Source organism: Triturus cristatus, chromosome 2_1, assembly GCF_964204655.1.
Source record: "Triturus cristatus chromosome 2_1, aTriCri1.1, whole genome shotgun sequence".
NCBI lineage: Eukaryota > Metazoa > Chordata > Amphibia > Caudata > Salamandridae > Triturus > Triturus cristatus.
Genome location: NC_140581.1, coordinates 937,854,344 through 939,007,776, shown reverse-complemented (window position 1 = coordinate 939,007,776; position 1,153,433 = coordinate 937,854,344). Strand labels below are relative to the sequence as shown.

Genomic DNA, 1,153,433 nt, shown 5'->3' with positions numbered 1-1,153,433 from the left:
GATTTCTGATCACACAGTTTATGAGGAAACGTAACAGTTCCCCCTGTATCTCTACTTTCTGGAATTCCATAGCTCTGTTAATACATTCTGGATCTCGCCCTGTTTGGACAAAATGATATATGTTATCTAGATGCGTAATCATTCCTGGTAACCTCGCTAAATACTCTGCGGCTCGTCTGATACGTAATGATGCCAGGACCATTTCGTCCTCTTTACCGACCACCGGGTCATATCTACAATCTATAAGGAGTTCCTTAAGCGTACGTTCACTTACGAATTTGGGTGTACGTGAATGCGCTGATTCTTGAAAAACAAGTTTATTTATTCTAGGAGGCGTAAAAGTATTGCTTGCACCTCCCGTGGCCCCTTCAGGGGCGTCGGGTGTGAATGGATTCGTCGAACGTGATACAGCAACTATAGGTGTCGATACCACTGTAGAATCGATTGCGGGGACAGATGCGGAAACAGATGTGCTTGCCGGAGCTCGCGTCGGGACTTGCTGTTGCACGGGGACAGATACCTGATCCTGACGTTGAACCCCTCCGCCAGACGGTCTATGTGGTGTGGGGTTAGCATACTCGGGAGCTGCGTCATCTAGATATGAGGAAAGAAAAACATCTTCTGCGGTTCTGGGATGCCCTTTTGGATGTATCTTAATTGGAAATAATGGGGGTGGCAAGTCTTTTGGCATCTCTGGAACAGCCTTAGGTAGTCCTTCGGCTAGGAGGGGATACATACCACTCATAAGAGCGTTTCTTTGTCTATCTACTTGTTCTGATTTCACTCGGATACCTTCCTCAATTAATATATTTTCTTGAACTTCCTTTGAACTCTCTTTACTCCTCTCTTCTTATCTACGTGCTTTTTCTGTACGTCTATGAGATTCTTTACGCCATAACTCAACAGCGTCTTTCTGTGACTGTCTGACTTTTCTTTTCCATAACTCTTCCTCCACTTTCATGATGCACTCTGCATCCCAGGTTCCCGCTACGGGCCACCTTTGACTTTCCGGCAATCCCTTGGTATAATCTACCCATAAATCAAGGAATAATATGGCATCTAAGCCATGCTTGTGATACATAAAATGCCCTGGGGTGTCCCTAGGAGGAATAGGAACTGCTTCTTCAAGCACCCCTTTTCTGGTAGTAATCTGTCTTAACTTCGAGAAGAGCGGCATCTTGACAACTGATCTGATACTTACTCTTGAACTCACTTAATACGAGAAAAAAAAAGAACACAATAATGAACAGTGAACAATGAACAATCATTCATACCACAATATGCAAGACATTTGAACACTTTAAACATTAAACATTAAACATTTTAAAAAAATGACCGACAATGATGACAGTCTGCATAACTAATCACCAAGCTGAATTCTTGACAATAACTGAATACTTCGGAATACTTGATATACTGCTAAACAGTACATATACACTGCTAAACAGTGCAGACCGGATTTGTGTACCCAAATCCGTCTTGACCGGCACAACCTATGTGCTGTCAACACGCCTCCCCGGCGATGGTACTCACCGAGTAGCTCCTTGAAACGGAAGGCCTCAGAGAATGAACGGGACTCGATGACTGCGGACAGCCGACCCTCTGGACATCGGGATTTCGAAAACCTGGTGGGCCTCTGTATACCTCGGATCTTGCTCTCTCAGCTAGGCTCTGGTCGGGATACTTCGCACTTCTCACCGCCTCGTCTGGGTTGATCGCAGCCTCAGTCGCCCCCGCTTGACCGGAGGGAGCTTACAGGAAATCCTGCTGGTACGCGTTTATGGTCCGTCCAGCTGTGGCAGGAGACCGGGCCTGCAACGCACCGCCGGCGCGTGAGATGAGAAAGTGTCCCTGTTCGGGCGCCATTATGTGGTAAATATTCTTTTTACCTTGACTGAATTTCATGCGGAATCTAAAATAAAGTAAAATAGCTCAGAATAACAAGAGGCAGAATCCGTGGTATAAGAGATTTTCTGAATGGGCTTTATTCCAAAATGGCCGACTCGAGTGGCGGCCTTCAGGTTCCGTCACCACGAGGGTTCAGGAAGTGAAGTACAATACTTTATTGACAAGAAGTAACTTTTATAGGTTATACATTACAATGAAACGAATGCAAAAGGCGTAACAATTGATAAGAAAAATGACATAGTGGTACGTAATCGAAACTAGGCGTAATAAGGAGCAGAAAGAAACATGATTGGCTCTGATTATCATGCATAGGTGGATCTATAAGATAATACTTAACATAGATGCGCGCGCAGCAGTATGACGTGTGATTGACGTGCAACTAGGGGGTGAAGGGGACTTGACATTTAGCTCTACATGTGGAGACGAGAAGTCTGGGAGGTCAAGTCAACCTAATCCCAAATCATATCTAACATCCTATGTTTAGAGAACTATGTTATCCACAAGAAAAGACTCTCGGACAGAATCTATTCTATACTGACTGTGTGTGCGTGTACAAGCGTCTAAGTGTCTATATGAGATGCGAGGGGCAGAAAACTTTCCATGGCAACAGGGCTATGAATTACTTGCATGAAGACAGAGAAGCCGAGTCCTTTGCTTGTGGGCTAAAGGAAATGTTTACCTAAATCACTAGACAGGAATGCATCGGCTGAAGAGCAAAGTAGATAATTCGAAGGTGAAATACAGCTTCTTGGCAGGCAGGCAAAACTGGCCGAGGCAGGCACCGTTAGCTGCACAGGGAGTAGGACAAAGTTCATGGATACAGATGCGAGCTCAAGCTGAAGCTGTCAGAGACAGAGAGCAGGGAAGGCTTTGAGGACAGAATCGGGCCTACTTGCCTGAACTGTAAAAATGGAGTAACTTAGCCATATAAAGTCGGTGGCCTTTCATACTTAGGAATCGAATATCCAGCCCATTGATGGCGGATCTGACAGAGAACATGTTGACGGTGGACGCACATATGTTTGCGTCTTGGAAACTGGAACTGGAGGGAACATACATGTACTCGTGACATGCACATAGAACCGTTGGGGTCCAAGATAGGGGACATAACTGATCAGGAAAATCCACATTTCCACACTTCTCACACAGCCACTCACTCACCCACTCCCATAGCAAACTTCGTTTGGATTTTGAAAGAGAGAGCAGGGAAACCTGCTCTCTCTTTCAAAATCCAAACCATATTTTATTCCACACGGGGAGCTGCATGTCAGCAGTTCCCTATGTAGAAAAGCGATGCCGGCTCCCGAAGGACGCGGGGAGCTGGCTGGGACCGTGGGGGCGTTGGGGCTTCCCCCGCGGTCCCCAACGTTTTTTATAAGCCCCGGGGATGGGGTCCCTGGGGATAATAAAAATTAGTGATAGGAGCTATTTATTTTTTACGGTAAAATTAGGAGTCGCGCATCCTATCACGTTGGGTGCACGATTTCTGTCACGTAGGGTGCGCGGTTCCTAACGCGTTGGGTGCGCGACTCCAAGCAAAAAAAACTGAAATTTTTGGGAGATAAACATCAAGCTTATGTGTTTCATTCTTGAGTGGCTCTAAAAAGAGCCGTTGTGTTCATTGAGAGTTTTTGGTACTTATAAGTAAGAACCTATACAGAGTCTAAAGTTGTTGAGGAAGACTCTGTTTCCTTCATCAGTAAAGTGTACTCCATCTCTCCTATACATCTTTTGCATATGAAAACGCAGATTGTTATTGTAACCCATTCTATAGTCTCGGAGAAAAGCAGAAACAGATTTATTCACATGTTTCCTAGCTTTCTCAATCTGTGGACAAAAATGATTGGACCAGTTCCATTTCTGCCTTTGGCATATGTTAGAATACACAAAGGCAGTTTTGGGAAAAAGTGAAATCAATTCTGCAAAGGTGTCCTTGATAAGCATTTCCAGACCTACCCCAGTCAAAGTGCCTAGGTCATTGCTACCACAGTGCACTATTATGAGGTCAGGGTGTTGGAGATGCATAAATGATTTTACCAATGGCATCAATTGGTGCCACTTTAACCCTCTCTGTCCAATCCATTTAATGTCTACATTTGGCAAACCTAGGTCTTTGTGAATGCCTTTGTTTTCTGCATACCTTTGGCTCCAGAAAATATAGCTGTGTCCCACAATCTACACTCTAAGCATCTTGAAGGGAGGTCTGGATGCACTCAGATGGTCTCTGTAAATGAAATGGCAGTTTGAAAAGTAAGATTTTTCTAAAATGGTGGATAAGATGCAGTTTTGAAAAAAGAAAAGAAATGATTGGTTGTTTGACAACCTTCTACACTGAAAACTAGGGTGCATGTTTCTGTTTTTTAAACACATGATTCTTATTGGTTAACAAAAACTGATTGAAAGGAACATTATATATGATAAGCTGATCTGTTGAAAAGTCAAGCACACTTGCTGTTTTGATTAGCAACATTGTGTGCTGAACTTGTGACCTGTGTGCTCAGTTAAGTGTTCCATGACCTGTTTCTATGGTAACAGGCAGAAGGCAGATTGGGGGTAGGGTTCAAATTTATGTAATTTGGAAAGGGTTGAAATGTTTAACCAATAGAAATGTGTGTTAGCTTTTGAATTAATGTGGGAAGGAATGTGATCTGATGTTTACATGTTATGTGTGCAAAATGAGAGGGAAACTTTGCCATTCTTTGGTTTTGCTGACAGGTGCACAGTGCAGAGATTCTGTATAAGAAAATCTGGTGTGTGAGTGACATACTTCTTAATCTACAAAACAACTTGAAAGGTGAGTTATTTAATTGTGAGGGGATGTATATGGCCTATTTTGATTTTAATCAGACTAATGTATTTCGCCTGCTAAAGTGCAGGGAGTAATCTTTTGTCTACAATCTTATTGACAGTGTGTGTGCATGTAGAAACCATTCTGTGATAAGCATTTGTGTTTTTCATGTGTTTGCAGACAGATAACTGTGCTGTTTTTATGTTTTGGCAGAATTAGAAACCAGTCATTGTTTATGTATTTGCAAAATGAGTCATGTTTCTACACTAAAATGTAGTACTCCTTCTAGATTAAGAAATGTGTTTTGGTATAGTGCAAGGGATAGTGTTGTTTGTCTAGAATCACACAGTGAGTCTGTGTGCATTTAGGAATCATTTTGAGAGAAACATTTTAGTACTAAGGTGTAGTAGAAAATGTTCTTTGCAATGTGTGCAGTCACCTTACATCTTGTAGACTAGTAAATTTATTTTTTACAAGGGATAGTTGGTTGTCTACAATTACACTGTGAGTCTATGTGCATTTGGGCAACTATTGTGAGAAAAGCATTTGGTAACATCATGTATTTGCTGGCAGATAACTGCTTTAAAACCTGTTTTGTTGTCAAGTTTTAGTAGCATTAGAGGCCAGTCATTGCTTATGCAATTGCAAAATGAGTCAGGCTTTCACAGTAGTGTGCAGTATTGAAATATGTAGAATGTGTGCAGTCACCTTACCCCTTCTAGACTAGTGACTGTGTCTTGGTAAAGTACAAGGAAGAGTGTTGCTTGTCTAGAATCACACTGTGAGTCTGTGTGCATTTGGGAACCACTGTGAGAGAAGCATTTGGGTACTTTATACGTTTGCATACACGTAACTGCTTAAAAACCTTTCTTGTTCTCAAGTCTTGGTAGAATTAGAAGCCAGTCATTGCTTATGTATTTGGAAAATGAGTCAAGCTTTGACACTAAAGTGCAGTACTAAAATATGTAGAATGTGTGCAGTTACTTTACTTCTTCCTGAGTAGTGAATGTGTTTTGGTAAAGTACAGGGGATAGTATTGCTTGTTTAAAATCACACTGTGAGTCTGTCTGCATTTGGGTAACCATTGTGAGAGAAGCATTTGGTAACATCGTGTATTTGCTGACAGATAACTGTTTTAAAACCTGTCATGTTGTCAAGTTTTAGTAGCATTAGAAGCCAGTCATTGCTTATGCTTTCATAAAATGAGTCAGGCTTTGGCACTAAAGTGCAGTACTGAAATATGTAGAATGAGTGTAGTCCCCTTACTCCTTCCAGAGTAGTGAATGTGTTTTGGTAAAGTCCAAGGGATAGTGTTGCTTGACTAGAATCACACTGTGAGTCTGTGTGCATTTGGGAACTAATGTGAGAGAAGCATTTGGTTACATTATGTATTTGCTGATAGATAACAGTTTAAAAACCTGTCATGATGTCAAGTTTTAGTAGTATTAGAAACCAGTCATTGCTTATCCATTCACAAAATGAGTCAGGCTTTCATAGTAGTGTGGAGTATGAAAATATGTAGAATCTCTGCAGTCACTTCAGCCCTTCCACACTACTGAATGTGTTTTGGTAAAATAGAAGGAATAGTGTTGTTTGTCTAGAATCACACTGTGAGTCTGTGTGCATTTGGGAACTAATGTGAGAGAAGCATTTGGGGGTTTCATATTTTTGCAGACACAGAATTGCTTGAAAACCTATCCTGTTGTTATATTTTTGTAGAAATAGAATCCATTTATTGTTTATGTGTTTGTAAAATGAGTCAGGTTTATACACTAATGAGCAGTAGTAAAATATGTGGAATGTGTGCACTCAAATTACCTTTTCAAGAATGGTAAATGTGTTTGATTTTGTTTGTTTTCTAGAATCACACTGTGAGTCTGTGTGCATTTAGAAACTGTAGTAAGAGAAGGATTTATGTATTTTATGTGTTTGCAGATATATAACTGGTTAAAAACATATCCTATTCTCATACTTTGGTAGAATAAGAAACCAGTCATTGGTTAGGTATTTGTAAAAGAGTCAGGGTACTACAATTATGTGCAGTAGTACAATATGTGGATTGTGTGTACTCTGTTTACCAATTTCGGAAAAGAAAATGTGATTTGGTAATATGTATGGGATAGTGTTTGTTGTGTAGATTCACACTGAGAGTCTGTATGTATTTAGGAACCATTTAGAGAGAAGGTTTTGGGTACTTATGTCCTTGCATACATATAAGTATCTATATACTTCAATAAACACCCTGTCACTCATCTTGCACACCTCCAGTGACTGATCCAGTACCATGTACAAATCTATTCACTGTGTCAAAACTGAAAAACTTAAAAGTTTCTCCCAGGCAGTCTCCTTGCAGTAGTCTAATGATTCAGTCAGTACCCAGGTACTCATGCAGTGAACCTTGCATTACTACATGGACTGCTTCAAATGTCTATCCAGTATGCATGCAGGCTTCTAACCTACTATACACTTGTCTTTAACAGTTTGAATTCCCCAGTCAGTATCCATATACTTCCAGCAAACACCCTGTCACTCCCCTTGCACTCTTCCAGTGACTCATTCAGCACCATGTAGTAATCCATTCACTGCGCCAAAACCCAAACACTTATAAATTCACCCTTGCACTCTCCTTGCAATACTGTAAACATTCAGTTAATATCCAAGTAGTAATGAAGTGAGGCAGGCCTTAGCACATGGATTGATTCAAACGCCTATCCATTATGCATAGAGGCCTCTAACCACCTACACTATTGTCTTTCAGACCTTCAATTTCCCAGTCAGTATCTATATACTCCAATAAACACTCTTTCAGTCGACTCATCAGGCACTATGTACTAATCTATTCACTGCGTCAAAACTTAAAAACTTTAAAAGATTCATCCAGGCACTCTCCTTGCAGTACTCTAATGATTCAGTCAGTACCCAAGTACTAATGGAGTGAGGCAGGCCTTAGCACATAGACTGCTACAAACCCCTATCCACTATGCATGCAGTCCTTTAACCACCTACACATTTGTCTTTCACACCATCAATATCCCTGTCAGTATCCATACAGTTCTTGCAAACACCCTGTCACTCCCCTTGCACTCCTCCAGTGACTCTTTCAGCACCATGTAGTAATCCATTCACCGCGCCAAAACCCAAACACTTATAAATTCACCCTTGCACTCTCCTTGCAATACTGTAAACATTCAGTTAATATCCAAGTAGTAATGGAGTGAGGCAGGCCTTAGCACATGGATTGATTCAAACGCGTATCCACTATGCATGGAGGCCTCTAACCACCTACACAATTGGCTTTCAGACCTTCAATTTCCCAGTCAGTATCTATAAACTCCAATAAACACTCTTTCAGTCAACTTGCACATCTCTAGTGACTCATCTGGCACCATGTACTAATCTTTTCACTGCGTCAAAACTTAAAAACTTTAAAAGATTCATCCAGGCACTCTCCTTGCAGTACTCTAATGATTCAGTCAGTACACAAGTAATAATGGAGTGAGGCAGGCCTTAGCACATAGACTGCTACAAACCCTTATCCACTATGCATGCAGTCCTCTAACCACCTACACATTTGTCTTTCACACCTTCAATACCCCAGTCGGTATTCATACAGTTCCTTCAAACACCCTGTCACTCCTCTTACACTCCTCCAGTGACTCATTCAGCACCATGTAGCAATCCATTTACTGCGCCAAAACCCAAACAGTTATAAATTCACCCAGGCACTCTCTTTGCAATACTGTAAAAATTCAGTTAATATCTAAGTAGTAATGGAGTGAGGCAGGCCTTAGCACATGGATTGATTCAAACGCCTATCCACTATGCATGCAGGCCTCTAACCATCTACACACTTGTCTTTCACACCTTCAATACCTCAGTTGGTATTCATACAATTCCCGCAAACACCTTGTCACTCCCCTTACACTTCTCCAGTGACACATTCAGCAGTATGTACTAATGCATTCACTGCGCCAAAACCCAACCAGTAATACATTTACCCAGGCACTCTCTTTGAAGTACTCTAATGATTGAGTCAGTATAGAGGTACTTATGTTCTGAACCCAGGTTTAGTACATGCACTGCAACAAACGTCTCCGCACTATGTATGCAGGCCTCTAATCACCTACACACTTGTCTTTCACACCTTCAATAACCCAGACAGTATTCATAGAGTTCCTGCAAACACCCTGTCACTCCCCATACACTCTTTCAGTGACTCATGTTCAGCACCATGTAGTAATCCATTTACTGCGCCAAAACCCAAACACTTATAAATTCACCCAGGCACTCTTCTTGCAATACTGTAAACATTCAGTTAGTATCCAAGTACTAATGGAGTGAGGCAGGCCTTAGCACATGGATTGATTCAAACGCGTATCCACTATGCATGGAGGCCTCTAACCACCTACACAATTGTCTTTCAGACCTTCAATTTCCCAGTCAGTATCTATGAACTCCAATAAACACTCTTTCAGTCAACTTGCACATCTCTAGTGACTCATCTGGCACCATGTACTAATCTTTTCACTGCGTCAAAACTTAAAAACTTTAAAAGATTCATCCAGGCACTCTCCTTGCAGTACTCTAATGATTCAGTCAGTACACAAGTAATAATGGAGTGAGGCAGGCCTTAGCACATAAACTGCTACAAACACCTATCCACTATGCATGCAGTCCTCTAACCACCTACACATTTGTCTTTCACACCTTCAATACCCCAGTCGGTATTCATACAGTTCCTTCAAACACCCTGTCACTCCTCTTACACTCCTCCAGTGACTCATTCAGCACCATGTAGTAATCCATTTACTGCGCCAAAACCCAAACAGTTATACATTCACCCAGGCACTCTCTTTGCAATACTGTAAACATTCAGTTAATATCCAAGTAGTAATGGAGTGAGGCAGGCCTTAGCACATGGATTGATTCAAACGCCTATCCACTATGTATGCAGGCCTCTAACCATCTACACACTTGTCTTTCACACCTTCAATACCTCAGTTGGTATTCATACAGTTCCCGCAAGCACCTTGTCACTCCCCTTACACTTCTCCAGTGACACATTCAGCAGTAAGTACTAATGCATTCACTGCGCCAAAACCCAACCAGTAATAAATTTACCCAGGCACTCTCTTTGAAGTACTCTAATGATTGAGTCAGTATTGAGGTACTTATGTACTGAACCCAGGTTCAGTACATGCACTGCATCAAACGTCTACGCACTATGTATGCAGGCCTCTAATCACCTACACACTTGTCTTTCACACCTTCAATACCCCAGACAGTATTCATAGAGTTCCAGCAAACACCCTGTCACTCCCCGAACACTCTTTCAGTGACTCATGTTCAGCACCATGTAGTAATCCATTTACTGGGCCAAAACCCAAACACTTATAAATTCACCCAGGCACTCTTCTTGCAATACTCTAAACATTCAGTTAGTATCCAAGTACTAATAGAGTGAGGAAGGCCTTAGCACATGGATTGATTCAAACGTGTATCCACTATGCATGGAGGCCTCTAACCACCTACACAATTGTCTTTCAGACCTTCAATTTCCCAGTCAGTATCTATAAACTCCAATAAACACCCTGTCACTCCACTTGCACACCTCCACTGACTCATTCGGCACTATGTACTAATCTATTCACTGCGCCAAAACCCAAAAACCTAAAAAGATTAACCCAGGCACTCTCCTTGCAGTACTTTAATGATTCAGTCAGTACCCAGGTAGTTATGCAGTGACCCAGGCGTTAGCCCATGGACTGTTTCAAACGTCTATCCACTATGCATGCAGGCCTCTAGCCACCTACACACTTGTCTTTCACACCATCAATATCCCAGTCAGTATCCATACAGTTCTTGGAAACACCCTGTCACTCCCTTTGCACTTCTCCAGTGATTTATTCAGTACCATGAAGTAATCCATTAACTATGCCAAAAAACAAACACTTATAAATTCATGCAGGCACTCTCTTTGCAATACTCTAAACATTCAGTCAGTACCCAAGTACTAATGGAGTGACGCAGGCCTTAGCACATGGATTGATTCAAACGCCTATCCATTATGCATGTAGACCTCTAACCACCTACACACTTTTCTTTCACACCTTCAATTCGCCAGTCAGTATCCATACACTTCCAGCAAACACCCTGTCAATCCCCTTGCTCTCCTCTAGTGACTCATCCGGCACCATGTACTAATCTTTGCTGCACAAAAACCCAAACCCTTAAAAGATTCATTCAGGTACTCTCCTTGCATTACTCTAATGTTTCAGTCGGTATCAAGGTACTCATGCTTTGAAGCATGCCTTTTCACAAGGACTGTTTGAAATAACTATCCACTATGTATGTAGTGGTCTAACCAGTTTTACACTTGTGCATCAGGCCTACATTTCCACAGTCACTATGCATACACTCCAGCAAACACACTGTGACTGCTGTTGCTAACCCATAGTGAGTCTTTCAGTAGCATGTGGTGATCTATTCAATAAAGTAAAATTCAAACAACTGTGAATTCACCCAGTCTCTCTCCTTATAGTACTGTAATCATTCAGCCAGTCAGCATGTAGTCTTTCAGTGAGGCAGGCTTTAGGGCATGAACTGCTTCAAAGTAGTATGCACTATGCATGTAGTGGTTTACCCACCGTCACACTTGTGCTTCAGGGCTATAATTTCTTAGTCAGTAGTTATATAAAATGTGTTTGTCTAGTAATAGAAAAGTATAATTTATAAAGATATTAATATACATTTATTTGTGATTAATTTTTACAGATACTGGTTATCACCATTAAAATAGAGAAATCATGCTGGAAAAAGTAAGAAAAAGAAAAGAACATCAAAAGGACAGTTACTTGAAGAAAAATCAACCACAAGTATTGAATGAACAACCTAATGTGCCTAAAAAAAGAAAATCTTCTGGTAAGATCACAAAGCAATTTATTAAATATGTTTGTGGGACCAGACAGAATGTACAGAATGCTGAAACCTCTGAGAATGCTTCAACTAGAAAAAAAAACCAAATAATAGGAAAAGCAAAAAAGCAAATGGACAGTCAAAGGAGACGAAGTATGGTAATAGAAGGCAAAATCAGTATAAAGAAATACGCAAAAAAATATTTTACAAGAGAGTAGTACATAATTTGCTGAAAGATGTGAAGAAATATAAAAAGAGAGCTCTATTTTATAAAAAGAAGAAGCATATTGAAACCATTGTTGAAAAGGCTTTTGAAGTAAAAAGGAAACTATTCATTTTAGTATTAAACAGAATTCGATCACTAGATAAACCAATCCATTTAATGAAGGCCAAAAGTAGGAGTAGCAGTGAACAGAACACATTTTTGTGATGTTTATTTGGGAGAATGGAAACACAGTTCAAGTTCAGAGCCTTTCTTTAATGAAGAGAGTTATTTACAGAGCAATAATTTATTGCATGCAGTTGACACCAGTGGTCGAGGTTATGAGGTTAGAAATGGTTGTCCAATTGACAAAAAGAAAATGGTTGAAAGAAATGCAGAAGAAGTGATAGCTGATGAAGTTCTAGGGAGACGTCCTAAACACCATGTGTACACTTGGGATTGCAGTAGTATTTGCTGTGTACGACAAGAATCTATTGATAAATTATGTAGTTTCTCACGAGCATATAGTAAAAAAAGGTGTTAAACAAAAGATTAAGGTGTTGCAAGGACTAGACCCTTGCAGAGTGAGAAAAAATACTGGTTTGCAAGGTCATTCTCTGGCTTGTCTTTCTAGGAAAGTTTGTCAAAGTGTTTTTCACCATTTCAGGATGTTGGTAGTACATCATATTCAAATGCGGAAGTTAGTGAGAAGATTGTATTATGCAAAAAGTCCAGCACTAAAGTTAAATGAGTTAAGCAGTGCTCTTTTGCGTGGGTCAGTATCAAATGTGAAGAAGGTTTGTGATGATATTGAGTTTTGCTACTTTGGTCCTCACCAAGAGAGTGCAGAAACTGACACATTAGTAGAAAAAAATGTTGAAGACAATGTAGAACCCATGATTACAAAAAATTTTGAAGATCAAATCGCAAAGTTTAAGGTAATTTCAGGTGAAAGACCAAATGTTTCTTGTATTTGTTGTCGGCGAACTCACTATAAGAATCAGACTAGGAGTGTCAATCTGTATTTAAAAAGTGAAACAGAAAATAATGATAAGTGGAAGGAATTTGCAACTTATTTGTTGGTAGAGGATTGTTTTGATTTGGGATCTGAGCAGCGTATTTGCAAATATTGTTATAACAAATTAGATGAGAATAAAATGCCTGCTAGAGCTGTTCATATTAATCTAGAGTTAGTTGCTATTCCTCCAGAGCTGATAGATTTAAATACCTATGAGTCTATTCTCATTCAATGTGTGCACCCGTTTCAGGCTATTGTTCGTATGGAGACTAAAACAGGTAAATTGCCTCCATCAGACTTACAAAGAGGATTGAAAGGAAGAGTTGTGTATTTACCGTTAGATTTAATGAAAAACATTGAAACTATTGGTGTGGACCATGGAGGAAATGAACCACTAGTCATTCTAGTTAATGGTGTTCCTACTAAGAATAAGAAAATCTGGCAAGAGTTAGTGGATGTTAGAAAAGTGCAAAAGGCATCATTGTACCTGATAAAAAATAATGAGTACTATAGAAATGTGTTTGTAGGAGAAGAAGAAATAGATTTAGCAGAAGATACAGAAACATTAAGGGGCCGATTCCGATCCGGGTCGGAAAGCACTCCAACCGAGCCATATCCGGAGTGTTTTCCGACCGAGCCGGAGTCCTGCAGTCCGACCGAGCCAGTACAATGCGGCCGTATGCTGTCGGACTCGGTTCAGTCGGACTCCCATAGAAGTCAATGGGAGCTGGTCGTACGACGTGTACATGGGCTCCCATTGACTGAATGGGTACGTCTCGTGCAAGGGCGCCCCCTACAGTGGGTACGCGTTGGTGCCATCCGCACTGTACATGCCTGTGTTGGGGGGACCCTTGGGTCTCCCCCTGTGTCCGAGTCATAGGGCTGCGGGTGACAGGAGGCCCAACGCGGACCCCCAAAGGCAACCCCCCGGAGGATTTGTGACACTCCAGCTCGCACAGGCTGTCCGACGCGTGCATCGTACTGGCTCGGTCGTGAATCTCATCCATTTCATTGGGTCAGTATCAAATGTGAAGAAGGTTTGTGATGATATTGAGTTTTGCTACTTTGGTCCTCACCAAGAGAGTGCAGAAACTGACACATTAGTAGAACAAAATGTTGAAGACAATGTAGAACCCATGATTACAAAAAATTTTGAAGATCAAATCGCAAAGTTTAAGGTAATTTCAGGTGAAAGACCAAATGTTTCTTGTATTTGTTGTCGGCGAACTCACTATAAGAATCAGACTAGGAGTGTCAATCTGTATTTAAAAAGTGAAACAGAAAATAATGATAAGTGGAAGGAATTTGCAACTTATTTGTTGGTAGAGGATTGTTTTGATTTGGGATCTGAGCAGCGTATTTGCAAATATTGTTATAACAAATTAGATGAGAATAAAATGCCTGCTAGAGCTGTTCATATTAATCTAGAGTTAGTTGCTATTCCTCCAGAGCTGATAGATTTAAATACCTTTGAGTCTATTCTCATTCAATGTGTGCACCCGTTTCAGGCTATTGTTCGTATGGAGACTAAAACAGGTAAATTGCCTCCATCAGACTTACAAAGAGTATTGAAAGGAAGAGTTGTGTATTTACCGTTAGATTTAATGAAAAACATTGAAACTATTGGTGTAGACCATGGAGAAAATGAACCACTAGTCATTCTAGTTAATGGTGTTCCTACTAAGAATAAGAAAATCTGGCAAGAGTTAGTGGATGTTAGAAAAGTGCAAAAGGCATCATTGTACCCGATAAAAAATAATGAGTACTATAGAAATGTGTTTGTAGGAGAAGAAGAAATAGATTTAGCAGAAGATACAGAAACATTAAGGGGCCGATTCCGATCCGGGTCGGAAAGCACTCCAACCGAGCCGTATCCGGAGTGTTTTCCGACCGAGCCGGAGTCCTGCAGTCCGACCGAGCCAGTACGATGCGGCCGTATGCTGTCGGACTCGGTTCGGTCGGACTCCCATAGAAGTCAATAGGAGCCGGTCGTACGACGTGTACATGGGCTCCCATTGACTGAATGGGTGCGTCTCGTGCAAGGGCGCCCCCCACAGTGGGTACGCGTTGGTGCCATCCGCACTGTACATGCCTGTGTTGGGGGGACCCTTGGGTCTCCCCCTGTGTCCGAGTCATAGGGCTGCGGGTGACAGGGGGCCCAACGCGGACCCCCAAAGGCAACCACCCGGAGGATTTGTGACACTCCAGCTCGCACAGGCTGTCCGACGCGTGCATCGTACTGGCTCGGTCGTGAATCTCATCCATTGCATGCCACGGTTAGCTTACGACCGAGACGTACGGAGCGGTTCGGACCCGGAAACGACTTGGTCGGTGAATTTCATGTAGCTCGCATCATACTTGCTCGGCCCCTAAGTGGACAAATTGAAAAAGTGGACATGTCCAGATGTGAAGAAATCTATGAACATTACAGTGTACATCCACTTCATTCCAAAGAGGTGATGGGGAATACGATTGAGTTGTTCCAAATGAAAAAAGCAAGAGGAAGTCCCATGAGTGTATGGGAAGAGAGCTTGGAAGCTCGTTGTTTCCCGCAGTTGTTTCCAACAGGAAAAGGTGGACGATATGATGAACGTCCTGTGCAGATTCCTGCATCTGAATATCGGACAACAAGATTATATGCAGAAGATCCAAGATTTCGACAATGTATCCTTTATATGTTTCATCTTCTGTTTGAAAGTGACTTGTCTGGACTTTCATAAGCAGTAAATCACATTTTAAAAACTGGAATGCATCTGCAAAATGTAACTGCAAAGGATTTTATGGATAAAGTGCATCAGAGAGATGATCATTTAGAATCTCAGTTGATTAATCTGATGGCATGTCAGCGTGAGACTAATGAATATTGGTACCGTCGTCATGGAGAACTGAAATGTATGCTACGGAACTTAGGAACTCCTACATGGTTCGTTACACTAAGCTGTGCTGAGTATGCTTGGGATGATTTACTTGAATTTCTTTGAGAGGCAAATTCCCATATAAAAAATATTGAATGCAAGACACCTGGAGAATTGTGCTCTTTGGATCCTGTTAATGTATGCAGATATTTCAATCATAGATTTGAAGCTATGATGTCTTTCATCTGCAATAAAAAGAATCCTCCTCTTGGAGAAGTTGTGGATTTCTTTTGGAGAAAGGAGTATCAAGCAAGAGGTGCTCCTCATATACATATGTTGTTATGGATCAAGGACGCCCCCAAATTTGGAACAGATTCAGATGATACTGTTTTGTCTTTCATTGAAGATTATGCCACATGTGCTGTACCCAATAGCAGAGAAGATAAAAACTTAAAACAACAAGTCTTACGATTCCAAAGCCATAGATGTGGAAAATACTGTCGACGAAAGTACAAGTATAAGGATAAGTTCTATACCAAATGTCGTTTTGGATTTCCACGTCCTGTATTATCCAAAGGAAGAGTGAACAGTTTTATGTCAGCTATGCGACATACCATCACAAGAAAGTCTCAGAAAAATACCTACAACTTAAGAAGAAGCGAAGAGTCAAAATACATAAATGACTACAATCCAGTTATTTTATCCATGTGGAACGCTAACATGGATATTCAGTATGTAGCGGACAATTCCATTGCTGTTGCTCGATATGTAACATCCTACATTACTAAATCAGAAAAGACGGAATTGAAAGAAATGTGGGAAGAGATTTCTCACGAGAAGACTCTAAGTAAGAAATTATACAGTTTCATTTTGAAGATGTTATCACATCGTGAAATTGGAGCATATGAATGCTCAGATCGGTTATCATCTGCAAGTCTATACTCCAAAAGTAGAAGATTCATTTGGGTGAGCATAGGTCTTGCAGCAATGCGAAATCGGGTACTGAAATATGTTCAAGAAATTGAATATTTAGCAGAAAAAGAACCAGAAAGTACAGATATTTTGAAAACGAATATGTTGGACACATATTACCCAAACAGAAGTCATCATCTTGAGAACATGTGTCTCTATGAAGTGCTGCAAAACTACACTTTTAAACGGAATATTACAGAGACCATCAATGATGGAAAATATGCAGTGATTGGTTCCGAAGGATGTTTGGTGAAACAAAGGAAAGGAAATTTAATTAATCACAGGAAACTGAGTTGCGACACTGCTGATAAAAGGGAATTGTACTATTTAGCCCTTTTGCAAATGTTCAAACCATGACGTTCAGAACTGGAATTACTTGGAGATTTTCAGAGCTATGAAGATTCATTTAATGCTTGTAAAGATAGCATACAATGCAGTGCTTTTGCAAATTATGTGAAAATGTTGAATGATGAAATTGATCAAGAAGCTACAATTGCAGCTGAGATTGCTAGAGACAGTTCTCAAGACAGTCAAAGTTCTGCTGCACTGAGTCAAGATCCACTAGGACAACCAATTGTTGAAAATGAAGCAGCAATTGCCATGAATGAGGTGGAAACAGCAATGCATCAAGCTCAAGAAGATGTAATGCAGTTAGGAAACTTGGAAGAACAACTGAGGGGCCGATTCCGATCCTGGAAAAACCGGGTACGATTTGTCGGACGGAGCGTTTTCTCCGTCCGACTCGTACCCGGGAAAAATACCTTACAAACATGCAAGTACAATTCGTACGGAAACACCATTTCCGTACGAATCGCAAAAACCACCGACCGACAAAACACACACCCACAAGTCCGATCCGGGACACCGCGGACGTGACGTCCGGACGGAGTCAGGCAGAGTTTCACGAACCAGCAAGTAGGATCTGTGCCCACGTCACCCCGCACGGATTATATTTTACGGCAGCCAAAAACTGCCGGGAAATCAGGACGACGCACAGAAGGAGCAGCTGTACGCGACGGACAGCCATGGACCCCAACCTACGTGTCATCCCGGCCCTCATATCAGTCCACCTGGTGTACAGGAACCGACGCAGATGCCGCAGAAGGTCAGAACAACACCCAGGGGCAAAGGGGGGGGGCAGGGGAAGGAAACATAACCCCCACCCAAGTTAAAAATCATACATGCCCTGTATATACCTGACCCCCAGGGCATGGTCACTTCGGGGCGGGGGCTTCTCCACCAAGGCCTGCGTCCGCCACAACGGAAGTCGACATGGACGCGAACCGGCAACACAACAATTGTGGTACGCACCGTACCCACGCCTTAAGAGCGTGGGTACGAGTCGTACCACGCCCACCCCTACGTCACCCCAACAATGGCGGTACGGCCCGTACCCACGTCCCAAAGGCATGGGTAGGGGCCGTATCTCCATTGTTGGGGTGACGTAGGGGTGGGCGTGGTACGACCCGTACCCATGCCTTTGGGACGTGGGTACGGGCCGTACCGCCATTGTTGGGGTGACGTAGGGGTGGGTGTGGTACGACCCGTACCCACGCTCTTAAGGCGTGGGTACAGGCCGTACCCCTATGGCACCCCAACAATGGCGGTACGGCCCGTACCCACGTCCCAAAGGCATGGGTACGGGTCGTACCACGCCCACCCCTACGTCACCCCAACAATGGAGATACGGCCCCTACCCATGCCTTTGGGACGTGGGTACGGGCCGTACCGCCATTGTTGGGGTGATGTAAGGGTGGGCGTGGTACGACCCGTACCCACGCTCTTAAGGCGTGGGTACGGGCCGTACCCCTACGGCACCCCAACAATGGCGGTACGGCCCGTACCCACGTCCCAAAGGCATGGGTACGGGTCGTACCGCCATTGTTGGGGTGGGCGTGGTACAACCCGTACTCACGCTCTTAAGGCGTGGGTATGGGCCGTACCCCTACGGCACCCCAACAATAGCGGTACGGCCCGTACCCACGTCCCAAAGGCATGGGTATGGGTCGCACCACGCCCACCCCTACGTCACCCCAACAATGGCGGTACAGCCCGTACCCATGCCTTTGGGACGTGGGTACGGGCCGTACCGCCATTGTTGGGGTGACGTAGGGGTGGGCGTGATATGACCCGTACCCATGCCTTTGGGACGTGGGTACGGGCCGTACTGCCATTGTTGGGGTGACATAGGGGTACGGCCCATACCCATCCCTTAAGGACGTGGGTACGGGTCGTACCACGCCAGTGGACAGACACATAGGGGTGTGTGGCCATCAGCCCCAGCAGTGCCCAGACACAGGAGGGGTGGGTGCAGAGTCCTCCCAGCAGTGCCCAGACATAGGAGGGGTGGGTGCAGAGTCCTCCCAGCAGTGCCCAGACAGAGGAGGGGTGGGTGCAGAGTCCTCCCAGCAGTGCCCAGACATAGGAGGGGTGGGTGCCTATCACTCCCAGCAGTGCCCAGACACAGGAGGGGTGGGTGCCTATCACTCCCAGCAGTGCCCAGACACAGGAGGGGTGGGTGCCTATCACTCCCAGCAGTGCCCAGACATAGGAGGGGTGGGTGCCTATCACTCCCAGCAGTGCCCAGACACAGGAGGGGTGGGTGCAGAGTCCTCCCAGCAGTGCCCAGACACAGGAGGGGTGGGTGTAGAGTCCTCCCAGCAGTGCCCAGACACAGGAGGGGTGGGTACAGAGTCCTCCCAGCAGTGCCCAGACATAGGAGGGGTGGGTGCAGAGTCCTCCCAGCAGTGCCCAGACATAGGAGGGGTGGGTGCAGAGTCCTCCCAGCAGTGCCCAGACACAGGAGGGGTGGGTGCAGAGTCCTCCCAGCAGTGCACAGACACAGGAGGGTGGGTACAGAGTCCTCCCGCAGTGCCCAGACATAGGAGGGGTGGGTGCAGAGTCCTCCCAGCAGTGCCCAGACATAGGAGGGGTGGGTGCAGAGTCCTCCCAGCAGTGCCCAGACATAGGAGGGGTGGGTGCCTATCACTCCCAGCAGTGCCCAGACACAGGAGGGGTGGGTGCAGAGTCCTCCCAGCAGTGCCCAGACATAGGAGGGGTGGGTGCAGAGTCCTCCCAGCAGTGCCCAGACACGGGAGGGGTGGGTGCCTATCACTCCCAGCAGTGCCCAGACATAGGAGGGGTGGGTGCAGAGTCCTCCCAGCAGTGCCCAGACATAGGAGGGGTGGGTGCCTATCACTCCCAGCAGTGGCCAGACATAGGAGGGGTGGGTGCCTATCACTCCCAGCAGTGCCCAGACACAGGAGGGGTGGGTGCAGAGTCCTCCCAGCAGTGCCCAGACATAGGAGGGGTGGGTGCAGAGTCCTCGCAGCAGTGCCCAGACACAGGAGGGGTGGGTGCCTATCACTCACAGCAGTGCCCAGACACAGGAGGGGTGGGTGCCTATCACTCCCAGCAGTGCCCAGACATAGGAGGGGTGGGTGCCTATCACTCCCAGCAGTGCCCAGACACAGGAGGGGTGGGTGCAGAGTCCTCCCAGCAGTGCCCAGACACAGGAGTGGTGGTTGCAGAGTCCTCCCAGCAGTGCCCAGACACAGGAGGGGTGGGTGCAGAGTCCTCCCAGCAGTGCCCAGACATAGGAGGGGTGGGTGCAGAGTCCTCCCAGCAGTGCCCAGACACAGGAGGGGTGGGTGCAGAGTCCTCCCAGCAGTGCCCAGACACAGGAGGAGTGGGTGCAGAGTCCTCTCAGCAGTGCCCAGACATAGGAGGGGTGGGTGCAGAGTCCTCCCAGCAGTGCCCAGACACAGGAGGGGTGGGTGCCTATCACTCCCAGCAGTGCCCAGACATAGGAGGGGTGGGTGCAGAGTCCTCCCAGCAGTGCCCAGACATAGGAGGGGTGGGTGCCTATCACTCCCAGCAGTGGCCAGACATAGGAGGGGTGGGTGCCTATCACTCCCAGCAGTGCCCAGACACAGGAGGGGTGGGTGCAGAGTCCTCCCAGCAGTGCCCAGACATAGGAGGGGTGGGTGCAGAGTCCTCCCAGCAGTGCCCAGACATAGGAGGGGTTGGTGCCTATGACTCCCAGCAGTGCCCAGACACAGGAGGGGTGGGTGCCTATTACTCCCAGCAGTGCCCAGACACAGGAGGGGTGGGTGCCTATCACTCCCAGCAGTGCCCAGACATAGGAGGGGTGGGTGCCTATCACTCCCAGCAGTGCCCAGACACAGGAGGGGTGGATGCAGAGTCCTCCCAGCAGTGCCCAGATACAGAAGGGGTGGGTGCAGAGTCCTCCCAGCAGTGCCCAGACACAGGAGGGGTGGGTGCAGAGTCCTCCCAGCAGTGCCCAGACACAGGAGGGGTGGGTGCAGAGTCCTCCCAGCAGTGCCCAGACACAGGAGGGGTGGGTACAGAGTCCTCCCAGCAGTGCCCAGACATAGGAGGGGTGGGTGCAGAGTCCTCCCAGCAGTGCCCAGACACAGGAGGGGTGGGTGCAGAGTCCTCCCAGCAGTGCCCAGACATAGGAGGGTTGGGTGCAGAGTCCTCCCAGCAGTGCCCAGACATAGGAGGGGTGGGTGCAGAGTCCTCCCAGCAGTGCCCAGACATAGGAGGGGTGGGTGCCTATCACTCCCAGCAGTGCCCAGACACAGGAGGGGTGGGTGCAGAGTCCTCCCAGCAGTGCCCAAACATAGGAGGGGTGGGTGCAGAGTCCTCCCAGCAGTGCCCAGACATAGGAGGGGTGGGTGCCTATCACTCCCAGCAGTGCCCAGACATAGTAGGGGTGGGTGCCTATCACTCCCAGCAGTGCCCAGACACAGGAGGGGTGGGTGCCTATCACTCCCAGCAGTGCCCAGACATAGGAGGGGTGGGTGCAGAGTCCTACCAGCAGTGCCCAGACATAGGAGGGGTGGGTGCCTATCACTCCCAGCAGTGGCCAGACATAGGAGGGGTGGGTGCCTATCACTCCCAGCAGTGCCCAGACACAGGAGGGGTGGGTGCAGAGTCCTCCCAGCAGTGCCCAGACATAGGAGGGGTGGGGGCAGAGTCCTCCCAGCAGTGCCCAGACACAGGAGGGGTGGGTGCAGAGTCCTCCCAGCAGTGCACAGACACAGGAGGGTGGGTACAGAGTCCTCCCGCAGTGCCCAGACATAGGAGGGGTGGGTGCAGAGTCCTCCCAGCAGTGCCCAGACATAGGAGGGGTGGGTGCAGAGTCCTCCCAGCAGTGCCCAGACATAGGAGGGGTGGGTGCCTATCACTCCCAGCAGTGCCCAGACACAGGAGGGGTGGGTGCAGAGTCCTCCCAGCAGTGCCCAAACATAAGAGGAGTGGGTGCAGAGTCCTCCCAGCAGTGCCCAGACATAGGAGGGGTGGGTGCCTATCACTCTCAGCAGTGCCCAGACATAGTAGGGGTGGGTGCCTATCACTCCCAGCAGTGCCCAGACACAGGAGGGGTGGGTGCCTATCACTCCCAGCAGTGCCCAGACAGCAGTGGACAGAGACATGGTGGTGTGTACACCATCCTACAATTAGCAAAACTCCATGGGTGCATGAAGGCATACAGAAAGTGCGACTATATTGAGAGTGGCATGCCAACACATCACTGACAGCAGTGTCCTACTCTGATGGACAGAATGCAGAACAATGTCATACATTCACCCCAGTACAGAGATCTGGGCCTAAATCCATCGTTTTTTTGCTCGCCATGCCGATCCAGCTTGAACCCAGCCATATGCAAATCAGTCTTGACCCTGTGCCTCATCGGTACAGTCCAGCCCGAACTGCAAAGCCAGGTCCTCCCTGGACTGGAAACAAGCATCCTAGGACCGGTTTCGGGGTTTCACCCCTCTTCAGCCAGGGTAGCTTGATTCCAGTGGCATAGAGAGCATGGGACCCACGTCTGGGCATACCCTTCCCACTCGGGGTGACAAATACAAAAAAAAACAGTGATGGACAGAATGCAGAACAATGTCATACATTCACCCCAGTACAGAGATCTGGGCCTAAATCCATCGTTTTTTTGCTCACCATGCCGATCCAGCTTGAACCCAGCCATATGCAAATCAGTCTTGACCCTGTGCCTCATCGGTACAGTCCAGCCCGAACTGCAAAGCCAGGTCCTCCCTGGACTGGAAACAAGCATCCTAGGACCGGTTTCGGGGTTTCACCCCTCTTCAGCCAGGGTAGCTTGATTCCAGTGGCATGGAGAGCACGGGACCCACGTCTGGGCATACCCTTCCCACTCGGGGTGACAAATACAAAAAAAAACAGTGATGGACAGAATGCAGAACAATCTCATACATTCACCCCAGTACAGAGATCTGGGCCTAAATCCATCGTTTTTTTGCTCACCATGTGTTGGGTTCTGACCAGCAAAAACCAGTATCCACGGGAGTGAAGAGAATGTCTAACAACTCCTGGAGGGTATATCTACCTCTAGTCCTTAATTAACATAGGGTAGTATAATAGCCTCATGGAGCGGAGAGACCCAGAAGAACCATCAGGAAGGGCGGCAGCAAGGGCGATCAACGATAGGGAAAACCTGCATGAAATAAACAGAAGAAGCATAAGTGTCAGAAAAATCAGGGATACAAATAGGGAGGAAGAACAGGTAGATATAAGGCTGTGTATGCTGTGTATGCTTTCCCAAACTCACCAAACAATGCTAGCAAAGGACTTGAAACAAGTCTTTCCTAAAGAAGGCAAATGATGAAATTAGGCAATTTTCTTTCTCTTGTGCTAGCTTGCTCCAATAGTTAATTCAAAGAAAAGGATGTGGATCACCCCTCCTCAATATGTCACATGTCCTTGATTGAGGAAAGTCCACTAAAGGATTCCAAGGATGAATATAACCTTCTACCAGCAGGCAAAGCGTGAGTCTCAAGAAAAATGCCAGCAAAAAGAATTCAAAAATGAGAGAAAGAATAAAGTTGTTATTCCAATGACCAGTCAATGGCACGTTACTTTCTTCATGCAGTTGAGAGCTCCTGGCTTAGAAAATCATATCGTTGCAATATGCGTTCTTTTACACAAAATAAGGATTAGCGCGCCTCCGCGCGTCAAGCCGTAAAAAGCGCTACTAGCGCGACTCCCAACAGAGGCCTAACACAGGTAATGAGCGGCTTCTCGCTCAAAAAGCACACGTGCCGCGTATCGCGCTTCCTGGGGATTAGCGTGTTTCAGCGCGGCCACTCAAAGAGTTCAACAACCAGTTCCAGCGCAATCTCGCGCGTTACCTTGAATTCTGGAACTCGCCTGCCGTCTGTAGATTTGGAACGGGGGAGAGAGAGGGAAACTGCTGTTTATCCTCGAAGGACTGAGAGGAGTACGGGAAACAGCTCTTCAGTCAGCAGCGACGAAAAACCAGTATGTTGCAGAAGAAGGGGCTGGGAAGTTCGGATTTCAAAGTCCCGGCAGGAGTGCTTCAGACCAGACTCGACCAAACAGCAAAAGGGGCGTGGTTCTTCTGAGTAGGATAGCCAAGCACCTGATAACAGGCGTAGGCGGGTTTTATAGCAGGAGGAGTCAGCTGACATGTATTTAGAGCAGCAAGGGAAAGCATACAGGGTGGGAACCATTGCACTGCATTGTGGGAGAGGTAGTTTGCAGAGTATTGATAGGACAGCGTGAAAAGCTACAGGAAGCCTGGTGGTTGACAGTTCTCCCCCCTAACGGCCTACCCACTGGCCTGGGTTTAGAGGGGTATAAAGCATGGAATCGTCTCACTAGGGTGGGTGCATGAACATTTTCAGCCGGTTCCCACGTTCTGTCTTCAGGGGCATATCCCACCCAGTCTACTAAATATTGTAATTTCCCTCTGTGTCTGCGAGAATCTACAATACGTTTGACTTCATACTCTAGTTCTCCTTCGATGGTAACAGGAGGAGGGGGAGGTTCAGGACAAGAAGGGGAGACGAAATGTTTGAGGAGAGAAGTGTGAAAGACAGGGTGTATTTGCATGTCTGCTGGAAGGTCCAGTTTCATAGCTACGGGGTTGATTACTCGTAGAATTGAGTAGGGACCCACATATCGGGGTTGCAATTTTCTAGGTCCGGGTAGTTTCAGATTTTTGGTGGACAGCCACACCTGATCCCCAATCTGATAAACAGGAGCAGGACGTCTATGTTTGTCAGCATATTTTTTCATGTATAGTTTTGCTTCGTGTAACTCCTGCTTAGCTTTTTCCCATATGGACAGGAGTAGTTCATGGTGTTCAGTGACTGCGGGAACCTCTACTAACCCAGGGGGAAGGTGAATAGGAAGGAATTTAGGATGGCGTCCTGTGATAAAGAAAAAGGGAGAAAGTTGGGAACCGGAGTGCGTGGAATTGTTATATGCGAACTCTGCTAAAGGGAGAGCTTGGACCCAGTCAGAGGTAGAGATGCTAATCAAACACCGCAGGAATTGCTCAAGGGTCTGATTGGTTCTCTCCGTCTGACCATCTGTTTGCGGATGGTAAGCCGAAGAAAGCCGATGATCGATATGTAATCTGTTGCACATGCCTTGCCAAAATTTAGATATGAACTGGGATTCTCTATCCGATAGAATGATAGAGGGTAAACCATGCAATTTGACTACATGTTCAATGAATACATCAATGAGTTCTTTGGCCTTAGGGAGTTTTTTAAGAGGAATGAAATGAGACATTTTGGATAATAAATCCACCACCACCATGATGACTGTAAATCCCTTACTAGCAGGTAGGTCTGTGATAAAGTCCATGCTGATAGAGGACCAAGGACATTCAGGGATGGGCAGAGGTTCCAACAGCCCAGCAGGAGCACAGTGCTGAGATTTCTGACGGGCACACGTGGGACAAGCTTTAACAAAACCAGTGATGTCCTGAGTCATTCCCTTCCACCAGAACCATCTCTGACAAGTTTGGAGCGTCTTTTCTCCCCCCGGATGAGCGGCCATGGGTAAGGTGTGGCACCAGTTCATGATCACTTGTCTTGTTTGTTCTGAGGGCAGAAACAGACGGTTCTTGTGATAAAATAACCCGTTCACTATTGAGTTCAAAGGGTCTGCCAACCATTCTCCATGATCCAATTTGCTTAACTCCTTTTCTAATACACAGAAAAAAGTGCCAGCCTCAACCACCTGTCGCTCTCCCAGTGCTATGATCTTACTCTCGGGAATTATAGGCCCAGGAGTCTCTACTACATATCTGAGGTCTCTCCCCAACCGTGACAGGGCATCTGCTTTTCCTTGTTTTGTTCCAGGACGAAAGGTAATAACGAAATCATATTCACTGAAAAAGGAAACCCATCGCTTCTGTCTAGGGGTAAGGGCTCTGGCAGACCTAAAGAATTGCAGATTCCTATGATCAGAATAGATAGTAATGGTATGTGGAGATCCCAGCAAATAATGGCGCCATTCTTGAAAGGCCAATATTATGGCCAAAAGTTCTCTTTCGCCTATTGTGTAGTTCTGTTCAGCTTGAGACAGAGTTTTCGAGAAGTAGGCTACTGGATGGAGGGCGCCTGACTTTACATCTCTTTGCGACAAGACTCCCCCTACTGCATATTGTGAGGCGTCTGCCTCTACATAATATGGCTGAGTCTCATCTGTGTGTCTAATGATGGGTGCTGAGGTGAAACTGTTCTTTAAGTCGCGGAAAGCAGTGTCAGCTGCAGAGTCCCATTCAAACGTCACCCCTTTTTTTAGCAACCTCGTTATGGGAGCAACTAGATCAGAGAAGTGAGATATAAAGCGCCTATAAAAATTAGCGAATCCTAGAAAGGATTGAATCTCTTTCACTGTTCTAGGCCTCTGCCAGTTGGTTATAGCTGACACCTTGGTAGGATCCATATGGATTCCCTCAGGGGAGATAACAAACCCTAGAAAATCCACTGTCTGAGCATGAAATAGACATTTGTCCAATTTGGCGAACAAATGATTGTCCTGTAATCTCCGCAGTATTAGTCTGACGTGTTCCACATGTTCATGTTCTGTTTGGGAATAGATAAGAATGTCATCTATATATACGATGACAAAAATGTCAAGGTATTCCCGCAGTATCTCATTCACAAAAAATTGAAAAGCCGCAGGGGCATTGCATAATCCGAAAGGCATCACGCAATATTCATATAAACCAAACTTAGTGTGGAAGGCCGTCTTCCACTCATCTCCCTCTCGGACTCGGATCAGATGATACGCCCCTCGCAAATCGAGCTTCGTAAAGATCTTGGCCTTACGTACCTGGTCCAATAGGGTGGAGATGAGTGGAAGAGGGTATTTATTTTTTACTGTCACCTTGTTCAAGGCTCGATAGTCCAGGCATGCTCTTAATCCTCCTTCTTTCTTGGGAATAAAAAAATAGGAGAGGACACAGGAGAGGTGAAATGATGGATGAACCCTTTTTTTAACATGTCCTGTAGATACTCATAGAGATACTTGGTCTCAGGCTCGGTTAAAGCGTAGATTCTACTGACCGGTAGATCCGCACCAGGAATCAGATCGATTCTACAATCGTAGGCCCTGTGTGGGGGAAGTGCTATGGCCTTCACCTCTTCGAAGACCCCAGCGAAGTCGACATATTCAGAAGGCAGACTCGGGGCATCAGTTGTAGTGAGGGCGCAACAAAAAGGGGCGTGCCACAGAGTAGTTTCTTGATAGCAGTGTACTATACAATAAGAGGACCGTAGTGTTACCTTTCTTGACACCCAATCGATATTAGGATTGTGTAACTGAAGCCATGGTACGCCAAGGATGGCTCCAAAAGTAGGAGTGTCAATTAGATCAAATGATATAACCTCAGAATGCCCGTTGTCACATACCATTATAAGATCCGGCGTGTGATAGGCTATCAACGCAGAAGATAGCTCAGTCCCATCCACCGCTCTCACTTTTTCAGGTTGAGTCTTAGGGATGAACTCCAACCCAAGGGCCTTGGCTACTGCGATATCCAAAAAATTTCCGGTAGCCCCTGAATCTATCATAATAGACATAGTCTTTCTGTGTTGGGAGGGCAAAATAAAGACAACAGTAATGGCAAAGTGTTTAGGAACTGGAGGCAAGACATTGGCTATGGCATGTGAGATCTGTAACGATGACAGACTTGGTGGAGCGACCTCTAAACTCCCCAAGTCAGTTAGTTTTCCGCCGACATGGCAGCTCCAGTTCTGACCACAGAATTCTTGACATTTATCTTGGGTTTAACAGGGCAGTCTTTGGCAAAGTGTCCTCCTTTGCCACAGTAGAGGCATAAATTCAGCTTTCTCCTTTTCTCCCGCTCCTCTGCGGATAAGGGGCCTCTTATTCCTCCTATTTGCATCGGTTCACTGGAATCTTTATTATCTTTCTTTTCACTGCGTGATAAGAAAAGACGAGAGTACTCTCCTCTGGTCTTTTCACCTTTTCTTTCCAATAAGCGATGGTCTAACTTGACTACTAGATCTATGAATGAGGAGCACTCTTCTGGGGGATCTACTATTTGAGACAATATGTCCTTAAGTTCATCTCTCAGTCCTCTGTAGAACAAAGAGGTTCTCTTTTCCTCAGGCCATTGCGTCTCAGTGACTAATCGATTGAAGGTAGTAATATATGTTGGTAGATCCTTAGAACCCTGCTTGAGATTGAGCAATTCATTGTCACTCGCCTGCATATAGGAGTGACGGGCAAACAGACTACGCATCCTATCTTTAAATTGCACTAGATTATACAGAATAGGATCGTCATTTTCCACCAATGGTACTGCTCAAAGGGCCGCATTACCACTTAAATAAGAGATAATGAAAGCTATTTTAGCAGCATCATCTGGAAAGGAAGCGGCACGACATAAGAATTGAAGATGACATTGGTTCATAAACACCCCATACTTGGCGCTATCTCCATTGAACCGTTCAGGCATGGCTAGGGGAGTGTGCGGTGGTGTGACTACTGTTACATTAACAGGGGCTGTTGTAGTCGGGGGCGTAATAGGGGTAGTGACAGGAACTTGAAAATGACCAGGTTGTATGTAACTGCGTTTAAATCTAGGGTGTGTTTCAGTCACAGAAGCCTCTAATTGTCTTTGAGTTTTTAATACATCTAATTCAGTTGCAAGACGGTGATTCTCACCGCGCAACTGTTTGAGTTCGGCTTGTAAATTAACTACGGTAGCCGCCAACTCATTCATGGTAAGAGCTGGATTATCAGGGGTCAGGGATTCAGTCATTGGAGTGTCAAATGAGGCACCCTTAATCATCTTCGCTCAGGGGATAGGGTCTTCGTGGGCTTGGCTTTCTGTCGGGTTCTGACCAGCAAAAACCAGTATCCACGGGAGCGAAGACAATGTCTAACAACTCCTGGAGGGTATATCTACCTCTAGTCCTTAATTAACATAGGGTAGTATAATAGCCTCATGGAGCGGAGAGACCCAGAAGAACCATCAGGAAGGGCGGCAGCAAGGGCGAACAACGATAGGGAAAACCTGCATGAAATAAACAGAAGAAGCATAAGTGTCAGAAAAATCAGGGATACAAATAGGGAGGAAGAACAGGTAGATATAAGGCTGTGTATGCTTTCCCAAACTCACCAAACAATGCTAGCAAAGGATTTGAAACAAGTCTCTCCTAAAGTAGGCAAATGATGAAATGAGGCAATTTTCTTTCTCTTGTGCTCGCTTGCTCCAATAGTTAATTCAAAGAAAAGGATGTGGATTACCCCTCCTCAATATGTCACATGTCCTTGATTGAGGAAAGTAAACTAAAGGATTCCAAGGAAGAATATAACCTTCTACCAGCAGGCAAAGCGTGAGTCTCAAGAAAAATGCCAGCAAAAAGAATTCAAAAATGAGAGAAAGAATAAAGTTGTTATTCCAATGACCAGTCAATGGCACGTTACTTTCTTCATGCAGTTGAGAGCTCCTGGCTTAGAAAATCATATTGTTGCAATTTGCGTTCTTTTACACAAAATAAGGATTAGCGCGCCTCCGCACGTGAAGCCGTAAAAAGCGCTACTAGCGCGACTCCCAACAGAGGCTTAACACAGGTAATGAGCGGCTTCTCGCTCAAAAAGCACACGTGCTGCGTATCGCGCTTCCTGGGGATTAGCGCGTTTCAGCGCGGCCACTCAAAGAGTTCAACAACCAGTTCCAGCGCAATCTCGCGCGTTACCTTGAATTCTGGAACTCGCCTGCCGTCTGTAGATTTGGAACGGGGGAGAGAGAGGGAAACTGATGTTTATCCTCGAAGGACTGAGAGGAGGACGGGCAACAGCTCTTCAGTCAGCAGCGACGAAAAACCAGTATGTTGCAGAAGAAGGGGCTGGGAAGTTCGGATTTCAAAGTACCGGCAGGAGTGCTTCACGATCCAGACTCGACCAAACAGCAAAAGGGGCGTGGTTCTTCTGATTAGGATAGCCAAGCACCTGATAACAGGCGTAGGCGGGTTTTATAGCAGGAGGAGTCAGCTGACATGTATTTAGAGCAGCAAGGCAAAGCATACAGGGTGGGAACCATTGCACTGCATTGTGGGAGAGGTAGTTTGCAGAGTATTGATAGGACAGCGTGAAAAGCTACAGGAAGCCTGGTGGTTGACACCATGCCGATCCAGCTTGAACCCAGCCATATGCAAATCAGTCTTGACCCTGTGCCAGTCCAGCCCGAACTGCAAAGCCAGGTCCTCCCTGGACTGGAAACAAGCATCCTAGGACCGGTTTCGGGGTTTCACCCCTCTTCAGCCAGGGTAGCTTGATTCCAGTGGCATGGAGAGCACGGGACCCACGTCTGGGCATACCCTTCCCACTCGGGGTGACAAATACAAAAAAATACCCAAAAAAAGTGGGATGGGTATGCCTGATTTACATATGGCCATTTCTGAACTGGGGTGGCGTAGTGGGCAAAAGAACGATGGATTTAACCCAGATCTCTTGACTGGGGGAGAATGTCTGCATTGTCAGCATGCCGTCCATCATTTGTTTGTTGTAACGCTTTTCGCCCTAAGTGGGATGGGTATGCCCAGACGTGGGTCCCGTGCTCACTACGCCACTGGAGTCAAGCTATCCTGGCTGATGACGGCTGATAGCCAGAAACCGGTCCTAGGATGCTTGATTCCGGTCCAGGGAAGACATGGCGTGGCAGTTCGGGCTGGACTGTTCCCATGAGGCACAGGGTCAAGACTGATTTGCATATGGCCATGTCTGAACTGGGGTGGTGTAGTGGGCAAAAGAACGATGGATTTAACCCAGATCTCTTGACTGGGGGAGAATGTCTGCATTGTCAGCATTCTGTCCATCATTTGTTTGTTGTAACGCTTTTCGCCCTAAGTGGGATGGGTATGCCCAGACGTGGGTCCCGTGCTCACTATGCCACTGGAGTCAAGCTATCCTGGCTGATGACGGATGATAGCCAGAAACCGGTCCTAGGATGCTTGATTCCGGTCTAGGGAAGACATGGCTTGGCAGTTCGGGCTGGACTGTTCCCATGAGGCACAGGGTCAAGACTGATTTGCATATGGCCATGTCTGAACTGGGGTGGCATAGTGGGCAAAAGAACGATGGATTTAACCCAGATCTCTTGACTGGGGGAGAATGTCTGCATTGTCAGCATTCTGTCCATCATTTGTTTGTTGTAACGCTTTTCGCCCTAAGTGGGATGGGTATGCCCAGACGTGGGTCCCATGCTCACTACGCCACTGGAGTCAAGCTATCCTGGCTGATGACGGCTGATAGCCAGAAACCGGTCCTAGGATGCTTGATTCCGGTCCAGGGAAGACATGGCTTAGCAGTTCGGGCTGGACTGTTCCCATGAGGCACAGGGTCAAGACTGATTTGCATATGGCCATGTCTGAACTGGGGTAGCGTAGTGGGCAAAAGAACGATGGATTTAACCCAGATCTCTTGACTGGGGGAGAATGTCTGCATTGTCAGCATTCCGTCCATCATTTGTTTGTTGTAACGCTTTTCGCCCTAAGTGGGATGGGTATGCCCAGACGTGGGTCCCGTGCTCACTACGCCACTGGAGTCAAGCTATCCTGGCTGATGACGGCTGATAGCCAGAAACCGGTCCTAGGATGCTTGATTCCGGTCCAGGGAAGACATGGCTTGGCAGTTCGGGCTGGACTGTTCCCATGAGGCATAGGGTCAAGACTGATTTACATATGGCCATGTCTGAACTGGGGTGGCGTAGTGGGCAAAAGAACGATGGATTTAACCCAGATCTCTTGACTGGGGGAGAATGTCTGCATTGTCAGCATTCCGTCCATCATTTGTTTGTTGTAACGCATCCCTCACTGCATGACACACCACATGTGGGTGTGATGACGAATGACACATGCTTACCCACCCCTGGCGCTGGCAGCACAATACACACACTGAGAGCATGCAACAAGACTGTATATTCATGTGCCACCCTACTAAACTAAGAGACCCAAAGGGAACACACACTGTCACGCACATTCCAGGACTGATAGGAATGTACAGGTGCTGGGGCAGCCAACAAGTTGTTGCCTCCCATGGAAGGAAAAGGGTGGAGTACCCACAGATACAATGCCCACAATTGTCAGACAGGTGCCCAAAGACCCTGCAGAACACGTAGCACATGTGTGCGAGGCTGGGAGTACACACATGCATAGTGCGTAAAAGGGAACATGTCCACATGAAGTCATGTCAATATACTCCATACACAAGTACAGTGACCACCAAGGATGCCACAAATGATGCAGGTGGAGACATTGCTGAGCATGCATGGCCAAAGTTGAAGGGATCCGTCACACACCCAGGAAATGTAGACAGAGCTCAGCACAACAATTGGGAAACACCCTGCAGGGAAGATGTCAGGGTCCACAGAGGAAGGAACACACCTTGGGACAATGCCACCATACAGTAAGAGCTTACATGACCAAAGATTATTTGCAGATACCTTGTGATGGCACACAGATACCAGGATCCACCCCATGAGCAGCACACTACAACATTTCCCAGACACCTAACACATTATCACCACCCCAAATCATGGAGCAGCACCACCAACAGCGAGACCAGAAAAGCATTCGTGTGCAAATGAAAACCAAAATGCTTTATTCAGCATAAAAAATTATAGCAAAAGAAATGTCCACTATATACAGGGCCCATAGGCCAGGCCATGTGCGAAGTCCTGGTGGGGGACACTTTGGGACGCGTCTCCCCTAGCTTGCCTGCACAGTTCACTCTTCCATATCATCCACAGAAGGGGGGGCATCATGTGGGGGGGAAGGACCAGGCACCGCAGGGACAGGAGGGGCAAGGGTAGGTGTTGTGGGTGCAGGGACGGACGACTCCACCACAGGGGGTGGGGCAGCGCCAAAGGTGGTGGTTAGCAGGGCGCTGCACACGGTTACAAGCTCTTCCAGCGTCTCCCCTGCACCCGAATGAACCACAGGCCCCAAGGAGGGGGGGGGTCAGAGGGATGGGTTGCAGCGCTACTGGGGGAGGGTGTGGACAGGGGGGGACTCAACTACCCTGGCCGGGCACTGCCTCCACCGCTTGCGGGGTGGTGCCACACTGGGGCTGAGGGACACAGTGGCAGTGAATGACTCTTTGTCCGACTGTTGGGCAGGAGAGCTAAGGGGGGTGGTTTTGGAGGAAGTGGGTCGTGAGGACTGCGGACTCCCACTGTGGCTGCATGTCTGCCGTTTGCCCCCCGACCCAGTGGGTGTGCCTACTTCCCCCTGTGTGTGCGTGACAGGAGGTGTGCGCTTGCCCTTCCCTGGTGGTGTGCTGCCTGTGTCTGGTGGGGTGCATGCATGGGGACGTCTGGGTGTGCTTGGGACAGGCATGGGAGTGGGAAGTGTGGATGGTGCAGGGGTAGGGAGGGACGGAGCACTGCAGGAGACCCACTGCTGCAGTCAGTGACGAGTCTATGGACCTCAGCAACCTCCGTTGGTCAGACATCGCTGCTGACATGCCCTCCATGTACAACACCATCTGTGTCAGCAGTCTGGTGTGGCCATGGAGGACATTAAGCTGCGATGTCTGACCAACCTGCAACTGCCGCAGAATGTCCACAGACTCGGCATTGACGGCAGCAGGGGAGACAGGGGCAGGGGTTGTGGTGCCTGGCAGGAAGGAGACATGTTGGCGCCTAGCACGAACGGAAGGGACCCGAGCAAGTGGGAGGCCGGTGATGGGAATGGAGGGGGCAGCGAGAGATGGAGTGCTGCTTTCAGCTCTGGGAGCAGCCTCCGCCCCCTCTGGGAGCTCAGCCTCGGACCCGTCAGCGTCATAGTCGGTGGTGGGACTGGACAGGTCCTCCGCCTCACTCCCCTCGGCCTCCGTGCCTCTCGCTGCGCCAGACTCGCCAGCACTGGTGGCACCGGTGCTGGATCCCTCCTCAAGGTCCGTGCCAGTGTCTCCCTCGGTTTCCCCCGACGATGCTGTGGGCAAGGTGAAGAGACAGGAAAAATCAGACACCTGTATACATATGACACATGATTCAAAACTACATAGGTCACAGTGCATAGCATGAAAAACAACATGAGTAACATCTACAATACTACGCACATATGTAGGCCCTGCACCACACAGTTGGTTGACCCACCATGCCACTGGGAAACAATGGAGAGCATGACACAACAGCAAATAACTTGATATCAAATTAGACAGAGGAGCCAGTCTCTGGGGACAGTCGAGCACAGCATCTGGACCACACACCGTTGCCAAAAAAGGGATGAGCAGGAACCATGTCCCCTAACTTTTGGCACATGCTGCTTAGCAAAAACATTAAACCATGCCCAACATGACTGGGTCACTGCATGTTGAGTGTATAGTCAGACAATCATCACACACAGGCCAGACCTGGCAAGGAGACATAAGGTTTGGACATGTAGGCCTTTCCTGCACAACCCCCCCCCTACCTGAGACAATGTGATTGAGACAGAGGAAGTACTTACACCTCCTACTCAGGGATTACAAACATGCCCTTCAATAAATCCTGAGTGTACACAAAGTACCCCTCGTGTGCCTGTCCACACATATAATTGACAAACAACCATCATCAGATAGTTGTACCAAGACACACAGGCACTGGCCACTGTGAGTATGCACAAGCCAAATTGGGTCACCCTGTACAGTGGACACATGTAGCACACTTTACGTAAATACAAATTAGGCCAGGGTACAATGCCACAGAGCCCAACCTATGCTGAAGACACAGAGAATGTCCACATTGTTGGATGACACACATGATACCTAGGAAAAGGTGCCCCAGGGGACTGTAGTGGCCACACTCCTCCATGGTCCTGTATGGATATGACAGCAACAGAAGCGACCGTCCCTGCACTATGCACATCTCCCACTCATGCACATCATGTCTGAGGGCACAACATTGGTCATGCATGCTGTAAGGCAGTACACTTGTAAGACACACTCCTATGTCGGGACTCAGCATCAGTGGCAACTAACATGGACCCCATAATGACTGAACTGGCCAGGGCACAGGCAAGGTCCCAACACATGTCACACACCACCGCCACACATGATGCTGCAAGCATTGGGCACTTGGATTAACTGGCAGCCTAGATAACCTTGTGCAAGAGTGACTACACACAGACCAGGGTACACATGTCGGGGAGGGGAAGGGAGGAAGAACAGTACGGGTTGACTTGGGGGAACAGGATATGCACTGCACATATAAACCCTGGCAGTGTATCCATGCGACGGGGCACTTCCAAAAGCTGGTGACACACAACAAACACACATGTACCTACCACCTTCCTGCTGCTGCTTCTCCCGTAAGCGCCTATCCATCTCTGGGAAGACCACCGCCAGGACACGCCTCATTATGTGGGTGAGGCGGCGGCGCCCACGGTTCTTATGACCTTCTGGTGTGTCTCCCAGCAGGACCCGGGCGATCCTCCTGGTCCAGCACCAGATATCCTGCCAGCGTTTCCTCACCTGGGCCAGGCGCCGCTTTCGTCCCTCCACCGACCTCACGGCCCTGACGGCCTCCTTCCAGATCTCCCCCTTGGCATAGGCGCCTACCTGTGAGGATGACAAAGGGAGACAACATCAATATTTATTTATTTTATTTATTTGCATGTTTGTACCGCGCTGGAATCGACTCCCTGAGGAGTATCTCCACGCCCTTTAGCACCATCAATAAACAAAAGAACAGACACTAGCCGTGTACCATTATAACATTGAAGTGGTATCCTAATTCTGAAAAAGGAAGGTTTTTAATTGTTTCCTGAAAGGAAAATGTTCTCTGTACAGTCTGATAGCTATGGGGAGCTGTTCCACAACATAGGACCTGCCACAGATAAAGCTCTGGACCCCTGTCATACTTTCCTAGCTCTGGGGACCCATAGCAAGGCCTGTTCACTAGATCTGAGAGAGAGTGTGGGGACATACGGAGTACATTTGTTGGCCAGGTAGGCCGGGCCTCTCCCAGTCAGGCATTTCTGTATGATACAGCATATTTTAAACTTCACCCTCTGTTTCACTGGTAACCAATGAAGTTTAACCAACAGGGGTTTGGAAGGTTTCGAGGGGGTGCGTTTAGTACAAGGCGAGCAGCAGTGTTCTGAACCACCTGCAATCTTGAGATGACTCCTTCGTTTGCTGATAGTAACAGACCGTTACAATAGTCTAGTCTGCTCAAAACTAGCGCTTGCACCAAGGTCTTTCTTGTGGCGTCTGGAAGTAAAGGAAACACTTTCCGAAGCAGCCCAATGATGTGAAAGCATGAGCCCACCACTTGATTACCATGTTGTTTTAAGGAAAGCTCCTGGTCCAGCCTGACACCCAAGTCCTTCACTACCAGTTTAGGCTCAGGGACTGGCCCAAGATCTTGAGGCCACCAGTCTGGAGTCCACAGGAGTTTGGCCTCACCGAATAACATCACCTCTGTTTTAGCAACATTACATTGCAAATAGTTGGACGCCATCCAGTGTGCCACTGCTTTCATTCCCTGGGCAAAAGAGTTCCTGATCTCTGTAGTGAGGGTTTTAAATGGAAAGAGGAGTTGGGTATCATCCGCGTATGACACCGGGATGAACCCATGGGATCTCATGATGTTGGCCAAGGGGGCCACATAGATGTTAAAAAGCGTGGGGCTCAAACAAGAGCCCTGTGGCACCCCTTTAGAGATCCCCAACTCCTCTGACCGATATGTACCCAAGGTGACACTTTGGGTACGATCTGTTAGGAAACTCCTCAGCCAAGCCAGCGCCTTATCTTCCAGGCCAATGTCAGCTAGCCTGGAGGTCAGGATGTTGTGCGACACGGTGTCAAACGCTGCAGACAGATCCAACAGCACCAGGATAACGGAATAACCCCTATCCTGGAACATATGTAGATCGTCTGCGACAGACAGCAAGGTGGTCTCGGTGCTGTGTCTAGGCCTAAACCCTGACTGGGAAGAATCCAGCCCCCCTGCTTTTTCGATGTAAGTAGACAGGTGGCGGTTTACAAACTTCTCAATTAGTTTACCCAAAAAGGGAAGAAGAGAGATAGGTCTCAAATTAGACAGTTCTCTCCAGGGAATGGCATTGTTTTTCCTCAAAGGTCTTACCAACGCCCGTTTCCAGTCTAGGGGAACCTCCCCTGTACTCAGGGACAGATTGACTAATCGCTGAATTCCCTGACCTAGATCGTTAGCCAACATAGGCATGATACGTGCAGGGATGGTATCCAAAGGACAACCACTCTTTATTTGCATGATTAATGAAATTACCTCCTCTATAGATATGGGAGGGAAATCAATGAGGCACAGGGCGGTATGAGAATGGACTCCTGTAGTCAGTGGAGGGATGTTATCTGCTATGGCAGTTCTGTTGGAATACATTATTTTGTCATAGATCCCATCTATCTTCCTTGTAAAGAATAGTGAGATCTCATCGCAGAGTTCTTGGGATGCTATTTCTGCCGTTTCACAGGCTGCTGGCTTGATGAAAGTTTGTAAGATTTGATATAGCACTTTCGAGTTTTTACCAGCTGCTGATAATTGTGCTGCAATATAGTTTTTCCGTGCAGCACGAATGGCCTTGTGATATGTCTTAAGTGAGATCCTATGGTGTTCCTTGTCTTCAGTCCTCCGCGATGATCTCCATATCTTTTCTAGTTTTCTTGTATTTAGTTTAAGGGATCTTAATTCATCGGAAAACCAGACCTCTTGCTTATGTGCTACACGAGGTTTAAACACTCTCAAAGGAATGGTAGCATTCATATTCTCGGCAACCGCTTCCTCAAACATATTTAATTCAATTGTGATATCATCTGCAGGATTATTAGCTATGGGTTCCTTATATTTTTCCCTAAAACCCTCCGAAGTGAGTTTGTGCCAGGGTCTCCTTGTGCTGACTAGCGCAATCTGTCCAGCCCGGGGCTTGTAGTTAGCAAAGGTGTAAAATTTAAGGATGAAGTGGTCCGTCCAGTCCACTTGAGTAGGTGGCATACATTTGATCAAGGGCGAAGTGGACATGACTAAGTCCAATGTATGGCCTGCTTAATGAGTGGGCCCATGATTGATCTTTTTTAGTCCCAGTAAGTCTAAGTCCGTAAGTAAGGTTTTTGCCTCCGTACAGTTTCCCAACTCACTGTGGACATTAAAGTCCCCTACAAGAAGAAAATCAGGTTTCTCTTGCACATGAGGAGCTAAAGCCTCAATGAGAAGAACAGAAAAGTTCTCGCATGGACCAGGGGGGCGGTACACCAAAGCTCCCTTCCTGTGTTCTTTAGATGCTGAATCGATTTTAAAAATCAATAATTCTATCTGAGGTGTGCAAAGTTCCTCGATAATAATGACGTTCATTTCTTGTTTGTATACGATAGCTACCCCCCCCTGTTTTATTTGGGCGATCCAGCCTGGTTATTTTGTAGCCTATCGGTATACCCAAGGTAATGGCCGGGATTGAGTGAGGCTTGAGCCATGTTTCTGTTAGGAAACATAAATCTGGTTCCTCGGATGCTATAAGGTCCCATACCTCAGTGGCATGTTTGGCTAATGAACGAATGTTACACAGCAAGTTCTTACTCCCCAATGGTAAATTGCACATAGGATTGTTTGTCGATGTAATATGTTGTACTTGTAGCGCCAAATCCGGGGGGTGCTCCAAGTGTTGCCTAACTTCAGTGGGAATATTAAACTGCACATCCCGACAGGCAAACGGGCCCTCTAGGTTGGTTCCCACCTCATGTGTGCATACCCTAGGAACATGTGTGCCAATCTCTATTAATACCTGAGAGATGTATGTTATCCTGCTGCTAGGAGGTATCTCTGAGCTGGTTGTATAATCCTCCATAGCCCCCTGCCCCTAGCCCGACCTGTCGCGGACGGGCGCAGACGGGCTGGTCCTCGGCTCGTCGTAGGCGCCACACTGCGCGCAAACGCTGCGCGCTAGAGGCGACGAGTGGCTAAATAGCCCTCGAATGTAGAAGAGCTAGAGCGCTAATTGCTCGCCTTCCTGTGTGGGCCTGGCTCTGCCCCGCCCTCCGCACCTGGGATTGGCTGCTGGGTCGGAACGGGCGTGCAGGCACAGTTCAAGCTCTGGAACAATACTAAAGCACCTAGCCCCTCAGTGAGTGCGAGAATGCGGCAATATTACAGCGTGCCAGTAAAATTATAACATCATGTGGTCACTACCATTAAAGTAAGATACAAAAAAAGGTGCCAAATTTTTTTTTTTAAAAGAGTGTCAGCTCAAGAGACTTCGAAATTTAAAATAAACACAGCGATGCAACTTTGATCAGTAATGGCGCCAAGCGGGGTCGGGAGATGCTGCCATCGTCGTCCCTACCGCAAAAGTCGGTGCCTCCTCGCAGCCTAAATAGCCCTCGAATGTAGAAGAGCTAGAGCGCTACCCGCTCGCCTTCCTGTGTGGGCCTGGCTCTGCCCCGCCCTCCGCACCCGGGATTGGCTGCTGGGTCGGAACGGGCGTGCAGGCACAGTTCAAGCTCTGGAACAATACTAAAGCACCTAGCCCCTCAGTGAGTGCGAGAATGCGGTAATATTACAGCGTGCCAGTAAAATTATAACATCATGTGGTCACTACCATTAAAGTAAGATACAAAAAAAGGTGCCGAATTTTTTTTTTTAAAAGAGTTTCAGCTCAAGAGACTTCTAAATTTAAAATAAACACAGCGATGCAACTTTGATCAGTAATGGCGCCAAGCGGGGTCGGGAGATGCTGCCACCGTCGTCCCTACCGCCTACCCATACACCTGCTACATGTCACAGAGACACACATTTGAACAATTTGGCTGGTGTGAACAGGGCATAGTAGTCAGCCAACTCATTGCACCTTTGTCATAGTGACATTATCCTCTGGGGAAGGCCAAATGCACTACGTGGCATTGAAAGTACACAGGTGGAATGAGGGGTGCCACACAATCAATGATCCTGGCTCACAATGTGCATCACAAGCTACACCAGGATTATGTGCAGCACCTCAAAGCAGTCACATGCCCCAGGCCACTGACGCAACCTCAGCAGAGTACACAGACACACACAGGCACAGGACAATCACCTGCCATTGGCAACTGCGGGTACAAACCTCACTCTGCACATGTGCCACTTGACTGGGGGGTGTCACAGGTTTTGGGCTAGCCCAGCACGTCATACACACAGCACTGCTCCCTGCTCACATCAGATGGGTAGGGTATATGCATCCCTCATGCATCTGGGCTGCAACACTCCACATGGACACTCACCCACATGACAGGGGACTTACACACACACCAATGTCCAGGGGACGAACACATCATTTGGACACTCTCACCACAGGTACACTCAACTCACACACATCTGTGGGTACAGTCACCTGTCACAATGGGGGGAACACCGAATCACATCAGGACTGTAGAAACAACATTCCCAAGAGGATTAGCCAGGCTGAATGTGGCATGCACCATGCAGTGATTGTCACAGTAAGCACTATGCAAGTGAGGAGTGCAGACATGCACTACAGCATGCTCTGCATGGGAGACATGAGCCATTCCTCCCCCTGGGACCCACTATAAAGAACATTGCATGTCTGTCACACCTGGACACAATGCCAGAAGTGACAGTCACAAAAAAGGGGCACAGTCTCAGCTAGTGGAGTCAGCACTCACCTGCTCCCCTGGTCTCCCATACAGGCTGGGGTACTGTTGGAGGATGACATTCAGCAATGCCACATTCTCCTCCAGGGTGAATGGCTGGGCCCTCTCCACAGACCTGGACATGGTGCCAGAGGAATCACAAGCAGCAGCAGTGGTGTGGAATGAAAGGTTGTGCAGGCAAGTGCTCTCTCATGGGACCTGGCTGCCTTATATTTGCCTTGCTGGCCTGTTTCATTTACAGGAGTACAGAGTGATTGGTCAGTCTCATTTGCCTCCTACGTTTCCTCCAATCACTTTAAACCTTCCCCAGTGAGGGCCTTTGCATGATTCAAAATTTGAGCATGATATCAAGTCAACAACCACTTGGCAACATTGTATATTGTCTCCAACCGACTTTTGCTGGCCACCTGATGAATAATTTGAACTGGAAACTCGGTCTCCATGACAACCAGCATGCATTTAGGCCCTTATACTTGTCCCTCATGTGTCCCCTATGTAATTTCACTATACACACACAGGTACGGTGCGTTCCACGCCCCTAGGGCACCACTACTCCAGTGATACGGTCCGTACACGCGTGTGTAGGGTCCATATCACTATGGTAGTGACCTTTGCCACGGACTCTACCTGGGCGGCTGCCTTGGTGTGAGCTCTGTTTTGCGGAGGGTGGTGATTGCCTACTTTGCACTACTGACAAGCGCTATTTTAATAATTGGTTTTTATTGCTTTTATCGTTTTTAAAAACCTATGTTGTGTCTTTTGTGAAGTGTATTTAATCTGCCTTTGCTGCTGCATTTTCTCTCCTGAGGCGCAAAGCCGGGAGATCTTTCCTGTTCTCTCGCTGTGTTTTGGGGGCTTAGGGGACTCTCTTCCTACCTTGGGGCAGCGGAGCGAAGTCACTTACTCCGGTGTCGGGTTCCCGCTGCTCCGCGCTCTCCTCCTTCCTGCTGTGCTCTCTGGGCATTCCTCTCGCTGGTCAGTGTACAGCGGGATAGTCGCACGGGGACGGCGGCCATCTTGAGTGAGGCAGGCTCGCTGGTCGGCGGACTAGGCTTGCTGCCTCACGGGCGGGAAGTATAAAACTAGACGGTGATGACTCCGTGCAGCGGACGCGCATTGCGGAGGCGCCTTTCCCGCGCCAAAGGAGCGCCTAAGGAAAGCCCGTCTGCGCCCGTCAGCGTCCCGGATGCGGACGGATGCGGAATTGTGGAGTACACCGGCCCTCAGCTGCGTGCTTTAAGAACCGACCTGCACAGAAACTGCGGGGTGTGTGACCTTGGTACCGGGGAGAATCTGAGTTGTCCAGGGTGTGGTTGGTCTTTGGGATGGGACCGGGTGAAGCCAATGGCTCCCAAGCGTAGTCGGCAGTTAACCACTACGACGACTTATAACACGGACGACCGCTCTTACAGTTGTGCTCTCTTAAACACTCGTTCAGCTTGCAAGCATGCTCAAGATCTGTTCAGCTTCCTGACCGATTTCAAGCCAGCCTGTCTCTTTCTTACTGAAACATGGCTCGATGATACGTCGGGCCCGGATATTGCTAATGCCTTGCCCCCTAATTATTACATACTTAGGAAAGACAGGATGAACAGAAAGGGTGGGGGAGTAGCATTGCTGATAGATAGACAGTACGAATGCTCCATTATTCCCACCAATGAAATCCACGGGGTAGAAGCATTGGGTTTTTGCCTTTCTTTTTCGCCGGCTCAATCCTGTGCCGGTCTGCTGATATATCGACCTCCAGGCCCCTTGGGATCCTTTAGCGAAGAGCTTGACACTATAATATCAACTCTGAGCATTCAATTTAAACATTTTATCCTTTTGGGCGATTTTAACATACATTTTGATACCTTGGACGCCACTGACACTATCCATATACTTGATATCACTGCACCTTTGGGCCTTCTACCCTACGTGAAATCGCCGACCCACGATAAAGGCCACACGTTGGATCAGATATTCTCCACCTCTCCCATCTCTGTTGCGCCCCCTCTTCCCGTCTTATGGTCGGACCATTCGCTACTAACGTTTAAGATTCAGTCCCTGTTCGCGGTGACTGGTAGGCCTGTCGGCTGTCAGACCCGCCTGTCACGTCCCTTTCATCTAGTCACACCTGATATGATTGAGCAATATAGGCTAGCTCACCCCTGTTCTCTCACTGGGGACTTAGAACTGGATCTCTCTCGTTTTCAAACATGGCTAGCACAGTGTTTGGAGGACTTAGCCCCGCCTAAGCGTTCCCTTAAGAAATCCTCACGTGCCTCTGGCCCCTGGTTCACGCACGCTCTCAATACCAGTAGAAGGCTCTGTAAGAAGGCCGAGAGAGCTTGGCGTGCCAACTATTTAGATTCACTAAAGGAGGCCTATAGGTCCTGTATTAAGGCCTATCACAAAGAAATTTATGCAGCCAAAAAAACGTACTTCACCCAAAGGATTGAAGAAGCTGCGAACACTAGCAAGGAAATCTTTGCTATTGTTAAAGAATTCACCTCCCCCGCTGCCAGCTCCCTCAAATGTTCCTTTTCGGAGACGTGGGTTTCTCAATTAGCCAGCTTCTTCTCCGATAAAATCAGGAGTATTCAGGCTACTTTTACCTCTCTCAACCTGGGAGGACTGTCCTGGCCCAATACCTCGTCTGGGGTGCCTAAGCGGGGTCAACCTAGCCTGACGAGTTTCCCTCCTCTCCAACCTCATGACTCTCTGGAAATACTCTTAAAAATAAGATCGGGCTCTCCGTCGGACCCCTGCCCTGCTAAGCTGTTGGCTAAAGTGGCCCATGTGCTAAACCCGATGGTGAACCCCATCATAAATCGTTCCTTAGAAACAGGGACAGTTCCGTCCATCTGGAAGCAAGCGATGGTCGTTCCACTGCTGAAGAAGCCGTCCTTGGACCACACTACTCATGCCAACTATCGACCTATCTCCTTGCTCCCAGCCCTGGCAAAAGTTGCGGAAAAGCACGTGCAGTCTGTCCTCTCGCTCTTCGTTGAGTCCCATGGTATTCTGCACCACACTCAGTCCGGTTTCCGTACCAACATGAGCACGGAGACGGCCCTGTTGGAGGTGACTGAGGCCATTAAGGAAGTTCTGGACTCTGGGGGGAAGGCAATGCTGATTTTGCTTGATCTCTCGGCGGCATTCGACACCGTCCCTCACGGCCGCCTTCTAGCGCGCCTTGAGGAGATCGGTATTGGTGGAACGGTACTCAACTGGTTCTCGTCTTTTCTGGCCAACCGCCAACAAACAGTCTGGGCGTCCCCATACTCCGCGGTAGTGCCACCCATGGAGGTGGGTGTCCCTCAGGGATCAATCCTGAGTCCAACTCTTTTTAATATCTATATCTCCCCTCTGGCGGCACTTGCGGAGTCTTTCGGTGCCCAGATTGTCTCATATGCTGACGATACTCAGCTCCTTTTTTCATGCAAGAAAGATATGGACTTCGATGGTGCTCTCATCAAAGGCTGCCTGGAGGCAGTTTTTAATTGGCTTCAAGTGAATCAACTCAAATGCAACTCGGACAAATCCGAGGTTCTCTTTTTTGGCTGTCCCCCTGATACGTGTTGGAAATCCTGGTGGCCGCTGGACATGTCCCCCCCCTCTAATGCAACACTGGTGGCAAAAAATCTTGGGGTTAAGCTGGACACCTCTCTCTCTCTGAAACCTCAAATTATGAGTCTGGTCGGCCAGTGTTTTGGGGTTTTGAAATCACTTAGAAAATGTCTTCCCCTTCTCCCCATTGCCCACAGGAAAACGACAGTGCAGGCCCTAATAGGATCCAGGCTTGATTATGCCAATGTCCTTTATTTGGGCCTCCCGAAGTCTCTCCTCTCGCGCCTGCAGATTGTGCAAAATTCGGCCGCTCGAGCGATCTTTGGTCTTGGTCATCGTGCACATGCGTCTGGCCTGCTGCAAACCCTTCATTGGCTTCCTATCCAGAGGCGCATTGAGTTTAAAACGCTCACCCTTGCTTTTAAAACCCTTCATGGCATGGGCCCTAGCTATCTCAGAAAGAGGTTTATCCTCTATAGACCAGCCAGAGCTTTGCGCTCAGCGTCTCTATCTCTCACCACGGTCCCAGCAATCAGGCGCGCCCGTATTGGTGGACGCTCCTTCAAGTACCTGGCGCCCCGGGCTTGGAATGCCCTCCCACTCTCTTTAAGGAAGAGTGAGGGCTTGCTGTCCTTCAGAAAAGAGCTCAAAACTTGGCTTTTTAGCCAATAAGCCCCCTTCCCCCTGTTTAGAGTTCTGTGGCTTCGGGTCTGATAGCGCCGGGACACTCTGCCTGAGTAGCTGAGCGCTTAACAAAACCCCGATTAACTTAACATAACATAACGTAGTGTTGCCGTAGGCGTACGCCATAGGGATACGGGCCATACACGCGTGTATAGGGTCCGTATCACTATGGTAGTGTTGCCGTAGGCGTACGCCATAGGGATACGGTCCGTACACGCGTGTGTACGGCCCGTATTACTATGGTAGTGTTGCCGTACGCGTACGCCATGGTGATACGGTCCGTACACGAGAGTGTAATGCCGTACGCGTACGCCATAGGGATCCGGTCCGTACACGCGTGTACGGACCGTATCACAATGGCGTACGCGTACGGCAACACTACCATAGTGATACAGACCCTACACTCTTGTGTACGGTCCGTATCACCATGGCGTGTGTACGGTGCGTTTCACAGCTGTCACTGGTGACAGGCGGCACACAGAAGGGAATTGAGCTGTCATACTTGGCCAAGGCTGGACATCAAGTCATTGTCAGTGCAGTCCTACATGTCTCGGGACTAGGTGTGTCAGGCTGTGATGTGACACATATCGCCTCATGTTTGAACCCAATAGATGTGTGATGAGCTGTGTACACATGTCATGTGTGATGGTGCACTATGTGCCATACATCCCCTACACACCTTTGACATGTGTGCATGTAGTACAGACTTGTTGAGCAATGCATCACTGGCATGGCACAGTCACCAACACCCGCAACTGTCCCCTGATGCCAGGTACACGGATAATTACACCTGACATGTAACTACCGGCGTGGCACGATGTGACTATGTCATGTGTGTGTCATGTGTTCCCATAAGCTTGCTGTTGGTGTTCCGTCAAATGCATCTGCAGTTGCTGCATCCAAGATGTGTCTGTGTGTAGATGCGCATGGCACACCATTATGCACACCAGGACACATGTGGAATCAGACGTAACGTGTGTATGTATGCATCGAACATGGACTTGCGAGACAAGGACATATCTGCGTAGTCTCAATGTATGTGTGATCTGTCTTGACATGTACCCCTTCATGGCAAGGTGTGTGGTCTGTCCTTTTTTCAAGGATATGTGACCTGTGCCTCTAGTGTTCCGCAACCTGTCTGTATGATAAACATCCTTATTCTGCACATATGCGGATGTCTGTCACTCCTGTAATGGGTCTGCCTGTTCACTAACACTGGCCGACAGCTAGTTTCATGCCATGTCATGTTGACCTTGAGAATCCACGTTTGTAGCTGGCTCTTGGTAGGAGTGTCACCTGCCTGGCATACATGTCCAGGATATATTACAAAGACCTGACTCTGTATGTAGCATATGTGTATTGGCTGTTGAACATGTGCTCAGTACATTGACATTGTTGTTGTACTGTACTCACTCTTCGTTATCCCTTCCAAATTACTGCAGGGCTCCGCCTCTCCCCCGACCAATGCCAGACTTGGCTGCCCTGAGGGAACGTGACTGTATACGCCGCTACCGCTTCTCCCAACCGTTGATTGAGAACTTGACCGCAAGGCTGGCACCACACCTCCAACCGCTACACAGGTATCCTACTGCACTGACACCCAAGATGAAGGTGATGGCAGCCCTACATTTCTTTGCCACCGGTACGTTTCAATATACCATAGCTCATGTTGGTGGCATGTCCCAGACCATGTTCAGCCGTGTCCTGCATGATTTTTTAGAGGCCATTTCGGTTCACCTGGATGAGTTTATTCATTTTCCAACTCCTGAGCAGTTGACAGGTGTCAAGGGTGATTTCTATGCCCTGGGAGGGATGCCCCATGTCATTGGGTCTATTGATGGGACACATGTGGCTTTGGTACCACCACAGGCACAGGAGGTAGCCTTTCGCAACCGTAAACATTACCACTCCATTAATGACCTTGTGGTGTGTCTTGATAACATGGTGATTTCCCATGTCTGTGCTCGTTTTCCAGGATCAGCACACGATGCCTACATCATGAGGCGTAGCAGGGTGCCTGAAATGATGCTGCAGCTGCGCAACGAACGAGCATGTCTTGTTGGTGGGTATACTCTGTTACTCCTGTATTTAGCATCATCTTTCTGTCTTACTGCTTCTCCTGGCCCACTTCTGTCCATGATGTTTCCATGTAGGGGACTCTGGCTATCCCAACATGCCATGGCTGATCACGCCTCTCCGCAACCCCAGAACGGCTGGCGATCACTGGTACAACAACGCCCATGGGCAGACCAGGCGAGTGATAGAGAGGACCTTTGGCCTCCTGAAGAGCCGATTCCGGTGCCTCCACAAGATCGGCGGCGCACTCCCATATGCACCGGTGAAGGTCTGCAAAATCTTCCTCGTGTGCTGCATGCTGCACAACATGGCAGTGGAGAAAGCTGTGCCACTCATCCTGGATCCGGATGAGCAGGAACATCCACCCGTGATGTTGAGGAGGAGGAGGAAGAGGACATCCAGAGTCGGCTCATACGCAACTTTTTTGCTTAGTGGTGAGTTGCAGTGTCTGAGTGTGCACGCATTGAGCCTTGTGTGGCATGTGTTGCAATGTGTGGGTCCATATGCATGTATGGCAAGTGAGTCAGAGGTGTGTTTGGATGTGTCACTCGAGTGATGGTGTAATAAAAGAATGTCTTTCCTGAGACACTATTTTCACCTAGCATGTTGACAACCTTATACGTGTCGAGTACATGCCCATGCATGCGGATGTGCTTCTTTTGGCTCACTTCTTGTGTGTCTCTCATCCCCAGGTATTTGCGCATGCTGTCTGCTGGTGGCATTGTTGTGCTCCTGCTATTCCTCATGAATACAGCAACGTGTGCTGAATCAGCGTAACATGCACGGACATGTCGAAAATTCTCCTTAGGGTAAGGGATGCAGCACGGCTTTTTGGGTGTGCTATTTGTTTTGAATGTGTGTGCACTGCTCCTGTTCATGTTTGGTTACTTTGCATACATGTAGAATCACCATGGGGCACATGACATGGAGCTGGATTCACCTGAATTGATAGTCACACTTGGTGACAGTCATCTGTAATGTGATTGTGGATTGGGATGAAGGCATCAATGTGTGTAACACTGCCCTCGGAAACATACGGGATGCACCGGGTTGACATAGTGTGGGACATCCCCATTAGAGGCTCAATGGTGAATAGCAGCCTCTCCGTGAGCAGCACGGGGTATTTGCCTCAAACCCGTCACTTGTGTGCCAGTTCTATGGATTTCCGGCATCTGTGGTGCAAAGGGGGGTGCCAGTGTAGGTCCCACATGTTCATCCACATGACCTGTGCATCTGTCAATATAGATGCATTTGCCTTCCGGCAAACATGACTAATAAAGGTGTCCCTCAGCCTCCAAGGTGCCTCATCTCTGTCAATGCAGGTCTCTTGCCACTGTGCATGCGGAATGTCTGGCATAGTTATCACAGATTGTGCATATGAGTCTATGTGTAGAGTAGCAAGATGCAAACTGTTTGTCAGGGATTATGATATGTATTGTGCATGATGTACATGGCTGTGTAGGTATTTTGGCATCTCAGTCCCCACAACAGCCACTTTGTCTGTGTGTGTGCCATGTTGAACCAGACACTCCTTCCTTATCATACACCTTTTGCAGTAGTCCTTTCTGACATGCTTGTGTTTGTGTGCAACTTGTGGCATGGTTTTCAGGACATGGCGCCTGCTGCTGCAGGCCCTGCAGCAATGGCACACAGAGTTTCTATATTTGCCCTCACACACACGCCTCTAAGACGCACCCCCCTTCCTCCCTCCACCCATTCATTTTGGTGTAATCTGCTTGTGTGTGACACACTTGCGGTGGCAAAGGCTGGACCGTCTGCACATGCTACATGCACATTGCACGTGCCTCATGTCCTTGCATGTGCCACATCACGCTACACCATGATGTTGAGGCCACCCACCAAGCAATGTCCATCCAATACATCTGTTGCATGCACTCAGGCATGCACTCATCGCCCACACAACACCTTTGTACAATGAGTGTGCAACTCCAACTGCCTACACAGCGCTGGCACGCCTTCCAGGCCCTGTCACACCAACCAGGTCATGTCCCTCCTACTCCCCACCGGCTCTGTACCCCAACAAGGCCATGGGAGTGGTACTCCAGGCCTCTGCCTGTAGTATGGTGTCGTTGTGGGACACATGGCACAGGTATCATGTCTCAGCGTGTCAGTCTACAATGTGTCCAGGATCCCCCTCTACACCATGACATGCACACTGCATCTCATCATCATCTGGTGTCCCATTGCCAGCCAGGTGCTCCTCACCCTCCCCAAAGACGCAGTCCTTGCCAGTTCTCAAATTGAATAATGCATGGTATCCATTGGCAGATGGCTGAACATCGGCCACCTGATGCTGGACTTGTACACGACTGTGGTGTTCATCTGCGGATTGTCCCCTTACAGCTGGGTCAACTGCTTGTGTCTCACCCGCAAGGGCCCTGCACAGGCACACAGTGTCCACGCACACGAGCTGGTGTGCATCATGGATTGCTTGCTCACATGTGCTATGCTGATCACCAGCATCTGTACCTCAGGCTTCAGCACACTCTGCATTATGCACAAGATCCACAGTTCGATCCACCTCAAGGCAAGACAGACCATCCCTCAGGTCAACTACAACATCAGTGTCTAATCCTACCCTGCACTCTACGGAGAAGTACGTTACAACTCCCATGATACTTGTCCACATCCAGGGTGCATCTGCACAGCTCTGCTTCAAATCCGGCGACCCAGCCACATCACCATCCAACAGATATAGCTGCAATGGATCACTGTCAGCTGCAGGATGACCTTCACAATCCACGCCCACACTCAGGATGCAGCCCACAACCACGACCCCAACACAACCTTGTGGCACTGTCATCCAAGACCTCATTGTGCCATCTCCATGCATCCAACCTTGGCCTGGCCACCATTCTCCACATCCACCTGACTCCAGCATGCAGGACATAGTTCTCCCACCTGGCTACACATACCTGGGACTCCCACCCCAGGACACTCCACATGATCCCTGACCTCTGCGCATGACTGTTGCTCTTCGAAATAGGTCTGTCTGCACAGTTGTGCAGGCACCCCCTCAGCTGGTTGGGCCCATCACGGGTGAGTATGGTGCTCCATGTCTGTATTGGATGATACATTGTGACCCATGTGTGTCCTGTGCCAGACTCAGACCCCAGGGTATGCAAGGTTGGAGTTACTTCAAAACTCAGGCATGGTTTGACTTTCCAACACACACATGTTATGGAATAATGCAAAATGACGGCATCATCTCGTGATTTTTATGATTTTTATTAGTGGTGGGGTACGTGTTTGGGGGGATGTAAAGAGGTGCTCGCCGGGTGTCTGTAATCCAAAGTTCACAGAGGGAGTTGGGATCCTTGCCATTGGAAGTCATCAGAGTCCATGCCACAGTCTTTGTCAACATTGGTCAGACAGTGACCAGCAAGTCCATGTGGCAGAGAATGTCATTGGATGAGGTGCTGCTGTTGCGCCAGAGGGCCAGGTGCCAGGCCAGGTGACCTGGGAGATGGTGATGGTCCACTGACTCTCACGGTCTTTTGCGTGGACGACCCACCTTCCTCCGGGGACCCTCAGAAGCAGGCCGTGACGATGTCTATGATGCTCCGTCGGACGAATCCTCCTCCTCCTGATCCCTCCCTGTGGCTGGTGGTGATCTTCGCCTGGTTGCACTGGGAGGGTTGCCCATGTTTTCGGCAATCCGACGGAGTGCACGGGTCATGTCCGTTCGCACCGCCATGAGCTCAGCCAGTCTTGCCTCCATCCGTCCTTGGTGTTGCTGTTGATTGGCATATTGCTCGGCCTGCAGGTTCTTAATCTCATTGAGGGTCTCCACTACCTGGCTGATGCCCCTGGTGTCACGCCGGTATGTGTCCAGGATGTTGCGGACGTGTGACATAACGGGTTCCTCAGCTGTCTGGTAAGGTTCGCGCCTCCGCCATCCTCCACTCCCACCACCCCTGCCCACTTGAGCCTGGCCTGCCGTTGTAGGCACATCGGGTCTCCGGGACCCCTGAGGGATGGCATTTGCGGGGTCGCCTGCCTCCTCCTGGGTGCCCGGAGTACCTTGTCCCTCCTGGTCAGACTGGCTGTGTTGTTGTGTGCGAGCAGGGCTCCTGTGTGTATCCTGGGATGTGGCAGGAATGGGGGTGGTGGTTGGCACAGTTGTTCCTGACGCAGCTGCTGCAGGTGCTTGGGCACCAGAGGGGCCAGGTTGGTCGGGGTCATCCACGGAGTGGTGAGAGTCGTCGGTGCCGGTGGGATCATCGTCACGCCGAGCCTGGTCCTGTGACTCTTCCCCCCCAGTGTTGGGGGGAGATCGACGACGTTGCCCTGTGTGTGAGAGAGAGACAATGTTAATGGTGTTTCATGCGACATCCATTTTTCATACATATTCAAGTTGGCACAGTTCCTCTGGGTAGTTGGATATGTCTAGCATTCTTTTCACAGTGCACTTGTGGATAGGTATGTTGCGGGGGACAGATTGATATGTACTCCTGGTTATTTGGCCTGTCTAATGAGTGTTGGGATGCTTATTTGGCTATGGATTGGTCTTGTTGTGTCACATATCCATTGTGGGAGTGCTAATTTGCGTTGGCTGCCCCGGGGGTGTGTGCTTGTGTAAGGGGGGGGGGGTGTGACCGGGCATGCTGTTGGGTGTGGTGTGATTTGTCATTGGGTCTACCAGGTGATGTGTCTATCCCCTCGTGGTGCATGCTGGCATGACAGTGAATGTGAGTTCCTGTGGTAGGTAGGTGGCATGTGGAGTTGGTGTTTGAGTGTACAGTGGTCACAGGATTGCCTTGTGCTGTCTACAGCAGGGCCAAGTGTCATCTACCTTGTCTGTACTTGGCAAGTCCCTGTGCATTGTGCATGGTGCATGGGTATGTCCCTTGGCCACAGCTTTCAACACTTTTCCTATGTGTGACACACTCTTTGTTGTTGCATCATTTTTGAACGCAGTGAGCAGTGTAGCGAGCGTGCGTAGCGAGCGATGCAGAACCGGCTTACGTGTTGCACTGTACGTGGCCAAATGGTGCTTTTTCATATCTATTGGAGAATGCAGGTAGGTAACTTATGCATTTGTGACTGGGTTCTAACAAACACAGTGAGTGGGTATACTGGGTGTACGGTTAGGTTTGTGCCTGCAGCAAGGATCTACTCGTGCACAGTTTGACACATGGCCCAGTGATTTCCAAACATAAAAGGGGTGTTTCACGCCCTGCCAGACCTTGTCAACATGCACACAGTCCACCTGCTGACGAGCGGACATGCCCACACCACCCAAGAGTGATTTTGTCTCCCTCTGTCTCCCTCTCTCCCTCCCTCTGTCACCCTCCTCCCTCTGTCTGTCTCCCTCTGTCGCCCTCTGTCGCCCTCTGTCTCCCTCCCTCTCTCTCCCTCTCCCTCCGTCTGTCTGTCACCCTCTGTCACCTCAACCCAGCTTCCTGGGCACACACACTTTGCAGGTCTTTCAAAGGCCATTGGCTTGTTCATGTGGCTTTGTTTAGAATCTCCCAGCCCCCATTGGGCAGAGTGTCTCTGAGTCTGCGTTGCTGCGGCGGTGTGTGCTGACACTCTTTCACAGTGATGCCTCTTCATTAGCTGCTGTTATGTGCAAATTGGGCCTTCATACCCATGTCATCCTGCGACGCGGCCACCATTTGCAGGCGACACAGTACAGTGTTGGGACACACTGTTTGTATAGCTCTGCCCTAGGCCATATAGGCTGAGGGCATTGGTGTCTGCTTCTGAGTTGCAAAATGTTTTTTTGGAGGCCCACCCTCCCGGCATCACGGACATCCTGTCTTGTGTTGGTGTTTTGTGTGGCCTGTGACTTGGCATGGCCTTGCTTGGTGCATGGGGCATGGAGCCGCTAGTGGCATGTGCGTGTTTTTGGAGTGTGGTTGTGTCCGGTGATGGCTTTGGGGTAGTTGCGTGCATTATTGGGAGTTGGGTTGTTGATGCGGTTCCCCCCATGTGAGGTGAGTTGTTTGTGTACTCACCAGGCTCGGCGACTCCTTCTACTCCGTGTACTCCCACCGGCGGCAGCGTGCGCATCACCTTCTCCTCCCAGGGATGGTAGTGTACCGGTCTGCGGGGCGGGCCACCTCCAGTGATGTTCCCCTGGTTATATTCATCAGTCATTTTGCGGCGGACCGTCCTCCGCAGATCGTATCACCTGGCTTGGCATTCATGCCTGGTCCTTCTGATGGGCGCAACAGCATTCACCCTCTCGACGATCCTCTGCCGCATGGCTGATTTGGCTGCTACGCTGGTCTGTCTGACCAATGTTCCAAAGAGCTGTGGCTCGACTCTGATGATTTCGTTGACAAGGATCTCCAGCTCCGCTGTTGTGAACTTTGGATTCTTGTCTGTGGGCATGGTGTGGGGTGTGGGTGTGGATGGTTGTGGGGGTGTGTGTGTGGTTGTGAAGGTGTGTGTGTGAATGTGATGAGGCGGTGTTTGTGAAGGTGGTTGTGTGAAGGAGTGCAAGTGTAAGGTGTAGTCAAGGTTCAAGTATGGTGCTGTGGGTTGTCTGTGGGGTCTGGCAGCAGTGGGTCTGTTGCAAAGGCTCATGGTTTGTGTGTGTGGGCCCTTTTTATTGGTCCATTTGTGGGTGTGGCTGTGTTTGAACTTTGGGTGGGTGTGTTATAAGGAGTGGTTGTGTTTTGGGCCTCTGTTTACCTGTTTGGCTGTTGCAGGTCAGTGTATTGGATGTATTTGGGCTTGTTGGACGTGTTTTGTGGTGTTGTGCGATTCGAATTGACTCTCCTTGTGGTGTTTTGCAGTGTCCTGGTTCAGTACGTGTGCTTTTCGCGTCTGTAAGGTGCGTACCACGGCCATGTTGTTGTACAGTGCTCACATTTGCTATGGCTTGGTACGACTCGTACATGCGCAATGCTGGGTGAGGGTGCTGGTGTAGGGGCCTGGGGTAGGGTGGGTACAGGCACGGGCAGGGTGTAGGGGCCTGGGGGTACATGCCGTACATACGGGAACCGAGGGTACGGCGCGTACATACGGGGGGCTGGGGGTACGGCGCGTACATACGGGGTGCTGGGGGTACGGTGTGTACCCCCACCCCCGTATGGACGGTGCGTACCCCCACCTCTGTATGGACGGTGCATACCCCCAGCCCCCGTATGTAAGCACCGTCCCCCAGCACATACCCCCAGCCCCCCGTATGTACACGCAGTACCCCCAGCCCCCCGTATGTACGCGCCGTACACCCAGCCCCCCGTATGTACGCGCCGTACACCCAGCCCCCCGTATGGACGGTGCGTACCCCCACCCCCCCTATGGACGGTGCATACCCCCCCTATGGACGGTGCATACCCCCACCCCGTAGGTATGGAGCATACCCCCACCCCCGTAGGTACGCACCGTACATACAGGGGTGGGGGTACGCTTCGTACCTACGGGGTGGGGTGGGGGTACGCTCCGTACCTACGTGGGGGTACGCTCCATACCTACAGGGTGGGGTGGGGGTACGCTCCGTACCTATGGGGGTGGGGGTACGCTCCGTACCTACACGGCGTGGGGGTACGCTCCGTACCTACGGGGTTGGGGTACGCTCCGTGCCTACGGGGGGGCTGGGGGTACGGCGCGTACTTGGGGGAGTGGGTTGGGGGGGTGTTCGGCGCGTATGCGGGCACATGTTTGGACATCTCCATGGTTGCTATGGGAGTTCGCTCCGTACGGTGTTTTTTCCATACGGTCGTGCATTCGGACGGACGGGACGGATCATACTTGCGTGCTCGGACTTCAGTTTACCGATTCCTACGTAAAACTGGCCGGGGACGTGTCAGACACTTTTTCCGACCCGAGGACGTGTCGGGGAATTTTCCCAATGCGATTCGTATGGAGTTTTTAACATACGAATCGTACTTGCCAGTTTGTACGGGACTTGTACGATTCGTCCGGAAAAAAATCCGGATACGATTCGTACGGGGAATAATTTTAACGGATCGGAATCGGCATAAATGTTGAACAGAAACAAATATATCAGCAAGTGAAAGAACAGATTGACCATAGATTACTTCATGAAAAGAAAGAGTGCTCATGTACATCATTTCAACCTATCCGAATGTATGTGAGTGGTCAAGCTGGAACAGGAAAAAGTTTCTTAATTAAAGTAATTACAACTTATCTGCAGAAAACAACTGAGTCGCATTTGTCTTGTGTTGTCACTGCTCCAACTGGGTTGGCAGCCCATAACATTAAAGGAATTACTTTACATCGTTTACTAATGCTACCAGTAGAGCATGAGAACAAATTGGAATACCACAAGCTATCTGGAGAAGCTTGTTCTGAAGTTTCAAGAGTCCTGAAGAAAATGAAACTTCTCATTATTGATGAGGTAAGCATGGTCTCAAACTTGATGCTTGCCTTTCTGCATTTAAGAATGCAGCAAATTCTTAAAACAGAGTATGACGTGTTATTTGGAGGAAACCACGTCATAGTTTTTGGAGATCTACTGCAACTGACTCCGGTAAAAGGACAACCAGTATTTAAAACACTTGCGCATGAAGATACCAGAAAGTCTCTGGGTAGTGTTGGAAACGTGAACATTTGGACATATTTTGAATACAAAGAACTGACGAAAAATATGCGACAGGCAAATGATGCTGAATATGGAAGTATTCTTCAAGATATAAGAATTGGACTTCTGACAGAACATGGCAAACAAGCTTTGCAGAGTCGATAACTTTCCAATTTGTTTCCAAATGAAAATGTAGTTCCAGAGAAAGTATACATGAAAATTGCAGAAAATAAATCAGTGATCTGCTTAATGCCAACACTGCGCGAGTGTTCTATATTCAATGAAGAACTATTGAAACTGGAAAATTATAAAAATGGAAGCCATCGATAAAATAGAGCATGAAGGAATCACTATTATTTTGACGGGAAAATTGAAAACAAAACTGGATTCTTTAGAAAAAAAGATATCTAAAACGGCTGGTTTAGAAAAGACTCGATATGCATGTATAAACTGTCAGGTAATTTTAAGGCGTAATTTGGAAGTAGAAAAAGGTTTAGTTAATGGAGCAATGGGTAAAGTGGTGGATTTTGTTAATTATCAGAAAAAAGAAGGAATTGAATTTTTAAAAATTACATTTGATCAGATTGAAGAAGTTAAAGAAATTGGTCGTTGTTCAGTTCATTTTTTGCTTGTTAAAGATTTATATGTCCGTAGGAAACAATTTCCATTTTCTCTGGCATACGCAATGACTATTCATAAATCTCAAGGATTAAGTGTAGACAGTGCATTGGTGAACATTGGATCTACTGTCTTTAAAGAGGGTATGGCATATGTTGCTTTGCCGCGAGTCAAAATATTATCTGGTTTGTTTTTGATTGATTTTGATGACACAAAGGTTACTGCAGATGCAAACTGTGTAAAAGAGTATAATAGGTTAAGAAGGGCGTATGCTCCCAATTTAGGTCAATATCCTGTATTTGAAAAGCGTGTGGTTGGTAGAAAAAGAAGGTTTGAGAATATCTGTACTGAAGGTGTAGAGAAGGGAAAAGAACAAGATAATGTTGTGTTTGCAAGTAAAAAGAAAAAGGACACTATTGAAGAGATTGTTGGTTATCAGTTTGAAAATAGTTCAGGTGGCAACTGCTATGCTAATGTAGTGGTCAATGTTGTTTTTTATCTTGAAGGTTTGCAAGAACAAATTATGCAGAATCGGGAAAAAAGATTTTGTTCCTTGTTGCATTCTGTTTATGAAAAATTGAGAACAGATCAAGTAAAATACAAACTGTTTCAGATGTTCGTAATCTTTTGGATGTGTGTTCTGGTTCTACACAATTTACGCAAAATATCCAACAAGATGCTCAGGAATCTTTAATGTATATGCTTACCATTTTTGAAAATGAAGGTGTAGAAATAGAAAAGATTTTTGGCCTTTGTTTCAAATGGGAACATCATTGTGAAAATTGCATGTAAACATCTCGCACTAATGTAGACACTGAAAGATTTCTATATTTAAAATTACCGGACTGTAAATCAGTGTCTTCCAATACATTTGTTAAAGGTGCAAATCAAAACATGGAGTGTAGCCAATGTAAATCAGAAATGTTATCCACATTATTTAAAAAAAAATATGGACAATATATAATTTTAAGGATGCAACGTTGTAGAGCTGATGGAAGAAAATTGGATACTTTAATTAAGCAATTTGTCACAACACAACTATCAATATCAAGGAAGGACTTTTGTAGCAATTGCAATAATTTTCCATGATGGTCCTTCCACAACATCTGGGCATTACACTGCCTATCTAAAATGTGACAAAGGCTGGACACTTTGTAATGATACCCAGTTGGTTTTCAAACAACAATTGCCTAGTGAATTACCAAATTCCTACCTAATATTTTTTTTTTTTTTGTTTTTTTTTTAAAAACCTTTATTCATCAAAAAACAGGGCCACAGCTATTCAGCCGACAACCCGGAGGTTCGGCAGCTTCAAGAGGGCAGTACAAAGAAGCGTCCACAGTGCATAAAAGGAGAAGCAAAAAGGTTCTATTTTAAATAAACACAAACACACACCAAACCCAAGCAAGGCGAAAAACACTGAGTACAACTGGTGATTGCCCCTCAGGGGAGACCGGACCCCCCTCGTCTATCAGTCACAGTGCTGTGATAAGAGGAAAAAGGGGAAAAGCAGAGACCCAAGAAGTCAATTAACAATCAAATATATGTACAGAGCTGGAAAGAATGCTAAGGAGAGAGCTGCTCCTCGGGGGGATCCAGATCAGGGGCAAGACATATGCCCCCCCTCTATTGGTTCCACCGCCCCCAAATGGCATGCCACTTCCGGGGGCGCCCTCTAGCGCCATATACCGTCTTTTCCCTGAGCATACTCCAGTCCATGTTTTCCTTCCACGCAGCCAATGTGGGGGGTCCCGCGGAGCCCCACAGGCGCGCTATGTCTCGCTTAGCCACCATGTTACCCAGTGTCACCCACTGGGTCTGTGCCTCATCGTGATCAGTAGGCCCCCAAACATTCAGGAGACAACACCGCGCCTCCGGCTGCATAACAATGCCCGTCACCTCCCCCATTACCGCATGGACTCTCCTCCAAAATTCCATGATGACGCCACATTCCCAAATGATATGCAGGAAGGTACCCACCATACCACAGCCCCTCCTACATAAGCCCTCCTCAGAAAATCCCATATGAACCAGCCTTGGCCCCGTAACATAGACTCTGTGGAGAATTTTGAGCTGCACCAGCCGCAGACGCGACGGGATCGCGACCTCCTTAGGAGAGGAAACCGCAGACTGCCAGTCCTCGTCATCTAGCTCAAGTCCGTCCCTAGTCCATTGGTCCCGCAGCCCCAATAGCAGGTCCGCCCGAACATTAATCAATTTCTTATAGATAAGAGAGATCGTACTCTCTGGCATATGGCCATCGAGGATCTGGTCCTCCAATGGAGAGGACTCAGGCACCTTCTCTCCTTCTACGAGGACTGACCGCAGGGCATGACGCACCTGAACATAGCGGAAAAACTCGGATTTCCCCAACTCATACTCCTTCTGCAGCTCTTCAAAGGACTTCACCCTCCCCTTAATCAGCAAATCTCCAACCCTGGATATACCGATCAAGTCCCATTTCTCAAAACCTTTCGTTTGCCAAAGCTTCCCCAATTTTTCAGAGTCAAACAACGGGGTAGCAAGGGTGAGCCTATCCTTCCAGCCCAGCGAGTCAGTCGCCAACTTCCACACCCGCACCGCCACCCCAGTGGGCCCTGTGAGGGACGAGTCCAGCGACCGCGAGTACAACGCTCTGTGATAATTACCGCCGCGCAACAACCATCGGTCCATGGCGTAGCCGGGGCTTAGAGCCGGACCATAGAAACCATGATTAATCGCGCTCAACTGGGTGGCCCAGTAATAGCGTCGAATGTCCGGAAGCGCAATACCCCCGTCGTACCACGGAAGCGTCAACTTAGCAATCGCTATGCGCGGCCGCCCATCCCACAACAACGATCGTTGGAGGCTTTCGACCTCCCGAAAGTAACTGGCCGGTACCCAATCAAGAGTATTCTGCAAGGCGTAGAGGAACCGGGGAAGAGACATCATTTTGAACAAGGCGGCGCGCCCGAGGAGGGAGAGCGGCATCCTCCGCCAGCCCGCAACATCCCGCCGCAAACGCGCCAGTGGAGGGAGCAGGTTCTTCTCATACCGCAAAGTGGAGTCAGTGGAGATAAAAATCCCCAGGTACACGAAGCCCTGCTGGGCGATCTGGATCGAACAAGTTCGCGGGACAGGTGGAACATCGCCGCTCAGAACATACAGATATGATTTACTCCAATTGATGACGAGACCCGAGTTCTTACCAAAAGATGTCAGAACGTCACAAACCACTATAAGCGAGTTCTTGGGCGAGGCGAGATATAACAGGATGTCATCGGCATAGAGCGAGATACGGTCCTCGTGATCGGGCGACCATCTAAGTCCACGTATATCCGGGTGCCAGCGTATCCACGCCGCCAGCGGCTCGAGGGCGAACAACAAAGGCGACAGGGGGCAACCCTGCCGGGTGCCCCTCCCAAGCTGGAACGGAGTCGACGCCCGCCCGTTTACCACAACACTCGCAAGGGGACCCTCATAAAGCAACCTCACCCAGCTCACAAAACCAGGGCCAAAGCCGAACTTGGCAAGCACAGCCCACAGATATGCCCATTCCACCGTATCAAAAGCCATCGTGGCATCAAGAGACGCCACAATAGCTGGTTCTCGCAGCGTGCTCGCCCTGGCAATCACTCCATGAAGACGCCTAAGGTTTAACGCAGTGTTACGGTGCGGGATGAAACCCGATTGATCCGGGTGGATCAAGTCTCCAAGCACCCTGACTAAGCGGCCCGCCAGAATTTTAGCCAGAATTTTCGGCTCAGCATTAAGGAGTGATATTGGCCGATAGGAGGCACACTTGTCCCGGGGTTTACCATCCTTATGTATCACAACAATCGTCGCCAGTCGCTGGTCCAACGGAAGGGACCCACTCCCCCGCGCCTCCACGAACATGGCGCGCAGGTGAGGGGCAACCCTATCCGGGAACAGCTTATACAAGTCAATCGGCAAACCATTTGGGCCGGAGGCCTTGCCCGAGTTCAGCGCGCGGATAGCACCCGCCACCTCATCAACCGTTATATCTCCATCGAGGTCATCTCTATCTACGTCAGAAAGGCAGGGCAGAGCGATGTCACGCAGGAGGTCACGCGAATCCTCAGTTGGCCTATCCGAAACCGAGGCGTAAACCATACGGAAATAATCCGAAAAACACTGTACTATACCCTCGGGATCAACAACCACCTCTCCCCCCTCTCTCGTCAGCTCCGGCACCACTCTATTAACACGTTCTTTTTTGTCCAGCCACGCTAGGAGTTTCCCGGCCTTATCGCCAACATCGTACAAGCGACCCTGCTGTTCCCTACTGAGGGTCTTGGCGGCATTCGCCACCAGGTCCCTATATTCCGCTTGCTTCAAGCTCAGATTATGCAGTGAGGCCGCTGTAACCTCCCCCTCCAGGGCCACCTCTAATGCCGCGATCTCATCCTCAACCTGTATAACCTCGCCATCTCTCCGTCGCTTGGCGGCCACTACCAAGGAGAGGGCCTCCCCTCTCAACACGGTCTTAAATGCTTCCCACAACGACACAGCCGAATCAACGGAACCCTGATTGTCCTTAAAATAGTGATCAACTGTCTTCAACAGCGCACTGCGCATCTTGGGATCACGAAAGTACCAGGGGTTAATAGGAGCAACCCTACCCCCTCCCTCGCGGCCGACATCCAGGCGGACCCACACTGGCGAATGATCAGATATGCCCCGCGCCATATACCTAGCCTCAGATACCAATGAGGCGTGCGCAGCCAGAGTGAGCAGATAATCAATCCGAGAGAGACTACCATGCGCCCCGGAGTGGAAGGTATATTGGCTCTGTGTGGGGTGCCAGAGCCTCCAGCAGTCTACCAAGCCGAGTGTATCTATAAAGTCTGGAAGCCACTTCTGAGCACCCCCGGTGTCCCTGGGCGGGTACCTATCCAGCAACCCAGAGCCGACAGCATTAAAGTCTCCCCCCACCACTAGCATACCCTCCGGGAGGTCCAACAAGGCCCTACCCAGATCTGCAAACGTGGAGGCCTGCAGGGCAGGAGGGACATAAACCGAAACCAAAACCAACGTTCTTCCCTCCCACCTCCCCGTCACCGCCACAAACCTCCCCCTATCATCAACAATGGTGGAGTCCACCTCAAAAGGGAGTGAAGCTCTAACAAGGATGCCCACACCCCTGGAGCCTGAGGAGAATCCCAAGTGAGCGATGAATTTGTAACCTTTTCTATTAAGAGCATAGCAATTATTACCTATAAGGTGTGTCTCCTGCAGTAGGGCCACATCCGGCAAAGACCGTTTCAAGAACTGCAAGACTATCCCCCGCTTAATACGATCTCCCAAGCCATTAACATTCCAGCTAATAATATTTAAGCCCCTACCCCCCATCCCCACACACAAAGAGGCCCACCCCACACCCGAAGAGCCACCATTGAACAACCCTGACAACCATTACTACGCCTTGCAAAAACAAACCCCCCAACAACAACCCCAAAATCCCAACTCTCCCCCCCACCCTGCACCCCTGCTGCAGCTTACAAAGCCCCCCCAACTTGCAGTGTGCCTGTCGCCCCACCATAACACAAAACTACAAAAAGTACCCTGAGGGAGGAAAGAGCTCCCATCTTCCTCCCGCAACCCTCCGTATTACTGCAATCAGCTCAAGTCAGTGTCCGAAGCCAAAGCAAGTCAGTCCGGCTCCAAAGGCATCAACCCTGCCCATCCCGGTCACCCTCCACGTCTGTGGCAGCATCCCCGCCAGTCCGTCGTCGGGGCAGAGCGTCCAACCAGTCTCCGGCCATAGCAGGCGACTCAAAGAAAAAAGTCCTGTCCTCATACACCACACGTAATCTGGCAGGGAAAAGCATACTTCAGGTCCCACTCCCGAAGACGTCTCTTCACACCCAGGAAACTCTGCCTTTGCTTTTGCACCAGCTGGGTGAAGTCAGGATAGAAACTCACTGATGCGTTCTGAAAAGGGACCGGGCCGGTCACCCGCGATGCTTGCAGGATAGCGTCCCGATCTCGGAAGTGAAAGAGCCGGGCGACAATCGGTCTCGGAGGGGCTCCCGCCCTGGGCCTCCCGCCAGGAACTCTGTGAGCCCGCTCGACTGCAAAAAACTTTCCAAGGCCCTTAGGCTTCAGATGGTTAAGCACCAAGTCCTCCACGAGCAGATCTGCGGAGATCTCATCCGAGGATTCCGGGACCCCAATAATGCGCACGTTGTTGCGCCTGGCCCGGCCCTCAAAGTCCTCCAGCCGGCGGGCGGAGAGGTCGTTCTCGGCCCAAAGCTTACGAACTTCGGTCTGAAGTTCCGAGACATCATCAGCGAGGCCTGTGGTGTTGAGATCAAGGGATTTAACCCGCTCATTAGTTTTGCCCAAATCCGCGCGGATCAGGTTGACATCCACCAAGATAGTATCCACTTTATGCGCCAGGGCATCAAACTGTTTCCCAATCGAGGCCTGCATCCCCTCGAGCGCACCCATGACATCCTGCAACGAGAGCTCCGAGGTCGGGGATGAGGCAGCCTTCTGTACGTCCAGCGACTGGCCCGATCCACCAGGCGATCCCTTCTGCTGGGCATAACGATCCATATTATTGGATTGGGTATAGGCTCCCCGCCTGGTAGCCTTGGGTTTCAGCCTATCCACCTCTGCTTTACCCGACATGTCTGGCACCGAGCAATCCGGTGCAAAGAGACGACCCTCTCTCAGTCAGAGGGAACAGGAGAAGCCAGATCTGCAATAACCAGTCAGAGTAGGACGCAAGGCGTCCAGAGGATAGTAAAGCATCAGAAGGCACTCCCGGGCCATGGCAAACAAAGGGCGAGAAAGTGAAAGTGAAAGTACGGCGTTCTCCGTCCGCCAGTTCACACCTCGCCAGGCCGCTGTTGTTCAATTAGAGGCCGGGCATCCTGCCAACGCCAGCCCCTGGCATCCCTCGGAGATAGGCCTCAATCTTCCGCCGTGCACAACTCTGGTTCCCGGTGGGCGATCCGAGCCCGGGCAGCATCAATCGCCTCAGCAAAGAGTCATCTGCAAGATGCCGTGCATATAAAACAGGATTTAAGACAGGATAATCGACGGAGGGCGCGTGGGTCCCGGGAGCTCAAAGCTCACGCGACCATCTTGGTCAGGCGCTAGGCTCCTCCCCAAATCCCTAGCTAATATTTTTAAAGTTTTAGGAAGATAATTCACTCTCTGAGGAATGTATTATTATAATTTATTAGGATTACCATTGGACAATTTACATAAAAAACTGTGCAAAAATACCATTTGGCCTCAAGGAAAGGAATATGTTTGAATTGTGGACTTTTTCTTACTCATTGACTCAGTGAATATTTTAAAGCGACAACATTTACAGTTTGTATAAATTGAAGTTATAAACTTTTGTTAGCAATAAGCATTTTATATATGTGTGATTTGTATTTTCTGGTATTTTACTGAGAATAGCATGTTGGGTTTTTTTAAACAATCTTTTTGATTGTTTCTTTTTTTGCTAGTGAAATTCAATATATTCTGAGAACAGCAAAAAAGGCAAACAAATTATTTTGTTTAAATTATGCTGTGTTGTTAAAAATGTATTATTACATGTTATAACTATTTTTTCTTTTATTTCACAGATCCTAATTCTAAAATAAGCAATTTACCACAATTTACATTACAAAAAAACAACTGAAAAAAAATGTGTACCATTTCTAATACTGTGAAGGTAAGTTTAACTAAGTATTAAAATGGACAATGGGCACATCTGCAAGAAGGTACAAAGCTTTAATACGTTTTTCAAAACACCCTGTTTATACCTATGTAGTTTTGGACTCTCTCTGTCATAGGATATCATATGACCTCCAAAAAAACTGATTTGAGTGGTTCATAATATTTCCCATTCTACGTATTGAAGGACTGCAATCATTTCATTCTTCTTTGAGCATCTTTGCAGACAAACATCGGTTCTTACCTCCTATCATTCACAAGCAATTTTCCAAACAGAATTATGTTACTTTTTGTAACATAGTTATAGCGCAAGACACTCTTTTATATTTACAAATAGAGGAAAAGGCACTCTGTGTACCTTTTTTTCTCAATGTAAATACGACCGCATCATACACACCACTTTGCGTTGAAACAGTGTTCTATAAGTGTTGTTATGCGTGATTGCACAGAATACTCATAAAACAAGACACATCTCCAGATTTATCAAAAATAATAAATCTGGACATGTGTGTGAATACTCCAATTGGTGTAGCAAAGCACAACAAGGAGAATTGTTTTCATTTCTCCTAATTTTTTAACCTTCAATACATGCTCAAATGCTCAGCATGCATTGAAGGAGAAAAATGCCTTTACTTATTGTTTTTGTGCAAGAAGGTGTGTCTTCCTGCACAAAAACAAACACCACATGACACAGATATCCTTGCACCATGGTGCAAGGATGCCTGTGTCACCATATGGCTGCAGTTAAAGCAGCCGTGCAGAGAGAAGCATAGACTTGCACAATATTTATGTACATATGTTGCATCCCTGTGCTTCGGAAGTACTACAGCACAATGCAGTTAAAGAGGTTACTGCACTTATACATTCACCATACGCTACTAATGCATTAGTTCAGTCAATTACGCACTACACATACATTCATCTAAACTTTCACACACTAACAAACAAATATAGCTCTTTTTTTAAACCAGGAAAGTTAGTTCTTAGAAGAACTTTTTTTTTCTTCTTTTTTCTTTTTTTTTCTTGGTTTTCTGAACAATTTTTAATTTTTTGGTTTTACTGGAAAAAAAATGAAAAAGCAGAACTGGAGGAACAAAACAATGAACTTCAGGGAAAAAAAAAACTAGCAATGATGGTTTTCTTGCTTTCTACAAATGAGGTCAATGGACTGCTCTCCATAGCAAAGGACGGCATTGCATTTTATGCAGAGCGCTTTTAATGTGGCAAACTGTGGACGGATGTCCAAGTTTTGGACAGATGGATCCACCCTTGAAGTACTCAGCTGTGATGCCTCTTAAGGACCAGGAAGAACTCGCATTCTTCGGCACTCCTCACGTGCCAGGTTGACCGGATGCATGGTCTTCAGGTGCTTCTTCATGCTGGCTGTACCACATGAATACGTTTTGGTTGGATCGCCTCGGGAGAGCACTCGCTGACAGATCTTGCATGTCACTAAGGTGGCATTAGTTTTGGTTTGCCCCTCAGGAAAAGTGAAAAATTTCCATACCACAGATGAGTACCTTTCTGGGCGTGGTGGTTCTTCCAGAAATTCATCTTCAGATGAATGAGCAGATGCTGGAGATGCCTGCTGCCCTGAAGCCATTGTTTTGAAAAAAAAGTTTGATCTAAGTGTAAACTTAGTCAAAAAAAGTTCTTCTCGGCAGAGAGATGCTCCTCCAAAGAAGGTCAAAGAAGGATGATTGAAATGGGTGGGGTCTTTCAATAGTTAGAATAGGAAGTCTAATGAACCAATCAAATCTCTTTTTTTCAGGTCACATGGGATCGGCGCACCGTGCGCATAGGCAGCACGCACCGAGCGCGAATTTGCGAACTTACATTTAAAAGCAATATAGGATTAGAAGAAAAAAAATGTAATTATATGAGTAGCTTAGATTATGTCTTCCCTTAATATTCACATGAAATACATATATATATATGTTTTTTGACATTTAAAATATTTCGCGGGATTCGCGCACCTACCGCGTCAAACACGCACATGACGTTTCGCGGAAGTGCTCGAGCGTCACGTAACGTACTTCGTACATGTCGCGTATGGGCTTGGAGTCGCGTTCCGGTCGCATAGCAATCGCGCACAAAAATACATACCCAACGCACACCGTACGCGGATCCTACACTACAATCGTAAAATGGCGACTATGTTCCACGCAGGGATCGAGAAAGGTGCGCATAGGGTGTGCGAATCCAAAAAAAACTGGGGAAAAAACTAATAATAACAAAGTATTAAAAATATAGTTTACAAAATAATAAAAAATATATAAAAAATAGTTTTAAAAAATTTACAAATATTTTTTTTTAAACTATTACAAACAAATCATATTTTTTAATTTTTAAAAGAAATAAGTAAAAAAAACAATGGTGAACAACAATATAAAAAAACATAATTAAAGGAATGGATACACTGAAAAATAAAGATTTAGAAATCCTATGAAAATCATTAAAAATCATAGGTTTAGAGATAAGTTATAGATAGGAATTAGCATTTAAAAAACCTTTGAAATTCACTTAAAAAAACCATAGGTTTCAGGTATGTTATAGTTAGGAATTAGCATTTAAAAAACCTTTGAAATTCACTGAAAAAACCATAGGTTTCAGGCACGCTATAGTTAGGAATTAGCATTTAAAAAACCTTTGAAATTCACTGAAAAAACCATAGGTTTCAGGGGCGTTATAGTTAGCTGGACATTTTTTCCCTCGTACAAAACCATTAAAATTCCCCCGTAATAGTTAGTTCAGCTAACTATAACTCACGCCCCCGCAATGCACTGCTGATGACGTCACATATTACATCACTCATGACATGGTCAGTGACATCACTGATGACATCACTGGGGGCGCGAGTTATAGTTAGCTGAACTAACTATAACGGGGGAATTTCAATGGTTTTGTACGAGGGAAATGTCCAGCTAACTAGAACGCCCCTGAAACCTATGTTTTTTTTAGTGAATATATATATATATATATATATATATATATATATATATATATATTGTCTACTGGCGGTCGCCAGTAGATAGTTATAGTTAGGACCGAGTTCCCATAGGAAATCTGAAAATTCTATTTTGAATAACTTTGGCGCCGGTTGACTTATCTTCGTGAAATTTTCAAAACTAATGGGGCGCTCCGCTCAGCTCCTACCCTGAAAGTCTCGGGTGATTCGTCAAGCGGGGGCTGAAAAAAAGGGGGGTCCCAAAACGCGTTTTCCCCATGCATTTTCCCATAGGACCTTTAGTCGAAGGTACAGCCCGAACGGCTGAACAGAATTTCTTGAAATTTGGCAAAGAGGTAGTCCTCAGGTCAGGCATGTGCCTTTTGCTTAAATGGTGTAAATCCGTTCAGTAGTTCCTGAGAAAATCAAAAGTAAAATCACATATATATCTGGCCGGAGCCTAACCACACATCTCATCGTGAGATCTGATTGGCTGTCAGCACTTCATCCAAGAAGTGTTGGCAGCCATCTTGGGACCAATATACATGATAGCACCTCATTAAAAAGCATTGCAGTTAATAGAAGGTTTTAAGACTTTAGTTACATTATAAATCATTTGTTGATGGTACCATACTCATTTTAGGAATTGTGGTGTGTTCTAAGGTGATTTTACCATGTGAAAAAGCCTTCTGCTGTGATATCATGAATCATGTTTGAGAGAAAACTATTTTCTCATGCTTTTCCCACAGAGGTTTGGAAGGTGATCTATAAGCTAACTGAGAGCATATTTTCTGTAAATTCACATTATCTTTCTCAGTCATGTGAGAATGAAGTCTGACATTCTCAGTAAAACATGTACATCCAACAAGGGCAGAGACTGTCAGTTGATTCCTTTGTGTTCTACTGCAGCTTCCCAGAGTGTTCTAAAGAACAACTAGAGCGCTAACAGTCCTACTTATGACAAACGTATGGCACACCTGAAGCCATCTTGGTTGGAATAAAGTGGTAACTCTTAAAACATTTAATTTAAAAAGGAACAAAATGAGGGGGTTCATTTTGCCATAGAAAGTATGATTAGTGCTGCAGAAAGACAAATTAGGGCACATTTTGAGTGACTTCTCAAATCCTCTTCTATTTCTGTAACGCCCTGAACGTCTCAGGATCGTTTAACAGACACGACAATGAGGACGCAACCACTTGTGAAGGGTTAGTTCTTTTAATGAAGGCAAATAAAATACAAAGAACAAACAAAAGTTATAGTCACTGGAATCCTCCAGGCTAAGTACGTTACCAGCCCACAGCACGGATGGTCCTAACCGTCCTCTGCATATACGCCGATCCCGGCGTATGCCAACAGAGGGCAGAAATGAAATGGCCGACAATGCCAATCGGTAGGCTGTGAGGGGCACGAAGAGTGTTGGGGAGAATCGAGGAGTCAGGGAAACACCCAGCCGGGGTCTCTACCTGAAGGGAGCAGCCGCTCAACCTCTTCCTCAGGCTGCACCGGGACGCGGAGTCACCTCCTGGTGATGCGTCACCGATACCCCAATCACAAGCAAGAAGACTGAACCGAGAGCAGCCGCTCGATCGATCCTGTGGACTTCCGAGTCTGTAACGCGGCAAACACCTCCTGGTGTGCGTTACAGCTGGCAGTCCCTGTGTCTCTGGTCGGGCTGGGAGTTACGACTCCAACCAGCAAAAGCGCCACTGCGCTTGGACTCAGCCGAGTCAAAAAGCGAAGCTCAATGGTTGACCGGTAGAGCTTCCGGGTCCTTCACAGGTGACGATGGGGCAAGACACGGCCCAGGGAGTAACGACTCGACCTACCTCCGTTCTTGCCTTACTGGAGCACCACTCCGGAACACTGCTCTTCACGAAGCAGGTACGTCGGTGTAAACACAATATCCGACAGCCTTGTACCTCCCGGTTCCTCCCTTTATAGGGCGTGTTTTCCTTGAGTTATGTAACAGCTCTCCTGTTTACATAAGGGCGTGTTTCCCTTGAGTTATGTAACAGCTCTCCTGTTTACATAAGGGCGTGTTTCCCTTGAGTTATGTAACAGCTCTCCTGTTTACATAAGGGCGTGTTTCCCTTGAGTTATGTAACAGCTCTCCTGTTTACATAAGGGCGTGTTTCCCTTGAGTTATGTAACAGCTCTCCTGTTTACATAAGGGCGTGTTTCCCTTGTATGACAGGAATTCTTGACAATTTCATAAAAAAATTCTGACATGCAGACTGAAACATGCACTTTCAATACCAGCAGCAGCCTTCCCTGGTGAGCAGTAGCTTCACTACAGTGATCTAATAAGCAACTAGAGTGCTAACATTCTGAATTTATGGCAAATTTGTGACACATCTGAATGCCTTCTTGATGGAATCAAAGTAAAAAACTGAAAGTATTTCCTACTGAGGAGACTGTGGTAAATGAGGAAATTAGGAAACATCATAACAAATAAGTCTCCCCCAATGGCCACCAGAGACAAAAGAGCCCAAATGTAGCCCAAATATCACCCAGATGTAGCCCAAGTATAGCCCAATGACAGAATGTCCCAGAGTGTTCTAACGAACAACTAGAGCGCTAACAGTCTTACTTATGACAAAAGTATGGCACACCTGAAGCCATCTTGAATGGAATAAAGTGGTAACACTTAAAACATTTAATTTACAAAGGAACACAATGAGGGGATTCATTTTGCCATAGAAATTATGATTAGTGCTGCAGAAAGAAAAATTAGGGCACATTTTGACTTCTCAAATACTCTTCTATGTCATAAAAAAATTCTGACATGCAGACTGAATCATGCACTTTGAATACCAGCAGCAGACTTCCCTGGTGAGCAGTAGCTTTACTACAGTGATCTAATGAGCAACTAGAGTGCTAACATTCAGAATTTATGGCAAATGTGTGACAAATCTGAATGCCTTCTTGATGGAACCAAGTAAAAAACTGAAAGTATTTCCTACTGAGGAGACTGCAGTAAATGAGGAAATGTGGAAACTTCATAACAAATAAATCTCCCAAGATGGCCACCAGAGACAAAAGAGCCCAAATGTAGCCCAAATATCACCCAGATGTAGCCCAAGTATAACCCAGTGACAGAATGTCCCAGAGTGTTCTAACGAACAACTAGAGCGCTAACAGTCTTACTTATGACAAAAGTATGGCACACCTGAAGCCATCTTGATTGGAATAAAGTGGTAACACTTAAAACATTTAATTTACAAAGGAACAAAATGAGGGGGTTAATTTTGCCATAGAAATTATGATTAGTTCTGCAGAAAGAAAAATTAGGGCACATTTTGACTTCTCAAATCCTCTTCTATTTCATAAACAAATTCTGACATGCAGACTGAAACATGCACTTTGAATACCAGCAGCAGACTTCCCTGGTGAGCAGTAGTGTTACTACAGTGATCTAATGAGCAACTAGAGTGCTAACATTCAGAATTTATGGCAAATGTGTGACACATCTGAATGCCTTCTTGATGGAACCAAAATAAAAAACTGAAAGTATTCCCACTGAGGAGACTGCAGTAAATGAGGAAATTAGGAAACTTCATAACAAATAAATCTCCCACGATTGCCACCAGACACAAAAGAGCCTAAATGCAGCACAAATATCACCCAGATGTAGCCCACATGTAGCCCAATGACAGAAGTGTGCAAAACACTTATTTTTTGTGTATTTGCAGTTTTATATAGCGCAGACTTGTCAGGTATTGAATGCTTTACATGAGCATTGGTTACATCACACAAGATCAAATTCATTTTGGTTGTAGACATGGGGAGATTAAGTGATTTGACCACAATCACAGAATGTTGAGCTGAAGCAGAAACTCCAACCTGGTTCCCCAGTTGCAAAGTCTGCAGCTCTGGAAGTAACACCACATACTCTCGCCAAGGTGCAACATTTAATCAAGTGGTCAACTGCATAAAAAAACATAAAGATTACAAATAATTTAAATGTTCTTTGTCGCTATTTGAAAACTCAGAAAATATGTCCTCATTTTAGTTTTTTAGAGCACTAACCATAATTTTGATGCAAATAAGACCCTCTCATATATGTAATTTCTAAAGGAAATACTCTAGGTATTACAGTTTTGATTACATCAAGATGACGTCAGGCGTTCCACACTTTTGTAATAAATATAGAATGTTAGCAATCTAGTTGTTCATTGGGATACTGTTGAGAGGCAGAGGCCAGGGGCACGGACTCTGAAAATTGAAGGCAGGTAGGAGAGTGCAGATGCAACAATTTGACCACACTGGGCAGGCAGGAAGGGCAGTGGCAGCACAACAGACTATGGAGGGCAGTGGAAAGGGGGGCAGGGGCAACAAACCAACAATACAGGACTGGCAAGAGAGGCTGTGGCAATATAATAGACCATTGTGGGCAGAAGGAAGAGGTAGTGGTAGTACAACCATACCTGCCAACAGACCCGTTTCAGCCAGGAAACGTCCAATGTTTTTAAGCTCAAATGGGCTTTATTTGATCTCTCTCCTGTCTACAATCTCCTCTTTTTCAATGTAACTCAAAGGGGAAAATCAATACCCCAGTTTTTTTTCAAAATCTCCCTCTTACCAAGTTCAAAATGTTCGCAAGTATGGTACATTGAATCATGGTAGGCAGGAGGAATTGGGGTAGGGACTCGGATAACAGAGGACAGGAGGGACATGGAGAGGTGCACCAAACTGACCCTACAGGGCAGGCATCTGGGTTTGCAGCAGCACAATACACCACACAGCGCATGCGGGACGGGAGTGCAGCTCAACAATCCATAGAAAGCAATAGGGAGGGGACAAAACCATGCACATGGACAACAGAGAACAGATGGGAAAGAGGCAATGGAAGCTAGCTGACCATAATGGACAGACAGGAGAGAAAGCTGCAGCATAACTGACCATAAAGGGCAGGAGGGACAGATCAGGGGCATTACAATGGAACAGACAAGCCAGGAGGGAGGGAATAGGGGGTCTGCACATGGAAACAGAAGGCTGGGGGCAAGGTGGAAGGGCAGGAGCAGCAAGATGACCATGGAGGTCAGGCAGGATGGGCACTAGAAACAAGACACTCCATGGAGAGCAACAATGAGACTATGGTGGCATACACACAGACCATGGAGGGAAGGTGGGAGGGGGTCAGGGGCAGCTAGCTGACCACACAGGGAAGGTGGGAGGGGCCATGGCACCACAGAAGACCATGCATGGCAAGCGGGAGAGTTAGTGGCAGCACAATGGCTATGATGGGCAAGAAGGAGGGTGCAGGGGCATGCACAAAGGACCATGGAGGATAGAAGGGAGGGTCAGGACCTGGGCACAGACAAGAGAGTTCAGGGGAAGGGGCCTCACAACAGACCGCACGGGGCAGGGAGGAGGAGCAGTTGCAGCACAACAGATCAGGGAGGGCAGAAGGGTGTGGCAGTAAAATGGACCATGGAGGACAGGAAGAAGGGGATAGGGGCATGGCATGTGGACAGGCAGGGTCGAGGTGGCAGGGACAGGTTACAGTCATCTGACAATGCTAGGCAGGTGGGAGGGGAGTGGCAGCTCAACAGAAAACTCAGAGTAGATAGGAGTGGCAGGTCCATGGAACATAGTGGGCAAAAAAGATGGAGCAGGGGCATGCACAAAGACATCGGAGGGCAGGGGGAAGGAGAATAGGGGCAGCAAGCTAAGCACAGAGGCTAAGCAGGAGGTCAATGATGGGCCATAGAATTGGGCAATGGAGGGCAGGAGGAGTGGACTGGTACATCATGCTAAATGGAGGGCAGTGGCAGCACATCAGACCATGCATGGCAGGAGGGAGGAGGCTAGTCCATGGATTCAGACAACAGAGGATAGGGAGGAGGTGGATGGGGCAGCAAGCTAGCTGTTCGGAGAAGGTGGGTATTAGGAACTTTATTGTTTTTAAAATGTGTGTCTGTGCGAACTACTTAAAATATGAACAAGTATGCAGCATAATCTCATTTTTATTCAGGAAGAAGAGGACTGTTGTGACTGTGACTCCGGGCTCACTTGGCAGAATCACCCCCTGACCCTCCACCCCCATCGCAAAATGTAATGCCCGTGAAAAGGGTAGGTGGACGCAGTGTTATATAGAACATAGTCCTGAGAGCACGATTGAAAATGAAAACTAGATGTAGTATATGGTATAAACTATGCACCAAAATGTGTGATATAAGATGAACCGGGGCGTGAAATATAATATGCAATACATTGTGCGCAATGACAGATTCATTGGAGAGCACGAGATAGCACAGGCACTAGCGCGTGCTATGCGATATGCGCCTTGGAGTGTAATATGCACAGGGCAGTGTTGTGTAACATAACTAGTCTCTAAAGTTGTAATATAAAATATGTGCTGGGGAGTGTAACGTTGCATATGCATTGTGACAAAGATATGGATCCCAGATTGTAATATGTATGGCATAGCGCTGTGCGTTATAACACACACATCGAGGAAGGCACGTTAGATGGGGCAATATAACCTGTGCGAAGGCAAGTGTGGCATGACATATTCACGGGGTGTGTTACAGTGCACATGGGCTAGAGAGTGTCATAGCATACGCACTAGCTGGTGGAATACAACACAGAGGTGTGAGGCAATCGGCGGGCACTGGTGGGTGTAACACAGCAATGGGCTCAGCCAGGAGCACGCTGTGACTCTCAAGTGAGGTTTGTCTCCTTTCCAGAGAGTGAAATAAAAAGTATTACACATCCGGCGGTGGATGTGTTTTTTATTAACCGTGAGGGGAGTTTCTTGCATAGTTTGGTCGAATTTTTGTCAAATCCTCTTTGAATGGCTTGGTGTGCGTGTATATTAAATGTGCCCGTCAATAGCTACCCATGTTTGTATAAATAAACGACAAGGGTGTCTACTTGGAGAGTACCCACCGGCGGGGGCACCGGGATTAGGCACGGTAGGGCGTCAGACACGTCAGAGCTTCACTAGCGGTGTAAATACATTCCATGTGGATTCATTCTATGCATAGTCACCTTTTAATGAATATCACGCAAATCGTCATGGTGATAGGTACATAAGGTTTGTCCAGCATGTCCTAGGTGTTTCTATAAATATATATATTTTTAAAATAATAAAAAACAAAGGCCGGCCCCGGGTATGGGGTCCCCGGAGCCATAAGTGGCCTGAGGAGAGGGGCAACGCAGCCCCCTCCTAAAGAATTTAAATAAAAAAAAGGCCACGACCCGGGGGTTGGGGTCCCCGGGGCCGATTAAGGCCATGGGAGGGCCAAATTATTTTTTTTTCAACAAAAAAAATTAGGGTGCAGGCACTGGGGGATGGGGTTCCCAGGGCCAGTAAATTAGAAAAAGAAGGGGGGCCACACAGCCCTCCTTCTTAAAAAAATAAAATAAATAAAAGACCGGCATTGCGCTGGAGGCCACGCCCCCTCCTTGCAGCACTCTGCAAACGCACCCCCTGGCCAGTTGTAAGTTGGGGAATTAATTCCCCTTCAATACTGAGGGTCCCTGAGGGCCAACTAGCCCAACAGGTATCTCCAGTGTGCGCCAGGGAGCTGCGTTGCAGACAGGTGTTCTGAGGCCATGCCCCTTTTTACACCTCTATGCAACGCAACACTGTGGTGCTTACTGGAGGTACCTAGTGGGCTAGTTTGACCCTAGGGACCCTTAGGATTCAAGGGGACTTAATCTCTCAACTTTTTAAGTTGGGGAAATAATTCCCTTTCAATACTGAGGGACCCTGGGGGCCAACTAGCCCACCAGGTGCTTCCAGTAAGTGCCACTGCTCTGCGTTGCAGAGCGGTGGTGCAGGCCGTGCCCCTTTTTACACCTCTCTGCAATGGCGCTTACTGGACGTACCTAGTGGGCTATTTTGCCCCTAGGGATCCTCAGGATTCAAGGGGACTTAATCTCCCAACTTAAAAAACGGCCACAGGGCATGTTTACACAGTGGGGAAGGAAGGGGACGGGGCCTGAGGTGACATGTGCAAACTCGCCCTATGGCGCGTTTTAAGTTGGGGAAATAATTCCCCTTCAATCCTGAGGGCCCCTGGGGGCTAACTAGCCCACCAGGTGCTTCCAGTAAGCGCCACTGAGCTGCGTTGCAGAGAGGTGGTCCAGGCCGTGCCACTTTTTACACCTCTCTGCAACGCAGCTCTGTGGCGCATACTGGAGGTACCTAGTGGGCTAGTTGGACCTTAGGGACCCTCGGGATTCAAATGAACTTAATCTCCCAACTAAAAACGGCCACAGGGCGTGTTTACACAGTGGTGAAGGGAGGGGACGGGGCCCGAGTTAACGTGTGCAAACAAGCCCTGTGGCACGTTTTAAGTTGGGGAAATAATTTCCCTTCAATCCTGAGGGACCCTGGGGGCCAACTAGCCCACCAGGTGCTTCCAGTAAGCACCACTCCGCTGCGTTGCAGAGAGGTGGTCTAGGCCATGCCCCTTTTTACATCTCTCTGCAACGCAGCTCTGTGGCGCATACTGGAGGTACCTAGTGGGGTAGGTGGACCCTAGGGACCCTCAGGATTCAAATGAACTTAATCTCCCAACTTAAAACGGCCACAGGGCGTGTTTACACAGTGGGGAAGTGAGGGGACGGGGCCTGAGGTGACGTGTGCAAACACGCCTTGTGGCGCGTTTTAAGAGGTAGCTTTAATCCCCTGCCCTATTATATACTAGGGGCTTACAGAGGAGGTCATGCTGGTCACAGGGGGACCCCAACGCATAGTGTTCCCTAGTGTATGTAGGTGTTTTCACTGTATTCTGAGTGTCTTTTAACATAGCACTGGCTCTAGGACTGGTTAGTCAGACTCAGTTACCACCAGTATCCGTCTAAAAAAGTTGAGGGTACAGGATGATTTTGCAACAAGTCTTCTTTCTGCTCTTCTGTTTGTTCTTTCTGCACGTTATCCTTCTTCCTGCACTTTTCTTCTTCTTTGAGGACTTCTGTTGCTTCTTTATGCATTTCTTTTTTTTCTTTCTGTGTGTTTTCTTCTTCTTTCTTCACATGTCCTATCTCTGTAGGCATAGTTAGAAATTAGCATTTAAAAAACCTTTGAAATTCACTGAAAAAACCATAGGTTTCAGGCACGTTATAGTTAGGAATTAGCATTTAAAAAACCTTAGAAATTCACTGAAAAAAACCATAGATTTCAGGGGCGTTATAGTTAGCTGGACTTTTCACTCGTACAAAACCATTGAAATTCCCCCGTTATAGTTAGTTCAGCTAACTATAACTCGCGCGCCCGCAATGCACTGCTGATGATGTCACATATTACATCACTCATGACATGGTCAGTGACATCACTCATGACATCACTGATGACATCTCAAATGACATCACTAATGACATCACTGATGACATCATCCTTGTGATAGAGTGGCAGACCTCCTCTTCCCCTAATATAACCTTTGATACACACATTCAAAAATAGAAACTACAAAGTTCAAACAAAGGACATACCAATACCAGTTACAACATTCAGTAACTATTCAGTAATTCTAAGATCCACATACACATCCACTCATTCACCAACAGACCTATACAGTCACTCATACATGTACTCACTCATCATATGTACTCACACACCTATACATCCTGTTACACAACGCCACTCATCCATAGAGTTACTCACACACATAGTCACTCATGCTAATAAAGAATCAAACATCCATTTACCGGCATATACAGTTATACACACACCACCACACTTACTTCTACAGAAACTTACACATACTTAGTCTTTTAAACAATCACTTATAGAAACACATACTTATTCATACAGGAACTCTTTCAATCTCTCACTCTCACATATACTCACTTATATACACCAATAGTCGCATATACTAGTTTAAAACATATGTAGTTACTCATAAAGACACTATTGAGACAGTCTATCACTCACTAACACACCCATGCACACACTCATCCACCCATACAGTCCTGCACACATGCTGTCTTCAACACATACAAACAGTGAGTCACTCATTCATGCACCTATGCACTACGTAATACCCCCCACCGAACCATACAGACACTCAGACACTCATACTGATATTCAAAAAAACAGCTAATAACCTATATAGACACTCATGTAGCTACTCACCAACCCATGCAGCCACTTATAAACAAAGTGAGAGACTGATACAGATATTTACACATTTAAACATTACTCACTAAGCCATGTATTCACTAAGATACACTTAATCAGTCAGTTATACAATCAATTTTTCAAAAACAAATCATCCATTTAGACACTTATATACCCATTTATTCTTCCATCGACCTTGAGATATACATATATAAAACATATGTAATTTTCAGAAAAACACACATTCACTGGATGATGTCATCAGTGATGTCATTTGAGATGTCATGAGTGATGTCATGAGTGATGTCACTGACCATGTCATGAGTGATGTCATATGTGACGTCATCAGCAGTGCATTGCGGGCGCGCGAGTTATAGTTAGCTGAACTAACTATAACGGGGGAATTTCAATGGTTTTGTACGAGTGAAAAGTCCAGCTAACTATAACGCCCCTGAAACGTATGGTTTTATCAGTGAATTTCTAAGGTTTTTTAAATGCTAATTCCTATCTATAACGTGCCTGAAACCTATGGTTTTTTCAGTGAATATATATATGATCAATACGGCGATGTAGCGGTTTAAACACGTCATGGAAGGCACTTGCCTGAACTAATGTATTCTTGGTGAAATCGTTCCTGATTAAACACACTTTATCAACTCTTAATAAGGTTTTGTGGTCCGGAGCCAGGACGTTGTTCGATATATATATCTACATATGTATAATATACAGTGAGCGATTGATACACATGTGTAACCCCATACAAAGTTCTTGCATAAAAACACCACGTAGGCAGGTGTACACAAGGACATAGGAGCACAACCATTACTCGACACAATTGTGTTTATAAAGACGTGTGTAGAATTTTGAGTACAATGTTATAATACATGCAATGAAGTTTTCAACTTCAGTGAAAAGGTTGAGTAGCGTCCAAAGACTGGCTAATAATGACACACAATTGTTATTTATTGCTAGAGGGAGCTGAAGGTAATAAACAGACAGTTTATGTTTTTGTGCTGATCACAACGTAACTTCTCTGTACGAATCGGGATATTCACAGTGGATGCGTATGGGATATCTGTATATTGGGATGTAATAAAATATCGGTCGGGTTGTTGTGAAACATCTGAAGCCACCAGGCCAATAGGGAAATAGTAAATGTCACCAAACCCTCGAAATAGAGTTATTGGCTTGTGTTGTTCATCTTAACTTTCACTGATATGTTGAATGATATGTGTAATCTGAAATAAAATTATGCACAATTCTAAGAACTGCTGGCTTCTAAATTATTTAAATCCGGAATTTATGAAATGATGCAATTTGTATGCTTTGTAGACTATCATTAAATATCGATGGATGGATGGATGGATGGATGGATGGATGGATGGATGGATGGATAGATAGTTTGAATATGTAACAGCTCGCTATTATTTATAATGTCACCGAAGTGTGGTGATGACTTCGTGTTTTTTTAAGTATTTGTGGCTGAGTGATTTGTAAATGCAACTACAACCCCAAGAGCAAGTTTTATATTACATGTTATGTTTTGAGGATTTTCGCTGGATTACAAATCCATAATTCGAAAACAGTGCTGTTTGTAAAATGACACCAAAGACAGACTTCAAGTGTGTATCTACATGCATTAGCCAAACACATAATTTTGATTTCACTTCCATCATATTGTTTGTTGCTTCGGATCAGTGGTCGGAGTGGGCGGGATCGGCTTCTTCAATTCAATAGATTCTGTTCCCCAACTTTTGTATTTTAAACATGCGTCCCAGGACAGCAGAAATAGCCAAGTCCTACAGATAAGGCTCGGCGTTCCTGGTTCGTTTGGGGACGGACAGGTGGACAGAGAACGAAAAGGACCCGGTCTTTTCCTTCTTGCCCAGAGAAGGTAAGGACAGTGTGCACTTCTGCTCAGCCTCTGTGCCTTAAAGAAATGGTTCTCACACTCTCTTTCCTCCTTTCGTTTATTTGTTCCCCTGTCAAGTGGATCCAAAAAAGAAAAACTAATTTTCTGGAAATGTCGTCTTTTTTGAGATTTTTCTATTCCAAGGTGCAGCCTCGGGAATAAAAGGTTCAACATATGTATAATAACTAAATAAAGCAAGACAGAGTAGTCGCAAAGTCGCCAAATTGATTTTATTCACACCTAAACACATCAGTGTCACTTTACAGAGTTTGCCAGTGAAGTGCTACTTTAGTTTTCTGGTCTTACTTTGAACAGCAATGTTTTTCCCAGGTGGGCAAGTGCACCAATCCCGGAGGTACTGCAATGCCTGATAGATGGGTGGATTGGAAAACAGAATGTGTACCGCAGCTCTGTGTTCACGGCTGTGGTCTTTTTAAACCATACTGTTTACGTTTCGTAAGCATATAAGCATTAGACATTCAAATGGGTCCCTTCTGGGCCCTATAATCATGTCCTTTAGTTTTCAGGCAAAATCACTCACTTATTTCTGAATAGTGAGTGTAAAAGCGTTAAGGCAACCATGTTCCTGCTTACATTTCACATACTTTACTTAATCTTGCATTCCCTAGGACTGTTTGCTTTTTCCAGGATGTTGTTACTTTTTTTTAGGCAGCATATTGCTCTTGTCTAGTGCGTAATTTGAATTGAGTCGCATCAAGGTGTTTATAGTGGGCACAATTGGGTTGTAGCTGAAGGCAGTGCAAGTTTCTCTCAGTGGGGCACTATGGAGTTAAGTGGGGGATAGGTTGTAGCACTGTGGTCAGAGCTGCCAAATTTGGAACTGGGGAACCAGGTTCCGCCTTCATGACCAGTCCATCAGACCACTCTCCTGAGGGAGCACATTCCCATGCTAGAGGTTAGAAGGCCCCACTAGACCTTAGAAGCCCTAGTGTCTTAGCACCAGCAGGTGGACCCTCGTGGTGGCAAGTGTGGGTTAACCTTGAAGGCTTGTCCACCACAATCCATACTGAATTTTGCCTCCAGTCTTGCGGACAGGCCTATGAAGCAGCACACCCTAGAGTGACAGGGACTCTGTCACTGAGGTCAGAGGACCCTTGAAAAGGGCCAGCTCCTGACCGGTGTGACTGCACGGGCGCTGACTTTGGGTGGGGGCATCAGCAACAATACAAAATGTCATGATAACTCCGGTGAATAATGTTCTTCCTAGAGAGAAATCAGGGTTTTGTCCAGTGGAAGTTTTGACTCATAGAAAGGTACCACAGAGGGTTAATGCGTCTGCTGCAAAGAACATGTACCATGCAGATCACAAAGTGCACATAATGTAAATAGGTCAGTGGGTTACTGCTTTTGTTAGAGAGATCCTAACATAGAACAGTGAGATATTAACTGTCATCTAAGAGCTGCAGGCAATCTGCAAGGTATAAATTAGAGCGCTATGGTTTTTTACCCAGTCTTTGATTATCCTAATGTTGCAAAAAGTGTTCATTTGGATAGATATCAATTATGATTATTAAAGAGAACCCCCAACCATGGTATTATGTTTAAAATTCTGAGTTACTATTAAAATATACTGCCTACTAGTATGGTTGTCATGTGACTTCTACACCTTGTGGTCCTTAGTCTTATGTATTATTTCCTATACAGTGATTTACACATGTATGATTGATTGTGTCTGTGTAACGTGTGTGATATAAAGTGCCTTGACACTACACTGGTATGAGTGGTGCTGTAAATCAAATTAAATGCATCTGAGAGAGAGTGTGGTAATGGGGACTTAAGGGGCACTGTTAAGGGATGGTAGTGAGAGAATCCGTGGTGGAGGTGATCATTGGGAGGCACCAACAAACATTGACGTGCATGGCTCCACCAACGCTAAAGCTGGCCCTGCCCTTGAGGCCAGTCTGCCTCACCCATTGGTACCTCCATTGGCTATGTTTCAGCAGTAGCAGCTGCAACTCACCAGGGATCATCAATGTAGGATTTGCATGCACACCAAACTAAGTTTGCAAACTTCAAAGTCTCTCTGCTTCATGCACAAGCACTTTTAACATGTGCTGCCTGCTTTGGGCTACTGGAATTATACAGCAAAGGAGGACAAAATGATGCTGCAGTGTTATTTTAACATTTTTACACATGCTAACAGTCTCTGGAAAGATTTTGCCTCAACGGTACCAGTGTAATATACAAATGCAGCAGTGAGAAAGGTGATCAGTCAACCTTTGCATAGTGCAGTCCACTTCGCAGCAATACAAGTCAATTTTTTATGTAACCTTTGATCCGTTTGAGCTACAAACAATTTATTAGTTAACACTGTCAGATTATGCAGCAGATGTTGTATTATGTGGCAAATATGGCAGAGCCATAATTATATAGAAAACATTTGCAAACTTGGATATTTTGCAATTCATGTTTGAACTGCTCTTGTGGAAAAAGTGAGGAGAAGTGCTGATGACAGCAGCTCCATGGCTCGGAAACAAATGGCTTACGCTTTCACTTTTAAGAGTATTTGGGACATTCTGTGATTGGAAACATCCCACTTTGTGAATGTATTTTAATGTCATTAACTCATATTAAACCTTAAATAATCCTGTGTATCCATTGGTTGAATTAAATAACAAAATAAGCTGCAACTGGTCAGTGAAATGCCAAACAAATACTAAAAATTTGAATTCTTTGCGCATTATGGCCACACCTCTGACTCCGCCCACTGATCCCATCCTCAGGTTATTCCCACCCTCTGATGCTCTGCCCAGAGTTCCCCTATGTTTTTTCCCACTTCTACCACTGCTTCGGATATATTCCTTGTGCTCCAGGTAAACAAAACCCTCTCATCACACTGGTGAGCATGGCCCAGGTCCACACGCCCTTTTAGTGCTGTGCAGCAGCGCTCCGATTTTGCAAGACACTCGTATTTATTTCTTGGAGACGATTTGTGTACGCACTTAAGCACCCCCTTTCAGATAAATAGGTGGTGACCACCACACTCCTGGTGACACACACAGTCCTGTCCTCCGACACACAGGCGTGCAAATCAATCAATCAATCAATCAATCAAGGAATTTGTAAAGCGCACTACTTACCCGTGAGGGTCTCAAGGCGCTGAAGGGAGGGGGGAACCGCTACTGCTCGAAGAGCCAGGTCTTGAGATGTCTTCGGAAGGTGAGCATGTCCTGGGTCTGCCATAGGTGGGTGGGGAGGGTGTTCCAGGTCTTGGCGGCGCGCCCTCTCACTGGGAGAGCCCTGCACACTTTGGCTATACACCCCCACGAAACCATTAATACTTAATTACACGTTTTGCTGGCAATTATTTTCTGGTAATGAGAGCGCAGAAAGGTTCTTAGACTTTCATCCCTAAAGGGAAAAAACATGCTAATCGACATAATGTAGAGTTTACCCTTTAAGGAATATTGATGAATGGGATAACTAAATCTATATATTTACGTGTTTCTGTTTCCTGACTCATCTGTCCATAACATTGTCAATATACGTTCACGCTTCTGTATATCATGTACAGCTTTGAAGACGATAGTGGGGAATGTGTTTGCTCAGTGTTTTTGTTTTATCTAACAGATGTTACATTCCGACTACACAGCCATGGCTCACTTATTTAAGGTCACTTTTCCCATTCCCCAATTTAACCAGTACACATCGGTACTTTTATTGGAGCCGAAGCGCCATTTTAATTTAACATATTTTTTATATAGCGGTATTATCAGCTAGGGGCGTCACTGCACTATACGCCATCATAACGCACACAGCAGGTCAATCAATAGATGTAATTGTCATATAGCGTACATTCTGCTCTGTTGCTCTAAATGCTTCGGGTTTGCCTACCAATATCATATCTGGCCATTCTGCAAATCTAGGCATTTCACCGCCAAATGACAGCTGCAAACTATAATTAGAATATTTTTTTTAAAAGCACTGTCATTCGGTCAAGTTTCACTGCGCTTTACATCATGTAAGGGTGTACCCCCAACCAGCCACAGAGGTGTAATCCACAAAGCCCTGTGTCTAAAGTTTTTTTTTTTTTTACCTATAAAGCTTTTTGAATATGCCTTGTATTTAATTTATTGATTTAACTATTTCCAGTCCACCACAGAAAACACAGAGGAGGAAGCAGCCTTTTTTTTCGGGGTGTTTGTGGAGAGGGCAGCGCGAGGGGGATATATCCATCTGTATTGTACAGACACAGTATAGTTACTGAAAAATTCCCTCCCTTTATTTTTCAGTATTTTGTCGCAGGGCAGTACTATCTATGTAGGATATTCAGGAATAACAAGTGTATTACAATTGTGTAAACATTGTACTGACAATGAGTGTAGTTCTTTACAGTTTTCAGCAAAATATCAAAAATGTTGTCACATTTCATGGAACTATAAATGTGTGAGGCAGATGTTTGAAAGCACTGGCAGCGTTTGTGGCAATTTATAAACATTTAAGGTGGTAACAGACAATGTCAACTAATTTGCATTCATCTTTTACTCTAAGGGGTCTTTGTTTTTGAGAGGAACTTGGAGAGGAGGAATGTAGGGGGTAACAGGTATTGCTTGGGCTAGCAGCAACTGTTTCTTGCTAGAAATGGCCCCTCTACCACAACCGGAGTAGTGACTAGAAGTCAAGGGCTAATACCGCAGCACTGATCTGCTCTGCACCAACATGGTCTGTTTTATGCTTAATTTAGTAATTGCACAATTACTTGTCACAGGGCAGACAGCTCAAACTGTATGCTGCAATGATTCACCCCAGGACCTGGCCCACCCCGAGCTAAAGTGTAAACAAACGTGGGAGACCGCGCCTGTTTATTTATTAATTTTTTTGCTGAAAATGCACGAATCCTCGCAATTTTGCTGCAAAAATATATGCTTTTTTCCACAGGCAGGATCCCTGGGGTACCCCAGCACCAGGGTTAGGTGGACAGGGTATTCCTACCCTGCCCCCTTTTCTTTATCTTTGTGTTTTTTTTTGAGGGAGACTCGGCTGAGGCCGAGTCCCAAAATGGCTGCAAACACTTCCTGGTTGAAGTGCGGGGAACCAATCAGATCTATGCACAAGAACGTCAATATTCGTAGAGGCTTCGCGCTTCTAGGTATACAAATTTGGATTTCTTTGAATGTCTTAAAAACTACTGAACAGATTTACACCAAATTACAAAATGGTCGTTTTCTGGACCAAGAGCTACCTCACCGCCAAATTTGGTGTAATTCCGTCCAGCGGTTCAGGTTATAGTCGCGTCTAAAATCCCCATGGGAATTACCATGGAAAACACACTACCCCCCCCCCCCCCACCCCCACCCCCCCTTTTTCTCAGTCCCCGCTTATCGGCTCACCCCGAAACCTTCCATGGACAACTAGAACCAGCTGGGCATTTTTTGGTGAAAAAAAAAAAGTGAAGATTCATCATATGGTGCCAAAGATATAGACAAGTCCAAAAACGCTTTTGCAATGGAAACTAGGTCCTACCTGTAACGAGCTACTGGTGACCGCCAGTAGGTAATCAGACGTTGTCTTTCTTGGATGGTGCCGCTGCGCGAGGTGTTGATAAAACGGGATGCCCAAAGAGACACACATATATATATATATATATATATATATATCTATGTGTATATATATATATGTTAGACCTGTCAGCCCTTTGGGTGGTCCTTCCTCATCATTATTTATTTTGTCCCACTTTTGCCTCAAACCCTGTTATAATTTTTCCTTTTTGGGAACCACCAGACTTTTTAGTGTTGATGCAGGGTCAGGGAGCCATTTTCCCTACCCCTGGAACTTCTGTCTGAGGGCCTGAGACACAAAATGGTGGCCACCCATTGTCACCTGTGACATCATCAGAACCCACTGGAGATTTCTGGAACCTTCTGCAACATTCTAGAACCTTGTGACAGAGGGAGAGGCAGTTTAGAATGTTGGGAGGCCATCTCAGAGTGGCAGTTGGCATCTGACTAGAGAGGAGAGAGGAGCAGTTCAGAAGGAGGTCGGAGTAAGGCAGCAGGGGTGGAAACCAGTGCTTGGAGTGGGGTCCAGAAACCCACCCTTGATGCTAGTCCCTACTGACCAAGCCCAGCCTAGAGCCCTGTGTGGGACCAAGACCAGAAAAACCATCTTAAGGACCTAAATATTGTGAAGAGGCCTTAAAGAAGAAGACCAGCAAGCTCCTGACCTGTTTAGCGGTGTCCTCCTGGAGTCCTGACGTCGAGAAGCCTGGAGACCTGAGGCCTGAGGTGGAGAAGCGGCGCTGATAGAAAGCAGACGTCGTACCCGGAGCCGTCAGAGGTCGTGAGAGGGTGCCGACGGAGGTCGTGGAGAGGCACCGGAGGTCGAGTAAGGAGTCACCTGAGGTCAAGGTGAAGCGCGCCGGAGGTCGGGAGTGGAGATCGCACTCCGGAGTCGCCGGAGATCGAGGTGAAGCGCGCCGGAGGTCGGGAGTGGAGATCGCACTCCGGAGTCGCCGGAGATTGAGGTGAAGCGCGCCGGAGGTCGGGAGTGGAGATCGCACTCCGGAGACGCAGGAATCTGAGGTAAAGCGCGCCGGAGGTCGGGAGTGGAGGTCGCACTCCGGAGACACCCGGAAGCGGGGAGACCGTGACCCTGCGACGCCGGAAGGCGACATCGAGCCGGAGCAGCCCAGCGACATCGAGTCGAGGCCGCCCAGCGACATCGATCCGGAACAGCCCAGCGACATCGATCCGAAGCCGCCCAGCGACACCGAACCGGAGCACCCAGCGACATCGAGTCGAGGCCGCCCAGCGACATCGATCCGGAACAGCCCAGCGACATCGATCCGAAGCCGCCCAGCGACACCGAACCGGAGCCGCCCAGCGACATCGAACCGGAGCCGCCCAGCGACATCGAGCCGGAGCCGCCTCACGACATCGACACGGCGCCGAGCGGAGCCGCTCATCGTGAAAAGGGCAGTAAGTGGTAGAAAGGGCATCTGAGGCCCTGTGGAGCCCTAAAAGACCATTCTAGGGGCTAGAGGGGTGTTAGAAACAGCCTGGGAGTGCCAGGGGTGAACTGAGACTGGTGCAGTGACCTCTGTGAGGGGTTGTGTATTTTGGGAGAGCCAGATCCTTAGGTTACCCTTATTCTACCTCAGTTCAGGCCCAGCCTTGACCAATCTAGGTGGGACACCCCCCATGTCATCCAAATGACCACAAGCTGTACTTGGGCATAGTAAAACCAAACTACCTCAGGAAAGTGATGTGAACTGTAATGGTCATTAATTGTGTTATTTAAGTTATTGAAGGTGCTTTATGTATTGACTGTATTTATTGTCTGACTGTATTTATTCCTGCATTGTATTTATTGTCTGACAGTATTTATTAGCCATTTGTATTTATTGCACCCCTATTTATTCCTTGCTTATTTATGACCTGGTCCTATTTATTGAAACCCCACTGTGGTATTATTTATTTGACCTGCTCTTTGAAGGAGAATCTTATTGTCTTGTATTTATTTTATGAACCCTGCAACTAAGAGAAAATAAGATAAAGACAAACTACTTTCTTTCATAATTTTGACGGTGTAGTGTCGTTTTTGGAACGGATGAACGCATGGTTATTGTGAGGGTGTGACGTACGCTTAACACGGTGCCTGACCCCCAACCACTCGAGCCAAGCTACCATTGTGCTGGGAACCTGGTGACTGCTAACCCGGTTGCCCGGTTTCCAACATAAAATTGGTGTTCAGGGAGGAGCCAAGATGGCGACCGGGACGGCAGCGTAGACTCCCGGCTCCGTGAACCTCCGCATCCCGCACGGATATCCTGCCTGAGATCCTCAACTTGTGCTACGTGGTCGTGTTTCTGAAGGAGAGGGGCTCCCGACTGTGTGACTCCGAGGTCTCTAGCCGTGCTATCGCCGGAGAAAACTGCATCTGAACTTTGCGGCCTGTGCGGCCCTGGAGCCGGGACATCGAGTGGACGCCGTGGCCGGGTGGCAGTGCGACAACAGCGGCCGGTGGTGACTGGGTGGAGTCGGCCCACCGGAGCGCTGCCAAACTCGGCCTACATTTCGGCGTGGTCACTTCTACTGCCCAGTGTAGCTGACCGAGTGCATGACCGGGGGTGCAAATCTTAGATCCTCCGGTGACTGCCCCTGCCTTGCTGGTGAGCTGCCCGGCCGCTGTCCGTATCCTGCCCCGATCATTGCGGGCCGCCCCCGGATTTCTACGGGAGCTGGTCCGTGGTGGGGACGACTGTTGCCCGTGACCACGGATAGTTTTTTGCCTGCCCCCGGAACCCGGTCACCCGCGACGTGGACATCGCGACGCTTGTCCCGGGGTCCCGGCCCCGGTGAGGGTCGGGCATACTTGGCGGCCATCTTGGGTCGATGAAGCCTACCATCCTGTCCGCTGGGCCGCAGCGGGCCTGTGAGCGTACGATTTTTGGGAGTGTGGCGGCGAGATCACAGAGAGCTGAGCTGGGGTACGGCGACCTCCTCGAGGCTCTTGGTACTCTTCACTCCTCCTTGGTTCATGGTTTCGTGATCTTGGGGAGTAAGCTCGATGGTGTGGCGTCGGAGTTGGGGCAGTGGCGGCCCGCCTGTCCGCACGAACACAGAGTCTACCCACACTGCGCGCAGGAGGACGCTGTGGCGGCCCCCCCTGAGGTTAGTACACGACTGGACGGCCCGGCCAGTATTCTACAGTGTGTTCGACCTTCTGAGGGCCTGATCTGTCCCGGAGGCGTTGGACCTGAGTGGGATGTGGTGGCCTCATCCCGTGCAAGCCCTCCTGCGACCCAGAGACAACTCCAGCAACTAATGTCTGTTTTGGCTGCTTCTGCCTTCCTGAACCTTGCGTGCAGTGCAGACCCTAGGGCAGCACTGGGAAGCCTGTTTCCTCACGCGGCGGACTGTGTTGATGCTCAGAGACTTCCACCCCACCTGTGTGCGTCGCTTCTCTGTCGTTGTTGGACATTCCTCTGCCTAGGAACATTGGGAATGGTGCTGGGTCGAGGGGTTGGCATGGGCAGAATTCCACAGAGTGGTCAGGGATGAGGCTGGCCCCTCGGGGGTGGTCGCCTAGTGGACGGGCGGGCTTGGGGTGGTGTGCTCTCCTGACATGGCTACTGGCACAATAGGTGCATAATGCTCCCCATCGTGGTTTGAGAAGATTGTTTTTGTGCTGTTCCTTGTTCACTTTAGGGGAACCTTACCGTGCGGGAGGGAGAAGCCGGGGGTCTGTTATGAAGGCCCTCCTCCAGTTTATAAATACTTTCTCTACCCCCCCCCGTCTGGTGGGGGTCCTTTCCTACTTCTTTTTCCCTATTCTCCTACATTTCGGGTCTGGTTCCAGGGCGACAGGCACACTGCTGGGGGGGGGGCCGTACTCATCTGCAGAGGTGCAGGGTGGGGGGTTGGGGGAGGGGATTCTGTATTCCTTCATCTTTTTTCCATGGCCTCCTTTTTCTTCTCTGATTCTTTTTGTCTTTCTTTTTCTGGGATCAGCGTGATACACCTCCTTTTGCTATGCCTCGTTGCCGTTCCATGTGTTCACAACTTCCGGGGTGTTCTTGGGGAGTTCTGGCGGGGGACTGTGGGCGCAGCTGTAGACTATGTTTTTCTCCATCCTGATGTTCTTGTGTTTGCGCCATTGACCGAATAGATTGCTGTAAATCGCTAACGTTCATTACTCTGCATATCCGTGATCGTTGTTTTAAAATTGCTTGTCACCTGATCCTTCTGCCTTGTTTCATCATAAAATGAAAACCTCTTTCTCCTGGTGCCCTACTTACGCTGTTCACAGTATTAGCAGTACGATTTTGCTCCCCGAAGTGCTGCCTGTGTTTATACTTGTCGTTATTGTTCTGATTGCTTAGCGGCCGGCCCTGGGGGGTTGTAGGCCCATACTTGTTCTTATTGAACTGTCAATAAAGGTTTTAAAAAAAAAAAACAAAAAAAAAAAAAAATTGGTGTTCAGCGGTGAGATTGAGCTGTGCTTGCGTCCACTCGACAATAACTGTGGGTAGTCCATAGGCCTACACCGGGAGTTTTCTCCAAGCGGACTTCCTAATTTTGAGTTTTGTTTTTTCCAAATTTACTTCTGGTGGTGGGAGGAGGTATTACAAAAGGTACCCCCCTGCATAGCTTCTGTAAGCAACTGTCTTCTATCCTGAGTGGGCAAAATGGAGTTTGTATTAGAGGATGTGGAAACTTATACTGTGGCCCAACTCAGGGAGTTTTGTGAGCGAGAGGGGGTGTTTTGTCGCCAAGGTGCAAAGAAGGGTGAACTCCAGACCAGCTTAAGGGCTTGGGGGAGGCACGACGAGAAAGTAAGGTTGAGAAGGAGGACAGGGATGGAGAGCCTGACAGCGAGGGGGCTGGTTTGTACCAACCTGAGGTGGGGAACCTAGTAGTGGGGCCCAGAACACTTTCAAGGAAGGGCAGCAGTGTCTCTAGCAACGGCTTATTAGAAGCAGAATTCACTGACCGGAGGGAGAAAAGACAGCTCACATGGGCTTTGGCGAAGCTGGAGAACGAAAAGGAGGAACGGAGGATGGCTCACGAGTTGAGGCTCAGGGAGATAGATCTCCAGATCCTACGGGTCGGGGCACACCCTGTTCCTAGTGGTGGCAGCGAAAAAAGAGAAATCACCAGGGAATCCAAACCCTATCTGCCGAAAGACATAGTAGCTAGCTACAGTGCGGGTGATGATATCGCCAAGTGGCTAGCGGCCTATGAGATCTCATTAAGAGTCCATGGGGTTCCAGAGAAGTATTGGGGAGGGGGATTGTACAAATACATGCCTCCAGCTGGTAGGGATACATTATTGGCCCTGGAGCAGGATGAGCAGACCCACTACCCCACCATGAAAGTGGCGCTCGTAAGGAAGTTTGGACTAACACCCGAGAAGTATAGACAGAAGTTCCGGGGTAGCCACAAACTGGGCACACAGAATTGGGTGGATTTCCTGGACTATGCAAAGAAGGCATTGGAGGGTTAGATACAAGGCAGTGAGGTGAGGGACTACGAAGGGTTGTTTGATTTGATGTTGAAGGAACACCTGCTCGAAAAAAAATTCCCTGAACTGCGTCAACACCTGGTGGATAGCAAGCTGACCAATCCCCGGAAGCTTGCTGAGGAGGCGGACATTTGGGCTAGTACCCGGGTGTCCACAAGGGGGACTGGAGGGGACTCTCAAAAGACCGGACAGGGCGCCCCCCAGAAGAAAGAGGAGGGGAAAAGAAAACGGAGTTCTCTAAAGGCCCTCAAAATAGTTCCCAAGGGAAGGGAACGGGATTTTGACAATGTTTTCCCTCTGAGGCGGAAGCCGGAGGTTTGCTCTGTGTTTGTTGGATGTATTTGAAAAACGACTGACTGCTATACTCGTTTTAACCTTGTAATTATTTTAATCAGGCGCTGTTTTATATTCCCGCCCCCCCACCCAGGCGAGACTAATTCGCAGAGGCTCCGGTTCATTTCTTACCTCAGCGACGCTGTTCACGCGCTGGGGAGCTATTAGCTTGACTTTGGGCGCCATCTTGTGTTGGGAAGGCTGCCCGGTTTGCTCGGCGCCCCTCCCACCCTCCTCCTGCCCGCCCCGCTATGTATATTAACAACAGAGCCGCCCGACCGCGCAGCGGGCGGGCGCAGCGGGCGCGCCGGCGGCGCGCCGAAGGCGCGCCAAAGGCAAGCCCGTCTGCGCCCGTCCGCGCCTGGCCCGGGCCCAGGGCCACCCCCCTTAGTCTGTTCCATCCTACCCCCCGTATCAGTTACTCAGCCGCTCAGCTACAGGCTTTTCGCCCCCCGACCAGTCATTCATGCTGCACATTCCATCCTAATGCCCTGCTTACAAAGCATGAAGCATACTGCCCTGGCTGTCACGCCATTTTACCGGTCATTTGCAAATCTTCTCAGACTGGTAAGCACCATCTGACGAAATTTTACACCATTGCGCTCACAAACGTCCGTTCACTTAGCAAACACAGCCAGGACATCCATGAACTGATACAGGACCACAAAATAGATATCCTGTTCATGACGGAAACTTGGATGGGCCAAGCATCTGATCCGGATCTTGTCATAGCCGTTCCTGCTGGATTTGCCATTTATAGGCTGGACAGGCAAACCGAGAAAAAAGGTGGCGGCATTGCTATCATTGCCCGAGACACCTACATTGTAAGGCACACGCTAATTCCTCAGACTTCTTGCGAAGCCTTAGAATTCGCAATAAAACTGACCCCTTCCTACACCTTCAAAGGGATCCTTCTTTATCGACCACCGGGACCCAGGTGTGACTTCCTGGGGGCTCATAGATCCTTCCTAGAAACATCCGCACTGGAGAACTCCTTCACCATTCTAGGTGATTTTAATTTCCATTTTGATGTGCCCAACAATCCTGACACAGCCACGTTTTTAGCAGACATGTCCACTTTTGGTCTATCCCCCTTGGTGCATTCCCCTACGCATGAAGGAGGGCACACACTAGACGGCATTTTTTCTAATGCCTCGGGCCTCAAACTTACAGAAATACTCCCTTTAATTTGGTCGGATCACCATCTCATTCTGGCTTCACTTCCAGTGGGCGACCCCCAGGCCGACAAGCCCCATTCTAACTCCTGTCCCCCCTACCTGGCATGGGATGACTTAGATGTACACAGGCTGGAAACCTTGCTTAAAGATACCCTCCCCGCGTTATCTCCAGACCCCAATAATGCTACGTCCCAATTTTACAACTGGGTGAGCACAGCAGCAAAAGATCTGGTCCCACTTAAACAACGGTCACGCAACAGATCGACCCCCTCGGCCCCATGGTACTCAGAGGAACTGCGTACCCAAAAACAACAGTGCAGACATAGAGAGAGACATTGGCGGAAGGACTACACACCCGAAGCCAAACTCCTATACAAAGAATCAGTAGCAAAATACAAACATCTCATCTTGGATGCAAAAAAAAAGTATTATTGCAACAAAATTGAAACAGCACAAAACTCTAATAAATGTCTATACGAGACCACCAAACAATTGGCGGGTTTCTCCGTGGATCTCACACCTCCCCCGTCTCAAACCCTTTGCGACGCTTTATCTAGGTTCTTCTTCAGTAAAGTGGACGACATTTACAGGGTCTTCACCAATAACGTCACTCTCTCCCACAGCCCATCTACTCAACCTGAAGGACCTATTCTCTCGCAGTTCAGTGAGGTCACGTGCCCGCAGGTGCTAACAACGGTATCCACCATTAAATCAGGATCGGCCCTCGACCCATGTCCCTTGAAGGTCCTGAGACCTATTATGGATACAGTTCTACCCTCCATAACCAACATCTGTAACTCCATGTTTAGCACTGGCATCTATCCCGAGACACTAAAGAAAACCCTTATAAAACCGTTGCTCAAAAAATCTACCCTTGATAAAGATGAACCCAAAAGCTACCGCCCCATCGCCAGTCTCCCACTTTTAGCAAAAATTGTGGAAAAAATCATGAATGCCCAACTCTCTTCCTTCATCGAGGATAACAAATGCCTAGATGAATCACAGTTTGGCTTCCGTCGCTTCCACGGTACCGAGACGGCCTTGGTGAAAGCGGCGGACGACATCAGACTTATCCGGGATGCGGGAGGTACCGCCGTCCTGATATTACTAGACCTGTCGGCGGCTTTCGACACGGTCGACCATACCATCTTGGTCGACCGTGTCGAGAGCATAGGCATCCAAGGTAACGCCAAAAATCTTCTTGCCTCCTTCCTGGCCAACAGGACCCAGGTCGTCACAGTGGGACCTTTTGAATCCTCCCCTCTGTCACTACCTTGTGGAGTTCCCCAAGGCTCATCCCTTAGTCCGACACTATTTAACATCTATGTGTCGGACCTTGCCAATGTCATCAGGGCACATGGGATGAGCCTTACTTCATACGCTGATGACACTCAACTGGTCCTAGCCGTCAAAAATGACGGCCTTCAGAAAGCCGACATGTTCAATCAGGGCATGTCGGCCATCGGGAACTGGATGTCGCACAATTGTCTGAAGCTAAACTCCGACAAATCGGAGGTTGTAATCTTCGGCAATCTCTCTCCGGAGTGGTCCTCCCGCTGGTGGCCGTCATCTATGGGCCAGCCCCCAGTTCCGGTGGATAAAGTGAGAAACCTGGGAGTTATGTTTGACAACCGTCTGAATTTCCTACCACACGCCAATCAAATATCCTCTTCAGCCTTTTATAAACTGAGGCTCATCAAAAAAATTCTGCCCTTCTTACCTGAAAACATGGCGAAAACGCTGGTAAGCTCCCTGGTGCTTTCCACCCTAGATTATTGTAACGCTTTGTTTCTAGGGGCCCAGGAGAGAGTGTTAACAAAAATGCAGTCCATACAGAACGCGGCCGCCAGGCTCCTAGGGCGAATCCCCAAATTCCATCCGGTTCTACCTACCATGAAACAACTCCATTGGCTTCCGGTGAGGAAGAGGATCATGTTCAAAACCTTGTGCTTGGTATACAAGGCTTTACACAACGCTGTCCCAGCGTTCTTCACTCAGAACCTTATCCCCTATTGTCCATCCAGAGCATTGCGCTCTTCCAGCTCCCTGGATCTGGTGATCCCCCGAACCAAATCTGTTAACTGGGGTGATAGAAGATTTCTGGTGGCTGCTCCAAAACTGTGGAACACACTGCCTCACTTCATCAAGACCAGCACGTCCCTCTGGTCCTTCCGAAAAAACCTCAAAACCTGGCTTTTTAATCACTGACCTCCCAGTTCCCTTCTGGCTAAACATTGCAGTTACCTAGCGCCGAGATGCCCACGGGCCTTCGTTTCGCGCTTTACAAATGTCTAAATAAATAAATAAATAAATAAATAAATAAATTCACCCCTAGGGCTAACCCCCCCAGAAACCCTAATCCTGGCCAGAGTCAGCAGCCAAGGGTTGTCCATTGCTACGAGTGCGGTGGTGTCGGACACTATAAGGGGACGTGAAGTGCCCGAAAAGACCACCCCCTCCCATCGGAGGAAAGACCCCCGGAGTAGCTAGTGTAGTGCTCGGGGAGGAGATGCCCTTAGATAAGGGAAGGGAGTGGGCGGGTGTCACTTTAGTGTCCCTGGGAGAACGGGAGATGGTTCCTAAGATCCAGGTGCCCGCAAATACCACAAAGTATGGGCAGTGGGTCACCATCAACGGCCAAAGAGGGGAGGCTCTGAGAGACACAGGAGCCAGTATGACTATGGTACGTAGCCAACTGGTGTCTCTAGAGCAGGTGATTCCCCATGTACTCCACCCTGCCGCGATGGCTGACGGCAGAATGGGCCACTATCCGGTGGCCGAGGTTCCATTTGAATGGGAAGGGGTTGCAGGGTCACTTCGAGTTGCCGTAAGCCCTGCCGTGCCAGTCGATTGTCTGCTGGGGAATGACATGGAGCATAATGCTTGGAAGGAGGTGGAATACCGGACTCATGCTGAGATGCTGGGTACACCTGACTGGGCCTGTGTCAGCACAAGGTCTGCGACTACCCGGAGGGGGAGTTCGTTTAGGCGGGAGCCTGGAACAAAGGCACCGCCGGCTGCCGACCAAGGGAAGAACCGAGGACAGGAGGAGCCTGCCTCGGCATCCGCGCCCCGTGTGACGGATAGGCCACCGGAGGTGGTGGACCAGGAGTCCGCGGAGGGGGATGTTACCAACCTGGAGAACCTACCCATCCCGGCCGAGTGGCACGTGGAGGGAGGGCCGACCAGGGAGGAATTCTGCAAGGGCCAGAGGGAGTGTCCTACCCTTGAGGGACTGAGGCGACAGGCCGAAGCCCAGGCAGCCGGGAACGTTGAGGGGAACTACCACATTTACTGGGAGGATGGCCTCCTCTACAGTGAACCCAAGGCACCCATGCACGGATCGTCACGGGCCTTGGTTGTCCCTCAACGTTACCGAGCCTTCCTTCTGGAATTGGCTCATGAAATCCCCTTGGCAGGACACCTGGGGCAAGACAAGACCTTTGCCCGGCTTGTCCCACACTTTTATTGGCCTCAGATGAAAGTGTCGTCCGACACCTACTGCCGGACGTGTGTGTCTTGTCAAGCCAGTGGGAAAACAGGGGTGAAGCTGAAAGCTCCCCTGGAACCACTTCCTGTCGTTAGCACCCCCTTTGAAAGGGTGGGCATCGACATTGTGGGACCGTTAGATCCGCCTACTACAGCTGGTCACAGGTTTATCCTGGTTCTGGTGGATCATGCCACACGGTACCCAGAGGCCATACCTCTGAGGACCATTACTGCACCTGTTGTGGCTAGGGCCCTGATGGGAATCTTTACCCGAGTGGGTTTTCCCAAGGAAGTTGTGTCCGACAGGGGGACCAACTTCATGTCAGCATACATGCGGGCGATGTGGAAGGAGTGTGGAGTGACCTACCGGTTCACCACTCCTTACCACCCCCAGACCAATGGTCTGGTGGAGAGGTTCAATAAGACCTTGAAAGGCATGATCAGAAGTCTGCCTGAAAGCCTGCGGAGGAAATTGGACGTCCTCCTACCCTGTCTATTGTTTTCTTACAGGGAAGTGCCACAGAAGGGAGTGGGCTTCAGCCCCTTCGAGCTTTTGTATGGGCACCCTGTGCGTGGACCTCTCAGCCTGGTGAGAGACGGATGGGAAAGAACTCCCAGAAAGCTTCCCCAGGACGTGGTGAGCTACATGCTGGCCTTCCGGAGCCAAATGGCTAAGTTGTGGAAGCAAGCTTCTGACAACTTGGAAGCCAGCCAAGCAGTGATGAAGGCGTGGTATGACCACAATGCTCCCCCGGTGGAGTTGGAGCCTGGCCAGAAGGTGTGGGTGATCGAACCAGGAGAGCTTAGCGCCCTCCAGGATCGCTGGTCAGGACCCTTTGAGGTGTTGGAGAAGAAGGGTAAGGCTACCTACTTGAAGACCCCTAGTCAGCCCCTACGGGTGCTGCATGCCAACCGCCTCAAACCCCACCATGAGAGGCCCGAAGTCATATTGTTAATGGTGACTGACGGAGCAGAGGACGTGGAAAGCGAGCCTCTCCCCGACTTATTTGCGTCTCAAGAAAAGGATGGGTTGGTGGAGGGAGTGATTCTCTCCCCGTCCCTAACTCCTGAACAGCAGGAGGATTGCCGCCAGGTCCTGGGGCAGTACTCTTCGTTGTTCTCCCTTGTTCCGGGTAGGACTCACCTGTGCGTCCATGACGTGGACACAGGAGACAGCCCACCTGTGAAGTCAAAGATCTACCGGATGACAGACAAGGTGAAGGCCAGCATTCACAGTGAAGTCACTAAGATGCTGGAGCTAGGAGTGATTGAACCTTCCAGCAGCCCCTGGTCCAGTCCGGTGGTATTAGTGCCAAAAGCTGCACCACCGGGTGCCCAACCGGAACTGAGGTTCTGTGTGGACTACCGGGGACTGAATTCAGTAACCAAGACTGATGCTCATCCGATCCTGAGGGCGGATGAACTGATTGACCGGCTGGGAGCTGCCCAATATCTGAGTACCTTTGACCTTACATCCGGGTACTGGCAGATCTCTCTGACTGATGGAGCTAAGGAAAGGTCAGCCTTCTCCACGCCCAAGGGCCACTACCAGTTCTGCGTGATGCCCTTTGGGCTCAAGAACGCACCTGCCACGTTTCAGCGTCTGATGAACCAGATCCTCGCCGGAATGGAGAGTTTCTCTGCTGCTTATCTGGACGACATTGCCGTCTTCAGTAACAGCTGGGAGGATCACTTGCGTCACCTGCAAACTGTTCTCCAGGCCCTGAAACAAGCTGGGTTAACGATCAAGGCCAGTAAATGCCAGATCGGGCAGGGGTCGGTAGTGTACCTTGGACACTTGGTGGGTAGGGGAGCGGTGCAGTCCCTCCAGGCGAAAATCGAGGCTATCATGGCCTGGGAACCCCCCAAGACTCAGACTGAGGTCCGAGCTTTTCTGGGCCTCACAGGATACTACCGCCGCTTCGTGAAGGGGTATGGGACCATTGTGGTCCCCCTCACGGAGCTTACGTCCAAGAAACAACCTCGACGGGTAGTCTGGACAGAGGCTTGCCAGCAGGCCTTTGTGAAACTGAAGCAAGCCATGTGCGAGGCCCCGGTCTTAAGGGCCCCAGATTTTTCCAATGAGTTCATTGTCCAGACGGATGCATCGGAACATGGCATTGGGGCAGTGTTATCACAACTCAATGAAGAGGGTCTGGATCAACCCGTGGTCTTCCTATCCCGGAGACTACTTCCCAGGGAACAGAAGTGGAGTGCAATAGAGCGTGAAGCCTTTGCAGTGGTATGGGCTCTGAAGAAGTTGCGGCCATACCTGTTTGGCTCGCACTTCCTAGTTCAGACCGACCACAGACCCCTTCGGTGGCTGATGCAGATGAAGGGGGAGAATCCCAAGTTGCTAAGGTGGTCTATCTCCCTACAGGGAATGGACTTTCAGGTGGAACATCGGCCTGGAGTGGACCACGCCAATGCAGACGGTCTCTCAAGGTATTTCCGCCTTAGTGATGAGAACTCCCAAGGGGTAGCTCTCCCCGCTTTCAGCTGGGGGGGACGCGTGTTAGACCTGTCAGCCCTTTGGGTGGTCCCTCCTCATCATTATTTATTTTGTCCCACTTTTGCCTCAAACCCTGTTATAATCTTTCCTTTTTGGGAACCACCAGACTTTTTAGTGTTGATGCAGGGTCAGAGAGCCATTTTCCCTACCCCTGGAACTTCTGTCTGAGGGCCTGAGACACAAAATGGTGGCCACCCATTGTCACCTGTGACATCATCAGAACCCACTGGAGATTTCTGGAACCTTCTGCAACATTCTAGAACCTTGTGACAGAGGGAGAGGCAGTTTAGAATGTTGGGAGGCCATCTCAGAGTGGCAGTTGGCATCTGACTAGAGAGGAGAGAGGAGCAGTTCAGAAGGAGGTCAAAGTAAGGCAGCAGGGGTGGAAACCAGTGCTTGGAGTGGGGTCCAGAAACCCACCCTTGATGCTAGTCCCTACTGACCAAGCCCAGCCTAGAGCCCTGTGTGGGACCAAGACCAGAAAAACCATCTTAAGGACCTAAATATTGTGAAGAGGCCTTAAAGAAGAAGACCAGCAAGCTCCTGACCTGTTTAGCGGTGTCCTCCTGGAGTCCTGACGTCGAGAATCCTGGAGACCTGAGGCCTGAGGTGGAGAAGCGGCGCTGATAGAAAGCAGACGTCGTACCCGGAGCCGTCAGAGGTCGTGAGAGGGCGCCGACGGAGGTCGTGGAGAGGCACCGGAGGTCGAGTAAGGAGTCACCTGAGGTCGAGGTGAAGCGCGCCGGAGGTCGGGAGTGGAGATCGCACTCCGGAGTCGCCGGAGATCGAGGTGAAGCGTGCCGGAGGTCGGGAGTGGAGATCGCACTCCGGAGTCGCCGGAGATCGAGGTGAAGCGCGCCGGAGGTCGGGAGTGGAGATCGCACTCCGGAGACGCAGGAATCTGAGGTGAAGCGCGCCGGAGGTCGGGAGTGGAGGTCGCACTCCGGAGACACCCGGAAGCGGGGAGACCGTGACCCTGCGACGCCGGAAGGCGACATCGAGCCGGAGCAGCCCAGCGACATCGAGTCGAGGCCGCCCAGCGACATCGATCCGGAACAGCCCAGCGACATCGATCCGAAGCCGCCCAGCGACACCGAACCGGAGCCGCCCAGCGACATCGAGTCGAGGCCGCCCAGCGACATCGATCCGGAACAGCCCAGCGACATCGATCCGAAGCCGCCCAGCTACACGGAACCGGAGCCGCCCAGCGACATCGAACCGGAGCCGCCCAGCAACATCGAGCCGGAGCCGCCTCACGACATCGACACGGCGCCGAGCGGAGCCGATCATCGTGAAAAGGGCAGTAAGTGGTAGAAAGGGCATCTGAGGCCCTGTGGAGCCCTAAAAGACCATTCTAGGGGCTAGAGGGGTGTTAGAACCAGCCTGGGAGTGCCAGGGGTGAACTGAGACTGGTGCAGTGACCTCTGTGAGGGCTTGTGTATTTTGGGAGAGCCAGATCCTTAGGTTACCCTTATTCTACCTCAGTTCAGGCCCAGCCTTGACCAATCTAGGTGGGACACCCCCCATGTCATCCAAATGACCACAAGCTGTACTTGGGCATAGTAAAACCAAACTACCTCAGGAAAGTGATGTGAACTGTAATGGTCATTAATTGTGTTATTTAAGTTATTGAAGGTGCTTTATTTATTGACTGTATTTATTGTCTGACTGTATTTATTCCTGCATTGTATTTATTGTCTGACAGTATTTATTAGCCATTTGTATTTATTACACCCCTATTTATTCCTTGCTTATTTATGACCTGATCCTATTTATTGAAACCCCACTGTGGTATTATTTATTTGACCTGCTCTTTGAAGGAGAATCTTATTGTCTTGTATTTAATTTATGAACCCTGCAACTAAGAGAAAATAAGATAAAGACAAACTACTTTCTTTCATAATTTTGACGGTGTAGTGTCGTTTTTGGAACGGATGAACGCATGGTTATTGTGAGGGTGTGACGTACGCTTAACACGGTGCCTGACCCCCAACCGCTCGAGCCAAGCTACCATTGTGCTGGGAACCTGGTGACTGCTAACCCGGTTGCCCGGTTTCCAACAATATATATATGTGTATGTGTATATATATATATGTGTATATATTATCTACTGGCGGTCGCCAGTAGATAGTTATAGTTAGGACCGTGTTTCCATAGGAAATCTCAAAATTCTATTTTGAATAACTTTGGCGCCGGTTGACGAATCTTCGCGAAATTTTCAAAACTAGTGGGGCGCTCTGCTCAGCTCCTACCCTGAAAGTCTCGGGGGGATTTGTCAAGCGGGGGCCGAGAAAAAAGGGGGTCCCAAAACGCGTTTTCCCCATGCATTTTCCCATAGGACCTTTAGTCAAAGGTACAGCCCGAACGGCTGAACAGAATTACTTGAAATTTGGCAGAGAGGTAGTCCTCAGGTCAGGGATGTGCCTTTTGCATATATGGAGTCAATCTGTTCAGTAGTTCCTGAGACAATTGCAGTTAAAAGCACATACATATCTATAGTCGCGCACCGTGTGCGCACCGTGCGCACACCCTTACGTGTGCGAGCGTAATTCTGATTGGTTGTTATATGTCAGTCAACGTTCAAATCGGTCGAAATCAGGAAGTGTCAGCCGCCATTTAGTTTGTTTTCAGTGCGAGAGTGAAAAGGGAAGGTGGCGAACGTGAAAAGGGGGCAGGGTAGAGAGTTCCTGACCCCCTAGCCTTGGTCAGGGGGTCCCTGAAGGACCCCGAAGCCAGAAAAAAACATTTAAAGTTTTTTTTTTAAAATCGCGGAGGTGGGCGCATGGTGCGCGCACGGTGAGAAACCATAAAAAAAAATATATAATAATACGTAGTTTATTGCAAAATAAATATATAAAAAAATTATAATACATACATAACTTAGCATTTAAAAAAACGTACAAATTCACTAAAAAAACCATAGGTTTCACACACGTTATAGTTAGGAATTAGCATTTAAAAAACCTTGCAAATTCACTTAAAAAACCATAGGTTTAACACATGTTATAGTTAGGTGGATATTTCACTCGTAAAAAAACAATGAAATTCCCCCGTTATAGTTAGTTGAGATAACTATAACTCGCGCGACCGCCACTCTATCACAAGGATGATGTCATCAGTGATGTCATGAGTGATGCCACTGACCATGTCATGAGTGATGTAATATGTGTCGTCATGAGCAGAGGATTGCGGGCGCGCGAGTTATAGTTATCTCAACTAACTATAACGGGGGAATTTCATTGGTTTTTTACGAGTGAAATATCCACCTAACTATAACATGTGTGAAACCTATGGTTTTTTAAATGAATTTGCAAGGTTTATTAAATGCTAATTCCTAACTATAACGTGTGCGAAACCTATGGTTTTCATTGTGAATATATATATATATATATATATATATATATATATATATATATGTATGTATGTATGTATGTATATATATGCACCAAACACCACTCTCAGCACCTCCTTACGGCGAACTGGGAGAAACTAAACACCAGGATAATTTCGGCAACTTGTTGTTTATTTTTCTCACTCCTTAATCTCCACGACGAGTTTCGGGCACCAAGTGTATATAACTTCTTATTGGCTCAGTTCACTGACTCCCATGTGAATTGAGACATCTGATGTTTAGTAAAATCAGTGTTGCCTTAATTTGCTGATTACGGTAATTACTCTCCATTAGCTATCAATCCCTTAAGCACAATATGCACATCATAAACAATATTAACATCTTGAGTTTTAAGCATTCTATCTGTTAACTTAACATAACACAAATCTAAATACATTAAGAAACAATAAACTAGAAAACCCTTTGAATTATAGTCATTTTTTTATTTCTAGTTCACAACTTATAAAATGGAATTGTCTCTGAATATAAATATTTAGTCTCCTACAAGAGTGATGAGTTCCAGGATACAAGAACACAATGGAAACAGCCCTCCTCAAGATGTTGAGGGTTTCAGATGGAAAGACACTGGCTGCAGGAGCTAAACATCTGGCTCGTCTAGCAAGGAAGCAGTGGACCCCAAGCAAACGCAAACTCAGTGTCCAAAATGGCTGCCACCATCATCATCACATCAATCATTTGTTATGTCAAGGGTCGTAGCTAAATCGTCCTTTTTAACTTTCTTTTATATAGCATAAAAACATAGATGTTATCAGCCTGCTAAGTTTTTATCCTTTTGCTGTAGGTCAAATAGCTACTACTTCCTTTTCACTCTCCAACTCCCCGACTTGGTTTGAACATGATGCAATGAGCCAACAAAACGAAACACGCAAGATCTGTTCCATAAAACATCAGATGGTTACATTCAGTGCAAGGACGTTTTTGATGTCACCCAATGCCTTGAACCCCATTCGAAATAATCCACGAGAGTGTTAACTATTTCTCAAAGAAGTAATAACAGCCTGCCCTTACAAGCAGACATAGCTAAAGTGGGAAATGGCACAAGTGATCTACTCCAATGTGAAGGATTCTATTAGGAAGCTCAACAGTAAAATCTGTCAATATCTAACTAGGCTTTAGGTGAAAGACAAATTCCTAATACATAAGCAACTAAACTTGGTCAACAAATACTTTGTTTTGTATACAACAAATGCAGTAATTTATTCACTGCTAACAATGAGAATGTTTAAAAAGAAGCCTCATTTCCTTTGTCAAACTGGTTGGAATTTGGATTAGTAGCCCCGCCATATCCCTCCAGCATTCCCCTAATGGCTTCCACTAAGAGACTCTTGAGGGCGGCATTGTATTAGAGGGCCTGTCTTTGTTTATTATTCTGTGCCCTGCTTCACAGCAGGAGGCCCAACTAGAAACATGACAACATAAGCTGCCTATAGCTTGCCCAGAAGCGTTTTGTACCTATAAGTGAATGCCTCCTGGTTCTGTGTCCTTGGGGTGAAAGGGGAAATAGTTTGAGCCTCTGGTTTAGAACTATGTTGAAATTATCATCTGTTGCTGAGCATTGGAGGCACAATTCTGTTCTTTCGAGGTAGCGGAGCACACTTCTACTCACCTTGGCAGTATGTTGTCACCTGCCTGAGCCTTAGCCCCACACATCTTTCCTTCCCTGTAAACTGCATGCACCAGACACATTGACAATGACAACGCTACCTCAAACCATGCTTAATTAGCAAACCACAACAGACAGGCCGTGAAGATATTGATTCCCAGAAGGTCTGGTGGGACATCATGGATGGGTGCCAGCGGTGGCGTAACAGGGGTAGGTATTAGTGGCGGTGCTGCACCCAGAAAGGGTCTGTGGTCTGACACCGGAGAGTGAAATGGCATTGAGAATAGTTGAAACAGGTTCTTCAGGTAAGTCCTCTTCTTGCAAAGACAAGACACAAGATGCTCCGTTGATCATACAGAATAACAAGGAGTTCCTTGTTACGGCAAAACTATCTCTCCACAAAGTCAGCATTCAGGGGTGAAAAGCAATGTGGCATAGTTGACTAAATTAGGCAGCAACAAAAGGCAATTATGCAACACATTGTACAATTAAAAGCAAATTTAGTGGCGCATTCTGTGACATTATTCCGTAACCATTTTGACATTTTAACACATATTGATACAAAGGGAAACCTAATGGTATTAAAATATTGAATGGAATATCAGGAATGGATAGAAAACACAGGCAGATAATAGTCGGGAGGGGACAAATGTTATTGTCCTCAGACTCTCAGAGGGATCAAGGGGCATATTATCAAGCACGGCGTTAAAATTATCGCCGCTTTAGCGGCAGAAAACTGCTGCTAAAGCGGCGATAATGGGCTTGATAATATGCCGCAGAGAATTCCAATAGAAACCCATGTTCACACAAGAACATGGGCTTTTATGGGAATTCTCACGGGCATATTATCAAGCCCATTATCGCCGCTTTAATGGATTTAGAAAGTTTATTCCTCCCCATTGCAACATGTGGTTGCCATGAACCGCTATTAGAGAATAGCAGGCCCAGATAAGGGAAAGTGCAAGTGCTTTTTAAGGTGTTTTGACCTATTGTAATCTTTGAGATTTTATAATTTTTAGGGCCGCAGGTCATTATAAAAGATTTGCTAAAATTAGTACACAAGCCTAGATCAGACATATGGTTAACAAATCCCGATATTAAAATGCGCAGAGCATTCGGGGTGCGGCCCATAAGGACCGCATCATCTGCGTAAAGTAACGCCGGGATAGGTCTCTGATTAATAATAGGGACGTCCTTTGTCAGGTTACATAGGGAGTTAGTTAATTCATTGACGTATAGTATAAAAAGCAAGGGGGCCAAGACGCAGCCTTGTCTCACCCCCTTGCCAATTAAAATATCATTTGAAACCTCACCTTCGTTATTTATTCGTACTCTAGCTTTCAAATTGCGATGGAGGTTGGCTAAAAAGTGGACTAAAGGTTCATCTAAGCCATAATTTAAAAGAATAGACCATAAGCGAGAACGGTTTACAAAATCAAAAGCTGAACTTAAGTCCATAAAACCAAAATATAAGGGGGATTGTTTGGCTCTTGTATATTTGGCCATTAGGAGATTGAGATTCAGGCATTGTTCCACCGTGCCAAGTTTACTCCTAAAACCCAACTGGCAACGATGGATGATAGAGTTCTCATTGGCCCAAGTACTAATTTTATTAAATAGAACCCTTCCAAGGACCTTCAGGGTGTTATCAATCAAAGATATTGGTCGATAACACCCCGGGTCCATCCTATTTCCTTTTTTAAAAATGGGTACGATGGTACTGTTGGACCATGTCGAGGGGATGGATTTCTTGCTCAAGTTATTAAAAAGGTTGCAAAGTAAGGGGGCCCAGAAACAGATGTTAGATTTTATCTGGTCAATGGACAAGCCGTCAGGGCCAGGAGCCTTATTGCCGGCACTATTGTCGATGGCTTCCTCCACCTCCTCTAATGTTATAGCTATAGTACTATCAGGGAAGGTATCCTCGGTTGGATCTCCAACCGCGGCATAAAGCTTAGAGAAATGATTAACCCATGAATCACCTGTGATATTGCAGTTTATCGGGGTAATGTTACTACCCAGGGCTCTCAAATCCTTTACTTCTCTCCAAAACCCTGTAGAGTCTTTTAGAACAGCAGTTTTAGTTAGATTGTCCAAGTGGCTTATTAACAACTCCTCAGATCTAGCTTTTAATGTGTGTTTATATTTAAGACGTAATGATCTGACGAGGGACACATCTCGGGGTTTAGCTTCCAAGGCCCTTCTGAGCTCTCTATTAGCCCTCGAGCAATTGGTGTCAAACCATCTATGGTTGTTTATGTTGTTCTCTTTTATGGGTTTGGAGATTGCCCTTTTTATAACTGCACATAAATCGCGGAAAGATTTGATTATATCAGTGCCGCCAAGTGTTAGGCAGTTAGCGATCAATAGTGGGTGATTCTTAATCACGTTAGCTAAAATCTCTTGGTTATCAATCCCTCTCCATACAATCCTAAGCCTATCTGTAGATGTAACAATGTTTGAGGGCCCCAATCACATGTGGGCCTATAGGTTTTTTAATAGATTTAAGGTGAATTACTATTGGCAGGTGATCACTATATGAACTGCTAACAACCTCAGATTTGAGTAATACACTACTGAGGAGGGAGGAGGTAAACATATAGTCAATAGTTGTTGAACTACCACGGCCAATGTAGGTGGGGGCCGGTGCTTTTTCCTCAGCAATTCCACCGTGGCCCATTACATCATCTAAATCCCTACTATATAATAAGTCCAATAGTTCGGATCCTCGTCTACAAGGCGGGGATATAGAATGGATGTGAGCATTGAAATCTCCGCCTACACAAATACCATCAAATTGGCCATACTTTTCACCATTAACAATTTCATCAATAAAATTAAACAGTTCTAAAACAATGGGATTAGGATGGTTAACGAAATCATTGTTATAAAAGTTTATAAAACAAATCTTTAACCTTGCAACATATTTCACAGCTATCAAGTGTTTGCTGACCACATTTAATTGTTCAATTTTCGCATCCTTGGAAATCTTTGCCCAGATAGATAGACCGCCACTGGGTCGCCCCATAGCAGGAGGTGGTACAGTTAGGTTATGACAGAAGAAGCCCTCCAGTAATTGAGCACAAGTGCACCAAGTTTCTTGCAACATTACCACATCAAAATTGCTTATCCAAGTAACCCATTCTTTAATTTTCATCTTTCCTGGGAGCCCAGCGATGTTCCAACTAATGATACTCAAGGTATCAATCGGTGAAATAATGGGCAAAGAAGGAAGGGCAATGGGGAGATCGGGGCATACTACATGAGGAGGTACTGATCTACCTGGCATATCTTGTGGATACATGTGGGATTTAATTCTTCCAAAGGAACAATACTAGTAACCTCATCGGATATGTTAGAGCATATTGGTGGTAGTCAATCTAGACTTCCTAAATCAGATAGGGCGGAAAAGCTATTAAATAAAGGAAAAATAGTAGGGGCCGTTTGAGGTGGTCTATGGGGAGGCCTATAAAAATAACCCAATGGAAGGAGAGTTATTGCAGTGGAGAAACTGACGTGAGTGTTATGGTTATCCATAAAAAATCTAACTGAATTTGGGTGTCTGAAGTTAATCACTATACAGTCCCCACTAATGTTTTTGTGCTGTGGACCCACCCAACTCACCCGACGGGTTGATATAATTTCATTTGAGATGTCCCATCTTGCCCCTTTATGTTTGGTCAACCAATCGATACATTTGTTGTGTAATTGAGCCCATGACTCATTTTGACCTTCTTTAAGGGCAGGGACACCTGCTAAAACTAAAACGTATGGGCTGGCTTCTGGGGGTAAGTGAAGTGGCGGCCCTTGATTATTAGTGGGTCTATTTTTTACAGGTACACCTCCACTGTTACTTGCGCCATCCATAGTAATGCCTGTCCTAACTAGTGAGGTGGCTAATGGAATGGTGGTAGCCTTGATATTTGAGCTTACAATTTTGGCCGTTGCAATTCCTGTTACTTCAGAGGGGTCATAGGTTAAACCAATGTTACGTACGGGTGGGGTATTAACTAGGCTGCAGTTAGAGAAAGCATTTTTAGAAATAGTTGGGCCTTTGATGTTGCTAGACCCAAGATCAGCAGTAACGGCCGAACCCCCCTCCCTCATACCATTGCATAGTAATTCTAACTCCTTCATAAATTTCTCGCCCCGGAGAGCATCTAAACTGATAATGCCTTTCCTTTTAGTTTCCTCTTTTTTTACAAGGTTTTCAATTTTACAAAGTTACAAAAACGTTTTTGGAGATATATATGGAATACCCATTTATGATAAACGCTCACTAACGCGAATTATTAAATCATTTTGACGCTTTTCTCTTTGTTAACTTCTTCCAGTCTAGTTTAAGGTCACCATAACAAATGACGTACTCACGTTACCTTGTTATTGAATGTCGTTATAAAATTCTTCTGTCTTATGCCTTTTCACTTTGGCTCTTTTCTAGTGACGTTGAATGATGTTCTAGAAATTCCCCGAAAATAAATACACACCGGTATATTATTACTCACGGTGGGTATATCTTCAGGTCTCTCCCCCTTTTCTAAACTTAACTGAGCCAGTTAAGACACAACACGATGATGCTCATAATTCAAAATCTTGTTATCTTTTGTCTGCAAAATTGTTTTGCATATATAGTTTCTCTGGTAACTCTCTTGTCTCTGACCAAATACAGCACGGTTAATGCAAACTTAACTTAGGAATGAGACTATTGTTGAAGTTAAGAAACCAATTGAATTTTATAAATATACGCTCTCAAGTTGTTACTTAATTGGATTTGTGTTTATATGTTGAGAGGTTGTTTTTATCCTGACTAGCCAAATGGAAAATGACGATCATGCCCGGGCTTAGCCCGGCGCCGCCCGCGCGCGTCCCGCTCCACCGAGGGAGCCTTGCTGATTTAAGCGCCTCCGGGCGCGACGGCGGCCGGAAGTGCACCAGCGCCGCTAAGCAGGCTGGGGGATGTAGTTGGTAGGGCGGCAAGCAGCGTTGCAGCAGGATTCCAGGTGCCCCAGGTACGTGCTGGTGTGAGGCTGGTGTAAGGCTTACTGGTTGTAGCCTGGTGTCCTCGAAAATGCTCCCCCCTACTTCTAACCTACATGTTGTTTGTATAAGGATGGCAGTGGGTTTGACGAAGTGTGGAAGTTGTTGGTGCATCCCCAGAACCTTGGGGTATGTCCCCCGGGCACTGAGTATTGAGTCCTAAATAAGGTTTCACTGTTATAATTCAATGTTGTACGAAAAAGTTCTTGAGTTCATTTCAATGAAAACTTTATTAGAGTTGAAAACTTCATTTCCCAGAATCCATTGTGGAAAACATATAATTCAGGGTAATCATGGTGTGGTACAATCCCAATGCATTTCGGCAATAATGCCCTCGTCAGGGCATGCTCTGAAAATAGTAATGATAATGATAAATATACTGTGTGTAATACACGGGAGCTTCTCCTCACCCAGATCTTATGGGGTGTGTTAATGTGAATTAGTGGGTATGAATGCTATATAATGGAATGGTAAAGACTAGATGCTATTAGTAAGGTGAATAACGAGGAGTGGATGAATGTACCATATAACAATTGAACATGCCAGACGGCGTGGTTTATTAACTAAACATTACCTAAATGTTAGAAGAAAAAGAAAAAGGAGGGACCACGCAAAGATGTTAGTTGATGGCGTCTAGTGTTTTTTATACCGCAATGTGACACGAAGGTATAGCGTTAATCAAGTTATCGTGAATAGCTCTAAAGACGTATTACGAGCTATAGGGGAGTGTTGAAAAAATAACATACCACCATATCTATTTAAATGTGTGTGGTTAACGATTTACTCAATAAAAACGATGGTGAATCGGTACGAAACGATGTACACGTTGTAACGCTTACCGAATGTTAGTTGGTAGAGACTCTGGCGCTGTCAACTGTGTGCGGAACGAATTCTCGCGGTGCTTTAGATAACCATATTGACGTGCTCGGGTGAAATATAACGGAGGTGAAAGTGAGGGTAGTGAACATAAAGGGAGGACTCTAGAGCGTGCGCTAAAGGAATGGGAATAGTAGATAGACTACGGTTGGGAGTATGGAATATATTGTAAAATGCTGAAACGGGTCGCTATAGCATTATATGTGAATGGCACCAAGGAACAGTGTAATTGCAACAGTATCTCAGTAGGAGTTATTGAATTATTTGTAGTTGTATGTACAAGACATTACAAACACACAGAGAGAAAAAAGAGGCTGCAAAATCTTTTTGATTAATGCGCCCGTAGGCGTCATATATTAAGGGAAGATTAACAAATTATAACAGCACTATACGGTCCAATTACCAAAACAACCCTAAGGGAAAAAGTGTACAATGTGCTCGTGACATAAGTGTGACGGCGCAAGTGACAACGTGTATAAAACCATAGCAAGGGGCGCAACACAGTAAATACAAAATATATACAAATTCAAGGTTCCAAGCAACAATTTCAATTATTCATTTGAAAGTTCTCAAGGAGTAATTTTCGGGAACCAAAAAGATCAAAGAGCGCCAAAAGGATTTGGAGCTGATGGGAACAGGTCGACGACGTTTCGATCCTTAATAATTCCGGATCATCCTCAGGACCAGGGTCGTTAATTTCAGGGAGTGCTGTGGCCCAGGTTAGGGGGACTCGGTTAGGGAGGGTTCCGGGTAAGTTGATACAAGGTCACGGTGTGTCCAGGAGAGACATCAAAGGACTCGGGGTTAGTTCAAGCGTCTCGCGGGCAGGAGCGGAGCAGCGGAACCGGAGGGGTGCAGAAAGGCGCTTCAGTGTTTTTAGAAGGCAGGTCAGGGGAGTCGTGGTCCAAAATTTCACGAAGGTACATCAAGCCGCCACGGACGTGTGCGGAGCTCTACCGAAGCCTGTGACCGTGTATCAACTTACCCGGAACCCTCCCTAACCGAGTCCCCCTAACCTGGGCCACAGCACTCCCTGAAATTAACGACCCTGGTCCTGAGGATGATCCGGAATTATTAAGGATCGAAACGTCGTCGACCTGTTCCCATCAGCTCCAAATCCTTTTGGCGCTCTTTGATCTTTTTGGTTCCCGAAAATTACTCCTTGAGAACTTTCAAATGAATAATTGAAATTGTTGCTTGGAACCTTGAATTTGTATATATTTTGTATTTACTGTGTTGCGCCCCTTGCTATGGTTTTATACACGTTGTCACTTGCGCCGTCACACTTATGTCACGAGCACATTGTACACTTTTTCCCTTAGGGCTGTTTTGGTAATTGGACCGTATAGTGCTGTTATAATTTGTTAATCTTCCCTTAATATATGACGCCTACGGGCGCATTAATCAAAAAAAATTTGCAGCCTCTTTTTTCTCTCTGTGTGTTTGTAATGTCTTGTACATACGACTACAAATAATTCAATAACTCCTACTGAGATACTGTTGCAATTACATTGTTATCACCCTGATCTCAGTTGGGTCTACAGGTTACACTCCTGTGGTTTTGTCTATACCAAGGAACAGAGGCATAATAAACATGGAATGAACGATTGGAGCGGTTTCATAAAAAAAGATAACAAATAATGCAAAGTGTTAATTAAATCAAAGTTACAATTAACGAATAAGTTTTGGCATGATAGAGAAAAGTAAGAAGAATCGAATGTATAGATACAATAATGTCACTATGAAATATGTTAGAGGTAGCATAAAAATTCCATTCGATCGTTCATGCCAAATGGTTTCATGGAATTGAGAAGATAAATCCAATAATTTTCTCGCTGTAGTAAGAAGTTGTGGTTGTCTCTTCCTTCTTTTTTAGCTATAATTTCGAGGATGCAGAATTTTAATTGACTGATGTTATGTCCAGCTTCCAAGAAATGTGGATTCACTGTAGATTTCATTTGTTTGGTTCTGATGTTGGATTTATGTTCATTCAATCTGATTTTTCTTTTTCTTTCGGTTTGCCCTACATAAATTTTCCCACAAGAGCATTTGAGCATATAGATGACGTTGGTGGTATCACATGTCGCTGTCAGTTTGATTTTAATTTTATGTCCTTTCATAGGGTGTGTGATGTATTCGCCTCTGATGATACTATTACAGTTGTTGCAATTCAGGCATGGTATGGTGCCTTTAAATGTGGAAGATATGAGTGGTTGTTCAGTGTGTTTTAGAATTTCTTGTTTGGATGCTGAGTAGTTTGTTTCTACTTTTGGATGCTGAGCGCTCTTTTGCTTGTTGTAGTACCTGGTCAGGGTATCCACGAGACCTGAATCTCTGTGTGAGAATATCAAGTTGGTCGGTTACTTTATTTGGGTTGGAGACTATCCTTTTAAGCATTTGTGAATACGGGAGATGTTGTTTGAGAGGTTGTGGATGGAAACTTTGATAGTGGAGGGTATTGTTTCTGTCCGTAGCCTTTCTATACAAATCTGTTTCAAATCCTGTTCGATTTCTGTGATTTTTACATCCAGGAAGGTAATAGAATTTGAATGGATGTTGAAGGTAAACTGTATGCGCTGATCTATTTGATTGAGTTTGTCAAGTTGGTTCAGAAGAATATTGACAGGGCCCTTCCATAGGATGAAGATGTCATCTATAAACCTGAGGTAAAGTTTCAGATGACTTGTCCATGGTTGTACTGTCAAGATGTTATCTTCTTCGAAGCGATTCATACAAATATTCGCGTACGCTGGAGCGGCACAGTTTCCCATGGAAGTACCTGTAAGTTGTTGGAACCATTCATCATTACATTTGAAATAGCTGTGTAGTAAGGTAAACTGCATGAGCTCCATTAGAAAGACTTGTAAGTTGTGTTCATAATCAGTGTGTAGTAGAGCTTGTTCAATAGCCTCCAATCCTAGTTGATGTGGGATAGACATGTATAGTGAATTGACATCCACTGTGCATAGAGTGATCTCTTCTTCTTCTGTGATGATGATTTGATTGAGTTTAAGAAGAAAATCAGTAGTGTCCTTTATGAAAGATCTCATGGTATTGACGGTTGGTTGTAAATACCGATCCAGGAATTTTCCTACTGGTTCGTGTAAGCTTCCACATGTAGTTACAATTGGTCGACATGGTGGCTGGATGGGGTTCTTATGTATTTTTGGTACCATGAACAATGAGGGACTTTCGGGGTTGGGTTGTCTTAGAAATTTCTTAACCTTCTCATTGATGATGCTTTTTTCGACAGCTGTTTGAACAATGGTTTGCAAGAATTCCATATATTGTGCCGTAGGGTTGGATGTTAGTTTCATGTATGTGTTTGAATCCTGTAGGTGTGCTGATACTTGGGTGTTGTAGTAGTTGGTGTTCAAAATAACTAATGCCACTCCTTTGTCAGCTTTGGTGCATATGATATTTGTTCTTTGTGCAATGGTTTTCAATGTGTCTAGTTCTTTAGCTGAAAGGTTACTGTGTTTAGATCTTTTCCGATTATTGAGTTTGGCAATGTCGCTCTTAAATAATGATTCAAACATATCAAGACTTTTGTGACTGACCGGTGGCATAAAAGTGCTTCTCAAGTGCAGGCCTTTTAGGGAGTCTTCTTCTTGCTCTTTAACTGATTCCAAGGCATTGTCAAAGAAGTGACGTAGTCTAAGCTTTCTCATTAATTTGAAAAAGCTGATGTTGAGTTCAAGGGTATTGGTACCAGTGGTCGGTACGAAGGATGTGCCTTTTTGTAGAATTCTTAGTTCAACGTCATTGAAGTGGTAATCGGAGATGTTGATGACCACGTTTTCTATTGGTTCCCTCTCTTGGATTTGTTTTTCTTGGCTATCACTGTGCGTGTTTGTGGTGAATCCTTGTCTTTGTCCTTGGTTCTTTCTGTGGCTCCTCCTGGGTCGTCCTGTTCTATGTGGCCTACCTCTAAAAAAGGCATGTCTCCAGTAGTTACATTGGCTGTAGATGTTGATGCTATATTGGGTGGGATCAATATAGGGGTTTTGTCTTTATCGGAATTTCTTCTTGGCTGATGGGTGTGGTCGCTGTCCGAAGAAGAGGTGTCAGTATTAGTGGTGTAGGGTTTATTTTGTTTACGTTTGGCGTAGATATCAGCCCAGGAGTATACTTCCCCCATTTTATAATCAATTGTATCCCTACGAAATTTTTGAATCTTGCGTTCATTGACTTCCGCTGTATGTTTAGCCAATTGGTTGTTGATATCTTCTAGTGTTTTGTGAAGTTCTTCAATAGTCATTGATTTTTCAAGTTCTGATTTAACGTTTTCGATGTCTTTGGATAACTCTTCTAAGATGGTTGAAAGTTCCTCTATGATAAGAAGGATTAAGTCCAATGTTCAGTATGTTTTAGAATTTCGCCAATGTTTCTATTTCTGGTGTAAGCAAAAATTGGTTCTTGATCAAAGATGTGATTGAAGTCGCGTTCCAGTCTTAGCAGTTGCCAGTGCTTCTTGATAATGCGCTTATAGGAGGCACTTATGGTGGAATATTTTGAAACAACTGTAAGTTGGTTCTTGGTGGGTTTTGTTTGGATGCTGAGTAGTTTGTTTCTACTTTTGGATGCTGAGCGCTCTTTCACTTGTTGTAGTACCTGGTCAGGGTATCCACGAGACCTGAATCTCTGTGTGAGAATATCAAGTTGGTTGGTTACTTTATTTGGGTTGGGTTGGAGACTATCCTTTTAACTCTAAGCATTTGTGAATACGGGAGATGTTGTTTGAGAGGTTATAGAGTGCCTATTTTACTTACACCAGAAATAGAAACATTGGCGAAATTCTAAAACACACTGAACAACCACTCATATCTTCCACATTTAAAGGCACCATACCATGCCTGAATTGCAACAACTGTAATAGTATCATCAGAGGCGACTACATCACATACCCTATGAAAGGACATAAAATTAAAATCAAACTGACAGCGACATGTGATACCACCAACGTCATCTATATGCTCAAATGCCCTTGTTGGAAAATTTATGTAGGGCAAACCATAAGAAAAATAAAAATCAGTTTGAATGAACATAAATCCAACATCAGAACCAAACAAATGAAATCTACAGTGACTCAACATTTCTTGGAAGCTGGACATAACATCAGTCAATTAAAATTCTGCATCCTCGAAATTATAGCTAAAAAAGAAGGAAGAGACAACCACAACTTCTTACTACAGCGAGAAAATTATTGGATTTATCTTCTCAATTCCATGAAACCATTTGGCATGAACGATTGAATGAAATTTTTATGCTACCTCTAACATATTTCATAGTGACATTATTGTATCTATACATCCGTTTCTTCTTACTTTTCTCTATCATGCCAAAACTTATTCGTTAATTGTAACTTTGTTTTAATTAACACTTTGCATTATTTGTTATCTTTTTTTATGAAACCACTCCAATCGTTCATTCCATGTTTATTATGCCTCTGTTCCTTGGTGCCATTCACATATAATGTTATAGTGACCCGTTTCAGCATTTTACTATATATTCCATACTCCCAACCGTAGTCTATCTACTATTCCCATTCTTTTAGCGCACGCTCTAGAGTCCTCCCTTTATGTTCACTACCCTCACTTTCACCTCCGTTATATTTCACCCGAGCACGTCAATATGGTTATCTAAAGCACCGCGAGAATTCGTTCCGCACACAGCTGACAGCGCCAGAGTCTCTACCAACTAACATTCGGTAAGCGTTACAATGTGTACATCGTTTCTTACTGATTCACCATCGTATTTATTGAGTAAATCGTTAACCACACACGTTTAAATACATATGGTGTTATGTTACTTTTTCAACCCTCCCCTATAGCTCGTAATACGTCTTTAGAGATAGTCACGATAACTTGATTAACGCTATACCTTCGTGTCACATTGCGGGATAAAAAACACTAGATGCCATCAACTAACATCTTTGCGTGGTCCCTCCTTTTTCTTTTTCTTTTTCTTCTAACATTTAGGTAATGTTTCGTTAATAAACCACGCCGTCTGGCATGTTCAATTGTTATATGGTACATTCATCCACTCCTCGTTATTCACCTTACTAATAGCATCTAGTCTTTACCATTCCATTATATAGCATTCATACCCACTAATTCACATTAACACACCCCATAAGATCTGCGTGAGGAGAAGTTCCCGTGTATTACACACAGTATATTTATCATTATCATTACTATTTTCAGAACATCCCCTGACGAACGCATTATTGCCGAAATGCATTGGGATTGTACCACACCATGATTACCCTGAATTACATGTTTTCCACAATGGATTCTGAGAAATGAAGTTTTCAACTCTAATAAAGTTTTCATTGAAATGAACTCAAGAACTTTTTCGTACAACAATGAATTATAACAGTGAAACCTTATTTAGGACTCAATACTCAGTGCCCGGGGGACATACCCCAAGGTTCTGGGGATGCACCAATAACTTCCACACTTCGTCAAACCCACTGCCATCCTTATACAAACAACATGTAGGTTAGAAGTAGACCAGGGGATAGGATAGGGGGACAGGAGAGAGAAACAGAGACACTGTATAACCCCCACTACTTGATTGCACAGCTAGGCTTGATCTGTACTGCAGGAGTATTGATAAGAAGACAAGAGAGGACTCTCAGTATGGCTATATGGCATTTTGACATGTCAATGTAACATCTGATATTGTATACATATTGACAACTCGCTGTTCTGGAATGAAACTCAATATCTTCCGTGAGCTGAAATATGATTAAAGTTGATGTGATAACTGAGAACAACACTCATAGTTATACGTTGTATGCTAGAGAGGAGGGCTCTTCACAGGGTAGTATGAATGTGAATTAGTTCCTAGGACAGGGCACATCTCACCCTTATAATATAGTACATCTTCACAACTAGCGACCACATGATAGTTCAAAAGAACATCCATATACCATACATGTTCTAATTATAACGTAAAGACTGTGCAAAGTGAGAAGCCACTAGCTCCTGTTGTTGAAATAATGCAAGTGCAATATAGAGTGATTTGTCGTAACAGGTGACTCCTTGTGTAATAAACAAAGTGCAAATGAAGAGGAGTTCATAATCTTAATGGAAAAGTCCTTGAGTGAACTGACAAAACTGTATAACAAGAGTTTGTAATCCTAATGGACGACTCCTTGTGAAAAATAACAGGCACAATTCGAGGTTCACGAGCCTTAATCAAGAAGTTCTGAAATCATATGCAAGTGCAAGTTTAAATCCTTTTATGAGTATTGGCACTAGAACGCTTCTCTGAATCCAGAAATGTCTTTCATCGATTTCCAAGAATACCTCGTTACAAGGATTCCAAACTTCTAAACAGCAAGTCCTGGCTTCAGCAATCATGTATTATGATTGCTTAGCAAGAACGCTATGGACCACAGGGAACTTATAGTCTATGGATCGAATATGTTGATTCCGCCCCCCCCCCCCCTTCTCCGGGCTAAACAGGACTTATTCCCAATCCCACAGCAACTCTGTGAAACCGTATCTGATTTCTTCATCATTAACATCAGGGTCTCGATAGAGAAGAATCCTCTTTTCCGAGCTAGGACTAATACTCAGGTTTATAAAGCACACCCAACACAGCAGTGTCCAGTAGCTTTTCCTGCAGAGACATTTATGTCAGAAATAATACAGGCCAAACCAGCTCCAAGTCCACTGTTTCTCCACTGTATTTATGCTCCACCTGTATTATGAAACAACTTGCCCCTTATCTTGCAGTTGATAGCAACATATTGTTTAAACACTCACTTGTGAAAGGTAAGGACCCGGATGATTGGAAAGCAACTGTGGTAAAACTGCTGTTAAAGAAGCCCACCTACATGCGACTGATCCAAATATTTGGTGCCCATTTCCCTCTTGCAATTTCTCTAAAAAACACTGGAGAGGTTAGTCTTCAATGAATTTCAGTGTTTCATTGAAACCAATAATCTGCTACACTCTTGGCAAGTGGTGTTAAGGGCACAGCATAATACAGAGTTGGTTGTTACCTCAGTCTTAGACGAGCTTAGAGGAGGTACAGATAGTGGCGACAAGAGCGCTCTCATTTTATTGGCTCTCTCAGCTGCATTTGATGCCATCGACCATAACAGTCTGCTTTAAAGATTCTATGGCCAGAATCTAGGATGTGATTGGCTGCCAGTTCAATGTGTGAGTTTGAGCAGCAGTTTAATTACATTGGGGTTCTCACAACCTGTATTAGACAATTTTTCTGCCACCTTTCAACTCTGGTACCAAGTTGGCAACCTAGTAAGTACCTCAGAGCTCAATACGGTACCCCTGATATTTCACATCTACTTGGTTCCTCCGGCCCACCTCCTTCATTCTATGTGTACTCGCTTCTATATGTATGCCAGTAAGACCCTATTCACCCTAATACTTCAGCACTCAAATCATTCACAATTGGCTTCTACATCCATTTGTGAAGACCTTGCATCCACCTGCATGACAGTTTGCCATTGGATGGCTGCCAAATGTTTTAAATTTAAGCCAGCTAAAACAGAATAGATGATTACAAGAAGTGGCCTCTACAGGTTAAATTCTGTCATGGCTCGTTCGTGGAGGCCATGGGGAAAGAATGGGCTAGGTCCTTAATGTGTGCAGACTTGCACTGGAGCTGAAGATATGGCACTTCAACAACATGCACCAATGTGTTGCAGAGGCGGCACACGGACTCGGGCACGTCGCGCCTATGGCACTTGTGCTGGTTCCCGCCGTAAAGGGGGCGATGCTGGTGACAGGCAGATGACGCTGCCAGCACCAGCCCCGACCTCGCCCATTGATTGGTCAATTGCGGGGATGCCCCAGAAGTGCTACAAGCACTTCCGTGGCAAGGAAAGCAGGTACCTGCTGGTTTGTACAACCCCCTTTAAAGGGAGCATCAGGACGGTCTTTTTCCTGCCTATTGCCAACATCGCCCTGCCGGTCTCCTGCCACAGCAAGGGGTCACTTCAAGAGTGCTTCTTTCGTTTGTGCCCATCCACCATTCCCTGAGTCAGCAGGTTGTGTGATTAATGATGGTTCTTGTTTCAGTTTCAGGTTTTCTAGGTTCTTTACTTCCAGGTTGCTAATAATTTCTGTCTGTCGGTTGTTGCATTTTGTATTATCCAAACATCTTTCTTTTTCAGATCAGCATATTGTCATATTTTGCATGTATGGTATCCTTGGTCTTCAGTAAGGTCATGATTGGTGGGGCATTTACGGTCCTTAGTAGGCATCCCCATTGTTAATGAGGATAGCTGGTGGACAGCGGTCTTTCATGGAACTTCAGGGGGCACTTACGGGCGGAGGGTGTGGGGGTGGGGAAGAGCAGTCCAGTAGGCCCTTGCGGCCAATCCCCACACGTGTGCGTGGGCCCAAGTTGGTATAACAGCGCAGCCCCTTGGGGTGGTATTTGAGAGCTTAGGGGGTGTCCGAGGTAGGTAACCTTCTGGGCAGACAGGCCACCTGCGCAAGGTCACTCGGGGGGAGGGGGTTAGATCTAGCACAAAGTTAGATCCGTCATGACATTGCCCGTAGGCTCATTCAGGATACGCAGAATCAAATGTAAATGTTCTTTAGTTAAGGATTAGGAATGGCTATGTATTAGAATCTATGTTAAGGTTAGCCATCCACAAACATTGTAAATAATATTTGTACACAAATATGGCATTTGAATATTGTATGGAGTGGTTTGGGGGGGTTTCTGCATATTTGAATATACAAAACGTAATGTTTTGTCTTCTTTAATAAAATACGTCCGCCGTTGTTATGACCCTTAATCTTAAGATAAGTTTTGGTATGTTGTTTTGTGTGATCTATGCCTTCGGGGAGAGTGGGGGTGGTACCCACGAGGCCATGGGATGGAAGGGAGGTATATGTGAGGGGCGGGGGTTCGACAAATACCTGCCCATATGTATTTTATGTCTGTATTAGCGTTCAAACCAACACAAAACGGCCACCACGCTTCTGTGACATGTTTCTACTTCCTGCTTCCTGCCACACAGTATAAAAAATGCCTCCAATGCATAATTCCACTGCGTCACAACACAGTTAAACTTTTTATGGCGAATTCATTTCCGCCTTGCTATATTTTTGCCTCTTTTTGCTCTGGGGCTTCGTGCTGTTGGTCTAGTGTACGTTTTCACTTCAGCATTTTGACTCCGTCCTGTTTGTGGCTGCTCGAACTCTGAACCTTTGTTCAGTGTTAGTGGAATTTTGAGTTGAGATTTGCAGCAACCTCAGGCAGGCTCAAGGAGCTACCCTTGTGTCTAACTGTTGACACTTCACTTTGGGACACACACCTTGGCATGGCACTGTGAACTGGTAACACCCTAAGGCCAGCAGGTAACGAGATCAACATCAATACCTGGGTGGGAACTGGCTGGCTTATGTCTCTATCATGGAGCAGTATTGGGAAAAACTCTAAGGGCCTCATTTACGAGGCCCCAATATGGCACTTTTGTGCCGCTGGACCATCACTTTTTTGACGCTCTGCTGTCGGAATGTGTCGCAGCATATTTACAAGGCCATGCAAAGCTACTTTGCGTGGCTTTTCATGGCCTTGAAAATATGTGCCCCTTTCACGCAAAACACTGCATGAAATTGGGTGTTCTATAGGTGTTGCTGTGGGTGTTCCCAGATTTATGAGGAATTGTAAACCTGGGAATGCGTCAGATTCTAACGCCACCCCAGGGGTGGTGCTAAGGAGGCTCAATGAGGAGAAATATCCTGATTTCTTCTCGTTTTTCCTCTTTATATGTGTGCTGCATTCTGCAACATACGTAGAAAGAGGAAAACACCCCTTGTGATTGTTTTTGTGCAGGAAAGTGTCCCTTCCTGCACAAAAACAATCACCCCTACAACGCAGACACCCTTGCACCATGGCTCAAGGGTGCCTGTGTTGTCACATGGCAGCCCATTGTGTGCCAGCGCAGGGGAGGATAGGAATGCACATTCCTGCCCTTTTATTTTTACATAGAGCAGCGCAGCAGGAAGGCTTGCTGCGCTGCTGTGCGTCAAAATACAGTAAATGAGGCCTATATGTCTTGAATAACTTGTCTGGTTCTGTGCATTCTGTGCTGTCAGTAGTTTTGGAGATTGGTCTTCATTGCGGGCCTATTTTTATATTCTACTATTCATGCTTGCACCTGGTGCCAGTGCGAGATAATGGTGTTTTAATGTAATTTAAATCTTTCGCTAAATTTGCATTTTTTGTACCTATTGCCTGTCATTACTAAATGTATTTGCTAATTTTGTGTGGGAATTCAAGAGCTACAACTGGGATGAGTTGGCCTATGTTAGACCTTGGCGAGGGAGTCAATTGCCTCCTCACAAAAATGTCCCACCACCCGCTGCGGGGCCAGAGGGTCAAACAGGATCATCACCGGTTGGATCTCACCTATGTCAAAATGAGGTGGCGGTACTCGCCTCCTTGCTCTGGCATGAACAAGCAGCATCGAAGGTTGGAGGTGGTCGATTGTGGGGGCTGTTAGCTCAAATTTTGTGGGAGCTCCCATTCTTTCCATGCCACGCAGAATTCAGAGGATCGCCATTAATGAGTGCCCTTGGAGGGAGAGAAAAGATAGCTGTCGCCAGGCGCGCAACGCCCATTGGGCTCAAATGGCTTCTGACACCCCTCCCCACCCGTCGTGGTGTGTGGCAGCCTGGGCTGAGACAGCTTTCCGGGCACACACACAGCCGCACCAGAGTACTTCACAGGTCTTTAAAAGACCATTTGCTTGTTAATGAGGCTTTGTTGTTTTTTCACCCCTTCTTAGAGCCCCTGCATCTCCACTCTGCCTATTGCTGGAAGAATTAGCCCCGCCCGAAATATTTCTTAACCCCCCCCCCCCCCCGAAATTTGGCTCTAGTTGAGCCTCTGGCTGTCACTCATGCAAACACACCACAGCAAGGGAGTCCCGTGGATTCCTTCTTCGGTAAACTGCCTGCAGAGGATATCAGCTAGTGAGGTCCCCCCACCCCGGTTCCTCTATGCGGGGGATGCCGATGCTTGCACACCCCAGGGAAGGTAATTCTAAGGTTTAACGTGGTACTGATACCAGGGAATACAGTGGCAGAACAAGACACCCACAGCAGATGTCCATCGTGAGCCTCACCATTCTACCGGCAGAGCTCGGCCACCCTTGCTTTTGAGTGGCTACATCCACCAGCAGCCGTGATGGGAGGGAGCTTGGAGGAGGGTAGTGACTGGAATTAGACCTGGGTGGAGAAGAGATCATCCCTAGATCTGAAAGAGCACAGATAACCTTAGTCAAGAATATGCAACATCTGAGAACAGGATTATCTCACTATGCATTGCACAAAGTAAAAAGAAAAACATAAAATCACTGGCCATAACTAACAAAACCATAACCGTATTTATGTTCAGCTAGCTGGTGATCAGAATAATTTCTGATTCATTTTTGCTTTCTTTAGCGTGCATGTGTTTGGATTTGTAAGAGCTGTTTCTCATATAATATAGATCTATTTGATCAAATCAGTATCACAAAATAATCTAAAACACAGCCAAGGTTCATGATTTCATTTTATGCAATAGGTATGTCATTCCAGCGATGGCTAATACACCTATTTCCCACAAGATGGTGCTAAAATAAAGCAAATCTCACATGTACTGAACTTCTCATGGCCAATTTGTATACAGGGATGCAAATAAAATGCATGCTGCAGTAGTGACACAGATGTGCAAAATTAATGTTACTACTAAACAGATGGAAGTGCTTTATGAGCACAAGTCTAAATCAGTGAGGCACTAACCTGAAGCATGAAAATTGCGCCAGAGTCTAGCACTGTGCAGACCTCTAAACAAGGTCATAAAGGAGTCTCTAACCTTTTCTGTAGTGAGAGCTACTTCTGATCAGTGAAAATCAATGTGAGCTAATAAAGGCCAAGCCACTCGCGCGATGTTACCAGACACCCGCATGCCCAGTTTAATTGCTCTACACCTAATGTCCATAGAGCCAAAGACTGTGGTTTGAACAAAATACTTTGACTAGGGGCAATATGACAGGGCTGCCATGTGTGTCAAAGAAAGCGTGGTCAGACGGCACTCCCTTGTAGAGGGCACTGCCATGGGTGATGAAATGCACAATATATCGCTTTACACAGATGATGTGCTTCTGGCAGTCATCAAGCCTCGTCAGTTATTACCCCCATTGCTGGCAGAACTCGAGCTGTTTGGCAAAGCGTCCGGGTTTAAAATGAACGCATGTAAACCCCAGGCCCTCAACCTCACTATTCCTCAAAGTGAAAAAGCCCACCTAGAGGCCCTTTTCCCATTCCCATGGGTGACCCAAGGGGTTCTGTATTTTGTAATTCAACTAATCTCCCCTCGGAACAAGATCGCAGAGTACACCTATGCATTCTGCTGGACACCACTCATTCCACAGTTCAGTCCTGGCATGGGATACCCATATCGTGGCTTGGGAGGATAGCAGCCATTAAAATGTCTCTTCTCACTAAGATCCTGTATTGTATGTAGACATTGCCTCTCCAACCCCCAACCCATGTCCTAAAAAACCTTCAGCAACTTATAGACACTCTCATCTGGAAGGGCAAGTGTCCCAGGATGGCCAGGAAAAGATCATACTTACCGATGGCGGAGGGAGGATTGGGAATCCCCCACCTGGTACACTATTACCAAGCGACACAGTTGAGATACCCAGTGGACTGGCAGCACCTGAGCACAGAAAAGCACTGGTGGTTTATAGACCAGGCAATCGCGGGCATACATATTTGCAAAATTCCCTGGCTCCTTCGGAAACACTGTCCGTTAGAGGAATAGATCTCCCCAGTGATTAGGGCCACGGTGGGGACGCGGGATAAACTTAGTCTGTCTAAACAGCTCTCTACTTCAATCTCCCGCTCACACCAATCATAGGTAATCCAGATTTTCCCCGGTGCTACATGGTATGTCATACTCCTGCTGGCAAGAAGCCAATTGCAAATGAATAGGGGACCTATTTGACGTCCAGGGCTTATTAGACTTCCCTCAACTGAAGGCAGACTTTGGCTTGCCTGAGTCCGAGCACTGGCACTATAATGCTATCCTACACTGAGTGACCCGCCCGGTAATATGCCCAGATGCGAGTAGACTATGAACGCATTTTGAGAGGTGGCTCCTCTCTAGGCATGATGGCAAGCATATCCTCTCTAACATCTACACTTTCCTTAACACTCTCCCCAATTCCACCGCTTCACCTGCCCGCACATGATGGAAACTGGAGTGTGAGAGACAGTTATTTGACAAAGAATGGTCAGATATTTTGACTTCTTAAAGTTGCCCACTATTGGTACTATAACCCTGCACGCACAGCTAGATGGAAACGTGGAGGTGATGATCGTTGTTGGCGCCACTGCAATAACTCGGGTACTCTATCCCACCTACTGTGGCACTGCCCCACATTACACCGCTATTGGGCCGACATACTTGCAGATATCAACCAGATGTTTGATACTGACTTACCACACTTTCCCAGTTATATCTTCCTAGGTCTTGCCAAAGCATTGACCTATCCTTTATGATCCTTAACCCCTTGCATGCCCGCCCCTTTCCCCGCCCAGTGCCGCGCCTTTCATTAGCGGGCGGAGTTCATGACGAGCTGGACTCGTCATGGGCACAGCGCCACCGCAGCCCATGACGAGTCCAGCTCGTCATGGGCATTGAAGGGGTTAAGAGGGAGAGCCATCACTCTGGCACTCTGCGCAGCAAAGCAAGTCCTATTATCAAAATGGGGCACAGACGTGGCTGTCACACATACTGACTGGTTACATACGCTTTGGGACCTTATGAGTATGGAGAAGCTGACAACCTTTCCAGAGCACACTACTCTCCAGTTTGAGAAGGCCTGGGACCCATGTTTGAAATTCCTGTCCCAAAGCTTCCGAGAGCTCTCCTGCCCAACATATCTACCAGCCGCAACCCGTGCAGGTAAGAGCGGTGGGGCCGGGTGGTGGGGGGGGGGGGGGGATTTTGACAGGCGACCACGAGGGAAAATTAGTTATTTATTAAATTTTCCCTCGTGGTCTTCTGTCAAAATCCCCCGCACCCGGCCCCACCACTCCACCGCTCTTACCTGCACGGGCCGTGGCTGTTATCTATGAGTGCTTTGCCTTACAGAGGGTACATCAGACACAGTCTAGCCCACCCCCTGTGGCGGATTTGGTACCAGAGATGGAATGTGAGACATTGATTTGTGAAAGAATCCACCACCTTCTCTTTTCCTCATCTCCTACTTCCCTAATAAATGTGTAAATCTCTTATATCCCATCTCCTTCCCTCCCCGTCACCCCTGTTTCATGATCTTTATCGCTGTCCCTTTTATTTCCTCGCCGGCCTTTGGATGTAGGCGAGCTGTTATGTTAACTGGTTTAATTACTTTTGCGAAACCAATAAAAAACAATTTAATTCTAAAGAAAGCAAGGTCTGTGGGGTTGTATGAACATGTATGAGTATGAATGGGATATATGTGTATGAATGAATGAATCTGTGTTGTATGTACTTGTGGCACAGAACATACCTTCACCATAAGTGGCACTGTTACATTTAAAACACAAACATACAACAATTTATTAATGGGAGAAATTTAAAGTGCAGAAATTAATCACTGACAAAATATAGAAAGACCACAATATCGACCTACAAAAATATCGCAGCAAAAATATCGAAGTCAAGAATATCGACATCCTATCTACATTATGGTAAGTACAAAAATATTGAGAGAAAAATATCGATGTCAAAAATATCGTTGTTAAAAATATTGTTTTTTATTTAAGTTAAAAACATAATGTAAAATAAAGTATATAATACATATAATTAAAAGAAACAGTTAAAAATATTTTAATATGCTAAAAAGCGATAAGTAATATTATATAATTTAAAAATACATTCAACATATACATATCATATATATACTTACTTATTAATATGTTGTAATATTTATTTTAATAACTTATAAATTGTTTAAAAATAATGTATAAATTATAAATACATCTATACACAAAACAATAATATAAATAACAATTAAATATATGTAACAAATTAAAAACATTAAGGTGCCGATTCCGATCCTGGAAAAACCGGGTACGAACCGTCGGTCGGAGCGTTTTCTCCGTCCGACTCGTACCCGGGAAAAAAACATTACAAACATGCAAGTACGATTCGCACGGAAACACCATTTCCGTACGAATCGTAAAAAACACCGACCGACGAAAAAATACATACCAATGTGATCCGGGACAGCGCCGACGTGACGTCGGGACGCATTCAGGCTGCGTTTCACGAACCAGGAAGTACGATTCGAACCGACAGCAGTCCGGACGGCAATATTTTTACGGCACCCAAAAAGTGCCGGAAAAGCGAAGTGCGCCCCAGCCCCCCGGATGTACGTGCCAAACACCCCCCAGCCCCCCGTATGTACGCACTGAACACCCCCCCAGGCCGCGGATGGACGCGCCGTACCCCTAGCCCCCCCCGCGGATGGATGCGCCGTACCCCTAGCCCCCCGTGTATGTACGGTGCGGACCCCCACCCCACCCCCTGTATGTACGGTGCGGACCGTACATATGGAGGGGGGGTGGGGGTCCGCACCGTACATACACGGGGGTGGGGTGGGGACGGCACGTCCATCCGCGGAGGGGCTGGGAGGACGGCGGGTACATGCGGGGGGCTGGGGGGGGCAGCACGTATGCGGGCACATGTCTCCATGGTTGCTATAGAAGTTCGCTCCGTGCGGTGTTTTTTCCATACGGTTGTACAATCGGACGGACAGGATGGATCGTACTTGCGCGCTCGGACTTCAGTTTTCCGATTCGTATGTAAAATCGTCCGGGGACGTGTCGGACACTTTTTCCGACCCGAGGACGTGTGGGGGAATTTTCCCAATGCGATTCGTATGTATTTTTTCCCATGCGAATCGTACTTGCCAGTTTGTACGGTACTTGTACGATTCGGACGGAAAAAAATCCGGATACGATTCGTACGGGGAAAATTTTTCCAGGATCGGAATCGGCCCCTAAATTATTTTTTATCTTTTTAAAATTAATTATACAGTACATTAGCTAAAATAATACAAAAAATATTAGATAGCTTAGGGGTGAAAATTACTATTCCCACTCCAGTGAGTGCAACAGTAGGGAAAGTGTTGGATAGCGGAGGGGTAAAAATTGCTATTCCCACTCCAGTGAGTGCAACAGTAGGGAAAGTGTTGGATAGCGAAGGGGTAAAATGTATTATTCCCACTCCAGTGAGTGCAACAGTAGGGAAAGTGTTGGATAGTGGAGGGGTAAAAATTACTATTCCCACTCCAGTGAGTGCAACAGTAGGGAAAGTGTTGGATAGATGAGGGGTAAAAATAACTATTCCCACTCCAGTGAGTGCAACAGTAGGGAAAGTCTTGGATAGCGGAGTGGTAAAAATTACTATTCCCACTGCAGTGAGTGCAACAGTAGGAAAAGTGTTGGATAGCGCAGGGCAGTGGTTCCCAAACTTTATCAACCCATGGCTCCCTTGGCTTATTGATCGTTGGCCACAGCTCCCTATTATTATGTGACATTATTTTGCGGGTGGAGTGGATGGATGTAGAATGGGATGAAACGCCTAGTTCAGTTGGGACATTTATCATACCCAATAAATGTCAATTCTTTTATATTTATAAGAAGGAAAAATGACTTAATTTACCTTAGGAAGATGTACTTTATAACTTCAGGAAGCCAAATATTGCAGTCTGTTCTCAGAGTAAATGTTTGTGGTTACTTTGTAGCTAAAACTATGCTGTGGGCTGTCTGACCATCTATGACAGAAATACAACTTTAACGGTAAGTTTATCTTTGTAGTTAAAGTGAAAAGTCAGGGCACAGTTTTGCAAGGCTATATGTAACTTGGTTCTGCAGATGGAATACACTGTTGTGAAGCATTGGTGGAACTGTGCTGCTCGCCCACCATCCATGCTGGTTGTCGGTTGTGCTTTCTCCCTATCTCAGTTTCGTTTTAGCTCAGGGTGTGTGCCCTTGATGAGCAGATGTGTTTTGCAGTGCTGCAGAGTCCATAGAATCAATCGACACTGGCACTCTCAGAACTGCCAATGTAGAGGTTGAAAGTGCTACATTGGTATGAGTGACAAACTGAGGTTTATTGCAGCTTGTCATTGAACAAATGTTCATAGGTGGATGTGAATCGCTCTCTGGCCCCTCATCATAGGAAAACTGTTGGAGTGGGTGGTGAGAAGGTACGCAGGCCCTGATGAGCTCACCGCTGCTTGTCAGGGAAATGCAGGTGCAGCAGAAGGTGCAGTGGAATAAGGGCATATAGGGCGCCTCAGAGCAGATCTTATTCAAGGTAAGCAGTGCTCACTATCCTCCAGCCTCTCTCAGTTGATTCCCATTACTGTCACTCAGAACCAAGAGACTCCAGCTCTCCAGAAGCAAGGCAAATTTGCTCTATGGTGAGGCAGGTAGTGTTTCTTCTTTCTCTTTGTAATTTCAAAACAACACTGTTTTCCTCAGTTTCTGGAGTAATTCCCTAATCCTCCAGGAAAAATGACCAAACTGTTTGCCTCCTCTTCCAAATGTATTTTGGAACTGTATGAGCCTGAAGGGTGCTGCTTAAATCCAGTGCATTCATAGGTGGGCTCCAGCTACACACATTTAAAAATGGGCCCTGTATGTTCTAGGGTAGCTGCATTTTCTTCCTGTGTTTTATTTATAGCAGCCTGCTACCATGGCCACTGTCACTGAGGTTGTGGGTTGGCTACCGGCGACCTCTAACCATGCAGAGGCTCTTGGTTGCTGGCTTCTTAAACAGGAAATACGAGTAATCCGTCTCAATCCGTAACATTAGGTTCTGCACTCTCAATAACAAATGCTCTGCTGCCATCTGGTGGACAGAGGTTTTATGCTTTTACTAAATAACTGCACATTGCAAAGATGTTACTGGCAATTTATGACTTGAATTCAAAATCTGAAACCTTTGAAGCGCGGCGGCCCTGGCTAATTTGGCGGGCGCACCAGGGCGCCGCGGCACACAGATTGGGAACCACTGGCATAGGGGTAAAAATTACTATTCCAACTCCAGTAAGTACAACAGTTGGGAAAATGTAGGATAGCGTAGGGGTTAAATTAACATACTTATAAATGTTATATTTTTTTCAAAATAAATAACATATTAATAATTATTTAACAAAAAAATTATTAATAAATACCTATAAAATTAAAATTTACTTAAATAACATTAAATTACTTCCCACCCTATTCCCCTATAAACACACAACACGCTACACATAAAAAATAACACAATTAATTTAATTATCAATTAATCAATAATAAAAATGAATTACCAATTCATAATTAATTAACAATAAATTAATTAACAATAACAATAAATAAAAATTTAAAATAAATAAATTATAAGTAATATAAGTTTAGATTAACCAATTAATAAAAATGAATTACCAATTCATAATTAAGTAATAATCAATAACAATAAATAAACACATATTAACTAATTAATTATATTTAAATTACTTCCCACCCTATTCCCCTATAAACCCACAACCCGCTACACATTAAAAATAACATAATTAATTTAATTACCAATTAATCAATTAATTAAAATCTATTACCAATTAATAATTAATTTACAATAAATTAACAGTAAAAATAAATACACATTATTAATAAATTATGTATAATTAATGTAATTATACATTAGCCAATTAATATACATTAATTACCAATTAATATTTATTTATCAATAAATTAACAATCGATAATAATAAATAAAAACATAATAATTAATTAATTATAATTAAATTACTTCCCACCCTATTCCACTATAAACTCACAACCCGCTCTGATACTAAAAAGCAAAATGTACTATTTTCTAAACATTTCATACATATATTTAAAAATAATGACTTTTTTTTTTAAATGTTAAACATACATATAAAATACACACTAAAATACAAAACACTAAAAAAAAATCGATATTATTTACAACTATATTTTTGCTAACGATATTATTTACTTCAATATTACTTACCTTAAAGTCGATATTCTGGTCAACGATATTCATGACTTCGATATTCTGTCTCTACGATATTAAAAACTTGATATTAGGGTAGGTCGACATTAAAAATTCGATATTTAGACTGCGCATCTGCAGAAACATGATCTGCATAAAATGTTCATAATATGGAACATTTTTCTGAGCTTAAAATTTCTCCCACTTAAAATGGCTGTAGTTTTCAGTTATAAATATGACACCGTCTACCAGCCACTGTAAGCAAGATGCCTGCTGTGTGTAAATGCGGCACTTTGAAATGGGAGAAAATGAAATTGAAGAGTTAACTTTATGTTTATGTGGATTCCATAAAACGTATCCCTTTAATTTTCTTCCATTTCAAAGTATCACATTTACAAACAGGCATCTCGCGTCCAGGGTCTTGTAGGCATAGTACAATATTTATAACAGAAAAATACAGCCATTTGTTTAATTAGGAGGAATTTTTAAGTGAAGAAGCATGCTTCATAAAATATTAAGACGTTATTGAGTTAATTGAAAGTGGAGAAAAGCATTGACTCAGCGTTTCATAGAAATATGTTTATGCACTTTAAATTTCTCCCTTTTGAAAAAAATGACAGTATTTTTCAGTTATAATATGGCACAGTGTCCACTGGGAGCAAGAGGATTGCTGTTTGTAAATACAACACTTTGAAATTGGATGACATTAAAATGAAGAGCTAACTCAATCATTAAGCTAACTCTTCCTTTTAATTTTCTCTCATTTATAAGCATTCAGAACATAATTTTGTTCTCATGCTCCAATACTGAGTTAATATTTAAATACCTCAGTGCCTCAGTTCTTCACCTCTGTGCCATGGGTCATAAATCTGACACCAGCACTGCTCATAAGCAGGCCCTACTTTCTACAGCCTGAAGATAATAATGCAAAATAAACACAGCCTTCCCTCAACTTTAAAAGGAAAATGTGACCCTGTGCTCATTTAAAACTGAAATCAAGGCTGTGAGCAACTTTGAAGGTGTCTGTGAGCTACTGGTAGCTCTCGATCTACTGGTTGGAAACACCGGTTAGTCTCAAGCAGTTCTAATATTATAGAGTTATATCATTACCACCAAATTTAGCACACATCTTAGAATAAAGATGTGTCATGCAAGTCTACCTGATCAAACGGCAAGCACAACTAAGGGGCCGATTCCAATTCGGGTCGGAAAGCACTCCGACCGAGTCGAATCCGGAGTGTTTTCCGACCGAGCCAAACCCCTACAGTCTGACCGAGTGAGTACGATGCGCACGTATGCTGTCGGACTCGGTTCGGTCGGACTCCCATAGAAGTCAATGGGAGCCAGTTGTACGACGCGTACATGTGCTCCCATTGACTGAATGGGTAAGTCTCGAACAAGTGCGCCCCCTACAGTGGGTACGCGTCGGTGCCATCTGCACCGTACATGCCTGTGTTGGGGAGACCCATAGGTCTCCCCCTGTGTCCGAGTCATAGGGCTGCGGGTGTCAGGGGGTCCAACGCGGACCCCCGAAGTCCGACTCCGGGAGCTTTTGCGAGCCAGGCACTCCGGCTCGCATAGGCTGTCCGACGCTTGCATCGTACTGGCTCGGTTGTAGATCGCATCCATTGCACGCCATGGTTAGCTTCCGACCGAGACGTACGGAGCGGTTCGGACACAGTGAATCTCACGTAGCTCGCATCGTACTTGCTTGCTCGTACAGCTGTACAAGTCGGCCGGAAAACTCGTGTACGGCTCGTAGTTTTTCTGGCCGGATCGCGTTCGGTGCCCTTCCAACCCGGATCGGAATCGGCCCCTAAAAAGGGCTGAGAGTGACAAATGTATATTAGGTACATGACTGGTAAAAAGCATAATTTGATGTGGGAATCCGAAGCACACAGCACACAGAGCTTTTATCTGGAGAATTTCATCTCAAAATCAAGGCAGAATTTAGGGGTACATCAAACCTCCTTGAAAAGCACTCATTTCATTTGTTTCCGTGATTCAAAGCAGCAAAACCTCAGAAATATTTTGCAGGCCTCAAATTACAGAACATTTTGGCATAGCCAATTTCAACTCAGGTGCACATCACGTACAGTGTGGGGCTGCAAATGGAAGATCTGCAAGTATGGTCAGTGGCGTAGCTGGGGGGGGGCGGTGGGGGCGGTCCACCCCAGGCGGCACTATTTTGGGGGCGGACAAAGGCATTCAGATAAGGCTCGGCTTGCTTTCATGGACGTTCGGGGACGGGCAGAGAAGGAATAGGACTCGGGCAATGTCCTCTTCTTTTTTGTGCTGGCAGATGTCCCTCCCATCTTCCTATTATACCCTATCTTTATGTCTTGCTCCTTACTTACTGAAAACCGTAACTTGAAGAAACGGTTCACAACCTCTCTTTCCTTCTTTCATTTAGTTGCTTCCCTCTGAAATGGATCCAAAAAAGCAAAACACTCTTGCTGGAAATGCCCTTTTTCTGACATTTTTCTATTCCAAAGTGCAGCGGGATGGAGAGAAATAGAAGGTTTTAAATATGAAAAATAAATACATAACCAAATAAAGCAAGACAGAGTGGTTGCAAAGTGGCCAGATTGGTTTCATTCACATCCAAATACATCAGCCTCACTTTACAGAGTTTGCCAGTGAAGCGCTACTTTTGTTTTCAAGTCTTTCTTTGAACAGCATTGTTGACCCCAGGTGGGTAAGTGTACCATTCCTGGAGGGACTGCAATACCTGGTTGATGGGTGGATTGAAAAACAAAATGTGTACCATGGCTCTGTGTTTATGGATGTGGTCTTTTTAAACCACACTGCTTACGTTTTGTAAGGATATAAGCAAAGGACATTGAAACGGTTCCCTTCAGTGCCCTGTAGTCATGTCCTTAACTTTTCAGGTAAAACCATTCGCTGATTTCTAAATAGTGAGTGAGAGATCGTTAAGGTAACCATGTTGTTTCTACTTACATTTCATATGCTTTACTTAATCTTGCATTCCTAATGAGTGTAATTTGAATTGAGCCACATCCAAGTATTTATAGCGGGCACAATTAGGTTGTAGCTGAAGGCAGTGCGAGTTTCTCTCAGTGGGGCAGTATGGTGTTCAGTGGGGGAGAGGATGTGGCACTGTGGCCAGAGTTGTCGAATTTGGAACTGGGGAACTGGGTTCAGCCTTCATGACCAGTCCACTAGACCACTCTACTGAGGGCGCATATTCCCATGCTAGACCTTAGAAGGCCCTACTAGACCTTAGAAGGCTTGATGTCTTAGCACAAGCAGGTGTACCCTAGTGGTGTCAATTGTGAGTTAACCTTGAAGGCCTGTCCACCACAATCCATACTGAAGTTCATCTCCAGTCTTGCGGGCAGGCCTACGAAGCAGCACGCCCTAGAGCAACTGTGATCCAGTCACTGTGACTCTGTCCCTGAGGTCACATGAACCTTGAGCAGGTTAGGGCGGTGTGAACGGTGTGACCGCACTGGGTACCTATTTCGGGTGGGTGCGTAGTGTTTGCAAGTATATTATGGTTTAAAAAAAACTTGCTGCCTCCTTTCTGGCCTCCAGCAATTTTCAGAAACAATAAAAATGTCATGATAACTTCGGTGATTAATGTTCTTCCTAGAGAGAGATCTGAGTTTTGTCTAGTGGAAGGGTTGACTCCTGGAAAGGTAGCACAGAGGATTAATGTGCCTGCTGCAAAGAACATGGACCATGCAGATCACAAAGTGCACTGCTCTAATGGGGGTACCATGATGAATGGTCATAGAGGGGCCGATTTTGATTCGGGCAGCAAAACGAACCGACCGACACGGACCCGGACCGAATCACGACCAACACGGACCAGCGCCGTACGACCCGTACAGTACGATGCAACGCAAGTGAATTACAACCGACACGTACGGAATACAAGCCATACGACCGAGCCGGAGGGAAAATAGTGATCCAGCCGGAAAACCGACGCGATTTTCACCGACCGACACGAACCCGGAATCAACCCGAGCGACCCGTACCCGCGATGTACGATTAGCGCAGTACGATGCAATGCGTGTAAAACCAGACCGACTCGCACGGAGACCAAGCCGCGCGACCGACACGCACAGACAACCCGGCACACAAGCAATAGAGACCGCCACGAACGACGCCTACCAAACACAGAAGACAGGCAGCGGGAACGAGGCGGAGAAGCCCGCACAAGACAACAGCAGCGTCCGTTTCCGTCACATGAACGTCTCCTACATGCCTACAAAACACAAAGGAAAAAACACAAAAAAAGGACCAAACTAGCAATGACTAAGCCAATAAATACCCAACACAAATTAATTGGACAAAGACACACCCACAACTACAACTATATAAAGGACTACAATCACTACCATCATCCCTTGCAAACAGGAGACACAGCCAGCAGCAAACACCAGTACACAGCAACTGTGGAAATGTGGATTTTCCTGATCAGTTATGTCCCCTATCTTGGACCCCAACGGTTCTATATGCATGTTACAAGTACATGTATGTTCCCTCTAGTTCCAGTTTCTAAGACGCAAACATATGTGTGTCTACCGTCGACATGTTCTCTGTCAGATCCGCCATCGATGGGCTGGATATTCGATTCCTAAGTATGAAAGGCCACCGACTTTATATGGCTAAGTTACTCCATTTTTACAGTTCAGGCAAGTAGGCCCGATTCTGTCCTCAAAGCCTTTCCCTGCTCTCTGTCTTTGACAGCTTCAGCTTGAGCTCGCATCTGTATCCATGAACTTTGCCCTACTCCCTGTGCAGCTAACGGTGCCTGCCTCGGCCAGTTTTCGCCTGCCTGCCAAGAAGCTGTATTTCACCTTCGAATTATCTATTTTGCTCTTCAGCCGATGCATTCCTGTCTAGTGATTTAGGTAAACATTTCCTTTAGCTCACAAGCAAAGGACTCAGCCTTTCCGTCCTCCTGCAAGTGATTCATAGCCCTGCTGCCATGGAAAGTTTTCTGCCCCTCGCATCTCATATAGACACTTAGGCGTTTGTGCACGCACACAGTCAGTATAGACTAGATTCTGTCCGAGAGTCCTTCCTTGTGGATAACATAGTTCTTTAAACATAGGATGTTAGATATGATTTGGGATTAGGTTGACTTGACCCCCCAGACTTCTCGTCTCCACATGTAGAGCTAAATGTCAAGTCCCCTTCACCCCCTAGTTGCACGTCAATCACACGTCATGCTGCTGCGCGCGCATCTATGCCAAGTATTATCTTATAGATCCACCTATGTCTGATAATCCTAACCAATCATGTTTCTTTTATTCCTTATTACGCCTAGTTTCGATTACGTACCTGTTTTGTCACTTTTCTTATCAAATGTTACGCCTTCTACATTCGTTTCATTGTAATGTACTTATTATAAAAATGCATGTCTGTCAATAAATTATTGTACTTCACTTCCTGAACCCTCGTGGTGACGGAACCTGAAGGCCGCGACTCGAGTCGGCCATTTTTTGATGGAATAAAGCCCATTTAGAAACTCTTATACCACGGATTCTGCCTCTTGTTATTCTGAGCTATTTTATTTTATTTCAAGATCCCGTATGAAATTCAGTCCGGTAAAGAAGATTTTTGTTTACCACATAATGGCGCCCGAACAGGGACACTTTCTCATCTCACGCGCCGGCGGTGCGTTGCAGGCCCGGTCTCCTGCCACAGCTGGACGGACCATAAACGCGTACCAGCAGGATTTCCTGTAAGCTCCCTCCGGTCAAGCGGGGGCGACTGAGGCTGCGATCAACCCAGACGAGGCGGTGAGAAGTGCGAAGTATCCCGACCAGAGCCTAGCTGAGAGAGCAAGATCCGAGGTATACAGAGGCCCACCAGTTATTTCGAAATCCCGATGTCCAGAGGGTCCGCTGTCCGCAGTCATCGAGTCCTGTCCATTCTCTGAGGCCTTCCGTTTCAAGGAGCTACTCGGTGAGTACCATCGCCGGGGAGGCGTGTTGACGCGCACATAGGTTGTGCCGGTCAAGACGGATTTGGGTACACAAATCCGGTCTGCACTGTTTAGCAGTGTATATGTACTGTTTAGCAGTATATCAAGTATTCCGAAGTATGCAGTTATTGTCAAGAATTGAGCGTGGTGATTAGTTAGGCAGACTGTCATCATTGTCGGTCGTTGTTAAAATGTTTAATGTTTAATGTTTAAAGTGTCCAAATATTGTGGTATGAATGAGTGTTCATTGTTCACTGTTCATTATTGTATTTTTCGTATTAAGTGAGTTCAAGAGTAAGTATCAGATCAGTTGTCAATATGCCGCTCTTCTCGAAGTTAAGACAGATTACTACCAGAAAAGGGGTGCTTGAAGAAGCAGTTCCTATTCCTCCTAGGGACACTCCAGGGCATTTTATGTACCATAGGCATGGCTTAGATGCCATATTGTTTCTTGATCTATGGGTAGACTATACCAAGGGATTGCCGGAAAGTCAAAGGTGGCCCGTAGCGGGAACCTGGGATGCAGAGTGCATCATGAAAGTGGAGGAAGAGTTATGGAAAAGAAAGGTCAGACAGTCACAGAAAGACGCTGTTGAGTTATGGCGTAAAGAATCTCATAGACGAACAGAAAAAGCACGTAGACAAGAAGAGAGGAGTAAAGAAAGTTCAAATAAAGCTCAAGAAAGTCTATTAATTGAGGAAGGTATCCGAGTGAAATCAGAACAAGTAAATAGACAAAGAAATGCTCTTATGAATGGTATGTATCCCCTTCTAGCCGAAGGACTACCTAAGGCTGCTCCAGAAATGCCAAAAGACTTGCCACCCCCATTATTTCCAATTAAGGTACATCCAAAAGGGCATCCCAGAACCGCAGAAGATGTTTTTCTTTCCTCATATCTAGACGACGCAGCTCCCGAATATGCTAACGCCGCACCACATAGACCGTCTGGTGTAGGGGTTCAACGTCAGGATCAGGTATCTGTCCCCGTGCAACAGCAAGTCCCGACGCAAGCGTCAGCAAGCACATCTGTTTCCGCATCTGTCTCCGCAGTCGATTCTACAGGGGTATCGACACCCATAGTTGCTGTGTCACGTTCAACGAACCCATTCACACCCGACGCCCCAGATGGGGCCACGGGAGGTGCTAGCGTTACCTTTACACCACCCAGAATAAATAAACTTGTTTTTCAGGAGTCAGCACATTCACGTACACCTAAATTCGTAAATGAACGTACGCTTAAGGAACTCCTTGTAAATTGTAGATATGACCCAGTGGTTGGTAAAGAGGACGAAATGGTCCTGGCATCATTACGTATCAGGCGAGCCGCAGAGTATTTAGCAAGGTTACCAGGAATGACTACGCATCTAGATAACATATATCATTTTGTTCAAACAGGACGAGATCCAGGATGTATTAACAGAGCTATGGAATTCCAGAAAGTAGAAATACAGGGGGAACTGTTACGTTTCCTCATAAACTGTGTGATCAGAAATCAAGACCGCCCGGGGGTAGACCCGAATGCAATGCTTATTCTTACAAAATGGAGTCAGAATATATCAGAAGGGAGACACGATAAGCAAAATTGTATAATAGCCATGTGCCGAAAAATCCGTAAAGAAATAGAGCGTATTCATGAAGAGAGATTGGGAACAGACGAGTTTGAGCAAGATGAAATGTCCGAATCAGGGAATTCCGCAAGACAGTCAGAGACCATAGCTTATGTAGGCAGAGGAAGATCCTGTGAAAATACTAGATGTTTTTCTGATCCCATACACTCAGTATGCCCAAATAATAGCAGAACGTATCCGACGCCTATAATAAATCTGAAGTCTCCTGAACATTCGTTTCAAGCCGCAGATAAAATATTACGAGAACGAAGGGGTTACCACTTCCTCGATTCCATGGATGAGCAAGAGTTAGCCAGATCAGCCGTTCACTGGATTGACAGTCCTGGAAAATACGGTGATGAGACCGTAGCACACACGTTTTTTAATCTCAGTACAGATGAACAACGTTTAGCTGGAATCTATATGATTCAGCAACTCCTCATATTATATAAGAGCCAACATGCTGACCCTGGTCCTTTACCTGATATATTAACGGAACTACTCACAAACAGATGGAGAGGTTCTAGTAACAAGCTAATTAAAGAGATATTAGTGTCACGTAAGCAGTATGTCCTTTTTGTAAGTCCGGATTCTCTCTCGCTGCCCCGCAGAGAAAGAGCGCCGTACTATATGGATAGACAAAATCCCCTACGAGAAGTGCACCCAATAAAAGGCGAAGACAATGAGTTTCACCGTGTATTTGTTTACACACCCATATCAAAAATGGAATTATTGGAAATGAAGAAAGTAGTACCTAGTCATGACAAAGACCCAGCGGGTTTCCACCGAGAAATTAAAGACATGTTACTGATGGGAGAGTACACCTTTCCTGATATTATGACGATATTAAAGGTGCTTTTGCCTGCTGGCATTTATGAAAAACTGAAAGAAAAAGAGTGGGAAGTGGGTGACCAAAAGATAGACTGGACAGCATTAGCAGAGGAAGAAAGGGGCCGAACTGCAGGTTCAGGGCTCGGGGATAAAGTTAAACTGTTACCAGGTTTACTAGTACAGGTACTGCCACGTTTATTAACTACAAAAAAGGAAGATTGGGGTGCAATCACAGCCTGCAAACAAAAGCAAGATGAAGACACAAGCGATTATTATGCTCGATTTGAAAAATGTTTTGGTATAAATAGTGGTATAAAAGCAAGTAGTGACTCATATCCACATTTATTTGTGACAAAATTAGTGGAAAATGCATTGCCTCCAGTAAAGAATAGAATATTGAAATTCGAGAGTACCTGGCAAAGTAACACTCCGTCACAAATGCTACAAATGTTACAGTATCATCACAATAGAATTAGGGATGAACAAGAACACGAGCATAGACGCATGAAGGATACAAAAATGAAAATGTTAGTTTCTCAGACAGTACCAGCAGATGGTCACAAAAAGGGTGTGACACATTCTGGTGATTCTGCAGTTCCTGTAAAAGGAAGCTGCAATTACTGTAAACAACTGGGCCATTATGTACACGATTGTCCAGTCCTGAAACGTAATATAGCTACAGGTATTGCAAAGGAGAGACCACGATTAGTTAGACAAGATCAGAATGAACAAGGAGCTATGCAGCATGGACAGTCCATGCCAGTTCAACAACAGTCCATGCCAGCCTCACAGCAACCCATACAGTTTGTGCCAGCTGCACCGCCGTTGCCTGCTACTGCCACACAAACCACAACACGACAAATGTATCAGACTGCACAGTATGAATACCCTGAGTATCAGCGTTACGCATGAACAAGCCTAGAGAGGGAAGTTGACTTACCGCTTATCGAGATTCCTGTAGATCAAGAAGGACCTTATGTACATAGTGAATTATTAGGTCAAGATAGAAAATTCTTACTCGATACAGGGGCAAGTCGAACAACCATAAAACGTAGTGAAGTTCCAGGGGCACCCCTCTCAGGCTCTCAAAATATTTCCCTTGGTTTTTCAGGAAAACCTATTGTTAATGAAGTATCACAGCCTCTACCACTTACGATAGGACCTTTGACACGAACTACAGATTTATTGCTTACTAAATCATGCCCAGAAAATCTGTTAGGAATTAAAACTCTGAAAGCACTAGGAGCCATAATATGTTGTTCTCCGGAAGGAGTAAGGTTGTTTTTACGTGATTTTAAAGGTCACTATGTGTCTAGAGACATGGATCCCCGACTACAGACTTTACCAGTACATCTATGGGCACAAGGCCCTACGGATGTTGGCTGCATGAACATTACACCCTATCGAGTCACCCTGAAAGCAGGAGTGGTACTACCACGAATGCGACAATACAAGTTACCGCATGATGCTGTAGTGGCTTTGCTGAAAATCATTGATGAGCTGATTGTCCAGGGAGTAGTTGTAGAAACAGACTCCAATGTATGTAATTCACCGATAATTCCGATTCTTAAACGAACTGATCCTACTGCCCCACCAGTGTACCGATTGGTTATTGATTTGCGTGAACTAAACAAGTGCATTGTACCACAATTCCCTGTGGTCCCTGATATATCATCATTGTTGACAGCAATTGATTCCGAAGCAACACTCTTTACTGTAATCGATCTCAAGAATGCCTTTTTCAGCGTCCCAATAGATCCGGAAAGCCAATATTTGTTTGGATTCAGTTTAAATGGGCGCAGCTTTAAATTCTCACGCGCTCCCCAAGGATTCACAGAAAGCCCCAGCATCTACAGCCAAGCACTGAAGAGAGAACTTGACAGTATCCACATGCCAGTCAATACTGCACTGCTTCAATATGTCGATGATCTGCTGATCACAGCGAGAAGCGAGCCAGAATGTGAAAAAGCTTCTCTGACAGTTTTACATTTCCTAGCCGACAAGGGGCACAAGGTGTCTCCTTCTAAGCTGCAATTCTGTGTCCAGCGAGTTATTTATCTTGGTCACTCGCTGTCCAAGGAGGGAAGGCAGCTTACACCAGATCGCATCCAGTTAATTGCTAACATGTCAATACCCCAGACACAAAAGGAGGTGCGAGCTTTCATAGGCCTCACTTCATATTGTAGGCAGTGGATCCCTCAGTACGCTTTTCTAGCAAAACCACTCATTCAGTTAACCACACAGGAGGCAGCCACATCGACTGTTCTCCCTTGGACTCAGGAACATACACAAGCTTTTGAAAGCTTAAAGAAAGCTTTATGTCAAGCACCTGTTTTAGCAACACCATGTTATAGCAAACATTTTACACTCTTTGTTACAGAACGCGAAGGTACTGCCTTGTCAGTACTCACTCAGGATCAAGCAGGATCACGCAAGCCATGTGCTTATTTTTCCAGTACATTAGATCCCGTAGCTCAGGCTTTGCCTGCATGTCTGAAATCAGTGGCAGCGACAGCTTTAGCAATCAGACAAAGCGATGCCATAGTATTAGGACATCCATTGACAGTACAAGTACCACATGCAGTAGAGGTTCTTGTGAACCGAACACAAACACAACACTTGACCATAGCAAGACTTACCGGTTATGAATTGACATTGTTTCAACCACACATAGAGATCCGACGGTGTAATACATTGAATCCTGCTACACTATTACCTGTAATTGGAACAGACCCACTAGCTCATGATTGTGTTGAAATCATTGAAATAAAGACGAAACCTAGACAAGACTTGACAGACGTTCCGTTGTTAGATCCAGACCTGACGTTGTATGTAGACGGATCGTGCATGAGAACAAGTACAGGAGATTTAGTGGCCGCGTATGCAGTCACAACAGACACTGAAGTTATTGAGACAAATTGTATAGATACTTTGTCCGCCCAAGCAGCAGAACTTATTGCTCTAACACAAGCCTGTATTCAAGCCACAAATAAGAAAGTTAATGTATACACTGACTCACGTTATGCATTCGGAGTTGTACACGACTTCGGCGTGTTGTGGCGAGAGAGAGGTTATTTAACTTCCCATGGTGCCCACATTCAGCACGGACCCCTCATTCATGCTTTGTTAAACGCAATACATCTACCCACTGCTATATCGATTATGAAATGTAAAGCACACACGAAGGTTACTGATATCATTTCTCAAGGCAATGATTTAGCTGACAGAACAGCTAAACAGACTGCTCAGAATCGCACATTAGACATGACAAAGCCAATAGTTCAGACACCAACACAGTGTATGACAATTAAGGATCCCGCACTTGACGTAATTGATATACAGACACATGCCACAGCAGAAGAAATAAAGAAGTGGACTGAACTAGGAGGGATCCAGACAGATCAAGGATGGATGACGAAGGAGAAATCTGTATGGTTTCTCCCTGATTCCATGGTTCAAGCCATTATAGCTACAGTTCACAGTCCAGCACATTTAGGAGAGAAGGCTATGCTAGACAGCATTCAGCACATTTGGTTCAACAAACATTTACGAGCAGCAGCTAAACAAAAGGTTCGTACCTGTATGATATGTTGTCAGTTTAATCCAGGAAAGAGTGTTCCCGTAGAGCAGGGTGGATTTCAGCCTCCTGACCATCCTTTTGAAGTCCTCCAGATGGATTATATTCAGATGGAACGTTGTCGAGGATTCAAATATGTTCTCGTAGTTGTCTGCGCTCTCTCCCGTTGGACAGAGGCGTATCCCGTATCAGATTACACTGCCCCGACTACTGCCAAGCAGCTAGTTCGAGAATTCTTCCCACGGTACGGTTTACCACGTGTTGTATATTCAGATAACGGCCAGCCTTTCTCATCCGAATTAATGAAACATGTCTCACTTTTGTTGGGATATCAGTGGAAATTCCACTGTGTCCGACACCCCGAGGCAGCAGGTCTCGTGGAACGACATAATCAACTTTTAAAAATCAGACTGTCTAAAATATGTCAGGAGAAAGGTGTGGACTGGATAGTAGCTTTACCAGTTGCGCTATTTTACATGAGGATGGTAGCACACTCTCGAACAGGGTTATCCCCTTATGAGGTGATCTTTGGTAGACCACCGAATATGTGGGGGACGCCTATACCCCGTAAAATAACTGATGTTGATTGTAATATGCTGACAGATTACCTGGCTTCCTTGATGTCTGCACTACAATCTTGTCGTTCACAGGTAGTCGCAGCTTTTCCCGACAACACCGAGGTGAAACCTCATGATGTAATTCCCGGCGATTATGTTCTCGTCAGGAATTTTGATCGGAAAACCCAACTGGAGCCAAGGTGGAGGCGTCCTAAGTTGGTCCTGCTGACGACCAGAACAGCTGTGAAGATCGAAGGGAGAAAAGGCTGGGTGCATTCCAGCCATATAAAGAAATTTCATGGACTTCCTCCTGACACAAACAGTACTCCCCGTGTGTCTTCCCCCATTGACTCAAAGCTACCTTTGGCTGAGGCCAGTAGCACCGAACTTTACAAGCAGAAACTCAGGTCCAGATCTAAACTGTCGGACGATTTGATTGTTTAAGTCCTCTCCAAGGTGAAGCGGTTGAATCTGTCCCGACATGTATCCCTTAGGTCTGAATAATGTAGAGTCCAGAATCATAATGAAACGACATGCTTATTGTAAATTACTACGTAACCACTGTATTGTGACTTTATTAATTTTGTTTTTCTTGAGTTTTTTAGTTACTGCAAGTATATTGTTGCATATGTATTATCCTGTTTCTAAACGTGCTTTCAATATAACTGATGAACATTCTTTTAGTGAATTCCCCCCACATGAGTTGTCCTATAGACTTGCGCTGCGCAATAACACATTCATTAGTATGTTACATCATTCCCATCAGACTAGTAATGCCACCAATTGTTGGGTGTGTGGCCGACTCCCTCCCTATCAGAATAACAAAGGAGTTCTGCCTTTCTTTCCACATCCGTTCACACACAATGGCTCCTGTGGAGCATGGTTTAGTTTATTAAATTCCATAGACCCAGACACAGCAGTTTATCAACAACATTGGATATGGGGAAATCTGAATCTAGTTTTATTCGAAGTCTGTCACCCTAATAAGGAGGGTCACCCCAGTAGAACAGGAACTGATTTAGAAAATGAAGTGTATAAATTAGGTAATTTTACGCCTAATCTTATGATTTTGAATGTCAAATCCGAAGTTGAACTAATTCTGCCCACTATGTCAGTATTTCCAGTTAAGGGTGAATTATGTGTGAGAAAAGTTGGTTCCATACACATGGGCCATAGCCAATGCGTTACTACAGTAGAATATAGTGATCAAGGTAAATCTTCATTTAGAGCTTCTCGCCATTCTTACTTTATATGTGGTCAGACTGCATATATGCGTTTGCCTCTAGATTGGGATGGTACCTGTTACATAGCATTCCTTCTGCCACCTGTTTTTCTAGCTCCCCCTGATTATTATCGAAATGTTCATTTAGTACACAATAGAGAGCGAAGAGATCTCCCAGTTGTCGATTATACTGAGACGGCATGGGACAAGTATGCAGATTTCAATAAAGGTATCTTTCCCTATATAGGTACAATATCAAATAGTAAACTGATACGTAGACTCACCAAGACTCTTGAAGCTGTAGTAAATGAGACTATAGCCGCCCTAGGCAATCTGACAGAGGAACAATCAGTGATGAGAATTGTTGTTCTCCAGAATCGTCTTGTCCTTGACGTCATCCTGGCCGATAGGGGCGGAGCTTGCAGGGTCATCGGATCCAGCTGCTGCATATTCATACCAGAAAATTCGCCATCTGTATATAAAGCTATAACACGCCTTCATAAGATTGTAAGCCAGATACACGAAAATCCAGGCACTTGGACGTGGTCCGGGTGGTTTTGGAGTGTGATATCAGCCTGGGGATGGAGAGTTCTATCCTTCCTAGGTATTGGCCTTCTTATGCTTTTCAGTTGTTGTTTATGCCTGCAATGTGGACCAGCGATTTGTGGTCTGTGTGCCACATCATGCATTCCATATCACAGTTCTCGTTCAAAATGCCGGAAGAAGAAGGAAGAAGAAATGATGCTCCATGAGCAAATCGATGGAATGATGAAGATTGATATCTCTTGAAGGGCAAGTAGGGGACAAGGAGGGAATGTGGAAATGTGGATTTTCCTGATCAGTTATGTCCCCTATCTTGGACCCCAACGGTTCTATATGCATGTTACAAGTACATGTATGTTCCCTCTAGTTCCAGTTTCTAAGACGCAAACATATGTGTGTCTACCGTCGACATGTTCTCTGTCAGATCCGCCATCGATGGGCTGGATATTCGATTCCTAAGTATGAAAGGCCACCGACTTTATATGGCTAAGTTACTCCATTTTTACAGTTCAGGCAAGTAGGCCCGATTCTGTCCTCAAAGCCTTTCCCTGCTCTCTGTCTTTGACAGCTTCAGCTTGAGCTCGCATCTGTATCCATGAACTTTGCCCTACTCCCTGTGCAGCTAACGGTGCCTGCCTCGGCCAGTTTTCGCCTGCCTGCCAAGAAGCTGTATTTCACCTTCGAATTATCTATTTTGCTCTTCAGCCGATGCATTCCTGTCTAGTGATTTAGGTAAACATTTCCTTTAGCTCACAAGCAAAGGACTCAGCCTTTCCGTCCTCCTGCAAGTGATTCATAGCCCTGCTGCCATGGAAAGTTTTCTGCCCCTCGCATCTCATATAGACACTTAGGCGTTTGTGCACGCACACAGTCAGTATAGACTAGATTCTGTCCGAGAGTCCTTCCTTGTGGATAACATAGTTCTTTAAACATAGGATGTTAGATATGATTTGGGATTAGGTTGACTTGACCCCCCAGACTTCTCGTCTCCACATGTAGAGCTAAATGTCAAGTCCCCTTCACCCCCTAGTTGCACGTCAATCACACGTCATGCTGCTGCGCGCGCATCTATGCCAAGTATTATCTTATAGATCCACCTATGTCTGATAATCCTAACCAATCATGTTTCTTTTATTCCTTATTACGCCTAGTTTCGATTACGTACCTGTTTTGTCACTTTTCTTATCAAATGTTACGCCTTCTACATTCGTTTCATTGTAATGTACTTATTATAAAAATGCATGTCTGTCAATAAATTATTGTACTTCACTTCCTGAACCCTCGTGGTGACGGAACCTGAAGGCCGCGACTCGAGTCGGCCATTTTTTGATGGAATAAAGCCCATTTAGAAACTCTTATACCACGGATTCTGCCTCTTGTTATTCTGAGCTATTTTATTTTATTTCAAGATCCCGTATGAAATTCAGTCCGGTAAAGAAGATTTTTGTTTACCACACAACCACAGACACACTCACAACTCACCCATCACACAACTCACCCACCATCAGCACCTCATACAAAAGCATACACACATACACACAGCAAAACCAACACCAAACCAACATCACTTGCACCCTCACACACACATCCCTCACCACCACCACCCATCACCATGCCCCCAAAGAAGAATCCAAAGTTCACAGATAGTGAGTTAGAAGTGCTGGTAGACGAGATCATCAGAGTAGAGCCACATTTGTTTGGTACATTGGTTCAAAGGACCCCATCTCACAGAAAACAAAAATGTGGGCGAGGATTGTGGACAAGGTGAACGCACAAGCACCAACGTTGCGCACAAAGGACGATATCCAGAACAGGTGGTATGACGTGCGCAGGAGGGTCAAGAAACTCATCGAGAAAGATCACGCCTTGAGTCAGCGCACCGGCGGTGGCCCTCCTGCCAAACCAGTCTACTTCAGGACCTGGGAGGAGAAGGTGCGGGACATCCTACCACCAGAGAGCGTCCATGGCCTAACAGACATCCCAGAGACTGGTGAGTACACAAACAACAAACCCAAGATTGTTTGGCAAGGGGACAGTGAAACCATGCACCCCAAGCAAACCTACACTAACCAATAGATAATCAACCCAAGATGTGTATGCAGTCACACAAACACAATACCTGCCATCTCATAGTGACTGGGGTCTTTGTCATGACATGCACCAACCTACAAACAAATAGAGCAAGCCACTGGCACTAAGCCAAATACATCCAGCAAGACAGATTGCCACCACAAACACACCACCTCACAGTGCAGCTGACTGTCAGGAAGGAATAGTGGGGATGCAGGTGAAGTGAGTGTAGACAAAAGCATAATGGGGCCTGTAGTCACAGATAATGCTCCCCCTCCTCATTGGCCCATCAAGACCTCTCTGAAACATGCCCACATTACAGGGAGTGGAAAATGACTGACAAGATGGCTGACACTGGCTCCTGCTAGGGGTTGTGTGCAAATCAGAAGCAGGACACCACTGACTGACATCCTGAAAGACAACTTGCATGCCCTACAATGGAAGCATGTGTCATGATAGGAAGGAGGACTGACAGCCCTGACCATACTAATCAGCATGGGGAGACACCCCCCAACACAAACTCCACACAACTCACCGGGTACAATGCTTTGACACACACCTCATTGAAATATCAGCAAAAGATCCCCCGTACTGGCGGCTGCTGTGTGAAGCACAGGGGCTCACTTGGGACTTGTAGCCAAACAAACACCAGGATTTCACAGTCAGCCATCTTGCCATTGCTGTCGCACCCCCTCACAGGGAAGCAGAGTCAAGGGGGAGGAAGCATGGGCATGCTGGGTAGGGGGGTGTAGCTTAGAGTATGATGGGACTCGCAGTCACACACAACCTACACCCACCCACATGGCCCAGCAAGGTCAACCTGAACCATACTCGCCTCACAGGGAGTGGGAAGGGACCGACAAGATGTTTGACACTGGGCTCTGTTGTCGGGAGCACAAGGCCATGCTGGGACTGATAGCCAAACAAACACCAGGATTCCACAGTCAGCCATCTTGTCATTGCTGTCACACCCCCTCACAGGGAAGCAGAGTCAAGAGGGAGGAAGCATGGGCATCCTGGGTAGGGGAGTGTAGCCAAGAGTATGATGGGACTCGCAGTCACACACAACCTACACCCACCCACATGGCCCAGCAAGATCAACCTGAACCATACTTGCCTCACAGGGAGTGGGAAGGGACCGACAAGATGTCTGCCACTGGCCTCTGTTGTGGGGAGCACAAGGCCATGCTGGCAAATGGCCAACAACAAGATCAAACTCTGTCCGTGACAAGTTGGGAAAAAGCAGTGTACAGGCAGGCATCTGTTCTAAAAGTAGAAAATGTCATGTTTGTGAACCAACGATGCATGTAGAAACATAAATCACATTGTGTGTCTCTTCCAAACACAGGTCGCGCTGGGCACCCACTGACAAAATACGAGGATACCCAGTCCCAGACTCTGGTGGAAACTGAGCTCTCTGGTCTGACTCTCTCACTGTCCTCTTCGGATGACGACGACCAACCTGGCCCCTCCGGTGTGAGCCATCATGCAGCAGCAGCAACATCTACCCCCCCTGTACCCACGCCTCCACCATCTGGACACCGACAGGGCACCCCCGCCAACACAGACAGACCAAGGACAATCAACACCCACAGCACAGGGACACAGGACCCCCCGGAAGCTACAGCCAACACCACCAGCAACAGCACCCAATGGGTTCCCAGGGTCACCTGTGCGTACCGCCGCTGGTCCTGCCCGTGTGGAGAGGGGTGATGGGAGGAGTGGGAGGCACAGGGCACGCCTTGCAGAGGGGTCTGGACTGCATGATGACCCCCAACTGGCACGCATCATAGATGCGTACCAGCATAGCACCGGAGGATTTGGCCAGGTAGTGGGGATCCTCAAGGACATGCAACAGGAGCAGGTCGCCCACAATGCCCGCATGGAGGCAAAGTGGGATGCCCTTACTGCGGTGCATTGGGACATACTACAATGCCTCCGCCAGATCAACATCAACCTGTCCCCACCCCCCTGTGTGCCCACAACATCTGTCGCAACACCATCTGCCAGCGCCACAGGGAGGGAGGAGGACTCTGGCGGAGAGTCCCCTGCACCGCAGAGGCCTGCATATGAGGACCCACCCCCCCGGAAGAAGAGGGGTCGTCTGAAGAAGGACATGTGAGAGGCAGATGTCCCAGCACATCCCCCAGGGCTTCTAAACCTGTTCTGGACAATGTTCTTTGTGCGCAAACCCGTTCACCTTGTCCAATCGCACACAACTCGCCCACATGACATGGAGGGTTCAAGTTGGCCCAATGTATCAGATGACTGTGGACTTTACTCTGGACATTTCATCTACCAGCACGTCCAACTCAAATGTGAACTTTGGATTCCCAAGCCACTGTACAGCACCCAACATCCTGTGCACCTCACTCACACATGTTTGTAAATAAACTCACCAGTACACCATACTTGCCTCTGTTGTGATTCAAACTTGTCATGTTCAGGGCGAAGTCGATCTGCTACACAACACAGTGCATGCCAAATACTGCAACAATGTGACTAACGTAAGGTCAGTCATGGGGATGTGACACATGTGAGGGAGACACACCACTATGGAAACACAAAACATACTCACCATGGCCATGTGACTCATCACATACAATGATGTTGACCTGAAACACATTGGCATGCACAGACACAACACCAAGCACAGTCAGTGGTAACAAGTCCACAGGTGAGGTAAGCAGATATCACTCAGATGTGGGAAGACAGACAACGCACATAACAAAGCGTAGCACAGGTTCATTACACACCAGCAATACGTTTATTCCACAATAGTTGCACGGTAATTCTACGTAACAGTGGACACACGCTCACAATGTTTTGGAGAATGGAGGTCCAGGGATGTGTGGTACATCAGTTGATGGGAATTCTCAACTTCCACACTGGTGTTGGCTTCTGGGTGTTGGGGGTCAGTGTTGACCACACAACAGGCAAAGGACCCTCCGCGACATGTGCTTTCCTTTATAGTCTTCCAACAGCGACTCGAGCTGCCACAACTAACGCTTGAAGAGCGAACGCTCCGACTGTGTTGGAACCGGAGCCTGCGAAAGGCCGGCATTGCTCACCCCTACGCCCCGGAGATCCCATTGGGTATGTGCACGGCCCTCCCTCACGGTGGGGATTGGTCGGGGCTGGCCCACTGGGAGGATCTAGGGATACAGATGGTGGGGGACCTGTACCTGAATGGAGTGCTTCAGCCATTCCAGGGGCTGCAGGACTCCTTTGGGATCCCGAGGGGAGACTATTTACTCCACGCAGCCCTGGTGGTAGGTCTCCAAAAGCACTGGAACGTGGGACTTTCTGAACCCAAGACGACTGCCGGCTGTCAGTATGTGGTTATGGCGGCGGGAACAACTAAGGCCATTACCTGCCTATACCAGAGAATGGCGACGGAACATCTAGCCCCTTTGAACGCATTGAAGGACAAATGGGAAATGGACGTCGGGAAACCCATCCCAGTCCTGACGTGGCCCAAGCTGCAGAGACGAGCCTGGAAGAGCACACGCAATGCCCGGTTTCAACTGGTGCAGTACTTCATTATGCATAGGGCGTACTTGACGCCAGCTAAATTATTCCAGTATTTTGGGGGCCCCACGCCGCAATGCCCTCGTTGTGGGGAGGAGGGAGCTGATTTCAAACATATGTTCTGGTCCTGTGGCCTCTTAAGTTGCTACTGGGAGGAGGTCATCGATTGCCTGAACCAAGTGACAGGGCGTGAACTGGGGGTGGAAATGGGAGTTTGTCTGCTGCTATGGTTTCCTCATACACCGCGCACGAAAATCACGAGCAAGTTCTGCGACTTGGGGCTCGTTGTGGCTAAACGAGAAATTACTCTGCATTGGAAATCAAGAGCTGGTCCCAGCTTTAAGAGATGGAGGGCGACCTTCACCAAATGGGCGGGTAGCGAGGGCACACTCCGGATGCAGTTGGCGCTGCGGGGAAGCGATGAAAAGGCGCTGGCCATGGCGCATGCATGGGAAGCATTGGTGGTTGAACTCCAAGGGTGGGGAACAGATGTGGAGGAGGACACTGACGCACTGGGGCAGCCTGCAGACGTGTAGTCGTAGGGAGGTACTTGATAGACCGCGTGTGGAGGTGGGAGGGCTGTCCTTCTCCTTACTGCTCTGAGCCCGACTATGGGGGTGGGGAGTTGCCTGCAGCAACTAACACGGTTACTTACAAAGAGAACTTATCCTGGTACCTGATGTTATGGCACACTGACATGTGGGTGGGGGGAGGGGGCACCTGCATATGGGAGTGCTGGGGGACAGTGAATTATTAACTGGCAGTGGTCTAAACGATAGCAAGCATTGGTTCCCGCACGCTTGATACGGCCATTGGTATATTGATCGTTGATGTTGGTGACTGTAACTGTGTAATGCAATAAAAATTGTTTTTGCAAAAAAAAAAAACAACAGGCAAAGGACCCTGGGAAGGACAGACAAGATACAGTCAAAAGCACAGACGAACAGGAGAGAAATGCAATACACATGCACAAAACATGTTGCAAAACACCTACACAAACACTAGTTAACAGTACTACCCTATTGTGGAGTACACACCACCTGAATGGACACATCACAGCACGCATCCAGTCAAGTGGCACACAGACACACTCAGACAGCAACAGAGCTGGCTCAACACATTCCTGGAAACTCACTTTCAGGTGAAGAAGTTGTTGATGAGCTGGGAGCGGACGTCACCATCATCTTCATCATCACTGGCATCCTGGCCCAGGCCGGGATCCTCCACAGGTGCCGGACGTTGGTCGTCGTCATCCTCATCCAGGATGAGAGGCACCTCCTTCCGCACCGCCATGTTGTGTAGCATGCAGCAGACCAGTATTATTTTGCACACCTTTGCAGGCTCATATGGGAGGGCCCCTCCGGTCTTGTCCAGGCAGCGAAAGCGGCTTTTCAGGAGGCCGAATGTCCGCTCAATCACCCTCCTGCTTCGACCATGTGCCTCATTGTAGTGCAGCTCGGCTGGTGTCACAGAGTTCCTGAGGGGTGTCAGCAACCACGGCATGTTGGGGTATCCAGAGTCACCTACACACACAAAAATGAACAAGTAGATGAGTTTGGTAGGAGTGTGGAATACAACAATGACAAACACACACAATGAGACAGTACACACCGACAAGCCAGGCACGCTGAGCTGGCATCTGTGACATCAGCATTGCAATGTGACTTATGTAGGCATCGTGCGCCGAACCAGGGAACCGTGCACACACATGTGTGATCAACATGTCAGCAAGACAGACCACCAGAGCATTGATCGAATGGTAGTGCTTCCTGTTACGGTATGCCTGCTCATGTGCCTGTGGTGGTATCAGGGCAACATGTGTCCCGTCAATGGATCCAATGACGTTTGGCATCCTCCCCAGTGTATAAAAGGCATTCTTAATTTCAGGGAGTTCATCTTGGCTCGGGAACTTGATATACAGGTCGAGGAATTGCAACATCCCCTCCAAGACATCGCGTAGCACCCGACTAAACATTGTTTGCGACATACCACCAGCAGTAGCCACAGTGTACTGGAAGGTACCAGTAGCAAAGAAGTGCAGGGCTGCCATCACCTTCACCTCTGGGGTCAGTGCTGTAGGGTATGTCGGCCAGGTAGCAGATGTGGCGCCAACTGCTCCGCCAAACCCTCAATCAGTGGCCAGGTGAAGCGGTACAGTCTGATGCTGTCGCGTTCCTGCATGGTTGCAAGGTCTGGGAACGGACGATGCACAGCTGGTGCCCTGCAGTACAGAGATGCACAAAGGAAGATTGTCAGTACATCCCCCATGTGGCCATGACCACGATCACTCTCACGTGCTAGTTCATGACATTACACAATGTACTGAGGTGTGTGCTGTTGGTCATGGACACATATGTCACCTACAAGACCACCACCTCACATCTCAATTCCACATGTCCACATGAGTCCCATGTAGTGCAATGGGTTAATCATCTGGCTGTGTCACCCAACCTATGTGCTGCTGCAACGTTCAAAAAACCCACCCCAGTGACTAATGAGGACTCATGTCTCCCAGGCATCACAGATCTTTGCCATGCAGAAACCCAGGCTCCCTGTATTGCCACAGAAATTGACATGGCGTAGCACGTACACACCACAAGGCAAGCGTAAGTCACACAGGTAGTGGCCACTGTTGTCCATGCCCGCCCTACATGTACGTCTCTTAGACACACACCCCATCAAGGTTGATGCATATACCATATGGATGTGGAGACTGTCACCCATTGGTAACATGTGATCAGACACATCTGAGACACAACATGCACACAGACTGTGGGTGCACATCAGTATTGGGGCTACAGGTCTCACTGTGACGTACATGCCATCACCCCCAGGACTCAGGGTGTATGTGACATGCCCCAAACATATCCAACCTGACACTGTGGCCTTCACTCATGCCAATTACTGTCCAATTGCACATCACAGTGCATATGTGCACAACACACAAAGGACTCTCCCCCCATGTACAAGATAACAGCCTGGGAGTGGCTACACAAAGTGCCAGACAAAAAAACTGCTGTGGCCCCCTCAAACACCCAGGGAATGCAGCATCACATGCCATGGGACACTGTGTGGCCAATGCTATAGTGTGACAGGTGTGTGCAGGTGTCCATGGCCAGTATATGTGTGTTGCATCCATCTAATAGTCACACTAATGCGGTCCGATGCGGGTGACAATGCGTACCCATTGCACGGGTCATGTCCGAGCCGTGCGTAGGCCTTGTCATTGAATGCAATGAGGTCCGACGCGGGTGACAATGCGTACGCATTGCACGGGTCATGTTCGAGCCGTGCGTACGCATTGTCATTGAATGCAATGCGTCCGACGTGGGTGACAATGCGTACGTATTGCACGGGTCATGTCCAAGCCGTGCGTACGCATTGTCATTGAATGCAATGAGGTCCAACGCAGGTGACAATGCGTACGCATTGCACGGTTCATGTCCGAGCCGTGCGTACGCCTTGGCCATTGAATCGTATAGAGACGGGTGCATGTGTACATTCAAAATACGCGTTGTACAATCAGTGGAACGAGCCGGGCGCACCCATTGGCTCAGGACTGTCATGGAGACGGATGCGGATTCAAAACTTGTACGAGTTGTGCACTTGAAATTCAGTTGGATGCCTACAACAATGTTGCAATTTCAAGTGTTCCATGAAGGTGAAGATTTGAACGATGCGGAAGGCTTGTACGAGTCGTACTTTAAAATGGATTGTCCAGATTCATAGAATGCAACCGTGTTGGACCTATCACTTTAGACACATGGCACAGAGTCTGCCTCTGCAGCACAAATATAAGGCTGGCTGGACCCCAGGGAGCTCACTTGCCTGCACTACATGCTACTGGACCACATCCCTGCTACCACTGCTGCTGTCTCTGCATCCTCTGGCTCCTGCTATGGCACGTACACTGGAGAGGGCCCCAGCCTTCACTGAGGAGGAGAACCAGGCCCTGCTGGACGGGCTCCTTCCAGAGTACAAAAAGCTCTATGGGACACCAGGGGAGCAGGTGAGTGTGCTGTCCACTGCCTTCCTAATTAAGCATGTTGTCTGACTAGCAGTACTAGCAGTATGTACAGCAGTGGCAAGCATTATCACTGACTACTTTCATCCCCCAAAGTGTGTAGGGACATGTATTGAATATTTTTCCTGATGCTAAAGTGCATTTTTGCCAGCTTAGACTATCCATGCATTATTAACATGCATGTGAGTTTTAATTCCCCATGGTTGCACTATCTGTGTAATTATCTTCCCTTTGTGATGATGACATGTATATCTAATTGTGTGCAGCACAAATCTGGGGCATGTGTGTTAATGTACTTTTCACTTTGTCCTCCTCACAGGTTGATGCCCACCAGAAGCAGGAGATATGGCTGACCATCGCCCGGGCTGTTCGTTCTGTAGGGGTCTACAAGCACCGCATCCGCAACTGCCAGAAGAGGTGGCAGGACCTTCGTGGCTGGACCCGGAGGATAACTAGAGTCCAGCTGAAGCTGTCACCTCCACGCAGGAGGGGCGGACACTGGACCCTGACTCCCCACATGCTCCGGATACTGACGGTGGTCTTCCAGGACCTGGATAGGCAGCTGAAGGCCAGACAGCAGCAGTAGGGGGTAAGTCCATGCCTGATCTGTGTACTATGTCTGACATGCTCATAGCAGTCTTTTGTCCGGATCACACTTCCACATTACGTAGGTCTTGTAGTCCCCAAATCAGGTCCCTCATCTGTGTGATGCACCCTCCTCATCTGTTCCACAGGTGTGGCCCCTACAGTCTTTGGATTGTGTCACTAGGGTACTGTGTCCCTGCAGTCAGCTATGTATCAGGTATCAATCAGCATCAGTTCCCGTGACTCTGTTGTGTGTGTCATGGGTGGATCAATTGTTTACACAATGCATGAGATCTGACATGTGAACTGTGTGTGCCCTTGAGATGTGTACCAATTGCTGGTCTGACTCGCAACATGTTTCTGGGGTATTCAATACAAAACCATGCAGCAGGGTACTCCAATTTTTGGGCATCAGGAGTAGGTATGGCAAGTATGCCACAATTGCTTAGCCACCTGACTACTGTCCGGGGCAAAACACTGTTTCACTTAGTCCTGCCCAGTCCTGCCCCCTCAAGGGCATTCAGAAACACTCTGTAATGCCACTCCTGTGTGTGAAATTGCAGGTTGTGCTTCGTGACATGTGCCCTCAGGTGTGTGCCTCTGTGTCATTAGTGTGTGGCTTGTTGCTACGTACAACTGGGGTGTCCATGATTCCGAGGGTCAGCATGACATCTGCAATGTGACTGTGGGAGACAAGACCTGTGTGACATATAGGTGTGTGAGCATCTGACAGCGCACAATGGTGTATGCAACTCTGTCACTCATGCAGCTGGGTTATATGCATGGCAGACTGTGATGTGTTAATGTACATGGAGTCGTGTTTGCTAAGACTCATAGGTCTGATTTTCATGATGTGGGGTCTTCTGGGTCCTGGATATGTTGTTTGCATGGGATGGGCAAGTGTGCCGGTCATCTGCAGAGTCAGATTTGCCGCTGAGCTAGGATTGTGAGTCAGTGCATATTGTTGTTGTCTGGATGCCCTGCCCCTGTGACAGGGGACAGTGTTGACTGACTTACAGGCCATCCCAGTGCCATGGCATTGAACTTGCTATGAGTGAGCCTGCGTTGTGTTCAAGTGTGCACCATGCACCCCATTGTGGCCTTGCCCATCAGGATATGAGTACATCATAGTGTGTGTTGCTGGCATGCATCCCAAGCATGTGAAATGAGTCTCTGCCCATCCCTTCATCCGGACACCTGTGCTGAGTCAGTTGCAAGAGATGTGCTGTGGGTCTAGTGACATACTCCTACATGTTCACTTGCGTGTACAACTAATGTGTGGGGGTGCATGTTGGCACATTGGGGTATTAGCATCCAACATGCAACAGACATATGTGTGCAAATAAAGGAGGGACATGTGTGCCATGGTTGATGTTGGAAATGACAATTGTCTTATTCTAAACAGTGTTGGCACTTTGAGCTGTGTTCAGCTGATGATGCCAGGGCTTGCCCTGTGATGTGATGTACTCACTGTGGTGTGTGCAGTCGGTGCAGGTGACTGATGTTGTTCTGTTACTTCCTATTCCTATCCAGATACATCCACAGCCACAGGAGGGGACAGCTCCACGGAACAGGAGGAGCCACAGAGCCTTACAGGGACAGAAGGAGAGGAGTCAGGTGGACCCAGTGGCTCGGAGGGCGATTTCAGCCACACAGAGGAGTCGTCAGCACCATCCCCCCCCAGCTGAAGGCCACAGCAGCTCTGAGGATGACTCCCCTGTGGAGGCGGGAGCAGCCACTAAACCCCAGCTAGTGAGGCAGTCTCCGCCACCGCCACCACCGCCACCACCACCACCACCACCACCACCCCCCTCTCATCGGCTCCTATCCCAGAGGTCCCTGTGGGCTCCCATGTCCGTGAGCATGTCTCCTTTGTGCCAGGCACCGCACCCCCTGCCCCTGTGTCCCCTGCTGCCCTGAGTGAGGAGTCTGTGGACTTACTTAGACAGATGCATGTGGGGCACACGTCGATGCTGAAGGTCCTCCATGCACACACAGGTCTGTTGACACAACTGGTGTCATTCATGGAGGGCATTTCCTCTGGCATGTCTGCCCTACAGAGGACCAACCAGTCCGTGGCCTCCTCCTTGACGGCAGCAGTGTCCCTCCTCCAACAGTCCCACACCCCTCCTACCCCTGCAGTACCCACAATTCCTAGCATACTACCTGTTCAAAGCCCCAAAACCCCCAAACCAAGGTCTAGACGTGCACACAAGCAAGCGCAGGGGACTGATTCCACACTCACAGGGGCTGGTTTGCTGACACAAACACAGTCATCCACAACCACTCCACAGTCCTCTGAGACCTCTCCCTCCCAACCCCCTTCCCTTGCCTCACCTGCAACCCCATCCACCCAGAAGCTCTTCCTCTGTGACCTTGGCCTCTTCCCCACCGATCCAGCAGATCCTGATTACAAGGGGAAGAGGAAGTCCCCACACACAGAAGGGAGTGCCCCTCACACCCGGACACCCTCCCCCAGGCGCACTCAGACCGAGACGCCCACCCGCAAGTCCCCCCGGCGCAAGAAGAGCAAGCCCCCCCACCAGCACGCAGCTCCAAGGCAAAGTCTCCGTCCTCCATCCCCCAGGCTACCACTCCAGAGGTTCCCCCGCCACTCCCTGCCCCGGGTTCCCCCACACACAGATACACCATCCCCAAAATGCTAAGGCCATCCCCTCCTATCACTTGCTCCTCCACACCTGGTCAGACAGTTGCTGCCGCTGATGTGGGGACTGTGTCACCACCCCCTGCCCTGCAGACCTCACCTGTCCCCCATTGCGCTCCCATGGATGTAGGCACTGCTTTGGAGTCCACGCCCACCCCGTCTGACTTGGGCACTGCAGTGGTAAGCCAATCCACTCCATCTGACCTGCCCACTGGAGTTGTGCCGGCACCCACACCCTCTGACTTGTGCCCCACAGTTGTGACAGCACCCACCACTTCAGTCATCTCCACTGCAGTTGCAAGTGTCTCGCCTGCACCCCCCACCTCTTCACTGCCTCCTTCTGCTGCGCCCTGATCCTGTCCCTGCGGTGCCTGGCCTGCCCCCATGTATGCCCCTCCGAGGGGATGACCCCGGTCCGTAGCAGTGCAGGCAAGCAAGGTGTGACAGTTGTCACTCTAGTTCACTCCTTGGCAATTTGACATGGACTGGACATTGGCCTTTTGGTTGCACCGGCGTTTCGAATTTCATATACTGAATTTGTGACTCTAGTTCACTCCTTGCCCTTTGGACATGGACTGGCCATTGGCCTTTTGTTGGAACAGACGTTTCACTTTTCATATGCTGAATAAAGCTTTTTACTTTGGCCCTGTGAACTTGATTTAGCTGTACATCATGTTGAGGTTGTTTTAGATGCCCTTGCACCAGTAATGCTTGGTTTACAATGTTGCATACTGATGTGTTGATGTGAGATACTCCCTGTGGTCCATGAGATATGTTTCCTATTCTGGTGGGTATCCATGTCATCCTTTACAGCTACCTGGGTGTGTCTGGATCAACCATTTGTGTACATCTCTCTGTGAGCATTTAATTGCCATGGTCACATCTGTGGCTTGCACCCCTGCATTTATGATGTGCTTCCCATTGTCCAAATTGTCACTTCCACATACTTCGTGCTCATCACTACTGGCCCTACAGGTGTGGGCATCATTGGTATAGGAGCAACTGGGTCCTCTGTGCAACTTGCTGCACATATGTATTGAGTATGTGCAGATTACTTAAGGGAGACTCACGTACCCAGGCTGTTGTGACCAGAGCCTTCATTGTGCGGTAACTGATGGATGACTGACCAAGTGTTCTGCAGACATGAGTGCGACTTGCGGTGAATATGTTTGGCACAGCTGGGCTCCCACAGGAGTTGTGTCCCCTCAAGTTAGTGTGTTGTCTAGTGACATGGCCTGGGCCCATGGTGTGTATTGTATGTGCATGTGTGTGTGTCCACATCCCTGTTCATACACAGACAGTGTTCCCTTGATATGTTCGTGTTGTTGATGCTTGCTGAGTGGTACTGGGTTAATCCCACTACTTTTCCAATGGGCTACTAGATGTGTGGGTGCATGACTCACTCCTGTTAATTGGTGTATCATCATTGTGATTTGTCAGTTCTGAGTGTTGATGATGTTGTCAGACACAGATGGGAGACAGTGAGGGTTCCTCAAGGCACTTTCTTGTTCGCAATATCATGAAGTTGTCCCTAGGTGGTAGTTTTCAGTGATTGAGACATTTGTATGTGTGTGTGACTGCTCCCACTTGTCGGGTTCACGGCAGCGATGCTGGCAGGTGTCAGCATGGGTGCCTTGTGTTCCTCCTTGGCATCTGCATAGTCCTGGGACAGTGGCAGGGATTGTGAAGGTCACATGAGCTTTGAGGTCATGGCCATGTACAGAATACTGTGCAGTGTGTCTGTCATTCCTCAGGGTTGTAAACAGTCCTTGTGTGATGCGTGTGTGCACCTTAGTTCCTGCCAACATTCCTGTGTTTGTCATGTGGGCATGTGCAATGTCACCTGTCCATGTGGGCTTCACAGATACACATTGCTGCAGTTCAGGTGTGGTGTGGATGGTGGACTGATGTGAATGTTTGCATGGATGGTCCCTTAGCTCCCATTTGTCCATGGATGAGGGGCCATGCTGAGTGATTTGTGTTTGTGTATGTGTGATGTACGTTTGTGGCACAGGACACATGTCTGGGTTTCCCAGTTTGTACGACATCTGCCTTTGTCATCACAGTGGAGGTGTCATGCATGCTTGTGTCACACCAATGTCTTGTCCCTGGGGATTGTGCTGTTGTGTGTCAGTCTCTTACTGTCTTAGTTGGTGTTCATTCCAGCTAGTGTGACATGTGTCTGTTGTGCTCCCTCTCATCTCCCAACGCCTGATTGCCCACTGAGGGTGTCCCAATGATGGTTTACTTTTGTATGGCACTGTGTCCACATCTGTGTCACTGTGGTTCAGCCCCTCTCATGTGTTGTGTACTTGCCTGTGGATACTGTGACACACACACACGTTGTGTCCGATGTGCAGTGTGAGTTTGCCTGTTTGTGTTTGTGCATCTGCACCAGTGCATTGGTATTGCTGTTGTGGGCCTTTGTCTGGATGCTGTTTCTGTGATTTTGAATGCTGTCCCTGTGAGTCATTTCACATCATTGTGCACATTCATCCTGGTTGTTGGGTGCCATTGCTGGCATGGAATGTGAGTTAGTGAGCTGACAACTATAGTCTACACATGTTGTTTTGGTTGGTGTGTCTATTTTCGAGATGTGTGCATGCTTAGTGATGGTCACTTCTGCTGTTGTGTCATTGTACGCTGTGTGCATTGTCTGCACATGGCCGAGAGTGTTATGTTTTCACAGCACTGTTTGCCTCACCACATCTGTGTGTGTATGGGACACAACCACTATTTTCCCCAAGAAGTGTTTGATGTGTTGGGAGCAGGGATCATACATGCTGTTAGTTATTTGCAGCTTTGACCATGATGACACTTACCTTTTGGTCACTGTGTTGAGGGAGGTTTGGTCCCCATCACCACAATGCTCCACATCTGCTGCATTTTGTGAGCCCCCACTTGACTTCTGTTCTACACAGTGAGGGAGTGTTCTTTTTACATTGCCACAGTGCTATGGTGATGCTTGCCTTGTGTATGTCACACTCATGTGTTGGTCACACATGTGCTGTTACTTACATTGTATGCTCGTAGCCATAGTCACTGTTGTAGGCATTTGTCACAGACTACACACTGTTGTCATGATGTCGTGGGGGATGTATTTTGCGGACATACCTGATGTTTGCGTATGCTGGATGTGTTGCGCATCACCCATCCTATGGCTGGGGGTGGCAGGGGTGATGGGCAACAGGTCCCCTGTGAGTGGGGGTGGCAGGGGTGATGGGAAACATAAGCCCTGTGAGTGGGGGTGGCAGGGGTGATGGGCAACAGGCCCCCTATGGGTGTGGGTGGCAGGGGTGATGGACAACATAAGCCCTGTGAGTGGGGGTGGCAGGGGTGATGGGCAACATAAGCCCAGTGAGTGGGGGTGGCAGGGGTGATGGGCAACAGGTCCCCTATGGCTGGAGGTGGCAGGGGTGATGGGCAACAGGTCCCCTATGAGTGGGGGTGGCAGGGGTGATGAGAAACATAAGCCCTGTGAGTGGGGGTGGCAGGGGTGATGGGCAACATACGCCCTGTGAGTGGGGGTGGCAGGGATGATGGGCAACAGGTCCCCTGTGAATGGGGGTGGCAGGGGTGATGGGCAACAGGTCCCCTATGAGTGGGGGTGGCATGGGTGATGGGCAACATAAGCCCTGTGAGTGGGGGTGGCAGGGGTGATGGGCAACAGGTCCCCTGTGAGTGGGGGTGGCAGGGGTGATGGGCAACAGGTCCCCTGTGAGGGGAGGTGGCAGGGGTGATGGGCAACAGGTCCCTTATGAGTGAGGGTGGCAGGGGTGATGGGCAACAGGTCCCCTATGAATGGGGGTGGCAGGGGTGATGGGCAACAGGTCCCCTATGAGTGGGGGTGGCATGGGTGATGGGAAACACAAGCCCTGTGAGTGGGGGTGGCAGGGGTGATGGGCAACAGATCCCCTGTGAGTTGGGGTGACAGGGGTGATGGGCAACAGGCCCCCTATGGGTGTGGGTGGCAGGGGTGATGGGCAACATAAGCCCTGTGAGTGGGGGTGGCAGGGGTGATGGGCAACATAAGCCCTGTGAGTGGGGGTGGCAGGGGTGATGGGCAACAGGTCCCCTATGGCTGGAGGTGGCAGGGGTGATGGGCAACAGGTCCCCTATGAGTGGGGGTGGCAGGGTTGATGAGAAACATAAGCCCTGTGAGTGGGGGTGGCAGGGGTGATGGGCAACATAAGCCCTGTGAGTGGGGGTGGCAGGGATGATGGGCAACAGGTCCCCTGTGAATGGGGGTGGCAGGGGTGATGGGCAACAGGTCCCCTATGAGTGGGGGTGGCATGGGTGATGGGCAACATAAGCCCTGTGAGTGGGGGTGGCAGGGGTGATGGGCAACAGGTCCCCTGTGAGTGGGGGTGGCAGGGGTGATGGGCAACAGGTCCCCTATGAGGGGAGGTGGCAGGGGTGATGGGCAACAGGTCCCCTATGAGTGAGGGTGGCAGGGGTGATGGGCAACAGGTCCCCTATGAATGGGGGTGGCAGGGGTGATGGGCAACAGGTCCCCTATGAGTGGGGGTGGCATGGGTGATGGGCAACATAAGCCCTGTGAGTGGGGGTGGCAGGGGTGATGAGAAACATAAGCCCTGTGAGTGGGGGTGGCAGGGGTGATGGGCAACATAAGCCCTGTGAGTGGGGGTGGCAGGGATGATGGGCAACAGGTCCCCTGTGAATGGGGGTGGCAGGGGTGATGGGCAACAGGTCCCCTATGAGTGGGGGTGGCATGGGTGATGGGCAACATAAGCCCTGTGAGTGGGGGTGGCAGGGGTGATGGGCAACAGGCCCCCTGTGAGTGGGGGTGGCAGGGGTGATGGGCAACAGGTCCCCTATGATGGGAGGTGGCAGGGGTGATGGGCAACAGGTCCCCTATGAGTGAGGGTGGCAGGGGTGATGGGCAACAGGTCCCCTATGAGTGAGGGTGGCAGGGGTGATGGGCAACAGGTCCCCTATGAATGGGGGTGGCAGGGGTGATGGGCAACAGGTCCCCTATGAGTGGGGGTGGCATGGGTGATGGGAAACATAAGCCCTGTGAGTGGGGGTGGCAGGGGCGATGGGCAACAGATCCCCTGTGAGTGGGGGTGGCAGGGGTGATGGGCAACAGGCCCCCTATGGGTGTGGGTGGCAGGGGTGATGGGCAACATAAGCCCTGTGAGTGGGGGTGGCAGGGGTGATGGGCAACATACGCCCTGTGAGTGGGGGTGGCAGGGGTGATGGGCAACAGGTCCCCTATGGCTGGAGGTGGCAGGGGTGATGGGCAACAGGTCCCCTATGAGTGGGGGTGGCAGGGGTGATGAGAAACATAAGCCCTGTGAGTGGGGGTGGCAGGGGTGATGGGCAACATAAGCCCTGTGAGTGGGGGTGGCAGGGATGATGGGCAACAGGTCCCCTGTGAATGGGGGTGGCGGGGGTGATGGGCAACAGGTCCCCTATGAGTGGGGGTGGCATGGGTGATGGGCAACATAAGCCCTGTGAGTGGGGGTGGCAGGGGTGATGGGCAACAGGTCCCCTGTGAGTGGGGGTGGCAGGGGTGATGGGCAACAGGTCCCCTATGAGGGGAGGTGGCAGGGGTGATGGGCAACAGGTCCCCTATGAGTGAGGGTGGCAGGGGTGATGGCCAACAGGTCCCCTATGAATGGGGGTGGCAGGGGTGATGGGCAACAGGTCCCCTGTGAGTGGGGGTGGCAGGGGTGATGGGCAACAGGTCCCCTATGAGGGGAGGTGGCAGGGGTGATGGGCAACAGGTCCCCTATGAGTGAGGGTGGCAGGGGTGATGGGCAACAGGTCCCCTATGAGTGGGGGTGGCAGGGATGATGGGAAACATAAGCTCTGTGAGTGGGGGTGGCAGAGGTGATGAGCAACATAAGCCCCTGTGTGTGTGTGCCATTTTGCGGGTACGTGTCATTTGTTTATGTGGTAGGTGTCTGACTTACCGTCTGCGCCGTCGGCGTCGGTCCCTGATCCGGTCATAGATGTAGAGTACTGGTATGACCTGCGCGATGGGATTCATGATTTGTTTGTGTCGAACACGCTGCTTGTTGCTCCGTCTCGTACCCACTGCAAGCTGTTCCGTCTCGTAGCCGTGTATTGAGTTGTGGCGCGAATCGTAGCTGATATGCTTGTTTTCCGGATGCTGTGACGTCCCGCGTGTGACGACCCGTCCGTCGCGTAGGAAGTACGCATCGTACTTGTCATGCCGGAAACTGCTATGGATACTGCTTCCGGGCGACACGGTTCCTCTTTGGGAGTTACGGCTCGGACGGAGAATGGGGCTTGATTCACAGCCTACGTGTCGGTCGTGTTTTTGGCAGTTATGCGCATCGTACTTCCTATACAGGACAGACCGGCTCCGGGTACGTGTCGGTCGCAGGGTAAGGCCACGGACAGCTGTCCGACCGGCCATCAGAATCAGCCCCTTAATGTCAGCTTTAGATGATGGATCCCTGAACAGTGTCATGTATGTGCATGTTTGCATTGTGCTGAGGGGATTACCAGGTAATTGTTCACGCAGCTCTCTGATGGATGTCACATGCGGTTTTCCTGAGTCCCCAGAGAGATCATGCAGTCTGTGTGTTCTCTTTTGTACTGCCAGTCACTGGTGTATTCAACTGTGTAGCCTTGGACCGTGTCATGTATGTGCATGTAACTTGCATGATTGAGGTAACTATTAGCGGCGATACTACGTGTCTCTCGGTCCTCTTTCAAGTGCTTGCGGTCCTTATTCCCCAGCTAACCCCCCCCCCCCCTCCCCCAGGGGCGGCAATCTGAGGGATAGCCCCCAGGCACCACAAGCTCTAGCTACGCCAGACAGTCCACAGTTGCAGATTCAGAGAAAGGGGTGAGAACACCCATGTTCACGAGGAAGGGCATCATAGGTGCTGGTCATTAAGAAGGCAGAGAACATCCACTAAGTTGCAACATTGTGATTGCTCACAAAACGTCAAAATGATATTCACACATTATATTTGAGTACACGTGTTGACATAAACAGATGAGTTAGGTGTTTTAACTTGGGTCAGGAAAACACCCAAATATCCCCTACATTTTCTGAAAGTGCATGGAAAGAGTTTTTTTTCTCCTAACTGCAAATATGTTCAAGGGAGAGAAAATAAAAACAAGTTGTACTTTATCCCTTACCACAGAGCAGAAGATTTTTCCCAGACCCATTGTTGTTTTATGTGCCTAGAAGGCTACTATTTTCATAGACTGCTGAGCGTATGTTCTGGATTTTTTGTGGATCCCAAGATAACTGTAACTTCAGAAAAATTGCAGGCGTGGGCCAACCATTTATACAGTCACAACTTTCTTTGAGAAGTAATGTCAAAACAATGAATCATCGAACCAGGGCATGCAGATTTACTTGGCCATAAAATCCATTTTCTAGTAAGGAAAATACTCTGCTGTGGTGAATACTGCATAGGAGCAACATTAGAGCTAGTGATGAAAAAGTGAATCGTCCCAGGGAAAAGGTCAGAGGTCGCCGTGCTAATTGCTTGTGACACACACAAAGGTGGAATTTTCTGAACACTTAAACATATTTTTCATGGTCATTCCCTCCATAGAAAGAAAGGTGAATTTACTCCTACCTAATGCAGGAGTAAGGGTTTTTTTCCAGAATAGAAAATTGTATGCAGCACCCGATATTTCATTCAGATTTGGAAGGAGGGGTTTCCCTGGAAACATACTGCAGGCAGATTTAAAAACTCAAAGAAAGAAGAGGCAGATGCTAATGGCACACGTCCGCATTGATTCTTCCAGTGAATCCCTGATTTCCATGTGAGTTCTATACATTGAAATCTACAAGTTGCATAGCTGTCTATGCATAGTCCTAGGAATTTTGCTGAATCAAATAAAAAACAGACCATGCATTATTCGAATGACTCGCTCACACATGCATGAGTGAAAACTTTGATTCAACTGTGAAAAATATAAAATTCAGTGATCTACACGGATCGCAGGAAAAATGTACAGTGTGTAGATTTCCGCTTTTAAAATTTCTTATTGATTCAACTCGATAGTTTAGAGCTAGTGTCCCCTTAAAGGTGACTGACAACAAACGAAAGAAATGTTCTTAAAGGTCGTCATCAACCAAAGACAAATACCAAACTTTTAAAGTTGACGAGTTGGCCTTGACATACTTTGTGGTTATTAATGCTTGTGGAGACCTAGAGCACATGCACTTTAAATGATATGATCATTTAAACGCTGACGGTCGACACTGAGAGTTTTCTGTTTGCCAATGATTTGTTCATCATCATTGAAACTGAAAAGTGGTTGTTCCCCATAACATATTTGCAATAGGAAAATGGCATAACTACTTGCTTAAAGTTATTAGAAGCAAGCAGTGGCATCGCATTACCATTTCCCAAAAGCTGTGCCTGCTAGATGTCATGGCTGCTTTCCACTCCACGACCTACCCTTCAGGAGATGGGAGCCCTGCTCCAAGCATTGGTAGCAGCATTTCTCCTGGTTCAGTGTGCCAGTCCTCCAGGTCACTGCTGGGCATTCTGCCCTGCCTCCTGTTGCCTTTCAATCAGACCGGAGCCTGCATGCGGCAGACTTTGTCCACTCACTAGCCAGTCTTCTCTTGCTTCTACCTACCTTGCCAAAAACTGGTCCTTGCACTTAAATGATGTCTCTTATAGGCAAATTGATGGCTCTACCCAAAATAACAAGGCTGCACCTAGACATTATTGAAAATGGCATAGCTACCATTAAAATGTCCCCTTAAAAGAGGGTTTTTTCCATGTCCCACACAGCTACGTACTTACACCAGGTTATGGGGTTGTAAGAGTTGTAGATTCAATCCTGTTTAGTCTCGCCTACAGACAGCTATAACTTTTTTGTAAAAAGACCTATTATGTACAACACCAATGCTTAGGTTAAGCCATTGCGTATCATTGGCTGACATTCTTGGCAATCGCATTTGCTCGCTTCTTACTGAATGGCTTTCATTCCTCTACTCATGTTTCTCCCTCACCTGGAGCATATTTGTTTTACAGTGTTTCTGACTTAATGAGGAGTATCCTTTGACATCTTACTATCAAGGAATTCTTTTTTCTTTTTCTTTCAGCACTCCAAGGGAGTGTGTGTGTTTTTTTCCTCTCCCTTCTGTGCTGTTTTGTTTTACATTTTGACCCCATTTCTGCTGAGTGTGTTGTTTACCCCGCCTCTTCCATTGCACTCTTGCTAGCTCGGAAACTTGTCTCCTCAATTCTAGGTCGATGGTTCTTGTTAGACAGCATTAGAAGTAAGAAACTCCTCAATTCGCTCACGAAGAAGTAGAAAATTGTCAGTAACTCAGGTCCACAACTATATAGTCATTAGTCAATTTATTGTAGATTTTGAAACAAATTCAAATATATCAGTCTAAGCATAATAGTGCAGAAGTATAGAGAAAATAGAATGTGGTTGACTTTCCAGAACCGATCCACCCTATATAACAAAAAGAAAACTACTAGTTCTGTTTTGGCCACGTAGGTTATTAGAAGGCGAACATGTAAGTTGAATTGCATTTAAGTCCTTAGAAGAAATATCCTCTACATACTCTAACCATGGAAAGTGGCACCCTAAACTTAGCAAGTTCAAAGGAAGCATTAAAGGTGTCAGTCGTCAGAGCCCTCCCAAGAGAAAACTCTAACAGTGGTCATGCAGCCTAATGCACAATCACCAGGAGAGGTCTGTACCTCGGAAGGTCTGCAAGAAGAGTGTCAACTGTCCCTAAATTCATTCGACCTAAGATCCTGGCATACACTGGTGTGGTGTTCGTGCCCTGAGCTGTCCCCACTCTGGGCTTTAATTAAAAAACAACAAGGCCACTTCTATTGAGTCAAGATCCATTAGGGAAGATAGTAGATGATTTATTTTCTAGTATCCTGCTAACTCCTCTGACCCAGTGCAGAAGATTTAGCACTACAGAAACAATTACCCATCGTTCACAAAGTAGATGAGCAATTCTAGACTACACTTATATTTCTCGTTCACTCCAATCACTTTGCTCAGATTTCTCAGTCCTGAAAACACTTCAAAGGCTTGACTGTGATAATTTCCCTACTACTATAATATTTACTCTTGAATCTCCTGGTGTTGAGCAAGTCTCATTATTAGGGACTATTGACAACATGACCCATCCAAGGAGAATTTCATGGAATGCAACTACTCTAAATAAGTTCAAAGGCTGGCAAAATGGATATGAAAGTCAGAAATTACGTACACGAACCGTAATGCTCTATTAACATGGTCAAAAGTAGTTAAATCTCTTCAAGAAAGCCTGTCCATCAAGCATCAATACATCAAGTTTCACCACCAAGGCATCCCTTTTGAGAAATAGATGGTACACACCAGAACTGAGACTTGCAGGCCAGAGCTAAGGAAATTGAAACGCTCCATCGGCAAAAAGAGCAAAGACCCACTTATAAACACCAATTTAAAAAAGCTGACTAAAATAAATATAGGAAGCCACTCTGGGAAGAGCAAGGGAAGTACTCATAATATCAAGGGCAAATTATTTTCCAACTATCCAAAACTAAGGAACATAAGGAATTCTGGAACTTAATAAATAACTTGGACAACAGCCATTATTCCATGATCAAAAATGTAGTAAGTCTTGCTGACTGGGAATAATACAATACAATTATAGAAAGCATAGCTACCTAAAAAGGTGCCCCAGCACTAGCAGATGAGAGAAACCACTGAGTTTAGGAGCTACGACCAGCAGCAGGAGGGGATTATTCAGGAGTCAAAAATAAGTGTTTTAGGGCCTCATGTAGGTAAATAAATTTTACCGGTTCTTAAATACCGAGCCGTACCGAATCGGTAAATTAGAATCGGTAAGTTATATGTAGGTAAAAATTCGGTAACAGTTACCGATTCGGTAACATTCGGTAAATACGAATCGGAATTCACCGATTCGGTAAATACCGAGGTGATAATTACCGAATCGGACAATACCGAGGTGGTATCTACCGAATCGGAAAATACCGAGGTGGTATCTACCGAATCGGAAAATACCGAATCGGCATGTACGGATTCGGTAAATAACATCACATGACTTGACGAAACAGCTAATCCTGTGCAACGACAGCCCACCCAACCAGGAACTGCCCACACCCAGGCAGGTGCACACAATTAGCCGAAGTGGCCACACCCAGGCAGGTGTACATAATTAGCCGACCCTGGAGAGGCTTGGAGTGCAGAGGAGAGGCAGGGAGCAGTTGCATGTGCGAGCGGGAAACGAACAGCATGTCCAGCCAGAGAACACAGAAAGACGGAGGGGAAAGGAGGAGGAAGCTCAAATTCAGCCCCAAGGAACTCCAGGTGCTGGTGGAGGAGGTGGCGAAGCAGCACCAGAAGCTGTTTGGGAGGCAATCCCTGCAAGTGCCTGAGGCCGAAAAGCGCAACATATGGCTGGCCATCCAGGCGCAGGTCAATGCTGTGGGAGTGACCCACAGGGACATTGAGGTCCTCAAAAAGCGCTGGTATGACCTGAGGATTGTGACCAAGAGGAAGATGGGCGACATCCAGAAGGAGGCCAGCCAGACCGGAGGTGGAACCAACAGGGCACCTGCCCTCACCGAACTGGAGGAGCTGGTGGCGGCCACAATCGAGCAAGAGAGCGTCGTGGGTCTTGGGGACGCCGACAGCTCTGCCAGAGCCGCAACACACCAAGGTAAGACGAAAGCACAGCAATGTAGCCTCCCCTACCCCTATCCCACATCCCCCATTGTGAAACGAGAATCACACTGCAGTCCACACGTGTCAGTGCAGACAGGCAATGCATTCCGGGAGATGTAGTCAGGGCAACACTAACCATGACGTACATGTTACAGGGCAACAAGGCATGTCACGCACTCGAGGCACAAGGAGACAGAGGACAGATTGGAATGTGAAATGATGTATTGTGACGCTTGCAATGCAGCCCTTCGGGGACACTGAGCCAATGTTGTTTTTCTGTCCACAGATGTGACATCATGCAGTACAGGGCATGCTGCAGGGGAGACGGCACACCGGCCACAAAAATCACCTCTAGCCAGCACGAGTTCAGACCAGGGAGCAGGCCCACTGGCAGCCGCACCACCAACACAGCCAGCCTCGCCGCACACAGAGCCAGCATCACCTCACCGAGAGCCAGCATCACCACAACCACAGCCAGCATCGCCACTCTTGTTCGAATCACCGGCCACATCTCCGCTTGCAGGTGTGAGAATGAGGAGGCGTCCAGCAGCCAGGCTACGAGCCTTCGACACCTCGTCAGACGACAGCATGGGCCCAGAAGACCGCACCGGGCCCCAGGAAGGGAGCCATCCCACTGTGCCCCACACCTCACAGGCAGCACAGACGGGAGCAAGAGGGCGCCGCAGGTCGCGTGTCCAGAGTCCACCAGCACCCACTGACGGCCATGGTGTCTTCTTGGGGCTCGAGGGCCAAATGTTGAAGCAACAGCGCCTGCAATCAAAGGCAGTTATGTCAGTCCAGAGGCACATGCGGGTGATGAAGACAAGCTTAGTCAACATGGACACAAACATTGGCGGCATGGCTGCGGGCATTCGGGACATGTCCCAGTCAATCCAGCAGTTGTGCAGCAAATTAGATGCTGACATCGAAGCACGGCGCCGGGAACGCCAGAGAAGGGACACTACCAGCAGGGCACTCAACCGTCTGGCAACTACGACTTCCCTACTTTGCCGGCGCTCTGTGACGATGCAGGAGGGCCTAACACAGTGCTGCAGCGACCTGTCTCGGGGGATGGTGCAGGTGACAAGTGCACTAGGGGTGCTATTGACTAGTCAGGCGTCGACAACTGATGCAGGGGATGTTGCGGAGAGCATCGACACCAGCAGCAGCATCACACCCCCCGTCCCCGAAGCACGCAGGAGCAGCAGGCGGCTTGGGGTTGGCTCTAGTGAGGATGCACAGGCCGTGCAATCCACCACTGCAGCGCGTATGCGCAAACATTGATGTGGCCCTGCTTAGCCACTTCCCATTGGGTGACGTAACCCTGGACATACTCCTTGTATAGATGGTATATTGCCAGATTGGCCTGTTCATGTGTTCATGGCGTGGTGCCACATTAAACTACGTCATGACTTCTCACAACTCGCTGTGTCCCCTCACTTACTCAGAAATAGTTGCATGTGATCTCTGCCCGTCTCTCTCTCCCATCGATTGCAGTTGGCACTCTAGCTGCGCTGCCCTCTGGCTGGCCTGACTCATCCTCGTTGTCCTCAAAATATGTTAGTTCCACATCTGTACCTTTTTTCGTGGCAAGGTTGTGCAGCATTGCACAAGTGGCAATAATCTTGCAGCAGGTGATGGGTTTGTACTGGCGTGCGCCTCCGCTCTTGTGGAGGCAGCGGAACCTGCTCTTCAGTAGTCCAAACGTGCGCTCCACCACATTGCGTGTTGTTTTGTGGGCCACGTTGTATCGTCTCTCACTCTGGGTTGCTGGGTGTAGGTAGGGAGTGAGGATGAATGAACGGCATGCATATGCACTGTCGCCTGGATGAGTAAAAGGGAACCATCAGTTACATGCCTCTATACACTCTGATTTGCAGGTTTCAAGGGGCGTCACTGTTACTTACCCAGCAGGTATCCCTCTCCGAATTCGCCGGCACGCAGTCGTGTGTAGATCCCACTATTCTGGAAGATGTAAGAGTCGTGGGTGCTCCCAGGAAACTTTGCAACAATATCTGTGATGATGTTCCCTGCATCACAGATCACCTGCACATTGATGGAGTGGGTGGGCTTCCTGTTCCTGTAGATGTGCTCTGTATCAGCTGGTGGACAGATTGGGATGTGTGTACCATCAATACAGCCGATGACATGGGGGAACTGTGCCATGTGATAAAAGTCTGTTTTTGTTTTCTGCAGTGCAGCCTGTGTGTTTGGGAAGCTTATGTAGTGGTGCATTCTCTGCATCATGGCATCCAGGAACTTCCTGAAGAAACGGGACAGGCAACTCTGGGATACACCACCCACCGCAGCTATCACCACCTGATAACTGCCGGATGCCAGTAGATGTAGGCTGCAGAGCACCTGCACATGTGGTGGTATGGCGTGCGCCCTTCTTGTTGGCTGGTCCAGGAGTGGGTGCAGGTCCCTTATCAGGTCCATGATGGTTTCGGGGTGTAGCCTGTACCTCTCATGTATCTCTGCATCAGTCAGCTGTAATAGTGTGATGCGCTGTCTGTAGATTTGTTCCTCCCGTCGCCACACCCTCAGTCCTGCTGCCTGTAGACGTAGGCGCCTTGCAATGACGTACATGGCGGCCATGTTGTCCACGCTGTTGCATTTTGGGATTGCTTATGTGCATTGTTGATGGTTACCACCTGCTTTCAATCCGTGTTAATTACCGACTCTTATTTACCGATTTTCCTGGATTTCTTAATTACCGACTGCTCCTACATGTCATTTTAAATTTTTACCACTTCATATTTACCACTTCATATTTACCGATTCGTTAATTATGTATTCGGTAAATATGAATCGGTATTTTAGAATTCGGTAACTATGAATCGGTATTTACCGCCTCATATTTACCGAAAAGTGGTTTTTGGACTCCTACATCTCACTTGTCTGAATACCGGTCGGTAACGGCATATTTACCGAAAATCGGCCGTTACCGACCGGTATTTCGCTACCTACATGAGGCCCTTAGTCTTTTTTCTGAAGACTGTTTCAATTGGACAGCTTCTCAAGACCACAGGCAAGGTGTTCCACAGTTTAGTTGAAAGATAGAGAAAGGAACGATCACCTCTTCTAGATTTAAAAATAGGTGGGGTTTGAAACAACTTTAAATTATTAGAGCAAAGAGATCGCATTTGGGAAAAGAGTTTGAACTGATGCTTAAGATATAGAAGACCCCTGCCATTAAAGATTTTGAAGGCAAAAGTGAAGGTCTTCAACTGGATCCTTTTACCAATAGGCAGCCAGTGCAGCTGGCGCAGGTGATTTAAAATGGGGCGCCAAGGAGGAAGTTTAAGAATCAGTCGGCCAGCAGCGTTTTAAATGATCTGTAGACACTGAATCAGATAGGCAGTAAGTCCAAGGTAAAGGCTATTGGAATAGTCTAGTATGGAGGTGATCAAAGCATTTACGATGGTCCTCTGCTGAGCCTCAGGGTTAAAATGCATCATACGTCTGTGGTAAATAAAATCTTCTTTACCGGACTGAATTTCATACGGAATCTTAAAATAAAGTAAAATAGCTCAAAATAACAAGAGGCAGAATCCGTGGTATAAGAGGTTTTCTAAATGGGCTTTATTCCACTCAAAATGGCCGACTCGAGTCGCGGCCTTCAGGTTCCGTCACCACGAGGGTTCAGGAAGTGAAGTACAATACTTTATTGACAGACATGCATTTTTATAATAAGTACATTACAATGAAACGAATGTAGAAGGCGTAACATTTGATAAGAAAAGTGACATAACAGGTACGTAATCGAAACTAGGCGTAATAAGGAATAAAAGAAACATGATTGGTTAGGATTATCAGACATAGGTGGATCTATAAGATAATACTTGGCATAGATGCGCGCGCAGCAGCATGACGTGTGAGTGACGTGCAACTAGGGGGTGAAGGGACTTGACATTTAGCTCTACATGTGGAGACGAGAAGTCTGGGGGGTCAAGTCAACCTAATCCCAAATCATATCTAACATCCTATGTTTAAAGAACTATGTTATCCACAAGGAAGGACTCTCGGACAGAATCTAGTCTATACTGACTGTGTGCGTGCACAAACGCCTAAGTGTCTATATGAGATGCGAGAGGCAGAAAACTTTCCATGGCAGCAGGGCTATGAATCACTTGCAGGAGGACGGAAAGGCTGAGTCCTTTGCTTGTGAGCTAAAGGAAATGTTTACCTAAATCACTAGACAGGAATGCATCGGCTGAAGAGCAAGATAAATAATTCGAAGGTGAAATACAGCTTCTTGGCAGGCAGACGAAAACTGGCCGAGGCAGGCACCGTTAGCTGCACAGGGAGTAGGACAAAGTTCATGGATACAGATGCGAGCTCAAGCTGAAGCTGTCAGAGACAGAGAGCAGGGAAAGGCTTTGAGGACAGAATCGGGCCTACTTGCCTGAACTGTAAAAATGGAGTAACTTAGCCATATAAAGTCGGTGGCCTTTCATACTTAGGAATCGAATATCCAGCCCATTGATGGCGGATCTGACAGAGAACATGTCGACGGTAGACACACATATATTTGCGTTCTTAGAAACTGGAACTGGAGGGAACATACATGTATTTGTAACATGCATATAGAACCGTTGGGGTCCAAGATAGGGGACATAACTGATCAGGAAAATCCACATTTCCACATTCCCTCCTTGTCCCCTACTTGCCCTTTAAGAGATATCAATCTTCATCATTCCATCGATTTGCTCATGGAGCATCATTTCTTCTTCCTTCTTCTTCCGGTGTTTTGAACGAGAACTGTGATATGGAATGCATGATGTGGCACACAGACCACAAATCGCTGGTCCACATTGCAGGCATAAACAACAACTGAAAAGCATAAGAAGGCCAATACCTAGGAAGGATAGAACTCTCCATCCCCAGGCTGATATCACACTCCAAAACCACCCGGACCACGTCCAAGTGCCTGGATTCTCGTGTATCTGGCTCACAATCTTATGAAGGCGTGTTATAGCTTTATATACAGATGGCGCATTTTCTGGTATAAATATGCAGCAGCTGGATCCGATGACCCTGCAAGCTCCGCCCCTATCGGCCAGGATGACGTCAAGGACAAGACGATTCTGGAGAACAACAATTCTCATCACTGATTGTTCTTCTGTCAGATTGCCTAGGGCGGCTATAGTCTCGTTTACTACAGCTTCAAGAGTCTTGGTTAGTCTGCGTATCAGCTTACTATTTGATATTGTACCTATATAGGGAAAGATACCTTTATTGAAATCTACATACTTGTCCCATGCCGTCTCAGTATAATCGACAACTGGGAGATCTCTTCGCTCTCTATTGTGTACTAAATGAACATTTCGATAATAATCAGGGGGAGCTAGAAAAACAGGTGGCAAAAGGAATGCTATGTAACAGGTACCATCCCAATCTAGGGGCAGACGCATATATGCAGTCTGACCACATATAAAGTAAGAATGGCGAGAAGCTCTAAATGAAGATTTACCTTGATCACTATATTCTACTGTAGTAACGCATTGGCTATGGCCCATGTGTATGGAACCAACTTTTCTTACACATAATTCACCCTTAACTGGAAATACTGACATAGTGGGCAGAATTAGTTCAACTTCGGTTTTGACATTCAAAATCATAAGATTAGGCGTAAAATTACCTAATTTATACACTTCATTTTCTAAATCAGTTCCTGTTCTACTGGGGTGACCCTCCTTATTAGGGTGACAGACTTTGAATAAAACTAGATTCAGATTTCCCCATATCCAATGTTGTTGATAAACTGCTGTGTCTGGGTCTATGGAATTTAATAAACTAAACCATGCTCCACAGGAGCCATTGTGTGTGAACGGATGTGGAAAGAAAGGCAGAACTCCTTTGTTATTCTGATAGGGAGGGAGTCGGCCACACACCCAACAATTGGTGGCATTACTAGTCTGATGGGAATGATGTAACATACTAATGAAGGTGTTGTTGCGCAGCGCAAGTCTATAGGACAACTCATGTGGGGGTAATTCACTAAAAGAATGTTCATCAGTTATATTGAAAGCACGTTTAGAAACAGGATAATACATATGCAACAATATGCTTGCAGTAACTATTAAAAAACTCAAGGAAAACAAAATTAATAAAGTCACAATACAGTGGCTACGCAGTAATTTACAATAAGCATGTCGTTTTATTATGATTCTGGACTCTACATCATTCAGACCTAAGGGATACATGTCGGGACAGATTCAACCGCTTCACCTTGGAGAGGACTTAAACAATCAAATCGTCCGACAGTTTGGATCTGGACCTGAGTTTCTGCTTATAGAGTTCGGTGCTACTGGCTTCAGCCAAAGGTAGCTTTGAGTCAATGGGGGAAGACACACGAGGAGTACTGTTTGTGTCAGGAGGAAGTCCATGAAATTTCTTTATATGGCTGGAATGCACCCAGCCTTTTCTCCCTTCGATCTTCACAGCTGTTCTGGTTGTCAGCAGGACCAACTCAGGAAGCCTCCACCTTGGCTCCAGTTGGGTTTTCCGATCAAAATTCCTGACGAGAACATAATCGCCGGGAATTACATCATGAGGTTTCACCTCGGTGTTGTCGGGAAAAGCTGCGACTACCTGTGAACGACAAGATTGTAGTGCAGACATCAAGGAAGCCAGGTAATCTGTCAGCATATTACAGTCAACATCAGTTATTTTACGGGGTATAGGCGTCCCCCACATATTCGGTGGTCTACCAAAGATCACCTCATAAGGTGATAGCCCTGTTCGAGAGTGTGCTACCATCCTCATGTAAAATAGCGCAACTGGTAAAGCTACTATCCAGTCCACACCTTTTTCCTGACATATTTTAGACAGTCTGATTTTTAAAAGTTGATTATGTCGTTCCACGAGACCTGCTGCCTCGGGGTGTCGGACACAGTGGAATTTCCACTGATATCCCAACAAAAGCGAGACATGTTTCATTAATTCGGATGAGAAAGGCTGGCCGTTATCTGAATATACAACACGTGGTAAACCGTACCGTGGGAAGAATTCTCGAACTAGCTGCTTGGCAGTAGTCGGGGCAGTGTAATCTGATACGGGATACGCCTCTGTCCAACGGGAGAGAGCGCAGACAACTACGAGAACATATTTGAATCCTCGACAACGTTCCATCTGAATATAATCCATCTGGAGGACTTCAAAAGGATGGTCAGGAGGCTGAAATCCACCCTGCTCTACGGGAACACTCTTTCCTGGATTAAACTGACAACATATCATACAGGTACGAACTTTTTGTTTAGCTGCTGCTCGTAAATGTTTGTTGAACCAAATGTGCTGAATGCTGTCTAGCATAGCCTTCTCTCCTAAATGTGCTGGACTGTGAACTGTAGCTATAATGGCTTGAACCATGGAATCAGGGAGAAACCATACAGATTTCTCCTTCGTCATCCATCCTTGATCTGTCTGGATCCCTCCTAGTTCAGTCCACTTCTTTATTTCTTCTGCTGTGGCATGTGTCTGTATTTCAATTACGTCAAGTGCGGGATCCTTAATTGTCATACACTGTGTTGGTGTCTGAACTATTGGCTTTGTCATGTCTAATGTGCGATTCTGAGCAGTCTGTTTAGCTGTTCTGTCAGCTAAATCATTGCCTTGAGAAATGGTATCAGTAACCTTCGTGTGTGCTTTACATTTCATAATCGATATAGCAGTGGGTAGATGTATTGCGTCTAACAAAGCATGAATGAGGGGTCCGTGCTGAATGTGGGCACCATGGGAGGTTAAATAACCTCTCTCTCGCCACAGCACGCCGAAGTCGTGTACAACTCCGAATGCATAACGTGAGTCAGTGTATACATTAACTTTCTTATTTGTGGCTTGAATACAGGCTTGTGTTAGAGCAATAAGTTCTGCTGCTTGGGCTGACAAAGTATCTATACAATTTGTCTCAATAACTTCAGTGTCTGTTGTGACTGCATACGCGGTCACTAAATCTCCTGTATTTGTTCTCATGCACGATCCGTCTACATACAACGTCAGGTCTGGATCTAACAATGGAACGTCTGTCAAGTCTTGTCTAGGTTTCGTCTTTATTTCAATGATTTCAACACAATCATGAGCTAGTGGGTCTGTTCCAATTACAGGTAATAGTGTAGCAGGATTCAATGTATTACACCGTCGGATCTCTATGTGTGGTTGAAACAATGTCAGTTCATAACCGGTAAGTCTTGCTATGGTCAAGTGTTGTGTTTGTGTTCGGTTCACAAGAACCTCTACTGCATGTGGTACTTGTACTGTCAATGGGTGTCCTAATACTATGGCATCGCTTTGTCTGATTGCTAAAGCTGTCGCTGCCACTGATTTCAGGCATGCAGGCAAAGCCTGAGCTACGGGATCTAATGTACTGGAAAAATAAGCACATGGCTTGCGTGATCCTGCTTGATCCTGAGTGAGTACTGACAAGGCAGTACCTTCGCGTTCTGTAACAAAGAGTGTAAAATGTTTGCTATAACATGGTGTTGCTAAAACAGGTGCTTGACATAAAGCTTCCTTTAGGCTTTCAAAAGCTTGTGTATGTTCCTGAGTCCAAGGGAGAACAGTCGATGTGGCTGCCTCCTGTGTGGTTAACTGAATGAGTGGTTTTGCTAGAAATGCGTACTGAGGGATCCACTGCCTACAATATGAAGTGAGGCCTATGAAAGCCCGCACCTCCTTTTGTGTCTGGGGTATTGACATGTTAGCAATTAACTGGATGCGATCTGGTGTAAGCTGCCTTCCCTCCTTGGACAGCGAGTGACCAAGATAAATAACTCGCTGGACACAGAATTGCAGCTTAGAAGGAGACACCTTGTGCCCCTTGTCGGCTAGGAAATGTAAAACTGTCAGAGAAGCTTTTTCACATTCTGGCTCGCTTCTCGCTGTGATCAGCAGATCATCGACATATTGAAGCAGTGCAGTATTGACTGGCATGTGGATACTGTCAAGTTCTCGTTTCAGTGCTTGGCTGTAGATGCTGGGGCTTTCTGTGAATCCTTGGGGAGCGCGTGAGAATTTAAAGCTGCGCCCATTTAAACTGAATCCGAACAAGTATTGGCTTTCCGGATCTATTGGGACGCTGAAAAAGGCATTCTTGAGATCGATTACAGTAAAGAATGTTGCTTCGAAATCAATTGCTGTCAACAATGATGATATATCAGGGACCACAGGGAATTGTGGTACAATGCACTTGTTTAGTTCACGCAAATCAATAACCAATCGGTACACTGGTGGGGCAGTAGGATCAGTTCGTTTAAGAATCGGAATTATCGGTGAATTACATACATTGGAGTCTGTTTCTACAACTACTCCCTGGGCAATCAGCTCATCAATGATTTTCAGCAAAGCCACTACAGCATCATGCGGTAACTTGTATTGTCGCATTCGTGGTAGTACCACTCCTGCTTTCAGTGTGACTCGATAGGGTGTAATGTTCATGCAGCCAACATCCGTAGGGCCTTGTGCCCATAGATGTACTGGTAAAGTCTGTAGTCGGGGATCCATGTCTCTAGACACATAGTGACCTTTAAAATCACGTAAAAACAACCTTACTCCTTCCGGAGAACAACATATTATGGCTCCTAGTGCTTTCAGAGTTTTAATTCCTAACAGATTTTCTGGGCATGATTTAGTAAGCAATAAATCTGTAGTTCGTGTCAAAGGTCCTATCGTAAGTGGTAGAGGCTGTGATACTTCATTAACAATAGGTTTTCCTGAAAAACCAAGGGAAACATTTTGAGAGCCTGAGAGGGGTGCCCCTGGAACTTCACTACGTTTTATGGTTGTTCGACTTGCCCCTGTATCGAGTAAGAATTTTCTATCTTGACCTAATAATTCACTATGTACATAAGGTCCTTCTTGATCTACAGGAATCTCGATAAGCGGTAAGTCAACTTCCCTCTCTAGGCTGGTTCATGCGTAACGCTGATACTCAGGGTATTCATACTGTGCAGTCTGATACATTTGTCGTGTTGTGGTTTGTGTGGCAGTAGCAGGCAACGGTGGTGCAGCTGGCACAAACTGTATGGGTTGCTGTGAGGCTGGCATGGACTGTTGTTGAACTGGCATGGACTGTCCATGCTGCATAGCTCCTTGTTCATTCTGATCTTGTCTAACTAATCGTGGTCTCTCTTTTGCAATACCTGTAGCTATATTACGTTTCAGGACTGGACAATCGTGTACATAATGGCCCAGTTGTTTACAGTAATTGCAGGTTCCCTTTACAGGAACTGCAGAATCACCAGAATGTGTCACACCCTTTTTGTGACCATCTGCTGGTACTGTCTGAGAAACTAGCATTTTCATTTTTGTATCCTTCATGCGTCTATGCTCGTGTTCTTGTTCATCCCTAATTCTGTTGTGATGATACTGTAACATTTGTAGCATTTGCGACGGAGTGTTACTTTGCCAGGTACTCTCGAATTTCAATATTCTATTCTTTACTGGAGGCAATGCATTTTCCACTAATTTTGTCACAAATAAATGTGGATATGAGTCACTACTTGCTTTTATACCACTATTTATACCAAAACATTTTTCAAATCGAGCATAATAATCGCTTGTGTCTTCATCTTGCTTTTGTTTGCAGGCTGTGATTGCACCCCAATCTTCCTTTTTTGTAGTTAATAAACGTGGCAGTACCTGTACTAGTAAACCTGGTAACAGTTTAACTTTATCCCCGAGCCCTGAACCTGCAGTTCGGCCCCTTTCTTCCTCTGCTAATGCTGTCCAGTCTATCTTTTGGTCTCCCACTTCCCACTCTTTTTCTTTCAGTTTTTCATAAATGCCAGCAGGCAAAAGCACCTTTAATATCGTCATAATATCAGGAAAGGTGTACTCTCCCATCAGTAACATGTCTTTAATTTCTCGGTGGAAACCCGCTGGGTCTTTGTCATGACTAGGTACTACTTTTTTCATTTCTAATAATTCCATTTTTGATATGGGTGTGTAAACAAATACACGGTGAAACTCATTGTCTTCGCCTTTTATTGGGTGCACTTCTCGTAGGGGATTTTGTCTATCCATATAGTACGGCGCTCTTTCTCTGCGGGGCAGCGAGAGAGAATCCGGACTTACAAAAAGGACATACTGCTTACGTGACACTAATATCTCTTTAATTAGCTTGTTACTAGAACCTCTCCATCTGTTCGTGAGTAGTTCCGTTAATATATCAGGTAAAGGACCAGGGTCAGCATGTTGGCTCTTATATAATATGAGGAGTTGCTGAATCATATAGATTCCAGCTAAACGTTGTTCATCTGTACTGAGATTAAAAAACGTGTGTGCTACGGTCTCATCACCGTATTTTTCAGGACTGTCAATCCAGTGAACGGCTGATCTGGCTAATTCTTGCTCATCCATGGAATCGAGGAGGTGGTAACCCCTTCGTTCTCGTAGTATTTTATCTGCGGCTTGAAACGAATGTTCAGGAGACTTCAGATTTATTATAGGCGTCGGATACGTTCTGCTATTATTTGGGCATACTGAGTGTATGGGATCAGAAAAACATCTAGCATTATCACAGGATCCTCCTCTGCCTACATAGGCTATGGTCTCTGACTGTCTTGCGGAATTCCCTGATTCGGACACTTCATCTTGCTCAAACTCGTCTGTTCCCAATCTTTCTTCATGAATACGCTCTATTTCTTTACGGATTTTTCGGCACATGGCTATTATACAATTTTGCTTATCGTGTCTCCCTTCTGATATATTCTGACTCCATCTTGTAAGAATAAGCATTGCATTCGGGTCTACCCCCGGGCGGTCTTGATTTCTGATCACACAGTTTATGAGGAAACGTAACAGTTCCCCCTGTATTTCTACTTTCTGGAATTCCATAGCTCTGTTAATACATCCTGGATCTCGTCCTGTTTGAACAAAATGATATATGTTATCTAGATGCGTAGTCATTCCTGGTAACCTTGCTAAATACTCTGCGGCTCGCCTGATACGTAATGATGCCAGGACCATTTCGTCCTCTTTACCAACCACCGGGTCATATCTACAATTTACAAGGAGTTCCTTAAGCGTACGTTCACTTACGAATTTAGGTGTACGTGAATGTGCTGACTCTTGAAAGACAAGTTTATTTATTCTAGGTGGTGTAAAGGTAATGCTAGCACCTCCCGTGGCCCCATCTGGGGCGTCGGGTGTGAATGGGTTCGTTGAACGTGACACAGCAACTATGGGTGTCGATACCTCCGTAGAGTCGACTGCGGAGACAGATGCGGAAACAGATGTGCTTGCCGAAGCTTGTGTCGGGACTTGCTGTTGCACGGGGACAGATACCTGATCCTGACGTTGAACCCCTACACCAGACGGTCTATGTGGTGCGGCGTTAGCATACTCGGGAGCTGCGTCGTCTAGATATGAGGAAAGAAACACATCTTCTGCGGTTCTGGGATGCCCTTTTGGATGTACCTTAATTGGAAATAATGGGGGTGGCAAGTCTTTTGGCATCTCTGGAGCAGCCTTAGGTAGTCCTTCGGCTAGAAGGGGATACATACCATTCATAAGAGCATTTCTTTGTCTATTTACTTGTTCTGATTTCACTCGGATACCTTCCTTAATTAATAGATTTTCTTGAACTTTATTTGAACTTTCTTTACTCCTCTCTTCTTGTCTACGTGCTTTTTCTGTTCGTCTATGAGATTCTTTACGCCATAACTCAACAGCGTCTTTCTGTGATTGTCTGACCTTTCTTTTCCATAACTCTTCCTCCACTTTCATGATGCATTCTGCATCCCAGGTTCCCGCTACGGGCCACCTTTGACTTTCCGGCAATCCCTTGGTATAATCTACCCATAGATCAAGAAACAATATGGCATCTAAGCCATGCTTATGGTACATAAAATGCCCTGGAGTGTCCCTAGGAGGAATAGGAACTGCTTCTTCAAGCACCCCTTTTCTGGTAGTAATCTGTCTTAACTTCGAGAAGAGCGGCATATTGACAACTGATCTGATACTTACTCTTGAACTTACTTAATACGAAAAAAAAACCAATAATGAACAGTGTACAATGAACAATCATTCATACCACAATATGCAAGACATTTCTGAAAACATTAAACATTAAACATTTAACAATGACCGACAATGATGACAGTCTGCCTAACTAATCACCACGCTGAATTCTTGACAATAACTGCATACTTCGGAATACTTGATATACTGCTAAACAGTACATATACACTGCTAAACAGTGCAGACCGGATTTGTGTACCCAAATCCGTCTTGACCGGCACAACCTATGTGCGCGTCAACACGCCTCCCCGGCGATGGTACTCACCGAGTAGCTCCTTGAAACGGAAGGCCTCAGAGAATGGACAGGACTCGATGACTGCGGACAGCGGACCCTCTGGACATCGGGATTTCGAAATATCTGGTGGGCCTCTGTATACCTCGGATCTTGCTCTCTCAGCTAGGCTCTGGTCGGGATACTTCGCACTTCTCACCGCCTCGTCTGGGTTGATCGCAGCCTCAGTCGCCCCCGCTTGACCGGAGGGAGCTTACAGGAAATCCTGCTGGTACGCGTTTATGGTCCGTCCAGCTGTGGCAGGAGACCGGGCCTGCAACGCACCGCCGGCGCGTGAGATGAGAAAGTGTCCCTGTTCGGGCGCCATTATGTGGTAAATAAAATCTTCTTTACCGGACTGAATTTCATACGGAATCTTAAAATAAAGTAAAATAGCTCAAAATAACAAGAGGCAGAATCCGTGGTATAAGAGGTTTTCTAAATGGGCTTTATTCCACTCAAAATGGCCGACTCGAGTCGCGGCCTTCAGGTTCCGTCACCACGAGGGTTCAGGAAGTGAAGTACAATACTTTATTGACAGACATGCATTTTTATAATAAGTACATTACAATGAAACGAATGTAGAAGGCGTAACATTTGATAAGAAAAGTGACATAACAGGTACGTAATCGAAACTAGGCGTAATAAGGAATAAAAGAAACATGATTGGTTAGGATTATCAGACATAGGTGGATCTATAAGATAATACTTGGCATAGATGCGCGCGCAGCAGCATGACGTGTGAGTGACGTGCAACTAGGGGGTGAAGGGACTTGACATTTAGCTCTACATGTGGAGACGAGAAGTCTGGGGGGTCAAGTCAACCTAATCCCAAATCATATCTAACATCCTATGTTTAAAGAACTATGTTATCCACAAGGAAGGACTCTCGGACAGAATCTAGTCTATACTGACTGTGTGCGTGCACAAACGCCTAAGTGTCTATATGAGATGCGAGAGGCAGAAAACTTTCCATGGCAGCAGGGCTATGAATCACTTGCAGGAGGACGGAAAGGCTGAGTCCTTTGCTTGTGAGCTAAAGGAAATGTTTACCTAAATCACTAGACAGGAATGCATCGGCTGAAGAGCAAGATAAATAATTCGAAGGTGAAATACAGCTTCTTGGCAGGCAGACGAAAACTGGCCGAGGCAGGCACCGTTAGCTGCACAGGGAGTAGGACAAAGTTCATGGATACAGATGCGAGCTCAAGCTGAAGCTGTCAGAGACAGAGAGCAGGGAAAGGCTTTGAGGACAGAATCGGGCCTACTTGCCTGAACTGTAAAAATGGAGTAACTTAGCCATATAAAGTCGGTGGCCTTTCATACTTAGGAATCGAATATCCAGCCCATTGATGGCGGATCTGACAGAGAACATGTCGACGGTAGACACACATATATTTGCGTTCTTAGAAACTGGAACTGGAGGGAACATACATGTATTTGTAACATGCATATAGAACCGTTGGGGTCCAAGATAGGGGACATAACTGATCAGGAAAATCCACATTTCCACACGTCTCAGGGATCTAAGAGTCAGGAAACAGGAACTTGACAGAGATTTAATCTGAGGTTCAAAGGTGATCCCTGCATCAAATGTAATCCCCAGATTTCTGACCACAGGAGAGGGACAAGGAGGAATGCTCAGCTCAAACGGCCACCAAAGGTTGGAGTCGGGGAAGGTTTTAGGCCCACATGCATCAAAGCAAAAACCAGTCGCAAACGGGCAGATTCTCAGAATCTGCCCCTTTGCGACTGGGATTTTTGCATTTGGGATGCATCATCCCAAATGCAAAAATCGCAATTTAAGGAATCTCTAAATTGCGATTCCTTAAATTGCTATTGCATTTAAGGAATCACAAATTGAGATTCCTTAAATGCAATGCATGAAAGTTAAAAAATTAGCGATTTCGCTAATAGGGGGAGCAAATTACCATGAAGTTGAACTAGGCCCATAGGAATCAATGGGGAGGTATTCCTTAATTGCGACTCGCAATTTGCGAGTAGCAATTAAGGAATGTTTAGGATTCGCTATTTTGTAAGCAAATTCTACATGCATAGCCTTTTGCTATTCCTTATTAGCGAATCCTTATTTTTCGCTATTAAGGAATCGCAAATGGCATTGTTGATGCATGTGCCAGTTAGAGCCTTGTTTGAATTCAGTTTTAAAAAGTTGCTACTCATCCAAACTAGTATTGATTTGAGACATGATTTAAAAGACGTCAATGTGGAGGGAGCATTCTCATGAAAGGCTAACAATAGCTAAGTATCATCAGCGTAGGAGACCACTTTGATTCCACATGACTCCACAATATTGGCCTAAGGTGCCAGATATATATTAAAAAGGGTAGGGCTGAAAGCCGATCCCTGCAGAACGCCACAGTTTAAAGGCTTCTCTTTGGATGTAAAATGCGGGAGAAAGGCAGACTGCAAAAAGTTGCAGATAAAAGACTTAAACCAGGACAGAGCACGAGCTGTAATACTTGTGTCTTCCAGTCTCTCAAGCTAGATAGCATGAGAGACTGTATCAAAAACTGTAGCGAGATCAAGCAGTACAAGTATAAATGGGGATTTTAAGTTGAGAATAATTTAAATATACTCCGAAACCTACAAGAGAGTAGTCACCATACTGTAAACAAGTCGAAAGCCAGATTGAGAGTCATGTAGCAAAAGGTTATCCTCCATGAAAGTTGACAGACATGAGCTGTCTGTTCACATTTTTTCCACAAGCTTTCCCATGACAGGTAAGAGAGATAGGCCTAAAGTTACTCAAAATGGAAGGGTATGCAGATGGTTTCTTAAGTAAGGGGAGTAACAAGGCTTGCTTCCATCCAGCGGCGACCAGTGCCTGGTCAAGACACTCATTGAGGAAGGTGTTCACCCAAGGATTAATCACAGATGGAGCCTTCTTAAGAACTGATGGGGGGGGGCAAGGGTCCAGCGGGGAACCAGATTTACAATTGGCAAGATCATCAGCCGATATCTCAGGGGAGATAGGGGAGAAGCAGCACAAAGAGGGTGCATAAAAAGAAGCAACAGGGACCAAGGCTGTTGCAGAAGGGTGGTGAAAAGAATCATAAACAGTCTGAATTTTACAGTGAAAGAAATACTCTGCAGTTTTCCATTGATTAATTAAACTTATTTTTTGGAGCCGTCAGAAAGGCCTTAACTGCCTTTAGGGGAGTTGTTGGCTTCCGAAATTGACTGAGCAATGAAAGTTTTCCGGGCTTTATATATAGCTTTATGATATTGCTCAGTAGCTTCCTGGTAGGTTGCCTTAGTTCCAGCATCGTAGTTAGTTCTCCATGATCTCTCCGGGCTTTCACAGCTAGATTTAAGCAGCTTTAAAGACTCAGAGAACCAATGGGCTGAAGGCGTGCGTCTATTAGCAGATTGTTCTCTCTTAGGAGCGATCATGTCTATTGCCTTCTCAACCCAATCATTAAAGAGCATGGCATCTTGCTCTAACCTTCTGGTCTGAACCACAAAAATAGATTGTAGAACAGCATGCATCTAAACTGTATTTTAATAGTGACACATCTGAAATCACTTTAGCATCATTTTCTGCTAAACAGAAAGGATGGGGACCGAGCTCCAGAACTGATGAACAAGATCGGCATCTGTTCAATAACAACAAGAGTACAAAATTTGCCCTGAAACAATCTCGCTCTAGAGGAGCGGCAGAACCCAGCATGATACCATGTGCACTATTTAAGTCTGACCCAGATTATTGAGCCGACTAGCTGACTCCGCTCTATATAACACTGTACTTTCATGCCTCGGTTCCTGACTCATGTCCTGGCTCAATACTCTGGAACCTATTCAAGAAAGGCAACCACTTGGATACATCGTGCTACCAGTTAATAGAGTTAAAAGCTCTTTTGGACGCTGAAGGAAAAGCCTATGCCAGATGCTTCTCAAGAAAATTGAAGCCTGAATTAAAGCAAACCACATTATTCCTTAATTCCAAACCGACTTCAGACCGGAATGTAGCAACACTGATAATATCATAGTGGTATCGTATCTAATACAGCAAGCCATTTCCCACAAAGGCAACCCCTTTTTGCATGCATCATAGACTATTCTGCTGCTTTTGAAAAAGTGAATAGAAATATCCTGTGGAAAAAGCGATCTGATTGGGGTCTTCCTCGCCCCTTACTGGAAGCAACCATGTCATTATATCCCGATGCATGGGTCAAGGTACAGAAGAAATCTTGACTAACCAAGATCTTAAACAAGATTGTGTTTTGGCCCCTGTTCTCTTCAATCTTTACATGGTAGGCATTTGAGAAAACCTAGGAAATGCAAGATAATTTTTGGCTAAAATAAGGAACAACCGGATCCCAGTTGTTCAGTACGTGAATGATATTGTCTTATTCGACTAAACTTTACTGGCTTACAAAGAACTCTACATAAGCTACATGTATTTAACACTGCCATTAAATTGGAGCTCAATGAGCAGAATTCAAAAATAATGATCTTCGGAAGTTATGCAAATAAATCCAAGAAAACCTGGAGATGTGGAAGTGCAATTCTGCATTACACTGCCCCTTAAAACTACCTCTGCATTTGGTTATTAGCAAAAGGATCCCCAAGGCTGCATTTAATGAGCTTAAAGCACAAAGGCACTTCATTTCTTTTGGCCTATGTAGGCTGCAAACAAGAATTAGACAGTCAGTCAGCAGGCCATATTTTAAAAGAGGCTTGAGCCAAACTTCTCCCCGCCCTGACCTAAGTCCATTATGAATACCCAGGGATATTTGCTAGCACCCTGGATCTGATCCAATGCAATGCTTATAGAAAGATGTTCTACACTCCCAAGAGTTCCTTGAGAGCTCAAGTGCGTCTTGGGTTTGGTCTCCTCAGACAGGACTTGGCCTGCAAAGCGAATTTAATAAAACACTGTACTCTAATAATCATTTCCAAAGCAGGCAGTCTGAAAAACATCATAAAGCCCCTCACTGACGGACAGTCTAATAAGAGAAATCCATGGTCCTGCTACCTGGAGGAAGTGAAGCAAGCCCTGGATTAGAACAGCATCTTCTATGCTGTTGTCCGATGGTGCAGTTAGACCGACGAACAAACTTAAAACAGATATGCTTAAAAATAGATTGACAAGTTGCAATGAGGTAACTGCTCACTGCTTAACTACCAAAAGCATATCTGAACTCTGTCACTATGCAGAATTTTTCCAATCTGTTTTTAAAAGGTTTTTAATACTTAACGTAACTCTAGAATCTGTATTTTAATTGTTATAGATAGCTTTTATAATTGTGGAACCATTTGTTTATTTTTAATGAATATGTTTGATCGGATTTTGTAACGAATTTTAATAATTATTTCAAAAAACGTTCTTACTTACTCACAGATTGGGTCTCATCATCGTTGCTTATTTCACTTGCACCCACATGATCCCAATTGCCACTTGAAAGAGTGTCTGATGCTCCCCAATTCCAGGGGTTAGGGGGCAAGAGAGAGAACAGAAGAGAAGGAGAAAAGCGACAATCCAAAAAAAGGGAGGCAAGTGGCCCCCAATGTCCCTGACCCCTATGTTCATTCATTGACCCCTGGTGTGACGTGCCCTCCATGGGCTTTCCCATGTTGTCCAGTCTTTGGCAACAGTTGAGGGTACTTGGTGGTGCTGTTGACCTCCAAAAGTCGCATTAAGGCTCTGCCATGGCAGAAATGGGGTCATGCCCAAGCCGCAGGCTAGCCTTAACTTCCGCCCAAGCAGCGGGTTAGCCTAGACCCCAGCTTTCACCTGCCATGCCACAACCCTCCCCTCTTATGCTGAAACTCCTTCCTCCATCAAGGTGGCTGCTAGCACCAACAGAGCAGAAGAGTCACCTGATATTTGCTATCTTGGCATCAAGGTCCCCTTAGCCAAGCTGGGTGACAGCCAGCCCTCTCCCCGGGCCAGACAAGTGCGTCAGATCTCAGGATACAACTACAGGATATCAGCCATCTGAGAAGAAGAAAGTATATGAGTCTCCGCTTCTTGATAGCTCGGCCATGCCTTGTTTTCCCTGAGCATTTTTAGGTCTCGCCTGTGCCAGCGCTTTAGCGCTGCTCTGGCGAGAGTTTTAGAAGCAGGATTTGGAAGTGCAGACTAGTGGCTTTTCAGGCCTCCAACTACAGTGCATGTGCGCCGGGCACGCGCACCATTAGTCAGCCTGCGTGATCACTTTTGCGGCCGCTTTGATGTTCTCAGTGAGCCGCGCGGCCACTGAGAACATCAAAGCGGCCACGAAAGTGCACACCATTTGCCACCCCCTCCCTTATCCCACTTCCTGTTTGTATGACTCCCACTCGCTGCCTCCTCCAGGGTCTGCGTCTACTCCAGAGTTGCGCTCCCCCTCCCGCTGCGCGCACACGCCTATTGCGAGCTCTCCAACAATAACTCCTCCCAGTAAACTCCGACTCCCGCTAGTGGGACATTATTATTTTGCATTTATATTCGGGCGAGATCGTGTCAAGTATGAGCTCCTGGGCTGGTGTGATGTTATTGTCAGTGCACGTTCACTTGTGTCAGTCTCTGCCCTCGTGCCGCTACTTGAGCGGTCCCGTTTCTTGCTTGCCTGCGGCATCTCGTTGCATCTGCGGGTCTTTGTGATCCGCTCCTGTCTCCAATCTCTGGCCATGTTGCCTATGCTCCCGCCCCTCCCATTGTCTCTGCTCGTAACCCAAATATTTTTTTTCCGGCGCTTGGTAATGTGCGCGTGCCGGTATGATGGCTCGTTGGACACGCACTGCTTGCATGCGAGTTCTTGAATAGGTTGTTCCCTCCCCGCACGCATGTGACGTGTTGCCTTTGCTCCCGCACCCTCCCGTTGTCTGCGATGCCTATGTTGCTAACAGACAAGCGGAGGCGGTGGGGAAGCGGAAGGAAGCGGCAGCTCTTCTTCTCTCCTAAAATGGCAGCTTCCACAGTCTCCATGTCCGGCATGTAAATCAGCCCCTCTGGAGCTCCCCCCAGCAAAGAGCAACCCACCACTTTAAGCATGGTCTGTACGTTTTCTGTCACATATTTGTGGTTTATTCTTCTGATCTTTCTCTCTTTATTCTCAGCTCCCCTCTCTCTCCGTCTCTCACTATCTCTCTCTTTGCCTAGATCGTCCAGAACTCAATTACGAGCGCCTCTAATAGTGCTCCAGAGCCTCCCCGCGATAAGACGCTAGGTTAAAAAAAGTCCTACAAATCTCAGCCGTGCTTTGAAAACTCCTTTTTAGTTGTGTCTGCCTCCAGAAAGAGTCACATCGGCAGAGTTGAAAACATTTTCTGGACTGACTGCCAGCCAAACGGCCTGTCAGAGCTCTGCTCTTGGTGGAGGCAAGAAAGGTTCGCATTTCTGCATGCATCAATGAGTGGGCTTGCATGAATTTTTCTCCCATGTCTTCTCACGAGCTCCTAAAAAGACACCCCAAGCATCGTGCTCATTGCAGATGCGGTGACCCGGACATGCTGCCCGCTGCGACCTGAAAGGTATTCCGTATCCAGGGACATGGCACAATGCATGCTCCCCACGGCTCAGACCACCATGCCTGCCTGTCTCCCGGCCGCTCCCGTGCGGTCAGCGCCCCTCCTCGTAGGCCCCTTCTCCCCAGCTCCTTTTGGCACGCTCTCCTGCTGTTTTCCATCTGTCCACTGACCCAATTTCCATATAAAAGGATTCCTTTGAGGAGGTAATGCTGCCCTTGCGAGCCCTTTGATTCCCAAGGCTTCAATGAGGCCCGGAGTCATTGCATTGGGACAGCATGGATATGCTAAAACAAGCAGTGGCATAGCCAAAAGGTCTCGCTTTTGGAACCTTATAAGTATTTAGTTATGCAGTACAATATCCTTGGTGCAACAACATCAACTGTTGCATGTCTAAACACTTATAAGGTCCCAAAGGCGAGACCTATTGGCTATGCCAATGCTTGTTATCCAATGTTATGTGATACCCTTATCCCATTCTCTATGTAATAACTTTCTATGTGCTGAGACTTTTTAGGTCACTAGTTTTTCTTCTCTCTGGTCGTTGTCAAGTGGCTTACACTTCTAAATGTGTGCTATAATATTTTCACATTGTGTGATGTCCTATTCTAATTTCATATGAGTGCTGGTCACCTACCCAACACATAGCCCTTGTTACTACTCCCATGGCTTCCGATTGCATACTCCTGGGTGAGCTCATCTCCGTGTTCAAATCAAAGAATTGTTCCCGGAACAGTGCATCCTGCATTATTCATCTCCTAGTACTTCTTGCTGAATTTTCTCTATGATCATCCTGTGCCAGCAGTCTACCACACTCATAGATCATTTATAGCAGTGAATGATAGGACCCTACCTTGATGCTGTATATCAGGAACATTTTGTGAACAGTTACTCGATATCAGTTCTGTTACATGATATTTGCCTGCAACAGAGATGAGATTCTTCGTGGCAAAGGTTGCATCAAGGATATGACCAGATGTGTAGGTAAGACCCACAACCACTTGTGTTAGATTCCTTGATTCCATGTCAGATAGTAAGCATTTGAGATTAGGCAGTTCAGATTTGTCAAGCCATGTGTTGAAGTTCCCCAAATATGCAAAGATTAAGATGTTTTATTATATCCAAAATGCAGTCTGTCACATGGTCCGAGCAGGTTGTAAGTCAGTGGTCTATAGATGAGGAAAAAAGAGGATGTAAAGAAGGGTTGGAGTACACCGAATCAGCATCGATTCGCCTTCTGAAGAGGTTTAACTTAGAATGCATTTTTTGGCATATTTGTCTTCCATAAATGAAGGTTACTTTTCCAGGATTTTTAGTGATGCAATTTCCCATGAAACGTTAGCAACAAGCACATATAGCTCCATATAGGATTGATCCACAATCATACAGAGATTTCATAGCCACTTGAAGCTAATTGGGCATGCTCCTTTCATTTTTGCACAGTCTCGAGTTCAACGCTGGGTGCACTATCAAACATGGAGTGGAGGCTCACAAATGGTATGTATAGAGGGGTTTTTTTCAGGGCCCATATTGAAATACTATGAGGTTCAGACAGGACACTCGATCAGCGCTTCTAAGATTGGCATGAAAATCAGCCTGGAACTGGAGAGATGATCTTAGCAGACCTTATCCAATCTTCCGATGTACCAAGAAGAACCTTCACATGTATTTTTGCATTAGCTCGATCAAGCTTATGGTGATTTCCAAAGTTGTTCCACTGACCTGTTTCAAGATTATCCTGCTCCTTTCCACCATTTGGAAGTCATAGCACTGCTGCCATTTGCTCTAATTCATTTCCTCCTACTTCCCCAGGCTTTTACGTTCAGCCCGATTTGTATACTCCTTACATTTTGGACGTCACTTGTCTTTAGTTGTGTTACTTTAGATTGCTGCTACCAATTCACCTTTGCTCTGAAGGCACCGTTTGTTCCCTAAGTGTTGCATTTCTGACTACTGTTATATGAAAAGGAACTCTCCTACTAATCATCAAGACATGAATTGCTGCTGAATCAGATGTGTTGAGAAGCTCATAGAAGAACATTTTGAGTAATTACAATATAAACCTGAATGAGTAATGGCAATATAAAAGAGAAATATTTGAAATTCTGTTCGATAAGTCAGTTTATTCTAACTGGATTCGAGTGCTGTTTTTAGTGATCCTAGGGTTGGGGTTATATTGACTGCCCGTAATCATATTGTAGGGTCTCTGGTATGCGCTAAATGTCATTGCAATAATCTGAGATGATTATGATCACTCTAAATACATGTCTCCAACCTCATGTCGAATATCAAATGTCAGTGTGCCATGCCAGTAAGAAAATAGTCAATGGGGCTAGTGCACCAATGTGCATGATGGATTTGGAGCAAGTATCCAGGAGACTTCTTCCATTACTTGTCCTGAGGCCCCATTCTGTTGGAAAATTAGTCTGATGGCATGAAACACTAATTTTCTGTATCTTTAACAAACAAGATTATGGTATAGTCCACACAGTATCTTCATTAGAGCTTGTTTTTTTAATTCAGGTAGGGGTTAGTATTAAATATTTAAATTACCTCCTACCAAAGGAGGCCCTTTACCATTGGATCTGCACACTGAGATACTGTTAGATAAACATATTATAGGGGAGAGAGGGCTTTGAAGAGGGTGTTAGTGATGGGCAGAAGTGAAAGTCAGCAGAAGCGTCTATGGCAGCTCACATTCTACAAATTATATCATGTACAGTAAGCACCCATGATGATTTTTGTTCTGCCTAGGTGCAGCGTAAGGCAATCCTGTATTAGAGGACCTGATCTCCAAAATGGAGATCATCTCATGTGTTGGTGTCTGTAAACATCAAATTGAGATTTTTACTTTTTACCTTTCTCACGTTAAATTTATAAATAACTTTCCTAAGGCTTGGAAGTATTTAGTAGGCATTTTTAACCCGCAATTTGAAACTTTCCCATTACCAGTTTCTTATTTCAGTTTTCTTAATAAAGGGTCCAGGCTCTGCCGTACGATTTTTGCTTGTATCTCTCATTATGACAATGTCAAGGTAAGTTATACTATTTTGACCAAACTTTTTACAACTGTCCAACATTTTATGCAGAACCTGAAGTCGTATTTCCATTTACCACATAACCTGATAGTTTACCAAAGTGTGAATGAATCTTGAATATTGCTGGTAAGACATTGGCTGCATGAATAACGTCATCCACTGCCTGCCTCTGTAATCTAGCCTCTTATATGTATTGCATTGAGTGCAAGTGCCAGAGATACAAGAGTACTGTTGAATAGTTGTGTAGTAGTGGAACCATTGTTTAACCTTGCGTAGTCCCTTAATATGATTTAAGGTATAAGATGATCCTGTTTACAATCACTGTTCACAAGTGGGTCACTTCTCTTTTGAAAAAACATTATTACCATCTCCAGATATAAAATAATTATGTGCCAGTATGATACAAAAAGATAACATCAGTGATACATGGTCCAAGAAAAGATTTGATCACGTTCATTACAACTCATCTGTAGCAGTCCCAATCATTTTATTTTATCTGCACCTCTGCATGGTTGTATGAAACAAGATCCATGTCAGAGGAGCATTCCACACCCATGAAGTGTCCCTTCAATGTTATAGCCCAAGATCTCTGCAAAGTCTAGCTCTCCCATATTTTATGATACCTTTGTGGGCATTGTCTGGTAGTGGGTCACTTCTTTGACCAACAGTGTGGTAGCTTGGTGGTTTTAGAACGTTTCGGAATCTGTGAAAGGTCCTTCCTTGGGGGCTTGAAGGAAAACTCACTGGTGGCTTTAAGAGGTACAGTGCTGGTTTCCTCATGATACAGACCATGGACTGTTGGGCCTACTATACGGCTGCTAGAGTAGCAGGAGGAGTGATGGTGGTTAGAGTGTGGGTCGTGAAGAGGTTCCTTCAAGGTTTCCCCTGAGTGCTGTACTGGACCAAGTCTGCTCTGGGATACCACAAACAAGAGCAGGAGAGGAGATGGGATGGCCCCTTCAGACATGGTTTCAGTGTGGGGAGGTGGCCTTGACATCACTTCTGCCCAAGTAATTATGTTGGGCGAGAGTATCTTCCATTGAAACACCATAGGCGCTAAAAGCAGAGAGTGTTGTTTGTCAGGCAGGTGAAATGGCATGGGGGTATATAGTCCAAGGAACATAAAAGGTCTCTCAGAGTAACAAGAAACATGGTGATCAAGGGATGAAACATGCTAAAACATAAAGTAACACAAAGGTCATTCCAAGAAAAACACATCAGTCTGGATAATGGAGGTTCTTATTGGAAGAGGGCCAACCCATGCAGGGAATTTCACCAAGTTCTTATCCCAAAGGAAAAGCTCCCAATCAGTCATCAGTATTTAAAAAACACAAGGTGAAAAAAGCGGAGCACATCCCTACATGAGGAGACAGCTCCCACAAAACAGTGTGGAACAGCTACCTGGAATAGAAAAGGTCTGAATCCTTGCTGCTTTTTTCCAGGCAAGTGGGGCCTTAGGTATGTAGGAAAGTAGGGAAAGTGGTGTAACAGCTGACTGAGAAACAAAGGCTTTGAAATCTTGTTGTTTCCTGTCATCCATTAACAATTCCAAGACACAGACTATTAAGACCCCTCAATGTTAAAAAATTCCCATGTAACGATGTAATGTTTCCCACATGTAGTTTGTCCAGTAAATCTGCTACTGCAGTAGTTATGTAGGTGTCCACATCTGGCTGTTAGAGATGGTGTCAGAAGTAGAATAGTCCTGAAGACCATTGCCATTGAGTCATTTTCCACAACTTGACATAAGGATAACAGCAACTGAACCAGGGCCTACAAATCCATTAGCCATGTATGCCCAGACGTGGATCCCAGGCTCACTTTGCCTCTGGAATCAAGCTACACCAGGCTGAAGTGCCCATAACAGGGCAAAACCGATCCTGGTTTGCTTATGTTCCGGTTCAGGGAGCACCTGGCCTGGCTGTCTCGGCTGGACTGTTCCCATGAGGAGCAGGTCAAGACTAATTTGCATATGGCAGGGTCCAAACTGAGGTGGCATGGTAGGTGAAAAACAATGGATTGGGATACGGCCCGACCGAGTGACAGTGACTGAGATTAATTCAAGCATTTCATGCATCACCTTGTTTTTGCATTAGACACCCTATGTGCGCCGTGTAAGCCCAAATGTGGGTCCCGGGCTCTCTGTGCCACTGGGACCAAGTTATACCCAGCTGAAGAGCCCATAGCAATGGAAAAACCAGTCCCGGGTTGATTGTGTTCCGGTTCTGGGAGGACCAGGCCTAGCACTCGGGCTGGTCTGTTCCCATGAGGAACAGGGTCAAGACTGATTTGCATATGGTTGGTCCAAACTGAGATGGCATGGTGGATGAAAAAAGATGGATTGGGATGCAGCCACAAGCAATTGCCATTGGCTGAGATTAATTCGAGCAATCCATCCATCACATTGTTGTTTTTCCAAATCCATCAGCAGCAGAATCAGGCTGATCAACAAGACTTTGCAACAAATATGATCAAACAGTCAAAGTATACACAAAAAAATGTGAACAAACATATCGAACAAGACCCTTATACTTCATAGGGTAATGAATCTCTGAAGAGTGAAGTGGAGGAAACATCAACTTCAAAGATTTAATTACAATTTTTAGAATTAGTGAGAAGATCTCAGCTGGAAAAAACATAAACTTGAAAGCAAGATCACAAACCCAGGAAAAAGATCATGTGTATGAGAAGGGGAACAGGCATTACAACCGAGTTTCAAACCACAGTGAGATGAGAATGAGAACAAATATCCAAAGAAAACCACTAACAGTGAATTTTAGAACATCACTGAGTGAAACAGAACGAAGGGTTCTGGATAAAGACAATGATTCTGCTCACCTGTAGAATAGGATTTGGAGAAAACCAATATAGACCTTTTCAAATTCACTCAAACTAAAATGTCATTCACTCTTTAAAGATAAACCAAGACCACTGTCTTCAACTACTTAAGTTGCAACTGATCCAGCTCTCTGGGCCAGCCCTCTTAGCATTTGTCCTCCGACGGACCTTTTCTTTCCCACCTGAGAAGTGATGGGAGTTAACATTAGATGAATCAATTTTCAATTAACAGTGTAACACATTTGGCAACACGATAAGGACCAGGAATCAGTGACTGTAGTTAAGAAGGTTTATTAGAAGTTAGCAGTCAAGTTAGAGAACACAAACCTCAGCACCATACTATAAAGGTACAGAGTAACAAATGGGAAACCCAACCTTATAAAGAAGTTTAGGCATATCAGTATTAAGCAAAGCAGAAGTTCAGTCCCAGCAATACAAAAGATCAGCAATAAGATTTGATGTTCAGAGAAAGATTTCAGGTTCTCTCGTCTATACATGACTAAATCTAAAATCATCTAAGTTAATGTACGAACTGAAAGGATGTTTGTATCTAAAACCATCTCAAACTAGAGAAATTCAATAAAGGAGCAAAATAAGGTAGTACAGTAAAAATATGAAAAATTTGAAAAATGGGAAGGTGTCATCATTTCAGAAGCTCTGTCAAGAGTCTTCTTGAGTCAGGGAAATCAGTAATAGCCTAAGCCACACTTAGCAAAGAATCAAGGGGAGGCATAGAGGTCTAAACTTGTCAAAGTCCAAGGGGGAGTGTGGGAAACATCAGACAGTGTATAATCCAGTTCAGGTTTCTCCAACCTTTTTGTAGTGAGAGCTACTTCTGATCAGTGAAAATCATCGTGAGCCTCTACAGACCAAGCAATTTGTGCACTGTTCCCAGAGACCCCCACGCCCAGCTTCGTTGACTTTAAGGCTAATTTCCAAGGAGCCCTATACTATGTTTGATCCAAATACTTAGAATTCCCTAGCTAGAAACAATGATAGTTTTTACCAGATTTGTCATCACTGTGCTTCAAGACCTCTCAATTACCAGCTGTCACCAAAATAATTATTAAAATGCAGCTCAGATAAAAAACAAATAGGAAAATCAATCTTACCGTCAATATGGTACTAATATTCTATAATTGCCTTTCCCACCTTGGAGCAGTTTTGAAATTATCTAAAATCATGAAAATGTCTTCATTTCTTGGAAGTACCTCTGAGCATAATTATTGTGGATCCCTGTCCTTTTTTAACCTTATTCAAAGTGTTTTCCGTATGGTTAACAAAAACAAAATGCCTTCCAGGTCTTACAATAACCCAAATTCACACTGCAAATGGTTATCATTCAAATGAGGTGGGACTGACTGTTCATCAACACTACAGTAATATGATGTTAGGAAATGCACCCACAAATGTCTAAAATAGAAAAGTGTAACGTTGTTCTGTGTTATTACCGTTAGTGCATTTATTAGGGAAAGATAATAGCATTATTTACTTTGGAATGATTAATAGGATAGTAGCTGAAAGCCTAAAATAGAAAAGTCTAATGCTGTTCGGTGTTATTCCAGTAACAGTTAGTAGACTTGCTAGGAAAAGATAAATAAGGATTATTTTTTTGGCGTGCTTCATAGGAAATAATAATGCTTACTGTATTTTTCTAGCAAGTGCACTAACTGCTGTTAGACTAACACAGAATGACATTACACTTTTTTATTTTAGGTTTTCAACTACTATTCTATGAAACACACCAAAATAAATAATGCTTATTATCTTTTCCTAGCTTTTTTTTCTTATTCTTTCCATCTTTATTTCAGTCACAAAAACCATATAAGTACATTTTGCGACAGACACAATACAAGTTTAAATACAATATAAATATCCCAGTTAACCCCTTCGGTGCTCATGACGGAATGGTTCCGTCATGACCCACGGTTGAGCTGTGCTCATGACGGAACCATTCCGTCATGACCACGCCCGCGCAAGATTCCGCCAGCACAGCGGCGGTATCTGCGCAGCATCGAAGGGGTTAAAAAGACATAAGATAGTTAAAAATCAATAATACGTCTTAATAAAATACAGTGCTTTGTACATCACATATTAGGTTAAAAACAGATTAATCTAATACTAAGAGCACCCCCTCTATTTATTTACACACAGTTAATTATATATGCTTGGGATCCTAGTGTCAATATCTTGTTGTCCATTTATAATAGTCAGGGCATCCGGCGTGTGACTACTTGTTGACAAAGGAAAACAATTTTTTTTCATATAATCATTTTCCTTACACACCAGAACGCAAACAAGTACCTTGATACAGCAAAAAACTATAGGCTGGTAGATAACATATTAAAAAATTGTAATGGCCTTTGGGAAGTCCCTAAATTCATGCAAATCTGCACTGTCCATTTAGACCTATATTTTTTAAAGGCTGGGCAGATAAATAGGACATGTGCCTCAATTTCTGCTGATGCGCCACAGAAAAGGCACTTCTGAGTTGAGTCCCCCCCTCCAATTGTTGGTAAAAGAGCGCAAGGGAAGGGATCCATGCCTAAACTGCATAGAGTTTTCTAGCTATTGCTGACTGGATCTCATCGAGGAAAACCTCAGGGCTATAGATATCTTTAACCAGGATGAATCTTTCTTTCAAAGTGCCCATGGTTGAATCTGTCAACATAGAGGAGGGTTTGTACCACTTGTACCAATTCACAAGTTCCTTCCTCGAAATTAAAAAGCATACTGATGCAGGGTCAGACCATAGGCCTGCTAGACCATTCTGGTCAGCGTATCCCCAATGTAAGAAGACCATGGCAATCTCTTCGCCCCGGCTAGATCTAAAATCTCTGCCAGTGCAAGTCTATATGATGACAGCTCTGAGGTAACCCAAAATTTCCTCCAAAAGAGGAGAAGTCTTAGGCCAATTCCTTCTGAAATTGGTCTGATTCCTATGTTAAGGTGAAGCGTGACTAGCGGAGTGCTAGAGGGAAGACTCGCTAGCTGTCTAATAAATTTGTTTTCGGTCAGCACTATTTCTTTCATAGATTTATGCCCCGATAAGTCTGCCCCGTAGGTATAGTATAGATCTCAATCAAGGGACTTATAGGCTTGGAAAAAGACCACTAGTAATCTGTACAAGTTTCAGCCTTTGTTTGCCAATATGGAAAGTCGAATCCATATGCTCATTAAAAGTAAGCCCTAGATAAACAAACTCTCTCAGGGAAGATTCCATTCAGAGAGGGATTGGGCCATATGGAATACAAAGGATTGAACACCATAAATTTTGTCTTAGCGACATTTATTTCTAACCCCCTCTTCTTACAAATTGAGCTAAACCCATCTAAAATCCTTTGCACACCTATTGGAGATTTAGATAAAAGAAGGGTGTAGTCAGCAAACATCAGTGCAGGGATTTTGGCCAAAGGAAATCTTGTGAGCATTGTTGTTTCAAACCCTAGTTAATGAGTCCAGCAAGCCAGTTATATAAATACAAAATAAAGTAGGGGCCAGCACACAACCCTGGCGTTCTCACTTACTCACAGGGAATGGTTCTGAGAGCCTCCCCAATTTCCCACAGCGAACTTGCGCAAATATTTTCTCGTGCAATTTTCTAATGATAGGGCCGAGATAGAAAGGGACCCCCATGTCAATCATTACAGACCAGTTTAGCTATTGGAACTAAGTCAAAAGATGACTTTAAGTCAACGAATGTTAAATAAAGGCTACCAATCTCCAAGACAAATGTTTTCCAGTATAGGAGTTGGAGCCTGAAAACCTGGCCAATTGTAGAGGTTCGCTTCCTGAAGCCTGCTTGCAGTGGGCCAAGTACATTATTATCCTCCATCCATTCATGGAGTCGTTCCAAGACTACCCTTGAGATGGCTTTCTGCATCACAGCGATCAAACTGATGGACCTATAGTTCTCTGGTAGCAGAGGAGATCCTTCTTTATAAACAGGAATTATTTCCGTTCCAGGATTGTAGAATGGACTTTCCCCCCATTATAGCATTGAATATTGCCCACATATATGGGGCCCAGACGTCTGGTTCGAAGAGATAAAGTTTCCCAGGAATTTTATCAATGTCAGGCGCCTTCTGGAGCTCTATTTTGCAAATGGCACTATGTACTTCTGGGAGAGTTATCAAAGGAAAATCCTTCAAGTCATGGTCAAATGATTCATTATTAGGGAATTCTGTAATAGTGTTCACCCATTCCTCCTGTCCCCCCTGGACATCATATAGGGACCGAAAATGCCCATTCCACTTTTCGGCCGCTATGTTAGGCTCAATGTTGGATCTGCCCTCCTTGTACCCAAAGGTCGCTCTATTCCAGAAGGCCCTTGAGTCTTTTTGTTTTAGTGCCTGGAGGAGAGAGTCCCATTTGGCCTGATCCCATTCTTTCTTAGCCAAATTAATAGTGTTACTGTATGTGGCTCTCGCAAGTTGAATCAGAACTCTATCCTTGGCTTTTACTGCTAATATTAGGGCTGTTTTGGCATTCCTACATTGAGTATTGTACCACGAGGGGATGTTTGCCTTTGGCCCCTAGTCTGCAATTCAGCAGATAACAGGTCCTTCATTGTGCCTGTTAACACTACATGTATCTCTACCACTCTGTCTAAGGAACACATTTTTCTGTCAGGTTTAATAGAATTACTCAGATCTGTCATAGAGTTGGCCACCACCTCATACAGGGTGCCTAATAGAGACTGTGGCATGGTGGCCCAATGGATTTGGCGTTGTGATGGTAACAGAGACAATCTATCATCAAGCGGGTCATAACACGTTGGTCTATGACTCCCATCATTTATTGCCGGGTCTAAAGACAAAACATTATGATCACTGTTGAACCTAGGAAAGATAACAAAATCTAGGACCGCAGTCATAGTCTGGTATCCACAAGAATATAGTCAATTAGAGAAGAGGAGCCTGCCCAATTAAAAGTGTGCAATCCTTGTCTATCTGATTTGGTACGCCCATTACATGCCCTTATGGGATGATTCAATATAAGAGCATTGATTTGGAGGGCTAATGGGGGCCACTTTTTAATAGGGGAATAGTCAAGGCTGGAATGAGCCACAGCCTATCTTCTTTGCCTAGGGTATCATCTTGGCCATTGCCCAGGGGCTCAAATTGGCAGTTGAAGTCACCCCAAACAACCTTAAAAGTGCTCCCCAAGACAGAAGTCAAGAGAGTGGATAAATGCTCAACTACAGGAGATTCCTGTCCTATACCCATACGGTCTGGAGTAGACATTGACCAGGGCTATAGCCACTTTGGGGGTAAAATTAAACACAACACACAGTATATCTTCCGTCCCAGTTTTAACCTCCTTGGCCATACAGCCCAGATGGGTAACAACCCATTTGGTTAGCTGCCCAGATGGTCTGCCCCTCCTGCCTCTGGTAGCCAACTTGGCAAATGCTGCATAGTGCTTCCTCTCTGTTACAGGTTTACTGGAATAGCACTACATCGCATTGGTCTATAAAAGACCTCAAGTCACTACAGTCCAATTTACTTATCAGGCCTTCAGCATTCCAGGAAGCCACCTTGATTGCTTTAGCAATATCTCTAGCATCTAGGGTAATCTTGCAAAAGTTCTCTTTCCCTAATTGCTCCTAGGCCTGTCCTCCTGGGTCCATACATGTTGCGGTACACCCAGTTTCTTCTACTCCCTGTCCCTAACCGCCCCTCCTTATTAATGACTTCAGCCCCTCCTAATAGACCTAGACTAAATGATTTTAAGAGTGAATGATAGGGATCTGGGTCTACCAACAGCTGCTATTATCCCATTCCCTACCCTCGAGGTATCCAGCAGCACTCCCTCCACTGTTATTTCCTGCCCAATACCATCACCAGAAGGTGGCCTGCTAGAGCAGGTCGGATTCGATTTGAGAGTAGAAGGTAGGGTGCTATAATTGTCATTCTCCCTTGTCCCAACGGTCTGGCACCCTATTATCTCAATGAACCCTGAGAGTCAATCCAGCCCCTCAAGTGCTTCGAATTTATTAGCTACTGGAATTGCATAGGAATGGTGTCCATGCATCTGGTGGAAGTAACGACCCAGGTCATGGGTAGAGTGTGTAGGATGCAAGGGGTGCTGTCCTTGTTCGCACAGAGATGGTTTATAGAAGTAACCAAGCAGAAGGGTCACTATGGCTGAATTCAAATGCTGGCATGATATGTCACCTAATATAAGGTTATGGACCAATTTTGGTCTCCTAAAATGAATAAAAATGCAGTTCCCAAGCATGTCTTTGGGACCCTTTCCAATCCAGCTAACCCTCCGAGTTAGGAGTAGATCATCTGCTCTATCATGTGGAAAACGTCTACGTCTAGAGAGCCAGTACAGAGTTTTACTTTTAAGATTCTCTTGGGATTCTCTATTATTAGCGTTTATCTCTGGAACCTGTGCAAGGGCCACGACATAGGGGCAAGAAGCTGGGGGTAGATTAATTTTTTGGGCATTTCACAACATCCACCTTACAAGCCTCAGACCGATTGCCCCCTCCTTTACCCCCCCATACACTACCTACTGGGAGGTGATCCCTTTGACACACACCCCTTGTCCCCTTGAGGGCCCCTTCAATGCAAATATTCTTATCCCTTTTGTTACTGTTAGCTGGGGTAGCCCTTGTGGTGTTATCTGACACAGCCTGGTCTGTATGGCATTGTACATCCACTCTACCAACCAACCCCAAATATGCCTTATTGTTGTTCTCCCCACACCAGTTGCTCAGTTTATCAAGACTGAGTGGACTCAATTCTTCTTGGATGATAGTTTTGATTTTTCCTCAAATATCCCTTATTAGACTGTCAACCCATATTGGTTGAGCAAAGGATTCACTGTCATTAGGTCCATTTGTTGGAATCGTATTACCCAAAGTGCAATGAATATCGCCGCAATGTTGATTAGAGCTTTTGGTGGACTTTGGAATTCGACATAGGGCGGTCTTTCTTTTTGGTGGCCACAGTATATTTATCAGTGGGTTTGGCTGTCCTTTCCTTGATTTGGGGGCAGCCAATGCCTAAATCACCTCTCCTGTCTTCTTGCCCTTCTTGATTAACCTGTGCTGTTTGGCAGACAGGCAGATTTGGGCTTCGTAGTGGAACATACTGTGGGCCTATCAGAGCACCTTGCGGAACCGAGGACAGTGACAGCCGCCTCTTGGTTAATTCTATCTCCACAGCCACTTCACCTATAGCCTTTTACAACATTCTATCAGTAGATGTGGGCTTTGGAGAGATCAGGGGTGACTGGAACCTCCCTTGACAACTTCTTTTCCCCATGGTGTAGTAACTAAGTTAGATAATTGTTTAGAGGGGAGAAGAACACCAGGCCAAAAGTATACAAACACTCACCCTGCCGGGTTCTTATTTCCATGAAAACACAGTAGTTGAAGTCAACAGTTAAAACTAATCTGCAATAAAATATCAGACAACACAGCTGTACCACCCAGGATTGTTTAAACCGCTGTCCCCCCCTCGACAAGCACCAAGCAAAATATCCTGAATCAAGCACACTAGGCTATGGGTGTATGAAGGGGCACTGCGCCAGTAAAGGGAGCAACAGATTTTAATTTTATGGCATGACACGGAGGCCAACATTATGCAAATTCTCCTTTATTGCCACAGCTCAGCAGTAACAATGAAGAGAATACAGAACTTGTGAAGATTCTAGAAATAGTATAAAGTCCATGAGCACACAGCCATCATCCTTCTTTGTTGCTGCTGCTCATCAAGATAAGTACTCTCTTTGATTCGCGCTTATTCAATTGTATGTTTCATGCTTTATGTTGGTATTTTTTCCCCTATCACATGACTGGGTCCTATTGACCCTACTATGTGATATCCTTTATCTATCATATGTGTTTTTTTTATCACCCTTTTTGTGCCCTTTCCTATGTTTTGTTCACAACCTTGTGCCTTTACTCTGGGTCTTACAACGCTGTTCACGACCTTATGCCTTTACTATGGGTCTTACAACGCTTATGTTTTGCCTTTCCTATTAACTCGCCGCTTGTTGGCTTCCGCATTTGTACAGCAGCGTCTTTTGAATTAGACACGAGTACTTGGCCCGCATGCTGGCGCTCGCGCGGTAAACGTGGGTTGCCTGGTGACGCCTCAACGCGTATCGGAGCTTTCACCCGGACGCGTATCGCATCCTTTGCCCCTCCTACCCCCTCACCGCTTATACCGGACCCTTGCTAGCAACAGAGTTCATTACTCCGTCCTGGAACCGACTCGATCCTCTTGCTTTCCCCTTCGCGGTCTACGTTTGATCACGTACCGCGGAGGAAAGTTAATTTTAAAGGAAAGAATCTTCGGAACGACCACGCTCACTAAACAGTGCATGGTCGTCCAGGTTACAGCAGCAACACTGTCAGTTGCTGCTGTAACTCGACCGGATTTAGCCTTCTAACGCGTTTGGACCCGCTTTTAACTTTTGATACACTTTAATCAGAAATTATATCCTTAAACATAACAACAACAAAAAAAAGAGGAGAAAAGAAGAGGAATATTGTTACTAGAAGGTAGGGTTGGATAGACTTACCTGTTTACCCATTATCTTTATTATCAAATTATATTAATTAATAATTTGATTTAAAAAAAAAAAAAGGGGGAAAGACAAGCTTGGTCTCTCTTGTCTTACACTACTATTTACCCCCCTTTTTTCCTATATTATGTCTTCCAACCCTGATACCTCACTAGAAACCAAATTAGATTTAATGGTTTCAAAAGCCATGGATAAAGCCATGGACTCATTTAATGAACTTATTAATAAAAAATGTAACAACACCATCAACAAAAAGTTTGATATGTTTACGAGGGGATGGCCCTCTACTAGCGGTGCGTATAATTTAAACGCCAAAGAAGGGACAGTTAAGGTCCCAAAGAAAAGAGCCGGAACAGAACATTCTGGTTTAAACTCAAAAAGATCAAAAGTGTCATCCAAATCGGCTCAATCTCGCTACGAAGGCGGAGACCAGAACGATGCCGAGGGCATCACAGACAGGCAAGACATAGGCCAGGAGACCCCTATTCATATTGATAGCGATGACCCTAACGAAGTGGAGATAGCTCTCTCCTGCTCATCTGATTTTGATTCGGATATTGAAATCCAAGAAGATAATTCAATTGAAAATTCTGAGGAGGAAAACAAGGCCTCGGGATCAAAAATGGGTATCACTGACCCTTTTGGAGACAATATGTTTGATCCTCTGCTAATTAAACACCCTCTATCTCCAGAATGGCTACCATCACAACACGTAGCAGACTATATTAGCTTCTGGCTAAGAAAGGAGATCCCTGAAGAAGTCACATCCAGGTTAAGATCGGAATGCCCTCGCCCATCCCTTCCAGACAAAATCGCCTACACACCCGAACTTGACCCTAAGGTCGTCGCATTTATAGCTAAAGGTGCAAAGGACCCAAGGAAGGGCATAGACAAAAGTCTTAGGTCATGTCAAGATCGTCTTCTGGATTTAATTGGCCCAATAACTAAAATCTTCGACGTGGCGGAAAATGCATACGTTGGTAGTATTCCGATTGATCCCAAGGAACTACGAGAATGGGTGCAAAGATCCATTTACCTTCTCGGCAATGCGAACACTGCCATATCTAATGAATGAAGGAAGGGGATACTCCTTAAAAATGATCCCAAACTAATAGAATTGGCTAACAAAGAAGGAGGTCCCACCTCTCAAGGACTCATATTCGGAGAAGAATTCATCCGTGACATGGCCAAATATGTCGGAGCTTTCAGCTCAATTCAAAAGTCCCAACGCGAAATTTAAAAAGTCTTCCAAGACAGAATTTTTGGACGGGCCAGGAGAATGCGGGGTCGATTCCCTGGCCGTGGACAATCCACCTCAAGACCCTGTCTGGCACGAGGAACATGGTTCCATCAAACATCCTTCTATGGGAACCAAACCTTCTATCCTCAGAGACAACGCAATAGAGGAAGATCATTTAGAGGCGAAAGGAAGACCAGAGTTTTCTCATCAGGTAAGTGTTTCTACAGACCCTTCCGATACCCCTGTAAAGGTGGGAGGGAAACTAGCCCTTTTCTCTGGCAACTGGACATTGATAACCCAAGATCCGTGGGTCCTACAAACAGTGAAAGGTTACAAGATAGACTTTATAGACCTTCCCTTCCAATCACAAATCCCCCAAGAAATGTTTCTCTCCCAAGAACAGAAAAAACTCATATCTCAGGAAGTCAACGATCTCCTCGCCAAAGGGGCTATAAGAGAGAGCTACGAAATAGGTTTCATCAGCAATATTTTCTTGGTCGAAAAGAAAGACAAGACACAGAGACCTGTCATACACTTAAAAAGCCTGAACAGTTTGGTTTCTTACCATCACTTCAAAATGGAAGGAATTTGAGAAAAGGCCACTGGCTAACACGCCTAGACCTAAAAGATGGCTACCTGACAATTCCCATCTGGCCCCCACACAGGAAGTTCCTCCAATTCACATGGGAGAAAAAACTCTGGGAACTCTGCAGTCTTCCGTTCGGTCTATCTTCAGCCCCTTGGTGCTTCACCAAGGTCCTACGCCCTGTAGTTGTGTGGCTAAGGGAAAGGGGTGTAAGACTAATAATATAGCTAGACGACATCTTTATCATGGCCCAGTCCAAGACGTTAATTTCTTACCACACGGAACTTACTATCCACCTTCTGGAACATCTAGGGTTCGTCATAAATACAAAGAAATCTTGCATTATCCATTCTCAAGAAACCCAATTCCTGGGTTTTATGGTAAACACGATTTCAGTAGAATTAAAGTTACCAAAGGAAAAGATAAAAAAACTCAGAAAAGAGTTAAAAAAGATTCTTTCCCTGGAATCTTTTCCCTTGAGACTTTTAGCAAGAATTCTAGGTCTCCTCTCCTCAACAATTCAGGCAATATTTCCGGGCCCTCTCCACTACAGGGCCCTTCAGAGACTCAAAGCGAAAGCCTTGAAATCGTGTCTGTCTTACTCCCAGATGACTTCCTTGGACCTAGATTCGAGGAAAGAACTCTCTTGGTGGCTAAAAAATGCAGAAGCCTGGAATGGCAAAGCCATCTTCGGGGAAACACCAGATTTGATAATAGAGTCAGATGCGAGTCTAGAGGGCTGGGGTGCAACTTGCGCCAATCTTTCCACAGGGGGGAGATGGACACACAAGGAGAAGAATCTACACATCAACTGCCTGGAACTTTTAGCTGGCGCCTTTGCAGTTCGAAGCTTTACCCAGAATTCGATGAAATGTTCCATAATGCTCCATATGGACAATGTCTCTGCGGTAAAATACGTGAACAAGATGGGGGGACCACGTTCGAAAGGTCTGAGCGAAATAGCAAAAGTTTTGTGGGACTATTGTTTGAACAAGGGACTGTCTGTCACGGCAGAACACATCCCGGGATTGAGCAACGGAGTAGCAGATTGGTTCTCTGGAAATTTCAGGGATTCCAGCAACTGGAGGTTGAACAGGGAAATATTCTTGATCATTCAAGACCATTGGGGCCCCTTCGGGACGGACCTCTTCGCAGACAGATTAAATATTCAGATACCAAACTTTTTCAGTTGGGGCCGGACCCTCAGGCATCAGGGGTGGATGCCTTCCTCCAGAATTGGCAAGGCTTAAGACCATATGCCTTCCCGCCTTTTGTAATGCTTCCGCGACTTCTCTTACACGCTCTGCGATACCTTCAGAGTATGGTGGTAGTAACCCCCCTCTGGAGGTCTCAAGCATGGTTCCCGGTCATCTTGGAGATGACCATAGACTTCCCAATACTAATTCCATCTTTCAGTCATCTTCTCCTGGGTCCTCAAGGCGAATCTCATCCCCTCTTAGATCAAGGAATCCTAGTCCTCACGGCATGGAAGATTTCAGGCGACAGTGGGAGATCCCTGGCCTTTCGATCAATGCTTTCCGACTCATATCGGAATCTTGGGCACCTGGAACAAGGAAGGCATATCGACTGGCATGGAACAAATGGGTTCGCTGGTGTCTTCAACGACATTTCGATCCCGTTTCAGCTGATTTAGTTCACGTAGTCAATTTCCTTTCTGAGAAATTTGCTTCTGGTCTTTCCTATAGAACCGTTAATGTCTATAGATCAGCAATAGCTGCAGGCCATTCCCTAATCGATGGCGTATCCGTTGGTCAATCTCTCTTAACTAAATAAATTATTAGAAGCATGTGGGTCCTCAACCCTCCAACTCCAAAATACACAGCCTTATGGGATGTGAGAAACATTTTACATCTAGCAGAGCTTATCAACCAGAGGGAGTTTGTTTTTATATTTAAAAAAGGACCAAAACCATGTCTTCTTCTATTTTCTATCCTTTCTTTACTGAGAATGAAAGTCTGTGTGTTGTCAAATGTCTTACAACAAACAAATGATGGACGGAATGCTGACAATGCAGACATTCTCCCCCAGTCAAGAGATCTGGGTTAAACCCATCGTTCTTTTGCCCACTACGCCACCCCAGTTCAGACATGGCCATATGCAAATCAGTCTTGACCCTGTGCCTCATGGGAACAGTCCAGCCCGAACTGCCAAGCCATGTCTTCCCTGGACCGGAATCAAGCATCCTAGGACCTGGTTTTTTGCATTTGTCACCCCGAGTGGGAAGGGTATGCCCAGACGTGGGTCCCTTGCTCTCCATGCTACTGGAATCAAGCTATCCTGGTTGAAGAGGGGTGAAACCCCGAAACCGGTCCTAGGATGCTTGTTTCCAATCCAGTGAGAACCTGGCTTGGCAGTTCGGGCTGGACTGTTCCCATGAGGCACAGGGTCAAGACTGATTTACATATGGCTGGGTTCAAACTGGAACAGCATGGTGAGCAAAAAACGATGGATTTAGGCCCAGATCTCTGTACTGGGGTGAATGTATGACATTGTTCTGCATTCTGTCCATCAACAGTTTTTTTGAATTTGTCACCCCGAGTGGGAAGGGTATGCCCAGACGTGGGTCCCTTGCTCTCCATGCTACTGGAATCAAGCTATCCTGGCTGAAGAGGGGGGAAACCCCGAAACCGGTCCTAGGATGCTTGTTTCCAATCCAGTGAGAACCTGGCTTGGCAGTTCGGGCTGGACTGTTCCCATGAGGCACAGGGTCAAGACTGATTTGCATATGGCTGGGTTCAAACTGGAACAGCATGGTGAGCAAAAAACGATGGATTTAGGCCCAGATCTCTGTACTGGGGTGAATGTATGACATTGTTCTGCATTCTATCCATCAACTGTTTTTTTGCATTTGTCACCCCGAGTGGGGAGGGTATGCCCAGACGTGGGTCCCTTGCTCTACATGCTACTGGAATCAAGCTATCCTGGCTGAAGAGGGGTGAAACCCCGAAACCGGTCCTAGGATGCTTGTTTCCAATCCAGTGAGAACCTGGCTTGGCAGTTCGGGCTGGACTGTTCCCATGAGGCACAGGGTCAAGACAGATTTGCATATGGCTGGGTTCAAACTGGAACAGCATGGTGAGCAAAAAAACGATGGATTTAGGCCCAGATCTCTGTACTGGGGTGAATGTATGACATTGTTCTGCATTCTGTCCATCAACTGTTTTTTTGCATTTGTCACCCCGAGTGGGAAGGGTATGCCCAGACGTGGGTCCCTTGCTCTCCATGCTACTGGAATCAAGCTATCCTGGCTGAAGAGGGTTGAAACCCCGAAACCGGTTCTAGGATGCTTGTTTCCAATCCAGTGAGAACCTGGCTTGGCAGTACGGGCTGGACTGTTCCCATGAGGCACAGGGTCAAGACTGATTTGCATATGGCTGGGTTCAAACTGGAACAGCATGGTGAGCAAAAAAACGATGGATTTAGGCCCAGATCTCTGTACTGGGGTGAATGTATGACATTGTTCTGCATTCTGTCCATCAACTGTTTTTTTGCATTTGTCACCCCGAGTGGGAAGGGTATGCCCAGACGTGGGTCCCTTGCTCTCCATGCTACTGGAATCAAGCTATCCTGGCTGAAGAGGAGTGAAACCCCGAAACCGGTCCTAGGATGCTTGTTTCCAATCCAGTGAGAACCTGGCTTGGCAGTTCGGGCTGGACTGTTCCCATGAGGCACAGGGTCAAGACTGATTTGCATATGGCTGGGTTCAAACTGGAACAGCATGGTGAGCAAAAAATCGATGGATTTAGGCCCAGATCTCTGTACTGGGGTGAATGTATGACATTGTTCTGCATTCTGTCCATCAACAGTTTTTTTGCTGTTGTCAAATGTCTTAAAGAATATGAAAAAAGAACTATTAGCTTGAGAGGAACTGAAACACAACTCCTGATCTCCTATAGATCTCCTCATAAACCTGTTTCTTCACCCTCTCTTGCGAGATGGGTGAAAGAAGTGATGAGTGAATGTGGTGTCGACATTTCCATATTTGGAGCGCATTCTCTTAGAGGTGCATCAGCCTCTTAAGCTTTTATGCTTGGTGGTGGGCTCCAAGATATTCTAAGAGCCGCTGACTGGTCTAATGAGAGTATGTTTAAAAAGTGTTACTTTAGACCAATCAATAATGTGATTGATAATGTTCTTCTCAACTCACTTTAAACTTGCATAATGTTGGCCTCCGTGTCATGCCAGAAAATATGGATTTTATTAAAGACACGGAGGCTAATATTATCCCTCCTCTAATTATACCTCCCTGAGGGTTTCATCTTTAACCTTTTCTATATTTCTTCTTTTTCAGAATAAGAATATCTTCGTTGGCTAATGGAAATGACTCCTTCAACGTCATATTTTAAAGTTTGGATTTACTGACTTTATTCTTTCGGTTCGCAGCATCGGACAAAGAAAGATGATGGCTGTGTGCTCATGGACTTTATACTATTTCTAGAATCTTCACAAGTTCTGTATTCTCTTCATTGTTACTGCTGAGCTGTGGCAATAAAGGAGAATTTGCATAATATTAGCCTCTGTCTTTAATAAAATCCAGATTTTCTGCCCAGCAGGCTGTGAAAAATCTAAATTTACAACCAGGTTTTGTAAGTCTGTGACTTCTGTGACAGTGTCAGTGCTACATTCAGACTCATGCGTGCAATTAGTTTGTAAATCAGCGAAAATTGTGTTCCAGCAGGTAGCAATAGGGTATTTTCGCAACCCAAGTGTGTCCTCCCTATGTAGGGCTGTGCCATCAGCCTGCGCCCAAGTAGTCATTGAGCGCTTCCAGGTGTTAAATGGCAGGGGTATGGGGGACTTCCATCGTCGTGTGATAAATCTCTTAGCAACTACAAACCCCAGATTCAGGAAGCGGGAAGTGACCCTATGCTTTTTATGTCTGCGGTATAATCCCCAGAGACACACCTCCCAAGTGTGTAGGTCTGGAAGTTCGGTACATGTGGATAATGCTGATGCGACGCTATGCCAATAAGTATGGAAATGGGGGCAAATCCAAAGCATATGTAGGAGATCAGCGCTTACACATGCACAGCGTGGACAAGCTGCGTCTTCTCTATGAGAGAATCTATTAATATTGGGAGGGGTGAGGTAAGCCCTCTGTATTATGTAAAGCGGAATAAGCTTGAATCTGTCATTGTGCTGCACATGTCTGGGTCCCTCCAGTAAGGCAGCCCATTCCTTGTCCGTGCATAGGCACAACAAATCCGCCTCCCACCGTTGTCGTAGAGTGAGAAGCTGCGGGACAGTGTGGCCATGAGGAGAGTCCACAAACCAACGTATGAGGTGCCCGCCTTTACCCATAACCTGCAAGTATTGTATCGTGAGGTGGGTCAGCAGCTCAGTGGACATGTCTCCCCAGTGGTTCACTAGTGTAGCAATCAATGAATTATGGAACAAAAACTGTCCTCGTCCATCAGCATCTCATACGAGAGCAGTGCACTGTCTCTATATAGATCCCCAAGTGTGTGTATGCCTGCAGTGTTCCACGTTGTCAGCTCCGCTGAAATTATTGGTGCAGTGGCCCTAGGTGTGCCCAGCAATGCCAACCCCGGTGAATAGAGGAGCACATGCCTAGTAATGCAGAGGCATAAAAAAAATGTTTTGAGGGTACAGAAAGCACGTTTTGAATTTGAATTTGAATTTGATAACTGAAAATGGAGCAACTTACAGGCATAAAGCTGTTCATGCAAGGGACTATCAGTCATTGACAGATAACAGGTTTTGTAAATAGACTTTTGACATATATTGTACTTAGTGCAAAATGTTCCTCCCATGCTAGATCAAAAATCTTGTCATGATATCACTGGTGTCCTTAATGTACAACGGCAATTCCAAAACAACAGGTGTCAAGTAGGTGTCTATATATTCCGACAACATCTGAGTCAAAGAGCCAATCCCAGAAGTTTTTGGTCTTTAAGGGGAAGTTTTCTAACCCTTATGGATCCTTGGTTAAAAAAACATCATTGCTGGAATAATTGGTGTTCGCACGTCCAAATATGTATATTCCTCAAAGCTAAGTACATCTTTTGATGCCCGATTAACCAACAAGTTGTGCATTTCAACCTTAACTTGTTCTAGTGAATACTTAGGTGTCTGTAAATACGCCTCCTGATATCTCTCAAAGTCCATTACAACAATTTTCCACCCTTCACTGCTTTTTTTGCAATTCAAAAGTCATTCTTCAAATCTTTGATTAATTATTTCTTTATTGTTCATATTTATCACAGTTTGCACAGTTGGAGAATGTCCAAATCATTAGTAACACATTAATTTAAAACGTCAACTACTTTACCGCTAGACACTTGAGGGAAAATTGTGATTTCCCTTTTAAATCACTCCCACAGTTATTTGATTCTTCAGTATTTATTGTTTCATCAATGGACTGTAAATATACACATTCTCCTGACTCTAAGCTACAAAGTAATTGTAAATCCTTTAAGTCTAGAATAGTCACATTCAATATGATAGATGTTATTTGAATAAGTTGTGGTTTCCTAGGTGTCATAGAATGTTTAAGTTTTAATTTTCTAGTAAACCTGTATAGGTCTACCTTCGTGTTCAATATATCGGAGTGTCTGCATGGAGAAAAGTATAAACATTCAGCCAGGAGATGTAACTCCGCCCCGTTAAGTTTCTGCTAGATAAATTGAATACTAAATTGTCTACTTCTGCTGCTCCAATCTTAGCTGAGCTTGTGTTCTCACTCATCCTACATATTATTCTCCTCCTCCATGTTCTTTTCGTTCCATCTCTTTTCTTCCCTGTCTGTTTGCTTGATTTATCTTTTCTTTGTGTTCCATATTCTCTCTTTCCTCTCCGCAAACTTCATCCTTCTTAGCTCAACTCCTGAGCTTGCCTTTCCTCCTTTAGATGCACTACCAGAAGAATCTGTCGCTATACTATACTTGATGTATCTCCAGCAGCCAGCTTTGTAGCGTCAATTTTTTGGAATAGATTCATTATATTATTTTTTTGCCCAGATGTATATTCTGCCTAAGTTGTAATCTCGTTCCTCTCTAAAGAACATGGATTTTTTCTTCCTTTGAGTTTCTTCCTGGTGTTTGCTTAGAACATCATCCAATATATTATAATTTTTCTCAGTAGCCTCAGGCAGATTTAATTTAGATATTGTCTCTTTAACCTTGTTGGGTTCTGTTCTCAACTCTATCGTTTTAGTTTATGCTTGTTAAATTAGTATTTCTATGAGATCTCTTGAAGTTGAATCTAATTTAGATTCCCATCTCCTAGATTGGGTAATTAGGCCTGTTTGTTGCTGTAAGTGGTGCAACTTGAAATGACAGCAAGAATGAGCAACTCCCATGTAGGCGGTTTAAATTCTGTCTTACCCAGGACATTAGATTTTCTAATGTTCATAATTTTTACATTGATCTGTTATTTTCTATTCTGTTTGATGATAGGAGAGGTGTGGTGTAGCGGCCATGGCAGCTGACTCGGAGCACAGTGTTCACTGTTCGATCCCCGGCTCTGGCGGCAGCTCAGCTCAGCACCATGTGACTCTGGGAAATAGCTCACTTAATTTCCTCGACGGCCCCAGTTCCTTGAGACTGCTTTACAAATACGGATTTATTTATTTTATAGAGGTTAAATTGATTTTTAGATTGGGTAGCTTTTATTTGATGAACCGTAGGCTCGAAGATTGATGGGATTGTGAGATTGCAAAGTATCTGATTTCTAGAGGATGGATTTTTGTTCAAAACACTTCTAAAACTTTGGTTTTGTTCGCCGTTTTTCAAACGTTATGAAGGCCTAATTGACTCTTAATTAAGTTAATTTAGGTGCACATATATATGGAACCAATCCGGATAACATGCATGCGGTATTGTTAGAGGCAGTCAGGCATCGCAGTTTGTTGTATACATCTGTGATGATGGGTGAGAGGAGCTTGTATTATTTTTCCTCTTCGCGATAGCTCCGGATTGCACAGCACAACTTAAGAGATCCATTTGAATGATTTGGGTGTGCGTGCCGTAATTTAAAATCTTAGCATATACTGCTTACTGTCTTACTGATGCCCAACAGATCTAAGATTCCTGATGTTTGTATGCAACATCATTAGAGGCAGTCAGGCCACACTGTTTGTCATGAACATTTGGGATGACCGGTAAGCACCTTATTTTTTGCTTGGGGATTGTAGAGTGCAAATGATGAGATTAATTTGAATGATTTCGGTGTGCGGGATATTTTAAACCTTAGCAAATCCCACTAAACCGCTTAGTAAGGGCAGGTTGTTTTGTGATTCTAACACTCATATCATTCTCATGAAGACAGTAACTTATGCTCTTCCTAATGGAATGTACCCCGTATGTTTATAGTTTAACTCTTTGTTGTACCTTCTGAGATACTAGGCTCTCAACCTTTTCTGTTTGATGTAGATCTTTTAATGTGAGCATACTGTATAACAGAGGTCTACAATCTGTGGGGCGTGCCCCCCAGGGGGCCGTGGAGTCCTGGGAAAAGGGGGGGGCGAGAATTTTCCAGCCTCACTTTTGCCTGGAATCCAAAATGTTTGCTCTGCATTTTGCGAAAAGACAACCTACCCTGGATAGTTAATTCCGATTGTTAAAATACTTCATGTGATGTTACATTAATTGAGTCTCCTGTGCTGTGAAACAAAGCCAGGCAGACAGCTAAACAAGCCTTCGTGCCAGGTTATGGCTTTAATTGATCGAATCACTCCAAGCGCTGTGATGACAAAGATTTGGTTTTTTGAGTGGTAGTGCAAAGAGTTAACAACTGGGCTATGAAGTGCGTGCTTTTAATCGTAATTGTAGTTAGACAGCACTTTTTACCCATGCGGAAGTGTCGAAGAGAGAGTTATGTAAAAAACAATTGCATTACGTACGATCTTGTATTACTAAAATCTACATTTTAGAAGAACCATTTTATCGTAAAACTATTTGCATGTTTTGTAGCAGTCTATCTTATACTGTGTGTAATGCAAGTATAAAATAATGACTTACTTATTCACAGTGCTTTCTGTCACAGGCTGTGACCTTGTAGCACTAAACACACACAAGTCACTATTCTCCACTACACTAACCCAGATTTAATTGTGTGGTTCTCTGTTTAACACACAGACCTCTGCAATGCATGAACAAATACAGGTTTCATATTGTACTACAGTGCATTTCCCACTAAGTCACAACTTTTTAAAATGTATTTTTCATTTAAGCTGCCCATTATTTTATATGTAGCTACCTGATGGTGAAAGACCTTAAAAAAGGTACAGAATATTGTTGTGCTTATATATGAGAGGCTTGCGCCGCCAGAGTGTCACTTTTTTTGACACTCCAGGAGCAAGTTTCTCAATCATATCTGTGAGGCGACACAACGTTACCATGCGTGGCTTTGCATGGCCTTGTAGATGTGGAGTAAGGCAAGTCAGTGCAAGTCGCTGCGTTGCTTTACTCTGCGTCAAGGAGGCATTCCATGGGCATTATGATGGGTATTCCAAAGCAACACCCATGGATTTTAACGCTGCCCAAGTTAACAAAGTCACATAAACCTGGACAGTGCCAAAACCTTACGCTGTCCCAGAGCCGGCATAAAGAGGAGAAATGTTTTCAGCCCTCACAGTTGTATTAAAATTTGCTATTCATGGCACTATGCGCTCTTTAGTACGGATGAATGGGGCAATGATGTGCTTGTCCTTCGCCCCCCTCCCCCCACCCCACCCACAGGAGTTCTTGGTTCTCGTTTGCCAGCGTTATTGGCAGGTAACTAGTGCAGAGCATTCTTGCTAGTTTGGGCGGATACATGTTGTCCCTCCGCTCTCATACTGTTTATTATTCGGCTGTTTCCCCCCTCATTTCCCCCCCCTTCTCATTACACCACATTGCACTGCAGGTGCGGCCCCCGCCTGCAGGATTTCACCAGGGAACACTGCATGCTTCCCCGCGCTGTGCTGCGTAATCACTGTTGCGACTCCAACTCACCCTACGCATGCTGACTACTAATATTGTCACCTGAAATGGAAGAGGCATGCATACGCCCTAGAGTCGATATGCCGCATATTCCTACCTTAAGCATAGGTCGATGCACATTGCGCTATTGCAGGAAATGCACATAACACTAGCTCAGTCCTGCAAACCTCTGCAGAGATGGCGAGGTCAAGGAATCAAGATCAACAGTTGCTTGAAACACCGTGCACTACAAAGCAATATTTGTGAGTGGTTTAGAACAATTTTACACAAGAATTCTCAATCGAAATCTTAATGTATTCAAACAGATATTCAGACTCAAGTTAGTTCAAAGGAATATTATCTTTGTTGATTGATATCAAATAAATGTGATCAAAAACACATCCGTGATTACAAATGTGTTACATTATACATGGTACACAATTTTTTTTTATAGACATAATCCATGTTCCTCAAAACAGGTACAATGCTCTGAAAATGCAGGTCAATGGTGTGCAGCCCAATGCATTAGGGAGCTCAATACAGATAGACGCTTTCTGGACGCAGAGCACAAGGTTGCAGAAAGGACTTAACATGGTCCCGCTTCAGACGGACTGATGTCGTTGTATACTACTGGAACAAACAATTCTGATTTGCAGTGACTACATATATCACTACGACCGTGATCCTTTTGAATTAGAGAGGAAGGTTCTTAGAAATGTAATATTTGGTCAAGAAAGCAACTTGCTTTTACAAAATATAACATACAAATAAAGAGAGTAATAGCCTTGAGGAAGCCCTGCCGGGTGAAACACGCATCGGCTGCCGTTTGTATATGAAATAAAAAAGTGATAACGGAACACACTCTCTCTGGATACAAATTATTGTCTGTGGACTATTTGTATAAATTACACATATGGAATTGGACTGAATGATTGGGAATCCTTTTGTGCTAACAAAGTTGAATTGATCAAGGAACTCTATAAGAACGTTTTTATGGTGTGCTTTGGTGCTTGTGAAAGTAGATTGTATTTAGACTACTTTTGTAGATCTAAAAGTGTAATACTCAAGGTGGGTGAGTATTTGACACCACATGAGCACTCAATACAGAATGGAATGAAATTGATATATTGTGAAACTTACTGCTTATGTATTTATGTTGATGTGCAGATCAAGATAGCATATCCACCGATTATTCTGATACTAGTATACGTATTCCGCCCGTACGCATACAGTGGCAGACTGAGCAGCGCGCTTATTAGTATGGCTGATCCATCAAGAGCAGTCCTGACAATCTATCCTTTCCTTGCAATCCTATTCGGGGTGGGTTCTGCATACCCAACGTGAAATACTTGGGGAACTAGCCCGGCACTACACCTCATTGTGAGTCAGCTACCAGCGCTAGTCCGGCTGGACTTACTGACTTTTTGCTGTCCTTTTGACTGCCCACCCTTACGCCGGAGCAGCAGACAGAGTTAGATGAACCCATCACACTATCCGAGATTCGGGAAGGAATTAGAGCCCTGGCCACGGACAAAACACCTGGGCCAGATGGTGTCCCAGCTGAGTACTATAAAGCATACGCCCCTACGCTTCCTTTCCACCTGCTCTCCCTCTACGAAGCATCCCTGACAGCTTCTTTCCTCCCAGGTTCCTTGCGTGAGGCCTTGCTGTTATCCCTGCCTAAGCCGGATAAGGACCCCCAATGTGCTGGGCTCCTATCTTCCGCTGGCGCTCCTAAATACAGATTATAAGATATTGGCCAAGATAACTGGAGGATCGTCCAGCACCTCTAGTACCTGTCCTGGTCAATGTTGACCAGAATGGGGTTTGTACCTTCCCGAAAGAAACCTTTGCAGTTTCTTCTGGGTATCTAAATACTCGGCACAGTGTTGGCCTCACTCGGAATACCTGGTGCTTGACCTCGAGAAGGCATTTCACACGCTTGAATAGGGATTTCTGTCTGCCTACCGCACTATGGCCTCTGAACCCACTTTCTCCGGCTGGTGAAACTACTTTATACCTCATCATCTGCTAGTCAGGACAGGTCCGCTCATATTGGACTCTGTGCCCATCAAATGGGGCACTAGGCAGGAATGCCCACTGTCACCCTTATTATTCTCTTTAGCCATAGAGCCACTAGCAGCCATTAGGGAGAGTGCGCAGGCGGGGGATTCCACTGGGAGACGGGACACATGCGATTTCACTACATGCAGATTACCTGCTCTTGTATATCTGAGACATGAGGGAGACACCTGATGCACTAGCTCGGATACTTGACGATTTTGCGGCCCTCTCTGGCTTAAAAGTAAATTGGGCCAAATCCTCTTTGTATCCGTTCACCCACTCTTATTCTGACACTGTATTCAACATTAACGGCACTCCAGTGAAGTGGCAGCCTGCTGTTTTCAGGTATCTAGGGATACTGATATATCACCAGCTGACAGGTCTGCTTGAGGGAAATCTCATGCGTGCGATAACTGCCATTAAATCCCAAATGCTTTTCTGGCGCAGTCTACCATTGACTGTCATGGGATGCATAACACTACTCAAGATGGTGGTCCTATCCCACCTACTTTACTTTTTTTGCAAATCTGCAGCTGTAAATCTGGCCCCCCCCCTCTTCTGTTCCTTTGAAGGTACCATGCAGACATTCACATGGAGTGGGTCTCGATGCCGTGTTGCTCTCTTCATGCTATATCTGCCTACTGACCATGGAGTAATATTATCTCACAGAGCAGCTTCAGTGGGTAGCTAAAGAGGCAAGTGGGCTAAACCTTTAGGATACGGCTATGATATCACCAGCGTGGGCCCACTCATCGATCCTTGAGCTTTTTCATCCCGTTAGACGAGGCAGACCACTGACTCAATTAATACTTGATGTTGCTTGGTGGACGCAGATATGCTTCACGTTATGGAGTTGCCATTCTCTTGCTGATTACTGGCGGTGTGTCACTACCTAATTGGCTGAGTGTACTTGGCACACGGTAGCATGCACATGGGAAACATGTATCCTGGGGTTATTCCGTAGACCAAAGGGGCATATGGTAATGTCCAGGTTCATAAACCTGGGGTTACTGGTTGCTAAACGCTTAATCGCTAAAAGGTGGGAAATGTCAAAATCCCCTCCTGTGATAGCATGGACTCGTTTGCTACTGACCTGAGCGCAGGTCGAAGGTAGTGTACTGCGTAGGGAAGAAGCACTGAGGCTCTGTAAAATCCTGTTCGCGGCCAGCTGAGATGCCATATTGCAGGACTTTCTAAGGGACCGGCGCTCTAATGCCGAACCTATGACCTCCGCAGACGAAGCTGACACTGCAGTTATGGCACCGTAGTATCACCCCTGTTAGGCAGATTCGGAAGGCAAGATACTAGACTACCTCCCTCCCCCTCACGCATACTCCGGATGTGCAAATTTAATCGTGAAACATCAGAATCGTGAACAAGCGGTGCATGTGCATGGCGGGGAAATTGGAAGCGGGCAGGAGACCTGAGTTGGGCAATAGTTCACGTTTAAAGCCTGGTTTAACCCCCGCCTTCTCATTATTACACTTTACCAAGGCAAGTGGCCATTGTCTTTATTCTTGCACCCAGTACTATGCTTCAACAGTAGTTCGTATAACATCCACTAGGCCTGGGTAGCATTGCAGTCTTAATGGAAGGTCTGGTGACCTGAGAGTTGCAGTAAGATGAGAAAGTTGATCGAACCTACACTAGTACCAGAGATGATTAGCTTCACCATTGTAGATTACGTATTATCCTACTAATAATCTCCTGACCTGGAATTCTATTTGTACTGTTGAAGCATGTAAATTGTTTGCCATGGTAATACGGCTGAACTATGCTATGTACCTGTATACTATTTCATGCCTAAAAACCAATAAAAAGATTTTACAAATTAATAAATGAGGCCCTTTGTTTTGAACCACACCTTTGACCACGCTCGCTAAACCTTTGGTTTGCTAAACACTGTTTCAAGTTTTTTACCCACCGTAAAAATGATTTGCTGTGGGAACTGGGGGCGTTTATGGCCGCCGATTGTGGTTGATGATGAGGAGTACCAGGTACTAGAACATTTTGTCTGGAAGGGGTCCTTATGGCAAAATATGTTGTCAGGGGTGAGGGGAGGGTCTCTGCTTCAATATTGTTTGATGTGCCTCTGCTGTATAGCATCTTTGCTTGCTGTGATTGTCTTCAAAGTAAGATAGGCAGCAACTGTTGGTTTCGGTGTTGAAATCCCTGCATTCAGCTTCAGGTTAATTTCCGATACCTTTCATGATGCATGGGTTACATACCCCTTTTTAGGTCTCGTCTAGGCAGCGTATGTCTGTCTCTTTGAGACATGCTGTATCTGCTCTACGAGCGTTCATCAAGCCCTTCGATTTCCATTTCTTCCTTCCTGTGCGTTTCTAAATTCCTTTCTTTAATTGGTGAAACATTGCTATTTGTCTCACTTTGAGAGTGTTTTCGCTTTCATGGCTACTGCCCCTGTAACATGTCTCCTTACTCTCATTTATTTAGGGGTTATTTGGTGCACTCTTTTAAACTTTGCGTTAGTACTGAGAAGTCTATTGCTTGTTTTCGTTTGTTTCTGCACCTATTTTAAATGTGGGCTTTTCTTCTTCTAGGCGTTCACCCGATTCTGTACGCGTTCACTCAAAGATAGTTCAACCATTGCCGTTTTATAGATCTGCATTTGTAATTTTGTTTTCGTTCCAATTTTGTTTCGATTCGACAATGTTTTTTTTAATTTTTTATAGTAGACAATGGAAAGCCGACACACGACTCAACCCCAGTTCTTAAATCACATGCTCTGTATGTTATATCACATCCTCTCTATTAAGGACTTAAGGTGAGTGTATTTGTTATTGAATTATGTTCCTCATGCACGTCTCTCCCCCTACATTGCTCTCGGTTACCTGCCCCTCCAACTTCCATGCCGTTAAAAAAGCTGGTGCACACTGAGCAGCGACCTCACATCTCACAACCTAAGCTCAGCAAGCAACTATTTCGGTCTGACTACGCTAATCTCCGAGATAGGGCGGGGCTTAGAGAGATCTCGCCATCCTGCCTTCCTCGCACACACATCTATTTCTCTCAGTTTGGTCCAGTTGGTTACTTTCTGGTCTTGTGGGTTTCTGTGGCGAATGCCCATGTCCACGGCGAATGCCCATGTCCACAAGTTCTCTGAAGAAGCATAGTGGCCCCAACAACCTCATGGTGGGGAGGGAAAGGCATGCCCCTGCACAGTGTCAAAGTGCAGCATCAGCCCAACCCTTTGTTGAGTTGGAGAACCGGGCATGCACCAACCCAGTAAAATATTCATGCTTGGAGTACTTAATGATATCTTCGTCAGTGATAATACGAGTCTGAGCTCCGTTAACCCGTGGTATGCAGCCAAGTTGTATGTGAAGGTGTTGCCTCAACGCACCACGTGTTCCACTTAAATCGTGTTTAAACTGTAACATTATTTTGCTGTAACTGCATATGTTATCTGATCCTAATCTTATGTGATTCATGCTGTAATCCCAACCACAACTTAGTATAGAACGTCATGTTAAATCTTAGTGTGACCATAGAACTTGTAATTAGTTGGCGAGGCTGGTGTAGGGTTTTGTTTTTGTCAGCACCATTCCTGCATGTCCTTTAAGCTGAAAGCTTGGTTGCTCCAGAAAGGCTTCTGACAACATGGTGGACGTTGTTGCCTGTTACTACAGAAGCCGTTGCTATTAATGTCGCACACACAGCATAGCAGGGTGCTGCATAGCTGTTTTCATTTGATAGGAGGCCTTACTTTTGGGGAAAACTGTATTTTTTTCTGTACCTGCAGGATTGGTTGCATGAGATTTGTCGAGTTTAAGCGGTTAGTCTGTAGGTTTGTGCAGTGAATTGAGGTTTGGGGGTCAAGTTAATCCCGGTTTGCTGGTGATTCCAATTTAAGTAACCAACGGGATGTACCCATTTCAGGCACTTTGGGTGAGTGCAAGCTGCGGCTTTCAGTGGACCTCCAGGTGGGATTCCAGCTTTTAAGCTGCTCATGGACTGACTTGCATGGTGGCGTGGGCTCCAGAGAAATGTTGCAAATCACTAATTCCTGCAAATGTAAACATTGTCTCAGCAGCAGCTGCCATAATGGGTGTGGGTGTAGATTCGAAGTTGCTTTGCTTGACATAATCAGATGAGTAGGTATGAAATGGTGTGCATCTTCCTGCCAACAGATGTCCTCTGTAGACAGCGTTGCTTATAGGAGGCGCGAAGTGAAGGTACATTTCTGTTATTTTCTTTGCTCTTTGCTTTGTTTGTTGGACAGCAATTTATGTTTCAGAGCCCAGCTCTATATTTTCCTCCGCTGTTGATTCCACTGCAGGCCATTGTTCACCTTGCACAGCTATGTTTGTCACGAAGACACACGAATGTCGTAATCTCATTGCGTGCATTTTTAGACCATTTGTTTGCCTCTGAAATCATGGAAGAGTGGCTTGCGTGTTAGGGGTTTGCTTAGGGGACAAGTGAGAGAAACCTCGATCAAGGTCAGTTATATGGTGCACAGCCTCAGAAGGGTTGCCAAAAACGAGGAACCAAATTTTATTTCCATATCAATTTTTTCCAGATCAGAATCTTTTTTTTTTAAAATTATTATTTTTATTGGCATTTATAAGCATATAAAAGAACATTCGAGTGGAGAATTTCAAGACGCAGTAGCTGACAATTAAAGTAATTAGAAGAACTGTCGGTTCGGGAAATCGGCCCTTAGTATTTTACAGGTTGTATCCTATGGGGGTATGCAAAAAGTCAATCTTTACAGTGAACCAGCATTAAAGCTACCCCATATGTTCCACGTCGATGAGTGGGCAATTCCATCCACCCCATCTAAAAAATAACCATAACTGCACTGTATTCGTTCGAGGTCCCTGGGGCAATAAGGTCAGAATCTTAACCGATGTTTGTAAAGTAGGTAATGTGTTTCTTTAGAATCCCAAAATGTGCTTGCAGTCAATGTTTTGTTGGGAGACTATGAGCACCCAGTAATAGTAGACCACAGAATGGTGCACCCACGAAAAAGTCCACAATTTTTTGTATATTAATTTTCTCCTTTATTGAAATTTTGAGGTTTTTTCCTAACAGCCAAGGTTACAGTCAATGCGTTTAGTTCAGCAAAACCGAACTTCAGCAGGGCTGTAAACAATACATAAGAAACATAGAAATTACACACAACACATACCAAATAACACCATGTTGACACACATTTCCATACAAACACAACACTCATGCCATCAAACTGGTCTACTAATCACTGCACAATACATGGGAAAGGGGAACCCCATATGACAATGTGTTGTAACTATTGATACACGATTGCTGATCCATGATCAACATCTGAACCCAAATGTCTCAAAGTGGAGTATATAGCTGACAATACAAAAATGTTTAAATCCTTATACAACATATAAACATTTAGAGAGACTCTATGGGACGATTCCTATTGGACCCAGACCTAACTGTACAGCAGGTCATACACGGGATTGATTGAACCAGGTATCATTTACCCACATGCCATATTAAAATATCTTCAGCTCTTATCTCACACACCCATAAATTAAATCACATGACAGCAAGATGCCCAGAAGGAATTCATTTCATTTGTATAAAAGTTCTGATGTCCCCATTACCCATAGGTTTGTATAACAATGCTCTATGTTTTCAGTATAAGGGGCTAGTTTAGGTTTAAACATTTTTATTGGTTTGAAAGACAAGAAGGAAAAGACGCATCAAGCAATGCTGCCCAGCTCGTGGGATAAGGGGCTAGTTTAATGATTGTAAAGAAGAAGAAAAAGAAAAGAGGAAAAGGAAAAAATTGTGCGGGGGGGGGCTCTATATTTAGGAGGTTCTCAGTGTATACCCAACAAAAATCATATATGTACCAAAGTGGCAATAACCCATATCAAGATAAGAATGAACTGTGCTGTGCCCCCAATCCACATAAATTTCATTTTTACACACTTTTTTAAAAAGCATATCTTATTTTAATATATGTTCTTTTATACATGGTTTCACAAGAAGTCCATTTGGATGCTTGACACTTTATTGTCTTGTGACACAATAGTCACCCATTTTAACCTGGGGTCAAAATGCTCCCCAACCGGAACACCTGAGGGAAATTTAAAACAAGTGATCTCCATGGCGTTCCAAGTTATGATGCAACACGATTAAAATGAGTAACTCTACTGCACTCATGAACAACTCGGCGGCAAACAGACTATTGAAATTCAAAACTGATATCCCCAGACGAAGGGTTTCTGCCCGAAATGCATCGGGATGGAAGAGTGTAATTGAATTACCTTCGGTGCTATATATCATTTTTGAAAAATATGCTTTATGGAAGAAATTTGAAGGTGAATAAAAAATAAATATCGCCTTAATATAATGAACACATTGTTAAGAAGGCAATGCAGCACACCACAAAAGTAACATACACCCCTCAATCAATCTTTTCTCCGGGTATAGTCCATTAATTGTAAATTTCATTCAAAGAAAACAATCGATATCCGTTCTTGATATGACTGGATATGTTGTGTTTATTCATTGGTAATCATACAGATGTCCAATTTTCACAGCGCAGCCGACGCGCGTTTCGCCCAACGGGCTTTCTCAAGGCTGCATACATACAAGAAAAGAGAAAAACATAGTATCTAATACTCTGTATATACAGATATATAACCAGTATTTTAATCTATATTGCACCGTACATGCAGGTACAAAACAAATCCATTATTTTAAAAAAAAAAGGCCCCTAATAAGGTACAAAAATTGAGAACACGGCTCCAAGGGAAAGTGCCCCCCAAAAGAGTGGTCCCCTAGGTCGCGTAATTCGCAGAGAGATAGATGCCAGAAAGTTCCCCAAGTGGACAGAACGTGAGTAAAAGAAAGGAAACAAAGTGACCTGGTCCTGTATTCTCAAACTCCCCAAGTAAATCATCCACGTGAAATTGATGCAAAAGGTGAGTGTTAAAAAGAGTGCCCATGTCAAGTACCAGATGAAAACAAAAAGAATACCCGATAAGGTACTCCGGTTAGTATTATTCAAGGTGATAAGGTCTCACCTTGTAAGATTCAATGTCTCGTTCGTTTTCAATGTATATGGCTTAAAATAAAGCCTGTAAAAAAGATATATCCGTATGTAAATACTAATCATATTACTGTCATGATATCTACTACGTCGTCTATTTACGCATTTGATATCGCTTACCTAATCTCAACAGGTCGGTCAAGTGTATTTAATACGAAGTGCCTCAAGTTAGACACTATCGGCGTTTCCGTTGCTGAAGTGCTTGGAGCGACGAGTAGGACCAGGATCCGTCCTCTCTAGAGAAATATATAGTAGAAACAGGTATTCACGGAATGCCCCGCACATGTCGTTTTTAAAGAGAAAATAACTAGCGCGCGTTTATCCATGATTAACTTATTCTGAAATAAGTGAGTTTAATGTAACAGTCTAACTGTGGCCATTAAGTCAACACTTAGTACTTTCTCGTCCGTATTCAGAGTTTATATTGCCGTTAAGTTTCCCCAGCACGTTTAGGAGACCGCGTATTACATAGAACACAATGTCGCACCTATTATGCGAAACGCCTCGTGCGTATCATTTTCAATTTTAAAAAAAACGACTAGAGTCTGAGTGTTAATGCTGTTTAGAACGAAAGTACAACAGTGGCCATAATAAACGCGCATGGTGCGGTCTCGTCCATGTTCCAAGTCTAGATTACCGCTAAGTTAAACGGCATGTTCAAAAGACAGCGTCTTGAAAAAAACAGTATCACACTCACCTTGCTAACATTGCGTACTCTCCCACAGTTTCTGAGCGTATTGAGATTGAGTCCTTCCCGCCATTGTTTAAATTATACGTAATACGTAAAGTCATTGAGATAGAAAGTAGACTAAGGATTTGATAGTCGAAGTTAGTGTCCATATAGTGGCGGCCATCTTGAGATGGTCGAATGTGTATATTGCGTGTTACGTCTGTTATTGTCTAATAGTATCCCAAATCTCGAGAAAAGATAAAGCTGGTAAAGTAAAGCACCATAACTATGTTTTGAAAAAATAACTACAGTGGTGTTAAACAGGCGAGAAGTCCTAATGCTATATAATAGATATTTAGAGATCAGAAGTGAAAAGGACAGATAGCAGCAGGTCATGCGGAGTGGGAATCCTGGAGCCAACAATATATGGAATACACTGCTATTTAAAGCATATGTGGCAAATGATCTTTTGTTACTTTTTAACACATATTCGCATTGTGATTATTGAAAACCAAATACACATAAGTTAAATGACATCCAAGGGCAAGAAATTATGATTGTCTCTCATGATACATACAGCATTGAATTACAGAAATTCAAACAATTCCTTATCGATGTTGATACCGTGTTCTACTGCTCTAAGGGAGATAATCCATTTGCATTCATTCTGTCTTAAAATGCTAACTATTGCCGCCTCTCTGATGTGGTAGTATTACTTCAAGGCCATGAAAAGTTATCCTGATCAGTTCTGTATGATTATGTAAAGTGTTAAAGTGTAAGGCTAACGGATATTGGGCATTGTTGTTTCTGATTGCCCTTAAGTGCTCTTGTATCCGTTCCTTAAGTGGTCTGATGGTACTGCCCACGTAGATTTTCCCACATATACAGATGATACAGTAAATGACAAATTTTGTATTGCAGTTAATGAAATCATTGACTGTATAGATTCTGTCAGAATTGTATTTGAAAGTAGTTGTCTTGTTTAGCGCAAAGGGGCAAACACTACAAGTCCCACATTTGAAGAACCCTTTGGGTTTAGCTGGCAACCATGTCCTTTGAGAGGTTTTTGAAATGAAACTGGGACATAAAGATTGTCTAAGTGTGTTGCCCCTGGCAAAAGTAATGTTGGGTCTAGGTCCCACCGCCTCCAATATCTTTTCGTCATCTGTCAATAGGTGCCAGTGTCTTTTAAGAATTTTAAATATTTCAGCACTGGTATTAGAGTACGGTGTAATAAATCTGATAAGTTTTGTGCTACATGGCCTTTTATTGGTTTTAGTGCGGCCTTTCAACAAATCCGTTCTACTCATTTTGTTAACAGTATTGCGTGCCTTTCGGATAACTGGGGCATTAAAGCCCCTGGCCATGAATCTTTTTTCGACTGTATTCAGTTCGTCTTCCAGTATTTGTGTATCACTACAGTTTCTTTTTATGCGGATCATCTCCCCCAAAGGGATTGCTTTGATTTGTGAGGGCGGGTGTGCACTTGTGGCATGCAATACTGCATTACATGCCGTATCCTTTCTAAACGGTTGTGATTTCAGTTTGTCTTTATCCACTACAATTGTGATGTCAAGGAAATTTATATGCGTGGTGTTAGAAAAACCCCACTCCCACACCGGAAGGGTGGTAATGGGGTCTTCCCAGACATACACTGTGGTAGCTTGGCTCGAGTGGTCAGGGGTCAGGCACCGTGTTAAGCATACGACATACCCACACAATAACCATGCGTGCATCCGTTCCAAAAACGACACTACACCTTAAAAATTATACTGAAAATATATCTCTTTATCTTCTTTTCTCTTAGTTGCTGATTAAATAAATAATAATACAATCACAGTACACAAAGCTTTTTCTTAAAAAGTGCAGGTCAAATAAATAATAACACTTTACAGGTGCAATAAATAGGATCAGGTCAAATAAATACTGTGAGGCAATAAATACTGTGCAGGAATAAGTTAGCTCAGGACAATAAATACATCACAGGAATAACTTAGATAAATACAATAAATACAGTACCCTCAATAAATAATATCAGCCAACAATGACATTTGTAAAATCAGATCACATTGAAAATACTATGGGCTGATTTGGCCCAGTCACAGCTTGTGGTTAGATGGATGGCCTGAGGGGTGTACTCCCTGGCTTGGACAAGGCTGAGGCCTAAACTGAGGTAGATCAAGGGGGAATCTAGAGATCTGGCTCTCCCACACTACACAACCCCTCTGTATTAGTCTCAGCTCACCCCTGGCACAATCAAGCTGGTTCCAGCACCTCTCTAGCCCCTAGGATAGTCTCTCAGGGCTCCACAGGGCCTTAGGCGCCCTCTATTCCACTTACTGCCCTTTTTATGAAGCTCCGCCGCCGCTGGAGTCGTGTCGACGCCGTGAGGCGGTTCCGGTTCGATGTCGGCGGCCTCAGCGCTATGTCAGTTCTTGACGACGTCGATAGGCGGTTCCGGTTCGATGTCGGCGGCCTCGGCTCGATGTCGACCTCCGGTTCGATGACGTCGGGCAGTCTTGGCTCGATGTCGACTTCCGCCGGCTCCGGTTCGATGTCAGCGGCCTCGGCTCGATGTCGACCTCCGGTTCGATGACGTCGGGCAGTCTTGGCTCGATGTCGACTTCCGACGGCTCCGGAGTGCGATCTCCACTCCCGACCTCCGGTGCTCCTTTCCTCAGGTTCCGGCGACTCCGGAGTGCGACCTCCACTCCCGACCTCCAGCACGATTCTCTTCAGGTTCCGGCGACTCCGGAGTGCGATCTCCACTCCCGACCTCCGGCACGCTTCACCTCGGTCTCCGGCGACTCCGGAGGGCGGACTTCACTCCCCCGTCGACACCGCTCACTCGACCTCGGGTGACTTCCTCCTCGACCTCTGGTACTCTCCACGACCTCCGTCGGCGCCCTCTCTCGACCTCTGGCGGCTCCGGGTTCGACGTCTGCTTTCCAGTCAGCGCGCTTCCCCACCTCGGGCTCCAGGTCTCTAGGCTTCTCGACGTCGGACTTCAGGTAGTTACCAGTAACCAGGTCAGGTACTTGCTGTTCTTTATTTTTAAGGCCTGTTCCTGCTGTCCAGGTCCTCAAGATGGTTTTTCTTGCTTTCTCCCACACAGGGCTCCAGGCTGGGCTCAGTCAGTAGGGACTAGTATCAAGGGTGGGTTTATAGACCCCACTCCAGGCACAAGTTTCCACCCCTGCTGCCTCACTCCTTCCTCCTTCAGGTTTCTGCTGCTCTCCCTTCACTAGTCAGGTGCCAACTGCCAGCTCCAACTGTCAACTCTGGCTTAGCTTCCCAACATTCCAAACCGCCTCCAACTGTCACAGGGTTCCAGAATGTTGCAGAAGGTTCTAGTAGGTTCCAGTGGGTTCTGATGATGTCACAGGTGGCCACCATTTTGTGCTCCAGGCCCTCAGACAGAAGTTCCAGGGGTAGATAAAATGGCTCCCTGAATCTGCATCAATGCTAAAAAAGTCTGGTGGTTCCCAAAAAGGAAAAAATACTAACAGGGTTTGAGGCAAAAGTGGGACAAAATAAATAATGATGAGGAGGGACCACCCAAAGGGCTGACAGGTCTAACACGCATCCCCCCCCAGCTGAAAGTGGGGAGAGCTACCCAACCCCTTGGGAGTTCTCATCACTAAGGCGGAAATACCTTGAGAGACCGTCTGCATTGGCGTGGTCCACTCCAGGCCGATGTTCCACCTGAAAGTCCATTCCCTGTAGGGAGATAGACCACCTCAACAACTTGGGATTCTCCCCCTTCATCTGCATCAGCCAACGAAGGGGTCTGTGGTCGGTCTGAACCAGGAAGTGCGAGCCAAACAGGTATGGCCGCAACTTCTTCAGAGCCCATACCACTGCAAAGGCTTCACGCTCTATTGCACTCCACTTCTGTTCCCTGGGAAGTAGTCTCCGGGATAGGGAGACCACGGGTTGATCCAGACCCTCTTCATTGAGTTGCGATAACACTGCCCCAATGCCATGTTCTGATGCATCTGTCTGGACAATGAACTTCTTGGAAAAGTCTGGGGCCCTTAAGACCGGGGCCTCGCACATGGCTTGCTTCAGCTTCACGAAGGCCTGCTGACAAGCCTCCGTCCAGACTACCCGTCGAGGTTGTTTCTTGGACGTGAGCTCCGTGAGGGGGGCTACAATGGTTCCGTACCCCTTCACGAAGCGGCGGTAGTATCCCGTGAGGCCCAGAAAAGCTCGGACCTCAGTCTGTGTCTTGGGGGGTTCCCAGGCCATGATGGCCTCGATCTTCGCCTGGAGGGGTTGCACCGCTCCCCTACCCACCAAGTGTCCAAGGTACACTACCGACCCCTGCCCGATCTGGCACTTGCTGGCCTTGATCGTTAACCCAGCTTGTCTCAGGACCTGGAGAACAGCTTGCAGGTGTCGCAAGTGATCCTCCCAGCTGTTACTGAAGACGGCTATGTCATCCAGATAAGCAGCAGAGAAACTCTCCATTCCGGTGAGGATCTGGTTTACCAGGCGCTGAAACGTGGCAGGTGCGTTCTTGAGCCCAAAGGGCATCACACAGAACTGGTAGTGGCCATTGGGCGTGGAGAAGGCTGACCTTTCCCTTGCTCCATCAGTCAGAGATCTGCCAGTACCCAGAAGTAAGGTCGAAGGTACTTAGATATTGGGCAGCTCCCAGCCGGTCAATCAATTCATCCGCCCTAGGGATCGGATGAGCATCAGTTTTGGTTACTGAATTCAGTCCCCGGTAGTCCACACAGAACCTCAGTTCCGGTTGGCCACCCGGTGGTGCGGCTTTTGGTACTAACACCACCGGACTGGACCAGGGGCTGCTAGAAGGTTCGATCACTCCTAGCTCCAGCATCTTAGTGACTTCACTGTGAATGCTGGCCTTCACCTTGTCTGACATCCGGTAGATCTTGGACTTCTCAGGTGGGCTGTCTCCTGTGTCCACGTCATGGACGCACAGGTGAGTCCAACCCGGAACAAGGGAGAACAACGAAGAGTACTGTCTCAGGACCTGGCGGCAGTCCTCCTGCTGTTCAGGAGTTAGAGATGGGGAGAGAATCACTCCCTCCACCGACCCATCCTTCTCTTGAGACGCAAACAAATCGGGGAGAGGCTCGCTTTCCGCGTCCTCTGCTCCGTCAGTCACCATCATCAAGATGACTTCGGGCCTCTCGTGGTGGGGTTTGAGACGGTTGGCATGCAGCACCCGTAGGGGCTGACGAGGGGTTTTAAGATCCACCAAGTAGGTAGCCTTACCCTTCTTCTCCAACACCTCAAAGGGTCCTGACCAGCGATCCTGGAGGGCGCTAAGCTCTCCCGGTTCGATCACCCACACCTTCTGGCCAGGCTCCAACTCCACCGGGTGAGCGTTGTGGTCATACCACGCCTTCATTACTGCTTGGCTGGCCTCCAAGTTGTCAGAAGCTTGCTTCCACAACTTAGCCATTTGGCTCCGGAAGGCCAGCATGTAGCTCACCACATCCTGGGGAAGCTTTCTGGGAGTTCTTTCCCATCCGTCTCTCACCAGGCTGAGAGGTCCACGCACAGGGTGCCCGTACAAAAGCTCGAAGGGGCTGAAGCCCACTCCCTTCTGTGGCACTTCCCTGTAAGAAAAGAGTAGACAGGGTAGGAGGACGTCCCATTTCCTCCGCAGGCTTTCAGGCAGACTTCTGATCATGCCTTTCAAGTTTTTGTTAAACCTCTCCACCAGACCATTGGTCTGGGGGTGGGAAGGAGTTGTGAACCGGTAGGTCACTCCACACTCCTTCCACATGGCCCGCATGTACGCTGACATGAAGTTGGCCCCCCTGTCGGACACAACTTCCTTGGGAAAACCCACTCAGGTAAAGATTCCCATCAGGGCCCTAGCCACAACAGGTGCTGTTATGGTCCTCAGAGGTATTGCCTCTGGGTACCGTGTGGCATGATCCACCAAAACCAGGATAAACCTGTGACCAGCTGTAGTAGGTGGATCCAACGGACCCACAATGTCGATGCCCACCCTTTCAAAGGGGGTGCTAACGACAGGAAGTGGTTCCAGGGGAGCTTTTAGCTTCACCCCTGTTTTCCCACTGGCTTGGCAAGACACACATGTCCGGCAGTAGGTCTCGGACGACACTTTCATTTGAGGCCAATAAAAGTGTGGGACAAGACGGGCGAAGGTCTTGTCTTGCCCCAGGTGTCCTGCCAAGGGGATCTCGTGAGCCAACTCCAGAAGGAAGGCTCGATAACGTTGAGGGACTACCAAGGCTCGTGACGATCCATGTAGGGGTGCCTTGGGTTCACTGTAGAGGAGGCCATCCTCCCAGTAAACACTGTAGTTCCCTTCAACGTTCCCTGCTGCCTGGGCTGCGGCCTGTCGCCTCAGTCCCTCAAGGGTAGGGCACTCCCTCTGGCCCTGGCAGAATTCCTCCCTGGACGGGCCTCCCTCCACGTGCCACTCGGCCGGGATGGGTAGGTCCTCCAGTTTGGGGACATCCCCCACCGCAGACTCCTGGTCCACCACCTCCGGTGGCCTATCCGTCTTACGGGGTGCGGACGCCGAGGCAGGCTCCTCCTGTCCTCGGTTCTTCCCTTGACTGGCAGCTGGCTGGGCCTTTGTTCCAGGCTCCAGCCTGAACGAACTCCCTCTCCGGGTAGTCGCGGACCTTGTGCTCACACAGGCCCAGTCAGGTGTACCCAGCATCTCAGTATGAGTCCGGTATTCCACCTCCTTCCAAGCATTGTGCTCCATGTCATTCCCCAGTAGACAATCGACTGGCACGGCAGGGCTTACGGCAACTCGAAGTGAACCTGCAACCCCCCCCCATTCAAAGGGAACCTCGGCCACTGGATAGTGGCCTGTTCTGCCGTCAGCCATCGCGGCTGGGTGGAGTACATCGGGAATTACCTGCTCTGGAGACACCAGTTGGCTACGTACCATAGTCATACTGGCTCCTGTGTCTCTCAGAGCCTCCCCTCTTTGGCCGTTGATGGTGACCCACTGCCCATACTTTACGGTATTTGCGGGCACCTGGATCTTAGGAACCATCTCCCGTTCTCCCAGGGACACTAAAGTTACACCCGCCCACTCCCTTCCCTTAGTTAAGGGCATCTCCTCCCCGAGCACTGCACTAGCTACTCCGGGGGTCTTTCCTCCAATGGGAGGGGGTGGTCGTTTCGGACACTTCGCATCTCCCTTGTAGTGTCCAACGCCACCGCACTCGTAGCAATGGACAACCCTTGGCTGCTGACTCTGGCCAGGATTAGGGTTTCTGGGTGGGTTAGCCCTAGGGGTGAATCCTGTTCCCTTTCCTTGGAAATTATTTTGGGGGCCTTTGGAGAACTCCTTTTTCTTTTCCCCTCCCTCTTTCTTCTGGGGGGCGCCCTGTCCGGCCTTTTGAGTATCCCCTCCAGTCCCCCTTGTGGACACCCGGGTACTAGCCCAAATGTCCGCCTCCTCAGCAAGCTTCCGGGGATTGGTCAGCTTGCTATCCACCAGGTGTTGACGCAGTTCAGGGAAACATTTTTCGAGCAGGTGTTCCTTCAGTACTAAATCAAACAACCCCTCGTAGTTCCTCACTTCACTGCCCTGAATCCAACCCTCTAGTGCCTTCTTTGCATAGTCCAGGAAGTCCACCCAATTCTGTGTGCCCAGTTTGTGACTACCCCGGAACTTCTGTCTGTATTTCTCGGGTGTTAGTCCAAACTTTCTTATGAGCGCCACCTTCATGGTGGGGTAGTGGGTCTGCTCATCCTCCTCTAGGGCCAATAATGCATCCCTACCAGCTGGAGGCATGTACCTGTACAATCCCCCTCCCCAGTACTTCTCTGGAACCCCATGGGCCCTTAATGAGACCTCATAGGCCGCTAGCCACTTGGCAATATCGTCGCCCACACCATAGCTAGCCACTATGTCTTTCGGCAAATAGGGTTTGGGTTCCCTGGTGAACTCTCTTTCTTCGCTGCCACCATTAGGAATAGGGTGTGCCCCGGCTCGTAGGATCTGAAGATCTATCTCTTTCAGCCTTAGCTCATGAGCCATCCTCTGTTCCTCCTTCTCTTTCTCCAGCCTTGCTAAGTCCCATGTGAGCTGTCTTTTCTCCCTCCGGTCTGTTAACTCCACTTCAGACAAGCCACCGCTAGAGGCACTGCTGCCCTTCCTGGAAAGTGTCCTGGGCCCCGCTAACAGGTTCCCCACCTCAGGTTGGTACAAACCAGCTCCCTCGCTGTCAGGCTCTCTATCCCTGTCCTCCTCCTCAGCCTTGCTTTCTCGTCGTGCCTCCCCCCAAGCCCTTAAGCTGGTTTGGAGTGCACCCTTCTTTGCTCCTGGGGGACAATACACCCCCTCCCGCTGACAAAACTCCCCGAGTTGGGCCACAGTATAGGTTTCCAGGTCTTCTAGCACAAACTCCATTTTGCCCACTCAGGTCAGAGGACAGTTATTTGCAGAAGCTATGCAGGGGGGTACCTTATATAATACCTCCTCCCACCACCAGAGTAAATTTGGAAAAACAAAAACTCACAATTAGGAAGGCCGCTTTGAGAAAACTCAAGGTGTAGGCCTATGGACTACCCACAGTTATTGTCGAGTATACGTAGGCACAGCTCAATCCCGCCGCTGAACACCAATCATGTTAGAAAAACCCCACTCCCACACCGGAAGGGTGGTAATGGGGTCTTCCCAGACATACACTGTGGTAGCTTGGCTCGAGTGGTCAGGCACCGTGTTAAGCATACGACATACCCACACAATAACCATGCGTGCATCCGTTCCAAAAACGACACTACACCTTAAAAATTATACTGAAAATATATCTCTTTATCTTCTTTTCTCTTAGTTGCTGATTAAATAAATAATAATACAATCACAGTACACAAAGCTTTTTCTTAAAAAGTGCAGGTCAAATAAATAATAACACTTTACAGGTGCAATAAATAGGATCAGGTCAAATAAATACTGTGAGGCAATAAATACTGTGCAGGAATAAGTTAGCTCAGGACAATAAATACATCACAGGAATAACTTAGATAAATACAATAAATACAGTACCCTCAATAAATAATATCAGCCAACAATGACATTTGTAAAATCAGATCACATTGAAAATACTATGGGCTGATTTGGCCCAGTCACAGCTTGTGGTTAGATGGATGGCCTGAGGGGTATACTCCCTGGCTTGGACAAGGCTGAGGCCTAAACTGAGGTAGATCAAGGGGGAATCTAGAGATCTGGCTCTCCCACACTACACAACCCCTCTGTATTAGTCTCAGCTCACCCCTGGCACAATCAAGCTGGTTCCAGCACCTCTCTAGCCCCTAGGATAGTCTCTCAGGGCTCCACAGGGCCTTAGGCGCCCTCTTTTCCACTTACTGCCCTTTTTATGAAGCTCCGACGCCGCTGGAGTCGTGTCGACGCCGTGAGGCGGTTCCGGTTCGATGTCGGCGGCCTCGGCGCTATGTCAGTTCTTGACGACGTCGATAGGCGGTTCCGGTTCGATGTCGGCGGCCTCGGCTCGATGTCGACCTCCGGTTCGATGACGTCGGGCAGTCTTGGCTCGATGTCGACTTCCGCCGGCTCCGGTTCGATGTCGGCGGCCTCGGCTCGATGTCGACCTCCGGTTCGATGACGTCGGGCAGTCTTGGCTCGATGTCGACTTCCGACGGCTCCGGAGTGCGATCTCCACTCCCGACCTCCAGTGCTCCTTTCCTCAGGTTCCGGCGACTCCGGAGTGCGACCTCCACTCCCGACCTCCAGCACGATTCACCTCGGTCTCCGGCGACTCCGGAGGGCGGATTTCACTCCCCCGTCGACACCGCTCACTCGACCTCGGGTGACTTCCTCCTCGACCTCTGGTACTCTCCACGACCTCCGTCGGCGCCCTCTCTCGACCTCTGGCGGCTCCGGGTACGACGTCTGCTTTCCAGTCAGCGCCGCTTCCCCACCTCGGGCTCCAGGTCTCTAGGCTTCTCGACGTCGGACTTCAGGTAGTTACCAGTAACCAGGTCAGGTACTTGCTGTTCTTTATTTTTAAGGCCTGTTCCTGCTGTCCAGGTCCTCAAGATGGTTTTTCTTGCTTTCTCCCACACAGGGCTCCAGGCTGGGCTCAGTCAGTAGGGACTAGTATCAAGGGTGGGTTTATGGACCCCACTCCAGGCACAAGTTTCCACCCCTGCTGCCTCACTCCTTCCTCCTTCAGGTTTCTGCTGCTCTCCCTTCACCAGTCAGGTGCCAACTGCCAGCTCCAGCTGTCAACTCTGGCTTAGCTTCCCAACATTCCAAACCGCCTCCAACTGTCACAGGGTTCCAGAATGTTGCAGAAGGTTCTAGTAGGTTCCAGTGGGTTCTGATGAGGTCACAGGTGGCCACCATTTTGTGCTCCAGGCCCTCAGACAGAAGTTCCAGGGGTAGATAAAATGGCTCCCTGAATCTGCATCAATACTAAAAAAAGTCTGGTGGTTCCTAAAAAGGAAAAAATACTAACAGGGTTTGAGGCAAAAGTGGGACAAAATAAATAATGATGAGGAGGGACCACCCAAAGGGTTGACAGGTCTAACACGTGGTACTTTCTGTTTTGGTAAAAGTTAGATTAAAAGGATTGTTGTTAAGATACAGAAAAAATTCTTCTAACATTAACTTCGTACCTGACCAAAACATGAGTATGTCATCTATGTAACGGCCTAAAAATAGAACATTTTCCGTTAGTGCACTAGGGCCCTTTTTCCAAAGATGATTGAGCTCGAAGTAGCCCATATAGAGATTGGCAAACGAGGGCGAAAATTTCGCCCCCATTGCCACACCTCTGATTTGACGGTACCAGGTATCATTGTGAATAAAAATATTGTTTTTCAACACCAATTCTATTAGTTCCAGTATCATGACTGTATGTTCCAAGAATTGTATGGACCTGGATTCCAAAAAGTATTGTGCTGCCAGGATTCCCATATCCATAGGTATACTAGTGTAGAGGGAGCACACATCCAGTGTGACAAGATAGTGTCCCTCTACCCAGTCTACATCCAAAATCTTTCTTAACACATCTGTAGTGTCCTTTATGAACGATGGTAAGTTCACTACCAGTGGTTGTAAGTATGAATCGATATATTCTGAAATTCGCTCCGTAGGCGATCCAATTCCCGAGATGATGGGCTTTCCCGGGGGAAAAGGTTCATTTTTGTGTATTTTGGGTAGAACGTACATGCACGGTATGGTGGGTGTGTCATTATACAGATATCTAAATTCGATATCTGAGATCAGGCATTTGTCTTTCCAATACATTAATGTATTGCGTATAAGTTCTTTAGTAATGTTAAGTGGATTATGGTCTAAAAGTTTGTATGTCGTGTTGTCGCTTAGTTGTCTGTTTATTTCCGCCATGTAGTCAGATTTGTTCATAAGTACAACATTACCTCCCTTGTCAGCCTCTCGGATGACAAGGGAGGAATCATTTTTGAGATTGAACAAGGCCTGTTTTTCCTCCCTTGAGATATTCACTGGGTAATGTCTTCTCTTGGAGAGATGTTTGTCTTCTAATTTGTACAGGTCATTAAAATTTTGTGCTGGAATTTGTCTATCAAATTGTGACTTGGCATCTGTGGTGTGAATCTAGATTTATGTCTAAGCCCACTATCGGAGCTAGCAAATGTATCAAAGTCTAGGTCCATTGCTACATCTTGTAGTGATGGAGTACTGTCACTATCATCGATTGAAAGTAGTAAGTGAACATCTTTGATGTCCCTAATCGATGGTAGATTTTCTAAATGGGTATCATTGCCTATTGTACTGGACAGTTGTTGTTTGTCTTGGAAGTATTTTAACAGTTTAATCTTTCTAACAAATTTAAAGCAACTCACATGTAAAGATGTAAAGTTTGGAACAGCACTAGGACAGAAGCTCAATCCTTTGCTCAATATTTTAATTTCATGTTCATTTAACACATGATTCGAAAGATTAACAACATTCACAATATCCGTGCATATAGTATCTACAGCATTGATCAGTTCTTTTGATTGCGTACACTTGCTCTCGTTGTCACCCCTGTTCTTTGTTGTCCGCCTGTGACTGGATTTTCCCCTTCCTGCCTTTTTTGGCCCATATCTTTTCTGTATATCTGCTTGTTCCCTTTCCTGAAACGTAGTTCTAAAAAAAAGGGATCAGATGTGGCCCCCTCCACCCGTGTTTGTGTGTTGAGTGATTCACTACTAGTGGCACTACTAATACTAGATGTGTCTGGAGTGCTGACCGTGTCAGTTGGTTGGGGGGGATGTTCAGAGCCAACCAGATTCATGTCCATACCAACATTATCGAACTTTTTGGCGAAGGTATAAACCCTTCCATGTTTATAGTCTCTTTCATCCCTCCTAATTTTCTGAGATTTTTTGTCCTTTAAATATAACTGGTGTTTATATAGTACTTATTTGAGGATTACTAGATTTTTATCCCTTACTTCAGGTAGGTTCAGTTCATGAATTTCCTCTTCCAATTTAGTGATCTCTATGATAATTTTGCTACGTTTAAGTTCCACATCCTTAATCAAAATCTCCATCATTCCAACTGATGAGTTGAAAAGTAATTTTTCCCATTCTTTAAGATGACCCCTGTCCAGGTCTTCAAATGAGGGAAAAATAAGAATTCGGAGACCCCTGGGTACCTGTCCTTTTTCTATGTATTTACGTAGGATCGTTGCGTCCCACCATCTGAAGAGTTCGACGTTTCAACCTCTCTAATCTAATGAATTTTTGTCTCATTCCTTCTTTTCCAGTTGATTTAGTATTGGCTTGACCTGAAATCGTCTCATTACTAAAAAGATCTTCTAGTAACGCATCTCTATTATCCTCAAAATTGGCCATTGTCAAAAGTCAAAATACAGAAACCAGTTGGTAAATAGTGGATACCCAAATCTCAAAACAATCCAAAATGGTATAAAGTGTAATCACAAGTTATAAGCAAAACGAGTGCTCGATCAGCAAAAACTGATGTACAAATATACTATTTAGTGGATATGCTATAAGGACCTGCACATCGTAAAGTATATGCTGTAATGTGATGAATTATTCATAGCAATTGTATTGGGTGCTAGCATATAGCCACATACTCATCCACTAAGAGTAATAGTCATCTCAAAGAATACAAGATTCCAAAGATGTTAAATTTGTTAAGAAGGCAATGCAGCACACCACAAAAGTAACATACACCCCTCAATCAATCTTTTCTCCGGGTATAGTCCATTAATTGTAAATTTCATTCAAAGAAAACAATCAATATCCGTTCTTGATATGACTGGATATGTTGTGTTTATTCATTGGTAATCATACAGATGTCCAATTTTCACAGCGCAGCCGACGCGCGTTTCGCCCAACAGGCTTTCTCAAGGCTGCATACATACAAGAAAAGAGAAAAACATAGTATCTAATACTCTGTATATACAGATATATAACCAGTATTTTAATCTATATTGCACCGTACATGCAGGTACAAAACAAATCCATTATTTAAAAAAAAAGGCCCCTAATAAGGTACAAAAATTGAGAACACGGCTCCAAGGGAAAGTGCCCCCCAAAAGAGTGGTCCCCTAGGTCGCGTAATTCGCAGAGAGATAGATGCCAGAAAGTTCCCCAAGTGGACAGAACGCGAGTAAAAGAAAGGAAACAAAGTGACCTGGTCCTGTATTCTCAAACTCCCCAAGTAAATCATCCACGTGAAATTGATGCAAAAGGTGAGTGTTAAAAAGAGTGCCCATGTCAAGTACCAGATGAAAACAAAAAGAATACCCGATAAGGTACTCCGGTTAGTATTATTCAAGGTGATAAGGTCTCACCTTGTAAGATTCAATGTCTCGTTCGTTTTCAATGTATATGGCTTAAAATAAAGCCTGTAAAAAAGATATATCCGTATGTAAATACTAATCATATTACTGTCATGATATCTACTACGTCGTCTATTTACGCATTTGATATCGCTTACCTAATCTCAACAGGTCGGTCAAGTGTATTTAATACGAAGTGCCTCAAGTTAGACACTATCGGCGTTTCCGTTGCTGAAGTGCTTGGAGCGACGAGTAGGACCAGGATCCGTCCTCTCTAGAGAAATATATAGTAGAAACAGGTATTCACGGAATGCCCCGTACATGTCGTTTTTAAAGAGAAAATAACTAGCGCGCGTTTATCCATGATTAACTTCTTCTGAAATAAGTGAGTTTAATGTAACAGTCTAACTGTGGCCATTAAGTCAACACTTAGTACTTTCTCGTCCGTATCCAGAGTTTATATTGCCGTTAAGTTTCCCCAGCACGTTTAGGAGACCGCGTATTACATAGAACACAATGTCGCACCTATTATGCGAAATGCCTCGTGCGTATCATTTTCAATTTTAAAAAAAACGACTAGAGTCTGAGTGTTAATGCTGTTTAGAACGAAAATACAACAGTGGCCATAATAAACGCGCATGGTGCTGTCTCGTCCATGTTCCAAGTCTAGATTACCGCTAAGTTAAACGGCATGTTCAAAAGACAGCGTCTTGAAAAAAACAGTATCACACTCACCTTGCTAACATTGCGTACTCTCCCACAGTTTGAGCGTACTGAGATTGAGTCCTTCCCGCCATTGTTTAAATTATACGTAATACGTAAAGTCATTGAGATAGAAAGTAGACTAAGGATTTGATAGTCGAAGTTAGTGTCCATATAGTGGCGGCCATCTTGAGATGGTCGAATGTGTATATTGCGTGTTACGTCTGTTATTGTCTAATAGTATCCCAAATCTCGAGAAAAGATAAAGCTGGTAAAGTAAAGCACCATAACTATGTTTTGAAAAAATAACTACAGTGGTGTTAAACAGGCGAGAAGTCCTAATGCTATATAATAGATATTTAGAGATCAGAAGTGAAAAGGACAGATAGCAGCAGGTCATGCGGAGTGGGAATCCTGGAGCCAACAATATATGGAATACACTGCTATTTAAAGCATATGTGGCAAATGATCTTTTGTTACTTTTTAACACATATTCGCATTGTGATTATTGAAAACCAAATACACATAAGTTAAATGACATCCAGTTTTTTAGAACTACAACGTTTCAGGAAAGGGAACAAGCAGATATACAGAAAAGATATGGGCCAAAAAAGGCAAGAAGGGGAAAATCCAGTCACAGGCGGACAACAAAGAACAGGGGTGACAACGAGAGCAAGTGTACGCAATCAAAAGAACTGATCAATGCTGTAGATACTATATGCACGGATATTGTGAATGTTGTTAATCTTTCGAATCATGTGTTAAATGAACATGAAATTAAAATATTGAGCAAAGGATTGAGCTTCTGTCCTAGTGCTGTTCCAAACTTTACATCTTTACATGCGAGTTGCTTTAAATTTGTTAGAAAGATTAAACTGTTAAAATACTTCCAAGACAAACAACAACTGTCCAGTACAATAGGCAATGATACCCATTTAGAAAATCTACCATCGATTAGGGACATCAAAGATGTTCACTTACTACTCTCAATCGATGATAGTGACAGTACTCCATCACTACAAGATGTAGCAATGGACCTAGACTTTGATACATTTGCTAGCTCCGATAGTGGGCTTAGACATAAATCTAGATTCACACCACAGATGCCAAGTCACAATTTGATAGACAAATTCCAGCACAATATTTTTAATGACCTGTACAAATTAGAAGACAAACATCTCTCCAAGAGAAGACATTACCCAGTGAATATCTCAAGGGAGGAAAAACAGGCCTTGTTCAATCTCAAAAATGATTCCTCCCTTGTCATCCGAGAGGCTGACAAGGGAGGTAATGTTGTACTTATGAACAAATCTGACTACATGGCCGAAATAAACAGACAACTAAGCGACAACACGACATACAAACTTTTAGACCATAATCCACTTAACATTACTAAAGAACTTATACGCAATACATTAATGTATTGGAAAGACAAATGCCTGATCTCAGATATCGAATTTAGATATCTGTATAATGACACACCCACCATACCGTGCATGTACGTTCTACCCAAAATACACAAAAATGAACCTTTTCCCCCGGGAAGGCCCATCATCTCGGGAATTGGATCGCCTACGGAGCGAATTTCAGAATATATCGATTCATACTTACAACCACTGGTAATGAACTTACCATCGTTCATAAAGGACACTACAGATGTGTTAAGAAAGATTTCGGATGTAGACTGGGTAGAGGGACACTATCTTGTCACACTGGATGTGTGCTCCCTCTACACTAGTATACCTATGGATATGGGAATCCTGGCAGCACAATACTTTTTGGAATCCAGGTCCATACAATTCTTGGAACATACAGTCATGATACTGGAACTAATAGAATTGGTGTTGAAAAACAATATTTTTATTCACAATGATACCTGGTACCGTCAAATCAGAGGTGTGGCAATGGGGGCGAAATTTTCGCCCTCGTTTGCCAATCTCTATATGGGCTACTTCGAGCTCAATCATCTTTGGAAAAAGGGCCCTAGTGCACTAACGGAAAATGTTCTATTTTTAGGCCGTTACATAGATGACATACTCATGTTTTGGTCAGGTACGAAGGTAATGTTAGAAGAATTTTTTCTGTATCTTAACAACAATCCTTTTAATCTAACTTTTACCAAAACAGAAAGTACCACGCATATAAATTTCCTTGACATCACAATTGTAGTGGATAAAGACAAACTGAAATCACGACCGTTTAGAAAGGATACGGCATGTAATGCAGTATTGCATGCCACAAACGCACACCCGCCCTCACAAATCAAAGCAATCCCTTTGGGGGAGATGATCCGCATAAAAAGAAACTGTAGTGATACACAAATACTGGAAGACGAACTGAATACAGTCGAAAAAAGATTCATGGCCAGGGGCTATAATGCCCCAGTTATCCGAAAGGCACGCAATACTGTTAACAAAATGAGTAGAACGGATTTGTTGAAAGGCCGCACTAAAACCAATAAAAGGCCATGTAGCACAAAACTTATCAGATTTATTACACCGTACTCTAATACCAGTGCTGAAATATTTAAAATTCTTAAAAGACACTGGCACCTATTGACAGATGACGAAAAGATATTGGAGGCGGTGGGACCTAGACCCAACATTACTTTTGCCAGGGGCAACACACTTAGACAATCTTTATGTCCCAGTTTCATTTCAAAAACCTCTCAAAGGACATGGTTGCCAGCTAAACCCAAAGGGTTCTTCAAATGTGGGACTTGTAGTGTTTGCCCCTTTGCGCTAAACAAGACAACTACTTTCAAATACAATTCTGACAGAATCTATACAGTCAATGATTTCATTAACTGCAATACAAAATTTGTCATTTACTGTATCATCTGTATATGTGGGAAAATCTACGTGGGCAGTACCATCAGACCACTTAAGGAACGGATACAAGAGCACTTAAGGGCAATCAGAAACAACAATGCCCAATATCCGTTAGCCTTACACTTTAACACTTTACATAATCATACAGAACTGATCAGGATAACTTTTCATGGCCTTGAAGTAATACTACCACATCAGAGAGGCGGCAATAGAGTTAGCATTTTAAGACAGAAGGAATGCAAATGGATTATCTCCCTTAGAGCAGTAGAACACGGTATCAACATCGATAAGGAATTGTTTGAATTTCTGTAATTCAATGCTGTATGTATCATGAGAGACAATAATAATTTCTTGCCCTTGGATGTCATTTAACTTATGTGTATTTGGTTTTCAATAATCACAATGCGAATATGTGTTAAAAAGTAACAAAAGATCATTTGCCACATATGCTTCAAATAGCAGTGTATTCCATATATTGTTGGCTCCAGGATTCCCACTCCGCATGACCTGCTGCTATCTGTCCTTTTCACTTCTGATCTCTAAATATCTATTATATAGCATTAGGACTTCTCGCCTGTTTAACACTATTGTAGTTATTTTTTCAAAACATAGTTATGGTGCTTTACTTTACCAGCTTTATCTTTTCTCGAGATTTGGGATACTATTAGACAATAACAGACGTAACACGCAATATACACATTCGAGCATCTCAAGATGGCCGCCACTATATGGACACTAACTTCGACTATCAAATCCTTAGTCTACTTTTTATCTCAATGACTTTACGTATTACGTATAATTTAAACAATGGCGGGAAGGACTCAATCTCAATACGCTCAGAAACTGTGGGAGAGTACGCAATGTTAGCAAGGTGAGTGTGATACTGTTTTTTTCAAGACGCTGTCTTTTGAACATGCCGTTTAACTTAGCGGTAATCTAGACTTGGAACATGGACGAGACAGCACCATGCGCGTTTATTATGGCCACTGTTGTACTTTCGTTCTAAACAGCATTAACACTCAGACTCTAGTCGTTTTTTTTTAAATTGAAAATGATACGCACGAGGCATTTCGCATAATAGGTGCGACATTGTGTTCTATGTAATACGCGGTCTCCTAAACGTGCTGGGGAAACTTAACGGCAATATAAACTCTGAATACGGACGAGAAAGTACTAAGTGTTGACTTAATGGCCACAGTTAGACTGTTACATTAAACTCACTTATTTCAGAATAAGTTAATCATGGATAAACGCGCGCTAGTTATTTTCTCTTTAAAAACGACATGTACGGGGCATTCCGTGAATACCTGTTTCTACTATATATTTCTCTAGAGAGGACGGATCCTGGTCCTACTCGTCGCTCCAAGCACTTCAGCAACGGAAACGCCGATAGTGTCTAACTTGAGGCACTTCGTATTAAATACACTTGACCGACCTGTTGAGATTAGGTAAGCGATATCAAATGCGTAAATAGACGACGTAGTAGATATCATGACAGTAATATGATTAGTATTTACATACGGATATATCTTTTTTACAGGCTTTATTTTAAGCCATATACATTGAGAACGAACGAGACATTGAATCTTACAAGGTGAGACCTTATCACCTTGAATAATACTAACCGGAGTACCTTATCGGGTATTCTTTTTGTTTTCATCTGGTACTTGACATGGGCACTCTTTTTAACACTCACCTTTTGCATCAATTTCACGTGGATGATTTACTTGGGGAGTTTGAGAATACAGGACCAGGTCACTTTGTTTCCTTTCTTTTACTCACGTTCTGTCCACTTGGGGAACTTTCTGGCATCTATCTCTCTGCGAATTACGCGACCTAGGGGACCACTCTTTTGGGGGGCACTTTCCCTTGGAGCCGTGTTCTCAATTTTTGTACCTTATTAGGGGCCTTTTTTTTAAAATAATGGATTTGTTTTGTACCTGCATGTACGGTGCAATATAGATTAAAATACTGGTTATATATCTGTATATACAGAGTATTAGATACTATGTTTTTCTCTTTTCTTGTATGTATGCAGCCTTGAGAAAGCCCGTTGGGCGAAACGCGCGTCGGCTGCGCTGTGAAAATTGGACATCTGTATGATTACCAATGAATAAACACAACATATCCAGTCATATCAAGAACGGATATTGATTGTTTTCTTTGAATGAAATTTACAATTAATGGACTATACCCGGAGAAAAGATTGATTGAGGGGTGTATGTTACTTTTGTGATGTGCTGCATTGCCTTCTTAACAAATTTAACATCTTTGGAATCTTGTATTCTTTGAGATGACTATTACTCTTAGTGGATGAGTATGTGGCTATATGCTAGCACCCAATACAATTGCTATGAATATTTCATCACATTACAGCATATACTTTACGATGTGCAGGTCCTTATAGCATATCCACTAAATAGTATATTTGTACATTAATGAACACATTGTGTTTGAACTTACTTTGAACGGAATTATAGTTGAATAACCCCTGGATGAAGGGGCCTGCGCAGTGCTAGAGTGGACGGGCCTTAACAGGGAACACGGCATTTTCAATATAATGGGTTATGCTATCAAACTATGTGGACGTATACTTGCACCCTGTTGGTCCTCACCTATTCAACATTTCAACGCCATCAGATGTCCACCACCTTGTCTGAGCACCTCCCAACTCTGTTTGTTACCATGTGTATCCAAAAGTTACACAGTGACTGTAGGGTCTGTTTTTATGGTTACCCCCACTTTTTGCTGGGGTCATTATGTTTTTCTGACTAGTCTGACTGGGATCCTGCTAATCAGGACCCCAGTCACTGTGCTTCTTCTCTAAATTGGACCATGGTGAGCACTTGGGTACACCCCAGATTGGCTACTGGTGTACCCTTGTAAGTCCCCAGATTATGGTACTAAGGTACCCAGCGCATAGGTACACTAGGGATCCCCCATGGCCTTAAGCATGTTTTATGCCACTCATTGGAGACTACTCAAATTGTGATTACAGGCCTGCCATTGCAGCCAGTGTAAACTGGTGCTAGCACCACTTACGACATAGTGTTTCTTAAATCGGAGGTCACTGCACTTAAAACCTATAAATCACACCTAAGGGAGGCCTTTCAATCATGAAGGCAGGTGCTCGGTTATAAGTATGAGGGTGCCCCTGCATGACCAAGACACCCCTACATTCCCCAGAGTCTATTCTCCCGGGTTGTAAGTGCATCAGCCATTACAATACATAGAATGGCCATGCGTCAATACGCGAGGGCTAACTCTAAACTGGCTGAAACGAACCCTGGCATGTTTGGTATCAAACATGTTGGAATCATACCTCAACACCGTAAACGGTGTTGGAGATATGACTCCATACACTGTAGGGCTCCTCCGGGAAGCCCTCAGTGCTCTCTGTACCAGTCTTGCAGACCTGGACAGCAAACTATGGCTGCTGCAGACCAGAGACATGACTCTGCCCTCCTGCTGCTGAGCCAAGCTCGAGCAGGGGAAGGCGGGACAATAGGTTTCCTGTCACAGGGATGTGTGGCCACCTCCCAGACATGACTTAGTGTATTGGGCCAGGGTGGGTGAGCTTGCCAGTGCCACTAGACTGCTTTGAAGGGCACATTTGGCGCCCTCCTTGCATACTCCAGTTAGAACTAGTTCAGGAGTCATTGGCTCCCACTCTGGTGCGAAACTGGACAAGGGACATGGGAGTATCCTCCCCACTGTCCAGCCCCTTCTGTGGGAGGGATCCCTGAATCGTCCCAACCTTTTCCCTAGGGTACTTAAGGGCTTACCTGTGGGTGGTTCCTTAGATTTGTCATGGGAAATAATTCAGATCCGAAACCACTTCTTCAACTCTCTGGGCACTTTGGATTTTGCTTTAAGGAACAGAGACTGCACCGGGAAAACTTCTGCTGCTCCTGTTCTCATCGTCCTGCCAGTCTTCTGCGTCATCTGTTCCTGTGCTCTATACAGGTTCTTATACAGGCCTGTGGACATCCAAGACACCCCATGGAATCTCCCTAGGAGTGAAGGAGTCACTCCCCTGCATCTGCAGGCACTGCAACGAAGCTGACAGGTCTGCTGTTCCTGAACTCTCATAAACTCCGAAAGGTTCCGCAACACAGATGGTGGTTCCGCAACTCCCTGGAGGCCTGCAATGTCTTCACAGCAAGTTTGAAGCCAATACTCCTTATCGGAACTGCTTGGGCAGTACCCCGGTGCACTGCATCAACTTGCCGTTGCCAAAGCTTGCTGACTCTCTCCTCCAGAGATCTTTGAACTCCAAGAAGCTCCAGCCTCAAGCATCCTTTGCAACCAAGATCTTCATCCTCACCGCATCTTCTGCACCGTGGGCCTTAATCATTGGTGAGCTGCTCTAGGTCCTCTTGTGACTCCTGTGCCTCCGGCCTGTTGGTCCTCCTGAGGGCCTTCGGCTCCCCTGCTTGCTCTGACTTACCTGCTCGTGGTGAGACACTTGGACCCTGTACCTTTTTCGCCTGCTACGTTTGTTGCCATTGCCAAGGCTTGTTGGTGCTCCCACCGTACACCAATCCCCTGGCTCTTGACATCCAACGTGGGACAGCTCATGAATGGCTCCTGGGCTTCCACTGCGTTGCCTGGTCTGCACAGCTACAGCATCAAGGGCGCTGTCAACTCTCCTGCATCTTCCGACATCGGTGGGCATTCGTCTTCCGTGCCTCCTGAGAGGCATAGACTCTGCCCCCTCTGCTTGCAGGTACATCTCCTGAATCCACCTTTGGGTTCCACCGAACTCTTTCACCTTTGCCAGCGGCAACTTCACTGAAGTCCTCCATTGTGGTCTATGATGGTTTCTGATGTCACTTTGCACCTATGCACCAAGCTTCCCTGGGAATTAAAAATGTATTCTTTACATTTGCAATCCTCCCACACTACTGAACTATTTGTTGAGTTCTGCTGCATTAATGCAACGCCCTAGAGAGGCACAGTGGGTAAAAAGTGATGGAATGCTGCCCCAAGCTAGTGCCAGTAGATAAGACTATTTGCAAGCCCTCCTCTTATCGTTTGTATGATTGGTGTGACTCCCTAAATGATTAATGGTATGCCCAGACAACGGTCAGTTGCTCATTGTTTAGTAGGATCCATGGTATACCTCACTGATGAAGCCTAGCAAGAAACCAGTCTGGAGTTGCTTGTGTTCCCTTGTGGAGTAGGCCTTGCCTAACAGTTTGCGGTGGACTGTATTCATGAGGAGCAAGGCCAGTACCAATTCGCATAAAGTGAGCCTTGGTCTAAAGTATCACAGTTGGCGAAAGAAACAGAGCAGCTGCCAGTTGTTATACTATTGCAACCATTCCTTTGTGACTACCTTATAAATAAATACATGAGTAAAGTCTGCTACTCTGGCACATATGGCTGCAATCCATAGCCATCTATTCTTAACTCAAAAAACAATCTGGGGAAAAATACCAATTTACTAACAGTGAATCTTAACTCAAAAAACAATCTGGGGAAAAATACCAATTTACTAACAGTGAAACATGCATTTAAATGTGCTAACCAAGTTACCTTCTACACGTTTTAAAATGTTTTCATTATGGGCAATTTCAATAAAGGAAAAAAAGCATTCATGAGGCGCTTTTTACTCCAGTCTCCAATCTAAAGCGCTACTAACTGATGAACCAAGAGCAGTGTTAACGGGACTTGAGCAACAGATATATTTAATATCAAGTAAAATTTCAGAATTAAATGTAAATACCTTTAGGCTTCACAATAAAGTCTGACGTATTAAAATGAACACTATGGATGTTTATTAAAAGTAAATACATTACTGAAAGCAAAATAATCAATGGCAAAGTGTCAGTAAGTTAATCATGTGTCAAACAGTTGATAGAGCATGATTTTGCTTGATCAAATCCTTCTCTTTATTGTGTTTAGTTACCAACGTACTTAAAAGAAACCCTGACTAACGTGTCTCGTTGAACTCAGAATTCTAAAACTGCATCGTAAAAACATGCAGAAGAGTCACAAACTGGTGAAGCTGAAAGATTATGAGAGAGAAAGAAAAACTACATATGTTTTAATGGAAAATAATGTGAAAGAATAATAATGCAGTGATGTATTACTAGTAGAATATTTCTTGAAAAGATTTCTGTATTTCAAATATGACTTGCTATGTTTCTTTCAGACTGCAAAACAAAAACTGCGAAGAAAACTGTTTGATAATTAATGAAATATGATTAGATTATGTATGAAAATAGTATAAAAGATAGTTATATTAGATTTCATATGCATTTATGTTTTCCTCAAGATTTTTTACGTTAACGCTCTTGATTTTCCATGTAGGCCTCAAAAATGTATTGTCTTTCCACTGCAGGCTTAGAGAAATGTATTTTGTCCTTCATTATTTCCTTTGAAACAGAGTAAAATGATGAGTTAGCTTGCTTTAGTTACAAATATAATCACTAAGGTTTGCTTTTACAGTCTGAATATTTTCACTGTATGAATAATATTGTCAACATTTGTTGCAAGTTAGTTTGGAAGCGAAAACATGGACATGCTGAGTGATAGATGTATTTCCTACTACCGAGGTGAAATAAATATTGTATTTTCTTAGAAAATTAGAGATAATGAATGAGGGTATTACATGCAAGTTCCGGATGATTTGGACTAAAGAATGATCTTTCCACAATCACTGAGCAAGCTAGGTGTCATGCTTCATCATATGAGCCTGCCCCTCGTCAGGTCGGCGGTGCAATACCTGACAGGCACCCAGTACGGGGCTCTTTGGCAGGGATCTTCTGTTCCTGCCGTAAGGTGCAGTGGAGGTAAGAAGCCTAGTCAGTGTAGATGTGGAGCATCTTTAAAGTGTGTGTACAGTTTGGTGTTAGCCCTCAAACATCGGATGTTACTTTTATGTTCAATTATCTGAATCTTAGCTGAACGCATGATCATGCCTATGTACCTCAGTTCGCAAGGGCATGTAATCATAGATGCATTGGGTTATATTGCACTTAGTATAGCGTGTCAGTGTCCACTTGAAATTGTCTGTAAACCTGACCTCCTTGGTCAAGGCAGTCAGTTTGCATACCACACAAGAACCACAGGGATGTTGCCCTGTCACTGGTGCGAGCCCCCACAAGGTACTCTGTGTGGTAGATTTGTTTACAGTGGGTCTTGTGTGTATCAGGATGTCTTTGAGGTTACGTGTACGTTTGTACGCGAACCTAGGCTTTGGAACGCACAACTCCCCTGTCCCTAGAATGGTCCAGTCATTCAAAATAATTTTCTTGATGCGGGTTGAGTCTGAGGTGAAAGATGTAAGTCAAGGTGTCAGACGTTAGTCTAGGGTGTACCTCTAGAAGAGCCTCTCTGGGGTTATTCGTTGCTCTCTTCATGGAGTCTCTGATTTTATGTTGAGGATAGCCTCTGGCCCTAAGGTTGACTGCCAAGGTGTTTGCCTCGGTTTTAAAGTCATGAATAAAACACTATTGGGACTAACTGACCTGTTTTAATCCACTCACCCCACATCTACACTGACTAGGCCTCTTACCCCCACTGCACCTTACGGCAGGAACAGAAGATCACCGCCAAAGAGCACCATACTGGGTGCCCGTCAGGTATTGCACCGCCGACCTGACGAGGGGCAGGCTCATATGATGTAGCAGGACACCTAGCTTGCTAGGTGTGTGAGAGCCCTAGTTCCGTAAAGGGAATTCCCCCCTTACTTTCTCCCTCCGGGTGGATACACACGATTTGTGCCACTCCATCCTGGCCTCCTTACGTTTCTCCCACTTTAACCCTGAGGAACTCCACACCCTCTTCTCACTGATGTTGTGGGGCATGTGTGTTGGACCTCGTTAAATATGGCCCGTTGCCTCCCCCTGTTTGGTATATATACTTTCCACAATCACACCATGGATCCCAACCAATAGAATATTGAAAACTGTAAAAGGCTACATTTGTGGGCAGGAGTTGTGAAAATGTTTGAGGTATGAAAACTTTGTGGGGGGAAAAGTATGTGCAGCGGCTTTCCTTGCAGTTCTTAGGCGAGACATGCTGTCGGTCCAAACTTGGACTATCCTGAACTGAACTCTCCTGATTTCCCTTGCACGTCCTCGGTTGGTGAAGTTGAGCAGGTTAAACCTTTCGGCTGAAGGGTTAATTATTCCAGACTATTGCCCGCCGTGCATTAGGACATATTGCGTCTTGGTTCTGATCTACATCTGCACTTTGTATTATTCCTGAAATTGCATACTGTTTTGCAATTTAAGTTTATTTCTCTCTTTCTCCCCTCACGCCAGTTAATTGATTTGATCTATTTTGCTTTGAACTGTGATTATATTGTGCATTTACCTGTATCTCAATTAAACCTATGTACTAAAAATTCAAATGGATTGTGTTTTGACCATTCGTATTTGAAGTTTAGATAAAAGTGCCTTGATAAATCTACTGTGTTTGCTTGCTTATTAATATTGACAAGTATTGATTATTGTTTTATTGATCTTATATAGGCATTTCTTCATTACAGCTCCTCATGAAGCAATGGCTTCAGAATAGTTATCTGTGTCCCTATTAGCTCTTGCAAAAATCTATCGGAGGACCTTATGATTTGTAAGTTGTTGTAGAGTTTTGATGGGCCCGAACTCTATTGTGAAATATATTTCCGAGGGTATAGTTTATGGTATGGTATATAAACCTATGTATTTGGATTGGTATCCATTTGGGATGCATCATTAAGATGGTAGATACTTCTTCCCCCGATATCCTGGGCATTCTTCTTTCGTCAGATACCCTCCCTAAGCGAGCCATTATTAACGTTTACTCACGCCCAGTGAGATATGGACAAACCTCACAGACCTTAGATTGTTTGGCCTCCTTTCTCTCTACACTACCCGAGTCAACACATGTAACCATTGGAGGAGATTTTAATTGTCATTTTGAACCTCTCAATGGCATATCCTCCTCCATAACAAGTGAGGAAGATTCGGTTTTGGGAATACCAGAATGTAACATCTATCCGACTAGGGGGTGGACCCCCCTCGTCCTTCAAATGAATATGCTTACACTCACTTACTCGCTCAGGGAGTGTAATGGTCGCTTTCCATCTGATAGTCCGGGCAATCTCACCTTTGAAAGAATGGGACAGGCGTCTACAATTGATTACATTTTGGTAGACGTTAAGTTGTGGTATAGGACTAAACTTTTTGGTCCACCCACGCTGTGAAAGTGACCACAATCCATTGGTTTTAGCTATTGAGTGGTTTCAGCTTAAAGAAGCTCAGGGAACACCAGAATTATGTCCCCCTAACTTAATTGCAATGGAAGGTGGCAGAAGAGTACGCTGTGGAACATTTGCACAATCAGATAAAAAAACGTCTTCCATGTATGAACAAATCATCCCTTTTTTAGAAACCGCATTTGCGGTCGTTCAAAATAGTGGTACCTATGAAACTCACTTAACGATAACTAAGAACCATCATGATATGGTTTTAAAATTGTCAGAGGTTTTTTACATTAGTAAAACTCCTAAAAAATCTTTCCCCAAAATCAAAAATCCCTGGTTTAACAAAGCGTGTAGGGAAGCTAAATCCGCTTTGATTCTAGAGATTAGGGAAGGGGACAGTACAAGTACTAGAGCTGCCAGAATGTACTACAAAAAAAACCTTGCAGAAGCCAAAACAGAATGGGACCTCGACAGATGGGAAGTAATTAAAAAAAGCTTTCGATGACACATATGAGAGGCTTTTGGAATTTAGTTAAAACAGGAAAATCCGAAGGCAACTCAGCGATCAAACCCAACCTAGGAGAAGAAGCTTGGAGATCCCATTTTAAAGTTTTATATACAAAACCCTGAGATAGAGAAATTGATGATATGGTTATAGGTTTTAATCAGATTCTTGATCACAACACCACTACACCACTATGCACATTGGCAGAGATATCTTTGGCACTGGTCAAATTATTGCCAAACAAGGCACCTGGGCTAGACAGGATCCCTGGAGACTTGTTTAGAAACGACCAAGTTGTATGGGCACCCTATCTATGGACCTTATTTAATGCCATTCTCCAAGGTATGGAGCTCCCTCCCACTTGGGCTGGTGCAGAAATTATTCCAATTTATAAAAAAAGGTTCCCCACACAACCCGGCAAACTATCGCCCAATCAGCCTTATTGATGTAACGCAAAAGATTTTTGCCCGTGTACTTCTTGGTCGACTACAACTATGGATGGATGAGACGAATGTATTGCCCCCCTTTACAAGCTGGCTTTAGGTCTAAAGTCTCAACCATCGATCAGTTATTCAGATTGCAACTGATCTATTGGAAAACTATAGTCGTGGAGGGTGGTAGTCTCTATTTAACCTTTGTGGACCTTAAATCTGCTTTTGATATGGTGCGGCGCGATCAGCTCTGGGGCCTTCGCCATGATATAGGAGTACCATCATATTTATGCCACCAACAAGCGCCTGCACGAAGGCACGTACGCAAGGATAAGATACAGCAAGAATGGAGAATTAACAGCCCCGTTCCCCGTTGAGAAGGGGGTGAGGCAGGGATGTGTGCTAGCACAGACTCTTCTCCCTCTTTCTCAACGGTTTAATCAACACTCTCCTTGCTGTAAAGGATATAGACTCCCCTAGGTTGGCAAATTGTAAAATGCCAGCTCTAATGTTTGCTGGCGATACCCTTCTTTTATCCAAGTCACCCATGGGTATGCAGCAGGTATTGGATGAATTTAGTCTATTCTGTAAGAAAAGGGATCTGGAGATAAATCTCCAGAAAACTAAATATATGGTTTTTCACGCCAATACCAGTAACTGTCCTCACCCTCGATTGGAAGGAGGGCCCTTGGAGCGGGAGTCTACCTTCGATTACTTGGGTCTTACTTTAACTGATAAGATGGATTGGGGGACTCAAGTTCAGAAAGCCAATCTAAGAGTAACACAGTCCACAGGGGGAATCCTAGAAGTTTATAAGAGCTGCACCCAAAAAATGGTAGGCCCACCAGCAGAAATTTTTAAGATCCAAGCGAGGGGTGCTTCGCTATATGGCGCTAAACTTTGGGGCCACTCCCCGTCTAATGCCCTTACTGTGAGAGAATAGCTTCAGTAGGCAGCTGTTGGGACTCCCAAAAAGTACTCTCTTAACCCCACTTAGGATGGACCTGGGAATTGGCCCTATTGCCGATCTGATTGCCGTCCGTCCCCTTCTCTACTGGCGCAGTCTCTGGAGCACGCCGGAATTAGCTTCTTTTAGAGAGGAATTGAAAGATGTTATGTCCACTCAGAGTGCAGGGAAACTCCCTTGGTTGTCCTATATCAGGAACTTAAGCTACGCATTGGGGAGGGAAAACATGTGGTTAACACCAGAAGATACTTGCCCTTTGATTTCTAAAAAGTCACTAACTATTGCTTTCAAAGAATATAAACTGGCCCATATCCTACAGAGCTCAGACTCGTCTTCCTTGACTTCCAGGTTCCTTGAGATTAAAGATCAATATAACCTAGAGTCGGTTTTAGACAGTATCCAACCTTTAATGGCCAAGAAGTTATTTTTACAATTTAGACATAGGACGCTCCCGTTGCGTGCATTCACGAACAAACGGAAAGAAGCCATTAAACAAGATTGTCCTGGGTGCTCCCTAACAGAAGAAACCGAACTCCATGTTATACTCTTTTGCCCTGCATATAAGAAGACATGGTCTAAATGGGTTCTTCAGTTCTGTAGGAACATGGGGATACGCAACTACACCGAGGTTTTCAGACTACTTAAGAACGATTGGCACCCATTAATTGTAGCTGTCCACTCCAAATTCTTATTTGCGATGTGGTGCATTCGTAGAGGCATCATAAAGGCTAATCAGTTGGCTAGTAATGTAACCATGGCCTCCGACTAGATATACTATGGCCCAAATAACTAGATCTCCCCCACTCAGGGAAATTATTCGAAATCTCTGTATAATCATTTGCTCTTAAATGTTCTTATTCCTAAATTATTCTCTCTTTTTCATCTGTACAGATTTAAAATGTTCTTATTGTCTTAAATGATGGTTTTGGCTTTTGGTAATCTTTATAGAATAATAGCTCACTTGGCATCAATCTTCTCTTGTACAAACGGTTATAAGTTTTTAACTGAAGTTTTATCATTCTTGTAGTATTATGGAATGTCCTAATAACTTGTGCTTTATGGCTGTAAAGCCGAAATAAAGTTTTTTGACTGACTAACATGTATGGTGGGTAATCTGTCTATGCCCGCAAAATTTTACAATGCTTCCACTGGATCGCAGTGACGCTCAGAATAAAATGCAAATCATAAAAAGCAGACAAGTATAATGCAGTTCAGTAATTGGTTATAAATCAAAGATCAGTCCAACACTGTTGCTTGTTAAAGATCAGGAGAAGGTACACCCATCAGTAATCGGACTGGCAGCGTTTGTTGTTGTCTAAAGATCAGGGGAGAATGAACCCAACACCCTCTGGTGAAGCCCATAGGGTCAAATACAAGAGTCAATACATTTGATGTGAACATGCAATTTCCCAAAGATCCCAGCAAATCATATTACAGAAAGAATGATACATTTTAAACTCATTTGCCAGCACTGTCCTACAGACTTTTACAATACAATTCCTAACACAGTGGTCCTGTCACACCTATTAGTACAAATTCTGTTAAAAATCAAGGTTCAGTTCTCTATAACTAATTATAGCGTGGGCCCAGTAGACGAGGCTTTGAGAAAGCTTTGACTCTTTGCTCATAGCATGAGGTTAAAGAATAAAGCATTATGTTGTACATTTGAGAATAACGCGTTTCAAAAGTTTCTTTTGTTGTGTGCCGAGTGTATAGGCTCCAACATCAGTTCTGAAATCTAGACCTACTTTTACTTAATAAAACGTTTTCTCAGTACAATATCGTGAATTCATTATGTTAATTACAGCGTGTTTATAAAATGATGCGTTTTCATTAAAGCGCGTCACCAGCAACTTTTATTCACCTATTATGATTGTAGACTATCTATTAAATGCGTTGCGTCGAGGCATACTCGACCAGCCGGCTAATAAAATCAGAACATTGCGTCACTTTTTTGTAGAATAGTTTTTTTTAATGAAGAGTTTGCCAATCAATTTTTGAGATCAACTCTATAGCCTGTCCTCAACTACTGCTAACTTAACCAATTTTCACTCTCAAGTATCGTTTTCGTATTCGGCTAAAGGCTTCCAGTCACAACTACGTACATTTCCGCTGTGTGAGGGGTGTTTATTGCGCGATCATGCTGATTAGATCTAGCGCGCGACAATTGTATCTTTTATGCCATTCATAAATGTTCATGCGTGCCATTCCTTCTGGACGGACCTCAAAACCAGGCTGCAGCTTTAAGTGGGAGTATGGAAAGGAGGCAGTGCGCAGCGCCCCCCGCAGGCTCTTTAATCCGAGCGAGACCCAACCCTCTGCTGGCTGTACATTTCGCGAGACTTGCTTGGCGCCGTGACCTCCATGTGAGAGGAGCTCCTAGTAAACACTCCCTGCAGCTCAGCCATGGCTTCCCGGTTGTAAGCGACGGCGAAGCGGGCTGGCATCCCTGTGCTTCCCGCCTTGCAGGTTTCGTTGGAGGATCATCGACGGCCATGTCCGTCCTCTGCAAGGCGTTCCTCTGACTGCAGCCTGAGATCGAGTGGCACCGTTTGTCACACATACAAAGGAGGAGGACGCTTAGGGTCCTGGATTCACAAAAGGCAAAAACTGGAATATTTGCAGGATGTGGATACAGGTTCGAACCATTGACGGCAAAGAGACGCATACTATAGACGACTTGTCCCGTCTCACCAAGATCGAGAGTCTGAGGCTCAAGATCCAGGAGACCTTCAACGTAAACCCAGACCGGCAGAGGCTCTTCTACCGGGGGAAGCAGGTAAACAATGCCCGCCGACGCAAAATATCTTTTTCATGCAGGATCTCGGAAGCACCTCCTTTTTAACACTACCGTCTCCGGCATGGCTAGGGTTGTCAACATAAATGCCCACCGCAGACATGTACCTTCGTGTGTGTGGTGTTTGGGTCCAATTACATGCAGCCCTCACGTGAACTGCGGTTGTACATCTGACATGCTAACATCGCGTGCGTCGACTAGGGGGTGGTGCCATGTGTGCTTGGATATTTCCCCCCTCTGCGGCTGAATTCAGAAATGGGAGAGTTGGAGCAGCACTATGAAACGGTGTTTTTGGCTGAGTTCGCCCCTAGTATAAAGTTGTTTTTGTCTTTCGGGTTTTAAACTTGGGATCGGGGACATGACTTCCCGATGAATCATATCACAGCACTCGAGGGAGGGTAGAGGAAACTGGGATGCTGAGACAAGGGGAGTTCAAGTGTGGTGGAAAGGAGGCGGAGAGCCGGAGGATAATTTATTCCCGGAAGCGACGCTTTCATTTGTGCTTCCGTGAGCACTGGAGATGCGGTGTCCATGGCGATGACCTTTGGCCTGGTTTATAGGCCAGACTAAAACGCACTCTTTTGGGGGTACGCTCACCTAGTCTACTTTATATACGCATTTCCTTGTCGAACATTGATTTTTTCCATATGTATCCAGACTAAATTACAGGTTTCCTAGTGTCTCCCACGCTTGTTCCACCCATATCGAAGCTTACGGGGGACATTCTTCTAATGACGCCCCCGCCTGTTAACACCGTGGGAGCCGGAAGGGTTGCCCACGTAGTAAACCAACACCACCGACTCCATTACGTGCGGCCTCCGGCCATACCTTGAAAAGAGGCGCCACGCGATCTCGTCTACCGACCCTGACGGTTTGTGGGAGTAATATTGGGAGCTTGACCCAAGAATCTCGCACTCAAGACTTTCCCAACGACGTGCTAGCAGTGGCACGTGAAGCCGCAAAAAGCGCGTTCTAGCACCAAAGAACGGTGGCGCGAGACGCCGGCGTTTAAAAGAGCGGTGGGCGGGGCCTAACGATTTCTATTCGTTGGTCTGGGTTACCTGCTAATTAGAAGCCCTGGAGCAGAGGAAGAAAGGTTTGTACGATAAATGTAAATGTTTTCAATTGAGCAACGGGCCGGTCTTCTCAATTTCTTTTTGATGATCACCTTTTAAAGAAGGGGCATGGCTCCCAGGTGCTCATGCAATCTATCACGCGCTCTCAACTGCCTCTTTAATTGGGGGGACATTTTACCTGCAGGACGTGACAGACTCACTGAAATAGGGAGATAAAAGTAATCCGAGGCAAGTGAAGTTCGTATTTGAAGTTTATTGCAGGAACATGCAGGAGCCCACCGTGCCACGACCTCGTCCTGTGCTTTCCGTCAGCTACTGGCCAACAGTGGCCTTCGGAACCCACAGAGTGAGTGTGCAGTCCCGGGCCACATCCCAAACATGTTCACATCATGCATTGTAAGTACAGTTAAAGCATAACAATTCTCGAGCACATGTATGTCCAGTAAGTGTGGGAACATAAAGCAGAGACTAATATAATGTACGTATTACTTCTGCTTTCCCCTTATAAAACAAAAAAATCTTAACCTGAAACTACTACTAGAGAAGAAAATCGCTACACTTCAGTGGTACGACACCATTGTGTGACTGCCTAGTTACAGAATGCATTTTATCATCTGAAGTACTTGTAACCATTGTTTCACATGGAATGCTCGCACTGTTTCGAGAGATGCGATAGGACTTCTTGGGTATCAACCGTTTTCGGCGTTTATAAACAAGCGTGTGTGTGTGAGTTAGCTTGCAGCAAGTCAACATTCCTGTCCTTGGTCAACATTTCATTGGAAGGCCAATAAGAAATATCACTTAAACTATCACACTAGAAATTTGTATTAGACAAAATCTTGTTCGCTCGCTCAAGAGAAATTTATTCCTCCGAAACTGAAAAAGAAAACCACACAATACCGATCTTTCTCTGGCAACGCTCCCAGGATGTGGAACGCACTCCCTAGAGTCCTCCGATGCAACCCCTCCTTCTTCTGTTTCTAAAGGGACCTGAAAATCCATCTCCCTAACAAGTACTTTCCTAACCAACGTCAACTAACCTAGTCTTCAATATCCGAGTTTACTCCTCTCTCTTGACATTCAAGGATAGTTGGTGACCGGACTGTGTTAACCACCTTATCCTCCATGCTGTATTTTTTTTATCCCTGGTTTTGCTTCCTTACTGCCTGCCTACTATGTAATGCAATTTCCATTCTTTACAGTATGTGTGTAAAGCGCTCTGATACCTACGGGTCAAGCTAGCGCTATATAAAACTTTTAAAATAAATTAAATAAAATTAAGCACTTGCTACTCCACCACCCCTTTTCCCCCAAAACAAAGAACCTTTCGACACTTCAAACTTGAACAGGGGATGAAAAAATAGACTCCCCATTCTTAACTTTGACTGGGCTTTTGCTCATGACCTAGTCCCCAACCACAACATTTTGATCTTTCGTCATGTGTCTGGAGTCAAAATACATCTTTTTCATAATTTGTCATTAGGAGGTGTTATGTAACATTTTCTTTATCGGTACATGTACAACAACTAGATCTCACACTTAAATCTTTGATCCAATCAGGACACACATTTGCTTGGGGATCAATTTTACTCAATAGGTGGAAAGAATATGTCCCAGTGGTAGAGTGTGGGGTAATTAAATATGACCAAAGTTTCTTCTTTAAGAACGCTTCCACAGTTGTATTTATGGCAATATATAGAAAACATGAAGATCCACCCTCTGATAGATGTTGAGCCGTGTCCTCCCAGACTATGAGTATTTCCTACAGTGGTGGAAAACACAGTTTTGTTAAAATACCCCTCACACACCAAAAGGGTCCTTGGTATCAAGCTTCATCATAGGGGTCTTCCCGCCCCGCTGTGGGACGGGCGTGCTGCGACCTACGACAATGTGGGAGCACTATTTCTGAAAAAACAAGACTATGTGTCGTGTAGGAGTGTGAGTGGAAGGGTCAGGAGGGAATGGGAGAGTGAATTTAAAAAAAATACCTGGCTCTTTGGATAAAAAGACTAATACTCCTTTATGCTGGTATTACTAAAAATGGAGAAGAGGGGTTGGAGGTATATTGCCTCAACGGAGCCGCGGGGAGGTCTGACATAGGAGAGGCAGTGTCCTTGAAGTATGTGTGACTATAGGCATCCTTCCCACCCGTTTTAGGGCTCATGCGGCATTGTCTCCTTAGGGATCATATTGCAAAATAGTATACCTATTTAGGTATTGTATACTGTGCATGATCATTTGGCATGCTCATCACGTAGTAAGTGCTACATGTGCATACGCTACTTTTTTTTTTTTAGACATTTAGACACCTTATTGACATCGCTCCATGATATATGTTGAGTGTAGAAGGGATCCTCTTGGTCCTGAAGAAGAAGCCAGGGGACGGCTTTGAAACATGTTGACAGACATAGGAAGGACTGCTCATTGAGGCAATATACCTCCAACCCCTCTTCCCCACTTTTAGTAATACCAGCTCAAAGGAGTATTAAAGTCTTTTTATCCAAAGAGCCAGGTATTTTTTAAATTCACTCTCCAATTCACTCCTGACCCTTCCACTCACCTTCCTACACAACACAGTTTTGCTTTTTCAGAAATAGTGCTCCCACATAGTCGTAGGTCGCAGCACGCCCCGTCCCGCAGCGGGGCGGGAAGACCCCTATGATGAAGCATGACACCAAGTGCCCTTTTGGTGTGTGAGGGGTATTTTAACAAAACTGTGTTTTCCACCACTGTAGGAAACACTCGTAGTCTGGGAGGACATGGCTCAACATCTATCTGAGGGTGGATCTTTATGTTTTTTATATATTGACTAGAGGAGGGTGCATCCACCTTCATTGCTCTTATGAGCATTACCTCTCCACTCCCCTTTTTGTTTTTCTTGGTATTTATGGCAATGGCTGTTTGTATCCCCTCCATAAATCTGTTAATCCTTTCTACAAGTCTATTGGAAGAAGGGGAATAAAGAACCACTCTGAGATGTTTGATGTGATGAGATAGCAAAAATGTACACATGTAGCTTGATGCGAAATGAGTTCCATTGTTAGTCACCAATGCTCGAGGACAGCTGTCAACATTGAAGACCCTGTCTAAAAACTTGATGACTGCCATGGTGTTGGGTGTTGAAGAAAATTCAAAGTAAACCCATTTTGATTGATAGTCTATTACGACCATCACATACTTTTTGTTAGCGGGTAACAGATCAAACGGACCTACAAAAACTAATGCAAGTTTGCTCAAAGCCGTATTAGGTATAAGCAAAACATGTAAAGAAGTGTGAGAGGTTTTCCAGTGTTTATACGACAACAAACAGGTCTGACATCTGTTGATCCATTTTGATACATTACCATCCAATAAGGGCCACCATAAGTGCTGTTTAAGAATTGTACAGGTCCCACCAACCCCTATATGTCGTTCATTTGCTGCTTCAGTTGGCTTACCACGCAAAGATACTGGCGGGACACAGACATCAGCACCCATAAGAATGACTATAACAATAGACAATTCTGTGTGTACTTGTGCAAAAGATTTGAGAGGAGATGGAACAGAGCGCTCCTTAGGCCACCCTTTTCTTACAAACTCCATTGCTGATTGTAAGACTTCATCCTGTTGTGTGGCATATAATCTTTAAATTGTACCACACACACAGACTCCCACATATCCTCAACATTTGCAACCACACATTCCACATCATCTTGTGTGTCATCTTGGGCAGTACCCGGCAAAGGCTTTCTAGGAAAGCAATTGCGACTTATATTTCATCTGCCAAATATGTACCTGATAAAGAAATTGAATTCCTGTAAACGTGACAAAAGTCTCACTAACCTCACAGAGGCCTTGCCAGTTCCATTGCCATATAAGAGATGCAGTAATGGCTTGTGGTCAGTGAACATTTTAGATTGCGTTCCCCACAAAACGTCTTAAAACTTCCTACAGCCCAGGAACAGGCAAGGGCCTCCCTCTATTTTGTGCTGTAGTGGGACTCCACCTGTTTAAGGCTTTAGAAGCAAAACCGATAGTGTGCTCTTTACCTGAAATTCATTGACAAAGCACAGCACCAAGGCCATGCTGGCTAGCAGCAACAGTGTGAAAACATTTCTGTCCTGAAATATAAAATAACACTGGATCATTGACAATGAACCCTTTACCATTCTGGAAAGCTTCATTGAAGATGATTTCCTACTTGAACTGCACCCTTTTATTTAAAGCAAAGAGCAGTGAGGCTGAACCACTTCAGCGTACCCAGGTATAAACCTGAAATAATATTCGCTCATGTCTAGGAATGATTTCAGTGTTTATTTATCCTTTGGAGGTTGAGCCTTTGCAATACCTAGCATGAGGGAAAACTTGGGTTTAATACACGGGGAAGCAATAGTGTTACCCAAGTAATGTATTAGAAACTTGCACTTGTCATGCCCAAGAGTGGCACCCACATCTTTGAAAATGTTTAACACTTTATTCAAGACAACCATGTGATCTGACACTGACTTTGAAAATATCAGAACATTGTCCTAATAAGCCTGCACACCATTGATCCCTGCCAAAATGTGTTCCATAAATTTCTGAAAATGCTTGCTGCTGATGCCAAACCAGAGGGTAATCTCAGAAATGTATATGCCCTAACGGGTGTAACAAAGGCGGTGAGATCACAAGATTCCCTGGCTAAAAGGAGGCAAAAAATTTGCTTAATCCAAATGTGTGCAAGCAATTGCTGAATTTTAGGGAAAGTGTTGCAGTCAACAACTATATTCTTATTGAGGAAGCGTCGGTCAGCACAGAGACAAATGTCTCCACTCTTCTTGTGGACAACTTTAATGGGACTGAACCCACTCTGAGGAATCTGTAGTTGTAATTACACCTTTCACAACGAATTTATCAACCAAATGCATTAGATCATCCCTTAAGCTTAGAGGGATTGACTTGACCGTATGAGCAACAAGTATAGCATTCTGCTTGAGTTTTATTGCATGTTCAAATTTGGTGATCTTTTTAATTTTTGACTCCAAGTTAAGGAGAGTTTCCCAAAAGGCTTCTGCAAATCATTGTTATCTTCTCTTACAAACCCAATCTGTGTGTCATTTATCTGTACAGGATTCTCTGAACCAGGGACAAGTTTTAATCCCGTCAGTGCTAAATCTTGCCAACCCCCAATACCTTTGCCCTTAACCGCAACGTATACCTTGGTCTTAATGTGTCTACCCAAACCAGACACATTCTCCACGAAATATCCCAACATTGTAATATCGCTATCTCCATAAGCCTTAGATAAAATATCGATTTGTTGTAATTACACTTTAGCATACCAATGTTGCACATAACGTTGATCTGAAATAATGGTAACCGGAGCACCAGTCAGCCATTATATTCAAAGACAAAACACCAATCAATACCGGACAGAACGGACCCTTAACTTTGTGCCCCAATTGAGCAACATCTGCATCAATAGTTAGGACCATTTTGTTAAACTCATCCTGTAAACACTCATTTTGCAAAGATTCATCACCTAGTTGTACATTACTCACTTGTACCACATTCTTTCCTTTACACTCAGACTGGAAATGCTCCATTTTGCGGCATTTGAGACATTTCTTCCCTAGAGCGGGACAGGAGGAATAATTGCCTAGGTTTGAGCAAGAACCCCACCTGAAACATATTGTTCCAGACCAGACTGGAAGCCCTGTTCTTTCATGAAATCGCAATGGCCGCATCCACATCATGGACCAGATGAACCCTAGAGCTAGCAGGTGCATCATTAGAAATACAATTAGAAGAGACAATAGCCCGTTCAATTCCCTTTGCCACATCAATCACTTTCAGTGAGTGAAGGATCTCTACAACTCAAAATCGTCTCATGGATTTTTTTTAGGGACAGCTGTAAACAAATTGATCCCTAATATACGTGTCTAAAGTTGACTCAAAATTGCAATTAGATGCCAAATTTATAAGAGCTGAAATGAAGTCCGCTATGCTTTTGTCTACTTCCTGTTTTCTCTTCATGAAGTTAAAACGTTCCAACATGACGCTAGGCTGTTCCAAGAATTTCTTATTCAATCCCATAACTGCCTCAGTGTAAACATTCCAGTTAGCATCTCCAGAGAGCGAATCGATCAGTGGTAGATTGTCAAATACTTACTGCCCGGATAACTGAAAAGTTGTGCCATCTTTCTTTTAGGCAAATATTTCTTTGCGTCAGTTGCAACAACAGCATTTTCAAATGAACGATACCAAATTCTCCAGCGTAATTTGGGTGTACCAGGTACCTGTAACAATGATGTCAGTTGAACAACTTGTGTGGTGTTTGCCATGATGTCTATAACTCTAAGGTAATATAGCAGAATAGCACAAGTAGATCCACTAATGCTGAATATAAAAAAAAATTACCCTACCACACAGTGCCACAAAGTTGTCAAAGAAGCTGGAGTGCAAGAGAATCTGGTTGAAATCCTTACTGAAATGTCCCCAACAAACAGCAAGATGCAATACAAACACTACTTTCCTGTTTGGAGCAATGAACTGTGCCCCCATTCCAAGATGGCCGCCACACAATGCGTCATGATGTCACTGGTCACATGATATGCATCAGCCAAATTGGGTGAATGGAATCCTTCGCCCTTTTCAAAGGACGCTCGCACGCGGAAGCAATGGCACCGGCTGGGAAACTTTCTGTCGCAAAAGGCGGAACCCCAACAGCAGGACCCAGGGGGCCAGATTGTGCGCAGGGAGTAACCCTTGATGACGTGGCAGCAGCAGCGATAAAGCAGCTGCAGTGCACACCAACGTAACTGCAGCACTCAGTGCATCTGTGCAAAGGAGAAAAGGCCACCAAAAGGGTGGGCTCCTGACAAATAACTCGTTGGCAGGTGTAACAAGGAGTTACAAGTAATCAGAGGTAAGAGAAGTTTGTATTTGAAGTTTATTACAGTACAGTGTAGGAGCCCATGGTGCTGTGATCTCGTTCTGTGCTTTCTGTCTGCCACTGATCAACAGTGGCATTCGGAACCCACAGAGCAAGTGGGCAGTCATAGGCCACATCTCATTTAACATGTTTAGAACAGTCATTGTAAGTGCAGTTAAAGCATATCAATTCTCTTGCACACGCCCACTGTATGCTACTTCACTATATGGCACTCAACGGTACCCCACTCCAGCTATTTCAGTTCATGCTGCTTCACTCTACCACATTCCACTGTACGCCACTCTACTGTACGCTATTTTAGCATACTATATTCCAAGATATGCCCCTACAGTATACTCCACTGTACGCCACTGCAGTGTACAGGAATACTCTTAATTATTTACAGAACGTAATTCCACTTAACCACACTTCACTATATGCTATCCCACTGTATACCACTACACTGTATGGTAGTAAGCTTTATGCCACTGCAATACACAGCACTCTACTGTATCCAACTTCAGTGTACGCTACTGCACTGAATGCGACTTCACTCAGCGGCACTCCGCTGTATGCTATTCCAGTGTACGCTACTTCAATCGACCTCATTTTACTTTATTCCAGTCCAGTTTTCTAAAATATACTGTACCACAGTACACTTTACGACACCAGCCACCACTATATTGTACCGCACTCCACTTTGTAACACTTCGCTCCAGAACATTAAATTGTACCAATATTACACATTTGTTATTCACATTACAAAAACCATTGACAGTCACACAAAAAACAAAGATTAAACATAAGTTAAAGTTAGTCTAACTTTATTTATGTTTACTATACAAACCCAAATTAAACTACACAAACATTAGAAATTGTACAGTTATAGGTATATATACAATTTATCATCAAGCACCAATTTCACACTGATGACATACTTGCAACTCACATTTGAACTTACGCACCACTTTAAATTTCACATAACTCGCTCACCTCTGTACACAGTCTCCTCACCTCACTTGCCACACTACATTAACTATAACTCACCACTGTACAATGTAGTGGGTTCAGGCAAATCATGCAATTTGACATGTTATAGGTGTTGTTAATGCAGTGATTACACATGCTCTAACTTTTGTAATGAAAGGGTATAGGTAGTTTATTGAGAAGGGGCAAGTTATAGTTAATGTAGTGTGGCGAGAGAGGTGAGAAGACTGTGTACAAAGGTGCGCTAGTTAGGTAAAGTTTAAGGTGGTGCCCAAGTTGAAATGTGGGTTATGAGAGAGCAAAGCAAACACAAGGAAATGATGGACGGAGTGCTGAAACATTTCAGACACACCCCTAGTCACAGATCTGGGTTGAATCCATCATTGTTCTTTAGCTCACTTCGCCACCCCAGTTTGGACCCAGCCATATGCAAATCAGTCTTGACCCTGTGCTTCATGGGAACAGTCCAGCCCGAACTCCCAGGCCAGGTCCTCCCTGGACCGGAAACAAGCATCCTTCGACAGATTTCGGAGTAAAACCAATAAGAGAGCAACACAGTGCAGGGGAAACGCAAAGGGAGGGCAAGATGGAGTGTGGTGGCTGGAGGCATGCAAGGAAAACCACACATGGGTGGGCTTAGAACTCCCAAACCACACACACTCTCATGGAGTGCTGCAGCAAAAAGAACAAGCATTGGCCTAGCCAATAGGTATCGCCTTTGGGACCTTATAAGTGTTTAGCCATGCAACAGTTGATGTTGTTGCACCAAGGATATTGTGCTGGATAACTAAACACTTATAAGGTCCCAAAGGCGAGGCCTATTGGCTATGCCAATGCATTTTTAGGACGTGTGCCCTGGTGCTGGCCAGGACAAAGGCAGCGCATTTCACTGGAGCTCGCAAGATCCCAGAACTGTAATAACTGCCAGTTCTGGATCCGATGGATCCCCTGTATTTTGAGCACTGCTTGCAGTTATGTGCTATGCCCCCTAGCAATTTAGAAGGAAGAGTTCATGATTAGGACACAACATGGTGACCAGATTTTGATTTTAAAAAATGGACGTTACATAAACCTGGAAGTAGGACTACAGTGACTTAGTGACACCGAAGGACTTAATTGACAGCGCTACAATGTAGAGTTGAATATTTTTCATGAGTGAGCAGTGTTTTTAACTAAGCCTCCCGCTTTTCAATTTTGTGATTCGTTCATTTAAATACAGACAGAAACAATATTTTGACCTGTCTGTATTTATTTTTAAAAACGGAAGAATACAGGAGGTACGTCTTCCTTCGAGTCAGTCTTGGCTGTCAGCCATAACTGCGATACCAAGAGCTATACAAATTGAAATCACGGGGAGTTTGAAATGCGAATTTTCTTAAATAGATGCAGATGCGCACATTTCTATCATAATGCTAATATTATAACAAATGCGTTCATGTATTACACATGGCTGCTTTTGCAGCTAAAATCCCAACAGACATTCAAGTGTTAATCCACATTTATCGGTTTAATAAATGTGGAAATATACTGAATAGAAGTATATTGTTTCAGAGGACGCTAAAATCAATACGGATCCGTGCCTAAAAGATCAGCAGAAAATAAATATAAATACAGACAGATTTAAAAAATAAAATAAACACCATGAAACCGTAAGCCATATTTATAACCTAAATCCGTGTTCACATAGGCTCACTCACAGCACTGGTCGCCGGTCCTCTGACGTACGCTGCACGCGCGGCAGACCTGCGTGGCGTGAGGACTGATTGGTTGGTGAGGAGAGGTGCAACAGCTTCAAACACGTCATCGGGGACAACAAAATGGATACCAGAGCAGGTGGGCGGCAGATTCATAAGCTGTCAGTGTGGGAACATGCGGGGGCGGGCAGCTCGTCTCTACGAGACCCTCAAAGTTAGAGTTGCCTTGCACCAAATGTTCTGGGTTTGGACACAAAAGCAGACTTAATTGCAAGTTTGGCTACCCACAAGCAGCTGCGTTCTTGTCTCAGCTGTTTCTGGGGAGTGTAAAACAAGTGAGGTTTCCCAGTGGAGTGCTCCAGTTTATTACCAGCATCAAGATAAACAAGCACGGCCCCAGCAAGCGTCGCATACAGGAAGGGGAGTGGCCGCCTACAATAATAAACAAGTGGAAGGGGTAGGGGGAGTGCAGCCGAGAGCAGGGACACGCAGCGTTTACCTTGCCGGAGCGAGCGCGATAATTGCTAACACATGGCGCCGCTCCCGCAAGGGAATCGCCAAACGTGCACGCGTTGCAATAGAAAGCAATGCAAAACGTGCACATTGTTGGCCAAAATGCTGATCGGTTACAAAAGGTCCCCTCCTATACAGTGCATGCGCGCTGTGTAGGTGAGACCTAAAAATAAATAGTTCACTAAAAGTGAGCAGTGGAAGGACTCCAGTAAAGAGTCTGTGCTCCAGGGGAGGGCCAAACAGACAAAGACTGGGTAAGCCATCGTATAAGAAGCAAGCGAGAGTGACAATAAAGCCAACGAATGGTAAGCAGTGGGCGGGTTGCAAGCCCATTTATGCTCTAGGTAAGCCCACAGTACGTCTTTCGCACCATGGCAACTGTTACTAAATGGTAGGCTTGACCTAAAAATGGAATTAGACCGATTTAAATTGCTATGTGCTAAGTAGCTGGAAAAAAACTGTCTTCAATATCAATGGTATGCTACACTACCGGTACCCCTTCATCAGTAAATATGTCAGCTAAGACCTTGACCGTTGCCTTAGTGCTGACATCTCTCATAAATTTCACAATCAACCACTTTGAGTTCACATCCATCATCCTCAATGCAAAGCGCATTTCCTGTGGCAACTCTGACATGGGACCTATAAAATCCAGACACACTGTGTGCCACAGTTCTCCCGGATCCCCAATATGTCCTTCAATACATTCCTACTCTTAACCTCTTTGCACTCTGCACATTTTTCAATCCACTCATTGGCCTGTTCATCTAACCCAGGCCACCAAAATTCTATTTTTAACCTTCTTAGTCAAGTTTTCCCCTAAATGACCCTCATGCGACAACATGATCAGCCTTGTCCTCAAACCCTGAGGTGGTACAAACCGATCACCTCTCATAATGACCTTCTGGACATAGACAGTGAGTTCATCCTGAATCTCTAAATATGACCTGGCAGATAAAGGAATAACAGTTTCCCTTGTTGCCCCCTTACATATCGTCTCCATGAGTTCCAACAAGACCGTATCCTTTTCCATCTCCATCTCCCACTCTTGAATAGTAAATGCTCATGCCCCACAATGCACAACATCCTGTACTAAAACCTATGCTCTTTCCATTTCATCTTCCCTTACAGCGGTATCATCAACACACTTCCACCCATTGACATTCTGGATAAACGGTTTACTTGTACATTTCGCCAGCCTTGAATAAATTCCACAGTATACATATACTCCTGTAGTCTTGCAGCCAATTTTGCCAACCTGGCAGAACCTTTTCCCGCCCCACAAATCGACAAATTCTTTATCAAAGGTTTGTGCTAAGTTTTCAATGTAAACTGTGTGCCCCACAAATACACTTCAAAATATTCCACTTCCCATGAAGCAGCAAGAGCTTCATGTTCACTTACGGAATAGTTTGCGCTGACTGTGTCAAAGTACTTGACACATTTACCACAGTCTTGTCTTTCCTCCCATGGACTTGCGACAGAACAGCACCTAATCAAGTGGCACTGGCATCTACAGTAAGTACTGACTTGAGCCATGTGTCAAACGCCGCCAATGTGATTGCATCACAAATGTCCAATTTTATTTTCTCAAAGCATATTTGTTGATCCTTACCCCACACAAACTTTCTACCTTTGTACAGTAATTTTCTCAATTTCTCTGTCTTGTCAGCAAATCTTCCCACAAACTTCAAGTAATATTCTATTAAACTCGAGCAATATTCTATTAAAACGAAGGCAAATTAAACATCAAGTAATTTTTTTTTGCTTTGATCCCACCATCAATTTTGGAATAGCCCAAGTACTCAATCTGTTGTGTAAGAAATGTACATTTTTCTTGATTTAAAGTCAAATCTGCTTCCTTTACTTTCTTCAAGACTTTTTTTCAGACTCCTGTTAAGTTGTTCTACTGACTCACCAAAGACCAGAATATTGTCTTGGAAAAAACACAGTGTTTTCCATCTCTTCAAACGACTGTACCATCATCCGCTAAAAAACACTTGCAGCTGATACTATGCCAAACGCTATACAAGTGAACTGAAATGTACCCTTAGTTGTTATAAAAGCAGTGAGGTGCTTAGACTCGTTGTGCAATTTCACATCAATTTCAGTTTTGAAAAATACCTACCACCTTTTATGGAAAACATTCATTCATTTATGTGTGGAAAATGAAAAGTAGCAGCCACCACATTGTGGTTTAATGATCTCAAGTCCACACAAAATCTTAGACGACCATCGGCCTTCTGTGTAATAACTACAGGTAAAGCCCATGGAGAGTTCTCCACCGGTTCAATAATACCACTCTCCAACACTTCATTAATCAATTTCTTAATTTCACCTCTCACAGCCAATGGTACATGTCTTAATTTGTGCTGAATGGGAATGGCACCCTCATTCAACACTATCTTGTGTACATAACCCTTAAGATAACCTAGTTGTACATTAAACACCTCCTGTGCCTCTGTCAATACATCACGTAAATGTACTTCCTCCACCACCATGACTTGGTTGGATGCCCTGGGATTAACTATTCTGTTAAGGTCAAACTGATATACTCACTCTAAGATGGGTGGTTCGCCTGTTGCCACATACACTTTCCCATTGACCCCACATCAACCAAATCGTATTTTGCCTTCCATGTATCATACAATATAAATTGTCTTTCGTTGATACCCCCCTGGATTCATATCTTTAGGCAGCAATTCAACATTCTTCCAATGTGCCTTGAATACGTTTACTAGAACGATAGTAAACATGGACGCTGAATCTATCATCAGTGTCACCATGGACCTACACACTCAGCTGTAGGCCTTATTAAATGCCTCCTGTCTTCACATATTTTTTTGTCTCTATCTATCAGTGTAAATTGTTTCCTCACTCACTGTTCCTACCCTGGATTTGCCATAATCCTTATTTGTTGTTGTTGCTCACTTTGCACATTCTCGTGAAGTGACCCTTACGACCACAGTTCCTGCACTCTTTGCCAATTGCAAAACACCTCTTAGAATCAGAAGTGTGATATATACTCCCACTTCAGGGACACTCTCTAGAGTTGCTCCGCATACTACACGCACCTAAGGATCTCCGTTTGCTACTGTATCTTGACACTACACTAACCTCCCCCTCTTGACTGTGACTGTCTCCCTTCAAAACTGCAACATCTCCACTGTTCTTGTCTTTCCTGTTCAATTCTTTCATGCAATGTTTTGACTCTTCTATCACTTTGGCCATGTCTACAGCATATTTAAGCAAGGGATCCTTGGCTGCCCATAACCATTCCTGTATTTTCTTTTCTCTACAGTGAACAATTAATTACTCTAGAATTAGCTCATCGTGCATAACTCCAAACTGAAACTTCACAGATAGCTCCCTGAGTCTCGTGACAAATTCATCATGGACTAATTTTCCACATCATGGACTAATTTTCCACTTGGGTCTGAGCATAAAATCTGTAACGTGCCATTACTAAATTGACCTCCTTAGCAAATCTATTTTCCAGCCTCTGCAACTCTTCCTTATACTCATTCCCAATATGTTGACCATTGGGTCCCACTGCTACAGGTAAGTATTTAAATACACGTTGCCCTTCACTAACTACCCAGTGCATTTAATAATAGCGCCTTTTTCCTAGCTGGGGAAAAACTGTCCCGTCTAATGCTATTATGTAATTCTCAAACGTCCCAACCCAATCATCCGACAATATGGTTGGTACTCCTGGTTGAGCTAAAAAAAAAAGGGGGAGGACTTCTACTACTATGTGAAGCCATAGCAGTACTTTTCCACAAAATCTGTCTTCAGAATATGGAGGTGTGTAGATCACTGTGAATGTTGTTTTACAACACGATGCTGCACAATCAAATTGTAAAATCAAAATCAAGGTTACAATATTGGAGGTGTGCAGATCACCGTGAACATATAGAGCTGTAATACGATGCTGCACAATAGTTGCCGGTGTGCAGATCACTGAGAATGACTTCACCCCATTGATACCGTAAGTGAACTAATTTCCTGATTTGCACTGACGGTGGTAGGTGTGCAAATCACCGCAAAGCTTCCGTAATCCTCTGCTCACTTGAAGTGCTGTCCACCGATGATAGTCCTACTGGGGTTACGTTTCTCACTAGAACAGTGCGATCCAGTACGCTATTAAATTCCTCTCCGATGGCGCTGTGACATCCAAGATGGTGGCAAGTAGCTGTGCAGTGCACTGCGTTCCAGCTTCACAGTTATTCGCTGATGTCACTCATGCTGCTTTGCTGTTTTGCAGTTACTCACTGACGCCACTGTTCGACCCACCGCCGGAGCTTGTATAAGCATAGATATGCACGCGCTCAAGACGCACTTTACCAAATCAGAGAGCACGCGTGAGTGTCTGTCAACGCTCCCTAGCGAGCGTACCCCCACCTAATAAATAGGCAACTACCTTTCAAATGTTAAAAAGTTAAATACTGTTGATCTCCTCTGTGCTCACTGCCACCACACCAGTAATCCGTCTTCAGTTGAAGTACTGGTCTGCTTCTGATTACATTTTCCATATAGTGGTTAACAAAGGATCACCCGGGTTGTGTGTCTATCCTAATTTCCTCTCCTCATTCGTCCTAGATCGTCGCAAAAATGTTGTGAAGAAGACACTGCTCACCACAATTCAAGGGTAAAGTTCAGTTAAGTTTTATTGACACACACAACCTGTCGTCGATCCTCCATGACAGCCAGGGGTAAACTGACTTTTGTAGAACACCTGACACTCTAGAATAAGCAAAGCAGATGACACTATGGAATAAAAATAAACGCCTGACACTCCAGAATAGAAAATACCCATCATAACAGGCTAGAAGATTATTCCAAAGTTGGCAAAAAAAAAAACAAGGAGTGGGTGGCTACATTGAAAATGAATACCTGCAAAAAATAATTAAAACATGAGTTGTGATTTTGACTCAAATACTTTTAAACCACTGAAATTCACTAGTTATGGTTACAAACACAACCCAAGCCATCCTCCACATTGTTCTCTTGTTCCCTCTTTTCTTTGTTTTTGTATCATTTGTAAATTGGTGTTTTGATCATGGTAGTCTGTGCAAGTTACATCACGTATTGTGTGCGCCTGTAACCATAACTGGCGAATTTCAGTAGTTTGATTTGGAACTATAACTCTTTTAGATGGTTTTTTTTCATTGAAGGTCATTGATTTCATTACGGTGTTCTAAATTTACAATCCCCTCTGTGCACAACCTTTGGTCACATACAGCAAGGGGTTGGTTGGCGCATGGCCTGTCCCACTTGCAGCAGTGGGTTGGTTCATCGCCTGTCCCCCGTCTCCTGCCAGCAGCCAAGCCCAGCAACACACAGCATTAAATCTGAATGTGGTTCGGTGTGTGACGAAGACTACACCAAAGCACCTTCTACTACTACTACTATTTTTTTTTTTTTACTAGAACTGCTCCAGATCACAATGAAACTTCAACTCCCTTATAGATAACAACTTCTTTATTGACTATCATAAGGGGACCCCTTTAGTTCTCAACAAGCAGATGCTCACATGTAAATTGTCAAAGAAATGTTTAAACCTACTGTTAATGTATCCGTTCAAACTGAGAACATGTAAAAGTTAATGTCACTCAAAGAGAGTTTGGAAAATGTAAATTGTCGCTACAATGGAGAGCAAGAAGAGGGTGAATGTTTTGATAGCTCATCTTCTTAGAAAGGTGAAATTAAATTGTACAAATGAGGGGAATTAAAATTAATATGTTGAACAGTTCAATAATGCCCCATGCAATGGACAGCCCCTGCTAGGGGAGGGCATGGGTGGTGATATAGTCCCCGAAAGGGAGAAGACTGATCCTCTGGTGGTTGTACACAATCTAGTACCAAATAATTGCTCACTAGGACATGAGGAAAGCTATTCAGGTGGACCAAGTTCATGAAGAAAGTGGTCTACAATGCAAGGGACAGAAAAGTTGAAAATGAATTCTCAAAAGGAGTAAAATCGATAGGTCATTGATGCTATTTTATCAGCCTACATAATCCATCATCTTCTCTGACTGCACCTGATATAGAGATAGCAGGCACAGGAGAGGATAATCCAGATATTTTTGAACCCCTATACTTTAAACCTGCTGCGAATACTGGTGAAAAGCAAAATGGGTGATCGAGGTAAAAAACAGCTGAAAATTTGCATTGAATGGCAAAAGGGCAATGTTAAACCATTTGGCACCAGAAGCCCTTAAGAATGTCAATCTTATTTCCTCTAGTGCAGATAAAACCGTTTCAGTTTACTGGGCATGTAATAATAAGGGAGATAAATATTAATACACAGGGAATCATCCAGATGCCGTTCTCTTCTCCGAGTGCGAGTTTCCCAGGCAAAGCATTCATCTGTGACAGATCAGGATAGAAGCATATTCAATCGTATATTAATTATTTGGTGCGGCAGCAATCTAAGGGGTTCAAACCGGATGGCCTTTATAGATCATTCAAATTCATGTATGAGAGCTGGTAGTTATGTTGGCAAGTTCGATAGTTAATCATTCTTTACCCCAATGTTTTTGTTAGAAACCTCATAAGATTGTCTGCATTTTGGGAATATTTTTAAACTCTTTCATAATATTCTGGACCCGTGAAATGTATATTTTAGACATATTGAGCAAATTGAATTGAAGGAGGAAAATTACCAGGGTCACCTTTGTACAGAATTCTGATGAGATTTGGGTGCTTCAGTGTTCTTCTGAATTTCTGGCAGTGGTTGATAAAAACTGAGCTCAAGGAAGAAGCACTATGTATCCAGTTAGTCTCCCTCCTTCAAAATATCTTGACACTCATTTCGCTGCCACCGAAAATAACTGGTCCTTTAAATGCTCATGCTCACCTCAACGCATTCTGTAATTCAGAACCAACCATGTCAACCATAGTAAAACTTTTCCAAGTTCAATTTAAACCGGTGATGGGGGCAACAGATTACCTTGGAATCAGGCTTATTGTCTAGAGACGAAAATATAAGAAGAGATAACTGGACATGGAGTGGAATTTTTTTGTTGTTAAACAAGTGTACATGGAAGATACATGAATTGCAGAGCAGTGCTCCCCTTTAACAACCACCTTAAAATTATGCTCCGAACATATGGAATAAACCTTGTTTGCTCCTATATTAAAAACGTTTTTCAGACTTTTGGCTTTATTTTTACAATACACATTGCTCTTAATAGAAGTTTCAGTTGATGGGTATGGATTGAATTGCTTCATTATCTGTTGGAAAATTATGTTCATACCTCAGTACAATACATTTTAATTGTTCCTCGACTGGGAATAAATATGTAGCACACTTTATACAGTTGCAAGATCAGATAGAATACTACATGACAGTTTCTATCACATTTTTGCACGGAGGTATTAATGCCAGCCTTGGTGTAATGCTGAGTGTCAAAAAGTACTTCTGTGAACCTCTTGGTGCTCTAAACAAAACAGCTAATTGTTCGCAATGTAAAGCCAGTTTGTTAGCAGCAAACAAAAACTACAGACACAATGAGAAATGCAAATATCCGAATAATTCTGTTAATCAACCAAGGATCTAGAGGTGACTCAAAAATTATCAGGTGATTGCCATGTTGAATATAGAGGGTAAACGTCTAGACAAATTAGTATTAAATACATTCCATAACTGACTAAAGGAACATATTCTTAACTAGGCACAGGTAGGACTTTTAGCCGAAAACAGTATTAACAATTGTGTTATGTCCCAGAATATGAGTGTTGGCAGAGGTGGCTCAAAGTAGTGGCTGTCTACTGGTTTTATTAATTTCAGAAGCTCGTTTGACAGGGTCAACTAGAAGAAATGTCAAGAGTTTGAATACCAACCTGATATGGTTGTACCTGGATCCTTCAGGAGTGATGTGGATACTGATGCTCTCCTCCGTCCACCGTTCTCGGAAGTACAAAGGTGGAGGAAAGAGAAATTGAGTGTAGACCACTTTATATTTTCTTGGACTTTACAGATTTTTTTAGTTTTTTCCCCCAGAATCTTGGTAACCTAATAAATGGGGGCATGTAAATATTTTATAAAAACTGGTGACTTGAAGTTGCTGCTATAGACTGCGTTTGACATAATATACAAATGGGCCTATTCAGAAACTGCTTACGATAAGTAGTATTACAGTAGTACTACTCCTATACTTTAACATGTTTGCAAACCTACATGCAGAGGCCTCTTCCTCTCCTAACTTCTCTGCATAGAGAACTCTGCCATGGTGGTAGTGATTTGTGCACAAATAGGTATATATATCAGTAGTAAGTGTGGAAGGAACAAGCAGAGGGTGACTAGTAAATGGGACATACCTACTCCTGAATGGGAGGGTGTAAGAGAAACTTAAGCAAGAGTTTAGGGAGGGCTATATTGACGCAAAATATACCCACAAAAGAACAAGACCATCACTGTTGAGAAACGACACTTCTAAAGATACCACAGCCTTGAAGGTATGAAAACAATTATACATGTATTTCAGCCCAGGGTTAGTGTAAGTCAAAGGGCCTCTCACAGCCACTGCAACATACTCTTATAAGGGCAAAAAAGGGAGGCGGGAAACTAAAATAACAGCCCATAGAAACTAAGGTTAAAATAATTAAATTATTTGATCATTTAATTTATATTATGTACAGGACCACTGGAATAATGTAATGTTGTGGCACAGCAGTACCCACATAATTATTTTCTGCATTTGCCACACAATCCATCATCTCGAGCATAATTTGCAGGTTTTACAATAGAATTGCTTCTAACTCAAACACATCAAAAGTTACTAAAAATGCAGCAAAATGTTTTGATGCTCTGGAATGCCCTACGCAAAATCAGCTGTTCACCTTTCAATTACCTATTACATTGAGTGTTAAACTGTTACTAATGAAATGGGACCTTTTCCCAGACTGTGGTAAACTGCAATAAAGACAAACTAATGCAATAATACTGTTACATACTGTGGTGCATTTTACCACATAATTTTTCTTTTCTTGCCACATACATAAGTCAACTGCACAATATTCCATTTGTATATACATTATGTATGTTAAAAATATTAAATAGTTATTTTATTATTTTAAAAGTCAATAATAAAATTAAAGTTTTGTTAAAACATTAAAGGATAAACTAAACAAATGTTTTTTTAATAAAGTTTACCACATTCTAAATGAAAGTAAAATGTGAGCTAATGTGCTGTTACATTTTATTGTTACTAGGTTAGAATAAATCCTCAAAATTAATCTACATTTGACATAACAAATATATACAGTGGTGGAGATCTGCACCTAGTGGTGCAAAGTTTGCATCCTGAGACTTTTATAATTTGTACCTGGTTACTACCTGTTCTCACATGATGGTAATTTGTACACGTAAATCGTCCGTCCTGCGAATATTTGCAATTTGGTAATGACTGGCACATGCCATCTGTGATAGAGGTGGGCGAGCTAACAAATTATTAGGGAAAATACGAGCATATTAGCAGTTAATAGACTATGATGTATGAGCATCAATTTATAGTGGTTCGTATCAAAAACAACGATAAATGAAGCAGTAGCAGTTTAGGTAATTTTCTGTCTGGCAGTTAATCTACATCGTCACAGTGTCCAGCACCCAGTTCCAGAACAGTGGCAACCTTGGGCACACCATTGCAGTGGGCACCAGGTCACCAACCGAGCTCCTACATCTAACAGCTGGGTGGGTCTATTCTCCAAAACCGCCACAGCCTGTGCCAGGTGATATAAGTTCTGTGTAAGAACTTGAGCTCAGACATCTGCTACTGGGTTGCAGTCCTGGCGGACTGCCAATCCTTATCAGAGCTCCTCCAGTGTCCTTCTCCCATGCCCCTCATGTTAATTTCTGAGCAGTGTGGATCACTAAGGAATAGTGCAATTGAGATAAGCAATGGGCACTAATGCCTCGGATAGTAATTTATGCAAAAGAAAGAATTGATGGACAGAATGCTGGACAATGCAAACATTCACCCCCAGTCACAAGGATCTGGGTTTAATCCATCATTCTTTTGCTCCCCATACCACCCCAGTTTGGACCCAGCCATATGCAAATCAGTCTTGACCCTGTTCCTTGTGGGAACAGTCCAGCCCGAACTGCCAAGCCAGGTCCTCCCTGGACCGGAAGCAGACATCCTGCGACCGGTTTCAGGGCATCCCCCTTCATCAGCCAGGCTAGCTTGAATCTAGTGGTGTAGTGAGCACAGGACCCACGTCTGGGATAACCCTTCCCACTTAGGGCGACATGAAAAAGAAAGAATTGATCGACGGAATCCTGGACAATGCAAACATTCACCCCCAGTCACAAGGATCCGGGTTTAATCCATCATTCTTTTGCTCACCATACCACCCCAGTTTTTGGACCCAGCCATATGCAAATCAGTCTTCACCCTGTTCCTTGTGGCTACAGTCCAGCCCCAACTCCCAAGCCAGGTCCTCCCTGGACCGGAAACAAGCATCCTGGGACCGGTTTCAGGGCATCACCCTTCATCAGCCAGGCTAGTTGAATCCAGAGGTGTAGTGAGCAAGGGACCCACGTCTGGGCATACTCTTCCCACTTAGGGCGACATATGCAAGAGAAAGAATTGATGGACAGAATGCTGAACAATGCAAACATTCACTCCCAGTCACAAGGATCTGGGTTTAATCCATCATTCTTTTGCTAACCATACCACCCCAGTTTGGACCCAGCCATATGCAAATCAGTCTCAACCCTGTTCCTTGTGGGAAAAGTCTAGCCCGAACTGCCAAGCCAGGTCCTCCCTGGACCGGAAACAAGCATCCTGGGACCGGTTTCAGGGCATCACCCTTCATCAGCCAGGCTAGCTTGAATCCAGTGTTGTAGTGCGCACGGGACCCACGTCTGGGAATACCCTTCCCAGTTCAGGGAGGACCTAGCTTGGCAGTTCAGGCTGGACTGTTCCCATTGGGCACAAGGTCAAGACTGATTTGCATATGGCTGGGTCCAAACTGGAATGGCATGGTGAGCAAAAAAAGGATGGATTTAGGCCCAGATCTCTGTACTGGGGTGAATGTATGACATTGTTCTGCATTCTGTCCATCAACTGTTGTTTCTGCATTTGTCACCCGAGTGGGAAGGGTATGCCCAGACGTGGGTCCCTTGCTCTCCATGCCACTGGAATCAAGCTATCCTGGCTGATGAGGGCTGATAGCCCGAAACCGGTCCTAGGATGCCTGTTTCCAGTTCAGGAAGAGACTGGCTTGGCAGTTCGGGCTGGACTGTTCCCATTGGGCACAGGGTCACAACTGATTTGCATATAGCTGGGTCCAAACTGTAACGGCATGGTGAGCAAAAAAACAATGGATTTAGGCCCAGATCTCTGTACTGGGGTGAATGTATGACATTGTTCTGCATTCTGTCCATCAACTGTTGTTTTTGCATTTGTCACCCCAAGTGGGACGGGTATGCCCAGACGTGGGTCCCATGCTCTCCATGCCACTGGAGTCAAGCTATCCTGGCTGATGAGGGCTGATAGCCCGAAACCGGTCCTAGGATGCCTGTTTCCAGTTCAGGAAGAGACTGGCTTGGCAGTTCGGGCTGGACTGTTCCCATTGGGCACAGGGTCACAACTGATTTGCATATAGCTGGGTCCAAACTGGAATGGCCTGGTGAGCAATAAAACGATGGATTTAGGCCCAGATCTCTGTACTGGGGTGAATGTATGACATTGTTCTGCATTCTGTCCATCAACTGTTGTTTCTGCATTTGTCACCCGAGTGGGAAGGGTATGCCCAGACGTGGGTCCCTTGCTCTCCATGCCACTGGAATCAAGCTATCCTGGCTGAAGAGGGGTGAAACCCCGAAACCGATCCTAGGATGCTTGTTTCCAGTCCAGGGAGGACCTGGCTTGGCAGTTCGTGCTGGACTGTACCCATGAGGCACAGGGTCAAGACTGATTTGCAAATGGCTGGGTTCAAACTGTAACGGCATGGTGAGCAAAAAAACAATGGATTTAGGCCCAGATCTCTGTACTGGGGTGAATGTATGACATTGTTCTGCATTCTGTCCATCAACTGTTGTTTTTGCATTTGTCACCCCGAGTGGGACGGGTATGCCCAGACGTGGGTCCCATGCTCTCCATGCCACTGGAGTCAAGCTATCCTGGCTGATGAGGGCTGATAGCCCGAAACCGGTCCTAGGATGCTTGTTTCCAGTTCAGGAAGAGACTGGCTTGGCAGTTCGGGCTGGACTGTTCCCATTGGGCACAGGGTCACGACTGATTTTCATATGGCTGGATCCAAACTGGAATGGCCTGGTGAGCAATAAAACGATGGATTTAGGCCCAGATCTCTGTACTGGGGTGAATGTATGACATTGTTCTGCATTCTGTTCATCAGTTGTTCTTCATGCATCAGATAGTAATTTAGCTCAAATAAGTTAGTCTATGATCTCTTAAATGTGTGGAGGCAGTGCCTTTCTTAGTTTAGGGTGCCCATAGAATTGGTACTTGTGCATGCTGTACATGGTTTGGAGGTGTGTAAAGGAACAAAATGCATTGGTGGTCATGACATTCCCCCAATTTAGAAATGCCAGTGGCGTTACCCCACCCTCATGGGTGTTAACATCTCAGAAGGCCGTCCCGACCTAAAATGGTGTCTATCGGGTAAGTTGGTCCAGCCACCTAATGTCTCACGCCACAGGTTGACAGCGGTGGTTGTAGTGGGTGGTTGATTTAATACCTCTCCTCCCTTATTATACAGAAAGTGCAGTGTTTTAGTCGAACTCTCTTTATTAAGTTTTACACAGTGCATCCATATATGAACATATAGCAATACCATACAATCTCTTAGTACCACTAGACTAATGCTAGTGAAAGCTTCAGTTGCTTAAGAGAAGATAGAACATGTCCAGTGCGTATTCCAAGGCTGTGGCTTTTTTCCGTTCACAATGCCAAAATTACATTAACAAATTCTCACACTCGAATAAAAACCCCCAGCCCCCTAAAGAAGAAAGAACCCCAACTATAAAACATGAATGAGTGTGATAGATCTATACCTCATGAAATTGGTGGATGGGAGAATTAAATTTACAGGTTTCTGTCTGCAGGGATATACCCTTGCGATTCTCAAGGAGATCAATATTGAAAGAGGTGTAATGCCCTTGTGCGATTAGGACAAGCTGTGAGTGGGAGACCCTCTGAAAGAAAGGAAACTAGTGGCTCCCACTGATATTCAAAATGCTTATAATTATCTATCTGAATATCTGCCAGTCATTCCATTGTTAGGGCTTTCCAGAGTCTCACATGCTACTGTGTGAGTGAGGGGGCAGTGTTTTCTTTCCATGCTCCACCTATAGCCACCATAGCTTCTCCAAGACATAGCACCACATAGCACAATCTCCAGTATTCTGGCGTTTTTAGTGCTTCATCCCATATATCCAACAATGCACATCCTGAAGTAGCTGGAAGAGGATAGCCCGATATGGATTTGATTTGCGCTAAGATTCCTGCCCAGAATGGGGTGATGATCGGACAGTCCCACCATATATGTCGGAAGTTTCGCAGAAGACCACATCCCGTCCAACTGAGATCGATTGTGTTAGGATAATATATATTTTTTTTTCACAACAAAATGTTATTGTCCACAGCCAAAAGGCAACAGAGTTAGATACATATCACGGATACTGATGTTGACATTTTGTAGTAAGTTACATATTAAACAATACTGTACATGACAACTGGTCATGATAACAAAGAACCAAAGTGTCACCCATCTACAAGTATAAAGCATAGAGAATCCATCGAATACCAGAGAGTCCAGGATAATATTTTTTAAGTTTGGTGGGGTACAAGTACCAATCAAACACCACTTCACCACTTTGTAGTGTGCTTCCCTCAATTGTATAGAATGATTAAATCTAGGGATATCCTTCCATAATTTTCGCCACTGTGTGTCAGATAAAGGATCATCTAATAGTTCCTCCCAAAAGTGCTTATAACAGAGCGTGGTCTTGGGGAGATTGCCAAGCATGGAAGTACAGAGGAAAGAAATGGAGCCTTTCATCCCCTCTGTATGGGCACACATATTTTTCAGTGGGGTTAAGCTCTGTAGGCGCTGCTAGGCGTATATCAGGGTGTAGGACCTGATGTTTTCATTGAGTATAGTGGTATCTTTCAGAAGCTACTAGCCCAAAGTTTCTTTGTCAATTCTCGAACGTCAGAACTTCCCACCCATGTAATAAATCTGAAATCATTAAGCATCCACCTTCCCTCCATGGATTAAAAGGGCCAGTGTGAAGCGCCAGTGTGAATGCAAAACTATATCGGGGTGTATGGGGAAGGAAATGTTGCCCATCCTTGTCATCAGATCACACACTCGAAGGATCGTTAGAGTAGGTGTGCTAAGGTATACGTTGGAGAGCCTATCTGATTTGGGTTTCCATAGTAAGTACCAGATACATTGTCCAGCCACAGCCACCGCTCTGTCCATATGGAGCCATTGTTTATCTGACTCCCTCATAGTCATTCAGACATAACCTGTGATTGAAGTGTATTTGTTTTTTTACAGGAAGTGAATTTTTATTGGTAAATCTGGCATGTTGGAGGGTGCTTAGCCAGTTGTGTACAGTGATTAGATGTACTGTACGATAGAATGCCAAGCCATGCTTCACACCTATTCCTCTGACATAGGACTTGTGGCATTTAGTCAAAGCAATGTGGCTCTCCCTGCCTATAAGAAGGAGCGCCGCATTGTGTCAATGCAATTTAAAGAAGTGGTATACAACACCATATGGGTATTTCTGCAATTAATAGATTATCCTAGGCAGACAGACTATTTCAAAGATGTCAGCGCATCCTATTAATGATAATGGGAGAGGATCCTGAAAGGCAAGGTAATTCTGCAGTTTTACCATCAAGTCAAATTACATTCCCATACACAGAATCCCTCAGAGGTGATTGTCAAGCTGGCCACCCATTGGACATCTGATGCATCCGTGCAGGATATGCCACAGTTTTTGCTAACTTTGGCTGCAAGACTGTGTATCTCCTAAATGTTTAGAGTACCTGTAATGCCCTGGATCCAGACTCCTTTGGCTTTTGAAGAAACAGTAACAAGACATTCGCATATAAGTGGGTGGTCCTGTTTTCAGTGTTTATTTTTTGTGGATTTCAGTGGGGTTTTCTCAGTGTTTTCTAAATCTTTGGAAATCAGAACTTATCAGTGTTTATTCAGCTGCCTAACTCCCAAAATAGACAAAAACTATGTTTTTCCTGTGTTTACGAAATATGTTGTTTTTTGTAATGATTATATTTAATTTGAAGAAGTAATGCCAGTGATGTACTGTCTTCCCATTGGCATTGTGCCCAATGGGGTTATGTTAGACTATTTTAAGCATTGAAAGCCTATATTGCTCTCTTACACTTACATCGCATTACCCTCTCACATTTCATTACCTCTCACACTCACTCTGTTAATGGAATAAAAAAGTTAGAGTTCTATATTCAAATGTTTTAATAAACAAATTCCTGGACACAGTTGGGGTTCATTCACCTATTCCTGACTGAACATTATACTATGTTGTAAAACCTTCAACATTTAGAATTACACCAGATTAATTTGTATACTTGTATTCTAAGGCACCTAATCTTGATGCTTTAAGCATGCTCGCTACTTCTTTTCTGCACTCTTTGCCTGGCTACATGAAGGTGGTGCTACTGGTGTGTGGCAATGAATAGCTGTCAGGTGTCCCTATGGCAAATATCTAATGTTAAGTCAGTCCTGACCTTTTAACAGGTATCACAGTCTATTCTGGCACTTAAAGTATGCTGTTAACTTTGTAAATGGGCTCAAAAACTCTAGCAGTAAAGAGTAGTTGGTTAAAAAGCCAGGATTAGCTAAAGGTATCGCATGTAACAATGGGGCACTTTGCAGCTACACATTTTGTTGCTATGTGGAAAGTCTTGTCATGCTTTCACAACCATGTACTTGGTGACAGCACTGTTTTCACAGGTACTTATCGCTACACCATTCATTGAATGTTTAAAGCATGTGATTTTCGGCAGGTGACCTGCAATTAAAACTGACTTGTTAAAAAAGGGGACTGAAGCATCAAAGGGTTTTACCAATTCTGTGTCTGTGGGTAAATGTGATAGTACATATTGGGCAAGATTCTTATGAGCCAGCCATTTTGCCATTCAATGAAAAATGTCAAGTCTACCAAAAGATCAGATATAATTTTAATATTCCCAGATTCTTTAAAACAATTAGATCAAATTTAACACATGCATGTAAATCCTGCACCTTTAATCCAAACATACAAAACTGGAGTACACAAAAGGAAGAAGCAACAATATTTTAGTGACCTCCCTCAACAACCAAACTCAAGCAGAATCATCTCAGATCAGTCTTTCATGCTGCTACATTGTATAACAAAGCTACATTGTGTTATGCCCTTCAGAAAGAAACATAAATTACTCTCGCTTCCACTTTCCATTCTTTGAATGTCATTTTAGTTTGTGGTTCAAAGGTGTTAATTAGTGTTTATATGTTTACACTGACGAGTACTGTTTCCCCTTCGTGGGTTTTTATCTATTTTTCTAGGTTTAAACCTATAACATGAAAGCCAACATATAAGCGAGGATATTTCTGTCACTCCGGGTGTCCATTTGAATACCCTTACAAGAGCATTGGTATCAATGCACTCCACCAAAGACTCCATCACAATGGCAAAGAGCAGTGGGGACAGTAGACCCCCTTGCCTAATTCCCCTCTCGATCAAGAAGGCCTCCAAGATCATACCACTATAGACGGTGGACTTAAGCCAAAAACCTAGGCCCAAAATTGAGCTTCTCTAAGAGCTCGAAGTGATGGTCCCATTTCAATGAGTCACACGCCTTCTCAACATACATCAACAGCAGTGCATTGGAGGCCCACATTTGGTTGGATTGTGCCAGAGCATTGTGTATTCATAGAATGTTGTGGCACATCAAGTTCTTGACATGAAGCCACATTGATCAAGGCGCAAAAGTGACCTGATCACGGCCAGAAAACGTGGCCAGAAGATGTGGTAATGCTATGGCAATAATCTTAGCCAACTGTTTATCAAAGAAGTTGGGCGGTATGAGGTGAACAGCCTATGTGGTCAACCTGATATATGTATGACAACTATGGCAGCCTATTGTAAGTTTGAAGAGAGGGCTCTGACACTCCCAGTCTCCGTCAGCATTTTCACTATAGGTGGTATCGTAACTGAGACAATGCGTTTAAAAACATACAATGGGAGACCGTTGGGTCCAGGAGTTTTATCACTCTGATGGTCTTTTAGTGCATAGAGTTGTTACTTTTCAAACCGAAGACATACTTTTCAGACAAGGATTGTTGCCTCATCAGCAGTTTGTGTAAAACCCATTCAATTTGGTCAACTCTGGGGTTGTACCTTTGCATTGTAAACTGTCAATAATACTCTGCGAAAGCTTGTGCAACCTGGCAGTGGTCCATTACAAGTTGCCATGTGGGTGCTGAATAAATGTGGGCAGAGGCTTCTCTGCTTGGACATACAAATGGGTCGCTTTGTTGCCCCATCAGTTCACCAGGCTTTGAAATACGCACTAGGTCTCCTTCTTTGAGTAAGATTGATGTTAGTTTAGCTTTATGGTGGTCTGTATTGCAGAGTATTTTAGGGCTCAGGAGTCCAGTATACCAAAGTTATACTGTAGCAAGGCTGCCTCCAAAATTGCTATCTACCAAAATTGCCATCTACTCTTTGTACTGGAAATGAACGATGGTGATATGATAAAGATAAGTTTTGCAGACTTCCCATAGTATAATGTGGGAGGCCACAGAGCCCTTATTGAGCTTGAAATATCCACATGCCTCTCTGCAAATAAGAAGTTAGAGTCAGTCACCCACCACGCATTAAGCTGCCAACCACCAGCTGATCACTGAGCACCAATTCCGCAGGCGACTATTTGGAAAGACCACGCATATGAATATGTACCTGTATAACATCCATTTAGCCTGCCTCGGGAATAAGTAATACATCTAACCTCGAAATGTCTTGTGAACCCTGAGAAAAAAGTAATTCCTAGTTAGTCAGGTACTGGCTGTGCCAAACCTCACACATTGCCATAGCTGTGAGTAACTTGGCCTGCACTTCCTCTTTCGTCGTATCGGTCTGTGAGTCGAGCAGGCTGTTAAACTCTCTCCAATTCCTAATTTCCCTGGCGGAAGATAAGTGATAATTTTGCCCAGCATTCCAGAAATGTGGCTGTTAAAGGGGTGAGGGGTGTATACGCATATGAAAGAATGGGCACCCATATAGGCTCCCTCCATAAGCAATATAGCAGCCCAGAGATCCCAGAAAAGGTGACTTTGTGTAAATGAGGGAGATTTTTTTGATCAGATGTTTTGACCTCCAACCTCCCCTATGAGGCCCAACTGAATCCTGCATGGAGTGAAGTGGAGAAGCCCTGTCATGTCCAGAATGGGCATATCACACCCACCAAATAAGTTTCTTGAGTCAACAAAATTTGAGCCAGGTTTTTCTTTGCTCGTAAGCACAGCTCCCTTTTAATTCTATTTAATGGGCCATTCACATCCCACAACACTGTACTAAAAGACTCTAGTTCAGGTACCCCCATTTAGTGACCATAGCTCGACTGGGGCACACTTGTGTGCTGGAATAGCAGGGTAAAAATGCATACTGACCCAAATAACAGAAAACAGAACTTCATTCTAACATACCCTCCCACAATTTACACTTCTAAAACTCAAAGTATATGTGAAGTAAGTCATGTGATGGGTTAACCAACATGGTTGACTCGTCGTAGGTCTCCATGCTTCTCCTGTCCACATCAAAAACAGTTCAATTTAAATTTCCCACAGTATTAGGAGCATTCCCACAGATGAAAATGGGATAGTAAGGGCCACCTCAGTTGTAACTACCCCTCCCATCTCTCGCCCCCCATCCCAAATTTAGGCTCATGCTTCATGTGTATGTATGGAAACCTGTATCCAGAAGCAAGGGGTTCTCCATCCCAGTTCCACCTTCACAGTGACAACAAACGTATGTTCCCTTGCCACCATTTGGGTACAACATCCCAGTGGGCTAGGGTCAGGACACACACCACCTCCATCAAAAGGGAGCTTAAAGCTAGCCCCAGATCCAGGCCGGCATCCTGGCCAGCTCAGGCCAATGAAGTTAACACATCTGGCTTACTTCTCCACACCCAGGTTTCAATTGTCTCTGCCAGCAAGGCTTTGGGTGTGTTCGAAGTGGGGACTTTCACCCACTGCAGGCATGCCATTCTTTGCAGAGGGAATGCCTCGGTCTTTCTTCAACACCCTCTTGCTGTCACAGGGTCTCTCTCTCTCTTGCAACGCCTGTGTTTCTTTTGCTTCTCCTTCAGGACTAGATTATCGAGGTTCACAACTTTGCTCTGATCTTGTTTGTCCAGACCAATGTCTTAACTTTCTCCGCTCCGTGTCCCAGTCCTAGGCTGCCTCCTGAGTGTTGAAGAAATAGGATTTGTACTGCCAAATTACCTTACGTTTCTCCGGGTAGAGGAGCTGAAAGTCTTAAGGACATGTCTTACATCTTTTGTTTAACACCTGCAAAAGATTTCCTCAGATTTGGTGTAGTTGGGGAAGAGGACCATTTTGCTGGTGTTGAAAGCAATGAATGCATGCTACTTGCAGCTTGACATCTTAGTCATTGAAGTTTAGGATCCTGGTGATAAGTGGACTCAATGGGCCCCAAGCGGAGGTATCTGTGTTAGTGCCCTATGTACCTGCTCTGATTTAAATCAAGGGGACAGCTCTGCTTCAGGAACCCATGTTTTAATTCATTCAGTCAGAAGTTGTTTGGTTTCTTCCCCTCCAAGTCTTCTGGTAAACCCACCAGCCTTATGTTGTTGCATTCGGAGTAGGCTTCTGCATCTTCCACTCTCTAGGAGCGTCTTGATGGAGGATTTCAAGGTGGTGACTTCAGATTTTAAATAAAAGACAATGTCCTCAAGTACGGAGATGCAGCCTTCCCCCTCTGTGACCCAATCCACAGCATTGACTTAAAAGGATCTTATCTGAGCCCACATTGCCAATGCCTGTTTGAAGCACCTGTTGATTGACTGTAGATTGCCACAAGTGTCTGGGCTTGGATACGCATCAGCCTGGGCCTCGCCACTCTTAGCATCAGGCTCCATGGAAGGCTGCTCCCCCACCGCTGGGAACCTGACAAATTGATCATTGTGAGTCAGTTGAGGTCCTGGATCGAGTCTGTCTCTCACTATTTTGCATAATTATGTGTGCATGGTGGCATCTCACTGGTGTCATACAGGGATGTTTAGCTGTGCCAGCCATTCAAGTGCCTCTGCTACTCCGGGGGCCACGGTCCATGCCCACTGTGATGTCCTCTTCCTTCTCGTGACATGATGTACATTCTAAAGAATGTACAACGCTGTTTGTGGAAGGGAGTTCTTGAGTGGTCAGTTGCTTCTTGGACTGATGGCTGAGGTGTTATCAATTAAACCTCTTCACTAAACTCGACATGTGTGCATCATTTAACTGAACTTTACATTGGCGACGATTTATGGGATCCTAAGGAGGAGTGAAGTATACACCTCAACATCAACGGTAGCGATTTACCGAGTCAGCGGAGGATTGAAAGGCGGAGGAGGAGCTGGTCTGTCCGTAGAGTTTCTGATCTTTGCGGAACGGTTTGGCACATTTATAAGGTACTGTTTCATGTAAGGAACATTTTTTTTGCGCTTTATTCAAACCTGATTGAGGAGAGCTTTGTGTGGTTATTTGAAAATAACTTACATGGGTTCGGCTTTCCGGAGTAATCAATTGGCCCTAAAATGGTATATGCGCATATGGATGTCAAAGCGTTTTTTTAAAAAAAGTGAACGATCCCCTCCAGCGGCTGAATTAAAAGAAGGGAAGCGCTTAAAGAGTTTCCCCGGCGGCAGGCATTTAATATATCTTTGAAGTGTGACCTTACCTTTGAAGTGTAACGAGGGGCTGGATCTGTCGAGGAGTAAAGATCAGTTGTGAGTTGACAAGACGAGGCTGAGTCGAGGGAGGTCGGGTTTCCTGTCGTTCGTGAGTTGGGAGCTCCGTTGTCCTGTTGTTCGGGAGTCAGGAGTTCCGTGCAGTTGGGAGGCAAGAGGCAAATGGTGACGCAGTAGAATCCTGCGTTTGGAGTCGGCGAACTGTACGCGTCACTTCATCACGTGTCAGCGCGTCGGAATTATTAAAGGAGAACGACTCTTTTTCTTTAAAAAAAAAAAGGGGGAGACGAAGGAAAGAAAGACATTTGTCAAGGTTTAACGTTTTTGGTCACGTTATTGGGTGAAACGAATAGTGTGTAGCCCTAAGCCAATAATAACAGTTCAAGGGTTGACTGTGAAAGGAAAGGAGCATATTTACAAAGAGTTTAAAAACGGTATAATTGTAGTCTCTGTTTTTTTTTCTTAAGGCAATCTTAAAGGAAAAGTGAATTGGTATTTTTATTTTATGTTTAACATATAAATATATTTATGTAAATGTTATACTGAGATATTTATAAGAGGGCAAATTCATGATGAGAGCAAAATAACCAGAATTTAAAAAAGAGCATAACAGTACATGTGAGACTTCTGTTACATTGAAGTCTATGTAGGATTGTTTATATATATATAAAATAAAAAAAACACACAGTGGGGTTGATTAGTTTTAATTAATACATTTAATATGCAAAACGTAACTCCGCCGGCGTTTTTTCTACCAAGTCCAGGTGATCCTTTGGTGAAGTGGAGTAAGTGGAAAAAATTTTTTGCGCACTATGCAAGGGTTTGTGGGACTAATTTAAGTGCGGAAAGGAAACACTCCCTACTTTTGCATTGTTTAGGTGGGGAAGGACAGGAAGTATTAGAAAACTCACCAGATTTAACGAATGAAGAACAGAGGGGTTTAAATGAATATGAGATTTGCATTTTACAATTGGATAAGCACTATTTACCCAGAACTAGCACCATTATGGAAAGATATCATTTTGGTTTAAGAGCTCAAGGCAAGGATGAATCTGTGGAAGATTTTGTAACTGCATTAAGGAAGCTTGCTTCAACTTGTAAATTTGGGGGGCTAAATGAGGAACGAATAAGAGATCAACTTGTTTTAAAATGTAGAGAAGAGAAAATAAGGGAAGAGTTGTGGCTTAAGGACGAGCCAGCTTTAGAAGAAGTAATCTCTATTGCTAAAAGAGTAGAGCACATGTTAAAATGTGTAATGGAGTTGAAAAATGAGAAAACTAAGGTAGATAGTTCTACGGAGGATGTACAAAAAGACGTGTGTGTGGTGAAAGAAGGTAAATCTTCTGTTTCTTTAAGTGAGGAAAAGAAAGAAAAAGGTGCGGATACTTTGGTTGTGTGTATTCGATGTGGCATGACTGGTCATAAAGCAAATTTTAAAAAGTGTCCAACGATGAATGTAAGTTGTCATACTTGTGGAAAAAAGGTCATTTTATGAAGTTCTGTAAAACTAAGCAAAAGAAAGTACAAAATAAAGTGGTAAAGGAGGTAATTTGTCAAATTTAGCAAAAATGTTTCAGAACAACATCCTATGGGTAAAGTAAAAATTGATGGAGTTGATTTGGAGATGAAATTTGATTCATGTTCGCATTTGACCATTATTGGAAAATAAATTTTCTATAAGTGGTTTCAAGGGAAAAATAATCTACACAGAATGGATGTGAGTCCGGGTGGTTATGGGGGCCAGCCCATAAAAATGCTTGGTTATTTTAATGCTACCATTGAGATGGAAAATAATTTGATTTTAGGTAAAGTTTATGTGGCAAACAAAGGAGATGATTTATTAAGCTGGCCACACCAACGTTTGTTAGGTGTCACCCTGAACCCAAATGCAGAACCACAAGTTGAGATTCAGGAATTAGAAGCAGGTGAAAAGATTGATGTAGTAAAGAAATTTCCAAATTTATTTCAGGACAAGTTAGGGTGTTTGAGAGGCTATAAACATGACATTAAACTTAAGGGTGGAGCAAAACCTTCCATAGCTAAAGTAAGAAGAATTCCTTTAGCGTTACAAGGAAAAGTGGAACAGGAATTGGATAAGTTGTTAAACCAAGGAATAATCACACAAGTAGAAGCATCTGAGTGGTTGGCTCCGGTAGTCGTTGCCAACAAGCCTAATGGTCAGATTAGGCTTTGCATTGACCTTCGCTCACTGAATAAAGAAGTGGTTGTGGATACATTTCCTTTACCCAATATAGATGAAATTATGTCTACTTTAGATGGTGCTCAAGTGTTCACGACATTAGATCTCACGCAAGCCTATCACTAAATTGAGCGAACTGAAAATTCACAGATTTTGACATCTTTTATCACTCCCATGGGTGCATTCAAATATAAGAGAATGCTATTTGGTTTGGTGAGTGCAGCCTCTGTTTTCCAGAGAATTATGTCTTCTATCCTAAAAGAAAAATAACAACGAGATCTCAACAGGTCTCATTCAAAGGCAATTATCAATGCATGTCTGAAACATTGCAAACAAAGAAGGGAGACTCTCAAAACAATTTTTTTTTGAAAAATGCAATCATGTATTTAATAAAATTTTTGCAAAAGGAAAGGGAATCTTCAAGAGAAGAAAGTTACAGTTATATCAGCACTGCAAGCAGGGTCAATTAGCGTAAAACAATCCGAAAGTTGTACTCGGTGCTGGACAGTGTACGTGACACATAAAGACAGCGACACAAGTGACAAAGTGAAGTCAGCAAGGGGACGGCGCAAAGTGAGGTGAAGGTGAATATTTACAATATATTACAGTCGGCGGTTCTGAACTCAATTATAACAATGAAATTGAATTATATCCATTTTTCATAGAACCAATATAATAAGGTCGTGCCATCAATAAAGCTGACAAGTCGACGGCGTTTTGATCCCCACGATTTGGGATCATCATCAGGACCGGATTGTCAATTTCAAACAGTGCTGTATATATAAGAAAGAAACAGGTAAAGGAAGATTAAGAGCCAAGAAAGCAAATTTTACTTTGACAGAAATAGCCCGAAGTGATTGAGCCAAGGCGAGTGAAGACAGAAGAAGGGAGGAACTAATTAGAAAACAAGTAAAGGCTAGTTGTAAAAGAATGACAAAAGGATTTGAAACAGACCAGAAGAGTATCAAGACCCGAGGTTAAGAGAACCATTTGATGGTGACAAAACCGGAGATGTGCAAGGAATTAGACCGTGTGAATAAACGTGTGGGAATGTACATGCAAAAATAACTTCAAATGGGATGGGTATCTGCAAGAAATAGGGGAGGTATTCCAAAGGGTACAAGAAGCCAAAACTGAATTATACCGGAGTCGAGGCGCACTAGGTTTGCGGATAAAACGCAGGGCTTCAGGACTTCTAATTAGGAAAAACCAACAAAAGAGGGACGATTGGAAAGGGGACAAATGGAACCGGGATAAGAATGGGAGAGCGTGAGGGGGCGGAAAGGGAAGGAGGGGGGAAATACCTGAATCAAAGCGAGTACCGGGCATGAATGGAACGTGGAGCTCCGGAATTTCTAAAAGGAAAAAAACCAAAACCGGAGGGTTAAAAGGACCAAGAGGGGGCAGTCAAGGGAAATGGGGAAGGGAGGGGAGAAAAAGGGAAGGGAAGATTAAGTTAGACGCGGACATACCTATTCAATAGAGAAACAGCGTGTTAATCAGCCAACGTCCGACACGGTGAAGGAAACAACCAAGAGTGAAACCAGGAAGTAAAGTGAGGGGGGGAGGGACTGAGAAATGACGTGAGGGGGCGTGCACAGGCGTCGGGATCGGGAAAACAGAAGAGGGACCAGAAGGAAAGGATAGGAGAAAGTTTAACTCTCGTGTCGTGAACAATAGAGCAATATACATAGTTAAGGCATAGTCAATTCTTCAGAAGCGCAATAAACAGAACAAGTCTTGTCTACAATTAGGGAAAGGAAGTATTTTAACAATAGTAATGGGCAAAAGTGGTGACAAAAAAAACAAATTTCTAATACATTTAAGAGCAATGATATGGTAATGCATTGTAATCATACAAATTATAAAAGACACGAATGCGCGAAATAAGTTGTAAGGTTGATTAAAGGAAAAAATGGCGAGGGTGGGAAAATAAAGAGGGCATAGTAAATACAGAATAATAGTCACATTACAATACACATTGACACGGTCGAAAAGGAGATAACTGGTAATTTCAACATAAGTTACAATTGCAGAAGTAACTGTAAAGTGATGGAGAGGACAATGGTGTATGGGTGACAATTTCGATAGACTGAGCTATATACATGTAAACATCACAAAAGCCCTTATGGGTAGAAAAGGAGACATTATTGAAAGAAGTCAATAAATTATCTTCAAGAGAGGGCCAGTTATGTGGGAACAGGAACAAGGGCAGGAGAAGTAGTCTACCCAATAAACTTGCATGAGAATTAAAGTAGGATGGTACTATTCCACTCATCGATTGTGTTTAATCCCGAGTGTACCGAGTTACAGATGGTCATCCACTTACATTCACTTTTGTTTAATAGTGCTCTAATGTTACCACCGCGGCGGGGAAGTGTAGGTTGGTCTATCACTTGCCAAACAAGATCAGTAGCATTGTGATCTTTTTCCAGAAAATTAGTTAGCTGTAAGAGTTTTGCAATGTATACGACTCTTATGTTGGATGATCCTTTGCTTGATCATCTGAGTCATTTGACCAATGTATGTGAGATTGTATGGGCACTTGATGGCATAGATTACATTCTGTGACCTGCAGTTCGTGAAGGTTTTGAGTGTGTAAATCTTTATACCACTTTTGAACTCCTTGGTATTTAATGTCAGATCACAAACTGAACAATTCTGACATTTGTAGTGTCCAACTGTCGGAGGAAGCCCCCACGAAGCTGTGAGGGTATTAATCACATTTGTTTTAATAGGCCATGTAATGGCGTGTACCAAATGTGTTGCCAAATTCTTACCCCGTTGGTATGAAAACATAGGTGGTTACTTGAAACTGTCAAGATGTCTGAGTAAGGACCAATTTCGTTTAATGATTTTCGAAACCAAGTGACTGCATGGACTAAACTTTGAGACAAAGGGAAGTCTGGACATCGTAGTAGTAGAATGTGGGATCATGAGTGTTTCACGTGGACAATACCATGCTCTTTTGCGAGCTCTTTTCAGTAGGCGTGTGGGGTACCCTCTATCTAGGAGTGTTTTCATTAGGATATCCGATTCAGCGAAAAAATCCTTCCGCCACTTACAGTTCCTGCGAATACGTAAGAACTGTCCATATGGAAGGCCATCACGGAGTGCCCGAGGATGAAAACTGGTGTATTGGAGGAGGGTGTTTCGTTCAGTGGGCTTACGGAAAAGGCGGGTCCCGATTTTTCCATCCTCTGCATGAATAGTGACATCTAAAAAAGGGTGGTCATTGTTTTTTGCCTCACAGGTGAAATTGAGATGTTCCTGAGATTGATTAAGCCATACCAAAAATTGGTCAAGGTTCTCGGTAGTGCCTTTCCAAAAAACCATAGAGAGATACAATTTAGAAATGGGTTGTTATTGGTGAGAATATGAGTTTTCTCCAAGTTGTACACATAGAATGGCAAAATTTGGAGCAAAACATGCGCCCATAGAGACGCCTTTGATTTGTAAATAAAGAGTCTCTATACAAAAAATAATTATTCTCCAGCGCTATTTGAAGGAGTTCGAGGGGGTTTCATCCCCCCTCGAACTTTAACCCTCATCCTCCTCCATGCCGGCTGAAGTATTAGCCTTTGAACATTTAGTTCTACAAGAAATCACTGACTTAGGCACACGCTTTGAATATGTCCCATACAACCTTTCTCTCTTAGAGAAACAGGCCTTGACCAATCTGGCTAATAACCTGGACCTTACCATCAAACCAGCGGATAAGGGCGGGGGTATAGTATTGATGGATAACGCAAAATATGATCAAGAGATACAAAGACAGTTATCCAACAATACTTACTACCAATTACTTGCCAAGGACCCCCTATCTTCCCTCAGGGACAAAATACTCGCCACGACAGGGAAAGCAAAAACTCTCAATATTATCTCTTCCAAAGAATTCATCTTTCTCAATAACAAGTTTCCCCGTACACCTGTCATTTATACACTTCCCAAAATTCATAAAGACTGTAACAACCCCCCAGGGCGCCCGATTGTATCAGGCTGTGGCTTCATACTGGAGCCTCTTGGTAAATATATTGATGCCATTCTGAAAGAATTTGTACCCATGACTGACACCTATATCAAAGATACTATGGATCTTATTCTGACCATTGAGGACAGACCTTTTGATGACAATTCCGAGCTCATGGCTGGGTTGGACATTGAATCGCTTTATACGAACATTCCCCACTCTGAGGGCCTCCGAGTTATTAGTGACTTATTGGACACCAGACCACGTCCTACTCTGATCCCTACTGACTTTATTATGGATCTCCTTCAAATAGCGCTGGAGAATAAAATTTTTTTGTATAGAGACTCTTTTTATTTACAAATCAAAGGCGTCTCTATGGGCGCATGTTTTGCTCCAAATTTTGCCATTCTTTATGGGTACAACTTGGAGAAAACTCATATTCTCACCAATAACAACCCATTTCTAAATTGTATCTCTCTATGGCGTCGATATATCGACGATATTTTGGTTTTTTGGAAAGGCACTACCGAGAACCTTGACCAATTTTTGGTATGGCTTAATCAATCTCAGGAACATCTCAATTTCACCTGTGAGGCAAAAAACAATGACCACCCTTTTTTAGATGTCACTATTCATGCAGAGGATGGAAAAATCGGGACCCGCCTTTTCCGTAAGCCCACTGAACGAAACACCCTCCTCCAATACACCAGTTTTCATCCTCGGGCACTCCGTGATGGCCTTCCATATGGACAGTTCTTACGTATTCGCAGGAACTGTAAGTGGCGGAAGGATTTTTTCGCTGAATCGGATATCCTAATGAAACAACTCCTAGATAGAGGGTATCCCACACGCCTACTGAAAAGAGCTCGCAAAAGAGCATGGTATTGTCCACGTGAAACACTCCTGACCCCACATTCTACTACTACGATGTCCAGACTTCCCTTTGTCTCAAAGTTTAGTCCATGCAGTCACTTAGTTTCGAAAATCATTAAACGAAATTGGTCCTTACTCAGACATCTTGACAGTTTCAAGGAACCACCTATGTTTTCATACCAACGGGGTAAGAATTTGGCAACACATTTGGTACACGCCATTACATGGCCTATTAAAACAAATGTGATTAATACCCTCACAACTTCGTGGGGGCTTTCTCCGACAGTTGGACACTACAAATGTCAGAATTGTTCAGTTTGTGATCTGACATTAAATACCAAGGAGTTCAAAAGTGGTATAAAGATTTACACACTCAAAACCTTCACGAACTGCAAGTCACAGAATGTAATCTATGCCATCAAGTGCCCATGCAATCTCACATACATTGGTCAAACGACTCAGATGATCAAGCAAAGGATCATCCAACATAAGAGTCGTATACATTGCAAAACTCTTACAGCTCCCCTCATAACTCATTTTCTGGAAAAAGATCACAATGCTACTTATCCTGTTTGGCAAGTGATAGACCAACCTACACTTCCCCGCCGCGGTGGTAACATTAGAGCACTATTAAGCAAAAGTGAATGTAAGTGGATGACCATCTGTAACTCGGTACACTCGGGATTAAACACAATCGATGAGTGGAATAGTACCATCCTACTTTAATTCTCATGCAAGTTTATTGGGTAGACTACTTCTCCTGCCCTTGATCCTGTTCCCACATAACTGGCCCTCTCTTGAAGATAATTTATTGACTTCTTTCAATAATGTCTCCTTTTCTACCCATAAGGGCTTTTGTGATGTTTACATGTATATAGCTCAGTCAATCGAAATTGTCACCCATACACCATTGTCCTCTCCATCACTTTACAGTTACTTCTGCAATTGTAACTTATGTTGAAATTACCAGTTATCTCCTTTTCGACCTGGTCAATGTGTATTGTAATGTGACTATTATTCTGTATGTACTATGCCCTCTTTATTTTCCCACCCTCGCCATTTTTTCCTTTAATCAACCTTACAACTGATTTCAAGCATTCGTGTCTTTTATAATTTGTATGATTACAATGCATTACCATATCATTGCTCTTAAATGTATTAGAAATTTGTGTTTTTTTTGTCACCACTTTTGCCCATTACTATTGTTAAAATACTTCCTTTCCCTAATTGTAGACAAGACTTGTTCTGTTTATTGCGCTTCTGAAGAATTGACTATGCCTTAACTATGTATATTGCTCTATTGTTCACGACACGAGAGTTAAACTTTCTCCTATCCTTTCCTTCTGGTCCCTCTTCTGTTTTCCGGATCCCGCCGCCTGTGCACGCCCCCTCACGTTATTTCTGAGTCCCTCCCCCCCTCACTTTACTTCCTGGTTTCACTCTTGGTTGTTTCCTTCACTGTGTCGGACGTTGGCTGATTAACACGCCGTTTCTCTATTGAATAGGTATGTCCGCGTCTAACTTAATCTTCCCTTCCCTTTTTTTCCCCTCCCTTCCCATTTCCCTTGACTGCCCCCTCTTGGTCCTTTTAACCCTCCGGTTTTGGTTTTTTTCCTTTTAGAAATTCCGGAGCTCCACGTTTCATTCGTGCCCGGTACTCGCTTTGATTCAGGTATCTCCCCCCTCCTTTCCTTTCCGCCCCCTCACGCTCTCCCATCCTTATCCCGGTTCCATTTGTCCCCTTTCCAATCGTCCCTCTTTTGTTGGTTTTTCCTAATTAGAAGTCCTGAAGCCCTGCGCTTTATCCGCAAACCTAGTGCGCCTCGACTCAGGTATAATTCAGTTTTGGCTTCTTGTGCCCTTTGGAATACCTCCCCTATTTCTTGCAGATACCCATCCCATTTGAAGTTATTTTTGCATGTACATTCCCACACGTTTATTCACACGGTCTAATTCCTTGCACATCTCCGGTTTTGTCACCATCAAATGGTTCTCTTAACCTCGGGTCTTGATACTCTTCTGGTCTGTTTCAAATCCTTTTGTCATTCTTTTACAACTAGCCTTTACTTGTTTTCTAATTAGTTCCTCCCTTCTTCTGTCTTCACTCGCCTTGGCTCAATCACTAAGGGCTATTTCTGTCAAAGTAAAATTTGATTTCTTGGCTCTTAATCTTCCTTTACCTGTTTCTTTCTTATATATACAGCACTGTTTGAAATTGACAATCCGGTCCTGATGATGATCCCAAATCGTGGGGATCGAAACGCCGTCGACTTGTCAGCTTAATTGATGGCACGATCTTATTATATTGGGTCTATGAAAAATGGATATAATTCAATTTCATTGTTATAATTGAGTTCAGAACCGCCGACTGTAATATATTATTCATTTTCACCTCACTTTGCACCGTCCCCTTGCTGACTTCACTTTGTCACTTGTGTCGCTGTCTTTATGTGTCGCGTACACTGTCCAGCACCGGGTACAACTTTCGGATTGTTTTACGCTAATTGACCCTGCTTGCAGTGCTGATATAACTGTAACTTTCTTCTCTTGAAGATTCCCTTTCCTTTTGTAAAAATTGTATTGAATACATGATTGCTTTTTGCTAAAAAAATTTGTTTTGAGAGTCTCCCTTCTTTGTTTGCAATGTTTCAGACATGCATTGATAATTGCCTTTGAATGAGACCTGTTGAGAGCTCTTGTTGTTATTTTACTCACTCACCCTAATCTCAACCAGGTTTATGGGTTTATGCTCCTGTAGTTTTTATACAATTCTATCCTAAAAGGCATAAAAGGGGTAAAATGCTACCAAGATGATTTGTTAATTTTTGGTGCGAATCAAAAAGATCATGATGTAACACTGGAACGTGTTTTGAAGAGATTAGAGAGTGCAGGCTTTACGTTAAAATATGAGAAATGTAAATTTTCGGTAAATGAGGTAAACTATCTAGGTCATTGTATTACTTCAATGGGTGTGGTACCTAAAAAAGAGTTGGTTGATACCATTGTAAATTTGGGTGCCCCCATAAATAAAGAAGAATTAGTTTCTTTTTTAGGGATGGTGGAGTATTATGGAAAGTTCATTAATAATCTCTCAAGTAAGTCACATTCGATGAGGGAGCTGTTGATAAAGAATAAGGAATTTATTTGGTCAGATGAATGCCAGAAGGAATTTGAGGAATTAAAAATGAATTTGAAAGATACACCAAAACTACAAGCTTTTCTGCCAGGTGAAGAGACAATAGTGGTAACTGATGCTAGTTCGAAAGGATTGGGAGCAATTCTTAAACAAATTCGAGAAGGAAAAGAACAGTTAATTGCATGTGCATCTAGGAGTTTGAGAGGTACGGAAATTAACTATTCAGTTATTGAGAAAGAGGCGTTAGCTATCTACTGGGCTCTGAATAAATTTAGAAATTTTATTTGGGGTACTAGTTTCAAGGTCTGTACGGATCATAAACCTTTAAAGGAGGTGTTTGAAAAGAAGGGTCTGGATTTTATCTCTTCTAGAATAAGAAGATGGGTAATTGGCGTGCAGGATTTTGATTTTGTGGTTGAACATCTTCCAGGGGTGGAGAACATAACGGCGGATTGTTTATCTCGTTTGGTTGGTTTAACTGATGAAGATCTAATTTGTGAAGAAGAGTTTGATGGTAATATAAGAGTGTGTGAAATCACGTGGTACTGTGAGTGAAGAAGAGTGGAAAGAGGAATTAAAGAGTGACTGTGAGTTAATGGAAGTTATTAACATGTGTCAGTCAGGGAACGTTGGTGACAAGTTGTTAGCTAAAGTCTGGCGTAAGGTTGCTAATGAATTGTTGGTGGATAATGGTGTTCTTCTGAGAGGTGATAAGTTAATTTCGCCTAAGTCTTTGAGAAAGACGTTGATAGAGGAGGCTCATATAGGTCATCTTGGAATAGTAAAAACCAAGGAGAGGTTAAGACATAGTTTTTGGATGCCGGGCATGGATTTGGAAGTTGAACGTGAGGTGATAGAATGTCTTTTATGAAAAGTTAGTGATAAAGTTCTGTCTCCAAGAACTTTGCCCATGGTTTGTCGAACTTTACCTAATGCTCCTTGGGAGGAGGTTGCAATGGACATTGTAGGTCCACTCACTGGAGAGCACACCACGCCTTATTTGTTAGTTCTGATTGATTTGTACTCTAGGTGGGTAGAAGTATTAAGTGTGTCTGATGTGACTTCAAGTAGTATAATTTCATTTTTTAAAGAAATTTTCGGAAGGGAAGGTTTTCCAACAAGTTTTTTGACGGACAATAGTCCACAATTTTGTTCAAAGCAGATGGAGATGTTTCTGGAGTCTTGTGGTATTAGGCATAAGAAATGCTCAGTATATCATCCAGAAACGAATGGCACGGTTGAGAGGTTCAACAGAGTAATAAAGGAAAATATTCAGTTGTCTAGAGTAAACTCATTGTGTTGGAAGGAGGAATTGCAGAAGTGTATTTTAGCTCATAGATTCTCTCCTCACACTTCTACTGGTAAATCACCTTTTGAGCTGTTTAAAGGGAGGACTCCAAACACGAAATTAAGCCCAGGTTGGATGACTTGGGGAAAAGGAATCAAAGATAACAGAATTGGCACTTGGCGAGAGAGAGAGAAAAGATTACAAGGGAAAAACAAATTATATTATGACAAGAGGAAGAATGTTAAGTTGTTTCATGTTAAGGTTGGAGATGTTGTTAGAGTTAAAGCACCAGTAGGAACAATGTCTTGGTCTAAATATACTAAGCCTTTACAAGTTGTTAAATGTTTAAAAAATGCTGTGAAGTTACAAGATGGAAGAATTTGGAATTTAAATTGTGTTGTACTTCTCAAGTCATCTCAAGGAAAAATATACGATAGTAATATTAATACTGATGTCAATCATTCTAATCTGTGTAATGCACCAAGGAGGAGTGGACGGAGGTCCATATTTCCTTCACACTTAAAAGACTTTGTTAGCTAAGTTATTCTGTAACTACTTTGTGTTTAAGATAGTTTTGTATTTTTAGCATGTATTTAATTTGTCATTTTCTTGATAATAGAAGGGAGATGTGTGATGTCTTCTTCCTTCTCATGACATGATGTACATTCTAAAGAATGTAGAACGCTGTTTGTGGAAGGGAGTTCTTGAGTGGTCAGTTGCTTCTTGGACTGATGGCTGAGGTGTTATCAATTAAACCTCTTAACTAAACTCGACATGTGTGCATCATTTAACTGAACTTTACACCCACCACCTGCCCCCAGAGGGTCCTGATCCTGTCTTTGTGGCGCCGACATCTCACCAGCTACCCAGTACCAATCTAACCCGTGTCAACAAAGGGTTCAAGCTCTGCAAAGCAAATTACATCTAAGCGGGCACACCTTCTAAGCAAGCAGGGTGGCAGGCTCAGGCAGCAACACCATCACACAGAGACACTCCAATCTGGGGCCAGTCCCTCGATCATCTGGCAGGCCGCCCCAACAGCTAGCATACAAAGGTCAAGAGCAGGTCGGGGGTATTGGAAACACCCCTGGCAGCCATTAATCCAGAGGGTACCTGGGCAGGAAGGACAGATGCACCCCACAACAACACGGAGGATGCATATCCCACAAACAAGGCCTTGCAACTCCCTCTCACACAGCGGGGTTCAGCACTGTCCCCAAGAATCCTTTACTTTTTGGAGCGAGAGGGAGCCCATTGCCTACCACTGTCTTCAGGGTTCTGCCTGCAAGGGAAGAGCAAACATTCCACTCTTGTGAAGCAGGGTTATGAAGGATTTAAATGGGGCTGGACAGGGAGCTCTAAGTTGAAGAAACTGCCATGCTAAGCCACGACCCAAGCCTCACAAATTTGACATCATTTGATGAGAGTAATTTTAATGAGTGTCAGTTGAAGAAGACTTTCAAAATTCGAGTTCTGGTTCAAGGTTTTAATAGACATGGGGAAGTTGATAAACGGGGCTGTAGGAAAGAGGGGCCAGAGACTGCGAAAATATCAAAGTTATTCCAGGTAGCAAATCCTTCATTGAAGCCGTATAAGTTGTCCTTGAACTGCGGAGTAGGATTTCTTCTTTTTTGATGTTTTAAAATGTTTACCCACAAAATCTTGAAGTGGATATAGGGGGTACTGGGATGACTGAGGAAGTAAGGTCTACAGCATCCATGTGTGATGTTGTCGATGCTGACTAGAGGGTTTACAAATTCTGAGCCCTTGCAAGGGCGTTCTGAGGATGACCTTGTCCCGGCCAACACAGTTCTCAGTCTTCTAGTTGACTAATTTTGGAACCTTTAAGAACTTTCCCTTTCGAATGAACCATAAAAGACTTTAACAGCTTCAGTCTTAGTCTTCCATTAGAAATAAACATTTTGTTTTTCCTTGTTCTTTTTAATGACTAACGTAATACTGGTACATTGTAAAATCACCAAATTATAGACTTTTCTAAACTTTTTTAAGGACTTTAGGCAATTCTGGACCAAAAAGGACAGTTATTAATCAGTGAGTATCAGGCAAATATAGGGTGTGTGTGCACTCACAGGATAGCCACTTCAGTTCTTCCCTGGTTGCACTGTTTTAGTTGACAATCTGTTGGACAATACGCTTCGCTGTACCTAATGTAGTGCTTAATTTGCGCCGGTGCTCAGCACCGACACCTAATCCTGTTGCCAGTACTGCAGGTAATACCCTGACCCACCACATCCACCTTGGGGTCAGAGGCTTCGGCACAAGAATTGCCCTTTCACACGAGCAATACTTTTCCCTTCCACCATCTACTGCTCCACCCCTTGTTCTCTCTGCCTCGTCTCTCAGCGCTGTTCTGCTCTGGTCAGAGAGGGTTGTGGATTGGTTAAGCAGACTGGGGTGGGATGGGTTGGTAGGCTAGTGGATAAAGTTAAAGAAGAATTTGATTTCTCAAGGTATTGGTTGTTGAAGATCTGCTGGCTACCTTTAGGAGCTCACTTCTGTCCCTGCCTCCCACGGCGCCTTGGTGCTCACGCTTTACACTCTGCTCCATGCAGCACTGAAATAATCAAACTTCTGAAGTCTACCCATAGTTGCTTGGAATTCAGAAACCAAAGGTCTGGAAACCACCAAGACACTAAGGTACTGAAACAGCAGTAAGATGAGCTTGGAGAGTGGAAGAGTGATAACAAGAGTTGTGGCATAAAACCTGAATACGAAGATTAATCAGGCATGTCACAACACACTCATATAGCAGCAACAAGGGAAAGCATTACTGCGAACACTATTGGGAGGGGGAGCGACTGTGATCAGATTGCACCAAACTGTCTGCTGGTGTAGCACTCTGGCCTTTCAGCATGGGTGAGCCACTTTTACTGCCTCTCAAAGGTGAAGCACCAAGTATGGAGTGTGAGGAGGATTACATACTGGCATCGTTAGAAAAAGCAGGTTTTGGGTGTATTTCGGAGGAAGAATGGGATGAGTGTTGAAGGATGAGGTGGGATGCGTGTTGCCCCCCTCCTTTTTAATATCTACACTGCAGACCTGGGGCCAGCCCTGCAAGGGGCCAGTTTAGTGACTGCAAGGCTGGGTGGGGTGAGACTGCCTAACCTGCAGTATGATGTTGATACTGCATTTATGGACCACAGTGCCCGTTACAATCTGGAGAATAAATTGCAGGTAAATCAGAGCAAAAGCAAGGTAGTCGTGTTTGGCAAATACCCCCATAAAAACAAACACGTTGACAACTAGGAGATTTGCCAATAGGACTCCACCAGCTTACAACTACCTTGAGGGTCTGTTTCTCAGAGGTGGCCAAACAGGCAGCTCACTTTAGGCACCCCAGAACGAAATCTACCTGCATTATCCATGCATTGAAGCGCCTAAGCAGTGGCCGGCATAGTGCTACTGCCAAACCCATGTTGACATTTCTGAAAGTAAAATTGATTCAAGCCCTTGACTATGGCCATTTGGCCTATCCTGGAGTTTTCGTCAGGCTTTTAATGGACTCTCAGATCTAGGCGTACAAGACAGTGCTGTTGGCCCCTCGACAAGCCAGAAGAACAAGTCTGAGACTGAAGTTGTGCCTATGGAGCCCTGACCTTCGATGTCATGGGGACCTTACAAAGTACTACCTCAGGGTGCTGCGATCCGCAGAGGCTTCCCTCAAGCACCACCTGTAAATAGTTTTTGAAGAGGTCACTGCACGGCAAGCATGGTTCGGAACTTCAATTAGCACCTTGAAGATCAGGGCAGAAAGACTGCCCTCTCACGAAACACCATTTTCTGCCTGGAAGAAAGCGGTGAACAGGCATGTAACAACAACCTAATGTGGGCATTGAAAGACTGCGTGTCAGCCCCATTTCTGAAACATTGAATACTGTAGCCTGTCTTCAGTTTTAAAACTTCAGATTTGACCTGTCAGAATAACCCCTGTTGAAAGGTCTAAACCCTCCTTTCGAATATTATCAAGTCGCCTTAAGCAGACCTTAATATCCAATAAGAAAGGATACTTAAAAGTAGGGCATGTAAAAGTTTAATATGAAACATTTTCTTACAGTGACAAGGCGATAAAAGCTCTTTTTATTGTAGCAGTGTTAGCTGTTCCATAGGAAAGCACAGGGATAGAATATCACAATTAAAAAATGTCATCTCTGCTTATGAAACCGCAACAAAGTTAATTGTTAGACTTTTCTTTTTAAAATATTCATCACAAGCCCAATATACTAGTAAAGTCAGATTTGTAATACATATTTTGCAGAAGGTACTTTTAAAAGGTCACCTTGTTCCTTGCTAAAGCCTTTAGAATCCCATTTGCATGAGCTTCCAACTGTCACCCAGGAGCTAAATAGCTCCTTGAAGAGGTGTGAACTTGCCCCCAGAGCAGAGACAAAGACCTTTGGTGTGCCCAGAAACTTAATTAGCTTTAAAGAGGCTTACCCTGTCACATGCAGATGTAGCTAACTCCTGGGCCTGCCCCCTTCTTTGTCCCCTTCGCCAGCCGGGCACCTATCCCAATGGCAGAGGAGCTGCCCCCACAGAACCGGTTTTAAATATCCAAAGCAGCAAATCAGTTTAAGCAATACCGACACATAACGGCATCCAATGAACTCAAACCCTCTGCTCCTCCATCCTGTAGCCAGCTCCACTGAAGAAATCGGATTTCCAGAAAAGAGCCCTAAGGTAGAAAGCTTCATAGGGCATGACTCCGAGCAGCATCCGGTCATTATCGCCGACTTCCTGGAGCAAACTCTGGTCTTTTCCGGCTTAAAGGAGCTTTTTCCGCTTTTGTTGACAACTTCACTGAGGCCTTGTCCTTCATCAACCAGTGTTCAAAAAAGCCGGTCTTAGGATTCAGCCTACAACCATGCCCCATTAAAGAGTAGCCCTTTTCTGAAATTTGTGTGAATGTAACCTTCCGACTGGGACAAATCTGAGCTGTGTACCTGACCAATGTTCCATCGTGGTCAGGCTCAACACTTACCTATGTCCTTAGTGCGACTCGTTGCCCATGGTTGGGGCATTGTATTTGTTTGTGCTATTTTTATTAAAACTTTAAAAGGTATTTCTCCGATTCGTCCTTATTGTATGTTTGCTTTTTTGGTGTAATTTTGTTAAGTAAATTATTCTACTGTATTTGACATTTAAGAGTTTTGGTACTTCTACATGCTTTACACAATTTTGTAAATTAGGCCTGTGTGGTCTGTGCCATAGCTATGAGGGGTTGGTTTAGTCACTAAAACCTTTACTGGACCTAACAACAATAGTGCCATTTTATACTTGAGGTGGACTATCCGCCCCAACTAATATGCCACTTTCTCACAGGAGATTTCAACTCGAATTTTTTTTTGCGGTATTAAAGATAAATGTAATAGGTGAGGGCCAATATGAAATCTCTGAGCAGGCCTTTTTAGGGCAGGCATCGGGTCCAAGATCTTAAATTTTTATATAAGTGTGATGCAGTTGAAAGTACTAAAAGCCAGAGTAGGATAGGCTGGCACAATTATTATTACCCATGTATTTTGGAAACGTGCAGTCTGGGACTACACCTTTCTGTGCACTTATCACATTCACAATTGTTTTGATAATTACATTAGTGGTAGTATCGAAAGTGACCAGTTTCCTCAATGTATACCAATTGAAATGGCCAATTGCCTTCTCACCTCAGCAAATTAACAGTTTGCTGACTACAGTGGATATTAATATAGGGAAATGTATAAAGCGGAAATGCCATTTAGAAATAATGATCTCCGTGATATGAGAAGATAAACATTATTAAGCAGATTTGGTCTACCTTGGATGTATGCTTCACACTCTGGAACCATACACATGGATGGATCTCAGGAGGGAATTTATGCACACTATTGTAAATCATTGTGTATTGGCAATAATTATAATACCAAACAAGTACAGATAAACAACATGGAATAAATAACAAGAATACTCTGATCACTAGGTATACAATCCTATAGAAGGGAATTAAAGAGCGACCGCTTCAAGCTTTAAAACAAGATTATAGGAGAAAGCTTAAGGTTTGAACTTTGGAGGGGAAAGAGGAGACCTGGCTTCCGCTTTTTGAAGCAGCAAAAGCACAGGACTCAACAGTTTTGACGACTACCTCGTAGTGTTTGTGGCTTCCTAAACAAGCATTGGCATAGCCAATAGGTCTCGCCTTTGGGACCTTATAAGTGTTTAGCCATGCAACAGTTAATGGTGTTGCACCAAGGATATTGTGCTACATAACTAAATACTTATAAGGTCCCAAAAGCGAGACCTATTGGCTATGCCAATGCTTGTCTTAAGTATGAATTAAGTCTGACTGACCTTTAAGGTCCCCTTTTGACATGAGAAATACTGTGGGTAAAATAAAATGTGCTAATGCAAAGGAGATGATGACACGTCTGCAAATAATCTCAGCCTCGTTCACAAATGTGTTGTTCAAAATGAGGTACAATGTGTACTCCAGAAGGAGCCCTTTGGCTCCATCTTCAATAGCATAAGTTCACCAAATGCATAACAAAGCTGCATAGTTACTTCTTCTCCATTATTGTGCCTGCCACGCTTCGAGTCAATGGTGTTCTTCCAAGCTGTTCCCTAAACTACCTACATGAAGTATCTTATTAATAAACTGTGCACATGTTCTGGCTTCATTTCATCATTTCATAAACAGATACGTCTTCGAAGGAATTGAAGCCAGCCCTAAAAGTGACAACTGAGTGTCTCAGTTCAAATAACAAGCAGCTGGGACATGGATGACAGACAGGCAGACTGCACTATGATGTCACACCTCCCTGTGAGAACAGCAGCCATTGGCATCAATAGAGATGTGGTTAGAAGAGCCGCTCTGCCAATTTGGCATATGATTGGATGCAAGGAATCACCCTTGGACTCCCGGGGATAAGAAATGCCTTTAAATAAAATGAGTGAGGAGGCCGTCTTCGTATTGAAGGATGCTCTCAATTCCTAAAAGTGTTTTCCCCGAGCTAGAAAAGGTGATGACAATGAAGGGGACTTGTAAATTGCCTCAGAATCACCTCAACCCAAAAATAAAATGAGGCACTCTACATTCATTACCTCGACGAGGGTGCCCTTAACCATTCTCCCTCAGATGCATTTAATTAGTTATATAGGGCCACTCAGACCATTGTAGGGTGTCAGAGCACTTTGCATCACACACACATTACACAGAGATAATCAATCGTGTGTGTAAATCAGTGTATAGTAAATGTTACATCAGACAGAGGACTTCAAGGTGTAGGAGTGGTACGTCATCCATACTTGTATGCAGTATAGTTTAAGGGTGCTTGGTCTGGAGAAGCACAAACTCATAATTTAAAATGGAACATCATAGTTGGCGGTTCTCTTTAAAAATAAAAATCGATTTCTACCCAAATTAACCCTAATCTATGCTCCAATCTATACTTCGAAGTGTGCATGCAGTTCTTTGATGACAGTTAATAGCTCAATGTTCTATATTAGGAATTTAATATAAACTGCAAGTAACAAAAGGATGTCTCTTACAAAAATCAGTAACCCACTAGCCTATTTACATTATATGTACTTTGTAATCTGCATGGTAGACTTTCATCGCAGCAGGCATATTAACCCTCTGTACTAGTTTATAATGAGCCAAAATCTCAAGTAGACAAATCTCTGATCTCTTTCTCCAGAAAGAATATTAATCACCGGAGTTATCTTGACATTTTTATTGTTGCCTGAAACTTGCTGGAGGCAAGGAATGCAGTAGCAGGTGCTTTTAAAACCATAATGAACATGCAAACACGGCACTCACTGAAGCCACAACCCGGTGCAGTGGCACAGTTCGCACCACTATAGAACTGGCCCTGAGGATGCCAGTCTCAAGGCAAGCATAGGTTCAAGTGGTGTCCATTTATGAGCAAAGCCTTAATATTAATGCACTCAGTAAATTAAGATGCTTGCTAACAGTTCTTAGAAATCTGAGTTAACTCAGTTGCTGTATTTTCATCTCACAAAAACTTAAACATTGATTATGTGGCCCGGACAGATGTTGTCGATTAGTCACCTTCGAGAGGATCTCGGTGATATACCATATGCTCCATAGATGGAGTCCTCCTGCCTGTGTGAGGAGGTCTCATCTCAACATACTCATTATAGCAAGCTGCAGCACCAGACTTCCCTTGAAGCTCCCTTTTAACTCACATCCAGACACCTTTTAAAGAGACCGAGAACTGTCTGACATTCAACAAGGATCCACAAACGTTCCACTGAGAGAGGTAGACAAATGGAGGTCAACACACAGGTTGTTTCACGCTGCCTAGAAGTGAACAGGTTCATAGGCTCTGCATTAGAAACAATCTCTTGCTACCCTCCACATGGGATGGCAATTCCACAACCACTTAGATGGAGCTTACCAACAGTTGGATCCCATTTAGCATCCATCCCAGTATTTTGAGAAAAAAGAAGTATCCCAGAATAGGTAAGAACATTTAAAATAACTTTTTGTGATCCTCTTTGTGGGCACAGCATCTCCAGAACAAGTTAAATGAAGGTAAAGAAGGTGCTCTAATATTTATTTCTAAATGTGCTTCAATTGTTTGTCACCTTCACGTTATTGTTCAGCTACTATTGTAACTAATATATGTCCTAGTTAAAAGAAAAATATTTAATAGACCAGACTAATACAAATCCTTAGTAGAAGCATAAAATCACAAATTTACTGTGCAAACTTGCTCCATTTAGGTCTACCGAAATACCAAACCTCTACTCACTATATCACGGAAAGAGCTGCCGCCAGTCGAATTTGGGGGAAAAATCCTTGGAACCTTGTCAGCAATGTCCTTAAGCCAAATTATTGGCTTTCAATGTATGCCAAAGTTGAGTGCAAGGCCCTTTGCCTCATACACGCATTTTTTCACTGCAAGCTCACCAAAACGTTCAGCAGGTCATACTATAGAATATTCTGTTTCCATTCTCCAACCAGTTCAAAATTTACTCCACATCCTCAACACACTTATTATTTAAAATATGAAGGCCACTTTACAGATAAAGGACCGATTCTAATTAAATTCTAGGTGAATTTGGTGCAGATCCTAGAGCAACATCTTACCAAGTAAATCTGGTTATGGCATGGAAATTGCCTTTCGGCACCATCCATTCTGATGCAAATCACCTGACTTCACAAGGAAACTGGAAATGCAACTCTTCTAACCGTAGTACCTAGAAAGAGCTTAGAGGTGAATACGTTTCTGTTGCTGCACTATATGTCTTCGTTTCCACTCAATTAACTAAGAAGCACGGCTGTTGCATGGCAGAAAACAAGGTCATTTACAGAAGATACCCGTGTTGTCTGGAGCACAGAGAACTGTGATTGTAAGGTACAAAAAGCTGCATTTGGATTCCTCAGCTCCATATGAAGCGATTAGACGTTTACAGCTGTTAAATGCAAGTGCATTGCATCAGAGAGCCTGAAAAGTGGACTCCCAGCAATTTTGCTCTTGTTCGCTTGTCTATCCGCGAGGGCACTCTCGTTGGAATTTGCATGATAATGGGCGGGGGCGGGTGTTTGCAGCATGCGTACCAGTGCACATTAGCCCTCAGTTGCTTTTCCCAAAGGTCTGGAAATGTGGCAGATTTAACCAATCTAGGTCAACCGAAGACCTCCGTCGTACAGACGGAAGACATTTAAAGAGCGAGCATTTGTATTCACAAGAGGGCCGGGGATGACAGAGTGTGCGCCTCTTCCTGCGCGAGTCCTCTGCGCAGCTGACAGGGAACCAGGCCTTGCGGCCAATTAATAGAAATGCAGTCATAACAGGCGAGGAAGAGGGAGGAACAAGCACAAGCTTGCGCGGCAGCAGGGGGGAGAGAGGAGGGGGCCTGCGCGATTCACTTGCGGGAGCGAGCGGCTGGCGCCGCGATAATTGATAACATATGGCGCCACATGTGGCCATTGAAGGCAATGGAACGTGTGCACATTTTTGGCAGCAAAGCTGTGCCGATGATTAAAGGCCGCTGCGTAGGCGAGACCTAAAAAGGAAAAGACTAATATCTCATCCTAAAACTAATGAATATATACTGATACAATGCAACCAGTTAGAAATTTATCTCACCCCACTATTCTCCTCAGCCGCTTCCGGAACTGCACATGAAGTTTAGCTATTATTAATAACTAAACGGGCATTCTGTGCTTTGGTGCCCAATGGAATACCCATTAATGTAGTTAAGAAAACCCATGAAAGTTAACTATGGGAGTGACTGCTCTTTTTATTAATATTGTTGTTTCAGTCATAACTCCTAAATCGTGTTATGGTGCTATCTTATTACTAGCATACAAATGTGGTCCAGCTGATAAACCATCATCTAACCAACTCATTGCTTTATGAGATTCTGAAGGAAAACTGTTTGTCTACTACAGGAAAATTTGGAGCTATGATTAAGCTTATGAACGAGTACACTGTAGTGTTATATTCTCTTGGAACATGGTTTAATCCACATTGGCATTGATGTGTCCTGTGTATGTGGTGTTGTGAAAACGCTGATACTCTTTCACTAAAATATCAAACTAAGCTTACTCATAGAATGAGTGGCAACCAATCAGTTCTTCAAATATATTGGAAGGAAACTTACAAAATGTTTGACCCTAGAAATATCTATAGAATAGAGATTTAGTTTAAAGAAATTAACAGCGAGGGTTTAGTCACTAGATCTACAATTTGAGGGTTTCTGGCTTGACTCTTTCACAAGTCATTTGAATCTATAAAGCACCTTATTTGTCTGTGGCCAAAACTACTAAACCAAAGAAGATTCTTATTACACATAATGTTTACGGTGCCCAAAATGTGCACAAACATTGGGCCAATATATTAGTCACTGTAGAGAAAATGCAAAAACAACAGTTGATGGACAGAATGCAGAACAATGTCATACATTCACCCCAGTACAGAGATCTGGACCTAAATCCATCGTTTTTTTGCTCACCATGTCGTTCCAGTTTGAACACAGCCATATGCAAATCAGTCTTGACCCTGTGCCTCATGGGTACAGTCACCCCTCTTCAGCCAGGATAGCTTGAGTCCAGTGGCATGGAGAGCCAGGGACCCACGTCTGGGCATACCCTTCCCACTCGGGGTGACAAATGCAAAAACAACAGTTGATGGACAGAATGAAGAACAATGTCATACATTCACCCCAGTACAGAGATCTGGGCCTAAATCCATCGTTTTTTTGCTAACCATGCCGTTCCAGTTTGAACCCAGCCATATGCAAATCAGTCTTGACCCTGTGCCTCATGGGTACAGTCCAGCCCGAACTGCCAAGCCAGGTCCTCCCTGGACTGGAAACAAGCATCCTAGGACCGATTTTGGGGTTTCCCCCCTCTTCAGCCAGGATAGCTTGAGTCCAGTGGCATGGAGAGCCAGGGACCCACGTCTGGGCATACCCTTCCCACTCGGGGTGACAAATGCAAAAACAACAGTTGATGGACGGAATGCAGAACAATGTCATACATTCACCCCAGTACAGAGATCTGGGCCTAAATCCATCGTTTTTTTGCTAACCATGCCGTTCCAGTTTGAACCCAGCCATATGCAAATCAGTCTTGACCCTGTGCCTCATGGGTACAGTCCAGCCCGAACTGCCAAGCCAGGTCCTCCCTGGACTGGAAACAAGCATCCTAGGACCGGTTTCGGGGTTTCACCCCTCTTCAGCCAGGATAGCTTGATTCCAGTGGCATGGAGAGCAAGTATACCAACTCCCTAATTAAAGTTATGGAGTACATGCCACTGGTAAGGAGCTAAGATTTCAGCTTTTGATTTTTTTCTTCTATTTGACCACTCATCTAATTTTATGGAAGATTGCATTGCTTCAAATTACAGCAGAGGTAGTCATTTGTGAATACATAAGACATGTTGCCTTTGAGATTTAAGGTTGGTTTAGTAATATTTGCTTTTTAATTATATTGTTTGTATATGGCCTCCTTGGCGTTTAGTGTCTTAATTAGGGTGAGATGATTTTATAGGTTATATTTATATCATTTGTAAATGATACAAGTATATCAATGCATGTATACAATTAATGTGTTGTGAGCAACTACATTTTGCTATTTATTGCTTTTGCTAACGAAAGATCTTGTTTTCCTTCCTGTTGTCACATTATACATTATGTCTAGTGTATTGCAATTGCCTTTCATTACATGGACCTTGCAGCCTACCAATTTACAAGATTACATCAAGTGCAGCATATTGTACTGCACAGTATATTCAGGATAAACAAGTTTAATCAACTCTGTTGTCCGGAATAGTCCACATTGGTTTGCAGTGGAGAGTTAATTTGATTTTTCTTTTTTTTTACTAAGTCCATATACCAATGGAGAGTTCTTCGTGCATCTTTTGCAGTAGTAACTGAGATCGACAAATCTTTTTCTTCTTACAGCATGCAGTGATTAAACTGACCCACTGTCTGGTGGTGCGAATACGCTATTGAACAGTCAACCACTGAGTGTCAGAACTCAAAAATATGTTGTAAGTGAAGCGCTTGAGACATTACTCAATGAGTAGCTGTTGCTCAGCTAGTCTAGGTCTCCTTTCTTGCCCTTTTAATTTTCTTCAACGCAAAGAAGCCACTGTGTCGCCATGGTTTATGTGTGTAGCACATATTACTTCTTATGAGGGGGCAATGAAAGGGTTATCTGTATGGATAACGTTCCACACCATGTCAATGTGTGTGGTTGGAAGTGAGTATACGTGTTTCCATTTCATGCATGACCATGAGTTGCATTTGTCATGTTATGGGACGCAGCACTTGGCGATGTGATGGATGAGGATTCTATTCTTAGCTCTCGCCTGAAAACAGATTTTCTCCTGATCCCCACCTCATCCATAGGTTCCACCTACTCCACTCTTTTTTTTGCTTTTTTAATCATTTACTACCCTTCCTCAAGCGCTTCTTTTGCTCCCCTATGTTGACTTCTCCCCCACACACTCCCAAATGCTTCTCCATTGCGTTGGGAACCCCTCACTTCGTGGACCGCTATGAAAAAAAAAATGATTTTTTTTTGTGGGCCCAGCAGATGACATTTTCTGCCATGCCTCTCTGTTTTCTTCCATATTTGAATTTACCGTTCCAAGTGGCATCCACGATGGGCCTGAGTACAAGTTACAGTGTTATTTATCGCCCTTGCTAAATAGCGATATCATGGGGTATGTTATTTATCGTGTTCAATAAATAACACCTATTAGGAGTTTATGGGGAATAACATGCAGATTTTGGTGTTTAACTCACTAGAATCCGCATAATACGGTATATACCGAATGCTTTCCCCTGTCAAATTTCGGCAGGTTTGACCTGCTGAAATTTAAACAATGTTGGGTTATTTAATGCATCCGATAATTATCCGATGTGTTAGATATGACTAAACCCATAATTCTGGCCAATGTGTAGATTGAATTAACTGCCCAACTTGTAATCAGGCCCTATATTGGAAAATTAAATTTAAAAAAAGAAAGAAACAATATACTGGCGTCTGCCTTTCACATGAGCGCATAGGTGATGACACATGCACAAGCTTTCACACCGGTCTGCCATTGAGTCAAGACAGGTACACATCCTTGTGCTCTTTTCTTCAATTTCTTTTTTGTTTTGATACTGCGTAATTTCAGGAAAATACATTTTTGCTGCCGATACCGCCCAGCATCAAGAACATCCATTGACAAAACCAGTAGGTCCAAAAGGCAAGGCCAATTTCCTTTGCCAATTCTTGTTATAGTTTGTGGTATGCTGGCAGAACAGATTAGCTCTGCAAATCTATTTATGTAGTTGATTTTTTTTCTTTGTTAATGCCATTTCTGCTGCTGGTAGGAGGTCGTCCTGTCTGTGATCTTATGGATCTGGAAGTCTTAACGGGTATAACAGATTACGTGAGAATCCGAGATCTGATTGGATAGTCAACATTACAGTTCTTCTTTCTGTGATTGCCATTATGAGACATTTACTAAGTAGATGTGCCAAGATGCACTGTTACAAACTCCCTTTTGCCATAATAGGGTTTTTTGACAATTTAGGACCTTCAGGGTGGGCTAGGTTAGAGTACTCTGGTAACCAGCATGTATGTAGAAAATTTCTCCAGTCTTCGCAGACCTGTCTTGTTAGTATTGATTGGTTAGTTAGGTGGGCTGGTGAAGCCAGCCTGTCTGCTCTCCGTTTGCCAGCCAGGTTCCGGAGGGTCTTTGATAGATTTCATTCCTGTCCATTTGAAGACAAACTATCAAGTAATCAACTGTCAAAATATATCATAATGTGATATGCACTACATCATATTGTGACATGGAAAACCTTCAGAAATACTAGAGTTAATGCCCTTCGTCTTGTGGATAGAGGTAGAGTGGGTTGAATCTGATGCTGGTGTCTGAATAGGAGCGAACGGGTGCGCCAGCAGGGCCGGCGTTAGCCCTGGTGTTGTCTTGTGCGACAATGTATTTTATGGCCCCTCCCCATGACCTCCTTTTCCACTGGTTCTTTCATTACCACCCTCGAACATTGCCCCGTATCTCTCCATAGCCCCTCTCTCACATACATTTCATTTGTTTTATGGTGGTGCAAATGCAGGATGTTAGAGTACCTTTACATCACAAAGTCTTTACACTGAGACAATGAATCATGCATGTGTAAATCAGTGTATAGGAAGTGTCGCATAACGGAAATGAGGATTACAATGTGTAGCAATCCCATGTCATCCATACTAGTAAGCAGTATATATTAAGAATGTTGGATCTGGAGAAGCACAAACCAGGATTTTAAAAGTACCACAGTGGTTGACATTGACTTTACTAATAGCAGTGCCTTTTTACTCAAACAAACCCTTTTTAAATGTATTTTTATACAAGAAAACTTTTGAAAAAACTGGTTCAGGGTTAGCATAGGTTAAATCATTTGCAGTTTATACAACGGTGTTTGTTTAGCTATCCCCACGTGACATTATTTAGTGAAAGAGAGAGAAAGACAAGCAGAAAAGAGCAGGAAAGCAAGGGGTGAAAAAAGAGGTAGGAGACAGGCAATGAGAGAGATACATTCGTTATTAGTTATTAATCACATCTAACATTCTGTGGAGCTGTTGGAGCACGCATGCAGGCCCGACAGGGCTATATTGGTTGAGACCAGTTGGGACCAGTTAGATTCAATTGTCTTGGTGGTACTATCCAAGGGGGTACCGCCGGCCTAGCATTTTCATGGAGGCTCATAAGAGTCTAGCTAAGTGTTAAGAGATTTCCACATCTTTCTGGAAGCTGGTTTCCAGGGTGAGTTCTGTAGTGCAATGTTGGCCGCTCCTCTAAGATGCGTGATCCAGTTCATCCAGCCTTTGTAAGTTTTCTTACTTGTGTCTTTCCAGTTGGCGAGGACCATTTTCACTGCAGCTGTCAGTAGCAGGTCTAGTAGGTTCTTATCGTGTTCTGTTCTCAATTCTGTGCTCATAAATGCCATGGTGAGGGTGGAAAATTCTTTTGTTAGTGTACATTCAAACAAGCCATTTATAAAACCAAATATTTTCCCGCAGAATGGTTTGAGTATTGGGCATTGAAAGATAAGATGTGCTAGGTCCCCTTTCCCTTGTTACAGTTCCAGCATAATTAGTCCTCCCTGATGCCTAATGAGAATAAGTGTGCAGGGGTCCAAAAAGCCTTGTGAAGCAGCCAAAATGTTGTTTGTGCGAGCACTGGGGAGATCTTATTGCATGAGGCCGAGGCCCATAGTGTGGCCCATTCTTGTTTGTTAAATGGATTTTTAGTTTGTTTGTCCCAGTAGTCAACTGTCTTATCATTGAGTTTGGAGGATGTTGGTCGGAGGAGATTGTATAGCTGCGAGACTTAGTGCCCTAATTTATTAATGTTTGACATAAACTGGAAGATTGAAGGGTGTAGGGTGGATGGCTTAGTTTTAGACAGGGCCGCTCTGATTTCAAAAAGTTATAGAATTCAATGTCAGTTAGGTTATGTCTTGACTTGAGGTCTGTGAATGTAATGGGGTATGTTCCGTTTTCTAGTTGGTAAGGGTAGTAGATGCCTTTCTCAATCCATGTCTAATCCTACTATTGGCCCAAAGTGATTCCATTTTAGATCCTTTGATGCTATTCTCCAGCTTCTTATCTACCTTTAGTAGCGCGATTTTTGTGTTTTTAAAAATGGGCTTGGAGGTGTGGGGGTATCTATTTGCTGTTAGTAGGGCTAGTGGGCTCAGATTGGTCAGGATGGCCCTCTCTACCTGTAGCCATACCGGTATGTAATCGGTCGGCGGTGATATCCAGTATGAGCCTTGTTTCGCTAGAAAAGCTAACTGGAATAATCTGAAGTCTGCTAGGTTTACCCCTCCTTGGGTTTTATCCAGTCTTAGCTTCTTGATGCTTATCCGTGCTTTCTTCCCGCGCCAGAGGAATTTAGAGCTCAGGATATCCACTTTGTGATGGAAATCGTCTGTGAGGAAGAGCAGGAGCATACTGATCAAATAGTTAACCATTGGGGTGATCATCATTTTAATAGTTTCGATTCTGCCCCACCACATTATGAATTTTGGAGACCAAGAGTCCTGAAGTTTCTTAATCTTTTTTAGTAGTAGTTTCTCGTTGTGGTGTAGCGTGTCCATTAGGTCGCTACCAAAGTTTATACCTAGGTATTTGATATACCCAGTCTGCAGGCCAAGCCTGAACCCCCAGAATGTCTTTTGTGCAGTGAATGTTTAGTGGTTTGCATTTTGATTTGTCTTTGTTTAGCTTGTACCCTGAAAATCCCAGAATATTCTGCTATCGTAGCCATCAGGGCCTCGATTGAGGTCTTTGGTTGTTCCGTTACTATTAATATGTCATCCACATAGGCGGCTAGTTTTATTTCGACGCCATTGATATCGACCCCTTTTATGTTAGTATTTAACTTTATATCCTGGATAAGGGGTTCCAAGGCCAGTAAGAATAACGAAGGGGACAGTGGGCATCCCTGTCTAGTACCTTGTTGCAAAGTAAAGGGTTCAGAGAGTGATCCATTGACTACGATACGGGCTGAAGGGTTCTCATACAGGGCCATCCGTATAGAACCCCCCCCTAAGTTGAAGGATTGCATGCAACGTTCCAGGAAGGCCCAGGAAACCTTATCAAAGGCCATCTAATGTGATAGCTACTGCTGGATCTGATTTAGTGGTCGCCTGTTCCAATATATGGCAGAGAAGTCGGGTGTTGTCGTTAGACATACGAGTGCGTAGGAATCCAACCTGGGAGTTGCTTATTAGTTTTGGGGAGAGCAGCGTTAAGTCTAACTGCCAATATCTTAGTATGTATTTTGCAGTCCATGTTAATAAGGGATATGGGTCTGTAGTTTTTTGGTGACAGGTTGTCTTTACCCTCCTTTGGAATGACTATTATGTTAGCTTCTGACATGGATTGTGACACTGCCCCCCTAGATGCAGAGTTGTTAAATTCACTTTTCATACAAATGTCTGGGGGGATGAAGGGCACGTGAGGGGAGGAAAAACCAAAAAGACTGTATTTTGCATGGTTATATGTTGTAAACATAAGAACGTACAGCAGTCACTAATAAAGTGTGTTAAAAAAAAAATACCCTTTTCGTGGTTAGTTTGAGCTGATTTAAGAAGGTCTTGTAAAAAGCGGGCTTTATTTTCTTTCAGCGATTTGACCACCATTTCAACTTCGGTGTAGGTAATTTCTTGCCCTAACCTAATTGTTTCTTCGGTGCTTAACTTCAGTAGCCCGATTCTGTTGAGGTATTTTGTGCATTCCTTTAAGTTAAGGGTCTGATCGTTTTTGTAAAGTACTTGATAGAACTCTTGGAAAGTCTTCAGGATGTCTTTGTGTCTTGTGTGGGTTTTATTGTTTGAATCTGTGTTGGATGAGACGGAAAAGTGGTTGCGTTTGTGTTTTAGGTAGGAAGCAACAAGTTTCCCTGCTTTATTGGCTTCGCATAGGTTAAGGGCTTTGTATTTATTAAACCACAGTCCCGCTCTCTCACTCAGGAGTTTGTTGTATTCGTATTTGTTTTGTGTCAGTTTTGCTAGGAGCTTGTTGTCTTGTATGGCCTTTGCATGGGCCGATTCTAAGCTCTTGATCTCCTGCTCAAGCTGAGCTAGTCTCAGGTTTGTACTCTTGTTTATTTTTTATTTAATTTCAATTATTGTGCCTCTGACGGTCGCCTTCAGGGCATCCCAGAGTGTGCTGGTGCTAGTCCCTGGGGAATTGTTGTATTTGAGGTAATCAGTTATGGCCTCCTCAATCTTTTTTTTGTTCGCAGGGTCTGATAATACCTCGCTGTTAAAACGCCACCTCCGGGGGACAGCTTTGTTATGACGCCCGCTCAGTTTTAGGCTGATACATGAATGGTCTGATACTAGTCTTGGAGCAATATCTGAGTGTTCGATTAGGTGTGTGTGAGACCCCGAGATTTGTATGTAGTCTATCCTGGTGTAGGAATTGTGTAGGTTAGAGTAGAATGTGTAGTCCCTAGTGTCAGGGTGCTGGAGGCGTCCTTAAGGTTAAATTTGGAACAGATATTTTGGAGCGCTGCGTGAGAGTTCGTGGGGTGGTATTGACAGGAGGATTGTCTATCCGTTATGTGGTCTAATGGGATGTTGAAATCTCCTGCCACCACCATGAGGTCGTTTTGGAGGAAGCTATCTATCGTGCGAGACACATCCGACCAGAAGGATGGGTCATCCGCGCTGGGGCCGTATATGTTTGCTACGTGGATTAGCACCTCCCCCCTTCTCAAATGTGTTACTAGCAGTCTACCCTCGCCATCGTGGGACTGTGAGTCTATTGTTATGTTTGATCTTTTGGATATCAATGTCAGAACCCCTCGCTTCTTTTTGTTGGCTGGTGAACAAGCCATCTGTGAGATCCAGTTACCGCTCACTAGTTTGGCATCCTCCATGGATAGTTTGGTCTCTTGTAGTAGGATTATATCGCCTTTAGTTTTAGCTAGGTAATCTATTATCTTCCGGCGCTTGATAGGGTGGTTAAGACCTTTGACATTGAGGGACACTATGTTGAGGTCCGTTGTCAGAGTCAGTGTGTTATTGAGTGCCATCAACTAGGGTGTAGCGTGGTGGGAACCTCCGTTCTATATACCCAATTCTCAGATTCGCTATCTCGGAGTTTGGTTTTGGTAGGTGGCCCTAATTGTTCTACCTCCCCTCGGTACGGTGAGTCTATAGTCCCCAGGTGTTCTGCAAGCACTGTAAGTGTCTTCCCCGGGTGTGCATAAGTGGCATGTCTCCCAAATGCGGTGACTACCAGGGCATGCCAGATACAAATTGTATAGAAAAAACGTTTGAAAAAGGAAAGGGAGATAGAGAAAATAGAAAGCAAAGAACTGAGAGACCCTAGTGCGGATTCCTCCCCTCCCTTCCCACTCGCCCCTCCCCCCACTGATAATACCTGGCTGTAACAACATTAGGATAAAGAAAGACTGAATGAAAGACTGTGAAAAAACATAGCGTTGTGACCTATACCATGCAGTTCGCATGTGGCTCATTGCTGATAGTTCATAGGTCACTGTGCTGTATTAAGATTGTAATTTATGAACTGCAAGTAACAAAATGATCCCTGTGACAAAAGCAGTAACCCACTAAATTATGCATATAAAATACAGTTCTGTGAACTGCATGGTACACTTAATTTGCAGCAGGCATATTAACCCTCTGCTCTTCCTTATGAGTCAAAACTGCAAGTAGACAAAACTCCAATCTCTCACCCGCAGGAACATTAATCGTCACAGTTATCTTGACATTTTTATTGCTGCCTGAAACTCCTGGACACACAAGGACCTCAGCAGCAGGTGCTTTTAAACACACAAATTATTTTTAAAGACATTGCCCCTACCAGGTCACGCCATGTGTGGCTGCACCGGTTGCACTGCCCTAAACTCGGGTCTCTGTGCCAGGAGCGACTTCTCCCTGTGGAAGTTGTAGTGAGTTGTACCTGAGGTGGCTCTCTGCCTAGCTGATGTATTAGTGGGTTGCACCCAGGGTGATAGGCTCCTTGAATCCAGTGGGTGGGCTGTAGCAGTGAGGAACAATCACTTGGAGTTGAATAGATGGACTAGACCCATGGGTGATAATCCCATAGAACCCCTACCCGCAATCGTCTCCCAGAGGTGGTGTATACCCAGGCGTCTTAATCCCCTAGAGCACGAATTTCTTGTAATGTTGAGTAGCCGTTTAACTGATGGTGTGTAATTACAGAGAGAGTGAGTTTCTGGCCCTCGGCCATTTCCAGTCCCAAACCGGCAGCACCTTTAACCTGTCGTCCTTTACTGGAAACATTTGCTGCGTACAATTAACGGTCGGTTCAAATAGGAGGGAAACCCCGAGTTGTCAGGAGACCTGGCCTCAGTGGCACCCCTCGGAGTCACAGACTGGAAGATTTTAAACTAATCCCAATTTGAACCCAACACACGTTTAGCAATTGGAGCCCAATTGCTAGGAAGCACAACTTGGTTTTGAGTAGGCAGGGAGAAAAATGGGTGAAGTTGATCCAGTGCTGTACCGAATGCTCAAAAACTCAGTTTAAATACAATGGCATCAAATATATTATTTTCGTGGTTGCAGTGAACTCCAAATTGTTTAACACAGAAACCCTGTGTGACGCTATCAAATAAAGATTCTTTCTGTTGACCTGCATTCTCAGTTGCCCAGCAGACTTCACATATTTAACAACCACTTTAAATTATGCTGCATAATCTCTTCAAATAAACATCAGTTGGCTGGCGTTTAATGGAGGGAAGCATGGTAAGAACAGTCTTTATTCCTCTGAAAAATATACCTATTTCTTCTAGTTCTTGCTCCATTTTCAATTTCCAGGCCCCATAAACATGCGACTCCCATGCGGTTGTGTGAGATAAGTTTGCAAACATGATACTGACGTATTCAAATACATTACCAAAGGTGTTGATAATGCATGCTCTCAAAGGGCAATCTGTATTTTAAGTGTGTTATCCACTTTTAGTGTAACTTAAATCCTGTAGCACAAGTAATGGCTATACTTACATCAATCTGTAACAGTTTATTATCCAAAGTTAGAACTATTTATTTTTCATCGAAGTCACTATGTTATCTTCAGAAATTCGGGAAGAACCTTTCAGGTTCTGCTCTCTCCTTTGCTTGCTTTTTACTTATCCTCCCAGTTACATAATTTCCGATCTTTATTGTCTGTTATTTAAGGTTGCATTTTTTACAGGCAAAACTACTGTGAATCAAGGATTTGTTAAAAGTAAACATAAATCTAAAATTTGCACCTATGTAGTTTTGGCTTGCTGTACAACGATGTTCGTTATCTTTTTATTATCATCTTTCTTAAAAATGTGTGAAAACCTAGACCTCTCACCTGGTTCATAAGGGTAAGATGAAAGTGATTTGATATTTTCATGTTAATCAGACAATCTAATTGTTTATTTTCATAAAAAAAATCTCTGGCAAATGCTGAAAAGAACTTGCTCACATTAGATGTTGGAAGCATGCTAATATATAACTTAGACAAGACGTGAGTGCTCTTAAAGACAAACCACCAAAAGGATCATGACACTTGGAAGGACATCACAATGCACACATCCCTGTGACTTGCAAGCCGGAAGACAATTTTAAGCAAGACCACGCCACCCTCTACATGGCCATAAGGTCTTCTGATCAAATATTTGAGAACAATTCTTTTAAAGGACTCCTACAGTGCACCAACGTACAGCTGTGCTCACGCATATACAAAATATAAAGATATTGATTCAGACACAAGCTGGGACTTGCAGGTAGGAGTGTGTGTAATGCCCTCCGAACCTCATGCTCACCCCTAGAAAGAGACTCTTGAACTTATAAAAAATGTTGTGAAAAATGTAAAAAGTGTATTTGCAAAGATACATGGGGTAGCAGCATATCTAAGAGTAGCTATGCTTTGTTTTCTTTTTTCATGTCAGATAAAAATATACATTGCCATTGGCGAGTCCCTTCCATACTTGACCTAATGGCCCAGTTAGGGTCAGAGGGGACTCCACCAGTTGGTCCGACAGTGCATGGCTAACCAAAAGCAATACACACAACTGTAGAGCAGGGAGGCAGAAACAAATATTCGGCTGTAACCTACAGATCTTGTGTCATAGTGGGCTTGTCCTCAGACCAACAGCTCCTAGCCACAGGGAACGAAGCATGACACCAATTGGGATGTGTCTTAGGGTATAGCAAGAAAGGGTAGGAAAGTGGGGTCCTTTTAAAGGTAGATGTGGCTTGAGACCATAATGTTTATTTACATAGCTGCTGTAAGAAATATCACATACTTTTGTTTTTTTGTTCACAGTTGGAAGATGGGCACACATTATTTGATTACAATGTTGGACTTAACGATATAGTGCAGCTGCTGATTCGATCTAAATCAGAGGACTCCCCTGCTTTCTTGAAGAAGAAGAAGGAAGGTAACGTCAGTCCCTATCCAAAGAATCCAACCAGCAAGAATGCAGTCAGAGCCACCATGCCCCTCACTCAGCCATCTACATCCGCACGGACCTTTCTTATTGATCCTGGCATTGGTCTGTACAAGGTAGGTGCTTACTTACTTCCTGATTTAATCTCTAAATCTTTCCAGAATGTTGTTGTTATGCACCAAGCAGCCATGTGTTTATTATTTTTATTTTTGTTGTTATCCAAAATTAAATTGAATACAATTATATACAAACCTACTTATAGGTTCTTTCAACCTGACTTTTTCATCTAGTGGTCTGTTGTATAATTCACGTTTCTTCTGTGCACCACAGCATACAACATGGAGCAATAGGTGAGCCCACTTCAGTCCTTGCCAGTATTTACTGCAAGTGAATGCATTCTGCTCTTTCACAAGGAGCTAATTTGCACACATAATAGCTCCCTTTTGCTCAGGGACTACTTTTGGCAATGTGCGATTTTTCAAACCCAAAAATATGTTTTTGCTTTTAGCTATATTTTTTCAAATTGCCGACTGCGCAGCAGTTCCCCCAACTGTAAAGTTGTACGGAAACCATGGCATAACAAAAACATTGTTACATAATCCAAAATGCTGACAACCAATGCCTGAGTTATTGGCCTACCAAATACTGCTTTCAAAAAACGGTAATATGGTGATAAATCTAAGTTTGTGTGGTATACATTTGGCTCGTCTTACAGTTCAATGATATAAAACGGTTGTGACAGATCAGTTCTAGTTTCTCCTTTTTTTATTATTCATAAACCCTAAAACACAATGCAAATATGTAGATTTATATTGAATACCCTAAGAAAGTGCTGACTCATCTTTCAAAGTAGCTTATGATAACTAACTAGATCATATACTATACAACGATACCATGGACATGACTGTGATTAGTGTACAGTGCACAACTTCTAAATAAATTATCTTGCATCACTGAAATCAGGCAGTGCTGTATTCCAGCTCCAGGCTGTCACCGAGCTCAAGCTAATAAAATATGTATTGTATCACAACTGCATTAGGCACTTGAATCAAGTTACTATCACAGGTGCTCTGTAGAGCTTTTTAACTCCTTGCTTTATACTTTATTGTGCTAGCCACATTTCTTTTGTATTATTAGACTCTTGCTAAACCTGTGATATACAATCTGAGTTATCATTTCCATTCATACATCAAAACGTGCTCATTGCCGTCATAGAATTTGTACATGGTGTTGGTGATGATGAGACTATTCATATGGCATACTAGGACCAAAGAAAGTTTCCAGGCACTTTGAGGGAGGACACCATTGCAAATCAGAAAAGCCATGTTTTCATTTGTTTACGGAAAATTAGGAACATAGTGAATGTCAAGAAGACATGCTAACTAAAGATGGAAAGCCTGACTACCCTTCTGTATGATCCTTCCTGAAACCAGAAATCCCAATGAGGCCCATGTTTGCTGAACAGTGACAGCGAGACTGGGTGTACCACCAAAGGTTATCCTGTAGAAAATTAGGAAACGCATCAGCAATGTAAGATGGTCCTTTGAACCTTGGAATAAGCCCTCTTTAAAACTGGGGACCAGTTAAGGCTGTATAGCAGAGGAGAGGAATGGCCCAAACAGCAGGGCAGACATAAGAGACAAGTTGCAAACTTCTCTGCAAATTATGTGAACATGAATGGAATTTTATTATCAGATATAAGGAATTGCCATAATCCCAGCAGAGCAACAACCATAACGTGACTCACATTAAATAAATATAAAAAACACAAACCATTGATAGGCATCATGCGTGCCTTTAAAGGCAAATTGTCTATTTGAAGCTCCAAATTAGATATTTGTTTGCTCTGAATATGGTTCCAAACTAAGGTTCTAGCAAATGGACATTCTGAGGTCGGTTCTGCCGTCAGTAATCATTGACATTTTGTATTCAATTAGGGCGAGTGGCTGCATATCCAATCCCTTAGCTTCCTCACAGAGTTGGAATCTGTTGGCGATTACATCTAGATCATCCTGAAAGCTCTTGAGAACATGGGTGCCGTCACCATACCTATAAAAAGAAAAGCATTTCACCAACAGCCTTCAATTTAGAGATTAAAGAGGTCAGAATATAATGCTAATCTCTGATGGGACACCGCAAGAAAAAGAACGGAAGGCGAAAATATATGTATGCCTTCTTTCCCAGTTTTTGTGGTATCGCTCAAGACTCTGTCCTCAGCATGCGGAGAGCAAATAAAACCCTCCTGTACATAAGAATATTTTTAAATCACAGGCACTGTTGATATCCATAATATGTTTATTATCATGAAAAACACTTTTGTATATGGTCTTTAGTGGAGGATCATGTTTCTGACGTCATTTGTCATTCAGGTTAACTGATGTCATATGTTTAACAAGATGATCAGGGAATCAACTCTAGTTTCCCTTGTGACTATTTTCCTCTGCCTCTTCTTCTGTGGTGTTGTTCATATGTATGATAGAGGCGGCAAGCTCATTATCTAACTGTAAGAAATTGGGTTGCTGGTTAACTGGGGTGTGAACCCTGGTCAAACAACAGTCAAAATCCCTGGCAGGGTGAACCACAAAAATTCACACTATTAACCTGTGCTTAATGCTGGGTATCCTGGCACAAAAGGCAGTCGGACTTAACCGAAAGGCAATGTGTAAAGTATTTATGCAGCACACAAACCGTAATAAAGTAAAAACACAAGACAAACCGCACACCAATTTAGAAAATAGAGTAAATTTTAACAAATTATCTGACATCAAAACGGCAAATCCAATCAATAGAACCTGAATTAGGTATGTTTAAAGTTTTTCATTAGAACTAGCGCCTAAGAGATCACAGCCCCAACCGCTGACATCTAGTTGCGCAAGACAGGGTCATAATTAAAAAATATGGTCGACCGTGATGGAACACAGGTCGGATAAAAGAAGTGGATTGGACCCTGTAAGCTTTTATCTTGGGATTTAGGAGAAGTATTGAAAAAAAATTACTGAGACGGTAAAGTTTATCTGGGCAAGGCTGCAGGTGGTGTCCAAGGAAGCCTTGGGTCGAAGCCAGGGTGAAGATTACTATGTTCGGACGTGGTCTCTTTTTTGTAAGCTAAAAATTTCCAGTGGGGAAAGGCAGAATTCTGTAGCCAAAGAGAATTGTAGGGGCTTGGATACCCCTTTGGATAAGGACTGATGAACAGGATTGCTGCTGTGATGAAGAACGTAGCGGGAGCAGCCACAAAGTCAGGCTGACCAACGATGCACCTTGGGTGGATTGACAAGCAGGTTGGTCCCGGTTTCCTCTTGGTTCTCAGAGCAGTTCTTTGCCTCAGTTTTGGATTGTGGTCATCTGGGCACATTTAGCACCACAACCAAGGGCCCATGACTGGTGGGAAAACACCTGTGGACTCTAGGGGCGCATTCAAGATGGGGGGAGCCCTTTGTGTCCCTGAGGCTCTGAACAGAAGGCCAGCAAACTAGCCCTTAGGGTCACTCTGGTAGGTCAAGGTGCAGGTGAAGTTGCAGGGTTCAAACAGCAGGGCTGGCCTCTCAGGGTTCAACGTAAGCTACAGGCAACAAAGCAGTCCTTCCAGGTACAGCAAAGCAGTCTTGCAGAGTGCACAGCAAGTCTCAGCAGCAGGCAGTTCTCGGAGTGTCTTTCCGCAGGTACAGGAGTGAACTGAAGAGTGGGTCTGAGGGTCCTATTTTTATACCTGGTGTCCTTCCTCTGGAAGGTGGTGAGGCTTCAAGAATGTCTCTTTGAAGTGCATGGAATTTCCTGACCCCCTCCTGACTCTAATGCTGGCTGCGGTGGCAGTGGGGAGGCGATAAGTCCTTTGTGTGAATGCAGAGCACAGCTTGTCTAGTTGCAAGTGGGGCTGTGCTCAGCTGTGCCCCCTTCCTGCCAGCATATGGCCAATTCTGGCACCTTATTCTTCTGTTGTGCGACTGATGGAAGGAATTCACAAAGTCTGTCAGTTACACCCAGTCAAATGACCCTAGACAGGCTGCAGGCACAAAAAGGGCTAAGGGCTGAAAAAGCCAACTTTCTAAAAGTGCCATTTTTGAAATTGTAATTAAAAATCTGACTTTACTATTAAAGAGGATTTTTCATTACCATTCCATAGATACCAAACATGAAATCCCAAACTAGAGTTAGCACATATTAAATTTAATAAGGCAACCCAGTGTTTTCCTATGGGACAGGCAGGCCTCACAGTAGTGTAAAACGAAATTAGTAGTTTTTCTCTACCTGGACATGTAAAATTATAAAGCACATTTCTAACCTTTTAATTACAATGTACCCTGCCCTATGAGGATGAAGATGATAATGAAATCGATTTATATTGCGCACAGCTACTCCATACAAGCTACTCCGCAGAGTGTCCTGGCACACTACACAGGTTAAAAAGAAAATATCTTCCGTCGTTTTAGACCTGTCTAATAAACCAGATTTTAAGCCTTTTTATTAACATTGCTGAATTACTAACAGCACAGAGTTCTAGAGAGAGCTTTTTTTTCATGCTTTACATCCCAGATAAGCCAGAGATCTGCCTCCTGCTCTAGCCTGCCAAATTCTGGGGGTCACTGCCAATAATTTATTGACATGCCTATAGTTTATTGGTAGACCTCCGGTTTCTTGCTGGAGCATGAAAGCTGAATTTTGCTCTAAGATAATTTGCACCGGACAGATATAATGCTCTATGCACTAGTACTAAAGCCTCAAATAAGATCCTCTTCTTCATAGGAAGTCAGCGCAGAGCACGCAATTGAGGTTATACATGCGTTCTAACTGGCAGATTCGAGAGGAAATGAACTGCTGTGTTCTGATCCACCTGAAGCTTCTCCAACAGGTACTCCGGCAGACCAAAGAGAATTGCAGTTACTCCAGTATTGGAGCTTTCATAGATTCACATGCCTGAATCATTCCCCGTCGTCGAGACTGGAGTCTCCGGTATAGGAAAAAGCAATGCTTAGTTGGATAGCAAACTGAAAAAAGGCCTAGGCCCATTTCCCTTTTGCAACCCATAACCTTTGTTATGTAAAAGAGACCAAACTTGTCCCTGAACCAATCAGAGCTCCTCATCCTCTAGAACCCTCCTGAGAGAACCTTCTGCCCCTCAGATCTTTTAGCGCACGTGGTGCTAGGGAGTCTCCTTTGAGCTCTGCTCAAATTCTGTTTTTTCAACTTCTTTAAAGAACTTTGTTCTTAGAAATTCAACTGGATTTTTACTACTCTGGATTGTCTTCAAATACATTCTTTAGAGAATGTCTGGAAAGGAGAAGAAAGGTTTAATTAGGGTCTGTGCAACTTGTTCTAAGAAGAGGCTCTACACTGATGACCCTCATGCTGACTGCATCTACTGTCTTTACCCGGATCACCAGGCCAAAGACTGTAAGGTATGTCGTACTTTCGCAAGTAAAACTCAGAGAGATCGTGAAGGGCGCCTCTTGATATGGCTGCAGAAGCTAAAGGCCAGAAAGGAGGTTATCTCCAGTGACAGTGAGGAAGAGTCCTCCTCAACATCTAGGAGATCTCAAAAGAGAAGAAAATCTCCTCAAGCTCATTCCTCAGGGGAACGTCCTGAGAAGGCCCTAAAAAAGACCACTCACAGGTCTTCTGGGCGTAGTCCTTCAAAATCTCCTAAATCTTTGGAAAAGGAGAATAAGGGACATGCTTCTGGTGGAAAACAATCAAAGAAGATGAGTTCTGAGCCATCGAAGTCACTTCCTCAAGTCAAGGAACCCTCCAGGAAGCTGTCTTCTGTGCCTCCTGAGGTAAAATCTAACAAACAGACCTCGTCGACGAAGAAACCATCACCGTCGACGATGAAGATTGAGGTAAAGCTCACTTCAAAGACACCATCATTGGATATTTCAGCCTCTCCGTCGACGACGTCATAGTCGACGGTGGTGTTGATGCCGGTTACTTCAATGGCGGCATCGACGATGACGGTGATGACATCGGGATCGTCGTCGACGGTGGCGACATCGGGATCGTCGTCGACAGGAACATCGCCGACTATGTTGTCGACGACAAATAGCTCTTTATGCCTGGTGTCGACAAGGGTGTCAACGTCGATTTCGTCGACGAGCGAAATTCCAGATAAGCCGGAAATCGTTTGGAAGAGAAGAATTACACCAGAAGTCACCTCTCCAAGCAAGATCACTCCTCTGGTGCCATCACACCTACTGGAGGAACAGGATTCAGAGGAGGAGGAGGACGACGGTCCCTTTAGCTACGCCAGTAGTCCCTCACAATTACATGTGAAGTGTCAAGATGATGACTATGAGGAGGGATATGGGGAGTACCAGTATCCTCCGCAACAACAACATTATCATCAAAGGGTACCAAGAAGAGATGGTGGGTGTGCCATCTTCCATGATGATGGATCTGCAGTTTATGCTGGCAGACTATAAAAGGAGATTTCCGCCGACACCAGCTTCTCAGGAAATTCCGGTCTCGCATCCACGTTCCATCCCTGCAACTCCTGTTAGAAGCAGGGAACCACTACAGGAAGTTACGCCTACAACTCCTCAAACAATTCACCACCAGGATCCTGTCACTACGGGCGATGATGACCAGGAGGAGGGAGAGATAACAGATCACAACAAAGAATGGGATGATTATCAGATTGCATCTCCCTCACCAGTACCTGTGGATTCTGATGGATACATCTGCCAGTGGATTCCTCACCTTGTGAATATCCCCTGCGCCAGCATTCCACAGAACTTTTTTCCCCAGCTCTCTATGCCGACGTGGACGACGTCATAATGCATCGGCTCCGCTCGCGACGTCACCGGAGCCATAAGAGAGCCACGGCGACGTGATGACGTCAGTTCCCTTTTTTCCGCGCCGTCTACGCGCAACGGTTTTCCAGCACTCTCCTGCTACTTTGTAGTTGTGTAGTGAGTTACTGTTGAAAATGTTGCCATGTCTTCGACTAGGAAGTCGGGTTTCAAACCTTGTAGGGAATGTGGGGGCCACATGTCGATGACAGACCCCCATGAAGATTGTTTGTGGTGCCTTTCTTCTGACCACGACGTGGAGGATTGTTCCAGCTGCAGAAGGATGAATCCCAAGGCCTTGAAGGAGAGAGAGGCGAAGATCTTCATGGCCAAGGCTAAGAAGGAGAAGAGAGGTAGGAAGAAGGAGTGGTCGAGACCGGAGTCGCACTCTTCGAAGTCGAAGAAACACCATAAGAAAAGGAAGCATTCCTCTCGGCGCCGGTCTTCGAAGAGCAAGGCGTCGAGATCGACTTCGCCTCGGCGTCGAAGTAAGGATGTGTCTCCTTTTCCATCTAAGTCTCCAGAGAGATCTCCTTCGCCGAAGCGGACTCCGACGCGGTCACCGGCGCAGTCACGGGCGCAGTCACCGGTTCCAGTGGAGTCTTCTGCTTCTGAGGCCGAGCAAGAACAGGGAAAAGAGCCTTCTCCAGAGCCGGATGATCCTGCGGCACCTGTTGAGGACACTACGGCTCCGGTCCCAGGTACTCCTCAGCCGGATCCGGGATCAATCCCTTATCCGCAGTTCCCGACTCCGGGTGCGGATTCGACGCATTTTCTAAATGCTATGTATGGGATTTTCCAACGGGCTGCCTTCTTATCCGGCGCACCTACTGGTCCCGTGGGTCCTATGGCATACACCCTGGGAGTGCCGCAGCATTATGCTCAGGCCCCGTTTATGCCCTTTCTGCCGATGGCGCCTTCGTGGTGGTTTCCGGCGCCGTCTGGGGATCCATCTCGACTTCGATTGGATCGACCTAATTCGGAGCCTTCCTCGACGCCGTTGCCGACTCCCTCGGCTCTGCGTCCGGCGACTCCGGCGCCGCCGACTCCGACACCTCCGGCTCCACGTTCGGTTCCACCGACTCCGAGTACGGCGCCAGCGGCGCCGGTTCCTCGGATCCGCTCAAGAAGAGAGGCCCTGAGAGTCTTGTAAGAGGAGCGTTATAGGGAGGAAGTGGAGGAAGGTGAGGTGGATACTTCTTCTAACGACTTTGAGAGGATTCAAGAGGCTAGCGGTCTCGATACAACTCCGGAGTGGGAGCATTCTCCCACTAGATCCTCTCCATCGCAGGAACTGGCTCCTTATCATCTTGTAATAAAGAAGGCCGCAGAGTTGCTGGACTTGCAGTTGCCCTCTGCGTAGTATAAACCTAACCTTCTCACGGAGGTGCTACATTCGCCTACCTCGACCAGTGAGCCTTTGATGCCTTTTAATGAGGCTATTTTGGAGCCAGTTATGGACGTCTGGCGTAAACCACTCTCTTCGCCGGCAGTCTCCAGACAGGTGGCAAGAAGATATAGGGTGGCTCCTGGGGATCCAGGTTTTCTTTCTTCCCACCCTTCTCCAGAAAGTCTGGTGGTACAGGAGTCATGCTCGAAGCATGCTTCAGGAGCTTTTCCTCAGACTCCTGCGGATAGGGAGTCTAAGAAGGCGGATCAGGCGGCTAAAAAGACCTTTTCTTCAGGGAGCATGGCGCTTAAATCCACTAATGCCACCTGCTTACTAGGGCGCTACGTTCATGCTCTTATGGACTCAATGAAATCTTTAGCCCCTAAGTTGCCAGAAGGTGATAAGGCGTCTTTTATGCAAGTGGTCACTGACACTAAGGCTGCTGCAAGGCAGGTAATTCAGTCGGGGCTTGATACGGCTGATTCTGTGGCAAGGATAATGGGGTCATCTATAGCCACTAGGAGGCAAGCGTGGCTTCGTTCGTCTGGCTTCTCTACGGATGTTCAGGCCACCTTGGTGGATTTGCCCTTTGACGGACAGAGACTTTTTGGTGAAAAGGCTGATTCCACCTTGCAGAGATTTAAAGAGAGCAGGGTGACGGCGAAATCTTTAGGTTTGCAAGCTCCTTCTAAAGGATTTGGTCTTAGGAAGTTCAGAGGCTTTGGGAGATCTTCATTTCGCTCCTTCCGGCAGCCTCAGCAGCAGCAGCAGCAACAGCAGCAGCAGAATCCCCTCTATAGGTCCTATAGAGGAAGACAAAGAGGACGGAGAGGTTCTGGCCGCAACCCATCTTCATCTTCTGCCTCCTCTGCTCCCAATGAAGCTTCAGGGAAGCAGTCCTAGATCCCCCATCCTAGATCACGTAAGACCTGTGGGGGGTCGGGTGTCCCACTTTCTGCGAGGTTGGAAATGTGTTACCACCGACCTTTTGGGTTTTAAACCTCGTGGAGACTGGGTACGCCCTTCCCTTACGGGAGTTTCCTCCCCCTTACCCTCCTTGCCAGGGTTACTGCTCAGAAGACCATCTACTTCTTCTACAGAAGGAGGTGCTAGCTTTGCTTCAAAAGGGTGCGATAGAGGTGGTTCCAGAGCAGGAAAGGGGTCAGGGATGCTACTCCCGGTATTTCCTGATTCCGAAGAAGGACGGCAGATTGCGTCCGATACTGGACCTCAGAGTCTTGAACTTTTACCTGAAACAGGAGAAATTCAAGATACTGACCATTGCGCAGGTTCTTCAAGCGTTGCAGCAAGGAGACTGGATGGTGTCGCTCGACTTGCAGGACGCGTACTTCCATGTCCCAATCCTGAAGTCGCACAGGAAGTATCTCCGTTTTAACGTTGGGTCGCAACACTACCAGTTTGCGGTCCTCCCGTTTGGTCTTACTACCGCACCTCGAGTCTTCACGAAGGTGATGGCGGTGGTGGCTGCTCATCTCAGGAGGTCGGGGATTCCGGTTTTCCCCTACCTGGACGACTGGCTTCTGAAGGCAGAGTCCCCAGAGATGGCGCAGCATCATCTGCAGGTAACATCTCAGCTGTTATTAGACTTGGGTTTTTCGATCAATGTGCCCCAATCTCACCTGGTGCCCTCTCAACGCAACCTGTTCATAGGGGCGGTACTGGACACTACTGTGTGTCGAGCATTTCCTCCACCTCAAAGAATTCTCGACATTCAGGAGATGGTCCCTTTATTCCACAATGGAGCGGTTGTTCTAGTTCTGAAGGTCCTTCGTCTGCTCGGTCTGTTCGCTTCCTGCATTCTGTTGGTCAACCATGCACGCTGGCACATGAGGGCGCTCTAGTGGTGCCTCCGCAGGCAGTGGTATCAGCACAACGGAGATCTCGGGGAGTCGATCAGGATCTCCAGAGAAGCTGCAGCAGGTCTATCTTGGTGGAGCGTAGAGGGCACTCTGTCTCAAGGAAAGCCCTTCCATCTACCTCCATCGGTGGCCACAGTGATAACGGATGCCTCCACCCTGGGGTGGGGCGCTCATCTGGGGGATCTGGAGATCAAGGGACTTTGGTCTCCAGAGGAAAGGTTGCTTCACATCAACCTTCTGGAATTGCGGGCGATTCGTTTGGCACTCAAAGCCTTCCTCCCTTCCCTTCGCGGTCAGTCTGTTCAAGTCCTGACGGACAACACTACCGCGATGTGGTATGTCAACACGCAGGGAGGAGTGGGGTCGCATTGTCTCTGCACCTGCGTCTTTGGTCCTGGGCTCAGGACCATCAGATTTGTCTGATGGCGAATCATCTGGCCGGGGTGCTGAACGTACGTGCGTACAGTCTCAGTCGGCAGTTCTCCGCCGACCACGAGTGGAGGCTCCATCCGAAGGTGGTTCGTTACGTCTTTCGGACGTGGGGAACCCCTCGGGTGGACCTGTTCGCCACCCGCGAGAACGCGCACTGCCCGTCATTCTGCAGTCTCCAGTTTCCGATGCAGGGGGCGTTGGGGGACGCGTTTCAGTTGAGTTGGGGCTCACCACTCCTTTACGCGTTTCCTCCCATACCCTTGATTCCTCGGGTTCTGAGGAAGATTCGCCAAGACCGGGCCCAAGTTATTTTGGTCGCCCCGGATTGGCCAAGAAGGGTGTGGTATACAGATCTTCTCCACCTCTCCTCGTGCCCTCCGCTCCGTCTCCCTCTGAGGGCAGACCTCCTCTTGCAGTCGGAGGGGCAGTTTCTACACCCCCACCTCCAGAGCTTACACCTTCATGCCTGGAGATTGAACGGGGCAACCTGAATTCCTTCTCTCTCCCGCCAGATGTGGTGGATGTTATTTTATCGGCCAGGCGACACTCCACCAAGTCCTTTTACTCATATAGGTGGTCTAAGTTTGTTAAATGGTGTGGAGAGAGTTCCATTGACCCTTTAAAAGCCCATCTTTCTGATGTGCTTCAGTTTGCTCTTTCCTTGGCTCAGCAGGGCTGTGCTGTGGCCACGGTCAAGGGCTATCTTTCGGCCTTATCGGCTTTTCTATGTCTTCCTGATCAACCGTCATTATTTAAATCTCCGATTGTACTAATGTTTATCAAGGGCCTTACAAACATGTTTCCTCCTACTCCTTTTGTAATGCCACAGTGGGACCTTAATCTTGTCTTAACTTTTCTGATGGGGTCCCCGTTTGAGCCTCTTCATAGTTGTCCTCTGAGGCTGTTGTCCTTTAAGACGGTCTTTCTTGTAGCCATAACCTCGGCAAGGAGGGTGAGTGAGCTTCAAGCTCTTAGTTCTAAACCCCCTTTTCTAACATTACATGCTGAAAGGATGGTACTCAGGACCAGGGCTGCTTTCCTGCCTAAAGTAGTTACTCCGTTTCATTTGGGGCAGTCTATTACTCTCCCTGTTTTTTATCCACCTCCTCATCCCTCCAAAGAGGAGGAAAGACTTCATCGCCTGGACCCAAAGAGAGCTGTGAGCTTTTACTTGGACAGAACGAAGGACTTTCGTCTGGACGATCAGCTCTTTGTGGGTTATGTTGGTCATTCTAAAGGAAGAGCGGTGCACAAGCGCACTTTATCGAGATGGATCATCCTTGCCATCAAGATCTGCTATGCCCTGGCTGGTAAGGTTCCTCCTGAGAGTATTAGGGCTCATTCATCTAGAGCTAAATCATCTACATCTGCTTTGGCCGGGGGTGTTCCTGTGACAGATATTTGTAAAGCCGCGACTTGGGCCTCCCTCCATACTTTCGCAAAGCATTATTGCTTGGACTCTGAGATGAGGAGGGAGGGCCACTTTGCACGCTCTGTCTTGCAAGACTTTCTGGTATAGGAAGGTGGACACCCTCCTCCGGGAGTGGGGACTGCTGTGGGAATCTATTCACATGGTGAGGAATCCACTGGCAGATGTATCCATCAGAAGAACAAGTTACTTACCTTCGGTAACGCTTTTTCTGGTGGATACAGTATCTGCCTGTGGATTCCTCACTGGCCCACCCGCCTCCCCGTTGTCCACCTTTGTATACCTTAAAAGTTGTCTTGTTTGAGATGTTATGTTTTCTGGTACATTGGTAGGAAATGCTTGTTTTATTTAGCTTTCCTTTTGTATATGTTCTATGTATATTTGATGGTATATTGTATACTGTGTATACTTTGAATCTGTCGTTGGTCCACCTGGGCGCCTCGGGGGCACTGAAAAAATGGGTGGAACTGACGTCATCACGCCGAGGTGGCTCTCTTATGGCTCCGGTGACGTCATACGGAGTCGCGAGCGGAGCCGATGCATTATGACGTCGTCGGCGTAGAGAGCTGGGGAAAAAAGTTCCGTGGAATGCTGGCGCAGGGGATATTCACAAGGTGAGGAATCCACAGGCAGATACTGTATCCACCAGAAAAAGCGTTACCGAAGGTAAGTAACTTGTTCTTCTCCGCTGGTGGATATCGGCGCATTCCATAATCTGAGCTGCGAAGAGATTCCAGCTTCCTATGGCTACAACACAAACTGAATGCTTCCTATACGATTTTAAGGAACCTTACCACAAGTCAGTCCTGTCTATCCCAATTGTGAGCCATGTATGGGAAGAAGGATTAAAAGTGATGAAGAGACAGGCGACAGTTACACCTGTGCTTGCTACATTGGAGAAAAATATAAAGCTCCTTTGGACGCACCAGCGTGTTTACTGGGCCATTCAAAACCTGATTCGGTAATTTCGCAAGCGGTGCAACAAAAATCTAAGACTCCCTCTGCGCCTATATCAGCACCTCCTGACAGAGAGGGGAGACGATTAGACAATGCAGGAAAGAGGTTCTCATCCATGTCTGCTCTCCTAGTTAAAGCTGCAAATGCCCTTGCCATCCTGGGCAGATACGATAGGCAGATGTGGTGCGACATGGCACCTTACATGGACCTCATCCTAGAGGACAATAGAGAGGAGGCGAAAAAGATCCTTCAGGAAGGAGAAAGGGCTTCGGCTGAAGTCATTGACTGTGCGATGGATAACGCGACCACAGCCTTCCGATCGCTTGGAGGAGCGGCGGTGCTATGGCATCAGGGGTGGTTAAGGGCGACTGGTTTTAGACCAGAGGTGCAAAATAAGATTCTAGATCTCCCTTTCGATGGAGAAGATTTGTTTGGAAAACAGGTGGATGACGCGCTTCAAGATATCAAAAATTATACGGATACTGCAAAAGCCCTAGGTTTGCTACAGTACCGTAAAGTGCCCTTTCGGGTGCCAGAGGGAGAGGCCAATCATCCTATAGAGGGGGTTACCAGCAGGGGAGATACCCCTCTTACAACTACTAAACCGACAGCAATATGGTCAAAAACAATCAGGGACCTATACAAAGTCTGCTCCTAGAGGACAAGGGGGTCATCCAGGAAAGGACAATGGCAGAAGACAATGACAACCTCCTGGATCCGGCTACATGTATTTCTTCCCCTCCACAAGTTCCCCTGTGTGTGAGAGTTGCTTCCCATCTGCATCATTGGCAGAAAATAACGACGGACAGATGGGTCCTCAATATAATACAATTCGGACACATTTTAGAATTTCTTCAATTCCCTCCTTGCACACCGCCGACAAGTCAAGAGATCAAACATCTATCTCAGATGCGTCGGGAGATTCGGACAATGCTCCGAAAGGGAGCAATAGAACCGGTGCCGATCTCCCAAAAAGGAAAAGGGTTTTACTCCCGTTTCGTCCTGGTCCGGAAGAATGCTCTCCAATGGTGTCCTATTCTAGACTTGAGGTCGCTGAATACTTATCTCAAGAAGCAGTCTTTCCGGATGGTGACCCTCCAAGACATTCTGCTGCTCTTAAACCCAGGGGATCAGATGACCACTCTAGATTTAAAGGATGCATATTTTCACATCCCCATTCATCCTTCCCACAGACAGTATCTTCGGTTTGCTGTAGCCGGAGACCATTACCAGTTCAAAGTACTACAGTTTGGCCTCAAATCATCCCAAGAGTTTTTACGAAGTGTCTGGCGCCAGTGGCAGCTTTTCTCAGAAAGCTAAGACACCAGGTATTTCCATACCTGGACGACTGGTTTATAAAAGCACCATCAGAAACTTCAGCCCAGGTGTCAACTACGGCATTCATACAATTATTTGCCGAACTGGGACTGGTTTTGAATATAGAGAAATCATCCCTTCAACCTTCAAGGAAAATCACGATCCTGGGAGCGATTCTGGACACCTCTGTAAACAAGGCATTTCCCTCCAAAGAGAGACAACTGGGTCTCATGACGCTTGCCAAGAATTTCACAAGAGAAAAGTGTCTTTCAGTACGCAAGTACAAGTCGCTAACAGGGACAATGTCCTCTTGCATACCTCTGATTCCTTTATGCCGACTAAAGATGCGTCCATTACAGGAAGAATTGGACCGGCAATGGCACCAGGCAGAGGGATCCTTCGACGACAAGGTGAAGATCACGCCGGCTATGGGGCAAGCACTAACATGGTGGACCCACAAAAGGAACATTTCGGTGGGCCTTTCCTTCTTGACCGAACCAGTTCCATTGGTAATTACCACGGATGCATCCTTGGAAGGTTGGGGGGCGTTCCTTCAGGATCTACAGGTCAGCGGTCGGTGGGGATTGCAGGAACAGCAGCTACACATCAACTTGCGAGAGCTCAAAGCGATAGGCTTGGCATTGCTGGCTTTCCTACCAAGAATTCAGGGAGCATCAGTTCTGGTAAGAACAGACAACACAACTGTAATGCACTATATCAACAATCGGGGAGGTACAAGATCACTCTCCCTGTCACAGGAAGCACAAAAGATATGGAAGTGGGCTGTTCAGCACGAGGTGTCTCTAAAAGCGGAACATCTTCCAGGAGATCAGAATGTCAAAGCGGACACTCTCAGCAGACTAAAGTCCACATGCCACGAGTGGGAAATCAACCAGGAAATTTTACAAAGCATCTTCTTCAAATTGGGAGTTCCGACAGTAGATCTGTTTGAGACAGCTCAGAACAAAAAATGCTGGTTCTTCGCAAGTTGGCATCACCAGAGGGGATCGTGGGGGAATGCGTTTTTGATGGCATGGTCAGGCGTCTTTGCCTACGCCTTTCCTCCGGTTCCCCTCCTGCCACGCGTTCTAACGAAGATAAAGAAAGAACCATGCAAAGTGATACTGATGGCTCCGTGGTGGCCCAGGCAACACTGGATCACAGAGTTGCTCCTGCTGTCGGAGGATCATCCGATTCGTCTGCAACCAATACTATCACTCCTGACAATGTCTCGGGGACAAGTGCTTCATCCAGACCCGAGATCGCTACGCTTAGCGGCCTGGCTCCTGAACACTGCGAATTTCAACACCTAGATATTTCATCAGAATGCAGAGATATACTATTGAATACCAGAGCGGAAAGTACAAACACGACATATAGAATGATATGGAAGAGAGTCTGTTTGTGGTGCCAAGAACGTAACATTCATTCTCTAAGCTCAGCGGCACATTGGATTATTCCATATATTTTAATGTTGGCAAGGTCTGGTTTAGCCCATGCTTCTATTAAAGTGCATCTTGCTGCGATTTCTCGATATAGAAGAACTTCCTCGGGTCCATCACTGTGGTCTGAAAGGATTATCAAACAATCTATGAAAGGGTTGTTTCGGACTTTTCCTCCCATAAGACCTCCTCCACCTCTCTGGCAGTTGAACATTGTTTTATCTCAATTGATGAAGCAGCCCTTTGAACCAATTCACAGGGCGGATCTAAAGTTCTTATCCTGGAAGGTAGCTCTTCTAATAGCTCTCACTTCAGCCAAAAGAGTTGGGGAAATACAGGCTCTCACGATACAAGAACCTTTTTTGCAGTTCAAAGAGGACAGGATTGTTCTCAGGACTAATCCAAAATTCATTCCGAAAGTGCCTACAGACTTTCATCTGAATGAACCGCTGATCTTTAAGAGGTCTTTCCTTCATCCGTCAACAGCAGCGGAGCAAGCTCTTCATTCATTGGATGTTCAACGTTGTCTGAAGTTTTACTTGCAGCAAACAAGGCCTTTTCGCAAGTCTTCCCAGCTGTTTGTGGCTTATTGTGCCCCCAGGAAGGGGTTCCCTTTGGCAAAGAGGGGAATTGCACGATGGATTTCAACTGCAGTACAGTTTTGTCATCAGGCAGCAGGAAAGCCGTTGAATACACGTGTCCGTGCTCATTCTACAAGAGCAGTGTCCATCTCCACTGCTTTATTTGCTGGAGTACCTGTCCAGGATATCTGCAGGGCTGCTACCTGGAAGAGTATGCATACTTTCACCAGACATTACTGCCTCGATGCACCTGCAGAAAAAGATGTGGCAGTAGGACAAGCAGTACTAAGGAACCTTCTCCAATGACGGTGAGCCCTCTTTACCAACCCTCCTTCCTTTTTTATTGGTTACATATGCACATTTTTATTGTTGTATATTGTATTATATGAAATTTGGAAAGTATTTTTTCTGTGTGTGTTGGTATATAAAGACCGCTTTTATCGAGCTACATATGTTCCCTTGTTCCAGGTCTTGGGTAACAAAAAATGTGCTATGTTTTACTGCTCGCTTTTCTGATACAGGCATGTGAATCTATGAAAGCTCCAATACTGGAGTAAGAAAACAAGTTACTTACCTGTAACTGTAGTTCTCCAGTATTGGAAGCTTTCATAGATTCACATGCGACCCATCCAACTCCCCTGAGAGGCTCACCTTGGATTTAGCACAAAAGGTGTCTAGGGCACAAGTGCACGAAATCTGAGGGGCAAAATATTCTCTCAGGAGGGTTCTAGAGGGTGAGGAGCTCTGATTGGTTCAGGGACAAGTTTGGTCTCTTTTACATAACGAAGGTTATGGGTTGCAAAAGGGAAATGGGCCTATCCTGTTTTCAGTTTGCTATCCAACTAAGCATTGCTTTTTTATATACCGGAGACTCCCGTCTCGACGACGGGGAATGATTTAGGCATGTGAATCTATGAAAGCTTCCAATACTGGAGAACTACAGTTACAGGTAAGTAACTTGTTTTCTAATCCAGCCTTGACGTTACCAGAGCTTGGGTGACTTTTTTTTTTTGCAGAAGAGGACAGAAAATATAAAAACTTTTTCAAAGAGTGCAATGCCCCGAAAACAGGTGCCACCCTATGGGCTACCTAGGGCCTACCTTAGGAGTGATTTGTATGCAATAAAAGGGGAGTTTGGGGCTTGGCAAGGGGTTTATGTTGCCCAGTCGAATTGGGAGGTTAAAACTGCATTCAGGCCTGAGACATGTTTTAAGGTGCTACTTGAGTGGGTGGCACAATAAGCGCTGAAGGCCACAGTAATAATTTACAGGCCCTGGGTATATGGTATACCACTCTACAAGGGACTTATATGGTAAATGAAATATGCCAATCCGGTATAAGTCATACAAACCATATTTAGGTGAGTGAGCACAAGCACTGGTTAGTGGTTGTAAATACCACTCTACAAGGGACTTATATGTTAAATATGCCAATCCGGTATAAGTCATACAAACCATGTTTAGGTGAGTGAGCACAAGCACTGGTTAGTGGTTGTAAATTGCACAGAGTCCTACGCCCAACAAAAAAGAATTTCAGCTACAAAAAAGGAGGTAAGTAGGAAAAAGCTTGGGGGAGGACCACCCTAAGGCTGATAGATCTAACACTAACAGTTTTATATCACACATAGGCAAATCAGGACCCTTAATGTCTCAAGAATGAGGTAAGGCACAAGAGCTGGTATGCTTAAAATACATAGTAAAAATAAGTATATATACATGGGAGGAGCCAAGATGGCGACCGAGACGGCAGCGTAGACTCCCGGCTCCGTGAACCTCCGTATCCCGCACGGATATCCTGCATTAGATCCTCAGCCTGAGCTATGCGCCCGTGTTTGTGAATGAGAGCGGCAACCGATCGAGTGATTCCGAAGTTTCTGGCGGCTGTACCGCCGGAGAAACGGGTATTTGCAATTTGCGGCCTGTGCGGCCCTGGAGCCGGGACCTCGAGTGGACACCTTGGCCGGGTGGCAGTTTAACAACAGCGGCCTTTGGTGACTGGGTGGAGTCGGACTGCCGGATCGGTGCGACTATCGGCCTACATTTCGCCGTGGTCGCTTCCTACCACTAAGCGGAGCGGAACAAGTGCATGCCCGGGGTGGCAGTTCCACGACTCTCCGGTGATTACCTCTACCTTCGACGGTGAGCTGCCCGCACGCCGCCCGTAACTCGCCCTGATTCCTGCGGGCTGCTCCCGGATTTCGCGGGCGCTGGTCCGTGGTGGGGACGACTGTTGCCTGGGACTACATACCGGATACATTTTTGATCTGCCTCCGGAACCCTGTTTGCCAGCGACATGGACCTTGATGCGCTTGCCCCTGGGTCCCGGTCCCAATACGGGTTGGACCTACCCGGCGGCCATCTTGTCACGATGAAGTCTACCATCCTGTCCACCAGGTCACAGCAGGATCGGGAGTGTGCGACTCTGGGGAGCGTTGCGGAGCGATCGCAGAGAGCTGTGCTGGGGTACTGTGACCTTCTCGAGGCTCTCGGTGCCCTTCATTCCACCTTGCTTCATGGCGTTTGGGTATTGGGGAGTAGGCTTGATGGTGTGGCATCAGCGTTGGGACAGTTGCGGCCTGCCTGTCTTCCGATACACAGGGACTCCCTGCACTGCACTCTGGACGACAATGTCGGGGCCACCCCTGTGCCTAGTGACCAGCTGGAAACTCCGGACAGTCTACTATTGTGTGATCGGCTGGCTGTGGGTCTGATCTGTCCCGGAGGTATTGGACCTGAGTGGGGGGGGGTGGCCTTGTCCGGTGCGCGGCCTCCGGCGACCCTGGGAAAACTCAAGCAACGGTTGTCTACTCTGGCTGATTCCGCCTTCCTGGACCTTGTTTGCAGTGCAGATCCTGGGGCAGCACTGGGAAAGACGTTCCTCCATAATGCTGACTGGGTTGGTACTCAGAGACTTCCACCCCACCGGGGTGCGTCGCTTCCTGTTCGTTTTTGGACGCTCCTTTACCGTGTAGCATTGGACATGGCGCCGGGTCGAGGGGTATGCATGGGCGGATTTGCCAAGAGTGGCCAAGGATAAGAATGATCTTTCAGAGGTGGTCGGCTAATAGGCGGGCGGGCTCGGGGTTGCGTGCTCTCATGGTATAACTGTCGGTATAGTAGGTGCAAAATGCTCCCCATCTTTCTTTGACACGGTCGATTTTGTGTTGCTTACTGTTTGCTTTGGGGGAAACATAATGTGCGGGAGGGAGACGCCGGGGGCATGTTCTGAAGGCCCTCCTCCAGTTTATTAATACTCTCTCTACCCCCCTTCTGGTGGGGTTCTTTTCTTACTCCTTTTTCTCTGTTTCTTCTATATTTCGGGTCTGGTTCCAGGGCGACTGGCACACTGCTGGGGGGGGGGGGCCGTACTCATCTGCAGAGGTGCAGGGTGGGGGGTTGGGGGAGGGGATTCTTTCATCTCTTTTTTCCATGGCCTCCTTTTTCTTCTCTGATTCTTCTTGTTCTCTCTTTTCTGGGATCAGCGTGGTACACCTCCTTTGTTGTGAATCGTTGCCTTTTCATGTGTGCCACAATTTCCGGGGTGTTCTCTGGGCTTTAGGGCAGGGGACTGTAGGCGCAGCTGGGCATGATATTCTTCCCCATCCTGAATTTCCTGTGTCTGCGCCATTGATCCAATAGATTGCTGTTTATTGCTTACGTTTATCATTCTGCCTGCCTCTTATCGCTGTTGGGAAATTGTTTGGCACCTGATCCTTCTGTCTTTTTCCATTATAAAATGAAAACCCTTTTTATCCTGGTGTCCTACCTGCGCTGTTCACTGGCCTGACTATATTAGCATGAAGATTCTGCTCCCCGAGGTGCTGCCTGTGTTAACATTTGATCTCTGTTGCTCTGACTGCTTAGCGGCCGGCCCCGGGGGGTTGTAGGCCCATACTTGTTATTGATTGAAATGTCAATAAAGGTTTTTAAAAAAAAAAAAAAAAAATAAGTATATAGATGGTCAGATCAGGCCAATAGCATGGGAAAAAGTGTGGAAAAGACCTTGGCAAAAGCAAATACAAAATCACGTCTTTGGCTCAAGAAATATTGTGGGGTCCTGCCACAATGGGGTAGGTCAATAGTATCACAATTTTGCACAAGATCCTGTAGTCTCTGAATTTGCTTCCTTTATTCAAGTGTGAAAACACTTAAATGGCCAATTGACTAGCTGGGAGCAACGAAGATGAGGCAACTTCCATGTGTGTTGCATTGTACCCAAAAAGGTCGCTATACCATGACATAATGGTTACACGCTCTAGAAGTCAGAACGTTACACGCTCTAGATGTCAAAAGAGTGTTCAAATTGTATCTAGATAAGATTAAAGCTATATGCAAATCAACTCCCTTTATCTTTAATCTATGGTACCCTTTGTACTGTGGTGGATTCCGCTAAGCAGACCATTGCTAGCGTGATCGTATTGTGCATATATTCTGTTATCAAGAGGAAAATAAGTTTTTACCTGATATACACTGACTGCATATTCTACAAGAGGTAAGGCTACTACAGTGGTACGCTTAAGGAATGTTCTTCTTTCTGAAATTTGTCAGGCTGCTACATTGAAATCTGTCCATATCACATTTGCCTATCATTACTGTTTGCATGAGACCACTAAAAATTATTAATTAGTTGGTCAGGCAACTTTGAAGAATCTGTTTAGTTAACTTTGTAACTAGTTTGATACATTAAATATATATATATTTCTGTTACACAGTGGCAGTCGGCACTGTGTAGTTCTATTTGGGACAGACTTTCCATATGAAGAGCATTTTTTGTTATGCTAAACACTTTGGCACCATTTGATCCATCTTCCCAAAACATTCCCCAAAAAGGTTCATCCACCTCCGCTTCTTTCTGGATAATTTTGGAGTGATCTTTCAAGCTGTGACCTAGAAAAAGGGTGTGTCCCAAAGTAGTTTTACCCCCATGCAATTTTCTTTTTTTTGAAAATTCTTTTCATTGAGTAAAACAAATCAATCCATCCAGATACACAGAGAACATCAAGCAATCGTATGTTACATAGCCTCCGTCACAGTTAGAGCAACAATACACAGATGAGTTGAAGGGCACATGCATCAATCAAGTCAGTGCATTGCCTAAATTTAAATCTATAACAATCCCGAACCAATGAATGACTCCATAACTTTTCCCACGTCTTTGGGCAGCCTCTACTCTTGTAGATGACCTATTCTCCCAGTCAGCGCCAGTCCACCCATATGCAATTTTAATATAAAAATTAGACCACAGTACAGTAAAAAATGTAGAAACAGAATTACATCAAATTTGGCAGGAAACTAGATATTTATCCAGAAAGCATGCTTTTTGCGATTTGGTATAAATATGTTTAGCTGTTCACAGGGTCGCGCGCCCGCTGCCACTCCTCCTGGAAGTGGCGCACAGGTGTTTCCGGAGGGCCTTGTTCCTCACGCGTGCTGTTACCCCGTATGCGCCGGCAATACCACTCGAGGGCTCCCCTGGTGGAGGAGGGGTGCTCACGGCCCACATGCTGGCAGATTGGTGGGGGGCCGATGTGCGCACGTTGGGAGATCTCTACCGGGAGGGCGAGCTCATACCATACGAGGGCTCCCCTGGTGTCGGAGGCCGGGCTCCCGCCCGGGGGGTTCCTGACACACCGCTCGCTGATGGCGAGCATGACTGCCCAGTGGGGAGATATGACCTCGGAACCCGCCCTGCATCTGACCATGCAATACTTGCATGTCATGGGGAGAGGAGGGCACCTGATACGCTGGTTCGCAGCCTCACTGAGGGAGCTGTCGTCCGTCAGCCTGGACCGCCTCCGCGCTAAGTGGGATTTGGACCTGGGTAGACCGCTAGAGGATAAGGAGTGGGAAAGGATACTCAAGGGCCCGGTGCGTATACCCCGAAACTTGCGATTCCGCCAAATCCAGTTATTTATTGTGCACAGAGCTTACCTCACGCCGGAGTTAATCAATCGGTATTTTCACCGCACAGACGCAGTGTGCCCTAGGTGTGGTGAGCCGGGGGCGGGTCTCCTGCACATGCTGTGGAGCTGCTCACGGTTGGGTGTCTATTGGAGGTCGGTCAGCGGGCTGCTACTAGAGAGTGTGGGTCGCAGCATCCCATTCGACTGGCCCGAACACATATTGCACCACTTTAAACGACCGCGTAAAGATAAGGTGACGTCTCGATTCATTGACCTGGGGCTAGTGGTAGCGATACGACTCATCACGAAACGGTGGAAAGCGCATGACCCGCCGTGCGTGCAGGCTTGGATCGCCTCGTTTCAGGCATGGGCCGGGGCTGAGGGGACCGCCATCCAGAGGGAGGAAACATTGGGCCTGCGGAGGGAACCCATGGCGGACCGCTGGAAGCAGCTGCTGGGGAAGCTCAGACGCCTGGGCGCGGAGAGCGATGCGGAGTTGCAGGGGGCGGCCGACGGAGCTGGCGCGGGTGGGGGTGGATCGGGGGATGCCCCCCTGCCATGCTGACGTGCCCCCGACTGCTTCCTACATCCCTTGGCGCCACGACACCCACACTTGCATAGCGCTGGCCACAGCCGGGGCACACACACACAGACACGGGGGTCCCTGGGGGGGGGGTGTGGAGGGGCGGGGGGGCTTGCTGACAACTGGGAGGGTATTGGGCCTGTATGTACAGTTTATGCTGCCATTGTTAAGGTTTTGTTCTGTATATTCTTTGGGCCTTGCGGGTATTTTGCCTGTTCTTCACTATTTGAATGAGGCGGGTAGCACCCTCGCATAGCCACGGAACCTAGCCGAGGTACGGTTAATACTGTTACTCCTGTTGAGACTACTACGAGACTGTCAAAGAGACTGTGGTAGGCTCCGCTGGGGACAGTGCTCACACACAAGCCTGATTGCAAGTCCTGACGCAGTAGTTATGGGTTCTGTCGCGGGGTGCTCCCTTGCCTATGCTATCAACTCTCTGCTTACCTACTGTGTCATTTGCCAAAGAATGTTCTTGTTTTTAAAACAATAAAAACAGATTTAAAAAAAAAAAAAAAAAAAAAAATATGTTTAGCTGTTAAATAGAAATGAATGTATAAAAATAGTGATATCTGGGAGGAGGAGCCTAGCGCGCAACCAAGATGGCCGCGTAGGTGCGAGGCTCCCGAGGACCTCCGCGACCTCCTGAATTAATCCTGGCGACATCCTGTCCTTGTTGAGGGGACTGTGTCGGGGAACCCGAGCTGAGGCGCCACCCGTTTTTCGGGCTCGAATAGGACCCCGGACACCGGTGGGAGCACCGATTGAAGGTTGCGGCCTTCTCCGCGCCGGCCCCCCGGATTGGAGTAGTGGGGCGATCCGGGGACAAAGTGAACAACAGCGGCGGGCAGGGCTGGGCGACTCGCGTACCCCGCACTTTCACTTTCGCTTTTGCGCCCTCCTTGCCCTCAAGCGAGGTGGGGTTGGTGTGGTCTTGTCCAGGCTGTGGGTTGTCCTGCGGTTCGGTGGTCGCCCTCCCCCCCCCCCCGGAACCCGTGAATTGGTATAGCGGCCCGTTCGAGGAGATTGGCACGACGGTGGGAGAGCAAGCATGTCCACCAAACAAGATGGCGACCGGGCGAAGGTGAAGACGACCCGCCGTGGCCCGGCGCACCAATCTAACAGTATGGACCGCTACACTCTCCAGAAGGGTTCTCCGGAGACATCACGCACATCCCCGGCGGGCCCGACGGAGGCATCTGCTCAGCCGGTGGATCTGACCCTCCGGGACGTCATGGGCGCCATCGCAGAGATGAAGGCCTCGGTGGACCAGCGCTTCGACACCCTAGCGCAAAAAATAGACTCGGTCCTGGTGGATGTGAGCCTTGTGAGGGCTGACTTGTCCAAAACGAACGACCGGGTCGATTCCCTGGCCCACACCGCAACGAGCCTCACGACGGACGTGGTGGCCCTCCAAAAGGAGGTGCGCCGGCTTGGCCAGGCGAGCGCCCTGATGGACCGGCGACTGGAGGATTCCGAGGGTCGGGCCCGGAGGAATAATGTTCGTATTGTGGGGGTGCCGGAGGGACGAGAGGCGGAGGCGGCAGATCTTTTTGTGGAAGAATTGATCCTTACCCATCTCCAGCCCCGGGGGCTGAGTAAGCTTTTTGCGGTGGAGCGTGCTCACCGGGTCCCTGGGGGCAGACCTAAGACCGGTGCCCCGCCGCGGCCTCTCATTGCCCGGATTTTTAACTTTCGGGACAGAGACGCTATCCTCCAGACCTCCAGGCAACAGGGACCGGTCAAGCTTGATAACATGGATGTGCATTTCTACCCAGACTTTACTCCGGCGGTTCAGAAGCAGAGACAGAGTTTTCTTGGTGTTAAACGTCGCCTACGGGACCTGAACCTTAAGTACTCAATGCTTTTTCCAGCCAAGCTGAGGGTGGAGGTGGATGGTCGCACGCACTTCTTTGACCGGCCCGAGGCGGCTGGGGACTGGTTGGACACTCTGCCTGGAGATCGGGGCCGGGGGGGCGGGGGGGGGGCGCGGCTGGCGAGGAGGGCCCGCCGGATCAGAATTGAGGGGTGAATAAATAGGCCTTGCTCTGGACGATGTTCCTTCACCATTTATTGATTGCATATGTTCCCCTCCTATGGAGGTCGTGCGGGGTCTGTTGGGGGCTTCCTTCCTCCTCTGGGGGACTAGTTAGTTTTTAGCTATGGGGCGACAGGCACACTGCACTTTGGGGGGGCTATCTGGGCTCATGCAGGGGTGCAGGGAGGGGAGAGTTCTGTTGGGTGGGGGGGGTGTGTTGTTTGTTTGCACCGCAAGGCAAACCCGCTACTGTATTGTTGCTTTTAAGATGCTCTGTGGGGGACGACCGATTGTTTCGACGTATGATGGGGGGTAGGGATTTTACTGTGTTGTCATGGAATGTTAACGGCCTGGGGGATAGGATTAAGCGTGGTGTGGTCCTGCAGTACTTGAAACGTATTTCACCAGATGTTGTCTTCCTGCAGGAGACACACCTTATAGGTAACTCCTTTCATGCAATGAATCGGCGGGGCTATCGTTTGGCGGCCCATTCTGGCTTCACCTCGGGCTCGCGGGGGGTGGGTATTATGATCAAGAACTCGCTCCCGTTGGAGATTGATGAGGTGCGCCATGATGAGAGGGGACGCTACACTGTCCTGGTGGGAAGAATGGAGGGTAGAGTGTTTATTTTTATTTCAGTGTACGTCCCGCCTGGGTTACAAGCCACCACATTTGCGGACCTGGGGCACCTCCTTCTGGACCTTCCGAGTGGCCTGCTGGTGGTTGGAGGGGACTTTAATGCGGTAGTTTCTGGGTCTATGGATCGCCATCCCCCTAGGGACCTTCCCCGGGCACAGGCGTGGCTGTCCGGCCTTTTAGACACGCTGGGCCTGGTGGATTGTTGGCGACTGAAGCATCCCGCGCAGCGGCAATACACCTTCCACTCGGGTGCCCATGGTAGCCTCTCGCGGCTTGACTACATCCTTGTCCCGGCGGCCCATGCAGGGAGGGTGGGGGAGGTGTGCCATCTGGCGCGGGGTATCTCAGACCACTCCCCATTGCTGTTACATTTCGATGTCTTCCCGAGGGGGGATGGCAGGGTGGCTCCAATCAATGCATGGTATTTGCGCGACCCCACCATTCGTGCCGATTTGATCAAATCCTTACAGCGATATTTCGACGAGAATGTGGGGTCGGTCCCTTCGGCCATCTCCCTGTGGGAGGCTTTTAAGGTAGTTCTTAGAGGGGAGGCCCTCTCCTTTATCTCCCATGCCCGGCGGCGCGAGCGGGAGGAGGTGACCCGGGTAGAGGCCGAGATTGCGGAACTGGAGGGTGACCTGGGGAGCGGGGTAACGGCTGCCAAGCTGCATGTTCTACACCTAAAGCAGGCGGCCTATCGGGCCCTCGTCACGGAGGCGGCCAGGGGCCTCAGTAGAGAGCAGCAGGGGCGATTGTATGATGTGGGTGATAAGGCTGGCAAATTGATTGCGTGGTTGGATAAGAGGGAGAGAGCGAGTCGCGTGGTTCCTTTGATTGAGAGTGTGGATGGTGCGTGTGTCACCGAGCCGGAAGCCATTGTCTCCTGCTTTGCGGATTATTTCCGCGAGGTCTACTCCCCGGTTTCCCCCTGCTCGGAGGAAGATTCCCATGCCCTGCTTCGGGACATCGCACTGCCCTCCCTTACGGTGGAGGACAGGGATTCGCTGGACGCTCCTCCCACCTCGGACGAAATTGCCTTGGCTATTCGCTCGGTTGCATCCGGCAAGGCCATGGGCCCCAATGGTATTCCCATCGAGCTATACAAGCTACGCCCGGATGTACTGGCGCCCCACCTGCGCGCGATGTTCCTGGCAGCCCACTCGCAGGGTTCCCTCCCGCCGGACCAGCGTCTGGCCACAATCGTGGTGATCCACAAGGAGGGGAAGCCCCGTGAGCGGGTCACATCCTATAGGCCGATCTCGCTCCTGAACGCGGAGCCCAAAATCCTCGCCAAGGTGTTGGCCAACCGATTGGTTGGTGTGGTGGGCGATTTGGTCCACCAAGACCAGTCTGGCTTTATACCACACCGCAACACGGCGCTCAATCTGCGGCGCCTGCACGGGGTGCTCGCACGGGTCCCATTTGTGCGGGAGCCGGCCATCTTGGCGTCCTTGGACGCCACCATGGCGTTTGACACGCTTGAATGGCCATACATCTGGGCGATGCTGGCGAAATTTGGATTTGGACCGAGGTTTATTAGCTGGGTCAAATTGTTGTACTCGGGCCCATTGGCGCAGGTGGTGGTGAATGGGCGAGTCTCGGCCCCATTCGCGCTGGGGCGGGGCACGCGACAGGGTTGCCCCCTGTCGCCTCTCCTGTTTGCACTGGCCCTGGAGCCCCTGGCGGAGTGGCTGCGGTGGCACCCTTCCATCCGTGGTCTCCGCTGGACCCCCGAGCATGAGGACCGCGTGTCCCTCTACGCTGACGATATCCTCCTGTATCTTGCCTCCCCGCGGAAATCACTGATCGTCCTGGTTGATGTTTTGCGCTCATTCGGTCGCAACTCAGGCCTTGTCATCAACTGGGCGAAATCCTGCGTTTATGTGCTTTCCGGGGAGGCTCCGGTCCTCCCACGGGACTGTCCGATCCAGATTGCCTCCCAGGGGTTTCGGTACCTGGGTATATATATCACTCTTGACCCGGAGGCCCGCTATGAGCGGAATTTGCTACCCCCCCTCCAGCGCTTGAAGGAGGACGTGGTGCGCTGGCGGCGTCTGCCGCTTTCGCCGCTCGGCCGAGCGGCCTTGTTTAAAATGATGTCCTTGCCGCGCTTCCTCTACGCCCTCCAGAAAACTATGGACTTGGTTCCGGCACGCTACTTCCGTGAGGTGGAGGGCCTCCAGCGGCGCCTGTTCTGGGACGGGAGGCCGCGCATTGCTCTGGCTAAACTGACGCTCCCGTGGTACGATGGGGGGGTCGCCCTCCCGGACATTAAACGGTATTACTGGGCCTCCCAGCTAGCTGCAATTAATCATGGCCTTTACGGGCCCGCCTTGAACCCGGCATTTGAGATGGACAAGATGCTCCTGCCCGGTGGCGACTATAATCGAGCGCTCTACTCTGGCGCGCCCGACTCCCGTCTGACGGGACCGACGCGTGTCATGGTGCGTGTCTGGCACGCGGCTAATGCAGCTATGGGGTGGAAGGACCGTTTGACCCGGGCGTCACCGCTATATGCGTCTGAGAGGTTGGGCTCCCTGTGGACATCGAAGGGCTTTGAGAAGTGGGACACGATCGGAATCAGCACTGTGGGAGATCTCTGGACGAGGGGGGGATTCAAGACTTTTGCGACGCTGCAGACGGAGTTTCAGCTGCAGGGCAGTGAGTACTTTCGGTACCTACAGGTCCGCCATGCGCTGGGCTCCGTCTTCCCGGATGTCGCGTCCATCCCGGAGTCTTCCCCCCTGGAGGACAGAGTGCTGGATGGCCATGTCCCAGACAGCACAATCTCCCTCATATATAAAAAACTGATCAACGACAGATCGTGCCTGCTGACTAGTCTCCACGAGGCCTGGGTTGCCGACGGGCTGGAGCTGGACGACGAGGATTGGATTTCCGCGGTGGCCTCTCCGAAAGAGGTGGCCATCCCGGCTCGCCTTCGTTTCGTCCAGCTTAAGATCCTTCACCGGGTTTACGTGACGGGGCCAAGGCTTCTACGTATGGGCTTTGCTGGTGACGGATTGTGTAAGCGTGGCTGTGGTGCCCTGGCAACTTTCATGCATATACTGTCGGAGTGCCCTAAGGTGGAGCGATTCTGGCGTGGTGTGCATGAGGTCCTGCGTGTTGTTACGCGTGTCGCGCTGTTGCCCGAAGCGAGGAGATGCTTGCTGAATGTGTGGGAACCAAATGACTATTCGGTCCCGCAGACGCGGTGGGTGACTCTGGGATACATGATAGCCAAGCGTGACATTGCCCAATTGTGGGGATCCCAGAGGCCCCCGGCGGTGTTGGCCTGGAAAGAACATATGGATTGGTGTATGTTTCGTGAAAAGGTGGTGTATGTGGCGAGGGGTAAGCCTGGGGCATGGGTGAAAATCTGGGGCCCCTGGAACGCCCACCGCGGGGGTATTTGTGAGCCGCCACTGCTACCGGCTGCCTCGCCAGCTCCGTCTCCCTAGATGGCCCCCCTCCCTCAGCCGTGGGCACGCGGTTCCCCAGTCCCTGATCTACTCCCATTCCCCTCTTCAGAGTTCTGCTGCTGGTTGGGATCCCCCACTTATGGAGCACGTGCTGTCACTTTGGATCGCGGGTTGCCTTGCGGGTGTGGTTCTGTGTGTTGTTTTGTTTTGATAAAAGGGAACCGTATTGTGGGCATGGAGCTATGCGGCCTGCAACATTGATTCCTCCTGCTTTGCTAATCTGCACCGCCAAGAGACTCTTGCTGTATGTATGCAATATGCTTTTGTCACTCTAGCGGCCGGCCGAGTGGTTGTAGGCCCATACCTGTAACTTTTTCAAACTGCAATAAACGGTTTCAAAAAAAAAAAAAAAACAAAAAAAAAAAATAGTGATATCTGTTGGTGTGGGACGCCCACGAGAAAAGAAACAACAAAAAATGATTCTGATTGCCTGCTATCGCTGGACACCCGCAAGTAAGACCGATGTGATTGAGGGTCATACCTCCATCTACCTCAGCTCATTCCTGGAAAGTTTTGGGGTGCTCCATCAAGCGGGGGCTGAAATAAGAGGTGCCATGCAATATCTGTATGGAATATTAAACAGCACCACAGACCAAATGGCAAACTGAATTACACCAAATTAGGCAGAAAGCTAGATATTTACCCAGAAGGTGTGCTTTTGTAATTTGATTGTTGAGAAATTAAAGTTCAAAACGTCTAGATATTTTGACCGGTGGGCTGAAATAAAAATGAAAATTAAAGCTTTCTGATTAGCTGAGGGTGCTATTTTGGAGTGAGAACTCTGATTGGCTGATCACAACTTGAACAAAAATGTTGCGGCGGTCGTTTCAGGACTTTGGGACTAGGTTTCCTGTCTTGAAAATATTTTTCAAAATAGGACATTAGGGAAAAGGGTAGGAGTACCCTGACCCCTACCTCTTGTGGGAGTGACTTTCCTCCTGTGGATCTGGCCAAAGAAATTTGTAAAAAAAAATACAGGACACCACATTTTTGTTTTTAATACCCCCGATGTGGGCCAGGACGCCAAGGTCTGTGCATCTCAAGTTTATTTAGCTATGGGGAGGGTGTGTGTGTTTGTGTGGGGGGTTCCTTTCATGAGCTGACTGTTGGCTTTTGGAACCCCCATCACCCAGTCTTATGGCTACATTATGTGGTCTGAGGAGTGTAAAAGAAAGACTCTAGCACATGTTTTTGTGAAGTCAAAAGGCTTCCCTTCAAATATTGATATGGTGGCCCCTTGGCAAAGCCAGTAGTCTTTTCTTCATATAATGAAGTGGTAACCCCTAGAGAAAGCCAGTAGACCTGCATTATTTTAAATGACACCTCTTTATATTGTGATGAGCACTCTTAGATGGATTGACTGTCCCCAGTATAGGTTTGTTGCTGGGATTGTCTGCCACCGACCAGTGACGCTATAGATAGTTAGATAATATAGTAAGATCCTACTTTGCATTAAAAAAAAAAAATAGAAATTCTCTGACAAAAACCAAAGGTTAAAGAGATGTTAGAGTTAGGACTGGCAGTAAAATCTTACTTTACATTAAAAAACAACAAACCTTAGAAATTCATTAAAAAAAACCAAGGGTTAAACTGAGGTGATCACTGATGTTGTTTAAGATGCCATCAGTGATTTCATCAATGACGTCACTGAACATGTCATGAATTATGTAATATGTGAGGTCATAAGCAGTGGATGGCAGGGACACAAGTTTTGCAGCGTGAATCCTTTTCTGGATTCACATGCTGTGCATCTAGTGGTTGGGTCCGGAATTGTCCTTGTTTTCTTTTTATGTTGTTGTTTTGGTCGCTGTCGACCACCATTCGGTGCCAGGTACGTCCCTTTTGTGACGTCAGACGGTATCCTGGAGGTCGACGTGCGTGGTGGCCATGTTCAGATTCTTTTTTCCTCCGTTGGGTCTGGAAGCAAGACGGGAAACTCCGAAGAAAAGTAGCGTTTTCACGAAAAAACTTCAAGAAAAGGAAAATTGTCATCGAAAGATCTACCGAAGAACATCTAGTACCGACGCGGGGTCGTTTACAGAAGCAGAGCGTTTGCCAGTACCAGAGGACCACTCCGGGACACAAATGGCGAGGTAGGGGCCATGAAGAAGACCCCTTTCAAATTCACAGCGAGATCCACACAGCGTGTGCAACCTCTGCCTGCCCAAGGATCACCAGGACGAAGACTGTGAGGCCTGTGCAGCGTTCCTACTGAAGACTCTCAGGACACACCGAAACCAGAGACAGGCCCACTACGCCACAATGTCGCAGCCCACAAAGAAACCTTCCATGAGGGACATGGGTTTCGTTAGCGACGAGGAGGAGCATGCAGCTCCAGCAGAATCGACGCACGAAGTGGCGGACGTTGAAATTCTAGTAAAGGACGCCCCGAAAAGAGACACGCCGAAAAGAAGGAGTAGGAGTCAAAAAAGAAGAAGGAGAAGGTAAGACACAAAGACCCGTCGGAACCGAAGGGCCACGAACCAAAGCCGGCCAAGGCAGGCCCGACGCCGAACAAAAATGACAGCCACCATCAAAAGAGACCCACGGAACCCATCCAAAGGTTACCGAAGAGGAACGATCGCACAAGGCCCCAAGGACAAGGGTCGACATAGGACCCACGAAAAAGAGCGTGATGCCGAAATCGAATGTCGACGCCTAAAAGAAAAGGAAGTCCCCTGCCTCCGACGCCGAAAGGGCCCTCGAAGTTGAAAAGAAAAAGAGAAGACTCAAGGAAGAGATGGCTGCGCTACTACAGAGAAAAAAGGAATTCGATGAATCTTTAAAGGATTTCTGAATCCCAAAAACACCGAAGCAGAACTGGGAAACGTCGACGCCGAAGAGGCTGAAGACGCCGAAGAAGAAGAAGCTCTCTTCGAATCCCCACCGACCCCGGAACCTCGAGGCAAAGATCCCGAGGAATACGGTAACATTACATAGGAGGAGGAGGAAGACGAAGGAAACATCGAAGACGAATGGAACGATCTCGACACCGAGAGTCCAGAGGAAGAAATCTGCAACTATCCCTCGAAAGCATCACCCCCATATGACATTGCTTTCTCTAACGACATTGTAAGAAGGGCAGCAAACCAGTTTGGGGTGCCCCTGCTGGAAACACTGGCACCTGCAACCAAGGGGACACAATACCTACCCATGTTGCCAAGTATTCTGGACCAAGGAAAAGAGGCTTTCAAAGAGCCAGCTTCAGGCAGAGGGGTAACTCCTAGAGTGGAGAAGAAATATAAGCCCTCGTCAAAGGATCCAAAATACATACAGGGAAGCGTTATACCTGACTCCATTATTGTGACAACAGCCAGGTGGAGAGCAAATGCAGTCTCCAACACAGGGCCTCCGCCAGAGAAGGAGAGCAAAAGGATGGACTTGGTGGGCAGAAGGATGGAAAAAGAAGCAACAACGCAGTGGCACATTGCCAACTCAAATGCCCTGCTTAATAGGTATGGTCACCAACAATGGGATGAATTTGAGGAGTTCATAAACAAGCTTCCAGAGGAAGACCAGAAAAGGGCGAAAGCAGTCATCCAAGAGGGGAAGAATGTGGTTAAAACATGCCTAAAATCTGCACTAGACGCAGCAGATACAGCAAACAGGCAAATGTGCACGGGAACCATACTCCGAAGGCATGCCTGGCTAAGGATCGCTGGATTAAAACAAGAAGTCCAGACGTCAATTATCAACACTTGGCAGAGAGGTGGACGAATCACTTCAGCAAATTAAGAAGGACAACGAGACAGCAAGGGCAAGGGGGGCCCTGCAACAGAGTGGATCTTGCAAAAGAGGAGGTTTCTCAACCAGAAAGACCACTGGAAGAGGCAGTTTCAGCCAAAGCCAACAGTTGCCGCAAAAGGCTCAGGGACAGAACCCAAACCAACAGATGGGTCAATAAACTAGCTACCAGGGCTGGCAGCAGCAGAAGCAGCCCTTTCGAGGGCGTGGTAACGGAAGAGGAAGAGGCCAAACATCCTAAGGGAGACGAAATGGCTCAAACTGACTGCAACACGGAAGAGGACCCACACAAAACACTGGTAGGGGGAAAAATATCCTTTTCACCACAGTCAGTGGGAAGGGATCACAGTGGACAAATGGGTATTACATTTGGTAAAACACAGATATTGCATAGAGCTAGCAAAAACGCCACCTGCAAATCCACCAAGAACAAGAAAGCTATCAAAATCATAACACATACTGCTAAACGCAGAGATCAAGGAACTGTACCAAAATCAGGCAATAGAAATGGTACCAAAACAAGAACGGCACACAGGAACCTACTCACCATACTTCTTTGTACCCAAACTAGATCTAACACTAAGGCCAATCACGGATTTAAGGTTCATAAACAAGTTCATACGGACTCAACATTTCAAAATGTGTACCCTTCAAGAAATAACCCTGCAAATCCAAAAAGGGGATTTTCTGGTAACAATAGACCTCAATGACGCATATCTACATATCCAAATGAACAAAAGACACAGAAAATACCTAAGATCTCTACACAACGAAACACACTACCAAAGGAAATCAATCCTAATACAGACAGACAATACAACCACAATGTTCTATCTCAACAAACAAGGTGGAAAAAAGTCCTTTCCTCTGAGCAAACTAGCGCAGGAAATCTGGCATTGGGCAATACCCCAACACATCCATCTGCAAACTGTACATCTACCAGGAATAGACAACATCACAGCAGACCAACTGACCAGACAGAACAATTGCCCCCATGAATGAGAGCTAAAACAGACAACAGTCCAGTACCTATTCAACATCTGGGGAACACCAGTGTTGTACCTGTTTGCAACAATACAGAACAAGAAATGCCAATACTTTGCCTCGAGGTTTCCACACCACCTGTCAAAAGGAAATGCGCTTTTACTAAACTGGTCTCAGACATTTGTTTACGCCTTTCCACCGATACCCCTGATACAAAAGGTACTACAAAAGGCAAAAGAACCAGGAACAAATATGATTCTCATTGCCCCTCTTTGGCCAAGGCAAACATGGTACTCAACTCTCCTAGAACTATCCAAGGGAGAAATGATCAGAATCAGAGCAGAAAAAGCCCTGCAGATAATGCAACAGGGCCAATTCTTTCACCCAGAACCAGTGACGCTACAACTAGCAGCCTGGCGCCTGAATACATAGAATTTGATAATCTCAATCTACCGCTAAGAACCATGGAAGTGCTTAAAGAAGCATGGAAGCAATCCACAAGGAAATGCTATACAGCAAAATGGAAATGATATACAAAATGGTGCATCGCAAACAACAAAACAAGATCAATAAATACACAAGAAACAGTTATCACATATCTTATTTACCTCTTGGACAGTTACAACAATTTTTCAAGCCATAAGGTGCACCTGGCTGCCGTAGTGGCATACACAATAGGAGAATCATGCAAAAGCTTTTTTACAAGACCAGTCATAAAAATATTCCTAGAGGGAGCCAAAAGAATAGTATATAGTACTTTCTCAAATGATTAAGAAACCTTTCGAGCCCATGCATGCAGCAGACATCAAACATATCACCCTAATCACAGCCTTTCTCATTGCAATAACATCACTACGCAGAGTGAGTGAATTACAGGCCTTGACAATACAAGAGCCCTCCTTACAAACCCACAAGGATAGAGTAATATTGAAAACCAACCCACATTTTCTCCCAAAGGTGGTATCTCAATATCACTTAAATCAAAGCATTGTGCTACCAGTGTTCTTCAGAAAGCCAGAAACAAACTCAGAAAGAAGCCTCCACACCTTGGATGTAAGGAGGGCTCTGCTGTATTATTTACAGAAAACAGAAAAAATAAGGAAAACTAAACAATTGATTGTTGCATACTTGCATACCAACACAGGATCTGCGATCACAAAAGCACCCATTGCAAGATGGATAGTACAAGCTATTCAGATCTGTTATAACAAGGCCAAAAAGGAACTAACAATACAACCAACCGCACACTCCACAAGGAAAAAAGGAAGCAACGCTAGCATTTATGGCCAATATACCCATTGATGCCATCTGCGCAGCAGCAACATGGGCATCACCACACACTTTCAGGAAACATTATTGTGTGGACATACAGATGAACAAGGAAGCTCAAATTGGACAGAAGGTGCTCCAACACCTGTTTGCAAAGCCTTCCTTTCACCACAGCCTCCCCAAGGCGGGAGAATCCGCTACATAATCTAATGCACAGCATGTGAATCCAGAAAAGGATTCACTTTTTTTTTTTTTTAAATAATTTTTTTAATAAAAATCCACAGTATCAAAAATACATATATAAGGATATCTTAAATCGGAGCACAGTAGTAATTCAATTCAATCCCCTGTGCGATCATCAATATCAGTCCATCATACGGTCAATCAATACCCGCAAAAAAATTTCGTAAGTAAATACGTACAGAGAAGTCTTAAACTAGAGGACAGTAGCAATTCAGATTTGTTCCCCCGTGTACACATTAATGTAGATGTGTAATAATCAATGGGGCGGGAAAAAGAAGCTGTGATCCATCCGGCTTCCAATGGTTAGTTATTAATCAAGGGGGGTGGAGAATGGACCACTTGTCCTGTGTAACCAGGGTCTTTCAATAGTGTCCGTCATAAAAAACCCTCATACATGTACACAGGCCGGTGGCGGTATATCTTGATTCTCCGCCTTTGTGTACTGTTTCAGCATCATCATTGGGTCTTTTTCTTTGTAAATATGCTGACCTCCACCTGGAGGAAGACTTGCTGGTACTGTCAGTAGTGGTCCGGAATAAGGGTAAAAAAGGTGCTTGTGCTCTCGTGAAATGATTAAAATCCCTACATCACTTGTGTCCTCAATGATTTATTAGGGAGGCAGTGATGTGGGAGGTTAAAAATGAGTATTGTGCGTTTCTAAGAACGAGTTACTGATCTAGCGCACTGTTAGGGTCAACATGTTTCAGCCCTCTGGGAACTCTAGGGCCTTTCGTCAGGACCGGAGTTTAGTAAGCAGGGCCCCTTTGCAGTGGCGGTGCGTCCATTAAGGGCGCTGGGGCGTTGCCCCACAAGCCGCCCGCACCGGCAGCTCCCTCGGCGTTGAGGGAGAATTTTCTGACAATCATGTCAGTCACAGTCAGCATGAACTCGGACTGCCCACCCCTTCAGATTCTGAAGGGGAGGGCGGTCCGACGTCATGCTGCTGAGTGACTGACATGCAGCAGACCAGGGGTGGCGCAGAGCGCACAGCAGGCAGCAGTGCGCATGCTGGGTGAAGGAGGCGAATTTTCGCTCCGTGCCCAGTCATGCGCACTACTGTCTGCTGTGGCTGGCGCATGCCCATTAGGAGAGCGAGGGTTGAGCAAGGGCTCAAACCTCGGTCTCCTAATGGGCAGGCGGGCGGTGAGTCATCCTGCTCTAAGCCAATGCTGGCGCTGCTGGAGCAGCGTCAGTATTGGCTTAGAGGGGTTGCTAACCAGTGCTGTTCCTTAGAGGCGCCAACGGGACCCAGCAGAGAGGCGCCGCGCGGACCTGGTCTGGTAAGATGACGTTTGTGAAAAATTCTGAGATTTGAATTTTCTGGATTATGCAAAGTTTAGTGTGGGGAATACCAAAATCCACATCTTATGCCCAATCATTTTTGGCAGGCAAAGCTCGTGATAGAGTATAAAAATCAAACCCAATAAATTACTAACAACTCGGTGTCCGCTTTTATCGGGTGTGATAATTATCGCATCCAATTCCAGTCCCCTCATAATGAGGCTGCAACTTCTGAATTAACCGGACTAGAACACACTCCCTTACTTTATAAGTCGGATATTTTTTGGGGAATTTCTAGGAATATTGTTGCAGAGGTTTAAAGACGTGCATGGAGTCTTTGCCGGCCAATCATGAACTGTCTTTTCAAATAGCATCACTCTCCATACCGATTGTGCCTCCGCCAGTCAGACCAGTAACGACATCCCTCTTATTAGCTACATTTCAGCGCCTTAGCATTTCCAACACTACGGACGATGCACCTTGCTGATATGACTGCACGATTAATTTGTAGGCCGGCTAGCCGTCAGATAGCTCAGCGAATTATCATTTTTGATGGATTAAAGACCACAGTAGGGTACCAGTCCCTGCGGTCGTTTTTTTACCGTGTCTGAAATGCCGAAGACATGAGAGAGAACAAGGGGAGATTACCATGATTTGTCTAGATAACCTTGTCGCCCCAAAATAAAGGCGGGAAGGGCCTTTTGTGCCGTCTTGTCTTCGTGGCATGTTGCTCCCAGACCGTGAGAGATACTGCCGAGTCAAGAAACATGGACATTGAGATGTTAAGATGCTGAATTATTCCCAGAACTGATCTCTGATCTACGTTGAGTTCTTAGAGAAGGTGCACTAACACTGCACTCCAAGCATTTTTCGTTTGGATCTGGAAAACGCAATAGCTTATTTGTCGAGTTTAGAATATTAAGCAAACAATCGGGGAAGTTCGAAAGTTTGTTTTCCCGAAGTCGGATGACTGAAAGTTCGTTTATCATGCGATTGAAAGCAGCGCCAAAATAAATACACTTAATGTCAATTAAGAGAGACTTGTCAGTAGGGCTGGAGAACTTACACATACAGAAACCAAAAAGACAATGTTCTGGGCAGGTTCTTTTACCCCTGCGCATGGCCAGCTAGCAACCTGTCATTTTTTTACAATGCATAGCATTACAGTATCGAAATATACTTCCGTCCATCCTATGTCTCTTCATATCTACCCCGGCAAACCAATACTTTGTTTGCCATTGCATAGGGAACTATTGTTTCATCTAAAGGGATAGCTTAATGAAATATTTTATTTCACTTAATTTATATAATTCCAAATTTCACACTGGTTATGATTAAATCCCCTTTTTTTCAAATTTAATGTATTATAATTATTTGCCAGTGTCTAGAGTTAGCATTAGGGTAAGAGTTCCTTACTTTATAAAATGTTGCTGGGGATATTGTGAGAGGTGGGTTAGGATTTTGCGAGTAGTGAAGTTGTATAGTTGTACAGTTTATTTCCTAGGCTGATTTTAGGCTGATTTGTGAAGGAAAGGATGTCTGGGTAGACCGCTTTTTTAATAAATTGTTTCCTTAGTCAACCAGTCTATAAGAAGACACATTGTTTGAACACTGCATAATCTTCTGCTGTACGGAATTTTTACGGTGCCTGTAAATCGTTTGCAGTATTATCTCTTCTGTAAAAAGGAACGTGTCAGCCGCATAGGGCACAATGTAAACACGCTGCTTTTCGGGTTGTGTGTGAATACGTGTGTATGAGTGCGTTAGGTTATATGCTCGGTGTGCACGTCTGTGGCGAGTGTGTGAATGCAGGCCTCTCGAAGCTTAGAACTTTTTCAGCTTGTCTGTAATTGTATGTGTATCTGTGAGGGAACTGGGTTTCAGTCTGTGTTTTTATTACTGTACCATTCAATGTGCATGTATTTTTTCCAATCGTTTGTGTTTGGACTGTAATTAATGGTTGTTTTTATGTCATCTATTTTTTTACTTTATTTAAAATGGCCGGTTTAGATCGGCTGTTTCCAAAGAACATGGAGAGTTTTATATATTGAACATGAAGTGTTTACACTAAGATTGTTGTGATATCTTACTGATACATGATTTTAAAAACCTTGATTTGACTGGGGGAGGGACCATATGAGTATTACTTTACTGAATGGCGCACTGAGCAAATTGGTTTTACACTACTACATTAAATTACATCACACAATCACTGTTATATAACATTAGGCATATTTCAGTGGTGTAACGCGTGCCACAGGCCCTCATGTCCCAGAAGAGAAGAGCGTGCCCACACTCTCTACTCCCGCTGACCGCTGGCTGCGCAGTAAAATGCACCAATAATCAGGCTGCCGCCGTTCCCCAGACCAACGTGCCCCAGCGCCAATGCTCCTGCTGTCCCATTGAAAAGCTATGCCAATGCAGTAATTTTAGTTCTGAGACAGTGATATGTAGTGATTTGTCCGAATCGTGCATTTTTTATAACAAACTTCCAAAGCAGGAAATGGCGCGGAAGTGTCGCGGGTCAAATGGCAGGGTTGTCACCAAGCAACCTTTCTACTCCATGGTACGCATGCATGCACGTATTTTGCAGCTGCACAATTCTCCAGTGACAAGAGCACAGGTGTGTTGGAAGTGTGATGGAGTGTGTGTGCATGCACTAATGGTGTGCGTGTGTGTGTATGTGAAGTGGGCTGCTTATCTGTCATTAAAACAAGAAACTGCAGTTTGCCATAACCTGTGGCAGAATATTTCAAAGCCATTCACCAAATCACGCTTGAAGCTCAGCAGTCGAAACACAACGGGAAAGTACTTAACAGCCTTTCATTTTCTCATTTCGCTCGTTATGAAGAAAATAGCTGATCTATTGCAGCCAACCCCGGTAGGTTTTCCAGGCTCGCTGGCTACGCTCGCTCGCCTCAGTGCAGTACCACGATAACTTTCCGCCTCACCACTTTCAAATGTCACCAGCCGCCACTGCCCCTTTGGGCTCTGCAGTGAGAGGTGTACTCACCATTCTTGTATTATAAGGTCAGACCAATAGTATCTGTACCTTATGAGCGTTATAGTGATGCTTCATGGAGTCGCCGGTGGGCCTCAGTATACCGATTCAGTTCCTACACAGTAATTCACTTGTGCTGGCTCTGTACACGGTCTACATAAAGACCAACTTTTCGCTTTCTAGGCCCTTTAACAGAATACAGACTAAAATCCAGATTGAAGGTGTTATAAAACCTGGAACGCCACTTTTCAAAAGATGGTGCATCGGCTGTAGCCAAGTGGTTGCTAAACATAACCGAGCTACTGCCATGGCAATAAAAATGAAATAGCGAAATTTGTGCATTGTCATCCCTTGGCGTAGATCTTCCCCGATCCCTGGCCACATCATGGAGGACGAGATTTTTATAGACACTCCAGTAACTTCTGATAAAAACTTTTCTATATATCCTATAAGAGAAGTCAAATTAGCACAAGAATAGAATATATATATATATCAGCTTTGTCCGCACCGCACCGAAATATTTCCAATCATTCCCCCCCTCCTCCCCCCCCCCATTTCATCATCTTTACAGGGGTGTTGTACAGATTGGACAATGTTTTATAGTGCTGGGCTTTTAAGTTAGCTGCAAGGAAAATTTTCCCTGCAATCTCAATCGACTTCTCTAGAGACACTGGCTGTTCTCCCAGCCAATTTCCCGGTTTAGAGTTATGCTTGTTTAAGTCATCCATCCTAGAGGCTAACAATACCTTATAAAGAGACCCTATTTTTTCCTGATGTCTGATAGTAGAAGCTATCTGGTGCGGTGTTATGGTAGTTGACTGTTTACCTAAGAAATCCCGCATTTGGTAAGATTGAAAAAAATTGAGTTTTAGGTAAATGGTATTTATCCACTAAGCTTGAAAAAGAGGAGCTTAACCCGCCAGCCTGATAAAAAGCACCAATTTGGGAATGCCCTTCAATCTCCAATTACCTACCACGTAATCCCAGAAAACTGATGGAGGTAACCCTACTGCGGAGGTAGGCGTATAAAATTATAGCCATGGAATCTGCAAGATTTTTTGCACTGTATGCCAGACTTTAAAAACTGAACCCAAAGTTTTGAAGCAGGTTATTTTATAGTAACTACCATCTATTCTTTTAAACAGGCACTTTTTAACCTCGGTCCCCAAAACCATCTGATATATTGAAGGGGCCACGACAAGATTATTCCCTTCTTCTCCAGTCAGTAAAATACGTATATTCGATGAAATACACGCATAATATTAGAGTGCAAAATCGGGAACCGACCACCCACCTCTGTCCTGAGGAAGAGTTATGAAGCAGACAGCTCTGCGTGGTGTCCCTGGGGCACACAGAAATCTGACACACAATGATTGTAAATATTGAAGTTGTCCGCGAGATACTTCCAATGGAACTGCTCTAAAAATGTACTGAACCCTGGGCAATATATTAATTTTAAGGACATGAGATCTGTCCACCAAGGAAAGGTGTAAACACTCCCATCTCTCGAGTGATTGTTTAACATTGCCAATAATAGCACCCCAGTTAACCTCGACCAGCTCTTTTAGACAGACCCGAATCTTAATGCCCGAATAAGTAACTTCCTTGACTGCTCCGGAATCATTAACCAAGATTTGGTTCGTACAAAGCCTCTGTGTTTTTGACGTGTTCAGCTTATCACCTGAAACAGAACCAAACTCATGTGCCTAATATTCAATTTCAGGTAAAGCCGCGACTGGATCAGATGTTACAACTGCAATGTCATCGGTGTAAGCCAAAACACAGAAACAATCCTGCCGAACAACGATAGATTTAATCTGGTCACTCTGCTCCAACATGTTTATAAAAGGGGTTGATAGCCGTAACCTCCTGAGGCACAGCCGGGAGATAGGTGTTGTTGATTTTAGATGGAAATAATTTTAAAAACTGCACGCAATTGTTTTTAAAAGCGCACGCTCTACCTGCCTTGTATTCCACCTGGAAAGCTTACCCAGCAGCGGTTGACACGCTGAGAGGGAGAGCTCGTGGGAGGCTTCGTAGGCGCCATCAGCCCGACGGAACGAGGGACACGCCCACTTTGCGGACACGCCCCCTTGCAAGCACGTAAATAGAACGCTGATATCAGCGCGTCCACTGATAGCCGTAACCTCCTGAGGCACAGCCGGGAGATAGGTGTTGTTGATTTTAGAAGGAAATAATTTTAAAAACTGCACGCAATTGTTTTTAAAAGCGCACGCTCTACCTGCCTTGTATTCCACCTGGAAAGCTTACCCAGCAGCGGTTGACACGCTGAGAGGGAGAGCTCGTGGGAGGCTTCGTAGGCGCCATCAGCCCGACGGAACGAGGGACACGCCCACTTTGCGGACACACCCCCCTCCCTCTGACCTATAATAATGTGTATGTACCGGAGGCGCAGCGGACGAGCGCAGCGGGCGCGACGAATGCGCGCCGAAGGCGCGCATAAGGCAAGCTCGTCTGCGCTCGTCCGCGCCGAGTCCGGTCCTAGGGCCAGCCCCCCTACTCCTCACCCCTCAGTACCCCTGCAGTATAGCCCTGACACCCTGCACAGTTTTAGGACATCCACTAGCAAGGGATGCCTACACAGATTTCAAGCTGATGCCCTACCCCCTACCTGCCCCAACTGTAACCTCCGCCTTAAGCCCAAAACTACACCTGAACTGCTATATGACTACCGCATGTACCAGTTGAACTGCCGCTCCCTCCCAAAACATAGGGTTGAAATTTCTCTCCTAATAGAGGAACTTTCACCTGACATACTGTTTTTAACAGAAACCTGGCTAACTCCTGACGCTGAGCCAGCGATTCTGGAAGCCCTTCCCTCAGGCTTTCAAATCTCTCACCAAGACCGGCCTAAAGGGAGAGGAGGAGGTCTAGCGATAATTTATAAAGATCAATTTCGCTGCCGTGTAGCAGCCGAATCCATCCCGGACTGCGAGAGTATCACTTTCCATGTGGAACTCTCACCTAACAATTGCCTTTCCGGCACGCTTATTTACCGCCCTCCCGGCCCCCCGAATCAGTTCCACGTCTGCGTACCCTCAAACATAGCCGAACGCCTTAACCCTTCATCTAACTTTACTGTTTTAGGTGATTTTAATTTCCATTTCGACTCGGATTTGGACCACATAGCCACTATTCTAACAGAAGACCTCGCAGCTCTACAATTGACCCAAAAAGTTACCTCCCCCACCCATGTTAAGGGTCATCTGCTGGACCCGGTTTTTAGCAACTGCATTGGCCTCACAACAGGATCACCCATCCACTTGCCTTGGACCGATCATTTTTTGATCCCTATCAGTTGGTCTGCACTGAAACCCTCTAAATTGACACCGACCACAAGACTCACTAGAGCTTGGTCAAACCTCGCAATCGACAAATGGACTAATTTACTTGCTGAGAATCCCCCCCTAATCAAAGATAACCCTAACCTTGCTAATCTGGCTTATTCTAATTGGATCACTCAGTCTCTAGACGTAGCTCTCCCCAAAAAAAAAATCACACTAAAACGACTTCAAAAAACTGCCCCATGGTATACTGAAGATCTCAGAGCCAAGAAACGCTGCTGTAGGCAGTCTGAAAGAAGCTGGCGAGCTGATTATTCCTTAGGAAAAAAAATCTCTATCATGAAGCCATCAGGGAATACAAAATGTTGATAAAATCGACCCAAGCCGCTTACTTTTCGGAGAAAATCTCCCTTGCTAAATCTAAACCTAAGGAAATTTTTAAGATCATAAAAAAACTGACCAAACAGTCCCCCTGTGATCAGGCAGATAAGTCCACTACCCATTGTAACGACGTCGCTGAATTCTTTCACCAGAAAATAAATACCATTTACTCTGCTTTCCCACCGAACAACCTCACCCTCTCAATTCCTACTTGTCCCCACATGACTCCCACTCTTTACTCACCTACATTAACACATTTCCCCCCACTAGAGCTAGCTACTCTTGAGCCCTTAGCACGGAGTGTTAAATCTGGTTCCCCCAACGACCCAGCACCTCCAGACATAATAATGGCAGCATCTCAAACTACTCTGCCTATAATTAAGGACATCCTAAACGCCTCCATTTCATCTAGTGTGGTCCCGACTGCCTGGAAGCAGGCTATGGTCAGAGCTCTAGTGAAGAAGCCCAACTTGGACCTTAATGATCTGAGTAATTATCGCCCCATATCCCTGCTCCCATGGATCAGCAAGATTCTGGAAAAATATATTAATAAACAACTAATCACTTTTCTGGAAGATCACCAACTACTGGACCCGACCCAGACGGGCTTCAGACCCAAGCATGGGACCGAGACCGCACTCCTTATGGTCACTGAGGAAGCGAGAAAGATCTTGGATCAAGGAGGATCAGTGGCAGTGATCCTCCTTGATCTCAGCGCGGCCTTTGACACGGTTAGCCATAACACTCTGCTATATCGCATGTCCCAGGTTGGGATTGAAGACAAAGCCTTGTCTTGGTTTAAATCTTTCCTCCAAGACAGATCCTTCTGTGTGTTTGAAGACGACTCTGTCTCTGCCAGCAGACCTTTGAAATGTGGAGTCCCTCAGGGATCATCTCTAAGCCCTGCACTTTTTAACTTGTACATGAGGCCACTGGCTGACGTCGTCCGTCCGTATGGGATCAAGATCATTTCCTACGCGGACGATACGCAGCTGGTGGTCTCCATGACTCAGGAAGCCACTCCATCGGCTCCAGGCGGGCTTAGAGAGTGCGTTGAAGAAGTGAAAACCTGGATGTCCCTTTCTTCGTTAAAACTGAATGGGGACAAAACGGAGCTGATGATCCTGGGCTCCCCAGACCCCAGCATTCCCCCCTCTTTATGGCCACCCAGTCTGGGCCCCCCACCTACTCCCAAAAACAGCATTAAAAGCCTTGGAGTGTGGCTGGACAGATCCCTGTCCTTTAATACGCAGTCCACAAAACTTTCGGCCACCTGCTTTGGCATCATGAAAATGCTGAAAAGAATCCTCCCCCTCCTTCCCTGGGATGCCAAACAAACTGCCATACAAGGCTTAATTCAATCGCGACTCGACTTCAACAACATACTTTATCTTGGTGCCCCCGAATCCACCCTCCGAAGGCTCCAGATAGTTCAAAACTGCGCAGCACGCATTCTATTAGACCTTCCCCGCAGACAGTCAGTGAGAGCAGGCCTGACTACCCTCCACTGGCTACCGGTGCGACAGAGGGTCCTGTTTAAAGCCATGTGCATTGCGCACCAGGCCTTCTGGAACACTGGCCCTAAAATTACCCAAGACTTAATTACCCATTATGTGCCCAACAGAAGCCTCCGCTCCAGTCAAATATTTCTTGCAAAAAACCCCAAAATAAAAAGATCCAGATCCGGAGGCAGGACCTTCTCTTTCAACGGTGCTAGAGCCTGGAACGCCCTCCCACTGCACCTTAGAGCTAATTCTAACCTCTCAACCTTCCGCAGACAACTAAAGACCCATTTATTTCACTCAATCTAGCTAATCTCATTCCTAATTCTCCTTCTAAGCCTGCTGTAGGTATTCGGTTTTCCTAGCGCTTGGACGCCTCCGGGCAGCAATTCGCGCTATACAAATGTACATCCTATCCTATCCTATCCTATGTACAGAGCGAACAAGAGTGGGGAACAAGGACACCCTTGCTGTGTACCACTGGAGATCTGTATTCAAATGCAAGCCCCATTGAGCATATCTTGGCCACGGGATTTCGATATAAAGCCCATAGAGCCTGAATATACCCCTGGCCAAACCCCATTCGCTGTAGGATCCCCCAAAGGAAGTCCCACACAACGCGATCAAACGCCTTTTCATTGTCAAGCAAGATCAATCCTAGGTCCCTAGACTCAACCTGCGCGATATCAAATAGAGTCCCTACCCTACTAATATGGTTCACTGTCCCCCTTCCGTGTATAAAGCTGTGTTGTCTTAAAGAGACCAGGGGGGAGATGACTTTAGCCAATTGATTGGCAAGAATCGTGGCGTAGATTTTCCTGTCACAGTTAACCTGTGAAATCGGACGATAAGACCCTGGCAGGTCAGATGGTTTGTCCTTCTTTTTAAATAGGATGATATTAGCCTCATCCCAAGATCGCAGTGTGCCCCCCCCATTTGTGCTGCTTGAAAAACAGCAAGCATATCTATTTTGAGATCTTGAAAAAAGGTCCTATAGACCTACAAGGGAAGCTTATCCGGGCCTGCAGCTTTTCCGATCACCATACTATTGACAGCCTGCTCTAATTCATCAATAGTGATTTTTTTTTGTTTACATTTTTTTATTAGGGTTTTGCATACAACTTTCCACATTGAGTTTCAACTGATTTTACAGACTAATCGTTTCTATGCAACAATGTGATTTATCATTTCTGGGTACAATGGGTGGTTGCATTAATCACTTAGTCTTTGGAACCTCCCGATATTACTAATACCATATGTCTCCTACTGAAGCGTTCCGATAGACCGTCATGTAAGTCGTCGCAACTGTGCCTACTTGTCATGTGTTATCTAGGGTCAACTCGGTCTTCCCTATACTGTCCGTGTAGCTCTTCCCTCATATCAGATATAGTCGTCTATTTTGTGCAACTGGTGCATCGGTGTTTGAACTGCCGATGGGATCAACTTCGAACGGTGGGGAGGATAGGAAAAAGACCGTAGAAAGGAAGGAGAAACTGAACGGGGTGAAGGGAAATTAAGGAGAGGATCGTGATGGGGGGAGAAGGTGTAGGGCAGGCAAGTATAAGCTACCGCGGTGAACTGTGCGTAGATTGAGTGCAGGTGCGTTGGACGTGTTCTGGGGTAAGCTGGGATGGGAGCGGGTCTATATGCGGGTGCACTGTAAGGGCTGGGGATCTTGGTTCGCCTCTCCTGGTGAAGCGCCCTACTTATCTATTGAACCGCCGGTGCTATCTGAGGGTCCTGAGTGGCGGGGGGAGCGGGAGAAGCGCGGGAAGCGGGTTGTGTCGTGTCCTGTGCGTCCCCTTCTGTGCTCTTCTGTTTGAAGTGTATTAGGAGTTGTGCCCATTCCATGGATATTGGATGTTTGCGGGTGCCCCTCACCTCTTCCTCTCGCAGTGTCTCTTCCTCCGCCGCACCCCATTTGAGTAGTGCTCCCGTCCAGGCTGATTCCGAGGGCCCCGCCGGCGCCCTCCAGTGCATAGCAATGTTCCTATTCGCGAGGAGAAAGGCTAAAGATGTGAACTTCCATTGTACTTTTGCGGTTTTCCGTTTTTGGGATATCCCCAGAGCTCACGCCTCCCTCGTAGGGGCATTCGGGAGATTGGTCGTCGATTGAATTGTTTGGTGCACCCTATTCCAATATCTTTGTATGGAGGGACAAGTCCAAAACATATGTTTGAAGTCTGCTTCTAACATTTGACAGCGGGGCATCGGAATTGCGTATCGGGGTAGAACCGGTGAAGCTTGTCCGGTGTAAGATACGCATGGTGTAGGATGTTGAACTGAATGTTTTTGAATCGCGCGTTTCTGGATACCTTTTTTGGAAATTCCAGAGCTTTGCGCCACTCTGTGTCATGGAACACTCGGCCGCATCGTCCTCCCATGCACCTTGTAGCCTGCCCAAGGAGACATCCGTCAATTCCTGGATCGCTTTGTAATGCCACGTGATTAGGTGCATACCTGCCCCCATGCGCAACACCGTATGTAACACTGGATGTGTCGGGGGTTCCCCATCCCGTAGTTTCCAGAGTTGGCTACCACTTTCCAAAATTTGTCTGTGTCGTAGGAACTGTCCGTGAGGGAGGTCATACCATTCGACCAGCTGGGCGTATGTCTTCAATTGTCCCTCATGGAATAACGCCTCCATCTCTGTGATGTCATGGTCGGTCCATACTCGGAGGGCTCCCGCGGTGTAGTACCCGCTTCTCCGGGGGAATCCCACCAGGGGAAGGAAGGGGGAATATAGTGGTTGTCCCTTGGATAAGCGGTGTATCCGCATCATGCATCTGCGGGCTATGACGACCTGCAACGGGTGCGTGCGAGCCGGTTTAGTACCTTGCAAGAGCATTCGTCTGATCGTGGGAAGGGGCATTCTGCCTCTCTCGGTGGTTGTCTCTCCCATGTGTCTCTCCGCCGTCCAGTGGGACAACCATTGGAGCTGTGCTGCGAGGAAATATGATTCGAAGGACGGTGCACCCAGACCTCCGCCTGTCGTGGGTAGGTATAGCGTGCGTAACGCCACTCTATGGCGGCCGCCTCCCCAAATCAGGGTTGTTAATAGTGTGTCTAACTCCCGGAAGAAGGATCTCGGTGGGATTATAGGAAGGTTCGCAAAGTAATAGAGCATTCTCGGCACCATAATAATTTTTGCTATAGCGACACAACCAATGGGTGCCAATGGCAACGTCTTCGAGAATCCCACCGCCGACCTCAGACCTGTCAGCGCCCTTCGGTGATTACCCTCGAAGAGGTCTTTGGGGGAGTGGTACAGACGCACTCCCAAGTATCTGGGGGCCGTCTCGTCCCACGACAGTGTCTGAGCGCCCAGCGTTATCACCCGAGGCTCTGTTTGGGCACCCAGTGGGAAAATCGACGATTTCTCCCAGTTTACTTTGAGTCCCGAGATCTCTCCGAACTCCCGCAACACTGTCCGTATTGGTGTAAGGTCGTCCGATATGTCACGGACATATATCAGGAGATCGTCCGCGTAGAGCGACACGCAATGGGTTGTGTCTGCTATGGGAATCCCCCATGCCTCCCCCTCCCGTCGTAGTCTTATGGCTAAGGGTTCCATCGCCAAAGCGAAAAGGAGAGGGGAGAGGGGGCGACCTTGTCTGGTCCCTCGGGTCACCGGGAATGGAGCCGATATGAGTTTGCCGATTCGCATCCTGGAGATGAGATCTCTGTACAGGAGCTGGGTGTAGGCCAGTAGTGTGGGACCAACATTTATGCTCTGCAAGACCGCAAACAGGTAGGGCCACGACAGGTATCGAACGCCTTTTCTAGGTCTAAAATCAGACATGCCGCTCGGGGATATCGCTCTTTTGTTTGATCCTGGATATGAAATAAACGACGCAAATTATGCGAGGTGTTGCGTCGGGGAACGAACCCATATTGGTCGGGATGTACCAATGCTGGAAGTATTTGACTGTATCGTTCCGCTAAGAATTTCCCAGGATCTTGCAGTCAGTATTTAGGAGCGTTATCGGTCGATAGGAAGCCGGGAGCGTGGGGTCTCTGTGTGGCTTCAAGAAGGTCACTAAGATCGATGTCCGCAGCGATTCCGGGAGTATTTTGTGGGCTAACGCCTCCTCGTATATGGAGGCCAGTCGGGGCGCCAGTTGTGCCGCGAACGTCCTATAGTACTCGAGTGGGAATCCGTCCGTGCCTGGTGCCTTTTTACGCGCCAGCGATTTGATCGCGTGCTTTACGTCCGCGGGTTTGATCTTCTTGTCTAGTTCCTTCCTGCCTGCGGGGGGGATCTTGGACATGGGCGACCGGCCTGGGAAACTAACCAGATCCCTCGGCGGCCCGGCACGTGGGGACCGGTACAATGCCGCGTAGTATCCGTGAAAGATGTGCAGGATGTCTGCCTGAGATTGTTTAAGCTGTCCATCTGAGGCCATGAGTTCTGTAATGAGGTGTGGTGTTGTGTCTTGTTTGACTAACCATGCCAGGAGTGATCCCGCTCTATTACCCTCCCGGTGTGTCTTTGACGCATATGCCCGAAAGTTATATTTGCGCAGGTCTCGTAACGTTTCTGCATGGGAGGATTTTGCCGCCGCCAGTTGTGCCGGTGTGGCATTTCCCTGGTCTACACTCTTCGATATTTCCTCTAGTGTAGCCTCTGCCCTTTGCAGTGCCCTGTCCAACACTCTCCTGACCCCCACCACTTATTGGATACAGTGTCCCCTGGCGCTCACCTTAAATGCGTCCCACTCTATAGATCTAGCGGAAGCTGTGTTGTCATTCTTTCTAAAGTTCTCCCCCATGAATTCCTCGTGGGTTTGGCAGAATACCGGGTCTGTGAGGCACTCTTGGGGCAACCTCCACGTTGGGATTGGGGGGTGAGGTTGTCGCCATCTGAGGATCACAGTGTGTGCATCATGATCCGACACTATTCTACCTAGGTAGTCTGAGTCTTGTACTTTGGGCAAAAGCGAAGCGGAGCACAGGAACCTGTCTAGTCTGACTCTTAAATCATGCGGGATTGAATGAAAGGAATAGAGCTTTGTGGTGGGGTTGCGATCCCTCCAAATATCTGTCAGCCCCCATCTATCTGCCCAGCTACGATGGCATGCAGCTTGCTTATGTGCCGGTGAGTGTATCTGCGGGGGGCGTGATCTGTCGAGGTGCGGGTCTAGGGTGCAATTATAATCCCCTCCCAGTAGCCATGGGACTGACGTGTAGTGTGCCAGTGTGTTCGTGAGTCTGCCCCAGTATCGCTCCTGTTCCACGTTGGGGGCGTATATACTTCATATTAGTAGTTGTTGGCCCTCCAGCAGCCCTATCAGCATTGCGAATCGACCTTCTTTGTCAATGAGTCTGGTTTGCTCTTTGAATGGTACCCCTGGTCTGATCCACACTAGCGTGCCCCTGGCAAACGCGGAGTATGTCGTGGCACATATTATGCCTCGCCATTTTTTCTGTAACCGGTCCACCTCCCCTGTCGTCAGGTGTGTCTCTTGTAAGATAGCGACTTGGGCCTGCTGTCTCTTAATAGAGGCATAGATAGAGTACCTCTTGCGGGCCGTATGCATTCCCCGGACGTTCAATGTGATGAGTTTTATGTCTGTGTTAGGGGTTCCCCCGACATGCTGTGAGAGGTTGGGTTTGTATGTTCCTGCTGTATCGTAGTCCCCACGTCCGCTGTACCCGCCCCGTCACCCGCCACCTACCGTCCTCCTGTGCACTGTGCCGTCCATGTCCGCTGCCTTGCCCTTTCAGGGATACTTGGGGGATAAACAAAAAGGGGAGGGGGGTAAACTGCAACCAAAGGGAACAGTCCCAATACAAGGGGCGTATCGCACGAGGCGGTGTGCCCAAACTGATTTCCATGCTGAAACTTTAGTTCGTATCTGAGGGGGTGGTGACTTCGGTAGTTCCCAGCTCTCGCCCTTGCGGCTGCATGTATATTGTTGATATCTATGAAGTTCCTGCCCGTGTCGTGGCTGCTTTTAGTCATCCGAATCCGGTGGGAATGTTGTTTCCTGCTGCTATGGTTGCGCCTCGTCTAGAAAGACGCCATCTCGCATTGTTGGGCTCATAATCCAATCTGTACGTACTTGTCCTTAGGGCAGGTCGTATCAGTTCCCTCGTTCATCTGGGTTGTTGATGACTCTTTATATGAGTGTGTCTGCAGTCTGGGGGGTCACCACAGGGGGGGTCGCCGAACCCTCCCGAGACCTGGGTGTAGCGCTTCTCTCATCGTCCGAGCTGAATAGGTGTGGACCCCTCTCTGTGTCCGATCCTCTCTCTTGGGGACTCAGGGTGGCTACCGCCTGTAGTGCTTTCCTGCGCTCCGCAATGATCTGCGCTAGGTCCGGTGAACTGGTAGTGCCGGATCGCGCACTGAGTTGTGTGAGGGAGACCCTTCGGGGTCGGCGTCCCGAGCGTCCGGGCGGTTTATCCGTTTGCTGGCTGGAGCTGTCTCTGGGACGCCGTGCGTGTTGTTCCACCCATGTTTCCGCTTCCCTCGGGTCCGTGAAAAAGTGTGTCTCACCTTCGTATATGATTTTGAGGCGGGCCGGAAAGAGGAGGGCGTATTGTATGTTCTTTATGCGCATGGAGCGTTTCACTGCCAGGAAGGTGGCCCGTTGTTGTTGGACCGCACGGGAGTAGTCCGGGAACAGCATGATCTGTTTGTCCTCTATTTGTAGTCGCCCTTGTTGTCTGGCTGCCCGTAGGATGGTGTCTCTATCTTGATAATGGAGGAGCTTCATCAAGAATGGGCGAGGAGGCATGCCAGGCTGTGGTCTGCGTGCTGGTACCCTGTGGGCCCTCTCCACCGAGAAGTAAGCGGTGAGATCTTGTGCCGGCGTGAAGGTTGTTATCCAGTCAGTGATGTATTTGATCGGGTTTGACCCTTCTATTCCTTCCGGCAGATTCATAATGCGGATATTGCTCCACCGAGAGCGTCCTTCTAAATCGTCCGTCTTGGCTTCCAGCGCCTTTATCCGCGATTGAAGGTCTTTCAGTGTGTTGTGATGCTGTTGTACCTGCGGCTCCAGTGTCTGGATCGTTTGTTCGCTTTGCGCGACTTTGTCCGCCAATTTTCTGTGGTCGTCACGCAGGAGGCCAAGGTCTGACGCCAGTTCACCAAACTTGCCCTCCAACGCCACTCTAGAGTGTTCAATGGCCGCTAGGACGTGGTCTAGTTTCCTAGACGTGGGGTCTTCATTGGTGGGTCCGTCCCTGAGTTGGGGTCCTGTCGAGGTCGAGGGGTTCACCTTCTGTTGATTCGGGGCCAGTGGCGCCCCCGCTGTACGTTGATGACCCATGGGGGGAGGGGGGGCACCCTCACTACTCCGATAGTTGGTCACGCTCAGTGGTTCTCACCTCCGATTCGGCTGTTGTCCCTCTTTCTCTCCATGTGGGGCCCTCTGTGGGGTTTCTCCCTGCTGGTCGGGCCCTCCTCCCCAGGGGCGAGCGTTCCGTGAGTGCCCCTCCCAGACCACCGTCTCGCTGGTGTTCCGACTCTGGGGGGTGATCTCAGGCCCCAGTTGGATCCTCAATGGGCAGGCGGAGTCCTCTTCCGCCGACTTCAGCAAGGGTAATCCAGTCCTCTGTGTGGGGGTGTGTCGCCCGTGATCGCTGGCACCTGGGAAACGGGGGCGGCCCTGCACCATGAGCTAAGCGTCCCTCTGGGGTGTGGAGGGCCGCTCTGGGCCCCCGGCACCGAGTGAGCCCCTCGTGGTCTGTCCGTGTCTGCGCTGTTAGTTGTGTGGTCCCCACGCTTCCTGTATCCTCCTGAGCCTTGCTTTCCTCAGGTTATGTTGGGGTGTGAGTGATCTGATCGCGACCTCTCCGCGCCGCCCGCTCTCTGCTGTTGTTCGGAACGGGCGGCGATACGCGGTTCGGGGCACACCCTACTTCTCCGTGAGAACTCTGGCCAAGAGCGCCACCTGCACTCCGCAAGGCGTCCGCTGGTGTCCGCCTCAAGCGCCTTCAGGGGCCCAGAGCCGGTCCATCCCCAGGGGTTTCGAACTGCCCACCCTACTGCCGCTTAGTGTCCCTCGTCCCGTCTCCTCCCGACCACCACACGCTTCGAGGGTCCCTCGTCGCCTCCACACTTCAGCCGCCTGGGTTGGGGCTCACCTGTTGATTTGACGATCCTCCTGACTGTCTATGCCCTCATGTGGGACCGGGTGGGTGTCCCATGACTCCGCTCACTCGAAGGGGGGGGGCGCCGATCTCCTGTCCCCCTGCGTGCGGCGACCCTCGGTCCTTCCGGACTACTTTCAGGGCGCCATTGCTGCCCCCACGTCTATGGGACTCCGGTGATGGTGGTGGTTTCGCTCTTCGGTGGGGCCGATTGCATTCCGGAGCTTCTGCGCTCGCCTCCGTCTCTTCGTAACGCTCCCGAAGTGACTCACAGAGCCGCCATCTTGTTCACTGTTGGCAGGCGAACTCCCGCGCGGAGTCTCTGGCGCCCCAGCGGCTCCGATCCCGGGGGTTCCGAGCCGACCAGAGTTGCCACCTCTGTCTCCGGGCTCGGCACAACGATTCCCCGGGCTGGTGAGATCTCAGGGCAGGTGGTACTGGCTCGTGCACGGGCTGCCGAGCGGGAGCCTCAGGGAGAGGAGTCCGCCATCTTGGCTGGCTCGGCCACGCCCCCCTTCATCAATAGTGATAGGGGTGTCCAGTATCTCGGCTTCCTCCAGATCCAACTGCTCCAATAATAAATATTGGAGCCCCAGATCCTTGGGGTGTCACCCCGTATCTTGCCCTGTGTAGAGTTCTGTATAGAAGTCATAAAAAACCTTAAGAATCTCCTGAGGATCATGTACTATATTACCCAGAGCATTCTTCATACCATTTATTCTCTGTACTGCCTCCTTTATACTTAATGTCCAACGCCCTGTGGCCTCTCCATACTCGTAGCATTCCTTTTTGTAAATTTTATATTTTTGCGCGATTTCCTTGCTCCATAACAAACTGATATTGGCTTTGCATCTGGCCACACCAGTTTGCAGATCAGTAATATCATAGCCAGCCAAGATCCCCCGGCCAGATTCTCTTCCGCTGTTTTAAGTTTATTATAATTCCTGCACTACTAGTTTTGCTTGCTTTTGTTTATGTAGTCCGCAGCTCAGGACTTCCCCTCTAAAACAAGCTTTAAATATATCCCAAACAACCCCATGTGACGTGGAATGCCGATTGATTTAAAGGAAGTCCTTTATCCAAAACTTCATGTGGTCAATAAAAATATGATTCAGGAGGAGTTTCCTATCGAAAGTAAAACCCCTTGGATCTATATATGTACCAAGTGCGGGAATATCCAATACAACTGGCGCGTGATCGGAAGTGATTCTCAAAAAAACTTGTATCTTAATTCCTGTAAATAGTAAAGGAGATACAAAAAAAATAGTCAAGCCATACTAGCTTGCTACGCGGGTGAGAATAGAACGTAAACCCCGGATCTTACATATGGAAAGTGCCCCAAACATCCTTCAGGCCATGATCAGACAACAGATGATATAATGCCTTAAAACCCCTAGGTTTCCTACCTCTATAGTTCTGAATACCAGATTGGAGTTCTTTCCCACTCAAATTAATATTACAATCCCAGCACAGCACCAATGAAGTAGGCCATAGAGCAATGTTCAAATTTAATTGCTCGAGGCCTCATCAAGATTAGAGCCATATACTGTACACAGTGTGAATTTCACTCCCCCCAGAATACATTCCAGAATAGCCCAATGTCTTTGATTATCAGTTAACACACGTCCTGTTTTTATTGCCGATTTCGCTAACACCGCCACCCCCCCTAGTCCTAATTGATTCCTTTGAGGCTGCCAAGACCAAATAACCCAGTTTTGACAGGATCTTTCTCTTTCCCCATGGTATATGCGTTTCCTGCAAACACACTAGATCGGGCTGAATCACGCGGAGCTTTGCAGCAACTCTTTGACCTATCTTAGCCCTTGAATAGACATGGGTACCAAGTCTTGCTCCATTCTGATATAACAAAACCTGAACATAAGAGTGCGAGCCCTTGCTCAATTCTCTACTAAAAAAAAGCCATAGGTTTATCAAATTCATAAGCTTAACGATACTTTGGATTAATTTTCCCAACCTACCAAACTCCACCTCGAACCCACCCAACCCCCCCAATACATTTTATGCATATAAACAGAAAACTGCATAGGGTGCGATAATACAAGGAAGGAGGAGGAGGCACCCAAGCCACAACTATATATCCCACAACCAATCTAAGAAGGAAAAGTAGAGAAGCATATGACCTTAAACATCCCAAAAGGTGTTTCAGAGGCATGAGACAGTTTGAGATACTCTACATAACTTGTAAAAACTCTTTTGTTTGCACCTCAGAAGTAAAAAATCGAGTATGTTCTTTGTGTATCACTTTCAATTTGGCTGGATTTAATAGAAAAGCTTGAGTCCCTTTGGCCTGAAATGGTGCAATAAGCTGGCGTAGCTGCCACCCTTTTCTACTGTTAAATGACAAAAGTCAAGTCTAGCGAAAAATTCCACCCCTTTCCCAACCCTCTTTTTGTCAGGACGTGCCAACAGATATACATATTCCCGAGTCAAAAAGCTATTGAAAGAAATCAATTTTGCTCTTGGTCTAACTAAGGTTTGACCAGATCTAGGATGGAGGGAAAACGGGAAACGGTGCGCTCTCTCTGTTTCTCTATGCCAGTCCCACTGTGTAAGTTCTGGGAAGGCCTCCGTAAACAGATCAATGATGAACTTGCGAGGATCCTGTTGTTCCATGCCCTCTGGAATTTGCAGAACTCTGAAATTATTCCTGCGAAACTGGTTGTTCGAGGCATATGAGCTGCAGATTGTACACTTAGCATAGATCGCCATCTGGTGTTGGGCCCGGATGTTTGCAGTTTGTTTTTCTTCTTGGACAGTCTTTGGAAGTCACGAGTTCGGTGACTCCTCCTTCGGTCCGTACTGCGCATGGGCTTCGGCTCCATCCTCAGATTGTTTTTTTCCGCCATCGGGCTCGGATGTGATACTTCGTGCTCCGGCTTCGAACTTCTACGGTTCCAGCCTCGACGGAAAATCCTCGTATCTTCGAGTTTCTTCATCATCATCTTCATCTCTCGAAGCGGCACTTTTCTCCATCCCGTACATCGGCACCGGCCTTCGGGCCCTCCTCGACTCCGGTCCCGGCCGATGGAAAGGACTCCGTTCAAAAAGTGCCCAAAATGTGGGTCTAAATTTCCCCACACCGACCTCCATCAGGTGTGTAATCTTTGCCTCTCTCCAGAACACGAGGCCAGAGACTGCCCCGCCTGTAAGTCTTTTCGATCGAAGAAAACCATCCGGGATCGAAAAGCTCGACGCACCATGGCGCACTCATCGTCTGCAGCTCCACCGGACATCTTCGGAGACGGCGCCGAAGCTTCGGGGCAAACACACACCGAGCAGGAAGAAGATGTCGTCAGCGCTTCCGAAGCCGACGACTCCGACGTGGAGGACATCACACCGGCGCAGCGGGCCGTGAGTACTATGCCCCCTCCCACCCCCGCGCCCAAAACCAAAGAGACTCAGGTTACTCCCTCGCCTGCCGGCCTGGGCAAAACCAAGACCAAAGCTTCGATCACCCCACCTTCGGGCTCGGTGTCGAAGCACCCAAAGTCTCACGGCAGCTCGGGATCGAGCCAGCCGACGCCCGGTGCCGAAAAACAGCATCCGGCACCGAAGAAAGCAATATCCAGCTCGACTCCGAAGCCACCGGTGCCGAAGCCTGGACTCTCGGTGCCGACCAAACACAAACATAAATCTGTCGGCACCGACGCTCCGACGCCGAAAACTCCTTCGACGCCGAAAAAACAGGAGGCCCCAAAAAAGCATGGCGCACACAAACCATCGAATCCCTCGGCTCCGAAATCACCGGTGCCGACGGACGATTCGACGCCACTGGCTCTGTTTACACCAGACCCTCTACAAAAGACTCTGTCCAAAGATCCAAAGACTGGACTATTGACTTTAATTATCAAGAAAAGACGCCTTGATACTCCGGCTCCTCCTCCACCACCCAAAAGGAAGGACTCTGCTACTTCACCCCTCAGAGTGCCCTCCCCACTACTGCCTCCCCTACCTCCTCCACCACCTCCACCCCCTCCCCCTCCCAGGTCTCCGCCACCTCCACCTCACTACGATCCGGCCCCATCCCCAGATCCGGATGACGGGGACCCGGACAATTACCCGGCGGACGCCCCAATGGATCCCACTCCACCAGGGACCCCAGACCCATGGGAGGATTACAATAACCCTGATATACCAGATATACCTCAGGACGACCTATACCCATCCAGGCCGTCTCCTCCAGAGGACTCCTTAGGGTTTCATCATTTAGTGCAGAGAGCAGCACACTACCATGGGGTGGACATGCACAGTGAACCAGTGGAAGAAGACTTCCTACTGGATACATTTGACATACAAGACAAATCCACTTCTATTTTACCCATGCTTAAGGGTGTCACCAAGCACGCTACAGAGGTGTTCAAAGACCCTGTCAGGGCCAGAGTACTGAACCCTAGAATAGAGAAGAAGTACAAAGCGGCACCCACAGACCCTGCATACATTAAGGGCCCTGCTCCCCTAGATTCCCTAGTTGTCTCCACAGCTAGAAAGCGGGCTAACTCCCAATCCTCAGGAGAAGCCCCACCGCCAGACAAGGAATCTAAACTTCTGGACGCGTCTGGTAAACGCACCGCCTCCCAAGCTGCAAACATGTGGCGCATTGCAAACACACAAGCACTGCTTGCGCGATATGACAGAGCACACTATGACGAACTAGAGGCTCTTATGCAGCACCTCCCAGAAAAACACAAGCGCAAGGCTCATGACCTGATACAGGAGGGTAAACTAATTACAAACACCTCCATTAAATGTGCCCTCGATGCAGCCGACACTGCTTCTAGAGCCATAAATACAAGTGTCCTGCTTCGTCGCCATGCCTGGCTCAGGATCTCAGGGTTCAAGCCTGAAGTCCAGGCATCCATACTCAACCACCCCTTTGACCAGCAAACTCTCTTTGGGCCAAAGGTAGACGAAGCGTTGGAAAAGATGAAAAAGGACACAGACACAGCAAAGTCTATGGGGGCACTCCAAACACAAGTCTCTAAACGTTCCTTTCGACGCTCGTCCTTTCGTGGCACAGGCAGAGGCTCCTCCACCGATAACGCCTCTACCTCCTACAAGTCCCCTCCTCAAAATACCTTTTCAAAGGGCAATCAAAGGGGCGGTTACAGAGGCAACAACAATAAGGGAAGGGGCAAAACCAACAACACCCGTTCTGCCACCCCACCCGCACAATGACTCCCCTCCGCTCCCCCCAGACCATCCCACTCCGGTCGGGGGCAGACTGCAAAACTTTATCCACACATGGGAGTCCATAACATCGGACAAATGGGTGACCCAAATCATTCGGTCAGGGTACTGTCTCGAACTAACATCTACCCCACCCAATATCCCACCAAGGCACCGTCCAATGTCTCAAGAACATTCCACACTGCTCAAACAAGAGGTACTCTCACTCCTCCAAAAACACGCTATAGAGCAAGTCCCCGTCAATCAACGAAATCTAGGGGTCTACTCCCTATATTTCATAATACCAAAGAAAGACGGGACCCTCAGACCCATTCTCGACCTCCGGCCTCTAAATGCCTACATACATTCAGACCATTTTCACATGGTCACCCTACAGCAAGTCCTCCCACTCCTCTGCCAGGGAGACTTTCTCACAACCTTGGATCTGAAAGACGCATACTTTCACATTCCAATACACCCCTCTCACAGGAAATACCTCAGGTTTGTGGTGGACGGGCAACATTACCAATTCACGGTTCTCCCCTTCGGGGTCACCACCGCACCACGGGTGTTTACCAAATGCCTAGCAGTAGTAGCAGCACACCTCAGACGTCAACATATTCACGTCTTCCCTTACCTAGACGACTGGCTGATAAAAGCCGCGTCCTACGACCAATGTGTGCAGCATACAAACAGCACCATCCAACTGCTCCACCAGCTAGGCTTCACGGTGAACTACCAAAAGTCCCACCTCATACCATCTCACACAAAGCAATATCTCGGGGCCAATATAGACACCTCCAAGGGTATTGCCTATCCAAACTCAGCCAGAATCACAAGCATTCAAGCCTTACGCAAAACATTCCTTCCTCAGCACTCTCTTCCAGCAAGAGTGTTTATGAAGCTCATAGGAATGATGGCGTCTTGCATTTTCATAGTGCCCCATGCAAGACTCCACATGCGTCCACTTCAAGAGTGCCTAGCACAACAGTGGAACCAGGCCCAGGGTCAGCTGACGGATCTGGTGTTGGTGGACGGCCGCACACATCACTCTCTGCAGTGGTGGAACACCACAAACCTTTCCAAAGGGCGGCCGTTCCTGGACCCGGTTCCTCAGGTGACTCTAACAGCGGACGCATCGCTCTCCGGCTGGGGAGCGCACCTTCTACACCTCACCATGCAAGGCCTATGGACGCCACAGCAAAAATCGCTCCACATCAACCATCTGGAGCTCTTGGCGATCTTTCTAGCCCTAAAATCTTTCCAAAAACAGATTTCGGGCAAAGCAGTCCTCATTCGCACAGACAATATGACTGCAATGTATTATATCCAAAAACAGGGGGGGACACACTCTCCCCAGCTCTCCCGCTTAGCCCAGAGCATATGGAGATGGGCAATTCCTCAAAACATCTTTCTCCTGGCACAGCACGTTCCAGGCGTACAAAACACCATGGCAGATCTGCTCAGCAGACAAACGCAACAAATACACGAATGGGAACTGCATCCACAAGTTCTTCACCCATTCTTCCAACAGTGGGGGCATCCTCAGATAGACCTCTTCGCCACCCACGAAAACAAAAAATGCCCAAGCTTCGCCGCCAGATACCCACACCCATTGTCCAAGGGCAATGCGATATGGATGAACTGGTCAGGCAGATTTGCATACGCCTTTCCACCTCTCCCACTAATTCCATTAGTGGTCAGGAAGCTACAACAGCACTCCCTCACACTCATTCTGGTAGCTCCGACGTGGGCCAGGCAGCCGTGGTACACCACGCTACTACAACTGTCAGTGGTACCACATCAAAAACTGCATCTATCCCCATGCCTCCTAACCCAGAACCATGGAGAAATCAGGCACCCGGACCCAGCTCAGCTCAACCTGGCGATCTGGCTCCTGAAATCCTAGAATTCGGATACCTTAACCTTCCCCCTGATTGTATGAACATCATCATGGAAGCCAGACGTCCTACCACTAGAGCATGCTATGCCGCAAAGTGTAAAAGATTTGTAATTTACTGCCGTAACAATACAATCAACCCTCTAGATGCATCCATACAGCACATCATATGCTATCTGCTCCATCTTCACAGGTGTAACCTGGCATATTCATCCATACGCCTACACCTAGCAGCGATCGCTGCTTATCTACAAAACAGACAGCATTTATCACTCTTCAGAGTGCCCGCTATTAAAGCCTTCATGGAAGGCCTTAAACGCGTAATTCCTCCCAGGGCACCACCTTCCCCTGTATGGAATCTAAATTTAGTTCTTACACGACTAATGGGTCCGCCCTTCGAACCAATGCACAAATGTGAGCTACAGTTTCTCACCTGGAAAACAGCTTTCCTTGTAGCTATCACTTCCCTTAGAAGGGTTGGTGAAATACAAGCGTTCACCATACAGGAACCCTACATACAAATGCATCACAGCAAGGTCATACTTCGCACAAATCCGAAGTTTCTGCCCAAAGTCATTTCCCCCTTCCACCTCAATCAATCAGTGGAATTACCTGTCTTCTTTTCGCAACCCCAATCTGTTGCAGAAAGGGCCTTACACACACTTGATGTGAAAAGGGCGTTGCTATACTACATACAAAGAACGCAACCCTTCAGGAAGACTAAACAATTGTTCGTTTCCTTCTCTCCACCACATAAAGGCAACCCCATTTCTAAATCAGGGATAGCTAGGTGGATTGTAAAATGCATACAAATTTGCTATCAAAAGGCAAAGAGAACATTATCTGTTCCTCCTAAAGCCCACTCTACAAGAAAGTTAGGGGCTTCTATGGCTTTTCTAGGGAACATACCCTTAGATGACATCTGCAAAGCAGCCACATGGTCTACACCGCACACCTTCACAAAACACTACTGTGTAGATGTGCATTCCAAGCAGCAAGCTAGGGTGGGCCAGGCTGTACTAAAGACACTTTTTCAAACAGCTGCAACGGATACCGGTGGTCGCCGCTAAGGTTGGGTACTGCTATATAATCTATGCTAAGTGTACAATCTGCAGCTCATATGCCTCGAACGGAATATGCTACTTACCAGTATGCATCTGTTCTTGGCATGTAGAGCTGCAGAGTTGTACACGCCCACCCGCCTCCCCGGCTACCTGTATCCGTTCCAGTACATCTTATTTAGATACAACACATGGGTTTCTCACAGTTATTACTACGCTCCATCATTTCCCTGTTGGCGAAAAACAATCTGAGGATGGAGCCGAAGCCCATGCGCAGTACGGACCGAAGGAGGAGTCACCGAACTCGTGACTTCCAAAGACTGTCCAAGAAGAAAAACAAACTGCAAACATCCGGGCCCAACACCAGATGGCGATCTATGCTAAGTGTACAACTCTGCAGCTCTACATGCCAAGAACAGATGCATACTGGTAAGTAGCATATTCCTTCTAAATCAGCTAGCTTCCATTGAGTATAATCTTTTAAGGATCGCAGAGTCTCTGTTATAGCCTTCTGTGCTACCAATTCATCTTCAAGAAATGAAATTCGACTCCTCCGTGATATCGAGTTGCCCTGTCTCTCCGACATAGATAGGGAAGATCTAGATGGTGACATAACGGTTGAAGAGGTGGCGGGGGCTATCCGCGCGTTAAACTCGGGTAAGGCCTCGGGACCGAACGGTTTGCCGGTCGATTTGTACAAGCTGTTTCCGGATAGGGTCGCCCCTCACCTGCGCGCCATGTTTATGGAGGCGCGGGGGAGTGGGACCCTCCCGATGGACCAGCGACTGGCGACGATCGTGGTTATACACAAAGAGGGCAAACCCCGAGATAAGTGCGCCTCATATAGGCCTATCTCACTTCTTAACGCAGAGCCGAAAATTCTGGCTAAAATCCTGGCGACCCGATTAATTAGGGTACTCGGTGACTTGGTCCACCCGGATCAATCCGGCTTCATCCCGCACCGAAACACAGCGTTAAATCTTCGGCGCCTTCATGGTGTAATCCCCAGGGCGGACACACTGCGTGAACCAGCTATTGTGGCGTCTCTTGACGCCACGATGGCATTCGACACGGTGGAATGGGCATATTTGTGGGCCGTACTGACCAAGTTCGGCTTTGGCCACGGTTTTGTGAGTTGGGTGAGGTTGCTGTATGAGGGGCCACTTGCGAGTGTGGTGGTGAATGGTCGGGCGTCGACTCCGTTTCAGCTTGGAAGGGGTACCAGGCAGGGTTGTTCCCTGTCGCCTTTGTTGTTCGCCCTCGCCCTTGAGCCGCTGGCTGCGTGGATACGTTGGCACCCGGATATACGGGGCCTTAGATGGTCGCCTGAGCACGAGGACCGTATTTCGCTCTATGCCGATGATATCCTGCTGTATCTTGCCTCACCCAAGAAATCACTTATAGTGGTCTGTGACGTACTCACATCTTTTGGTAGGAACTCGGGTCTTGTTATCAACTGGAGTAAATCATATTTGTATGTTCTTAGTGGCGAGGTTCCCCCGATCCCTAGAACATGTTCGATACAGGTCGCTCAGCAGGGCTTCGTGTATTTGGGGATCTTTATCTCCATGGACTCTGCGGTGCGATATGAGAAGAACCTGCTCCCCCCCTGGCACGCCTGAGGCGGGATGTTGAAGGCTGGCGGAGGCTGCCGCTCTCCCTCATCGGGCGTGCGGCCCTGTTCAAAATGATGTCGCTTCCCCGCTTCCTCTACGCACTGCAGAATACTTTGGACTGGGTTCCGGCCAAATACTTTCGGGAGGTCGAAGGCCTCCAACGAACGTTGCTTTGGGATGGGCGGCCGCGAATAGCTATTGCAAAGTTGACGCTTCCATGGTACGACGGGGGCATTGCGCTCCCAGACATCCGACGGTACTATTGGGCCACCCAGCTGAGTGCGATTAACCATGGGTTTTATGGCCCTGCCCTCAGCCCTGGATATGCCATGGACAGGTGGTTGCTGCGTGGTGGTAACTATTACAGGGCGTTGTATTCGCGGTCCTTGGACTCGTCCCTCACGGGGCCCACTGCTGTGGCGGTGCGAGTGTGGAAGATGGCAACTGACTCGCTGGGCTGGAAGGATAGGCTCACCCTCGCTACCCCGCTATTTGAATCTGAGAGAATGGGTAGGCTTTGGCACACAAAAGGCTTTGACAAATGGGACTTGATCGGCATCTCCAGGGTCGGAGATGTCCTGATTAAGGGGAGGGTGAAGTCCTTTGAAGAGTTGCAGAAGGAGTATGAGCTGGGGCCATCTGAGTTTTTCCGCTATATTCAGGTGCGTCACGCCCTCCGATCAGTCCTCATAGAGGGTGAGAAGGTGCCTGAGTCCTCTCCTTTGGAGGACCGGGTCCTTGATGCCCATATGCCCGAGAGCATGATCTCACTCATCTATAAGAAACTGATCAACGTCCGGGCGGATATGCTTCTGGGGTTGAGGGACCAGTGGGCTAGGGATGGCCTCGAGTTGGATGACGAGGATTGGCAGTCTGCTGTTTCATCTCCTAAGGAGGTTGCGATCCCGTCGCGTCTGAGGCTGGTGCAGCTTAAAATACTGCATCGAGTGTATGTGACGGGGCCAAGGCTGGTTCACATGGGATTCTCGGAGGACGGCCTATGCAGGAGGGGTTGTGGTATGGTGGGTACTTTCCTGCATATCATTTGGGAATGTGGTGTCATCACGGAATTTTGGAGGAGAGTCCATGCAGTGATGGGGGAGGTGACGGGCATTGCTATGCAGCCGGAAGCGCGGTGTTGTCTACTGAATGTCTGGGGGCCCACTGATCATAATGCGGCGCAGACCCAATGGGTGACTCTGGGCAACATGGTTGCTAAGAGAGATATCGCGCGATTGTGGGGCTCTGCGGGGCCCCCCACATTGACCGCGTGGAAAGAAAATATGGACTGGAGTATGTTAAGGGAAAAGACGGTCTATTGCGCTAGAGGCCGCCCCCGGAAGTGGCACGCCATATGGGGGCGGTGGAATCAATACAGGGGGGGAATATGTCTTGCCCCGGATCTGGATCCTCCCGAGGAACAGCTTTCCTCCTAACCTTCTTTCCAGCCCAGTATGGTTTATGGACTTTTTGGCCTCTACAGTCCCTCTTCTTCCTCTTTACTTTGTACTGTAACTGTTAGATGAGTGGGGTCCGGCCTCCCCTGAGGGGCTCATCATGGGCTTTCAGTGTTCTTGCCTTGCTGGGGTTTGTTGTGCGTTTTTGTGTTTAATTAAAATTGAACCTTTGCACTTCTCCTTTCATGGTACTGGGGACGCATCTCTGTTTCTATATATCGATGCTGCCGAACCTCCGGGTTGTCGGCTGAATAGCTGTGTCCTGACTTTTGAAAATAAAGGTTTAAAAAAAAAAAAAAAAAAGAAATGAAATTCGAGCTTCCGCTTCATTAAACCTAGATGTAAATTCTGTGCAGGTCTTGGCTATACGTCGCACTGAGTTCTGCAATTTACAACAGGAGCTCTGCGCTCTCTGACTCTCTGCACGCGTCTCCTCCCTGTGAGTCATGATAGTTTGATAAATCAGAACTAGTGAAATGTCTTCTGATGAGTCGGCTGGACTTTCTTTATTTATCTGAGGACTGCGCCTATTACCAATGACTATGTCAGTTGAACAAGAGTAGTCCCATTGTAAAGCATCACTGCCATTACTGCCATCCACCAACTTGGCTCCTTCTCTAACATCCGGTTTCTTACGGACTGTCCGAGGGCTACCATCCGATGTATCACCAGTGTCCTCCAGGTGTAAACTACTAAGGTCACTGCCCCCATCACCGTGCATACCGATCTTAGCCTGGGCCTTGAAGATTAACTCTAAGTCATCACTAGACGAGTTTGAGTGATCGGATAGAGAGAAGAAATAGTCCCCAGATTCTATCTCCTACAATGGAGACTTTGAGCTTAAAGTATCCGTCTTCGCGCTAGGGCTGGGTTTCCCAATATTATCCGCATTTGAAGCATTTAACGCATGGGTTGTCTCCGGGGCATCAACGTTTGGAGCACTTTTGGGGCTAGAAATGCTAAATGGAGTATCATGCAGGCTGCCCCAAACTTCGGTCACTTGAGTTGCGTCAGATACAGATAAGGGTCCTAAGTCAGAACTGGCAGTGTTAATGTGGGCAGAAGCAACATCCTTTTCCCTACCACCATGTTCTGTCGCAGAGTCAAATTTTTCCTGCCCCCTGTTGCTTGCACAGATGGCTCACCCTGGGGGGAATGCATAACTTTCCTTTTATCCTTTCCCACGGAAAATAGAAGTGGGATAATGCGCTTACCCATGTCTTTCAACGACTTCTCTCCCGTTGCTGCCGGGTCATTTTTAACAGTTTTACTGACACTGACAGAGCTGGCCGAGTTCTTGAGACCCACAGCTCCGGCTCCGCCTGAGGACGAGTCCTTCCTCTCGCGGTCTTGGGAGACATCGCCAATACAGCAAACCCCTCCCCTCTCCGGCTTCCGTAGTGCGTAGCCCCCGTACAGCAACACCAACGCCGGCTCCACATTGCGCTCCAATAGCCCGAATACAAGTGTCGCAGCCTTGCTGAGATAACTGCAGCCGCAATGCCCAGCATGCCAAACGGACCGATATCCAGGCCCGGCTCCAGTAGGTAACTTTTCCCAAGTCAATTTCCTCCTCCTTCCCCTTAGTGCCTCATCTCTACAGCGTGCGGGTGAGAGCAACTGGGAGCAGACAGCTCACTCGTCTGAGCTTGTGGACGCCATCTTCACCTTGAGCGCTTCAACACCTGTTAGCAAGGACTTCCTCATCTTTTCACAACCACCCCATGGAGGGGGAAACTGCTACATAACCTAATGCGCAGCATGCGCATCCAGAAAAGGATTAACGCTGCAAAACGAAATGGATACTTACCAGTAGGAGTAGTTTTGCAGCTTGAAGAGTTTTCTGGATTCACATGCGACCCACCCAGCCTTCCCCTACAAGGACAGCAAACAGGTGGGGAATTAAACGACTATATCAGTGTTTATTAAAACCATCTCAAGGATTACAAACCAAAGAAAGACAGAAAAAAGAATCCGAAGATGGCCACCACGCACATCGACCTCCAGTATACCGTCTGACGTCAAAAAGATGTCCCATACCTGGCACCAAATGGTGGCCGGCGGTGACCAAAACAACAACAACAAAATAAAAGAAAACAAGGACAATTCTGGACCCAACCACTCCTAATGGTTACTCCTACTGGTAAGTGACCATTTAGTTATAGTTAGCTCAGTAAACTATACCTGGTGAATTTCAGTGTTTTTTTTGTGTTTTAAATTAAAATTGTATTTTTAACTGCAATATTTACCGAACAATAACGTCACTTTGACCTTTGCTTTTTTCAGTGTGTGTGTGTATGTGTATGTGTGTGTGTATATATATATTATCTACTGGCGGTCGCCAGTAGATAGTTACAGTTAGGACCGAGTTCCCATAGGAAATCTGAAAATTCTATTTTGAATAACTTTGGCGCCGGTTGACTTATCTTCGTGAAATTTTCAAAACTAATGGGGCGCTCCGCTCAGCTTCTACCCTGAAAGTCTCGGGGGGGACGGGACGGGGGGGGGATTCGTCAAGCGGGGGCTGAGAAAAAAAGGGGGTCCCAAAACGAGGTAGTCCTCAGGTCAGGCATGTGCCTTTTGCTTAAATGGTGTAAATCCGTTCAGTAGTTCCTGAGAAAATCAAAAGTAAAATCACATATATATCTGGGCGGAGCCTAACCACACATCTCATCGTGAGATCTGATTGGCTGTCAGTACTTTAACCAAGAAGTGTTGGTAGCCATCTTGGGACCAATATACATGATAGCACCTCATTAAAAAGCATTGCAGTTAATAGAAGGTTTTAAGACTTTAGTTACATTATAAATCATTTGTTGATGGTACCATACTCATTTTAGGAATTGTGGTGTGTTCTAAGGTGATTTTACCATGTGAAAAAGCCTTCTGCTGTGATATCATGAATCATGTTTGAGAGAGAACTATTTTCTCATGCTTTTCCCACAGAGGTTTGGAAGGTGATCTATAAGCTAACTGAGAGCATATTTTCTGTAAATTCACATTATCTTTCTCAGTCATGTGAGAATGAAGTCTGACATTCTCAGTAAAACATGTACATCCAACAAGGGCAGAGACTGTCAGTTGATTCCTTTGTGTTCTACTGCAGCTTCCCAGAGTGTTTTAAAGAACAACTAGAGCGCTAACAGTCCTACTTATGACAAAAGTATGGCACACCTGAAGCCATCTTGGTTGGAATAAAGTGGTAATTCTTAAAACATTTAATTTAAAAAGGAACAAAATGAGGGGGTTCATTTTGCCATAGAAAGTATGATTAATGCTGCAGAAAGAAAAATTAGGGCACATTTTGAGTGACTTCTCAAATCCTCTTCTATTTCATTAAAAAATTCTGACATGCAGACTGAAACATGCACTTTCAATACCAGCAGCAGCCTTCCCTGGTGAGCAGTAGCTTTACTACAGTGATCTAATAAGCAACTAGAGTGCTAACATTCGGAATTTATGGCAAATTTGTGACACATCTGAATACCTTCTTGATGGAATCAAAGTAAAAAACTGAAAGTATTTCCTACTGAGGAGACTGTAGTAAATGAGGAAATAGGAAACATCATAACAAATAAGTCTCCCAAAATGGCCACCAGAGACAAAAGAGCCCAAATGTAGCCCAAATATCACCCAGATGTAGCCCAAGTATAGCCCAATGACAGAATGTCCCAGAGTGTTCTAACGAACAACTAGAGCGTTAACAGTCTTCATTATGACAAAAGTATGGCACACCTGAAGCCATCTTGAATGGAATAAAGTGGTAACACTTAAAACATTTAATTTACAAAGGAACACAATGAGGGGATTCATTTTGCCATAGAACTTATGATTAGTGCTGGAGAAAGAAAATATAGGGCACATTTTGAGTAACTTCTCAAATCCTCTTCTATTACATAAAAAAATTCTGATATGCAGACTGAAACATGCACTTTTAATACCAGCAGCAGACTTCCGTGGTGAGCAGTAGCTTTACTACAGTGATCTAATGAGCAACTAGAGTGCTAACATTCCGAATTTATGGCAAATGTGTGACATATCTGAATACCTTCTTGATGGAATAAAAGTAAAAAACTGAAAGCATTTCCTACTGAGGAGACTGCAGTAAAAGAGGAAATTAGGAAACTTCATAACAAATAAATCTCCCAAGATGGCCACCAGACACAAAAGAGCCTAAATGCAGCACAAATATCACCCAGATGTAGCCCACATGTAGCCCAATGACAGAAGTGTGCAAAACACTTATTGTTTGTGTATTTGCAGTTTTATATAGTGCAGACTTGTCGGGTATTGGAATGCTTTACATGAACATTGGTTACATCACACAAGATCAAATTTATTTGGGTTGTAGACATGGGGAGATTAAGTGATTTGACCACAATCACAGAATGTTGAGCTGAAGCAGAAATCCAACCTGGTTCCCCAGTTGCAAAGTCTGCAGCTCTGGAAGTAACACCACATCCTCTCGCCAAGGTGCAACATTTAATCAAGTGGTCAACTGGATAAAAAAACATAAAGATTACAAATAATTTAAAAGTTCTTTGTCGCTATGTGAAAACTCAGAAAATATGTCCTCATTTTAGTTTTTTAGAGCACTAACCATAATTTTGATGCAAATAAGACCCTCGAATATATGTAATTTCTAAAGGAAATACTCTAGGTATTACAGTTTTGATTACATCAAGATGACGTCAGGCGTTCCACACTTTTGTAATAAATATAGAATGTTAGCAATCTAGTTGTTCATTGGGATACTGTTGAGAGGCAGAGGCCAGGGGCACGGACTCTGAAAATTGAAGGCAGGTAGGAGAGTGAAGAGGCAACAATTTGACCACACTGGGCAGGCAAGAAGGGCAGTGGCAGCACAACAGACTATGGAGGGCAGTGGAAAGGGGGGCAGGGGCAACAAACCAACAATACAGGACTGGCAAGAGAGGCTGTGGCAATATAATAGACCATTGTGGGCAGAAGGAAGAGGCAGTGGTAGTACAACCATACATGCCAACAGACCCATTTCAGCCAGGAAAAGTTCAATGTTTTCAAGCTCAAATGGGCTTTATTTGATCTGTCTCCTGTCTACAATCTCCTCTTTTTCAATGTAACTCAAAGGGGAAAATCAATACCCCAGTTTTTTTTCAAAATCTCGCTCTTACAAGTTCAAAATGTTCGCAAGTATGGTACATTGAATCATGGTAGGCAGGAGGAATTGGGGTAGGGACATAGACTCGGATAACAGAGGACAGGAGGGACATGGGGTGGTGCACCAAACTGACCCTATAGGGCAGGCATCAGGGTTTGCAGCAGCACAATACACCACACAGCGCATGCGGGACGGGAGTGCAGCACAACAATCCATAGAAAGCAATAGGGAGGGGACAGGACCATGCACATGGACAACAGAGAACAGATGGGAAAGAGGCAATGGTAGCTAGCTGACCATAATGGACAGACAGGAGAGAAAGCTGCAGCATAACAGACCATAAAGGGCAGGAGGGACGGATCAGGGGCATTACATTGGAACAGACAAGCCAGGAGGGAGGGAACAGGGGGTCTGCACATGGAAACAGAGGGCTGGGGGCAAGGTGGCAGGGCAGGAGCAGCAAGATGACCATGGAGGTCAGGCAGGATGGGCACTAGAAACAAGACACACCATGGAGCGCAACAATGAGACTATGGTGGCATACACACAGACCATGGAGGGAAGGTGGGAGGGGGTCAGGGGCAGCTAGCTGACCACACAGGGAAGGTGGGAGGGGCCATGGCAGCACAGAAGACCATGCATGGCAAGCGGGAGGGTTAGTGGCAGCACAATGACTATGATGGGCAAGAAGGAGGGTGCAGGGGCATGCACAAAGGACCATGGAGGATAGAAGGGAGGGTCAGGACCTGGGCACAGACAAGAGAGTTCAGGGGAAGGGGGCCTCACAACAGACCGCGCGGGGCAGGCAGGAGGAGCAGTTGCAGCACAACAGATCAGGGAGGGCAGAAGGGTGTGGCAGTAAAATGGACCATGGAGGACAGGAGGAAGGGGATAGGGGCATGGCATGTGGACAGGCAGGGTGGAGGTGGCAGGGACAGGTTACAGTCATCTGACAATGCTAGGCAGGTGGGAGGGGAGTGGCAGCTCAACAGAACACTCAGAGTGGATAGGAGTGGCAGGTCCATGGAACATAGTGGGCAAAAAGGATGGAGCAGGGGCATGCACAAAGACATCGGAGGGCAGGGGGAAGGAGAATAGGGGCAGCAAGCTAAGCACAGAAGCTAAGCAGGAGGTCAATGATAGGCCATAGAATTGGGCAATGGAGGGCAGGAGGAGTGGACTGGTACATCATGCTAAATGGAGGGCAGTGGCAGCAACTCAGACCATGCATGGCAGGAGGGAGGAGGCTAGTCCATGGATTCAGACAACAGAGGATAGGGAGGAGGTGGATGGGGCAGCAAGCTAACTGTTCAGAGAAGGTGGGTATTAGTAGCTTTATTGTTTTTAAAATGTGTGTCTGTGCGAACTACTCAAAATATGAACAAGTATGCAGCATAATCTCACTTATATTCAGGAAGAAGAGGACGTTTGTGACTGTGACTCGGGCTCACTTGGCAGAAACACCCCCTGACCCTCCACCCCCATCGCAAAATGTAATGCCCGTGAAAAGGGTAGGTGGACGAAGTGTTATTTAGAACATAGTCCTGAGAGCACGATTGAAAATGAAAACTAGATGTAGTATATGGTATAAACTATGCACCAAAAAGTGTGATACAAGATGAACCGGGGCGTGATATATAATATGCAATACATTGTGCGCAATGACAGATTCATTGGAGAGCGCGAGATAGAACAGGCACTAGCGCGTGCTATGCGATATGCGCCTTGGAGTGTAATATGCACAGGGCAGTGTTGTGTAACCTAACTAGTCTCTAAAGTTGTAATATAAAATATGTGCTGGGGAGTGTAACGTTGCATATGCACTGTGACAAAGATATGGATCCCAGATTGTAATATGTATGGCATAGCGCTGTGCGTGATAACATACAGATCGAGGAAGGCACGTTAGATGGGGCAATATAACCCGTGCGAAGGCAAGTGTGGCATGACATATTCACGGGGTGGTGTTACAGTGCACATGGGCTAGAGAGTGTCATAGCATACGTACTAGCTGGTGGAATACAACACAGATGTGTGAGGCAATCGGCGGGCACTAGTGGGTGTAACACAGCATTGGGCTCAGCCAGGAGCACGCTGTGACTCTCAAGTGAGGTTCGTCTCCTTTCCAGAGAGTAAAATAAAAAGTATTACACATCCGGCGGTGGATGTGTTTTTTATTAACCGTGAGGGGGGTTTCTTGCATAGTTTGGTCGAATTTTTGTCGAATCCCCTTTGAATGGCTTGGTGTGCGTGTATATTAAATGTGCCCGTCAATAGCTACCCATGTTTGTATAAATAAACGACAAGGGTGTCTACTTGGAGAGTACCCACCGGCGGGGGCGCCGGGATTAGGCACGATAGGGCGTCAGATACGTCAGATCTTCACTAACGGTGTAAATACATTCCATGTGGATTCATTCTATGCATAGTCGCCTTTTAATGAATATCACGCAAATCGTCATGGTGATAGGTAAATACGGTTTGTCCAGCATGTCCTAGGTGTTTCTATAAATATATATATTTTTAAAATAATAAAAAACAAAGGCCGGCCCCGGGGGATGGGGTCCCCGGAGCCATAAGTGGCCTGAGGAGGGGGGCAACGCAGCCCCCTCCTAAAGAATTTAAATTAAAAAAAGGCCATGACCCGGGGGTTGGGGTCCCCGGGGCCGATTAAGGCCTTGGGAGGGCCAAATTAATTTTTTTCAACAAAAAAAATTAGGGTGCAGGCCCTGGGGGATGGGGTCCCCAGGGCCAGTAAATTAGAAAAAGAAGGGGGGCCACACAGCCCTCCTTCTTAAAAAATAAAATAAATAAAAGACTGGCATCGCGCTGGAGGCCACGCCCCCTCCTTGCAGCACTCTGCAAACGCGCCCCCTGGCCAGTTGTAAGTTGAGGAATTAATTCCCCTTCAATACTGAGGGTCCCTGAGGGCCAACTAGGCCAACAGGTATCTCCAGTGTGTGCCAGGGAGCTGCGTTGCAGACAGGTGTTCTGAGGGCACGCCCCTTTTTACACCTCTATGCAACGCAGCTCTGTGGCGCTTACTGGAGGTACCTAGTGGGCTAGTTTGACCCTAGGGACCCTTAGGATTCAAGGTGACTTAATCTCTCAACTTAGAACGGCCACAGGGCGTGTTTACACAGTGGTGAAGGGAGGGGACGGGGCCTGAGGTGACGTGTGCAAACACGCCCTGTGGCGCGAATTTTACGTTGGGGAAATAATTCCCTTTCAATCCTGAGGGACCCTGGGGGCCAACTAGCCCACCAGGTGCTTCCAGTAAGTGCCACTGCTCTGCGTTGCAGAGAGGTGGTGCAGGCCGTGCCCCTTTTTACAATTCTCTGCAATGGCGCTTACTGGACGTACCTAGTGGGCTATTTTGCCCCTAGGGGTCCTCAGGATTCAAGGGAACTTAACCTCTGAACTTAAAAAACGGCCACAGGGCGTGTTTACACAGTGGTGAAGGGAGGGGACGGGGCCTGAGTTAACGTGTGCAAACAAGCCCTGTGGCGCGTTTTAAGTTGGGGAAATAATTCCCCTTCAATCCTGAGGGACCCTGGGGGCCAACTAGCCCACCAGGTGCTTCCAGTAAGCACCACTCCGGTGCGTTGCAGAGAGGTGGTCTAGGCCGTGCCCCTTTTTACATCTCTCTGCAACGCAGCTCTGTGGCGCTTACTGGAGGTACCTAGTGGTTTAGTTGGACCCTAGGGACCCTCAGAATTCAAGGGGACTTAATCTCCCAACTTAAAACGGCCACAGGGCGTGTTTACACAGTGGGGAAGTGAGAGGACGGGGCCTGAGGTGACGTGTGCAAACACGCCCTGTGGCGCGTTTTAACAGGTAGTTTTAATCCCCTGCCCTATTATATACTAGGGGCTTACTGAGGAGGTCATGCTGATCACAGGGGGACCCCAACGCATAGTGTTCCCAAGTGTATGTAGGTGTTTTCACTGTATTATGAGTGTCTTTTAACATAGCACTGGCTCTAGGACTGGTTAGTCAGACTCAGTTACCACCAGTATCCATCTAAAAAGTTGAGGGTACAGGATGATTTTGCAACAAGGCTTCTTTCTGCTCTTCTGTTTGTTCTTTCTGCACGTTATCCTTCTTCCTGCACTTTTCTTCGTCTTTGAGGACTTCTGTTGCTTCTTTCTGCATTTCTGTTTTTTTCTTTCTGTGCGTTTTTTCTTCTTTCTTCACATGTTATATCTCTGTAGGCATGGTTAGAAATTATCATTTAAAAAACCTTTGAAATTCACTGAAAAAACCATAGGTTTCAGGCACGTTATAGTTAGGAATTAGAGTTTAAAAAACCTTAGAAATTCACTGAAAAAACCATAGGTTTCAGGGGCGTTATAGTTAGCTGGACTCTTCACTCGTTCAAAACCATTGAAATTCCCCCGTTATAGTTAGTTCAGCTAACTATAACTCGCGCGCCCGCAATGCACTGCTGATGACGTCACATATTACATCACTCATGACCTGGTCAGTGACTTCACTCATGACATCACTGATGACATCTCAAATTACATCACTAATGACATCACTGATGGCATCATCCTTGTGATAGAGTGGCAGACCTCCTCTTCCCCTAATATAACCTTTGATACACACATTCAAAAATAGAAACTACAATGTTCAAAACAATGGACATACCAATACCAGTTACAACAATCTATTCAGTAATTCTAAGATCCACATACACATCCACTCATTCACCAACAGTCCTATACAGTCACTCATACATGTACTCACTCATCATATGTACTCACACACCTATACATCCTTTTACACAATGCTACTCATCCATAGAGTTACTCACACACATAGTCACTCATGCTAATAAAGAATCAAACATCCATTTACTTGCATATACAGTTATACACACAGCACCACAATTACTTCTACAGAAGCTTACACATACTTAGTCTTTTAAACAATCACTTATAGAAACACATACTTATTCATACATGAACTCTTTCAATCTCTCACTCTCACATATACTCACTTATATACACCAATAGTCACATATACTAGTTTAAAACATATGTAGTTACTCATAAAGACACTATTGAGACAGTCTATCACTCACTAACACACCCATGCACCCATACAGTCTTGCACACATGCTGTCTTCAACACATACAAACAGTGAGTCACTCATTCATGCACCTATGCACTACGTAATACCCCCCACCGAACCATTCAGACACTCATACTGATACTCAAAAAACCAACTAATAACCTATATAGACACTCATGTAGCTACTCACCAAGCCATGCAGCCACTTATACACAAAGTGAGAGACTGATACAGATATTTACACATTTAAACATTACTCACTAAGCCATGTATTCACTAAGATACACTTAACCAGTTATACAATCAATTTTTCAAAAACAAATCATCCATTTAGACACTTATATACCCATTTATTCTTCCATCGACCTTGAGATATACATATATAAAACATATGTAATTTTCAGAAAAACACACATTCACTGGATGATGTCATCAGTGTTGTCATTTGAGATGTCATCAGTGATGTCATGAGTGATGTCACTGATCATGTCATGAGTGATGTAATATGTGACGTCATCAGCAGTGCATTGCGGGCGCACGAGTTATAGTTAGCTGAACTAACTATAACGGGGGAATTTCAATGGTTTTGTACGAGTGAAAAGTCCGGCTAACTATAATGCCCCTGAAACCTATGGTTTTTTCAGTGAATTTCTAAGGTTTTTTTAATTCTAATTCCTAACTATAACGTGCCTGAAATCTATGGTTTTTTCAGTGAATATATATATATATATATATATATATATATATATATATATATATATATATATATATATATATATATATATATATATATATATATATATATATATATATACAGTGCAGTAGTCACAGTGTAGTTATAGGTAAGTCAAAGTTCCATAGGAAGAGCGTTCTTGTTTTGCCAATAACACTAAACTTTACCAAAACAAACATTCAGCTGCTTCAGCTCCTTTCTGGAAAGTTTTGGTGTGATCTGTCTAGTGGTGGCTGAAAAAAAAGAAGTGGGTGTCCCAAAGCACTTTTTTCCCCGATACAAGTTTGATAGAGTGATTAAACAATACAGGAAAAAAAGCATTTGCAATGCAATTAGTCTCGCATTTGTTAAAGTTAAAGCTTATAGCATTGTACATGACGTTGTTTTTCACTTATTTTTTTGTTTGCAGTGGAGTAGATGTATTTTGTTTGTAGTGGAATTAAGTAATTTGATTTGGAATTGTGTGGGGTGGAATTGTGTTGTATATAGTGTATTTGTGTAGTGGAATTATGTGACATGGTGAATAGATGGGGTGAACGTTGTATGGGATAGATAGATAGAATAGAATGTAGCAGAAACAGTGTGTGTGAAAGAGATAAAGAAGGGGGGAGAAGGTTATTGTCACATAAAGAGGCTGTGCCTGTGTATACAGAAGACACCGAAAGAAGAGTGTGTATTCGAGGTCCGCCATTTTTGCAACAGTACGTTAAAGAAACTACTTAAAGACCTGATGTGAACCAATATGAGAAATGCTGGATCAGTGCATGAGAGAGTGAGAGAGTGGTGTGGGAGAGAGCACGAGAGAGAGAGAGAGAGAGAGAGAAACGGAGGGAGTAGTGGGAGGGGGCCCTTAGAAAAGGGGGTAAGAGGTAGGCCTGTAACCAGAATGAGGATGTACAGGAAGGTAGCTCGTGTGAGCAGGTAGTTTAGAGAGGAGACTTGGAGTGTGAGGGAGGGATGTGAAGGGGCAGTGGAATTGCGAGATGAGAGGGGGTAGTGTGGGATTTTGTGGTGTGGAATGGAATTCTGTGGTTTTGAATTGTGTGGTGTGGATCTGTGCGGTGTTGAATGAAATTATTTTGAGTGGTATTATGTGGCATAGAGTGGATTTATGTGGAGTGCATTTATGTGGTATTGTCAGGTTGTGGAAATCCAGAGAGAGTTCTTTTCATTGTGCCTTAATTACACCCGATAGGTGCATGTAAAAGTGCTTAACGGCTTGTCGGATAACCCGAGTAATTGTTACGGGTTGCTGAGCCTTGGGGAGAGCCCGCAAAACATGGAGGAATGCCACGGAGGTTACCGCTCTAGTCTCTCGCAGCTGGCTCAAGGCGCGAGGACAGAGCCGGCAGTGAAGTGCATCCTCAGAATTCTAAGCCACGCACTTCACCAACGATTTCGCCTTGAGAAGGTCTCCCGTGCTAGTGCGTAGTTTAGTCAGGTGACAGTGAAGGTGTTTTGGCGCACGCGTAGCAACTAGAGTTTAGATTAGTGTTTTCTTTTGTGAGTGGCGGCTAGTAAGTTAGATCCTGAGAGTTCTTAGTTTCCCTAGAGCAATTTTGAGTTCAAGAGTAGTTTTTCTGAGGATAGGCTTAGAGGATTGGAGGCGCTCTGAAGGATCTCATATTCAGAAAGAAACATCACTTACCTGAAATTACCGTCAGAGTTTGAGTGTTGAAGTAGCAGTTTCACCAAAACCGCAAGTACCATCCTAAAAGAGAAAATAACCATAAAACCGATTAAAAATGTTTTGAGGTAGAAGTCCTCCTTAATCTTTAGATTTAGAGTTACACATCAGCATAATTGAAATACATATTCTAGGCAATACTGTTGTAGTGCAATTAATTATCGAAGCATTGTCATAAGTTGAAAAGAAGAGCAGCAAAAGCCTACTGTTAAGGGGTAAGAGAAAAGATGCGAATAAGAAAAGACACAGGAAGTTGAGAAGGTGAATTAATGATGTTCTTACTTGTTAACAGTTCACAAGAAAGAGAGAGAGAGTGAGAGGTCCAACGCAAGTGAGACGCAGACATAAGTGCGTAGCAGGAAGAGCGAGAGAGGTGAACCCGACAGGGTTCCTGTGACCGCTTGCTGTGTAGGCGTTCGTGGGAAGACCTGTTTAGGGAATTAGGAATAATTCTTCATTCTGCTCCTGGGGGTGTCGCAGGAAGAAAGTGAGTACCATTACTTTTTATGACAGAGTGAATTGCCCACAGAAGATTACTGTCGGGAGCAGAATGGCAGAGGGATTTGATTTAAAAAATCTCGGAAAGGTTTTAGAGGTAATTCAACAGGAATTACTGGCAGTGAGGGAGGAGAATAAGGCTTTAAAATCTGAGATAGAAGCCTCTAGGAGAGAAACCTTAGACTTAACCACACGCATGAAGGGAGAAAGTCCAGGTGTTAGGTTTAACTCCTCCACTACTGGTTGTTCAACCTCTAGCTCCGGTTCAACTATGAGCTTGGGGTTCACCACTCAAGTAGTGCACTCATTGGCCCCTATTGTCCACTTAGCCCATCCAGGAAGGTTCAGTGGGGATCCACAGAAAGCTCAAACATTCTTAACGCAGTGCTCGTTGCACTTAATGTGTCGTCCGAAAGTCTTTCCTGATGCACCGTCTCGAATTGCCTTTATACTTTCATACCTGAATGGAGACGCTGCTTCCTGGTCCATGCCTCTAGTCTCCTAAGACTCACCAATTTTATACTATTTTGAAGAATTTAAAAAGGAATTTTTGCGCTTCTTCAATCGTCTAAAAGTGGCTCAGGCAACCGATAATGAACTTCTGGAATTGAGGCAATGGAATCGAGAATTAGTAACTTATGTGTTGAGGTAGAAGTGCTCTTAAGTCTTGAGATTTAGAGTTACACATCAGCATTATTGAAATACATATTCTAGGCAATACTGTTGTAGTGCAATTAACTATTGAAGCATTGTCATAAGTTGAAAAGAAGAGCAGCAAAAGCCTACTGTTAAGGGGGAAACTTTAGTGAGAAAAGATGCGAATAAGAAAAGACACAGGAAGGTGAATTAATGATATTCTTACTCGTTAACAGTTCAAAAGAAAGAGACAGTGAGAGGTCCAACGCAAGCGAGACGCAGACAGAAGTGCGTAGCAGGAAGAGAGATAGAGGTGAACCCGAGTAACAGCGAGGCAGTCTCTTCTCTGTCCCCGTCCCCTTCCCCCCAGCAGGCTTCCCGCGACCGCTTGCTGTGTAGGCGTTCGTGGGAAGACCTGTTTAGGGAATTAGGAATAATTCTTTTTTCTGCTCCTGAGGGTGTCACAGGAAGAAAGTGAGTACCATTACTGTTCTTGACAGGTATTACTAATATTACCTATGCCAGGTGTTTTGCAGCTCTGACATTGACAACACTTTTTTTACATTACTGCTGGCAACCATACCCGATGAAAGGAGAACCTCTGCTGGTCATTTTGTAATTGGTGGCTATTAATGTAATTTTTTCTAATGTGGTCACAATTACAACTCCAATATTAGTAGCTCACAATGATTTTCATTGAACATAAGTAGCTCTTATTACAGAAAAGGTCGGAGACTCCTGTTCTCATCAGTTTTAAAGATGTAAGAAAACAGCAAACTTTTCAGCAACAACTAATACCCGTGGGAAGTATTGCCAGTGTGCTGGGAAAAATATGCTAGGGTGCAAATGCAGTTAAAGCAGAAGGGCCCTAAACATTACTGGTATTAAAACACTTTGCACTCCTGAGTGACATTAAAAAGCGATTTACAGGGCAGGGTTTGGCTGCTGATGTTTTTTGCTACTGTTCAAACGTTTGAGAAACTGGCTAGCAAAAAAATGCTGTCTTCTAATTTTCACATTTACTTGTTGCTCTTTTTAGAGACATTTTTAAGAATAGTTTCAACATTTGGTTTCTAATCCATATATCAGAAAAATTCATTTTTAGAACTCCAGCCCTGACGAAGAGTTCAGACAAACTTCACCCAAACAAAAAATCTAAAAAGCAAACTGTGAAATAAACAACTTTTGATACATTACGAACACGTAATGATGGAAACTTGCTGCCTACTAAGATTCAATCTTCCCAATCTCTGAGTCTAAATCTAGCCAGCCAAGTGTGTAAACCGATGCTGTCGCCAGCAAAAGCCTTTCCTTTCATTGAGGCAGCCAGAAGTAGGGGAATAATATGGAAGTGACCTCCCGTTATGACACCGAAAATGCAACATGAGTCACTTTGAGCCCCAGATAATTAAAGAGCCCACGTCTCACCCCTGCTAATTTCACGGTAACAAGGGGCCTGGAAGAGGGGGGCACTACACCAAAAGGCTATATAGAGCGGCAGCCTGCTGCAGTGTGAATCAATGTGTTCTTAATTGCACACAGTGAGGAGGACAGGACAGTGCACACAACACCACACCACTCATGTCCCTCCTTCCATAGGACACCGCTCAACACAAAGCAGCCCATGTTTCTTAAAGAAGACCCTTTGCGTCCTTCCCATCGTCCAATTCTGCAATCTCCTGAAAAACAACATGAAAGTCAGCATGGGGTACTGGTTAATGTCCTGCCTCAGCCTTTGATCTCTGCCAATCAATTCTCATTATTCACTGCACTATACACAATAGAGGGTAAATTCTTCTTTGTCATACGAAAACTAATGATGGGATAAGAAAAACTAAAAACGATAATGGCGAGGAGTGTGCGGACAGCAATAATGACTTCTAAAGCTCCATGAAACGTGACAAGGTACAGCAACCATCTCGGCAAGGTGGGGGTAGCATTGCGGTCAGGGAGGCGGCATATGGTGGCATGAGCTGTAGAGGTGCGAGTTAAAATAGCGCTCATGAAAAACACTCCTAAAGGAATCCTTAAAAAAAAATAAAGGATACCTCGACGGGCGGAATAGTGACAGGCGTAAAGCAACAATTAAAAAAAGAATTTGCCCAAAAGAACAGGAAAGCAGCGCATGCGTAAGGAAACTACTTGGCCGGTGCTCCTTTGTGTTAAACGGAAGTGATGTATCCCAATAAGGGGACAGCAAAGAAGAGCGACACTAGACTGAACCTATGGTAAGCAGCAGGCGGGAGCAAAGTCCTTTATTGAATACAGCACGTCTTGCAGACAGCGCAAGGTGCCTAGGTTCGACCTAAAAAGGGCTGAACAAAAGCATGCTTTTTGTGATTTGGTGAAAATCTGTTGAACTGTTTCAGAGAAATTAATGATGTTGCTATTTTTTTTAAACATTCATCTGTTGCTGAGGGACTCCCACTGGAAACAAATATTTAAAATCATGATTTTGAATGGTCTCGTGTGACATCTGGCTAACCCCACATTCTCTGCCCTGGCCTGCGAGGGATAGGATGCAGTGGCTGACTGCGGAACTGGCCCTGTGGCCAAACCCACACTGCGCATGGGGAGGCTGGCTACAAGCAAGGCCCCATGGCCAACTCCACACCATGCACGGTCTGGGGTTGATGTTACGTATGGTAATAAAATATATTTTACCTTTATTTGAAAAAGATCCTAGAAATTCACTGAAAAAATGAAGACTAAATTGACATTATATTACTTTGCAATTTAAAAAAAAACTTAAAAATTCTTTGAAAATAGCAAAGGTTTAAGGGACGTTATGTTTGCGTGAAAATGTCAGTTAAAACATACCATTCTCTTCCAGGGGATACTCATCAATAGTCATAAGCACTGAATTATCTCTGCCCACGTGCGGGAACCCAGAGCATATACAAAAATACATATGTTCGAGGCATATGAGCTGCAGATTGTACACTTAGCATAGATCGCCATCTGGTGTTGGGCCCGGATGTTTGCAGTTTGTTTTTGTTCTTGGACAGTCTTTGGAAGTCACGAGTTCGGTGACTCCTCCTTCGGTCCGTACTGCGCATGGGCTTCGGCTCCATCCTCAGATTGTTTTTTTCCGCCATCGGGCTCGGATGTGATACTTCGTGCTCCGGCTTCGAACTTCTACGGTTCCAGCCTCGACGGAAAATCCTCGTATCTTCGAGTTTCTTCATCATCATCTTCATCTCTCGAAGCGGCACTTTTCTCCATCCCGTACATCGGCACCGGCCTTCGGGCCCTCCTCGACTCCGGTCCCGGCCGATGGAAAGGACTCCGTTCAAAAAGTGCCCAAAATGTGGGTCTAAATTTCCCCACACCGACCTCCATCAGGTGTGTAATCTTTGCCTCTCTCCAGAACACGAGGCCAGAGACTGCCCCGCCTGTAAGTCTTTTCGATCGAAGAAAACCATCCGGGATCGAAAAGCTCGACGCACCATGGCGCACTCATCGTCTGCAGCTCCACCGGACATCTTCGGAGACGGCGCCGAAGCTTCGGGGCAAACACACACCGAGCAGGAAGAAGATGTCGTCAGCGCTTCCGAAGCCGACGACTCCGACGTGGAGGACATCACACCGGCGCAGCGGGCCGTGAGTACTGTGCCCCCTCCCACCCCCGCGCCCAAAACCAAAGAGACTCATGTTACTCCCTCGCCTGCCGGCCTGGGCAAAACCAAGACCAAAGCTTCGATCACCCCACCTTCGGGCTCGGTGTCGAAGCACCCAAAGTCTCACGGCAGCTCGGGATCGAGCCAGCCGACGCCCGGTGCCGAAAAACAGCATCCGGCACCGAAGAAAGCAATATCCAGCTCGACTCCGAAGCCACCGGTGCCGAAGCCTGGACTCTCGGTGCCGACCAAACACAAACATAAATCTGTCGGCACCGACGCTCCGACGCCGAAAACTCCTTCGACGCCGAAAAAACAGGAGGCCCCAAAAAAGCATGGCGCACACAAACCATCGAAGCCCTCGGCTCCGAAATCACCGGTGCCGACGGACGATTCGACGCCACTGGCTCTGTTTACACCAGACCCTCTACAAAAGACTCTGTCCAAAGACTGGACTATTGACTTTAATTATCAAGAAAAGACGCCTTGATACTCCGGCTCCTCCTCCACCACACAAAAGGAAGGACTCTGCTACTTCACCCCTCAGAGTGCCCTCCCCACTACCGCCTCCCCTACCTCCTCCACCACCTCCACCCCCTCCCCCTCCCAGGTCTCCGCCACCTCCACCTCACTACGATCCGGCCCCATCCCCAGATCCGGATGACGGGGACCCGGACAATTACCCGGCGGATGCCCCAATGGATCCCACTCCACCAGGGACCCCAGACCCATGGGAGGATTACAATAACCCTGATATACCAGATATACCTCAGGACGACCTATACCCATCCAGGCCGTCTCCTCCAGAGGACTCCTTAGGGTTTCATCATTTAGTGCAGAGAGCAGCACACTACCATGGGGTTGACATGCACAGTGAACCAGTGGAAGAAGACTTCCTACTGGATACATTTGACATACAAGACAAATCCACTTCTATTTTACCCATGCTTAAGGGTGTCACCAAGCACGCTACACAGGTGTTCAAAGACCCTGTCAGGGCCAGAGTACTGAACCCTAGAATAGAGAAGAAGTACAAAGCGGCACCCACAGACCCTGCATACATTAAGGGCCCTGCTCCCCTAGATTCCCTAGTTGTCTCCACAGCTAGAAAGCGGGCTAACTCCCAATCCTCAGGAGAAGCCCCACCGCCAGACAAGGAATCTAAACTTCTGGACGCGTCTGGTAAACGCACCGCCTCCCAAGCTGCAAACATGTGGCGCATTGCAAACACACAAGCACTGCTTGCGCGATATGACAGAGCACACTATGACGAACTAGAGGCTCTTATGCAGCACCTTCCAGAAAAACACAAGCGCAAGGCTCATGACCTGATACAGGAGGGTAAACTAATTACAAACACCTCCATTAAATGTGCCCTCGATGCAGCCGACACTGCTTCTAGAGCCATAAATACAAGTGTCCTGCTTCGTCGCCATGCCTGGCTCAGGATCTCAGGGTTCAAGCCTGAAGTCCAGGCATCCATACTCAACCACCCCTTTGACCAGCAAACTCTCTTTGGGCCAAAGGTAGACGAAGCGTTGGAAAAGATGAAAAAGGACACAGACACAGCAAAGTCTATGGGGGCACTCCAAACACAAGTCTCTAAACGTTCCTTTCGACGCTCGTCCTTTCGTGGCACAGGCAGAGGCTCCTCCACCGATAACGCCTCTACCTCCTACAAGTCCCCTCCTCAAAATACCTTTTCAAAGGGCAATCAAAGGGGCGGTTACAGAGGCAACAACAATAAGGGCAGGGGCAAAACCAACAACACCCGTTCTGCCACCCCACCCGCACAATGACTCCCCTCCGCTCCCCCCAGACCATCCCACTCCGGTCGGGGGCAGACTGCAAAACTTTATCCACACATGGGAGTCCATAACATCGGACAAATGGGTGACCCAAATCATTCGGTCAGGGTACTGTCTCGAACTAACATCTACCCCACCCAATATCCCACCAAGGCACCGTCCAATGTCTCAAGAACATTCCACACTGCTCAAACAAGAGGTACTCTCACTCCTCCAAAAACACGCTATAGAGCAGGTCCCCGTCAATCAACAAAATCTAGGGGTCTACTCCCTATATTTCTTAATACCAAAGAAAGACGGGACCCTCAGACCCATTCTCGACCTCCGGCCTCTAAATGCCTACATACATTCAGACCATTTTCACATGGTCACCCTACAGCAAGTCCTCCCACTCCTCTGCCAGGGAGACTTTCTCACAACCTTGGATCTGAAAGACGCATACTTTCACATTCCAATACACCCCTCTCACAGGAAATACCTCAGGTTCGTGGTGGACGGGCAACATTACCAATTCACGGTTCTCCCCTTCGGGGTCACCACCGCACCACGGGTGTTTACCAAATGCCTAGCAGTAGTAGCAGCACACCTCAGATGTCAACATATTCACGTCTTCCCTTACCTAGACGACTGGCTGATAAAAGCCGCGGCCTACGACCAATGTGTGCAGCATACAAACAGCACCATCCAATTGCTCCACCAGCTAGGCTTCACGGTGAACTACCAAAAGTCCCACCTCATACCATCTCACACAAAGCAATATCTCGGGGCCACTATAGACACCTCCAAGGGTATTGCCTATCCAAACTCAGCCAGAATCACAAGCATTCAAGCCTTACGCAAAACATTCCTTCCTCAACACTCTCTTCCAGCAAGAGTGTTTATAAAGCTCATAGGAATGATGGCGTCTTGCATTTTCATAGTGCCCCATGCAAGACTCCACATGCGTCCACTTCAAGAGTGCCTAGCACAACAGTGGAACCAGGCCCAGGGTCAGCTGACGGATCTGGTGTTGGTGGACGGCCGCACACATCACTCTCTGCAGTGGTGGAACACCACAAACCTTTCCAAAGGGCGGCCGTTCCTGGACCCGGTTCCTCAGGTGACTCTAACAGCGGACGCATCGCTCTCCGGCTGGGGAGCGCACCTTCTACACCTCACCATGCAAGGTCTATGGACGCCACAGCAAAAATCGCTCCACATCAACCATCTGGAGCTCTTGGCGATCTTTCTAGCCCTAAAATCTTTCCAAAAACAGATTTCGGGCAAAGCAGTCCTCATTCGCACAGACAATATGACTGCAATGTATTATATCCAAAAACAGGGGGGGACACACTCTCCCCAGCTCTCCCGCTTAGCCCAGAGCATATGGAGATGGGCAATTCCTCAAAACATCTTTCTCCTGGCACAGCACGTTCCAGGCGTACAAAACACCATGGCAGATCTGCTCAGCAGACAAACGCAACAACTACACGAATGGGAACTGCATCCACAAGTTCTTCACCCATTCTTCCAACAGTGGGGGCATCCTCAGATAGACCTCTTCGCCACCCACGAAAACAAAAAATGCCCAAGCTTCGCCGCCAGATACCCACACCCATTGTCCAAGGGCAATGCGATATGGATGAACTGGTCAGGCAGATTTGCATACGCCTTTCCACCTCTCCCACTAATTCCATTAGTGGTCAGGAAGCTACAACAGCACTCCCTCACACTCATTCTGGTAGCTCCGACGTGGGCCAGGCAGCCGTGGTACACCACGCTACTACAACTGTCAGTGGTACCACATCAAAAACTGCATCTATCCCCATGCCTCCTAACCCAGAACCATGGAGAAATCAGGCACCCGGACCCAGCTCAGCTCAACCTGGCGATCTGGCTCCTGAAATCCTAGAATTCGGATACCTTAACCTTCCCCCTGATTGCATGAACATCATCATGGAAGCCAGACGTCCTACCACTAGAGCATGCTATGCCGCAAAGTGGAAAAGATTTGTAATTTACTGCCGTAACAATACAATCAACCCTCTAGATGCATCCATACAGCACATCATATGCTATCTGCTCCATCTTCACAGGTGTAACCTGGCATATTCATCCATACGCCTACACCTAGCAGCGATCGCTGCTTATCTACAAAACAGACAGCATTTATCACTCTTCAGAGTGCCCGCTATTAAAGCCTTCATGGAAGGCCTTAAACGCGTAATTCCTCCCAGGGCACCACCTTCCCCTGTATGGAATCTAAATTTAGTTCTTACACGACTAATGGGTCCGCCCTTCGAACCAATGCACAAATGTGAGCTACAGTTTCTCACCTGGAAAACAGCTTTCCTTGTAGCTATCACTTCCCTTAGAAGGGTTGGTGAAATACAAGCGTTCACCATACAGGAACCCTACATACAAATGCATCACAGCAAGGTCATACTTCGCACAAATCCGAAGTTTCTGCCCAAAGTCATTTCCCCCTTCCACCTCAATCAATCAGTGGAATTACCTGTCTTCTTTTCGCAACCCCAATCTGTTGCAGAAAGGGCCTTACACACACTTGATGTGAAAAGGGCGTTGCTATACTACATACAAAGAACGCAACCCTTCAGGAAGACTAAACAATTGTTCGTTTCCTTCTCTCCACCACATAAAGGCAACCCCATTTCTAAATCAGGGATAGCTAGGTGGATTGTAAAATGCATACAAATTTGCTATCAAAAGGCAAAGAGAACATTATCTGTTCCTCCTAAAGCCCACTCTACAAGAAAGTTAGGGGCTTCTATGGCTTTTCTAGGGAACATACCCTTAGATGACATCTGCAAAGCAGCCACATGGTCTACACCGCACACCTTCACAAAACACTACTGTGTAGATGTGCATTCCAAGCAGCAAGCTAGGGTGGGCCAGGCTGTACTAAAGACACTTTTTCAAACAGCTGCAACGGATACCGGTGGTCGCCGCTAAGGTTGGGTACTGCTATATAATCTATGCTAAGTGTACAATCTGCAGCTCATATGCCTCGAACGGAATATGCTACTTACCAGTATGCATCTGTTCTTGGCATGTAGAGCTGCAGAGTTGTACACGCCCACCCGCCTCCCCGGCTACCTGTATCCGTTCCAGTACATCTTATTTAGATACAACACATGGGTTTCTCACTGTTATTACTACGCTCCATCATTTCCCTGTTGGCGAAAAACAATCTGAGGATGGAGCCGAAGCCCATGCGCAGTACGGACCGAAGGAGGAGTCACCGAACTCGTGACTTCCAAAGACTGTCCAAGAACAAAAACAAACTGCAAACATCCGGGCCCAACACCAGATGGCGATCTATGCTAAGTGTACAACTCTGCAGCTCTACATGCCAAGAACAGATGCATACTGGTAAGTAGCATATTCCATATGTGTATGTAGTAGAAAAGGAGTACATAGTACGAGATAAATATACATGTATAACATAAACAATATGCAGCCCTAAACATACCCAATAGGCTAAGAAGCCAGATTTACATGTATTTCTCTAGTATGAAAATTACCCATCAACATATAATATAAGAGAAGGACATGTACAGTAATAGCATTCCACAAAAAAGCTTTTATTTTCATCAAAGAAAACAGGTAATGGCAGGCAATTAGCCTAAAGAAGGCTGCATAAATCAATAACATCCCTGTACAGAACCCTGCTCCCATCATGCACCACAGGTGACAGGTCAGTTCTTTTTTCCGGCTCCTTCTGTGAGGAACCCGGAGCTTTAGCTTAATTGATTTTGACTTTTTCTAGTCAGAAATTATATTCTAACTACTTTTTTCGATATTTCTTGATACTGGTGGTATTTATCAGTCTTTTTCTGACTAATTGGTCATTCTTTTTAGTCAGATATGCCACCTTTATTTTATAAATGTCCTTCCTGTGGGAAGAAGATGGCCAAATCCGATCCTCATTCGGTCTGCATTGTGTGTCTACCTTCTTCTCACAACACAGAGACATGCTACCACTGTCTTTATCTTTCAAGAAGAAAATTGAAAGACAGGGAGAAGATCAGATTTCTAGGCTTTCTGGAGAGAGGAAAACATCATAAAACTGGCCCAGAGAGTCATCATTCATCTGGAGGGCCCTCCTCTCCGAGAAAACGGCGAAGATCTGCATCACCAGAAGCGAGAAGTAAGAAAAAACATCACAGCATGACGTCGAGACCAACTAAACAAGTAAGGTCGACGTCGAAGACCAGATCGCCGTCGAGAAATTCGGGCTCGAAGCATGATAAACCACAGTCGACGTCGAAGCGTCCATAGACGTCAATGCAGAGGTCGTTGTCGAGATCTCCGCCCCTTTTTTGAGGGTCGGCGAGATCACCCTCTCGGACCCGTCAGAGGTCTACGTCGAGGGCAGAGTCAACGTCGAGGATACCGCATGATCACCAGCGGTCGACATCGAAGGGACTGACGTCGAGGACTTCGTCCCAAGATCTCTGCCGTCCCGAGTTTCACCTCCACGGTCGTCGTCGATGGTGGCTCATTCTGGTTCGACGTCGAGGCATTCGACGTCGAGGGACAGACAAGTTATCCCTGCGGAAGGCGTAGGAAGACCAACGTCTAGATCATGGCTCTCGACGTCGAGGGAGACTTCTTCTTCTCCGGGTATAACTATCATTCAAGTTACACCAGAGGGCTCTCCGGTGAGCAAATCACCTCACTTCAACATGTCACCCAGATGGTTGGAGGACATTAGACACTGGAAGATCCAACCCAAACCTAATGACAGACCTCTTACCATGGGATGCTCAAGACCTCCTGCTAGTAGGTCCCCGAGGCATTCCAGATCTCCATTAAGACGGCGCTCACGCTCAAAAGAGCGCTCAAGGTCCCGCCGTTCACATACGCCAAGGAGAAGACAAAGGTCTCCTACAACGACCGAATCAACTGCTATATCTTCAACTCCACCATCCAGGGCTTCCTCTATTGATGATATTGGGACATTCAACGAGGTGCTCTGTAGAGGTGCCAACAAGTTCAACATAGCCATGTCGGTACCTCAGGATACTACATCGATTATATTTGAAACTTTACTTCATCGGGCTTCGGCAAAGCCTCTGCTGCCTTTGGTGCCAGGATTGTTAGAGCATGCGATGAAGACTTTTTTGACACCTGCCACAGTGGGCTCGGGTCCCTCAAGAATTTCAAAGAAATACAAAGCCCCAGACCAAGATCCCTTGTTTCTGCGGTCTGACCCTCGACCGAATTCCCTTATAGTCGCCGCTGCCAGGAAAGCACATTCACAGAGAAATTACCCAAGGAATATCAAAAGGATTTCCTAGAGATTGTGCAAGAAGGTGGCCTGATTGCTAACCAGATCATTAGTACAGCGGCCGATTCTGCAGATTTGGCAGCTCATGGATATGCACATGGCATTTGTTCACGAAGATCAGTATGGCTTCGTCTCACGGGTCTCAAAACCGATGCTCAAAGAAAGATCATTAATCTGCCCTTTAATGGATCATCGTTTTTTGGGTCACATGCGGACGACGAAATGGCAAAAATGAAAACTGAGTTGGATACTCTCAAGGCTGTAGGCCTTGAAAAGAAGAAGGAATTTCGTCGTCTCTTTCGTCCCTATGACAAACGCTCTTTTAAACAGTGAGGTCAATCCTCTAACTGGTCATCGCAGAACCAGGGTCAACCGCAACAAAGGTCCCACTTCCAACAACGTAGATCGGGACGTGGCAGAGGCAGTAACAAACAGTAGTCAGCAGCACCAAAGCAGCCACAGAAGCAATGAGGTGTTTCTTCCTCAAAAGCTGTTGTCCACTCCGGTGGGAGGAAGCGTTTCTTTACATCTGGAGGAGTGGAAACGTATAACAAAAGACAAATGGGTCATCAATATTGTTCAAAATGGCTATCTTCTCAAGTACAAGACTCCTCCTCCAGCTATACCTCCGAGAGGCATTTCTCACCGCGACCAACAATTGTTACAAAAGGAGGTAAACGCCTTATTAAGCAAAGGAGCTATAGAGAAAGTTCCCGCTCCTCAAAGAAATCAAGGACTCTACTCTCGTTTCTTCCTTGTGCAGAAAAGAGGCCCCACCACAGAATACAGCCTATACTGGACTTGAGACTGTTGAACAAATACATTCGCAGAGAGAAATTTCGAATATTAGCCCACCATTAAATTTTCCCACAGCTTCATCAAGGGGATTGGATGTGCTCCATCGATCTACAGGATGCATACTTCCACGTACCAATATCGAAGAAACATCGCAAATTTCTACGATTTCGAGTGTCTTTTCAACATTACCAGTATTCAGTTCTCCCGTTCGGGCTCAAATCAGCTCCCCGAATATTCTCCAAATGTATGGCTGTGGTAGCCGCCTTCCTCCACAAGCAGAAAATATTCAAATATCCTTACTTGGACGACTGGCTCCTGAAGAGCTCATCTCCAACTCTACTGCAGGATCATCTCTCGTGCTGCCTTCAGCTTCTCCACAACTTGGGCCTTCACGTCAATTTCAAGAAAACCATACTAAATCCAATGCAAAAAATCCATTACCTAGGCTCTTTCCTGGACACCGAAAAAGCAAGTGTGTGTCCTTCGGAGGAGAGGTTGTCATCAATCCAAGGAAAATGCCTGACCCTTCTTCACACGCATTTCCCGACAGTTCTACAGGTGTCATCACTACTGGGATCAATGGCGTCGTGCATCTTTATTGTACCAAACGCAAGATTACACACGCGTCCACTACAACATTGTTTGGAGGATCAGTGGATGCAAGTATCAGGGTGCTGGGAGGATCGGCAAATTCTCCATCAATCAGCCAAGGACTCCATCCGGTGGTGGAAGAAGCGATCGCACCTGATGAAGGGAGTCCCTTTCCACCAGGACCCTCCAACACAGACTTTAGTCACGGAAGCTTCTCTCCAGGGTTGGGGTGCTCATACGGGCCCTCTGCAAGTACAAGGTCTATGGTCCGACTCCGAACAGAGCTACCACATCAACCTGCTAGAGTTGAGAGCCGTACATCTAGCTCTCAAGCCCCTGTTTCCGTTGTTCAAGTCTTGCTCCATTCTAATACAAACAATACAACGATGACGTATTATTTGAACAAACAGGAAGGTACCCGATAAAGAACACTCTCCATAGAGTCTCAAACCATATGGAACTGGCTTCTAGCGAGAGACCTGTCAATAGTAGCCGTACATCTACCGGGCTCTCTCAACTCCCAGGCGGATTTTGTCAGCAGAGACTTCGTCGAAGCCCACGATTGGGTTCTCAACAACGAAGTCGCTCACAGCATCTTTCGAGAATGGGGAACACCACACATCGACCTGTTTGCAGACGCGGTAAACGCAAAATGCCCTGTCTTCGCATCCAGGTTTCCCCAGCAAGGGTCTCAAGGGAATGCCCTTTTGATCGAATGGTCTCAGAGCTTACTGTACGCTTTTCCAACCGATCCTGTTGATACCAGTGGTAATCAACAAGTTGTACAGGACCAACTCCAGGATGATCCTAATAGCCCCGGAGTGGCCTCGCCAGTGGTGGTTTCCGGACCTTCTTCAACTATCGGAAGTGCCACACAAGAGGTTGCCATGCCGCCCGGATCTCCTATCCAAACAGGCAGGGAGAGTATTCCACCCCAACCTGTCCTCCCTCCGGTTGACAGCTTGGCACCTGAAGTCATCCAATATGGACACCTACAATTGAATCCATACTGTATGGCTATTCTCAAAGAAGCGAAAAGACCTTCCACGAGGAAATCATATGCCTTCAAGGGGAAGCGGTTCTTCCTATGGCGTGTGGACAATGGACATGATCCCATCCGGGGTCAGGTACAGGTGATTTTACCCTACTTGCTGCATTTGGCTAGATCTGGTCTTCATTTCGCTTCTGTCAAAGTCCACCTTGCAGCAATCACAGCCTATAGGGAGTCCCCCAACCAGACTTCTTTGTTTAGAATTCCGGTGATAAAGGATTTTCTTGAGGGCTTGAAAAAGGTCTACCCACCAGTCAGGTCTCCCTTTCCTCCATGGGAGCTTAACATTGTGTTGACAAAGTTGATGGGGGCTCCTTTCGAGCCTATTCATAAAGCTTCCTTACAGCATTTAACATGGAAAGTCGCGTTCCTGGTGGCCATTACATCTGCTCGCAGGGTGAGTGAGATCCAGGCTCTTTGCTGTAAGGAACCTTATACTGTGTTCCACGCTAACAGAGTAGTTCTCAGAACACATCCTAGCTTTTTGCCTAAAGTAGTCTCAGACTTTCACATTAAGCAAACTATCACTTTACCTACCTTTTTTCCGAATCCTTCGAATCCTCCAGAAAGATCTCTCCATTCCCTAGATCTCAAGAGGGTTCTTAAGTTTCATTTGGACAGGACAAAGACACTGAAGAAATCAGAACGTTTGTTTATTAACTATGGTCCTGTTCAACAACGTGTGAAATGAGGGGAGGAGCCTAGCGCGCAACCAAGATGGCCGCGTAGGTGCGAGGCTCCCGAGGACCTCCGCGACCTCCTACGAATATCCTGACATTATCCTGCCCTGGATGAGGGGACTAGGTTGGTGAACCTGAGCTGAGGTGGCACCCGTTTCCCGCTTCCGAATCGGACCTCGGACACCGGAGTGAGCACCGATTGAAGTGTGCGGCCTTCCCCTCGCCGGACCCCGGATTTGCGCAGTGGGGTGATCCAGGGACAAAGTGAACAACAGCGGCAGGCAGGGCCTGGCGACTCGCGTGCCCCGCACTTTCACTTTCGCTTTCGCACCACCTTGTTGTCTCTGCAAGGTTGAGTCGCGGAGCCCTTGGTGTTGGTGTGGTGTGGCCTTGCTGGGAGACCCTGCCTGCCTGCCGGCTGTGTCCACCCCGCTGCCCCGAGGGGGCCCCCCCGGAGCCTGTGTCTGCTTTCCTGCCCTACACGGCGTGGCTGGTGCGACTGGGAGACTGGCGGCCATGGCCACGAAACAAGATGGAGACCGGGTAAAGACCAAATCGACCCGGCGCGGTGCCGTCCATCAGGCCAACAGTATGGACCGCTATACCCTCCAGAAGGGATCGCCCGATGGACCGCGCAAGCCCCCTGAGAGTCCTCCTGATACCCCAGACCTGCCCGCAGATTTGATTCTGCGAGATGTTATGGGCGCCATTGCCGAGATGAAGGCCTCGGTGGGCCAGCGGTTTGATACACTGGCGCAGAAGATTGACTCGGTCCTTGTGGATGTTGGCCTGGTGAGGGCCGATCTTTCCAAAACCAATGACCGAGTAGATTCTTTGGCCCACACCGCATCGGGCCTAACGACAGATGTGGCGGCCTTGCAAACGGAGGTGCGCCGGCTTAGTCGGGCGACGGCGCTAATGGATCGGCGCCTGGAGGACTCCGAGAGTCGGGCACGGAGGAACAACATCCGCATTATCGGGGTGCCCGAGGGACGCGAGGGGGCGGCGGCGGATCTTTTTGTGGAGGACCCGATTGCTACCCATCTCCAGCCACGGGGGCTGAGCAAGTTCTTCGCTGTGGAGAGGGCTCACAGGGTTCCCGGGGGTCGGCCTAATGTCGGAGCCCCTCCGAGACCTCTCATCGCCCGGATTTTCAATTTTCGGGATAGAGACGCTATCCTGCAAACCTCCAGACTGCATGGACCGGTCAAGCTAGACAATATGGAGGTTAATTTCTATCCTGATTTTACTCCAGCGGTCCAGAAGCAGAGACTGAGCCTCCTAGGTGTCAAATGCCGTCTTCGGGACCTAAACCTCAAGTATGCCATGCTTTTCCCGGCCAAGTTGCGTGTGGAGGTGGGTGGTCGCACGCATTTCTTTGATCGTCCCGAGGCGGCCGGGGACTGGCTGGATACTCTGCCCGGGGATCGTGAACGGGGGGGCGGGGGGGGGGGCGGCGGGGGGTGACGGCACGCTGGATCAGGACTGAGGGTCTCATAATGGGCCTCACTCTGGACGAAAATGATGCCACTTTTAATTCTGCGTCAGTTTTTTGTAAGTTCCCCTCCTATGGAGGTTGTGTTGGGTCTCTTGGGGGTTCTCCCTCCTCCTCTAGGGGGCTTAGTTAGTCTAACTATATATGGGGCGACAGGCACACTGCACGTTGGGGGGGCTGTTTGGGCTCATGCAGGGGTGCAGGGAGGGGGGAGTTCTGTTGGGGTGGGTGGGTTGGGATGGGGTGTTGTTCGTTCTTACCACAAGGCAAACGTATTATTGTGTTGGTTTTAAGGTGCTCTCCGGGGTACGAATGATGGCTCTTGTATATGATGGGGGGTAGGGAACTAACTTTGTTATCCTGGAATGTGAATGGACTGGGGGACAGGATCAAACGGGGTGTGGTCCTGCAATTTTTGAAGCGAATCTCGCCTGATGTAGTCTTCCTGCAGGAGACGCACCTCATTGGTAACTCCTTCTGCGCCATGAATCGGCGTGGATATCGCCTAGTGGCTCACTCGGGCTTTACGTCCGGCTCACGGGGTGTGGGCATCATGGTGAAGAACTCGCTCCCGTTGGAGATTGATGAGGTGCTCCACGATGATAGGGGACGCTATACGGTCTTGGTGGGAAGACTGGAGGGCAAAGTGGTTGTCTTTGTGTCAATATACATCCCACCGGGGCTGCAGTCGACCACCTGTGCGGACCTTGGGCGCCTTCTCCTTGGCCTTCCGGGGGGGCTTTTGGTTGTGGGGGGGGATTTCAATGCGGTGGTATCTGGGTCATTGGATCGTCACCCCCCTAGGGACCTCCCCCGGGCACAGGCGTGGCTCCCCGGCCTCTTAGATACATTTGGATTAGTGGACTGCTGGCGTTTAAAACACCCCGCGCAGTTACAGTATACTTTCCACTCGGGAGCCCATGGTAGCCTCTCACGACTAGACTATGTCCTTGTCCCGGCGGCCTATGTTGGGAGGGTGGGAGAGGTACGCCATTTGCCACGGGGTATTTCGGACCACTCCCCGCTCCTACTGCACTTTGATGTCTTTCCTAGGGGTGAGGGTAGGGTGGTCCCAATCAATCCTTGGTACCTGCGCGACCCCTCTATTCGCGCTGCATTGATTAAATCCCTTCAGCGATATTTTGATGAGAATGTGGGGTCTGTGCCTTCGGCCATACCGCTATGGGAGGCCTTCAAGACAGTACTCCGAGGAGAGGCCCTATCCCTCATTTCCCATGCCCGGAGGCGCGAGCGGGAGGAGGTGACCCGGATGGAGGCTGAAATAGCCGAGTTGGAGGGGAATCTAGAAGGTGGGGTGACGGATGCTGCATTACATGTCCTCCAACTCAAGCAGGCGGCCTACAGCGCCCTCGTCACGGAGGCGGCCAGGAGCCTCAGTAGAGAGCAACAGGGACGTTTGTATGATGTGGGTGATAAGGCTGGTAAGCTTATAGCGTGGTTGGACAAAAAAGAGAGAGCGAATCGTGTGGTCCCGCAGATTGAGAAAACGGATGGTGTGTGTGTGACCGAGCCAGAAGAAATTGTCTCCTGCTTTGCGGATTATTTCCATGGGGTGTATTCCCCGGTGTCTTCCTGCTCGGAAGAGGATTCCCTCGCCCTGCTCAGTGATATCGCGCTGCCCTCCCTTTCTGGGGAGGACAGGGTGTCGTTGGACGCCGCTCCCACCTCCGACGAGATCGCCCTCGCCATACGCTCGGTCGCTTCCGGCAAGGCCATGGGTCCGAATGGTCTCCCTATCGAGTTGTACAAGTTACGACCGGATACGCTGGCACCCCACCTCCGGGCTATGTTCCTGGCGGCACACTCGGTGGGCTCCCTCCCGCCGGACCAGCGTCTGGCTACAATCGTGGTCATCCACAAGGAGGGGAGACCTCGGAACCGGGTTACATCCTATCGGCCCATCTCGCTGCTGAATGCGGAGCCCAAGATTCTCGCTAAGGTACTGGCCAATCGGCTGGTCGGCGTGGTGGGCGATTTGGTTCATCAGGACCAGTCTGGCTTTATTCCTCATCGCAACACCGCCCTTAATCTGCGGCGTTTGCACGGTGTGCTCGCACGTGCCCCGTTTATACGGGAGCCGGCCATTTTGGCGTCCTTAGACGCCACCATGGCGTTTGACCCGCTTGAATGGCCATATATCTGGGCGATGCTTGCGAAGTTTGGATTTGGCCCAGGGTTCATCAGTTGGGTCAAATTGCTGTATTCGGGCCCATTGGCGCAGGTGGTGGTGAACGGAAGAGTATCGGCTCTGTTTGAGCTGGGCCGAGGCACTCGACAGGGCTGCCCCTTATCGCCGCTCCTTTTTGCACTTGCCTTGGAGCCCCTGGCGGAGTGGCTGCGGTGGGAGCCTTCCATCCGTGGTCTCCGCTGGACCCCCGAGTATGAGGACCGTGTATCCTTATACGCTGATGACATCCTCTTGTACCTAGCTTCCCCACGTAAATCACTCATAGTACTAGTTGATGTTCTGCATTCATTCGGTCGTAACTCCGGTCTGGTCATCAACTGGGCTAAATCGTGTGTGTACGTTCTCTCTGGGGAGGCTCCTATCCTCCCGCGGGGCTGTCCGATCCAGGTCGCCCCGCAGGGATTTAGGTACCTGGGTGTCTTCATTACTCTGGACCCGGAGGCTCGGTATGATCGGAACTTGCTTCCCCCCCTCCAGCGTCTGAAAGAGGATGTCGCGCGCTGGCGGTGTTTGCCGCTTTCGCCGCTCGGCCGGGCGGCATTGTTTAAAATGATGTCGTTGCCGCGTTTCCTATACGCGTTACAGAACACGATGGACCTTGTCCCGGCGCGCTACTTCCGAGAAGTGGAGAGTTTGCAGCGCCGCCTGTTCTGGGACGGGAGGCCACGTATTGCCCTGTCTAAGCTGACGCTCCCCTGGTATGATGGGGGGATTGCCCTCCCGGATATTAAACGGTATTATTGGGCCTCCCAGCTAGCCGCAATTAATCAGGGCCTATATGGGCCAGCCTTAAACCCTGCGTTTGAAATGGATAGGATGCTACTTCCAGGTGGTGACTATAATCGAGCGCTCTACTCTAGCGCGCCCGACGCTCGCCTGACGGGCCCCACGCGTGTCATGGTGCAAGTGTGGCACACGGCTAATGCTGCAATGGGGTGGAAGGACCGTTTGACCCGGGCGTCACCACTATACGCATCTGAGCGGTTGGGCTCCTTGTGGACCTCGAAGGGCTTTGAGAAATGGGATTTAATAGGCATCAGCAGAGTGGGGGATCTCTGGACGAGGGGAGGATTTAAAACGTTCGAGATGCTGCAGACGGAATTTCAGTTGCAGGGCAGCGAGTACTTTCGGTACTTGCAGGTCCGGCATGCGCTGGGCTCCGTCTTTCCGGACGTCGCCTCCATCCCGGAGTGCTCCCCCCTGGAGGATAGAGTGCTGGACGGACACATCCCTGACAGCACGATCTCACTGATCTATAAAAAACTAATCAACGATCGCTCAGACTTGCTGACTGCCCTTCGTGAGGCTTGGGTAGCCGATGGGCTGGAGCTGGACGACGAGGACTGGATCTCCGCGGTGGCCTCCCCGAAAGAGGTGGCCATACCGGCTCGCCTTCGTTTCGTCCAGCTCAAGATACTCCACAGGGTCTATATGACGGGGCCAAAGCTCCTGCGTATGGGCTATGCTGAGGACGGTTTGTGTAAGCGTGGGTGTGGTGCGCTGGGGACCTTTTTGCATATCCTTTGGGAGTGCCCGCAGGTGGAGGGATTCTGGCGAGGTGTGCATGAGGTGCTGCGAGTGGTCACGCATGTGGCGCTGTTGCCCGAAGCGAGGAGATGCCTGTTGAATGTGTGGGAGCCTACCGACTACTCGGTGCCGCAGACGTGGTGGGTGACTCTGGGATATATGGTTGCCAAGCGTGATATTGCCCAGCTGTGGGGATCCTAGAGCACCCCGACAGTCTCGTCCTGGAAGGAGCATATGGACTGGTGCATGTTTCGGGAAAAGGTGGTGTATGTTGCGAGAGGTAAGCCTGCGACATGGGTGAAAGTGTGGGGCCCCTGGAATGCCTACCGCGGGGGAATCTGTGCTCCACCCCTACTGCCTGATCCATCGCCGGCCCCGTCCCCTTAGCCAACTCATCCCCCCGGTACCTGGGCATCGGGTGTCCCCAATCCTAGTTCTGATCTCTCCCCCCCCCTCTTGAGACTCCTATAGATGGCTAGATTCCCCCTCTAGGGGAGCACGTGTTGCTATTTCGATTGAGGATTGCCTTGTGGGTTTGTTTGTGTTTGCTGTGCTTTAAATTTAAAATGGAACCGTATGATGGGGTCTGCATAATGTGACACGCAACGATGTTATCTCCTGTAAATGCTCGGCAGCGGCGCCATGTGTTTTACAAATGTATACCGTATACTCCTTATATTACTAGCGGCCGGCCGGAAGGTTGTAGGCCCATACTTGTACAATTTTTTTGAGTCCTGTAATAAACGGTTTCAAAAAAAAAAAAAAAACTATGGTCCTGTTAACAAAGGTTCTGCAGCTTCCAAAAGATCCATTTCTAGATGGATAGTTTCTTGTATTCTTCTGTCATACCAATTGGCCAAAAAATCCCTTCCGGGGAAGCCTAAGGCCCATTCCACTAGGGGAAAAGCTTCTACCACGGCTCTCCTGAGGAATGTCCCCATGGCAGAAATTTGTAAAGCAGCTACATGGCGATCAGTTTATACCTTTTACTCGCCACTACTGATGCTGACACGCAGGCAGATGCCTAGGTTGTGCAAGCCTCACTGAGAAACTTGTTTGCTAATACTGTTTAACATGTGTACGTCTATTAATTCGCTGTTTTTTGCTCGTCCGCTCGGAAGTGGGTATGGGCTTGCTACTCTATTCAGTGCTTATGACTATTGATGAGTATCCCCTGGAAGAGAAGGATAAGTTACTTACCTGTAATCCTAGTTCTCTTCCAGGGGTATACTCATCAAAGTCATAAGCAACCCTCCCGCCTCCCCGGACGAGCATTAACAGTTTACTTGTTCTTCTTGCATCTTTGATGCAGGTTCCTACAGGTTTCTTATACCGTACAAAAGAACTGACCTAACTGTCACCTGTTGTGCATGATGGGAGCAGGGTTCTCCTGGATGCCTTAAAGGCAAAGTGCTCAGGGTCTCTGAGTTCTTAAAGGCGAGGTGCCAGTTTCCTTTTCTGTACAGGGATGTTATTGATTTATGCAGCCCTCTTTAGGCTAATTGCCTGCTATTACCTGTTTTCTTCGATGAAAATAAAAGTTTTTTTGCGGAATGCTATTACTGTACATGTCCTTCTCTTACATTATATGTTTATGGGTTATTTTCATACTAGAGAAATACATGTAAATCTGGATTTTTAGCCTATTGGGTATGTTTAGAGCTGCATATTATTTATTTTATACATGTATATGTGTATATTTATCTCGTAATATGTACTCCTTTTCTACTACATACACATATATATGTATTTTTGTATATGCTCCGGGTTCCCGCACGTGGGCGCAGATAATTCAGTGCTTATGACTTTGATGAGTATGCCCCTGGAAGAGAACTAGGATTACAGCTAAGTAATTTATCCTTTTAAACTAACAAAACCACTGAAATTCACCAGTTATAGTAATCTCAAGTAACTATAACTCATGCCCTAAAGCAGCTTTAAATCGCACCCTCGCCATGCACTGCTATGATTACATCTGAAATAACATGATTGATGACAACACTGTGCATGGCTGGGGAGCGAGTTATAGGTACTTTAGGGCCCGATTATAGTTAATTGAGATAACTATAACTGGTGAATTTCAGTGGTCTTGTTTGCTTAAAACGTTTTTCTTTAACTGACATTTTCACCTAGCTATAAAGTCACTTTAACCTTTATTTTTTTCAGTATATATATATATATATATATATATATATATATATATATATTACCTACTGGCATTCGCCAGTAGGTAGTTATAGTTAGGACATCGCTTCTATTCAAAAAGCGTTTTTTCTTTTGCCAATATCTTTGGTGCCGTTTGACGAATGCTCACGAAATTTTCAAATGATTCGTCAAGCGGGGGGGGGGGGGGGGGGGGCGAGAAAACAGGGGGGTGCCAAAAAGCATTTTCCCCATGTTAATTTCCAGAGGAAACTTTAGACACGGCTACAGCCCGAACTGCTGAACGGTATTACACCAAATTTGGCAAAAAGGTAGCTTTGGTCTAGAAAGCACGCCTTTGTTTAAATAGTGTAAATCCATTCAGTAGTTGCTGAGAAATCCAAGTAATTCAACCGTCACTCTGATTGGCTGCCAACACTCCAGACCGGGAAGTGTTGTCAGCCATCTTGTAACTCGGTAACCGAGTCACAAGAAATAGGGTAAAAAAAAGATGAAAACAAGAAAAGGGGGCAGGGTAGAAACACCCTGACCCCCTATGCCTGCTCAGGGCCAAAAAAGCATTTTTTTAAAAAGAAAATTACCCGAATTCGCGCTGGGTGCGCAAATCCTACCGACAAAAAAAAATAAAAAAATGATGTGTCGGCTCCCACACTTCATTTTAATGAGCCTCCGGGTGGGCCAGGTCACGGGACAATGGCAAAATTAAATAGTGGGGGTCCCCGGGGCCCCCCCCTCAAAGCCCCGGGGACCGCCACCTCCCGGGGGTTTATTTGATTATGCGCGGTGGGCACGGGCCTCCCTGCAGCCCCGAAGAGCTCCAACTCTCTGGGGCCTCAATTAATAGAAAATCGGGGGTCCGTTACGGACCCTACGCCCTGGGGACCACCACCTCCCTGGGGCTTTACAAATGGAGGGAGGGAGGCTGCGCCGCCCCCCACCTGGAGCCCTTGATGGCCCTGGGGACTGCCACCCCCCAGGGCCGGCTCCTGCAGTGTCCCGGGGTGCCCACCCCCGGGACATTGCTGTTTGCTATGGCAGGGCGGGAGCACGGTCCCGCCCTGTCATAGCAAACCCTGCTTTGGTTTTTGGCAGCGAGAGCAGGAAACCTACTCTAGCTTCCAAAATCCAAAGCAGATTGCTTTTGCACAAGAGGAGCTGTATGTCAGCTGCTCCCCTTGTGCAAAAGCATTGCCAGCTACCGCAGGAGGCGTGGAGCCGGTGGGACCGTGGGGGGCATTGGGGCTCCCTTCACGGTCCCCAACGATGAGGCCAGGTCCTGGGGGATTGGGACCCCGGGGCCAGAAGTGGCCCGGGAAGGGGGGCCATGTGGCCCTCCTCTCCTGTAATAAAAAAATTAAAAAAAACGAGGCTAAGCCCCAGGGGATGAGGTCCCCGGGCCGTGTAGTGGGCCGGGAGGGGGGGGGAGCCTCACGGCCCTCTCCCTATAAAAAAAATAAAAATAATTGGACCTGCCCCCGGGATGGGGTCCCTGGGGCCAAAAGTGGCCCAGGAAAGGGGGGCCACTCAGCCCCCCTCTCCTTTAATTTACATTTTTTTGTTTTTAAATATGGAAGGCCCATAATTGGCCTATGGAGGGGGGCCATTCGGCCCCCCTCTAAAAAAAAAAAACAACAAGGCTGGCCAGGCCCCGGGGGATGGGGTCGCCGGGGCCTTAATTGGCCTCAGTAGGGGGGCCACACGTCCCCCTTCCCGTATTTTTTTTTTTTTTTTAAATATGGCAGGCTTTGGGGGATGGGGTCACCAGGGCCCAAAAAAAGATTGAAAGAAGGGGGGCCACACAGCCCCTCTTCCAACAAAAAAAAGGAAAAAAAAGCCGCATCTCTCCGTAAGCCCCGCTCCCTACCTGCACCCCTCTTCAAACGCAAATGTCATTTGAGATGTCATCAGTGATGTCATAAGTGAGATCACTGACCATGTCGTGAATTATGTAATATGTGACGTCATCAGCAGTGCATTGCGGGGGCGCAAGTTATAGTTGGCTCAAGTAACTATAAAGGCCGAATTTCTCTGGTTTTGTACGAGTGAAATGTCCCAACTAACTATAACGTCCCTGAACCCTATGGTTTTTTTCAGTGAATTTCTATGGTTTTTTAAATGCTAATTTCTAACTTTAATCTCACTGAAACCTAGTTTTTTTAGTGTTTGTGTATATGTGTATATATGTATATATATATATATTACCTACTGGCGGTTGGCAGTAGGTAGTTATAGTTAGGACCTTGTTTCTATTCAAAAAACGTTTTTTCTTTTGTCAATATCTTTGGCACCGTTTGACGAATCTTCACGAAAGTTTCACAACTAATGTGGCGCTCGGTCAGCTCCTGTTTTGAAGGTTTCGGGGTGATTCGTCAAGCGGGGGGGTCGAGAAAAAAGGGTGATTCCAAAACGCGTTTTCTCCATGTTAATTTCCATAGGAAACTTTAGACAAAGCTACAGCCCGAACTGCTGAATGGAATTAAACCAAATTCAAATATAAAAATATAGATATCTGAGCACGGGGAGGGTTCGCGAACTCTCTCGAGCACCATCAGAATTTGTTGCCAGCCATCTTGTGACTCGGTACTCGTGTCACAAGAAAAAGGTAAAATTAAAGATAAGAAACAAGAAAAGGGGGTAGGGTAGAAACACCCTGACCCCCTAGGCCTGCTCAGGGGGTCCCAAAAGGACCCCCAGGCCCCAAAAAAAGCATTTTTTAGAATAATTTCGGCCAAATTCATGCTGAGAGGGTGATTCCGGCTGAAATTATTTTTTTTTAAAACATGGTCTCCTGTACTTTGTTTGTTAAAAAGACCCAGGGTGGGCCCGGTCCCGGTGGCAATTCTAAATGATGGTGTGGGGGCCCGTTTCAGCAGCTCCCCTTGTCCAAAAGCAATGTCGGCTCCCGCAGGAAGCCTAGAGAAGGCTGGGGCCATGGGGGAATAGGGGCTCCCCCCATGGTCCCCAATGTTGAGGGCCGGCCCCGGGGGTGGGGTCCCAGGGGCCAGAAGTGGCCCGGGAGGGGGGGGCACTTGGCTCCCCTCCAGTTTAATTTTTTTTTTTTTTTTTTTTTTTATAGAGACCATGCCCCGGGGGATGGTGTCCCTGGGGCCAATAGTGGCCAGGGAGGGGAGTCACTCGGCCCCACTCCTCTTTAATTTTTTTTTTTTTAAAAAGGGCCTTCGGAGGCCATGCCCCCTTTCTCCACCACTCTGCAAATGCGCCTCCTGACAGACTACGAGATGGGGGATGAAGTCCACTTTACTCCGGGCCAAGAAGCCCTCCTGATACCTCCTGTAAGTTCTACGAAGCGGAATTCCTGAGCGCTGGTCGAAGGCCCAGCACCCTTTCTCTACAACTCTGCAAACGCGACTACTAGTTAAAGAAGCATGTTTCTGCACCTCTGACTTAGAGGTAGTTTTAATCCCCCTGCCCTATTATGTACTAGGGCCTTACAGGGAAGGTCATGCCAGTCACAGGGGTACCCCAACCCATAGTGTACCCTAGTGTATGTTGGTGTTCTTACTAAGTGTCTTTTAGCATAGCGCTGGCTCTTGGCTTGGGTAGGCAGAGTCAGTTACCACCAGTACCCGTCAGCAAAAAGTCGGGGGCACAAGATGACTTTGCAACAAGGCCTTTTTCTGCACCTCAGTTGGTTCTTTCTGCATTTCTCTTGCTTCTTTCTGTGTATTTCTTCCTCTTTCTGCACATGTCCTACTGCTGTAGGCATAGTTAGAAATTAGCATTAAAAAACCTTAGAAATTCACCGAAAAAAACCACAGGTTTCAGGGACGTTCTAATTCAGTTGGACATTTCACTCGTAGAAAACCAGAAACATTTGGCCGTTATAGTTATCTCAAATGACATCACTAACGACATAATCTACGTTATAATCTGATGCACCCCCTCACACCCTAATATAACCTGTGATACACCCACTTTAAAATACAGACTACCATTTTCGAAACCATAGACACACCAATACAAGTTACTACATACCCACTCACTGATTCCTATGTCTACACACGCATCCACTCATTCACCCTTACAGTCGCTCATACATGCAGTCACTGATCAATACAGCACTATCATATGCACCCATACACCTATACAGACACTCACACACCACCACTCATCCATAGCGTTAATCACTCACCTAGTCAGTCATGCTAAGAATCAATCACACTCCCATTTACTCACCTATACAGTTATACACACACACCACCGCACTTATTGATACAGATACTAACACATACTTACTCTCTTATGCAATCACTGATACAAGCACACACTCATCCATGCAGCCACTCTCACAATCACTCACTCTCACATATAGTCATTTATATACTCCAACACTCACACATACTGCCTTTCACATATGGAGATACTCACACATGTACCACTGAGACATACACACACTCACCCACCCATACATCCCAACACAGATGCACTCTTGAACCCATACACCCAGTGAATCACCCAGTCACACATCTATGCAGTCACACACCCCCCACCCACACAGACACTCAGGCACCCATACAGATACTCGGACAACCAATCAATAACCCATATAGACACTCATTTCGCTACTCACCAACCCATGCAACCACTTACACACCAACTGACAGACTGATACAGACATTTACATAGTTTAGTCACTAACCACGTTTAAACACTCACTTATACAGTCAGTCACGCACCTACTAAATCATCCATTCAGACACATCTACACTGCATCATTCTTCAATACACCTTGGCGCATATATATATATCATATTTAAACTTTACAAAAACACACAGTCACTGGATGATGTCATCAGTGTGTGTGTGCATGTGATTTTATGGGGAAGTACTGGCATTCACTAAGAAGGATATGTTTGCAACTCTATTTTACGTGTATGAAAATCCTACGATGTAAAAGGAAATGTTACGTTCTTGTAATTCCAGTTTTGCTTTTTAGGAATCCTCACTGAAGTCATAAGCAACTGCAGCTCCTTCCTGAATAACAATGCTTTCCATTTATAACTCCGTCATCATACTCCTGGATCCAAAAATAACTGGGCCGTGAGGCAAACTGACAGTACATTTTGTTTTATATATATATATATATCTGAGCCAGCTTACGGTGCGCTTACCGTGCGCTTACCGTACGCGTACGGTGACGTGCGCGAGTGCGATTCTGATTGGCTGTTAGATATTAGTAAACATTCGAATCGGTCGAAACCAGGAAGCGGTGTCCGCCATTTTCTATCTCGCACTCTCAGTGGGTGGAAGAAAAACAAAGACAAAAAACGTATAAAGGGGATGTTTAGACTGCTCCCAACCACCTAGCCTTGATGAAGGTGTTCTCAAACAACCCCCAAGGCCAAAAATTTAATTTTAATATTTTTCGAAAAATCACCGATTACGCTTACCGTATGCGTACGGTTAAAAAATTTAAAAAAAAAAAAAATATCCACATTCTCCACACCCCGTGTGCAAAGGTGCATTGCATATATTTTTTATTTCCTGCAATTCAAAAAATCAAACATTACCTTTCACAACGAAGCGCATAATATGTCCTCCATGTGCGCACGGTGCGCGAAGCGCATCGTGCGTACATGGCCCATCCAGCGTAACGTGGGCACGCGGTGCGCGTAGCGCACCGCGTGCCCACCCTGCGTGCACGGCACTAACTGCGTAAAGTGCTCACTGTGCGCGCACGGTGCGAACTGCGTTAAGTGGGCGCGCACGCCACGAATGGCGTAAAGTAACTTAGCATTTAAAAAAACGTACAAATTCACTGAAAAAACCATAGGTTTCACACACGTTATAGTTAGGAATTAGCATTTAAAAAACCTTGCAAATTCACTGAAAAAACCATAGGTTTCACACATGTTATAGTTAGCTGGACATTTTACTGATAAAAAACCAATGAAATTCCCCCGTTATAGTTAGTGCAGGCAACTATAACTCACGCGACCGCGATCTTCTGCTGATGCTAATACTGTATTTAGACACTTATTTGCCCATGTCTTCTTCCATTAAATTTTACCTATACATATATTACAAATATTTTTTTTTCATAAAGACACATATGTCATCAGCAGAGGATTGCGGTCGCGTGAGTTATAGTTGCCTGCACTAACTATAACGGCGGAATTTCATTGGTTTTTTATCAGTAAAATGTCCAGCTAACTATAACATGTTTTTTCAGTGAATATATATATATATATATTTTTTTTTAATATCTTATCACCCCAAAAAGTGCAACCAACACCAAAGACACTACGAGCATCCCAGTTTCATGGCCAGGAGGTCTGTCTACTTCACCAGTACCAACATGGATGTTTAGGATCCAAAACCCCAGTTCTTGAGGGGTCAGGTGTAATCATAGGATCGTGATGTCCGATATTCGTACGTATATCCAGCTCTCTAGAGTTGCCTACAACCTATCAGAGCCACTAAGCCCTCCTGTTTTTTCTGTGTCGTGCACCCGCTTTACAGCCCCAAGCCACTCCTGTAGTAGGGATGGTAGGCTTTCAACCACTTCCTGTAAATCTCCCTCCTTGCCAACAAAACCATAATAAAAAGTAACATGCTGAAGTCCCGATCAGCCCCATTGCCCCCTGTTTAGTTGATGCCAAAAAACAAAAGACAAAATGGAGCTTACCTTAATGACCGCACTAAATACAGATGCCATGACCTTACCCACACCTTGCCAAAATACTCAAGGCAAGACAGTGCAGGAACATGTGTGCATCATTTGCTTCCTGTTGACATCTCTTACAGGTGCACACCTCATTTCTCGCAACCCTAGCCAATTTCAGAGGGGTTCAATAACAAACTCCTGTGAATGGTAAAACAAATTACTCCTCCTGAGTGCGGCAGATTTCACTGTGCATACAACAATTTTAAAGTTGCTTGCCACAGGTCTCCAATCTCTGCACTGGGTAAATCCCTCGCCTAGGTTGCGTACGGGGGCTTCAGCTTCTCATTCAGTGCTGAAACTAGACCCCAGTACCAAGTCGAGACTCCTCCCTTTTTAGAACGACATTTTGCAAGTCTCTGTTCATCTGATATGTCCGAGCCACTGGAGTTTCTTGAGTATTTAACCGGGGGGGGGGGGGGGGGTGATTTGTAAATATTTAAAAGTTTAAATTGAACCCTCTGTTTACTCTGTCCATTGTTCCCAAGAGAGTGATTTATCTTTGTGCCACAAGTCTCCCCATTTCACAACCCTGTCCTTCTTGATTTGATGAAAATGTTTTATTGGAGCACCCTAGATACCCCTTGGGAGTTCCACATGAGTGCTAGCACACTAAGATATGGAATGACAAGAGTGTTTCTAATTCTAAACCATATTCTTGCTGCCACCTGTAAGTAAAACCTTCAGTCTCACTTTTTAAAAACTATTTGGTGATCCGAACTTGTACAGGAACCAAACTGCTAGTATAGTGCATGTCGGTTGTGAGAAACGGCCTAGCTCTTAAAGGGGCACTGTCCTCTGTAGGTCGAAGCCTACCAGACAGCGCAGCTATGCTAAAGACATCTTTGGGACAGTCAGAGAGCTGCCCTGGGAATGTATTCTGCCTGTTGGTTACCATTGGCTTTGTGGTTTGCAACTCACATTTTCTGTCCTTTTATTTACTGGCTCTATATTTTTAGGCTGTAATGCAGGAATTTTTCGCTCTCAAGGAGCCATTCCACACTACTTCTCTTTTTATTCTTCAACACGTATACATTTCTTTAAACAAGCCTGTAAATCTTGCTCTTATTTTGTCACATTTGCTGTGCTTTTAAAGACAGAGGTCCAGTGTCAGGCTCTGTCTTCCAAGGAAGCTTTGTGTTTACTTTTCTTTCTCAGAGTTCAGAGTGAGAGGATTTATGTGACAATCTTGCTGCATACGGGAAATGTTTTTTTCTAGCACACAACATTTAAATGAACTGTGCAAGTATTTCAGAATATATCAAAATTAAAAAAGCACAAATGAAGCACATTTTTGTTCATTCTGAAGTGTGTGGGAAATAAATACTTTAATATGATCAAAATAAATCAATACACTAGTTGATGCCATTTCCACACATTATTGTTTGTGCACTACATAATTTTATCAGTAAAATTGTCTGTGCAAATGTATTGGTTATTTTAATTGAAAATGTGTTGTCTCTAAGGACTGTTCTACCACACAGTGCATACTCCACTCCACTCCACATCACATCACTGCACGCCACTGCAATCTGTGCCACTGCATTGTACAATTCTCTACTCTGCACCACTGCATTTTACACCTCTCTACTCAATACCAATGCATTCCACGTCACTCTAGTCTACTCTACTCTTTGCCACTGCATTGTAGACCACTCCAGGCTACTACACTCTGCATAGCTCAACGCCACTCTGCAACACTGCACTGTCACTGCACTGTATGCCAAATCACTCTACACCAATGCATCTTCTGTACCACTCAACTCTACACCCTGCACTCTGTGCCAATCCACTGTATGCCACTCTAATCTACTCTGCACCACTGCACTGTTCACCACTTTACTCTGCACTAATCTACTCTACACCATGGTACTCTGCGCCACAGCTCTCTACCCTGCACCACTTCATTCTGAACTACAATCTACGCCACTCTATTCTGTGCTGCTGCACACTACATCACTGCGCTGTACATCTCTGCGCTCTGCAACACTACGCAACTGGGCTCTCTGACACTTTACGCCACACTACTCTTCACCACTACATTCTACGACGCTGCATTGCACTCTATTGAATTCTATGCCACTGTACTATATGCCACTATTTGCCGCAACAATCTCCGCCAATGCACTCTACACCAGTCCACTCAACTCTACTCTACGCCACTGCACTCTACTCCACACCAGTATTATCAATGCCACTGCACTCTACACCACTGCACTCTACAACACTATTCTGCAACTCTGCACACTGTGCTCGGCCACTCTGTTCTATACGTCTGCATTTTATGCCAATGAACTCTACGCTACTCTACTCTGTATTACTCCTCTCTACGCCACTTCTCTCTGCAGCACTCTACTGTACACCACCACACTCTGTCACTGCACTCTATGGCACTATATTTACTCTGCACCTCTTTGCTACTCTACTGTGCATCACTACACTCTACTATACAGCACTCTAATCTACTCCACTGCATTCTACGATGCTGCACTTTACGCCACTGAATTCTGTGCCGCTACAATCTATGCCACTGCACTGTACGCCACTGTACCCTGCAACACTTTACGCCAATGCACTCTACACCAGTCCACTCCACTCTACTCTACGCTACTGCGCTCTATGCCAGTCTAATACATGACACTCTATGCCACTCCACTCTGACGCTACTCTACTGTTTGCCATTCCACTCTTGACACTCCACATCACTCTCCTCAAGGCCACTAACTTTTAGCCGTGCTGAACAGCAACCACGCTGGTGTACAACATGGTTATAACACATTGGCACACATTGGCAAAGCCATTAGTTCTTGCATAGGTGAGACCTATTGGCTTTGAGAATGTTTATATCGACCTGATGCACTTTTTACATAGCAGGCATTGTTTCTGTTCTTTTTTGTCTAGTGAAATGCTAGATTAGTTTTCTTTCTTTTTTTGTTAATATATGAAGTTATATTTTTCAATTAAGTGCTGCAGTGTACTCTTTTTATTTTCCCTCTAAATTGGCTATTTCAGTGAGGAAAATCTCGGCAAAAGGCTTTCCGCTCAACTCTCTATCTTTTGTGATGCCTAACTCATTATCGGCTTGTTTTTAGGGTTCAACAGGTGAATCTTAAAGACAAATTGAAAAACAAATGACTTTGCTTTATGAACTCTTGTAGCAGGTGTTCACACTGGAACCATGCATCATCAGACTGGAATAGCTGCAAGTGAATTGGGTACACAAATAAATGTTCCCAAACAGAGTTGTTATAATTACTGTGCGACTCTTGAGTAGAGCTAGGCATTTATAAATGAATAGACATCGGCGCATGGCCACGCCTTTAAGTTGTCCCTAGACCTCATCTTCGCATCACTCAGGTATATATGACAACACAGAACCTTCTCCAGTTTCCCTATTTGTAGCGACATAGTGTCATGATGATGCCACATTACAGATCTTTGTTCGGGTGACATGAATGAAATAATCCTCGCACAATATGCAGTTCCAGGTTAGAATGGAGCTTTGAAAACTGACTATTAAAGCATATTTGTAAACAGCACTCCATCTTATGCAACCAGATTCCCGAGAAAAAGACCAGCAATATGATGTAGACTGTGGAAAAAAACGAATCAAGATTTCTTTTTTTTTAAGTTTAAGCTTATTAAGAAATAACATAAGAAGCAAGAGAAAAAAGCATATATAAAAAGGTACAATATAGCAAGAGTACAATATTCATCAAATACGAATCAAGATTTGTGATGAGCAAAAAGAGCCTGGGAATACATTATAGGCAGACATTCCAAAAGCATAAGTGGTAATTAAGCAGTTTGCGTGTCTTTTCCATTCAGTTCCTTGGGAGTCAACACAGTGACCGCAGGATTTTCCCCTTTATGGTGCCATATAACGTGTCTTTTAAGGATTGGCTAAGGATGTTAATCCGTTCCAACCCGAAACACGAGAGCCTGTGTAGCAAAGGACGATTGCACAAGTTGGGAAAATATGTTTTGACATTTTGCCAGCCGTCATTTTTCCAGCTCAGTAATTCCCAATAATGCGTAACTGCTCTTTAAATTCTTTGTAGTAATAAACTAATATTTTATTAACAGATCTGCCTTTGAACTAAGATGTTTTTACACAAACCGTTGATAGACTGAACTAAGAAGTTTTTACACAAACCGTTGATAGACTGAAGTCAGCTACCGGGTGGTTTTACGCAAATATTTTTCTCAATTGCCTGGTGGAGTTTCTTCAAAAGAAGCGACACATTCATATTTTCTGTATCATGATGCTTTTGTCAGAACGTGTGTTGCTGAGTCCACCTTCGGAATATAAAACGTGCTTGGAACTGTTAAAATGTTTTAAAGTGTAGAGGTGTGTTTTTTTCCACTCAGACTGATTTCTGAGACAATGTAACTGTGTAGGATACGCCATAGCCTACTCTAGCAGTACTCTCAGCAGCCTACAATGACTTAATTGCTTGGTCAACTTACCCTTTCGCTTTATGAACCTTGAAAAGTTGTGCCTGTTCCTTTGAGAGCTACTTACTTGTTAGTGGCCAAGGAGTCCCTAAGCTACCCATCTAAATGAGGTGGAGGCAATGGTATGTTTATACTATAACACAACTGGTTCTATAAAAAATGTGTAAATGCCTGTACATGGCGACCTCAGCATAATAATCGTAGCCATTTATTTAACCCCGCTGTAGTTTCATATGGACTGCTATTGAATTTAGCGGAGGAAATTTTACTCAAGGATATGTTCGGACGGAAAAATGTCCCAGTGCTAAGTGTAAAACGATTTAGTTAAACTCTACAATGAATTCTCCTCTACAGGTGTGCATTTTAGAGTAGCAGCATTTAGTTTTAACAGAACTAAAAAATAGCAGATATAAATCTTCACTGTGTAACATTTGCAGCATAAAACACTTGAATACACCAAGCTTTCATTCCATTGAAAAAAGGTATTAGCAACACCTGTTTAGTTCTATGCAGCCGTAGTCCATGCAGGTAACAGCGGTGGGGCGGTGGGTCCGTGTAAAGGGGGATTTTGAGGGACGATGGCAAGGGGAAATTAATTATTTATTTAATTTTCTCTCGGCATCGTCCCTCGAAATCCCTCCTTCCACGGCTCCACCGCTGTTACCTGCACGGACTGCGTCTGGTTCTATGTAATAACCTCTTCGGCAGCAAGCGCTATTTAAACCCTTAGCTGCGTAGGCTTTTCCAACCCCAGTGCTGAGCCCTTTTTAGGTCTCACCTGAGACAGCTCATGCACTGTTGCCAGCGAGTCTATAGTTCCTTAAAAAATAAATCTAAAAGGGTGTTGGAGCCCACCTATTATTTAACTATTTTTATGCTTTCTCCTCACACACTTCCTTTCTTTTCATTGGTCAGCAGCTGCTCCCACTCTCAAAGCTAATATGGCTCACCTATGCAAGATCTATTGTCTCTGTCAATTCTTTCATCCATCCATCCTCTGCAGAGGAAAGGGGACAGGTTTATCCATAATCACCACACCTACCCTCAGTGGTGCAGGACAGAAAACAGTGTAATTGTAATTATAAATTATATTTATGCTTACTAGTCCTGACGAGGGATTGAAGCTCTTTACAGCAAGTAGCTCTTTACTCCAGAACCCAAGATTAGAGAGGTTAGTAGATTAGTATATTTGTTTTTCTTTGTGTATTGTGTTACGCTTGTGTTCTTGATTTCTTGTGTGTTTTGTAGAGTGTACATAGATAGAATGATGGGAATGGATTTGAAAGGGGGAGTAGTAAGTTGTTTTTGTAAGTAGTGGTCGTGTGTGCCTCCAACAATGGTCTTCAAGAAAAGGATCAAAGCCAGTTTTTCAAAAGGGCCGCTGAAATTACCATTTTGATTCTTAGTTTACAAATGTTATTGATGTGGATACTTTGAAATTCTGGCCCTCCTGAATGCATGTTGGACAGGTAAAAATAAAGCATGTTATAATAATGGAAATATAACGCTGCTTTATATGCACCGATAATGTGTTTTATTTAAAAAAAATATTTTTATCAAACAAGCTCAGAATAACATACAGAGTCACCACATCCTGTGTGTGTTTGGACCACTTTAGAACTCTATACAATCTCCTCCATTTCAGTCGGATAATGTGTTTTTTAGTTATTGTTTTTGTTTTATTTTATTATTGCCTGAAGAGTCATTTTGTTGGTGCGCAGCCAAGAGATAGGCAGTGGGCAAGCACACATGCGCTCAAGGTTACGAATCTTGAGATCATTTTCTTAGAACATTTGTTTTTAAATTGCTGTTCATGGGCAAATGCTCGCCTATTTTGCGAGCTTTGACTATCTTGCTAAATTAACTTCACTTTAAGTTTGGCAGAGTCTCGGTGCTTAAAAAATTGTGCCCTTGCCTGACCCTTGCAGCAACGCAGCCCTAGAGACTGGGAGTTTATTTTCACAAAAGAACAAGGGCATAATGTTGTCAGACTTGAGTAAATATTGTCACCAGGGAATGTCATCCTCTCTAAAAATCTGGTGGGGGCGTGGCCAAGATGGCGGGCGAGTAGGATGTGTTTTCCTCGACCTCGTCCTCGCAGCCCGCTGTTGCACATTCCAGAGCCCAGTGGACCTGGCGGGCTCACTGAGAGTTACCGAAGCGACCTCAGCTGGCACGGGCAGAGTGCCGATCCCACCCGCACAGGGCCACATTCTGCAACAAAAGGAACAGAGGCGACTTGCGGATCGCGTAATAAGATGGCGGCCACAGCCTACCCTGCAGTGGAGGACCCTGACAAAGCAACAGCCGGCTGGGCGACTTAGCACAGAAAGGGGCTCTCCACTAGTAGAGGAGGCGGCCCTGGACTGGAATGGGGAACGATCGGCAGGTGTTCGTCAGCCCCGGTGAGTCTGCCGGAGAGACCAGCGCCGTGCCCCAGATCAGGAGGACGGCTGCGGCACCCAGGGGAGGCCAATTATGGCAGCGACTCCCAATGGATACAGGAGAGTAGGCCCGGCTTTGGAAAGTGGCTGGAGGGAGCGGGGTGGAGGGTCCTGTGAGAAAGTGCCATCTTTCTTGCATGGTATGCCCCCACTTTTTGCTGAGTTGCTGAATGTACTTTGACTGAGTGTGCCCTGGACTCCTGCCAATCAGGTGCCCAGGGCCTGTGTTCCTTCCCTAAAACACAAAACACAAATTGGCAAACCCTGGCCACATGTCAGCCCCTGGTAAATGGTGCTTCAGGTACCCAGGGCCTTGTGACCAGGGAAGGCCTCTAAGGGCTGCAGCACTCATTGTGCCACCCTTAGAGGCCCTGTACCCTTACACACACACACTGCCCTTGCAGGCTGAGTGTCTGGGTACAAGACAAAACAAAGAGTCGACATGGCAGACATCCCTGTGTGCCATGCCCACTACCTATACTGCCATTGCATACATCAGCCACCCCTCTAGTTGGGTGCCCTATGCCAATGGTGTGGGCGCAGGAGCCCTGTGCCCCTACAGTACCCAGGTCCATTCCTGGGCACTGTAAGTGCAGTGCTGCCATTTAAGAGTATATGGTGCTGGGAGCTCGTCAAACACAAACACCACAGCACCATAATGGCAACACTGAAGACAGAGAAGTTTGGTATCAAACTTCTCAGCACATTAAACCCACACTGATGCCAGTGTGGGATTTAATGTACCAAGCACCCCAGAGGGCATCTTAGATGCCCCCTGAAACCTAACCTACAATCCACGTCTGTGCTGAGGCTGCCTAGGCTGCCACACAGCAGACATGTTGCTGGACCCCTGGGTAGGAGAGCCCCTGCTCTCCTGGGTCTGCAACAATGCACATCCTGGGCGAGGTGCTAAATCTCCTGAATATTTCAAGGATATCAGAAAATTCAGAGTGCCAGTCTCATCAAGGGTTATGAAGCTAGACCAGCAGGCATCATTTGTATGTGAAAAGATGTGGTTATACGAGCGAACTTCCGGGTCCAATATTGGGGTAGTCGGATGGGTTGGGGCGGTAGAAGACTGAGTGCGATCTGGATGTCGTTGGTGATTAACTATGTTTTCTCAGCGAAAGAGGAGGCTAAAGTTTCACAATTAGGGGGTGCTTTGTTATTTGAGAAAGCAAAAGACACACAGATGATGGACGTAATGCAGAGCAAATAAAACATTCACCCCCAGTCAATAGATCTGGGTGAAATCCATCATTCTTTTGCTCACTATGCCACCCCACTTAGACCCAGCCATATGCAAACGATGACAGATTCAACCCAGATCTGTGACTGGGTGTGAATGTCTGAAAAGTTTCAGCGCTGCGTCCATCATCTCCTTGTGTTTGGTTTGTTCTCCCTAAGTTGGCAGGGTATGCCCAGACGTGGGACCCTTGCGCACTTTGCCACTGGATTCAAGCTAGCGTGGCCGACGAGGGATGTTACCCCGAAACCGGTCCCAGGATGCTTGTTTCCGGTCGAGGAAAGATCTGGCTTAGCAGTGCAGGCTGGACTATTCCCATGAGGCAGAGGGTCAAGACGGATTTGCATATAGCTGGGTCTGAACTGGGGTGGCGAAGTGAGCTAAAGAACAATGATGGATTCAACCCAGATCTGTGACTGGGGTTGAATGTCTGAAAAGTTTCAGCTCTCCGTCCATCATCTCCTTCTGTTTGCTTTGTTATTTGAGAAGGCAGGATTGCTTTTGCAGTTGGATTGATTTCTGATGATTTTAATATTTTCTTAAGTCTATTAGTAGCGGTGTCTAGTTGATTTTGAAAGAACACTGCTTTGGGGTTCCTAATGTGCCTATTGTAGGCATGGCTTCTTTGACGCAGGAATATGAGGTTGGCCAAGTAGGGAGTGTGTCTCGTTGTTCTTTCAGCAAGCCTAAGGAGACACTGTTCTTTCTTAAGATCCCTGTTGAACCAGGGGTTGGATCGTTGGGACGGTGTTTTTTTTTTAGTTGTTTAGGGGCTATAATATCCTTTATTCTGCCTCTTTCTGCTAGTTTGTGAGCTTTATTCTACCTCTGTCTGCTAATTTCTGACCTTTATTCTGCATCTTGCTGCTTATTTCCGACTTATATTTTGCCTCTTTTTGTTAGTTTCTCACCTTTATTTGACCTCTTACTGCTAGTTGCTGACCTTTACTTTGCCTCTTCCTTCTTGTTTCAGACCTTTATTCTGCCGCCTCCTGTTCCCTTCTGACCTTTATTTTGCCTCTTTCTGCTAATTTCTGACCTCCTCTGCTCGTTTCTCACCTTTATTTTACCTCTTGCTGCTCGCTTGTCACCTATTTTGCCCCTTTCTGCTAGTTTCTAACCTTTATTTAGCCTCTTTCTGCTCGATTCTCACATTCATTTTGCCTCTTACTGCTCATTGCTGACCTTTATTTTGCTTCTTTCTGCTCGTTGCTGACCTTTATTCTGCCGCTCTTCTGCTCATTTCTGACCTTTATTCTGCCTCTTTCTGCTCGTTTCTCTCATTTAGCTTGATTTTTCCTGCTTGTTGCTGACCGTTATTCAGCCTCTTTCTGCTCCCTTCTGTCCATTCCCTGGAACCAGGGGGGATCCCGATGGCCCCCCGGTTCCAGCCGTCTGCCTGCATCCTGCTGGAGCCGGGATTGCTGCTGCATGCAGGTAGCTGCTGAAAAAGCAGCTCCCTGCATGCAGGAGCAATACTTCTCCAGTATTGAATCTTTCATAGATTCACATGCTTGTATCTTCCCCGTCGTCATGGTGGGAGTCTCACAGTAAAAGAAATAAATAGCAGTTAAAGAAAAACTGCATAGATACCATAGATATGTATAGACTTTGGTAGCCTAGTACCCTCATTATGTGGACAGTGTGTCAGCCAATTAGACGCCAGCGCTGAGATCACAATCCCCAGCAGAGCCATCATACCTCAGATTTCCAACCGCCGTCGTGTGAGAAGGAGTCTCCCTGAGCTCTGCTCAGTTTGTTCCCTTGGGTGAACCTTTGACCTGTTTTTTCACAGCATTTCCTTCTGGAATTGAGGTATTGTCTTTGTTCAGTTTACTTCAAAATGTCTGAAAGCTCGAAGAAGAGGCTGGTCAGACCCTGTAGATCTTGTGAAAAGGCCAGGCTCTTCTCTGAGGACCCCCACAAGGAATGTTTATGTTATGTTATGTTATATTATGTTAAAATGGCTTTTATAGAGCGCATGGCTACTCAAAAAGAGTGTCCCGGCGCTTTTATTTAGGGTAGGCTGCAGTATACTAACATAACACATTAAAAGAGAAAGTGTCACAGACAGAAAGAAAACAACGAGCAAAAAAAAGACCTACTTGGTGAACAACCAGGTTTTGAGGTCCTTTCTAAAAGCTAGTAAGCTGGTGGCTCCCCGAAGTGTAAGAGGCAGAGAGTTCCACAGCTGTGGCGCCAGTAGTCCAAAGGAGCGACCTCCCAAGCGCACTCTCTTCACTCGCGGGACGATCGCCAAAAACAGGGATTCTGATCTCAGAGAGCGAGCCGGTCGGTAGAAGGCAAGTCTCCTTTGGAGGTACTTAGCTCCCGTCGCATGGAGGGCCTTGTATGTCAGGGTCAAAGCCTTAAAGGCGATCCGCTTGCGGATTGGGAGCCAGTGCAGGGTCTGGAGCAAGCCCGCAGCACTAACGCGTCTATTCAATACAAAAATCGCTCTCGCCGCAGCATTCTGCACAATTTGGAGCCGCTGTAGCAGGTACTCTGGCAGGCCCAGGTACAGAACGTTTGAATAATCTAGCCTAGAGCCTATCAGGGCCTGCACAGTCAGCTTCCTGTGCTCCTCCGATAAGAGGGGAAGAAACCTCCGTAACATCCTAAGGAGGCCGAAGCAAGTGCCCGACACCCCCAGGATCTGGGACTTCATAGTCAACCCCTTGTCCATCTTGACCCCCAAGTTCTTAGCCATTTGGGATGAACAAGTTGGGGGGAACATATTGGTAGGCCACCAAGCCTGCCAGTCTGGCTCCGTGTCACTCCCAAAGAAAAGTACCTCGGACTTATCGGAATTGCACTTGAGGCTGTTCAGTTGAAACCATTGAAACACAGCCCCAAGGCAATCCCGGATACTCTCCCCATCAAAGTCTCCTCCTCTCTTACACGAGAAGAGGAGCTGGGTGTCGTCTGCATAAGATACGATCCGGGCCCCAAACGACTCCGCCAACGCCGCCAAAGGGGTCATGAAGATATTAAAGAGGGTCGGGCTCAAAATAGAGCCCTGAGGGACCCCGACTCCCAGAGGCGGCATCACGGCGGAATCTGGCGAGGCCCAGACCGTTTGCCGGCGGCCCGCTAGAAAGGAGGAAAACCAGCTGAACACCGTCCCCCGTAGTCCAATCTCATAGAGTCTTGTGAGAAGACCGTCATGGGGGACGGTGTCGAAAGCCGCCGACAAGTCCAGCATCACCAGCATGGCTTTGCCCCCAGTATCCAGAACCCCTTTAATAGTTTCTGAGACCTCGAGGAGCGCAGTCTCCGTGCTGAGATTTGGGCGAAAACCCGACTGGGTGGCATGCAGAATCTCATTCGACTCTAGAAAATTGGACAGCACCGTCTGCACGTGCTTTTCAACAACTTTCGTGAGAGCCGGCAGCAGAGAGATAGGCCGGTAGTTGACTGGGGCCTTTGGATCCAGACCAGGCTTCTTGAGCAGCGGGATGACCATTGCCTGCTTCCAAGCCTGCGGAACCACTCCCTGGCTCAGCGAGAGATTCAGTAGCGGGTTGGCCAATGGATTAACCACCTCGGCCAATTTCGCCAGAATTTTAGCAGGGCATGGGTCCAGGGGCGAGCCCGATTTCAAGTTGCCCAAAAGTGCTAAAGAGGCGGGCGCAGATATAGGTGGAAATACGCCCAGCGTCCAGCCTGGCGAAGCCGGGGGCGATCGGTTGGCCTCAGAATTAATTCGCTCCACGGGTACAGCCGATGGAAAAGAATCCTGTATAAGTTGGACCTTGCTGGTAAAAAAACTAGCAAGATCAGATGCCCAAGAGTCAGAGGGTCTCTCCTCAAAGATGTTAGTCCGTGGAGAAATAAATTCTCTAACTATAGAGAAAATCTCCTTACAGGAGTTGGAGGCAGCTTCTATCCTCCCTGCCAAGTAGGCTTTCTTACCCAGGCGAATGTCCCGGTGATACTCCTTAACCGCGCTCTTATAGGTCAACTTAGCATCTGAGTCATATTTTACCCGCCAGGCTCTTTCAGCTACCTTGCACTGCTGCCGCCTGGCCGACAGTGCTGCCGTGAACCAAGGGGCGGAAACTCGTTTAGGAGTAAGACGGGGGGCCAGTTCCGGGGCAAGATCTTTGAGCCTGTCAGAAAGCCATGCCTGCAAGGACTCCAAATCCTTCGTCAGGTCGCCAGAGAGGGGGCAGGGATGATCCAGGGCAGCCTGAGCCAGCATCTCAGGGGTCACTCGATGGTACGCCCTATGGGTGCGACCATGCTGCTGTGGGGCGGCAACAGCCGATTTAACTGTGCCTTTGATCGAAAATTTAGCCAGCGAATGGTCTGACCATAGTACCGGGATAATCTCTAGGACCTCAAAAGGGGAAGTCGAGAAAACCTGGTCAAGAGTGTGCCCCTTGTCATGCGTCGGCCCCTGCAGATAGGGGAGCAATCCCAGCGGTGCCATAGCCTCTGAGATTTTAATAGCGGCCGCGTCGGATGGATCATCCATCCGGAAGTTGAAATTTCCGGCCACGATGCAGTGTTCTGCTTTCAGGGCCAGTCCCAGTAAAACGGAGTCAAGATCTTCAAAGAACGTTCCGGGTGGGCCAGGCGGTCTATAGACCAATAATCCCTTGACTGATTGATGCGGAGCCAAAGCGATAGAAAAAGCGAGGGACTCCGAGCCACGAATATCCTCCACTGGCAGGATAGTACAAGCCGTGCCGTTCTTCACCACCAGTGCCACTCCACCGCCCTTTCCCTTCGCTGTGTCCTTCCTGAAGACGTTATAGTCAGGCGGAATTGCCATGGCGACGTCCGGATTCGAAAATTCGGCTTAGCCGTGTCAAGAAGCTCAAAGACGTCTTGTGCATGTCTGCACGCCGATCTGGTGTTTAATAGCATGCAGCGATATCCCACACTGGCGATGTTATTGCCAGGGGAACAAGGCAAAGCACGGGAGGGACGCCATCCGCACCCGGGGCAGATGGACTTACCACGGTGACGCCCAGGAAAGACAGTACCGCAGCCACTGGAAGCAGTGAGGAGAGCGCGGAGCTCCCCAGCAGTATAACGCGGCGAGTGTGGTCCTGTATGGCACATGCTGGGTGGCCGAGCCTGTCCCGCCGCCCCGAGCGCCTCCGGGACGCTGACGGGCGCAAACGGGCAGGACTCTGGCTTGACTCCGGCGCGAGACAGGCGCTACCGCTGCGCGTCACCGCTGCGCGGGTATAGCGAGCATTAAGTAGGGCTCACCTGTGATCGTAATAAGCGCTAGAGCGCTCAACAAGTGGCACAGTCGACACTAGCCACCCCCAAGATGGCGACCACGCGCCAAACGAATGCAGAAAGATCACAAATCCGCTCAAACCGCGGTGAGGGGCCCGATTTAAAGTGCAGGTGTGTGGGCGCTACAAGAACAGTTAAAAACAGGGTAAAATTGAAATTAAAGCAAAAGTAAATAGAAAAACGGTAATTTTAAAAATGACCAGCGCTGCAGCCTACAATTACAGCAGCATAGCGCGCGTGCGTGCTGTTACCTTATCCAAGGTCGAGCTAAAGAAATGCTCGCCTTAAGTAGGGCTCACCTGTGATCGTAATAAGCGCTAGAGCGCTCAACAAGTGGCACAGTCGACACTAGCCACCCCCAAGATGGCGACCACGCGCCAAACGAATGCAGAAAGATCACAAATCCGCTCAAAACGCGGTGAGGGGCCCGATTTAAAGTGCAGGTGTGTGGGCGCTACAAGAACAGTTAAAAACAGGGTAAAATTGAAATTAAAACAAAAGTAAATAGAAAAACGGTAATTTTAAAAATGACCAGCGCTGCAGCCTACAATTACAGCAGCATAGCGCGCGTGCGTGCTGTTACCTTATACTGCCTCCATCCCAAGCACGTCCCTAAGGAGTGCAAACATTGTAGAACATTTTTGGCAGACTCTTAAACATAGAGAGGCACGTTTGTTGTTGTGGCTCCAAAAGAAAAAGGCCACTTCAGAATCTGACTCTGAGGATGATTCTAAGGCTCACTCCTCTTCAAAACGCAAGGGAGAGCCTTCTGAGGCAAAATCTGATTTGAAAAAACAAAAAATCAGTAAATCTAAGGACAAGGAGTTCTCTTCCTCCACACTGCCTCCTACTCCTCTCAAAAAGTCCTCAGAGACGAGGGCTCCTTCGTCGGATCCGTCGACGAAGATCAGAGTGTCTACAACCGCTTCGTCTACAAAGGCGTCGACGACGGCAGTCACACCGACGACGACAGTTACAACGACAACAACCTCGTCGACGGTGATTACGAAGACGACACCATTGATGGTTGGACTGTTGACGACACTGTCGATGACGAGTACGGAGGCAACATCGTCGACCATTCATTTGATACCGTCGTCGGTTTCGTCGACGGGCGCTCCGTCGACAACAACTTTTAAACCCCCAATTTTAAGATTGCTGACGACAATCTCTATTCAGAGATCAGGCAATTTGGGCGTGGCCAGGAACATCAAGATGGCGGTCGCACCTTCGGTGTGCTCCGGACCCCTCCGTCATCTGTTCTGCCATCCGCCGTCATCGGGATTCCCTTGAACCCCACATCTAATATCTTGCTGCCTGGGGGCCCCTGGGGCGTCTTCGGTGGAAACGTGAGGAGATTTCCGAGCTGTGCTGGCCACCCTGGTCTCCCGAACTCGCCGCGCGTCATTCCCAAAATGTCGGCTGCCGCCAGAGAAGATCTCTGAATCCTCGTCGGTCCGGTGATCCTGGCCGGTCTTGCCTGCAGGGCAGAGGCGCCTAGTGCCGCATAGGCTGATTGAGAAACCTGGTTCCCCCCTTGCGATGCCTTCCCCTGCTCTGTAGCGGCGGCGCGGCGGGGTTTCCCTCAGCCCGCCGGCCATGAGCAGTGACCCGGTGGGGCTAGTCCGAGAGGCCTGGAAGTGTCTAGGCCATCTCTGCTGCCTAGAGGCCTGGATTGCCGCCGCGGGCTGCCTACTGTGAGCGGAGACCCTGCAGAACTTGTGTAGAGGCCTGAAGGTGACCGGATCATCCCTGCTGCCCCGAGGCCTAGGCTGGTGCCGCAGACGCTGTGGGCCGTCATCCGGTAAGAGGCCTGCTGCGGGGGACCCGTGTGGAGGTGGGGAGCGGGGGCGCTGCTACACCTGGATCTGGGGCGAGGTTTTGGCCGTCTGGCGGGCGGCAAGGCTGGGGGGGAGGCCCACTGGTTGGCACGGCTCCTCTCCACCCGCCGTCTCCCCCTCCCACACTCCCCGCGCGTCCGGTAATATCCTGCAGTTGGGGAGGCCCTGCCCCTGCGCTCCGGCCTGCTGTGCTCCCCTTGACTGGAACTGAGGTGTGTTGGGACTGCCGCGGCCGCCATTTTGGGCGGTGGTGACTCTTCAAGGGGCTAGAACTAATTAAACAGCCCTCCAGGACATGTCAGTTGTTCTCGTCCAGAGCAATCTCAACAACAACGAAGGGAACCTAAGGTCTAAGCCAGACCATCACTGCCCGCACATAGCTGGAGTGTCCAGTCAGTGCAATAGTACAAGCTCCTCCATACCTTCTGCAATTTTGAACCCTGTCTCTTCCACTTTACTACTACGCTGTCGCAATTGGTTCAACTGCGGCGAGGCGTGGATCCTGGGGCCCCCCTGTGACGGAGGCCCCTGCGGCTGCATTTCGGCTGCCCTGTGGCGCTGCCGCGGTGTCGGTCGCCACACCGAGCGGCGGGGGCTGAGGCTGGTGGTGGAGAGAGGCCCTCGGCGCTGAGTGGTGATCTGGAGGAGGCGAGTGGCTGGACTGTCGAGCGGTGCCTCCGGGTGAGAGGGGGGTCCTGGGACAGTTGTGAGTGACCCCCCGTGCGTCTGGCCTGACTGCACGCCTTATGTGTGGAGGGGTGTCGCGGGTGGTCGGCCTGTCGCTCCTACCGCCTCGTCCGGCGTGAGTCTGCCCCCAGGGCCATACTTCTTTGCGTCTTACCTGCTGGAGCTGCATCGCTAATCCTGCCTGGTGGAGTTCCGACGAGGGGGCGCCGCCTACATTTGCTGCTGGGCTTCTGGAGAAGTGAAGAGCTTACTGAGGCCACGTGGTGAGGCCTGCTTGCCCCTTGCTTGCCCCTGTTGGATTTAGGGCCTGTGCTGATACTGCGGGCCCCGCCCGCAGTTGGAGGGCCTATGGCGAGCTCCTGCTCCTTGGAGTGGAGTTGAGGAGTGGGGGTGCTGAGGCATCTGGGAGGATTCGGCCATCGGTCGGGCGGCAGGCGGGTGCGGGGGAGCCCAGGTCGGCACGGCTTCCTTCCTTCCGCCCCGTCTCCTCCCCCTCTCCCCCGTTCCTGGTGCCCCTCCTGTGACTTGCGGCCGAGGTGGGTTGACCTGGCTGGACCTCCCTTTCCCGGGCCTGGTGCTGTGCGGTACCGTGCTTCCGTGATCATCTGTTGTGTTGGTCCCGGAACCGACACTATTTCTGCGGGCGCTGGATGTAGTCTTGAGTGGGGTCCGGCCAGGAGGTCATTGAGAGTCCGATCCTTGCCGGGGGCAGAGCATGGGCAGAACGGATAGATCTGCGAGGGTTCCCGCAACCCAGACTAAAATGGACCACTTCACCACTCCGGAAGGGGGAGCTGCCGGGGGAGTGGCTGGGCAGAAGGCTCCTCCGTCCGCTGAACTGGCCGCCATCTTCCAGGCTAGCCACACATCCCAGACCTCAGTGGAAGGCAAAATCGCGGAAGTGAGGGTAGATGTGACTCTCATCAGGCAAGATCTTCGTAACGCAAACGCCCGGATTAAAGAGACTGAGTCCAGGATCTCTTCTGTGGAGGACGACGTGCAGCAACTCAAGGGGCAGGTGGCCCGTCTTCAGTCCCATACTCAGGAGTTGCATCGCCGGGCGGAGGACGCGGAAAACATGTCTAGACGCAATAACCTCCGCCTGGTGGGCTTTCCAGAGGGAGCGGAACAAGGTCGTACAGTGGACTTCTTGGAGAGGTGGTTGAGATCCTGGGTCCCTGAGGGAGCCTTGTCTCCTTGGTTTGCAATTGAGCGGGCGCATCGGTCCCAGTTCCTAGGCCAATGCCTGGCGCTCCTTCCCGCCTGATTATAATGAGGGTTCTTAATTTAAAAGACCGAGACACAATCCTGTCTGAAGCCCGCAAGCAACAATGGCTCCTCCACGAAAATTGTGCCATTATGATCTTCCCCGACTATACCCGTGAGGTCCAGCGCCAGCGGCGCTCCTTTGGGGAGGTCAAATAAAAGTTGAGGGCACTTAACATCCAGTATCGGCTCCTCTTCCCGGCTTGTCTGAGGGTGGTATTTGAGAATAAGACACTGTTCTTCGACAGCCCAACAGAGGCTTGGACATTGGCGACGGAGGAGCGCCCCCTGCGGGCTGAGGGTCGTGTCATGAGCGGGGAGGATGTGGGAGCCGGGTTAGGCCGCTCCACTCCTCAGCCTCCACGCAATCGATCCTGTAGGCACCGTGACCGGAGGCGGGCTCGCTCGGACTCCCCGCCTGGTCACACACAGTAGCCACCCCAGGTTGAGGAGGGAGCGTTGAAGGGGAGGCGCTCAGGTTCATCTGGATGACAGAGGTGTGGCGTCCCGGCCCTCCGTGATTGACCTTCCGGACACAGACCTCTCCTGTAGCCCGATTCTGTTGAGGGACCCTGCTTGATCCGGTCTCTGCCCGCTGGGCCTTGCTCCGCGGCCAGAGACAGCGCATTGTTTCTGATGTGTTCCTAACTTACCGATGGTCTTTGTAAACATGCATCCGCTCACGAGGAGGGGTCCTCCACGATTTCCCAATTCCTAGGCATTATAGTTTGGTTGTTCGCCCTGTGTACTGGGTGTTGTTTACTGGGGGGTCGACCAGATGTTTCTGTTCCTGAAATGTAGGGTGGGGGTGAGGAGAAGGTTGGGGAAAGTTTTTCCTTGTACGTTCTGCTTTTTGTTGGTTTTTGTTTCAGCTATCACGGAATGACACAGCTTACAGGAGGGAGGGATGGGTGCGTCCCCGCAGTAAGTGATCGCACACGCCACTGTAGGCTCCCAAGTGCGTCTGTACACCCAAAGCTGTGCGCTCTGCCTAGACCAGGAACCGCCTACCATGAATGATAACTCTTCCCCTTTGGGCTCTCTCCACGTGTTGTCGTGGAATGTCAACGGTCTGTTGGATCAGCACAAACGTACAGCGGTTTTAAGGTACGGGCAGCGTCTCTACATAGATATCCTCATGCTTCAAGAAACGCACCTCTTGGGTAACTGCTGCCCCATCTTGGCCTGTTATGGCTACAATAGGATATGGCACTTCGGCTTTTCCAGGGGCTCGCAAGGGGTACACTGCCCTTTGTCCTTTCCCAACTGGTACACGACCCCCAAGGCTCATCTGTGACAGTTTGTGGCTCGTTGGTCGGTACACCCCTCACTCTCATGTCGACATATGCCCCTCCCTCCACGCTTGCACCCACACTTGCACACACTGCTTCCTTACTATATAACGCGCCCGCAGGGAACATGGTCATTGCGGGGGATTTTAATGCAGTCTTAGCCCCGGCCCTTGACACATCGGGATCCCTATCTGCCGCTTGGGCGGCGAGTGCGAAACAACTACGAAACTGGTCGGAGTCTCTGGGGCTTTGCGATGCATGACGCACATGGCACCCACGCAGCATCCAATTTACACACACCTCCGTGGCTCACCACACCCAAGCGCGCATAGATGCGATCTTTGTCCCCGCGCCCGACTGTTCACTGATTGTTGATGTCCGTATCCTACCCAGAGGCATTTACGACCACTCCCCGGTACTCCTTAGCTCAGCCCCCCCCCCCCCCGCTGCGGCCCGCCAAACGTGGAGGATGAATGCCTGGTTCCTCCAGGATAAAGAGTTCAGGAAGGAGGTAGGGAAAGAGCTTATAAGATACTTTGATACCAACGAGGGATCGGTAGCCTCTCCATGTACCCTGTGGGAGGCTGGGAAGGCGACCATAAGAGGTTTTGCAAAACGGCAGCTTAAAATCCAGAGACAGTCGCAGCTGCAGGAGATCTCTTCCAAGGAGGCACAGGCGCTTCGCTTGGAACAGCTGCTATCCACGTCAGAGGATGCCGCTCAGGACCGACAATTGGCCCTCATCAGGGACGATATTAAGCAACTATCCCTGGATGCGGCCAAGCTCCTCTGGAGGTCTTCAGCTGGGGGGACAAGAACGGTACGGTCTTGCACAGGTTGGCCACATATCCCAGGGTGAACCGCATCATTCCGGAGGTGGTGGACTCAGCTGGAGCGGTGCAATGCGCTCCCGTGGCAATGGTAAATACCTTTGCTGCATACTATCGGAAACTGTATGCTGCACAGACCCCCGGGCTGACCGTTGCTGCTCTCCTTGACCAGGGGGGGGTGTGCCTCCCTAGACTGGAGCCAGCGGCCCAGAAGGATCTAGAGCGCCCCATCTCCTTGAAGGAAATTGAGGAGGCGATCACTCTTGTCTCCACAGGCAAGACCCCGGGTCCAGACTGCCTTCCGCAGGAGTATTATGCGGCATACCGAGGCACGCTAGCGCCCCACCTAGCTAACCTATTTAAAGAAACCGTGGAAAGAGGTTTGTTTCCGTCGGAGGCGGACATCGCCACCATCGTGGTTCTCCCGAAGTCCCAGCCTCCCTCCCGACTGTGTGCGGAGTATCGCCCCATATCACTCCTTAACACCGAAATTAAACTTTATGCCACCATTCTGGCCCAACAGCTGAAACCCTACCTGGCCTCATTGGTGCACCCGGATCAATGCGGGTTCATGCCTCAGCGGGGGACCCACCACTGCCTCCGAAGGCTGCAGCTGGCTTTGGCAAATCGGCACCTGCTTACCCCATATTTGGCACTTCTGTCCATAGACTTCGAGAAAGCTTTCGATTCGGTGGACTGGACATACCTACAGGGCGTGCTGACTGAGATGGGGTTCGGGCCACACTTCCGTTCGCTGGTCCACGTCCTATACGCCAACCCGAGAGCGCGAGTCTTGGTTAACGGGGTACTGTCGGAGGCCTTCCCCATCGCCAGGGGCACTAGGCAGGGATGTCCCCTTTCTCCGTTGCTGTTTGCCCTGGCGATGGAGCCTTTGGCGTCCCTGGTGTGGGTGGAAGACCGCCTCCATGGATGGGAGTGGTCTAGTGTGGCCACGGACAAGATTGCATTATATGCGGACGATGTTCTTGTCTTCCTGTCTGATCCCGCCTCCTCCGGGCCACAGTGTCTCCGGATTCTGCATGCCTTCGAGCAGGCTTCAGGGTTGCGGCTAATACCCCGGGAAGTCAGTGTTGATCCCCCTTCATCTTTCTAGAGAGTGCTTCGATTGGCAGTCCAACATACCACTCCGGAGGCAGTCTTTTAAATATCCGGGGATCTGGATCTCCCTTCTTCCCGAGCTGGGCTGGTCCCTTAACTTGGCCCCGCTGGTTAAGAAGGCTAGGGAGGACCTGCTTATATGGAAAACGCTGCCTCTGAACCCCCTGGGGAGGGTGGCCCTGTTTATAATTATGATCCTCCCCAGGTTCCTTTACGTCCTGCAGAACACCCCCTTCTGTTTCTCCAGGGCCTGGTTCAGGGAACTGGACAGTCTAATCACCAGTCTAATCTCTGGAGCGGAGGGCGGGCACGTGTGGCTCTGTCGGCGTGCCAGATTCTCTCCTACGATGGCGGCATGGGGATGACGCACCTGTATCTGTATTTCCTGGGGGTACGCCTCCTAGTAGTCCACAACTGGTTCAATGGGGGCGTGTCAGACCCAGCCTATAGGCTCGAACTGAGCGAAATGGGGCTCGCGGACATCCAAGCCATGCTGTACGGAGAGCCCATTCCGACCCGGTTGCCTGAGGTGACGCGCTCTGTGTTGTTAGCCTGGCGGGCCTCGCTCCGCCACATGGGGTGGACGGGTAAGTTGACCCAATGTACTTCCCTGTGGCAGGGGGCTTGGCTTCAGGAGGTTAGCGGGGGTTTAGAACTTGGGACCTTATTGGTATCTCTCAGCTAGGGGATGTATGGGCAAGGGGCCATATGTTGTCCTTCCAGGAGCTCCAAACTCGCTACTCCCTACACTCATACCAATTTTATAAATATTTGCAATTGAAGCATGCTCTCCACATACATATCATAGGCGATACGAGGCTCCCCGAATACAGCCCCACTGAGGCTCAGATGATGATGGGAGACTTGGGTAGGGGGGGTCTCCAGCATTAACCGCACCCTAATTAAGAACACTCCCACGTCCCTAGACAAGTTGAGGGATCAATGGGTGGACTGGGTGGGCCCCCTTGACGAGGTAGACTGGTGTGATGCCCTTATGGCCCCCAGAATAGTCACCGTCTCCGCCAAACTCAAGTTGATTCAGCTATACTATTTGCATGTCGCATACCTCACTCCCTTGCGACTGCATCGGGCGGGTTTGTGCCCAGACGCGTCATGTGCCAGATGTAGCCATGCCCAGGTCGACTAATTCCATATGGTTTGGTTGTGCCCCCGCTTGGGGCAGTTCTGGGGATCCATTGAAGTGGAGCTAACGGAGGTATTGGGCTGGGAGGTCCCTCACGATCCACGTCACTCCTTGCTGGGGATCACCGATGGGCTGGATGGGTCCAGGAATGAGAAGCTGTTTTTCAGCACAGCTATGATGATAGCTAAACGGGACATTGCGGCGGCCTGGATAAACCCCGACCTACCAACTCTAGAGAGGTGGCGACGAGGGGTAGACTTATGTGCGACCCAAGAAAAAGCCCTCTACAAAGCTAAGGGGTGCGTCAAGAAATATCATAGAGTGTGGGGGAAGTTGTTGGGGAATGTGGAGGGTCCTGATTAACCTGATTCCAAATTTCGCTTATGTAATTTTGGAGGGTACTGTGCTTGTGTGAATGAATTTATACTTGTGATTTCCTTGTATTGGCTGAATTGTTTACATGTTTTAAAATCAATAAAAATTTGCTTATCAAAAAAAAAAGAGATCAGGCAATGTAGAATTTACACACTAGACAAATATTGCTCCGCTTCCTCCGTCAAATCTTCTTGAGATGCAGTAGCCTGAAGAGGAAAGCCCATATGGGGTCGCATATAGTCCCTCCCAGCTGAAAATTAAGAGTCAGGACACAGACAAGGAGAAATACCAAGAAGTGCATGAGGATTTCTCTTTTAAAGATCGTCCTCTATCCGGTTCAAAAAGAAATTAATCTTTTCAACAATCCTACGACTATGAAGAGGAAGAGGATAACGCCCCTACTGGCAGAGAAGAGTCTCTGTCCATGCCAATTTCTCTAGTATCGGATCTTAGGAGCATGATCAACGATTACTATTGTTGCTTCCCTGAAGCTAATGCCTCTTTCTTGGACACTTCAAGTAAGCCGCAATCTGTCATGCACGCTCTGATTGTGCAACTTCCGCCTCCGGTGCAAAAGGTGCGCACTCCAAAGGTCATTACCATCAGGGATGACTTTGTTGACAGCGAGGGCGACGAATGGGATCAATACGCTATCCCATCTTCTCCATCGCCGTCAACCTCTCCAGCGACCTCTCCACCTGAGGACATCGTGGGATTCCACAAGCTCATTGAAAAAGCTTCTAAGAGGTTTGATCTCCCTCTTCCAGTTAAGGAATCAGATTGTTTCCTATATGATTTCATAGAATCTTCTAGAAAATCAATAAGAACAATCCCCATGGTAAATTTTATATGGGAGGAAGGATTGAAAATTATGAGGAACCCAGCCTCCGTCACAGCCTCTGTACCCAGAATAGAAAAGCAGTATCGGGCTCCCGAATCATCTTCGGCATGCCTTATTGGGCATCCCCGACTAGAATCTGTGGTGATGCAGGCAGCACAAAGACGATCAAAAAATCCATCAGATGCATGTACAGCTCCTCCCGACAAAGAAGGGAGAAAACTGGATGGAACAGGCAAATGCTTTGCAGTCATGGCAGCAGCGTCTATTAAAGCATTGAATGCGCTCGCCATAATAAGCCGCTACAGTAGGCAAATGTGGTCGGATATAGCTCCTCTATTATCACATCTGCCGGAGGACAAGAAGGAAGAGGCTACACTAATCTTACAGGACGGGGCTAGAGCAGCATCAGAATCCATAGATATAGCCATGGATATATCACAAGTGGCTTTCAAACAAATGGCAGGAGCCGTAGCGCTTCGCAGGCAGGGATGGCTAAAAGCTACCTCGTTCAAGCCGGAAGTGCAGGCCAAGAAAGTCAACATACATATCGACTGAGAGAATATATTTGGCAACCACGTTGATGATGCTCTGCAGGGTATTAAAAAAGATACAGATACGGCGAGGGCGTTAGGTTCCCTGCAGCGGAACAGATTTCAGTCCTTTCGTGGCAGAGGATCAAGTGGACACTATCAGCAGAGATCTTCCTATCAATCTAATAGATACCAGCCGACCATCAGCAAGGGTACCAACAGTTTTCAAACACTCAGCAATTTCGATCCTCAAACACTTCTTATCAACAGCCCAGACGAAAGCCATCTGCAAGAGGTAAATTACAGGACGCCAATCGGAGACAGTGACAATTGCAAGGCGCCAACCACCCCGTCATTCCACAACCTCCACCAGAACCATTACCTCTCTTCCTGTTACCACCATTGACTGTCTATAACATCGGACAGATGGGTGCTAGACATAATTCATCAGGGTCACACCCTGGAGTTACTCTACAAACCACCGGACCGACCTCCTATTCACAGAAAACAGCAACATCTCTCTGCCCTCAAGGTGGAAATTCTGTCTCTTCTTGTAAAAGGAGCAATAGAGGAGGTCCCTCTTCAACAGCGAGGGAAAGGATTCTACTCGCATTTTTTCCTGATACGGAAAAAGCAATCGACCAAATGGAGGCAGGTTATGGATCTCAGAGGCTTAAACAAATTCATCCGGAAAACAATCTTTCTGTATGCTATCTCTTCAAGAAATTCTGATGATGCTGGGCAGAGGGGAACATTATGCCATCTTTAGATCTATTAGATGCAGACTTCCATATTCCAATCCACGTCAAACACAGACGGTATCTCAGATCCGCAGTGGCAGGGCGCCACTACCAATTCAGAGTGTTACCCTTCCGTCTCCGATCCGTGCCAAGGGTGTTAATGAAATGCATGGCGCTGGTCGCAACATATCTGAGGCAGCAAGGTCATCAGATATATCCATATCTGAACGATTGGGTGATAAAGGGCGCATCGTACCAAGACACTCGAGAATCCTTGCGATGTTGCATGAATCTCTTCCACTTTCTGGGTTTACGAATAAACATGGACAAATCTTCTCTAATTCCGTCCCATTCTCTTCAATTTCTAGGAGCCTTATTATGAACATGTGAACCAAAAGCGTACCCTTCAGAGGAACGCATCCAGAAGATTTTGAAACTGACTTCACAACTAAAGAAAAGAAAGTCCACTTCAGTAAGGATATTCAAATCCTTGTTGGGGATGATGTCATCCTGCATCCCCTTAGTTCCGAATTGCCGGCTTCACATGCAGCCTCTACAAGAGCTTCTCGACCTTCAATGGGTGCAGCATCAAGGCTCTTTTGAGGATCGGATCTTCATCAATCCTCAAATAAAAGAAGCATTGTCATGGTGGGGAATAAGACAGAAACTATCGGAAGGTCTACTCTTCGAGTCTCAATCTCCCAGTTATATAACAACAACAGACACCTCCTTTCAAGGATGGGGAGCTCACCTCCAAGACCTGGAAATTCAAGGACATTGGAGCAAACAAGAGACTCAATTGCCCATTAACTTATTGGAGCTAAAAGCGGTGTTCTTGGGCCTACAGGCCTTTCTCCCTAGGATTCACGATTCACCAGTCCTAGTCAGAACAGACAGCACAACAACAATTGTTTTATCTAATAAAACAAGGGGGGACAAGATCAAAACCCCTATCAGCGCAAGCTCAAGAAATTTGGAAATGGCTTCTAGTACACAATATCTCTTTGCAAGTTCAACATGTTCCCAGAATTCACAACACAAGAGCAGATTCGTTAAGCAGATCAGCAAGCGTTTGTCACAAATGGGAGCTGAATCAGGATCAGCTTATTTAAATATTTCACTTATGTGGCACTCGAGCTCTGGACCTTTTTGCCAATCGAAACAACAGAAAATGCAAACAGTTCGCAACCAAATTCCCCCAGCTGGACAGGAATGTTCGCATATGCATTTCCCCCATTTCCACTGATCCTGAAGGTGCTCCGAAAAATGAGATCGGAACCGTGTCACTTAATTCTGAGAGCCCCAGCATGGCCGTGACAATTCTGGTACTCGGAGCTCCTTCAGCTATCAGTGACTCCCAGAGTGCAGTTTCCTCTAGTTCAAAATCTAATTTCCAAGGGGGCAAGTTCTTCATCCCCAGTTGGCCTCGCTGAACTTGCAGGCATGGAACCTCATGAGCACAAATTTCAGTCCTTAAATATTCCACAAGAATGCCGAGATATTCTCTCTCACTCTCGTGCAAGTTCCACAAATAAAACTTATGTGGCAAAGTGGAAAAGTTTTTGCCAATGGTGTTAGACACAATCTCTTCACCCTTTGCATTCTTCTCCGGATCAAGTTCTTCCTTACTTATTACATTTAGCCAAGGCAGGCATTTCTCACGCATCTGTCAAAGTGCATCTTGCTGCCATTTCCAGATATCGCAGAAGACCAAACCATCCATCTCTTTGGTCTCAGTGAGTGATAAGGATTATTCAGAGTTTTTCCTCCAATTAAACATTCACAATGCTGAGCTGCAGTTTGTATCTTGGAAGGTGGCTTTACTCCTGCCTCTGATGTCAGCCAGAAGGGTCAGTGATATTCAGGCTTTTTCCATCACTGAGCCATTTCTTCACTTCAAAACAGACAAGGTGATCCTAAGAACGAATCCTAAATTCATTCCGAAGGTCCCTTCGGATTTTCATCTCAAGGAGCCTATTGTTCTGCCATCGTATTTGAAAGACCCATTGATAAAAAGACGGAATCTTCAAAAGGTAAGAGCTGTATTTTATTTCCCAACTCCTCTCTCCACCAGTATTCGTAACTCCTCACTCAACATTCTAAGGTCGCCTCCAGGGAACCAGGAGCGAACCAAGATCAAAACAGGGGTGAGCAAGGAGGAACATACCATATGTTAAATATACAAAGTAAATGAACATATTTTAAATTGGAAAGGAAAACACGTTGTAACACCCATCTTCTCCAGCAGAGAAATCTTTGCACACATTGGATCTCAAGAGGTGTTTAAAATGTTATATTGACAAAACAAATTCCTTTAGAAAGACAAATCAATTGTTAATAGTGTTTGCTGGACCCAGGAAAGGTTTGGCTCTGTCAAGGACTACCATATCCAGATAGATAACCTCGGCCATTACTTTATGCACGAGAAGGCTGGAAGGCCTTTACAGTCAACAGTTCGAGTTCACTCAACCAGAAAAATGGCGACGTCGGCCGCATGGTTTGCGGGAGTATTGCTCCCGGATATTTGCAGAGCGGCAATGTGGAAGAATATCCACACGTTTACCAGGCACTACTGTCTGGCAACAGCTTGGAAAGCAGATTCAGCGGTGGGACAAGCCGTATTACGTCACCTGTTTCATTAAGGTATTTTCCTTACAATTTCTAAAAAAGGCCGTTTTTTTCTTGTTAATGTTTTTTTTTAATTGTTACATTGAATATTATTGACTAAGTGTCTTTGGTTTTTGTATGATATGTTACAATATGGTACATGTTGAGGCACACAATCCATTCTAGAGGATATATTAGACTCGCAATAAGGAAGCAGAGCCTTAGCAAAAAAAGGTTCTATCCTGGAAACGCTTCCTTGTGTGACTACTGCTCTCTATTCTGATACAAGCATGTGAATCTATGAAAGATTCAATACTGGAGAAAAAACAAGTTACTAACCTGTACACTATGCTTCTCCAGTATTGATATCTTTCATAGATTCACATGCGGCCCGCCTGCCTCCCTGTTTCTCAGGTAGACCATTTTTATCTCTAGATACATTCTTGGCTCACACTATGGGCTGCAAGTCTGAGGTATGATGGCTCTGCTTGGGATTGTGATCTCAGGGCTGGCGTCTCATTGGCTTACATTTGGTCCCCAGAATGAGGGTACTAGGATACAAAGTCTTTACTTCTCTATGGTATCTATGTAGTTTTTGTTTTACTGCTATTTATTTCCTTTACCGTGAGACTCCCACCATGACGACTGGGAAGATATAAGCATGTGAATCTATGAAAGATATCGATATCGGAGAACCATAGTGTACAAGTAAGTAACTTTTTATTTTTCATCTCTTTTCCTGCCCACATGTTTATGGGAAGAGAAAGAAATGAAATCTCAGCTTCCAGCGGGCGCCAAAGTTATAGTCAAGCCAAAAAACACTTTTCCTGTGGAAACATGGTCCTAACTATAACTACATACTGGCAACTGCCAGTAGGCAATATAGATTTATTTTTTCTGACCAAGGAAACTTAGCACTATGTGAACTGATGTCAGAGATTTACTGCAGCTTTGCAAAAGCTCCACCAACGTGTTTTGAACACTCAGGGTCTTCGTCATGGTAGGCGAGTCTTTCTTTCAAGGCAATTTATACTACTTCCTAAACTGTAAACCAGGAGGCATTGTGGTAGATTTAGTCCAGTTTTAAAATCAGTGTTGCAAACAGTATATTCAACCTTATTGCTTGGCAATCACAACTATAATTTACAACCAACCTCTTATTTGTTATGCCAATACATGGGTATGGTGCCACAATTTCCATACTACAGCACATAGCATAGTCAAGTGTATCCCACATCACAATGGCCTATCCAGTACACAGATATCTAGTAAGTATACACCAGTCACTTCCTAGATGGCAATAACACTCCAGGACACAAGTGGTACTATACCAAAAAACAGAGCGTATACATTATGATGGGAGTACACTTGGATATGCTATGTGCTGTTGTATGTGTATGCTGTTGATAGTGATCGCAATGCCCTGGCCCTAGAAATGAACAAAAAGTGTATCCCTTCGGAAATCGATTCAGTGAGAGCAATGACGTTCCCAGTAGTTACCAGTAGTAACAGAAGGAGGATTAAATGGCCCAAGATTGAGGGAAATTATGACACCCTTGCCCCGATATACGATATAGTAGTACATTACTCATCGTTTTTGTAAATTCTGATGGTGAGGCAAAATTAACTCTATACACATACTAATTTGACGTGCAATATTAAAATCTTCTATAAAACAATGAGTGTACTGCCACACATAATTACAAAGATTAATGGTTTGACAAGCACTGTGAGGTAGCAAGGAAAAACTAGATAGATGCCATAAAAATACCACTATAGCAAGTCCGCTACTCGGGCACTCGGAGGCTGTCTGCTTGTCCAGGGTAACTGTCTTTTCAGTCTGTTTAAGGTAAAGGCTATGCCATCTTTCACATGCGATCATCACCGTCCTACCCAGTATCTACCCCCATGTCTTCCCCAAACGAAGGGTTAAAGATAAAAGGGTCCCTTCTTAATTTATTCTAGCACTTTTCCTGAAATCTGCCTGCAATACCAAACAAACGGCACGCTGGAGTTATTGTTACTTAGCTCATTTGGATAAAGCTTTATCTCACAGCAAGTGTGCTCCAAAGCCCTGTCTAGAATAATTGAGAGCATCTAATAGGTCTGTAAGATTGTTGGCGTGTTAGCCACCTGCTGTTGATATCTGCCCACAACCTTGGTTTACCGGTTCAACTCCCAGCAGCAGTGTACACGCAGCCTTTCATGTTTTGACAGGAAAGAACTTCAGTTACTTAACCGTTCTTCACTGACATATGCTGCTGGGATTTGCAGGTGTTGAGTTTGAATCGCGACAAAACAGACTCATCCTTCCATCTTTATTAGGTTGGTAGACTGAGCGCCCTAATTCAGGGAATAGTAACAAACACCTGCTGTGTACAGTGCTTAGAAATGGCAAAAGTGCTCTATTAAACGCTACATGGAAAGAAGTTATTTTGTGGTTGATAAATTTAATTCAGCTGAGATTTAGGATTTGGTACTTAACGGGTCTCATAAGGTCCGACCAACAGGAGAGAAGTATATGTTCAAAACACTTTTTTTTTTTTTAAATGACACGTTTTGATGCAGATACTTTTAAAAATGTGAAGATTTCTAACGTTTGGTGACTTTGTAAATAAAAATCCATACCAATTGTTTTTTTAAGAATAAAGTTTGCCTTCTGCAGTCTGTATCCATATTACAGATATGCAACCCATTACCTCTACAGTGCACACGACATACATAAAGTAAAACAGTTGCTCCAGCATTCCGTACTGCACACATGCATTCCCTCAATCACATTCAGCCCCTCAATCCTTCCATGCCTTATTAAAGAAAACAAATATCCATTACTTTAATACTAAATTATAAAAATTACACAAACTTTAAAAAATATCTAAAAAAAAGTTGACATTTACTAAGGCAAGACCTATTGGCTTTGCCAATACTTATTGTAATTTGGTGTAAATCCGTTGAGTTGCTTTGAGCCATTAATGCTCAAAAACGTATTTTAACAGTACGGCGGACCCGAGAGATCTCTAGCTGAGATCTGATCTGCTGCCACCACATCAACTAGGAAGCCAAAAAGGTAACTATAACTTGTGCCCTTGCCATGCGCCCCTAATTGCCCCACATATTAAACTACTCATGACATCTTCTATTACATGCTTGATAACATCACTGCAACATTTGCAATGAAATTGTGCATGGCAGGGGCACAAGTTATAGTTACCTTAGGACATGGGTTATAGCTACCAACGCTAACTATAACTGGTGAATTTCAGTGGTTTTGTACGTTTAAAACGTTACGCTGTCTCTGAACCTCTCCCATAACTATAATGTTACTGTAACCTTTGTTTCAATTCAGTTTTTTGATGTGCAGTGACCCCGAGCACCAGTTTGGACATGGACAGACACTATCTAAACACACAACTATATAAACTACACCTTCCAACCGAGAGAGAGGAGGGATAGAGAGAGGAGAGAGAGAGGAGGGATAGAGAGAGAGAGAGAGGGAAGAGAGGGAGAGAGAGAGAGAGAGAGAGAGAGAGAGAGAGAGAGAGAGTGTGCGTGTGTGTGTGTGTGTGTGTGTGTGTGTGTGTGTACAATACACCATCAGAGTTAGCAATTCTGTATAGTATTGTTGGGACAAGAGCGAATAGGACAGATATGTCTGAAGGATCTGCATTCGAATCAGTCTTTGTAGTGAGCTAGTAGAATTCAAAGGCTTTACAGTGTCTAAACTTGCAGCTGGCCGAGTTCATTATTGGCACCTTCTGCAGGGATGGACTATATTAAACTCATAAATAATCCGAGCGGGTTGTGTTCATTTCCCTACATTATAATGCTTTGCAGCACCATTCGTGGTGACAAGTGGCACATCGCTTTGTGTATTGGAAGCATGATTTCTCGATAATGTGTGGATTGTTTTAGTGGTTTGATAATGGTTATTTTAAAATATAAAATAGGCATGCCCCATGGTTTTCCTGATTCCAGTTGCCTGGTACACTTCAGGTTGATGCCATCGTCAGAGGGGGTTAGCCAAGGTAGGTTAGTAGAGGAACACTCTCCTATACTTAAAACTGCCTGCCTCTGGGATTATTTGGTGGAGCCGATGTACAGGGGTGGGAACCTTATGGAAATCAGACTTTGCATTAATGTATTAATGTAATTAATGCTGTAGCTCTGGTCTAAAGAGTTGTCAATTGGTGGACGAAATCCATCTTCCACTTTACAAAATCAGTGATCATTAAAGGTATAAAGTGCCTTGATAACTTGATTTCTTAATTTGGGTTCATTAAAAAAAACTGCTTTAATGGTCGTTTTAAGGTGACTGTAAATAAATGACAAGTCTATTATCATTAAGTTTGTTAGCTGCAGTATGAAACAGATATCATTTTTAATGATCATTTTATATTTTCCAAATATCACATCTCAAAAACGTAATGCCTGGTGTACCTGCTGTCCGTTACACTTGAGTTTTCAAACGAACTCTGGCTTTCACTGATTTAAACAGGTGATTTCTATTTCAGATTAATGAATTGGTGGATGCTCGTGATGAAACCATGGCAGCCTGGTTTGAAGCTCACATAGCAAATGTTACCTACGCATCAAGAGGACATAAAAATGGGAAGTCACCGGCAAAGAGTGGGTACACGTGCGAGAGGACTAATGGCAATTTAAGCCCGGACTATTCTGGATATAATTTAAACAACTCGGACTCTGCACCTTCCACTTCTCATTCGGACGACATGGACAATGATGAGGATACGATTTATCATGTCAAATATGACGAGTAAGTGCACACAGCCTATGAGGATGCCTTATTGGTTTGTATGACATGGAAAACTGCCAAAGAAAGTTCTTGTGGGGGGAAAAGTTTTTTTTTCCCTTTTGAATTTCAGTTAAGGAAGAAACAGAGAACACAATATCTCGTATAATGTCTGATGGGATGGGATGAATAGCCAAGAAGTTCTGGGAAACCTTACCTACAATTGAGCCTCATAGTAGGCTGTCCATGTATGTCTACAACGTAAACATAATTGGCTCTGCAGACTTGTCTTTCTGTGTGGGAGGTTTTCAGAATTGCTACACAAGAGATATCTGAAACAACCAGGATGCTGTCCAGAATCGTACTACTTTGCAAATATAACTGACAAACAAATACCTGGTTTTCTATCTGGAAAACTGCCCTGTTCAGGTGGTTGATTTGATGAATAAGAGCAAACTGAAGTGTAGCTCTGGGAAGACAGAAATCTTGTTGTTCGTTAGAGTCAAGATGATTGGTTCAATAACTGGTGGCCAAAGGAGTTGGTCGAACCCCCTCAATGCATTGGGGACACTTCCACGTCCAATATTTATACTTGCCCTTTGACGGTCCATATCTCCTTGATGAAAAACTCTTTTGATCTTGTCAGAAAGAGCAGAGCGAATGCTAGGCCCATGGATCTTGCCTCCCCTGCTTAAAACATTTTACCTATAATACTGGAAGGTCTAGCTATTTACCACCAGGCAAACCGGTTAGGTCAGCAGCCCCAGTGTGTCCCTTAGCAGCAGTTTCTTTATTCCTGAAGGTGTTGCGTTTCGAGTAGAAGAAGGCAATGGCAGCCCCCCTCCTTTGCTACACCCAACACACCTCAAACGTACTCAGGAGCTTGTTTTCTGGAGTTTCAGCATTCTGGTCAGGGGGCATGTGGAGGTTTTTGTTCATGAATGGTAGAGAAGAGCAAAGGTTTGGTGGCCTCTATACATAAGATCTAGTTTCTTGCTCCCCTTACTAAAGGGGCTGCTGGCTATCACTCCCCATTAACAGTCCCACTACAGCCACACACAAATTGTGCCATATGAAATATACCCCATTTTCCATCAATGAGCCTGCAGCTTGTGCCACTGGTAAAAAGAGGTTGGGTTGATAATTCCGATTTGGTCTGGTTTGCAAGAAAGGGGTGGCTTGCCTTCAGTACTAGAATTTTGATTCCTCTGCAGATTCCTCAAGATAAAGAAATTCAAGATGGCAACACATTCTCAGATTCTCCCAGCCATTTAGTGGCAATGATTTTTTACAAGTGATAGCTGTATCCGTACCCCACTTGCATCACCAGGGTGTTCATCTTTACCTGGACTTAGAATTCCAGCTAGTGTAATTATCCTCCCAGAGTTCGGTACTCGGACCTACAATCGCACTTTCTTCTGCAATACAAGGTGTTACAGATTCAGAGCATGTGGATTTCCTGTTCTACCTGGCCTTTAAATATGCAGCATACTGAAAGAAGTGGGAGCCAACATGGAGTCAGGATAGTGTTCCTTTTCTGTCAGCAGATTTGCTTCAGGCTCAGCAGTTAGATCAAGAGCGCAGTCAGAGTAACAGGATAATGTCACATCTGTGGCTACTTGGGTCACTTTTTCAGGTTCTGACTCTGGATCGAATACCTGATGGTGCATTATCTCTGGGTTAGAGCTAGCCTCTCACTACTAGCATTAGAAAGTAATGAGATTCTGTGCTTTTCCTGATAACTTGGATTTGTGAAGCGGAAAGAGCCATAAGTCAGACATAGCCCCTAGATTTGCAACAATATACAACATTTTCAGCTACAGTGTGCTGTACATCCTGGCAATGGTTTGTGTAATATCAGTAGCCAATAAGCTATAAAACAAATTACATTTATACTATACTTTATTCACATTATTCAACTTAGTCTACATTCCTTCACTCCACTCACTCTTAGATATGTATTGTATTATATGATGTTGTCTTTACCACCTCCTGTTGATGTCCAAAGAACTCTCCAAATAGACACTTCTGGAAATTGCCAGATTTCCAGGGCATGGATGATGAAAAGCTGTTGGTGTAATGCCACCTGTTAGTGCTGAGTTTTGTTTTGTGCATTCTTTCCCACAGAAAGTCCTTCAAACGTGTTGCAGCATAATGTAGCAGCCCCCCTATGCACGAAGCAGAATGGCAAGAGAATCTGAAGAATTTCCTTGCAGGCAGCAAATACAAACCTGTGTCATTTAGGCCTGGTGTGTTACATTTAGGAAGGCCAAGTCTTTGTTGCCAATTTGAATTCAGGTGACACCTTTACTGGTTATTCTTTAAGGGTGCATGTGACAAGGCATGCATGTCTGAACTTGGAAGGTGCACCCTCTAAGGGGCTACGGTCTGAGTTTCCCTAGCTGTGGTAGGACTCTTACCCCTAGTGGCAATGTTGAGTCACTATAAATGCATACCACAGTGTAATCCTGCTTAGTTGCATGCAATCATCCTTTGAAATTGGTTGTGTATACCTTTGGGAGCAAAGGTGTTAGTTTAAGGGAAAGGAAAGTAAGTGGACGGAGGCTGATGAGGACAATGGTTGGAAAGGAAAAGGCCCTTTTATGGTGATAGATGTGCACTCCTGCCCTGAGTGCCACTGCTGCAACAATATCTGGATAATTTTTGGTCCTGGGTGAACATGGATCATGGTTGTGCGTCATGACTTAGGGCTGTCTCACAGATGGCGGTCATGCTTAGACATGGAGGGGCACCAAAAGCACTACCCTTATAAGTGGTAAAGGGCTACTGCCCATACCAAGATGTTAATTAGCACTAGTGCCGTGGTGGCAGCATACTGTGTTTTAGTAATGACGATCAGTAGTGTGAAGAGGCCTTTTTACCTGTGTCACTGAAGTGGGGCCTACCAGTCCTCTCATTTAAAATTATGCTGCTATATGCTTAATTCACCCTTGGCCAACATGGGGTTAGCATGTACATTTGTGCACTGCACTTGTGTGCGGGCTGTTATGTATATTTGCCTGCAATTGATGCAATATATGGAGGCCTGGTGGCTCCTTATTGGAAACCAAAGGTCTTGAGGAAGGCATGTTGAGGAGCCCTCAAACAGATTTGTGGATTGCTATATTCCTGAGAGCTGATAAAACACAAACTGGAAGAAGGGAGAACCAGGCTCTCCTGTGCACTGCAAAAGGGCTCTTTGATTTTAAAATGGTCAGTGGTTGATGGGGCCTGGGCACATCTCAGAAAGGAGATAGGGCTGATAAGTGATTCATAAAGAGTAGGGCTGGGTGCCTTTGAAAGCTTTTGTTGAGCATATATCTGTGAGGCTGACATTCAGGTGTGAGCCACAAGTAACTCCCATGGCCTGTATTGTAGGGCTGCCTGGTTGTAGTTTCTCTAGCTGTGATAAACTGCCTCCTGGGCAGAATACAGGACAGAGGAGTGGGCACTACAAAGGAGGCAGTCCCTGCAAAAAGAATTTCAAAGCATGAGGCACTTAGTCACATTTGTGTCTGGATATGGATTATAAAAGTGGGAGCTGGAAGCTCCCAAACGGTCAACTGTTAAGCAGCCTACCTGGGCTGTTCTTAGATGTGGAGAAGCTCAGCAAGCTGCTTTATGTACCAGGACTGGGGTTCAAAGTCTGCAGTCTCCCAGCTTGGTGAGGGGCATTACACAGGTTAATCAAGACCACCTGCCATGAATCACCAGTGTATACCTGCCTGCCGAGCCGAGATCAGAGGACTCTGTGAGGAGGAGGGGAGAGCCTAAAAGGAGCAAGGACCAGTGAGGGATCCTGGAGAGTGGATCTCCTTAGTGAGGTGTGAGAAAGCGGCTGCTGCACTGATCTGGCTCATAGCAGTGTGCAGGCTAAAGTCAGCCATCTTGTAAACCAGAGGGGGCCGCCATGAAAGTAACTTCAGTTGTACTGATCGGGCTGTTTTCTGTGTGATGACTTAAGGCTGCAACTCTCTATGGCAGTGGGGGCAGCAAGGAAGAGTAAGGGTGCACAGTATTCCAAGAAGGAGGGCCATCACCGGCTGCATTATGTGACCAAGAGGAGGCAGTAGGTTCTGACCAGTGCACCCAGAGCCCCAACTGAAGCACCAGAAGCCGAGTGACTTCACCAGACCTGCCAGTGAGATCAGATGGACTTACTGTATCATCTAAATGCGCACTGAGGACAGCCAGGTGCCTGGCCTGCAGTGAGGAGACTACTGCTCAATGCTGGCTGCCTCTCCAGTCCAACATCACCCCAGAGTGCTGAGCAACACCAGCAGGAGCAGGTAAGGCTGATCGACGAGCTGGAGACCCCAGGGGAAACTTGCAGCTTTATAGTGCTGGAATCTCTGACTTCTAAAGAGCCATAGTCGGATTTATAAGATTCTGACTCATAGCGGGCCTAACTTGAACATTGCCTATATTAAGTGGGGCAATAACCACTGCCAAAAGGCAGGACAGCAGGACTCTGGGCTCTGCCTGGACAACGCTAGAGTGCCAGACTTAAGAGGACTGTGTGTATTGTATTTCACTTTGCGTTTGTATATGAATCTACTGTTTTTCGGAATACCTAATATCTGGCTGGACTTTGATTTATTGGGGTTGCTGTATGTATTTTATGGTTGACCCAGAGTTCACCTTCCACCTACCTCTCCCTTGAGAAGCCTTGGACTGCTCAAGCCGCACTACCACGGTGAATCCAATGCTGAAGGGGTACTTGGTCCAGTCATTGTAGGACGGGCCCCGGGATATCAGGAGTAAAAGAACTCAACCACCACAGTTGGGCCTCGTACCTTTCTTTTTCCCAGTGACCCTCTGAAAGTTGGCAGCAAGCGGTGGGATGCCTAATGATTAGATGTCCAAGGTGCAAGAGCTGTGCATTGGCCATTTCTAATTAAGAGTAAAACAAGTAAGGCTAACCCAATAACTACATGTGAACTTGGGTAATAGTTTAAACTGAAGTAAATGGCCTACAAGGGGATTATTTACGGACCAAATAATAGTTAATGGTAGTATGAATGCGTCCATAAGATACAACGCAGTGAAAAACACTATGAGAATTAATCAAGCAAAATTATTTGACAGCAATCAAAACACAACAAAGTAAATCACTAGAACATAAAAGAACAGGCGTACAAAAGTAATGTTGTAGCAGTCACTTAGTGTATATCGAGTACCAGACACAAGATGTTCTCCTAAGTTTATGAGGGGTTCAAATAAAGCAACAAACACATATCTACCCAGTGTATTAGTTGTACATTATTAAACACAAACCATTTGTAAGACAGACTAACTGTGTAATTGCATTTTGATGATAGCTGGAGACTCATTTTATGGTTTGCTCTGAATTAGCGCAATGTTTATAGAGGAATCCTGAAATTACTTGGATAATGTCACAACTTCGGGAAGAATACTGCATATTCTTGAAGGTGCCAGGTTATGGCTCTGGCTATTTCCCCAAAAAAGCCTCCTTCATGAAAGGACCACAAATAAAACACAGGTGCAATTAGTCCTGAGGATGGTCTTGTGTATCTAATACATTAGGAGACCGAAACTTTGTCGTATACTCTATTAATTACTCACAGACCAACCATTTCAGGAACATATTCTTTATCACAGGGATACACTCTCCAGAATGTTTTTTAAGTAAAAGTTAACACACAGTTGTCTTGCAAATGGATTGTGGCCATCCTCCCGGCCATCGTTCTCTGAGAGGATTGCCTACTGTAGTGAGCCCATGAATCCTGCACCAGGATCTAGCATAAAGGTAGTGGCTCTGTTAGTGTACCATAAATTCCTGTTCTCACTGGCCCAAGACTTCTCCTTGGAAGGATACTTGGAAATTAGACAAACCCAGGCTTGTTTGGAACCTCTGTCCTACTGGCAAGGGATGCACAGAGATACAGAGAGGTTCTGTAGATCCTGTGTCACTAGTTAGGTTCATGGTATAAGTCAGGCGGGAGGACTAGGCCACCGTTGCTACTTCTTACGGTGATAGCTGTTTATTTTGATTGGGTGGAAATAAACAAAGTAGGCCAATTTGACCCCTCCCACACACTCTGGCAACAAGTAAATCTTTGTTGTGATGGATCACACCATCAGTTATCTACAGACATTACTTCGGAGGAGCATGATTACCAGGATGGTAGCAAGAGCTCTCCTGAGGAATCTTTTCTACGGTTGGATTTCCGAGGATGGGAAGTTCTGATGGGGTAACCAATTTTAGGTATATATGAGAGATGTGGGAGCAAGCTGGTGTGACATACTTCTTCTTCATGGCATACCACCCACAAGCCAAAGGTTTGGTGGAAGGGTTTAACAAAACATTCAAGAACATGATGGGAACCCTGCCCGAGAACAACAGGAGGAAGCTGGATCTTATCCTACCATGTTTCTGTTTGCCTACCAAGAGATTCCGCTGAAGGAGGTAGGGTTCAGTTCCTTTGAGCTTCTGTATGGTCACCCTGTGCAGGGTCCACTCACCTTAGAGAAGGGTAGGAAAGAACCTCAGAGTCCACACAGAAGGACTATGTGATTGGCCGTAGGAAGTTGATGGTGCAATACATGAGTCAGGCAAAGGAAAACCTTCAGGCTAGCCAGGCGCTGATAAAGGAATGGTATGACCAGAAAGCAATGCTGACTGGGTATTGGTAGGGTCAGGAGGTATTGGTGCTAAAACCTATTTTCTCCAGGACTTTGGAGGACAAATGGTGTGGACCGTACAAGGTAATTCAGAAGGTTTCCGAGGACCACTTTGTGGACAGAGGTACCACAAGGAAAACAAGAAGATGGTTCCATGTGCACCGGCTGAAGCCTTACACTGTGAATAACATGGCTGTGGCAGAGGAGGTTGAAGAAGACAGTGAACCTTTTCCTGCCTCCATAGAGACATGAAGGATTGTACTATGGAAGGGATTCAGTTAGCCCTGATCAGCAGAAAGAACGCAGGGATGTGTTGGGATGGCTTTCCAACCTCTTTTCGCTGGTACTGTGGTTGACACCGGTCTATGTGCATGACAAAGACACAGGCGACAGTTTGCCAGTGAAAAGCGGAATATACAGAATGTCTCACCAGGTACAAGGAAGTAAAATGTTGGACGTGGGAGGTCATGAGAGATATCGTAGTCCGAGGCCTAGTCCTCTGGTATTAACACCATAGCAAAAACCTACTGATTTATATGCCAGGGGGATTCTGTCAGTTAAAGTGATGCTCTTTGGGTTCAATAATGCTCCTGCCACTTTTCTGCGCTTGGTGAACCATGTTCTCGCAGAGCTGGAGTAGTTCTGTGTGGCATATCTGGATGATATTGCGATGGTCATTAATTCATAGCAGGATCACCTGAGACGTAGAACAGATGTTGGTTAGGATACAGAAGGTGAAACGGACCATCAAGGTGAACAAGTGTCAGTTCAGGCAGTGCACTGTAGTCTACTTTGGGCATAAGGTGGGTAATGGGAAGATTTGCCCGTTGAATGCTAAGATTCAAATTTGTGATGGAGGGGGAAGTGCCTACTATCCAAATGAAGTGAGGGACATTTTAGGACTCACTAGATATTATAGTAACTTTGTGGCAAACTATGGAAGTATAGTTGCCCCGTTGACTGCTTTGACCTCCAAGAATCAGCCCAGAAGGGTGATTTGGCTGGGGAGTGTCAAAAGGCATTTGAGGAACTGAACAAGGCACTATGCAATGCACCTCGTTAAGAAAGCTCATGACTATAGTCAGCCTTTCATTGTACAGGCGGATGCCTTTGACAAGGGAGTTGGTGCTGTGCCAGCTCAACCGGATGCCAAAGGTATATAGCATTTGGTAGCCTTTATTAGTACGAGCTTACTACCCAGAGAATCGAAGTGGAGGGCTATTGAGGAAGACATAGTTGGAAAGTTTATTTCGATGTACACCTATCTACTGAAGCAAAAGACTTCTATACAAGCAAGAATATTTATTATGCCCCTCTCCAGATTACGGAAAATAATTAATCTAGTCTAGGCCAACATGATACCCATGGTAGTAGAAGCAATAGCTAACTCCAGACTAGACTAAAGCAATAGCCCAGACTGAGGAATGGCAAAACATCTGCATGTGCAAGAACTTCATGCACCACAAAATGAAGGGTTAGATTATTTGTCGTTCTTTGAATAATGGCTGGGGTCTTCAACATCAGATACAACGTGCTCTGACCGAAGGTGGAAAAAAATAAAGCTTCCACACTTCCCACGTTTTCCTTCATTTTTTTGACTTCATGTGTATCATAAAAGTCGTGAACCAAGGATCTCTAAAGCTGAAGGTAAAAAAGGACCCCAAACCAGAAGGCTCAGGCAGGATAGAGGAAAGGGGAACAAAAGGTTAGCCGTTCTCTCACCATATAATTAAGCTAACCTTAAACTAACCACCCTATTGCTGCTGATATGTCCTCAGAGATAACAAGGCGTTGTGGTTGTGATGGTCGCTTAACTGCCCTCACCCAAGGCAGTTACTCAGAAAACAGGATACTGCACCTTGGAATCAGCTTAATCTGCCAGGAACCTCAAACTTTTTCCTTTTCCAATGCTTCCTTGAACGCCTTGGCTATATGACAGGAGCCTAGTAAAACAGCACCCCTTTGTGGGATACTCCTAGCTAGGCCAGGTGCTGTGCTGGATCTCTGCTTTCCATATCCGATAGTTCCTTTGTGTGCGTTTTTTGCTTAAATCAAGGATTATATTTTTGCACTCCATTTAGACCTCGGTGGTAAATTATGGGAATAACAGTAGATAAAGGTTTTTACTCCTGTTTTGTTCATGCTGGTTTTTCTTGTGCGTCACATTTTGGGCCCAATAAATGTTATTGCTCCTGTCTGGTTGGGAATGACCTAAAATAAAGGAACCAGACTATGGTATGTGCAGGGTGGAGCGGAGTGATAAAGCTGGATTCTTATCATCACCAAGAATCCTCTCAGGTCGCCAGGATCTTTTTATTTGCTAAATAGTGTAGAGGGGAGGAAATCCAATGTTAACACATAAACAAAGAACATTTTAATTTGAACTCTAAAGGACCACTGACTCAGAATCTCAAATTTTAGGGGTTTATTACAAAGCCAAAAATAACTGCAGATACAAGCACCTCAACACGAGGTTGAGGAAATAAATGGGCACTAATACAAGAAATATCCTACGTAGGAGTCTCATCCGACTCAGAATAAGAAGAATAGTCCGCTCTAGTAACATCAGGCAAGCAAAAATCACTCCAATCTCTACATTAGAAGTCATTAGCCTAAAAAGGAAATCAGTTAGTCTATCCCTACTCTATCTCTAAGGTGACATCCCTACTTAGCATTTTCCCAAGCAAGAGGATAAAAGGTGTCAGAAGTGAAGACTTCCTTAGAAGTACACTCACTTAGTCAGAGCCGTTCTAAGATGCTCCTTCTAGCTCCCCATCCAAACCTCAACTGCACAACCCATGGGCCACTGTCCCTAATTCAAAATCCCTAAAACGTAGAACACGCCCTCCGGCACACCTCTTCAGCCAGGTCTTCTCCCAGTGATTTTCCAGTGAAACTTGTCTCCCTTCCAACAATGGTTTATTCGTCCTTGGGTCCCAGGCACCTTCTCCGCCGAAAGTATCATCCCTACATTCCAGTATACTCTCATATTGGCTTCTCAGGCATCCTGACTCCTGAAACAAAGAGTTCGTTTTTATAACGAGCTAGGTGTTCTTGCACCTGCAACAAAACAAAGCCTTACCAAGGGAAATCATTTTCGGCCTACAATATTTAGCTAACATAAGAAACTAACAGGCCTTTCTCTAAGCGTATATGTGATCAGGCCTTTACACAGTTTAAACACACAATTCTATAATCACTCTATAAGCATTGATTTCATTACATTTCATATATGAGTAAGCAAACTACACGTGCAGACTTTAATATGGTGCACGTTTAAACCTAATGCATCACATTACACGAAAACCAATCATTATGCATTGACTAAAATACACTTGCAATTAACTACGACCTTTCTCTTCATAAATGGCATGGTACCTTTCTAATCACACTATTATAAGCAGATTTTAGTAATACATTTCTAAGGCATACGTTAATATGGATCCCCTAATATGGGACTAACAATGATTATAGTGCACCCCTACAATTTTCAGAACAACATGGCGCTCTATCAGTTGCGAAGGATACTTCTGAGTCATTTATGCAATACAGTCTCAGAGCAGAACGTGTAACACTGTCGGCGTCTAGTTAAGATTCTTTCCGTTCTGGCCTGGAACTAACAATAAATTATGCATTTTTAGGTCGGTTTTAATTCCTGTCTCGTTTTTTTGTATACAAAGCGAGAGAGAGATGCGTAGCAAGTAACTTAAAAAGTGTGGAGTACAGTCTGATCAACACGTCAACCAGGGCACAAGTAGAGTATATACCCTGTGAAAAGTCCACCCTATTTTCATAGGGTGGACGCCGTCTACCCTGCCCAGAGGTTGGGCCCCATAGAAACATGGTAAACTTGTCCTGGTGTAATTTTCACACACCGGGGCACATTCAGTGGCGTCTGCACATTGATTTCGTTCTAATCACCAACATGCAGGCAGGGAAGGGGTTATCAGATTACAGCTGGGCTCATAACAAAGGCTGAAGTTAAGGGGCCAGTAGGCCTCCTTTTGTTTGTAGTATCAGTATCAAGGCTGGGAGCTTTTGGGAGCCTCGCACCTAAATTCAATGGAAGGGAAACAACGGCATTCAGCTTATCACTTCACAGGTACTTGAGAAAGGCATGTTTTTGACTTTGTTCAGTCCCTGTATGTAAGAGATATGCATGCACTGTAAGAATGTCAAATGTGTTGGTCTATCCCAGTATTTACACAAATAACACTTGAAATACCCACTATTTTGTTTTAATTTTTTATTGTGCTACTCATCAGTGTCAGATCGTGTGACAAGTACACATTATACATTGACAATAAATCATGTATGTGTAAATCAATGTACAGGATGTTTTACATAAGACAGTGAGGGTTACACTTTTTTGGCACACCTCTGACTCACAATCTAATTTGTGAAATATTGAAACACGCTCAAATGTACTCCTGATAGACGTGCTAAACATATGTGTGAGGTCTTAACATCTGATGTCACTGTTTGTGATGTCATTTCTTGTGAGGTCATGGGTTGTGATTCCACTTCTTGCAATGTAACGCGCTGCGATGTCACACACCATGATGTCACTTGCATACTACCTAACTTGGTTAGTCCCCCCACTTCTTTTTTTTTATCACTTGTTCCCTGCATACAGCGGCAGGAAAGGTTAACATTTCTCTGCATCTCATGCAAGGAATTCACACATATTGTCTATAGCCAAGCCAGGCCGCAATCTTTCTTAATGAACATCCGATTTCTAAAAAGGGTTTCCATTGCAATAGGCAACAACATGAGAATTTTTCTCTCTATATAAAATTGGAAGCATCGAATGGCAAAGTAATTGTTGCGTGTATATGTTTTTAATCCATTTTTTATTGTATGCTTAGGTTCGTTTTTGCAGTCTTATTCTTGTTCTATATTTCGAGTTTTTTTTTTGTTTTGTTAAAGTGGTGCTTGTTTTAAAGCACAGACATCTGTCTTAACCTTTAGCGGCCTTCATTGCCCACTTTCGTACCAGTACCATGATCTTCTTCCACATTTTGTGCCAAATTCGGAACTCTGAAGATTGACTTCACTGGTCTACATTGGACCATAAGTTAGTGTTTCTTAAGTATGATTTTCTGCACATCATCACTTATTTTGAAATATTGTCATATTTCAGAGATTTGTTTCAACTTGTGAAACGCAGTTGATTGATTTCTAACATTCAATTATGGGATCTGGATTTTCTGAATGCAACAAGAGTTCAGATCAAAGTTTTTGTGAAATCTCCATATCAGAAGCTGAGCAATTGTGATTCATCATGTTTTGACTAATTTAAATAGCACACCTAACTCATTTTCTATAGTTGAAAGATAAACCAATGAACAGAAAGTTCTTTAGAGCAAATACCTCTGACTTACAGCTGAACATGTTCTGTGTTTTCTAGTTTGAGACAAGGATACACGTTTTATGATTGCCATTGTTTTATTGGTATAAATTTGCCAAGGATTCCGATTTCTGATCTACCATTCGTTATGGCTGGTTTACTTGTCTGAGTTTTTGTCGCATATCACAAAACAACTGTCTATTAAATATTTAAGCGTATTAGACTCCCATATGGGTAAACACCGCTTAATTGAAAACGGCCCATTGAAGTTGATGGCAGGCATTTGCTGCATTTGTGGTTAATTCTGAAACTGAATCATCAGTTTCAAGGGAAAAAGCAAAAATATTTTCAGCTCTAGACGGAAAACAAGGAAGTCCATCCGTTGTGAGTAACTATAAGTATTTATGTCAACAACCGTTGCATTCCAGGTGTGCCGAATTTCAAACCACAGAAAACTAGCACGTCGTGTGTGAATCGAGAAAAGGCAGAAAGCCTGCGCCTCTGTAGTTAATGGCGTCGCGAGAAAGTGCTTTCTAATGATTTCTGTGTGGTCCTGGCTGTATCTCAGAAATAAGTTTACCAATGATGATGGGAGTGCACGGTTTGACTCTTGGTATGGGTGGAAAAGCATCAACAGGTCAATGAAAACGCTTTACTTTCAATATGGCTTTGAACATGCTTACACAAGGCTGTCAAAGCGAGAGACTGGGGACAAAGAGCTTGCACTTCCTGTTCGAGCTTTAGTAGCGTTATGATACCAGAATATTGAATTTTACATATCATGCTGTAAGTATATCATAGCAATAATACTGAAGACCAAATATAGTAACATTTTGATAGGTAAGTACAGGTTTCCTACTCTCAACTCCCCATCGATGTACATTGATCATGTGTATATCGTCAAGGTACAAAGCTGTGGAATAGTAAATCTGTACTTCACTTATTGATATTTTTGTCGATATTATTGCTGCAGTATTCTTCTAGCATGATGTTTTTGTTGGCCATATTCTCTACATACAACCATTGTGGCAGTACTCGTCTCTACTTTGAGGTGTCAAAAATGTAAGCCACATTGTTCCTTATACTTAGACAAGAAGAATCACCTGGAAAAATATTGAAGAACAGCTACTCTACTACTGTTGCCACCACAAAAAGCCTCAGTGAAAGGAAAACCAAGTGGGTATCCGGCAAAGATGTAAGGGTGCAGTTGAAGAGATGTGTGTCATTGTATTATAGCAGCTTCAGTGAGCGTTAAAGAGCTTGTGACAGGACTGGAGATTTCAGCACTGTCTGCGGGCATTAAAAATTTGAATTGCGTCTTAGTGACCGACATGAGCTGATGTAAGACAATGCTGCTGTAAGACAGTGAATATCCAGCAAAAGAACGAATCCTTGTACAGAAAGAGAAAGTGTCTTTTTAATCACAGGAATCTGAAGCATGTAAAAAATGTGAAGTAAAAAATAATAATTTGGTGGTTAAACATTCCACTCATAACTAGTTGTCATATCCCCATTGTCTAATTCCATTTAGCTCATTGATATGGCTTTAGAGGCTATATTATTCCGTAAGAAGGTATCCAGAAAAGAAAGTGGCAAAGGGTGCTGCGTATAATGAACCAGATACTTTTTGTTTCCTAATCAATCCTTATTGAATTTCATAAATGGGTATAGTATACTATAAGTGGAGTACCAAGAACATAACAGTTAAGATTCTAAAACCGTTTCAAGGCTTTGTTAGTTAGAGACTGAACGTAAAACTAAGTATTCAATGTGCTTACTCCATGCACCGGAACAAAAACTGTTCTCTTCCAGGGGATACTCATCAAAGTCATAAGCACTGAGTAGTCCCGCCCACGTGCGGGGACCCCGGAGCAACAGCAAATAATATGTGTGTGTACATATATATATATATATATTAATCACCAACTTTTGTAATTCCAAAAGAATACCAGGACGCTCAGGAGTGCGAGTTGTAAGGTTTTTTTTTTTGATAAACAAATTTTTATTGTTTTGAGTGATACAACAGAAAAAACATTGAGCCTGACGAACCACCAAGTTACAATCACACAGCACGAGACCACGCCATCCCCCCGCGCCCACCCGAAGCCCCCCCTCCGCCCCTCCCCCCCGAACCGCATAATCATAACACATTGCCCAACCATTTCCCCCAGACCCTACGGTATTTTTTAAGGCAGCCCCTCGCCTGATAGAGAGTCCGCTCCTGTGCCGCACACCAGTCCACTCCAGTGCTCCATTTGGCCAAGCTAGGCGGCTGCGGATGCTTCCAAGCCGCTGCTATATCTCTTTTCGCCACCATTAATGCTGTCATAAGGAATAGCTTCTCTGCGCGCGTGCCATCCAGGCCGTCAGTGATGCCCAGAAGGGTGTGTCTAGGGTTATGTGGCACCACCCATCCCAAGACCTCCGTGAGATCGGCTTCTATGCCCCTCCAGTAACCCCCCAAGTCCGAACAAGACCACACCATGTGGATGAAGTCAGCCGGGGCAAAACCGCATCGGGGGCAAGCTGCCGTAGCGGAGAGGCCCGCACGGTGCAGACGAGCCGGCGTGAGGTAAGCAGTATGAAGATAATAAATTTGAATAAGCCTCAGTTTGGCGGAGGCCGTCACCAGCCTGGGGGCCATAAGGGCATCCCGCCAGTCGATCTTGTCCAGGGGACCCACCCACTCCTCCCACCGTTCTTTCAGGCCTTCCTGGGCCATGGGGGTATTATTAATAAGAGAACTATGTATTCGGGAGATGCCCCCCTGCCCTAGGTTACCCAGCAGGACCTGAGCCTCCCGGGGGCTGTGGTCCGGCAGCCTAATGTCCAGAGGGGTGTAGATGCGTATGGCGTGCCGCAGTTGGAGGTACCTATAAAATTGAGATGAGTGGAGGGAGAAGCGCGCCTGCAGTTCCGAGTATGAGCACATGCGTCCCCCCCCCCCGCCAGACATCCCCCAGCTGGGGATGCCGAGCAGGTCCCATGATTTAAAACCCTCCAGGTCCGCAACGTCCCGCATCCATGTCCCATGCCAGAGGGGAGTGGCACGAGTCAGTCTCCCGGTCCACCGGGTGTGGCGAAGCGCCGCTCGCCAAGCCAGGAAGACCGCTTTGGTGATGTCTGGGCAGGAGGCGGGGATGGGGGCGCCATGCAGGCGGTCTTGAATGCAGGAGAAACCCAGGTCCTCCAATTCCACCCTGTAGGCCGGATCGGACCATCCCCCCCCCAAACCAATCATGGATGACCAGGAGGCGGGTGGCCAAATAGTAGAGATAAAGATTGGTCATGCCTAGCCCTCCATCAAAGGTGGGCAGGTGACACGCCGACAGGGCCAGCCGCGGTCTCCCACCACCCCAGAGAAATCTGGTCGCCAACCCATCCAGCTCACGAAACCAAGGCCTTGGGAAGGACACGGGAGTATTTTGTAATACATAAAGGAACCGGGGGAGAATCATCATTTTGTATAGTGCCACCCTCCCCAGCGGATTGAGCGGGAGCGATTGCCATCGCGCCAGATCTACCTTGGCCTTCTTGACCACGGGGGTCAGGTTAAGAGCCCAGCTCAGTTCCGGGAGAAGGGAGACCCAGATGCCCAGATATTTGAAGGACAACCGACGGAGGGGAATAGTGTCCTGCCAGTCAAAACACTCCCGGGAGGGGTGCAGAGGCACAAGGACCGATTTCCGCAGGTTTAAATAGAGGCCAGACGCGCGGCCAATGCGGCCCAAGAGACGGAGTGCACGGGGACCCGAACGCGCTGGATCACTAAGGTACAACAGAACGTCGTCCGCGTAGAGGGCTATTTTGTCCGACGCCAGGCCCGGCCACTCCCAGCCCCGAAGGAGAGGATCCGCTCGTATCAGGGCAGCAAGGGGCTCCATTGCAAGAGCAAAGAGGAGGGGCGACAGCGGGCACCCCTGCCGCGTTCCCCGGCCGATCCGAAATGGTCTCGACAGTGCCCCGTTGACCAACACTCTGGCGCGGGGGCGCGCGTAAAGGACTCGCACCATTCCAACAAACTTGGGGCCGAAACTCATGTGGGTCAGGACCTCAAATCGGTAGGGCCACCCGACCGAGTCAAAAGCCTTCTCGAAATCGGCAAGCAGGAGAGTGAGATATGGAGATATGCGATGGTGGTGAGCCAAGGCCACGTGAAGGCGACGAAGGCAATGGCGAGTGCCCCGGTCCGGCATGAAGCCGCATTGGTCCGGATGCACCAAGCCCGACAAAAAGGGCCGGAGCCTCTGGGCCAGGACCGCCGCGTAAAGTTTGATATCTGTGTTAATAAGGGAGATCGGCCGGTAGGCCGACCTATCACAAGGAGGCGGCGTGGACTTGGGCAGGTCCACAATCATGGCCATGTCGGCTTCCGGTGGGAAGGAGCCTTTCTTGACCGCTTCAGCGTAGAGAGCACCCAACCGTGGGACCAGGTGTTCCTTATAGGTGGCGTAAAACTCCTGGGGAAAGCCGTCCGGTCCCGGGGTCTTCCCGCGGACGTGCGTCCTATCGCATCCCCAATCTCCTCAGGAGAAATGGGCACCTCCAGACTCTCCCAGTCACCCGACCGAAGACGGGGAAGCCATTTGTCAGTAGCGGCAAGCAGTGAAGCCAGGGAAAGGTCCGTCGCCCGGGCCCGATATAGCTGCGAGTAATACTGAGCGAAGGCTTCCGCTATTGCCACGGAGGAAGATTGGAGCAGGCCATCAGAGTCGGCCACCGCCGGGATGATGCGTGATGCCCTGGGGTAAGTAGCCAGCCGATGTAGGAGCGCACCATTCTTGTCGCCCCACCCATATACCCTCGCCAGCGAGGATTGCCAGAGGAGCTTAGCCGCATCAAGCGACCGCTGACGAATCTCCTCTCGCAGAAGTCGCAACTGCCGGGTCCCAGCCGGATCGTCGGACCCAGAGAGAGATTGCTCCAGTCGTAGCGCATGAGCCTCACAGGCAGTGAGCCGCTGAAGTTGCGTCTGGCGATGCCGTACCGCCTGTGCTTTGCAGCCCCCCTGATGGTGGCCTTACAGGCCTCCCAAAGGGTGCCCGCCGAAGAGACCGACCCGTCGTTGTCACCAAATTAATGCGTCAGTGCGGACCCCACCTCCTTGCGGAGCGTCCTATCCTGGAGGAACCAGGCGTTGAAGCGCCACACCTGGCGGGCCCCTCGAGGCGGGGGACCCAGACCCAGGAGGACCGGAGAGTGATCAGATATCCCCCTAGGGAGGATGCGGATGTCCTGGATGCCTACACAGTCAGCGGGGGGGACAAAGATCGCATCAATACGGGCATGGGTGTGGTGGGCGTCCGAAGTATGAGTATATTGCCGTGCGCGTGGGTGCCAGGTCCGCCACGCATCGCATAAGCCCTGAGCCTCCGCCCAACTCGCCAACTGCTGCGCCCGCGCGGCGCGGGGTGCCGAAACCGGACCGGAGGAGTCGAGCTGCGGAGCCGAGACAGCATTGAAGTCCCCCCCAGAACAATAGCGCACGGCGGGAGAGTTGCTAACAAAGATGCGACGTGAGATAAAGCCTGAGACAGCCCGGTAGGCGGCGCATAGAGCGACAGGAGACTGAGCGGCCAACCCTCAAGCGTGCCGCAAACGGCAATCCCTATCCCGTGGGGGTCATGGATCACCCGGGTAAACACAAACGGGAGGGAGCGGCGCAGCAAAATGGCGACCCCCCCCGCCGATCCGCGCGAGAACCCTGAGTGCCACACCCGCTCGTACCCGTAGCGCGCCAGGAAGGGACATTTCTCGCCTAGCAGGTGGGTCTCCTGAAGCAGGAGCACATCGGCCTCTGCGCGCTGGGCATATTTAAGGACGGCGGTGCGCTTAAGTCTATCCAGCAAGCCGTTCACGTTCCAGGACAGGACGCGCGTCTGCGCCTTAGATGCTAGGTCAGCTATGGTAGTGATGGGAACGGAGTGCGTCGGGAGTGAAGCGGCCAGGGGAAGCCAGGACTACGGATCTCACACTAGGGGAAGCCAGCGGGCAGCGCAGGAAAGTGGTCGGCGGCGGAACCCGCGTGAGCGGCTGCATGGAGAAGCGTGGCGACACGCGGGGCGCGATGCTGCATAAGAGGCTCAATGGAGAACAGACCCAAACCAAACAAAACAGTCCCCCGAGGAGGAACAACCAACAATTACCCAACCCCAACCCCAACCCCCACCCTACACTTCAAGAACGGAAGCATCTGTCGCCCTAACTGAACCAACAATTACAAGGCCCCAAGCGTAGGCGCTCGGGTGTAAAGAGCGTGGTGGACCCCTCCTGAAGCACGGATTCCAGTGTCTCGTCCTAGGTTGTTGTGGGAAAGCTTGAGACTGCAGAGCCCCCCACCCCCGCCACCTGACAGGGTCGCCGCCTCTCCCTGTGGATGCAGGAAGCAAACGTTAAGTCATATAGCAGGACTGCGGGAGAGGTTGGACAGGTCAATTTGCACGTTGAGGGGGGTTTGAGACCCGTCCGGTCGGGGCGACAGGCGGCGCCGGGACCCCCCAGCCGCATGAGATGATGTTCCAGAGGAGGCTGAGGAGTCTCTCACCCCTCTCCCAGAGGTGCCCGCAGACCGGGTCCGGGTCATCGCCGCGCCTCGGCGTTGCCGTGAATGCGTGCGCTTCCTGCGCCGTGGTCGTTGGGACCCAGCTGCTCCCTGGCCCCGGGGTACAGTAGTGGACGACACCCCTCCAGGTTGGCGCAGAGGTCTTTCCTCAGTGAGCCAGGTCCAGGCCGCCCTGGGAGTGTCAAAGAACAGCGTCTTATCCTGGAAAACGACCCACAGGCGGGCCGGGAACTGGAGTTGGTATTGGAGGCCCAGGGAGCGCAGCTTTTGCTTTACATCCGTGTAGGAGCGGCGCTGCTCTTGGACCTCCCGGGTGTAGTCCGGGAAGATCATAATGGTGTGGTTGTTGAAAGTCAAAGGGCCACTCACCCGCGCCTCCCGCAGGATAGCGTCTCTGTCCCTAAAGTTGAGGATCCTAAGAATAAAGGGGCGCGGGGGGGCTCCCACAGGAGGCTTGGCCGCCAACGACCGGTGCGCCCTCTCCACCACGAACCAGGCCGACAGACCAGCCGCCGGCATCCAGGACTTAAACCATGTTTCGAGGAAGTCGTCCGCCCGGCCAGACTCGACCCCATCCGGAAAGCCCACCAGGCGAAGGTTGTTGCGGCGGGCGCGATTTTCGGCATCTTCCGCCCGTCTGTGCAGTTCTTAGGAGTGGGTTGTGAGCTCTCGGACTTGGTCCTGCAGCAGGCGAATGTCATCCTCCGCAGTGGAGATCCGGGATTCCGTTCGCGTAATGCGGGCCGTGGCGTTTCGGAGGTCCTGCCGCAGGAGAGCAACGTCTACCTTCACTTCCCCAACCATCCCCTCCAGGGATGTGCGGGAGGCATCAATGGACTGGAGGATGGTGGCCAAGTCCTTATTCGGGGCCGGCGCCTCCCCTCCGCCCGCTCCCGGCGGGTCCGAGCTCGTGAACTGATTAATCCTTGTCTGGTGGGACGCCGCCGGCGGTCTGGGGCCTTTTTCTTTGCCCATGTCGTACCCAGGGAGCACGCGCCGGGCACGAGGGTGGGCACAGTGGACCAGCAGGCGGCCCCCACCTGCCAAGCGAAGCCGCCCCCCCGCGCCAGGCCAGGGACGGGGGAATCGAGGAGAAGGGGAAGGGCGAAGGCGTGTCCTGTCCCCGGCGATGGAGGGCCCAGAGCCCGTTCGGCAAGCACCCCTTCAGACGGATCCGGGCCGAGCCGCCCTCACCACGTCACGGGCCTCGCGCTGGAATCCACACCGGTGATGGCCCTCCGTCAATGTACAGCGCACAGGCCGGCGGAGCGCCGTCTATCGCCCCAGCTCACAGGCTCGACCAAGTCACCAGGGAACTCCGCGGCCACCCTCGGTCCGGGGCCGACATCCGAACCCCCCCAGGCGCAAGGGACCAGGCACAGCGCCAGGGAAGATAGTCAAGGTGCGAAAGGGGGGGGGGGCCCTCCTCGCCGGCAACGGCTCCCGGGCAATGGTGCGGGGTAAGAGAGGTCCGGCACAGCGTCTCTCACAAGCTGGCGCCGTGGGTGCCAAGGAAACGTCCCCACTCCGTGCACGATGGGTATCCGCAGGGTCCAGTGGGGCCGCACCGCCTCCGGGGCGCCCAAACAGGTGTCCACCAGGCCAGGTCAACGGGGGGCCAGGGGGAGCCGTCCCCCTCAATCAGCGTCGGCCCAGCGTAGGGAGAGAGCGGGCGCCAGCGGCGGCGAAACCGGATCCAGCCCGTCAGTCGGGCCCGTTCAGCTCGGGCCGATCCGCCGGCCGGCCAGGGCCCCCTCACCACCGGGGGGCGCTCACCATCCGCCGCCGCCCCCCCCCCCCCCCCCCCCAGCTCACCTGAGGTCCGGCACCAGCTCGGGCTCACTCCGAGGGCCAGCCGCCGACAGTCACGCGGCCCTCACCCCTCGTGGAGCGCCGGGGGCACGTATAGATGACACTGCTGGCCGAGGAACCGGCCGGATGTGTCCCAGCCACCGGTGCCACTCACGGGCCGCCTATCTCGGCTCCAGCGGCTCCAAATCAGCCGAAATTTGTACCGGGGGCAGAGCAGCAGCTCCTCAAGCCTCGGTGGTCATCAGATCACACCAAGGACAGCCACAGCAGATGTAGGGCGGATGCGAGGGGTCAAGCATCCAGGAGCCTCACCGTAGTGCGGCCATCTTGGGCAGCGCCACCTAGCGCTCTGAGTTGTAAGGTTTTAATGGGCAAGGTAGCGCCTCACCAACGCTTTTCGCTTTGCAGCTTTGTCACGATGTGGCCACACGTTACAATTCCCTGTTTTTACATCCAGCCTATTTCATTATCATCAAAGACGGACTTCAAAGGTAAAATGGAGCTTGCTGATGTAAATGCAAGCGCCATCTTTGCATGTTGTTTTAACTCAATTTTTATATCAAACTGGTTATAATCTGTAGCATGAGAACACAGGCAATTATCTATAATTCTTATATTGATACTATGATTATAATAATCACATCTATTTGCGAAAAACTATATATATATATCTCTGCTCGACATGTAAATATACAAACGTCAATATCTATATGATGTGTAAATGGCCCCAGTGGGCTCATTAGACTGCAAATAAACATCATTTCATTTCATGATGTTTCAAAAGCACCGGACTTCCGTAATCGTGTTTTTGTATATATGTTACTAGGCTCAAAACTGCCACAATTGCAATGTAAATCTTTTACATTTGAAAATATAAAGAAACTTAAGTCATGATATTCTTATGATATATGTAAAGAAAACTGCTTTGAGTTTGCTTTGAAACACACAGCCTTTATTTTCAGAGGTAAAAAGGCAAGATCATAGAGGCAAATTAGCCTAGAGAGGCTGCATGTAGAAACAATTGGAAAACTGGTGCCGTGCCTTTAAGACCTTCAGGAACCCCCACGCTCCGATCATGCACCACAGGGGACAGTTAGGTCAGTTCTTTTTTCCGGCTCCTTCTGTGAGGATCCTGGAGCATCGAGCTCGCCAGTTAGTGGTTTTTTTATCACTATTTTCTGGTTTAAAGTGAAACTTTTAGTTTCACTCGACGTCTTTAGTACTTAGCTTACTAATCCTTTTTTTTTTCTCTGATTTTTGGCTATTTTTTCCTGTCATAATGCCGGCCTGTGGAAAAAAGATGGCTAAGTCAGACCCACACTCGCTCTGAATTGCTTGTCTACCTTCATCTCACAAGCCAGACCAGTTTTACCACTGCAGCAAGTTTTCAAAAAGAACCCTTAGGGAAAGGGAGAAGATTTAGCTGCACTCTATGCATGAGAGAGGATAAGAAACAGCAAGTGACCGAGAAGTACATCCCTCAAAGAAGCCCTCCTCTCAACCACGGCTGGAGCGCAAAGAAAAAGGTGAGAAAAGGAGACGCCGGTCTCACACGCCGTCGAGGGACAGATCGACATCCAAAATACCTTTGTGCTCTGAGTCCGCGTCGAAATCGACGTCGAGGCATCCTTCGCCGTCTAAGCACCCGACTTCAGGTGAGAAGACCCATAGGACGAAGTCGACACCCGCGCGTAGGCGGTCCAGGTCCGGCTCGCCTACGACGTCAAGGGACCGTGGCTCGACGTCGACTCCAACGTCGAAGCTCACCGTCGAGAGGGTCCATAGTGACGTCGAGAATACCACCTCACATTTATGGAAGCCTTTCCTGACCGTTAGCCATGCGTTTTTCACCTCTTTTCTGGTCTCTGGACTACTGGTCACTAGATCTTGTCGCATCGACCTCGCTCTCCGAAAGGTGATTCCTGGCCTACGTGGGGCTGCCTCCCTTAGGATGGTATCATTTTTAATGAGATGCCAGTATTTATTAATGATAGTCGTGCCCGCTTCTTGTGCATTATATGTGGTGATGAGTCTAAAATCGGAAACAAATTTCTTCTTCTGCTGTATGCTCTTTCTGTTGAACAAGATTTCTTCTCTGGATTTGGATTTCGCTTTGGAGATAGCTTTATGCAGGCACACTTCTGTATACCCCATATCTTTAAACCTTTCTTTTAAATTGTGGAGCACTTTGTCATCCTCTAGCTTATTGCTACAATTCCGCCTCACTCTGAGCCATTCCCCATATTGAATGCTTTCTTTTAAATTACGGGGATAAAAATTAGAGGCATGTAATAGGGTGTTTCCCGCCGCTGGTTTTCTGACAAGCTTTGTTTCTAACCGGTCTCCCTCTACATATACAGTTAAATCAAGAAAATTCACCTCAGACCTGCTCATATTACTTGTGAAGTGTAGATTTAAATTGTTTAGTTCTATCTTTTCCAAAAACCTCTTAGCACTTTCCTCTGTGCCCTTCCAGACAATGAACAGGTCGTCTGTGAAACGACACCAATAAATAGCATGCTCTTTGTAATCTACTTGGTGTTCCACACGGAAATCCTTCTCCCCCCACCAGCAAATATGCAGATTGGCACAACTGTGGGAGAAGCAGGTCCCCATCATAGTCCCACATTTCTGTTGAAAATTTTCTCCATTAAAAAAGATTGAACATAACTCTATCATTTAAGCAGCATTCTGGTGTGTTGCCACAGTTTCAGAGGTTTGGTTCCTAGGAAGTGGCTGACTGCCCTCATGCCATCCGCATACTGGATGCTTGTGTACAAATGAGGTGACCTCAACAGAATATAATCTTTCTCCCATGGGATGTCGTACACCCTTTGTAGAAAGTCCCCAGTGTCCTGAATATAGGACGGGAGACTTTGAACAAACTCATATAGAAAGTGATCTATGTATTTAGATACAATCTCTAAGCAACTACCTATGGCAGATGTGATCAGGCGCCCAGGGGGATTAATTCTGTTTTTGTGCGTTTTGGGTATCAAATGAAATACTGGTGTGACAGGGTGATCTCGCTTTAAAAACTGATGTTCTTCCTTACTCATGAGTTGTTTATACGCCTCTGCCATGTACAACTCTTTGCCCCATAACACTATATTACCTGCTTTGTCGGATTTCATTACCACACACTTTGTTTTCAATTGCAATTCATCCAGTATTGGGGTATCTTTCAAAGATTCACATGCTTGAATCATTCCCCGTTGTCTAAGTGGGAGTCCCACGGTACATATAATAAAGCAGTAAATAGTAAATTCCATAGGCTATCATGGAGGTAACCATACACTCAATAGCCTATCAACCTCCTTTTATAAAAAGGACCAAACTCAAAACATGACCAACCAGCACCCTCTAGAATATTCCCAAGAGAGGCTGAATCCCTCAGATTTTCACTGCACGTCGTGTGTGAAGGGAGTCACCCTGAGCTCTGCTTAGTTTCTTCAGCTTTTACTTCTTTTTGGATCATCCAAGATTATACTTCATGTTTCATTTCTCTGACCATGGCACTAATATGTCAGTAATATGGCAGAGTAGCAGAAAACAAGGTTATAGACTGCGAAATATGTCTAACCTTTTCCTCAAAAACTCTCATGTTCTGAGAGATGAGGCTATTATTGGGCTAAATAAACTTAAATCTGTCACTTATGATGAGGACAGTGAGGATTTTTAATTCATTCACTACTAAGTCGCTGAAAATGTCAATAGTCTTGTGCCATGACAGGTATGAATTTAGATTTTGGTCTGAAATTCGTGAGGGCATCTCCAAATGTTTCTCGCTCTTGCGCATCAATCAGTTTCTCCTCGTTGATGTCTTCCTGTACTCCCTCATTAGCCAATTCAACATGTCTTAATTCTAACATCAGAGTCATATCTTGGACTTTCTCTTCTTTGGCTGGGTTAAAAAGAATTTCTTAGATTTAATAGATCTAATCAGTTTAAACACATCTATTTGTGTCTGTGCGTAATCCATGTTTTGTAGTGAGCATTAGGAGAGTCCCAGTTGTAAAATTCCCATTTCACTCGAAGTTAACTTAATGTTAGTGAGGTTGATTATTGAGTTCCCAGATGGGCTCAGGGCAGCTAGTTGCTCCCTTTTTTTGTTTTCTCCTTTTGCTGCTTTTCGTTCCTGAGATCCCCTTCTCCTTTTCTGGCTTTGCTTCTTCCTCTTTGAGTTTTTTGTTTTGTTGTATTCTCTTGGGAGGAAGTTGAACTGTCTGTCTAATCCTAAAAAAATCAATGCTCTTGGCGCGCACATTTCAACGGGCACAACACTCCTTGAATTTAGCCCACTAGAGGCCCAGGTCATGATAGGAAACCTGGGTAAGTGTGGGGTATCCCGGATATACTGTACCCTAATTAATAATAGCCTGACAATGCTCGCCCCCTCGGGACCTGGTGGGAGGGGTGGCTGGGCCCCCTGGCGAAAGAGGACTGGCGCGACATCTTTATGGTCCCCAAAACCATTACAACTTCAGCCAGACTCCGCCTAATCCAACTATATTACTTACATACCGCTTATCTCACCCCAGAGCACCATTACAGAGCGAGCCTACGCCCCTCTCTGGGCTGCACGCGATGTGGCCACAAACTGGCAGATTTTTAGCCTTATACTGGGCTGCAATAGAGTCTGAGCTCACACATACCCTAGGCTGGCAGGTTCCCCACGATCCCCTATGACTCATTCTTGGAGTAATGGACGGCCTAGACGGGTCCCGATCTGACAGGGTGTTTCTGGGGACAGCCATCGCAGTAGCTAAACGCGATATTGTCGCAACATGGGCACAGCCCAATCCCCCAAGTATAACCAGATGGCGCCAGGGAGTGTACTGGTGTGCCCACAAGAGAAACCCCTATTTGAGGCCCGGGGATGCCCTGCTGAATATCACAGGGTATGGGGCAATGGACGAATCATTTAGACTGACTATAATTGGAACCCGCTTATATGCACAAATGTAATGTTTATATATCATCGTTGTGGGCCAAATCATGTTTACAACAACGCTGATTGCAACATTTTCTTCTCAAGAAACTATAGAATGTCCCTTCAGTATCCTGATAATAACACTTGCTATTCTATAGTTTTCCAGTACATTGACCGACATTTTTAAGGTTTTATGACATGCTTCTCTTTTACCTACATACCATCCCTAGTACAAGAGGAAGTCCCTTATGCATGACCTGCCGGGTATTACTGAAGCATTCAAGACAACCCAATTAGGGTGAGTCAATTGTTTTTCTGCAGCTTTGTTTTCACTATATGTGCCTGTTTTCACGAGACATTGCCTATGATAATCACATCACGTGGCTCCTTGATTTTGCCTGTTTTTAATTATCACCAGTGTGTTGTGAGTCAGTTGCAGAGGGGATAGGAGAGTTAGTTTACCCACACTGTATGTTTTGTGCAATTAACAGTTGTGCTAATTTTTCTCCAACAGGTAGATCCAGTACTATCAGGTACTTCACACAAATAGATGTTTGGGTGGTTAGTAGTGTGAGTTTTCACCACATCACTACCCTCGTTGTAGATAGAATACATGAAGTTTTTTTTAGGTCCTGACGAATCGCCCTCTGAGAAATGATTAGGCGAAAAACATGTTGACCATTCACACAAAAGAGCGCCTCATCTGAGACTTAATCTCAGCCTTCCGCCCCTTGTTTTGCTTTTACAACGGGTAGGAGACCCACTGATTAAAATTCTTGTTGCTGGTACTCCCAATCCTGTTTTAACTCACTTATCCAACACATTTCGTCATCTACACTCACTAGGCCCCTCACCCCCACGGCACCAAATGGCTTTTGGAAACAAGCATTAAAAATGCAATAGGTCTCGCCTTTCATTAAGTTAAAGCCATTTGTTTTGCTATACAATACCATTAGCAAAGCAAATGGCTTTAACTTAATCAAAGGCGAGACCTATTGCATTTTCAATGCTTGTTCTATTCGTGTAACTCTCCCATGTTCTCTCCCCCTACAATCCTTGACAAACATCCCTTCTACCTGCACCTGCGACTATCTTTAGTGAGGGCCGAGCAGCCTTAATCTGCTCTGTAAAGCCTCGTCCACTCGGTAGAACCCCTTGTCTTCCATCTGCTCTACGGAGCTAGTTGTTTCTTTACATCAGAGCTCTTGCCTCCTCCTACTCCACTTATTTTAGTTGCACCCACCTTCTTATCTCCCGCCCGAGTGACTCTGCTTTGGGAACAAATGGATTTTGTCCTTGTCTTTCATGCACCTGTCTAATGTTCCTCCTATCGTAGCTGTGCTGGCAGCTTCTTGCACCCTCCTTCTTGCCCTGACGACTTCAGATGACGTGGGTCTGTGCTGTGCATGCCCACCTCTTCCAAATGTGGCTGCATTCAATTCCGCCTTCATCACTGGGGCGCACAGCTGTGGTGTGTCAGCAGTGGTGTGTCAGCAGTGGTGTGCACAGCAGTTGTGTGTCAGCAGCATTGGTGTGTCAGCATTGGTGTGTCAGCAGTGGAGTGCACAGCAGTGGTGTGTCAGCAGTGAGGCGCACAGCCGTGAGGTGCACAGCAGTGGTGTGTCAGCAGTGGTGTGTCAGCAGTGGTGTGTCAGCAGTGAGGCACACAGCAGTGGTGTGTCAACAGTGGTGTGTCAACTAGCGACAGAGCTCCAAGGTGGGGGCCTTTTAGCCCTAAGGCCATAGAGTTACCCCGGAGGGAAAAGCGCCCTCTTCACTCAAGGACCAAGCGACAGAGAAGAGGTGTGTAACTTTAAACTTGAGGACCCAGAGCTGGAGAAAATTTGAGGTGTTTTCCTCCACACGACCTGCCATGGAGAGGAGACGGTTATCCCTCGGGATGCCTTAACTCACAGGTTGAGACAGCAGAGCTAGCTTTTATGTTACACGGATCATAATGGCTGTAAACGGAGAGCTATCTATTTCAAGCCTCTGGAATTATAAGATGGGAGGACTACATAATGCAGCTGGGTTGACTAAATCATAAATTATGCGACAAGATAGGCAAATTATGTGACGTAATGCGGCATATTGTATGCCGCATTACTTATGTTTTCATATCTACACATATTAACATTGTGTGGGAAAAGATTTTGCCTCATTACCACCAGTATATCACCCAAATACAGCAATAAGTAACTAAAAGGGGACCAGTCAAGCTTTGCAAAGGCGCTTCCACTTTCTGACAACACTGGCTGTTGTATATTAAGTACCTTTTCATCTGGTTGAGCTAGAAACATTTTTTTGTTTTTTTACAAATTATGCAGCAGATGATTGGCAAATCCATAATTATGTGGAAAATGGTGCAGTATTTTATAATTCCAGTGGCCTTGCTCTTAGGTTATAGATGTCCCAAGCCCAGCACTGCTCACTTAGAGCATCTCTCAAGTCAGCGATTCCCAAACTGTGGGGTCCTGACCGGTTTTTGGAGGGTTGTGAAAGTCCAAGGAATAATTAAAGGTACCTATAAATTCTTTATTTATCCACTTCAGTGACAGAGGTCAAATGCCAGGCTTCGTCTTCTGGCAAATTGCTGCTTATTTTTGTAACATGGGGATTAGTGTTTACAAACGCCTCTCAATTTGCAGTCAGAGAAAGAAATGTAAAGAGAATTGTGTGACAATCATGCTGGGGTACAAGACTGTGAAAGGAAAGGCTGTCATTTTTTATAGCACACAACAAAATGTAACTATCTGTAACTGAACAGTACATATTCAGCAGTTCCAAAAGCAAAAGTGAAATACTTTCTTTGTAATTTTGAAGTGTTATGGAAACAAAGATTTTAACAGGATCAAAACAAATCAAGACACTTTTTCTTGGTGATGGCACATGATATTAAGTGAAACCTGATATCTGAAAGAAACACGTTAGTTAGATTCCTCACCTTAGAATCCCCAGGCGTCAGGCTGGATCCGGAATATCCCCAGGCGTCAGGCAGGATCCGGAAAGATTTTCGTCAGCAATACCCTTGCACGTCGCTAGTCGTCGTCTGCGGCTCCGCGTCCGTCGTCGGCATTGTGCGCCGGGATGGCGTCGTCGGAGTACTTAGATGCCACCCTCGCGCGCTGACTTCAGTTCTTCTTTTTTTCCGCGCCAGACAGCGCCGATCCGGGAAGAGCATACCCTTTTAGACTAAACTTTTTTGAACTCCTTTGGTTCTATTCTCGTCGACTCGACTGGTGCCGGTAGGGATGCCTGGCTTTAAAGCTTGTGACTCCTGTCACCGACTGATGTCGGTAACAGACCACCACCGCCGCTGCCTCTATTGCCTTGGGGCCGACCACGATGCCGAGTCGTGCCCCGACTGCCGGGCCTTGTCTTCGAAGGCTAGACGGGAGCGGTCCCGTAAGCTCCTCGTGCTCCGGCAGTCGGCTCCGCGCCGTTCATGGTCCTGGTCGAGGAGGAGGTCGAGGGACCGGAGCCGCAGCCATCACCACCACTAGTCGGGTTCCAAGTCTTCGGGTAAGTCGAAGCATAGTAAGAAGTCCAAGAAGCGACATCGCTCTTCGGGCTCCTCTCGCCGGTCGTGCGTCTCGGCTGAGGGTTCGGGTGGTACCACCCACGCGGCTCCATCGGAGCCGCAGGAGTCCCGTCCGTCCCCATACCCGCCGGTCCCTGGGACTGACGCGACTCCGGAGATCAGTGCCTTCCTCATGGCCATGAGAGGCCTGGCTCCGCCGTCGACGCCTGCCGTCGCGCCTTTGGGCCCCGCGGGCTCGACTGGGAGGCCTAGCGAGCCGGCGGCTCCGGCCCCGGCGCCATCATCGACTCCGGTCCCGACGCCGCAGGTCCCCGCGGGATCCAGGCCTGGATCCCTGTCGGCGCCGGTCGACCTCACGACCCCTCCGCCGGCACCGACTCCGGTGCCTCGGACGACGCGTTCCCCAGTTTAGTCCCGTTCCGGGCCCGGCGTCGGAGCGGTGCCGTCCGGGCGCCGCACCCGACGCCGATGGGTGGCAATTTCATTTTCCGCCCGGCTCCAATCATTCCACCTGTCTACCAGGAATCGGATGACGGCGACGACTGGGAGGGGTCTGAGGACCCTCTGGCCCGACAGGGCCAGTTGTCTCAGGACTGGGCAGACGAGCTGGGGGATACTAGTGGTCTTGATACCTCCCCTGACACTGGCTTCATCTCTCCTCCGACCGTGGCTTCGGAGGAAGGTGCTGCATTTTCTGTGGTGCTGCGCAAGGCGGCTGAAGCCCTTGGGTTGGAGCTACCTGCTTTGGCCGGGAGGACTAACCTCCTTACTGAAGTGCTCCAACCGTCAGCAAGCTCCTCCGAGCCTCGGCTGCAGTTTAATGAAGCACTGGTTGACGTTCTGAAGGGCACCTGGTCCAAGCCCTCCACAGTACCTCCTGTGGACCGGAACGTGGCACAGCGCCACCGCCCTGCATCGGGCGACCCCAGTATTCTGTCCATGCACCCCACGCCCGAGAGCCTGGTTATCCAGGCCTCTACTTCCCAGACCTCCTTCCCGTCCGCTCCCCCGGATCAGAAATCCAAGAGACTAGAACAGTTTGGTAAGAAGCTGTTCTCCTCCCTTAGTATGGGATTGCGGTCTATTAACACCGCTTGTCTTTTGGACCGTTACTCCCACTCCCTGTGGGATACGGTGGAGGACGTGCTGCCCTAGTGTCCGTAGGAGGCCCGGACTCGGTTCGCCCAGGCTCTTGCCGAGGGGCGGGATGCAGCGCGGCATGGAATCCGATGTGGACTGGACACTGCGGACTCGCTGGGTAGGGCAATGTCGACCACGGTGGCGCTTCGTCGCCACGCCTGCCTGCGGTCCACGAGTTTTTCTGGGGATGTTCCAGAGCACCCTGATGGACATGCCCTTCGATGGCAGTCTCCTTTTTGGAGACAAAGCGGATAGTGCGCTGTAGCGCTTTAAGGACTCCAGGGCTACGGCCAAGTCCTTGGGCCTCTCGGCCCTGCGCCCGCAAATTCCGCTTTTCGCCCCTTTCGTGGCCAAGGAAGGGGCGCCCACTCACGTCCGCCTAGCCACAGGCTGCAGAACCGACCTCCACGCGGACGTGGATTCCGCCGAGGCGGTACGGGGGACAACATGCTGGTCCGTCCACATCTACCCCAGCAGCATCCGCCTCAAAGCCCTCCTAGTCCATGCTTTCAGGCCCATTCCACGCCAGTGGGAGGCAGAGTTCGCTATCACCTGCTCCACTGGTGTTCCATCACGTCGGACAGGTGGGTGCTGCAAATCGTCCGAAGGGGCTACTCCCTCCCCTTCGAGGCGACCCCTCCAGCCATGCCACCACAGTACCACCGCATGTCGGGGATCACTTGAAACTTCTACAGGAGGAAGTTACGGCCCTCTTGGTCAAGGGGGCCATCGAGCGCGTTTCTGGTCCAGAAGTAGGTCGTGGTTGTTATTCCCACTACTTTCTGGTTCCCAAGAAGGGCAAAGGGGGCCTACGCCCTATCTTGGTCCTCAGGAGCGTCAACGCCTTCCTCCGGAAGGAGAAGTTCAAGATGCTCACCTTAGCTCAGGTTCTGGCTGCCCTATACCCTGGAGACTGGATGGTAGCGTTGGACTTGCAGGACACTTATTTCCACATCCCCGTCCTGCCGGTCCACCGGCGTTACCTGCGGTTCACGGTGTAGGGCTGAGGGCCCATTCCACTCGGGCCACAGCGGCGACAACTGCCCTGTGCCGGGGAGTTCCCTTGCAGGACATTTGTCAGGCAGCAACATGGGCTTCGCTGCACACGTTTGCCAAACATTATTGGCTGGACAGCTAAGTCCGGAGAGATGGCTTCTTTGGCCGTTCTGTTCTCCAGGACTTTCTGGTGTGATCTTGGTTCGCAGACCCACCACCGGGGTTGGTATTGCTGGGGTATCTATACTAAGGTGAGGAATCTAACTAACGTGTTTCTTTCAGATGAACAAGTTACTTACCTTCGGTAACGATATATCTGTAAGAAACATTAGTTAGTTAGATTCCTCGCCGACCCACCCATCCTCCCCGTTCTGCTAACCGATATCTAGGCTTGAGGTTATTCCTTTCAGGGCCCTCGAATTTTTGGGCACCAGTGTCGGTCTCTTGCATGGCTCTGCGTTCCTGGCACGGAAAGCTATGTAAAAGAACTGACGTCAGCGAGCGAGGGCAGCGTCTAAGTGTTCAGACGACGTCATCCCGGTGCATGACGACGGACGCTGATTCGCAGACGACGCCTAGCGACGCGCAAGGGTATTGCTGACAAATCTCTCCGGATCCAGCCTGACGCCTGAGGATATTCCGGATCCAGCCTGATGCCTGGGGATATTCTAAGGTGAGGAATCCAACTAACTAATGTTTCTTACAGATCTTAATCGTTACCGAAGGTAAGTAACTTGTTCTTCCACGCATTAGCATTTGTGTGCAGTATAGGTTTATCAGTAAAACTGCATGCCTGTACAAATGTAGTGATCATTCCAATGGAAAATGTGCTTTCTGAAAATTACAGTGGCTACTTCACCATGATTTTGTTACATCACCCTCCTCATGTCCACTAAAGCTAGGAGGATATCGACAGTTTGTCATGCTAAAATGTGGGCCTTTGTTCTAACAAGTTGGGGAAAGTCTGCTCTAGCTGCAAATATCTTACCAACCTAGGCTGCACAGCCATCCTTCAGGTTACAGAAAAAGACAACAGAGCTTTCACTTTGTTACACTAGTTGTACAGATGAAGAAGGCAGAATTGGCCCACTCTACTGACTGGGACAGCAGAACTATTTCTCAGTTATATGGATCAGACAGCCACAGATGGTAGAGCTGTCCCTCAGATTACACAGATTTTACAGGCTGTGGTATAGCACTGCCCCAAGTGTTATAGATATTGCACGTTCAGAGAGCAAATCTACCCACAGGATATAAATATTTTACAGGCCCTTTGTGTAGTATTAACGATAAAGAGAGAATGTGCATTAACCCGCATCTGTCTGAAAGCAATCTCGCTGTTGTTGTGCTGTGCACCCCTTGCTCCTTGAGGCAAAGCGTGTCTGGGCAGAAGGCTGTGGGTAGAGTGGGCTGACTGATGCCTGCACGGGAATCCAAGGCTCGCGGGCGCAGGCTGAAGTGTGGGAAGCTGTCTGAGGGAGAGAACGTGGTAGGAGGGGAGAGACGAAGATGCCATTATAGTGAGACCGACAAGGCACACACATCCTCGAAGGGGCAGGTGGAGTACGGGCTTAGGAGCTAATGGGGTGTGTTGGGAAACACTCTGGTCAAGGTGGGCAGACCGGGGATGCTGGAGGCTGACTGAGGCCCCTGGACATTCATTCATGAGTAGAGCAGGAGACTGCGAGGGTCACCTGTGTAGGGAGGCTGTGATCTAAAGGCCCATCGTCGGAAATCTGCGGAGACGGGTGGAGGGGTCGGACGGGGCAGCCTGCTGCCTGGGGGGCAATCGGGTTTTGATGATGGAGAATGGTCCTGGAGAGGACAGGCAGGGCGTCTGGTGGGGCAGGGTTCTAATAGGGCAGGGCGATCAGGTTGGCGAGGCAATGAGGGTCTGACTGGAGGTCTTGCGGGGTCTGGTCTGGCAGATGGTGGGTCTGATGGTGCAGGACGAGGTCAGAGATCACAGGCTGAGGTCTACGGGCACGAGACGGCAGTTTGAATCCGGGAGAAGGGCTTGTTGGGACTGACTGGTTTTTAGAGGACTGGTAGAGGGGTCTGAGGCAGACTGGGGGATGGGAGACACTATCGGAGCCTGATGAGCCAGAATGATATAATGGGACAGACTGGGTCCCTAGTAGGGCAGAATGAGATACGAGACGGCAGAGTGAAGTGAGACTAGACAGAGTTGGGGGTGTAGGAACAAAATGAGTTCAGAATGGTCAGACATGTTTGAGGGGTCAGGGAGGGAGTCTGCCGGGCAGGGGGGAACTACGTTTCCATAAGGCAGGCCCTCTCACCTCTCTTTGATGAGACATGCTGAATGACGCCAACCCCACAACTGGGAATCTCAGAACCCCAAGACCCTGTTTTTGGGGAGCCCGGCCAGCGCCTCCACTTCTTTCCGCCCTGCTCTGTCCGAGCGTAAGGCTACAGATGCGGCCGTGGCAGAATTGAACATCCCTCTGACACTTTCTCCAACATCCGCTGCGGGGATGTGTGTTGATTAGGGTTGGCCCAGCAACCCCCCCCCCCTCGAGGGCAGAGGCGTTAGCACACCAAAGCTAATGAGGCTTGTGGGGGGGCCAGGATTTCGCCCCACACAGACAAGTTTCCTGCTGGAAGCCGTGGTATCTGATAGCGGGGAGTTTGGCTCAGAGGAGGGAGAAAGGTTTGGGGGGGGGGGTTATCCGATAGACCGGGGCCAGTTTAGTGCAAATTTGCAGACCTTAGGGCGTTAGCCAAGAGCGATGTTCCTGTGGGGGTCGTTTACATACTGCCCACAACAAACAAAGCGGTTTCAGGAGGATGCCGGGACCTGCCACAAGGAGAGAAGGAGGGGGAGCGCGAGCCTGAGTGAAAGGCCGCATGACAGTCTCGGAGGCAGGAGCACTGGTGGTTGCGGGCAGATGACGAGTACACGGGCACTGGTTGAAACATGCTCTGATTTCTTGTCTTTATGGGGTCAAGAGAAACACATAGCCCCTTAAAGATAAGAAAGTGCTTGGTGACAGATGCAAAGCAGGCAAGCCAGTCCAGGTGGGCCGGCACAGAAAGCCAAAGAGAGGGAACCCAAACACCTCTTTTCCAATGGCAGGCCACCGTTTAACATAAACGGTGACGCTGGCCAATGGAAATGAGGGGCGGGGCTTAAAGCCCTCTTCTGAAAATCCTCTCCTACAAAATCTCTCGCGGAGGCGGATCAGAGCTCTACCCTGCAACGCAGGCGAGACCTAAAAAGATCTCCGCCAAAGTGCCCCTCATTGGGAGCCTTTCGGATATTGCAGCACCGACCCGACGAGGAGTAGCCCAATGATGAAGCATGACACCCATTTGGGTGTGTGAGGACCCTATATTCCAATAAAATGGATTCCCACCTCTGAACCATTCATGGTCAAGTAATCTTAAATTCCCTTCAACTGACTCAGTTTTAACAAGGAACAGCATATTACTTATTTTGCTATTGGTCCGTGGACATGTCATAAATGTTGTTGACTTTATTAGATTTCAATGACATTCACTGTTCGTTCACCATCCACTACACCAGAGTGTATAAGTCAGTAATCTGCGTAGTACCGACAGCACTGGAATCCTTCCTAGCCCCGCTCACTATGCTTTGTGTATGTGCAGAGCAGAGTGCTGAGCTAGACGAGGCAATCGCGCTCCTGGAGGTACAACAGGCGATAAAGGCATTGGCCACCGGTAAAGCGCAGGGACCAGAAGCACTGCCGGCCGAATACTACAAAGCATACTAGTCCGCTCTAGCCCCACAACTACTCTCGCTATACCGCAGCTCATAGTAAGCATACATATTACCAGAGATGCTCCGCATATCCCTACTCGTGTCGCTGCCTAAGCCCGACAGAAATGAGGAAATGATAGGCTTGTATCGTTCGTTAGCATTATTGAATATGAACTATAAGATACTAGCCAAAATACTGGCAAGTACGCTAGCCCCATTGGTACCGCATCTGGTACACACAGACCAAATTGGGTTTGTACCCGCCCGCTGCACATCTCTAAATCCGAGGTGCTTCTTTAGAGTAGCTCACTACTCGAAGGAATGTTGGACACTTTCTGGGTGTCTGGTGCTCGTCTTGGAGAAAGCATTTGACACGCTGGAGTGGGATTTTGTATCTGCTGTTTTACAGTCTAGGTGCCAACTTCCTAAACCTTATCAAATTGCTTTATACTCAACCTAGCGTCAAAGTTAAGACGGGTCCATACATGTCTCGGCAGATTCCAATCAAACGCGGCTCACAACAGGGCCGCCCGCTCTCCCCCTTATTGTTCGCCCTGGCTTTTGAACCGCTAGCTGAATCCCTGCGCAGGACCCAAGAAAAGTGGGGCATATCCTTAGGAGACGGTACACATGCGGTCTCTCTGTACACAGATGACCTGTTAATATATCTTCGAGATGTCAGGTCACCGTGCGGAACAATAGAGAAGGCTCTGCTGGACTTTGCCTCCCTATCAGGACTTCGAGTAAACTGGGAAAAGTCGTGCCTGTACCCCTTTGCCGAGTCAACCCCTGACCCAATGCTGTCGATTAACAATATGTTGGTATGCTGGCAGCAGATAGTGTTCCGATACCTTGGGATCCGCATCTATAGGGAACCAATGGACCTATTAGAGGGTAACCTCGCACAAGCCACCATGGCAGTTAGGTCACAAATGGCATTCTGGCGTACCCTTCCATTATCTGTCATGGGCCGCATTGCGCTCCTGAAAATGGTGGTACTCCCAAGGCTCGTTTATCACTTCATAAACTTACCCCTTTATTTCAGGCCAGCATTCTTTCGCTTGTTCGAGCAAGACATGCAACCGTTTATATTGGATGGAGCGCATTGCAGGGTAGCACTAGCCAAACTATATCTCCCAGCTAACCGTGGCGGCCTGGCTGTGCCTAACATGGAGCATTACTACCTGACGGCACAGTTAAAGTGGGTGGCCTGATGGTTCGGCGGCCGACACCTCATGGACACTGCTACACAACAACCGGGCTACACCCACCCCCAAATAGTAACACTATTTCATCCCGGCAGGGCAGAAACGTCACCCACCCAATTGTTGATGAGAGTAGCCTACGCCTGTTACCCCCACAGCCTAAAAATCACAAGATCAGTTATCCCATACTCACCATCTCTACCAGTGCTTGGCACGCCCAAACAGCGCCGAACAACCACCATAGCAGAACTCTACTTATAAGCAGTTGATGCCGTTCAATACTCTTGCCGAAGAATACAACATGCCACAAGGCCAATTCATGCTGCACTGACGCGCGCGGTGCGTGATTGACGGGGAAACATAAGACGAGCCTGCAACCCATTTAACACTCCAATATTTACACAAATTAGGCACAGGCCGGCACCTCACCAAGTGGTTGGCAGAATCCCTGCGTGCGCACGCAGTACCTTTACTGATATCACTCAGGGCCCATTGGGACATAGATCTACTGCGACCAAGCACAGAGCACAAATGGGAGGCCATATTAGATGGACCCACATGCATTCCTCGGACCGTCCGATTCCACCTCATCCAATATATATATATATTTTTTATAAACTTTATTCAGCAGTTTCGTGATGCCAACATAATATCGCTCCAGTTCCAATATAATAACAATGGATTTTTAGAGTCCCCTGTACATAATTTGTCTAATACCTGTTGTGCAAAGTTCCAGTAATATTGTTAGTTTGATCCCACAACAAAGAACATCTTCTCATGTGTTATCTTACTCATCTCAACTCCAATATCGTAATCTGTGCATTTAACGGTACGTAATATCGGAAGTTGCTCTATTCATGAAATCGTAGAGTGTGTGTATAAGTCGATTGTGCAGATAGAATATGTTCAACCGATACCTGCTGGTTCCAGGCCAGTGTCTAACTGTTCATCTGTTGCGGGCTGTGTTTGTGTTGTGAATTGTTTGAAAGGGCCCCAGATGGCACATGGGCGTGATGAGCTTGGGAATGTGGTGGCGTAAAAGTCATAGTCCAGATTGCAATATGCCATGCTGTTCAGCCAGTCTTTACTCGTCTAAGCCGTCCTCCTCCCCCACTTCAGCGCAATTTCCCTTTTCGCCAAGAGTAGCCCAACTGCTGTTAATTTCCGAACCGCCTTTGGGACATTTTTCACATAACCCAAAAGAGCCACCTCCGGGATTGGGGATAATACCAAGCCTGTCATTTTCCCAAGTAGGTGATGTACGTCAATCCAGTATGAGCTAATTTTGCTGCCGGTCCACGTAAGGTGGGCAAAGTCTGCCCGCGGGGATTTGCATTTCCGGCAGCAGTGGGGTCTGTCGGGGTCTAGTCTATGGGACATTGCCGGAGTGACGTAGATTTGGCGCAGGAATATGTAATGGATGAGTTTGTGGCGGCTATTTAATTATATCTCCTTGGTCTGCTGACAGCATGTCTCCCATTGGTCATCTGTTATAGGGTGGCATAGGTCAGTCTCCCATGCAACCCGTATTTTAGCGTCTCGTACTGGGACTGTCTCCATGCAGGATCGGTATAATTTAGAAATCAAGTGTTCCCCAGTCTCACTGCCTAGAACTATGGTTAAGTGGGGAAAAAGGTCGGGCTCTACCGGGTAACCAGGAAGCCAGGCCTTAACTGTGGCACAGAGTCGCATAAGTATAAACTTGTCCATAAATGAAGCCCCCGTGAACTTGTCTCCTTCCGAGAAGGAAAAGATTTGTCTGTCTATGTAGATGTCCCCAATAGTGTTTATATCAAACCGTGTTTGTGTGCATTGCACAATTCACTCTCCCGTGATAGGAATCCATCGTGGGTTTGGGAGTGGTAGCTTCAGGGAGTTTAGTAGCGGTGCCCCTGTCATCCTAGGCAGTTTTGGCCAGGCCCAGCTGGTCGTGGATACTGTTTGGATGTTGTGTGGATCACGCGGATAGACCAGGGGTAGGACTGATTGTAGCGTGTCCGGTACGACTAGATCCGCCTCAGGGCGTAGGTATGGGATTCGGGCGTCGGGGTGTAACCAGGCATGAGTGTAGGTGCATTGCGCTAAGATGTAGTACATCTGAAAATTGGGGACACCAAAACCGTCTTTGTGGTACGGGAGTGTCATAATTTCCCAGCGAACTCTGGGGCGTCTGCCCCCCCATGTGAGTTTAATGAGGTGGGTGCGAATTGAGTCAAAAATACGGTTTGTCAATGGCATGGGGATGTTGTTAAATAAGTACAAAAATTTGGGAAGCACTACCATTTTTATCGGTACAATTCGCCCAGCAATTGAAAGCGGTATCTAGTCCACCTGTCTACTTGCTTTTCCAGTGTATGAATTGCTGTGCCGTAGTTTGATAATATTATTTCATTGGAGTGCAAATTAATGTTTATGCCTAAATACCTGACAGAGTCCGAGCACCAAGTCAGGGGGTATTCACACTCCCAGCGGGTCGTGCCCGAAGTAAGGGGGAAAATCACAGACTTATTCCCAATTGATTCGGAGGCCAGAAAATCCACCAAATCTGATGATTTCTCGGACTAGAGGGTCTAAGTTGTCTTAGGGTGTCGGATGTATAGGATAATATCGTCCGCGTAAAAGGACGCTAGCAGTGGTCCAGTGTTGAACTGGAGCCCCCTGTGAAGGTGTCGCTCCTGGAAGTGTCGAACAAGTGGGTCCATTGCTAGAATAAAGAGTAACGAGGACAAGGGACAGCCTTGTCTGGTACCACGAGAGAGGACGAAGGACCGGGAAAGCGTGCCATTCAAACGTAGTCTGGCAGTTGGGGCCGAGTATAGCAGCTTCGTAAGGTTGATGAAGCTAAAGGGCATACCCAGCCTGCGCATAACCGTCCATAGGAAATGCCATTCAAGGGAATCAAACGCCTTCTCTGCGTCTAGCAATATTGCGGCGCCCGGAGTGGCCGGGTTGATTCGATGTAAGACCGCAAAGAGCATACGGAGATTTAGAGAAGTAAATCGGCGAGGGACAAACCCCGATTGGACAGGGGATATGATTTTGTCCAACAATAAAGCCAGGCGTGTCGATCTTTTTCGCTAAGATCTTGTAGTCGAAGTTTAAGAGGGACAACGGCCTGTACGACCCACAGAGCAAGGGATCTTTGCCAGGTTTAGGAAACAGGACTACCACTGCTTCACGCATGGTTGGCGGTAGCTGGTTTCTATCTACTGATTTGTGGTATACTTCCATAAGTTTCGGGGCTAGAATATCCTCATATTGCTTATAAAAGTCCCCCATTAGGCCGTCCAGTCCGGGAGCGGACGCACCATTTAGTGTGGTTATGGCATTGGTTATTTCGTCTTTTGAGAATGGTTCGGCGAGGAAGTCCTGCATCTATTTCTCTAGGTACACCAAGGCGATTTCCTCAAAGTATTCTTTGCGTTCAGTGGAGGTGTGTGTTGGTTTAGAGGTGTACAAACGTTTGTAATAGGTTAACAAAGTTTCCTTAATGTCGGACGTGTCTGTTAGGAGATCCCCCCCCCCCGTAGGACCGTAGTGCAGTAATGTAAGCCTTGGAATACGGGGGCCTTAACAGTTGCGCCAGCGTGTGTCCCGGAAATTCACCCTCGCCATAGCGACGGGCCATGGCGTATTTTCTGAGGAAATTTGTTTCCCGGTCCGCTGCTTCACGGAACTCGACTAGAAGGCTCAGTCGATGCCGCTCTTCGTCTGCAGAGTCAGGAGAGCGAAGTATGGAGGTTTCCGAAACCGAAAGTTGCCGCTCAATGTTAGCTATTGTCTTCCTTAAATCTCTCAGGACTCCAGCGTGCTTGGCTATTGCCACCCCGCGTATGCACGCCTTAAAGGCATCCCAGAGAGTCGCCCATGTCTCAACCGACCCCATGTTTAGCTCAAAATATTCCTCAATTGCATCTCCAATTTCAGAAACGAATAAGTCATCATTTAACGCCCTACCCGGGAACCTCCATTGCCGTTCGTTACCTTCCTGTCTAGGGAGACGGAGCATTAGTACGACCGGGGCGTGATCAGAATAAGTACGGGGAAGTAAGTCTATTGTCTTGTACCAAGTAGTGGGTGTGGGGGAGAGCAACCAAAAGTCTAGTCTGGTCCTGGTGTTATGTGTGGGTGTACCCCGGGTTCGCTGGGTTGCGTGTTCTCCAGGAATCAGATCGCTGGTGTGCTGCACAAAGGTCCTTAAGGACCTGCCGTGCCAGAGTTTTGGAGGCTTGTGGAGTTGATGAGCTATCTATAGCGCTGTCTAAGAGTAAATTGAAGTCCCCGCCCATCAGCAACCCTCCCGCACACACCCGTGTTAGCTTGGCGTCTAGTTCGTGAAAGAAGTCGGGGGAGTCCACATTAAGTGCGTATACACAACCCAGCGTGACCGTGTGTCCCATCAACCTATCAACCATTACCTCATCCAATATTTTGTAATGCACAGAGCCTACATGATACCAGCCAAGATCAATCGATACTTTGGCCACAACGATGTCCAATGCCCCAGGTGTGGGCTAGTTGGTGGAGACCTCTTCCACATGCTTTTGGCCTGCACTGCTATTGTGACTTACTGGGAAACGGTCACTAAGAACTTAGCCCAGTGCGCAGAACGCACATTGAAGTGGACCTGGCAGGTACGTCTTCTGGGGCTCTACCAAAGGTCTAAAAAGCATAAGGTCGCAACTTGATTTATTGACCTGGGACTTATTGTTGCCAAGTGGCTACTCACCAGGCGCTGGAAGTCCCCTGAACACCCGGCTGCAAAGGCCTGGTTCCAATCCCTACTATGCTGGGCGCAGGTGGAAAGTGTGGCGCTTCATCGGGAAGATACAATAGGGCTGTGCGTATTGCCGCTGGCGGCAGTGTGGGTTGTAATACTGACAGACTTCTGTGGCTCCTGGCAGGAATATTCGGAATCACAGGGTACTCCCTCAGAGGCGGGTGGGATACCGGAGTCAGCCGACTATAGAATAAAACAGATGTCACCACGGGGAAGGCAGTTAACATAAGAACCTGCAGGGCCATAAACATCGTGCACCTCATGCATGTACCCAAGCCACAGCTAGATTATTCAAGCAGTTAGGAGTGATGTCACTAATACACACCTAACGAGAAGTGAGGGAGTCGGGCGGATTGAAGATGGCAGGGATACACCACGGTTAACACAAGAAGTTGTCTTATGTCAAACCAATGGGACTTTACATTATCGTTTTATTATACACAGTTAACACTCTGTTTGCTTAGACACGCTGTACGTTATGCATACACAAATTTCAAATCTGTAAATGTCAGAATTCGTATGCTAAATGATTTGTTTTCCCACTGTAAATGTGCACGATTGACTATGTTAAATTGTTCAAATGCATGGAAATTAAAAAAAACAATAAACATATAAACAAAACAAAAAAAAGGTGTTAAGCAGGCTTAAAGGTATAATTTTGGCAAAATTCCAGTAGTTTGTTGGGCAAATTTATATAAAATGACTGCATTGCTTTTTTTTTATATATATCTTTATTGGTTTTTGGTTTTATTGTTCCTTACAATAATTGCTCTCCTTCACATTACAATTTGCATGATAATACAAAATAATTAAAATGGAAAACAACATGGAAATCTTCGTCATGCAATCATATAGCATCCGTGCATAGATAAGTGCTTCGCATTGTAAAGGCCTAGGTACTGCATGTCTTAACGCTCACATCCTAAATACATCAACTTGTACTATGCAATGTCATGTTCTCCTGCTCAAAATGTTACAGCATTAATTCTAGCGAACAATGGTAATTGCTTGTACCATGTATCAGCATTGTTGATCTTAAACCGTATACTTATATATATCCTTTATCTCGTCAGAAGGCGTAGTGGAAATCTGTATATTGTCGTTTATCTCCCCAACAGTAATACTTCGCAATAGAAAGGAAGGAAAGAGGATGGGGGTTCACCAATAAGACATTTGTTTTCCAATAAACATCTCCTAACAATCTACTTAACACAAAAAAAATAAAAAGGCTGTCATTGAGTGATAATTGTAATAGTCTTCGCTGGGCCGTGTATGGGGAACTGCCACCGCAGTGGGGGAGTGCATCAGAGCGAGACTCGAACTTGTAAAAAGATGTCTGCGGGGCAGTAGTGTCGGTGTGCGGTCCGATAGGCAAAGGGGGCATGTGATCCCCCACATCAGCGGGCAAACTATGTTACAGTTCCCGACAGGCGGTAAGTCTCTCCCGCTAATATCGCATCTCCCATGAACTATGGCCGCTGGCATGCCTATTTCATATCAAATGACTGCATATGTATACTTTTGACCGGAAGAGCTGTGGATTTTAAAGTCTTGTTAGCTTACAGTGGGAGATTGTAATGGTTGAAAATATGCTGTACCTGACCAGGATCTCCGATGGACTACTTTTTCGCTGTGAAAGCATCTGTACTTCGGAGGATTCAGTGGTTCTCTGCTCCAAAAAAGGCCCACTGTGTTTCTACCCTGAGCATTCACAATACCTATCAGACCCCACAGGCCAGATTTTTTGGCCTGCTTTAAAGATTGCGCAACTTTTACTGAATATATCTTCTGTGTGAAGTACACAAATACTCCGTGGGCTGCAAACATTTGTGCATGCGTCCCACGCAGATAGGCCGACATGGCTGCTGGATACGTTTGGGCAGCATTGTGTTTCGACATCCAAGCTTCTCATTCTGAACATACACTGTTGTGGGTGATGGGGGGTTTGGGGCCCGATGAAAGGGAAACGGCACAGGATTTCCAAATCTTCATAAGTAACGTTTGCACTCCACGTAGCGTGGTTAATGGCAAAACTTAAATTACTAGAAAGATTGCACACAAATCACGGATAGAAAACACATTTTGTATATTCTCCACTCTTCCTGACACATTTTTACGGTTTGCACATGGCACTCTTTCAGTTTCTAGGTGAGCGTGGAAGGTCTTTTATGTTTCCAAAAATGTTAACGGAAACGAGTGACTGATTGAGGTTTGTTGATGCCCTAATTGCTGCCCGCATCCTGATAAATACATGCGTACACCAAGAAAATTAATGCACATTCATTAATTTGACGAATGAGAAATCTCCACACGTGCTTACATTTTGGTACTCTGGTTTTATTGGCCTGCATCTGCCGACGTCCTCTGCAGCTTTAGTCTCTTGTTTGATATTTTCGTCACAAAAGCGACTGGCAGGGAAAGGGCAGCCATGAATATTTCCAGTTTCTGAACACATCGTTCCAGCGCAAGCAGTTACATTAGTGTGCAAAGCACGCACACCATGGGCTACACGAGTCAATGTAGTATCGTCTGTATTTTTCACAAAGCTGCAAAATCCCCTGAGTAATATTCGAATTTTTGTCTTATAAATTTTATAATATAAGTTGTCTGTTTCTCTACCAACCCTTTTCATCAGTGCTAGAGCTGCCTCGCCTCTTATTTTTGATTTTTTTAAACAATGGCAGTCACATTGACCACGCTGATTTAACATTTTTTGCTGAGTATGCTTTCTGGCGCATTTGTTCCGCCATTTCATCCCCTCCAGGAATTAAATAGTTGACTTCATAGGTTATTTTTAATAGGCATGTATAAATGTAAAAGCACCAAGATGTCAGACTAATTCTGTCATATGACAAAGAGAGAACCTGCATTGGACACAGTATCTCTAGCTAGGCAGTTAGCATGCCAGAGACATATTATACAGCTGCACCCTTCTCAGCCAAGCCTATCACTGCACACGGCCTCAATGGCTTCACCACCATGACTTCTGCCATTTCTTCTTCATTTCTAATGTTAACTCAAGGTTTTTTCCAATGTTGAAATTAAAACTGATATAAAATCTCTAGAAATGTTCACGAATTTGTTTAAAGCTGTGAGGAATTTCTAAAATGTGAGAAATCTCTAAAATTTAGAAAATCTTAGGTGAATTAACAAGTCTGTTTTCCCCTATGCTACATATTCAAACTGTCCTAATGTTTTGGTGTCTGCAGATTTGCATTGTTCTATGTGCGTGAGAAAGAGGAGTCTAGAAATTACCCAAGGGGCCTCTATCTAAGAGCGAAACAGCCTTTAAAAGCAGCAAAGCCTGCCGGTGAATGGAATCAATTTTGAGAGGAAAAATTAAACAAGTAGCATTCCAAAGAAATAACTTTTTGTCTATGCTTCTTACTTTTTTAAGTGGTGTAGTAGAGTGGACGGATCAGGGAGTATGTATCAGTTTGCATGTGATATTGTGATTGGCCATCGGATACATATTTTTTGCAGGCAGATTCTATTTGGCAATCAATGCCAGCACATATTTCATATCCAGCTGTTGGCTGTAATGTAAATTTATATCACTGTGCTACTTTGATTTGACGTGCCCCCAAATTCATATGGAAGCTGGTTCTGTATATACTTCACCAAAGTGAGGTATTGTGTGCACAGAGTCTAGTGGAACCCCAGAGGTATAATAGAGGCTAAAGTAGATAATACCTTGTCTCTTTTGTGGTAGTGTGGTTGAGCAGTCAGACTTATCAGAGGGTAGTGTTAAGAATTTGTTGTACACACTCAGTTAAGAAATGATGTCACACACTAAAAGACTGAATTCAGACCAATTGTTTGTTTAAAAAGTTCTTTTGTTGTTTTATTTCTAGAACCAAGATTCACGTAGTAGCGGATAAGTTAAACTCTTCATACAATGTTACTTTGAGAATTACAGTGAACACTGTAGTTGGAGGAACATTCAGATTACTTTTGAAGTTTAGAAACGATTTGTAAACAGTTCAAAAGCACTTGAAATTACTTGTAGATTATTTTTGGATTGCTTCGAGATTGCTTTCCTAGTTTAGCGTGAAACACCCTCCTAACACAGTTCAAACACCACAGGACATTAGGAAACACGTTAACTTTTGTGAAGGTAATAAGTTACTTTTTGTTGCAGTATAAGACAGTTCAACACTTAGGGGCCGATTACAATGTCGTCTGGAAGCTCTTCAGACCAAATCGGAATCGGACTCGCATTGACTTCAATGGGAGCCTGTGTTCCGAACGAGAACACAGGACCCATTGACAAAAGGGCTGGTTGGGGAAAACCTTGCACCCTCTGGCGGGCACCCCATGGTGCCTGCCACACCGTGCATGCATGGGCGGGGGGTTCCATGGTTACCCCCACGGCCCGATTCAGAGGGCCCTGGGTGAAGGAGGGCCTGCTACAGGCCCCCAAAGTCAGATTCCGACAGTCGATCTGTGTCGGAACAGCCTGTTTGGAAAAGCTGTCAGAATCTGACATCCTAATCGCTCGGCTGGAAACGCGGTCTGTAGACCACTGCGATTTGGCTCCGAACAACTCAGTTACTCTCCATGCCTTTCGGAACCGAGTTGGACTGTCCAAACACTTTCCAGCCATCGTAATCGGTCATTGGGAAAAGTGTCGTTCAGAGCCTTTCCGAACGACATTGTAATCGACCTCTTAGAAGAAGAATTTTTATTAGAGAAAACCCACCATTTAGTCCTATGGAGAAAAACAAAGTGTTAAGTTTATAGATAAGTAAACGGTTTCAGGGTTGGAGTTTGGAGGGTAGAACCAAGGTTCCCCAAGGTTCAGGTTGGCATCCAAGGGGCGCCACCAGCGGCACTAAGGCAGCCGGGTACAGGGTGCCAATGTTAGCCAATGGAGTTAGTGGACACCTCGGTAGGGGGCTGTTCACTGGCAGGCTACTCGGTCTCGGGACCCAAGCTCCTAGGGTTAAAGTAAGGGCAAAGGGGGGTCCCAGGTTGGCACCAAGTCCACACCACCAGCGGCGCAGGGGCAGCTGGATGCAGGGTGCTCAGGAGGTGTCGGGAGTCCAATGCTTTTCAATGGAGGACATTGGTCGTGGAAAAGGACTGCAGACTGGAGCCAGAAGACAGGATGAAGGGAACCAACAACTGGAGGATGAAGATGAAGAGTTGCTGGACACCAGGACACCGTAGGTTGAGCACCTCCGGAGTGGCAGGTGCAGGGGTGTCCTTTCTTGTCGGGTTCTTCTTACTGGTTCCGGTCGCGGTTGGGGGGACTCTTCAAGATGAGGCTGCAGGCGTTAAGAAGAATGTCGGTGGAGGTCGTCAAATGCTTGAACAAATGTCAGGATCTCTGGGGCGACCTCGCTGGGGTGTTAGGCCACTTGGACTCAGGCCTTGGGCGTCGGGTGCAGAGTGGTGAGGACAAGTGGTTCCAGCTGGATCTGTGTCCTGTTTTGGGTTGTTGTTGGATAAATCCGGTGTCCACGGGAGATCAGAGTTTTTTAGGAAGGCAGGGCAGGTCCCCGGGGTTCTTGGAGGCTGCTGGCTGCAGGACACGCTGGTTTCAGCTTGGAGTGGTTTCAGAGCCCTTAAATACTAGATTTACGGGTGTTACAGGGGTGTGCAGGTTGGGACCAATGGGTCCCTTCCCTGGGGTGTCTAACCCCCCTAGTATGCCACCCTCCAGTCGGAGGGGGCATAGGCCTCTTCCTGAATGGTGGGGTCCCCCCCATCTCCAAGATGGCGGGGACTGAGAGGTGGCCTTCACTTCGCCTCTCCCACCTGAGGGGTGGGGTTGGGAAAGGTGGTCCTACCTCCCTTCCTGGCTAGGTTTTCCTGCTGGTTCTCACGCCCAAAATGGGGGTCAGATTCAGTGGGAGCCAGTTGCTGATAGCAGCAAAAGGCTGGGGGCAGCTAAGAAAGGTGGAAGGCCTTTGAAGCTCCCCTTTCGAGGACCCTGCCCATCCTAGGGGAGAAGGCGTGACACCGCTGACCAGAATGGGCTTTATTTCCAGACCCCAAGAGCGGTCTGGTGGTGGCAGATGAGTGGGAGCCAGTCAGGGTTGGTCGTTTTTCAAGGGGCGCCTCTAAGATGCTCTCTGAGTGCATTTTTCATTAAATCCCACACTGGTACCAGTGTGGGTTTAATGTGCTGGGAAGGTTGATACCAAACTTCCCAGACTTCAGTAAAGCCATCACACAGCTGTGGAGTTCATGTTTACAAACTCCCAGCCCCTGCATTCAAAATGGCTTCACTGCACTTACAACATCTGTGATTGGCACAGATACTGTAGGGGCATATTGCTCTTGCAGCTTTGACCACACCTGGGTATGGTGCCCCCTGCCTTTAGGACTGTAAGACCTGCTAGAGGGGTGACTTACCCATGCCACAGGCAGAGTATAATCTTTGTCAGGCTTGCTGATGAGGCAAATTATGACTTTATTAAATTCAAGGCAAATTAGTCCAGTGTTTTTGGCCTTTTTTGTAAACCTCATGAAGCTTTTTAGCAAGTTCAGTTTTGCTTGGCTCATAGAAATCAGCCAAGATCCTATCATCTCCTGGTGATATACTGTAGGGCATCTCAGCTGTCTCTTCAGATATCTCATCAATGGAAATATCTGTTTCCTCCTTCACTTGCCAGTTTTAGTAAGGAAACATTTGTCGTCAGGAATGCTTCTTCTGCTTTGAGATCTGTGGAATTCGTGATATCAATCTTTTGAGTAAGAAGGATCTCCTGAGGCCTCTCTATTTTTAAGTGAGAAGCAAGAAAGCAGTCTGCTTTCTGTCCCTGCTTGAGGTGTCATTGTTAGAAGTGTGACAATGCACAAACAGATTTAGAAGTATTTAGGGTATTTAAGGCAACTGTCTTAAGTTTAATGATAGCGCAATAGTATTGTATCAAGCAAACACTTGACCTATGTCTTGTATTTCTTCCTCTAGTTTGTTCTAGCTTATTTTTACGTCTAGTTGCGGCCAAGTCATCTGCCCTCTCTCTGTTTGTCTCTCTCGCTCAGTTTATTTCTGCTGCCTCTAAAACGTGATCAAAGGATATTGAATCCTTATTTTCCTTTAGGAACATAGTCATATATTGTATTATGGTTTCTTTTTCCTAGGGGAGTGTATTCATTCTACATCTTTTTGAAGAAGGGGCTACTTGTGTCAGGTCCAAACCTAGTAATACAGGTGAGTGATCTGAGTTACTTCCCTCAGATGAATCAGTGTGACATGACCGTCATTACACTACTTGACTCAAAAGTATAATATGTAATAGAGCGCATGACGCAAAGCTGTGCTCCTTGTTTCCAGGGTTGTCAATTCTCCAAGGGATTGTGCTACTCTTAACTATTGTATACGATCACCCTATATTTTACATTAGATTTACATGGGGGTCCTGTTCTGTCCAGAATTGGGTCTAGCGTTTGGTTTCAAAAGCCACCCGTTACCCTTCGAGAAATAATCCAATTCTGTTGTTCTCTATGAGAAAAAAGAAAACAAAGGGGGATCTGGATGAGTTAGGCGCATATATCGAACTCCCATTCAGTTTGGTGTTTCGAAAATCCTACAGGGTAAGGATTTCCTAAACAGCAAATCAGCCCACACTTTTTAGACGAGTAAACTGAAACGGATCCTCGCCTCCCCTCCCTCCAATGGGCAAGTAACCTTCCATACTCAATCCCTCTGACGTTTCAGGGACTGAGAAGGTTAAATGTGTATTTGCTGCATGAGAGTGAGATTTCAAGGCCAATGATGTCAAGATCTATTTATCGTCTTATATAATGAGGGAGACCATTTACATTTATAGATATCAGTGGTCATTTGTTTTAGGTGCCAGCATGTATCCATTTCACAATGACAGTGTGAACAAATGGGGCAATATTAGGACCAATGTGATCTAATCAACCAATATGCAAAATGTGGGGAGGAATCAAAGGTCAACTGTTGAGTGATGAAAAGTAGAGGAAGCATAACTGAAAGGTATAAATTACCTTACAGAAAAATAACATCGTCATACACTGTATATTAAAGCTGGTATGTGTGAATAGGGGTCGGATGTGGGGAAATGAGGTGAGCTCTGCCTAACTTTGGTCTTCAGGTTGTAGCGCTTGTCAGCGAGGGGTCCGCTTTCTCCCTATAGGGTGAGGGAAGAGAATGTCACTCCATGTAAATCAATGGTAAAGTCTGACAGGATCACATTTTTTAATTATACCCAAGGCAAAAGAGGGGGGACAAACCAGCAATTCACTTATTTTTGTTGGCACACAACTCTGGATTGCCTTTCAGTGAGGATCAAGACTTATTTCTCTCTCACCAAAACTGCAAAGACCTTATTGAGACATACGTATATGAATAGCTGGGAATGTCTTTTGGAGTCTCTTGTAGGTCGCTTTATGCTCATGATTAGAGGTCCTGGTAGTATTCTTTTATTTGCATCAGAGATGGAAGATAAGTCAATATCACTGAATTGGCAGGGAGTCCAGAAAAAGTTCCAGCGAATCCGGATCATTGAATTCGTTGGTATTGCTGACCATCATTATCAGCATGGTGGCAGGTTCAAGTAGGCTATATTTGACACCACATTATGGAGGCTGAGACCAGAGTGCAAGACCAGAGTGAAGGAATGTTTTCATTTTCACATATGTCTCATGTGAGAAATGAAGACATGTAAAGTTTGTGGTCATCAAATGAATACGGGCCATTGTTGCTCTGCCATTATCACCTGCTTTACTTTGGTGTGTGTCAGGAAGCCAGCAATTATTGGTATTGGGATGTTGGCTTTGTTTAGATTTTGGGGTCTAATTCTGTATTCCTGTATGTCATAAAACACACATGGTATGTCTGTGGGGGCAATCTTCCATGGCTACAGTTTTACACTAGGAGCCTCCACAGTTTTGTTTTCTCCAATAAGGGTCTGTGTCCAATCTTCCCTGTATATCCGCTAATCTTTTCTTCTGTTTCGAAACACCAATAGAAAAAGCAAGGTCTGCTCTCACATACTTGATCTCTTTCTATATTTAATTTTTTCTCGTCCATAGAAGTGAATGAGAGTCGGAGGGATAAGATTTCTTTTAGAATCCTTTCCATGGCTATAGCAGGCATTGTAGCAGTAGAGGGCTGGTTTATTTTTGTGTTCCTGCTAGTCCTTCTGAGAAGAACAGTTGTCTTTATACCTTCTTTCTGTGATTAGGGTATAGGGACCGTGCTGGTTTATTTAAATGGTATGTTCCCCAGCAGGTCTCAGTGGTTTGGCCTATCCTAATCCTTCTGCGCTAGTATGTGTGGTTGCCGTAAGACCACCTTGTGCATTACGCTCAAGAAGAATGTTTGCCACACAATTGTATTGCCCTCCAATCTTTTTTGTTAGTTTTATATTTTATAGGTGGTTAGCCTGGGTTTTGGCACAGATTAACATAAGGCAATCAACCTTAGAGCACCAGTATTCTTGTCACCCTGTTGTATGGCATCTCTCAAGTGGGTCTGGTTTGTTTTCACGTGGAAGCACTATGTAGCCTACATGAAGCACTCTTGTTTATGACCAAGTCTTCTCTCCTTTGTAATATTAGGGCTGGTCACTCGTCTTCTGTGGGGCTTCGATGGTGGAGAAATTTCATCTGTGCGGATTTTCTAAAGCATGTAGATTACCTGGGGTTCTGCTTTCTTAGCTTTTTCTTTTCCCCAGTCCTGCTACTCTCTCTGGAGCAGTGACTTGTGGTTGTAATAATGAGCCTCACTAACAACCTGCTGTAGATCATACATTCAGGCTTGTTTACGTACAGACCAAATGTGAGCCCCACATTCTACAGGAGTGTGTACGGTCAGTATGGTTGCTGTGAAGCGCCCTTTACTCTTGTGCCACTCACCTCTATCTGGCTGCGTTATGACGTGATGCATCTCCACAAGAACACTGTAGCTTGCCTTCCAGCAAAGGATATGTGTGTTTCTGTACGTCCAGAATCTTTAGGACCATGTGAGGCAGACAAATAGATGAGCAAAAGGAGGGAGCGTGAGGATTCTCGATATCTCACCGTAACCTCTTACTGTGTCACTCTCCTACTTTCAGTGGGTGGCTTTGATGATCCTCTGCTCAGTGATCTCTACCAATCCTTTTCTTTTCCTCCGTACCGTATGTGGTGCATCAGCACTGTTTAGTAGCCTCTTGCTTGGGGCATGATAGTTCAGCTATCCTTTTCCAACTTATTGTGATCTTCATGTACAACTCTTTGCCCCATAACACTATATTACCTGCTTTGTCGGATTTCATTACCACACACTTTGTTTTCAATTGCAATTCATCCAGTATTGGGGTATCTTTCAAAGATTCACATGCTTGAATCATTCCCCGTTGTCTAAGTGGGAGTCCCACGGTACATATAATAAAGCAGTAAATAGTAAATTCCATAGGCTATCATGGAGGTAACCATACACTCAATAGCCTATCAACCTCCTTTTATAAAAAGGACCAAACTCAAAACATGACCAACCAGCACCCTCTAGAATATTCCCAAGAGAGGCTGAATCCCTCAGATTTTCACTGCACGTCGTGTGTGAAGGGAGTCACCCTGAGCTCTGCTTAGTTTCTTCAGCTTTTACTTCTTTTTGGATCATCCAAGATTATACTTCATGTTTCATTTCTCTGACCATGGCACTAATATGTCAGTAATATGGCAGAGTAGCAGAAAACAAGGTTATAGACTGCGAAATATGTCTAACCTTTTCCTCAAAAACTCTCATGTTCTGAGAGATGAGGCTATTATTGGGCTAAATAAACTTAAATCTGTCACTTATGATGAGGACAGTGAGGATTTTTAATTCATTCACTACTAAGTCGCTGAAAATGTCAATAGTCTTGTGCCATGACAGGTATGAATTTAGATTTTGGTCTGAAATTCGTGAGGGCATCTCCAAATGTTTCTCGCTCTTGCGCATCAATCAGTTTCTCCTCGTTGATGTCTTCCTGTACTCCCTCATTAGCCAATTCAACATGTCTTAATTCTAACATCAGAGTCATATCTTGGACTTTCTCTTCTTTGGCTGGGTTAAAAAGAATTTCTTAGATTTAATAGATCTAATCAGTTTAAACACATCTATTTGTGTCTGTGCGTAATCCATGTTTTGTAGTGAGCATTAGGAGAGTCCCAGTTGTAAAATTCCCATTTCACTCGAAGTTAACTTAATGTTAGTGAGGTTGATTATTGAGTTCCCAGATGGGCTCAGGGCAGCTAGTTGCTCCCTTTTTTTGTTTTCTCCTTTTGCTGCTTTTCGTTCCTGAGATCCCCTTCTCCTTTTCTGGCTTTGCTTCTTCCTCTTTGAGTTTTTTGTTTTGTTGTATTCTCTTGGGAGGAAGTTGAACTGTCTGTCTAATCCTAAGAAAATCAATGCTCTTGGCGCGCACATTTCAACGGGCACAACACTCCTTGAATTTAGCCCACTAGAGGCCCAGGTCATGATAGGAAACCTGGGTAAGTGTGGGGTATCCCGGATATACTGTACCCTAATTAATAATAGCCTGACAATGCTCGCCCCCTCGGGACCTGGTGGGAGGGGTGGCTGGGCCCCCTGGCGAAAGAGGACTGGCGCGACATCTTTATGGTCCCCAAAACCATTACAACTTCAGCCAGACTCCGCCTAATCCAACTATATTACTTACATACCGCTTATCTCACCCCAGAGCACCATTACAGAGCGAGCCTACGCCCCTCTCTGGGCTGCACGCGATGTGGCCACAAACTGGCAGATTTTTAGCCTTATACTGGGCTGCAATAGAGTCTGAGCTCACACATACCCTAGGCTGGCAGGTTCCCCACGATCCCCTATGACTCATTCTTGGAGTAATGGACGGCCTAGACGGGTCCCGATCTGACAGGGTGTTTCTGGGGACAGCCATCGCAGTAGCTAAACGCGATATTGTCGCAACATGGGCACAGCCCAATCCCCCAAGTATAACCAGATGGCGCCAGGGAGTGTACTGGTGTGCCCACAAGAGAAACCCCTATTTGAGGCCCGGGGATGCCCTGCTGAATATCACAGGGTATGGGGCAATGGACGAATCATTTAGACTGACTATAATTGGAACCCGCTTATATGCACAAATGTAATGTTTATATATCATCGTTGTGGGCCAAATCATGTTTACAACAACGCTGATTGCAACATTTTCTTCTCAAGAAACTATAGAATGTCCCTTCAGTATCCTGATAATAACACTTGCTATTCTATAGTTTTCCAGTACATTGACCGACATTTTTAAGGTTTTATGACATGCTTCTCTTTTACCTACATACCATCCCTAGTACAAGAGGAAGTCCCTTATGCATGACCTGCCGGGTATTACTGAAGCATTCAAGACAACCCAATTAGGGTGAGTCAATTGTTTTTCTGCAGCTTTGTTTTCACTATATGTGCCTGTTTTCACGAGACATTGCCTATGATAATCACATCACGTGGCTCCTTGATTTTGCCTGTTTTTAATTATCACCAGTGTGTTGTGAGTCAGTTGCAGAGGGGATAGGAGAGTTAGTTTACCCACACTGTATGTTTTGTGCAATTAACAGTTGTGCTAATTTTTCTCCAACAGGTAGATCCAGTACTATCAGGTACTTCACACAAATAGATGTTTGGGTGGTTAGTAGTGTGAGTTTTCACCACATCACTACCCTCGTTGTAGATAGAATACATGAAGTTTTTTTTAGGTCCTGACGAATCGCCCTCTGAGAAATGATTAGGCGAAAAACATGTTGACCATTCACACAAAAGAGCGCCTCATCTGAGACTTAATCTCAGCCTTCCGCCCCTTGTTTTGCTTTTACAACGGGTAGGAGACCCACTGATTAAAATTCTTGTTGCTGGTACTCCCAATCCTGTTTTAACTCACTTATCCAACACATTTCGTCATCTACACTCACTAGGCCCCTCACCCCCACGGCACCAAATGGCTTTTGGAAACAAGCATTAAAAATGCAATAGGTCTCGCCTTTCATTAAGTTAAAGCCATTTGTTTTGCTATACAATACCATTAGCAAAGCAAATGGCTTTAACTTAATCAAAGGCGAGACCTATTGCATTTTCAATGCTTGTTCTATTCGTGTAACTCTCCCATGTTCTCTCCCCCTACAATCCTTGACAAACATCCCTTCTACCTGCACCTGCGACTATCTTTAGTGAGGGCCGAGCAGCCTTAATCTGCTCTGTAAAGCCTCGTCCACTCGGTAGAACCCCTTGTCTTCCATCTGCTCTACGGAGCTAGTTGTTTCTTTACATCAGAGCTCTTGCCTCCTCCTACTCCACTTATTTTAGTTGCACCCACCTTCTTATCTCCCGCCCGAGTGACTCTGCTTTGGGAACAAATGGATTTTGTCCTTGTCTTTCATGCACCTGTCTAATGTTCCTCCTATCGTAGCTGTGCTGGCAGCTTCTTGCACCCTCCTTCTTGCCCTGACGACTTCAGATGACGTGGGTCTGTGCTGTGCATGCCCACCTCTTCCAAATGTGGCTGCATTCAATTCCGCCTTCATCACTGGGGCGCACAGCTGTGGTGTGTCAGCAGTGGTGTGTCAGCAGTGGTGTGCACAGCAGTTGTGTGTCAGCAGCATTGGTGTGTCAGCATTGGTGTGTCAGCAGTGGAGTGCACAGCAGTGGTGTGTCAGCAGTGAGGCGCACAGCCGTGAGGTGCACAGCAGTGGTGTGTCAGCAGTGGTGTGTCAGCAGTGGTGTGTCAGCAGTGAGGCACACAGCAGTGGTGTGTCAACAGTGGTGTGTCAACTAGCGACAGAGCTCCAAGGTGGGGGCCTTTTAGCCCTAAGGCCATAGAGTTACCCCGGAGGGAAAAGCGCCCTCTTCACTCAAGGACCAAGCGACAGAGAAGAGGTGTGTAACTTTAAACTTGAGGACCCAGAGCTGGAGAAAATTTGAGGTGTTTTCCTCCACACGACCTGCCATGGAGAGGAGACGGTTATCCCTCGGGATGCCTTAACTCACAGGTTGAGACAGCAGAGCTAGCTTTTATGTTACACGGATCATAATGGCTGTAAACGGAGAGCTATCTATTTCAAGCCTCTGGAATTATAAGATGGGAGGACTACATAATGCAGCTGGGTTGACTAAATCATAAATTATGCGACAAGATAGGCAAATTATGTGACGTAATGCGGCATATTGTATGCCGCATTACTTATGTTTTCATATCTACACATATTAACATTGTGTGGGAAAAGATTTTGCCTCATTACCACCAGTATATCACCCAAATACAGCAATAAGTAACTAAAAGGGGACCAGTCAAGCTTTGCAAAGGCGCTTCCACTTTCTGACAACACTGGCTGTTGTATATTAAGTACCTTTTCATCTGGTTGAGCTAGAAACATTTTTTTGTTTTTTTACAAATTATGCAGCAGATGATTGGCAAATCCATAATTATGTGGAAAATGGTGCAGTATTTTATAATTCCAGTGGCCTTGCTCTTAGGTTATAGATGTCCCAAGCCCAGCACTGCTCACTTAGAGCATCTCTCAAGTCAGCGATTCCCAAACTGTGGGGTCCTGACCGGTTTTTGGAGGGTTGTGAAAGTCCAAGGAATAATTAAAGGTACCTATAAATTCTTTATTTATCCACTTCAGTGACAGAGGTCAAATGCCAGGCTTCGTCTTCTGGCAAATTGCTGCTTATTTTTGTAACATGGGGATTAGTGTTTACAAACGCCTCTCAATTTGCAGTCAGAGAAAGAAATGTAAAGAGAATTGTGTGACAATCATGCTGGGGTACAAGACTGTGAAAGGAAAGGCTGTCATTTTTTATAGCACACAACAAAATGTAACTATCTGTAACTGAACAGTACATATTCAGCAGTTCCAAAAGCAAAAGTGAAATACTTTCTTTGTAATTTTGAAGTGTTATGGAAACAAAGATTTTAACAGGATCAAAACAAATCAAGACACTTTTTCTTGGTGATGGCACATGATATTAAGTGAAACCTGATATCTGAAAGAAACACGTTAGTTAGATTCCTCACCTTAGAATCCCCAGGCGTCAGGCTGGATCCGGAATATCCCCAGGCGTCAGGCAGGATCCGGAAAGATTTTCGTCAGCAATACCCTTGCACGTCGCTAGTCGTCGTCTGCGGCTCCGCGTCCGTCGTCGGCATTGTGCGCCGGGATGGCGTCGTCGGAGTACTTAGATGCCACCCTCGCGCGCTGACTTCAGTTCTTCTTTTTTTCCGCGCCAGACAGCGCCGATCCGGGAAGAGCATACCCTTTTAGACTAAACTTTTTTGAACTCCTTTGGTTCTATTCTCGTCGACTCGACTGGTGCCGGTAGGGATGCCTGGCTTTAAAGCTTGTGACTCCTGTCACCGACTGATGTCGGTAACAGACCACCACCGCCGCTGCCTCTATTGCCTTGGGGCCGACCACGATGCCGAGTCGTGCCCCGACTGCCGGGCCTTGTCTTCGAAGGCTAGACGGGAGCGGTCCCGTAAGCTCCTCGTGCTCCGGCAGTCGGCTCCGCGCCGTTCATGGTCCTGGTCGAGGAGGAGGTCGAGGGACCGGAGCCGCAGCCATCACCACCACTAGTCGGGTTCCAAGTCTTCGGGTAAGTCGAAGCATAGTAAGAAGTCCAAGAAGCGACATCGCTCTTCGGGCTCCTCTCGCCGGTCGTGCGTCTCGGCTGAGGGTTCGGGTGGTACCACCCACGCGGCTCCATCGGAGCCGCAGGAGTCCCGTCCGTCCCCATACCCGCCGGTCCCTGGGACTGACGCGACTCCGGAGATCAGTGCCTTCCTCATGGCCATGAGAGGCCTGGCTCCGCCGTCGACGCCTGCCGTCGCGCCTTTGGGCCCCGCGGGCTCGACTGGGAGGCCTAGCGAGCCGGCGGCTCCGGCCCCGGCGCCATCATCGACTCCGGTCCCGACGCCGCAGGTCCCCGCGGGATCCAGGCCTGGATCCCTGTCGGCGCCGGTCGACCTCACGACCCCTCCGCCGGCACCGACTCCGGTGCCTCGGACGACGCGTTCCCCAGTTTAGTCCCGTTCCGGGCCCGGCGTCGGAGCGGTGCCGTCCGGGCGCCGCACCCGACGCCGATGGGTGGCAATTTCATTTTCCGCCCGGCTCCAATCATTCCACCTGTCTACCAGGAATCGGATGACGGCGACGACTGGGAGGGGTCTGAGGACCCTCTGGCCCGACAGGGCCAGTTGTCTCAGGACTGGGCAGACGAGCTGGGGGATACTAGTGGTCTTGATACCTCCCCTGACACTGGCTTCATCTCTCCTCCGACCGTGGCTTCGGAGGAAGGTGCTGCATTTTCTGTGGTGCTGCGCAAGGCGGCTGAAGCCCTTGGGTTGGAGCTACCTGCTTTGGCCGGGAGGACTAACCTCCTTACTGAAGTGCTCCAACCGTCAGCAAGCTCCTCCGAGCCTCGGCTGCAGTTTAATGAAGCACTGGTTGACGTTCTGAAGGGCACCTGGTCCAAGCCCTCCACAGTACCTCCTGTGGACCGGAACGTGGCACAGCGCCACCGCCCTGCATCGGGCGACCCCAGTATTCTGTCCATGCACCCCACGCCCGAGAGCCTGGTTATCCAGGCCTCTACTTCCCAGACCTCCTTCCCGTCCGCTCCCCCGGATCAGAAATCCAAGAGACTAGAACAGTTTGGTAAGAAGCTGTTCTCCTCCCTTAGTATGGGATTGCGGTCTATTAACACCGCTTGTCTTTTGGACCGTTACTCCCACTCCCTGTGGGATACGGTGGAGGACGTGCTGCCCTAGTGTCCGTAGGAGGCCCGGACTCGGTTCGCCCAGGCTCTTGCCGAGGGGCGGGATGCAGCGCGGCATGGAATCCGATGTGGACTGGACACTGCGGACTCGCTGGGTAGGGCAATGTCGACCACGGTGGCGCTTCGTCGCCACGCCTGCCTGCGGTCCACGAGTTTTTCTGGGGATGTTCCAGAGCACCCTGATGGACATGCCCTTCGATGGCAGTCTCCTTTTTGGAGACAAAGCGGATAGTGCGCTGTAGCGCTTTAAGGACTCCAGGGCTACGGCCAAGTCCTTGGGCCTCTCGGCCCTGCGCCCGCAAATTCCGCTTTTCGCCCCTTTCGTGGCCAAGGAAGGGGCGCCCACTCACGTCCGCCTAGCCACAGGCTGCAGAACCGACCTCCACGCGGACGTGGATTCCGCCGAGGCGGTACGGGGGACAACATGCTGGTCCGTCCACATCTACCCCAGCAGCATCCGCCTCAAAGCCCTCCTAGTCCATGCTTTCAGGCCCATTCCACGCCAGTGGGAGGCAGAGTTCGCTATCACCTGCTCCACTGGTGTTCCATCACGTCGGACAGGTGGGTGCTGCAAATCGTCCGAAGGGGCTACTCCCTCCCCTTCGAGGCGACCCCTCCAGCCATGCCACCACAGTACCACCGCATGTCGGGGATCACTTGAAACTTCTACAGGAGGAAGTTACGGCCCTCTTGGTCAAGGGGGCCATCGAGCGCGTTTCTGGTCCAGAAGTAGGTCGTGGTTGTTATTCCCACTACTTTCTGGTTCCCAAGAAGGGCAAAGGGGGCCTACGCCCTATCTTGGTCCTCAGGAGCGTCAACGCCTTCCTCCGGAAGGAGAAGTTCAAGATGCTCACCTTAGCTCAGGTTCTGGCTGCCCTATACCCTGGAGACTGGATGGTAGCGTTGGACTTGCAGGACACTTATTTCCACATCCCCGTCCTGCCGGTCCACCGGCGTTACCTGCGGTTCACGGTGTAGGGCTGAGGGCCCATTCCACTCGGGCCACAGCGGCGACAACTGCCCTGTGCCGGGGAGTTCCCTTGCAGGACATTTGTCAGGCAGCAACATGGGCTTCGCTGCACACGTTTGCCAAACATTATTGGCTGGACAGCTAAGTCCGGAGAGATGGCTTCTTTGGCCGTTCTGTTCTCCAGGACTTTCTGGTGTGATCTTGGTTCGCAGACCCACCACCGGGGTTGGTATTGCTGGGGTATCTATACTAAGGTGAGGAATCTAACTAACGTGTTTCTTTCAGATGAACAAGTTACTTACCTTCGGTAACGATATATCTGTAAGAAACATTAGTTAGTTAGATTCCTCGCCGACCCACCCATCCTCCCCGTTCTGCTAACCGATATCTAGGCTTGAGGTTATTCCTTTCAGGGCCCTCGAATTTTTGGGCACCAGTGTCGGTCTCTTGCATGGCTCTGCGTTCCTGGCACGGAAAGCTATGTAAAAGAACTGACGTCAGCGAGCGAGGGCAGCGTCTAAGTGTTCAGACGACGTCATCCCGGTGCATGACGACGGACGCTGATTCGCAGACGACGCCTAGCGACGCGCAAGGGTATTGCTGACAAATCTCTCCGGATCCAGCCTGACGCCTGAGGATATTCCGGATCCAGCCTGATGCCTGGGGATATTCTAAGGTGAGGAATCCAACTAACTAATGTTTCTTACAGATCTTAATCGTTACCGAAGGTAAGTAACTTGTTCTTCCACGCATTAGCATTTGTGTGCAGTATAGGTTTATCAGTAAAACTGCATGCCTGTACAAATGTAGTGATCATTCCAATGGAAAATGTGCTTTCTGAAAATTACAGTGGCTACTTCACCATGATTTTGTTACATCACCCTCCTCATGTCCACTAAAGCTAGGAGGATATCGACAGTTTGTCATGCTAAAATGTGGGCCTTTGTTCTAACAAGTTGGGGAAAGTCTGCTCTAGCTGCAAATATCTTACCAACCTAGGCTGCACAGCCATCCTTCAGGTTACAGAAAAAGACAACAGAGCTTTCACTTTGTTACACTAGTTGTACAGATGAAGAAGGCAGAATTGGCCCACTCTACTGACTGGGACAGCAGAACTATTTCTCAGTTATATGGATCAGACAGCCACAGATGGTAGAGCTGTCCCTCAGATTACACAGATTTTACAGGCTGTGGTATAGCACTGCCCCAAGTGTTATAGATATTGCACGTTCAGAGAGCAAATCTACCCACAGGATATAAATATTTTACAGGCCCTTTGTGTAGTATTAACGATAAAGAGAGAATGTGCATTAACCCGCATCTGTCTGAAAGCAATCTCGCTGTTGTTGTGCTGTGCACCCCTTGCTCCTTGAGGCAAAGCGTGTCTGGGCAGAAGGCTGTGGGTAGAGTGGGCTGACTGATGCCTGCACGGGAATCCAAGGCTCGCGGGCGCAGGCTGAAGTGTGGGAAGCTGTCTGAGGGAGAGAACGTGGTAGGAGGGGAGAGACGAAGATGCCATTATAGTGAGACCGACAAGGCACACACATCCTCGAAGGGGCAGGTGGAGTACGGGCTTAGGAGCTAATGGGGTGTGTTGGGAAACACTCTGGTCAAGGTGGGCAGACCGGGGATGCTGGAGGCTGACTGAGGCCCCTGGACATTCATTCATGAGTAGAGCAGGAGACTGCGAGGGTCACCTGTGTAGGGAGGCTGTGATCTAAAGGCCCATCGTCGGAAATCTGCGGAGACGGGTGGAGGGGTCGGACGGGGCAGCCTGCTGCCTGGGGGGCAATCGGGTTTTGATGATGGAGAATGGTCCTGGAGAGGACAGGCAGGGCGTCTGGTGGGGCAGGGTTCTAATAGGGCAGGGCGATCAGGTTGGCGAGGCAATGAGGGTCTGACTGGAGGTCTTGCGGGGTCTGGTCTGGCAGATGGTGGGTCTGATGGTGCAGGACGAGGTCAGAGATCACAGGCTGAGGTCTACGGGCACGAGACGGCAGTTTGAATCCGGGAGAAGGGCTTGTTGGGACTGACTGGTTTTTAGAGGACTGGTAGAGGGGTCTGAGGCAGACTGGGGGATGGGAGACACTATCGGAGCCTGATGAGCCAGAATGATATAATGGGACAGACTGGGTCCCTAGTAGGGCAGAATGAGATACGAGACGGCAGAGTGAAGTGAGACTAGACAGAGTTGGGGGTGTAGGAACAAAATGAGTTCAGAATGGTCAGACATGTTTGAGGGGTCAGGGAGGGAGTCTGCCGGGCAGGGGGGAACTACGTTTCCATAAGGCAGGCCCTCTCACCTCTCTTTGATGAGACATGCTGAATGACGCCAACCCCACAACTGGGAATCTCAGAACCCCAAGACCCTGTTTTTGGGGAGCCCGGCCAGCGCCTCCACTTCTTTCCGCCCTGCTCTGTCCGAGCGTAAGGCTACAGATGCGGCCGTGGCAGAATTGAACATCCCTCTGACACTTTCTCCAACATCCGCTGCGGGGATGTGTGTTGATTAGGGTTGGTGCGCACAATTATCCTTAGACCCGTTAAGGTCTAGTCATATTTAATCTGTTTTATAAAGAAATCCATTTAATCCATTGTGTTTATGTTCATTTCATTTATTATTCTTATTCTTCAAATTGTCACGTTTACTCATTTCTTTAGTAAAGCAACTAAATCTTTTTACATATTCACATGTTCACACTACCCAATGCATTTCGGGTCAATGAAAAAGACCCTTCTTCAGGGGTCTGTAACAGAAAAATAAAGGAAATATAATGAGCAATTCAGTCGTCTAATCATACTCTTTCAGTATTTGACTCTATCTAATATACAAAAATTGTCAATGTATCTCGTTTATAATAAGGTTTTCATTATTCTGTCAGTTGGCGAAGTCTAAAAATCTTTACAACTCTATACCTTGAAAATCCAGTGCCTGTATTACCCCTGTCAATGTTTAAATAAAACACCTGAAAAGATAATCCTAATGAAATAAAGTTCGTGCTAACTACAATTCATTAACATTCAAATTGCAAAAAATATATCTGAAAAATGAAGACTAAAAGCTAACATATCTAAAAGATGAAGGCTGAAAGCTAGCGTAACTATTCTTTGCAAGTCTGCCGGTTACTTACTTCCATGTGCAACACGAAGTTCCCAACTCTCCTTCAATGCGAGTTCAGTTTACAAAACAGCCCTAGTGTGTGATATTTATACATGACTTAATTGGTTGAAAGCATGATGACACATCGTGCCTACAGCCAATCATATGTAGTGGTTACCAGAACCTATCAGATTCTCTTATTCGTTGAAGAATAAGAATAATAAATGAAATGAACATAAACACAATGGATTAAATGGATTTCTTTATAAAACAGATTAAATATGACTAGACCTTAACGGGTCTAAGGATAATTGTGCGCACCTGCTACTTGGAAGTGAGAGACGTCACTTTCCCCTGATTTCATGTTTCATAAATAGTGTTCCTAGACAAAACACTAAAAGAGGGAGCAGCACACCATAAATAAGACGAAATTACCAGAAAACGTTAATAAGAGTGCCGGATGGATAAATAAACGAATTGATTAGGGTTGGCCCAGCAACCCCCCCCCCCTCGAGGGCAGAGGCGTTAGCACACCAAAGCTAATGAGGCTTGTGGGGGGGCCAGGATTTCGCCCCACACAGACAAGTTTCCTGCTGGAAGCCGTGGTATCTGATAGCGGGGAGTTTGGCTCAGAGGAGGGAGAAAGGTTTGGGGGGGGGGGTTATCCGATAGACCGGGGCCAGTTTAGTGCAAATTTGCAGACCTTAGGGCGTTAGCCAAGAGCGATGTTCCTGTGGGGGTCGTTTACATACTGCCCACAACAAACAAAGCGGTTTCAGGAGGATGCCGGGACCTGCCACAAGGAGAGAAGGAGGGGGAGCGCGAGCCTGAGTGAAAGGCCGCATGACAGTCTCGGAGGCAGGAGCACTGGTGGTTGCGGGCAGATGACGAGTACACGGGCACTGGTTGAAACATGCTCTGATTTCTTGTCTTTATGGGGTCAAGAGAAACACATAGCCCCTTAAAGATAAGAAAGTGCTTGGTGACAGATGCAAAGCAGGCAAGCCAGTCCAGGTGGGCCGGCACAGAAAGCCAAAGAGAGGGAACCCAAACACCTCTTTTCCAATGGCAGGCCACCGTTTAACATAAACGGTGACGCTGGCCAATGGAAATGAGGGGCGGGGCTTAAAGCCCTCTTCTGAAAATCCTCTCCTACAAAATCTCTCGCGGAGGCGGATCAGAGCTCTACCCTGCAACGCAGGCGAGACCTAAAAAGATCTCCGCCAAAGTGCCCCTCATTGGGAGCCTTTCGGATATTGCAGCACCGACCCGACGAGGAGTAGCCCAATGATGAAGCATGACACCCATTTGGGTGTGTGAGGACCCTATATTCCAATAAAATGGATTCCCACCTCTGAACCATTCATGGTCAAGTAATCTTAAATTCCCTTCAACTGACTCAGTTTTAACAAGGAACAGCATATTACTTATTTTGCTATTGGTCCGTGGACATGTCATAAATGTTGTTGACTTTATTAGATTTCAATGACATTCACTGTTCGTTCACCATCCACTACACCAGAGTGTATAAGTCAGTAATCTGCGTAGTACCGACAGCACTGGAATCCTTCCTAGCCCCGCTCACTATGCTTTGTGTATGTGCAGAGCAGAGTGCTGAGCTAGACGAGGCAATCGCGCTCCTGGAGGTACAACAGGCGATAAAGGCATTGGCCACCGGTAAAGCGCAGGGACCAGAAGCACTGCCGGCCGAATACTACAAAGCATACTAGTCCGCTCTAGCCCCACAACTACTCTCGCTATACCGCAGCTCATAGTAAGCATACATATTACCAGAGACGCTCCGCATATCCCTACTCGTGTCGCTGCCTAAGCCCGACAGAAATGAGGAAATGATAGGCTTGTATCGTTCGTTAGCATTATTGAATATGAACTATAAGATACTAGCCAAAATACTGGCAAGTACGCTAGCCCCATTGGTACCGCATCTGGTACACACAGACCAAATTGGGTTTGTACCCGCCCGCTGCACATCTCTAAATCCGAGGTGCTTCTTTAGAGTAGCTCACTACTCGAAGGAATGTTGGACACTTTCTGGGTGTCTGGTGCTCGTCTTGGAGAAAGCATTTGACACGCTGGAGTGGGATTTTGTATCTGCTGTTTTACAGTCTAGGTGCCAACTTCCTAAACCTTATCAAATTGCTTTATACTCAACCTAGCGTCAAAGTTAAGACGGGTCCATACATGTCTCGGCAGATTCCAATCAAACGCGGCTCACAACAGGGCCGCCCGCTCTCCCCCTTATTGTTCGCCCTGGCTTTTGAACCGCTAGCTGAATCCCTGCGCAGGACCCAAGAAAAGTGGGGCATATCCTTAGGAGACGGTACACATGCGGTCTCTCTGTACACAGATGACCTGTTAATATATCTTCGAGATGTCAGGTCACCGTGCGGAACAATAGAGAAGGCTCTGCTGGACTTTGCCTCCCTATCAGGACTTCGAGTAAACTGGGAAAAGTCGTGCCTGTACCCCTTTGCCGAGTCAACCCCTGACCCAATGCTGTCGATTAACAATATGTTGGTATGCTGGCAGCAGATAGTGTTCCGATACCTTGGGATCCGCATCTATAGGGAACCAATGGACCTATTAGAGGGTAACCTCGCACAAGCCACCATGGCAGTTAGGTCACAAATGGCATTCTGGCGTACCCTTCCATTATCTGTCATGGGCCGCATTGCGCTCCTGAAAATGGTGGTACTCCCAAGGCTCGTTTATCACTTCATAAACTTACCCCTTTATTTCAGGCCAGCATTCTTTCGCTTGTTCGAGCAAGACATGCAACCGTTTATATTGGATGGAGCGCATTGCAGGGTAGCACTAGCCAAACTATATCTCCCAGCTAACCGTGGCGGCCTGGCTGTGCCTAACATGGAGCATTACTACCTGACGGCACAGTTAAAGTGGGTGGCCTGATGGTTCGGCGGCCGACACCTCATGGACACTGCTACACAACAACCGGGCTACACCCACCCCCAAATAGTAACACTATTTCATCCCGGCAGGGCAGAAACGTCACCCACCCAATTGTTGATGAGAGTAGCCTACGCCTGTTACCCCCACAGCCTAAAAATCACAAGATCAGTTATCCCATACTCACCATCTCTACCAGTGCTTGGCACGCCCAAACAGCGCCGAACAACCACCATAGCAGAACTCTACTTATAAGCAGTTGATGCCGTTCAATACTCTTGCCGAAGAATACAACATGCCACAAGGCCAATTCATGCTGCACTGACGCGCGCGGTGCGTGATTGACGGGGAAACATAAGACGAGCCTGCAACCCATTTAACACTCCAATATTTACACAAATTAGGCACAGGCCGGCACCTCACCAAGTGGTTGGCAGAATCCCTGCGTGCGCACGCAGTACCTTTACTGATATCACTCAGGGCCCATTGGGACATAGATCTACTGCGACCAAGCACAGAGCACAAATGGGAGGCCATATTAGATGGACCCACATGCATTCCTCGGACCGTCCGATTCCACCTCATCCAATATATATATATATTTTTTATAAACTTTATTCAGCAGTTTCGTGATGCCAACATAATATCGCTCCAGTTCCAATATAATAACAATGGATTTTTAGAGTCCCCTGTACATAATTTGTCTAATACCTGTTGTGCAAAGTTCCAGTAATATTGTTAGTTTGATCCCACAACAAAGAACATCTTCTCATGTGTTATCTTACTCATCTCAACTCCAATATCGTAATCTGTGCATTTAACGGTACGTAATATCGGAAGTTGCTCTATTCATGAAATCGTAGAGTGTGTGTATAAGTCGATTGTGCAGATAGAATATGTTCAACCGATACCTGCTGGTTCCAGGCCAGTGTCTAACTGTTCATCTGTTGCGGGCTGTGTTTGTGTTGTGAATTGTTTGAAAGGGCCCCAGATGGCACATGGGCGTGATGAGCTTGGGAATGTGGTGGCGTAAAAGTCATAGTCCAGATTGCAATATGCCATGCTGTTCAGCCAGTCTTTACTCGTCTAAGCCGTCCTCCTCCCCCACTTCAGCGCAATTTCCCTTTTCGCCAAGAGTAGCCCAACTGCTGTTAATTTCCGAACCGCCTTTGGGACATTTTTCACATAACCCAAAAGAGCCACCTCCGGGATTGGGGATAATACCAAGCCTGTCATTTTCCCAAGTAGGTGATGTACGTCAATCCAGTATGAGCTAATTTTGCTGCCGGTCCACGTAAGGTGGGCAAAGTCTGCCCGCGGGGATTTGCATTTCCGGCAGCAGTGGGGTCTGTCGGGGTCTAGTCTATGGGACATTGCCGGAGTGACGTAGATTTGGCGCAGGAATATGTAATGGATGAGTTTGTGGCGGCTATTTAATTATATCTCCTTGGTCTGCTGACAGCATGTCTCCCATTGGTCATCTGTTATAGGGTGGCATAGGTCAGTCTCCCATGCAACCCGTATTTTAGCGTCTCGTACTGGGACTGTCTCCATGCAGGATCGGTATAATTTAGAAATCAAGTGTTCCCCAGTCTCACTGCCTAGAACTATGGTTAAGTGGGGAAAAAGGTCGGGCTCTACCGGGTAACCAGGAAGCCAGGCCTTAACTGTGGCACAGAGTCGCATAAGTATAAACTTGTCCATAAATGAAGCCCCCGTGAACTTGTCTCCTTCCGAGAAGGAAAAGATTTGTCTGTCTATGTAGATGTCCCCAATAGTGTTTATATCAAACCGTGTTTGTGTGCATTGCACAATTCACTCTCCCGTGATAGGAATCCATCGTGGGTTTGGGAGTGGTAGCTTCAGGGAGTTTAGTAGCGGTGCCCCTGTCATCCTAGGCAGTTTTGGCCAGGCCCAGCTGGTCGTGGATACTGTTTGGATGTTGTGTGGATCACGCGGATAGACCAGGGGTAGGACTGATTGTAGCGTGTCCGGTACGACTAGATCCGCCTCAGGGCGTAGGTATGGGATTCGGGCGTCGGGGTGTAACCAGGCATGAGTGTAGGTGCATTGCGCTAAGATGTAGTACATCTGAAAATTGGGGACACCAAAACCGTCTTTGTGGTACGGGAGTGTCATAATTTCCCAGCGAACTCTGGGGCGTCTGCCCCCCCATGTGAGTTTAATGAGGTGGGTGCGAATTGAGTCAAAAATACGGTTTGTCAATGGCATGGGGATGTTGTTAAATAAGTACAAAAATTTGGGAAGCACTACCATTTTTATCGGTACAATTCGCCCAGCAATTGAAAGCGGTATCTAGTCCACCTGTCTACTTGCTTTTCCAGTGTATGAATTGCTGTGCCGTAGTTTGATAATATTATTTCATTGGAGTGCAAATTAATGTTTATGCCTAAATACCTGACAGAGTCCGAGCACCAAGTCAGGGGGTATTCACACTCCCAGCGGGTCGTGCCCGAAGTAAGGGGGAAAATCACAGACTTATTCCCAATTGATTCGGAGGCCAGAAAATCCACCAAATCTGATGATTTCTCGGACTAGAGGGTCTAAGTTGTCTTAGGGTGTCGGATGTATAGGATAATATCGTCCGCGTAAAAGGACGCTAGCAGTGGTCCAGTGTTGAACTGGAGCCCCCTGTGAAGGTGTCGCTCCTGGAAGTGTCGAACAAGTGGGTCCATTGCTAGAATAAAGAGTAACGAGGACAAGGGACAGCCTTGTCTGGTACCACGAGAGAGGACGAAGGACCGGGAAAGCGTGCCATTCAAACGTAGTCTGGCAGTTGGGGCCGAGTATAGCAGCTTCGTAAGGTTGATGAAGCTAAAGGGCATACCCAGCCTGCGCATAACCGTCCATAGGAAATGCCATTCAAGGGAATCAAACGCCTTCTCTGCGTCTAGCAATATTGCGGCGCCCGGAGTGGCCGGGTTGATTCGATGTAAGACCGCAAAGAGCATACGGAGATTTAGAGAAGTAAATCGGCGAGGGACAAACCCCGATTGGACAGGGGATATGATTTTGTCCAACAATAAAGCCAGGCGTGTCGATCTTTTTCGCTAAGATCTTGTAGTCGAAGTTTAAGAGGGACAACGGCCTGTACGACCCACAGAGCAAGGGATCTTTGCCAGGTTTAGGAAGCAGGACTACCACTGCTTCACGCATGGTTGGCGGTAGCTGGTTTCTATCTACTGATTTGTGGTATACTTCCATAAGTTTCGGGGCTAGAATATCCTCATATTGCTTATAAAAGTCCCCCATTAGGCCGTCCAGTCCGGGAGCGGACGCACCATTTAGTGTGGTTATGGCATTGGTTATTTCGTCTTTTGAGAATGGTTCGGCGAGGAAGTCCTGCATCTATTTCTCTAGGTACACCAAGGCGATTTCCTCAAAGTATTCTTTGCGTTCAGTGGAGGTGTGTGTTGGTTTAGAGGTGTACAAACGTTTGTAATAGGTTAACAAAGTTTCCTTAATGTCGGACGTGTCTGTTAGGAGATCCCCCCCCCCCGTAGGACCGTAGTGCAGTAATGTAAGCCTTGGAATACGGGGGCCTTAACAGTTGCGCCAGCGTGTGTCCCGGAAATTCACCCTCGCCATAGCGACGGGCCATGGCGTATTTTCTGAGGAAATTTGTTTCCCGGTCCGCTGCTTCACGGAACTCGACTAGAAGGCTCAGTCGATGCCGCTCTTCGTCTGCAGAGTCAGGAGAGCGAAGTATGGAGGTTTCCGAAACCGAAAGTTGCCGCTCAATGTTAGCTATTGTCTTCCTTAAATCTCTCAGGACTCCAGCGTGCTTGGCTATTGCCACCCCGCGTATGCACGCCTTAAAGGCATCCCAGAGAGTCGCCCATGTCTCAACCGACCCCATGTTTAGCTCAAAATATTCCTCAATTGCATCTCCAATTTCAGAAACGAATAAGTCATCATTTAACGCCCTACCCGGGAACCTCCATTGCCGTTCGTTACCTTCCTGTCTAGGGAGACGGAGCATTAGTACGACCGGGGCGTGATCAGAATAAGTACGGGGAAGTAAGTCTATTGTCTTGTACCAAGTAGTGGGTGTGGGGGAGAGCAACCAAAAGTCTAGTCTGGTCCTGGTGTTATGTGTGGGTGTACCCCGGGTTCGCTGGGTTGCGTGTTCTCCAGGAATCAGATCGCTGGTGTGCTGCACAAAGGTCCTTAAGGACCTGCCGTGCCAGAGTTTTGGAGGCTTGTGGAGTTGATGAGCTATCTATAGCGCTGTCTAAGAGTAAATTGAAGTCCCCGCCCATCAGCAACCCTCCCGCACACACCCGTGTTAGCTTGGCGTCTAGTTCGTGAAAGAAGTCGGGGGAGTCCACATTAAGTGCGTATACACAACCCAGCGTGACCGTGTGTCCCATCAACCTATCAACCATTACCTCATCCAATATTTTGTAATGCACAGAGCCTACATGATACCAGCCAAGATCAATCGATACTTTGGCCACAACGATGTCCAATGCCCCAGGTGTGGGCTAGTTGGTGGAGACCTCTTCCACATGCTTTTGGCCTGCACTGCTATTGTGACTTACTGGGAAACGGTCACTAAGAACTTAGCCCAGTGCGCAGAACGCACATTGAAGTGGACCTGGCAGGTACGTCTTCTGGGGCTCTACCAAAGGTCTAAAAAGCATAAGGTCGCAACTTGATTTATTGACCTGGGACTTATTGTTGCCAAGTGGCTACTCACCAGGCGCTGGAAGTCCCCTGAACACCCGGCTGCAAAGGCCTGGTTCCAATCCCTACTATGCTGGGCGCAGGTGGAAAGTGTGGCGCTTCATCGGGAAGATACAATAGGGCTGTGCGTATTGCCGCTGGCGGCAGTGTGGGTTGTAATACTGACAGACTTCTGTGGCTCCTGGCAGGAATATTCGGAATCACAGGGTACTCCCTCAGAGGCGGGTGGGATACCGGAGTCAGCCGACTATAGAATAAAACAGATGTCACCACGGGGAAGGCAGTTAACATAAGAACCTGCAGGGCCATAAACATCGTGCACCTCATGCATGTACCCAAGCCACAGCTAGATTATTCAAGCAGTTAGGAGTGATGTCACTAATACACACCTAACGAGAAGTGAGGGAGTCGGGCGGATTGAAGATGGCAGGGATACACCACGGTTAACACAAGAAGTTGTCTTATGTCAAACCAATGGGACTTTACATTATCGTTTTATTATACACAGTTAACACTCTGTTTGCTTAGACACGCTGTACGTTATGCATACACAAATTTCAAATCTGTAAATGTCAGAATTCGTATGCTAAATGATTTGTTTTCCCACTGTAAATGTGCACGATTGACTATGTTAAATTGTTCAAATGCATGGAAATTAAAAAAAACAATAAACATATAAACAAAACAAAAAAAAGGTGTTAAGCAGGCTTAAAGGTATAATTTTGGCAAAATTCCAGTAGTTTGTTGGGCAAATTTATATAAAATGACTGCATTGCTTTTTTTTTATATATATCTTTATTGGTTTTTGGTTTTATTGTTCCTTACAATAATTGCTCTCCTTCACATTACAATTTGCATGATAATACAAAATAATTAAAATGGAAAACAACATGGAAATCTTCGTCATGCAATCATATAGCATCCGTGCATAGATAAGTGCTTCGCATTGTAAAGGCCTAGGTACTGCATGTCTTAACGCTCACATCCTAAATACATCAACTTGTACTATGCAATGTCATGTTCTCCTGCTCAAAATGTTACAGCATTAATTCTAGCGAACAATGGTAATTGCTTGTACCATGTATCAGCATTGTTGATCTTAAACCGTATACTTATATATATCCTTTATCTCGTCAGAAGGCGTAGTGGAAATCTGTATATAGTCGTTTATCTCCCCAACAGTAATACTTCGCAATAGAAAGGAAGGAAAGAGGATGGGGGTTCACCAATAAGACATTTGTTTTCCAATAAACATCTCCTAACAATCTACTTAACACAAAAAAAATAAAAAGGCTGTCATTGAGTGATAATTGTAATAGTCTTCGCTGGGCCGTGTATGGGGAACTGCCACCGCAGTGGGGGAGTGCATCAGAGCGAGACTCGAACTTGTAAAAAGATGTCTGCGGGGCAGTAGTGTCGGTGTGCGGTCCGATAGGCAAAGGGGGCATGTGATCCCCCACATCAGCGGGCAAACTATGTTACAGTTCCCGACAGGCGGTAAGTCTCTCCCGCTAATATCGCATCTCCCATGAACTATGGCCGCTGGCATGCCTATTTCATATCAAATGACTGCATATGTATACTTTTGACCGGAAGAGCTGTGGATTTTAAAGTCTTGTTAGCTTACAGTGGGAGATTGTAATGGTTGAAAATATGCTGTACCTGACCAGGATCTCCGATGGACTACTTTTTCGCTGTGAAAGCATCTGTACTTCGGAGGATTCAGTGGTTCTCTGCTCCAAAAAAGGCCCACTGTGTTTCTACCCTGAGCATTCACAATACCTATCAGACCCCACAGGCCAGATTTTTTGGCCTGCTTTAAAGATTGCGCAACTTTTACTGAATATATCTTCTGTGTGAAGTACACAAATACTCCGTGGGCTGCAAACATTTGTGCATGCGTCCCACGCAGATAGGCCGACATGGCTGCTGGATACGTTTGGGCAGCATTGTGTTTCGACATCCAAGCTTCTCATTCTGAACATACACTGTTGTGGGTGATGGGGGGTTTGGGGCCCGATGAAAGGGAAACGGCACAGGATTTCCAAATCTTCATAAGTAACGTTTGCACTCCACGTAGCGTGGTTAATGGCAAAACTTAAATTACTAGAAAGATTGCACACAAATCACGGATAGAAAACACATTTTGTATATTCTCCACTCTTCCTGACACATTTTTACGGTTTGCACATGGCACTCTTTCAGTTTCTAGGTGAGCGTGGAAGGTCTTTTATGTTTCCAAAAATGTTAACGGAAACGAGTGACTGATTGAGGTTTGTTGATGCCCTAATTGCTGCCCGCATCCTGATAAATACATGCGTACACCAAGAAAATTAATGCACATTCATTAATTTGACGAATGAGAAATCTCCACACGTGCTTACATTTTGGTACTCTGGTTTTATTGGCCTGCATCTGCCGACGTCCTCTGCAGCTTTAGTCTCTTGTTTGATATTTTCGTCACAAAAGCGACTGGCAGGGAAAGGGCAGCCATGAATATTTCCAGTTTCTGAACACATCGTTCCAGCGCAAGCAGTTACATTAGTGTGCAAAGCACGCACACCATGGGCTACACGAGTCAATGTAGTATCGTCTGTATTTTTCACAAAGCTGCAAAATCCCCTGAGTAATATTCGAATTTTTGTCTTATAAATTTTATAATATAAGTTGTCTGTTTCTCTACCAACCCTTTTCATCAGTGCTAGAGCTGCCTCGCCTCTTATTTTTGATTTTTTTAAACAATGGCAGTCACATTGACCACGCTGATTTAACATTTTTTGCTGAGTATGCTTTCTGGCGCATTTGTTCCGCCATTTCATCCCCTCCAGGAATTAAATAGTTGACTTCATAGGTTATTTTTAATAGGCATGTATAAATGTAAAAGCACCAAGATGTCAGACTAATTCTGTCATATGACAAAGAGAGAACCTGCATTGGACACAGTATCTCTAGCTAGGCAGTTAGCATGCCAGAGACATATTATACAGCTGCACCCTTCTCAGCCAAGCCTATCACTGCACACGGCCTCAATGGCTTCACCACCATGACTTCTGCCATTTCTTCTTCATTTCTAATGTTAACTCAAGGTTTTTTCCAATGTTGAAATTAAAACTGATATAAAATCTCTAGAAATGTTCACGAATTTGTTTAAAGCTGTGAGGAATTTCTAAAATGTGAGAAATCTCTAAAATTTAGAAAATCTTAGGTGAATTAACAAGTCTGTTTTCCCCTATGCTACATATTCAAACTGTCCTAATGTTTTGGTGTCTGCAGATTTGCATTGTTCTATGTGCGTGAGAAAGAGGAGTCTAGAAATTACCCAAGGGGCCTCTATCTAAGAGCGAAACAGCCTTTAAAAGCAGCAAAGCCTGCCGGTGAATGGAATCAATTTTGAGAGGAAAAATTAAACAAGTAGCATTCCAAAGAAATAACTTTTTGTCTATGCTTCTTACTTTTTTAAGTGGTGTAGTAGAGTGGACGGATCAGGGAGTATGTATCAGTTTGCATGTGATATTGTGATTGGCCATCGGATACATATTTTTTGCAGGCAGATTCTATTTGGCAATCAATGCCAGCACATATTTCATATCCAGCTGTTGGCTGTAATGTAAATTTATATCACTGTGCTACTTTGATTTGACGTGCCCCCAAATTCATATGGAAGCTGGTTCTGTATATACTTCACCAAAGTGAGGTATTGTGTGCACAGAGTCTAGTGGAACCCCAGAGGTATAATAGAGGCTAAAGTAGATAATACCTTGTCTCTTTTGTGGTAGTGTGGTTGAGCAGTCAGACTTATCAGAGGGTAGTGTTAAGAATTTGTTGTACACACTCAGTTAAGAAATGATGTCACACACTAAAAGACTGAATTCAGACCAATTGTTTGTTTAAAAAGTTCTTTTGTTGTTTTATTTCTAGAACCAAGATTCACGTAGTAGCGGATAAGTTAAACTCTTCATACAATGTTACTTTGAGAATTACAGTGAACACTGTAGTTGGAGGAACATTCAGATTACTTTTGAAGTTTAGAAACGATTTGTAAACAGTTCAAAAGCACTTGAAATTACTTGTAGATTATTTTTGGATTGCTTCGAGATTGCTTTCCTAGTTTAGCGTGAAACACCCTCCTAACACAGTTCAAACACCACAGGACATTAGGAAACACGTTAACTTTTGTGAAGGTAATAAGTTACTTTTTGTTGCAGTATAAGACAGTTCAACACTTAGGGGCCGATTACAATGTCGTCTGGAAGCTCTTCAGACCAAATCGGAATCGGACTCGCATTGACTTCAATGGGAGCCTGTGTTCCGAACGAGAACACAGGACCCATTGACAAAAGGGCTGGTTGGGGAAAACCTTGCACCCTCTGGCGGGCACCCCATGGTGCCTGCCACACCGTGCATGCATGGGCGGGGGGTTCCATGGTTACCCCCACGGCCCGATTCAGAGGGCCCTGGGTGAAGGAGGGCCTGCTACAGGCCCCCAAAGTCAGATTCCGACAGTCGATCTGTGTCGGAACAGCCTGTTTGGAAAAGCTGTCAGAATCTGACATCCTAATCGCTCGGCTGGAAACGCGGTCTGTAGACCACTGCGATTTGGCTCCGAACAACTCAGTTACTCTCCATGCCTTTCGGAACCGAGTTGGACTGTCCAAACACTTTCCAGCCATCGTAATCGGTCATTGGGAAAAGTGTCGTTCAGAGCCTTTCCGAACGACATTGTAATCGACCTCTTAGAAGAAGAATTTTTATTAGAGAAAACCCACCATTTAGTCCTATGGAGAAAAACAAAGTGTTAAGTTTATAGATAAGTAAACGGTTTCAGGGTTGGAGTTTGGAGGGTAGAACCAAGGTTCCCCAAGGTTCAGGTTGGCATCCAAGGGGCGCCACCAGCGGCACTAAGGCAGCCGGGTACAGGGTGCCAATGTTAGCCAATGGAGTTAGTGGACACCTCGGTAGGGGGCTGTTCACTGGCAGGCTACTCGGTCTCGGGACCCAAGCTCCTAGGGTTAAAGTAAGGGCAAAGGGGGGTCCCAGGTTGGCACCAAGTCCACACCACCAGCGGCGCAGGGGCAGCTGGATGCAGGGTGCTCAGGAGGTGTCGGGAGTCCAATGCTTTTCAATGGAGGACATTGGTCGTGGAAAAGGACTGCAGACTGGAGCCAGAAGACAGGATGAAGGGAACCAACAACTGGAGGATGAAGATGAAGAGTTGCTGGACACCAGGACACCGTAGGTTGAGCACCTCCGGAGTGGCAGGTGCAGGGGTGTCCTTTCTTGTCGGGTTCTTCTTACTGGTTCCGGTCGCGGTTGGGGGGACTCTTCAAGATGAGGCTGCAGGCGTTAAGAAGAATGTCGGTGGAGGTCGTCAAATGCTTGAACAAATGTCAGGATCTCTGGGGCGACCTCGCTGGGGTGTTAGGCCACTTGGACTCAGGCCTTGGGCGTCGGGTGCAGAGTGGTGAGGACAAGTGGTTCCAGCTGGATCTGTGTCCTGTTTTGGGTTGTTGTTGGATAAATCCGGTGTCCACGGGAGATCAGAGTTTTTTAGGAAGGCAGGGCAGGTCCCCGGGGTTCTTGGAGGCTGCTGGCTGCAGGACACGCTGGTTTCAGCTTGGAGTGGTTTCAGAGCCCTTAAATACTAGATTTACGGGTGTTACAGGGGTGTGCAGGTTGGGACCAATGGGTCCCTTCCCTGGGGTGTCTAACCCCCCTAGTATGCCACCCTCCAGTCGGAGGGGGCATAGGCCTCTTCCTGAATGGTGGGGTCCCCCCCATCTCCAAGATGGCGGGGACTGAGAGGTGGCCTTCACTTCGCCTCTCCCACCTGAGGGGTGGGGTTGGGAAAGGTGGTCCTACCTCCCTTCCTGGCTAGGTTTTCCTGCTGGTTCTCACGCCCAAAATGGGGGTCAGATTCAGTGGGAGCCAGTTGCTGATAGCAGCAAAAGGCTGGGGGCAGCTAAGAAAGGTGGAAGGCCTTTGAAGCTCCCCTTTCGAGGACCCTGCCCATCCTAGGGGAGAAGGCGTGACACCGCTGACCAGAATGGGCTTTATTTCCAGACCCCAAGAGCGGTCTGGTGGTGGCAGATGAGTGGGAGCCAGTCAGGGTTGGTCGTTTTTCAAGGGGCGCCTCTAAGATGCTCTCTGAGTGCATTTTTCATTAAATCCCACACTGGTACCAGTGTGGGTTTAATGTGCTGGGAAGGTTGATACCAAACTTCCCAGACTTCAGTAAAGCCATCACACAGCTGTGGAGTTCATGTTTACAAACTCCCAGCCCCTGCATTCAAAATGGCTTCACTGCACTTACAACATCTGTGATTGGCACAGATACTGTAGGGGCATATTGCTCTTGCAGCTTTGACCACACCTGGGTATGGTGCCCCCTGCCTTTAGGACTGTAAGACCTGCTAGAGGGGTGACTTACCCATGCCACAGGCAGAGTATAATCTTTGTCAGGCTTGCTGATGAGGCAAATTATGACTTTATTAAATTCAAGGCAAATTAGTCCAGTGTTTTTGGCCTTTTTTGTAAACCTCATGAAGCTTTTTAGCAAGTTCAGTTTTGCTTGGCTCATAGAAATCAGCCAAGATCCTATCATCTCCTGGTGATATACTGTAGGGCATCTCAGCTGTCTCTTCAGATATCTCATCAATGGAAATATCTGTTTCCTCCTTCACTTGCCAGTTTTAGTAAGGAAACATTTGTCGTCAGGAATGCTTCTTCTGCTTTGAGATCTGTGGAATTCGTGATATCAATCTTTTGAGTAAGAAGGATCTCCTGAGGCCTCTCTATTTTTAAGTGAGAAGCAAGAAAGCAGTCTGCTTTCTGTCCCTGCTTGAGGTGTCATTGTTAGAAGTGTGACAATGCACAAACAGATTTAGAAGTATTTAGGGTATTTAAGGCAACTGTCTTAAGTTTAATGATAGCGCAATAGTATTGTATCAAGCAAACACTTGACCTATGTCTTGTATTTCTTCCTCTAGTTTGTTCTAGCTTATTTTTACGTCTAGTTGCGGCCAAGTCATCTGCCCTCTCTCTGTTTGTCTCTCTCGCTCAGTTTATTTCTGCTGCCTCTAAAACGTGATCAAAGGATATTGAATCCTTATTTTCCTTTAGGAACATAGTCATATATTGTATTATGGTTTCTTTTTCCTAGGGGAGTGTATTCATTCTACATCTTTTTGAAGAAGGGGCTACTTGTGTCAGGTCCAAACCTAGTAATACAGGTGAGTGATCTGAGTTACTTCCCTCAGATGAATCAGTGTGACATGACCGTCATTACACTACTTGACTCAAAAGTATAATATGTAATAGAGCGCATGACGCAAAGCTGTGCTCCTTGTTTCCAGGGTTGTCAATTCTCCAAGGGATTGTGCTACTCTTAACTATTGTATACGATCACCCTATATTTTACATTAGATTTACATGGGGGTCCTGTTCTGTCCAGAATTGGGTCTAGCGTTTGGTTTCAAAAGCCACCCGTTACCCTTCGAGAAATAATCCAATTCTGTTGTTCTCTATGAGAAAAAAGAAAACAAAGGGGGATCTGGATGAGTTAGGCGCATATATCGAACTCCCATTCAGTTTGGTGTTTCGAAAATCCTACAGGGTAAGGATTTCCTAAACAGCAAATCAGCCCACACTTTTTAGACGAGTAAACTGAAACGGATCCTCGCCTCCCCTCCCTCCAATGGGCAAGTAACCTTCCATACTCAATCCCTCTGACGTTTCAGGGACTGAGAAGGTTAAATGTGTATTTGCTGCATGAGAGTGAGATTTCAAGGCCAATGATGTCAAGATCTATTTATCGTCTTATATAATGAGGGAGACCATTTACATTTATAGATATCAGTGGTCATTTGTTTTAGGTGCCAGCATGTATCCATTTCACAATGACAGTGTGAACAAATGGGGCAATATTAGGACCAATGTGATCTAATCAACCAATATGCAAAATGTGGGGAGGAATCAAAGGTCAACTGTTGAGTGATGAAAAGTAGAGGAAGCATAACTGAAAGGTATAAATTACCTTACAGAAAAATAACATCGTCATACACTGTATATTAAAGCTGGTATGTGTGAATAGGGGTCGGATGTGGGGAAATGAGGTGAGCTCTGCCTAACTTTGGTCTTCAGGTTGTAGCGCTTGTCAGCGAGGGGTCCGCTTTCTCCCTATAGGGTGAGGGAAGAGAATGTCACTCCATGTAAATCAATGGTAAAGTCTGACAGGATCACATTTTTTAATTATACCCAAGGCAAAAGAGGGGGGACAAACCAGCAATTCACTTATTTTTGTTGGCACACAACTCTGGATTGCCTTTCAGTGAGGATCAAGACTTATTTCTCTCTCACCAAAACTGCAAAGACCTTATTGAGACATACGTATATGAATAGCTGGGAATGTCTTTTGGAGTCTCTTGTAGGTCGCTTTATGCTCATGATTAGAGGTCCTGGTAGTATTCTTTTATTTGCATCAGAGATGGAAGATAAGTCAATATCACTGAATTGGCAGGGAGTCCAGAAAAAGTTCCAGCGAATCCGGATCATTGAATTCGTTGGTATTGCTGACCATCATTATCAGCATGGTGGCAGGTTCAAGTAGGCTATATTTGACACCACATTATGGAGGCTGAGACCAGAGTGCAAGACCAGAGTGAAGGAATGTTTTCATTTTCACATATGTCTCATGTGAGAAATGAAGACATGTAAAGTTTGTGGTCATCAAATGAATACGGGCCATTGTTGCTCTGCCATTATCACCTGCTTTACTTTGGTGTGTGTCAGGAAGCCAGCAATTATTGGTATTGGGATGTTGGCTTTGTTTAGATTTTGGGGTCTAATTCTGTATTCCTGTATGTCATAAAACACACATGGTATGTCTGTGGGGGCAATCTTCCATGGCTACAGTTTTACACTAGGAGCCTCCACAGTTTTGTTTTCTCCAATAAGGGTCTGTGTCCAATCTTCCCTGTATATCCGCTAATCTTTTCTTCTGTTTCGAAACACCAATAGAAAAAGCAAGGTCTGCTCTCACATACTTGATCTCTTTCTATATTAAATTTTTTCTCGTCCATAGAAGTGAATGAGAGTCGGAGGGATAAGATTTCTTTTAGAATCCTTTCCATGGCTATAGCAGGCATTGTAGCAGTAGAGGGCTGGTTTATTTTTGTGTTCCTGCTAGTCCTTCTGAGAAGAACAGTTGTCTTTATACCTTCTTTCTGTGATTAGGGTATAGGGACCGTGCTGGTTTATTTAAATGGTATGTTCCCCAGCAGGTCTCAGTGGTTTGGCCTATCCTAATCCTTCTGCGCTAGTATGTGTGGTTGCCGTAAGACCACCTTGTGCATTACGCTCAAGAAGAATGTTTGCCACACAATTGTATTGCCCTCCAATCTTTTTTGTTAGTTTTATATTTTATAGGTGGTTAGCCTGGGTTTTGGCACAGATTAACATAAGGCAATCAACCTTAGAGCACCAGTATTCTTGTCACCCTGTTGTATGGCATCTCTCAAGTGGGTCTGGTTTGTTTTCACGTGGAAGCACTATGTAGCCTACATGAAGCACTCTTGTTTATGACCAAGTCTTCTCTCCTTTGTAATATTAGGGCTGGTCACTCGTCTTCTGTGGGGCTTCGATGGTGGAGAAATTTCATCTGTGCGGATTTTCTAAAGCATGTAGATTACCTGGGGTTCTGCTTTCTTAGCTTTTTCTTTTCCCCAGTCCTGCTACTCTCTCTGGAGCAGTGACTTGTGGTTGTAATAATGAGCCTCACTAACAACCTGCTGTAGATCATACATTCAGGCTTGTTTACGTACAGACCAAATGTGAGCCCCACATTCTACAGGAGTGTGTACGGTCAGTATGGTTGCTGTGAAGCGCCCTTTACTCTTGTGCCACTCACCTCTATCTGGCTGCGTTATGACGTGATGCATCTCCACAAGAACACTGTAGCTTGCCTTCCAGCAAAGGATATGTGTGTTTCTGTACGTCCAGAATCTTTAGGACCATGTGAGGCAGACAAATAGATGAGCAAAAGGAGGGAGCGTGAGGATTCTCGATATCTCACCGTAACCTCTTACTGTGTCACTCTCCTACTTTCAGTGGGTGGCTTTGATGATCCTCTGCTCAGTGATCTCTACCAATCCTTTTCTTTTCCTCCGTACCGTATGTGGTGCATCAGCACTGTTTAGTAGCCTCTTGCTTGGGGCATGATAGTTCAGCTATCCTTTTCCAACTTATTGTGATCTTCATGTGTCCTAATTTCCTGACCTCCAATGTTCTCCAGCTCTGTTCTCTGTTGATACCAACATTGGTTTCACCAAAATGTGGCTAGAAAACCCGTTTGTGTATTTGGAAGAAAAGAATGTGTGTGTGGGCATAGTGAACCCAAGGGTCAGTAGACCATTGGCTACTACCCTACACTCCCCTAACACCCCTAAATTCAGTATTTAGGGGAGTCCCTGGCATCAGAAAAGCAGATCCTGACAACCTAAGAAGATAGAGGACACAGAAGAGCCGCAAAAGCATAAAAGACTGAAGAGAGCACCTGACTTGGCCCCAGCAAGGCCGGCCTGCCTGCAGCCCTCGTCGAAACCTGTTCCACAGTCGACTCGTCCTGCTGCTGTTGACTCCAGAAACTTGGGAGGACTACCTGCCTTCGATAAAGACTCAAGGAACAGCGGATACATTCTAAAAAAAAACTTCAAAGGGGAGCCTCTGAGGCTTCCCTTTGGTAAGTTAAAATAGGTAAAGTAGTCCTCTAAAAATGTTTTAATGGGCGAGTCTGGTATACATTTCTACATAAGATTTCAACCACTATGTAGTGTAGATTTGGAGATCTAGGTCCTGATGAATTGCCACCAGATCCCTTTGACTGATTAGGGCATGAAACATGTGGACCTATCAGCTATCGTAGACCATCATTTCTGATAATAGCGACCACGTTTTTAATCTAGGAAAATGGACTTGCTCATTAAAACATTTTTACAGGACTACTTGATCTATTTTAACTTGCACCTCTCTCATTTATACACTCACTGATCACACCAATCTTGACTGTTAGCCCCCACACCTAGGGTTCATATACGGCACAACAAAAAGATCTTTGGTAAAGAGCCCCCTTGTGGGTGCCCGTCGGGCAATGCAGCGCTGGCCCGACGTGGAGCACGCACGATGATGAAGCCTGAAACCCATCTGAATGTGTGAGGGCTCTTGCTACTGATGAGTCATGCCCCCACTGACTCAACAGGCTAGCACTGCCCTGTAATTCATTCCTGTGAGAAGTTTGCCTGGCATATGCTGGTCACTAGTTATAGTGGCCACCTTGCACCAGTCCAATTCGACTCTTATGGTAGATAGCTTTGCTATCCTAGTGGTAGCTGTGGAGAGCAGCCTTCAGGCTAAGTCTCTGAGGAATGTAAAGCAGCTTGTTTTGCCTTATAATCTCTTGAATTACCAAATGAAAGGACACCACACAGGTATATATATCAAATATATATGTATTTATTACTAGACACACTCTACTAATCTCTTTATGAGATTAGAAGCCAGGAACACATTCAAATATCAACGTTTCACAATAAGTTAAGCACAAATATGGCAGGAGCCCTAGGGGCGTACCAGACCATATACTAAAAAAATGGGTTAAGAAGGTCGACTTGCAAAATGACAAGGCCCAGGGCCTGGGGAATCGCTGGGGCTTCACTACTGCAGTGAAAGCAGGTAAGTAACAAGCCCACGGGAGACGTGTGCAGTGTGTGAGCACAGCCGCGGGTTCCCTATTGATTACAATGGAGCAAGTTGCGGTTTGATTCTTTAAGTTTTAGGATACTTCGAAGAAGTCTACAAGCAAGCCACTTAAAAGGTAAGTATTTCGAGGGCCAACACACACTAGGTCACCGGAGTGCACGAGTTACCTCACCCAGGGAAGCCGGGTGCATAGGTGTCTTTTGGTGTCGGGTCGCGTCGCTGTTTTTTATGGAGATCAGAGAAGATTTGTTGGTTGCGTCGACTGAAGAAGTGTCCGGTGGAATCCAAGGGTGGATTCAAGATGGAGATGACCTGAAAATTCAAGGGACAGTGTTCACAGTCACTTGCCAGTGACCGGGGGCCAGGAAGCTGGTTGCCCACGGAAGTCGGGTGATTTCAGGTGATCAAGGGTATTTTGACTCTTTGCTCACGAGGTCCAGGAAGGATCGACAATGACCAGCAGCTGGATTCGGAGTGTCCCACGACGTCTGCAGCTGACTGAGGTGTCGGCAACCGGATTGGAGCCAACAAGCCTTGGCAACAGCAAGTCTCGTGGAAAGTGAATAAAGTCAGCGTTGCAGGGTCTGAGGGACTCACCCAGCGAGGGTAAATGAGGGCAGGCCTGGAGCAACCAGGGGAACCCTTTGAGTCGATAAGAAAGTCTTCGGGGGACCCACAAGCCAACGGGTAAGGGATCGCGAAGACGCCTCTTCAGGAAATGCTTCACAGGAACCCACGGTCACTCGGGACGGGGTAGGCCTCTGATTTTTGCTGCAAAACCTGCTGGAGGCTTGGGCCACAAATGGTCCAAAGCACAATTTCGTAGAACGTCGTGAAGGGATTGCACTCGACAATAGTGCACGGTCCCTGGGTATTGCTGTGCCTCGTCACTCGTGGGGTCCACTCGCCACAGCTTTGCTGGGGACTCACAATGGCCGTCGAGAAGTCAGGAAATCCACTTTCGGGGCTGCAGGGACTTCGAACTCCAGCGGCAGCGGGAAAGTTTGCGACCGTTGATTAAGGTTTTGGTGCCTGCCAAGCAGGGGAGTCACTCCTTCACTCCAAGGGAGATTCTTCTGTCTTCCAAAGGTAGTGGAACTTCGAAGGGCCAGAATTCTTCTTTGTAGAGCGTCGTCCAGGGTTATCTGCTTTGCAATGGCAAGGTTTGCTATCTTATACTGAAGATAGGGGAGGGACTAGCTCTATGACCACTCCTCTGGGAGGGTCAGGGTAGGGGTGGTTACACCCACTTCCCTTTGTCCAGTTTCGCGCCAGAGCAGGGAAAGGTAGCCCCTGAACCGGTTTGAGCTGGCATATGCACAGAGGAGCCTACTGCTCCCCCAGTGCAGGACTTCAAAGCACTCTAGAAGTGCACCCACCCAGCTCCAATACACATAATCCTGTCTGGAAGGTAGTGACACCTCCCTGTGACAGGATGCCTATTGTTGGGCCTCTTCCACTGCGAGTTTCAGTCAGCAGCAGGAGGGCAGCCCACTGTCTGTGCTGGTGGCATCCATTTTGTGATGCCAAGGCTCTTTCAGATTTCTACCGTGTAAACACAGTAGGTATATGTCTTCCCCTCTAGAAGGGTGGGATCATACTCCCACACCAGTTACTGGTGTGGGGGTATGATTCCAAGTTGTTTGACACCAAACACGACATGTTTTGATGCAGTCATTCCAAAGTTAGCATTTACCGTTGGGTTATAATGCACTATACAAGAGTATATCGTGTAACCGCATTCACAAACAGCCACAGAGAATATCCTCTGCCAGCTGCAGAGGGGTCCTGCTCATGCAGAGGCACCCCTTCACATAGTAAATCAAGCACCCTGCCCTCAGGATTGATGGGGCCTGCCATAGGGGTGGCTGATAGGTTTATATGTGTGTGTATGGTGAGATGTAGGCACCTATACCTCAGTGAGGAGTGCTAACACTACCTCACCCAGGCTGCAGTAGCAGGCCTGTGGTGTCAGATTGAGTCTGCTTCCCAGGGGTGGCATAATACATGCTTCAGCCCCTGGTAGGCCTGTGAAGTACGAATGCCCTAGGTACCTAAGGTACCATACTAGGGGCTCATAAGGTACCACAGTATCCAATCACTAGTGCATCTAATATGCACACCAAGTCGTTTAGAGATAACAGAGAGACTGGGGCCCTGATTAGCAGGGACCCAACCAGACTATAGCCAGAAACCAGTGTATACATCAGAAAAAAAGTGGGGGCAACATAAGTGCAGATCCTACTCTCCTACACAACCCCCCCCCCCAAATGCAGGGACATTAAACTAACCTTGACCAGTTGAGTCTTCATGTTCTAAGTGGAAATACCTTGAGAGTCCATCTGCATTGGCATGTTGGGTCCCAGGTCTATGTTCGACTGTATAGTCCATCCCCTGTAGGGCAATGGACCACCTGAGCAATTTAGGATTTTCACCTTTCATCTGTTTGAGCCAAAGAAGGGGCTTGTGGTCAGTCTGAACTATGAAGTGAGTGCCAAACAAGCATGGCCTCAGCTTCTTCAGGGCCCACACCACAGTAAAGGCCTCCCTCTCTATAGCTGACCAACGTTTTTCTCTAGGGGTCAGCTTTCTGCTTATGAAAGCTACTGGCTGGTCTTGATCTTCATCATTAAGTTGAGACAGTACAGCTCCCACACCCAGCTCTGAAGCATCTGTTTGAACAATGAACTTCTTTTTGTAGTCTGGACTGTGCAAGATGGGGGCAGTACTAATTGCCTGCTTGAGGTCATGAAATGCCTTTTGACAGCTAGCTGTCCGCTGACCCTTTTTTGGCATTTTCTTAGAGGTTAGATCATTTAAGGGGGTCACTATAGATCCATATCCCTTAACAAACCTCCTATAGTACCCAGTCAGGCCTAAAAAGGCTCTATCTAACCTGTGTCTGGGTTGTTGGAGCTACCCATTCCATGATGGTTTGGATTTTGCTCTGCAATGGTTGAACCTGGCCTACAGGGTGGCCCAGGTACACAACCTGACTCTGCCCTATCTGGCACTTGGTGGCCTTGATAGTGAGGTCTGCTTTTTGCAGGGCCTCCAAAACATTCCTGAGGTGGACCAGCTGATCCTGCCAGGTGGAACTAAAGACAGCAATATCATCAAGATAAGCTGAGCAATAGGTTTCCATACCAGTCAGAACTTTATTCACCAACCTCTGAAAAGTGGTAGGTGCATTTTTCAAACCAAAGGGCATTACCACAAAGTGATAGTGCCCACCAGGAGTTGAAAATGCTGTTTTGGCCTTGGCTTCATCAGCTAACTTGATTTGCCAATAGCCAGCTGTTAGGTCAAATGTACTGAGGTACTTGGCTGAGGCCAAAGTATCTATTAGTTCATCTGCCCTGGGAATTGGATAGGCATCAGTCCTGGTGACTGCATTGAGGCCTCTGTAGTCAACGCAAAACCTAATTTCTTTCTTACAGCCCTGGGTATGAAGTTTAGGCACAAGGACTACTGGACTAGCCCAAGGGCTATCTGAAGGCTCAATAACACCTAGTTCCAACATTTTCTTGGCTTCAGTCCTGATACAGTCCCTGACATGGTCAGGTTGCCTGTAGATTTTACTCTTGACAGGCAGACTGTCTCCAGTGTCCACCTCATGGGTGCACCAGGAAGTCTGACTTGGGGTCTCTGTGAGAGCAGGTCAGGGAGAGGGTCACTCTCCTCCTCCTGGTCCTCATCAGTTGCCATGAGCAAGCCCATGTCAGCCCTGTCCACACATGGCTTAAGACTGTTGACATGGAGAAACCCTAAGGGGGCTCCTGGGAGTTCCCAAATCCACCAAGTAGGTGACTTCTCCCTTTTTCTCAACAATTGTATGGGGGCCACTCCATTTGTCCTAGAGAGTTGCTGGGGCCACTGGCTCCAACACCCACACTTTCTTGCCTGGCTGATAAACAGTCAGGACAGCCTTTTGGTCATGCCAAGCTTTTTGTAATTCTTGGCTAGCCTCAAGGTTTTTCGTTGCCTTCTTCATGTACTCTGCCATCCGGGAGCGGAGATCAAGTATATAGTCCATCACATCCTGTTTGGGAGGTTTGAGAGGTAACTCCCAGCCCTCCTTCACCAAACACAATGGGCCTCTGACAGGGTGCCCAAACAGAAGTTCAAAAGGGCTGTAGCCAACCCCCTTCTGTGGAACCTCCCTGTATGCAAACAGAAGGCAGGGAAGTAAAAGGTCCCATTTTCGCCTAAGCTTTTGTGGGAGGCCTTTAATCATTCCCTTTAGGGTTTTGTTGAACCTTTCAACTAACCCATTGCATTGTGGGTGATAGGGAGTAGTGAACTTGTAGTTTACACCACACTCCTTCCACATTGCAGTTAGATACCCTGACATGAAGTTGGTACCTCTGTCAGATATAACCTCCTTAGGGAAACCCACTCTGGAGAAGACTCCAATGAGGGCTCTTGCCACAACAGGGGCTGTAGTGGTCTTAAGGGGAATTGCTTCTGGGTACCTGGTGGCATGATTCACTACCACTAGGATAAACCTGTGCCCAGATGCTGTTGGAGAGTCAGGGGGACCAACAATACCAATCCCTACCCTTTCAAAGGGAACCCCCACCACAGGTAGTGGTATCAGGGGGGCCTTTGTTGTGCCACCTGACTTGCCACTGGCTTGGCAAGTGACACAGGAGCGACAAAACTCGTTTGTGTCCTCTGACATGTGTGGCCAATGAAAATGAGGGACAAGCCTGTCCCAGGTCTTGTTTTGGACCAAGTGTCCTGCCAATGGGATGTCATGTGCTAGGGTCAAGAGGAACCCCCTAAACTTCTGAGGTATCACCAACCTCCTGGTGGCTCCAGGGGTAGGATCACTAGCCTCAGAATATAGGAGTCCCTCATCCCAATACACTTTATGGGACCCACTAGCACTCCCAGCAGCCTCAGCAGCAGCTTGCTGTCTGAGGGGTTCAAGAGAGGGGCAGCACTGTTGCTCCTTACTCAGATCTTCCCTGGAAGGTCCCCCTGCCCCCAAGAACCTAACCTGACCAGGCTCAAGTTCCTCTGGGGCAGTTCCTTCTTCAGGCTCTGCTTCTCCTTCCTCAGGAGGGGAATCTGAGATCTGTGACAGAGGGGAAGGCACAGCCTTAACCCTACTGCTCCTCCTCTTGGGTAGCATCTGGTCCATAGTCCAGAGCTGGTTCAGCTTTATGCATTTTGGTCTGTGACCTGGTCACAGCAAATACCTCTGCAGGTATGCCTAACATCTCAGCATGAGTCCATAACTCTACCTCAGACCAGGCTGAAGTTTCCAGATCATTGCCCAATAGAAATTCGACAGGGAGGTCTGCACTGACTACTACCTTTTTGAGGCCAGTTATCCCTCCCCAGGAGAAATTCACAACTGCCAGACTATGGTTGGTCCTGACATTGCTTGCATTGGTAACCTGGTACATTTCACCCAGGATGATCTGCCACCATGGTGACACTAGCACCTGTGTCCCTGAATGCCAAAGCCTGTTTGCCATTTATTATATGCTGCTGTTTGGACTTGCCCAGATTACTAGGGCTCACTAGGAAGGACATATCAAGGTCTCCCTCACAAACCAGCAATGCCTGTGTTGGTACCCTGACTAGGCCAGAGTCCACATCAGAACCCAGGGTCAACCCTACTACACCCTTATTCTGATTACCACCTCCACCAATGACTGCACTAGGGGGAACAGTTGCCTTAGGGGCTGGAGTGGTGGTGGTTTGGTCTTTGGGCTTGGTACAATCAGAAGTCCAGTGCCCTTTCTGTTTACAGAATTTGCACCAGGGCTTCTTTTGGCCTTTTCCCTTTGTAGACTGTGAATCCCTACCAGACGCAGATTTGTGGGGCCCTTGTGAAGACTTCTGGTCTTTTGAATTATCCCCACCTTTATCTGAACCTTTAGTATCCTGCTTCTTAGTGTCACCCCCTTGGTTCTGGGTTTTCTGCCTCACCCTGCTTCTGACCCATTTGTCTGCCTTCTTTCCCAATTCTTGGGGAGAGGTCAGATCAGAGTCCACCAGGTACTGATGCAACAACTGTTTTTGGCAATTATTAAGGATCTGTTCTCTCATGATAAGATTATACAATCCCTTAAAATCAGTAACTCTACTACCAACCAGCCAACTTTCTAGAGCCTTGGTTGCACAATCAACAAAGTCCGTCCAATCCCGAGTCTGTGCTTTCTGGGGTATCTCTGAACTTCAACCTGTACTGTTCAGTGGTTAAGCCAAACCCATCTATTAATGCACTCTTCAGGGCTTCATAATCATTAGCATCCTCTTCTCTAACAGTGAGGAGCTTGTATCTACCTTTATCAGAAAAGGAGAGCCACAAGATTGCTGCCCACTGTTTCTGGGGGACCTGCTGAACTTTACAGGCCCTCTCCATAGCAGTTAACCATTTGTGGATATCATCCCCACTCTGGTAGGGAGGAACAGCCTTGGACAGGTTCCTATGGTCTGGAATGTAATCTATGCCTCTAGGGACACCTTTGCTGCCACCAGGGGTATCTAACCCCTCTTTTCTAGAAGCTCTCTGGAGCTCCAGGGCTTCCCTATCTAAGGCCAATTGCTTGGTTCTGAGGGCAAGCCTAGCTTCCTCATACTGCAGCATCTTGTACCTTCTTTCAGAGGAGGTCTCTCTATGTAAGTATGAGTTCCTCTGATGGACAGAATCCTTGTCAGAGTGATATGAGTGGTTAGATTCCCTTGAAGGGGACCTATGCCTCTCTTCCACTCTTTCAACTCTCTTAGGGAGAATTCCTCTGTCCTGTTCAGACCTTTCTGGGTCTGGCCCTTCAATCACAGACTCCAGGTCATCTTGATTTTCATAATCAGACCCAGAGACTATGGCTGACCCACCCCCTGATCCAGATCCACCAGCTCCTATAGCTAGTCTAAAATCATCTGCTACAAGTAGATTTATCAGGTGTAGTGTGGAGGGATTCTGTCCTAATCCCAGGTTTCTTGCAACACACATGGCCTTCAAGTCAAAGAAGGTCATGTCCTTATACTGGGGTTCGGTGGACCCACTGGCTCCATCCCTTAAGGACATTCTAGTGTTATGCAGTGTTGCACTACCTACACTAGTTTGTGGCCAACTGATCCTAGCTTGAGCTGTAGCAAGGGTGTGCTATCCCTTCACAAACAACTCTAAATTCAGTAGAACTTATTGATACTAAAATTGACTTTTATATGACCTTGAGTACCTTTAGTGGTTTTCAGTTAGTAATTCAAATAGAGATTTTCTGGTAAAACAATGGCAAGCTGGAATCCCACACGCTGACCACCAATGTGAGAAGTTGGCCTGGCATATGCTGGTCACTAGTTATAGTGGCCACCTTGCACCAGTCCAATTCGACTCTTATGGTAGATAGGTTTAAGACAACCTTTTAAAGAAAGCTATCCTAGTGGTAGCTGTGGAGAGCAGCCTTCAGGCTAAGTCTCTGAGGAATGTAAAGCAGCTTGTTTTACCTTTATAATCTCTTGAATTACCAAATGAAACACACTACACAGGTATATATATCAAATATATATGTATTTATTACTAGACACACTCTACTAATCTCTTTATGAGATTAGAAGCCAGGAACACATTCAAATATCAACGTTTCACAATAAGTTAAGCACAAATACGGCTGGAGCCCTAGGGGCGTACCAGACCATATACTAGAAAAATGGGTTAAGAAGGTCGACTTGCAAAATGACAAGGCCTAGGGCCTGGGGAATCGCTGGGGCTTCACTACTGCAGTGAAAGCAGGTAAGTAACAAGCCCACAGGAGACGCGTGCAGTGTGTGAACACAGCTGCGGGTTCCCTATTGATTACAATGGAGCAAGTCGCGGTTTGATTTTTAAAGTTTTAGGATACTTCGAGGAAGTCTACAAGCAAGCCACTTACAAGGTAAGTATTTCGAGGGCCAACACACACTAGGTCACCGGAGTGCACGAGTTACCTCACCCAGGGAAGCCGGGTGCATAGGTGTCTTTTGGTGTCGGGTCGCGTCGCTGTTTTCTATGGAGACCAGAGAAGATTTGCTGCTTGCGTCGACTGAAGAAGTGTCCGGTAGAATCCAAGGGTGGATTCAAGATGGAGATGACCTGAAAATTGAAGGGACGGTGTTCACAGTCACTTGCCAGTAACCGGGGGCCAGGAAGCTGGTTGCCCACGGAAGTCGGGTGATTTCAGGTGATCAAGGGTATTTTGACTCTTCGCTCACGAGGTCCAGGAAGGATCGACGATGACCAGCAGCTGTATTCGGAGTGTCCCACGACGTCTGCAGCTGACTGAGGTGTCGGCAACCGAATTGAAGCCAACAAGCCTTGGCTACAGCAAGTCTCGTGGAAAGTGAATAAAGTCAGCATTGCAGACCAGCAAGGTCTGAGGAACTCACCCAGCGAGGGTAAGTGAGGGCAGGCCTGGAGCAACCAGGGGAACCCTTTGAGTCAATTAGAAAGTCTTTAGGGGACCCACAAGCCAACGGGCAAGGGATCGCGAAGACGCCTCTTCAGGAAATGTTTCACAGGAGCCCACGGTCACTCGGGACGGGGTAGGCGGCTCTGACTTTCGCTGCAAAACCTGCTAGAGGCTTGGGCCACAAATGGTCCAAAGCACAAGTTCGTAGAACGTCGTGATGGGATTGCACTTGACAACAGTGCACGGTCCCTGGTTATTGCTGTTCCTCGTCACTCGTGGGGTCCACTCGCCACAGCTTTGCTGGGGACTCACAATGGCCGTCGAGATGTCAGGAAATCCACTTCCGGGGCTGCAGGGACTTCGAACTCCAGCGGGAGCGGGAAAGTTTGCGACCGTTGATTAAGGTTTTGGTGCCTGCCAAGCAGGGGAGTCACTCCTTCACTCCAAGGGAGATTCTTCTGTCTTCCAAAGGTAGTGGAACGTCGAAGGGCCAGGATTCTTCTTTGTAGAGCGTCGTCCAGGGATATCTGCTTTGCAATGGCAAGGTTTGCTATCTTTTTTTTTTTTTTTTTTTTAAGTCCTCCTCTCACCACTAACGAGTTTAAATTATCTCCTATGGCCCGATCTTGTCCTGGGCGCCCCGGGACGGAGTTCTTGCTTTCGCCTGGGGCCAGCCCGGCCTGCCTTTTTATACCAAGGCATAGTGTAATCATTGGACCTTGCGTATTTTATTACAGCCTCATTGCTATTCCCCATTCAATAAAGGGTTTCCACACAGTGCTATTTACATTGTGAGTTAAAAGTGATTCTAAACGTGCAATTCTAAGTGTAGCTCGAAGCCAATTTTCATATAGTGGAGGGCTGGCATCCTTCCAGATTATACATATTTCTCTTCGAGCAATCAAAATTAAACTAAAAAATAATGCAACTTGTGTCTCCCTCAATTCAGCAATGAGTTCTGCATCCAGGCCAAACATAACTCTAGCTAAGTTCAAACATAGCTTTATTTTAAAAATGCTCTCAATAGCCCTCTCCACTCTACCCCAGAAGGGTCCAACTGCCGAACAATCATAGAAAATATGAATATCATCCGCTTCTATGAGCCCACATCTTGGGCAAAGAGGGGATGGGTTTACAAACTTCGCTAGTTTTTTTGGTGTGTAATATAGCCTGTTTCTAGTATAAAAATGATTCTTTTTAAGAGAAACAGTCCTAACATATTTATAGAGTACTTTGAAAGAATGATCGTACAAGGTAGCTGAATCTGCCTCCAGCCTCGTAGAGTTCCAAACCCGACTTAGTGGAGGGGACTGCTCTTCCTCTGCTTCCAACATTTTCCTATACCAGAGCCCAACTTCCTTCTTCCTAGGCCCTGGAAATAGGAGAGCACACTCGATTTCCCAGTTACCTCCGATGTTCTCTTTCTCTGCCTTGAACCAGGAGCAGAGTTGGATGTATTTAAATCTAGAGAGGGAATCCCCTATCCTAGATCTCAGTACCTCCCACGGAAGGACCCCCTCTGATGTTATCAAATCAGACCATATGTTTATTCCTGCTCTCCTAATAGGAAAGGACAGGCTATCCCTTAGACATGGGGGCAGACCTGGAGATTCCCAAATTGGGGCACACTCAGAATAATATTTGATCCCCCATCTTCCTTTAACTTTGTTCCAAACTATGAGAGCCGATTTTAAAACCTTTAAACGTACTTTTTTGTAAAATTTTACTGCTCCAAATTTATATAAAAACCCGGACTCGCCTCCCTCTTGACCTACCATTATGTTCAAGATTCTCCCCCAGTTAGAATCATTGGGGCATGACAGAAGACTCCTGATATTTTTCAGCTGGAAAGATAGAGCATACCAATTTAAATCTGGGAGTGCTAGCCCCCCTTTTAATAGTCTTCTTTTTAGCTTTTTCCAAGATAACCTGGAGTTTTTTTTAGCCCAAATAAACTTGCCAATCTTTCCCTGAATATTCGCCAAAATTTTATCTGGAAAAAAAAGGGGTATCGAGTTAAACAGATAAGTCAACTTAGGCAGAATGACCATTTTAACCAAGTTGACTCGGCCATATATTGTAGGGGGAAGATTCTGCCATCTGAAAAAGAGCTGATCAATATCCTTACATAATTTGTTTGTGTTGATTTTAACTATGTTATTAATATCTGGAGTGATAATAATTCCCAGATATCTAAACTGGCTGCTGCAAGGACCTTCCCCCTTATCAATCCCCCAACACATGATTTCTGTTTTCGAATTGTTTATTTGATATCCCGAGTGGAGGCCGAAATCCGCCATTATCATCTCTACCCTAGGGAGTACTTCCGCGGGGTTGCTGGTATAAATCAAAAGATCATCAGCATATAAAGCTAGCTTACAGCTGTAATCCTTATATTTAAAGGGTGTAATTGTCTCGTCGGTCCTAAGTGCTTGTGCCAACGGCTCAATATAGATGTCAAAAAGAAGAGGGGAGATGGGGCACCCCTGCCTGGTGCACCTCCCTATATTGAAGCTTTATGTTAGGAGACCATTCAATAGAATTTCCGCCGAGGCACCCTCATAACACCCTCTCATAGTTTGGATAAAGGTCTCGCCAAAACCCATTACCCTTAGTACATTCCACAGGAATCCCCAGTTGACGCGGTCGAAGGCCTTCGCCGCATCGTATGCGGCTACCGCCAAGGGCTCCGACCGCGTCACCGCTAGATCTATGCTTCCTATCAACTGCAGATTCAACTCATGAATGTATCTACCGGGCACAAAGCCTTTCTGGTCCATACTAATGAGTTGTGGAACCAATTTAGCCAATCTCCCTGCCAAAACACTGGTAAAGATTTTATAGTAAAGCGTTTAGCAGGGAGATGGGTCTGTATGAGTCTGCATTAAGGGGGTCCTTCCCTGGCTTTAAGATGAGTACAAAGATAGACTTCCTCCAGGATGCTGGTATCCTACCCTTTGTAATATATACATAGTTAAATAGCTCACATAGTCTTGGAACCAGGCTCTCCTGGAAGATTTTATATATTTCGACCGGGAGAGCATCAGGCCCTGCTGCTTTGTTATTTTTTAATTTTTTAATATGATTCCTGACCTCTTCCTCGGTGAAAGGACTATTAAGAATGGTTCTGCCTTCATCTGTCAAGCTGGGGAGGGCCTTACTCTCCAACCATCGTAAAGAGTTCTCCTGTGTGGAGGATGGTTCTTCCTCGTAAAGTTTAGAAAACATAGAAAGCAAATGATCTTTCATATCTTTCTGTTTGCAGGATATATTCCCCTGATCATCGAGCGTTAACCTGTCTATGTTCCGCACCCGGTCCGCTCTAATCTTACTTGCCAGAACTGCACCGGCTCTCTCACCGTACTCATAATTATCCATAGCATGAACGTCCCATTGAGCCTTAATTTCTTGATCTAATAGCCCTCTATATTCTAATCTGAGGAGTTCCAACTCGTCTAGTAACCGTGTTAGATTTAATTGTTGAGTACCCAGTCGAGCGTTCTCTAGCGAGATTATTTTATTCTCTAGAGTTTTAAACTTCCTCGCCTCCTCCCTATTTTCCGAACAAATTAGACTATGAAGATGACCTCTTATGTGTGCTTTCCAGGCGTCCCATACATACTCGGGGAGAGTAGAGCCAACATTGTCAGTAAAGTAATTGTCTATAGATATTCTAACAGATGTAACTATATCTTGACTATGTAGTGCAGACCTTTTTAATGTCCATCTAGGTGATGCCTTGGTTAAAACACTATTAATAAAAATCAAGAACATAATGGGTGCATGATCCGATATAATAGTGGGTAGAATTCTTATATCCTCCAAGATCTCTAAACATTGCCTAACTAATAAGATATAATCCAATCTCGATGCGTGACCATGCTTTTTACTGAAATAGGTATATCCTGGGGCTGACCCTCCTTTGACCTTCCAAGCGTTAATAAGCCTAATCTCGTTCATCATATTAACCATGGCGCGCCTAGAACACGGTGCGGTCACATGCTGGCAATAGTTAGAGCGATCCTGCCTGGGGTCGAGGAGGACATTAAAGTCGTCCCCCCCCAGGATAATAGGTGATCTTACCTCGACCAAATTAGATTGTACTTCAAGTAGGTGGGTAGGATCGTCTATGTTAGGCCCATAATATGAAATAATAGTCTGCAGTTTTCCGCTAAAATCTAACTGAGCCATAACCCATCATCCTGTGTGATCCGTTGATGTTGATCTAATGATACCACCTATCCCAGTCTTAATCAAGATTGCTACCCCCTTGCTTACAGCAGACTGTCCAGAACAACAAAAGGCCTCTACCCATCTTAGTTTACCAAAGAGCTCGTTGCCCTCACTAAAAATGGGTTTCTTGAAGTAGAACTATTTTGGCCTGGGATTGTTCTATATACTTCAAGACTAGCCTTCTTCTTCTCTGACAGCGGAGGCCGTTAACATTCCAAGAAATATAAGAGACTTTGTTGTTAGTCATTAAATACTCCCCTTACCCTACGCCCAAAGCCCCGTATAGTTAATGGGGAACTCCGCCAGGGTAGAACGTGGTGAATATGATGAGGACTTAATTTTCGTTTTTTTGCCACTCCCAACCCCCGCCCACCCTCGCCCAACAGCACCCTAAAACCCCCCAAAACCCCCTTCCTTCCCTGGAGGACCCTCCCTTTCTTCCTGGGCATATTCCCTTTGACGGGGTCCCCCCCGTGCATAGATGAAAACGTTGAAAAAGAGAGAAAAAAATACATGCTAATTAAACTTAGATTTTTTTCTTTTTTTTTTTTGTTTCTTACCTTGGTGATTGTGCTCTAAAATGTGTGTGTTTGATGTAGAATACATACTAAGAGGAAAATAGAATATAACAGATATGTGGCCTATAGTATAGTTCTTACAGAGTATTTCGATAAAGCTCTTAACCTGCTCCCTGTATCTTACACCTATCCGGCTACTACCAATGCTCTACTTCCCCCCTTCACTACAAGCCCTTATTTTCACTATCAGAGTATCTGCTTCCTCCACCTGACGTATAATGTGCATGTGATTGCTCCACATCACACGGAGTGAAGCAGGAAATTTCAGCTGAGCACGCGCCCCCAGTGAATTAAGTATTACCGCCCTCTTGCCCAGCTCCCATTGTTTAGTAGCTGTTATAGATGAAATATCCGAGCGAATCATATATGTAAACGGACTGGTGAAGGAAGATGATTTTATGTGACCTGTTTTGAGAGCCAGTGATAGAATCTTATCTTTAATGGCATAAGTTAAAAAGTTCACCAATATCTTCCTTGGGTGTTCTTTGCCTGGTTTCCTCCTATATGGATCACAATGAACCCGCTGAATATCCGCTAATAAATCCAAGTCCACTTCCGGGGATTCCTTTAGCACTGTTGTTTTAAGGAGGGCTACTATAAATACCTTAATGTCGCTTCCTTCAATGTCCTCAGGGACATTCAGAAATTTTAAGTTGTTCTTTCTCGAGTGGTTTTCCAATCTCTCAATGTCATCCTGCATCTCCTGGTTCTGCTGGGCAAGTTTATCATAAGCCACTGTAGTAGCGCCTAGAGCCTCCTTAATTTTTGGCAACTCCACTTCTAATGCATCCGTCCTTGATGCAACCTCCTCCACCTTCCGGGCAAGTGTCTCACAGGAAGCCTGGATCGCATTCTGATTTGTTTCCGAAATAGTGAAACGTTTTCCAATGTCCTCTTTTAGCCCAAGCAATAAGTCCGCCAATGTACCAGGAACAGGCATTGCAACTGGAATTATGGGGATATTATCTGTGTGAGTCACTGCAAGTATATCCTCCTTAGGTGTTACTATGGCTACAGATTTGTCTTCTTCACCTAAATTATCCTCCCCAGTTGTCCGACTGTCCTGCTGAACCTGCTCAGCCTCCTCATTTTGAGCCACGTCTTGAATGGCCAAAGCTGAAAAACTATTCGACAGTGCTATTGTTGGATGTACTGTGTCCTGTATAGGGGATGAAGTAGAGTGAGGCAGTGGGTCTATGGGGTCTATTGAATTAGATGGACTAAGTATGGGGGGTGTAGGAAGCAAACAGGCACTAGTAGAGCCCTCCCTCACTGCTTTGCCTATCATTGTTGTGGCACTCATAGTGTTTTTAGCACTTATAGCACTTATAGTACTTATAGACATATTGCTTGTGGTATTTCTTACGGTGCTGCTTGCAGTGCTCACGATACTAGTAGTGGTCCCAGCACTTGTGGTATTTGCGGTGCCGGTTGCTGCCATCTTTTTCCCTTGATCTACTCCACGAGAGGATAAGACCTTATAGTACGATTTTAATGATGGTGTAACCTTAGGAAGGCTAGATACCCCGCCCGATATACCAGCTCTCACTTTCTTAATTTTCCCCTTACCTGGGGGGGGGTGTCCACCCCGCCAAGGCTTATCTTGCCTCTCCTAACTCTAGCCTTCAGTTGTATCACTGGTGGGGAAATTGTTGGTTTTGAGGGTATTGTTACAGCGGTCGTATTCGTAACCCGGTTTCGCAATGTATAGCGAGTTATCCCAGCCTGGGAAGGAGACGTGTCAGATTTACAGCCACAATTAACCAAGCAGTTTTTTGGCTGTACACTGATAATAGCAGTAGCAGCATCGTGGTCTCCCTCCTCCATACAGAAAGCCTGATCCTGGTACCTGTGCTGGGTATAGGAGACCTGTTTTATGCTGATTTGTGTGGGAACAAGGTTTGCTATCTTACACTGAAGATAGGGGAGGGACTAGCTCTATGACCACTCCTCTGGGAGGGTCAGGGTAGGGGGTGGTCACACGCACTTCCCTTTGTCCAGTTTCGCGCCAGAGCAGGGACAGGTAGCCCCTGAACCGGTTTGAGCTGGCATATGAACAGAGGAGCCTACTGCTCCCCCAGTGCAGGACTTCAAAGCACTCTAGAAGTGCACCCACCCAGCTCCAATACACTGAATCCTGTCTGGAAGGTAGTGACACCTCCCTGTGACAGGATGCCTATTGTTGGGCCTCCTCCACTGCGAGTTTCAGTCAGCAGCAGGAGGGCAGCCCAGTGTCTGCGCTGGTGGCATCCATTTTGTGATGCCAAGGCTCTTTTAGATTTCTACCGTGTAAACACAGTAGGTACATGTCGTCCCCTCTAGAAGGGTGGAATCATACTCCCACACCAGTTATTGGTGTGGGGGTATTATTCCAAGTTGTTTGACACCAAACACGACACGTTTTGATGCAGTCATTCCAAAGATAGCATTTACCGTTGGGTTATAATGCACTTAAGAGTATATGTTTTAACCGCATTCACAAACAGTCACAGAGAATAGACTCTGCCAGCTGCAGAGGGGTCCTGCTCATGCAGAGGCACCCCCTCACATAGTAAACCAAGCACCCTGCCCTCAGGATTGATAGGCCTGCCATAGGGGTGGCTGATAGGTTTATATGTGTGTGTGTGTATGGTGAGATATAGGAACCTATACCTCAGTGCTAACACTACCTCACCCAGGCTGCAGTAGCAGGCCTGTGGTGTCAGATTGAGTCTGCTTCCCAGGGGTGGCATAATACATGCTTCAGCCCCTGGTAGGCCTGTGAAGTACCAATGCCCTAGGTACCTAAGGTACCATATACTAGGGGCTCATAAGGTACCACAGTATCCAATCACTAGTGCATCTAATATGCACACCAAGTCATTTAGAGAGAACAGAGAGACTGGGGCCCTGATTAGCAGGGACCCAGCCAGACTATAGCCAGAAACCAGTGTATACATTAGAAAAAAAGTGGGGGCAACATAAGTGCAGATCCTACTCTCCTACAATTCCCAACTAGTCTTTACAAGGAACTGCATACCCTTTCTTTCATGTTCAATAAAACCGCACCATCAGATGCCTCTACTTCTTCCTAGATGCAACAGCATCATACCTCCCCATCAAGGGGATATTACAGAGGCTCATATAGAGGGAATCATTTTAAAGGGTGTGGAAGAGGTGCCTCCCCTCGCATCACACACTCCACTTCCAAATAGTGACTCATTTTTCATTCCCCGACCATTTAACATCTGTTAGGGGACAACTACAACTGACTGAAACTTTTCTTACCTTACTGAAAAACCATAACAGCAGACGAGTGGGTGTTGGATATTATACAACATAGTTATTGTGTGGAGCTCATAAAAACACCTCCAAACATCCCACCACGCAGGCACATACTTTCCAAACAACACCAAACCGTGTTCAAACAAGAAGTACAGGCTGTCTTGCAAAAATGAGCCATAGAGCCTGTCCTTTAGCACAACAAGGTTCAGGAGTATACTTCCTATATTTCCTTATTCCAAAAAAAGACAGTTAACTTTGACCCATATTGGACCCCAGATCGTTAAATCAATACATCTGCTCAACGCAATTCCACATGGTAACTCTTCAGGATGTGATTTCTTTATTACAACAGGGCGACTTTGTCTGCACTAGACTTAGAGGACGCTTACTTTCACAACTCAATACATCCAGCTCACTGAAAATAGCTCAGATTTGTCATAGCAGGAATAGGGGAGAGGATGTGGCCTTACAGCTCGAGCCGTCAACCTAGATGCTGGGTAACCGGGTTTGAGTCTTCGCTTGGTCACTCAATATCCTTTGATACTGGACAAATCACGTAATCTCCTCATGCCTAAAAAAAATGAAAGGGTTTGTCCGTAAAGCAACTGATGCTCATGCAAAGTGCTCTGATACCTTCGGGTCAAGTTAGCGCTATATAAAACTCCGGGGGCAGGGGGGAACACATTATCAGTTCAAATTGCTTCCAGTCGGAGTCACTACCAAACCCTGGGTGTTCACCAAATGTCTAGCAGTAGTTGCATCACATCTACGCAGATAGAGTATTCATGTCTTCCCTTATCTGGATGATTGGCTCATCAAAGCCAGTATGCATCAGATGTGCCTCCAACACTCTCAGGCCACTATAAAACTTCTTCATCAATTGGGGTTTACAATCACTATACAAAATGTACACCTTCAGCCTTATCTAGGGGCTATTCTCAACACACAGTTGGGATGAGCCTACCCAAATGCAGTCAGCATTCACAACACATTAAGTTCACCCCAGTCAACACATAGCAGTCAGAATAGTTCGATGACTTCTAGGCTTGATGGTGTCTTGTATTGCAATAGTGCCACATGCGAGATTACATGTGGGTCCGCTGCAGGAATGTCTGGCAAGTCAATGGTCTCAGTCACATGGTCAATTACAAGATCTAGTGTTGATAGACGGCCGCACAAATCACTATCTGCAGAAGCGGAATGCACAGAAGTGCGCTGCTCCTCAACTCTGACCCCCAGATCATTCTCACAATGGACGTATCCCTAACAGGATGGGGTGCACACCTACAGGATCTCATGGTTCAGGGCCTCTTTGACACCAAACAGTCTCTAGTGCTTCAAGCAGTTCACCTAGCATTGAAAGCATTTCTAGTCCACCTCAAAGGCAAAGTTGCCTTGGTCCAAACAGACAATACAACAGCCATGATCTATTTATAAAAACAGGGGGGGGCACGCTCTCTACAGTTATCACACCTATCTAAGATGTTTTGGTGTTGGGCACTACGCCACAACATTCACCTGTTAGCGGAACATCTCCAAAGGACGGACAACAACATTGCCGACCTCCTCAGCAGGATTTGGTAACAAGTCCACGAGTGGAAACTCCACCCGAGAGTCCTCCTCCTATACTTCTACAGGTGGCAGTTTCCACAGATGGACCTCCACCGCAGACACCGCAAAATGCCCGTCTTCGCCTCCAGGCTCCCACACCCACTATCTAAGAGTAATGCTCTATGGATGAGCTGGTCTGGGATATTTTCCTACGCTTTTTCACCTCTCCCTCTTTTTCCGTTTGTGGTTCAGAAGCTCAGACAAACGTCTATCACCCTCATTCTGGTAGTTCCCACTTGGGCTCTACAACCATGGTTCACCACACTACTCGAACTTTCAGTAGTGTCACATGAGAAACTTCCCCTCAACCCGGATCTTCTCACTCAGAATCATGGAAAAGTTAGGCACCCAAATCCAAAGGAACTCAACCTTGCGATTTGGTTCCTAAGGTCATAGAGTTCGTTTACCTAACCCAACAGCTTTAGATCCCTGGGGATAGCTGCTGGCTTGTACCGCCAGGGATACAGCTTTTCGATCATAGGTGCAAAACAAGATCCTTGATCTACCTTTTGCTGTAGAGGCCCTGTTGAGGAAGCATATTGATGAGGCACTTCAGGAAACAAAGACTTCAACACTGCCAAGTCATTGGGGACTCTTCAGTAGTGTAAGGTACCCTTTAGGGGAGGGCGCGCAAGAGGTCTTCCATCATATAGAGGTGGATACCAGGTATCCCTCTTACACCTCTTACACCTCCTTTTCTTAACCCTATCGTCCGCAATACACTCAACGTCCGCCGCCATTAATGTGTATTCCAGATTTGCCCCTAGAGGTAGAGAAAGGCGACAAGGAAAGGATTCCTCTCTTTACCAATGATAACCTTCAGGCTCTGGCTATATCTTCCCCCATCCTTCACAAGTCACCTTAGGGGGAAAAATGTTGGTGCCCCTCCAACATTAGCGAAAAATAACAACGGACCAGTGGGTCCTCAACCTTATTCAATTTGGCCATGCTCTGGAATTTCTTCAGATTCCGCCTCGCTTTCAAGTGGTGAAACATCTGCATTTCCTACGTTTGGAAGCCCTTTTGATGCCCCAAAAAGGAGTAATAGAACCAGTTTCTGCGGCCCAAAGAGGGAAGGGGTTCTACTCCCGTTTCTTTTCAGCCCAAAACAATTTCAGGCAATGACCACCTATTCTCGACTTAAGGACTCTCAACAACTACCTCAAAAAACAGCCCTTCTGCATGGTCACGTTGCAGGACATTTTGTTACCTCTAAACCCAAGGGTTTGCATGTCCACTCTTGACCTACAAGATGCATACTTCCACATCTCCATTCACCCCTCGCACAGGAAGTGTCTGTGATTTTCTATAGCCAGGAGCCACTATGAATTCAAGGTCCTGCTATTCGGCCTAAAGTCTGCACCAAGAATATTCACTAAATGCGTGTCTCTGGTAACAGCTTTTCTAAGGAAGAAACATCATCAAGTGTTTCCCTAGTTAGACGACTGGCTGATCAAAACACCATCAATCTCTGCAGCTCAGTTGTCCATGGCAGCTTGCACTAAACTGTTCACCAGTTTATGCCTTACCTTAAACAGATAAGTCTGTCTTACAGCTTCCCATCTCTCAAAAGGCAGACAAAACTTATATCTCTGGCTTAGCTAATCCTAAGAAGAAAGTCACTTTCAGTTCACCTTTACAATAATAATAATGATGATCTTTATTTGGCATTAATTACAGCCATAAAAGATACAAAGATAAAAATCAGTCACAAATCCATTAGAACAATATATCATCACGGTGCAAAATCGCGGAGATCCCTGTATACATCACTCATGTCTCGAATTTCTTGATCTAAATACGGCTCTTAAAAAATTTGTGACAACAAAAAGTGCACGTACATTTTTTTTTTAAAACGTATCTTTATTAGTTTTTGTTGTATGTTGTAGGAAGGTGGATATCTGACTATGGTTACCCCCAAATTTTTGCCTAGTGTCTAGCTGGTTTTTCGACTTAGTTGGCCTGAGATCCTGCTATTCAGGATCTCAGCCTGGCTGTTCTCTCTTTAAAATGGACTCCATGTACCCTAGGTACATACCCAATTGGTTGGATCACCCTGTCAGCCCCTGTACCAGTGTACACTAGGTACCCAGGGCATTGGTGTACCCAAGGCCTGCCAGGGGCTGAAGCATGTATTATGCCACCCCAGGCTTGGCCTAACAATTTGACACAACTGGCTGATCACTCAGCTGGGGTAAGTTGGTGTAATCACCTCTTACTTAGGTGTAGTATACCTATACCTAACCTTAAATGGGACACCTGGTAACCTATAAGTCACTCCTATGGCAGGCCTTAACAATCCTGAAGGCAGAGTGCTTGGTTCCATGTGAGATGGTGCTCTGGCATGAGCTGAGCCTGTCTGCAGTGGTCGGAACAACTTCCTTCTACTGTTTCCAGATATCGTCATACCATATACTCTTAAGTGCATTATGAACCTCGCGGTTAAATGCTATCTTTGGTTTGGCTTTATCAAAACATGTCGAGTAAGGTGTCATACGAATTGGAATACTAACCCCTCGCCAATTCTGGCGACGGGGTTAGCATTCCACCCTTCTAGAGGGACACGACATGTACAGTACCTGAAACCCGGGTAAAATCAGACATAGCCTCAGCTCCACAAAATGGATGCTGCCACCACAGACACAAGTCTGCCCTCCTGCTGCTGGGAGTCCTTCCAGCTTGGGAGGTGTGGACAAAGGGTTTCCTGCCAGAGGAGGTGCATGCACCACCCCAGACAGGATTTTGTGTATTGGTCAGGTAGGGCTTGAAAGAAACCAGACATGCCTGTGGCTCATAAGGATTCTCGGTGCATATGCCAGTTCAAACCGGTCCTGGGGCACACCAGTCCCAGGCCTGGGGCGAGCTGGACAAAGGATTGGGGGTGTAACCACCCCCCTTCCTGGTCCCACACATAGGGAGGGACCTAGCAGGTAGTCCGGCCCCTAGAATCCGCTTAAAGGTAGGAGCTGTGTCCTAAGACTTCAGACATCCTGGAATCAACTTGAAACTAAGAAGAAGACGGGAACTTCGACATTCTGCTGCACAGAAGACTGAAGGAAATCTCCCCTGTGGTCAGGGAGTGACCACCTTGCTAACGCAAGCACCATCCAGCGAATCAACGTCTGCTTTGCCGCCGCCTCCCGCCGGAGCCCGAGCCCAGAGACTGACAAGACCTGGACCTCCAGACCTCTCACCGCCCGATCCACAGTCCCTGAAAAGAGGAGACCCGTGGAGGCACCGAGACACGTGGAGCCAGCCATCTTGAAACGACCACGACAAGCTGACAAGTGCAACAACCGAGGCTCCCTCCAAGTTGTGCTTTGGGATCTGAGAAGCCCAACCCTCGAGCAGCATCTGCACCAAAGGTGAGCCCTCCAGCATCTCCACGATCTGCGTGGGGCCCTTCTGCATTTTGCCACTCGACGCGCCTAACCGGTTGCTGGCCCGCTGGCTAGTAGCCATCTTGGCAACGAACTTCAAGAAATACACCGCTGGTCTGGTTGCTCCAGACTGGCCCTTGCTCCCCTCCAAAGGAGCAGTCCTTCTGACCTTGCTGGTCAGAACCATCAGCTTATTTCATCTCCTACAACAATTGCTTTTGCCAAGGCTTGTTTGCTTCGATCAAGTCGCCGACACCGCCGACAGCGAGAGCCTGCGTGGGACAGCTCGTGAACCGACTCCTGGGCGTCGTCGACCTCCAGGGACCACGTGGCTGCAGAGACAAGCTACACCTTTCTTCCTGTTTGCACCTGACACTGCCTGGTACGCACCTGGTGCCACGCTGGTCACTGGCTAGTGACTGTGAACACTGTCCCCTCTGCTTACAGGTCTTCAACATCTCCGATCCACTCTTGGATCCACCGCATCTCTCCCGGACCGACCGCCTGCAGCATCTTTGTCCACAGGCTCCACGGAACAGATAGAAGAAACCCGACGCACTTCGAGGCCTATGCACCCGCTTCCTGTGGGTGAGGTAAAGCTGGCACTCCTGTGCCCAAGTGTAGTATTACATCTCTAGTGCCTGTGTTCCAAATCTTGAGTTCCTAGTCCATCCGGAAGATCCTCTTTGCAGTAACTTTGTACTTTTTACGCACCCATTGAAACCTATGGGAGCACGCGTGTGACTATTTGCTCTGCACATGCCACCCGTGGACCTCCTGGTCACTAACTGAAGTTAGCTCCTTGTAGGCCCAGCGATTCTAGAGGCCCTAGGCCTTTTCCCTTTTCTGTTCGTGGTACTTATACCACTATTTTAGTATATGGTTTGAGCGGCCACCAGGGCCTATCCATATAAAGTGCAACTTCTGTGTATTCTACTGTAATCTTGTTTGACAATTTGTGCTCCTGTGCTCATAAAGAGACTAGGGGTTACTTTGAGAAATAAATACATATATATTTTGAATATATATCTGTGTGGTGTCCTTTCATTGGTATAAAAGGGGGTTACATTTGGTAAAACAGCTGGCTTAACACGCTTCATGAGTTTAGCCTCAAAGACTGCTTAGCCTACGCTACCACTAGGGCAGCTAGTCCGAAAAGGTTGACTTACAACCACACCATAAGGGTTGCTTGGCATGGTACAAGGTGATCACTTTAACTAGTGAGCATCATATACCAGGCCAACTTCTCACATATGTACATTTTATATTTGCAAGATTTGTACAATATAGACAGTACTTTTACGTACTCATTTAAAAGTGTGCGTACATTAGGCAAAAGTTGCAAAAGCTAGAGTGCTATACGAGCGTGCCTGAATCCCAATTCTTCTAAATAAGGTATAACATACAATCGCCTGGGATAAGAAAAATATTTACAGAAAAATACATAATGGAGATTGTCCTGTGGAGGCCTATTGTCACAGCCACAGGGGCCTCTATCTTCTACACATAAAATAAAAGCTGGAAGAGGGGCCACTAAATGATGGAACATGTTTAATCTAAAATGGGTGATTCAAAATCTATCATGGGAGGTAGTTAAAATTGTGAGCTATGTCTCCATGCCCTGTACTGATTTAACTAGAACAAGTTCACTAATTGTGGTTTTACAGAGCTCCATGCCCTCACGGTCATCAATGGCTTTTTTTAAAAAAACATGTCTTCAATACATTTTTTGTCCTGTTGCTTCACTGTGTCATGTTTTGTAAAAATGTCTATTCTTCCCAAAGCCAATAAAGTGTCCTTTACATCCCTTAACCAAGGAGTTTTAAAAGCATGGTCAAGTGAGAGGCAATGCAAAATTACTGCTCGCTTCAAAGATGCCTCCTCATTGGACCAGACATTCACCCAACACAACAAGGGTTTAACTGCAACTAAGTTGGTTATATACATGGCCCCTAGTTCCTCATCTAATGAGTAAGCAGGGGTTCCCTGAGGGACTTACAGAATCTGTCTTAAAAACTTATGTTGTGCCGTCTGTAATTTATCGGCCGCCATGTACCCACAGATCTCACTCCCATACAGAATCTTGGAGATACAAAAAGACTGATATAATTTTAAAATCACCCCTGGGGACCATGTGCCTAATCTGTGTGCATAATTTGTAATAGCTCCCAAGAATTTTTTGATTTCCCTTAGCTTTTCCTCCTATAAAATATCCCAATTTAATTTGGCATTGAATAAGACGCCAAGGTATGTGAAAGCTGGGACTTTGGCTAGACTATGGGTTCCTGCCTTATAGGTTTTTGATCTAGTCCCTCAACATCCTAGCTCCGTCACAAATGATTTAGTAAAATCAGGGGTCAAGTGAAACCCCTTCATAAAGGAGACAAACTCATCTATTAAATAGTGCAGAGCCCTAAGTGTATGCGCTGTAAGAACAGCGTCGCCTGCGTACAGCAGAACTGACACTGGTCTCCTGCCTATTCTCGGTGTGTCGGTCTGTAGGGATGTCAGGGCAGATTCTAATCCATTGACATATGAGGTGAATAAAAATGGGACAAGAATACACCATTGACCCCCCCCCTCTAGAGCCCTTAAAATTATCATTAAGTCCCCCATCTTGGGTGAATCTAACTGCAGCTGTAGTATGGGCTTAAAGAGTCATTAAAACATTTATAATGGCTGGCTCAACTCCTGGCTCACCAAGTAGCAGCCACAATTTGTTACGATTCATTCTACTGAATGCTGCAGTAAGGTCCATAAAACCCAGATAGAGTGGACCTGCTTTGGCGATCGTATATTTGGAAATCAAAAGATAAAGATTAAGACACTGGTCTACTGTGAATTTGACTATATGGGAGCCATATTGGACTTCCAAAATGATTGTTTTTTTTTCTGCCCAATCAGAAAGCCTATTTAATAATACCCGACCCAAAACCTTCACAGTAGAGTCAGTCAGGGATATGGGGCGGTAACAGTAGAGGATTATCCCTATCTAGCTTCTTGAAGATCGGGACAATAGGGGCAGTAGACCATGATGGAGGCATAGATGATGATGCCTAAGCATTTAATACACTGGTCAGGACCGGGCCCCACACATCAGTATTGTTCCAGGACAAATCCGGGGGGTGGGGGGATCTCATCCGGTCCTGGGGCCTTGTTCTGGGACAGTCCCTTGATGCCGATCCTAAACTCCTCAAGGAGTAAGTTGATAGACACCTCACAGGGAAGGAGCTGTAATTCATTAGTAGATTCCTCTCCATCACCGTGCTTATAAACCACCTGGAAATTAACCTTCCATTGATCAGGAGTAATATGGTGATATAAATTTGACTTATCCGGTTCAGAAAAACAAGGACTGTTAATGACCTTCCAGAAGCGAGTGCTATCTTTTAATTCACTTGCTTGTATCAGCTCATCCCAAACTTGTTTTTGTAACAGGGTCCTCCGTTCCTTAAGGGCCCGTTTGTAATTACTTCGGCAACTGGCCACCCCGGATCTGTTGCGGGGAGTCTGTTTCAAGGCCATCTTAAGGTCCTTAAGCGCTTTGGAGCACCCACTGTCAAACCATCTCGGGTTATCCGAGCAGGTGGTCGGTACTGGGATGGTTAGCAGACTAGCAACTGACTGGGCAATAACAGTAAATCAGCTAACTATATCCTCTTCTGTGACTGACTTAGCTAAGCACTTTTAAATCTCATTTTGCCTCAATTTAAAAAGGGAAGTGGTAAAAGCATTAGAATCCACCTACGACCACCGCAGGCGCCTCCCCTGACCTAGTGCCATTATTGTACCCACATTCCTACTACCTGGTGCCAACCCCCAGCCATAGATTCAGAGGGTTATGGTTGCTAAAGGGGCTATGTAAAATTTGGACAAGAGCTATAATACGGCTCAGGGATGATGAGACAAAAATAAAATCAATGGTTGTAGCACATCCCCTACCTTTATAAGATGGCGGGTAGTCACAATTAGGGGAATTAGGTGCCATATCCAATGTAAATATTAGAATGTAAGTGTTTAGAAGGGCATTTAGTTCATGGCCTTCTGGGGAATGTTCCATGTGCAATTCCTCTGAAATCATGCATATGGGGGAGATCTCGCGAGCTCTGTCCAATATTAGGACACATGACAATTGAAGTCTCCTAACAAAATAAGGCTCTACTGTGGGAGACAGTCGCCCTACAGCAATTCTAGGAGGCCAGTTAACTCCGACATGCTGGAGGGGCCCTGTTTCTTACTTTTTGCATTGTAAAAGTTAACTATTGTTGACCGCAACGCTCTCCCTATCACTAGTTTAAGGAGTTTGGAGTCCCAATTCAATCACTTCAGAGAGGCACAGAGTCCAAGAGCTATAAAGATAAGTAGTCCTCCCCTTGCTCTTTTGAGGTGGAGCCCTCTGCTGGGATAAAAAATGTCTTGCAGCCTTCCATAAACTATTTATTTTCCACCTCCCAGATCTCCTGAATACAAATAATGTTGAATGATCTTATAAATTGAATTCACCTGTCGTCTTCAAATTTAGAGGCTAGGCCTACCACATTCCAGGAATCCAAACTGGCATCTCCCCTGAGTTTCGACCTGTAGGGTGCATAAGAAGCTATGGCTTCCTCATGGGGGACTATTGGGTTGATGGCCTTTCAGCAACTTGGATGAAGGCCTTCCTTTGCGCATGGCCAGGGCTCACTAAGCTTACTTTTGTGTGTTAATGATTCAACCGGTGTAGTATGTGCTGTACTATTATTAACGCACTCTATTTGTTAATCTGTCACCTCTTTTCCCTCCAAAACACAAACACCCCCGTCAAGGCCTAGAACTTGACTATTTTTGGGGATGTTGGGGGTAGGCCTAAAGAAAAAACCTAATGGGAGGGGCTTAATGTCAGAAGCGTAAAAGGGGAACTGGGAAGAATGTCTCAAAACATTACGTGCAAGTACTGGGAATCTAAATGTGACAATCACGTTATCTCCCTCAGTTGTCTTCTTGGACCGACCGATCCAGGAGACCCTTTTGGCCATCAGAATGTGGGTATGATCTAGCACATTGAATCTACTATATTTCCCTAGCCAATGTGCCACTTAATTGATTAATTTATCCGTGGATTCCTCACAACGAGTACCCAAGCCCGGTACCCCAACCAAAACCACAGTATAGGGACAACAGGCAGGAGGGTGATCAATTACTGGTAAACCCAGACTATTCGTAATATTTGAGATTTTCCTGGCTGTCTCGTGCACATGTAACAAGGGGCGCTGCTCCCCATCACCCCCATCCGTGCTACGTGCTTGGGGGTTAAACTATCTGTGAGGAGCCCTCTCCTGGACCGTTTCATGTATCCGAATCCCTTTTCCTCAATAGGTGCATATTAGATAGTGGCCTACATATCAGCTTACTTGGCGAGGGCGTTCTAGATCGTACTGCCTGTATCTGGGGATTTGGTGTGGGGGGGGCACCTTAGTAGTATAGTATCCAGCAATCTTTCCACTCTAACAAGTAGGTCTCTAGAGTCTGACAGTACTTTCTCAAGTTATCCCAAAGGTGCGATTGCACATCGGTCTGTAAGTCAGTGATATTTTTTTCCTTAGAGAGTTCCAGAATTACCCCATGCTTGTTGGTCTAATCGACTAATAGTTTATGGTATGACAGTTTAAATTACCATGTTTGAGGTTTCACCTGGCGATGGTAATGACTGGCCAGCGGGACACAGAGAGAGTCTCTTCTCTGCTTTATCAATTTCCTATGAAATGGCCCCCACCGCTTTCGCCAGGAAGGAGTCAATAGTAGCCCTCTTGTTACTATTGGAGTTATCGGTGGGCGCTGCCTTCCTCTTTCCCATGATGGTCGACTAGGGAGAGTCCTCCAAAGAAAGTACAAAATACCAAGACCCATATACCAATCAAACCGCACACAGTCAAGTTTAGTACTGACAAAGAAGCTAAGGCCATTGCAATATCGCCAATGTCTAGCAATGGCGATGTAAGTGCCCTTCCACAGATAACAAGATAGTGTTTGCCTTCTTTCACGCCAACTCCGATCTCTTCCAGTGGAGAAAATGGGCCCAGCCCGGCCTTGGTCGGCTGCGGACGGGCGCAGACGGGGCTGCCCTTTCCCCGAGCTTTGCCCAGGCTCGCCCGCGCACGTCCTGCGCTGCGGGAGCCCCAAGCTGCTGATAAAGCACCTCCGGGCCCAAAGGTGACGTGTCGGTGGGGACATCTGCTGCAAACAATTCTGGGGCATGTAGGCTCCTGGCCCCTGAAGCTTTATTGGGCTCCCATGCTGCGGGAGTCCCACGCTTCTGATAAAGCGCCTCCGGGCGCAATGGTGACATGTTGGTGGCGGCGTCTGCCGCAAACAATTCTGGGGACTGTAGGCTCCTGGCCCCTGAAGCGGTATCGGGCTCCCCGTTACAAGTCTCTTTTGGGAATGATGTCATCATGCATCCCTCTTATTTCCTTCTGTCATCTTTGAATGCATCCTCTTCAGGTAGGGCTAAACTTGCAGTGGCGGCAAGTAGAAGGAACTTTTGATGATGTGATAACAATTACACCAGCAAGGGTCCAGGCCATCTCTTGGTGGACCCGGCGTAAACAAATTTTCAATCGGTCCATCGTTCTCGACACTCCCTCTCCACTCATAATCACCCCCGATGCCTCCCTGGACGGATGGGGAGCGTTTCTGCAGGATCTCGAGGTCAGTAGCCGTTGGCAGCAGAAACATTGGCACCTCCCCATCAACCTACTGGAACTGAGAGCAGTGCATCTACCCTTGATAAGCAATTGTGCTAAAGATAAAGAACTCTTGAGGTTTTAGTCTGAACAGACAACACAACTGCACTTATATCAACAAGCAGGGGGCACCAAATCTCGCCTTCTTTCTCAGGAGGCACAGTGCATCTGGGAGTGGTCAATCCAAAACAAAGTATCTTTAAGTGCAGAACACCTTCTTGGCGATCAGAACACAACAGCAGACACGCTCAGCAGGCTCAAGTCATCATGCCACGAATGGGAATCGGATCAGGTGATCCTCAACAAAATCTTTCTCCGGTGGGGCAAGCCAACTATAGATCTTTTTGCGATTGCAGAGAACAAGAAATGCCGGGACTTCACAAGTTGATATAACCATCCCGGATCTAGGGGGAATTTGTTTTTGATGGCATGGTCAGGCACTTCTTCCTACACTTTTCCTCCAATTCCCCTCCTGCCAAGACTGCTGATGAAGATGAAAGCAGAACCCTGCAGAATCATCCTCCTAGCCCCATCATGGCTTCATCAGTATTGGTACACTGACCTCCTTCTGCTTTCAGAGAGGCATCCCATCCTCTTGGATCCCATTCCATCCCTTCTGACGATGTCCCAGGGCCAAGTACTGCATCCGGATCCCAAATCATTTAGCAGCATGGCTCCTTAACACCTTGAGTTTGACCATCTAAACCTCCCATCTGAAAGCAGCGAGATTCAGTCAAGCAAGCTTTATTCGACGTAAATGTAAATGTAAATTTGATACTTGTATAGTGCACTACTCACCCGCAAGGGTCTCAAGGCGCTTGTACGAATACCGCTGTGGAACCCATCCTGGCTTTCCCTGTGAGGCGTCCACCCCTGGGCACCCCCTAGGTGGAGGCCAGGCATCCTTAGCGTTGTGGGAGCCGTTGTGGAGATTAAGCAAGCTATTGCCCAGAGTTGCAGAGTGGGACTCCATGATTGGAATAGGCACAGAGGCGAGAATTATCAGGTCCGTGGAATTTTTGAGCCCAAGACCCGCCGAGGCGGGGAATTGAACCCTGGTCCCGGGCTAGACCTCTGCATCAGGGTCTGCTGCTCTAATCATTGAGCCACACTTCTCCACGTATATTCATAAAAGCACATAAAACATTTATAAAGTGTTACAGCGAGATTCTCTCCAATGCCCGAGGACAGAGCAGTAACAAAACGCATAAAAATGAAATAGAAGCTCTTCAGCCTTTGGTGTCAAGTATTGACAGTACATCCTTTCTCTTCCTCTCCTCGTGAATTTCACCCTTACATCCTTCTTTTGGCGAAATCTGGATTAGCTCACACTTCATAAAGGTCCACCTGGCTGCAATATCTCATTTTAAAAGGACTTCTTTAGGGCCTTCTTTATGGTCAGCTAGGATTATTAGGCAATTCATGAAAGGACTGTTTAGAGTTTTTCCGCCACCGCTCTAGCATCTTAACATAGTCCTTTCATAACTCCTGAGGCACCCATTCAAGCCTATCCAAAAAGTTGATCTCAAATTCATTTCATGGAAGGTTGCTCTGCTTTTAGCATTGACATCCGCTAGAAGGATGAGGGAAATTCAGGTTTCTTGCCATCCAAGAAAAATTTCTTCAATTCAAGGATGAAAGAGTAGTCCTGCGTACCAACCATAAGTTAATTCTCAGAGTTCCTTCAGACTTTCACCTGAATGAGCCTCTCATCCTCAAAACCTTTTTTCTACAACCTGCAACGCCAGTGGAAAGGGCTCTTAATTCACTAGATGTACAAAGATGTCTCAAATTCTGTCTTCAATGGACTAAAACCTTTCAGAAATCTCTGCTCTTAGTGGCCTATAGTGCTCCTCTTAAAGGCTATCCCCTATCCTAGCAGAGTATTGCAAGTTGGATCTCAAGTGCTATTCAATACTGCCATCAATCTGCGGGAAGACTCTCCGGTGCCCATTCTACAAGAGCGGTTTCAACCTCAACCACTCTATTTACTGAAGTACTCATCCAGGACATCTATCAAGCTGCTACCTGGACGAGTACTCACACCTTTACCAAGCATTACTGCTTGGACTCCACGGTTCGCAGTGACACAGTAGTGGGCTCAGTGGTGCTGAGTAACTATTTTCATTGACGGTAAGCTTTATCCTTCACCCTTCCTTCCTTTCTTCTCTAAACTGCACACATTTTTTCCTCACGATGTATTCTTTGCCTACTATTCCCTATACTTTTTTATGGGATTTGGTATGTTTTGCTTTAACCTCATACTTTTATATCTCTGGCATCTACTAGCATATTTAAAAGCTCATAATTTAAGGCATGTCTTGTTTTTAATTTTCTAAAAATGGACGCATTGAACTAAACTATTGTGTAAAAATGTGCTTGTTACTGCTGGCTACTCGGATTCAAGTTTGTGAATCAATGAAAGTTCCTATACTGGAGTAAGAAAATAAATTACTTACCTGTAACTAGTTCTCCAGTATTGGAATCTTTCATAGATTCACATACGACCCACCCTCCTCCCTTGAGAAGCTCACCTTTCACACCTTCGCAGGTGTATGTCTTCCACTAGTGCTGTGAAAATCAGAATGTCTGGGGATTCTTTCTGGAGTATAGACGGTAGGGGTTTTTTGATTGGTTGAAACTTATGTTTGGTCTCTTTAACAAAACAATGATGATATGTTACAAAACTAAATGGGCGGGCTTAGGCCTTTTTTCTAGTTTATGTTAACTTTGCATTGCTATTTTGATATACCAGGGACTTCCATCTCGATGACGGCGAATCATTGAAGCTGGACAACTGCAGTTACAGGTAGGTAACCTATTGTCTTCTTGTGCACACAAACAATATTCTGCCATATTTAACCTACAGTAGCTGGGAGGCACATACTTCCCTTAACTGCATGCTTGTCAGCTCACCAAAATGACGGGGAAGCGGAAGTGAAATCACATAACCTTTAACTTTAATTACATTTTTCCAAGTACGGCACATCACATGACTCTTACCATCAAACTCACACTCTCTTACACCCCCTTATTCTCATTCCTATTCATTCTCACTCACTCATTTGCATTCAATCTTAATCTCACTCAAACTCATGCATCCTTACTGACACTCAGGCCCAGGTTTACTAACGGTTTGCACCATGTTGGCTTTACTTTTGGATGCTAACTCAGTGAAAGTGTTATGGTAAGATTTACTATCCAAGGCAAATTCATATTTACATTGGATAGGACCCAAAAGTAATGCAAAATGTCTCCATGCACAGCTGTTGGTTTTTTTCCATCAAGGGGGTATTCCATGGGTGGTGCATGGTCGTTACAATGCAACCACCCATAGGTTGTGAGGCAATTTCTTATCTGCATACTTTAGTAGAGAGGAATTTGCACCAAAATCTTACAACTCCTCGAGGGAGGCATAACTAGGAGAAATATTTGCAGTTCCCCTCTTTCTTTAAACTTTGCGTGTGCGCTGATTTGCGCAGCAAACCTACAAAGTGGGAAAAGCCTTAAAGTATTGTTTCTGCTCTTGAAAGTGCCCCCTTCATGATAGATTCTACTAACTCATGGAGATGTAATTCTGTAAATGTGATTATTGCAAGTCGTATTTTCATTAAAAACTGTTTAAAAAAAAAAAAGAAAGTTCCCCCTTCCAGTACAAAACCTATGCTTTGGAGAACACACGCACCCTTGTACGATGGCGCACGGGTATGTGTGTTGGCATGTGACTGCCAAATGTGCACCAGCACACAGGAAGAGAAAAAAAATCACCAAATTGTAGGAGATATGGTGCATGCTTTCTCTCTTTGACGCAGGGCAGCACAACATTTTTGGCACAGTGTGGATGTCAAAGAATAGTGCATTTGAGTCTCAATCTCCCCCAAATCTCACTACCTGTCAATGACTCTTACTCAATTTGACACACACACATACACACGCTTACACATACAGAAACATACTCGCACATGCTTTTATCTCACATAAACCCACTCTCACCCGCAAGCACGTGCACAACATACATTTAAAAATGTTTTCACTTACCACAGCTGACACCTAAGGTCCAGTTCAGGTATGTGTGAACCATTTTTTATTACACTAATAGTGAAGAATACAGTATTATTCACTATTAGTATAAAGAAAAACGTACTGAAAGTAAGGAGTGCGGAGCAAACCCTGTGTTCAAGGCACTGATTTTGCCACTTTCTGAGGCCAGGGGTCGCCAAGGCAGTGCCTGGGGTCGCAGGAGCCAGCCAGGGGTTGCAGCAGTGACTGTGGCAGCCCCTAAATGACATCCATGTTCAGCTGTCTGGCTTAGTTAAATTAATCTAGCCCTGGGTGGTCCATCATCACATACATCTAGTAGAGTATCTTTCAGGACAGGACAACAACTTTGCAGACCTGCTCAGCAGGATGCAGCAACAAGTCCACTAATGGGAATTGCATCTACTCCTGTAGTTTTGTAGATGGGGTACCCCACTCATAGATCTTTTTGTCATGTGCAAAGACGCAAAATGCTGAAACTTTGCTACTGGTTGCCCACATCCCAAGTCCATGGGCATTGCTCTGTGGTTGACCTGGTCAGGTATCTTTGTGTAAGCTTTTCCTCCTATCCCACTGATGCTGTACGTGGTCAGGAAGTTGAGGCAAACCTCTCTCATCCAGGTGGCTCCAAAGTGGGCCAGATAATCATGATTTTGCAGCATGAATCCTTTTCTAGATTCACATGCTGTGCAATATTTCGCCGTCTAGTGTTTGGGTCCAGAATTGTCACTGTTTGTTTATTTATTTTTTTCCTGTGTGGCATCGTCGACCACCATTTGGTGCTAGGTCCAACCCTTGAGTGACATCAGACGGTGCTCCGGAAGTTCCTGTGTGTGGTAGCCATCTTAAGATTCTTTTTTCCGCCATTGGGTCTTGAAGCAAGGGGAGACACTCCAAATTCTTGGACGAAATCCGACAAAAACATCTAGGAATTTAAGAGGAAAAACCATCGTTCATCAATTTAGAAGACACCGGAGAAGGAGAGAGACCTCAGGACACCTTTCTCCATCGAGGAATCCCGGCGAAGCTACAACAATGCAGATGGACCAAAATGATGCAAGGTAAGGGCCATGGAAAATATCCCTTTCAAATTTTGCCGTAATTGCCACCACAAAATTGCACAATGCGATCCTCACGATGTCTGTAACCTCTGCCTGCAGAAGGATCACAAGGATAAGGACTGCGAGGCATGCGCTCTATTTGGGTCAAACTCTTCAGGTTTGTCGAAAGCAGTGGGAGGATCATCACATAGCCATGCTCGTCGGTCAGAAATAACAGGTATCGCTGAGGGACTTGGTCCTCTCAAGCGACAAAGACGAACAGGGGGTGACCGCAGAATCGAAACATGGATGGCCGGACGTCGAGGTGTTCGAAGGGGACGCAGAGAGGAGACATACCACGAAAAGGATGGCCAAGGACGTAGAGAAGAAAACAGTCAAGGTAACAAAAACCCCTCACCCATCTGATACCAAGGGTCTTGAAAAAAAGGCGCAAAAAGGCAGCCCAGGCATTGAAGAACACTACGACCGAGTGTCAGCCACGGCAGAAGGAACCCCACGGATCCCGTTCCAGAGATACAGACAAGGGAAAAACGTGGAAATTGTTGAAAACAGGTGCTGGACGAGAGGCCGCGAAGGACAAGACCATACCTTTTGAGGCCGAATTCACCACACCCAAGAAGAGGATCTCCCTAGCTTAAGATGCTAAAAGGGCTCTCGAGGTGAAGAAGAAAAGACATCTGGAGGCAGAAATGACGGCACTCCTCCAACGAAAGAAGGAGCTTGACGGGGCTCTAAAGAAGTTCAGTATTCTCGCTAAGCCCTCCACTACCACAGAGGCTGAGGAAGAAGAGGATACCCTCGAAGCTCCGGCAACCCCCGAACCCCACATGGATGATATCGAAGAGGAACTAGACGTTCCAGAAAAGGAGGAAGCCACAGGAACTTTTGAGGAAGAGTGGAACAACCTCAACACAGAAAGCCCTGAAGAAGAGGTCTGTAGCTATCCCCCGAAGGCGTTGCCACCAGATGACATAGCCTTCTACAGCAGCCGCATCAAGAGAGCAGCTGATACCTTTGGGGTCCCCTTAGAGAAGGAGAAATGAGACTCATGTTTCCTCCTAGAAACATTAGTACCTTCCATGAAAGGTACTCAGTACCTTCCAATGCTGCCAAGAATTCTGGACAAAGGCAAGAAGGCTCAGCAAAGGGAGTAACCCCAAGGGTTGAGAAAAAATGCAAACCCTCCACTAGGGATCCTAAATGAATTCAAGAGAACATAGTGGCTGACTCCATCATTGTTACCACAGCAAGAAGGAGGAGCAATGCTCATTCCTCCACTAGCCCACCTCCAGATAGGGAAAGTAATAGAATGGACGTGGAGGGGAGAAAGCTGGAGAAGGAGGCATCAACGCAATGGCGCATTGTGAACTCTAATGCCCTCCTCAATAGGTTTGGCCACCAACAATGGGACGACATTGAGGAACTATTGAACAAGCTCCCAGAGGAAGTTTAAAAGATGAGCAAAATCCATCATACAGAAGGGAGAAAACATAGCAACACCTGCCTGAAATCCGCTGTAGACGCAGCAGATACAGCCAGCAGATACAACACTAAGAAGGCATGCCTGGCTCAGAATTTCAGGCTTCAAACAGGAAGTACAAACTTCCATAATCAATAAACCCTTCACAGGAGACGCCCTGTTTGGAAATGAAGTAGATGAATCCCCACAACAAATAAAAAAGGACAATGAGAGACGGCCAGGGCTACAGGGGACCTGCAACTGAGGGGCACCTTCAAAAGAGGAGGATTTCACCTCAGAAGAACCACAGGAAGGGCGGGTGGGTGGTCTGCTCAACAGGGCAACAACATCAACCACAAGGCAACGGACAGCAGTCGAACCAGCAGTCCGGATACCAATCCTGGCAGCAGCAACCAAATCAGTTCTTTCGTGGCAGATGAAGAGCCAGGGGACAACCATCAAGAGGGGGCGGAGCAAACTCCAAGTGACTTGCCCACAAAGGAGGAACCCCACACAACACCAGTGGCAGGCAGACTAGCGCATTACCCACTTCAATGGGAAATCATAACTACAGACAGTTGGATTTTAAAGTGGTACGCCACAGCTATTGTATAGAACTAACAAAGAAACCTCCAACAAATCCACCAAGGAAGAAGAGGTTCCAAAGAACAGAACTCTTACAATTAAGGGAGGAAATAAAGGAACTCATAGAAAAAAAAGCAATAGAGTAGGTACCAACAAGGGAAACAACTCACCTTATTTCTTGTTGCCAAAGCAAGATCTCACGCTAAGACCTATCTTAGATATCTGCTTCATAAGCAAATTCATTTGCATGCAGCATTTCAAGATGTCAACACTACAAGAAGTAATCCCACAACTATGCAAAAGGGACTTCATGGCAACAATTATTTTTATTATTATAATTGATTTTTCTATATCGCCGGCTTGACCTTAATGTAACAGAGCGCTTTACATGATTAGAGGTTAAGTTTACACAAGTACATGGTGAGAGGTAAAAAGGCACAATAGACCTAAAGGACGCCTATCTGCAAATCCACATGAACAAAACACACAAGAGATACCTCAGGTTCATCCACAAGGACACTCACTACCAATTCAAAGTCTTCCCCTTTGGAATAAAATCAGCACCAAGAGTTTTCACAAAGTGCCTCGCAGCAGTAGCAGCGTCCTTAAGAAGGAGAGTAATCCACATCTATCCCTATCTAGACGACTGGCTGGAGAAGGCAAGTTCAAGGCAAAGATGTTACACACACGCTCATCAGGTGATCACAACGCTGCAAGGATTGAGATTTTCCATACACCACAAGAAATCCACAACCAGACCAGAACAAGAAAAAAACCTTCCTAGGAGCAAGATTGAACTCCAAGATTGCACGGGCATACCCGACCCGAAGGAGGATACAAGCTATCAAACAACAAACTCGCCTCTACCAGAAGGGACAGTGAGGACAGTTATGAAACTCATGGGCATCATAGCATCAAGCATTCCCCACATTACCCATGAACGGCTACACATGCGCCCTCCACAGGAATGGAAGGATCTAGTGGTTGTAACAGAAAAAGTACAGAAGGAGATGCAATGGTGTGCATCCAAGAACATAACACTGCAGACCTTTCAAATCACCAACTCCCTCAGTGACCATCACAACAAATGCGCCCCACATGGGTTGGGGACCACATTCAGGAAACCTGAATGTACGGGTTCAGTTGGACAGTGCGGACTCCATAAAACATATCAGCTTCCTAGAGTTGAAGATTGTGTTCCTGGCACTAAAGTCATTCCAAGCCCACATAGGAGGGAAGACAGTATTTCTTTTATTTGTTATTTTTATAGTTCTCATTTACCTTGGAATCCAGCTCTGGGGCCCCCCAGTTCTTAGCACCCACCAGAGCTATTTGTTTATATCAAGGGTCTTAATGTCTCTTACCGTTCTTCCTTGTTTCTCTGCCCTGGCCACAGACCGGCCAAACTGTAGATCATCTTGGATGGGCCAAACGCTTCCCTTGACACCTCCCTTCATTTCAACTCTAACCACTTTAAAACAAGGCATCCAAAATGTTTTCCTTCTTTTTCCGATGCTCCATCCAGACTTACACTTTTAGCAGCTTTTATCCAATCTGCTACATTTGGCGACTAATTATTTATCCATTTTTTACATATCTCTCTACGTGCCAAAAGAATCCAGTAAAAAAACTTTTTTTCGCCATTTGTAAAATCAGCATACACCGAGGATATCCCAAAGAATACCAGAGGTAAGCTTACGTGTCCTCCATAGCGGAGATACCTCTACTAACATCTTCCCAAATTTTCTGTATCCCAGCACATTCCAGGAACATATGGATATCATCCGTCTTCTCTTGGCAACATTTTACACACCTTGATGATCTTCCTTACTCAAACTTCGATTACCTGTACGGCGTCCAATATACTCTATGGAGACAGAAGGTGTGGTTCCTTCTTAAGTTGGGGGATAAACTGTTGAATAAAGGAAGTTAAAAGATACTTGCCATAGGTCTTCCAGCTGCAGCATCGGCAAGCTCTTTCCCCACAAATCAGTGGAAAGTTTGAAGGCGCCCTGTGATAGATCCACCAATAGCCAGTACCACCTTGCCACTTCCTTCTTTTTTGGCACTCTGCTCATTAAGCCATCTTCCAAATCATTTTGATGCATCTATCTCCTCCTCAGATGACTGAAACCAACCTCTCATTTGGAAATATTTAAACCTGGAGAGATTGTTATTGGACAGCTCTACCAATTTGTCCCACTTTACCAGATTTCCTTCTTCATCATATCCCCCCATCTCCACATTCCTGCCTCTTAGCAGACTGGCCAACGTATCCTTTGTCCATTCAGGCGATCCTGGGGCTCTCCAAATCGGTGCCCACCTACTATAGTGTGTGTGTTTAACCTCCTTCCTAATCTTAGACCAAAGTTCTGCCATACTTTGTAAAGTTTTGAGGTGTACTCTCTTAAAGTACTTGGGGTCGCCAAACTTGTACATAAACCCTTGCATTCCTCCTTCAATATCTGACAACACGCACCTAAGCATTTTACCTATGTCGAAATTGTCTGGTTTGGTTAATAGCATCTTCCCGTTCCTTAAAAGAAAAGCCCAAGCACAGTACGTTAGATATGGCAGAGATAAGCCCTCCCTTTCTTTCCTTCTGCAGTTTTTTCCAGGTAATCCAGGGGCCTTTTGAGTCCCATATAAAACTGTTAATTTTACCCTGTAATTTCTTCAACCACTCCACCTTAAATAGGAATGGAATTGTCTGAAAAAGGAATGTAAACTTCAGAAGAATTTTAATTTTCACCAGATTATCTTTGCCTATAATCGTCAATGGAAGATGAGAAGAACTAAGCCTCAGGTTTTCAACTTCTTTCATTACATTGAAGAAATTGATTTCAGGGAGGTCCTCAATGTTCTGGGTGATCTTTATACTTAAATATCTTGTCTCCTTTCTGCAGATATTCAAGTTTCACTCCGTGCCATAACCTCTGTTTTCTCCCTATTTACAGAGTACCCAGCAAAACGGCCAAATTGGGAAGTTAAGTCATTTAATTGAGGGACCGTTAGATCCAGATCTGTTGTGAATGCCAACAAATCATCTGCATATAACGCCACCTTATTCTCCCAATCCTTGTATCTGAAGGGAACTATTCAGCTCTCTTTCCTAATCTTAGCTGCCAATAGCTCGATATAAAGATTAAAAATTAGTGGGAATAACGGGCATCCCTGTCTTGTCCCTCTTGAAATACTAAAGAGCGCAGAAAGATTACTGTTTATCAAACCTCTGGCCCGCGGCTTTCTATATATCATGGCTATTGCCTTGCAAACGTTTCCACCCAAGTTATAAAATGTTAACATCACCCTCAGATAAACCTAATTTACCCGATCAAAGGCTTTAGTGGCGTCCAATGTAATTACTGCTAAGGGGAGTTATCAGGTTGAAGGTCAACTCCTGGATTCCTCTTCCTCTTACAAACCCCTTTTGGCCAGTATGTAAGAGACACCCTACCACCCCATTAAGTCTCTCTGCCAGCAGTTTTGCAAAAAACGTATAATCAGAATTTAATAAAGAGATTGGCCTATAAGAGTTGTATAAATTCAAGGCCTTCCCTGGTTTTGGAAATAGAATAACCGTTGCCTTGTCCCAAGATGCTGGGAGTTCTGCTTCCTTGTCAAATAATTCAGCGAACGTCTTTGTCAAGTATGGCAAGAGGGCCTCCTCTAGTATTTTATATAATTGAAGAGGCTACCCATCTGGGCCTGCTGCCCTCTCCGACTTCCCTGCCCTTATTGCATTTTTTATCTCTATGGTAGTTACGCTACTGTTTAACACTGTACTACTGATTTCAGAGATACCTTCCGGAACTTCCTGCCCCAGCCATGCCCTAACTTCTCCCTCAGTGACTGCCAGGTCCTCATGATATAATTCTCTAAAATAATTTGAAAGGTTTTCTCAATTTCCTTGCTTCCAGCAAGAATATTACCAGTTCTCTCAGACCTAAATTCTTTAATAAAGGATGTTGCTTGGCCTGCCTTCGCTTTCCATGCTAGGAGCTTTCCACAACCCTCTCCATACTCAAAATGCACAATTTTACTCGCCTTCCATCTTTTCCTTAGCCTGTCTTCTTCTAAACCAGATAGCACCTCTTTTACAACTTGTAAGGAAGCTTGTAAAGTCAATTTCTCACTTTCCCCCATCTCCTCTAAGAGGGAATGCTCCTGCTGTTGAATATGACTTTCCAACTGACTTACTTCTGCGGAAAACTCTTTCCTACTTTGTATTTGAATACTGGTTATTTCCCCTTTCAAAAATGCCTTGGATGCGTCCCATGCTATGCCCGCAGGTGCACTATCCATATTTATTGCAAGAAATTCTTCAGAGTCTGCTTTACGTGCCTCTGTCACAGCTTCGTCTAGTAACAGAGTGAAATTCATAGTCCACCTTCTTTGTGTTATCCCAGTGTACACTGCTAGAACTATAGAAACTGTTGAGTTGTCTGAAAAATGGGCTCCCACATGAGTGATCTTTTCCACATAATCTCTAAGCCCTTGGTAAACTAAGAAAAAATTGATTCTCGATTGGTGCCTGTATTTTTTTATTATTATATGTGAAGCTCTTCTTGACCCCATCTTCTCTCTCCAGATGTCGCACCACCCTAGTTGTACCATGGAGGTCTTAATTATTGATCACATCTTACTATTTATAACTGAGCGGCTATGAACCGAACGGTCCAATGAGTCATCTAAAAACACATTTAAATTGTCAGCCAGAATAACAGGGTCTGTACAATCCAATAGTTTTGTCGACAGCCCTCCAAATGACTTTGTGTCATCAATATTGGGTCCGTAGTATCCTACCACTGTATACCCTTGATTATAAATTATTATAAATTTTCAGCCTTACAATGACACATCTACCTGCTCTGTCTACTGTACTGCGCTCTACCAAGACATGTGGTCTTTTTAAATCACAATTGCCACCTTCCTTATCGTCAATTGTTGGGAGTATGGGGGCCGGTTTTGGGCCCTGGGGCCATTTTTTGTTCCAGGGCTGTTTTTGCAGCATAGCAAAATCGGCCCAGTAAGAAAACCGGCCGAAAACCGGCCCGGGCAAAGAGCTCGGCGGCACCAATAAGCGGGGGGGGGGGGGGGGATTGGGGGGCGGGGGGGGGGGGGGGCTGCCGAGCACTTTGCCAGGGCCGGTTTTGGTTCCCAGTCCGGCCCTGGGTAGTATACACCACCTTTTACACCCAGCTTCTAGGTCTAAACACCTTCTTCATTTCCTCTCCTGTGAGGTGTTTCTTGTAGAATAATAATTTGGGCTGAGACATCTTTCTAATACTGCAAGACCTTCTCCTTCCTTCCTTTCACTCTTAGCCCATTAACATTCCATGACAGTAGCTCTACCCTCATTATCTGACCCTCAAAACCTTTCCCTACACGTAAGCTCCATAGCCAATTTTCTAGTAAATGAGGGCAATTTATTTTTCTCCCTTAAATGCTCCCCACCCGGTGACCCTACCCTCAAAACTACCACTCCCCCCTCCTCTTACCTTGGAGAACCCTCCTTCCTTCATCATGGCCTAAGCCTATGGGGCCACTAAGTTGGGACTAACCTTTCCAGAAGAACTGTAGCAAAGACTGGGGGACCAGCAACCTACCACCTAAAAGTAAATAATGTGGTAACAAAAAATGTAATACGAAATTAAGCCACCATTTACATTCCTGGCCATCTGGCCAAAGAACCAAAGCGGAGGGTGCAGGGCGGAAGACAAAATATCAAAAAGCATACACAGAGCCTCTCTTAATCCCCCTTTATATGGTCTCTACTCTAGAGATAGATTCCATGAATTCCTCCACATCCTCAACTCTTTTGATATTCTGCATTTTGTTTTTGTACAGTACTGGCTGGGAATTTTAGCTGTGCCGTAGCGCCTAACTGTCTGAACGGCTGCATCATTCTGACTAATTCCCAGTGCTTGTTTGCAGTGATCTGGGAGATATCCGGTCTTATCTCAAAGTTTATTCCATCAACTTTAAGGGACTTCATTTTCAGTGCTTTACAGAGAATTTCTTTTTTCATTTTGTATGTTAGGAATTCACCAAAATCTTCCTAGGCTTTGCTCGATTGGAATTTAACCTGAAAGTGTCTCTATCTCCCTCTGAATATCATCCATAATCTCTTGCTCTGAATACTCCACTTGTATCCCGCTTTGACCAGTTTTGCTGCAAATGTTTCAGGCTGGCCCCTTCTGCCCCTTCCGGGATTTTCAAAAGGTGCTAATTATTTCTTCTCTGGTTATTTTCTAGTGACTCCAACTTTTCCTGCATGCCTGCCCCACTTTCTTTTAGAAGCCTAATGCTTTCTTTGTTTGCCCCCGCTTGCCAGGTCACGTCTTTAACTGTGGATTCCAACACGTGGGTCCTGACAGTAAGATCATCAAACTTTTTCTCCAGGTTGTCGCATGCCAGTCTTATATCTTTTTGGTTTGCTTATGAAGTTTCAAACCTACTCCTTATCTCCATAGTTAATGACTGAATCGATTCAGACACTGGCAGTGATGGTGCGAATATCTGGGGTAGCTCTGCTGACTCCTTCTCTTTCCATACACCATCTCGTATATCTGACCCTCCTTCCTGCACTGCAGAATTTAACTCCCCTACCTCCCCAGCCCCAGCCCCAGGCCCTGCTTCCAAATCTATTTCACCTACTGCTGTATCTTGTACACCCTCCTCTGGACTGGTATATTCTTCTACTGTCAAGACTTGGAATCTGTTTGAATTAGTCAGGTCAGGCTCTCCCAATTTTACTATGTTGCTGTGCACCTCCGCCACCTCCTTTCTATTTTGAGCCTGCAGCTCCACCTGTTTTCCTTCTCCCATTTTCAAGACCAATGTTTTTGGCATTACCTTAAAAAAGGTCCGGAGCGAGGGGGTTACCTTTAGCTTTTGACCTTGAGTTCCAACCCCTTACTTTGATCTTGTCGCTTTACCCCTTCCACCACCCCCTTCCCCTTTTAATACCTGCTCTCCTGGGGTAGCTTAGAGTATTTTACTGTGTTACTCTTTGCTAGTTTAATCTCTGGGATACACAGTGCCTTAGCCTGCCCTTTCATCAATGTACTTCTTGTGCTCCTTAAGATGCATCTATTAGATTTTCCCTGTTACACACTTTTTTTCTCCAGTAGCGGGGAGCTGTCTCCCCTTCTGCCACCCCCCCCGGGTTTGCTGGACTGATTGGAGTGGTCTCCCCCCCTACACCTTACCCATGTTGAGCGGGTGCTCTTGCAGCTGCTGCGCCTATTGCTGCCTCCTTTTCTTTTCTCTTTCTTTCTCCTGAGCAGCTCTGTAATGGCTTTCTGCTCCTCACCCTCTGTAAGGACACCGCTGAATTCCTCCTGGCTGCCCAGGCGAACCGAGTGCCCTCCGCACCTCCCTCCCCTGAAGGGAATCTGAGCTGAGGCTCCATGACCCCTGCAGAGCCCGTGTACGGCTTCAATCCAGTGCAGCTCTGTGCCTGGAATCTCCACGTATGCCGTTTTCTACACGTAATCCTAGCCCCGAACCTCGGAGCACCTGCGACCTGCCGCTAGCCGGCTGCCATGTTCTCCGTGAGGGAAGACAGTAATGATCCAGGCAGACAATACCACAACAATGTTTTACCTCAACAAACAGATAGCAATTAAATAATTTACCCTAAGCAAGCTAGCTTATGGCAATGAGCCAATTTAAGGAGAATCAACCTGTAGACAATTCACCTGCCAGGAAAGGACAACACAGAAGCAGATCAGCTCAGCAGGCAGAACAGCAGCTCACACGAATGCAAGATAAAGCACAGGAGCCTGCAAAGGGTCTTCAGCCTCTGGGGGGCAGCAAGAATAGACCTATTGGCAACAGTGGAGAACAAGAAATACAAATTCTTCACCTTCAGGTTTCAACACCACCTATCAAAAGGTAATGCTCTGTTGCTGAACTGGTCAGGCACATTTGCATATGCTTTTCCTCCAATTCCACTACGACAAAGGGTACTGGAAAAAGCTAGACAACCAGGAACAGACCTAATTCTCATATCCCCTCAATGGGCAAGGCAAACCTGGTACTCAAACCTACTCCAACGGGAGAGAAGGACCTTCTTACAATGCAGGTGGGTCAAATATTTCACCCGGAACCAGCTACACTCAGCCTAGCAGCCTGGCGTCTGAGTACATAGAGTTTGGACATTTAAACTTACTGCAAAGAACAATGGCGATACTAAAGAAGACAGGAAAACAAACCACAAGACAAAGCTATTCAGCTAAATGGAAACAGTACCTCATATGGTGTACAGAGAACAATACCCTAAATTCAATATCCACATAGGAAACAGTGCTCATATATCTTATGCACCTGCTAGACAGCAAGATCAACTACTCATGCCACAAGGTGCACATGGCAGCGATTGTAGCTTACACCAGTGGAGATTCATGTAAACTTTTTTTCACATCACCAGTCATCAAAAGATTCCTGGAAGGTTCCAAGAGAATTGCACCCCCAAGGAAGACTCCAGCCCTGATGTGAAGCTTATACATAGTTCTAAAACAGCTAATGATAGAACCGTTCGGACCCATGCACATAGCAGAACTCCAATACATCACAATAAAGAATGCCTTCTTAATAGCTATAACATCTCTACAGAGAGTAAGTGACCTACAGGCATTAATTAATAACCCCTTCGCTGGTAGGCCTTTTCCCCCCTGTGCTAAGCCTTTTTTTGGCTATTTGGGGTAGTTCGTGGTTAGGCCCCTGCAACTTTTTGATCACATAAGGTATCCATGCCAAAGTTGCGTCCTTTTTTTCCAATGTCATGGGGATTCTAAAGGTACCCAGGGTTAGTGGATTCCCCTGGAGGGGACCCAGAAATTAGCCAAAATACTGTTACATTTCGTTTTTTTTGGGGGAAAAATGGAAAAAAGGGCTCCATATGAAAGCATCGTGTTTTTTCCCTGCAAATGGTATCAAAAAAGAGGTTGTGGTGCTAAAATCACCATCTTCCCAGCTTTCAGGGACAAGCATTTTTTTGTCAGAAAACCAATTTTTTTTCACACAGTTTTGGCATTTTTCTGGGACATAACCTATTTTTGCTATTTTTTGTGCTTTCAACCTCCTTCCAGTTAATGGTTAAAATGGGTATGAAAGCAATAATGGATCCTGGAAAGCTATACATTTTAAAAAAGTAGACAAAATTCTGAATTCAGCAAGGGGTCATTTGTGTAGATCCTTCAAGCTTTCTTCATAGAAACTAACAGTTAAATATGGAATAAATTGAAAATTAGTTGAAAAAAACAGCCATTTGTGTGAGAAGTTGGCCTGATGTATGATGTCACTAGTTATAGTGTACACCTTATATCAGTCCAAATACCCTTATGGTGATTGGTTGTAAAGTCAACCTTATAGACCAGCTATCCTAGTGGTAGCATGGACAAGAGCAGTCTTAGGCTAAACTCTGAATGGCATGTGAAGCCAGCTGTGATACCATATATAATCCCTTGAATACCAAATGAAAGGACACCACAACAGATATATATATAAAATAAAGTGTATTTATTCTAAGCAAACCCTCAGCACTCTTTATGAGTTTAGAGGTAAGTACAACACAGTCTTATTAATGCATACAGTAAGTCACACAGGTAAGTAATACAGTTAGGCCCTAGGGGCCACGCAAACCATATACTAAGTAAGTGGTATAAGAACCACTGTCACGGAAATAGAATAGGCCTAGGCCTAGGGAATCGCTGGGGCTACACTACACTAGCGTTAGTTAGGAAGTGGGAGGCCCACGGGATTCGTGTGCAGAGTGGAAACACTCACGCGTAATGCGTAAAAGTCAATAGCAATGTTACAGTTTAGAAATAGATAGATTTAGGACACTTCCGGAGTAGCTAGGAAGTTGAGACTTGAAAACTAGACACTAGGATAGTCACTATCCTGATGAGCACCGGAGTACCCAAGTTACCTAGCCCACAGGCTGCGGGTGCATAGGGGTGAAGATGCGTCGTTTTTGTCGTCGACTCCTATGGATGCCTGAAGAAAGATGCTGACAGGCAGTCAGGAGAGAGTGTCCGGTGGATCCCAAGCCTGGGATCAAGAAGAGAAGAAACCTGCAAGCAGAGGGGACAGAGTCAAGGTCACTAGCCAGTGACCACGTGGAACCAGGAAGGAACCAGGCGATGTCGTGAAGAGTTGCAGGTGAAGGTGAAGCTTGTCGCTGCAGCCAGGAGGACCAGGAAGCGTCGAGGACGACCAGGACCAGGAGGCGAGCTGTCCCACGAAGGCTCTTGCTGTCGGCGGCGTCGAAGTTGGACTAGGACTCACCAAGCCTTGGCAAGCGGAACCCACGAAGAACAAGGGACTTGCTTCTGGTGCAGACCAGGAAGGTCTGGGGTGCTTCTTCTTTGCAGAGAAGCGGGAGCCAGTCTGGAGGAGCCAAACCAGCGCAGAAGATTTCAGGGAGCGTCGTCACAAAGGCCACTAGCCAGCGGGCAAGCAACCGGACAGACGCGGCAAGCAGGAAAATGCTGAAGGGCCCCACGCAGGACTCGTGGAGTGTGGGGGGCTGGTCTTCGGTGCAGATGGTGCTTGGGGTTGGGGCTTCTCAATCCCCGGTGCACAACTTCGAGCGTACCTCAGAAGCTGCGCTGTAAGTTACTAGCCACTTTTCCCAGGTAGCCGGTCCCACGTCGCTCGTCGCCTCCACGGATCTCAGCTCTGCTGCAGATGTGGATGAGGGTCGGAGAAGTCTGGAAATCAAGGCTCTGGTCGGGCTCTGCAGTCGGTTCCTCGTCGAACGTTTCACAAAGCAAAGGGTAGTCACTTGATGGTGCCTGTTTGCACAGGGTAGCCACTCCTTGGCTACAAGGGAGATTCTTCAGTCTTCTTCTTTTGTCGAATGTCGAAGGTCCAGAGTTTCTGTTCAGTTTTGCAGGTTCAGGATAATCTAAAGTCTTGAGGCCCAACTCCCACTCTTATACTAATCTGGGGGGCTGGGATACCTGCTAGGTCACGCCTTATGGGTGGGACCTGGGAGGGGGTGGTTACACCCACTTCCCTTTGTCCAGTTTCGCGCCAGAGCTGGGGCTGGAGTGCCCCAGCGCCGGTTTGAACTGGACTATGCAAGGAACACCTTGTGTGCCCCAGGCATGTCTCATTCCTTTCAGCCCACCCTGCCCCAATACACTAAAGGCTGTCTGGGGAGGTGCTAGCACCTCCCCAAGCAGGAAACCTATTGTCCAGGCCTCCCTGGCTGGGATCACTCCCAGCTGCAGGAGGTCAGACTTGAGTCGTGGCAGCAGCATCCATTTTGTGATGCTGAGGCTTTGGTCAGAGGCTAACAGTTGAAGTATGATTTTAACATGTCTTTCCCTCTAGAAGGGGGGAATAATATTCTCATGTCCAGAAATGGCATGGGGGTATTATTCCCGAGTGTTAGACACCTTACACGACATGTTTTGATAAAGCCAAACCATAGTTACCATAACCGTCTAAGATTATAAGGCACTTTAAGAGTATATGGTAGGCTATATCATAGAACAGCTATAAGGACATGGTTCCGAAAGCTGCAGACAGGCTCAGCTCATGCTAGAGCACCATCTCACAGGTTACCAAGCACTCTGCCTCCAGGATTGTCAAGGCCTGCCATAGGAGTGACTGATAGGTACACATGTGTCTATATGTAAGTTAGGCATAGGAATACTACACCTAAGCAAGGGGTGATTACACGACCTTGCCCCAGCTGAGTGATCAGCCAGTTGTGTCAAAATGGAAGGCCAGGCCAGGGGTGGCACAATACATGCTGCAGCCCCTGGTAGGCCTAGGGTACACCTATGCCCTGGGTACCTAGGGTACACTGTACAGGGGCCAATAAGGTGATCCTATCCAATTGGGTTATGCACCTAAAGTACATAGTAGTAATTTAGAGAGAGAACAGCAGGGCTGTGGGTCTGATTAGCAGGCCCACAGCCACATCTAAGTCGAAAACCAGTAAAGCAAAAGCAAAAAGTGGGGGTGAACATAGAAAGCAGACCCTACTCTCCTACACAACCCCCCCCCAAACTTAGGGACATTAAACTAACCTTGACCAGTTGAGTCTTCATGTTCTAAGTGGAAATATCTGGAGAGTCCATCTGCATTGGCATGGTCAGTCCCAGGTCTATGTTCCACTGTGAAGTCCATCCCCTGTAGGGAAATGGACCACCTAAGAAGTTTGGGATTTTCACCCTTCATCTGATTTAGCCACAAGAGGGGCTTATGGTCTGTCTGAATCTTGAAGTGAGTGCCAAACAAGTATGGCCTCAGCTTCTTCAGGGCCCAAACCACAGCAAAGGCCTCCCTCTCAATAGCTGACCAACGTTTCTCTCTAGGGGTCAGCCTTCTACTTATAAAAGCAATGGGCTGGTCTTGACCATCTACATTCAGTTGTGAAAGAACAGCTCCCACACCTAACTCAGAAGCATCTGTCTGGACAATGAACTCTTTGGAGTAGTCTGGACTTTTCAGAATAGGTGCACTGCACATGGCCTGCTTCAGGTCATCAAATGCTTTTTGACAGCTTACTGTCCACTGAACTTTCTTTGGCATCTTCTTGGAGGTCAAGTCATTAAGTGGTGTCACTATGGACCCATAGTTCTTAACAAACTTTCTGTAGTACCCAGACAGGCCCAAGAAAGCTCTGACCTGAGTCTGGGTAGTTGGAGGAGCCCAGTCCTTTATGGTCTGGATCTTGCTCTCCAGTGGTTGAACCTGACCCCCACCAACTAGGTGGCCCAGGTATACAACCTTGCTCTGCCCTATCTGGCACTTAGTGGCCTTGATAGTGAGGCCTGCCTTTTGCAGGGCCTCTAAAACATTCCTCAGGTGGACCAGGTGATCCTCCCAGGTGGAGCTAAAGACAGCAATATCATCAAGATAAGCTGCACAATAATCATCCAACCCAGTAAGGACTTGATTCACCAGCCTTTGGAAAGTGGCAGGTGCATTCTTCAAACCAAAGGGCATTACCACAAATTGATAATGTCCTCCTGGGGTCGAGAAAGCAGTTTTGGCCTTTGCACTCTCAGCTAGTCTGATTTGCCAGTAGCCTGCTGTTAGGTCAAATGTGCTCAAAAACTTAGCAGCTGCCAGTCTGTCAATGAGCTCATCTGCCCTAGGTATTGGGTGGGCATCTGTCCTAGTGACAGCATTGAGACCTCTGTAATCCACGCAAAACCTCATCTCTCTCTTACCATCTTGGGTGTGAGGTTTTGGCACAAGGACTACAGGACTAGCCCAAGGGCTCTCTGAAGGTTCAATGACTCCCAGCTCCAACATCTTTTGTACCTCAACTTTTATGCAGTCCCTGACATGGTCAGGTTGCCTGTAGATTTTACTCTTCACAGGCAGACTGTCACCAGTGTCCACCTCATGGGTGCACCAGTTTGTCTGACTTGGGGTCAGAGAGAACATATGTCTGTAGGCCTGCAGAACTTGTCTGCAGTCCTGTTGCTGATGGACAGTGAGGCTGTCAGAAAAGACCACACCATCAACTGAGCCATCATCAGGGTTCTGAGTCAACAGGTCTGGGAGAGGGTCACTCTCTTCCTCCTGCCCCTCATCTGTAGCCATGAGTAGCCCCATGTCTGCCCTGTCAACATATGCCTTCAATCTGTTGACATGAAGCACCCTGTGGGGGCTTCTGGGAGTCCCAAGGTCCACCAAGTAGGTGACTTCTCCCTTTTTCTCAACAATAGTGTGGGGTCCAGACCATTTGTCTTGGAGTGCTGCTGGGGCCACTGGCTCCAACACCCACACTTTCTGCCCTGGCTGGTAAACAGTCAGCACAGCCTTTTGGTCATGCCAAGCTTTTTGGAGTTCTTGGCTTGCCTCAAGGTTTTTAGAAGCCTTCTTCATATACTCTGCCATCCTGGAGCGGAGACCAAGTACATAATCCACTATGTCTAGTTTGGGTTGTCTGAGAGGTCTCTCCCATCCTTCCTTCACCAAACACAGGGGTCCTCTTACAGGATGCCCAAACAAAAGCTCAAAAGGGCTGTAGCCAACCCCCTTTTGTGGGACCTCTCTGTAAGCAAACATAAGGCAGGGTAAAAGGATGTCCCATCTTCGCCTAAGCTTGTCTGGTAATCCTTTTATCATCCCTTTTAGGGTCTTGTTGAATCTCTCAACAAGCCCATTGCACTGTGGGTGATAGGGTGTGGTGAACTTATAGTTAACACCACACTCCTTCCACATTGCAGTCAAGTATCCTGACATAAAGTTGGCACCTCTGTCAGAAATGACCTCCTTTGGAAAGCCCACTCTGGAGAATACTCCAAGCAGGGCCCTTGCCACAACAGGAGCTGTTGTGGTCCTCAGGGGAATTGCTTCTGGGTACCTGGTGGCATGGTCCACTATCACCAGTATGAATCTGTGCCCAGATGCTGTTTGTGGGTCCATTGGTCCTACAATATCTATGCCCACTCTTTCAAAGGGGACCCCCACCACAGGTAGTGGTATGAGGGGGGCCTTTGTAGTGCCACCTGATTTGCCACTGGCTTGGCAGGTGACACAGGAGCGACAAAACTCCTTAGTATCTTCTGACATATGGGGCCAGTGAAAGTGAGGGACAAGCCTGTCCCAAGTCTTGTTCTGGCCTAAATGTCCTGCAAGGGGAATATCATGGGCCAAGGTTAGAAGGAAGCCTCTGAACTTCAGTGGTATGACCAACCTCCTGGATGCACCAGGCTTGGGGTCTCTAGCCTCTGAGTACAGTAGCCCTTCATCCCAATACACTCTATGGGTACCTTGAGCATTCCCTGCAGCCTCAGCAGCAGCCAGCTGTCTGAGGGGTTCAAGAGAGGGGCAGTCTAATTGAGCCTGCCTCAGATCTGCCCTTGAAGGTCCCCCTGTCCCAAGAAACTCAACCTGATCAGGTTCAAGTTCTTCTAGGACAGTTCCTTCAGGGCTCTCAGAATCATCCTCCTGGGAGGGCTGATCCACCACCTGAGGCAGGGGGGAAGGCACAGCCTTAACCCTACTGCTCTTTCTCTTGGATTGTGACTGGTCCATAGTTTCAGGATCCAGCACTTGTTCAGTGTTGCACTTTTTGGCCTGTGACCTGGTCACAGCAAGGACATGTGCATCTATCCCCAGCATTTCTGCATGGGTCCTATACTCCACTTCAGACCAAACTGAAGTTTCAAGATCATTGCCCAGTAAACACTCTACAGGAAGGTCTGAACTAACAACAACTTTCTTGAGGCCAGTTACCCCTCCCCAGGAGAAGTTAACAATAGCCACACTATGGGAGGTAGTGGCATTGCTAGCGTTGATCACTAGGTAATTCTCACCTAGTATGATCTGTCCAGGGTCCACAAAAGCAGGTGTCACCATTGTGACACTAGCCCCAGTGTCCCTGTAGGCCTGAGCCATTCTTTGGTTGATAAAAGGTGTCTGTCTGTACTTGCCCAGGTTACTGGGGCCTACAGTAGAGGACAAAGCTAAGTCCCCATCACAGATCAGGACAGCCTGAGTAGGTACTCTGACTAGGCCAGAATCCTCCTCAGTTCCCAGGGTTAACCCTACTACACCCTTTTGCTGGGAACCACCACTTACAGCTGAACTAGGGGGTACAGTTGCCTTAGGGGCAATGGTGGCTGGGGGCTTATCCTTTTTGGTGCACTCACTAAACCAATGTGAGGTAGACTTACAATAGTTGCACCATGGTTTCTTTTGGCCTTCTTTCTTCTTATCCTTTTTGGAACCACCCTCCCCCTGAGCCTTTTGGGGGCCTGGTGAAGACTTCTGGTCTTTTTGTTTCTGCTCATTACCCTTCTGGTCTGCCTTTTTCTGATCACCGCCCTGGTTCTGGTTTTTCTGCTTAACTCTAGTCCTGACCCATCTATCTGCCTTCTTTCCCAATTCTTGGGGAGAAGTCAGATCAGAATCAATCAGGTGTTGATGCAATAGCTGGTTTTGACAGTTGTTAAGTATTTGTTCTCTCATGATCAAATTATACAATCCTGTATAGTCCTTAACCTTACTTCCCAATAGCCAGCCTTCCAGAGCCTTAGTGGCACAATCTACAAAGTCAGTCCAGTCCTGAGTCTGTGTCTTCTGGGTATCCCTGAACAACAACCTGTATTGTTCAGTGGTTAGGCCAAACCCATCAATCAGAGCACTCTTCAGGACAGTGTAATTATCTGCATCCTCATCACTAACTGTGAGGAGCTTGTCTCTTCCTTTCTCAGAGAAGGAGAGCCACAAGATAGCTGCCCACTGACTTTGGGGTACCTGCTGTACTTTGCAAGCTCTCTCCAAAGCAGTTATCCATTTGTGGATGTCATCCCCACACTTGTAGGGAGGGACAATCTTGCTCAGGTTTCTATTATCATAGTGCCTGTCTCTATCTCTAGGAATGTTGCTGCCACCAGTGGGTTCTAACCCACTTAACTTTTGTTCTCTAGCCAGAGCAAGCTTCTCTTTGGCAAGGGCAAGCTCTTCCCTCTGAATCCTCAGATTAGCCTCCCTCATTCTGGCTGCATGCTCCTTTCTCTCAGGTGAAGTCATTCCCCTGTGAGAGGAAGCATTAGAGATGTTAGAGACATGGGAGTGGATGGATTCCCCTGAAGGGGATCTGTCCTTCCTGTTTCTCTGTGAATGTCTACTTGTGGGTCTGTATGGGGGGACCCCATGCAAACTCCCATGTAAACTTAAGTTAGCCTGGCTAAGTCTCCTTACTTGGCTCTGGCTGTCTACCTCTCCATCTGAAGCCCCATCTGACTCCTCTGTGGTGGGTAGACCCTCCTCTGTGCCTAGGGCACCTTCCTGAGATGCCCTCTGAGCATCATACTCCTCTAGGAGTTGTTTTAACTGAAGGAGGGTAGGGTTTGCACCCTGTTTTATTCCTCTGGAGGTACACAATTGTCTCATCTCCTGGAATGTTAAGGTATCATACCTAGAGGGGGTCTTCTGCAGACCTGCCCCTCCTGAGAGAGCATCTACCTGATCTCCTCCCAGAGGCATGATCTAGTGAGGGTGTGGTGTGTGCACCTACCTACACTAGTTGTATCTACTAAACCTTTCTAGTAGTTGTAGTCAGGGTGTGTTATTCCCTTCAACCTACAACTACAAAATCCAGTAGGACTTAAGTATAATAATCTATGTTATATGTACCTAGACAATATCTGTGTGATCTTTCAATTTAGTATCTCAAGATTACAATGGTATTACAACAGCAAGCTCAGATCCCAACCGCTGCTCACCAATGTGAGAAGTTGGCCTGATGTATGATGTCACTAGTTATAGTGTACACCTTATATCAGTCCAAATACCCTTATGGTGATTGGTTGTAAAGTCAACCTTATAGACCAGCTATCCTAGTGGTAGCATGGACAAGAGCAGTCTTAGGCTAAACTCTGAATGGCATGTGAAGCCAGCTGTGATACCATATATAATCCCTTGAATACCAAATGAAAGGACACCACAACAGATATATATATAAAATAAAGTGTATTTATTCTAAGCAAACCCTCAGCACTCTTTATGAGTTTAGAGGTAAGTACAACACAGTCTTATTAATGCATACAGTAAGTCACACAGGTAAGTAATACAGTTAGGCCCTAGGGGCCACGCAAACCATATACTAAGTAAGTGGTATAAGAACCACTGTCACGGAAATAGAATAGGCCTAGGCCTAGGGAATCGCTGGGGCTACACTACACTAGCGTTAGTTAGGAAGTGGGAGGCCCACGGGATTCGTGTGCAGAGTGGAAACACTCACGCGTAATGCGTAAAAGTCAATAGCAATGTTACAGTTTAGAAATAGATAGATTTAGGACACTTCCGGAGTAGCTAGGAAGTTGAGACTTGAAAACTAGACACTAGGATAGTCACTATCCTGATGAGCACCGGAGTACCCAAGTTACCTAGCCCACAGGCTGCGGGTGCATAGGGGTGAAGATGCGTCGTTTTCGTCGTCGACTCCTATGGATGCCTGAAGAAAGATGCTGACAGGCAGTCAGGAGAGAGTGTCCGGTGGATCCCAAGCCTGGGATCAAGAAGAGAAGAAACCTGCAAGCAGAGGGGACAGAGTCAAGGTCACTAGCCAGTGACCACGTGGAACCAGGAAGGAACCAGGCGATGTCGTGAAGAGTTGCAGGTGAAGGTGAAGCTTGTCGCTGCAGCCAGGAGGACCAGGAAGCGTCGAGGACGACCAGGACCAGGAGGCGAGCTGTCCCACGAAGGCTCTTGCTGTCGGCGGCGTCGAAGTTGGACTAGGACTCACCAAGCCTTGGCAAGCGGAACCCACGAAGAACAAGGGACTTGCTTCTGGTGCAGACCAGGAAGGTCTGGGGTGCTTCTTCTTTGCAGAGAAGCGGGAGCCAGTCTGGAGGAGCCAAACCAGCGCAGAAGATTTCAGGGAGCGTCGTCACAAAGGCCACTAGCCAGCGGGCAAGCAACCGGACAGACGCGGCAAGCAGGAAAATGCTGAAGGGCCCCACGCAGGACTCGTGGAGTGTGGGGGGCTGGTCTTCGGTGCAGATGGTGCTTGGGGTTGGGGCTTCTCAATCCCCGGTGCACAACTTCGAGGGTACCTCAGAAGCTGCGCTGTAAGTTACTAGCCACTTTTCCCAGGTAGCCGGTCCCACGTCGCTCGTCGCCTCCACGGATCTCAGCTCTGCTGCAGATGTGGATGAGGGTCGGAGAAGTCTGGAAATCAAGGCTCTGGTCGGGCTCTGCAGTCGGTTCCTCGTCGAACGTTTCACAAAGCAAAGGGTAGTCACTTGATGGTGCCTGTTTGCACAGGGTAGCCACTCCTTGGCTACAAGGGAGATTCTTCAGTCTTCTTCTTTCGTCGAATGTCGAAGGTCCAGAGTTTCTGTTCAGTTTTGCAGGTTCAGGATAATCTAAAGTCTTGAGGCCCAACTCCCACTCTTATACTAATCTGGGGGGCTGGGATACCTGCTAGGTCACGCCTTATGGGTGGGACCTGGGAGGGGGTGGTTACACCCACTTCCCTTTGTCCAGTTTCGCGCCAGAGCTGGGGCTGGAGTGCCCCAGCGCCGGTTTGAACTGGACTATGCAAGGAACACCTTGTGTGCCCCAGGCATGTCTCATACCTTTCAGCCCACCCTGCCCCAATACACTAAAGGCTGTCTGGGGAGGTGCTAGCACCTCCCCAAGCAGGAAACCTATTGTCCAGGCCTCCCTGGCTGGGATCACTCCCAGCTGCAGGAGGTCAGACTTGTGTCGTGGCAGCAGCATCCATTTTGTGATGCTGAGGCTTTGGTCAGAGGCTAACAGTTGAAGTATGATTTTAACATGTCTTTCCCTCTAGAAGGGGGGAATAATATTCTCATGTCCAGAAATGGCATGGGGGTATTATTCCCGAGTGTTAGACACCTTACACGACATGTTTTGATAAAGCCAAACCATAGTTACCATAACCGTCTAAGATTATAAGGCACTTTAAGAGTATATGGTAGGCTATATCATAGAACAGCTATAAGGACATGGTTCCGAAAGCTGCAGACAGGCTCAGCTCATGCTAGAGCACCATCTCACAGGTTACCAAGCACTCTGCCTCCAGGATTGTCAAGGCCTGCCATAGGAGTGACTGATAGGTACACATGTGTCTATATGTAAGTTAGGCATAGGAATACTACACCTAAGCAAGGGGTGATTACACGACCTTGCCCCAGCTGAGTGATCAGCCAGTTGTGTCAAAATGGAAGGCCAGGCCAGGGGTGGCACAATACATGCTGCAGCCCCTGGTAGGCCTAGGGTACACCTATGCCCTGGGTACCTAGGGTACACTGTACAGGGGCCAATAAGGTGATCCTATCCAATTGGGTTATGCACCTAAAGTACATAGTAGTAATTTAGAGAGAGAACAGCAGGGCTGTGGGTCTGATTAGCAGACCCACAGCCACATCTAAGTCGAAAACCAGTAAAGCAAAAGCAAAAAGTGGGGGTGAACATAGAAAGCAGACCCTACTCTCCTACAATTTGTGTCAGCGTTTTCACCTGTAACTTCTTCTAATTATGACAGCTGTTTGAAAGCAAAATACCGTTACATTCGCTGAACCTTTCTGGTTGTGGGGATATATGGGACTTGTAGGTTCATCAAGAACCCAACGAACCCAGAGGCATTAAGGGCCTCATGTAGGTAGCCAAATACCGGTCGGTAACGGCCGATTTTCGGTAAATATGCCGTTACCGACCGGTATTCAGACAAGTGAGATGTAGGAGTCCAAAAACCACTTTTCGGTAAATATGAGGCGGTAAATACCGATTCATATGTACCGAATTCCAAAATACCGATTCAGATATACCGAATACATAATTAACGAATCGGTAAATATGAAGTGGTAAATATGAAGTGGTAAAAATTAAAATGACATGTAGGAGCACTCGGAAATTAAGAAATCCAAGAAAATCGGTAAATTAGAGTCGGTAATTAACACGGATTGAAAGCAGGTGGTAACCATCAACAGTGCAGATAAGCAATCCCAAAATGCAACAGCGTGGACAACATGCTCGCTATGTACGTCATTGCAAGGCGCCTACATCTACAGGCAGCAGGACTGAGGGTTTGGCGACGGGAGGAACGCATCTACAGACAGCGCATCACACTATTCCAGCTGACTGATGCAGAGATACATGACAGGTACAGGCTACACCCCGAAACCATCATGGACTAAATCAGGGACCTGCACCCACTCCTGGACCAGCCAATAAGAAGGGCGCACGCCATACCCCCACATGTGCAGGTGCTCTGCAGCCCACTTCTGTTGGCATCCGGCAGTTATCAGGTGGTGACAGCTGCGGTGGGTGGTGTATCCCAGAGTTGCCCGTCCCGTTCCTTCAGGAATTTCCTGGATGCCATGATGCAGAGAATGCACCACTACATCAGCTTCCACAACACACAGGCTGCACTGCAGGAAACAAAAACAGACATTTCTCACATGGCACAGTTCCCCCATTTCATTGGCTGCATTGATGGTACACACATCCCAAACTGTCCACCAGCTGACACAGAGCACATCAACAGGATCAGGAAGTCCACCCACTCCATCAATGTGCATACCGAATTGAATGATTATGGGAATGGTCCTGTGGGTGGCTGAACCAAAAGGTGGGCGTATGCTATATACAACGAAGACTGCAAGTTGTCGCACAGTGAGGCGGCTTCCAGATTGAGAGCTATTGACCAAGCAAACATGGAGAAGGCCTTAGCCGTTATAGATAATAGCTCTAGCACTCTCACTTCTAGGATTCATACATGAGACAATAGGCACATGCAAGTACACGGCGCATGCAATGTACAAGCCCCGATTTCGGCGTGCGTCCTACGAGGTATCCCAGTGCCTGTGATTACACCTTCTTTCACTCTGCTTGCAAACGGTATTCATTTAATTATGATTAATGAAGCTTGCTGCGGGATGTGAGTGGGAATCCCGTACATAACTGTCTCGCATAAAGTTGTCTGCTGCAATACTGTTCTCTTCCCACCCCCGCATGGGCGGCGGGATGTTTCCATCTGGCCTTCGATTCCAACCTTGAAAGCAGAGTTCAACAAGTTGAGCAGAATAGAGCGCCATTGTCACACAAAGAGGTGCCTTTGACTTCCTCTCGTGAAATATTTGTCCTTCACGTTGCTACAACGCGCACTGAGGAACAGGCGCCTCTGAATACTGACCTCCCCCTGCATTTCGGCTCTTTGATCCAAAGTATTATCAATGCCTCGTCCACGACCGGCCTGGCTCAATTTTTTTAAACATGTGGGCTCGGGTCTCGTGACCTCTTTCCAAACTATTTTTGGTGTAATTCCGGCATTTGTACATTCACTTTTCTCGAGCATCTTTGGAGGTGTTCCGCTGCTTCTGGCGCTAGTGGCAGGTGTGCTGCTTTTCCTTTTCATACTCCGGAATGGCTGCTCCTTCTGTGCCACACGAGCACCTGTCCCGTCTGCTTCTTCTTCGTGATAGGATGCTTGACTTTTATGGTACTCTGCCATTGGCGACTTTGAGCCTGGCTTATGGATTATCCTTCAGGTATTCCTACTTCACCTGCGTACAACCTGTATTACACTGCCTGGATTGTCCCTTTGAATGGCCTCTGGATTTGTGCTTGACCAACATGGTGTCTCCGGTGCCGGATTTCGATCGACTGATGCGGCCCTTAGTGTCTCACGAGTTGGCCTGTTCTGGGGTCCGGATCATGGCGTGTGGTGCGGCGCATGGTATCCTGGGTAATTGGGACATCCCACACCAGTGGGAAATGTGTGCACTGATTACGCAAACTATAACAACTGGTTGAAATCCATTGGGGAAAAACTGACAACAGGAGGAGCCAAATCTAACAAAATACAAAGGAAAAAATCCGCTCCCTGGTACACTAAATCCCTAAAAGCCACGCTAAGAGAAGTGAAACTCCTTGAAAGAAAATGGCGTCGCCATTATAAAAAGGAAGATAGGGAAATCTATAAGAATGTTAGGAGGAATTACCATACCTCCATCAAGTTGGCAAAAACTAACTATTACACCAACTTGATAGAATCGACCAACAACAATCAAAAAGAAATATTCCAAATAGTCAATGGCTTCAGAAAACCCAAAATACTATCACAGGAAATTCCACCGTCCCAAGCCCTCTGCGACAAAATAGCGGAATATTTCGAACAGAAAATTACAAACTTTACAAAAGAGTTTCCACAGATCAGTCAACCAGCATTAAATACAGCTGACCCTACCATCCAAATAGACTCACCTTGTACTACCACATGGGATAATTTTACTTTGATTAATTCTACCGAGTCTGCTCAAGCTATCTCTAAATTGAACTCAGGCTCCCCTCTTGACCCCTGCCCACCCCTACTGCTCAAGGCTATAAAAGATGAGGTCAACCCAATTATAAACTCAATCCTGAACTCCTCCCTACAAACAGGAGATATCCCCGCATGCTGGAAGGTCGCGGTAGTCAAACCCCTTCAGAAAAAAACTATTCAGGACCCTACGACACTGTCAAACCTCCGACCCATATCACTTCTTCCAGCACTATGCAAACTCACAGAGACATGTGTAAACAAACAACTCACAGCATATCTCGAGAACAACAATTTGTTACATCCCAATCAAGCAGGTTTCCGCTCTCACCACTCAACTGAATCTGCCCTTATTTTCTCAACGGAAACTATCAGGGCCGCTTTGGATCAGGGCAAAAGAGCCGTCCTGATCCTACTGGATCTCTCTGCGGCGTTCGACACGGTGTCCCATGATATTCTACTTCATCGCCTGAGTAGTGCAGGCATAGGGGGCACCGTGTTGAAATGGTTTACCAACTTCCTCAGACAAAGAAAACAGACTATTCTCCTAGGTCCACATCACTCTGAGGCAAGAGAAGTTCAATCTGGGGTACCTCAGGGCTCTAGCTTAAGCCCCATATTGTTTAACCTATATATGGTCCCCCTAATGAAACTTATCTCTTCTTTTGCTATCAGCTCAATAGCCTACGCCGATGATACTCAACTAGTTGTAATCCTAGATGAGGACGCGGCAATTGCTGAACGTTCCCTCAGAGATTGTCTGAAGGCCACTTTCGAGTGGATGAACACAAACCACCTGAGATGCAACACTGCAAAGACGGAAATTTTACCCTTTGGGAAAAATAATCTGTTTTCTCCCCAAACCTGCTGGCCACCTAATGCTGAAGCCCCGTCGAGTACCATAAAGAGTGCCCGAAATTTAGGAATTAAAATTGATGAGGCACTATCCTTCAAGCAACAGACCAGTGAAGTGGCTGGTTCCTGTTTCAATATCATCAAAAGCCTTCGGAAATTCTTTGACTTCCTCCCCCTACCAGCAAGGAAAACGGTAGCGGTGGCATTGATTACATCTAGGTTGGATTATTGTAACGGACTGTATGTGGGTGCCAACAAGGCCCTTCTACATAAGCTGCAGATGGTGCAAAATACTGCAGCAAGGCTGGTGCTAAAAATGCCAAGAAAATCCTCAGCATCCGCAGCACTTGACACCCTCCATTGGCTCCCTATCCAAAAGAGAATCCTATTCAAACTACTGATCATCTCTTTCAGAGCATTCCATAAAAGAGGCCCTACCTACCTGACTAACAAATTTAATCGCTACCACCCCGGACGTCATCTAAGATCTGCTACGGCCAACCTAATGACCATTCCAAAGTTTCGATTGGCCACTAGAGGGGGAAAGTCCCTGGCGGTCAAAGGCTCTAGAGCCTGGAACACACTTCCACCTCAAATTCGTGAAATCTCCTGTGAGAGCAAATTCAGGAAAGCCATTAAAACCTGGATTTATAACCTAACTGCCTCCGCCTGCAAAACCCTGGTCTAATATCTACTTTAGGGTCTATTACATCTCCCTTCTGCCTTCGAACCACACAAATTGAACCTAGCGCCAAGATGCTCCTCGGAGCGATAGAGCGCTATATAAAATCCCCCCAAACATAAACATAAACATAAACATCTCAGCGGCAGCCTACGACTTCTTGTCCATGAGCTATTTGGAGGAACATTCCGGGTGCCCTCTGATTGTGCTAGAGGCTCCGTTGGTTGGAGAACACGTATGTTCCTTTTCTTTACTCAATTGGATGGCTGAGACTTTTAGTGGCCCTGAAAATGATTTCTTGTTGGAAGCCGTGGCCACATATGCTGCCTATACATTCATGGATTAACTGGATTGTCGTCCATTGCGCCTGTGCTACTGGACAGCACCCTGGCGCAACATTTATTTCTTTTATTTCTCGTTTTTCTCTTCCTGATGGTCGGCTTGAGTTTTTCACTATACTTGCATTGTGTTTTTTGGAATTTTATGCTGCAATTAATTGGACTTTAGGACTTTGGCGCTGCATTGGTTACGCCTTGTTCTGCTCTGACGAAACTGAACTCTGCGTTCTCTCTTCTCTTGCCTATTACATGTTGCTTCGCTCAAGGGGGCGTGTAGTGAGTTCTCCCTGAATACGTACATGCATTGTTCAGTTAGCATGACCACGTTGAATGTTATGTAGCCATATTTTTGTCTTTGCACACGACACTGCGTGTACATGTTCTTTCTTGATTAAACTGCTGTCTCGAGACTTCCTTCAGACGAGTGCATTCTGTTGTTCCCATCCCAAGCTCTGCGCAGCGACCTTGGTCTGTACATGCTGTGACACACAGTCTGGAATTTTACACAATGCATGTTTTCCACTCTAGGTTGTTCGACCCACGATTTAGCCATGGCACACGCGCAGCTGCACATACCTGACAGTTGGTGCTTTTCATATCACAGACATCATGTTTATTGTTCAGCCCGAAGACGAGCCTTCCTGCGAGACGGCTCCTGATGCTCCTGTGATGTGATTTCACTGAGCTGATTTTTGAGGTATGGGGTCCCCTATTCAAGCCTGAGAGGCCTTCTATAATAACATGATTATGATATTGGCTACTTAGTTAAGGGAAGGTGGTAGTATCCTCGGTATTTTCCGAATCGCTAAATACCACCTCGGTATTTACCGATTCGGTAAATACCACCTCGGTATTTACCGATTCGGTAAATACCACCTCGGTTTTACCGATTCGGTGAATTCCGATTCGTATTTACCGACTGTTACCGAATCGGTAACTGTTACCGAATTTTTACCTACATATAACTTACCGATTCTAATTTACCGATTCGGTACGGCTCGGTATTTACGAACCGGTAAAATTTATTTACCTACATGAGGCCCTAAGTGAGCAGCGTCTTGCAATTGTTTTGTATTATGTACCGGGTATATAGCAATTATTTTGGGAAAATGTATACATGGAAAAATCGGTATGAAAGACACGTATGTATTTCTGAAATGGGAACAAAATATAGAGTTTAGAAACAGTAGATATTTGCACATTTTCGAAATTGGCAGTACCCATACTAGCACGAGAATTATAGTTCATTTTTTAAAATGACTTCATTTTTACACATTGTCTTTCATTTGGAAGGCAGAAATGCATCAAAAGTCAATAGGTAATAACAGTTGCTCTACAATTCTGTGTTACCCTAAGTCTCCCGATAAAAATGGTACCTCACTTGTGTGGGTAGGCCTAGTGCCCGCAACAGGAAAGGGCCCCAAATGCAACGTGGACACACCACATTTTCACAGTGAAAAATGCCCCTTTTTTTTGCAAAGTGTCTAGCTGTAGTTTTTGAACCCTAGCTCTGCCGGCACCTAGGGAAACCTAGCAAACCTATACATTTTTGAAAACTAGACACCCAGGGGAATCCAGGATGGGGTGACTTGACTGGCTCTCACCAAGTTCTGTTACCCAGAATCCCTTGCAAACGTAAAGAATTGTCAAACAAAACACATTTTCCTCACATTTCTGTGGTGGAAAGTTCTGGAATCTGCGTGGAGCCACAAAATTCCACCCACCCAGCGTTCCTCAAAGTCTTCTGAGAAAAATGGTACTTCACTTGTGTGGGTAGGCCTAGTGCCCGCGACAGGAAACGGCCCAAAATGCAAGGTGGACACACCACATTTTCACAGTGAAAAATGCCTCTTTTTTTGCAAAGTGCCTAGCTGTAGTTTCTGAACCCTAGCTCTACTGGCACGTAGGGAAACCTAACAAACCTATACATTTTTGAAAATTAGACACCCGGGGGATACTAGGGAGGTATGGCTTGTATGGATCCCCCAACATTTTCTTACCCAGAATCCCCTGCAAACCTCAAATTTAGCTAAAGCAATTCACTTTTTTCACACCTTTTTGTGTGGGAGAGTTTTGGCATCACTGGGCTGACACAAATTTCCTACCACCCAGTGTTCCCCGGGTCTCCTGATAAAAATGGTGCCTCACTCGTGTGGGAGGCCCAAGTACCCATCACAGGCAAGGGCCCAAAACGGATTGAGGCGACATCAAAATTACCCATCACAAAACGACCTGGTTTTGCAAGGGGGGTCACATGGGTTTTTGGCCCTGTGCTCGGCGGCCAGCTAGTGAAACCTACCAAACCCACACATTTCTGAAAACTAGACACGCAGGGGATTCCAGGGAGGTATGGCGTGCATGGATCCCCCAACATTTTCTTACTCAGAAGTCCCTGCAAACCTCAAATGTAGCTGAAAAAATCACTTTTTCCACACATTTTTGGGTGGGAAAGTTGTGGCATCACCGGGCTGACACAAATTTCCATATTTGACGCAGGAGAGCACTCGCTTGTACACAACAAAAGCATTGAAAGTTGCTAAATTGAAGAGATGGATGGCCAACTTCTTGTACCAAATGTAAGTCTTACGAATAGCAGTGTAAGATTCCAACCTCTGATCTACTCTATCAACACCACCCATGTGCTTATTGTAGTCTACAATGCACACTGGTTTGCGCACTTCAGCAACCTGACCCCAATCAGCCACAGGTGAAGTACTCTCATCATGGATGGTAGTCAGCATGTACGCATCCCTCCTGTCCACAAATTTCAGAGCTAGTAGTTCATCACTACGCAAGGAACTGCACTATCCCCTCTGAAGCTTTCTGCAAGCAAGCTCTTTTGGATAACCTTTACGGTTAGAGCGGATTGTGCCACAAGCAAAAGTGTCCACTTTGAACAATTCCTTAAACAATTGCACAGCACTGTAGAAGTTATCAAGGTACAAATGGTGGCCTCTGTTAAACAGTCCTTTAGCAAGATCCCACACAATTTTCTCTGAAACTCCAAAAGTGGACGGACATCCAGGGGGGTCAATAGTGGAATCCCTACCAGTGTACACACGAAAATTAAAAACATTTCCTGTCCTACTTTCAGACAACATATACAGCTTAATTCTATAACATGCCCTCTTGCTAGGAATGTACTGTCTAAAAACCAAACGACCCTTGAACTGGACCAAAGACTCATCAATAGCTATTTCTTTCCCTGGAGTATAGATCTCTGAAAATCGATCTACAAAGTGATCAAGAACAGGTCGAATTTAAAAAAAGCTGTCACATTCAGGGTGATCTCGTGGCAACGCCGAAGCATTATCAACAAAATGCAGCATCCGAAGCACTAGTAAATACCTATCACGACTCATAATTGCAGGAAATATGGCTGTTGCCATCACTGGACTAGTAGACCAATATGAAGCAATGGACGGCTTCCTTATCAAACCCATCAAAAAAGTCAAACTGCTTCATCTCATCCAGATTTGTCAGGGTCTACCAAGTAACTCTAGGTTAGGGCCTAAGTCTTTCACTGTTGTCCCTCAAATACTGTTCTGCAGACAAATTAGTATGCTCAACAATCTCAGCCAAAAATACATCAGCCATAAACAACTGAAAAAGCTGTATACGCAAAAAAAATTGCAATTCACTCTACACCCTGCATCACCAGTAAAGGCAGGCAGCACCGTGTTTGGATCAACCCAGAGTCCAGCACTCCCAATGGGAAGCCTTGCAGCCCCAGGCTGCAATCCAGATGCCTCTTGCACCATCGGCACATCAGTGTCCTCCTCTAAAACAGGCACTTCATCCGCACTGAGAGTAGCTTCATCCGCACTGAGAGTAGATTCATCATCCGGTGATTCCATGTGGAGAGAACTCACTGCCTGAATCTTCCCCCTCCCTCCTCTCCCTCAGACGCACTGTCAGTCTCATAATCCTGCTCAGAGGAAGATTCAAAAAGCATACCAACCACCTACTGAGCAGTAATTCTGCGGCTAGCCATAATCCTTACTAACAAAGGTAACGTGTCAAACAAGTCAACAACAACAAACACTTTGTAGAATAACTAATAAACAAAATGTGGCTTCATCACAAAGACCTAAATACTCCAAAACTATACCACTCACTTGTCAGAAGCAGATAGACTCACCACCTACTCTGCACAGACACAGCAAGGACCAACAATATCCCACTATAAAAGAAAAAGAAAATTACACATAAGACAACGCAAAAGACGTTGCAAAGAATTTCACCCTCCAATAACAGACTAAATATGCTGCTGATTTGACAGCACTTACTAAAAATTCACTCGTGCATGACAATAATACTCATTTGGAGTAAACGTAACAAAAAAAGATTTTCTTACCAAATAAATGCAACTACGCAAAACTGCAGAAACCGCAAACAAGAACAAAAAGCACTAGAAAAAAAGGAGAAATAAAACATTACAATCACATATGCAAATAATAAACCAGTCCACGCACAATCTACCAGCCAAGATGGCTGGTAGGTGGGCCTAAAAGCAAAAGGCCGACCTCAAGGGGTCAGAAACAGCTGAAATATTCAACCCCATAAAGGGGAGCGACCCTTGTCCATGGGACCACTACCCACAATCATCTATATAAAAAAATAAATCCCTGGTGGCCTAGTGGGCCATCTGAAATCATTTTGGGCCAACACCCCCCTCCCCTAAGTGGGGCAGAAACGGCCAGACTAAATTTCCCCCAAAGGGGATTGACCCTTCACCCAAGTGGCCGCTCCCTGCATGCATTAGTAATAAAAAAACAAAAACGGCCAAATAATATGTCCCCCAAACGGGAGCGACACTTTCCCAAGGGGTCACTCCCCGCATGCATTACATAGAGAAAAAAACAAACTAAAACAAAAAAAATCCCTGGTACCCCAGTGGGCAATCTAAACAAGCATTTACAATGCAATGGTCTCGGCATTGTCAAAGTTAGAGGTATTGGTATTGCTCATGACATTGGCCTAGTGCTCTCTCCTCTAAAATGGCGGTGCTTGGAGATATGTTCCCAAAGTGGCAGCTTTGATTAAAGGCAGAAGAGTGTGGACCTTTCCTGCTATACTTCAAATTGAAACATGTAGTTCAATCTATATAACCATGTTTATGAATCTTTCACAAGAAAGTATTTCCCCCCAAACAGGCTATGACAGCAGATACTAGGTGCACAGCGTCATTTCTAAAACAAACAAAAAACAACATCAAAGAAAGAAACTAGAGAAATAGCCAAGTCGAGAATATCCTTCTTACTCTGTCGCTATACCTTATTGTGAGGCGGACATAGACTGAACTAAAAAATGAGTAAAAAACATTTTCTTCTGTAATCGATCTAAATCGCTACACTTTAAAATTTGAACACTCAGTGGTACACTATTGCCACTGTGACGGTTAGAAAGAGGGCTCGTGCAGACCCATTCTACATTGGGTTTTGCGATGTCCAGTAATATATAAAATTGCGGTTGTATTAGCTAACCAAAATTACACAACTACCTTGGCACTGGCCTCTCTCTCCCCTCTCACAGCTTTGTCGGGTTATGTGCTGAAGTCCATACTGGAAACCTGGTGCCCGAAAATATATTGAGTCTAAAATAGGAGTCCCCTTGTGTTGTATTAGGATGTGTTGCTCCCGCCCACAGTACAGAAGGATCTCTTCGGTAGGCAGGGCAAGACAGAATAAACACAGCTAAAAGTCCTGTACAGATTTTTTGTTCTTCTGAAAGAAATTACTGCAGGGCCTAATTTGTGCCACTGGGTTCAAGTGGGGAGCACAAAACTAATCTAGGAGCAAAGGACCCCGAGGAAGTATGAGAGTAGGATTCCTTTCTGTCTTGACCCCCCCTAACTCCCCCCCAAACCTGGACTCTCTGGAGGCGAGGTATGAGTTGGCTACATGAACCCGCTTGCTTCTCCTGAGGTAGCTTAGCTAGCGCCCCGAGGCAGACGTGCAGGAGCTACACCTGCGGCTCTTACCGAACCTGCTGTGGTCCTGCCAGGTGCTGTGCACCGTGCCTTTCGAGAAGATCTCCAAGTGGAAGCCGGTCCGGCAGTACAGCTGCCTCCGCCGCAGGATGCCCTTCAGGTGCGCGAAGTCGGCCCTCGATCTGCCCCAGACGCTCGGCCAAGAATAATTTATTCTTCCTTTTCTTAAACGGTATTAATAATTACAAAATGTGATATTAAGTAAAATTAATTATTTTTTATCTAGGAACAATTTTGTGTAAAGGGCTGGGAATAAAACTTTACGTGATCAAGGTTTGCCTCAGTCTTGACCGAAAAGTCACATTTGGTTCATTATCTTGACTTTTTTACCACTCCAGAAAGCAGTTAATTATTACAATATCCGTTTATCATTGAAATACTGTCATTGAGTAGGCTTAATCCAAACATGAACTTCTTTCAAATAAATTTGTGTCTTCGGTGGATATTTATAGATTTCTGCCCTCTTTGACATGTATGGTTTTGTTTTCAGTGTTGCTTCTTGCAGACACAATAGAATGTCAGTAACCGTTCTCTTTCCCCTTTATTTTTATTTGAAGGTATCCAGAGAATGGTGTAATAGAAATGTCTTCCCGCAATCTTCGCCCACGAGCAAGAACTATTCTGAAATGGAGTGATCTCAAAGTGGGAGATGTTGTGATGGCGAACTACAATGCTGAGAGTCCAGAGGAGCGAGGATTCTGGTATGATGTCCAAATAACAGCTTTGAAAGTATTCTCGAGGACTAACAAAGAGGTACATGCCAGAATTTTCCTGAGGTAAGATTGTTTTCTCTGTTTAATATCGAGATTCGTTGTTTTACTTCTTTTCTAATGTAATAGAATTCCAAAGTATTTTTTTATCACCCATGTCACTTTAATTTGAGTTTATTTCAGGAAATGTACAAATGTCTAAAAGAGCTAATTGTGTGCTAGCCAAAACACTGCCAAATTAAAATATTGGTATAATTGTGATTCTCCAGTATTTGGGGTGTCTTTCATAGATTCACATGCTTGAATATTCCCCGTCGTCGAAGTGGGAGTCCCACGGTATATAAAAAGCAATAAGTATCATGTATATATATATATACATACATAAACCACATAAGAGTATATACATACCCAAATAAACTTTATATATATATAGTTCAAATAACATATCAAGTTAAAATACCATAGGATAGCATTGAGACATAAGAAAGCATTGAGAAAAAAGAATCACTTTACTGACATATCACTGTCATTTCATAGTCCAAACTCCAGCCAATCAGGCGCTAGCACCCTCTAGAACCTTCTCCTCAGAGGCTCAGACCCTCAGATTTTCTACCGCACGTCGTATGAAGGGAGTCTCCCTGAGCTCTGCTCAGTTCTTGATCTGGTTTGAGGTTTTTTGTCTCTCATCATGTCTACAAGTAAGAAATCTCTTTTCCGTCCATGTTCATCTTGCGGAAAGTCAAGACTTTTCTCTGAGGATCCCCATGAGAAATGTATTTATTGTCTTTATCCTGATCATAAGGTGGCCAACTGTAAGATCTGCAGAACTTTCTCTCAAAAAACTTTGAAAGATAGAGAAGGTCGCCTTTTATTATGGCTTCAAAAACTAAAGGAGACAGATAACCCCCTTTCTGAGGTGGAGAGTGTAGCCTCTATCAAAACAGGAGTCTCCTCAAAGCGTGGAAGTGTCCAGGACTTGCCATCTCCTTTTCTAAAAAAGAAGAGACTTCATCTTGAGGAAGTGTCTACAGGCCAAGTCTCTGTTACCACGCCAGCGCCCCCGAGACTTAGCTCTCAGGCGTCTCTGACTCCGTCAGTGCATGTTTCCAGTCAGAAACGTTCAAAACCGTCGACGGGCCCGTCGACGGCTCCTCCGTCGACGAGATCGGCTACTTCATCAGCCTCGTCGACGACGGAGACGACGGTATCGAGCAGATATCCTTCGTCGACGACGATGACTTCGTCGACGTCTTCACCGTCGACGGTAGTATGTGTTTCCCTATCTCGTCGACGATACCACTCACCTCTTCGTCAACGACTGGGAAGCTGCCGCTTCCGTCGACGTCTACAACTCCGTCGACGATGGTTAAAAAGAAGAAGAGGAAGTCTTCATCGTCGGCGATTACAACATCGTCGACGACAGCCTCGTCGACGACAGCCTCCTCGTCGACGACAGCCTCCTCGTCGACGGCAGCCACCTCGTCGACGGCAGCCACCTCGTCGACGGCAGCTTCATCGTCGACGGCAGCTTCGTCGTCGACGGCAGCTTCGTCGTCGACTACTTCGTCGACGATCGCCTCGACGACGGTGGGGTCAAATTTTGCGACAATGCCATTGGTGCCAATGTCAACACCAGCACCGGGGTCTGTGGACGGCTCCTTGCTGCTACGTCGTAAGGCTGTACTAGATCCAGTCATGTTACCACCGGGGCCTCGACCACCCCGTCAACTATTTCCTTCGGGGGATGAGGACAATTCTGATTCAGATGAGGACGATCAGTCTGCTTTTCGGGATGCTCATAGTCCCTCTGAGCTCCATATTAAGTGCCAAGACTTTGAGGAGGATGAATACTACGATCAGGAACAAGAGCAACATTCCCCTGCTCCGGTTCCTACGGTGCAGCTTCCTTTGCGGCTTATTTCCAACCTCCAATACATGTTGGAAGATTATAATCGTCGCTTTCCAGCATCCTCTCAAAGTTCTCCACGTGAAGCGCCATCTGAGGTTCCACCTCCTCCTACATTGCCGACGATACCTACACCATCCACGCCTGCACTGCCTTCCAATGCAGCGGATGATAATGTGGATAATCTAGATACGGAAGAGGGTGTGCTTCCGGAGGACGACTCTATGGCGGACTGGGATGACTACCAAATCAATTCGCCCGCATCACCGCCAAGGTCGCCAGTCAACTCGCCACCTGTCGACATAACAGGGTTCCATCAGCTGATGGAAAGAGCAGCGCAACGCTTTCACCTTCCCATGGTGGTTAGGGAAGAGGACTGTTTCGTGTACGATTTCAAGTCCCAGCCTCAGAAACAAGTACGAGCTGTGCCCATTATAGACTTTATATGGAATGAAGGTATAAAGTTAATGAAAACGCCTAATTCTATTCCGGCAGTGCTTCCACGCCTGGAGAAAAAGTACAAATCTCCGGATTCTTCCCCAGCCTGCTTGGTGTCTCAACCTAAGCCGGACTCAGTGATTACACAAGCGGCACATCGCCGCTCCAAAAATCCATCATCTCCAATGTCAACGCCTCCGGATCGCGACGGCCGTCGCCTGGATGCCATTGGCAAGAAGTTCTCAACCATGGCTTCAACAACGGTCCGGGCTGCGAATTCTTTGGCAATCCTCGGCCGTTACGATAGACAAATGTGGTCGGACATGGCTGCTTTGGTCAAGCTTATACCGGAAGATTCTAGAGCGGAAGCTCAAAAGATCCTGCAAGAGGGTGAGAGGGCGTCATCCGAAATCATCGACTGCTCTGTCGACATTGCATTCACCGGTTTCCGTCAATTGGTGGGAGCAGCTGTCCTAAGGAGACAGGGTTGGCTTCGATCAACCTCATTCCGGTGAGAGGTCCAGGCTAAGATTCTGGACATGCCGTATGACGGAGAGTCATTATTCGGCCAGCATGTGGAGGATGCTTTGCAAACCATAAAAAAGGACACGGATACGGCTCGTTCCCTCGGCACTCTTCAGTTTAGGAAGCAGCCCTTTCGAGGTGCGCGCGGCCGCGGCACCTCCTCTTCCTTTCGTGGGTCCTCTTCCCAGTACCGCTCAAACAACCAAGGACAACAGCGATACTCTTCACAACCACAGCAGTCCTACAGACAGCAAGCTGGCAAATCATATAGAGGGAAGTCAAATTACAGAGGGAATTCTACCAAAAAACAGTGACTGTGTACGGCAAAAGTTCCTTTTTCCCAGTTGTCCTCTAGTTCCTGTTGGAGGAAGAATCTCCCAGTTCTTTTCAACTTGGTCCTCAATCACTTCGGACCGCTGGGTTCTGGATATTATTTCAAGGGGCCACGCCCTAGAGTTTGTGAAGGTTCCTCCACGCACCCCTCCATCTGGACCTCCTCCCGCCCATCTCAAAGAACTTTTCAATCAGATCCATATAATGATAAACAAGGGTGCCATCGAAGTGGTTCCGAAATATCAAAGAGGGTTGGGGTTCTATTCACGTTTTTTCCTCATACTAAAGAAATCAGGGGAGTGGCGCCCCATCCTCGATCTAAGGTCGCTCAACAAATTTCTCAAGACCCAATCCTTCCGAATGCTCACATTAAAGGACATCCTCCAATTCTTCTCTCAGGAGGATTTCATGACAACGATCGATCTGCAGGATGCATATTTCCATGTGCCCATTCTGCCACGTGAGGAAATATGAATTTTGTGATCAGTTATGTCCCCTATCGTAGACCCCAACGGCTCCATGTACATGCTATAAGTACATGTATGTTCCCTCCTGCTCCAGTTTTGAAGACGCAAATATATGTGCGTCCACCGTCAACATGTCCTCTTTCAGATTCGCCATGAATGGGTCAGATATTCCATTCCTAAGTATGAAAGGCCACCGACTTTATGTGGTTCACTTTCCACATTTTACAGATTCAGGCGAGTAGGCCCCGAATTCTGTCATCAAGCCTTTTCCTGCCTTCTGCTTCTGAAAGCTCCAGTCTGAGCCTGCATCTGTATCCATGAACTTTGTCCTACTCCCTGCGCGGCTAACGGTGCCTGATCCAGCCTGTCGCCTGCCAAAAACTGTATTTCACCTTCAAGATTATCTACTCCGCTCCTCATCCGATGCATTCCTGTCTAGTAAGTTTAGGTAAACATTCCTCCAGCTACCGTGCAAGGGGCCAGGCCTCGCTGTCCTCATGCAAGTAATTCATAGCCCCGTTACCATGGAATATTCCTACCCCCTCGCATCTAGTGTAGACACTTAGACGCTTGTACACGCACTAACAGTCAGTATAGAATAGATTCTATCCTAGAGACCTCTCCTTTTGGATAACACAGTTCTTTAAACATAGGATATTAGATATGATTTGGGATTAGGTTGACATGACCCCCAGACTTCTGTCTCCACATGTAGAGCTAAATGTCAAGTCCCCTTCACCCTCTAGTTGCACGTCAATCACACGTCATGCGGCTGCGCGCGCATCTCTGCCAAATATTTCTGCTGACATTGCAGGATTCTCTTATGGATCCACCCACTTGTGACATCATGTATGATGACGTTTATTAAATTACGCCCATACATCCGCCTCTATTAGTTACGTATGCACCTTTTATCTGTACTATCAGCTGTTACGCCTCTTGCATCTGTTTCACTGTAATGTATTTTCTATAAAACTGCCTATCTGTCAATAATGTATGCCCTTCCTTCCTGAACTTTCGTGGTGATGGAATAGAAAGCCTACAATTCGAATTGTATTCCTTTGTATAGGAATAAAGCCTTTTAAAACCTCTAATACCACGGATTCTGCCTCTTATATTTACTGAGTTATTCTTAATAGACTTTACCGCATAAAAATAGTACCGGTAATGAAATATTTACCACACACGCCACAGGAAATACCTACGATTTCGAGTGGGTCACAGAGATTTCCAATTCAAGTTCCTACCCTTCGGACTCTGCTCAGCCCCACGGGTCTTTACAAAATTCCTGGCCCCGGTGGTGGCTCATTTACGGCAAGCGGGTATTCAAATATACCCTTACCTGGACGATTGTCTCATCAAATCTCAATCCTCTCACCAAGCGGCCCTCGATACTCAGCGCTGTCTCGATCTGTTCCAGTCCCTGGGTTTGTCGATCAATGTGCAAAAATCTCAACTCACGCCGGCTATGTGCAAGACCTTTCTCGGCGCTTCGATCAATACGAGCACAGCCATGGCTTTCGCTTCAGCAGAGCGTCAAGCGCGGATTCAACAGCTTGCAAGCTCCATCGCAGCAAAGCAGTCAGTTTCAGTCCGCACATTGAAATCCTTTCTGGGAATGGCGTCCTCATGCATCGCTTTGATCCCTCATTGCAGACTAAAGAGTCGTATAATTCAGGAGGAATTAGACAAGCAGTGGCGGCAGGTTTCCGGTTCCTTCAACAATCAGCTCGTGGTGTCACCCCGCATGGCTCAAGCGCTGCATTGGTGGACCCGTCCTGCCAACATCGCAGCAGGAACCTCTTTTCTGTTGACAACCCCAGAACTCATCCTTACCACGGACGCATCCATGGAGGGTCGGGGCGCACATTTTCAAGATCTATCCGTCAAGGGCCAATGGTCGGCGGCTCAGCGTTGCTGGCACATCAACAGATTGGAACTGATGGCCGTTTTCTTGGCGTTGAAATCCTTCCGCCTCCAGTTCCAGGGGAAGTCAGTCCTCATTCAGACGGACAACACCACTTGCATGCACTACCTGAACAAACAGGGCGGGACAAAATCTCCACTGCTCTCCCGTCTGGCTCAGAGGATTTGGAGTTGGGCCATACTCCATCAGATAACGCTACAGGCGATTCATCTGCCCGGCATTTCCAATACTCTGGCGGATGCACTCAGTCAGTCAGCATCATCAACCCACGAGTGGGAATTACATCAACCGACTCTGGAATTTGTCTTCAACCTCTGGGGTCACCCGATAATCGACCTTTTCGCAACCCCTCAGAATACAAAATGCTGGTCCTACGCAAGCTGGTTTCCCCACAAAGGGTCATGCGGAAATGCCCTTTCGATCAATTGGTACGGGATATTTGCGTACGCTTTTCCGCCGATTCCTCTGATTCCGCGAGTGTTGCGGAAGATGAGACAACAACCGTGCCATGTACTCCTCATAGCTCCACGGTGGCCTCGGCAGGCATGGTTTTCGGAGTTGCTTCTCCTATCCCAATGCGAGCCCATCCTTCTTCACCTGAAGCCGGATCTGCTGACAATGAACAATGGTCGGATATACCATCCGAATTCCAGCTCTCTCAGCTTGTCGGCTTGGAACCTGAGCACCTTGAATTTGCTCATTTGAACATTCCTCCAGCCTGCAGGGAGGTGTTAGCTAAGGCAAGAGCTCCTTCCACAGTGAAAACGTATAAGCTCAAATGGAAGCGATTTTGTCTTTGGTGTGCTTCCGCCCACATACATCCAGTGCACGCTCCCCCAGAACACATTCTGCCGTTCTTCCTACAACTAGCGCAGTCTGGATTATCGCACTCTACCTTAAAGGTTTTTCTAGCGGCAATATCTCGCTTCCGACAAGACGGCTCGTCCTCTCTCTATTCATCCAGAGTCATACAGCAATTTTTCAAGGGTCTCTTCCGAATGTTCCCGCCCTCCGGCGTCCTCCACCCACGTGGCGCCTGAACATCGTACTGGCTCAGCTCATGAAGGCGCCCTTCGAACCTATCCACTCAGCGGATGTCAAATTTTTAACTTGGAAAGTGGCCCTCCTCCTTGCTCTGACCTCTTCCCGCAGAGTCAGTGACATTCACGCCTTTACAATAAAACCTCCGTTCCTTCAATTCAGATCGGACTGTGTCATTCTCCGCACTAATCCGGTTTTTATACCTAAAGTGCCATCCGATTTCCATCTTAACGAACCAGTGCTCTTAAAAACTTTTTTCCCGCATCCACAAACTCCGGCGGAGCAAAGCTTACACTCTCTGGACTTAAAGAGATGTCTTAAATTCTACATTAGCAGAACTCAATCCTTTCGCAAATCTGACCAGTTGTTTGTGGCCTACGGGCGTGCTTGCAAAGGACAAGCGGTCACCAAACCCACGATTGCCCGTTGGGTTTCATCAACAATCTCTTTTTGCCATCAAAGGGCTGGTAAGCCTCTGTCTTCTGGAGTGAGAGCTCATTCAACGAGGGCTATATCATCTTCCACTGCCCTGTTCGCTGGTGTGCCCATCCATCAGATATGCCGGGCGGCTACGTGGTCCAGCAGGCACACGTTTACGAAGCACTACTGTCTGGAATCCATTAATGAAGCAGACACGGCTGTGGGACAGGCAGTTCTGCGGAATCTGTTTAAATAAGGTGAGCCTCTGCTACTTCCCTCCCCCATGGATATTCTTAATTGCGTTCTAAATACATTGTCATTGTATTTCATGCAATATCAATACGGCTTGGTCAGCCGAATACTGTTTACTGCTTACTATTCTATTCAAGCATGTGAATCTATGAAAGACACCCCAAATACTGGAGAAGAACAAATGTAAACTGTGGTTCTCCAGTATTGGTGTCTTTCATAGATTCACATGCGACCCACCCTCCTCCCCTCAGAGGCTCTCTTCTCCTCTTTCGGCTCTTTGGTCACTCTCGTGCTCGAAAACCTGAGGGTCTGAGCCTCTGAGGAGAAGGTTCTAGAGGGTGCTAGCGCCTAATTGGCTGGAGTTTGGACTATAAAATGACAGTGATATGTCAGTAAAGTGATTCTTTTTTCTCAATGCTTTCTTATGTCTCAATGCTATCCTATGGTATTTTAACTTGATATGTTATTTGAACTATATATATATAAAGTTTATTTGGGTATGTATATACTCTTATGTGGTTTATGTATGTATATATATATACATGATACTTATTGCTTTTTATATACCGTGGGACTCCCACTTCGACGACGGGGAATATTCAAGCATGTGAATCTATGAAAGACACCAATACTGGAGAACCACAGTTTACAGGTAAGTAACATTTGTTCTTTTCTTCCCCCTAACTCAATGAAAGCAGGCCTGCGGCCAATGCCAACCACTTATGACTAATTAGAAAGCAGAGAAGGATATAAGCAATATATTTTTTTCTGAAGGTGAAAAGATTATCCCTCACTTTAACAGCAATGTTGTGGATCAGTTAATCAAACTGAAGATGCCCCTTCACACTGAAGGGGGACCTTTAGAATTGTTGGAGCTGGAGCAAAGTTGTTAATCGGCCTTGTCTCCACCTTGCCATATTTGTGTTTTGCCCGCTTCATTTAGAGTTATAGGAAGTACTAGGCTTACACTGTTGGAGTCTCTGCTTATTCAGCAGGCATAAACTTGTGACCTGACAGGGCCGTCAGGTGGAAATTGAAGTCACCCAAACCTGTCTAAAGTGGTGGCGACAGTCACAAGTTTCCCCTGTTCGGGACCACTGTGCAAAGCATGGTGGTCCTGGGTAGGCAGAATTCGCAATGGCCCCCACATACAGAGAGAAAACTCCCTGTGCATCAGGCCATTGCTCTTTGTTTTCAAGAAACAAGCTCCCGCTTTGTGAATTTGTTTCTTGAAACAAAAATACATAACTGGTGTAGCAAACAGGGCTCCTACTCAGAAAAGTTTTTATTTTTTAATTTGTTTATTGCCGACTCAGAAAAGTTGAATGCCGTCAGTTAAAACTCCACACCAGCTGTACTGAAGGCCAAAAGATAATCACCTGCCTGATATTGATCTCTGTACTTCACCTGGGGAGTTGAATAGATGCCCTCCACTGACCTGGCAACCAGTGGCCACCTTCCAGGGTCTAAATGACAATGAGCTGAAACTTGACAGGTATTTATAGGGAATGTAGAGATGACTGTAACACGCAGGTAAGTGAGTCCATAATTTACTGGAGTATGCAAAACTGCATCCTCTCTCGTCCAGTCCTCCTCCAACTGCTATAGGTTATAGCGGCTTTAATGGTGAGCAAGAGCGAAAAGCTAATTTCAGTGTACCCTAGTGATAAAAAATCTGATAGAGCCTTCTAGCTGCAGATTCCTTACCTTTGAATTTTCCCAGACGTCAGGCTGGATCCAGAAACATTTGCTGAGCAATAGCCCTTGCACGCGGCATCGGGTGGCTCCATTCGGCTTCACGTGACGTCGTCGGATTATGACGTCACGGTTCCTATACAGGCGCCAGCCAGGCGCGCGAACGTCACTTCTTTTCTTTTCTCACCAGTTAAGCACCGATCCGAGAAGAGCTACCCCTCTGCCGCTTTTTGGCAGGCTTTTCCTCAACTTTTGTCTTAATTTTTGGAATCCGACTTTGCATGCAAGGGATGTCTTCGAGGACGGCAGGTTTCAAACAATGCAGGACTTGTTTCTGCCTGATGTTGGTTACCGATCCCCACCGCGTATGTCTTTGGTGTCTCGAGTGCGACCACGATACAAAGTCGTGTTCTGTCTGTCAGGGAAGAGGCACAAGAAGAAGAAGTCCAAGCGGACTTCGTCTTCGCCTCAACTGTTGTCCGTCGTTGAGAGAGGTAAGGAGCACTGACACTCTAGGCCCGGTTCTGCGGAGCCGAAGCCAGAGTCAACTTCGTGCCTCTCCCTCTTTCCGGGAGCTGGAGCGATTCCCGCTCAAATAAAAGATTTTACAAGGCCATGCACCGCATATTTGAGCCTAACGACTTCGCTGGCGAGCCTTTTGCCCTGCGTGGTCTAAAGGGGCCCCATTGGGTTCGACGACGCCGGCTCCTGCCTCAACGCCGGTGGAGCCTCAGGGATCCGATCCAAGATCTGGTTCAACACCAGTCGTGCCAACGCGACCTTCCCTGGCGTCAAACACGAAGTCGATGCCTGTGACGTCGCCGATGCCCGTTGGTAGCTCAAGCCCCATCCTCATCCCCGACTACTCGGAGCCGGAACTGCATCGATCGACGACGATCCAACGTCGACAGAAGCCAGAGGTTCTATGTTGTCGCCTGAGCACTTTGAAGATGTGCTAGGCTCAGGAGAGAAATGGGAGGTGTCTGGGGACCCACTTGAAACCCAGGAAGATCGCTGAAGAGAATTTGGACTGGTATGGGGAACTTGGGGAGGCCAGTGGTCTGGATACTTCCCCAGATACTGGCATGCTCTCTCCTCCTATGGTGGCTACGGAGGAGGGGGTGTCCTATGCCATAGTGGGAAAGAGGGAATCTGAGGTCCTCGGACTGGAGCTGCCCTCGGTGCAGGTCAGGACTGATCTCCTGACTGAGGTGCTTCAACCTGGGACTTTCACTTCCAAACCCCTGTTGCCCCTTAATAAGGCACTTACGGATGTCCTTCTGGGAAACTGGTACAAACCTAGCACAGGGGCTCCTGTGAATAGGCCTATTGCACGCCGCCATCGCCCAGCTCCATGCGACCCAAAGTTCCTCAGCCACCATCCCCCCCCCCCCCCCCCCCCCCCCCCCCAGAGCGTTTGGCAGTGCATTCCCTTCCGCCTCTACGGATAGGGAATCCAAGAGGCTGGATTCACTTGGGTAGAAGATGTTTTCTTCCTCCAGCCTGGCATTGCGTTCGGTGAATACCGCATGCTTATGGGGCCGTTTCTGCCATTCCTTTTGGAGATGGTTGCGCAAGTGCTGCCACAAGTCCTGAAGGAGGCCCAGGCTGTGCTCTCCCAAGCTGTCAAAGACTGGAGGGATGCAGCAAAATTCGCCATACGATGTGGGTTAGATACGACTAATTCGCTAGGCAGATCGATTGCACAACGGTGGCCCTGAGACACCACGCCTGGATTCATACCACTGGCTTCTCGGGCGATGTCCAAGCCAATTTGATGGACATGCCCTTCGATGGAACCCGTCTTTTTGGGGAAAAGGCAGACTCTGCCCTGGTCAAGTTCAAGGGCTCTCGTGCTACGGCCAGATCCTTGGGCCTTTCCTCCACTCCTCATGGCCAGTCTTCCTTTCGCCACTTTCGTGGCAATGGAAGGGGTTTCCTGCTGCATAAGCTCTATCCCAGCCACCTTCCCGCACAGACTGCCGAAGCCATGCGTGGATTTGGACGCGGTGCATTCAGATCTCGGAACGGAGACCAGAAGTCGTCTACCACACTGCTCCCAGCATCCGCAGCCGCCAAGCACTCCTAGACTGATTTTGCGAGACCATACTACTCCAGTTGGTGGGAGAATTCGTCATCATCTCTCCCACTGGAGATCCATAAAATAGAACAAGTGGGTCCTGCAGATCTTCCAGGAGGGCTATTCTCTACCTTTCCTTTCTTTTCCTCCTGCTATTCTGCCAACTCAGGAACGGCTGACGGAGGATCATTTAAAGTTGCTCAAAGAGTAAGTTACTTCTATTTTGGCCAAGAGAGCTATAAAAAGGGTCCCAGTTTCAGAAGTAGGCAGTGGCTGTTATTCCCGCTACGTTCTGATTCTAAGGAAGAACAAAGGGCTACGGCCCATATTAGATCTACAGACCGTCAATCTCCTCCTCAAAAAGGAGAAATTCAAAATGCTCACTCTGGCTCAGGTCTTGTCTGCTCTAGACCAGGAAGACTGGATGGTAGCGTTGGACATGCAGGATGCGTATTTTCACATTTCAATCCTGCTGGGCCACAGGCATCACCTGCGGTTCAAGGTTGGCCGCAAGCACTTTCAGTTTATCCAGCTCCCCATCGGCCTTACCAGTGCCCCTCGGGTGTTCACCAAGGTGATGGCGGTGATCGCAGTACATCGGTGCAGGTTCGGGGTGTCGGACTCGACAACTGGCTGTTGAAGGCGTCCTCGTCCCAGGCAGTCATCTCCCACCTTAAGACTATGGTGATCCTCCTGCACTCGCTGGGGTTCTCTATAAATGTGCCGAAGTCACACCTGACTCCTTCTCAGATGCTCCCTTTCATCTGAGCTGTTCTGCACCCAGTGCAGTTTCAGGCTTATCCTCCCAAGCAGCGAGCCCAGGATATTTAGGCTATGATTCCGATATTTCAGGCTCTATCCTGGATCTCGGTGAGACTGACTCTGAGGCGTTGGGTCTCATGGCCTCCTGCATCCTGTTGGTAAGACACCCGAAGATGGCGTATGTGGGCTATGCAGTAGGACTTGACGTACCAATGGGCACAGCATCGGGGAAATCTCACCGACATGGTTAAGATCTTGGAAGGAACTGCCAAAGATCTGCAGTGGTAGTTAATGACCCGCGATTGGGTCAACGACAGACTGCCCTCCCTTCCCCAACCAGATCTCACAGTCGTGACCGATGCGTCACTTCTGGGATGGGGCGGCCATCTGGGAGAGGTGGAGATCAGGGGACACTGGTCTCAGGCGGAGTCGGAGCTCCACATACATTTATTGGAGCTGCAAGCGATTCGGTTGGCATTGAAAGCATTTCTTCCCTCTGTCATTGGGAAGCTAGTGCAGGTGTTCACAGACAACACCACAGCCATGTGGTACTGCAACAAGCAGGGCGGGGTGGGGTCGTGTACCCTTTATCGAGAGGCCCTGCGTCTCTGGACATGGCTGGAACAGCAGGGCGTAACCCTGGTGGTTCAACACCTGGCAGGTTCTCTGATCGTCAGGGCAGATGAACTCAGCCATCGATGACTAGCTGGTCACGAGCGGCATCTCCAGTCGGAGGTTGCGCATGGTCTCTTTCAGCAGTGGGGAGAACCTGGGTTAGATTTGTTTGCCTCCGAAGAGAACGCGCAGTGTCAGCAGTACTGCGTGCTGGAGTTTCCAAAGCGGCTATCGCTTGGCGACGCTTTTCGTCGTGAGTGGGGCTCAGGACTGTTGTGTGCCTTTATGTCCACACCACTCCTACCCAGGGTTCTGAAGAAGAACAGGAGCGACCGGGCCCAAGTCATTCTTGTGGCTCCGGACTGGGCAAGGAGAGTCTGGTATCCTGAGCTTCTGAGTATGAGTATCGATCCTCTGCTCAGACTGCCCCTTCGGGAGGATCTTCTGTCGCAGCAGCAAGGGTGGGTTCTCCACACAAACCTGTCAACTCTGCGCCTCCATGCGTGGAGATTGAGTGGCGACAGTAGACCTTCCTCCCGCAGTCTGTGACGTTATTCTGGTGGCCAGGCAACCCTCTACTAAGATGGTATACGCTTGCCGTTGGCAGAAATATGTATTATATTGTACAGAAAGGTCCATTGACCCTCTTTCTGCTTATCTTTGTACTGTCCTTTTATTCATTCTAACCCTTGCCTAGCAGGGCTCTGCCTTGGGAACTCTCAAGTGTTACCTTTCTGCTCTGTCTGCTTTTTTGCGGCTGCCAGAGCAACCCTCTCTTTTCAAATCTCCTATTGTCAGTAAATTTCTAAAAAGGCTGGCTCACTTGTGTCCACCCACACCCTTTGTTATGCCACAGTGGGATCTTAATTTGGTCCTCACCTACCTGATGTGTGCTCCTTTTGAACCTTTGCACAATTGTCCCGTCCGGCTGTTGACCATCAAAACACCTTTCTTACTGGCAATTACTTTGGCCTGGAGGGTGAGTAAGTTGCAGGCGTTATCCTGCTGGCCTCCATATCTTAAGTCCTTTCCGAACAAGGTGGTGCTGCGCACCGACCCTTTCCATCTTGGTCAGTCCATCACTTTGCCCACCTTCTTTGCTCCCTCACATCCCTCTAAGGAGGAGGAACGTCTCCACTGTCTGGACCCAAAAAGAGGGTTGTCGTTCTATCTTGAGCGCACATAAGATTTCCGGGTGGATGACCAACTCTTTGTGGGGTATGTGGGAGCAAAGAAGGGAAGGGCCTTGCAGAAAAGGACCATCTCTCACTGCATTAAAATCTGTTATGCTTTGGCGAATAAGCAGCCTCCTGAGGGATTAAGAGTCCATTCCACCAGGGGAAATTCTGCGTCTACGACCTTGGCTCAGGGTGTCCCAGTCCAAGACATCTGTCAAGCAGCAACGTGGGCTTCTTTGCACACGTTCGCAACACGTTACTGCCTAGATGGTCAAGTGGGTAGGGATGGACATTTTGCCCGTTCAGTCTTGCAAGACTTCTTAGTCTAGGATGTGAGTCTGCAACCCACCGTCGGGATGGTATGGTTCAGGTATCTGATTCAGAGGTAAGGGTTCTGCAGCTAGAAGTCTCTATCAGACGAACAAGTTACTTACCTTCAGTAACGCATTATCTGGTAGAGACTCTATCTAGCTGCAGATTCCTTACAACTTCACCCATGCCTCCCTTCTTTACGGACTAATATTGTAGGGCTAGGGTTGTTCCCCTTTTCAGGACCCTAGTTTTGCAAACGACTACGTCAGTTACGTGGTGGGTCTGCGCTTCCTGCGTGGAAAGTACGAAAGTACTGACGTCCGTGCGCCGTGACGTGACGTCCTAGGCACCCCAACGTCATAACTGATGCTACTGACGTCGACAATGTCACGTGGAGCCGAATGAAGTCACCCGACGCCGCGTGCAAGGGGTATTGCTCAGCAAAAGTTTCCGGAACCAGCCTGACGCCTGGGGAATTCTAAAGTAAGGAATCTGCAGCTACATAGAGTCTCTAGCAGATAATGCGTTACCGACGGTAAGTAACTTGTTCGTCAACACCTGTAAAGATTAGGTAAACTCTGTATTAACATTAACTACAGGTTGAAACCACTGTAATTTGGTCTTTACACATATCCTGATATGTACTACCCTCACCAAAAGCCATTTGATTCAACAGAGGTTTCAAACCCCTGTAATTTACTTTAATGACTTTAGCTGAAATCTGTGCTCTTGTGGACAATGATCTGACCCCTCTCCTGGCCTCTGCATACCGGAAGGTATTACAGGGAGCAGTGGAGGCATAGCAAGCAAGTGGTCTTGCGATGTAAACCTACATCTACCCTGTCCTCCAAAGGTTTGCGCAGACTTGCTGTGGACTTAAATTTCAATCCATGCTGACAAGAAGCTCTCACAGCGCTTTAGTGTGGATTGAGTGGAGGAGGGTGCTGCCTCCATATTTTTTTGTATTGAGATCGGAAGACTGGAGGTGGTGGAGGGAAAATGATGGTGACTGGATTTCAGGTATTTATTATCTACTGGCGGTCGCCAGTAGATAGTTATAGTTAGGACCGAGTTCCCATAGGAAATCTGAAAATTCTATTTTGAATAACTTTGGCGCCGGTTGACTTATCTTCGTGACATTTTCAAAACTAATGGGGCGCTCCGCTCAGCTCCTACCCTGAAAGTCTCGGGGTGATTCGTCAAGCGGGGGCTGAGAAAAAAGGGGGGTCCCAAAACGCGTTTTCCCCATGCATTTTCCCATAGGACCTTTAGTCGAAGGTACAGCCCGAATGGCTGAACAGAATTACTTGAAATTTGGCAAAGAAGTAGTTCTCAGGTCAGGCATGTGCCTTTTGCATATATGGTGTCAATCTGTTCAGTAGTTCCTGAGAAAATTGCAGTTAAAAGTACATAAATATCTATATGTGCGCGCACGGTGCGCGCACCAAATGTCCGCGAGCGTAATTCTGATTGGTGGTTAGATGTCAGTCAACATTCGAATCGGTCGAAATCAGGAAGTGTCGGACGCCATTTTGTGTGTGACAGTGAAAAAGAAAGGTGGAGAACGTGAAAAGGGGGCAGGGTAGAGAGTTCCTGACCCCCTAGCCTTTGTCAGGGGGTCCCTGAAGGACCCCGAAGGGTGAAAAAAAACATTTTATTTTTTTCCAACCCTTAAAAAAAAAAACATTTTAAACTGTTTATAAGTTTATAGAAGATATTAACTATGCTGTTCAACTTTATCCAAATTCAAAATAAAAGAGCTGAGCCATTCCATATTAAAGGATATAGTCAATCTATAACTATATACATAGGTAGTTTATTGTAAAATAAATATATAAAAAATATAATAATACATACATAAATTAGCATTTAAAAAACCTTACAAATTCACTAAAAAAAACCATAGGTTTCACACACGTTATAGTTAGGAATAAGCATTTAAAAAACCTTGCAAATTCACTGAAAAAACCATAGGTTTCACACATGTTATAGTTAGCTGGACATTTCACTCGTAAAAAAACATTGAAATTCCCCCGTTATAGTTAGTTCAGCTAACTATAACTCGCGCAACCGCAATCCACTGATGATGACGTCACATATTACATCACTCGTGACATGGTCAGTGACATCACTGATGACATCTCAAATGACATCGCTGATGACATCACTGATGACATCATCCAGTCAATATGTGTCTTTCTGAAAAATAAATATTTTTGATATATGTATATCTAAATGTTAATGGAAAAATAAATGGGTAGATAAGTGTCTAAATGGATGTTTTTTTGGTAAAATTAATTGTATAACTGACTTATTAACAGTATCTTAGTGAATACAGTGATGTAATATGTGACATCATCAGCAGTGGATTGCGGTCGCGCGAGTTATAGTTAGCTGAACTAACTATAACAGGGGAATTTCAATGGTTTTTACGAGTGACATGTCCAGCTAACTATAACGTGTGAAACCTATGGTTTTTTCAGTGAATTTGCAAGGTTTTTTAAATGCTAATTCCTAACTATAACGTGTGTGAAACCTATGGTTTTTTTAGTGAATATATATATATATCTATATATATATTTATATATATATAGATATATATATAAATATACATATATATATTTTTTTTTTTAAATATTATTTAACAAGGGACTCTGTAACATATCTGTGATAAAAATTATGTTTGTTTACACATACATTGACATTTCCAAGGCTTTCTGGGTAAGCAAAAGTGGTAGTATCTTCCGTTTTTATCACGAGAAGTGTGGTAAAGTCGCACCGTAGAACATTTTCCTTTGCTCAAAAATTCTGGAGTTTTATGTCAGATAAATCTGAGAAAATTATGCAGTTTCACACAAATGTGTTATGCAGCAGATTCTAAATCATGATGGACCTTTGCAAGCCATGCAACCCTGGATTCCCCTGCATCTCTACGTTTCAACATTATCTAGGTGTCTCTCCATGCCAGCTGACCCCAAACCCTGGACAGCATTCAACCAGTTTTGGAAAAATTCTCTTATGAAATAATAGTTTATTTTTTGACACATCGAATTTTAGTAATGTTCCTGCTCCTTGCAGTAGGTCCACCCACACATATGTGGCACTGTTTTTATAAGGAGATGTGTGGAAAGGTTGCATGAAAGGGATTGTACTGTCCCCCCCCCCCCCCGAAACCGTTGGAGTTATCAGTCACATAATTGTAAAAAAGAAAAGTTTTACTGTTTACGGTTACTGTTTTTATGACTAGCCCTACCAACACATGTGGTGATCAGTTTTTATCTGAAGAATTGTGGGAACACATTGATGTTAGAAGGTTTGCTATTATCTAACGATATTCTCTATTTTTGGCTTCATTCTTCTGTAAGTGAGGTCAACAGAAACGTTTTGGGAAGAAAACCTCCCTTAAATTCACATAGTATCATGGGAAATAGCATTCGAAGTGGTACAAATAACCCCTGTCTATTACTCTTGGGTACATTTAAAAAATGCATAGCCTTACTTTTGAAATGAAAAATATGAAAAATGAAAATGATACTTCATTGTTCAGTTAATTAAAACTTACACTATGACACTCTGACACTACCGTATGACACATCATAAATAAATATAATTTTAAAAGAACCGTATTGAAATACAGTTAAAACCTTCCATGGGCTGCCGTATTTCTAGGGTCGCTTATAGCCTGCTATATGGTTGTCATCAAAGTGGAGTTGTTGTCTTTTTTTAGTTTATAACAGAATTTTTAAAATGTCCCAAGACTGTTTATATTTTATCTCCTAAGGCCAAACTCTAGTTGAATGTGTGCAGGCAAGGCCTTTTTAGGGAGATTAAATAAGCGACGAAAGGTCCCTACTGTCAGATTGTCTATTATTTTATTGGCTTTTCCTCTCAGGGTCTCTACGCCGTATGTCAGAGACAGGATGTGTTTGGCTGCCATGATTTGTAATAGTAGTTTAAGGGACAAGCTTCTAATGGTGTCCCGAAGTGATGAAAACGCTACAGTTAATGCGGTGTTCCTTCTTTGCATCGCCAAACAGTGAATCTTGAATGAGCCTCTTGCATCAAATATAACCCCTAAATATTTGTGCTCTTGTACTGACTCTTACCTCAGGCCTTCTATATACATTTCTTGTCATATTACTAAACCCTGTGTCACTAGCATGATTTTTGTTAAACTTAAATTAACTTTTAACCCATGGGTCGAGGCATACTGGGCGGTTTCTCTAATTGGCCTCTGGAGGCCCACCTTGGTGTAACTAAGTGAGGGAATATCGTCAGCGTACAGCAGATGAGAAACGTTAAAGCCGGCCACCGACTGGGAATGTGAGTTGATTCTGTTCAGACCTGGGGTAATGTCAGCGAGGTACAAACTGAACAAGAGTGGGGCCAAGACGCAGCATTGTTTGAGGCCATTCATTGTTGGAATTTTTTTCGAGATTGTTGCGTCTTGACCCAACCTAATTCTAGTCCATGTATATAATAGTTGAATTGCTCTGAGTAAGGTAGATGAAATACCCCAATTTAACAATTTACCACATAGAATGTTTTTCTGCACTGCATCGAAACCTGAACGAAAATCAACAATACACATATGAAGATTAATTGAACACCACCTTGCTTGTTCTGTTATAAGGGCCAACATATGAGTGTTGATGGATGTACCTAGGCCTTTAATAAACCTGGTCTGATTTCTAGGCAACAGATTTTTATATTCCACCAAAGCTGTGAGCTCGACCAGCAGGCATATGGCGAAGAACTTAGCCTCACAGTCCATAAGGGCTATCAACCGATAGTTGGCAGGGTCTGCAAGTAGTCCGGCTTTGTGAATAGGGGGCCAGTATTGATCCCCTCCAATTGTCAAGGATTACTTGGCTAAAAAGAATGTACTTGAATAAATTGTCCAAGTTCTCTGTCCAGTATTGCGGTTTCTGTTTGTACGGTGCTTGGGGGATGCCATTTGGTCCTGGGGCCCCTGCCATGCGAGTATTGCTGATGATTTTTTCCACTGTTCTAGGGTAGATTGCCATGGACTGGTCTTCCCCGGTGACATTATTGGTGACAGATTTTAAGGATCCAGTTGTAGACACTGTGCCCCTGTACATGGCTCCTGAATGTTTGCTCTAAGTTTCTTCTAAGATGTTTGATGCCAGTCCTTGGGATTTACCTCTGGTAGAATGATTAACTAATTTACAGAATTTTCTTGAGTCTTGGCGTTTGGAGGCGTAGAGGATTTTGCACCAGTACCAGTCTAAAACTGTTTTTATTTGAAGCCATACCTCTTTATTATATATCGACCCAAGCTTTGGTACAATCTCGCTCCTGTCTCTTGCGTTCGGGTTGTCTTTAGTATCCTTAATGCGCGATTCACGTATTTTTTGCGGTTATAAGTTTGACTGAATTTTCCCTTTTAAAAGTAGGTGGTAATATCGAAAGACCAATTGAGAACCAGCATATTCCTCTATTAAAAGAGTTGAGAATTGATCCCTGTTGGAAATACCCCACTCCCACACCGGAAAGGGTTGGTGGTAACGGGGTCTTTCCAGGACATACAGTGGTAGCTTGGCTCGAGTGGTCAGGAATCAGGCACCGTGCTAAGCATACGACATACCCATACAATAACCCTGCGTGCATCCGTTCCAAAAACGACTCTACACCGTAAAAATTATGAAAATATCTTTCTTTATCTTCTTTTTCTCTTAGTTGCTGATTAGATAAATAATAACACAATCACAATATACAAGGCTTTTTAGATAGTGCAGGTCAAATAAATACTGGCTTAATGATTCAATAAATAGGGGTGATCATAAATAATTAAGGCATAAATATAAGTGCAATACATACAGGCAATTAAATATTCTGAGGCAATAAATACTTTAAACCAATAAATATTGTGCGACAATAAATACTGTGGAACAATAAATACAGTGAAGCAATAAATAGATTAAATACAATAAATACAGTGCTCTCAATAAATAATTAAAAGCTGACAGTGACACTTATAGAATCAGATCGCATTTGAGATTACTATGGGCTGATTTGGCCCAGGCACAGCTTGTGGTTAGGTGGATGGCCTGAGGGTGTCTGCTCCCTGGCTTGGACAAGGCTGAGGCCTAAACTGAGGTAGATCAAGGGGGGAATACTAGAGACCTGGCTCTCTCACTCTACACAACCCCTCTGAATTAGTCTCAGCTCACCCCTGGCACAGTCAAGCTGGTTCCAGCACCTCTCTAACCCCTAGGGTAGTCTCTCAGGATTCTACAGGGCCTTAGGCGCCCTCTATTCCACTTACTGCCCTTTTTATGAAGCTCCGACGCCGCTGGAGTCGTGTCGACGCCGTGAGGCGGTTCCGGTTCGATGTCGGCGGCCTCGGCGCAATGTCAGTTCTTGACGACGCCGGTATGCGGTTCCGATTCGATGTCGGCGGCCTCGGCTCGATCTCGACCTCCGGTTCGATGACGTCGGGCAGTCTTGGCTCGATGTCGACTTCGGGCGGCTCCGGTCCGATGGCGACCTCAGGTTCGATGACGTCGGCCGGCCTTGGCTCGATGTCGACTTCCGGCGGCTCCGGAGTGCGATCCCCACTCCCGACCTCCGGTGCTCCTCTCCTCAGGTTCCGGCGACTCCGGAGTGCGACCTCCACTCCCGACCTCCGGCACGATTCTCTCAGGTTCCGGCGACTCCGGAGTGCGATCTCCACTCCCGACCTCTGGCACGCTTCACCTCGGTCTCCGGCGACTCCGGAGGGCGGACTTCACTCCCCCGTCGACGCCGCTCACTCGACCTCGGGTGTCTTCCTCCTCGACCTCTGGTACTCTCTACGACCTCCGTCGGCGCCCTCTCTCGACCTCTGGCGGCTCCGGGTACGACGTCTGCTTTTCCAGTCAGCGCCGCTTCTCCACCTCGGGCTCCGGGTCTCAGGCTTCACGACGTCGGACTCCAGGGAAACCAGTATCCAGGTCAGGATCTTGCTGTTCTTGGATTCTAAGGCCTGTTCCTGCTGTCCAGGTCCTTAAGATGGTTTTTCTTGCTTCTTCCCACACAGGGCTCCAGGCTGGGCTCAGTCAGTAGGGACTAGTATCAAGGGTGGGTTTATGGACCCCACTCCAGGCACAAGTTTCCACCCCTGCTGCCTCACTCCTTCCTCCTTCAGGTTTCTGCTGCTCACTCCTCACCAGTCAGGTGCCAACTGCCAGCTCCAACTGCCAACTCTCTGTCTTAGCTTCCCAACATTCTAAACCGCCTCCAACTGTCACAGGGTTCTGGAATGTTCTGGAAGGTGCTAGTAGGTTCCAGTGGGTGCTGGTGATGTCACAGGTGGCCACCATTTTGTGCTCCAGGCCCTCAGACAGAAGTTCCAGGGGTAGATAAAATGGCTCCCTGAATCTGCAGCAACACTAAAAAATCTGGTGGTTCCCAAAAAGGAAAAATACCAACAGGGTTTGAGGCAAAAGTGGGACAAAATAAATAATGATGAGGAGGGACCACCCAAAGGGCTGACAGGTCTAACACGCGTCCCCCCCAGCTGAAAGTGGGGAGAGCTACCCAACCCCTTGGGAGTTCTCATCACTAAGGCGGAAATACCTTGAGAGACCGTCTGCATTGGCGTGGTCCACTCCAGGCCGATGTTCCACCTGAAAGTCCATTCCCTGTAGGGAAATAGACCACCTCAACAACTTGGGATTCTCCCCCTTCATCTGCATCAGCCAACGAAGGGGTCTGTGGTCGGTCTGAACCAGGAAGTCCGAGCCAAACAGGTATGGCCGCAACTTCTTCAGAGCCCATACCACTGCAAAGGCTTCACGCTCTATTGCACTCCACTTCTGTTCCCTGGGAAGTAGTCTCCGTGATAGGAAGACCACGGGTTGATACAGACCCTCTTCATTGAGTTGCGATAACACTGCCCCAATGCCATGTTCTGATGCATCTGTCTGGACAATGAACTCCTTGGAAAAGTCTGGGGCCCTTAAGACCGGGGCCTCGCACATGGCTTTCTTCAATCTCACAAAGGCCTGCTGACAAGCCTCCGTCCAGACTACCCGTCGAGGTTGTTTCTTGGACGTGAGCTCCGTGAGGGGGGCTACGATGGTACCGTACCCCTTCACGAAGCGGCGGTAGTATCCCGTGAGGCCCAGAAAAGCTCGGACCTCAGTCTGTGTCTTGGGGGGTTCCCAGGCCATGATGGCCTCGATCTTCGCCTGGAGGGGTTGCACCGCTCCCCTACCCACCAAGTGTCCAAGGTACACTACCGACCCCTGCCCGATCTGGCACTTGCTGGCCTTGATCGTCAATCCAGCTTGTCTCAGGGCCTGGAGAACAGCTTGCAGGTGACGCAAGTGATCCTCCCAGCTGTTACTGAAGACGGCTATGTCATCCAGATAAGCAGCAGAGAAACTCTCCATTCCGGTGAGCATCTGGTTTACCAGGCGCTGAAACGTGGCAGGTGCGTTCTTGAGCCCAAAGGGCATTACACAGAACTGGTAGTGGCCATTGGGCGTGGAGAAGGCTGACCTTTCCCTTGCTCCATCAGTCAAAGAGATCTGCCAGTACCCAGAAGTAAGGTCAAAGGTACTTAGATATTGGGCAGCTCCCAGCCGGTCAATCAATTCATCCGCCCTAGGGATCGGATGAGCATCAGTTTTGGTCACTGAATTCAGTCCCCGGTAGTCCACACAGAACCTCAGTTCCGGTTGGGCACCCGGTGGTGCAGCTTTTGGTACTAGTACCACCGGACTGGACCAGGGGCTGCTAGAAGGTTCGATCACTCCTAGCTCCAGCATCTTAGTGACTTCACTGTGAATGCTGGCCTTCACCTTGTCTGACATCCGGTAGATCTTGGACTTCACAGGTGGGCTGTCTCCTGTGTCCACGTCATGGACGCACAGGTGAGTCCTACCCGGGACAAGGGAGAACAACGAAGAGTACTGCCCCAGGACCTGGCGGCAGTCCTCCCGCTGTTCAGGAGTTAGAGATGGGGAGAGAATCACTCCCTCCACCGACCCATCCTTCTCTTGAGACGCAAACAAATCAGGGAGTGGCTCGCTTTCCACGTCCTCTCCTCCGTCAGTCACCATCATCTAGATGACTTCGGGCCTCTCGTGGTGGGGTTTGAGGCGGTTGGCGTGCAGCACCCGTAGGGGCTGACGAGGGGTCTTCAGGTCCACCAAGTAGGTAGCCTTACCCTTCTTCTCCAACACCTCAAAGGGTCCTGACCAGCGATCCTGGAGGGCACTAAGCTCTCCTGGTTCGATCACCCACACCTTCTGGCCAGGCTCCAACTCCACCGGGTGAGCGTTGTGGTCATACCACGCCTTCATCACTGCTTGGCTGGCTTCCAAGTTGTCAGAAGCTTGCTTCCACAACTTAGCCATTTGGCTCCGGAAGGCCATCATGTAGCTCACCACGTCCTGGGGAAGCCCTCTGGGAGTTCTTTCCCATCCGTCTCTCACCAGGTTGAGAGGTCCACGTACAGGGTGCCCATACAGAAGCTCGAAGGGGCTGAAGCCCACTCCCTTCTGTGGCACTTCCCTGTAAGAAAAGAGTAGACCGGGTAGGAGGACGTCCCATTTCCTCCGCAGGCTTTCAGGCAGACTTCTGATCATGCCTTTCAAGGTTTTGTTAAACCTCTCCACCAGACCATTGGTCTGGGGGTGGTAAGGAGTTGTGAACCGGTAGGTCACTCCACACTCCTTCCACATCGCCCGCATGTACGCTGACATGAAGTTGGTCCCCCTGTCGGACACAACTTCCTTGGGAAAACCCACTCGGGTAAAGATTCCCATCAGGGCCCTAGCCACAACAGGTGCTGTTATGGTCCTCAGAGGTATTGCCTCTGGGTACCGTGTGGCATGATCCACCAGAACCAGGATAAACCTGTGACCAGCTGATGTTGGCGGATCTAACGGACCCACAATGTCGATGCCCACCCTTTCAAAGGGGGTGCTAACGACCGGAAGTGGTTCCAGGGGAGCTTTCAGCTTCACCCCTGTTTTCCCACTGGCTTGGCAAGACACACATGTCCGGCAGTAGGTATCGGACGACACTTTCATCTGAGGCCAATAAAAGTGTGGGACAAGAAGGGCGAAGGTCTTGTCTTGCCCCAGGTGTCCTGCCAAGGGGATCTCGTGAGCCAACTCCAGAAGGAAGGCTCGATAACGTTGAGGGACTACCAAGGCTCGTGACGATCCGTGTAGGGGTGCCTTGGGTTCACTGTAGAGGAGGCCATCCTCCCAGTAAACACTGTAGTTCCCTTCAACGTTCCCTGCTGCCTGGGCTTCGGCCTGTCGCCTCAGCCCCTCAAGGGTAGGGCACTCCCTCTGGCCCTGGCAGAATTCCTCCCTGGACGGGCCTCCCTCCACGTGCCACTTGGCCGGGATGGGTAGGTCCTCCAGTTTGGTAACGTCCCCCCCCCCGCAGACTCCTGGTCCACCACCTCCGGTGGCCTATCCGTCCTACGGGGTGTGGACGCCGAGGCAGGCTCCTCCTGTCCTCGGTTCTTCCCTTGACTGGCAGCTGGCTGGGCCTTTGTTCCAGGCTCCAGCCGAAACGAACTCCCCCTCCGGGTAGTCGCGGACCCTGTGCTCACACAGGCCCAGTCAGGTGTACCCAGCATCTCAGTGTGAGTCCGGTATTCCACCTCCTTCCAAGCGTTGTGCTCCATGTCATTCCCCAGTAGACAATCGACTGGCACGGCAGGGCTTACGGCAACTCGAAGTGAACCTGCAACCCCCCCCATTCAAAGGGAACCTCGGCCACTGGATAGTGGCCTGTTCTGCCGTCAGCCATCGCGGCTGGGTGGAGTACATCGGGAATTACCTGCTCTGGAGACACCAGTTGACTACGTACCATAGTCATACTGGCTCCTGTGTCTCTCAGAGCCTCCCCTCTTTGGCCGTTGATGGTGACCCACTGCCCATACTTTACAGTATTTGCGGGCACCTGGATCTTAGGAACCATCTCCCGTTCTCCCAGGGACACTAAAGTGACACCCGCCCACTCCCTTCCCTTAATTAAAGGCATCTCCTCCCCGAGCACTACACTAGCTACTCCGGGGGCCTTTCCTCCAATGGGAGGGGGTGGTTGTTTCAGGCACTTCGGATCTCCTTTATAGTGTCCAACGCCACCGCACTCGTAGCAATGGACAACCCTTGGCTGCTGACTCTGGCCAGGATTAGGGTTTCGGGGTGGGTTAGCCCTAGGGGTGAATCCTGTTCCCTTTCCTTGGAAATTATTTTGGGGGCCTTTGGAGAACTCCTTTTTCTTTTCCCCTCCCTCTTTCTTCTGAGGGGCGCCCTGTCCGGCCTTTTGAGTATCCCCTCCAGTCCCCCTTGTGGACACCCGGGTACTAGCCCAAATGTCCGCCTCCTCAGCAAGCTGCCGGGGACTGGTCAGCTTGCTATCCACCAGGTGTTGACGCAGTTCAGGGAAACATTTCTCGAGCAGGTGTTCCTTCAGTACTAGATCAAACAACCCCTCCTAGTTCCTCACTTCACTGCCCTGAATCCAACCCTCTAGTGCCTTCTTTGCATAGTCCAGGAAGTCCACCCAATTCTGTGTGCCCAGTTTGTGACTACCCCGGAACTTCTGTCTGTACTTTTCGGGTGTTAGTCCAAACTTTCTTATGAGCGCCAGTTTCATGGTGGGGTAGTGGGTCTGCTCATCCTCCTCGAGGGCCAATAATGCATCCCTACCAGCTGGAGGCATGTACTTGTACAATCCCCCTCCCCAGTACTTCTCTGGAACCCCATGGGCCCTTAACGAGACCTCATAGGCCGCTAGCCACTTGGCGATATCGTCACCCACCCCATAGCTAGCTACTATGTCCTTTGGCAGGTAGGGTTTGGGTTCCCTGGTGTACTCTCGTTCTTCGCTGCCACCGTTAGGTACAGGGTGTGCCCCGATTCTCAGGATCTGAAGATCTATCTCTTTCAGCCTTATCTCATGAGCCATCCTCTGTTCCTCCTTCTCTTTCTCCAGCCTTGCTAAGTCCCATGTGAGCTGTCTTTTCTCCCTCCGGTCTGTTAACTCCACTTCAGACAAGCCACCGCTAGAGGCACTGCTGTCCTTCCTGGAAAGTGTCCTGGGCCCCGCTAACAGGTTCCCCACCTCAGGTTGGTACAAACCAGCTCCCTCACTGTCGGGCTCTCTATCCCTGTCCTCCTCCTCAGCCTTGCTTTCTCGGCGTGCCTCCCCCCAAGCCCTTAAGCTGGTTTGGAGTGCACCCTTCTTTGCTCCTGGGGGACAATACACCCCCTCCCGCTGACAAAACTCCCTGAGTTGGGCCACAGTGTACGTTTCTAAATTCTCCAGTACAAACTCCATCTTGCCCACTCAGGTCAGAGGACAGTTATTTGAAGTAACTATGCAGGGGGGTACCTTATATAATACCTCCTCCCACCACCAGAGTAAATTTGGAAAAACAAAAACTCACAATTGGGAAGGCCGCTTTGAGAAAACTCCCGGTGTAGGCCTATGGACTACCCACAGTTATTGTTGAGTATACGTAGGCACAGCTCTATCCCACCACTGAACACCAATTATGTTGGAAATACCCCACTCCCACACCGGAAAGGGTTGGTGGTAACGGGGTCTTTCCAGGACATACAGTGGTAGCTTGGCTCGAGTCGTCAGGAATCAGGCACCGTGCTAAGCATACGACATACCCATACAATAACCCTGCGTGCATCCGTTCCAAAAACGACTCTACACCGTAAAAATTATGAAAATATCTTTCTTTATCTTCTTTTTCTCTTAGTTGCTGATTAGATAAATAATAACACAATCGCAATATACAAGGCTTTTTAGATAGTGCAGGTCAAATAAATACTGGCTTAATGATTCAATAAATAGGGGTGATCATAAATAATTAAGGCATAAATATAAGTGCAATACATACAGGCAATTAAATATTCTGAGGCAATAAATACTGTAAACCAATAAATATTGTGCGACAATAAATACTGTGGAACAATAAATACAGTGAAGCAATAAATAGGTTAAATACAATAAATACAGTGCTCTCAATAAATAATTAAAAGCTGACAGTGACACTTATAGAATCAGATCGCATTTGAGATTACTATGGGTTGATTTGGCCCAGGCACAGCTTGTGGTTAGGTGGATGGCCTGAGGGTGTCTGCTCCCTGGCTTGGACAAGGCTGAGGCCTAAACTGAGGTAGATCAAGGGGGGAATACTAGAGACCTGGCTCTCTCACTCTACACAACCCCTCTGAATTAGTCTCAGCTCACCCCTGGCACAGTCAAGCTGGTTCCAGCACCTCTCTAACCCCTAGGGTAGTCTCTCAGGATTCTACAGGGCCTTAGGCGCCCTCTATTCCACTTACTGCCCTTTTTATGAAGCTCCGATGCCGCTGGAGTCGTGTCGACGCCGTGAGGCGGTTCCGGTTCGATGACGGCGGCCTCGGCGCAATGTCAGTTCTTGACGACGCCGGTAGGCGGTTCCGATTCGATGTCGGCGGCCTCGGCTCGATCTCGACCTCCGGTTCGATGACGTCGGCCGGCCTTGGCTCGATGTCGACTTCCGGCGGCTCCGGAGTGCGATCCCCACTCCCGACCTCCGGTGCTCCTCTCCTCAGGTTCCGGCGACTCCGGAGTGCGACCTCCACTCCCGACCTCCGGCACGATTCTCTCAGGTTCCGGCGACTCCGGAGTGCGATCTCCACTCCCGACCTCCGGCACGCTTCACCTCGGTCTCCGGCGACTCCGGAGGGCGGACTTCACTCCCCCGTCGGCGCCGCTCACTCGACCTCGGGTGTCTTCCTCCTCGACCTCTGGTACTCTCTACGACCTCCGTCGGTGCCCTCTCTCGACCTCTGGCGGCTCCGGGTACGACGTCTGCTTTTCCAGTCAGCGCCGCTTCTCCACCTCGGGCTCCGGGTCTCAGGCTTCTCGACGTCGGACTCCAGTGAAACCAGTATCCAGGTCAGGATCTTGCTGTTCTTGGATTCTAAGGCCTGTTCCTGCTGTCCAGGTCCTTAAGATGGTTTTTCTTGCTTCTTCCCACACAGGGCTCCAGGCTGGGCTCAGTCAGTAGGGACTAGTATCAAGGGTGGGTTTATGGACCCCACTCCAGGCACAAGTTTCCACCCCTGCTGCCTCACTCCTTCCTCCTTCAGGTTTCTGCTGCTCACTCCTCACCAGTCAGGTGCCAACTGCCAGCTCCAACTGCCAACTCTGTCTTAGCTTCCCAACATTCTAAACCGCCTCCAACTGTCACAGGGTTCTGGAATGTTCTGGAAGGTGCTAGTAGGTTCCAGTGGGTGCTGGTGATGTCACAGGTGGCCACCATTTTGTGTTCCAGGCGCTCAGACAGAAGTTCCAGGGGTAGATAAAATGGCTCCCTGAATCTGCAGCAACACTAAAAAATCTGGTGGTTCCCAAAAAGGAAAAATACCAACAGGGTTTGAGGCAAAAGTGGGACAAAATAAATAATGATGAGGAGGGACCACCCAAAGGGCTGACAGGTCTAACAATCCCAATGTCCCAGAAGATTTTGGTTTACATCATATAGTTTTTCCCATAGCTCTCTTGCTTGCAGTTCAACTTCCTCAATATTAGTTACCGTCCACTGTAGTTTTTTTATAGTTGAACATCATAGCTTGGCATATTACTGGTGCCCTTTGTTTGTGGAATGACATTTTAAAGTTGAAACTCATAATTTGCCGCTGGTGGTCACTTTTCAACCTATTGTCCAGCCTGTAGAATGGGACCGCATGGAGTAGTCTATCACTGCCTGGGAATTTACCGGGTGATGGGAAGCCTGAACCGGTATGTCCGGGGGCACCCTACCATTCAGTACTTGTAGACTCAAGTACTCCAAGTTGCTCACCAATTGCTTCCCCTTAAGTCTGGTCCTCGTTTGAAAGCTTGGAAAGTGGGAATATCCCAAATATAGTCATTTATTTCTGTTATTTCATCCCTAGGCATAGCTTGAAATAAGTTCATGTTAAAATCTCATGACAAGAGGATCAGAGATAATGGGTTAGATGTAAATTGTGATGTTATAAAGCTCAAAATAATTTCAATAGTTTATATTTCTGCATTGGGAGAAGATGAATGTACACATTTATAATAAGCAAGGGAACTGCGTTACCTGGGTGTTTGGCCCACGCCTTTACCGCCTGTACGTTAGGATGATACATTTTTACTTCTTCTATTCTGATGTTCAAGTTCGCTGATACATACATGCCCAGACCTCCTGCCGCACGCCCCATTAATTTTGATTTAATTGCTGGTTTACTGAAACAAATGTATGTTGGAAGATCAATTTCTTTTTGGGCCCATTTCTCTTGCTGGAGCACTATATGGAATCTTCTAATAAAGATTAAAAAATCCTTATCATCTTTCTTCCCGGAATGTCCTGTGTTTGGCGGATGAATGAACCTTTTTTCTGTCAAGTGTGTGCATTTTTGTGTACACCAGAAAGCAGAGCCCCCGTAAGCCAGGACCAGTCGGTGTTTAGATTTGAAGCTTGGCTTGCTAATCGAACGTTAGTGCTGTTACATTCTGGGGAGACTGCAATAGCACTGCTCAGTTCAATTGATTGGCTCCTTGCTCCTTTTAAGATTGAAGCTCCCCCTAATTGTATATTTTTTTAAATCAGATATTGTAAACTTTTACACTCTCCCTGCGATCTCAGTCTTCCCCTTTCCCTTTCCACCCAGGCACTAGACCCTGAACTTTCCGGCTGGAGAAACGGAGGGTAACGTCTTCATTTTCTAGTGACATGTCTATTCCCCAGCTTGCAAATGCCTCCTTTTCAACCCATACTTTGTCTGCTATTAAGGCTGTTGCCCAGATAATTAACGTTGGTTCTTCACCGCCCGATGTTAATGCATTTAAAAAGGTTACTTCATGAATATCTGATAATACAATATGAAGTAGCGATGGAATTTCTTTGACCATACCTAACATTGTTCCTCTGTTTATTTTGTCGAAAATCCCCCTTGGCTTGTATTTTGGGAAAAAGGTCACTTTATAGAGTTTATTGGGTGAACGGATATAAGTTGGTGTAGCTCTTAAGCTTGACTGGGCTGTAGATGCCGCTACCTGGTGTACAGTAACCCCTGGAGCTGCAGAATGAGCCTTACTTGTATTTGGTAGACTTTTTATTGTCCAGCCTTGCATGGTCGATACTGGTTATCAATGGTTTTGGGACTAACTAGAAGCCATGTATTTCTCTTCGAAAGAAAGACACCAACAGTTGTAATGGTGTATTACTTTAGTAGATCGGTTTTCAATGTAGAAACTTGCAGATGAAACCTTGTCATCAGTTTTTATTTTTTTCACATTTACATTATTATTATTATTTTTTTTAGCAATTATTTTGAGAGGGAAAACCTTGACCAGTTGTGCATACTTTTCAGAAATGTATAGCTTTCTAGGTACTCTTGCGGGCTTCACACCTGTTAACAACACAAACTGCGTTTAGATAGACACCACAAAGCGAAATGAGGTGGATGTGTTACTAAACATACTATGTTGTTTAAGACCTATGGCCATTTTACATTATAAACTGTTTGTCATATATATTTTATACTATATACTGCTATTTAAATGTCCCAGGGATTCCCAGCCTGATGACAGGGAATGATTCAAGCATGAAAATATATATAAGATACCAGTGTTGGAGAACTGGAGTTACAGTTAAGTAACTAATTTCTTGCCTGATCATAGAGCAAACAAGAAAGAAGACACCTGATATCCGGCCAACATTTTGTTGGTCCGAGCTAGTCAGGTTACTGTATGCTAACTGCTCATAATACTGTTCAATGTAAAATGCTTGGTGTTCTGCAGAAATCTAATTAAATACTCCATTGTTGCCCCAAGGGTGACCTATATCTAGTATATGTGGCTTTCACAAACTTCACGAAACCTGCCAAAGGTTGTTCATCTTCACAAATGATAAATTGTTCAGTGGCTTCCTTAGAGGTTTTCACGCCAAGTCTGTGAAAGGACTTCTTTAAGAATGGTCTGCCTTCATTAGTCAATGCACATTTGAAAATTGTTACCAGAGGCTACTTTTCTCAAACATATGTACTGTTTACATTAGTGATAAAAGTGGCCTCCATTTTCCTGTTCCTTTTCTTTTTGATTGGGCTTGTGTATTGCTTCTGATTTGAAACAATAGGACACAACTAAACTCAGCACTCTTAAGAGGAGGCAATTGTACTGCTGCACCTCTAAATAACACACGTAACTCAGAACTTTCTCAAGACGAGGCAAGAAGAACAGAACTCAGCACTCTCTCAAGGCAAGGCAAGGAAACAGATTCAGGTGCATTTAAAATGAAACGTGTATTTATTAATCCAATACTTTTAGAAGGAAGGCAAAATATATTGGTTAATGCAGATTCCAAAATATCAAATAACTTAGGCACAAAAAATAGATTAACATATGGCATATATACATGGAGCAGAGAAACTTATATACATGAAGTAAGTAAAAAGAATACATCACTGAAAGAGTTTTCAACATTCTTGCCAACTCGGCTGGAGGAGCCCTTGACAGCCAGGCAGAAGTCTCGATCAGTTCCCTGTGGCAAAACATCTGTTCCACAGCAAGATCCTGTCGGAGCCCCATGATTTCCCACCTTGAATACCTTTTACTCAAGCTAAGGAGAGGTTTCTAGAAACCTCGTCCCTTTCTTCTGTTACGAAAACTGAGCTGACTGTACTGGTCTGTGTCAGGGTCAAGACAGAAGCTGGCAAGGCCCCTATATTTTGACTCTGAGACAGAGCTTTACATTACACATATTTCTCTGGCAACAACAATCTCTGTCTTGAAAGGTACCAAGCGTGCATCCCGCATAACATGTTCCAGCTTACTCTACACGGTGAGGAGTGAAAACAAGTGAAGAGCGAAAGCATCCTCTTCCCACCCTGCAACTGCGTGAGAGCACAGAAAATGGAGTTAGTTACACAAAATGGAGTCAATGGTCAATGTATCGTTCTTAGTAGCATCATATTCCAACCTTTGACTTTCATAACATATCGGTCTGAAATCAACTGCTTTATGTTGAAGCATAGACAAAAGGTTAGGCACACACTGGATACAACAACATAATGATGTTACAATACATATTGCTAATATTATCCCGCCTAAAACAGAGCGAAGTTTACCAAAATCTGGCAACCACCCAAACAACCAATCCCACCAACCTTTTTATACATCCTGCTTGACATCTTTAGCCAATTTTTTTAAAGCTTCAATGTGAGACTGAATTGATTTAGAATGATCTGAAATATTGAAGCAACTCATTCCATCGCAATCTGAACATTCATGATCATGTTTTAAGAGTAAATAATCTATTGTAGCTCTGTTATGTAAGATAGCTTTTCTTGCACCCCCGCACATATAATAATAATTCTACTAAAGCAACTGATGTATGATAAATATTTTTCACTATCAAACATGCTAATTCACTAACAGTCCTAGAATTATAAATGATTAGGCCTGGAATTCCTACTATCGAAGCAGCTAAACTGATATATTCAGACTAAGATAATAAATGAACTTCAGAATCACAATGTTCACTGAGCTGAACAGCTTCTCTCATATCCCGGACATGCGATGCTGGATTTAATGGGAACATCATGAGTCCTAATTGAGTAAAAGCACACGGTCCACCTGTTATATTTGCTGGAATATATATGTATGTAACGTTACCACAAGAAAATAACCACCCTATGGGCAATTTAACATGTTTGATATGACTGGCAGCAGATACTACATCCTTACATGACATAAGTTTATGCATATTTTTACATACACTCTCATTTCGATATTTGCATAGAGTTTGTTGTTCCCACCTCATTATTTCCTTCAAGTTGCATTTTAGCACATTTACCAATGTTAATTGGGTCGCAGGTTAGATTATAACAAATGTCACCTTCAGTGACATTGTACGTTATTACTTGTGTTCGATTATTGCAAGTATCATCAGTAGTTTCTGGACAAAAACTGGCAGAATTCATAAGGTGACATGTGAGTTCTCACAACATTTTCCTCAACTGCCCCGTCTTCATTTGTGGCATTGAATGACTGCAACAGTACCTTGACGGGGGTAGGTATAGCTACCTCGCCCCCTTTTTTCTTTTACGAACACCTAGCTGACTGTAGTGGTCTGTGTCAGGGTCAAGACAGAAGCTAGTCAAGCCCCTGTATTTTGACTCCGAGACAGAGCTGTACATTCTGCACATTTCTCTGGCCACAACAATCTCTGGACTGAAAGGGTCCAAGCGCGTATCCTACACAACATGTCCCAGCTTACTCTGCATGGTGAGGAGCGAAAACATCCCCTAGCCACCCTGCAACTGCGTGAGAGCACAGAAAATGGAGTCAGTTGCACAAGATGGAGTCAATGGTCAATGTATTGTTCTTAATAGCATCACAGCCTGTTGTTAGAATCCATATAACATACTGACAATAGTTTCTGATATTTTCCTTTTCAGTATCTTTTCCGACCTTGAAAACGCCCTTGGGTAGTCCTATAGTAACTGCCACATAAGCATTGGGATGGTTCATATGTCTGAAAACACATGAATTGTAATTTCTCAAAAATGGATCCAAATATGTTTTGTTTCAATTGTTGCTTTAGTTCCTTTCTTGCATAAGGTTGGTTTAGTTGAGTTTGAACAAGCATCATCTGCCTTAAGATGCACATTTCAGTGAGTTAAATATTATTCTGTGTAATAAATGAAACAGTGTAACTTGTTAAACCACTCATAATTTGCATCTTCCTACCATGCCTTCCTCTAACTTGAGCCAGTTTCCACATGGATGTGGCTAACTGTGTTTGTACATGGCAGGATATTAGTTGCAGCAGGAGACCATTCAACAGGTGGGTTGTTTATTATAGCAAAGTTGTGAATATAGACTTACAATAATATCACTACATATATCTGTCATTATATTGTAAGGTAAGTACACATTTACAATTTGTAACTCCACCCACACTTACTTTAGGAGATAACTGTAAGTAGAGTTAAGAAAATGTTCTAATATACTTCCCTTATAGTGTAAGGGGGTCAGTGTAGTGGCATCAATATCGCCATATGATGTATAGTGATTGCCTACTCTCTAGGGGCAGTTGTGCAAAAATGCCTCATGTTCAGCAATCCCTTCCCTTGACTTGATCAATGTCCATGTTTGCATTGATTGTTCTGAGCCTGTACAGTCAATGCAAACATGGACATGGTACCAAGAAAGTGAAAAAACATAACATGGTCCTCCATGGATCGTGGAAAAGTTGACCTTTCATTTCTAAAGCCAGAAGAAAGTATGTGACTTTTGCAATTGACCGGAAGGGGAGGGGGTGGTCTAAACTAGTCATCCACCTCCCACTCGCACCCTGCCCAAAGTGGCAGGTGTGGTACTTACATTTATTTTTTAAATACACAATTCGTTTTATGCATTTGTTAAACCACAAACCTAACTCCATGGATATAGAAAGCACTTTACAGAAATTAATTATTAGTCTACCAGTAGGATCTGCCGTCTGCAGAACAGTAGTATGGTGACCGTTTAAAGTTGGGAAAGTGCTAGGCAGTACTTTGTATAGTTTGATTATTACATTACAAGATGAAAAAAGGAAACAAACGGTATATTTGTTAAAATGCAGACTTTCTGGTTTCAAGGTCAACACATCCAGTCTCCTTTTGCATCATGGTTTCCTATGAGGGGCAATCCTTGCCAACTTTTCAAGCTTTCCACATGATTCATGAGAGCACTGTATGTATAATGAATCTGAATTTTGTTTTAATTTTTAATTGGTAGTTTACAAAAAATCCTTGATTTTATACGATACAACAAACTGTCTTGCAGAAATACTTTAAAATGTTCACAGATTTTAAAATGCATTCCATTAATCATCAAAAGTCACTTAATTCAAATATACTAATGGAACCCATCAAGTCATAGCATAATGGATCTAAAGTTGTTGTTTTAAACTTAAGCAAATTTCCATCGGTTCAGAGTATATTCTTGTTATGTAATCACTTGGCTTTGGAACACCTCCTCCAGTCTATAATAAGTATGCTCAGTTTAAGGTTTGGCATTTATGCATTACATTTGTTTTTGTTCCTGATTCAGTTTGACATAATGTACATAATTGTTCCTCCTCCTGGAAGCCTCCTCCAGTCTATAATAAGTATGCTCAGTTTAAGGTTTGGCATTTATGCATTACATTTGTTTTTGTTCCTGCTTCAGTTTGACATAATGTACATAATTGTTCCTCCTCCTGGAAGCCATCTCGTGCCTCAAGGAGGTAAAGGACCAGGAGCTGATTAAAACACAACAGCAAAGACAGTTGACATTTCTCAAAGCCAGGTAATGCTTCCAAATAACTCATGGAGCCTTCAAATTAGCAGAAATTCATACAATAATCCAAATGTTGGAATTAACTTCTCTTCTCACTTTCTAAGCACTTTACTCAGGATTCTCAGAAGTCTGCCTGCTTGATCAGTCACATTGTCAAACAACCTAGGTTTCAAGGAGCACAGTAGCAACACTTAAGCAAAATAAAGGCCGATTTTTCATTTTATTTCTATCTAAGGGTGCTGCTCTCCATAAATGCTGTGCAAAGTTACTGATTCCTAAGATTACAAAGTCTGTGGTTATCCTGAAAATATTTAATTAATTGGATTTCCATTAATGGTAACTTATGAACTGTCTACATACACAAATGTTATTGACTGATAGATGCATGCATCTCCATAGCACAAACCGATTAAAAGCCAACATGTATTATATGTAGCATGAGGTGGGGCAGTTCAATATACGGGAATTCAGGATAATAGGCCATTTCTAACTAATCCTCCAAATCCCTTCTTCTGAGTAAAACAATCTTCACCTTAGAAAAATCCCAGAGTTCCATCCGCTGTTGAGCATATCCTCTATCTCAGGCAGAGGAGGACTTCATACCAAGTCAGGAATACTGCTTTTCTTGTGCAAGCAATTGTTGCCCCTCTTCTTTTTGCTGCTGTGTTTTTCTTCTGCACCGCCCCTTGTTTCCCCATTGTCTCAGTTTCTCCAAATGAGTGGTTTCCTCTTTTTAGAATACTGCCATAGTACTTTGGACATGGTGTTGATATGGGGAGTTAATGTGAGGATGCGCTAACCTGGAAATATAACCTGATAGGAGCAAATATATTTTCCACACCTCTTCAAACCAACAGCCAACTCCACTGAACTGTTGTGGAGTTGTATAGTAGACCCAGAGAAAGTGGAATGGAGGAAGGGAGATAAACAGTGACACTGCATATCATCACACTTCTACTGACTTTAATATGCAGTACCAGAGTGATACCTAAAAAAGCAATACTGATGTTTTAACTTTTATTGTTGGTGGTACTATAGCCGTTAAGACTCTATATTTCCACTCTCTATTAGAATTTGAAACTCCGCCTTTCTTCTGAGTTGAAATATACCAGTTTTGAAACATTAACTGATAAACCATCAGGATTACAAAAGACATCTTTACCAATGTGAGCTACCTTCAAAATTAGGAAATAACGTTTCGTTCTTGGTTTGCAGTGCAATTGAGTTCATAGATTAGCTTAATTTCTGAAGAACTCAAGGATATGATCATGCTATCTTGCGAATAAGGTACACAGAAGCCTTTTTATACAAGATTGAGCTTTTTTTTGTGCTGGAGTGCTCAGTAATCAAGCTTGTGTATGGACACTGTCCATCCTGATGGAAATCGGGTGGTTAACTTCTCCTTGAAGCACTCAGATCCTTTATGTTTAATTTAATCTACTGTATTGTTTTTCTTTTTTGTTACTACTGCACGCATGGTTTGTGTGCACCTTTTTACCCAGCTACCATTTCCAAAATGTTGCACTTCCCTGAGGGGCAGGAGGAGGAGCACATCAGCCACAGTGCATATAGCGCTTTTTTCTCTCCCGAATGGTGGGAAGCAGAGTTTGTTAGCAGGGGGCAGGTCCACAAACCTCCCAAGCGAACACTTCCAGGTGGGGGCATTAGGAGGAGTACGCCAGCCCTAGCACATATAGTGATCGATTCTCTCCAGCAGCGCTGGATGCCGTGTTTGCTAGCAAGGTGGTGACGTACACACCTCACAAGCCAGCCCTTCCAGGAGGGGCAGGAGGAGGAGCACATCAGCTCCAGCGCATATAGCGCTTTGTTCAGTCCTTCAGCGCAAGACTCGCCCGGGCTCTGCCATGCCCAGAAGAGGTTGGGCTGGGCCACGCCTGTTGGCTCTGGGAGTTTAACTTTAAGGACCTAAAAGGTAACCACGTTTCAATCACTGGCGCGTATTTTGCTGTTTTGAAGCCAGATCACACAAAATGTGGAAGAGGAAAACTAGCACTCAATGCAGCAATAAAGGCCTTTCAGCTCAATTGAAAGAGTCTAGAACTACTCATTTGTCTTCATTGATGGGTGCGATAAACTATATATAAAAATGTTTGGTAGAGAACAAATTTGATGCTGTTTAAAGACATTCCTCTTTATCAGCTGTTGATATTCATGCAGTACCAAGCTGTGGTAATTTGAAGGGTACCAGCTCCTCTGCTGTCTTTGATTGTGGGTCCAATGCAACCAATTGCCCCAGCGAGGTAAGCCATATGGGAAAGTCTGCTTTGGGTCTAGTAGCAACCCTTATGTTGTACAACAATCTCCCCTCGGTTTTTTGTTTGTTTCTATAGCTCCCATTCAAAAGGAAACAAAAGAAGCTACCAGCAAACTCTGTGGCAAAGGGAGCAGAGAAACAAGTTCAAAGTCGGGCTAAGAAAGGGGAACCTCATAAATTGCCAAAAGAAAAGGCCTCTTAGAACTGCGGGTACCATGACCTCTACTACTTTGTCAATGCATGGAGATCATCTCTCAAGTAGTCTGAATAGCTTAGAGGAGCAACTCAGAAAACGTTGTACCGTAATGTTGGAGAAACTAAATGACCTGGAATTGAAACTAGAAAAAGGTCTGATAATATTTCCTTAGGAAATGACCCCGTGCTAGTAAATCCAATTGTGTTTCACATCCTGGTAGCCAAGTTCCAGAGGTTCAAATGATAAATTGTCCTCTACTGCCTAGTTGTAGGCCCACAGTCAAAATGCCCAGTAGGGGATAACTTGGCCAATTTCCCACAAATGACCTATGCAGGCCAAGGCAGTAGACCATCCTGCCAACCTAATTGTATCTATCACCAGCTTCACCGTGAATGCACCCCTTATTTTGTAGTTCTAAAGAATGTATCTACCGTAGCCAACTCATCTAGAGACAATCACTTTGCACTAAAGAACAAAATGATGTATTGGCTCAAAGAGAACGCATGCAGGGTATATGACCCATCAGCTGAAACCCTTCCGTTTCGGAGAACAGCATAGGTTGGAAAACAGGCAGTAGAATCCTCAGGAGACTGTGTAATCATCAACTTTAGAAGACCTTTTGTGGTTAGTGATCTCCTCCAATGACAGCAGTCCCAAAATTCCTGACTGTTATAGCTCTGCGGCTCGGCTATTTTTTATAGGCCAATACCTCAGGCTCATGAACCTTTTTCAGTAACAGAGGAAATACAGGGCTATTCTGGGCCACAGACTTTTCATGTAGAGACAAGAAATAGCTATGAAGCCCTTTCGTCTATGGTGCAGCAGGGTTGACTCCACTCTAATCCCACTTTGCAGAATTTCCAACAACTGCAGACGATAGAGGTTTGTCCCGTAGATTCCTTATCGCAACTCCCATTGGGGAAAGACTTGTTGCATCCACCCCCAACAAGCCTGACAGTAGCACAAGTTTCAGTCTGCTCTCATGGAACATGGATGGTACTTGGTCCATATTAAATAACCCAAATTGGCTTTTGTTGGTAGAGAACTATAACATAATATGCTGTCAGGAAGCTTGGGCTAGCGATCAATTCTGTATTAATGGATATCGCTTGTGGTGGGCAGCTGTATCTCCTTCTCTGGTTAGAAGTTTCTGAAATTCACTTTAAAGCCCATTATCAAATGTTATTATTGAATATTCCGGAATCTTGTGATTTGCTGTTGGTTAACTTTTACCACAGCATGTTTGATGCTGGTGCTTCCTATGTGATTGAAGGCTTAGATGTACAGTTAACAAAATTTATGGATGTGCTTAGAAAGGTATTACTTACGCTTTGGGTTGGTAATTTTAAAATTCATTTGTGTAATCTTGTATCTCATATGCCATGTGTTGAGGATCTTGCACTCCCTCTTGAAGAACGTCACAACCAGGGGTAAATAAAAAGGTTCTTTATTGAAGTTCTTTGCCTACAACTCAGTGTAGCTATCTCCCAGCCAGTCAGACTACAGCGGACATCCCTGGAATGCTAGCTCACTGACTGAAACCCTGAATGCAATGACATTTCTAGTTCCACCGACAACCTTAACATAACTTAGAAGCTTAAAACATATCTTCCTCCTTTACAAATGCAAAGAAAGATACAACAAAGAGTGCAAATACATTACAGAGTTACGTGAAATTCTCAACATCATACAAACTCAAGAATGTGGATACATTAAAACAAGATACAAAGAAATAAAAACAGATTCTAACAGGTTTTAACAGAATTTAACGGACATAGTAACTTAAATACAGAGGTGGTCGGTGGTCCCTTCTACCCCTCATTCCATCCATAGATTGGTTTGCTGGGTTAGACTCAAGTGGCCTCTGAACTTCGTCAAACCTCTACCTTTCTGATCGTAGCAAAGTTTCACCCAATTTTCCTCATTGATACGTCTGGAGACCTTATCCTTCACCATCTGTCCACTACCTAGGCCTATCTCCTGAGTCCTCTCCACCATCTCCTTCATCCATGCAGGTACTAACTTCAATCCTGGCAACCTCCCTTACATCATTTCAAAGGGGGTTTTACCTGTCGCTCCATGAGCACTTGTACGATAAGCCCACACCATTTTCATGATCACCCTTCCTACATCCTGTCCACTAGCCAGAGCCATCTGGATTGTTCCTTTGACTATTCTATTTGCCCTTTCCACAACACCATCACTTTGTGGGTTGTGCAACGAGATGCGATTTTCCCTAGTACCAAATGTCTCTAAGAAATCTCGCATTCGATGTGAAGTCAGTTGTGTGCCATTATCCATAACAATAACAGAAAGAAATCCCTCCTCACTTAGGATGTTTCAACAAAGCAACCATTGCTTGGTAGTAATCTTCCTCATAAACTTGACTGTCAACTACTTGGTATGTACATCCACCACCACCATGACACACCTCAATTCACCTCTTAACTCACTCATGGGTCCTATAAAACATAAGGTGTGCCATGCTTTGCCCAATCTGATATCTGTCCTAAATCTGCTTGTGCTCCTACTTTCAAATGCTTTTCACTATCCTTGCACACACTACACTTCTCCACACACTTATCCACTTGGTCATCTATACCTGGCCACCACCACTAAGCTCTCAATCTCTTCTTAGTTTTGGATTGCCCAAGGTGCCCCTCATGTGCCATCTCTATTATGTTTGACCATAACCCTTGTGGAGGAACAATGTTTTCTCCCATCATAATCACCATGTCATCACACACAGACAATTCCTCCAAGACCTTAAGATACGGTGTGACAGAGAGTGCCACAGAACTTTCCCTCCTACCACCCAACAAAATCAAAGGTTTCACATCCTTCATTGTGGAATCAGATTCCATTTCCGTAATCCACTCTTGTGTGGTAATTGCATGCACACCCCCAACATCCATTACTTCCTGCACCGACGCCACTGCACCTTCACTCTCCCTGGCCACAACAGCCGGATCATCAACATACCGCCAACCCAACGACAGCTTCGATAAGCAGTCCACTTGACAGTTTCTCCCCCCGAATATGTTCCAATGTGTAACAATACTCTTGAAGAAGAGCCCCAAGTCTGGCTAACCGTGCAGAACCCTTACCAGCCCCACCTGGAAGCAGAACTTTTACTAATGGGTTACTGTATGTTCTCAACACAAATTTGGTTCCCCACAGTTAAGTTCTAAAGTACTCTGTTCCCCAGGTTGCTGCAAGTGCTCAAAGCTCTGTCACAGAGTAATGCCTCTTAGAGGTGGTCAAGGTTCTGGAAGCAAATGCTACAGTTTTTTCATGCTCTGCATGGAACTGTGCCACCACTGGCACTGGCATCAACAGTAAGTACAGATTTCAATTTAGTGTGGAACGGTATTAAAATCCCAGCACCACAGATCTTTCTTTATAAGATCAAAATATTCTTGGTGCTCCTTTCCCCACACAAAGCTGACCACTTTCTTCAATAAAAACCTCAAGCATTCAGTCTTATCAGAAAACCTTTGAACAAACTTGGCATAATCATCGATGAGGCCTAGAAGAGACCTCAACCGATCAAACCTTTGAACTAACTTGGCATAATCATCAACGAGGCCTAGAAAAGACCTCAACCGATCTTAGTCCATTGGCGAAGGAGATAACTTTATTGCATCTAACAAATTCTCTTTGGGTTTCCCCCCATTTGCAGTAATATTGTTGCGCAGTTATTCTACTTGATGTACCAAGAATTAGCATTTGTGATGTCGGAGAGACAAACCAGCTTCTCAATTGAGTAACCAAATATGAGAATGTCGACCTGGAACTATACGATGTCGGTCATACACTTGAACACCTCATTCATCATCCTTTGAAATGCGCTCACTGCAAAACATAAACCAAACAGGATCCATGTGAACTGGAAAGTCCCTTCCATAGTGATGAAAGCCATAAGCGGTTTGGACTCCTCATCTAGTTTGATCTGGTGGTAAGCATTTTTTAAATCAAGTTTAGAAAATACTTCCCACCCTCCAAAACCGATATGAGTTTATGTTCGGCGTCAGTTACGTGTCCACCACTACATTCTGATTGAGGGACCTGAGATCCACACAAAACCTATACTTTTCCAGCAGACTTCTCAGTGATTACCATGGGAGATATCCATCTGGATGCCTCTACCGGTTCAGTCACCCCAAATGAGATCATTTCATCCAATAATTCCTTCACAGAGGCTCAGGAAACTAGGGGAATTCTATGTACTTTGTGTTGCACAGGTATGGCATCGGGCTTCAACACGATTTTATGGGCGTAACCTTTCAAATAGCCCAATTTCTCTCTAAACACATCCTGGGCCTTCTCCAAAAAGCAACCATTGGAATGTCCTCAACTACATCACCTGATTAGGCGCCCTTGGTTTGACAACTATGGTAAGATCATATTGATGCATCCATCCCTGTATAGGTGGCTTATCTTCAGTTATGTAGACCTTCCCCACTATTTCTCTTTCACAAATTCCACTGTGGTCTTCATTTACCCCACCAAATTGATAACCTGCCCCATATACCCTCCAGGATTAATGTCTTTGGGCAACAGGTGCACACCTTACCAGTGCTTAAAAAATATTTCCTTTGGAATGATGGTATACATGGAACCAGAGTCTATCATCTGTTCTTCTATTTTCCACTTGATAACAAATTCTGCTTTGGGCCTCCTTTTCCTACCCAGATCAGTTTCATTATGGGTTTCTAAATTGCCCACACTAAGAATTCTATCTGCTTGCACTTGAGCCTTGCCCTCTTCATCAACAGTATCTCTACCCTAGGTTTTATTTTCTGTTCGCAAATTGCCCACATTCCCTGCAGTCTTTATGAATCGCTATACATTTGTGATACTCTGCAGTGTGAAAATTACTCCCACACCTATTACAAGACTGTGTGCTGCTTTGATTTTTCCGTAGTAGCATGACCTGATTTGAATACTGCACCAACTTCAAGGTCTGTGTTTACTGCGTTAGACACAACACCACAATTAGTGTCTTTTTTTCTCCCATCTACCTCATACCAAGTTCTGACTGCTTGTGATGTCAGTATCATCTTTAAGTGACCGTTTTTTCACAGCCCACAGACGTTCCTGAATCTTCTTTTTCTTACAATGAACAGTCCATTGGTCACAAAGTCATTCATACCTCATAGCTCCAAATTAACATTTCATGGAATGTTCTCTCAATTTAGAAACAAATTCATCAGTTGACTCTCCTTCACCTTGCAGGTGAGTATATACCTATTTATCAGAAACTTTACTTCCTTTGCAAACGTACGTTTGATACGACTTTTAGCTTCAAAATAAACATATTCAATGGGGTCACCATTGGGCTCCGTTGCTATTGGCAAATACTCAAAAATATGTTGGCCTTCCTTACCTAATGTGTTTAGAAGTTTTCCTCGACGCACTGAATTCCTGACCATCCGTTGCTTCAATCTAAGTCGAACATACCTATCCAACCCACCCATTCTACTGATAATGGGCCAGGTTGTGAAAGGAATAATGGAGACAAAACAATAGCGCTATGAGACTGCATACTGGCAATGGTAGCGAGTAGCAGGCAAGTTCCTGCACTAGAATATCAGTATTATATAAAATATAATAAATCACAACTTCCAAGCGCAGCAAACAGTCATTGACATAATAAAACAAAGTGTGAATCACAGAGGAAAAGATTATCAAAAACACTACAAACCTGGTGTGTGAATCACCAATGCAACGCCTTGTGATCCACGCAAAGATCAGCTGATTATATTCCCAGGTGTGCTTGCCACCGTGTTTTGGTTCACTGGGAAGTGAAAACCATGTCTGGCAGTAACACGTAGTACCAGCGAGTGTCAATTATCACAGTGTAACTGTACCGGTAATTAACAATGAGCAAACATTGGTGTGCGTATCACTGTTTGAGCCCAAATGGTAGCGCTGAAACAGTAGCATGGTAGATACGCATCTGTAGCAGTTGGTGTGCGTATCACTGTGTGGGGCCCAATCCAAGATGGTGTCCACGCATGCCACGTTACCAGCAAAGACAGTGATTGGCCAATGGGGAGTGATGCGTTGCACGTCAGCTCCCGAGACAATCCACTCGCACGTCGGTCTTGTCTTGCACCACCACACAGTTAAAGCACGCGTCGGGCTCCACTTTTTGTCGTGCAGACTCATCTCACTCACTTCCCCAGAAATAAAAACAGTACCAATCCGGGGTCGTTACTCCTGCTCACCAAGCAGCATCCAGTCAGAGCATCATCGTATGGATTCCACTGGTCCCCGCTGTCCAATGCCTGGTGTACACGCAAAGATGAGCTCAGTGCTAACTTGTAGAGTTGCAGATGCTGGCTGGCTTCTCGTTACCAATTCTTGCATCCCCTCTTGCAGAACGTCGCAACCAGGGTAATTAAAACGGTTGTTTATTGAAGTACCTTAACCACAACTCCAGTGTAGCTATCCCTCTGTCAGTCATTCTCCAGCTAACATCCCTGGAATGCTAGCTCTCTGACTGGAACCCACAATGTATTGACTTTCCTAGTTCCCAAGGCCATTTTAACATAGCTTACAAGTTTACAACACTCACTTTTTTTTTATAACCAATTGTATAGTACAGCCACACAGTAGAATACTCACTTTAAGCATGTGCCCTCTGGAGATACTCTAAAAAACATATTCATGGCTAAAGATTTGTTTTTTGTAAGCAATTGTGGGCCTAATAATCTACATATCTTCCAAACTTTAAGGGTAATTGAAACTGTAGCACTGTTGATTTAATATAATTTTGTCCTCTGATTTCACTCCTCTTTTATTAGAGTAAAATGTATTATCTAGCTGCATTAGTGATCACAATCCACTTATATTAACTCTTGGTTTAAGCTTAAGTGAAGTATATACGCAGATAGAATGTCTGGAGCTAGACTATACTCAGAATAAACGAGCCAGCATTAAGTAGTAGAAAATAAATAAGGATCAGTATATACAAGATCTTGTCAAGGAGAACCAGGACTTATTTCATAATATTGCTTATATAGAGGAAGATTCAGGAATTATATTAGCAGTTTTTTCTTTATTGTGTGCTTCTATCTCATTCAAGCTTCATGTCCATAAGCAGACCAAAAGCCAACCTCCCCTCGGATGGTTTAATCACGACTGTACTGCTGCGCACACTAAACTTAAATTGTCTCTCAGTGAACGCGAGTGAGATAAGGCTGAGATACTTTTCGCAAGGAAGGCTTATAAGGGAATTCTGGAGACCAGAAAGTCAAAGATCAGAAAGAAGGCCTGGGGGATTCAGAGAAGGCTGAGACACTTATGGTTAGCTCTGCTTTCTGAAAAGTGGTTATAACCCCTTTCAGAGATTACTAAAGGTCTCAAATAGAGTCCCATATTTCGGGAAACAGACCTGGGTTGACAATTTTAAGAAAATATTTAATCCTAAGGGCTCTGATGATAGTTTGTAAAGTGCAGAAACTGCTTCTATTGATCAGGTGACCACAATAATACTGAGCCAGTCTATCAGCATTAAAGACATTGAGCTTGCAATCAAGAGAAATCCACCAGGAAAGGCTCCTGGTCCTGATTTATTTAAATCCCTCTCTGGGCACACATGATTACCAATATGATAAGAGCTGCTTTAGCTGGCCCTCTAGTCTCCTCTTGGAGGAAGGCTATCGTGGTCACAGTTTTAAAAAACTAAAAAAGAAAGGCGACAGAACCCACCCTAGTTGCTATCAGCCCAGATCTCTGTTGGGCAGCACTTTCACGATTTTAGGTGGGTTTTGAGACTCTAAGCATGAAGACTGGGTAGCAGAGAATAAAATATTGTCAGAAGTGCAGCTCGAGTTTCGGCCTTGTGTTGGCTCAGTTAAGCAGTGCCTTAACCTCTGTCTCTTTGGGAAATACGTCAGCGCCAGGAGATGATCTACCCATATGGCTTCTATGGACCGCTTCTGTGCGTGTGGCACAGTACTTCGTTCTAACTTATAGGATATTATGAAGGGGATGGGTATTGACTATGTGCTCATTGACCTACTGCGTTGCTTGCACTTGGACACGTAAGCTAAGATCCGTTATGGTACTAATAGTGAACTTCCTCCCAGTATCAAATTTACCTTTTTGTTTTTATTGTACATAAACGGTCTAGAGATAAACACCTGTGTAAAGCTGGAAAGTATATATGCCCTATTTTTGAAACTTCTTGGTGCCAGTTCTCTTTACACAGAAGATGTGGCTTTAATTGCAAGAACGGCCAATGACATTCACATTTTACTTTGTTTTTAGCTCTTTTATGGAGGCTATGGGTCTAAAAACAAATCTAAGGAAAACATTTGTTATGAGTTTTGGACCAAATAATTTTAAAACTAGTACTTTAATAAACAACAGAGTAGAGGTAATGAAATCCATAGGTTTTCATATCTAGGCATCCATTTTGACTCTGCAGTGAACTCGGATCCCTTGGTCAAGCACAAGGTAAATAAAGGTCTGCCGAGTCTTTATTTGCATCCAAATTGGGCCATAAACTGATTAATGAATTGATGCATATTTATAAGAACAAATGTGTTGCAATTGTCTGTTTTACTGCAGGGATTTGGTGGTTTGCTCGTATTGACCAGCTACAAAGGATGGAAAACAAGGTTTTGTGCAGGGGGCTTGCTGTGCCTTAGTTTTCCCCTACCCAAATGTGCCAGTCAGTGAGTCATAACAAGCTTTATTCGGTTGATAAAAAAAATATAAGCATAAAAGCAAAGACAAACAAAGCCTTTATAACATGTTTAAAATACCAAAGATGATTCAATATACCACATAAAATAAATTCTCATTAAACATACTTATAAGAAGGTAAAAAATACCACAATAAATATACAAAAAGGTACAATTTGATCACGTTTCACTGATGTGCCACCTAGAGTGTGGGTTGGAGTATTTGAAGAATAAAATTATAATCAGCCCTCTGCTTATCTGATTGAAGGTTTGCAGTACGCCGGAAGCTAGGTTCTCCAGGTTTATTATCTCTGACTGTCTATCTTTAGACAATGTGGCAGCCATTACCTGGCTTATGAATGTGAAGAGATCTTTTATTAATGTAGGGCTTCCAGAGCTTTTTTTTTTTAACCCTGAAAGCATAGGAAAAGAGACCAAGGTCTTGGTGAAGGATGCCTTTTTTAATCGCCAACAAGAGATCCACATGAGTAAACTTGGCATCACATAGTGTGGAAGCTACTATCAATCAATCAAATTGACATCAGGGTTAGAATTGTATCTCTTTCACTTCTAATCCTCAGAATTGAATCCTTTTAACTCGGCTTCATTTTAATATCATCCATTTTATAGTGGCATTTCCTCTCCAAAAGGAAAACTCTACCGCGAGAAGCCAATAAAAGTTATCCAGTAATCAGAAATGAACACAAAATATGTGCTCAAAGGGGGATACCGTGCCTGAGATATACAACCATTGCCAGTGTATTGAGTTCAGATTTGCTATAGAGTAGTAACTCACTGTAAAGTGAAAGATATAAATATTCCTTTACAATGTGTAATATTGTTATGACTATCATATAGTTCAAAAAAGCTAAGTACAGTAGGTATTGTAGGTAAAAGACTGGAGAATGGGAAATATGATCCCGCCATCTTATCAAATTATGGTAATGCGAGAGAAGTGTGGGGCAACTTTATATCTATGCAGTAGTAGTCTTAAACTGCGTGACTTAGCTATAAGAGCAGAGCGCTAGAGAAGAACCCCCAGGCATGCAATGATTACAACCATTGCCACAATCTATGTAGATTGAGGGGTGACAAGTAAGCATTTTTGACTTACCTGCTCATGTCAATAATGTGATTATTGCTCGCCTAAACTAAATCCATCTATTTGGAGCAGTGGGAGAAATTTGTGGGCTGGCCCTGTCTACTTTTTTTTGTTGAAGTTCCTGTTCTGATAAGATTACTTACAAAATTGACACATTTTCACCGAAGCCCTTCATTATGCCTCGCTCAATAGGACCTTAACATGGTTAAAACGTTTGTGATGTGCCTTCCTTTCAAACCAATGCATAGCTGCTTTCAATGACTCCACAAGATGGTTTTTCTTATCACAATCCAATCCCCTTGGCGCTCCATGTCTGTAAGCTGCAGGCACTGTCAGTGCTACCTCTACTCACCACTTACTTTCCAGACAAATTGGTAGCTACAATTTGGGCTTCCTTTTATTTATTTATTTATTTTTTTTTTTTTTTTTTTTTTTTTTTTTTGAAACCGTTTATTGCAATCTCAAGTATATACAAGTATGGGCCTACAACCTTCCGGCAGGCCGCTAGAGTGACAGGAGCACCTGACAAACTTACAAAAGGGCACTTGGCGTTACAGAGAAGCAAATCAGGAGACATCAACGACGTGGGCCACATGACTCTAAGCCCACAATACGGTTTCATTTTATACACACGCAACAACATAGAAAAACACACCCGCAAGGCAACCCGCAATCGAAGGTAATCACACGTGCTCCTCGAATGAGGGACCCCGACCATCCACAGGAATCTGAAGAGGGGGAAGGGAAACAAGTCCAGGACTGGGGGAACTCTGTGCCCGGGGCTGGGGGAGGGGGTCAACTAGGGGGACGGAGCCGGTGAGGCAGCAGGCAGCAGTGGTGGCTCGCAAATACCCCCGCGGTAGGCGTTCCAGGGGCCCCATATTTTCACCCACGCCCCAGGCTTGCCCCTCGCCACATACACCACCTTTTCTCGGAACATGCACCAATCCATATGTTCTTTCCAGGCCGACACCGCCGGGGGCCGCTGGGATCCCCACAGTTGAGCGATGTCACGCTTAGCTATCATATATCCCAGAGTCACCCATCGCGTCTGCGGAACCGAGTAATCAGTTGGTTCCCACACATTCAGCAAGCATCTCCTCGCTTCAGGCAACAGTGCGACATGTGTAACCAGACGCAGGACCTCATGCACACCACGCCAGAATCGCTCCACCTTCGGGCATTCCCACAAAATATGCAAAAAAAGTCGCCAAAGCACCACACCCACGCTTACACAACCCATCCTCAGCATAACCCATACGCAGAAGCCTTGGCCCCGTCATGTAAACCCGGTGGAGTATCTTAAGCTGGACGAAGCGAAGGCGAGCCGGTATGGCCACCTCCTTCGGAGAGGCCACCGCGGAAATCCAGTCTTCGTCGTCCAACTCCAGCCCGTCGGCAACCCAAGCCTCACGGAGGCCGGTCAGCAGGCCCGAGCGGTCATTAATCAATTTTTTGTAAATGAGGGAGATCGTGCTATCCGGAACGTGGCCATCCAGCACTCTATCCTCCAGGGGGGAAGACTCCGGGATGGAGGCGGCGTCTGGGAAGACGGAGCCCAGCGCATGACGGACCTGCAAGTACCGAAAGTATTCACTGCCCTGCAGCTGAAACTCCGTCTGCAGCGTCTCGAATGTTTTAAATCCCCCTCTCGTCCAGAGGTCCCCCACTTTACTGATGCCAATCGTGTCCCACTTCTCGAAGCCCTTCGAGGTCCACAGGGAGCCCAACCGCTGAGGCGCATACAACGGCGACGCCCGGGTCAAACGGTCCTTCCACCCCATAGCTGCATTGGCCGCGTGCCACACCCGCACCATGACACGCGTGGGCCCCGTCAAGCGGGGATCCGGCGCGCCAGAGTAGAGTGCTCGATTGTAGTCGCCACCGGGCAGGAGCATCTTGTCCATTTCAAATGCCGGGTTCAAGGCGGGCCCATAGAGGCCGTGATTAATTGCAGCTAGCTGGGAGGCCCAGTAATACCGCTTAATGTCCGGGAGGGCAATCCCCCCGTCATACCGCGGGAGCGTCAACTTCGCCAGGGCTATACGCGGCCTCCCGTCCCAGAACAGGCGGCGCTGTAGACTCTCCACCTCACGGAAGTAGCGCGCCGGGACTAGGTCCATAGTGTTCTGGAGAGCGTACAGGAAGCGCGGCAACGACATCATCTTAAACAATGCCGAGCGGCGAAAGCGGCAGGTGCCGCCAGCGCGCGACGTCCTCCTTCAAGCGCTGGAGGGGGGGAAGCAAGTTTCGCTCGTAGCGGGCCGCCGGGTCCAGCGTGATATAGACACCCAGGTACCGAAACCCCTGCGAGGCAATCTGGATCGGACATCCCCACGGGAGGACGGGAGCCTCCCCGGAAAGCACATAGACACATGATTTAGCCCAGTTGATGACAAGGCCTGAGTTACGGCCAAAGGAGCGCAGGACATCAACCAGGACAATCAGTGATTTGCGCGGGGAGGCTAGGTACAAAAGGATATCGTCAGCGTAGAGGGACACGCGGTCCTCATACTCAGGGGTCCAACGGAGACCACGGATGGAAGGGTGCCACCGCAGCCACTCCGCCAGGGGTTCCAAGGCCAATGCAAACAGGAGCGGCGACAAGGGGCAACCCTGTCGCGTGCCCCGTCCCAGCGCGAACGGGGCCGAGACTCGCCCATTCACTACCACCTGCGCTAACGGGCCCGAGTACAACAATTTGACCCAGCTGATGAATCCCGGTCCAAATCCAAATTTCGCCAGCATCGCCCAAATGTATGGCCATTCGAGCGTGTCAAACGCCATGGTGGCGTCTAAGGACGCCAAGATGGCCGGCTCCCGCACAAACGGAACACGCGCGAGCACCCCGTGCAAGCGCCGCAGATTGAGGGCCGTGTTGCGATGGGGGATAAAGCCAGACTGGTCTTGGTGGACCAAATCGCCCACCACGCCGACCAGCCGGTTGGCAAGCACCTTGGCAAGGATTTTGGGCTCCGCATTCAAGAGCGAGATAGGCCGATAGGAGGTAACCCGGTCTCGGGGTTTCCCCTCCTTGTGGATCACCACGATTGTAGCCAGACGTTGGTCCGGCGGGAGGGAGCCCCGCGAGTGGGCCGCAAGGAACATCGCGCGGAGGTGGGGTGCCAGTACGTCCGGTCGCAGCTTATACAACTCGATAGGGATGCCGTTCGGGCCCATGGCCTTGCCAGATGCAACCGAGCGTATAGCGAGGGCAATTTCGTCCGAGGTAGGAGCAGCATCCAACGACTCCCTGTCCTCCACCGAAAGGGAGGGCAGCGCGATATCTCGAAGCAGGGCATGAGAATCCGCCTCCGAGCAGGGAGAGACCGGGGAATACACCTCGCGGAAATAATCCGCGAAGCAAGAGACAATGTCTTCTGGCTCGGTGACACGTACACCATCCATCCTCTCAATCAGCGGAACCACACGACTCGCTCTCTCCTTTTTATCCAACCACGCAATCAATTTACCAGCCTTATCACCCACATCATACAGTCGCCCCTGTTGCTCTCTGCTGAGGCCCCTGGCTGCCTCCGTGACGAGGGCCCTATAGGCCGCTTGCTTAAGGTGTAAAACATGCAGTGCAGCATCCGTCACCCCACTCCCCAAATCACCCTCCAGTTCAGTAATTTCGGCCTCCACTCGGGCCACCTCCTCCTGCTCGCGCCTCCGGGCATGGGATATGAAGGAGAGGGCCTCCCCCCTAATAACTGTCTTGAAGGCCTCCCAAAGGGAGATAGCCGAAGGGACAGACCCCACATTCTCCTCGAAATACCGCTGCAAGGATTTAATCAGGTCAGCGCGAATAGTGGGGTCGCGCAGATACCAGGCATTGATTGGAGCTACCCTGCCCTCCCCCCTCGGGAGGACACCAAAGTGCAACAGGAGCGGGGAGTGATCTGAAATACCCCGCGCCAGATGGCGCACCTCTCCCACCCTCCCAGCATAGGCCGCAGGGACAAGGATATGATCAAGCCGCGAGAGGCTACCATGGGCACCCGAATGGAAGGTGTATTGCAGCTGCGTGGGATGTTTTAAGCGCCAGCAGTCCACCAATCCCAATGTATCTAAAAGGCCGGACAGCCATGCCTGCGCCCGGGGGAGGTCCCTAGGGGGGTGACGATCCATAGTCCCAGAAACCACCGCATTGAAATCCCCCCCAACCACCAGAAGCCCCCCCGGAAGGTCAAGGAGGAGGCGCCCCAGGTCCGCAAAAGTGGTAGACTGTAGCCCCGGTGGGACATACACTGAAACAAAGACAACCACTTTGCCCTCCATTCTCCCCACCAAGGCAGTGTAGCGTCCCCTCTCATCATGGCGCACCTCATCTATTTCCAGCGGGAGCGAGTTCTTAACCATGATGCCCACTCCCCGCGAGCCAGACGTGAAGCCCGAGTGGGCCACCAAACGATAGCCACGCCGATTCATGGCAAAGAAGGAATTACCAATAAGGTGTGTCTCCTGCAGAAAGACCACATCTGGCGAAATTCGTTTCAGATACTGCAGGACCACACCTCGCTTAATCCTGTCCCCCAGTCCATTAACGTTCCAAGACAACAAAGTCAAGTCCCTACCCCCCATCACATACAGAAGCCATCACTCGTCCCCCCGAGAGCACATCAAAAACACCAATACAGTAAAGGGTTTGCCTTGCGGTAAAAACGAACAACACCCCACCCCAACCCACCCGTCCCAACAGAACTCCCCCCTCCCTGCACCCCTGCATGAGCCCGAACAGCCCCCCCAAAGTGCAGTGTGCCTGTCGCCCCATAGATGAAAACACTAACTAGTCCCCCAGAGGAGGAGGGAAAGCCCCCAAGAGACCCCGTACGACCTCCACGGGAGGGGAACTTACACAATCAGTCAATGATGACAATAATGTTGTCCAGAGCAAGGCCTACTATTAGTCCCTCAGTCCTGATCCGGCAAGCCCTCCCCACCAACCGCGCACCCCCCCGGCCCCGATCCCCGGGCAAGGTGTCCAACCAGTCCCCGGCCGCCTTGGGACGATCAAAAAAGTGCGTGCGGCCATCCACCTCTACCCTCAACTTCGCTGGAAAAAGCATCGCATACTTGAGGTTCAGGTCCCGTAGGCGACGTTTGACTCCGAGAAAACTCAGTCTCTGCTTCTGGACCGCCGGAGTAAAATCAGGATAGAAGTTTACATCCATATTGTCGAGTCTGACCGGTCCTTGTTGCCTAGAAGTCTGCAGGATAGCGTCTCTGTCCCGAAAGTTGAAGATCCGGGCAATGAGAGGCCTCGGAGGGGCTCCGATCTTAGGTCTCCCTCCGGGGACCCTGTGGGCACGTTCCACTGCGAAGAGTTTACTCAGCCCCCGGGGCTGGAGACGGGTGAGGATCAGGTCCTCCACAAACAGATCCGCCGCCTCCTCCTCACGTCCCTCCGGCACCCCGACAATGCGAACATTGTTCCTCCGGGCCCGACCCTCGGAATCTTCCAGTCGACGATCCATCAGGGCGCTCGCCTGGCCCAGTCGGCGCACCTCCTTTTGGAGGGCCGCCACGTCCGTTGTGAGGCCCGAGGTGGTGTGGGCCAAAGAGTCGACCCGGTCATTCGTCTTGGACAGATCGGCCCTCACCAGGCCCACATCCACGAGGACCGAGTCAATCTTTTGCGCCAGAGTGTCAAAGCGCTGGTCCACTGAGGCCTTCATCTCGGCGATGGCGCCCATGACGTCCCGGAGGGTCAGATCCGCGGGCAAAGCAGGGGCATCAGTCGGGCCAACAGGGGACCTACGCGGCGCCTCTGGAGATCCCTTCTGGAGGGTGTAGCGGTCCATGCTGTTAGACTGAGGGGCTGCGCCACGGCGGGTCGATTTCACCTTTGCCCGGTCGCCATCTTGTTTCGTGGACATGGCTCCAGTCCCCAAATCGTGCCAATCTCCTTGAAAGGGGCTGACAGACCGGTTCACGGGCTCCGGGGGAGGGCGACCACAGCTCCGAAGGGCAGATCACAGCTGGCGGGCCGGCAGGGCACCCCGATGAAGTCACACCACCGCACGCCGCCTCGCGACCCTACCTCGCTTGGCAGCAAGGAGGGCGCGAAAGCGAAAGTGAAAGTGCGGGGTACGCGAATCGCCCAGCCTCGCCCGCCGCTGTTGTTCACTTTGTCTCCGGATCGCCCCACAACTCCAATCCGGGGGGCCGGCGTGGAGAAGGCCGCAAACCTCAATCGATGCTCCCGCCGGTGTCCGAGGTCCGATTTGGAAACGGAAAACGGATGGCACCTCAGCTCGGTCTCACGAACACAGTCCCCTCGTCAAGGACAGGATATAGTCAGGATTTATGCAGGAGGTCGCGGAGGTCCTCGGGAGCCTCGCACCTACGCGGCCATCTTGGTTGCGCGCTAGGCTCCTCCCCCCTGGGCTTCCTTTTAGCCTAAGGTATTATTGCCCTTTATGTGGGTCAATCAATCACCCTTCCTTCTTTTTTCTCTCCTCTACACCCCTCGAATGAGAAGGAGAGGTTTCACCGGCTCGATCCAAAAAGACGTCTAAGCTTGTTACATCAGCAAGTGCAACAAGAAATGCAGAGTTGACAACCATGGGCTTTGCTACTGCTAAACTGGGGAAGGCAGTGCAAAAAAGAATCTGTCAAAGTGGCTCCTCCTGTGCATATAGACATGCCATGGCCAAAAAGGAGTCCTCTGGGGGCCTACACGCTCATTACACCAGAACCAAAGCTGCATCAGTGTCTTTGCAAATGCTGTTCTTGTTCCAAACATCAGCCAGGTGATTACATAGGTGTCTGCATATGTTCACCAACGACTACTGCCTTAACAGGCTCTTTCTGGTGGCTACTCTGTCTAACCGCAGATTTCTCACTACCCTCACTCCTCGTTCTGTGAAGTGGACTTTTGAGGTCCCACAGTAGAACCAGCAAACTCCTTTCCAATCTTTCATGTTTGATCTGCCTTTTGAGATCACAGTAAAGTTCAAGACAAAGCTGATGTCAGCTTGCTTTGGTGGTCGTCTCCTATACCTGCCTCTAAATCATTACTTCCAGGGCAGCTCTAGGGGTGTTGCGAAGTTACACAGCATTCTCCTACTGGAGCAATGTCTGTTGAAAAATTCAGATCCAGTATGGCGCCTGGGGATAGTTAAATTGTGAGAAATCTGCTCCTCTATAGATTATTCACCAGAAAGAGAGTTAGCAAAGGTAAGTAACTTTTTCATCTGCATTTCCTGTGTTCATCTAGTGAGAAAGGAAATGGCCCAAACACTTTTTAGTTCACAGCATTCAAATGTGTTATTCATTATGCACTGACTTGGAGATGATCTTTTAACTATATGTAATATTAAGGTTGCTTCTAAAAAAAAAATGCACAAAAGCACTCAAACTGTTGAGTATACTGTGGCTTGAGCGCTTTGAGAGACAACTTGTGGCTAACACAAGTTTCTTCTGTATTATGTTAGTCATTGCCCCCATGTTTCTGAATGCCCCTGATTCGGTTCGCCCTATCTTACCATAACGCCACCTGGTGTACATACATTGAAGATTTTGCTTTATCATGTTGTTGTGTTCCATGTAGGGATCAAGAGTCACACTTTACCCAACAGTTTACCTGAACATGGGCCCTGGTTCTCTGATATTTATAGTATGCAGTATTGTCATCTCAATTCTCTAAAAATGTTTGTGCACTAGTCAACCTCGCTTCCATTATTGAAAAAAAACCATTTGAAAGACCAGCTGCGTGTTTAGGCCTATTGTGTGTTCCAGTGAATACATTTAGATTAGGTTCTGCATTGTTTCATATCCAGTTTTATTTTGTGGGTGAGCACACTGGTGTACTGTAATGTGACAATGGCTCACCTTTTGTCAGACTTGGCAACAATGTCATTTGTGGTAATGTCCTTTTCCACCACATTCTCTGTCTCCTGTGGTGCCGTTTCTATGTACCAAGGGTCTACTTCTTTCTTCCTGTCCTTTCTCTGATGTAGTTTAACTGTGTGATAGGAGGACTGTGCACATCCTGTCAACTAATATTGTAGCAGACTACTTTGTAAACAAATTTTTTATTAATTGGTAACCAAGCAATCAGTGGCATTACAGAGAAGTCTGTTCTTAAAGTTCGATTCCAACGAACAGCCGTCTACATCTATACATATTAATCTCAGGCCGACTCCCCCAGGAGGCATTGGTCTTGCTCCAGCACAAGGAATTGGTGAGTCACCTAGTGCAGTCTAGGGTCCTCAGGCTTGTCAGACTCTGTACCCCCCTTAGTAGGCGTGCATCAACTTAGTGTTCTATTCCATAATAAAACCCGTAACATCCAACAAGGGGAAACCCCCCCTCCTCCCTCCCAATACCCACCCTCCCCCATACCCCAGGCCTGTCGCTTATTCATCTAATTCCCTGCATGGCAATGCTAACCAGTCTTACAGGGCACTAGGCATGTTATTCCAAGTAATGTAGTTCCCTAAAAAGGCACGCTCCTATCAGGTCCCCCATCGGGCATCACGATCCCTCCGGCAGCCATCTTGTTCATTCAATAAATCAGGCACTCAGTTCCCCACATCTGGGTCTGCCCCGTCAGGGGGCACTTCGTTATCGCTGCTCGGCTGCTTTAACACCTCTACTAATGTCACCCACGCTCTCGCCACCTCCAGTGTCTTTTCACTCCCAGTTCTCTGGGCCATTTGCAGTCTAAAGATCCCTTCGCAATCCGCCCACCTTATAAGTTCTCTTGTCCATCTCAGTATGCTAGGGGCGTTTTTCACCTTCCAATGGCTAGTAAGTCCCTTTTGGCTAACACCAACCCTAGGTCTATAAATTTGTGAGTGACCTTATTCCTGGCAGTGTGAGGGAACCAATCTAGGAGGCAACACCCTGGTGTCAGCGCTATGTCATGTTCTGTCGTGTTCTCTAGACTAGTCGTTACCCCTCTCCAGAACCCTCCCAGTAGCGGGCAGTCCCAGAACCCTGCATTTACCAGGCTACACCGTGGGCAGGCGGATCGGGCCCCGAAATATTCGTTAATCTTGCACGGGGTAAGGTGCGCCCTATGGAGGACAAAGAAGTGTGTCAGCTAGAAGCGCGCATTTCTAGAACTTTTCCAAGCTCTTTCTACTAATTTTCCCCATGGGTTCTCATCTATGGGCTCGAGTAAGTCTGCTTCCCATTTGAGACATAGGCCCGTCAGGGGTTGCCGTGTCTCCTGCGTAAGGCGTCGGTAGAGGCAAGTGACTGCTTTAATCGTTCCAGCCGCTACCACTATATACTGACAAGCCAGGGAAGTCGGAGGTTCCGTCAGTCCCTCCCGCCAATGTTTACGGGTAGCTGCCATCAGGGCAGCATGTAAAAGGAAATCTCCTCTGGGGAGGTCGTATCGCTCTAGCAGATCATTAAAAGGGAGTAAGGTATTGTCCTCATAGAGATCTCCAATAGTAGATATCCCCGCCTCCTCCCATGCTCGTAGCCTATGCCAGTCCCCACCATGGGGCAGAGCCTCGCAGATCAACAGCGGGATCTCTGGCGCATACGGGGATCTTATTTGTGCTCGCCCACAGACCAGATTCCAACATCGGCGCATTGCCTGTAGGTCCGATGGGGCCTCCCCATCCCTCAAAGGGAGGCGTAACAGCACGTGGGATAGGAGCCGCAAACCCGGATACGAGCCCTCCGGATCCTCCTCGTTCCGGAGTCGTCCCTCCATCCACTTCGTGAACCACTGTAATTGAGCTGCTTGATAATAAGTTTCAAAATCCGGCACCGCAAAGCCCCCCTCCACCCTGGGCCTCATCATGGTGGTGAGCGCCACTCTGCGTCTCCCAGTGCCCCATAGAAATCCTGTGATCAGGGTGTTGAGTTGGGCAAAAAGTCTGTGCGGGATCCAGAGTGGTAGCAATCCGAAATAATAGAGTAGTCTAGGTAACGTGACCATTTTTAATAGTACCACCCTACCCGCCACCGACAGCCGGAGGGTCCCCCAGAATTCAAAATTACTTTTGGTGCCTCGTATCGCTCACCCTATGTTGCCTTCTAATAAATCTGCAGGGTCGTGGTATATTTCAACACCCAGATAAGTCAGGCATCTGTTTTCCCACATCACTCCTGTTGTTTCTAGCGGGCCAACCCTCCCCGCTAGAGCAGGAAAAGGCACATCTTGGTCAAGTTGACCTTAAGTCCTGCAACTCTTCCCAGTCTACCCAGCAGATCTTTGGCTCCCCGTAAGGCATCTCCAGAGTTAGCTAGGAACATCAGGAGATCATCCTCATATAGTGCTATAATTTGGGGATGACCCATCATTTCTAATACCTGCTAGTGGCGGCCTGATCTTGCATGCATGGCAAGAGGTTCCACCGCCAGCGCGAACAAGAGGGGGGACAGCGGGCACCCTTGTCTCGTTCCCCTGCCCACTTCACAGGCCTCTGAAATCAGTCCTCCCATCCGAACTATAGCAGTAGAATTCTTATGTAGGATTGCCGTCCAGGCTACGAAATCTTCTCCAAGCCCGAACGCTCTCAGGACTCCAAAAAGACACGGCCACTCGAGGCTATCAAAAGCTTTCTCAATATCCATTGATAGAATGCAAGTCTCTTCTTTGTTGTACGTGGTCGCATCCAGTAGTCGTAGAAGTCTACGTATATTCATTGCTGTATTCCTGGATGGAATAAAGCCCACTTGGTCCACATGTAGGAGTTTCGTCATGTGGATCATCAGTCGACTCGCTAATATGCGACTCAATATCTTATAATCTAAGTTGAGCATGGCGAGGGGTCGATATGCAGTACGATCCCAAGCTGGCTTGCCAGGTTGATTACCGCTTCTCTTGTTGAAGCGGGTAGATAGCCGTCTCGTTTCGATCTATTATATAGGGCCATCAATTGGGGAGCCAATATGTCTACAAATGTTGAATAAAACTCAATCGGGAGCCCATCCGTCCCTGGAGTCCTGTTCCTGGCCATGTGTTTTATGGCGCCTCGCACCTCTCCAATTTCGACCTCCCTACCCAGGGCCTCTGTCGCATCTGCATCGATCTGAGGAAGTTCTACATCCTCTAGGAATCCCGCCTCCACTAGCACTGTTGGGTCGAGCTTACTCTGGTATAAGGTAGTATAATATTCCAGAAACTGGAGGTTAATATCCTGCTGGCCATAATAGACCTTGTCCTTCCTCCACCGCAGTTCCAGGATCTTCGTCCCTCTGCATTCCGGATTGGCCAGCCAAGCCAGCAACGCTCCAGACTTATCTTTCTCAGCATGGGCCCGAGCCGTGTAGGCCCTGTAATCGAAACAGCGCAACCTTTCCACCTGCGTCGCCAAAGTCTCTCTGGCCGCAAGGAGATCAGCCTGTTTGTCCACCCTCTCCAGTCTATACTTCTTCACTTCCCGAAGCCGCTGTTTCGCGTTCTGTACATCACGCAGGAGGACCCTCTGCCCCCCATCTCCTCTCCAATACAGCGGCCCCTAATAACAGTTTAAAAAGCATCCCATTCAGTGAGTTGGCTTCTCGCTGTGTTGGCATTAGTTAGGAAATAATCCTCTATAGCAGTGTTTATCGTGGCTCGAAACACCTGATCCTCCAGCACCTTCGGTCTCAACTACCAGCTAGGGATTGTAGGCCTAGCCAATACCCAATCCAAGGGAACCAGCAGGGGATTGTGATCAGAGATCGTCCTAGTCAAGTATTTACTCAGGGTGACCTCTCCATGCACATCCGGGGAGCACAGGTTCGAGTCTAAGCGAACGTGCAACTCATGTAAGGCAGAAAAGTAAGAATAGTCTCTTTCCCTCGGGTGGTAAGCTCTCGAGGTGTCCGTCAACCCCCAGTGACGCTGCCAGTCTCGCCTAGCCTCAGTAATTCTGCGTGTGGGAGCGTCAGGAAGTGGCGGGTGGGAGCGGTCCAAGTTGACGTCAGTAATACTGTTGAAATCTCCCCCCCCAATAGCACCATGCCAGTCAACACAAGTGCTAGTGTCTGAGATAGTTATGCTAGTAATGTAGGTTGATCTACATTAGGGCATAGATATATCCCGTCTGTCCTCGATACCCCCACAAATCTGCCCTCTGGATCTGTTATTTGTCTAACGCCCTAAAAAGGGACTCCCGCATGCACCCATACCAGAGTCCCCCTGGCAAAAGCGGAGTCTGTAGTATAAAACACCTGCCCTCTCCATCGTCACTGTAACGCAGCTCCTTCCTCCTGCGATAAGTGGATTTCCTGCAACAGTGCTTTTATGACACCGGATCATGATGTGCATCCCCCTAACGTTCCAAGAGTTACATTTAATACCTATGGTGGGTCCTATTGTGGGAGCCACAGTCTGTCTCGGAGTAGTTCCCCTCTAGCGACATGCCTGGCCCCAAACCAAATCCCCTCAACCATAAAAACACCCCACTCCCCCTCCCCAGGACAGGTACCTACAAACAAGTTCCCATCCAAACTAAGGCACGTGAACAGTTAACCATAAAAGGTGGCGGCGTAAGCTGACCCTGTTGGACCCAGATCTCCCCCGGACCCCTCCCCCACACTCTTAGATCAGACAGTGGCCTCAACTTTTCCGACAGTGTCCCCAGGTTGCCACCATTAAATGCAGGAGTTAGTAAAGGACCTCTCTTAGCAGTAGGCAATCCCTTTTCATACGACCTGATGTGTGATCGTCAGACTATGCCGTATGCAGTTTGAGGGGTAATTTTCGAGAGTTCAGCATCCGATTCCTCATGGACACCGCTCGACCTTGAGCCTTCGGATTTGTCCATGTCATGTTCATTGAAAATACTGTTCGAGCTCGTGTCTCCATGGCTAATCTCCGCCACCGCTTGCACAGCTTTATCACGCTCCAGTCTCCGTCCCTTCGGCGAAGGAGCTCTCTGAAGAGGTGAAAAAGAGTGTTCGGCTCCCGCCGGGACGAGCCCAGTGATGAAGTACGAGGTCCAGCGTTCCGTCGGGTCTCCGGCCATTTTCAGGCTTCATGCGGGGTAGTAAAGAAATGCGTCTCTGCGTTATCAGTCACCCGGAGGTGTGCCAGGAACAGCAGAGCATTGGGGAGCTGTAGCAGGCGTAGTTTCTGCTTGACGGCCAGGAAGGAAGCTCGCTGGCGCTGCACCTCCCTGGTGAAATCCGGGAAGATCATCACTTTACTATTTCCAATCTGCAGGTTCTGTTTCTCCCGTGCTCGTTGCAGGATGTAGTCTCGATGACGATAGTGAAGCAGCCTCGCCACCAATGGGCAGCGAGGGGCTCCAGGTTTGGGCGGCCGAGCCAGGACTCTGTGGGCGCGTTCAAGTGCATAGAAGGGGGAGAAACCCTCCAGGGCCACCTCCGCCTTTATCCAAGCCTCCAGGGACTGGACAGTATCAGCCCCTTCTTCTCGTTCCGGGACCCCGACTATACGCAGGTTATTTCTATGTGACCTCCCTTCACTGTCTTCAGATCTCAGTTCCAACACTTTGATCTTAGTTCGAACTGTTTCCAGGGCGCGTTGCAAGGTAGAGACCGCCTCCAGGACTTCCCTCATGGCTTTCTCATTGAGGGTCGCTCTTTCTTTAAGTTTATGGAGGTCATCTTTTAGCAGGGTGAGATTTGTCCCTATTGAGTCAATTTTTGTCTCCAGCGCTACTCTCGATGAGGTGATGGCCTGCATGATGTTGGCTACGGTAGGGTCTCCAGGAGTCCTCTCTGCTCGTCTTCCTGGCACATCTTCGTCATCCTCGGTATGGTGCTCCACTTCTTTCCACTCGCAGGATCTCAAACCCCTTTCTCCTGGATACTCTCTCCATTGTGAGTTCTGCAACAAGAAGTCTTGGAGCCCTCGTAAGTCGTCAGGCTCACAGGCAAGTATGGAGGCCCAGGCGTCCTGTGAAGGATCTGCCGTCTCTTTGCTCCGCCGTGTCTGCCTTCGTCGACCAGCAGATGATGCAACGCCGCAGCACAGCCTCTGCTAGCTCGGCCTCTCTGGTATGGAAAAGAGGGACTCCCGTGTTGTATAGAGCTTGTGTACGGTGGTAGTGAGCCTCGCAGGGCCGCCGGCAGCCACTAAGCAATCCCACGTCGCCAGCGAGTTCCCCAGCGAGCACCCAGCACCAGTCAGCAGTCGCTCATCCCTCAGCCACCAGCTGACCTTTGTTTTCAATGCCTCCACATAACTGCCGCCACTCTGCGGGGCCCAGTCCAATCGCCACCTCACCTTTCAATGTTGCGGGTCAAAGTCCAAGGCACACGTCTCGCCGGCCAGCGGTCTCTACAGTGTCTAGCGAGTACTGCACTGCCACACCCCAGCATGCGTCGCGTCCCCACTGGTGTCAGGACTTCGCTCCGCGGTAACCAACCCTCCGTTCAGGGGGGTAACGCAGCACAGGCAGGTCCCTCTGCTTCACCAGTTCCGTCTCACAAGATCGCAGCAGCCTCGCTTCTCGAGTCAATTCACAGCCACTCAGCAGGCTCTGGCCTCAGTGCCTCCTCGTAGCTTTCGTCGCTGTTTTACCGCCCAGTGCTGTGGTTCCGGGCCCAAGACGTGCGTCTCAGGTGCCAATTGTTACTCCCACAAGCAGCTGTCTCCGCCACTCTGGCTCGATCAGCTTTCCGCCTCTGTTTCCATCTGGTCTCAACTTCGTCTCACAGGGCCGCCATCTTGAGAGCGCAACCAAACACAAGGGTATTCTGGTGACCTCGTCACTCCAGCTCGCTCCACTCGGCACCTCTGTAGGTTCCCGTCGCGGGTTGTGGTCCAGCTCTCCGCACTGTCGCTCAAAGCCAGAGTGCAGCACTCCTGTTGTCCCAGCTAACGGAGGTCTCCGTCTCAGCGCGTGGCTGCCTTCTTAGCACCGCCGCATCCGGAGTACGAGCAGGGCAATGAACTTCTTTTTTCTCTCCCGTAACGGCACCAATGCAACCCAGCAGCGAACCGGCGTGGGCACCAGGCGTTCCACCAGAGAATGTGCGGTAAGGGGCCACCTCAATGTCTCAGGATCGTTGGTAGTGGAGGGAAGCCGCGGAGGAGCTCTGAGGTCCGCTTCCCCTTACATCGGCGTCAAGCCACGCCCCCCTAGTTCCGCTCTCTGATGACCAGCAAACAGGGATCTTCTGTTTAGCTCCAGAACACCAGTGCACTCTGCTAAAAGATGAAAGCAGAGCAATTTGTATATTGGGGTTTCTCCAGACCAGTAAACACTTCCCTTGCAATGTCTCAGTCTGGGCTAGGCAGCTTTTTCTCATTTTCAGCTCAAGGTGTTCTGAGACAGTTGGAACCAAAAAGATGGGGAGTAGCTTTAAGCGAAAACGCAAGGGAAGTGGTAACACTTAGCCACGTGATCAGATGGGGCTAACAAAAAGGGGAAATGGGGGTGAAACGATGTGTGGGGCTAAAAAAAGGGGGAATGGGGTGAAACGATGTGTTGCCCAGTATCAGTCAATTAATTCAGACCTGCCGGTCCCATATTGCCCGAAACCCAACTCCCGCCCCTCTACCAACAAACCATTCTTTCAAACGTGAACGCAGTGGCTGCTCTGTGTGGGATAGGTAACAGAGGGTGTGTTTCACCACCAGAAAAGGAGGGAGAGAAAGCTTTTGTCATGTTTTCGTACATTTTAGCCACATCTGTGATCACCTTCTTAAAAGATTGATTCTGAACGTCTTCCTGAGATTGTCACAAAACCTGCTGAATTACGCGCCTCTCGATTGCCTTCAAACTCTCTCCAGCCCCGATCCAGAGTTTTTTGACGAAGTAATTCTGAGTTTCTCACCGAATCCCATATTATTATCTTTATTGGTGAAAATCGTGCTTGTCTGAGTTCTAAACTATGCAAAAACAACAGTTGATGGACAGAATGCAAACCAATGTCATACATTCACCCCAGTACAGAGATCTGGGCCTAAATCCATCGTTTTTTTGCTCACCATGCCATTCCAGTTTGAACACAGCCATATGCAAATCAGTCTTGACCCTGTGCCTCATGGGAACAGTCCAGCCCGAACTGCCAAGCCAGGTCCTCCCTGGACTGGAACCAAGCATCCTAGGACCGGTTTCGGGGTTTCACCCCTCTTCAGCCAGGATAGCTTGAGGCACAGGTTCAAGACTGATTTGCATATGGCCATGTCTGAACTGGGGTGGCGTGGTGAGCAAAATAACAATGGATTAAACCCAGATCTGTGACTGGGGGTGAATGTTTTGCCAATGTGCAACATTCCGTCCATCATCTTGTGTGTTTTGAGTTCTAAACTATACCTTGTTTCGCTGACCACCCATTGACCTTCTGCTGCTCGCCCTTTTTCATTCATCTGCATATATTGTTACTTAGTACTTTGGAAGAAGCTCCAGTTTACGTTAAAATTCATTATTTGAAAGGGCCTTTTGCAGGTATTCAAAGTATCCAGAAATCTCTATACCAGGCATTTCTTAAAATGCAAAACGATGCCCTCTGGTGGTAAACAGTTGTGCAGCTCTTCTTACTTTTAGGGACGTTTTGGTCCTCAGTCATACAGATGTTGTAAATGGTGACTTCTAGTTGGTGCCAACCTATTTATTTTTTAACCGTTTAATGTAGTTCATCCCAGACTCAATGTGCTCGAGCATTTTACATAAGCATAGTTTGAATGAGTAGTTTTAAAAAAGTTATGAGACCATCAAAATAAACCATTAAGAAACTGAAAACCTATTATCATTTTATGCGAAGGTCTGATGAATAATAGACACACACCATGTATACATATAGTGTGCAATAATGAAAGAAAAACACAATGTCACTTTATATCCCATTGGTGATGAGTAAGGAAGGCACCCAATATAATTATGGTACATCATACTAGTGACCACGTTGCTTCCTAAAGAACGTATCCGGTCCCCCCAAAAGGTGACAGGACTCTATTAGAAGGCAATATTTTGTCGGAAAAGCACAATTTCCAGTTATTTTTTGGCAATTGCAAATGCGTGTATAGTTCTTAAAGCAGGGGTCAGTAAAGTCAAGACACTTGGGTTTCCTGTATAAGGAATGTTTCAAAGTAGCAGAATGTCACAGTTCAGAAGGTGGCGTTAGCCACTTAAAATTAACTTCTTGTAGCTGAGGTTGTTTGGAGAGGTGTGATGCATGACAGTATCTTGAAGTCATCCAAATATGAGAGATTGGTGGAAGTTAGTACCAACCGTTAAGACCGTAGGTGCACAGTTCTAGAAATAGCAGACACATTGAAGGTTTTGTTAGTCTTAAATTATGGCTGAGGTGAGAAATTAGATACATGTTTCCTGACAGGAATGTATCATATTGTGCTTGTATTTTGCTGAAGGCTGCTTTCGATCACCAAGTGTCTTGATGCTAACAATTGTGAAATCATAACTTAAACTCAAAATGAAGAGTTAATAAACATGTCACAAGCAGGAGGATGAGTAGATAGTGTCCTTATCCATTATACAAAGTGTCATCTGCTGTTTAAAGTATTAAAGTTTAGAAGCTGCATCTTGGCCTGAAACCTGATCGAAGTCAATCAAGGAATTAATTCTCATTCATAAATGACTTTACCCTGGTTGCCACACAACCTCATGAGCTCTGTACCTTTAACGGGCTGTTTTATAAGCCTGGAAAAGGTTCAGGGTCTTAGGATTCACTCCCAGTATTTTTCAGCATAGGTGCGACCTACACAATTTCTTTTTTTTTTTTTTTTTGAAACCGTTTATTACAGGACTCAAAAAAATTGTACAAGTATGGGCCTACATCCTTCCGGCCGGCCGCTAGCAATATAAGGAGCATACGGTATACATTTGTAAAACACATGGTGCCGCTGCCGAGCATTTACAGGAGATAACATCGTTGCGTGTCACATTATGCAGACCCCATCCTACGGTTCCATTTTAAATTTAAAGCACAGCAAACACAAACAAACCCACAAGGCAATCCTCAATCGAAATAGCAACACGTGCTCCCCTAGATGGGGAATCTAGCCATCTATAGGAGTCTCAAGAGGGGGGGGAGAGATCAGAACTAGGATTGGGGACACCCGATGCCCAGGTACCGGGGGGATGAGTTGGCTAAGGGGACGGGGCCGGCGATGGATCAGGCAGTAGGGGTGGAGCACAGATTCCCCCGCGGTAGGCGTTCCAGGGGCCCCACACTTTCACCCATGTCGCAGGCTTACCTCTCGCCACATACACCACCTTTTCCCGAAACATGCACCAGTCCATATGCTCCTTCCAGGCCGAGACTGTCGGGGTGCTCTGGGATCCCCACAGCTGGGCAATATCACGCTTGGCAACCATATATCCCAGAGTCACCCACCACGTCTGCGGCACCGAGTAGTCGGTAGGCTCCCACACATTCAACAGGCATCTCCTCGCTTCGGGCAACAGCGCCACATGCGTGACCACTCGCAGCACCTCATGCACACCTCGCCAGAATCCCTCCACCTGCGGGCACTCCCAAAGGATATGCAAAAAGGTCCCCAGCGCACCACACCCACGCGTACACAAACCGTCCTCAGCATAGCCCATACGCAGGAGCTTTGGCCCCGTCATATAGACCCTGTGGAGTATCTTGAGCTGGACGAAACGAAGGCGAGCCGGTATGGCCACCTCTTTCGGGGAGGCCACCGCGGAGATCCAGTCCTCGTCGTCCAGCTCCAGCCCATCGGCTACCCAAGCCTCACGAAGGGCAGTCAGCAAGTCTGAGCGATCGTTGATTAGTTTTTTATAGATCAGTGAGATCGTGCTGTCAGGGACGTGTCCGTCCAGCACTCTATCCTCCAGGGGGGCACAATTTTTTTTTTAATTCTGGAATTGTGCCTTGAAATAGAGAAGCAGTGATTGGGTTAATGAAGTATGAAGTAAAAAATGATCAGTTGTTTTTCATCAAAGAAGAGGAAATAGGTTTGGAGAAGTGAAGAACCAGGCTGAATTAGACCTGGCGGCGCAGGGTACGCCTGAAATCTTCTGAGTTCGCCTTCTTAATTGTACAGAGACACGGAACACTCTGTTGGCATAGGAACTTCAATTTATTAGCTGCAGCTAGGTACAGTTGTCCTAGAAGTACATCAGAGGTAGGTTCTCAGGAGAATGCCACTTCATTCCATGGCTCACAGTCTTTTATAGCGCTTGAATCCCCTAAAGCAACAATCCCCTCAATGTGCAATAAAAACAAACAAATCATCCACTAGCAAACATTCTTTGTACAAGATACAGGATAATAGGTAATAGAAATTCCATCCCTAGGGTTGTGTTCTCTACCTGACCCTATAGGCCAAGTGGCATGAGCATTCCTAAGTTAAATTAATTTACAACAGGATGTGTTTGCGTGTTGCAGGTGGTGATTCGTAAAACAATTGGAGAGGCAGAGAAGGATCACCAAGGGTCAATAGATGGTTATCATGGGAATTAGTTGCTTCGAGCCGGGTCTCAGAATGTACTTTGCTCAGAGAGACAGGAAAAGGTCGTTTAACATGTTACAGTACAGAGTATGAAAGAAACGCTATGAAGGTCGTCGGTGCCTGAGTGAGGGCAACTACAAAATGGTGTCAATACGCAAGATGGAGCCGTAATCAAATTTCCTCAGACCCTCCTTTTGCCATTACTCAGGCAAAAACACACAGGCTGTTGCTAATCAGAATCGACTTCAATAGCCATGAAATCTACAAGCTGTTGTTGCAGCATTATTTTCGTGTTCTCTGCTTTCTGGGATACAGGATTTGGAACACACAGGGTGGCGCAGAGCCCACATATAGCGGGACCACATTGTAGGCAAAGGCAACATGAGAAGAGAATAGCCAAAGTCGCTCCGACAAAGGTAAGAATCTTCCATCCCCATGTAGACAGTAGTCCCCCAAACCATCCCATCAGAGACTAATTCCCTTCATCCTGGTGAACGGACTCAGCGATCTTATGTAGTTTAGAGATGACTTGGTATACTGTAGGGGCGTTGTCTGGAATATAAATGCAACAGCTAGATCCGATCAATTTGCATACGACCCCACGGTCAGCAAGAATAATATCTAATACCATCCTGTTCTGAAGCGTGACAAGGCGGTCAGCAACGAGTTCTGCAGTGAGATTACTCAAAGCTCCAGCTGTTTCATTGACAGTGGCTTCTACAACTCGAATTAGTTGTCTTATGTCCCTACTGTTGGCTATTGGGCCCCAGAATGGAAGGAGTCCTTTCCAGACATCCCCGACTTCTTGTCCTGATGTATCCTGGTCAGACACCACCCTTCTTTTCTGTAAATGATGCTTGGCATCCGCTATGTATGTAGGGGGCAACAACCAAGCGATATAACAAGTGCCTCTCCAATTACCAGGTAGAGAAGTGTAAGCCTTATTTCCACACACGAAGTATGTATTGCGTGAGGGAACCATGCGAGGCCAATCTGTCCCATTCAATGTCACAGTATGTTGGCATTTGCTTGTACCTTTATATTCTAACCCTCCTTTCCTAATACAGAATGGTGCTTGTCCAGGTACCACTAGAAAAGTTTGTCCTTTTCAAGAGGTTTTATTAGAGGGCAGGAAATACAGATCCGTAGATCTGGTTTGGCGGTCAGCATATTCTGACTTCTCACTATTTGTCCCATATATCCTTTTTCTGTCCCGCCAACATAAATGGTATAGATGTACCCCCAAGCTCCTTACGTCTCGGGTATCACCATCTCCAGAAAATACCCAACTGGCACTCAATTCCCACCATGCACTACAAGAACCATTAAACGAAAAAGGAAGGGTAATGTATGGTATTCCAGTATTCACTCAACTCGGCAGAAGACCACAAACCCAACAGTTTGTCGCATTAGTAGCCAATTGATATTGGTGTAGCATAGAAACAAATGTGTTGTTACGGAATTCACTCCTTCTCGACTCAACATGAGGAGGTAGAGCGACATGTGTATGCATTTCAACGGTATCTTTGGGAATAGGCTGCGTAAAAATTACATGTAGTCCCCATGCTATGCAAGACAATATAATACACATTAAAATCAATATTATTAAAGCCACTACAAAACGATTATGCAATAATTTACAATGCTTCGTGCTCATTGTTTGTATTTTGTCCATTCCCTTTTGAACAGTCATTTCCATCTCTAAATGTTGCCCGTGACGGGAGGTTGCTTCACTCAGCTGTGATTGTTTGTAGTTCTTTTTATTTTCCTACAAGTCCCACAGGCCTAGAGCCACACCTTGGGTCACAATTCTGAGACTACGATCACGGCCCTGCAATATGTGGAAGTCGGGATAAAGACAAAGTCAATGAGGCACTATTGAGGTATTTTTGTTCAGTCTGGGCCTCAAATCATACCTCTGGGAACCAGGTACAGTTTGTTCTTGGAAAAGGAGATGTGGTTCAGTAGTGTCCAACTTCAATGCCGGTGGTATAGCTGCTTGGAGGACCTTGTCGTCGTCTTTCTCTGATCTAGCAAAGTCTAGGTGTGCGTCGCTAAACAGTCCAAATCTTGGTATTCTTTCGCTTTCAGAATCGCCAATTGGGTTACGAAGCCACTGATCATAGGGCAAAGGTAGGGGCACCTTCTTGCAATGTACCCAGTTCTTTTTGCCGACCACCTTCACTGCAGTACGCGTCGTTAGAAGTACTTGACGAGGTTCTCTCCAGCGAGGTTCCAAGTTCTTCGACCTCGGGAAGTTTTTAATGCAGACCCACTCTCCGGGCCGTATGGTATGACCAGGATCCGTGGAAGCCTGAGGCAAAGTATCTCGTACCTGTTGGTGAAGGACACGTAACTTAGTGGTGAGATCATGCAAATAGTCAATTAACAATGGATGCTCTATCTCAGAGTATTTCTTTGGCCTTGGGACTCCCCAAACATTTGCAGGGCGTCCAAACACAACCTCATAAGGACTAAGCCCCATACGGGAATGGGTGGTTGTTCTGGTGGATAAGAAAGCCAAGGGCAAGGCATCAGGCCAAGCAAGACCCCGTGCTGGCTTGTATTTTCGCGAGTTTAAGCTTAAGAGTGCCATTATAGCATTCTACCAAACCTGCTGACTGAGGATGGTTTGCTGCGTGGAACTTTTGTTTAATGCCAAGGCCTGTACATACTTTCTGCATGATCTGACCCACAAATTCACTTCCGTTGTCACTCCAAATAATTCTGGGTAACCCAAATCTCGGCAGAAACTCCTCCAAAAGGACTTTTGCCGTGGATAGAGCAGTATTATCTTTCAGGGGATAGGCCTCTATCTATCGGGAGAAGGCACATACCACAACAAGAACATACTTCAGATTGTTACATCGTTCCATGTGAATGTAATCTATTTGCAACACCTCAAAAGGGTACGTTGGGGGAGCAAAGTGGCCTGCCGGTGTTGGTGTTCCCTTCCCCGGGTTATGCCTCAAGCATATAATACAATGCTTAACCAGATTGTCTGCGCATTTAGTGATCCCCACATTCTGCCATACCGGAGCCAGGAGTTTTCATACACCTTTAGCGCTAATGTGGGCTGGACCATGGGCCATGGTAACTACTGGGAGTACATAAGCATCTGGTAACAACCAGCGTTGATGCTCCGACAAGTCTGCCAGCACCCTGTCACATCCAACCTTCCAACACTCTTTCCACTTACTTAATTCTTTCTCTGTGGCTTCTGCCTGGATCATTTTCACACTGTCCACAGTATTCTCACACATCCCTCCTTGTGCATCCCATCTAGCAGAGCCCGCAACATACATGCGGCTTGTAGTGTCTCTAGCTGTCTCTTTCGCTATCTGGTCTGCAAAAGCATTTCCTTGACCTACATCATCAGTAATCTTCTTATGTGCACTACACTTCACAATTGTTATCTGAGTGGGCAAGGTAAGCGATTCAAGAAGGTCATTTACCAATTGGCCATGCTGTATCTTAGTGCCATGGGATGTGAGAAACTCTCTTTCCTTCCACAGGCGGCCAAAACTATGGGCCACTCCAAACGCATACTGACTATCAGTATACATATTCACCCTTTTCCCTTCAGCCAACACACAAGCTCTAGTCAGTGCTATCAATTTGGCTGCCTGAGCTGAATTATGCATAATACGCGCTGTTTCCACAACAGTGTACAAGGTAGTGACTGCATAGGCTGAGGTCGTTTCACCATTGGGAAGCTTGAAACAAGAACCGTCCACCCATAGGATCCCATCCGGGTCCAGGAGTGGAGTATCCTTTAAATCAACTCTGCCTCTTGTCTCTTCCTCCGTGCGGAGGAAGCAATCATGCTGCTCCTGAGTACCATTTTCTACTGGAATTGGCAGCAATGTTGCCGGGTTCAGGGCATTACATCGCTTAATGTGTATGTGGCTAGCCAAGAGCGTCAATTCGTACCCCGAATTGACCCCGAAAGGCGGGCACTCGTGAGGTGTTGGTGAGGTGTTGAGTCTTTGTTCTATTTAGGAGGGTGTCTACCGCATGCGGCACCATGACAATGAGGGTATTACCTAATACCAATCCGGCAGACTGGCGAATGGAAACTGCCGCTGCTGCTGTAGCCCTCAAACAGCTAGATAATGCCTTGGCCAAAGGATCTAACGTGGCCGAAAAATAGGCACAGTGACGTTTCTTGTCCCCAAATCGTTGCGCTAAAACTGATAATGCGCAACCTTCTTTCTCATGAACATAGAGTGTGAAAGGCTTACTGTAATCAGGAGTACCTAACACAGGAGCAGAGCACAAGGCAGTACGTAAATCAGTGAAACTTTTCTGACATTCCGCAGTCCATGGGAGAGGGTGCGGTGTATCTTTAAGAGTAAGTGCCAGCAAGGGTTTCGCCAGAAGGGAAAAATTGGGGATCCATTGTCTACAATAAGAGGTAATACCTAAGAAGGCACGCACCTCTTTTTGCGTACATGGAATAGGCATTTGGGCAATTGCTTGAATACGTTCTGGGGTCAATCGCCGTCCCTCCTTTGACAAGAGATGACCTAGATAGGTAACCTCTTGGCAGCAATATTGCAATTTAGATGGCGAAACCTTGTGGTGGTGGTCAGATAAGTGGCGTAACAGTGAAATAATAGCCTTTTTACAAGTGTCCTCAGAATCTGCTGCGACCAACAGGTCATCCACATATTGAATGAGAGTGGCCCCTGGTGGTAAAGACATAGTATCGAGCTGTGATTTTAATGCTTGACTATAAATGGAGGGGCTCTCGCAATAACCTTGAGGAGCCCGCTTGAACCGGAAGCTTCGGCCTGCTAAGGAGAAGCCAAAAATATCCCTACTTTCCTCAGCAATGGGAATGCTGAAGAAAGCATTTTTGAGGTCAATGGCAGAAAACCAGGAAGCTGAGGCGGGTACCATTGTCAATAGGGCATTAATATCCGGGACAACAGGGAACTGAGGTACTACAATCTTGTTGACCTCTCTGAGATCGATGACAAAACGATAGACAGGTGGCTGAGAGGGGTCAGTTTGTTTAAAAAACGGCAGAACAGGGCTATTGCATACATTTCCCCTAGTCTCTTCAATCACACCATTTTGTACCAAATCATGAACTATAGTCAAAAGAGCCTTTTCGTCTTCACTGGAAATTCTATACTGTGGAATGCGAGGAAATGTAACATTAGGCTTGAGGGTAACAATGTAGGGCGGAATCTGCAGGAGGCCCACATCATTGGGGCCGGTGGCCCACAGGGTGGCGGGAAGAGAGTGTAATTCAGGGGGGAGCTGGTCTTTAGACAAGTACATCGGTGAGGTCAATTTCTTACCTAAGGTAAGACGTACACCAGAAGGGGAACAGTGTAATGTCGCATACAATCTCTTAAATAAATCCAAGCCCAGCAAATTTTCGCCACAACCAGTTGTTAAAAGGAGCGGGGCCTCCAAGTTGTAAGGACCTATTGAAATGGGCAAAGGGCGTGAAACCGGGTTATGAACTGGGGCGCCAGAAAAACCTACAGAAACATTCGTACAGCCAGACAAAGGTGCCCCAGGGAGTTTAGAGTGAATCATAGAGCTCTTCGTCGCACCAGTGTCTAATAGGAATGGCTCTGTAACACCTAGTGCTACCACATCAACATAAGGCCCGCTTTGGTCCACTGGAACTGATACTACTCCCTTACTTTGTCCATGGCTGTCCTAGCTAGATTGGGAATTCTGACTCTCATCCTCGGTATAATAATCATCATTGTAATAGTTGGTAGACTGAACATTTTGCGGATCAAAATAATTTGTGGAGTTTCCAGGGGGCAAGGAACGTTGGTTATTAGGCGGCGTACCTCGTCCTCTACCTCTGGGTGCTGACTGATAACCACCCCGGCCTCGTGCCCCGGGAATGCCGCCCGTACGCTGTAACAAAACCGGGCAATTATACTTTAAATGGCCTTCTTCTTTACAGTAGGCGCATTGATTCTGGCCCAGTGGGGGTCGGGGAACAAAAGGCCCGGGCCTCTGCAACTGTCTCTGACATTGTGGAGGCGGCTGATATTCACGTTGGGCAGGGCGAGGAGGATAAGCTTGTTGCAAAAGAACTTTTGTTTTCAGCTCTTTAGTCTTTTTATCAAGTTGCTCTCTTTCCTCTTTATCCCTATTTTCATAATACTGAGCAGTAGCCAATATATGGGCCGAAGAGGAGACCGCCCACGCACTTTCTGAATTCTTCAATTTATTAGAAATTTCCGGAACCAAATTTGACACAAATTTATCTACAAACAGTCGTTGGCCACCTTCCGTGCTTATATCCTGACCACTATGATCGATAAACGTCTCCTCAAAACGAGTGAAGAAATCATAGACGTTTTCATCCGCTTTCTGCTTACAAGCTGCTAACTTATCCCAATTAACTCGCAGAGGGGGCATCATAGTTTTCAGTAAGGCAATGATCCTAGCTGGGAGTTCTGTAATTAAAGCCTCAGGTTTGGCACCACCCACTTGGAGTCTGTCCGCGGCAAGTATGGCAGCCCAATCACCCCCCAATTCCCCGGGATGGTCCTCCTTCCGAATCCTAGCCCATAATGGTTGTGGGACCACATTACCCATTAGCATGTCTATATCGGCCAAATTCATAATGCATGCATCAACAGTTTGGGACAACTCTTTGTAGTACCCAGCAGGATTTTTACGGGGGTCCGGTAAGGACTGTTTAAGGGCCTATACCTCAGATCGTTTCCAAGGAACGTGCACCCACACACGTTGAAAGTGAGCGCTGTGCCTCAACAGTCCCGAACTGTTCGGTACTATGGCCTCGCTCCGCTGGTGGTTGATCTTCATTCAGCAGTCGATGGTGCCCCTCCCACGGCCGGGCCGCCGTGTGCAAATGAATGAATGAAGATCAAGCCATCAGCGGAGCGAGGCCATAGTACCGAACAGTTCGGGACTGTTGAGGCACAGCGCTCTTCATTAATTAAGCATGCCTAACGTGACACAGCCTACTATAGGCATCATAAGACAAGCATTATAGACATTGAATACTTGAACTTACTAAAAGGAAGCGCTGTCTTCCGCATTTCGGACCTCAAGTCCCAGCATACACCGGAGTGATTGTGCACTCAGCATACGCCCACCGGGGGGCTTGAATACAAAATGAGCCGAAAACAAGAATGCGGACATCAAGTGTTCTGTGTGCAGCCCAGGAAGAAGGAGTTGATGACCCTGAAACGCGTCAGCATGTGAGTGAGAGGTGGAGCGGAAAGGCATGCTAGAAAGACAGAGCCGGAGGGCAGAGCACTGTCGAGTGCTCCTTCAATGCTAAGGGCATCCTGCGGTTATATATATATATATATATATATTCACTGAAAAAACCATAGGTTTCACACATGTTATAGTTAGCGGAAATTTTACTGATAAAAAACCAATGAAATTCCCCCGTTATAGTTAGTGCAGGAAACTATAACTCACGCGACCGCAATCCTCTGCTGATGCTAATACTGTATTTAGACACTTATTTGCCCATGTCTTCTTCCATAAATTTTTAGCTATACATATATTACAAATATTTTTTTTTCATAAAGACACATATGTCATCAGCAGAAGATTGCGGTCGCGTGAGTTATAGTTTCCTGCACTAACTATAACGGGGGAATTTCATTGGTTTTTTATCAGTAAAATTTCCGCTAACTATAACATGTGTGAAACCTATGGTTTTTTCAGTGAATTTGTACGTTTTTTTAAATGCTAAGTTACTTTACGCCATTCGTGGCGTGCGCGCCCACTTAACGCAGTTCGTTCCGTGCGCGCACCGTGCGCTTCGCGCACCGCGCGCCCACTTTACGCAGTTAGTGCCGTGCACGCACGGTGGGCACGCGGTGCGCTACGCGCACCGCGTGCCCGCGTTATGCTAGATGGGCCATGTACGCACGATGCGCTTCGCGCACCGTGCGCACATGGAGGACATATTATGCGCTTCCTTGTGATAGGTAATCTGTTGAAATTTTTTGGGGAAAAAATGTGCTCTTATATGCCATGCACAAATGGTGGCCTTCGGCCAACATTTGCACACGGGGTGGAGAGAGTGGGGTTTTTTTTTGTTTAATAATTATTTACCGTACGCGTACGGTAAGCGTACGGTAAGCGTAATCGGCGAAATTTTCGAAAAATAAAAAATTACCGTTTTTTGCCTTGGGGGATCTTTGAAGACTCAACTAACAGGGTTATGTGCATGGGCGCTGTCTAAACAGCCCCTTTATATGTTTTTGGCATTTGTTTATCAGCTCCCCCCTCAGAGTGCGAGAGAGAAAATGGCGGCCGCCGCTTCCTGGTTTCGACCGATTCGAATGTTTACTAAGATCTAAGGGCCAATCAGAATCGCGCTCGCGCATGCCACCGTACGCGTACGGTAAGCGCACCGTAAGCTGGCTCAGATATATATATTGATTTAAAGGCTATTTTCTCAGAATCTACTGAACAGATTTACACCAAACCTACAAAAGGCACTTCCTTGACCTGAACACTACCTCTCTGCCAAATTTCAAGTAATTCTGTTCAGCCGTTCGGGCTGTAGCTGTGTCTAAAGGTCCTATGGAAAAATGCATGGGAAAAACACGTTTTGGGACCCCCCTTTTATCTCAGCCCCCGCTTGACGAATCCCCCCGAGACTTTCAGGGTAGGAGCGGAGCGTAGCGCCCCACCTATTTTGAAAAATTCGCAAGGATTCGTCGACCGGCGCAAAAGTTATTCAAAATAGAATGTTGCGGATTTCCTATGGAAACGTGGTCCTAACTATAACTACCTACTGGCGACCGCCAGTAGGTAATATATATTACCTACTGGCGGTCGCCAGTAGGTAGTTATAGTTAGGACCCCTTTTCCATAGGAAATCCGCAACATTCTATTTTGAATAACTTTGGCGCCGGTCGACGAATCCTCGCGAATTTCTCAAAATAGGTGGGGCGCTACGCTCCGCTCCTACCCTGAAAGTCTCGGGGGGATTCGTCAAGCGGGGGCTGAGATAAAAGGGGGGTCCCAAAACGCGTTTTTCCCATGCATTTTTCCATAGGACCTTTAGACAGGGCTACAGCCCGAACGGCTGAACAGAATTACTAGAAATTTGGCAGAGAGGTAGTCCTCAGGTCAAGGAAGTGCCTTTTGTAGGTTTGGTGTAAATCTGTTCAGTAGATTCTGAGAAAATAGCCTTTAAATCAATATATATATCTGAGCCAGCTTACGGTACGCTTACCGTACGCGTACGGTGGCGTGCGCGAGCGCGATTCTGATTGGCTGTTACATCTAAGTAAACATTCGAATCGGTCGAAACCAGGAAGCGGCGGCCGCCATTTTCTCTCTCGCACTCTGAGGGGGGGGGGGCTGTAAATAAAGGCAAAAAACATATAAAGGGGCTGTTTAGACAGCGCCCATGCACATAGCCATGTTAGTTGAGTCCTCAAAGGCCAAAAACGGTAAATTTTTATTTTTTGAAAATTTCGCCGATTACGCTTACCGTACGCGTACGGTGCGCTTACGCTAAAAATTTTAATTTAAAAAAAAAAACACTCTCTGTGCATGGCATATTATTGTCATCACTTACAAATTAAATTTAACAGATTACCTATCACAAGGAAACGCATAATATGTCCTCCATGTGCGCACGGTGCGTAACGTGGGCACGCGGTGCGCGTAGCGCACTGCGTGCCCACCTTGCGTGTATGGCACTAACTGCGTAAAGTGGGCGCACGGTGCGCGAAGTGCACCGCGTGCTCACCGTGCGCGCACGGAACGAACTGCGTTAAGTGGGCGTGCACGCCACGAATGGCGTAAAGTAACTTAGCATTTAAAAAACCGTACAAATTCACTGAAAAAAACATAGGTTTCACACACGTTATAGTTAGGAATTAGCATTTAAAAAACCTTGCAAATTCACTGAAAAAACCATAGGTTTCAGACATGTTATAGTTAGCGGAAATTTTACTGATAAAAAACCAATGAAATTCCCCCGTTATAGTTAGTGCAGGCAACTATAACTCACGCGACCGCAATCTTCTGCTGATGACATATGTGTCTTTATGAAAAAAAAATATTTCTAATATATGTATAGCTAAAAATTTATGGAAGAAGACATGGGCAAATAAGTGTCTAAATACAGTATTAGCATCAGCAGAAGATTGCGGTCGCGTGAGTTATAGTTGCCTGCACTAACTATAACGGGGGAATTTCATTGGTTTTTTATCAGTAAAATTTCCGCTAACTATAACATGTCTGAAACCTATGGTTTTTTCAGTGAATATATATATATATATATATATATAGTTATAGTTAGGACCGAGTTTCCATAGGAAATCTGAAAATTCTATTTTGAATAACTTTGGCGCCGGTTGACGAATCCTCGCGAAATTTTCAAAACTAATGGGGCGCTCCGTTCAGCTCCTACCCTTAAAGTATCGGGGTGATTCGTCAAGCGGGGGCCGAGAAAAAAGGGGGTCCCAAAATGCGTTTTCCCCATGCATTTTTCCATAGGACCTTTAGTCGAAGGTACAGCCCGAACGGCTGAACAGAATTACTTGAAATTTGGCAGAGAGGTAGTCCTCAGGTCAGGGAAGTGCCTTTTGCAGGTCTGGTGTCAATCTGTTCAGTAGTTCCTGAGAAAATAGCATTTAAAAGCATATAAATATCTATAAGCGCGCACCGTGCGAGCACCCGAACGTGCGCGAGCGTAATTCTGATTGGTGGTTACATGTTAGTCAACGTTCGAATCGGTCGAAATCAGGAAGTGTCGGCCGCCATTTTGTTTGTTTTCAGTGCGAGAGTGAAAAAGGAAGGTAGCGAACGTGAAAAGGGGGCAGAGTAGAGAGTTCCTGACCCCTAGCCTTTGTCAGGGGGTCCCTGAAGGACCCCGAAGGCAGAATTTTTTTTTACATTTAAAAAAAAAAAAATCGCGGGGGTGCGCGCACTATGCGCGCACGGTGAAAAACCAAAAAATAAATAAAACAAATTTTAATACGTAGTTTATTGTAAAATAAATATATAAAAAAAATTATAATACATAAGTAAATTAGCATTTAAAAAACCGTACAAATTCACTGAAAAAACCATAGGTTTCATACACGTTATAGTTAGGAATTAGCATTTAAAAAACCTTGCAAATTCACTTAAAAAACCATAGGTTTCACACATGTTATAGTTAGGTGGATATTTCACTCGTAAAAAACCAATGAAATTCCCCCGTTATAGTTAGTTCAGATAACTATAACTCGCGTGACTGCCACTCTATCACAAGGATGATGTCATCAGTGATGTCATGAGTGATGCCACTGACCATGTCATGAGTGATGTAATATGTGATGTCATGAGCAGTGGATTGCGGGCGCGCGAGTTATAGTTATCTGAACTAACTATAACGGGGGAATTTCATTTTTTTTTAACATTTCCGTCTATTTATCCATATTTATTTTGTGCCATTCTAATAGAATTTATCCATATTTATTTTGTGTGTTGAGAATAAATGGAGTCGTAAAATTATATATTTTCACATTTATTTAACTCTTAAACGTGCACTCATTAGTGGCAGCCTGTCAAGTTTCAGCCTATTAAGCAGCCACACATTACAAAATACTATACCCATAGGTGCCCATTAGCTTTTTACTACAAATATATGTTAACAAAGGCTTGTATTTAAGGAAATCTGATCCTGTTTTGTAACTCCCTATCTGTCTATCGACTCATCTTTTGCCAGCATGAAGAGTCTTTCATAAAAAGGTCAATTTACAGTATTTGTCCGCTTTTAAAAATAAATACAGACAGAAAACACATTGTTTTCTGTCTGTATTTATCTGTAAAAATCCACAAAAGTGGAAAACTATGAGCCTTAATTATAATCCAAGTCTCATACACTAGATCTTAAACTGGTGATACTGTAAGCCAATTCACCTCATTTTAGAAAGTACCAAACTGTAGCCAATCATAAAACAGCTCTTCCATCATCCCTTCCCACAAGGCTAGAATACCTTACATTTTCTACTGCACATCATGTGAAGGAATCTCCCTGAGCTCTGCTCAGTTTCAGTAAGAAATTTGGTATTATTGACATTCCTTTAAACTCTCCTGCTTTCTAACGGCAGAGATCTCTGGATCTGTTGTTTACTGACTAAAAGTATTATGCCAGAAGGCTCTAAAAAATGATTATTTAGGCCATGTAGGTTCTGTGGCAAACTTAGACTTTTCTCTGAAGACCCTCCCAAAGAGTGCCTATGTTGCCTTCATCCTAGCCATAAGCTTAAGGAATGTAAGTATTTCAGAATATTTTCCGCCAAAACCCTTAAAAATAGAGAGGCAAGGCTTCTTTTGTAGCTGCAAAAGAAAATATCAATAGAAACTCCATTCTCTGGAAATAAAAAGGAAGAAACATCAACTTTTTGAAAAGCTAAGGTTAGCCTAACATTCAAAGTGAAAATTAGGTTAGAGCCATCTACTCCTCTGGAAAAAGCTTTGGCTTCCTCAGAATTGAGAAAATCTTCTTCAGATCCACCATCCAAAAAGCAAGCTTTGACGTTCACACCGGCAGCGACACCAACAGTCACACCATCCCTCTCAAGGACTACTGCTTCATCGCTGTCTGGATTGATATTGCCGACAGCAGCTGCTTCGTTGACAAGTTGCATCTTGAAGAGGCAATTGACAGTCAGTCAATGAGCGGCTATTCTCCATTAATTATATTGTCGACAAATGTTTCAAAGACTAAACCACCTTCGACAAGGAAACCTCTTTTGTCCACGCTGTAGACAAAAACAGACATGGGCGACGGCACAGTCGACGAGACCAACTGAGTTTGCATGAAGACTATACCAAACTTCCCCAAGCAAGATATCTCCCTTACCACCAGTTCGTCTTCTGGAACTGACGGATATGGAAATTATGATGGTCCATTGAGCATCAAAAGTAGTCCTTCCCAACTTCACATTATTCAAGTTAATGCAATGGTTGCCTTTTCTTTTTTACAATAAGGATGATCAAGAAACATCCTTCCTTTTCTTTCTACTAACACTAAAATGAATGTCATCCCGGCCCTAGTTCTATCTAAGTTGGACTATTGTAATGGACTTAATGTGAACATACAGGCACAACACCTAAATAGGTTGCAGATGGTTCAAAACGCAGCAGCAAGACTACTATTGTGAATATCTAAATTGCAGCCCGTTTTCAAATACATCTACAAATTACATTGGTTTACATTCAGAAGCTGTGTTTATTTCAAGGCCCTCTACATCGCACATAAATCCCTGCAAAGCACTGGCCCAGAATTCTTGAGGCATCTTTTCAAATGGTACAAGCCCACCAGACTCCTGTGCTCCACTGAGGCCAAGCAAATTGTTACACCCAGATTGCGGAAAACGAACTGGGATGGCAGAAGTGTTGTCTCAGGAACTACTACATTGTGGGATGATCTTCCTCCTTACATTAGAGGTATGCCCTCGCTAATCTCCTTTAGGAAAAAACTCAACACATGGCTGTATAATAACTTCCCCTCCGATCGTGTTTGATTTAGTTTCAGAGCGAAGATACCTCCGGGTATACGAGCGCTCTACAAATTGTGTTAATATAAGATAACGTTCAATGTCAGCACACGGATCAGGAGGAAAATCATGAATCTGGTTACCTCCAAAGAGATTTTTCATTCAGACTTAGGGCACAAGCTGATTCCATGTCTTACGAAGAAGACTTCCAGGAACAATATCCATATGAAGAGATATATGAAGAACATCACCTTACAGAGCCTACGGTGCAGGTCCCAGTTGCTCTTATTGCAGATCTCAAACCCATGCTTCAAGACTACTACAAGGATTTCCAGAAAAAGTAGACATGCCTCCTCGTACATCGTATACACCAGCACACTCAGTGGTTATCTCTCTGCGGACACTTACGATGCCGCCCCAACAAAAAAGTCCTGTTATTTAACAAACTATTCACCCCAACCACGTCTGCTAGACTTTATCACTATTCATGATGATCACATAGAGGGAGGCAATGACAATAATGGACCAGAAGAAGAGGAAATAGTGCAAGATGGATTGACTACAATAGGGTACGAATCTAATGATTATGCTGCACCAGATTCATGTCCTCCAATGCCTTCTGCAATTCATTTTCCACCAGATGACACTGGGGGATTTCACACTCTTGATCTAGCTGCTAAACGCTTTGATTTCCTATTGCCAGTTCATCAGACAGAATGTTTTTTCTATGACTTTAAAGAAACAGCCAGAAAGTCAGTAAAATCTATCCAAGTCCTAGATTGACAAAGGGTCTCAAAGTTATTTTTTAAAAAACATGCAACTGTGGTGGCAGTGATCCTACAATTAGATAAGAATTAGAAAGCTCCAGAGAATTTGCAAAAATAACTCACTCCCAGTCGGAAATCTGGATCTAAATCCATAGTTTTTTGCTCGCCACGCCATTCCAGCTTGCAGTTAGCCATCTGGAGATCAGTCGTGACCCTGCTCCCAATGGGAACAGTCCAGCCCGATCTGCCAAACCAGGTCCTCCCTGGACCAGAAACAAGCATCATAGGACCAGTTTCGGGGTATCACCCCTCATCAGCCAGGATAGCTTGAATCCAGTGGCATAGCGAGCGCAGGACCCATGTCTGGGCATACCCGTCCCACTCAGGGTGACAAATGCAAAAGAAAAATTGATGAACGGAATGCTGAGCAATGTCAAACACTCACACCCAGTCAGAGATCTGGGCCTAAATCCATTGTTTTTTTGCTCAACATGCCATTTCAGTTTGTTTAATCGGCCACTCTTAGGCAGATTCTGTGTTTATGCAAGCTGCTCACAGGTGTTCCAAGAATACTACCACACCATGCTCAGCTCCTCCTGACAAGGAAGGAAATGTATTGGAAAATATAGGGAAACCTTTCGCTGACATGGCCGCCATGACCATAAGAGCATCTAATGCCTTATTGATTTTGGGTCAATATGATTGCCAAATGTGGTCAGACCTTAGAAAATTAATTAATTCCTTATGAGTCAATCAACAAAAGGAGGCAAAAGCTATTCTCCCAAGAGTGAGAGAAAACGTTTTTAGAGATCATTGACACCGCAGTGGATGTGACCTTGACAGGGTTTAAACAAATTGCAGGAGCTGCAGTTCTGAGACGCCAATGTACGCCTAGATGGCAAGATCGTTGGGGGTGCTTCAGCAGCAGAGATTTCAGCCATTTTGTGCAGCTAGAGGAAGAGGTCTGTATTCTTTTAGCGGTTGTTTTCAGCCCACCAATTTTCCGATGTACACTCAATCCCAACAAGGATATCAACAGCGTTTTCACAAGAATATAGACGTGCAACGGATATAACCTATTCCAAACAGGCTCCCAGACCAAAGTCATCGGGTGTAGGAAGAGGGCATGACTCTTCCCAGCGACAATACCAATAGGAAAGGAGCGTATCCCCTTCTTTCAATGTTATCAATCAATTATTGAATTTCTCTAAGAAAGTCCAGTCCACAGGCCATTTTTTCAGTTCTAAAGAATTTTTGTTCCAAAATTATCAAAGAAAGAACATCATATAATGTCATTCATTCAATTTCATCAAATCTTTTTCAGCCTAAGCGTTTCGTCCTAACCCGGACTTCATCAGGGCTGAAAAAAAGAAAATATATACACCAATCAATTCCATACAATGTGATTCATTATTATGTAATACATTATACTGATACAAAAACACTACTCACAAAAATCAATTCAAAGCCACATTACTACATAAACTTTTAGATGCCTGCCTATCTCCATTCTAACAAACATATACCCAGGATGGGATTTCAATTAGTCCAATTATCATTAATAATACACTTCATTAGTAAATCTTTAAAATTATCAAAAGACTCTCTTCATATTCATTGACATTGTTAACCTCATTTTTACATTCTTGCACATTCGACGTGATGTTGACATTCAAATACCTAGGTTATTTACCTAAGAAAAACCTCTATTGCCTCATCGTTTCTCTCCTAAATACCAGGGACATCCCTGTTCTTACTTATCAACTATTATTCACTGCTTATTAAGGAAGAGTCAGAAATTCTCCAAAAATGTTCTAAATTTTCCCAGCGACAATTACAGTCCATCAACATCCGTCACCGATTTTTTTGCCAGCGTATGTAAGAGGAGGCGTAAGCCTCTCGTACTTTTACAAAAACAGGAATTCTGTCTCAACGGACGTTTGGTGCTAGACCTCATCCAGCATGGACACACTTTAGAGTTTACTGAGATACCTCCTCAAAAATAATCTCTTAAAAGAGCACATCAACATGTCGGTCTCTTAAAGGAGACGATTCACACATTTATTCCCAAAAATGGCATAGGAGGGGTTCCTTATGGCCAACGAAACAAGGGATTTTACTCCAATTTCTTACTACTAAAAAGTAAAGATCAGGAAAATGGAGGCAAGTAATCGATTTGCGATATCTCAACAAGTACCTCAATAAAGACATTCAAAATGGTCACCCTGCAAGATATTCCAAAATGACTCAATACGGGGGACTTCATGATATCTCTGGATCTCCAGGATGCGTACTTCCATACTTCCGTATTCCCATTCACGTCATACACTGTAGGTTCGAGGTGGCCGGATGTCACTACCAATTCAAAGTTTTACCCTTTGGTCTAAAATCAGCACCAATAATATTTACGAAATACATGACTCCAGTTGCAGCATACTGAAGAAGACCTGTGCACCAGATCTTCCCATGCTTCCCTCATATACAGAGGCAGCTTGTTCAAATAAAAGCATGTCTTAAAATGATCAATGATAGTGATTCTGAGCAGACAAATTACTTGTTCGAGGCATGTGAGCTGTAGGTCACATGCTTTGCATACTCCTGCCATCTAGTGTCGAGTCCGGATGTTTGCAAGTGGTTTTTCTTCGAAGACGTTTTTCCAGACACGAGGTAGGTGACTCCTCCTTTTAGTGGTGCGCATGGGCATTGACTCCATTGTTAGATTGTTTTTTTCCGCCATCGGGTCGGACATGAATTGCTGCGCTCCGGTTCGAGACCGTTTCTCAGGTTCCCCTCGGTGCGCAATCCACTTACCCTCAACGGTAGTGTTTCATTGATACACCTGGTCCTTTTAAACCAACAGCAAAGAAGAGATTGGCACAGAAGCTGTAATATAAAAGACCTCTTTTTATTAACCTCAGATGAGGGAGATTGCATCACACAGTAATCTCAAGTCACTGTAGGAGGCATTCTAAGGAGTACAGAGAACAGGGGCCTTATATACCCACACAGGGGCTCAAAAGAAGGTGGTGCAAGTACACATGAGAAGAGTTAGACACATAGATGGTCATAAAGTAAATGCACAGTCCACAAGTAGGAGGAGTAATGAGTTGCTGACATCAGTTAGAACAGCCTGACAGTTCTATACTAGGAACAGGTGCATTCTACTAGCTAGGCCCTTCTGAGCATGTGCAAGGCTCTGAAAGAGGGAGAAAGCAAATGGCCAGCACATAGCTAACTAAAATGGCTGCCAAGTACAAAATGGCTTTCAGCTCATGCTAACACATCCCTGTAATCTTTAACAGATAGTCCTTTTAGCATGATCCAGTAGGAACACAGAAAATATTTGCACATTAATTTTCATAAATTTATCAATATCCTAATTCATTGCTAGGTGGGTATTTCTCATTCTAAATATTGTTAAGCGGGTATATATAAGGTATAGGCAGGAGTACAAAGGGAACAGAGCATTGAGTCATACAGATAGCAGGAGAGAGTAATGACTATTATCACAAACAGAATTATTAACTTTCTAGTCCTAAGCAAATCCTAGAACCATCCAGTAAAAACATTTTCAAGGCTCCTATACATATTGGTGACCATCCATTTCAACTTCAGAATAGCTAACAGCACATATCTAATAAAAACATTTTCACTAGACTTTTCCAGTGTTTCCTTTATTAGGGCTAGAGTATCAATCATTATAATCAAAGAAAGGATAAAGTAACATTTGTCAACTGCTCAGATGAACTTTTCTCTCGCAGAATAAACATTATTCCTAATGAAAATATTAAAGCAGTTAGACATATTATTGCAAAAATAATCCTGGATCCAGTGGACCAGGAGGACCACACAGGGCCATAAGAATTAGGACGAAGTGCTGCAAAGGGCTGCTCCTTGTCAATAATGGGACGACCAATGGGGTAAATTTTTAACAAAAAAGAAAAAGTCCTTGGGAAATTAAAGCCGCTGTACAACCAGCCAGAGGGGAGTCTTCTCCCTGTGTCCGTTTGAGTCTCACAGGCAGGCTCTTGTTGTTCCCACGGTGGAGCTGCACAACTCGCAACTCAGGAATCACGGCTCTGTTTCAAGGGAAACGTTTCTTTTTTCAGGATAGGGCAATCACCCACCAGGGCAAATGCTCTCAACGATCCTGTCCAGTTTCTCTGGCAGTGCACCAGTTTTCTTCACTTCAATCTAACAGGCACCAGAGACACAGCACCTGTACCCTGAACTCAAGTCCTTCCCTAACTCCTGTATTGCTCTGCTGGCACACTGCTCTTTCGTTGGGGCCACACATTGCATCCAGTGTGCCCAGGTATCTCTTGACCAACAAAGGTGAAGACTTGCAGTCACTTTGGGACCAGGATTCAGAGGCCTGATGCTAGGATCTCTGAAGCAACCCTTGTTTCAAAGGGGGGTTACCTCAAGCAAAAACAACCTTGCCGTTCTGGTCGGTCTGTGACTCTCAGCTGGGCATCAAAAACTTGATCCACGATTTCTCCTTTCTGATTTGTGACCCCGTCTTTTACCCAAGACAGTGGCAGGGGTACACACTTCACATCCCAGTGCTTCCGGCCTTCTACCTTCACTGAGGTCCTAGTTGCCAGCAATGCCTGTGCTGGTTACCTTCACCTTGACTTCAAGCTGGACTGGTGCCGACTCCCCAAGTTAGATCTGATGTCGGCGCCCCTCTGGCAATGGTTGTAAGGCAGCAAATATCTATTGGTGGACAGAACAAAAGGTCTTTAGACAAGGCACAGAAATAATCTATAAACAGAGCAGATAGTCTTAGAATACTTCCTAGTCTTGGGACGCCCCATATATTAGCAAGGCACCCAAGAACCACTTTCATCTATGTGAGAGTAAAAAAAAAACAACAGCCTGGACCTATTGGCAAGTATAAAAGGAACTCTTTGGTGAACTGACAAGAATAATACGTCACCCAATCCCAAGGAAGTCTGTGTTCATTTACTAAATTCTGAGGAAAAGAGAAAAAACAATACAGACATACTCCAAATCCTTACATCTGTGTATTCCTATATTATTCATCTGAAGACCCTCAAGAAAAAAGGAAATGTTCTACACTTTTACTCATAGACTTTGCATTACTTGTACAGGACTGCAGACTCTTCTAAAATGATTTCTGTTAATAAAAGCACCTACTTTTTACGCTTAGGACCATGCTCTCATGTTATAGGAGCAACAGGAAAATCTAAAACTGCTAATTTAACAGGGATTCCTATTACATAAAGACCTAAAATCTTCAACATAATGGGTACATTTTCTCCAGGAGAACATGTTGCTTAAAACAAACTCCTATAAAACAATATTTTCCTCAAAAATGTTTGCTAAGGATCACATGGGCATCTTCCCTGCATTCTACTTTTCACGATCCAAACTATGCAACTTCAGCTCTAGTAAGGACTGTCAGTTTATTTACGCAGACTAGCTAATAAAAGACTAGAAATGCCCTTGCAAAACTGTATGTAGCATGAGAATAACATAAACAATAATGGTGTTATCACCTGAGAAGTTTAGAACAAAAAATACCCACATCTAGTTCCCCTTAAAGATCAAATAAGGGAACAGCAATCTAGACTACTCATCCTTTCATAATTTCATCAGACAGAATGGGCAGTAACATATCATATTTATTTATTCATTTTATTAATGCTAACAATGTTTAAAACAGTATTACTGAATAGCCAATTAAATGTCTCATGGCTATTTCACAGACAGTTTATACAGGCTAAAAACAAATTGAGAAAAAGAGAGTATTTGCCTACCCTTAATTTGTAGAGGAGCTAGCCTCCTTCCCCCATTTTGACAGTAGGAAACCTGTAACAGGTTTCACTTCTGTCAACACTATCAACCCCTATTTGTAGCAACTGGGCATAAACAAAGTTATAGGAGGTAAATAGCACATTGAACTAGCTAAAGAACATGAATAACCAACCACCAATTCCTTTAGCAAGTGTACAAGTGGAACATGAGGGCGCATGAATTCAAACTAAATCCCATTGCTTCCTTAACTCAGCCCTGAAAGCATTAGTGCTATATATATGGCAGAGCCATTCTCTTAATCAGAGCTCACATATACCATTATATTGCCTTTTGTTCATATCAGTGCACAAAAGCTTGCTTTTGCAAAAAAAAAGTAAGCAAAACCTCTCTTTCTCTCCCAGCCCTAACATCTCGTCTTTCAAATGTCGAAATGTCAAAGCAAACCTTGTTGTGAGCCCTGCTAGGCTTCTAAATGTAGAACTTCGACCTTTAACCTATTAGCAGCTGTTCATGTAGTTCTCCCAATTCAAAGTGACCCTTGAGACTGAGAGCAAACCCACTCCATTCCTGTCTACCAGCAATTCAGAGGTAAGCTTAATAACTTCTACTAGCTTTTTATACACATTTATATTTGTAAGCAGTGTGCTGAGTGCTTGTCTAGCAGTATGGATGTCAGCTATTCATTCTATACTTACATATGTGCATTTACTGGAGCCTAAGGCAGTTTAAAAGCTGCTCTGATTGGAATAACCTCATTTAAATAGTGAATTTTACCCAATTTCAACTTTGATGTTTGGGGCACTTAATAATGAATATCCTACAATGTTTTTGCATAATAGTCATCCCCAGAATGTCCTCTACATATCCCCGAGATGTAGCATCAGAAATGTATAATGTATACTCTTATAAAAATGAGTTTTGTACGCCTGGGTAAAGTGACATTTTACCCCCTATTGCTGTACAGCACTGCTTAAATTCAATTTTGATGCTAGGAGTTCACAGTATCATTATTAGGCATTATAAATATTAAAAAACGAATTTAATGCACCTATCTTTAATAACATCAAAAACATATATATATTTTTTTTAATAAATCCAATCATTTTGATGAGTCCACATATGAAAAGCAAGCTGCATCCCTTTGCCTATCATATTTAAACGCATTCATTCATAACCCTAATCACAGAAGCCTAACCTGAAACATGAAAGTCTGCGCCACTTTTTAAAGGACATTTATTATTTAACATCAAAACCACTGATATCCTTATTTAAAAAGGCATTAAGAAAAGAAATCCCTGCTGTCAATCTGTTCTCTGTTATCCAAAATAATGAACCTGATTTCTAACTTTTAAAATAGCAATCTGAAATGCAGGGTTTTACACCTTGTTTGCACTGACTTAAGATTTAGTGGACTTCAGCTTTCTTTCTTTACTTCAGCATTCTTTCTTTCTGTGGCCTGGAGTCAGAAATACCCACGTGCTGACACAGCTGCTTGTGATCCGCAGGCGTCGAATTCACACGCCTTTCAAGCCAGCCTTTCAAGCCAGCACAAATCTGTCGTTCTGTAATGTGTGTTTAGTTCAGCAACAACCAACTCACTCAGATAATGTGAATGCCTTTTAACACCTAATACATAAGGATAAATGCTGTGACATTTTGTATCTTAATTTATTTATTGCAAAACACACAATTTTGTTTTTGAAGCTTTTTTTACTCCTATTCAATGGAAATTCTAATTTTAACATCGTGGCAATTTGCACACATGTATAGTGTCTTACTCTGTCAATTTTATTGATAGCATGCAGCTATTTAGCATATATTATATAATTCATTGCTGGATTATTTTAAAATGTATTTTTTATGTTAATGATATTTTGCATAACACAATGACGACAAAAAAAACACATTGAGCTCATTCCAGACATTTTCAAAAGGGGGTCATACACTCAGAACACACAATAGAGCACGCTTAAGGCTAGCCATTCTTGCACCGAGAGCGCAATCGCTACTTACTCACACAAGTACCACTAATGACAAACCACAGACATTTAAACACACATTTAACCCACAGATCAACACTTAGGACAGAAACAAAAGACAGCCCACAGACTTTACTTAAACCAAGCCATTTGTAAATACTAGTTGTAAGTCATATTTACAAGAAAAGCTCTCAAAAGTAATGTAATGTAAGTTCAACAACAGCCCAAAAAGACTTTTCCATTTTCAAGAAGCCAAGATACACCAAATTCACTAGATTTTGGTTGGCAGAACACCCAAAATCGCTCTGCATATCACCACTTATGAATGTTGCTAAGTGCACAGACCAGGATCTTTTTTATGTACATATTTAGTTCCTCTGGGAACTAGTCACCGAGGAAGAAATATGTTTTTTATACCTAAACCTAGTTAGGTATCCCCTCTAGGGGAGCCAGCTAATTCTATACAAGTTCCAAAATGATACCTCCAACAAAGCATCACATTCTACGATGTGTGCTAAGAACAGGCATGCCAAGAATATTGCAGCATATACAATATTATACACAAAGTTGCACTTAACTCAAAGTGTGCCATTCAAGTTTACAAAAGTTTCTCATTACCTGCCTACATAAATTGCATTTTATGTATTTCCAAATTCCAAATAGTGGCCAATTTCCATTCAAGTCCAAAAAGCGGTGCAACAAACGACCTTACCAAGCACAAAAATCTCCAACCTCAGTGTCAAGTTCTGAGTGAATAAACGGTCGTTTTTAGAATACTCGCGCCAAAAATGTTCTCAGTCAGGAGTGGTAAGCAGTTGGAGGGGTCAAATCAGGAAGACCAGAAATATACTGGGCTGCAGAGACAGAATCTCAGTTTAGAGTACCTTATTACTAGAGTCCTGTTCTGTCCTCCTCAGTAGATTCCTGTCTCGCATCAAGACCACTCCCTTGGATAGCCACTTCTCTGATGAGCCTCACAGAGGGCCTCAATTGAAGAAATCAAAACCTTCTCAGGGGTTTCATTGATACACCTGGTCCTTTTAAACGAACAGCAAAGAAGAGATTGGTACAGAAGCTGTAATATAAAAGACCTCTTTTTATTAACCTCAGATGAGGGAGATTGCGTCACACAGTAATCTCAAGTCACTGTAGGAGGCATTCTAAGGAGTACAGAGAACAGGGGCCTTATATACCCACACAGGGGCTCAAAAGAAGGTGGTACAAGTACACATGAGAAGTGTTACACACATAGATGGTCATACAGTAAATGCACAGTCAACAAGTAGGAGGAGTAATGAGTTGCTGATATCAGTTACAACAGCCTGACAGTTCTATACTAGGAACAGGTGCATTCTACTAGCTAGGCCCTTCTGAGCATGTGCAAGGCTCTGAAAGAGGGAGAAAGCAAATGGCCAGCACATAGCTAACTAAAATGGCTGCCAAGTGCAAAATGGCTCTCAGCTCATGCTAACATATCCCTGTAATCTTTAACAGTGTCAAATACAAAAACTCTTTTCGATCGGGAAACTCGTGGAAGGCCGTCGGGCCTACCGTGTCGGTCCACCTCGCCGTCGATGGAACGGACTCCATTTAAATTGTGCCCTCAGTGCAACGTGAAGTTTCCACGCACCGACTCACACGAACTTTGCAACTTGTGCTTATCTCCTGAGCGCAACGAACAGGACTGCGACACGTGTAAATCCAATCCAAGAAAACGCCCCTCGACCGTCAAACTCGATGCTGTGACATACAGAACCAACACACCGGTTCCATTGCAGACCTACTGGGAGATTATTCCGAACAAGAGACTGGCGAGGCACTAGGGTCCGTGGAAGAACGGAAAGATCCGATATCGGTCTCCAAATCCGGCTTTAATGGGGGTGAAGAGATTCCGCAAGGTCAGCGTATCGCGAGTACAGAACCTCTCCTGCCCCAAAGTCCCACTCAGTCTAAGAAAAAGGCTGTGGTCCCACCTCTGCCTTCGGCAATGGTCAGCACGATAAAAAGTTTCCAACATCCCGCCTTCCGGCTCGGCACCGAAACTTACGTTAAAGCCTTACGGTTCGGGATCAAGTTGCCCACACTCGAGCACCAAGCTGAAACCTTCCGGTTCAAAACCGAAACCAGTATCAGGCCCAACTCTTTTGCCACCAAAACAGTCTTCGGATCCGAAATCTTGGGCACCGAAGACAACAACACCGAAATCTTCAGCAACGAAGCACAAAGATGCTCCGCAACCATCACGCGAGCCCTATTTCGACGCCCCGCCTTCAAAACCGGACCCGAAACAAAAAGAACTGTATATTAATCCAAAAACTGGACATATTGCAACCAAATTGCCACACAAACGCAAATCTGACTCTGGCCACTTACCACATTCTTTTTAAAAGGAAACATGTTGGTACTAATCCTTCTCCTCTTCTATCACCTCCTTCCCCACAAACAGCATTTACTAATTATTCCTAACACTTGATGATCAGGATGATGGGGATGTGGACAATGATCCTTCACCTGCAGACCCCTGGAAGGACTATAATACAGACTCTCCCACGGATAATGACCCTGATCTTTATCCTACCAAGCCTTCTCCACCAGATGATACTGTATTCTACATAGAGCTGCTAACCAGGGCTGTGGAATATCATGGGGTACAGTTGCATAAGAAATCCCTGATGGGGGAATTCCTCTTTGAAACCCTAAGTAGTTCCCAAAGAACCACACACACACACACACACACACACACACACACACACACACTCCCTATGCTTAAAAGTATGTTAAGGCATGTGGACGACATATTTAACGACCCTGTTCATGCACGCATTCTTACCCCCAGTATAGATAAAAAAGTATAAACCTGCACCATCAGATCCAGTTATCATTAAGGGTCAATTACATTTAGACTCTTTAGTGGTCTCTAATGCTCCACCTCCAGACAAAGAGTCAAAGCTCATAGACGCATCCGGGAAAAGAGTTGCCACCCAAGCTGCAAATTATTGGCGTATCGCTAATACCCAGGCCCTTTTAGCCAGGTACGATAGAGCGCACTGGGATGAAATGGAACAATTGCTCCAGTTTCTACCAGATGAACACAAAGCCAAAGCCCAAACCTTAGTGCAAGAGGGGAAGCTCATCTCTAATTCTTCAATCAGTTGTGCATTAGATGCAGCCGATACTGTGGCTAGAGCCGTCAATACCAGTGTGTTGCTAAGAAGACACGCATGGAAAAGGATTTCGGGTTTTAAACCCGAAGTTCAGGCTTCCATTCTTAACACACCATTCAACAAACAACATCTCTTTGGTCCTGCAGTAGACACATCCTTAGAAGAGATGAAAAAGGACACAGACGTGGCGAAATCCATGGGGGCCCTACAGTCCCCTTCCAACCGTGGGTCCTTTCAACGCACATTCTATCGTGAGGGGTGCAAAAATATATCTTCAGACACTTCTTCTACATCATACAAGGGCAACAATCAACCCTCTTCCTCAAGAGGTTTCTTTAGAGGAGGCTACAGAGGCAACAATGGCAAGGGTAGAGGTAAGGGTACGACAACACGTACCTCCCCCTCAAATACCAAACTGTGACTTGCCTACGATTCCCCCGATCATTCAACACCTGTCGGGGGACGTCTTTCACAATTCCTCCCAGTCTGGAAGTCTATAACTACAGACAAATGGGTGTTAGGAATTATCCGTTCTGGTTATTGCCTGGAGCTTACCAACAATCCTCTAAATATTCGCCCGTGTTTACACAAAATGTATCCAGATCATCTACACCTCCCCAAACAGGAGGTTCAGCCATAGAGGCCGTACCACTGCAATATCAAGGATGCGGCGTATACTCCCTGTACTTTCTAATACCCAAAAAGAACGACTCTCTCAGACCCATTGTAGACCTCAGAGAGTTAAATCACTACATACAGTCAGATAATTTTCAAATAGTGACACTTCAGCAAGTGCTCCCATTTCTACAGCAAGGCGACTTTGTCTACTCTAGACGTAAAGGACGCATATTTCCGTATTCCAATACATCACGCTCATCGCAAATATCTCAGATTTGTGGTAGCGGGGCTGCATTACCAGTTCAAAGTACTTCCATTCGGAGTCACCACAGCCCCTAGAGTATTTACCAAATGCCTGGCAGTGGTCGCCACTCACCTGCGAAGACAACATATTCATGTCTTCCTGTACTTAGACGACTGGCTCATCAATGCCAACACTTCGAGAAAGTGTTTCCAGCACACTCACATAACCCTACAGTTACTGAACCAACTAGGATTTACAGTCAATGTGTTAAAGTCTCATCTCCAACCTTCCAGCACACAAACCTATCTAGGAGCCACCTTAGATATTCAAAAAGCTCTTGCCTTTCCCAATGCAGCCAGAATTCGCAATATTCAGGCTCTAATTGCTCAGCTTCAGCCCACACATTCACTACCAGCTCGAGTGGATATGCGACTGCTGGGAATGATGGCCTCTTGCATTATGATTGTCCCTAACGCAAGGCTTCACATGCGTCCCCTTCAGGAATGCTTAGCGAGTCAGTGGAACCAATCGCAGGGTCTTTTGACTGATCTAGTGTTGGTAAATGGCCGCACCCATCGGTCTCTGCAGTGGTATCAAAAGGGCGGCCCTTCATTGACCCGGTTCCACAGACAGTACTAACAGCTGACACATCGCTCACTGGTTGGGGAGCTCGTCTCCAGAATCACACAATTCAAGGCTTGTGGAGTCTCAACCGAAAGGCTCTCCACATAAATTATCTGGGGCTGCTAGCAGTGTTTCTAGCGCTCAAAGCTTTTCAAGTTCACCTTCTAGACAAAGCTGTCCTAGTCAGCACCGACAACATGCCAGCTATGTACTATATTAAAAAACAGGGGGGGGGGACACTCTCTCCAACTGTCACACCTAGCTCAAGACATTTGGAAATGGGCCATACATTACAAAATGTATCTCCTAGCAGAACACATTCCGGGAGTGAACAATCAGATTGCCGACCTTCTCAGCAGACAGAGGCAGCAAATCCACGAGTGGTATGTCCACCGTCAAGTTCTTCTCCCGTACTTTCAAAATTTGGGGTTTCCTCAAATAGATCTTTTTGCCACACACGAAAACGCAAAATGCCCAAACTTCGCCTCCTGGTATCCACACCCGCTCTCCAAAGGCGATGCACTATGGATGAACTGGTCAGGGATATTTGCATTTGCTTTTCCTCCTCTCCCACTCATTCCATCAGTGGTTTGGAAACTCAGGCAAACATCCCTCACACTAATCCTAATAGCTCTCACGCATGCTCATCAACCTTGGTTCACCCCCCTTTTGGAGCTATCAATAGTTCCACATCAAAAGCTACATCTCACATCCAGTCTCCTCACACAGAGCCATGGAGAAATCAGGCACCCAGATCCCAAAGAACTCAGCCTAGCTATCAGGCTCCTGAAATCATAGAGTTTGGCTATCTGAATCTTCCTCCAGACTGAATGAACATTATCAGAGAGGCCAGAAGGCCTACCACAAGAGCTTGTTATGCAGCCAAGTGGAAGCGATTTGTTATCTATTGCAATAATAACAATATCAATCCTTTGGATGCTTACATACAAAATATCATCTGTTATTTATTACATCACTAACGGTCAGAATTAGCTTACACATCCATCCGCTTACATCTTGCTGCAATAGCCGCGTACCTACAAAATAGACCACACTTGTTTCTGTTTAGAGTACCAGTTGTCAAAGCATTTATGGAAGGACCGAAATAATTATACCAAGACTTCCACATGCCCCAGCGTGGAATCTTAACATAGTCCTTACACAAATAATGGGTCCACCTTTTGAGCCAGTGCATTAATGTGCACTGCAATTTCTCTCATGGAAAATCGCTTTCCTCACTGAAATTACTTCACTGAGGAGAGTGGGTGAGTTACAGGCACTAACCATAGAAGAACCTTTTTTCCAACTTCACAAGGACAAAGTGGTCCTACGTACAAACTCTAAATTTCTATCTAAAGTAGTATCTGCCTTTCATATCAATCAATTTGTTGAATTGCCTGTGTTCTTTCCTCAGCCAGATTCTGTGGCAGAACGACCTCTGCACACTTTAGATGTTAGAAGTGCTTTGTTATATTACATAGAAAGAACAAAACCATTTTGAAAGATTAAACAATTGTTTGTGGCTTTTGCTCAACCTCACAAAGGCAATCCTATATCCAAATCCGGTATTGCTAGATGGATTGTTAAATGTATTCAAACCTATTATGCAAAAGCAAAGAGAACTTTAACAATATCCCCTAGAGAGCATTCCACTCGTAAAATAGGTGCTACTATGGCTTTCTGAGGGAATATCCCCCTAGTTTACATTTGTAAAGCTGCAACATGGTCTTCACCACACAGATTCACAAAGCACTACTGTATAGATGTGTTAGCAAGACAGCAAGCTAATGTAGGCCAGGCAGTACTTAAAACACTGTTTCAAGCAACAGCTACAGGTTAGCCGCCGCTTTGGGAGAATACTGCTGTATAGTCTATGCAAAGCATGTGATCTACAGCTCACATTTCTCGAACGGATAATGTTACTTACCCAGTAAGCATCTGTTCTTGGCATGTAGAGCTGTAGATTCACATGCGCCCACCCGCCTCCCCGGGTACCTATACCTGTTGCAGTTCTTCTTACTTACTTGAATACATACGCATGAACATCTCTATTCTACCTTTACTAACTCCAGTCTCACCCTCTGCGGGAAAACAACTCAACAATGGAGTTGATGCCCATGTGCACTATCTCCAAAAGGAGGAGTCACCTACCTCGTGACAGGAAAGACTTCTTCAAAGAAAAACAATTTGCAAACATCCGGACCCAACACTAGATGGCAGGAATGCATGTGAATCTACAGCTCTACATGCCAAGAACAGATGCTTACTGGGTCAGTAACATTATCATTCTAGGAGCGGTGTTAGACACAAAGGTGTGCCAAGCTTTTCCTACGAAGGAAAGAATTACAGAAATAACAGTGACAGCTTTGCTTCTAGTAAGACTAAGTTCATCTTAGTAAGACAGTGGAAGTTGGTCCTGGGAATGTTGTCATCATACATTCCTCTAGTTCCCAGTTGTCTTCTATTCATGAGACCATTACAGGAACACATTGACAAGAAGAAGCAGATAACAAGATCATTTGGCGATGTCCTCACATCAACATCGGAAATGAAATTGGACATCATATGATGGATAAAGAAGCACAATCTATTGTTGACCTGAACATCCCTAAACAAATAATCACATTACATTATGACAACGGATGTATCTATGGGAGGATGGGGAGCTCATCTTCAAGAGCTCGAGGTGAGTGGCAGATGTACAAACGAGGAAAAGAAGAGGCACATACATTTGTTGGAGTTAAAAGCTGTGGCTTTGGGACTCTGTGCTTTCCTTCCAAGAATATGGAACACTTCAATTCTGGTCTGTAGAGACAATACAACCACCATGTTTAGTCTAAACAAATAGGAAGGATCAAAGTCCCGCCTTCTCTCGGACGTTTAAATACGACGGGAATATATACGGGGAACGAGTGGGGAGAGAGTGAGCCAAACGCTGTGGACTTCTCCGGTAAGCGGAAGTTTAAAAGATTGAATGGTGGCAATACGAGAGATTCCGTGTGGCTGGGAGTAATTTTTAAAACATTGCCTAATACACTGTGTATGAGTGGGGGATTGATAGATACGGACCGCTCGGGGGAAGAGCTGTGAAATGCTTCCTTGTTAGCAGCGGTGATCAGAAGGGGTGATCTGAGGGGTCGTGCTGGAAAGAGTTGAGCCGCGCTTCCCTGATTAAACGCAAAAAGCGTGCATGTTCAGTTTCAAAACTTTTCATATCTCAAGTGGCTGGAGAGGAATGGTCTGTTTTAAAGGGGTATATACATACTTTATGTATTTTACTTGTAGGTTGACAAAGAGCAACTGTGATAAAGATACTGGGATTGTGTGGACGCGTAAACTATACCCGTAGAAGGTGGCTGCAGGTATGCCATAAGGGGGCAACCACCTGGTAAATATCCTCGTTGTTCCGGTTCAATGAGCAGTAACACAAAGAAACCCCTTCTTTGTGTAGAGCGACCTTTATGTGTGTAACTCAGTGTTTTGTCTTGTGGTGTTTGTGTCTACTTTCCACAGGTATCTAACTGTGATTGATAGTGTGGCGAGGATTGACCCCTAGCCCTGAAGAAATTGCCGACGAGCATCAATAGGCAATGAAACATGTTGGCTTCTTGTATGAAAATTATGAAGAACAACAGTAGGTCTTGTTTTTAATGTGAGCAAACACACAGTAGCAATTGAAATTGGAAATAGTGCCAGTGATTGTCTAGCTCGTTTTTATAGTGTGGGAGCTAGAAAAATTCTTCCAATTGCTCTTACAATAGGGGGTCAGGTTTTTTACACATTTTCGTTTCAATTGAGTAGTGCACAATTTTTCACATATATTTTTCATGGTGTGGAGGCTGCCGATGATGATAAGTGGAGCACACTGATGAGAACCTATCAGTAGCTCCCTGGAGGGTGTTTCCGTGAGGTGCCTCCTCACCTTACACACACTTTTTTGGTGGTGGACGGGAGAAATTGTGGGAAGTGAGAAACACACACAGTCCAGATCCTGGGGGAGATAGACACTTAAAGATTTCAAAGAGGGATAGAAACATCCTGAGTGTACAGCATTGTGTAGCTGGTACCTGAAATATTGTCACCAGTAAGAGGTGTGGGGGATGTTCATGATGTTTTATCCCGAGATATAGAGCAGGTTTTTGTGATGAAAAAGTCGTGAGTGGAGGGCAACCTGCGTTATTCCCCTCTATAGCTCCTTTTTGTGGTGAATTAAAGTCTCCATCATGGAAATTTGCTCTTTTATTAGCCGTTACGTGAGACAACGTTCTGAAATACAGTCCGTCATGATTCAAAGTCCATATTTGCAATTTCAAAGTGACCTGGTTCTTTTCAGGACTAATCCTTGTTTAATTCCTAAGCTTTCAATAGTCTTCGTCCACCTTAACAACCCTGTTGTTCTAAAGATTTACTTAAAATATCCATCCACCCAGGTGGAAAGAGCGCTTCATACTCTGGATGTAAAAAAAGGTATTAAATTCTATATTGAAAGGACTAAATCCTTCCAAAATTTTTATCAACTTCTTTTGGCTTTTGCGGCTCCAAGAAAGGGGCAAGCAGTAACCAGAGGCAGTATTGCCAGATGGGTTTCAGCAGCCATATTTTTGTCACAAAAAAACTGGAAGGCCGCTAACTGCAAAGGAACAACCTCGTTCCACAAGGCGTGTGGTAACTTCTACAGCCCTTTTCTCAGTTTCATTACCTGACATATGCAGGCATATGGCTTCCACATGGACAAATGTTCATACATTTACTAGACACTACTGTCCAGATGCCTCTTCAAGTCAGCATGCGATTGGGTGTCAAGCAGCACTTCCGCTTTTATTCCATTAAGGTGAGACACTTTGACCCTGATTATAAGTTGTTATATTGCGACCCATGAGTAAAACCCTTGCGAATGCACAAATCAGGTAACACTTATTTGTTAATGAGGGTCAGCAATCAAACATAGTCATAGAGGCGTATTTATTTATACTTAAACCTGAGAGGAACAAAGCATTTCAGCTTCCAAGTATACTCTGCCAAGGTCGGACACGCATGCCCATAATGCATTGTGCAAGTTAAGCTGAAGTAAAATATTGACCGGAATCTTAACGCATGAATACATTCTCACAATTCTGAGTTTAGGTTCAGTTTCGACATCTGCAGTTCGTCATCTTTTCTTGTCATCTACATAATCCTTGAGTTCTTGAAAGCAAGAAGAAGCTACAAGAATAAACAGCTCATATACGTTTACCTTCCTTGGCCTAACTGCAGTGTTTATGAAATCAAGGTGAAGACAACAACATGAAGAATCGTTCTTCAATATTAAATTTCTGCTCCTACAAACCATCCTTCGAATAACTGTTGAACATAGTTATTATAACTTTTGCTAAGCAACATTTTTTTGCATTAGTGGAGTCACTTCTTCCTGCTGGACCATGACACTTGAAACTTGAAACATTGATATTACTTGGTTGGGTAATGCACAATATGGTACATGCTTGACAGCAAACAGGAAGCATATTTACATATAAGCAGCTTCCAATAACTATATTATATTATTATAAACTTTAATATAGACCAGCCCCAAGCTCCAAATAGTGACAAAATCCAATTTCTAGCGTCAAATTACAGAGCTCCTAGGCAGAGGTCTCCGTTTGCTCCACCTCTCTTCTTCCTCTAGGTATACTGTTTGTTTGCAGATATTTAGTAACATGCTCCTTAGAATTGGGTCTAATAGGGGAAGCACTAGGCCTAAATAACAAGATCCTCCCCAACCTTGAGCAGTGATGGGTATGCTTTTTGTCCATTAACAAAATAAATGCCCTCCTCTGCTGCTACTGATAACGAGGTCCATTAGGCATTCGTCAGACTGAATAGATGGATGCAGTTACTCCTTCGCCTCTCTCGCGATCCATGTGATGCGAGACATAATTGCCAGTGTCCTTTTGTTACCCATAAAGCCGGGGGATTTTACATAAGAATTAAGTTATTCATCACTAAGATTAATTGTTTATATCTTTTACTCATGACACTATCCCTGGATGGTGAACCTTCACCTCTGACGGAGTAACAAATGGTACCATTATTTCATCCCTGTATTTGCATCTAACATCAGTACCCTTCGATCCAGAAAACCAGGTGATGACTGCTTTATGTATATTGTAAGAATAATCGTTAAGCGCCAAACATAGAGCCAACAAAGGCATCCTGTGTTGTGTTACAGAAGGAAGTTTTAGACAAATCCTACAATCTGAGACATTATATTTCTTGTGATAGTTCATCATTTGTATGTCTATGTTTTCATAGTACTCTTTGGAATAGTGGTCGTGCAGACCTTCAGTAAACATGGTGTTTGAACTAAGTATTTTCAGGAAGTATAGGTCATAAAAGTACTTGACAACAGCTGTTAGGGTAATAATGATGATCAGGGCAAATAGTATCCACAATTTCCTTGTCAGCATGGTCCCTTTCCATCCTGATTCTTCCTCCTGAGCAGTTGGGCCTCACTGTTCCCTAGCTATTCTTCTCCATCACTAGGCCATGAGAGGTCGGCAATACTTTGCTGCTCTGAATCCGATAGTTATACTATCGTTGGTTGGGCCAAGAAGATGGACTTAATGTAGGGCGTTGGCACAGATTGTATCGAGGGCCAGCGTCCTTGATGGGCTGAGGTGGCACAGTGGTTGAGGCAATCCTGTGTGCTGCAGTCAGTGGCAAGGTCTGAGTCAAAGCAGCTCTTTTCACATGCGAGGCATGAATCCAATTCTTATAGCCTGTTTGTGTTGCCAGCAGAACTTGTTCGGGACCATTCTAGCGTGGTTGTAGGCAATTCGATCTCTGAAAGTTCTTGAACATCACTCATTCGCAAGGTTGAATATTGTGTCCAGGCCCCTGCAGAGGAATATCAAGGAATCTTTCAGCTGTTTATTAACGGCAGAAACACGTTCTGTCCATTCAACACAATGGGTATCAGTTATTTGTGTTGTTAGCAATGTTTTTGAGAACCCCCAAAAGGCGAGGGTCTGTCCAGTTGCTATTTCACGTGGGCTGAGAAGTGCCAAAGTATCTGGGGTAGTTCGCATACTCATAAAGGAAAGTGTCAAGGCATATACCCAAGGGAATGTGGATGATTCTACACATATTTGAGCTATATTGGAGTTAAGGGTACCATTTCTCCTTTCGATAGCATTTGCTGCTTCGTGGTGAAATGCACAATGAAACTTCTGTTATACTCCCATTACATTACAGACCAATTCCATTATTTTATAGGCAAAGTACACCGGGTTGTCACTTGAAATGATCTGGGTCAAACCAAAGCGTGGACATAATTCTTAAAGCAAGCATTTAGCTGCGGTCAGAGCATTGCATCACTTTGTAGGGTAGACTTTGAGCCACTTGCTGAACATACATATCACAGTCAGTACATACCGATAGCTATTTGTAGGAGGCATCTCAATAAAGTTCATTTGCAAATGTTCAAAGGGTGCCTCAGCAAGTGCAAAATGCCCTATAGGGTAGGAATTCCTTTACCAGCATTATACTGTGTGCATACCATGCAAGATTTACATACTTTATCTGCAAATATCCGTATATTATCATCTTCCCAAAGCAATTTAATGCGGTTCACAATGCCATCTCTTCCCAAATGGGAAGGGCAGTGCCTCATCAATGTTATAGGATAGATATAACAGTTTGACAGGTAGCATGAATCGATAACCATGTTGATCCTTCCATCAACCATTCATCAAAGTACCATATTGTTGCCATTTTTAGGTTGAGCCTAGCGGCAGCTCGCTCTGCGAGGCATGCTGTATTAGGCTATGCACTGGAAGCTTTGTCAAAGGTGGACACGCCCAATGTAGTGTGGTACGGTCAAATGAAGCAATGTTTGGGAACCCACCAAGTGGGTTAAAAGACCCCTCACACACCAACCTGGTTGGTGTCATGCTTCATCATTGGGGCCCCAACCGGGTGGCCGAATGCCTCCCGGTTGTGCTGCGACGCCTGACTACAGCGGAGCTGGTGTAGTGCAAAAATGTGATGTGGTGATAAATTAAAAAATACCGCTGAGAGTCCTTACCATTGGAAGATTTATTATTGGCGGCTCAGGGTATTGGTTAAAAAGATATGTGATGCAACTAAAAGGAGAAATAATTATCTGTTAGTTGGCTATGTGGTGGGTCTACATGTTTCAGCTCTCGAATAAAATTAATGTGGAGCTTTCATCAGGACCAGTGGGAAGTGAGTGGCAAAAGGTGAAGTGCCACGTGGTGAAAAAAATTAATTAAAAATATGAGTTACCTACACACTCGCTAAGGTGTGTGGAATGCGGTGTCAACACATTAGCGGACACTATGACGCAAACCTGTGGAAGAAAAAACAAGACAGCACACAATACACATGAGAAATCAACATTGGTGCACTGGATGGCAGGCAACATACAAATAGGTTTAATGTGCTGTGAATGATCAAACCTGTCTTCAATGAGCGTACCGTGGGTGACACACATACATATGAAGTGTATCATGCTGCTATGCAAAAGAGCGGAGGCAAGACCATTAGGAATGCTAGGTAATACGTAGAACGTTCTGTGGACTAGGGGTGCCAAGTGGTAGATACCGCGGCACTACATAGAACTATAAGTGAAAGCCACACGAACAGCGCCAAGTGATTCTGCTGGCAATGGTTGCGGGACCTCTGAATGAGGTATGTATACAGTGAGAGGCCCAGAGTGCGCTAAATGTGAGGGGCTAAGTGGAGCCTCCAAGCGCTGAAGACGAGTAATGGGCACAAGCTCGATAAAACAATGCGCAAAATAGCAGGGGGAAAGGATAATTACACTATGGCTGAGTGAAGGCGCTGTGCAGGAAGCGGGAGGGGGGGCGCTTCTTACAACAGAACTGTAGGTAAAAGAAACAAAAAGTTTAGAGAGCGAGGCTGGCAGGAAGGAGATGGTATCCTGCTAGAGCAAATCCGAGACGCCTTACTTGGTTGTGAAGCTACCATCGCCTTGCACCTACTGTGGCCTCCCGAAGTCCCGGATGCTGGCGGACCCCGGGGGGGAGAAGGTTAAATAGGGAGGAGCGCCATTGTATACGTGCGTTCGTGCTGGCAAGCTTGGGCGTGACTGTCTACAACGCGCATGCGTGTAGGAGCAGCGTAATAATGGCGCGCATGCGCGGAATGATAGCAAGCTTGTGCGTTGCTGTGTGAAGCGCGCATGCGTGTGGAAGTGGCGTGATGCGCGAAAGGACGCCTGAGGTTAGGGAGTGTATACAGCGTCTAGCGAATATGTTCGAAGACGCGGGTGTTGTAAGAGGAACCCAGGGTTGCTGGGAGAGCTAACACGGGGTGCGAGCCAGGATGGCAATGGAAATGGAAGGGGCAATACTATTCAGTGCCCGGGATGGGGCGCGGGTGGTGGCACATGCATCCCTGGACGGCCCTGGAGTGGGAGCCAGGGCTTACGGCTAAAATAGGGGGTCTAAGATGGCCAGATGAGCCAGAATGGGAACAAAGCGTGGCGAAGCCTATGGATAAAGGCATAGTGGAGAGGTCTCAGGTGGTCAGGACTTTCTTAGGCAGTTCCAAGGGATATTATCGTTCAAGCCAGTGATGTGGCTCGAAAGACGATATATCCATCTTTGTTCTTGTTCTAGGAGGCAAGTCTGAATGTTGGGAATGTTGTTGTCCAAGGCTTCAATTATCACCCATCTCATGTCGTTTGTCGTATGGCCTTTTTCCAGGAAGTGGTTTGTCATTTTGGTGATGTTTTTCTTGCAGCGTATGGTGCTGCGGTGCTCACAGATACGGGTTTTGACTTTGCGGGTGGTCATCCCAATGTAGGTCAGATTACACGGACATGTGATGCGGTATACAAAATTTTCTGTGTTGCAGTTGGTGTGTTTTCGTAACTCCCATGTCTTCCCAGGTTCCAAATTCAGCTGCTTGGTTGTCTCTGTGATGTGGCATACGCTGCAGTTACCACAGGGGTAGTGCCCCTTGATGTCGGGGAGGCCCCAGGCATTGAGTACCGTGTTTGGAGGTCTGGCTGGGGCCACTGGTCTGGTAGACACAATGGTGTCCTTGATGGATCTTGCCCTTTTAGTAGAGAGAAGGGGAGGTTCCCAATTCAGGTGGCCTGTGTTGAGGATCTTCCAGTTCTTTTTAATGATTTGCGCAACCTTGTTGGACACTGTGTTGTACGTGGTGACACATGTGAGTGGGGGAGGGGTTGGTTCTTTAGGGTACGTTGTGAGTAGACCATCTCGGTTTTGATTTCTGGCCCTTTTGCTGGCGGTCTTAGTTATGTGCCTTGGGTAACCGCGTTGGTGCAGTTTCAGGCAGAGATCTTGGGCCTGTATTTTGTAGTCTTTGGGATCGCTGCAGTTTCTGCGAAGTCGCAGAAATTGGCCATACGGGAGGTTTTCCCGGAGGGCCCGTGGGTGGAAGCTGGAAAAGTGGAGGAGGGAGTTGCGTGCAGTGGGTTTGAAGTGTGTTTTGCTCATGAGTCCTCCTGCCACTGCATAGATGTCGAGATCCAGAAAGGTGGTATGGTATCTGTCAAAACTGTGTGTGAAGCGCAGGTTAGGATCACATGTGTTTAGCCAGTCACAGAAGGTGATGAGTGTTTCGCTCGAACCTTCCCAGATGAGGAGAATGTCATCAATGTAGCGCTTGTAGAACTTGATATGTGGATTGCGTGGTTGGTTGTCGTTGAGCAGGTGTTTGGTCTCAAAGCTAAAAACATACAGGCCCGCTATGCTGGGAGCGAAAACGCTCCCCATTGATGTACCGTACTTCTGTAGGTAGAGCTTACCCTCATATTCGAAGTAATTCTCCTTGAGTGCGAGGGTGGCGCACTTCAGGACAAAAGAGGGGGGCGTGTGGTATTGCCAATCACCCTCATTGAGGGCCTCTTCAAGAACACGTAGGGTATCATCTTGGGGGAGGCTGGTGTACAGACTTTCCACATCCAGCGACACCAAGAAAGAGCTTTCGGGATCGTAGTTAATGTTAGCTAGGAGTCCTAGCAGATCTTTGGTGTCTTTAAGATACGTGCTTGTGGACTGGACCAGGGGTTGTAAAAAATGGTCACAGAAGCGTGAGAGGGGTTCCAAAAGGGACCCAATGCCTGAAACAATCGGGACACCTGGGGGGGGAAACCTGTTCTTATGGATTTTGGGAACAGTATAAAAGTATGGTATCTTTCCTTGGGTGGTGGTCAGGAATTTGGCCTCACTTTTAGAAATGTGCCCACTTTGTTCAGCTTCTCCTACTAGGGTTTGGATGTTCGCTTTGAGTGAGATACTGGGATCATGAGTGAGCAGTTCGTAGTTCTTAGTGTCATTGAGTAGACGTTGGCACTCGTGATGGTAGTCCTTTTTGTTGAGGATTACTGTGCCACCCCCTTTATCAGCGGGTTTGATGATTATATCAGGGTTATTCTTCAGTGTTTGTAGGGCCAGCCGTTCTTGTTTGCTAGTGTTTTGAAATATGTGGGGTTCTTCGAGGGCTTCAATTTCCTTAAACACCGCTTGTTCATATACCAAGATTTCCGGGGGGATAGAGCTCGGGGGGGGCATGAATGTAGATTTTACCCGGAGGGTGGTGTCCCCCTGGTCAATAGGGTCAGGGAGAATCGGAGTATTCTCGAAGAATGCCTTGAGTTTTAGTTTGCGGAAAAATTCAGCTAGTTCGCAATGTAGTTTGAATTTATCCAACTTGGACGTGGGTGCATAGCCTAAACCTTTCTCCAGGATGGCTTCCTCTGCGGGTGTTAAGATATATTGGGAGAGGTTGGTGATAAGGCTTAGCGTGTGCTCGGGCCTGGTTGCTGGTCTCTGGTTTGGCTCCTCGTCTGTGCTCCCTGTGGAGGGTCGTCTTGCCAGTGAACTGTGTTCCCTCTGCGTCTCCTTCCGCGACCTCTTCGGCCTCTTCCTAAAAAAGGCTGTGTTTGTTGTTGGTTCATGTAAGGAGGTGGTGGACCAAATGGTGGGTTCCAGCCGTATCCAAATTGTGGGTGTATTGGGGGATACATAGGTGGGTATAGTACGTTGGGACCCCGGGGCCCCGGGGTCCACGGTTGTTGCCATCCTGTGGAGCCCCCTCTGCCTTGTTGGCGTCGGCGATAACTGCTGTTGCTGGAGTTGCTGCTTCCGGATGAGTCTTCATCTGATGTTGTCCCTGACAAATCCGCCCGATTAGGAGGTTGAAAATCTGCGGCGGCATAGGGATAGGTTTTGGTATAGGAGAATCTCTTGAGATCTTTTTGAAATTTGGTAATTTGGTAATCTTGCACTGGAAGCCCCACCCCCTCTCCGCCCATATTTGTCATTGGCTTGTGTTATTGTCCTTCGAAAATGCTGGCTTCTGATTCGTACATTGGCTTGTTAATCCCGCCTTGTCCTCATTTGTTACCACCCATAACGACTGGACCTTTTACTTGGCTCGTTACACGGTCTCCGTTATTTAGTGGGTGAGCACTATTTTCTTTAATGGTCTTTCCTTATTCCAGCGCAGTCAACTTTCAATTTAGCGGCCGCGCTGCTTTATTTAATTAATTTGCAGCGCTGTCTGCATCAGTTCAGTGTAGCACATGCAAACATGCATTTGCAATGCAACAGTTCTCACATTTACACGAGTTAGAGCTATTAGCATTGTAAATGACAATGCCTTTTATTTATTTTTTGGTTTTTGAAACATAAATAAAACGCATTGTAATATTTGGACACACCGAAATATCTGATTCCCCACCAAAGCATTGTGATTGTATGTTGTCTGTAATTGAAAGTATAACGTTCATACAAGTTGTCTTATACTTGAATGATGAGTCGAAAGCATTTTAATGTAATGGAAAATAGAATTACACATCTAATTTTGATGGCAGCCTATAGAATTGCATGTAGCTCGGTAATATTCCTAAAATGGCAATTGTCCATGTTTTGCAAAATCTTAATTTTGCCTTGAAGATAATTTTTCTTCAAAATAGTGATAAACTGTTGTCATTTTTCAATGGATTTATGCTGGATATTACATATTGAAGTACAATTCCATTCGTAAACAGGATGTTTACTAACCTCGTCCTCACAATGCTGTTTTGATGGGTCCGATACATTTTAGATTTTTTTTTCTAAGCCTACCACAGACACATGCATCTCTTTATAGCAACTTTCTTCGCTACTGACAGATAGGACCCAATTACTGTATGGTGTATGTATGGTATGGTGTATGTATGGTTAGCCTCTTGTTGAAAGTATGGCTCTGTACAGTACATGTATCTCCAAAAATATGTTGCATAAGCTTAACACTTTCAGGTTATTTTTCCTAACATATATTTTATATGTCAAAATTAAACATGTTCTCATGCGATTCATAGTTGAAATAAATATTTTTCTTTTTACAGCAAATGCTTTCTCGACAATATATTGAACACATTATTTATGTTTTAGTCTGTCAGTATTGTTTCTGGCTGTGGAATAATTTGCAGCAAATAGGCAAGTACTGTTTACATATAATATTTCTAAGGCATTTCCTTCTTGTTCGACTGTACTACCTAAAACAATTCTCCTTTTTCTGTTTGTTTGTGTCTCAGCAGCTATTTTTCTGTGAATCTGTTTATTGAGATTGTTGTAAAATCTGAGCATTCAACACAATTATAGAGAAGTAAAATCTAACACATACTAAGTAAAAGATATTCATACTTTGACTATTCTGCGAGTTATTGCACTAATAACATTCAGGAGTAAACAGCAAGGCAAAGAAGCAATTCTTGTTTTGAGCCATAGTGCTTGCAGGTGTTGCCCATGCATGCAGTGGTTGTGTCCGAGGTGACTCGAGGCCCTTGAGACGGGCAATAAAGTATGTGGACCTCTGAATAATAGACTGAGGGAGGGGGAGAACGAGGAATTGTTGGGAAAGGGGACAACTCAATAACAGATTTTAGCTGTGTTTTGAGCTTGTTCACATGGATAAACTTATTATCACCAGAAAGTGGTTCCTGAGTTTGCAAACATGTACTTATAACCCTACCAATCTTATTTTTGTTACGTCCACTTTCTCCTTTTGTCTGTGCAGGTACATTTTGTCTTATCAGTTTGGAGTTCATTTTCACTTTCATTTAATATTTTGAAGGCATCCTGCTGAATGTAGCTATACCTGTATATAAACATAGAAACAGTATTAGTGGTTGTTAAAGTAAAGTATAAACCATAAATTAATTCCACACATTGCAAGTTTGTGTGATGTAATATCAGGATAATGTACTTGTATTTACCTTCAATAGTAGTAAGTGCTCTGATTTTGTTCTTAAAATTAGATTTGTTAATAAATACCTGTATGCCCAACCTTCAGTTGTACTACAGCAGTTAACCTACTCTCAGTGCTCTTTACATACATTCAGTAGTATGGGCTATTTCGTAGCCCAACGAAAAATATTAACCATGCAATCTTTGTTACTGCTCAATTATATTTCTTATGTAGTATCCGATTTGTGTTTGATATCTTGTGATTACTGTTAGCCGCACTTTCACATATTCTTTTTAGCAAATTACCAAATCAATGATATCTAACGCTGGCTTTCCCTTGAAATCTTCTAACCATGTTGGTGGTTTAGATGGTCATTTGAGCAAACATTTGTCTCAGATAGCTGTAGGTATACTATTATATTATAAAGATATGCAGTCTAGTCTATTTTTTATTCAATTTGCTTCTTTAGTACTCTTTGGGCAATGTTAGTAGCCCACTATTACATATCACCAATCACAGTCTATGTTTCAAAATAATTATCTCTTAAATATCATGCAATTGGACAATGTTCTATGCCACTTCATACATATAGTACTTTCATTTGTTCAGTCAGTGTTTCATCAAGCTGTTTGGTAGTTTTCAAACAACATGGTTTGTGTGTGGTTAATTGGACACAGTTATATATTTTGGGCTAGGGAGTTATATCAATGTTTGCCAAACCTAAATAACATTGAGCAAAAATAATGGGGTGACCCGGTGTCCCTCAGAACCTGGGTGGGCGTATTATATAAATACAATGGTTCTGTCGGAATTTCTAATTTCTTTTAGAAAGTTCAAAAAATATTCATTACATTTAACAGATATCAGATAAATGAGGAAAAAAAGGCACACACCAATTAAGTTTGCAATTTGGTAATTTAAGGGAATAAAGTATTATGGGCTGTCATAATACATAAGTTCAAAAGAGCAAAATATTGGTGACTTGTGGTGATAAAGTGACATGTGATGATATATAGTATATACAATATATTTCAAATGCGGTAAAAATGAATAAGTAGAATAGAAAGGTACATTATTTCTTGATATGTCTTTATGGTTTTTCACATATGCTACAAGATCCTATGTGAATTAATCTGTGATCAGAAGCATTGTGTAGACATATAAGGGTGCGTCGACGTTTCGAACTGGTGTAGTTAGGAGCCCAGGCACTTAGGTTCTACTAGTCATGCCCAAACTCTGGCAATTCCTGTTGACCAGTCACATGATCACCTTCATGCCTTTAAAATTGTACTTAAATTTTGAGATGTTTCATATTGGCTACCTTTAAGACCTTTTTCCTTCTTAAACTTAGAATCCTAACTGTATGCCATCTTTTGGCAAAGCATTTATAAATGTTGTACTTAATTTATAATACTAACGGCAAGACCGTTTTTTCATCAAAGTGTTCCGACTAACAAGTCTGAATTTCTGAATGTAAACTGTATGCATTTACTCTGTATACTTTTCGTCAACATGACTCAGCTTCACCTGTCAACACTTTTAACTTTGCAATGAAATATGTTTATGCTGATTAACTCAATGCCCGGTTTTGTCTCCATCAATGTGGTTTCATTCTTAGTAAACGTTAAAATCTGCCATGTAATGAAAATGCTTTGAATCATTTTCCATTAACACCACAGAATTTCTTCTCAACTGTTTTACATTTTTTGCGGAGTGAAACCTGTTAGTGTAACATTACTCTGATGTTTGCTTAATGGTTCTCCAGACACACATGAGAGGGGCCCTTCACAGTACATCCCACAGCTTGCAGCTGTTGCCTTTCATTTAGTTAATTACCGGCATGGGTGAACTTGCACATCTCAGGCATGGGTGAACTTGCACATCTCAGGCACGTGACACCTGCTATAAATCACAGGCCCTTGTCTCAAGCCTCAGTATGCCACCAGACTGAGAGCTGACAAGATGTGCTGAACTACAGATCCGGTAAGATTAAGTTAGAGGCCACCTGTATGGGCACTTTGTAATTCAAGTGCTGTAGCTTTTTAATTAAATTAATCACACTCCTTTTCAATTATTTTTCACAGTAAATGATGGGACTGGCTTAAAAGTAAAACCCCAAGTTTATTGAAGACATCATCCTTTTACCTCAAAAATCTTCAAGGTATGTCGTTTTGGGACACATACTTACCTAATTTATTCACAATACTAGTTCTCCAGTATTGGGGTGTCTTTCATAGATTCACATGCTTGAATATTCCCCGTCGTCGGAGTGGGAGTCCCACGGTAAATAAAATAGCAATATATATAGTCATAATATACCTAAATAATCCCATAAATAGAGCTATGTAGGTGTAAAAACACCAAGAATGTACCTATATGAAATCTCCATAGGGATACATGGAGAGAGAAAAAAGACATTTGCAGTCTATCCCTGTCATTATCTTGGTCCAAACTACAGCCAATCAGGCGTCAGCACCTCTCCAGAACCTTCTCCTCAGAGTTCCTGACCTCAGATTTTCTACCGCACGTCGTGTGACAGGGAGTCTCCCTGAGCTCTGCTCAGTTTTTGTCTGTCAGAATGTCTTCAAGTAAGAGATCTCTGTTTAGACCTTGTTTTTCGTGTGGAAAACTGCGTTTATTCTCTGAGGACCCACACAAGTGCATTTACTGTTTGTACCCGGATCATGAGGTGGCAAAATGTAAATTTTGTAGAACCTCTTCTACAAAAACTTTGAAGGACAGGGAAGGCCGTCTCTTATTGTGGCTACAGAGACTTAAAGATAAGGAGGATCCAGTTTCTGATATGGAAAGCCTTATTTCTGGCCGTTCCCAGACAGCCTCAAAGCGCAGTAGTGTGCAGGAGTTGCCTTCTCCTTTCCTGAAGAAAAAGAAACTGTCTTTGGCTCTTACATCTGCCACATCTGCTGTTTCACCTACTGTTTTGTCACCTTCGAGACCTAGTTCTCAGGCTGTTGAGGCGTCTGTTTCCAAGTTTTCTGGAAAAATACTGGCAGCCTCGTCGACGATGCTTCCGACGAAATTTGCAGTGACCGGCTCGTCGACGGTGACTCTGACGACGACATCAGCAGCGTCTTCGTCGACGATTGTCCCGTCGACGTTAGCCTCGTCGACGGTAACCATCAGTACCACAAGGTCGGTGACTTCTATATTACCCATTACATCGTCGTCGACGAGGAAAGAAAAGGTTCCGTCGACGAAGACTTCGTCGTCGACGAAGGGTGTGAGATCGACTTCGTCGTCGAACTCGTCGACGGCTATTCCGTCGACGAAGAAGAAGAAGATTCCGACGACAGCTTCGTCGACGACGGCTTCGTCGACGACGGCTCCGTCGACGATGGGTTTGTCGACTCAAATTTCGTCGATGATAGTTCCGTCGACCACCGTTCCACCGACGGTAGCTCCGTCGACGAGGCCCTCTCCGAAAACGTCATCGGTGAATACCATGCAGCCGACGACGGCAATTTCATCAGTAAGGATAAAGGTGAACAGATTATCATCTGCTCAAAGGTCATTGAGAGAGCAGCTGCCTCCCGTGACTTCAGCGCCGGTTTCATCTTTCGCTGTGGTCCCCTTGATGCCATTGCCACCTAGTACTGGCCTAGATAGGCAAGACGAGATTATTCCTGTAGAGGAGTCGCAGCTTCCGTCACCATTATTTGCGACAGATTCTGAACAGGAGTCCGAGGAAGGTTTACCTGACTCTTTTGGTACGGCGCAAAGCCCATCCGACTTAATAATTAAATGCCAGGATGACAGTAGTGAGAATGAAGATCCAGTTTACAGGCAGCAGGTTCCTGCGAAACATTCAACGGCGACTCTGCCATTGTCACTCATAGCTAATCTCCAACGCATGTTGGACGATTATAACCAACGTTTTCCTCTGTCGCCGCAACATCCTGGGGTTCCGTCAACGCCTGTGGTTCCGACAAATATAACTCCGGTGCCGATTGGAAATCCTTCACCCCTGATGCCGTCAGCACCACCAAGACAGCCTTCAACGAGGTTTTTACCTCATCATGAGTTCGTGGAGGAGGTCCCTCAGGAAAGAGAAGAAGGTGAAATCCCAGATGATGATGGGGATGTTGAGAATGATGATGATGATATGGCGGAGTGGGACGAGTACCAAGCACAAACACCATCCCCCTCTCAAGTGGTATCTGGTGACTCACCTCCAGTGGACATAGCGACTTTTCACCAACTAATGGAAAGGGCGGCACAACGTTTTAGGCTGACGACGGAGTGCAGAGAGGAAGATTGTTTCCTTTATGATTTCAAGAGTCAACCTTTTAAACAAACGCATACTATTCCCATTGTGGATTTCATTTGGGAAGAAGGCAAGAAGTTGATGAAAACACCTAATACCTTGCCAGCACAGGTGCCTCGATTAGAAAAGAAGTATAAGGCGCCACTAGGAACCCCAGCATGCCTCACGGGTCAGTCAAGACCTGAGTCCGTCATTATGCAGGCAGCGCAACGTAGGGCGAAAAATCCTGCATCTACTGTCACCGCACCACCGGATCGTGACGGACGTAGAATGGATGCCATAGGGCGTAAGTTTTCTTCAATGGCCTCTACTGTGGTTAGAGCGGCTAATGCCTTGGCCATTTTGGGTCGTTATGACCGACAAGTGTGGGCTGACATTTCGACTCTGGTTCAAGAACTGCCTGAGCCATCTAAGGGCGAAGCAATGAAGTTGCTCCAAGAGGGAGAAGCTACGTCGGCGGAAATGATTGATTGTGCAGTGGACATCGCATGCACGGGTTTCTGTCAGCTTGCTGGAGCGGCTGTTCTGCGCAGGCAGGGGTGGTTACGATCGACATCCTTTCGCCAGGAGGTGCAGTCCATGATTTTAAACATGGCTTATGACGGAGAGGCGTTATTTGGAAATCACGTCGATGAAGCGCTCCAGTCCATAAAGAAGGATACAGAGACGGCTAAATCTCTCGGAAATGTACATTTTCAAAGACAAAATTTTCGTGGTGCACGCGGACGCGGCACCTCCTCAAATTTTCGAAGGGGAAATAATCAATATAGACCCAATAATCAAGGATCCAACCGCTATTCATATAGCCAGCACCAACAATCATCACGACAGCAGGCCTCCAAGTCGTATAGAGGGAAATCCTCATACAGAGGAAACACGTCAAAAAGACAATGACTCTTACCAGACAAGCAAAGTTGGAGGTCGAATCTCTCTGTTCTTTTCCCAATGGTCCTCAATTACAAAGGACCGTTGGGTTTTGGACATTGTGAAAAAGGGGCACGCTTTAGAGTTCACCAAATTCCCTCCGTCCACACCACCCACCGGACCACCACCAGCTCACTTCAAGGAACTTTTACATCAAGTTCGACTTCTAAGTCAAAAAGGAGCTATAGAGTTGGTACCAATATCTCAAAGGGGGAAAGGATTTTATTCCTGGTTCTTTCTTATCACAAAGAAGAACGGAGAATGAGGCCCATCCTCGATCTGAGGGCGCTCAACAAATATATAAAGAGGCAATCCTTTCGTATGATGACGTTAGTAGAGATCTTGCGTTTACTCTCGCAGGAAGATTTCATGGCAACGATAGATCTCCAGGACGCCTAATTTCATATCCCTATATTACAACGTCATCGGAAGTTCCTGCGTTTTCGAGTGGGTCAACACGATTTCCAATTCAAAGTGTTACCGTTTGGTCTGCGCTCGGCCCCTCGTGTGTTTACAAAGGTACTAGCTCCAGTGATAGCGTTTCTGCGACTCCAAGGTGTGCAAATATTTCCATACCTAGACGATTGTCTACTAAAATCACAGTCAAGCGCTCGCCTGCGACAACACACGCTTCTATGCCAGGAGATGTTTCGCTCATTAGGTCTCTCCATAAATGCAGCGAAATCCCAGCTTCATCCTTCGCAACAAAAGGACTTTCTGGGAGCCACTCTGGAAACGGTATTAGCAAAAGCGTTTCTATCCCAGGAGCGTCTACAAAAGATACTACGGCTGGTGACTTTGATCAGGTCAAAAAAGTCAGTTTCTGTAAGACTGTTGAAATCATTTCTGGGGATGGCATCATCGTCCATTGCCTTGATTCCTCACTGCAGGCTAAGGACACGTCCTATCCAGGAAGCACTGGATGCTCAATGGCGTCAAGTGTCGGGATCTTTCAACGACATGGTATGTGTCACAGATCAAATGAGGTCAGCACTCGAATGGTGGACAATACCAGCCAACTTAGCAGAAGGCACTTCATTTCTATCGGTGACACCGGACAGGACAATCACGACAGACGCCTCATTAGAGGGATGGGGCGCTCATTTGGAAGATCTTTCTGTAAAAGGAAGATGGTCAACACATCAAAGAACTTGGCACATCAACAGGTTGGAGCTTATGGCTCTAAAATCATTTCTACCCTTAATCCAAGGAGAATCAGTGCTAATACAGACAGACAACACAACCTGTATGCACTATGTGAACAAACAGGGCGGAACGAAATCCCCGAGTCTGTCCAGGTTAGCTCAATCAATTTGGGACTGGTCTCTCAGTCATCGCATCATGATTACAGCAGTTCATCTACCAGGAATATCCAATGTCCTAGCGGATTCCCTGAGCAGGTCCTCCTCATCGACCCACGAATAGGAATTACACCAACCAACTCTAGAGAGGATATTCCAACAATGGGGTCGTCCACGGCTGGATCTCTTTGCTACGCCGGAGAACCGAAAATGCCGAGATTATGCAAGCTGGCATCCCCACAAAGGGTCACAGGGAAATGCCCTTTTGATGAACTGGTGCAATCTATTTGCGTACGCTTTTCCTCCAATTCCCCTCATACCTCGGGTCCTTTGGAAGATGAAGAGACAACCTTGCCACCTGATTCTAATAGCCCCACGTTGGCCCCGACAGGCATGGTTCTCAGAACTGCTCCTGCTGTCCCAATGCCAACCAATCCTCCTGCAGTCTCGGACAGATCTGCTCACGATGAGCGAAGGGAGAATTTGTCATCCGAATCCTTCCTCACTGAGTTTATCGGCATGGAACCTGAACACCATGAGTTCGCCCATCTAGACATCCCGCAGAATTGTAGGGACATTTTGGCCCAGGCAAGAGCACCCTCTACAGTCAAGACGTACAAGTTGAAATGGAAAAGATTCTGCCACTGGTGTGCTTCTAACGGAATCCACCCAATACATTCCACGGCACACCAATTACTACCTTTCTTCTTGCACTTGGCTAGTTCCGGACTATCCCATGCAACTTTACGGGTTTTCCTAGCAGCGATTTCCCGTTTCCGACAGGATGGATCAAATTCCCTTTGTTCCTCAAGAATAATCCGCCAATTCTTTAAAGGCTTATTCCGAAAATTTCCGCCAATTCGGCGTCCTCCTCCGTTGTGGCATCTTAACGTAGTGTTAGCGCAATTGATGAGACCACCGTTCGAGCCCATTCACAAGGCCGACTTAAAACATCTAACTTGGAAAGTGGCCCTACTTCTGGCACTAACGTCGTCACGTCGTGTCAGTGACATCCATGCTTTTACCATCAAACCTCCTTTCCTGCACTTCAAACCGGATGCTGTAGTGTTGCGTACCAATCCATCATTCCTACCCAAGGTGCCTTCTGATTTTCATATTAACGAGCCAGTCATATTAAAGACTTTCTTTGCTAATCCTCAGACACCTGCGGAGCAAAGGTTGCATTCTTTGGATGTGAAACGATGTTTGAAGTTCTACATCAGCAGGACAGCTTCGTTTCGAAAATCCGATCAGCTTTTTATAGCGTATGGACGCTGTCATAAAGGACGTCAGGTTACTAAACCGACGATTGCACGCTGGATTTCGACGGCTATTGTCTTCTGCCATCAAAAGGCAAACAAACCACTGCAGTCTTCAGTGAGAGCACACTCCACTAGGGCAGTATCATCATCTACCGCCTTATTTGCTGGAGTACCTTTGCAACACATCTGCAGAGCAGCTACGTGGTCGACCAGACACACGTTTACTAAGCACTACTGCTTGGCGGCTTTAAGCGAGGAGGATGCTGCAGTGGGACAGGCAGTGCTGCGCAATCTTTTTAAATAAGGTGAGCCTCTTCCTCCCGCCTCCATATTGTTTCCATTTACTGTTCAATATTATTCATTGCATTTAGATACATACTGTATGTCAACAGATATAGGTATATATATATATATCACTGAAAAAACCATAGGTTTCACACATGTTATAGTTAGCTGTACATTTTACTGATAAAAAACCAATGAAATTCCCCCGTTATAGTTACTGTAGGCAACTATAACTCACGCGACCGCAATCCTCTGCTGATGCTAATACTGTATTTAGACACTTATTTGCCCATGTCTTCTTCCATTAAATTTTAGCTATACATATATTACAAATATTTTTTTTTCATAAAGACACATATGTCATCAGCAGAGGATTACGGTCGCGTGAGTTATAGTTGCCTACAGTAACTATAACGGGGGAATTTCATTGGTTTTTTATCAGTAAAATGTACAGCTAACTATAACATGTGTGAAACCTATGGTTTTTTCAGTGAATTTGCAAGGTTTTTTAAATGCTAATTCCTAACTATAACGTGTGTGAAACCTATGTTTTTTTCAGTGAATTTGTACGTTTTTTTAAATGCTAACTTACTTTGCGCCATTCGTGGTGTGCGCGCCCACTTAACGCAGTTCGTTCCGTGCGCGCACGGTGCGCTTCGCGCACCGTGCGCGCACAGTGAGCACGCGGTGCGCTTCGCGCACCGCGTGCCCACATTATGCGAGATGGGCCATGTACGCACGATGCGCTTCGCGCACCGTGCGCACATGGGGGACATATTATGCGCATCGTTGTGAAATGTTTTGTTTATTAATTTCAATTATTTCATAAGCCATGCACATGGGGTGGGGAGAGTGTGGATACTTTTTTTTTTTTTTTTTAATTTTTTTACGGTAAGCGTAATCGGCGATTTTTCGGGAAAAAAAACAATTTTTTTTTGGGCCTTGTGGGTTGTTTGGGGGCCCCGTATATCATTGCTGGGTGATTATTATTTCAATATACTGCCCCTTTACCCATTTTTGGGCTTCATTTATGCTGCCCTACTCAGAGTGCGAGAGAGAAAATGGCGGCCGCCGCTTCCTGGTTTCGGCCGATTCGAATGTTTACTTAGATCTAAGAGCCAATCAGAATCGCGCTCGCGCACGTCACCGTACGCGTACGGTAAGCGCACCGTAAGCGCACCGTAAGCTGGCTCAGATATATATATTGATTTCAAGGCTATTTTCTCAGAATCTACTGAACAGATTTACACCAAACCTACAAAAGGCACTTCCTTGACCTGAGGACTACCTCTCTGCCAAATTTCAAGTAATTCTGTTCAGCCGTTCGGGCTGTAGCTGTGTCTAAAGGTCCTATGGAAAAATGCATGGGGAAAACGCGTTTTGAGACCCCCCTTTTATCTCAGCCCCCGCTTGAAGAAACCCCCCGAGACTTTCAGGGTAGGAGCGTAGCGTAGCGCCCCACCTATTTTGAAAAATTCGCGAGGATTCGTCGACCGGCGCAAAAGTTATTCAAAATAGAATGTTGCGGATTTCCTATGGAAACGTGGTCCTAACTATAACTACCTACTGGCGACCGCCAGTAGGTAATATATATATGCTTCCTCCCATGAAGAAAAAGCGCAATACAGCTCCGGGGTAAAATTGACAAAGGCTTTATTTTCAAAGGCGCGTAGTGCTCAAAGTTCCTGAAACGCTCAGGCAGACGCGTTTCAAGCCTCCAATGGCTCTCTTCAGTGCCGGTTTCACGAACTTCTGTGCTCTGTAAGGGGGTCCAACAAGATGCAGCTGTGAAATAGACCGCTCCCTCTGTGATGTCATCACTCCTCCTCCAATGGAAGGTGTGCTAGCCCCTTGAGCTCACACCTTGCTGAGCAGATGCATGCTGGTTAGTGTAGTTCACATGGAGTGTCTGTGTAGTAACAGCGTTTCTCCTAACAACAAGTGATGCCCCAACGAAGTTGGTTGTGTTCCACACGTTAGCTTCAGATGCCCAGCGGTATGGGACAAAGTCTATTGCCAGCCCCTTATCAGGCGAATCGTTTCGCCTACTCTCTCCCCTTGCCGCTTGTCAAACCATGTGGCTGTCTGGGCAGCTGGGGGGGCGCCGTGTTGATGCAGTCCATGCAAGAAATCCACAACGTGCTGGTCTCTTCACGGTGCTCCAGAACGAGAGGGTGTATTGCTAGTCAGCGACCTGCTTGCTGACTTAACATCCAAACCAAAGCTTCCTCCCATGAAGAAAAAGCGCAATACAGCTCCGGGGTAAAATTGACAAAGGCTTTATTTTCAAAGGCGCGTAGTGCTCAAAGTTCCTGAAACGCTCAGGCAGACGCGTTTCAAGCCTCCAATGGCTCTCTTCAGTGCCGGTTTCACGAACTTCTGTGCTCTGTAAGGGGGTCCAACAAGATGCAGCTGTGAAATAGACCGCTCCCTCTGTGATGTCATCACTCCTCCTCCAATGGAAGGTGTGCTAGCCCCTTGAGCTCACACCTTGCTGAGCAGATGCATGCTGGTTAGTGTAGTTCACATGGAGTGTCTGTGTAGTAACAGCGTTTCTCCTAACAACAAGTGATGCCCCAACGAAGTTGGTTGTGTTCCACACGTTAGCTTCAGATGCCCAGCGGTATGGGACAAAGTCTATTGCCAGCCCCTTATCAGGCGAATCGTTTCGCCTACTCTCTCCCCTTGCCGCTTGTCAAACCATGTGGCTGTCTGGGCAGCTGGGGGGGCGCCGTGTTGATGCAGTCCATGCAAGAAATCCACAACGTGCTGGTCTCTTCACGGTGCTCCAGAACGAGAGGGTGTATTGCTAGTCAGCGACCTGCTTGCTGACTTAACATCCAAACCAAAGCTTCCTCCCATGAAGAAAAAGCGCAATACAGCTCCGGGGTAAAATTGACAAAGGCTTTATTTTCAAAGGCGCGTAGTGCTCAAAGTTCCTGAAACGCTCAGGCAGACGCGTTTCAAGCCTCCAATGGCTCTCTTCAGTGCCGGTTTCACGAACTTCTGTGCTCTGTAAGGGGGTCCAACAAGATGCAGCTGTGAAATAGACCGCTCCCTCTGTGATGTCATCACTCCTCCTCCAATGGAAGGTGTGCTAGCCCCTTGAGCTCACACCTTGCTGAGCAGATGCATGCTGGTTAGTGTAGTTCACATGGAGTGTCTGTGTAGTAACAGCGTTTCTCCTAACAACAAGTGATGCCCCAACGAAGTTGGTTGTGTTCCACACGTTAGCTTCAGATGCCCAGCGGTATGGGACAAAGTCTATTGCCAGCCCCTTATCAGGCGAATATATATATATATATATATATATATATATATATATATATATATATATATATATATATATATATATATATATATATATATATATATATATATATATATATATTCTCCAACTGTCTCCTGCCGAAGTTCAAGCCCTTTGAGGGGTGGTGCGAAGCCGGTGGAGAAAACCGGTAATCCAATATTCCAGTCAAAACGGAGTTCCATTCGCGCTCGTGGACCAAAAACACACCAAATTTACCAAAGTAAAGTAACCATAAGGGGGTTTATTAACTCCATAAACCCGCCGTGACGCGTTTCACCCTTAGGACGGGCTTGTTCACACAGCGTTTTTCAAAACAGTAAAGCATTACATACTTTTTCTTGCGTTTATAGACAGAGTTGGCAGACTACCAATGCAATGTTAAGGTTCCGAGTTCAGTGTCGCCATCTTGTAGTGTCAAAAGCGCATTGGCCAGACTACTAGTGTTTATACAAAGAACGTGTCATTGATCATTCGTATTTGAACACCAATTGATTACAATAAATTAAATCATATGTTACATCCAACGACAATATAATGCAAATAGTGCCTGTTGTACGTAATCGATTTGTCTGTCTGTTTTGCAAAAAGATAAAATACATTTGTGTTGTTAGCCAGCGATAAGTATCACATCGTAGTTCGTACTAACATGCAGTAATGTCTATTAAGTCATGGTTGTTGCATTTCCGATTTGATACAAAATAAGCCATACTGTATCTAATTTACAATGCTTTCTATGTACGTTAATAGGCAAAGTGCCTGAGAACCTAGTGTAACCAGGTTGTTTGTACCAAAGCGCCCCGTTAACCATATCTTATCATTCGTGATCGGACTTGAATCACAAAGAATCATGTCAAGTGACAATACAATGCAAATAGTGCCAATGATCCATGGTTAAGGTTATTCTGAATTGGTGCTTTGAAAGACATATGCAATACTGTATCATTATCTCAACACTTGTTGACAGGCTTAGTGCCTATATATTAATCAATTCAGAATTGGCATTTGAATGACTTATGCAATACTGTATTTTTATCACAATACTACCTTTGTACAATAACAGGCATGGTGCCCGAGAATTCAGTGTGTATTCATCATGATCTGGCAGAATTGTATGTCTTGCTTTCCCCCTGTGTCTCATTGTAAACTATGTGTCTACCATCCCCTATTAGTGATCTACAATACAAGTTGCACACAAAATTAAATGTGAAAATAGAACGACAAAATTATCGCAGTGAATCAAATAATATCTCAAATTCTTATCTGTGTCTTGTAGAATGTCTGGAAGGTGTATGAAGAAAAGGGTAGGGATAACGTTGTCATAGGACATGTATATATATATATATATATGTGATGTTTTTATACGAAGGTTATGATCATTGCGATCTCATGTTGATGTCATTATGGAAACAATAATATGGTTACTGCTTTCTATTCATATTCAAGCATGTGAATCTATGAAAGACACCCCAATACTGGAGAAGAACAATTGTTACTTACCTGTAAACAGGTGGTTCTCCAGTATTGGTGTCTTTCATAGATTCACATGCCACCCTCCCTCCTCCCTTCAGAGGCTTTTTCCTCCTCATAAACTATGCATACACTTTGGTGCTACGAAAATCTGAGGTCAGGAACTCTGAGGAGAAGGTTCTGGAGAGGTGCTGACGCCTGATTGGCTGTAGTTTGGACCAATATAATGACAGGGATAGACTGCAAATGTCTTTTTTCTCTCTCCATGTATCCCTATGGAAATTTCATATAGGTACATTCTTGGTGTTTTTACACCTACATAGCTCTATTTATGGGATTATTTAGGTATATTATGACTATATATATTGCTATTTTATTTACCGTGGGACTCCCACTCCGACGACGGGGAATATTCAAGCATGTGAATCTATGAAAGACACCAATACTGGAGAACCACCTGTTTACAGGTAAGTAACAATTGTTCTTTTTCATAATACCAGGAATTCTTTCACCTTGAGCACAGTAAATGGGAGTGTTTTCAATTACATTAACTCTCCATAGACCACCGCTCTTCATTAAATGTTGTTGTTTCCAGGAGGCCTTTTCCCCTGTATTAAGCCCTGATAATCGCTATCATGGGATTGTTTATAACCTTATTATCACTCCATAGGCCTCCTCCTGATTCACCAGGACTACAACGTTGACTGAGAAAACGTTCTCGCCCGCAGATATTAACCAAAATCTGCGCTTGGGTAAGCTTTTTTACCCTCATAGAGGACATTCCTTTTCTGCCTGATCTCTGAGCACACACCCTAAACTAGCTTTTATTCATTCCGTAGGCTGTATAGCCATCTGCACTGTCCTGAGGAAGACCCACCGTGACGCTTATTATATTTTGCGCAGTACACGAGGTCGAAACGTCGACGCACCCTTAAATGTCTACATAGTGCTTCTGATCACAGATTAATTCACATAGGATCTTGTAGCATATGTGAAAAACCATAAAGACATATCAAGAAATAATGTACCTCTCTATTCTACTTATTCACTTTTACCGCATTTGAAATATATTGTATATACTATTTATCATCACATGTCACTTTATCACCACAAGTCACCAATATTTTGCTCTTTTGAACTTATGTATTATGACAGCCCATAATACTTTATTCCCTTAAATTACCAAATTGCAAACTTCATTGGTGTGTGCCTTTTTTTCCTCATTTATCTGATATCTGTTACATGTAATGAATATTTTTTTAACTTTCTAAAACAAATTAGAAATTCAGACAGAACCATTGTATTTATATAATACGCCCACCCAGGTTCTGAGGGACACCGGCCACCCCATTATTTTTGCTCAATGTTATTTAGGTTTGGCAAACATTGATATAACATGGGTGGCTGAAAGAGGTTTGAGGTGGAATAACATCCTACCTCTTCTTTTATCTCTAACTGTTTGTGAGCCTCCACAGTTTATAATTATTCATTGTGGGGGGAATGATGTATTTCACCTCATTGGTGTTAAAATAGAGATAGAGGCTTTCCGTCGGTGGCCGGGCAAGATGGGCGACCGGACTTAATCCGTCTCGGCTCCCGGCTCATGAGCTGCCTCGGAGGGGACAAAAGGGGCGGCGGCGGCAACCTGCGCCGATCATCGATGAAGGCGGCTGGCGTATGATACTGTGGGGCATCGGCGGTGGGTGCCGGCGAGCTCTGCCCATCGTCGGAATGGCTCCGATAGCCCTCTTCGCCAGGATAACGAGGGGCGCGCCGGCTCAACATGGCGGCGCGTCCGTAGCGGTGAGCGGGACCCTTCGCGGTACTTCGGCAGTTGAGACATCGCGGGACCCCTGATGCTCACCGGGCTGTGCGGCAAGTGAGGCATGGCCTGGGGGCACTGACGGCGACATCGGCGCTTGATTAAATCGGCCGGCTTTCATCTCCCCTTGTGTACCTGACTTCAAAATGGCGGCGGCGCGGCACTTCATGGCGGTTCTGCACGCTCCTGTCCAGCAGCCTGGAATCAACTGTCGGCTTCGCGGGAGGGGCCCCCTTTGATCATCGAGCCCTGAGTCTTTGGATTGCGGGACGCTAGGGGGCTCCTCTGGTTGAGGCCTGAGGGGACAGGTTCCGTCACTTGCCGCTGCCGTCCAACCTGCACAGCTCCTCCTAGCTACGCGAACCGCTGGCGCCTCCAGTCCATGGGCCTCGCTGATGGTGACCCTGCTCCTTCTAGTCTAGCAGCCTTCTGCCTCCACGGCAGTGGTCGGTCGCAGGAGCGACACATCAGGTCTGCCTGAGGGGCTCGGGTGCCTCCTGAACCTCACGCTCTCCTCTATCACCGGTGCCACTCGTGCATTCCCGAGGATTTCCAGGACTCCAGGTACGGGGCCTCGCATCAGGGGGGTTACCCCTATTCGACATCGCAGGCAGCAACCCACTGATCCGAGACTAGCGCGTTCAGCTCTACATATGCCAGCACGACTCTGACAGTTCTGCTCTATGCCGCTTAAGAAAGCGCCGGGCAAGTCTTCGAACAAGGTCTCGGATTTCTTTTCGACCGCTGACAAGCGTTCCTCGCCGCGGGGAGACGCAAGCTCGGCAGAGATGGCACTTACGAAGGCTGATCTGTTAACCATGTTTAAAGATTTCCAAGCCGAATTACGCAAAGACATTGGCCAAGACATCAAAACCTCCATTGACCAGTTGCGGGCAGACCTGACCGAGCGACTGTCCTCCCTGCAACGGGATGTGGATTCGGTTGGCACCAGAGTCCTGGACCTTGAAGCCCATCACCAGGAACAGGAGCAGCTTGCTACCAGCCTCCGGGACGATGTCCACTCCCTTAAGGAGCAGCTTCATCAATCGCAGCTACGGGCAGAAGACCTCGAAAATAGGGCTCGGAGGGAGTACATACGCATTAGAGACCTGGAAGAAGGCGCAGAGGGGCCTGATCTAGAGGCCTTCGTGGTGGGTCTCTTCTCGGAGATCGTGTCTCCACAAACTCTCAAAATAAAGTTGGATAGAGTCCATTGGGTGGGTCTCTACCACAGAGAGAGAAGAAGCGGCCGCACGACGTCCTGGCCAAATTCCACTCCTACAAGGTCAAGGAGGCTGTTCTCCAGGCGGCCAGGGCTAGGGAGTCTATCGCATTCCAAGATCATACCTGCACCATTTACCAAGATGTCGCACCATCGACGTTGGCCAGGAGACAATTGCTCAGACCCGTTACCACTAAATTGCGGGAAGACAAGATCCGATACAGGTGGACTTATCCATTTGGGCTCAGTTTTGAATTTCAGAATAAGCGACGCCATATCACCGACCTCCAGGAGGGCTTGGACTTGTTGGGCATCCCTTCTGGAGGGGATGCCACCACCCAGGGCACGTTCAGCGAACCCACCCGAGGAGCTTCATCATCTTCTGCTTGGTCACGCAGGGTGAAGCGCTGAGCGTTTGCTGGAAGCTCCGGAGGCTTAACGATGTGGCTCGGGTCTCTTTGCAGACTTGGTTGATGTCTCTGGGACCCTCCGACGATGTGCAACAGAGGCAGACTTCTGCCTGGGGAGCCCGGTGCCCTGCTGTGGCCTCTGTCTCTGGGGCTGTGGGCCCCTCCGATTAAGGCAGTGGGTCATCGACTTTGCAGACTTCATAAGTAAGACTGATGTTGTCTCCTTTTGATATTCACATAGTGGTCCTGACTATGCAGGGTGTCTTTTCTATTTTTTAAATTTTTTTTTGCTAGCTTTCGGATACATTCTGTGAGGTGCACTGTTGATGATTGTTCTATTTTCCAATGTGGTTGCCTTCTGGTTGCAATTATCTAGGCTTGGGCTGATGTTACGTGGCGCTCTTTCATATTCTGTGGCCTTCCTAAGAGCCGCACACATTTGCCTTAGGTAAACCTTCCCGCCGGGGCAGGCGTGGACTGGGTCCTCGGACCTGTTGCCTCCCATGGTCTGAGAGGGGCCGTCTTGGCTCCACAGAGGGACCAAAAGTTATGTGCAAATTGTTTTTATGTGTTTATTTGTTCACATTTTCTTAGGGGGGGGGTGGGGGTGGGTGGTGGTGGCGGCTTTTTAATATGGTTTATTGGGGATTCTCCTGCTTGCGGGAGGGCACAGTCACTGGGCGTTGATGTTTTTGCTTCTTCTGAGGGGCAGCTTGGGGGGAGTGGTGCGTTGGGGCTTTTCAGGCTGGGGATGAGATGTAGTTCTCTCCATGTGATGTGATGCCGCTCTCAATTGGAACCTGGAACGTTAGGGGTCTCAACTCACCTCAAAAGCGTCATAAGGTTTGGCAATACATTATTGATCATCACCTCGACGTTGTGGCTCTGCAAGAGACACACCTAGCTCGAGCCGAAGACTCAAGGCTCAGACACAAACTCTTTCCCCTAATATACAAGTCCTCGGCCCTCACGAAACATCGCGGGGTGGCCATTATGTTTCGCTCTACTACACACTTTCAACCATTGGGGGTTCAGTGCGATAGAGAAGGGCGTTGGGTTATGACCAAAGGTCACCTTAGAGGGAAAGTCTGCACCTTTGCGGCGCTATACGCCCCTAATACCGGTCAGTCGGTTTTCCTTAACGTATTTCTGGGGAAATTGACTGACTTTGCGGAGGGCCCGATGATCATTATGGGCGATTTCAATTTGATATGGCACAAGGAGCTGGACAGTTCATCCACTCAGCATGCGGGCCTAGGCTCTTTCTCCGGGGAGACACAACAACGCATACATGATCTGGGCATCTTTGACTCCTGGCGCGCGCATTTCCCCCAATCGCGAGATTACACGTTTTACTCACATGTCCACCGCACATACTCCCGACTGGACTACATTTTTGTCAGCCAGTCGCTGCAAGCCGCATTACAGGACGCCAAGATCTTCCCCCTCTCGATATCTGATCATAGCCTATTCTGGTTTTGCCTCAATTGGCTAGGGACTGCCCCGACCTCTCCCAGATGGTATTTCCCCCCGTCGCTTACTCGTGATAAGGAATCCTGTTCCAAAATTAGGAACGCTATTGCGGAATTCTTCAATATTAACAGGCCAGAAGATACCTCGGAGTTTACCACCTGGGACACATTGAAGGCTGTTATTCGAGGGGAATGTATAGCTCTCAATGCGGCACTGAATAAGCAGCGTGCTCACGAGAGAGAACTACTAGAGACCGAACTGACGGCTCTTGAACGTACCCATAAAGCTAACCCCACACGGCAAACGTTACGCGGTCTTACGGCCCTCCGAGGTGAACTCAAGGCCATTTACAATAATAGGGCGGAATTTACACTTCTTAAGCTCAGGCACCTATCGTACACCCAGGGCAATAAAATTGGTAAACACCTTGCCAGACAATTGAAGGGCAAACGGGAGAAGGAATACATAGGCGTCATTTTGGATCCGTCGGGGGAGATTACCCATAGGGACAGGGACAAGGCGGAACTATTTGGGACTTTTTATGGGAACCTATATTCTGGGGATTACTTAGACACGAATGCCCAGCAGATATTCCTCTGGTCGCTGTCTTTGCCCCAGGTGTCGGCTTCTTGGAACGACCTACTTACCGCCCCTATTACCATAGAGGATGTCACCAGGGCCATTAACAGCCTGAAAGCTCATAAAGCCCTAGGGCCGGACGGCTATACGGCCCTTTTCTATAAGACATTTGCCCCCGATGTTTCTCCTTACCTTGTCCGCCTTTTCAATAAAATGGCGGAAGAAGGTGCGACTTCCGGCACCATGTCTGAGGCCGTGATCTCTGTGATCCCCAAAGCAGGGAAGGACCCCCAGCTTTGCGCTTCCTATAGGGCGATTGCCTTACTGAACCTTGATGCTAAACTGTATTCTTCAATTATTGCCAAACGCCTCAATGATCTCATGCCCGCCCTCATCCACCCGGATCAGTCGGGTTTTATCAAAGGACGCCAGGCGCATGATAATACCCGTAGAATCATACACCTGATTGAAAAGGCCAATAAGCGTCAGATCCCGGCAGTCTTGGTAGGCTTGGATGCCGAGAAGGCCTTCGATCGGGTTGATTGGGGTTTTCTATTTTGCACTCTTGGGGCATTCGGTTTTGCTCCTAAATTCCTCAACATGATACGAGCTAACTACCGTCTCCCCCGCTCTAGAGTTGTGATCAACGGGGTACACTCTAATACCTTTTTTCACTCTAGAGGCACGCGCCAGGGTTGTCCCCTCTCACCCCTACTTTTTGCGCTCAGCATTGAACCCTTGGCTCTAGCGATCAGGAATAACCCTGCCATCCAGGGAATACCCTTTACAGGAGAATCCCATAAGATATCGTTGTTCGCAGACGATGTCCTTTTATCCCTGTCCGAGCCGGCGACGTCTCTCCCGCCCTTGCAGGGGGAACTCGAGCGTTTTGAGCTAGTCTCCGGGTTCAAAACAAACCTAGGCAAATCATATATAATTAATCTTACCCTCTCGCCCACGGAGGTTCTTCGGCTTCAATCTCTTACCCCGCTGTCATGGGCTACCTCCTCCATTCAGTACCTGGGGGTTCATCTGACGCCGAGAATTGGGGGGCTATATGCTGCCAACTTCCCTCCCATTCTAGCACGTATTCAAATAGAACTCAGGAAATGGAAGCCTCTCTTCTTGTCTTGGCTGGGCCGTATTCATGCGATCAAAATGACTCTTCTGCCCAAACTTCTCTATCTATTTCAGGCCTTACCCATCGAGTTGGAGGCTGATTTCTTTCGAAAGGTGAAATCCATGATTCTGCGGTTTATCTGGCAGGGAGGTCGAGCGCGCTTCTCTTACTCTCTGCTGCGCTGCTCCCGCTCTGACGGCGGCGTGGGCCTACCGGACATCCTCTTATACTACAAAGTGGCGCAGCTGAGAGTCCTTACTGAATGGTCCCAACAGGACTCCGAGAAACACTGGTTACATATGGACCGCAGTGTGACGGGCGAACCATCTGGGACCTGGTGTGGCGACCCCGGAACACATATATCAGTACCCCTACTCGCACCACCCTTAAAATATGGGACTCGGTCTCGAGTAACGATAGGTGGACCACGTTCCCGTCCCCGCTTACTCCGATTCATTTCAATCCAGCATTCACCCCGGCCCAACATGAGGGCCTTTTTGATGCCTGGAGAAAGGGAGGTTGCCTGGCTCTAACACACTTGTTCCTTAACGGTGACCCACTCACTTTTGATCAGTGTAAGCAAGACTATAATCTAAACGACACGGAACGTTACCACTATACACAACTGATGCACTGGGCCCTCTCTCCACACGTACGGGACACTGCTACTCGGCCCCTCTCGAAATTTGAGGCCTTCCTCACCAAGACTACTGGTATGAAAGGGGTGATCTCGTTCGTATATAGCTTCCTGCTTAAAACGGCTTCATCTCCACGCCCCAGGTATATGTCTATGTGGGAGGACTTGATCCACCGCCCTATCTCTGATCAGGAGTGGTCGCACCTATGGTCCGACATGGCACGATTCAATCATTCCACAGAACTCAGGGAAGCTCACCTGAAGACCATGATGGACTGGTATCTACACCCAGCTAAACTCCGGCAGATTTTCCCCTCCGCCTCGGATAGATGTTGGAGAGGGTGTGGTTTGCTTGGGGACTTCCGGCATATATGGTGGGACTGCCCGACTATCCGCCCCTTTTGGGAAGAAATCCTGGCGCATATAAAAGATATGTTGGGTTACCCCATCCCCGCCACCATGGCGGGAGTGCTTTTGGGACTTCGTGACGCCTCCCTAGAACATCAGACACGAGCGGATAAAATGATTATGTGGCTTTGTGTTGGAGCAGCTAAAGTCACCTTAGCAGCCGCTTGGAAAAGGAAGGAGGCTCCTGCTGTTTCCCTCTGGTACTCCTGCCTTTGGAGATTGCTTAGCTTAGAGCGTATGGCGGATATTTTCAGGGATAACTATAAGAATTTTGAATTTAAATGGGGACCCGTTGTTTCTTTCCTTTCCAGAGGCCTCCCGGCCGCCGTTTGTCCCTCTTCTATAAGAAGCCTCCACCTCTTTCAATTTTGATCAGAGTACTGTGTCAATCTCCATCTCCATCTCGTATTGCCGCCACCACGGGTAGGGTGGGGGGTGGGTATAGAGGGGTGGGGGGTTTTCCTTTTGGTCTCTTAGTTTTACTATCCCATGTTGGGATACCTTTGTATATGCTTTCCCTTTTTTTCTTGTTTTTTTGTTCACTTTATGTATAGCGCCTCATTTGCGCAACTTGGGGAGGTTGCCATCACAGAAGGAAGTTAAATGACCTATAGATTTGCCTGCTTGCTTCGTACCTTTGTAACCACTTGGCTTAAGCTCCATTCTGTTTAGAAACTGTGTTCTCCAGTCGGCCTGCCTATCGGGAAGAGGAGCTGGTTTTGTGTTGATCAAGGCAATTCATTCAACTGCTATGGACATGTTGAGATTTTCTGATCCCCTGCGCGGGATCTTGTGATGGTACTCTCCCAGATTGTACGTTGTAAAATTTAATAAACATAACTTTGAAAAAAAATAATAATAAATTGAGATAGAGATGAAAGCTACTTTACTGTCTTAAATAACTATATTTCCTCACACTCATTTTCTGTTTTCAAATATTTGCCAAAGGATAAAATGGAGCTATACTCATTTGCGAATGCTAAAAAGTTTGAGAAAACCTGCAGACATGTTAACAAAACTGTGTGTGCATTCCTAAGAAATCACAACATGTCATCCATCTTCCACTTACACATTGTTTTTTCCAAACTCTTATCTATATCATAGAGATGTTTTTTTCCAAACTCTTTTATCTATATCGTAGATATGATGTAAATTTCACCTCAGATGAAATAACCTGTTCCTTACTAACATCCAACCATAGCTGCAAAATCATATGTAAATCCAATTTGCACACTTTAAATCAAAAGCTTTTTTGAGGGCCAACCTCATCCTCAAAGAGTAAATATGAAAATGTGTACCTTCTTTTCTAAAAATACTTTTAACTGTACCGTGGTACTCTCTATAAACGTTAGTGGTAGTATGCCGTAATTTGTTTTTTAAAGCATATAGCAACTTTTGGAAAAGTTTCCCTACTTACTACATTTTTCCTAAAGCAGTGATAAATACAGGAAGAATACTACACTTAATAATCGAGTTACTCTTAAGGTTTAACTCAAAACACAGGCAATCTAGCGTAAAAGACAAAATGGCTCCCTTAATTTTTGGAAAAGAACACATTAGCCAATTACATAATCGCTTGTCTTCCCTATGTACTGTGGTAGTACCGCAACATCACTACGTTCAAATACCTTCTCACTTAAAAAATACTTACTCTACTTATGTGTGCTACCCAAAAGAATAATCCGCGCACCATAATATGGAACACTGTGAAATTTCTTCAAAATCCAACTGACATTTTTTTCACTACGCAAATACAAAAGAAAATGCATTGGATTACAAGCCAAGGGACAAAAATCCCTCTCTGGTGATCCCAAATAGAACTGCAGAATGGCAACCACCACTTTGTAATGTTGTAATATATCAACAAGTTGGCTGAGGTTTTACTGACTTCTGCGGCAGCAGTGTTGTGTTCTCCAAGGTATTGGATCAACCTCATCCCGCCTCTACGAGTGAGATTTGCAAGGGCTTCTGTGTTTACAGCTTGTGACTCCACGAGGAGCAGGTCACATTGTTCTCCTGTTCAAGGCCCGGCGGGAACTTATTTTGGGAGGCTCTGGTGTTATTGGGCCTCAAGGAATCGGTTTATTGCCATCAAGGACAATTTTAAAATCGGACACTCTGTGTGCAGTCCTGCACAGCAAGCATCTATCTGGACTGGTATCTTCGAGTTCATCCCCACAAATCATCTGTCCCAGTAAGGTGTAATTCTGGGAGTTGTAGTATTTGCAGCACTCCTGCTGATGGCTGGTCACGTGATGGGGAATTGCCAATGCTCACGCCAATGGGAGGGTGCGGGACTATTTGAGGACACAGGTGGGGCAGCACCTTGATCTAGAGCGGCATCCGACAAAGGCTGAAGGCAGCCGAAATGCATCATGCCACATGCTGTTTCATTAAAACAATTCCGAAGAAATCCCGTGTGGCCTCTACCTTTTGTGATTGGAGGGGTTTGGTGCATATTTTCACGTCAGCCAGAGGCGTGTTAAGAGACCCCATCCTGCAAGTTGGCTGAGGTTTTACTGGCTTCTGTGGCAGCAGTGTTCGGTTCTCCAAGGTATTGGATTAACCTCATCCCGCCTCTACGAGTGAGATTTGCAAGGGCTTCTGTGTTTACAGCTCGTGACTCCACGAGGAGCAGGTCACATTGTTTTCCTGTTCAAGGCCCAGCAGAAACTTATTTTGCAAGGCTCGGATGTTATGGGGACTCAAGGAATCGGTTTATTGCCATCAAGGACAATTTTAAAATCGGACACTCTGTGTGCAGTCCTGCACAGCAAGCATCTATCTGGACTGTTATCTTCGAGTCCATCTCCACACATCATCCGTCCCAGTAAGGTGAATTCTGGGAGTTGTAGTATTTGCAGCACTCCTGCTGATGGCTGGTCACGTGATGGAGGATTGTCAATGCTTCTGCCTATGGGAGGGTGCTGGACTATTTGAGGACACAGGTGGGGCAGCACCTTGATCTACAGCGGCAGCCGACGAAGGCTTAAGGCAGCCGAAATGCATCATGCCACATGCTGTTTCATTAAAACGATTCCAAAGAAATCCCCTGCTATTTGTAATTTCTCTGTACACAATGGAAATCAAGCTGCACATCAGGGTTAGATTTTCCAAGTTTTTATGGTATCACCATTATTGTTTTTATTGTATCACCATTAGTGCAATTTCACAGGGACAGTCGGCGCGTTTCGGTGCTCTCTCGCTCTCTCTCTTTCTCTCTCTCTCTCTCTCGCTCTCTCTTCATATATATATATATATATATATATATATGTATGTATGTATGTATGTATATAAAATAAAATATGATGTTTTTAACAGTTTTCCCACCTTACGTACTGCTTACTATTCGGATTCAAGCATGTGAATCTATTAAAGATACAATACTGGAGAAAAATACAAGTTGCTATTGATATCTTCCATAGATGCGCATGGGACCCTCCCACTGCCCTTTTCAGATTGCTCACCTCATTCAATATCTATTGTTTTGATATGTATACATTACACTTATTCCTAGAAAATCTGAGGTGTGTTAGCCTTGGTGGAAAGAGATGATGGGAGAGCAGTTATGTGCCTACAGTTAGTTTCTTTCTAAAATGAGGAGTATTGGCTTACAGTATTACCAGTTTAAGATCTATTGTATGCGCCTTGGCTTGTCACTGCTGATTATATTTACTGTTGGACTCCCACCTCAACGACTGGTTAGATTCAAGCATGACAGTCTGTGAAATATATCAATACTGGAGACCCACAGTGTTCAGGTAAGTTACTTGTTTTCCCGCTTCACTGCCAGTGAATGAGTTTTGTTGCTGCAATTAACTGAGGTGGCTCAGACTCCTATTTGTCAAAATGTATAAATAGCTATTCACAATACAACTATTACATATATTTATTGGTATAATAACTAGCACCTCAATATGTTGCCAGATTTATGTAGCATTTTACAGTAGAGTGATTACTGACGTTTGCAACAGTTTCAGGCATAATTTGTTTATTGTGTCAAGCTGACCAAAATAGTACCCCTTTATTTCAAAGTGCTTGTATTTTTCAGTGTGCAGAATGAAAAGGGACCAGAATGCAAACTTCAGTTTCCAGAGGAACTGTACAAGAACGAAAAACCTGGAGCTTATCCTCTGACATTTGGTGATGGAGATTTCAAAAGTAAGAATTGATATTAACGCCATTGCTTTGAAAAGCCCAAAATGTTTCTATCAGTTTTTAATATGGCAGTTTTCTATTGGTACTTTGGAACTATTGTTTTTTTAGTTCTGAATCGTTCAAAGATTCATATGTTTGGATTATTCTTCATTGACAGGCTGAAACTGACATTACATATAGCAGTAAATACATGTGTGATGATACAGCAATGTTTATTCAGTAGTACTTTATTATTTTTTTGTGAACTATATATTGTTTTTTTCCCTTGGGTACAAAACATGTGTTATCACAAATAAAAACCTTACGGAGAAACACTTTATCCATAATATGTGATATATAGATGTGTAGCATTTTGTTACAGTTTACGTGAATCCTCTCTTGTGCCAGCAATATCTCCCCTTCCCCAGAATGAGAAAGTTTTAATGCAAATGTAGGCTAGATCATGTGTCCAGCAGATCTGAATAATTCCCTAGGCTCCCCACTTCCCTCTATCCGGACCACTACACTCCTGCTCAAATTGTATCCGTTTCAGATTTGAACCATTATTTGATTATCCATAATTGAGATGCCCAGTCGGGCATCTCAAAGTCAAAGAGGGCCATTCCTCCATGTTCTCTCTGCTGGTGCAATAATCTCAACTGGACATGGGGGTCTCACCTCCCTCCAGACAAACCACACTGTCGCCGTTCACAGTCTGTCAAAGAAACAATGCTCCATTTTTAAGGGGAAAGCTTGAAATATATAAAGGAGTCGCAGCAAAATATTAATTTTTTTTAAACTCAAATTTGATTAGATTTAGTAGTACACAGCATCATCATTTAGTTACAACCAAGTGAAATCACATGTCTGCATTCGATCATCGAATACTAACAACCTCCCAGCCGAAATAGATCTTTACAGAGGCAATCCATGGTAAGTGCTCCCCCCACCCCCCTATTTTCTTGTGTTTCCGAGGGAGGCTACCGGCCCCGTAAATTGGGCGTTCTTGGCACGCATACCAATCATCGCTCTACCACCACACATCAAGGGAAAGGGCCTCTGGACGTTTCCAGCAGTGAGCAATGTCTCTCTTGGCCACTAAGGATGCCACCCCAATAAATATTCTGTATGCACCTGATTCACCAGCGCCTTCTAATAAACCCAATAGTGCCTCCCGAGGACCCAACTCAATGTGGTGGCCCAGGACCTCAGAAATCTCCCAGTTCCTTCCATTCCAGAAAGGTATGAAGAGCGGGCAGGACTATACCAAATTAAAGAAGTCAGCACTTGGGGCTTAGCAGTGTGTGTCGACAGCTTGTCTCTCCCGGCCCATCCGCTGCAGTCGATCGGAGGACAGGTATGTTGCATGAAGGTAGTTAACTTTGACGATCCTCAAGTGAGGGCAAAAGCTAGTTTCCTTGAGACCAGACAGGCTTCCCTCCAGTCATCGTCCTCCAGATCGCCCACCCAGTCCTCCCATATACGGTGGAGGTGTGAGAAGAAATCCGTCGCAATGATCATTAGGGAGCGATAGATCATAGAGATTGCACCTTTGCCTAGATGGCCTGTCATGAGCTTTGCTTCATGGGGGCTGTATTCAGAGATGTGCGTGTCTGCCAGGAAGTGAAGAGAGCATGATGCAGTAGTAGATAACAAAATAATTGTGTATGTGGTAGGCTGTATTGTTCCTGTAATTCTTGCAAGGACATTAGGAGTCCCCCTCTACGAATGCCACCCAGATAGTACTGATGCAGTTCCGTTGAGAATACCTGCAAGGCCAGCCACGTGATCCAGCTAGGTGCTATGCAACAGCAGTGTCATGTTTGTGAGGGGGCGCGTCCATCGAGTGAGGCATAGGGCTACTCTCCTGCCTAACTCCATCACTGGAGGGAAGGACGGAACCATAGAGGGCAAAGGGGTGCCAGAGAGAAGATCAAGAAGACCATCAAAATCTAGAAGTTCTAGTTCAAGATTTTAAACCATTCATTCACAGGGACCAGGTGAGTGGCAAGATAATACCCATAAAGGTCAGGAGTGGCGAGGTCTCCATCGAATGGTGATTTTCAGGCTGATGCGAAGGCCACATGGTGTCGCCCACCCGCCCAAATGAAAGAAGTTAACTTCAAAGTAAGGGAGCTGAACTATGTACGGGAAATAGGGTAAGGGTAATTCGCCAGGACATAGAGATACTGAGGCAAACACATTATTTTAAACAAAGCAATTCGTCCCATTGGGTTAAATGGTAGGCGACTCCATTTATTCAAGTCGCTTTCCAACTTCAATCAAAGAATACAAAAGTTGAGAGGCCAGTGTCAGAAGGCAGAGGTTGTGGATCCCAGAGTACATAAAGGAATTTTTTGAGTAGGAATGTCATGGCACCAGTGTCGTCCCGCCACAATACCAGTTACCAATAGCAGAAGAGATTTGCCGCCATTCAGCCGTAGCCCAGATGCCTCAGCATATAATCGAAGTATCTCAAGGTACCTAGGACTCGTCGTTTGTGGGTCACTGAGCAGGACATCGTCTGTATAAAAAGTAGTGCAGTCTTCCATATAGCCTCTCCATTGCTAGCCCCATACCCGTCCTGAACCCAAGCATCGCATCTCATCGCATCTCATCAGACCGGAGTATCCGATAAAGAGGCCTCCTGATCTGCGGTGTGCCGTGCAACAATCACTGGAGCTGGGCTTAAGGCAGTCTGTCGCTCTCCTTGATTTGGCTCTCTCTTCCAGCACCTGAGGCTGTCCCGTCGCGGATTCATCCCAGTCCTTCAAACCCCTTCTGCAGAGCGCTCGCTGTTTTGTTGCCCATTCCCGGGCCGGAAAGAAGAGCATATAGCGGATGTTAAGCGCACTGAGTTTTTGCTTTACCTCTTCAAATGTGCAACATCGCTGTTGGACCTCCTTGGTTAATCAGGGAAGATCATAATTTTGGGATTGTAGTGTCATAGGTTGGGGTGGGACCGGGCCTATCGAAGGATTGTGTCTCTGTGGTTAAGAATGCGTGCCATCACTGAACGGGGAGAGGCCCCGGGTGGGGACCTTTTGGTCAGAGCACGGTGCACCCACTCCACCGCAAAGCAAACGGACAGCTGGAGCCCAGGACTGGAACCAGTCCTCCAAAAGATTATGCATCCTGGCTATCCTCCACCCCTTCCGACAGGCCAATCAGACGCAAGTTGTTCAATCTGGAATGATTTTCAGTCTCCTCAGCTCGCTCGGTGAAGACCGCCACAATGGAGAGTTGACGTTTAAGGGTCACAACGTCGTTTTCGGTCATTAAGATCCACTTTTCAGCCTCAGTAACTCTCTCAAATACCTTTGAGAAGGTCTTGGTGCAGGAGGGAGATGTCAATATGGATGCCTTTCACCCTGGCCTCCCTAGAGGCCTGAATCACAGTGAGGATGGTTTAGAGGTCAACAGCGGGTGAGGCCGTGAGTGTCAAGGAGAATTCTGCCGATACACCTCGTTTGAGTGGCCTTGGATGGTCGAAGCCTATCACGGCCCATTGTCAGTCACATGAGGATCACCAGATAGACCGTAAGAGTGTAGTGAAGCAAGGTTAGGCCCTTCATCTTCGGCAACGTGGGTGGATTCTAGAGTGGGGAATCCCGGCTCAGGTCAAAAGGGGCCCCCTGCTTAGCATCCATGCCCCACCCCCCGTTGTAGAAGGCCGGCCAGACAAATGTGTACCACTCAAAGTCGACCGCTTGCCTCAAGGCAGCACGGGCAGTCAGAGGCCAGCAGTCCCGATGTTCTCCTTAGAGGAGAGGGAGTTGAGTATCGCCCAAGGAGGGGGCAGCCTGGGCAGGGAGGGATGGCTGAGCCGTGCCCATCTGGCAATTCGGAGCAACGGAGGAGGCACCATTTGTTTGGGCCCGCTATCATCAGGGCACTGTTCCACACCCCAGCTTCTTCAGGTAGTCGCGGGGAGCCACCTCCCGGGCAGACGCCATCCCTCCTCTCACAAAGCCAACCTAGGGCAAGCCAGAGCACAAGGTTTCAGCATGTAGTGCGCAGGTGGGCCAGCTGCATTCCACGAGATCACCCCATCCAAACCGGCTAGGTCCTTTTCCAGCTTCTGCCACGCCGCTCCCCAGTATGTCCCCCGATGGAACAGTCCAACGGTCGCAGCAAGGGGGACTCACAGCATTCCCCAGGGGGCAGCCCAGTCTTCAAGCAGTGGGGCTCAATCGCGGTCCGGGTAGCCGGCGAGCCCTGTAGAAGCCCACCCGACCTCCTAGTTAATCTCCGCAGGGGAGGCGGTACAACAGAGCTCCCAATACTCCGCGAGGGTGGCTAAGTCAGGGGGGAAACAGCAGCCGGGGCTCCGCAGTTGCCTTCTACCTTTACGTGGCGTTGTCACCACCGTCGCCGCACTGGCTGCCAGTAGGCCCGTCCGAGGTCCTTCAGTTTCACCCGGTGTGCCTTGGCTCCATCAGATCTGTTTTCCGACCCCAGATCTCCTCAGTCCAAGGCAGGGGGGAAAAGGAACACTCCACCTCACTATCATTGGCCACCGTCAAGTGGCTCTGGGCCAGGAGACCCAGTGAATCCAGGGGGCTCTGCAGGACTGTTCACCGATCCCTGTATAGCGTTACAACAAACAAATGATGGACGGAAGGCTGACAATGCAGACATTCTCCCCCAGTCAAGAGATCTGGGTTAAATCCATCGTTCTTTTGCCCACTACGCCACCCCAGTTCAGACATGGCCATATGCAAATCAGTCTTGACCCTGTGCCTCATGGGAACAGTCCAGCCCGAACTGCCTAGCCATGTCTTCCCTGGACCGGAATCAAGCATCCTAGGACCGGTTTCTGGCCGGGCTGGACTGTTCCCATGAGGCACAGGGTCAAGACTGATTTGCATATGGCCATGTCTGAACTGGGGTGGCGTAGTGGGCAAAAGAACGATGGATTTAACCCAGATCTCTTGACTGGGGGAGAATGTTTGCATTGTCAGCATTCCGTCCATCATTTGTTTGTTGTAACGCTTTTCGCCCTAAGTGGGATGGGTATTCCCAGACGTGGGACCCGTGCTCACTACGCCACTGGAGTCAAGCTATCCTGGCTGATGACGGCTGATAGCCAGAAACCGGTCCTAGGATGCTTGATTCCGGTCCAGGGAAGACATGGCTTGGCAGTTCGGGCTGGACTGTTCCCATGAGGCACAGGGTCAAGACTGATTTGCATATGGCCATGTCTGAACTGGGGTGGCGTAGTGGGCAAAAGAACGATAGATTTAACCCAGCTCTCTTGACTGGGGGAGAATGTTTGCATTGTCAGCATTCCGTCCATCATTTGTTTGTTGTAACGCTTTTCGCCCTGTATAGCGGCATCCTGGCCTCCATCTCATGCGCTCCTCTCCCCCACGCGACGGTCATTGCAATTCAGCCCTGCTGCCCCGCCAGGTGCCACGAAGGACGCCAGATGGTGTCCACCACACAAGAACCACGGGTGGGAAGGGTCCAGTAGGAGCACTCTGGCTTGTGCTGTCTGTCAGGATGTTGAACAATGCTCTTGGCCTCCTTGGCCAATCAAATCATTGGCCAAAAGGCAACAAACCAGTGTCTTGCTTCTTTCTCACTCCTTTGCCAGCCATAGCCGTCTTCCATTGACATCTATCTACTTCATCCTAGGCAAGCAGGTGCTCCATGTTGTTTCCTCTGGACACTCTGACGATTCCATTGAGAACTACTCTAACTGTTCTGAAAACCATTCTGTTGAGAGTTCATCTCCTCTTTGGACGCAAAACTGTGCTGCTCCAGCCCCTTTACCAGGTTGGCTAACAACTCAGCCACAACTCAGCCACCACTGCATGTTTCTTTGGATCCTCTGTCGGATCAGACACATGCTGCCTGAAAGGGATAGAGCACTCCTCACTGTGTCGCTTGGCCAACATGAACTGGTTAAGAGGCTAGTAGTCTTTTGCTTCCATCCTTCTCGCCCATTCATTCAAACCATGCTGTACATCATTTATCGAATTCTCAAAGATACCACCATTCAGTTTCTACTTTTGCCAAAATCTCTGCATGTACTGTGTTAAGTTCTGCTCTGTGCTTCTGAAGAGATCTTCTTTCATTTACTCATAATTCAAATCATCACCCTCAGCTCCTCTGTGGAAAGTCCACTCAGTAGAGCTCTTTCATTCCCTGAGCTTTGCAAGTGATTTCTTAGCTAACAAACATACCAAAATGTCACAGGTTGGCCATTACTTGTGTACAAGATCGTTTGAAACCTCGGCTTGGAGTTCTTCAGGTGTGGAGGGGCCTTCACCTATTCCAGAACTAACCCTTTGCACTGCAAGCCTGGGTTTTGCTTTTTCATAGCTATTCACTCTTTTTCCAGTTCCCTTTCTTTTTGCTGTATTTGCCTTTCCTTTTCCTATTGTTTTCCTTGGTCCCTCCCTCTCCCTTTGTCTCTTCTTGGGACCAGTTCTCCTGTCTGTCCCTTCGTCTCCTTTTTCTGTCAAGCAAATCTTATCTTTTCTAACTCAAACACTCTAATTTATTTATTTTTATATCACAAACTTGATCCTTGCGGGCATCGGAGCGCTTCACAAGTATAAAGAGAGCAGATTAATAATAACAATATTAACATATTTGAGGAAAATACAGTATAAAGTAATACCCGTAAAGGTTTCCTGCCTTTCCTTTCTGAAGGGCCAACTTCATGTGTCGTCTAGATGTGACTCCAGGAGGAGTCATTGGACTAGTGAAAGGGGTTCTTTCAAGATGGGGAGGTGATTGTCTCATGGAAATTCTAGAAAAAAACTAGGAACGCACTAGGGTTACGAAAATCTGCCCTAGGGGGCTGCAAATGCTTGTTGTTAGTACATTCTCTTTCTGTGTCCCATGGTACCCTAATCTGAGTTTTACAGCTTTCTCCCCAATTCTTTTCTTCAATAGCTTGCTTTTCAAGGATTTCCCTATCCTTCCATTTTGGAGCCCTCCACCCCTTATCCATAAACATCTCGCTCAACTAATCTTTGGATAAGTATTTCATTTTTACACTTTCCATCTTGAATCTGCCATTTTTTGGTGTAAAGTTATGGTATAATAAAACTGGACTTATTTAAGTCCTATACTTGGAAATTAGTTCTAGTAATTCCAAGCTTACCACTAATTGTCAGAACTGGTCTGGGCACTCCAACATTTCTGGGCCTCAATCACTGTAATTGACTCTGTTTGCCTCTGGTGTACAAGGGTTGACCATATAGGGCTCTGAACACTGAGCACCAAGTACAACCCTTTAGCACTTGACTCTTAGAGTAGAGGATTGAGCAGTCCAAGGCTTACTCTGGGAGATGGTATGGTGATGAATAGTCTTAAATCAATAACACAATATAATTGTTCAGCTAGTGCTTTAAATTAGTAAGAAAAGCACCTAATTTTATGCACCGCATACAAAATATACTTGACTAATCAATCGAGCATAATAATTTGGGACAATAGTAAAACTACTGGAATAGACAGATGGAGCCTCACAATGTAATAAATTACTCAACTTAGGTTCTTGCATTGACCCTAATGCTTAGTTCATAAACTTTCTTCTCCATCACGTTCTTTTGCTGTCGGAGCCACCCGCGGATTAGCAAATGTAAATTGTAAACCTGTATGCTGGTAAAATTCTCAGAGGGACCTTGTATCTTGTGTTGTTGTCCAGTGGAACCTGTTTGAGGGGTCCGTGCCGTTCTGCAGCCCCTAAGGAACAGCACCTTTGTTTTCCTGACCCGCCTCTTCTTGTGTGCTACTCCAGGCTTGCAGAGCAATTGCTGTCAGGCCAGGTAAAGTCACAGAACAATTAGCTGCAATCACAGGCCCAAACAAACGCTGTGCTCAAACTAGAATGGGTCTCACCCAAATATCTATTGAGTAAGGAGGATGTTCCGACCGTAAATAGATCAGGAGTTCATTGGGGGACTAATGTCCGAGGCTCCGAGGCCACAGTGGTGAGTAGGGGGCAAAGGACACACTAGTGTTCTCTGCAGAATCCACACCGTTCTTGGGACTCAAAGATAGAGCAATGGTCATATAGTTTTGAGAATTGACTTGATTTCTTTCTTTTTGTGATGGCAGACACTACAAGGTGATTTTCCAAACACTAGTACATAGCTTAAATATTAAGCAGTGTAAAGTTTGTTTTGCCACCCAAATGGGTCTTTGAATGCTGGTACACTGGAATATCATCTGAATTACACTAGGATGTCTTCCCATAAAAAAAACAGGACACCAGTTTGAAGAGTCAGCAGAAAAGGCAGCACATGTACATGGTCAACCTGAGACACCAAATGAATCACTTGCAGAATAACAAACATTTGGTTTCCCTTCTTGTTTTTGGCATTCAAAAGCCTTTTCGTTTGGAGCACAGTTAGGCTCATATCCATTTCTAACCAAGATGGTCAAGATTCCAGTTTGCGTGGAGAACATTTTTTTGGGTGAGGTCTTTTCCTATCTAACTCGTGTACAAGGAGCCTTTGGACTGAGAATGATGTCTTGCTGTGCTTTCAAATTCTCTGTTTTTCATCTCCCACCTAATCTACTTTTTCTCCCTGATTTTTTTATTTCTCTTTTTGTGCAGCTGATTTTCTCTGCTCCGCCTCAGGAGAATTTTGGTATTCTGCTTTCCAACTCTTGTAAAACTCATTTTCTATAAACAAGAACTACTCGTGTTAGCATGAATCTTTTATAAGTGCTTTATGGCATTTCCCTCTCAACTGAGGCTCTCTTAAGGAGAAATGTGACAACTTTCATCTGTATATTAATTGTAGGGTGGCATCATGGCTACTGGGGGTTCTTTCTCCAGCTAATCAAGAAAAGTGAGAGAGATCTTCACTGCATCCAGTCGTTGACAGTTTAGTTATACAACCAATAAAAGTATTTATGTTCCCATTGTAGCTGAAGAAAACCACGTCTCCAATAGTTCTCATCTCTTTTCATTGAACATCAATCAGAACTATTTGATTGTATGAGAGTTGAATACAAGGTATAAACATAAAATATCTTTGACCTTTTTCTCCACTGTTTTGCACAGTCTACATAGCATATTATGTTGACTGGAAATATTCTAACACATTGTAAACTTCAAGAGTAATTTAACCTATATCTAGGAAATTCCTTCTTGGCTTTGGGATTGAGGTTTGAATCAAGGGAAGGCTGCCCACGAGGTAAGTTTGTCAACGCTATATAGTCACTAAATATTTTTGATTTTATAGGAATGAAATGGAATGGAAAAATAGTTTTGAGTGGCATTCACACTAAGAGGCATGCTGGTGCTACAAAACAATCCACACTAGTGGCAAAGTGCAGCTCGCTGAGACAATCAACAGATTAACAGAATAAAAAGGGTGTTAAGGCTTTCCTGATAGACATAGAGGCAATGATAGATTTTATACCAAAGGGGAGATTATTCCAGAGTTGGGATCCTAAGAAGGACAAAACATGTCCCCAACCCGTCCCCAACAAATGGTATGACAAATAAGAGTTGCTCATTAGAATGATGGCACCTAACTGGAATATAAGGCTGAAGGTGTGATTCCTGCTGGGATTTCTCAGTGCCAGGGCGACAAAAAGTTGTATACATCAAACTAAGACTTTTCAAAACAATCCTCAGCTTTACAGGGAGCCAGTTTAACCTCATTCGAGCTTGTGACACAAGGTCAGTTTTCTTTATTCTACATACTGATCTGACCGCAAAGTTTTGAATTCTCTGCTGATTTTTCAGAGAGGCATCAGGAATTCCTAAATTAAGTATGCTGCAGTAATCGATCCTCGGAAGGACGCAGGGAAAGACCACCTGCATGTGGAATTGTGTAGTCTAAAAAGACAAATTCTTAACTGAAAAAAACAGGTTAACGAGACAACCTTAATCTGTTGTACCAAAATAGACTCACAAGGACTAGGGGCCTTATGTAGGTGGGCTGGCATTTACCGCTTCATAAATACCGAATCATACCGATTCGGTATTTATGAAGTGGTAAATGCTATGTAGGTAATTGGTCGGTAAATATTACCGATTCGGAAAAATTTGGTAATTACCGAATCGGTATTTACCGATTCGGTAATGAGGCATACCTTCCCATTGATGGGAAGGTATGCCTCATTACCGAATCGGTAAATACCGATTCGGTAATGGGGGAGCACATGCAAGGGTGGCAGGGTGTCACATTGACACCCTGTTGCACCCCTGATTCGGCCATGTGTGCACATGTGGCACACATACATGCCCTGAGGGCATGTGTGTCTGCCACATTGCACACATCTACGGGCAAAATATTGCATTTACACACATATTCGTCATTTACCACCAACTATTAGTTGGTGGTAAATAACGAATCCCCACACACACCACACAGTCCCCCTACATCTCATTTCTGTATTCGGAATTTACCGAATCGGTAAAATTACCGAATCGTTAATTTTACCGATTCGGTAAATTCCGAATACAGAAATTCTCCCCCTACATCTCAAAAGCCAAAATACCGGTCGGTAACGGTATAATTACCAAAAATCGTCCGTTACCGACCGGTATTTGGCTACCTACATGAGGCCCTAGATCTTAGAAGAGGGTAAAGGGCTGCTTCCAGTGAACTTGACTAGATAAACTCCTGTCAACTTGCTAGCAGAATCTCTGTCTTTCTAGCATTCAACTGGAGAAAGGAGACATCCAACGCTGAACCGCAGATGGACACAATGTAAAATTATCTGCTGATTAGCACTGCAGATAAGTCCAATAAAAAGAATGCAGCTGCATCCTCTTGATCAACAGTCATTCAAAACTCTTCTAAGGCTGTGACTAGAGTAGATTGTCCGCCTCACAGGACAACTGCCAGGGATTTAAACAGCAGACATCTTCCAGTCTAGAGGACAGCTGATTAGATACTACCTGTTCAGCGATCTTATTCATAACGGGTAAAAGAGTGGTGGCCCCCTTAAGTATCCACCCTGGGTCTATCTAAGTTTGTTTTTTCGGCAGCGGTTTAGGCACCACTTGTCAGACCCAGCGGTTTCGGTCCTGCTAAGCCACATTGCAGCCTGTCAAAATGTTACGTTATGTTATGTTAAAGAAACTTATAAAGCGCACTTATACCCAAAGGTGTCCTGGCGCTAAGCTCTGACTCACAGGATACAAAGGAGGGGTGCCTTATACCGCGAATAACCCTGTCTTCAGCCCCTTTCTAAAAGAAAGGAGCTCTGAGTCATTCCTGAGATGCAACAGCAGACTGTTCAAGGCTTTCGCAGCACAAAAGGAAAAGCTGTTGCCACCCCAGCTAGCTTTTTTTATTCGAGGAACAGCTACTAGTTTTCCTTTGGAAGAGCGCAACGCTCTACCCGGAACATACCATTCAAAGCATCTGCTCAGAAATTCTGGGCCACTGCCCATCAATGACTTAAAAAGAGTGCACAGTGCTTTGAATTGTGCTCGTTTTGTTACTGGCAGTCAATGCAGGTGCAGGAGTCCATCTCAAACAGAGGCAAACCTTGGTGTGCCTGTTAGCAGTCTGGCCGCCGCAGTTTGTACAAGCTGTAGTCTGTACAGATGGTTTTTTTTCAAGTTCAGTTACAGACTATTGCAATAATCCAGCCGTGACAAAATGAGGGCTGAGACTGCTGTTCTAAAACAATCAGCTGGAAGGAAAAATTTAATTTTTCTCAGTATTCTAAGGAGGTAAATGCAAGTCAATACAACTCAGCTGACCTGGTCTCCAAAATCAAGTTTTTGATCCATGATCACTCCCAGGTTCTTGGCTTTAACTGTGGGAGTTGGTGGCTTGCCCATTTCTTCGGGCCACAGGTCAGGTGTCCAGAGATTGGGATTATTCCCAAATATAGTGACCGTGGTCTTGCCTGCGTTCAATTTCAGGCAGTTGGAGGCCATCCAGCCAGAGATATCTTTCAGGCAATCATGACATCTGGAGGCCATAGCGTCTTCAGTCCATCGTTATATGGACAACACAATTTGTGTGTTATCTGCATAGGATGCTAGTTGCAGTCCGAAGGATCTTATCAGTGCCGCCAACGGACTGACATAAATGTTAAAAAGCGTGGAACTGAGGGAGGACCCCTGCGGCACCCCGCAAGGGAGAGCAAAAGGCTTAGATTTATCCCGCCCCAAATCTGCTGTTTGGATTTTGTCAGCCAGGAAAGGTTTCAAGAGGCTCCAGGCCCTACCCTGCACCCCTGCCTTCGATAATCGGTCCATCAGAAGATCATGATGGACCGTATCGAAGGCCGCTGACGGGTCCAGTAAAATAAGGACCCCCACACCTCCCTGGTCAACCGCTGCTCTAACCTCCTCCATGGCCTTGGTAAGGGCCAGCTCCGTGCTGGTGTCCTGCACGAAAGCCCAACTGCGTGGGGTCAAGCGCGTTGGTACTCTGAAAGAAAGAGCTGAGTTGCCTGTTGATGGCCTTCTTTATCATCTTAGCTGGCAACGGGAGTCGAGATATGGGTCTGTAATTGTTGGGATCGTTTTTATCCAAATGTGTTTTTTTTTATCAGGGGAAGTATAGAAGTGGATTTCCAGGTTCTGTGATATTGACCTAAGTCAATGATGGTGATAAACCAAGGTGTACGGGTGGTTGCAAAGACCTCAGGAATGTTTTTAAACACCGCAACGGGACAAGGGTCCCTAGGAGACCCTGACCGAGATGCCAGCAAAAGGTTTATGACCTCTGCGATCTGTAGAGGTTTAAAACCCTCTGGCCTATCTGACGCCGATGTCACCACCGACTTGGGGCTGGCTGCCACATCACCCATCTCCCCTTGAGCATTGGAAAAGGAGGAGAAGATAACTTCCACCTTATTCAGGAAAAAGGAAGCTAGCGATTCACACAGTGCAGAGCTACTATGCGAGTTGGGTTTGGTTGGATTCGTAAGGTTAGTGATGGTCCTAAACAGTTCTCAGGACGATGATTTGGTCTCTTTTATCCGCTCCGCAAAGTAAGCTTTTTTAGTTTCTAAGAGTAATTTTTTATAACTGCTGAGGCTTTCTTTATACTCTTCTTTATTTTTAATGTTGTACCCTTTCGTCCACGCCCTCTCCAGCCTCTTACAATATGTTTTGTGCTTTTGCAAGTTAGCCGAAAACCAAGGTGCTGAGGGCATGGGCCCGCTTGGGTGTGTGTAACTTAGCCGGCGCAAATTTGTCACAAGCGGTCTCGATCCACCTCGAGTACAGCGACGCGGCCTCATCTATATTTGCTGGAAGATTAGGAGTAGTTAAGGTAAAACAATTCCCCATGTCAGTGCTATCTATATTTTTCCAAGCTCGAATGGAAATGCTCTCCCTGGGCTAGGGATTAGACAGGTTGAGAGGCGTTTGTAAAAGTGTAAAAATAATGGCCGCATGGTCTGACCTAGGGAGTGGCAATATTTCCGATATGGCAAGACCGGTGTTGTTGGAAAATATGCCGTCCAGGGTGTGCCCCGCAACATGTGACGGGCCAACTACCCGTTGTTCTAGACCACCTCCGCTCATTAATGCATCAGTCTCATATTGTCCAAATCAAATGAATCCACCAAATGAAAATTGAAGTCTCCCATGATCGTGAAGGAGTTCGCACACAGCCCCTCCTCCAAAAGAGAACTAATCGAGTCAAGAAATGTGCCTCTAGGGCCTGGGGGACGATATATCAGCATAGCTTTAAAAGTATCCTGAGGGGAGAATCGTACACTGATTGACAGAGCTTCACAAGCTTGATTTGAGGCTTTCGAGAAAGTGGGCTCAAGAGTATTGTGATATATGACAGCCAACCCCCCACCTCTTCTTAAAGGTCTGTCCAGCGTGTGGCACAAAAGATTCGTGGGCAGGGCCTTAACGATATCAGGCCCTGAAGTATTGTCCGTCCATGCCTCGGTTATAAATGCCATCATGATCTTGTGCTCTTTGATAAAAAGACAGCATTAAGGCTCTATTTTACAAGAGACCTGGCATTTAACAGTAGACAATTAAGGTGAGCGGCTGCACGTCGCTTCATTGGGCCCGCCATCTCCTTAAAGGAAAATTTGCTAGGATGGGCCAAGATGTAAGGGAGGGGACGGTGGAATTTGGAGCAAGCCGCTGCCAAATCTCCCGGCCTAACACTGTGCATAAACCTAGGACAGGATGCCTTCCCACCCTCCGGGTCCAGACTGCTAAGAAAGTTTGTAGAATGTGTTAAAACATCTGGCCTGTTCGAACCAAGGGGACTGGCCCTGAGCCCGGTCCGGGCTCAGAGTGGCTTGCCTTAAGCGCGCCTTCGGCGCACCAGCGTGTGTTTAAGTAAAAGTAAAAGCCAACCCCGTCCAATAGCAGCTGAGTTCCCCCGCCCCCTTGTCCCACCAATCAGCCGATCAGCGTCAGCGAGGGATTCCGGAGGGTCGAGACTTGATGTCGTGCACAAGCAGAACTCAGGTAAAAACATTTAAATACTATGGCTAAAAAGTATATGAGCAGCACAGATGTGATTAAATTGAAACAGCAATGTTCGAGGCATATTAGCTGCAGATTACACACTATGCATAGATCGCCATCTGGTGTTGGGCCCGGATGTTTGCACTTGTTTTTGTCCTGGAAAGTCTTTGAAAGTCACGAGGTAGGTGACTCCTCCTTAGGATCATAGTGCGCATGGGCATCGGCTCCATCCTCAGATTGTTTTTTCCGCCATCGGTCTCGGGTGTGTTTCTCGCGCTCCAGTTCGGAACCGTTACCGATTCCTGTTTCGATGCGCAATCCTTCACTTTTTCGACGGTATTGTCTCGATCGCGAATCCTAAGCGGCGCGCATCTCTACAAGTCTTCAATTCCGGTCATCGAAGAAGGCCTTCGGGCCGACCTGAGCCTTGGCATCTGGCTCATGGAAAGGACGCCTTTGAAAAAGTGTCCTCGATGTGGGTCGAAGTTTCCCCACACCGATCTGCATGAGGTGTGTAACCTCTGCCTCTCTCCCGAGCACGAGGCCAGAGACTGCCTAGCTTGTGCCTCTTTCCGCTCGAAGAAGACCATCCGGGATCGACGAGCTCGAAGGACCATGGCTCGCTCGTCGAGTTTGATCCCCGACGACATCTTCCAAGAGGGCGTCAATGTGCCAGAGGAGCAGGTCGAAGAAGGCCTCATCAGCGCCTCCGAAGCCGATGACTCAGACGTCGAAGAAGTGACTCCTGCTCAACGGGTTGTAAGTAGAGACGTCGACCCCGACCAACTCCCTACAACAACAAAGGCTTCGGTCACACCTTCACCTTCGGGCTCAGGTGCACACCAACACACTGCTTCCCATGGCCCACCCTCGGGCCCGGCAAAGAAGCCTACCAAGCCTTCCGGCGAATCGGACTCGAGTCTGCCTGCCACCGGCACAGAAACCCAATCATCAGCACCAAAAAAGAAGCCGCACCCATCTTCCGGGCCGAACGCTACTTCCACCCCGAAGCCCTCGGCACCGAAGACACCAAGCAGTGACTCCCCAGCACCAAAAAAACACTCGGAGCCGACGAAGAAGCCACACCCCAAAAGTTCAGAATCACACTCTTCGGAGCCGGAAAAACCATTGACACCGAAGAAGCATACAGAGACTGGTAAACTACATGGCTCGAACCCCAAAACCGCTCCAGAGCCGGCGCTGAAAAAGCCCTCGATGCCGACACACTCGGCGCCGAATACCCAACCTTCTTCAGAAGAGCTTTTTCGACCAGACCCTCAACAAAAAACCCTAACTAAAGACCCTAAAACTGGTCAATTGAGTTCCAGAAAAAGACCACTGGACATGCCTGCACCAGCTCCACCACCTAAAAAGAGGGACATAGCCACATCACCTCTTAGGGTACCTTCTCCACCTCCATCTCCTCCTCCACCTCCCCAACCACCTCGTTCTCCTATGCCATCCCCTACGCCAGCAGACGATGACGACACATATGATGACACAGGGAACGGTGCCACTAGGGGACCCCAGTCCATCAGGTTCCCCTGACCCCTGGGATGACTATAATACGCCTGATGTCCCTAATGTCCCACAAGATGACATCTAGCCCTCTAGGCCTTCTCCCCCCAGAAGACACCATGGGTTTTAATCAGCTGATACACCGGGCTGTCCAGTACCACGGGGTCGACCTACATACAGAACCGGTCAAAGAGGATTTTTTAATGGACACTTTTGACACCACCCAAAGGTCCACATCCACTTTACCCATGCTCAAAGGGGTTATTAATCACGCTACAGAAGTATTCAAGTACCCTGTCAAGGCTAGAGTCATCAATCCTAGAATTGAGAAAAAATACAAAGCTGCCACTACAGACCCAGCTTACATTAAGGGCCCTGTTCCATTAGACTCCATGGTGGTCTCAAATGCTAGAAAAAGGGCTAATTCGCAGACATCAGGTGATGCAGTTCCGCCCTACAAAGAGTGTAAACTCCTCGACACATCTGGCAAAAGAACAGTGCACATCGCAAACACTCGCGCCCTGTTAGCCAGATACAATAGGGCTCACTATGATGAGTTGGAATCCCTACTCCCAACACCTCCTGGACAAATACAAACATAAGGTCAACGACCTCATACAGGAGGGTAAAATTATCACCAACACCTCCATCCGGTGCGCTCTCGATGTGGCAGATAAGGCATCCATAGCAGTAAACACAAGCGTCCTTCTCCGCAGGCACGCGTGGCTACGCATTTCCGGTTTTAAACCTGAGGTGCAAAGCTCTATCCTCAACCAACCATTCGACCAACTAATGTTGATGCATCCCTTAAGAAGATGAAAAAGGACAAAGACACAGCCAAATCAATGGGAGCCTTGCAATTGCAAGCTCCCAGACGTTCTTTTCGTCGCTCATCCTACAAGGGCAACTCCAGGGGATACTCGTCTGATACCCAATCCACCTCTTACAAGGCTCCCACCCAATCCACCTTCACCAGAGGTTATCAGAGAGGAGGATACAGAGGCAACAATAACAAGGGCAGAGGCAAGACTAACAACACCCGCTCTGCCTCCACCCCTGCCCAATGACTTCCCTCCGCTTCCCCCGGACCATTCCACTCCTGTCGGGGGAAGACTACAACAGTTCCTTCATGTCTAGACCAACATCACCACAGACAGGTGGGTGCGACAAATAGTGCAATCAGGTTACTGTCTCGAACTTACCTCTACCCCCCCAAACATTCCACCCAAACAGCTTCCATTGTCAGCAGAACATTTGTCACTCCTGAAACAAGAGGTAATTTCCTTACTACAAAAAAGTGCAATAGAACTAGTTCCCCTGCATCAACAAAACACGGGAGTTTACTCCCTGTACTTTCTCATACCAAAGAAAGACGGCTCTCTGAGACCTATTCTAGACCTCAGGCCACTAAACCTATACATACAATCAGACCATTTCCACATGGTCACACTTCAGCAAGTCCTCCCTCTACTTTCACAGGGCGACTTCCTAGCTACCTTAGATCTCAAGGACGCTAATTTCCATATTCCCATTCACGCAGCTCACAGAAAATATCTCAGGTTTGTAGTGGATGGGCAGCACTATCAATTCAAAGTACTCCCTTTCGGAGTCACAACAGCACCACGGGTGCCTAGCAGTAGTCGCAGCCCATCTAAGGAGACAACACATTCACGTCTTCCCATACCTCGACGACTGGCTCATAAAAGCCAGCTCGTACAACCAGTGGGTTCATCACACACACACGACTATCCAATTACTCCACGACATGGGGTTCACAATAAACCACACCAAGTCTCATCTGCAACCCTCTCACACGCAACAGTACCTCGGCGCCACAATAGACGCCTTAAAAGCGCTAGCCTATCCCAGTCCAGCCAGGATAGTAAGCATTCTCGCTCTCCTACCCAAATTTCAGCCGCATCACTCTCTTCCAGCTCGAGTGTTCATGCAGCTCATAGGGATGATGGCCTCTTGCATATTCATAGTGCCTCACGCAAGACTCCAGATGCGTCCCATACAAGAGTGCTTAGCAAGTCAATGTAACCAGGCTCAAGGTCAGCTAATCGATCTGGTGTTGGTAGACGGTCACACTGATCGCTCTCTGCAGTGGTGGAACACCAAAAACCTTTCCAAAGTGCGACCGTTCCTAGAGCCAGTTCGTCAAATTGTCATGACAGCGGACGCATCGCGCGGCTGGGGAGCTCATCTATTACATCACACCATGCAGGGCAGGTGGACACCTCAATAAAAGTTATTCCACATCAATCACCTGGAATTACTGGCCATATTCCTAGCCTTAAAAGCATTTCAAAAACAGGCAAGACTGTCCTAGTCCGCACAGACAACATGACAGCCATGTACTACATACAGAAACAAGGCGGGACACTCACTCTGCAGCTCTCTCAGCTAGCACAGGTTATATGGAGATGGGCTATACCTCAGAACATTTTTCTCCTAGCCCAACATGTCCCAGGAGTCCAAAACACCATAGCCGATTGGTTAAGTCGTCAAACGCAACAGATCCTCAAGTGGGAACTCCACCCACAAGTTCTTCAACCATTCTTTCAAATGTGGGGGCAACCACAGATAGACCTCTTCGCAACCCAAGAAAATGCCTAATACCCAAGCTTGACCGCCAGATACCCACACCCATTGTCCAAAGGCAATGCGATATGGATGAACTGGTCAGGCAGATTTGTGTACACCTTTCCGCCTCTCCCACTCATAACACTGGTGGTGCGCAAACTACGGCAACACTCACTGACTCTCATTCTAGTTGCTCCAACTTGGGCCAGACAACCGTGGTACACCACATTGCTGGAACTGTCAGTAGTTCCGCATCAAAGATTACACCTCTCACCACAACTCTTAACCCAGAACCGTGGAGAGCTCAGACACCCGGACACAGCTCAGCTCAACCTTGCGATTTGGCTCCTGAAATTTTAGAATTTGGTTACCTTAACCTTCCTCCTGACTGTATGAACGTCATTAAGAAAGCTAGATGCCCTACTACTAGAGCCTGCTACGCAGCCAAGTGGAAACGATTTGTGATATAATGTCATAACAATAACATCAATATCCTAGATGTGTCTATCCAACACATCATAAGCTACCTACTACACCTACAAAGGTGCAACTTAACCTATACGTCTATTAGGCTACACCTTGCTGCCATAGCAGCATATGTACAAAATAGACAGCATTTATCACTATGCAGGGAACCTGCCATCAAAGCCTTTATGGAAGGACTCAAAAGGATAATTCCTCCCAGAGTTCCACCCTCACCTGTGTGGAATTTAAATATCGTTCTCACAAGACTAATGGGACCTCCCTTTGAACCTCTACATAAATGTGAGCTATAATTCTTTTTTTTTTTAAACTCTTTTTATTGTATAGAAAAACATAACAAGGTCACATATACAAATGTGGGTCATCAAGAGAGCAGGGTTGCCGCAGCACCGGCGACACAAATGACAGTATAGGACTAGACAGATGAACAATAGTTCTGAGCGTAGGCTAGATTCAGTCCTTGATCTCCAGGCCGGATAGTCGGGTCTGCGGAGGCTCACAGATGTCACCTCTGTAGGTGTTCCAAAGCGACCACACCTCCCCCCACTTTCTGGGGCACCCCCGTGCCGTGTATACTGTCTTCTCCTGCAACATGCACCAATCCATGTCTTTTTGCCAGTCCACCAATTTCGGCAGCCTCGCTGCACCCCACAGACGGGCTATGTTCCTTTTCGCCACCATTTGCCCGAGCGTGACCCAAAGCCTCCCCCGTGTAGATAAGTCTGTGGGTTCCCATATGTTCAAGATACATCGCTTAGCCTCTGTGCGAAGGTCAACCTCCCACACTTCCCGCATGCAGGACACAACTCGCCTCCAGTACCTCTGCACCCCGGGGCATTCCCACAAGATATGAAACACCCCCGCCGGCAGAGCCCCTCCCCCCCATCGCCTGAATTCTTGTGCAAGAAACGTATACTCTGTGCAATATTTTAAGCTGCACGAGCCGGAGTCTAGCCGATATCGCTACCTCCCTTGGGGACGCCAGAGCGGTAACCCACTCCTCGTCGTCAATCTCGAGTCCATCAGCCACCCACTTCTCTTTCAGGGAATCGAGTGGATCGGGGGGTTATTTATCAGTTTTTTGTACGTGAGCGAGATGGCATGCTCCGGCATGTGTCCGTCAAGCAGCCGATCCTCGAGCGGTGAGGCCTGCGGGGGTCGAGTCCCCGGTGGAATGTTCGCTTGGAGGGAGTGTCTAATCTGCAGGTATCTGAAGTACTCTGTAGGCGCCAAGTCGTACGTTTCCTGTAAGTAGGCAAAAGATCTGACCCCCTCGGATCCCCACAGGTCCTTCACCTGGGAGATCCCGATAAGGTCCCAGCTACGGAACCCCTTTGTGTGTCCCAGGCTTCCCAGTCTCTCCGACGCCCACAGGGGGGTGGCCATGGTCAAAGTGTTAGACCAGCCCAGCTTGCGGTGTGCCGCGTGCCATATTTGCACCGAATGCTTTGTCGGTCCGGTGAGCTGAAACTTGCCGGGTTTAGAGTAAAGCGCGACCTCGTAATACCCCCCCGGGAGCAACCACCTGTCCATCCCGTAACCTGGGTCGTTCCCAGCACTATACGTCCCCTGATTGATCGCCGAAAGGTGAGCGGCCCAATAGTACTTGCGGATATCCGGGAGGGCTATCCCCCCGTCGTACCATCCCAGCGTGAGTTTCCGCAACGCTATTCTAGGCGCACCCGACCAAAGGAGGGCTCGCTGCGCCGCCTCTATAGCCACAAAGTAGGCATTGGGCACCAAGTCTGGGTAGTTTTGGAGGGCGTATAAAAAATCTAGGGAGCGCCATCATTTTAAAGAGGGCCGCCCGGCCCAGCAGTGACAATGGGAGTCGGTGCCACGAAGTTGAGTCACGTTGGAGCCGTCGCAGTGGCGGCAGTAAATTCTTTTCATACCGGAGATTCTTATCCAGAGTGACAAACACTCCAAGGTATCTGAAGCCGTCCTCCGCCACAGTGAGCGGGCAGCTGCCGGGGAGCCTGGGAGGGCTGCCATGAAGGACATAGAGGACGGATTTGTTCCAGTTGATGCGGAACCCCGAGTCTCGCCCAAAACTTGTAAATATATCCATCGCCGCCACTATAAATCTCCGCGGGTTGGACAAGTAAAGGAGGATATCATCGGCGTATAGCGAGATTTTGTCCTCCCAACCGTCCGTCCATCGTATCCCTGTAAGGTAGATGTCCTGTCGGATCCACGCCGCCAGCGGCTCAAGGGAGAGCGCAAATAGGAGAGGCGAGAGCGGGCACCCCTGTCTGGTGCCCCTCTCCAGGGCGAAAACCTCAGAAACCTTGTTGTTGACTACCACCTGGGCCAGGGGCTCCGAGTACAGGAGGCGAACCCACGCCACAAAGCGGGGGCCAAAGCCCATTTTGCGGAGTACCGCCATCATGTATGGCCATTCGAGGGTGTCGAAAGCCATGGTAGCGTCAAGCGACACCACCACCGCGTCTTCTTGGATCGTGTGGCACCTACCCAATACACCATTCAGGCGGCGGATATTTAGTGCCGTATTGCGATTTGGCATGAAGCCGGACTGATCCGGGTGTACCAAAGTGGGGAGGACGGAGTGGAGCCTATTGGCGAGAGTTTTTGCTAGTATTTTCGGCTCTGCGTTGAGCAGGGAGATCGGTCTATACGATGAGCAGGCCTCTCTCGGCTTCCCTTCCTTCGGTATTGGCACTATAGTGGCCAGGCGCTGCTCGCGCTGCAAGCTCCCCGTCGCTGCGCTTTCCTCAAACATATGGAGGAGGTGCACGCTAAGAACTTCGGGCTTCAGCTTGTAGAGCTCAATCGGCAGACCATTCGGTCCAAGTGCTTTACCCAGGCAAAGGTCCACGATCGCACGTTGCAGCTCATCAGCAGCAAGAGGGGCCTCCAGGGCTTCACGGTCGGCCTCCGACAGGCAGGGCATGCGAATATCTGCGAGCAGGTCATCAGAGTCCTCCTCCGGACGGTCCGACCCCTTACTGTATACCTGCCGATAATGCCCCGCAAATTCCGCCGCAATCTCTCGGGGCTCCGTTATCACGTCTCCCGACGCCTTAATAATCTCCGGCACCACGGTAGTGGCCCTCTGTTTTTTCTCGAGCCAAGCAATAAGTTTGCCCGCTTTATCGCCCTGGTCATATATCCTGCCTACCTTGTGTTGAATGGCTGTCTACTCCGCGGTTTTAAGGCGCAACCGGTGCCGCACCCCCGGGTCAGCGTCCGCGCACGCGGCCTCTTCAAGTGCCCGAAGGTCCGTTTCAGCCGAGGTGATCTGCGCCACCCGTTCCTTACGGCTGCTGGAGATGGCCGAAAGGGCCTCTCCTCGCAGCACCGTTTTAAAGGCCTCCCACAGGGTGACCACGGAGGTAGTCGACCCGACGTTGAACTCGAAGTACTGCTCGATAGAGCCGGACAGCTTTTTCCGCATGTCCTCACTCCTGAGGCGCCAGGCGGGTATAGGCAAGACACATCCCCCCCCCGTGCAAGGTGCACGTATACCGGGGAGTGATCAGAAATGCCGCGCGCCAGGAGGGCGGCCTCCCGTATGGTCATGTCAGGCTGTGAGGAAGTCAAGATATAGTCCAGGCGGGAGAAAGAGTGATGAGGGCCGGAGTGGAAGGTAAAGTGCCTGCTCGTGGGATGCAACAGCCGCCAGCTGTCCGTGAGCCCGAAGGCGTCGAGGAAGTCCGCCAGCCACCTTTGCCCCTGAGGTGTTTCCCTGGGGGGTTGTCTGTCAAGGGTTCTGGAGATCACTGCATTAAAGTCACCCCCGATGATCAACGTCCCGTCAGGGAGGGAGAGCAGGAGCCTACCCAGGTCCACATATGCCTGGGTTTGAAGGCCAGGGGGGATATAGGCAGAAAGGAGATTCAACCGACGGCCAACCCATCTCCCCGATAGGCCCGCAAAGCGGCCCAGTGGGTCTGTTTCTATGTGATCAATGTGGAGTGGCAGGGAACGGCGAAGCAAAATCCCCACTCCCGAGAGCCAGAGGTGAAGCCAGAGTGTACCGCTAGAGTGTATCCCCATCTGTTGAGGGCCTGACATGTGTTTCCCATTAAGTGCGTTTCCTGCAGTAATACTACATCCGGGAGGTGGCGTTTGATAAACTGTAGGACAATGGTACGCTTGAGCCCATCTCCCAGACCATTAACATTCCAGCTAAGAACCCTGAGGCTATCGTCCCAGCTACTAGCCATACTCATTACTGTAGGAGCCCTCCTGTCTTCGAGTACCCCGGTGCCGCCCGCCAGCCCCTCCATACTATCATTGTGTGACCATATCAACCTTCTAACCTCCCCCCCCCCCCCCAACAGCTCAGAACAAGGTTTTAAACTACCCACCGCCCCAATTAGCAGAGCGCCTGTCGCCCAACCCACCCCGGAGAGAGTAACCCCCCCCCCCCCCCGGAGAAACTCTGTTAGGGAGAACGTATGCCGGCCCCAACTCCAGCCGCCATAACTGTGTAGCACCAGACTAATGGTCCCCTAAGTGCGTGATTAAATCAGGGGAAAATCTCAAAACCATTTAGGGAGGGAGCGGCCATGCCTGCATCACAACCCAGCCACATCAACCAGGACCCCGGTGCATGCCATATACATTACTGTTCTGTGTGTCCTGACCCCTTGTTCGGAAGTCTCATCGTGCCGCTGTGTCCGGAAGCGAGTCCCAGTGGGGGCAGTTCGATCTGGACCTCCACGACCTTTCACTCTGTTCGGCTCTCTCCGCTCCTCCGTCCACTGAACCAGGGGATGCTGCTCCCCTCTGCGGCGTGTGTTCACGATCGTGCCCCCTTCGCACCTCCGTCGCATCAAGCCACTCCTGGACCGCCGCGTTGATTTTCAGTTTGGTGGGGAAGAACATCATATATTTTATGCCCCGGTCCCTGAGTGCCGCCTTAACACCCAGGAACGAGCGGCGCTCCTGGTGAACCCGCAGCGTGAAATCAGGGAAGAATCTGATGGTGGCCCCTTCGTGCTGGAGATCGCCCTGCTGCCTGGCCACCTGTAGGATGGCGTCCCGGTCCCGATAGTTCAGTATCTTAGCGATAATTGTCCTCGGCGGTGCCCCCGGCCTGGGTCTAGGGAGCGGGGCTCGGTGAGCCCGCTCAATAGTGAAGAGCTTTGAGAGCCTTCCGGGCTTCAGATGATGTAGAATGAGGTCCTCCAGAAAGAGCTCTACGCTGCGCCCCTCCATTCCCTCCGGCACACCTATGACGCGGATGTTGCTCCATCGGGCCCTCCCTTCCTGGTCCTCGAGCCGAAGGGCCATTTGGCGATGTTGGAGGACTAGCTCGTTAATGCGCCCCTCAAGTCGTTTCTCTGAGGCCTGCAGTGCCTTGATGTCCGTCTCATTAGCTTTGGACCTCTCTGTGGGTTTTGCCAAGGTCCGTGCGCAGCAGATTAACCTCAATCGAGATCTTGTCCATCTTTGTCTCAAGGTTAATACCTAGCGTCTGTATCGCGGACATAATGGAGGTCAGGGAGGGTTCCGCATGCTCCACAACGGTTTCCATCGTCGCCCCAGACTGCGCCTGGCCGGTGGGCACCGCGTATTTATCCAATTTATTGGTTTGTGTGGGTTTCCCCACCTTCGGGCGCATGGTGAATGTAGCCCGCTGCTTCGCCAAGGACCGTGGCCCAGCCCGAGCGCCGGCAGGCACCCCCCCGAGCCTCGGCTTCACCTCCTCTCCGCCCGGGCGGTGCACCGTCCCCGCACCACCGGCCGGCCACGTCGTCACTGTAGAGCCACCGGCGTTTCCACCACACCGTGGTCCGCTGTCCTCCTCGGGCTGTGCCGCCCACCGCCGTCGGCCGCCACTGAAGGGCTCCCTCGAATGTTGGGCGGAGGGCCGTGGGCGCGTTCCCACCGCTCCCCCGGAGCATGTCCCGCCAGCTCACCTGTGCCACCTCCAGCCGGCCCACCTCCCGGCCTCAGTCCAACCGGCAGTGTCGATCACCCGGGGCCGCCTTTCTCTCCGCCGCTCCACCAACCTCAATCCTGCCTCAGGTGACCCGGCTTCCCTCGCAGATCTGGCGAGTCTGTGCGCCGGGCTCCACCCCGGAGTCCGGCCAGGTCGAGAGGTGTGTGGCTCTGTCCCCCGCTCCTGCGTGCTCACCGGGGATCCCAGTTGTCCGTCAGTAGCCAGGCAGCGATGTCCTGCGGCTGCAGCTTGGGTGCCGCCCGCGATATTCCGGCCTGCGCCGGCCGCACATAACGATGTAGGCCTCACGCCGGGACCTCGGGTAGCGGCCACCCCGCGCCTCGGGCTCCAGCCGCCCACCAATGTCCCCGCGGCACGAACATTCGCCGCCGCCGGTCCTCTCTCAGCCTCCGGACGCCGCTCCAAGCGCCGATCAGTCGCGCTATACTTAAGGGAGGTGGCGCTTTGATTTTGGTGCGCGCCACCCGGAGAAATGGACGGATATTCGTGGGGAACACAGTAGGCTCGGCGGAGCTCGGTCTCTAGGCGGCCATCTTCGCCGGCGCCTTGCCACGCCCCCCGAGCTACAATTCTTAACATGAATGGTTGCTTTCCTAGTGGCCATAACTTCTCTAAGAAGAGTTAGTGAGCTACAAGTACTAACTAACTAACTAACTAACAGCAGCAACCTTGCCACTCCTGAGGCGGAAGCCGGGAGGTGTATCATTTTACTCTGTGTCTTTAGCGCTTTTTAACTTTTGATTGTTTTTGCATGACTCTTATTGCATATCGTGTACTTACATAGCGGTGTGCATTTAGTCACTTCCTTGCGCTCCTACGCGCTGTGTGCTCCTTTCCCCCTTTCCTGCCTCCGGACCTCCCTCGGCCGAGTATTGACGCCGAGGGCTGGCTTCCCGGTTTCTTGGCGGCCATATTGGGTGTGGGTCAGGCGGGTGACGCGCTCTAGCAGCGCTTTAAAAAGGGAATTGTGCATCTATTCCGGCGGTTACTAACAGCAGCAACCTTGCCACTCCTGAGGCGGAAGCCGGGAGGTGTATCATTTTACTCTGTGTCTTTAGCGCTTTTTAACTTTTTATTGTTTTTGCATGACTCTTATTGCATATCGTGTACTTACATAGCGGTGTGCATTTAGTCTCTTCCTTGCGCTCCTAGGCACTGTGTGCTCCTTTCCCCCTTTCCTGCCTCCGGACCACCCTCGGCCGAGTATTGACGCCGAGGGCTGGCTTCCCGGTTTCTTGGCGGCCATATTGGGTGTGGGTCAGGCGGGTGACGCGCTCTAGCAGCGCTTTAAAAAGGTACGGCTATGACTCCGCGCAGCGGACGCGCCGGAGTCGTGCCAGAGTCCTGCCCGTCTGCGCCCGTCCGCGACAGGACGGGACCAGGGACCCTGACCTGGACACCTTCGCCATTCGTATCTGTAATTATTCCCCATTTCAGGTACACGGCGCAAATGTTGCTTCAACTCAGACCCATTCCTTCCCCGAACTGTTCTAGAAACTCCTGGACTTGCCCCGTGGCCCCTTTTTCCTGTATTAATTGCAAATTTCTCTTACAACACCCGGTTCTGAGAAGTCAAACAATAGGGAACATAGTCCACCCATCGGGTGACTTTAATGTCCACGCTGACAATCCCACACTCCCTGAAACAAACTCCTTGGTCTCTGAACTATCCTCCCTTGGCTTGACTCTGCAAAATCATGAGCCCACCCATATAGGTGGCCACCTCCTTGATTTAGTGTTCACCAACTTTCCCAATACACAATGCCTCCCCCCGGCTCAAATAATTTAGCCAAATAATTTGGTCCGACCATTTCATGGTGGAATTTTTAATACCTAAGGCGGATAAACCCTCCAATAAAAACTCTCTACCACCCATTTGGCGCCGACAATGGCATAAAGTCACCGTAGAGGAACTACAAAAGGAATGGAGGCAGCCCATTCCCACTGAGACAGACAGTACAGAAACCATGTTAATCAAATTTAATAATTCTCTCAGAGAAGCCATTGATAAAATAGCACCTCTAAAATTGCATAAGCAATACCCCGTCACCAAACAGGAATCATGGTACACTGAGGAGCTCAGAACAGAAAAATAAAAATGTAGGAGGTTGGAAAAAAAATGGAGGAAAACACGAACTGATGAAAATAAGAAAGCACATCAGGAGGCTCAGACTAAATATCACAAAAACATTAAACTTGCTCGGAAAAACAGGATCTCCCAACAATTGGAAGAAGCGGGAAACCGTTCCAAGGAGTTATTTAAAATTCTTCAGGACTTCGTAAAACCCACTGCATGTAAAAGCCCTGATGAATTCTCTCAACAACTATGTGATGAAATCTCCCTGTTCTTCGAAAGAAAAATTAATCTGATATATGATAAAATATTATCAGCTGTCAAACAAAATAATATTAGCCCCTCTTCCCCCTCTACCCGGCCCACACGTAATCAAGCCACACTCATGACATTTCCAGCAGTGAGTGACTCTGACCTCACCTCCCTTATGAGCCATATTAAATCTGGCTCCCCAGATGACTTCCTATCCGCTACTATCACTGCGTCTCTGAAATCTCTGCTCGGGCCCCACATTCAATCATTGATTAACCATTCCCTTAGGACAGGATCTGTACCCACGGAATGGAAAAAAGCAGTAGTGAATCCTATTCGAAAGAATGCCGCGATTCCATGGACCGACCTTTCCAATCTTCGACCCATCTCCCTCTTACCCTTTCTCGGCAAGATGACTGAGAGACACGTAAACATTCATTTGTCTAAATACATCGAGGAAACGGAGAGCCTAGACTTCTCTCAATCTGGATTCAGGCCCAATCACAGCACTGAATCTGCCCTCCTCTCAGTGACTGACAACATCAAAATGTCACTGGATGGAGGTAATTCTATGATTCTAGTGCTGTTAGATCTATCCGCGGCCTTCGACACTGTGTCTCACGAGATACTCCTTGATCGTCTAAGGGAAAGAGGTATAGAGGGTGTGGCTCTCTCCTGGCTGGAAAGTTTTCTTTCAGAACGCCAGCAAGAGGTAAGATTGGGCTCCCACCATTCTATCTCAAGGGAGCTCACCAAAGGAGTACCACAAGGCTCATGTCTAAGCCCCACACTGTTTAATGTGTATGTAGCCCCCCTGGCGGATATCGTAAGATCTTATGGATTCACTCCTGTTTCGTATGCTGACGACACTCAGCTTCTGTTTCCCTTTAAAAACCTGACGCCCGCAATCCAAAAATCTTTTGCGGACGGAATGAGGGCAATATCCCACTGGATGGCTGCTAATTGCCTCCAGTGCAATGTTGGGAAGACAGAGGTAATGCTGTTTGGGGATGCCACACTCCTGTGGTCTCCGGAATGGTGGCCTCTGGATCTAGGACCTACTCCAACTCCTAAACAGACTGTTAAAAATCTTGGTGTGCGTCTAGACAAATCCCTTCTGTTTAAAGAGCACACAAATCAAGTAGCAGGCTTGTGCTTTCAGACCATTGGGCTGCTCCGGCGAGTCTTCCCATTTCTATCAGACTCCTATAGGAAGACTCTTGTCCAAGCCTTGATTATAAGTAGACTTGACTATTGTAACAGCTTGCTGGTCGCGGCTAATGAAGAACAGCTTCAAAGACTACAGGTAGTCCAGAACACGGCTGCGAGACTAGTTCTCAACGCCCAGCCAAGATCTCCGTCAATCCCCCTTCTGGCAAAACTTCACTGGCTACCAATCAAACAGCGGGTAAAATTTAAAATCTGCTGTATCATTCACAGTTGTTTGTTCTGCCACGGACCAAAATACTTAAAAGAACTTTTCAAACCTTACACGCCGAGTCGTACCCTGCGCTCCAGCAGTCAACAACAACTCATAGTTCCTAGGATAAAAAAAGCTAGGCAGGGTGGACGTGCCTTGTCCTACAAAGGACCAATCATTTGGAATTCATTGCCCCCTGCTCTCAAAAACGTTACTAATCTTCCTATTTTTAAAAAATCCTTGAAAACGTTTCTATTTGCCAGCTGTTAGGCTCTTGTTAGGTACTTTCCCTGCATAAGATAAGATCTGGACTTTTTGGTAACCATAAGCGCGGAGATACCCCTTCGGGGGTCGAGTTCCTGCGCTATATAAGAATATAAATAAATAAAACTATTCAGGAACCATTCTTACAAATCTATCACAATAAGGTTGTACTCCGAACTAATCCTAAATTCCTCCCTAAAGTCATTTCTCCCTTCCACCTTAATCAATCTGTGGAGTTGCCCGTACTCTTCTCGCAGCCACACACAGTCGCAGAAAGTTCTTCATACTTTAGATGTTAAAAGAGCATTGCTCTATTACATTGAGAGAACACAACCTTTTCGAAAAACTAAACAACTTTTTGTTTCTTTCTCACCACCACACAAGGGCAATCCCATATCAAAGTCCGGGATAGCCAGATGGATTGTTAAATGCATACAAATTTTCTACCACAAAGCAAAACGTACTTTAACTGTTCCTCCTAGAGCCCACTCTACAAGAAAAATAGGGGCTTCTATGGCATTTTTAGGGAACATTCCATTAGATGACATCTGCAAAGCAGCTACATGGTCTACACCGCTCATGTTCACAAAACACTATTGTGTTGATTTGCAATCAAAACAACAAGCTAGTGTGGGCTAAGCTGTACTCAAAACGCTATTTCAAACTACTGCAACACATACTGGTGGCTGCCGCTAAGGAATGGGACTGCTATACAATCTATGCATAGTGTGTAATCTGCAGCTCATATGCCTCGAACGGAATATGCTACTTACCAGTATGCATCTGTTCTTGGCATGTAGATCTGCAGATCTACACACGCACACCCGCCTCCCCGGCTTCCTTTATCTGTTCCAGTATTATCTTATTTAGATACAGCATACAAGGGCATCTTCCTGTCTCTTACAAAGCTCCATCATTTCCCTGCAGGCGAAAAACAATCTGAGGATGGAGCTGATGCCCATGCGCACTATGATCCTAAGGAGTCACCTACCTCGTGACTTCCAAAGACTTTCCAGGACAAAAACAAGTGCAAACATCCGAGCCCAACACCAGATGGCGATCTATGCATAGCGTGTAGATCTGCAGCTCTACATGCCAAGAACAGATGCAGACTGGTAAGTAGCATATTCCTTTAAAAACAGAACCTGGCGAGTATTGCACCCAACCTGAGAATCCAGGAGGCAGCGCTGCGCGGTCCCACCAGCATGAGTTTAAGTAAAAGCCAACACCGTCCAATAGCAGCTGAGATCCCCGCCCCCCTGTCCCACCATTCAGCCGATCAGCGGAGCGGCGTCACCGAGGGATTCCGGAGGGTCGAGACTTGATGTCGTGCACAAGCAGTACTCAGGTAAAAATGTAAAAATACTATGGCTAAAAAGTATACGAACAGCACAGATGTGATTAAATCCACTGTTCCAAATAGAATGAGTACTATACACTTGTCCGATAACCTGTGCACACCCTCTGGTAGCTTGGCACTGAGCAGGCTTATCCTCAGGGTTTGAGTGTAAAGCGTTGGCACAACACCCCCCCTCGCAACACATTGCGTTTGCCATAAAGACTCTAAACCGTATCTATAAAAAACACTTGTCTTTGCATTATACACACACCCTGAAATCAAAACAAGATACACATTGTATCTACACTCTACAGTTATACGCAATTGTCAAACTTCTCTATTGAAATTAAAATAAAACACATGTATATACACTTTACAGTTATATGCAATTGTCTGACTTTCCCATTGTAGAAAGTTCAGACAATCACTAGTCTCTGACTACAACGCCTCGTGACCCAGCCCTCCAGTCTTTCCACTCTACCAGTCAACGATACACATTGCCCTTGTTGGTGCCCTGTTGATTAGACAATCTGAACTGCCTAACTTGGAAAGGACCATTTACTTAGTTTTGTCCATCCGCATAGAACCTCCAGGTGCCCAACAGCACTGGCATGAGGGTGGAATCGCTATCAACCCCCTCCCCCAGACATAAGGTTGTGACCCCAGGAAGCTGGCGCGCTCCCCGTCTGGAGAAATGTTCTACCCTCAAATGAAGGTGTGACCTGCTGTAGACCCCCGGCATTCACCTGCAGATGCCCACAAGGCACACTAAACCTCTTGGGTCTCGTCACAATGTTTTTCAAAACAAAGCACCCTGTGGCGTGGGTCCAGGGACAGGGAGCCAATGACCTCGGACAGAGGCCGCAATGTCAGGCACTGTCGTTCTCCCGATCTGGAGGCCAAAGATAGTCTCAGCTCCCCGTTCAGGTTCCCCAACACCCCAAGGACACCACACACTCTGGAGCACAAACGAGCACAGGTCTCCTTATTTTATTTTATTTATTTATAAAGTTTTATATAGCGTGAACTTGATCCCGAAGGATATCAGAGTGCTTTACAGTTTGAGGGAAATGAAGGTAACAGATCAGTACATGAGTCAAATAGGGAATATACATAGGCATTGAATCAAAAAGTGCACACATAAAAGACCATATATAAACCTGGTGTAAGCGAAGAATGGGCTAGTCAATGAAACATAATGACAAGAGGGGAGCAAATACAATAGTAAAATACAGGATTGACAACCAATACTGTAGTATGTCCGATGCGATAGAGCTGACAGTCGCTCATCTTGTTAAGGTAAGAACTTATTCATGAGGAATCTTTTTGCTTCCAGTTTGAAGGCAAACTTGGAAGAGATTCTACGTATTTCCGGTGGAAGAGTTCCACATTTTTGGTGCAGAGCCTGAGAAGGCTTGTTGGCATGTTCTCTTTTTGCGGAAGATCTGGGGTTTCAAGAGGAGGGAATTAGCACTCCTCAACGGTCTACCTCCTCCGGATAGTTCTGGCGTTTGCGCAAGGTAGTTGGGGGTTTTGAAATGGAGGGCTTTGTGCGATAAGCAGGCAATCTTTAGTTGAATTCTAGCTTCGTAGGGCAGCCAGTTTAGAGATTTTAGGACCGGGGAGATGTGGGCGTTTCGCTTGGTGCACGTTATCAATCTGGCCGCCGCATTCATTGATGCCTTTAGGGGGGCCAAAGTGTATTTGGGAGGCCACATAGCGTAGCACTGCCATTGTCAAGCCTCGGGTAAAACAAGCGCTTGGACCACTTGCTTGAAATCTGCTTGAGGTAGGAAAGGTTTGAGATTCCTGAGTGTTCTCAGAAGGTGGTTTGCTCCCTTGCACACATTGCTAATATGAGACTTCATATTCAGATGTTTGCCCAGGGTGATTCCTAGAGATTTAGCTGAGTCAATAATGCGGGGGGAGCAGTTAAAGGCGGTGAGTTGGTTCATCCAGAGGTCAATATTAGGAACCCCCATGGTGACTGGGGATGGCTGGGAGAGTGAGTGGTTCGCCTTAACTTTTTGGGACCTGTGCTGGAGGAACGACGAGAAGCATTGGAGCACCTGACCAGAGAGGCCCATCCTTTGCTCCAGAATATCTAGGAGGTTGTCATGATTGACAGTGTCAAAGGCAGAGGAAAGGTCGAGTAGGATAAGGAGGCAGGATTCATTTCGATCAAGCATTATTAGGATGTAATCCATCACTTGAGTGAGAGCCGATTCAGTGCTGTGCCCACTACGAAATCCAGATTGGTGTTGGTCCAGGGGATGGAAATTTTCGATGTGCGCACATAGTTGTGATTGGAGTTTGGCTAGTGTGGGGATGCTGGAGATAGGGCGGAAGTTGTTAGGATCTGTTCTGTCTGCTGTAGGTTTTTTTAATATAGGTGTTACCTGGGCCTCTTTTAGGTATTCTGGGATCATACCTTGTGACAGAGATGCATTGACGATCTTTGTCCAGATGGGGGAGATTGTATCCTTAATTGCTTTGAAGATGGTGGGTGGTAACGGGTCATTGAAGTGATTAGATGGGTTGATACTCCGAATAACCTTTTTGATATCATTTTTATTTAGGGTGGTAAAGGTGTCCCAGGAAGCGTTGTGCTTGATACCCCAGCTACATGGTGCGGCCTTGTCTCGTAAGGCCAGGGGGGGGGTGCCGGACCATTAGGTATTAATCGAGCCCTCCTGGTTTCTAGATCAATGTTAATAAGTCTAGTTTTCTCAGTAAAAAAATCCGCCAGGTCATCACATGAGGGAGGACTGACTTCCGAAGCTGATCGGTTAGGGGCTACCACAGATTGTTGTTTAACCAGTTCAAACAGTTTCTTGGGTCGATTAGCCGCTTGGTTAAGTTGGGATCTGAAATATTCTGCCTTGGCTGTCTTGATTTGTTTTTTATAAGAGCTTCTAGCGATCCAAGGATTTTTAGATGGTCCGCGGATGGAGTGGATATCCAGGAACATTCGATGGCCCTTAGATTGCGACGTTCCAAGTTTAGGATGCCATTGAACCAGGGTTTAAATATTTTAGTAGGTGCATTTTTTTGTTGGAGTGGTGCCATATCGTCCATGATGCCAGAGATAGAAGAGTTATAGAAGTATGTGAGTGCATGAACTTCATGTATGTCCACTTGTGGAGAGAGGGCATGTTTACAGCGGGTTGCTGGGTCAACGGTTTCGATTTCTCTGAGGTCTCTTTTCCAGATCTTTGGTTTAGTTGTTTGAACCTTACTCTGAGATACCTTTTAGTTGATGTGGAAGGAAATGATGTGATGGTCCGACCAATCGCAGGGTAAGATGGAGTCCAATGTGATGGTGTGTCCTTTGGAGAGGATGAGGTCAAGAGTTTCCCCTTTACTGTGGTTAGGCTGGTCACAATGTTGAACCAATTCGTGATCCTTCAAGAAGGAATTGAGGCATGCTACTGCTTGGTCATTAAGGTTTGACCAGTGAAGGTTAAAGTCCCCAAGGTAGATGTGGTACTGCACTGAATCCACATTGTCAGAGATGATTTCCATTAATTGTTCAATGAATGGGAGGTTGTCGCAAGGGGGGTGATAGAATGTATGTAGTTTGCAAACCAGCTGATTGTTACTAGAGATGTTGAGGCAAAGTTATTCACATGTTAATGGTGAAGAGGACTCTGAGAGGGAGACCGCGAGCGTGCTTCGATGTATACAGGCTAGGTCAGAATCGGAGTGGACGAGGGGTTGAGCCAAGTTTCTGTGAGGACAATGATATCTATCTCATTTATGTTGTATGAGGGCGAAGATCTCTGAGGCATGTTTGTTGTTCCTTGGTTGCAAGCATGGGTCACTCGGAATCTGAAAGCTTTCCCGACGCTCCTCACATTCTGGCACCTCAGATGGCTGCTGATCTTTGCTCACACACTCCTCTTGCACAGCGAGATGATGGTGTTTGTCAGTACGGTCCTTGTCCCAACCACAATCACTTCCACTGCTCTCTGCCGCACCCAGTGCAGTACTTACAATCTCGTGCAGACAGTGAGATCCTTTGTATCCCTGGCACCAGCAACTACGGTTTGAATGCTAAACGCGACGACGACAAACACGACTACCTCCTCATTGGCAAAGCAAATGACAACAACCAGTTTTTCGTCTACATTTACAGAGATCCGTTTGACAGGAACATTCAATTTTTCAATGAAGAGACCTACTTCTCTGCCACTGGTGGTTCGTGGTAAATCCACCCCTTCTTTGTCGTCGATGCCGTCATCAAGGAGCCCGTCTACAAACAAAAGACAGGTGGTATTCATGACACTGGAAGAAATTCCAGTGTGCCTGCACCCAGATCAGAAATCCTTGACCAAGGTATCTCCTCTGCCTCCAGTGCCTCTTCTTGAGACAGAAGAGTTCGGGGATGAAGGACTCTTTGGGCCAGCTTACAGTCCCACACAACTCAATATGAAATGTCAGGACACTGATGAGCCGGGTGCAGAGGCTTCCATATATTTGAAAGGCAAATATTCCTTTCGAGACAGACCTCAAACTGCTTCTCAACGCTGTGACTTGTTTCAGGAGCACTACCCTTATGATGAGCTGTATGACTAACACCATAGTTCACATGAGGACACTATCTCAGTGCCTATCTTTTTAGTCACAGATCTGCATCATGTGTTCAATGACTAATATAAGAGATTTCTGGAAGCGAATGCACCAGTACACCATACTCCGGGGCATTCGGATGCACGTGGGGTGGTGGCTTGTCCAAAGAGCCCTGTAGGCCTGCAACCACAGAAAGAACAGTAGGTTGTTCCGTCATTCACTATCAGGGATGACTATATTGACAGCGAAGAAGACAATCAGCCGGAGGAAGGAGAACTTCCTCAGGATTCTACAGGTTCAGGTCAAGGGTGGGATGACTATATAGCTTCTTCGTCTCCAACTCTGTCACCATCACCAGCTAGCTCTCCTCCGGCGGATATGAGAGTTTTCCATGAACTCCTTGAGCGTACATCCAAATGTTTTGATTTGCCCTTAAAGCAAATTTAATGTTTTTGCTACTATTTCAAGGTTGTAGCGAGGAAATCAATTAAATCCATTCCCATCATGGATTATATTTGGGAGGAGGGCCTGAAACTTATGAAGAATTCGGCCTCTGTAGCATCCAGTCATTCCATGGCTGGATAAGAAATGTAAGGCACCTGAGAGTTCTCCTACCTGTCTAGTCACCCTCGCCCCGTTTCTGTGGTCATGCAGTTAGCCCAGAGACGTTCTAGTAACCCGCCCCATGTTCAGCACCACTGGACAAGGATGGCAGATGGCTGGATAACATCAGAAATCGCTTTGCAGCTATGGCAGCCACATCTATTAAAGCGTCAAATACGCTCCCCATCCTAGGGCGTTTTGACGGACAGATGTGGTCAGACTTGTCAGCTTTCATCAACCTCTTGCCTGATGACAAAAAGAAGGAAGTTAAAGAAATTTTGCAGGTAGGTGAAAGAGCTTCTTCCAAGATAATTGACATGGCTGCGGACATTTCATCCATAACTTGAAGACAGATCGTAGGTGCAGCTGTGTTATACCAACAGGAATGGCTAAAGGCTACATTCTTCCGCCTAGAAGTCCGAGCGAAAATTTTGGATAGGTCTTTCGATGGTCAAAATCATTTTGGAAAGCATGTTGATGATGCTTTGCAATTTATTAAAGTAGATACTGCCTCTGCACGTCCTCTAGGGACATTGCAGCAAAGGCCGAGGGAGAGGGCAGTTTCCACCAAGAGCCTGATAGATTTCAGTGTTATTCCCAGCAGGGATATAAGCCTCAATACACCGCTCTTCAGCAATACAGAGCCTCCTCAGCTTCCTCCTTTTCCAGGTGGCCGGCGCAGCGGCGCCCACCGGCAGGAGGAAGTTTCCAGGAGGCTGCTAAAAGACAGTGACGATTCAAGGCACCAGCCACCTTGGGCTCTCAAAAACCATTCAAAGTTTCCAACTATTACGATCAGTGAAAGATAATCTCTTCGGACAAGTGGGTGTTAGACATAATACAACTTGGTCACACCATGGAGTTTGTTCAATTGCCTCCCAATCACCCTCCTTACAAGAGAACTCCTCAACATCTCGCCCTGGTAAAGCAGGAATACGTTTGCTTCTTTCCAAGGATGCAATTTAGGTGATTCCTGTTCTACAGTGCAACAAGGGATTCTATTCCAACTTCTTCCTCATCAGGAAAGTCTGGGAAATGGAGGCATGTTATGGAGCTGAGGCTACTGAACAAATTCATAAATAAGCAACCTTTCAGAATGCTGTCACTGCAGGAGATACTGCTGCTGATCAATACAGGGGATTACATGACGTCTCTCGACTAGATGCCTACTTCCATATTCCCATGCATGTGAAACATTGGTCCTTTCTCAGATTCAAGGTGGATGGGTACCATTGCCAATTCAAAGTACTCTCCTTCGGGTTACATTCCCCCCCAAAGTTTTCACAAAAAGCATGGCTCCTGTAGCAGCATTCTTGAGAAGGACTGGCCATCAGATGTTCCCATACCAGGACAACTGGCTTGTCAAGGCACACACACATCCCACTCAGCTAGAAAATGTAAATTAGCCTGTCTGTGGCTCTTAACCAGTTTGCGTCTAAAGCTGAACAGAGAGAAGTCAGCTCTGATAGCATTGCAATCATCGGTGATCCTGGGAGCAATCCTAGATACAAAGGTCTCCAAAGCTTATCAAATGGGGGAGAGAATCCAACGTATACTGGATATAACAAATTCCCATTGAAGACAAAAATCCACTTCTATTCAAACATACAAGTCAGTGTTGGAAATGATGTCTTCATGCATTCCATTAATTCCAAATTGTCATCTGCAAATGAGACCATTGCAGGAACAGTTAGACCTCAGTGGTTGGAAACCCAAGACACATTCGAGGATGTCATAAATATTACCTCAACTATGAAGAAAGCAATGTGATGACGGGGAATAACGGAGAATATCTCTCCGGGTCTCTTTCATTCTTTCGCACCCCCAATTCGCAATTACAATGGACGCTTCCTTACTAGGCTGGGGAGCTCACCTTTGAAGAGCTGGAAATTCAAGGAAAATATTTCTCCCAGGAATCAAAATGGAGATCAACTTTCTGGAGCCAAAGGCGGTTTTACTTAGCCTGCAGGCCTTTCTTCCCAGGAATCGCAATGCATATATCTTGGTGATGACAGACCATACCACAACTACGTTCTATCTCACCAAACAAGGAGGCATGAGATCAAAGATACTGTCTTCTCAAGCCCAGAGGATATGGAAATGGTTAGTTACTCTTAACATCTCCTTGCAGGTGGAACAGGTACCGGGGTTGGACAACAAATAGGCAGATTCTCTGAGAAGAACTGCACAGCAGTGTCACAAATGGGAATTGAACCAGGAACAGCTGCTTCAGGTTTTCAAACAGTGGGGCATTCCAAATCTGGATTTGTTCGCAACTTTTCCAAACAAAAAATGAAGGATGTATGCAGGCAGCTTTCCTCAAGGAAGATAGTGAGGGAAAGCATTCCTAATAGCCTGGACAAGGATGTTCTATTACGCCTTTCAACCTTTCCCTCTCATTCTCAAGGTAATTAGGAAAATGACGCAGGAACCATGCTGCCCTATTTTGATAGCACTGGCGTATGCAAGGCACTATTGGTACACAGAGGTTCTTCTCCTATCTCTCTGCCTACACATTCTGTTCAAACCCGCTGGATAATCTCATCTCCATGAACAAAGGTCAAATTTTCCATCTGCAAGTAAAGTCACTCAGTTTATTAGCCTGGCTCCTCAAGACAAAGTATCCGGATTGCTAAATATTACTCAGGAATGTAAGTCAGTTCTTGCACAATGGTGTGCCATGAGCTCAAGTAAATCGTACAGAGTGAAATGGAAAATATTCTGTTCTTGGTGTATCAATAATAATTTACACCCTTTTAAATCTTCTCAAGAACAGTTGCTATCTTAACTTCTCCAGGTGGCCAAGTCAGGTCTGCTGCAATTCAATTAAAGTATATCTGGCAGCAATTTCGACACTAAAGCAAAATCTCTTTATGGTCAAACAGACTGAATTCATAAAAGGACTGTTCAGACCTTTTACTCCTGTCAAGCTCCCTCCAATGTCCTGCCAGTTGAATACAGTCCTATCGCAGCTCATGAAAGAACCTTTTCAGCCTATTAATAGGGCGGACAACAAGTATGTATTGTGGAAAACAGTCCTTGATGGTTCTGACCATCATTTTTATATCATTTGATCTGTCTAGTAAATACTATGCTTTGTCGAGGAGCAGTACAGCTTGTTGGTGTCTGCAGCAATTATCTTTTGCCACAAAAAAGCAGGAAGGCCACTGTCATCGAAAGTTGTGGTACATTCTATGAGAAAAGTGGCGGCGTTCATAACCCTATGCGCTGGATTATCCCTACCAGACATTTGCGGAGCAGCAATATGGGCTAATGTCCATACATTTACCAAGCATTATTGCATGGACTCGTCTGGAAAGACGAATGCCTTGTTGGTCATGCAGTTTTACGGCACATTTTCCAGTAAGGTACATGAATTTTATTATTGGCTGTCAATTTCATGTTACAATGCCTTCTGTATATTTTAAGGTTAATGTTTATTTCTTTATATGAGTGCGGTATTACCTTACCCACCGCCTCTTTTTCCCATGGTACTGCATACTAGTCTGATTCAAGCATGTGAATCTATGAAAGTTTCAATACTGGAGAAAAAACAAGTTACTTACCTGTACACTGTATTTCCCCGGTATTGAAATCTTTAATAGATTCATGTGCGACCTAGGGTTCACCTCTCTATTTACTGCTATTACTATTCTCTTTTACACTCTTGCTCGAAATCTGAGGTATAGTAGCCCTGCAAATGAAGAATGTTTCAGGGACGTGTCTCTGATTGATTGAAGTTTGGATCTGGTAAATTAATGTGAATTGGTTAACAATGTCCATTGGTTTTCCTATGGCTGTTAATGTTTATATTTAGCACTGCTAGTTATAATTACAGTAGGGAAGATTAAAGCATGTGAATCTATGAAAGATTTCAGTACTGGAGAACTACAGTGTACAGGCAAATAACTTGTTTTTGCCTTTACACCGGTGAGTCTAGTGTCATTGACAAGGCAAGCTATTGGGTAACGTAAGACCCATTTTAGAAAAAGCCAGGTGGTTTTGGTAAGCTTTGCTAGCATCACATTTCCAAAATCTATAAGGCTTACATGCCTATTCACACCTCCTGGTTTAACAGACAGGTGTTTTCTTCATTATGTTAAATTGGTAGTATTCGTGATTTTTCGGCATGGCTTTTCATGATGAGTTAAGAGTCCAGGAAGAAACGTAGCAATTTGGTCTGCATGGCAATATTTGGAGAAAATCTATTAACTTGTAACTCTGATAGCCAAGTCCAGTTTGGAAGAGTTGTTGGGTGTAAGAATCTGATATTCTGTTTTGTTAGGAATCAATATGAGATAGTAATATGCTCAGGCAGAAAGGTAAGTGCACAGGGAGTGATATGGATTTACTATTCTTAACTCTCCATCTATGCACCTTGAAGATTTATATATCACCAAGGTACGTATATGTGGATTTAGCTATAGAAAATGTATAGAAACTTTCCTTTCGGTATTTTGTCCCCCAACAGGGCTCACTATGGTGATGGCACTTGAAGTCAGTGCAGCAGGCAGGTCTGCAAAGACTTGGAGGGTGCAGTTCACTAGGCCTATGGAGCAGATGTAGTGTAATATGACGGGCTGTGCATTGAAACTTCAGATATAAGCAGCAACAGGAGGAGCAGAGTGACAGCAGCATCTTGGTGGAGCAAGACTGCATGCAGGTCCAGTGAAGGTCCTTCAGCAGTGGGATCAGAAACAAAACTCCCTGTGCTGTGATCAAGAGTGGCAACAGGCATATCTGTACCCCAATTTCAGATCTCTGGGACACAGACCCTTGCCAGCAGTAGGTGGAGGGGACTGGGTGGGATTTTAGAAGGGAATTTCAGAGCATTACAGGTAGGAATGTTTAAATTCCCATGCCTAGTATGTGGCTGAAATCTTAATTTACAATGCTGTTGCCACCTTCTGGTATCCCAAAAATGATTTCTTCTCTTTCTCGACATTTTTCAAGGTGTCAAAGGCAGTGACCACTCATTTAAAGGAGCTCAGCATGTGAGACATAAATTAAAGATGATCCTATTGATCATCATGCAATGGGGGGAGCTTACACTGAAATCTTGTTACGTGACAGAACTTGGCCTTAGGAAATTATGAGAAAACTGTCAATTTTTACCCAAGCACGGTTTGGAAAAGAGCAAAACCTTGCACATGAAGCTTTAGATAGGTCTCTTTACCTGTGGACAGCATTCAATACATCATTAATATAAAAAATTATAATTATAGAATACAATGGAAAAATAATTACCAAGATAAACCTACTCTGTCAAAAACAAATTGATAAAAGCTAGTAGTACGTAGTTAACTGCACACCTTAACCCATTTAAAAGAACCCTAAAGAAGATTAATTTGCATGGCTAATGAACAGCGCCTCTCAAACTCCTGCCTAGAAAAAATGCAAAACTGACGAAAGCCATACTATATCTAATCACCATAGAGCTTTTTAAGGTTCCAGACATACCATTTAGGTCACCTTAGACAAAAATAGCCAATTTACTAACTTTTTCACTGAAAAAATACTTTCTCTTGACATACAGTTTTCTTCCACCACAAAATGCTTACATCTATTGTCTTCCTTCTAAATCCGAGTTATCGCTCATCTAAAAAATTATTGGTCACCTCAATACCACTATCCACATCCTTCTTCATTTACTTGCATCAATCATGAAAGTCCTTCAAGGTGTAAGCTGGGAATATCGAATCTCAAATATCAACTGGATAAAATATTGTTACATCAATATGTCATGTGATGGTCTTCTCTGTGACACTTGAAGAGACTTCTTCTTTTGCAGAAATGGACGTCTGTCTCCGAGAGGTAGTACCAAACACCAAATTAAACAGAATGTCTAGCACTACTTCAGAAAATAATCCAGCCAGATGGAGAATAAACCAGAAAAAACCTTCTAGGGGGTCAGGCCAAGCAGCAGACAAAGGACAGCGTGTGGCAAAAACTGGAGAATTTGAGAATCCACCACTTGGATTGAATCTACAAATAAATATAATAAATTAAAATTTGTATAGAAAGCATATGGAAGTATAAATATAAAATGAAAATATATTTTATGCTCCAGTCAAATGGTGGGGAACAGAATTCTCCATAAGCTCATAGAACCATCTCTCCTGCATGCTGCATTTCTGGAAGGCCGACATGCAGGGAGACTCGCCCCCCCCTAATCCTCTGTGGTGTCATACCGTGGCATTAGCAGACAACCAAGATGGCGCAGGCAAAGGACACTGTCGCACCCTCTGCCCAAATGGAAGTCCGCAGGGGCTCCGCTCCAGAGGGAGCCCCCACAGCACTGCTCGCGATCGGCAAGGAGGAAAGTGTTTTTGCTTATACTCTGCTCTCTCTTTGGAGCTCTTGGTTTATCGGGATTCTCTGAAATAGTTTTTTAATTAAATAGGGAGCATGAATCTGAAATCAGTGGGTTCCCAAGAACGGTCACAGGAAATGTATCCCTTCCAATCAACGAGGTATTGAAGTTTCCCTGTAAAGTAACTCGAGTCACATATCTCTTGGACCTCACATGTTTCATCTCCATTCACTTCAGTGGAATCGGGAAACAACCGTTACAACGCCGTCGTTACCACGCAGTACCTTTGCTACAAATCCATTACCACGCATAAGCCTTTACCACGCAAGCGTTTATAATGAAATAGTAAGAATATACAAAGTAAGAGTGTGTGTGTGTGTATTTTATATCACCAACTGGCATTCGCCAGTAGGTAGTTATAGTTAGGACCTAATTTCCATAGTTAAGACCTAGTTTCCATAGACAAAGCATTTTTTGTTTTGCTAATAACATTGGCGCAGGGGTGCAAGTTATACTTACCTTAGGGCTTGAGTTATAGTTGCTTGAGATAACTCTAATTACTCCAGTATTGGAATTTTCATAGATTCACATGCTTGAATCATTCCCCGTCATCGAGATGGGAGTCCCCGGTATATAAAAATAGCAATGCAAAGCTATTACAAACTAGAAACCAGGCCCAGGCCCTTTCCAGTTTTGTAACATATCCACCTTTTTTTGTAAAAGAGACCAACTAAAAATCATCCACCAATCCGATAAGCCTCACCCTCTGGAACCCTCCTGAGAGAACCTCAGACCTTCAGATTTTCTACTGCACGTTGTGCTAGGGTGTCTCCACTTAGTTCTGCTCAGTTATTCTTTATTTTACTACTCTTGAGAGAATTTTTCAACTTCATATTTTCCAGACTACTCTACAATCTTGGTCTGTTCTCTATTCATTATGGCAGACAAGGAGAAAAAAGGCCTTTTAGAGCTTGTGCCACCTGCTCTAAAAAGAGGCTTTATGCGGATGACCCTCATAAGGATTGTATATACTGCTTGTATCCTGACCACAAAGCCAAGGATTGCAAGGTATTTCGTACCTTTTCAATTAAAACCTTGAGGGATCACGAGGGACGTCTCCTTACCTGGCTTCAGAAGTTAAAATCCAGGAAAGAACCGGTCTTCAGTGACGACAGTGATGAGGCCTCATCTGCTTCATCTTCTAGAAGATCTGAAAAAACTTCTTCAGAGGAGCGCCCTCAAAAAGCCTCTAAAAAGACCTCCCATAGGTCTGACAGGCTCAGTCCAACTAAATCTCCTCACCAAGGTGAAAAGGAGAGGAAAGGACTTAAAACAGGAGAAAGTGGAGTAAGGAAATCGAGCTCTGTTCCTCCTTCTTCCCCTCCTGAAGGAAGAAAAATGTTCAAGAAACCTTCCTCTTGAGGAAAACCAGGCAAAGAAATGACCACAGTTGACGAATCAGTCGGCAACACCGTTGTCGAAGAAACCATCATCGACATCGTCGATGTGGAGTGACAAGGGCCAGTCTCCTCCGCTTACAACAGTTCCAACGACGGAATCCTCGCCGAGAGCTTCTCTGGCATCGACGCCTACAGTTCCGCCTCCATCAACGACAGAGGCTATGACAGCAGTGACGACGAAGCTATCTTCGTCGATAGCGACAATGAAGATGAAGGTGGCGCCGAGAACTGCGGCGGCAACGTCTATGGTGTTGACGGTAATGATGACGGTATCGACGACAGTTCCGTTGACGGCGATATCAACATCGTCGACGACACCGTCGACGGGAGAAAAAATATCCGGAGAAAAATTCAGGAAGCGTCAGGTAATCCCTGAACTCCCTTCTCCTCGCAAGGTGACCCACCTACTACCTTTTCACCTCCTAGAAGAGGAAGATTCAGACGACCAAGGACCTTTCGGTTATGCCCATAGCCCTTCAGAGCTGCACGTCAAGTGCCAGGAGGACGATTCGTAAGAAGGATATGAAGGGGAGCAGGACTATGATCCTCCCCAGGACTACCATAGGGAGTATCAAGAGGAGCTAATCTCTATGCCGTCCTCTTTGATTTTGGACTTGCAGTACATGCTGTTGGACTACAAGAGAAGGTTTCCAACTCCATCTTCGATTCCGGAACTTGGGGTCATTTCCTACAAGGCCACCCTCAGTGCCGTCCACCCTTCGGGTGCCGCCACCACCGCTGCAAGTATTAGAAGGTCCTCTACCAACTCCACCTTTTATCCAACACCAAGATACCTCAGATGATGATCAGGGAGAAACGGATCTTCCAGACCCACATAGGGAGTGGGATGATTATATTATCCCTTCTGCTTCTTTCCCTTCACCAGTTCCTGTGGATTCTCCGCCGGGGGACATAGGTGACTTCCACAATCTGCTGGAAAGGGTGGGCAAGAGGTTTGATCTGCCTATGCCTTCTTAACAGATAGAATGCTTCTTATATGACTTTAAGGAGCCCTTTAAGAAGATGGTGCGGGACATTCCCATTGTCAATCATGTATAGGAGGAGGGTCTTAAATTCATGAAGACCCCGGCCACGGTGATCCCGGTGCTTCAACGCCTAGAGAAAAAATATAAAGCCCTAGAGGATAGCCCAGCTTGCTTGGTGAGTCATCCAAAACCGGACTCAGTTATATCGCAGGCAGCGCAACGGAAGTCAAAGAATCCGGCAGCTCCTCTCACTACGCCTCTGGACAAAGAAGGCAGACGCTTAGACAATGCAGGCAAGAGATTTTCCTCTATGTCAGGTTTACTGGTCAAAGCGGATAACACTTTAGCTATTCTGGGCTGCTACGACAGGGAGATGTGGTGTGATTTATCTCCTTACCTCGACCAACTGCCTGAGGACAGTAAAACCGAAGGAAAAAAGTTCCTCAAAGAAGGGGAGACGGCCTCTTCGAGGTCATTGATTGTGCAATGGACATTGCTAAAACAGCTTTTCGATCCCTGGCTGGAGCAGCGGTCCTACGACGCCAGGGTTGGCTTCGAGCAACCTCGTTCAGACCTGCAGTCTAAAACAAAATACTAGATCTTCCATTCGATGCAGAAGCTCTCTTCGGAAAGCATGTGGATGACGCTCTCCAAGACATAAAAAAGGACACAGAATTGGCGAAGTCGTTGGAGGCTTCAATACCGCAAAGTTCCTTTTGGAGGCGCAAGGGGTAGAGGGCTTCCTTCATACAGAGGAGGATACCAACACTCTAGATACTCCTCTTATATACCTGCCGCGCAGTCTTATAGTCCGCAGTACAATCAGCGATAGGGTCAATCTGCAGCCTATTCTAAATCGGAGCCCAGAGGCAGAACAGGACGACAGGGGGAGGATTCTTTAAGACGTCAATAGCGGCTTGCAGGCTCTGACTACTGTTCCTTCCCAAAACCATACACCTGTAGGGGGAAGGATTTCTTTGTGCTTCCAAAATTGGCAACTAATAACAAATGATTGATGGGTGTTCAACATAGTTCAATTTGGCCATACGTTGGAATTTCTTCATCCTCCTCCAAACACCCCTCCACGCAGTCAAATAACAAAACATCTACGCTTCCTGAGCCTAGAAGTCCCCAAAATGTTACAGAAGGGGACAATATAACCAGTCCCGTTATCTCAAAGAGGAAGGGTATTCTACTCCCGGATCTTTCTGGTTCAAAAGACTGTTGAAAAGTGGCACCCCATCCTAGATCTGAGGGAGCTCAATACCTATCTCATCAAACAGTCGTTTCAAATGGTCTCCTTACAGGACATACTTTGACTCCTAAATTCGGGAGATTTTATGGCCACTTTAGACTCAGAGGACACTTATTTTCACGTCCCCATTCATCCATCGCACAGGAAGTTCCTTCACTTTACAGTAGCCTAGAGCCACTTTCAATTCAAAGTCCTCCCTTTTTGCCTCAGATCGGCACCAAGAATCTTTACGAAAATTCTGGCTCCGGTAGCGGCCTTCCTAAGAAGACAACAGCACCAGGTGTTTCCCTACCTAGACGACTGGTTGATAAAAGCACCTTCCAACGCAACATCAAGGAATTCGGTGACAGCTTGTACAGCACTGTTCATAGGTTTAGGTCTTACCCTCAACAGGAAAAAGTCAGACATGCGTCCTTCCAAGAATATTATGTTTAGGAGCCATATTGGACACGTCCCTAAACAGAGCATTCCATATCTAGAAAGACAAGCCAAGCTGATGTCAATGTCTCGTCTGCTTCTAAAAAGAAGGTCACTTTCAGTTCGCCTCTACAAGTACCTTCTGGGATCCATTTCATCCTGCATTCCTCTAATACCCCACTGCAGGCTTCAAATGCTTCCTCTTCAGGAGCAACTGGACTTACAGTGGCGTCAGGTGGAAGGATCTTTCGAAGACATGATCACGGAAACTTCGCCAATGAGACAAGCTGCTTCATGGTGGATTCACAAGGCGAACATTTCACAGGGTCTCTCCTTTCTGGTCACCCCAGCTCCTCAGAAAATTAAACAGATGCATCTCCAGAGGGTTGGGGAGCGGTCTTGCCGGACCTCCAAATCAGTGGCCGATGGTAACAGCGTCTTCGTCCTCTACACATCAAACTGCTGGAGCTAAGAGCAATTCACCTAGCCCTACAGGCTTTTCTCCCAAGAATCATAAATTCGTCAGTTCTGATCAGAACCGACAAATACCACGGCCATGCATTACGTCAACAAACAGGGCTACACAAACAAATGAAGGACGGAATGCTGAATAAATCATACATTCACCCCCAGTCAAGAGATCTGAGTTGAATCCATTGTTCTTTTCTCACCACACCACCCCAGTTTAGACCCAGCCATATGCAAATCAGTCTTGACCCTGTGCCTCATGGGAACAGTCCAAACCGATGGATTTAGGCCCAGATCTCTGTACTGGGATGAATGTATGACATTGTTCTGCATTCTGTCCATCAATTGTTCTTTTTGCATTTGTCACCCCAAGTGCGACGGGTATGCCCAGACATGGGTCCTGTGCTCTCCATGCACTGGAGTCAAGCTATCCTGGCTGATGAGGGGTGAAACCCCGAAACCGGTCCTAGGATGCTTGTTTCCAGTCCAGGGAGGACCTGTCCTGGCAGTTCGGGCTGGACTGTTCCCATTGGGCGCAGGGTCAAGACTGATTTGAATATGGCTGGGACCAAACTGGTATGGCACGGTGAGCAAAAAACGATGGATTTAGGCCCAGATCTCTGTACTGGGGTGAATGTATGACATTGTTCTGCGTTCTGTCCATCAATTGTTCTTTTAACAAACCGGGCGGCACAAGATCCTATCTGTTGGCTGTGGAAGCTCAAAGTATCTGGGAATGGGCGATCCTACATTTGGTTTTGCTGAAAGCCAAGCATCCTCCAGGGAACCTCAACGAGACAGCAGATACACTAAGCAGACTAAAGTCAGTTTGCCATGAGTTGGCGATGGATCAGAGGACACTGGACGACATCTTCCAGCTATGGGCACACCGTCCATAGATCTGTTTGCGGCACAGGAGAACAAGAAATGCTGGTACTTTGCAAGCTTGCATCACCATCTGGGATCCTGGGGGAATGCATTTTCGATGGCATGGTCAGGCGCCTTTGTCTACGCTTTTCCCCCTATACCTCTTCTCCCGAGACTACTCAGGAAGATAAAAACGAAACCCTGCAAAATGATCCTCATAGCCCCTTCTTGGCCTCACCAGTATTGGTACACGGAGCTTCTTCTGTCGGTGGAACAACAGATTCCCTTGGATCCTATCCCATCATTGCTGACGATGTCCCAGGGCCAAGTTCTGCATCCGGATCCCAGATCCCTTCAATTACCAGCTTGATACCACAAAATCTGTTAAATACTCCACATTGGCCAGCCAATTACTAAGACTCACCGCAGATCACGGCCTTAGAGCAGGCAATGGCCGTCTTCCATCGGACTTGCAAAAACAACCAACCTTCTCTAAAGCTAAAAGCAATCTAGATTTTGTACTTGTTTCTCTTAGCATCTGGCACTTTTTGATTGATCTGAAAGTAATAAGTAGGGGGGAAAGCGATCACTATCCTTTGGAACTTTACATCAACATGAATATGGTTAGTGACACCATCACACCATCAAATGAAAATATCCATGTAAGCATGTGTGAGGACGTCCACACAAACAACAACAGACGTGCAGTAAGATGGCCACGTGTTCTGGCGGATGGTAAGGCCTTAGCGTTGGTGTACTCTCTTTTTGAGCAAATGTTTGCACATATAGTTGACCATGCCTTCTTACCTGAACATTTTGATCATTTCGTTGATCTTCACAAAGTCTTCTTTTCAGAACTAAAAACGTATCTATCAAAAATGCCGAGAAAAAAGCAACAAAACATAAGAGTGGCCAATCACGGAAAGTTATGGTATGACCACTCGTGCAGGATTGCTAAAAGAAACTTATTGCTTGCCATTAAAAACAAGGCAAAAGAAGAAGTTAAACTTGCAAGGGTGGAATACAAACGTATACTAAAAACATCCAAAAAACTATGGGAGGAATCAATTTGGGCTGAAATGTTAGCAGCTGCAAAAGTTAATGATAATGTTGGCTTCTGGAGGCTGGTGGCTAATGGGGGGCACGCTGGGAGAGCTGTGAAAGATGTATTCCTGGATGAGATGACCTGGGTAACTCACTTTACAAATCTTTATAAACAATACGATGGCGACAGTAAAGGGAGCTTATGGTGCCCCCCCCTTATTGAACCCCCCCTTATTGAACCCCTCAACTTTACACTGGATGAGACAGTAAGGGCGATCAACGAACTTAAAAACACCAAAGCCCCTGGCCCGGATAAAATACCGGGGGATCTTTACAAACACGAAGTTGACGTCTGGGCCCCATATGTGAACCGCCTGTTTAATGCTTTATCATCAAACTGCAACTTTCCTGATAGTTGGCGTGCAGCGGAGGTTGTGTTAATATTTAAAAAGGGGGATAGACTGATACCCTCTAACTACAGACCCATTAGTCTGATGGACACGCTCCAAAAATTATATGCTAAACACTTGCTATTCAGGATTAATGACTGGCTGGAAGATTCGAACATAATTTCCAAATTCCAAGCTGGTTTTAGGAGTAGGACCAGCACTATTGACCAAATTTTTCGATTTTGTTGTTTGATTTGGAAGTATGTGCACATTAAAAAAGGTCACCTGTATGTTGCCTTCGTTGACCTGAGGGCTGCATTCGATCTTGTCCCACGCAGTCTACTTTGGAAAACTTTAAGAGAAATAGGTCTACCGGGATGCCTCCTAGCCCAAATAGTTGAGCTGCATGCTGACAACTTTGCAAACATCAGGTGGGGCCCTAATGGCGAGTTGACACGCAATATTCCTATTGAACGCGGGGTTCGCCAGGGATGTGTCCTGGCCCCTACCTTGTTTTCTCTGTTTATTAATGATGTCCCCGAATATTTGAATGTTTGTGTTAATGATTCGCCGCAGCTCAATGGTGAAAGGGTGCCTGCGTTGCTCTTCGCAGATGACACAATACTTATATCTCAAACAAAAAAGGGCCTCCAGGCACTCCTTAATTCCTTCAGTTGCTATTGCCAGACAAAGGGCTTGGAAATTAATGCTGACAAAACAAAATGTATGTCATTAAATTCCAGTATGCCAGATAGAGGGTTCCTGACCCTGAATAGCCAAAAATTGGGTATTGTGGAAAACTTTTCCTATTTGGGTGTTGTGCTCGATTCCAAACTAAGTTGGAAAGCCCAAATCGAGAAAAGCAAGATAACATATGCCCAAAATGTCAAGCCAATTTTATGCAAAATGAATACTAGCACGAGCAAAAGTGTAACCCCGGTTTTAGAACTTTTTAAATTTAAAATACAATCTGCTGTGCTATATGGAGCAGAGATATGGGGCACATGGGCCAAGAATAGTTTTCAAAATCTGGACAACAAATTCATGCGTGCTTCTGTAAGGGTCCCTAATAGTACACCTCTTTTACCTCTCCAACTTGACCTGAACTTTAGGAGAACAGACCACCTAGCTATCCTAAGACCATTAATATTCTGGGTTAGGCTCTGGTCCACCCCGGAACTGATAGAATACAGAAATGGTCTACATGAATTGATGACTCTTGATTCCTTTAATTCCATCCAATGGCTAGTGCATATTAAAAAATGGTTTACACTCCTGGGCTTATATTCAATGTGGGAGACTCCCGACAAAATGTCCACCTCTTCCAAACTAATAGTTAAGCGAGCTTTGTGGATCCACATGAGCGGAATTTTAGTGGATGGAAGTAGTGTTGGCTCCGCAGTCCAGGTCTTTCTGTCATTTAAGGATGAGTTCCGTTTTGAACCATTCCTGGACGAGATAGAGCCACCCATTGCAAAAACCCTTTATTTAAAGTTCAGATACGGGATACTTATGCTTAATTACAACACCGAAAGATGGGCACAAAAAAGACTGGGAGAATTGAATGTTAAAACGGGGTGTTGCCCTATGTGTTCCAATGTCTGTTCTGAGAATGAGGTTCACATGTTTTTTGTTTGTAGCGCCTACATGAATGCTAGAAAGAAATGGCTAAAACCAATGTGCAACCTCTTGGGAACTAGGTCCTGCGCAATAGCTTTTAGGATCATGAAAAGTAACTCAACCCAGTACATTGTATTTAGCATAAGTAAATTCCTATACTCTGCCTACATAACCCGTAAGAAACAAGGACAGGTACTCTGAGTTGGAAAGGTGTATATGTTTACATAACTCTTACATTTTTAATATTTTTATATATTTTTAAAATTGAAATGAAATGAATTGTAAAAGCTATTCTTTCTCCATGTACCATTTTCTTAAATTGCTGCCATGTTTACAGCTTGATTTTCTATGTATGTATGTGACTTTTATGGCCAAATTGGCCGAAATAAATAAAGTAATAATAATAATTATCAGCATGGCTCCTGAGCACAGAGAGTTTCTCGACCTGAATCTGTCCACGGAGTGTAGAGACACCCTTTGCCAGGCTTGTGCTCAGAGTACAAACAAGACACACCAAATGAAGTGGAAATGGTTCTGTCTCCGGTGCCAAAAGTCAGTTGTTCACCCTTTCTCTTCCTTGGCTCAGGAGATTCTCCTTAAATCCTTTCCTTGGCCAAGGCTGGTTTAGCTCACGTAGCCATCAAAGTTCACTTTCCAGCCATCACTCGTTTCAGAAGAACGTCTTCAGGCCCTTCTTTGTGGTCAGCAAGGATAATAAAAAAATTAATGAAGGCTCTCTTTCGGGTTTTTCCTCAGATTAAGCCTCCTCCTCCACTCTGGCACCTCAATGTGGTTTTGGCTCAGCTCATGAAACATCCTTTCGAACCTATCCATAAAGCTGAGTTAAAATTCCTTTAGTGGAAGGTGGCTCTTCTTTTGGCGCTAACATCTGCAAGAAGGGTTAGCGAATTGCATGCGCTCACTATTCAGCTGCCTTTTATTCAGTTCTAAAATGATACAGTGGTTCTTCGTACTAACCCCAAATTCTTCCCTAAGGTGCCTTCTGACTTTCATCTGAATGAACTTCTGGTTCTTAAGACTTTTTCCCTCAACCTACTTCACCGGCTGAGAAATCACTTCATTCTTTGGACATTCAACATTGTTTAAAATTCTACCTCCAAAGAACTAAACACTTTAGAAAGTCACGTCAACTCTTTGTGGCTTTTAGCGCTCCTCTTAAGGGTTTTCCCCTATTTAAGCAAGGCATTGCACGTTGGATTTCCAGTTCTATCAGTACTGTCATCAATTGGCTGGGAAACCCCTCCAACGAAAGGTGCGTGCCCACTCTACAAGGGCAGTCTCTTCATCTACGGCCCTCTTTGCGGGGGTACCTATCTGGGATATCTGCAGAGCGGCTACCTGGAAGAGCATCCATACCTTCACCAGACATTACTGCTTGGATTCTTCATCGCGCAGTGATACTGCAGTGGGACAGTCCTGAGGAACCTGTTTCAGGAGCGGGTGAGCTTTCCCTCTCATCCCTCCCTCCTTCCTTTTCTTTCCTAAGATCCTCGCACATTATTTGATAAATGTATTGTTTCTGGCTATATTTTACCGGCATATAAGCTATTATGATGCTTTTTGTTTTTCTTACTACTTCTTTGAATTTTCCGTTGGATTAGGCTAAATATAGTCTTGATATTTTAAGAAGTCTAAATTGAAATGTTTTCCTTTCTCTGATCTTTTTCTGTGCATCATTTATGGTTGTTCAAGATGATAAGAACAAAAAAGTTCTCATGACTGCAAGCTACTGTGATTCAAGCATGTGAATCTATGAAAGTTCCAGATACTGGCGTAAGAAAACAAGTTACTTATCTGTAACTTTAGTTCTCCAGTATTGGAAACTTTCATAGTTTCACATGCGACCCACCCTCCTCCCCTGGGAAAGCTCGACATTCTGCATCTTTATGGTTATCCTATGGCACAATGGCTACGAAAATCTGAAGGTCTTAGGTTCTCTCAGGAGGGTTCTAGAGGGCGAGGCTGATCTGATTGGTTGTTTATTTTTATTTGGTTTCTTTTACTAAAAGAGGTGGATATGTTACAAAACTGGAATGGACCTAGTCCTGGTTTCTAGTTTGTAATAGCTTTGCATTGCTATTTTTATATAAACCGGGGACTCCCATCTCGACGACGGGAATGATTAAAGCATGTGAATCTATGAAAGTTTCCAAAACTGGCGAACTAAAGTTACAGGTAAGTAACTTGTTTTCTTATAACTGCTGAATTCCTATGGTTTTGTGTGTAGAAAATCTGAACCTAACTATAACGTCCCTGTAACCTTTGTTTTTTTTGGGTGAAGTTCTAAGGTTTTTTAGTTCTATTTCCTAACTATAGCCCCTGTAACCTTTGTCTTTTTTTCTATGAATTTCTACGTTTTTGTAATAGCATTTCCTACCTATAATGCCCCTGTAACCTTTGTTTTTTCCAGTGAACATACTTAATTTCGATCACCATGAGCATAAAAGTACACTACAAATATATACTTTGCATAAAATAAATACAGCATAATAGAAAGGAATTTAATATACATATGTATAATAAAGGGGTCTCGCAGGTGACCCCATTAAAGAATAAGGATCAAATCGCAATAGCAACAGGGCAAAGATGTATTAAAAGAATTCAAGCACATGCCTGTGCCTTGAAGTAATCCAACTCATGGGTTAAAGAAAACACACAGCTTTGAATCGGACAATATATGAGGTCCTTGAAAAATAGTAGCAGCATACATTAGATTGTCTCAGTATAAAGCAGGGGTCTTCAAAGTGTGGGGCGCGACCCCCAGGGGGGCCGTGAAGTGATGGAAAGGGAGTCGCGCATTCCGGTCACACTTCTGCCCAGACACAACAAGGGATTCAGCCCCCCTCCTCCCCCATAGTGTGTCTCAGCTCGAGCTGCTGTGGGCTCCGCTGGGCTGTCTGCAGTCTTGTCTCCTGAGTTTTTCACAGGTCGTTAAGGACCATTTGCAGATTTACATACCTTTTTCTAGCTCCAGTACCCCCTGGGCCCCAACTCTGCCTTTTCCTTACATTTGTATTTTACAGTTACTGCAGTAGTGTGAGAATGCATTTCATGAAAATAAATATAAAGTAGGGTTGCAAGAAGAAAAATACCAGCCATTTGATGTTTAAAGAGCCTGCAAAGGCCTCCTCTTGACACTAAATGGGATTGTAAATAAAATCATATGCATTCATTCGTAATGTGACTTTTCTGTCTTTGTTCCCTTTAATTATCGGTCATGGATCATTGAGGCAGCCCTAGAACACAATTAAAAGTGCTTTCTATTTATATTTGCTGTTCCACGTACGCACAGATGAGTGCCGAAATATACAGCTTTAGGTGACTGCTTATTTTTGTACCACCTGGGACATCAAAATAGTGAGCAGGCAACCCTAACCATAGGACTGGAAGTGTGTTGCAGGATCAGCATATTATTTATTTCCTCCACCCTCGATCCCTGATTAATGTCATAATAGCAATAGTTTAACTCATATCTTAAACCCTACGCTGCCGTCAATAATATGCTGAGTTACTTCAAGTGTTTGGGAATGCACCCTGCATTCAGAGAACTCACTTCTCATTCTCGCACTTCACTTTCACGCTCACACTGCACTCACAGCGATCACAATGCACTCACACTGATCACCATGCACTCACATCATTCACCCTCTCACACTGCACTCACACTGATCACTCTGCAATCACAATGCACTTGCGTTGTTCACCCTGTACCTCAGCCTGCAGTTACACCACTCATCTGCACTCATGTGACACCCACCACTCATCTGCACTCATGTGACACCTCATTCACCTGTCCCCTCACTGCTCAATTTGCAAACAAGCCCATCATTAACCATGCATTCATTCGTCCCACTCTGCACTTACATCCGCACCCAAATTCATGGTCACCTCACTCACCCTGCAGTCACTCCTCTTTCCCTACTCTCACACTGTTGCATCACTCACCGTGCACTCACATGGGCACACTTCTCATCCACAGAGTGCAGAGGGTTAATGTGCCTGCTACAAAGAACATGTACTATGCAGATCACAGAACTGCGAGTAAACTGAGTAGCACTATAAAAAAAAATGTTTGTCAGAAAGGTGCTACAGAGAGATGAGGTGCTTTGTTGGTGAGTGGTAGTGAGGGAATTTATGGAGAAGGAGGAAACTGGGATGGGGCACCAAAAAAGACTTGCGCCGTGTGTGGCCAGTGCTATGGCCAGCCCTGCTTGGGAGTGTAGGCCCCCTCGCGAAGTTTGGGTCTAGTCGCTTCCATGCTTCTGCCTACTACTATTATTATTTACATTTGTAGTGTGCTGCTATTACCAAAAGGTGTTGTGGGGCTAATAGCCATCTGCTGCCTGAAGGCAAATGAGAAACATACAGAAGGGGAAGGAGAACCAGCCAAATGGGGTGACCTACAGAGCATAGAGCCACGTTTTTATATCTTTCTAAAGGATAATAGATTCTTGGTGGAGCGAAGCAAAGGAGGGTGGACGTTCCATAACTGTGTGGCCTGCACCAAAACAGCAATACAGACAATTCATGCCTTCCTGAATTAAGGAACAATAAGCAGAGTGGCACAGGCCAAGAGGAGCATACGGGTCCAACCCATGTGCTCGGTGAGGAGAGATGAGAGGATGAGAAAGGACAGCAAGGGAGTGAGGGAATTTGATTGAAGAGGTCAGGGATGAGGAGAAATGTGAAGTGCCGAAGGGAAGTGCGGACACGCAAGAAGTGAGTGTGAGGGAAAGTTGAGGGCACAGAGGAGGGCTACTGTCAAACTGTGAGAGAAAATAGCTGAGAGATGACCTGTGACCTAAAAAGTAATTTGATGCGACATTGGTGAGGGACAGCAGCGATAGGGGAAGAGAGGGAGTACTGGGGTGGGTGCTGAGCAGTGATTAATTTGTAATTAAACATGTGCCAGGGACCTCACCAGTAGGCCACTGCAACTTTAACCACCCACCCATTGCCTTGCATGTGCGGCCAATGACAATACCTATGCAACTACCAACCATAACACTGTACAAGTGTGACTATTTCAAGCCCCCAAAGCTATAAGAATGGCATGGATGTCAGGAGTTTATCGTTTTTAATGTATATTGAATTAATAAACAGCTGTTCTGCTCATCTCTAAATTACACAGACAGAGCCATCATGTGGCAGATGGTCATATTGCCAGTGTGCACAATTAGGTGCCAGTGCGGAGCAACGGGAACCACCTGCTCAAATTAAGCACTGGTGCTGAGGTAACAGGGGAGAGGGACATTGGTTGAAGAAGGTGTGAAAAAACAAAGGATAGATGTGGAAGATGAATGGGGGACTGGAGAGGTGTAAGATACAAATAGACAACAATTTGAACGGAGGGACTTGAGATGAATGAGAAGTGCAGATGGGCACGGGAGGTGACAGGGCCAGAGAGGCCATGAAATAAATGCGAGAAACTGTTAGAGATGAGGGCAGTGAAAAGGCAGAATGGCAAGAGGTGATTAAGGATGAAGTGAGAAATTGAATGGGGAGAGTTTAGAAGTTGTAAGAAGGGGTAAAAGAAAATGGCCTGCAAAGTGAGAGAGGGATCTAGGATTGGGGGAGGAGAGAGGGATGGAAGGGAGGGGTGAGAGGAAAGTGGCATGGGTAAATTGCTCAACTCCGCACAAGACCGCCAGGGTTTAAAGGGACCCCTGCTGCTCCTGGCCAGGGCCAGGTGAGCTTCTAATGTGGCAGCACGTATTCCTGCCGAGTAGAAGGCCCATCACAAAGGTTGACTAGACATCTTTCTGATGTTAATTGCTGTATTTTGGTTATAAACTGGTACTGATGGGGTGAAATCTTTCCTCAGTGTTACTGTGTGCAAACAAAATTCAAAATAATGAAGCAATTCTATCCCAAAATAACGCTGCATCACATAACATTATTTAAATTTTCTTCCCACACAATTTAGTCAAGCCTGTCGTGTAATTTGGTCCTCACCTGCCTCTTAGTTCCAGAAGCCCTGCCTACAGGTTTAGAAATGTTTATCAGGAGGGGGTCCTTACGACTGAAAATGTTGACAGGGGGGTCTCGGCACCCAAACGTTTGAAGACCTCTGGTATAAAGTGACCCGTGCAGTTACAGCTTACATCAATGAGCTGGGGAGAAAGATCCACAGAAGGCACTAGCAGGATACATTAAATTGTCTCAATGTAAAGTGACCTTTACAATTATAACTTGTATCAATCAAAAAGCTGGGGAGAAAAACAAGGTTGCGTAGTCCCCAGGCTATAGTCCCAGTTCATTTCAACCACTGAAGCACAGTAAAAACATATATTAAATAGTTTCAGTGTAAAATGGGCCGTGCAGTTTGTGTCATTTATCTATCAGAGTCTACACAAAAAAGTGTGATAAAAGGGTTCAATTGTTAAAAAAATTACATACATTTAAAGCAGTGTTTATAAGATCCATAGAAAACAGTTTCAGCATATATTAACTTGTCTCTGTATAAAATGGCCTGTGCAATTATAACATGAATTTATCAGTAAGCAGGGGAAGAAAACTAGTGGTTTTGAATTCCCCAAGGCTATGTCCGGGTTCATTTCAACCCTCCGTCCCCCCTTGTTGATCCCTGCACCCCGTGGCAGACACCCGGTCTGTGGTCCCGACCGACTAATTAGGATGCAACTGAACACTGTTCGGTCGCATTCCTATACTTTACAATGGGAGCATGTGTTCCGGCCAGAATGCATGTTCCCATTGTAAAGTATAGGAATGCAACCAAACAGTGCTCGGTTGCATCCTAATTAGTCAGTTGGGACCAAAGACCGGGTGTCGGTCGGTCCCTTGACCAAGAAGATGTCAGGTGGAGGAAACTCCGCCCGACATCCTCTGCCCGACATCGTAAGGAGGCCTATAGTGAGGTTGGAAACATGCATTTTCCAATGGGAGCTTGTGTGGTGGGCTGAAAACGCCCCCTGCACAAGCTCTCATTGAAAAATGGATGTTTCAAACATCCCTGCACCGCCACATTGTGGAGGGCCAGGGGGGAGGAGGCCCTGCTATGGGCCACCAATGTCGGTTTCCGACAGCCTTTCCATGTTGGAAAGGCCGACATGGAATGGCGGTCGGAAACCGACATAATAATCCTGACAGCGGAAACGCCGTCTTTAAGGGATTATGGAGTGTGTCCGACTGACCCCGTTGTAACCACGTCAGATTCCCCCGCTGGTTTAAACTCCGACTGCCATCATGCTAATACGGCGGTCGGACTTTAAACCTGCCTTGTCGGGCCCTATGTCTACAACCAAAGGAGTTTGACTGTATCACCTTATGCTCTTGCCTGTTTGGGGGTAGCATTCCAACTTCCATTGGAATGCACAAGGACTATCTTACATTTGAAAAGTATACACAATCATCACATTGTCACACTCCCTTCCTGTGTGCATTCTATATACATAAAATTACATCTTTTGATACTTTTTTCTCAGCACTGGCAAAGTCACTATGGCAGGCTTTAATATTATAAACTCCATGTGAGCTTGCAACTTTTAAACCGCATGTGTGACAGTCAGTGTTTACAAGCGTTGGCACATTAGAAGTAATTCTTTATTGTATGATTACCTAAAATCATTTACAAATACAATACATGTTAAATCATAAATAAGTGCATTTGGTTAGTTAAAAGGTCCAAAAAATTAAAGAACATTTCAAAAGCAAAAAGAAATACAGTAGAAAAAAGGAGCGATACTGAAAGGCACGGGAGCGTAGGCGTGGAAACGTCCAATACGATGTCATGCAGGAATAAGTGTGACTGTTTTGCCCAGGCAGAAGGATGGGCTGGGCCATATGTGAGCCGTAAGATAACAATGAAAGGATGTAACAGAAGACAGAGCGACGTCACCGAATAGGGCTGAGAGGCATAAGTGCGTGAGCATGAGAAAGAGTATCATAGTAGCATGCATGTGATTTTAAATACATAGGCATGTGGGTTAAGTTGAGGGACAGTGCACCTCCCAAAGCGAGCTGTACAGTGTTAAATGATGAGTAATAGTGCAAATAGGCGAGGTACAGAGTCGTGATGCCAAGGTTGCTGCCACAGTTGGTGATCTGTGGCTCGTATATTAATTTGCTTTCATCTTCTGTTCTTGCGTTGATCGCAGAGTCATTCCAGCTACCGCATAGAACTTCCCAATTTGTGCGAGCTCCATCGGCACTGTAGTGGTGTAGATGAACATTAGAGCCTCCTTGCATGAACTTATGTCATTTTGAATAAACATAGTTCCTATATATAGGCGTCTTGGGCTTAACAAAACTGGACAGCAACAGATAACGTGCTCTGCAGATTCTATATGATATTGGCACAAACGACATCTACTGCTTCTTGTTGGTGTCTTTTTCCAGTGTGCCCTGTAATCCTGTATTGGTAATGTTAGGAGCCTATTCCTGAGTACATTCTGTAGGGCTTGCCTCCCCAATCCTGCTTTCAGGTATGGTTGACATGAGATAGCTTTGTGTGAGTTGATCAGGCCCTCTGCGCCACAAATAGATCTGATCCGTTCGAGATCCTGTTGTCTTGAAGTGATCTTTCCCGGCTTCTTCAGCAGGTTTTTTAGGCCGGCCATCGTTACTTGTGTGTCTGTTAGAAGATCAGCAGGCAAACCCAATGTCTTATTGGCCATTAAGAGGTGCCTTGCCTACTGACTCGTCTTGTCGGTGAAGACTATTTGTAGTGCTTCCCTGATTGTACCAGGACCTGCCTTAATCACATGATGATAACATTTTACTATGTCTTTTTTACATTCTATGTCCATTGCTGCAATATTAAATTCTAGGCAAATCAGTGTGTGCCTTGTTGAATATGGAAGCTTAAAAACCTTTCTAAAAGCCATGATGTGCAGGCGCTCCAATTTGTCGGTCAGCAGGCAAGGGAAAGCAAGATGGCCATACCTTAGTGTTGGAATTAACTTGGCTTGCATTACACGTCGAATGCCCTCCGTTGAGTGGCTTAGAAGCTTTGATATAATTTACATAGGGCATGTGTGACCTTAGCCGCTTTTGCCTCAAGTGCTTTGGCCTACAGTGTTATGCCGGTGTCTGAGAATTGTACTCCCAGATAAGTATACTTATTGGCAGTAGCAAATTCTTAACGGGCCGAGATGCCAGCCCAGTAGTGATTTTTGGGGTTTGTGGCCAAAGACCAGAACCTTAGTTTTAGTTGCATTGGCTTGGAGTTTGTTTTCCGTATTGTAAAGATGTGATGTCTCTTTTCAATGCCTATTCTAGTTTGATCCAATAGGTCAAGGTCATCCACATACTATATAATCTGTAGTCTAAGATAGCCCAGTTTGGGCGGAAAGATGTTGGTTTTTAGAAGTGCTTCTCCCAGGTCCGCAGTGTATAAGTTAAACAGTGTGGGTGTGATCACACAACCCTGTTTTAGCCCCTTGTTTGTGTAGATCTTGGCTGTTTCACATGTCCGTGTGAGCTTGGTGCGGACCTAAGTGCCGGTATGGAGTGACATGATGGCCGCCAGGAGTTTCCTCGGAATACCCCACTTTGCAAGTTTTGCCCACAGTATGTTGCGGTCAATGCCATCAAAAGCGGCATTATAGTCGACAAAACATGCATATAGTGGAGGGGTGGCGACCTCTGTGGCCTTTGTTGCCAGATATGATAGTGCAATGGCATTGTCCAGTGTCGATGAGTTTGGCCGAAATCCTGTCTGGTATTGCAGTATGATTTGATTTTTTGTTATCCATACCTCTAACTCTTTCAAGAGCACTTTTGCAAATGTCTTCCCATTGACGTCTAATAATGCGATCAGTCTATAGTTTTCCAGCTGTGAAGCATCCCCTTTTTTGTAGATGGTTTGCAAGATGGAACCTTTCCATGAGTCTGGTACTGCTGAGGTGTTATAGCAGTGATTAAATAGGCTATGCATATGGGGGGCCCAAAAATCTCCATCTTCATTGAAGATACTGCTTGGTAGCCCATTTGGCCCGGGAGCCCCATCCTTCCTGATTCCCTTGGGGGTGGTTAGAATTTCTTTTTTTGTTGGTGCAAAGTCCTCAGCCTCATTCTCGTCGGGGTAGTTGCCTTCTACCTCCATGGTTTTTGCCATGGATTTGTCTTGGTCAACATATAACATTGTTGCGTGGGCTGCCCATTTGTTGGCAGGTACAGCGTTATGGATGTGGCTTCCACCATTTAGACCATTATCATAGCTCCAGTAAGACCTATTTGTTTTGCCAGTGCTTGTTTGGTTAATTATGATATCAAACAGCATCCCACGAGAGCTGTATTTTGGGGTAGTACACTTAAGAGGGTCATAGTTTATCAGTAAATACCGAGCAATGGCAGTGATGTTTATGATGTCAGGACGACGGTGCCTTGCTAATTGGCTCTTTTGTGGCCTATGGGTAACTTCTGCAGTTCTGTATGAAGAACTCTTAAGGAAATCATGTAGGTCTATAATTATCACATGTTGCATGCATATTTTTGTTTTCTCAACACACAACTCTGATTGGCATTTTCAGCTGAAGACTGATTAGCCTTGAATCGCTGTTGGGGTGGAGACCATTTATGAAGAAGGTCTTCAAATGAATTATTCTGTTTGAAAACACATCGAATACAACAGGTGTATAAAGGCTACGTGAAAACTGCAAGTTTTGAGATAAGAAATGGGATAGAACAAGAAATGGGATAGAACCGGACAAGGTAGCAGTGCTGCAAGGCCACCCGATTAGCTGTATAACAGTATATATGGCCAATAACGATTCCCATGTTTCCCAGTACTAAACGTTTACCAAAAACCATGTGTTTGAAAATCAGTGTGTGTTAGTATCTGTGAGTAGATATACATTTTAGTTCCTATGTCTTATTGTTTCTAAACAACTTTTCTGCATTTCTAGATCTGATAGAGACATCTAACTGCAGGTTCCTTAACTTAGAATATCCCTAGGCGTTAGACTGGATCCGGAAAATGTTTTGCAGCAGCACCTCTGCGCGCCGGGGGATGGCGCCACACGACCCCACTCTGACGTCGTCCACTTACATGACGTCAGCGAGGTCATATAAGTCCCTCCTTGCGCGCTGACGTCAGTTTCCTTCTGTTCCACATACAACGTGGATCCGGAGTAAGCGGTTCCTCTGGCCTGTTTTCAGGCCCCTTTTGACGCATTCGCATCTGGAACAGTGTGCGATGCCATCGGGATTTAAAACCTGTACATCCTGTTCGCAGCAAAGGCCGCGATGGACCCACATCTTATCTGTATGTGGTGATTGGGCGAACACCACGACTCGACAGATTGCGACACCTGCCAACACCTCAAGCCGAAGTCCCGGCGGGAATGCCGGATAAAGCTCCTTTCGGCTCGTCTGTACGGGTGGGAGTCGTCTCGTCCTCCGGCATCCTCATCGCCGGCAGTCCCCTCTGGTTTCCAGTTGCAGCGTCGGTCGCCCTCTGGGGCCTGGAGACGTCGTTCGCCCCTTATGGGTAAGTCGCAGCACATGTTGCCGAGGTCCTTGACCTCACTTCCGTCTGTTGTCGGGGGCTCTAGTTCCTGACGTGCGCCCCCGGGAGTTGCCCCTCCCCTATCTGACGTGGACCCAAATGGAGGCCTATGCCCTGTTCTGCAGGCCTCCCTTGGGTCCTCTCCTGTCTCTGGGGCGTCCTCGGGGCCTCTGCTACTTACGGGGTCCCCGACGGACTTGCCGGTGGGTTCGCCCCCGGCGCTAAACAAGTCCTTGCTCTCCTGGGACGAAGGAGATATGGTGTCATCAGGGTGCGGCCCGGCTGGGTCCCCCTCTACGACCCATAGCAACCCTGCCGCATAGTCCCGTGGGGCTCCCTGTGGCGTCGCAGGTGGTTGCTGGTGCTCAAAGCCTTGCTTCGAGCACACCTTGGCCTTCTGGACAGGCAGCGCCTGCCTGGAGCCGGGTTTGGCGCTGTTCCGGCGCCGTAAATTCGCCTCAGACTCTGCTTCTTACTTCAGAGTCAGAGCCTGTTGAGGCTAAGTCGGCGCCTGTGCTGCGCCGGAGGCTTGCCTCCCTGGCTCCGGCGCCATCCCCTTCTTTGGAAGCTTAGCTTGTCGTGGTGGACGTAGAATTGGTGCCGGATGGAGCCAAGCCGGTGCCAGACGGGGCAGGGTCGGCGCCAACCGAAAGGGTTTTGGCGCTGCTTCGACGCAGGGTTGTTGACTCTTCTCTGGAAGCTTCTGGAGCGAGTTTGGCGTCGCCTTCGCGTCCGGCGACACCGGATCTATCCTTGCCTGTGCCCCCTTAGAATTTGTGGACCTGGCAGGATCCCCGCCTCCTCAGGAGCCCCATCAGGGCCTCCATTTGTCAATGGGGCTCCCTTCCTTTGGGCATTGGTCGCACCCTCAGTGTCTTGGAAGACTTAGTTTACAGCCCTCACCTACAGATGAGTTGTTGTCCCCTCCTCGGAGGGCTACCGAGGCCGGTGCGGTGTTTCTTAGCGTAGTCTCCTTAGCCACTCGTGTTCTAAACAGGAACCCCCTTCCGTCCCCTTGCCTGTAGACCCTCTGCTTGATGTCCTTCACCATGGGTCAGTGAATGTGGAGCCGCTTCTGCCCTTTGAAGCTTTGCTTTATGACTCCCTTTTGGGCACCTGGGTTTGTCCATCTTCCGGTGATCCGGTGGCTCGTTCTGTCTTGCACCGCCACCGGCCTGCTCCACATGATCCAGCTTGCTTATTTGTTTACCCAGATGTGCGGGGGTTTGTTTTGCAAACTGCCTTTCCTTCCTTGCCTCAGTTAATGCTTCCTCCCTCCCGGGAGTCCAGATGGCTTGAGTCGTGGGGTCGTAACATCTTCGCCTCCACTAGTGCTGCCCTTTGTTCTCTGAATACAGTATGTCTTGGCTCGGGCTACCTCTGCCCTGTGGGTCTCTGCAGAGTCTCTTCTTTCGGCCACCTCTGAAGGCGCTCGGGTTGACCTCCTTCATCTTCTCTGGGATGACCGTGACCTTGCTGAATTCATGATTTGCTCGGCCTTGGATACTGCCGATTCATTAGGCCGAGCTATGGCTGGTTCGGTTGCCTTGAGGCGCCATGCTCGGTTGCGGGATAGCGTCTTCCCGGAGAATATCCGGGAGCGACTTGTTGATCTACCCTTTAATGGGGTTCTATTGTTTGATGCCCACTCTGAATCAGCTGATCAGCCCCTCCTTGCGGGCTTTCGCCCTCACCCGTAAGCCTATATTTCCCAGGTCTTCTTTTTGCATGTTCTGAGGTGGTTACCCTTTCATTTAGCATCCTTTCGATGCATTATGCGTTTAGAGCTGGCAGTAAGCCTACTGTGGCAGTGTACCACAGGTTGTTGTGTCTGATCCTCTGACTGTGGTTTGCCCTAAGAGGTGATCCCCGTTGTTCTGGGCCTAGAGATCCTTTGGGCTATATGCGTCCCCTGGTGCTCTTATCTTGCCGTATATATTTATACCAAAGAAAATTAAGCAAGCCACGACCAAGCAATATGCGTCTTATAGGAGCATACCTAGTGCATTAATGGCAGGTGGTAGCCGCATTTTAAGCGTGAAAAACACTATGAAAATCTCCCAAGGAGAATGAGGCATTTAAGCAAGACGACTCATGACGTATATATATCTCCAAACCGGCTATATATATATTGTGGCTCCAAAAACAGGCTCAAAGCACTCACAGGACTTTCACTTTGTTTTATCCTGAGCAAATGCATTTGTCCTTTGTAAAATAACAGGAGACAGCACCCACCCTGAGTTCGGCAGCTTGGGTGAAACAAGGAGCATGTATTCAATTTCTGCCAGAACCGCCGTGGCAACAATGCTACACTCCCCTACCGACCTGTAAGGTCGTCAATTATTGAATTGATGGATTGCTGTCATACAGACGACAACCTGTGGGATGGTATGCTATTTAAAGCCACAGCAGTGGTGAGGGGACAATAAGATCATCAATATGGCATCAGTCCGGTGTTGAGGGACGGAGGCTGTTATTTTACAAAGGACAATAAAGACAGTCTGCATGAAAGGTACAGCAGCAATAATGTTTCGTTTTCGTTCTATTTAAGGAACAGATGTGGGATTGTCTATAAGAGACTTTAATAACTTTTAATCATGGCAAAACGAAAAAAACTTCTCACTGAATTTACCTTGCAGGCATGACTGCCAAAACATCGGCATTTGCATTAAGAACTGCATTAGTCCTTTGTCACTGCCTATTGGTTACGTCCGACCAATGAGAATATCTGCATTGTAATTTAAACATGTGTGACTTTGATTGCGTTTGAATTGAGCACTGAGGAAGGCAGGTGCCGAAATGCATTTGCTCAGGATAAAACAAAGTGAAAGTCCCGTGAGTGGTGTGAGCCTGTTTTTGGAGCCACAATAATTTTACGTGATTCACCCTCACGCTTGCAGGAGACAGCACCCACCCTGAGTTCGGCAGCTTGGGTGAAACAAGGAGCATATATATATATATATTAATATATATATATCTAGTTATAGTTAGGACCTATTTTCCATAGGAAATCCGCAACATTCTATTGGGAATATCTTTGGTGCCGATTGACGAATCTTTGCGAAATTCTCCAAACTTCTGGCCAGCTCCGCTCCGCTCCTACCCTGAAAGTTTTGCGGTGATCCGTGACGCGGGGCCGAGAAAAAAGGGGGGTCCCAAAACGTCTTTTCCCCATGCAATTTCCCATAGGATCTGTTGTCGCAGCTACAGCCCGAACCGCTGAACGGAATGACAGCAAATTTGGCACCAAATTTGGCAAAGAGGTAGTCCTCAGTTCGGACTTGTGCCTTTTGCATATTTGGTGTGAATCTGTTCAGTAGTTCCTGAGAAAATTAGGGTAAAAAAGTTAGTGATATCTATGGCCGCGGAGGATCCGCGGACCATACCCGCACTGTAAGCGCACCCTACCCGAACGGAGCACGCACCCTCCCGATCGCGCGCTGAATGCTAATTGGCTGTCGAGCGTCTCTCTACATTCGAAACCAGGAACTGTTGGCGGACATTTTCTGCCTCGGTAGAAGCGAGGCTGAAGATGGAAGGGGAATAAGTGTCTAAAAGATATAAAGGGGGCAGAGTGGAAATACTCTGACCCTCTAGATCTGCTTAGGGGTCCCAGAAGGACCCCCTGTGGCCCCCCTTTTATTTTTTTTTAAAAAAAGCGGCTAAATGCGCGCACGGTGCGCGCATCCTATCGTGTTGGATGCACGAATTCTCTCGCGGTGGGTGCGCGGATCCACAGCAACGTTTTTTGAAAAACGACAAGAAATCATTGGTTGTACAACAACTTTCCACACTGAAAGGTAGGGTGTATATTTTTGTTTTTTAAAGGTATGATTGTTATTGGTTAACAAAAACAGATTGTAAGGAACATTATATATGATAAGCTGATATGTTGAAAAGTCAAGCACACTTCCTGTCTTGTGTAGGAACATTGTGTGCTGAACTTGTGAGCTCAGTGCAGTGTTCCATGACCTGTTTCTATGGTAACAGGCAGAAGGCAGATTGGGGGAAGGGTTGAAATGTATTTCAGTTGGAAAGGGTTGAAATGTTTAACCAATAGAAATGTGTGTTTGCTTTTGAGTTTGTGTGCGAAGGATTGTGATTTGATGTTTACATGTATATGTGTGGAAAATGAAAGGGAAACTTTTCCATTCTTTGCTTTTGCTGAGAGGTGCACAGTTCAGAGATTCTGTAAAAGAAAATATGGTGAGTGATTGATATACTCCTTAATCTACAAAAGAACTTGAAAGATGAGTTATTTAATTGTGAGGGGATGTATGTAGACTATTTTGATTTTAATCAGACTACTGTATTTTTCCTGCTAAAGTGTAGGGAGTACTTTTTTTCTCTACAATGTGTGTGCATGTAGAAACCATTCTGTGATAGGCATTTGTGTTTTTCATGTGTTTGTAGACAGATAACTGTGCAGTTTTTATATTTTGGTAGAATTAGAAACCAGTCATTATTTATGAATTTGTAAAATGAGTTATGTTATGTTTCTATACTAAAATGTAGTACTACTTCTAGATGAAGAAATGTGTTTTGGTATAGTGCAAGGGATAGTGTTGTTTGTCTAGAATCACACAGTGAGTCTGTGTGGATTTGGGAACCACTGTGAGAGAAGCATTTGGTAATATTGTGTATTTGCTGACAGATAACTGTTTTAAAACCAGTCAGGTTGTCAAGTTTTAGTAGCATTAGAAGACAGTTATGGCTTATGCTTTCATTAAATGAGTGAGGCATTGACAGTAAATTGCAGTCGTGAAATATGTAGATTGTGTGCAGTTCCCTTACCACTTGCACTGTAGTGAATGAGTTTTGGTAAGCTCATAGGGATAGTGGTGCTTATCTAGAATCACACTGTGAGTTAGTGTGTATTTGGGATCAGTGTGAGAGAATCATTTGGTAACATCATGTATTTGCTGACAGATAACTGTTTTAAAATCTGTCATGTTGTGAAGTTTTAGTAGCATTAGAATCCAGTCTTTGCTTATATGTTGATTACATGAGTCATGCTTTGACACTGATGTGCTGTACTTAAATATGTAGATTGTGTGCAGTACCATTAACTCTTCCAGACTAGTGAATGAGTTTTGGTAAACTCCTAGGATAGTGTTGCTTGTCTAAAATCACACTGTGAGTCTGTGTGCATTTGGGTAAGGATTGTGAGAGAAGCATTTGGTAACATCGTGTATTTGCTGACAGATAACTGTTTTAAAACATGTCATGTTGTCAAGTTTTAGTAGCATTAGAAGACAGTTATGGCTTATGCTTTCATTATATGAGTCAGGCATTGACAGTAAATTGTAGTCGTGAAATATGTAGATTGTGTGCAGTTCCCTTATTACTTCCAGTGTAGTGAATGAGTTTTGGTAAACTCCTAGGGATACTGGTGCTTGTCTAGAATCACACTGTGAGTCTTTGTGCATTTGGGAACCACTGTGAAAGAAGCGTTTGGTAACATTGTGTATTTGCTGACAGAAAACTGTTTTAAAACCTGTCATGCTGTCAAGTTTTAGTAGCATTAGAAGCCAGTCTTTGCTTATGCGTTGATTAAATTAGTCAGGCATTGACACTAAAGTGCAGTTGTGAAATATGTAGATTGTGTGCAGTTCCCTTACCACTTGCACTGTAGTGAATGAGTTTTGGTAAACTCATAGGGATAGTGGTGCTTGTCTAGAATCACACTGTGAGCCTGTGTGCATTTGGGTAAGGATTGTGAGAGAAGCATTTGGTAACATCGTGTATTTGCTGACAGATAACTAATTTAAAACCTCTCATGTTGTCAAGTTTTAGTAGCATTAGAAGCTAGTCTTTGCTTATGCATTGATAAAATGAGTCAGGGTTTGACACTAAGGTGCAGTACCATGTACTATTCTGTTCACTGTGGCAGAACTGAAAATTTAAAAGTTTTACCTAAGCACTGTCCTAGAAGTAGTCTGATTTTTTAGTCAGTTTCTAAGTACCAAATAGATTGCTTCAAATAAAAGTGTTCTGACATACTATACACTTGTCTTTTACACCTTCAATTCCCTAGTCAGTATCCATACACTTCCAGGAAACATCCTGTCACTTCCTTTGCAGTCCTCTAGAGACGCATTCAACAGCATGTACTAATCCATTCACAGCGCCAAACCCTAATAAATTCACCCAGGCACTCTCCTTGCAGTACTCTAATCATTCAGTCAGTACCCAAGTACTCATCCAGTGACCCAGGCCTTAGTATATGGACTGCTTCAAACCCTTATCCACTATGCATGCAGTCCTCTAACCACCTACACAATTGTCTTTCTCACATTCAATTTCCTAGTCAGTATCCATACAGTCCAGCACTTGACACTGCCTTTGCACTCCTCTAGTGACCCATTCAGTACCAAGTACTAATCCATTCCCTGTGCAAAAAGCCTAGCACTTATAAATTCACCTAGGCACTCTCCTTGCTGTACTCTAATCATTCAGTCAGTACCCAAGTAGTCATGCAGTGAGCCAGGCCTTAGCACATGGACTGCTTTAAACGCCTATGCAGTATGGATGCAGTCCTCTAATCACCTACACAGTTGTGTTTCACACCTTCAATTCCCTAGTTAGTATTCATACTCTTCTAGCAAACACCCTGTCACTCACCCAGTGTGTCTCCTTATAGTACTGTAATCATTTAGTCAGTTAGCATGTAGTCTTTTAGTGAGGTAGGCTTTAGGGCATGAACTGCTTCGAAGTAGTATGCACTATGCATGTAGTGTTTTAACGATCGTCACACTTGTGGTTCAGGGCTATAGTTTCTTAGTCAGTTTTTATATAAAATGTGTTTGTACAGTAATGGAATAGTATAAATTTGAAAGTTATTAATATACATTTATTTGGTGATTCTTTTTTACAGATACAGAACAGGAGTGTTTCTCATCTGTTTGCACTCTTCTCGTGCAAGATTGTTTGGATGAAGGGTCCTTAGGTGTTTCTTCATACTTGCTGTGCCGCACGAGTATTTTTTGTTAGGATCCCCTCGTAACAGAACTCTTTGGCAAATCTTGCGAGTGAAGAAGGTGGCATTGGTCTTTGTTTGCTCCTTGGAAAAAGTAAAAAATTTCCTCACCACTGAAGAAAAACGTTGTTGGTGTGGTGCCTTCTGCAAAACATTTTCTTCAGATTCTGTAAATATTTTAAAGCGGCAACATTTACAGTTTTACTAAGTTAAACTTATAAAATTTTGTTAGCTGTATGCATTTTATATATCTGTGATTTGTTTCTTGTGGTATTTTGTTGAGAATACCATGTTGGTTTATTTTTAACAATCTTTCTTATTTTCCAGGTCTGTCGTCGACATCCATTGTCCCCACAGTAGTGTTCCGCCTTGTTGTTTTTTGTTATTGTTGTTACATTTTGTTTATTAGTGTTCGAGGCATATGAGCTGCAGATTGTACACTTAGCATAGATCGCCATCTGGTGTTGGGCCCGGATGTTTGCAGTTTGTTTTTGTTCTTTGGACAGTCTTTGGAAGTCACGAGTTCGGTGACTCCTCCTTCGGTCTGTACTGCGCATGGGCTTCGGCTCCATCCTCAGATTGTTTTTTTTCCGCCATCGGGCTCGGATGTGATACTTCGTGCTCCGGCTTCGAACTTCTACGGTTCCAGCCTCGACGGAAAATCCTCGTTCTTCGAGTTTCTTCATCTATCTTCATCTCTCGAAGCGGCACTTTTCTCCATTCCACACATCGGCACCGGCCTTCGGGCCCTCCCCGACTCCGGTCCCGGCCGATGGAAAGGACTCCGTTCAAAAAGTGCCCAAAATGTGGGTCTAAATTTCCCCACACCGACCTCCATCAGGTGTGTAACCTTTGCCTCTCTCCAGAACACGAGGCTAGAGACTGCCCCGCCTGTAAGTCTTTTCGATCAAAAAAGACGATCCGGGATCGAAGAGCTCGACGCACCATGGCGCACTTATCGACCGCGGCTCCACCGGACATCTTCGGAGACGACACCGGAGCTTCAGGGCAACAACACACCGAGCAGGAGGAAGACGTCGTCAGCGCTTCCGAGGCCGACGACTCCGACGTGGAGGACATCACACCGGCGCAGAGGGTCGTGAGTACTCTACCCCCTCCCACCCCCGCGCCCAAAACCAAAGAGACTCAGGTTACACCCTCGCCTGCAGGCCTGGGTAAAACCAAACACGCAGCTTCTATCACCCCACCTTCGGGCCCGGTGTCGAAGCCTCACAAGTCTCACGGCAGCTCGGGCTCGAGCCAGCCGACGCCTGGTGCAGATAAACACCGTTCGGCACCGAAGAAAGTGACGCCCAGCTCGACTCTGAAGCCACCGGTGCCGAAGCCTGGACTTTCGGTGCCGACAAAACACAAGCACAAATCCCTCGGCACCGACGCTCCGGCGCCGAAGCCTACCTCGACGCCGAAAAAACCTGAGGTTCCAAAAAGGCATGGCGCAGAGAAACCACCCAAGTCCTCGGCTCTGAAAAAATCGGCAGCAGCGGACGATTCGGCGCCACCGGACCTTTTTACACCAGATCCTTATCAAAAAACCTTATCTAAGGATCCAAAGACTGGGCTATTGACTTTGACTGTCAAGAAAAGACGTCTTGACACACCAGCTCCTCCTCCACCACCCAAGCGGAAGGGCTCTGCCACATCTCCTCTCAGAGTGCCCTCCCCACCACCTCATACACCTCCTCCTCCTCCTCCACCTCCTCTCCCTCCCAGGTCTCCGCCACCCTTGCCTCATCATTCCCCGACCCCGTCCCCAGATCCGGATTACGGGGGTCCAGATTATGACCCGGCGGTCGCCCCAATGGACCCCACACCACCGGGGACCCCAGACCCATGGGAGGATTACCAAAACCCTGACATACCAGATGTGCCTCAAGATGACCTCTACCCATCCAGGCCATCTCCCCCAGAAGACTCACTAGGGTTTAACCACTTAGTGCAGAGAGCAGCACACTACCATGGGGTGGAACTGCATAGTGAACCGGTGGAAGACGACTTCTTACTGGATACATTTGATATTCAGGATAAGTCCACAGCCATCTTGCCCATGCTTAAGGGTGTCACCAAGCATGCTGCAGAGGTGTTCAAAGACCCTGTCAGGGCCAGGGTCTTAAACACTAGAATAGAAAAAAAGTAGAAGGCGGCACCCACAGACCCTACATACATTAAGGGCCCTGCTCCCTTAGATTCCCTAGTTGTGTCCACTGCTAGAAAGCGGTCTAACTCCCAGTCCTCAGGTGAGGCCCCACCGCCAGATAAGGAATCGAAACTCCCAGATGCGTCTGGTAAACGCACCGCCTCGCAAGCCGCTAACATCTGGCGCATTGCGAATACACAAGCGCTGCTTGCGCGTTATGACAGAGCACACTACGATGAGCTTGAGGCTCTTATGCAGCACCTCCCGGAAAAACACAAACGTAAAGCTCATGACCTGATACAGGAGGGAAAGCTAATTACTAACACCTCCATTAAATGTGCCCTCGATGCAGCGGACACTGCTTCTAGAGCCATAAAAACTAGTGTCCTGCTTTGTCGTCATGCCTGGCTCCGGATCTCAGGCTTCAAGCCAGAAGTCCAGGCATCCATACTAAATCACCCCTTTGACCAACAAAATCTCTTTGGGCCAAAGGTAGACGAAGCATTAGAAAAGATGAAAAAGGACACAGACACAGCAAAGTCTATGGGGGCGTTACAATCACAGACCCCTAAACGCTCCTTTCGGCGTTCATCCTTTCGTAGCACAGGCAGAGGCTACTCCACCGATAGCGCCTCTACCTCCTACAAGTCCCCTCCTCAAAATACCTTCTCGAAGGGCTACCAAAGGGGTGGATACAGGGGCAACAACAATAAAGGCAGGGGCAAAACTAACATCACCCGTTCTGCCACCCCGCCCGCACAATGACTTCCCTCCGCTCCCCCCAGACCATCCCACTCCGGTCGGGGGCAGACTACAACACTTTATCCATGCCTGGGAATCCATAACATCGGACAAATGGGTGACCCAAATTATTCGCTCAGGGTACTGTCTCGAGCTAACATCTACCCCGCCCAATATCCCACCAAGGCACCGTCCAATGTCTCAAGAACATTCCACACTGCTCAAACAGGAGGTGCTCTCCCTCCTCCAAAAACACGCTATAGAGCGGGTCCCCGTCAATCAGCAAAATCTAGGGGTCTACTCTCTGTATTTCCTGATACCAAAGAAAGACGGGACCCTGAGGCCCATTCTGGACCTCCGGCCTCTAAATGCATACATACATTCAGACCATTTCCACATGGTCACCCTACAACAAGTCCTCCCGCTCCTCTGTCAAGGAGACTTTCTCACTACCTTGGATCTGAAAGACGCATACTTTCACATTCCAATACACCCTTCTCACAGGAAGTACCTCAGGTTTGTGGTGGACGGTCAACATTACCAGTTCACAGTTCTCCCCTTCGGGGTCACCACTGCACCACGGGTGTTTACCAAATGCCTAGCAGTAGTAGCAGCACACCTCAGACGTTAACATATTCACGTCTTCCCTTACTTAGACGACTGGCTGATAAAAGCCGCGTCCTACAACCAATGTGTGCAACATACAAACAGCACCATCCAACTGCTCCACCAGCTAGGCTTCACGGTGAACTACCAAAAGTCCCACCTCGTACCATCTCACACAAAGCAATATCTCGGGGCCACTATAGACACCTCCAAAGGTATTGCCTATCCAAACTCAGCCAGACTCGCAAGCATACAAGCCTTGCGCCAAACGTTCCTTCCTCAGCACTCTCTTCCAGCAAGAGTGTTTATGAAGCTCATAGGGATGATGGCATCTTGCATCTTCATAGTGCCCCATGCAAGACTCCACATGCGTCCACTCCAAGAGTGCCTAGCACAACAGTGGAACCAGGCCCAAGGACAGCTGACGGATCTGGTGTTGGTGGACGGCCGCACCCATCACTCTCTGCAGTGGTGGAACACCACAAACCTTTCCAAAGGGCGGCCGTTCCTGGACCCGGTTCCTCGGGTGATTCTAACAGCGGACGCATCGCTCTCCGGCTGGGGAGCGCACCTCCTACACCTCACAATGCAAGGTCTACGGACGCCACAGCAAAAGTCGCTCCACATCAACCATCTGGAGCTCTTGGCGATCTTTCTAGCCCTAAAATCCTTTCAAAAACAAATTTCAGCCAAAGCAGTCCTCATTCGCACAGACAATATGACTGCAATGTATTATATTCAAAAACAGGGGGGGACACAATCTCCCCAGCTCTCCCGCTTAGCCCAGAGCATATGGAGATGGGCAATTCCTCAAAACATCTTTCTCCTGGCACAGCACGTTCCAGGCGTACAAAACACCATGGCAGATCTGCTCAGCAGACAAACGCAACAACTACACGAATGGGAACTGCATCCACAAGTTCTTCGCCAATTCTTCCACAAGTGGGGGCATCCTCAGATAGACCTCTTCGCCACCCACGAAAACAAAAAATGCCCAAGCTTCGCCGCCAGATACCCACACCCGTTGTCCAAAGGCAATGCGATATGGATGAACTGGTCAGGCAAATTTGCATACGCCTTTCCACCTCTCCCGCTAATTCCATTAGTGGTCAGGAAGCTACAACAGCACTCCCTCACACTCATTCTGGTAGCCCCAACATGGGCCAGACAGCCGTGGTACACCACACTATTACAGCTATCGGTGGTACCACATCAAAAACAGCACCTGTCCCCATGCCTCCTAACTCAGAACCATTGAGAAATCAGGCACCCGGACCCAGCTCAGCTCAACCTTGCGATCTGGCTCCTGAAATCTTAGAATTTGGGTACCTTAACCTTCCCCCTGATTGCATGAACATTATCAAGGAAGCCAGACGTCCTACCACTCGAGCATGCTATGCCGCAAAGTGGAAGAGATTTGTTGTTTACTGCCGTAACAATACAATCAACCCTTTAGATGCATCCATACAGCACATCATATGCTATCTACTCCATCTTCAAAGGTGTAACCTGGCATATTCATCCATACGCCTACACCTAGCAGCGATTGCTGCTTACCTACAAAACAGACAGCATTTATCACTGTTCAGAGTGCCCGCTATTAAAGCCTTTATGGAGGGCCTTAAACGAGTAATTCCTCCCAGGGCACCACCTTCCCCTGTATGGAATCTAAATGTAGTTCTTACAAGGCTAATGGGTCCGCCCTTCGAACCAATGCATAAATGTGAGCTACAGTTCCTCACCTGGAAAACAGCTTTCCTCATAGCTATCACTTCCCTTAGAAGGGTTAGCGAAATACAAGCGTTCACTATACAGGAACCCTTCTTGCAAATACATCACAGCAAAGTGATACTTCGTACAAATCCAAAGTTTCTGCCCAAGGTCATTTCCCCCTTCCATCTCAATCAATCGGTGGAATTACCTGTTTTTTTCTCGCAACCCCAATCTGTTGCGGAAAGGGCTCTACATACACTTGATGTTAAGAGGGCTTTACTGTACTACATACAGAGAACACAACCTTTCAGGAAAACCAAACAATTGTTTGTTTCCTTCTCTCCACCGCATAAAGGCAACCCCATCTCTAAATCAGGGATAGCTAGGTGGATTGTAAAGTGCATACAAATTTGCTATCAAAAGGCAAAAAGAACATTATCTGTTCCACCTAAAGCCCACTCTACTAGAAAGTTAGGGGCTTCTATGGCTTTTCTAGGGAACATACCCTTAGATGACATCTGCAAAGCAGCCACATGGTCAACACCGCACACCTTCACAAAACATTACTGTGTAGACGTGCATTCCAAGCAACAAGCTAGTGTGGGCCAGGCTGTACTAAAGACACTATTTCAAACCGCTGCAACGGATACCGGTGGTCGCCGCTAAGGTTGGGTACTGCTATATAATCTATGCTAAGTGTACAATCTGCAGCTCATATGCCTCGAACGGAATATGCTATTTACCAGTATGCATCTGTTCTTGGCATGTAGAGCTGCAGAGTTGTACACGCCCACCCGCCTCCCCGGCTACCTGTATCCGTTCCAGTCCATCTTATTTAGATACAACACACATGGGTTTCTCACTGTTATTACTACGCTCCATCATTTCCCTGTTGGCGAAAAACAATCTAAGGATGGAGCCGAAGCCCATGCGAAGTACGGACCGAAGAAGGAGTCACCGAACTCGTGACTTCCAAAGACTGTCCAAAGAACAAAAACAAACTGCAAACATCCGGGCCCAACACCAGATGGCGATCTATGCTAAGTGTACAACTCTGCAGCTCTACATGCCAAGAACAGATGCATACTGGTAAGTAGCATATTCCTTATTGTTCATATATATGTTAATAAAAAAATAAAGTTTGAAAATAATTTTTCGTTTATATATTTATTATTATAAAAAATAAAGTTTGAAAAAAAAATAACGTTTTTGGTTGTTCTCTTAACTGCTGTGTGACTCTTTCTTGTTCTTATTACTGTTATTTGATGGAGTCCACCATGGTGTTAAATTTTGGGGCACTTATCGCTGGAATACTGGTGATATCTGCAGTTTGCACCAACTTCTGAATAGTGTGTTAGATTTATCTCAACTTTACTTCCGTTAAAGTGCTGATAATGAAATGGAGAGTAGCCGTTCCCGTGCAAAAAGACACGAGGTGCACCTTTGCGATTTATTCTAAATACTAAAATCCTGTATTGTATTGCACTGAGGTATTGGCTGCACTTACAGTGTACACACAAAATCTATTAAGAAATCTCATTGTATTTATATTGATTGGGAATAGTGCGTCAGGTGCTGGATCTTAATGAGATACACTGCTCAGTTCGTATATTGTTGTGCACACGAAAAAAATCACATCACAACTTTCACACCAATTGCAATGCGAAACAAATTCCGGCGATAAGACACGTTAGCACCAGGGATCTTACACCTGCTTTCTGCTGGTGTTAGGCAGGACAACTACCTGCACCATGAAAGGGAACACAGCCAAGAGCCACACCAGAACACCCACAGGTGCCATAGAGTCAATGAGCATGATTCAGGGATACCCATGAGGGCCAGAAGACTCATCTCAACAACTCCAGGACCTCCAATGCCCCCCAAACCCACATCTTAGTAAGTGTGTCCCTGTGGTCATTGTTTTAGCATGATAGGCACGAGCCCTGCAACATCACATTGTGCTGTCACCTCAGCGTTGGCAGTGAGCCTGGATGTGTAGCTACGTACGCATCCTCCTCCATGCACAACTGGCGTGTGCTGGTCTGTTGTTCACAGGTCAGTGCAGGGGTGTGCCTATCTGGCAAGGGGAACGGGGTGTCTCGGACATGTCCGTGTACAGGAAGTGTGGTAAGTGTGTCTCTGTGTTCTGGTGTGGCCTGTTACAAGAGCCGCAGCAGTCGATGTAAAGTGGCATGCACCACCTCCAAACGGCACTGTGATGTTGTAGTTGGAATGTAGCAGGACATGCGCAAATAGGCATTACAATGGCGTGCCGTACGAGTGCACGAGATACAACAGCTCACCGTACAAAAGTGTGGGGGCTCGTGGGAGGGAGGAGCAGCCGTTTGGCAACATAACACACAGTGAACTCGACCATGTGCCACATGCTGGGCATCTCATCCATGATGACCACAGTCGCAGACATCCCACAACACCAACGACTGGCCTTTGTACACATCCTGTATGAATGCAGCGTGGTTTTCACTTCTATGCTCGTTCAGTGGTGTGATGTTGGCAGGTTGTGGGACTTGTGCTCCTTGTTGGTGTGTTTCATTTTGGCCATTGTTAGTCTATATGTGTGTTGTACTTAATTGTGCATGTGTGCCATTCTGCCCATCTCCCCCCTCCCCCCACTCCCTGCTTCTTCCTCTTCCTAGTGCTGTTGTGTCTATAATTTTGTTGCTGCACACATAAATACATGTAAAGAATAAATTAGAATAGTTCCTTGATTCTTTTAGGTTTCAAAACTTCTCTATTGGTTTCTTTTTAATTTTCCATATGAACCGTTTTTTTTTAATATTCAACACCACATAGAAGTCAGAAGTGCAACGTATTATATCAACACACTTTCTAGAACATTCTACAATACGTGCAGGTTAAAAGTTTATCAATTTTTTAAAACTTTACGATATTTTTTTGTAACATTTTCTTGAACATTTAACAACACGTGCAGGTTAAAAGTTGACGATTGTTTTAAGTTCGAACAGTGCCTTCCAAATGCAAGTAGCAGGTGTGTTTGAGCTGAGCAAATTTTATCCTATGATATATACGCCACGTTGAAACTGCTTTTTCTTAACCAATCACAAAGATGCTTTTCCACAAAACTAATGTGCACCCTACTTTTAAAAAAGAATGCTTTTCATGATATCTTCAGAGATAAGTTATAGATAGGAATTAGCATTTAAAAAACCTTTGAAATTCACTGAAAAAAACATAGGTTTCATGCACGTTATAGTTAGGAATTGGCATTTAAAAAACCTTCGAAATTCACTGAAAAAACCACAGGTTTCATGCATGTTATAGTTAGGAATTGGCATTTAAAAAACCTTAGAAATTCACTGAAAATAAACATAGGTTTCAGGGGCGTTATAGTTAGCTGGACATTTCCCTCGTACAAAACCCTAGAAATTCCCCTGTTATAGTTAGTTCAGCTAACTATAACTCACGCCCCCGCAATGCACTGCTGATGACGTCACATATTACATCACTCATGACTTGGTCAGTGACATCACTGATGACATCTCAAATGACATCACTGATGACATCACTGATGACATCATCCATTGAGTATGTGTTTCTGAACAGTTTTATTATGTTTAATATATATAGGGAAAGGCCTGTTGAAGAATAAGTGGGTGTACAAGTTTGTGAATGGATGATTTTCTAGGTGCGTAACTGACTCTATAAGTGAGTCATTAAATGTATCTTACTGCAGACTAGTGACTAAACTGTGTGAATGTCTGTATGTGTCTGTGTGTTGGTGTATAAGTGGCTGCATGGTTTTGTAAATAGCTATATGAGTGTCTATATGGGTTATTGATTAGTTGTCTGAGTATCTGTATGGGTGCCTTAGTGTTTGTGTGGGTAGGGTGTGTGTGACTCTGTGACTAGATGTGTGAGTGGGTGATTCACTGGGTGCATGGTTTTAAGAGTGCATCTGTGATGGACTGTATGGTTGGGTGAGTGTATGTATGGGTGTGTTAGTGATTGAATGTATATCTCAGTTGTACATGTGTCAGTAACTACATATGTGAAACGCAGTGTATATGTGTGTAAGAGTATATAACTATCTATATCTGAGTGTGTGAGATTTTGGGAGTGGCTGTATACGCCATAGTGCAAGGATATCTGTGTCATGTGCTGTTTGTTTTTTACGCAGGAATACACAGAATTTGTTAGTATTTTTATGAGTAAGTGAACTTGAGTGTGTTTAACTATAGAGGTGAGTAAATTGGACTGTGATTAATTATTTGCATGACTGACTAGATGTGTCAGTACCTCAATGGATGATTGGCGGTGTGTGAGTGTCTATATAGGTGTATAAATGCACAGAGTGACTGTAAGTATGAGTGACTGTAGAGGTGAGTTAGTGGACATGTATGTAGACCTAAAAGTCAATGAGTGGGTGAGTAGTTATTGGTATTGGAGTATCTATGGTTGTCAAAATGGCCGTCTGAAATTTTGAGTCGGTGTATCAAAGGTTATATTAGGGTGTGAGAAGATGCACTAATTTATCACATGGATGACGTCATCAGTGATGTCATCAGTGATGTCATTTGAGATGTCATCAGTGATGTCACTGACCATGTCATGAGTGATGTAATATGTGACGTCATCAGCAGTGCATTGCGGGGGCGCAAGTTATAGTTAGCTGAACTAACTATAACGGGAATTTCTAGGGTTTTGTACGAGGGAAATGTCCAGCTAACTATAACTCCCCTGAAACCTATGGTGTTTTCAGTGAATATATATATATATATATATATATATATTCACTGAAAAAACCATAGGTTTCACACATGTTATAGTTAGTGGAAATTTTACTGATAAAAAACCAATGAAATTGCCCCGTTATAGTTAGCGCAGGCAACTATAACTCACGCGACCGCAATCCTCTGCTGATGCTAATACTGTATTTAGACACTTATTTGCCCATGTCTTCTTCCATACATTTTTAGCTATACATATATTACAAATATTTTTTTTTCATAAAGACACATATGTCATCAGCAGAGGATTGCGGTCGCGTGAGTTATAGTTGCCTGCGCTAACTATAACGGGGCAATTTCATTGGTTTTTTATCAGTAAAATTTCCACTAACTATAACATGTGTGAAACCTATGGTTTTTTCAGTGAATTTGCAAGGTTTTTTAAATGCTAATTCCTAACTATAACGTGTGTGAAACCTATGGTTTTTTCAGTGAATTAGTACGGTTTTTTAAATGCTAAGTTTTTTTCCCTTATAATAAGCCCTGTACATTTGGTGGCCTACGGCCACCAAAAGCACAGGGGGTGGGGTAAGTGTGGATAGTGTTTTTTTCCATTGTAATAAGCCCAGCACATTTGGTGGCCTTCGGCCACCAAAAGCACAGGGGGTGGGGTAAGTGTGGATAGTGTTTTTTTTATTTTTATTTTTTTACCGTACGCTTACCGTAAGCGTACGGTAAGCGTACCCCGCGAAATTGCCGAAAAAAAAATAAAACCGTTTTTGCACTTGGGGGATGTTTGGGGACTCCCTCAACATGACTATGTGGGAGGGAGTTGTCAAAACAGCCCCTTTACATGTTTTTGGGCTTCCGATTTTAAAAATCTCTCTCAGTGCGAGAGACAAAATGGCGGCCGCCGCTTCCTGGTTTCGGCCGATTCGAATGTTTACTAAGATCTAAGAGCCAATCAGAATCGCGCTCGCGCACGCCACCGTACGCTTACCGTAAGCGTACGGTAAGCGTACCGTAAGCTGGCTCAGATATATATATTGATTTAAAGGCTATTTTCTCAGAATCTACTGAACAGATTTACACCAAACCTACAAAAGGCACTTCCTTGACCTAGGGACTACCTCTCTGCCAAATTTTGAGTAATTCTGTTCAGCCATTCGGGCTGTAGCTCGTTCTAAAGGTCCTATGGAAAAATGCATGGGAAAAACGCGTTTTGGGACCCCCCTTTTATCTCAGCCCCTGCTTGACGAATCCCCCCGAGACTTTCAGGGTAGGAGCGGAGCGGAGCGCCCCACCTATTTTGAGAAATTCGCGAGGATTCGTCGACCGGCGCCAAAGTTATTCAAAATAGAATGTTGAGGTTTTCCTATGGAAACGTGGTCCTAACTATAACTACCTACTGGCTATCGCCAGTAGGTAATATATATATATATATATATATATATATCGTCCAGAAAGATGCTGTCGACGGGGACCCCCAACCCTGCAGGGCGGTCTTAGCAAATACGGGAGACAGCGATCCCCGCAAAACAACATCCAAAGAATAAATGCGCCAAGACCCGGTTCCTGGACAAAAGTGCTTTTATTGAAATTGGCGCAGGTAATCACGTGCCAGAGGCACCTGACGCGTTTCAGCATTTTGCCTTTCTCAAAGGTGTGTCCTCTTTAAGTGCAGTGTCCCAGTTCGTAATTGATCACATGCCCCTTCGTTGGCCACACTCAAACTCCCAAGATGCAGTTCGTGAGACAACACACTCTCGGTGTGATCTTGGTGATGTTTAGCATATGCTGTCTCAACGTCTCGATGTAACCAGGTAGGTATGGCACAACAATGGAGAGAGACTGGTGCACCTCTGTTGACACGTTGTTACCACACAATCTCAAATCAGCGCTGGGTCCAGGACCTGCTGAACAAGGCATCTGCCTCGCTCCGCTCCCTTTCTCACCCCTTCTCACAATAATCGCCGGCATTCCTTAGGCTTGTGGCGGGGCGAGCGGGTCATGCCCCCCAACTTTAATCGTCCAGAAAGATGCTGTCGACGGGGACCCCCAACCCTGCAGGGCGGTCTTAGCAAATACGGGAGACAGCGATTCCCGCAAAACAACATCCAAAGAAGAAATGCGCCAAGACCCGGTTCCTGGACAAAAGTGCTTTTATTCAAATTGGCGCAGGTAATCACGTGCCAGAGGCACCTGACGCGTTTCAGCATTTTGCCTTTCTCAAAGGTGTGTCCTCTTTAAGTGCAGTGTCCCAGTTTGTAATTGATCACACGCCCCTTCGTTGGCCACACTCAAACTCCCAAGATGCAGTTCGTGAGACAACACACTCTCGGTGTGATCTTGGTGATGTTTAGCATATGCTGTCTCAACGTCTCGATGTAACCAGGTAGGTATGGCACAACAATGGAGAGAGACTGGTGCACCTCTGTTGACACGTTGTTACCACACAATCTCAAATCAGCGCTGGGTCCAGGACCTGCTGAACAAGGCATCTGAGACGTTGAGACAGCATATGCTAAACATCACCAAGATCACACCGAGAGTGTGTTGTCTCACGAACTGCATCTTGGGAGTTTGAGTGTGGCCAACGAAGGGGCGTGTGATCAATTACAAACTGGGACACTGCACTTAAAGAGGACACACCTTTGAGAAAGGCAAAATGCTGAAACGCGTCAGGTGCCTCTGGCACGTGATTACCTGCGCCAATTTGAATAAAAGCACTTTTGTCCAGGAACCGGGTCTTGGTGCATTTCTTCTTTGGATGTTGTTTTGCGGGAATCGCTGTCTCCCGTATTTGCTAAGACCACCCTGCAGGGTTGGGGGTCCCCGTCGACAGCATCTTTCTGGACGATTAAAGTTGGGGGGCATGACCCGCTCGCCCCGCCACAAGCCTAAGGAATGCCGGCGATTATTGTGAGAAGGGGTGAGAAAGGGAGCGGAGCGAGGCAGATGCCTTGTTCAGCAGGTCCTGGACCCAGCGCTGATTTGAGATTGTGTGGTAACAACGTGTCAACAGAGGTGCACCAGTCTCTCTCCATTGTTGTGCCATACCTACCTGGTTACATCGAGACGTTGAGACAGCATATGCTAAACATCACCAAGATCACACCGAGAGTGTGTTGTCTCACGAACTGCATCTTGGGAGTTTGAGTGTGGCCAACGAAGGGGCGTGTGATCAATTACAAACTGGGACACTGCACTTAAAGAGGACACACCTTTGAGAAAGGCAAAATGCTGAAACGCGTCAGGTGCCTCTGGCACGTGATTACCTGCGCCAATTTGAATAAAAGCACTTTTGTCCAGGAACCGGGTCTTGGCGCATTTCTTCTTTGGATATATATATATATATATATATATCGCTGCTGCGAGGTCTGGTCCTATGTCTCCGTGGGTCAGGGAGCTTTTTAGGGCTGCACTCGGGATTGCCCCTGATCTACAAAGCGGGGTGTCTTCAGTACACTTAGGTGCACTTTGTTGCTTTCCCTGCATCTTCAGCAATAGGGTCCCTTTTGCGTCCCACTACCTGGGGTGGTTCCCCAGCTTTACACCGCTCCCTTCTTGGTGTTCAGATACTAAACGATATCTCTCTGTTCGAGGGATATGAGCTCCAGACCACACACTGTGCATAGATCGCCATCTTGTGTTGGGGCCCGGATGTTTGCACTTTGTTGTTGTCTTGGAAGAAGTCTATGGATAGGTGACTCCGCCTTTGGACAATAGTGCGCATGGGCATCTACTCCATCATCAGATTGGTTTTTTCCGCCATTGGGCTCGGATGTGTTCATCGCGCTCCAGTTCGGTGTCGTTACCGTTATACTTTTCGATGCGCAATCCTTCACCCATTCTTCGGTATTGTTTCGATCGCGTTCCCATTCAACGCGCATCTCTTCAAACTTGAATTCCTCGATTCCGGTCATCGACGCAGGCCTTCGGACCTACCTGCGCCATTAGGCCTTTGGCTCATGGAAAGGACTCCTTTTAAAAAGTGTCCTAAATGTGGTTTCAAGTTTCCACACGCCGATCTTCACAAGGTGTGTAACTTCTGCCTTTCACCCTAGCACGAAGCCAAAGACTGTCCAGCTTGTGCCTCTTTCTGCTCCAAGAAAACAATTCGGGATTGTCGAGCTCGAAGAACCGTGGCTCGATCACCGACATCGATACCGTATGATATCTTCCAGGAAGGCATCAACGTACCGGAGCAGGAGCAGATCCAATAGGGCAACATTAGCGCCTCCGAAGCCGATGACTCCGACGTCGAAGACATCACTCCAGGGCAGCGGGTCGTAAGTACTGACGTCGACCTCTTGACCCCACCCATTCCCAAAAAGGCTTCGGTCACACCTTCGGGCCTAGGTGCACACCCCGGGACAAAACTTCCCATGCCCCGCCTTCGGGCTCGGCAAAGAAGTCGATACATAAGCCTTCAGGCCACTCAGGATCGAGCGAGCCTTCCGTCGGTGCCGAAACTCCATCCCTGGCACCAAAGAAGAAACCACTGCCTTCCTCCACACCGACGCCTGGTTCCACATCGGCGCCTTCAGCACCGAAATCCACGGGTACGGACGTCCCCGCTCCGAAAAAAATAGTCAGGACCAAGTAAACAACCGGTTCCAAAGACCACGGGCGCTCAGCCATCGGATCGCAAAAAACCCTCAGAACCGAGCAAACAACCGGTTCCGAAGAACACTGGCGCTCAACCTTCAGATCCGAAAAAACCATCGGAACCGAAGAAACAACCGGTTCTGGAGACCCTGCCGAAACCCAGGAAAACTCCTGATTCCAGACCTAAGCAGCATAAAACCACTCCAAAACTTGTGCCACACAAACAATCGGACCCGAAAAAATCGGCACCGAAATAACACACTCCAGAGGAGGAGCTTTTCGACCTGATCCAACCCAAAAAACTCTTCAAAAAGACCCCAAGACAGGTCAACTTATACTTAGTCCTTCCAGGAAAAGGAAAATGGACAAACCTGTACCAGCTCCACGTCCTTTAAAGAAGAGGGACATTGCAACTTCTCCTTTAAGGATTCCTTCTCCACCTCCTCCTTCACACCACTCTCCTATCCCATCTCCAGTGCCCTCACCATCTCCTCCACCTCAGGATGATGACGACACCTCAGAAGAGGAAGGGGATGATCAACCTTTGGGGGAACCTAGTCCTCCTAGTACCCCAAAGGATCCATGGGACGATTATGGCACACCAGATGTTCCTGACACACCACAGGATGACATCTAGACCATCCCCTCCAGAGGATACTATAGGATTCACTCATACACAGAGCAGCAGAATACCACGGTATGAACTTGCCCACGACCCCTTCAGAGGAAGATTTCCTCATGGACACTTTTGCACCATCTCTAAGGTCCACTTCCATTCTCCCAGTGTTAAAAGGGGTAATCAAACACGCTCCCGAAGTATTTAAGGATCCTGTAAGGCCCAGAGTCATTAACCCCAGGGTAGAAAAGAAGTACAAGTCTGCCCCAGCTGACCCTGTATATATTAAAGGGCAGGTACCCTTGGATTCCTTTCTGGTCTCCAACGCCAGGAAAAGGGCTAACTCCCAAACCACAGGCGATACTCCACCTCCTGATAAGGAGTCAAAACTGTTGGACGCATCTGGTAAAAGAAGAGCGTCCCAAGCAGCCAACATATGGAGAATTGCCAACACATAGACTTTGCTGGCTAGGTATGGTAGGGCACACTACGACGAGCTAGAGACCCTACAACAACACCTTCCAGATCAATATAAAACACGAGCCAATGATCTCATCAGGAAGGCAAGCTCATAACTAATACCTCCATTCGTTGTGCTCTGGATGCTGCAGACACAGCATCCCGAGCTATTAATACCAGTGCCCTTTTACGCAGACATGCATGGCTACGCATTTCGGGCTTCAAACCCGAGGTTCAAACTACCATATTAAACCAACCGTTTGACCAGGAACTCTTATTTGGGCCCACTGTAGATTCATCTTTGGAGAAGATGAAAAAGGATACTGACACTGCCAAGTCAATGGGAGCATTGCAATCGCAAGCTCCCAGAAGTCCCTTTTGTCGCTCCTCTTATAGGGGCGCCTCTAGAGGTTTTACCACTGATAACCCCTCCACTTCCTACAAGAGTCCTACCCAGACCTCATCTACCAGAGGTTATTACTGAGGAAGCTACAGGGGCAATATAACAACAAGGATAGAGGCAAAACTACCAATACTCGCACCGCCTCCACCCCTAAACAATGACTTCCCTCTACTCCCCCCAGACCACTCTACTCCGGTCTGGGGAAGATTGCTACAGTTCCTACCTGTCTGGAACAACATTACTACGGACAGGTGGGTGAGACAAATCATCCAATCAGGTTATTGACGAGAGCTCACTTCAACTCCCCAAACATACCACTCAACAGAGCACTTAACGCTTCTAAAATAAGAGGTGCTTTCCCTCGTAGAAAAACATGCAATAGAACCAGTTCCCCTTCATCACCAAAACACAGGGGTTTACTCCCTGTACTTTCTCATTGGAAAGAAGGACGGAACCCTGAGACCCATCTTGGACCTCTAACCATTAAACCTCTACATACAATCAGACCATTTTCATATGATCACTCTTCAACAGGTCCACTCAAACAGGGCGACTACCTTGTCACCTTAGATCTCAAGGACGCCTACTTCCACATTCCCATTCACCCTGCTCACCGGAAATATCTTCGGTTTGTAGTGGACGGTCAGCATTACCAGTTCAAGGTTCTCCCATTCGGAATCACCACAGCACCCAGAGTCTTCACAAAATGTCTGGCAGTGGTAGCAGCCCACTTAAGAAGACAACAAATTCACGGCTTTCTATATGTGGACGACTGGCTCATAAAAGCCAAGTCACATACCCAGTGTGTAAATCACACATACACCACAATCCAACTACTTCACGACTTGGGGTTTACCATAAACCTCACAAAGTCTCACCTCCAACCGTCCCACATCCAACAATATCTAGGCACCACAATAAACACCTCAAAAAGCCTGGCATATCCCAGTCCAGCCAGGATAGCAAGCATGCAAGCCCTTATAACAAGATTCCAGCCACAACACTCACTTCCAGCTCGAGTGTTCATGCAACTCATAGGGATGATGGCCTCTTGCATATTCATAGTGTCTCATGCAAGACTCCAGATGTGCCCCTTACAAGAATGCTTAGCACGTCAGTGGAACCAAGCTCAAAGTCAGCTAACAGATCTGGTGTTGGTGGATGGCCGCACACATTGCTCTCTGCAGTGGTGGAACACCCAAAACCTTTCCAAAGGGCGACCGTTCTTAGAGCCGGTTCAACAGATTGTGCTAACAGCAGACGCATCGCTAACCGGCTGGGGAGCTCATCTACTTCATCACACCATACAGAGCACATGGACACCTCAGCAAAGGCTACTCCACATCAACCATTTGCAGTTACTAGCAAACCTTCTGGCATTAAAATCATTCCAGAAACAGATATCAGGCAAAGCTGTCTTAGTCCGCACAGACAATATATCAGCAATGTACTATTTACAAAAACAGGGGGGGACGCACTCTCTGCAGCTCTCTCAACTAGCACAGAGCATATGGAGGTGGGCTATTCCTCAAAACATATTCCTTTTAGCCCAACATCTCCCAGGAATTCAAAATCACATGGCAGATCAGTTAAGCCATCAGACACAACAGATTCACGAGTGGGAACTTCATCCACAAGTTCTTCAACCGTTTTTCCAGATTTGGGGGCAGCCAGAGATAGATCTCTTTGCCACACATTACAACACAAAATGCCCAAGCTTCGCCGCCAGATATCCACACCCATTGTCCAAAGGCAATGCGATATGGATGAATTGGTCGGGCAGATTTGCGTACGCTTTTCCACCTCTCTTACTCATTCCATTAGTGGTGCGCAAGCTGCAACAACAGTCACTAACACTGGTCCTAGTTGCTCCAACATGGGCCAGACAACCATGGTTCACAACATTGCTGGAACTATCAGTAGTCCCGCACCAAAAACGACACCTCTTCCCCACATCTCTTAATACAGAACCATGGAGAGATCAGATACCCAGATCCAGCACAGCTCAGCCTGGCGAGCTGGCTCCTGAAGTCCTAGAATTAGGTTATCTCAATCTTCCACCTGATTGTATGAACTTTATCAAAGAAGCTAGGCGCCCACCACTAGAGCCTGCTATGCAGCCAAGTGGAAAAGATTTGTTATATACTGTAACAACAACAACATCAATCCTCTAGATGCCTCCACTCAACACATCATGTTACCTGCTGCATCTTCAAAGATGTAATCTAGCATACACATCAATTAGATCACATCTCTCTGCCATAGCAGCTTACCTACATAATAGACAACATCTGTCATTGTTTAAGGTGCCTGCTATTAAAACATTTATGGAAGGCCTCAAAAGAATAATCCCTCCCAGGGTACCACCCTCTCCAGTGTGGAATCTAAACATCGTCCTTACAAGATTAATGGGTCCTCCATTCGTACCTCTGCATAAATGCGAGCTACAATTTCTTGCATGGAAAGTTGCTTTCCTTGTGGCCATTACATCTCTTACAAGAGTCAGTGAGCTACAGGCACTAACTATTCAAGAACCATTTTTACAACTCCATCATAACAAAGTGGTTCTTAGGACAAATCCCAAATTCCTTCCTAAAGTTATCTCTCCCTTTCATCTTAACCATCTTAACCAATGAGTTGCCAGTGTTCTTCTCGCAACCACAAACAGTAGCAGAAAGAGCTCTTCATACTCTAGACGTAAAAAGAGCACTCCTTTACTATACTGACAGAAGAAAACCTTTTCGTAAAATAAACCAACTATTTGTATCCTTCTCACCACCACATAAAGGCAGTCCCATATCCAAGTCTGGGATTGCAAGGTGGCTTGTCAAATGTATACAAATTTGCTATCACAAAGCAATATGTACACTGTCTATTCCCCTAAAGCCCACTCTACCTGCAAAATAGGGGCTTCAATGGCATTTTTAGGGAACATTCCCTTAGATGACATCTGCAAAGCAGCTACATGGTCTGAACCGCACACATTCACAAAACACTATTGTGTAGATGTGCAGGCAAAACAACAAGCTAGTGTGGGCCAAACTGTACTCAAAACGCTATTTCATACTACTGCAACAGATACTGGTGTTCGCCGCTAAGGAGGAGTACTGCTATGCAATCTATGCACAGTATGTGATCTGCAGCTCATATGCCTCGAACGGAAAAGGCTACTTACCAGTATGCATCTGTTCTTGGCATGTAGAGCTGCAGATTCACAAATGCCCACCCACCTCCCCGGCTACCTTTATCTGTTCCATTAGTACCTTAATTAGATACAACATACATGGACATCTATTTCTGTTTCTCACAAAACTCCATCATTTCCCTTCTTGGTGAAAAAACAATCTGACGATGGAGTCGATGCCCATGCGCACTATTGTCCAAAGGAGGAGTCACCTATCTTGTGACTTCCAAATACTTCTTCCAAGACAACAATAAAGTGCAAACATCCGGGCCCAACGTCAGATGGCGATCTATGCACAGTGTGTGAATCTGCAGCTCTTCATGCCAAGAACAGATGCATACTGGTAAGTAGCATTTTCCTTCTGGACGAGGGTTAATTTTTACTCCCAGTTGGAGGATGTGGTCTAGGATTCTGAGGTTCATTCCTACATTTATACGCCTATTGGTACTCTGGTGCCCCTGCTGCCACTTCCTAATGATGTGCGCCTTTCGTTAGGTATCACCCTACACTATGTCAGCTGTGCTTGCGGGACAGCTCTTCTGATGTCAGTCCTCCTCGGGTCTGCACCCTGCATGTCTGTATGTATACCGCCGAATCGTATACGGCCGGGAGACGTTACGTCTCCCGGCCGTATACAATTCGGCGGCATAGCGGTTTTTCGGCCGTATACTATTCGGCGGTATAGCGCGACACTAATTGCGCTAGAGTTTTGCGAGGCTACCTTTCGTAAACAACTATCTTTTCTAGTGACAAACTGCTTATTTGTGATTGCTGACGTGAATTACATTGTATGTTTACTGAAGCCATATTGTTAGGACTTTGCAATAGCTTCCTCCAACCGACACGGGCAACTTACACTTGTTGGAACACTCCTTTGCCCTGAAGAAGCCCACAAGGGTGAAACGCGTTGACTGTGTTGTATATAAACCACGAATAAAGGATTTACTACATCAAGCCTTACTTGTTCCTGTCATCGTCACTCATCCATGTGTTGTGGATTGTTTCCAAGGATTGTTATGAATTTCTCTCTTTACATGTGCCTCTCTTACTTTTGTGTGTATATGTTTCATTTAAGACCAATAACGGTGGCTGGTCTTTAGAGGTGGCCACCTTGTGAGAGACTGTATAGGAAATACCTATATCACTGTTTGGAGAATACAGGTAGTAGTGCGACGGTATATACCCTGCCGTCGTGTCTTTGTGGGTTTCAGACCTTTGATTCTAACTTGAACCGAAGTCACAGCTAATAAAGGAAGTTAGCTTCAGACCTTTCAACGTCTGAAAGGAGTGCTGTAAGATCTCTTCCCCTCTATACTATAATGCTATTTTCTTTGTTTTCCACACTTTCTTTTATCTAGCTCTTATTGTTCTCTTACCCCAACCTATGCTTTCCTGCCTCCAGCGCCCCCCTTCCCAAAACCAGATAAGACGCAACCGAGTTCCATCCTTGTTGGGGCTATCTACTAATCTCAGGAGTGATTGCTAATTTTAGGACTCTAATTACTTTTAATTTAAGACATGCCTCTGTAGTTGTTCACATCTCAGGCGAACACCTAGAACCAGATTCACAGAACTAATCTGAGACAAAATCGTAAACGTACTATTTTTGGTATTCACAGAAGGCATTTAGTAGTAGTAAAGTTAGGATTTTGTCTTAAGTTTGTCTTAAATCAAACTTAACACAAAATCCTAACTTTACTACTACTAAATGCCTTCTGTGAATACCAAAAGTAGTAAGTTTAGGATTTTGTCTCAGATTAGTTCTGTGAATCGGGTCCCTATCCTAGTAGAGCGGGCTATCAAAAAGGACATCCATATCTTATTTGAGCTCTCTTGTCAGTTTTAAATATATATTGTACTTTGATTACCTTTAGCCTATTCACGTTGGCTAACTGTCTTTCTTAAAATTGTCTTTGTACTCGTGCGCGTCCTCATTTTGATATGCAAAATAAACAGATTTTGTTCTTCTTTCACGACAGGGAAGAGTGGTCCTGAATGTAAGCACTGCAAAGGAGACCTAGCTACTGAATGCCGTTTTTGCTCCTGCTATGTGTGTGGAGGCAAACAGGATGCACACATGCAGCTTTTGTGTGACGAGTGTAACATGGCCTACCATATATACTGCCTGACTCCACCATTAACCAAGATTCCTGAGGACGAGGACTGGTAAGTATATTTTCAGCATTGACAGCGAAGATTTAGGCAGCCTGTACGCACACCATTTACACTGGTTTGCAAGTAATGGTCTCAAATAATCAAAGCATGCTAAAATGTCCACAAATGTAAAACCCAGAAAAAAGAAATGTTGACCAAAAAGTACTGGTTACTGTGCCGTAGGTGGTGAACCTACTGGTTATGATTTGCTGATATATATTAACTGATCCACAGTGAACGACTACACATGAAATCATTTCATGCATTGTTCATGAGTGGTGCAGCACTCCGTAATAACAGAGCAAAGAGATAGGGAAGTCCTGGTGGTTGTAATAAAGAAAGTGTTAAAATTCATCCTATGATAAAATATACAGAATCTCCACATTTTTAAATCGACACACAGGGCTTAGGGGCTCATGACCTTAGAGAACTTGATAATGCTCATGGTAAATACATAGCAGGCATGGGAAACAATTTTGTAGACTCATTGGGTTGAAATATTTCCAATCACATAAATGGCTACTAGACACTGATAAAATCAGTAGCACTTTCGTTTCGAAAACACTATATGTCGGTAAAATACCATAAAAGAAACAAAACATGTAAAAAAAATATTAAGCCCTTTTCCTTTAAAAAAGATAGGCCCATGTTTGTTTAAAAACAAATATGATTAAAAAAGGAGTGATCAGGTACCCATTAAAATTCCAGCATCATGGGGTCAATAGTTATATATTTCTTCCTTGCGTACCACATACACAGTAAAAATCTGGCGACCGCAAACACTGTTAAGGGCATTGGATCTGTCTGTAAAATTCTATAGACCTCAAGGTGTCTAGTAATTCCTATACATCTGCATTTAGGATTATCCATTTCGCCCTTGCCCTTCTGTATGTCTGACAAAAAAACTGCATATGTGCTATGGTTTCCTTTCCGTGGCCACAAGTTGGACAACTCTGAGCAGCTTGGTCTGTTGTCCTGGCCCATCTTGAGGTGAATGTGCAAAGTGGAAATGTCCCATAACTAAAGTGCATATACAATTTCCTGGCAAAGGTTGGCTCAATGTCATCTAAGAAGGGTTCGATTCTGTAAGTATCCTTGATCATTAGGAATGTATCTGTAAATTTGCCCAGTGTTGATTAAGTTTATAGTAGATTTTGTCTGTGTGATTTAAATTGGATCTTTATTTCTCTAGCTGAAATGGCACAACAACTGTACCCCGGCTCATCCCTCAATTTGGATAAACCTGGTTCATTAAAAGAGACCCTGATGTAATTTAACCACGGTAATTCACCTGCTGTCGGATAACTTAGAATATCCTCGAGACCCTTCCGATAATGTATTAATTCTGGGGTAGTCCAAACTTTTCTCCAGAAGGTCAGGGGTCTCAGTGCTGCTTTTTCTGTGATTGATCTAAGGCCGGTATCCAGTCTTAGGGGAATCATAGGGGTACGTGCAGGTAAGTTGCCGGTAAGTTCAACACCTACCTCAAGAATCTATTTTCCATGAGCTCCCATAACTACTCCATATAGGGCCACCCCCAGAGCCTGACTAAAGTAGAGCTGAACAACTAGAGAAAATGGTTTAAAGTAGAGGCCCCAGTATATCTGTAGCCACCCTCAGATTTTTTTTTGCTCTAATTTGATCCTTTGTTTGCTAATGTGGTGGGTCCATTCCATCATTCCACTAAAGGTGACTCCCAAATATTCAAATAATTGCACTTGTTCTATCGGGACCCCATTGAGTGTTGGGTTGGATCGAGTGGTATGGCACTGATTAAAGACCATATACTTGGTCCTTGACACATTAACTTCCAACTCCATATCTAGACAGAATCTGATGAACTGGTTCAGTAATTTCTGGCGACTTCGCCAAAAGAAGAGTGTCGTCAGCAAATGTGAGGGCCGGGACTCTCATCTTTGCAAGTTTGGGTGCATAGTTATTACAGTTATTTAGGTAGTAAACCTGATCATTGATAAACAGTGTAAATAGGGTAGGGGCTAGGACACATCCTTGCCGCACTCCTTTATATACTGAAAAAGGTTTTGTAAGTTCGTCTAGACTGCCACTCCGGACCTGTGTGAAATTAGACTCGTGAATTCTCTCTAAGATTCCACAAATATAATCTGGTATGCCCATCTTTGCTAAAAACCCGCCGCAGAGTGGCTCTCAGCAGTTTTGAGATCCACAAATACAGCATAGAGTCTACCTTTATTTATTTTTACTGTCTTCCAATAAATGTACTGGAACCTAAAGATCTGATCTATAGTTGACGTATTGGTTCAAAAGCCTGCCAGAAAATGGCAAAGGACTTCTTGATTATCCAACCATTGCTTAAGCCAATATCGGATAACCTTTCTAAAAATAATTTGGACATGGTCTATTAGGGCAATTGGCCCATAGCTTGCTGGGTCTAGGTGACTACCCTTTTTATAAATTGGGACTATTTCTGCTCCCGCCCAAGAGTGTGCTACATGTAGGCCTTTTAAAATAGCATTAAATATCAAAGTAATGTAGGGCCCCCATATTTTTATTTCAGACAGGAATAGATCCATCGGGATTTTATCTGGACCTGGGGCTTTGTGGGAACTATCTTTCTAACAGCATTTTGAACTCTTCACACGTAATTATTGGAATTTTTTCAGGACTATTCGAGTTAGTTATATTAGTTGCTATAGGGTCGTCTGATATTTCATCATTTAATCCTGTACAATGCGGGATTAAATATATACGTGAGAAGTGGGCGGTCCAAACTTCTGCCGCTGTATTGGTATCGATTTTAGTGATTCCTTCGACATTTCCCTTAGTAACCAGATTCCAGAAGGTTGTGTGTTTTTTTTCTTTCTGTTTGTTGCCAAAAGAAAATCCAACTTTTCGCGGTCCCATTCTTTTTTCTTTTTAAAAAAAAATCTTTTAGTGTTTTATTATAATCTGCTCAACATTCTCCGATCTCCTCTGTCTTTAGATTTTACTGCATTTATCAGGGCTTCTTTGGCCAATCTACATTTCTTGCTATAGCAAGTCAGTATTTCCTTTTTATTTTTTCCTTGATTCTCTGATTCTATATAAAAGAAATCTTTAAGGACCTCCAAAAATTTGGAATGGATTCCCCCTTTTGCTTGCAGAGACTTAGCTTGATTTAGATCTATATCTAAGGTGCAATAGGCAGCTATGTTCTTGTTGACTAATCTGTAGGTATGTCTCAAAGTTTCCTCTGAGCGCTTCACTGACTACCATTGAATTCTTTGCTTATTGTTTGATGGCTGGCATCTATTATCTAAGGGGTGAGAAATTGTATCTGCATCTTTTCTCACAGTTATACTCAAAGAAAGAACTAGAGCTTTATGGACACTGACTATTCTGTTTATCACTATTATATTCAATACACAAGGCCATAATCTGACATCTACTAAAATGTAATCTATTAGACTCTGACTGTAAGCTCTATTAAAGGTTGTGTTCCCTATCTTATCTGAATTGGTCCTACCGTTACATGCTTAAATGCCCTGATTAAGAGTTATTGCATTCATTAGATTTGCTAGGGCTGACCATTTTTTGATGGGTCGGAGGTTTAAGTCTGGAATTGCCCACAGTCTGTCTTTTTCTGAGAGCATAGTGCAGCAAGAGATGTCCTAAAGGTTCAAGCTGGCAGTTAAAATCGCCGCCTATTAGTTTTATATTCGCTGGTGGTAGTTTTGCCATGTGTAAAGAAGGTGACTAATTTGGGGGGATTTGTATTTGCTTGCAGAGGGCCTCAGGTAAATATTCTATATACTGTGAGAATACGACCATTGAGAAATGTAGTTGTTACACACAAAATATCATTGAAACCACCTCTATGCTCAACACCGGGATACCAAGATGCATCCCTGCCCTGGTCAGTAAACCCCCAGAGGGTCTGCCATGCGCCCCTGCTACTGCTGCTATAGCATATGTAACATAGCCCGCCAGTGGATAAGAGAAGAGTGCCAGATGTCTTGGAAAATACATATGTCGTACTGTTCTACAAAAGATTCCCAGTCCTGGTTCCCATGTTTTGAACCAGTTCCTGCAACATTCAAAGAGACTATCTTCAGGACATGTATTCTCTCAGCAACCTCTTTTGTGGTGGTCTCACCGCTTGTATTTTCACGTGGTCTGCTAGGTTTAGATTTTACTTTCCTAGTGTACCCAGGACTGTCAGAATCTAATATTATTGTATAAGTGTACGATGCCTGGCTTCCTTGTTGTAAGGCATTTATTTTACAAACTCGTTGTTGCTTCCCCGTGATCCCCTTATCAGCTATTAATGTGAATTTTAGATTTACTCCCCCTGGTCTGGTGGGCATTCCTGATATGATGAGGTGGATATTGGAATTCTTCAACCACCTTCAGTCAGTCAACTTGGTCCGGGGTGGGCCAAACCTATTATAGACAGGAACGTTATATGTGACGTTGGGTTGGTACTACCCGGGATTTGGCAACGGAGTATTTATCTTGATGAGTCCTATAAAAGGTTTATAAAAATACCCCATAGGAGAAGTTTTATTTTTTAAGGCCCTGTGCCTCCAGGATACCAAATTGTCCTGCCCTGTAATAGAGTCCTCACGAAACATGGATCTCTGAAGTTGATAACAATACAGTCCCCTTCATGATCCTTAATCCCTCACCAATCCAGCCCACTCTTCGGGTAAAATGGATAGTATCAACCAGTGACATGGGGAAGTTCCTATAAAGTCTCAACCAATTAATAAACTTGTTTTTGAGCTCAGGAAATGTTTCCTTCTGGTCCATTCTATGGCTTGGAACTCCAACCATTACAACCACAAACAGAGTTGTTTCAGGAGGCAATCCAATCACGGGTTAGTTCACAGTGTCAGTAGCTCCTGTGCCCTTCTTTTTATTGGCTTGTCGGGTCGTCCTGGATTCATTTGGATTCTGAACCTTCTCTGCATGATCTGAGGTTGCTACCATGGGGTAACAGAGCCCAGCCCGTCCCGTCTCCTAAAGTATGGAGGAAATCATTCTGCCCTGTTTTACAATTAGTTTCTGTTATAGTCTCTGCACTAGTCTCTGTGCTATCCCTAGAATGTCCAGGTATTCTAGTGAGTGGGGGCTCACTAGTGGAAGATTTTAAGAAATCTTCAACTTCGGATAATCTTTTTAATATTGGGGAAGGTTCCTCCTTTATCACTATTTTGATTCTTCCAAGTAAATCCCCCAGAAGGTCATCCACCCAGCCTTATTTGACTATCTTCTCCGTTCCATCTACCTCACCACTGTGGTACGGCTGATATGTATACTCTGTAAACTGGGAGTTGCACTCTGGTGAGGTGACCTAGTCATTATTTCTACTTTTATTTAAGCTTTTAGCCTTCTTCACTGGTGGACACATCTAGTTAGAAGTAACCCCTTCGGATTTACTAGAGCAGCGTAATGGTCCAAGTAGCATTCCCAACAAATGGGGTCCCTAAGAACTATATCTGTTTTCACCAAGAATACTCAACACTTGTTCTGTGGAACTCATTCAAGTGATCACCTCATGTGTTAATCCTAGGTAATTAATTAATCATATAAATTCCTGCAGATAGTCTGAATGATCATATAATACATGGGTTCATTCTGAAATTGAATACATCATAACTCTTCTCTCATAGTTTTCAATGCCATTATTCATTGCAAAAAAGATTTAAGTACATAATATACAGTCAAACAATAGTGCAGACATTGCAGTGCTAAACAGTGATATCATATACAGAAATAGACACTGATACTCAAGGTTGTGTACCTACGATCGTAAGCCTATATGAATAAATCGATATAGGCTTATATAGTGTGTCATAAGACAACCAAAGGGAGGAAATGTTGACGTTTTGACTCAGCATTATTTGTCCGGTGTTATCAGGACACATTCATTTGTCTAAAGCACTTAAAACATAAGAGAAGAGTGGATATCGGCTGGTTACCCCCTAGAGAGGAATGTCATAAAACATAGAAATGCGTAAATCAATGACAGCTAGTGTGGTCCAATGCCATAGTATAGGGGTGGGCGGAATTTGCAAAATTCACTTTCGCAAACTATCGCGAAAATGTTAAAAATCTCCGCAAACACGCGGACATATCGCAAAGACACAGAAGTTTTTTTCCCGCCCGTTCGCGGTATTTTCTGCGTGATCGCGGCTCGCCAACTTACCCATGCGGTTGCTCACGGGCGCGGCCATCTTGTATTCACTTGTCCCGCCCGCCCGCGATGCTTACTTCCTGTTCCGGGTCGTGCAATGCATGCTCGCGCCCGTTCGCGGTACGTATTTCCTGTTCGGGAACGCTTTTACTTGTTTGCGCCGCTTTTTGCGTGCTCGGGGAGAAAATATTGCACAAACTTGGTCGCAATGGGCGCGGCCATCTTGTTTTTCACTCTATTGCATGGTTCTGGCGCCTGATTTTCAATCCTCCCTGTATCTTTCCAATCCTTTGTCTGAAGCCACTTTTTAAAAATCTTTTTTATTTATTACATCTCTAACTATTTTCCTGCTTCTATATTTTTGGTTTTTGTCTACTTTACTTTTTGTTTTTTAGCTACTTTTTCACTCTTTCTATTGCCTGCTATTTATTTCCTTTACTTACTGTTCTAATTGTATTACCTTTTCTTTCCCGCCCGTCTCTCTCTCCCCAGAACCATTTCAAAGGGTAGGGCTCACCGCAGCCAGAGCCGTGATCGCCTTCCTTGTGAAAGGCGGCGCCCACAAGGGGTGCAGGCACGTGCCTTATTTGGGGAGGTGTAGTTGGCTGCACTCATCTTCTTTGTGCAGCGCCACCCCCTCTCAACCCTGGAAGCAGGTGGCAGGCCTGGGTCCGGGTACGGGCTCCGGGAGCGTCGACAGCGGTAGGGGAAGGTGCGCCGGGCAGTGTTGCACTGCTCTGGGGTCCTGCGCACCCAGGCGCAGTTGACGCACCGGTGGTCTGACATCCTGGACCGTGAGCAGGACCTGCTAGGAGTGGAGGTCCCGGGTCTTGGTGAGTAACTATTTAATTATTACTACTTTATGTCTGTTCTTCTGCTCTGTGTTATATATTGCGAATATCTTTTTTTCTTCCAACCAGCTAGAATGTTGCTGCTTACATTCCAGGTTAATTACGTTTAAAAGTCTTCTGGGATTGTTATGACACAGGTGCTCCTCTGCGCTACTACTAATCTTACTTGTTTGCAACTTTGCGTTTGTGCTCGCTTAGCGTGATTATGTAAGAGTTTATTTTAGAGAAATTAAGTTATGTAATGCTATAGTGACTCTAGTCCTTACTTTGTCCTGTCACTAAGAGATAGGGGCGGATTGATACTTAGGTTTAGTTACTTTGTATGAGTTTGTAATTTTTTAGTGGTATGCATGATGCCCCCTCAGTTACGTCATGTGCTGCTAGTACGCCAGTCTTTATTAGAACCTTTTCTAGTTTGTTCAATGAGTGGTGGTAATAGGCTTAGCACTAGCAGAACATCAGCATCAATCAACCCAAAATTTGGTGTATACAAAAAATGTAGTCATGTGTCCTCCATTTGACCATATGCATTGTTGAGGACTAAAAGAAGTGGAAATGCATACTTAATGTACAATTGGCACGCCTGGAATAGGTGGGCTAGGTCGGGTGGCACGTCGTACTTAGGCTTAGTTAGTATTCTGGAATCAGAATGGAATAATGGATTACTGTTGATAGATAGTTAGTAGTCGATCCGCGAATCCCCCGATACTACTTGTTGACCAGATGAGATCGGTCAATTTAGTTATTGTTGTTTACATAAGTGTTTTTTGACCGTTCTTTAAAAATATTTTATTTGTTTGACACCATCCATCAATGTTTGTCTCTTTCTTATATCTTTCCTCTTCAGCACCCAGGGGCAGACAGACAGGGAGTGGGACAGTGTCGGCGGGAGAACAACACCACTAGGAGGACACCAACGAGGGCTCCTCTGCTGGCCCTAGTAAGTCTTCTTGTTTTTAATAATAATTCTTATTCCATAACGTTTACTGCACCATATTTTTCCCGAACTATTGTTTCAGTTTCCCACTGCTATTTTTTACCAACAATTATCCTTTGATCTGTACTATTTCAAAAATCTTGTTATCCCTGCCTCTGCTATGATGACTCTCTGTACTACTACTACTATCAGTCTGTCTGTACTGCAGTAGCTAAGCTTGCCCAGTTGGCTACTCTTTATTTGAAAGGTTGTAAATAAAACTCAGATTCACCAGTAGCTCTAGCCATTGAGTCCAGTCCTTTGGGTCGTCCTCTTGTACTACTTCTAGTCTTATTGATCTTGAGTCTTTGTTAATCTTGAGGCTTTGACAATTCAAACCAACAAATGCCCAACCAGATTTATTACTATTTTGATATGATAGGACATACTACTACTGTTGTAGGGATTTTGCACATACAGACCTTTGCACAAGAACATAGGATGTTGGTGATGGTAGGCTGGACCTTCCTCACACTCCTCAATCAGAAATTCAGAACCCACCACAATCCCCTGCCCGACTAGTTATAGTAGTGTCTTGTCATGACTATGAGCTCTCCGAACCCTCCCCCCAAGATACCCAACAAGTAGACAACCCAGAACATAACACACCCAACCTCTCAGTCGTGGAAGCAATGCACATGCACACCCTTCCTTTAATTTGCTCACTCGTGTAAGTCTACACCAAATACCACCAAGTCTATGTAAAATGTTTATTTTGAATTGACAAGCTCTGTACGTTGTTCTATTATAATGCAGCACCAACAGGAAAATCAATAACATTAAAACAATAAACATTGTGTTCGAGGCATATGAGCTGCAGATTGTACACTTTGCATAGATCGCCATCTGGTGTTGGGCCCGGATGTTTGCAGTTTGTTTTTCTTCTTGGACAGTCTTTGGAAGTCACGAGTTCGGTGACTCCTCCTTCGGTCCGTACTGCGCATGGGCTTCGGCTCCATCCTCAGATTGTTTTTTTCCGCCATCGGGCTCGGATGTGATACTTCGTGCTCCGGCTTCGAACTTCTACGGTTCCAGCCTCGACCGAAAATCCTCGTTCATCGAGTTTCTTCATCTATCTTCATCTCTCGAAGAGGCACTTTTCTCGATTCCTCCCATCGGCACCGGCCTTCGGGCCCTTCTCGACTCCGGTCCCGGCCGATGGAAAGGACTCTGTTCAAAAAGTGCCCAAATGTGGGTCTAAATTTCCCCACACCGACCTCCATCAGGTGTGTAACCTGTGCCTCTCTCCAGAACACGAGGCTAGAGACTGCCCCGCCTGTAAGTCTTTTCGATCCAAAAAGACCATCTGTGATCGAAGAGCTCGACGCACCATGGCGCACTCATCGACCGCGGCTCCACCGGACATCTTCGGAGACGACACCAAAGCTTCGGGGCAACACCACACCGAGCAGGAGGAAGACATCGTCAGCGCTTCCGAGGCCGACGACTCCGACCTGGAGGACATCACACCGGCGCAGAGGGTCGTGAGTACTCTACCCCCTCCCACCCCCGCGCCCAAATCCAAAGAGACTCAGGTTACACCTTCGCCTTCGGGCCTGGGGAAAACCAAATACGCAGCTTCTATCACCCCACCTTCGGGCCCGGTGTCGAAGCCTCACAAGTCTCACGGCAGCTCAGGCTCGAGCCAGCCGACTCCTGGTGCCGATAAACACCGTTCGGCACCGAAGAAAGTGCCGCCCAGCTCGACTCCGAAGCCACCGGTGCCGAAGCCTGGACTTTCGGTGCCGACGAAACACAAGCACAAATCCCTCGGCACCGACTCTCCGGCGCCGAAGCCTACCTCGACGCCGAAAAAACCGGAGGTTCCCAAAAAACATGGCGCAGAGAAACCACCCAAATTCTCGGCTCCGAAACCATTGGCGCCAGCGGACGATTCGGCGCCACCGGACCTTTTTACACCCGATCCTTATCCAAAAACCTTATCTAAGGATCCAAAGACTGGGCTATTGACTTTGACTGTCAAGAAAAGACGTCTTGACACACCAGCTCCTCCTCCACCACCCAAGCGGAAGGACTCTGCCACATCTCCTCTCAGAGTGCCCTCCCCACCACCTCATACACCTCCTCCTCCTCCTCCTCCTCCACCTCTTCCACCTCCTCTCCCTCCCAGGTCTCCGCCACCCTTGCCTCATCATTCCCCGACCCCGTCCCCAGATCCGGATTACGGGGATCCAGATTATGACCCGGCGGACGCCCCAATGGACCCCACACCACCGGGGACCCCAGACCCATGGGAAGATTACCAAAACCCTGACATACCAGATGTGCCTCAAGATGACCTCTACCCATCCAGGCCATCTCCCCCAGAGGACTCACTAGGGTTTCACCACTTAGTGCAGAGAGCAGCACACTACCACGGGGTGGAACTACATAGCGAACCAGTGGAAGACGACTTCTTACTGGATACCTTTGATATTCAGGATAAGTCCACAGCCATCCTGCCAATGCTTAAGGGTGTCACCAAACATGCTGCAGAAGTGTTCAAAGACCCTGTCAGGGCCAGGGTCTTAAACCCCAGAATAGAAAAAAAGTACAAAGCAGCATCCACAGACCCTACATACATTAAGGGCCCTGCTCCCTTAGATTGCTTAGTTGTGTCTGTAACGCCCTGAACGTCTCAGGATCGTTTAACAGACACGACAATGAGGACGCAACCACTTGTGAAGGGTTAGTTCTTTTAATGAAGGCAAATAAAATACAAAGAACAAACAAAAGTTATAGTCACTGGAATCCTCCAGGCTAAGTACGTTACCAGCCCACAGCACGGATGGTCCTAACCGTCCTCTGCATATACGCCGATCCCGGCGTATGCCAACAGAGGGCAGAAATGAAATGGCCGACAATGCCAATCGGTAGGCTGTGAGGGGCACGAAGAGTGTTGGGGAGAATCGAGGAGTCAGGGAAACACCCAGCCGGGGTCTCTACCTGAAGGGAGCAGCCGCTCAACCTCTTCCTCAGACTGCACCGGGACGCGGAGTCACCTCCTGGTGATGCGTCACCGATACCCCAATCACAAGCAAGAAGACTGAACCGAGAGCAGCCGCTCGATCGATCCTGTGGACTTCCGAGTCTGTAACGCGGCAAACACCTCCTGGTGTGCGTTACAGCTGGCAGTCCCTGTGTCTCTGGTCGGGCTGGGAGTTACGACTCCAACCAGCAAAAGCGCCACTGCGCTTGGACTCAGCCGAGTCAAAAAGCGAAGCTCAATGGTTGACCGGTAGAGCTTCCGGGTCCTTCACAGGTGACGATGGGGCAAGACACGGCCCAGGGAGTTACGACTCGACCTACCTCCGTTCTTGCCTTACTGGAGCACCACTCCGGAACACTGCTCTTCACGAAGCAGGTACGTCGGTGTAAACACAATATCCGACAGCCTTGTACCTCCCGGTTCCTCCCTTTATAGGGCGTGTTTTCCTTGAGTTATGTAACAGCTCTCCTGTTTACATAAGGGCGTGTTTCCCTTGAGTTATGTAACAGCTCTCCTGTTTACATAACCTCTCAACCGCTAAGCATCCTGGGAGATGTAGTCCGTTTTCGCTGGTTACCGTTTTCCTCCCCTCGTATGACAGGAATTCTTGACAGTACATCCTCCCTCTCAGCGGCTCCCCACGGGTCCAGCGCTGGCAGGAAAACGCCGATGGAACAAGGAGACCAAGCGCGGAGCATGAACCCCTTCAGCCGGTTCCCATGAATGCTCCTCCGGGCCATAGCCTTTCCACGCAACCAGGTACCACAGCTTCCCCCTGCGCCATTTGGACGCCCGTATGCCCGACACTTCATACTCCACCTCCGACTCCACGCATACCGGCCTAGGTGTCCCAGACGGCTTGGAGGGTGCTGGTTTGAGCAATGATACATGAAAGACAGGGTGTATCCGCAATGACTGGGGCAAGCACACCTTCACGTTCACGGGACCCATACACTTGGTAATTCGATAGGGGCCCATGTACTTGGGATGGAACACACTGTTCTTTCGAAACCTCATGTTTCTTGTGGATATCCAGACGTAGTCTCCAGTGCGGTACAGTGGCCCGGGCCTTCTCTTCCTATCTGCCGCAGCCTTGTATCTTCTCTTGGCCTCTATTAGGACAGCCCTTGAGCGCATCAACGTGTCTTTTATGTGTGCCACCCTGTCCGCTGTGGCGGGAATCCTGTCCTCTCTGAACGGATGTAGAAATGGCAAGAACCTGGGATGTTGGCCATAGTTGCTATAGAACGGAGATGACTGTGTGGAGCTGTGAGTGGCGTTGTTATAGGCTATCTCTGCAACCCATAGCAAGTCGACCCATTCTTCCCTGCCCTGGTCCACAAAACATCGCAGATACTGTTTGAGCGTTTGGTTCAGGCGCTCGGTTTGGCCGTCCGTTTGAGGGTGGTAGCTGGTGGACAGGGCGGTCTTAACATGCAGCGCAGTGCACCAAGTCTTCCAGAATTGCGCAGTAAACTGCGACCCCCGGTCCGACACGATCACCCCAGGTAATCCATGCAGTCGTACCACATTCTTTAGGAGTAGTGACGCCAATTCCCCGGCCGTAGGGACTCTCTTGCAGGGGATGAAGTGCCCCATTTTCGTCAAGTAATCCACCACCACCAGTATTGCCGTCATCCCCTGGTCTACCGGTAGGCCCACCACGAAGTCCAGTGATATGCTATCCCATGGTCTATCCGGGGTCGGAAGTGGATGTAAGAGCCCTTGGGTTCGGCCATGGTCGGCCTTCATGGTAGCACACGTAGAACACTCCTGTCCCCACCTCCTGACATCCACTCTCATGGTTGGCCACCAGAAATGCCGTCCCATGCTAGCCACCGTTTTTTCAAAGCCCAAATGACCTGCGCATGGAGAGTCATGGCACCAGATGAATGCTTGTTTCCTTAGCCTAGGCGTGGGTATCAATAGGCACCTGCCCTTCAGGGGTATCCCGTCCTTCAGCTGCCATTCTCTGTGACTGAGGAGCCACCTCCGCCATGCGAATGACCTGATACCTCTCTTTATTCCCCTCAGGAAAGTATCCGGTTGGATAACCCCCAATACCATCCTCGGGGAAATGATGGAACGCTCGGTTGCAGGCAATGGTTCCTTAACTGCAGATTGACGGGACAGGGCGTCCGCCTTCCGGTTTTCCGTCCCCGGCCGATATGTGATGCGGAAGTTGAACCCCGCAAAGAAGATCATCCACCGCAGCTGCCTGGGAGAAAGGTGTCTAGTGGCCGTCATGAACTGTAGGTTCCGATGGTCCGTGTACACCGATACCACATGTCTTGCCCCCATCAACCAATGCCTCCATTCGGTGAAGGCGTCCTTGATTGCGAGAAGCTCCTTCTCCGCAATATGGTAGTTGCGTTCGGCGTCGTTGAGTTTGCGGGACATGTACGCAAAGGGATGAAGCACCCCTGTGTCGTGGTTGCGTTGGGACAAGATAGCCCCCAGCGCCACATCCGACGCGTCCGCTTCCACCACGTAGGGGAGATCCGGATCGGGGTGAGCCAACACCGGCACCTTACCAAAGGCGCTTTTCAGGGCCTCAAAGGCTTTGTTCGCTTCAGGGGACCAGACAAACTCCTTGGACTTCCTCAGCAGCTGTGTGATTGGGGCCACCACTCCTGAAAATCCATCTATAAACCGCCTGTAAAAGTTGGCGAAGCCAATGAAACTTTGGACGTCCTTCACGCTTTGGGGCACCGGCCATTCTTTCACCGCCTTGATCTTTCGTTCTGCCATCTCCTGTCCCTCTGGACTCAGCATCACTCCGAGGAATTCCACGGATGTGACATGGAAGTCACACTTGCTGAGTTTACAAAACAGCATGTTTTCCCTCAGCTTTTGGAGCACAGCTTTGACGTGGTGTACGTGCTCCTCCACACTGGACGAATAGATGAGGATGTCGTCGATATATACGACCACGTAGATATCCAACTCCTCTCTGAATACCTCATTCAAAAAGTACTGAAAGGCTGCCGGGGCGTTGCACAGACCGAACGGCATGACGAGGTACTCAAAAAGGCCGAACCTGGTCTTAAAGGCGGTCTTCCACTCGTCTCCGTCCCTCATGCGCACCAGATGGTATGCCCCTCTCAAATCCAACTTGGTGTAGATACGAGCTTTCTTGACCTGTTCCAGAAGTACACTGATGAGAGGCAAGGGGTACCGATTTTTTATGGTTATCGCATTCAATGCCCTAAAGTCCACACAGGCTCTCAGCTCCCCATTAGCCTTCGGGATGAAGAAGAGTGGCGAGGCGGCCGGAGACTTGGACGGGCGGATGAATCCTAGCTTGAGGAGTTTATCCAGGTACCCCCGGAGATGCACGTTTTCAGGCTCCGTCAGGGCATACAGCCTGCCGCTGGGAACGCTGGCCCCTGGCACCAGGTCGATCTGGCAGTCAAACTGTCTATGTGGTGGTAGCACTTCCGCCTTCACCTCATCAAATACATCCTCAAAACTGTGATAAGCCTGGGGGAGAGCCACATCTTTTTCTGCCGCTGTAGCCACCGTCTGACTCCCGCTCTCATCTGCGTCAAGGGATTCCGTTCTTATTCCACAATGCAGGATGCAATACGGTGACGTCATTTCGATGCGATGTGTTGGCCAATCCACAAAGGGGTTGTGTTTCTGTAGCCACGGCAATCCCAATATGACGCCATATTGGGGCGCTCGGATGATGTTAAAATCGATTTGTTCCAAATGGTTCCTCCCATATCTCATCGGAAGGACCCCCGTGTGCTGTCCGATGGGCCCCGTCACCAATCGCCTTCCGTCTACCGCATAGACGTCTTCGGGTACTGCTTTGGGAAGAAGCACTAGCCCTAGCCTGCATGCCTCGTTGTGGTCCATAAACATGCCAGTGGCCCCTGAATCCACCATGGCCACAACGGGTATCCACTGGTCATGCACTCCCACGTGCACCGTGATAAACAGGTGTCGTTGTCCCTTAGTGACCGAGTTGGAAAGTGAAGGGATGGATGAGTGACTCCGAGACGCCCCTTCTCTGGTCTTGGAGTCCTCTAGTTTTCCGCCGGTATGTCCACCACGGCTGTTACCGACCGGTTGGCCCGATAACGTGACGTCTTCGGTTTGGCAGGGCATTCACGTACGTAGTGGCCTTTTTTGCCACAATATAGGCACAATCCTTGTTTACGGCGTGACTCTTTCTCCGTGGCTGTGAGGCTCGCTCGTATCGCGCTGATGTCCATGGGTTCTCCCTTGGATGCGGTGGAAGTTTCAGGACTTCCCACCGTCACATAGGATGGAAGGGATTTTCCTTTTCTCCCATGATCCCCCTTTCTTTCACTTAGCCTATGTTCCAGCCGTAATACCAGGTTGATAAGGCCCTCACATGTCTTGGGTTGAGGGTCAATATGAGCCACGGCGTCCTTGAGCTCATCGCACAGCCCTTGATGGAAGAGCGCCGTCTGTTTAGCAACAGGCCACTTGGTTTCCGCAACCAGCCTTCGGAACGCGTTGAGATACTGCACCAGGTCGTTGGATCCCTGTCTCAACTCAAGCATTTCACGGTCCGCCGTGTACGAGTCAGCCCTTCTGTCGAATACCTTCAGGAATTCCTCGCGAAAAGCACCCCAATCACATAAGAGGGGGTCGTCCCTGCTCACCAGAGGTACGGCCCATTGTGCCGCGTTTCCAGCCAAATAGGATATAAGGAAAGCCACACGAGCCTGACTCGTGGGGAACGCCTTTGGTTTGCACGATAAATGTAGCGCCACTTGTGTGAGGAATACCTGCACTGTGTTAGGATCCCCACTGTACCTCTCTGGTGTTGCCAAGGGGATGGCTACCGGCATTTCCACTACTACCGCAGGGGTCTGGTTCGTGAGGGAGGTGCTGGGCGTGAGCGGGTCCAATTGGATAGCATCCAGTCTGGCTTTTACATCGGCTGTTTCTTGCCTAGAGGCAGCCACTTCAACTTGCATGGCCTCTAAAGCAGCCAGCACATCATCAAGTGTTGCCATGTCTGTTATCGACCGGGAGACAGTTAGTGTTATTAAGGTCGGATATTTTGTAACGCCCTGAACGTCTCAGGATCGTTTAACAGACACGACAATGAGGACGCAACCACTTGTGAAGGGTTAGTTCTTTTAATGAAGGCAAATAAAATACAAAGAACAAACAAAAGTTATAGTCACTGGAATCCTCCAGGCTAAGTACGTTACCAGCCCACAGCATGGATGGTCCTAACCGTCCTCTGCATATACGCCGATCCCGGCGTATGCCAACAGAGGGCAGAAATGAAATGGCCGACAATGCCAATCGGTAGGCTGTGAGGGGCACGAAGAGTGTTGGGGAGAATCGAGGAGTCAGGGAAACACCCAGCCGGGGTCTCTACCTGAAGGGAGCAGCCGCTCAACCTCTTCCTCAGACTGCACCGGGACGCGGAGTCACCTCCTGGTGATGCGTCACCGATACCCCAATCACAAGCAAGAAGACTGAACCGAGAGCAGCCGCTCGATCGATCCTGTGGACTTCCGAGTCTGTAACGCGGCAAACACCTCCTGGTGTGCGTTACAGCTGGCAGTCCCTGTGTCTCTGGTCGGGCTGGGAGTTACGACTCCAACCAGCAAAAGCGCCACTGCGCTTGGACTCAGCCGAGTCAAAAAGCGAAGCTCAATGGTTGACCGGTAGAGCTTCCGGGTCCTTCACAGGTGACGATGGGGCAAGACACGGCCCAGGGAGTTACGACTCGACCTACCTCCGTTCTTGCCTTACTGGAGCACCACTCCGGAACACTGCTCTTCACGAAGCAGGTACGTCGGTGTAAACACAATATCCGACAGCCTTGTACCTCCCGGTTCCTCCCTTTATAGGGCGTGTTTTCCTTGAGTTATGTAACAGCTCTCCTGTTTACATAAGGGCGTGTTTCCCTTGAGTTATGTAACAGCTCTCCTGTTTACATAAGGGCGTGTTTCCCTTGGGTTATGTAACAGCTCTCCTGTTTACATAAGGGCGTGTTTCCCTTGAGTTATGTAACAGCTCTCCTGTTTACATAAGGGCGTGTTTCCCTTGAGTTATGTAACAGCTCTCCTGTTTACATAAGGGCGTGTTTCCCTTGAGTTATGTAACAGCTCTCCTGTTTACATAACCTCTCAACCGCTAAGCATCCTGGGAGATGTAGTCCGTTTTCGCTGGTTACCGTTTTCCTCCCCTCGTATGACAGGAATTCTTGACAGTGTCCATGGCTAGAAAGCGGTCTAACTCCCAGTCCTCAGGGGAGGCCCCACCGCCAGATAAGGAATCAAAACTCCTAGATGCGTCTGGTAAACCCACTGCCTCGCAAGCCGGGAACATCTGGCGCATTGCGAATACACAAGCGCTGCTTGCGCGTTATGACAGAGCACACTACGATGAGCTTGAGGCTCTTATGCAGCACCTCCCGGAAAAACACAAACGTAAAGCTCATGACCTAATACAGGAGGGAAAGCTCATTACTAACACCTCCTTTAAATGTGCCCTCGATGCAGCGGACACTGCTTCTAGAGCCATAAATACTAGTGTTCTGCTTCGTCGTCATGCCTGGCTCAGGATCTCAGGGTTCAAGCCAGAAGTCCAGGCATCCATACTAAATCACCCCTTTGACCAACAAAATCTCTTTGGGCCAAAGGTAGACGAAGCATTGGAAAAAATGAAAAAGGACACGGACACAGCAAAGTCTATGGGGGCATTACAATCACAGACCCCTAAACGCTCCTTTCGGCGTTCGTCCTTTCGTAGCACAGGCAGAGGCTACTCCACCGATAGCGCCTCTACCTCCTACAAGTCCCCTCCTCAAAATACCTTCTCAAAGGGCTGTCAAAGGGGTGGATACAGGGGCAACAACAATAAGGGCAGGGGCAAAACTAACACCACCCGTTCTGCCACCCTACCCGCACAATGACTTCCTTCCGCTCCCCCCAGACCATCCCACTCCGGTCGGGGGCAGACTGCGACACTTTATCCACGCCTGGGAGTCCATAACATCGGACAAATGGGTGACCCAAATTATTCGGTCAGGGTACTGTCTCGAGCTAACATCTACCCCACCCAATATCCCACCAAGGCACCGTCCAATGTCTCAGGAACATTCCACACTACTCAAACAGGAGGTGCTCTCCCTCCTCCAAAAACACGCTATAGAGCAGGTCCCCGTCAATCAGTAAAATCTAGGGGTCTACTCCCTGTATTTTCTAATACCGAAAAAAGACGGGACCCTAAGGCCCATTATGGACCTCCGGCCTCTAAATGCATACATACATTCAGACCATTTCCACATGGTCACCCTACAACAAGTCCTCCCGCTCCTCTGTCAGGGAGACTTTCTCACTACCTTGGATCTGAAAGACGCATACTTTCACATTCCAATACACCCTTCTCACAGAAAGTACCTCAGGTTTGTGGTGGACGGTCAGCATTACCAATTCACGGTTCTCCCCTTCGGGGTCACCACCGCACCACGGGTGTTTACCAAATGCCTAGCGGTAGTAGCAGCACACCTCAGACGTCAGCATATTCACGTCTTCCCTTACTTAGACGACTGGCTGATAAAAGCCGCGTCCTACGACCAATGTGTGCAACATACAGACAGCACCATCCAACTGCTCCACCAGCTAGGCTTCACGGTGAACTACCAAAAGTCCCACCTCGTACCGTCTCACATAAAGCAATATCTCGGGCCACTATAGACACCTCCAAAGGTATAGCCTATCCCAACGCAGCCAGGATCGCAAGCATACAAGCCTTGCGCCAAACGTTCATTGCTCAGCACTCTCTCCCAGCGAGAGTGTTTATGAAGCTAATAGGGATGATGGCATCTTGTATTTTCATAGTGCCCCATGCAAGACTCCACATGCGTCCACTCCAAGAGTGCCTAGCGCAACAGTGGAACCAGGCCCAGGGACAGCTGACGGATCTGGTGTTGGTGGACGGCCGCACCCATCACTCTCTGCAGTGGTGGAACACCACAAACCTTTCCAAAGGGCGGCCGTTCCTGGACCCGGTTCCTCAGATAATTCTAACAGCGGACGCATCGCTCTCCGGCTGGGGAGCGCACCTCCTACACCTCACAATGCAAGGTCTATGGACGCCTGTCAGGATCCCTAGCTCCAGTCTCAAAAAGACTCGCAAACGGTTACACACTAGTGATCATTCAGGGTTGAAAACCAGGCGTCAGTGGTCGAGTTGCTGGCATCTTCGCAACTCCAAGATGGCCGCTAAGGTGCTGGGGTCTGCGGTCTAGTTGATTACAAGATTCTGGAGCGAGCTGATGTGACGCGCGCACACCTGAAGTATTGCGCACTTCACTGAAGCGTTTCCACAGAGAAGACCGAATTTAAGAGCGTCCGTAGTTTAAGGTTTAAATACTCTTAGAGCTCGAGTTTAGGAGAGTTTATCAAGCGTCCAAGTTAGTAGTCATAGAATCTACATAGTTATCTGAGGTGAGAGAAAGGAGTCATTCGGAAATTCCGAGCGGAAAGAAACTTATCGACATCCTGACAGCGCTTCGTTGTTCAAGTCTTCGAGTCAAGTGGCGGAGCAGCAAAACCTGAAGAGAAAAGAAGAAGAAGAAGAAAGCTAAGTGAACTTCTGAGAGAATTCCTAGAGTGATAAGATATAATAAGTAAATGTAAGAATACAATGTCGTTAAAGTAGATACTTACCATTGACAGCAGATTTAAAGACTAAGTAACCTGTAAGAAAATAAGATAAATGATTATTGGTTGCGAGAAGTCCTAAGAGAAACGACATTAATAAGACATTAAAGACAGTAAAAGAAAAGATAAAAGGCAATACCTGAGGAGAATAATCCAGTATAGAACTAGAACTGAGAATTCCTGTGGAGAGAAGCCGAACCAAGAACAAATAAAGAGACAAGAAAAGAAAACGACCTAAAAGACAATAGATAAAACCATAAGGAAGAAGCAACGGCATATAAAGAGAAAAACCCAGTTAATTCTCATCTGGTAGGTTAAAGAGTAGTAGGGGAACACATTAGGAAGTAAGGAATAAATAGATAATAACCAATAAAATATATTACAGGAAAGAACGCCAACTCGAACCAGAGAGAGAAGAAGGCAGCATAGCGCCAAGGAGAGGGGCACAGAGTTTTAGGATCTCGGGTAGGTAGCATTTTCAAAGAAAAAAGTAAAAGCAAGAAGTAGGATAGAGTAGAGGAGGGAAAATAAATAATTGTTGTGTGCTTAGTTTTTCTAGGGAAACAGCTAGCCAGATCAAAGGCGGAAGGAGGTTTCCAGATAGAAAAATCTGAAGGTCCAGAACCAGTCTCTCTTATTGTTTGTTATTTTATCCACTTTCCCCCTTCCCCCTTGCTGATCAGTTAGCGCCAAGTATTCTATTGGGGCTGAGTGGTTGGTAGTGGGAGTTGGGAAGCAAGCAACTTCTGTTCCTGTGCAAGACTACAGAACCAGCGAGAAGCTGAAGGTGAGCTCTGACAGAGTGAAGTGCCCACGTCGTAAATCTTGCACCCAAACAGAAAAGAAATGGTTGAAGGAATAAACTTACAGACCTTAGGGTCGGTCCTAGAGGCTATACAGAAGGAATTGGTAGCGGTTAAAGAAGAGAATCAAAGTTTAAGGCAGGAGGTCATGAATTCAAGGAAAGAGATGGCAGAACTAGCACAGAGAGTTAGGCAACCGTACACTACTGGAAGGGAGAGTCCAACCACATCTATGGGAGACACAAATAAGCTAACTACACAGGTGATACATTCCTTGTCACCAGTAATACCTTTGGCAGCACCCGAGAGATTCAGTGGGGACCCACAAAAGGCTCAGGTGTTTATTACGCAATGCTCCCTTCATTTCATGTGTCGCCCTTCTGTTTTTCCTGATGCGCAATCTAAGGCGGCCTTCATTTTGTCATACTTGAGTGGTGACGCTGCGGCATGGTCGATGCCGATAGTCTCACGAGATGATCCATTGCTGCAGAATTTTGACGAGTTCAAAAGAGAATTCCTGAGAATCTTTGACCGAAGGCGGATCTCTCAAGCAGTAGATAATGAACTATTGGAGCTGAAGCAGGGAAATAGAGACTTAGTGGCTTACTTAGCTCAGTTCAACAAGCTTGTAACGGAAACGGACTGGCCGGAAAGCAAGCGGACTGCAGTTTTCTATCGAGGCCTGCGGGACGAATTAAAAGATGGGTTGGCTCAGATACCCAACCGTCCAACTGAGATCTCCGCCCTTATAGATCTGGTTCTAGAGTTGGATTTCAGGCAAGGGGAGGGAAGAGGAGAGAGAAGACGAGAGTATCGAAGTACCGTTCCACGTTTCGACAGAGCAAAGACTGAAGTTGGAAAGAGCGCAGAAGCCTTCTCAGGACCAGAACCTATGCAAATAGGAACTATTCGGGGGCCGCTTACTAAAGAAGAGAAAGAGAAAAGGCGAGTCAGCAACTTATGTATGTACTGCGGTTCTAGTGGGCATTTTGTGCGAAATTGTCCAAAGAAGCCAAAGGGGTCATTTAAGCCGAAGGAAAACTCGCAGCACCACCTGTAGAAGGAGTTGTGCAGGTGGATGCGAATCAGAAATCAACTCCCCAGGAACATCGGTTGGCGAATACGTTACAGTCGTCATCACCGCATTTGATCTTATCCATGACAATACGATTCCGTCAAGAAGTAATGCAAGGAGTAGCGGTTATGGTGGACTCGGGAGCCACAGGCAATTTCTGTGATCTGAAGTTCGCGGCTAAGATTGGACTGCAAGCAATCGCCAAGGCAAAAGGTGAACCAGTTAGAGCAATTGATGGTACCAATCTATCCTCAGGGCCTATAATCAGTCATACGGATTGGTAGAGTTGATTCAAGAAAATGGGCATAAAGAAGCAATACACTTTAATCTAATTGATGCCCCTCAGTTTCAACTCATATTGGGGCTTCCATGGCTCACGGAGCATAATCCCTCTATAAATTGGAATGATAGGACAATTGAAATGAATTCAGCGTATTGTAAAGAACACTGTTTTGGAACCTTAAAGGAGACGAGTAAACAGAACCTGGCTCACGCCTTATGTTCAGCCGAAGCGTCAGTGTGCGTAATCAATACGCAATCAATACCACCGGAATATCAAGATTTCGAAGACGTTTTCAACGAGCAGGAAGCCGAACAACTGCCACCTCATCGTGTCTACGATTGCAAGATAGACCTAGAGCCAGGGGCAAACTTGCCTTGCAGTCGGGTGTACGCATTAACGGAACAAGAGCATCACCACCTGAGAGAGTATATCGACAAGTACCTCGCAAATGGATTCATACGTCCTTCCCAATCCCCAGTGTCTTCACCACTGTTTTTTGTGCCTAAAAAAGAGCAGGGCGAGCTGAGGACGTGTATCGACTATAGAGCCATCAATCGCATCACAAAAAAGAACAGGTATCCTCTTCCACTTATCTCCGTCTTATTGGACCAGATTAAAGGGGCGCGGATATTTACGAAGTTGGATTTAAGGGGAGCTTACCACCTTATTCGAATTAGAGAGGGTGATGAGTGGAAGACGGCATTCAGGACACGTTTGGGGCTATTTGAGTACCAGGTGATGCCCTATGGTTTGTGTAACGCTCCCGCAGCGTTCCAGCATTTCATAAATGATGTACTCAGTGAATTCATTGATCAATGCGCAATCGTGTATATTGATGACATACTGATCTACTCAGTAGATACGCAGGAGCATCAAACACAGGTTCGAGGAGTCCTACAGAAACTGCGAGAGAACAGATTATTTGTCAAGTTGGAAAAATTTGCCTTTGGAGTTTCGCAGGTGGAATTTCTGGGCTTTGTGATCTCGCCAACTGGAATCCATATGGACAGACGGAAGATTCAGGCTGTACTTGAATGGAAGTCACCCACCAGTGTCAAAGAAGTCCAAGCGTTCATTGGATTTGCAAACTTCTATCGGAGGTTTATTGGAGAATTTTCTCGACGAATCCTACCTCTTACGCGATTACTGAAGAAGGGGGTACGATTCGAGTGGTCAGATGAAGCAGAGCAAGCATTTGAGGAACTAAAGAGTGAGGTCACCACTGCGCCTGTCCTCCTACATGCTGATCCGATGGAGCCCTTTTATGTAGAGACAGATGCCTCTGATTTTGCGGTTGGTGGAGTTCTTTCTCAAAGGAATAAGAAAACTGGCCAATTACACCCGGTGGCCTATCGATCTAGGAAGTTGACGCCAGCCGAAATAAATTATACGATTACGGAAAAGGAGTTGTTGGCTATAAAAGACGCTTTCAAGGAGTGGAGACACTATCTAATGGGAGCTCACCATGTAGTAACAGTTTACACAGACCATCGCAATTTGAAATTCCTGAAGTCTGCTAGAACCTTGACGCCTCGCCAACTTCGTTGGTCACTTTATTTTGCCGATTATGACTTTGTGATAACTTATCGGCCTGGTACACAAAATGGAAAGGCGGACGCCTTGTCCAGGATGGGAACTGGAGAAGAAAAGAACCCACTTAGTGCTCAAGCGATCATACCAGATACTAAAATTATTGGCGCCACAGACATTCTGAACTTCAAGGAGAGGGTGATCCAAGCTTTGACCCCTGAAGAAATGCTGACTTGGGCACAGCAAGAGCATGGAAGAGAAGTTCGAGATGAACTGCCTTACAAGGAAGGTGCTTTGTATTTGCCAACAATAGCATTGCAGAACCAAGCCTTACAGGAATGTCACGATCATTTGTTGGCAGGACACAAGGGAGAGTTCAAGACGGCAGATTTAATAAAAAGAAAATATTGGTGGCCACAGATGAATAAGGATATAGAACAATATGTGAAAACCTGTGAGATATGCGCTCAGGGAAAATCAGAACGGCATGCTCCCCAGGGGCTGTTGCAACCTTTGCCCAATCCTCCTCATCCTTGGCACACAATCACTTTAGATTTAATCACAGATTTACCATCATGCCATGGAATAAACACAGTTTTGGTAGTAGTAGATGCATACACGAAGATGACACATTTCTTGGCCCTAAAGGGAATTCCTACAGCGAAACAGTTAGCAAGTCATTTTAACTCACAGGTTGTAAGGTTGCATGGGATAACCAAGGTCATAATATCGGACCGGGGCACTCAATTTGTCTCACATTTCTGGAGGGCCTTTATGAAAGGATTAGGAGTAGAAACTCGCTTTTCCACCAGTTTCCATCCGGAGACGGATGGGCAGACGGAACGAGTGAACCAGGAATTGGAGCAATATTTTCGATTGTTTTCCTTGAAACAGGATGGAGAATGGCCTGACTACCTGTGGACAGCAGAATTTGCTCACAACAACGCGAAGAATGTGTCCACTGGGTATTCACCGTTCTATTTAAATTACGGAAGACATCCCAATTCCGCAGTACAAGATGTTGAGCTCTCATTTAAATTCTGTACATGAATTAGCATCAAGAAACCTAGAACAGGCTAAGGAAAAGTATAAGAAGTATGCAGACAAGAAAAGAAAGGAACCTCCTCCTTTAGAAATTGGAGACGAAGTCTGGTAAAATACCAAAAATCTAAGACTAAAAGGGAACCGAAAATTTCAGCCCCGGTTCATCGGTCCTTACCCCATTGCAGAGCAGATTAATCCGGTGACCTATAAGTTGACTTTACCCTCCAAATTAAAAATTCACCCGGTGTTTCATGTTTTCCTATTGAAAAAGGTAGTTCCAAATTTGAGAAAAGAACCGATTCCGCACCCAATTCAGTTAGATACAGGAGTGGAGTTTGAGGTAAAAGAAATCTTAGACTCAAAACTAGTCAGAGGAAGACTGTATTATCTGGTTGATTGGAAAGGCTATGGTCCAGAGGAGCGATCTTGGGAATTAGATTCAGATGTGCATGCTCCTAGACTAATAAGACTTTATCAACGCTATCCAACCAAACCCAGGGTGGGAGGACCATCTTTGGTGGGGGGTACTGTCAGGATCCCTAGCTCCAGTCCCAAAAAGACTCGCAAACGGTTACACACTAGTGATCATTCAGGGTTGAAAACCAGGCGTCAGTGGTCGAGTTGCTGGCAAGTTCGCAACTCCAAGATGGCCGCTAAGGTGCTGGGGTCTGCGGTCTAGTTGATTACAAGATTCTGGAGCGAGCTGATGTGACGCGCGCACACCTGAAGTATTGCGCACTTCACTGAAGCGTTTCCACAGAGAAGACAGAATTTAAGAGCGTCCGTAGTTTAAGGTTTAAATACTCTTAGAGCTCGAGTTTAGGAGAGTTTATCAAGCGTCCAAGTTAGTAGTCATAGAATCTCCATAGTTATCTGAGGTGAGAGAAAGGAGTCATTCGGAAATTCCGAGCGGAAAGAAACTTATCGACATCCTGACAGCGCTTCGTTGTTCAAGTCTTCGAGTCAAGTGGCAGAGCAGCAAAACCTGAAGAGAAAAGAAGAAGAAGAAGAAAGCTAAGTGAACTTCTGAGAGAATTCCTAGAGTGATAAGATATAATAAGTAAATGTAAGAATACAATGTCGTTAAAGTAGATACTTACCATTGACAGCAGATTTAAAGACTAAGTAACCTGTAAGAAAATAAGATAAATGATTATTGGTTGCGAGAAGTCCTAAGAGAAACGACATTAATAAGACTTTAAAGACAGTAAAAGAAAAGATAAAAGGCAATACCTGAGGAGAATAATCCAGTATAGAACTAGAACTGAGAATTCCTGTGGAGAGAAGCCGAACCAAGAACAAATAAAGAGACAAGAAAAGAAAACGACCTAAAAGACAATAGATAAAACCATAAGGAAGAAGCAACGACATATAAAGAGAAAAACCCAGTTAATTCTCATCTGGTAGGTTAAAGAGTAGTAGGGGAACACATTAGGAAGTAAGGAATAAATAGATAATAACCAATAAAATATATTACAGGAAAGAACGCCAACTCGAACCAGAGAGAGAAGAAGGCAGCATAGCGTCAAGGAGAGGGGCACAGAGTTTTAGGATCTCGGGTAGGTAGCATTTTCAAAGAAAAAAGTAAAAGCAAGAAGTAGGATAGAGTAGAGGAGGGAAAATAAATAATTGTTGTGTGCTTAGTTTTTCTAGGGAAACAGCTAGCCAGATCAAAGGCGGAAGAAGGTTTCCAGATAGAAAAATCTGAAGGTCCAGAACCAGTCTCTCTTATTGTTTGTTATTTTATCCACTTTCCCCCTTCCCCCTTGCTGATCAGTTAGCGCCAAGTATTCTATTGGGGCTGAGTGGTTGGTAGTGGGAGTTGGGAAGCAAGCAACTTCTGTTCCTGTGCAAGACTACAGAACCAGCGAGAAGCTGAATGTGAGCTCTGACAACGCCACAGCAAAAGTCGCTCCACATCAATCATCTGGAGCTCTTGGCGATCTTTCTAGTCCTAAAATCCTTTCAAAAGCAGATTTCAGCCAAAGCAGTCCTCATTCGCACAGACAATATGACTGCAATGTATATTCAAAAACAGGGGGGGACACACTCTCCCCAGCTCTCCCGCTTAGCCCAGAGCATATGGAGATGGGCAATTCCACAAAACATCTTTCTCCTGGCACAGCACGTCCCAGGCATACAAAACACCATGGCAGATCTGCTCAGCAGACAAACGCAACAACTACACGAATGGGAACTGCATCCACAAGTTCTTCGCCCATTCTTCCACAAGTGGGGGCATCCTCAGATAGACCTCTTCGCCACCCACGAAAACAAAAAATGCCCAAGCTTCGCCGCCAGATACCCACACCCATTGTCCAAAGGCAATGCGATATGGATGAACTGGTCAGGCAGATTTGCATACACCTTTCCACCTCTCCCACTAATTCCATTAGTGGTCAGGAAACTGCAACAGCACTCCCTCACGCTCATTCTGGTAGCCCCAACATGGGCCAGGCAGCCGTGGTACACCACACTATTACAACTATCAGTGGTACCACACCAAAAACTGCACCTGTCCCCATGCCTCCTAACTCAGAACCATGGAGAAATCAGACACCCGGACCCAGCGCAGCTCAACCTTGCGATCTGGCTCCTGAAATCTTAGAATTTGGGTACCTTAACCTTCCCCCCTGACTGCATGAATATTATCAAGGAAGCCAGACGTCCTACCACTCGAGCATGCTATGCCGCAAAGTGGAAGAGATTTGTTGTTTACTGCCGTAACAATACAATCAACCCTTTAGATGCATCCATACAACACATTATATGCTATCTGCTCCATCTTCAAAGGTGTAACCTGGCATACTCTTCCATACGCTTAAACCTAGCAGAGATTGCTGCTTACCTGCAAAACAGACAGCATTTATCACTGTTCAGGGTGCCTGCTATTAAAGCCTTTATGGAAGGCCTTAAACGCATAATTCCACCCAGGGCACCGCCTTCTCCTGTATGGAATCTAAATGTAGTTCTTACAAGGCTAATGGGTCCGCCCTTCGAACCACTGCATAAATGCGAGCTACAGTTCCTCACTTGGAAAACAGCTTTTCTAGTGGCCATCACTTCCCTTAGAAGGGTGAGTGAAATACAAGCATTCACTATACAGGAACCCTTCTTACAAATACATCACAGCAAAGTGATACTTCGTACAAATCCAAAGTTTCTGCCCAAGGTCATTTCCCCCTTCCATCTCAATCAATCGGTGGTATTACCTGTTTTTTTCTCGCAACCTCAATCCGTTGCGGAAAGGGCTCTACATACACTTGATGTTAAGAGGGCTTTACTGTACTACATACAGAGAATACAACCTTTCAGGAAAACTAAACAATTGTTTGTTTCCTTCTCTCCACCGCATAAAGGCAACCCCATCTCTAATTCAGGGATAGCTAGGTGGATTGTAAAGTGCATACAAATTTGCTATCAAAAGGCAAAAAGAACATTATCTGTTCCACCTAAAGCCCACTCTACTAGAAAGTTAGGGGCTTCCATGGCTTTTCTAGGGAACATACCCTTAGATGACATCTGCAAAGCAGCCACATGGTCAACACCGCACACCTTCACAAAACATTACTGTGTAGACGTGCACTCCAAGCAACAAGCTAGTGTGGGCCAGGCTGTACTAAAGACACTATTTCAAACCGCTGCAACGGATACCGTTGGTCGCCGCTAAGGTTGGGTACTGCTATATAATCTATGCAAAGTGTACAATCTGCAGCTCATATGCCTCGAACGGAATATGCTACTTACCAGTATGCATCTGTTCTTGGCATGTAGAGCTGCAGAGTTGTACACGCCCACCCGCCTCCCCGGCTACCTGTATCCATTTCCAGTCTATCTTATTTAGATACAACACACATGGGTTTCTCACTGTTATTACTACGCTCCATCATTTCCCTGCTGGCGAAAAACAATCTGAGGATGGAGCCGAAGCCCATGCGCAGTATGGACCGAAGGAGGAGTCACCGAACTCGTGACTTCCAAAGACTGTCCAAGAAGAAAAACAAACTGCAAACATCCGGGCCCAACACCAGATGGCGATCTATGCAAAGTGTACAACTCTGCAGCTGTACATGCCAAGAACAGATGCATACTGGTAAGTAGCATATTCCTACACTTACTTACAGTTGGGAATTAAATCATGATAACTGAACAGTGGTGGAAGCACCACCATCCCCTAGGAATTTAGTTTATATAAATTTATAAATGAAGATCTCTGAATGAAGGGACCCCTCACCTTAGAAGAACCTAGTACTGGTAGTTTTTGCATCATAAGCTCTGCCAAGCTCTGGTTCGTAGAAGGGAATCTTCTGTCTGTAATGCGAAAAATGAAATGGTGCGCGTTAGTATATTGCAAGCATTTCTCAGCCGTGCCAAAAAGTATAGCATTTATGGATAAGCAATATGGACTAACAGTACACCAGTACTTCATAAAAAAGTGGCTTGTTAATGTTTTGGTTGACCGCTTGTACGCAGCGCGTAGACAGTAGCAGTGTGAGGTCATGTGGGCTCAAAGATGTCTTATACAACAAGCTGCAAGGTAACGTCACATGTGCAAAAATAAGACACAAAGGTAAAATGGTTGCATGGCTCGGTCTAACTAAGCAAAGGCTAGAATTACCATATATAACTATTAGTGTCTACTCTACTACTACCTGATTTGTACTAGTGATGTATGTTATATACTATTAACTCATTTTTCAATCTTGCTACTGACCAATAGGGGGAGGTGTATATGACGCCTAAAAAATGTGTAATGTTTTCTAGGCGCACTACCGACCACGACCACCATTGCCGGGGCCAGTGAAGGCGATGCGGAGAGAGAGGATGCAGCAGTTGCCGATACCGACGATGGAGCGGTAGGGGGAGTGCCAGCACCAGTGGCGGGCGGTGGTAAGTTAGATTCATAATCCTTAACTATTGGTGACATTACACTCGCTGCAAGGGTGTACTGTATGTATACTGTACTGTTGAGACTTAGGGCCCCATTAGGATGGTGATGGATTGCCCCTGCCGGGCCGGTGGTAGTCACCGCCGACCCCGCAGGGGCAAACCTCCCGCCATCCCTGTAGAAAAGACCCCCCGCCATAGATATTACAATGGCTGGGGGGGTCTGCGGCGGATAGAAACCGTCCACCGATTTTCCGCACAGTCGACATGTCGACCAGGCAGAAAAGGGTTCAGTATGGTGGCAGTGTCTGAACACACCGCCAGCCATATAATCTGCATTTTGGAATGCCTTTCCTTGGCGGCATTGCCGCCACGGAAAGGCATGCGGAGTATGCTTGGGGTGCCTGTTGCGGGCCCCCATGGAGGGCCCCTATGCTATGGTACCCCCCTGCCTTTCAAAGCACAACGTGGCAGGCTCCGCGCGGGGCCTGTAACGTTGTGCTTGGAAAAGCACAACATGTATTTTTAGCATTGCGGCAGGCGGTGCTTTCGGCACCGCTCACCACAATGTTAAAATAAAAATGGGATGCGCCCGCCACTGTGGCAGGCGCATCCTAATTGTCCCCACGGGACCCCTGCCCTTATGACGGGCGGTCCCTTTTTAGTGTGAGGATGGTGGGCGGACAAAGTCCGCCCGCCATTCGGTGTCCTAAATAAGTAAGAGTTGTTGTGAACGTTTGAAGAGTGAAGACACCCTTTAATTGGCATATGGGCGGGAGTATTGAGTAACCAATGGCCTCATCTATCTGATTTCAACTCCGCTTTGAAAGTTTTATGGAGAAGACTAAAAATCAGATCAGATCACCTGGTGTTCAACTAAAAAGTGAAAGACGGGTGGAAGGAAGAAGGACGGGCGAGATTTAATAAATGTTATGTACTGTGCTTTATAGTGCTACCATGCCACTATGTGTATAATTAACCTGTCTTACTGTTTTTCTAATAGTATATTTTACAATTGTCTTGTTTTTTTCTTTTTGATACACAGCTACTCCTTCCAAAGTTAATCGGAAGGAGTTGGCCGCCAAGGCACGGCGCTGCAAGCTGGAGGCAATCCAGCAGGAATATCGGCGGCTGGTGGTCTTGGCAGTGGAGGAGGAGGAGACTGCAGCACTTCAAGCCTCCTCCAGTGCCCCGGGCCCCAGCCACCACCCTCCAGCGGTACGGCGCCACCGTCTGGCGGCTGCCCGCCGCCGCACTACCATCTCTGGTGCCCCCCCCCCACTGTGGCTGCAACTGCCACGCTCTCAGGCGCCGCGTCGCCTGTCTAGAGGAGCAGATGCGTGTCGTCCTGCAATCCCGCCCCACATCTTAGTTCCTGTCTTCTGCCCCTTTTTTAATTCTTGTTTGGGTGGGTGGGAATTGGGCGTTGGGGTTTTGGACTATTTTGGACTTTCTTACAGACATTGGTTGGGGTTAGGGAGGGGGGTGGGTCAGCTTTTGTGTTTTTTTTTACATAGTTTATTTTTGTTAGGGTACATTAAATCTATATTTCTACGTTACATGCAATGTTGTTAATGTTTTGTAGGTGGGGTTACTGTTTTACATCACACTGTTTCCTTGCTGGTGCAGGTCCGCCCATTGCCAGTGTTTGATTTAAATAATTGGCTGACTGTGTAAGACACAAACAGATAGATGCGACACCCCTCACTGATTGAGTTGTCCTACTAGTACTTTCAGTCTCTCTTCTAGTCTATGCATTCTTTATCTAGACTCAAAGGGGTGTGTGAATTCATTGAAAACATGTCCATTATTAATTATGCCTCCCCCAAACTTCTCTTACCTTTGCTTGATGTTGAACTTAGGCACAGCGATGGCTGCATGGTGAAGATGGTTTCCTTTTTCTAACATGCCATGATTGGGGTGGTGGTGGTAGTATAGTAGTAGTAGTAGACACTGGCAGGGCAGCAGCATTTGCAAAAAAAGAAAATGAGACAGTCAGTCGCCTTTGAGAGACTGTTCGAGGTGTAGTAGAATGAAGTACAGTACAGAACTTACCGAGCAACAATAATATGCTTAAATATTTTACAACAAAACATAATGGTGGTGGGGATAGCCTACTAGACAAAGTTACAAACTATAGTTGTGTCAAGTCACTTGACTAGGCCTACAGCGTAACAGTTAGTGCTGTGTATGAGGAATGACAACAAATCCAATCAATGCCGGCAATTAATGCTGAGGTATATGTTCCTTTGTTAAATAAAAATCACCTCTAAAATATACTGCTCATGGGTGGGCAAGCAGAATAAGATCATCGCTCTGCCTTGAAATTGAAGTACTGTTGCTTTTGCCACATCCGCCCCAGCAAGCGTGTGATTAAGTATTGGTGTACATTTGATTTAGTCACACCTCGACAATAAGTCACACAGCCCGGGGGAAGAGGGTTAGGGTTTGTTGAATGGATGGGAAGGGGGTTTGGGGAAAGGTTTGACAGTGAAAAACAGTATGCATGGACAAACAAAAAACAGTCTTTGAAGACTACCATATCCATATCAATATGTTAAGGGAAAAAAGGAAATGCATGCATGATGATGATTGATAAGGAGACCCGGATTACATACACTTCTTGTTCTGTTGTTCCGGGCTTAATACTTTTACAGATAGCAAATAGAATTTTTTCAATATTGGTAGGGATGAATCATAAACAGAGAGCAAACCTAATGATAATAACAACAACAAGAAGAACACACTGTTGTAAAGATTGTAGACAACAAAATGAATCAAATTATTTAAAAGAAGATGAAAGTTGATACTGTTACTGTGTTATCCTGGTCAAAAATGTGGACTGGATATGCATCTCGGCATTCCTCTTGGTCCTCTCGTCCATCAATCTTGGGTGTCGGAACTCGCCACTGCCCGGCTGGAAAAAAATGTAGATTTATTGGTAAGGTAAGTGTGCATTGTAATATTTTCCCAAGTATAGGGCAAGGCTCGGCCTGTAATTGTAGATGGAAAAACAAAGGGGATATTGAGAAACAAAGTTGAAACAAATGCACAAGTTATGGTGTGGTGCAACAAGAACACTTTTCGAAGCGGCATGTATGCATCATCTCTACTCTAGTCTGTTTACAGCATTGACCTTTAACAACAACAGGACAGAGCAGGCCCACAGTGACAGGCCTGACGGCGCGTTGCTTAGCACATCCTCTGTTTAGAGTAATTTTTTTTTTTTAAAGAGTTGGACAAAGGCAAAGCACATATCCATTCCAAACTTAGCATTTTACAATTTAAGTTAGTAAATCAATGCACCGCAGTCATCCCACCGCTACACTCGACTCCACTTCTACACAGACATTTGGGTCTGCTGTGGTTGTTGTTGACGTGTTTACCTTTAGGCTTTTATGCCACTCATGAAACATCCTCCTGACTTGTTATTATTCCATCAATCATCTCCGATACTTGTACTGACTGACTGTGAAGATCGGCCTGCAGTAGAAGTAAAATTTTGTTATTACACAACAAGAGTAGAAATAGTATTGACTTGAGTCACTCTTTAGTGTGTACAGTAAGACTACTAGTACACTTTGACTTCACTTCATGCACAACAAACAAACAACAAAAACACAAACACCAATCGCTCAGAGTCAGGTGTCCAATGCATGCCATTAATTTTCATTACCTGTTCCTTCTCATCTTAAGTTAACAGGCCGTCTTTTACGCCATCATCAGCATGGACGGTGCTGTTGTCAATCATACTCAGTGCGCAGATTGAGTCCCCTTCCTGTTTTCAATCAAGAGCAATGTATCAAGCTGCAGGAGAAGTACAAATTTCTTATTTGCAAGAAGGGGAAAATTCACCTTGAGTTACGTTTAGTGTGTACTGTAGAAAGATGATTAGTGCACAATGACATAACTTCATGCACAACAAACAACAACAAAATCACTCAGTCTGCGACTCTGCGTCCAATGCATGGCATCAATCATTACCTGTTCCATCTCATTTTCAGTTAATGGGAAGTCTCTCTCGGCTCTGAAAGGAGGATAGCTATAGTAGTCATCTGATTCATGCTCCACTTCTTTTGGCGGGACTAGGAAAGATTTTATTTTTTCTTCTATTTTCCATCATCCAATCATCATTCATGAGGGCAATGGATTTAGGCGGAAGATTCAGTATGATGGAGCGGAGGAGCTGGATTCGGAGCACTGTACTGTCAAATTGCAGACACCTGAAACTTGTATATTAAATAAGAAGAGTAGAAGACGGTGGTAATGGATTTGTTGTGATTCACAAGTTTGTAACCGGAACGCCAGACACACAAATAAAGGGGAAAAAAAGGGAGGAAGACAGTAAGTGCAAGCCTAATTGTCAGGGAAGTGTAGCTCGTCCTCAAACTCTGGGGGTTCAGCCAGTAGTAGGTAATCATGTGACACACTACTTCCGTCACCTGAGCCGCTGTCCTCCTCTTCCTCCCTTGCTTCATGTATTGTGTAATTCGGTGGTATGAAGTGCTGATTCATTTTAATCATTGTTAACCTCTCCACGTTTTTGGGCGAGAGACTGGTCCTTCTCACTGTTACAATGGAACCAGCAGCACTGAAAACACGTTCGGAAGAGACACTTGCGACAGGGCAAGCCAGATAGCTTATCGCCTGCTGAGCGGCGGCCATTCAGACCTTTTCCTATACCAATACTGCAATGGGTTTTGATCAATGTACACCTCTGTTGGGTCGTCCAGATAGGCCTGGACCACCCGCTCAATGTTCAGGGGTGCTGCTGCTAAGCTTTCGGGCTCTTTTCTCTGTGCATCAGCACTGTGCTTATTGATGCCTAACTGTACATACCAATCGTTTAACGATTCTACTGGGCCTAATGATCCAGTTATTGTTGCTGTTGTCGATAGTGATGGTGAGTGTTGTGATCCAAACGCACGGCCCTCAGCCTCCGAAGTTGCACTTGATGCTGCATGCCCTGCTGCAGTACTTCTTGTGAGTTGATCTTGCGGGCTTTTAATTAGCAGCCGTTTATTTTCCAACTTACTCGCTGCCTCAGCTATCCAAGTTTTGTAGCAGGCAACATCAGTCTCTGAAAAAAGGAACGAATGTCTTCAGTCCAAATTTTGCCCGTGGATCCAGAATTGTGGCAGAAATGTAATGCTCTTGTGACAAAATTTTATTTTCTATCCTTGTATTTTCAGCTAAGCGACGGGCTAAGATCTCCACCAAGTCATAGGCTCCCTTTTTGTCCTCTACACCTTTGTATGACTCAGACACCTTCTTCAGCTGATGCTCTAGCATTTGTAATAATGGGATAGCTTGGCCAATTGTACAGTCCTTGCTGACTTCACGTGTGAAGACCTCAAAAGGACGAAGCATCTCAGTCAGGCATTTAACTAGGCCCCATTGCTCCATCTGAAGGGCCATGCCTTTCACAGTAGCATCCCCTCTTTGCCAGACATATTCATTGAGTGGCCTGTACTGCTCAAACAGACTATCAAGCATGTAATACGTTGAGTTCCAACGTGTTGCCACCTCCTGGATGAGTGCTTTGACTGGTATCCTATATTCACGTTGAATGATCCTCAGCTGCTTCCGAGCTTTAAAAGAATGGCTGAAATGAGTGCATATTCTTCGGCAGATGGCCAGTAAGTTTCTGACTATGGGTTCTTTTTTCAGAAAGTCTTGAACTATAATGTTTATGCAGTGCGCCAAACACGGAACCCTGAAATAGGAACCAAGATCCATGGCCTTAAGTACATTACTGCCATTGTCTGTGGCAACAAAACCAATAGTAAGCCCTCTTGGGTGCAGCCATTCAAAAACCTTGCTGCAAAACTCTTGCAAAATGTTTACAGCAGTATGAGATTTCTCCATGGCGAACATGGCTACAGTTGCATGTTTCCGAGTACCTTTAAAAATCGCAGCTGTGTCAACAGCACCTCGTTCAGATAGCTTATCTCTAACCCCCACAAAAGAGACCCAGTGTGCAGTGATGCACATGTAATCTGTGGCTTGGCAATTGGTCCACATGTCTGTTGTCAGGTGGATATTGTGAACAGCACTCTGCTACAAAGCTTGTCCAACCAATTCCAGCACATCATGATGTAGTGCCGGAACAGCAATTCTTGCAAAATAGGACTGGCTGGGAACCTTCCATTTAGGGCAGATGGCTGACACAAATTCAAGGAAACCCACCCCTTGCACAAATGAAAAAGTGAGAAGGTCCAGCACTAACATTTTAGCCAGCTTCGCATTGTACAACTGTGCCGTTGGGTGGTTGCGTTGGAACTGCCCCTCCAACCTAAGCATGCTCTCAATGGTAGGCTGGATTACTTTCCTTTGTGGTGCTGTTGTTTTCATTAACCCACTTAGGCTCAATGACGCAGTTTGTCTCATTGCGGTACTCGGTCGCCTTGGTGTCTCAGCCTGACTCTGAGTATGGCTCTTACTGCGGTGCCACTCAGATGTTACTGAGGAGGATGTGGGCGGTACCACTACACTACTGGGGACAGGGCTAGAAATGCCTCCCTCTTCTTCACCTTCCACCACAATAATATCGCCCCCTGATTCTTCCTGACCATCTTCAATGGGTTGAGTTTTTTAAACTTTCTTTTAACTGAAGTAGGTGATTCTCCCACACGATAGTGTGGTGTATTCTGAGATGACTTGCTTGGCCTCCGGTACCATCGTTTGTACCAAGCTTACCCCGCCGAACACCTTGTCGACCAAATTGAGCATATAGCAACATTCTCCTCCTTGGTGCTAACAGAAAAGAAGTCCCAAACTGGGGAGGAGAACTTTCTGGCACTGCTGGATGTGCCACTTTCAATACCAGATGAACTGGAGGGTGTGCTTGGAATGTGACACTGTGCAGCTACACTGTGACTTTTACTACCACTACCTACTGAGATGGTGGCGGTGGATGTAGGTCCCTCTCGGGCCTTGGAAAATATGGCAGCTGGAGATAGTGGTGGTGTAACCTGTGTTGGTGATATTCACCACCCCCTTTTGTACCGCTTTGTTCGCCATAAGTTGGCAGGGTATGCTCAGACGTGAGTCCCTTGCTCACTTTGCCACTGGATTCAAGCAAGCCTGGCTGAAGATGGCTGAAACGCCAGAAACCGGTCCTAGGAATCTTGTTTCCGGTCCAGGGAAAGTATGGCTTGGCAGTTCGGGCTGGACTGTTCCCATGAGGCACAGGGTCAGACTGATTTGCATATGGCCATGCTTGAACTGGGGTGGCAGAGTGGGCTAAAGAACGGTGATGGATCAAACCCAGATCTGTTGACTGGGTGTGAGAGTTTGATTGGTTCTGATGCTCCGTCCATCACCACAGCCTTTTGTACCGCTTTGTTCACCATAAGTTGGCAGGGTATGCTCAGACGTGAGTCCCTTGCTCACTTTGCCACTGGATTCAAGCAAGCCTGGCTGAAGACGGCTGAAATGCCAGATACCGGTCCTAGGAAGCTTGTTTCCGGTCCAGGGAAAGTATGGCTTGGCAGCTCGGGCTGGACTGTTCCCATGAGGCACAGGGTCAGACTGATTTGCATATGGCCATGCTTGAACTGGGGTGGCAGAGTGGGCTAAAGAACGGTCATGGATCAAACCCAGATCTGTTGACTGGGTGTGAGTGTTTGATTGGTTCTGATGCTCCGTCCATCACCACCCCCTTTTGTACCACATCCCGCTCAGTAGCAGCCTTTCTGGATAGGGTGAGAATGTTGGTCTCCAATCCCTTTGGGGCGGGAGTGATGTGCGTGATGACTGGCTCGTCTTCATCAACATCACCCCCCTCTTCTACATCTACCTCCATAACTCTAAGTTTTTCTGGGACCTTACTTTTCAGAAGCATTGTCTTGTGGCGTGCATCACTCTCAGACTGAGCTGGTGGCTGCCAAGTGGCATCACGATCATCAGAAGCGGGGCTTGAAGGAGAAGATGATGGACTAAGCCTCCTTTTCCTTGCTGGTGGTCTGGAAGACAATAGATCTTCCGAACCAGTGGTTTGCTCCACTTTGTCTGCAGGAAGCTCGATTTCCTGAAATGCCCCTACGTCAGGAGCAACAACTACTATGGTGGGCAGTTCTTGCGGCTGCTGCTGTTCTTGTTGCGGCTGCTGCTGTTCTTCTTGCGGCTGCACACTTATCTGCTGAGTTTCCGCCTGCGTTGATTGTGTACTACTTTGCGATAATGACATTTCAACATCGCTGCTCGTTAGTAGACTGGCTACCTCTGCGTCTCTCAAGGCCTTGGGCCTAGGTTGCTGGGGTTGGACCGCTGGTGCTGAGGTGCTGCTCCCAGCTTGGTTCCCGGACAACGCTGCTGCAGGTGTAACTTTTTTGGTGCCAAAAAAAACATTGGCTGGCACACCAGTCGTGGTTAATGGCACTTCCTTTTTCTGTTCCTTCTTCTCACCGGCAACTTTCTTGGTACTGGACCTGGTACCTTTCTTTGGGGCCATCTTCTTCAGATGTCAGGCAGGACGCAGATGCACAGCAAGTTCTGGCCACACGTGGACGTGATGCGCAGCAGGACTTCTGTCTGGCTGGCAGTACAACGGGTGATGATGATGACACCACCTCCTCTGGCTTTTTGTGCACCTAAAAGCAAATAAGCCAGGAGAAGAACATCAGTGAAATGTTGCATTTGTTGTTATGGTTCAGTTACTTACTACTGTACTAGTGCAAACAAAAGATATTGTCTAGCCATTTCTTAGACTTTGTCAACAAGGGCTATGTTTCTACTACTGTGTACACACACTACACTCTCAGGAAGGATAAGAAAGATAATAAGAACCACCAAAATAAAAATGTAATGGAAGTGGGGTGGACCCTATTTGCCATTAAATTATTTGAGCATCTCATCATTCATGGAGCTGCTGCTGGCAAAGGGGGTGGATGGATGGAAGCAGTAAGCCAATAGGAAAACCATGCAGGCCTATATGGCAAAAGCAGGACATTAATAACTCCCAACACAAAAAAAGGCCACCAGCCACATGGACACTTACAAATCACAAACAAGCAGGGGGCCTGGGAAACACCAGGAGCTGACAAAAGGCCTATAAAAGCCAGACAAAGGATGCATGCTAAAGCACACTGCTCTGCCTTTTTAATGCAACAAAATGCAAATACGAAAATTCACAGGCCGCAAAAAGGTCTGCAGGGTGCATGCATTGCACACTAACACACACCAGACACACACAACAAAAGCATGTCTTTAAGACAACCAACATCAGAAAGCCCACCCCAAAAAACACACTTGCCAACTCAATCCAATGCCATCCATGCCCTAAATGATGTCAAAATTCAACAGACCACACAGAAACACTTGATTAATAAAGCTGTGGCTACCTGCTCTGATCCTACTGGATGAAAGCAGGCCTGTTGGCAGACAAGGCCAGACAAGCTTGCAGGCCTAGGCTTCAAAATGGCCACCAGCCACATGGGCAGGCCAAACAACATCAGAAAGCCCACCCCAAAAAAACACACTTCCCAACTCAATCCAATGCCATCCATGCCCTAAATGATGTCTAAATTCAACAGACCACACAGAAACACTTGATTAATAAAGCTGTGGCTACCTGCTCTGATCCTACTGGATGAAAGCAGGCCTGTTGGCAGACAAGGCCAGACAAGCTTGCAGGCCTAGGCTTCAAAATGGCCACCAGCCACATGGCCAGGTCCAACAACATCAGAAAGCCCACCCCAAAAAAACACACTTCCCAACTCAATCCAATGCCATCCATGCCCTAAATGATGTCTAAATTCAACAGACCACACAGAAACACTTGATTAATAAAGATGTGGCTACCTGCTCTGATCCTACTGGATGACAGCAGGCTTGTTGGCAGACAAGGCCAGACAAGCTTGCAGGCCTAGGCTTCAAAATGGCCACCAGCCACAAGGCCAGGCACAACAACATAAGAAAGCCCACCCCCAAAAAACACACTTCCCAACTCAATCCAATGCCATCCATGCCCTAAATGATGTCTAAATTCAACAGACCACACAGAAACACTTGATAAATACAGCTGTGGCTACTTGATCTGAGCCTACTAGTTGAAAGCAGGCCTGTTGGCAGACAACAAGGCCAGACAACAAGCTTGCAGGCCTAGGTTTCAAAATGGCCACCAGCCACATGGCCAGGCCCAACAACATCAGAAAGCCCACCCCAAAAAAACATACTTCCCAACTCAATCCAATGCCATCCAGGCCCTAAATGATGCTTGAAAATGAAATGCATTCAAAAAACACCAAAGGAACAGTTGCTTCTTCATGCACACACCCATGAGGTCATGACTAGCTCGGGCCTACTACTGACTACTGCTACCCACAACATTTAAAGGAATGATAGTTACCAAAAATAAATTGTAGTTACAACAACTGCAATGCCCCCAATCAAACAGACACAACAACCACTTACTTGTAAAATATCCAGTTAAAAAATCCTCAAATTCAATTGCAATGATGCAGTAGACAAAAAGAGTGATCTTTCCAGCTCAAAATCCAAAGGCAGAATGAGCAGGAGATGAACAAAGCACTGGGAGGAGCCTGCTGGACAGGAACAGGAAGTTGGAGATTCTGTGGCACTTCCTCCCTCTCCCCACCTTTTTTAAAAAGGACTCCTTGCACAAAAAAGGACAGCCAAATGTCAATCTGAGGAGTTGTTTTCATCCAAATCATCATTTGCAGAAGGTTTCATGCTGCTAGAGCTGATATTCTTCTCCAAATTGAAAATTTTACATGTTCGAGTTCTTGAGCTTCACATTATTTTCGCCGGATGTCGATGGCATGTCCAAAAATACTTGATCGCGTTCTCTCGCTTCCTGTCGCGTTGGATATGACGTGTTCGGGGTCACTTGCTCCTTTTCACGTTCGATATGACGTGCCCGCGTCCTCACGCGCTCGCTCGCGGTGGAGAATGATGTGTTCGAGATCTCAATCATCTCATACTCTCGTGGTGCATGATTGCGAGAAGAAAGACGTGATCGCACGACGAATGACGTGATCACGCGACGAATGACGTTAATGCGGGCGTGAACTGTCGCGAGACAGCGCAAATGGCTACCAACAATCCAACATCTCGTGGAGAACACAACCAGATCGGGAAAACTTGTCGGCGAACGCAGGGATTCAGGTAAGGCGATCGTGCGCACGCGAGAATGTATTTTTTTACAGCGCAAGCAAGAATTTATTTTCCGTACGATGCGGATTGCGGAAATTTTGACTTTTTCGTGCTCTCCGCGGAACGCGAAAATGTAAAATTATCGCAATTTCCGCAAGCGGAACGGAATTTTAGCCCAGGCCTACCATAGTACTCTTGTAGCCATTTTAGTGGTGCTATCAGTGATATTGGTCCATTCACAGTGAGGAGTCAAACAAGGCATGCAAGGCAGTGGGAAATCACGACCAGTGTCTCTACCAACCAAAACGTGTATAGGCCCTGGTCCTTCAATTGTTAACAACAGTGTCTGTTTCATGGATGATCCCACATGCACCAAGACAAGATTATTTATGCTAATTACCTGAAATCTTCTTCATCTAGGTATGAGTGTACCCGTGATAAATCACATGCATTTACAGTTGGCAGAAACCCGCAGAAGAATTGTTCCTGTTGTTTTGGTTTAGAATCATTGCGTAATTCAGATTTATGGTTGGCCTTTCTATAACTGATTCTGGTTTGAGACTGGTACACCTACACTGATGGATTGTACTATACTTTCAGGTTACAGTAAGCAGATTTCGATATTTGTTTGCATAGCTCAGGTCGGTATTTGACGTACTTGACCCTTTGAGGTGGTGTTTAGGTGATTTAGTCTTGTTGTCATAGCACATTTGGGTTTGCTGACATTTATTTATTTATTTAGAAATTGTGGGATTTTTATTGTGTTACGTTTTAACTTTTTAACCCCTTCGCTGCCAGGCCTTTCCCCCCTCCTGTGCCACGCCCTTTTTTGGCTATTTGGGGTAGTGCGCGCTGAGGCCCCTGTAACTTCTTGACCACATAAGGTATCCACGCCAAATTTGCGTCCTTTTCTTCCAACATCATGGGGATTCTGAAGGTACACAGGGTTTGTGGATTCCCCTGGAGGGGTCACAGAAATGAGCCAAAATACAGCAAAATTTAGTTTTTTTGAGGGGAAAATGGGAAAAACGGGCTGCAAATGAAAGCATCTGGGTTTTTCCCTGCAAGTGTTATCAAAAAAGGGTTTGTGGGGCAGAAATCACCATTTCCCCAGCTTTTAGGGGATACCAGACTTTTGTCAGAAGCCCAACATTTTTTACACAGTTTTGGCATTATTCTGGGACATAGCCTATTTTGGCTATTTTTTGTGCTTTCGACCTCCTTCCAGTTAATGGTAGAAATGGGTACAAAAGCAATAATGGATCCTGGAAAGCTATACATTTTAGAGAAGTAGACAAAATTCTGAATTCAGCAAGGGGTCATATGTGTAGATCCATTAAGGTTTCTTTATAGAAACTAACAGTTAAATATAGGATAAATTGAAAATTTGTTGAAAAAAAGCGCATTTTGTGTCAATGTTTTTACCTGTAACTTCTTCTAATTATGACAGCTCTTTGAAAGCAATGTACCGTTACATCCGCTGGACATTACTGGTTGTGGGGATATATATAGTACTTGTAGGTTCACCAAGAACCCGACGAACCCAGAGCCAAAAACTGAGCAGCAACTTGCAATGGTTTTTTATTATGTACCGGGTATATAGTAATTATTCTGTAAAAATGTGTACATGGAAAAATCGGTATGAAAGACACCTATGTATTTCTGAAATGGGAAAAAAAATTAGAGTTTGGAAACAGTAGATATTTGCACATTTCCGAATTTGGGAATACTCATACTAGCATGAGAATTATCAGTAATTTTTTAGAATTACTTCTTTTTTACACAATGTCTTTCATTTGGAAGGCAGAAATGCATCGAAAGTCAATAAGTAATAACAGGTCCTTTACAAATCTGAATTACCCTAAGTCTCCCGATAAAAATGGTACCTCACTTGTAGGGGTAGGCATAGTGCCCACGACAGGAAATGGCTCAAAACCCAACGTGAACACACCACATTTTCACAATGCAAAATTACCCTTTTTTAGCAAAGTGCCTAGCTGTAGTTTTTTAACCCTAGCTCTGCCGGCACCTAGGGAAACCTAGCAAACCTATACATTATTAGCCCCTGGCGGAGTGGCTGCGGTGGCATCCTTCTATCCGTGGTCTCCGATGGACCCCCGAGTATGAGGACCGCGTATCTCTTTACGCTGATGATATTCTTTTGAACCTGGCTTCCCCGCGTAAATCGCTGATAGTGCTGGTTGATGTATTGCACTCATTTGGACTCAACTCCGGCCTAGTCATCAATTGGTCTAAATCTTGTGTGTATGTCCTCTCTGGGGAGGCTCCTATCCTTCCGCGGGGTTGTCCTATCCAGATTGCCCCGCGGGGATTTAGGTACCTGGGTATCTTCATTACCCTGGACGCGGAGGCTCGGTATAAACAGAACTTGCTTCCCCCCCTCCAGCGCCTGAAGGATGATGTCGCGCGTTGGAGGCGCTTGCCGCTCTCGCCGCTCGGCCGGGCGGCATTGTTTAAGATGATGTCGCTGCCACGTTTCCTGTACGCCTTACAGAACACAATGGACGTTGTCCCGGCGCGCTACTTTCGCGAGGTGGAGAGTTTGCAGCGCCGCCTGTTCTGGGAGGGTAGACCGCGTATCGCCCAGGCGAAGCTGACGCTCCCGTGGTACGACGGGGGGGTTGCCCTCCCAGACATCAAGCGATATTACTGGGCCTCCCAGCTGGCTGCGATAAATCACAGCCTTTACGGGCCCGCTCTAAGCCCGGCCTTTGAGATGGATAAAATGTTACAGCCGGGCGGCGACTATAATCGGGCGCTTTATTCTAGCTCGCTCGACGCACGTCTGACGGGCCCCACGCGGGTCATGGTGCGAGTGTGGCACGCGGCTAACTTGGCGATGGGGTGGAAGGATCGTTTGACCCGGGCGACGCCACTATACCCATCTGAGCGGCTGGGCTCCCTGTGGACCTCGAAGGGCTTTGAGAAGTGGGACATGATAGGCATCAGCAGGGTGGGCGATCTCTGGACGAGGGGGGATTCAAAACGTTCGATGTGCTGCAGACGGAATTCCAGTTGCAGGACAGGGAGTACTTTCGATATATGCAGATCCGTCATGCGTTGTGCTCCGTATTCCCTGACGTTGCCTCCATCCCGGAGTACTCCCCTCTGGAGGATAGAGTGCTAGATGGGCATGTACCGGACGCCACGATTTCATTAATTTACAAAAAACTCATCAATGATCGCTCGGGACTGGCCTTCGTGAGGCGTGGGGGGCTGATGGATTGGAGCTGGATGACGAGGACTGGGTGTCTGCGGTGGCCTCCCCGAAAGAGGTGGCCATACCGGCTCGCCTTCGCTTCGTCCAGCTCAAGATACTCCATAGGGTCTATGTTACGGGGCCGAGTCTGATGCGTATGGGCTATGCTGTGGACGGGTTGTGTAAGCGTGGGCGTGGTTCTTTGGGGACCTTTCTCCATATATTGTGGGAATGCCCGGAGGTGGCGCGATTCTGGCGTGGTGTGCACGAGGTCTTGCAGGCAGTTACGCATGTGCCGCTGCTGCCCGAGGCGAGAAGATGTCTCCTGAATGTGTGGGAGCCAACCGACTACTCAGTGCCGCAGACGTGGTGGGTGACTCTGGGATATATGGTGGCCAAGCGTGATGTTGCGCAATTGTGGGGTTCCCAGAGGTCACCGACTGTCTCGGTGTGGAAGGACAACATGGATTGGTGTATGTTTCGGGAAAAGGTGGTGTATGTTGCGAGAGGTAAGCCTGGGAAATGGGTGAACTTGTGGGGCCCCTGGAACGCCTACCGTGGGGGAATCTGTACCCCGCCGCTGACGCCTGATCCGTCACCGGCCCCGTCTCCTTAGCCTGCTTGTCTTCCTGGTTCTGGGCTTGAGTTCACTTTGTCTCCGTCCCGACCTATCCCCCCCTTGATATTCCTGTGGACCGGTAGGGTCCCCCCCAGGGGAGCACATGCTATTGTTTCCGATTGTGGGTTGCCTTGTGGACTTGTTTTCTTCGTTATTTATATAAAAATGAAACCGTTGTGTGGGGTCCGGATGGAGTGGCTGCCAACGCTTCTTTCAACTCCTGTGATCTCTCTTCTGCCGCAGCGTGTGTTCTACTGTTTGTATTATATGCTCTTTCTGTCTGCTAGCGGCCGGCCTGAAGGTTGTAGGCCCATCTTTGTATATCTTTTGGATTCTGTAATAAACTGTTTCAAAAAAAAAAAAAAAAAAAATAAACCTATACATTATTGAAAACTAGACACCCAGGGGAATCCAGGATGGGGTGACTTGACTGCCTCCCACCAGGTTCTGTTACCCAAAATCCCTTGCAAACCTAAAAAATTGCCCAAAAAAACACTTTTTCCCCACATTTCTCTGGTGGAAAGTTCTGGAATCTGCATGGATCCACAAATTTCCTCCCACCCCGCGTTCCCCAAAGTGTTCCGAGAAAAATGGTACCTCACTTGTGTGGGTCAGCCTAGTGCCCGCGCCAGGAAACGGCGCAAAACGCAACGTGGACACACCTCAATTTCGCTGTGAAGAATGACCCTTTTTTGGCAAAGTGCCTAGCTGTAGTTTTTGAACCATAGCTCTGCTGGCACCTAGGGAAACCTAGCAAACCTATACATTTTTGAAAACTAGACACCGAGGGGAATCCAGGATGGGGTGACTTGACTGCCTCCCACCAGGTTCTGTTACCCAGAATCCCTTGCAAACCAAAAAAATTGCCCAAAAAAACACATTTTCCACACATTTCTCTGGTGGAAAGTTCTGGAATCTGCGTGGATCCACAAATTTCCACCCACCCCGCATTCCCCAAAGTCTTTCGAGAAAAATGGTACCTCACTTGTGTGGGTCGGCCTAGTGCCCGCGACAGGAAACGGCGCAAAACGTAACGTGGACACACCTCAATTTCACAGCGAAAAATGACCCTTTTTTGGCAAAGTGCCTAGCTGTAGTTTTTTAACCATAGCCCTGCCGTCACCTAGGGAAACCTAGCAAACCTATACATTTATGAAAACTAGACACCCAGGGTAATCCATGATGGGGTGACTTGACTGCCTCCCACCAGGTTCTGTTACCCAGAATCTCTTGTAAACCTGAAAAATTGCCAAAAAAACTCATTTTCTCCACATTCCTCTGGTGGAAAGTTCTGGAATCTGCGTGGATCCACAAATTTCCACCCACCCCGCGTTCCCCAAAGGATCGTGTTCTTGCACATGAATGACTGCTTACCTGTGACTTCAGTCCTCAAGATATTTGAATGGGACAGTGTCACTTGACATGGCATGTATGCAATACTTGAAAACTCCCCTTTATCACGTAGTAGAAAAAATAATGAAAACATGAAAAATCATATCTTTCCAGGTACTGTCCATCGTGCAAAAATGATTCGACTGAAGTTGTGAATGCCGGGGAGAAACTCAAGCAGAGTAAAAAGAAAGCCAAAATGCCATCTGCAGTGACAGAATGCCAGCGGGACTGGGGCAAGGTAATGGATATATTCATACTTGAATTCTGTGGCATGAGGAAAAATGTTAGCCTTTAACAAGGAACATTTCTTTAATGTATTTTACCGATTCATGAGTAATACAAGATCTGAAACTGTATTTCATTGTCTCAAATTGCAGGTATGTATTATTGACCTTTTTGCAGTTTGAACTAAGATTCCTTCATATTACATATAAAGTAAATGTATTCAAACAGTTGCTTGTAAGCTTAGAAACTCAAAAGTAAATATATCACAATAAGTTTGTTAGCTCAGTTATACCAATGTCCAAATTGTGAGCTTTTTAAAAATCATATATAAAAGTCTATTTTCACAATGACACTGGCAATATTTATTAGCATCAGTCAACCACATTAGTCTGCTATATATGGATGTTTCACACCAGCAATGCATGTAGTCAGGATTCCACAACACTATGCCCACAAGCTCACAGCTTTCCTATCCAAGAGGATTTCTCGCCTCTATTCCCTGTCACTCCCATAGTTTTTTTACACAATCTTTACTTCAAATGGGAAAGTATCATGCGGTGACTTGGAAATTTGTTTAATGGTGAAAAAGCCAATGTATTTATGGTTAAGTAAATCATTTAGAAAGGGCTTCATGCTTCCACATGTTCCAAAAATGTGTGTTTACTTTATTATTCTTGCATCCATAATTCCATCATTGTGAATGATTGTTCAGCACAGAGTGTCCTGCCACAGTGTGTCTAGATATTGGCTTGGTTATCACACTAATATGGAAATATCTTACACACTATAAACACAAAACATTCTGCATCATAGCTTCTTCACTGCTAGCCGTAAACATAGAATATTCCTGCTTGCTGCAGCGAAGCCAGGCTTCTTCTTTTTAAATATAGTCTAAATCAACATCCATATCTTGAAATGGAGGTCAAAAACAGTCTAGAGGTGAGAAAGCAGGCCAACCTCTTCCACATGTTTCTCTCTGGTAATGACCACTTTTAAACAAAATAAAAGCCAACATTCCAGCATATCATTTAAAGCTGTCCTGAAGTGTTAGATTTGACCTTTCCACACCCTTGCATGACAGGGAGAAGAACCATGAAGGAAAATGGGGTATTAGGTTGTGTACACGGCTGGAAAACCTGCACCATTTCATTTAAGGAGCCAGCTGGTTCCATTTTCCAGCATGAACTGTTATAGCAGTTTGTGTTACAGCCTCAGTTCTTTTTTTTTGGCTCATGCTGAATAGATCTCGCGACACTTCTCAAGGCAGTCAACAACATCTATTTTTCTAACTCTTCCTCTGAACATCTTTCTCTGCTTCGCCATCGGTGTCACCGTTGCCATCAGGTTCACAGGTTATTCCTGTAGAGGATGTTCTCCAGGTGCTGCTTGTGTCTTTAGAACTTTTGGTTCTTCATTGAAACCGCTTTTTTCCTAGGGGCACTTCTCTGTTTTCCATCAAAAAGATGCCTCTGGCTCCAGTGCATCCTTCTATTACTTCAGGAGCTTTGAATCATTCTTCATCTCTGCTTTCACGGTCTCCTAGAAGGCATAAGAGAAAGAGGTCTCAATCTATGTCTCATTTCAGACATTACTCGTCAGATTTATCCTAAAATTCCTGTACTCCCTAGTGGAGCGGCAAAGCTCAAACTATAATTTGAGGCCCTCAAAACACAGTCTCTGCTATCGTGGAGACCTTACAGCCTCGTTCTGCCCAGGGGTCCTCTTGCCTTTGAATCCAGCTTTGCAGAACTTGAGAGGGACGGTTTCCCAGCCACATGAAAATGGCTACACCAAGATTTAAAAAGAAATTCAAACCCTGTGATCACCATTCAGTATACCTACGATAAAAGCCCAAAGCGGATTCTGTCATTGTCTTGGTGTCAGAAAGAGGCATACATTGGCCTCAGAGGTCTTTGTGCCTCCTGATAGAGATATCACATGGATTGATTCTGCGTGCCTTAAAGTTTGCGGTTTCACTGCTGGTGCTTTTAAGACAGCTAGCACCATGGCCTTGGTAGGACAATATGACAGACCCCCATGGAAGCCCTTGACCACTTTAGGAACACCCAAGAGAACCAAGGTAGGATTACATGGAAGCTGGTTAAAAGCGCCAACCAGCAACCAATCAAGTGATCACTGCTTCCATTGACACTGTGAATTAGTCAGTTGCCAAATGTTGTCACCGAATCTCTGTAAGGCTTACTTAGTGACTGCTTTTAACATCACTGAAGCATGATGCGCAATTAAAAACACTATGAACCTGCCATTCAAGAGTTGGTCCCTCTTTTGCTCTTATATGAATGATGAGATACAAAGAATGAAGAATGAGGCTGAAACGGTGATAGCGGTTGGTTTGGAGCAGACTAAATTCTTCAGCTGTCAGTATAGATGCAGGGACTGTCATTACCACCAGAGACAAAGGGTTACATTTCCTCAGTGATCCCATTACCAACACCCACAACTTTCATTCCACAGAAGATCTGGTAGAGGTCAACAGCAACACCAGCAACTTGCCTCCTCAGGGAAGTGCCAGTCTCATCCTAGGCAAGGACTCTTCTACTTCCTAATTTCTGGTTACCACTCTGGTGGGAGACTATTTTCACTAATTTTGGTGAGTAGCAAAACATAACCACTCACAGAAAGGCCCTACAACTAATTCAGAATGGTTAAAATCTTCAATGCAAATCCATTTCCTCAATCTCTTTGAAACCTGCACTAAAACATTTACTTCAGTTGCTCTGGATGGAGGTAATGGGCTTTCTGCAAAAGAGTGCTATAGAGCTAGTAAGGCATCTAGTCAGGATCTTTTTTGATCCCCAAAAATTGCTTCAAACAAGAATTCAGACTGATTCTAGACCTGAGGCAATCCCACAAATGGATTGAGACAGAGGTTCGGAATGTAATCTCTACACCTAAAATATCCTCTGCTCATTAAAGAAGACTGAATCTGTACTGTGAATTTACAAAACAATTTCTTCAACATTACAGTAGTGAGGATGCACAGAACATTTTCGAGCTTCACAGTATGCCATTCTCATTACCAATACACAGTTCTTCGATTTGTTCTGAACTCTGCACCTTGGACTTTTTCAAAGTGCATATTGTGGGGAGGGTTCTTCTCCACAAACAGAATATCTAAACCTTTCCTATCGGGTCAGTTGGTGGATAAAGGTGCACACTTCAGACAAGTCGTCAAGACTTCAATATCTCTACTGCGCTTTTATATCGACCAGGACGCCCTCCAACCACCAAAAATCAATGTCAACCCCGGTATCAACACTCTGCTATCTAGGAATGATGTTAAAAAGAGTATCTACCAGTTTTCAGATGTACCATTCTGTTCAGAGGGCTTCTTTTCCTACAGCTTGTCAAATTCTGTCCCTTCTGGTGTCAGTGGCCACTTGCATCATATTGGTACCCAATGCATGACTTTAAATGTGACCCCAGCAAGGATGCTTAGAAGATCAATGGTCTCAATGGGAGAACATATTGGAAGGCAAGTTGAGATTAGCTCTCCTTGCAAAACAAGCTGAAGTAGTGGTGCAAGTTGACCAGTATTCTAAAAGGGACCTAGTTTCATCATAACCTTCCCACACAAACTGTTGTCACAGATGTACCTCTCAGGGGGTGGGGAGTCTTATTTGCAGTTTCTGATTATGCAGGGGTTGTGATCAGAAAACAGAAGCTGTACCATATCAGTGTCCTGAAATTGAAGACAGTTCTTCCGGCTGTGAAAGCCTTCCTATTATCCTTTACAATAAACAGAATCCTGATCCAAACAGGCAACATAACCACAATGTATCCCGGCCCCCTGACATACCTCAGTAAAAAATGTTGTCCAGAGATTTTTATTTTTGATTTGTTGTTTTGGATCATTAGAGAAGTAATTTAGCTTGGTTAGACATTGCTGAGCCAAGCCGAATTTTTCTGAACATTTATTTTGAATGGAAAATGTGTTGCAGTGATGATGTATTATTTCAGGACCCTTGAGACATATATACTTCATTTTGGTGTCAAAACATAGGTTTTTGAGGTCATGTAGTCTTATAGAGACAGAAAATAACTCCTCAGAACATCCCTTCCACCATTTTCCAAAATGGCGGCTATAATAGAGGAAAAGAGACATATACAGAAATGAAACAAATAATAATGGTTTTTAATACACCAAACAATGTTTATGATCTGAATATGAAAAAAATAATGTTTATCACTTCTGTTTTAGACACATTTTCATAGGTCACTTTATTTATTTATTTGTTTCGGCAATCGCTCGTGGTACATTTGCAGAACGCTGAACATTTGAGAAGAGCATATTGACAGGGACATCTTTTTGCAGCACAGGTTTTGCAAGTACATGAACATGGAAGTTCTATGGGTAGAGGCTTTAGACATTTTGTATCTTCCCAACCAAATTCACACAGTTCTTTCTCCTCATATGCATGATCCAAAACATTTACACATCTTCTGGTCAAGTAGGACGCTCTTTTAATGTATCCACGCACAGAATATGACATCGCTAGAAGGTCACTTAGTGGACCGAGATCTTGAACTCACTCTACCGAAGATTGTCAAATGGGTGACAGTCAGAGCTCATTTTCCACATACGCACAAGGCATTTTTCTACGTCTTTAAAGTCACATTCATCTTCTGTCCCAGCAAATCCTTTTAGAAACTTCACAGGTTCAGCAGTTAAAGCTCCAAGCTTTGTTCCAGTTTTGCTCCTAGTGTCATCACCGGTAAGAATATGTGCCTTGATAAGAACACTGGACATCTCTGGGTCAAGGTTCTTGAACAGAAATGAAGCAGGATTAAGTACCTTTTCTCGCCTGTCCCATAACATATCCATAACTAACAATCCTTGACTTATGAACATTGCAACAAATCTAAGTAGCACAATAATAACATCTATGCTATTTTGTAGTGGAGACGGTTTTGTCTGCATACATTGCTTTGTTAGCATACGCGCTTTAGATGTTAGCGCCATCTTGCCACTTTGCTGCTTTTGCACACGACACTGCAGGTAGTTGTTATTACAAGTAAAAGTGTTTGCTTGCTTTTTCTTCACATGAGAACGGTCTGTTTTTCACATCTCTAAACATGCTCTCGACCTTAGTCTGAACACTGTGTGCAGAAACCGTCAAGGTCAAATAACAATGTATGCTGTTGAATTCAGGTTGATCGGCCCACGCTCTAGACACAACAAGCACACAGCTGCAAATATCTGAAACTCGGGTGCCTTTAATATTGCATTTGCATGCATGATTCAGACACTTGGAGAAAATCTTTCCAGACACAGAGAGCAGAGCTGATCCTGTGATGTGATTCACCTAAGCTGATCTTTGAGGTATGGGGTTCCCCATTCAAACCTAGAGACCTTCTATTATTATATAAAACTAGCTTATTAGCCAGGGGAGGATGGTTCACAAGGTATTATAGGACCTGTTTCCACTATCATTCTAATATGATTTCTCCCTTTGTTTTCTATGGTATTTAACAATGCTGATGGTTTTATTTCTAATCATTTGTCTGCTTATGTTAGCCAAAGTACTGCATCTTAGAGCACGTAGTTAAAAATAAACATTTTAAACTTTTCCGTGTCTCTGATTACTTGTGTTGTGGACTGATATGAGAATAATAACGAAAAGGTGTTTCTGATTCCCACCATTCCTGAGAGTACACTAAGTCGCTTGTTCTGGGTTGTCTAATCATTGGTAACTTCGATATGATACGGAGAACGAATGAGACACTGATTCTAGTCGGATAGGGGTTCTGGGTACTGAGGTGAGTTTTTTGGTACACCACAATTCACTGAGGTCCTGGTTTCCTGCGCATAGTTCTGTGCATGAGCAGAATCCCTGCAACAATGTGACAGTACAATGACTTGATTGGAACCATTTAAAACAGCCCACTAAACATGTGGCACAACACAAAGGCCAGCTTCCTCCAATTTTCTGTTAAGTTCTTGAACAATATGACCCGTTTGAATATATCTCTGCAGGCACCAACTCCTCATTCCACTTGCATTAATTGGAAATTCAGAGTTCGCTGAAGCATCAGCAATGTATTTGAGAGTTAACATCTTCAAGTTAATCTTTTTCAATGTTGATGACAAGAATTTATCATATTGCACAGGTATAGGTGTCGAATTGTTCCACTTGTAGGCATTTGTCTGGTTCTCTCACATTCTTTGACCGATAGTTCAAGATAATTGTCAAAGACAATATGCAGTTCTTGCAAGGTACACACTGACTTTGATATCTGTAGAACATTCCTTTACCGTCGGATTGTGAGGCACCAATTGCAAACAAGGTTTTTTTTATATCTGGGCATTCATATCACCCAAGATCTACAGGTGTTCCTCCAACTGAACATACACCCTCAACTAGAAAGACTGCACAGAGATGTGGCCCACTGACGCAGTCTACCTTTTACATTGCCGGGGAGGGCAGGGCTATACGAAATGATGACCCTTCCACGCCTTTTGTATGCATGGCAAAACGCATCATTCTATCTCTCGGCGAAGATATTCATAGGCTGGACCAGGAAATACGATTGCTGCTATGACAGGGATCGGCCCCACGGATAGCTTTGTCCAAACTGCAGAGGGATATGTAGAAAGAGGTCTGTGAGCCCCTGATGCCTGGCTCTATTATTCGGCAACACAATGGACAGTGATCAACACATGGGTGTTCGCGAAACAACAGTAGCCCACATACAGGGTAGACAGGTATGTGATAGGTCTCTGGAACTATGAATCTGGTCTTTATCAACGCAGTAGGGAAGCCATCGTCCCAGCGCATACGCACTCAGTGGTCAGAGCCTGGCGGGAGGCGACATGCTACCCGGGTTAGCGGAACAGGTTGACAGAAATGACCCCATTGGGGCAAAGTGACATGTCAAGAGAGGTGGAGGGGCTTGAAAGGCTTTGCATGATTGGAAATGCTTGGAAAAGAGCACCTAGAGGATGTTTTGAGAGGGCAGGCTATAATATTGTTTGCTGACCTCCGACAGGAATACGACATGGCAGATATGGAACATTGTAGATACCTGCAGCTGGGCCTGTCAATGATTCGCCAAAATCGAGAGTCACTGCCAAATTTGTCTCCTTTAGAAGACCGACTTAGAGGAGACCTCTTGCCTACCAAGGGTATATTACTGGTATACAAGAAATTACTAAATAACTCCCCAGATGTAATGCTATCTCTATGTCAGAAATGGACAGACAACCTAGGCGACATAGATGATGAAGAGTGGGTTGAGGCGTAGCAGAGCCCATGAAAAATCGCCATTAGAACTAGGTTATGCCTGATCCAGTCAAGAATTTTGCACAGGCCCTATTACTCCCAAACCCTCCTCTTCAAAACAGGGAGAGCACTGTCCCCACTGTGTCTACGGGGCTGCGGCCAGGAAGCAACATTTTGCCATATACTATGGGTGGGCCCACTTAATCAGTCTTTCTGGGAACGACTCACAGAGATGTTGGCCGTAGTCCTATCTGTAGCAGTTCCAATGAATGCAGATGAACTACTAGTGAACATATCTGGAGTAGAACCTAGACCCAGGTATCAGCGTATCTGGATGATCTTAGCAGTGGGGGTGCCAAGAGAAACATTGCCCGGCGTGGGGCAAGCCAGAGCCTCCGTCATTGAGGGAGTGGATGTCAGAAATCGACTCGTGTCAAAATGTGGAACAAGTGGTATATCAAGGGCGATGGTGCCCTAAAACGTGGGGAAAGGTGCAGGGGCCTGGAGGGAATTTAGAGGGGTATAGTGTTCTAGCAGTTTTAGACAGGTACCTCAGCTCATGTGGCTTAATAGACATTTTGAACTTGGATTATGTGCCTGAGATGTGCTGGTACTAACATGACTAAATGTGATGGGATTTCTAAGGATACTTCCTGATTGTTATTCTGCTATGTATGTAACTTGATAACATATCCATTACCCGTACAAACTGTATGATGCAAAATAAATACAGAGATGTTTTAAAAAACATTCCTCTCTAAAGTTTTTCATGGATGAAATCTTGACCATTCATAATTGTGTAATATAGTCCACAACAACAGCAGTTTTCAATGAGGACACCTTTTCAAATTGAAATTCTTCTGGTGAAAGTTTTGTTTCGAGCTCTTGTATGAGTTTGTGCTTCACTGGTTTGGTTTCAGCATCTTCATCAAATAAAGCGTTTGTTGGAAGAAGATCACGCAACAGAATGTCCTTGATAAGTTCACCTCTTTCTTTTGCTACATCCATCTCTATGTGCTTACGAAAGTTGTTTTTTTTGTAACTTGTTTTGTAATGGTTGGGACAAAACTATTACTATGGCAGTGGAAGCGTAGCTTTAGTGATTATGTCAAACAGCTTTTTCTCTTTCAATACAAATCCCTCCTGCTTCAGTTCTGCATATAGTTACGACCCGTGTTCCAGGACATCTAGTACACTTTTCTTTATATTGTTATTCACATATTCTTTGGTCACGAAGTTGTGTAGTCACACAGGCTCAGTCATTTCAAAGGGTTTTCCTTGCTGCTGCAAGAAATGAAGAAGGCTGTCAACATGTAAACGTTCCCCTCTCTTTCCCAAAAGTTTGCGGTGAGGAACCGTTTCATGATGGTCCATTAATTTTGAATTTGTCATCTCTAGGAAAACATTGCAAATAGAAAAGACTGCCATTGAGCAACATATTCACTTTTACGTGTCTGACCAACATTTCCCTTGGAGCTTTACTGTTATCTCTGGATCGTCTGTTCCAGTTTCATATCTGGAGCCACAGCATTGAACCTCTCTGTCTTTCACTACAAAATGTCTTTGGATTAATTTTCTGTGGAGATATGTTTTTTTCACCTCTAGCTTCTTCACTCTTTCCAAATACCAGGACTCATATCTCGGGTAGTTTATGCAATTGAATTCGTGAAACACACTAAGCAGTGACCCCACAGTCTTCACGTGCAGCTCCCAATCACCTTCCAGATCAGTATGTATCAAGCATGTGCCAAGTTTTTCACTAGCTTTATCAAGTGTAAAACATTTCCCCAGTACTTGCAAGGTTCAGATTTTTCTTCACATTCTTTGACAAACTCTACAAACTTGTTTTTCTGATTTTGAACTGAGCGTATTGAACATTGCCTGGCTTTGTATTATACCTTTTGAATGAAGTGCTCCGTGTGCCTTGTTCACTTTTGAGATAAGATATGAAAAACCTAATTTGTCATTCTTGTTCCAGAAAGTATTCCAACGCAATGTTTCTATACCTTGCAACAAATTAACATAATGAGTTCCGCTCAATACTGACTAGACAGTTTTGCTTCCAAAGATTTCAGCCTCAGTGAGTGTATCGTCTGTGCCACATGCACTAAGATAACTTCCTGCACACTGCACAACTTATGTCATGTGGAAAACGCCCATCATGACATAAAGATCATCAAGTCCTACTGAATTGCTCATAAGAAGTTCAGCTACAATATGGAAAACACAGTCATTGTAGAAAATTGGCAGGATAGGCTGGTCTTGAAGCTGAGCATGCACATTTTGGTATCTTTTTTTTTAGAGCTGTGTATACTGTTGCGTTGTTTCTGACTGGAGATGGTATTACTGGTGAAAACTAACCGTCTTCAGTTGGACGGTATCCTGGGAGCTCAGAGCAAAAATTCTAGCCCACTGAGGAATTGGCTTTTCTTTATCCTTCAGTCCACACCGAATAAGCGATATGATAAATTCTGTTAAATCAGCTTTGCAGACCGCAGCATAGGTAGAAGAAGATCCCTGTCCTCATCCTCTTTGAAACTTTCTGGTAGACTGGGAAGTGTTGATGGCTTGTAGTGATTTTGCACATGCTATCAAGGCATTTGGATTATAAGTTTGCGGCTTCATTTGTTTATGCCTACAGCTGACACAGCTTGTTTTTCCAGTAGCTACTTCATTGGTACAGTCTTGAAAAAAACCATGGCAGTATCATGTGTGCTGGATGTTCCAGACAAAGAAGAGCTGTCTTCAAAATCCAAATTATCAATAGAAGCAATTGTAAATCCCTTCCTGGTAAAGTGACCTGAAAGTAGTGTGCTGTCGGATTCGCAAGATTTTACAGCATGAGCTGCTAACAAGTTCCAGCTCCGTACTGTGCCATTATAACTTGTTGAAATCCCAATCCTATTCATTGAAGTGATTCGCTCTCTACTTTTGCACTTGTCATAAATTGCGTGGGCAGTCATCATGTGTAGCAGAGTTTTCTTTTTGCCGTGATGTAATTCATAAAACATGATTTGGAAAAGACAGTGCATTTGCACAGCATAAGCCTGTCGATTCATGGAATTGTCTTCCACTTCTTCACTTATATCTTGAAAGCCATCATCAATGTTGTTGGCTTCTGTTCCAAGTTCAATAACTTTAGTTTGTAAAAGTTTTGCTTTTCTTATATTAAACAATGATGTGAAAAATGTTAAGACAACATCAGGCATTTTTGTTGAATCCCATGATTTGCGGAGCTTTGGGGCATCACAAAATATGTCACTGAGTCCAAAATCTAAATCTTTCGGGAAGTTTCTTAAAATGATTCCTGCTGATTTTACTGCATCCTATCATCTTATTTTGGCAGCAAGAACTTCAGGAGTCAAATCAGCTGAGTACCCCATAAGTGGCTCATTCTTTTTATTAGACTGACAAGAACAAATTCTGTAATTGTACATTTCTCACCAGACAAATCTTAATTTCAATATTATGGATTAATACAGTTTCATCAATATGGACTATTATTTCTCTGATCTCACTCAAAGTGAACCCATAGCCAGCACTCAAGAGTGGCTTTAAAACTTAATTTTCTTTTTCAAAGAGGTCAAATTTAACAGAAGACTGGCGGTTACATGCTGTTGTGAGCTCATTGTACAATCATATTTCCGAATGTATGAATGCATGCAGTTCGGGTCCGCATACAAATCCTCTGCAAATACATTCACCTCGCTGTTTAGATCAACTACTCGACTGAAAACTTAATCTTGGAAGAAAGAAGCAGCAGATAAAAACATGTTTGCCCTTTGGGACTTGCATACTCTGTACTTTGTTCTTTTGTCTATCCCTCTGGCTCTTGTCCTGGCTTAACCACAGGTAACACATTAGAGATCCTCTGCTTTCTAATCAGTTGTTGGAGGTGGACGAGGGGTAGCCATCGATCTTCTAAGTGGATGGGCATTGGGTTTGGTTGTCGTCGCTTTCTCAGAAGACTCTGATTCTTGTTGTAATTCTCTGGTTTCTGTTATTTTTTGACAATTTCTTTCCAGGTTTTTTTCCATAGTATATGACTTGTACCACTAGTTGTTACAATGATAAAATATTTGTTCCTCTTCACCTACTAGTTTCAATCTTTTGTGAACTTAGTGTTGCCATATTTCAGCAGTGTCTCAAACTCTTCTGACCAGCCGCAGTTCATGTTAGCTTTTCTTTCAGATTAGTTTGGCATATGATATTTTTCTTTGTTGAAGGAGTCCTCAGAATTTGTAGTCAGCAACACTATCAGGAGGTAAAGATGCTCTGCTATCACCTGCTTTGCTCATGTTTATGAATTTGAATCAGTGGAAACCTGAAACAAAAACAATATTAGAATAAATTACCAATATGTTGGCTAAAACACATCATTACCACTTTGGAAAATGGCTGAAGGGTTGCGATGAGAAGTTATTTTCTGTCTCTAGAAGACCTCTTGAACCCCAAAACCTATGTTTTGACACCAAAATGAAGAATAAATGTCTTGTGGTTCCTGAAATATTACATCATCACTGCAACATATCTGCCATTTTTTTTAAATGTTGTCCAGAAAAATTAGGCCGGACTAGCAATGTCTACTCAAGCTAAATGACTTCTCTAATGATGCAAAAACACAAATCAAAAATGAAAATCTCTGGACAACAATTTTTTTACGAATGTATAGCAAGGGGGCAGGACTAAATGGTCTACCTCAACAAATAGGGTAGTACCAGATCCAGAGTTCTATCACTGGAAGCCCAAGCAAGTTGGCACTGGCTCCCTGCAAGACATTTGTCTATTTATGCTAAGTTCATGGGCCTGCAGGACTATCAGGCAGACCTGATGAGTAGATATTTTGTAGAAACCATGAGTAGGTGCTGGACAACATCTTGCAAGACATCCACCAAGACTGTGGGTTCCTGCAAATGGATATGTTATCTTCTGGCCAAAATGCCCGGAGTTTGGCAACTAGATTTGATGGGCAATGCCCTTTTTTGATGAAGTGGTCCAACAAAATTCTAGACACCTTTCCACAAATTCCACTGATCTTATAATTTCTAACAAATATGAAATGGTACAATGCAGCAAGATACTCATTGTCCTAGAGTGGCCGAGGCTGTGATAGTTCAGAAACTCCTCACATGTCCATTAAACCTCACAGGAAAATGCTGTGCAAACAGAACCTTTTGGGGATGCACAAGAAATTACATCATACCAATGTTATATCTTTGTGTTTTGGCAGTATGGCTCCTGAGGTTGTGCACCTGAACTTACCCGAGGATTGTATGAAACATTTTCCTGGAAGCGAAACCACCATCTACTAGAAAATCCTTCTTTTTCAAAGTGACGAATTTGCGATTAGGTGCCTTCAAAATAATCGAGACCCAATACCCTGTTATGAGGATGTAGTCATTCCTTCACTTGGCAAAGTTGAACCTTCAAGTTCCAATTATAAAAAGTTCCCTTGGTTTCCATCATGGCATACAGAAGAGTACCAACACTAAGATGTTTCTTAACAATTCCTATGATAAGCCTTTTTGGCTTGTCTTAAAAGAGACATTTCCTCTGAGATGGCAGCCTAGGAGCTTAATTTGGTACTTTCTAAATTGCTGGCTCCTGCCTTGCAGCACCTTAGCTGGAAGGTAGCATTTTTAATCCCCATTAGGCTAGTAGGGTTTGGAAGCTCCAAGCTCTTACTGTGCACAGTATTTCAGCAGAACAGAGTAGTTTAAAGAACGCACCCTTCTTACCTTCTGAAAGTTGTTCCGGACTTTTACATCTAGCAAAAAATCTCTGTGGGTTTTTTACAGTTACCCCTTTTCTCTAGCAAAGAATTCCCTTTACTTCTTGATGACAGGAAAGTCTTGAGGTTTCATCTGGTCAGAACCGAAGAATTGCATAAATCTAACCAACTCTTAGTCAATAATAATCCTCTTTAGACTGCCATGGCTTCCTCCAAGTAATCAGTTCCCAGAAGGATAGTCCAATGTATTGCCGTTTGTTATCAGTTAAGCAACTAGCCCCTACCTGGCAAGCCTGGAGCTGATTCTACACTGGGTAAGGCTGCTACAGCAATCTGGTTAAAGAATGTTCAGATTTGTAAGTCTAGCCATACTTTCCAGATAAGGATTCAAGAGCTGTCACTGGGTCCTGTGTTTTTGCTATTTGACAACCGCATGTTTTGGAATATGCTTGCTGTTCTGAGTTTGACAATTCAGTGAAGATCCAAAAAGCAAAAGGAAATGTTACTTATTTGTAATCTTAGTTTTGCATCATAAGTATATTCACTGTATTCATAAACAACCCACCCTCCTTACCGGTTGTCAATTACTTCAACAGCAAATGCCCTTTCTTTTAATTGTAAATTCTACATATCTCCTTCAGAAAGAACTAAGGCTGTGAGGCAAAGTGCCAATATAGTACAGATGGAATCTACTGCCTGCTTAAAGAAGCAATGTTTCTTTTTTGTTCAGCCTTCTGCACTTTTTTTCTGAGATCCCCATTTTACTTCATGTTTCTCTATCATGTAAGGGTTTGAAAGGTAAAATCTACCACTTTAGCCCAGTTTTTGTTAGGTGCTGCATTGTTGCCTTTTATAATGTTTGACAGTGGTTATTACTAGGGAGAGAGAAAACTTGTTAGACGCCGGCCTGTTTTCCTGTATGGAGGTTTGAACAGTTTTTGGGAAAATTTCAGTTTTCACCTCCATTTCACAATATGGATGTTGATTTTGACTAAACATTTAAAAAGAAGTGTTCCAAGGTCCCCGTACTCGTGCAGGGATATTCTGTGTTTAGGACTTCAGTGCAATCTACAGAACTATGATCACGAGAAAGTAACTTTTTCCTATTCAATAAAGATGTTCTCACAATAACGTTCCAGGTTCCATAACAGAAAGTACCTTTTTAGTTTCACTATGTTCTAAATTTATAGATTCCCTTTCTGTGTTTTTTCTGTTAATGGCCTCTGCCTGAATCCACCCTCAAAGTTATCTGTATCCAGATGAAGCTTGAACAGCAACCTTGATTTTTTGCAGGCCCATATAATCCATCCATGCAAAGTCTTGGGTACACGGTTCGCCTATTTAAAGTTACATTAGCGGAGTGTCAAAAAGCATTAGCTTGTGACTGTTTTAATAAAATAAAAAAACATTCCAAGACTTTTGAGCCCTTTTTTTTTACAGGGTATAACCAGTGGATGTTGTGTTCAAGACAATCCCCAAAGAGGGAAATTCATCCAACCCGGTTTTTTAATCTGGCGGTACCTGTTATAGCTGAAACCTTTTCACCATAGTTCATTGTCACAGATTTTTCGATATTGATTTAAGACAATTTATTTGAGCATACTGCATGGAAGAGTAAGGCATATGGAATTCATTGAATGTTGCTAACAATATATCAGTTTCATCTAGGAAGGAAACGGAATTGGAAACCCGAACATTTAAAAGTAATAGTGCTAGGCAAAAATTCAATATAAACACTACTTTGTTGGCATTGCCTTAATTCAAATATTCCCCCTCCTTTCTAGCTAGGTACTAGTACAAATATCAAAACATACTTTAGATACTTACTTTAAATGTATATAGTCTTGGTTCTAGCTTCAGAACTTTACCCACAATCTCTCCCTGGTTACCTCCTTAATATCTGAGGACAGATTTCAAAAGCAAGCATATAGATTTGCCCTTTCCTTCCAGGTTATAATTTGAAGACTCTTTTATTCCTTTCAGCTTTACACATGCCATTACCTACAAAACTTTGGGTAACTGTGGAACAATTGTATGAATAAGCAGTAGGGTTGTTCAAGTCCTAAACCTTTTTTAAGACCCTCTTAACCGTTTCCCCCTTTCCGCTAGGGGATCTTTAAGAGCTACTGATGTATTAACAAGTTGATACATGCCTATTTAGGGTGCCTCCAGCGAAGGACACTTCCTTATTTGGCACACACACACACACACACACACACACTCCTCTGTGTGTGTGTGTGTGTGTGTGTGTCCATCTGAACATCAGACCATGCTCTCATAGCCATTCTGTGAAGCCTTAGGGCACCTTCCCTTTATTACCATATCTTTTATCCAACAATTATTCTTTACCCCCTTCCCCAGCATAATATTAAGATCTCCACCCCTGTTTAAATCCCCCTTGGCATATGTGAACATGTCAGACATAGCCGATTTAAGAAAGCGTTCCTTCTCGGTGTCTGGGGCATAAAGTGCTGTTATTGTGCAAGTGTTGGAACCCACCTGGGTCGCAAGGCTCAGGATCCTTCCCACTTTGTCCAAAAACTAGAACTAAACAATAGTGCCTCTCTGCCTTTTTCGTAGAGCGGATGAAAACTACTGCGTAGGGAATAATTTCAGTTCTTTTTCAGCAAAAGTCTCTTTACGAAGGTAATTTTTGCTTCCACATTGGTGAAGGAGGATAAGGACTGCGTGACTTTTTTGCAGGTGGAAACAGATGACAACCTGCAACAAAAGAAAAGGGAGAGAGAGCCTGAAAAGAGGACTTAGAAAGTATTCTGGACCTAACCATGAGATGGCGGAATAATGCGCAGCTTGTGAATCCAGAAAATTCTTCAAACTACAAAACATTTCCAACAGTTATGTAAACATTTCATCATGCAACAGCATGTACCCCAAGGCAATTAAAGAAAGGGAGACCAAACTCTTCATGGCTCGTACCCAAGAAGACTGAAGGGCCAGAAGAAAATCACGTCCCAGGACGAAGTTGCAAGATTCGATGGGCGTTGAAGTCCTCCTGCTGAAAACACAAGAAGCAATGCCAAATCCCCGAGGTGCGCCGCTCGTCAAAAGATAAGTCACTGAGCTGCTCTCCTATGCCTCGTAAGAGCCAGAACTCGTTCTTCTTCCACAGATGTCTCGGCACCTGTTTCCTTTGGACCCATTGCCAAGCTTCAAACCTTCAAAGCCTGCAGGTCCGTCTGCCAGGTGTCGGCCCCATCAGCCCTCTCTGGAGAGTTCCTCTTCTGAAACAGACCCTGCTCTTGCCATGTTTAACGTTATTCGTGGTGCCAGTGGTTTCCTCTGTAGCGCCTTTGGGCCCCATAGATCCTATGGGCTTTCCCTTTGGTTGACACCACAGGCCTGATCCTGGCTTCTTTTGTTCCTTTTGCTCCCTTTATCCATTTGTCTCCCGTTTCTTTATTTGCCTACTATTTCTCTGACAAGGACACCAGCGCCGGCACTTGGTATAACTTCAGCTCTGGTCCCACGACTGACACTGCTCTCCCTTATTTGTCAGACGGGTTTTTAACAGCTGCACCAATCCATATTCGGCCAGCACCACTCCTGACGTCCGCAGCATCACTCCTGACTCCACCGGTGCGACTCTGGCTCCAGAGTCTTTACCTTTAATCTTGACCTTCCCGTCCCTGTTCATAGATCCAGATGATAAGCACAGTGGCTGATGGAGGAAGGTTGTGGTTTTTTTTTTAGAGGATATTCTGATTCTGTTGAGGTTCCCAGATGGATGACTGAGATGGCTGGTCAGTGACTATGGACCCAGACTTTGCCACCCTCAGAGATCTTAGTGGCCTTGACACCTCTGCCGAGTGGGAGTTATATTCTCCCATGGGAGTCACTCCACCCGAAGTCACCTCTTATCATACCATCATACATAAGGGGGCAGAAGACCTAGAGCTCCTATTATCTTCCATAGCAACTTAAGACCAATATCTCAAACGGAAGTCACAAACCCTACTTCTCAAGCATTAGAGCTCTGACTGTACCAGTTCTAACAGCATGGAAGAAACCAAACTCCACGCTGTTAGTTGCTAGGTTGGCAGAAGGTATAGTAGTAGTAGTAATACAAATACTTTATTGCATTAATCATTTGATTACAATAAATAGAAAATAAGCAGGCATAAAAATTTAAATAAAACCTTCACATATTTACCATACGTAGTATCATAAAAGAAGGTATACATAGGTCGTAATACCTATTTTTACATCTATATACAGATCCGATTAAAAAAAATCTAGTAAGTTCGAGGCATGTGGGCTGCTGAATTCATATCTGTGCATAGATCGCCGCCTAGGGTTGGGTCCGGATGTTTGCACGTTGTTGTCCTGGAAGAGTCTTCGAAGTATCCTGGGATAGGTGACTCATCCCCTGGACTACAGTGCGCATGGGCATCCTCTCCATCCTCAGATTGTTTTTTTCCGCCATTGGGTTCGGATGTGCTTATCTTGACTCAAGTTAGGAAAAACTTTTTCCAGGCCAAAAGGCCTTTAGTTCGCGTCGGTACTGTTCCCGATCGGTATCGATAGTATCTTTGTTAGTTTACTAACTTCAAGAACAACTTTTTCGCATCTTACCCGACCATCGACCCGACACCGACGATGGAATCGAGGACACGATTCAAGCGGTGTCCTGTATGCAATGCAAAATATCCCCATGTCGACGTCCACCCGGTGTGCAACAAATGCCTTTCACCGGATCACGACGAGTCCACATGTATGGCCTGTGCCCGATTCCGATCCAAGAAGACTCTCCGGAATCGACGAGCAGCGAGACTCGAAGCGCAGCAAGCGGCACCGGCCCGACCAACATCTTCAGCGCCGAGGACGAAGATGTCGAAGACATGGAGAACCTACCCTCCAGCCCCGCTTCCGAACACGACTCCGGATCGGAAGACATCGAAGAACGACTCTTTCACAGAGATGAAGCCGACACCGAGGTAGGAGACTACGATGAGGCCTTAGGGGCCGAAGAGAGTAGATCCGGTGACGAGCAAGGCCTACCCGTACAGACTGAGGATATCCCAGTGAACCAGTCTATGGCTCCGGTCGAGGGATCGCCTTCGGGCCTTACCCAAGACTTATCCCGCAGTTCTTCGGCCCCGCCCTCTGGCCCGGCCTCGGACATTCAGCGGCAGCCATTACTACCCAAAACGGCTGGTTTCCCTTCTTCGAAACCGAAACCAAAAGCTGTATTGGTTCATCAAAAACCGAAACCAAAAGTGACGCTGGTCGGATCGAAGCCCACCACACCTTCGACGCCAGCCAAACCCGTCGGCACCGACCGCACTAAACGAGACTTCGGTGCCGAGCTTGCAGCAGCCGACGTCGGCGCCGACACACGGAAAAAGACCTTCGGTGCCGCCAAACCTACTCGACTCCCGGCACCGAAACAATCGGCTCCGGCCACAAAGGTCAAACTGGCTGCTGCGTCTCACACCGCTTCGACAGCACCACCAAAGGCACAATCGTCGACGGCGTCGACGGATACTACCGCTCCTCGACTCGATGACCCAGTGGCGCCGAAGAAGTCCACGCCCGCCTCTACAGAACCGGTCGGCGCCAAAGAACCGATGGCGCTCCAGGTGCGGCCAGTTGCTGCGTCCTTGCAACGCATCAAACACAAGGCAGTCCTCCAGGACACGTCAGGCTCCGAGCCGATAAAAGCTCCAACAGCCTCTCCGGCACCGGCCAACATCACTTTTGGCCTACTGCCGTCCACGGCCCCAAAACTGTTCCAAATCAGAACACGGGTCACCCACACCACGATCACGCCTGCCGAACGCTCTCCTGCAGAGACGTCACCATCACACATCATCGACGCCGACACCGGCAGAATGATGCTCCACAAGAGGAGAATAACCTCCGAGCCAGCTTTGGACTCCTACCGGATCCCACTTAAGAAAAAGCTGCCAGTGGCTTCGGAACCAGTTCTTTACGAACCTCTCCATTCCTCTTACCAAGATCCACAGTCCTTCTCTCCCACACACTCCGACACAGACGTTTTGGAGGACTACATAGGTGACCACGTCCCCTACCCCGGAGAGATGGACCCTGAAGGCCAACAGGACCCTGACCAAGCTTGGGATGACCCTGTAGACCCGGGTGCACCTATGGATACACAGGACCCGCAACTATATGGAGCGAAAACATCTCCCACAGAGGACACTGCCGCATTCAACGCCCTCATTGAACGTGCTGCGGCCAATCATGGTGTGCAACTCCACTCTGACACCGTCGAGGACGACTTTCTCATGAATACTTTCGCATCCTCAGAAAGGAATATAAAAACTCTACCCATGTTGAAAGGTGTCCTCAAACCAGCAAAGGACATCTTCAAAGAACCCACCAGGGCAAGAGTAATAAACCCCAGGATCGACAAGAAATACAGGTCGGCGCCTGGGGACCCTACCTACATTAGAGGCCAGTTACCTCTGGATTCCATAGGAGTTGCGAATGCTCGCAAACGGGCACACTCGCAAACGACAGGGGATGCTCCTCCCCCGGACAAAGAGTCCAAGGTGCTAGAGACCTCCGGCAAACGGGTTGCGGCCCAAGCAGCTAACATATGGCGTATTGCCAATACTCAGGCGCTCCTCACTCGCTACGATCGAGCACACTACGACACATTAGAAACATTACTCCAACATCTCCCTGACCAATTCAAAGAGGGAGCAGAGATCCTCATCAGGGAGGGACAACTCCTCACAAACGCATCCATTAAGTGTGCACTGGATGCCGCAGATACAGCTGCCAGAGCCATAAATACTAGCGTCATGTTGCGACGACACGCCTGGTTACGAATCTCCGGATTCAAACCTGAGGTACAAAATAACATCCTCAACCAGCCTGTCAACCCCGACTACTTATTCGGGCCAGAGGTTGACACCACCCTAGAGAAAATAAAAAAGGACACAGACACTGCAAAGTCCATGGGGGCTCTCCAAACGCAGTCCTTTCGGAGCGGCTCCTTTCGTCGCCACGGAAATAGAGGAGCAGGTAGAGGACAGTGGTCACAGCAAACCTACAACAAGGGAAACACACAAAGTTCCTACGATAAAAACACCCGGGGTGGATATCGTGGCTCAAGCACAAAGGGCAGAGGACGCGGATACGGCAACACCAGGTCCTCCCCCAAGAACAAACAGTGACGCCCTCTCCCTTCCTCCCGACCACATAACACCTGTCGGGGGAAGGCTACAAAGGTTCCTGTCCACGTGGGACTCCATCACCACGGACAGGTGGGTCAAAGATATTGTCAAACACGGTTACTGCCTAGAATTAACCTCAACTCCACCCACAATACCTCCAAAGCACCGTCCTATGTCCTCAGAGCACTTAACGCTCTTACAGCAGGAAGTGCTAAGTATGCTACTAAAAGGCGCAATAGAGGTCGTACCCGTCCACGAGCAAGGTACGGGGGTGTACTCCCTGTACTTTTTAATACCGAAAAAGGACGGGTCACTCAGACCTATACTAGACCTGAGACCCCTCAACCGCTACATTCTCTCCGAGCATTTCCACATGCTCACCCTACAGCAAGTCCTCCCGCTGCTCAAGCAGGGAGACTTCCTGGCCACACTGGACCTCAAAGATGCGTATTTCCACATACCCATTCACCCCTCACACAGAAAATACCTCAGGTTCACTGTTCAGGGGCAGAACTACCAGTTCGAAGTCCTTCCCTTCGGCGTGACAACAGCACCCAGAGTTTTCACAAAGTGCCTAGCTACTGTGGCTACACATCTACGGAGGCAGCACATACACGTCTACCCTTACCTGGACGACTGGCTTGTTCAAGCAAAGTCAGCCCAGCAATGTGCCAGCCACATGTCCCGCATCATTCACCTCCTTCACAGTCTGGGGTTCTCACTAAATTACCCAAAATCACATCTCCAACCCGCACACGTACAACAGTACCTAGGTGCGACCATAGACACTCTGGCGGCCACAGCTCAGCCAAATTTAGTGAGAATCAACAGCATGCAAATGCTGATTTCCAAGTTCAAACCACAACACTCCCTTCCCGCGCGAGTGTTCATGCAGTTGATAGGCATGATGGCCTCCTGCATTTTCATAGTCCCACACGCGAGACTACATATGCGCCCGCTTCAGGAGTGCTTAGCACATCAATGGAATCAGGCTCACGGACAACTAAAAGACCTAGTGTTGGTGAGCGGTCGGGCATACAACTCTCTGCATTGGTGGAATCCACAAAACCTTTGCAAGGGCCGACCGTTCCAAGAGCCTGTTCCACAGATAATACTGACAGCGGACGCGTCTCTCCAGGGATGGAGAGCTCATGTACTCAACTACACAGTGCAGGGACTATGGACAACACAACAAAAGAAGATGCACATCAACCTTCTAGAACTGATGGCAATCTTCCTGGCTATGAAAGCATTCAAAGTACACTTGTGCAACAAAGTCGTGTTGATCCGGACGGACAACATGACCGCCATGTACTACATACAGAAGCAGGGAGGAACACACTCTCCACAGTTGTCTCATCTGGCTCAGAGCATGTGGAAGTGGGCCATTCAGAGGAACATGTTCCTCATGGCAAGGACAACCAGATGGCGGATCTGCTCAGCAGACACAGCCACCAGATGCACGAGTGGGAGTTACACCCATCAGTACTCCAACCGTACTTCCAGCAATGGGGTCATCCAGAGATAGACCTATTCGCCACAAGCGAAAACGCAAAATGCCAAAGCTTTGCCGCCAGGTTCCCACATCCACAGTCGCAGGGCAATGCGATATGGATGAACTGGTCCGGCAGATTTGCGTACGCTTTTCCCCCAGCACCGTTGATACCGCTGGTGGCTTGCAAACTCAGACAACACTCACTGACACTCGTCCTGCTTGCTCCAACGTGGGCACGCCAGCCATGGTACACCACTTTTCTCGAACTTTCCGTGGTGCCGCATCAAAGGCTGCGGATCAAACCCGCGCATTTGACGCAGAACCATGGAGAGATTCAGCACCCAGATCCGCAACAGCTGAACCTGGCAATCTGGCTCCTGAAGTCCTAGAGTTTGGCTACCTAAACCTGCCACCTGACTGTATGGACATCATTATGGAAGCTAGAAGACCCACTACCAGAGCTTGCTATGCAGCCAAATGGAAAAGGTTCGTCATCTATTGCAATAATAATGACATTAACCCGCTAGACGCATCCATCCAAAACATAATTTGTTACCTCTTACACCTATACCGATGCAATCTGGCGTACACCTCTATACGTGTCCATTTGACCGCAATATCAGCCTATCTCCAGAACAGGCAGCACCTCTCTTTATTCAGAGTGCCTGCCATCAAAGCATTCTTGGAAGGACTCAAACGAGTAATTCCTCCAAGCCACCCACCGGCTCCGATGTGGAACCTCAACTTGGTCCTCACACGCCTGATGGGTCCACCCTTTGAACCTCTACACTCATGCGAGATTCAATTCCTTACCTGGAAAGTAGCTTTCCTAGTAGCGATCACTTCTTTAAGAAGAGTTAGTGAACTCCAGGCACTAACCGTTCAAGAGCCATTTATACAGGTTCATGCCAACAGGGTCGTACTACGTACCAACCCCAAATTCATGCCCAAGGTGATATCGCAGTTCCACATGAATCAAACTATTGAACTGCCTGTTTTCTTTCAAAACCCACAAACTGTCACAAAAAGAGCACTCCATACACTAGATGTGAAGAGAGCCCTCATGTACTATATCGACAGGACTAAGATCTTTAGGAAGACTAAACAACTTTTCGTTGCCTTTGCCCCACACCACAAAGGTAACGCTATCTCCAAAGCAGGTATAGCCAGATGGATCGTTAAATGTATTCAAATTTGCTATCAAAAGGCTAAACGCACATTAACGATTCCCCCACGAGCCCACTCAACACGTAAGTTAGGGGCCTCCATGGCTTTCCTGGGAAACATCCCTTTGCATGATATATGTAGAGCAGCCACCTGGTCCACTACACACACATTTACCAAACACTATTGTGTAGATGTGCAATCAAAACAGCAGGCAGCTGTAGGACAGGCTGTTCTCAAAACTCTTTTTCAGACCGCTGCAGCTGGCACTGGTAGCCGCCGCTAATAGGAGGTACTGCTATGTATTCTATGCACAGATATGAATTCAGCAGCCCACATGCCTCGAACTGAATATGCTACTTACCAGTATGCATCTGTTCTTGGCATGTAGGGCTGCTGACATTCATATCGCCCTCCCTCCTCCCCGGCGCCTGTAGCAGCTGCAGCTCTCAGAATTACTGTAAGCATGGTCATCACTTTCTGTATCTACTCCATCACTGCCACAATGGCGAATAACAATCTGAGGATGGAGAGGATGCCCATGCGCACTGTAGTCCAGGGGAGGAGTCACCTATCCCAGGATACTTCGAAGACTCTTCCAGGACAACAACGTGCAAACATCCGGACCCAACACTAGGCGGCGATCTATGCACAGATATGAATGTCAGCAGCCCTACATGCCAAGAACAGATGCATACTGGTAAGTAGCATATTCAATTAATGTTTTATAAGCCTGTTCTAAAAACTGTACCATCCTACTGATTGCTCTTTCCCCTGTGAGCCTAAAACAATAACATATAGCCTCTGTAGTTGTTCTTATTTTGGCATTATTAAACATGGGGCGTAAATATAACCTCCGTGTAGGCAATAGTCTCGGGCAAATGCATATTAAATGTTCAAGAGTTTCCTTGCCGGTTCCACAAAGCCGACATCCCTGAGTATCTTTAAGGGCTTTATTCCAATTCCCTTCAAACTTCCTTATCGGAATATAAAATTGTCTGAACCTTACGTATTTCCATTTAGTGTAGCGGGTCAAATTCCATCTCAAGTATTCCTGAGCCTCCAAGGTATATGTGTCAATTAATAGGTCAGTGTGTTTATATTTCCCAGCTTGTAGGCGATCTAAATTCCACTGTGTTAGCTTTAATGTTTTACCTATTCGTTTTTTCCGCACATCCCTGGTCATTCGTCCCAACTCCTGAGTATCAGGCACTTAATAAGAGTCTATTTCCATTATAATAGTAGCAAGTTGCAGATCTCTTACTTTTTTACTCCGAGGTTCCGCCATTATTAGATGTTTCAATGTACATGAATCAGCTTTAGCACAATCGATAATGTAATTAACACAACTGATCTTGTGCAGCGTTTCCAGTAGCCTGTCGTAAATGGAGTATGGTGTGTACGAATTTCATAAAACATTTTTCAAAATCAAAAATGACTTTCTTGTTCATGGCGGGAGATGCGTACAATAAAAACAGAATCATTTTCATCTGTAAAGCTTTTAGAGATGGGATAATTGCATTCCCTCCGTACAGTTTCATAAATCTCGCAGTTGATTTTGTAATAGTTATCGATTTTACATTTTTACAGACCGTATGGTTTAGCCATGATAACTTTTTGTCCAATGTTATGCCGAGGTAGTTATATTGATCCACTACCTCTATTGGATTGTCTCCTAGAGTCCACGTTTTTAATTGTGTAGACCGTCCAAACGTAACAATTTTTGTTTTAGCTAGATTAGCTATCAGACCATTCACTTTGTTATATGTGTTTAATTGGTTCAGCTGATGCTGTAATCCGTTAGGAGTTAAGGATAAAATGACTAAATCATCGGCATATGCTAGGTATGGTCTTTTTTTGTCCCCTAATTTAGGTGCCACACCCATATCTGAACTTAACACCGAATCGATATCTGCAATGTATAGGGAGACACAGCCTTGTCTAAGACCGTTGGTGGTATCCATTTTTGGAGATAGTGTATTATCATGAGCCAGCTTCACCCTGACCTATGTATCCGAGTGCAGGGCAATAATAAAGTTTAAAAGGTTTAAATCGACCTCCCATGCTGATAATTTATTCCACAACCTTTGCCTGTTGACCTTATCGAAAGCTGTTTAATAATCCACAAAGCAGGCACATAATGTTATTTTCCGCAAGCTTGCCTTTTTTCCCATCATGACCAGTGAAACAATGTTATCAAGGGGCGAACACCCTATGCAAAATCCAGTTTGAGTTATTGGAATTAATGATTTTTCCTCCGCCCATGCCCTTAGTATATTCTGCAGGTGCTTCGCAAGCAGTTTCCCTTCAAAATCCAACAACGATATTAATCTATAACTGGACGGATCATCTTTTGGCCCTCGCTTGTAAATCGGGTGTATAATAGCTCCTTTCCAGGAATATGGTATCATTCCGCATTTATTTAACCTGTAGGAACAACTGTTTTAGCATTACACTACAAAATGTTATGTTAAATTTTACCAAGCCAATAGGGATACCATTGGGTCCTGCTGCCTTGGAAGAGCGAGAACTCTCTATTAATTTGACAATTTCAACTTCAGTTATTTCTGCAAGTGAACCCTCCGCGTTTGTTGTCATATATTCACTTGTAACAGATGATTTGTATAAAGATTTAATATGATTTTCCCACTTGTGACAGGAGACAAAAAAATCATCTGGCTGCTTGTGCGAATTTGTGCCGTGTCCCACCAGGGACCAAAAAGCTCGCTCATTCCTCGTTAAAATAGCACGATATAATTTAGCATTAGCTGTATCTACACTATCGCGCTTTATCTGCAAGTTCCTGTTCTTAAATACTTTCTTTATATCTTGTATTTTGATATTCCTCTCGTTCGATATTGGAAGTTTTAAGATATAACGCATCTCCTTACGATAGATTCTCTTTGATTCCTTTAATTTTAAATTCTTTGTTACATTAGCATTTGATCGTGGCTCTTGAATACTTGCCACACGACTGGATAATATATTTTTTTAAATAGATTGCCAGGCATCCGACCAGTTATCTCCAGACTTTAATACAATCATGTCTTTCTCGGTACAGGCTGTCATGTTTGTTTCCAGTTTTGATGCCTTCATTTGTAGTTTGTTGTTCCAAATAAGTATTTTCCCATTTACAGTGGTCAATCTTCCACTATTGGCCGTTGTATGAGTCTCCCAATGATCGTGCTTAATGCTGAGGGCGCTAGGTGGCGCACAGCGGAATGGCTGCCTGTGGGTGAAGCTCCCGCAGCCCAGCGGCAAAATCCTTTAAAAATCCTGCCTGAGAGTGCCGAATCACTGCCTGAACGAGCCCTGGTGGGGTCCCGCACTCCGCTGCCGCTGCCGGGGATTTGCCTCGCCCTGAGAACCGCGGCGAGACCGGACTGAAGAGCTACTGCCGACCGCGCCGGCTGGCGTGCGCTTTCGCCTGGTGCAGTGACTGGGGGACGGCCGCCACGCGAGGGCGGTGCTGCGCACGCGGTCGGAGGGCCTCCCTACACTACAGCTGCGGGGGACCTGCTGCTGTCTTCGCCCGGGGCTGACTCGCCTACCGCGGCGGCGGCTGCGCTGGGGGCTGGCAGGGGGCGCATGCCTTGACGGGGTGTGCTGCAGACGACCGCGGAGACCACAGCGATCGCCTCCCCCGGCCGCTCCTGGGCGCGGCGCGGCACAGCCTGCCTGGAAGCTGTGGGGACCCATCCACCCCTGCTGTGAACCCTCTACTCCCCCGCTGGACGAGAGGTGACGGACGGCGGGGACAGCGGGAGTTTGGGGCCCGGCGAGACCGGAGTTCCAAGCCGGGAGGCCTACGTCTGGGTGCGCGCCGAGGCGGCGGCGAACCTACGGAGCCCGCCATTGGCCTGGGGGCGCTGGACCTGCTTCCCTCATCGATCTGGATTCCCTTGGGGAGCTGCGGTTGCCACGAGTGAGTACCTGGGTGTCCCGGCTCGGGCCCCTCTGCCCCCCCCTGTCTGGCTCGAGACGATTGGTGGCCCGGAGTGAAGGAGATCCTGCTGCTTACTGTCGGAGGGAGTTGTGGCCCCGGGTGATCGGGTGCAGCACTGGACACTCGACGCGTGGGCTCACCCCCGTTGGTGGGGGTTGACAGGCGCGTGAGCCCGGATAGCTGGGTCGCTTCTGCCCCTGCGGGGCTGCGTTGCCCCCCCTTGGTCCCCTTGTGACCCGGCCATCTCGACTATATCCTTGCCTTTACTGGGATCTGTCCGTCGGTGTCGGCATGGGGAAGCCGGACAGCCGCCAACCTCGCCTCACCTTTGAGTCGAAAAAGACCACCCGGTCCCAGCCGGAGACCGGCGCGGGGGGCCCGGCGCCAACGGACGCCCAGGCGGGCGACGACGTCAAATCTATCCTGCTGGATATGCGGCAGAGCCTGGCGACCCTTGTGGACAAAATGGACTCCATGCAGTCCCGTATGGACTCAATAGTGCACAAGGTGGACAGTCATGGAGAGCGAATCACAGAAACGGAGCGGCGTATCTCGGATACCGAAGACCGCACGACACAACTATCGGACACCGTGGCGCGCATGGACAAAGTCCTTCTCGTGATAGCGGCCAAGAATGAGGAATTGGAGGCGCGCAGCAGGAGGAACAATGTTCGCCTACTTGGCATACCGGAGTCGACCCATACAGGCAAGATGGACGACTATGTGGAGGGTCTACTGCGCGCGGTGGTGGGGACTGACTCCCTCTCCCAGCAGTTTATTGTTGAAAGGGCGCACAGATCGCTGGCTCCAAGGCCGCCGCCGGGCGCCCCCCCCCGCCCTATCATCGCCCGTTTGTTAAATTTCCGGGACCGGGATGCGGCGCTCCGAGTGGCGAGGGAGAAGAAATCCCTCTCGTATGACGGCGTTACCTTTACTATATTCCCAGACTTCACTCCAGTGGTCCAGGAGGAGCGGAAAAAATTCATCCAGGTTAAACACAAATTGCGAGCTGCTCAAATTGATTATGCGTTGCTCTACCCTGCTCGCCTACGCATCACCCACCAGGGGAAGCACATTTTCTGCACTAAACCCCAACAAGCTGAGGAATTTTTGAAGCGGGTCAAGAGACGAGATATGGATGGCCCGGCCTCGCCGGCCGCGGAGTGACAACGCAGGATCGCTGACCTGTGGCGGATGATTGACAGTTGGTAAGCTGATGCTGATGTATGCTGCCACGGACCACGATCTGGGGACTTAAGGACCTGGCCGTGCTGCGGGTGGGGGGATGTCACCGGGGCCCTACCTCCTTTTGCCGCGCACCTGACTCTCAGGACATGTCACCTCGCTGGGCGCTCCCTGTCCCTGGAGTGGGTTCGGTCCCTGACCGGGCGCAGTCCTGTGGATCGCGGAGACACGGTGTATCCACCTAGATTGACCTCCGAAGGGTATTACCCCATTGGTTTTTTTTCTGTTCGAATGTTAATCCCTAATGGCGTTGACCATAGGAAGGTTCGGTTTTGGGGTGGGGAGGATGGGGATTGTCCAGATGGCATGATTGGGATGCTGCTGTGGGTGGAGGGTGGAGGGGGGGGTGGGAAATTTTCTTTACGGTCTGTTAGTGTTAATTGGGGTGTTGAAATGTTTGCATTATTTCTACTGCATCCTTTTAGGGGCGGTGATGACATTGGCTTGCTGTTTCTGGGCACTGTTAATCCTTATGGGTGATCCACAGGCACGCAGGGACTTTACTGGGCAACTTAATTTTCTGACCTGGAATGTGCGGGGGTTGGGGGACCCTAGAAAGCGTAGGCAGATCCTGGCGTACCTAGATAGACATCACATTGATGTGGCCTTCCTTCAGGAGACGCACCTGGACCCGTCCAGGCCGTCACTGTTTGCATCTAGGTGGGCCATGCACCGCTCCTTCTCCTCTTATTCCACCTACTCACGGGGAGTCGCAATCCTTCTTAAGAAACACACCCCCTTTGTGTGCCTGGGTGAACGTACTGATAGGGAGGGCAGGTATTGTATTATCTGGGGTCGCATTGGTATGGACACGCTCACACTGGCGTGTTATTATGGCCCCAACTCGGATGATCCGCAGTGCCTTCGGGCGCTCTGGGGGGAGATCCTGGACATAGGCTCCACTCATCTGATATGGGGAGGAGACCTCAATGTTGCTATTGACCCCACGAGGGACAGGGCAAACCCCAGCCCTCAACACTACTCTCGCTCACAGGCCTATGTTCACGACCTTATTACGGAGCGCCATTTGCTGGACGCATGGCGTTCTCGGCACCCGGCGACGATGGAGGGAACGCACTGGTCGGCCGCACACGCCACATGGGCGCGATTGGATTATTTCTTGATCTCCCCGGGCCTTGCTCCCACGGTCTGTAGGGCGGAACACCTGGCGCGCACGTATTCCGACCATGCCCCGGTACTGATGGGTATGGAACTGGTTGACCTTGCTGGCTCTCCGATGTCCTGGAGATTGCAACCTACTGCCCTGCTGGATGAGGTTTTTCGCTCGGAGATCGCACAGGAGACCGAGAGCTTCTTTCAGCGCAATGGTGGGACGGTGGATAGTGTCGCTGTAGTCTGGGAGGCCTTTAAGGCTACCATCAGGGGACTGTGCATTTCGAAGGGGGTGGGAGTCCTCAGGGACCTCCGTAAGAGCCTTAGCAAACTGGAGATCGCTCTCCGGGCCTTGGAGACCGCCCCTGGGTTTCCCACTGATGCGGAGGCGCAAGCCAGGTTCCGTGATCTCCTGTCTGACTATAAAGCCACTGCGGATAGGGAGGTTCGGTTTAGGGGGAAACACTTCCAAGCGCGTCGGTATGGTGAGGGAGAACGGCCGGGTAAATTCCTGGCGTGGGCGATACGACCGCCCCGTTTCAACAACCACGTACTGGAGATCCATGGGTCTTCGGGGGCGCTCCACAGGGACACCCAGTCTATATTGCAAACGTTTGTTGCCCACTACACTGCATTGTACTCCTCTACCCATGCGCACAAGCCGGACCTGGACAGATATTTTGAAGACATCACACTAGGATGGCTTTCTGAAAGGCAGCGCCGGTTCCTCATGGCTCCTCTGGGAGTGGACGAAATTCGGGAGGCCATAATGCAGATGGCCTCGGGGAAGGCCCCGGGCCTTGATGGCCTCCCGATAGAGTTCTACAAGTCCTACATCGATATCCTTGCCCCGGTCTTGAAAGAAGTTTTTGACGAGGCTCACACTCTGGGGAAGCTCCCCTCCTCCATGAGAGAGGCGCTGATTACCTCCCTCTTGAAGCCAGGCAAGCCGGCGACGTCCCCAGACTCGTATCGGCCCTTGTCCCTCCTTAACTGCGATGCAAAGATCCTTGCTAAGACCCTGGCTAATCGCTTGTCGCTACTCATGGCGGGACTGGTGCTCCCGGACCAATCGGGCTTCATACCCGGAAGGGCGACGTCGCATAACTTGCGTACACTGTTTGCGACTTTGCAGAATGTTGATCCCAGCCTACAGATGGTGGCGGTATTCTTGGATGCTACGAAAGCGTTCGACTCCTTGGAGTGGGACTATCTGGTGGCTGTACTGACTCACATGGGTTTCCCCCTGGTGTTCCTGGGCTGGATAGCTATTCTCTATGGCGGCCCGTGCGCCAGGGTCCTGGTCAATGGCAGGGTGTCCGCACCCTTCGGCATTGCACGAGGGACCAGACAGGGGTGTCCACTCTCCCCACTCTTATTCGCACTGGCGCTCGAGCCGCTAGCCTCGCGACTCCGACAGCACCATCAAGACCGCGCGCTGTTCTGTGAGCAGAGACAGATATTGCTGTCGATGTACGCAGACGATATCACTCTGTATGTGCGGGACCCACAAAATAACTTGAACCCTCTCCTCCGGGAATTCTTGAGATATGGGGAAATGTCGGGAGTACAAATAAATTGGTCGAAGTCTCAGATTTTCCATCTTACTGATGGCTCCCAGACCTTCCAGCTCGACTACCCCATAGAATGGAGTGAGTCCGATGTCAAGTACCTAGGCATTAGGGTCTCCCGAGACAGGGAGGAGCTTATGCGGATGAACTACGGCACGACGTTGCTGCACATCTCATCTTGTGTCGACCGCTGGATTGCGCTCCCCCTGTCGATGGCTGGTCGAGCAGCCCTGATTAAGATGGTGGTGCTTCCTCGGCTCTTATACCTGTTTATGAATATTCCTTTTCCCCCGAGCAGGCACTTCTTTACCCGCTTGAGATCTGAATTGATACGTTTGGTATGGGGTGGGAAGAGGCCCCGCTTGAAGTGGGCTATGATGACCTCTCCATACTCGTGCGGCGGATTCGATATACCGGACCTGGAACTGTACTATCTCTGCGCTCAAGCGCATTATGCCTACTACTGGTTCCATCCGATCGCTTTCATGCCCCAGCTCGCAGCGGAGGACTGGCTAGCAGCGCCTCTGCCCCTGTCTGGCCTACTGCACAGTGTGCTCCCGTACTCCACTGCTGACTATAACGCTCTGCAGGGCACGGTAAGGGCTTGGCTGGAGCTGTCGAAGCGAGTGGGCAGTCCGCTCCTGTACTCCCCTCTTCTCCCGCTTTCTTATCACTCTCAGCTTCCCCTTCTCCAAGAGAAACTGTTCCAGGATCTGCTTCACAAGCTGGGATTCCATAGATGGGGAGATCTATTTTCGGACGGGATCTTTCGCGACCAGGGTTGCTTCTTTGATGGTCACACGCCAACTCCCCTGGAGCTTTTCACCTACCTTAGACTGCGGCACGGCATGAAGGCCATCTTGCCAGCTTTCCCGTCTGAACCTGACACCATGGCTCCCTTGCACGGGGTGCTTCAGGCCACTTCGCCCTCTCATTTAGTTTCGATACTATATCATGCAGTCCGCTCTGATGCTACACCTGAGGTATCCCGGGCACGTGGGGAATGGGAGCGAGAGCTGGGGCTGGACCTCGGTGACGACAGGTGGACCTACTGCTGTTTGCAGACGGCACAGATCTCTGCGAGCAGTAGACACCGCATTATCCATTTTAAATTCCTGAACCGTCTCTACTGCACCCCGGCCACCAAATACAGATTTCAGCTCCAGGACTCGGACAACTGTGAGAGATGCCATGCCCCCCAGGCAGACTTCCTACATCTGGCCTGGATGTGCCCCACTATTCAGAACTACTGGACACAGGTGTGCTCCGCCATTTCGCAAATGATAGAGCTGCCCTTTGCACCGGACCCCATACAGGCGCTATTGGGATACACCAAGCCTATCCCACGGGCGTGTCGCAAATTCGTTACGACGGCGTTACTGCTGGCGAAGCGACGCGTAGCTTGTCGGTGGGGACGGGGACGGGCTCCGAAATTTAAGGAATGGCTCAAGGACCTGGTGTACTGCCAGGAGCAAGTACTGACATACTCCGAACTGCTCCCTGACCGGTCCCGCCCCGCTGATATCTGGGGACCATTACAAAATTACTTATTGCAGTATCCGGAAGCTCTGACAACAGACGCCCCTTCCCAGACCGATGCTGGCCCGGACCCTACCCTCGCTGATGGCAATCCTACATAGGGGAGGCTGTGTGCTACTGTGGACATGTGGGAGGTGGGTTGGGGCTCTGGCTGGCCCTCTGGACCTCTCCGTCAAGATGCTCCAGGGCGCGAGTACTGTCTGTGTGTGTATGTTATACGAACCCGTTTGACCGAGTGCATACTGCGGGAGTGGTGTAACGCATGGCTTAACTCTGCTTGCAGGGATCCTTACGCCCCTGCCAGGTGTTCCTAATATTTGCTCTGTATACAAATTGTCAAAACTTACTCTATGGTACACGATTGCTCAATTGTTCCCTGCGAATACAATGGATCTGACGCTAATGCGATATGAGACTTACACTGTCACCTGACCCCACCTATGGATGTCTTTTTGATTTTGTATGTATGTATTGTCATGACATAAAACTTTCAATAAACAAAGTTTAAAAAAAAAAAAAATGATCGTGCTTAATGCTGATGACTAACCTTTGAAGATCATGGTCACTCTCGGCTCTAGGTATAATGACATAGTTTTTACATAAGTAAAAATGGGCGTAATGGATAAATGTAAAATCTATCATGGAAGACCCCATCAGCCAACGGAATGTAACTGAAGCTGGTTGATCATCTTTTAGTCTTCCGTTGAGAGCTCTATATCCTAGATCAGTCAGCAAAACATATGTGTCTCTAGAAGAGGTACCAATCATTTTTACCTTATTTTGTGAAGGAAATACTACTTGTGGAATATTGTAAGCCATTTCTGGTTCATCCCCAGTTACTGGATTATCCGCCAGGGGCAACAAAGTCTGATTAAAATCTCCCGTTGGTATGACTACCATGTGTTCATTCATTGCCATTATTTTTTCCAATTCGTTCAGTGTCGCTTGATAGCTACACCTATTTTTCACTAATTGAGGAGGGAAATAAATGTTATCAAGCAATTAGTAAGGTTTCGATGTGTTAAAACAACTGGCAATAAATATTTAGATGATGTTTTGAGTTTTTTACTTATCTGACATAATTTGGTACTTATTGAAATTGACTATCCTCCGCTTGCTCTTCCGTAGGCATTTCTTTTTTGCCTGGATTTCGCGTGTAATAAAATTTTGTATATTTAAATTCCCGCTCGCCTTAGTGTTGACACCGCAGTCAACACTGAAAGTAGCGCAAATTGTGGACTGCATGAACCATGATGCAAAGGAGCAAACTTTTCTGGGTAGTGTCTGGCCATACCCGGAGAGTATGGTCCTGGGGCGGAGAGTACAGTCCGGGGGCGAAGATTTCAACCCGACTGCAGACGTAAAGTTAGGAGTCGTAAGTGATTTCTGTGAATACCAAAAATCGTAAGTGCCTTCTGTGAATACCATAAGTAGTAAGTTTAGGATTTTGTCTCAGATTAGTTCTGTGAATCGGCTCCTATGTTATTACCAAGGTTACCCTTGTTAGACAAATACTAAACACATTTGGCAAATCTTAGGAATAAGCAAAGTGTTAAAAATTAATGTGAGAAATAGTAGGAGGACAAACACAAGGTAATACATAGAGAATCAATCAAACAATCAAACATTTGTAGAGCGCGCTACTCACCCGTGAGGGTCTCAAGGCGCTGAGGAGGGTGAGCAGCTACAGGTCGAACAGCCAGCTCTTGAGGTGTCTCATGAAGGTTGGCAGGTCCAGGGTCTGACGCAGGTGGATGGGGAGGGTGTTCCATGTTTTGGCGGCGAGGTGGGAGAATGATCTTCCGCTGGTGGTCGTACGGCGGATGAATGGTACGGTGGCGAGTGCGAGGTCGGCGGAACAGATCTGGCGGTTCGGGGTGTAGAAGGATAGTCATTCGTTAAGGTATGCTGGTCCGGTGTTGTGGAGCGCTTTGTGAGCGTGGGCGAGGAGCTTGAAGGTGATCCTCTTGTTGACCGGGAGCCAGTGCAGATCTCTCAGGTGGGTGGTGATGTGGCTGTTGCGAGAGAGTCCAAGGATGAGGCGTGCGGAGGCGTTTTGTATGCGTTGGAGTCTCTTCTGGAGTGTGGTTGTGGTTCCTGCGTAGAGGGCGTTGCCGTAGTCCAGCCTGCTGCTGACGAGTGCTTGGGTGACCGTTCTTCTGGTTTCGGTGGGAGAACGGATATGTTCTTCATTTACCATTATTGCAGGTAACTTAAGATCATTTTTACCTTTTTGAAATGTACCATGATTGGACAGTCATCTAAATGATTTTCTATCCAAGTCTTTACCTTTTATCTCCCTAACTCATGGTTTTGTTTCTGCATATAGGCAACACATATGGCCAGTTGCAATACTCATCAACCTCACACCATTTATTGAGGATTTGATTTGGATGATCACATAAGATATCAAGTGTTCCATTGTTGCCATTGACAAATAACATACAATTGCAATGGTGTTTCCTCACAAAATACATTTTTATTATTTATATATTTGTAATGTATGTTTTCACCAAAGCTGGTATCTTAGGCGTAGTAAGCGCTATATAAATGCAATTACTATACAAAACAATACAATAGTGACATGTACATAAGAAAGGATGAAAACAATAAAACAAGGAAAAGAGAGAAAAAAGCAACTACCGTCCAAAGAATTTGCAAAATTGGTAGGTTTTAAGATTCCTCTTGAAGCTAGTGCAGTCCTTACCAGTTCTCAATTGCAAATGCAGTTCTTGTCACAACTTGGGTGTAAAGAACCAGTATAATGGTCCTCCACATCTAGCTCTAAACCTTGAAGGGTATGGGTTATGGAACATACCTTTCTAGCTGGCCCATGATGTACCACCAAGTCCGTCAGGAATTACATGCTGGTTAGAGATAGAAGGCACAATTCATGTTAAGAAGGATACTCTGTTTCCTAGGAAGTCAGTGTAATGATTGTTGTGTAGATGAGACTCCAAGGTTAGAAGCCTTTGAAGCTTTCCCAATTAAGGCTTCTGGTATGCCGATGTAGACCACATTTTTTGTAATTTCGATGCTACAAGAATAATGCCCTCACTGTGACTGCCCCTCTTTTCCTTTCGTAAAAGTCACAGCATGAGAAAGCAAGGGGACTGCTCTATTTGGACTTGTGGTGAAACTGAGATCATAGAAATAGCTTGCAGCTAGGTTCTTAGCTGAAAGGACAGGACCAGGAGAAGACCCACGAGGTCAACCCAGGTGTCATTTCTGACATCCACGATGAAGAATTGTTCTTATTGTTCTCTTATTGTTTCTGTCTCCATCTCAGTCTCCTTTTATCAGTCCATTTGATGGGAATTTTATGTTTCTTTGCTTGTGAATAGCTTGCTTTCTTTGAACAAGGCCACAAAATCCTATTCTGTGAAAGTAACTTTCTCCAGTATTTAGGGTGTCTTTCATAGATTCACATGCCTGAATCATTCCCCGTCATCGGAGTGGAAGTCCCACGGTACATACAAAAACAATAATTATGCATATAATAACCAAAAAACCTTGGTAAAATAAAACCAGGAAGTAAAGTAGCCTGAGCTACAAGGAAAATACTTCCACACTTATGACTATCATAGTCATTATGTACAGTCCAAACTGCAGCCAATCAGGCAACAGCACCCACCAGAATGTTCTCCTCAGAAGCTCAGGCTCTCAGATTTTCTACCGCACGTTGTGTGAAGGGAGTCTCCCTGAGCTCTGCTCAGTACTTCACAGTTTTTTCTGGATTTTTGCTTCTCTTCAAAATGTCATCTTCTAAGAGATCTCTCTTTAGGCCTTGTGAATCTTGTGGGAAGCTCCGGCTATTTTCAGAAGACCCCCACAAGAAGTGCATTTACTGCCTTTATCCGGATCATGAGGTGAGAGATTGTAAGATCTGCAGGACCTTCCCTCAGAAGACCCTCAGAGATGGAGAAGGGCGCCTACTTCTGTGGCTACAGAAGATCAAGGACAAGGATAGCCCCTTATCTGAGGTGGGAAGTTTGGCCTCTGGTTCATCTATGTCCTCTAGAAAGAGGATGGCTGAGGAAGATTTATCATCTCCTGGGGCTAAGGTGTCGAGAAAGTTTCAGCCTGCTAAGGGCTCTGGCTTGCCTTCTACTTCCTCTTCAAAAAAGTCTTCTCCACCTTCAAAGTCTAAGCCTGTTACGCCCCCGAGAAAGACTGGACAGTCTCTGGCATCAAAAAGACTTCCTAAGAAAGATTTACCTCAGCAAAAAGCTCCGTCGTCGATGGCTCCTTCGTCGACGATTATCATCGTCGACCCTACTTCTACGTCAACGGTTACATTCTCGTCGCCGGGACCTAAGATGATCATGGCATCAGCTTCTTCTCCGTCGACGCTGGTCTCTGTTGCTTGCTGTTCGACCCATCTCGTCGACGAAGGAGATTTCATCTCTCGTCAGCGCTCCAGCGACGGCAAAGGTTAAGGAGATCTCGTCGATGACTGCCGCCTCTTCCTCGTCGACGGCCATCTCGTCGTCGAAGACTGACTCGTCGATGAAGACTGACTCGTCGTCGATGAAGATTGCCTCGTTGACGAAGATTGCCTTGTTGACGAAGATTGCCTTGTCGTCGGCAACCTCCTCGTCGACGAAGATTGCCTCGTCGACGAAAACAGCTACCTCGTTGACAATCACTTTCCTGACGCCAGCTCCATCGACGACGATCTCGTCGACGGCCCACTAGTCGACGCCTCTTTTGTCTTCTTGCACAGACTTGCAAGTTTGGTCTGCAACATCGGCTACTGCCTCCTCTGCCATGCCTACAACGGCGGCTTCTATGCTACAACGTCGTGGCTTCTCATTGGAAGCTCTTTCCCCATTGAAATTGCCTGGGCAATTACTGGATTCTGAGGAGGAACAAGAAGAAGAATATGGAGAGGATGACAGATTTCGCACTGCTAGGAGTCCATCAGAATTGTTTATAAAGTATCAAGACGACGACCAGGAGGAAGAACCTTTTCCTGAGCCTGAAGCTCCTGCTCCTGTCACGGTTCCCACAGCGCAAGTGCCTTTGGCCTTGCTTAACAATTTACAATATATGTATTATCGTCGTTTTCCTCCTTCTGAATCGGCGGAGTCTATTCCATCAACGCCCATGCCAAGGGTTACTGTATCTTCTTTAAGATCTCCTAGACCACCTTCTCCAGTACCATTCCGTCATTCCCATGATGCAAATACCACGGACGATGACAGGAAAGAGAGAGAAGTGGATGATCAGTCTGTTCTTTCAGAGTGGGACAAATACCAAATTCAAACTCCATCACCATCAGCTCCAGCTCCCGTTGACTCTCCTCCTGTAGACATTGGAGGTTTTCATCTCCTTATGGAGAGAGCAACAAAAAGGTTTCTCATACCTATGGAGACAAAGAAAGATGATTGTTTTCTTTATGATTTTAAAGATCAACCACAAAGGCAGATAAGGACAATTCCCATCATAGACTTCATCTGGAAGGAAGGGTTGAAGATCATGGCAGCACCAAATTCTCTTCCTGCAGTCTTGCCTCGGCTAGACAAAAAATATAAGGCACCAAGTACTTCACCTGCATGCCTCATCGGTCAGCCAAAAGCTGACTCTGTCATCGCCCAAGCGGCGCAGAGACGGGCCAGGAACCCCTCTTCGCCTATAACAGCTCCGTCAGACAGGGATGGCAGACGGCTGAATTTGATTGGAAAGAAGGTTTCCACTATGGCTGCGACGACTGTCCGTGCTGCTAATTCCCCAGCCATATTAGGGAGATATGATAGGCAGATGTGGTCAGACATCTCTCCCTACATTAACATGCTGCCAGAACCTTCCAAGTCCGAGGCCTTGAAGATTTTACAGGAAGGAAAATGTACCTCCGCGGAAATCATTGACGCAGCCGTGGATGTTAGCTGGTGCAGCAGTACTGAGGAGACAAGGTTGGCTGAAATCTACATCTTTTCGCCAAGAGGTCCAAACCAAAATTATTGACATGCCGTTTGATGGGGAGTCACAATTCGGCCAACGTGTCGATGAGGCCCTTCAGGCTATTAAAAAAGAAACGGAGACGGCGAGATCTCTTGGTAGCCTTCAATTTCGGAAGTCGTCCTTTTGAGGTGCTAAGGGACGTGGATCCTTCTCCAATAGAGGAGGTTACAATCAGCAAAGATCATATCAAACCTCTCAAGGTAATCAAAGATTTCAACCCTACAGGCAGCAGTCATACGGGCAGCGAGGTAATTCCTACTCGCAATCAAGAAGGAAGCCCTCCTATCGTGGACGGGATTCAAATAAAAAACAACGAGACCTGCCACCATTTCTGCCGTTTCCCCAGTCAAAAGTTGGAGAAAGAATATCCCACTTCTACTCGAACTGGTCCGCAATTACAACAGACAAGTGGGTTCTGGATATAGTGGCCAGAGGCCATGCTCTGGAGTTCATAAAGATTCCCCCAAACTCTCCTCCCAAAGGACCACCTCCTGCTCATCTCAAGGAGCTTTTTTCCCAAATAAATCTGATGATTCAAAAAGGAGCAATCGAAAAGGTCCCTCCGTTACAAAGAGGAACAGGATTTTATTTGAGATTTTTCCTGATTCTAAAAAAGTCGGGAGAATGGCGCCCCATTCTTGACCTTCGCGCCCTCAACAAATACCTGAAAAAGTTATCTTTCCGAATGTTAACACTTCAAGAAATCCTTCAATTGCTTTCGGCGGGGGATCACATGGCCACCGTCGACCTCCAAGGCGCTTATTTTCATGTACCAATCCTACCCAGACACAGAAAGTTTTTACGGTTCAGAGTGGCTGGCAGAGACTTTCAATTCAGTGTCCCTCCGTTTGGTCTACGGTCAGCACCCTGTGTATTTACAAAGGTCCTAGCACCGGTGACCGCACACCTTCGTCTGCAAGGAATTCAAATGTTCCCATACTTGGACGACTGTCTTATCAAGGCAAACTCTTTTCAAACCACAAACGCACATGTTCAGAAGTGTCTGTTACTGTTCCAATCTTTGGGTCTCTCCATAAATTTTGAAAAATCTCATCTGACTCCATCACAGAGAAAGACCTTTCTGGGAACCACACTAGACACTCAGCTGACTCATGCCTTCGTCTCAAAAGAAAGACAACTCAAGATCTGCAAACTAGCTCGCTTATTGCTATCAAAAGAGTACGTTTCAGTCCGTTTGTACAAGTCTTTCCTAGGGATGATTTCTTCCTGCATCCCTCTGATACCCAACTGCCGTTACAGAATGAGACCATTGCAAGAAGAACTCAACCTTCAATGGTTGCAGATTTCGGGGTCTTTCGACGACATCGTTCGCATCACTCCTTGGATGCGAGAAGCCTTTCATTGGTGGAATCAAATAAAGAACGTAAGGGAAGGATGTGCATTACTGGTCGAACTGCCGGATTTCACTATAACCACAGATGCTTCCCTCGAGGGATGGGGGGGGCGCACCTTCAAGGGATGACGGTCAACGGCAAATGGAGCTTCCAACAAAAGAAGTGGCATATCAACCTTCTGGAGTTGCGAGCCATTTTCTTAGCCCTGAAGTCATTTCGAACCATCATTCGGGGAGCCTCAGTACTAATTCGAACGGACAATACTACAAGTATGCATTACTTGAACAAGCAGGGAGGGACGAAGTCAGCCCTACTATCTCAACAAGCTCAAGAGATTTTGGACTGGGCGATTCGTCACATGATCAGCCTTTCAGCTATTCATGTTCCAGGAGTCGCCAATGTTCTAGCGGATTCCCTCAACAGGTCGACAATATCCAATCACGAGTGGGAGCTACATCAACCAACCTTAAACAGAGTCTTTCGAAAGTGGGGGCACCCCGATCTAGACCTGTTTGTGACCAGCCAGAACCGCAAATGCCCATCCTTTGCAAGTTGGGTTCCCCACAACGACTCATGCTGGAATGCGTTTGATGAACTGGTCGCAGATATATGCCTACGCCTTTCCTCCGATTACGTTGGTTTCACGAGTTCTCCGCAAGATCAAGAAACAACCTTGCCGCATGATACTCATTGCTCCCAGATGGCCTCGCCAATACTGGTTCACCGAACTTCTCCTCCTCTCGGAGTGCGATCCCATTCAGTTTCAACCTATACCAAACCTTCTGTCCATCCAGAACGGACGAATCTGTCACCCAGACCCAGCATCTTTGAGATTAAGCGGCATGGCTCCTCAACACCTTGAATTCGCACACCTAAATATTACTGTCGACTGTCAGGAAGTTTTAGATAATGCTCGAGCGCCTGGTACTATTAAAACATACAAGCTAAAATGGAAGAGATTTTGCATGTGGTGTCAATCTATCAATATACACCCGATTCATGCAAAACCAGAACAAATTTTACCGTTCTTACTTCATTTGGCGAGATCGGGCCTCTCCCATTCTACTTTGAAAGTGTTCTTGGCGGCGATTTCAAGGTATCGGCAGGATGGATCTAATTCTCTTAATTCAAATAGTCATTCAGCAATTCTTCAAGGGATTGTTTCGGATGTTTCCCCCTATTCGGCGTCCACCTCCATCCTGGGATCTTAATGTAGTGCTTACACAACTTATGCGGCACCCCTTCGAACCTATTCATAAAGTGGACTTACAGTACCTTTCTTGGAAAGTTTCTTTGCTATTGGCTCTGACATCAACAAGGAGAGTCGGTGACCTTCAAGCGTTCACTATTAATCCACCTTTTCTTCAATTTACCTCTAAATCAGTAGTGCTACGCACCAATCCCAGCTTCATGCCAAAAGTTCCTGCGGACTTCCACCTTAATGAACCAATAATTTTAAAGACATTCTTCCCAAATCCGCTGACAGCTGCGGAAAGGGCCTTGCATTCCCTTGACATCCGAAGATGTCTCAAGTTCTATTTACAACGGACTGCATCAATCCGTAAATCAGACCAACTGTTTGTAGCCTATGGTAGATTACGTCAAGGACATTCTGTTTCCAAACCAACCATAGCTCATTGGATTTCTGCTGCAATTTGTCTATGCCATGAACAGGCGGGAAGACCTTTGCAGGCAACCCCAAGAGCGCATTCTACGAGAGCAATTTCTTCATCTACCGCTCTCTTTGCCGGTGTCCTCTTCATCAAATCTGCAGAGCGGCAACTTGGTCCAACAGACACACTTTAACCAAACACTACTGTTTGGAAGCCTCAAGCGATGCAGATGCATCAGTGGGACAAGCTGTTCTCCGCAATCTTTACAAATAAGGTGAGCTCTGTTCTCCCTCCTCCACTATGCCCTTTTTTATAAGATGCTTATTCAATACTGTTTCTATGTCTTGAAATTGTTCTGCATATGTTGAACACAAATGTTTTTATGTATGATTATAACATTTTGGTACTTCATACATGATTTATGTAGATATATATACAGTTAGATATATATATATATCTATCTAGAGAGAGAAATACTGGAGAAGAACAATAGTTTCTTACCTGTAATCTGTGGTTCTCCAGTATTGGTGTGCCCCCCCCTCGGATCCCATCGATAAGAGAGTTTAGGCGGCAGTAAAATGGTCCTATGCGGCCGCTAACGTCTCCAGTAGGGCTTCCGCTTACCTGTCCTATACTTTCCAGTCCCTGTTGAAGGATTTCCAATCTCTACCTGAACTTTTGGAGCAGTCGGCTGATGTCCTGCCTGCTCCAGCTGTCATGGAGCAACAAACGAGACTGTTATCTGATATTTCTTTTGATACCTTGGCGGCAGCGGCCGCTGCTGGGGGGGGGGGCTATTCAGGCTTGACATCAGGTGTGGCTGCGCCATTGGAAAGCGGAAGCTGCCCAGAAAGCCCTTCTTATGAAGATCCCTTTTTCAGGGACCAAGTTGTTTGGTTCCTTCCTGGAGGAAATGGTGAAGAAATCAGAGGACAGGAAGCCGTCGGCACCCGTCCTTCCTTCTCGAGGGATATTTTATGAGCCCGAGATGGCTTTTGGTCCTGCTTCTACACCTAGGGGACTGCCCTTTCGAGGGAGGGGTCGCAGCCGCCGCACCCTGTTCTCCAACAAATCCCTGTCTCAGCAGGCTGATTCTACCCAGCATCCAAGTCCTGACTATTCTTGGTTCTGGCTGTCCGGGCTCCTATAGGGGGGCGTCTGTTGACTTTCATCAAGACCTGGGAGGACTCGGTCTCTGATCAGTGGGCTCTGCGGATTATATGAGAAGGCTACTCAATTGTCTTGGACTCTCTTCCTCCGGATGCTTTCATTCAGGGAGGGGATTTGGGTATTCCCGTACCTTGATGTCTGGCTTATATCTGCCTTTCCTTTCTCTAAGGGTACTCTTCACGGCCAGAGGTTTTGCAAGGTCCTGGACCATGAAGGGTTCCTGATCAACCACAAAAAGTCCCATCTGGAGCCTACTCAGGACTTGGTGTTCATCGGGGGTCACCTGGACATGGTCTAGGGGCTGGTGTTTTTTCCTGCAGGGCGAAGGGCAACCTTGAGGAGGAACCTGTGTTTTCTCCTGGCGTTGGATTATGCCCCAGTCCATCATTGTCTGAGGGTGCAGGGGTTGATGTCTGCGGCTATCAGTGTGCCACCCTAGGCTCGTCTTCATCTGTACCCGTTGGTGAACCATCTCACGTACCATTGGGCTCCTTGTTACATGGATTACGATCTGCCGGTGGTGGTATCTCCTCAGATTTGGGACGATCTGGGGTGGTGGATTCCAATCTCTCAAGGGGGCGTCCCTTTGAGGTGTCCCATTCCCGGGTGGTTACTACTGATGCCAGCCTGTTGGGCTAGGGGGGTGACATTAGATTCCCGGTCTGTGCAGGGTCTGTAGGACCACCTGCAGGCAGGTTCCTCGTCCAACATCCAGTAGCTGAAGGACGTTCATTTGGCTTGTCTGGAGTTTGCCTTGGCCCTTCGGGGGCACCATGTTCTGGTCCGTAGGGGCAATCAGGTGGTAATGGGCCACCTCATTCACCAGGGGGTTGCAGGGTTCACTCCCTTTGGCTCCATCCGCAGGAAATTCTATCCTGCGCAGAGGTGATGGTGTTGTCGCTCAGGGCAGTCTATCTCCTGTGGAAGGAGAACTGCATGGCGGATCACCTCAGCGGGGTGTTTCCTCCCATGACTTCCTGAAGGGGGGCGGTGTTCCAACTGTAGCAGGAACGGTTTGGGTGCCCGACGGATTTGTTTGCAGACAGGACCGATGCTCACCTGCCCCTCTTCTGCACACTCCTCCCATGTCTGGAAGCGTGGCAGGTGGGTATAATGTCATTCAGTTGGCTGGGCTCCCTGCTTTATGCATTTCCTCCCATCTCTTTGATTGCGCAAGTTCTGTGCAAAATTCGCCTGGACAGGGCGTCTGTTCTGATGGTGGTACCCGGCTGGGTTTGCAGCCCTTGGCTTTCTCTGCTGAAGGACATAGCCGTCCGGGCGTGCTGGACGATCCTGGATCTTCCCTACCCATTGTGGGGCCCTCCTCTTCCTGTGGGGTTCAGCGTCATCTTCGTCTTCAGGCCTGGCTCTTGAGAGGATGAGCCTTCTGTCTTGAGGTTGCTCCCTGGAGGTTGCTGATTTGCTAGAGGGCTCCCGTCGCCCGACGAATCTTCTGTCTTAATCTCGCCATTGGGGGTCCATCTCTCGGTGGTGTGTTTCTAAGGGCCTGGACTCTTATTCTGTGGATCCGTTGAAGGTGCTGGATTTCCTGTCGGGTGGCTTTACCTTGGGCCTTGCCCCTTCTACGCTTTGGGCTCAGTGGGCGGCCTTGCTGGCATTCCTCAGTTGGGCGATTTGGATCCTTTTGTGGCCCAGTTACTTCAGAGTTGTTTTCTGCAACTGCAATGGGCTAGAGCGATTTGTCTTGTTCCTTCCTGGGATCTTCCATTGGTGTTGCAGGCCCTTCAGGAGGTTCAGTTTTAGTCCCTGGGGTCCGTGGACGTCAAGTTCCTCACCATGAAGGTGGTGTTTTTGGTGGCCATCGTGTCCGCTGGACTTAATGGGGAGCTGTGATTTCTTTCTACGATCTCCTCCATTTTTGCAGGTCCTGCCGGACCATATTGTGTTGCGCCCGGATCCTAAGTTTCTGCCCAAGGTCCCCTTCAGTTGTCAACTGATCCCGGGAGGTTATTGCGCCTTCTTTCCCTCCGGTCGTTGAGTCTGGGGTGGATTCTGCACTCGCCCTGTTGGATTTCCGGTGGGCGGTACTGGTGTATTTGGAACAGACTTCATCCTTTGGCTGCTGTGATAACTTGTTTGGCACTTTTGGTCCTGTTTGTTCTGGTCATAAAGCTCATCTCTCCACCTTGAGTATGTGGATCAAGCACACAATCTTGCTGGCCAATGGTTCCCAGGGTTCTGAAGTGTCTGCCCGGGTCCAGGGTCGGTCTACCAGTAGTCTTACTGTCTCCTGGGCCTCTTTCAAAGGGGTCTCTACTGAAGATATCAGTGGAGCCGCTACATGGTCCTCTACGAACATGTTCATGGATCAATACTGGGTAGTGTTGGGTGGTCCTTCTGTGGGGGTTTTGCTGAGGTGGTTCTCGGGCTGGTTCTTCCGACTCTTGATGGTCATGCCTTCTGTGGGCATCTCCCTGGTTTCCATCTGTGTTACTTTTTGGATTAAACCTGCTGTATTGCATTAGTCGTTGTCTGTGGTTTCTTGTGAGTTTTCCATGAAGCAGCTGGGCTTGGATATGTTCTTACTACGTAACTCTGGTGGCGAGGAAGACTTACAAACAGGTAATGCCCCGGTTACTTACCGGTAATCTTCATTACGCCGAGTATTGTCTTCCTCGCCACATGAGTTCCCATCGCTCCCTCCCTTTTTGGCTATCAGCTTCATGTGGTTGCTTTGGGGCTTGGTAGTTCTACAGGAGTGGGGTGGGTCGACCCTCCCCTTATGCAGGGTCAGGGGTGAGTGTGGTCAGCTATGTTGGGGAGGGATGGGAGGCATGGAATACTAAATTGTTTTGGAGGGTTCTGGTGTAGAGCTAAAGCTCACTACGTAACTAATGTGGTGAGGAAGGCAATACTCGGAGTAATGAAGATTACCAATAAGTAACTGGGGCATTCCACCTCCCTTTATTTTCTTGTGAAATGCCCTTTTAGAGTGTAATATAGAGTCCTCACCCAAAATCTCATACGGACTGACTAAGAGACAATTGTGAAGTCTGACAAACCTTCCTATACTCTGAATGTGAACTTCTTTTTCTGTAGTGTCACTTCCTCAGATGGATGCACTCAGGACTGATACCATTACACACTGCACTGCTGCAGTGGTGTAACCTTTCAGTGTGACTTGCAGTGGCACAAAACAGCAGTTAGCCGTTCTTTGTGCCGTAAGCGAGGTGCACAATTTAAGTACTAAAATGGGTCAATCCCTTTGGGTCTATACTCAAAAATTGGCTTATGCCACAGAGCATATAAACTGGATCAGGTGGAATCAAATTGAAAGAATACTAGTCTAGTTGATTTTTCTACATAACATCAGCCGCTGCAGTAGCAATCCATCACCTACAATGAAAAATGATAAATAAATAATAGAAAAGAGATACAAATTAAGATATCCAAACATTTATGTAACACATAATCGCAACAGTACTTTTTATGAAATTTAACGAACTGAAAACCAATCTACAGGTAATAGAATATGTGGATTGATGCAAAAAAATAAATCCTCTTACATTTAAAACTGTTAAACATCCTTACATTTGATGCTCCACTGGCACGCCTTTCCAAATCATTATCGTCAGAAATTGAATCTCATGATTTAGTTTTAGGTAACTGTTCTATTTCTTCTTGAGGCGTGCCATTGCCTGTTAAAGGTGAAAAGGCAATTTCCTTAAAGGTTCCCAGCAGGAGAATGGCACATAGTATTCATAGGCAGTGCATGTGACAGTTAAATCGCATTAGAAACACGAAGTAACCACTTGCCAGTTTATTTTATGTTTTGGATTTCTTCGAAGCATCAAAGTCAGAAACTTGTGAGCTTTTTAAGTCCTGCGGCAGTACAATGTCTTTCGACTTCACTGCAGTATTGTTGGAATTTGCTTGCAAAACCAAGCATCAAGAGAGGGTTTTTTGTTTATTTTTCCTGCGTAGCCTATGGCTGCAGTTTTTCTGCGTGTAAAGGCCAGATTAAGTACTGTTGATTCGAGCCTGGGCTGCGCATGCGCTGCTCTGTGAGGCATACTGTATTTATGTATGGGCTTGAAGCTCCGCCCACTCTCGTCCCGTCTTTTCCATTGGCTGCTTTGACTGTCCTTTGTAAATGTTGGCTTTTGATTTGTCGATAGGCTAGTTAGTCCCTCCTTAGTACCTCCCTGTCTTCTGTTGTCACCTTCCATCAGGACTGACCCTTTTACGTGTGTCCTTACTGTATAGCTTGAATTAGCCCTTTGGGAGAACTCTTTCCTTAATTAATCGAAACAGCACTGGTGGGACACCAGGTTTAGCAACGGTGGCAGTTTTTTACAAATTTGCAGCACGCTATGCTTGCTTTCACTTACACAATGGGGCCAAACACACCACTCGTGGGACGGCCGCGCGGGTCATCTAAGGAAAGGGGCATGGCCGCCATTAAAGTGAAAGCGCGGTATAAGGCTCTTTTACAAACAAGCATTTGCAATTAAATAGGTCTCGCATTTGTGAGAGTTTAAGCTATTGGCATTGTAAATGACAATTCCTTTTATTTATGTTTTAAAATGCGAGACATATTGCATTGCAAATGCTTGTTTCAGCTTCTGTGTGCCATTTGTGTGGTGATGAATTTACGTTTGGATTTCAGAAAAACTAACTTTAAAGAAATACCTCTCAACTCTCAGCTCCTTTGTTACGTGAAGACAGTTGAACACAATTGCCTTAGCCTTTATTTTTGCTATGGCAGATAAAGCATTTAAATATTCTGTTGTGACAGTTATTCAACATTTTTGTGGCTATAACTTTTCCAGGAAATAGTTGTGTTGCAAATTAAAAGTTACTGGTTGCTCTGGATGAAAATACGTGTTTCTTTACGATTCAGCATGTTTTCTGGGAGAAAGATCTATAAACAAAGAACAGCTAAGAAAGTTTAGAGTAGCAAAAAGGTTAGTGGTAACATAGAAGTACTTAAATGTTCAACTTTCCAGACCATTAAAAAAGTCAGTTATTTTATTTTTTCCCCATGAACAACTTCTGTTGTCCAGTCCAGTGCTACAGCCTATAACTAGTTACTGCTTCTGTTCCCATTCCCCTTTTCCCCTGAAGCCTCCTTCATTCTAGTATAGTTTTCTTGAATCGGAGACTTAGTTGGAAGAGGGTTGAAATTTCCACAGACCATGATACCTAGGCGGTGGAGCTAGGGTATTTAATTATAGGGATTTGTGATGCTTGTATCTTGGACTTTCGTTCTCAGTTGTTTGTTGGCATTTTTATTTATTTAACAGTTACATGAAACACTCCCAGTCCAAAGGTTATTAGGATGCTTTACAGGTAACTCGAACAATAACATTAGATATAAAGTGAAATGTACATTTTAACATGATGTGCAACAGAAGTACGGCTCTTGGTTTTATATTTACATGTTCCAAGTATCGGTGTTATATCTTGATATTATTAGTTTAGCTGTTTTTGAATGTAAACCTCTCTCAGATTGTAAAGCACAGCAAAAAAGGACAAGTAATATGGAGCCTGGCTTCGGACACATTTCCTCATTAAACAAGAGTCTGTATTTAGAAGAAAAATATCTGCAGAGAGACTGTTAAGTATTGCGTGGGCTTTAGAAAGCTGTTCAAAGTAACTGGGGAAGATATTTATCTGCCAAAACAACAATGGATTCATTGTAGAGGGCACATTCATGTTTGTTGGCAGTCCAACAAATACTGCTATGCAATGATAAAGCAAGCACATACCCCTTGTTTGGTTCATTGAAAATATATTTGAATGTAAGAGCAGGCAGCACTATTCTGACCGACTTTTCACATCACACTGCAAACTTGTATCCACTGGCGTCACCTGAATATCAAAAGGTAACTGGGTGCTACAAATAACACCAGGTTCCACAGCAATGTTAGCAGGCATAGGCAAGCAAGGAGACGATAAAGGGCACTGAAGAAACATGCATAATAACTGTAGACCAACTTTCTAATATAACCTCTGTCGGGTCACCATTAAAACATGACCAGTTGTCTTGCAACCAACACTGTATCCTGTCAAAGAACCAACCAAAATAGCTACCTACACAGATTTGCCTTGTGGCTCAAGATTATCTTTGTGTGGTTAGTGTACAGTTAACACTGCTGCACAACATACTCTAACGTGCGTGGACCTTTTGGCACATAGGGATTCTGCTTAAGTAGTGCAACAGTCAGAAACTGGAGGATCTTAATGGCCTCATAAGAAGAGCACAATCAGAGGCATATCTCAGCTGTGGGTGCAGTCAGATTGTGGACAAGCTATCCACCCTCCCATCAATGCTCACCACTGTGCTTAAGGACTTGAGGAATGCATCATTTACCTTCTCACGCTCCCCTTCCCAGGGTCTGATCTTAGATTCCGGGAATGAAAGAGGAGAGAGCATGCCAACTCAATCAATCAGATCATCAAGCATGACGACTCAGTTACCCAGCAAAGAAAGGGGCCTTTCGGAACAGTCCGTGAACCATCTATGACAGACAAAGAAAAACCACTTACCATAAAGACAAACGCCAAGCAACGTTGTCACCCCGAAAAGGAAGGGCCGCAACCAAAACCTTCTTCCAAATCAAGCAGCCTTTTATCCTATCTTCAACCAACAGTGCCCAAAAGCAGACACCAACCTGAAAGATGGGTGCAATCAAAATAAAATCCTGCCACAAACCAGCATCCAACCAGATTCAGAAGCATCGTCTCCTTTCCGCAATACTAGGAGGCCATTAGCTAATAACGGGAATAAGAACCCGCTACTGGGAAAGACCGCCTCTTATACAGAAAGAAATATGTCAGTACCAAGCTCAGTATCTATAGCATTGCTCCGAAAGCCACCAACCTCCGAAAGCCACCAACCTTTTTGAACTCTGCTTGAGGAACAGGAGGCATCGAAAACTGTTCTAGATTTAGCAGCAGCAAGAGACGGGGAGTCTGGAAAGGACACAATTTTAGGGACTGTGTCCGATCACCAAGCCAACAATGACCGGACAAGCATCTGTACGAGCCTCAATACTCAAAACCCGGTCCGCTTAGAACTGAAAGGCACTTACGGCAGGATTCTAACCAGCTGCTTCAGGGCACCCTGTGCTCACTGATGCCATCAGGTAAGCCAAACAATATGACAAGGACAGAAAGCAAATACAGCTTCCTTGGCAAGGAGGAGCAACCTCAAGCGACGGAGGACGCCCAACTCAATTGTCAACACGTCACCGAGCCGCATCCCAGAGAACCATCAAAGAATATGCAAGCCCCTAATGAAACGTTGGCAGTTTTCAGCTCCATATTGCTCAAACCTGAGTATACCTGATATCCTGAACAGGGGGAACATCTTCAGGCTATTACTTGCTACACCCAATCTTGCAGACTTAAATTCGACTCACTTTCTCTCAATAGAGTTTCTCCTCCCTGAAAACCCAGCAATGCCTGAGACAACGAAGGCTACGTGGAAAGCAACCGCAATTGCACAGAGAATACTAGAGGAGTACCATACCTTCAAAGCTTGGGGCATCAGTGTCACTCCTCATCAGAATTCAGGGTATCCAGTGCCTCTTCTAATCTCCACCCAGGGTCTGGAGCCAAGAGCAGGCCAACGCCCCCGATCTCTTGTACTCAAAGGGGCATTGGGCCGTTCTCCGCAACTAAGGGCTCACACTCTGGGCACGCTCCACACCTTCTCCCAGGCAGAAACAGCCCCCGACGCAGTCATCTGAATCTAGAGCTGATTACAAGAACTATAACCACCTTTCCCAAAACCCAATGACAACACTGGAAATCATATGGAGGTCCGCCTCTGTTCATGGAACGTCGGTGGTTTGGCAACAAAAATCTCAGACCTGGAATTCCTGCAATACCTCAATTTGTTCGATATAACCTTGCTGCAGGAAACATGGCTTATAGAACCACTACAATTACAAGGGTTCCTATGCTTTGCCACACCAGCCACAAATGGCGGGAAATATGGGCATCCCTCAGGTGTGCTGGCAACTTATATATCAACAACTACTATAGCATCAGCAGCAACAGTCGGACCTGCCACAGAGGTTGCCATAGCAGTTAAAATTTACTCCTTCTTTGCCAGGGGCACCAGACAGTGCAGTGATTATTAGTGCATACATCCATCCAAAATATAAAGCAACCGACTCTGCGAAGCTAATTGGCCAAATAACAACCTATTTAAATAGTGTAGAAATGCCCAACCTCATTCTATCAGAGGACTTGAACCAATATCTCTAAGGCACGTCAGATGGAAACGAAGCGAGCCTCCAAGCCTCAAACTGTAACATACCAACTCAATGTGGCTCTACCCATGGAAAGCACAACAAAAAAAACAGATGCCTTCTAGAGGACCTAGAACATCTTAACCTCAGTGCCTTAAATGGAAAATTTGCCGATGACTCTCTCCCCGCCACCCCCCGTACCGATTCGCTATTCCGCATCAACGTGCTCGATTTTGGACTATACGTTCGTCAGTCTCTCGCTGTTTCCTTTCATACTCAGCTTCAGAATGGGAGACAAGGGGGACAGTGATCATCGCCTGCAAGAAATCTCCATAGCTGCAATTGTACCTACTAGCATTCAGCCAGCACCATTCTGGCTCTCCAGCTACATATCAAACTGCAAGAGAATAAAATTTGCGGCGGAAAATATTGAGTCCCTGTCAGTATCAGCAATAAATCTTGCACTCTCACAACTGTTAGCAAAGAGTCATATATCAAATTGGGAACGTGTTACGGACACATTTACAGAACGTCATGCCTCGCAAATTAAAACGAACCGTCCTCTGGCATCCAAGCAGGATAAAAGGCTAACAACAGCACAATGGGCCCAAATACAGGGCATCAGAAGAACTATAAATGGCTGTGATTAGATCCCTGCGACACGACCCAGGGAACGCAACTCTCCTGTCTTCTCTGTGACAACAGAGAACAAAGCTAAAGAAACTGAAATGGGACCTCAACAATAATTACGAAGATGACATTTGGGCAAAGCTCCTCCAACATAAATCATAACGAAAGCGCCCACTTTTGGAAAATGGTAAATACAATTATGCACCCGCAGCATGGAGGTACTTCTTCCCACATGCTAGAGGAAACCTGGGCCAGTTTCTTATATGATAATTTCAATCACTAAATTGCGGGTTCGTTGTCAAATTCCCAAAACAGCGCCTTATTGGGTGCCCTTTCGGAATGCACGCCACCTAAGGAGGGAGTCCTACAAACATCTTCTGACATAGATCAACTGCCGGAAGAGAAGACAAATGCTGCAGAGCTGCTCCTAATTAGGCAGCAGATCGCAAAGGGTAGAAAGGAAGGGACCCCGGGCCCTAACGGAATTCCGCCAGCCCTGTTCAAACAGAGGCCGGCAGAGTGTGCAAGCATTCTTCAACCACTATTCTCGGAAGTGAGATCACTGGGAATAATACCAGACTCTTGGAAAGGCTCCACGGTTGCCCCAATCCATAAAAGTGGTGACAAAGCCTTGCCTGGTAATTACCAACTGGTGGCACTGATTGGCAACACGGCCAAATACTTTGCGGGAACTGTGTTGGAGGAACTCACAGCCTGGGCTGATGCCAACAACATAATACCACTGAACCAGACAGGCTTCCGCAAAAAAACAGGTACAACAACTAACATCCCATCAATCTCTCTGCTTATTGATGCAACAATATCCAAGACAATGCCACTGCACCTTTGTTTTATTGACTTCAGCACCGCTTTTGATAATGTTGATAGGGCAAGACTGTGGGGGAAGCTAGACCCCTGGGGCATTCCACAAGCCCTCTTAAAAATGTTAACACTCCTTCATACAGACACCTGGGTACAGGTGAAACTGGGAACAGGGACCCACCTTTTGAGAAGAGTAACAACAACCAAAGGCCTGAAACAGGGCTGTGTGCTGGCACCTACCGTATTCAATCTATTTATGGCAGATCCACAAACCCTCAACTCAAACCATTCTCACGCGCCCAGGCTGGGGGGGGCACAATTCTGTCTAATCTCCTGTACGCCATTGACGTAATTCTGCTTAGCCACACTGCAGTCGGCATGCAACATCTTCTTAATGAAATGCAGGAGTATGCCAGAGGAAGCAAATTGACAATTAATCTTAAAAAAACAAGGACAATGACCATTAATAACAAGAGGAAACGAGCAAGGTCCTGGCACCTGGGAGGCACACAAATAGACCCAGCAGCGGTTTACAAGTACTTAGGCGTTTACATAGCTAAAGAAGGATCCTTCGCACGACATCAAGAAGAGATTAAAAGAAAAGGGCAGGTGCTAGCACTAACATAAAAAAATGTAACATCAAAACTAACTGGTCCAACTCTAAGCCCCCTCCAGAAAGTACCACAGGCAAAAATTCTACCCACTATAACCTATGGCAGCAAAATAATGTGAGGCAGAGACGCCAAGTTCCTGGACAAGACTCTAGTCAAGGCATACAGAACCATGTTCAGCCTCCCAAACTACACCTCCTTGGCGCAACTAAGCCTTGAGTTTGGCCTGTTGAAGCAATCCTGGGCCAGGTACGACGCATACATCATCTGCTGGAATAAGATCAGATTATCTGCCCTGAACACTCTAGACCAGCTCTTATGGCAAGACCTCCAACAGAGGGAGAATTCCCTTGCAAGAAGCTACCTTCAGGAGGCTCTGGCAAGCGCTGGGCTCTCAGTCCTCTGGAACACGCAGATCCATTACCCATGCTTTAAAAAAAAATCCCTAAAACAACTGTCATTGGTGGGGGATAAAGCCGCCTTTTCGGCCAGATCTCAGGCATGGATGACTTTTAATAACTATAATATATTAGCCCCTCAAAAATACTTCAACCTGGGATACCCAACATCATGGAAAATAAAATTCTTAAAATTTCGCCTTGGAATGCTGCCATGTTCTCAGAACCTTCCACCGTGGCTGCGGGCTTCATCCCCAACTTCTTGCAGCCTGTGCAAAAATGACTTGGTTACTTACCGGTAATGTTCATTACTCCGAGTCATAGTCTTCCTCGTCACAGTCACCAAGAAGCACCCCTTTTTCCAGACACAGCATTTACCCATAAATTAAAAAGGTCCTCACCCAATATGGCCGCCTGACAGGAAGTACCTGTTACCTGGCTTATAAGGATGGGACCAACACAGGAAACATCCTGAAACACAAAGCAGAAACTAAAGAAATATGTTCGTCACCCCCACCAACAAGGGCGGGAGGGAACATGACTGTGACGAGGAAGACTATGACTCGGAGTAATGAACATTACCGGTAAGTAACCGAGTCATTACCATCCTCGTCCGTCTTCCTCGTCACAGTCACCAAGGAGCGTATACCCAAGCGCCGGTCGAACAAAGAAACAGACATCCAGGATGCCAAGGAAAAAACAATGCAGATAAGAACAACCAGTGAACAGCTGCAAGGATGGCGGAGCCAAAATCCCCCAGAAGACCCACTCCCAACCGCAAAGAAACGGGAGAAGAAGGCACGTGGGGAGTCCCAAAACGCCGAAGCACAAAGCACCAACAAGGAAGCCCCTAGAAAGAAGCCCAGGAGGGAGACACATACTGAGTGTAACAACCCTGAAAGACCGGGGGAAGAGAGTCCCCCGGAGCAGGAAGGCCAATTTCGCCCAACCAAGGGCTCAATCCCACGACCCTGAGATTAAGAGACACATGCCGACCCCTGAGACTAAGAGGCCTATGCAGAGCCAGCCAGGCAGAGAAGCGGACCGAACCCAACGGGAACAGAGGCCATCGCAGGACGACGGCCCTGCCGGGCAACACCAAGGGAGACCAGAAAAAATCCACCAGGCGCAGGGAGGTCGGATGACAAGGCAGATCACCAGACCCCAAGGCTAACCAGGGAACGGAGTCAAATCCCCACCCCGAAGATGGGCAGCCGAGGACATGTAGGAGATAGAAGGACCGGACAGGACAAAGGCCCAGGCAGGCAGGGCCAAACGGAAAGGACCACAATGCAAATCATGAAGGACCAAAGGAAGACCCCCAGGGGGGAACAGGCGAAGCAACAACAGGCCGTCGCAGGAAAAAAACTGCGCTGAAGGCAAGAAGCCAAGGACACAAGGGAGATGAGAGAGTACCCCCGGATAGCCGAAATGGCAGACCACCGGCAGCGGAGAGGAGCACAAACCGCACCGAAGGGAGAAACCCCGCAAAGAAAAAAACTGCCAGCGACGGCCGCAGACCCTAAGGGAACAGTTTGCAAAGCAGGGACCTGTGCCGCTTAACTCCAGAATTAACATGCCACGTCACAGGAAATTACATGTAAGACCTGCATCACCCATGCGCCACCGAGCAAGATGCAAGGGCAGCGCAATCCCATTGCAAAGCTGGCCCTGGGACCTGAACGTTGTATACACAGTTCAAGAATAGCAGGCCTGGCCGATAGGCCATAGGGCCAGAACCGTGAAGCAGTGGCAGGAACTGAACCCAAGGGCAGTGGGAGCCAGAGCTACCAGACACACAAGACGCATCAAAGAGCCACAGCTCCATGGTAGTAGCAGTGCCTTAACCAATCCAGAAAAAGAACACAAAATCCGTGGACGAAGGACCGTGACCATGAACACAAGGCCACATCATCACCGCCATCAACTACCAAACCCCCAACGCCAACCGACTGAGCGTCAGACGAAACAGGAGAGGAAAGCGGAGCGGAGAAGGGCACCGCAGAAACCACCACAGAGGAGCAACCGCCAGGAAGGAGGAGGGGACACCAGGCCGGCAAGGCACCAAGCGCCAACACCCCATGCAAGGAAGAAGGGTGGAAACCACGTCAGAAGAGCAACCTGAGGGGATGTAAGAGAACCAACCAGGGCCACCTGAAACACCTCACCAGGACCCTGAAGCGAAACCGAAGAAGGGGAGCCAGCCGAACCGCACGCGACCCAAATGCGCCAATCAAAAAGAGGAGAGCAAGCGCCCCCCATAAGGCATCACAGAAAGACCGGGTGGGCCAGAACCTCACACGTCGACAGGAGAAGGCCAAAGTGCCAGCCAGCACCACCCAAGACGAGGACACCCAGCGAATCGCGGGGAACCAAGAACCCTGAGCCAAAAGACTGAAGGACATGAGAAGGGAGTAGACGGCCAGGCCAAGCCACGACAACACCACAACCACGGAAACAACCAGCCGACAGCAATGGCAGGAACCGAACCAGTGTCCAGCGAGAGCCGATGCTACCAGAGGCACAAGACCTACCAAAGAGCGAAAACCCCTTGGAGAACCAAGCACCCCAGGAGCATGTAAAAGACCCCCCAGGGGAGCCAAGGCTGCAAGAAACACCCGAGGGACAGAGGGCAACCCAAAGGTGAGGACACAAAAAGGAGGAGCTGATCCAGGGCAAGAACCGCAACCCCACTGAAAGACAGGATGCACAGGAAGCCCACAGCACCTGGAATAACCTGGCGGGCACTCATCCAGGAACAAAGCAGGCCCGATCATGCAGACCTCCAAGGACAGACGAGAGCAGGCATGTACAGGGACGTACGGTAGAAGGCACCAAAGGGCCAAGGAGCCAGAAGCCCCCAGAGGAAACAAAAGGCAGGAGCCGCTGCAACATACCAACTTGTCCGGAAGCAGATAGAAGACCACGGACAAGTGACCCAAGATAGGGCAGAGACCCCTGACGGGCCCGAAACTCAGAAATAGAGAGCAGCAACCCAGACCCAACACCGGCCCGGGAACCAACTACCATCAGGTGAAGGACCCAGGAGCCGGATGAGGAGGGAGAACCGACCTGGCCGCCCACCGCAAGAGAGGCAGGACGTGGCAGAGGCAACGGGAAGGGTAGCACCAGAAGGCAGAAGCCGGGAGATGGCATAGATGGGGCGCCACGGCCACAACCCCACCCCCGAAAGTGTTGGGAGGAACCCCACACAAGACTGGGGATGACCAAAGGCATGCCCGCATGAACCTGCGACACCAGATGCATAGCATGTGCATACGTAAAGCGCACGTATCACCCAAGGGTCCCAAGGCGCAGAATAACAGAAGTGAATCGCCACCCAACACAAAGGAACCCACAATATCGACCTCAGATGGATAAAAGGCTGAGTGGAACCTCCGGGAGTAGAACCTGTGACCATAAGGGCGAACACAGAGGATCAGAAGTCCACCGTGCCACCAGATCGGCCCCATACAGAGAGAAAGCAATCCGAATCCGCTGACCTAAAACACAGGACCAAAGGAAGGGGAAGAGACAGAGACCATAACCACAAGGCCACAGTGTCACAACGAGGCGAAACCGTCCGAGAAACATGCGACAATGCACAAAGAGAACAGAAGAAGCAGCGGACACCCAGAGCCGGTGGAACCGGACTGAGAGAAGTAACCTCGGTGTCAGAGACTGGAACCGCATGACACATCACACGAAAAACAGCGCACAAGGAGCGCAAGACACCATGTCCGGGGAACGCGCGCTGCACAAAGCAACAAGCGGTAACCAATACCACATGAAACCCAGAATCATGGAGACGCCAGGATTGGAACACAAAGCCTGAGGATTAAGGCACAGACCGGACATGGAAAAGGTATCAACATAGGATACAAAGTCACGGGGAGTTAAAGTGACTTGTCCAAATCACAGGAAGGTGATTGACGTTGCCGAGACACGAACCCGGAACCCCAGGGGGAGGCCATTCGCCGAAACCGAGAGGCAGCATCAACTCACACAGGCAGGATGCAAACCCAAGCCCCGCGAGAAACCCCCACCACAACGTGAAACACCTGCACAGGGGCGGCTGGTGACATTTGAAAGTGGTGGGGCGTAAAATGATTGGTATACTTCACCGTTGCGAGCGAGCCCGAACCCCTATAAGGAGGGTTCGGGGTGGTCCTCCCCCCGATAAAATTTTTAAAAAAGAGAAGAGAAATGGTGCATTTTCAAGCAAATTTGAGAAAGCAGGAAGATTAATAAAGCAATTGTGAAAGTGCAGTTATAACATTAATACAGAGATGTCATATAGCAAGGCAAGGGATAGATAGTGCTGTTAACAACCGTTATTGCCCAAATCACAGGGCTAAGGCTGTTAGTAAATTCCATCCACTGAGGGTACAATGTTAAGAATGTGTGCCTACCCCAACCACCATGTACAGTGACCAATCTAAAAAAAAATAGCATCAGTTTCCTTACCTTTAACTCTGGTGTTTGCTGGGTCGTAGCCGGGGTGAAAGAGCAGCAAAGGAGGTCTTGTTCTTCGCCGGAAATATGACCAAAACTTTGGTAAGGGTTGTCAAGCTTTAGAAGGTGCTGAAAATAAAAAATAACGTGCTGTAACTAGACAAGCATTGCTTTTAAAATACAAGTAATCCCAATGAATTTTACCAGCGTCAGTTCTTCAAGTTAACATAAAATAACTACAGTGTTCTTAAAATATTTATTTTGTTTGATGTTCGGGGAAACCAGACTTTTTTTAGTCTGCTACGTTAAAATTATCCATTGAAACCTGCTTACATTTAAATGTAATAATGATATGATTTTTAGCTTTCAATATCTTTATGGAATATAATAGATCAAAATTTTAAATTCAAACGTTTCTACTAAAGACACGTTTTGAAGCGTTATCTCAGCACAACTCTTGCATCCCCCTCTTTCTCTGCCTGCCATTGCGCTCCATGCTTCTGAAAGGTGATAAAAAAAACACGTGAATTTGCTTTCCAATGTCCGATCCTGCTGCAGCACACTTACAAAGCCCACACATGACAGTAACCCGATTCAAGGCCCCATTCTCCCGATTTTTTTTTTTTACAATCTCCCACTTTGCTCTTCTGAAATGTTGGCATGTACGAAAACCAAACGTGCATTTGCGTTTCAAATGTCCGATCCTGCAGCAGCACACTTACAAAGCCCTTAGCCCACACATGACAGTAACCCGATTCAAGGCCCCAATCTCCCGATTTTGTTTTTTAAATCTCCCACTTTGCTCTTCTGAAATGTTGGCATGTACGAAAACGTGTATTTGCGTTTCAATCAAATGTCCGATCCTGCAGCAGGCAGCACACTACTGTCGAGGGAAGCAGTGTTTCCTGCCAAACACAGTGTGTGCAATCCTCGCTGACGTACACAGCAGTTGAAAGGCGCGCGACTGAGGGAATGCTCATGACGCATTATTTAATTGCAGAAGCAGGAGGGTGGACTGTTTTGTCCCTTCTGTGAACATTTGTACGACGCCTGTAATGCAAACAACCCGGGGAGAACATAACCGTGACACGGCTGGCTGATCGGTGTGAGATCGGATCGGACATTTGAAACAGCGAGCATCCATTCATAGATTTGCTTGTTGTGTCACACGGTGTGACACAAGTTACACAACAAGCAACTCTATGAATGGATGCTCGCTGTTTCAAATGTCCGATCCGATCCTGCTGCAGCACACTTACAAAGCCCACACATCACAGTAACCCGATTCAAGGCCCCAATCTCCCGCTTTTCTTTTTAAAATCTCCCACTTTGCTCTTAATGTTGGCATTGGCATGTACGGGAATGGGCCAGATCGGAATGCCTAATCAAAATGATAATGAGCTGTGCAGTACTCACCAATGGACAAGTCAGGGACAACAGTACACAAGAATTGTCACCACCACGACGAGTCGACGACACACACGAGTCACACGACGGGTCCGGGAGAGCTGACACACACTGTAAACCGCCGCCACGATGTGTGTATGCAGACAGTGTGGCACTGCGTGCGTGATGACGTGACAGACTGCATAGAGTGCGCACCTCATGGCCAATCACTGTCACTGTGTTCAGACATAAGCCACAGTGATTGGCCATAGTTGCGCGGCACCCAATGCAGTTTCTCGTAGGCTGCCGCGCGGGGTCTGAGAGACTGTCTCAGGCTCTCAGCCAATCCAGAGACGCTGCATTAGCAGCGCCTGCCCTGGATTGGCGAAAGAGCACGGATAGGGCTCGCCGGATACCGAGAGACGGGGCTGCTGCATGAGGCAACCCTCGGCCTCTCGGCCCCCTCCTCTCAGTAGTAGTACATGGCAGACAGTGCGGCGAATGCGCATGCTCGTGCTTGTCGTGAGACAAACTCGAGCATGCGCAAATAAATTGCGAGCCGCTGTCAACTGTGTCAGTGCTCGCCCCCCTGGCCCCACCCCCTTCATGTCCGACGCAATAAATATATTCATTGCATTGCTGGTCTGGGATTTGCATTTGCGTGCGTTCGTGCGTTCGCGTTAAGTGGGGCTCCGCCCCTGCGCCCCAATGGACGCACCGCCACTACACCTGCAGGTGAGCCAGCAACGGCTAGTCTCGCAATTAAACGTACCAACACCGAGCCAGAACCCCAGTGGGACTGGGCAGGCAGCGAAAGAAAAGGGCATGTGAGAGGGCAAGCCAGCCCACCACAAAACCACGTTTAAAGCACCGCCTGCACCCAGCCTCCGCCCCAAGCAGCACAGCCGCCTGTGGGGAACTGAAAAGAATGCCACGAAAAATGAAAGCAGAGGCGGCAACCAAAGGACTGTTGGAAACTCATCCCACCTCGGGGCAATTAGAGCGCATGACATCTGACGCGCACCCGTAAAAGGAACCGGGATATTCAATTCCCGAACAGCAGTTCCAACATCAAAGGTGACACAGCTCAAGTACCGCAAAAGAAGTACCGCGCACACCATCCAGCCTCCAAGAGGCAGTAAAAGAACGCACCTGATCGCTCAAGCGTAGGAGCGCAAAAACACCGCATGTAGGTGAAAAACACCACCAACCCAGCACCGCCGCACCCCAGACACACAGCGCGGGAGCGGCGGCACAAAGGCGTACAATATGCTGGGTGAAGTGGGCAGGCAGCCACCCCCATCGCTCAGCGCGGGAGCGATGCCAAACAAAAACCGCGGCCCTCAATGAAACATACAGTTTAAATAGAAATAGGAGGGGAGTGGCGGCCGAAAACAAACGAGGACACTTGAGCAGACCCCGGAAAACAAAAAAATATATACATTACCGAGACCGGAAAAATGATAACCATCCTCATACATGACAATGGGTGTTCTGCAGCAACACAGAGAAAAAAACAGGATGTTTCCTGTGTTGGTCCTACCCTTATAGGCCAGGTAACAGGCACTTCCTGTCAGGCGGCCATATTGGGTGAGGACCTTTTTAATGTATGGGTAAATGCTGTGTCTGGAACACGGGGTGCTCCTTGGTGACTATGACGAGGAAGACGGACGAGGATGGTAATGGCCAGGGAGATATCATCCATCTACTATGCTCCTGTACGAAGATGTGGCAGGAAAGGAGACAGCTGCTAAAAATCCCCTTCAACCACAGGGGAATTCGCTCAAGGAGGCAAGCAGTTCTGGCCTGCTTTGATCCAGGAACACCACAACTAAACTGCAGACTAGTAAGATTTCTTGCATTAGTCGAGCAAAAAATGTCACCATAAGATCACCCCTTACCTGGGATTCTGAGCAAACCGACCAGTAATTACTCTACGTAGGCCTATTCATTAAGAATTGCCAGCAGCTTTATACACTGGCGATCCTAGCACCATCTACCCAACAAAGGAACAGAGGACGCTCTAACTAAGGGAGAACTGAGAAGCCCCCATTGTGGTTAGCAGCTTAGAAACACTGTTTAGTACCTTTTTGCACTGATTGCAGCAGTTGATTTGGCAACAAACACTGCACTGACTGCATTCCTTACACCAGTAACAATCTGCACTAGCACCAAAGTGCTTTTTTAACTGTTAGTAATCCAACTTATTTAAAGTTTTTAATGCTTATGGATACTGTAAATGTGCGCCTTACATTTTATTTTTATGTTCTTACGGTTTCAATTGAAGTTTCTGGATTGCAGTGGATTTTAGTAACTATACAAATGAAATAAATTCAATTCAAATTGAGGTTCCACACATGCAATATCAATCCATGGTTAACTGAATTTGCCAAGTTTGACATACCTCCAACCTCCTCCGCGAGTCAAAAGTCATTTAATAGGATGGTTCGTCTGCAGTATCAAAGTCGCCATAATGAGTAATTGCATTAAGGCAGTCAATGTATCCTTATGGAGTTGTGAAATTGTGTTCACATATAGGCATAATCGTTTTTTTCCATTTCTCCTGCTTGGACAGAATCTCTGATAATTAGTCAGCCATGTCTTCTCCATTTGTTTGTACTGGTAGAAGGCACCAGACTTCAATGTGAAAGTCTTAAATTAAGTGCTAATCCCCACTGGTGTGAGCATTAAAAGCCGTTACTTGAGCTGAAGGTGCAAAATGATGGGAAAGGCAATTAGCAACTGCTATTGCCAGCACTACCAGAGCTATGAGCTTACATACTTATGGCTTAGCAGGAATGGGAGTAATATCGGGAGGAAAGAAAAGTGCCCTGTTTTTATATTCATGTTCAAACCAAGGTTTTTAGATGGTCAGCCATGGATTCTTCTGGTTTTTCACTGCACATTTTCTGGACACTGAGTTCAGGGATGTAGGCCTGGGAGAGTAGAGATGATAAACTGGGCATAGGAGTGGAATTTGAAGAGGGAAGAGAAGTGAGGCACTGGAGAGTAGAATGGGGAGGGACAAACACAAGTCCTGAGAAAGAACTCAAAGAAGAAAGTGCAAGAGGCCAACTTAGCCGGGGAAAAAACTGAAACAGAGCATGGACAAAAAAAGAACAGGGAAGTGAAGATGAGTAAGATTCAAAGAGGAGACTACAAGAGTTGAGCACAAGAAAGCTGTGTTGGCTTACGAGGGAAGTAATTATGGTAGTTATGGAAACAGGAGTTGAGCACTAGCGAGCTTAGAGGTAAGATGATCGCAGTACATTGTAGCTATTTGAGAAGGGAAAAGGGGAATGGAACATGGCAGCAATGCTGCGAGAAAAGGGAATGCAATTTGAAACAGGCCCTCACTGGGGAACCAAAATCGGCCCTGACAAAAATGTTCAAACCAACTCCGCTTCCTTTGTCTCCTGATTCTGTGTCTTTCTTTGCATTCATACATTCTCTCTTTTCTCCCTTTCTGATTGCTTTCTCTCTACCTTCCTCCTGTCTCCCTCTTTTTCTCTTTTGAAGGCTCCCCGTTCCTGTATACATTAGCCTTCCTATTTTACTTAGTGTATTTTCTATATTTAGGTTCACTAATATTCCATACAATTAACCTTGCAGAAATAGGGTGGCCGATGGCTTTCAAGAGGCCTCATAAACATAGGATTGTGGGGGCTGAAGAAGAATGGGGCAGAGAGGAGTTGGAGTGTTGAGGAATGGTACACACAGGAGTAATGTCAAGGGAAAGAAATAAGAGCCAAGCAAAAGGTTGCATGGGCAGAGAATTGCAGGGCACAGATCAAGCTGAGAGATGAAAATATTTGCAGGGTGTATTGATTCTACGAAATTAGAGGAGGAAAAAGTTTAATTTTTTTAAATGCCTTTCTGAACTATTAGATTGAGTAAGCAAAACCAAATATTTGATTTCAAAAGCAGACACTATTGTTCAATACATACATATTTGCAAGTTTAATCTGGTGGCTCTTTTAGCTTTAAGTCTGAAAGATGGCGGGTTGACTAAAATGTTGTTTGCTAGACAATAGTCCTTAAAGCAGCTTCACCACTGTCATTAAGAGAAAATGCTCAGGATAAACCAAGCAGCATTAATGTCGAGTACAGTTATTACAATCCTGCAGTAATACTTAATATTCTACAGCCAGTACTGCTTCTCAATCCAGGTTTCTGCGTTATACACTTCACTATTATTGTTTTTTTGATTTTTAATCCCATGAGGGCTCCTTTCTGGAATTAGAGAGAACCATTTCACTTTCCATTTTTTAAATATATGCCCATTTCATCTATCATTACTACTGGTTTTTTTCTGTGTAAAGCCCAGGGTAGGCAGCTAGATGGTTTCACCTTACAGACCTCTTAAGTTTCTTTATATTGTCTCAGGCCAAGGTTTGGGGTGACTGGATGCCATTATTAGTATGCGGTGTGGATACGGACTCTTGTATCAATTACCGGTTGCATGACTAATGATTATATGGACTTGGACCAAGTGTGGCCAAAATAGTTTTAACAATCAAAGCGGGCCATAGTACGTAGGATTTGGCTTTTTCAAAAACATTGCCCTGAAGAAGTTGTTTGAATTCAAGGGAGTTCTTTGTTGTTTCAAAACTAAAATTGACTGAGGTACTTCTGAATGTCTCTCCACATTTTAATTGAATTTTCTAGGACTCCTGGCAATGTTAAAACCACAAGTTAATGCCATTGGAGTAAATGATGTACTTCTGCATCTAAAATAGGTTTACATGTTTTGACCCAAATGCGCCTGATGAGGACCAAGTGATTAGATCCCCATAGACTGTCCTATTTGGAAATTCATAGATCAGTGCATCTTACTCTGTGCCATTTCAGTAATGTAATCATTCTAGCATGCCACGCATCTTACGAAAAACGTCTGACGGTTTTCTCAGTGTAATTCCTGTATGTAAGAAAATAAAAGAAAAGACAGGAAACATTTCTCATTATTACCCAATCAGGTCAATATTCACTGTCTCCTGTGGTGCCATAATTTTAGCGAACACTGCACATCTATTTTCTGTGTAATGTGGAATAAGGAATCTCTCACATTAGCATCTAGTTGTGACTAAGCTACTCCTAACTCCAGTAGCTCCATGAAATGTGTATTTTATTGTTACCTCATTTACCGAGGGCCCCCAGTCAAAGCATGACATAAATGTGCTTCTAAAAGTAGTGGAGCGAAAATCATTGTGCCCACTCATCCCTCGTCAGTTTCACAACATGCGGATATATAAGTATTAGAGGTGAGATATCCACATACTACTCACGTTCTTGTTATCATGCCTCTTGGGATTACAGGGATGGATCGACCTTGTAGTCACACACTGTATAAAAAAAGACATTTTCATTGAGTTCCATTAATTATATCTGCCATGCCTAAAGGAAGTACGGATGGCCATATCAGTGGCTCTTACTTGTTAAAATGTACTTTGTCAAAGGTCCTGATCCACGATTACACCTACACATTCTCCCCATTACCTGAACCTTGTTGGGTGAACGTAGGAGAGTGGTACTTCTGCAGTTCGCGGTTTCTTCCGGGTCACATAACTCGCGTCACTTGATACCACATCATTAAGTATGACAACGGGAGACTGAGCTACTCAGTTTTCTTTGCCCTCCACTTCGTTATGACTGGACCACTCAAAGTGAAGTTTGCATTGATATTTACATCTGCGTATTTAGAAGGAGTACTCTCTCTGGATTCCTAATGTTTTCATCTAGTTGTCCTAGCACCAACCACTTTAAATCTGCTCTTGTGTGGTCACTAAAGATGTAGTGGTTAGTTATTCTAGTAGTGTTCTTTCTGCATCTTATATTGCTCTGATGTTCCCCTATTAGGAACTTAACTTTTCTACTAGTTCTAATTATTAGTTGATATGTAAAGCACCTTGTTACTCCAACCAGATTGTCCCCGTGCTATGAATGCAATCTCCAGTACTGACCCTTAAATGGTGTGCTAAGCAGGTCCTAGGTTTGCCTAAAAAAACAAGTTTTAGGTTTCTTTTGAAAGCTCAGACCCTTCCTTTCTCATATCTAAAGGCATAGTGTTCCACAGTTTGGGGCCAAGAAGGGTTTTGTTCACCCTGGTAATAACAGTGAGCTAAGCTCACGTAGACCTAAGGCATCTGCTAGGTCGATACAACTTGACCAGAGGTTGTAAATATCGAAGTCCTTTCCCATTCAGGATTTTGTGGCAGAGACACATGGCTTTAAAGGAAACTCTCTTCCTCACAGGAAAGCAGTGTAGTTTGGCAAGAGCTGGCCCCATGGACGTGTGCCTCAAGATATTCTGCAGCAACCGTGCTGCCGCATTCTGCACTCATTGGATTTTTACCAGTCTACCATGGGAGGCTCCTTGGTATAACACATTACAATAGTTCAACCTGAACATAACCAGTGCCTGGACTACTGATTTCCTGGCAGCCTCTTGGAGAATGCTCAAGATTTTACTCAGGATTTTCCAACTACCAAAACACTTAACCGCCAGACAACAAATCTGGCTGTCAAATGATAGATTGGTTTCAAACCAGATTCCGAGGTTCTTCACTTTCGGCTAGGGAGTCTGTACTGGGCCAAGTACGTCAGGCCACCATGTCGAAGACTGAATAGACTTTCCTTACTAAGAGAACCTCCGTTTTTCCAGCATTAATCCTGAGGCAACTCTGATCCATCCACTTCGTTAAATCGCCCAGGCAAGATCTAAGCCGGGCTGCAGAGACTCCTTCATCCTGAAACTGGGTGATGATGAACTGCATGTCATCAGCGTACAACATGATGTTGAAGCTGAGGCGCTCTATGACATCTGTAAGGGGGCACATGTATAGATCGCACAATGTGGGACTCAGAGCAGCACTTCCGGTTTGACACAACCTCAGAAGAAAACGGTTTTGAACCACCTGGAAGGTGCGATTCTGGAGGAATGAACCTAGCCAGCTCAGAGCTGTCTCACCAACACCTTAGTTCCATAGCCGCTCCAACAAAAGGCTGTGAGATACGGTGTCAAAGGCAGCGCTTAGGTCTAGCATTATCAGTGCAGCAGCTTTGCCCCATTCAGCTGTCTAAGGGTTTCGGATGCTAGCAGTAGTGTCAACTCTGTACTGAACTGCGGATGTAAGTCTGTTTGGGTCTCATGCAGTAAATCTCAGCCTTAACAAAACTCATCAGCAGTTTATTTTCATGTTTCTCTGCCACTTTGGAAAGAAATAGCAGAGAGATGGGTCTCACATTTTCTGACTTAGCAGGGTACAAAGTAGAGTTTTTCAAAAGTGCACAACAATGACCTGCTTCCACCTTGAGGGGAGTTGCCCCAATACAAAATGATTTAGCAGGTCACACATTCCAGGTGGAATTGCCTCCCTCGTCCCAGAATCATGGGAGAAGCCGGATCATTTGGGGAGCCTGATTTCACCTTACCCATCAGAGCCCCCAGTTCATCTATGGTTAGGGTATTGAAACTAGAGAGCCCTGTCTTAGCATTTGATGGTTCAAACCAAGCTTCACAGCATGGGGCATCCCTCACAGCCATCGGGAAGGAATCATAGATGTTGGAAACCGTATCCCGAACGAAATGGGCAATCAGATTGCAGCCCTCCACAGCTGGGGCAATGACTGCAGAAATCTGATCCAAAGAGGATAGTGATTTTACATTAGTGAATAGCTCCAGTGAGGAGTTCAAAGTTTGCTCGATCTTATTAGCATAAAAATGGCTGTGTGTATTTCTAATCTGTTTGTGATAGTCCTTCAGTGCCTTACGATACTTAGCTTGATCCAGGGCACTGAAGATTCACGGCACGGGTCTGGACCACCACATCTTTTCTCTGTTGTCGTAGTAAGTACTGTACGTCTCTTCTGGCAGACCTGGGGTGCTACTCAAGTTCCAATCATCACATAGCAGCTCTGAGTACATTGCACAATGTTCACAGGCAGCGGCCCTCAGATTTCTCTTTGGCCATGCACTTAAGATGGCATCCTCTTCAGGTCACAACGCTGGATAGAGTGATGGCACTATATTCACCACAGCAATGCACAAGGCGACGGCCCTTAAGATTCACCACAGCCTCCACCTGGCATAGTGGGGTTACAAACAATGCTCACGGGCAGACCTCCCAATCAGTGCGGGGGTCCTGATGGACCAGAATGTCACACTCCGCTGCCGGGACCCACTCGTCAGGATCCCCACTTAACCTTTCTCCCTCCAGGCAATCTCCTTTTCCTCACAGAGTCATCTGACCTCAGGTCAAGCAGAAGCTGGTGCTCCAGGCGAGTGTTCTTGATTCTCCAGGGTGATGTCCATTCAGCAGCATGAGAGACTAGCAGACCATCAGTCCCTAGTCAACCAGCATTGCTCATACTTAGCTTCTCCACATTGATGAACTGCTTCGGTTTGATAATTTGGGAGTCTCAAGCTCCTTTTGTATAATCCTTTTCCAGACACAAATGTGCTTTTTGCCTCTGCTTTTTAAGTTCGTGTTCTGGCTGTTTCCCACTTTGAAGTGCCCATTATTGTGTCTTGATCTTCCTCCATAGAATATTCTATCACGGCCGGCAGGAGTGTCTCCAAATCTGACACCACCAAAACACAGGCCATGGGAGTGACTAGAGGATCATATCTGGATGTCGGCCTCAGTGATGTTTATCAAAGTGTTATGAAAGGCCCCAAACCCTACTCTTTGATTCCCTTATCAACCCCATCTCCTTCCTGAGATGTACCCTGACGTCTTTGACCAGTGACATCTCTCTAGAGACATAGAGCCCCTTGCGAAGTATACTGACCAGCCTGGGTATTCCTTCCTCCAGTGTGTATCCCACCCTGCTCTTAGAAATGCTGCAGTCCACAAATCTGTCTTGGGGGCAGGAAGGCTCCTCTCCCTCCATATACGCCTCCATCAAGCCCTGGATCGCTCCAAATGAAACCTAGAAACCTCCATGTAATTTTTCCTTCACAAACACACATATATACCAGCGCTGACTTGTGTACTGTACCACTTCACAAGTGCACATACATCCCAGCAATTATTGATCGTGAAGGCATAGGCCTGAGTAGCAAGCTTGAAGATCTGAAGGCCAAAGAGATAGAAAAATCAAAAAAGGGCCTCCAAAGATATTTCTACTTCTACTGTGACAAATCCTTTTGCTCCACAGGACTAAGATGATGAGCATCCAGAGAAAACGAATCCAAAAGAGATGAACCACCACTGCATTCCTTTTCAACTTCAAAGGTACATCGACAGCATGTTCACCGTCAGCAGTTGGATCTTTGTCAGTACTAAAGCACCACCACCATTCGGCATCTGGAAGATCTTTGATGTCAAAACGCTCCCACAATCCGATGTCTTCCTCTCGACTGATGTCATACCACTCGACATCAAGGCACACTTCACCGATGAGACCTCTATCAATGCTAAGAAACTCTACGTTGGAGCATTATTCTGATTCACACAGGTCGACATTGAGTATATCATTATCTTCTGCACTATCAGTAGGAGAATGTCAGGTTGTCCCTCCTAATACGAACACAGCTACTTGGAGCTGTGTTTCAGGATTATTGACAAGGATCATGTGCAAACACCTTTGAGACTGTTAAATTAACCACCTCCAAGGACAATGAAGGGGATGGTTTCAGGACCAACCTTAATGTCTCTTATCAGGCAACGGCCTCATTCGTCTAAAAGAATGAGGTCTTTATCCAGGCCTTAAGAATTAACCACGACAGACACCATAATTATTTCTGTCGCAAAATATTAATCAACGAAGCTGTCATCAGCTGTGGAGACATAAACATGAATGTTCAACAGAACGATCTCCTTCATTATTAACTAAATGAGACATAGACACATCTTCTTCTGATACGCTCCAATCCTAGAGTGTCCCACATGGATAACTCACTAACTTTCAGAATGTCCAAGCCAGAGGTACTGCAAAACGGAATATTCCTCTGGAAAGCAACTTACATGGCCATCTCAGCAATTACAGGGACCCTACACACTCGTTTACCACCCAGACTATTACTTCCTCTAGTTTATGGCCTCTAGGAGCCCTCAAAGAACAACATTTTGTATTTCTAATCCTGTAACCGCTCGCGTTTGAAAAATAATACAGGCCACTAGGACAGGCTCAGGCATTCCTTTGGCTTGACTCAGAATCTGACGCTGTCATACTGTCAGTAGTCAGAAAACGCCACTCAAGAGAATAGATGCTGCAGTAAAGAAGATCTATGGTACTGCTGCCCCTGCCATTAAGGCTGCCAGTAGTATGGCCAACTTAGGGAGTTACGGTCAAGCTCTCTGGCAAACATTAAAAAATTGTGATAAAGAGTTGCCTAGAGAAAGACAACAGGATTTTACTGAAATAGTTCAATAAAGCCTTTTAATATTAAGTCTCATCATACATGCCTCAGTAGACTCTGTTAATCTGATATCAGAGTACTATCCTAGGATAACCATAAGAAGATCATCCTGGATCCTCAGTCTTCCATTCTCAGGATCCTCGCTGTTTGGACAACATACAGAAGAGGAGATGACCTGCATGAGAAATGAAATGGAAACCTTAAAAGCGGCGGAGTTAGAGGAAAGGAAAAAATATTACAGGTCTCATTTTTGCTACAAAGATTCCACATACTATCAGCAGCAGAGTGCTCCTCAGGGAGGTGGCTGTATCTCACATCATCTAGAGGAGCTGTGATGCATAGCAAGCAACAAATGATTGTGCATGCTGTATATTTGCTTCATTTCAGTGGGCTGCTGTCCTAGAGCGTTTGTGTGTTCAAGGCTTGTGGACGCCGAAAGAGAATGAAAATTGATCCTAACTGTTGTGGTGGAAAGTTTCAATTCTATTAAGGACACGGAGGCGAGGATTATGCTGAACTCTCTTTGCTTTTATTAATTAGCAGCCTTTAATAAAAACATCTGCTTTAAACTTTAAAAAAAGCACACAAAAAATCTTCAATCTTTTTTCCTAAAAGAAAAATATTTAAAACTAAAAATTCCATGAGTCCTTGGGAGAACACTCCCACAACAACCAATGGCATCACAGCTGTAGTCCGCAGGAGTAGCCAATCCGGACCTCCGATTGCTCGATATAGTCCTTCCTTGACTGTGATCTCCCTCTTTCAGTGCTCTAGTCAAGCCTCCATCTATTTCTCACTGGTCCAGCTCATGCCTTCTGCTGCTATGACCAAAGATAAGAGTTATGTTGGATCTACATTTTATGTACATACACAATTCTTAAAGATCTGTTTGTGGAAACATCATCAACCAAGTCTTAGAGCATACATTAATAACATCCGTTATCATAAACTTTGTACTCACGCCCTTGGGTGGAATCCAAACAGAGAATGCCTTCTCACCCAGTGGGATAATCTTCGCCTCCGTGTCCTTAATAGACTGAAACTTTCCTACACAACAGGAACAATTTTCATTCTGTATCAGGACCGGAGGCGAGGATTATGCTGATTCAAAGCTTGCTCACCACCAAATGAGCCATATCCAGCACCAGCTTGAAGTAAATCTCTTGAACATAGAATCTGTTGAGCAATCCGCAGGATTCATAATATCCTCTAGTCTCGCTCCTAGAGAGAATTCCTTAGAAGCCATGGCTCCTCTAGTGGATTGTGCCCCGAAAGGTGGTTAGGTTGATACCTGCATCCTTCATAACCCATTGCACCCATCGTGCAATATTGGGAGAGGGCACTGCTGCATGCGGTTTCCTCAGAGCAATCAGAAGTTGTCTCTCACCCGGGGGGTTCGAAACGCCTCAGACATTTGTTCGTATGCTTTTAGACATGGAACCACACATAGTTTTGGGGAGTCTAGAAAGGCTGGATAGATAATAGTCCTCATATTGGATTTTGCCCTTCTGCAGATTGTGATTGACACCCCTGTAGAATAAATAATCCTACCAGTTCTATCCAGGGCTCGGACATCTGATACTCGTCTGCGAGAAACTAGACACAATAGCAATGCCATCTTGGCAGAAAGTTTCTTACGAGAGAGGAACCTGTTCGGCTGCCAAGAAAGGAAAAGATTGAGTACCTGATTAACGTCTCAAAGCGCCGAGCACCTCAGGGCAGGAGGGAGAGACAGTTTAATTCCCTTAAGTAATCGGCAGACGAAAGGTTGCCCCCACCGGCACACCGTCCACCGGGGAGTGACCTGCAGAGATGGTAGATCTAAAGATGTTAATAGACCTACATGCCAAGCCTTCAGTGGCTAGATCTGCTAAAAAATTAAAAACCTGAATGACATCCGCGACCACGTGATCCAAACCCCTTCGTAGACACCAACATGACTATTGTGTCCAAGTTGATTTGTACCACTTGACCATGTTGTCTGCCCATGCCTTAGAGGAGCACTCCTCAGCTTGGCGCGAAAGCCCTGGTATCAACCATCGTCTCCTGTAATCCACCATGCCATCAAGGGAAGGGAGCCCTTCAATACTAATTGGTGGCTAATCCGATCTGGATTGAGAAGGATGTGAGGAAACTGGAGGAGTTGGAAGGAAAATCCTAGGAAAGTTCCAGCAGAACTGAAAACCACACTTGAGATCTCCAAGCCGGCGTGACCATTACTACTTCTGCATGTTGGCACCGGATCTGAACCTATACTCGAATGATCATGGCGAAAGGGGGAAAGGCATATCCCTTCTCTGATGCCCAATCCTGTAAAAAGGCATCCGTCGCGGCCGCCAGAGGATCCGGTCTCCAGCTGAAAAACCAGGGCAACTGGTGGTCTAGCCGGGATGCAAACAGGTCCATATAAAACAGGCCCCACCTGGTCTGTAACTGTGCAAACACTCCCGGATCCAGTTTCCAGAGGCTGGAGTCCCAAAGGTAACGGAAGTGCAAATCCACCACCTGGTTCTCCTGTTCTCGTAGGTATTCTGCTGTGACCGAGACTTGATGGTCCAGGCAGTATTGCCAAAAAGTTGGTCACTAGGTACTTTGGACTGTGTGCCCCTAAGTTTTTTTTTATTAAGTACTTTATTAACTTTTTCAAAAACAACCAAGAGATTATTATTCCTTCCGTATATCAGTTGCAATTACATATGAAAATCGTACAGTCTATCTCACATTGCCACAATACAGCAGGCAATTTATAGCAAATGACATAATGTTTTTTGTCTACACCCCCTACCGTCCCCATCTATACATCAACCTATAAGTAGATCCTAGTACAGTGTAGCAAGTTAGTTCCCCTTTGTGTCAGTACGTAGCCGCTGGGGCTCACTAAGAAGGTTACGCCTGACCCCATGAGTCTATTCGATAGGGCTGCTTGCCCTCAACGCTTGTTCATCCGCGACGGCCAGTATAGTATCACCATCTCTAGTAGCCATATATGTTTTGTACAGTGGCCAGAAGTTCTTAGGTCTGCTACGTGGTGGGAGGAGCTCACTAAAGTTCTCAATTTGTGTGCTGCAATACAGCATGTCCCTCGACCAGTGAGCTATCGTAGGGATCGGACCACGTGACCAGCATATCGCTACCCTGCGCCTAGCAAGTAGCAAGCCCATGTCTACTCTCCTCCGTGCTCCGTTAGGCATTCGCTTGTGTGCCCCCAAGTTGGTTGACGTATCTGACTGCTGACACGTTGTCCATCTTAAACAATACACTTGAGTGAGCTCTGTCCTCCGTCCAACATCTGACTGTAAATGAGCTGTCGAAGAGCTCCAAACAGTTGATATGCAGTGCCTGCTCCTGGGTAGACCACGACCCCTGTGGAAAACTCACCACAACACGCTCCCCATCCGGATCTGCTTGTGCCTGACTCTATGATGAGATCTGGAGCCGATCCAAAGATTGCCCTCCCATTCCAGGCCTCCATGTATGAGAGCCACCATGAAATTTCTTCTAGCACCTCGTCTGTAAGGCTCACTGTCTGAGAATATGTAAGACCCTTGCAAAGGTGCGATGCTTTCAGGCGCTGCAAGGCCCGATAATGCAAGGGACCCGGGAAGATGGCCTGAATGAGAGACAGCAGCCCGACTAGGTGGGCGATCTGGCGCAGGGAAGTCCGAGGCTTCGCTAAAGTGCACCATAATCCGTGTCGAATCTTGCCAAACTTTCGTGATGACAGGCTGAGCATGGCATTCAAGGAGTTGATCGTGAACCCCAAAAATGTTGCAATGTGGGATGGAATCAGAAGGGATTTCTCCAGGTTTATTACAAATTCTAATCCTTCCATGAGGTCTATGGCTGTTTGTACCTGGACCGACAGTTGCTGGGGACATTTGGCCATGAGGAGCATGTCGTCCAAGAAGGCGATGAGACAGATGCCGCACACTCGAAGATGCTCCAGCACTGGTTTGAGAACCTTTGTGAAGCACCAAGGAGCGGAGGACAGCCCGAAAGGCAGACTTGAAGATTCAAACGCCTGCTGACGCCAAAGGAACTGAAGGAAACGCCAGTGTGGCAGGAAAATGGGGATCACCAGATATTCGTCCTTGAGGTCGAGGCATACCATCCAATCGAAGGGTCACAGGACATCCCTTAGGAGGTGAATTCCCTCCATCTTGAAATGTCTGTGTACCACCCACTCATTGAATTCCCACAAATTTATCACTGGACGTTGACCCCCATCGGCCTTGTCCACGAGAAAAATATTGCTGACAAACCCGTCGGAATGGTTAGAAGCTGGTTCGATAGCTCGCTTGGCTGACAGAGCCTGAACCTAAGTGTCTAGCAACACTTTTTCTGCTGCAGAAAACAAACTGAATCCGGGGAGGTCTTGACGCCTGGGAGGGGGTCCAATAAAACTCTATCTGAAAGCCCTGGACGGTCTGTAGGACCCATGCATCTGCTGTTAGAGCTCGCCACGCCTATGGAAAGGACTCTAGTCTACCCCCCACGTGCATAGTTGAAGAGTAAAGAACACTCACCAGAATTGGAGTTGGCAGCATGTCCTCTGGAGCCTTTCCCTCGGAAGCGCTGTGCCCTGGTACGGTAAAAGTTTGAGAAGTGGGATTGATCTTGGTAACCATTGCCTCGTCTGGAGCCTTGCCTTCTGCTGTAGGGCTGGGAAGCAAAGCGTCCGGCCGAGCTGCCAATACCACTGCCGGCCTCTTGGAAACCCCGGCAGGGGAACACCTTTTTAATGGACATCTGGGCTTATCTAACAAAGTGAAAGTGTTGACAATCTTTTTCGAGTTCCTTGACAAAGGGGTCTCCAAAGAGACCACCCTGGGTCACCACTTCCGCCTCAGAGACAGCCAGATCCCCAAAGCTTTGGATCTGCGTTTATCAGGGGAGACTGCTTGCGTTCCGTGGACAGAGCACATTTGGCTTTACCTAAAAAGATAACTGTCTTCTGCACCCATCCCAAAAAGAACTCTGGGGAAATCTCGGCACCTGACGCTTCGGCGTCCTCTGACATATCGAGTATCTTTATCAAAGGGCCCACTGCTTCTAAAAACCGCCAGGAGAGGTCATTCCCTTTCTTAGGGTCCTTTATAAACTTAGCTAGGAACGTTTCCAATTTTTGGGTCAATCTTGGGCGTTTGGGCCACTTTCCCCTCTAAACTGGGCCTAGGGCATTCTGCTCTCAAGCAGCTATGTTCTTCGTTTTCCAATGGTCTGCATAGGCGGTTGGCCACATACTCCGCTACCTTATCGAAGGGAACCCATTCCACTGACCGTGGGTGTAGAATCTGGTCCGGGTCCAGAATATAAAACTGTGTTGGTCCTAAGGGTACTTCACTGTAAGGGGGGGATGGTCTCCATGGTCTAGATGACCTTGCCTCCTCATCAGAGGGAGGGTCACGTCCTTGGTGTCTGGAGACACTAAGGGAGCTTTTAATTGGGGCTCTGGGGCTAATGAAAGCAAGCATGGCATGTTTAAACGCTCAAAGACATCCAAGTCCACCCCCTCCTCCCGTGGGCACTTCGCCGGTGCAGGCTCTGTTCTAGTGGGGATGGGTCTGGTATCGAGGAAGGGCCTGGAGCCTCTAGCACGGTCTGTGGTCTCTTTGTGCACTCGCGCGCAATGAGCTGCGCAAGGCGCTCCTCCATAGGCCCCATAGCCTCATCAACCACCCAATATATTGAGGTATCCACAGCATTATAAAAATCATCGTCCCAGGTGAAATAGCCCAAAGGATCTCCATATACCTCGTCTGAAGGCTCCATGCGGTTGGAGCAATTTAACCTTTCACTTATAGTAAGTTAGGTAGGATCAAGCAAGCCTTTCACTGATATTCAGGCAGCACCCATGGGAGGGGGTATTTGGGGCAGACTAAGACTGCTATCTGACAGACTGAGGGTGCAGTTGCAGGGATTTGTAGTGGGCAAAGACGCACCAGAAAAAGGAGTCTATGCCCTGGGAACACTCCCCCTGGTGCCAGAAATATTTTATAGGGGTTTCAACTGTTGCCCGCGAGCATGTTCCCCTAACAAATCTGCAATCAGGTATGATATAAACAGACTCCAGCAGGCATCAGCAGCAAGGGATACAGACCCTAGCTCAATAGCACAGGGCATCGTCAAGGTACATGTATGTATAGTTATATATAGTAAAACTTTGCTTACCTATTGAAACTTACCGTCACAATATTTTTGTCCTCGATATTCTTAACACAATAATTTGTCCCTCGATCTTTTTGTTTACGATATTCTGTCTAAACACCTTGAATCTCATATCAGTTGACCTTTCTATGAAGGCTTTCCAGCTGTCTGACAGCAGATTGGATCTTAATGAAAATGGACAATACCACCATGATGCACCACTTAAGGAATGCAAGTTGACATCTGGTCAAGACCCCAGTCACAGGAATCTCAAAGGATCTGGCCATGGACCCTCTGTATATTGGTAGTACATCTCCTGAGGCAACAAAACCAAAGGGCAGATTTTCAAAGTAGGTTTTAAATGCAATATCACAAATTGGTCATAGATGATGAAGTTTGCAAGAGATCGTCATGGAGTGGTCTTGTTTAGATATAGATCTATTTTCTAAGGCTCTAAACATAAACAACTGAAGCATTGCCTCCAGAAGACGAGAACCTGGGTCTCTTGGCAATGCTCTTTTGATAAACTGGTCAGAAACATTACTATTTGGTTTTTCTCTCATCCCTCCGATACCAGCAATGATCCTGAAACAGACGAGCTCCAAAGCAGAAAGGATACTGAATGCTCACACATGGCCAAGCAGTGGTGGTTCATTGATCTTCTTCGCATTCCCCTGTCCCCATACTAGAGGCTACAGTATAAACTGAATTTGGTCACAAGAAAACAAGGCCTGATATGCCATCCGATCATGCCATAACTGACTTTGTTAGCATCACTCATGCAGTCAGTCAGTATGTACATTTGAACTTGTTACAAGATTGCTTGGCTATCCTGAGAGAAGCAAAACGACTCTTACAGGGGTGTCTTATTCTGTTAAATTGAAATGACTCTGTCTATGGTGTCAACAAGAACGTTTTAATCCCATTGATAAGTTAATTTTGTACAATCTTTTTGGGAATAATTTGTGGAAATAAGTGTAATGTAGTTTCCCCAAGCTCTCAATTATTCTAACGTTTACAACTTCAGTTCCTCTACATATTTGCCGGATTATGCATTTGTGACATTGAGTCTTCAAATCTAGTTGGCCTTGCACACTTCAAATGTCTTAAAATTCATATTTATCCAGTTGTATGTGCTTTTTTGATCCACAGCTTATGATATTTAGTGAACTGCATATCTTTAAGTTTCAGTTCTGAGGTTGATCAGATGTTAGGGTGAGCTGGGGATGGGTGGAGGAGAGCAGTGGGTGTGAGAGATGTGCCCCCGCTGGCACTCATGGCCAATAATCTCCTGTGTTTTCTGATTTCTTTACAGGTAGGTTTGTCCTTCAGAGCACCTTAGATAATTAAAAAATATATTCCTCTGAAGGAGATTTTTTAATTACTTCAAAATTAATGTTATATTTAAAATAAACTCTTTAGCAGGGGTTGGTGCATAGGTGTCTAAGCATCTTGTGCACCTTCCTAAAGTGCCCAAAACTCTAGTTTCCAATCTGAGTTTAATGGATTGGCAGAAACAACTTCAGATAGGTGGAAGAGAGCAGTAAAGGAGCCCTCTACCCCAATCAGACACACATCTGCTTGAGGGAGGATTTCCTGCCGACACTCATTGCTAGTAAGCAGCCATGTTTTTTTTCTTTAAAGGTTAGTTTGTTCTTCATAGCATCTTAGGTAATTTAAAAAAAAAAATTGTGAGAAGCCCTTTTTATTTTTTTGATTTAATTCTCTCTTTTAGGCAGAATGGTTTTACTGTGGCAAAAGCTATTAAGGCAGTAGTTTATACCATGATGTTATGTGATATATATTAGGGGAGGCTGCATGTAATTGTTTCTATGGCAAATTACCTTTTGCAGCTTTTCAAGCTAAATCCTGAGATATTTCCTTGTGTTTCCAGGGAATGGCATGTGTTGGTCGCACAAAGGAGTGCACTATTGTTCCATCTAATCACTATGGACCTGTACCAGGCGTTCCAGTTGGTACAAGTTGGAAATTTAGAGTACAGGTAGGTCAATCTATTCCTATGCAGCTTTTCAGTACATGAGCACCCATTGTGCTAATTCTGTAGTCATTGGCTCAGATTATCTTGACATGCTTTCAATGAAGTCTCCATTGCCTGATTGATCAGGCCTGTGCCACTAGATTCTCAATTTGGTGGAGTTGAAAGATTAATCCTTCAGCCTGCGAAAGTAGAATTGTACATTTTGTGGGTGTCAAACATTTACAGCTTATTTTAGGGAAAATCCTTAACAATTTCACAGTATGACACCAGATTACACTTTAAGAGCGAAATGTGTTTGCCGGTATCTAGCGTGACTTTTTTACACTTTGTCAAGAAAAATAAATCTCACGAGATACCAGTAGGAGACTGGTAATAGCAGTAAATGTGTCATTTTCTGTGCTAACAAGTGTCTTGTGTACAAAAATTACGCATATCTGCATAATGCAAAATTTCCTTAAGGACATGCCTCCCTCCAAGAGAGAGAGAGATTTAAGCTCTTCCTTATTCACAAATCTATCATTATCCGAGCAAGAGTGCACCCACTTTAGTAAAAATTGCCTAAAACTTCTGAGTGTGAACCGACAGTTCTGCATCTTTACATGGTCTATCAAAATGTATAAAACATGTGTCTTCTGTTTTATATTCCACTTACTTTTATTTTTACATCCTCGTCCTATTCCTATGTTACTCTCTGTCATATTTAGGGAATGAACAGAGAATCACCATAAAATGTTGAAAAACTGCTCCCATTGTGTAAAGGAAGGCCACCATTATGCCATGGATTCTTATCAGAATTGCTGCTGTGTCCTATACAAGACAAGGGGAAGTGGGCCTTGTTATGATAGAAAAAACCTGCTGTGAGCAGTGGTCACCACTTCTTTGCTAGGAATTTCTTCCAGCTGGAAGGCTGCCATATCATGGAGTGTGTGTGTCTGTCTGTGTCTATGAATGTATGTAAACATACTCTGCTCAGAAACACGCTCAGCTTGACCTCACTTGGGCTCACACATCACCAGCACACATATGCATTCAAATAGAGACCAAGATCCTTATACATACACATATGTCCACCCACATATAGATGAGCATGCACCCCTTTATTTTATGCCACCCCCTTCAAAAAAGAAAACGTTGTGACTTGTGCATGCCATACCTCAGCCAAAATGGTCTCCTTCTGGGCTGCTCTTCTCTAGTGGAGTCCATGACCTCTCCTTTTGCAAAGGGCCTATAGAGAGGCTTATCAGAAGTCAGGACCGAACATAGGTGCCATTTGTAGGCATTTGGTGCAACCCTACGTTCTTTATTACATAAAGGCCCAAGAGCAGCTGAAACGTCCTTGACTTTGCACTCTAGGTCACTCGCAGGTCTTTGCATCTTCTGCTAGGGGATTTTGATACATATTCCTCTACTGAACCCTGGGTTTACTTTGGTAACGTAGCACGGGCACACGACTGGAGACAGAATAGAGTACACCCTGACTTGACTACCTACCCCCTTTTGCCCCTGCTCGGTCTTCATTTGTACGACCCTTGCTTCCATCGCCTAATGATATTTAAACATGCATAAATGACTTCCTCCCTTTTATACTGTATCTGTAAGGCATCATGTCTTAGATAATTTTATAGAGTACTATTACCTGCTTCGCATTATACTTCTTGTTGTGAATGATAAGACTCTTTATTTTGTCATGCCATCCAGTGACGCCACAGGTATTGGTGGATAGGATGTTGGTATTTTATTGATGAAATCCAGTAGATAATAAGCTGCCTATTTTCTCTTACTGGACCTGCGCTATCTCTGCTTCTGATGAGGCAAAGGGCATAACAAACTTATTGGGAGTCCCAGGCAGGCTCCTTTAGCTGTCATGCAAGACTTCTGTGACATCCCTCGTTTGTCAGCTATGGGCTTTGCTTGTGCAAGGGATGTAGAACTGAAGTTAATCCCTCAACCTTGCACAATCCTACAGATGGCTTGGGCTCAATGGAGTGCTTGTAGGCTCTCCTCACCTTTGCCACTTATGTACTTCTTTAGTAGGCAGTGCACTGGATAGGCGATAGGTGTGAAAATAAAGTGTCAGTATCACAGGCATTTGTATCTAGTGCTGAAAGCTGCCAGGAAGAGCCTCTTCTTTTGTGACTCTTGTTACTGGTATAGTGCAACCCAAATACATCTACCTATTAGCCAACAAGGAGCTGGGCACCTATCTGAGGACTCTTTTGGTTGGAGGTAAGTGTTCTTTTTTTTGGACGAGGTATTGATAGTGTATCCAAGAAAAGCCCTTTAAAAATGAGTAGACCATTAAACTTTATCTGTTTGTTCCCATGCAATCAGTGCAGACATCTCCAATGTCAGAAGACATTTATCATACTTTCTCAGGAACATGGCCTGTCCACCTCTGACATTTTGTATATCTGAGTGAGTTCCTTGTAACGTTTCCCAAGGGAGATCATTCAGAAACCCAGATACGCTAGTGACAATTATGACAGACCCATCCCAGGGTAGGAAGTAAACATGCTGGGCTTCACAACACAGAGTATAGGGATTGCTGCCCAGGCATAGATGCAAATTTATGTATTGGAACACATCACTGTTTAAATAGATTTAAACTCCATACATACAACAATATAAGAATTTGCGTAGTCCACTATTCAGTAAATCATTGCTCCTACTTCAGTACGGCAGGAGAAAGAATACTTTGCTGCTTGTGGAAAAGAAAAGGTAGAGATAAAGAAATAAATACACAATGCTCTGTGGGGCCATACACTGTAAGGACCCAGTAAAGAGCTGTGATTCATCCATAAGATGGCTCTACACTCCAAGATAGTATTTTCAGGACCCAACAGAAGTCTCTAAATATTTTATACTGTAGTGGCTTGCTTTTCTCCCTTACTCTGGAACAGTGCATAGTGACGAAGCAGGACGAAGCTAAGAAAGAGAAGATGACTTCCAGGTGTAACACACAGCACCCCATTTGGGGTAAAAAGGAAAATGTTTCGGAAAAGAAAGGAAAGATATCACCTCAGACAGCTGGGTTTGGGGCAGGTCAAAGAGCTACTCAGACATAAAATCTGCTCCCATTCTATGCACAAGATATGTGGTTTTGGAGATAGCTCGTCTCAAGTGATTTGGTTACATCCATGTGTATAGATAGTTGAATGGGGAGAATAATCTCTTAAAAAATTGCAGACAATATTTGCCTGTTGATCCCATCAAACCAAACATATCACACTTAAACACAATGCAGGAAAATACATATAGTAAAAGGGTAACTTGCCAAATAGGTCCTTGGCTTTTGAGACTTGGGAAAGAATATCCTCTTTCAGAAAGAAAATTCCATTATAATAAATGTGCTATTCTCAGAAAGGGAGGAAAGTAATGATAGTATTAAAAATAGTGTTATTGGGTTCGGTTACCAATGAGACCACATTGACTGCTAACATTAGTTGCAGGAAGGAATGGATAATGAATATCCAGTGTGTGTATTAATTACACAGGTTGGGGCACTTCATTAAATTGTGGAACATGCACCTTCTCAGACGTAAATTTCTGAGTAACAGTTGTAACAGATAAATCCTTTACTGATTGGGAAGCACATATACAAAGCAGGACAGCACAGGAAATATCTTTTTGTAGCTCAATCGCAGATGTAAACACATGTATTGGCACTAATGATTGTAGCATGAATACCAGCATTGTTTCCAACAACGTCTCGCATGAGAATAAAACATACTTCAAAAGAGATGAATGCACTCAAAGAGAGATAAATTTAGTGCTACCAAATAAAACATGTAATTCTAAACCTTTACATCCTGGTACCTCTGAAAATGGACTATGGAGATTGCAATGTGGCTATGCTGATAAAGAACATTTGGTTACACTTTGGCAACCGATTCAGTTGTGGATATAGGTCATTCAGAATATATAGGCCATATTAACAGTGATACTGTTTGCACCAATATGGGCAAAATAAATATGTTTTTTACATTTGGTAGCGTTGTCCTTTACATTGTACTGGACTCTCAGGATCCACTTCAGTTTCCTAAACAAAATGAAAGGACCAATCATGCACATTATTTCAAAATCAGTTAATTTAGCAGCACAACACCTGTGGTCAAAGAATGTGGGGGCCTCATTTCTTCAGAGAGATATATAAAAGTACCAAGAGCAGTTAGATTGATGACCACAATTCATTGTTATTCTGTAAAATATATATTTTTTAATGTGGTCAATGAAAAATTGTCTCATTAGTCTGCACATTGAAGCACGTCTTGACTTATCAATTTTATATCAGAGGCATGAATCTCAGGTACACATATAATGCAGTATTATTAAGAGCATTCATAATGACATGAGATAATCGATTTTGCAGTGTGAAATCTCTTCTAGATTTAACTGCTGTGTATTATTCTGACTTCTGTTGGCTGGGTCTAGAAGTGTTCTATTACAAATGCCAACACATGCAGTCTGTACATCTCACTTTGTTGTTAAATGTAAGTTCAGTATGGCCCTAACGTGACCTTCATTTTAGAATCCTTTCTTATGCCGGTGAATTTGAAGGTTTGTCAAAAGAGCTTCCAGGAAGTTCTCAAAAACAAGACAAAGCAAAAGTTGAGGGACAGTTGAAAGTTGTTCAGAGGAGAGAGTAACATGATAGACGAAGAGGTCTTGAGACTTTGTGTTTTTAGGAGGGTCTTTGACATAGAGGGACGATTGTATATATTGGAAGTGGTGTGCCTGACACCAATTTATAGTAAGAGCATGATCTATAAAGTTTGCCCTAATATTCATCGGATGTTCAACCTGAATGACGAACATCCAGCATGCATGCACTGTCTTCCAAGGGACAATAAGTCCAAAGACAGTTCAGCCAAAAACCTGAGTGCAAAGAGAGAGGAGATTACCTGCTTACTGTGTCGCAGTGGTTATATCAGGACAGTCAGAATTAGAGAGGCAGAAGAGAAATCGTCCATCTGTGGAGGAAATTGTTTTCTTGGTGAATAAGAAGACCGAGGCTGCTGAGGAAGTTCAGAAAGCCCAATTAAGGATGCACATTAATGGTTTACCTTATGAGATGAGCCGCTACCACAGCTAGTGTTTTCAGAAACCATCTCAGTGCAGCCTTTATGCCAAATGTTAAGCTGTTGAACTGGTAATGTACACCCATCATCACAAATCTGAGATATTTCCTGTGGATAAGTGGGAATTAGTCTCCTTTATATCTGTTCTAACCAAGTAGTTGTTTTTCCCTCAAGCAACGATACAAACTCTTAAAGGGCTATCATTTTGAACCTTTGCTTTTTGATGAATCTGTTCACAAATCACAGGTCCGATATTGGTTGCAATGTTTGATCTTTTTTTGGAATTAGAAAGCGCACTGAGTCATACTCCTGTGTTTCTTGCAAAGATAACTCCTCTATTATATTCTGTTGTAGCAACTCTTGTGCATCATTCTGAAGTACCTGTACTAGTTCTTTTTTCTAGTATGTTTGATTTGACTTTGTTGGAGGTTTCCGTATGAACTCTTTACAATATCCATTGTCTGTTGTTAGAGAATCCCAGGTGTTTAAGTAGTCCTTTATTCTGCCACCTGCTGGTGTTGGGTGTATCATGGGCTCTTGTACAGAGTGAATTTGTGGAACATACCAGCCCCCTAGACATATTGCCTCTGGTTTTGGCTCGTCCACAGAAAGTTGTGTCAGACCGATGTGAGTGCTGGCACTATACTGTTTGTATGAGCTGTCTCCCCATGATTTCTCTTTGAAATTTGGGTTTATAGATTGGACTTCTTAAATCTCGTATGTTTGTATTACCCCCTCTTATGAACATTCCTCCTCTCAGTTTTTAATGCTTGCACTGCCTTTATCGTCTTGTTAGCCTTTTTATATGTTTTCCAGAGAGTGATCTACTTCAGGACCCAAAAAGTTATTGTCTCTGAAAGACATATTTATGATGATCACTTGTATTTCCGGGTTGAAACCTAAAATGCATATGTAGGCATGTCTATGCAGTATGATCTCTCCGATAAGCTGACATATTTTCTCTCTAGGACTGCCCAACTTCTTTCCTCCCTGATACCACCATGTCAGTCCTGGACAGAAAAAAATCCACAAACCCATGTGATGTGAGAAAACTCCCAGCATGTGCAGACATTAGATATGTTGTATTTCTGAAGGTGGACCCTGCTTTGAAAATCTGGTCTCTGGGGGAAAACAGTGGCATCATCAGACCTATAAACTGCCATGACATAGTAGGCCTAATGTCAAGAGGATGGAGCTGCTTTTGGGGGGAGGATGAGTAATGCTACAAGCGGGGTAGCAAACTCTAGGTGGCCCTCATTATAGGTCAGGTGGCCAACTTGCCAGTCTATGAGTGACTCCCTAGGCATAGTCTTGTTTACTGTTCTTGGCAGACAAGCTTAATACTGCCTAATTACTTTGGAAATATGGTATGAATCGTAATTCTCCCTGTATAAGAATCCTGATTAAGAAGAAGGTACGTCTCATCACCCTGTTCATTCAGTTACTTTTGGAGAAAGTATGGGAGCACAAGTGACACAGTTCTTGTTCTTCACCAAACATAAGTGAAAACACAACTTAATTAGAAAGCAGAAATGAGTACAAAGTACACATGGGTGTCTTATACTATATATTTGGGCTTGTAATATTTCAACAGAATCATACAGGTACACATAAAATAAAGGCATCAAGATTATACGATAAATTCATAAAGATCAATTACAACATGACATAATTTTGTATTTGGTGTTTTGCCTCTGCAAATAGAAACATCTGCCTAGTGTGAGCAGGTTGTGCAGATGATGAATGGTAGTTGATGATGGTTTTGTCTAAGTGAATAAGTTGGTAATCTAGGGCTGGTACAGACTGGTACAAGAAATGTGATCTGTGAAGCTCTAATTTAGAGAGTATGTTGCTTCTTTAACGTAGACTGGGAAATCAGTGGTTGGCTTTCTGTCCCAGACACCAAAGTATAGTTAAGGACCTTAGACTAGAGGCTCCAGATGTTGTAAAACGGCCATCAGCACTCCTGGTTCTCGTTCTGACAAGTGCTGGGCCTGTTCATGATTGCCACTTTGTCTGGTAGAGTGAATGACCTGACTAGCACAGGAAAATCTTGGGTTCATGTTAAAATGAAGAATATTTGATGTACACGATCGTTTCATTACTAAGTAGTATGAAGAATTATACCTTACTGGAAACACTACCCACTCCACTTGACCTCGAGTTTGTGCATGTGTGTCATGTCATGAGTGTGTGTGGGTGTGTATATACACACATATATATATATATATGTGTCTATATATATATATATTCACTGAAAAAACTATAGGTTTCAGGGGCGTTATAGTTAGGAATTGGCATTTAAAAAACCTTAGAAACTCACTGAAAAAACCATAGGTTTCAGGGGCGTTATAGTTAGCTGGACATTTCCCTCGTACAAAACCCTAGAAATTCCCCCGTTATAGTTAGTTCAGCTAACTATAACTCGCGCCCCCGCAATGCACTGCTGATGACGTCACATATTACATCACTCATTACATGGTCAGTGACATCACTCATGACATCACTGATGACATCATCCAGTGAATGTGTGTTTTTCTGAAAAGTTTAAATATGTTTTATATATTTATAGTGAAAGGCCTATGGAAGAATTAGTGGGTGTATAAGTGTGTGAATGGGTGATTTTCTAGGTGTGTAACTGACTCTATAAGTGAGTCATTAAATGTATCTTACTGCAGACTAGTGACTAAACTGTGTGAATGTCTGTATGTGTCTGTGTGTTGGTGTATAAGTGGCTGCATGGTTTTGTGAATAGCTATATGAGTGTCTATATGGGTTATTGATTGGTTGTCTGAGTATCTGTACGGGTGCCTGAGTGTTTGTGTGGGTAGGGTGTGTGTGACTCTGTGCATAGATGTGTGAGTGGGTGATTCTATGGGTGCATGGTTTTAACAGTGCAACTGTGATGGACTATATGGTTGGGTAAGTGTATGTATGAGTGTGTTAGTGATTGAATGTATAGCTCAGTTGTACATGTGTCAGTAACTACATATGTGAAACGCAGTGTATATGTGTGTAAGAGTATATAACTATCTATATGTGAGAGTGTGTGATTGCGGGAGTGGCTGTATGGATGAGTGTGTGCTTGTATTAGTAATTGTATAAGAGTGTCAGAATTTGTTAGTATTTTTATGAGTAAGTGAACTTGAGTGTGTTTAACTGTATAGGTAAGTAAATTGGACTGTGTTTAATTATTTGCACAACTGACTAGGTGTGTCAGTACCTCAATGGATGATTGGCGGTGTCTGAGTGTCTATATAGGTGTATAAATGCATATGATAGTCTTGTATGGAGTGACTGTAAGTATGAGTGACTGTACAGGTGAGTGAGTGGAGGTGTATGTAGACCTAAGAGTCAATGAGTGGGTATGTAGTTATTGGTATTGGAGTATCTATGGTTTTCAAAATGGCCGTCTGAAATTTTGAGTCGGTGTATCAAAGGTTATATTAGGGTGTGAGAAGATGCTCTAATTTATCACATGGATGACGTCATCAGTGATATCATCAGTGATGTCATTTGAGATGTCATCAGTGATGTCACTGACCATGTTATGAGTGATGTAATATGTGACGTCATCAGCAGTGCATTGCGGGGGCGTGAGTTATAGTTAGCTGAACTAACTATAACAGGGGAATTTCTAGGGTTTTGTACGAGGGAAATGTCTAGCTAACTATAACGCCCCTGAAACCTATGTTTTTTTCAGTGAATTTCTAAGGTTTTTTAAATGCCAATTCCTAACTATAATGCCCCTGAAACCTATGGTTTTTTCAGTGAATTTCTAAGGTTTTTTAAATACCAATTCCTAACTATAACGCCCCTTAAACCTTTGTTTTTTTCAGGGAATTTCAAAGGTTTTTTAAATGCCAATTCCTAACTATAACGTGCATGAAACCTATGGTTTTTTCAGTGAATTTCAAAAGTTTTATAAATGCTAATTCCTATCTATAACTTATCTCTAAAGATATCATGTTTAATGATATTGATTGAATTTCTATATTTTTCAAATTCAGTGTGTCAATTTCAATAATTATGTTTTTTTTAAAATACTTTTTTATCACCATTTTTTAAACTTATTTTTTCAATTAATTCTTTTAAAAATTAAAAAATATTATTTGAATTTAATGGGCTTTTCAAACATATTTTTTTCAAAATATTTTTTTAACTATTTGTGCAAAATTTTATTTTATATATTTTTTTCACTGTTTTTGGATCCGCGCACCGTTCTCGATCTCTACGCGATAGCATCCGCGCATGGTATGCGTCGGGTATGTTTTTTGTGCGCGATCGCAAAGCGACAGGTACGTGACTCCTAGCCTATACGCGATACGTTCGATGTACGTAACGCGACGTTTACGCACTTCCGCGATGCGTCATCTGCGTCTATGACGCGGTAGGTGCGCGTACCCCGCGAAATATTTAACATTTAAAAAAACATATATATCTATTTCATGTGAATATTAATTGAAGACAAACTCTGAACTAGTCTTAAAAGTAATATATTTGTACATCTAATCCTATATTTCTTTTTAATTCAATTTCGCGGATGCACGCTGGGTGCGTGCTGCGTATGCGCAGGGTGCGCGGATCCCATGTAACCTGCAAAAAAAGAGATTTGATTGGTTCATTACACTTCCTCTTCTAACTATTGAAAGACCCCACCCAATTCAATCATTCTTCTTTGACCTTCTTTGGAGGAGCATCTCTTTGCACAGAAGAAGATTTTTTTAGACTAAGTTTACACTTAGCTCTAACTTTTTTCTACCAAAAATGGCTTCAGGGCAGCAGGCATCACCTGCATATCCTCATACATCTGAGGATGAATTTTTGGAGGAGACACCACGCACACCACGTTTTTCTTCAGTGGGTGGACATTTTTTACTTTTCCCGAGGGGCAAACAAAGACCAATGTCACCTTGGTCACGTGCAAGATTTGCAAAAGAGTGCTGTCGCGAGGGGATCTTAACAAGAAATACTTGTGCGGCACGGCGAGTATGATGAAGCACCTAAGGACCCATCATCCGAACAATCTTGCACAAGAAGAGTGCAAACAGATGAGAAACACTCCTGCTCCTGCGCCTTCCACCTCATTGCAGCCAAGCACTTCAAGAGTGCATCCATCAGCCAAAAACGTGGTCATCCGTCCTCAATTTCAATATTTAAAAGTGCTCTGCACTAAGTGCAATGCGACTTTGTGTTACGGTGAGCAGTCGATCGATCTGATCTGCCGCCTGCAAGAAAGTCACATTTGCTAGTTTTTTTTGTTTTTTTTATTGTTCCCTGAAGTTCATTGTTTGGTTCCTCCTGTTTTGTTTTTGTTTTTTACAGAAAAACCAAAAAAATTTAAAAATTGTTCAGAAAACACCCAAAAAAATATAAAAGAAAGAAGAAAAAAAAAGTTCTTGTAAGAACTAACTTTCCTGGTTTAAAAAAAGAGCTAAATTTCTTTGTTAGTGTGTGAAAGTTTAGATGAATGTATGTGTAGTACGTAATTGAGTGAATGAATGCATTAGTAGCGTATGGTGAATGTATAAGTGCAGAACTATGAGGAAGTGCTACAGCATCACACAGTAACCTCTTGAACTGCAGTGTGCTGTAGTACTTCCGAAGCACAGGGATGCAACATATGTACATAAATATGTGGCAAATCTATGCTTCTCTCTGTACGACTGCTTAAACTGCAGCCATGTGGTGACACAGGCACCCTTTCACCATAGTGCAAGGATATCTGTGTCATAAGCGGTTTGTTTTTGTGCAGGAAGACACACCTTCCTGCACAAAAACTATCAGTAAAGGCATTTTTCTCCTTCAATGTATGCTGAGCATTGTAGCATGCATTGAAGATATAAAAATGTGGAGAAATTAAAACAATTCTCCTTGTTGTGCTTTCCTACACCAATTTTAGAATGGTGCAGCATTCACACACAAATCGAGATTCATGATTTCTGACAAATCTAGACATGTGTCTTGTTCTATGAGTATTCAGTGCAATCATGCACAACAACACTTATAGAACACCCTTTCAACGCAAACTGGTGTGCATAATGAGGTTGTATTTACATGGAGTATAAAAAGTGAACAGAGTTGAAGTACTGGGTTTTTAAAACCCAGCGGTGCAGGGGAACACACCCTAAGACTTCGAGTTCTTCCTGTTTCAGACCCACAGAAACACAGAGTCTTCTAGGTGAAGTCAACGATCGTATTTATTGGCTGCAGACCAATTACAGGTATCCGAGAAGTACAACACAATGTATGTTCTCAGGAGACTGCTTAAAGTCACAGAAACGGCCTTCTCCTTATATACAAAATATCATGCTTCAGGCACACATTCCTCGTTTTACGATATGGTCATTCATATGTATTCATTACAAACGAAAAGGCAGAGTCATGAGGACCATCCCACATTCCAGTTCAGCCAGCCCACAATTATTTATCCAGCGAGGTTCAGATCCCTCCTCAGATATCAGCAGACCCCAATAAACACGGGCACCTCCTGTTGATGAAACAAGCCATAAAGCAGGAAGAGTTAGGTGTGAAAGAGATTAGCCGGAGGCGTGTGTGGGATGAAAAGGCTTTATGCTGTGTCAAACCCTGATGCTAATCACAGGTGGCCGTGGGACGGGGAGCTCGTGGGACCGGACTGACCTGGGGCGGTGGAGCCAAATCGCATAGGTCACAGAGAAGTCAATAGAAGGCACATGTGTTCTGAAGGCCTGTGCTCGTCCTTGATGTGTAGCCTATGTGAGGGCAACCATAAGATGGCCACTGCTCCAAGATGGAACCCACGAAGTCAATGTGTAATATTGTATACAAGGTGCATTTATCGATAAAACGTTATGCAAAACACTTGTACATACCGCATTGGCCATTCGCGGTTCGCTGATACCGAAATAGGCAGGGTAGGGCCCTGCCTCCTACGCGGTCCCAAATTCTAAAGTACCACAGACCCTCCTTTTGCCCTTACATAGGCAATAACTATACTCATATTAATCCAAGTCCAGGTCTATATTCATAAGGTCATGGAGATGTTGCTGTAGCATCATCCTATTACTTAGCTCGTCCCTCGATACAGGTTTCCTTACACATAATGTAGCACAGAGGCCACATATCGCGGGGGCACACTGTACACACAGACAGAACAGGAAAAGAATGGCTAAGATCATTCCAATGACCATCAGAATCTTCCAACCCCAGGCAGATATCAGTTCCCAGAACCACCCCATCAGTGACCAATCTCCTTTATCCACGTGAATAGATTCAGATACTTTATGCAGTTTGGAGATGGCTTGATAAACTGTTGGAGCGTTATCTGGTATGAAAATGCAACAACTAGATTGGATGACCTTACATACCCCACCACGGTCTGCAAGTATGACGTCTAGAACCATACGGTTCTGCAAAGTCATGAGGCGGTCCGCAGCTGTCAAATTACCAAGGGCACCAGCCGTTACATTAACAGTGGATTCAACCACACGAGTCAGTTGTCTCAGGTTCCTACTATTGACCATCGGTCCCCAAAACGGCAGGAAACCCAAAAAGAAGTCTCCCGCTTCCTGACCGGCAGTATCCTCCTGACTAACAACGCCTCTCACGACTCTGGTCTTGTGATAATCAGAGGCAGCAGTAAAAGTCGGCGGTAGCAAATTTGCAATGTAACATGTGCCCGAGAAATCAGGGGGCAACCATGTATATGCTCGGTCATTGCAAACAAAATATGTACCCTTGGCAGCCAAAAACGCAGGGGAAAACTGTGATGGAAAAGTGTACGTTTCAGTACAGTCACTTTTCCCCAGTTGAGCTCTTGGATTCTGGCCATTACCTTGTAAACAGAACCGACCTATGTGGGGTACGACCCAAATTGGGGATGAAATTTTCCGCTGCCTTTCAGCCAGACTAATGCTATACCCCGTCGCGTTCCAACCTACATAAGCTCGCAATTCATCCTTGGGGATAGATGAGTATGCGTCGATGTCTCTGCTCATATCAGCAACTCCTTTCATTAAGGCCTTCTTATTTGTGCTAGGTCTGATGGAACGCGGTTGTCGTGGGGAGTAGGCATCTAACGCAAAAAGAAACATGGTCTGGAATGCCCATGACGATCCATTATAGCTAAACGGCAGCACTAAATAGGGGATACCCTTATTAATGGTATGTGGCATTAAACCACACACCCAGCAATTGGTTGTATTCATAACTAGCTGGTGCTGGTGCAGGAGTTGAATAAACGAGTTGTTTACGAACTCAGATTGTCTAGCTTGTTCGTGTTCAGGCAGAGGGTGGAAAGAGTGTAAGGAGACAGTAGGAGAAGGTATAGGCTGTATAGTGGGTGCAAATGGCACTTGAGGACAAGAATACATAACCTACAGTAAACACCATCATACTAAATAATATAAACAGACATAATAATACAAAACGTTTGCTCTTCAGTATTCTACATATTTTCGTTTTAAAGTTCATTTCCTCAGCGGGTCTCTCCATCTTGAAAAATCCATCCTCTAATCGTGCCGCTCGCGGCGGGTGAGTATCTTCTGCTAAGGAGTACGCCTGTCAGTCCAGGGAACGCCCCAGACCAACCAGAACCGTTGACCTAACGTCTTCGGCCTGTACCCCGAAGTCTTGGCACCGCGACCCTGTGGCTGAACCCGGATGGTGGTTCGAAAAATAAAAATCAAAAAGTCCTTCAGATGGGAGAGCTATAATATCAAAAAATAGTAAGGGAAGGGAATTTTTATTTGTCCATAGGCCTTGGTCTCAAGTTATAGCGGTTCTTGCCAGGTACTGTCTGGTCTTGAAACAAGAGTTCAGCCTCTGTGGTGTCTATTCGAGTTGACGGTGGCACAGCTTCCTGCAAAATATCGTCGCTTTCTTGTTCTGAAATCGTTCCTTTTACACGTGCATCACTAAATGGCACAAAACGGGGGACAGTGTCAGTTTCAGAATCAGCGATACCCTCCTGGACCCACCGGTCATATGGTAGAGGCAAAGGGATCCGTTTGCAGTGGGCGCCGTGTATCCAATTCTTTTTCCCTTTCACTCGAACCTCTGATCTTGTTGATAGAAGTACGAGGTGAGGGCCAAGCCAACGGGGCTCATCGTTGCTCTTTCGCTGAAAGTTTTTCACAAGCACCCACGAGCCAGGGTCGATAGGGTGTCCTGGAGCTTCAGAGGCCTGGGGCAGAGTATCGTGCACCTGTTGGTGTAAAACACGCAATTTAGCCGTCAATTCATACAGATAGTCAAGCAGTACTGGATGTTCGATTTCACTGAATTTTGTCGGTCTTGGCACACCCCATACATTGGCCGGGCGGCCAAATATGATCTCATATGGGCTAAGTCCCACTCGTGAATGCACAGTCATTCTTGTTGATAGGAGTGCTAAAGGCAGAGCATCAGGCCATTTAAGACCGGAGCTCGCCTGGATTTTGGCCAGTTTGAGTTTCAGAGTGCCATTGTAGCACTCTACTAATCTAGCTGATTGGGGGTGATTTGCAGCGTGGAACTTCTGCTTAATGCCTAATCCTTCACACACATTCTTCATCACTCGACCCACAAATTCACTCCCATTATCACTCCACACCATTCTCGGCATTCCAAACCTAGGGAAAAATTCTTTCACAAGGGCTTTGGCTGTGGATAAAGCAGTGTTGTCTTTTAGGGGATATGCTTCTATCCATTTTGAAAAAGCGCAAACAACAACCAGTACATATTTCAAATTGTTGCACCTTTCCATGTGGATAAAATCTAGCTGCAAAACCTCAAATGGATATGATGGAGGCGCAAAATGACCAGCTGGAGTTGGGGTTCCCCTACCAGGATTGTACTTCAAACATACCATACAATTCTTGACCACATTCTCTGCACACTTGGGAATTCCAGTGTTCTGCCATACTGGAGCCAACAACTTACAGATTCCTTTCATACTGATATGTGCCATTCCATGTGCCATCGTAACCACTGGAAGCACATATGCATCAGGTAACAACCATCGCCGATGTTCTGACAAATCAACCCAACAACCATTCTCATCCAATTTACCCGTACTTTCTCTCCACTTGCTCAACTCTTTCTCTGTGGCTTCAGCTTGAAGGGGCTTTACACTCTCTATCGTGTCTTCACACATTCCAACATCACCAACCCATCTTGCAGGGCCTGCGACATACATTCGAGTCTTCACATCTTTTGCTGTTTCTCTCGCAATTTCGTCAGCAAATGCATTACCACGACCAACATCGTCAGTGACCTTCTTGTGCGCACTGCATTTCATGATTGCAACTTGTAACGGTTAGGTCAGTGACTCAAGGAGATCATTCACCAACTGACCATTCTGAATTTTAGCTCCATGCGAAGTCAGGAACCCACGTTCTTTCCATAATCGCCCAAAACTATAAGCCACGCCAAAGGCGTACTGACTGTCAGTATATATGTTCACTTTCATTCCTTCAGACAACACGCATGCTCTTGTAAGGGCAATTAATTCTGCTGCTTGAGCCGAATTATGTGGTATGCGTGCAGTCTCGACAATCGTATGCAAAGTCGTGATAGCATATGCAGCAGTCGTATCACCATTCGGAAGCTTGAAGCACGAACCGTCCACCCATAAGGTACCATCACACTCAGTTAGGGGAGTATCTTTAAGATCCACTCTCCCTTTCGTCTCTTCATCTGTTCTGAACAGACAATCATGCTGCTCGATCTCATCTATGTCTGCTGGAATCGGCAATAATGTAGCTGGATTCAACGTGTTGCATCTCTTTATGTGTATATGGTTTGCCAACAGTGTCAATTCATACCCTGACAATCGAGCACTAGTTAAGTGCTGTGTCTTGGTCCGGTTTAACAATGTGTCCACAGCATGTGGAACCATTACAATCAATGTGTAATCCATCACTAGTCCAGCAGACTGTCGAATAGACACAGCTGCTGCGGCTGTAGCTCTCAAACAACTTGGCAATGCCCTCGCTACCGGGTCCAAAGTTGACGAGAAATATGCGCATGGACGCGGTCTGTCGCCAAAAGGCTGTGTTAACACTGATAATGCGCAACCGTCCTTTTCATGAACATACAATGTAAAAGGCTTGCTGTAGTCAGGGGTACCCAACACAGGAGCTGAACATAACGCATTACGCAATTCCCAAAAACTTTTCTGACACTCTGCAGACCATGGGACAGGATTCGGTGTATTTTTACAGGTTAATGCTAACAAAGGTTTGGCCAGCAAAGAAAAACTTGGGAATCAGTGCCTACAGTATGAAGTAATGCCCAAGAAAGCACGCACTTCTCTCTGTGTTCTTGGCACGCTCAATTGTGCAATGGCTTGAATTCTTTCTGGGGTCAGTTTCCTTCCCTCCTTCGATAAGAGATGACCTAAGTAGGTCACCTCTTGTCGACAATATTGCAGTTTTGAGAGAGACACTTTGTGATGAGAGGCAGACAAATGACGTAACAATGACAATGTAGCTTTTTTGCAAATCTTTTCAGTATCCGTGGCGATTAGTAAATCGTCAACGTACTGAATGAGGGTAGCACCACTAGGTAAAACAAGAGCATCAAGCTGCGCTTTTAAAGCTTGACTGTATATTGATGGACTTTCACAGTAGCCCTGTGGAGCGCGTTTAAAACGGAAGCTTCGACCTCCTAAGCTGAAGCCAAAAATGTCCCTGCTCTCCTCTGCAATTGGGATGCTAAAGAAAGCATTCTTTAAATCGATCACTGAGAACCATGCAGCGGAGGCTGGAATCATAGTTAATAAGGCAGTTATATCAGGGACAACTGGAAACTGGCAAAACAATCTTATTTACCTCTCTAAGATCAATCACAAATCTGTAAACAGGTGGCTGTGAAGGGTCCGTACGTTTTAAAACAGGACTCCTCTTGTCTCTTCGATTACACCCTTTTTAATCAAATCACTGATAATTGCTAACAACGCTTTCTGACCTTCATTAGAGATCTTGTACTGGGGAATGCGTGGCAATCTGACATTGGCCTTTAAAGTGACCACATATGGCGGTATTTCCAAGAGACCCACATCGTTGGGACCAGTAGCCCAAAGGACATCCGGAAGGGATGACAATTCAGGTGGCAATGTATTCTTTGACAAGTACATCGGGGAAATCACTTCCTTACCTAATGTAAGTTGTACTCCTGAGGGAGAACAATATAGCGTTGCATGCAATCTTTTTAACAAATCCAACCCTAACAGATTTTCACCACAACCCGTCGTTAGGATGAGGGGTGCTTTTAGCTCACAAGGTCCAACAGAAAGTGGCATAGGACTAGAAATCGGGTTCCGAACTGGGGCGCCAGAAAAACCTACTGAAACATTCATTTCGCCAGACAAAGGCGCGCCAGTATCCAGCAGAAAGGGTTCTGGCACACCTGCTGTGGTCACCTTAACATACGGTCCACTCTGATCCACTGGCACTGAAACAACTCCCTCTCTCTGTCCATGGCTGTCCTAGTAATCATTACCTTCCACATTGTCGTCTTCTGCATAATAATCATTATTATAGTACTGTGCTGTATTACCAGTTGCATTGCCTTGCTGATCAAAGCTATTTATCGTATTTTGAGGCGGAAGAGGACGCGCGTTCTGGGGAACATTTCCACGCCCTCTACCTCTAGGAGCTTGCTGACCACCTCTACCTCTTGCGCCATACGCATTATTAGTACGCTGCAACAATCTAGGACAACTATACTTAAAATGACCTTCTTCTTTACAATATGAACATTGATTGGGACCTACAGGAACACGCTGTTGGGAATACTCGAACCTTTGCATGTTTCTCTGAAACTGTTGAGGTTGCTGATAATTATTCTGGCCACCACGCGGTGGGTAGGCTTGTTGTAACAGAACCTTCGTCTTCTATTCTTTCGTTTTCTTGTCTGCTCTATCCTTCTCATCTTTATCCCTATTTTCGTAATACTGTGCAGTAGCCAGTATTTGCGCTGAAGAGGAAACAGCCCAAGAACTCTCTGAGTCTTTTAACTTGTTACACAACTCGGCAAGCAAATTATGCACAAATTTATCAACAAACAACCGTTGGCCACCTTCAGTACTCATGTCTTGACCACTGTGGTCGACAAATGTTTCTTCAAACCTAGTGAAGAAATCAGACACCGTTTCATCTTTCTTCTGTTTGCATGCCGATAGTTTATCCCAATTCACACGCATCGCGGGCATTAAAATTTTCATGTAGGTAATAATTCTACCCGGGAGTTCTGCTACTAGGGGCTCAGGTTTCGCACCACCAACTTGCCTAGTGTCTGCGGCAATGATATTAGCCCATGTGTTACCCAATTCTGCAGCGTGATCTACATTACAAATGGATCCCCATAAAGGCTGTGGAACAACATTCCCAAACAACATATCTATATCGGCCAGATTCATGACACATGATTCTGCAGTCTGTGATAACTCCTTATAATATCCTGCAGGGTTTTTACGGGGGTCAGGCAATGTCTGTTTAAGCGCTAAAACTTCAGAACGCTTCCATGGGACATGTACCCAAACACGCTGAAAATGTGGCAAAACAGGTGGAACAGCATTAGCATCACCAGGTCTCCAAACTGGAGGAACCTCACGCATTGGATATTGGCGCGCTTTTACCTTTTTCCCCACAGGGAATTCCTGTTCGAACAATGATTGTTGGCAATCATAATTCCTGAAGGACAGCAAAGTCGCAACTGCTTTATCTACGTTGGGACCCACAATTGTACCTGTTCCAAAATCGAATCGCACTCGACACAACCCCTGCGGGTTTGAGTTTGAACCATGATCTTCCAACTCTTCACAGAGGATTTCACACATTTTCTCAAACACATACCTCTGTTTCGGGGCATCCCATTGGTGAAAAACATTAACGACTGACTCCACATCATAGAGTGAAGAAAAAACGATCCAGGTATGTGCCATATGGTCTAATACCTCTTTTTCCTCAGAATCAGGCAGCTGACTACGTAACTGCTTACGTTGTAAACCAGGGGTCATACTAGATGACCCAAAGAGAGGCGACATTAAACTAGTAACCACATTAGCTATTCGTTGTCGTGCAGAAAGAGAAGTTGAGGCGAAAACGGGGGGAAAGACAGAGGGAAGAAAAGCGGGTGCAGATACAGGTACAGGGGCAGTGTTAGGAAGAGCACCAAGGGAGGCAGCTGATGTACCAGGCAAAGTCGCAGGAAGCGCAGGGGAGACAGGTAACGAGATTGGCGGCCCTTGAGAGGGCTGCACTGTAGGGATAGGAGCCAGCTGAGGGGGAGCTGGCGGCTGTGGGAAGGCTTGCGGCACATTAACTGGAGGCTGCATGTTTACGAGCTGTGGAGGCGCTGTGGCATTTTGCGCATACGGGGGTGGCGAACTTAGCAATTGGGACATTAGGGAATCTTTCTCTTTCGTCTCATCTTGTGGAAGGGGTGACAAAACTGGGTAACATTTATCGATCCCTAGTTTGCGCTGTCTATGTAACTGCTCATTCATTTGTTCCTCCTCGTCATCTTTAAATCGCACAGCTGCTTGCATCATTGACATACCTTTTTCTCTCTTATTCCTTTTTGCTAGCTTAATTTCCTTCTGTTTGGCTTCCTTTCGCCATAGGCGGAAAGAATCAAACATCGCTGGCCGGGCTTTCTTTTTAAATAATTTAACTTCCAAATTATCTAAGATATCTGTATCGAAACTACCATTTTGGGGCCATTTTAAGACACCGTCCTTTCTGGTGTATCGAATCCATACTTCATTATATGCAATGGGGCCCACGCCATGTTTTACATAAAGCTCATAAGTTGGAGTTCCAATTGGAGGAACCGGACACGAATCCTCTAATTGGGAGTCCTTTCTACAACCCAAACAAAACAAACTCCCAAATACACTAGAACCAGGCATCTTCGCTCACTAGTCTAGTTTCAAACTTCAAAGGATTATCGAATATGATAATCTCGTGAATACACGAGTCCTCTGGCTTTGGCACTTGCAAGTTCCAAATCAAAGCGATCCCGAAGGATACCAACAATCCCGAAGGATACCAAACAAACTGGGAGACGCTCCACTTATACTTAACTGAGGTATCGATGATCGATGGCGTCACCAGAAGACTCTCTCAATTGTTTCGCTCTACAAAATCGTCAAGGGTCCAAAACAGGCCGATTAATCAGGGCAGCAGTCCTTCGTAGCCGTCGGGACGCGGAGAACCTCGCAGAAAAGACTTTCGGACCACGTCGACATGCAGGGGTCGATGAAGTGGCGGCCTTCCTCCGGTATTTCCACACGAAGCTCCTCACGAACCTCTGGCTTGGACCGGTACCACTGAAATCGCCCCGAGTTGGGCGCCAACTGAAGTACTGGGTTTTTAAAACCCAGCGGTGCAGGGGAACACACCCTAAGACTTCGAGTTCTTCCTGTTTCAGACCCACAGAAACACAGAGTCTTCTAGGTGAAGTCAACAATCGTATTTATTGGCTGCAGACCAATTACAGGTATCCAAGAAGTACAACACAATGTATGTTCTCAGGAGACTGCTTAAAGTCACAGAAACGGCCTTCTCCTTATATACAAAATATCATGCTTCAGGCACACATTCCTCGTTTTACGATATGGTCATTCATATGTATTCATTACAAACGAAAAGGCAGAGTCATGAGGACCATCCCACATTCCAGTTCAGCCAGCCCACAATTATTTATCCAGCGAGGTTCAGATCCCTCCTCAGATATCAGCAGACCCCAATAAACACTGGCACCTCCTGTTGATGAAACAAGCCATAAAGCAGGAAGAGTTAGGTGTGAAAGAGATTAGCCGGAGGCGTGTGCGGGATGAAAAGGCTTTATGCTGTGTCAAACCCTGATGCTAATCACAGGTGGCCGTGGGACGGGGAGCTCGTGGGACCGGACTGACCTGGGGCGGTGGAGCCAAATCGCATAGGTCACAGAGAAGTCAATAGAAGGCACATGTGTTCTGAAGGCCTGTGCTCGTCCTTGATGTGTAGCCTATGTGAGGGCAACCATAAGATGGCCACTGCTCCAAGATGGAACCCACGAAGTCAATGTGTAATATTGTATACAAAGTGCATTTATCGATAAAACATTATGCAAAACACTTGTACATACCGCATTGGCCATTCGCGGTTCGCTGATACCGAAATAGGCAGGGTAGGGCCCTGCCTCCTACTCGGTCCCAAATTCTAAAGTACCACAGAGTGCCTTTTCCTCTCTTTGTTAATATGAAAGAGTGTCTTGGCAATAGCTATGTTACAAAAAGTGACATATTTCCAGTTTAAAATTTCCTTGCGAATGATAGAAGGTAAGCACAGAGTTTTGTCTGCAAACATGTTCAAAGAAGAATGATTGTAATAATTGCGGTCCTTCAATAGCTACAATGGAAAATAATATGAACCCCTCAAATCTCTTTTTTTGCAGGTCACATGATATCTGATTATAGTCAAATTTCAAATCTACATAGGTATAAACAGAGTGTTTTTAGAAACGTGTTTCAACTTTGTAGCTTCTTGCAGACCTCCTCATTCTGCATATTGAGACTTAGTTAAACTTACCTTCACAGTAATAGCAATAAAAAATGGTATACATTTTTTTCAGATTTTCATTGCAATCTAAATTCATATAAATTGCTTATTTTTAAATTTGGATCTGTGAAAGAAAAGGAAAAATAATTATAACATGTAATAATACATTTTTTACAACACAGCATAATTTCCACAAAGTAATTTGTTTGCCTTTTTTGCTGTTCTCAGAATATATTGAATTTCACTAAAAATAGTGATTTCAATCGTACTCATCACTTAATAGCGGGCAAAAAAAAAACAATCAAAAAGATTGTTAAAAAACAACAACATGCTATTCTCAACAAAATACCACAAGATACAAATAAATCACAGATATATAAAATGCTTACAGCTAACAAAATTTTATAAGTGTAACTTACAAAAACTGTAAATGTTGTCGCTTTAAAATATTCACCGAATCTAAGGATGAATTTTTGGAGGACGCACTACGCCCACAACGTTTTACTTCAGTGGTGTGGAAATTTTTTACTTTTCCCGAGGGGCAAACAAAGATCAATGCCACCTTGGTCACGTGCAAGATTTGCAAAAGAGTTCTGTTGCAAGGTGATCCTAACAAGAAATACTCGTACGGCACGGCAAGTATGATGAAACACCGAAGGACCCTTCAGCCAAACAATCTTGCACGAGAAGATTGCAAACGGATGAGAAACACTCCTGTTCTGTATCTGTAAAAAAGAATCACAAATAAATGTATATTAATAACTTTCAAATTTATACTATTCCATTACTGTACAAACACATTTTATATATAAACTGACTAAGAAACTATATCCCTGAACCACAAGTGTGACGATCGTTAAAACACTACATGCATAGTGCATACTACTTTGAAGCAGTTCATGCCCTAAAGCCTACCTTACTAAAACACTAGATGCTAACTGACTGAATGATTACAGCACTATAAGGAGACACACTGGATGAGTGACAGGGTGTTTGCTAGAAGTGTATGAATACTGACTGGGGAATTTAAGGTGTGAAAGACAACTGTGTAGGTGGTTAGAGGCCTGCATGCATAGTGAATAGGCATTTGAAGCAGTCTATGTGCTAAGGCCTGGCTCACTCCATGAGTACTTGGGAACTGACGGAATGATTAGAGTACAGCAAAGAGAGTGCCTGGGTGAATTTAAAGTGGTTGGCTTTTGACACAGTGAATGGATTAGTACTTGGTACTGAATGGGTCACTAGAGGAGTGCAAAGGGAGTGACAGGATGTTTGCTGGACTGTATGGATACTGACTAGGGAATTGAAGATGTGAAAGACAAGTGTATAGTATGTTAGAAGACTGCATGCATACTGCATAGACATTTGAAGCAGTCTATGTGGTAATGTATGGTTCACAACATGAGTACTTGGAAACTGACTAAATCATCAGACTACTGCTAGGACAGTGCCTGGGTAAAACTTTTACATTTTCAGTTCTGGCACAGTGAAGAGAATAGTACATGGTACTGCACTTTAGTGTCAAACCCTGGCTCATTTTATCAATGCATAAGCAAAGAATAGCTTCTAAAGCTACTAAAACTTGACAACATGACCAATTTTAAAACAGTTATCTGTCAGCAAATACACAATGTTACCAAATGCTTCTATCACAATCCTTACCCAAATGTACACAGACTCACAGTGTGATTTTAGACAAGCAACACTTTCCTAGGAGTTTACTAAAACACATTCACTAGTTTAGAAGAGGTAAGGGTACTGCACACAATCTACATATTTAAGTACAGCACATTAGTGTCAAAGCATGACTTATTTACTCAACGCATAAGCAAAGACTGGCTTCTAATGCTACTAAAACTTGACAACATGACAAGTTTTAAAACAGTTTTCTGTCAGCAAATACACGATGTTACCAAACGCTTCTCTCACAGTGGTTCCCAAATGCACTCAGACTCAGTGTGATTCTAGACAACAACCACTATACCTAGGAGTTTACCAAAAATCAATCACTACTGTGGAAGTGATATGGGAACTGCACACAATCTACATATTTCAGGACTGCACTTTTGTGTCAAAGCCTGACTCATTTAATCAAAGCATAAGCAAAAACTGGCTTCTAATTCTACTAAAACTTGACAACAAGACAGGTTTTAAAACAAATATCTGTCAGCAAATACACAATGTTACCAAATGCTTCTCTCACAGTGGTTCCCAAATGCACACAGACTCACAGTGTGATTCTAGACAAGCAACACTATCCCTAGCAGCTTACCAAAACTCATTCACTACTGTGCAAGGGGTAAGGAGACTACACACAATCTACATATTAAAGTACAGCACATTAGTGTCAAAGCATGACTTATTTTATCAATGCATAAGCAAAGACTGGCTTCTAATGCTACTAAAACTTGACAACATAACAGGTTTTAAAACCGTTATCTGTCAGCAAATACACGATGTTACCAAATGCTTGTCTCACAGTGGTTCCCAAATGCACACATACTCACTGCGATTCTAGACAAATAACACTATCCCTTGCACTATACCAAAACACATTTCTTCATCTAGAAGGAGTACTACATTTTAATATAGAAACATAACTCATTTCACAAATTCATAAACAATGACTGGTTTCTAATTCTACCAAAATATAAAAACTGCACAGTTATTTGTCTGCAAACACATGAAAAATACAAATGCTTATCACAGAATGGTTTCTACATGCACACACACTGTCAATAAGATTGTAGAGAAAAAAAGTACTCCATACACTTTAGCAGGAGAAAAACATTAGTCTGATTAAAATCAAAATAGTCTACATACATCCCCTCACAATTAAATAACTCGCCTTTCAAGTTGTTTTGTAGATTAAGAAGTATATCAGTCACACACCAGATTTTCTTTTACAGAATCTCTGCACTGTGCACCTCTCAGCAAAAACAAAGAATGGAAAAGTCTCCCTTTCATTTTCCACACATATACATGTAAACATCAAATCATAATCCTTCACACATAAATTCAAAAGCAAACGCACATTTCTATTGGTTAAACATTTCAACCCTTTCCAACTGAAATACATTTCAACCCTTCCCCCAATCTTCCTTCTGCCTGTTACCATAGAAACAGGTCATGGAACTCTGCACTGAGCACACAGGTCACAAGTTCAGCACACAATGTTGCTAAACAAGACAGCAAGTGTGCTTGACTTTTCAACATATCAGCTTATCATATATAATGTTCCTTACAATCAGTTTTTGTTAACCAATAAGAATCATGCCTTTAAAAAACAGAAATATACACCCTACCTTTCAGTGTAGAAAGTTGTCATACAACCAATGATTTCTTGTCTTATTTCAATTTTTTTTTCCTTGGATCCGCGCACCCAACGCGAGAGGATCCGTGCACCAAACGCGATAGGATGCGCGCACCATGCGCACATTTCGCCGTTTTTGTTTTTAGAAAAAGGCGGCCCCAGGGGGTCCTTCTGGGACCCCCTAAGCACCTCTACAGGGTCAGAGTATTTCCACTATGCCCCCTTTATATGTTTTACACACTTACTCCCCTTGTTTCTTCAGCCTTGCTTCTACCGAGGTAGAAAATGGCCGCCAACAGTTCCTGGTTTTGAATGTAGACAGACACTCGACAGCCAATTAGCATTCAGCGCCCGATCAGGAGGGTGCGCGCTCCGTTCGAGGAGGGTGCGCATACAGTGCGGGTAGGGTGCGCTGATCCTCCCCGGCCATAGATATATATGTACTTTTAACTCTAATTTTCTCAGGAACTACTGAATGGATTCACACCATTTATGCAAAAGGCACGAGTCTGAACTGAGGACTACCTCTTTTCCAAATTTGGTGTCATTCCGTTCAGCGGTTCGGGCTATAGCTGCGACAACAGATCCTATGGGAAATGGCATGGGAAAAATGCGTTTTGGGACCCCCCTTTTTTCTCGGCCCCCGCTTGTCGAATCACCGCGAAAGTTTCAGGGTAGGAGCGGAGCAGAGGTGGCCAAAAGTATGGAAAATTTCGCGAGGATTCATCAACCGGCGCCAGACTTATTGGGAGTAGAATGTTGCGGATTTCCTATGGAAAATAGGTCTTAACTATAACTATCTACTGGCGACCGCCAGTAGATAATATATATATGTGTATATATATATATATATATAGATATATATATATATATATATACACACATGCACTCAACCCAGATTATAGCGCACTGTTGCTGTTCGTGTGTGTATATGCAGATTACTCAGAGGCCGTCACTGAATAGGTAAAGTCAGGAACACGTTTCCATAAAAATGGATTTGTTTGTTTGCTAATGAAGCTCCACATTTTCTACCGCAGCTTTCCTTTTTTCCATTCCGAGTATTGCATTGCATGGAAGCTGCATAGGTTACACAAAAAGCAAAAGTGTTTTCTTTGGAGGAGAAACTGTTATCTATCCAGAAGGTCCTAACTGCTTATCTAATCTCTTGGTGACTGGACTGCATGGCATTTTGCATGTTCATTGAACCAGAGGCTTTCTGCAACATGAGGCCACTTCATCACAGCCAAAAAGATCAATGGAGCCATTTCAAAGGCAGCTTGGAGGACAATTTCACTCTGTCCTTAACTACTCCACAGTCTTTTACCTAGACAGTGTTTTACAATGAACCTCTTGGTGGAAATACCATTGTATCAACAATTGCCCACGCAGGCAATTGTGACAGATGCCTTCCTTCCAGAGCGTAGTGCTAAATGTTAACCCTAAATGTTCAAAGTAAATGATCCCAAAAAGACTTGTGATACATTCATCTTCTGGAGATCACTGCTTCTTTTCCAGCCCTGGCGTCCTTCTTCCTGTCATTCATTGCTGATTCAATCAGGCATTGCTACCACAATACTCTGTCTGAACAGACAGGGGAACAAGGTCAAAAGTCCTGACCTCAGAAGAACCAGGACACACCTAACAAAAACAATACACCCAAAAAAGTATTTTTGTACTTGGGCTTGTAACAAATAGATATCCGTGCCACCTTAAAAATGCCATGTTTCAGCAAATAACCTTTTGATCAACTGTAGGTGAATATCTCAGTGCTTTTCCACCAAGCCTATTTATCACATCAGTACTAATCATGAAGACATGTCAGCTTAAACATACTTCTAATTGCCTCTGAAGGATCAAGGTAGAGGTGATTAATGGATCACTTCCACATGTGCAAGAGCACAAAAGGAGCCTCCAGACTAAATCTGTTTTCTCGGCCACTAGACCCACTTCTTCACCCCAGCTTACTGTCTTTGAGCTCAGAACTATTCCTTTTAAACAGAAACATTATAGCAACTTAAATCTGTCAAAAGATTGCAAGAATATTTTAAGAGATACAAAAAATCCTTTAGTCATGGCTTCCCTTTTTCAACTGCAATAGATTATGCATCTGGTGTCATTCAATGATGGATAGAGGGAAAGAGAGAGCGAGTGTGGGTGTGGGTGGGTGTGTTTTGTGTTAGTATGTGTTGGTGTGTGTGTATGGTACACTTTGCTGTTAAGGGAATAGAGGTGTTCATCGTATGTCCATATGCTATCAGTGAAAGCTCATTGTTCCTCTTTTTATGCATTGCATGGATTACGATCTTTCACTGTAGCTTCTCATGGATACTACCACATGACACCCATCCACCTTTTTAAAACAGAATCTCTTCTAGAAGAGTCAGACACATGTAGGGGAATTTAATACTCTTCTTCAAGTGTTTTTGACATCTTCCTACATGTTTCTGTTTCTAAGCTCAGTGGATGCCCAAACCTTTTGAGTAATTCTCTTGCTTTAATTTCAAAGTTATAACTGTATCGGCCACATAGCAGTGAATCTCCTTAAGATAATTTTAATGTCTGGAAAGTTTAAAATTAATAGCAATAATATTTGTTCTCTTTCTAAGGTGAGCGAAGCAGGTGTTCACAGACCCCATGTTGGTGGAATCCATGGACGCAGCAATGATGGTGCATACTCCCTAGTATTGGCTGGTGGATTTGAAGATGAAGTGGTAGGTTTTAAATGCTAATCTTTGGTGCGGATAGTGAGATATTGATGGAGCACCCATTTACACTATTTTTTCTTTTAATGTAGTTAAACTAAGAAACATAAATGTGGCATCTGTGCGTGCTCTGCATGGTTATTGTTTTGCTGCTCCCGAAAAGGTAGCTAGTTTTTGTATGTTATGTTATGTCGATTTGTAGAGCACACAAATCAGCCGGGAGGTTATACAGGCACTTGAGTAGGTATGTAGGCTTGTGGTCCTCGCAGAGGTATTCGAAGAGCCAGTTCTTCAGCTTCTTGCAGAGCTCAAGAAGCAAGGAGGAGGCTCAGATGTGTTGTGGGAGGCCGTTTCATGCTTTTGGTGCAATGTAGGAGAACAAGCAGCCTCGAGATCTGCTTGTGTGGATGCAGGGGGGGGGGGGGTTGCGAGAGTGAGATTGAGCGTAGGTGTCTAATAGGGTTGTGAAAGTGTATGCAGTTGTTGAGGTATGCTGTTCTGGTATAATGCAGAGCTTTGTAGGTGTTCGTGAGGAGTTTGAATTGGGTGCGTTTGTTGATGGGTAACCAGTGCAGCTCCCTGAGATGAGGTGAGATGTGGATGCAGTGAGGTAGGTTGATTATAAGTCTTGAAGGGGCGTTCTGTATGTTCTGAAGTCTGTGTAGGAGTTGTTTGTCTATTCCGGTGTACAGTGCGTTGCAGTAGTTAAGTCTGCTTTTGATGAGTGCTTGCATGACAGTGCTTGCATGACAGTCGTCTGGTGATTTGTGGCAGCCACTTGAAGATCTTTCTTAGCATACACAGGATGTGGTAGCGGGCAGCACTCACTGAGTTGACTTGTGCTGTCTTGATGTGTTTGTCACCCAGGGCCATTCCCATTTTTCTGGCGTGGTCGATGGGTGTTGGTGGTGTTCCTAGTTCTGTCTGCCACCAGCTAATCGTCCCATGGGTGGGCTTGCTTCCGAATACAAGTATGTCCGTCTTTTCGAAGTTGAGCTTCAGCAGTTGGTTCTCAACCATTCAGCTACCAAGATCATGCAGTTGGTGAAGCTGGTTCTGCTGGTGGTTGTCTTGTCTGTCAGGGAGAGAATGAGTTGTTTGTTGGCGTAGGAGATGATGGTGATGCCTAAGATCGGATGATGTTGACGAGTTGAGTCATGTAGATGTTGAATAAGGTTGGGCTGAGAGAATATTACTGAGGGACTTCTCAGATCAGGTCTTGGTCTCCAATGTAAATGGAGGGAGCTTTCCGTAGGAATGAGCAGAACCAGTTGAGTGTGGGTCCTTAGATCCCAGTCTTATGTAGTCTTCTGATAAGGGTGCTGTGGGAGACTGTTCCAAATGCAGTCAAGAGGTCAAGGAAGATGAGGGCTGCTGTGCGCCTTGTTCCACGATGATGCGGACGCCGTCAGTGGCTGCGTTGACATCTGTTTCGGTGCTGTGTTGTTTTCAGAAACCTGATTGAATGCAGTCCATTAGAATGTGTTTGAGGTAGCTTGATAGTTGAATGTTGATGGCCTTCGCTATCACTTTGGCAGGGTAGGGGTGCAGGGAGATTGGGCGGAAGTTGCTTAGTTGGTTAGAATTGGCTGAGGGCTTCTTGAGGAGGGAGGTCAGTCTTCGAGTAATGTGGCGAATGTGATGGAGGTGTTGTTGATGTGGGTGAGGGCGGTGTTGATTGGCTGTGCTCCGAGGTTGTGTATGTGGTGGGGTCATGTGTCTGTTCAAGTCTGTGAGTAGATGGTCTGCATGATTTGCATTTGTTTAGTTGGCCATTTTGGTAGGTGATGGACAGGTTGGGGATGAGAACACTGGGTCTGATTGAAGTGTGAAGTTGTCGTAGAAGTTCATGAGTTTGCTGTGGAAGAAGTTACATAGTTCGTCACAGAGGTTTTGGAGTGGGTGATGCTGTTGACCCAGGTCGATGGTGTAAAGAATTCCTTGACAATCAAGATCTCCCTGCAGTTCTGTCGGTGGGTGGTTTTGTTGCCAGCTCTCCATTTTCTTTCTGGCTGTTTGCAGTGTCCTTTGAGTGTATATTCAGTAGGCTCTCTGGAATGTTTTACTTTGCTTGAGTACTGACAGGTAGAAGATTTTGTTCTTTCTTAGCTATTAGTTGCCCTTTAAGTTTGTATGGAGATGACGGATCAAACTTAGTCTCTGGTCCTTTGTTGGTCACTGCTAGCATTCTGCATACCACAAACAATGAGTCAATAAGTATATTATTGACTGCAGAGAAACCTTGAACTGTATCAACTATGTTTGCTTTCTAGATGTATTTTACCGAAAGCAGTCATATGACAAAGAATTGCTCCGGTTTAAAGTTAAATGATGATAAGCTGTTTTGAAGTTTATTTTTAATCCCAGCTCTGTCACTTCATGCTACCTAATTTTATCTCTTTGTATTTATCTTCCATGAGGGGTGATTAGACCTAACAATCCTTCTGGTGCTATTTTAATTTGTTTTCAGTTACCTTCATTTTTTTTCCTTGTACCGTCCTATCGAGGGTGCCTTCCCTCACTTTATATTTGTTTTGATAATATTTAGTTTTGCAGTGTGAATCTTTCTGGATTCACTATGCTGTGCATTATTCCGCCATCTAGTGGTTGGGTCCGGAATTGTTGTATTTCTTCTCTTTTTTTTTTTCTTGGCATAGGTGGGCGTTGACATACCACCATTTGGTGCCTTTTTGTGACGTCAGCGCGCTTCCTCCGGAAGCTCCCACCTTTGGTCGCCATCTTCAGATTCTTTTTTTCTGCCGTTGATCTGGATCGACAGTGAAGGAGCTCCACAACTTGGAGAGAAGAATCCATGAGAAAACTACAGGAATATTGGAAAATCACCTGAGAACGTACCGGACTACGAGTCAAGTAACGGAGACGACAAAAGAGGAGAAAACTTCGAGAACTTCGATGTTCCTATGGAAACTGCGCACACAGGGTGCTCCCTAGGCGTGGTAATTGACAAAACACCCTTTAAATTCTGTGCCAACTGCCACCACAAGTACGCGCAGAAGGACCAACACCCAGTTTGCAATCTCTGCCGGCCGCTCGACCATCGAAGCGAGGACTGCAACGCCTGTGCGACATTCACCCCGAAGACCCTCAGAGTAAGAGAGAGGCAAAGAAGGGCAAACTGCAACATGCAGGGGCAGGGAGTGCCTCCATCACTCCAAGATTTGGGCCTCTCCAGTGGAGAAGAGGACAAGATCGTCGAAGGACCGGAGGACACCACAGTCATCGAGGTCCAAAACAAAACGCCGAAGGAGGTAAGAGAGTCGTCGAACCCCAGGCACTCCGCTGATACTCGAAAGAGTGAGCCCAAGTCCTCGAGGGAGCATTGCCGTGGAAACACTCGACGTCCGCAACTGCATACAAGGACAATCAGTCCGTCGGTTCCTTAGACAAGGACTCCCAGACGTTGAAAACCCAAAATAAGGCAAAGGCGTCGAAGAGCAGTCCAGAAGGGGACCCTTCGACGTAAAAAAATCAAGGGTTGAAAGTGGCTACAACTTCGACGTCGACATCCGCGAAGAGAAAGGCCAAGACCCTCAATTCCGAACACTCGTCCGAGATGGAGAAGAAAAAGAAGTGGCTCGAGGCCGAAATGGCGAGCATCTCGCAACGCAAGAGGGACTTTGATGAAAAGATGTGGCAGTACACCATTCTGCCGAAGCCCACAGCCGAGGCCCAAAGTGCGTCTAGGACCTTCAACCACTGACGACACCAGAGCCAGTCGAGGAACAGGAGGAGGAAGAGCTGTATTACGGCGATGCCAAAGGTGAGGAAGATGAACTGACTTACCAGAGCTCGACATCCTCGGAGGCGCAAGACTTGCAGTGGCAGGATCTCGACGCCAAATCCCCGGAAGAGGGATTAGAATCCTATCCTTCGAGGCCATCGCCACCGGACGACATAGGAATCTACAACCAGGTCGTTAAGAGGGCTGCAGACACATATGGAGTGCAGCTAGAAACCTCAATCTTGCTTTCTGCTGGAGACATTGTTGCCATCCCAGACAAGAAGCCAGTACCTGCTCATGCTTCCAAGTCTGCTGGACCAGGGGAAGGAGGCCTTCAAGGAACCTGCTATGTGTAAAGCAGTAACTCCAAGGACTGAGACAAAATACAAACACTCTTCCATGGATCCTACGTGTATTAGTGGATCAGTGCCAGCGGATTCAATCATAACATCCACGGCGAGGAAGAGGGCCAAAATACCCACAAATACAGGACCACCTTCAGACAAGGAAAGCAGGATAATGGACCTAATGGGGAGGAAAATGGAAAGGAGTGTGGCTATCCAATGGTGCATCACCAGTTCTAATGCACTCATCAACAGGCACGCATACCAGCACGGGGAGGAAGTGGGCGAACTCCTAAAACATCTGCCAGAGCAATACCAGAGAAGGGTGAGCCACCTGGTAGAGGAAGGGAAAAGCATGGCTAACAAATGTCTGAAGTCGGCCCTGGATGCAGTGGAGACATCAAGCAGGCAGATGATGCTAGGGGTAACTAAGAGAAGGCATGCCTGGCTAAGAATTTCAGGCTTCAAGGCTGAAGCACAAAACAACATCCTCAATACACCCTTCAATGGGGAACAGCTTTTCGGTGCGCCAGTTGATGAGAAACTCAATCAACTGAAAAAGGACAATGAAACAGCTAGGTCCATGGGGGCACTACAGTTCAGAGGAATGCGAAGAGGAACACCTTCAAGAAGACCAGTGGGTAGGGGGAGCCACCAACCTGTGGCACCACGCCAAACCTTCCAACAGGGGTATCAAGGAGGTAACCAGGGCCAACAGCAGGGTCAGCAGCAAAACTGGCAGTACCAGCCCCAGGGGCTATCCTTTCGAGGGCGCGCACGAGGAAGAGGAAACGGACAGAGACAACCCGCATCCAAGTGACTTTGCACACCCAGTCAACATCTCTAGGGGTGCCGCAAAAGATAAGTCAAAAACAAGAACTAATTCAAGACCTACAACAGTTCCTCCAACATACAACACCTGTAGGAGGCAGGATAAGACACTTCTTCCAGGAATGGAAGAAGATCACATCAGACAAATGGATATTAAACCTCATACAATACGGCTACTGTATAGAGCTACAAAAACACCCTAACAAGGGAGCGTTCTTATTTGCTATAAGAAGCCCAGGAGCTTCTAAACAGAAAGGCCATAGAAATAGTACCATACAAAGAACGGAACAACGGGGTCTACTCCACCTACTTCCTCATACCAAAGGTGGACGAAACCTTACAACCAATTCTGGATCTAAGGTTCTGAAACAAGTTCATAAAAACGCAAAGATTCAAAATGACATTGCTTCAAGAAGTAATACCCCAAATACAGGAAGGGGATTACATGGCAACTATCGACTTAAAGGATGCTTACTTACACATCCCCATCAACAACAAACACAAACATCTACTAAGGTTTATGATCAACAAGACTCACTACCAGTTCACAGTGCTGGCATTCAGACCCAAATCCACACCAAGGGTTTTTACAAAATGCCTGGCAGCAGTAGCGGAACACCCTAAGGAGGCAAGGAATACATGTATACCATACCTCGACTGGCTGGTAAAAGCAAGCTCATACAACCAATGCAAGCGACACATGCAAGAGGTCATACAAACACTAGTCCAACAAGGGGTTTCAATCCATTGGGGAAAGTCATCAATAGAACCAGAACAGGTAAAGATATTCTTAGGAGCAGAGATCAACACCATACAGGGCAAGGTGTTTCCGAGCACAAAGAGAACTTTGGCAATATTGAAGGAGACACGTCTTTATTGCATGGGGCAAGCCCTGGCAGTGAGGACAGTGGGCAAAATGATGTCAATGATGGTGTCATGCATGCATGGTCCCAAATATCTGCCTCCACATGAGACCATTCCAAGAATGGTTCTAACAACAATGGTCATAGGCAACAGGGAGTTGGGAAGATCTAGTGGTTGTCACGCAAGCAGTACAGCAAGAAATAACGTGGTGGAACAAGAAGAACATAACACAAGGGAAACCATTCACACAGCCAACTCCTACAGCGACCATCACAACAGATGCCTTCCTGCTGGGATGAGGAGCACAGACAAACACCCTCAAGGTAAGGGGATTGCGGTCACAACAGGATGCGATTAAACACATCAACAACCTAGAGCTGAAGACAGTGTTCCTAGCCTTAAAAGCCTTTCAGAAACAGCTGTACGGACAGAGTACTAATCCAAACAGACAATACGACCACCATATTTTACATCAACAAACAAGGAGGAACTATCAGTTCTAGCACAGGAAATATGGAGGTGGACACTTCCAATGCAAATAGACTTGTTAGCAATACATCTACCAGGAACGGACAATGTGGAAGCAGACAAGCTCAGCAGACAGACATCAGCATCCCGTGAATGGGAAATCAATCAACAGGAGATCCAGAAGATATTCAAGAAGTGGGGAACTCTGCAAATAGACCTATTTGCAACACACCACAATGCAAAATGGCAAAACATTGCATCCAGACAACCGTGCAAACGGTCCCTGGGGAATGCGCTATGGAGAAGCTGGTCAGGGACATTTATCTACGCTTTTCAACCCATACCACTGCTACACAGGGTACTAAACAAGTACAGAACCAGCAACATGACGCTAATACTAATTGCACCTCAGTGTGCCAGACAAACCTGGTTCTCATAGATTATGGAGATGGCACAAGCACCTACGCACAGGCTCCCCACAAGAAAGGACCTTTTAACAATGCAAAACGGAAGGGTGCTATACCCAGAACCAGAGAGCCTCAGCCTAGCAGCATGGCTCCTAAAGACTTAGAGTTTGCCCACCTTAAATTACCATCAAGCACAATGGTGGTGCTAAGAAAGGCAAGGAGGCCTACCACAAGGAAGTGCTACGTGGCAAAGTGGAAACGATTCTCCAACTGGTGCATTAAGGAAAAACTACAGAGAAGGATTACCAAGGAATCAACAGTACTAAAGTACTTAACACATCTACTACAAAATAAACTAAGCTACACATCACTAAGGGTGCACTTAGCGGCAATAGTGGCTTGCTCAAGAGGAGAAACAGGGAAGAGTTTCTTTACTTCCCAAGTTGTAAAGAGGTTTCTAGAAGAGGCAAAAAGGATCGCACCGCCAAACAGAATGCCACCTCCAGCATGGAACCTGAATGTAGTGTTTACTCAATTAATGAAGGCACCATTCAAGCCTATGCATAAGGCAACACTGCATATGCTCACTGTAAAAACAGCCTTCCTAGTGGCTATCACATCACTACGAAGAGTATGCGAATTACAAGCGCTAACACTGCAAGAGCCCTACCTACAAATACACAACAAGATCATAATGAGAACTGACCCACATTTCATGCCAAAGGTGATGTCAAGGTTCCACATAAACCAGACAATTCAAATTCCAAGTTTTTTCCAAAAACCAATCACACGCACCGAAACGACGTTACACACACTGGATGCCAGGAGGGCAATAATGCACTATATAGAAAGAACAAAAGAGAATGCAGGATAACCCACCAATTCTTTGTGTCTTTTGCCAGCCGTTTTCTGGGACGCCCAGTTACCAAGAATACTGTTGGACGATGGATTGCACAGACCATACAATTCTGCCACAAACAGGCAGGGCAAAAATTACAAGGAGCAACACATGCTCACTCAACAAGGAAGAAAGGAGCAACAATTGCTTTTCTAGCAAATACGCCGATTCAAAACATTTGCCAAGCAGCAACATGGTCCTCAGTGCACACGTTCACTAAGCACTACTGCGTAGATAGTCAGATGAACAAGGAAGGTCTTCAACACATATTCAGAAACCAACGCTACTCTTCCACCCAGCCACCACAAGCCTAGTAAACCGCTACAAAGTCTATACACAGCATTGGGAATCCAGAAAGAGTCACGCTGCAAAACGTATAGTTTCTTACATGTCGGTGTAGTTTTGCAGCTTGAAGACTTTCTGGATTCACTAGCAATCCCACTCTCCTCTGCCAAGAAGATGAGACAGGAGGAAGACTATTAAAACAGGAGGAAGACTGTTAAAGGACAAGAAAAAAAAGAAAAAGAATCCGAAGATGGCGAACCAAAGGTGGGAGCTTCCTGAAGAAACCCGTCGACGTCACGAAGAGGCAACAAATGGTGGTATGTCGACGCCCACCTAGGCCACAAGAAAAACAAGCATTGGCATAGCCAATAGGTCTCGCCTTTGGGACCTTATAAGTGTTCAGCAATGCAACAGTTGCATAACTAAATACTTATAAGGTCCCAAAAGCGAGACCTATTGGCTATGCCAAGTGGCCCTATGGCCGCAAAGGTGAAGGTGATCGCGGTAAAGCGCGGCGCGCGCGCCTGCGCATATGCACTGTAGCTCTAGGCTGGCCTGGTAGCACTTTTTGGAGCCCTCTCAGTAAGTCTCGCCAGACCAGCGCATGCGCTGGGTCAGGCGAGACCTAAAAAGAGAAGAAATACAACAATTCTGGACCCAACCACTAGATGGTGGAATAATGCACAACATAGTAAAATCCAGAAAGTCTTCAGGCTGCAAAACTACACCGACAGGTAAAAAACCAAACGATTCTCTTCTTTGCAAGTTTGTTTTATTTGACAACTTCTTGTTACGACCTAGGTACTTAACTTTGAATGGTATGTACAGTCACTTCATGTTTCATTCGCTGATTAGATCGCCGGGGCTTAAAATGGCAGGTGTGGCATGAATAGTTTATTTCACTTATGAAAAGCTGCATTGTGTTTTGTCATCCCAGCGCCTGAATTGTTTCACACCGTCCACTTTTATTTGCTCCTATTTGTCATTCATGAGGAGTGCTTGGACCTCACCATTATTCTGGTGTTATTTAAATTTCATTTCTGTTAGCTTAATGTTTTTCTTCATATCAAATGTGCTTGCACCAGTTTCTATTTGGTTTGGTTGTTATTTTTTTGCCTGTTTGTTTTATTTGATGACATATTACTTACTGCTTGGCTGTCTGACTTTGAAGAAGCAAAGAGTGGCCACCTTCTTCTTTTCTGGATCTGATCACTGGACCCATAAAAAAGTGGCTGCAGTGCAGGTGCGCATCAGTTGCGCCCTGGACAAACTCATCTGTGCCCCTCTGGGACCAACGACCATGATATTGCTCCTCTGGTTTCTCGAGCCCTTTTCTCCATATTGTTTGCACATTGACACCACTATATGTAGCTTGCATGATGCGTCATGCATCATTCTATAATTTAAAGAGTGAAATCTATTTTCTGTAATTTTAAGTCCACAAAGTCAATAGCTGTTCCAATCTGGAAAGCCAGCCTTTGTAATTTGAGACCTGCCATGAAGAACTCAGTTCCCATTATTACCTTGGTATCTAATGACAACCTTCAATGTATGCTCATTCCAGAAACCTTACTTTTGGAAGCTGGCAATCTTGTCTTGAAAGATCTGCTAACAGAATGTAAAAATCCTGCTTTGTGACACCCATCTAGGATTGGAAATCAGGGATGCAGAGTTGGGCTTATTTACCATGACTCTATTCCAGTTCTTCTTAGACCCCACTCCCAATTTAACAGCATGGAGATATTTTTCTTTAAAATTGGACTGTCTAGCAAAAGCAATAATAACAGGAACCTGGTGGGCTTTATTTTAATTTATCTCCCTCTATCTCTAGCTGGAAATTATTTCTCCTGGTTAAAGGAACTTATCATAAATGTTCAGAATTTGGTAATCGTAAGTACTTTAACATTTGGGCAGAATGTATTCATGACCCTAACACTTGCAATAATTTTCCACGCTTAAAGATTTGAACCTAGATCAGCACATGAAAGAACCATCTCGTATGGCAGGACATTCGGCGGACTTGGGATTTAGTTTACCAAATTGAGTTAAATTTGCATATGATGTGCAAAAGTCCTGGTCCGACAACTTTTGTATTTTATTAGAGATCAAGTATCCTCAAGATCAAAGGTCACATGAAAGTGCTCATAAGAGAACCATTCCTTCACATAGTTGGGCCTTCATAGTCCAGAAATTAGATGCAATGAATTTTCACCTTCTTCAGTATTGGATCTTTCATAGATTCACATGCCTGAATCATTCCCCATCATCGAAGTGGGAGTCCCTCAGTACCATAGAAAGCAGTAGTCAATAACATACATAGCAGTTAATGTTAAAAAGCATTCACATCAATAACATATCCTCATAATTTAATAAGAACTAAAGTTCAGCCAATCAGGTTACAACACCCTCTAGAACACTCACCACAGAAGCTTCAGTCCCTCAGATTTTAAACAGCACGTTGTGTGATGGGCGTCTTCCTGAGCTCTCCTAAGTTTACTACAAATGTATCTAGTTTCTAGAAGATTTTCCTTCAGAACAAGATTTATTTCTACTTCTACATATTCTACCTACTCAACCTTGACAGAACCATCTAAGAAGGGACTGTTCAGGCCATGTGGAACATGTGGCAAAAAGAGGCTGCACTTTAAGGACCCACTCAAGGAGTGAATCTACTGTTTCCATCCTGAACACAAAGTGAAGGATTGCAAGGTATGCCACACTTTTTCTCAAAAAACTTTGAGGGGCAGAGAGGGAAGGTTTATGATTTGGCTTCAGAAATTAAAATCTAAATAAACCCTCATTCTGTGGAAGACCGTGATGATTCCTCAGAATATAAAATCCCGAAAGAGGGATAGGTCTTGTGAAGGAGTGCCTCCAGGGTCAAAAAAAAGGCCATGAAAAAGACCTACCATGGCTCCCCAGGGGATTTAAAAAGATCAGAATAACATCCACATTCTTCAAAAAAGGAGACATTTCCCTTAGAAAACATTAATTGTGGGCCTACTACTTCACTGAAGGAAGCACAACTAAAAAGGTTGACGACAAACCCACTAAAATGGTTTCTGCCTCTAAATTTGAGTTCTCGTCAACTACGACCTCCAAGTCGATGACAAAAATCGATGGTTGATACCACTATGACAAAATCGTTTACTTTCGAAGTATCACCGATGATTATCTCATGGTCACAGAATGCCTTAACGACGATAAAAACTGCAAGAATTCTCTCGACGACAGCACTGTCAACCAGGAATACCTCATAGAAAATATAGACAAAAGCACGTTGATGACTGTACTGTGACCGACTGCTACAGTGACAAGGTCGGCAACGGTAATCTCGTCGTCGAGAGCCCCGTTGACAACAACGCTGTTGAAAGCTCCGTCGACGACTACAACAACTCAGACGAGATCACCATTGGTGACAACACCTCCATTGAAGATCTCAAAAACATCATTGATGCCATTATCATTCATTTCTGTAAAATAAAGATCCTTTACAGAACCTATATTTCCAGCTTATACATTGCCAAGCAAGGTTTCGCCTTTTCCACCTTAACATCTCCTAGACTACGACGAATCAGAGGATGAGGGCCCCTTTGGGGTAGTGCATAGCCCCTCTGAATTAAATGTGAAGTATCAGGGCAATGACGAAGACAACTATCAATGTTATGGGGAGCATTATTATGCTCCAGGGGAGCAAACTCAGGAATATGATGATGAGTACTCTAGTTATGGTCGACCGGACTAGCATGAAGAGTCAGTTCAGATGCCACTGACTTTGGTCAATAATCTCCAGCATATGCTACAAGACTATTGCAAGAGGTCTCCAGAGCTGCTCCTAAACCACAAGCACCAAGACCAGTGTATTCACCACAAATCCAGATACGAGTCCCGCGCTCACCGCAAGTAGTAACAGCACCGGTGACCCCATTACGCATTACCAACACTGGCTAGTACATTGACTGAACCTCCAGCGGATGATACACCTTCCTCAGATGAGGACAAATAAGAAGGTGCGATCAGGGACACTTCTTCAGTTTCCAATAAGTGGGATGACTATCTGATCCCAGTGCCATCTCCGCCTAGGCCAATACCAGCGGATTCCCCAGCAGACAACATCTGTGGCTTCCACAACCTTATGGAAAGGACAGGTAAAAGGTTTCAGCTCCCTCTAACCACAAAACAATCAGACTGTTTCCTCTACGATTTTAAAGAGCCAATGAAAAAAAACAATCAGGGTCATAAATAGTACTGGCCGATTCACCAGCATGTTTGATCAGTCATCCAAAACCGGATTCGGTTATAACACAAGCAGACCAGCATCGCTCTATGAATCCGTCCACCCCTATTAGGATACCACAAGACCGAGACGGACGTAGGCTGGATAATATTGAAAAATGTTTCTCTACCATGGCAGCCTCTATTGTCGGAGCAGCTTACTCCCTAAAGATAATAGGATGTTATGACAGGCAAATATGGTCTGACATCGCTGTATACATTGACCTCTTGCCAGACAATGCAAAAGGCAAAGCCAGAAAAGTTCTGCAGGAAGGAGGAAGAACTTCCATGGAAATTATTGATTGTGTGGTAGAAATATCGTTGATTGGATTCAGGCACCTGGCTGGTGCAGCTGTTCTCAGGAGACAGAAATGACTGAAGGCAACATCTTTCAGGTCAGAAGTACAAAGCAAGATCTTAGAAATGCCGTATGACGGCGTAGCATTATTCGGCAAGCATGTTGATGAAGCTCTCCAAACCATGAAAATCAACGCTGATACGGCAAAATCCTTGGGGACACTGCAGATAAGAAGCCAGCCCTTTCGAGGAGCCAGGAGCAGAGGATCATACTCCTACACAGGAGGTTTTCAGCCATACAGACAACAATATTAGCCCTCTCTAAGCCAGTATCGCTCTCAATATTCCCAGCAGCAATACAGACAGCGGTCTACAAGCAGGCACTCAGACGTAAACAACCTCCCCAGGTGAGAGAAGCTGGCAGAAACAGTGACCATTTAACAATGCCGGTTACTCCCCGCAATTCGCATAAACAACTTGAGTGCTGAATCTCAAATAATAGTTCCACATAACAGACAGATGGATGCTGGATGTCACCTTATGTGGGTACACATTGGAATTAATCACAGAACCACCAATTACCCCCACTAGAGAGCCGCCTCAACCCTATCTACCACTGCTTCTTCAGGAGATATTAACTATGGTAAGAAAAGGATCAGTAGAAGAGGTTCCAAAGACCGAGAGTGGAATACGTTTCTACTCCATGATCATATGACTGCACTAGATCTCCAGGATGCTTACATTCACATCCCAATTCACCCAAAGCATCGTAGGTTCCTACGATTCATGGTAGCTGGCACCCACTACCAATTTAAGCTTCTCCCTTTCATATTAAAATCAGCTCTCCACACATTTACCAAATGTCTAGCTCCAGGGGCTGCCATTTGAGGCAAAAATGAGTGCAGGTATTTTCATACCTAGACATCCCGAAAGGCAAAAACAGGTACCTTAACCTGTCTCACACTCTTCAAAGACCTGAGCCTCACTCTCAGCACAAAGCTATCCCATCTCACACCCTCAACAACCTTGACTTTTTTAGGAGCGGTTCAAGATACGAACCAGGACATGGCATTCGTTGTGCAAAAAGACAAATAAGGATTCAACAACTAGTGCAAAAATTAAGCAGAAAAAAGCTTGTTTCAGTTCAACTATACAAATCTCTCCTCAGAATGATATCATCTTGCATTTCACTAATTCCAGATTGCTGCCTTCACATGCAACCATTACAAGAGGAGCTGGACAAACAATGGTTACAGATTCAGCGGTCGCCTAACGACCTTATTCAGATTACTCCGACCATGATAGCATCAATGAAATGGTGGGCACAGAGTATAAACCTATCCAAGGGACTAACATTCCTTACACTGGTCTCCGTTTTCATAATAAAAACAGACAATAGAATGAAAGGCAAATGCAGTTGCATTTTCGATAATTAGGGTGATTGCCAATGTGGAAATTTAGGGCGGACAGTAGATGCGCGTCTCACCTTCAAGGTAGTCGCTCAGGAGGTTTCAAGTGTCACACCACTCTCCTGCTGGCCCACCTCAGGTAAGTCCAGCCTGGTACGCTCGCAAGTGTCCCCGCAGCAGGGGTCAAGGACCAACAGCAAGGCAACCAAAGCCAGCCAACCTGGGATAATTTCCTAATAGCAGGTCTATAGAGAGCCCATGTGGTGCGGCCAATCCCTCACCAGCGCAGCCCAGATGTAGGTGGCGTGGGTTCCCCGGGCTGGCTTGGGTCTTCAGTGCAACTCAAGAGTGGGGCTCAGAGTTGGTCAACATGCCCCACAAGTGCCCCTGTTTTCCCCCCAAGGTGGGTGAAGCTCCCGGAGGGCCCCCGGTCCGGCAACAGATCCCAGGCTTTCAATGATAGCAAAAAGACGACCCTCGCACTTATTATCACATTGCTAAAAACTGCCAAAGTGGCATATAGGTGCGAGTCATATCGACCTTTATCTCTTATCAGTGTAGATGCTAAGATTATAGCGAAAATAATTGCTAATAGGCTACAGCCTTTGGTGCCCAAATTAATCCTTCCAGACCAGTCAGGTTTTGTGCCTAAGAGATCTACGACACATAACTTGCGCACCATTTTTGCGGCGTTACATTACTTGGAGTCGGATTTTCAGGCAGTGTCAGTGCTGCTTGATGCAGCAAAAGCATTCGACTGCTTGCTATGGGAATATATGTTTACTGTACTGTTAAGAATGGGTATGCCACGTTTTTCCTTAAATGGGTGAAATTGTTATATACTGAGCCAGTGGCCCGTGAGCGAGTCAACGGTTGAGTTTCAAATGCATTTCCAATTAAGAGGGGCACAAGACAGGGATGCCCCTTGTCTCCGATGCTTTTTTCTCTTGCGCTGGACCCCTTAGCCTGTAGAATTCGCCACAAGCATGCACATGTGGTCTCATTGTATGCGGATGATATGATGCTTTATGTGCGTTAACCCGCTACCTATCTTCCGGCACTATTAAGAGTATATGTGAGATTTGAGAGATATTCTGGCTTAGGGATTAACTGGGCGAAGTCAACAGTCTTCCCGCTAACTGATGGTACTCAAGAGGTAGCACCGGATTTCCCATTGTCGTGGTCTACTGACTCGGTGAAATATTTAGGGGTATGGCTTCACAGGGATCCCAAAATGATACTCTCCATGAATTATGGTTGAGTCATCTTGCACATTACTGAGCAAACTGCTAGATGTGCTAAACTGCCTCTCACATTGGCAGATAGAATTGCAGTGGCGAAAATGACAATACTGCCCAAACGCCTTTATTTATTTGTAAATATCCCTGTACGACTCAACAAGGCACTATTTAACACTCTCCAGATGGCTCTATTGTCTTCAGTATGGGGCGCTAAGCGACCGAGATGTAGCTGGGACACGCTAACGCAGCCATTTGACCGGGGAGGTTTTGAAACGCCTGATTTGCGGTTATACTATCTATGCCCCCAAGCGCAGTTTGCACATTATTGGTACTTCCCGCAGCGGTACTTGCCACATGTTGTGATTGAAGCAGACACTGTGCATCCGGCCTCATTGGTGGCGGTGTCACTGTTGGAAGGGGGTGGGGGGGGAGAGAGTCCAGAGGAAAGAAATCAACTCTGTTAAATGCACTGCTTGGGCATGGAAGACTTTGGCCAAGTGGGCACGGCTGGACTGTCTGTACGCCCCGGCGCTGCCGATCACTACATATCCAGATATTTCTGCGAACCAGGAGCAGGCGGCAGAGCCAAAAGCATTGAAAGCACTGCAGGTTGTGCTGGAGAGAGAAGAAAGTAGAGGCTTGATAACAAAGCTGTATAATTCTTCTATGAGGGGGAATGAAATGCTTGAACCTCCTTGGCTTAAAAAATGGAATGCGGTGCCTGGGACCCCAATGTCACTAGAACAGTGGACGTTCTGCTGTGAACTGACTGACAGATTGACTGCAAACTGCAATCTCTGCATTATTCATTTTAAGTATCTGCATCAACTATATTACACGCCAAGTCAATTGCAGAAATTTGGCTTGAGGGAAAATGCGAGATGCATAAGATGCGGGCAGGATGATGCAGACTTTATTCACCTCGCATGGAGTTGCTCTAAAATATATGCATCCTGGAAGCGCATTACAGGGGTGCTTACCAGAGTGGTTTTAGAAAATGTTGTCCACACTCCTGAATTATGTTTGTTGGGTATGGTTAAAAAGCTTAAGCCATGCAATAGACGTAATGTTGCAATATCAACCCTGTTTGCCAAGCGCGCAGTAGCACAATGCTGGGGCGCTAGAGCCAGCCCGACTGTTCAGAAATGGGTCCGGGATTTAGTATACTGTAAAGAGCAGATGGGGATATATACAGAAGAATTGCCTGAGGCTTCGCGGCCTAAGGACTTTTGGGCTCCGCTATCCATGTACTTGCTTGGAGACCCTGACTTGCAGCAAGCATAATTCATAATTGCGTATGTTCAAAAGACTGTATGCCTTGGTTCGAGGCATGTGGGCTGCTGAATTCATATCTGTGCATAGATCGCCGCCTAGTGTTGGGTCCGGATGTTTGCACGTTGTTGTCCTGGAAGAGTCTTCGAAGTATCCTTGGATAGGTGACTCCTCCCCTGGACTACAGTGCGCATGGGCATCCTCTCCATCCTCAGATTGTTTTTTTCCGCCATTGGGGTCGGATGTGCTATCTTAGCTCAAGTTAGGAAAATATTTTTTCGAGGCCAAAAGGCCTTTAGTTCGCGTCGGTACTGTTTATCGATCGGGTTTCGATAGAATTTGTTAGTTTACTAACTTTCAGCACCGACTGCTTTCGCATTTACCTGTCCATCGACGACTTCGACGATGGAATCCAGGACGCCGTTCAAAAGGTGTCCGGTATGCAATGCGAAGTACCCACACATCGACGTCCATCCGGTGTGCAACAAATGCCTTTCGCCGGACCACGACGAATCAACATGCATGGCCTGTGCCCGGTTCCGCTCGAAGAAGACTCTGCGGAATCGACGAGCGGCGAGACTCGAGGCGCAGCACGCGGCACCGGCCCCGACAGACATCTTCGGCGAGGCCGAGGACGTCGAGGAATTGGAAGTCTTGCCCTCCAGTCCCGTTTCCGAACACGAACCCGGATCGGACGAGGAAGACGAGTCACTCTTCCACAGAGGTGAAGACGACACCGAGGTAGGAGACGACGAGGAGGCCTTCGGGGCCGAAGAAGGTAGCTCCAATGATGAACAAGGCCTACCTGTTCAAACCGTTCAAACACCAGTGCCACAGCCTATGGCTCCGGTCGAGGGATCGCCTTCGGGCCTTACCCGAGACCCATCCCGCAGTTCTTCGGCCCCGCCCTCGGGCCCGGCCTCGGACGTTCAGCGGCAGCCATTACTACATAAACAGGCTGGTTTCCCTATCACAAAACCGAAACCGAAAGCTGCTCAGGTTCCACCGAAACCGAAACTGAAAGTAGCGCTGGTCGGATCGAGGCCTTCGACGCCAGCGCACCGCGTCGGCACCGACCGCACCAAGAGGGACTTCGGTGCCGAACTTGAGGCGGGCGACGTTGGAGTCGACAAACGGAAAAAAGCCATCGGCACCGACAAACCTGCTCGGCTACCGGCACCGACGACACCAAGGGCCGTACCGCCTGCTGTGTCTCACATCGCTCCCTCGACGACACCTAAGCCTCAGGTATCGAAGACTTCGACGGTGATCTCTTCACCCCGACTCGATGACCCTCCGGCACCGAAAAAATCTACGGCCGCCTCTACGAGCCTGGCCGGTGCCAAAGCCTCGAAGGCGCCCCAAGTACGACCTGGTGTGACGCAAGGCAGCAAAACCACACCTGTCCTCCAGGACACGTCGGGCTCCGGTTCGGTCGGAGCTCCCGCAGCCTCTTCGGTGCCGACCAACATTACCTTCGGCTTGCCTCCGTCAACAATCCCAAAAATGTTCCAACTCAGGACACGGGTCACCCAACCTACGGTCACACCTGCTGAGACGTCCCCAGCACGTATCATCGACGCCGGCACTGGCAGAATGATTCTCCAGGACCGAAGGATAACTTCGGAGCCGCCATTGGACCCTTTCAGGATCCCACTAAAAAGGAAGTTGCCTGCAGAATCGGAACCTCTCCTTTATGAACCCTTCCATTCATCCTACCAGGATCCACACCGGTTCTCCCCCACACGCTCCGATACGGACGCATTGGAGGACTACATGGCTGACCAAGTCCCCTACCATGTAGACACGGACCCTGATGACCAGCAGGACCCTGATCAAACTTGGGGCGACCCTGCAGACCCCAGTGCACCTCTCGATGCACAGGATCCACAACTCTATGGGGCAAAGACATCTCCTACGGAGGATACTGCAGCGTTCAATGCTCTTATCGAACGTGCTGCCAATAACCATGGGGTGCAGCTTCACTCTGATACCATCGAAGATGACTTTCTAATGGACACCTTTGCATCCTCAGAAAGACATGTAAAGACTCTGCCAATGTTGAAGGGGGTCCTCAAACCAGCCAAGGACATTTTCAAAGAACCCACCAGGGCACGAGTGATAAACCCCAGGATTGATAAAAAATACAGATCAGCACCTGGGGATCCTACTTACATCAGAGGACAATTACCACTCGACTCCATCGTCGTAGCGAATGCACGCAAGAGGGCACACTCGCAAACAACAGGTGACGCTCCTCCCCCGGACAAAGAGTCCAAGGTGTTAGAAACCTCTGGCAAGCGAGTTGCCGCCCAAGCTGCCAACATATGGCGCATAGCCAACACTCAGGCGCTCCTTGCTCGCTATGATAGAGCGCACTATGACACACTTGAGCAAATATTCCAACATCTCCCTGACCAGTTCAAGGAAGGCGCAGAAATGCTCATCAGAGAAGGACAGCTACTAACGAACGCTTCCATCAAATGCGCACTAGATGTTGCAGACACGGCTGCCAGAGCCATAAACACAAGCGTCATGTTGCGACGACATGCCTGGCTACGGATCTCTGGATTCAAGCCTGAGGTACAAAACAATATACTGAACCAGCCCGTCAACCCCGACTATTTATTCGGGCCAGAGGTTGACACCACCCTCGAAAAGATAAAAAAGGATACGGACACTGCAAAGTCCATGGGCGCACTACAAACTCAGTCCTTTCGGAGCGGCTCCTTTCGTCGCCCCGGAAACAAGGGAGCAGGTAGAGGACAGGGGTCACAACAAACATATAACAAAGGCAATACACAGACCACCTATGATAAAAACACCCGAGGTGGCTATCGTGGCACCAGCACAAAGGGCAGAGGAGGCGGCTACGGCAACACCAGGTCCTCCCCCAAGAACAAGCAGTGACGCCCTCTCCCTTCCTCCCGACCACATAACACCTGTCGGGGGAAGGCTACAAAGGTTCCTGTCCACGTGGAATTCCATCACCACGGACAGGTGGGTCAAAGATATTATAAAATACGGTTACTGTCTGGAGTTAACCTCCACTCCACCCACACTACCACCAAGAAGCCGTCCTATGTCCTCAGAGCACTTAACGCTCTTACAGCAAGAAGTGCAAAGTATGCTTCTAAAAGGCGCTATAGAGGTCGTACCCATCCACGAGCAGGGTGCGGGAGTGTACTCCCTCTACTTCTTAATTCCAAAAAAGGACGGGTCGCTCAGACCTATATTGGACCTGAGACCCCTGAACCAGTACATTCTTTCAGAGCACTTTCATATGCTCACTCTACAGCAAGTCCTTCCGCTTCTCAAGCAGGGAGACTTCCTAGCCACACTGGACCTCAAGGATGCGTACTTTCACATACCCATCCACCCCTCACACAAAAAATACCTCAGGTTCACTGTTCAGGGGCAGCACTATCAGTTCAAAGTCCTTCCCTTCGGCGTGACAACAGCGCCCAGGGTTTTCACGAAGTGCCTCGCTACGGTGGCAGCACATCTACGGAGGCAGCATATACACGTCTACCCCTACCTAGACGACTGGCTCGTTCAAGCGAAGTCAGCCCAGCAATGTGCAAGCCACATGTCCCGCACCATTCACCTTCTTCACAGTCTGGGATTCTCACTGAATTATCCAAAGTCCCATCTCCAGCCCGCACACGTACAACAGTACCTAGGTGCGACTATAGACACTCTGGCGGCCACAGCTCAGCCAAATTTAGTGAGGATCGACAGCATACAACTGCTGATCTCCAAATTCAAACCCAATCACTCACTTCCAGCGCGAGTGTTCATGCAGTTGATAGGCATGATGGCCTCCTGCATCTTCATAGTCCCGCACGCGAGATTACATATGCGCCCACTTCAGGAGTGCCTAGCACGTCAGTGGAATCAGGCTCAAGGACAGTTAAAGGACCTAGTGTTGGTGAGCGGTCGGGCATACAACTCTCTGCATTGGTGGAATCCACAAAACCTTTGCAAGGGCCGACCGTTCCAAGAGCCTGTCCCACAAATAGTACTGACAGCGGACGCGTCTCTCCAGGGATGGGGAGCTCATGTACTCCACTACACAGTGCAAGGACTATGGACAACACAACAAAAAAAGTTGCACATCAACCTTCTGGAATTGATGGCAATCTTCCTAGCCATGAAGGCGTTCAAAGTACATCTATGCAACAAGGTCGTGTTGATCCGGACGGACAACATGACCGCAATGTACTACATACAGAAACAGGGAGGCACACACTCTCCACAGTTGTCTCATCTGGCTCAGAGCATGTGGAAGTGGGCCATTCAAAGGAACATGTTCCTCATGGCGGAACACCTCCCTGGCAAGGACAACCAGATGGCGGATCTGCTCAGCAGACACAGCCACCAAATGCACGAGTGGGAGTTACACCCATCAGTACTCCAACCGTACTTTCAGCAGTGGGGTCATCCGGAGATAGACCTATTCGCGACAAGCGAAAACGCAAAATGCCCAAGCTTCGCCGCCAGATTCCCACATCCGCAGTCGCAGGGCAATGCGATATGGATGAACTGGTCCGGCAGATTTGCGTACGCTTTTCCCCCAGCGCCATTGATACCGCTAGTGGCCCGCAAACTCCGACAACACTCCCTGACACTCGTCCTAGTTGCTCCCACGTGGGCACGCCAGCCGTGGTACACCACCTTCCTCGAACTTTCCGTGGTGCCGCATCAAAGGCTGCGGATCAAACCCGCGCATTTGACGCAGAGCCATGGAGAGGTTCAGCACCCAGATCCGCAACAGCTGAATCTGGCGATCTGGCTCCTGAAGTCCTAGAGTTTGGCTATCTCAACCTGCCACCTGACTGTATGGACATCATCAAGGAGGCCAGGAGACCCACTACCAGAGCTTGCTATGCAGCCAAATGGAAAAGGTTCGTCATTTATTGCGGAAATAATGACATCAACCCGCTGGACGCATCCATCCAAAACATCATCTGTTATCTCTTACACCTATATCGATGCAATCTGGCGTACACCTCTATACGTGTCCATTTGACCGCAATATCAGCCTATCTGCAAACCAGGCAGCACCTCTCTCTATTCAGAGTGCCTGCCATCAAAGCATTCTTGGAAGGGCTCAAACGAGTCATTCCACCTAGTCACCCACCGGCTCCAATGTGGAACCTCAACTTGGTCCTCACACGCCTGATGGGTCCACCCTTTGAACCTCTACACTCATGCGAGATTCAATTCCTTACCTGGAAAGTGGCCTTCCTAGTAGCGATCACTTCCCTCAGAAGAGTTAGTGAACTCCAGGCACTAACCGTTCAAGAGCCATTTATTCAGGTTCACGCTAACAGGGTCGTACTACGTACCAACCCCAAGTTCATGCCCAAGGTAATATCACAGTTCCACATGAACCAGACTATTGAACTGCCCGTTTTCTTCCAAAACCCACAAACTGTTGCAGAAAGGGCACTACATACACTAGATGTACGGAGGGCCCTCATGTACTACATCGACAGGACTAAACCATTCAGGAAGACAAAACAACTGTTCGTTGCCTTTGCCCCACACCACAAAGGTAACGCCATCTCCAAAGCAGGGATAGCCAGATGGATAGTTAAGTGTATTCAAATCTGTTATCAAAAGGCAAAACGCACATTAACTATTCCACCACGAGCCCACTCAACACGTAAGTTGGGGGCTTCCATGGCCTTCCTAGGAAATATTCCCCTGCATGATATATGCAGAGCAGCCACATGGTCCACTACACACACATTTACAAAACACTATTGCGTAGATGTGCAGTCAAAACAGCAGGCAGCTGTAGGACAGGCTGTTCTCAAAACACTTTTTCAGACCGCTGCAGCTGGCACGGGTAGCCGCCGCTAATAGAGGGCACTGCTATGTATTCTATGCACAGATATGAATTCAGCAGCCCACATGCCTCGAACTGAATATGCTACTTACCAGTATGCATCTGTTCTTGGCATGTAGGGCTGCTGACATTCATATCGCCCTCCCTCCTCCCCGGCGCCTGTCGCAGCTGCAGCTCTCAGAATTACTGCAAGCATGGTCATCACTTTCTGTATCTACTCCATCACTGCCACAATGGCGAAAAACAATCTGAGGATGGAGAGGATGCCCATGCGCACTGTAGTCCAGGGGAGGAGTCACCTATCCAAGGATACTTCGAAGACTCTTCCAGGACAACAACGTGCAAACATCCGGACCCAACACTAGGCGGCGATCTATGCACAGATATGAATGTCAGCAGCCCTACATGCCAAGAACAGATGCATACTGGTAAGTAGCATATTCAGTACTATTCATGATAGGTGCCAAAACTGTGATGTGTAAGTTGTAATATGTCCAGCAAACAGCAATTGAAGAATGGGTGATGTTGGGAGGGGGGATCAGATTATGCTTGTTTCTTGTATTTTGAAAGTGCTTGCATAATTATAGACATTGTATGATGGCTGGGTTCAATGTTTGGAACTCTGTAACTGTGTGTTGCAAGCTGATAAATATTATTTTTTAAAAATCAAAAAAAGAGACCACCCTCGCAGCACAACCGGGTAGATGTGTCAGCCGCCGCATAAATTAGCTTCACTCTTCTGCCTGCCCCACCCAGCAAACAAGCGATTAATCGGCTACGTGTAGAAGCATAGCTCAGAGCAGCGGAGCTGACGGGGCCCAGCCGCTCACTCCCAGGCCACGCCAGCGACCGCCATGTTGTTGCTCCCAGCTCCCCTTTGCTGCAGTTTCAACACCGTCCCAGTCAGCATACAGGGTCAGCGTCAGCCCACGCCGGCAACTGGGCCTCCAGTGTCCAAGCCTTGATGGGGGCCGCTCTGGCACCTTGGTCACGCCTCCCCCCATCTTTATCTTTTAATCAATAAGTATACTGTGGTCAGACCAGAAGCTATACACTTGACCTTCATGGGCTTGAGTTGCACATTTGACGAGAGAAACTGTGGTCTAGAATGTTGAACTTTGGGATTGATAAAAACATTGTCCTTTTTTTTGCGTGACTTGAACCTCAATCTGAATGCTTCTGTAAGTTGTGGTCATTAGTGAGAATACACAGAGCATTTTTTTTACACAAGGCTGTATTATGGACCCCTCTTTATTCACTCTTTATGTGAACAATTTGGAACAAGTCCTAGTAGCAGGGTGTCACAATTTGCTTTTGCTAAGTAGTCAGGCTGCCCCAGCCATATTATACGCTGATGACACTGTTTTAGTTTCCAGAACCGTCCATGGTCTTCAAATTTTATTGGACATTTTTATTAATTATATGGGCACCCTCGATTTGAGGATTAACTATATCAAATTTCCCACCATGTCAAAAAGACCCAAAAATACCAAATGCAAAACTCACTCATTCAAAGGCAGTACCCTCAGCAAAGTTAAACAATTTCCCTACCTTGGTATTTTATATGATTTTTCCTCTACTTGGTCACCTTTGATCAGGGATAGGAGGCATGTCTTTGCCAGAAGCATCGCTTTGGTTTTCAACTTCGCTGCCAAGTTAGGGCATAAGTCGGTGGGAGCACTGCTCGAGATTTACAAAGCAAAATGTGTGCCCATAGCGACTTATGGCTGTGACATCTGGGGGTTTGCCAACATAAGTGACTTACTATGCCTTGAGAATGCTTTTGCGAAGACTTCTTGTGCTCCCTGGTAGTTCTTCCACATTTGTCCTTCATGAAGAGCTGGGACAGGGTTTTTTGTGTGACACTATCTAGTTGAGGCCTCTCATTGTAAGGCTGTCCGTTTGCCTCAAACCTGAGCTAGACCTTAACAGGTTATTTTTAAAGGACTGTTTGAGTTTGAATTATGGCCTTCGTATTCCATGGATAGACATGTGAAGGAGAGCTTTTTCAAACTAGGCTGCCCTTTCCTCTTTAGTAATCCTGAGGGTATTGTTAAAGCAGACTTTAACTGGGTGAAGGACACCTTCATTGGTCATCAACGCCATGAAATGGAATGATCTGCCCTGTCAAAGGTCTGTGTCAGGTTGTATGTACTTGTGCAGACTCCTATGTCACTAGAGCCCTATATTTTATATGACGTGTTTAACTCATCATTTTTTAATTACACGCTACAAGCTAAACCTGGTACTTTTTTTTTTTGTGTGTGTACCCAAGGGATGGTCTAGGGATGCGCATCGCCCACCTTGTCCCTGTGATGACTCGACCTCTAAACAAGACACTATGTATTTTATCTCATTTTGTCCAATTTTATGAACAGCTGAGTCTCTGGTTCTTGAGGCTACTTTTAGTTGGAAGGAATTGTACTCAGGCCAGGCATACATTACTGTTTTTACAATTACTTAGCAACACTCGGATCTGTTTATTGACAATTGATGAATGGCATATTGTTTTTTAATAATTCTGTATGTGTACTGTTCGGTTTGTATATGTACTTGAATTTTATGGGTTTTTATGTTTTAAACTGAAGAAAGTATTTGATGATGGTGTTCTACGTTGATGTTTGTGGAATGTCCCAGTTTTATTGTTTTCAAAATCCTTTCACCCTATCTCTGCCCCAACACTGACAACCTTTCAGAGATACCGGCTGATGAACAGTAAGAGGAGAGCAGTCAGTGACAACGGAGTGACAGGAATGGTACGCAGAAACAGAAATAGGGTATTGACAAGTGAGAAGGGCAGTGATGGCGAGGTGGGCAGAGACAGGAGTCCGAAGAGGTGGAAGTGATGTGCAGTGAGTGAAAGGAGAGGGAAAGTTCAGTATTGGGGGAGAGCAGATCTGTCCATTTACCCGCAATTTGCTGCTGTCATGTGTATATGCGGCTGTCAAATGCATTCAGCACCAGCTTATCCGCTAAATAAGGTTTTCACTGGCAGACATGTGGAGGCCTGATTGGAATTTGTGAAAGTACTAATCTTCCCTCAAGAAATCAATAAACATTCAATTTTGTGGGCCTTTTTAAAATAGTTATCCAAGTCAATTTGGTCTAGTTTGCTTTAAAATGCACCAGTATACCATAATTTCAACCTCTCTGCCAACTTCCAGTTCCTCGTGACCTATCACGGATGTTGTCAATGCTGCAAAACAAACAACCATAATTTTGCCTTGAAAAGTAGATGGGCATGGGCGAGGGCATGTAAGGAGAGTAGAGTATTGGCAGGAGAAGCTAGCAGGGAAAAGAAGATATGTGTTGGACAGGTGGACATTGATTGTGAACATGGCCCATGATGGAGGAGGTAGGCAGTAACGGAAAAGATGGACATTGATCACAGGTTGTCATTGATGGAGGTGGTAGGCAGTGATGGACATGGACATGAAAGGCGGATACTGAAGGGACAAGTGGACACTATCAAGAAATGGGGCAGGAAAGAGGGGTAGGTACAGGTGGGGTAGATATTGATGGTTAGAGGGGTAGTGACATGAGACAGGTTTACACAGACAGAGAGCGCTTGTGATGAAAGAGTGGGCAGTGACAGGAGATCTGGACAGTAATGGGAGAAATACGCAGTGGTGGAAAAGGTAGAGACTGATAGGCCATGTTGATATTTATGGGAAAGTTAACAATGGCAGGAGAAATGGACTGTGATGGTAGAGAGGGTACAGTGTAGGAGAACTGAGGGGTGATGTAAACATGAGGTGTGCTATGAATCTTGATGGGGTTGTGACCGTGGAGGGAGCTATGAGTGCTGTCAAGAAAGCATATAGGGGCCAATAAGAGGATAAGACCTAGAGGGTAAGAGTGAGACGAGAGAAAGGTCTGAGTCTCACATCCTTATTGCACCAGTGTAATCTGCATTGACCCACCTATTGAAAATGCTTTTAGTCACTGCATCACCACCAGCCAAAGTTTAGAGGGGGGCCTGACAACAATTATTTTGTGCTGGGTGGCTTGGCTTTCCAAATGTAAACACTATTTTGGTAGATTAAGGTGGTGAAGAAGTCCTGATACTCTTGCAGGTCTCTGCTGCATTTGATATTATTGACCATCATATCCTAATTCATCAATAAGCCAGCTACTCTTTTGGGGGTCAAGTTCTGACCTAGATTGAATTACTTCTACTAGATAGGACTTCCACAGGGACCCAGAATATTGTCCCTGCCTTTCAATAAATGTTTCCCTCCCTCCACTGCTTCCAGGCATCATTGTGGCAGAATTAGAATATATTTACTGTCATATAGCATTCACAGTTTTTTCAAAACTGAAGGACCAACCTAATCAAGCTCACGTACGGTGCCTGCCTCTGGAAAAGCCACCAATCCCCAACTTAATTAGAAGTAAAAGCTTCCGGACAAATCTAAAACAGATTAGGCGGCACACCAAGTCAGCATGATTTCAATCAGTTCACCCTAGCAAACAGCGAAATCCATGCTTTCCGACCTGTACCTACCCAAAGCTTTTTTTCTCATTGATACCACATATGTGATTCAGCAACAGTAAAAAGTGTCAGATCAGTACGTTCTTAGGCACTGAAATGTATTCCAACAAATCCGTGCTCTGATAATGAAGCAAACACAATACTGCTTTATTGTGACTTTCTCATTCGGAAATAATTGTAAAAAATTTTAGACATGTCCATTACAAAATGCATCATATATGTAGAAAGTAGAGCCCAACTGTGCACATGTAATGCTACGACATCAGATATATCTGAAAGAGACATGTTAGTGATAGATTCCTTACCTTAGAATATCCCCAGGCGTCAGACTGGATCCGGAAAGTTTTGCTAGCAGTACCCCTGCGCGTCAGTAGGTGGCGTCATGCTGCTCCGCGTCCGTAGCTGGCGTCGTAAGTGCCGAGATGACGTCACAGAGACTACTTAGGCGCCACCCATGCACGCTGACGTCAGTTCTTTCTTTTTCCGTGCCAGTAAGCGCAGATCTGGATAGAGCACGTACCTTAGTCACTTTTTGTCTCCTCTTTTGAGACTTTTTGTCTTCCTTTTTTCTCCTGGTGCACGTAGGAATGCCTGGCTTTACGTCTTGCGGGGCCTGCCGTCGCAACATGTCGGTGGCAGACCTCTACTGCCTGGAGACCGAACATGAATCCCGGTCCTGCCGGGACTGTCGAGCCATGGCCCCGAAGGCCTTGAGGGAGCGGTGCCGGAAGCTGCTGGAGGTCCGGCACTCGTCCAAACGCCGCTCCAGGTCCAGGAACGTTCCCGGGTCCGCTCGCGGGGCCGCAGTCGTCGCTCCTTGGGCTCCAAGTCATCGCCCTCGGATTCCGGTAAGCAATGACATAAAAAGAAGTGGAAGAAGCGTGTTCGCTCTCCGACATCCCACCGTCGGTCCTCAGATGTGGACGAGGAGGACAGGGGTTCTGCCCCTCCGGCTCCCTTGGAGCCTGGGAGTCCCGCGGCCTACCCGCCTTACCCTGGTCAGTCGGCGACTCCCGAACAGGTGCAAGAGTTTCTTGCCACCATGGACCACCTTTTTAGGCCTCGGGCTCCCGCCGGTGTGCCTTCGGGCCCCGCAGTCCCGTGTCCAGATCCTGTTAGCCCGTTGGTGCCGCCGGCGGATCCAGCTTCAGCGCCACAGGATCCTACGCCGTTAGCTCCGGCGCCACGAGGTCCGGTGCTGCTGGCTCCGCAGTGGGTGCCGTTCGTTCCACCCTTGACCCGTGAACGGCGCCGTTTCCGAACCCGTTTGTCCCCTCCCCTCTCCGGCTCTGCCGCCGTGACCGGTTCCTCCTGCAACAGAGGTGGAGGATGACTGGGAGAGGTCCGAGGACCCTCTTGCCCGTCAATGTGACTCTGAGCAGGACTGGGTGGATGATCTGGAGGACACCGGTGACCTCAATGTCTCTTCTGACCCGGGGTTTGCCTCTCCCCCACCTAAAATGGAGGAGGGCGCTTCCTACAAGATGTTGCTCCGTCGGGCTGCTGAGGTCCTCAACCTTGATCATCCTACGGTGGCCCTCAAAACTAACCTCCTTACTGAGGTGCTCCAGACGGCGTCGACTTCTTCGGAGCCACTGCTTCCCTTCAATGACGCCCTCACCGACGTCCTGTTGGGGACTTGGTCGTGGCCGGCCACAGGGGCCCCTGTGGATAAGGATTTCGCCAGGCGTCACCGCCCGGCGCCTGGTGACCCAGCGTTTCTGACCACTCATCCCGCGTCTGAGAGTTGGTCATCCAGGCCTCGATGTCGCAGAGTGCCTTTCCCGCGGCTCCACCGGATAAGGACTCTTAAGAAGCTGGAGCAGTTTGGTAAGCGGTTGTTCTCGTCGGCCAGCTTGGGGCTGCGGTCGGTGAACACCGCGTGCTTGTTGGGCCGCTATTCCCACGCGGTGTGGGACACGGTTGCTCAGGTGTTACTTCCGTGTCCTGAGGAGGTCCATGCTGTGCTTTCCCAGACGGTTGCTGAGGGTAAAGACGCGGCTAAGTTCACCATTCGGTGTGGTTTGGACACCGCTGACTCGTTGGGTATGGCGATTTCTACGACTGGCGCTGCGTCGCCACGCCTGGTTGCGATCCTGGGTTCTCGCCTGACGTCCAGAGCTCGCTCATGGAAATGCCCTTTGATGGCACTCGCCTGTTTGGCGATAAGGCCGACACTGCGCTGTAGCGCTTTAAGGACTTGCGGGCCACGGCCAAGTCCTTGGGTCTTTCCACTAAGAGCCCAGCCACTCCTGGGTTTCATTCCTTTCGTGGCCAAGGCAGGGGCACCCAGGCACGTTCCTTAAACAAGCCTGTGCAGAACCAGCCTCAGCGCTGACGCGGCTTCCTCAGGGGCGGCTCTGGGAAACAGCGTGGGGGGCAGTCCACCTCCGCCCCCACTGCTTCTACCTCCAAACCTTCCTAATCCGAGCTTTGTGGAGCACCCTACGCCGGTGGGTGGCAGGATCCACCACCACCTCCACCACTGGCGTGATATCACATCGGACAAGTGGGTGTTGCACATCATCCGCGGGGGTTATTCTCTTCCCTTTCAGTCCTCCCCTCCCGCCATGCCACCTCGGTGCCACCACATGTCGGGGGATCACTTTCTGCTTCTCCAGCAGGAAGTTACAGCCCTCTTGGCCAAGGGGGCCATCGAGCGCGTTCCTGGGCCAGAAGTAGGACTTGGTTGTTATTTCCCACTACTTTCTGGTCCCCAAGAAGGACAAAGGGGGCCTGCGCCCCATCTTAGACCTCAGGAAAGTTCAAGATGTTGACTCTGGCTCAGGTCTTGGCTGCCCTCGACCCTGGAGACTGGATGGTAGCGTTGGACTTGCAGGACGCATATTTTCACATCCCCTTCCTGCCGGCCCACCGGCGTTACCTGCGGTTCACGGTAGGCCACGAGCATTTTCAATTTGCCATGCTCCCCTTCGGCCTTACCTGCGCCCCTCGGGTGTTCACAAATGTGATGGCGGTGGTCGCAGCTCATCTGCGCAGGTCATGGGTGTCAGTCTTCCCCTACCTCGACGACTGGTTGTTGAAGGCGTGCTCGCCCCAGACAGTCGTCACCCACCTTCAGACTACGGCCGACCACCTGCATTTGCTGGGGTTCTCCATCAACATGCCGAAGTCGCACCTAAGTCCCTCTCAGAAGCTCCCCTTCATCGGAGCGGTTCTGGATTCGACGCAGTTTGGGTTTATCCTCCGGAGCAGCGAGTCTGGGATATTCAGGCCCTGATTCCGATCTTTCAGCCTCTATCCTGGGTTTCAGTCAGGATGACATGACCCTCCGGCTCTTGGGCCTGATGGCCTCCTGAATCCTGCTAGTGCAACATGCCAGATGGCATATGCGCGCTCTGCAGTGGGACCTGAAGTTCCAGTGGGCGCAGCATCAGGGCAACCTGTCCGATCATGTCCAGATCTCGTTGGGCACTGCCCGACAATTGCAGTGGTGGCTCACGAATCGCAATTGGGTCAATGGCAGATCCCTCTCCCTCCCCCAACCGGAGCACACAGTGGTGACGGATGCATGCCTCCTGGGATGGGGAGCGTTACAACAAACAAATGATGGACGGAATGCTGACAATGCAGACATTCTCCCCCAGTCAAGAGATCTGGGTTAAATCCATCGTTCTTTTGCCCACTACGCCACCCCAGTTTAGACATGGCCATATGCAAATCAGTCTTGACCCTGTGCCTCATGGGAACAGTCCAGCCCGAACTGCCAAGCCATGTCTTCCCTGGACCGGAATCAAGCATCCTAGGACCGGTTTCTGGCTATCAGCCGTCATCAGCCAGGATAGCTTGACTCCAGTGGCGTAGTGAGCACCGGTCCCACGTCTGGGAATACCCATCCCACTTAGGGCGAAAAGCGTTACAACAAACAAATGATGGACGGAATGCTGACAATGCAGACATTCTCCCCCAGTCAAGAGATCTGGGTTAAATCCATCGTTCTTTTGCACACTACGCCACCCCAGTTTAGACATGGCCATATGCAAATCAGTCTTGACCCTGTGCCTCATGGGAACAGTCCAGTCCGAACTGCCAAGCCATGTCTTCCCTGGACTGGAATCAAGCATCCTAGGACCGGTTTCTGGCTATCAGCCGTCATCAGCCAGGATAGCTTGACTCCAGTGGCGTAGTGAGCACGGGTCCCACGTCTGGGAATACCCATCCCACTTAGGGCGAAAAGCGTTACAACAAACAAATGATGGACGGAATGCTGACAATGCAGACATTCTCCCCCAGTCAAGAGATCTGGGTTAAATCCATTGTTCTTTTGCACACTACGCCACCCCAGTTTAGACATGGCCATATGCAAATCAGTCTTGACCCTGTGCCTCATGGGAACAGTCCAGCCCGAACTGCCAAGCCATGTCTTCCCTGGACCGGAATCAAGCATCCTAGGACCGGTTTCTGGCTATCAGCCGTCATCAGCCAGGATAGCTTGACTCCAGTGGCGTAGTGAGCACGGGTCCCACGTCTGGGAATACCCATCCCACTTAGAGCGAAAAGCGTTACAACAAACAAATGATGGACGGAATGCTGACAATGCAGACATTCTCCCCCAGTCAAGAGATCTGGGTTAAATCCATCGTTCTTTTGCACACTACGCCACCCCAGTTTAGACATGGCCATATGCAAATCAGTCTTGACCCTGTGCCTCATGGGAACAGTCCAGCCCGAACTGCCAAGCCATGTCTTCCCTGGACCGGAATCAAGCATCCTAGGACCGGTTTCTGGCTATCAGCCGTCATCAGCCAGGATAGCTTGACTCCAGTGGCGTAGTGAGCACGGGTCCCACGTCTGGGAATACCCATCCCACTTAGGGCGAAAAGCGTTACAACAAACAAATGATGGACGGAATGCTGACAATGCAGACATTCTCCCCCAGTCAAGAGATCTGGGTTAAATCCATCGTTCTTTTGCCCACTACGCCACCCCAGTTTAGACATGGCCATATGCAAATCAGTCTTGACCCTGTGCCTCATGGGAACAGTCCAGCCCGAACTGCCAAGCCATGTCTTCGCTGGACCGGAATCAAGCATCCTAGGACCGGTTTCTGGCTATCAGCCGTCATCAGCCAGGATAGCTTGACTCCAGTGGCGTAGTGAGCACCGGTCCCACGTCTGGGAATACCCATCCCACTTAGGGCGAAAAGCGTTACAACAAACAAATGATGGACGGAATGCTGACAATGCAGACATTCTCCCCCAGTCAAGAGATCTGGGTTAAATCCATCGTTCTTTTGCCCACTACGCCACCCCAGTTTAGACATGGCCATATGCAAATCAGTCTTGACCCTGTGCCTCATGGGAACAGTCCAGCCCGAACTGCCAAGCCATGTCTTCCCTGGACCGGAATCAAGCATCCTAGGACCGGTTTCTGGCTATCAGCCGTCATCAGCCAGGATAGCTTGACTCCAGTGGCGTAGTGAGCACGGGTCCCACGTCTGGGAATACCCATCCCACTTAGGGCGAAAAGCGTTACAACAAACAAATGATGGACGGAATGCTGACAATGCAGACATTCTCCCCCAGTCAAGAGATCTGGGTTAAATCCATCGTTCTTTTGCCCACTACGCCACCCCAGTTTAGACATGGCCATATGCAAATCGGTCTTGACCCTGTGCCTCATGGGAACAGTCCAGCCCGAACTGCCAAGCCATGTCTTCCCTGGACCGGAATCAAGCATCCTAGGACCGGTTTCTGGCTATCAGCCGTCATCAGCCAGGATAGCTTGACTCCAGTGGCGTAGTGAGCACCGGTCCCACGTCTGGGAATACCCATCCCACTTAGGGCGAAAAGCGTTACAACAAACAAATGATGGACGGAATGCTGACAATGCAGACATTCTCCCCCAGTCAAGAGATCTGGGTTAAATCCATTGTTCTTTTGCCCACTACGCCACCCCAGTTTAGACATGGCCATATGCAAATCAGTCTTGACCCTGTGCCTCATGGGAACAGTCCAGCCCGAACTGCCAAGCCATGTCTTCCCTGGACCGGAATCAAGCATCCTAGGACCGGTTTCTGGCTATCAGCCGTCATCAGCCAGGATAGCTTGACTCCAGTGGCGTAGTGAGCACGGGTCCCACGTCTGGGAATACCCATCCCACTTAGGGCGAAAAGCGTTACAACAAACAAATGATGGACGGAATGCTGACAATGCAGACATTCTCCCCCAGTCAAGAGATCTGGGTTAAATCCATCGTTCTTTTGCCCACTACGCCACCCCAGTTTAGACTGGGATGGGGAGGCCACTTCGGAGAGGCGGAGATCAGAGGCCTCTGATCTCCAGCGGAGGCCCGGCTCCACATCAACCTTTTGGAGCTTCGGGCGATCCGTATTGCACTGAAGGCATTCCTTCCCTCTGTCTGGGGAAGTGCGGTGCAGGTGTTCACGAACAACACCACCGCCATGTGGTATTGCAACAAACAGGGCGGGGTGGAGTCCTGGATCCTATGTCAGGAGGCTCTGCGCCTCTGGACATGGCTGGAACATCAAGGCATTACCTTGGTGGTTCAACACCTGGTAGGTTCTCTGAACGCCAGGGCGGACGAAGTCAGCCGCCGGTGCTTGATGGATTACGAATGGCGTCTGAACTCTGACGTGGCGCAAGGTCTCTTTCAGCAGTGGGGAGAGCCTTGGTTAGATCTATTCGCCACCGAAGAGAACGCGCAATGTCATCAGTTCTGCGCGTTGGAATTTCCAAGGCGGCACTCGCTAGGCGACGCTTTTCGTCACGAGTGGAGTTGCAGTCTGTTGTACACCTTTCCGCCTATACCACTTCTTCCCAGAGTGCTGAAGAAGATTTGGCGCGACCGGGCCCAAGTCATCCTTGTGGCTCCGGATTGGGCACGAAGATACTGGTATCGCGAGCTACTCAGCATGGCGATCGATCCCCCGATCTGGCTGCCTCTTCGGGAGGATCTTCTGTCGCAGCAGCAGGGGACGGTCCTCCACCCGAACCTGTCCAGTCTCCACCTCCATGCGTGGAGATTGAACGGTGACAGTTGACAGCTTTTGATCTTCCTCCCGAAGTCTGTGATGTTATTCTGGCAGCCAGGCGTCCCTCCACCAAAACGGTACACGCCTGCAGATGGAACAAGTTTGTGGCATGGTGCACAGCTAAGACTGTGGATCCCCTTTCTGCCCCTCTTTCCGAAGTTCTTCTGTTCCTTCTTTCCTTGGCCCAGCAGGGCTCTGCTATGGGCACTATCAAAGGTTATCTTTCGGCCATCTCTGCCTATTTACGGCTTCCAGATAAGCCTTCTCTTTTTAAGTCGCCAGTTGTTAACCGTTTCCTGAAGGGCATTACGCACACGTTTCCTCCGGTGCCGTTCATAATGCCTCAGTGGGACTTAAACCTTGTCTTGACATATCTGATGTGCGCTCCCTTCGAGCCCCTTCATACCTGTCCTTTGCGTCTTCTTACTCTCAAGACTGCTTTCCTGGTAGCTATCACCTCTGCCAGAAGAGTGAGTGAGCTCCAGGCTCTTTCTTCTAATCCTCCTTTCCTTTCTGTTCATCCGGACAAGGTGGTTTTAAGGGCCCGTCCTTCTTTTTTGTCAAAGGTTTTCACGCCCTTCCACATCGGGCAGACCATCACTTGGCCTACCTTCTTTCCGCCTTCGCATCCTTCAAGGGAGGAGGAGAGGCTTCATCGTCTGGACCCAAAACGTGCGCTCGCATTCTATCTGAAGCATACACAGCAGTTCTGGATGGATGACCAGCTCTTTGTTGGCTACGTGGGCGCCAAAAAAGGTCGGGCTGTGCACAAACTGACCATCTCGCAGTGGGTCGTTCTGTGTATCAAAGCATGTTACTCCTTGGCTAAGAAGGAGCCTCCTGTGGGGCTGCGTGCCCATTCGACCTGGGCAACTGCAGCCACTACTGCTTTGGGACGTGGCGTTCCCTTGCAGGACATTTGTCAGGCAGCTACGTGGGCCTCATTGCACACGTTTACCAAGCATTACTGCCTTGACAGTCCGGTCTGGAGAGACGGCTTCTTTGGCTGTTCTGTCCTCCGTGACTTTCTGGTGTAATCTTATTTGCAGACCCTCCACCGGGGTTGGTATTTCTGGGGTATCTATTCTAAGGTAAGGAATCTATCACCAACGTGTCTCTTTCAGATGCACAAGTTACTACTTGTGTAACGATATATCTGTAAGAGACATTAGTTAGTGATAGATTCCTTACCGCCCCACCATCCTCCCCGTTCTGTGAACTGATTCTCGGGTTAAGGTCATCCCCCTTTCAGGGCCCTAGTTTCATGGCACCAGTGGTCAGTTTCTTGCTTGGATCTGCGTTCCTGGCGCGGAAAGTCGTGTACAGAACTGACGTCAGCGCGCATGGGTGGCGCCTAAGTAGTCTCCGTGCAGTCATCTCGGCGCGTACGACGCCAGCGACGGACGCGGAGCCGCATGACGCCACCTACTGACACGCAGGGGTACTGCTAGCAAAACTTTCCGGATCCAGTTTGACGCCTGGGAATATTCTAAGGTAAGGAATCTATCACTAACTAATGTCTCTTACAGGCATATCATTACACAAGTAGTAACTTGTGCATTAACAGATTTTGTCGTGTCTTAGAGGGTAGGGCAATTCCTTTTTCTCCATTCTACATAGAGTAATACTAGATGGTAGATCCAGGGGTATAGCTAGCAGTGGTACAGCAGGTGCAATGTAAATAGGGACCTTCTGCACCACACTTAACTTCTACTTTTGCTACATAACCAGGGTTCAAAGGTCCTCTTTTCCTTTCTTGCACAAGGGCCCTGTTAAAGTATTTTTTTAAGTACATATTTTTGTGTGACAATTAATAAGTATTCTAAATTTCTATGCTGAATTAAAATTGTTAGTGGCGTACTAATATAATTGCAGTTAAAACAAGTTTAATTTGAGGTGTAGAAGTGTGTTTATTAACATGATTTAATTGTGCCACATTTTTGTAAAAAAATCCATATTGGATAAAATTGATGCGGCTGTTGTCTGTTTTTACTCCTGCATTCGCCCCTCCTATTGGGTTCACCTGCATAGCTTCTCTCCCCACAGCTCTGCAGACTGAAGATAAGTTGATTTCATTTTCGTGTTGTGCTCTGAAATAACTTTGTTTCTAACTGTAACAGAACCCCACGGTCCTTCCACTGTTATTCTGTAGCTCAGTTTAGTCTTATTAATTTGTGAATAGCTTTTGTTTAATGTTGCATAATTTGTTTGAAACATTGACTGTGACGTGGAAAACAGGATGATTAGAAAATAGGATAGTGCCAACGTATAATGATGTTGATGTGGATTTCTCTAATTTGCAAAATAATTGATTCATGGGATCATACCATGCTAAATCTATGGTTTAGCCAATTTTCTATGCAAGAATGTGTATATGAACCTCTTGATTCTGGGGGTGAGACATATTTTTAGAGATTATCCTTTTGTGTTTTGGGGATGTTTTCTGACCTTTTCTTTGATTTTGCTGCTCTTTGAGATTTAGGATTATTTCTGATTTTGACTATTCTGTATAATTCTTTTTTTGAGCCTTCATAGAATTATTTATTCTGTACCACCTGAATTTGAGATTTCTGTAATAAAAGCATTTAAATGTTCCCCTGATCTAGAACTCAATTATTGAGAAGTCTTAATTACTTGATACTATGTTGAAATGATGGTTGGTAAGGTGCTCTTTATGCAAGATCAACCTGAAGTAGCACTTTCTGAGGTAAATAGTGAGATATGATAATTTCGGGTACAGTTCTAATTATCAGGGTACGGGGTTCCACTTCAACAACCCCTAATATCCTTCAACACCACTGGCCAGATCATCTGAGATCTTTTCCTGCTGAGCATGTAATAAGTCTTTCTGGTGCTGCAGTCTGACAGCTGTTTGGCTGTTACCATTCTTGCCACCACCAAGATCTGGAATATTAATTTCCAGTTTCTAAATCCAGTCTTTTCTTAGTTTTGGGGGTTGAATATGAAAATGACCACAAAGGGGTTATTTTGGACAGAGACTCGTTATCTTCTTAATGGCAACTGTTTTTCACTGTGTCACAGTACCTACATCTTCACATCATCTTCTACACTTGTCAGTTGTTTCTGATGGATATTTCCAGTTACAGATTCCTCACCTTGTGAATCTCGCCAGGTGTTAGACTGAATGCAGAAACTCTTGCAAAAACCTGTGTGCACCCGTAGGTAGCGCCATTGTCACAACACTGCTCTGCCTCCAGGCATACCAACGTGAAGCCGTAGCTTAGCACCTATCAGTTTTGCTTGTTGCCAAAGCACTTTTGGTTTAGATTATTTTGGCAATGCGCAAAGACAAAAGGGCTTGTGTATGCTGGAAAGAGATGCTGGTTAACGACCTGCAAAACTGTGGTGTGTCTGCCCCAAATATGTCTCCAGGTCTTGTTACAAATGCTCCTGAACGCATACCAAAGCCCATACGGAAGCAAGGAGCCAAACTCTGTTGCCAAACATAAGAAGTGAGCTATTCTTGATTCAGTATAACCCTCCCATAATAGGACAGGTTACAAATAGCAGAGGAAGAATAATCAAAGCTCTTTGATGTCCAAATGTTACTGCTGTCCTGAGAGGTCACGGTTCTAGAAACCCCAAGCCGGCTTTGCCATCCGTTTTGGATGCAATGCCAAATCTGGCACTGATGAGTTCCTCAGGCCATTACCAACACTGCAGCAGATTGCAGCCTTGAAGGAGGCCATGTTGCAGATTTTTACATTTATTCCAGCTCCCTCTAGTGTGTTGTCTTCCATTACCACAGACTCAGCAGGCCTCCTGTTGAAATTTCACAGGTGGGTTTCCCTGCCATAGCTAACACCAGATAAAGTCAGCCTCTGGTGATGTGCCATGCCTCCACACCTCCTGCAGTTCTCGCCAGTCAGTCCTCCTTTGTTACCTGTTCCACATCCAGTTTTGGCTCCGGACATGGATTCAGATCTATCTTTGATTAAAGTTTACCCTAAGCTAGGCTATATCACTACTAAGGCACAACCTGTGTGCCCTGGCAGCGATACCTAAAGAGGATGGAGGCTATCTTTGGACCAGACTCTGATTCCATAGAGACCTTCAGTCTGCCCTGCATGACACACTGGCATTCTGTAGGTTGAGACATGAACTAGCATCAGTTTAATGATGGGGTAAAAGTAATCTGCTTTTTTATTCTTGCATATGCAAACATATGAAGAATTGCTTGTTTTAATTAAAGAGTGCTATTCAAATCATTGCTTAGCGTATATGTAAAGAATTTGTGAGTAATCAGAAACTGTTCTTAACTATTTGAGTGTGTGTTAGCTCAGAGATTCTGAAGCAATACTGCATACAAGCAGTCACTGCCGTACTACCTTTTTTCTTAAGTTAATGCTTTATACTGATGCATCCTCTCTGCCAAAAGCAGTGTCACCTTTCCACTCTGGGCGGTCCATCTCACCCCCTGCATTCTTTTCTCTACCGCATCCATCTAAGGAGGAGGGAAAGCTACACTGGTTCGACCCACGGTGTGCCCTTAGCATCTATACTGATAGGACTAAAGGGTATGGTATAGATGATCAACAGTTTGTTGAGTTTTGCTGAATTGTCGAAGGGAAAAGCAATGCAGAAGTTGCCCTTATCACAATGGATTGTCTCCTGCATCAAGCTTTTATCCTTTGGCCAAGAATAATTCTCCTGAAGGCTTTAGGGCTCATTCCACCAGAGCTAAAGCCACTACTACAATCCTAGCTCATTGTATTCCTCTCTTTGGAGATCTCCCATGCAGCCTTGTGGACATCTGAACATACTGTTGTCCAACACTACTGAATTGATTCTTAAGTGAGCAGAAAAGGTCAATTTGCCTGTGTAGTCCTGCAGGTCCTGTAGTCCTGCAGAAATACCTGATGTAAGCATATTCCTTAGACCCACTGCCTTAGAGAGGGCATTGCTTTGGTACTAATACACAAGGTGAGGAATCTGTGGTTTTAAATATCAATTAGAATAAGTTACTTAAATTTGGAAATGCTCATTTTGGCGGATACTCTATCTAACCGTAGATTCCTCACCTCCCACTTGTCACCCTGTTCTGTGGAATGGACTTGAAGGATTAATCAGGTCTCAAGTTATATTTTGCATGCTCCAAGTACAATTCATTCTTGTCTGACAACTGATGTCAGCACACAGGATGTTGCACCTGTGTGCGGCTCTGTGTCATCATGTTCAGGGTTGGGATGGAGTCCAATGACGCCAGCAGTCATGCATAGGAACAATTGCAAGAGTTTCCAAATCCAGTCTGAAACGGGGAGATACACAAGGTGAAGAATTGGCAGATAGAGTATCCCCAGAAAGAGAGTTTTCAAAGGTAAGTAACTTATTTATACTGGAACATCCTGTACAACCTGTGAGGTGTCAGAAATTGTCCCATTATAATTTTTCAGAAAGACTCTCCATGTTGAATGGCCTTTAGCCTCTGACTGCATCCTGCCGAAGCTTGGTCCACTCATCTCCTGTTTTATTAAGCCCAACTCCCACCTCAATGTATAGGCTTGTTCCAAAGCATTAACGAAGTAGCTTCTACTCAGATTTAGAATTTAGAACAGTACTCAGTTTACTAACCATCCCCAGTTGGATCTACTCCTACCTTATGGACAGATACAGTATTATCTCAGTCTCTCTGTAGCATACTGTACCAAAGCAGGAGTATCTCAAGACTCAGTCATCTTACCAATCCACTTTCCTCTCCATTGTATACATGAACCCGCTCCCGGGAATCATAACTTTTTTCACCTTGCATGCTATAACAATGCGGACAATAAACAGATAAATGCCAAATTGATGAAATTACTCTGTCTTGTCTGTCTTGAGGCGGGATATAAGACCCAAAAAGCATTTCTTTGGGGTGTTAATGTGGCATCTGTCCGGTATGTGTGTGAGATACTCAGATTTCATCCCAGAAGTGTTGTAATTTGGATCATTGCTGTGCCATGTGATAAAAATCTGTGTTATCGGACTCACACCTGTGGCATTTATGTGAAACAGAGCTGAACAGTCTTTGTAGCCACGCTGGAGTCTGATACATACGATGGACAAAATTAAATTGTAGGAGTTTCAGACGTGTGTTTTTCGAAATCTTGGGAATTTGACACTGGATATTAGCCAATCTTCATACATAAGGTCGATCTGTAAATCCTGGTTCAATAGGAGCCGGAGGGCAGTCAGTGCCGGTCCCGCCTCTCGCCCCAGCACCCTATACACATTTGTGATCCTGTGGCTCCATGTCAACAGTGTATGAAAGGCTGGATCAATGCCAGGTTGACAATACCGAGATAATCCTTAAGTTAGAAAATACATATGACCTTGACATTTTAAAACTAGTGTTTGATCACTGGATGATTAGAAACCATCTCAAACTCAAAAAATCAAAAATAAACTTTAAATTCCTGAGGTTGGAAAAACTATGTTCTGTTAACAACTTGGCCCACCAATACCTTCAAAAGAAATAAGACAGCTAGGAATTATAATGGCCTCAGCTCTTTCTATGAGCCCTCATGACAACCACATAATAAAATCTGCATTAAATTCCAGCAGATCCCTTCCTGCATTTGGGATTCTCAAAGATGATCCAGGCAACTACTTCCCTTGTTATATTACAAATGGATAATGCCAATTACTTGTACTATGGAGTGTCAGTTTGTTATATTACACTCCCAAAGACTTTGAATTCAGCACACAGTGGCAAGATAACTTATACATGTAAACCTACAAATCCACGCATCCTCTGTTTTGAATCTCCTTTGCTGGCTCGCTGTTGCCTGATGATCTCCTTTCACCTCCTTTTCTGTCTAAGCCACCAAATTATGGAGCTCCTCTCTGGCAAGTATACAAGCCATTGAGAATGACTCAGGAGGACAGCGAAAACCTGGCTTTTTCCTACCCGATTCCACTGGAAAAAATGAAGGCCAGCATCATACTTGCATCTCACGAGCAAAAAAGGAACATTACAGAATCCGATACAGTAAAAGCAAAAAGATGCAGTACTAGGAAATGATGTCAAATGTCATCTCCTCATCATCCTCATTTCTCAACCAGCAGAAAGAATAGGAATAACGTCAATCTCACAATAATTAGCAATACTAGTTTCAACTAAATGACAACAAAATGTCTCTTCATGATACGAAGCCAACTGAAGAATTTGGACTAATTTTTACATAATGTACACCTTTCATGACCCTTTCGCTAATAGTGTGAAGCCTCTGATTAACTTGATTACATGCTATTTAGCATTCACTTGTGAAAGTTGCCCACACTTTTCTCAAAGCATGAAAATATATTACAAAATTCATGACACTGAATGAAAATAGTATGAATATCTATAAGCTGTAAGTTTGGCTATAGCACTAAATCTGGGCTCCATAGAGCAGCATGCTACCTGTCTGCAAAGCACTTCAGCACCTTGTCAGTGATAATAACCCTATATAAATAGCCATATTATTTCATACCATTTCGAAGTAATTATTGTTAAAATCACTGTACTCTAGTCTACTCTGAAAGTTCAAAAGAGAACAGTGTCATTCTAAGCAATTGCACAGTGTCCAACATTTTTAACAGAAAGACACATTTTCATTTTCTCTCAGGGAATACCAAAAACTCAGATTTTGGGCAATACACACGTGTTTATTTCTTGATAAAAAACCTTTGAAGGCATTCTAAATAATCTAGTTAAACAATTTAGTTAAATCCATTAAGATGTTTGCATCGCAGTATGATTTTGGATGACGTTCGGTAGGTGATTATTGCAAGCCTCGATCTATATGCTCTAAATAAAAGGTAAAATGCCTACTCTTCAAGTCCTAGCCCCCTATGTGGGTTGCCTTATGGATAATCTCTTGATGAATTGGTGAGTCATATTTGTTTATTTGGTTTTCACATAAACTTTTTGTGCAAATATGCCTATGGCATTGAGCTTGTATCCAATGCTGCTATTATCCAGCACATGTGCTTAGTGTTCAAGGATAACAAATCTTTTCGGGTCCTACTCTCAAAGGTAAATTTGCAGCTCTAGATTTACTCTTGTGTAAAGTTCCTCTTACACTTTTCAGTTTGTGTATTACTTTTGGCTATCCGCCATTTACGAGTTTAAAATTACTTCAAAGTGTAGGCTTACATGTCCTCACCCCCTGAAACCAGGGGGCAGTGCCACATTTATCAGTTTAAAGTTGCTTCCAGTAACTTTTCATGCATAAGCAAAGGTCGCCGCCTCCAGGGTTGAGATCTCATGAGGTTGAAATTTAGGTAAAGGTAAAAAGGTTTATCAAAATTCAAAATATTCTAGATAAAATATTTAAATGTTAAGTATTAATGCTCAATAAATGTATGTATTTTTTTAAAATCTGGAACAAATGTAAAAAGATGCATCATTATTACCTCAAGTGCATTATTTAATTGACATGTATTTAACTAATGTCTATTTAAAGATTTTTTTTTTAACTACCTGCAGTACAAATGATTTTTTATACATAATGTGTTAAAAATGAATAAAAGCTACGTGTGGAATTAATTTTTATTAATTTCATTTGTTGGACAAAAGAAAGGTACATTTCTTTTTACATTAGGTAAAATATTTATTTTAAATACTCGAAAGAAGTGTGTTTATTTTATCCATTTATTTTAATATTATTTTCTGTGGGGTTTTATGTTAAGTCCTTGCCTCCGTTATTTTATTTTTTATAGAAGAGTGTTGCAGTTCCTTCCTGTGGTTGGCAATGTGTGGTGTTGGAATACATTTATATAAATTTTGTGACATCTGCGGCTATAGTAACTATAGAAGTGTAGTTTGTAAATAGCAGGGATCTTGTTTATTGGTGGGTGTTTGTCCCTCCCTTAACCCCTACTTTACACTCCCTAAACCGCTCTCATTTTGTAGCAAGTATTAACCATTTTCCAGGCACTCCCCAGTTTCTCCCATATTTACTATAAAAACATAAACATACACGTGCAAAGATGGAAAAGATAGAAGCGTAGGTCTCTGCATGTAGATTTGTGAACAGTATTTCACAGTACAGCTAAATGTACTACAAAGTGCCCTTTGCGAATCGGCACCTTCAGGTTTATTTTGTCCACTTGAAGTAGGCTGTATCCTCCTGCAGCACAAACCGATTTATACTACCAGAGTTTAGTTATGCAGAAGAGGATTGGCTGCTGTTAACGCAAAACCTGTAGCTACACATAGTATACTGCAAACTTGGCTTTCATTACTGCAAACCAGCAAATTCTAAGAGAGGGCCGAGCAAGGCATCAGGCTTGCTTCTAAGAGCAAAAGGTATGGCTTAAGCCATCAAAATATTCAGCTGGTCGTGCATGCAAGTGTCATGAAAAAATATTTCTGGTAGACACCTGCAGATTCTTCACCTTTCTAATATTCCTCGTCCCACTTAGGGGGAGGCAAACTAAAGTATACAAAAAAGTGACACTGTGTCAATAGTACCAAGCTATACCTAGCTGATGAGCCTTAACTATGGCAAACCGGTACTGGGTTGCTTGTTGTGATTCAGGGAAGAACTGGCAGTTCAATATAGAGTGTTCCCATTGGAGAAGGGTCAAGACTGATTTGCATATGGTTGGGTCCAAACTGAGGTGGCATGGTGTGCAAAATACCAAAAGACTGGGGTGCTGCCCGAGTGACTACCAATGGCTGAGATTAAGTCAGGCATTTCATCCATCACTTTTTTGTATACTTGTCCCTGGCACTGACACAACAGCCGAGGTCATGAACCATGCGATGTTGATATCCTGATGTCAAAGAACAGAAATTGGACATTGGAACACAAAAAGGCCAGAGAAAGAAATAAAAAGGTAGCAGCCTGATCCGACGTGGACACACAAGGAGCACAGGCACTTCTTCCTTGAAGGAGATGGAGGTACTTTGGCTTACACTTTAAGGAGAAGAGAAACAAGGAAGAACTGGAGAGACAAAAGAAAAGACGTCTACATAGAGAGATATATTTTTACCACCTTCTGATGCTCTATATTCTGAGGAATATTTTGAGTCCCTGAGATTTTTCTTTAGAGATCATGATCTGATTAATGCAGTCGAGTGACTAGTGACCTTCACATTTGGTTACAAACTTTCCCCACCCAGAAGAAATCTCTGAAAGAAGAACTCCAATAAACCTCCTTTCATGAAATTGGGAAGGATTCAAACATTAGCATCCATTCAATTGATTATCAAGACTACTACAGTGAGATGGAGGAATACAATGACCTGTTTCGTTGTGGAGACCCTCACCCCTGAGATTAAAACATGCTGTTCCAGGGAGACCCTCATTTTCTCACCACTGAGTTTATTTCTTTCCAAGGAAACTGTGACTTCCATGGTATTAAGAGGATCTCTTCAAATTTTTGTTTATTAATTCCTTTGGAGGCTGAAGACGAATTAATCTTGTTTGCCTTTCACCAGGAACTACAGAGGACGTCTTTCGTTCCACCTCTGGTTGACCAAATGAGAAAGAAAAGTCACATCCTCTTCAAAGCTCTGGTCCCTACACCAGGACGAAAATAAACAGTTCTTTCAGACACTAGTTTATATGTTCCCAATCTTTAACAAAACATGAATATGTAGTGGAATTAAGCAGGAGATTGTCACGCAAAATCATTAGCTTCCTGATGTATACATAGGCTTTTAGTTATGCAGCCTTTTAATCAAGAATTGATATGAGGAAGGTGTACAGGAACTAAACATATCACTGCATGTAATTCAGCTTGAGCCTCTAATTGTGAATTCTAATCTTCGTTGGAGTCTCTCTTCACCTTGCTTGTAAATGATAGTCACTTGTGTTCAGAATAGGTTTCAGTGTTCCTTTAGAGCTAATTTGTGGCAATGTACTTATTTAATTGTAAAGTTCATGTAGAGATCTGATGTAGTTGAGATGCTTTGCTTAGGCAGTGTCTACAGTTCTGATCCTTAACATTTCAAATCAATGTACTTTCCCTACCAGGACCGAGGAGATGAGTTCACTTACACGGGAAGTGGTGGTAGAGACCTCTCTGGTAACAAAAGAATTGGAGAACATACATTTGATCAAACTTTAACACACATGAACAGGTAAGTCCCAAGGCCAAGGAGGCTCCTAACCTTCATGTGTACACTTAAGGATACTACCTTTGCATGCCTTTCAATGCATTGTACAAACTAATTTTCTTACAGCTGTGTACTAACTACTTGAGTATTCTTTGCATTAAATATTGGCATATAGGAGTTTATCTAGAAGTTTGTTTTTTGGCACGAGTTAGGAAAAATGTGATTTATGTTAAGCTTTATATCTGAAGTTTAGTTTTCAGATGTGAGCATGTGAATGGGGTGATCACTGTAGTTAATGTCCACCAATTAAAAATACAACCTAACATAAAGCCAAATTCAGTAACTCACTTAATCTCCGCTATTTTAGCTCTCCCCCCTAAAATAATGCTTGAAAACATAGAATCGGAAACCGAGAAAACCCCTGCATCTACAGTGCTCTAGCTACAGCAAATTATTAATAACCCAGCTAGCAGAGTTAGAAACTCTAATACACAGCCCATTAGTGCTCTAAAGAGAATGGTAAAGCTACTTTGTATTTCAATTATTAAGAGTGGCTTTAAATAACATAAGCACAAGGTATACAACCCACATCTTAATATTATACCATGGATAGGGAGAAACGTGTATCTCTTGATGCAGCGGAAGCAGTGGGGGGTTTGTTATTATTATTCATCCCACACCAACCTTTACAATACTAGTGGAAACACAAATTTAACGACGGGCACCACAAATTTAACGACGGGCACATAAGTCATTATCATTCCTTGTAACCATAACAAAGGTCCTCCAATGGTTCTTTGGTAGAGCTAAAAAGGACAAAAACAATGAAAATTGGAGAGCTATTCTCTCATGAGGACCTATAATGAAGAAATAGCTATATAACAATATTTATCATATATACACCAGAAATAAACCATAACACCTGAAATAATGACAAACATTAATCTTTCTATTATTTCTCTTTGCTATTTTCAGTAATATGAATGGTCAGTCACAAGTACAAACTGTAAATCACCTTTTAGATCTGTGTTACAGATTACATCACCACAAACATTACAAGATAACGATTCAATTTCCTCGAACAAATTAAGTATAGATGAGGGAGAGAAATAAAACATTCAGTAAATAAATACAGTTTTCTCACCAAGATGAGGGTAAACTAATGCACAGCGTGCATTTAGTTCGAAAAGCTAACCCACGGCTGTTAGGAGATAGCATGGGCAGCACCATCAGCCGATGATGTGCAAAGTCTCTAGGAAAGTTCTCAGGTTTCCAGTCAGGTGCACTGGCCAGAGTTCTCAGGAATCAGCGCAACATACAGCATACCATGAACACAGGACAAGTCACCAGTCTCTGAGCAAGCCGACGATCATTTCCCCACCAGCATCTTTATAGTAGAACTGCTACTTTGTTTAAACTAAAATGTTTCTATTCTAACCCTGTTCAAACCTTACTGTTGGTCAGTACTGCAGGGAGGTAAAATCTCCTGAGGATGATTTTACAATTTTCTCTAAACAATCTTTTGTTCTAAAGTTATACAATTTCCTAAAGAGGAAAAGGAAAAACTACAGTTTCAATTATACATACTTCTTGCAACTGTTTCATTTCTGACTTCCTACAAACCTCGCCTAGACAGGAAAGAATACTACAGTTTTTTACATTTCTAAGGAAGCATTTGCAACTTTAACAAGGGCATTTGGGAAAAGGAGCACGTTAGCACATCCCCTAACAAATACATTTGCTGAAGCCTACATTTTCTAGTAAAAGAAAGAGGAGAGAGAGAAATCATTTTCTAAGGCCTACATAGCTTTCACGAAGAATAAAAAGCTTTTTCTCGTGTTTGCAGTTGCTTATTCCTGCAGTTCAGGAAACAAAAAACATTTCAATTAGGCAGACAAGATAGAAATTTCTCTTCCATTCTTTGATTAAGTTTCATTTCCATTGATGTTAACTCCACTACTTGTATGTATTCTGACTTTCAAGTGCGTGCACATTTTGTACATTTCTCTGTCTTACTTTTAAAATTCGCACGTTAGTAATTTCGGTTTTCACTCACGTTAGTAATTTATTTAAAAACACACTCACGGGTGGATTTTCTTGAGCAGATTTTTATTTGCAAAAATCGTGCTCCATCACCCTCTTGCAATGACTCCGTGTATCATTGTTTGTTTTCGAAGCTAATGAGTTACTGTGCAGACCTAGCTGTGTGTTGGTGGGCGCACCATTGATGTTTTGTATGTACTTCTAGGGCGCTGGCTTTGAACTGCGATGCCCCCCTCGACGAGAATGATGGAGCAGAGTCCAAAAACTGGAGAGCTGGTAAACCTGTGCGAGTGGTGCGCAGTTGTAAAGGAAGGAGGATCAGCAAGTATGCCCCCGAGGACGGTAACCGATATGACGGCATTTACAAGGTGCTTCATTACCAATGGCTGCCTGCTGCTTGGTTTCTCGTTTAGTAGTAAAACATTACTGCGACGCATGTCTCTCCTCTTCGGTGAACAGCTAAAAAACCTGAGTTCAAATCCTCTGTACCGCAGAAACACAGAACAAACGAACGATATTGCATTTCCAAGTTACAGAATTAACGTTCGTTTCTTGACTTGTTTACTATCCCATCAAGTCCCTTTTAAGTGAAGAGGCAGGTGTACCTTTTTCTGTTCCTTCCTAAATTTGCAGTGTCCGGCTGTATACAGCTAAAATAACTTCCATACTTCCAGAACCACGCCTTAATACAGGTTTTTTTTTTTTTTAAATTGTGCTCTTGAAAACCATAATGTTGCTTTGCAATTTAAAATGGATAGAGTAAGGGCATCATCTTGTGGTTACTTTAGGTACTACACGCAGACCAGACGCTTTGTCTTCGCCAAATGCATATTTTTTTCTGCTATCCTTTTCCTCCCAACTTAAACAGCTTATTTTTCTCAACAGTTTTAAGGATTAAATTTATGAGAACTAGAAAACACAATGTCTTGTTTGCCATCGAGGTATTTGTGCTCTGGTCATTCTACAGCCCATGGCTCCCTCTCTTTCTTCTGAATTCCATTCTGCAGTAATGTAGTACGTTATGGCCGGCAGTAAATGGTGTAACAATTTATTTTATTTCAGACTCTTGATTGTGTGATAATATTTTTATTTAAACAATTGCAATGTAGGTGGTGAAATACTGGCCAGAAATTGGTAAATGTGGATTCTTGGTTTGGCGTTATCTTCTGAGAAGAGACGATGTTGAAGCAGCTCCTTGGACTGCCGAAGGAATTGAGCGGTCAAAGAAACTTGGCCTTTCCATGCAGGTTAGACACATTTAGATTGTCTTTTTACAGATACACTTATCCTGAAAATGCATGCTCTATCTGGCTGCTTTACATAATCTTTGAGAGCCTTCTTTGAAAACCCATTCAATCCAGGATTTCAAAATGAAATCCTATTGAACTTCTTAAGATTCAAAAGCAGTACTTGATTTTGAGTCTGTTGTTCCTATCAGGTAAATGCGATTAAATGTTGAGGGCGCTCGGCGTGGGGTTGCATCTTTAAGCCATTTCTGTGTCTTGCTGGTGTTCCAGCGCTCACTTGAAGTGTACTACCCAATGTGACGGATGGGTCATGTTGTTTTATATGATAGACATGCTTGTTATAATTGTTTCTAGTTTATACATATGGCATCATCATGTTTGATGTACAGGTCTTTGCTCCACATAATTGCCATGTATGTCATGGTAATGACCGATTTCACTCTCTGTAGAAGATGCCAGACTGATGTTCTGTGAGTACAATTGGCAGCAGAGGCAGCACTTTCAGAATAGGAAACCGGATGAGGCACAAATGACATAGCCCTTTCTCAACTCTCCTCAGCCAAGGGTTTTCCCATGTTTGTGATTAAAGCATATAAGTATTTTATCTTTTTTGGGGATTATGATGACATTCTCAATCTCACATGACGTAGGCTCCTACGAACCTAAACATACAGTGGAAGCAGTAACAATATTTATTTTTATGTATGGTAAGATTAGTAGCCCTTCTTACAGAAGTGCTGCAGTGGTGACAGACAGTACACAAGAACACTCGATGTCACCAGTGCTTAATTTGTGTTGGTGGTTGAAGGTGGTGGTTACTAGCACTTATTTTTCATCATCAAACTTTTACCCAGAGAGAATGGCAGAAAAAGAAGAAAGAAGAAAAAGATACAGCAATATTTAAAAAAAGCAAGAAAGCAGAGATTAAAAAGAACCTGCATGAGTGAAGTAAAGAGGCAGGATGTGTAGAATGGTAGAAGAAAAGCATGAGATTGAATTAAGATTAGGCAATTTTTAAATAGAAATGGCACCAGTCTGATAGCTTCTATTTACACCCAGAACTAATCAAGGTTGAAGTAAAGATTCACTGTTTGCTGCCATTTTTTACTTTTTTTTTTTTTGATAATCAAGTTTATTGTATTAAAGTACAACAATAAATTCATTGACAACAATACAGACACAGTAGACACGCACAATGCAGTTCTTGAGAATGACAGAGTTCCATAAAAGTCCTGTGGTACGGAGACCACCAGCCTATCTACGGCCACAGACACCAGCCATGGCAACCTCATGACCGCAACAAATGAAACCATTTGCCCCAGATCTTGCCGAAGAGTTCAGGGCAACCTCTAGCCTCAAAAAGGGGCTCCTCTTGGGTACCGCACCAGTCCACCCCCCTTCTCCACCTCCGAACTGTCGAGGGTTTAGCCTGGGACCAGAGTGCCGCAATGTCTCGTTTTGCCACTGCCAGTGCCGTGCCCAAAAACTGCTTATCAGCCCGGGAGCCGTCCAGGCCGTCAAACACCCCCAGGATCAAGCACAGCGGGTTATGGGGTATCTCCCACCCAAGGGCCCGTGTAAGTTCAAGCTCCACCCCTGTTCAAAAGGGCGCGAGGGCCGGGCATTGCCATACCATGTGATAGAAATCAGCCGGGGCCTGTTGGCAGCGCGTGCAGGATGGGGAGGGCCGCAAGCGAGCTCTATACAAGCGCGCGGGGGTGAGGTACGCCGCATGCAGATTGAAAAGCTGGACTAGCCGCAGCTTAGAGGAGGTCATCAGCAGCTCAGGGGCCATAAGGGCATCTCTCCAGTCCGCCTCGTCCAGGGGACCCAGCCACCGCTCCCAGCGAGCGCGAAGGCGGTCGAGGGTCGCAGGGCCATTGTTTACGAGAGAGCGGTAAATCCGCGACACCCCCCCTCTACCCAGGTTCCACATCATCACTTGGGCCTCCAGGGGACTGAATTCAGGTAGGGATGTGGAGGAGGGGATATGGACCCGGAGGGCATGCCGGAGTTGTAAATACTTATAGAATTGGGAGGAGTGGAGGGAATGTCGGTGCTGTAGGTCTGCGAATGATCTGATATGGTCCCCCACCCAAACGTCTCCCAAAAGCGAAATCCCTATGAGGTCCCACCTACGGAAGTCCTGTAGAGAGGAGACCTCCGCCAGCTATGTCCCACTCCACAGGGGCGTCTGCCTGTGAGTCTCTGATTCCACCCTACATGTCTCAGCGCGGCACGCCAGGCCACAATCACCGCCCGGGTAACGGGGGGAAGATCCTGCGGCACCGGGCTCCCATATAGGTAGGCCTGGAACCGTGGAAACTCCAGTGCCCGGAGTTCCACTCGGTACGCCGGGTCGGACCAGCCGCCCGCGAACCAGTCGTGGATCACAATGAGCCGTGTGGCCAGATAGTAGAGGTGCAGATTGGTCACCCCCATGCCCCCGTCGTATGGTGGTTTGCAGCAGTGCGCCAAAGACATCCGCGGCCTCTTTCCTCCCCATAAGAAGCGGATCCAGCTCCCCGGGAGGTACAAGGTAACATTCGGCAATATGTATAGGAAGCGGGGGAGGACCATCATTTTAAAAAGGGCACTTTTTCCAAGAGGGTTGAGAGGAAGAGATTGCCACTTCCGAAGGTCCACCTTCACCCTGGTAACTAAAGGTGTGATGTTCAAGGCCCATTCAAGCTCCGGATACAAGGTGATCCACACCCCCAGGTACTTAAAGCATTGCCGACGCAGGGGGGTGGATGTTTGCCTGTTGAAGCACTCACGCGAGGGGTGCAAGGGGACCAACGTGGATTTGGCCGGGTTGAGCCGGAGCCCAGAGACCTGTTCAAAGGCCTCAAGAGCTTGCAGACATCTCGGGCCAGAGCCCTCGGGATCAGCCAGGAAGAGGAGAACGTCATCCGCGTACAGGGCTATTTTGTCAATTTGGGTCTGGTCCCAGGTCCAACCCCGGAGGAGGGGATTCTGTCGGACGAGGCACGCCAGTGGCTCCATTGCCAGGGCAAATAGAAGCGGGGAAAGCGGACAGCCCTGGCGAGTGCCCATCCGGACAGGGAAGGGTTCCGAGAACACGTCATTGATGAGGACTCTAGCCCGAGGCGCAGAGTACAGGACCCGGACGAGACCTCGGAACGCGGGTCCAAGACCCATCCTCTCCAACACATCCGCCAAATACTCCAAATACACCGTATCAAAGGCTTTCTCGAAGTCTAAGAAGAGCAGGGCCAGATACGGGGTGTGGCGGTGGGCCAGAGCGAGGTGAAGGCGGCATATACAATGCCTAGTACCCCGGGCCGGCATAAAGCCGCATTGATCCGGGTGCACCAGCGTATGCAAGTGAGGCCGGAGTCTCTGAGCCACCACCGCCGCAAAGAGTTTGATCTCTGTGTTGATGAGGGAGATAGTGCGGTAGTCCGCGCAAGCGAGGGAAGGCGGCTGCGTCTTAGGAAGGACGACAATAGTGGCTATGTCCGTCTCCGGCAGGAATGACCCCACCTCGATGACATGGTTAAACAGCTCTAGCAAGTACGGGACCAGAGTGTCTCTCCATTTTTTACTTTTAGTTAATATTTTCACAAAACATTTTAGGATGCATTACTTTGACATAATTTAAACAGTATCAAAAATATTCGTACAGATTTTGTTACAAAAAACACATCTATATAAATTTAATCCGAGTCTAAAATATAATAGAAAACCCACCACAACATACCACCACTCATACTATAACAGTCGTATTTGGTGAAGGGAAATCCCAAGAACTCATGTGATCTCTTATTTTGCTGTCAGTTGTCCAAATGCATATGTAGATCAACATATTCCTCTTCATGCAGCCAACATTACAAAAATAATCGAAAATGTACTCATAGTTTCAGCACTTTGTATCCTTCATCAGGATATCAGTTTAATCTGATAGAGACATCTAGCCTCAGAATCCTTACCTTTGAACTTCCAGGCGTCAGGCTGGATCCGAAAGATTTTTGAAAGCAGTACCCCTGCACGCCGGTAGATGGCGTCATCCGACTGGTGTTAGTCATCGGCGTGACGTCCACCTCGTCAATATAACTGCCACACTGGCGCGCTGATGTCAGTTATTTTCTTTACGTGCCAGCCAGCGCCGATCCGTTGAAGAGAGCTCTGCCCTCTGTCACTTTTTGACAGAGTTCTTTTGACCTTTTTTTGACTTCTTTTGGCGCGTAAGTATTCCCAGTAGGAAGACTTCAGGGTTCAATCAGTGTAGCGCCTGTCACCGCACCATGCCGGTAACACACCTCCATCTCGTGTGTCTCTGGTGCCTGGAGCGCGCCCACACAGTTGTGCTCCGATTGCTGGGTCATGGCACCAAAAGCTTTGAGGGAGCGGTCCCTAAACCTGCTCGCAGCCCGTCACGCACCAAGGAGGTAGCCTCGTCGATCTCGCTCCCGGTTGAGAGGAAGGTCTGAGCATCGTTCTGGGTGCTCGAAGTCCTCTTCGTCCAAGTCGTCAGGTAAGAAGCACAAGAAGTTGAAGCTTGCTTCAACTTCGCTCCGTCTGCCACACAGCAAGGTGGAGGTGCTCAGCGTTCTAAGCCCCGCTCCGCGGAGCGGGCACCTGGTTCATCTCCCTCCCTTTCCGGGGGCAGGAGCGACCCCCGCCTAACTTAAGGAATTTTATGACACCATGTGTGCCGTGTTTGGGTGACCTGATCCTGCCAGCATGCCTTTGGGTCCTGCAGCTCCAGGTGTCGGACCCATTCCCAGGTCTAGACAGGCACCGGTCATGCCTCTGCAGCAACCTTCCCTAGTGCTGTGTCTGACGCCGGAGACGTCTCCGGCGCCTGCTGGCAGCACCTCCCCCATCCTCATCCTGGACGATACAGAGCTGGTCTGGTGTCCGCCAATGCAGAGACTGGCACCGACAAAGCCGTACAGCTTCATACCGTCTAATAAACCCCTTTCTGAAGGTTTAGGTTTGGAGGAAGAAGATTGGGAGGGGGATCAGGATCCCTTAGAAATGCTGCTGCCCCAAGACATGGACAGGTATGGGGAACTGGGTGATGCCAGTGGCCTGGACACCCCCCCAGATTCTGGCATGCTGTCTACCCCATACCTGGCTACGAAGGAGGTGTTGTGGTTAGCTATGGTGGTGCGTAGGGCTGTAGAGGTCCTGGACCTGCAGCTTCCTATAGAGGCAGTAAAGACAAATGTCTTCACGGCGGTCCTGTAGCCTGGTATTTCCTCATCTGAACCCCTGCTGCCTTTAAATGAGGTCTTAACGGACGTTCTGCTGGACAACTAATCTAAGCCCATCACAAGGGCTCCTGCAAATCGAACGATTGCCCACTGCCATCACCCTGCACCAGGCATACCAGTTTTCCTCACTGCCCCCCCCCCCCCCCCCCCAAGCTTGGTAGTCCAGGCTTCCACTTCCCGTGGCACGTTCACTTCCGCCCCTCTGGACAGGGAATCCAAATGGCTGGAGACCTTTGGGAAAAAGATTTTCTCTTCTGCCTGCCTCGCATTGCAGTCGGTGAGTACTACATGCCTTTTCGACCATTATTCCCATTCTATATGGGATATGGTGGTGCAGGTGCTGCCTAGGGTCTCAAAGGAGGACTGGATCCTGCTCTCCCAAGCAATATCAAGATGGGAGAGATGCAGCAAAGTTTGCCGTTCGCTGTGGCTCGGACACAACGGACTCGCTGGGCAGGGTGATTTTTTCGATGGTGGCCATCAGGCCTGGTTGAGGACATCTGGCTTTTCGGGGGATGTCCAGGCAAACCTCATGGACATGCCCTTTGATTGCTCACGTCTCTTTGGAGACTAGGCTGATGCAGTGCTTGAGAGCTTAAAGGATTAGCGGGGTACAGCCAAATCCTTGGGCCTCAGTACTACCACCCAGCCTGTGTCTGTTTTTTGCTCCTTTTTTGGCTACGGAAGGGGCTTCCAACCACGCCAACCCTATTTCAGCCAGCGGGTTCCGCAAGTTCAGCAGTCTCTACAGGGCCATGGCTGTTGTTCTTCTAGTCCTCGAGGGTTGGGAGGCCAGAAGTCGAGCCAAGCCACCATCCCTTCCTCCTCCGTCAAACCTTCCTAGTCCTGCCCTTCAGGGTCTCGAGCGCCCAGTGGGTGGCAGGCTACACCATCACCTCCACCACTGGTGCAACATCACCTCAGACAGGTGGGTGTTGGAGATCGTCCCTCTATGCCTCCAACTTACAATCGGCTGACTGAGGATCATCTTGCGCTACTCCATGAGAAAGTCAAGGCTCTTTTGGCCAAGGGAGCTATAGAGAGGGTCCCCGGGCCAGAAATAGGCTGTGGTTGCTACTCCAGCTATTTCTGGGTTCCAAAGAAGGATGGAGACCTCTGTTCTATCCTCGACCTCAGAGCCCTCAGCTACTTCCTCAAGAAGGAGAAGTTCAAGATAATCACTCTGGCTTAGGTACTGTCTACCCTAGACGCGGGAGACTGGATGGTAGCTTTGGACTTGCAGAATGCCTATTTCCACATTTCCATCCTGCTGGCCCATCGTCTCTATCTGCGGTTTACAGTTGGCCAGGAGCACTTTGTTTGCTGTGCTCCCCTTTGGCCTCACCAGTGCTCCGCGGGTATTCACCAAGGTGATGGCGGTGGTCGCAGCTCATCTGCGGAGATTAGGGGATTCAGTCTTGCCCTATCTCGACTGTTGGTTGTCTAAGGAGGGCTCGTCCCAAGCTAGTTGTCTCCCATCTCCAGACTATGGCAGACCACTTGCATTCGCTAGGGTTCACTATCAACGTGCCGAAGTCAGACCTGACTACTTCTGAGACGCTCCGCTTAATTGGTTCTGGACACTGTGCAGTTTCGGGCTTATCCTCCTGAGCGGCGAGTCCAAGATATTTGGGCTATTATACCAATATTTCAGCCTCTATCCTGAATTTCAGTGAGAATAACACTGAGGCTGCTGGGCCTCACTGCCTCTTGCATCCTTCTTGTGGACCATGCCAGATGGCACATGCGGGCTCTGCAATGGGACCTGAAGTTCCAATAGGCGCAGCATCGGTGAAATCTTACTGACCTGGTCCAGATCTCGGAGGGCACTGCGAAAGACCTGCAGTGGTTGCTATCAAACCGTGATTGGGTAAGAGGCAGACTCCTCTCCCTTCCCCATCCGGAGCTCACAGTAGTGACAGAAATGTGCCTTCTGGGATGGGACGGCCATCTGGGAGAGGTGTAGATCAGAGAAATCTGGTCTCCGGCGAAAGGACGAAGCCCACCTCCATATAAACCTATTGGAGCTTCGGACGAAACCGTCTGGCACTAAAAGCCTTCTTGCCGTCCATCAAGGGGAGGCTTGTTCAGGTGTTCACGGACAACAGGACCGCCATGTGGTATTGCAGCACGCAAGTCGGGGTGGGGTTGTGGACCCTGTGTCAAGAGACTTTTTGTCTCTGGGCTTGGTTGGAACAGCAGGGCGTTACTCTGGCCGGTACTTTAAACACTAGAGAGGACAAACTCAGCTGAAAGTGCCTAGTGGATCATGAGTGGCGTCTCCATCCGGAGGAGGGGCAAGGAATCTGTCAGCGGTGGGGAGAGCCTTGGTTAGATTTGTTCGCCTCCGTAGAGAATGCACAATGTTAGCAGTTTGCGCGCCGGAGTTTCCAAGGTGGCTCTCTCTGAGCAACGCTTTTCATCATGAGCGGAGCTCCGGCCTCCTGTACGCCTTTCCACCCATACCACTCCTACTCAGAGTGCTCAAGAAGATCAGGAGCGACCGGGTACAAGTCATTCTTGTGGCTTCGGACTGGGCACAGAGAGTCTGGTATCCCCAGCTTCTGGCATTGAGCATCAATACTTCATTCAGGCTGCCCTTTCGGGAAGATCTCGTGTCACAGCAGCATGGGAGGGTTCTCCACCCGAACCTGTCCACTCTCCGCCTCCTTTTGTGGAGAATGAGCGGCGACAGCTGACAGCTTTTGACTGTCCTCCCGGAGTCTGTGAGGTTTTTCTGGCGGCCAGGCATCCCTCCACGAAGTCGGTATACTTCTGGCAATGGTCCAAATTTTGTAAATATTGTACAGTCTGGGCTATTGACCCTCTATCTGCATCTTTATCTGATATCCTCCTGTTCATTCTTTCCTTGGCCCAGCAGGGTTCTGCTCTGGGCACCTTGAAGGGCTATCTTTTGGCCCTTTCCTCTTTTCTTCAGCTGCCTGATCAACCATCTCGTTTCAAATCCCCTATGGTGCAGAGATTCTTGAAGGGGTTAACTCACTTGTTTCCCCCTTCACCTTTTATTATGCCACAGTGGGACCTTAACTTGGTTCTCACTTTTCTGATGTGTGCACCGTTCCCGTTTCTGATTTCTGCCAAACAGCCACGTGGGCGTCGCTGCACACGTTTGCTAGACACTACTGCCTAGATTCCCAGGTTCGCAGAGAAGGGCTGTTTGGTCGCTCTGTCTTGCAGGACTTCCTGGTCTAAACCTTTTCGTAGTCCCGAGTCCAGGGATGTTATTGCTTGGCTATCTTTTCAAAGGTAAGGAATCTGTGACTAGATATCTCTATTAGTTGGACAAGTTACTTACATTCAGTAATGCCTTATCTGTAGAGTCATGATCTAACCGCAGATTCCTTACCCACCCACCCATCCTCCCCACACTGCAGATTGGTTCTAGTGTCGAGGGCTATTTCCTTTCAGGGCCCTAGTTGCCTTTTTCAACACACCACAGGCAGTCACTTCATGACTCCGCGCTTCTGGCGTGGAAAGTCGTGAAAATACTGATGTCAGCGCGCTGGAGTGGCAATTATATTGATGATGCAGATGTCACCACGACGACGAGCACGACGCCTACGACATCACGCAGAGTCGACAGATGCCACCTACTGGCGCGCAGGGGTACTGCTATAAAAAAATTCTGAATCCAGCCTGACGCCTGAAACTTCAAAGGTAAGGATTCTGCGGCTAAATCATGTCTCTACCAGATAAAGCATTAACTAAGGTAAGTAACTTGTCCATCTGGCTGTCAGTACTTTTCTAAATTGGACTCCAGAGATGTGTCTTGGAGCCCCTGTATAAATTATGTATCCATCTTGTTTCAGTAAATATATGTTTGCACCAAAATTCATAATCATGCTGATGACTCCTTCATCTCACTAACCTTTTCATTCAGCAAAATGTATCCCATTACATTCATAGAACATCAGACAAATCAGTGATACAAATTGTCCAATCAGGCCTTACGTTGGAGTTCATCCAGAGATCCCTAGTTTGTCCACCAAGAAAGGATCCTCTTCATTTGAAGGCGCTTTAAATGTATATTTTCATGCTTCTCTTCAAATGAGCCATAGAAATTGCCCCCAGAATGCAAAGTAACCAAGAATTTTATTCCAGGTTCTTTCTAATCGAAAAAGAAGATCGGTCAATGGAGACCAATACTGGATCTGAGACAGCTGAACAAGTTTATAAAGATGAATTCTTCACAAGAAGTTCTCCTGATGGGATGCTATGACCTCCCTAGATTTTTGAGATGCATACTTCCACATACCCATATGTTGGAAACACAGAAGGTACCTTTGATTCTCAGTAGTGTAGCAGCACTACCTGTTCAAGGTACTCCCTTTTGGACTCCAATCAGCTCCTTGAATATTCATCAAATGTCTCACCACAGTTGCCACTTTTCTCAGACGAGAAGGCCACCAGGTGTTCCCATACCTGGACGAATGGCTAGTCAAAGTGCCATCCAGGGAAAGAGCAAAAGCTTCCCCGAATGCTTACATCAGTCTCTTCTGGAGATTGGGTCTCACTTTGAGCAGAGAAAAATCATCGGTGGGACCCCAGAAAAACATCCAATTTGTGGGAGCGATACTTGACAAACAGTTGCGAAAAGCTTTTCCATTGGCGGAGAGGGTGAGAAAGTTGCAGACAGAGACAAAGACTATTGCTGGAGAACAATCAATCACATTGACGCAATACAAGTCCTTGTTGGGCCTGATGGCATCACGTATAGGCCTCATTTTATTTTGCAGGCTCCGTATATGACCTGCCTAGCAAGAACAGGATTTGTTATGGAAACAGATAGAAGGCTCATAGGAAGATACGGTCCATGTCACAAGGCTCTTGAAGCAAGCTTTAATGTGATGGAGGAACCCAGTAAACCTAAATGCTGATTTTTCATTTCTACAGATAAAAGAAAAGTTCATACTATGGATGAGTCCATGGATGGATGGGGAGCTCACCTGCAAGAACATTCAACCAGTGGCCTCTGGCCAGATGCAGAGAAGCACCACATCAATGGGTTAGATACTCTGTGCCATACGACTAGGTTTAGATGTGTTCCTCCCCAGATTGGCAGGTCAACCAGTCCTAGTCAGAACAGACAACACAACTTCTATGTTCTACATAGCCCAGCAAGGAGGAACACGGTCCAAACTTCTTTCAGAAGAGGCTCAGCTGTTGTGGAACTGGGCCATTTCCCAGAGGATAAAAATCGCTGTGGAACATCTGCCAGCCAGATCAATCAGACGTATGCACTCACTCAGCAAACATAATTTTGTCACTAGTGGGAACTAGATCAGAAACCGGTGGATTAAATTTTCATTCAGTGGAGTCAACCCACAGTCGATCTGTTTGCTACTCCAGACAACAGGAAATGCCTGTGCATCACAAGTACGTACTGGCATCCAGGGACGATGGGCAATGCACTTTTTATCAGTTGGTCCAAGATATTTGTGTTTGCCTTTTCTCCTTTTCCCCTGATCCCTAGGGTTGAAGAAGGCGAAGATAGACCATTGCACAGTGATCCTTATTGCTCTGCCGTGGCCCTGCCAGCATTGGTACAGCGAGCTACTGCTGTTATTCGCATGTCCAGCCACTCCTCTGAAGGTGCATCTTAGGATAGTTTAAAGACATCATGGAGAGATTCTCCACCACTATCCTTAGTGCTGAAATTGACAGCATAGTTACTGACCACCTAGAATTTGGTCATTTAGATCTATGTTCTAGCAAAGGCTCAAGCTCCATCGACCAATAAGACTTGCAACGCTAAATGGAAGCCATTTTGTGTCTGGTGCAGGAATCATGGTCATCATCCACTTCAAATAAAACCTATTCAGATATCTTCATATTTGTTAAATTAATTCAAGAGTGGGCTCAAATATTCTTCAGTCAGGGTTCATCTTACTGTAGTCTCCAGATTCAGAAGAACTGATACATCAACATCTACTCTGTTTCCCCAAAGGATTATTAAACAATTTATAAAAAGGCTCTTCAGAGCATTTCCACCTTTTCGACATCCTATGGTTGCATTGGAACTTAATACAGTTAGTTGATGCTACCTCTTTTTGAGTCTATGCATAAAGCAAATTTTTTTCTTGTGAAACAGCACTTCTCCTAGCTCTAACGTCTGCCAGGAGAGAGTGTGAGATTCAAGTATTCATCATCAGGGAGCCTTTTCTACGGGTTCTTGAAGGACAGAGAATTCTGAGAACCAACCCTAAATTAATTCCAAAAGTTCCTAATGACTTCCACCTAAATTAACCTGCCATTCTTAGATCTTTCTTTCCAAACCCATCTTCAACAGCAGAAAGACTGTTACATTCTTTGGAATCGCGTAGATGTCTCAAATTCTATATAGACAAGACAAAAGACCATTAGTCCTTTAGTCTACCACAAAAAAAACAGCTATACCCTGTCCAAGCAGGGAACAGCTCCATGCGATTCAGGCTCTCTGCCTGAATCGCTTTCTGTCATGCCAAAGCCAAGTGTCCTTTCCATGGAAACGTTAGGGCACATTCCACCAGGGCCATGACTTCAACTGCAGCACTCTATGCTGGGGTGCCCCTGAAGGACACTTGCCGTGCAGCCACCTGGAGGAGCAGGCATATGTTCACGAAGCATTGAACGCAGGAGCTGATGCATCCAGGGTCTTCCTGAACCATGCAACTGGTAGTTGTGAAACAGAGCAAAATATCCCCACGAATGCTAAGTTATTCAAAATGGCTATTCGTGAATGGTATAATTGTTCACATCAGCAGACAAAACTGTTATAAACCACATTCTGTAAGCGCCACAGAGCTACGTTGCAGAGAGGTGTAAAAAGGGGCGTGGCCTGGATCACCTCTGTGCAACGCAGCGCAGTGGCACTTACTGCAAGCACCTGGTGGACTTGTTGGCCCCCAGGAGCCCTCAGGATTGAAAGGTAATTAATTCTCCAACTTTAAACACGCCACAGGGGGTGTTTGCACACATGTCACCTCAGGCCTTGTCCCCTCCCTTCACCACTGTGCAAACGCGCCCTGTGGCGCGTTTTAAGTTGGGAGATTGAGTCCCCTTGAACCCTGAGGGTCCCTGGGGTCCAACTAGCCCACCACGTACCTCCAGTAAGCGCCACAGAGCTGCGTTGCAGAGTGGTGTAAAAAGGGGCGTGGCCTGGGCCACACCTCTGCAACGCAGCGCAGTGGTGCTTACTGGAGGTACCTGGTGGGCTAGTTGGCCCCCAGGGACCCTCAGGATTGAAGAGGAATGAATTCCCCAACTTACAATGAGCCAGGGGGCGCATTTGCACAGTGGTGAAGGGAGGGGGCGGGGCCTGAGGTGATGTGTGCAAACACGCACTGTGGCGTGTTTTAAGTTGGGGAATTAATTCCTCTTCAATCCTGAGGGTCCCTGGGGGCCAACTAGCCCACCAGGTACCGCCAGTAAGCGCCACTGCGCTGCATTGCAGAGAGGTGGCCCAGGCCACGCCCCATTTTACACCACTCTGCAGCGCAGCTCTGTGGCGCTTACTGGAGGTACGCGGTGGGCTAGTTGGATTTTGGCAATTTAAAAAAAAATAATACCTTTTTGGGCCCTGGGGTCCTTGTGGGACCCCTTGAGCAGGCCTAGGTGGTCAGGGTATTTCTACCCTGCCCCCTTTTCTTGTTTTGCACGTTTGTTTTACTGTTTTCTTGTGCCTCGGTTCTACTGAAATCCAGGGGTAACACCCAATACACCCTTGAGGGCTTGGGCAAATGTAATTGTAATAGTAGAATGCCAACAAGGGATTTTGTTTTAGGAAGGTTCAATTTCTTTGTGCAAAGCAAAAAATTTTTTATATGAGCTCAAGACTGATACTCAACCAAACGTTATTCAATTAAATTCAGTCAAAGATATATAACAACACACACGGGGTATTTTTTAAAGTGAAAAAATCACTGTTTTTTTATATAGAAACAATTGATAAAAAGGAGTACAGAAAACAGATAAATGTATAATGTGACATGAAGGGAAAAAACAACCTAATATTATCCACAATTCATGACATTACAAATATCCAATCCAATGAAATAAACAGAGATCTATCTCATATTTAGAGAACAATCAACTGTGCATGTATGCTGTGGAAATGGATAATACAGTCGACGTTTCGGTCTGTTAGGGCGTCAATCAGTCAGACCATCTTCAGGACAGTTGAAAAATTCAAATGAAGACTCTCATGAGTTGTTGTTCAAATAGAGGAGTTATCACTTCCTCATTGATGATTGATTATACTTCATCCGGTCTTAGTTGGGTAAGTATATACCATATGAATGCCTGTAACGAGATGGGCAACAATGGAAGTCAGTTTTCTGATTATTCTGATCTTGTGTGACAAGGAAGGCCAGTTGGTCCTTCGTTGACAGGTGTCTTGATTCAGAGAGATGATTTTGTCAGACCTGTTGCAGATTCAGGTACCGTCCGTCGATAGGAGCTCGAGTTCCTATCGACGGACGGTACCTGAATCTGCAACAGGTCTGACAAAATCATCTCTCTGAATCAAGACACCTGTCAACGAAGGACCAACTGGCCTTCCTTGTCACACAAGATCAGAATAATCAGAAAACTGACTTCCATTGTTGCCCATCTCGTTACAGGCATTCATATGGTATATACTTACCCAACTAAGACCGGATGAAGTATAATCAATCATCAATGAGGAAGTGATAACTCCTCTATTTGAACAACAACTCATGTGAGTCTTCATTTGAATTTTTCAACTGTCCTGAAGATGGTCTGACTGATTGACGCCCTAACAGACCGAAACGTCGACTGTATTATCCATTTCCACAGCATACATGCACAGTTGATTGTTCTCTAAATATGAGATAGATCTCTGTTTATTTCATTGGATTGGATATTTGTAATGTCATGAATTGTGGATAATATTAGGTTGTTTTTTCCCTTCATGTCACATTATACATTTATCTGTTTTCTGTACTCCTTTTTATCAATTGTTTCTATATAAAAAACCAGTGATTTTTTCACTTTAAAAAATACCCCGTGTGTGTTGTTATATATCTTTGACTGAATTTAATTGAATAACGTTTGGTTGAGTATCAGTCTTGAGCTCATATAAAAAGTTTTTTGCTTTGCACAAAGAAATTGAACCTTCCTAAAACAAAATCCCTTGTTGGCATTCTACTATTACAATTTCGGTTCTACTGAGGCACAATATGGCTGCCAACACTTCCTGGTTTGAAGTGTTGACAACCAATTAGAATGCAGCTCGTGATCGGCAGGGTGCGCGGATCCACCGCGGCCATAGATATGGAAACTTTTAGTTTTTGATTTTCTCAGCAACCACTGAACGGATTTACACCATTTAAAACAAGGGCGCTTTCTGAACCAAGCACTACCTTTTTGCCAGATTTGGTGTAATTCCGTTCAGCAGTTTTGGCTGTAACCGTGTCTGAAGTTTCCTATGGGAAATTGATTTTTTGACCTCTACTTTTTGATTTTTTTCCACAACTACTGAACGGATTTACACCATTTAAAAACAAGCATTAAAAATGCAATCGGTCTCACCTTTAATTAAGTTAAAGCCATTTGCTTTGCTATGCCATACTATTAGCAAAGCAAATGGCTTTAACTTAATCAAAGGCGAGACCTCATGCAGTTAAATATGAGAAATCACACCCATTTGAGCAACAAGAAACTCTAAGATCTTTGAACAGCTGCAAAGGAGCTCAAATGAAAGCGCACTAACGTAGTGCCCTGATTATCTCATTGTACTGCAAAACAATTGTGTAATTATGATATTAAACAAACATGTCTTTCAGAGGCAGTACGTTATTAGCATTTTGCGTAGATGCAGACACAGATACAATTACATTTTAAAAAAATACTGACTTCAACAGATTGGCACTTGCATTGTAAAATAAGCAATGTACTATTTAAGGCCATAGGTCCATACAGTCAAGACTGAGTTACACACCTAAGGCAGTGCTAGTTTCCTTCTTGTAGTCTGGGTGTGTTCCATCCAGGCCTGCTCACTAGAGTCGCATATTTTTGTCAGCAAGGTGATTCACTGGGTTCAATGCTTGCTTCGGATATATAGCGTAATCTTCAGGTTACAATCCGCATCCTGGTAAAGAAAGTATGCTTTCATCCTTTTAATGTCTGATTAATGAAACATCACTAAACTGGGTGACAGTACCATGTGCTAGTTACAGTGCTTACACAAGTACAACATAGAGAAAATGTGCCGCTAATGCGCTGCCGCAGAAATACAGGGATATAAAACGAAAGGCATTTTCAGTAGATTATACTAATCAAAAGAGCTCAATCCAACTGCCACACAAGTGAAAAAAACAACGATGCTGCATCAGTCATGCACAGCCCAGTGTCGCTGGAATCAAGCAGGTGGAGGTGGGGAGCAGCCAAGTGGACACAGACTGGAATTGATGGCATCTGATTAGCCAGAACAGCAAATGACTCCAGCCCCGAACAAGTGGGAGAGGAGGGGAAAGTGCTCGGAACAGGCGCCCTCATAATGCCTGTGCGCCGCTCTAGTTAAATAAACTGGCTCGTTTGGAGGAGGGGAAGGAGGCTGGAGTGAGAGAGGGGGATAATCAGTGAGAAACAGGGTGAGGAGGAAGAGAACCCTAGAGAGAATGTAACTGGTGCTCATGTAAAGCGCTCCAATACGCTTAGGTCGAGTAAGCACTATATTAAACTAGTCACTCATTTTACAAAGAGACACCCCTTGCAAAGGCATTATTAAAATGATGTGTTGTTCAAAGATTGTTTACTTTCTTTTCCCTTTCTTTATGTGCACACTCTCCTTTTTAGGTCTCGCCTAACCCTGCGCATGCGCTGGTCTGGCGAGACTTATTGAGAGGGCTCCAAAAAGTGCTACCAGGCCAGCCTAGAGCTACAGTGCATGCGCGCGGGCTGCGCTTTACCGCGATTACTTTCACTTTCGCAGCCGCACGGCCGCATTGCATAGCCATTACGTCTCGCTTTTGGGACCTTTTAAGTATTTAGTTATGCAACTGTTGCATAGCTAAACACTTATAAGGTCCCAAAGGTGAGACCTATTGGCTATGCCAATGCTTGTTTAAGGTCTCGCCTGACCCAGCGCATGCGCTGGTCTGGCGAGACATATTGAGAGTGCTCCAAAACGTGCTACCAGGCCAGCCTAGAGCTACAGTGCATGTGCATGGGCGCGCACGCCGCGATTACTTTCACTTTCATGGCTGCTTTGATGTTTGATCGCGATCACTTTCGCGGCCGCACGGCCACTTGGCATAGCCAATAGATCTCGCTTTTGGGACCTTACAAGTATTTAGTTATGTAACTGTTGCATGGCTAAACACTTATAAGGTCCCAAAGGCGAGACCTATTAGCTATGCCAATGCTTGTTTTTACTTCCCTCTTAGCTTCCTGTCTGCACTCATTAAAATTCACCCACTTCAATAAAGTGTTTCATATAAAAGTTATTCATTAATGTAGCTTGAAGTGTTATAGGTAAATAACTTGTTCGAGGCATATGAGCTGCAGATTACACACTTTTGCATAGATCGCCATCTGGTGTTGGGCCCGGATGTTTGCAGTTTGTTTTTCCTCTTGGAAAGTCTTTGGATGTCACGAGGTCGGTGACTCCTCCTTTGGATCGTATTGCGCATGGACTTCGGCTCCATCCTCAGATTGTTTTTTCCCGCCATCGGGCTCGATGTAATCTTCGCACTCCGGTTCCGAACATTTCCAGTTCGACGATCGAAGCGGAATCCTCACCTCACATCGCGGTATTGTTTCGATCGCGATCTCCTCAATCAACGCACCTTCTCATCGACAAATCTTCGGTTCCAGTCGTCGACAGCGGCCTTCGGGCCTACCCAAGCTCCGGTCCCGGCTGATGGAAAGAACTCCATTCAAGAAGTGCCCTCGATGTGGGTCCAAATTCCCCCACACTGATCTTCATGAGGTGTGCAACCTCTGCCTCTCCCCTGAACACGAGGCTCGAGACTGTCTGGCCTGTAAGTCTTTCAGAGGCAGTACGAAAAAGACTATTCGGGACCGAAGAGCCAGACAAAACATGGCACACTCCTCGACCTCCGTTCCAGTCGACATCTTCGGAGACGACATCGAAGATCCGGGACAGCAGCGCACCGAAGAGGACCTCGTCAGTGCCTCCAAAGCCGACGACTCAGATGTGGAGGACATCACTCCGGCGCAGAGGGTCGTGAGTAATATACTCCTCCCCCCCCCACACCTGCGCCGACACCCAAAAAGGCTTCGGTCACGCCTTCGCCTCCGGGCCTAGGCAAGTCCAGAGACACAGCTTCACACACCCCACCTTCGGGTCCGGTGAAGAAGCCAAATAAGCCTTCCGGCGGCTCGGGCTCGGGCTCGAGCCAGCCTGCCAGCGGTGTCGAGAAACACACTTCGGCACCGAAAAAGAAACCGGCCTCTACCTCGACACCGAGCTCCGCACCGAAGTCCTCGGGGTCGAAACCCAGCGCTTCCGTACCGACGCCATCTTCGGTACCGACCAAATCCCATAAGGCCCTCGGCACCGATACTTCCACGCCGAAGCCCACCTCGGCGCCGACCAAGAAATCGGAGGTTCCCAAGTCGTCGGCCCCGAAGACTTCGGCGCCGATGGACCAAACATTGTCACAGGAACTATTTACACCGGATCCCTTACAAAAAACTCTCACCAAGGATCCAAAAACTGGACATTTGGCACTCTCTTCCAAAAAGAGACATTTGGACAAACCGGCTCCGCCTCCGCCTCCACCTCCAAAGAGGAAGGACTCTGCTACCTCCCCTTTCGGAATACCTTCCCCACCTCCTCCACCCTCTCCACCTCCGCCCCCTCCGCCTTCTCCACCCCCACTTCATCGCTCTCCGACCCCGTCTCCAGACGATGATGATCAGGGGGACCCATATCACGATTCTGGGGATGTGCCCCAAGACCCCACCCCTACAGGATCCCCAGACCCATGGGACAACTACAGATATTCCAGACGTCCCACAAGATGACCTTTACCCTTCCAGGCCATCTCCACCGGAAGACTCATTAGGTTTCCACCACCTACTTCAAAGGGCGGCACATTATCACGGGGTAGAGTTACACACTGACCCAGTGGAGGAGGATTTCCTCCTTGACACTTTTGATACCGCACATAGGTCTACCTCCATACTACCTATGCTCAAGGGGGTGGTAAAACATGCGCCAGAGGTTTTTAAGGACCCAGTCAGGGCCAGGGTCATTAACCCACGCATAGAGAAAAAGTACAAAGCTGCCCCCACAGATCCTGCCTATATCAAAGGGCCAGCGCAACTAGATTCCCTAGTGGTCTCCACTGCACGAAAAAGGGCAAATTCCCAGGCGTCAGGCGAAGCACCACCACCTGACAAAGAGTCAAAGCTACTGGATGCGTCAGGAAAGCGCACTGCGTCACAGGCAGACAATATATGGCGTATCGCAAACACCCAAGCGCTATTGGCCAGATACGATAGGGCACATTATGAGGAATTAGAAACCATAATGCACCACCTCCCTGAAAGATACAAAACTAGGGCCAATGAATTAATTCAAGAGGGTAAGACAATAACTAACACCTCTATACGCTGTGCCTTAGATGCAGCAGACACAGCCTCCAGGGCCATTAATACTAGCGTCCTCCTCCGTCGCCAGGTTTCAAACCAGAGGTGCAAGCCTCCATCCTGAATCACCCCTTTGACCAAGAACACATATTCGGCCCAAAGGTAGATAAGGCCCTCGAAAAAATGAAGAAGGACACTGATACGGCGAAGTCCATGGGAGCCCTGCAGTCACACCCTCCTAGGCGCTCTTTTCGCCGCTCTTCCTTTCGGAGTACATCTAGAGGCTACTCCTCAGATAGCGCGTCCACTTCCTACAAATCCCCCACTCAGTCCACCTTCACAAGGGGTTATCAAAGAGGCGGCTATAGGGGAAATAATAATAAAGGCAGAGGCAAAACAAATACCGCCCGCTCTGCCACACCGCCTACCCAATGACTTCCCCCCGCTCCCTCCAGACCATCCCACTCCAGTCGGGGGCAGACTACAAAATTTCCTTCATGTCTGGGAGACCATCACCTCTGACAAATGGGTGACCCAAATTATTCGGTCAGGATACTGCCTGGAATTAACATCTACCCCCCCAAACATTCCACCCAGGCAACGCCCAATGTCACAAGAACATTCCACATTACTAAAACAGGAGGTAATATCCCTCCTACAAAAACATGCAATAGAACAAGTTCCCGTCAATCAGCAAAATTTAGGGGTCTACTCCCTATATTTTCTAATACCAAAAAGGGACGAGACTCTACGACCTATTCTAGATCTCCGGCCCCTAAACACATACATACATTCAGACCATTTTCACATGGTAACGCTTCAGCAGGTGCTTCCGCTCCTCTCCCAGAACGACTTCCTCACCACACTGGACTTGAAAGACGCATACTTCCACATTCCAGTACACAATGCTCACAGAAAGTACCTCAGATTTGTAGTGGACGGGCAACACTACCAGTTCAAGGTGCTCCCATTCGGAGTCACAACAGCACCACCGGTATTCACCAAGTGCCTGGCGGTAGTGGCGGCACACCTCAGAAGACAGCACATTCACGTCTTCCCATACTTGGACGACTGGCTGATAAAAGACACGTCCTACAACCAATGTGTACACCACACCGCCACTACAATCCAACTACTTCACCAACTAGGCTTCACGGTGAACCACCAAAAGTCCCAACTAACACCATCCCACATAAAACAATACCTCGGTGCCACCACAGACACCTCAAAAGCCATAGCCTACCCCAATCCGACCAGGATTGCAAGCATTCAGGCTTTGCGACAAAGATTCATACTTCAACACTCCCTTCCAGCAAGAGTGTTTATGCAACTAATAGGGATGATGTCCTCTTGCATTTTCATAGTGCCCCACGCAAGACTCCAGATGCGTCCACTCCAAGAGTGCTTAGCACGCCAATGGAACCAGGCCCAGGGGCAACTGACAGATCTGGTGTTGGTAGACGGTCGCACCCATCGCTCTCTGCAGTGGTGGAACACCACAAACCTTTCCAAAGATCAACCGTTCCTGGACCCGGTTCCACAAATAATACTAACAACACATGCATCGCTCTCCGGCTGGGGAGCTCATCTATTACACCTCACAGTGCAGGGCACATGGACGCCGCAACAAAAGTTACTCCATATCAACCATCTGGAGTTACTAGCAATCTCTCTAGCCCTAAAATCCTTTCAGGCACAGATTTTAGGCAAGGCAGTCCTCATTCGCACAGACAACATGACGGCCATGTATTACATTCAAAAACAAGGCGGCACACACTCTCCACAGCTCTCTCAACTAGCACAGAACATCTGGAGATGGGCAATTCCACACAAAATCTTTCTCCTAGCCCAACATGTCCCAGGAGTCCAGAACACCATGGCAGATCTGCTCAGCAGACAGACGCAGCAGATCCACGAGTGGGAACTTCACCCGCAGGTTCTTCACCCGTTCTTTCAAACGTGGGGGCATCCACAAATAGACCTATTCGTCACCCACGAAAACAAAAAATGTTCAAGCTTCGCCGCCAGATACCCACACCCATTGTCCAAAGGAAATGCGATATGGATGAACTGGTCAGACAAATTTGCGTACGCTTTTCCACCTCTCCCACTAATTCCATTAGTGGTGCGAAAGCTACAACAGCATTCCCTCACGCTGATCCTAGTAGCTCCAACATGGGCCAGACAACCGTGGTACACCACGCTGATGGAACTCTCGGTAGTACCACACCAAAAGCTACACCTCTCACCATGCCTCCTAACCCAGAACCATATAGAGATCAGGCACCCGGACCCAGCTCAGCTCAACCTTGCGATCTGGCTCCTGAAATCCTAGAATTCGGATACCTAAACCTTCCCCCTGACTGTATGAACGTCATCAGAGAAGCTAGACGCCCTACCACTAGAGCCTGCTACGTTGCCAAGTGGAAAAGATTTGTTGTTTATTGCCATAACAACACAATCAATCCTCTTGACGTGTCTATACAACACATCATATGCTACTTACTCCACCTACAAAGTGTGATCTAGCATATACCTCCATTCGGCTACACCTCGCAGCAATTGCAGCTTACCTACAAAACAGGCAGCACCTATCACTTTTCAGAGTACCTGCCATTAAAGCCTTCATGGAAGGCCTAAAAAGAATAATTCCCCCCTGAGTCCCACCCTCACCTGTGTGGAACATAAATATCGTTCTCACAAGGCTAATGGGGCCGCCTTTTGACCCTTTGCATAAAAGCGAACTGCAATTTCTCACATGGAAAACAGCTTTTCTTGTAGCCATCACTTCCCTTAGAAGGGTCAGTGAGATACAAGCACTTACCATACAAGAACCTTTTCTTCAAATGCACCAGAACAAGGTTGTTCTCCGTACCAACCCAAAATTCCTACCTAAAGTCATTTCCCCTTTTCACCTAAACCAATCCGTAGAATTACCGGTATTTTTCTCGCAACTTCAAACTGTTGCAGAAAGGGCTCTACACACGCTAGATGTCAAACGAGCCTTACTTTACTATATACAAAGAACACAACCTTTCAGAAAGACCAAACAACTGTTTCTCTCCACCACACAAGGGCAACCCCATCTCAAAATCAGGGATAGCTAGGTGGATTGTAAAATGCATCCAGATTTGCTACCACAAAGCAAAACAAACGCTATCCGTTCCCCCTAAAGCCCATTCTACACGAAATATAGTGGCTTCTATGGCTTTTCTAGTGAACATCCCATTGGATGATATCTGCAAAGCAGCTACATGGTCAACACTGCACACTTTCACTAAACACTACTGTGTAGATGTGCAAACCAAGCAACAAGCTAGTGTGGGCCAGGCTGTACTAAAAACACTATTTCAAACAACTGCAACAGATACCGGTGGTCGCCGCTAAGGTTGGGAACTGCTATATAGTCTATGCAAAAGTGTGTAATCTGCAGCTCATATGCCTCGAACGAAATATGCTACTTACCAGTATGCATCTGTTCTTGGCATGTAGAGCTGCAGATCTACACACGCCCACCCGCCTCCCCGGCTACCTGTATCTGTTCCAGTCTATCTTATATAGATACAACACACATGGGTTTCTTCACTGTTATTACTACGCTCCATCTTTCCCTGCTGGCGAAAAACAATCTGAGGATGGAGCCGAAGCCCATGCGCAATAAGATCCAAAGGAGGAGTCACCTACCTTGTGACTTCCAAAGACTTTCCAAAAGGAAAAACAAACTGCAAACATCCGGGCCCAACACCAGATGGCGATCTATGCAAAAGTGTGTAGATCTGCAGCTCTACATGCCAAGAACAGATGCATACTGGTAAGTAGCATATTCCTTATACACTATAAACATTATCAACTGGTTTCCTTGCTGCTGAACTTCTGAAACCCTCCTGAGCAAGGGTCTGGGTGCAGTGTGTTGTAGAGGTGGGGAATTTGGAGGGGAGATATTTGTGTTCCTAACTCCAGGGCAACAGAACAGACTCCACGGTTGGTTGGGCTGGCAAAGCAATAAGCCGACAGTATCGCACACCAGAGGCAGGGGGCTGGAAGGGGTACTGTGACAACTGCCACAAATGCAACCCGACATTTTCTAAGCACATCTGTGTCCTTTAGTAAATAATGTACAACTTGCCACAGCGCAGAATTGGCGACGAGAACAACGAGCAGCCTAAAGCCAGCTCCGGGCACTTATGACAAAACGGTACATGAAGCATTTCTGAAAAGAAGAACAAAACTGCATTTCAAGTCATATCTTGTTTTGGTTTCTGTTCACTTGTTATGCAAATTGAATGAGAAGGCAGCATACAGGCAAGCACGGCATTTATTTATTTATTAATGAAACCGGGCGCATGCGAGTGTAGTGTGTTCTGGAGGTGGGGGATTATTAAGAAGGCAGCATACAGGCAAGCACGGCATTTATTTATTTATATATGAAACCGGGCGCGTGCGAGTGGAGTGTGTTCTTGAGGTGGGGGATTAATAAGAAGGCAGCATACAGGCAAGCACGGCATTGATTTATTTATTTATGAAACCGGGCGCGTGCAGTGTGTTCTGGAGGTGGGGGATTAATAAGAAGCCAGCATACAGGCAAGCATGGCATTGATTTATTTATTTATGAAACCGGGCGCGTGCAGTGTGTTCTGGAGGTGGGGGATTAATAAGAAGGCAGCATACAGGCATGCATGGCATTTATTTATTTATTTATTTAAGAAACCGGGTGTGTGCGAGTGCAGTGTGTTCTGGAGGTGGGGGATTAATAAGAAGACAGCATACAGGCAAGCACGGCATTTATTTATTTATTAATGAAAACGGGCGCGTGCAGTGTGTTCTGGAGGTGGGGGATTAATAAGAAGGCGGTATACAGGCATGCATGGCATTTATTTATGAAACCGGGCGCGTGCGAGTGCAGTGTGTTCTGGAGGTGGGGGATTAATAAGAAGGCAGCATACAGGCATGCATGGCATTTATTTATTTATTTGTGAAACCGGGCTTCGAAAGCGCTCACACAGTAAGGCGGTGTGTCGGTAACTTATTGTTAAACTTGCTGGCGACACACACAGCCTATGTAATTAAGAACGTAAGCCTGCTGATAGTGTTACCCGCTGTTGTGCATTTAGTTACACCCTGTGAAAGTGTGTGGGGGGAGTTTACGAAAACATTAACACCGCTTACCTTTAACGATCACATACGGTCAAATAAACCCTGCATTCCGCTTTATTTTACACTATCAGATTATTAGAATATGTAGAAAAGCGGCATGTTAGCGTGTCCCCGAGGTGCACGTTTAATAAACACGCGGCTGCCTGGAATCCCTTGTCCACCCCGTGCACCTCCGGGCTCTGTGCCTGCTTCACAGCTGTTGTGAAGACTTTTCTTATCTGCTTGTTAAATAAACAAGCAGATTCCATCTCGAGATGGATAGTGTTGTGTATCAAGCTGGCTTACCAGTTGTCTATTAAGCTCCTTGTGACTACTCCCAAGGCTCATTCCACAAGAGAAAAGGCAGCTGTTGTGGCTTTGCTGTACAATGTCCCCATCTCTGAGATCTGCAAAGTAGCCACTTGGAGGTCAGTACATACATTCACAAAACACTATTGTCTCGATTCAGATGAGAGCAGACACTCGAGTAGGCCAGGCCCCTTTGAGAAATTAAATCCATCGCTGAAACCTGCTGCTCTTGATTCTAAATCATTTGTCCGCAGGGGTAGAGGATGGGATTGCTATTTGATTCAGTACTTATGACTATAGGATCCCCTGGAAGAGAAGGATTAGTTACTTGCCTGTAATCCTAGTTCTCTTCCAGGGAAATCCTCATCAAAGTCATAAGCTACCCACCCACCTCCCTGGGCAAATGATCAATCATTAGTTTGTCTCTTCGTTGCCTGATCTTCGGGTCTCCGCAAAGAACAATTGACCTAACGGTCACCCCTGAGGCATGATGGGAAGCACAGGATCATGGCTGCCTTAAAGGCAACATGCCAGTTTTCTTTCATTTTCTACGCTGTTCTGGTTCCAGTGCAGCCTTTGGGCTAACCATGCCTGCTATGTTACATTGCAGCTTCTGCAGTTCATTAAAGAGAGTTCATGTGTCTTTGTCCGCCTGTTTTTTCGAGTTCAAAAGAGTGTGCATTTGAAAACAGATCTTTTAAAACTTTTTGCCCCAGCTGTGCTTCCCTGTTAGCTTGTATGTCTACACATTAATGTGTTTTGAAGTATATACAAAGGAACATGTGGCTGCACCGCAGATGCCATTGAAGATGTAGGCGAGAATGACAGTGCTGCACCCTTTTTAGGTTTCTCCGACAGCACGCAAGCACTGTCTGCGAAAGCTATTGTTTATTAAAATAAAATCTGAAAAGGGACTTAGAGCCTCCTATTAGTTACCTCTACTTGTGATTGGCTCCCATGTCACTCTTGTTTCTTTACTTACTATTGACCAGCAACTCCTCCTCGCCTCCAATTTCTCCTGGGGCGTCTGTGTGTTCATGCTGTTCATACTGTGGAGCATGAACAAAGTACAGCTTCCTGAGCATGGACAAAGTACAGCTTCCTGTGGCCAGTGTCCATCCACTGGCCGCAGGTTCCTGTAGGTACTGATTTGTTACATTTGGACATGCACTCTTGAGTGCATGTTTAAAGTAACTTTCCGTCATTCTGCCTGTTTCCCCACCACCCCGTCCTCCATTGTTTTTTACCCACGGCTGCCTTCCTCCTGCTCTCAGATGTGTTGCCCCACCAAACATCCCCACTGTTTTTTTTTACATGTAGCACAGCAATGCAGGATGCTGTGCAATATGGCTAATGGGAGAAAAAAGTGACATGAGGCAGTCAACGCTGGCCTCACAGCACCATTTTTTAGCTCTTGCCTACGCAGCGCGCATGCGCTGCATAGGAGGGCCTTTAGCGGTCGCTCTGCTAATTTTCGAGCACACACTCGTGCTTGTGGCGGCATCCACCTTGCGGGAGCGCGCAGGGGCGCGCCACAAGTGCAGTCCTTGAAAATGAGCAGACTGCTCTCCCGGCTCGACATCCTTTGCTTTCACTTTCGTTCGCGGCAATCGCACACGCACCACTCGCGGGCTCACCTCCTGTTCCCTACCTCATCTCCATCTCTCTCCTCACCCACACGTCCCTCTCTCTCCTCACCCACTCGCTCCGCCCTCTCCGTCTCCTTTTTGAAGACCGCTTGTCTTTCATTTTATTTATTCCTTCAACCTCCGGGCAGCAAAAACAGAACTTCCTGGAGCAACTTTGATGGGTCTGCTCTGGTACAATAGTTCTACTCAACAAGTAAGTGTCAAACTAAAGAAATGTGTACTTTGCACATTTGTTATAACCGGCCAACTCCAAACTCGAATGAACCAGCGCCTCGTTTACTCAAAACCATTGGTTCAACTGAGAAAATCTAATTCTTCTTCCATAGCCCCTCGAGTCCGGCGTCTCCATCCCCCACACTTACCACGTTGTTAGCATCAGCTTCTAGGTGTATTCAAACGGCTACAAAAATGTCCTGCAGGACATCTTTACACTGTGATGGCAGATTGAAGAGTACCAAGCAAAATGGTTATATATTGTTTGTAAATTTAGTAGATTTGATTAAACATGGACTATTGGAAGTGATATGAATTGCACAATCTGCTGCCTGTACTCCCCTTTTTCTCTCTCTCTGATATAAATATGTATAATTTTCTGTACGGTTTCGTTTTTGTGTGGTTTTGTTTTCTAATTTGCTTGGTCCCCAGGAAGAGTTTCTCTTCCATGCTTCTGGGGCGCACCCCATTTCATTTGATAGGTTTGTATTTGGTAGAAACAGCACATGATACACTATTTCCCCCTCTAAAGTCCCTGCACACACAAATCGGTGTCACCACAGCGGCCAGGTGTCCCGTTTCAAACCTGTTTTTCTAAAATTAAATTTGGCATGCAGCATTCTGTCCTGGGAGCTGAGTAGGCTTTAGTTACGTTCATTGGCTTCACGTGAAGCGGTGAAATCCTTTATCACGCCCCTCTTAGTATGTCATTATGTAAAGTACTGCTCTAAACAGAGAGGTGGCATCTTTAATTTTTTTCCGAACACCCTTTAAATGTCATCTCCAGTTTGTGGCCACTTATCCGTTGTTTTATCCATGGTTTCACCAAGCTTTTTTAAAATCCATTTACACAGTTCCTTGGAGTGCACTTTACTTCTGTTTATTTATTTATTTTAGTTTTTTTTCATGATTGGTTGTGCGTTAGCGAGCCCAGCACCTTGTGTGGCGGTGATGTCACAGCTCCTCTGTGGCGCCAGTAACTTCCTACACAGTGAGCAAAAACCACACATTACAAACACGACAGGGGTGTAAATATTGCAGCCAGTCTTACATTTTGCAATATTCTTTTACTGTGAACATTTAAAACCAATAACAAACAAGCATTGGCATAACCAATAGGTCTCGTCTTTGGGACCTTATAAGTGTTTAGCCATGCAACAGTTAATGTTGTTGCAGTAAGGATATTGTGCTGCATAACTAAATACTTATAAGGTCCCAAAGGTGAGACCTATTGGCTATGCCAATGCTTGTTTAACTCTGTTGCATAGCAGCTGATGCTGCTGTTCAACTTGTAAAAAAACATTGACAAAGCCAATAGATTTTGCATAGGCGAAACCTATTGGCTTTGCCAATGCTTGTTTTCTGGTGCAGTTCATCCCTATCTAGCAGTACATCTGCCATCTTGCAGCATGTTTGCTTTGTCTGGACTATCTATCTCGCAATAGACCCATTTGTGACTGGTGAGCCTTTATTTGCTAGCACAAAGGAGATAAAGATTAGCTCACCTTTCTGATTTGTTTTGTTTCTTCCAGGTAATATGACTGCCTTTCTGACATCTAATATGTGGAGTGCCCTTTCTGCATCTGCTGTGCTCTTCTGTGTTCTCAGCAGATCAAAGTGCTGGCATTGAATATAATAATTCCATTTTATAGCACTATCAGGCCAAACTGCTGCCATGGATTCCATTGTGTAAGGCTGTCCTGTAGCTCTGGGCCCACCAGGCAAGAAGAGCTATCATCTGAGGCCTGAGTGGGACAGTCTGGCATGTGTTTCCACTGAACCAAAGCCATGGAGAATGAGCTGAAGAATTCGGCATGCGACTCCAGCGCTACTGAGTTATATAAAAAAAAGTGAAAGCAAAAAAGACACAATATAGGAGCTCATCAGATGTGCAAGATACATGACGTAAAATAAAAAGTCAGCACATTTGAACAATGTTGTGGTATACCTAGGAGTGTTAAGCATTGCGCCACCATTTCATTACTGCACTGTTTGTCCATAATTGTGGGGAGAGGATCACAACAGATCTCACTGTTTCTCAGTGGCTTTCTTGCACCACCGGTCGAAGGAGTAGCAACTTGTCCACTGCCTACTCAGTACTTCCTGGGACACTTTAGGACTATAGGCTAACATGTAGTTACCATCCTCTGCACCCCTTACATGCATCAAGGCAGTTACTACTGGCTTTAGACTGACTCTGCATTGATTGTGTACTCCCGGACACTCTGAAGGGCCCCTCCCCCCACTCCCCCTCGCCCCTCCCCCTCCCCCATCCCCTTAGCACCCTATGTGGCTTTATATCTTAGTCTCAGCTGTTCCACATGGTAGGCCTTATTTACAAATGTAAACTTACACTTTTATGTTTCCTATATTTGTTTGTATTCACAAACTATAAGTTTAATTGTACTAATTGTAATTTTACGACTGCAGAGACTGCAGTCGGGGTGGAGAACGCCACACATAAAAAGACATGACAAGCCTATCTTTTAATGTGTGGAGTGTCCGCAGTTGTAAATTTGCTGTTAGTAAAATTAAACTCTTAGTTTGTGAGTACCAAAAAATTGTACACTTGCACAAAAGTGTAAGTTTACCTTTGTGAATCAGGCCCAAGGGTTCCGCGATCGCAACTACGATATCCCAAGTTAAGGAAGGCGTTCTTAATGTATTAGATGGATGCTGTAGTACATTGGAGTCATCAATGACTGCTACAAATACCAAGCTTTGCAAAGCTTCTCGTTGGCAAATGTGGGAAGGGTAGTTGACTGGAACTAAGGAGGCATGTGTAACAAAATGTGTATGCATACAACCTGTGCTGAATAAACCTCATCATATGAAGTTGTGCTAATTTCCCCTTTGTACCCAACTTATAAGCACTACATACAAATAATACTTTGCTCAAAAGTGCAATGTGAAGTTTTGCAGGAAACTATTACCTATGCTAGAATCAGAACTCTAAAAACTGATAACATAATTTTAGTACTTTTTTCATCACTATAATTGTATTTCAATGGCTGGTTATACCAACATCTTGCATCCAAAGAAACTTCAATAAAGATCATTTAAAAAAACACCATCACTCTGCTAAGCCTGAATCAGTGCTCTGGTCATGAACTGGAAATCCACTGACAATACATATTGGAGGAGTAATATGGGTTAAGTCATTTAGACTTAGGGGCCAATTACGATGTCGTTTGGAAAGCCTCTGACCGCTAGTCGGAAGCTTTCCGACCCTGGTCAGAGGCTTTCCTACCGACATGGTCTGCTCGCGGTCCGATCGCCGAATTATGATGTCAGCAGTCGGAGCGTGAACCGGTCGGTCTTTCTGACGCAGTTCCGATCGTCTCTCAGAGTCTTCTGCCGGGTCGGAACCGCACCATAATCCCCTATGGACGACGTTTCTGCTGTCAGGATTACGATGTCGATTTTCCACAGCCTTTCTGTGCCGTCCGAGCTGACCTTTGTGATCCAGAAAGGCTGCTGGAAAGCGACTTTGGGGGCCCGAGCAGGGCCCCCATGCCTTCACGGCCTACGGTTGGTGGCCAAGGGGGGTACCTAGGGTGCCCACAAGGTCGGAGGTCGGTCGGTTCAGAGAACGGAACGGTGTCGGCCGGATCCTCGGAATGACATCGTAATAAGCCCCTCAGTATTGGGTCTATCTGCATGAGGCTCACTTGACTTTTAGAATGTGAACGCGGAAGACCTCGTTTGGATCTTGGTAGGCCAACTACTGGCAGAGACCATTGCCCCCTCTGCCCTGAAGACTGCCTGCTGAATTTCGAGATCTGTACCAGGCAAGTGGGGATCTCAGTGAAGGATTTAGGGCTCTGGTGGGGCAGTGTCTATGATTTGTCTGGCCACTGAATGTTTTGTGTGAGAAAAATTAACATTATATGTACTTGTGTATGCATTAATAAAGAATATATTTGATGGGACTGCAATTGTTTTTTAGTATTAATAAATGTAACTTGGGAATACCTATCTACACCACTGAGTGCAACCTCTACTTAAGGCATGTTCTTACTGTGCGATAAGCCACCTTCCACTCGCGGAGAATTGTCTGTTTGGGACATCTTGGAGGCATTTTATCATTTTTTTGTACGCCTCACATGTAGCTGCGTGATAGAACTGACCTGATTTTAGTGCACAATGAACTCTATTTAGATTTACATTTTTATATGTAGGCCCATCAGGTAATGTTAAACCTCTATTTGGTATGACCTCGCAGTACTGAAAAGACACTTGCATGTCAATGCAAAGAGCACGGAACATGATGCTACTTCTTTATATGTGAGGTAAAGAATGTGGCATGTATGCACATAGGCTGGCATCAAAGGAAGCAACTGCTGACCAGTGTGTATTCTATGACAGAAACAGGTCAAAGTTAAAAATAAAAGATGCACAATTTTTATCCAGTTGAATATAGTTTGTTTCAGAATTAAAATCAATTTGGTTATAAAATGAAAAGGAGGTCATAGTGTGTCACCCCCGACATTTATTTCTTTACCATGGTTGTAGTGCTGCTGCAAACACATGATAAAGAACTTAATATTGACACAATGAAAAGCGCCCTCAAACTTTGGTAAAGTTATATAAATATATTTAATACACTTACAGGGTCTTTCATCCAGCCCTCTTCAACCATTGATCTGTTGTGTTCACTTTTTCTTCTTCCCACTGCTGCATGCAAAATGGGGCAGTAAGTCTGCCCACTTTAACCATTGGCTAACCTCACTGTCAGTTACCGCATTCTGCCCTTTCACAAGGAGCATATCCTAATGCAAAGTAGATCCGTTCAGTGCCAGGGACTACTATAGCAATGTGTGCTGTTTGAGACCGAAATAGTTTTTTTGGTTTTTTCCAATGTTTGTCTTAATTTTGGCGAGGTCTTAGCAGCCCCCACAACAATGTTTTGTACCAATCGTGGCTTAACAAAACAAGCTTTGACACAGCCAAAAGGCTGACCAGTGATTGGCTTTGCCAATGGTTGTTCTTGAACTCATTTTTTTTTTTGAGGCTTCACAACTACAATTTACTATTGGGTAACTCCTTTGGTTTTAATGCATTTTCTGATATTTTTTCCCATTTACTGCTTCAAACTTGACATCCGCCATCTTGGAACTTTAAATTAAAAGTTAAATGGCTGTTGCGTCCCAACAAACGTTTGCGTGGTGATGCACAAAAGTGTATGTATTATTACACTTCACCAGCTATCCCCCCACCCACATGCTATTTCGTATCAGCAACCATGCACTTTTTCTTTTTGCTTACGTGGAAAAGCATCAGCAAAAAAAGCATTGGCAAAGCCAAAAGATACAGTAAATCCATTGAACAGCGAGACCTATTGACTTTGCTAATGCTTATTAATAGGTGTTTGTCAGTGTCTGAGCATGGAGTGTATTTAATATTACAGAGATGCTTAGCAACGATGCACGCTTATCTGAATGTACAATCTTTCTTGTCCCATGTGAACTTTTTTCCTTCTCTAATTGTATTGCGATTTATGTTTTTTGTCGATACAGTCTCTACCTCACCATATTTGCTCCAGCTGCCAAAATCATGTTTTGTTTTTCAGTTTCTGATTGATGAATTTGGTCTTCTTCCTTTTTAAAAAAAAAATCTGGTTTTCCTCATTTGAGCACAATGTTCAACTTTTGAACGTTATCCTGTACTACCTCCTCCATGTCACATTTTGGCATACGGATTATTATGTGAAGGTATTGCAGTGCTACATATACAAGTGAGGGAGAACCATGTTCCCTCATTGATCTTGGTTACTTGTAGTGTGGTTACTGCAAAAACATAATTGGTCTTAAAATATCTTATTGTATTCTCTTTGCTAACTTCGCCCATAGCTGACAATCATCAAAATATACAAGTGAACCCTTTTTCAATGGTACCGAAAAGAATTACATTCTCACACAAGATTGTATACCTTCAAATCACACACTTCTGTTGTAGCTATGTTATCTATCTTTGCATTATTATAGGTTCTATGTGAAATAACATTTTCTATCCTGCTTATTTAACTTTTTTGAAATAATGATTGTATTAATAGTTTGTTTTGCTTCATGTCCACTGGCTTAGTTTCCAGAAGGCTATTTAGAAGCCATGGCTAACAAGGAGAAGAAAGACAAAGTTAAAAAGCAAACCGTAAAGCTGGAACCTGGGGACCCAGACTCTGAGAGCAACCAGGATAATGAGAGCTGTCCGACAAGCCCCGTTGAATCTGTTGTAGAAAGTCCACTGATCATCGAGGCTCCAAAGAGCAGCCCTGGTGTCATCACCAGACCGGCCTTTCACAGCAATGGAAACCAGAAACGGCCTGTAGAAGAGGGTATGTTGTCTTGGAATTGATTGGTTGTAGAAGTCATTTGATGCACAAGAGTGTGTGTGTTATTTTATTATTGCATGATTCTGAAAGATAGGAACAGGATCCAAAATAATTTTGAATTTTTTTGTGTGTGCTTTTGGCAATGGCTGTGAAAAGTACATTGAAGATGAACATATTAACTAACCTAGCATAGTGATCACTTGGGCACTACAATATTGGAGCAAGGGATCTTGAGTCAGGTGTTTATTTTTCTGTCTACAGCAATGAATATCTGTCCGGCTGAGCCTATATTATCTTCGATATTCTGATGGGGGATGCTTGCATGTGTGTTTGTGTTACAGAAATTGCTAGTGTCAATCAAAAATAAAATAGATTTCTGACAGATGCTTCTATAAATAGGGTAGGGGTGTAAGCATGTGTTCCTCCTATCAGTCGGTCTGTTTTTTCCATTACGTTCATTCCTTTTTTGTAATACAACACAGTAGTCCAGTTAGCGTTCAGTGAAAGTAGATTTTTATTTCCATTTATCACTTTTTAAAGCCATTCCACTCTTTTTTATCATGTTTTATGGCAGGTTGTTAAGAAAAAGGAGACAGCGACACGTGTTTCGCCCTATATGGCAGATTTAGCCAGGGCTTTGTCAAGGCTGTAGAGGAAAGAAAAATACAATAAATACTAAGGATAACCAGATAAGAGGACTCCAAGGGAAGCATCAGCTGTGATGTATAAGGGAAAGTGGTGGGAATTCAGAATGTAAAAATATTTCTTTATTTTATTGGTAATTTGTTTTTTAATGCTATACCGTTGATAATAAAAGCAAGTGCGAAGGGTGAAAAGAAGGTGACCAGAGGTTGCTTGGCATACTTTTTAAGAACAAAAGAAGAGAAAAAGAAATTAATAATAAAAAAATTATTATTATTTTTATTTATTCTATTTTTTTAATATACAAGAGAAAAAACGGAGTAAGGTGCAGGCACGAGCAGGACTCCAGAAAGAATATTCTGGATGTTGAAAAAGCATGTGACCGAGATAGAACTAAGGATGATAGTTAGAGTGAAGAAAGAGGTTAAAGCCTCATTCTATTCTATTCTATTCGAAGTTGATTTAATACGCACGACCGTTCGTGTGACCATTTGGGTGAGTTCATGCAATGTCAAGGCATGCCATAAGAAGAGGTTATTACAAAAGGTGATCAGCTACAGTACCGAGATCTGATGTTCAGAAGTCATACAGTCTATTAGAAGTATATTACTTTCCGGATTTCTTCATAGTAGTACACGAGAATATTCACAATCTGAGAGAAATAAGCATTAAATGAAGCACATTCAGGATTACATAGATGGAATGTCATTATTATGTGGCTCTTGCATCAACTATCTTTGGTAATCCATTCGATACAGTGTCTATGTATAAACACTGTCATAGAAAAAGACAACACAAACATGAATAAAGAAAATTCCAAAGAAGTCCACAATGGAATTACCACAAGGTATATATGACCTTCCAGATGAATTTGAGTTCAACAATCAATCCCTAATACGACTCTATTAACAGTGTGGCATTGTGTAGCAGTATAGGAGGTGTTTTTTTAAAGGGGATAATGTAAACAAAGGGCATAAAAAGGTGACTTCAAATGTATCATTACGCATTGATCAAAGGAGGTCTACCTTTACGAGGTTTTTGTCTGTGTGTTTTTGTAAGAGAGGTGCCACGGCAGAAGCACAACAATGTCGTGCATATTATATCAACTTTGAATAGAATAGAATGAGGCTTTAACCTCTTCACTCTAACTATCATCCTTAGTTCTATCTCGGTCACATGCTTTTTCAACATCCAGAATATTCTTTCTGGAGTCCTGCTCTTGCCAGCACCTTACTCAGTTTTTCCTCTTGTATATAAAAAAATAAAATACATTTAAAAAAAATAATTATTTTATCACTTATTTCTTTTTCTCATCTTCTGGTCTTAAAGTACGCCAAGCAACCTCTGGTCACCTTCTTTTCACCCTTCGCACTTGCTTTTATTATCAACGGTGTAGCGCTTTTAAAAAAAAATTACCAATAAAATAAATAAATATTTTTAATTCTTAATTCCCACCACTTTCACTTATACATCACAGCTGGTGCTTCCCTTGGGGTCCTCTTATCTGGTTATCCTTAGTATTTATTGTATTTTTCTTTCCTCTACAGCCTTGAGAAAGCCCTGGCTCAATCTGCCATATAGGGCGAAACACGTGTCGGCTGTCTCCTTTTTCTTAACAACCTGCCATAAAACATGATAAAAAAGAGTGGAATGGCTTTAAAAAGTGCTAAATGGAAATAAAATATCTACTTTCACTGAACGCTAAGTGGACTACTGTGTAGTATTACAAAAAAGGAATGAACTTAATGAAAAAAACAGACCGACTGATAAGAGGAACACATGCTTACACCCCTACCGTATTTTGTTAATACGAGGCTGAAAGGTCCAGAGCCTTGAGCTACGTTCCTCCCAAGTCCCATAGGATTTCATATTCAACTCCAGGATCTCTGGACCAACCTTTTCTTGAACGTCTATAAATAGGGTATTTTGAATTCTCCTTGGTTCCAGACTAGATCTGGGACTTTATCAGCAATATCTCCAGTGTGTCGCCAGGTGTCTCCAATAGACTACACAGTGGCGCTGCCTTCAGAAGTGACAGCACATAGCGCATATAGGTGCCACCCATGCTTGCTGATGTCCGTTCCTTTCTTTCTGCACCCTTCAGTGTGCATCTAGATATCTGCTCCCAAACGTTTGTCAGTTTTACCAACTCCAATATCTTTTTCTACAAGAAAGGGTTTTAGGGAATGTCTTCCTGAAGAACACAGGTTTCTAATGGGGCTATGACTCCAGGAAGCAACTGTCTGTTGTGGATCTGCACGACATCTGCCTGTGGCGTTTAGGGTCTAAGAATGACTCAAAGTCCTGTGACTGATGCTCTCTGATGCCCTCAAAAGCCTTAAAAGAGCAGGAGCTGAAACATTGCTGAGCATGTTTCAGATGGCAGATAGCGCTTCAAGCCACAGATGCACTCTTGCTTCATGTTGCGGGGCCGCTCCCTTTCCAGCCCCGAGGCCAGCTCCAAGTCTCTGTCCTGTAGTAAGGTGAAATCGAAGGACAAGTCTTGCCATAAATAGAAGCAGTCTAAGAGAACTCTTTTCATTCCTGTCACTCCCAAGCTGGGGATAAGTCACGCAATCAGCACTCGAAGGACCAAAAAACACCAATTTCAAATGACTGTCTATCCTGGACTGGTTCCAGGCCTCGAGAAATCTACTCGCCCACTCACTATCGATCCTTTCGATTTCATTAGGGTGAGCTGCTTTAAGGCCTACTGGCCCGTTCTGGCAAGTTGACAAAGAACAGGTGTTCCGTTCACTCAAAGTGAATGAGCAATAAAGATTCCTTTAAATTTTGTTTTTATCTTGTCACATTTGCTGTGCGTTCAAAGACAGAGGTCAAATGTCAGCTTATGTCTTTTTACAATTTGCTGCCTATTTTATCCTGGATGTTTATATTTATTTTCTTTCTCTGACTGCAAAATTAGAGGATTTTGTAAAGTGAACTGTCTGACAATGGTGCTGTACAATGAATCTGAAAAGAAAGGCTGTAGCGTATCAGTTTTTTTTCCTAACACACAACCTTTAATTAGCTTCTAAATGAACTGTACAAACATTTCAAAATATATTTCAGTAGTTAGGAAAGCTCATGTTTCGTAATTGTGTGTAATAGAAATGAAGGTTTTAACAGGATCAAAACAAATCAGATCACTTTACTTAGTGATGTGCAAATAACGAATATTTTCTGTATAACCCATTTTCCACAGATTGCTACATAGTTTTATCAGTATAACTTCATGTTACTGGAAACGTTTGTAGCCATTTCAACTGAGAATGTGTTGGTTGTATTAAAAGTGAGTCTTTAACCTTGAACTAAGTAATATTCTAGCCCCCGCCTGAAGACAGCGCTATTAGTGAACTAAGAGGCAAATCGGGGGTTATCTTACCCTATATGTGGGCTAGATTCTTATTATACATGGAGCAAACCTTTAGTCTAATAAATCAAACACAGGAATTATTTTGTACAGCAGAAATGCTAATCTCACATATTTGAAGGTACTCAAGTGAAAATAAAGGAAAAGGCGGAAAATAAAGAAAAAGGCGGCTGTAAAAGAAAATCTCTGTCTAGGATCACACAATTGTAGACTAGTTTTTGGGTCAAGCACATTATAGTTTGGTCAAGTAGATCATTCCAGTCACTAGACCTGCAGGTCTAGTTACATTTTTATGATTTTTTGTGCCTGATGTCCCGACATTTACCAAGTTTCCCAGTCTTTCATCATCCTCACAGCAAGTAGAGGCCTTCTAGGAGGCCATTCTGCAACTTTTCCGGACAATGTTGGTCTCCTGCTGAGCACCTTCAATTCCTATTAAACCGCAGGGGCAGCCTGTCAGATTTCTGCTGGTGGGTCCTGCCCTGGTACCGTCGAACCCGGTTGAGCATCTGTCTGGCCCAAATGATGCTGGCCCATACCTCTGCAACAGTGCTGAAAGCCAGGTCGGTTTTGTCCACTCTGGTGCCGGCCTCATGTTCAGTGCTTCCTTCTCTGGATCCAACTCTGATACCTGTTTCAGATCCAGATCTGACATCAGCCTGTGCCAGGCCAATGACCTGTCATGAGATATAACTAAGGCGCAGCCCTCGACTTGAGTTGATTTCCAGGCAGTTCCACTCCCTCAACACCACTACTCATGAAGTCTGGAGACCTTCTTTGCATTAGATATCTGACACCATCCAAGGCCTCCAAAACATTCCACATGATAACGATGATGACGAGGAAGCAGGTATTTGGCTTCCCCTCATCACACTAATGGAGTTCTCCATCTAGATTTACAGTGTACCATTGATCTTTCATGAGACATAGTTGGACTCCCCCCTGGGGCCCACAACAGAAGAGAGTTCCTTTTTTGCAGTGGCAGTTCTCAAAGCAGTCGGTCTGTTGGAACTTCAGCTACCCACAGTAGAGACCAAGACTAACATATTGACAGAGATCTTGCAGCCTGGGCCTTCCACATCAGAGCTATTTCTGCAGCTTAATGAAACTTTACGTAGACATGGATTGCGGTCTGGTCCAAACCGTGTTTTCCTCCCCAAGTATGTTTCCCTGTGACTAGGCATCCTAGACTTCCCCCAGGGGACCTTCTGTCCCATCACCTAGCTCCTGAGAGCTTGGTGGTTCAAGCTTGCACCAGCAAGGTTAACCCCAATGCTTTCCCCACTGCTCCTCTAGATAAAGTGAATAAACTCATTGGGAAGAGAGTCTTATCATTTGCAAGCTTGAATTTGCTATCCCTGAACGACGCAAGCATGCTGGGACACTGTGCACAGTGCCCTCTGGCACATGATGAGCAGAATCCCACCTTCAGTTCTCAAGACAGAAATGCTTTTGCACAAACAATTCAAGATGGATAGGTTGCGGTTAAGTATGTGTTGTGACCCACTCTAGATACAACCCGTTATAGGTCACACCAGGGCCAACAGTGCCATGCCTGGATACGGTCCATGGGATGTTGTTGAAAATTGTAAGCATCCCTATAGACATGCCGTTTAATGGCACACAGCTTTTCTGCAAAAAAACGATTTTGCATTGGAGCACTTTAACAGAGCAAGCTTGCTATCCCCAGCCTTTTAATTCCACCAACAATACTGACGATTCAGAAGATACCGTTCGAGTCTTGTCTTTCACCAATGGCAGGCCTTGCAGTCTGTGTGACAGCCTGCACAGCCTTTGTGGCTGCACAGGATGTGGTGGTGTCCGAGGCCATGGTCACCACCAAGGACAGCAGTCCTTGTCGTTGCCTGCTGTTATTGCAGCCTAACCACTTTGATTGTCCATTAAATGATCCTGTAGAGTTAGTTTTTAACTGGCAGTCTTGAGTGCAATTACCTCCTTCCAGTAGGTGCTGTACTTTGTTCAACACCGTTGCGCTGTCCCTTTTATATCCACGCCCCCTCCTGTTGCACCTTTTTAGGTCTCGCTGAGCCAGCGCATGTGCTGCTCTGCGAGAAATTTTGTGTGTGGGATTTCAAAGTGCTGCCACAGGCTTTTGGTGGCCTAGCGCTTGCGTTCACGCAAGCGTGCACGCGCGCAGCCACCATCTGTCTTTGATCGTGATCACTTTCACAGGCCGCGCAGCCGTGTCACTTTCACGACCGCGCGGCCAATGCTTGTTACTTCACACTTTGGAGGCGAGAGATAGACGCATACAGCTCCGAGCATTAGCTGAGTGAGCGCTCTAGTGTTTGGCTGGTCACATGTTTGTTTGAAAATGGCAGCGTCCGTAGTGGTAGGTGACCGGAAAACATACTGTTATCATACCTATTCCTATCCCGTTGTTTCAGTTGTACTGTTTTGTCCGCGTTTTCCTTGCGTGATCATTTAGAAGAGCTGACTGCTCAATTAGTGCTTTGCACCAGTGACCATCATCTTTGTAACATTTGTAGCTATTTTTGGCAATGGAATTTTTCGGGGTCAAGCTGCAAATGAACTCAGAGGTAAAAATGGGCGCCTTGGTCTCTCGCAGTTATGTTGAGAATTGAGTTTGGGCTCAAACCTTTGGAATTTTGCATTGAAATACCGAAGTCTAATGGTAATTTCAAGGACTTTAATTATTAATATTTTATGTCTGAGGGCTTGCTTGTCAGATAGAGAGGTGAGAAACACGTATCTTATTTGTATAAAATCAAAATATGAGCTTTAAACCCTGCCCCGGTTAAAAAGCATCATGTCTCTTACATCTACACAGGAAGGTGCTTTCATACACACTTATACTTTCATATGGATGCTTGTCACCAGTCTAGCAATTTAGCAAGACTGTAAATAATTGTATTTTATTATCACGTGGCTCAATCGAACGCATTTAGGTTGGCCATAACATTTGAAGATGGACATTTTGCTTAAGATGACAGCAGTAACAACTTTAACACATTGAACAACCCCTCAAGCTCTATCTATTGATTGAGTTTATTCCCCGGCTACACAGTTTAGAGGGTTAAGGTGCATGCTTTAGATTTTTGTCTCCAGCTGGTCTTCAGTGATAATATATCTTTGGTAGTTAATGCACTTGCTACAGTGACCTTTGTTTAACCTACTGGTCAAACATTTATATCAACATAATCTAGCACATGCATTGTTTGATTGACTCACAGCAGAATACTAAAGGTAACTAACCTACGTGTCACTGGTTTGAATTCCTGTAAGATAACTTACAGCTTATTTGTGCTTGATGCAGTGAGCCATGTGTAAACTGCAGATCGCAAGATCCAATCCTCACTAAATAGCTCCTTGAATTAAGCTCCCACAACAAACTGCTGCATGTAATATCCAAGGCCTATGTTTGAATCCCAGCTGACTCTTTTCATTCTTCTGGGCACTTACTCTTTAAACTCCACCTATGTGTTATTGTTAATTCTAGCCATACGTTTGGTTACTTTCGCTTTGCATTAAAAAATAGTTTTATGCGAGAATTCATGTTATGATGGTTTACTCGAATGAATTATACTGTGGTAAGACAGACTTTGGAACTTTAATTCACCAAGAGTTGTGCACAGGGGCACATCTAGACCTGATAATCTGGGGTGGGGGCGAAGGGAGCTAACAGGTCAACCAGTAGAGGCAGGACTAGCACTTCAAACAAAGGGGCACATCTATCCTTGAAGCCAATACAACAAAATAGAGTGGTAAAATGTGCACATTGAACATATTGGTCAAACTCAATATAACAAAAATGTTTTAGTGCATTTGACATTATTTACAGGCTACTGATAGACATCTCCAAAAAAGGGATTGAACGATTTGACTACCAAAAAGCAGCTTCTACATATTGCAGTCCAAAGTGGTTTAGAACTAGTTATTTCAAGATGACAACCCCTTGGTGCCAATGCTCTTGAAAACAAGCATTGCCACACACAATAGGTCTCGCCTTTGGGACCTTATAAGTGTTTAACTATGCAACAGTTAATGTTGTTGCACCAAGGATATAGTGCTGCATAACTAAATACTTATAAGGTCCCAAAAGCGAGACCTATTGGCTTTGCCAATGCTTGTTATTTTCAGATTTTGGCAGATAATGCCTCCATCCTTGCCCAGGAAGGCCAGTCACTGGTGGTCAAAGGGGCCATAGAGAGAGTTTTGGGACCAAAAATGACAGAACTCAGGCCTATATTGAACCTTTGGTAACTGAGCACCTTCCTTCAGAAAGACAAGTTCAAGATGCTGACTTTAGCCCAGGTCCTCTTCCCTCTGGATCCAGGGGACTAGATGGTGTCCTTTGATTTGCAGGGCACATATTTACATGTGCCCGTCTTGCAGTCCCACAGAGGCTTCATTCAGTTTGTGGTGGAGTCAGACAACTTTTAGGTTATTGTCCTGCCCTTCAGCCTCAACTCGGATCACCCATGTGTTTACAAAGATAATGGCAATGGCTGCTGCCCAAATTTCCAGGATTTTTTAGCGCCCTGTTAAAGGTTATTTGATGGCCCTTTCAGCCTTCATATATTTGCCTTCGCTATTGAAATAACCTATTGCGATGCATTTTTTAAATGGGTGCACATATATGTTCCGTCCACTGCCAATAATTGTGCCCCTATTTGACCATACGTTTGTCCAAAGGTTATTGATATGTATACCCTTTCAAGCGTTTGCACAGTTGTTTATGGATATTGTTGACGTTTAATCTGTTATTTGTCAGCACAGTTACTTCTGTGCCCAGTATCGTTGAACTGCAGGTATTAACAAAGTGTCCTCTGTATACCACATTCTTCCCTGACAAAGGGGTGCTACGGACTTGTGCTTCCTTTCTGCCGAAATTGGTGTCACCCTTCCACAGTGGAACAGTCTATCATACTCTCTGCGTTTTTCTCACATCCAAATCCCTCCAAGGAGGCTAAGATGTTTCACCTGTTGTACCCGAAAATATTCCTTAGTTTTTACATCGAGTGCATCAAAGACCACTGTTTGGATTACTAACTTTTTATTGATTTAAGACAGGGCAGTTCTGACGAATACCTTGTCTAGATGTATCATCTTGTGCATACAAGTGTCTTGTGCTATGGTCACATAGGAGCCTCCTGAGGGTCTTTGTGCTTGTTCCACCAGAGTCAAGTATGCTACTGCGGCGTTGGCCAGGGTTTTTCGATTGTTGGACATCTGCCAGTCTGCTACTTTGGTGGTACCAGCCATTACTGTCTCGATTCTCAAGTGCACGGAGAAGGCCATTTTGCCCATTCAGTTCTGTAGAACTTCCAGGTTTAAAGTCCGCTCCTCAGAATTTCTACCTTTTTAGGAGCTACTTTGGGATCTACCAAAAGTTGAGTAATCTACAAGTAGTATCCATCAGAAGATCAAGCTACTTACCTTATGTAACCCTGTTTCTGGTGGATACTCAATCTAACTGCAGATTCCTAATTGTCTTCCCTCTTTGCCTTCCTCTGGAATAGCCAGCACTGACATTTTTGCAAAGATCACTCAGAGAAGATAGGATTGTTTCGGTTATGTACTGTTGCAAGCTTACAAAAGATTATGAATTAGACTTTTCATGCAAAAGTGGATTTTCTTATGGAACACATTTTAGACAAGAATGCTGAAACCGAATTCTTCCCAGTCTGGGGGTGCAGAATATGTTGCTCTTTTTGTTGTTGCTATCCAAAGTTCCAGTCATTGTCTTGGACAAGTCCAGAGAAAAATTGAGAAGACCACTTCAGAGATCCCTCTACATGCCTAAAACATTATCTGTGTCTACTAGTGACAGATGCCAACTCATGGACTTGGGATCTGCAGATATTTACAATTGCTCATGGAACTTACTCTATGGATTCCTCCAAGGCAATCGATTTTCCATAGTCATAAATGTAGGAACAGGTTTGGAAACTAGGACTTCCGTGATTAGGAGAAGTGTGTTTGCCACTGGGAACATCAGAAACACGAAGACATTCAAACATTTTTGGGTATTCACAAGCATTCAAATATTGCATTCTAAATCCATGAATATAACTACCTCAAAAGGTTTTCAGTAAGCGTGCACTTAGTCGCAGTCACCCAGATGGTATCCTTGTATTAGAGGACGCTAAGACTAGGGTGCAAAGACTCTAAATGTTGGTATCGAAGAGCCAAGTTTTAAAGGCTTTTTGTGAATCAAAATAATTTTCTATCAGACAAAACTAGGTGGGTAAAATTGCAAACTTTGGCAGCAAGATTTGAGAAGGCCCCTTACCAACTGAGGAGAAGACGAGGGATTGTAAAATAACGAGAAGCTGAGACCCCAATAATATGGCCAGACAATGAGAATTTTTCTCGAGGATAAATAGGTCTTTTTTGTGGTGGACCCAATTGGTCTAGGTACAGATATAAAAACAATCTCTTTGGGAGCAGAATGCCAGTGCTGCAACAGCCTAAAATCAGTGACCAAAGTCCAGCAATGTAACCCAAAAATAAGCCTCACTGACGCATTTTGTACTGTTTGAAGATGGGCAAGAGGAAATGGAGAAACCCGGGCTACAGAGAAATTAAGTTGTCGGGGCAAGATAAATAATTTCCTAGTCCACCCAACTAATTTTGCGCAACAATCAGAGATGCAAACAGCAGTTCACTGATGTCATGGTCTACGACCCACTCCTCTGTATATGCCGGCTGGGCATGTATACGTACTCTTCTGACATACAGAGGTGCTTGATATTTGAATATTCCCTTGCAAAGGAGGTCAGTGGTACATGCAGAGTGTGGGTGCTGCTTGGTGTGAGGCTTCATGGCTGCAAAGCTTGCACTGCATGACATTCACTAGTGGAGTCAAGACAGTATGCATGTCCCAGAACACCATGGGACTTTAAATAAACTTGCAATGGTGACAACCATCTTAGATCCATAGAGTGTTAGTTTGTCTTGTTTTAGAGTGTTCATTGCTGGGTAATTGAGATACTTAGGCCCAGATTTACTAGGATTTGATGCAGCGCAAAGCAGCAAGCCAACTTGCTGCGCTACGTCAAATGGAGAGGACAGGAATGTGCCATATTTACTAATATATGGCACATTCCTTATCTCCCTCTGTGCTGGTGCACTTGGTGCTACCAAGTGCCAACGCAGGCACCCTTGTACCTTTGTGCAAGGGTGCCTGCGTTACAGCCAGGATTGTTTTTGTACGGAAGGGGCATTGGTCTGCACATAAACAATCTCCAGAGGCAGTTTCCTCTTTATGTGTGCAGCAGAATGCAGCACATGTAGACAGAAAAAACAACAAGGAGAAATAAATATATTTCTCCTGGTTATGCCCCACCTGGGAAGGCATAGCATTTTGACACAGGATTACTAGTGGTAGTAAATCTGGGAGTGTGCCAAAAACCATGTATGAATGCGTGGGAACACCCAGGCTCCACCCATGGAACGCCCTTCCCATGCAGAATAATGCAAGGCAGCAACTTGCACTGCCTTGTGTTTCTAGCAGATTTACTATGCCAAGCAGAGCCATGCAAGGTGGCTCTGCGTAGCATTATAAATCTAACTTAAGGGCTTGCATTGCCTTGCATGACACACGGGCAACACATGACGCATGCATGCGTCGCATGCATGCCCTTGATAAACCCGGGCCTTAGTTGCTGTAACATTGTTGCCAGGACATTGAAACTTGTCACACTTTCATCTGGAGTTGTCAAAGATTTTACTTTTTATACCACCAGAGATCAAGGATTTAGACTTTTTTTAAATTTGTAATTATTGGCATTTTAAAATAATGCTACAAATGATATAAACAATAAGCCAGTTGCTATTTTGTATATACTCATCGACATACAACCAACATGTTAATTACAAATATTCGTGCTTACATGTTCGCTCCATTGCTTTGTACCTGAAACTGGGAAAATGCATCCTATCATAAAGAAGGATAACAGCTGACATCTTACAAAAGTCCATTGTAGAGATAGTCCCAGCAGCATCTTCCAGGGTTCACAATTGATTAGGCACAGCGACAAACAACTTCATAGTTCTCCCGAAGAGACATTCAACATCCCATTCCCGACCTCCCCCAGTCCTCCCGCACTGGCTCATAATGACCAGGCTATGTCGTCGTATCTCCAGGTGCTTTCTGGTGTTCTCGGGCCCACACAACAAAGGGTTCCCAAATGTCCCTGGGCCTGGATGTAGAAGGCATCAATTCCCAAAAGGTGGTAAGTTGTGAGTGGCCAAAGGTGACGTCCCTAATCCAATCATTTTTAGATGGAACCCCCTTACGTCCCCAGTGCATGGCAACCTGGCATTAAGCAAATAAGAGTAAAAGGGCATGCAGTTTGCGGACCTTGACAGGTGTGTCCTTGACATAGCCCAACAATCCCTTTATAGGGTCAGGATCCCCGATCATACCAGTTATTTGGTGCATCACTGTAAAGGCATCGGACCAGTATGCTGCCAGCCTCAGGCAGCTCCTTGCTATGTGTAAAAAAACAGCGGGAGCTGTACCGCATCTCCAGCAGCTATTGTCTTCTTTCAGACCGATGCGATGCAAACTAGAGGGTGTCCTATCAAATCTGTGCAAGAACTTGAAGTGGATGAGTCGAAGTTTATAGTTAGGGGACAATGCAGTGAGTAAGCAAACAACAATAAGCCCACTGGTCTTCCATGAGTGGGGGCTGAAGTTCTACATTCCATGCCTGAAGTTCCCTGTGGCTGTGTCAAAGGGGCCGAGGTTTGCATGTGATTATATATCCTGGTAATGAGTCTGTGGGGTTAGTCCGTTTTACGCACGTTCTCTAACGCATTCAGGGTAGGCGGGGCGTTCGGGAAAGTAGCATGTAGAGACCGACACGCAGCTCTAAGTTTGTAGTATACAAATAGTTCAGAAAAAGACACAGGCTGACCCTCCAGAGAGGTTGGGGGCGGCCGAAACGCCCCCTCTGTATAGAGGTCCGCGAAAGTACGGAGGCACATTTTTTGTGCTAAATCTTTGCGAATACCCTCGCCTGTGGTGAACAGCATAGGATTATGTCCTAGGGGTATGGGCGGAGCATAGAGAATAGGACTGCCAGCTCTCCGTCGCAACGCATGCCATGCCCATCGCAAGGTCTCCACTGTGTCTATGTCGTCTCTAGGATGCCTATGGGCCTGAAATAAAGCTTCCTGCAGGGGGACAGGTGCCGCAGCATCCGTTTCCACAGCCACATGAGGTTGAAAATGGGTCGGATGTACCCAGTGGTGTAAAAATTGAGCTTGAGAACTCCAAGCGTACAATTGCATATCTGGAGCCCCCAATCCACCCTGTCGCAGATGGAGTATCAAAAGATCCCACGAGACCCTTGCCTGTCCTCCCGTCCAGACCAAGGAGATCAACAGGGACCGGAGCGATTTTAAAAAGGCCTGCATGAGGGGGAGAGGAATGTTGACAAAAAGGTACATGAATTTAGACAGGACCACCATCTTGACCAATGCTATCTTCCCGGCTAGAGAAAGCGGAACTTTAGCCCATGCAACGACTTTCCCTTCCTGCCATGTTATGGCGCGCCCGTAGTTCATGTCCCATATGTCTTAAATTTTTCTACTGAGCCATATACCCAGATACTTCACAGGTTCGCTTGCCCATTGAAGAGGAAACTCAGTTGGGGCTTGGGTGGTGGCGTCCGTTAAAGGAAAAATAACCGATTTGGCCCAGTTAATTGAGATGTCAGAAAGACCACTGAATCTAATAAATTCCCGCAGTAGAGGATCGAGGTTCGACGCTGGGTCCGTCACATATAAGGTGACGTTGTCAGCATACAGTGAAATTAAAAGACTTCGAGCACTAAACCCGATCCCCTTGGCGGTGTGATGTTCCGGATGCGTGCTGCGAGCGTTTCCATCGCTATTGAGAACAGTAGAGGGGATAATGGGCATCCTTGCCTCGTACCTCGCGAGGTACCAAATGGTGGTGATATAAGTCCATTTACCCTAACTCGAGCCGTCAGCTGAGTATAAAGCAGACGAATAAGATTAGTAAACACGGACTAAATCCCATTCGACCCAGGATGGCAAACAGATACTGCCACTCCAGAGTGTCAAACGCCTTTGTAGCGTCTAGAAATTCAGCGTCCGGCTGCACTTCGGGGGGTAAATATTGCAGTACTGAGATTAGAGTTCTCAGATTATGAGAAGTAGATCTACCGGGGATAACCCCCGATTGATCTGGGCGAGCAATCAGCGGAAGTAAGGGCTGCAGTCGATTCACAATCAGCTTTGCCAATATTTTCGCATCCACGTTTATTAATGACAGCGGTCCATAGGAGTCTAATTCAGTTTCCGGTTTCCCAGGCTTTAACAGGGTGAATATCATCGTCTCACACATTGATGGCGGTAGAATACCTGGCTCCCGAGCCTCTTTGTAAAGCTCTAATAAATGCGGCGCCAGCTCTTCAACATACATTTTATAAAAAGCAGTGGTTAGACCATCCGATCCAGGGGCCTTGTTCAACGGTAAGCTCTTGATGACCTGAGCGATGTCCTCCACCGTGAAGGGGAAGTCCAGATACTCCCTATGCCTTTGACCCAGCCAGAGCAGCTCCAGGGACTCGAGTAATGGCAACAGTCCCTCTGGGCTAGATCCCTGTGTAGTGGTGTATAGTTCAGAATAAAACCGGGAGAACTCATCTAGGATATCTCTCTGGCCTCTAATTATAGACTGGTGTGCACCTTTCAGCTCAGTTATGTAAGCTGTGGACCATGGGGGGCGAATCATCGCCGCCAAAGTTCTCCCCTGCCGATTCCCTCCTTCCCGTATCTCCTGGCCTGGGCATGTTTACCTGAAAATTTAACTTCATGGTTTGCCTCTTCTTCAAATTCAAGCAGTTTCTTCTTCAGTAAGGCAAGTATCTTAGGATCATCAGAGTAACAGAACTGCGTTTCTAGGTCTTTGATCTGATTTTCCAGAGACGCGAGCGTCCCTCGAATGGCTTTCAGCACCCCAGGTTATCGGGCGATGCAGTTACCCCTTATGACTGTCTTAAAAGCTTCACATAAGGAAGCCACAGTATCAACTGATCCAGTGTTAACCTAAAATAGTCATTTATGTCTCCCCTTATTTCTTCCTTAAATGCCTCATCTAATAGGGCATCTTGCGGTAACCACCACGTAAACATCCGTGGAACTGCGTTGGGGAGTTCTAGGAGCATAAGACTTGGCGCGTGGTCTGAGAGAGACCGAGGAAGATGCGAGACCTCTCTGGACCATGTAGCCACATCACGGGACACTAATCAGAAGTCCAGCCTTGACCAAGCTTTATGGTATTCTGAGATACACGTCCCCTCCTTAATAGTTGGGTAAGTGAGTTTCCAGATGTCCACAAGGTCCCCGTCAGAGAGTATGGCCCTTTAATGCAGCACTAACTGTCGGATGCAGCGTTCTAGACACCCTTTTCCTATCTAGGTCGTCATCTAGGATGGCATTGAAGTCCCCGCCCCAGATAATGGTGTCGCAATTCGTCGCCCGCACCTTGGCCCATATATCTTGAAAAAACCCAGGGGAGTCAACATTGGGACCATATATCGCAACCAATACAACTGGAATCCCACCCAGGGTGCCCAGTATTATCTACCCTCTGGGTCAGTTTGTAGGTCACCTTCCTTCCAATCCAGACCCCGTCTAATCAGCACGGCCACCCCTCTGGAGTAATTCGAGTAAATGGAGGAGTAAACGGAGCCCCATCTGCTGTGCCTCAGTCTGGGAGAAGATGGAACACTGAGATGTGTCTCCTGTAACATGCATATGTCAATGTGGTGTCTAAGCAAATAGGAGTGAACTATCCTGGATTTCCTGCCGCCATTCAACCCTCGGACGTTCCAAGTTAAGAAATTTAAACTGGTCATAGGACGTCTATCACAATATGATATTGAGGGCCAGTGAAAGCGAAACATGATAGCATAAGTGGTTGCACAAAGTGTTGAGAACTTGAAGAGAAAAGCAATGATCTGGCAAACAACATAACATTACACCCCCTTCCACCCACTCCAACCCCCCAATCGGGTTGTACAATACCCACCCCATACATCATAAAGAATTCAGCAACAAGTGGGAGCTCTCCCATGGGGACGCAGTACCGCCGGCGTACTACCCTGACAACACAGGTTGGCCAAGAAAACTGCGGAGAGCCGTACTTATCTCACAAACAGTGTAAGGAAACCCACTACATCAGAGCCAGCACATCGGGAACATATTCAGGCTGCATATTCCAAAGCAACAAGAGTCCCAAGAACCCTAGCCCATCTTAGTCCACTATGTAAGCAGCCGAGTTCGGACAAAAGATAGTGTGTGAGGCCCAACGTCTGCAGAAAAAAGACCGGACACACAAAACTATAAAGAGAAAACCCCCCCTCCCAACCTAGACTGGCACATACAATCTCCCTTCAACACAAGGCGTAGCAGCTCTAGTTAGAGAGATATCTGGGCCGTAATCTCTTCAGTCATTGTCACTTAATCGGTCCACAGCTGAGTCTGCAGCCTTGGGGGCTTGCTTGGATTTCTTCCCACCAATGTGTTTGGCATCCGTGAAAAAATGTGCAGATCCATCGTGAGTGACCTTCAGCTTGGCGGGGTACAAAAGTGAGTAGGGAACCTGGGCTTGCATAAGGATACGCTTAGCAGGGAGAAACTCCTGCCGCGCCGCTTGCACCGCAGGTGTAAAATCCGGGTAAAAGGAAATAGTATTACCTTTATGCGTGATGGTCCCCTTACCCCGGACTAGGTGCAGGATAAGATCTCGGTCTTGATAGTTCAGAATTCTGGCTAATATGGGCCTGGGAGTAGCGACCACTGGAGGTTTGGGGCCCAAGGCGCGGTGTGCTCGGGTCAAAGAGTTTGTGAAGCAAATCCGCTACGTAAGACTCCATTTTGTTGATAGCTGTCGTCTCCGGTATGCCAGTAATTTGAAGGTTATTGCGTTGGGACCGGGCCTCCAAATCTTCGTTTTTGGCGCGGATAATGACACCTTGTCCATATGTAGGAATGGTTCCTTTGTTTCAACTTGGAACTCATGAAAGTCCGAGGCCCGGTTTTCAAGCACATCGAGACTGGTCTCGTGTGAACCCACCTGCGTTTTAACAGCATCTAGTTGGGAAGTTAGCGCATCCAACTTGGTGTCTATGTTCCGAAGACTGGACCTCATTTCAAGCATCAGGGTGCGTAAGTCCTCTCCTTGATCTTCCGTCTGCAGTTCTGACGGCCTCTCCGTGCCAGCTTCTGGGTCTTGCTCCGTTAGTCTCGTGGTCCTCCTCTGATCGAAGGTCAGCTTCGGCTGTTTCGCATCCTGTTTTCCCATGTTGCATCAGCTGTCGCAGGGCCTTCTCGTAAAAAAACGCCGGGGGCAGCGGCTCTAGCAGTTTACACACGCCGGGGCAGACGCCGATTCACTGTGCCAGCGGCCCGCCAACTGCCACTCCCATCTCTGGATTCAGGTCAGTACGCTGCACGGGCACTCAGGGTTCCTCAGGGGGCAAACAACGATCCTGCATCAAAGTCTCATCCAACTTGGGTCAGCTGCCCCAACTGCAGCGTTGTCAGTGTGTATGTCGTGCCTGGCCTGGGCCGCAGTTAGCAAAAGTACCCTGAATTTAAGCGCACATCTCAGGTGCAGCAAGTTCGAGCAAATCCTCACACCCGGAGTGAGTAGCTCGATCCTCTCTCATGTGCCCTCTCAAGGTGTACTCGTCTGCCAGCAGTCTCAATGCATATGGTATAGTGGCGCAGCGAGGGCCGCACCGCACAGCGTGGAGGCGAAGCACCTCAGGGTTCCAAGATGGCACACTAGGCCCCCACACAGCACCGCCACTTCCAGTCAACCATGCTCCTACCCATCTCACCGGCAGCCCACACGCGTTGTCCTTGAACACTGGACCAATCGCTGTCCCAAGGGTGTCATTGACTGGGCGGAGTCAGTTTCAATGCTAGTAGAGGGTGAAAGCCTGATGGCTCTACTCAGAGGGTAAGATTAGTGTAAAATATTGTGGAGACTTGACTTAATTTCCTTTTAAATATCCTAATCGGCAGAGAATGGAGAAAGATTGGCCTAAAGATGGTCATGATCGACAAATCCCAGGAAGGTTTCTTAAGCAATAGTGTTAGCTGCTATTGTTTAACACCGGAAGGAACCTTACCTAATGACAGGAATCAATTACGAATGTCATTGAGTATCAGGCTTATAGAGTGAAAAGCACATTTTCAGATAAAAGTTGGGCAGGAATCCCAAGGAAAGTCTGAGTGAAGAAACACATCAAATTGGGCATGCCTGCCAGAGAAAGAGGAGACAAATATTACGGGGGGGCAAAGGTGTTGGAGCAGGATTCCTCCTTTAGTAGAACTAAGGGCAGTGGGTGTGAGAAATTCTGCTTGGGAATTGCCAAAGAGCTAGTCTTGTGGGGTGGTGGGAGGAGGCACCTGTTATAAAAGAATATTTATGAGAGTCAGAATGAGAGTTTAAATCCAAGAAGTTTGGCTTCTGGACACAGCTCAACAGACAAAGACAGAATGAGAATAATCCACAACCAGCCCTTTTATTGTCTGTAAGATTAAAAGGGAGATATTTGTTCAAACTTATAAAATATTTTCAGAGCGACAAAAGAATGGGAGAAAAATTAGAAGTTACTAAGTTCCTCTTACATTGCTATACAGAGAATTTACTAGAGTGTGCTGGACTGTGATTCTCATTGATTTCCAAGGATACTCTTAGTAATTCTGCGAATTACATAAATTAATTCTGCTCCATTTTTTATCCATAACCGGGTAATCTTAGCCTTAGAAGCAGACTAGCTCGGATTTGTTTTCCACAAATAGTGTCTTTTTGAAAAAAGCTTCTTTAATTCGGACTACAGTTATTTTCTTAGAAAGTGACCTTGGTTTCTACTTTAGCTTCATTGCTTTCTGTGCTATTTTATTTAGCATTTCTGACAAGCAGTAAAATGAGAAAGCTAAGGCAACTTTGGGAAAAAAAGATCTTGCCTGTAGAAATTCTCAGGCAATGGCACCCTTTGTAAATACCAGATGCTGATTGGTTGAACCACATAGAATCCTCTAAAAGTACTCCTCTCTTAACTTGAAAACGTTTATAGGTCAGTCAGTTCAAGCTGATTCTTCTTTCTTCTCAGAAAGAGAAATAAGATAATTTTGATTTTGTACTTTGCATTGTATTCAAAATGTTAACACCTAGGACGTTAGCCCTTTGACTTTTGAGCCATGCCTTGTGGACACTCTATGCAACATGGGCACAGACAAAATCTAATGTACATGAAGGAATGAACTGGCAAGAAGAATTACGAATGCAGAACCCCTTCCTAGCACTGCTTAATTTCATTTACTAAAGAGTTAGCACTGCTTAATTCAAATGAGGTCTGAAGAACAAGTACATTAGTGATAGATTGAACTGGTTGATCCTGTATTAAGTTAAGCTTCTCTTTTATACAAAATCACGAAGTGGTTTTTTAAAAAATAGATAGACTTCCAGTGTGTTAGTTGGCTCTTGGGAAGAAGAAAAGCCAACAATTGTTACATGACTTAAAGAATTTGTCACTTGTTTAGGGCTTGTAATTTGTGAAAACTTGAAGTTCAAGCAAAGCTCATAACCAGCCATCAGAATCAAATGATACAGATTACACAAGTAAGAACAAGTGAGAAGTGAGAGATGAGTGTGAATAAGAAAAGTGAAGAATGAAGGAGGAAAGGTTTCATGAAAAGTAGTTGCTCATATGTACAATATAATTTCATTCAGCCATAAATTATAATTCAATGTTGCAAATTGCTGTGGTAATAATCACAATTCAAGTAAAAGCAGCGTCTCGTGGGAAAGACGACCTCACATCAGCACTCAGTCAGCGGGGACTCCGCTTTAAGGAAAAAGTATACACTTTTTGTAGTACTTTGTGGTGAATTTTAATTCATCTGTAGTCACGTATGATACATCTCATACTCAAATTATGGTTTCCATATTGGTAGCAGTTAGAAGATCAACATTTATAAACATGGTTTTTTCAGATATCCCCGATGCATTTCGGGACTCGCCCTTCGTCAGGGGGTGTGTTTCTACAAGAAAAAGAGGGAAAATAAGCAAAGGTCCAGGACATAAAGAGTGTAGATTAGTAAAATGACGAACCGAGGCGTCAAGTGGTCGGTGGTGAATTACGGAATGGAAAATCCTCACTTGGTGGATGTTAATCGGAAAGAGGAGACGTAATTCAATCAGCTGTAGGCTAACGGAAAGGAGCTGGTGTAAAAAGGACAGGTGGAACGTGGTATTTACAGTAAAAAACTGTCGCAACAAGAAACCGAAAGGTAAGCCATATACTTCGAAAAACCCAGTCAATATAGTACGAACTAAGGTGAAGACTTCAAAGAAACATGCGGGTGAATCTGAAATAAAATACCTGAAAGAACCGCCGGAGCTTCTAAGGTGTAGACGCGTAGAAAGGTGATACGAGTACGGAGTAAAGCAGCGGAAGATAAAGTCCATTCACCCGGAAGTGACTGGGACGTGTGCAGCGTAAAGTGACGTATGATAGAAAGCAAGTGAAAAAAGACTTAATGTGTATGAGGTAGTCTTTTAGGTTACAGCCACTTGCGACTCCAGTAACATCATTTACCTTCTTAAATGCCCATGCGGTCTACCATATGTAGGCAAAACTGAAAGGAAAATGAAAACCAGATTGATAGAACATAAAAGCAACATTCGAACCCTCAACACCAAGTCTACGGTTGCGAAACACTTTCTTGAAAACAGACACAATTGCAGCCAATTGAGATTTCTCATCTTAGAACAAGTCCCACTGCTACGAGGGAGAGATAACAGTGCTTTTCTATTACAACGCGAATTGTTTTGGATAAATAGACTTAATGCAGTTCATCCCTCCGGAATGAATGAACGCGTTGAATATAGTTGTTATCTGTAAAGGACTCTGGAATTGTATGTGCTCTGCTACCATACTGATTATTTTCATTTATTTCACTGTTCCTGTTTGAATGAGCGATCTCTTTGTATACTCTTCCTCACGCGTTATATTTTTTATGCATTTGCATTTATCTTCTTGCTACACATTCAGATACCTTTTTTTGCCACCTTTGGTTATACACGCACTTTATTTGGGGTTTCCTTGACTACCTCATACACATTAAGTCTTTTTTCACTTGCTTTCTATCATACGTCACTTTACGTCACTTTACGCTGCACACGTCCCAGTCACTTCCGGGTGAATGGACTTTATCTTCCACTGCTTTACTCCGTACTCGTATCACCTTTCTACGCGTCTACACCTTAGAAGCTCCGGCGGTTCTTTCAGGTATTTTATTTCAGATTCACCCGCATGTTTCTTTGAAGTCTTCACCTTAGTTCGTACTATATTGACTGGGTTTTTCGTAGTATATGGCTTACCTTTCGGTTTCTTGTTGCGACAGTTTTTTACTGTAAATACCACGTTCCACCTGTCCTTTTTACACCAGCTCCTTTCCGTTAGCCTACAGCTGATTGAATTACGTCTCCTCTTTCCGATTAACATCCACCAAGTGAGGATTTTCCATTCCGTAATTCACCACCGACCACTTGACGCCTCGGTTCGTCATTTTACTAATCTACACTCTTTATGTCCTGGACCTTTGCTTATTTTCCCTCTTTTTCTTGTAGAAACACACCCCCCTGACGAAGGGCGAGTCCCGAAATGCATCGGGGATATCTGAAAAAACCATGTTTATAAATGTTGATCTTCTAACTGCTACCAATATGGAAACCATAATTTGAGTATGAGATGTATCATACGTGACTACAGATGAATTAAAATTCACCACAAAGAACTACAAAAAGTGTATACTTTTTCCTTAAAGCGGAGTCCCCGCTGACTGAGTGCTGATGTGAGGTCGTCTTTCCCACGAGACGCTGCTTTTACTTCAACACGTACACCTCTGAGGTTAGGAGGTGGACTCACTAGCACCTAAGTTGTTTACCTTGATTAACTTTCATTGTTCCAGTCTACACTTGAGTGCAACCGTATCTTGTCTTTTTCATTAATAATCACAATTCACTCATTTTGGTATACAGTAATTTTAGAACAAAATTTCAAAACTTTATAAATGTTTATTTTGAGAAACATTCAATTGGGCAGGCTGCCTGTTAATAGGTGGTTTATACACCTCTATTGCTAAATGATGTGTGTGAAGAATTTGAGGCAGTTGTGGCCTGATTATCACAGAGTTAAATTTCCTCACGCAATGCAGCAAGACACCTTGCTATGGCAGTCAGCGGAGCCAACATGACTGACTGCTGAGCTCCGAGACATTATCTCCTCCCACCAGTGGACATCATACGCTCCCACATGACGCAGCCCAACGGCTCCCGGCAGCAGGGTCAGAGACGTGGAGCTGCTGCGTTTCTTTCGTTCCGTGATTCAGTGGTGGAATTTACAGGAGATCTGTCCCTTCTCAGTGTGTGGAAATACGGTATGCTTTTTGAAGTGGGCACTGCTGCAGGAGTATAATGAACCATGCCTAAACGAGGCACTGTGGAAAACGAGAGAGCTGCACTTGTTCAGCCTCTTAGGACTGCGGTATAGTGAGCGTGGAGGATCTATTGTGGTGCCAGCCAGTGGACTACTGGGTGTTCAGGGCTGCCCACCTGACCCAAGGTAGGTGGGCTCAGCACACGAGGAGTCGTGGGGTGGGCTCAACTTACAGGGCAGAGGCAGCTTGTGCGTCCCAACATAATGCGACAACAGCGTTCAAAGCAGGCCGGTAGTATCCAACAACCCGGTTCACACCGAAACAACGCAAAAAAGCACCCCAGTGTCGTGTGGCAGGTTGGAGAGAGAAAAGGATACTAGCAAGTACTAACTTAGTGTCGGTTACTGCGTAAATACAGTCCACGGACATGACGGAGTCTGCCCTTTCGTCGTGCTCAACGGGAGATGAGACTTTTCTAGAGGAAGGTGGAGTAGAGGCGGCAAGTGATCCATTCCAAATGCAATATTTCTTGTTAATCAGCCAGCCCAGCTACCCCCTTACTGTTGTATTGCCTACAGCATCTCTTCACACACTAGGGAAATATAAGGCCTATTCTCTGTTTCAGAATTTCACTCCCAAAGCAAGTTCAGTACAGGCGGAGACTATCCTAAGTTCACAAGAGCTAATAGTCAACCCAGATTCAGGTGGTTCCTATACCGGACCTACCAGGGCCAATAAGTTTATTAAGTAATACAGGGCTGACGGACATCCCCTAGATAACAAATACAGGTCAAGGTTCGGCATAGGATTAGCAACAAGATTTACATCAGGAAGAGTCAACACAGGGTGCATCGTTGGGAATGAATAACGCAGAGCTGCATTTTAACACTACTTCTGAGGCACTACGACCATTGCTGGAAGCAATTTTATTGGATATTCGTGGGCTGAAAACAAAGCAAACACTGGACACGGAAACAGTTAATAAAAGACTGTCTAAAATTGAGGATAGCTTGGTACAGCTACCTAAATGTTTCCTGGAGACCGAGCAAAGGATTTCTGATCTTGAAGATAGACTTCAAAGATTTGATGTGAATATTCTCCCAGAATTAAATAAACTGCAGCAGCTGGAAACTAAACTGGAGATGCTGGAAAATCACTTGCAACGCAGCAATTTAGGATTTATTAGTATTCTAGAGTGAAGCGAGTCACAGTGGGAGATTCAGAATGTTCCCAAGGCTGATGGATTTTCTCATTAAGAAATTGATATTGCCAACAGCTTCGAATGATTTATCTATTATGAGAGCACACAGGGTCCCTGGCCAGCGCTCAGCGGATGCCAAATATACAAGGACGATATTAGTTAATTAGACTTCAACATTAAAGAACAGATTCTGGCCACAGCAATCCGTCAAAAATCATTTGCTATCTCTGACAATGTTCATATGGGAGTGTTCTTGGATTTGGCCTCAGCTACAGCCCGGCACTGCAAAGCATTTCTGATTGCTACATCTGCCCGTGGATTCCACACCTTTTGAATTACCCTTGCTGCAGCATTCCACGGAAACTTTTTTCATAGCTCTCCCACGTCTCTGAGGATGTCACAACAGCATGCCTCCACTGGCGACTCCGTATGATGTCATTGGAGCCATAAGACATTGTCGGCTTGCTGACGTCCGTTTCCTTTTTTCCGCACTGTCGGCGCATAACAGTTTTTTAGGACTCTCCATTTCTTTGTAGGATTAACATTGTTATAGTCTTTCTGTGGTTGTAGCAGTGCGATGGCTACACAGAAAAAGTCAGGGTTCAAACTTTGTAGGGAATGTGTGGGTCATATGTCCATCATGGATCCCCACGAAGATTGCCTTCACGTGTCTGTCGTCGTATCATGACTTTGAGGGATGCTTGTCTTGTCGAAGAATTAATCAGAATGCTCTTAAGGAAAGGGAGGCGAAGTTATTCATGGCCCGAGCAAAAAACGAAAAGAAAGGCCACAAGAGGACCAGGTCCAAGTTGCCGACCCCGCACACCTCGAGGTCATCCAAACGAACACAAGAAGAAGCGGCGTCATGGGTCAAGGCTTCGTTCTTCGAAGGGCATGTCACCGAGGTCTGCTTCCCCAGTCCAGTGGCGTCATAGAAAAGATGGCATCTCGCCTTCACCCTCTCCTTCTCCTCAGGCGACTCCGGTACCTTCTCAGGCACTGAGGGATTCGACGGCGCCCAGGAAGGCATCTCCTGTATGTCTGGCTTCACCTATTCCGGCTCCGGTGTCTCCAGCCCCGCAGCTAGAACCCACCTCACAGCCTCGGACTAAACTAGACTAGGTGGCTCTGGGTCCATACCTGCCTTTTCCGGGTCCAGGTGCAGATCCATCTCATTTTCTAAATGCGATGTTTGGCATGTTTGCCAAAGCGGTTAACCCATCCGGCGCGCAAGCTGGCCCTGTGGGACCCCTTTCCTTTAATTTGGGCATTCCCCAGCATTATGCCCAGGCACCGTTCGTGCCTTTAATGCCGATGACTCCGTCATGACCTCTCCCGACGCCGAGGTTCTCGACACTGATCACGCAGGTTTCTCCGGCACTGTCGGGCTCTGGGCCTGCGCCTTCCCGGCTTCGTGCTGCACTGCTGGCACCTACTGAGGGACCTCTTTCGACGCCGGCTCCGATGTTACTGGTGCTGCCAACACCGATTCCAAAGGCAGGCAGATTTAGCTCTGCAACGTTTTAAGGATAGCAGGGCTGCTGCTAGATCCATAGGCCTACAGTCCCAGCCTAGGGGTTTTGGTTACAAGAGATTTTGTGGATTTGGGAAGGCAGCTCCATTTCAAGGCCATCAGCAGCAGCAGAACCCCCTGTATAAGTCGTACAGAGGGAAGGGAAGAGGTCCTCTGCGAGCGGCCGATCACCAACAGGTCTCTTCCTCCTCCTCTACCTCCTCTTCTGTCCCCCCACTAGATCTGCAGGAAATCAGCTCTAGATCCCCCATCTTGGAGCATTTTGGACCCTTGTGAGGCCGGGTGTCCGATTTTCTTCATAATTGGAAATCTGTTACATCAGATTTTTGGGATTTAAATCTTGTAGAAAATGGGTATGCCCTTCCTTTCCCCCTCCTCGCCAGGGCTGGTGTTCGGAGGACCATCTGTTGCTTCTGCAGCAAGAGGTCCTGTCCTTCTTACAGAAAGGTGTGATAGAGGTGGTTCCGGAGCAGGAAAGGGGTCCGGGATGCTACTCCCGGTAGTTCCTGATCTCCAAAAAGGACAGTTGATTGAGGCTGATCCTGGACCTCAGGATCTTTTTTACATTAAACAGGAGAAGTTCAAGATGTTGACCCTTGCTCAGATTCTTCTGGCACTGCAGCAGGAAGACTGGATGGTGTCGATCGATTTACACAATGCGTATCTTCACATTCCTATCCTGAAGTCGCATCGGAAGTATCTCCGTTTTATGGTAGGGTCTCAGCAGTACAAGTTTGCAGTCCTCCCGTTCGGCCTTACTTCTACACCTCGGGTCTTCACAAAGGTGATGGCAGCTCATCTCAGAAGGTTCGGGATTCCTGTATTCCCCTATCTGGACGACTGGCTGCTCAAAGCAAAATTATCATAGATGGTGCTGCATCATCTGCAAATAACAGCTTGGCTGTTGTTCCATTAGGGTTTTTCAGTAAATGTACCCAAATTTCACCTGGTGCCCTTTCCGCGCAACCTGTTCATAGGGGCAGTACTGGATACTACTGTGAGTCGTGCTTTCCCGCCTCCTCAGAGGATTTTAGACATCCAGAATATGATCCCAATGTTTCAAGATGGAGCGGTTGTTCCGGTCCTGAAGGTCTTATGCCTGCTCAGTCTGTTCACTTCCTGCATTCTTTTGGTCAACCATGCACACTGGCATATGACGGCGCTCCAATTGTGGCTCCGCAGGCAGTGGTTTCAACGCAATGGAGCTCTCAGGGAGGAGGTCAGATTCTCCAGAGACACTGCAGCGGACCTGTTATGGTGGAGTGTTTCAGGCAACCTATCTTAAGAAAAGCCCTTTTAACCTCCTTCTCCAGTGGCTACAGTGATAACAGATGCCTCCACTCCAGGGTGGGGTGGTCATCTGGGGGATCTACAGATTAAGGGACTTTGGTCTCCGGAGGAGAGATTGCTTCACATCAATCTTCTGGAATTGCAGGCGATACGTTTGGCTCTCAAGGCTTTTCTTCCCTCCCTTCGCGGTCAGTTGGTTCTGGTCCTGACAGACAACACTACAGCGATGTGGTACATAAACAAACAAACAGGAAGGAGTAGAGTTGTTTTGTCTCTGCAGAGAGGCTCTGAGACTCTGGTCCTAGCCTCAGGACCATCAGATTTGTGTGATTGCAAATCATCTGGCCGCAGTGCTGAATGTATGTGCGGACAGTCTGTCAACAATTCTCGGCCAATCACGAGTGGCGGCTTCATCCAGAGGTGGTCCATCACGTCTTCAGGATATGGGGGTTACCCTGGTTGGACCTTTTTGCCACTCACGAGAACGCGCACTGCCTGTCGTTCTGCAGTCTTCAGTATCCGATGCGGGGAGCGTTGGGGGGGACGCCTTTCAGTTGGATTGGGGCTTGCAACTCCTCTATGCGTTCCCTCCCATACCCATGATTCCTCGAGTTCTGAGGAAGATTCGCCAAGACCGGGCCCAAGTCATATTGATCGCTCCGTATTGGCCAAGAAGGGTGAGGTATACAGACATCCTTTACCTCTCATTGCACCCTTCACTCCGTCTCCCTCTCAGGGCAGACCTCCTCTCGCAGTCGCAGGGACAAGCTCTACACCCTCATCTCCAGAGCCTGCACCTTCATGCCTGGAGATTGAACGGGGCAACCTGAGATTTTTCTCACTCTCACCGGATGTGGTGGATGTTATATTATCGGCCAGAAGGCACTCCACCAAATCTGTCTATTCCTATAGATGGGCCAGGTTTGTAAGTGGTTTGGAGAGTTCTATTGACCCTTTGAAGGCTCATTTGTCTGATGTTCTTAGTTTTTCCCTTTCCTTGACCCAACAGGTTTGTGCTGTGGTGACAATTTAGGGCTACTTGTCGGCTTTATCTGCCTTCCTTTGTTTGCCAGACAAACCATCGTTGTTAAAGTCTCCCATAGTCATGAGGTTCATTAAGGACCTCACTAATAGATTCCCTCCCACTCCTTTTATTATGCCTCGGTGGGGTTTAAATGTGGTCGTTACTTTCCTGATGGGGTCTCCTTTAGAGCCTCTTCATAGGTGTCCTTTGAGGCTTCTTACTTTCAAAACAATTTTTCTGATTATTACCTCTGCCAGGAGGTTAAGTGAGTTTCAGGCTCTTAGTTCTAAACCTCCTTATACATTCATTTATGCAGATAATTTGGTTCTCAGGACCAGGGCTGCTTTCTTGCCTAAGGTGGTTACTCCTTTTCATCTAGGGCAGTCAATCACCTTACCTACTTTCTATCCTCCACCTTCCAAGGATCTGCAAGGCGGTAACTTAGGCCTCCCTCCACATCTTCAAGAAACTACTGCTTGTATTCGGAAATGAGGAGGGACATCTTTTTGCACATTCTGTGCTGCAGGATGTTTTGGTATAGGTAGGCGGACACACTCCTCCGGGAGCGGGACTGCTTGGGGATTCAATTCAAAAGGTGAGGAATCCACAGGCAGCTGTATCCATCAGAAGAGCAAAGTTACTTACCTTAGGTAACGTTTTTTCTGATGGATACAGTATCTGCCCGTGGATTCCTCACTTACCCACCCGCCTCCCCGTTGTCTGCCTTCCTATACCAAAAATAATTTTGAGTATAACATTACTCGTATTTCATTGTCTTTTGAAATGATATGTAGTTTGTTGCTAGGAAATGTCTAGTATCTCCAGTTTCCTTTCTTCGTTGAATAATCTACTATATATAGTGTATACTTGTGAAATGTTGCCGGTTCACCCGTTCGCCTCGAAGGCCCGGAAAAAATGGGTGGAACTGACATCAGCCTGCCCACGAGGTCTTCTTATGGCTCCAATGACGTCATACGGAGTCGTGAGCGGAGCCGTGCTATTGTGACGTCGACGTGGAAAAGCTATGAAAAAAGTTTCCGTGGAATGCCGGAGCAAGGGTAATTTGAAAGGTGAGGAATCTACAGGCAGATACTGTATCCACCAGAAAAAGCGTTAGCGAATGTAAGTAACTTGTTCTTCAGGGTCTTATTCAAGAATTTAAGCAGCTGGGGGGGGGGGCAAGCTTCTGTGGTTCAACAAGCTCAACTCAAAGTTCTGCTAAAGAGTCAATTTCATAATTTTTCATCAGTAGAAGATGCTAATGTCTTTCTGTAAAAATCATCCCAAGAATAATTTAGGATGCAGACGTTTCTCTGTAAAGAATGTATATAATCTCTGGTGGGGGTGGGGGGTCTATGTCTTGGGCACAGGTGCCCTACCAAGGCACCAATAGGTGGAGGGAGGGTGAGGGGCTGGCAGATGGGGGTCCCCCAGCTCTGGGAAGGTGGGTGGGTGAAGAGGGTCGGGGTTGCAGACAAAAAATAAACAGGGCAAGAGCAAATGTTTTACAATATATTTTAACAACATATTATAGTGACATCATTAGGAGGATGAGATGTATCAAAACCTGGAACGAAATATAAAATAGTTACATGTAATGTCAATGGGATGCTGAATCCACGTGAGTCTGCTGCGCTTCTTGAGTGGTTGGCATCTTTTTCCCCAGAAATAATTTTCCGGTAAGAAACTCACTTTAGGACCAATACCCCCAAGTTTCGTCTGCCGAAAAAATACACTTCTGCTTATTTTTCCTTGGCAAACGTAGCAGTACGTGGAGTGGGGATTTTATTAGCAAATACGATTGATTGGCAGATTAAGTAAGTGGTCCGGGACGGGGTGGGGAGATGGTTATAGATCAAGGTAAAGGTTGATGAAATAATGTTAAATTTGGTAAATTACTATGTCCCCATCACAGATGACAGTAAAGCACTGGAGCAAATCTACGAAATAGCTCTGAAATCGAAAGGTGTTTAATCATTGAAGGTGATTTTAACTATATCCAGCATTTGACATTGGATACATCTAATAAAAGAAAGTGACAACTAAAGCTCAAAATGGCAAAGTTAATAACTATTATATCAGATCTAGGGTTAACAGGTCCATGAAGGAGAGGGCATCCAGGTTTCTCCCAGTCAACCTGATATTCGTCCAGATATAGGACTGCATCGCGTCTGGACTTTGTTTGGGTAGATAAGAGGTTGGCAAATGCTGAGGCGGAGATTATAGCTAAAATTTTTTCGGGCCATTCTATAGTCTTTTGTTTGTTAACTCCAGGTATTATTCCAAGGAAAAAAATCGAGGTGGCAGTCCGATAAATCTCTGCTAGAAGATCCGACTTTTCAAAGGGAGATGAGAAAATGTTTTCGGGAATTTTTTCAAATTAATATAGGCACTGCCCCAATCTTTATGGTATGGGAATCATTCAAAGCCGCCTTTAGGGGACACTTTATTTCCTAGAAGGCTAGGTTATGGAAACAGCGCCCACAAAAAGTTCTGGGACTGCAACACACTGTGGATAGAGCTAGACAAGAATTAAGTTTGGCGCCAACAGGGAATGTATTTTTAAAGTACGGCAGCAGGAATTATTAAAAGATGAGGAAGATCTGAAAGAATTGTTTATGCTAGAAGAGATTACGGGCAGTAGAGCATACCATCAAAAAATTTATGAAGAGAACCAGCACATTGATAGATTTTTGGCTTGTACAGCTAAAATCCAGAAATAATAAATCAACTTTAAGATCTAATTACAGGTCAATTAGAAAAGGATAACCATAAGATAGCGGACATTTTTCTTACTCACTTAAAAAAAATCTATACAGAAATGCAGGCAATTTGGATCCTTTAAAAACAATAATAGGATCATCATCAGGACAGTTAAGGTGCAAGCCTGAATCAATGAAATTAGCCTGGATAGTGCTTGCGGGAAACGGATAGCCGTACGCGGACTCAGGAGGGGCCGGAGCTGCAGTAATGATGGTTCTAAGGGAATGGAGAACCATGCGTTAGGTGCCGTGATTGCTGGTCCAATATTGTGTTAAAAAGGTGACTAGCTATGCGAAAGTCCTCACCTGTGGATAAGGTGGTGAACCCAGCTATTGAGCATCAGATCTCACATCATTCTGTGCATCGCCACATGCTAATTTATTGAATATACTATCACACGTATTGCTGAAAACGCCCGAATATCTTCACCACCTTATCCACAGGTGAGGACTTTCGCATAGCTAGTCACCTTTTTAACACAATATTGGACCAGCAATCACGGCACCTAAAGCATGGTTCTTCATTCCCTTAGAACCATCATTACTGCAGCTCCAGCCCCTCCTGAGTCCGCATACGGCTATCCTTTTTCCGCAAACACTATCAAGGCTAATTTCATTGATTCATGTTTGCACCTTAACTGTCCTGATGATGATCCTATTATTGTTTTTAAAGGATTGAAACGTCGTCGACTAATGTAAACAGTGTGCACGTTAATCGCACATGATAAAAAAAGTGCAGTTACTGTTTCTCTAAGCTTGTTAGAAATTGTGCTCAATATTCCACAAGCTACACTGTGTTGCCTGATATGTTTTTGTCCTAAATGTATTTGTCATGTGTTCATGTAGGATGCAGGATTGTGTCCCACGTTATTGCTACGTTTGTATTTTTGTTCTTTGACATTTTTGATATGTTAAATTTATTGTCCGGCTGGACATTCGCATTATGGTACTGATTCAAGTCTATAATTATCCTATTTACTCAACTGTTGCGTTTAAGGACCACTGTTCTAATACTAAACTGTTACCCAAGGTCCTTATCTACCTTCTGGGTTCCCTTGTGATGGTAAAAGGAAAGAAGTCTATAAGCAGGCTTAGGCCAAAGTTATCATTAACAGGGTGGAAGCAGGGATGGTCAATATCAAGTGGGGCACCCGACAGGGATGCTCGTTATCTCCCTTTTTATTGAACCTCTAGCCGTAAAAATCTGTACTAATTTGCTGATTATGCCCCCCATCAGTGGGATGGATACAATTAAACTATATGCAGAACTGAAGGCTCTAATATACAGAATGCAATGGAAGAAATCGAGAAATTTACACAAATCGGGGGATATAGAGGAAACCAAGCAAAAACGGAAATTCTCACATTTAACCTGAATGGCTCGGAGATTCCCGCATGCTTGCTGCATGTTCTACCACGCCCTATTAGATAACTTGGTATTTCTGTAATGACTGTTTACGTTGAACTATGGTACTACGTTGTCAAAAGTTAAAAATGATTAAATAAATGGAATGTGCTGAATCTCCCTGCTGGGGCGGATTTCAGTGCTAAAAATGTCTATACTGCCAACATTTTTATTCCATTTTACTAACCTCCCCCTTAAAATTCCTAGCTCCTATTTTATAGAAGTGGATGGAATGATTCAAAGGTTTGTCTGGAATAACAAGCAACCCAGAGTAAGATTAGCAACACTTCAATTAAATATATCAGAGGGAGGTCTATCATTGCCTACCTTGCAACATACTACCGGGCTTCCTGGTCAGTTTGACAATACAGTAGCCGAAACAAATTCGGTCTATTTCAACGTTTTACTAAATCATATGGTAAATGAGAGCGCAACTAAGTTGCCAGTTTTTTTTAAGATCAGCATAACTTTCTAGATACTAGATACAAAGTCGTATTAGCTTTATCAGCATGAATCCAGCTTTTTTAAAGATCTCGAGATATACCCGCATACCACGCCTATACCCCTATTCAAGATTGTGTGTGGGGGGGGTTGATATTGTCTACGGGTTTATAACATTCATGGCAAGAGTTAGATTTTGCTTAGCTTGGGAATTCTTGCAATCATGATAAGTTAATTACATGGGAAACTATATTGGCACAACATGGCAATCAGAGTGCTGCTTTATAGATAAGTTTGTCAGCTACCAATTTTTCTCAAGACCAATTATGATATGCTGAGTGAACCAGCGTCAGATTATTAGGCAAAGGGCACATAGGATGATGGGTGTGGGAGTCTGGTATTATCTACTTCACCAGAACGCCAATGGAGACAATTCCATTACAGAATGGCTTCAGAAAATCCATATGGTAACAGGATGTAAAGTCAGTATAAAAGACTGGCAGCAGCTTAGAGAAATGGGCCATACGGCACTGCGTGGGGCTAATTTCAAGAGAAAGAATTTTTGATCCAGACGGATGACATACTACACACCATGACGGCTCTATAAAATGTTTCCAACATTGGGGAATCAGTGTTTTAGAAAGCTGGAAGAAGGCGGCTGGGTGCATATTTTTTTTATGTATTAACCTATGGCAAATTAGGAAAGATGTGTTTACATCTATATGTCTAAAACAATTGCTCTATCTTGTATGCTGGTTTTATTCGGTTTTTCATGGGAGGTAAGGTGTTTAAAAATATCACCAGTATTTTATATTAATTTCTATAACAGTGGCAAGATCTCTCATTTTACAGAATTGGAGAACTAGTATACAACCAACAATCGGGCATTGGATCAGCAAGATGTGTAGGACTTATAAATGGGAGGAGGCTTATGCAAAGAGGGTGGGTCCCACTGCAAGATTCAGGGCAACATGGTCTCGGTTTTTCTCGCACTTTATAAATTATTGAATTTTATTGTAAATAAATCATAACGACGTATCGAAGCACTTTTGCCCTTTCTTAACTAGTAGGCTGATAATTATGTTTGCACTTTAGTAACTGTAGTTCATCATCATCAAACAAAGCTTTATTTCGATTGTATTGTAACAATCATAAAAAGCACAGATAAAATACATCACAAATTTAAAAATAGATACACATTTTTGTCTGATAAAAAAAGTAAATTTCATGTACATTTAAATCACATAATCACAAGTACGATAAAAAGAATAGAAACAATACATCTAAAATGAGCCGCCTCCTCATTCCTAGATTGCAATACTCTTTCTTTGATGCAATATTTTTTTTAAGAACACAGACATCCTCCAAGCTACATTCTCATTTTCTAAAAGCTGAAGCTTAATGAAAGCAGGGCGGCATTGTCTCAAGCCATAGTTCTGTAAAATTGGGACTATCCAAGTCTTTGTTAACTCCTTATAGAGTTTACAGAATAAAACCAGATGTAGAGAGGATTGATTTGACAAACAATCGCATGGACATAGTTGTAACTCCCTGGCCCAGTCGCTCATATTGGGGAAAGAGACTAGTCTATGTATTGTCCCCAATCTAAATCTTATTAATAAAAACCTATCAAAAACACTGGGAAGAAATACTAAATATGGCTGCAGATTAAAAGTTTTAAGTACCATCTGATGCGGTAGGACACTGGGCTTAATAATTTCCCCCGGCAGTCGTAGTGTGTCCAGGAAAGTCAGGATCTTTTTTGTAAGGTCTTTCATGGATACCAAAGTGATGGTGCTAGGGTTGGTAAAATATTCGGGATTACCCATATCTTTAGTAAAATCTGGAATATACTTAACCCATGGTATACTTTGGGCACCGTCCAGCCTAAGACTATCTTGTAATAGGTCCCTATTAAATTTAGTCTCTTCCTTAAACCAGATCCTGTGCCAAAACAGAATTGGGTCAAGTTTTATGAGGTCGGATATATACGGGAGACCCAGCTCCGTATGACAGACATAGGTGGATGTACTAGTGGATGCTGACAGAACATATCTTAAAAAAGAGTTCTCAACCAGTTGAATTAAGTTAGTGTCAGCAAAACCCCAAATCTCAGCTCCATAGAGAACAGTTGAGACACATTTGGCTTTGTAGATCTTCAGAAGTTCCAGCGGTGGTTTACGTCCCAGTTTTCTTGCAAAGCTAACAAGAGCAGATGTTGTTCTGATTAATGCTAGCTTTTTGGCTGTAACGGCTTTTGACCATGTGTCATTATGGCTAAAGAAGATGCCTAAATGTGAAAAACTGTTGGTTGGAGCTATTGGAGTTCCCTCCACAAATATGTCCTTACGTTTCTGGATCCCATGACCGCATCTCATTATAAAGGTTTTTGAGATATTCATTTTGAGATCCAGATCCTTCATAAAGTTAAAAAAATTATTTAGGGTCTTTAGTAGGCCAGTCTGTGTGCGAGACATAATCACAGCATCGTCCGCATATAACAATTGCCTATTTGTGGGAAGTCTTGAGCGTCTTTAAGGAGTGCCTGCCCTAACCCATTAATATAAAGATTAAAAAGGAAGGGGGCTAGGACACAGCCCTGCCTAACCCCGCTCCTACTAGGGAAAGAGGCAGTACACTCTCCTCCCAGGCCAAATCGCACGCGTGTTTGAGCTCCCTTATAAAGATGGCGAATAAAGTAATCCATTGCTTCTAAAATCTCCCAAAGCTTTGAATGCCTCACGCAATCAAAAGCGGCCGTGAGGACAATAAAAACTAGATACAGGTTTCCCTTTTTGGCCCTGATATACTTCCCCATGAGAATAGACAAATTTAGACTCTGCTCCACAGTCCCCAGACCTTCACGGAAACCATATTGGATGTCAGATAAAATTTGGTTTTCTTCTGCCCAGAGCTGGAGACGTTCCAGGATGATGCGACCCACCACCTTAGCCATTGAATCTAATAAAGAGATGGGCCTATAGCATGAGGGGTGTTGGCGGTTCCCCTTTTTAAAAATGGGCACTATAATAGAGTCCACCCAGGTTGATGGGAAGGCAACCTCACAACTAGCATTAATTATTTGCGTGATTATGGGTGTCCACAGAGTAACATTGGACTTCTAGAGATCCACTGGGATCCCATCAGGACCCGAAGCCTTCCCACCAGCACTTAGGGAGAGTGCCCTGCTTACTTCATCAACGTAGAAGTGTAAATCTGGTAACTGCATATTAGCTCCGGATTGTTCACAATCAGGTGCCTGAGCGTTGGGGTTGCTATCATATGGCCTGGCATGCCTCTACATGGCTCATTTTGAGGCCAACAACATTCTTTGTGAGACCAACATCTACCAGGGTAACATCACCCTTTGGCGGAGGTATATTGACGATATACTCATTTTTTGGAAAGGGGATCTGAATACCATCCCTTCTTTTGTAACATGGGTTAATTCCCTCAACCCTTATTTGCGATTCACAGCCAACTCCTCCGTGCTTGAACTGCCGTTCCTGGATTTACTCATTCAAAAAAGCACTCTGGGGTTGACCACTAAAACTTATAAAAAGCCAACTGACAGTCATAGCCCACTACTCTTCAGTAGTTTTCACCCCAAGGCTCTACGAAACAACCTGCCATACGGGCAATATCTCAGACTACGTCGAAATTGTAGCGCACTGGAGGATTTCAAATCACAGGCACACGAACTCACTGACCACCTAGCCCGCAGAGAATATCCGGACAGTATAACACGAACGGCCTACAAAAGGGCTCGCAATACCAACAGAGATGTCTTGCTGGCATCTACAGAAAGAATGAAAACTGACTTAATTACTTGTGTCAGCACCTTCACTCCAGAATCTAACACCTTCCAAAAAATAATCAAAAGGCATTGGAAACTTCTATCGGTAGGAGGCTGGCAAGCTCCGAAACCACGTTTCGCATTTAAAAGAACTGACAATTTGAAAACCATGCTCATCAGCACTAGACCAAAACCCGCTCCTCTAGTTGAGCAAAGACTGTGGGGACTTCCGCCTGTGACAGGCCACCATCCATGCGGACAATGTACTGCTTGCAACCTTACAAAAACGAGTAAATCTATAACTTTCTCGGATAATCTGAATTGGCAACAGAGATCCCATACCAATTGCAACACCCGCAATTGCATTTATTTAATCCAATGCCCTTGTGAGCTAATGTACATTGGCATGACGACACGTCCAATAAAGATCAGGATCTCCGAACATCGGAGTAACATTAGATGCAAAAAGATCAGCACGAAAATGTGCACACATTTCGTGGAAGCTAAACACACTGCCAATGACCTCTCATGGACAGTCCTTCAAGCCTTCCCAAAAATCAGTAAGGAAGCCCTTTTCCGCAAGGAACAACAGTGGATCTTTAGAATTTCGAGCCATACCAACGGCCTTAACGATGATATACCGTGGGCCACTCTCAATAATTCATGAACATCTGGCGATATGAGATGGCCGCTAAGAATTCTATAATGGGCATATCTTCTCAGGGCGGTGACTGGGGTTGTGCAAGTAATTGCGACAAGCAACAGCTTTTATTGGGGATAACCTAGACCATACCCCATGGGCCAGGCAGTCCGAAAGTCAGTTTCTACATTAAATTGCTTTTTTTTGGCTTTTCAACCTGATATGGGGAGAATACACAATATCCCCTTTACATTCATAATTTTAGTTATCATTGTTGCGACATAATCTATACCTTTGTCCGTCCAGGGGATAGTAAACCACATGTTACCCAATCACCTATATAATAATCACCCACATATCTCCCACATACAACATTCCCTATCACGCTCGAATTTTGTTCTATAAACTGGGCCGAATGTCCATTACCGCCCTCGTTGAACAATAAAGTTATTTTTCACTCCCATCATGGCGGCCGTGACTTGCGGACTAGTCTTTCACTCGGGCCACGGCTGCTCACGTCTGCTCACTTCCGTTATTAGCCACCCACGCACAGCAGTGCGCTACGGAAGCCTGAGCCGTAGTAGGTACCCGGCAGCGAACGCGCCGACACTTTGTAAGTATTTCGCCACCCCTGGGTCCCGGCACAGCTATTTCACTTGCCAGGTATGATATACTATCCTTTACATATTGTTTCAGGACAGGCGTTCCCTGGCCGCCAGGCGAACCCGTACTACAGGTTTTTTCCCAAATGGGGGTGAGTCTACTCCGCACTACATTCTGATCTACAGACCCACTAGCGGGGCGCAACAGTTTCCTTTGTAATAGCGTCCTTTGCCGTGAAAGTCTCCCACTCACAATAAGCGCGAGTATTTTAAAGGGTATTTCCCTAGAATATATTACCACGCCTGACCCCTCCGCGGCGGAGCATGTGTAGCACTTAGTACAATATTGCGGCACATTAGCGTAACGGTGTACACCTGGTCACTCGCATCTAGTGACGTAGGCAGGCCTTTAGTCATCTAAAAACAACCCCCCAACATTAGCGCGAGTGTCCATTTGTCAGGGCGGTCCACCAGGATACAATACCACGCTTTATTCCTCAACTTCGGAGCATGTATAAGCGCACAGGATAAATTGCGACACTACTTTGCTATTGTGTGCACTCAGTCGCATGTTTCCAATTTCGTCTAAGCATGCCCCACGCCTGGTTACGCTCTGAGCCAGCGCATCACAGTTTGTCCCACATTTCAATATCCGCCAGGCAGCCACACCTTTCACTTATCTGGTAAACACCGGTATGTATTAGATATGACTCTGGTTGGGTCACTGTGTGAACACATCCATATGGTGGCCACACCATACGCACGGTTCCCTTCAGGAGCCCAGAACCTTTGCGAATTTTGTTTCATGTATCTGTGTTGTCCTCCCTTTTCCCCTTTCTTTTCCAGGTACTGCAACAAAGGGTCCACTTCCCTTAGGGACCCCATTGGATTGCATGGTGATGTATTGACAATTGCTACATCACTAAATTATGTAGTAGAGTTCCCACATTTTTTTGAGCACTTTCTCACGTGGTCCTGATGAATTGCCACCGACCCATTAGGGCATAGAGCAAGAAACATGTCGACCATCTGATCTCCCTAGGGATCATCATAATCCCTTTGGGATCACTTATATTTTTACTTAGGCTGGTATACCATCAGAATAAATTGACTCATTGCCTGGTAATACCATACCTATTTTAACTCACTACACCACCACTCACTACACTTGTTGCACTGACCCCCACGCACCCATACGGCTGTCTCTTAAAAAGATCTCCGAAAAAGAGCCCCTTCGCGGGAGCCCGTCGGGCATTGCAGCGCCGGCCCGACGAGGAGCACAGCCCTATGATGAAGCATGACACCTTGCTAGGTGTGTGAGGGCATTATATAGAGACTAATCGCTCTCCCCCTTTCCTTCCCAGAGGAACTGCATCCCTTGGTTTTGTTCTATATTCCTCGGAGCACGGTGCAGGACCTCATCAAAAAGCTCTTGGTTCCTCCCCCTTTTTTTGAAGCATTACGTACGGCGGCCCAGCCGTGGAACCTTAGCCCTTGTGGCTAGCGGATAATTACCGCCCTCCCCCTCTTTTTCCTCCCTTACCCTTCCCTTGGACAACCCCGACCATGGAACAACACCAAGGTCTATCCTTTGATGACGATCTAGTGACAGAAATTCTCAGAACACCATCTTTACTGGACGCAGACGGAGCCATGGCCACTACGAGCATGGGCAGTGACTGGAACAGCATTACCAACATGAAACGCCAACTAATGAAGATCATAATGCACGGGGCAATTATGACCGAATATCTCCGCGCAAATATAGCCCCCAATGGGCTTATTGTGTCAAACATGCCAAGAATCTTCCTTGAGGACAAGCAATTTAAGGAAGAATGGTCCCTAGTTGCCTGGAAGTGCACTAGGGACTGGTTGATACTGATTATTAAGACCGCCAAACGTCTTGCTGATGATCTAATCATCCAGATCACCATTGCCGAAGGAGCATTAAAAGCAACCATCACTATTGCGGCCTTTAAAACCAAATTATCAGAAATCAATAGCGAAATCGCAGAAAATAAGGATTATCTAATGAGACAAAAAATCAACAAACTCCAAAAAGATATCAACCGCTTCAATAAAGAAAAAATCTATCCTTACCTAAAAGACGATTTTCAAAACGCACAGAGTGATTACTCGTCAGACGAAAGTTCTAGCTCCCGTCGAAGAACGAATTCCAACAGCAGTAATTCTAGCTCTGAGAGTTGGAGAGGCCAACAATCCTACCAGCAACAAGGACCACCGAACCCACAATATACCTACCCCATGCCACCCTTTCCAGGCCCGCACATGTGGCAACCACCTGGTTTCCAACATGGGCCTGTTCCATTCAACCCCTACCTACCACAACCTTTTTTAGGCAGAGGCTGGGGCAGGGGCAGAGGAAGAAGAAGAGGAGGGTACAATCAACAAAAACAGGTCCACTGGAAAGACCAAACAGACCAAGGCCAGATGGAACTCAGGAGCCACAGAGGGAAGAAAAACTGATAGTAAATCTGTCAGATCGACAACTAAACCAACAAGAGACTAAGATCCTCTCTAAGGGTCTGGGTTTTGTGCCCACACCACGACACAACGAATTTAGAACTCATTGTGAGGTACATGACCTCTTTCGGAAAATCCGCTTGAGGAATCTCTTCACAGGTCAAAATCCTCCTCCCTCATCTGACTCAGGCCTACGCAAACCATCCTCCTTCACTCCTTCATCCGCAATGGTCCCTCCGGAAATCTTGGCCTTTGAGAAAGCAGTCCTCAATGACATTAACAACATGACAGAGAAAAAATCCTTCCACAATATCTCACGCCTTGAAAATGTGGCAATAACTGATCTGAGCCAAGATACCACTATTACCATCAAAGAGGCTGACAAGGGGGGAGCTATAGTGATTATGTCCACCCCTGATTACAGAACAGAATGCCTAAGACAACTTAGTGACACACGGTACTACCAACAAATCAAAGAAGATCCAACCAACAAACTGGTCATCACAATAAGAACATTAGTGACCAGTGCCTTAACACAGGGCTGGATTTCGAAAAATGAGTCGGAATTCTTGACAAATAAGGATCCCCGGATACCTTACTTTTACACATTACCCAAAATCCACAAAGGTGTCCTGCCCCCACCTGGGAGGCCGATTGTGTCAGGTATCAACTCGGTACTAGAACCCCTCTCGCGGTTCTGCGACCATTTTTTACGCCCTCTGGTACAAAAAACACCAACTTTTCTACTAGACACAAGGGACGTCCTTAACATCATTAAACAAACTAACGAAACTGGCAGTAGAGTGGATGCCCTGGTCACTTTGGATGTAGAGGCCCTCTACACTAACATCCCGCAGAGGGCCACCTTGGATGTTGTGGAAGAAGTTCTACGAGCACAAACATGGAACTCACCCACCCCAATCTCCTTTATTATGGAGTGTGCAGAGATTGCCCTAACTAAAAACTATTTCCAATTTGAAGATCGAATGTACCATCAAGTCCAGGGCACTTCGATGGGGAGCACGTTTGCTCCCAGCCTGGCATGCCTCTACATGGCTCATTTTGAGGCCAACAACATTCTTTGTGAGACCAACATCTACCAGGGTAACATCACCCTTTGGCGGAGGTATATTGACGATATACTCATTTTTTGGAAAGGGGATCTGAATACCATCCCTTCTTTTGTAACATGGGTTAATTCCCTCAACCCTTATTTGCGATTCACAGCCAACTCCTCCGTGCTTGAACTGCCGTTCCTGGATTTACTCATTCAAAAAAGCACTCTGGGGTTGACCACTAAAACTTATAAAAAGCCAACTGACAGTCATAGCCCACTACTCTTCAGTAGTTTTCACCCCAAGGCTCTACGAAACAACCTGCCATACGGGCAATATCTCAGACTACGTCGAAATTGTAGCGCACTGGAGGATTTCAAATCACAGGCACACGAACTCACTGACCACCTAGCCCGCAGAGAATATCCGGACAGTATAACACGAACGGCCTACAAAAGGGCTCGCAATACCAACAGAGATGTCTTGCTGGCATCTACAGAAAGAATGAAAACTGACTTAATTACTTGTGTCAGCACCTTCACTCCAGAATCTAACACCTTCCAAAAAATAATCAAAAGGCATTGGAAACTTCTATCGGTAGGAGGCTGGCAAGCTCCGAAACCACGTTTCGCATTTAAAAGAACTGACAATTTGAAAACCATGCTCATCAGCACTAGACCAAAACCCGCTCCTCTAGTTGAGCAAAGACTGTGGGGACTTCCGCCTGTGACAGGCCACCATCCATGCGGACAATGTACTGCTTGCAACCTTACAAAAACGAGTAAATCTATAACTTTCTCGGATAATCTGAATTGGCAACAGAGATCCCATACCAATTGCAACACCCGCAATTGCATTTATTTAATCCAATGCCCTTGTGAGCTAATGTACATTGGCATGACGACACGTCCAATAAAGATCAGGATCTCCGAACATCGGAGTAACATTAGATGCAAAAAGATCAGCACGAAAATGTGCACACATTTCGTGGAAGCTAAACACACTGCCAATGACCTCTCATGGACAGTCCTTCAAGCCTTCCCAAAAATCAGTAAGGAAGCCCTTTTCCGCAAGGAACAACAGTGGATCTTTAGAATTTCGAGCCATACCAACGGCCTTAACGATGATATACCGTGGGCCACTCTCAATAATTCATGAACATCTGGCGATATGAGATGGCCGCTAAGAATTCTATAATGGGCATATCTTCTCAGGGCGGTGACTGGGGTTGTGCAAGTAATTGCGACAAGCAACAGCTTTTATTGGGGATAACCTAGACCATACCCCATGGGCCAGGCAGTCCGAAAGTCAGTTTCTACATTAAATTGCTTTTTTTTGGCTTTTCAACCTGATATGGGGAGAATACACAATATCCCCTTTACATTCATAATTTTAGTTATCATTGTTGCGACATAATCTATACCTTTGTCCGTCCAGGGGATAGTAAACCACATGTTACCCAATCACCTATATAATAATCACCCACATATCTCCCACATACAACATTCCCTATCACGCTCGAATTTTGTTCTATAAACTGGGCCGAATGTCCATTACCGCCCTCGTTGAACAATAAAGTTATTTTTCACTCCCATCATGGCGGCCGTGACTTGCGGACTAGTCTTTCACTCGGGCCACGGCTGCTCACGTCTGCTCACTTCCGTTATTAGCCACCCACGCACAGCAGTGCGCTACGGAAGCCTGAGCCGTAGTAGGTACCCGGCAGCGAACGCGCCGACACTTTGTAAGTATTTCGCCACCCCTGGGTCCCGGCACAGCTATTTCACTTGCCAGGTATGATATACTATCCTTTACATATTGTTTCAGGACAGGCGTTCCCTGGCCGCCAGGCGAACCCGTACTACAGGTTTTTTCCCAAATGGGGGTGAGTCTACTCCGCACTACATTCTGATCTACAGACCCACTAGCGGGGCGCAACAGTTTCCTTTGTAATAGCGTCCTTTGCCGTGAAAGTCTCCCACTCACAATAAGCGCGAGTATTTTAAAGGGTATTTCCCTAGAATATATTACCACGCCTGACCCCTCCGCGGCGGAGCATGTGTAGCACTTAGTACAATATTGCGGCACATTAGCGTAACGGTGTACACCTGGTCACTCGCATCTAGTGACGTAGGCAGGCCTTTAGTCATCTAAAAACAACCCCCCAACATTAGCGCGAGTGTCCATTTGTCAGGGCGGTCCACCAGGATACAATACCACGCTTTATTCCTCAACTTCGGAGCATGTATAAGCGCACAGGATAAATTGCGACACTACTTTGCTATTGTGTGCACTCAGTCGCATGTTTCCAATTTCGTCTAAGCATGCCCCACGCCTGGTTACGCTCTGAGCCAGCGCATCACAGTTTGTCCCACATTTCAATATCCGCCAGGCAGCCACACCTTTCACTTATCTGGTAAACACCGGTATGTATTAGATATGACTCTGGTTGGGTCACTGTGTGAACACATCCATATGGTGGCCACACCATACGCACGGTTCCCTTCAGGAGCCCAGAACCTTTGCGAATTTTGTTTCATGTATCTGTGTTGTCCTCCCTTTTCCCCTTTCTTTTCCAGGTACTGCAACAAAGGGTCCACTTCCCTTAGGGACCCCATTGGATTGCATGGTGATGTATTGACAATTGCTACATCACTAAATTATGTAGTAGAGTTCCCACATTTTTTTGAGCACTTTCTCACGTGGTCCTGATGAATTGCCACCGACCCATTAGGGCATAGAGCAAGAAACATGTCGACCATCTGATCTCCCTAGGGATCATCATAATCCCTTTGGGATCACTTATATTTTTACTTAGGCTGGTATACCATCAGAATAAATTGACTCATTGCCTGGTAATACCATACCTATTTTAACTCACTACACCACCACTCACTACACTTGTTGCACTGACCCCCACGCACCCATACGGCTGTCTCTTAAAAAGATCTCCGAAAAAGAGCCCCTTCGCGGGAGCCCGTCGGGCATTGCAGCGCCGGCCCGACGAGGAGCACAGCCCTATGATGAAGCATGACACCTTGCTAGGTGTGTGAGGGCATTATATAGAGACTAATCGCTCTCCCCCTTTCCTTCCCAGATGAACTGCATCCCTTGGTTTTTTTGCTATCATATATCCTTGAAAAATGTTCAATTCATTGACCCTCTGTGATGGACACTTCGATTGTTGGGCCCCCAGCTGAAGACAGAAAAGGAGTTCTAACCGCTTTCCAAAAAGCGGCACCATCTTTCATTTGTGAGGCTGAGGTAAGCAGCTCCCATGCTTCATTTCTGAGAGCATTTTTCCTCTCAGAAAGGGTCAGTTTATAGTTTTTTCTGGCCTGTCTAATTTTGACAATATCCTTTGGACTCTTATGCAACTCATGCTTCAAGGTGGAACTGCAATAGCTCAAGTTATGATTAAATATAGGTATGCACTTTATTAAACCATCTTCACGTGGAGTAAACCTATGTAGGGCTTTCTTGTAGTTCTTGTAAAGTTCTGGTATTTCAGGATTCACTATGCTGCTAGTTGCATTTGCACTTTGAAGATGTATTTTTAGATTGCAAGAGGTTATTGGAAATGTTTATATATAAGGCAGTGATTAATGAGCTCCATTTACTCATAGGATGACTGGATTCATATTAGCAATGTGCCATGGACCTTAGAAATTTTTTCAATGATGTCTTACTTTTTGTAACATTCTGTGGATCATGGATAAACATCTATAAATCCCTTACATCTTATTACATAACTTATCAAATTCATATCAAATTAATCATGGGCTAAAAGCGGGGTTATTATTAACTACATTCACATTATTTTAAGTGACTAATAAAGGAAATCTGTAAGGCAATCAATTTTTTAAATATAGCCCATTTACCTTGACTCATAGTAGAATAGGATTTATTGATATCAAAAAGTTAGAAATCTGATATTATGGAGTGTAGAATGAGTTCCCAAGTCAAATGAAGTAAAAAATACCATTGCTGACAAAGTTTTCTTAAATTGCTAAATAATTTAAATTAGCACCTTGATGTTGGGAAAACCATGTGTTTACCCAAATAATGTTTATTTACTTCGTAATCTCCGTTTGAAATGTTGATTATGATTTTTTTATTTCTGAAATGACATAATGACATAAATGCTAATGTTGTTGCTATGTAACAATTAACACATAGGTATTGTGTATAATGTAGAACACATCTATTAGAGAAAATGTAGCCAATCAGTTATAAACTTTACAGATATACGACATGATAACCTAATGCTTTTCGTTGTCTACAAGGACGCATTAGCGATTCACCTCCTTGTTAGTGTCTTATTATATAGCAGACACCATTTTAAGAGTGCATGCGCATGCATCAAGCATGGTGGAGTTTCTAGAGCAATGATTTTTCTCTTATGATGCAGGTAAGTCTCCCTACGAATAATCATATGCAGTTAACTGCTATATGTGTGATTCTCTTTTGTTGAAAGAGAAATATTATATCATAAAATAAATGCCCGAATCACACATTCTTTAATTTTTGTGGAAAGTTTTAATATAATGATATGATAATATTATATTTTTGTTGGTATCAAGTTATCAATTTGGGAGTATCGAATCGGGTATTTGAGAGTTGAGTGCAGCCTTGATGATACACTCCACTGTCCTGGTTGTAATGTAAATGCCTTAAGTGAATACAGTTATACACTTAAGGATCAAAAAACTAGTTTTCTGATCGGTGTCCTTATAAATTCACTTACCTAGGTTGTTAATGTGGAAAACTATCGGGAATTAAATTATTCAGCAGGGCTTTAACAATGTGATTAACAGTCTTAGTCCATGTAAGATGTTATATTCAGAAATGGTGTCAAGGTTATTGCATTGGAACACTGTCTTGACGGGCAGGATTGTAGAATTGATCTGCAATATTTAAGGAAACATGCTGCAGGAAATATTAATTGACCAGAGTTATGTGATACAAAATTAATTACAGAGATATATGTACATTATGTTATGTTATTTATATCATCATGTTCTCTATTGCCAACTCTTCTATTTTTCTTTATTCTGCAGATAGCTGTGGATCTACTCTCCTCTGTCTTATTTTTCAAATAATCTTATGTAGATGGACTGACATTTGACACTTGTTTCGAGTTTTTTAAAGGCTCTGAAGTGCTTGTTCCATCTCTTTTACTGGTCTTATTATAGAGCCCACATACATCTTTCCAAATGCAAAATTATTCACGTACACACATGGTTGAATTCTAAACCATCTTGAAAGGAGTGTTTCTTTTCCTTAACATACGGGTAACAAATCTAGTTTCCACATTTCTGGAACCCATGACTAGTGCTCCTTAAGGGAGGAATTTTGGTGTGTTTAACCATGTCGCTAAAGCATAGAATGTTTTTCAAGTTGATTACTTTTCTAAACGTTATTGAGAGTCTTTGTGTTATGTTTTGCCACGTCTTTACTTGGTAAAAAATGGCAATGTCTGTTGCATTGATCGCAGATTTGCGAACTTTATTGACTATATGTGATAACAAATCTCACTTTCAAGTTCGCAAGACTTTTAGAAGTCAGATCATGTCTAGGAATAGTCGAAACTTTGGTTGATGCCCTTGCTGTTACATTTTTATTAAATCCTCTCTTCAGAAAGCTTTTCTCCTATCTTTTCTGTCTCATTGCAATTTACTTAAGGGTGCGCATTATCTCTTAGTGATTAAAAATTGTTCATATGGGATATTGTTGACCCGATGCCAAGGGTGGACTGATGTTGTCTGCAAAGTGCTATTCATTGAAATTCATTTTCTAATCAGTTTACTCTGTATTGTGCTTTCAAAACACAAAACTTAACAACCAAGGAGTGTTCATTCTATGTTAGTGTCATTTATATTGAGTTAACTGTAAAACTCAGTGAGGCTGTTTGTCACCATTCCAGATTATAAATAAGGCTCCCTGTTTTCCATTTTTACAGATAAAAAACATTAATTTTCTTGTCTGTATTTATGAATAAATGTGGATAAAAACGGAAATTGGGTGCTTTTTGAGTAATTCTAAATACTATCTGCTATGACTGTCAGGCCAATAGATGTGTGGATTGATAGATAAGGGTGTTAAAAAAGAAAGGGATTTTAGTAAAGAGGCTTAACAGCAGTAGATATGCACAAGGTTGATACTGAAATGTGCATATTTTCATATATGAGCACTGATTTATCTTCTGTGGGTGGTCACAACCTTGAAACCTGCCAGACATTCAAGCATGAGTGCATATTTATCGGTTAAATAAGTGTGGAAATATACTAATTTAATCTATTTTTTCCACAAAACCCAAAATAAATATGGGTAAATACAGATAACATCAGCAAAAAATAAATATGGATAAATACAGACGGAAATGGCAAAAAAAAAAAATACCATAAAACTGGGAGCCCTAATTATAAATAAATCATCAGTAAAGATCAACAACAACATTAAACTGCCCTCAAAGTTTTGTAGCTTTCGTTGTAAAGTTTGCTCCCTCTCAAACAACTTCATAAAAGGGGAGGCATTAAGAGAAGCAAACCTTAAACCCAACGCTATTCCTCTGATTGGTTTAAAAAGAACGTTCTCGTAAAGGAAAAAATATTCATGGTCAAATCTAACTCTGCTAATTCCATCAACAATTCAGTATTAAGCAAACGATTCTCAGATCTGATATTTAAAGTTTGTTTCATACAATGCAAACCGTCCTCGTGAGTGATGCAGGTGTACAGTGATTTGACATCCCTTGTAGCAAGTAACATGCCATTTTCTCATGGAATATCATAAACTCATTCATGGAACTCTGTTTTGCCTTCAATGTATGAAAGAAGCATCCTGACTAGTGGTGTGATGCCTATATTTATATAAATTCAAGCACTTTCGCTTTTCTTGTTCACATTAAACTCTTTCCCTTTATCTTACTTGCTGTCCCTTTAACACTTGATTTTGCTCTTGTCAATGATATCGTATGACCTTTCTGTGGACATCACGTTAGCAATTTTACAAGCTTTAAAGTAGGGACAAATTGATTGTTTAAGTTGAGAAACACATGTTGGCTTTTCTTCTTTCACTAAATCTTGAATCATGTAACACACTGTAAGTTCATATATTTTTTAATAAGAATCCACTATGTGATTGACTTTGTATAAAAGAAAAGAGTAAATGAAGAAACGATCGCGCACTTTAATCTATAACGGAATTATGTATTCTTGGGAACAGCACTTTTTGCAGACAGAAAATATTTATATATTGATTCCATTATTATTTTTTAGGGAGGAGTTGCATTCATATGGATGGCATCCATGTTTCAATCAACACGTGTTTAGTATGAACAGTGGGCAGTTAGTATACATTTTAAACAGGAGAAAGGTTACAACACATGTAACAGAGCAGATGAATGAGTGGAGAATGGACCAGTTTGAATTTGGTGAGCGTGCTTGCAGAGGAATGATTTAAGCTGATATAGAACTGCATCAGACTCAGGCCACTAGCGTAACCCTGTCCAAAACTACTCTTCGGTCTAGAGATTTGAAATCAGCTGAAAGATCAAAGATGCAGTGGATAGAATTTCATCAGTGTACATAGCCTACAAAATCGTCCCCACAATGCCACATTCAGGATCATGCTGCTCTTACTTAGTCTGTCTAGAAGGTGCCCATTTGCTGTTTCCTGTAGCAGTACAAAACATTTTTATTTGCCTTGTATCTGCTGGAAGTATTGAGATTCAAGGAGATAGTTAACCCTATTTCAGCAGACAGCAATGTAATTGTTAAGAAAGCCACTTTCCTTTTTAACACAAAAGTAACAACTGTTCCTTTTGCAAAGTTGGTACCTGTGTTTGTTGGAACGTTTCTTCATGGTCTCTTTTCTAACGTTGATAAGTGTCTTGTATTTTTTCAGTGGAGGTTGATGAGCCTGTTTCACTGCCGAAAATCACAAAGTTATCAGGAGAGGAACATGGAGTAGAAGCTTACGAATTGACCCCACAGCAACAGTGGTTAATCAGTGAAGACAGTTTGAACCAGAAGCTATGGGAGCAAGTACTTGTTTATCTCAAGGAAGGACCGGTGTGTTTATTATTTTGCATGCTTTGCATTATTCTGATATGGGTTTTGCTTGTGTGTTATAAGAACGTACATCACTATTTGTTTTTAACCAAATAACCCAACGTCATAAGGGACTAGCCATCACCATAATGAGTTCTGTTATGTTTGTTTAACTAATAATTGAAAAACTTTATGTAGAGAAATCAAAATTAAACAAATGCTTATGTAATCTAGTACTTCTTAAAAGACCTGCACCTCAGTCGAACATAGTACAAAATGAAATACTTAAATTATTTGAACATATCTGATAGAGACTACTAGCCGCAAATTCCTTCACGTAGAATTAAACCCCAGCGTGAGACTGGACCCGGAAACCTTTTTTGCCCAGCATCTCTGCGCGCCGGAGGACGGCACCACGCGACTCAGCCCAGGCGTTGTATGCGTACGTGATGTCAGCGAGGTCACATAAGTCCCACCCCGGCGCGCCTACGTCAGTTTTTTCCTTTTCCGTGTGCAACGCGGATCCGGTTTGTGCTCTGGGCCTGTTTAGGCCTTTCCCTTATGCTATTGCTGCATGTGTGGGAACAGTGTGCGAATGCCTTCGGGCTTTAAAACGTGCTCATCGTGTGGCCGTCTCATGTCGGCGATGGATCCTCCGCCCATCAGGATGTGGTGTTTGGGGGAGCACCACGACTCCACTGATTGTGAGGCGTGCCAGCAGATGAAGCCGAAATCCTGGCGGAAGCGCCGGATGAAACTTCTTTCGGCCTGTGTGTCCAGGTCGGAGTCGTCATCTCGCCCAGCCCCTGCGGAGTGTGCTCGGACCCGTGGTTTCCCTCGCCGACTTCGATCTTCTTCCAGGTCGCAAGAGCGCCGCTCACCTCTTGGTAAGTGTCGCAGTTTGTCCCCGAGGGTCGGGTTCCGGCCTGTCGGGTGTGGGCTCTCCGCGGGTGGTGCGGCCCGCGTGTCGTCCCCTTATCCGCCGTTTCTCAGCTTAGGGGCGACCAGAGCCCAGATGGAGACATATGCGGCAGCTTTGCAGGTCTCGCTGGCTTCTCTTCCTCCTCCTTCCCCTCCTGGGATGACAGCACATCCCTTGCAGTGTGCGGGGCCCTCCGCGGCGTCGCCGGCTGATCCGGCGCCAACTGGTTCGGATCCAGGCTCGGAGGATGTGGTGCTGTTGGGGTGCGGCCCTTCAGGGGTCCCTCCTTCGGACCACGGTGCCTCTGCTTTGCCGCAAACTCCCACGGGACTCCCTGTGGTGCCGCGGGAGGTCGCCAGGGCTCGGGTCGCACCCCCGAGCCCCTCTCGGTCTTCGGGACAGACGGCAGCCTTGTCTGAGGCCGAGGTGGCGCCGGCGGCTGCTGGCCCTGGCGGCGCCGGCCCTGGCGGCGCCACAGGGGTCGGCGGAGGGCCCATCTCGCCCTGTCGCGGGTCCCTTGCTCACTTTGCCACTGGATTCAAGATAGCCTGGCTGACGAGGGTTATGAACCCGAAACCGGTCCCAGGATGCTTGTTTCCGGTCCAGGGAAGACGTGGCTTGGCAGTTCGGGCTGGACTGTTCCCATGAGGCACAGGGTCAGACTGATTTACATATGGCCATGTCTGAACTGGGGTGGTGGAGTGAGCTAAAGAATGATGATGGATTAAACCCAGATCAGTTGACTGGGGGTGAGTGTTTGATTTGCTCTAACGCTCCGTCCATCATCCCTTTGGTATCGCTGTCGTGGGTCTCGGCTGGCGGGAGACACCTCGTCCCTCCCCGGGCCGTTCTCGTCCCTCCACGCAGGCAGCTGCCTCGTTGGAGGTCAGGTCGGCGCCGGCCCGGCTCCGGTCTCCTGCACCGTGTGCTGTGTTGTAGGCCGCCCTGGCGTCTCCTCCTGCGCCAGTCGACGACGGTGTCCTGCCTCAGGTTATGGACTCTACGGCGCCGGGCCCGACGTCGGGTTGTTGACTCGTCTTCGGACGCCTCCTCTTCTCCAGAGGTTCGGCGGTTGCTGGTGTCATCCTCGCCGGATACGAGCCACCATGTCGTGGCTTTTTCCCCGACATCGTCTAAAGGCGGCTCCTCGCCGTCTCCACGACCGAGGTCTTCGCCAGAAGAGCCGCAGGTCCCCCACTCCTCGTTCCCTCTTCCTTCCTTCCGGCCTTGACCCTTTCTTCCTCTGGTTGGCTTGGGGGATGGCCGCCTTAACTTGCAGCTTTCACCTAACGTGGAGCTGCTTTCCCCTCCGCGGTTGCAGCTTTCGCCCGGGCTGTTTCCACGGCTGTGGGAATTTTGCGCATGGGTAATCCAGCTACCCATTTCCCCGCAGATCATATTCTGGAGGTTCTCCATCAGGGTTCTGGTGGTAGGGAACTGTTGCTTCCCTTCGAGGGTTCATTCCACTCTTCTCTCTTGGGGACTTGGGGCCATCCCGCCACGGGGGACCCAGTGCCAACTGCAACCATCCGGCACCGCGTGATCTGGTGTGCCTTTCTCTTCACCCTTCGACCAGAGGCCCCCTTTTGTAGTCTGCCTTTCCTGCTTTGCCGCTGCTGTTGTCTCCCCTGTCACGGGAGGCCCACTGGCTGGACTCCTGGGGGCGCAATATGTTTGCCTCGACCAGTGCGGCTCTGCGGGCACTTAACACACTGTGTGTATTGGCTAGGGCCACTTCTTGCTTGTGGGACTCAGTGGAGTCCCTTATGTCTGCCACTTCTCAAGAGGGCGCCTGTGTGGATTTGAGACACCACGTCTTGGATGGTCAGGAGCTGGCGGCGTTTATCCTTCACTCCACTCTGGACATCTCGGAGGTGCTTGGTCGTGCCATGGTTTCTTCAGTTGCCCTTCGTCGCCATGCCTGGCTTCGGGACAGTGTGTTCCCAGAGAATGTTCGATGGTGCTCTTTTGTTCCATGTCCCTGCGGACTCAGCCATCCAGAGGTTCTTGGCGGGACTTCGTCCTCCTCCTCCTCCCCCTCCTTCTTCTCCTCCTCCGTGACCTGCGTGTTGATCTGGTTCTTGGAGCTGTTCTTCCGATGGAGGGGGGGGGGGGGTCGCCCCGGTTGTCTGTTCTGTGTGCTTCATGGCCACTTGAGTCCTCCTTGCTGAGGCTGTGGTTCTGTTGGCCAGTCCTTTTTTGACTGTGTTTTTCCTTTGGGTTTTTTACACCATGCTGGGCCTTAGATTGGGCCTTCTGCGTTTCCCCTCTGGCTGCTTTATAAGCCTCCTGCGGGTTTTTTTGCCGCAGGTCTTTTTTGTTGTCCTCTGCTGCGGAAGTTTCCTCCTAAGAGGTTCCCATGTCTTGGGATATGACATGCCCTATGTGGGGCAGGGTTGGCTGTTATATAGCCCTGGTATGTGCTGGGGAGTAGTGGTCGCCTGCGGGCTTCTGCTCTTCGTGGCGTTATGGTAAATTGTAGATGTAACCTTCTTCTTTGCCTTTTTGCTTTGAGTGTTTCGCTCTGTGGTGTCCCTGGCGTCTGGCGGAGCTTACCAGTGCCGCCCTCTTGTTCTTTCTGCACCGTTGTGCCTTCTTGAGGCTTTAGTGGGACTGTTATCCTGCCTTCTCTGCTGCTTCCAGTGGGCCTTGCACTCGGTTCTACCTCTTCTCCCTGTGGGGGGGATGGTCCCTGAGTTCTGGACCCTCTTGCGGACACAGTTTGTCCCTGTGTGACCTTCCTTGGGTGACCTTGAGTTCCCCTTTTCGGCTTCTGCCTGCTTCTTGCTGCCGGCGCCGTCCTGTCTGGGATTGCCTTTGCTCTGCCTTTTCTCCTTGGAGTCTCTAGGTTGCTCTTCTCCTTCGGTGCTCCTTTCCTTGCCTTGGCCTTGGGCGGAGGTTTTGTTGCCTCACGTGGGCGTGGGGTGTTTGGCCTCTTTGTGCCTTGCCTTGTTTCCTCTGCTGAGTGAGGACAGGCTATCTTCTTCTTTTCCCGCACCCCCTGCCCTCCCCAGGGGTTGGAGGCCTCCGTCTGGCAGGGTTTTTTTCCCTTTGCTTGGGGGACGGGCTCCTCGTCCTGTTTTCAGACTCGGCCCCCGTGCGGCCCTCTGTTGTGCCCAGGTGGGTGGGATCCTCTTGCAGACCCTCCTTCCCCTTGGCTATGGCTAGGGTATCTACTCTACGTGAAGGAATCTGCGGCTAGTAGTCTCTATCAGATGTACCAGTTACTTACCTTCGGTAACGATGTATCTGGTAGAGATGATTCTAGCCGCAGATTCTTTCACGGCCCGCCCTTCCTCTCCGTTCTACGAGGGCTTGTGATTTGGTCTTTTGCACTCGCTTCCCTGTGGGTGGCTGTGTGTTCTAGGAGTACATTCTTTCCCTCTTTCTGTCAGGCTGTCCCTTTTTCCTTCCCGTTGTCACATGGGAGGATAGGTTTGTAGGTACTTCTGGCTCTTTGCGATCCTTGAGGTTAGGGTCTTTTGGCTGTGCCTTTGCCCTTGTTCCTGATGGGGGTTGTCACACTCTGTGATGGGGATGTCTTGGAGTTTTGTCGTTCCCTGTGTGTCCCCGACTGGTTCCCCTTCCTTGTCTTTGGTTGGAGTTGTAGTCCTGTTGCATGTTATCGTGACATATTTACATATGTCCCTTGTCTCCGGGTGGGGGGCTGTCTCTGTACTGGCAGGGTTGCTGCTCTGTTCTTTATTCTTTCCCTGCCTTTGGGTACTACAGTACCGGGTACTGCTCTTTATGGTGTTGTTCCTCACCATTCCTTTTTCTGCTCTTTCGCACACTGTTCCTATACTCGCACAGTTTTGTCTGCAAGTAACTCGTACACTACTACCTGGCCTGTTTCCCCTTGTGAAGTGAATCTTTTCTTCAACAATTATATAATACTCTGAGCCATACTTTGAACCTTACAGTTACCTATATAGTGTTGATTACAAGCCATGCAAGCCACGCGTTTCCCCCCTTCTGGTCATCAACCATCTGGCGAAGTCCACGAGTGCCAGATCTAACTTGGCTGCATCTTCTGGCTGATCACGACTGGCTTCTACATCACAAGGTAGCTTAGGTCTTCCTCCACCAGTGGCAGGAACCCTTCCTATAGATTTGCCAGGCCTGGATTTGACAGAGTGCTGCCAAGTTATAGCACTAAAAGACCTTTCCTGGTTAAGATTCCCATCATTTAAAAACAATACCCAACTGAAGAGCATGAACTTACCCTTCTCAGGTTCTGTGCTTTTTGATCCTCAAGTAAGTGTAATGAGAGGGACTCCACAATCCAAAGGGAAAGAGCTCCATAAAACACTGTCAAGTCATAAATCTTTCCCTTTGTAACCACAATATATTTCACATGGTCACCAGGTGTACATTCAGACAACCAAATCCAATGCTCATATGTAAAGCACTCGTAACCTCAATACTGAATGAGTCAGATGTTACAAACCATGCTAAATGTTTTTAACTCAAGGATTTAATCAAAAATGTCATTCCATATAGCATTGCAAAGTTATTTGTAAAAAAGCTTTCCAACCTACAATTGCATTTCGTCGAGAAAGTAAACAGAGAGGTATGTCTTTTTTTACATCTCATATTAAGTATTAACATAGTAAATACACTATGTGGATAGTATGATAGCAATCAACTCTGATGCAAAACTTTGGTATAGTGGCAAGCACCACTCCCTGTAAATGGTGCCACCAGGAATGACAAACTGGACAGAACAAACACACAAAAAAGTCAAAAGGTCACCCTTAACAACTATGTCAAACATCGCAGAGGTCAGTGAGTAAGTTATCCGTTATATGTTACCCTACCCTATTGGAGTAAGATACATATAGGTATTGCAGGGATATCCGCACTTTGTTCTGTCTCTGTAAATCAATAAATAAAAAGTAGTCAGCGGCAGTGACTCATTTACTGGAAGCAGAGGACCAGGATCAAAAAAAGCAGACTCCCTGTGTCAAGCGTGGTAATTGCCGCCGACCTACCCCCTCTCTGCAATCCTGGAGGAGTCCTGGAAGGGGAGGTTGTGGATTAAATGTCCACCATCCGCGTCTGCTGTGCATCCGCACTTGTGGGCGTGGTGCATGCTAATGCGCGCGTGACATGCAGATCTGCTGCACAGAGACCTAAAGACTGTAGGGGTTGCGGATGCAGGGGTAGAGAGGTCGCCATGTTGGACATGCCCTTTTTTACTAAAAATGGGTCAACAAAAGTTCACAGATAGTGATAATATATCAAAGTGTGATATTGAAAACAAACCTGTTTCTGCCGAAAACAAGATTGATTTATCACAGGCAGAATATAGTGATAATGATTCAAAGAAATGAGGCTCGAAACAGACTCTGCCATTTCTAATGGAGTTGTGTTAAGGGTGGTATTATGGGGGAGGCAAGGCCAAGGAAATGTTGGTAATGCTCATTGGTCTGGACCAGTGCCAAAAAGGGGGCCAGATGAAGGGAGGTACTATATAAAGTCATGTGTGTGACACTCAGTAGGAATGTAAATGTAGTAACAGGGCCAAACCGGCAGGGTATACTGAAGTAAAAAGTATCAAACAATGCATCAAGGGCAAGACATCCTGGGATGATGGATTTTGATTAGTGCATAATAGCAAGACATACTAGAGTGGTCAGTGTTGATTCAGTACACTCCAAGGGATGTCATCGTTAAGGCCAGTAATGTGGATCTGCAGCCGGAACACCCAGCGTGGTTCTCTTTAAAGCAAAGTGTTTTTATTTGCACAATGCCATGTCTCCAGAACTACCCATTCAACGTCATCGGAGTGTGGTTCATGTCTAGAAAATATGCACTTATCCTTCTACATCTTATGTCACTTCTGTGTTCATTTATCTGGATTCTTAATGGGTCTTGTGGTCATGCCTATATACTTGATTCTGCTTGGGCATGTGATCATATAGATGCAGTTCTTTGTGTTGCAGTTTGTAGGACACATTAACGTCCATGTGTGTGTACTGTCCAACATTATCTCTTTGGTGAGTTTTGTCAAGTGGCAGTCACAACAATTGCCACAAGGGTGATGGCCCATATCCGGTGGCAAATCCCGTAGGCTGTGCTGTTCAGAGTGGTTTTAAGGCATGGACAAAGAGGATTCTGTCCCAGGGCCCCAGCCTTTTAGGCGGGCCCCTGATATAGACAGCTTTGTTCTGCAGAGAGTATTGCCCTGATGACCTTGAGTAATTCTTCAACAGATTGTCTTAAATGCTGTTTTCCTTTCATTTATTGCCCATCAGTGGTGCCAGCCCCATCCCGTATTACATGGAGTCGAAACGACGTTGCTCGACGTCGATTGAAACAAGGGGTTCTATGTTGTCGCCTGAGCACTTTGAGCATGTGCAAGGCTCAGGAGATGAATGGGAGGGGTCTGTGGACCCTCTGGAACACCAGTATGACTTCACGGAGCAGTTGGACTGGTATGGGGAACTTGCGGAGGCCAGTGGACTGGACACTTCTCCAGATACTGGCATGCTCTCTCCACCAACAGTGACAACGGAGGAGGGGCATCCTATGCCATGGTGGTAAAAATGGCAGCTGAGGTCCTTGGACTAGAGCTTCCACCTCAGAACCCCTTTTGCCCTTTAATGAGGCACTTACAGCCATCTTTCTAGGCATGTGGTCCAAGCCTAGCACAGGGGCTCCTGTGAATAAGACGGTTGCACGCCTCCATCGCCCAAAACCGGGTGATCCGAAGTTCTTCAGCCAACACCACACCCCACAGAGTTTGGTGGTGCAGGCCTCTACCTACCAGGGTGCGTTCCCATCAGCCCCTCTGGACAGGGAACCCAAGAGGTTGGATGCATTTGAGAAGAAATTGCATGCTCATTGGGCCGTTTCTCCCACTCCCTTTGGAAGACTGTTGCGCAAGTGCTGCCACAAGTCCCAGAGGAGGCCCCGGGTGTGCTCTCCCAAGCAGTCAAGGATGGGAGAGATTGCAGCAAAATAAACCATTCAGTGTTGCCTAGATTCGACAGATTCGCTTTGCAGATCGATTTCAATGACAGTGGCCTTAAGGCGTCACGCCTGTCTTAGGACAACTGGCTTCTCGGACGATGTCCAGGTCAATCTCATGGACATGTCCTTTGATGGAACCTGTCTTTTGGGGAAAAGGCAGATTCGGCCCTGGTCAGGTTCAAGGAATCTCGAGCTACGGCCAGATTCTTGGGCCTCTGCTCTACTCCTCGTGGCCAGTCTTCCTTTCGCGGCAATGGAAAGGGTTTCCAGCCGCGTCAACCTTATACCAGCCACAGTCCTGCACAGACTGCCCAAGCCATACGTGGATGCAGTGCATTCTAATCAAGGAATGGAGGCTAGAGGTCGTCGGTCACCCTGCCCCCGACAGCCGCAGCCTCCTAGTCTGAGTCTGCAGGACCACACTACCCCATTTGGCGGGAGAATTCGTCACCATCTCCCCCACTGGAGACCCATGACATCGGACAAGTGATCATTCAGGAGTGCTATTCTCTGCCTTTCCTTTCTTTTCCTCCTCCCATTCTGCCAAATAAGGTACGGCTGACGGAATATCATCTAAAATTGCTCCAGGAGGAAGTTACAGCTCTCTTGGCCAAAGGAGCAACAGAAAGCGTCCAGGTTTCAGAAGTAGACAGTGGTTGTTCTTCCCGCTACTTTCTGCTTCCGAAGAAGAGCAAAGGGTTGCGGCCCATTTTAGATCTTCGCACTCTTAATCTCTTCCTCAAGAAGGAGAAGTTCTAGATGCTCACTCTAGCTCAGGTTTTGTCTGCCCTAGACCAAGAGGACTGGATGGTAAGGCTGGACCTGCAGGATACGTATTTTCACATTCCCATCCTGCCGGGCCACAGGCGTTACCTTCGGTTCAATGTAGGCTGTGAGCACTTTCACTCTACTATTCTCCCCTTCGGCCTTACCAGTGTCCCTCGGGTGTTCACCTGGGTGATGGCCGTGGTCACAGCCTATCTGTGCAGGTTCGGATGTCAGTCTTCCCCTACCTCGACGACTGGCTGTTGATGGTGTCCCCGCCCCAGGCAGTCGTCTCCCACCCTCAGACTATGGCGAACTTCCTGCATTCGCTGGGATTCTCTATGAACTTGCCGGAGTTACACCTCACTCCTTCCCAGATGCTGCCTTTCATCGGGGCAGTTCTGGACACAGTGCAGTTTCGGGCCTTTTCTCCCGAGCATCGAGTCCAGGATATTCAAGTTATGATTCCGATTTTTTGGCCTCTATCCTGGATTTCGGTGAGACTGACTCTGACGCTGTTGGGCCTCATGGCCTGCTGCAACCTGTTGGTAAAATATGCCAGGTGGCATATGCGGGCTCTGCAGTGGGACCTGAAGTTTCAGTGGGCACAGCATTGAGGAAATCTCACCGATGTGGTCCAGTTCTCAGAAGGAACTGCAACTCATCTACAGTGGTGGTTGACGAACCATGGTTGGGTCAACGACAGTCACTTCCCCAGTCACAATTAACATTGGTGATAGATACGTCACTTCTGGGATGGGGCGGCCATCTGGGAGAGGTGGAGATCCGGGAATACTGGTCTCCAGCAGAGTCAGGGCTCCACATAAATCTGTTGGAGCTCCGAGCGATTCGATATTCATTGAAAGGCTTTCTTCCCTCTGTCAAGGGGAAGCTAGTGCAGTTGTTCAAGGACAACACGACTGCCCTGTGGTACAGCAACAAGCAGGGCGGGGTGGAGTCGTGGACCCTTTGTCGAGCTGCCCCACGTCTTTGGACATGGCTGGAATAGCATGGCATAACCCTGATGGTTCAACACCTGGCAGGTCTTTGAACGCCAGGGCGGACAAACTCAGCCGTCGATGCCTAGCAGATCACGAATGGAGTCTCAGTCCGAGATGAAGCAAGGTATCTTTCAACAGTGGGGAGAACCTTGGTTAGATTTGTTTGCCTTCCGAAGAGAATGCGCAGTGTCAGCTATACTACACGCTGGAGTTTCCGAGGCGGCTATCGCTCAGCGACTCCTTTCATCGTGATTGGAGCTCATGCCTGCTGTACGCCTTTCCGCCCATACCACTCCTGCCCAGGGTTCTGAAGATCAGGAGCGACCGGGCCCAAGTCATTCTTGTGGCTCTGGACTGGGCAAAGAGAGTTTGGTATCCAGAGCTTCTCAAGATTAGCATCGATCCTTGGATCAGGCTGCCCCTTTAGGAGGCTCTTTTGTCGCAGCAGCAGGGGAGAGCTCTCCGCCTGAACCTGTCAACTCTGCACCTTCGTGCGTGGAGAATGAGCAGCGGCAGTTGATGGCTTTTGAACTTCCTCCCGAGGTTTGTAATGTTATTCTGGCAGCCAGGCGTCCCTCCACTAAGACGATATACACCTGCCATTGGCAGAAATATGTATTATACTGTCCAGAAAGGTCTATTGACGCTCTTTCTGCTTAACTTTCTGCTGTCATGTTATTCATTGTAAACCTTGCCCAACAGGGCTCTGCTTTGGGAACTCTCAAGGGTTATCTCTCTGCTTTTTTGCGGCTGCCAGACCAACCCTTTCTCTTCAAATCTCCTATTGTACATACATTTCTAAATGGGCTGGCTCACTTGTTTCTTCCCATTCCCTTTGTTATGTCACAGTGAGACCTTAATTAGGTCCTCACCTACCTGATGTGTGCTCCCTTTGAGCCTCTACACAGTTGTCCCCTCCGGCTGTTCACCATCAAAACAGCCTTCTTAGTAGTGATCAAATCAGCCCGGAGGGTGAGTTGCAGGCGTTATCTTGCTCGCCTCCCTATTTAATGTCCTTTCCGGACAAAGTGGTGCTTCGCACTCCGCTTCCTTTTTGCCAAAAGTTGTGACCCCATTCCATCTGGGTTAATCCATCACTCTGCCCACCTATTTTGCTCCTCCGCATCCCTCTAAGGAAGAGGAACGTCTCCACCGACTGGACCCAAAAAGAGCGTTGTTGTTCTACCTTGACCGCACAAAATAGTTCCAGGTGGACGACCAACTCTTTGTGGGGTACGGGGGACCAAAGAGGGGGAAGGCAGTGCAGAAAAGGACCATTTCAAGCTGGGTTGTTCTTTGCATTAAGATCTGCTATCTCCGGGCAAAGTAACAGCCCCCTTAGGGATTAAGGGTCCATTCCACTAGGGGAAAGGCTGCAATTACGGCCTTGGCTCGGGTGTCCCAATCCAAGACATCTGCCAGGCGGCAACGTGGGCATCATTTCACACGTTTGCAAGACACTACTGCCTAGATGGTCAGGTCTGCAGGGATGGGCATTTTGCCCGCTCGGTCCTGCCTGGACTTTCTACTTTAAGGTATTGGTCCGCAGCCCACTGCCGGATGGTATTGCTTGGGTATCTAATTCAAAGGTAAGGAATTTGCAGCTAGAAGTCTCTATGAGATAAATAAGTTACTTACCGCTGGTAACGACTATCTAGCTGCAGATTCCTTACAGCCCCACCCATGCCTCCTCGCTTTGCAGACTAATATTGCTGGGCTAGGGTTTCTCCCCCTTTCACGGCCCTTGTTTTGGTCACAACTGTGTCAGTTACTTCATGGCTCTGCACTTCTGGTGTGGAAAAAAACTGAAAGTACTGATGTCAGTGCGCCTGGGTTGTGCCTATATAGGCACCTCAACGTCATAACCAACGCTGAAGACGTCACGCAAATGCCAGCTTTCTTGTGGTTTTTCATCAATGTACACTCCCAGGTTTTGCACAACATGCAATGTTTACGATCCCTTTGTACTGGTCCAGGGCCAGAAATTTTTCGGGAGTGTTATGGGGCTTTTGGAAGGAGAGCAACATAAAAACTATGTTTTATCTTCGTTGAATTTCAGGCAGTTTTTTTTTTTGCCAACTGGCCATTCCTTGTATGCATGGGTGGAGGTTACCTGTCTAGTTAGAGCAGTTTTTCCCGAGAGACACTATTAGCTGCGCGTCATCCACTTAATTCACAAAAGAGATTCCAAAGGATCTAATCAGAGTCAGCAGTGGACGTATGCATATGTTAAAGAGAATGGGGCTCAGTGCCAAGTCCTGAGGCACCCCATGATTTTTTCCTAAACCGTGACCAGAAAGGATGGAGTGAGATAGCTTGATATCTGACAGGAATGATTAAATACACTCTAGGAAAGATCCTTCCATGCCTATCTTTCAGTCTCTGAAGCAGTATCTGGTGATTGACAGTGTCAAATGCAGCAGACTGATCCAAAGTATCAAAACTGCTGTTTTACCACTGTCAATCACCATCCTCAATTCATCAAAATTCCCGATTAGTGCTGACTCCGTACCATGCGCTGGTCTGAAGCTCTTCTGTTCCACCTCCAGAGTGTTATGGTTTTTCAGAAAATTTGCTAGTAATTTATCATGTGTTTCTCCTCTATTTTTGTTGGATAAGGAAGTTGGGAAATTAGACAATAATTACTCTGATTGTTTAGGTCAGCAGTTGGTTTCTTCAGTAGTGTAGTGGCTAAATATTTTTTCCAAACCTGTGTTACAGTACTACTCTTCAAAGATTGTTTGCAAATTTTTGCCAAACTTGAGAGCAGTTCCTCCTCCCTATCTTTCCACATATAGGTAGGCAAAGGGTCCAGCAAGGAACCAGAGGAGATGCTCGACATCAGTGTTCTAAATTCTTCTCCTGTTATCAGTTCGAATCTGTCTAATTTTGGCCTTATTCCTTCTAGGCGTATTGGATCTGCCCTCTTTCATTTGTGGGTTGTTAAACAATGGGCCACTAGTAATATCTGGTAGGATCGACTCAATTTTACTGAAGCATTCTGTTAAATTCTCGCACAGATCTTGTGAAGGCTTCACAGATTATTTTGAACAAACTGGGTCAACTAGAGTCTTCACCATCTTAAATGTCTTTTTACATTTATTAGTAGCTCCATTATTATTTTAGTGTAATAATTTTCTTTAGCTTTGCTGATTTCTGTTTTATAATTATTCAGTGCTGCTTTTAATTGTAGCTTATCACTTCCTTCTATATATATATATATATAAGGAAAAGGAGTTGCCCCTATTGCACTCTATTTCAGGGGGCCGTGAAGTGCACCACCGCGCTACTTTAGCGGGTCGCAGTCTACCTATTTTGGGCAGCAATTGCGGATCGACAGACCCCCTGAAATAGAGTGCTTTGAGGTGAGATGCATTGGCAAAAAGAAAATCGTTTTTGAACATGTGGAAGACTGGCAGCCCACATGGGTATTATGTTTTAAACTACCACTCCCAGGATGCTTTGCACTTGCCTTGAACTCACCTGAGGATAATGAGAGTTACATGATGTTATATAATGGTGGACTTTTGTGCACAGACTTTTGATGCATGCAGCCTTTGAGAAAGGAAGTCTCCTTCCGAAACGCGTCAGGCATTTGTTTGCTGTGTGTGCATCTATCCTGAAGCTGCTCTCTGTGGAATAAAGTTTGTTGAAATTGTGCGCTTCGCCTGGGGGCAACTCCTTTTCCTTATATATATATATATATATATATATATATATATTACCTACTGGCGGTCGCCAGTAGGTAGTTATAGTTAGGACCCTGTTTCCATAGGAAATCCGCAACATTCTATTTGGAATAACTTTGGCGCCGGTCGACGAATCCTCACGAAATTTTCAAAATAGGTGGGGCACTCCGCTCCGCTCCGCTCCTACACTGAAAGTCTCGGGGGGATTCGTCAAGCGTGGGCTGAGAAAAAAGGGGTGTCCCAAAACGCGTTTTTCCCATGCATTTTTCCATAGGACCTTTAGACACAGCTACAGCCCGAACGGCTGAACAGAGTTACTTGAAATTTGGCAGAGAGGTAGTCCTCAGGTCAAGGAAGTGCCTTTTGTAGGTCTGGTGTAAATCTGTTCAGTAGTTCCTGAGAAAATAGCATTTAAATCAATATATATATCTGAGCCAGCTTACGGTGCGCTTACCGTGCGCTTACGGTAAGCTTACCGTACGCGTACGGTGCCGTGCGCGAGCACGATTCTGATTGGCTGTTAGATCTTAGTAAACATTCAAATCGTTCGAAACCAGGAAGCGGCGGCCGCCATTTTCTCTCTCGCACTCTGAGGGGGGGAGGAAAAACAAAGGGAAAAAACATGTAAAGGGACTGTTTAGACAGCTCCTAACCACCTAGCCTTGTTGAATGTGTCCCCAAATAACCCCCAAGCCCAAAAAGTCATTTTTAATTTTTTTTAAAAATCGCCGATTACGCTTACCGTACGCGTACGGTAAAAATTATTTTAAAAAAAATAATTATCCACACTCTCCCCACCCCGTGTGCAAATGGTGCCTGCAGGGCACCATTTCTGCATGGCATAAAATTTAATAAGAAAAATTTTAAAGCTTACCTTACACAACGAAGCGCATAATATGTCCTCCATGTGCGCACGGTGCGCGAAGCGCATCGTGCGTACATGGCCCATTCAGCGTAACGTGGGTGCGCGTAGCGCACCGCGTGCCCACCGTGCGTGCGCGGCACTAACTGCGTAAAGTGGGCGCGCGGGCTGTGCGAAGCGCACCGCGTGCTCACTGTGCGCGCACGGTGCGCGAAGCGCACCATGCGCGCACGGAACGAACTGCGTTAAGTGGGCGCGCACGCCACGAATGGTGTAAAGTAACTTAGCATTTAAAAAACCGTACAAATTCACTTAAAAAACCATAGGTTTCACACACGTTATAGTTAGGAATTAGCATTTAAAAAACCTTGCAAATTCAGTGAAAAAACCATAGGTTTCACACATGTTATAGTTAGCTGGACATTTTACTGATAAAAAACCATTGAAATTCCCCCGTTATAGTTAGTGCAGGCAACTATAACTCACGCGACCGCAATCCTCTGCTGATGCTAATACTGTATTTAGACAATTATTTGCCCATGTCTTCTTCCATTAAATTTTAGCTATACATATATTACAAATATTTTTTTTTCATAAAGACACATATGTCATCAGCAGAGGATTGCGGTCGCGTGAGTTATAGTTGCCTGCACTAACTATAACGGGGGAATATATATATATATAAGTCATGCACAAATACGTACATACGTAAACACATACATATATACACATATATATATATATATATATATATATGTGTGATCAAGGCCTCTGGAAGGCCGAAACACGTAATGGCGGTTGGTGCAGGGAACATAACAGAATAAAATAACAGCACCGCAATTTTGGGTCCATTTCGTCTTTATCCTGGCCTATGGGAGTGTGTATGAGACGAGCAATACGGATATATATTTATATATATATATATGTATATATATTATCTACCGGCGGTCGCCAGTAGATAGTTATAGTTAGGACCGAGTTTCCATAGGAAATCTGAAAATTCTATTTTGAATACCTTTGGCGCCGGTTGACAAATCCTCGCGAAATTTTCAAAACTAATGGGGCGCTCCGTTCAGCTCCTACCCTGAAAGTCTCGGGGTGATTCGTCAAGCGGGGGCCGAGAAAAAAGGGGGGTCCCAAAACGCGTTTTCCCTATGCATTTTTCCATAGGACCTTTAGTCGAATGTACAGCCCGAACGGCTGAACAGAATTACTTGAAATTTGGCAGAGAGGTGGTGCTCAGGTCAGGGAAGTGCATTTTGCAGGTCTGGTGTCAATCTGTTCAGTAGTTCCTGAGAAAATAGCATTTAAAAGCATATAAATATCTATAAGCGCGCACCGTGCGAGCACCCTAACGTGCGCGAGTGTAATTCTGATTGGTGGTTACATGTTAGTCAACGTTTGAATCGGTCGAAATCAGGAAGTGTCGGCCGCCATTTTGTTTGTTTTCAGTGCGAGAGTGAAAAAAGAAAGGTGGCGAATGTGAAAAGGGGGCAGGGTAGAGGGTTCCTGACCCCCTAGCCTTTGTCAGGGGGTCCCTGAAGGACCCTGAAGGCAGAATTTTTTTTTTTAATTTTGTTTTTTTTTTAAATCGCGGGGGTAGATGCGTGCACGGTAAAAAACCAAAAAAAAAAAAACATTTTAATACGTAGTTTATTGTAAAATAAATATATTGAAAAAATTATAATACAGAAATAAATTAGCATTTAAAAAAACGTACAAATTCACTGAAAATACCATAGGTTTCACACACGTTATAGTTAGGAATTAGCATTTAAAAAACCTTGCAAATTCACTTAAAAAACCATAGGTTTCACACATGTTATAGTTAGGTGGATATTTCACTCGTAAAAAAACAATGAAATTCCCCCGTTATAGTTAGTTCAGACCACCACTCTATCACAAGGATGATGTCATCAGTGATGTCATGAGTGATGCCACTGACCATGTCATGAGTGATGTAATATGTGACGTCATGAGCAGTGGATTGCAGGCGCACGAGTTATAGTTATCTGAACTAACTATAACGGGAGAATTTCATTGTTTTTTTACGAGTGAAATATCCACCTAACTATAACATGTGTGAAACCTATGGTTTTTTAAGTGAATATATATATATATATATATATATATATATATATATATATATATATATATACATATAAATTGTAGTAGGTAAGGAGAGTGCCCACCGGACCGGGTCTGAGGTACTGACACGGGGGCTCACTCCGGATGATGCCACTTTCGGCCAAGCATAGGGTCTTTTGTCTGTTGTGTCTTGTCTCCCCTCCATTGGAGGAGGTGCTGGGTCTCGAGGGGGTTCTCCTTCCTCCTCTAGGGGGTCTTAGTAGTTTAAATCACATAGGGGCGACAGGCACACTGCAAGTTGGGGGGGCTGTTTGGGCTCATGCAGGGGTGCAGGGAGGGGGGAGTTTTGTTGGGGCTGTTGGGTTGGGGTTGGGTATTGTTTATTTGTACCACAAGGCAGAAGTATTGTTGTGCTATTTCTAAAGTGCTCTCTGGGGGGCGATTGATCGACTTCGGCTATGATGGGGCGTAGGGGACTGAGTCTTTTGTCCTGGAATGTTAATGGACTGGGGGACAGGATAAAACGGGGGGTGGTCCTGCAGTTCCTAAAACGAATTTCACCAGATATAGTCTTTCTGCAGGAAACACACCTCATTGGAAACTCCTTTCGTGCCATGAACAGACGGGGCTATCGCCTTATGGCCCACTCGGGCTTCACGTCTGGTTCGAGGGGTGTGGGCATTATGGCTAAGACCTCGCTCCCGTTGGAAGTTGATGAGGTGCTCCATGATGACAGGGGACGATACACGGTTCTGGTGGGTAGATTGGAGGGTAGAGTGATTGTTTTCGTTTCTGTTTATGTCCCGCCAGGGTTGCAAACGACTACTTTTGCGGATCTGGGGCGCCTCCTCCTTGGCCTTCCGGAGGGGATTCTAGTGGTTGGGGGGGATTTTAACGCTGTGGTTTCCGGGACTGAGGATCGTCACCCCCCTAGGGATCTCCCCCGTGCCCAAGCGTGGTTGTCCGGCCTCTTGGATACCTTGGGGCTGGTGGATTGTTGGCGGTTGAAACATCCTACGCAGATACAGTACACCTTTCATTCCGGGGCTCATGGCAGTCTTTCGAGACTTGATTATGTCCTGATGCCAGCGGTACAGGCGGGGCGGGTTGGGGAGGTACGACATTTGGCGCGGGGTATTTCAGACCACTCCCCGCTCCTGTTGCACTTCGACATTGTCCCGAGGGGGGAGGGGAGGGTGGCCCCGATTAATCCCTGGTACCTGCGTGACCCCACAATTCGCGCAGATTTGGTTAAATCTCTTAAGCGATATTTTGAAGACAATGTGGGGTCTGTGTCGTCCGCGGTTTCTCTGTGGGAGGCGTTTAAGACGGTACTCCGGGGGGAGGCCCTGTCCCTCATTTCCCATTCCCGGAGGCGCGAGCGGGAGGAGGTGACCCGTATTGAAACTGAAATAACCGAGTTGGAGGGTGATTTGGAGTGTGGGGTGACGGACGACAAATTGCATGCTCTCCGACTCAAGCAGGCGGACTACAAGGCCCTCGTCACGGAGGCAGCCAGGGGCCTCAGTAGAGCGCAACAGGGGAGACTGTATGATGTGGGTGATAAGGCTGGTAAACTGATTGCGTGGCTGGATAAAAAGGAGAGAGCGAGTCGAGTTGTCCCGTCGATTGAGAAATTGGATGGTGTGTGTGTCACTGAACCAGGAGAAATTGTTGATTGCTTTGCAGAATATTTCCGTGGGGTGTATTCCCCGGTATCTTCCCGCTCGGAAGAGGATTCCCATGCCCTGCTTAAAGACATTGCGCTGCCTTCCCTTTCAGAGGAGGATAAAGTGTTGTTGGACGCGACCCCAACATCTGAGGAGATTGCCCTCGCCATACGTTCGGTCGCCTCCGGCAAGGCCATGGGTCCTAATGGCCTTCCCATCGAATTGTACAAACTACGACCGGATACGCTGGCGCCGCATCTCTGTGCTATGTTCCTCGCGGCCCGCTCGGTGGGTTCCCTCCCGCTGGACCAGCGTCTGGCCACTATCGTGGTTATTCATAAGGAGGGGAGGCCGCGGGATCGGGTCACGTCTTACAGGCCCATTTCGCTGTTGAATGCGGAACCCAAAATTCTCGCCAAGGTGCTGGCTAATCGGCTGGTAGGCGTGGTGTGCGATCTGATTCACCAGGACCAGTCCGGCTTTATCCCTCATCGCAACACCGCGCTCAACCTGCGGCGTTTGCATGGGGTGCTCGCGCGGGTCCCGTTCATACGAGAGCCGGCCGTTTTGGCGTCCCTGGACGCCACTATGGCGTTTGACACGCTTGAGTGGCCATATATTTGGGCGACGCTGGCTAAGTTTGGTTTTGGCCCGGGATTTATTGGTTGGGTGAAACTGTTATACTCCGGACCGCTGGCGCAGGTGGCGGTGAACGGTAGAGTGTCGGCTCTGTTTGAGCTGGGCAGGGGCATGCGGCAGGGCTGCCCGCTATCGCCGCTCCTCTTCGCGCTTGCCTTGGAGCCCCTGGCGGAGTGGCTGCGGTGGCACCCTTCTATCCGTGGTCTCCGATGGACCCCCGAGTATGAGGATCGCGTATCCCTTTACGCTGATGATATTCTCTTATACCTTGCTTCCCCGCGTAAATCGCTGATTGTACTTGTGGATGTTTTGCATTCATTTGGCCGCAACTCCGGCTTAGTCATCAACTGGGCTAAATCCTGTGTGTATGTCCTTTCCGGGGAGGCTCCTATCCTTCCGCGGGGTTGTCCTATCCAGATCGCTCCGCAGGGATTTAAGTACCTGGGTATCTTCATTACCCTGGACGCTGAGGCCCGATATAAACAGAACTTGCTCCCCCCCCCTCCAGCGCCTGAAGGAGGACGTGGCGCGTTGGAGGCGCTTGCCGCTCTCACCGCTTGGCCGTGCGGCATTGTTTAAGATGATGTCGCTGCCACGTTTCCTATACGCTTTACAGAACACGATGGACGTTGTCCCGGCGCGCTACTTTCGCGAAGTGGAGAGTCTGCAGCGACGCCTGTTCTGGGAGGGTAGGCCGCGTATCGCCCTTGCGAAGCTGACGCTCCCGTGGTACGACGGGGGGGTCGCCCTCCCAGACATCAAACGATATTACTGGGCCTCCCAGCTGGCTGCTATAAACCATGGCCTTTATGGGCCCGCTCTTAACCCGGCCTTTGAAATGGATAAACTATTACTGCCGGGTGGCGACTATAATCGGGCGCTTTATTCTAGATCGCTCGACGCACGTCTGACGGGCCCTACGCGGGTCGCGGTACGGGTGTGGCACGCGGCAAACTTGGCGATGGGGTGGAAGGATCGGTTAACCCGGGCGACGCCGCTGTATGCATCTGAGCGGCTGGGCTCTCTGTGGACCTCGAGGGGCTTTGAGAAGTGGGACATGATAGGCATTAGCAAGGTGGGCGATCTCTGGACGAGGGGGGGATTCAAAACGTTCGATGTGCTGCAGACTGAATTCCAGTTGCAGGACAGGGAGTACTTTCGATATATCCAGGTCCGTCACGCGCTGTGCTCCGTATTCCCGGATGTTGCCTCCATCCCGGAGTATTCCCCTCTGGAAGATAGAGTGCTAGATGGGCATGTACCGGACGGCACGATTTCATTGATTTACAAAAAGCTCATCAACGATCGCTCGGGACTGCTGACTAGCCTTCGTGAGGTGTGGGTGGCTGATGGATTGGAGCTGGATGACGAGGATTGGGTGTCTGCGGTGGCCTCCCCGAAAGAGGTGGCCATACCGGCTCGCCTTCGCTTCGTCCAGCTCAAGATACTCCATAGGGTCTATGTTACGGGGCCGGGTCTGATGCGTATGGGATATGCCGTGGATGGGTTGTGTAAGCGTGGGTGTGGTTCTTTAGGGACCTTCCTCCATATTTTGTGGGAATGCCCGGAGGTGGCGTAATTCTGGCGTGATGTGCACGCGGTGTTGCAGGCGGTCACGCATGTGACGCTGCTTCCCGAGGCGAGGAGATGTCTGCTAAATGTGTGGGAGCCGACTGACTACTCAGTGCCGCAGACGTGGTGGGTGACTCTGGGATATATGGTGGCCAAGCGTGACATTGCGCAATTGTGGGGTTCCCAAAGGTTGCCAACGGTCTCGGCGTGGAAGGACAACATGGATTGGTGTATGTTTCGGGAAAAGGTGGTGTATGTTGCGAGAGGTAAGCCTGGGAAATGGGTGAAAGTGTGGGGCCCCTGGAACACCTACCGTGGCGGAATTTGTACCCCGCCGCTGACGCCTGATCTGGCACTGGCCCCGTCTCCTTAGTCTGCTTGTCGCCTTGGTTCTGGGCTTTGAGTCCACTTTGTCTCCTATCCCCCCCGCTATTCCTGTGGATCGTTAGGGTCCTCCCCAGGGGAGCTCATACTGTTGCCTTGACTTTTGGCTGCCTTGTGGATTTGTTTGTCGTTTCTTATATAAAAATGGAACCGCCATGTGGGGGGTCCGGACGGTGTGGCCGCCAATGCTTCCTTCAACTCCTGTGACCTCTCTCACGCTGCAGCGACTGTTTACTGACTGTATTCTATGCTCATACTGTTTGCTAGCGGCCGGCCCGAAGGTTGTGGGCCCATCTTTGTATATCTTTTGAATTCTGTAATAAAGGTTCCAAAAAAAAAAAAAAAAGAAAAGGCTACATACGTATAAATATAAAAAGGTGTCCACAATCTTTCTTTTTTTAAATACATAAAAATAAAGACGCACACATGCTTAATATTTATTCAAACTCGAAAATGTGCCATCAAATTGCACACGTGTGTGTGTGCGCGCGTGTGTAATTAAAAATGTTAAGGGTGATCAAATTTATAAAATGATGTTTTGGTCAAAATATCAAACTAAAAAAATTATGTTATTATAAAAGATGTCAGAAAAGTTGTTTAAAAAAATGTTTTAGAAAATGGTTTTATCATTTGGAACTGCAGTTGTGGAAGTTTGGAAATAAACAAGTCTCAGTTCAATCCCTAGATACCATCAAACATGGTCACAGAGTGGGCAACTCCACAAATAGAACTATGTGCAGCTCCCACCATTAAAAGTAGTACACGTCCACAATCAATAGGGAATGCCATCACAATATTTTAGTAAGGAACATTTGCTTACGCTTTTCCACCCCTCCCCATTTACTTAGGTGATTCGCAAGATGAGGCAAGCTACAATGACATTGATTTAGTATTCCCCACATGGACACTTTGGCGATGGAACTCCCAACTACTTGATATGTCAATTCATCTTTTTCACAAGCTGTCTACCCAACACAATCTCTTTAGACAGCAACTGGGTGCTCTTCTGTGTCCTAGACCCATGCTCTTTGATTCTGACAATCCGGCATCTTAAGACTTCAAATGTATGCATTTACAGTTACCTACAGAATGTATGGCTGTACTTAAGGAAGCGTGTCACTCAATGACAAGAGCTTGCAGTGTTCCTAAGTAGAGATGATCTGTTCATTACTGTAAATCTTTTCAAATAACATACATGATTCCACACAGCACATTCTGCAGTACCTCTTATTCCTACATAAGTTACCGTTAGCTAACATGTCAGTTTGTTATTTAGCCTCACTAGCTAATTATCTGTAAAACCAAAGACACCTTTCCTTTTTCAGGTTACTCCTTCAAGTTTCATTGAAGGCCTTAAAAGAATAATACCACCCAGATCTATTCCTTCCAGACTTATGGAAGTACCTAGTGAACTATTACATAACACTACCATATAGTACATTGCTTTGAAAGCTGCTTTACGGATGGTCATTACTTCTCTGCTCATTCGGTAAATAGCAGGCTGTAGCCATTGAAATAAACGATTTTCAAATGCATAAAGATAGGGTTGTTTTACAAACATACACTCGCTTTCTGCTCCGTGCAAACTCTACTTTTCCTAAAAAATCAAATCATTGAGCTTCTAATCTTCTTCTGTAACACACAATATTTAGTGGAAAAGCTGTTGCGTATGTTGGATGTCAAACATGCGCTCATGTGCTACCTCCAAAGAACAAAGCAGTTCAAAAAGACTACTGTTTGTAACCCTCATTGCACCACATCAGGGTAATTCCATCTCTAGTGCAGTGAGTGCCAGCTGTATTGTTTGTTGCATTTCAATGTACTTGCCTGAGCTAAGCGTAAATGTCAGCATGCCACAGGCTCAATCCATTCACAAAGAAAAGTCCCAATAGGGTTTTCCTTCGTAACATTCCAATGGCTGATATGTGTGTGTGCTTCATTGACTTTCCTCCACTCACTTACTAAACATTAGTTTTTAGACATCCATGTGTAGAGCTAGGAACACGTAGGTTACTCAGTTTTTAAAACTTTACCACCTCCTCAATTACTTTTTGGTTTTCAGTTTGTACACAGCATGTGTTTTGCAATAAGACATGCTACAAATGGAAAATGTCACTTACTAGGTTTGCAGCTTATAGTGTTGTAGGTTGAAAGACGACCCTCTCATTTCCCTAGTGTTGGAGAAAATAGCTATTACACTTACCATTTTTGTATCAGACTGTACCTAATTCTTCAATTATCCAACAGGAAACCCACCTCTCCAACATCCTAGAAAAAACACAATCTATTGAATCTATTTCCCTGTGCTTTGTGGGCTTCAGGGACATGTCAAGCATCATATGTCATGCAAGAAACTGAAACTTGGACTCAAGAAAAACAACTTAAAATGATCTGTTCCCCACACTAGATGGTAGGAGAGTGTACAGCATGTGATCTACAGCACTTTACACTGCAAACCAAATGTGACATACAAATAAAGTTGTGCATTTAATACCAATGAATCATCAAATGATGTCCATGGATCCTTATGGTACATAACAGTGGAAGTAAATAGTGCATTCGACAGAGGGTACAACAGCAGAGATTCATCCTTGTAGGTTGTGTTCTATATTTGTTGTATACTAGATTGGCCTATGTTTTTATTTTTGTGGACGAATTACATACTTTTTATACATTTTGTTTTTTGTCACAACAGAATTTCCTGAAGAAAGTAGAACAGACATTTATGTGTGTCTGCTGTCAAGAGTTGGTTTACCAGCCAGTAACAACAGATTGCCTACACAATGTGTGCAAGGTAAGTAGAGGCTTTGTTTGTACACAGTACTGGCTTGCGGAATGCCTTATTATACTGACACAGTTGTTGATGTGGACTGCATCGCTCTTGAATTGTATTGACATGCCTTTTTTTTTACTTAAAATTATTGTAAAAAGGGGAACACAGCCCATTTCTTTTTTCATACTTGGTGAGTTTTCTTTTGATAACTTCCAATGTTATTGATTTTGCAGCAACAACAAAAGATACAAACATGACCACAGTCTATCAAGCCAAGACAATAAGTACTTATGTTATGTTATTCGGGATTTATAGAGCGCACGGCTACTCGATTGAGTGTCCCGGCGCTAAAACAACCTAGTCGTGGCTGACGAACAGGCACTAAGCTTGCTGAGATGAGAATACTATTGCTGAAATAGCCATATTTTCAATGACTTCCTAAAGGACATAAGGCTCCTGTATCAGTCTAAGTGCAGAAGGGAGACTATTCCAGAGGTGAGCTGCATGCACCTGAAAGGATCGACCCCCTGTACGTGCCCGATGTAATGTAGAAATACGCGCGAGATGCAGCGCAGAAGATCTCAGAGCGCGAGGTGGGCGGTAAAATTGAACTCTATCCCTAAGATATGGGGCCCCTGAGCCGTGGAGTGCCTTGAAGGCCAAAACCATTGCTTTAAAAGTTATCCTCTTGCGGATCAAGTTCCTTCAGCTAATCCCCACGTCCAGTCCATAGTAAGTCCACCATATGCCCCAAATCTTCTCGTGTTTGTGTGGGCAGCCTCATGCCTCAAATATGGGTCACTCCTGATGAGCATACCAATCCACTCCCCTCCGCCACTTCACCACCGATTGGGGTGTGGGGGGGATTGGGAGACCTCCATTTGCGGGCAATATGTCACTTGGCCACAAGTGTTGCTACCCTGATAAACATGCGTTCCATCCTCTACTCACCCACGTCTTCCAGAAACCCAAACAAAGCAACCTGGGGCGCAGGGGAGTTATGTATGTAATGTTTAGTTAATTAAGTTGGACCAACCGGAGGCACATGGGGATAGCAGATTCCATAGGGCCAATCTAGCCTCACACCACTCCTCATCATCAAGCTTACCTCCCCAGGCCCCCCACCTCCTTCATAGCCTAGGAAAGCGGTCTGGAGCATTTATAACTAGAGAATAATAGATTGGGTGATGGCTCCTCAGCCTTCCCATCAACAGTTTAGCCTCGAGGGGGTTGAATTCAGCAATCTGCAAGTTGGGAGGAGGTGGGATGTTGACCAAGAGGGTGTGCTGCAGCTGCAGATACTTAATGGAACTGGGTGTGGGAGAACTGGTACTGCTCCTGCAGTTCTTTGAACGCCTGTATGTCACTACTTGCCCAGACATCTCCAAGGTGAGCTATACCTATTCTATCCCATCACAAAAACCTTCCAAACCAGCAGTGTGGTGCAACCACATCACCTGACGTTCATGGGTCAGCCCGGTAAGTTTATAATCCCAGCCTTTAAAGCAGATTGCCCCCCTCCAGCACAGTAGTGCTACCCGAGTACAGTCGGGGAGAGCTTGTGGAATTGGGGCCCCATGGAGCAGACCCATCCAGGCGTAGCAAGGCCAGCTCTGCCTGGTAGGTTGGGTCATCCCACCACGTACCTGGTGAGTTTTTAGAACTTGTCTCTTCCCTTAACTGCTTATTACAACATAGTGTCCCAGGGTATGAATTATCTCTGGCCCAAAGTGGTATGAAATGATTTTTTTACCTTTGCTGCTGCTGAGAAATAAATAAAGAGGGGTCAAACCATTAAAATGTCTCTCTCTCTAAAGTACTTTGAAGTTGGGTTTTAAAATTGTCTTGGTCTGGGGCCTTCCACAACCAGCAGCACTCGCTTTCAAAATAAAACTCAGAAACTTAGAGAAAGAAACTATGCAAAGAGATGGCAACATTCTCAGGTAGCGATAAAGTCAAAAACAAAATTCCTCTGCTGCCACCTATGCATTTTTTAAGTACGTGATGGACGTGATTAGGAGCTTTTATTTTTTTTATCATATTGTTTATGCTCAAGGCATCCTCCTAACAGAGCAGAGTAACATACTACTTTTAAACTCCTTTGTGATGATATAGCACTCATTCTGAGGACCCTCAATGTTCTCCTAGGGATGAAGGGCATCTGCTGAACGTGATCATTACCCCCACCCCATAAGGTCTCCTCAATTTTTAATAGTTTCTTGGTATCTAGTGCATGAAACACATTGTCATAATTTGAGGGATTTCAGTGAATTGATTTCACCTTCATGGGTTCTGTTGCTGAATTAATAGCAGACAGGTACCCAAATGTGAAACAAAGGCTGCAGATGAATTTAATGTTCCACTCCCTGTACATCCTTCCTTCAAGTTTTACTTCTGCAAATGTGCTGTGTGACTAGCAATAGGCTCACTATATGGTTGATGGTTAGCTGGAATCTGCAGTGTCAGCCTTCTTAACTACCACATTCGTCATTGTGCTAAGAGAAAAGTACACCGCCTCTGAACAAAATAAACTCCTCTGCATTGAAAAATCCAAGGCGCTAAGGCGCTACTAGCACTGCTGAGGTGTACACCACTGTCACAGTGCACAAAAGCTATTTGATTTGAAGCACAGTAAGGACCGAGGGCATCACAAATATGTGTTTGGCATGCAGTGGCATTCTACAAATTCTTGAAATGGATCCTGCAGATGCAACCATGACAGTTGTTATTGCATGCACCTCCCTGGTGAATACCCCTTCATGTATACAAGTAGTTTATGGCAAACCATTTTGTTTTTGTCTGGAGCTGCATTCTGCACCACTAGAGCAGGCTGCATTCCTCTAAGTGCACTACCTGCTTTCCTGATAACTTCCTCAATATACCACCCTTTTTATTTGTATTGTGTCATCTCGCCTGGTAGATCTCCCTAGCCCAAAAAAAGGAAATGCACCCTTTTCAGAGAAATAGGACAAGTAGCAGGTGTTTCACTCCTCTAATAATTTATGGTGTGTCAGACATGGAGTGTTGGGATTCAGAGAGACCCATAAGAGAATCTCTTCTCTTCAGGTGACAGTGATAAAGTCCCGCCCCTGTAATCCCAAGTCAGTATGCACCCACAAATATTGGTATTTTACTGTCTGTCATATGATAATTTACTCTACAGTATTTTCTGACAAATCATGTATATCAGAATGATCATTATTATTAAAACAACTCCGCATATAATTTGCAGGTCAAGAAAATTGTTAAATATGCCCCAATCATATCTCATCTCACATTCTTGACGGGTTAATCTGTTCCCTACCCAAAGTGTCTAAATGTCAGCCATATAGCTTATGTGACTATTGATTTACTAAGCCTAAATGATGCCAAGCCATGTATAGTTTCCCCTCTTCCCTTAAGCGCTCATCGGATCAACAGTCTGAATTCAGCCCTTCAGCATCTCTCCTCAGTAACCAATGCATGTGTCTAACCCTCCCCTGCATCGATACCATACATAACTTTATCTCCAATGAAGTTTTAGGGTGAAAGGAGGTGTCACTCCTGCTCACCTCCTTCTTTGCTACAAAAATATGCACACAGTGCCTCTTTCCTGAACCGTACAGAGACTACAGAAGCAAATGTTTCTTTTCCTTTCTTCCTTCTAAAGAAAACATATCTCTGCAGTTTCTTTTCCTTTCTTCCTTCTAAAGAAAACATATCTCTGCAAAGCTGTCTTCCCTTACAGCCATGGCGACAGCACATACAGTAGAGAGCTGGAAAGTTATCTCAAGTAACTATAACTCATGCCCTAAGGTAACTTTAACTCAAGCCTTCGCCATGCACAGTTTTCTCATCAATATTTTAATTGTAAATGTTGCAGTGATATTATCAATAATTCCTTAGAAGAGGTCATGAGTGATGTAATATGTGGGATAATTATCAGTGCATGGTGAGGGCATGAGTTATAGTTGTCTTAAGGCATGAGTTATAATTACTTGAGATAACTATAACTTGAACTGATGAATTTTAGTTTATTTTAGAGTTTAAAGCATTTGGCTGTCACTGCACATTTCCCCTAACTGTAATGTTACTTTAACCTTTGTTTTTTTCAGTGAATTTCTAGTTTTTAATATTTTGTTAACATAAACAAAGCCAACCCCTCGCCACTTACGGGTCTATAGCCTCGCTTGGCATGGGGTTGGCCACAGTGCCTGGCCTGATGCCAAGCCAGCTGCAGGCAGCCAACTCATGCAGCATGCGGCCTCCCTCTCTTAGTCTCATTAGGCCCTGGGTACCCCATCACGGAAGCCAAATTCAGTTTAAAAAAAAGGGGACGTGGACCACGGGCCCAACCCCTTCCTCAAGCCTTATTAGGCCCCAGGGATCCCATCCCCAAGGCTGCATGTACTTATAAAGGAGAGGAGGCAAGCGGCCCCCCTCCCCGAGCCTATTTAAGCACCTGGGACCCCATCCCATGGGGCATTTCTGCTTTATAGGTGGGTGCACCGGTGCCCACCCAGGGCATCCACCAAGTACCACATTGGGGCTGCATGGTGCGGGATCTGGAATTGCTACCGCCTGGAAGCAGCAGCTGTATTCTTCTTGCTCCCTCCGGGTGGGAGCAATTTCGGTTCTGTTTCCCTTCCTGCAGGAGCACTACTTATAATTTCTATGATATAAGAACCCTTTCATTTTTTCCTTTACTGCTGTCTTCTCTGTAGGAAATTCCTTTCAGTTTTAAAGCTTTGATTCCGTCAAGATGGTGTTCAAGTATGCACACATTTGTTATAAATACAGAATGTTAGCACTCCATTTGTTCTTTAGAGTACTGTGGAAAACACGAGTAGTACATGGGGGGATCCAAAGAGAAGCTGCTGCTGTTGGAAGTACATGTTTGAATCAGAATATCTGATTTTACTTTCACAAGGGACAATGGGAATATAATGCAGTCTAATAGAAAATATGCTCTGATTTTAGCTTCTGGATCACCTTCCATAACCTCAATGACAATATCATGTGAGAAAACCGTTTTCTCTTAAACATGGTTCATCAAATCCCAGTAGAGAATCAGCATTTTTCACAGAGTAAAATCACTCGAGAACTCACCAAAATTCCTAAAATGAGTAAAACAACACCAACAAATGTTTTAAATTGTGACTAAAATATGTTATTATATGTGCTCCTTTTTGTTACCCCCAAATCCTTCTGTTGACTACAATGCATTTCAATAAGGACCGTGTTCCAGAGTCCAGTAATGACTTCCACAACCTATTGTTCATGTTGTGGCCAGTCAATGATAGACTCCCTGCAGAAGTATTTGCTTCATATCCCTCCAAGCCTTCACCACTAAATGATCTTTCCATGTATAATGCCTTAAACTAGAGACCCCAGACATCTGGAATCAAACTGGAACAGGAGTAGGTAGAAGCATGCTTTCTGCTTAAAACATTACTGCCAGAAGAAAAAAAGACACTGTTTATGCTCATATTACACAGTATCATTGATCAGGGAAAGGAAGCTTTTAAAAAGCCAGCATCCGCTAAGCCAGTAACACTGAGCTTGTAGAAAAAGTATAAACCCTCCAACCAAGACCCTAGTATATTAAAAACAGTACACAACAGACTCTTTAATTGTGTCTATAGCCAGAAAAAGTTCTTCCTTCCTCTTTCACAAGTCCTCCACCGGAGAAGGACAGCAAAAGTATTGGCATGTAGGCAGAAAAATTATGAGATCAGCAGCCACGCATAGAAGGAGCACAAATTCAGATGCTCTCCTAAACCGATACAGCCAGCAACAATGGAGGAATTGGAAAAACTGATGCAGCATCTCCCAGGTCAGTATAAGCAAAGGGACAGAGGTCATACCATGAGCAAAACAAAACCTAAAATGTCTCAAACCTGTTTTGGACTCTGCAGAAACCATAGCACACACATCTGCACAGGCACTGCACTCTGGAGATATGCTTGGCTCAGAGTTTAAGCAGTAGGTGAAATAATCCATAATTAACATGCCCTTCACAGGGAACAGATTGTTTGGGTAAGCCCTGGATGAGTAACTTGAACAAATGGAAGACATCGACATACCCAAGGCCATGGGCATCTTGCAGTTCAGGGGGACCTTTAATAGAGGTACAACTCTCATCAAGGTGGCCAACTGGCTGGGGATTTTTTCTTGTGATTCCACCACAGATACAGCCAACATAACCCATCAGGGACCATGAATCTGGCACATCATGACAGTCCCAATAATATCAAGGGCAGCCCTTTGAAGGGAGGGCAAGAGGCTGACCCCCATAGGGTCAACATTGAATCTCCAAATATCTTTTTAAGGCAGGACCCCAACAGATAACATCAGTATGAGAGAAAATAAGAGTTCCTCCAGGAGTAGAGGAAAGTCACCTTGAACAAACAGGTACTCAACGCAATACAGATATTGCATAGAATTGGAACACAAATCACCAATTATAAAACCAAAGAAAATGTTTCACAAAGGGAAAGAACTCAAGCACAAGAAGTAACAGAACTGCCAATAAAACAAGCCATGGAAAAAGTTTGCTCTGTGGAACACAACAAGGGGCTATACTAAATATGCAAAACTCCAAGGTGACCACATTCCAGGAGATCATACCCATGATGGAAAAAGGGGACCACATTGCTACCACAGACTTCAATGATGCACCTTTTAATATACCGATGAACAACAAGCCCAAGAACTATATCTTTGTGGTTAAGTTACTGACATTACTAGTTCAAAGTAGTACCCTTTTTGATTATGTCAGCACCCAGGTTGTTCTTGTTGGTGGCGGCTCACCTCAAAAGACAGGGAATATATGTTTATGGCTACCTTCACCTGAATGGTAAAGGCGAGTTCCATTCAGAAGTGAAGCATGGGCACAAGGGAAGTGATACACACCCTCCAGAGGTTGTGTTCTGCTCTCAACATATAGAAATGTTCTCCAACACCTGAGAAACAAAGTTTTTTTTTCTAGGGAAAACCCTCAACCCCAAAAAGGGGATATCTTTTCCAGTGCAGAAAAGAATCACCTCGCTAACAGAACAACTTTGCCTATACCAGATGGCACAACCTCTGCTGTGATGAAACCACTGGGTATGATGGCCTCGTGCATACCACGTTTCCCATCCTCCAGGTTACACATGAGACCAGCTCAGGAATGGTTACAAAACCAATAGTCCCAGAATGGGAACTGGGACGATCTAGTGGTTATGAACAGAGTTTAAAGGGATAAAAGCAATCCTCAGCACACGTCTTGATAGTAATAAGCAACTATTCAATGATGTTTGCAAGCATAAATGATGCATAGAATTTGTAAACTTGGTTTCTTTTCTTTATTCTTTCAGGTCTTCCATCAGCCAATACGTGTTTCGCTGCACACAAGGGAAATCGTCCCGCGACTTTCTCAAGGCTGTATTTAAACAACAGACTCAAAAGCTATTATAAAATGACATAGCACTGGTGTATGAAATACAACTACAGACCACACTCGTGTTCGAAGTGGTCGGGTCAAAATTATTAAGACATGCACAGGGATAAAAAAAAAACAGAACACGTAAAATAGATACCGTATAACGGTGTGAGTAGGTACGGTGGGGCAGGCACAAACTACCCCGTATAACACGCGGTGATGGAGGAAACAAATACGAGAAGAAATCATAAGTGCTCTTATGTGTACAACCTATTGTGTGTACATTCGTTAGGCATTGCCTAAAAAGCCACCAACGTCACCTCCAGTGTCAAACACACTTAGATATCCAAATCTAACTTTTTTGGTGATGGTGAGAAGAGCAAAACATGGAAAATTGTGTGTGGTGACTAAGAAACTTAATCCCACATTGTTCATCAAATGTAAAGAGCAGATATACCTTACAAGAATCCAAAATGTTCCCTGTAAAAACCAAAGAGCCTAATTTTAGTACGCACTATTACTAGGACAACATTATTTTTATTTGTTTTATTTATTTTGCAGAGTTTTATATAGAGCGAACTTGACCCGAAGGTATCGGGTATCAGAGCGCTTTACATATTACCAGTTGCGTTACATGAGGACACATTAATTTCTTTTTTTTTTTGTTAGCACAAAAAATATGTAGCCAGCACAATAAGGACATTGCGTGAAATGATTGCAGAACATATGAGGGCAGTTAAACTAGGGGATATAAGATATCCCATTTCTGCACACATCATGCACTGCCCATCACAGACTACCAGTAAACAGTTCACCTTTTACAGTATAGAACATACTCTGAGACACCTCAGAGGAGGAAACAGGGAGCTATCCTTACGGAAAAGGGAGGCACCCTGGATCCTGAGGGTTGCATTGCACGGAAATAGGAATTAATATTGACCCAGAGTTACATTACTTTCTGGGCAAATGAATGACTTGGTGCAAATAATGTCTATCTGCACAAAAAATTGATGACCTTTCTCTGATCATTTCCACTTTCCAGTATTGACATGATGAATAATGTTTTTTTGTAATTTTACAATGATTACATCACCCATATCCAATTGATATTTTTCCAAAATGTAGTATGCATGATGTTTACCTACTTTTTACATTTTGGGGATGGAGAACTCCAATATTAAAAATCAACACGAGAATGAATGGGGTTATAATTGGACACATCCACATATAGGATGTATGTAAGAATGAATCAGCCTGACTGAGTATACATAAGATTAATAACATGTCACAATCGTTTTAATATTGAGGACACTCGGTGTTTAAATTTAAGGTGGCTGGGATGCACGTGCACTTGAATACGAAATTTGGCGCTCAAATAAGATGGCGGGTTAAAGGTACGATGCGTGTTGTTTACGGCGGTAGCGGACGCGCTCTGATCACGTATTCCTTTTTTCTTTTTTAAGTTTTAAAGTAGACATGTCCTTGGACTATGGATGAGTTAGGTTTGGATCTTAATAAGAGATCCAATAGTGATGAGTTAAGTTAGAGAGACGTTACAAGATGTCTCCCACGTTAAGGTCTTGGTTTGTGTCCCTTTTCCATGGCTATGACCTATATGATCAGAATGGGTTTAAAAATGGCGAATCTTGAGAAACTGCGTTCTCGCACTCGAGGATACGGCGCTGATGGTTTGACCTACACATCCACTATACGGTAAGCAAAGGCTCTGGATTAGAGTGGCTATGCGGTAGAGTAATAATACGAGGCTACCTTAAAAGTCAATGGCTGTAACAGGCAATCCACTTGATTTACGATAATCGAGTACACCGGGTGTTTTCGTTATATTTTGGATTTGGTTTAAATACATTACCAAGCCCTTGTATATATTTCAAAGGGTTTCAGCGATGATTGCTTAGATTTGATGTATGTTATTGCATACATATGAACGCATGGCACCATGACTTAGAAAGATTAATAGCATTTAGCTTTTACGTGGATAGTATGAGTTTCTAAGACATCCCCTTACTCTTCAGTGCTCTAGGTTTGGCTTGTGACGGAGATACATTGTATATGCAACGTGGACATCTGTATATTGATTTTAATTCCCAGTGGGATGTAATTATCACCACTAATTAAGTAGGTGTATTAATCCTATTGTTACATGTAGTCTTACATAATGTTGTCCTAGTAATAGTGCATACTAAAATTAGGCTCTTTGGTTTTTACAGGGAACATTTTGGATTCTTGTAAGGTATATCTGCTCTTTACATTTAATGAACAATGTTGGATTAAGTTCTTTAGTCACCACATGTAATTTTTCACGTTTTGCTCTTCTCACCATCACCAACTAACTTAGATTTGGATATCTAAGTGTGTTTGACACTGGAGGTGAAGTTGATGTTTTTTTTGGACACTGCCGTACAAATGTTCGCACAATAGGTTGTACACATAAGAGCACGTGTTATTTCTTCTCATATTTGTTTCCTCCATCACCGCGTGTTATACGGGGTAGTTTGTCCCTGCCCTGCCGTACCTACTCACACCGTTATACGGTTTCTATTTTAGGTGTTTGGTTTTTTAATCCCTGTGGATGTCTTAATAATTTTGACCCGACCACTTCGAACACGGGTGTGGTCGGTAGTTGTATTTCATACACCAGTGCTATGTCGTTTTACAATAGCTTTTGTGTCTGTTTTGTACATACAGCCTTGAGAAAGTCGCGGGACGATTTCCCTTGTGTGCGACGAAACACGTGTTGGCTGATGCAAGACCTGAAAGAATAAAGAAAAGAAACCAAGCTTACAAATTCTATGTATCATTTATGCTTGCAAAACGCATTGAATAGTTGTTTATTACTATCAAGACATGTGCTGAGGATTGCTTTTTTGTTTATGTTGGTTTTGACCATGTGTTTGGGGAGGTTGGTGGCTCTTCTCACCTTGCAGCACCGTCCACAAGAATTTGTATAAATTTGGAAATCGAGTAAATGTGCTACTTATCCTTGGAGTGCTAACACACCTACAATCATACCACTGTACCGTCAGAACTAGAATTTAAAGGGAAATGCAATGGTGAATTGTTCACATGATGTCAAAGGGTAGTTCTGACCATCCCAACAGATGCATCCCAGATAGGCTTGGGAGCGCACATGGGCACACTAAACATCAGGGATCAGTGGAACTCTCAGTAACCGATCAAACGCAAACATCCTTAAACTCAAGACAGTATTCCTCAATTTGAAGTCATGTCACAGGGAGGAATGAGATCTTATGCCCTGTCCAAGCTAGCACAAGAGCTGAACAAAGGGACATAACCTTAACAGCCATGCATTTACCAGGTGTCCAAAACGAAGAGCCATCCAGATTAAGCAGGCTGGGAAACACTTAACACAAGTGGAAACTCAAACAAGAAGTGGTTCACAACATGGGGCACACCACTCATAGACGTGTTAGTAAATTCCACAACTGCAAAATGCCCAAACTTCGTCTCCAGGTATCCACACCTCCAGTCTCCGAGAAATACCCTATTGATAAACTAGTCTATGACCATTGCAAACCACTAATATCTCTGGTCACAAACAATTCTAAACAGGCAACCGTGACAGTGATACTTCTAGCCCCATAATAGGCCAGACAGATTTGGTGCTCGGACTTGGTAGAAATAGCACAAGGCAGAGTAAGGATGCTGATAATCTCATAGGACATGTTTATCATACAGGGAAGACAGACCTAAACGCCTCAGCCTGAGGAAACAGAATTCGGGCACCTAAGCTTGCATCAAAGATGCATGGAAATGCAGAGGAAAACAAGGAAACCAACGACAAGGAAATGTTACACAGCAAAGTGACACATACTGGTGTAAATAAGAGAAATTGGTGCCACATTGGGAAACCACAGTGATTTGCTGCCTTTTTACCTGTTGGATGAGAAACTAACCTAACTATCTATAAAGCTACACTTTACCGTTGTGGCATACACCAGGGGAATCGCAGGCAAAAGTATTTTTTATCTCAACTGTTGTCAAGGGGTTCTTATGAGAGATCAAATAAATTGTGCCGCCAAGGTCAGCACCCACACCCATGTGGGACCTTAACTTGGTGCTACCACAACTTATGAAAACACCATTTTAGCTTATGCACAGATCACAGTTAAAATTCCTAACCCTCAAAATATCTTTTTAATAGCTATCTTGTCACTGCATAGAGCAGGCACTCACAATACAAGATCACTCCTACATGTAAATAACCGTTTGATCCTTTTTACTTTTAGTAACTTTAGTGTGGATTGAGTGTATATGTCCATGTGAAATAGTGATTATGGCTGATCTTTCAATACTTCGATTATATATATATCTTCCCCTGAACCTTCCGTGTATGAGTTGCCTCCTCCTTAACGAGAGTTGCTTCGTTGTTTTCGGACCCCACGGAAGCCGATCTCTTTCAAATTTGCCTTTCAAATCTTCCCCAGTATTTTAGGAAGAAAAACGAAGCCTTGTGCGGTTTGAGCAAATTTATTTCTCAATCAGCCACTTGCCAAACACGTTTCGAGTGCGCTGCACCCTTGTTCACTGACACAGAGATACATTTTTGTGGCCATTTTACATTGCTACACACGTGACTTCTAAACTACAAATTAGGTGTATGTGAAAACAGACTCGTAGTTTTTCATATCGACATGATCATATGCTATTGACAATGTATCACATAACGCTCATGCTGCATAATATAGCACTAATGTGTATATCATTTCATTATGAATTATATAAAATATAAACCTTCATAATTTCACGTTTAGAGTTAATTAAATGCAGATTTGCATTCATCCATTATTTTGAGATAATTATGCCCTAGTGGGCCATCTTATATAGATCTTGTCTTTCTAGCCCAAGTGGGCAGTTGTCAATTTCAATGCATCAATTCTTGGAAATATACAAGTCATAAAACTATATAATTAAAACTTGATTCTTTTATTAAAAAAAACAATTCTAAGAACTAATTACTATAGATGCGTGTATAAATCTTCCTCAATATTCAATCCATCTGGCTGTTTCGAATTCAATTCTATTATATATCGTGATTCAAGCCTCCTCAATTTCTTTTCTCTGTTGCCTCCTCTTAGATTTTTTTCTATTGCATCTATCACATAGTACGTTAAACCTTCAGTTCTTTTGTTATGGAATCTCTCGAAGTCCCGAGCGACAGGATATGACCTATCGCCATTTTTTATGGCTCTCAAATGTTGAAGGACTCTTTTGTGTACCTCTAAGATTGTGCTGCCCACGTACCTCAAGCCACAAGGGCACTGAAGCACGTAGACAGCAAAATCTGTTTTGCAAGAAAATGTTCCCCTTATTTTCTTCATCCTTTTACTTAAACCTGGTTTATACATTTCTGTGTTAACACCATGTGTGCAAGCTTTGCATTTGGTGCATTTCACAAAACCTTGTCGTTTTGTTAACCATGTTGTTTTTGGTTGAGGTTTCTGCAAAGTATTTTTAACCAGAGCTTGTTTAAAAGATCTTTCTTTGCGAAATGTGATTTGCGGTCTACGGGAAACAACTTTGCCAAGGATCGGATCATTCTTAATCACATGCCAGTGTTTGTTTAAAATACCTCTTAATTTAGCATGCTGTGTACTGTAAGTTGTTATGAATCTACCTGGTTGATTAAAATCCATTTTTTTCTTTTCTTCTTTTGTCACTTCTTTTTTCTCAAATAAAATATCCTCTCTTTTTTCCCTTCACTTTAAAAATTGCACTATCAATCCATTCATCTGGGTATCCTCTTGCCTTAAACCTATTCTTTACCACTCTCAATTCTTTCTCTATTTCCTTCTCTTTACTACAATTTCGTTTCGTGCGTAAGCATTCACCATAGGGAACACTCCTCTTTAGATTCACCGGGTGAAAGCTCTTTGCATGCAAGAGAGTGTTACTGGAAGTAGGCTTTCTGTACAACTTTGTTTCTACCTTTCCATTCTCAATGTATACTGTTAGATCCAAAAAGTTTACCTTAGTTTGGCTTATTTCACTGGTATACTTTAAATTAAGGTCGTTACATTGTAAATCATTAATGAATGACACAGCCTCCTCTTCTGTACCTTTCCACACCAAGAACAGATCATCAATGAAACGACTCCAATGTAAAATGTTATTCTCCCATTGCTGTTGGTACTGCGACCGGACCACCTGCTCCTCCCACCAGCCCATATGCAAATTGGCATAGCTGGGGGCGAAGCAGGTGCCCATCGCAGTACCATAGACTTGATGAAACAGTTCATTGTTGAATATAAAGTAGTTATCAAACACTTTTCAATCATTGTCAAAAGCATTTGGGTGTGGGACCACATTGTAATTGGTCTCGTTCCCAAAAAGTATCTAGCTGCTCTTAATCCATCCGTATGACGTATATTCGTATAGAGTGTTGACACATCAATAGTTATTAAAAGATAATCATCTTCCCAAGGTAGATCATAAATGCCTCTCAAAAAATCCCCTGAGTCTTGGATATAAGAGGGTAAAGTTTGAACAAGGGGATTAATGAAGGAATCTACATATTTAGATGTATTTTCTAGAGCACTTCCCATTGCTGAAATAATATGGATCTTGGGAATTAGATAGAATACCGCTGTAACTGGATGATCAATTTTTAAAAAACTGTACTCGTCATGATTGAGCAAACCTTGATCAAACCAACTTTTCAATTGTATATTATAGTTCTCATTGCTAGAAAACATGATTTTTTCATCCACTCGCACATAACATTTTTTGTTGTTCAACTGTTTATATGCCTCTGTAAGATATTTCTGTTTGTCCCAAAGGACTACATTTCCTCCTTTGTCTGCATTGCGCACAATGCAGTTCTCGTTGTCTGATAGTTTTTTCATTAGGGCTTGATATTCATTTTGCTTTACACATTTATTATTTGAATTGTTTTCTTTCATTTGACAATTTAACTTCTTCAGTTCATTTATAACTAAATCATAGAAAACATCAATTCCATCCTTTGCTGACATAGGAATAAAACATGAGGTAGGCCTAAAGTGAGTTGGTACTCCTTGCGCAATGGATAGACCTTCTTCTTGTGCCATTGCTTCTGCGCCTGTTTCATTTGTTCCAAGTATATATGTTGAATCCATTGATCTAAGTTCCATCATTAAGTTGTAATCCACTTTCTCCAACTGTAGACCTTTCTATGGTGGACACGGTTTTCTGCATTGGGTTTACAAGGAAATGATTTTTCAATTTCAATATTCTGATAAATTTGAAGAGGTCGATTCTGGTTTGAACGTAGTCCAGGTTTGATTCGGGGCAAAATGTTAAACCTAACTGTAAAATTTCTTTTTCTTTATTGGTGAGAGTTACTTTTGTCAAATTTATTATTGCTTCAATGGATTCCGCTATTTTTGGTTGTTCCTCTTCTTCTCTTGCCCTTGCTGCCCTCTTCCAGCAGGCTGCCCCCTTCCTCCTCTTTGTCCTCTGCCTCTTCCTCTTGGTGGTCTTTGTGTCTGTATTGGTGGCCTTGGTCGCAAGTTGAACCTGCGTTCTTCGCATACAAAATCAAATTCATCAATTACCGATGGTATTGTGGCTTGCGCTGTGACTTCGTCATCCAAATCTGTATCCACTTCTGAACTGTGTAGACTGCATTGTTCAGAGTTTAATTCTTGGTTGGATTTATTCACTTGAGCCTGCTTATTACGCCTTATCGTGTCGAATTTCTTTGCAAAGGTGTATATCTGGCTTCTGTCATAATCCTGTTTATCTCGGATAAACTTCTGCGCTTTTCTTTCTCTTATGGTTGTTTCAAACTTCTTCATTCTTTCCTTCATTGCTCCTTTGAAATCTTTGATCTGATCTTCTTCTTTACTTAAATCTTCTAACAGGGCCTCTGTTTCAGACAAAATCCTCTTCCTGTCTATGTCGGCATATTTAATTAAAATCGCCAACATTCTTCTTGAGGCATCATTGTTGTTTGCGGCCCATTCCCATAACATGTCCGGATTGGGTTCTTCATAGGTTGGGGTAACCATTATACGTAGTCCTCTGGGCACACGCTGTACTTCTAGATAGCGTTGCAATGACTTTGACTCCCACCATTTTGAAAGTTCAGAGCGTTGGAGCTTTTCCAGGCGTTTCAGTCGGGCATTTAAATCGCTCGTTCCTTTGTTGATAGACATTGCCCCCACAGCATTAGTTGCATTTGTACACGCATCATTAAATATCTGCGAAGCTGCTTCTTCGCGTTCTTTGATCTCTGTGGCTGACATATTTGAGAAATGTACTGGCTTTCACTTCGCTCGCGGGCTCTCCCGCTAAAACCGCTTGCGTACTGGTGTTATCAATACACGCATACGTCAAACTTCACTCTCTCCCTCTTTGTTTTTCATTTGAATCCAGACTTACTGCAAAGCTTCCGTGCTAGCCTCTCCTTTCCTCCGGGCTGCGCATCGCGTTTTCGTGCTGGTATTCTTTTTCCAACAAGAGGATTTCAAGCCTCTTACAACGTGAGGGGGGGGCAGCATTAACTTCCTCTGAACCTTCCGTGTATGAGTTGCCTCCTCCTTAACGAGAGTTGCTTCGTTGTTTTCGGACTTCAAGGAAGCCGGTCTCTTTAAAATTTGCCTTTCAAATCTTCCCCAGTATTTTAGGAAGAAAAACGAAGCCTTGTGCGGTTTGAGCAAATTTGATCAGTACCATGACAGAAATATAAAGATCCCAATCCCAACATGCTAAGGGAATGGGCGGACAATAACCAAGATGCTTCCAGCAGAATGTTATCAATCCTTGTCAAGTACGCAGACATTGACCGCGTCAAGATACTTGAGGAAATCGATCAGATCATGCAAATGTTGGATAAAGAAGCGGACCAGGATGTGATTACCAAATTTATGGCGGAAATGAAGAAACGCCTGACCAAGTTGGAAAGCACAATTAAGGAGAGGAAGGCGCAAATATTTAGTCGCGACAAAATAGATTATGACCGGGGTCAGATCTATACCTTTGCAAAAAAGTTTGATAACATGCGGAAACAAAGGCTCAATGTTGCCAGTGGAAGAACACAAGACCATCAGTCTGAACTAAGTAGTCTGCAGAGTTCTGAACTTGATACAGATTTGGAGGAAGGGCCGAGTACTGGAGTATCAATCCCATCAGTCATTGATGAATTTGATTTTTTAAGGGAGGAAAGACAATTCAACCTACGTCCACGCCCCCGGTAAATGCAAGGCCTCCAAGAGGAAGAGGCAGAGGAAGCGACAGGGCAAAGCAATTCAAGCAGCAGCAACAAGAAGATAATGAAAACCAACAAGTAGAACTGAGTAAGGCTGCTAGTCATTAATCTAACGAACATTGTGCTATCTGATAAGGAAGAAAACATTCTTAAATTGGGCTTATCCTACTATCCCAAAGCAGACATCGACTATGTACAAACTAGAGTGGACATTTTTAAGTTCACCAGAACGCTGAAATTGAAGACATTCTTTGCAGTTGCTCCCAAACGTCCGGCTGGACCAAGGAGAGAATCAGTAGTTGATGAACCTGTTGAATTAGCTGTTGATGATATGAATCTAATGATGGTAATGGCAGACTCGGACAATGGTATCAGTCAAGGTGCACATGCATCCCAGGAAGTGCCTAATACTCTGCAGCAGGCACTTGGTTTAGCCCATAATGAGAACTTGAATATAGAACAAAATGCACCCACCAGTTTCAAGTTAAAATCCAAATTTACGCCACTGACAAGCAGGGATTCTGTAGATGTATACAACGATTTAGTGGTTAATGATGTTAAAAATCTATGCCTCACATTAAAGATGAAGAAGCAAGCATATACCCTGCGTGATAAAGAGTACCATGCTTTAGTCAAAAACTGACAAACAATGATACATGTATTGTACGCGATGCTGACAAAGGGGGGAATGTGGTGCTATGGGGTAAAGATCAGTACCTCAAAGAAGCATACAAACAGCTCAATAACAAATCAAATTATGTGAGAGTGAGTAAGGAAACAATGATTGCAAGTCATGATAAGTATAACGATTCACTATTGGACTGGTATAGGCATGGACTAATCAGTAATGATGAAATGCTATTCTTGAAAATCAATAATCCAACAATACCTGTTTTATATCTAATACCAAAGGTGCACAAGAGTATTGAGAACCCCCCGGGTCGGCCGATTATATCGGCTATTGCTAGTGCTCTTGAAAACACTTCGAAATATGTCGATTATTTTTTGGCTCCCTTGGTAAAAAAGCTCCCGTCCTTTATCCAAGATACGGGTGACTTTTTACGTAAAATCTATGATATACCATGGGAATCTGATTTTCTATTGATGACAATTGATGCCACAACCTTATACACAAGCATTAGGCATGCAGATGGTCTCAATGCTATTAAGTACTATCTAGGAGAGAGGCCTCTTCAGTTATGGCATCATACTCAGATGCTACTAACGATGATTTCTACCTGCCTTAGTAACAATTATTTTTTATTCAATGGAGAATTGTTTCACCCGGTATGTGGGACTGCGATGGGCACCTGCTTCGCCCCCAGCTATGCGAATCTGCGTATGGGCTGGTGGGAGGAGCAGGTAGTCCAATCGCAGTTTCCCAAAGAATGGCAAGATAATGTGATGTTTTGGTGTCGCTATATTGACGACCTCTTTGTCGTATGGAAGGGCTCTCAGGAGAGTGCACGAGATTTTGTCAATAGATTGCAGGTCAATCACCTAAATTTAAAGCTGACACATGACATCAGCAAGACCAATGTCAATTTCCTGGATGTGACTGTATATATCGAAAATGATAAATTGGAAACCAAACTCTACTGTAAGGCTACAGATGGAAATACCCTGCTGCATGCCACTAGCTTCCACCCTAAGAATTTAGTAAGAAGTATCCCCTATGGCCAATGCCTTAGGGCTATGAGGAACTGTAGCAATACTGAAGACCTAAATGCAGAACTAAGGTGTCTGAAGGGCCGCTTTGCAGCTAGAGGCTATCCCCAGACCTGGGTAAATACAGATATTTGGAAAGCTCGAAAGAAATCGAGGGAGGAAATACTCTTTAGCCGTGAAAAGCAATTAGGCACGCAAGCCAATAACAGTGAGGACCAGTGTAGATTAATTACCAGCTATAACACTCAAGAAGGTAGTTTGTGAAAGATTTTGCAGAAGCACTAGCATATTATTGCCAATGACCCTATACTTAAGAAATTCGTGGGGCACAAACCACAAATAACCTTCAGGAAAGCTAAGTCGCTCAAGCAATCATTGGTCAGCAATATGCTGCCAGCGACGCAGGGTGAAATGACAAAAAATTGGCTTAGAAGAAAAGAAGGATTTTTCAAATGTGCAAAATGTAAAGCTTGTATTCATGGTAAGAATACCTCCACCTTTGTGGGAGGCCTCTCGCCATATGCGAACAGGATTAAGGGACAGTACTCCTGCAGGACCGATTTTGCTGTGTACGTGCTGCGGTGCCTGTGTGGCCTGCGATACGTGGGCAGCACGATCCTTCCTGTGCATAAGCAAATCTTACAGCACCTAAGGGCCATTAAAAATGGGGATAAAACCTACCCTGTGGCAAGACACTTTGATCAGTACCATGACAGAAATATAAAGGGACTTGAGTATTACGTAATCGATGCAGTCCCAATGAGCGTAAGGGGAGGTGATCAAGTAAAAAAATTGAGAAAATTGGAATCTAATTATATCATCCGACTCAATACCAAGATCCCTGAAGGTCTTAACATTGAGGAAGACTTTCATACACACTTATGAAGTCTTTACCGCTTGACTCCCTACTCTGATTTTAACATGTAATCTGTGTAAAAGTTTTTAGAACTTATTTTAATTTTAACACAAGCCCTTTATATAGACTAGTGCAATGCAGTAAAAAGCATGGCGAGCTCGCTCAATGGCTTAGAATAGTGTTAATTTTGCCCACTTGGGCTGGATTATTCGAACCTTGGTTCTGTAGTACTGCTTTTGCTATACAGTTAGGTTCAATGTGACCGTTGATTAGCCCACTGGGGCGATGCTTGTACTTGCAGTCGATGTTTTTCATCGACCAGGGTTCGAACCCTTTTAATTCATTTTTACTAAAATGTGGATTAAGTTTAATAATGTTTATAAATTTTAGAACAGCCGTTATTTGAAGCATTACAAGTGATTTTAATGCGTAGGACTGTTGTAAAACATATTGACTGTATACAATTTTAGCTCTGAGCAGCGCACATTGTTTAGACTGCACTGAACTACTAGTCTGTTTTCACTTTTTATGATTGAGTAGTTCTACACGTATCACGTAGTCACTGATTGTTTAAAATGGCTGAAAAACTTTATGCTAATTGTTAGTGAACAAGCCTGCAGGGAAGGCGAAACACGTCTAACGCTTTATCTGACGAAATAAAAGTAATTTTGCGCAACAGACACAACGTCGGCTTTACTGTTTGAAAGGAAGCATTCGTTAATATTTTCGGACCGTGCTTTGGAGGTCCGTTCGTCGACGTGCCCTATGGTCTGGAGGTGATGGGCATACCGAAGGAATTGGAGGAGCAATATATATATATATATTATATACACACACACACATATATATTCATTCTAAGGATTGAGTAGAAAAAATAATTTAAAATTCTGACAAAAAATGAACCCTTTCTTTATTGTGAAGAGTAACACTTACTTGTTGCTCTAAAAGACTGCGTAAATGCTTGGATTAACCATGTTGCATGTTCAACGAGCAAACGACTAACAGTAACCATTCTTTAACTTTTCCTTGTTGCTTTTCCAGAGTTGTTTGAACCGTTCCTTCCGTGCTGAAGTCTTCACCTGCCCTGCCTGCCGCTACGACCTAGGAAAGTCTTATACGATGGTTCCCAACAAAATTCTACAGACATTGCTTGACCAGTTCTTTCCAGGGTACACCAAAGGACGATGATCATGCGCAGCCCTGGGAATGTTCTATCTACTGACTCTATAATTGATCGCCCAAAAGGAAAGAAAAAGAGCGTCTTCAAAATTAGAACAACTGACAGTTTCTGAGTCCACAAATCTGCTTTAGTATGATGCAATTACTTTCATCCCCAAACGCCATCACTTTGTGTAGTGAGAACTACATCTCATGCCCATCAGAGCTTTTGGAAGGTAGTCAGACTACAACAACTTTACTTCCGATATGTGATAACGCATAAACCTAAGCACAAACTTATTGAAATAGGTTTATGGCTCATGATAGGGTGTTGAAATCACTCTCGATACAGACCAAATAATGTTGTGGCTGTGTCAACAACATAGGAAAATCTTGCCAATGAAAAGCTCAGCTACACACTGCCTCACCAATATAATTTGTGCCTGGCCCGTGATGGTGTGATCTCAGACAACACTTAAGAAACGAGTTTGACTAAAGACAGCAGATTCTATGATGTGCGAGTGTAATCTTTATAGTCTCCACTCCCATTATGATGTACTTTTTCCAGTTCATCCTTTGCAGGAACAGGCTGATTTGTAATCTACTTCTGTGAGCTTCACTGTGCTTTTTCTCGCATCTTATGCAAGTTGACTACTAATGACTAATGACAACAATATGGAATGCGTTGTTGCTACATTAGTGTAAAGTGATCTGTGTTTTTGCACTTCGAGGTAACGAAGACACTCTAGTTGTGTTAAAAAAAAATTACAAAAACATTAAAAAAGCCAATTTTGTATTAGATAAAACAGTATGCTTTTAGTAAGGTCTTGTATCAGTGTCTACATTTACATAGCTTTGTACGCTGAGGAAGGGCAGTGCAAGCTTGAGGGTTTAAAACTGCTTCATAGTGTGATCTCAGATTTTACATACAGTATATCCCCTATTCCCCCAAAATATACCTTATTAAATATTTTATGATTCTGCCACGTTGCAAATTTTCATTTACTTGCTTATCTGTAGTCATAGCAAGATAACCATTTTACCCACAATAACTTTCTTCAGACGCGTTTTCATATCTGTGTTCGAATTTTCAAATAAAAAAAATCTTTCAAAAGCAGGAAAATGATGAAATATCGTAATTACCATTAAGAATAAATCAGTTGCATGGTTTTCAACGTACTCCTCACGTGTGAGTTGGTGGCCTGTTCAGTACGGCACTTTTGATATCCAACCAAAAGAATGATGACTGTCCTTGGCTTAAATCAAATGAGAGCAAAGGATTTGACGGACACCTTTTGAGTACTTCTGCATGGAGCGCCGTAGGAAGCACACGATTGTTCATGGGAACTAGGTAGAGAGATGTGGATTGCAATCTCAGATGAAACACCACGTGGGAAAAGGGATCATGAATTTCTATTTGCAGAATGAAAGTTCTCTGTGTGACTTTGTGAGCACTTGTTTTGTATTAGAGTAAGCTATTTAATCTTGGCTTTGTTTGTGTTATTCAATTTACCATGACCTGACCCGAAGAAGGTAAGACATCACTTTACCCCAGTTC

General features: G+C 46.0%; 1 protein-coding gene across 1 annotated transcript; it reads left to right on the top strand.

Annotated features, from left to right (window-relative positions):
- Positions 1-254,462: 254,462 nt before the first annotated feature.
- On the top strand, positions 254,463-1,152,992 carry UHRF2 (ubiquitin like with PHD and ring finger domains 2). The gene is made up of 16 exons (XM_085633451.1): positions 254,463-254,945; positions 320,901-321,140; positions 457,797-458,059; positions 605,491-605,709; positions 737,968-738,077; positions 827,960-828,146; positions 873,862-873,985; positions 951,220-951,327; positions 978,833-978,937; positions 1,023,599-1,023,705; positions 1,025,930-1,026,092; positions 1,026,834-1,026,971; positions 1,059,184-1,059,433; positions 1,108,071-1,108,237; positions 1,131,482-1,131,580; positions 1,151,759-1,152,992. The coding sequence occupies exons 1-16, from the start codon at positions 254,793-254,795 to the stop codon at positions 1,151,903-1,151,905; spliced, it is 2,580 nt and encodes an 859-aa protein (XP_085489577.1). The 5' UTR covers positions 254,463-254,792; the 3' UTR covers positions 1,151,906-1,152,992.
- The last annotated feature ends 441 nt before the right edge of the window (positions 1,152,993-1,153,433 follow it).

Bases quoted from the DNA above. Each gene is read 5' to 3' on its own strand.
- UHRF2 (XM_085633451.1), top strand. From the start codon at position 254,793: ATGTGGATACAGGTTCGAACCATTGACGGCAAAGAGACGCATACTATA. The intron at 873,986-951,219 runs GTAATGGATATA...TTGTGTTTCCAG, and splicing joins GCCAGCGGGACTGGGGCAAG to GGAATGGCATGTGTTGGTCG. The intron at 1,108,238-1,131,481 runs GTGTGTTTATTA...TTGTCACAACAG, and splicing joins TTTATCTCAAGGAAGGACCG to AATTTCCTGAAGAAAGTAGA.